The sequence below is a fragment of the Scyliorhinus canicula genome, chromosome 5, assembly GCF_902713615.1.
Source record: "Scyliorhinus canicula chromosome 5, sScyCan1.1, whole genome shotgun sequence".
In the NCBI taxonomy this organism is placed as follows: domain Eukaryota; kingdom Metazoa; phylum Chordata; class Chondrichthyes; order Carcharhiniformes; family Scyliorhinidae; genus Scyliorhinus; species Scyliorhinus canicula.
Window position 1 is genome coordinate 104906894 of NC_052150.1, and position 905262 is coordinate 105812155.

The 905262-nt window shown below is 47.2% G+C and overlaps 2 protein-coding genes and 1 long non-coding RNA gene across 6 annotated transcripts in view; 2 read left to right on the top strand and 1 right to left on the bottom strand.

The window, feature by feature from the left end:
- Positions 1-177444: 177444 nt before the first annotated feature.
- Positions 177445-240860, top strand: meox2a (mesenchyme homeobox 2a). The gene is made up of 3 exons (XM_038797479.1): positions 177445-178124; positions 181397-181569; positions 238251-240860. Exons 1-3 carry the CDS (start codon positions 177617-177619, stop codon positions 238473-238475), a joined length of 906 nt encoding a protein of 301 aa, XP_038653407.1. The 5' UTR covers positions 177445-177616; the 3' UTR covers positions 238476-240860.
- Positions 240861-277514: 36654 nt separating this feature from the next.
- On the top strand, positions 277515-773630 carry agmo (alkylglycerol monooxygenase). 3 transcript variants are annotated; one of them, XM_038797482.1, is made up of 14 exons: positions 277515-277766; positions 301937-302067; positions 364852-365003; positions 512243-512346; positions 526113-526208; positions 542430-542496; positions 561294-561359; positions 575154-575233; positions 591626-591760; positions 597172-597288; positions 600204-600286; positions 601773-601866; positions 695948-696016; positions 718437-721314. In XM_038797482.1, exons 1-13 carry the CDS (start codon positions 277644-277646, stop codon positions 696002-696004), a joined length of 1305 nt encoding a protein of 434 aa, XP_038653410.1. In that variant the 5' UTR covers positions 277515-277643; the 3' UTR covers positions 696005-696016; positions 718437-721314. The 3 variants fall into 3 exon arrangements, with proteins under 3 accessions (XP_038653410.1, XP_038653411.1, XP_038653409.1); XM_038797483.1 differs by lacking the exons at positions 695948-696016; positions 718437-721314 and adding an exon at positions 773314-773630; XM_038797481.1 differs by lacking the exon at positions 695948-696016.
- A 128931-nt stretch (positions 773631-902561) lies between these two features.
- LOC119965628 overlaps positions 902562-905262 on the bottom strand; it is an 8768-nt gene continuing 6067 nt past the window's right edge. For both annotated transcript variants that reach the window (XR_005460575.1, XR_005460574.1), the window contains exon 2: positions 902562-902696. This is a non-coding gene — a long non-coding RNA (uncharacterized LOC119965628). The remainder of the gene's footprint in view (positions 902697-905262) is intronic.

The window sequence follows — 905262 nt, forward strand, 5'->3', positions numbered from 1 at the left end:
GGGCACATTGCCACCCACGTTAGCACAGGCCTCAATCTCGCTGATACCTAAGAAAGACAAAGACCCAACGGAATGTGGGTCATACAGACCCATATCTCTGCTGAATGCAGACGCCAAAATACTGGCCAAAATCCTAGCCAAGAGGCTAGAAGACTGTGTACCTGAGGTGGTCACAGAGGACCAGACGGGCTTTGTCAAAGGTAGACAGCTTACCGCGAACATCAGGCGCCTGCTGAACGTGATAATGACCCCCTCCGGGGAGAGAACACAAGAGGTGATCGTCTCCCTGGACGCAGAAAAGGCCTTCGACAGAGTCGAGTGGAAATACCTCATAGAGGTACTGGAGCGGTTCGGGCTTGGAACAGGGTTCACCGCTTGGGTAAAGCTCCTGTACAACGCACCCATGGCGAGTGTACAGACCAACAATACCAACTCCCAATACTTCCAGCTGCACAGGGGCACCAGACAAGGATGCCCACTGTCCCCGCTGCTGTTCGCACTAGCAATTGAACCGCTAGCAATCGCGCTCAGGGCAGCAAAAAATTGGAGGGGGATCCGAAGGGGAGGTAGAGAGCACAGAGTCTCACTCTATGCGGATGATCTGCTCCTCTATATCTCGGACCCGCAAAGCAGCATGGACGGAATCATCGCGCTCCTGAAAGAGTTTGGAGCCTTCTCGGGCTACAAACTCAACATGAGCAAAAGTGAGATCTTCCCAGTACACCCGCAAGGGGGGGGGGGGGCAGCACTAAAGGGGCTGCCGTTCAATCAAGCCCGACATAAATTCCGCTACCTGGGGATCCAAATAGCCCATGACTGGAAAGGGATCCACAAATGGAACCTCACCAGCCTGACGGAGGAAGTTAAAAAGGACCTGCAAAGATGGAACACACTCCCGCTCTCCCTCGCGGGGAGAGTTCAGACGATCAAAATGAACGTACTGCCCAGGTTCCTCTTCCTGTTTAGATCCATTCCGATCTACATCCCCAAGGCCTTTTTCAAAGCGCTGGACAAACTCATCATGGCGTTCGTATGGGGGGGTAAAAATGCTAGGATCCCAAAGAAGGTCTTACAAAAAACAAAAACCAGGGGAGGGCTAGCCCTCCCGAATCTACAATTCTACCACTGGGCAGCAACAGCCGAGCGAGTAAGGGGATGGATCCAGGAGCCAGAGGCTGAGTGGGTGCGTGCGGAGGAGGCCTCCTGCATGGGAACCTCCCTCCGGGCCCTCGCCACGGCAGCACTCCCATCCCCACCCAAAAAACACTCCAGCAGCCCAGTGGTGACAGCCACCCTCCAATCCTGGAACCAACTGCGGCAGCAACTTGGCCTGACCAAAATGTCGAACAGGGCTCCCATCTGCAACAACCATAGGTTCACACCAGCACTGACTGACGCCACCTTCAAAAGGTGGAGGCAGGACGGGGGGACACTGACAGTCAGGGACCTATACACGGACGACAGGATCGCAACACTGGACGAACTGACAGAGAAGTTTCAGCTAGCTGGGGGGAACGAGCTACGGTACCTGCAGCTCAAAAACTTCCTACGAAAGGAGACAAGGACGTACCCACAACCGCCACGACAGACACTACTGGAAGACCTACTGGACGCAAGTATCCTAGAGAAAGGGAACTGTAGTGACATGTATGACCGACTGGTAGATAGGGACGACACCGTACTGGACGCAACAAGAAGGAAATGGGAGGACGACCTGGGGATGGAGATAGGGTGGGGACTCTGGAGCGAAGCACTGCATAGGGTCAACTCCACCTCCACGTGCGCAAGGCTCAGCCTGACGCAACTAAAAGTGGTACATAGAGCCCACTTAACAAGAACCCGTATGAGTAGGTTCTTCCCGGAGGTGGAAGACAGATGTGAACGGTGCCAAAGAGGCCCGGCCAACCACGCCCACATGTTCTGGTCTTGCCCCAGACTCGTGGAGTACTGGACAGCCTTCTTCGAGGTTATGTCCAAAGTGGTGGGAGTGAGGGTGGAGCCATGCCCGATAGTGGCGGTCTTCGGGGTTTCAGAACAGCCAGATCTATTCCTGGGGAGGAGGGCGGACGCCCTTGCCTTTGCCTCCCTGATCGCCCGCCGTAGAATCCTGTTTGGCTGGCGGTCAGCAGCACCGCCCAGAGCTGCGGACTGGCTGTCCGACCTCTCGGAATCTCTCCAAATGGAGAAAATCAAATTTGCCATCCGAGGGTCGGACGACGGCTTCCACAGAACGTGGGAGCCATTCATGCAACTGTTCCGGGACCTATTTGTGGCCAATGTACAAGAGGAAGAATAGTCGGGGGAAGGTAGCGGGAGGGGCTACAGGTTCGGTACGGGGGTTCGATGGCTAGCTAAGGCCCAAAACCAAACTAAATAAACATGTTGGGGGGGGGGGGGGGGGGGGCGGGCACAGTTACTACTACGAAGATGCTTACCTGTAAATATGTATGTTAATTTTTGCGTGTTTGTTTGTTGTTTTTTTTCTCCTAACAATTTGTAATTTGTTCAATATAAAATATGAAAACTGAATAAAAACATTTATAAAAAAAAAAAAACCTGGTGTTGTAAGACTTCTTACTGTGAAAGTATACCGGCAGTTGAACATAACTTTTGCAGCACCATGGAGCAAGCAATTTGCACCACCCAAAGTGAAGAGCACAATGACAAATCCGAACCAAAGAAGATGATTTGTACATTGAAGAACACTACTCAGACATGGCTGAGTTATTCAGATATGATGATCATAAAAGCATCAGCAACACGGTTGAAAAGCTCAACACGACTCTACTCATGGTAGATGAATCCAATACCATGATGCAATGGCAGATCGTCGATACATTGGATGACAGCTACCTGTCAAATACCCAAGAAGAACACGATGCCACACATCGAGTACTGAACGACTCAGTTGACAGAACACGGATCCACTCCACAGACAGAACACTGCACAACTCCACACAGAGATCGATGAAAGACTCCACAGATAGAGCGTCACAAGCCTCCACAGAGAGCTCGTTGACAGACTACAAAATGGAAGCAACTAAAGACTCCAGAGTGAACTCCATGCATGAACAAGACCATGAAGGTCTATCAACCTTATCTGAGCAACCAGCATAGAATAGAATAGAACAGTACAGCACAGAACAGGCCCTTCGGCCCTCGATGTTGTGCCGAGCAATGATCACCCTACTCAAACCCACGTATCCACCCTATACCCGTAACCCAACAACTCCCCCCTTAACCTTACTATTAGGACACTACGGGCAATTTAACATGGCCAATCCACCTAACCCGCACATCTTTGGACTGTGGGAGGAAACCGGAGCACCCGGAGGAAACCCACGCACACACGGGGAGGACGTGCAGACTCCGCACAGACAGTGACCCAGCCGGGAATTGAACCTGGGACCCTGGAGCTGTGAAGCATTTATGCTAACCACCATGCTACCGTGCTGCCCCTAAGCAGACTATGAAAGTCTACCAAGCTCACGTGAACAACAAAGACTATGAAAGTCTACCCAGATTATTTGAGCCACCAGAAGAAGACTATGAAAGTCTACCCATCTCATTTAACCAATAAGAAGACACTGAATGTCTACCCGCTGTATGTGAGAATAGTGACAATGTGATAGCGATCGACATACAAGATGTCCAAGATCACAGTGAGACTGACAGATCTCAGTTCACATGTACAGAAGCACTCAACAATCAAAGTGGAACTACTCTTGAGTCCAGTGAGACAACGTCAATTAAAACCTCATCAACTCGAAATTACCCACAAGAAAATGAAATCTTGAAGATTTTGACTCCAGAAGAGGAGCACCAAGAAACCAACGATGATTCAAATGAACCTGAAATGACTCCAAAAGAGGAGAACCAAGAAATCAATGAAAGTACAGAACATATGTAAAAAGAAAAAAAGGGGGATGTAGTGATATGCATCACTGTGTATACACACGGGGATTAATGTGAATATACTACAACTTAGTGACCACTAAATGGAGCACCAGAGAGGTATATATACAGAGACAAACAGAAAGTCTGGACTCTTCACAGGAACGGCAGCTGGTGAGCAGGTCACAGACAGGCAGCTCAGATGTAACATAGTATAAATGCTGGAGAGAGAACAAACTCATAGAAGTAAAGCTTCTACTTCAACTGTAAGACTACGAGCTTTATTCAGACACAAGGAATAATACACCCCCCAGCCAATGGTAGCTACGGCAGCCCACAGTTACGCATTTGGGAACATGCCCTACCTCCTCACACTCCCTCAGCAGCCATGGTGCCTGCTTCCCGATTTTATGTACCACAAGTGAATCTCGCCATTGGTAATTCCTCCTGGCAGAGGCGGGTTCCGGAAAGGAGACTATCGGGCAGCCCCATTAGTGAGGCAATGCGTGACCTTGCCAACATGTGGCATAGACCTCATTCACGCTGCTGGTGAGGGCCAGAGCATGGCATTCCATTTGGTTCCTGGCGCCGGCCACGATTTTAGGCTGACGCATGATTCTCCACCCAATCATGTTTCCTGATTCTGGCGTTGGCCAACAGAGAACCCCGTCCACAATGTTTTTGCCTCAAGTTCTTTCTACAGTAGCAAATTCTACAGCTCAACACACTCTGGGTGAAATTTTTTTTCGTCATCTCTGTTTTAAATAGTCTCCCCTGTGTCCTCAGACTGTGACCCCTGGTTCTGGACACCCCACCATTAGGAACATCCTTCTTGCAGTCCAGTCCTGTTAGAATTTTGTAGGTTTCTATGATATTTTCCCTCATTCTTCTGAACTCCAGGGAATAGAATCCTAACCGATTCAATCTCTCCTCATACGTAAGTCCTGCCATCCCAGGAATCAGCCTGGTAAACCTTCTCCGCACTCCCACTTGAGCAAGAATATCGGGCGCGATTCTCCCATTGGGCGGCTACATGGCGGAGGCTGCTCACGGACCCAGCCCGCAAAATAGTGCCCCCCACTTTGGCCAGCTCACACGCCCCCAACCACCCACATACATTGCCTGCAGCCCCTAATAAAGTCCCCCCTGGCCGCGGATTGGTCCTCCCTGTGGCGGCGCTGGACTAAGTCTGCAGCCGCCACGCCATGTTTCCGACGGCTGAGACCACACGCGACCGATGCTGTTGGCAACTTGGCCGGTCAGGGGCGGAGCAATGGGGGGTAGGCCCAGGCAATGTCCTGAGGCCACTGATACATTGCGCACCGTACTCGTCAAGTACGCCGCTTTGTAGGGGGCGGAGCATCACAAATGCAGCGCCACCCCCCCCCCCCCCCCCCCACCCCTCCCCCCCCCCCCCCACCCCCGGATTTGGTCGGGAACTTCGATTCTCCGGCCGATTGCCGAATACAATTTCGGCCTCAGCGACCTGAGAATCCAGCCTCCTGTCTTTTCCCTTTCTAGCTGCTTAGTGAGGAGCTGTGTATTTCTTACATTTCCTGTTTTCATTGTCGTTTTCCAAGAATTACTATTTTTCCTTTCTATTTCCACCCAAAATAGGTAAGTTCTGGCTGTATTACTCGCTGGTTAAATGATAGCAGGAGTTGTTCACAGGCATACTACACAAGTCCTGTCAACGTGTACCATTTTCTCGAGCCATACAAGTGTACCTCAAAATGGGGAAAGTGCAGAGACAGTTTGTGCACTATCTATTGCGTAACCTCCACCTGTGTGATCTTATCAGGTGCTTGGTTTGAAAACACTAAATTTCAGGTTTCCACATGTGTTAGATACTCTGCTGGTCAAATTTTAACAGCACTCTGGGGACAGGAGAGGAGGTGGGAGGGTTGGTAATATGATGGGGGAAGGTGTCGGCAGGGAGTCTTGTGGGGAGACAGTAAGGTAAACTCTGGCACCTCCCTCGAGTAAGCAGCTCCTGGGAGTGGGAGTGGGGCGGGAGAGAGGTTGGAAAATGGTGGAGGGGTGGAAATGGTGTATCCTCTTTAATAGTCACTCCATTATTCACAGAGTGGTCTGCAAATGGGTGCCCCCATAGCTAAAGCCGCACAGCATGAATCCAACTCCCCATCCCAATCGCTAGTACCTGCCCACCTGGCTCAGGCTCACTGAAAGAAACGCACCTGAACTTCAAGGGTGTGGACACAGCCTCTTCATGATCCTGTAGTTTCACCAGCGATCACTGCTGTTTGAACTGGCAGCTCTCGGACATGTGCCACTGTCCTCAATTGGACATCACTGGCAAAGTCCACCCAGAGCCTTGCCACCCGCCAGGGGAGGGCTGCCTCCCATGTTCACTCCCAGTGGCAAGATATTTTCTGAGAAAATTGAGCACTCAGACTCAAAACAATTGGAGCAGGCTCCAATTCCTGGACTGTAGTGCCACCTACTGGATTTAGTTATGTGGCTCAAACACAAGCCGAGGGCCAAAATCAGGCCAATTTCACAAAATTGTAGAGTGGGACGTCTTTGTGACGTGTCCCGTCAATTCCTGACACGGGAGGTTTTCTCTCCTTGATCCCCAAGGGAGAACGTATTCACACACATGTCCTATTAACCAAAGGGCAGCAGGGTAGCATGGTGGTTAGCATAAATGCTTCACAGCTCCAGGGTCCCAGGTTCGATTCCCGGCTGGGTCACTGTCTGTGTGGAGTCTGCACGTCCTCCCCCTGTGTGCGTGGGTTTCCTCTGGGTGCTCCGGTTTCCTCCCACAGTCCAAAGATGTGCAGGTTAGGTGGATTGGCCATGATAAATTGCCCGTAGTGTCCTAATAAAAAAGTAAGGTTAAGGGGGGGGGGGTTGTTGGGTTACGGGTATAGGGTGGGTTTGAGTAGGATGATCATGGCTCGGCACAACATTGAGGGCCGAAGGGCCTGTTCTGTGCTGTACTGTTCTATGTTCTATGTTCTATGTTCTAAAGAGTCAAATAAATGCCTGTTTTGGATTCAAAGGAGATATATACAACTGGGATAACAGCAACTAACTGCGGATACTGGAATTTGAAACAAAACAGAAAATACTGGACAATCTCAACAGGTCTGACAGCATCTGCGGAGAGCAAAGGGAGCTAACGTTTCAAATCTGGATGACACAGTGGTTAGCACTGTTGCTTCACAGTGCCGGGGACACAGGGCCAATTCCCGACTTGGGTCACTGTCTGTATGGAGTCTGCCCATTCTCCCCATGCCTGCGTGCGTTTCCTCCGGGTCCTCCAGTTTCCCCCCACAAGTCCCAAAAGATGTGCTTGTGAGGTTAATTGGACATTCTGAATTCTCCCTCCAGGTCCCTGAACAGGTGCCGGAAAATGGCGACTCGGGGATTTTCACAGTAACTTCATTGCAGTGTTAATGTAAGCCTACTTGTGACAATAATAAAGATAGTCATTATTATTGTCAAAGCTTTTCGCTCCACAGAGGCTGTCAGACCGCCTGAGGTTGTCCAGTGTTCTCTGTTTTTGAATAAAACTTGACTGAGCTATAATTTAGAAAACAAATGCCTGGAATTGACCTTGGCATCAAAGCTGCTCGAATGTGACTTTTCCCAACCCAGGCAATATCTACAATCATTGAACTGAAATTACTGGTTTTCTCAATCAATGAGCTGCAAAGCCTGCGAAAGGGTTTGTTTGATTTAACAGGTCTCTGTTGCATCCCAGTTAACGGTGTGAGGCTGAGCTGTATGGAGCAGGAAAGCTCCAGGTTTGAGAGTCTGTGCTTGAGGTGCTGCTCTCACTGAGGGCAGTGGTGTGACACTACAATTGATCGATTTGTTTAGCTGCCAGTGTCAATCAGACTTCCTGACGGAAGTGATTGCCCATGAATTCTAACCAGGACAAAGGAGCTGTGGATGTTGGGTGAGACCGATATCAGAAGAGGCATTTTCTGGTCAGAGATGTTTGGTGTAATTTCTTCAGGCTCGCATATAATCCCACCGTTTGGGGAATTTCTGTTTGTCTGCCTATGATATCACCCATCTGCTGAAGCTCACATCCCAGATTCACACATCATTTCTTATCGAATCAGCAATTTGTTCCAATCCTCTACCCATAACTTTCTCAGGCAAGTCACTAAAAGGTGTGCAAGAGTCATCAAAAAAGATACCCTTAGTTCTGCCTCCATGCACAAGAAGGTATAAAAATCAAAGCAGGAGTAGGCAATATGGCTGATCCAAACAAGGCCGAGCTTGTACCTCAACTCCACATTCTCACCCTATCCCCATATCCTTTCATTTCCTCAATATCCAAAATTCTATCAATCTCAACTTTGAATATATTAGTCATTCCAGCCCTCTGCAATAGCTAAGTAAAAACATTCACAATTCTCTGAATTAAGGAACTTCTCTTCATTTCCCTTTTCCCTTATCCTGAAGTTCGAGTCAGGGGAAACAGACTCTCAGCATCTACACTGTAAAACCCATTAAGAATTAGGGCTGGAACATCTGAGCTCAAGGGCAGCAAAACTGGGGAATACCACAAAGCTGCATAGGGGAACCCCACCACCACCCCCTCCCACCCCCCCAAAGGTTTACAGTTGAGGTGTGCACAGCAATTTCAAGGGAAGCACAATTGCCCAGCACTCGGAGCCATCTGAAAGTGCATTCGAATTTCAAACTTCAAATGTTCCTGACTGGGATACACCAATCGTTACTCAGAACAGATTGGCAGAATTAAAACTGCTTCTGATTTCTGGGTAACTATTGGACAGAGCCACATCAGCCTCCCTCGGCACAGCCCCACGAAGACTCTCCACCCCACGATGGCACGCCCCACCTGGGATACCTCCCCCCCCCCCATGGGATTACTCACCCTCACGGAACTCCCACCCACCCGTTGAACTCTTCCCCCCCCCCCCACCCCCAACTATGGGATTCCCCCACCCCCCCGGGATTTCCCTTCCCCCTCCCTGCATTGATACTCAAACAATCTCCTCCCTCGGAACTCCCAGCTGACCTGGGAAGAAGTGCAAAGGCAGCCAAGGGCTGCTGGGGGCTGAGGCAGGCTGTTTAGATAACCACATTGGTGCCTGTGGACTTCGTCATAGTGAAAAACATAAGATTCCCTCAGCCCTGACATCTCCTTCACCCTCCAATCATTCCCAATGCCCCATCATTGCCACTAATGGCTGCCACTAACTATGCCCTATCTCTGCTCTGCCCTGCCCCCCACCCACGTGCACTGTCATGCACCCTATGCCAAGCTCTGCCCTTCCACTCTCCCCCAAGCCTAGATTTGGTATTTCCATGATATTTCATTGATCCAGTTTTTATTTTCTAGTCTGAATGAACCCTACAATGTAATGTGTAAAAAAAAAAATCTTTGAAAGAAAAGTAATTAATTGCGAAGTTTCACCATGTTTGAAAAAAATGGCTCAAATAAAGCTAGTAATCTGGATCCCGAGGTAGCGGAATCCACAAGTGGAACTCTGACCACTCTGGCGGAGGAAGTAAAAAAGGTCCTACAGAGATTGGACACACTCCTGCTCTCCCTGGTGGGGAGGGTACAGATAAGAACATAAGAACATAAGAACATAAGAACTAGGAGCAGGAGTAGGCCATCTGGCCCCTCGAGCCTGCTCCGCCATTCAATTAGATCATGGCTGATCTTTTGTGGACTCAGCTCCACCTTCCGGCCCGAACACCATAACCCTTAATCCCTTTATTCTTCAAAAAACTATCTATCTTTACCTTGAAAACATGTAATGAAGGAGCCTCAACTGCTTCACTGGGCAAGGAATTCCATAGATTCACAACCCTTTGGGTGAAGAAGTTCCTCCTAAACTCAGTCCTAAATCTACTTCCCCTTATTTTGAGGCTATGCCCCCTAGTTCTGCTGTTACCCGCCAGTGGAAACAACCTGCCCGCATCTATCCTATCTATTCCCTTCATAATTTTAAATGTTTCTATAAGATCCCCCCTCATCCTTCTAAATTCCAACGAGTACAGTCCCAGTCTACTCAACCTCTCCTCATAATCCAACCCCTTCAGCTCTGGGATTAACCTAGTGAATCTCCTCTGCACACCCTCCAGTGCCAGTATGTCCTTTCTCAAGTAAGGAGACCAAAACTGAACACAATACTCCAGGTGTGGCCTCACTAACAACTTATACAATTGTAACATAACCTCCCTAGTCTTAAACTCCATCCCTCTAGCAATGAAGGACAAAATTCCATTTGCCTTCTTAATCACCTGTTGCACTTGTAAACCAACCATCTGTGACTCATGCACTAGCACACCCAAGTCTCTCTGAACAGCGGCATGCTTTAATATTTTATCGTTTAAATAATAATCCCGTTTGCTGTTATTCCTACCAAAATGGATAACCTCACATTTGTCAACATTGTATTCCATCTGCCAGACCCGAGCCCATTCACTTAACCTATCCAAATCCCTCTGCAGACTTCCAGTATCCTCTGCACTTTTCGCTTTACCACTCATCTTAGTGTCATCTGCAAACTTGGACACATTGCCCTTGGTCCCCAACTCCAAATCATCAATGTAAATTGTGAACAATTGTGGGCCCAACACGGATCCCTGAGGGACACCACTAGCTACTGATTGCCAACCAGAGAAACACCCATTTATCCCAACTCTTTGCTTTCTATTAATTAACCAATCCTCTATCCATGCTACTACTTTACCCTTAATGCCATGCATCTTTATCTTATGCAGCAACCTTTTGTGTGGCACCTTGTCAAAGGCTTTCTGGAAATCCAGATATACCACATCCATCGGCTCCCCGTTATCTACTGCACTGGTAATGTCCTCAAAAAATTCCACTAAATTAGTTAGGCATGACCTGCCTTTAACAAACCCATGCTGCGTCTGCCCAATGGGACAATTTCTATCCAGATGCCTCGCAATTTCTTCCTTGATGATAGATTCCAGCATCTTCCCTATTACCGAAGTTAAACTCACTGGCCTATAATTTCCTGCTTTCTGCCTACCTCCTTTTTTAAACAGTGGCGTCACGTTTGCTAATTTCCAATCCACCGGGACCACCCCAGAGTCTAGTGAATTTCGGTAAATTATCACTAGTGCATCTGCAATTCCCCTAGCCATCTCTTTTAGCACTCTGGGATGCATTCCATCAGGGTCAGGAGACTTGTCTACCTTTAGCCCCATTAGCTTGCCCATCACTCCCTCCTTAGTGATAACAATCCTCTCAAGGTCCTCACCTGTCATAGCCTCATTTCTGTCAGTCGCTGGCATGTTATTTGTGTCTTCCACTGTGAAGACCGACCCAAAAAACCTGTTCAGTTCCTCAGCCATTTCCTCATTTCCCATTATTAAAACTCCCTTCTCATCCTCTAAAGGACCAATATTTACCTTAGCCACTCTTTTTTGTCTTATATATTTGTAAAAACTTTTACTGTCTGTTTTTATATTCTGAGCAAGTTTACTCTCATACTCTATCTTACTCTTCTTTATAGCTTTTTTAGTAGCTTTCTGTTGCCCCCTAAAGATTTCCCAGTCCTCTAATCTCCCAGCAATCTTTGCCACTTTATATGCTTTTTCCTTCAATTTGATACTCTCCCTTATTTCCTTAGATATCCACGGTCGATTTTCCCTCTTTCTTCCGTCCTTCCTTTTTGTTGGTATAAACCTTTGCTGAGCACTGTGAAAAATCGCTTGGAAGGTTCTCCACTGTTCCTCAACTGTTCCACCATAAAGTCTTAGCTCCCAGTCTACCTTAGCTAGTTCTTCTCTCATCCCCTTGTAATCTCCTTTGTTTAAACACAAAACGAACAAGATGAACATATTGCCCAGGTTCATTTTCATTTTCAGGTCCATACCGGTCTACAGCCCCAAGGCCTCTTGCAACTCGATAGATAAGATGATTGTGGCATTTGTGTGTGTGTGTGGTTGGGGGGGGGGGGGCGGGGGGGGGGGGGGGGGGGGGGGGGGGGGGGGGGATCGAATCTAAGGATCCCCCCAAAAAGTCCTACAAAGAAGAAGAAACATGGGTACTGGCCCTCCCAAACCTACAGCACTACCACTGGGCAACCACAGCGGAAAGAGTGAGGGGATGGGTGAAAGAACCAGACACGGGATAGGTGAGGATGGAAGAGACCTTCTGTACAGGAATGACCCTCTGGGCCCTCTCCATGGCAGCACTTCCACCCCGCCAACAAAACCCTATGGGAGTAGCCACCCTCAGAACCTGGATCCAGATGAGGCAGCACTTTGGTTTGACCAAAATGTCCACCATGGTGCCCACCTGCGGTAGCCATAGGTTTACACCAGTCATGCTTGACGCCACTTTTAAGAGGTGGTGAATGGACAGGGGGGGCACTGGCGGTTAGAGTGTTTTACACAGGAGACATACCTGCGACACTTGAGGAACCGACGGAGAGGCTGGAGCTAGCTAACAGAAATTAACTCGACATCTACAGGTTAAGAACGTTTCCGCAAGGAGATGACAGCATACCCACTGACCCCGAGAAATACAGTAGGCTGGACTCTTCCACCCTGCCCGCTGCAAGAATGCCACTGGCGAGCCTCGGAGAATGGAAAAGTTAATTGACCTCGGGCAGGAATCTCCGGTTGATGGGTGGGCGCGGCCAGAGAATCCCGCCCAATTTTAAAGGAGCTACTGGACATGGGCAGTCTGGGGAGGGGAAACTACGGGGACCTGTACGGACGACTTTTAGAATGGTTATGTTCCCCGCTGGACTAAACGCGGGAAAAGTGGGTGGAAGAGCTAGGGCCGGGAATAGGCCAGTAGCACAGTGGTTAGCAGTGTTGCTTCAGTGCCAGAATCCCAGGTGCGGTTTCTGCTTGGATCACTGTCTGTGCGGAGTCTTCACAAACTCCCCATGTCTCCATGGGTTTCCTCCGGGTGCTCCGGTTTCCTCCCACAAGTCCCAAAAGATGTGCTTGTTCGGTGAATTGTACATTCTGAATTCTCCCTCAGTGTACCCAAACAGGCGCCAGAGAGTGGCGACTAGGGGATTTTCTCAGTAACTTCAGTGCAGTGTTAATATAAGCCTATTTGTCACAATAATAAAGATTATGATTATGATTCCAGCCAAATTATCTGGAAATTCCTTCCAAAAGGTTTCAATGTGTTTATACTGCCTTTGTCCAGCAGGGGGAGTAAGAATACCAACCAGAGGAAAAATGGTTCAAATTGCTGCTCATCATCTGGTTTGATTTAATATATGAATACGTATGTGGATAATGCATGACTGAAGGAAAAAGGTATTTTACTGAATTGTTCTATAATGTGGTAGCAAGGGGCGAATTAATGGAAAAATTACCCTGCAATAGAGAAGCATATATCATCAATTTAACATGGCACTTGGTCTTATAAATGTCATTTGTTACCTGGTGAAGAGTGAGGTGAGGAGGGAGGAGGCAATCCCATTGGCCGGCCACTGGAACGGAGAATCCCGCTGCCAGCAACGGCGCGCTGCTGAGAAACCTGTGGCTGGGGGGGGGCAGAGATTTCACCCCAGTATCTACTAGTCATAGGCCAGGATTCTCCCTTTGGAAGACGATGGGAGGGATTCTCCAGTCGGACAGTCACGTGTTTCTCGGCCACGCACCATTCACCAGCGGTGGAATTCTAACTTCCTGCCGAATGTCAACGGGATTTCCCATTGTGCCCACCCCACGCCATCGCAAATCCCGCTGGTGGGGCAGCGCTTTCGGTGGGAAAATTGAATTGCAACAACCGGAGAATGCCTGCCTATGTTTCCCTGCCGGAGGCGGATTGGAACTGCTCCCAAATCAGAAAGCAATTCAGTATCCCTCACTCAGCATGCAAATTTATGTATGTTGAGGAATACCGGGCTGCCTTAGCAAGGTCCTGCAGCTGGCTACGCCACACACAGCACAAAGCAGCCCACATCCCTCCATCACAACGCTGACCCCACCCACCCACATCGCATCGCAAATCAGGCCCCCACCCCACGATTTTATGGGTCCCTTCCCCATTACGGGAGTGACCAGGCAGCCCCTCTCTCCAGAGACCCCCTGAATAAAGGGACCCCCAGATGCCCCCTGAATAGGAATACCTGCCTCTAGATACCCCCTGAATATGGGGAACCCTAGAGACCCCCTGAATAGGGGGACACTTCCCCCAGAGACCCCCGATATATGTGGAAACTCCACAGAGACCCAAAAATAAAGGAATTCCCCCCACAGATCCCTCAGTAAAGAGACTTCTGCTTGGAAGCTATAGAGCAGACAAGACACGGGTAGGTTGTAACACTCACCTGGGCGTACACCTGCTGGATCAGACAGAGAAAGCACCACTTGTCAACTCCCGGAAAGAGTAAACCAGTGAACTGTGTTTAAACCCTTCGCATCCTTAAGCTGAAAGCCATTCATTCATTTCCCTTAGTGAGCTGTGATTAACAACTTCCACAAACCCAGCTGTGAGCCTTGCTTCATTCATATTTTTCATGATTCAGTAACTCTGAAGTGCTGTAACCACAATGTTTATAAACATCAACCACTTCAAGAGAGTTAAGTGCATTCCAAACAACCCCCCCATCGCACTTGAGTGATTTTGAAGTGCTAAGCTGCAAATTGACAGCTCAAACTCTCTTTGAAGTGGTTTTTTTAGGGGGTCTCAGGGTCTCTTTAGTTATGGGGTCTTTGGGGGTCTCCCTAATTAAGGGGTCCCTGTGCTGGGTCCACCTATTTTGCAGGTCTCTGAAGGGAGCCACTTTATTCAGGGGTCTCTGTGGGGATCCCCCTATTTAGGGAGTCTCTGAGGCGGTCTACCTATTGAGGGGGTCTCTGTGGAGGTCTCTTTATTTAGGGGGATCTCTGGAGGACATGGGGGGGTGCCAGGTGGGGATAGGGTGAGCAGGTCTGGCATTGTGGAAGGGATGGGTGACCCTCAGGTGGACCTTGGCAGCAACTCCCTTCAGGGGTTACCTTCTTGGCCCACGACAAGGCCGACCATGTCAGGACCACGCTGGTAAATACCAGTAGTGATCCTCACCCAGAGAACCGGAGACTCACGAGGGTCCGAAGAATCTGATAGCTGGCCCACTAAGTGAGTGCAAATTGGTCATTCGGACCCATTTAGAACTATTTGCATCCTTCCGCTGACGTGTGTGTGGAAACCCCAATCCTGCTGCAAGTGGGGGGCTGGGACATCGCAAATGGGTGCCAATCTGTTTTTACATCAGATATCCGATTCTCCATCGCATCAGGAACTCTGCTACCAGCGGCAGGCAGTGGGGTATCCAGGCCATAATTTAGCATTAGAAGTTACAATTGAATGTGTTGACCTCATAATTCCTTGGATCATGATCCTGACCATTAAACTGAAATTGAACCTGACTGTGCCCTCCAACATCAACCCTGCTAGAGTTTGCAGGTCAGTAGGTGATCATCTCATTAGAATGAGACAAGTAGGTACAAATGTCACTTCAGATCCGAAAACGCTTGCCCACTGAAACTCTGGTATTGTTCTTCTCTTTTGTGGGGCTTCTCCTGCCATCCCACGTCCTGCCACCCAATGTGGGGCTTCCCCTGCCATCCCACGTCCTGCCACCCAATGGTCCAACCGTTCCCTCTTTTATCATTTGAGCAAGAGATTTACTGTCCAAACATTTTGCCAAAACACTCAAGGTGATAAATGGGTTAAGTGGGCATTCCTTTGAGACTAGTACTACTCTACTTCTCCCCACAGTTGGCATACCTGAATAGTATGGTTCTATTTATGGGGGCGATCTACTGGTCACGTCGTGCTCTTCTAAAAGTGTGGCGCAGCCAGTTGATGCAGGGTGAAGCCTCCCACGGGCTTCTGGGAAGCCAGGACACCTCGCGAGATTTTACCAGCTGGGCGTGACCAAGCCGCGCTCGCTGCATGCCAAAGAAAGTAGTACGTACATTCCCCAACCGGAAACCATACCTTAATCGAGAGATTGACTCCCTATTGAAGGCCAGAGCTGAGGCATTAAAGTCAGGCGACCCTGACCTACACAAGAAATCCAGGTATGAATTCCGCAAAGTCATCAGGGATGCCAAGAGACAATATCAGACCAAACCAGAGTCACAGACAAACTTTACAGACTCTCGTCTGTTATGGCAAGACTTAAACTACTTAACAGTCTACAAAGCAAAGCCGAGTAGAATCTCTGGCAGCAACGCACCCTTCCCTGATGAACTCAATGCATTCCATGCTCGGTTCGAGCCGGAAACCATCAAACCACTGTCAACTGCCCCAGCAGCTTCAGACACAGCCATACCCACCATCACAGTTTCATAAGTCAGATCAGCCTTCTTCAAAGTGAACCTTTGGAAAGTGATGGGTCCTGACAGGATCCCTGGCCGTGCACTCATCATGCGCGGACCAGCTGGCAGATGTGATCGCGGACATCTTCAACCTCTCCCTACTCTGTTCTGAAGACCACCAGTGTACCAGTGCCAAAGAAGTACCAGGCAATGTGTCTCAACAACTATCGTCTGGTGGCCTTGATATCGATCACAATGAAGTGCTTCGAGAGGTTGGTCATGAGGCATATCAACTCCATACTTCCAGAATGCCTTGATCCACTGCAATTTTCACACTGCCACAACCGGTCCACAGCAGACACCATCTCCCTGACCCTACACTCATCCCTGGAGCATCTCGACAACTAGGATTCTTACACCAGGCTCCTATTCATTGACTACAGCTCTGCCTTCAACACCATAATCCAGCCAAGCTCATATCAAAGCTCCAAAACCTAGGACTTGGCTAGTCCCTCTGCAACTGGATCCTCGACTTCCTGACCCACAGACCATAATCAGTAAGGATAAACAACAAAACCACCTCCACGATAGTCCTCAATACTCAGGCCCTGCAAGGCTGCATTCTTAGACCTCTACTATACTCCCTAAACACATATGACTGTGTGGCAAAATTTACAAGTGTTCTGATGATAGGACTGTAGTGGTTCAGATCTCGAACAATGATAAGTCAGAGTACAGGAGGGAGATAGGGAACCTAGTGTAGTGGTGTGATGACAACAATCTCTCCCTCAACTTCAGCAAAACTAAAGAGCAGGTCATTGACTTCAAGAAGTAAAGTATCGTACACACCCCTGTCTGCATCAATGGGGCCGAGGTGGAGATAGTTGACAGCTTCAAATTCCTAGGGGTGCACATCTCCAACAATCTGTCCTGGTCCACACACGTCGTCGCTACGACCAAGAAAGCACAACAACGCTTATACTTCCTCAGGAAATTCAGCATGTTCACGGCACCTTGCGGGTCTCCGGGCCATTGAAGGTCCCTTGGTAGTTAGGGACATTGCAGGATGGATCCCTGGCCCTCCCCACCGTGCGTCTGGGTCCTCTCCCATCTTTTTTGGGCCAACTTCTCCTGCGGAAAGAGAGAGAGGGCATTGTCAGCCAGACATTTCATGCATCGTAGATGGAGGTGGGGCATGGTGGTGGCCAGGCTTGGGCACCGACGCTGGACATGGGTGAGTATGCTGGATGTGCTGGGGCACATGGTGGTATTGAGCTGGGGGTGTGGGTGGGGGGTACAGGCGTATGGTCATTGGGGTAGCAGCCGGGACCGGTGCCAAGTGGCCAATACCAACTCACCAGTGTGGCCCGGTGGAGGTCGTTGAGCTTCTTGCAGCACTAATGGAAAGCCCTTACGGGCCCCAACACTACGTCTAGATGGTTCCCCACCTGCTGTGACTCCTGCCCTGCGACAGGGGTCCCCGTGTGACTCCTGGGGCGACCCGACCTAGATGGGCCCGGCCGCTGCTCGGGTATCCTGGATGGCGTGGTGCTGCCCTGTTCTGCCCACTGCCCACCAGATGCACGGGGGGGGGGGGGGGGGGGGGGGGGGGGAGTCCGAGGTGCTGCGCGCTTCTGGTACTTCCCCTGCTGGAGTCACAAGCACAGGCCCCATCACATCCTCCTCCCTCGGGGTGCCAGATGATACCCGGGCTACTCCATGGGACGAGGGTGTGAGCGGAGCCATCCCCTGAGGCCTTCGGCCACCTGGCGGTGCCAGTGCTGGAGGCCCGCTCTGGTCTCAACCAGGGTCTGCACGCTTGCAGCCATGGAGCCCTTTGGGTTTGTGCCACATCAGCCAGTGACTGGGCTACTACCCTCTGGGACTGGGCCACCTTCCTCTGGGACTGGGCCACCTCGCTCTGGGACTGGGCCACCCCGCCCAGTGTCTGCACCAAGCTGGCCAGCGCCTGCCGACATTCCTAGCCATAGGCCTGCTGTGACTGGGCCACGCTGAGGAGCGATGCCCACGTGGCTCTGGCACTTGGCTGCCTGTGAGAGGGCAGCCCTGTCCTGGACCTCGGCCACTGCCTGCACAGAATGGCCCAGGCCTTGTAAACTCTGACCCATAGCCGAAACCGTCGCCCCCAATGCCTCCTCCGTGGACGCCACCCGTGCGGTGTCGGCCGGGGTGGCACACATGACCGGCACCACCCCCTGCTCCTACACGTGGATGGACTCCTCCACCTGCGCCCGCCGGTGCTGGATGCTCCCCTCTTGTTGTCCCTGGGTCTCTGACTGCATCTATACTGTGGCTGGGACTGGATGTTCCAGAAGCCCAGGCCCCATTTGGATGGCAATCGGTTCCTGGGCCGGCCTGCCCACCGACCGTCCGGCCCCTCAGCTGCTCCTATCTCCACCTGCTGTACCGGATGCGATGTGTGGTGCGCACCAGATAGTGTCCTGGGAGCCTCTTCACTAATGTCCCAACCGAGGTGATAGTCTCTGGGATGGTGGAGGGTGTGGGCGACAACTGTGACGGAAAGTCCGTGTCCTCATCCGCCCAGAGTTCCAGGGTGGATTAGGGAAGTGAGGGGTGAGGGGTGAGGGGGGTGCGGTTTGAGGGGGGGGTGTAGTGTAGGGGGTGGGGTGAGGGGGGTTTAGGGGGGCACACATGTGTCATGGGGATTCGCAACTAAACAGGGTCTGACTTGCCCGCCCGCCACCAAACTCCACCTCGGTGACCTCCGTTTCCTCTGGACCGCCAACTACGTTCAGTGCCCTCGGCTCGGGCACGGTGACGGGCTGCAGTTCTGGTGGTCCCCCTCCGGTCTTCTCCCGCTCCCAGCGCATGTGTGCGGACTTCTCCTGGGGGGGGGGGGGGGACGACATAAACAGCACAACCGTTAGACGTTCCGACGCAAGCAGCCCAGGGGTTGGGTAAATGGTGGCCTCAGTGGCCATGGCACCTGGCCATGGCGGTTGGCTTGGGTGCTGGCATGTGGGGTAGGATGGGCATTCAGCCATCTCCGGAGGGGGGGGGGGAGAACCGGGTTGCGGGTGGGGGGGGGGGGACCGGGTTTGCGGGTGTGTGGGGGGTCGGGTTTAGTGCCAGGGGCACGGCACTGCCTAGTCACCCTGGCCGCACTGAGGTGGTCGTGGAGTTTCTTCCTGCACTGCATGCCAGCCCGGGTGACATTGCCCACTGCGCTGACCGCCTTTGCCACCTGCGCCCAGGCACAGTGAATGGTGGCGCCTCCCGGCGTTGCTCCCAGGCCAAGGTACAGGGGCATCCTTCTCTCCTCCACTGCGTCCATGAAGGTCTCTAGCTCAGCGCCCTAGAACCATTGCGCTGCTCTCCTTGCAGCCATCTTGTTGGTTGGGGCAGTGTGCAGAGGGGAGGATCATTTAAGTGCTGCTGTGGCATGTGAGCCCCATGTGCGCCAATCACGGACCCGGCGAATCCGGCACCGTTTTGACATGGAATTGGTTGTGGTTCCAGTTCTAGCCCATTTAAAGTAACTGAATCGGTCCAGCTGTTGCGCTGTTTTTTCTGTCGTAAAACACCACTGTTTCCACTCGGCGTCAGCGCTGAGTCTCAGGAACAGAGAATCCTGCCCTTGGTTGTTGTAACATTTGATTAGATTGTGGCAGCAGCTTCTAGTTAGAAATAGAGCTCGAGTGAAGAGACAATTGTATTAGTGATCCATGAAATAGCTGGCTGCGTGCGAAATCTGGCAGTAAGCCAGATCATAAAATAGATAAAGTTGATGAAAGCCATAAGGCTCCTCTTTGCTGATCTATACAGAAATAACATTCAGTTCCCATCGTAGTTTCCAGATGTGTTGCAAATTATTCCAGGAATGTTACCTCCGCCAAGCCTTCCCAGAGGTACATTCACACACATTGCTCATGTTAGTGTTTTCACACCATTTTTCCCTCTCCTCTCCTGAAGATACAAACTAATCTACGGGGCAGGAATCTCCGATCGCCAACCCCGAAATCGGGTTTGGCGATCAGCTGGTGAATCCACGCTTACGCTGGAATCGGGGCGATGCCGTTTTTCCGATGCTCGGCCCCCCTCAAAAACGGCATCCTCAGGGAATATGCCGCATGCCATATGGACGGCCTCAGGATGTCACCTGAGGCCTTCCCCCAATGCTCCGCCCCCGATGGACCAAACCCCCGACGACATGGGGCGTGTGTGCTCACAGTCTTCGCGGGCCTAGCGTGGCAGCAGCCGACTGTGTCCAGCACCGCTACAGTCGGGGGGGGGGGCATTCCGCTGGCTAGGGGGGCTTTGGCGGGAGCTGGGGGCACTGGTGGGGGGAGGGCAGGGGTGGTGAGGGGGGTTACAGGGGGGCAGCTTTTGGTAGGCCAGGTCGGCACCCAGCCGGCGCCATGTTGCACGGTGCAGCCGCCGCAGGCCGTCACCGTGCGCATGCACAGCCACGGACCCGGCCAACCTGCTGCCGTATTCGCAGGTAAAACCGGGGGCTTTATGGTGTGCGGCTTCTTGCCCTCCGCCAGGCGGAGTATCGGTGCAGAGGCGGCGCTGACTTTCTGGTCGGAAGACCAGATGGATCCTGCGGACAAAGCCGCAGGATGGGAGAATCCAGTCCCTTGGTGTTTGAGTGCACAAGTGCCAGTCAGCTCCAGTGCCTTGAGCATGTAGCTCCCAATTGTGAGTTTTAACAGCAAACATTAGTGGCCTGTTCTACCTGGGTGGGACATTGCAGATGATCATTAATCTGCCCTCTTGTGATGTCTGTCTTTTTGCACCTCCAACGGAGATGACTTGATCTCTGGTTGTTTTTTCTCTCCCTAATCTGGGTTGTCAATGCCAATTGTTTAAATTGTGCCGGCACTATTACATTTGCACATATCAACTCAATCTGCATATGCTAAGGACCAAACCTGGGATTTTTTACTCTGTGTGCCTCAGCAATTCAATGGGCTGAATTATCCGTCCGTGAAGAAGCAAGCATTCGCCAGAAATCGTGGTTTGTGTGTGGTGCCGTAAGCCACGCTCCAGGGCCCTGCTAGTGACGGCAATGCGGTTTGCGCCCTGTGTTGGCAGCAGAATGCAAAACCAGAATTTGCATGTGTTAACATATCATTATCGGATCTGACCCGCGATGTTCCGCCCACTCAGGCAGAAGTCACATGGATGCCATTTACGATGGGAACTTACAAACGGTGACTAGGGCCATTGGCTGCTGAGGGAGAAAGAGTAGGTAATAAAAGTTTATAACAGTGTTAAAAACTGTAGCGCTTGCTGGGGGTGGCTGCCAGGGCCAGGGGGAATAGCAGGGATCGACTAACTGACGAGTCTTGGATTCGGGGTGACCCCCACAGAATCGGGGTGGCCAGGCACTGACCGCCATTGCTGCAGTATTTGTTTTAAACACACCCATTCAATACAAGTTACAGGCCCCTGGCTGCTCTCACTGCTGACTGCTCACTGTGTCCTGTAAATGTTCATAAAGCTTCTGATCATTTGGGAGCCCACCCAGGCCGCCCCCCCGGAAGCCCTCAGACCCCAGCTGACTCATCAATGGGATGGGTGTGGCCAAGCTCAATCAGTGGCACACCAGGTGCTGCCACTCCTCAGTGCGCTCATCAGAAGCGCATTCCCACTGCAGGAGAAGCAGGGGAATAGCAGAGCTCACCCCAAACAAAGGCCACATGCACCATGGCCTTTAGCATCCACCCTGGTGAACAGGGACAGAGATGAGGATAGCGGCTCCCTAGTGACACTCACTGATGGGGACAGGGGTGCAGTATGGAAGCGTAGTGGGGCTTTGTTTGCAGGGTCGATATGACCATCAATTCACTCAGAGACACGAGTTGGAGTAAACTGGCTTTAATAGGCTTACAACTGAGCCTGCCTGCGACTATGCTGAACTGAGGGCGGACTCGCAGGACTGCAGCACTTATACTTCCTGATGGGGGCAGAGCCAAGGGCGGAGCCCTGTACATGGTCCTCATCTCCCCCTATGGGCAGAGCCGTGCAACGGCTCAGAGATGGAGCCCCCAGGGACACAGTAATGTACAGTGTGAATTATAGTGGTTACACATTCACCACACAGGGTGGGGGTGCATGTGGAGAGTGGACCGGAAGTGCAATTTAGTTTTGCCATGTATCTCCCCCCTGCACAGAACAAATTTCAGAGTACAGCCAGGAATGCTTGCTATCTTCCTGGCCGCAGCTGCTTTGCAGATGCATGGAGGCTGAATGCACAGGCGCTGCTCAGGGAGGACCCTGCACAACAGGAGCCTGCCTCATAAGAGCAATGGCCAACCGGTGATGCTGGAGAGCTGGCTGTCCAATGGGCAGCGGGAGAGACACAAAGGAGGCGCCACATCAGGCCACGTTATAGCGTGACCAGACCGCTGAAGAGTTCAGCTAACCAGGGAGACCGTGGCCAGATGATGCCGCACCTGGAACTGTGGGGATATGACGGAGGACACCTGCTCCCGGTGGCCATCAAGGTGACGGTCGCCCTGAACATTTTTGTCTTGTGGTCTTTACTGGCGCCGAGCGGCGACCTTTCTGGGATATCTCAGACATAGGCACGCAGGTGCATCCGTGCCATTACGGATGCTCTATATGCCCAGGCAGTGGACTACACAAACTTCAATCGACAACAAGCCCACCAGGATGCCTGGGCAACGTGTTTCGATGCCATCGCTGGCATGCCGCAGGTCCTGGGGGTGATAGATGGGTCACATATCCCCTTGAGGGCACCACCCATGAAGGGGAGCCCTACATCACCAGGAAGAGCTTCCACTTCCTGAACGTGCAGTTAGTGTGTGACTACGACCTGTACATCATGCACAGCTGAGCTCTATACACGGGCAGTGTGCACAGTACCTACATCCTGATACACTTGACAGTTCCCAGCACCTTCGAGGCACTCCTTCAGGTAAGTGGTTCGCTCTCGGGCAACAAGGACGTCTTTCTTAATGATGCCTGTCAAGAGGACCCAGACTGAACCGGAGAACCTCTATAATGATGCCAATGCAGCAAACAGGAGTGTAACTTAGTGGTGCATCGGGGTCCTCAAGGTGAGGTTCAGTTGCTTGGACCGCTCTGGTAGGGCGCTCCAATGTAGCCCCAGGAGGGTATTGCACATCGTGGTGGCCTGCTGCATCCTACATCGCACAGTGGAGGGGGAGATGCTGGAGGAGGGGGACGAACAATGCCAGGCATCTTCCGGCAAGGAGGAGGGGAGGATGGAGGATAGCTGCTGCCTGACCTGCTGAGTATGTCCCTGGTGCCATAATATACACCAATATATCATGGTGCAGACACACACTGATGGACACACACAGGGACCAATCAACATGTACAAACACCGCAGCCAATCACCAGTTAGAATACACACACTATAAAGGCAGAGGGCACCACGGTTCCCGCTCATTCTGGGTGCTGCCTCTGAGTGTAACAGGAACTATTCAGCACGGACTCACAACACGTGCTGAGAGAATCAACTGGTTCGGACAAGGCTTAGGTCTCTAGTTTAAGTTAGCATCATTGAGACCCACAGTCATCGTGTGTTAGTTAGTCAGAAGTAGTTAATAAAATTCAGTTGAACCTTCATCAGTGTTGGAAGTGTCTGTTCATCTCTCAAGTCTACACTAGCCAACACTTCACCAGGATTTACTGTTTTTGGACCAGATTTTATAGTATAATGATGTTCAAAAAGGAACACAGTGTGAGAGAGTGTTACTTCCCTTTCCCAGCCACTCGATCTGAATTTGATTTGAATCTAAATTTGTGAATGTGAGGCAGTAGAAGAAGATGTAAAGATGGACAACAAACTCACAAACGCTGAGCCAGATGTTCCTGAGTTTCTCAGTCACTGTTCGTGGTATTAGCAAAATTCCTTTATTCCCTTCAGCCACAAACTAACATGATCGTGTCGATCAACCTCTATGTGCTGTTTCATACTTTAATCATAATCAGCTGACCGATTGTAAACCAAATTAAAAGAAAAATAAATGTAATGTGAGAGAACAAGCTTCTCTGGATTTGTGGGTTTCGAGGAAGCATTTGGTTGTTTTAACACTTGACTCGACTATGGAAACACCTTTGTAAGTCGAGTAAAGTGATAATTGTATTAGTGATCCATGAAACAGCTGGCAACATGTGAAATCTGGCAGTAAGCCAGATCATGAAATCGATAAAATTGAGGAAAGCCATAAGGCCCCTCTTTGCTCATCTGTGCAGAAATAATATTCAGTTCCCATCATAGTTTCCAGATGTGTTGCAAATTATTCCAAGAGTTTTACCTCCACCATCCTACTCATTAAGGTACATTTCACATATTGATCATTCTTTTGGATAGATATTGACATTGCGCAATCGTGAAAAATGGGTGATATCAAATTGGTCGCCTTTTACATCTCTTTCGATTTTTTATTTCTATTGAGTTCTAATGATGCATTCTGCCAATCACCTGGCTAAGAATAATAGCTAGAGATTGGGAGAACAATTGGTGGAATTTCAGTGCTAGTGTTTATATCACTTCATTAAAACTGATCTCAATTGGAAACCTTAGGTGGGCTCCACATCTGCTGACATGGTGGATGTGCACCACCACACACCAAGTCCCAGAGAATGAAAGCACAGGGCAGAAGGACTTTAATATTCAATTCCTCAATCCTCAGCCCTACCTCAGTTATATAAATAACAGGTATATGGAGCAATTGCCCTCAAAAAACCAATTCAGGAATTTTGTCGCTACACATGGACCAGACATACCTTTTTAAAATAAAGTTTGCGTATACAATTTTTTTTTTCAATTACGGGGCAGTTTAGAGTGGCCAATTAATCTACCCATGCACAGATTTTTGGGTTGTAGGGTGAGACGCACGCAGACACGGGGAGAATGTGGAAACTCCACACGGACAGTGACCCGGGATCGAACTCGGATCCTCAGCAGCGTGAGGCAGCACTTGCACCACCGTGCCGCCTTAGGACCAGACATATCTGAGTACCAAGTTAATTTCCAATTATTCTGGCAGATTCCCTCTGAAATCCCCTTCAGTATTTACAGACCCTAGGAAAACTTCAGTGAACCAAATTCCAGATTCCACGCCCTGGTTTTCCGAGCCATTAGGGTTGTCACCAGCAACAAACTGGACAGGGCAGGAGCAGCACCAGGCATATTGAAAAATGATGTGTTAACCAGGTGAAGCTACAACACGTGACTATTTGCATGCCGAACACAAAGCAGCAAGTGATAGAGTTAAGCAATTCCGCAACCAGTAGATCAAATCTAACCTTTGCAGTCCTGCGACATCCATTTGTGAATGGTGGTGGACAGTTAAACAACCCGCTGGAGGAGGAAGCTCCACAAATAATAACAATAATAATAATCACTAATTGTCACAGGTAGGCTTCAATGAAGTTACTGTGAAAAGCCCCTAGTCGCCACATTCCGGCGCCTGTTCATTCCATTCTCAATGATGGAGCAGCCCAGCACAGAAGACAAGGCTGAAGCATTCGCAATAATCTTCAGCCAGACGGGCCGAGTGGATGATCCATCTCGGTCTCCTCCAGAGGTCCCCAGCATCACAGATGCCAGCTCTTCAGCCAATTCTTTTTTAAAATTAATTTAGAATACCCAATTATTTTTTCCAATTAAGGGGCAATTTAGCGTGGCCAATCCACCTAACCCGCACATCTTTGTGTTGTGAGGGTGACATGGGCAAAATGTGCAAACTCCACACAGATAGTGACTTGGATCGAAGCCAGGTCCTCAGCGCCGTAGGCAGCAGTGCTAACCACTGTGCCGCCCAGTCTTCAGCCAACTCGATTCATCCCACATGATATCAAGAAATGGCAGAAGGCACTGGATAATAATAATCATTATTAGTGTCACACCTCCCACAGTCCAAAGATGTGCGGGTTAGGTGGATTGGCCATGCTAAATTGCCCGTAGTGTCATAAAAAGTAAGGTTGGGGGGGGGGGGGGGGGGGTTGTTGGGTTACGGGTATAGGGTGGATACATGGGTTTGAGTAGAGTGATCATTGCTCGGCACAACATCGAGGGCCGAAGGGCCTGTTCTGTGCTGTACTGTTCTATGTTCTATGTAGGCTTACATTAACACTGCAATGAAGTTACTGTGAAAATCTCCTAATCTCCACACTCCGGCGCCTGTTCGGGTAGACTGAGGGAGAATTCAGAATGTCCAATTCACCTAACAAGCACTTATTTCGGGATTTGTGGGAGGAAACTGGAGTGCCCGGAGGAAACCTACGCAGACACAGGGAGAACATGCAGACTCCGCACAGACAGTGACACAAGCCGTGAATCAAACCAAGGCCCCTGGTGCTGTGAAGCAACAGTGCTAACCACAGGACAGCACTGTAGTGCAGTGGTTAGCACTGCTGCCTCACGTCGCTAAGGCCCCAGCTTCGATCCTGGCTCTGGGTCACTGCCCGTGTGGAGTTTGCACATTCTTCCCGTGTTTGTGTGGGTTTCGCCCCCACAACCCAAAGATGTGGAGGCTAGGTGGATTGACCATGCTAAAATTGCCCCTTAATTGAAAAAATGAATTGGGTACTCTAAATTTTTTTTTAAAAAACAGTGCTAAGCACTGTGCCACCATGCCACCCATGTGCTACCATGCCACCCATACTGCAAAGGCTATGGGCCCTGACAATATTCCGGTAATAGTACACTAGACTTGTGTTCCAGGACTTGCCGCTCCCCTAGCCAAACTGATCCAGAATAGCTACAAAATTGGCATATACCCGTCAATGTGGAAAATTGCCTAGGTATGTTCTGTACACAAAAAGGACAAGTTCAACCCGGGCAATTGCTACTCTATCAGTCTGCTCTCAATCATAATTAAAGTGATGGAAGGGGTCATTAACAGTGTTATCAAGTGGCACTTACTCAGCAATAACCTGCTCACTGACGCTCAGTTTGGGTTCCGCCAGGGTCACTCTATTCGTGACCTCATTACAGCCTTGGTTCAAACATGGACAAAAGATAACTCCAGAGATCAGGTGAGACAGACTGCCCTTGACATCAAGGCAGCATTTGATTGAGTATGGCAATAAGGAGCCCTAACAAAACTGGAATCAATGGGAATCGGAGGAAAATTCTCTGCTGGTTTGAGTCGTACGTGGCACAAAGGTACAGTGGCACAGTGGTTGGCACTGCTGCTTCACAGTTCCAGGGACCTGAGTTCGAATCCAGTCTTGGGTGACTGTGTGGAGTTTGCACTTTCTCCCCATGTCTGCGTGGGTTTCCTCCGGGTGCTCTGGTTTCCTCCCGCCATCCCAACGATGTGCAGGTTAGGTGGATTGGCCATTTTAAATTGCCCCTCATTGTCCAAAATGTTAGGTGGGGCTACTGGGTTACAGGGATGGGGTGAGGTTGTGGGCCTAGGTAGGGTGCTCTTTCGGAGGGTTGGTGCAGACTTGATGGACCAAATGGCCTCCTTCTCTACTGTAGTGATTCTAAGGAAGATGGTTGTGGTTGTTGGAGGTCAGTCATCTCAGTCCCAGGACATCACTGCAGGAATTCCTCAAGGAAGTGTCGAAGGCCCAACCACCTTCAGCTGCTTTATCGACGACATTCCTTCCAACATAAAGTCAGATTATAGGATGTTCGCTGATGATTGCATAATGTTCAACACCATTGATGACTCCTCAGACACTAAAGCAGTCCACGGCAAATACAGCGACCTGAACAATATCCAGGCTTGGACTGACAAATGGCAAGTAACATTCACAGCATATAAATGCCAGGCAATAACCATGTCTAATAAGAGAGAATCAACTATCACCCCTTGACATTCACTTGCATTTCCATCACTGAATCCCCCACGATCAACATCCTGGGGGTTACCATTGAGCAGTAACTGAACTGGACTAACCATATAAATACTGTGGCTACAAGAGCATGTCAGATGCTAGGAATCTGCAACAAGTAACTCACCTCCTGACTTCCCAAAAGCCTGTCCACCACCTACAAGACACAAGTCAGGAATGTATTGGAATACTCCCCACTTTCCTGGATGAGTGCAGCTCCAAAAACACTCAAGAAGCTCGACTCCATCAAGGACAAAGCAGCCCACTTGATTGGTACCCCATCCACAAACATTCAAACCCTCCATCACCAAGGCACAGGAGCAGCCGTGTGTACCATCTACAAGATGCACTGCAGGATCTCACCAAGGCTCTCTAGGCAGCACCTTCCAAACCCAGGACCACTACCATCTAGAAGGACAAGAGCAGCACATACCTGGGAACACCACCATCTGGAAGTTCCCCTCCAAGTCACTTACCACCCTGATTTGGAAACATATCGCCGTTCCTTCACTGTTGCTTGGTCAGCAACCTGGAACACCCTCTCTAATAGCACACTGGGTGTACCTACACAATATGCACTGCAGAGGTTCAAGAAGGCAGCTCACCACCACCTTCTCAAGGGCAATAAATATTGGCCTGGTCAATGAAGCCCACATTTTGTAAAAATGTATAATTTTTAAAAATCCACAACTAATCTCCCATTGCTGGTAAATAGTGAGGAGGATAGCCGTAGACTGCAGGAGGATATCGATGGATTGGACAGGTAGTAGAGCAGTGGCAAATGGAATTCAATCCAGAAAAGTGTGAGGTAATGCACTTGGGAAGGCAAGCAAGGCAAAGGATTACACTATGAATGGTAGAACCCTGGAAAGTACTGAAGATCAGAGGGAACTTGGAGTGCATATCCACAGACCCCTGAAGGTGGCAGAGCAGGTAAATATGGTAGTTAAGAAGGCATGTCGTATTATTGCAGTTATTAGCCAAGGCATAGAATACAAGAGCAAGGAAGTCATGCTGGAACTGCATAAAATGCTGGTTAGGTCACAACTGGAGTACTGTGCTGTCTTGTTCACCACATTCCCGGAAGGATGTGATTGCACTGGGGTGGGTGCAGAGGAAATGTACCTGGATGCTCCCTGGGCAAGTGAGGAAATATCAAATAGGCTGGGGCTGTTTTGCTTGGAGCAGTGAAGGTTGAGAGGGGAATTGATAGAGGTGTATAAGGTAATGAGTGGCAGAGATAGGATGACTCGGAAGGCACTGTTTCCATTAGTGGAGGGGGTCAGTAACCAGGAGGCATTGACTCCAAGTAATGGTAGAAGGCTAAGAGAGGGGTTGAGGAGAAATGTTTCTCACAGGAGTCTGGAACTCACTCCCTGAAAAGGTGGTTGATCAGAAACTCCCATAACATTTAAGAAGTTTTTAGATAATCACTTGCTCTGCCGTAACTCCAGGGCTATGGGCCAAGTGCTGGAAAGGGGGATTAGTATAGTCAGATCTTTGTAGGCCATTGGGTCATGATGGGCCAAATGGCCTCCTTCTATGCTGTAAACATCTATGAATCTATGTAGCTAAACCCTGTTCCGTTTACAGTATTGCTAAATATCCACCAGCTGCATGCCATTGGTACTCTCAGCTTTCAAATGTCAATGAATAAAAATGAACCACGCAGGTAAAGTATATAATATTGTTTTTTCCCAAAAAAATGTTCATAAATTATGTACATATTACAGACATACACACGCTTGTTTCTGGTTTCAGAGAATAATGGACATAGTCAAAGAATTTGATTCCCAAAGCACCAGTAAAAATTCCAGTACTCTATGTGATAAAAACAGAACTTGGCTTATTCTGTAGCCTTGGTGTTATGCTCAACATGGTATAACAGCTCCATTTGTTATAACACATCCTCAGACTCATGATAAGCAATATTATGGGAGATATGCCAATTCTGTGCAAGTATGTAAATAAATATCCTGGATTAACTAAAGTTAACGTGGGCTACATAGACCCTGTTACCTTAGTGCAAATTTTAAAGACATCAGGCAAATAAACTAATTTGATATCTTATTGGCAAATGCCACTTTCAATTTTTCTAAGGCCATCTGGATGAATAGTGCATTTCCCTTTCCCAGCTCATCATTGTGTTCACCAAACTTGGAATCTAAACCATACCAGGAGAATCTCGATGTCTACTGGGCTCTCCTGGTTTATATCAAGAAACATCTGGTACACATGTTTAAAACATGATATCATTCTGTGCTACTTTTTTCGTCTTCTTGCCCTTTTTAATTGATCACAATCGCATTTTCTTTTTTAATTGAAAGGGGACATATCACCGAGGCTAAGGAGGTTCCCATCTTGTGGCAGTTTAGTCTGAGAATGGCCCAAATTCATTCAACAAAGCTAAAAGATATCAGCCGGGGATTCAGATCCTCATCCTTTTTTTGTAGGCCAGCAGTCTCATCTAATACTGTATCTGACAGTGTTGGACTTAAGTTAAGAGATTTTCCAATCCTTCTGCGGGCAGGACTGGAAATTCCCATCCAAAGGTTTGGCTGGTCTGTCAAATTTTCCATCCCGCCCGCGACAATTCCGGAAGTGTCAATATCAAAACTGGTTGGTTATTTATAAAAAGAGAGTTATTTGAAACTCTTTTGCTCTTTATTCCTATGCAATTAAACGCATCTATCTCCATTGATTATCTGTGGGGTATTTTAGTACAGAATATCGTGTTAATTGGAGAACCACATTAGATTCATTACATTTATTTTGAATAATATAATCCACAGGATCCATTTATCATTTTACCAAAATAATTTTCATGTAAAGTTTCAATTTATTTTTGCTGTTGAAGTTGTATATTTTACTTCCTTCGAGCTTTTCTTTTGTTTTTCACGTCATTTCACCTGATTTCTGCTACTCCTATTTTGCTCCAATTTGTTAATTCTCCCACGGCAATAATTTCACAATAGTAATCAATCCATGAAACAATAGGGGGCCAAGCAGTAAACTCGGTCATTCTCTGGGCAACTATTTCTGCCTTTCTCTGAGCAGCCAGTTTCACCTTTCCCCTCTGCTTTCACTCAATTTCAGAATGAGCAGAAATTGCAGCAGCCACTACCATTTTTAGTCAGTCAGGTGGCTTTGACTTCCTGGCTTGAAGGGAGAATTGATCCTCAGGATACACCAAAGAGAAAGGGCTGGATTCTCTGTTCCTCAGACTAAGTGTTGGCCCCGGGGCAGGATTCGTGGAGTTCAGCAAGAGCAAAACTGGTGGCGCACCTGGACCGATTCTGTTACTGTTAAGGGGCTAGCACCCGGCGCAACGTGGAACACAATTGATTCCAGTAAGAAACAGTGCGGGATTCGTCGGGTACGTGATTGACACTCAGGAGGCTGACAAGCTGCAGCTGCATATACACACTTCACTCCCCACACACACACGCCATCTCTGTTGACAAGATGGCAGGGAGGAGAGCAGCCCCAAGATTCATGGATGCTGAGCTGGAGACCCTCCCGGACGTGGTGGGAGAGAGGCGGTTAACACTGTATCCCGACCCAGGAAGGAGGCTACCTCCCACTGCCATTTGTCGTGTCTGGGTGCAGGTGGCAGAGGCGGTGAGCGCCGTGAGCAATGGACCGGACCAGCCATATAAAACTGCACAACCTCCTCAGGGCGGCAAGGGTGAGTAGGCAGCACTGCACCCCTGGCACCAACCCCTTCCCACACACCACACATCCGTAACACCCCCAACCCGGAGGGTGGCCAAACCCCCACCCTGCATCACATGCCTGCACTCATACCAGCCGCCGTGGCCGGGTGCCTTGGTCACTGAGGCCATCAGCTACCCACCCCCTGGGCTGCATGCGTCGGACTGTGTCACACTGTCATTTTCTATTCTCACCCCCCTCACCCCCCGCCCCGCAAGAAAACTGCATAACTGCCGGAAGCGGGAGAAAACTGGGGGGGGGGGATCTGTCGGATCTACAGCCCCTCACAATAGCAGAGCAGAGGACCCTCGATGTGGTCGACGGCCTTTAGGAAAGACAGGTCACTGCGATGAAGATTGGCCGTGGGCCAGGAAGTAAGACCCCGCTGAGTTGCGGTTCCCCGTGTCACGTGTAACGACCCTCCTCCTCCAACACCACACCGCTCTACTTATGCGTGTTGTCTTTTGTCTTGCAGGGCATGCAGGCGATGGACCGGTCCATCTGGTGTCGCCCACCCCCAGCCAGTGCCACAGCCGGAGCCCCGGGTGCCGAGCAGTGATGAGGAGAGCCGTACGGACGTGAGCCATGGACCTGAGACACAAGACACCCCAGAGCTCGAGTCCGAGGATGACACAGGTTCCCCTGTCTCCAAAACCCTCCACCCTCTCAGAGACACTCACCTCGGTTGGGCACTTTAATGAAGAGGCTCCTGGGGCACTATCTGCTGCGCAACACACAGCTAATTGAGTACAGCAGATGGAGGTAGGAACACCAGAAGATTCAGACGGTCAGAGGGCGTGTCGACACTCCAGAACCAGCTGCCATGCAGACGGGTTTCGGGCTTCTTAAAAACGGACAGTCCCAGCAATTGTGGAGATGCAGTTGCAGAACCAGGGACTACATGAGGGGTTGTCAGCGATCATCCAGTACCTGCAGGTGCAAGTGGAGGAGACCAACCGTGTACAGGAGACGTAGGTGGTGCTGACAGTGCATGCCACCCAGGCCAACACCGCATGGGTGGCATCTTTGGTGGAGGCATTGGGGTCGAGGGTTGCGGCTATGGGTCAGCATGTCCAAGGTCTGGGGCACTCTGTGCAGGTGCTGGCTGAGGGCCCAGAACAGAGTTGTCACCTCCCAGGCAGCCATGTGCCACAGCGGCCTGGAAATTGCAATGACGCTTCTGAGTGTGGCCCCGTCACAGCAGGCCATGGCTGAGAACATCGGCAGCATTGCCAGTCACTGGCCGATGTGGCTCAGACACAGTGTGAAGTGCTATGGTCCCAGAGGAAGTTGGCACAGTCACTGGCTGATGTGTCACAGACTCAGAAGATGGTGGCACAGTCAATGGGTGATGCGATGCAGTCCCAGAAGGAGATGGTCCATGCCCTGTGCTCCATGGCCGCGAGCATGCAGATGCTGGTCAAGACCAGAGCGGGTCTCCAGTACTGGCAGTGGCAGGTGGCGGGGGAGCCTCAGGGGTAGCTCTGCTTGCACCCCTGTCCCATGGAGTAGCCCAGTGGCCAATGGGCACCCCAAGGGAAGAGGAGGTGCCAGTGACTCCCACAGGGGAGGTGCTGGAACACTGGAGCACTTCACCACCCCCCCCCCCCCACCCCCATCCTGGTAAGTCCGTTGGGGAGTGAGCAGAACCGGGGGCCACCATGCCACCTGAGACACCCGGCAGCAGCGCCCGGTCACCCCAGACGATAGCCGTCAATGGGCACACAGGTCACAGGACAGGATTCACAGCAGGCCACCTCCACTCCTGATGTACTATCTGGGGATCCACCTAGACGTAGCATAGGACCCTGTAAGGTCAGGGGGTTGAAACCAGTTAAGTTGGCACAGGTGCAGGTCACAGTTTAATGATAGGAGCCAGGGCTCTTATGTGTAAATATTTGTGCACATTAACACAGTCACAAACTGCCTCAGTGCTTTCAGATGAGTGTGAGTGGTGGGCAGTTCAGGACTGGCCAGAGGGGGGGGGGGGGGGGGGGGGGGTGATGCATGTGGAAATGGGCTGACAATGTGGGTGGCCTGGGCTCCTCATCTTACCTCCCGGCCGTGCTCACCACTCTCACCCCAGAGATCCAATGGGACGGTGTGATGGAATGGCCAGCTCGCATGTAGGGATCACCCAGGTGGACAGTGGAAAGTGCCACCGTGGGCAGGAGTCAGACTTTGTCAAATGATGTGGAGCACCAGAGCTCATTGACAGCGAGTTGTCATCATCCTCCACCCCATGGACCAGACCCGTTGTTGCTGCTGACGCAGGGCCCACACTCCTTAGTGAGGCAGGTATGTGTCCCAGAGGGGGTTGCTGGCAAGGGGGTGGGGAGGTGGCTGGGAGGGGGGATATGGGGGGTGGGATGCGGTTTCCGTGCCCCTGGCCTGTTCTCCCACTTCTTCGGTGAACCTGGAGGTGATCAGAGCCTCTCGTGGGCGTTGCGCCTGGCTCACGTGTCGTACGGCCTCCTGTGTCTGGGTCCCGTGTCCTACCCATCCTCCCCCTCCTCCGCATCCTCCCCGTCGGACGAGGACTGGTGTTTATCCTCCTCCTCCAGCACATCGCCCCTCTGCTGTGCGATATTGTGGAGGACACTGCAGTCTGCCATGATACGGGCATCCGTCTCAGCGTCATACTGGAGGGCCCCTCCAGAGCTGACCAGGTAACTAAACCGCATCTTCAGGAGGCCAAACTACCACTTGATTATGCTGGCATCATGCACACTGCCCATGTATTGTGCGTAGAGATGAATGATGTTCAGCTGATGGTCACATATCAGCTGCGGGTTCATCGAGTGGAACCCCTTTTGGTTAGCGTAGAGTGGCCTGACATCTGCAGGTGCTCGTAGGGCAACATACATTCCGTCGATCACCCCCAGGACCTGGGGCATCCCGTCAATGACAGTGGATCTAGCTGCCCGGGCATCCAGGTGGGCTCATTCCACATAGAAGTGGATGTATTGAGCCACCTGGGTATATAGGCACAGATCCACTTGTGCACCGAGGTCTGTGAGATTCCATACAGCTCCCCTCTCTTCGCCTGATAGGATCTCGTGGCAGAAAGGTTCAGGGCAACCGTCACCTTGACGGCCACCGGGAGCGTGTGCCCTCCCCCATTGCCCCGCGGTGCCAGCTGTGCCATTATCTGGCAGATATGTTGCTCTGTCTCTCTGTTCCACCGGAGTCTTCAATGGCATGCCTGGTCTAGCAGGTCCTCGAATGACGGGTGGTGCCTGGACACACGAGGTGTCATGAGGCACCTCCTTGGCACCTCCACCTCCTTGGCCTGTTGGGCGGCTGGCTCTCCATCCTAGGCAGCTGTCACCTGTCTCTCTGTGGCACGCTCTGCTGCTGTAGCTTCCTCCACCTTCTGCAGCGCCAGCTTGTATAGCTGCCCCAGGCCACCATTACTGGTTGAATTCCAATATGCCTGCAGGGGGTGAAAGGCCGACATGTTTGCATTGTGTGTACCCCCATGGCAAACCGGGTCCAATAGGCTACATGGTGGCTGCGGCTAGCTCAGCGGGCTCTGCCCCCACATGTTCCCCCCCCCCACAACCCTGCTCCCCTGGCCCTGTCGGTCCCCAGAACTATGGAGTCATGTCCCTGATGCCATGGGTACTATTGACTGGCACTGCCCTGCCAGGGGTATGCTCCACATCCCTGCTTTGCGACCCTTAGGGGCTACAGTGGGCGTTGCCCTGGATGGGTCACCAGAGTGTGGTGGCTGGGTACGGGGGGGCACCCAAACGGCCATTGTCACTCTGCCGAACTAGGGGCCAGGGTGGGTGGTCAGTAGGTGCGCAGCAAGATGGCTGCTTGCAGGTAATGGAGGACCGTGCCTGGGCCCCGCCCCAGTCCCGTGCAGGGTCTCCCTGGTCACCCGGCCTGTTCCCTAGGCAGGGCCTTCCCCACCCCGGCTAGCCTGGCCAGTGTCCGGCCCAGCAGCCCATTCACTCCTCTCTGTGTCCTATCTCCTCTCTCTCTCTGATCAGCCACAACACCGGTTTCACGATTTTTAAAAGCACAAGTGAACCGAGTTGTCGGGAACTCGGCCCATCGGAGGAGGAGAATTGTGGAGGCCCTGGAGAATATAGAGCCAGGCTAGCTAATGATATGCAGTGTTTACTGTATGTGCGTTCCAGTACGCATTGACTCCGCTGTTGAGATTACGAAAAATTGCGATTTGGCGTCAAATCAGCCGCGATTTCGGAGTCGGAACCTGTTCTCTGCCCAATCGTGTTTCCGATTTTGGTGTCGGCCATGGAGAATCCCGCCCCTTATATCTCTAAATCCTCCCAAAAACATGTCAAGCCACTATTTAGTACAATTTTCATTCATTTAAGAAGTTTACAATGAAAGTCTTGGAGCCATTTGCAAGTCAAATACAATATTGGAGCCTGTTTCTTTTTTTCTTATCTTTATTGGTTGCTATTTCTTAACTCTGTCTTCTAACCTGACTGGGAACGGGCGCGATTCTCCCAGAGGGGGAGAAATCGTAAGGCTGGCGTCAAATCCGGGCGGGTTTGACGCCAGCCCCCCCCCCTCCCCGACCGGGAACCGATTCTGGTCCCCGGTCGGGGCTAGTATGCCGCCGCCGTAAACTCCGGCATCGCGGGCTTAACGAATTTCGTTAAGCCCGCTTGCCAGAGTTTGCGCCGGCTGACGCGTCATATGACGTCAGCCGCGCATGCGCGGATTGGAAGACTCCAACCCAGGCAAGCGCGGATGACGTCATCGCGCATTTGCGCGAAACCCGCGCATGCGCGGGCCGGGATGCCCCTCAGCCGCCCCGCGAAGTGATACAGCGGGGCGGCGGAGGGACAAAGAGTGCGCGGGCATCGGACCCGCTGCCCGCGATCAGTACCCACCGATCGCGGGCCCATGGCACCCTTGGAACGGCCGTGGTACTGCCATGCCAATCGGTGGCATGGTTTTAAAAATCGGGACTTTACGGCCGTTTTTACGAACGGCCAGACCAGGTGTGTTTGCCGTTCGTAAAAACAGCCGTAAAGGGCTGGGAACTCGGCCCATCGGACAGCTGAGAATCGCTGCTGGCTGTAAAAAAACAGCGGCAGCGATTCGTATCGGGAGTCGGGCGTGGGGGGGGGGGAGAATAGCGGGAGGGCGTCGGACGAGCGTGGCCGTAAAATTTTACGAGCCACGCTATTCTCCGCACCGTCGTGAGTGCGGAGAATTGCGCCCTTATATTTTAACTTCTCCCTGTCGTCTCTCGTGTTTTTTTTCTACCTCTCACTGTCTCCCTCGCTTCTCCCTTCTTTAACCTTCTTTGTGTTGTTGCTTTTTGCGCTGGTGCATGTGGCTTTTGTCTTCATCGTCAATTCCCAAAAAACCTGGCATCTCCTGTGCAGGCGCACGCGCAGTTCGGAATGTTTGATGTTGGTCCTCTGAACTGTGCATGTGCCGGCTGGAAAGGGCCATGCATGCGCAGTTCTGATTTTTCTTTACATCAGTTAGGCTCATGCGCATGAGCCTGACCAATGTTAAAAAATCCAAACCATTCATGTGAGGCCCATTCCCAGCCGGTGCACGCGTGGGAGGCCCAAGGTATATCGGGACTTGGCGATGTCGGCCACGGAACTGAAAACGAAGATTACATTAGTTTATGTATGTTGATGTATCATCATTTTGCACCTTATTTTGCGCACGCTTGTGGAGCTGTCATGGTACGGCACACCAGTTGGGAACCTCTGCATTAGACCATGGAAGATTAAGAAGTTATAGGAGGACTGAGTGGGCACTGGTGAGCTAATAATTGTAGTTAGTGAACGTATAATTGTCACATGAAATGTTCACTATTAAAAATTTCACACCTGCTCCATGTAATTTAAAGCTTTACAATAGGGTAGATCCGTGTTCTTCAAAGTTGGGGGCGCGACCCGCGGGTGGGTTGCGGGCGGGTGTCGGGAGGGTCGCGGAGCCTTTGTCCACGGTGCTCCCAATCGCGCAAATGCCCGCGCAGCAGCCGGCTTTTCATAATGTCGGCTGCAAGCGGCCGCGAATATGTTAAAAAAAAAATTTGGCCACATTGCGCATGCGCGCACGATGATCGGGCTGTATGCGCAGTGCGGCTGCTATTGTTTTAAACGGTTGCAGCTTTTTGTTTTACAAGTTCTGTAGTAGTTTTTATTCATTTATTCATTTATTTTATTCATTTAATTTTTATTTCTTTCATTTATTTTCATTTTTTTTTACAAGTTCGGGGGGGGGGTTTTATTCATTTTTTCATTTATTTTACTCATTTTTTTTTACAAGTTCGGGGGAGGTTTTATTTGATAAAATTTTACAGGAAAAAAGTTCAGAACTTTGGACAGATGGAGACTCCATACATTCCGCCACCGGAAGGCTTCACCTTCATCCAACAGTTTCCATTGAAGGAGCGTGTACGAGGGCCAAAGGGACCCAAAACCATTTCCTCCATTTTTGTAGGCAGCAAACAAGATAAGAGAAAATGGTGGGTCGCGCACGTCGGCCGGCGTGGGCCGCAATGGTCGGCCGGCGTGGGTCGCGAAGGTCGGCCGGGTTTGGTCCCGAAGGTTGACCGGTTGGTAAAAATGGGTCCCCGGAAAAAAAGTTTGAAGAACACTGGGGTAGATCTCTCTTCTCATTTGAACTCGCCTCTTGCTACAGGCCCCACAAGAGATGCCACCAATGAGGGTCCATGAAACCCATAGTGATGACATCCTCGAATGCAATTCCCATCATTCACTGAACACCGTCGTCGTTCCCCTCCCCACTCTTCCAACAGTGATCGAAAATAACGTGCCTCAGACGCACACTCAGGCATGAGGATGGAAGTCAGCGTGCTGTCAGCAGAAAGACAAGAGTCAGATTTAATCAGAACCTAAGGAGCAGCTCAGTTTTCCTCACAGTGAGTGGCCATCACTCTCCTGCCTTGTAGGTGATATTCAGGTATCAATATACATGATCAATGTATGTAAATGTAGTACAGTCATTTTAACACTAGATGGCTCACAGTCAGGTACTATAAGAACTGATTTCCTGCCTTTTCTCAGTCAGATGAGTCAGATGATGATGAGAAGTGATTTAGAACAATGAACAAGCAAGACATAGAATAGCTAGAGTGAGAGAAGTTAGAACTAGTTTATTATAATAGTGTATAGTTTTTTTAAAATAAATTTAGATTACCCAATTATTTTTTCCAATTAAGGGGCAATTTAGCGTGGCCAATCCACCTACTCTGCACATTTTTGGGTTGTGGGGGTGAAACCCACACAGACACGGGGAGAATGTGCAAACTCCACACGGACAGTGACCCAGAGCCGGGATCGAACCTGGGACCTCAGCGCCGTGAAGCGGTTGTGCTAACCACTAGGCCACCGTGCTGCCCATAATAGTGTATAGTTATATAGTTATCTGTATTGTACTTTAATTCTTTATTGTTAGTTTAGTATTGAGCAAAATGACTCAGTTTATTATTTTATTACACATTAAATAGTTTGTCTTTCAAGAAGACTATTGGTAATTTTATCATCCTGGTGGATTCAAGAGTAATATATATATTTTAGATAAGTCATTATTTAAAATATAACATAGGTGGACTGCCTTCAGTACCAATGTAGGCCCATCACCCTGGTGTGATGTCATGTAGACCTTTGGAGGGAAACAGAGTAATTGGGGAAGAAGGGATGTGATGGAGGGGTTATTGAACTGTGTTATGGACCAGGGTTTAAAGAACCCCAAAGTGTATCATGGAGTTCACCTGACCCACAACTTTTAATAGATTGTGGTATGGGAAGCACATGGCCCACTCTACAGGTGTGGTACAGCAGAAATGGAAAGGTATTTTTTAAAGCAAAACAATGTTTATTCTATGAACTCAAGTTAATCTTTTTAAAACATACAGTAAACATCTTAGCAACCATTAATTCAAATACAGCCCCCGTACCAGCCTCCCCGGACAGGCGCCGGAATGTGGCAACTAGGGGCTTTTCACAGTAACTTCATTGAAGCCTACTCGCGACAATAAGCGATTTTCATTTCATTTTTTTTCACTAAGTAATGTAATGCTTTATAACTTCCCAAACAGCATCCAGAAGACAAAAGAAACACCTTTTAACAGAAGCACATTAGGTTTACATTCACTACTGAGAACATTTATAATTCTGAATTCATCAAATAATCGAGAGATAGTCTTTTCATGGCAGAGATCAACAGATGCACCTGCTTTGTCTGGCTTCAGCTCCAGCACTGAAAACAAAACTAAAACACACCCTGCAGCAAACAGCCTAAAACGAAAGTAAAAATCTGACAGACAGCCCAGCTCCACCCACACTCTGACGTTACTGATAAACACCCATTTCTTAAAGGTACTCTCACTACAGATATTTGTATACACACCTATTTATATACACACCCGTTTCTTAAAGGTACTCTCACTACAGATATTTATATACACACCCATTTATAAACACCCATTTCTTAAAGGTACTCTCTCATGACAACTGACGGACACGGAGCTTTCTCTCAGACGAATCTGGAGTCCATGAGGGCCTCCTTGGTCCTCCGGGCATGTCAGACCCTTACCGCTATCTGTCCTCACGATTCCAGGTCCTCTACAGGCTCGTCCTCCGTCCCATCCTGGTCATCCTCAGATGAGGCTGCATGTTCCTCCTCCTCCTCGCATCACTGCTGTGCCAGTCTGTGGAGGGCACAGCAGACCACACGAAAGGAGGAGACCCTTTGGGGGATGTACTGCAATGCACCACCAGAGAGGTCCAGGTAGCAGAACCGCAGTTTTAGCAGTCCAATGCACCGGTCAATAACAGTACAGGTGGCAGCAGGGGCCTTATTGTTACTGGCCTCTGCCTCGGTCTCAGGCCGCTGCACCGGCGTCACCAGCCATGACCTCAGCGGGTAACCCTTGTCCCCCATGAGCCAACCTGGGGTTGTCTTAACAGACACCGGTGATGTCCATGTGTCCCAGGATGTAGCTACCATGTACACTTCCAAGAAGCACACGTGCATGATTCTGAGGCAGTGGTCGCACAGAATTGGACCTGAAGCATCCCACCAAATCCTGCAGCCCTAGCATCTTGGTGGGCCGAGTCCAGGTCAAAGTTGATGTAGTCGATTGCCCGGGCATGCAGAGCATCTATCACCTCCTGGATGCACCTGCGGGCTGATGACTGCGTGATGCCACACAGGTCCCTGCTCAAGCCCTGGAACGGCCCAGTGAAGGCAGCCTTGACTGTCCTAGCCACCATGAGCAGGTGACCTTCTCCTCTTCCACGTGGTGACATGTCCGCTAGAATGTGGCAGAGGTGCTGCATTGCATCCCTGATGAGACACAGTCTATTGCACACATAGGGCACGATTCCCTGGGCTCGTTATGCTCTCGCTCAAGCCTAACAAATCCGATGAATAGCAGGAAAGGCCAAAAACGAGATCCATGCCAGGCGCCAAACAGTTTATGATGCAACCGGCCCGCTCCCCTAGGCAAAATCGGGATCTCGCCATTTAAGCCCAATTTCCATATAATTAACGAGAACGATCCCTTGGCCTCCCGTCATTCAGCGGCCACCCCAGCAAGTGGTGACACTACTGCCGTTTAGTACTCCTTTTGAAAAACGTGAACCTGGTGGAAGAGCTTCTGTGGGGAGCTGAGGAGGTGAGTAGCCATCTTTGCTCACAGGCAAAAAGCCTGGGGACTCTGGGCTTGCCACCCTCGTGCTCGATGTGGGGTGGGGCCCCTCCGCAGTGGTGGGCTGCCATGGGGGTTTGTGCTGGAGAGATTGGACCCGCATTGCAGAAGGAAGTGACAGAGGCATCATAATGGTTTTGCGATAAGGTGTTTAATGTGCCATAATCTGCAGCGCCTGAGCCATGCCCCCCTGCGACTGGGACAAGCTCTGCAGTGCCTCAATCATGGCTGACAAGGTGCTGGCAATCAATGCCATGAAGATCCCAGAGGACAAAAAGGTGGTCCTCCATTTCTTCGGGATGGTGAATTTTCTTGGGAAATTCATTCCCAACAAGGCATCCCAGACCACAGCCCTCCGGCATGTCATAAAAAAGTCGACAGTGTTCCCGTGGCTCCCCGCACATCAAGCGGAGCGGCTTGAACTGAAGGCGAAGCTCACCACAGCCCCAGTACTGGCATTCTTTGACCCAACCAAGGATACCAAGATATCCACAGATGCAAGCCAGGATGGCATTGGGGCGGTGCTCCTCCAGCGAGTCGACTCCTCATCCTGGGCTCCAGTGGCATACGCCTCCAGGGTCATGACTCCGACCGAACAACGGTATGCGCAGATTGAAAAGGAGTGTTTGCGTCTCCTGACAGGAATAGTCAAGTTTCATGACTACGTATAAGGCCTGCCAAAGTTCACGGTGGAAACAGACCACAGGCCTTTAGTCCACATAATCCAAAAGGATTTAAATGACATGACACCTCAGCTGCAGCGAATTCTTCTTCGTCTCCGCCGATATGACTTCAAACTCGTCTACACACCTAGTAAGGAGCTGATCGTCGCGGATGCCCTATCCCGATCCGTCACCATGCTGTGTGAACAGGGTGACTCTATTCGCCACATTGAAGCACAGGTGCAGTTGTGTGCCAGTAACCTCCCAGCCACTGATGAACGAGTTATACAAATACGCAAAGAAACTGCCAAAGATCCCCTACTGCAGCGCGTGATGAAGTACCTCGCCCATGGCTGGCAAAAGGGGCAGTGCCCCAGTTCTTCAACGTTAAGGACGAGCTGACGGTTGTTAAACTAGATAGAATCGTCATTCCCCAAAGCATGCAAAACATGGTGCTCAGACAGATCCATGAGTGTCACCTGGGGGTCGAGAAATGTTGACGCAGAGCTCGGCAGGCAGTTTACTGGCCTGGCATCAGCCAGGACATTGCCAGCACAGTCCTCAACTGCACAACATGCCCGAAGTTTCAACCAGCTCAGCCCAAGGAAACGCTGCAACAGCACGAGACCGTGACCTCTCCGTGGTCCAAGGTGGGGATAGACCTCTTTCGCGCCAATGGGCGTGATTACATGCTCCTGGTCGACTACTTCTCCAGCTACCCGGGAGTGGTGAAACTGTCGGACCTCACGTCCAAGTCCGTCATCAAAGCCTGCAAAGAGACGTTTGCCAGGCATGGGATACCACTCACGGCAATGAGTGACAACGGTCCATGTTTCTTGATGCACAATCAATGGACACGAAACGTAGGTGAAGTCCGAATCGAAAGGCTTTAATCAGCAAGAAGTGAGCCCGGCAGCAGGAGTACAGAAATGGCCTGGCTGCTGGGCACACGGGTTCTTATACCCCGCCTCGTAGGCGGAGCTACCTTCCTCTTGACCAATGAACATACAGAGAACACGATACTTGGGCCAATGGGCAGCAAGCCCTCTGCACCAATGGCAGCTCACACTCCCAGGTACCATAATACCCCTAGTCATACTACCACATTTCTCCAGCCATGAGTGGTACGACTTTGCACAATCGTACCACTTTAGTCACATCACATCCAGTCCCCATTATCTGCAATCAAACGAGAAGGCCGAGAAAGGGGTCCATATTGTCAAGCAGTTGCTGTGCAAGGCTGCAGACTCAGCCTCAGATTTCAACCTGGTGCTATTGGCATACAGGGCAACCCCTCTGTCGGCTGGTTTGTCTCCGGTGCAGTTGCTCATGAACCGCAACCTGAGGATGACTGTTCCAGCCATCCATGTTCCCGACCTTGACCACCTCACGGTGATGCAGAAGGTGCAGCTATCCAGGGACCAGCAAAAGATCACGTATGATGTTCATGCCACGGATCTGCCTGCGCTGGCTCCAGATGATGTTGTTCGCATTCTGCTGCCTGAGGGAGGTTGGTCAGCCCCAGCTGTTGTCGTCAGACAGGCTGCTGCCAGTTCTTTCGTTGTCCAAATGGCTGATGGCTCCATTTTGCGGCGCAACAGGAGGGCGCTGCGTAAAGTTCCCTGCCCGTCACCCAACCGCACTTCTCCACATGTCACCATGCCTCCTCTGGACGTCTTGCACCACGAGGTCACCGATCTGGCAGCAATCCCACCTGTCCACAAGGCCACGAAGGTGGCAGCCATCCCGCCTGTCCAGGTGCCGGCGTTCCCCCCCCTCCACCTCTGCGGTGATCGACGAGAATTCGTTGCCCACCACAAAAACTGAATCTATAGACTTAAATCTTGTAAATTTTGTTCAGTTTGCTCTGTATCTGCACGATAGACACCTTCCCATGTACATATGTTCATTCATTCCCCACTTGTACATAGTTATGCAATTATATACAGCCACATTCAAATATTTTTTTTTAAAGGGGGAGATATCATAATATCCACTCATGTATATCATGAGATGCAGACAGGCAGTGATTGACACACAGGATAACCAATGAAAGCACACGACACAGAACAACCAATCACCAGACAGGACACCATCACTATAAAGCCCACAGGGCATTAAAGCTCTCCCTCTCTCACAGGACACGGCTAGGGAGATAGTCGCAGTGCACAGGCCAATGAACATCATCACTATGTGATAGAGAGCTTGTCTGGTTAAGCCAGTAGGAGGTTATCAGTTACGTTAATAGAGTGTCAACCCACAGCAGATTATGTACAGCAATCAACAGGTTCAAAAAAACAGTGTTGGACCATCTCCTGTGTCGGAAGCCTGTTTCTCGTTTTACTGCATCCAGTTGCAGTCAATGTTAGACCAACACAGATAACACATCAATCACAACCAAATTAACCAGCAAACAACAACAAGGCAACCAAAAGCCCCTACCCTCTTTCATCCCTAACCCCAAACAAATCAAAAACTAAAAGCCAAAATTCATCTTTAAAACTCCTGACAGTATGAGCTGTAGTTACCTCCACCACTCCCCTCCTATTAACTATACAGCTAGCAGGGCGGTCCCCACTCAGAGTAAAAACAAAACAAATAACCATATCACCAACCAGTCAATCAACCAATATCTAACTTTAATAGTTAAGAAAGAGAAAAAAACACAACGGGCAGAATTCTCCGGTTGCCGACGGCGAAATCACGTTCGGCTATCGGCTGGAGAATTCCTGCTACTGACCAAATCTGGGGCGCTGCCACTTTCACGATGCTCTGCCCCCTCCAAAGTGGCGTACATGTGTGTGCCGCATCAACAGCCTCAGGACAGTGCCTGAGTCCCACCCCCCCGATGCTCCGCTCCCGATCGGCCGAGTTCACGACGGTGTGGGTCTCTCATGGTCTCGGGAACTCAGCATGGCAGCTGCGGACTCAGTCCAGCGGTGCCACAGTTGGGGGAGAGCGATCTGCGGGGACTCTCAGGGTTTGCGGGCACTTTTGGGGGGTGGTGCGGGGCTCACCCGCTGGCCAAAGGGGGGGGCACTACGTCGCAGGCTGGGTCCATCCATGCGCGGCCGGCGCCAGGATGCATGGCATGGCCGCTGCAGGCCGTTGCCATGCGCATGTGCAGCCATGGACCCGGGTGCTGTTCGCTGCCTGCTAGCCCCCAGCCAAACGGAGGATCGGTGGCCATTGTCCGTCGAATGTTTGGCCATAAAACACCTCTGTTCCCACGCGGCATGAGGACATAGCCTCAAAGTCAGAGAATCCAGCCCAATGTCCATCTCACAACCAACAGTACAAATACAAGTGCAAACATAAAATGCCCAATAGGCACCCAACAAATCCCAAATACCCCCCAAACAGACAGCTCACAACAGGTACAGTTCACTATTAGCTCGACCCCAATCCATGCTTCTGTACAAATGCCTCTGTATCCTCTGGTGCATCAAAATAGTAATCTTTCGATTCGCAAGTTACTTGGAGGCGCATAGGGTACACCACACCAAATCGAACATTAATCCTGTACAATGCAGCCTTGGCTTTGTTAAATGCTACAAGCCTTTCAGCCAGCTCCGCTCCCACATCTTGGTAAATCCTATTGGCATGGCCCTCCCATTTACAGTCCTAATGGTCCTTCGCCTACCGAAGGACACTTTCCTTTCATTGGTAACTGTGAAATTACACGATGATCGCACAGGGTGGTTCACCAGAATGGGGCTTCTGCCTTAGTGACCTGTGGGCTCGATCCAACTGGGGAGGAGATGCCATCCCCAGTCCACCCCACCACCATCTTTCCAAACAGCTGCAACTCATTTAGTTGTGTTCGATCCTCCATGTCCTCTGGCAGTGCTACAATTCTCAAGATCTGCCTTCTGGAGCGATTTTCTACATTGTCCACCTTGGCCCTTAGCGCCTTGTTATCACCGGCCTCCACTTCCAGGACGTGATTTGGTTACTTTGCCTCGAAAGGGTCCCCTCCACACCCTGTGTCACTGCGCCTTGTGCCTTTACTGCCGGGTCTGTTTTTTCCAAGGCCTCACGAATGGGGACAGGGCCTCTTTGATTGCTCTGTGGAAGTCTTCAGAGATAGCCTGCCGCAATTTCTTAAGTTCCATCACCAAGATGCCTGTGAACACAGACACAGCAAGTGCCTCCGCCGTTTTCTCAGCAAGTGAATCTCTTCAAGCTCCTAAGTCAAACAACAATCCTTTACTGTTCTGCAAACTGGATTTGAACTTTTTGGGCGTTACTTTTATGCAGGACTCTTACCCCATCAAATTATCGAAATTCCTCTCCAAATCACCCCCGGAAACTGGGCGAAAGGGACCAAAATCAAGGTACTCTGGGGGGGGGGGGGGGGGGGGGGGGGGGAGTCACCTCGTATGAGTGCTCTCAACATGTCACTACCAAATGTCCCCAGTGGGATATTTTCATAAGTAATGGAAAATCGCTCTAGATTTTAATTGCAATGTGTTAAATAAAGGCATTGCAACTTGTTTTTGTGAGATGAATTTTAGATCAGCTGCATGAAACCCTCACACCTAGTCTTCTTTATTACAGACGATAGCGACTATACAATATACCTTATGTAATCAGGATCACAGTAACTAGAAAGGTTAACCAATATGCTGTTGGAAAATATACCCCATCAATCTTTCCTATAATCGTTTATTTTTTTGCTCTTTAATTCCATTTAATTTCCAACGTACTGTGTAAATATATATGTGGAAAAGTTTCATAAACTACTTCAGAATGGAAAATTCTTTTGGCTGGATTGCTGCATGCCAACTTCTGCTGTCAGCAGATCCCTTGGTCAGATTGTCATTATCATTCAGGAGTTCATCTTATAAGGCCACTCTACTTGCACAGTGACACCTTTAAAATCACATCTTAATATATATTTTTATTTGGAAATAAATGTTGCTATTATCTGTAATTTTATTCAAAGATAATGTGGGGTTTATCGTGCCGCAAAGAGAAATTGATTTCATTTTGTGCACATAAATTTAGATTACACTCATTTTGTGGTTACCTTTGAAACCTCATCAACAGATGCCTATTCATAGTTATTTATTTCTGGCTAAAGGGACTTGCACTACAGCTGAAATTATTCTTAGATCAATCTATGCTTTACGTGATAGTTGATTGTAACAAATGGATCAAATTGCTATCCAAAAATGCTCTGCATAAACAAACATACAACAAAGGCTTTGTCTAAATCTGTCACTCGTTGGACAAATGACTTCCTTTCAGTGTTTAAACAATCAAATGTCTTTTTTCATATGTATAAAACTATGTGCCAATTAATTTAGAGACTGCCTTTCTTCCTTTCCTGAACAAGAGTAGCAAACTTACCGTTGACATTGCTCCAAGAATTTATCCTCTCCGGAAGCTCACTCCTAGTGGGTAATTTTCGGACTTGTGCTGCCATTCAAGAGGTTTGTTGCCAGTACTGCACTTTGGAAATTTGGTCAAACGCTGTGCAAGGTTTTCCATCCATTATTTTAAATAAATATTAATGACTGATTCTTTCATAGGCATCATTGTTCTTAAACGGTAACACGTTCCATGATTATCCAATGATGGATTTCAATCAATATACACAACGGGGCCAATGTTCCATCATGAGAGCAAAACTGGCTCTGTAACAGAATGGTGAGATTTATGCCCACCTTCAAACAAGCTGCCAGGAATTTCTGAAGATTATAGTGGTGATTTGTGGTGATTGCTCCTTTTTTTTTTTTTAAATAATTTTTATTGAAATTTTTCGATACAAACATTTACCCCTACTACATTTTAAATTATAACACAACAAATCCCCCCTGGAAAATCCTCCCCACGCCCTCCCCCGCGCGCACCCCCCCACCCCTCCCCCCCCCCCCCCCCCGCGCTACCAGTCTAGCAACCAAACCGTTTTTTCCCTTTCTGCCGATGGCCTCGGGCAGTCATTGCCCGCGACCCCCCGCTGACGTGCTCCCTTCGTTGCTATCCCCCCCCCCCTCCCTTTTCCCCCCCCCCCTTTCTCCCCGGGTTGCTGCTGTTTCGGCCTCCAGTTCCTATCTCTGATCCAGAAAGTCAAGGAAGGGCTGCCACCGCCGGAAGAACCCCTGTACCGACCCTCTCAGGGCGAATTTGATTCTTTCCAATTGGATGAAGCTTGCCATGTCGTTTAACCAGGTGTTAACACTTGGTGGCCTTGTGTCCCTCCACTGAATCAAGATCCTTCTCCGAGCTACCAAGGACGCAAAGGCCAATATTCCGGCCTCCCCTGCCTCCTGTACTCCTGGCTCCACCCCAACCCCAAAAATCGCTAGCCCCCACCCTGGTTTGACCCTGGTTCCCACCACTCTCGATACCGTCCCCGCCACCCCCTCCCAGAACTCTTCCAGTGCCGGGCACATCCAGAACATATGTACATGGTTCGCAGGGCTTCCCGAACACCTAACACACCTGTCCTCACCCCCGAAGAACCGACTCATCCTAGTCCCCGTCATATGGGCTCTGTGCAGCACCTTAAATTGGATGAGGCCCAACCTTGCGCACGACGACGACGAATTGACCCTCTCTAAGGCATCCGCCCATGTCCCATCTTCTATCTGCTCTCCCAGCTCCGCTTCCCACTTGTCTTTCAGCTCCTCTATCGATACCTCCTCCACCTCCTGCATTATTTTGTAGATGTCCGAGACCTTCCCTTCTCCGACCCAGACCCCTGACAGCACCCTATCACTCACCCCTCTATCGGGAAGCAAGGGAAATCCTTCCACCTGTCGTCTGGCAAATGCCTTCACCTGCAGGTATCTAAACGTGTTCCCCGGGGGGAGCTCAAATTTCTCCTCCAGCTCTCCCAGGCTCGCAAACCTCCCCTCTATGAACATGTCCCTCAGTTGCCTGATGCCCGCCCTGTGCCAGCTCTGGAATCCCCCGCCAGTGTTCCCCGGGACAAATCTATGGTTCCCTCTCAGTGGCGCCGCCATCAGACCCCCCACTTCCCCCCTGTGTCGCCTCCACTGCCCCCAGATTTTCAGGGTGGCCGCCACTACCGGACTCGTGGTATACCTTGTGGGGGGGAGCGGCCATGGTGCCGTTACTAGCGCCCCCAGGCTTGTATTGCCGCAGGACGCCCTCTCCATACGTTTCCAAGCTGCCCCCTCCCCCTCCATCACCCACTTGCGCACCATCGATGCGTTCGCCGCCCAGTAGTATCCGGAAAGATTGGGTAGCGCTAATCCTCCCCTGTCCCTACTCCGTTCCAAGAAAATCCTTCTCACTCTAGGGGTGCCATGTGCCCACACATAGCCCATAATGCTGCTAGTTACCTTCTTGAAGAAGGCCCTGGGGAGAAAGATGGGCAAGCACTGAAACAGAAACAAGAACCTCGGGAGGACCGTCATTTTGACTGACTGCACCCTCCCTGCTAGCGACAGCGGTACCATGTCCCACCTCTTGAACTCCTCCTCCATCTGCTCCACCAGCCTTGAAAAGTTCAGCTTGTGGAGGGTCCCCCAGTTCCTTGCCACCTGCACCCCCAAGTACCTGAAGCTCTTTACTGCTCTCTTAAAGGGGAGCCGCCCAATTCCCTCCCTCTGATCTCCCGGGTGTATCACAAAGACCTCACTTTTACCCACATTTAATTTATATCCCGAAAAGTCCCCAAACTCCGCTAGTATTTCCATTACCTCCGGTGTGGTGATTGCTCCTTTAAAGCCAACACAGCATCTAGTACATGACTGCTGATGTCACTGATACATCTGGGGCTGGTTTAGCTCACAAGGCTAAATCGCTGGCTTTTAAAGCAGACCAAGCAGGCCAGCACGGTTCGATTCCCGTACCAGCCGTGCCGGAATGTGGCGACTAGGGGCTTTTCACAGTAACTTCATTGAAGCCCACTCGTGACAATAAGCAATTTTCATTTCATTTCACAGCAGAGAAAGGGGGGGGGGGGGGGGTCGTCCCCTCACAGACAAGAGATGGGGTCCCCTCACAGGCAAGAGATGTGTAGGGAGCTATGTCCAGCCATGAGGTTGCTGTTTTCTTACTAATAAATTATTTTTTGTGTACAGAAATGGAGTCTGTGAAAGTGCGTCATTATAGTTATATATGCACATTCATTTTGTAGACAGGAGTTTACTGACAGATAGAGGAAAAACTGTGTGCAGCTGGAACTGGTAAAGGCCGCAGCTGTCATTTGAAAGGGCACATGAATTGCTGCCAGGCTAAGATGGTGAAATGGATGTAGGGAAAATCAGACATCCATTTACAGATGCATTTATGGAGGTGTTGATAGAAGTAGTTGTGAATGTAGCACGGCAACCATACACCACTGTATTGCATTGTACTATGCTGTTGCCCTTGTGGGCTCCACCTATGGACCATTGTATTACATTACACCGTACTGTATCATGTTGGTGCCCTTGTGGGCTCCGCCCCTAGCTCTGCCCCCCGTTGGGGGAGGTATATAGATGTGCTGCCCTGCAGGCGGCTCTCAGTGCAGAGCAGTTGCAGGCAGGCACAGTTCTAGCTGATTAAAACCACTGTTCACTTCAACTCTCCGTCTCGTGTGAATTGATGGTCGCATCAATAATGCAGCAAAGAAAGGTTGATGTCTTTGGCATCCGAAGGCACCTTCCTCTCAGGATGCATGATCGTAGGTGCCTTTTGAGTGCAACTTTGTATCCCATGGAAACATAACCAAGGAGCTGCAGGATGTCAAAATATTCCCACTGCAATAGTTGACCAGACCACTCAATGAGTTTTGGGCTGAAGGGACATGTATATTTGTTTTTTGTGAATGTCGGGCGTTAATTTATTTCTTCTTTTTTGTATACAGGGGGCGGGGGGGGGGGGGGGGGGGGGGGGAGAGGGGGGGTTTGTTATTTCTGTTCTTAGTATTTTCTGTTATTGATATTTTGTGAAAATTTGAATAAAGATTATTTTTAAAAATAAAAAAATAAATACTTACTGTTGATCTGATTAAGACAAACCCTCCTTTGAAATAGCTTTGAGCTGTCAATTTAGAAGCTTCGGAATGGTAATGGTCATGAATGTAAACAATGGAGTTCAAAGCTTTTAGGCTTTTCAGCATGCCCAGAGGCTTGAAAAGGTTAAAGGGTAATGAGGTTGACTGTAGAAAAAGCACTTCAAAGGTTTCCAAAACATCAAAGAGGAGACTTGCATCTTCATCTGACAGATCTTTGAAATTGACATGCTTGGAGAGACATCAAAGGGTTTCAAGGCTACTGAGGGAAGACCTTTTCCTACAGTCATGGTGAAAGACAGTTTAATGATTTTCAAAGCTACAGAGGGAAGACCTATCACACAATCTCCAGCCGGAAACATTCCTGACCTGAGCCCCTCAAACCCAGCGCAAGCACCCCCCTGACTCACACCTCCCCTGAAAGACCCTTCTCAACACTCGAGAGGTAATTGTAGAGAGAGTACCCACCCTGTTTTCCAACTTTGGACTCCACGGTGCCTGAAAGGTGGTCTGGGGGGGGGGGGGGTGCTGAAGCAGGGAGGACTAAGGGGGGGGCCTGAAGGGGTTTATTTGGTGAGACCATAATGAGGTGTTACACACTTGGGGGTCCTTGCCAGCGATTCAGTGGCAAGGGACCCTTGTCTGCAATTGGAGGGTGGTGCTGCAGTGTTATTCTAAGATCATGGCATACTTAAAAAACGGTGCCATGCTCTGATGAGTAGGACCCATCAGAGAGGGTCCTGCTCCTCTCAAGGCCAGCCCAAAACCCGCTCCCTTCCAAAAAACTTTCAAAGTGCCGTTGAATCCCACCTCAGCAGTGCTGTCAGTGCCAGTGGGGATCACATCCATTTTCCTCCTGCCGGTAACACTTTGTTTGAAATCAGTTGAATCACGACCCCAATCTCTCAGGAATGCCTTATTCCAGGGTCAGTAGCTAACTAGCTGCTTTGGAAGCTCCTTTCATAAGAGATAAAAAGTAATTTCCATCATATTCTTAAAACTATCATCATTTCTTCTAACAATCACTGAGTTACAACTTCCTGGGCAAGTGCACGGTCAATTCTAGCCGCACAGATCCTGAGGTCCCAACGTAAGTGAATCGTTTTTTAATTTTATTTCATTTTTTTAAAGTACCCAATTAATTTTTTTCACAATTAAGCAACAATTTAGCATGGCAAATCCACCTACCCTGCACATCTTTCGGTCGTGGGGGTAGGACACACGCAGACACGGGGAGAAGGTGAAAACTCCACACCGAGAGTGATCCGGGGCTGGGGTTGAACCCGGGTCCTTTGCAGCGTGAGCCAGCTGTGCTAACTACTGCCCCACCATGCCGCCCCACCAATATAAGTGAAGTAACCAATAATTTGTATAAAGCTTTTGAGATCTTTGGCCCTTGACTGCTCCAATGGCTTCCAGGCACAAGGTTTGTGAGTAAAACCCCCAAAAACTGTTTATTTGTAACAAGAAAAGAGATAAACATGTAACAGTGATAATAGAAAAATGGTCTGCTAATCTAATTATTCCCCCTTCATTGCCCTACCCTCTACTTGCACGCACCAAAATGGACACACAGTGGGGAAGGGAATGATCAAAATAACGGGATTAAAATGGATATGAGATATGGGTATCTTCATTGCTGAGGTTGTAGTCTCTGTAGTTGGCTATCTCCTCAGGATGGGAGTGTTAAAACCACCAGCTGGTTTGGATCATCTGGCTGTAACCTTCAGGCCATAATATAGCTGAATATCTGTTTGGCTGTGCAAGGTTAAGAGAGGCCATTAGCTGGAATGCTGAGCTTCAAAATAGCAGTGCTGGTGCCATATCATCCTTACACCTTACAATTTGCTTACTCTGATGCTTTAGAGGATATTCCCTTGCACCAAATTGTTGTCTTGTATGGCTGGCACAAGATGTATGTGTGTGCACAAAGGCGCTCACTTAAAATGCAAAATAAAGGATGCTAAGGAGCCATATTTTGCAGCTAAATATCATTACAATAATAATTCTTCACTATATAATATTGAATTTATTAAAAGTTGAATTTTGCCATTGTGGAATACCTACCTAATGAGGTAGGTATTGAACCAGATATATCGATGATATTTTTTTTCCTTGGACCCATGGCGAAGAATCACTGAAATGATTACATGATGACATCAATAAGTTCCATCCCACCATCAGACTCATTATGGCCTACTCTCCAGAATCGATTGCATTCTTGGACACATTCATCTCCATCAAGGACGGTCACCTCAGCACTTTGCTTTACCGCACGCCCACGGATAACCTCACGATTCTCCACTTCTCCAGCTTCCCCCCTAAACACATTAAAGAAGCCCCTATGGACAAGCCCTCCGTATACACAGGATCTGCTCAGACAAAGAGGAACGTAACAGAAATGTACACACGCTGAAAGATACCCTTGTACAAACGGGATATGGCTCTCGACTCATCGATCGACAGTTCAAACGTGCCACAGCAAACAAACGTATCGACCTCCTCAGAAGACAAACACGGGACACAAATGACAGAGTACCCTTCGTCGTCCAGTACGTCCCTAGAACAGAGAAACTACAACATCTTCTTTGCAACCTTCAACACGTCATCGATGATGATGAACATCTTGCCAAGGTCATCCCCACAACCCCACTACTTGCCTTCAAACAATCGTGCAACCTCAAACAGACCAGTGTCTGCAGCAAACTACCCAGCCTTCAGGAGAACAGTGACCACAACACGACACAACCCTGCCATGGCAACCTCTGCAAGACGTGCCATTACACGTGAGAACACCACCCACCAGGAGCGTGGTACATACTCGTGCAACTTGGTCAGCATTGTCTACCTCATATGCTGCTGGAAAGGATGTCCCGAAGTGTGGTACATTGGTGAGACCATGCAGACGCTGTGACAACGGTTGAGGGCATCGCGCGACAATCGCCAGGCAGGAATGTTCACTTCCAGTCGGGAACACTTCAGCAGTCAAGGGCATTCAGCCTCTGATCTTCGGGTAAGCGTTCTCCAAGGCGGCCTTCAGGACGCGTGACAACACAGAATCGCAAAGCAGAAACTGATAGTCAAGTTCCGCCTCAACCGGGACCTTGGATTCATATCTCATTACAGTCATGCCCACAATCTGGCTGGGCTTTCGAAATCATACCAACTGTCCTGGCTTGAGACAATACACACCTCTTTAACTTGTGATTATCCCTCTCTCCAATCGCACCATCTGGACCTGTAACAACTTAATTACTTGCAAAGACTCACATTCAAAGTATCATCTTGCATCTTTGAATTTATCTATATATGTGTTTGTGGACCCCACCTCTTCATTCACCTTATGAAGGAGCAGTGCTCCGAAAGCTAGTGATTCGAAACAAACCTGTTGGACTTTAACCTGGTGCTGTAAGATTTCTTACTGTACCTCATGAGGTGCATTGATTATGCATATATGCTGTGATGATGGATATGAAGTTGATACAGGCACAGTCGAACAAGCATTGCCCATCTACCATCTGTCTAAAGTTTAATAGTTTCTCTTTTCTTCTTCCTGCTCTTGACTTTGCACATGGAAACATGATGGAAAGACAACTGTTTTTGCTGGCCGTTTAGGCTTGCTGCTGTAATGGTTGCTGGCTCTTCAAACAAAACAGCAGCCTTCAATCCTCCAACCAACAATAGTCTGTACTGCAATTGTGTTTTTTTTTAGTTTCGAGACTATTATGGCTCTCCACAATCGATGAGACTGTCTGTTCAGAAGCCCGAAGCCCGTCTGAACGGCAGCTAGTCCCTGGGGTTGGTCTGCCCTCCGACCTTCCGCCCCCTCAGGTGTTCCTGCCTCCACCTGCTGTACCAGAGCAGCTGTGTTGTGTTCCTCAGATAGTGTCCCAGGAGCCTCTTCACTAAAGTGCCCAACTGAGGGGAGTGGCTCTGTGATGGCGGAGGGTGTCAGTGACAGCTATGACGGGAAGTCAGTGTCATCCCCAGACTTGAGCTCAGGGGTGTCTTGTGTCTCTGATGGAGGGCTGGAATCTGAGCTGCTCTAAGCGTCGCTGCTCAGCTCACGGCAGAGAGGGGGGGGGCTCCGACTGTGGCATGGCTGGCGGCGGGAGACACCAGATGCGCCCGCCCCATCTCCGGCAGGTCCTGTAAGACACAAGAGTTCCTTGCCCATGGCCGAACTCCACCCATTAGTGTCGTGGGCTCCACTAATTATGTGCCAGCGTCAACACTTAGGGCGCAATCATCCGGCCTCATTACACTCGCGCTGAAGCGTAACGAGGCCAGTAAATAACAGGGGGAGGCCAAAAACGGGAACTGCGCCAGGCGCCAAACAGTTTGCGATGCAACCGTCCTGCTCCCGTAGGCGAATTCTGAATCCCGCCATAGTCTTGAGAGAAACCAATTATCACCACTTAAGCCCCATTTCAATACAATTAACGAGAGCCACCTGTCATTCATAGGCCTCCTATCATTTACCGGCCTCCCCAGCAAAGGCTCACGCTGGCGCCGATTGGTACTCCTTTTTAAAAATCTGAACCTGACGGAAGGGCTTCTGTGGGGAGCCAAGGAGGGGAGTAGCAATCTTTGCGCACAAGGGGGTAGGCGACCCTCCGCAGGGGTGGGCTGCCATGGCAGGGTGGGGGGGCGAGGCGCTGGGGCAACTGGGGTGCAATTGCTCGCGGAGTCACCGTGCCAACTCTTGGATCCCAACCCCATGTCGGGGGCAACCCCTGTCCCTGCCCATCTGCCCTACCGATCACCCATAACCCACACCGACTGCTGAGGCCTTTGGCTGTGCGGCTGAAGGCTATCACTAATAGGGAATTGGCAACCGTGGTTAAGTGAGCACGTGGCACATGCCAAGTGGGTACCCGTGGGTGGGCGGCCATGTAGCATGTAGGAGTCATTGTCTGGCATTCCAATCAAACCTTGATGCCTGGACACTGTGTGGAAGTCAGCACCACACATGCCGCACCCAACATCCAAACACCCAGGGGATGGGACACAGCACCTGTGTGATGGGACACATTACCATGGCTGGAGGATGGGTGCGTGCCACGGAGAGGGGGTTGTCTGGAGAGATAGGCAAAGGGTCCGGGGGTCAGCCTGCATTGTGGAAGAAAGTGACAGAGGCATCATAATGGTTGTGCAAAAAGTTGTTTGACGTGCTGGACAATACCCCATTTCCGATAGTGCCGCCCCCCCCCCCCCCCACTCCCCGTGAACCCTCCGGCCCTCAACTCCACCCCCTCCTCACTCCCTATCAAAATTCCTCCCCCTACCCCAGTGTTCTCAGTGATCCTCAATGTGCCTGGCCTTCCTATCTCTACCACTAAGTCTTTGTGTTTCCCCAGGATACACATCTGAGGTAGGGGCAGCCAGCTGTTTACCTCGTCGCGTGGCCTGACCCCGAGACGCAGCCTCATCAAAGGGATGGAAGTCGGGGGGAGCTGGTGGCCACCATTGCCACCCCATGGGACGGGTGTGGGTTGGCAGTTAGTGCCCCCTCCTCCTGGTTGGTGCCCATAGAGCCCTGGGGTTCACCTTGGGATGGAGGGGCAGCTGGTTCAAGCTCCAGCTATCCCTGCATCGTCTGGCTCTGCCAGCCCAGGTTGTTCCCCATGGTCTGCACCATCCTGTCAACGCACTCGGCAAAGCTCCTCGGTGACTGGGAAACATCCCCCAGTGACCGGGCCATGCTCTGCAGTGCCTGAGCCATACGCACCTGGACTGGGACTGGCTCCGTAACGCCTCGGCAATTCTTCTCTGAGAGGAGGAAATGTCCCGCAGAACCCCATCAAGGTCGGCCTGGTACTGGGTGACATCCCCCAGTGAGACAGACATACTGTCGGGACCCTCTGCCATGGCCATCATTGACTGCGCGACGCCTTGCACTCCCTCACTAATGGTGCCGACGCCTTGCACCAGTCTGCGCACTGCGGTTGCCACCCTTGCAGTGTTGGCTTCGGTGCCGGCGCCATGTCCTGCATCCACAGCCGCTAGGACTCCTCCAATTGGCAATGGATCTGATGGAGTGACGCTGACATCTCCCTTTGAACGTCCTGGCCGCTCCCCTACCATCTCCATCAGCTCCAGGAAATTCTGTGCCGGGGCGCAGCATCAGGCTGAGACCCAGCTGGATCCAGAAGCCCTCTGACTGCTGTCTTGCCTGGGGGTTCCTGCTTCCACCTGATCTACATCATCAGCAGTGTGGTGCTCACTGACATTTCCCACCAAGGTTTGTGTATCTGCGCTGGTGGAGGGTGGGAATGACAGCTGTGCCGCGACTGTAACAGTTGCATCCTTGGAGCTCTCTTACAAGGTGTTCTCCTTGGAGTCAGGAGAGGGGGCCACCCAGGATGGGCCGGCACCATCGGCTGGAGGACCTGCAGAAGAATGGACATGTGGTCAGTGGGAGGGATGGGTCAGTCAGTAAGACAATCATTGCTCAAATTTGACAGGTCCTCCGGTGAGGCCCGGTGGTTCCTCACCTCTGCGGCGTCTGCCAGCCTCCACGTGGGTGGCCGCCCTGTCCTCAGCCTCACCAGTCACCTCCAGGGCACGCTTCTCGAAGGAGGTGAGGATTCTCAAGTCTGGCACCCCACCACCTGTCTGGGCCCTCTCCCACCGATTTTGGGAGAGCTTTTCCTGAGGGGACACAAAGGGAGCATGGTTCACAATTGTGTGAAGGGAGGGTTGGCGTTAAGGGAGGGTTGAAGGGGTGGGTGGAGGGAGTGCTGAAGGGGAGGGGGTGGAGGGAGAGTTGGGGTCACCTGGGGGGATGCTCCCTTGGAGGTTTGGGGGGTGTGGGACATTGGCGTCTACTCACTCTGGCTACCTGGCGTAGATTGTTGACTTTCTTGTCACACTGGAGGCCAGTCCTCCTGGTCATATTGCACGAGCTGTTGCCCCACCTTGTCCCAGGTACCTCTCGGAAGAACAGAACATACCCCCTGGCCTCCACCATGCCCAGGAGCCTCCCCAGGCCAGCAGCCCCAAATCCTGGGGCCGCTATCCTTGGCACCATTGTTGGGAGTGTGGTGAATGTGATTCACACTATATATAGTTTCCAATATCACTCCATGTATATATGTTTGTTATCTACCCATTGTAAGTGCAGTTGCACTATCCGACCACCAGGGGGAGTCGCTCTGGGAGTACACAAGAGTTTGTACTGGGTTCCTCCCTTGGCTCTGCCCAGGACTCCTCCCCCTGGGACCGATGTATAAAGATCAGTGCCTTAGAGTCAGCCTGCCAGTTCACCTGAAGTTCAACGACGAATAGGCTGGCTCTATTGTAAGTGTATTAAAGCCTCTGCTCAGATCCAAAGACACGTGTTCGCTGAATTGATGGTTCCATCAGTGAGCTGGTTGGGGTTGACTGAGCAAGTGCAGCCTAAGTGCTACTCGACCTTGTCAGCGGGGGGTGGTGAGTGCGGTCCCGGCGAATCAGCTGGAGAGCCGGTATTCGGGGTGGGACGCCCATGAGGCCTCGTTAAGTGGGCCAATTAATGGTGAATAGTGTTGCCGGCCTCGCCCAGTCGAGCACTGGGAAGCTCATGGCAATTCCCGCTCGCTACAGCACTTGGAACTTTTCCCAGAGAATCACGTTCTTTATCTCAGAAATGGACAATCCAGCCCCCGGAAATTTTATTTAAATGTTACAAGAGAGGATTAAAATGTAGGGTACAAATTTTACTTACAGGTTTTGGTGATGTTAGCTGTAGTAGGAATGTCAAACATTAAACATCAGGCAGAAGACCAATCATCAAAACTGAAAAATGAGCATATATTACCCAGATCTCCTTCAACTCCGAAGTAAGGTTTCCCCAAAAGCACTGACATAACATCCTGAGAGCGAATTTCTTTTCCTCATAACTGCTCTGTTGAAAGTCAGTATCAGACAATTCATCTTCCAAAGTCACTGAAAAATTTATTTTACTGCTTTGCTGGAATATCCCTGCAAAGAACGTAATGGCCACATTGAACAAAGAACAAAGGAAAGCACAGCACAGGAACAGGCCCTTCGGCCCTCCAAGCCCATGCCGACCATGCTGCCCGTCTAAACTAAAATCTTCTATACTTCCGCGGTCCGTATCCCTCTATTCCCATCCTATTCATGTATTTGTCAAGATGCCCCTTAAATGTCACTATCGTCCCTGTTTCCACAACCTCCTCCGTCAGCGAGTTCCAGGCACCCACTACCCTCTGTATAAAAAACTTGCCTTGTACATCTCCTCTAAACCTTGCCCCTCGCACCTTAAACCTATGCCCTCTAGTAACTTACCCCTCTACCCTGGGAAAAGTCTCTGACTATCCACCCTGCCTATGCCCCTCATAATTTTGTAGACCTCTATCAGGTTGCCCCTCAACCTCAGTCGTTCCAGTGAGAGCTCATTTATTCCTTTTTTTTTACTTGGTAAGCAAATTTTAAAAAAAACTTGATACCTTCCAACACAATATATTTCACAGCAATCATAAAAAAGCTTGTGACTGATGGCAGGCATGCAATTTCCTTGGCTCAGAAATGAGCTATGCAGCTGTTTTGAAGCCAATCACATTAACTGTTTGGGACCAAAGTATTTTCCTAGCCTTGACTTACTGTACAATGATTAAAGCCAAACTTTGGCCTTGGTTTGTTATTTACACTCAATCATTTCTGCTGCTGCTAATTAAATTCATGCAAAAAGGAAAGGGGCAGCACGGTAGCATTGTGGATAGCGCAATTGCTTCACAGCTCCAGGGTCCCAGGTTCGATTCCGACTTGGGTCACTGTCTGTGCGGAGTCTGCTCATCCTCCCCGTGTGTACGTGGGTTTCCTCCGGGTGCTCCGGTTTACTCCCACAGTCTTAAGATGTGCAGGTTAGGTGGATTGGCCATGATAAATTGCCCTTAGTGTCCAAAATTGCCCTTAGTGTTGGGTGGGGTTACTGGGTTATGGGGATAGGGTGGAGGTGTTGACCTTGGGTAGGGTGCACTTTCCAAGAGCATGTGCAGACTCGATGGGCCGATTGGCCTCCTTCTGCACTGTAAATTCTATGATCTTCCAGGAAAATCTTAACGAACGTGGTGGTGGGCAAATATTCGAATGATGCAGGTGTATTCAGTTGAGGACTGAATTTTATTGATTTGAAACTAAGTCAGCAACCCCAGGCTTTTGAACCCTTTACTAACCGAATTGAGGATAATTGTAACTGGCATGTCCAAGAAGGGCTTAGAATTGACAATTGCTTCGCAATAAATTAATAAATAAGTGCGAGCAAACTGAGGGAGATAATCTGGTATGCAATCTCGTTCTTAAATTCATTTTCTGGCTTTGAGCATGAAATGGTAGCGGGTTCACAGGCCAATTTGTCAAATGCTTTTCCCAACTGCACGTGTGCATGTGTGCGCACACTACAGAAGATAGGCTGAAGGAATTAGTGTAAAAAATGATAAAAATTAGTGAAAATTCATAGCAAAATAAAACCATAATTTAATAACATATGAATGGATGACTTTTTAAATAAATTTGCTACTCTTTCTTTTCTGAGCTGCCAGATACTATTTCCATACAAAGATAACAAAAGTCTTGATTTCAACAAAGCATCGTGGTTAGCACTACTGCCGGTCAGTGCCAGGGACAAGGGTCGGTTCTGGCCTTGAGTCACTGTCTGTGCGGAATTGGTACGTTCTCCCCGAGTCTGCATGGGTTTTCTCCGGGTGCTCCAGTTTCCTTTCACAGTCCAAAAATGTGCAGGTTAGGTAGATTGACCGTGCTAAATTTACCCTGAGTGTCCAAAGATGTTCAGTTTGCGGGAATAGGGCCGAGTAGTGTGCTCTTACGGAGGGTTAGTGCAGACTTTATGGGCCATATGGCCTCCTTCTGCACTGTAGGGATTCTATAATTCTATTTTTTAAAATAAATTTAGAGTACCCAAATGTTTTTTTTACATTTAAGGGGCAATTTAGCATGGCCAATCCACCTAACCTGCATATCTTTGGTTTGTGGGGGTGAGACCCACACAGACACAGGCCTTCATTGCAAGAGGTTTCGAGTATAGAAGCAGGGATGTGTTGCTGCAATTGTACAGGGCCTTGGTGAGGCCATACTTGGAGTATTGTGTGCAGTTTTGGTCTCCTTCCCTGAGGAAGGATGTTCTTGTTCTCGAGGGAGTGCAGAGAAGGTTTACCAGACTGATTCCAGGGATGGCAGTACTGTCATATGAGGAGAGATTGACTAGGTTGGGAGTGTTCTCACTAAAGTTCAGAAGAATGAGGGGGGATCTCAGAGAGACTTATAAAATTCTAACAGGACTAGACAGGGTAGATGTTGGAGGATGTTACCAATGATGGGTGTGTCCAGAACCAGGGGTCACAGCCTGAGGATTCAGGGTAAACCATTTCGGACAGAGATAAGGAGACATTTCTTCACACAAATAGTGGTGAGCCTGCAGAATTCATTACCACAGAAAGTAGTTGAAGCTAAAACTTTGAATATATTCAAGAGGCGGCTTTATATAGCACTTGAAGAGAATGGGATCAAAGGCTATGGGGAGAAAGCAGGATTAGGCTATTGAGTTGGATGATCAGCCATGGTCGTGATAAATGGCAGAGCAGGCTCGAAGGGCCAAAAGACCTCCTCTTGTTCCTATCTTCTATGTATCTATGTAATGTGCAAACTCCACACAGAGAGTGACCTGGGGCCGGGATCGAGCCCAGGTCCTCAGTGCCATGATGCAGCAGTGCTAACCACTAAGCCACCGTGTTGCCCATGTTGGTGCAGACTCGATGGGCACAACAGCCCCCTTCTGCACTGTAGGAATTCTATGATAAGTAATAGGAGGAGTAAGCCAATCAGCTGTTCAAACCTCCTCTGTTATTCAATGAGATCATGGCTGATCTTTAACCTCAACTCTACCTTAATGCGCTATCCTTCGATTCTCTTAGTGCCCAAAAATGTAATGAGCTCTGTCTTGAATGTTCTCTCAGTAATGTTCCAAATTATTTTGTCATTTTCTACCATTTTGCAAGGTGAACACTTCTGCAATTTTCAAAATTGTTTGGTGATACAGGACTTAAGTTTGGTGTCAAAGCTTTTTGACCTTCAGTCATCAGGACAGAACAAGTGTTGACCGGGCCAGGATTCGTGGAATTGTATGACAGCAAAACTGGTGCCCCACCAGACCGAATCAACAACCGTTAAGGGGCTAGCACCGGCGCCACGTGGAACACAATCGATTCCAATGAGAAACGGTGCGGGATTCGCCAGATTCGCGATTGACACTCAGGAAGCTGACAAGCTGCAACTGCATAAACACACTTCACGCCCCACATACACCATCCCAACCAACAAGGTGGCAGCAAAGAGAGCAGCGCCCCGTTTCACGGACGCCAAGCTCAAGACCCTTTTTTTTCATTTGTTCATATGGGCATCATACGCTGTGCAAGCATTTATTGCCCATCCCTAATTGCCCTTGAGGGAGCTGTTAAGAGTCAATCACATTGCTCTGGGTCTGCAGTCACATGCAGGGCACACCAGATAAGGATGGCAACTTCAAGATGGTTTCATTTTTCACCTTTTCACTATCCTTTACGAAATGCACACAGTAAATATACTTTTTCATTTCAAAAAACAACACACGCAAACAGGTATAATAATATAGTCCTTTTTGTTCTTCTTCCTCCAACTGAACCTGCTTCTGTTCATCACATTCATGACAAAGCATCGGCTATCACGTTTTCTCATCCTGCCACATGTATTACATTTAAATGAAATGGCTGTAACAATAAACTCCAGTGAAACAGCCTTGCATTGTTATTCTGGAATCGCGCCAAAAACGTCAACGGATTATGATCAGTATATATAATGGTGTCAGACGGATTGCTGGTCACATAAATGTGAAAATGTTGAAAAGCCAGCACCAAACTCAAAGTCTCTTTCGCAATCGTTGAATACTTTTTCTGGTGAGAATTCAATTTCTTTGAAAAATAACCAATAGGCCGCTCGAGCCTTTCGTTGTCGTCTTGTTGAAGCACCGTACCGGCGCTCACATCACTCGCATCAACAGCCACTTTGAATGGCTTTGTGTAATTTGGGATGGCTAACACAGGAGCAGTGGTTAACACAGCCTTCAGCCCGTCAAATGCCTGTTGACACTCCGCTGTCCACTGGAATTTGTTACGCTTCTTGAGCAAGTCCGTCAGTGGAGCGACCACACTGCTAAAATTGGGTACAAATTTCCGATAAAATCTACTCATACCAAGAAATCGCATCAGTTCCCGCCGTGTCGAGGGTATCGGAAACTCCCCAATAACTTTTGTTTTTGTTTTCACATCCCATGGGACGATAGGACCCTGCCCAATTGTATCGCCAAGGAAAGTGACTTGGGCTTTTCCAAATTCACTTTTGGCTAGGTTTACCACCAAATCTGCCTTCTGAAGTCGATCAAATAACTCCATCAGTTCTTTCCATATCTGCCTGAAAATTACCAGATCGTCGATGTATATCGCACAATTGGGTAATCCTGAAACAACTTTGTTAGTTAACCGTTGAAATGTGGCTGGGGCGTTTTTCATGCCAAATGGCATAACTTTGAATTGGTATATACCATCTGGAGTTACAAAAGCTGAAATCTCCTTCGCCCTTTTGGATAAAGGTACCTGCCAGTAATCTTTAAGTAAATCTAGTTTGGAAATAAAAACTGATTGTCCCACTTTCTCAATGCGATTCTCCAAACGTGGGATAGGATAAAAGTCCGTTCTTGTAACTGCATTTACCTTTCTATAGTCCACACACAACCATTGGGTACCATCTGGTTTAGGTACCATTACTATGGGTGAGTGCCATTGGCTGCAACCCACTTCAATTTTGCCATTTTTAAGCATACTCTCAATCTCTTTGTTAACCTGTGCCAATTTTAAAGGGTTAAGTCTGTATGGATGTTGTTTGATTGGAACAGCATTTCCCACATCTACATCATGTATAGCCATTTTCGTACTTCCCAATTTATCTCCACAAACTTGCCCACGTGATATCCATAACTCTTTCAGGTCAGTCCGTTTTTCCTCTGGAAGGTAACTCAACAATTCATCCCAATTTTTAAGAACATCCTCATTTTCCAATTTATTTTGAGGGATGTCAAATTCACAGTCATCTGGATTTGGTTTGTCACTTTGAGTTAGAATCATTAAAACCTCCTTTTTTTCTCTTTCCCTTTCAAAGTACCTTTTAAGCATATTCACATGAAATGAAATGAAATGAAAATCGCTTATTGTCACGAGTAGGCTTCAAATGAAGTTACTGTGAAAAGCCCCTAGTCGCCACATTCCGGCGCCTGTTCGGGGAGGCTGTTACAGGAATCGAACCGTGCTGCTGGCCTGCTTGGTCTGCTTTCAAAGCCAGCGATTTAGCCCAGTGTGCTAAACAGCCCCACTCAGTGAGTCTTCCATCTATCTGGTGTTTTTACCACATAGTTCACCTCACTTAATTTCCTTTCAATCTGATACGGTTCACAAAACCTAGCTTTTAAAGGTTCACCTACCACTGGTAACAATACTAAAACTTTATCTCCACTGGCAAAACTACGAACTTTGAATTTTTTGTCCGTGACCCGTTTCATCACATTTTGTGCAACTTTCAAAGGTTGCCTAGCCAATTCACCTGCTCTATTTAATCGTTCCCTAAAATTTTACACGTAATCCAATAATGTAATTTCCGATTTTTCACTCACCAATTTGTCCTCAATTAATTTAAGTGGTCCTCTTACCTCATGACCAAAAATTAGTTCAAAAGGACTGAATTTAGTTGACTCATTAGGTGCATCCCTAATTGCAAACAGTACGAATGGAATTCCTTTGTCCCAATCTTCTGGATAATCGTGACAATAAGCCCTCAACATTGTCATCAATGTCTGCTGCCACCTTTCTAACGCTCCCTGCAATTCTGGATGGTACGCAGTTGATTTAAATTGTTTTATTCCGAAGCTATCCATAACTTCTTTGAATAACCTTGAGGTAAAATTTGATCCTTGATCCGATTGTATTTCTGTGGGTAGTCCATATTGAGTAAAGAGTTGAAGTAACTCCTCCACAATCCTTTTAGCTGTAATATTACATACTGGAATGGCCTCTGGAAACCTAGTAGACACATCCATTATCGTCAAAAGATATTGATTCCCACTTTTCATTTTAGGAAGCGGTCCTACGCAATCAATTAGGACCCTTGTAAAAGGTTCCTCAAATGCTGGAATGGGTAATAAGGGTGCTGGTTTTATCACTGCTTGAGGTTTCCCTATCACTTGACATGTGTGAAATGATGACAAAATTTAACTACATCTTTATGTAGTTCAGGCCAATAAAAATGTTTTTGCATTTTAGCTTGAGTTTTCCTTATTCCCAAATGACCTCCCACTGGTACCTTATGTGCAACTCGCAACACCTCCTTTCTATACCCTACTGGCAATACTACTTGATGAAGTTCTGCCCACTTTTCATCCACCTGCATATGTAAAGGTCTGCATTTTCTCATTAAGGCATCACTTTTACGGCAATAACACTCTGGTATACACTCAGATTCCACTTCCGTATATGCTTTCTGATACATCCGTTTTATTTCTATATCTTTCAGTTGTAACTCCGCCAATTTTTCTGAACTAAAAATATCTGCCTCATCCTCCACCTGTTCTTGTACTTTTTCAACCATCTGATCAAAAATCGTTTCTGATAATTGCACTTCAACGTCATCTTCACTCTTTGATTTCTCCTCTTGTCTTAACCTGTGACATTGCAACCGTGTTACTACACAATCCTGAAAAATCCCAGATACTCGTCCTTCAACACTTCAGTTGTCTGATTTTCCACTGGCATATCAATCACAGTAGGCATAACTTCCACCTGTGATCCAGCTATATCATTACCCAAGATAAACTGTATTCCTGGACAAGATAGTTTCTCTATTACTCCTACTACCACTTCACCACTCTTCACTGGACTTTCCGACCTTACCTTATATAATGGAACACTACTCTTCTCACCCTGAATCCCACATATTACCACCTTTTCTTGCAATATTCTTCCCAAACTACATAACTCCTAATCTCTTACCATTAAAGATTGACTAACTCCCGTATCTCTTAAAATTGTGACTTCTTTACCTGCTTCTCCTGATACACATGAGTAAACTTTACCCACACAAGAAAATTCTTTAAAGTCACCTGGCACCTTCTGATCAACCACCTCGTGACCAGGCTGTACAATCTTTTGCAGCTCCTTCGCTTCACTTGGGCTTTCCTTTACCACTTTAACAAACCCCACTGTCTTATCCTGTTTTACCACATTTGCCTTCCCAGTGCTTTTCTTCAACCACCGACACTGTGACTTTACATGGCCTAGTTTATTACAGTGAAAACATTTGAAACTTTTCATGTCTCTTCCAGCCTCCTGGATTTATTTTTTAGTCTGAGGTACACTCCCCTTATTATCTCCCATCAGATCACCTTTACCCCTTGAGTATTTTACATGTCCCCAGTTTCTATGCCTCACAGGCTGAAACTGATGTTGGAAACCAAGTTTTGAGTTATGAACTAATTCATAATCATCTGCCATTTCTGCTGCTAATCACACAGTTTTAACCCTCTGCTCTTCCACATGAGTTCTTACTACATCAGGAATTGAATTTTTAAACTCCTCCAAAAGTATAATTTCTCTGAGAGCTTCATATGTTTAGTATATTTTTAAAGCCCTTATCCACCAATCAAAATTACTCTGTTTGAGCCTTTCAAACTCCATGTATGTTTGACCAAATTCTTTCCTTAAATTTCTAAACCTTTGTCTGTAGGCTTCAGGCACTAGTTCATATGCACCTAAGATGGATTTTTTCACCTCCTCATACGTCCCAGATACCTCGGGCGCGATTCTCCGCTCCCCACGCCGGGTGGGAGAATTGCAGGAGGGCCGCTCTGGCAACCCCCGCGATTTTCCCATCCCCGCTCGGAGAATCGCCGCTCGCCATTTTTCCCAGTGACCGGCGATTCTCCGGCCCGGATGGGTTGAGCGGCCTGACGACCCTGACGGGTTCACACTGGCGGCAACCACACCTGGTCGCTGCCAGCGTGAACAGCGCGCAGCAGGTAAATGTGGGGCCTGTGGGGGGGGCGGAGAGGGGATCGAGCACCACGGGCGTGCTCGGGAGGAGACTGGCCCGCGATTGGTGCCCACCGATCGTTGGGCCAGCGTCTCTAAGAGACGCACTCTTTCCCCTCCGCCGCTCCGCAAGATCAGGCCGCCACGTCTTTCGGGGCAGCGGAGGGGAAGACGACAACCGCGCATGCGTGGTTTGGAGCCGGCCAACCTGAGCATGCGCGGCTGATGTCACTTAGGCGCCGCCGCGGCGTCATTCTCGCAACGCTGCTCCTAGCCCCCCGGGGGGGAGAATAGGGGGCGAGGAGTGGCCTCCGACGCCGCCGTGAAACACTCTGGGTTTCAGTCCGGCGTCGGCCGTTGCGGAGAATCGCGCCCCTCCTCCGGTAGTGATGCAAAAACTTCACTAGCTCTACCTACCAGCTTTGTTTGAATCCCTAATACCCGCATGTCCTGTGGTTATTTCATTTGTTCAGCCACCTTCTCAAATGAAATGAAAAAGGGTTCTACCTACTTCTCATCAAACCTTGGCAATGCTTGGACATATTTAAATAGATCCCCACCAAGCCTTCAACTTTGACTTTCTTTCTCACTATCCTCATCACTGTCATCCAACTGTGCATTTCCCTTTATGTCTGACAATTTTAACCGACTGTCATGTTTCATGTCCATTTTCTGAAGTTTAAACTTTCTCTCTTTATCTTTTTCCCTGATCTGTATCTCCCTTTCTCTTTCTTTTTGTTCTTCTAGGGCTATTCTTTCTTTTCTCCTTTCTTCTCTCTCCTTTTCTTTGTCCTCTCTATCTCCCTCTCTTTCTTTTTCCTCTCTCTTTCTTTTTCCTCTCTCTCTTTTTCGTATTCAAGCTGCTTTAATTCTTTCTCATGTTCCATTTGTTTAATTTGTAACTGAATTTTTGCCATTTCCAATGAGTCAAACTGTGTCTCAGGCAACTTTAAATGCTTAGCCACCGCCATAGTTAACTCATCTTTTCGCATTTTGTCAGGTAATGTTAACTGCAATGTTTTTGCCAAATCTAACAGTCTGCTTTTAGTCTCTGTCTGTAAGGTACTTTGTGTGACCGTCTCCACCCCCCAAAACTTCAGAGCCTCTGAAAGAGCCATTGTCCACAACACACTCCCCACTTAAACTGGAATATCACACCTGAAAAGCAACCACAATATGCTCACCCCTCATTGCCTTTAAGTTCACTAAGCCAATCCAATAGATAGACTTTTATCCTGGACGAGACTGCCTACCACTGTGCATTTTCTGTTCTCCCCCTGCCCAGGAGAAAACCACCCATAACCACTGGGAGTGGGAGAATACTGGAGGGAGACCGGGGAACTGTGGTCCCTCACCGCAGCGGTGCAAAGTGCCCTTGACATTGTCGGCTGGCCCAAGGAAAGGGCAGACACCAGCGTTGAGGTCACCAGAGCCACCTGGAAATCACAGCAATGCTCCAGAGCCAGTCACAGCAGGCGATGGCTGGGAACATCGGTGGAATTGCCCAGGCGCTGGCCGATGTGGTGCAGACACAGAGGGGGGTGCCCAGTCCCAGAGGGAGATGGCGAAGTTACTGGCTGATGTGACAGAATCGCAGAACGTGGTGGCACAGTCACAGGGTGATGTGGCGGAGAGTCCCAGTTAGAGATGGTCCACTCCCTGTGCTCCATGGCTACGAGCATGCAGACCCTGATCGAGATCAAAGTGGGCCTCCAGAACTGGCAGTGGCAGGTAGCGGGGGAGGCTCAAGGGATAGCTCCCCTCACAGCCCCGTCCCATGGAATAGCCCGGGGGCCATCGGCCACCCTGAGGGAGGAGGAGTGATGGGGCCCATGCCGGTGACTTCCGCAGGGGAGGTGACGGTACACCTCGGATTCCTATCCCTGGCGCACCTGGTGGGCAGCAGGCCGAACAGGGTGGCACTGCGCCACCTGGGACACTTGAGCAGCCATGAGGCCCATCTAGGCCCGGTTGACCCAGGAGATGGAAGCCAACGGGGACGCAAGTCGCAGGGCAGGAATCACAACAGGCTGCCTCCACTCCTGATGTCCCGTCTGGGGATCCACTTAGACGTAGCGTTAGGGACCATAAGGCCAGAAAGTTAGACACCAGTTAATTAGGCATGGATGCAGGCACAGTTTAATTATAGGGGCTCGGGCACAAATCTGTATATATTTGTCCACATTGAACACCTGATTCCACTGTTACAATCTGTCAGTTGGTTGTCAGGGGTGGGCAGGTCTGGGCTGGCTAGGGGAGGGGGGGGGGGGCTCGATGGCACTGTGTGATGGAATGGCCAGCTCGCATGCAGGGATCACCCAGGTGGACAGTGGAAAGTGCTACCGTGGGCAGGAGTCAGACGTTGGCACACACAATGCGGAGAACCAGAACTCATCGCAGAGCGGGTTGTCATCATGGAGGTATGTCTCACCGAGGGAGTTGCAGGTTGGGGGCGGGCAGGGGTTGGGGGGGGGGAGGGGGTGCTGTTGTTGGTGGCAATGGGGGGATGAGTGAGAGAATGTGTGGATGGGATGTGGTGACCGTGCCCATGGCCAGTCCACCCGCTCCCCCCATCCCTCCTCCCCAGTTGGTGAACCTGGAGACGATCAGAGCATCCTGAGCATGTTGGTGCTGGCACACATGTCGTGTGGCCTCCTTTGCCTGCCTGGGCCCCATGTCTTGCCCATGTTCACCCTCCCCTGTATCTTCCTCATTGGACGAGGCCTGGTGTTCCTCCTACTCCTCCAGCACATCGTCCCTCAGCTGCATGATGTTGTAGAGGACATAGCAGCCCGTCACGATGCAGGCAACACTCTCAACATCTTACTGGAGGACTTCTTCAGAGTGGTCCAGGCACCTGAACCGCATCTTCAGGAGGCCGAAGCAGCACTCGATCACACTCCTGGTTGCTGCTGTATGGGCATCATTGTAGCAGCTGTCCGCCTCAGTCTGTGGCCTCCAGATAAGTGTCATCAGCAACAACTGCAGTGGATAACCCCTGTCACCAAGACCCAACCCACCACAGAATCATAGAATCATAGAATTTACAGTGCAGAAGGAGGCCCTTTGGCCCATCGAGTCTGCACCGGCTCTTGGACAGAGCACCCTACTTAAGCCCACACCTCGACCTTATCCTGTTACCCAGTAACCCCACGTAATCTCAGGGCAATTTAGCATGACCAATCCACCAAAACTGCACATCTTTGGACTGTAGGGGGATACCAGAGCACCCGGAGGAACCCCACGCAGACAAGGGGACAGCGTTCAGACTCGGGACAGACAGTGACACAAGCTGGGAATCGAACATAGGACCCTGGAGCTGTGAAGCCACAGTGCTAACCACTGTGCTTCCGTAGCCCCAGGTACGGAGAATTCCGCCACTGATCTCCCCTCTACCACAGGCACCGAGCAGGCAGGCGGAGTGGAGGGCATGCGTGGCTGGGGCGTAAGCTGCCAACCAGGGCGCCCACATAGACAATGGCACCTGGTTGTGGAGGGGGTCATGCGCTTGGTTAAGCCTGTTGTCCACCCCTCCACCCCCTGCAGATCATAATGTTTGGCCACCAGCCAGCGATGTTGGCCGCCGTGACGGGGGCCGCTGCCCTGCATGCATCCCTGTGGCAACATCGGCACAGGCGGCTCAGAAAAGCAGTGGTGGCTGCAGCAGGGGGATGGGCTGCAGAAGGCCGGGTGCCACCAGCTCAGGCTGCAGGGCTGCCCGCCCGACAGGCGCAGGAGGAGGAGGAGGACAACGACGAGGGCGAGGCACAAGATGACTATACCGATAAGGAGGAGGAGGGGGGGATGAGGGGGGAGGAGGAGGAGGAGGTAGTGGTGGTGCCACAGCGCCGGAGGCGCCCAATGAGGCCTCGTGTCTACCAGTGCCGCATGTCCTTCCAGGACATCCCGGACAGGGCATGCAGGAAGAGACTCCGGATGAGCCGGGAAACCGTCGCCCATATCTGCCACCTGCTGACACACCTGCACCACGTGGAATAGGGGTAGGACATGCTCTCCTGCTGGCCGTCAAGGTGACGGTGGCCCTGAACCTTTATGCCACATTTACGCCCTCCACCTGGGTGGTACTGTATGCGGCCTGGACACTCCATCACATGGTCCTGTTGAAGCACTGGGGGCGGGGTGGTGTGGACGTCCGGGGGCGGGGCCTATATTATACCCACCGGGGCTCAGCGTTCCATCAACCCCCCCACCACAGTGGCACTCAGTCCCCTACCCGACCCCTCGGGCATCGGACATAGCACAGAGGCAGCTTGCATGGTGTAACAGTGAGTTTAATTAGAAAGGTTAGATACATGTTCCCGAGCCCCTATAACTAAACTGTGCCTGCACCCATGCCAACTTACTAGGTATCTAACTTCCTGACCTTATGTGCCGTACCACTATGTCTCTGTGCCTCCCCAGACGGTACAGCAGGAGTAGAGGCGGACTGCTGAGACTCCTGCCCTGCGACTTGGCTCCCCGTCGGCGCTCGTTTCCTGGGGCGGCCCATCTTGGATGGACCGGGCTGCTCCCTGGGCGTCCTGGATGGCGTGGTGCCACCCTGTTCTGCCCGCTGTGCACCATATGCACCAGGGACGGAATGGGGGGAGTCCAAGGAGGACTCCTGCAGGAGTCATCGGTACGTGCCCTAGCCCCTCCTCCTCCCTCGGGGTGCCCGGTGGCCCCCGGGCGTCTCTACGGGACAGGGGTGCGAGCGGAGACAAGCCCCAAGGCACCACCGATGCCTGGCGCTGCCAGTCCTGGAGGCCCGCTGTGGTATCGACCAGGGACCGTACGGCAGCTGCGATGGAGCACAGGGATTGGGCCAACCCTGTCCGTGACTGCGCCACATCCCTCGAAGCTTGTGCGGAGCCATCCAGCACCCGGCCAATGGTGCCCATGCTCTCAGCAATGGTCTGCCGAGACTGGGCCATCATCTGGGCAATCCCGCCAATGCTCTCAGCAATGGCCTGCTGAGACTCGGCCAGACTGTGGTGAGTGGCTGAATTGTCCAGCTGGCTCTGTGAGAGGGCAGCTCTGTCCAGGGCCACGGATGACGCATGCACATGAAGCCCCACGCCTTGCATGAACAGACCCATGGCCGACACCATTGCCCCCATTGCCTCCACCACGGATGCCACCCGTGTGATGTCGGCCTGGGTGGCAGCCATGACTAGCACCACTCCCTGCTTCTGGACGTGAATGGACTCCTCCACCTGCGTCTGCAGCTCCTGGAAGCCGGCCGTCATCCCATTGTCTAGTCCCTGGGTGTCTAACTACACTGTGTCTAGAGGTGGGTCTGGTAACTCCAGGAACCCGGGATATGTCTGGGCAGCAGCTGGTTGCTGGGGCTGGGCTGCCCTCCGATCGTCCGGCCCCTCGGCTGCTCCTACCTCCACCTGCTGTACTGGTACGGCTGTGTTGTGCGCACCAGTGAGTGTCCCAGAAGCCTCATCACTAAAGTGCCCAACCAAGATGAGAGACTGCGATGGTGGAGGCTGTGGGAGACAGCAGTGACGAGAAGCCAAGGTCGTCGTCGGAGCCAAAGTCCGGGGTCTCCTGTGTCGACCCGTGGCCTGATGGTTCTTGTGTCGCACCTCATCTGTGTGTCACTGTCCAGTCTGTCCGTTCTCTGGGTTGCTGTCCTCTGGGTGCCTGTCCTCTGTGAGTCACTGTCCTGAGTGTTGTGTGCGTCAGTCTCTTGGTTGTCTGTGTCCTGGCTGTCGGTGTCCTGGGTGTGCGTTCTCTGGGTTTCAGTGTCTGGGTGTCCATGCCCTGGGTCTCTGTGTCGGTGGAAAGGCTTCTGTGGCATCTGGCCTCCCCGCTGTGGCCTGCATGCCTGGGGGCCACTGGGCCTGGCACTGGCCGTGGGCGTGCAACGGCAGATGGGCCGGGATGATCGGCGGCTGGTACTGGAAGACACAAGACAACATGTATCATTAGACAGGCGGACACCGGTGAGGGCGTGGAGTGGGGGATGGGGGGGATGGGATGAGGGGGTGCAGTGGGGGGATGGGGTGAGGGGGTGGAGTGGGGGATGGGTGAGGGGGTGGAGTGGGGGATAGGTGAGGGGGTGGAATGAGGAATGGGGGAATGGGGTTTGGGGGTGGAGTGGGGGGATGGGGAAGATGAGGTGAGGGGGTGGAGTGGGGGGATGGGGGAGATGAGGTGAGGGGGTGGAGTGGGGGGATAGGGTGCAGTGGGGGGATGGGGTGAGGGGGTGGAGTGGGGGATGGGGTGAGGAGGTGTAGTGGGGGATGGGGCCTGGGGTGAGGGGATGGAGTGGGGGGCTGGGGTGAGGGGGTGGAATCAGGCAGGGGAGTGTCACTTGCTGGTGTGCCTCCTACCAGGCAACCGGCAACCTTCTGGTCCTCGGCTCCAACTGCGAGGTCCAGTGCCCTCTGCTCATGGACAGTGAGGGGGTGCAGTACAGGTGGACCCCCTCCGATTCTTTCACGCTCGCTGTGGTTGTGGGCGATTTTATCCTGGGAGGCGGGGGGGTGGAAAAAACACCAGTGTTAGGCGATCCGATGCATACAGCGCAGATGTTGGGTATATGATGACATGGCAGCATGGGGCACCAGGCCAAAATGGCTGGCATGGGTGGGTGCAGCCCATGTGGGTCAGGTAGGGGGTTGTGTCGTCCTCCTGGGGGAGGGGGGGTGCCTTTCACATGTGTGGGTGGTATGTGAGGGGGGGGGGGTGGGTTGCCAGGAGAACATCACTGTGTACTCACCCTGACTGCCCTCGTTAGGTTGTGCATCTTTTTGCGGCACTGATTGCCGGTGCGTGCGGTGTGCCCCACAGCAGCGTATGTATATCATGGTCCCTGAACCTGGGGGTGGCACGGCGGGCGGCGGCCATCCTGTGGGTCTTGGGACTGAGCGCCGCTCGCGCACCCGTGCCATTGACGCGTCCTGCGTAGCCGACGCCGGTCTGGGGCCGCTCCCCCTGCGCTTCCCGCGGCGCACGTGCTGGCCCCTTTTGCGGGCTAGAATCGCTTCTCACAGCGGCCCGTTCACGCCGTCATAAAACACGTCGGCGTTTACAACGGCGTCAACACTCTGCCGCTGGATCAGAGAATCCCGTCCAGGACAATTGGGTTAATTAATGACAAATAGCATTCAGTTCACAAAAGTGTCAGGCAGTAACCATCTCCAATAGGAGGGAGTCTAACCATCTAGTCTTGTTATTCAAAGAGATTACTATTGCTGTTGAATCTTCCACCATCAACATCCAGTCATTGCCATTGATCAGTAACTTCAGGTCAGCTATATAAATACTTTTCCTACAAGAGCTTCTCAGAGGCTGGGAATTTGTGGTGTGTAACTGATCTCTTGATTCCCCAAAGCCTGTCCACTATCTGCAGGATAGGATAGGACAGGACTCTTCACTTGCCTGAATAAGTGCAACTACAACAACTCTCTAGAAACTCAACATTATTCCAATTGCTGACTCTCTATCAGTGACTGCCAATCCAGAGACAATCCTTATTCACTTTATTAAAGCCTTTCATGATTTTGAAAACCTTTATTAAATCTTATTTTAGTATTCTCTTTTATGTGGTAAAGAATCCACACATCTCCAGTTTCTGCTCATAATTATACTTTTCCATCCCTGGTGTCATCATGGGGATGGTCTTTGTTTGTAGTTAGTGTGTTGGATGCATTTTTGTGTAGAGGAAGGTTATAAAAGAAATGCAAAAGGTGTAATATATATCTACTACGATTATGTGAAGGATGTGTGATCCCCATTATGAAGAAAAACCTTTTATGACTAGAGCTGAAGAGTAATAAAGGAGTTGATAGATGCGGTCAAGATTATGATAAATATTTATTCTTCTTTCGCATGTATAGCTTGCTTATTTTTAAAAAATTAAGTGACAAACACACTGAGAATGAAAAATGTAAGTGAAAGTTCAGTACAAATGAGGGAGAAACAGAAGGAATTGATATCAGGCCACATACCTTTAGCACGTCTTTAGATTGGGTTTTAGTATGTATATATATATAATTAGCAACAATAACATTTTTTTTTTCTTTAAATTTAGAGTACCCAATTCATTTTTTTCCAATTAAGGGGCAATTTAGCATGGCCAATCCGCCTACCCTGCACATCTTTGGGTTGTGGGGGTGAAATCCACACAAACACGGGTAGAATGTGCAAACTCCACACGGTCAGTGACCCAGAGACGGGATCAAACCTGGGACCCCTATCGTCAACAATTACAATAAAATGACCAATACTGCACATTATAAACAGACAAAGTTCATGAATATTTTACAGTCCAGGCCGTTAATAAGGTGATTCATTCGTTTCAAAAGGTGATAGGTAATTTACATTAATGTTTCCTAATTTGGTGCATTCCAAAACCCAGTTGTGTCAGGTACAGGTAAGCAGAGAAAAAGGGGAAACAAAAATTAACACGTTAGCTAACCTGGACCTCTACAGGAGCAGGTGAGTACACATATCAAATCTCCGCACACTGTGTGTAATATACTCTATTATGGAATTCACCCATTTATTCAATCTCTACTATAATCCATCATTGTTACAAGCCTGAAAGCAGATAACAGGCGACTGTTTGAATGAGCAACTGTGCGGAAGGACCTAACTGTGGAAAAAATATTTCTTTCATTATTGCAGCAAAGGTTAGCAAATGAATTTTAACATGAAATGAAATGAAATGAAATGAACATGCACTTGACAAATAATCGTAGTAACAGGATGTTCAAGCTGAGCACACTGCTAAGCACAATGACTTTTCATAGCTGAAAACCGCAGTCACCAGCAGGAACCATCAATGTTTTAAATGCACACTACTGTTCATTTTGCAAATTTAAAGTTGTGAATTTGAATAGAACTTTGCAGAAGTATTGAATATGAGAATTTGCTACATTTCCTATTTATCACTCTTTATACTGGCCAATCACACTTTGGAGATACATTTTAACTTCCATTGTCTGAGTGATAAGAATGGTGAGTTGTCAAATGGTCTTGATTCACTTCCACCTGTTTTCCACCTGGTTATGCAAAGTTAAAATGTGTTTTCTGCTTTACAAGGGAATAATCAAATCTAACCTTAATCAGGACCTCTGGAAAAGGAAGAGGAAAAAAGTTTAGAGGACTGCTCTCTGATTAAATTAACACACTGCTCAAAATAAACACAAAGAGACTATGCTGCAAGGCAAAAAGAGAAAACCAAAAGAACAGTAACATAAAGTATTTCCTTGCATACCTTAATGGACTGCATCGCACGCTCAAATTCTCCTTTTAAATGGAGCAGTCCAACAAGCTCCCTTTCCTTAATGTGCTAGCTGAAAAACTTGCTCCTGGAGTTTTACTAGTGTCCACTGCAATCTTCACCACCCAGTAAATGTGTTGACATTCCTACAGCTCCACAAACTGGAAGAATAGCCTTATTAAAGATTAGCCTTATTGACAACTTCGTAAATTAGGTACAAGCCACTTGCTCAACATGCAAGCTTGATGCTGAAATGGAGCACATCAAAGCTATCCTGCGGAATAATGGCTACCCTGATCACATCATTGTTTGCTGTATATCATACAAACTCTTGAATGATGGGCCTAAGGCCACATTCGGTCTGGAAAAGTGCCTAGTTTATCTCAGGTTACCCTGGGAGGACAAAATGTCTCAAACATTTGAGCAACAGGTGAAGATAGTCATTTCACATTGATAATATACAACAGCAACACAAGTGCATTCTTCACTAACAAGATTCTGCCGTCAGGCTAAAATCCCATTCTGCCGATCACACAAGGCAACGTGGCCTGTGAATTTCAGTACCAGTGTGATGCTAGGCAGGTAGACCATGGGCAAGATTCTCCGTCCCGCTGCACCAGTTTTCTGCTGCGGCATGCCCCCACCGGCAGTAGGATCCTCAGTCCCAGCAGAAGGCCAGTGGGGTTTATCATTGTGGGCACCCCACGCCGTCGGGAAACCCCTGGGCATGAGTACGCTGCTGGCGAAATGGAGGATCCCGCCAGCGGAGAATCCAGTCCCATATGTTCCAAAGACCTGTGGATGATATCAAACAGCACACCCCTCCAGCTGTTCAGAACAGTGTACTAACTGTATTCAATCAGTCTGTTTTTGCAAAACTCAGTACATAGTGTCCATTGTTAGTTGAGCTCACACTGTGGTTCACTTATGCTTACTAAAAGCTACATTTATTCATACGCAGACCCTGTCCTCTGAAAATAGAAAGAATATTTCCAGACATTGCATCTTTTTTTAACTAACTAGGAGCTTAATTAACCTGGTTCATCTCCCATGGCAATGTCTTGTCCGATCAACATCTATTAGCCATTTTTGAATTTAAACAAAAACTTGGGGGATAACTGTTCCCTTGTGCATTCCCCATGGCAGTACCCTAACCAATCAGACTCCACTTGCTAACCAATCAGCATCCTTTTTCTTGAGCAGCATAAATTGTTGTTCCCTTAGAAATTTGGTATTCTTGCATCTGTCCTGAGGAGTGCTAGATAAATAGCTTCGGCAGCATGTCTCTTCTTTCAGAAACAGTCAGAGATTAGTGTGAAAATTGTCTGGGATATTTGAGGAATGTAGCTGTGAAAAGTGCAGCAGAAATCACGAAGAAGGTTTTTTTAAATCACTCAACTCTGCTTCCTCTGTTGGTCCCAACATTGTTGAGAAGGTTATGCACCCCATTTTCATACATTACTATGTGCAATAACCTGCATGCAAATTGAACAACTGTCCACAGATTGTTGGTATATTTCAGTATTAGCCTCTACTTGGTCCATCACAGTGTGAGACAAGAACTTTAGTCAGTCTGCTAGTTAAGTTCACTACACTTTAATTCATATCATGTATGAGCATTCTGTAATAGTGCAATTCAAAACATATTTTTCATGCTCTGTATTTTTATAATTTAGCTTTGTAAAGGATTGATTAAACTACAATTGGGTCACCTTTGACTTTTGCTAGCAAGAAGCAGAAGCTCATTTGAAGAAAGAACTAGCTTGCATAACATCTGTTCTGACGAGGAGTCTTGAAAGCATTCAGCATTCCCATGGACAATTTCCATTTCCAAACACCCGATGTATTTAAGAATTGGGCAAATGAAACCTTTGTAACAAACCTTAGTTCTTTCACAAAATCCTGTTTGTGTTGTAGCTTAAGCATGTTTAATATTAGCTGTTTTTCTTTCAGTTGATTTCAGGAGTGATTTGTTTTGCATTCCACAATAATCCTTTCCACATTTTCTGGAATCAGACAGTTAGAATTCCACTTGTGAGGCTTTTAAAAAATAAAATAATCTCAGAAGCAAAGCAGCAGCGACGCAGGCTTGACAAGTTCCCCCAAGGCAGCCAGCAGAGTGGGCTATCGTGACAAGTCAAAGCTTTTAAACTCAGTGTTTGTGGCCAATATTCGTGGTGGGCTGGGCCTCACAGCTGGTAGGAGGTCCAATTATCCATTGTAATTTGGTTGCAATTAAGTCATGCAGTGACTTGGTGTTTATAAATACTGAGCAGAACATATTGAAGATCAGGTGCATCCATCTGAGCAATAATATGCTTGCCTAAGTGGAAGATGGACAAAGGCTTTTCTAAAGCCATTTGTATACTTATGGAGGCGTAGAATTAATGGGGAAGTCAAACAACGTTTATGTTTCTGGTTCAGTGCGATGTCAATATGAATACCACACACCTGATGACATCATTACCTTCTGAAGGAAGTTTTTGAAATGATTAATTTGCTTTCAGAACTTTTCATTCCATTATGAGGTAATTTTGCTTCTGTTTGAAAGGGTGGGCAGGTGGGGTGGGGGGGGGGGGGGGCGGGGGGGAGAACATCAGTAACTAAAATAAACTTCTGCTGGATATTTAGCAATAATAAATGCAGCATTTTGGTGAAAAGAAAACTTGACATAAGCAAGTTGCCTGCAGCTTTTTCACATTTGACACTAGGTCCCACTGCCTCTTCGTGTATGTTGTTAAAATGATTAATGGCACTGACTTGCTGCACATATTTTTTGGCTTCCTTACTGGAAGGAGTACAAAGGTAGTTGACCAGATTGCGATGGTGCAGCCAGAGATGCCATTTATGAGAGGGGTGCAGCTCGCCGCCACATGTGTGTGAACCAGTTCATTCAGCATGTCTGGGATTTACCCCTGCACCAACAAACTGCAATTAGAAAGAGAGTGAAAAGAAAAGGAACAAATAAGTCTAAGGAATTACAAAGTGCAGGTGATTTTTATAGACATTCCAACACCTCCGGGAAACTTGAACCCTCACCAATGAGCCTGACATTCATTAGCAAAATCCTTGTACTGGAGAACATATGCACTTGCTCATGCATTCACACATACCCATACATACACCCTCCGCATACACACCCAGATCCACACTGCACCCACTCCACACACATAGCCACATCCACACCGCACCCCCGACACACACATATTCAAACCACCCCGCAAAACACCTCCACACTCAGACACACATACCCACATCCACACCACTCCCCCACGCACATATATCTAAACCACTCCCCACGCACCAACATCCATGCTGCACCCCCGACACACATCCGCACCATCCTCACATACATACATCAACATCTACAATCCCCAAACACATGCATCCAGTCTAGCCCCCCAGACACATCCACTTCCAGACCACCAGACACACATACATTCACACAACCCCCTCCAACACACACTTACTCACACCTACATACACACAGACATCCACACACTCCAACATGCACACACACAGCAACACCCCCAAACGCACCCACATCCACACACAGCCACATCCTCATACCCCCAAACACGCACACACATCTATTCTAGCCCCCCAGACAGACCTCCACACCCCAAGACACACACACACCCACACTAACCCCTCCCACACATCCACATACACACTCTATTCAGAGCTGTTCGCCTTTCCTTGTATTGAAAATAAGTTTTCTACGCTCACATTGTGTTCTAAGGATAAATTTTCATCTGGACCAATTATTTTCCTTTGCTAATTTGGAATGAGGTCTCAAGCTGCATTTTCTGATGAGCCTCGCCCAAACAAACTATCTCTTTCCTGGCATTACATTAAATTTACTCTATTCTATTTCATAAATTAATTGAAAGTCAAGTGTTTCACCAACATGTCCAACTCAATGAATATCATAATAAAAATAAAGTATTAACCAGTTGCCCACATTTATTTTCTTAAGTTAACGAACAATGGAAATGATGGTACTTTAATGCTTCAATGGAAAAGATTTACTTCTGGACCAGCCAAATACAATCTCTTGGGGAACTGTTTTGCTGCACTTCTGAAGTGACTGGGAAAACTTTCTACCTCTCAGCAGTTGGTATATTTGCTGCAGGGCAGGCCTTTTTACAGCACAGTGCTTGTGTTTTTATCTTAGTTATTAAATTTATGAGAAACATAATACATTTGAAGCAGCAGACTCAATGGGAGCATAATTAAATCATTGCGGCCCTAATTGTATAAGTGGAAAATGAGGCTCGTTCTAATTAAAGGGGAAGCACATCCTTCTAGATGCCATAAATACGTATTGCTTTTCAGATTATATCATTATATTCTCTTCTATTTGATAACCTGGTAACTAAACTTCCAACTTAGCTTTAACCTGAAAGAGCATGGGTGCCAGCAAGGGCACAAAACTGAGAAAAATACCAATGCGTTAGGTAGCTGGCTCCAACCTGCCAGTTTCACTATGTAGCTCAAGCCTGTCAGGCTGAATGCCCACAACCCTCTCGGAAAGTCAGGTTGCTAATTAACATATGTTAATTGGTCAATTGGAGTGATCTTATGCACACTTTTCAGTTTTAACTTCAGTTCCACAGATCTCCTAGGCTTCCTGAAACTCGCCCTTGAATACATGTCAGGTACACAGCGGTAATTAAGGGGACTAAGTCAATCTCAGGAATGTATGCCAGTGTGGTGAATGGATTCAACAGATAGGTGATATGCCTTTAAGGTTTGGTGTGATATGCCTTTAATGCTTGGGTTGGAACCCCGGTGGGCTCCGCCTCTGGCTCCGCCTCCCCGGTGCTGTATATAACATTGCGTCCTGTGGGTGGCGTTCAGTTTGTACTGAAGTCTCTGACAAGCTAAGTTCTTTGCGTATTAAAGCCTTCATTCACTTGATCTCACTCTTGTGTCGTAATTGATGGTATATCAGCCAGCAAATGGTCAGTACTGGCAGCTACTTTCTTCAAAATGTTTTCTTCTTCATTCAGGGGAATTTTAGTGTGTCCAGTCCACCTACCCTGCACATCTTAAGGTTGTGGGGTGAGACCCACGCAGACAGGGGGAGATTGTGAAAACCCCACCCAGACAGTGACCTGGGGCCAGGATCGAACCCCGGTCCTCGGCGCCGTGAGGCAGCTGTGCTAACTACTGTGCCACCATGACGCCCGGCAGCTGCTTTCTTACCTGGAAGTGGGAAAGGGTTTGTTCAGAGTACTTATGCTGAAAATTTACTTTCTGCACTTTAGAGGTTTGCCCAGCTATCAATTCAGGACATGTGGTGATATGCCTGTGAATAATATTGCATACACTCAGCAATGCAACCTCCCACCAGCAGGTGGTATCAGACATCAGTCATGTGTCATCCGGTTATTGTCAGTTGGTAGTGAGAACATCGGGTAGGTCTAGAGCAATGTAGTCTGTAGAACATTCTGTATGTTATCATTCCATGTGTTAACTAATAATTCATCATTCTGAGTAAGTCATCAGCAGTTCTGCATGAATCATTGCAAGGATAAGACAACAGAACACAACATGGTACCAGGTGTGTTGAACATTTAAGGAAACATCAGAAGTAACAAAGGAAAACCAGCCAAAGAACAAAACAAAAAAAAGAAGATTCTTCAACCAACCTGGTAAACTACGGTCTGTGATGACTCAACGCAAGAAAAGATGGTGAAGCTCGAGATGAAGAGTTTAAAGACACCCCACCAGCTTCAATGTATCGGGTAACGTAAACGAAAACTGGCGGTTTTCAAACAGCAGTTCAAGCTCTATGTTTCAGCCCTTGGCCTGCAGACACAGCCTGACGAGAGGCGTATTGCGTTGCTGCTCATGGTGGTAGGTCCACAAGCTATTGAAATCTACAACACATTTGCTTTTGATAGCGAAGAGGAAAGCAAGAGTAAAATTGAAGTGACAGAGTACTTTAATTGGCATTGCTCTCCCAAAAAGAATGACAAATTTGAAAGATGTTTTTTGGACATGTAACCAGAAAGCTGGTGAATCTTTTAACAGTTTTGTTAATGACTTGAGGCTGAAGATCCAGTCCTGCAATTTCAGTAATCTGAAATCTTCAATGATCCGTGACCAAATAGTATGTGGCATATCAAATGACAAACTCCATGAAAGATTGCTGCGGGAAGAAGATTTGATATTGGAAAAAGCAATTATAATTTTCCATGCGAGTGAGTTGGCTGCATAGCAAATCAGTACACACAGTTCAAAACATTTTGGCGCCAACATGAAGACACCAGCGCCATCAGCACTATGACGCAGTTCAATAAGAAACCTGGTCCTAGTGTGGGCGGCCATTTTAAGATGTCGACAGGAGCTGCCATCTTGTGCCAGAAATGTGGCAGCCAACATGGCCCACGGCAATGTTCAGCATATGGAAAGGTATGCTCCAGGTGCAGTCGAACGAATCATTTCGCAAAACAATATTTTTTGCGTCCTTCAATGGACCAAATTAGAGCAGTTAATGTAGTGGAGGAGATGCCCCTAGAAGAGCAGTTCTTTTTTGATCAAATTTCAGAAAAGTTCGAGAGCGGTCCAACTGAAACGAGTGAAGAAATCCTTCTGCATAGTCTTGAGTGACTGTATGGTCCAGACACTGAGTCGCCACACGGTTACTGCGATTTACAATGGGATATGCTGGTACACTCACTCGATAGAAGCAAGCGAAGGTCCAGGTGAAAGACAACAAATCCAATGAGACACTGGTAGAGCCAAAGGGAATTCCAGTCTTCTGGTTAACAGTCTTCAAGAAGGCGTACATACCCAGTGGCATGATACAGGAGCATGATGAGCACATATTAAAGAATCTACTAGATTTGAAAGTTAAATGTTCAGAGAGTACACAGCCGAGGAACTTCCCTGGAGTTTACGTTTGAGCCAAATAACTATTTTACAAATGAGGTCATTATGAAAGTGTACCAGCTGGAATCACGGCCTGACGAGTGGGAATTCTCATTCTGTGACAAACCAGAAATCACGGGATGCACCGGGTGCCAGATCAACTGGAAGAAAGGAAAAAATATCACAGTGAAAACCATTGAAATAAAGCCGAAGCATAACGGTCGGAGCACTTGCAAAATGGTTACGAAAACTGTACCGAATGACACATTCTTCAATTTCTTCAGTCCTCCAGAAGCTCCACAGCATGGAATGTGAAATAAAAGTTCTGCAGCAAGACTTGCTGCTGACTTTGAAATTGGTCGAATCCCGTGTGAACACATTAATTCCATGTGCATTGTCGTATTTTACAGAAGTCTTTGCTGATGACACAGGCCCCAAAGATGAGTACACTGATAAATCCTATGAAGACAATGCAAACGATGAAGTAAGCAGAGGTCTGGATGATGAGCCAGAGCTAGACGAATATGAAACGCTAGTGAAGCTGTTTCGTGGGAGAGATGGCACACTCAGTGAGGGAGCCTGTGCAGCGCTATGTCAGTGGTTTTGCAGGAATGACGAGGTTACCACAAGGGACGCCCAGCCTGTGCCGGACCCCGAGCAATGTGAATACTCTGAGATGGCGCACGTAGAAATGGACAGCAAGATTGCAGCAGAAGACACCTCAGACGAAGCTGATGTAGCTCCGAACAAACTGAAATCAGAAAATATTGTTCCAATTCTGAAGAAACTAGCTCCAGAAGCATAAGGGGAACCATCAATGCCCCATAAAGAAGTTCTGGCAGTGGACTCCCTGAGACATAAGGCCATTCCATCATGGGGGAAGTTCGAAGAGCAAATGACGGCATCTGTATGCGATGGGTGATACATACATCATAATCTATGACAGGGATGAACCATGGCCTGCATCGGTATGCAGCGCCATGATGATGTTGATACTGAATCTGGATGCAGTTCCTCAGCGTTGGATGACATGTATGTACTATCACACAATGAGGATGACTGCCCACCTGGGATATCTGAAAAAGATGAGGTGCGCATACTGATATCGAGTGACGAGGAGCCACCACATGGGGCTCAAGCACAAGATGAAGTCACAGTGCCCAGTGCTGATGATACTAATCCTATCCAGATACCAGAATGTGAGGCAATCCTATCCAGATACCAGAATGAGAGGCAATCCAGACACCAGAGGGTAATCCATCTCAAATACCAGAGGATGAGGCTCTGCAGCTGGTTGCTCAAGCTGCTGACTTAACAGTCCCTTGGAAGCGTGCCGACACGAGATGTCTCTGCAGATCACCCACAACACACTGATTCCATGGCGCAGGCCAGCGACAAGATGGGTGCTACCAGAGCCAAACAAAAGACAAAAAGCACTCAAAAGATAGATTGCAATAAAGGTAAAAAGAGCGGTCGTAAATTGACACTAAAAACAAAAAAGTGGGGCATACTGTGAGTCCCACCGAGGACACCAAGAAAGGAGAAATCGGGCAGCACGGTGGCGCAGTGGGTTCGCCCTGCTGCCTCACGGCGCCGAGGTCCCAGGTTCAATCCTGGCTCTGGGTCACTGTCCGTGTGGAGTTTGCACATTCTCCCCGTGTCCACAACCCAAAAGATGTACAGGATAGGTGGATCGGCCACGCTAAATTGCCCCTTAATTGGAAAAAATGAATTGGGTACTCTATATTTATTTTTAAAAAAGGAGAAATCAACAATGTGACTGACAGGCCGGAGATCACACAACAGAGTAGCAGCAGAGAGCATCGCGAGAGCACACAACAACGCAGCAGCCAACAGCATCGAGCAAAGAAACGGAAGAAGCTGAAGACACCAAGATGGTCTACAAGAATACCAGGTGGCAAGGCGCATCACGTAAAATGGCTAAAACATAAAAGACCGGCACAGAAACCAGTCTTCAAAAAAGCTGACAAGAGCCCAGACGACCAGCGGGGTGATCCTGTGAGGGAGGCACAATGAGTTATGCACAAGAGACACACACCTCGCAGGCATATCATGTCTATGGATACATTAGTTAAATCTGTTTATAAATAAACCACACGTAAAGTAAATATATTAATCATGTTTGTATATCAAGATCAATGAGCTGGATTCTCCATTCTGGAGACTAAGTGCCGACGCCAGCGTAGAATGTGTCGACTTTCATGACAGGAAATTCGGCGCCGACCCTTTACCGATTCCAGTACCGGTGAGGTGCTAGCACCGGCGCTGACTGAATCACCTGCCGCCCACGCTGAAAACGGCCTCAGAATGTCCAGGTCCGAGGCCGCGCATGCGCTCGGCTGATGACCTGCACTGGTCATGGCATACAACATGGCGCCGGCCATGCGCTAAATCTAACCCGCCGACCTCGACCCCACAACCCATCCCCTGGCCACCCTCCGGGCCACCCACCGCTAGTCCCCCCCGGCCAGCGACATGAATCCTGGCCAACTGTGGCGGCGCTGGACACAGTCCGCAGCTGGCACGCTGGCTCAGACCACACATGCCCCACGCCATCGGGAACCCGGCCCATTGGGGACGGAGCATCGCGAGTGGGTCATTGTGACTGCATGCGGCGCGTGTCATGATGACGCCAGTTTGGCGGGGGCATGGAATCGAAAGCCGGCGTCAAACCAGCACTGGCATCGATTCTGCCGTCGGAATCAATTCTCCACCCGATCGCCGATTACCATTTCAGGCAAAGGAGAATGCCGCCCAACATCTTCAAAGGAAGGGGGATATGGTGATATGCCTGTGAATAATATTGCATACACTCAGCAATGCGACCTGCCACCAGCAGGTGGTGTCAGGCATCTGTCATGTGAGATCCGGCTATCGTCAGTTGGTAGTAAGGCGTACACAAGGGCAGTGGCACATCGGGTAGTTCCAGAACAACCTAGTTTGTGTAACATTCTGCATGTTATCCTTCCACGTGTTAAGAAATGAATCATTATTTTAAGTAAGTCAGCAGCAGTTCAGTATGAATCATTGCAAGGACAAGACAACAGAACACAACAGGATGGATGCCACATATGATACCTTAGATTGGACCTCACATCAGGATGAAGTGATCAACAACAGCACCAGCAGCAGCACCCTTAGCAAACTGCTGCTCACAGACCTGCGGCTCCACAGCAGAGAGGGAAGCCAAAGGGAGGAAGCCAGCAGAGAGGTACAGCTCGCAGGAGGAAATACCCACAAACAGGGTTGAATCTCCTTTAAATGTCTGAACATCAGTGTCTCTGATGGTTCAGGACATCATGTCAGGTGATGGCAGATATTTGTAGCTTTCTAGAAGAATACCTCTGTGCTGCTGAGCCTGGCAACCATGCGTTACCAATGGTGGTCAAAGTCATCACCATCCTCAATGTTCACCTCAACTGCACCAATGGGCAAGGAAATGCAAATGCCATTCTTCCTGCTCCCCCCCAACACCACCGATGTATTTGTGCAAAACAACCATGTATTCATTCTATCACCTCTTGAGCATTTCTACATCAGTCCCTGTCAATGTGTATCCTCGCATGCATCATCTAAACCTTGGAAGATCACTTAGCACCCAGCACACAAGAACTGGCAATATAGAAAAGTGGTGAAAAAGAATAGTATTTGGGCAAAATGAATAAGGACCACAACCTTATCTAAACAACATTTACTCAGACATCTGTGTCCATACCAGTTCGCAACTCCAAATCTTTATGCTCCCTTTTTCTTCTACTCATGCATGGTGCAACCTGTCCATCTACAGCAGAGGTGAAGATACACTGCTCAGATCACTGCTTTGACAGCTGAGATGCTCTTGGCCGACATCCTCTGGTATTGGAGCCCAGGCACCAGGCTAATCGCGAGTCACCCAACTTGCTCCACTGGTCACAATCTGGATCACACCCTCGCTGGCTGACATCCAGATCTCAATATTTGAATGAGCCCAACAGTTCATTTAAATACCTGGATGCTGGATGCACCCAGCACCCGGAAGTAACCGGCCGCACATGCAAGACCTTGCTAGGGTGCCATTTAGTTCTGCTCCACACAAATGTAAACCAGGAGTAATGGCACCTGGGGGTTTCCCAGGCCATTAGAGATGCCTGGGTGGTCACGGATAGGGCGGGGTGGCACCCTATCATTCCCCCTGACACTCCCCTGGCTTGTGTGCAACCTGGCACTGCCAGAGAGCCAGAGTGCCAGGGGCACTTCCAGAGTGCCAGGCTGGCAGTGCCAGGGCACCCAGGTGACAGGTTGGCACTGTCAAGATGTTAGGCCTGGGAGGGGCCTTGTCAAGTAGATGGGGTGAGGGGAGATTCCTGGGGAGAGGGATGGGTGGTGTCAATAGAGCAGGCGGGGCCTGAATGTGGCGGGGTAAAGATTGGGGCTGCCAGACAAAATGCCACCCCGATCTGCGGGGAGCCATTCCTGCTGGGGAACAGAAGCTCACCAGCAACAAATCCCTCTAAGTGCAGCTTTGGTGGGGAGAAACTCTCCGAGGCCAAGATAAACAGCAAAGCGTCATTGGATAGTGAGATGGTTCTCAGCGCTGCAGCCACCAAGAAACACCCTGCTGAACACGCCCGACAGAGGACTTTAACTTCAGTCCACTGAATCATGCTCGGTCTCAATGTCTGATGCTATTATTCCCCCTCATGTTTGAAGTGGACTCCTTCAGTCTCTGTAAAATATGATCATCTCCACCATGATAATTTCTTGCCGCAACTTGTATCTCCCATAGGGTCATGGTGTGTGCAGCAGGAGTTGGTGAACGTGGCAGGCAGGGAGTCCCCAGAGGATCGGAGTCCTTCTGAAAGATTTATTCAGATCGCAAACAACTTTGATTCTTGCCCTTTGGTGGGATCAGAAAACAGATCATTGGATTTTTCACTTGGTGACTCACACTTCACTTTGAAAGCCTGTCAGCATATTGTCGGATGTTTGTAAGTTCATAAGCCCAGGTGAATTGCTGGAGCATGTCTTGTAGATGGTGCACGGAGAGGATGTTGATAGATGGGGTGTCAAACAAGCGGGCTAGTGTATTCGAGATAATGTCAAGTTTCTTGGGTATTGTTGAAGCTACACTCATCCAGGAAGTATTCTGTCACACTCCCTGGCTTGTGCCTTCTAGATGGTGGACACGCTTTGGGGATTCAGGAGGTGTTTGCAGAAGAATTCATGCCCTCTGATGAATGGTAACCCCCAGAATATTGAAAGTGTGGGATACACTGATGGTAATGCCATTGAATTCCAAGGAGAAATTATTAGATTGTCTCCTGTTGGAGACTCATTGTTTAATATTTGTGTGTTATGAATGTTACTTGCCATTCATCAGCCTAAGAATGAAATATTGTCCAGGTCCTGCTGTATATGGACACAGACTGCTTTGGGATACGAGGAGTAGTGAATGATACTGAACATTGTGCTATCATCAGTGAACACCCCACATCTAACCTACTGAGGGAGGGAAAGTCATTGATAAACCATTTGAAGATGACTGTGACTAGGACACCACCCTAAGGAACTCCTGCAATGTCCTTGGAATTAGATGATTGACCTCCAACAACCACAACCATCTTACTTTGTGGTCGATGCAATAACACAAGAATTTCCTTAAGGTGTTTCCTGTTCTTTGGCAGAGGTTGGAGAGAATCAGGTTTGCTTGTATAAATGATATTTTACATGGCAATTGCAATGGTAATTGAATAGGAGCCCTCATAGAATTGCTCCCTTATAATTTGAAGTTTTGCTTCATTTCCATAAGACATATTGAACATATTTTCCAATTTGCTGCAATTGTGGAGGAACCTTCATTTGGAAAGAATTTCACCCAACCAAATGGCTGCTTCCTGAGTTTGACCAAATTTTCCAGGTCAGAATAATTTGAATTATTGGACTAAATGATGATACTGAAATCCCTATAGTGGGCAGAACTGTAGTTCCAGAAAGATTTTTTTGTTCCTGTACTCTGAATTTGTCACTTTGACAAAATCGGGATTTTGTCATAATGGTGTTGCTCGTTATGCTTTCCCTTAATTTGCTCTGTTTTAATTACCTTTGCTCAAGAGTCGCCAGGTATCTTTCTGATACCATCACAAGGTTCAAAACCGAATACTGATCAATGACTCGATACACCAGTTAGTAAGTTTGAAATCAATGCACATTTATTTACACACACAGTCAATTATTACTCATGCACAAACTCTACTCACTAAACTACAACTACTACTAAAAGCCTATACTTAGCTTTGAGTGGCCCACTCAGTCAGAGGAACAATGGCCGTTGTCCGGTTCTGATACTGCTGGCTTCGAACTGGGATAGGATAGTAGCTAGGAGCGTCTATCTCATAGTGTGCGTTGACCTTAGACTTACTTGGCTGGTGCTTGGCGGGCCTCTCGTCGCTGAGAGCCAAATGCCAAGGTGAAGTTCAAGAGTTCTTAAGAGTTCTTCCGAGAGGCCGTTCTGACCTTGGGGACTCTGTTTATAGCCCCCAGGGTTTCGCGCCCTTTTGGGCGGACCCTGGACTTGGTCCCAATTAATTGGACCATGTCCCAATCGTTTGTATCGATTCTCTCCAATAACAGGGCCGTTCCCCAATCGCTGGGCGGGCTCTAGGTAACCGTTGGCCTGCCTTTGTTTTAGCCTCCACTGGCGCCGGGGAGTCTGTCCTGGTACCGATTGTTTCAATGTTTCTTTTTGTCCCCGGAGATAGCTCAGTACTATGCTAATGCTTGTAGTTTCAGTTTTGTCTGGGTTCTGCAAGTTCCAATCCACAGGAAACCTTGCACCTGCTTGTTTTTCTAGTGCTGCCCATTTTTCCCTGCACACTTTGCGAGTATCCATTTTGGAATCGGGACATGGCCACCCCAGGTGGCTACAATGGTCCTTAACGTCATGGTCCTTTAAAAGTTACATGTCGGAAAGCCTGCCTGTTCCTTATGTCCAGCATTTCTACAGTGAAAATGATGGGGACTCCATCCAATTATTTGTGCCTTAATATAATATTCATATATACATACCACTTCTTTGAGAACTTCAGATAGTTAGTGAGGAGCTGGCTGGATGGCTCTCCAGCCAATTTTTCTGCCTATTCAGATCTTACAGATATAAGAAAGAAGCCATTTTAACCTGAATTTGCTTCCAACAGTGTTCCAAGATGTGCATGATTATTCAATCTTTCCTGAACATTTCCCAACCTTATGAGGTCATTAAACATGTTCCTTTACTATCTGACAGCAACCAGAGTGTTATAGGTGGCACTCAATATCTGTCCATAAAGTCATCCACATTTCTTTAGTGGCTCCCAGTCCATGGCGCAGAGGAGTCAGTTTCTCTTTGTACTTAGCGAGGGACTGTTGCAGCAGCAGACTTCCTGTGCTTTGGATCCTTTAAATGCTGCAGTCTTATATTTGCTGCACCATCCCTTATTTTGTTCCCTTCCTGCAATGGTAAACCTGTCAGGAGTGAAAAGACCACTGAAAACAACCCTGCATGTAAAATGAGGACCAACCCCCAAGGCAAAGGAGACAGTTTCTTGCAGTGCCTGTCATGTGGATGGGTGGAAGTCCAACTTTATCGTGTTTGGAGCGGACAGAGGAAATTCCAGCCCCTACACTTTGAAGGTTGAAGGAGTCGCAATGTGCAAAAGGTCAATCGCTCAACTTGCTTTATGGTACATCACTCACTGAAGTCTAAATAAGAGACCAGTCTTCCTGCAACAATCTATCATTCATGGGCTCTGCTCTAGGTTATTTAATTAATTGATCAAGGAAATCTGCGGAACTGAGATTGGGTATATTTACATTAAATTCTTCAACATCTGGCAGATGAATGATAAAAAAAAACTTCTTAACTTGTCTACTAAAATACGTTTGGCAGTTGTATTTTCCATATTTCTACAAGACACTTTTACAATCTTGGGCAGCAAAGCATTCCTTATTATGAAACACTTCAGAAAAATTGATGCTTACTATGTTACAGGATTAGGAATAAAGAAGTCTGATCTTGTTGCCATGCAGTTATAACATAATTTGGTACAGAATGTGAACACAAATACCCTTTTCACTTTGCAAAATAAGAACCATTTTTAGTTCTATGGAATATTGTAGAAATTATTTTCTATAAAGGTATAAAGACAACTGTACAATTGCACCGTAGAAATGCACAGAAAATATTTTTTGATTTATATAGAGAGAAAGAGGGTGTGAAATTCTAATCAGTTGGAGGTAGCACTCTGCATATAGATATAAATTATCTTATATAGAAGACAATCATCCTCCTGAGGGTCCGGACTGCCCTGACTTCCAGTGTATCCTAGATAGTACATCATCCAGGGCACTTGCATGGGCATCCCCTGTAAATGCCAGAAGCAAGTGAATATATCCAGTCAGGATATCATACAGCTCAGCTGGCTGATGTGACGCTCATTCACAAAATTTGGACCATTTGGAGCCATTCAGTGAATTTGCAAATCACTCACCAAAGATCTACAAGAAGGCCTTCAATAGCATTACTTAAAGGGCTAGGCACCCAATTTATAGGTAAAGCAATTTAGAAGAACCTTTACTCTTGCAAAGTCTCTGAATGTACTGCGGAGGTGTGTGTTTCTGGATTTACAGGGGGCATTGGTGCCTCCTCACAGAGAGGACAAATAAGGAGGTGACACAAAGGCTGGAACAGATATGGGGGCAGTATTTACAGTGCCTCTGTGTGCAGCACGGCAGGGGGCTGGAGCAGAGACTACAGAGAGGGTAAGCTCCATGTGATACCTACTGCCAAGCTGCAGCCAGATTCCTCTGTGCTCCTTGACAATAACAGGAGGCAGTCTAGCAGGCCAGTCAATACACCTGTCACCTTAGTATATGCTCATCAGCTGTCTCCGGTATGCTGCCCCATTGAGTTCTTCATCTGCATCCACTGTGGCTGAAGTCATTTATGACCCTCTGGTGAACTGGCAAATGAATCATCCTCTATCCCTGGATTGGCTGCAACCAGTTTGTGCCCAGAGACTCACCATGTGCTGATCCCAACTCTATACTATTCTTAAAGTTATGCCCAGTACCAGAATTTGAGTTTGTGCTGCGAGTGACAAATCAAATCACAGGGCCCGTCATCAGTGCTATGCTGTTGCTCTGTCCCTTTTCCTCCTTGCGGTGCTGAGGCCAGGAAGGCAGCAATTGTCGGCCACCCATTTGCAGAAAATCAGAACGATAAGGTGAAGGTGAGGGAAGATAATTGGAGAGGAAATCAGGATGTCCATGATCACACCATCTACAGCTTGCCCATTGCACTGGGTAGCAGGATGAATGTGAGCTGGGAGTTGAGAAGGGAAGAAAGATTGCAGGAAGATGCCTGAATGTTCTGAGCAATATGAGATGTCATGGTCTCTGTGACAACTAGCTCACGTTAGGGAGAACAATCTCCTAATGAGCTCAGGAAGTGCAGACATCCTGGTCTCTGCCTGCTGTGCTCTTTATAATACAGTTGTCCCTTGGTTTTGAGAAAAAAAAAACAGACTGGTTGTAGAGTGGGTTTCCAGTTTCCACATTGTTCCTTCACCTCTATTGTGGACCACGTTGTCCTGCAAGAGGAAGTGAAGAATGTCAGTGATTGTGTTGCACTTTACTTGGGTGATATACCTTCCAGAGCTGAATAGCTGGAAGTATGTGCAGGCAGTGCGCGATGGGTGTGTGACTGGTAACATTTGAAAGTGTCAGGCTGAGTTGGAGTATGAGTGTTATTGTGAGTCCTAAGTGCCATGGGCTGCTGCTGGGGGAGTGATGAGATGTGTTGCATTAAACAGCACGAGAGACGAGCTTGTGCTGCAGCACATTCTTAAGTGACAATTTTCTGATTTTGTGACAGTGGTAACCAGCTTTATCCACAGATGCTGCACGCTGCCAAAGTCTCTGGTTGTATTAAAGCCACAAATCTGTTGCTTTTAACTATTGTAAAGGAAATTATTACAATGAGATATTTCTGTTTATTTATTTCCATCTCTAAGTACATTTTACAGAAACACCTTCCACAGCAGAATTGCAAAAACTTTATCAGATAGCGTAATCTTTTTAAATTTGCTGATATTGGGTCAAGTTTTTAGACTGTATTTTTTCTGTATTTAATAAAATCAGAGGGTGCAAGCGCAGACTAATGATAACTTTCCAATTTTTGAACATTGTTGGTGTCAGTTACTGCTATACCAAATACATACAGGTTACATGCATGGAAAGCTCACTGTACTCTTCCACAAACATAGGTTTTCACTTCAATGTCAGTTCAGCATTCCCAAATTGACCTTGCTAGCTTCTGGACCAAATGTTTCGGTTTGTTCTTCTTGACCACATTTACAATGTTATTTATATGCAGTGATCTGGTTAATCCCCCACCTCCCCAAAGATATCTTTTTTAAATTTTTCACACCGCACTGAATTGCACCATTTGAGTGGTGTTCATCTTCCACAAGCGGAATAGAGATTGCCCAATTCTACATTGCATAAATGGAAGAGATTCTCATCCAATCAGTCTGTGCTGGCTTTTAATGAGGGTCCCAGAGTTGAAGGAACAATGTGGAAACTGGAAACCCACGCTACAACCAGTTTTTTCTTCTCAAAACCAAGGGACAACTGTATTATAAAGAGTGGACAAGTGCTGGGTCACTGCCATTAGACTTTACTGCACTCGTTTTGTTTGTGCTGAGCTAAGGAAAGCTATGAGGGAGACTGGAATGTCTCCCTTGGGTATTTGCGAACACAGTAATTACATTTTGATTTCCTCCACCACACACATGTGCCAGAGAAGTTAATGTTGTATCGCATCCTGGATTAAAAAACAACTAAACTGCATTGTCTCAACAGAGGGCGGAGATTGATGTTGTTGTCTTGTTGATCACGCAAGGTTTGTGTATCTCTCGAGCAAAACCTTTTCAAATGCGTTTTGAGTTACCTTTGTAAATTTATTTTATCATCTAACTTCTTAAGGATGACATTAATTATGAGCGCTTTTATCATTTATTGCAAGATGATGTGATGAAGAAAGAACTTGCATTGATATATCACATTTCATGGGCTTAGCACATCTCAAAGCACTGAGAAATGCAAGGTCCTGTAAACAACAATGAGATAAATTACCAGGTTAGTTGTTTCGGTGATATTGTTTGAGGGATAAATATTTGGCATTAAGAACTCCCCTTCTCTTCTGAGCCATGGGATATTTAATGTCGACCCAAGGTAGTTAATGGGACCTTGACTTAACATCTCATCTGACAGACAGTGGTTGGAACTTTCTGTGTGTCCCCATGGCATGCTTTGCAGCAGACTTGGCAGCCTGCCGTTGGCCAGTGGCAGGATCTTCCGATCTCACCGCTGTCAATGGGTTTTCCCGTTTTCCGCATCCTCCACTGCTGGGGAACCCATGGCAGGGGTTGCCAGGACCGGAAGATCCTGCTGGTGGAAACACCTGGAAAATTTTGGCTAGTATCATTGACACTCTTTCAGTACTGCAGTAAAAAATCCCAACCTAGAAGAAATACTAAAGTATTTGTAGTAAGTCTTAATATTATAACATTCTGACTTAGAGGGGTGAGTGTTACCATTCAGTCAAGACTGACACTACTAAATGAGGAAGGAGCAGTGCTCAGAAAGCTCGTGATTTGAAACAAACCTGTTGGACTTTAACCTGGTGTTGTAAGACTTCTTACTGTGTTCACCCCAGTCCAATGCTGGCATCTCCACATCATGACGACTAAGTTGGGCTTCCATTTTTGGTAACTAGCCTTTCACTATAATCATAGCAACTTTGTTTATCCTGAAAACTGTGTTGAAAGATATATATAGAACATTCCCGATCTTTTGAGCTTCACAACACTATTTAAAAAGATCCTTTTTTAAGACTTACCTGTTGGCAACGGCCACGTCTTAGCAGTCTGCAGTCTTTGAATAATCTTGAGCCAAGCAGGCTCAGCTCCTGCTCCACTCATTGGAAATCCAGAAGGATCCATTAACAGGCATTAGGCCCACTATTAACTTGCGCAAGGAGCCTAACACCTATTTTAAGATTGTCACCTGGGATACCTAAAAAATAGACTCAACAAGTTTAGCAGTGGCTCAAATTCACACATTAGTTTTACAGTCCCACTGCTAAATTTTTTACAAGTGCACAATATTACATCCCAAAAATAGCACAATGCATGACAACTTTGAGTTCTAAGCTCCAGAATTATGGAACGCAAATAAATCTGATGGGAAATTCTGTACTTGAGGGAAAGAGTGTTCAATAGATGAGGATTCTGAGTTGAGCAGATTTCCTCCATCCAGCACGGATAAGAAACTATGGGTGGAATTTTTCATTTATGAGTCTAAGTGCAGTGACAGGTAGTATTTGCAGTGCCCACCCCACTAGCCAGAATGGCGGGAACTGGTGTCCGATTCTGCACTTGAAAGCTCATTAATTATGCACAGGTGAGTATCTGGCTGAATCACCTGTCTGGGCAGGAACTGATTCTTTCACCTGCCACCAGTTGGAAGGGTTCGGAAGCCATATTAAAATTCCATCCTTATAATAGCACAGTGGCCGTTGTGTAATTTATTTAATACTCGTTTCATTAATAATGGTAGAATGATGACTCTCATTCCCTAGAGGAGCCAACCTGCTGTATGGATAACTCAAGTCGTCGGATGGAATATGGCTTTAACTCAGACTGAAGTCTTGCCTCGAAGCACCATCGGTGGGATGCTCCGCCCCTCTGCGCCACATTTCTACCTCAACCTGCCGGTGGGATGTTCCATTACACCGGCCGGTCAATGGGGTTTCCCATTTTGGGGCAGCCCCACGCCGTTGCAAAACCCCTGGGCTGCCGGCAAAACAGAGCATCCTGGCGGCATAGATTCCTGCCTCTCGTCTATAACATCCAATAGTACAGGATATCTTATGGTATGCTTCTTCACCTGTCCTGTGTGTTATCTATTTGCTCAAAAAGAAAATTTTTCCACAGGATCTGCTTAGCAATGAACTATCTGGTAAGGGTAGTCAGGAGAGTCCAAGTGCATTCCCATGAAGATTTGATTGACGATACTTAATCGTGCATGTGTGTGCTGATAAGAACAATGCCCATCCCTACACCCTGCTCACTGCGAGTGATGGAATCCCTGCATGAGGCAGATATCATAGTCAGGCAATTGGGCATCACACGGTCTTCACAAAGAATGTGGCAAATTTGATATATCAGACCTCAGGGTAAGTGCAGACATGCCCAGCATTGCCTCTCACTCACTTGTAAATAGAATATTATTCTACGATAAACCGGAGATCTGGTGAGTCACCTCTGTTTCTGGGTCTCTCCTCCTGACCCTCCTGCTCATACTCTAGTTCTCCTTCCCAGGTTCCTCGGGCAGGACCTCCTGCTGGAGCTGCACTCAATGTTGCCTCTTTCTCCAATGCATTAGGACTTATACAAAGGCAGAATTGAGCCTTGAATCCATTTGTCCTTTTGCCTTCTCTTTGAAATGAAACATTGAAGACAAGAATCACTAAAGACTTAAGAAAGTAAAGTTCTGAATATAAAACGGATGGTAGATGTAACGGTCCACTGCTTTTCCTGTTCTACTTGCATGGTAACAGATGCACCTTTGTCCCTGAGATGTGAGCACACACATTGAGGTGACCAAAATGGCATCCCAGAAATGTGACATCTAGAGCTCTGCGTAGGATGATAATGTGTAAATGAGATGAGTGACCCAAAGTAGCACGATGCTCCATTCTCAGGACCTCTCCATCTCTGGACTGTTTCCTATCTCCAACTTCTGACTATAAGGCCCACATTGTCCCTGGACTGTCTCTACTCTGTGATTCCTTTCCACATTGTCAATGGCGTGACTGTACTCTGTGACTCCTGACTACAAGTCCCAGAGCAAGGACTTGGACTTTCACAGAATTTCTCATTTTCATGAAGACTAAGGATGACAGTGTCCCCTCCCAAATCACCCTGCCACCTTCTGAGTCTCTATGAAACCCATCCCTCTTGTGCCACACTAACAAACCTTCCTATTCCAGAGTCGGTGTGCTTCCCCTTCCAATTAAAAATGTGGTAAGCCTTTGACCCCCTTGTTCTTCAGCATGTCATGTACCCTTGTTGGTTTCCAGCTTCCCAACACTCGCTCTACCCTTTGCCTTCCATTGTTCCTTTTGCTCCTCCACCTCCTTTTCCTTCTGCCTTCCATTGTTCCCTTTTCCCTCCTCACAGCCCTTTAAAAGCCTTTCTTCCCCATTTCCCCCCTTGTGTTCCTCTTTCCCCCTTACAGTCATTGCCCCAGCTTCCTTCCTCTTGTGTTCATCGTCTTCCCCCCTCCCCTTACGTCCCACCCCCAGTTCAAATGCTTGTTTATGAAAGTGGAGTTCTGCCTGAGTACCACTGCCCAGTGGTGCCCTTGTGGGCAAAGGTGTGAGCTAGTGGGAGCAGGAGGGCCCTGCATTCGCCAACCTTAGCTGCATTACCGATCAGTGTCTGAATATAGAGGCTTGCACGGTTCTGCATCATGCTGGTGTCCTTCTGGTTGACATAGTCAAGGAGCGGGAGGAGACCACCCCTCCATCTCCAGCAGTTTGGCATCCATCCCAACAATGTGGCGTAGGGCTATCGCAGGTAGGTTATGTATGTTTCACTCACCTCAAAGTCAGGCGCTAACTGAGGCCCAATGAGTGCACATTTGAAATGAGTTTGAGGCTGATGTAATTTCCCATTGGTGTATCACAAGATTGGAAGGCGTGATGAGGTCTGGCAGGCTGCTGCTTAGAAGAGCATTCATGAGATGTTATTGAATGCAAATGGCATTCACACCACTCAGCTGGATTACCAACCCGCCACTAACCCGCCATCAGGAGAAATGCACACTGTTTTAATGCTGGCAAATATCCGGCTTTCAGCCTGCCACGAGATTCTCTGCTCTCACCCGCCATGAATCCCACGATGGGCGGCATGGAAAAATTCCACCCCATAAAAATGAACTGACTTTCACCTTTCTCATATTTGAAAGTAAAGTGGAAGCATAAATATTGGCTCAAGTGAATGAAAATCAAGCTATAGTATTTGAAAATAACTTATGGTCCCAAACTTTATTGCAAAAAAGATCGAGCAGGAGGTTACCGCTCCATTTGACAAGTCAACAAATGAATTGATGTGCTGGTGAAACGTAATTTTCTTTTTTGCGCTACCAAGGTAAGGAACAAGGTCAATATTGTGTGACACAACCGGTTAAAAAGATTGCAAAGCCATAGGGATTGAGTGAGGCTAAGTTTGAGTTTTAAAAGTCTGAACACAGTAGGAGTAATTAAAGATTTGGGAATGTAAGGATTCTTGAGGTATTGGGAATGAATTCCTGTGTAAAGAACCCTCTTCACATTTGAAAGTAATATAACTCTTCAATTAAAATAGAAATAAAAGGAAAATTAAATTGATTTTGATATATTCACAATCAATGTTGCGGTGTAAACTGAATATTAGATTGTAATCCATTCAATATAAAATTTGGTTCACATATGTTCTCAACTGTACACACACAAGAGACTTAAAGAGTTAAGTGATCAATCTCAACTATGAAAAAACTCCAATATCAACCATGAGCATCCTCTATAAATATAAATAGTGTAATCTACAAAATGGTGTCACACATCAACCAATGCTCAGAACTTCTGGTAACAAAATGTTTGTTGAAGGATGGTTATGCTCCTTTGCTAAAGAAAGAAAAATACACACGAGAGAAAGGGCCAGAAGCTGTTTCCTGTGGATTAACTAACCATGAACTATTGCATTGCTTCACTGAGTTTCATTGATCTCCCTAGATTCACTTCTTCAATCGGATGTTACAGATGTGACCTTGTGCAGAAGCGATGTGCTTTTTCTGCTGTCCCGGTGCACCTTTCATTCTATCTTGCTTTTTTGCAGCCCTGTATTATCCTGCAATATGTAATCGGCTGATTCCATCGTTCTTTTCTTTTTTTACTCTGCTTTGGTGACCCCAACATGAATAACGGTATTTCTACAGGCACTGACACGTTTCTTTATTGTGTGATAAAGATTTCTAAGTTGTGAACGCACAGGAAATGGTGAACATACAGAAGATAATAAAGCTTGTATTCAAGTGTTTTAAGTAATCAATGAAACAGTTCTAAACCTAAAGGTAGGTCAGCAACTATTGAATGGTGCATTGTGACTTTCTGAACATCAGTGGAGGAGCTATAGGCCACAACATTCAACGCTATAGCGTTTTATCACCGCATCTGCTATTTTGGTACAAAATTGGCCGATGTGTTGGACATGCTGGACACCACTTTGATGCGGGAGTTAGGAGAATTCAGTTTGATGGATCTTCCAGCCTAATGCTTCTGTTCATCTCTCAACCCACCCTTATCCTTCTATCTAGTGCAATGAGCAAGTTGCAAATGGTGTGACCATGACCTCTTTCTTTATACATCATCCCTTTGACTTCATCCAAACTACCCCTTCAGGTTTTCTGCTTTCAGACAGCCAAAAACTACTGCCAGCACAGCCAATTTGGCCAAAAAGGAGGAGAAAGAGAAAAACAGCTCAACAATGATGAAGAAATCCTGTCACTTGACCTGACACTTACATCCATTGTTAGCAAACACACAGCTTAACAAGTGGCATAGAGTTAGGAGTTAGATAAGTTATTGTGCCATCAGGCATGAATTCAGCTGCAGAGGGACAGGAGTAGGCCATTCAGCCCAATGAGCCTGCTCCACCATTCAATATGACCATGGCTGATAGGACATCAATGCCTTTTACACGCACTATTCCCATAACCCTTTACATTATTGTTAATCAGAAGTCTATCAATCTCTACCTTAAAAATACTCGATGACTGAGCTTCCACAGCACTTTGGGATGGAGAATTTCAACCCTGTGTGTAAAAAAACTTCTCATCTCAGTCCTAAGTTACACCTGAGGGATAGATGGTTCACATGTCAGATCATCGGAGGGCTAGGGCGCATGTGTGTAGGTCTGCTGTAAACTCAGGTAAGGACTTTATGGGGCAACATACAGGAGAAAGCTGATGGACATTCACATTGGGATGCTGGGTGCATTTGACAGCCTCCTGACACTGTCAAGGAACATGGAGGAATCCAACTCCAACTTGGCTGTGGGCATCATGCAGATTCTCCCCTCTCTGCAGCCTCTACTGAAGCTTCCTTGCCAACCCAGGTGCAATGAAATGAAATGAAAATCGCTTATTGTCACAAGTAGCTTCAAATGAAGTTACTGTGAAAAGCCCCTAATCGCCACATTCCGGCGCCTGTTCAGGGAGGCTGGTATGGGAATTGAACCGTGCTGCTGGCCTGCCTTGGTCTGCTTTAAATGCCAGCTCTTTAGCCCTGTGCTAAACCAGCCCAATGAAATGAAAAATGAAAATCGCTTATTGTCACGAGTAGGCTTCAATGAAGTTACTGTGAAAAGCCCCTAGTCGCCACATTCCGGCACCTGTTCAGGGAGGCTGGTATCAGAATACGAACCGTGCTGCTGGCCTGCCTTGGTCTGCTTTCAAAGCCAGTGATTTAGCTCAGTGAGCTAAACCAGCCCCGAAGTCACCAATGCAACTGCAGTCACCATACCCTTGTGAGGACAAGTCACCTAGCCCTCTGCCCTCCCTGTGAGGATGCAGCATCACTCCCTGCCAAAACCAGGAACTCACCACAACACCTCCATTAGCATTCCATAGCACACCCAGACTTTGCAATAGCAAATTTCCTTGGTAATTCTTTTTCAAATCTACTTTTTTTGCACTTCATTACTTTCTGAGCATAATTTAAGCTCTCACGTTTTCTTGCATTTGCGAGAATGCCTTTTATTTTAGCTTGATGTTTCAAGTTGAACAAGTTGAGCTTTTGGTTTTTGTTTGGTGAAATGACTCCACAGGGATTTAAATGTCTCTGTGCTATAGGTTTTTCAATATTCTGCTTTAGTGAAGCACCCTGTTGATCTGCTGCAGCTAGGCCATATTAACAATTCTTTTACATTACTGCAAGAAAGAGATTCAAAGCTAGAAGTTATTGTGTGATGTTATATGAACATGCATGCATCAATATTCTCTCTTTGACTGTTTTAATTAAGTCATTAATACTTTTACTCACAATCATACAAAATATGATAGAGAAATTTATCTTTGGTAAAGAACATCTTCTATTGCTTACTTTTGCTTCATACTTGTTAATATTGTTCCTGTTCCCTCAACATTTGGCCCATAATTTGAAATGTATAACCTCCTTACATCTTGATCCATTAATATTTATTTTTCCAATTAAAACAAGAGTAAACCTTAAGTGGTTTACGAGTCATTAAAACACAGCTGTTGGTTTACAGTTGTAACACTGTGCACTTTGGTAGGAAAAATAGAGGCACAGACTATTTTATAAATTGGAAAAAGCTTCAGAAATCAGAAGCAGTAAGGCAGTTCTAGTTCAAGATTCTCTTAATATTAATGTGCAGACTCAGTTGGCAGTTAGAATCATAGAATTTACAGTCCAGAAGGAGGCCATTCGGCACATCGAGTCTGCACCGGCCCTTGGGAAGAGCACCCTACCCAAGCCTCCACCACCACCCTACCCCCACAACTCCCCCCTATCCCCACAACTCCACCCTATCCCCGTAACTCCACCTGGCCATTTTTAGACACCAAGGGCAATTTAGCATGGCCAATCCACCTAACCTCCACATCTTTGGACTGTGGGAGGAAACCGGAGCACCCGGAGGAAACCCACGCAAGTACGGGAAGAATGTGCAGACTCTGCAGACAGTGACTCAAGCCAGGAATCGAACTTGGGACCCTGGAGCTATGAAGCAACTGCGCTAACCACTGTGCAACTGTGTGCCCTGAGGAAGGCAAATACAATGTTAGCATTCATGTTGAGAGGGCTAGAACACAAGAGCAGGGATATACTTGATATACTTGTGAGACTGTATAAGGCTCTGGTGATTTGGAGTATTGTGAGCAGTTTTGAGCCCTGTATCTAAGGAAGGATATGCTGGCCTTCGAGAGGATCCAGAGGAGGTTCACAAGAATGATTCCCGGAATTAAGGACTTGCCTTAGGAGGAGCAGTTACGAACTCTGGGTCTATATTCAATGGAGTTTAGAAGGATGAGGGGGAGATCTCCTTGAAACTTACAGAATGCTGAGAGGCCTAGATAGAGTGGATATGGAGAGGATGTTTCCACTAATAGGAGAAACTAGAACCCGAGGGCACAGCCTCAAACTGAAGGGATGATCTTTGAAACAGAGATTAGGAGGAATTTTGTCAACCAGAGGGTGGTGAATCTGTGGAACTCTTTGCTGCAGAAGTCTGTGGAGGCCAAATCACTGAGTGTCTTTAAGACAGAGATAGATAGGTACTTGATTAATAAGTGGATCAGGGGTTACGGGGAGAAGGCAGGAGAATGGGGATGAGAAACATATCAGACATGATTGAACAAGAGAGCGACTCAATGCGCCGAATGGCCTAATTCTGCTCTTATGTCTTATGGTAACATGCTCAAATAGCTTTATGAAACCTATTTGCTGTTTCATCTTCCATTTTGCACATATTTCTTTTGCTCGAAATGTGTTTTGTTGTCTGGGCCCATGTCTTTCCCGGCATACAATGAGTTTCATTGTTCATTACTCCTCCTTCTTCAACTACAAATTTGGCATTCAGGTTCACATTCTATTTTCATCACACAGATTTGATGCCAAAGTGCAGGGTGAACTGAGTAAGCAGTGGATATGGGTACATTAACATGAGTTCAAGATTATAATGTAGCTGCATTAGCATCATGAGTGTCAAAAGAGGATTTTTAACTGTATAATTCAATGGATGGGTTAAAATGTTAATCCACAACATAAAAGCACACCTTAATAAATCTGTAAAATTAACTGCAGCTTATCATTATATTACTACCTACACATTTGCTACATGTTCTAGGTTATTGGGTGGCACAGTAGCACAGTGGTTAGCATTGATGCCACAGCTCCAGGGACCCGGGTTCAATTCCAGCCTCGGGTGACTGGAGTTTTTTTTTTAATTTTTAAAAATAAATTTAGAGTACCCAATTTTTTTTTTTTCCAATTAAGGGTCAATTTAGCATGTTCAATCCACCTACCTTGCACACCTTTGGGTTGTGGGGGTGAAACCCACGCAAACACGGGGAGAATGTGCAAACTCCACACGGACAGTGACCCAGAGCCGGGATCGAACCTGGGACCTCGGCGCCGTGAGACTGCTGTGCTTCCACTGCGCCACCGTGCTGCCCCGACTGTGTGGAGTGTGAATGTTCTCCCCGTGTCTGCACGGGTTTCCTCCGGGTGCTCCAGTTTCCTCCCACAGTCCAAAGGTGTGCAGGTTAGGTGGATTGGCCATGATAAATTTCCCCTTAGTGTCAAAAAGGTTAGGTGGGGTTACTGGGATATGGGGATAGGGTGGAGACGTGGGCTTAAGTAGGGTGCTCTTTCCAAGGGCCGGTGCTGAATTGATGGGCTGATTGGCCTCCTTCTGCACTGTAGATTCTATGATTCTACGGTCATCAATATATTTAGTTGGGCCACTTTAATTAATAGAGTACAAACAAAGGTTGTCTGTTCGGTTTACCATCTCAGCTCGAGCCCCAAACTTCTCTCCATTATAACCACTCGATTTTGTTGATATCATTGTTCCTTCTTCAAGCTGCAGATACTTCTTTTTCGACATCCTCAATGTACTTTGTACACAGGCACTTACATTTCCGTGGGGCTACTCCACCATGTTTAATGAAACACCAAGCTAAAATAAAAGGCCGACATACAAATGTACTTTGAAGCAAGTAATTTTCACACCATGTCCAAACTAAATTTTCTTCTGGGACACAAAGCTGTTCCACTTCTATACCTCCTTCAGGCTTTCCTTCTTCATATACTGTCCAACCTCAGAAACTCATCCTTATCATCAGTTAATTTTACTTATTGATTTATTTCACCTCTCCTCTCTGCTCATTCTCAGTGATATTGTGCACTATTTGGGGTTAGGCTTGTTCTGACGTACATCAATAATATATATATATATTTCTTCATTCATGCCAAGTTTGGATGGACAGGCTTTATGAAGATAATAATCATAGAAATACAGAAAAATACTATGTAGAAAAGGCCCTTCAGCCCATTGAGTCTGCACCGTCTGCCAATCCTAATCACATTTGCCAGCACTTGGCCCAAACCCTCGAATGTCAAGATGTGCCAAGTGCACATCCAGGTACTTTTTAAAGAATGTGAGGCAACCTGCCTCTATCACCCTCCCAGGCAATGTGGTCCAGACAGTTACCACCCTCTGGGTCAAAAGGTTTTTCCTCAATCTCCCCTGAATCTCCCACCCATCAACTTGAACTTGTGTCCCCTCGTAACCGATCCTTCAACTAAGGGGAATAGGTGTTCCCTATCCAGTCTGTCATGCCCCTCATAATCTTGTACACCTCGATCAGGTTGTCCCTCAGTCTTCGCTGCTCCACCAAAAACAACCCAAGCCTATCCAATCTCTCTTCATAATTTAAATGTTCCATCCCAAGTAACATCCTGGTGAAATGCCTCTACACCCGCTCCAGTGTAATCACATCCTTCCTCTAATGTGGCGACCAGTACTGCACACAGTACGCCAGCTGTGGCCTCACCAATGTTCTATATATAACTCCAATGTGGAGATGCCGGTGTTGGACTGGGGTGGGCACAGTAAGAAGTCTTACAACACCAGGTTAAAGTCCAACAGGTTTATTTGGAATCACTAGCAATTGGAGCCTGATGAAGGAGCTGCGCTCCAAAAGCTAGTGATTCCAAATAAACCTGTTGGACTTTAACCTGGTGCTGTAAGACTTCTTACTATATAACTTCAACATGACTTCCTTGCTTTTGTAATCCACAATTGATAAAGGCAAGTGTACCATATGCATTTTCCACCACCCTATTAACCTGCCGTTCTGCCTTCAGAGATCTATTTACAAACACACAAAGGTCTATTTGTTCCTCAGGACTTCCCAGTGTGGTGCCATTCATTGAATATTTCCTTGTCAAATTGCTCCTTCCAAAGTGTAACACCTCACAATTTTCAGGATTAAATTCCATCTGCCACTTTTCTGCCCATTTGAACATCCCATCTATATCTTCCTGTAACCCAAGACTCTCAGCCTCACTGTTAACTGTGGTGATATGCCTACAGGCTATCTCACAGTTGGAAGGTGTGCGAATTCCAACCAGCAGGTGGCGGTACAGACACACCATGCATTCTCTAGACTAAGGTCATGTGAGCTGTAACTCCCATTAAAAGGGCGACATATCCGGCCATCTTCAGAAGAAGATTGAAAGGGTACTAAAACATACAAATGAATTGTCGGTGCTAGGTGCAGATTCCAGAGGAGTAATAAGCAGACTCCATGATAATGTGCTCTGTATTGGATTGCTTTCTTACCACATAAGACTTAATAAAATATTCTGGGTTGGACAAGTCGTAGTGTTTGGTGAGTTCCTTCGTCAAGTACAAAGGACCAAACACAACATTAACCGCCCGGCCTATCTTTGTGTCATCCGCAAATTTTCTTATCCTACCCCCCCACATAGTTATCTGAGTCATTTATATAAATGATGAATAATAGGGGACCCAGCACAGATCTCTGAGATATGCCACTGGACACTGGCTTCCAGTCACTAAAGCAGCCGCGTGTCATCACCCTCTGTTTCCTACAGCTCAGCCAGCTTTGGGTCCACCTTATCAAGTTCCCCTGTCTCCCATGTGCCTTCTTTATAAGTCTCCCATGTGGGACTGACGTGAGACTCACTGACCTGTAGTTTCCTGGCTTATCCCTACAGCCTTTCTGAAATAGTGGGACCATATTCATGGTCCTCCAGTCCTCTAGCACCTCTCCCGTAGCCAGACGAGAATTAAAAATTTGGATCAGGGCCCCTTCAAATTACTTCCTCACCTTCCACAGCAACTTGGGACACAATTTGTCCAGACCTGGAGATTTCTCCACTTTTAAGCCTGCCAACACCTCCAATACCTTGTCCCTATGGCAACATGCTCAGTAACCTCACAGTCTCTCTCCCTGAGTTCCATATCTGCCTCCTCTTTCTCTTGGGTGAAGACAGATGTGAAATATTCATTTAGCATCCGACCAATGTCCTCCGGCTCCACCCACAGATCCCCCCTTACTCCCTAATGGGCCCTAATTTTTCCCTAGTTATCCTCTTCCCATTTATATACTTATTGAATATTTTGGAATTTTCCCTACTTTTACCAGTTAGAGATTTCTCATATCCCCTCTTTGCTCTCCTAATTGCTTTCTTAAGCTCCATCCTGCACTTTCTGCACTCCACTAACACCTCTGTTGATTAGCTCCCCTTGAACGTATCATTGTATCCTGAACATCTTTGGTCATCCATAGTTCTCTGATCTTGTTACTCCTTCCTATTACCCTAGAGGGAAAATGTTGAGCCTGTACTGTTCCCCATTTCCTCTGTCTGAGATGACTCACACACCAGTACACATTCGTTAACGAGACAATATCTCCATGCACCGTGCCTCTAACATCACATATCTGCCATGCTTGTCTTTAGTGCAAGTTTCAATCCTAACAGGGACATTCTTATTAATAAAGATTGCCAGCTGCTTGAATACAAGGATGGGACGAAAATCTGCCCCATCCACGCTTGCTTCAATTTTAAATGTTCCTTATGTACCAAATGAGTTTCTTGTAATAAGGCAATGTCAACCTTCTTCCTCTTCTACCCAGATAATCTGGGTAGAAGATCTGTCTGTACCAAAGTGGAATAGAGTCAGCAATGCAGAACCCCTTCCATAATAAACAAAAAGAACAGGAGAATTACGACCACAACAGATATAAAGGGACATTCCTAATTAAGACTGAGGATCCTTAGGATTAATGCATGGCCATACTGATATTACAATCTGGATACCTTCTCCAGAACAAGGAGAAGAAAAGAAAGGCCAACAAGTGAATGGGATATCAGAGGCTCCTCCCACATTTTAGACACACACTGAGACCTGTGTCCACTACTACCCACCCTTCGGTGGCAGTGGCGCCACCCAGTTCTACCATGATTTAGAGCAGCACGGTGGCACAATGGTTAGCACTGCTGCCTCACAGCACCAGGGACCCGGGTTCAATTCCAACCTTGGGTGACTGTCTACATGGAGTTTGCACATTCTCTCCATGTTTGCGTGGGTTTCTTCCGGATGCTCCAGTTTACTCCCACAGTCCAAAGATGTGCAGGTTAGATGGATTGGCCAGCTAAATTGTCCAAATGTTAGGTCGGTTTGCAGGGAAGTGGGTGTAGGTAGGGTGCTCTTTCAGGGGATTGGTGCAGACTCAACAGGCTGAATGGCCTCCTTCTACATTGTAGGGATTCTATGATTCTAACACTTGGCTAACAGACTAAAAACGATGGATAATAAGTATACGGCATATCTACCATGACTAAGGTAACACAATAGTAATAACACAAATAATATGAGTCCCTGAAACAGTCTAGGAGGAGCAAAAGACAATCAATCAATGCACATATAACTCCCTTTAATAGGATAATAAAATCAGACAACAGCAGGGTAGGGAAAGAGTCCAGGTTACAGCTTGAGTTAGTCTGAACAGCAAACCATCACCTCATGTCCTTGACCCTCACGGAATGAATGATGGCCAAGGCAGTAGTCAGATTATCGAATGACAAAGTTGTAACATGCAAATTTCAGGGTCGTAGGATAAAGCATGGCATAATTCAATCCAACAGCATGAGTTGCCTTTGAACTTCATCAAAGTTCCAATGCTTGGCCTGTGTGGCCACTTGAGAAATCCTGGAATATAGAAATCCTCATTGCCTCATGGAGCCAGGTCCGAGCTCGCCGTGCCATCTCCAGGACCTTCTGGCAGTCTTTAAGGTTGTGGAAGTGAATGATTGTGGTGGTATAACAAGGAGGTTTACGGTACCTATCTGCGATTGGCTCAGGTCGGTCATGTGCCTCTCTGCTGATTGGTTGAGGCTAGTCATGTGACTGCTCACCCACTGGCCGAGAGGCAAGTAGTCCCGCCTACGAGGCGGGGTATAAGAACCCGTAGGACCAGGCAGTCGGCCTTTCTCTGTAAGTCGACTGTCGGGCACACAACTAGTTGATTAAAGCCTGATATATGGAACTTCTTCACGACTCGAGTCCAATTGATGGTACATCAATTTAATCAACTAGAATTTTGAAATGGAGCTTCGGATCAAACCAGACTGCCTCTGCATCAGCCCGCATGCTACAAACGCGTCAGCAACTTTTAAACATTGGCTGGCGTGCTTCAACAGCTACCTCTCCATCACAGGCAGCCAACCCACCAAGGAGCAGAAACTCCACATTCTCCATTCGTGCGTGGGCACCGCCGTCTACTCGATGATTGAGGATGAACAAGACTATGACGCGGCCATGGACCTTCTGAAAGGACATTTTCTCAGGCCTATTTACCAAGTCTACGCACGGCATCTCCTGGCTACAAGGCAGCAGTTCCCCGGTGTGTCCCTTGATGAATTTTATTGGGCCCTCGATCTCTTGAGGAGAAACTGCGCCTGCCCGCAAGTTATTGTGGCAGAACATACGGAACTGTTAATTCGGGATTCCTTCATTGCAGGCATGCAACCTTCTGCAATACGCCAGCGACTATTAGAAAAAGACACTTTAAGCCTTGCTGAGGCATGGACCCTCGCATCCTCTTTGGAGGTTGCCGACCAAAACGCCCGCGCATATGCCCCCGGCCGCGCGGCAGCCCCATGGGCAACGTGGCACGCAACCCCCCCCCGTCCTCCGCCGACTCCGACCCCTCCAGGCCTGCGCTGCGGGACACCCCGATAAGCTCACGGGGCCACGCTGTTACTTCTGTGGCCTGGCCAAGCACCCCTGCCCGCACTGTCCGGCCTGCTCCGCAGTCTGTAAGAGCTGCGGTAAGAAAGGTCACTATACAGTGGCCTGTCAATCAAAGTCGGTCGCTGCTGTTCCACGCAGCGACCGCGGATCACCCCCCCCCCGCGCTCCTCCAGGGCCCCGCGCGGCACACAGGCCTCTCTGCCCCGCTCCCGGCCACCACGGGCAACCCACGGACCTCTTTGCCCCTGTCTCTAGCCACCACGAGTGACCCACGGACCTCTTTGCCCCTGTCTCTAGCCACCACGAGTGACCCACGGGTGCCACCATTTTGGTCCCGGACGCCACGTGTGGGTCCCGGGTGCCGCCATATTGGGACCCCAACTCCACGTGCGGCTAACGGGCGCCGCCATTTTGGACCAATACTACAGAGGAATCCACCAGCGACTACTCCACAAGCGAAGACGACCCAGACCTCCTGCCACGACTCGCTGCAGTGACTCTCGACCAGTCGCGACCACGCACGCTCTCCATGGCGACGACACAGATCCTTCTCAATGGACACGAAACGAGCTGCCTTCTAGACTCCGGGAGCACAGAGAGTTTTGACAACCCCGATACGGTAAGACGCTGCGCGCTCCCCGTTCACCCGGTCAAGCATAAGATAGCTCTAGCCTCAGGTTCACACTCCGTCCACATCACCAGCTGCTGCGTAGCGGACCTCACGGTCCAGGGGAGGGTTTTTTAAAATTACAAACTCCTCGATCTCCCCCGCCTCTGCGCACCGGCACTCTGAGGACTGGATTTCCAGTGCAACCTGCAGAGCTTAACCTTTAAATTCGGCGGCCCTATTCCACCCCTTACTGTCTGCAGCCTCGCGTCCCTCAAAGTGGACCCACCTTCCTTGTTTGCGAACCTCACCCCGGATTTCAAACCCGTCGCCACTAGGAGCAGACGATACAGTGCCCTGGACCGGACCTTCATCAGGTCCGAGGTCCAAAGGCTACTAAAGGAAGGAGTCATCGAGGCCAGCAACAGTCCCTGGCGAGCCCAAGTGCTGGTAGTTCGGACTGGGGAGAAATTGACTACATTGACTACAGTCAGACCATCAACAGGTTTACGCAGCTGGACGCGTACCCTCTCCCTCGTATTTCCGACCTGGTTAACAGGATCGCGAAGTACAAAGTCTTCTCCACGGTGGACCTTAAGTACTCCTATCACCAGCTTCCCATCCGTGCGGGTGACCGCAAGTACACCGCGTTCGAGGCAGATGGGTGCCTCTATCACTTTCTAAGGGTTCCATTCGGTGTCACAAATGGGGTCTCGGTCATCCAACGGGAGATGGACCGAATGGTTGACCAATACAGTTTACAGGTGACCGTCCCGTATCTTGATAACGTCACCATCTGCTGCCACGCCCAGCAGGGCCATGACATTGTTGCGACTTCTGTGGGTGAGTGTGCTTAACACTCAATTTGGCTCTGTTTCTTTACTTAGCTCTGGAGTCGCCAGGTATCGTTAAGATACCACCACAAGTTCAAGGTGAAGTTCAAAGCAATAAAACCATACACCAATTAGTAAGTTCAAACAACTGAGTTTATTATAATACAATTATAATAACTACCCATGCACACGCTAAAAGGATTATACTTATTTCTACCGCTAAATAAACTAATACTTATCTCGAAGGAACTGCCGGGTCAGGGAACACGGCCTCTTGCTCTGCTCTGGTCTGCAGACTTCAGGTTGGTATAAGTTAAAAGGGGTCAGGAGTGTCTATCTCTGGTAGCGATCGTTGTGAGACACTTACTTGCTGGCGGCTGCTGTCCGAACCTCTCTCCTCTCTCTCGTTCAAGGTCTTCTTGGCAAAAGCTGGTCGAGGTGCTGGTCCACGGAGGAGTGCTGGTCAAGAGAGAGGAGGGCTGGACGAGAAGACTGAACCATGTGTGGGACCTGTCTTTTATAGGTCCCAGGGATCCGCGCCCCTTTGGGCAGACTCCCTTACCTGCTTGGAATCGATTGGGTCTCTTCCCAATCGATATGTTTGAATCCCGCCAATACTGAGGCTGTTCCTTAGCTACTGGGCGGGCTCTCAGGCTCTTTGTTTTTGAACCCTGTTGGTGCCTGAGTGTCTGGTATCCTTTACAATGTTGCAGTTGCTTCCCCATTTGTGTCCATTGTACCTGGAATTGTTCCATTAATATGCTAATTATCCTGGTGATTGCCTCATTAGTATGCGGAATGTTCGTTTCGGTGCTGTCTGCTTTCTTAGCAGACAGAATCCACACCTGCTAGGTGCAGCCTGCTGGCGCTGCAAACATTGTCCATTTTATCCTACATGCTTTGCGTTCCTCCATTTTGTATTCAGGGAAATGGCTACAACATCAACCTCCAAAAATTGCTCCGCAAAACTTCTTAACCTCACATATAATAAGGATAAGTGCGCGTTTCGCACCGACCGTCTAGCCATCCTCGGCTACGTAGTGCGTAACAGAGTGATAGGCCCCGATCCCGAACGCATGCGCCCCCTGATGGAACACCCTCTCCCCAACTCCCTCAAATCCCTTAAACGCTGTCTGGGCTTCTTCTCTTATTACGCCCAGTGGGTCCCGAACTACGCCGACAAAGCCCGCCCCCTCATCCAATCCAACACTTTTCCACTGTCGATGGAGGCCCGCCAGGCCTTTAGCCGCATCAAAGCGGATATCGCAAAGGCCACGATGCATGCTATCGATGAGTCCCTCCCAATCCAGGTCGAGAGCGATGCGTCTGACATAGCTCTGGCAGCCACCCTCAACCGAGCGGGCAGACCCGTGGCCTTCTTCTCCCGGACCCTCCACACTTCCAAACTCCGCCATTCATCGGTGGAAAAGGAAGCACAGGCCATAGTTGAAGCTGTGCGATACTGGAGGCACTATCTGGCCGGCAGGAGGTTCACCCTCCTCACAGACCAACGGTCAGTGGCCTTCATGTTTGACAATACACAGAGGAGCAAGCTCAAGGACGATAAGATCTTGCGATGGCGGATCGAGTTGTCCACGACAACTACGATATCTTGTATCGTCCTGGGACGCTCAACGAGCCTCCCGATGCCCTGTCCCGCGGTACCTGCGCCAGCGCGCAGATTGACCGCCTCCGCACCCTCCATGCGGACCTTCTATCACTTTATCAAGACCCGCAACCTGCCCTACTCCATTGAGGAGGTCAGGACCGTGACCAGGGATTGCCACATTTGCGCAGAATGCAAACCGCGCTTCTACCGCCCCGAGCAAGCGCATCTGGTAAAGGCGTCCCGTCTTTTGAACGTCTTAGTATGGACTTCAAGCATCCCCTCCCCTCCAACAACCGCAACACCTACTTCTTAAGTGTGATTGACGAGCACTCCCGCTTCCCTTTCGCCATCCCCTGCCCCGACATTACCACAACAACTGTCATCAAGGCCCTCCTCTCCATTTTCTCCCTGTTCGGTTACCCCGCGTACATCCACAGCGACCGGGGGTCCTCCTTTATGAGTGACGAGCTGTGTCAATTCCTGCTCAGCAGGGGCATCGCCTCTAGCAGGACGACCAGTTATAACCCCCGGGGTAACGGTCAGGTCGAGCGGGAGAATGGCACAGTCTGGAAGACCGTCCTACTGGCCCTACGGTCCAGAGATCTCCCTATCTCCCACTGGCAAGAGGTCATCCCCGACGCCCTCCATTCAATTCGGTCTCTCCTCTGCACTGCCACAAACCAAATACCTCATGAACGTCTTCTTGTTTTCCCTAGGAAGTCGTCCTTCAGATCCCCACTCCCGACTTGGCTGGCCACACCCGGGCCCATCTTGCTCCAGAAACACGTGCAGGTGCGTAAGTCCGACCCATTGATGGAATGAGTCCAGTTACTCCACGCTAACCCGTAGTACGCGTACGTGGAGTATCCCGGCGGTCGGCAGGACACGGTCACCCTTCGAGACCTGGCACCCACCGGCGTGCGGCCCCATCCCCCCACATCAACACTCTCCGCCCAGTCCCAACCCCCCCACCGGTGCCCCCGCAACCCAGCGCACAGGAGCCCCCTCCACCGGCCAGAGCTTCGCTAGCACCGACCAGGGGTACAGACACAGGATCACGACCGCCGCTCCCGGAGACAAGGACGGCCACCGGCCCGATGTCACCGGCACTGCTGCGACGGTCCAGCAGAACATCGAGGGCGCCCGACAGACTGATCGCGTCTATCTGATGTTCCACTGGACTTTTATCGGACTCCTTTTGTCATTCAGAGTTCCAATGTACAAGTTGCACTTGTTTTTCCTTTTTTCTTTCTAATTATGTACTATTCATAGTGTGCCTCTCTGCTGATTGGTTGAGGCTAGTCATGTGACTGCTCACCCACTGGCCGAGAGGCAAGTATTCCCGCCTACGAGGCGGGGTATAAGAACCCGTAGGACCCGGCAGTCGGCCTTTCTCTGTAAGTCGACTGTCGGGCACACAACTAGTTGATTAAAGCCTGATATATGGAACTTCTTCACGACTCGAGTCCAATTGATGGTACATCAATGATTAGAGGCCAGGGATGAAAACCACACTTGGCCTCAAACAAAGTATACAGTGCCCCTTTCTAATTTGACATCCAGAAAACATGGCATCCAGTCCTTGAAGAACTTAACAAGGATCTTACCCTCCACACCTTCTGGCAGACTGACCATTCGGATATTCTTTCTCAGACCTCGATTCCTCAGGTTTTCCAGGATCTCCGCCATGCCACTCAAACAGTTTTCCAAGGACTGAATTCTTGCCTCTGCTGGGGAAGCATCTTGTTCTATATGCAGGATTCTCTCCTCTGTATCACCAAAACTTATAATGGTGTTTTGCAACTTGGTCTCATGAACACATTGATTTTGGGTCAACACATTATTGAATAATGTCAGCAGGCATCATTTTCACCACTTCTGAGAGAACCCTGGAGACTGTGGATCGAAAAGCTCCACAGCCATACTGAAAGGGCGGCTCAACCTCTGCTGAATCCGACTGCCCCCTTTTATCAATGGATTTCTTGGCGTTTTTCAGCATATTCCTACCAATACTATTCCCAAAGTCTTCCAGGGACATAACAGCAAATATTAATTTGAGGATTAGGTAGTGTAGGGAGTGTAATGTGTGTGTGCGGCTGCAGCATGGCAGCCTCCGGAGTGTCAATCCCGGACCCGAGGTATCCCGCACCGTTTTTCAGTGGAAGCAAGTGTGTTCCATGCGGTACCTGTGCTAGCCCCTCAACAGTAGCGGAATGGGTCCAGGTGCGGTGCCTGTTTTTCTGTTGTAAAAATCCACGGATCCTCTGTTGGCATCAACACATAGGGCTGGATTCTCCGATTCTGAGGCTATGTCCGCAGGATCCATGTGGTCTTACGACCAAAATTTCGGCGGCGCCCCCGCACCAATCCTCCTAGTGGGGGCTAGCAGCCCCGCAGCGTAAAGTCCCTGGCTTCACCTGTGGATAAGGCCGCAGAATGGCCGGGTCCGTGGCCGTGCATGCTTAAGGCGGCGGCCTATAGCGGCCGCTCCGTACAGCAAGGCGCCGACTGCGCGCGGACCCGGACTGCCAAAAACCGCCCCCCCGTAATAGAGACCATAGAAAGAATAAGGATTGGTTCACATGAGTTCCAGAGTTACAAATCTAAGTCCAATGAGATATTTCTTCACAGAGGTCAGTGGGCTGAAAACCAATATTGTAGAACTCCCACCTCTGGTGGCATTGACTTCCCAAGATGAGATAAACATGTAGAGATGAATCAGTCTTGTACATGATGGCGCAGAACTTCCAACAGAAGGAGGGTGGATGGGGCCAGGTGATCAACTTGAGCAGAGCCCCTTCCATGTGGCCAGCTATCAGATGTTAAAGCAGCAGATTGAGCTATTCCGCTCACCGAGGCAATATTAATTTGTTCAACAAGCCAGAGACCTAGGTCACATGCCCTCTATGTCTCCACCAGATCTTTTGTAAAGGATGTGCATTCTTCACTTGGGTCTCAAAGACTGCTAAGAGTCCCAGCCATTATGAGTTGAAAGCAATGTTTGAGGGGGTTTTATCTTAGCAGATGCCCTATCTCCTGTGCCAAGCCTGGGTTACCAAATAGCAATGACCTTTGTATCGTACTCTTTAAACTGGATTGTGCAGTCCCCAGTAAATAATTTTACGGGGGGGCGGTTTTTGGCAGTCCGGGTCCGCGCGCAGTCGGCGCCTTGCTGTACGGAGCGGCCGCCATAGGCCGCCGCCTTACGCATGCACGGCCACGGACCCGGCCATTCTGCGGCCTTATCCACAGGTGAAGCCAGGGACTTTACGCTGCAGGGCTGCTAGCCCCCACCGGGCGGAGGATCGGTGCGGGGGCGCCGCCGAAATTTTGGTCGTAAGACCACATGGATCCTGCGGACATAGCCTCAGAATCGGAGAATCGGCAGAATTTTAAGATGGATGTGGCCTTTAAAAGAATTATTGGATGAAATAATAAGTAAACCTGACACATGACATTAAAAGTTGTAAACCATCTTGCTAAGTTAATAGCATTTGTTTTGTTAAAGTTATTTATATATAATAAAGCTTGTTTTGTGTAAAAAAGATTAAATCTTGTGGCATTGATATATTGGTTCAAATGGGGTGTTTAGATTTTTCTTTAAATGTTAACAGTTCCGAACCAAATCATAGTTGCATGTGTAAATATATTTATAAACACATTTTAAAAAGTGGTTGCCAAGTTATTTCAAGAAATTATAAAAAAGAGAAAGAAAGCAAAACAAAATTAATTCACCAAAAATGCACCAAGAACATCACAAAAATACCCTTCCAAATACCAGGGGCGGGATTGTCCATTGGCTGATGCTGAAATCGGGAATCCCGATTGAGCGGAGAATAGATTCCAACGCCAAAATCGTGGCAGGCGCCAATTTGATGACAAATCGCAATTCTCCGTCACCTCAACAGTGGCATTATTGCAGCCTGGAACACACGTACAGTAAACGGCGTTTGCTTATCATTGGTGGGCCTGATCTGGTACTCTCCAGGGCCTCTGCGCTTCTCCGCCTCGGATGGGCCGAGTTCCCAACTGCGCGGTTCACTTGTGCTTTTAAAAATCGTGAAACCGCCAACCGCTACTGAGGGAGAGAGAGGGGGTACGGAACGGAACATTGTCATAGTTTGTTGTCAGTTGTGCTGCTGGCCGGGGGGCTTATGTCACGGCTGGGGGGAGTAGTAGAAGGTGGCCAGGAGATGGGCTGTGGGGTCTGGGGTGGATGGACACGGAACACCATTGCCGCAGCCATGCAACTGCGCACGCTGCTGACAGCCCACTGTGAACTTAGGGCCATGGGTTGTATAGATGTTCCACCAAGCCACCCCCCCTATGTGCTCTCTGGCCCCAGCAGTATGGCACACTTCAGCACAACCAGTGCCATCTTGTTGGCTGGGATGAGTGTGTGTAGATTTTAATGTGTATATGCGGCTGCAGCTGGTCAGCCTCCTGAGTGTCAATCACGGACCCGGCGAATCCGGCACTTTTTCTTATTGGGATCGATTGTATTCCAGGGCCGGTGCTAGGAATTGCGGGCCCAATTAGAAAAGTGATGGCGGGGCCCCTACTCTACAAAAGTAAAAATTTATGTATGTTTATATTTCGTGTAGTATGCTCGTCTTTAACCAAAAAAAACATTAAATGCTTGATATACTAAAATTTTGAAACTTACTTACCCGGGCGGAAGGATTTGTCGACGGTAATGCGGTGCGTTCCCCAAAAGTAAAAGCTACCCTATAGTTCCTCTTAGAATACAGAAAAGGCTTCAAACGGTAACTCTGTCGCCGCTGGCGCGGGGCCCCCTTAAGGTGCGGGGCCCAATTTGATGAAATTGGTCAAATAGGCTTAAAACCGGCCCTGGTGGCACCGGTACTAGCCCCTCCAGAGGGGCAGAATTGGTCCAGATGCAGGGCCAGTTTTGCTGTCGTGGAAGTCCGCAAATCCTGCGCCGGTGTCAGCATTTAGTCTCAGAAACGGAGAATCACGCCCCAGGTGTTCTTGTTTCAGTTGACTCACACAGGAAATGAATGCAATCAACTGAGCTTGCTAAACATAGTAGAATGGTGAATTGTAGGTCAGAATGAGATTGATTCAGGGCCAATGCCCTAATTCTGTGCCAACTCATCCACTTGCCAATTATATGTTGTGTCTCCAGATGTGCAGCACCAGGAAATTTGGCATAATTGTTTATCTATGGAACATTTCATCATTATAGTTTTATAATGGCCTGATGTCAAGAAACTATTTCTATCTGTAATATATGGGTATCATTAGCAATGAAGGAGATAATTTAGGAATAAATAAAATCTATAAATGTCACATTGTTTGAATGGTGTTTTTGTGCTGGGACTGGGTACAGTGTTCTGGTAATCAGACTTTTAAACAGTGAAGTCCTGTTTCCTATTAACAGGCTGATGCGGTTTGATACATTCCAATATGAATCTGTGGTCAATGTAAGAAATTGGCGTGTTTTATGTTGTATATTTTTTGCAGTGATGTTTTTAAAACCAGCGTTTAGATGCATGCAAGCAGTATGACTGCTAGAGTTGTGATTGAGGAAGGAGCAGTGCTCCGAAAGCTAGTGATTCAAAACAAACCTGTTGGACTTTAACCTGGTGTTGTAAGACTTCTTACTGTGCTCACCCCAGTCCAACGCCAGCATCTCCACATCATAAAAATGAGGTAATCATTAATTTCCAGGTGAAGTGTTCTGCTAATAGATCTTGAGAACCATTTAGTTGTTTACCGATACATATCTAATGAAACATTGTTTACATTTGAAGGACCCCTGGTGTATAGATAATTTATGAGAGGTATTGTGCCTAGGACACCACACTGAACATCTTCAGCAGTGATTTCCTGATTCTGTGATAATTGACCTGCAAAAACCACAATCATCTCCCTCGATGCTAGGTATAACTCCAACCATTGGAGAGCTGTCTCTGATTTCCCATTGCAGGGGCTTCTTGATGCCACACCTGGCCAATTGTTGGTTCAGTGCCAAGGCAATCAATGGATAATGTACTGGGAAAACCAAAAAGTATGGCAAACATGTATTCTTGCCTGTCTTCAGGCTTTAAATTATATTTTTGTTGAAATGTTACCATTGTTAGAATTTGGATTCTTTAATTGTGTATCAACCTTATTATGGACCAGGGTTTAGAGAATCCCAAAGTATATCATGGAGTTCACCTGACCAACAATTTTTAATAGATTTTGGGTGTGGGGAGCACAAGGGCCCATTTTACAGGTGTGATGCAACAGAGAACTAAAGTATTTTTAAATAAAGACAATGTTTATTCTATGAATCCAGGTAACATTTTATAAACACACAGTAAACATTTTATCAACTACCAACCCTGATAATCCCCACAGATACAGTACTCTATAGATAACTCTAAATAACTTTCCCAACAACATTTATAAGACAAAAACACTGGGTGGGATTCTCTGATCCAGTGGCTAAGTGTTGACGCCGCTGTAAAACGACAGCGTGAACGGGCTGCTGTAGAGATATTGGCCCGCAAAAGGGGCTAGGATAGGCGCCACGAGAAGCAGGAGGGGGAGCGGCCCCAGCGTTAATAGGCGCGATGCGTCGATGATGCTGGCCTGCGTCGTTTAGGGTGCGGGAGCGGTGGGTGCTCAGTCCCGAGACCCTCAAGATGGCTGCTGCCCGCCATGCTGCCCGCCATGCTGCCCTGAGGTTCAGGGACCATGAGCTGGACACGCTGCTGCACGCGGTGGAGGAGAGGAGGGCAGTCCTGTGCCCCAGACGTGGACACCACCACCCGCGCAGCACCGTCCGGCATTTGTGGAGGGAGGTGGGCAATGCCGTCAGTGCCGTGGAGCACACCCCACGTACCGGCAACTAGTGCCGCAAGATGCACGACCTCATGAAGGCAGGCAGAGTGAGTACACAGTGACATGCCCCTGGCACCACCCCCGCATACCACCCACACATGTGAAAGGCGGTCCCACCCCACAGGGGGATGGCGCAACCCCCTAACTGACCCACATGGGCTGCACCCACCCATGCCAGGTGCTTTGGCCGGGTGCCCCGTGCTGCCATGCCATCAAATACCCAACAACTGCGATGCCTGCGTCGGACTGCCTAATACTGATGTTTGTTTCCCCCCCCCCCCGACACCCCCCCCCCCCCCCCCCCCCCCACCCCAGGACAAGACTGCCCACAACCACAGGGAGCGGGAGAGAACCGGAGGGGGGCCAACTATACTGCACCCGCTCACCGCCCATGAGCAGAGGGCATTGGACCTCGCAGGCGGAGCCAAGGACCAGGAGGTTGCCGGCTGTTAGCTCAGAGGCAAACTAGCAAGTGAGAAGCCCCTGCCTGACTCTACCCCCTCACCCCTTCCCCCCATCCCCCACTCCACCTCCTCACCCCATCCCCCCACTGCACCCCATCCCCCCATTCCCCACTGCACCCCCCTCACCCCACTCCCACACCCCATGCCCCACTGCACCCCCTCACACCACTGCAACCCTCCTCACCCCATGCCCCACTGCACCCCCCTCACCCCATGCCTCCATGCCCCACTGCACCCCCTCACCCCACCCCCACACCCCATGCCCCACTGCACCCTCTCACCCCATGCCTCCATGCCCCACTGCACCCCCTCACCCCACCCCCACATCCCATGCCCCACTGCACCCCCTCACCCCACTGCAACCCTCCTCACCCCATGCCGCACTGCGCCCCCTCACCACCGTCCGCCTATTTAATGATACGTGCTGTCTTGTGTCTTACAGGTCCAGCCATGGGTGGTCCCTGCCCGTCTGGCATTGCAGGCCTACGGCCAGTGCCAGGCCCAGTGGCCCCCATGGACGCAGGCCATGGCGGGGAGGCCAGATGCCATGGAAGCGCCCGTCCACTGACATGGAGACCCAGGATACAGAGACACAGAGGACGGACACCCAGGACACCGAAAGCCAGGACACGGCCACCCAGGACCTAGATGCACACGACACCGAGCACACTGACTATCTCAAGGTAGGTCCGTCAAACTCTAACATCACGCACTGGTACCATGATGTGTTGGGTATGCTGGGTCTGCGAGGACTGCGTTTACCATAGCAGTGAGAGAGACAGGCTTCCAACACTTGGAGAAATGCAACTCTATTTTGTTGAACTACCAACTGTTAAATACTGTGGGTTGACTCTATGCTGAGTTGACTGGAGACCTGAGGCTAACCTGACCAGTCTATCTTGCTACCACATGGTGGATGTTCGTCTTGTTGCTACACGTGCTCTGGCTGTCTCAGAGGCTGGATCCCAGGAGAGCGGGAAAACTAGTGCCCTCTGGCTTTATAATGGCCCTGTCCTGTCTGGTGATTGGCTGCTGTGTTCTGTGTGTTAATTGATCATCCTGTGTGTCAATCAATGTCTGTCTGTGCACCATCATATACTTGTGTGTATATTATGACAGTCCCCACTCGGCGACTGGCATAAAGGTTCAGGGCCACTGTCACCTTGACGGCCACCGGGATAGCATGTCCTCCCCCAGTTCCACGGTGCCAGGTGTGCCATCAGGTAGCAGATATGGACGACCGTCTCCCGGCTCATCCGGAGTCTCCTCCTGCATGCCCTGTCCGGCAGGACCTCGAGGAACATGTGGCACCGGTAGACACAAGGCCTCATTGGGCGCCTCCGCGCATGGCACCTCCTCCTCCAACTCCTTCCCCTCCACCTCTTCCTCATCCATATTGGTATCCAGATCCTGTGCCTCGCCCCCGTCGTTATTCTCTTCCTCCTGCGCCTGTCGGGCGGGCGGCCCTGCAGCATGAGTAGATGCCACCCGGCCCTTTGCAGCCCATCCGTCTGCTGCAGCCGCCGCTGCCGACACCTCTCTGAGCCGCCTGCGATGACTCTGCCACACGGCTGCATGCAGGGCAGCGGCCCCCACCACGGTGGTCAATATTGCTGGCTGGTGCCCAAACATTATGATCTACAAGGGTGGGGGAGTAGAGAACAGGTTTAACCACGGCGCCTGCCCCCCCCCCCCCCCCACAACCATATGCCATGGGCTGCATGGCCACCCTGGTTGGTTGGTTGCACCATGCTTGCACCACACACACGCATGCACACCCATCCCTGGCCGCCCCCTCTGTGCCCCGACTCCTGCTACCCGTCTCTCCTGATAGCGCCATCGATGTATGGCAGTGCCCTCACTGCGGGATGCCATGGGTGCGGCCCTGCACCTACCTGATGGTGGGTGCCGCCAGCTGGGTGGCCCGCCCCCGGGGGGGGGTGGGGGATCGGCACCAATCCGCAAGGCTGGGGGCTCACGCTTAGCCAGCGCCCAGGGTTGGTGGTCATCAGCCAGCCCGCCGTAATAGCTGCCGTGGCTTAGGCACCCTGCCATGCTGTCCTCCATGTCCTCCCCATGCACCACTGAACCAGGAGGCCCTCCCCCTGTCACCCCCTCGCCCCTCAGCTATGCCCGTGCCCACCTCGCCACCCGTAGGTCCCCCCCCCGCTGACCCCCTCATCTCCTGCTTCCAGATCGTGAGCCAGCACGACTGGCTCACGATTTTTAAAAGCAGTTTAGAACGGCGCCGGCATGACGCCGGGATATCAGCCCATTCAGGCCGCAGAATCGCCGGGGCCTCAGAGAATCGCTAAACGGACCCCCTCCGGTGATTCTGTGGGCCGCTCGGCGCCAATCCCGACCATGCTGTTTTCACTTGTTGGGAGAATCGCGAAATGGTGTCCGCCCGACGTTGCGTAAAATACCGTCGGGAACGGTGCTTCTCTGAACCGGTGTTGGCTGAGAGAATCCCGCCCCTTTTTACCAAAGACAGTAGGTTTGCATTACTTACAGAAACAGGTATTACTTTGAAATCATCAATTGATCTAGAGACACAGTAGATACAGAGAGAGAGAGAAAACACCTCCTTGGTTTGAATGAAGCTCCCCAACTGAAAACGAAACTAAAGCTCAGCTACAAAACAGCTCCCAGCTCAAAATGAAAGTAAAAAGCAGAGCTAGAGCCAATTCCACCACACACTGACATCACTGCAGCCACTTTAGAAGACAAGCATTTCTTAAAGTGATATTCCCATGCCATCTCCCCCCAAGAAACAAAATTAAACCATCAACTTTAAGGTCACCTTTTCACTTTCTTTTAAACAACATTGAGAGTAAATATACATTTTTGTTTAACAAAACAAAACACGCAAACATTTATAATAACATAGTCCATTTTAGTTCTTCTTCCTCCAACTGCAATCCCTCTTGATTGACAATCTCTTTGGATAAGAAGGTCTCTGCACTATCCAGCCATTTCTTTTCCCTCGGCATTTTTCTTTAAGGTCAGATACTTTAGTTCAATCTGATCACAGAGCCCCTTGTAATTCTCCAACACAGGAGCATTGGTTAGCACAGCCACCTGGCAGTCAAATGCCTGTTGACACTCCACTGTCCACTTAAATTTGCTACGCTTCTTTAGCAAGTCCGTCAGTGGAGCAACCACACTGCTAAAGTTCGGCACAAATTTCTCGTAAAATCCACTCATGCCAACGAATCGCACAATTTTCCTTCATGTCGAGGGTATTGGAAACTCCCCAATAACTTTTGTTTTCACATCCCGTGGAACCATTCGACCCTGTCCGATTGTATGGCCAAGGAAAGTGACTTGGACTTTACCAAATTCACTTTTGGCTAGGTTTACCACCAAACTCGCTTCCAGATAACTCATCAGATGCTTCAAATGTTCTTTCCATGTCGGACTAAAAATTACCAGATCGTCGATGTATACCGCCCAATTGGGTAATCCTGAAATGACTTTGTGAGTTAACTGTTGAAATGTGTCTGGGGCGCCTTTCATGCCAAATGGCATAACTTTGAATTGGTATATACTATCTGGAGTCACAAAAGCTGAAATCTCCTTTGTCCTTTCGGATAAAGGTGCCTGCCAGTAACCTTTAAGTAAATCCAGTTTGGAAATAAATGCTAATTGTTCCACCTTCTCAGTGCAATCCTCCAAACGTGGGATAGGATAAGAGTCCGTTCTTGTAACTACATTAACCTTTCTATAGTCCACATACAACCGTTGGGTACCATCTGGTTTAGGTACCATCACTATGGGTGAGCTCCATTGGCTGCACCCACTTCAATTATGCCATTTGTAAGCATATTTTCAATTTCTTTGTTAACGTGTGCCAATTTTAATGGGGTAAGTCTATATGGATGTTGTTTAATTGGAACAGCATTTCCCACATCTACATCACCTATAGCTATTTTAGTATTTCACAACTTATCTCCACAAACGTGCCCATGTGACATCAATAACTCTTTCAGGTCAGTTTGTTTTTCCTCTGGAAGGTAACTCAACAATTTATCACAATTTTATCACATCCTCGTTTCCAATTTAATTCGAGGAATGTCAAATTCAAAGTCATCTGGATTTGGTTCGTCACTTTGAGTTAGAATCATTAAAACCTCCTCCTTTTGCTCGCCTTCTCTTTCAAAGTACCTTTTAAGCATATTCACATTTTTCTCAACAGTACAGCACAGAACAGGCCCTTCGGCCCTCAATGTTGTGCCGAGCCATGATCACCCTACTCAAACCCACGTATCCACCCTATACCCGTAACCCAACAACCCCCCCCTTAACCTTACTTTTTTAGGACACTACAGGCAATTTAGCATGACCAATCCACCTAACCCGCACATCTTTGGACTGTGGGAGGAAACCGGAGCACCCGGAGGAAACCCACGCACACAAGGGGAGGACGTGCAGACTACACACAGACAGTGACACAGCCGGGAATCGAACCTGGGACCCTGGAGCTGTGAAGCATTTATGCTAACCACCATGCTACCGTGCTGCCCATGACACACTCGGTGAGTTTTCCTTCTATCTGGCGTTCTTACCACATAATTCACCTCATTTAATTTCCTTTTAATCTGATAAGGTCCACAAAACCTTTCTTTTAAAGGTTCACCTACCACTGGTAACAATACTAAAACTTTATCTCCACTGGCAAAACTACAAACTTTTGCTTTCTTGTCCTCTACCCGTTTCATCACATGTTGTGCAACCGTTAAATGTTATCTAGCCAATTCCCGGGCTCTATTTAATCATTCCCTAAAATTTGACACGTAATCCAATAATGTAAGTTCTGACTGCTCACTTACCAATTTTTCCTTAATCAATTTAAGTGGTCCTCTTACCTCATGACCAAAGGTTAATTCAAAAGGACTAAATTTGGTTGACTCATTAGGTGCATCTGGGGAAGGGGATTCCATTTTTAATGGGGGGAAATGAAGAGGTGGGATAGGGTGGCACAGCTGCCGGTCATCAGGCCTCGCAGCTGGCAACTCAGGAGGTGATGAGGTTGTCCCATGTGTGGCAGCCCTGGATGACACTTCAGCGACCTGCCCTGCGTCCAGACTCCCTGGTTTTTCCTGGACACCCTCCTCGTCCTCTATGTCAGATGAGGGCTGACATTCTTCCTCCTCCTCCAGCATGTTGTCTCTCTGCTGCGCAATATTATGAAGGACGCAGCAGGCCAGCACATTGCTTGAGACCCTCCTGGGGCTATATTGGAGAGCCTCACCAGAGCGATCCAGGCATCGCAAATGCATCTTGAGTATGCTGACGCTGCATGAACAAACGAGTCTCTGCATTGGTCTGTCACCTCAACACAGGTACCATTAGCCATGGTCTCAGTGGGTAACCCTTGTCGCCCAAGAGAGAGCCCCTCAGCTGAGGGAGCACCTCAAAGGCGCCAGGGACTATCGAGCGCGCCAGGATGTATACGTCGTGCATGCTGCCTGGGTATCGGGCGCATATGTGAATGATGTGCAGCTGGTGGCCACATTCCAAGTGCACATTCAAGGAGTTGAACCCCTTCCTATTGATGAAGGACACACCCTGATGATCCGGTGCTTGTAGGGGGACATGCATGCCATTGATCACCCCCTGGACCTGGGGCATGCCAGTGCCTCCTTGGTACTTCTTCCTCGGCCTGTTGGATGGTCTGGGAGTCTCACTGGCTGGCCCCAGCTCTTCTGGGGCAGGCTCTTCTTGTGTAGGGTCCTCCCTGAGCTAAAATAAATGGTGACATTGAGCTTAATCCTAATGGGAACTAATTTAAATTTGTCAGGATAGTTCTATTTCAAAGGTCCTGTCAGTTGGAGACCATTCCCCAGGTGCTTAAACCGAAGCAATCACAAGTCAACTTATTTCTGTAAATCTGCAACTCACAGGACCAATCACAGAGGGCAATGTCCCAAATCATAACCGAACACCTGAACAAATGGTGGCAGTTCTTTGATTTGTATTCAGATGGATCTAAAATTCATTTGCATCCACCTCACTTAACTATTTCCTCAAACTAGCATGCCTGGTTGATTCACTGCTGCATATTTGTTCTGGTTATTGAGGGAAGAGAAGGGCGTAAATATTTTAATTTGTAGTGTATCTCTACATATACAATCCCTTCGTCCTAACAGCATGTAACCTGCATATTATCACATTCATGTCCTATTAACACAGCCACATTTCCTAATGTTTGTGTTTGTTTTGGCAGCAATATCATTATTCTGTGACCCATGCAAACAGAGCAACACTTCTTAACTTTAAAAACAAATTGCCTATAAATCTTGCCTACTCATAAATATTCTCTCCCTGTTCCCTGTTTCCATTATTTCTCTGCTTATGACCTTTGCTGCAGCTACATGAAATAAACTTCAATCCTGCATACTAAATCATTAAAATAGTTATGAATTACTTGTTCCTTAGAATTAAATACAGAGGATAGAGACAATAGAATTGAATCTCATCAATAAGTGCCACTTCTATGACTTTTTGGCTTCATGACAGATCTGTTCCTTTGCTACAAATGCCCTGAAGAATATGTTAGGAAGACAAATAAACACCCTTTTAGCTTTGATCACAAAACTATGTTTGTCATCACTACAGATGCAAAGAATCTGTCTTGGACAGATTTTACTGTGTATACAGTATATGCAAGACTTTTGTAATATTTAGGATGCTGCAATGTTGGATAGAAACTGTGGAGTTTTTAGATTACAGATTTAGTATCATTCTGTCAGACAAAACTTACTGCACCCGCAGCCACAAACAAAGGTGCATTGAAATAAATTGTACGTCTGATCAGTATTTGAAAACCAATCATGCCTTTAATTTTGGATCTCCCTTCCCTGCAAGCAAAAGAAGAGATCCCAATGATCTAGCTTTCAAAGGATTGGAAAGGAGGATGCCCACAAATTTCTCTGTTCTCCAGTCCACTGCCTCCCGAAGGTTACCCATTTAAAATAGTCACTCAAGATAAGCATTGGCTTTGTTGTAATGTTTGTTTCTGCCAAGATATGAAGATTGCTTTCAAATGCCCCATTTGATAGGAGAGGGTAAAAAATTAATGCCAGTAAAAACACTTCCATTGGAATAATCATCAAAATTATAACATCTTTCTTCATCTGTATAATGTTAAAATCCACCTGCACCTGTTCGAAGCCTTTCCATTACTTTCAAACTTTTTGTATAGTGTGGCACACATTATTCAACTTTAGTCAAACCTTGTGCAGGTTTAACAGTACCTTCAGGATTTTGTATTCAGTGATGTAGAATTCCTTGGTGCCCAACTCTGGACACAGAGACCATGTAGTGCATCCAGGTAGGATTAGTGAGACCTATCCAGAATTGGAATGTGGGCCTTATCTAAATACTAGACCTGGTCTTCAGCAGTCTACCTGTCAAAAATGCACCTGTCCATGAAGGTGTAGGACCAAGCCACAGTCCCTGTGAAGACAAAGTCCTGACATTGAACATATTCTCGATCGTGTTGTGTGGCCACTTTGCTCAGTGGGAAAGATTCAGATCAGATCTAGCAGATGAAAACAGGAACATTTTGAAGCACTGTGGGCCATCAGCAGCCTGAATCTATAACTACAATCTCTAACCTCATGGCCAGGTATATCTACCACTCTGCAATTAGCATCAAGACAAGAGATCAACACTGGTTCAATGAAGAATGCAGGAGGTCATCAAGAATACCTAAGAATGAGGTATCAACCTGGTGAAGCTATAAACAGGACTACTTGATGCCAAACAGCAGAAGCAGCATGCAATAGACAGAGCTATGCGATTCCACAATCAACAGGTCAGATCAGATTAAGACCCACAATGGCATAGTGGGAATGTAACTGGACTAGTAATCCAGAAACCCAGGGTAATATAGATATAGATATAGAGAAATACAGCACAGAACAGGCCCTTCGGCCCACGATGTTGCGCCGAACTTTTGTCCTAGGTTAATCATAGAATTTTGGACAATTTTTCATGGCCAATCCACCCAACCTGCACATCTTTGGACTGTGGGAGGAAACCGGAGTACCCGGAGGAAACCCACCCAGTCACGGGGAGGATGTGCAGACTCCACACAGAAATCGAACTTGGGACCCTGGAGCTGTGAAGCAATTGTGCTATCCACAATGCTACCGTGCTGCCCTTAAGAAGTTAACCTACACTCCCTTATATATATTCTGGGGACCTCGGCAGATGGTGGAATTTGAATTCAAGAAAAAAATCTGAAATTAAAAGTCTAATGACTATTGTAAAAGAAAAACACATCTGGTTCAATAATGTCCTTTAGGGGCAGCAAGGTGGCACAGTGGTTAGCACTGCTGCCTCACAGCGCCAGTGACCCGGGTTCGATTCCGACCTCGGAGATTGTGTGGAGTTTGCATGCTCTGCATGGGCTTCCTCCGAGTGCTCTTGTTTCCTCCCACAGCCCAAAGGTTAGATGAATTGTCCATGCTAATATGCTCCCTAGTGTCCAGGGATGTGCAGGTTAGATAGGGTTACTGGGATAGGGTGGGGTGTATGGGGGAGTGCATTTGGGTAGAGTGCTTTTCCGGAAGGTCAGTGCAGATTCGATGGGCCAAATGGCCTCCTTCTGCACTGTAGGAATTCTATGACATTTGAATAAAACAAGTGCCAGGCAATGATCATCTCCAACAAGAGAGAATCCAATCATTGCCCCTAGACATTCATAAACTGAACTGAACCAGTCAAAAACATGTGGCTAGAAGGGGTAGTCAGAGATTGGGTGTTCTTCGGCATGTACTTTACCTCCTGGTTTACCAAAACCTGTCACCATCTACAAAGAATAAGTAGGGAGAATAATGGAATATTTTCCACTGGCCTAGATGAGAGTAGCTCCAAGAAGCTTGACACCATCCAGGATAAAGATTGATTGGCACTCCATCCACCACGATGACACTCATTCTCTCCATCACCGTTGCACAATGGCAGTACTATCTATCTACAAGATGCACTAGAATAACTCATAAAGGCTCCTTCGATAGCACCTTCTAAACCCATGATGCCTACCACCTAGAAGGACAATGCCAGCAGATGTTGGGAACACCACCACCTGAAATTTCCCTCCAAACTATTCATCATTCTGACTTGGTGTTGGACCTTCTGCGATTGCATGGGAAGGTGCCGTGGGAAGAGGGTGAAGTGTTGGGGGTCATGGAAGAGTGGACCAGGGTATCCCAGAGGGAACGGTCTGTGCGGAATGCTGACAGCGGGAGTGAAGGGAAGATGTGTTTGGTGGTGGCATTATCTGGAGTTGGCGGAACTGGCGGAGGATGATTCTTTGAATAAAAAGGCTGATGGGTGAAAAGTGAAGACAAGGGGGACCCTATCCTGTTTCTGGGAGACAGGGAATGGGGTAATAGCAGAGGAATGGGAGATGGGTTGGACACGGTTAAGAGCCTTGTCAACCACAGGTTGGTGAGAAACCACAATTAATAAAAAAAGGACGACAAGTCGGCAGCACTATTTTGGAAATGAGCATCATCGGAACATATGTGACAGAGGCGAAGGAACTGGGAGAACGAGATGGAGTCCTTTCAGGATGTGGGGGTGTGAAGAGTTGTAGTTGAGGTAGCTGTGGGAGTCAGTGGGCTTGTAATGGATACACACGGACAGTCTATTCCCTGAAATGAAGATAGAGCGGTTAAAGAAGGCAAGGGAAGTGTTGGAGATAGACCATGTCAAGATGATAGAGGGGTGGAAATTGGAAACAAATTGATAAAGTTTTCCAGGTCCAGATGGGAACATGAAGCGGCACCAAAACAGTTTGTCAATGTCCCAATAAAAGAGATTTGAGAGGGGCTGGAGTAGGACTGGAACTGGGAAAGTTCCAAACACCCCATAAATTGAGACAAAACTGAGACCCATATGTGTACTTGAAATTATCTGTCCTTGGCACTGATTTGAAACGATTTTGCTATTCCTTCACTGTTGATGGGTCAGCCTCCTGAAGCTCCCTTTCTAATAGCACTGTGGGTGCAGCAACACCTTATGGACTGTAGCATTTCAAGAATGGCTCACCAACACCTTCACCTGTTAGGGATGGGCAATAAGTGTTGGCCAAGCCAGCAATACCACATCCTGTGAAAGAATATTTAAAAATGTAATTGAGCTGCCAGTACTTGCTGTGCTCCAGATACAGCATTCCCAAGTGAATTTCACACTGCCTGCTTCATTGACAGACATTCACAAGTAATAGGTTGCAGAAGTAAGATAAGAGGGGGGGAGAGAGGAGGTGGGGTGGGGTTGGGGGGGAGAGATCGGGTGTGGAGGTTGTAGCTGGAGAGTCTGAATCTGAGATGGCATTGTCACTCAAGACTGAACAAGATAACAAGTACAGTTCATTTTAAACAACATTTTTTTTAAAAATTCACCTTTCTGTGACCACTGCTGAAGGAAATAAAAATCAGAAGAAATGTAAGCTGCGATTTAACCGAATGAGAACCAATCCCATAGCGAGTGCATTTAGCCCCGCTATTTAATGCACCCTCAGTTAGACAGGGGGCCTCAGCAGTGAACATGCAGCCAAGGCCGCACATAGCCCCGTTCTCTGCACTGAGGAGCACCAGTGTTGCGAGAGATCAAGACACCATTTTCTCTGGCGTTCCCGACGCGACCCCTGACACCACCACCCCCAAGCCCCAACAGACTATGAGTGGGTCCCCGGACCCTCCGCACCCTCCCAACACCCATGCAAGGGCACCCCTGGCCCAATCACCACCACACAAAAATGCCACCTTAGCAGTGTCAACCTGGAAGCCTGGCAGTGCCTCTGCCAGCTGCCAGTGCCACCTGGGCATTTTGATAGTGCCAGACTGGCACCCAGGTGACACTGTCAGGGTGCCAGACTGGGACTTCCAGGGTGCCAGGCTGGCAGTGGCAGGGTGCCCAGAAGGCATGAGCAGCACTAGGGTGCCACACTGCCCAGAGAGCATGCAGCTGGGGGCCTCTAATTCCCTAGGCAATCCCCACAAGTGCATGTTTGGTCCCCGTTTGTGAATACCAGCACTGAATGGCAATCGCCCAAAGTCTCCTAGGCGAAGAGGATAGATCCCAACGCCTCGGGTGCATTGGAAATCTGCACATTATAGTGAGATTAGTGGTCTCGCTTTAATATGCAGCATTGTCAATGTCTCACAAGATCGCATTATGTCTCTTGAGGCGTTATGAGCCAGATAGATCCAGGGAGCGGGGCCTTCCGGCTTCCATCGGCCAGGGCATGCTGCTTTTCAAATGCAACGTGGCCGTTCGAGTGTAGAATGGCTGCTGCTATCACCCGTTTCACACAAAACCTTCAAGTCAAAACCGACCATTTGTGCTTTTCCACTGAGCAAGATGGGATTCAGGAGTTAATTCTATAGGGATGTGCAAGGGAATTGAAAAGATTAAGCCGAGATTCGCTTTCAATTACATTGCACAATAAATCCAAATGACACAGGTTCAAACTAGTTAAAGATAAATTTAGAAGTGACATCTGGAAGTATTAGTTAGTAAAAAGTCATCGAGAATGGAATGAATTTCTAAGGCAAAATACTGCAGATGCTGCAAATTCAAAATAAAAACAGAAAATGCTGGAAACACTTGCCAGGTCAGGCAGCAGCTGTGGTGAAAACCAGAGTTAACTTTTTAGGTGGTTGACCTGTCACCAGAATTTCACATTCGCACCACTGCGTGTAGATATTTCTTTATTTGCTCTTTGGTGTCTTTTTTATATTTATTCTGCCTTCCTCTGGACTCAACCACAAATGGAAACAATTTCTCTGCATCTAGTCTATCAAACCCCTTTGTAATTTTAAAGACTGCTATCAGATTGCATTCTCTCAACTCTGTTCAACTCTTGTAAATTGTTTCTGAGCCTTCTCCATTCCTTCAATTTCTTTTGAAAACCAGAACTGCTCACAGTTCCAAGTATGCTTTGATGTCCCTGCTTTGCATTCTATCCCTCTAGTTTTGAACCGCAGCACTGTATAATTTCCATGGCCTTAATAACAGACAGTGCTACTTTTAATATTTTTGAATCTGCATTTCAAGGTCACTGTGTTCGGCTATCCCATTTACTTTCTTATATCCAGAGGAATAGTGGTACCCTTATTTCTTTCACCAAAATGTGTCAGTAAAGGTCTTTAATGTCTATTGTATCAGGGAACAAACATCATTCTCTTGGAATTTCCTTTGGGGATGTTTCTCAATCGATCAGTGGAAGACCGAAGGAAACTCTGGTTTTATAATGCCACGAAGGAGTCCACACTGACCAGCTCAAAGAAACGTAGCTTATTTACAATAACATTTGTATATCACACGGTAGATCCCAGCTGGGTCAGCCTTGCTGGTGCCTAACTGGCCGGCTTTATATGCTATACGACAATACATTGTGTAGAGGTCCCCCGACCCCTTAACTGGTGAGCTCAAATTCTGCAAGGTTCATGGAGAAGTTAATTGTCCCCGCTCCGTAAGATACTTGCAGGTTATAACGCCTGGCTACATTGCTTAAACAAGGTGACTGTCCATCTTCCAGCAAAGTTTCAGTGGCAGGGCCAAAGACCGCCTGAGGAAATTTCCAACAAAAATGTTTATATCTAACTCAGGATGCTAATTTGGCCAGCAGCAATCTTCTAATTCACTTACATACTTTTTTCTGAATTCAGAGTACCTGTGTTGTAAAGGGTAAAAATGACAGGAGATCCCAGACCCGTGTTATGCTCCTCGTGCTCAATGTGGGAGTTCAGGGACGCGGCCGATGCCCCTGACTCCTTCATGTGCGGGAAGTGTGTCCAGCTGCAGCTCCAGTTAGACCGCATGACGGCTCTGGAGCTGCGCATGGACTCACTTTGGAGCATCCGCGATGCTGAGGAGGTCGTGGATAGCACGTTCAGTGAGTTGGTCACACCGCAGATTAGGATTGGTGAGGGAGACAGGGAATGGGTGACCAAAAGGCAGAGAAAGAGCAGGAAGGCAGTGCAGGTGTTCCCTGCGGTCATCTCCCTCGAAAACAGGTATACCGTTTTGGATACTGTTGGGGGAGATGACTCACCAGAGGAAGGCAGTAGTAGCCAGGCTCATGGCACCGTGGCTGGCTCTGCTGCACAGAAGGGCGGGAAAAAGACTGGCAGGGCTGTACATAGGGGATTCAATCGTAAGGGGAGTAGACAGGCATTTCTGTGGTTGAAAACGAGACTCCCGAATGGTATGTTGCCTCCCGGGTGCACGGGTCAGGGATGTCTCAGATCGGCTGCAGGACATACTGAAGGGGGAGGGTGAACAGCCAGTTGTCGTGATGCATATAGGCACCAACGATATAGGTAAAAAACGGGATGAGGTCCTACAGTCAGAATTTAGGGAGTTAGAAGATAAGTTAAAAAGTAGGACCTCAAAGGTAGTAATCTCAGGATTGCTACCAGTGCCACAAAACAGTCAGAGTAGAAATTTAAGAATAGTCAGAATGAGTACGTGGCTTCAGAGATGGTGCAGGAGGGAGGGGTTCAGATTTTTGGGACATTGGAACCGGTTCTGGGGGCAGTGGGACCATTACAAATTGGATGGTCTACACCTGGGTAGGACTTGTAGCCACCGAAGTTGGCCATTCCCTAAATACAAAATGGAGGAACGCAAAGCACACAGGATAAAATGGACAATGTTTGCAGCCCCGGCAGGCTGCCCCCAGCAGGTGTGGATTCTGTCTGCAAAGAAAGCAGACAGCACCGCAACGAACATTCCGCATACTAATGAGGCAATCACCGGGATAATTAGCATATTAATGGAACGATTCCAGAGACAATGGACACAATTGGGGAAGCAACTGCAACATTGTAAGGGATACCAGACACTCAGGCACCAGCAAGGTTTGAAAACAAAGAGCCTGAAGGCCCGCCCAGTAGCTAAGGAACAGCCTCAGTATTGGGGGGGTTCAAACATAATCGATTGGGAAGAGACCCAATCGATTCCAAGCAGGTAAGGGAGTCCGCCCAGGGGCGCGGACCCCCTGGGACCTATAAAAGAAAGGTCCCACATATGGTTCAGTCTCCTGTCTCCTGTCTCCTGATCCAGCCTTCGGACAGCAGCCACCAACAAGTAAGTGCCTCCCAACGACCGCTACCAGAGATAGGCACTCCTGACTCCCTTTTTAATTGATACCAACCTGAAGTCTGCAGACCAGAGCAGAGCAAGAGGCCTTGTTCCCTGACCCAGCAGTTCCTTAGAGATAAGTATTAGTTGTTTAGCGGTAGGAGTAAGTTTAATCCTTTTAGCGTGTGCATGGGTAGTTATTATAATTGTATTATAATAAACTCTAGTTGTTTGGACTTACTAATTCGTGTACGGTTTTATTGCTTTGAACTTCACCTTGAAGACTGTGGCGGTGTCTTAACGGCACCTGGCGACTCCAGAGTTTAGAATAAGAAACAGAGCCAAATTGAGTGTTAAGCACACTCACCCAGAACGAGCAACAGACTGGAACCAATGTCCTCGGGGGTGCTTTTGCTAACACTGTTGGGGAGGTTTTAAACTAATGTGGCAGGGGGATGGGAACCAGATTAGGAAGTTAGAGGTCAGTAAAGAAGCAGCAACTAAAGCCAATAAGGTACTGGATAATAAACTCAATGTGACTAAGGGGAAGAGTAGACAGGGAAGAGATGATGATCGCAAAGGGACAGGTGGTCTGAGGTGCATTTGTTTTAATGCGAGACGTGTAGCAGGTAAGGCAGATGAATTTATGGCTTGGATTAGTGCCTGGAAATATGATGTTATTGGTATTACTGAGACTTGGTTGAGGGATGGGAAAGACTGGCAACTAAATATCCCAGGGTATAGATGCTTCAGGAGGGATAGAGAGGGAGGTAAAAGGGGTGGAGTTGCATTACTGCTCAGAGATGATATCACAGCTGCGATTAAGGAGGCCACGATGGAGAATTTGAGCACTGAGGCAATATGGATAGAGCTAAGAAATAGGAAGGGTGCAGTAACATTGTTGGGACTTTACTATAGGCCTCCCAAAAGCGAGCGTGAAGTAGAGGTACAAATATGTAGACAGATTATAGAACAATGTAGGAGCAATAGGGTGGTTGTGATGGGAGATTTTAACTTCCCCAACATTGAATGGGACTCGTGTAGTGTTGGAGGCGTAGATGGAGCAGAATTTGTAAGGAGCATCCAGGAGAGGTTTTTAGAGCAGTATGTAAATAGTCCAACTCGGGAAGGGGCCATACTGGACCTTGTATTGGGGAATGATCCCGTCCAGGTGGTTGACGTTTCAGTCGGCGATTACTTTGCGAATAGCGATCACAATTCCATAAGTTTTAGAATACTCATGGACAAAGACGAGAGTGGTCCTAAAGGAAGAGTGCTAAATTGGGGAAAGGCCAACTATAACAAAATTCGGCAGGAGCTCCGGAATGTGGATTGGGAGCAGCTGTTTAAGGGTAAATCCACATTTGAAATGTGGGAGTCTTTAAAGGAAAGGTTGATTAGAGTGCAGGACAGACATGTGCCTGTGAAAATGAGAGATAGAAATGGCAAGATTAGGGTACCATGGATGACGGGTGGAATTGTGAGACTAGCTAAGATGAAAAAGGAAGCGTACATAAGATCGAGGCGACTCAAAACTGATGAAGCTTTGGAGGAATATCGGGAAAGTAGGACAAATCTCAAATGCGCAATAAAGAGGGCGAAAAGGGGTCATGAAATATCTTTGGCTAACAGGGTTAAGGAAAATCCCAAAGCCTTTTATTCATATATAAGGAGCAAGAGGGTAACTAGAGAAAGGATTGGCCCACTCAAAGACAAAAGAGGGAATTTATGCGTGGAGTCAGAGGAAATGAGTGAGCTTCTTAATGAGTACTTTGCATCGGTATTCACCAAGGAGAGGGACATGATGGATGTTGAGGGTAGGTATGGATGTTTAAATACTCTAGGTCATGTCGGCATAAGGAAGGGGGTTGTTTTGGGTATTCTAAAAGACATTAAGGTGGACAAGTCCCCAGGACCGGATGGGACCTATCCCAGGTTACTGAGGGAAGCGAGGGACGAAATAGATGGGGCCTTAACAGATCTCTTTGCAGAATCCTTGAGCATAGGTGAGGTCCCGGAGGACTGGAGAATTGCTAATGTTGTCCCTTTGTTTAAGAAGGGTAGCAGGGATAATCCAGGGAATTATAGACCTGTGAGCTTGACGTCAGTGGTAGGCAAACTGTTGGAGAAGATACTGAGGGATAGGATCTATTCACATTTGGAAGAAAATAGACTTATCAGTGATAGGCAGCATGGTTTTGTGCAGGGAAGGTTATGTCTTACAAACCTAATAGAATTCTTTGAGGAAGTGACAAAGTTAATTGATGAGGGAAGGACTGTAGATGTCATATACATAGACTTCAGTAAAGCATTTGATAAATTTTCCCATGGCAGGTTGATGGAAAAAGTGAAGTCATATGGGGTTTAGGGTATACTAGCTAGATGGATAAAGAACTGGCTGGACAACAGGAGACAGAGAGTAGTGGTGGAAGGGAGTGTCTCAAAATGGAGAAAGGTGACTGGTGGTGTTCCACAGGGATCCGTACTTGGACCACTGTTGTTTGTGATATACATAAATGATCTGGACGAAGGTATAAGTGGTCTGATGAGCAAGTTTGCAGATGATACTAAGATTGGTGGAGTTGCAGATAGCGAGGTGGACTGTCAGAGAATACAGCAAAATATAGATAGATTGGAGAGTTGGGCAGAGAAATGGCAGATGGAGTTCAATCCAGGCAAATGCGAGGTGATGCATTTTGGAAGATCTAACTCAAGAGCAAACTATATGGTCAATGGAAGAATCCTGGGGAAAATCGATGTACAAAGAGATCTGGGAGTTCAGGTCCATTGTACCCTGAAGGTGGCAATGCAGGTCGATAGAGTGGTCAAGAAGGCATACAGCATGCTTGCTTTCATCGGACGGGGTATTGAGTACAAGAGTAGGCAGGTCATGTTAAAGTTGTATCGGACTTTGGTTAGTCCACATTTGGAATACTGCGTGCAGCTCTGGTCGCCACATTACCAGAAGGATGCGGATGCTTGAGAGAGGGTGCAGAGGAGGTTCACCAGGATGTTGCCTGGTATGGAGGGTGCTAGCTATGAAGAAAGGTTGAGTAGATCAGGATTGTTTTCATTGCTAAGACGGAGGTTGAGTGGAGACCTGATTGAGTTCTACAAAATTATGAGAGGTATGGACAGGGTGGATAGCAACAAGCTTTTTCCAAGAGTGGGGGTGTCAATTACAAGGGGTCAAGATTTCAAGGTGAGAGGAGAAAAGTTTAAGGGAGATGTGCATGGAAAGTTTTTTATGCAGAGGGTGGTGGGTGCCTGGAAAGCTTTGCCAGCGGAGGTGGTAGAGGGGGGTACGATAGCATCATTTAAGATGCATCTGGACAGATATATGAACGGGTGGGGAACAGAGAGAAGTGTACCTTGGAAAATAGGCAACAGGTTTAGATAAAGGATCTGGATCAGCGCAGGCTGGAAGGGCTGAAAGGCCTGTTCCTGTGCTGTAATTTTCTTTGTTCTTTGTATTTGAGACAAATGCATGTTTATAGTTATTTAGATGCTCACCATCATTGATGGACTCGAACAATATTTTGTCGACAAATTGAGAGATAAATTCAGGAGTGTGCATTGTTCTAATGTCATGTGAGAGTGCCTTTAAGAATTGGATGTTTAAGAAATGTACCTTTAAGAATTGAAGCTGATCATATTACTGAAGTGATGTCACGGGGGGAGCTGAGCTCACTTCTGCTTTTTGGGAGTTTTAGTTTCAAGTTGAAGAAAGTTTGCGTGTGGCTGTGAGCTGCATTGGTGGTGATCTCTGCCATGAAGGACTATCTCTTAATCCTTTGGTGAAAGCAGAATTGTAAAAAGGTCTCAGTATTGAATATAAATCTAATGTGCTTCTGTTTGAAAGATTTGTTAAGTCTTTTGGATGTGTAAAGGAACAGTTTGCAGGATTGGGTAGTGTTGTATTACTTTCGGGGTTATCTTTGAAGTAAGGGGTGTTAAGAGATCCAATGTTTATTTAAAAGGTTAATTTGAGTTCATGGAATAAACATTGTTTTGTTTTAAAAACCACGTGTCCATAATTGTAATACTACATCTGAGGAACAAGCCATGAGCTTCAAAAGCAACAATCCATCAAAGGTGGGGGTTGGTTGAACTCCATGATACATTTTGGGGTTCTGAAAACACCTCTCCCATAAGAATTGGGGGCTCGAGGATGATAAAAGTCTATCCATTGGATTGGCTTTTGTGAACTTAAAGACAGTGAAGGATTGGTGATTTTCCGATGTGGTATTTTAGTTTAAGTGTGTTGTGGACAATGGTTCTTTCAGAGGCGCAGACGTTTTTGGGGATGGAGATGGTCACACGCAGTACCTTACGGACAGAGACTAAAAGCAGACTGTTAGATTTGGCAAAAACATTGCAGTTGACATTACCTGACAAAATGCGAAAAGATGAGGTAATTATGACAGTGGCTAAGCATTTAAAGTTGCCTGAGATACAGTTTGACTCATGGGAAATGGCAAAAATTCAGTTGCAGATTAAACAAATGGAACATGAGAAAGAATTAAAGCAGCTTGAATACGAAAGAGAGAGAGTGGGAAAAGAAGGCTAGAGAGGGGAAAAACAAAAGGAGCGAGAAGAAGGGAGAAAAGAAAGAATAGCCCTAGAAGAACAAAAAGAAAGAGAAAGGGAGATACAGATGAGGGAAAAAGATAAAGAGAGAGAGTTTGAACTTCAGAAAATGGCCATGAAACATGACAGTCAGTTAAAATTGGCAGATGTAAAGGGAAACGTACAGTTGGATGATAGTGATGAGGATAGTGAGAAAGAGCGTCCAAGTCGAAGGCATGGCGGGGATCTATTTAAATATGTCCAAGCACTGCCAAGGTTTGACGAGAAGGAAGTGGAAGCCTTTTTCATTTCATTTGAGAAGGTAGCTAAACAAATGAAATGGCCACAGGACATGTTGGTGTTACTGATTCAAACAAAGCTGGTAGGTAGAGCTTGTGAAGTGTTTGCATCACTACCAGAGGAGGTATCTGGAACCTATGATGAGGTGAAGAAATCCATCATAAGTGCATATGAGCTAGTGCCTGAAGCTTACAAAGGTTTAGAAATTTAAGAAAATAATTTGGTCAAACATACATGGCGTTTGAAAGGCTCAAACAGAATAATTTTGATAGGTGGATAAGGGCTTTGAAAATAGACCAAACGTATGAAGCTCTTAGAGAAATTATACTTTTGGAGGAGTTTAAAAATTCAATTCCTGATGTAGTGAGAACTCATGTGGAAGAACAGAGGGTTAAAACTGTGAGATTAGCAGCAGAAATGGCAGATGATTATGAATTAGTTCATAAATCAAGGCGTGGTTTCTGACATCAGTTTCAGCCGGTGAAGGATAGAAACTGGGGACATGAGAAATACTCAAGTGGTAAAGATAAAGGTGATCTGATGGGAGACAATAAAGAGAGTGTACCTCAGATTTAAAAAGAAATCCAGGAGGGTGGAAGAGAAATGAAAAGTTTCAAATGTTTTCACTGTAATAAACTAGGCCATGTAAAGTCACAGTGTTGGTGGTTGAAGAAAAGCACTTGAATGGCTGATGTGGTAAAACAGGATAAGACAGTGGGATTTGTTAGAGTGGTAAAGGAAAGCCCAAGGGAAGCGAAGGAGGTGCAAACGATTGTACAGCCTGTTCAAGAAGTAATTGTTAAGAGATGCCATTGTAAGTCCCACTTCATGGGTCAGGGGGGTCTGTAGCAGGTGGCATGTGTGGGCACCGCACCTGAACATAAAACCATACGACATAGTGGCAGAATTAGGCCATTCAGCCAAATGACGGAATCTGCTCCGTTATTCAATCATGGCTGATATTTTTGTCATCCTCATTTTTCTGCCTTCTCCCCAGAACCTCTGATCCCTTTATGAATCAAGAACCTATCTAACTCTGTCTTAAAGACACTCAATGATATGGCCTCCACAGCCTTCTGCGGCAAAGAGTTCCACAGATACACCAGCCTCTGGCTGAAGAAATTCCTCATCTCAGTTTTAAAGGATCATCCCTTCAGTCTGAGGCCGTGGCCTCGGGTTCTAGTTTTTCCTACGAGTGGAAACATCCTCTCCACGTCCACTCCATCTAGGCTTCTCAGTATTCTGCAAGTTTCAATAAAATCCCCCCTCAACCTTCTGAACTCCAACGAGTACAGACCCAGAGTCCTCAGCTGCCCCTCATGTGACAAGTTCTTCATTCCAGGGATGATTCTTCCAAAACCTCCTCTGGACACTTTTCAGCACATCCTTCCTCGGATACAGGGCCCAAAACTGCTCAAAGTACTCTGAATAGTGTCTGACCAGAACATTATACAGGCGTGAAGGGGTTGCGCTGGTGGGTGCCAGTGGGTTCTGAGGAGCAAGCATGAAGATCAAATGTGGGGAGGGTGCGTGGTGTCAGCCAGTGATTTGTGGGGTAGGGGATGGTGCAGGGAATTTGAGGGGTGGCAGGCGAAGCATTTGCCAGGAGAGAGGTGGTAACGTACCCTTGCAGCTTAGAGGTTGTTGGTCTGCTTCCGACATTGGACGCAGGTCCTCCTAGTCATGCTGCCTGAACTGACAGCCGATGCCACTGCCTCCCAGGTGGTATTGGTGACCCTGCTGCTGTTCCTCTGACCCCCTCGGGGGAACAGGATGTCCTGACTTGCATCAACAGCACTGAGAAGCCTGGCCAGGCCAGCATCACTAAAGCGAGGAGCAGGTCTGCACGCTGCCATGCTTGTGTGTTGACTGGGAGTGAGTGGTGAGGAACTGTTTAAAAACAGCTGCCTCTTGTTAGCAAGGCGATGCTGGGACAAGAGTCAGTGGAATTAGAGGTGAGACAGCCAGCAATGGCAAGAAGCACATGGGGGCTCATTTCGGCACTAAGTGTAGTTAAATATGGGCCACGATCTCGCCAACGCGGCCGTCAAGAAACACCCCACCAATCGCACCCAAAATGACACATAAAAATGTTTCCACTAAATCATCTTTGTTAAGGATTTTGAATTCTATCCAGAGAGAAGCCACCTGGAGGATTTTAAAGTTGATGATTACCACTTATGCTAACATTCAAAAATAAGTTTTCACAATATTTTGGTGAAAGATGGCACTTGGCCTATCTCTCCCCCAACAAAAATCAATTGATAAGAAGAAGTGATTGCAGAGGATTCCGAGCACTACTTATCTTTTACTTACTGTTGGAGATAGAGTCACCACTTCATCTACATTGACAACCTTAATCAGAAGGTTGTTGACAGCTTCACATAACTTGGGTCAACAATTAAAAGCAAACTATCCCTTGATGCTGTAATCAGTACCAGGATCGCCAATGCCGGAGTTGTCATGTCAAAGGTGTGAAGGTAAGTGTGGACCAGTAGAAAACTAACTGAAAATGCAAATGTTCATTTGGATCTAGCTTGTATTCTCAGCAACCTCCTTTACAGCAATGAGGCAAGGACATCTTATGCCAGTCAAGAAAAGGTGCTAGACAGCTTCCACCTCTGCTGCCTCAGAGGAATATTGGGCACTTCCTGCCTGACATAGTGTCAAATATGGAAGTACAGGGATTCCCAAGATGCTTTCCGTCTTGAGTCAGCAGTCATGTGAGCCGAATAAAAGAAGGTTGCATCTCCAAAGTAATGCTTTATGGTGAATTTGCCATTGGCACGAGACCAACAACTGTGAAACAATGATGTCTGCAAACGAGTCTTTACATTGACAGGAATCAGAGTTGATGCATGGGAAAACCTCGCTGTTGAGTGAGTGCCTGGAGGCAAGAAGTCAGGAAGGGTATGGAGTAAGCGGAGGGAAAAAGATATGGCCAGATGTAAGCAAAGTGAGGCCGCTGGAAGGAAAAAAGCATCAGTCAATCTCAGGCCAATGCAATTCATCTATGGCAGCTGCGGAAGGGATTACTGCTCTGGAGTTGGCGGCCACAGATGATATTCGATACAGAAATGACGTACACCCTGGGAGCAGTACATCATCTCCTGAGACAGAAAGATTAGAAGGTTTAAAGAGAACTGTGGAAACACATCAGGAGACTTTCTGAGATATTTTGCCGAAACTTCACCAGTACTTGACCAACATTTAATTCTTGAAATTCTTTGAGGATCTAACCTAAAAATATTATGGGCTGGATTCTTCGCAGCCCAGCAGCAGAATCACGGCCAGCGCGGGGATGGAGAATCCACTTTCACACTGTAATCGGGCCTGGCGCCGACCTGGCGATTCTCCGAGCCTAAAGATTGGCTTGACAGCAGAGTACGACACACGGCCTGGGGCCCATTGCCAGAAGCCTGCCAACAATCCTCCGCTCCTGATCGGCCGAGTGTCTGTGGAACTAACCACCTATTGCCGGTCAGGATGCTGGCGTGGCGGCTGTGGACTCAGTCCGCGGCCATCCTGGTCGGGGGCGGGGGATCGGAGGCCAGTGGGGGCCTTATAGGCAGCCAGGGACTACGTCTGCACGGTTTCCTGCTTGGGCAGGCGGCCGATGGGGGGGTCTCTTTTCTCTGTGTGGCTCTGCGGTCCGGGTCCGCCATGGAGCTCAGGAGGCTGCTGGAGGCCGCCACCGTCCGCATGCGCGGACTCCGAGCCAGAAGTGCGGGGGCCCGTATCCGCAGGTAAAGCTGCAAGATTTACTCCAGGTCCCTGCTAGCCCCCTGCAGGGCATTTAACTAGTTCAACTTTTTTATAAGAATGTCGGGAGTAAAGCCACCATTTTTAAGGCGGTGTGGGGACCTTGGATGGGATTCTCTGATCCCCCGCCGGGTCGGAGAATCGGCAGGGGGCGTCGTGAATCCCGCCCCCGCCCGATTCTCCAGCGCTGGAGAATTGGCGAGGGCGGGAATTGCGCCGCGCTGGTCGGTGGCCGCTCGCAGCGGCCTCCCCAGCGATTCTCCGGCCCGCGATGCACCAAAGTCCCTCTCGTTCCATGCAGGTCCTGCCGGCATAAATTGGACTAGGTCCCTTACGGGCGGGACCAGGCGGCGCGGGTGGGCTCCGGGGTCTTGGGGGGCACGGGGCGATCTGGCCCCGGGGGGTGCCCCATGGTGGCCTGGCCCGCGATCGGGGCCCACCGATCCGCGTGGGGGCCTGTGCCGTGGGGGCACTCTTTTCCTATGCGCCGGCCGTGTAGGCCTCCGCGATGGCCTGCGCGAAGGTGTACCCCCCCTGCGCATGCGCGTCGTTGACGTCAGCAGCCGCTGATGCTCCCGCGCATGCACGGACCCGCGCCGGCCGGCGGAGTCCCTTCGGCCCCGGCTGGCATGGCGCCAAAGGCCTTCCACACCGGCCGGCGAGGCGCAAACCACTCCGGCGCCGGCCTAGCCCCTGAAGGTGCGGAAGATTCCGCATCTTTGGGACGGCCCGACGCCGGAGTGGTTCACGCCACACCATCCCGCCGGGACCCCCCGCCCTGCCGGGTACGGGAGAATCCCGCCCATCGTCTCATATAGGGAGAATCCAGCCGTTAGTGCGGGATTCTTGGGCGGAGAATAGGTTCCAATGCCAAAATTGGTTCCGATTTGACACCAAATCGGAATTCTCCGTCACCTCGACAGCAGCGCTAATGTTTTCCGGAGGTGTGTTTGACAGACATTTAAAAAGCCACATGCTGCATGTACTGGCTTCATTATACATGCCAATTGATGTTAATGAATATAAATTAATACCCCTCTGCATTCTGAATGTTACTTTGCAGCATAGATTTGCTGAGTGCCTGTATGAAACAGGCTGTGGGAGGCCTGCAAATTGCCCATTAACGAACACTACCACTTGAACCGAGGTCACCACTGATGTACCATCAATTGGACTCGAGTCGTGAAGTAGTTCCATATATCAGGCTTTAATCAACTAGTTGTGTGCCCGGCAGTCGACTTACAGACAAAGGCCGACTGCCGGGTCCTACGGGTTCTTATACCCTGCCTCGTAGGCGGGACTACTTGCCTCACGGCCAATGGGTGAGCAGTCATATGACGAGCCTCAACCAATCAGCAGAGAGGCACATGACTGACCTGAGCCAATGGGCAGCGAGTGCTCTGCACCAATGGCAGATAGGTACCGTAAACCTCCTAGTCATACCACCACAACCACACTGTTAAGAATTGCATTCTGATGCTACTTTTAATTTGACAAAACTGAATCTTGTACATTAAAGCAGCTGTATTTTCATTTTGTAGAGCTGGGAGAATCGCACGTCAGCCGAAAATCGAGGCTGGCATCGGGTGCCCAACGGGATGCAATGCTCTGGTGCCTCAACAGTGGTATGATTGCTTTCCACCCCACATGCTAGCATGGGCATGCAAATTGTACAGTAAAGGCCTTTGGCATTAATCAGCCCAACCCAGAATTCTCCAGGCCTCCTGTGATGCTCTGCTTCCTCCATGCGTCCCAGTCAGCCACAGGAGGCCATACAAAGTGTGCGCCAGGGCCGCCGTGCACGGGACAATCTAGGCACCACCAGGTTTGCTAACTATGGGGCCTGGCCGGTGGGAGGTCTAATGTCCCAATCCACCACCCACACCGGCCAGTCAACCCCTCCCCTATCCATCCTCCCTGCGACCGCACCCCTCCCCAACGCACCTGTACCTCCCTCCCTGCTTCCTACCTGCTTTCCTACAGGGTGCTGGCCCTGGGTTGGTAGTATCAGTGGGCCAAGTCCATGGGAGCGAGGATGATGATGACCCGCTCGGTGATGAGTTCTGATGCTGCATATCATTTGACAACGTCTCACTTCTGCCCCCAGTTGCACTTTCCACTGTCTACCCAGGTGATGCCTGCGTGCTTGCTGGCCATTCCATCTCACGGTCCCATCGAACCCCTGGGGTAGCGGGAGCGGGGCTGGAGTCAGAGTGGGGATAGGTCATGCACTGGATAGACTCTATCACGTGGCGCCCCTACATATCTAGCCCCATTCTTTGCTGCCTCCGAGGGCGACACCAGTGGTGGCCTTCAATTGACCCAGCACACCCTCTGCGCCCAGCCCAGCCCATTGCTCACATTCTTCTTAAAGAGCACTGGGACAGGTTGGAACATTGGTGAACAGGTGTTTATTGAGATATATACAAATATTGTGCCCGAGCCCTACTGCTAACCTATGTGCTTCACCCCTACCAACTGGTGTCTAACTTTCTCGCCTTACGTGCCCCAACGCTGTATATAGTTGAGTCCCCAGGCGGAGATCAGAAGTGGATGCTGTTATGGGTCAGGGTTTAGAGAACCCCAAAGTGTATCATGGAGTTCATCTGACCCACAACTTTTAATAAATTGTGGTATGGGGGGCACACGGCCCACTCGACAGGTGTGGTACAGCAGAAATGGACGAGTATTTTTTAAAACAAAACAATGTTTATTCTAGGAACTCAAGAACTTTTTAAAACAAACAGTGAATATCTTAGCAACCATTAATTCAAATACACCCGCCAAAGACTACAACACTGTTCTTTTAACATCCAAAAGCCTTAACAAACCTCTAAACAGAAGCACATCAGAGTTCATATTCAATATTGAAAACATTTATAATTCTGAATTCACCAAATGATTAAGATAGTCTTTGGATGAAGCTCACTGAAAAACATAGACACACCCAAGCTTTTCTCAAACTGAAACTAAAAAGCAGAAGTAGAGCTCAGCTCCACCCACATTCTGACCTCACTCCAGTAACATGAGCAGCTCCATTTCTTAAAGGCACATTTCTTGAACACCCATTTCTGAAAGGTACTCTCACATGACAATGCAGCCTGCTGCAATCCCGGCCTTGTCACCTGGACCCCCTTTGGTGGCCGTCCCCTGGAACGACTGGGCCCGAATGGGCCCTCTAGTCTACCAGGTGACAAAGGTGGCGTGGTGCCACCATGTTCTGCCTGCTGCCCATCGGATGCGCCACAGACAGGTGGAGGGAGATTCAGAGGCGCTAAGGGGTTCATCCTGCAGGGCACCCGGCCATGGCGTGCAGCATGGGTGTTGGCAGGTGGTGCAGGGTGTGGTGTGCACGGACTGCCGGTGGTTGGGATTCGATCGCCCTCTAGGTTGAGAAGGCGGTTCTGCGGGTCTGTGGGATGGGCATTGGTGCCAGGGGCACGGTGGTGGAGGTGCCATACCCTAGTTGGCCTGGGGGGGTTTTCACCCTCTTCCAGCAGTCTACCGGTCCACCTGGTGTGGGGCCAAGTGCAGGGGGGTGGGGGGTTGATGGTTTGGGTTGTGTGGAAGGGGATGGTGCCAGGGGCACGTGTGTGGTGACTCACCCTGGCCTCCCTGAGGAGGTTGAGCAGCTTCTTCCTGCATTGCTGGCTGGTCCTGGCGGAGCGCCCCACGGCACGCCTCTGCCACCTGTGCCCAGGCCCGTCTGACATCCATGGGTGGCAGCCTCTTTCCCACCCCAGGGAACAGGGTACCCGCCTCTCCTCCACGACATCCAACAGGGTCACCAGCTCGACATCAGTGAACCTCAGTGCCGCTCTTTGGGATAGCATCTTCTTGGTTGGAATGAGAGTGTGGGGGGAGCGGAGTGCTTATATACAGCTGCAGCTTGTCAGACTCTCAGTACCAAGCCCGATCCCGGCTAATCACATGCCTTTGGACGTTAGAATTGCACTAGTTCCACATAGTGCCGGTGCTCGCCCGTCAGGATGTCATGAATGACTCCTGGACCGGCGCCGCTTTCAGGGTCGTAGAACACTTGCGATTCAGTCCCAACATCAGCACTTACTCACTGAACTGAGAATCCGATCCCATATGTCTTCACCTGAATTATTGTTCAACAAACCACTCGGATATTGAAGTAACCCTTCTGATGTCTGACCAGGTCGGATGGTGTGGAATCCTGGCGTTGGACTGGGGTGAGCACAGTAAGAAATCTTACAACACCAGGTTAAAGTCCAACAGGTTTGTTTCAAACACTAGCTTTCAGAGCACTGCTCCTTCCTCAGGTGAATCATGGATAGGATTGAGAAAGATCAGTAGGGATTGAGAAAGTTTTGAAAATGATTTAGACCTCTTGAGCTTGGTACCATTTTTTCATTAGAAGAGAGGAATTTTATTTCACCAAGAGGTTTGCAAAGCAAGACTGCATCTTTGCCGACACAGGAGAAAAAGAAATGGGCAGAAGGTGGAAATGGCAAAGGATGAATGAGCATGTGAGGACCAGTGAAAGCTGATTGACTAATCCGTACATTTAGAGGTTGGAATCGTCTTTTCACATCAAGCCACCTTTTCTGTATCCTGTACCCAAGACAGATTTCTATCTATTCCTCACCAGTTGAAGCAGATAATGGTCTGGATTTAATGGAGGTGATGGGGCTTTCACCCACCAGTCGGAGAACCAGTTGAAGCCCCGCATTTCCGCTTGTAAAGAAGGCCCGTTGAATTAAGCACTACCAAGGCATTTGACAGGACAGCTTCAGGACTTCCCTCGGATAAAATCAGCCAAGCGTGGAAATCTCACCTGCCAAGAGTTGATGAGCAGTCAGAGGCCAGCAGCTCAATTGAATGGCCGCATCGCTGGGTGACACTTTGTGACAGCTGCAGGTACAACAACAGCCCGAGGTCGAGTAGCGATGCTGAATCCCAGGCCACAGATGAGTTATGGCATGAGGAGGTGGAGGTTCAGGGCAAAGGGGGGGCTTTCATTGGGCAACTACTTCCTAATGTCACGTCTCTCAATCAGGCACGAAGTGCCATTGAACAAGCCCTTCCACCCCGGGAGCCTGTAAGCAAGCTTGCATCCGTTTGATTGTTGTGCTCCTGATATGGAGACCCATCTTTACCCAAAGCAGGAAGAAGAAACCATTGAGAATCACCTTCCCTGTGGCAGTTTTGATAGTAAGAAGGCATTTAATTGGACATGAGGGCGGCATTTTCCCTTTTCCATCTTGATTAAGTCCATGGTGGAAAGGTCTGTGGATGGCCTTTCCTCTCAATTAAGGCCCTTAAGTGGGCAATACTGCTAAATGTTTCAGCCCATCATTGCTGCTATTAACCCATGGTGGAAAGGCCTATGGATGGCCTTTCTTCCCAATTAAGATCCTTAAATGGGCAATTAATGCCTACTTAAGGGTTTCAGTCCATCATTGCTGCTATTAACCCAATGGTGGGTGGGGGCTCACAAAACAGGAACTGCGCCGAGCCAGCTTTGTATTTTTAATTATTTCAACGGATGTGGGCATAGTTGGCTAGGCCAGTATTTTTTGCCCATCAAAATTCCCTTTCAAAAGGTGGTAAGACCTACCTTCTTGAACTGCTGCAGTCCATGTAGTGAAGGCATGCCTGTTTGGGAGGGAATTCGAGGATTTTAACCCAGCAACAGTGACGAAATGTCGACATATTTCCAAATCCTGATAGTATGCACCTTGGAGGGGAATCTGCAGGTGGTGGTGTTACCATGTATCTCTTACCCTTGTCCTTCTAGATGGTGCTGATCGTGGATTTGGAAGGTGCTGCCTAATGAGCTGTGGTGAGTTACTACAGTGACATTCCTTGTAGATGGTATATACTTCTCCGACTGTATGTTGGTGGTAGTAGAGCAAGTGAATGTTTGTGGATGGGGTAACAATCAAGCGGGCTGCTTTATTCTGGATGGTGTCGAGCTTCTTGAGTGTTGTCGGAGCAGCACTCATTTTTTTTGAAAATCTGTTTATTGGCTTTGCTCATCTTTATAAACAGTTGTTACATTACATTTTTCTTGCCCGTGGTAATTTATTTTACAGAGAGATTTATTTTGTCCTTCATTTCACTAACTCTGTGTACATTTCGTTGCCCTCTGCATCGGTCTACAATTCCCCCCCCCCCCAACCCGGCCTCAGCAGCCTTCCTCTTCTCTTGTGGTTTCCCCACCTCCTTCCGACTCCCTCCCTCCTCCCCCCCTGCCCGTGTTGCACAGTCCTTTGGTTCCTCATCTATCTTTTTTTCATTCTTAGCTTACTCCTCGTTGTTGACTTGGGGCAGGTTTTGGAACAGGCAGACAAACTGCCCCCAAGTATACAGGAAGCCTTCCTCTGACCCGCGGATGGCGTACTTAATCTTCTCCAGGTGGAGAAATTCCGAGAGGTCAGCGAGCCAGTCTGCAGCCGTGGGTGGTGCTGCCGATCGCCAGCTGAGCAGGATTCTCCGGCGTGCAATTAGGGAAGCGAGAGTTCGGGCATTGGCCCCCTTCCCCATGTGTAGCTCTGGCTGCTCCGATACCCCGAAGAGTGCCACTATCGGGCATGGCTTCACCCTCACCCCCACAACCTTAGACATTGCCTCGGAAAAGACTGCCCAGAACCCAACAAGTTTGGGCAAGCGCAAAACATGTGGGTGTGGTTGGCCGGGCCCCTCTGGCACCGCTCATATTTGTCCTCCACCTCCGGGAAGAACCTACTCATTCGGGTTCTGGTCAGGCGCACTCTGTGCACCACTTTCAGCTGCATTAGGCTAAGCCTTGCGCAGGAGAAGGTGGAGTTCATCCTGCTCAGTGCTTCGGTCCAGTGTCCCAACCCTACCTCTGTCCCCAGTGCGTCCTCCTATTTTTTTCTGGTCTGGTCCAGTCGTATTCGAGCTCTGTCCAGTAGTTGTCCACATATTTTCCCACATAGCCCCCCTTCTCGCTGCTTGTGCCTATCAGGTCCTCTAGTAGTGTGTTATGGGGCCCCCGGGTACCCTACTGTCTCTTTGCTGAGGAAGTGTTTTATTTGGAGGTGTCTCAATTCCTGTCCTTTTGCTAGTTTCCATTTCCTCGTCAGTTTGTCCAGTGTCGCCAGTCTGCGCCCTACGTAGAAGTCCCCGACCGTCAGTGTGCTCCCGTCTGAAGGTGGGATCTAGCATGGCTGGAGGGAATCTGTGATTGCCACAGATGGGGGCCATGGGGGACAATTTAGTTATCCCGAAGTGCTGTCTCAACAGGACCCATGTTCTCAGCAAGGCCGTTACCACTGGGCTCGTTGTGTATCTTGTTGAGGAGGATGGGAGCGCTGCTGTAGCCAGGGCCCAGAGAGTCGTTCCTTTACAGGATGCCTCCTCCATTTGTACTCAAACTGTGTCGGGTTCTTGTACCCATCCCCTCACTCTTTATGCCATTGCTGCTCAGTGGTAGTATTGTAGATTTAGTAAGGCCAAGCCCCCTTTGATTTTTCTTCTTTGCAATGTCGGTTTGGGAATTCTCGGGTTCTTATCCCCCCCCTCCCCCACACAAACTCCATGATTAGACTGTTTGGAAAAAGGCCTTGGGGTGAAGATCGGAATGGATCTAGAAAGGAAGAGGAACCTTGGCAGTATGTTCATCTTGATCGTCTGCACTCTCCCCGCCGTTGAAGGTCTTTTCTTACTTCCTCCACCAGGCTGGTCAGGTTCCACTTGTGAATCGGTGTCCAGTCTCTGGCTAGCTAGATCTCCAGGTAATGGAATCTGTTCTGGGTGTTTTGAATGGGAGCCCCTCCAACTCTGTCCCTCCCCCTTTTGGGTTCACTGTGAATGTCTCGCTTTTGCCCAGGTTAAGTTTGTAGCCTGAGAAGGTTCCAAACTCTTTCAGTATTTGCAGTATTTCCTTCAGTCCCTCCTGTGGCTTTGAGACATAGAGGAGCAGGTCATCTGCATAGAGTGAAACTCTGTGCTCTCTGTCTCCTCTCCGGATTTCCTTCTAGCTTTTCGCGTCCTACAGGGCTATCACCAGGGGTTCGATCGCTCGCGCGAAAAAGAGTGGGGACGGGGGCAGCCCTGTCTTGTTCCTCTCTGTAGCTGGAAGTATTCAGAGCTGGTGGTGTTAGTTCGGACACTTGCTTTGGGAGCGTTGTACAGGAGCCTCACCCATGTGGTGAATCCTGCTCCTTGCCCAGTTGGAGCAGCACTCATCCAGGCAAGTGGGGAGTATTCCATCACACTCCTGACTTGAGCCTTGTAGGTGGTGGACAGCTTTGAGGAGTCAGGTTACTCATCATAGGTTTCTCAACCTCTGACCTGCTCTTGTTGCCACAATATTCCCTTCGGAATTGGTGAGTCACATTTGATAACTAAGGACTCTTATCCATTCTTTGTACAAATAATGCAATCTGACGTGATTAACATTATGTACAATGTGAGACCAGCTCTTTGAATGTGACACAAATAAGGTAACATGTATTACAATCATCAATGTAACGAAGAAGCATTGTACAGAACCATATATGGACAAGTATTTTATTATATAGGGAACAATGGGGTTGTTTACACCAAATGCAGCATTTCAAAGTTACTAGACAGTGCAAAATTAATAAGTGAATAATCATCTTGCTCCATCATAATGTGCACAGTTTGGGGAGAGATTTCAGGGATAGCATCTCTTCGAAATCAGAGATTGTTAACATCCAAGCATTGCAGATAGGAGTTGTATGAAGATCCTGTTGCTTACTAAGGGCTGCAGATGTCTGCCTTAGCAGGAAGCCCTTCCCCCTTCCTGAATGGAGCTCTGGGGAATGTAGAGGATCCTGGCATAAAATCCTATCCTTCCCTTCCAACCTCCACCCAAACTCCTGCTGAGAGAGGAAAAGAAACCATCTACACATCTCTAAACGTTTCTGTGGCTCTACTTTTGGAAACAAAGTCACAACATTTTTATTGATTATTAAAGTGTCTTATTCCTTTTCTATGCATTGATTGGGAAAGGTGAGGGAAACCAGTATTGTTAAACTGCATCTTTGCCTCTATTCATTAATTTGCAGAGAGGTTATGAGTACATCTTTGCTCAATATCCTCCAATTGTTAAAAACTTGTATCATTGGAAGATTTCTATAGGATGTAATACTGTAGGTTCCAGTTATCTGAGCATTATTTTCTCAGCACAACAAAATCATTTACTTATAGGTTTGCCAACTGCAGCTAAATGCAAACAAAATTCAATATTTTTATGCTGGAACAAAACAAACTTAAAAACGGAGGAAATTTTATACATTTGTTCCTCTTTTTTAGCTTTATTTATTTTCAATTGATTTTTAAAAATCAAGGTCAAAAGGAGTTCCATATTATGGATTAAAATAAGAACCACAAAAACAGCAGGAGAAAGTTTCCATGCTGCTTCATTGAATAGAGGCTTTTTACTGGTTATGTAATCTTCATTAAAATCTAACTTAACTTTATTTACTTTGTGCATTTTAATATTCTTTCACAGGGCATGAGCATCACTGATACAGCCAGCATTTGTTGCCCATCCTGAATTGCCCTTGAGAAATGGTCATGATCTGTCTTCATGAACCATTCCATCCATGTGGTGTAAGAACATCCACTGGAAGGGAGTGCCAGGGTTTTGACCCAGGGACAGTGAAAGAATAGTGATGTGGTTCCAAGTTAGGATGGTGCGTAGCTTGGAGGAGAATGCGCAGCCGCTGGTGTTCTCATGCATATGCTGCCCTTGTCCTTTAGGGTGGTGGAGGTCACAGGTTTGGTAGTTGCTGTTGAAAGAGCATTGATGCATTGCTTCAATATCCTATGGATGGGGTGCTAATTAAGTGGGCTGCTTTGTCCTGGATCTAACTGATCTTCTTGAGTCTTGCGAGAGCTGTACTTCTTCAGGCAAGAAGCGTATATTCTACCATATGGAATATATATTGTCATTACGTGGTACTTGTGTGGTTGAATGTTACTTGTCACTTATCAACCCAAACCTGAATGTTGCCATTTCAGAAACAGTATTTGATGATCAACTGAAGAGCACTTCTGAGGATTCTTTACGAACCACACCGAATATCATCCCCATGTGTTGTTGAATCATAGTATCCCTACAGTGGCCCATCGAGTCTGCACCGGTCCCTGCTCTGATAGAGCACCCACCTAGGCCCAATCTCCTGCCCCTGGCAATTGTCGCCATGCAGACCTGCGACCACGGATGAACAGATATCGCGCGATAACTGCCAGGCAGGAATGATCCCTTCCAGTCGGGGAACACTTCAGCAGTCAAGGGCATTCAGCCTCTGATCTCCTGTTAAGCGTACTCTAAGGCGACCTTCAGGACACACGACAACGCAAAATCACGAAGCAGAAACTTATAGCCAAGTTCCACTGCCGATGCCAGTGTCAGATGGGCGCCGCAGGTCTGCGCATGCGCAGTGGAACCAGCGCCAATGTGCACATGCGCAGTGGCTCCCTTCTCCGCGCCGGCCCCGACGCAACATGACGTAGGGCTACAGAGGCGGGCGTGGAGCAAAAGTGGCCCAGCTCGAGAGGCTGGCCCGCCGATCGGTTGGCCCCCCCCCCCGGGTTCGACCCCCCCTCCCCCCCCCAAAACCAGGCCGCCCCCAGATGCATGCACGGCGAGGTCCGCCGGTTAAGACCACACGTGTATGGTGCCGGCGGGACTCGGAATTTTTGCGTGGCCACTCAGCCAAGCCCGGGCGGCGAATCGCATGCGTGGCCCCCGACTTGCGCCGCGCCGACCTCACCAGTGACAATGGCGCCGATTCTCCGCTCTCCGGAGAATTGGTGGACCGGCGTAAGGGCGTCGTCGCACAATTCATGCCCGTCCCAGCGATTCTCCGGCCCGGCCTGGGCTGAGAGAATCCCGCCCCATGTGACAGAAAATCACCAACTTTGGGCTGAAAATCAGTGATGATAATTAACAACAATGAAGAAATCAGTGAAAAAGTGTTAATTACTTAAAAGCACCTTAGGCACGGAATCCACCATGAAAGTTTATTGAAGACAGACAAGTAGTGAATGTTGATATAAAACAGAAGGAGTGAATGAGCATCCATTATTTATGGGGTGGCAGAAGACTGTCCAGAAGGATCCAGTCATCTGATCACTAACATTCTCCCCTTGTTTCCCAGTTGGTAAAATAACGGAGAAATATTAAATTAGTTTTCGCTGAACTGTTTCAAAGCAATCTATTCTAATATGTATACATCTGAGGGTTATGCACATCTTTTATATTAAATGAGACACATACCTTTGAGGAATATACTCACAAAAAATTGCTAATGTGAATGAGAAGCTGGCAAAGATACATGTGAGGCTCATTCCAGCTCGGTGTTGCTCCTGATAAATGGACATTCAACAACTTCACATTTTAAAAAACAATATGCAGTGTATTTGACCCTCAAACTGTCACATACACAATATACTCTTTCCAAAACAGAATTCTCTTTCTCCCAGAAGAGTTATGTTAGAATCAGTAGAAGATTAGATTTACTGTCTTTGTAACTGAGATGGTTTCCATATTCTTAACCTTTGAAGGCCGAAGGTGAAATTTTGAGTTCAAAATAAAAATGCATATGTTGGTGATTTTGACTTCATCGACTGCTTACCATGAACACAGGGGGTGGAATTTTCCCAAGCCAGGGAAGATGTCATGTTCTGGGGTTGGGTGGGGTAGGGTGGAGCAGGAGGGTTGGAAAAATTGCAGAAAATGCCATTGGGATCTTGAATTCTTCCCACCTCCTTCTGTTTTTTCAGAGTGCACTGGGAATAAGGTTGGAAACCCCATCGGGTCTGATGCAGGAAGTCAACTGAGGCAATTAAAAGTTGTTTTTTGCTTGCAAAGTCTTTTTCCAAAAAGTGCAGAGGTCACCATAAGACCAAAAGATGTAGCAACAGAAGTAGGTCATTCGGCCCATCAGGTCTCTCCGCTAATCAATGAAATCATGACTGATCTGATATGATAATCCTCAACAGTGGAGGTCTGAAACCTTCATGCCTGCGACATAGCCGGGGCGGCAAGTGGCAGAGTGGTTAGCACTGAGACTACGGCGCTGAGGACCCGGGTTCGAATCATGGCCCTGGGTCACTGTCCGTGTGGAGTTTACACATTCTTCCCCGTGTGCGCGGGTTTCACCCCCACAACCCAAAGATGTGGTGGTTAGGTGGATTGGCCATGCTAAATTACCCCTTAATTGGAAAAAGAAAATAATTGGATATTCAAAATTTTTTTTTAAATGTCTAAGACAGCCCGTGAAACCAGTTGGCTCACAGTGTGACAAATGTCTGGGGGGAGTTGATGAGGAATCTGGGAGAGGCCAAAAACGAGAACCACGGCAGGCGGCAAATAGTTTGCGATGCAACCGGCCCACTCCCATAGGCGAAATTGGGATCTCACCGTAGTGAGGCAAGAAACCAATTATCACCACTTAAGCCCCATTTCCATACAATTAATGAGAGCTACTCCTTATCCAGCGGCCTCCTCAGCGAGTGGTCACACTGGTCCTCTTTAGAAACGTGTACCTGACAGAAGGTCTTCTGTGAGGAGCCGAGGAGGTGAGTAGCAATCTCTTCTCAGAGGCAAGGAGCCCAGGGGCTCTGGGCTTGATGCCCCTGTGTGCTCAGTGGGGGGTGGAAGACCCTCAGCTGCAGATGGTGGGGAGGAGGCATGGGGGGGGGGGCAACCGTACCTGGCACCACCATGCCAATCCCGAGACCATGTGTGTTTGTTCTGGGGGCAAACCTTGTCCCTGCTCAATTGCCCCAACGACCACCCAGAACACCCACCGACTGCCGAGGCCTCTGGCCGTACAGCTGAAGGCTATTGCTAATAGGGTATTGGCAATCGTGGTTAAGTGAGAACTTCACACAACCCTCGTGGATTTCCGTTGGTGGGCGGGCCATGTAGCATGCGGGAGTCATTGCCTTGTGGTCCAATCAAACCGCGATGCCTGGACACTGTGCTTTAACACTGTGGGAGGCAACACCACACACACAACATCCAAACACCCTGGGGATGGGACACAGCTCGGTGGACATGTCCACGGCCGGAGTGTAGGTGGGTGCCATGGGGAGGTGGAGATGCCTGGAGAGATGGGTCAAAGGATCGGCGATCAGCCCGAATTGCAGAAGGAAGTGACAGAGACATCATAATGGTTGTGCACATGGGTGTTTAATGTGTAAAACAATTCTCCACTCTCCCGATGGTGCTGGCCCCACCCCCAACCCCCACACCTCCTCCCCACCTCCAACCTACCCCCTTCCCACTTCCCCGGTGCCCTCAGTGATCCTCGATGTGCTTTGCCCTCCTAGCTCTACCACTATGTCCAGGTGTGTCCTCAGGCTGTACATCTGAGGTGGAGGCTGCCAGCTGCCTACCTTGTCCTGTGGCCTTCGATGCCCCGGCGGGCATCCTCTGGGGGCTCTGGGCCGGAGAGCCCCGGTGCACTTGTCGCCGGCACATAAACACCCGTGCTACCCTGTTCCGTATGTTGATTCGGGGGTGCTGGAGGCCACCGTCGCCACTCTATGGGTCGGTGTTGGTACCCAGTGCCCCCTCCTCCTGGTCGGTGCCCATAGGGCCCTGGGATTCACCTTGGGACGGGACAGAGGGTCAGCTGGTTTGAACCCTGGCTGTCGCTGCATCATCTGGCTCTGTCAGCCCTGGCAGCTCCATAACATCTGCACCACGGTGTCGACGCCCTCGGCAACGCCCCTCAGTGAATGGTCCATGCTCTGCAGTGACTTGGCAATGCCCACCTGCGACTGGGATAAGCTCCACAGCACTTTGGCAAAGTCCATCTGAGAGCAGGACATGCCCCCAAAACATCATCAAGGTCAGCCTGGTACTGGGTCACATCTCCCAGCGAGTCGGACATTCTGCCGAGACCCTCAGCCATGGCCATCACCGGCTGTGTGATGCCTTGGGCACCTTCACTAATGCCGACGTCATGCACCAGGCTTTCTACTGCGATCGCCACCCGAGGAGTTTTGGCCTCAGTGCCATGCATTGCTGGTGACATCTCCTGCACCAGCAGCCTCTGGGACTCCTCCAAGTGCTATGGATCTGCTGGAGTGTCACTGACATCACCTTGTGAATGTCCAGGTTGTTCCCTATCGTCTCCATCAGCTCCGGGTAACTCTGTACCACAGGCTCAGCATCAGACTGGGACCCAGCTGGGCCCTGGGATCCAGCAGACCTCCGACTGCTGTCTTGCCTGGAGGTTCCTGCCACCACCTGATGTACATCAGCAGCAGTGTAGTGCTCACCAGATTTTGCCCCCGAAGTCTGCCCACGAACATGTCCCATCGAGGTGTGTGTATTTGTACTGGTGGAGGGTGGGGATGACAGCTGTGCCGCAACTATAATAGTTGCATCCTCGGAGCTCTCCTCTGAGGTTGTCGCATGGGGGGCAGGAGAGGGGGCCGCCCGGAATGGACCAGTGCCCTCGGCTGGAGGACGTGCAGGAGAACGTACATATTGTCAGTGGGAGGGATAGGCCAGTCAGTCAGTAAGGCAATAACAATACACATTTACGAATGACAGTATCAAAGAATTTACAGTGCAGACCGAGGCCCTTCGGCCCATCGAGTCTGCACCAGCCCTTGGGAAGAGCACCCCCCTTAAGCCCAACACCTCCACCTTATCCTTTTTATTCCCATAACCCAGTAACCCCACCTAGGTGGGTCCCCACCTCTGCAGTGTCTGCCAGCCTCCGCGTGGGTGGTCGCCTTGTCCTCAGCCAACCCGGTCACCTCCTATTAAGGGCCTATTAATCGAAGGAGGTGAGGATTTTCAAGTCTGGCACTACCGGAAGACTGGGCCCTCTCCCGACAATTATGGGAGAGCTTTTCCTGAGGAGACACAGTGAGGGCACCATTTGCTACATGTGTGATTTACAATGGTGGGAGGGGGTGTGAAGGGAGGGTTGAGATGAGGGGTTTGAAGGGGAAGAGGGTGGAGGGAGAATTGGGGGTCAGATGGGGAGTTGGGGGGTGGATGCTCCCTTGAGGTGGTGAATGCTCCTTTGGGGGTGTGAGGGGTGTTGGTGTCTACTCATTTGTGCTGCCAGGTGTAGGCCATTGACCTTCTTTATCGGCACTGGAGGTCAGTCCTGCTGGTCACACTACCCGAGCTCACAGCTGCCGCCACCCCGTCCCAGGCAGCACAGGCTGCCATTTGGCTCACCCTCTGGGACCCTCGGGGGAACAGGACATCCCTTCTGGCCTCCACCGCATCTAGGAGCCTCGCCAGGTCTGCATCACAGAATCTTGGGGTCGATACTCTGGGCGCCATTATTGCGAGCTGGCTGGGGTTGGCTAAACAAGCGCAGCTTAAGTGCTGCTCGACCTTGTTAGCGAGGGGCTGATGAATGCAGTCCCAGCAAATCAGCGGGCGAGCCTTCATTTGCAGTGAAAGCCCTTGAGGCCTCGTTAAGTGGACCAAATTAACGTTAAATTGCGTTGTCGGCCTCGCTGGGCCGAGTGCCAGGATCTCGCGTCAATTCCCGCTCACTACCGCATGTAGAAATTTTTCTGGAGAATCGCATCCTTAGTCACTTTCTTGGGCCCTAGGAAGTTTCTCACTGGTTTGGCTCACACTTATAGGGTGGTATTCTCTGCTTGACGACGCCAAAATCGTATTCGGTGATCAAGCGGAGAATCCCTTTTGACGGCAAAATCAGGTGCCGCACTTGTTTTCGGATGCTTCGCCCCCTCAAAACAGCGTCATCGGTGAGTGTGCTTCACGTCATCGGGACGGTCTCAGGACGTCACCTGAAGGCCCTCCCCTGAAGCTCCGCCCCTGATGGGCCAATTTCCCAACGGTGTGGGACACGTGTGCTCAGCGTTTTCGTCAACCTTGCGTGGCGGCTGCAAACTGTGTCCAGCGCTGCCACAGGCGGAGTAGGGAGCTGTTCTGCTGGCCGGGGGGGGGGCTTTGGCAGTGGCTGGGAGGACTGGTGGGTGTGGTCCAGGGGTGGCGAGGGGGGTTACATGGGGACGCTATTTGGCAAGCAGGTCATCGCCGTGCACATGTGGGGCCATTGACCCCACAATACTCGGCTATTTCTGTCAGGAACGCCGGGGGCTTTACATGGCGTGGCTGCTATCCCCCCACCAGGCGAAGCATCAGTGCAGGGGTAGGGCCGACTTTTTCATTGCAAAACTAGACAGCATGTTAGCACAGTGGTTAGCACAGTTGCTTCACAGCTCCAGGGTCCCAGGTTCGATTCCTGGCTTGGGTCACTGTCTGTGCACGTTCTCCCTGTGTCTGTGTGGGTTTCCTCCAGGTTCTCCGGTTTCCCCCGAGAAGTCCCAAAAGACGAGCTGTTAGGTGAATTGGATATTCTGAATTATCCCTCTGTGTACCCGAACAGGCGCTGGAATGTGGCGACTGGGAGCTTTTTACAGTAACTTCTTTGCAGTGTTATTATAAGCCTACTTGTGACAATATAGATTATTATTCTTATTATTATTACTTCTTCTGGACATAGCCCCAGAATCGGAGAATCCAGCCCATAATTTCTCTTAGCACTGGGGAGCTGAACTCAGAGCTCGGGCCGCCATTTTGAAAGGGTGCCCTGATCTCTCAGTGAGCTTGTGGTTCCACCACAATCCCCACCCATGGGCAATGTCACCCCCCCTACACACACACGGACACTACCCCACACCCCCCAAGTGAGGACACCCCACTATGGGGTCCCTGGGGCCCCCCTCTTCAGGCCCCCAAAACTCCCTTACAGCACCCCCTCCCTTCCAGGACCCCCACCCATCAGCTCCCAACCTCCCGGACATCCCTACTTACCTGCCCTACATATCCCATCCTTCAAACCCACCTCCACTCTCATTTCATCAGCATAGCCACCCTCTGCTCCTGACACTTGGCAGTGCCACCCTTGCACTCAGGCACCCTTGCACTGCCACCCTGGCACTTGGGAAGTACGCCTGCCAGCTTGGCAGTGCCATCTGGGCTCCTTGGCAGTGCCAGGATGGCAGTACCAAGGCGCCCACGTTTCAGCAGGAGGGCCAGGGTACCACCCTGCACTGACACTGACCACCCAGGTTTCTCTGATGGCCTGTGAGACCATCTGGGGTGCTGTTCCACCTGGTCATTTTTCTGTGGATCAGTTTTTAATGGCATCCAGCTGCAGCCTTCCTGGGGAGGCCGGTGGATCCCACGATGCTGGTGGATACCGGGTTAGTTGTTTAAAACCTGCTTCAGTGTGCACCGTTTGGTCCCACCCCTTGTGGGCAGGATTCTGACTTGACACCTCGCTGGACTTGGTGAATTTCGGTAGATGTGAAAATCTCCAGGCATCCCATAAGAGGGCTCTCCTGGCATTCACCGGGCGCACCGTGCTGAAGCAAGAGCACAATGCGACCAGTGGATCGCACCCAATGAGTACAGGCCCAACCTATTCAACCTCTCCTCATAAGAAAATCCCTCCATACCCGGGGCAACCTAGCAAACCTTCTTTGGGCTGCCTTCATTCCAGAATATCTTTCCTCAGATAAGGGGACAAAAACCGCTCAGGCGTGAACTAACTCGTGCCTTGAATAGTTTTAGCAAGACTTCCCTATTTTTATACTCCATTCCATTTGAAATAAAGGCCAACATTTCATGTGCCTTCCCAATTAGCTGCTGAACTTGCATGCTAGCTTTTTGTGATTTATGTACAAAGTCCCCCAAATCCCTCGGTGCTGCAGTTTTCTACAGACTTTCTCCATTTAAATAATATTCAACTCCTGTATTCTTCCTGCATAAATGAATTACTTCACATTTTCCGACATTATATTCCATCTGCCAAGATTTTTCCCCATGCACTTAACCTGTTTATATCTCCCTGTAGACTCTTTGTATCATCCTCATCACTTGGCTTCCCATCCAATAGTTACAAGATGCCATTCTGAACATGTTGTGTCTGCAACTCAGCAGCTTAGGGAAGGGAAGTGCACAGCAAGTGGGCATTGAGATCTGAAATTGATATGATATTAGACGTTTAAAGGTGTCATGTGAGAGTACCTTTAAGAAATGAGTGTTTAAGAAATGTACCGTTAAGAAATGGGTGTTTAGCAGTGATGTCAGAGCGTGGATGGAGCTGGGCTATCTGTCGCCTTTTTATTTTTGTTTTAGGCTGTTTGCTGCAGGGTGTGTTTTAGTTTCGTTGTCAGAGCTGGATAGCTGCAGTCACAGCCAGAAGGTGTATGAGTCTCTCCATCTGTAATCTAAAGACTGTAAATCGACCTTTTGGTCATTTAAAACTAATAACTGCTTTCAGTCGTGACTTTAACCTGATGTGCTTCTGTTTAAAGGCTTTTGTTAAGTCTTATGGATGTTAAAAGGACAGCTTAAGGATTACTTAGTGTTGTATTCTTTGGGGGTTATATTTGAATTGATGGTTGCTAAGATGTTCACTGAATGTTTTAAAAAGGTTAACTTGAGTTCATAGAAGAAAAAAATTGTCTTGATTTAAAAAATACTTTTCCATTTCTGCAGTACCACACCTGTAGAGTGGGCCGTGTGCTCCCCATACCACAATCTATTAAAAGTTGTGGGTCAGGTGAACTCCATGATACACTTTGGGGTTCCCTAAACCCTGGCCCATAACAAATTGGGGGCTCGCGTGGGATAAAACTCTATCTATTGGATTGGCTTAGTGAACTTAAAGACAGTGAGGGGTGAGCATATTGTGGTTGATTTTTATGTGTGGTATTCTAGTTTAAGTGGGGGGGGGGGGAGGGGGTTGTGGACAATGGCTCTTTCAGAGGCTCAGACGTTTTTGGGTTTGGAGATGATCACACGCAGTACCTTACAGACTGAGACTGTGTTAAAATTGGCAGATGCAAAGGGAAACGTACAGTTGGATAATAGTGATGAGGATAGTGAGAAAGAGCATCATAGTCGAAGGCTTGGTGGGCATCTATTTAAATATGTCCAAGCATTGCCAAGGATTGATGAGAAGGCAGTAGAAGCCTTTTTCATTTCATTTGAGAAGATAGCTAAACAAATGAAATGGCCACAGGACATGTGGGTATTACTAATTCAAACAAAACTGATAGATAGGGCTAGTGAAGTGTTTGCATCATTACCGGAGGAGGTATCTGGAACGTATGAGGAGGTGGTAAAACAGGATAAAACAAGATTTCAGATTTCATTGACCAATAAGCCACTTTAGCACAGTGGGCTAGACAGCTTGTTTGTTATACAGAAGAAGGCCAGCAGAGTGGTTTCAATTCCCATACCAATTACCCGAACAGGCGCCGGAATGTGGCGACTAGTGGCTTGTCACAGTAACTTCATACTTGTGACAAAGAAGATTAAGGGGCCGGTTTAGCTCAGTGGGCTAGACAGCTGGTTTGTGGTACAGAACAAGGCCAGCAGCACGGGTTCAATTCGCGTACCAGCTTACCCGAACAGGTGCCTGAATGTGGCCACTAGTGGCTTTTTACAGTAACTACATACTTCTGACAATAAAAGGTTATTATTATTACATCTTACAAGAATCTAGGGCGGGATTCTCCATCCTGCCGAACCAGTTTTCTGGTGCTGCATGCCCTCGCCGGCAGCAGGATTCTCCGTCCCGCCAGCCTGCCAATGGGATTTCAAATTGTGTGCAGCCCCATGCCGTCGGGAAATCCCTGGGCGTGGGTGCACTGCCGGTGTAACGGAGAATCCCAACAGCGAAGAATCCAGCCCAGAAGCTTTGCACATATTAAGTGGAATTTTCCAGGCCTTTCGTGCTAGGTGTGAGAGGCAGGAAGGTTGACAAAGTAACATGAGAAGGCATCCAGCGGCATGATCATTGCTTTCCAACCAGCATGCCATTTGCCAGCAGCAGAAAAGGTGGAAGATCAGCTACCCTCCTGGAGCCCAATTGGGTCACATTAGTTGATAATTAAGGGCTTCTTCCCATCCCTCTGGTCATGTTGCCTCCATCAGGGTAGCCTTCCCCATGTGGGTAGACCACACAGTGAAACGTGGTGGCCTTAGATAAGACTTCAGGAGTGAACCTGATTTTTTTGGACACTCTTTTACCTACAGATGGTCCCACCAACATCAATGGTGCCACCTGTCCTGAGCACTACACATCCCCCTCATCGGACCCTACCTGCTTGGGCCCAGTGATCCCAGACTCTATTTACCTGCCTTTGAGGTTGCGTGGCCATTGATGGACCTTCATTCTACAGCCCAGAAGGAGACATTTCAACCAATGGCACTGTTGAGGCTGCTGAGCAGTTGGCCCTCTGATTAGGCTGACAGCTTTTGAAGGTGGGCACTTTGTCTTTAATAGGGACAGCAGCTCTGCAGGCACCCAATTCATTTCTTGCTGCTGATAAACTGTGGTCCCAGGTTCTGCTGCCATAGCTGGGTAAATCTCCCACCCCGCTTTCATCACAAGTAAGAGGCCTTCTGCCACCTCAACCAAATTCCACCATTTTTCCTCACAGAGATCGAGATCAGAGATTAGTTTCCTGAGCATGTTGGGTGGATAAGACCTGCTGCTGAGAGCCCATCTTTTCTTCTCCTCCTCCCTCCTCCAGACACCTGTCGCGCTCTGCCTGTTCCCTATTCCTTCTGCAAAACATTCTGAACTCCAAGGAGTATTATTACCAATGCACCCATGTCTGGGAGCAATTGATTTACGTAGAACCCTAAAAATAATCAAAATACCCTTTCAGCATCTGCCATACCACTGCCATTTTGGAAAATTTAAACAATTATAGAAAGCGTCAAATATACAGGTGGAAAATGCAACGCTACTTTCAAACGTCCATTTGCTTCAACAAGACTGGACGATTCTGCTGGCGGGAGGGGATATAACATTACACCCTAAATCAAGCAGCAACTAACCTGTCAGGAGTTGATTTTTCCTTTAAAGAAAGAAGGTTCCTTCCCACAGTATATGTTCAATCGTGCCAGGTTAAGAGGGGATGTTAGATGGAGAGCACAGACCTCCAAAATGGCATCACTGACTTCAAAATAGAGTGACACCAAATGGCACCTGTAGCAACAGAAGAACTGGGACCACGAAATGTGTGCTTAATGTTGTTGGAACAGCCAAAGAATTGTTGGAAGCAGAATCCACTATATATTTGTAAAGGGAAGTGAGCGTGAATTGATTGAAAACATTTAAAATTTGAGAGTTGGATATGTTCTGAGTCTGGGCAAGTCAATATCATCAGGAAGATAGATGGATGTTATTTAAGGAGAAATAGAATTGCATTGGTGGCAATTCAGAGAAGGTTCACCAGGTAGATTTCTGGGACAAAGGTTTATAACCTTTATGCTGAAAGGTTGAGCATGTTGGGCCCACACTCGTTGGAGTGCAGAAGAATAAGAGGTGATCTTGTCGAAATATGTAAGATTCGGGTAGAAGCTGTGAGGATGTTTCCCTTCTTGGAAGAATCTGGAACTAAGAGGCACGGTTTTGACCCATTTAAAATTGAGTTGAGAAGGAATTTCTTCTCTCAGAGTTGTTAATCTTTGGAATTATCCTCCAGGGAGCAGTGGCGGATGCATCATTGAAGATATCCAAGGCTGAGTTTGACAGATTTTTGGTCTACAATGGAGTCAAGAGTTATGGGGGACCAGACTGAAAAATTGAGTTAATGTCGCAATCAGATCAGCCATGGTCATATTAAATGGGCATCATGTGACCAGATCTCCAGACTGCCTAGCAGTAAGCCTGGGTGGCTTGCTTGTTTGGGATCAAAGAAAGGTTTAGATTATTTTACTGAGAAGATTTTTTTCATCCATTTATGGGATGTGGGTGTCACTGACTAAGCTGGCATTTACTGCCCAACCCTATGCTCTTGAGAAGGTGGTGGTGAGCTGCTTTCTTGAATCACTGCAGTCCCTGTGATGTAGGTACGTATACAGTGATGTTAGGGGGGGCGTGTTCCCGAATTTTCACCCAGTGACAGAGAAAGAGCGGCAATATATTTCCAAGTCAGGATGTTCAGTGACTTGAAGGGAAAATGCCAGATGATGGTGTCCCATGTGTCGACTGCTCTTGTCCTTCTACAATCTCTAGGTGGTAGCAATTGTGAGTTTGGAAGGTGCTGTCTAAGGAACCTTGGTGAGTTCCTGCAGTGCACCTTGTAGATGATACACAGTACTGCCACTCTCCATTGGTGGTGGAGGCGGTGAATGTTAGTGGAAGGAGAGCCAATCAAGCAGGCTACTTTGACCTGGATGGTGTTCTGCTTCTTGAGTGTTGTTGACGTTGCCCTCACCCAAGTGGAGTGTATTGCATCAACTGCTGCCTTGTGCTTTATAGATGGTGGACAAGCTTTGAAGAGTCAGGAGATGAGTTACTCACCACAGGATTCCTAGCCTCTGACATGCTCTTGCAGCTGCAGTATTAAACCCATCACCACCTACTCAAGAGCAATTGGGGATGGGTAATAAATGCTGATATAGCCTGCAAAGCCACATCCCATAAATTAATATTAAGAACAAGGCTAATCTCATTAGTTTATGGTGAGTAGTAACCCCCAGGATATTGATAGTGGGGGATTCAGCAATGGTAATTCCATTGAATGTCAAAAAGAGATGGTTAGATCCTCTCTTATTTGAGATGGTCATTGTCTGGCCATTGTGTGGTACAAGTGTGACTTTCCACTTGTCAGTCCAAACCTGGATATTGTTCAGATCTTCCTGCATTTCAACATGGACTGCTTCAGCATCTGCGGGGACATGAATGGTGCTAAACATTGTGCAATCCTCAGTGATGTGCAAGGCATATATGCTGGGGGATCTGGCAGCAATCCTGGAGTTTGCAATGAGTAGACCCTGCATTGCCAAAGTCCCAAGTAGGCAATGAAGGTAACATTGAAGCGAGCACTTTCCAGGAGACTCATCCGGAGTGAGACTCATACAGAGTGGAGGATTGAAATTTGGTAATTTGGTGCAGTGAGGTAAATCAGCAAAGGTAAGTGGAAAATCTAATTCTGCTGTTTTTCAGTTAAAAGTGCAGTGTGGAGCTTAGTGTCTGATTGGTTGAAGCTGCCCCCACCCTAATTGCTGAGAGGCAGTTATCTGTCAATCACTTGAGGCCTGTTTAGGGGCACATTGTATTATTCTCTTTGAAGTTAAGTTTTTTTTTGAGTCATCGGTTAGCTGAGGTCTGTATAAAAGATAGACAGAGAGCGCACACAGTAAGCGAGCACTTTTCCAGGAGACACATCCGGAGTGAGACTCATACAGAGTGGGAGATTTAAACTTGGTAATTTGGTGCAGTGAGGTAATTCGGTGCAGAGTGTGAGGAGGTGCTTTTTAACCCTGGTAAGTGACTGGTAAGTAGTCTCTCTTTTTCTTTTCATTGTCTAATTTATTTATTTTTATTTTGAAATTCTAGTTGTTTAAGTTTACCAAGGGTTTAAGACATGGCAGGAGATCCCAGACCCGTGTCATGCTCCTCGTGTGCGATGTGGGAGCTCAGGGACATGTCCACTGTACCTGGCTCCTTCACGTGCAAGAAGTGTGTTCAGTTGCAGCTCTTGTTAGACCGCTTGACGGCTCTGGAGCTGCGGATGGACTCATTTTGGAGCATCCGCGATGCTGAGGAGGTCGTGGATAGCACGTTTAGTGAGTTGGTCACACCGCAGGTGAAGGTTACTGAGGGAGATAGAAAATGGGTGACCAAAAGAAAGAGCAAGAGTAGGAAGGCAGTGCAGGTGTCCCCTGCGGTCATCTCCCTGCAAAACAGATATACCGCTTTGGATACTGTTGAGGGAGATGGCTCACCAGGGGAAGGCAGCAGCAGCCATGTTCATGGCACCGTGGCTGGCTCTGCTGCACAGCAGGGCAGGAAGAAAAATGGCAGGGCTATAGTGATAGGGGACTCGATCGTAAGGGGAATAGACAGGCGGTTCTGTGGACGCAATCGAGACTCCAGGATGGTATGTTGCCTCCCTGGTGCAAGGGTCAAGGATGTCTCGGAGCGGCTGCAGGACATTCTGGGGGGGGGGGGAGGGTGAACAGCCAGCTGTCGTGGTGCACATAGGCACCAAGGATATAGGTAAAAAACGGGATGAGGTCCTACAAGCGGAATTCAGGGAGATAGGAGTTAAACTAAAAAGTAGGACCTCAAAGGTAGTAATCTCAGGATTGCTACCAGTGCCACGAGCTAGTCAGAGTAGGAATGTCAGGATAGATAGGATGAATGCGTGGCTCGAGAGATGGTGCAAGAGGGAGGGATTCAAATTCCTGGGGCATTGGGACCGGTTCTGGGGGAGGTGGGACCAGTACAAACCGGACGGTCTGCACTTGGGCAGGACTGGAACCGATGTCCTAGGGGGGGTGTTTTCTAGAGCTGTTGGGGAGGGTTTAAACTAATGTGGCAGGGGGATGGGAACATATGCTGGAAGTTGGAAGGTAGTAAAACAGGGACAGAAACAAAAGGAAGGGGAAAAGTGCAAGGCAGAGAAGACATAGTCAGAAATCCATAAGGGCGACAGTACAAGGTACAGTGACTGAGGGGAGCACAGTGAATAGGCCCAGTAATAACAAAAGGAATAAAACTGGAGATGTTAAGATTCAAAACAGAGGTAAAAAAACCAACATAAGTGTACTTTACCTCAATGCTCGTAGTATTCGGAATAAAGTAAATGAGTTGATGGCACAAATCATCGTAAATGACTATGATTTAGTGGCCATTACTGAAACATGGTTAAAGGATGGTCACGACTGGGAGTTAAATATCCGAGGGTATCAAACTATTCGGAAGGACAGAGTGGATGGTAAGGGAGGTGGTGTTGCTCTGTTATTTAAGGATGACATCCGGGCAATAGTAAGGGATGACATCGGTGCTATGGAGGATAAGGTTGAATCCATTTGGGTGGAAATCAGGAATAGTAAGGCGAAAAAGTCACTGATAGGAGTAGTCTATCGGCCACCAAATAGTAACGAGATGGTGGGGCAGGCAATAAACAAAGAAATAACTGATGCATGTAGAAATGGTACAGCAGTTATCATGGGGGATTTTAATCTACATGTCGATTGGTTTAACCAGGTCGGTCAAGGCAACCGTGAGGAGGAGTTTATAGAATGTATCCGCGATAGTTTCCTAGAACAGTATGTAATGGAACCTACGAGGGAACAAGCGGTCCTAGATCTTGTCCTGTGTAATGAGACAGGATTGATTCATGATCTCATAGTTAGGGATCCTCTCGGAAGGAGCGATCACAATATGGTGGAATTTAAAATACAGATGGAGGGTGAGAAAGTAAAATCAAATACTAGTGTTTTGTGTTTAAACAAAGGAGATTACAAGGGGATGAGAGAAGAACTAGCTAAGGTAGACTGGGAGCTAAGACTTTATGGTGGAACAGTTGAGGAACAGTGGAGAACCTTCCAAGCGATTTTTCACAGTGCTCAGCAAAGGTTTATACCAACAAAAAGGAAGGACGGAAGAAAGAGGGAAAATCGAACGTGGATATCTAAGGAAATAAGGGAGAGTATCAAATTGAAGGAAAAAGCATATAAAGTGGCAAAGATTGCTGGGAGATTAGAGGACTGGGAAATCTTTAGGGGGCAACAGAAAGCTACTAAAAAAGCTATAAAGAAGAGTAAGATAGAGTATGAGAGTAAACTTGCTCAGAATATAAAAACAGACAGTAAAAGTTTTTACAAATATATAAGACAAAAAAGAGTGGCTAAGGTAAATATTGGTCCTTTAGAGGATGAGAAGGGAGTTTTAATAATGGGAAATGAGGAAATGGCTGAGGAACTGAACAGGTTTTTTGGGTCGGTCTTCACAGTGGAAGACACAAATAACATGCCAGTGACTGATAGAAATGAGGCTATGACAGGTGAGGACCTTGAGAGGATTGTTATCACTAAGGAGGGAGTGATGGGCAAGCTAATGGGGCTAAAGGTAGACAAGTCTCCTGGCCCTGATGGAATGCATCCCAGAGTGCTAAAAGAGATGGCTAGGGAAATTGCAGATGCACTAGTGATAATTTACTGAAATTCACTAGACTCTGGGGTGGTCCCGGTGGATTGGAAATGAGCAAACGTGACGCCACTGTTTAAAAAAGGAGGTAGGCAGAAAGCAGGAAATTATAGGCCAGTGAGTTTAACTTCGGTAATAGGGAAGATGCTGGAATCTATCATCAAGGAAGAAATTGCGAGGCATCTGGATAGAAATTGTCCCATTGGGCAGACGCAGCATGGGTTCGTAAAAGGCAGGTCGTGCCTAACTAATTTAGTGGAATTTTTTGAGGACATTACCAGTGCAGTAGATAACGGGGAGCCGATGGATGTGGTATATCTGGATTTCCAGAAAGCCTTTGACAAGGTGCCACACAAAAGGTTGCTGCATAAGATAAAGATGCATGGCATTAAGGGTAAAGTAGTAGCATGGATAGAAGATTGGTTAATTAATAGAAAGCAAAGAGTTGGGATAAATGGGTGTTTCTCTGGTTGGCAATCAGTAGCTAGTGGTGTCCCTCAGGGATCGGTGTTGGGCCCACAATTGTTCACAATTTACATTGATGATTTGGAGTTGGGGACCAAGGGCAATGTGTCCAAGTTTGCAGATGACACTAAGATGAGTGGTAAAGCGAAAAGTGCAGAGGATACTGGAAGTCTGCAGAGGGATTTGGATAGGTTAAGTGAATGGGCTCGGGTCTGGCAGATGGAATACAATGTTGACAAATGTGAGGTTATCCATTTTGGTAGGAATAACAGCAAACGGGATTATTATTTAAACGATAAAATATTAAAGCATGCCGCTGTTCAGAGAGACTTGGGTGTGCTAGTGCATGAGTCACAGAAGGTTGGTCTACAAGTGCAACAGGTGATTAAGAAGGCAAATGGAATTTTGTCCTTCATTGCTAGAGGGATGGAGTTTAAGACTAGGGAGGTTATGTTGCAATTGTATAAGGTGTTAGTGCGACCACACCTGGAGTATTGTGTTCAGTTTTGGTCTCCTTACTTGAGAAAGGACGTACTGGCGCTGGAGGGTGTGCAGAGGAGATTCACTAGGTTAATCCCAGAGCTGAAGGGGTTGGATTATGAGGAGAGGTTGAGTAGACTGGGACTGTACTCGTTGGAATTTAGAAGGATGAGGGGGGATCTTATAGAAACATTTAAAATTATGAAGGGAATAGATAGGATAGATGCGGGCAGGTTGTTTCCACTGGCAGGTGACAGCAGAACTAGGGGGCATAGCCTCAAAATAAGGGGAAGTAGATTTAGAACTGAGTTTAGGAGGAACTTCTTCACCCAAAGGGTTGTGAATCTATGGAATTCCTTGCCCAGTGAAGCAGTTGAGGCTCCTTCATTACATGTTTTTATGGTAAAGATAGATAGTTTTTTGAAGAATAAAGGGATTAAGGGTTATGGTGTTCGGGCCGGAAAGTGGAGCTGAGTCCACAAAAGATCAGCCATGATCTCATTGAATGGCGGAGCAGGCTCGAGGGGCCAGATGGCCTACTCCTGCTCCTAGTTCTTATGTTCTTATGTTCTTATATTATAAACAGTTGTGCTAAAATCTGTCTATTTATTTCTAAGATGAAAGGAAGTTGAGATCAAGGATGGCTTATTAGCATTTCTGCCAGGATGCAAGTCTGTTGTGTTTCTTGTTTCAATGGAGAAGAGGATAGAGGAAGTTGTTTTTAAGATCAGGTGACAGGCCTCCTTCCAAATCAATAAATATCACAAAGAGAGACAGCAATTCTGTGTTGCTAATAGAGGAAAAAGAATGTTGGACACTGCAAGCTACCACTTCCAGATGTGGCAACGGGATTGTCTCCAATCAAAGAGACACATCCTGATGCCATTTTCAGAGAGACTCATATTGCATGACCAGGGAAACAAAAGATAATCAGAACAGGCTAAACTGCTGATGGTGGATTTAAGGAATTCTTCAAAAACTGAGGAAAACGCCTGGAGATGGTCACTCAATGTTATTACTTGGCAAAACCTGGGTAGGGAGCCCATTGCATGCTGGCAGCAATGCGGACTGTTTGCTGAAAGGACTGTAATTTCGTGAAGAGTGTGATGTGTGATGAACATAAAAGTGGAGTATTTCATTCTATAGTTTAGAATTTAGAACAGTACAGCACAGAATAAGTTAAAGTATAAGTTGCCTGCAAAGAGAAAATTATACTGCACCTGCCACTGGTTAGCCCACTCGCCCAACCTGTCCAGACCTTGCTGTAGGATCCCTGCATCCTCATCACAATTCACCCTCCCACCTAACTTGGTATCATCTGCAAGCTTTGAGATGTTACATTTTGTTCCCTCATCTAAATCATTAATATATATTGTGAATAGCTGAGGTCCCAGCACCAATCCCTGTGGTACCCCACTGGTTACTGCTGCCAATTTGAAAATGACCCATTAATCCCTACTTTTTGTTTCACTCTGCCAACCAGTTTTCTATCCACCTCAATACATTTCCCCCAATCCCATGTGCTTTAATTTTGCACAATCATCTCTAATGCGGGACTTTGTCAAACACCTTCTGAAAGTCCAAATCTACCACATCAACTGGCTCCCCCTTGTCGGCTTTACTGGTTACCTCTTCAAAGAATTCCAACAGATTTGTCAAGCATGATTTTCCCTTCATAAATCCATGCTGACTCTGACTGATCCTGCCACTGCTTTCTAAATGTTCTGCTATAAAGTCCTTGACAATGGATTCAAGCATTTTCCCCACTACCGATGTTAGGCTTAATGGTCTATAATTCCCTGCTTTCTCTCTACCTCCCTTTTGGAATATCGGAGTGATGTGAGCTCCTCTTCAATCTGCAGGGATAGTTCCAGAGTCTATAAAATGCCGGAAGATGGCCTCCCTCTGCACTGTTGTGATTCCATGAATTCTGTGGAACAGAAACTTAATTGAATCAGCCACGTCAATGGCTATAATTGTGTAGTTACTACACTCTAGGATGTGCGAGTCCTTGAGAGGATGTGGAGGTTTATTTGAACGGTTCTAATGAAGAGGGATTTTTGCTCCAAGATCAGGTTGGAGAAGCTTGGATTCTTCTCCCTGGAGCAAAAGAGATTGAAGGGAGAATTCATAGTGTGATACAAAATTACCACCCAGATTTAGATGGAGTAAACAAAAAAAAGCTATCCGCATTAGTTGATGATACAAAGACTAGGGGAGACAGGTTTAAGGTTTTCGGCAATTGATGTTGAAAGCTATGAGGAAAAATGTTTCTGCACAGTGGATGGTGTGGCTGACTTCCATATCTATTAATAATAACCACAATGTGCGACTGTGTTCCTCTGTATTGGACAAATTACCACACAACTAGTATTTAGTACAATTATAGTTTATTATAAAACATAGGGTTGGTTCTATACTTAATAATTTACACGCTACTACACATTAGACTATATCTAGCAGTTTAAATGACCTTTACTTAACTTCCAAGTGACCGGCTCAGTGCAGTTTAGATAAGGCCTTTATCTGGTACACACGTGTGGTGGCTGGAGGTCGTCTGGTACATCTAAGCTGAGTGTCGTCTTTCAGGTGGAGATCACGGGTCCTTGAACTTGGCTGGTCAATGTGCTGCAGTTGGATGACAGAAGCCTGTGTCCCAAAAGAGACAGAATGTTGGTCACACATTTCTTCTTATCCTCTGATCTTTTGGGCAGTCTCAGGTAGGGATCAATAGGATTTCAATCGCCCTAATCGATTCTGGCAAATTAGGGGCGGGTACCTTGATGGCTGGGCGGATCCTAGTTGTTATTGTTCAAGGCACATAAGCACTTCCAAATAAGGTGAATAGGCAGCCCCGAGTCTGTTACTGATGTTAAATTTCAATACGAAGCCCATTGTCCTGGGCGGACCTGTGAGTGGCCTCTAGCAGGTGTGAGTTTCTGTATAGGTCTGGGTTGTTGTTTGCAAATACACACAAGCTGTGTCTTGTCTGTGTCCCAACCTGACCACGACTCCCATCATCCTTTGCAGGTGGCCATTTTAAATGGCCACAATGGTAATGATCCTATGGGAGTGGTGGAAGGAGAGATGATGAGTGATTTGTGAAGAAAATTGGATGGGCACTTGAAGGAAATAAGCTTACAATGTCATGGGGATAGAATGGGGGATTGGAACTGATTGGATTGCTCTGCAGAGAGCTGATATGGACTCAATTGACCAAGTGGTCTCCTGCTGTTGTGTAATAGCTTTTTAACTCCATGACATAAAAGCAAATCAGAGGCTAGGAATTCTGCGGTGTGTACCTCACTTCCTGACTTCTAAAATCATATCCACCACCTACAAGCACAAGTCATGAGTGTGATGGAATGTTCTCCATTTGTCAGCATGTGTACAGCTCCAATGATACTCAAGAAGCTCAACATCATCAAAGACAAAGTAGCCCGCTTGATAAACACCCCAACCAGCACCTAAACATCCACTTCCTCCACCACTGACACACAAAATGTACAGCAGCAACTCACCAAGGCTCCTTCAACAGCACTTGGCAAACCTCTGACCTCTATCACCTGGAAAGATAAACGCAGCAGATATATGGGAACAGTGCCACCCCCAAGTTCCTCTCTAAGTTACTCACCATCCTGACTCGAACATATATTGCCATTCCTTCTCCATCACCGGGTCAATATCCTGGAACTCTCTCCCTAACAGTAATGTGGATGTACCTATACCTCATGGGCTGCGGTGATTCAAGAAGGCAGCTTGCCACCACCTCCTCAAGGGCAACTCTGATGGACAACAAATATTCCATTGCCGGCAACACCCACATGCCAAGAAGATTAAGAGATGAATATAGAACATGTGACATCTTAAGCAATCACAGTTTAACATTATAAGAGGGGACATGAGGAAAACCTTTTTTACCCAGAGGGTGGTGGGAGTCTGGAATGCACTGCCTGAGTTGGCGGTGGAGGCTAAAACGCTCAACTCGTTTGAAAGATAGCTGGATTTTCATCTGAAATACTGTAACCTGCTGGACCAGATGTTGGAAAGCGGGATTAAAATGAGGGGCTCTATTTTTTTGGAGGGGGCAGTGCAGACTCGATGGGCTGAATGGCCTCCTTCTGCACCGTAACCTCTCTGTGGTTCTATCTTCCATAGCAAATGCTGGATACACTCAGCAGGTAGTGTTTTTGAACAGAGCGACCGAGTTAATGTTTCAGTGCACACCCTTCTTGATAACCCCTTACATTAACTCTTTCGTTCCAGCCAGCTCGCTTCAACTAATCTGAGAATTGCCAGTGCACTTTGATTGCCATTGTATGTCTCGTTTCACTAGTCGGTTCTGTTGTGGGAATCTATTGGAAATTGGGAGATATCAAGGTTTAATGTTGTTCTAATGAATCCTCATACTGAAAACATTTCAAGTTCAATAAATCAGAGCTGTGGAAATTCAGTAACTCGGGTGATTGACTATTTGTTTCCCCCGTCAGAAGGCACCTTCAGGCTCCCTTTGAAACCTTCTTGCCGCCTTCAGGCTCCCTTTCGGACTCTATACCCCCGGTTTTCTCAGCCAAACTGGTAGATGAAGACTATGTGAAATCTCCCGGTTGCGAGTGAGGACGTGTTCAGGGTTCTGGTGTCGCCTGGTTCGCGCGCGTTACTTGAACTGCGATCTCTTCTAAAATCGAGATAATCGTGTTTAACAGTCTGTCGTCAGTTGCCCCCTTGTTTAATCCCCGAAGCCGGATGTTAGCGATCAGCCAGCAATCAAACTAAATGCACAAATTGCTTGGCTTTCCTTCTTCTATTGTTATCTAAAGTTAAGATAAATAAGTTTTTTGTTTCAAAATAAAATATAGTTAGATGTTTGCTGTCACGATTTATTTCGTTTTTTAAAAAAATAACCATAATGGCATGAACCTAGATCCTAAAATGGAAATGGAAAAAATAAGTGATCCCACCTTGGAAATTTGGGGGGAATGTTTGCTGGTCGCGTGATCTTCCAAACGTTGAGGTGAAATTCCCAAAATGTACCTGTTCGATCCTTGCCTCCTAAAGGGAGAATGGGGGAAACAATTCCTATCACACAGGTTCATTAAAATAAAACAGGAGAGGCTTACTCAGCAGGGCAGGCAGCACCATAGGTATAGAGCGGGAAACAGAGTTGATGTTTCAGGTCGCTGTCTTTCCATCCGAATTGAAACTGGAGTTCACCCCTCTCTGGATGCTGCCGGACTTGCCGCGCATTTGCAGTATTTTAATAATAATAATCTTTACTATGGTCACAAGTAGGCTGACATTAACATTGCATTGCTGTTTGTAATTCAGATTTTCAGCATCGGCGGTACTTCACTTTTGTATTGGGTTCAATTTCTTTCCCGCGGTCAGCCACTCCACCAGGTTAATCACATTAGACAACATCGGAGGGAAAAGATTGGCAGTTACTGAATGGCAGTTCTTTTTTCACTCGTCACCCTCCCAGTTCCAGGTAACAATGTTTGATTTCGTCTGAACGTTGTGAAATGCTGTCAAAACATTCCTCCCGCGGGCGGAAAGCTTCGCCCCTTGGACAATGAATGACTTCCAAACAAGAGGGAATTTACCTCAGGAAAAATTACTGTGGTAAAAATGTTTTCCATTCAACGTCCAAAACCCACCCTGAAAATGGAGCTCACCCCGTTTGTAGCGCCCGCCGTCAGGACATTATACAGCTGGGAACAACGCCATCTCTCAGCACGCCTGACACCATTTAATAATAATAATCTGACAGAAAAGTGAAAGAGAAACATTTCAGCAGATCGAGGCACCTGAGCTCCGATTGAACAATTTTACAGCAGGGGTAGCGGCATTTCCAACAGCTTAATTTTGTTCAATAAAATCCCCAGAGTAAATGTCGGTGTCATCAAACGGAGATCAGGAAAGCGGCTTGTAAATTGTTTCAATTTCGTTACTTAAAGGATAAATGATTCTGAACACTACCCTGCCACGACATGAAAACTATATTCTGAAATGGTAGGGGGAATAGGAATTCTGTGATGCCGGCTGTATTTAAAATATTCGTGATATAGTTGATTGTAATATATATATATATATCTATGAATGTCATTATTCTATAATCGTCACTGTGAATATTATCTTCAGTAATTCATGATCTACTGTGTATTTGCGCAGCTCTAATTATCAATGGATATCCTTTCATAGGAGATGGACATCTGGAATACGGTCCTTTGGCACTTTCTGTTTTCCATATTAATTGAGCCCCTGAGTCGGAATGATGTGAGTGAAACTTCGGACGAAATTCCTGCAGACATCTGCAGAGCGAATAAATCCTTGAAACTCACCGGAGCAACTCACCACGCATTGAATCAGGCCGGGCGGATGGTCAACTATTCCACTGGCACAATCCATTCCAAATCTCCCCTCCACTTGTACAAATGTATGATTAAGGTGACAATGTAACCGCGACCTGAATGGAGACTGAGGAAGGAGCAGTGCTCCGAAAGCTAGTGTTTGAAAAAAACATGTTGAACTTTAACCTGGTGTTGTAAGACTTCTTACTGTGCTTACCCCAGTCCAACGCCGGCATCCCCACATCATGAATGGAGACTGGACCGACAGCCTGCATCACTATTATACTAATATACACAATGAAATACACAACCTGTACTTACTGTGGATATTATTTTCCGGCATTCATTTCGAATGAGATGCCACTAATCCTTGTTTCAATTGCTGTCTTTTGCATTTGATAAAAGTGCGGTTCAAATCATTTTTACAAATGAGATTCTTTTTAATTTTTCAGATTCACGATAATGCCTATCCTCATTTTTGTCAATGAACGAAAACATTGTTCCACGTTTCAAAAACATGTGGAAACAACTTGGGCAAAGCGATGTGATTCCAAGACAAGATTAAGTGGACAGTTCTGCTCTGAGATGGGAATACAGAAATGCACAGGTAGATTATATTTTTTACGCAGGAAACGGGTAACATTTGAATTTATCCCCGACAGTTATATTTTCCCATCGTGGTTTCAATATTTTAATGGACCAGCAAGCGCCTCTGACAAAGGTTTTTCGCACTAATTCTGACGTTGAATTTTCTAAGTGGTGTTTTGAAACTTGCCTTGGCGGGGTGGTGTTGGGACGGGGCAGTGCACATTGCGTGATTCATTCAGAACTACCAGCTTTCAATGTCATTCTCATATCAGGCTCTGGACAGATCAGTCCCATTGGGTGACACTTTCTTTATTTATTCCCTCTTCAACTACTCCCTCCAAAAGACGTGTTTTCTTCCAGAAAGGGGAATTAATCAGAGATCAACGACAATATAATCAGCGGCAATGAAAAGTGATCATTAAACAGAAACCTTTTCATGATAAGCTCTCTTTTGTTTTACAAATGAAAACACCCGATTGGAAAATAAAAAGCACATCAGTAATGGGGACGGGCCAACCGACTGAGGAAGGCGGGTCGGGGCAGGGAATAAATCTCCCAGTTCTTTTTTTAAGTGCCTAATCCAAAAATTCGAAAAATCAACTGCTTTCCATTCTCGTGATTTCATCAGTTCGGAATTTACTTTGTCATCTGAGATATACTTTTCTGTTTGCTTTAAGGACTCCGATGACAGGGTCAATCTTTGCTTTCGCTCTCTCATTCTTTGCTGCTTTTCTCCAAGACTTCTTGTAGGGAAGTTGCGGACAGACTTTCCCCTGGCTCTCGCGGCCCTGATTGACAGCCACAGGTTCCCCCCTCCCCCACCCTCCCCTCTCCCCTGCCCTCCCCTCTCCCCTGCCCTCCCACCCGCTGAGGTACGTTATGCACAGAAATTTGAAGGGGGAAAGATTACTTCCCCCCCGCCCCCCGCCCTGTCTGCTTCCACACCGCCCGTTAATTACAAACTGGAAGATCGACAGTAGCAAATCGACAATCTGGAGCAATACAATAGAATAAAGCCTCTCCTTAACTTGGAGGAACGCTGTTTCTCTTTCACTATGCCTGCCAATTTCCGGTCATTAATTGCCTTGATTTATAGGGCTGATGTTTTTTTGGAGGTAGCTTCACATGTGGCTGGGACCTTGCCTAAGATCCAGCCCCCCTCTCACATTACAAACTATTTATATATCTTCCACGATTTTCCCCTTAAAGCAGCTCTCCAGCATAACGTGCGATTGGCTTCACTTGTCATTGGAGAATCAGGGTTAGCTGATGTGCGTGTGTGTGTTTATTCAAAGAGCCCCCGGCTGTTTCGGAGCGATTGATCCAGACCGCTTTTAAAGAGCCTTGCTTTTTTGGAAGCTGTTTACTTTGAAATCGAAGGTGCTTTGGATACAATTCCAGCCTCTTGGAATCTGAAACCCCGCTACCATGGATCATACAATATTTAGCTGCCTGCGTAGCTCACATGCCCCAGCCCAGAGCCTGCACCACTTCTCTCAGTCTCCACTAGCTCTTCATGGAAGATCAGACCATGTGGCTTTTCCAGACCTGTCTCCTTCTTGTATCATAACTGGATTTCCTAATGAAGAAAACATGTTCACAGCCCAGCGTCATCATCATCACCTACATCATCACCACCGAGGCCATCCCCAGCAGCAACAACAGCAGCAACAACAGCAAGCGGCTGCCCAGGCTACCTGGCACATCCCCCAGATTTCCTCGCCCCCTCCCCTGGCCAGGCACACACTCTGTATCCAGTCGGAATCAGGACCCCCAGAACTGGGCTCGAACCCCTCAAGCCTGGTGGACAGCAACCCGTCCTTGGCCCCCAACAACCCCAATGTGGCGTCCTGTGTTTCTGGAGATTACGGGAGGTCGGCGGTCACTCCTGTGGAGACAGAGAAAAGACACTCCAAGAGGAAAAGTGACGGCTCAGGTAAGCGGCCAGCAACTGGGGGCGGCTCGGGGGGCACGCATTCAATCAGCCGCTCTGAATGCACAGTGCAGAGACGGCAACTATTTCCGTTTCAAAGCGAACATTGTAATTAAATTGTTTAAAATCAGTAACATAGATCTCATTCATTCTGTTGGTCCCACCAGTTAACACGCGTCTTCAAAAATCAGGCATCTGTATTTTTTTTAACCCAGCTGCTTAGAGCTGATGTGCGCCCCTGAACACTTTTTTTTAAAGAAAGAAATGATTTAATATGATTCATAGCCGGACACCACATTAAATATTGAAACGTCCTCAGGTCACGCATAGAACAGTATGAAGTTAATTTCAGTCAGTGACCAGACGATACCAACTGGGGGTAACAAGTTAAATATAATGCTTAATTTAAAGAATTGGGATCATTGTTTCCATTCATGTGTCGCTTTGTGAATTTCTAGAATATTTGAACAGTTGCTGAACAAGAAAACTAATCATTGGAAATGTATCTGATCATTCCACATATTTCCATTTCAAATCCAGTTCTAATTACACACTGCGTGTGTGTTTCGGCGTGTTAATTCAACGACACAACTTTAAACCTGAAAGAAATCATGGGAAACAGCAAAGATAATTTCTCAAACAACCATGAGTCACATTGAAGATGTCAACATTTTTGTTTATCAATGGCCCGTCCTGATATTGAATTTGATCACCGCAATGTTTGTGCAAAATCTATTTCCAGGAGTCTTAAAATATGTTTTGTGCAGTTTCTGCTGAAGTTAACTTTCCTAAGTAGTGAAAACAATAGATTGTTCAAAATCGTGAATGAATGTAATTGTTTAATTTAATGAACGAAAGCACCGAACAGGCGATCTTGTGTCAATCAAAACAAGCATTCGCTGAAATAATAGTTCGATACAATAACAATTAGATGAAATAACAACGTTGCCATCAAATTTGAAGCAAATCATTTCAAGAATTCTAAAATGGAAAGTCTTTCTATATTCTCGTAGAAACGTCTCGTAGAAACTTCTGTAACTTCAACTGAAAACCCGTTTGTTAAACATGATTTAAAGAGACAGATAAGCGATAAAACAGATACCACATGTGCTGGAAAATAGGATTAGAATCGTTTGGTGCTTCATGGTAGGCGCGGACGTGATGGGCCGAAGGGCCTCTTTCCGTGTTGTGACTCTGATTCAACAGACGTTGCACGATGTTTCAACTTCATGAAAGCAATCATCTTTCTCCCAAGATTTATGCCACAATTTACTTTGTAACAATAAATCCATCGTCGGTTAATGGGCAGCATTTCCTCTGATTCACACATTCATCACCAAACCTTACAAAAATAAAGCATAGGCAGGAAATATAAAAGTCCTTTTCAGCTACACTACAAAGTCTGGGCATTTAAACTGCAAAGGGCCAGACTCCATATTACTGTTTTTACACCTGCTGCCAGCACCATTTCGGTCCTCGGATTATTTGTATTCATTTCGTGATGTAAACAAAGATGCAAGTCTTCAATGAGTCACACAGAATACTCCTTACCCTTGGAAATTGCTTCTAGTCACGGTAGCCGCCTCACACCCTGGAAAACCCGTTCCAGAAAACCACTCAGCGATCGCCATGTACAGTAAATAAAATCACAATCTTAATGAACTCTGAAACGTGCAAATAATAGATTAACGTGGCGTGGAACAGACATAAAATACAAAAGGCAAGTCTGTTTTCAAAAATCCATTTCGAAATGTCTCAGCTAAAATATTTCTTCCTTATCTATATTTTACGTAAATATGTGTTATTTAATAAAATCTATCTGTTAAGTATGGGTAATCCCTTTTATATGATCTATCCCAATAATAACATTTACTTAATATTACTGGAATTAATACAAACCAGATAATAATGAACTTAATATTGTATTAGGCTATCTTCAATATCATTTGTCTTTTTGGCAAGGACTGTTTTCAAAGAGTGTTACAATTCAGCTTCTTAATCCTATATTTTTTCTTAGTTATTTGTACCAATTTAGAAACAGAAATTTAGAGATTTTGGAATCAGTCAATTAATTAACTGTCACGTTGAATGGTGAGCAAAGAATCAAAGATGGATCGTTTTTGGATTCTTTAAAAAAAATATATGGAGAGAGCAATTAACATATTTGAAAACAAAAATAAATTGCTTTAAAGGAGGATAATAAAAATATTCAATCTGCATTTAGAACATAAGGAATGAATTGTGTTTTTAAGGGAATATATTCATTAATCATTAATTAATTTGTATAATGCCGCATTAACTTAAATATTTTGACACTGTTGAGAAAATACCAATTTCAGCTTCACAATTTTATATTTGCATATGGTTAGTTTCCATAATGTAACTTTAATTACCTCATAAGGATTATTTTTAACCATATGTTTGTAAGAATGTTGAAGCTGGTATTGCCAACAAGTCTAAAAACAGCTCAAACAGTGATTTGCAACCTCCTTCGTCCTGCACATATGGTCATTTCCCAAAATAAAAACATTTTGATTATTATTCTTGAAATATTAACAATCCGTGGACGTGTCAACAATTTAATGACAATAATTACAGTGAACTGAAGGGAGTCTCCTGCCATTAGTATTTCAATATCTCCCCCAATAAATCACAATATATGGTTTGGCTGACAAGCTCACTGAAAAAGGGAAATTGTGATAATTCACAATCAGGTATGAACATAATGCGTACATCTTGTGACATTACAAATATAAAGGATTCTTATGACATTTTTCATTAAATGTATACAGGTGAAACACAAGATATGAAATCTTAGTGTTGCCTTACAGGAATATAACTCTCATCAAAATATTATAGTGTTATGTCCAGTGCATATCGTTCAAAAGTATAGCAGAACATATACATTAAATTGAGGCCCTGCTCTCTTCTCACATGAATATAGCAGGTCCTAGGGCACTATTTTGAAGATGAGCACGTGAATTCTCTATGATTTCCTGGGCAATATTTCTGCCTCAAACAACATAATAAAAAAAAAAAACGTAATCTGATCATTAAAGCTTTGCTGGTTGTGGGGACACTGCTGTGTGCAAAGTGGCTGCTGTTTCCCAAGTTGGAACAGTGAATACACTTCAAAATGATTCATTCGTTGTAAAGCACTTACAATGTCCTGAGATTTTGAAAGATACTATATCAATGCAAGTTATGTCTTAAAATTACAAGTACATTTTTTTGGTGATTAATTGAAACTGAAATTATTGTGATCCTGGTTTTAGAGACACAAGAATGCAGCTACAAGGGAGAGATGAACAGCAAACCCAGAAAGGAAAGAACAGCCTTCACCAAAGAACAAATTCGGGAATTGGAAGCTGAGTTTGCTCATCACAACTACCTGACCAGACTGAGAAGATATGAGATAGCAGTAAATCTGGATCTCACTGAGAGACAGGTAGGATACAATGAGATATTGGCACAAAATCTTCAATACACAGTGCCCCTTTTTCGGCACTTTGGTGGTTGTTTATCCTCCAAAATGGCATCCAAGATGCGCACGTTAGATACCATTTTGGTGAGAGTGCTAATGATGTGTCCTGGAAGTATGCAGAGTAAGCAAATAGTGACACCAGTCAGTATGTAACACTAATTTGATGCCAGCACTGCCACTTTGGAACTCAATACTACAGCTAAAGTCCTCTCTTAACCACACACACCTGAACACATGTTCAACGGCTGGAACATACAGACATATGAAAAGGAGGAAATGTAGTCCAGTTAGCCCCTCGGGACAGCTATCCATTCAATAAGATCATGGCTGATCTGTTTGTGTTGAATTCCACATTCCCCATCTACCCCCGATTACCTTTGATTCACTTGTCCAATAAGAATCTAATAATAATAATAATCTTTATTAGTGTCACAGGTAGGCTTATATTAACACTGCAATGAAGTTATTAAGAAAATTCCCTGGTCGCCACAGTACGGCACTTGTTCGGGTACACTGAGGGAGAATTCAGAATGTCCAACTCACCGAACAGCACGCCTTTCGGAATTTGTGGGAGGAAACCAGAGAACCCGGAGGAAACCCACGCAGACGTAGGGGGAATGTGCAGATTCTGCACAGACAGTGACCAAAGCAGGGAATCAAACCTGGGACCCTGGCGCTGTGAAGCAACAGTGCTAACCACTGTGTTGCCTTAAAAATATTCAGTGATCCCATTTCCACTGCCTTTTGAGGCAGAGGGTTCCAGTCGCGCAACCCTCTGTGTTAAAGAATTCTCCTCACCTCTGTCCTATAATGGCAACCCTAATTTTAAAAGAGCACCCCCTATTTTTGGACTCACACAGAAGAGGAAACATCCTTTCAATGTTTACCTTGTTAATACAATTCAGGATCTTGTATACTTCAGTCAAGTTACCCATCACTCTTCTAAACTACGTTGGAAACAATCACAGTCTTTCCAACCTATCCTCATTCCAGGTATCAATCCAGTAAGCCTCCTTTGAATCCCTCCAATGCATTTACATCCTTCCTTAAATAAGGAGACCAAAACTGCACACAGTATTTGAGATATTGTCTCACCAATGTCCTGTGTAAATGAAGCATAACATCCTTACTTTTATGTTCAATACCACTCTTAATAAAGAATAGCATTCCATTAGATAATTTGATTACATGCTGCACCTGCACACTATTGTTCTGTGACTCATTCGCGAGGGCAGCTAAATCCTCCTCCACCTCCACATTCTGCAGTTGTTCTCCATTTAAGTAATACTTCACTTTTCTATTCTTCCTGCCAGAGTAGCCAACTTCACATTGTCCCACATTATATGCCATCTGCCGGATTTTTGCCCAGTCAATCAACCCACCTATATCCATCTGCAAAACGTATGTCTTCTTCACTACATACTTTCCTACCTACCTTTGTGTCTTCTGCAAATTTCGCTCCCCTCACCTAAGTCATTGATGTAAATTGTAAAATGTTGAGGCCCCAGCTTAGACCCGTGCGGGATTCTACTCGTCACATCCTGCCAACCAAACACAGAACCATTTATGCATACTTTCTGTTTCTGCCAGCCAGTCAATCTTAGATCATAGAATTTACAGTGCAGAAGGAGGTAATTTTTCCACCAAGTCTGCACCGGTCCTTGGAAAGAGCACTCTACATAACCCCACACCTCCACCCTATCCCCATAACCCAGTAACCCCACCCAACCTTTTATGGACACTAAGAGCAATTTTAGCATGGCCAATCCACCTCGCCTGCACATCTTTGGACTGTGGGAGGAAACCAGAACACCCAGAGGAAGCCCACACAGACACGGGGAGAATGTACAGACTCCGCACAGACAGTGACCTAAGCCGGGAATTGAACCTGGACCCTGGAGATGTGAAGCAACAGTGCTAAACACTATGCTACCATGCCAGCCAGTCAATCTTAGATCATAGATCATAGAATTTACAGTGCAGAAGGAGGTCATTTTTCCACCAAGTCTGCACCGGTCCTTGGAAAGAGCACTCTACATAATCCCACACCTCCACCCTATCCCCATAACCCAGTAACCCCACCAACCTTTTTTGGACACTAAGAGCAATTTTAGCATGGCCAATCCACCTCGCCTGCACATCTTTGGACTGTGGGAGGAAACCAGAACACCCAGAGGAAACCCACACAGACACGGGGAGAATGTACAGACTCCGCACAGACAGTGACCCAAGCCGGGAATTGAACCTGGACCCTGGAGATGTGAAGCAACAGTGCTAAACACTATGCTACCATGCCACCCTATCCAGGTTAATATATTATCCCCTATATCATGATCTTTTATTTTTGACAATAACCTTTGATGTAGCACCTTATCAAATGCTTTCTGGATATCCAAGTACAGTATGTCAATATACTCCTCTCTATCCACAGCACTTGTTGCTCCTTCAAAGAACTCTAGTAAATTGGTTAAACATGATTTCCCTTCAATAAAACCATGCTGATCCTTCCTAAATACCTTCAGCTTGCCCAGCTATAACCTCTTTAATGAACGATTTTAACAACTTTCCCATGACAGATGTCAAGTTAACTGGCTTATAGTTTCCTGTTTTCTGCATTCTTCCCTCCTTGAATAGAGGGGTTATATTTTTTACTTTACTTTGATGGAACCTTTCTGAAATCTAACAAATTTTGAAGAATTAACACCATGCATCTACCATCTCATTAGCCACCCTTTTAAGATCCTTGGATGAAATCCATAAGGACCCAAAACTTGTCAGCCTGCACCTCCATCAATTTGTTCTGTACTGCTTCCCTAGTGAATGTAATTTCACCAATTTCCTCTCTCTCCTCCACTTCTCGATGTACAGCCATTACTGGAATATTTATTGTATCCTTGCTTGTGAATACGGAAACTAAATATCTGTTAACTTAATCCTCCCTCTCCTTGTATTGACTATTAACCCCCATCCTCGCTGTCCAGAGGACCAACAGTAACTTTACTTACTCAACTCCTGTTTATATATCTGTTGAAACCCTTGCTATCTGTTTTCACATTCCGAGCTAGCTTCCTCTCATACTCTAATTTATTTTGCCTGATCAACCTTTTAATCGTTCTCTGTCATTCTTTATATTCAGAACAATTTTCTGAGCTGCCACTCATCTTTGCGCAGTTGTATGATTTTTCCATAAGATGGAGGCTTTCCTTAAAAGGATCCCCTAACCAGCAATTTTTAAAGGTATCATCAAATACTTTCAGATTAGTTCCTTATTGATTTCTTCTGGGCCTTGCTGAGATTGTAGAAGGGTTTGATGGTTTTCAAAGTTGTTTAAAATTGTTGAAGTTGACAGGGAGCAGTGTGGCCCGTATTGAAAGACTTTGTCCTGATTTTAAAGATTCCACACAGAACACAGATTTTACGGCAGCACGGTAGCATAGTGGTTAGCACAATTGCTTCACAGCTCCGTGATCCCAGGTTCGATTCCGGCTTGGGTCACTGTCTGTGCGGAGTCTGCACATCCTCCCCGTGTGTGCGTGGGTTTCCTCCGGGTGCTCCAGTTTCCTCCCACAGTCCAAAGATGTGCAGGGTAGGTGGATTGGCCATGATAAATTGCCCTTAGTGTCCAAAATTGCCCTTAGTGTTGGGTGGGGTTACTGGGTTATGTGGATAGGGTGGAGGTGTTGATCTTGGGTATGGTGCTCTTTCCCAAAAGCCGGTGCAGACTCGATGAGCCGAATGGCTTCCTTCTGCACTGTAAATTCTATGATAATCTATGGGTACAGTGGGTTGCAACCCTATTATCCTCCAACATAACAGGGAGAATGAACAAAAGCAACACAGAGCAAGACTGCTGGAAGAGGTATGACAGGAGAAAGGGTTTGAGGAAGTGGAGAGTAAAGGGCTCGCAACAGGAGAAGATACCTTCCCATGTTTAGGGAGCAATTTTCCTCCCTGAAAATCAGCAAAGGAGGTTGTCACTGTGATCAGTTACTTACTGCAGCTACAACTAAAACCTCAGGAAAGTGTTGCCAGTAGCTGTGAAGGTGATTGTGGCCATGAGAACCAATATGCATCATCATTTCCAGGCTGGAATAAGGATTATGAGCAACATTTCCCATTTTGTCACCCACTGTTGCCGAAGCGAGGTCACTAAACCGTGTATTCCAAGAGAGTGAATACAATTCATTCTCTCTTTTGGAGAGAAACAGGAGGAGTGGGCACTTGCTTCACTGGAATTGCAGGATTCTCCATGGTACATGGTGCAGCTAAATGCCCGCATTTATATCGCTTTGTCAGCACCCCATGCCAATTTGGAAATGTACTTCAGCCAAAACGGATTCCACTTCCTCAACGTCCAGTTGGTATATGACCATAGGAAGAAAATCCTTCAGGCTTTGCCCGCTATCCTGGCAGCAGTCATGATGGCTTCCTTCTGCGGCAGTCCTCTGTGCCAGCTGCATTTGAGATACCAAGACAAATCAAAAGGTGACTACTAGGTGACAACGGCAATACGGCTCAAGCCTCTGGAATGAAAACTCTGCATACATAAGCAGCATCTAAATAATGAAAATCATGTTGCCACATAAAATGTGATTGAGCTGACCACTGAGGTGTTTAATCAATGTTTTCGCTGCTGAGACTACTCTGCATTACTTGGCAGAGAATTTGTCCTTGCCTGCTCTATGCTGCACAACCTCAACAGTCGAGGACACAGCTCTTTCCATCAGTTGTATGTTGACCAGCTGAGGATGAGGGGCAGAAAAGTAGCAAGAGGAGGTGGAGGAGGTAACCAATATATTCCCTTTCTGACCAGGCTGGCTGAGTGATTGACCCATCTGATTCCAGTTTAAGTGAATAAAAGCCCAAATCACCATCCGCCAATGGTCTTACACCGTATCTTCTCTCTGCTACTGACCAGCTTGGCCATAATCTTCAAATAAAAAGTACTCCAAAACAAACACTCCAAACCATATTTATTGGACAAAATTTCCCATATTCACCCTTGTGCATCAATTTTGTGCCTGTCTTCCATTGTCTTCCTTTTCCAGCCCAAATCTCCTCTGCAAGCATCTAACGTGCATCACAATTTTCCATGCTGTGATCATGTATGCAACTACGCGACATACTACAATCATGAAAATATGCCTACTACCTGTGTTATGAGCCAGGGTTTAGAGAACCCCAAAGTGTATCATGGAGTTCATCTGACCCACAACTTTTAATAGATTGTGGTATGGAGAGCACACGGCCCATTCTACAGGTGTGGTACAGCACAAATCGAAAAGTATTTTTTAAAACAAAACAAAGTTTATTCTATGAACTCAAGTTAACCTTTTTAAAACATACATGAACATCTTAGCAACCATCAGTTCAAATACAACCCCCAAAGAGTACAACACTAAGTAATCCTTAAGCTGCCATTTTAACACCCATAAGACTTAAAAAATAACTTTTACAGAAGCACATCAGGTTAAAGTCACTACTGAGAGCAGTTATTAGTTTTAAATGACCAAAGAATCGATTTACAGTCTTTAGGTTACAGAGAGAGAGAGACTAACACCCCCTCTGGCTGTGACTGCAGCTATCCAGCTCTGAAAACGAAACTAAAACACACCCTGCAGCAAACAGCCTAAAACAAAAGTAAAAAGCTGACAGACAGCCCAGCTCCACCCACGCTCTGACATCACTGATAAACACCCATTTCTTAAAGGTGCATTTCTTAAACACTCATTTCTTAAAGGTACTCTCACAGGATACCTGCAACAGAAACAACAGGCACAGGTTAAGTGTGCATCGTGAGTCTGCCATTTTGGGTCCTATTCAATTTCATGGTTGATGATTTTACATCCTGCATGGTAGCACAGTGGTTAGCAAAGTTGCTTCACAGCTCCAGGGTCCCAGGTTCGATCCCCAGCTTGGACCACTGTCTGTGCAGAGTCTGCACGTTCTCCCATGTCTGTATGGGTTTCCTCCGGGTGCTCCGGTTTCCTCCCACAGTCCAAAGATGTGCAGGTTAGGTGGATTGGCCATGCCAAATTGCCTGTCAGTGTTCAAAAAACGTTATGTGGGGTTATGGGGATAGGGTGAAGGTGTGGGCTTATGTGGGGTGCTCTTTCCAAGGGCCGGTGCAGATTTTCTTTTTAATAAATTTAGAGTAGCCAATTCGTTTTTTCCAATTAAGGGGTATTTTAGCGTGGCCAATTCACCTAGCCTGCACACCTTTGGGTTGTGGGGGCGAAACCCATGCAAACACAGGGAGAATGTGCAAACTCCACATGGACAGTGACCCAGAGCCGGGATTGAACCTGGGACCTCGGCGCCGTGAGGCAGCAAGGCTAATCCACTGCACCACCGTGCTTCCCATGTGACGATGCAGACCTGATGGGCCGAATGGCCTCCTTCTGCACTGTAAATTCTATGATCCTCCTTCTCCTCCTTCAGGTACCAGGCCCTATGTGGGCACTGGTCGTCATGGACTTCTATTAGATTGGCCCATGATTATGCTTGGCGATAATGGTCTGCTAGTACCTTCTGCAGTGTGGTTGACTGCCTACCATAAGGCGTATTGGCAGGATTTACAGGCTGATAACCAACCTGTCTGGCTGCTTTATGAAAGCATCGTGCATGCCCAGCATGTGCTGCAGTGGGACTTGAACCTGGAGCTTCTGGCCCAGAGATGGGGACGCTACCACCGCACACACAACCTCCAATTTTAATCATGTTTGACAATGAGAAAGCTGTCACCTGGGACTTCAACTGAGACAGAGGACAATGCTGCATAGGTATTTGTTTTAAGTAAAGTCGCCGTAGTCCCAGATGACAATAGGTTGCTTTCCCTTTTGAGGGGGAGAGCTGACTGGTGGTGGTTTAACCTGAGGTCACCACACCTCAGGCAAGGGGCAAGGCTGAGAAGGCAGGTCTTCATGAATAACCTCAGCCAGTACACAAACCCACGCTGTTGGCCTCGTTCTGCAACACAAACCATTTGTCCAGCCAACAAATACCAGTGCATTCTAGCAAATATGAGTTCAGCAATCAATCTTTCCTGAAAATTTATGAGCAGAGTTTAAAAGTGTGATACAATTGTTAACCTAGGTCTTGATTATCACTACTCATCCATATAAGATTAGATATTGTATTGAAAATAAATTACATGCACCATCTTAAGATTTATAAGCACTGACTAGTTTCAGATCCATGCATGTGACAGAGAAAAGGGTGACACTAGATTGAATTACATGGGTGCTTTTTTCCATCTGTTGATCCTTTTATTATTGCATTTCTTTTCCCATTTCTCAAATACCTTCATATTATTTCCTCCTTCTAAAACATGTGGCCTTTTTTTCTTACTATTTCTCTTCTTGTTACTTAAAGCTTTTATGTGTTTCATTGATTTGGTTACTATTTTCAATGAAGGTTAATTGATTGCTGCTCCCATCAGCCATTTCTATTTGCCAGTATGCCCAAGTGTCATTGTAATAGGCCTGCGTTAATACACAATATGAAGTCTAATTATCCACTGAGCGTGTGTACAGGGATGAATTGGAAATCTTTAAATGGATATTATATTTCCCATGACATTGTTAGACAACCTTTCTACCCATTCAAAAGTATGCAATTTTATACTTGGGGGGTGTTGGGATAATGCTATTCTTAACATACTAGAAATAGGAGCAGTAACAGGTAATCCAGCTTGTCGAGTCTGCTCTGACATTCATCAAGATCAAGGGTGGGACCCATTGCGGGTGAGAACAGAGAATTTTGTGTTCCAGCCAAAACTCCATTCACTCTCAGCGGCACCATAAAACCCAGCTGCGAATGAGGACAGACAATTTTGGCCCATGACTGAACTTCCACATCAATTCCACTTTTCTACATTATCACAATAACCCATGATTTCCTCAATGCCCCCAAATCCATCTGTTTTAGATTTCAATATACCCCAACCCACTTGCAATAATGGCTAACATACAATTTGCCTACCTAATTGCTTTTATGTTAACTTTTTATGATTCACGCATAAGGACATCTAAATCCCTTTCAATGCCAACATTTGATAACTTCTTACCTTTGTTTTTAATTCTGCTTTTCCATTCTTCCAAACAATTGATAATTTCACACTTCCCTACATTATATTTAATTTGTCACCCTCATGCTCAATCAGTTAACCTGTTTATATTCATTTACAGTCTCTTTGCATCCTCCTCACTTTCCCACCTAGCTGTGTATCATCATCAAATCTGGATTTGTTACTCTGTCTTCTTATCTTAGTCACTTATATGGATTTTAAAGAGTTGATACCCAAACCATGATCATTCTATCACTCCACCTGTCATTGTAAAAGCTACCCATTTATTCCAACTCTAAACCCATGACCCTTAACCTTGGGCAACAAACCTTCGGTGCCACTTTATCAATTGGTTTCTGAAAATCCAAATGCACGACATACACTGGTTCCCTTTTATCTACACTGTTAGTTGCAGCCTTTAAAAACTAATTGATATGTTAAGCACAATTTCCCTTTCATAAATCTGTGCTTAATAATATTTTGATTTTCCAAATGCTCCAATATCACATCCTTCCCAATAGGTTTATTTCTCCCACTGCTGATGCCAGGTCCACAATATCCAACCATAGATCTTTGGTTCCCCACTCTTTCCAATATGTTCTTTGCATCTTCAACTGTGAAAAGTTACAATGGTTGTTGTCAGAACGCAATACTTTAGTGTCACCTAATGTGGTATGTTTATGCTTTGCGACTTTTCCAGCTTTCCTTTGCCAAAATAACAGACACAGCCTTTAAAAATTGAGTCAAATGTTTCTATTTGTTAAGAAGTTCACGATTGAACCAAATGTTGAATTTCAGTTGAAACGCACAGGAGATTTACAACACACTTATACCAACCCGATGTGAATGCTCCTATTTGTAGCTGCGCACAGGGCTTTGAGCAGGAGCCCAACATTATTTGCTATGAAATTTAATATTAGAAATCAACTCCCCACTGTTGAGACCTGTCTTGTTTCTTTGATTGTGCTATAAATCCATAATGAGTGCAGTGCATATGTGGATAGAGCAGACAAATGCAGTGCTGGGAAGCAATAAAAACTGTGAAAAATTGGAGAAGACAGGTTTGGAGTTTTATTTCAATGTGTTATCATTGACCATTAGTAAATAAAGAAGTAAATATAAATGCATGCTGGGAGTTATATGATCTACGAATATGCATCAGAGTGACACAGACAAAACCTTATCGCGTAGATGAACATTGATAAGCGAATAGCTGTGAATCTCCCGCAACAGTCCCTGAAAGACTTTTTAAAATGTAAGATGACTTGACCCTTTAAAAAATTGTTTTAAAAAATAATTTCCACAGATTTTTGGCTATTTTACTGCAGTGAAGGCAGTTCACAAAATTACAAAAAGTTCGAATGAATTTAACTGCCCATTTGCAACCTACTGAAAAATATTGTCAAAGTAGCAAGTGGATTTCCAGATCTTTACTTGGGTAATGGTCAGATACGTTGAAAACAAAAAAAATTAGGAATGGATGACTTAAAAATAATGAGATTGCACCACTGATTTTGTTACAATTTTAGAAAAGTTTGGAGGCAACTCAGGGGAGCTATTAGGCTCCTGCGCATACAGCATCTGTATAAACTAAACATGCTTCACACAAAATAAACACAAAATAACAGCTTCTTACTGCAATCTTGGTTAAAATGATCATGATCAGAAGAATCACACTTCCAAAATATTTTGAGCTAAAGGCACAAATTTAAAAAGTCCATGAACATGCAACTTTATACGAATATACATATTTTACAAAGTCACGTTATAATATTAAATACAACACTGAATACAATTTAATCTATTTTTGTAATTGATCAATAGTTTTAAAATAAATACTGTTATTTATTATTAAATCTTAGTGAATTAAATGTAAGCAATTTCAAGAGGTTATGATTTTTTATGGATTTTATGACCAAGGAACGGCAAACATGGTCGGACTGCTGTTCTGCTCAAAGATTCCCCTGACGTGATGCTTCTGCACATTTCTTCCAAAACCTTCCCTGAACGGTATCGAGCAGTGCAGGGCTATCTGGGGAAGTGTGTGGAAGCGGAGCAAAGCCGGGGGAAATACAGCCCACTCCCCGCTTTTACAGCACGAGCTTCCATATGGCAAGTTTAATTGTCCGCTCTTTAAATAGTGAATGATTGAGTGAAGAGGTCGGTGGGTCGGGTAGTTGGTTCGGGTTGGGAGGGGGAGTCAGGATGGGGGGGGGGGGGGGGGGTACTCGGATCTAGTCGGTGGGGTAGGCGAGTGATGGGGGCCAGTTAGGTCGATAGTGATCTCATCGAGTCAGAGGGTGGTCGGGGCAGTACTTGAAGTGTTGGAGGGTATATTTTTTTGTGTGAGCGGGGGGAGGGTGGTCCATGTAAGTGACGGGGGGGGGGGGGGGGGAGTTACCCAGGAGTTAAACTAGGTTTCAATTTCACATTTCCCCGGATAACTATCCGGGCAACTCAGCGTTTGAGACATTGGCAGAGGGTTCTGCACAGCAGAGGAATTGCCCATCCGAGGTTCAAATCTCCCGAGCAATTCGCACGTCCTGACGATCTGGACGCCGGAAAGATTTGGCCGAATATTTACTTTTGGCTATTATCAAATCTTTGTGAATTGAATTTCGGTAATTTCAAAGAGGTTTGGGTTTCAAAGAATAACACAGTTTACAAAAAATGCTATTTAAAAGTACGCACAATTGTATTCTCTTGTAATCTGATTGTTCTTTAAACAAAGTCCCAACGACATCCTGAATTATAAGATTTATTATAAACTCAGTTTTAACTACTTGCTGTTGAGAATTATCAAAGCATTCTACTCTTCGAAATAGGTTATGGGCAACATCTTATTCATGGTGACTCCTAAAAGCGACAAAACTACACGGTTTATATTAAACCAGCAACTATTTCCCAAATGATGAACATGTTTTACTGCAGCAGCGTAGTTTTAATCAATGTGAACTATTTACTTTGCCAACAGGACCCTGATAAAATATTTTCATTTACATAACAATGCATAGAATGTTATAAAAAGTTCAAATTGAATTACAGAAGACACACACATTAAAAAACAAAAGTGATGGCGATACTGCAAGTTTGTTTGTATTCACTCAAGGAATCTGGTGTCACTTATTGCCCATCCTGTGGACCTTTGAAAGGTGGCAGTGAGTTGCCTGCTTGAACTGCTGGACTGTGTGTTGTGTCAGCTCACTGACTGTTAGGGGTGTGAAGGGTGCGAGGCAGAGGGGTTCCAGGATCTGGGCACAGCAATGATGAAGGAACAATTGTACATTTCTAAATCAAGGTTGTGTGTGGCTTGGAGTGGAACCCATAGGCATTCCCATACACAGGTTGCCTTTTTTTCTCCACGTCGGTAGGCTTGTAAGACGCCACTGAAGAAACCTTGGGGATTTTCTGCAGTGTATTTTATAAATGGTACACAATGCAATCATGGGCACTGGTGGAGGACATAGATCCTTAGGGTGGTCTTTGGAGGGTGTCACCTAGTCTTTATAGCACATGCTCATAATGTGCCAATATCATTCAAATGCTTTCACAACTAATTCTTCAAATCAGTTCTTTCATAAAGTTGCCCAGTTTTCAGCTCTTAAAAGCATGACTACTGTGCTGCACAATAATTCAACTGGCCAACCAAAGGTACTTCTAGATTTTCTTGTGCATGCCCTGATTTTTTGAATACATGGTAGTTTTTTTTAATGCAGTGTAAGCGCAGTATCTTAAAGGGACAGCTTGTGAGCAATTCACGCAGTGTCGTCATAATTGCTGCTTGTGCACCATTTACTGTGCAACCTTTACTTTGTACTGTCCACAACTTTGGATACTCTAAATTATTATTTTTTTAATTATTTTTTTCCAATTAAGGGCCAAATTAGCATGGCCAATCAACCTATCCTGCACATCTTTGGGTTGTGGGCATGAGACCCACACAGACACAGGGAGAATGTGCAAACTCCACACAGACAGTTACCTGGGGCCGGGATCGAACCCGGATCCTCAGCACCATCAATGCTGTGAGACTGTCCACAAATTATTATATACTGATCACAACAAATATGTGATTAAAACAAATCAAATTTACAAAATTTGCAAGAAGAAATGCAAAAATATACTGAATATTTAATGTGTTTGGGGATGAAGGTGCCTTTACTGAATGACTGAGACAGGCCTGCTTAAGTGTGCTGTGTTATTATAATGATATCATGGCACAAATTGGCAAACACATTGTGGGTTCATTTATTTAGGCCAGGCACAAGGGAACATGGGAACATTCATACTTAGACAAAATCAGCAGCGGAGTAGTATGTGTGTGTTCTGCTCAAAAGCAAAAGTTAAACAAAAACTGGATTGCATGACATATTTCCCTCCAGTGATGTCTTGCTGTTCTCCATTAAAAGCATAGTTTAACAAACTCTCATAAACCATGGAATCAATTTCTCTCTTGGTAATAATTTCACCAACTACTGCAAAATACTAGTTGTTCTCTTGGATATGTAGTTACTATGTATGGGTTTCATTTCATTTTTTTTGTTAGTATTTTTCCTTTGGCAACTGGCAATTGCTGCCATCATGACAGAAGAAAACTCATAGAAAATAGCTTCAAATGTTACAGGAAAGCTTCCAACAACATTATCCTCTTTTGTTCAAAAGCGGGTTGGGTCTGATGAAAACAATTTCAATGGAAATTCCATCTGGAATTTTAACTGAGTAGCTATGGGTGGAGTACTTTACGAGGGTTACAAACGTTCAGTAGTATTTTGATTAGTAACAAGACGGTGGTCAAAACAATATTTTGCCAACTCTGTGACTTCACTTTTCTCAGTGCTAAATATTGAACCATTTCACAACTAATTCTACAAAATCTTTGAATGTCAATTGAAGTTATCAAAATATTATTAAAAGTATACAAAATAGTCAGGATAGTCAGATGCTATTTCCCAGGGTGGAAAAGACAATTACTAGGCAACATAGGTTTAAGTGTGAGAGGTAAAGTTTAGAGGTGATGTGCGATGAAGGTGGTGAGTGCTTGGAATGTGCTGCCGGGGGAGGTGGTGGATGCAGATACGATCATGGCATTTGAGAAGCATCTTGTTAAATATATGAATACGGTGGGAATAGAGGGAGACGGATCCCGGATGCGCAGAAGATTTTAGTTTAGACTGACATCATGACGGCCACAGGCTTGGAGGGCTAAAAGACTGTTCCTGTGCTGTACTTTGTTCTTTGTTTTTTACCTTTTCGTCTTTTTTCTGAAGTCTGAATAAAGATACCTTTATCCTCAGATCTTGATGACAAATAAATATAACTAAACCAAACAGAGAAAATAAATCCGTTTTGTAAAGTGTGGAAGCCTGATGAGGACAAAAATGTCACATAAACAGTGCAAACAATAATCTGGATATTTTAAAAATTGTTGTACAATATCTTCTAGTTTTTCAGATGCTGTCGAAAATCAACCTCAGATTCATGCAACATTACAATAAAAATATACTCAATGTACAGCTATAGGAGTGTGAACAAAACAGTAAATTGCATTTTAAATTAAATGTTAAGTGCCCTCTTTTACACTATCAGTGACATTTCCCCAAACTTCCAGCATGACATCCTGCCTTTCTAAGCACTGTAATTAATTGAAATCTCAATGTTGCATATTTTATTTTACAACATTCTTAATTTAAAATCTTAAATATTTCTTTCCAAGTGAGTGTCTCTAAACCACAGACTTTCTCAATATTTCTCCACAGAATCCAAACTATAGGCTAGAACAGAGAGCCTAAACTTTGGCCTGTGTCTCGGGACTGTGAGCTTGAGCAGCGTGTACTGGAAGAGTATCACTGTACTTAAAAAAAAAAAGAATATTTCTTGCCTTTCAAACAGGGAAATTAATTTTGATCAAAGAAGACCAGTATTAACCGAAATAATCTAAACAAGCACTAATACCCCGAAAAAAAGCACACAAGTCTATGAAGGCTTGCTCTGAGTAAATCTATCTTATTTGTTAGAAAAATCCAATTTGCTTTCTTAATAAGAATTATAAATACATACTAAATCCCAGTAAAGTAGCCTGATTAACATTGCATGTGTGGCTGTTATCATTTACCTATATTTGAGTATACTGATTAAATATTGGGACATGCGTTCTGAGAACCTTGCATTCTGTTTGGCTAGATGCTGAGCTCTTTACCTGATTGCTTATACCTTCTCATGTCCTACTTATCCAGTAGAGCCCCATCACAATGCTGGATCGGCAGAACTGAGATGGACAGACAATCTATGTTTATATTTACTCTATATTTATTCTATTTAATTCTTCTACGCCCCTTCAATCCTCCTCCTTCACCCAGCCTTTCCCACACATACACACATACACAATGAAGAAATCCTGTACAGGATCAACAGACACAGAGCACACCATTCCTCATGCCTGATTCCGTGGTTAGACAACGCAGGTGAAAATGTGAATATATTTAAAGAAATGTAAAGGTGTGTTGGACAGCATTCAAAGTTATCCAGGTGATTTTCAATTACTCATTAGAATACATGAGGTCCACAAAAAAAGTATTTAAAATTAAATGAAATAAATTAAATCAAATTAAATAAATACAGAAACATATAACTAATGTATACATGCAGCTGCAACAGAGTGCATCTATGCACATAGTGCATTTTATGGATCATGTAAAAATATACACTAATAACCTCATCTAATAACGTCAATAACCAAGCAATGCCCTAGGGTGGTGTGTTGAATCTAAACCTCACAGCAACTGATGCTAAAATATAGCGTCATGGGTACAGGAATTGTTGCTCCCAGTGAGCGAGAGAATTGGAATGAGCTTAGATGTTTAATTATTCAGTGTTGGAAAATAAAATAAAATTGAGGACTACTTTGAGAATTTTGCTGTTATTCTGTGCCAATGATCCACATGCCTCTTAAAGCAGAATATTTGGAACAGAGTAAGTAAACAGTAGTTTTAAAAATAAAACCACAGGTTTAATGTCAAGCTGTAGCGGTGACTCGAAGATGAAAGCTATGATCACAATTGCACTTAGGTTAGACATTGGGGCACTTTGTTAAAAGTGATTATTTCAGACACACATAACAGGGGATACGGTGACTTCATGGTAATGTCACTAGACAAGTAATCCAGAGGCCCAACTCATGCTCTGGGGACATGGGTTGAAATCCCACTGTAGTAGTCAGTTGAAATTCAGTTCAATTGATACATTTGGAATTGTCAGTCTCAGTTATGGTTACCATGAAATTATCATCAATTATTGTAAAAACCTATCTGGCCTTTCAGTGAAGGAAATCTACCATCCTTACCTGGTCTGGCCTACATGTGCCTTCAGATCATCAGCAACATGGTTGACTCTCAACTGTCCTCTGATCTGGATCAGTACGCCATTCAGTTCAAGGGTAATTAGAAATGGACAACAAATGCTAGACTTGCCAGTGACCCTAGCGTCACGTTAAATAATTTTTTAAAAACGGGATGCCTCAATAACATAGAACATCATTAAGCATTCAGAATATTGATGTTGAACAAAATAAGGCATTTCTACAATCTTGTTAGTTTAATATTGCACCAAATGGAGTTGTAGGACATTGTTAAAGTAACAAAGAAGACTGATTTGATTTTCACATTCTTCCTATACACCTTTGAACAATAGTTGAAATATAAAATTGATTTTGATATTCACTTTTCCTAATTATTAAAATTTGCATTTTGGAATTCAAATACCATAAGCTGCAGTTTCCTAGTTGTTTATCTGGATTCAATAGCCACATTACAGTAACCTGTGTTTTTCTTCATTTGTAAAGTTACTGAGAAATAAATCCTGCTGCTGGAAATATGCAAAGGATAAATATTCCAGTGCTCTTTCAGTTAGAATCCTCAGTGGGATCGCATTTATGGCTGACAGCTCTTTGAATAATTGTAATAGTTTATGCTGTTTATTTTGGAGAGGTAACCATAGATAATGTCCAATACTTACATTTCGATCTGCACCATACATTTCTAATCTAGGTTTTTATATTGATTATCTGATTTTGCATTTTTAAAAAAATGTTTATTAAAGATTTTCCACAATAAACAAAACCATACAATAAACTAAAATTACACAATAGAATAAAGAGACTAACAAGCAAGAGCACATATTATCTTTAACCCCAAAAACTAAACTGAACTCCCTAACAGCTGTCAGTAACTTGCCCATTAAAAAAGGAAATGAATGGCTGCCATCTTAGGTAGAACCCCTTCACTGACACTCGAATGGCATACTTAACCTTCTCCAAATGTAGAAAAGATATGAGGTCACCCAACCAAGCCAAGGCACGAGGCAGAGTAGGAGACCTCCACCCAAGCAAACCTCTTCTCAGGGCTGTTAACAAGGCAAAGGTGAGAACATCCACGTTCACTCCCGACTGGAGCACCGGCGAGTCTGATACCCTAAATATGGCCACCAGCGGACATGGATCCAAATTTAGATGGAATATCTCCGACAAGAAAGAGGCTCAAAAGCTTACCAACTCGGGAAAAGACTAGAACATACCAGTATGGTTAGCTGACCCCCGGGAGCAGCACCCATACTTGTCCTCCACCCCAGAGAAAAATCCACTCATCCTTGCTTTAGTCAGATGTGCTCTATCCACCACCTTGAATTGAACCAAACTCAGGCAAGCACATGAAGACCCTGTGAAGGGCCTCACTCCACACCTCACCATCTAGAATGGGCCCAATTCACCATCCCATTTCATCCTCACCTCACTCAAAGGAGCTGACTTCACTGAGAGGAGATGGCCCTCTGTGCCTGAAATAGTTCCCCCATCCGACCCAGCCAAAACCAGAATCCTCTTCAACAGGAAAGAGGGTGATGCCAATGGAAAGGAGGGGAAAGCCTTGCATGAAAAATCACGGCTGGGATTCTCTGAGCCTCCGCGCCACAATCGCGCTCGGCACGGCGGCGGAGAATGGGCGTCAGACCCACAATCGGGTCTAACGCCGCTCCCCGATCGGGTCTGACACCGTTCCCGCGGTTCTCCAGGGACCGGACTCAGTCCCTGGCCGCCCTGGTGGGGGGGGGGGGTGGATCTGTCACCGTGGGTGGGAGGGAGGGGGGCCTCCAGGACGGCCAGGCTCGTGATCGGGGGCCATCAATCGGTGGGTGCGCACGTTCTCAGGGGGGCCAATATTGTTGGGGCCGGCCCATAGTGCGGGGCCGCCACTAAAGGCAGCCGCCGCACCCATGTGCGGACCCGCAGCCAGAAGTGCAGGACCCCGTATCGGCAACCGGACTTTCTCCAGGAAAGTCCAGAGTGATACGCTCCGGTTTTCACGCAGGCGTGGGGACGTAGCCCCATTAAATATCAGAGAATTCCGCTCCATGAATCTGAAAGTACCTGAAAAAACTGCAACCAGGCAGTTGGAATTTCTCCACCAATTCTTTAAAATTGGCAAATCACCCCTTCACAAACAGATCTTCATACCTCTCCAATACTCTTCCCCTCCCAACACTTAAACATTAAGTCCAAAGCCAATGGCAGTAAAAGATGGTTGTTGCAGATGGGGGCGTGTGATGACAGGTAACAGAGCTTAAAATGCTGACTGAACTTCTTCCAAATACTCAAGGTGGACTCCACCACTGGATTCTATAAAAATCTCGCCAGAGAGAAAGGCAACAATGCAATAACTATTGCACCAAGGCTAGTAACAGTACCCTATATGGAACCAGGATCACTGAACCACAACAATATTTTCCAATATTGGCTGCACAATAGTAAACAACTTCTCAAACAATGACAAATCAGACTACAGGAGGGAGATAAATCACTTGGTTGCATGGGTGCACCGAAAACAACCTCTCTCTAAATGTTGGAAATACCAAGGAACTGATCATCGACTTCAGGAAGCGCAGCACGATACACACTCCCATTTGCATCAATGGCTCCGAAGTGGAGTTGGTCAATAGCTTTAAGTTTCTGGGCGTCACCATCACCAACAGTCTGCCTGGTCCACACACGTTGATGCAACGGTCAAGAAAGCCCAACTACGTCTATACTTCCTGCGGAAGCTAAAGATATTTGGCATGTCTGCAACGACTCTCACAAACTTCTACAGATGTGCGATAGAGAGCATCCTATCCGAATGCATCACAGCCTGGTATGGCAACTGCTCAGTCCAAGATCACAAGAAACTGCAGAACTGTGGTGAACTCAGCCCAATGCATCACACAAACTTGCCACCCCCGCATTGATTCTGTATACACCTCTCGCTGCCTCAGGAAGGCAGACAGCATTATCCGAGACCCCTCCCATCCAGGCATTGCCTTCTTCCAGACCCTTCCATCAGGCAGAAAGTACAGAAATTTGAAGACTCGCACATCCAGACATAGGAACAGCTTCTTTCCCACAGCTACAAGACTCCTCAACGACTCTCCCTCGGACTAATCTGTTCCCTGTAAGAACACCATTCACAATGCCCTATGCTGCTTTTGCTCATGTATTTGCTTTGCTTGGCCCCTTGTTCCACACTGTAGCCAATCACTGTTTTATCGATGTACCTTTGTCAATGTTCCCTGTTGATTATTCTTGTGTCTACTATGTACGTACTGTGTAAGTTCCTCGGCCGCAGAGAAATACTTCTCACTGTACTTCGGTACATGTGACAATAAATCAAATCAAATATAATCAAATAAAACAATAAATTGACTAGAACCAAGCCCCCTTACTGCCTATCTCTTTTGAGCCCCACGGATCCTTGGAATCTTACCCGCCCAAATAAAGGAGAACATTAATTTGTCGACTTTGACCAAATGGACTTGGGGAGAAAAATGGGGAGACAATGAAAAATAAATAAAATTCTCGGAAGTATGTTCATTTTAATAGTCTGAACCCTGCCCGCCAAGGATAGGGGGAGGTTATCCCACCTCTGTAAGTCTGACTTGACACTATCAACCAGATTAGTGTAATTTATTTTCTGAAGAGAGGCCCAATTGTGGCCCCCAGATAACAAAAGCTAATCTTGGCAAGGCAAAAAGCGAGTGTCCCCAGTTGGGCTCTCCTCCCCGAGGAGTTGACCTGGAAGCATTCACTCCTGTCCAAGTTCAACTTGTACCCAGAGAAGGAGCCAGAACCCCTAAGCAGCTTCATTGTCTAGTCTTTAGAGGGTACGGGGTCCGTAATACAGAGAAGTAGGTCACCGCTTAAAGGACACCAGATGATCTCCCCTTCCCCGATTTGTCCCCCTCCATTTAACAAAATGGACCACAGTGAACCACAGTGCTATTGCGAGGAGTTCTATTACCAAAGCAAACAGTAGCATAGACAGTGGATAGACCTGTCTCATGTCCATATTCAATGGAAAGTTACCACAGCTCAGGGCATTCATATGAATAATAGCAGTGGGGGCCCTATTCAGAAGTCGAATACAGGAGGTAAACGTGTGGCCAAATCCGTACTTCCCAAGGAGCTCAAACAGATATTCCCACTCAGCTCTATCAAATGCCTTTTCAGCATCGAGGGAAACAACCACCTTTGGTTTGGGCACCGAGGAGGGGGAAAGGGCAACGTTTAGCAGGTGACGCGTATTCGCCGACAATTGTCGGCCCTTAATGAATCCTGTCTGATCCTCCAAGATAACCTCTGAGAGGCAGGGCCTAGACACATAAAAGGTATGGCAACTAGGTCCACCCAAGATAGCCACCAAGCTAAATCACAAGGCTAAACAAAGAAAAATCTGCATGCACTATCAGAAAACTACCCCTACAATCCCACCCCCTCTTGCCCTTACCCTTGAAAACTACCACATGCAAATATGCATACAAATCGAAGCAAGGCGAACAACTAAAATCTACTTCTAACAAACCTAAACCTAAACAAAATGAGAACTCTGACCTCATTATCTAATAAACTATGAGCTGCAGCCAACACTTCAACACCAGTCCCATTAGGTAACTCTTAGGTTAGCAGGGAGGCTCCCAACTAGTTAAGCAAAATGTTCACAAACAACAAAATACTAAAATCCCATAAATCAATATGCTTCGACAGCGAGCTATTTATTTTCATAACAAACAGAAAAGAACCCCACATGAAACTAAACCCTAAACCTAAGCCCAACTGTAAACATTCAACCCCAACAAGAACAGGAAAATGCAAAAATATACATGGAATCCCAACAATGCAACAATTCAACATGCCCATCCCCAACACCCAAAAACTTAATCACCCCCCCACCCTACCTATGTTTCTGACAAAGGAGTTTGCCTCTCCTGGCCCATCAAATAAACAGTCCTTTCCATTGAAAGTCACTCTGAGCTGCGCCGGGTACACCACACCAAATCGGACACCACTTTTGTCCAGAGTGGCCTTGGCTTGGTTGAACATAACCCTCTTCTTTACCAGCTCCACTTCTGTGTCTTGATAAAACCTGATGGCGTGGTCTTCCCATTTGAAGTCTTGGTGTCCTTTGTCCAACTCAGAACCCACTGTTTCTCTATGAAGCTATGGAACTTCACTATTACTGCACACAGTGGATCCTCAGGACTAGGCCTCTGCCGACGTGTACGGTGGATCGGTCCAGCTCAGGAGTGGACATGAATCCACCCTCCCCCACTATCCTACCGAACATATCTGCAAAGTACTCCATGGGCGTTGGGCCTTCCGTCCCCTCTGGCAGCCCCACAGTTCAAACGCTTGCCTCCTGGACTGATTCTCTAAATAATTTACATTGGCCTTCAACAATTTATTCACTTTGCCACCGTAAGCTTGATTTTCAATTTTTTAACAGTGATTCATATTCTTCCATTTTTTGAGTTGCAACATTTTCTGCATTATTGTATCTCACCTAAGGCTAAACAACAATGGGAAACAATGGGAAATTTTTAACAAAGAACTTTTTAAAAAGTTTAAAATCAAATGTGTCCGACCAGTGAAAGTCCTTCAAATACAACCATATTTAGAGTACAGATGGAGTCTTCAATATTCATACAGAGTGTTTTCCTCTTCCCTTTTTTCTATAAATTTAGAGTACCCAATTATTTTTTTCCAGTTAAGGGACAATTTAATGTGGCCAATCCACCTAACCTGCACATTTTGGGTTGTGGGGGTGAAACCCACGCAGCCATGGGGAGAATGTGCAAACTCTACATGGGCAGTGACCCAAAGCCAGGATTTGAACCCGGGTCCTCAGCGCTGTAGACAACAGTACTAACCACTGCGCCACCATGTCACCTGTTGTCCTCTTCTTTATGTCTGTCCAGTTAGTAATTTTCTGCTCTCAGTTCTCCAAATGCTAGGACCTTCAGTGCGCTCAGGGTTAATTTCAATAAATACAAGTCTCCAATCTCCAACAAATAAATTAGATGAATACTCAGAAAACCACAATCAGGGTAATCTCTGAGGTAATTACTTTGCAGTTGAAGGGCAATCAGCTCTTGGAATAAAGCTTTTGAGAGTTCAACCAATATTCTGCTATTTCAAATTGTACAGAAATAATCAGGTGTAATGCGTCTAGCTTAAAAAAAATCCTACAGACAGGAGGGGGTGGTAATTTAAACAGCACTAATTTGCCCTCTCACCACCAATTCATGAATCGGAAAGTTTTTGTTTTGCTTCCCCCTTTATAAGCAGTGCCATATTTCCCAACCCCACAGTTTTGGTTTGATCCAGTTTTCTATTACCAACCCATAACAAACTCGAGATAGGATGAATTCAAAGGGTTAGTTTATTTGTGCACACTTAAGACATAGGAGGAGGGCCACAATGTTGCCTCCTTTACATTCGTACAGTAAAAGAGAGATAGAGAAAAGAAAGATTTACAGTACAGAGACCACAGGGGAAAGAAATATTGTTTTGTGTGTGCTCCAAAGTCCAATTCAAAGCCCAATGAGATATTCCTCCACAGAGCAGGTGAGCTGAAAACTGATGTTGGATGATTAACTTTTCCTGTGTTGTTAACTTTACATGATGAGATAGGCATGTGGAGATTAATTAGTCTTGTAAGCACTGCTATAGCAGAAGCAGTATAGATGCTTCTATACTGTCCTATTTGGGCCAGAACTCCTTGTCTGTGATGCTGCTAGTCAGATGGTAAAAAGATAGAGACTTTTCAGTACAGCGAGGCAATATTACTACCAAAGGCTCAGGTCACATGACTTGCACCTCTCCACACTATCTTTGACAATGGGCATGTATCCCTTGTCTGCATCCCCAAGATAATTAAATATCTCAACCATCAGGAATTGAAAGGGAATTTGCAGGACCCTTTGTCTTAGCAGATGAGCAGATTCCAGTTGGCCAGTCTTGGTAATGAAATGCAGATGGACTTTGTATGACTCTCTTTAAAGTTGGTCTGTGCAACCCACAGGGGGTTGTTAGTGGCTCTTCAGGGATAACGATGTATGAGCTTCCCCAATATTGCAAGGTAGCTTCTTTTGTTCAAGGTCATAGGTTGAGATTAATTCAGCCATTTTGGATCTTTGTCGAGTTTGACATTTTTAGAACTAGCAATGAGCATATTTCTATATTTATTTGTTAAAAAAAAGGCATAGGGTGAGGTCTTAGCACCTCAGATATGGTATAACTTGTACACATGAGGGCATAGATCAGTGTGCAAGATAAGTTTGGAAAACTTGTCATACAAAGTAAAAATTTGCTAGTGTTTTGTATTTGTAAGCAAGTGTGATTTTTCACAGATTCCATTTTTCTTTTTTGGATGGATAGGCTTTTTAAAAAATCCTTCCTCAATTCTCTTGTTTGTTAATGGAAGAATATATAAAGTTGTATAATAATATCACTACTTCACAAAGTAATCCTAGAGATTTCAAATCACATCTCATTTACACTATACATCTCAAAACAAAATTAATGATCAATGATTTGTGTACAGAATTCCATAAAACTAACTTTATAAGTGAAAGTGGGAGGCAGAAAGCCATGAGCCACAACTCTGGGTAAATATTTGAGAAAATCCCTGTGGTGACTTACTGTTTCACTGTTCAAGTTTTTAATCCATCCTGCTTTAATCAAATTGATTTTGATACTTTATGCAAAAGCATCAGTGTATACATATTTATATATGTAAATATGTATGCTATATGTATGACTTATAAAATAGAATTAGTTTATTTAGTACTTTCTTTCCTTGGGACCTAACTTCAAAAGTAATAGATCAGCATTTGAGCAGTGAGTACTATTCCATATCCACTGGAGAACTTCTTTTGCTACATTCCACAATGGAAATGAGCTTTAAAGCAAAATATTTGCTTACAAGTAAAATAAATAATTTAATTGCCATCCACACTATGGACATGTCTTAAAGCACATCACACTGTGAACTGGTGTTTTTAGAACCCAGTTTTAGACTCTTGCACGGCAGGCAGTGATGGTCCACGAGAAGCAATGGGATAAATAACAAGCTAGCCAGTTTTTTTTAAACCAACACGACTTAAGAGCAGAATACTGCCCATGATATTTGGAGAAGCGTCTTCTTCAAATAGTATCATGAGATCTATAACAATCACTTGAACCACTGGTGCAGGCAGTCGTGATCTTGGTTTAACAATCTCGTTTGAAGGGCAGGCAGCACCTCCAACAGTGTAACAATCCGTCAGTAATTGTGTAATCCATATGTATGCATACTGCTGAGGGTTTTGAACCCATAGACCTCTGCGCAGATGTGAATTCTACCAACTCAGCCACGCTGCATTTATTGAACACCAAAATGACCATAATGACAATCCAATCAAAACAAGTTAAGAAAACCAACTCTTTAGTACTTTCTGCTAGTTTCTTTTAAATTCTTCTCAGTAAATTCATAACTATTTTGGAACTTATTAGAAGAAATGGTCTGAAGCCTGCACCTGAGAGCAGCTACTAACAGAAAGTCAAGCAGGTGAGGAGGAGCGTTCAATTTTCCTGGGGTTGGATACATTTACAGGTATGATCTTTGACCTGCCTAACCTTTTGATGTTCACTAATGTAGCTGGGTGCAGACCTAAAAAGTCTCTCTCTATAACGTTATATAATTCCGTATAAATTTCAAAAAGAATGTCCTTTTTCTGTGGTCCTCAATGATATCATTCTACCTTATGGAAATTCATCTGATTTTCCCATGCTGTTTAAAGGCAAGGTTCGCAGAAACTGCACTAGAACTGGCAGTAAGCTGGGAACCATCAATGAGGACATCAAAAATAATGTTAATGGAGCCAACTTCTGCTAATTAGTCCCAGAGAATTTTAATTTATAATCCAAACATAATAATTTTTGGTGAGCAAAAATCTTGTGGAAAGTTTAGAGTAAAGCTGGAGTAGTTCCCACATGTCCTGCTGGTTCTGGCACTGAGCCGGTGGAAGAATAAAATGGTAGGGGTCTGCTCCCAATCACTTCCAATGTGGCTCATGTGGATTGTTTTGTTATGGAGGGTGACAGTATAGGCATCATGTATATGCGGCAGCAGTAGGCTGAGCGGGCAAATGGTAACATCTGTCAGAGTCTAATGCTGGTTTGGCACCCAACCCGACGTGCCATTTTGGACCTCATAGATTCTGTTAACACCCTCTCCTAAACATGCACAGCTGGGCAAGGCGATCAAAGTAATCATGGCCCTCTATTATTACACCATCAGAACTTTCCAGGCTGGAGCAGGTGACATCAGCAAAGTATCACATTTTGCCATCATTCTCAGCAGCCGGGAGGCTCCAAAACCCCTGTTCACCAGGAGATCTGATTCCATTGTCTTCTCTCTAAGCAGACAAAAGAACAGGAAAGAAATATGGGTTTGCCAGGATTGTGGCCTTCCTTATCATGCAGGAACCTTCAACTGCACACATGTGGCTTTGGCTCAACAGGGAGATATACTGAAACCACAAAGCTGCTTGTTGAATGTGCAGCTGATGCATGACCAAGTCCAGAACATCATGCTGGTGAATGCTGACTATCCTGGCAACAGACAGAGTGCTTTCCCCAGCATGAGTTAAAAGTTCCAGACTACTTTAAGTCTCCGTGTCAGATCAGGGGATGGTTGCTCTATACATAGCTAAAAGCTTTCCTCTGAAATCCAGCCACATGTATCCAGCACTATGCTGGAGGGGAGAGGGATGGGAGGAGGCAGCTGGAACATGCATTCTCTCGGGTTCTGGTGCCACTTTAAAAACTCCTCAGATCCCCGTTGCTGAACTCTTCCTCATCTTATCCTTCTGTTACGGAACATCACAGAACCCCTTTGTGGGATTGTAACCCCCAGACTACAATCCTGAAATGGGATCCTGGCACTGTGAAGCTAACCACTGTGCTACTGTGATGCCTGGGCAGGCGTAGGGTATCTTCCTTTGCGGCTCCCTCTGCCAATCAGAGCCCCCCCACAAGTTGTCTTCCAACCACATTTCCCCTGCCCCTTGCCCAGCCCACCCTAGCTCCCCACCTTGCTGGAGGATGACAGTCTGAATCTAGCGGGTCACCCAGACTATGAAGCCCAGGTCCGGCACAGCTAATTTCCCTCGGAGACCTGCTATAATCCCAACAGCAGCTGCTGCTCCTGATGGCACTGCTTGGAGCAGATAACTGCCCGCCATTTGATTCTGGGGTGGGACTTCTTTCCCGATTGGCGGAGGCAGGGAGAAGTCTCATCTCAAGCTTATTAATAGCCTGATGATTGTTAAATGGCTGTGAGCTGAGCTGACCAAGCAGAAGCAGGATTGCCCCCGACTTTTACATTGGGGGATTGGGAAACTGCCCCCAGCGTAAAATTCAACCGTTGCAATTTAACCTATTAAAGATAGTCAAATGGTTGACTGCCGTTGCGGTAAGCATTTTTATAAAATGTAGAGTACCCAATTATTTTTTTCCAATTAAGGGGCAATTTAGCATGGCCAGTCCACCTGCCCTGCACATCATCTTTGGGTTGTGGGGGTGAGAGCCACACAAACACGGGGAGAATGTGTTAACTCCACATGAACGGTGACCCGGAGCCGGAATTGAACCCGGGTCCTCGGCGCCGTGAGGCAGCAGTGCGAACCACTGCGCCGCCATGTGCAAGCAATTGAAACCTTTCGGAAATGTACATTGATTGAACATTCTGTACTATTTTGTTTATATTTTTATATTAATGATTACATAGGTTTCACTGTAATAACTTGGAACTTGGTCATTTTATCTGCAACTTTCAAAGATCCAGACACCAGCAAAACCTTTTTTTGAAAACTGTTCATAAGGATTGCACTGAATACGATTTAATGGATAATGCTTTGAAAATGCAATCACTGACGTACCAAACTTGGAATGATTCTTTGGCAATATTCTTAGTCAGTTTAAAACTTTAACTTAAATTCTGAAAGTAGTATGCTGTCATCTTGCCATCCTCCAGGACTGCACAGTTCGGTCTTCTTGATGTGGTATGGCAAGAAGGAAGGAACCTTTTTGTTGTCTCGCCATTGTTAAATATATCATTCAGTGAGTTTACTGATTCAGGATTTAAGAATCTATTTAACACAGCCCAAAGTAACCATAACATTAAAGTTTACAATGAGACGTATAAGCAGCATCTCAAACTTTTTTCAGTTCCTTTCTCAGAAATATAACTGGAAAAAATTCCCTTCTGCAATGCACTGCTCTGAAATGATGCAAGATTTCTCTTTAACTGAATTCCAAGGATAAAATGTACAAAAACAGAAAAAGTATTAGCAAAATTGAAACACTTAATTAGTATGGAGAGCTATGCTGTCGCAGCTTTAACAGAACCTTGGCTTCAGCCAGGCAGAACTGGAAACTAAAAATCGTTGGCCGTAAAATATTCCAAAATGATAGAGAAGGCGAAAAGGGAGAAGGGGCAAACTATTATTTGGGGAAGAAAATGTGCATTTATTAGTATTGTCATGTTCTCTTAAAGCATTTCATGTTTTGTTTTGTGGCTGAACATATCAGCTAATTTGTATTTAACAGGCAAGGTCTCACAAATAACAGCCGAATAAATAATCAGTCACTGTTATGACTGCGGCATTAGTAAGAAATGGAAAGATCAAATCTTGTGATGGACTGGATTGAAAAATAATAAGGGCTCTGTGACAATATGGGACATTTATTGGAGACTGATAAAAAGTGAGAAAGCAATGGAGGGAGAGAAAGAAAGTACATCATGGACCTTCAAACATCTATAGAATCCATAGCATCCCTACAGTGCAGAAGGAGGCCATTTGGCCCATCGAGTCTGCACCACATCTCCAAAAGAGTACCCTACCTAGGCCCACTCCCCTGCCCTATCCCCATAACCCTGCCCAATCCACCTAATCGGCACATCTGTGGACTGTAGAGGGAACTGGAGCTCCTTGCGGAAACCCAAGTGTTATGTTTGTGTACTATGATAATAAATGAATCAGTGTAGGACAGAACATCTAGTTCAAGACTAGTTATTTAATGGTGAATAAACTATGGGTAGACTAAACTATTGCTAATTAAATTGTGGAGCTTCTAACCATGCTATTAACAGCTCCTGTAACTCTGACCAAGACTGGTGTTGTCCAGTTTCAGTGTCCTGTTCCTCTTGCATGACACCTAGTGGTCGGAGGCTATATACACTTGTCATATACACTTGTTATCGACACTGTTATTGCATATTACACCAAGCAGACACGGGAAAATGGGCAAACGCCACACAATCACCCAAGGCCGGAATCGAATGCGAGTCCCTGGCGCTGTGAGACAGCAGTGCTAACCTCTGTGCCACCGTGCCACACATCTCCAGCAATTGCAACAAAAACAACTTGCAATTATATAGCACCTTTAATGCAGTTAGTATCCTAAGATACTTCACAGGATTTTTATCAAACAAAGTCGGTTTAAAGGAACATCCTTTGAGAGAGGAGTGGTTTAAAGAGGGAATTCCAGGGTTTGAGGCCTCACCAGTTGAACGATGGCCACTGGTGAAATTCGGGAATGTTTAGGAGGCAAAAATTGGTGGAGTGCACAGAAGACAGATGTTTGTAGCACTTGACAACATTGCAGAGATAGAGAGGTGTGAGGCCTCAGGGGGATTTAAAAAGAAGTTTGAGAACAGAAATCTGCTGGAAGCTGATTTAACATTAACTTTCAAAGGGAATTGGATAAACACTTGCAGAGGGTAAAATCGCAGAATTATGGGTGGGATTCTCTGACCCCTCGCTGGGTCGGAGAATCCCCGAGGGGTGGCGTGAATACCGCCCCGGCGCTGGTTTTTGGGCGGGGCCGGGGTTTACGTCATGCTGGTCGTATGCCATTGGCAGTGGCACACCCCCCCCCCCGGCAATTCTCCGGGGCCTGATGGGCCAAGTGGCCGTCAGTTCCTGGCCAGTCCCGCAGGCGTGAAATGGACATGGTCCCACATGGCGGGTTGTGGCTGGTAGGCCATCTAGTGGAGTCCTCTGGGGGACGCGGGGAGAATTGGCCCCGAGGGGGGCCCCCACGGTGGCTTGGCCCACGATTGGGGCCCACCGATCTGCAGGCACGCCTGTATCAAGGAGGCACTGGTTCCTTCCGCATTGGCCTCTGTAGGGCTCTGACATGGCCGGCGGGGAGAAGAACCCACCTGCGCACGCGCAGGAAAATGCTGGCCGGTCTGTGCATGCGTGGAACCACGCCGGTGGTTCTGCGCATGCGCCAACTCGCGGCGGCCCTTTGGTGCCGGTTGGTGCAGCACCAACCTCTCCGGTGCCAGCCTACCCTCTGGTAGTGTGGACAATTCCGCAACTTCCGGTTGGCCTGACGGCGGAGTGGTTCGCGCCGTCCTTGACGCCAGCGTCGGGCCATCCCGCCAATTGCAGGAGAATCCCGCCCATGGTGAATGGGATTAATTGGACAGGTTACTCATGTGACATTCTGAATTTTCCTCTCCTGAGGCTTTAACATTTGATCATTGCAATCACAAAGCGTCTCAAAGAGAAGATTAAAACTATAATTTTGATGAGCAGTCAGATAAACTGGGCAACATGGTAGCACAGTGGTTAGCACAGTTGTTTCACAGCTACAGGATCCCTGGTTCGATTCCCAGCTGGATCACCGTCTGTGCAGAGTCTGCTTGATCTCCTTGTGTCTGCATGAGTTTCCTCCATGTGCTCCGGTTTCCTCCCCCAGTCCAAAGATGTGCAGGTTAGGTGGATTGGACATGATAAATGGCCCTTAGTGTTAAAAAAGGTTAGGTAGGGTTACTGGGTTACAGGGATAGGGTAGAGGTGTGGGCTTAGGTAGGGTGCTCTTTCCAAGAGCTGGTGCAGATTCAATGGGCCGAATGGCCTTCTTCTGCACTGTAAATTCTATGATTCTATGAACATTACCAGAGCTGGAGCCATTGAAGGTTAGCAAACATGTAACTTGGTGCAAGGTGGGAAATAGTGCATGTGGTGCACTAAGGATATAATGCTTTGGATGAACTGAAGTGGTTCCTGCCAGTGTTGGTGGTTCTGGCATTATGGGAGATAGCTGAGGGAAAACAATGGCAAGGAAGTTGGGAGGCTGACCATGAGGGGATTGGTGTTGTCGAGACTAGAGGTAACAAAAGCTTGGATGAGATTTGTAGCAGCAGGTGAGCCAAGGCAGAGGTGAAATCAGGGAACAATACGAGAAATATGAGCCGCAATTCTCCCATCGGGAGACTTTGGGTGGAAATCTCCGCAACAGCCAACGCCGTCGTGAAACCCGGAGTGTTTCACGACGGCGTCGGAGGCCGCTCCACGCCCCCTATTCTCCCCCCCGGGGGGCTAGTAGTGGCGTTGCGGGGAACTCGGCCGCCGGGAATGACGCAGCCAGCGGCGCCTAATGACGTCAGCCGTGCATGCGCAGGTTGGCCGGCGCCAACCCGCGCATGCGCGGTTGCCATCTTCCCCTCCGCTGCCCCGCAAGACGTGGCGGCTTAATCTTGCGGGGTGGCGGAGGGGAAAGAGTGCGTCTCTTGGAGACGCCGGCCCAATGATCGGTGGGCACGATCACGGGCCAGTCCCCTCCCGAGCATGGCCGTGGTGCTCACTCCACTCCCCGCCCCCCACAGGCCCCAAACTCACCTTTTGCGATATGTTCACGCCGGCAGTGACCAGGTGTGGAGTGAAAACAGGAGTGTTTCACTCCGGCGTCGGAGGCCTCTCCCAGCCCCCTATTCTCCCGCCCCGGGGGGCTAGGAGCGGCGACGCATTATTTGCACGCACCGGGCCTTGGCACCGCATAAAGCGGCGCCGCGTAAATGAATGTCACCCGCTGATGCGCAGGTTGGCCAGCGCCAACCCGCGCATGCGCGGTTGCCTTCCTCCCTGCGGCTGTCCCACAAGAAGATGTCGGATGGATCTTGCAGGACAGCGGGTTCAAGGAGGTCCTTCTTCAGAGAGGCTGGACCGCCGATCGGTGGGCACCGATCGCGGGCCAGGCCCCTTTTGAGGCCACCCCTGGTGCAAGAACACCCCCCCCCCCAACAGGTCGCCCCCCCCCCCCCCCCCCCAGCGTTCCCACACTGTTCCCACCGGCAGAAATCAGGTGTGGACGGTGCCGGCGGGAACCTGTTGTGTTGGGCAGGCCGATCGGCCCATTTGGGCCGGAGAATCGCCGCTCGCCCGTTACAAACGGCGAGCAGTGATTCTCCCAGCGGCCAGCCGTGAATCACGCCACCCCAGTTTAGGGGGGGTGAGAGAATCACGTGCGGGTGCCAGTGCGGCGTGGCGGGACTCGCTCGGTGCCCCGGCGATTCTCCCACCCAGCATGTGGGGGGGAGAATTCCGCCCATGGAGATGGAAGTAAGTAGTCTTCGTGGTAAAGTGAATACAGGGTCATAAACACATCTCAGGACCAAATAGGATGCAAAACTGAGAATGCTCAGATTCAGTCACATAAGTGGACAGGAAGTGGTTTGTAGTTGCATTAGATTTTTTTTATTGTCACATGTTGATGTACCGTCAATTACCATGAGGCTAGAATGGTGAAACATTCGAGGCTTTATTGCACAAGATGTTGTGCCTCCGGCAGGTGGAACCAGAATGGGAGCAGCGCAGGAGAGCATACACTTTTATGCATCGCCTGCTGGGAGGAGCCAGAAGGCTGGGATTTACTGTGGTACCTGTAATACAGTGGCAGTACCGTAATACATGTAATGTGTTACAGTGGTGTTTACCACACATGTACTGAGCTACAGTGAACAGTATTGTTCTGCGTACAGTCCAGACAGATCATTCCATACATGAGACAAAGAAACAAAGGACATACACAAATACACAATGTAAATACATAGATACAGGCATCAGGTGAAGCATACAGAGTGCAGTATTACTCAGTAGAGAAGATGTGTGAAGGAATCAGATCAGTGGTGGCTGGGGCTGAAGACAATGGGTGGAATCTTACCAGAAAACAGCAGTGTCAATTCTGATGAGAAAAACAGCGAAATCCACCAAAGGCATTGATGGGATTTCTTACAGAATTTTGAGACTCTGAAACAGAAGTTTTTTTCTCCCCGTGAATCACGCCACGCTCTTGGCAGCCTCCTGCTGATCCACTCACCCCGGGAAACTTAATCACTGCAATCACTGGGGAGCTCCATATAAACGCTTCACCAGCACTAGTACCAGATCAATTGGAAGTAAGATGGCAGCCAGGAAGCCTGCTCCAAGATATTCCAAGGGAGCCCTGACCAGACTGCTGGATGTTGGTCAGCAGATGTGGGATGTCCTGGAACCGTACTCTAGGAGGCGGCCCAGTAAGGTGACCATCCCTGTCTGGGAGGGTATTGCACCATTAGTAAGTGTCAGCAGTACCATGACAAAAAAATGAAAAACCTTCTTCATGCAGCCAGGGTACGTTTGCCAATTCCAATCTCTCAATGCACTCCCTCACCCACCCACCGTACCCCCAAGGTGATCTATCACCCAGTCACCCTGCGGGTTGCCCACTTGTAATGATGCCCTCTTTGCCCCCCCAACCCAACCATCTAAATGAGTCCCCAGTCTCAACTCTGCTCCTCAGTAGAATCAAGGAAGCAGGAGGTGGGTCTTAGACAGATGAGGCCGGAAAGGGCATGATGGTCCATTGGAGAGAAACCAAATGAGCTTGAAAATTTAGGGCTCGAGCAGATTGCAACTAGAGAAAGTTTGACCCAGTGGGCTGAAGAAAAAGAGGGAAGAAGCAGCTGAATGAATGGTCACAATATTATGCAATTAATTACTTAAGCCGAGTAACTGCTGTTGTGTAAGTAACCATAGCAGCAATTTGCATGGCGCAAGAGCGGACAAACAGATGTTCAATGAATGAGCAGCTAAACTGTTCAGTTTTGATGCCATTTGTTAAGAAATGTGCAGGTCCAAATAGGTCACTTCCTCCAAATGTTTCCCATAATACTTCAGCTGTACAAGAGACAAAAGTAATCGATTTATCAATTTGCGTAGATAACAGAGGCAATTGTGCACCCGTGTTTGCCACGAGTGTAAATGGCGATGCGGGTGCAAAATTTCACAAGATTGAGGATACAAGATTTTTGGCGGTGAGAACTTGTTTTCTGATTTTCTCTGCCTTGCACCAGTAACATAGCTGAAACCTAATTTAAATGCATTTTAATGAGTTTACATAGTATTAAAGGGCCTACACGCCTCATGATTGGATTGGATTTGATTTATTGTCCTGGGTACCGAGGTACGGTGAAAAGTATTGTTCTGCATACAGTCCAGACAGATCGTTCTATACATGATAAAACATAGGACATACGATATATACACAATGCAAGTACATAGACACAGGCATCAGGTTAAGCATACAGAGTGTAGAGCTACTCAGTAGAGAAGATGCGAGGAGAGATCAGCTCAGTCCATAAGAGGGTCATTCAAGAGTCTGGTAATTGTAAAGAAGAAGCTGTTTGAACCTGCTAGTGTGTGTCCTCAGACTTCTGTATCTCCTGCCCAATGGAAGAAGTTGAAAGAGAGAATAACCCATGTGGGAGGGGTCTTTGCTTATGCTGTCCGCTGATCTGCCCATCCTGAGGGGGGGGGGGGGGTGGAGGGCCGAGGCCTTTGAAAAAGGGGCCTGAGGGGGGGACCTGGCACTGAGGGTTGGAGCAGCAGCGATACTGCTGTGGTAGTTGTGTGAAGGGGGTGGAAAGAACCCCCGACAGCTGTGCTGTTGCGTTGGGGGGGGGGGGGGGGGGGGGGGGGGGGGTGGCAACCGCTGCCTTCGTGATGGGAGGGTAGTGGTGCTGGAGAAAAGTTCTTCACCTCAGTTCTGATCAGGGCACCTTTTAAAATTGGTGCCCTGACCTCTGGGCAACCAGCATTGTCCTGTCCTTCCAATCTGACCACGTTAACCTTGCCACCTGATTTCTTTTGTCAGAGTGGCTCAAGATGTGATCTGAAAACTCGGCTGTGCCTCTGGAGACATACACAGCAGTTTTCAATCAAAGCCTGACACTGACAAATTATGGGAAAATTACGCCCAATATCTCAAAAGGCTCCATTGGTAATCAAGCAATTCTTAGATTTCTCGAAAAATAGAAAAAGATTTGCATTTATAGAGCAACTTTCATTACCACCAGAAGTCTCAGCTGCTTTAGGGCCAATGAAGTGCTTTTGAAGAGGAGTCATTGTTGTAATGCAGGAAACATGGCAGCTGATTTGTGTACAACAAGCTCCCACCAACATCAATGTGGTAACTGCCAGATTGCTTTTATGATGTGGATTGAGGGATAAGTGTGGCCAGGATACTCGGGACAACGTCCCTGTTCATCTTCATGCTATTACCATGGGTTCTTTTACATCCTCCCAAGCAGGTGGCTGGGGCCTCAGTTTAATACCTCAACCATAAGACAGCAGTGCAGCACTCCTCAGTTTGGCATGGAAGTACCAGCCTTGAATTCTGTGCTGAAGCCCTGGAGTCACTTGGCTTATGTGGAGAGACTGGAAAAGCTTGGGTTGTCTTCCATGCAGCAGATAAGATGAAGGGGAAATCTGATAGAGGTGTTCAAAATCTTCAAAGGTTTTGTTAGAGAAAATAAAAAGGATCAGTTTCCAGTGGCAGAAAGGTCAATAACCAGAGGACAATGATTTGAGATAACTGGCATAAGAATCAGAGGTGACATGAGGAAACGTTTTTTTACAGAGCGAAATGTTGGGATCTGGAAAGCGCTGTCTGAAAGGGTCTGAAAGTAACTTTTAAACTGGAATTGGATAAATACATGAAGAAAATCTGCACATCTAAGTGGAAAGAACAAGGCAGCGGGGTTAATTGGATAGCTCCATCATAAAGCTGACATGGGCACAATGGGCCAAATGGCCTCCTTCTTTGCTGAATCATTTTCTGAAGCTGTTGCTGTGTAAAATAGAATTGCCCCTTTAATCTTTTTACAGGAAGCAATATTAGTAAATAATTATGGCTTACCCTGTGCCAAGTCTTAATCCTTTGGTGAATTTCTGTCGAATGACTGTATTCATTCTGGAAATTCCCAAGCTCAGTGAAGATATACCAGTAATAGGGTATAAGGAGAGCTGCAGAAAGAATGAATCTTGCATGCCGTGCTCATAAGTAACCAGGCTTGGTCTCTGCTCTTGGTCAGTTTGCTCATCTCGGCTGGACTGGCAGGTACGATTAGCCTCAGTTACTCGTCTAACGATAAACCAGAGTGCTTTTTTGCATATCAATTTTCCACTGATCGCTCTGAGAAATTACATCCAGTGAACACAGGATCAGCTTTGGCTGCGATGCTCCTCATCCATCCCCTCCTTTCCCATTGACCTACATTGTCAATTGTTCTGGCAAAACCTCAATATTAAAATTTGTAACTTTTTTGCAAATTCCAGTTGAGCCTCACCCCTCCATAGCTCTGTAACCTCCCCTATAACCTTGCAACCCTCCAAAGTATCTGTGGTGTTTTAATTCATAGGATCATAGAATTTACAGTGCAGGAGGAGGCCATTCAGCCCATCGAGTCTGTACCGATCCTTGGAAAGAGCACCCTACCCAAGCCCACACCTCCACCCTATCCCCGTAACCCAGTAACCCCACCCAACCTTTTGTGGACACTAAGGGCATTTTGCATGGCCAAGCCACCTAACCTGCACTTCTTTGGGCTGTGGGAGGAAGCCGGAGCACCCGGAGGAAACCCATGCAGACAGGGGAAGAACGTGCAGTCTCCGCACAGACAGTGTCCCAAGCCGGGAATCGAACCTGGGACCCTGGAGCTGTGAAGCAACTGTGCTAACCACTGTACTACCATGCCGCCCATTGCTACCGTGCTGCCCATTGCACATCCTTGATTTTAATTGTACCACCCGTGGCAGCCATGCTTTCCCCTGCCAAGGCCTTAACCTCTCAGCTTCTTTAGATCTCTTTCTTTTTGACATATCTTAAAACCAACTTCTTTGACCAAGTGTTTTTGTCACCATTGCTGCTTACATAAGTCACATTTTGCACGATAAATTGGGAAGTTTTGCTTTCAAAGTGCTACATAAATGCAACATTTCAATGCTAATTGAAGAATTATGTGAAGTAGTGGCCTAATGCACAGACCAATTGGCAGATTAACATTTTTTTCCATGGCACTAAACATATTAGTCTTTGTACAGCAGGGAGGTTTTATGTATTTTCACAACATATACAGTAAGGGGGGGTTGGGATTGCGTGGGTCTCCCATGAAATTTGAGCATCTCAAAGGGTATCGACCCAGTATTTAGATCCAGTCGCCAGCCTCCACTCTCTGGAGTATCTGGAGCAGGTTTCAAACCATGCACCTCCTGAGTCCAAGGGATTGTTACCAGTAATTCAAAAGTTCACTCCAACCACAGCAGGTCAATAATAATGTTGCTGAGATTAAATTCATAATTTTCCAGCAAATGGGTGGACTTAATGGTTCACGAGACAATGGGTGGGATTCTCCGGTACTGCCCATGGCTGTGATTTTTTGGTCGCGCCAGAAGTCAGTGGGCATTCAGTTGCCTGTCAAAAGTTTCTGTTGCCGCCCGCGATGGTTTCTGCTGCAGGCGGGACTGGAAGGTCCAAACCAATATGTGCAATTTTATAGATGTCCTGTCATATTATAGGCCTTTGCCCAACAGGAGTGGATATAAGAAATTTAGGCACTCACTCCCCATAATTTTAGATTGGTAGAACCATAAAAGCATGGTTTGGTCACAGCTCAGAAGGAGGCCTTTCGTCCTGTCGTGTCCATGCTCCTTCTCTGTAAGAGCTACTCAGCTCATTCCTCCCTTCCTTTTCCCCATAGCCCTACATTCTTTCTCTCTTCAGCTAATCATACAAATTCATTTTCAAAGCCATGATTGATTCTGACTCCAGTACATTCTCAGCCAACTAGTGTATTCCAGATCCTCACTATTCACTGCATTGAAAAGTTTGTCTTCATGTTGCTGTTGCTTCTTTTGCCAATCACCATAAATCAGTATCCTTTGGTTTTTGACCCTGCTGCCAATGGGAGCAGTTTCTCTCTTTGTCTAGATCCCTCATGATTTTGAACACCTCTATCAAATTTATTCTCAACATTCTGTTCTCTAAAAGGGAACAAACCCGGCTTCTCCAATCTACCCACCGAACTGAAGTCTCTCATCCCTGTAAAAAAATCTCTTAAGTGTTTTCTGCACCCTCTCTAAAGCCTTCACATCCTTCCCAAAGAATTAGACAGAATATAGCAGTTGTGGATGAACCATACTTTACAACTTCCTTGCTTTTGCACCTTATGCTTCGATGTTGAAAGCCCATAATCATGTAGGACTCATTAACCGCTCCCTCTAAAATTGACTTTTATATTGCTTTTCCTTATTCTTTCCATCAAATGTATCACTTCACAATTAAATTTCACCTGACACAGGTCTGCCCATTCCATGAGCTTGTTCATCTCCTCTTGAAGTCTATCACTAACATCCTCACAGTTCACTATGATTGTAAGTTTGTGCCAAAGCAAGTTTTGAAATTGAGCCCAGCACACTCAATCCTTAGTCATTAATATCACTCAGGAAAAACAATAGTATCAATACTGATCTGTATATACCTTCCACCAGTCTGTGTGATCATAGCTATCATAGAATTTACAGTGCTGAAGGGGGCCATTCGGCCCATCAAGTCTGCACCGGCCTTTAGAAAGAGCACCCGATCCAAACCCACACCTCCACCCTATCTCCACAACCCCACTTAACCTTTTCTGGACACAAAGGGCAATTTAGCATAGCCAATCCACCTAACAGCCCATCTTTCGGTTCTTGTGGGAGGAAACCGAAGCACCCGGAGGAAACCCACGCAGACACGGGGTGAACTTGCAGACTCCGCACAGACAATGACCCAAGCCGGGAATCGAACCTGGGACCCTGGAGCTTGAAGCAACTGTGCTAACCACTATGCTACCGTGCTGCCCTTCCTGTTTATTCACTTATTTCTCCTTTCTTTTATCTTTCTGTTATCAATTTTGACCAATGGGTGATTAATGGACATGTATCTTTAAGTCAAGCAGAAGAAAGAATGAGGAATTTAGGAGTTACAGGAGCAAACACTCTGCTAGTCTCTGCTAGTTTGAACAGGAGCTTCGGACTTTTCAGCACCAGAGAGAGAGATGGGATGGGACTCGATTGGATTGATTGGTTGGGGTCCAATGAATTGGCTCAAAGACTGTGCTCTGTCTGGTATCAGGTGGTGATTGGATCGAGTTCCAGTGGAATGATTTTCTGAGTCCCAAAGAACACAGTTTGACTCCTGAAAAAAAAGGGAGACGGATACTCTCTCTCTCCTCTGGAATTTCTCCAGAAAGGCTGTGAGTGCTGTGTTCTGGAACTGCAGAGAGCGTGGATAAATGTATCTGTAGGAAAACCATTATAGGCTGCAAAGAGAGACCAGGACCCTCTCTCTCTCTCGCTCACTCTTATGAAAGGCTGTGAGTGCTGTATTTCTGAAACTACAGAAACCTGAATGAATCTACAGTAAAGCTTTAGACTGAAAGCAAAGTTTGAAGAGGAAGCAACCATCTGAAACAAATACTCTTTTTTCCTTTCACCTACGTTTTAGTTTATACCATTTTCCCCCTCTGTATTTGTCTGTTGTGTGTGTGTGTGTAGAGGGTGGAGACAAGTTAAAGTGGGGAATTATGAATTAGATAATAGCTAACCAGTTGTATTTTCTGCATTTTCATTATAATTTTTGTCATAAATAAACAGGCATTTTGTGTTTAAACTTACAAACCTGGTGATGTAATTGTCGGGCAGCCAAGGGTCAAATATTTTGGGTATTTTTCCAAGAATCATTGGTTAATTCACTTGTGTTCTGACTTTGGGTCAAATGAACATACAACATACAGTGCAGAAGGAGGCCATTCGGCCCATCAAATCTGCGCAATCCCACTTAAGCCCTAATTTCCACCCTATCCCCGTAACCCAATAACCCCTCCTCACCTTTTTGGTCATTAAGGGAATTTATCATCGCCAATCCACCTAACCTGCACGTCTTTGGACTGTGGGAAGAAACCGGAGCACCCGGAGGAAACCCACGCAGACACAGGGAGAACGTGCCGACTCCGCACAGACAGTGATCCAGCGGGGAATCGAACCTGGGACTCTGGTGCTGTGAAGCCACAGTGCTATCCACTTGTGCTACTGTACAAGTGGGGCTAGGATTGACCGCGCACTAGCCCAGGATTTCTGAAAATCAGCTGTTCAGCACTATTTTCTGTTTCCTGTAATCCGGCCAATTTCCTACCCATGCTGCCATTTTCCTTTTTATTCCATCAACGTTGTTGGCAAACCTGTTATGTAGCACACTATGAAACATGGGGCACAATTACCCCTATAGTACAGAATGTTTTTATTTTTTTATTTGTCTCGAGGGCATTAGCACCCTTACTAAGATAAAGCTCCATGCCTGGCAGGAAATAAGATACCTCAACCAAGTGACCATTATTCATGTGCCAGCCTTGGCAGTGAGCATTGGCAAGCCATCTGACTACAGAATGCCTTTTAGCCAAGTTTTCAAATGGAGTTGGTGCATAGCAGTCAAGAAGTGAGAGCGCTGGCCAACTTTACCGACTCTAACCATGGCACTGTAATGTCCCAAATATTGTACCAGCAGAAATACATTCATTAAACAAAGTCAAAGGGTTAAATCTGGAATTGGTCTTCTTTGTGAGTATGATTTGTAGAAGTGAGAGAATTTTGCATTTGAGTGTAAACATTCATAGAAATATAGAAAATAGGAGCAGGAGAAGGCCATTCTGCCCTCAGTGCCTGCTCCGCCATTCATTATGATCATGGCGAGTCATCCAATTCAGTAACCTTTTCCCGCTTTCTCCCCATACCCTTTCATCCTTTTAGCCCCAAGAGCCACATCCAACTCTTTCTTGAAAACATACTGTTTTGGCCTCAACTGCTTTCTGTGGTAGTGAATTCCACAGGCTCACCACTCTTTGGGTGAAGAAACCTCTCCTTAACTCAGTGCTAAATGGTCTACCCCGTATCTTTCGACTGTGACTCGGTTTTGGATTCCCCTTCTATTGGAAACATCCTTCCTGCTTCGACCCTGTCTAGTTTTGTTAGAATTTTGTAGGTTTGAGATCTCCCCTCATTCTTCTGAACTCCAGCAAAAACAATCCTAAATGACTCAATCTCTCCTCATATGTCAGTTGAGCCATCCCAGGAATAAGTCTGGTAAACCTTTGTTGCACTCCCTCTATAACAAGAACATTCTTCCTCAGATAAGAAGATTAAAACTACACAGTATTCCAGGTGTGGCATCACCAAGGCCCTGTATAATTATATCAAAGCATTCCTGCTCTTGTACTCGAATCCTCTCGTTAAGAAGGCCAATGTACCATTTGCTTTCTTCACCACCTGCATGCTTACCTTCAGTGACAAGTGTATAAGGACACCTAGGTCACGTTGCACATTCACCTCTCTTAGTTTATAGCCATTCAGAAATCAGTCTGCCTTTCTGTATTTTCTGCCAAAGTGGATAACCTCACAGTTATTTATTTAATCCTGCATCTGACATACATTTGCCCACTCCTCCAACTTGTCCAAATCACACTGACCCACCTATGGGACAGAACAGACAGAGAAAAATTGGGCAAGTTGATCACGTGCTTAGACTGGAATTCTCCAGTATTTCCTTCCTGTGTGTTTCCCAGGCACAGCAATCACAACTTTCAGTTATGCCTTATATATTCTATCAGTACTGGCCACTGCCACAAGTGGTCTGAGTGTCTTACTTTCAGGGAATGTGCTGATTCTGTCCAAGATATAATTATATGACAATAATAATTGCTTATTGTCACAAGTAGGCTTCAATTAAGTTACTGTGAAAAGCCCCTAGTCGCCACATGCCGGCGCCTGTTCGGGGAGGCCAGTACGGGAATTGAACCCACGCTGCTGGCCTTGTTCTGCATTACAAGCCAGCTGTTTGACTGAGTAATCCAAAGGTGGTACTGTAAAGTTCCCTTGTTTTTTGAAATGGGTATTATAGTCTAGAAATTAAACATTGCTGCCTTTATTTTGTTGATGCTAACACCTCCACTAATGGTGCGTATAAATTGTGTGTTCATTACAAACCAGGGGTGAAATTCTCCGAACCCCAGCAGGGGCCGCCGAAAATCCCGCCCCCGCCGTGGCAGAGATTCTCCGCCACCCGGGAAGTGGCGGTGGAGGGAATCTCGCCACTCCGATGGAGAGGCCCCTGCGGTAATTCTCCGGCATGGATGGGCCGAAGTCCCGCCGCTGGGAGGCCTCTCCCGCCGCCAAGGTTTGAACCACCTGTGGAACGGCGGGATCAGCGGCGCGAGCGGGCCCCCGGGGTCCTGGGGGGGCGGGGGGCGATCGAAAACCCGGGGGGTGCCCCCACGGTGGCCTGTCCTGCGATCGGGGCCCCCCGCTCAGACTCCGGGCCAGTGCCCTGGCGGCACTCTTTCTCCTTCCGCATCCGCCATAGCGGAAGCGGAAGAGAACCCGACATCGCGCATGTGCCGGCACTGACGTCAGCGGCCAGCTGCCGCTGACGTCACTGCCGGCGCATGCGCCGACCGGCGAAAGCCTTTCGGCCAGCCCCGCTGCCGGGGGCGCCGGTTGTTTGCGCCAGTCTTCTGGTGCAAACCGCTCCGGCGCGGGGCTGGCCCCCAAAGGTGGGGAGAATTCCGCACCTTTGGGGAGGCCCGACCTCTGAGTGGTTGGCGCTACTCCCCTACGCCGGCACCCTCCGTCACGCCGGGTAGGGGAGAAAGCCGCCACAGGAGTGCACTGTCCATCATTTGGATGAAGGCAAAAAAGGCTTCCAGGGCCCGTGAATGAAACTTGCTTTGACCTTTTGTGTATGGAAATGAAGAACCTAGTGCTCATTCAAGCCTCCCTGGACACAACTGAGTTGTCCTCGATGTAGCTATGACTGGGCGGGTTGCATTCAGCAAAACAAGGGACACAATTCTCCGACCCCCACACCGGGTGGGAGAATCGCAGGAGTACAGGGCGATTCCTGCCACGCCGCCCTGGCACCCCACGCGATTCTCCCACACCCCCCAAAACGGCGAGTCGCATTTTACGACAGGCTGCTCCTAGAATTGCCGCTCGCCATTTCTAACGGTCGAGCGGCGATTCTCCGGTCCGGATGGGCCGAGCGGCCTGCCCAATCCGACCGGTTCACGCCGGCGCCAACCACACCTGGTCGCTGCCGGCATGAACAGCACGAGAACGCTGTGTGTGCGGCCTGTAGGGGGGGAGGGAGGATCGAGCATCAGGGGGGTGTTAAGTGGGGGTCTGGCCTGCGATCGGTGCCCACCAATTGGCGGACCGGCATCTCTAAAAGACGCACTTTTTTCCCTCCGCCGCCCCACAAGATCAATGCTCCATTCTTGCGGGGCGCCCGCGGGGAGGACGGCAACCGTGCATGCGCGGGTTGGCGTCGGCCAACCTGCGCATGCGCGGGTGACGCATTTAGGCACCGCCGGCCGCGTTATTCAGGTGCTGCTGCTTTGACGCGGGCGCCAAGGCCCGGCGTGCGGAATTGATGCAGCGCCGCTCCTCGCCCCCTAGGGGTCGGAAAATAGGGGGCGAGGAGCGGCTTCCGACGCCGGAGTGAAACACTCCGGTTTTCACTCCGGGTCGGCACTTAGTCTCCCGTTGGGAGAATCACGCCCAAGGTCTACTCCCTGCCTAACCAACAGTCCTTGAAGGGAACAATGCAGACTGCTAGCAAAAGGAAATCTTTTAAAAATATACCTCACTGAACATGAAACCAAGACATGTGGGAGGATTCCCTCTAATTTCACGTTAAAATTATAGGCCACCGCCAGATATCACTTCCTCCTCTGAGTCACTGCCTGAAAACACCAAAACCGCATTCACCAGGTTACCACCTCAAACCCCCCGCAATGTTCCTATTGTCCCACATCCCAATTTGATCTTTCCTCATGTCCCAAGTAACCAGAACTTTATCACCCCTCTCCCAAATGGCACCCACCCACCTACTCACCATGCCAGCCAATCACTCTTCCTTTTCCGATTTTTAAATCTGTACGAAGTTACTTTCTTTCAAAACTCAAACCAGATGTAATTCATTGTCAAATCTTTTCCTTGAAAATGACTCTCCCAAAATCATGAAACCTACAACATCAAAGAAAAAAAGAGGAAAATCTGCCCCATCGATACATTTTAAATGTGCCATCTTAAGAAGAAAGCTTTTAAATGGGACCATATTCGGGTGAAACACAAAACAATGAGCTTCATAAAATGTAGCTTTGCATCATTCAAGTATTGTCCAATTTATCTTACTTACCAATATTGTCAGCAAATGAGAAAGAGTTGTGAGAAATGAAATAAAAATAGAACAGATAGGCAAGGTTATTGAAACAAAATGTGGTGCAATCGGAACATTTACATTGGAATGGTTGAATGACACAAACAAAACCTGACTGTCGAGCTAATCCTCAACCCATACTCCAAACTTTCAATATGCATTTGAGAATACAAATTAAGTTGTCAAAGTCTGGTCCCACATGGACAGCAGAAGACTCAGCTTGTGGCTATTTATTTGCCGACCTTTTAAAGCAACAGCTTATTCATCATTCTGTATGACATAAATACGAAGAAACTTGTCGACTAAGGAAACAGAAGAAGCTTTTGACATTCGGCAACAGGTGCATTAATACATCAATCTTTCATATTATACTGGTATAGAAATAGTAGCTAATCCAGAACACTCCATTAAATTGCACCATAAGAAAACTGTGCAAAGGTTATATAAGTGTTATCATTGTTTTTATATTTGATTAAATTATGGATGGGGAATTTGTCTGTAAATTGGTTTTACATTTTATTTCAGCAATCAATTCAAAGGATTAAATATTGTAGCTTGAAAATGATGTTGAGTAATTCTGCAAAGACCCAAAAGGTGTATACCAGATTTCTTTCACTGTTACTTTGACTGAGGTGTTAACCCATAAATGCAGTAAATCTCTGTAAAAATAGGATAGGTATTTGGTACAAATAAATTAAGTATAGATACTTAAGCATTGCTCAGATAACTTCCAAGATTACATTTTTCGGTGCTCTTTTATCTTTTTAAAGCATTGTCTCTTTTATTTTTTCCCTTCTTTCCTGAAAGCACTGAATCTTGTTGGAATCTGGTTCCATAGACACGAGCTGGAAGCCAGCCACACCATATCCAATGGCCCTTCCACTTGCATAACCCTGCATAGTGGGTTCTTCCATCATGGTGGGTGACGCAAGTTAGTTTGATCAATTCCTCACCTGGCATTTTTTAAGCACATTTTCCCAAAACTCTTTCCACGGTGTTCATTTTATATAATTTTGTCACAATCAGGAGAGATAACTGTGAGATGATCGTTCCTTTTTACGGCCCAGAGAATATGATGTGAAATATTGCTTCCTTTCCACTGTCCTGGCGAAGATCAGAACTGCCTGGGTATCAAATGGAACCATTTCAGATCTGTGGTGTGAGTTCCACCCGAAGCATTCAGCTACTAAATTCCCATTCGTCAGCTCAACAGCAATGATGGGGCTGAATGAATTCACTCCTCTGTAGTTGGTCCCGAACAAATCAGCGTGGTCTCTTGAGTTAGCTGTAACCTTTTCTATTTTAAGTATTTCATATTGTCTATCCAGTGCTACCTTGGTCTTCCTTGAAGTTTTGTTCCATGCAGCCATGTATTCCAGCTGTTTTGAAACATGTCCAAACTATCACAGATAATCTTTCTTAGAGCTTTTGTTTGAACTCTGTTTATTACCCAAGCAGTGTTCTTACATTATGTTTGGTTTCAGAGGTTTATAATTAAACAAGAGTTTAATCATTACTCATTTACTACTCTCAGTAGGGTTAGCATGCAAATGAGGCAAAGTCCCAGAGTTGAGAGCTGGGTGAGCTGCCAGAACCAACTGTTTGTAAGACCCAACCTTCTGGCTGCGACTGTTCACCAGGCGGTGATGGTGGGGTAGAAGTTTCAGTAATTTGTGATTTTTCTTCCAGTGCAATCCAGTTGAAATTAACTGAACCAACACAAAGAATGGCAAATTGTAAATGTAAGCTACATAAAGCATAAACTGACTTTCTGAAATTGCTGACACTGTTTTAAAGATAATTTTACCAAAAGCAGATCCTTCCCACCAAATGGGCCAGATTGAAATTATGGGGATGGCATGTTTTTGAGAATTGCACTGTTTGCTGTTTTTTGAGCAAAGTTTTCAAATTGCATTGATTTTCTTGGGCACCCATTCACAAACTAGTGACAACTCGACTCCCAAACCTTCTGCATGATAAACAATCGAGTTAGAGGTTGACCTTACTAGCAGTTGACGCTGGCAACTCATCCAGCATTCACCCTCTAAATGACAGACTTTGGATCCTTGCTTCACTTGGCTTGTTCATCCGACTGAGAGTAGTCAATGAGTAGTGGTCAAACTCTGATTGCCATTTACCTTCAGCTATCTTATTCTGCCTGAAGCGGGAACTTATCCCCTCACTGCTGTTAGGGTTTACATCATACATCTCCTTAGGAAGCAGCAATCACCTTATTAGGATTGCATTCAGTTCAGCTAGTTGAAAATCATTTTGTCTGTATATTACATGCAGAGAAATTGTGAACATGTTTGTCTCAAATGCACTTGTAATTTACAATTTAGGAGTGAATCTGCAGCAGGGAAGGTGCTGATAGGAGGTGCATTAAGGGAAATCAGGCATGCACAGTTCATGTTTTTCCATCCAGCAAAAATTGGTGGACAAAAGGATCACAGGCCGTGTAGCTGCAATATCCTGAGATGCACTGACTGCCAGGTTTGCTTTTATTGGGTGTATTGGATTCAGAATAAATTTCACTCAAAAAACATAAAATTATGTTTTTAGCCAAATGCCAGAAGATTCTTAAATAAAAACTGTGTCCACATTGGATGTAATCTCTAACATCTGACACATACCACCACTGGGAACTTCCTTGGGGATTGTCCTGATTAGCTGGCATAACTTTCTAGACGATGGACAGAAATGTTTATGCAATTTCCACCAATCTCCCGCTGAAGATACAATTGTCAATTGGAAGAACAGCCAAGGAACTTCCCAGCATGTGTATTTGGCATTTGGTTCATTTTCTATTTGACATAAGAAGATAAGAAATAGGAACAGAATCAGGCCATTTGGCCCCTCAAGCCTGCTCTATAATTCAAGTGCATCATGGCTGATCTTTGACATTAACTCCACTTTCCTGTCTGATTTCCATACACCTTCATTCTCCTACAGTACAAAAATAAACTTCAATCTTGAATATACTCAATAACTGAATATCCACAACCTCCTAGGGTAGAAAATTCCATAGATTCACAACCTTTTGAGTGAATCATGGTAGCATAGTGGTTAGCACTGTGGTTTCACAGCGCCAGGATCGCAGGTCTGATTCCCGACTTGGGTCACTGTCTGTGCGGAGTTTGCACGTTCTCCCCGTGTCTGTGTGGGTTTCCTCTGGGTGCTCCAGATTCCTCCCACAAGTCCCGAAAGATGTGCCTATTAGGTGAATTGGACATTCAGAATTCTCCTTCAGTTGACCCGAAGGGGCGCCAGAATGTGGCGACTAGGGGCTTTTCACAATAACTTCATTGCAGTGTTACTGTAAGCTTACTTGTGACAATAAAGATCATTTAAAAAAAAAAATTTCTTGTCACCTTGTCCCAAATGGTCAACCTTTTACCTCCTGGATTCTCCAGCCAAGGAGGCAACCTCTGTCCACCCTGCCAAGCCCATTACACATTTAATGGGCGCGATTCTCCGTCCCCCACGCTGGGTGGGAGAATAGCGGGAGGGCCTCCCGACATTTTATCACGCCCTCCCGCTATTCTCCCCCCTCCACACCCGACCCACGCCACGAATCGCCGCTCACCGTTTTTTACGGCGAGCGGCGATTCTCTGAGGCCGCTGGGGCGAGCGGCCGGGCCTTCACGTCTGTTTCAACACGGCAGCAAACACACCTGCTCGCTGCCGTTGTGAAACGGGCGCCAGATGCCCTCTTTTCCCTCCGCCGTCCCGCAAGATCAAGCCGCCACGGCTTGACGTGCGGCTTTGATGACCGTCGTCAAGGCCGCGCCGCCATGACGCGTGGGGCCGCTCTCCAACCCCGCCCGGGGGGGGGGGGGGGGGGGGGGGGAGAAACGGCCCCGGAAGTGGGCGTGAAGGCTGCCGTGGGTCACCTCTTATTCTTCTAAATGTCGGGAACATATTCCACTCAACTCAGCCCTCCCATCCCAGGAATCAATTGAATGAACCTTGGTTGCATTTCCTCTAAGGCAAGCATATCCTTCCTTAAGTATGAAAACCAAAGCAACCCAGTTTAGGACTAGGCAGCTGGTTCATGATGTAAGGCCAGAAGCATGAGTTCAATTCCCATACAGGCTGAGATTATTCATAAAGGCCCTGCTTCTCAACCTTGCCTGCTGCCTCAGGTTAAATCACCACCGTCAGCTCTCCCCTCGAAGGGGAAAATGTCATCTGGGACTATGGTGACTTTACCTTACCATAGACAATACTCCAGATGTGATTTCACCAAAGCCTTATACATTTATAGTAAGACTTCCTAGTTCTAGTTTTGCAAATCTACTGCTATGAACATATAATTTACCTTCTCAATTGCTTTCTGTACTTGCATGCTGACATGCTGTATAAGGGCACCCAAATCCCTATGCACACAGTTTGTCACCATTTAAAAATGTTATTTTCCAATTATTCCTACCAAAGGGAATAACCTCACATTTTCCCATATAACATTTTATCTACGCCCTTCTTGTCCAATCATTTAACCTGTCACTGTTCCTCTTTGTGAGGAATATTAGCTTGCTGGGGGAGGTGGGGATGGGGGGGAGAGGGGGGTGTGCGCATATCAGTGTGTGTGGGAGGTTAAAACATCAAAGAAATTCCAGCATGTTGGGAAACAGCCAGGAATCCATCAACTTCTGCACTTAACTTGGGCACATTCATGGACACAAGTGGGACAGTTGACTCTACACACATGCATCTGTGCAGGGGCAGAGTGACCATCAGGGGGCTGCGACCTGTGGCCAACGGGTGGAGGGAGGAGGAATGGGAGTGGCTTTGAGCAGAGTCCCTGCTTTCTCCAACCTCCCTCTCATGGATCACCTGCATTTCCCTCCTAGTCAAGTGCTGGAGGGTACTTTGCTGCACTTCAGTGATGTGCTACAAAAGGCCAAAGTGAGGTTTTCTCCCATTATCTTTCAAGCGGCAGACAGAATGTGCAAGCCATTGGTCATTATCAACATGCATTCGGTCACCTATCACCTCTGATTCTCCATGCAGGTGAACACTCCTTCTGTGGATCTAATCATCAGCACAAAGATCTGAGAGATCCTGGCTGGGATTCTCCGAGTCCTCGCACCGCAATCGCGTCCAATGCGGGGGTGGAGAATGGGACGTCGGACCTGCGACTCATTCGCGCAATTCTCCGGCAAGCGGAGAATCGCCGGCAGTCATGAGCGCGTGGTCGACGCAGCCCCGATAGGGGGCCGTTCAAAGAGGCCCCCGCGGCGATTCTCCACGGTCGACCGGCCAAGTTCCCGCCGGCGTGGTTCTCGTATGGTTCCGCCCAGCAGGAGCTTGGCGTCGCGGCTGCGGTGGCTGTCCTGGTGGGGGGCAGGGGATCAGTCTCCGTGTGGTGTCTCTACAACGCCCAGGCTCGCAATCGGGGGCCACCGATCGGCGGGTGCGCGTGATCTGGGGGGGGCCTACTTTCTTCCTCGCCGGCCCGCTGTGTGGGTCTGCCATGCCACGCGGATGCATGGACCCGCGGCCGGAAGCGCAGGGCCTCGTATCGGCAGCAGGAGCTGCGTGGCGCTCGCCGGGGCCCAGCTGGCCCCCTTAGACCATAAAACATAAGACATAGGAGCAGAAATAGGCCACTCGGCCCATCGAGTCTGCTCCGCCATTCAATCATGGCTGATATTTTCTCATCCCCATTCTCCTACCTCCTCCCCATAACCCCTGATCCCCTTATTAATCAAGAAACTATCTAACTCAGTCTTAAAGACACTCAATGATTTGGCTTCCACTGCCTTCTGCGGTAAAGAGTTCCACAGATTCACCACCCTCTGGCTGAAGAAATTCCTCCTCATGTCATTTTTAAAGGATTGTCCCTTTAATCTGAGATGGTGTCATCTAGTTCTAGTTTTTCCTACAAGTGGAAACATCCTATCCATGTCCACTCTATCCAGGCCTCGCAGTATCTTGTAAGTTTCAATAAGATCCCCCCTCATCCTTCTAAACTCCAACGAGTACAGACCCAGAGTCCTCAACCGTTCCTCATACGACAAGTTATTAATTCCAGGGCTCATTCTTGTGAATCTCCTCTGGACCCTTTCCAAGGCCAGTGCATCCTTCCTTAGATACGGAGCCCAAAACTGCTCACAATATTCCAAATGGTGTCTGGCCAGAGCCTTATACAGCCTCAGAAGTAGATCCCTGGTCTTGCATTCTAGCCCTCTTGACATTATTGCTAACATTGCATTTGCCTTCTTAACTGCCAACTGAACCTGCACATTAACCTTAAGAGAATCGTGAACAAGGTCTCCCAAGTACCTTTCTATTTCCTAAGCATTTCCCCATTTAGAAAATAGTCTATGCCTAAATTCCTCCTTCCAAAGTCCATAATCTCACACTTTTCCACATTGTATTTCATTTGACACTTCATTGCCCACTCTCCCAGTTTGTCCAAATCCTTCTGCAACCTCCTTGCTTCCTCACTACTACCTGTCCGTCTTCAGATCTTTGTATCATCTGCAAACTTAGCAACAGTGCCTTCAGTTCCTTCTTCCAGATCATTAATGTATATTGTGAAAAGTTGTGGTCCCAGCAGAGACCCCCGAGGTACATCACTAGTCACGGCTGTCATCCTGAAAAAGACCCCTTTATCCCCATTCTCTGCCTTCTGCCAGTCAGCCAATCCTCTATCCATGCCAGGATCTTATCCTTAACACCATGGGCTTTTAACTTATTTAACAGTCTCCTATACGGCACCTTGTCAAAGGCCTTCCGGAAATCTAAATAAATCACGTCCACTGGTTCCCCTTTGTCTAACTTCCTTGTTACCTCCTCAAAGAACTCTAACAGATTTGTCAGACACGACCTCCCTTTGACAAAGCCGTCCTCTAATTTGGAGAATCACGCCCGTGATTCGCGCCCGTGATTCGCGTCTGTTTTCTGGCGGGCGTGGGGGACATAGCCCCATTATTGGAGAATCCTGGCTCATAGCAGTCATGTAGGAGATGGAATCCTCCAGTCTTTCTCAAATTGTGCACTGTGTCAGAAAATGTTGACAAAACTTTAAACATTTTCTGCTGCTTTTTCAGAATAGTTCTCGATCATTGTCGATGATTTCTGAAGCTTAGTATCTGCGTCCAGCTGGTGAGTATGGTGCCTCCTGTGCCACTCACCCCCGATGTCCTGTTTGTTTCTGCTTACTTTTGCTGCGTGTCTCATTATTTGACAACCCAGCTACCTATCTTAGAAGCTCCATCATTGTGTGTGGATCTGAGCTGAAGGAGGGTGTGCATGAGTCATGTGATGTTGCTTCATTAGAGTATGCAACATCCTGTAAGCAGTCTCCTCCAATCCCAGTTCCTGAGGGATGCTTGCAGGATCTCTGGGAGATGAAAGATATGAATTGGACCCAAGTCTTCATTGTGCAGATTATCACTTGACATCGTCAGCTAGCATCGAGTGATGATCTATTGCTGACTGTCTGTGAGATATTTGCCCGATAGCAGCCATGAGCCCTTTATCCTGAAGCAAGTAGGCCATCACAACAAACCAGAGGATGGCTATCTGGACCTTAACATCACATAGTGTCTGCAAGTGTTGCCATGGAGCTGGCCATTATTTCCATGCTGGAAAGGCTGGGCACCAAATTCTGTGCGATGCCCTATGCCATGTTGGAGCTGGACCCCTCTATTTCCCTTGACAGTAATATGCTCTGTCGCAGGCCAGCCAATGCACCAAGCATTTGCTGTGCATCATCGTCTGCATTCTCATATATACTTCCCATTTCCTTTCAGTGAGCTGGGTCATGTGCTGTCTTTTACCCATAGTCTGGCTTCAATCTACTTCTGTCCAGTGTGTTTCACGCTATGCCACCATTACAGGACATGTGAAGGTACACCTACTGTCAGTATCTGAGCTTGTGGCTGTGATTGCCAGATTGAATGACGGTGTTTCTTTCTCAGTAGTCGATATTAGCTCCCACCTTTCTCATGAGACTGCCATGGCTGTTCAGGCAGTTGTTCTTGGGTGTTTGGAAGCATAAATGCGGAACGGGAGGATTGGAGTGAGGGAAGGTGAGAAGGTCGGCAAGCAAGATGGTCATGCCATCATGCCAGACTGCAGGATGGCTGGGTGGTGGGTGGTGAGAAGAGGCATACTGTTCACCGGGATGTTCTTGGCAACACTGGATACAGAATCTTAGCAACTGCTGGTCACATGAGGAACACTGCCTCCTCCAGAGATTGCAGGTAAAGGAGGTAGACCTGTCCTCCTCCTGTTTGCCTCTTCCTGCAAGAGGAAATGAAGGATATCACTGAGCATATTTTGGTGATGTCCCTACCACAGTTGAATAGCTGGAGGTGTGTAGAAGTGCTAAGTGAGGCTGGCAGCATTGGAAAGTGTGTGAGGGTGGAAAAGCTCAATGTTAGTCCTGAGTCTTGACTGCTTGTGATTGCCAATGAGTGAGTGATGGGATTGTAATGCCTTGAGAGCCGTGTGCAGTGTGAGAGGTTGGTGGTGTAATAGGTAAGAGATCTCTTTGAAGAGTTATTCACTGTCCTTGACTATCCATATGAGAGAATGAAACTTCCTGCAGCACTGCAGCCAGGTCCTCAGGGCAAGACTAGGAAATTGGCGTCCCTGGGCACCTGCTCCCACTCACTACTCTGGGTGTGCCTTGGGAGCTTTTGTCCTCCTTTTGACCTCATACAAAATACTTTCAGTGCAGAATGAGTAAACCTGGTAACCCCCTCCCTCTCAGCTGTTACTCAATTTTGGCTGGTTGTTCTCGGGCAGAGTAAACAGCAACTTACTTATGACGAGTGCTGCTTCCCTTTAAGAGAGATAGACTGCCTTTAAGATATGAAGGGTAGCTGAAACAGACACTTTCATGCATGCTGCTGGACTCTCTGCTGATAGTGGGCTGAGGATGGCTGAATGTTACATTTAATGAAGTGAGGAGGCAGCACCATGTTTAAGTGCTGTCCATCTCAATAGAATTGGGTGTGGGCTAATTGCAAATCATGGCCTCAACAACTGAACTTTTCCCCTCATAAAGCTCATTTAATTTAATGCCACCCTTAACCTCTTTCATTTTTATCACTTTTCCCATGCTGTTTTTTATTTCTCAGTATATTCATTATATATTCATTGTTTATTTATTAGAATTATGAAGCACTTCTTCGAATGTTTGTCATTGTTCCTCTGCCATCCTACATCATGAACTGGTTTCCCAATCTACCTCAGCCAACTTGCCTTAAATTACCTATGTAATTCACTTTATTGAAGTTTGATATGCTACTTTTGGACTTAAATATGTCACACTTAAACCCAAAATGCTATCGGGGCTGGTTTAGCACAGTGGGCTAAATAGCTGGCTTGTAATGCAGAACAAGGCAGCAGCATGGGTTCAATTCCCGTACCAGCCTCCCCGAACAGGTGCCAGAATGTGGCAACTCGAGGCTTTTCACAGTAACTTCATTGAAGCCTACTTGTGACAATAAGTGATTATTATTATATTATGAGCGCTCTTTCCCACAGAATCCCTTACTATAAGATTCCTCATTAACTTTTTCTCATTATCCAAGGCAAGATCTAAAATAACCTCTTCCTTGACATATTGTTCTTGGTAAATTTCTCAAATGCAGTCTATGTACTCGTCCTCCGAATCATTTCTGCCACTTTGATTTGTCTGGTCTGTATGAAGATTGAAGAGACCACCACTGCAACACCCCCATCCCATCCCATCACCATAATTACTGCATTACATTTGTTAGAAACTCTTTTCATTTCTAGATTAATATCAAGTCCAAGAGTATAGCTACTGCGAAGGGTCCTGTAATCTAAACTCACCAGTGTTTTCTGTTCCTTTTTATTTCTTATCTCCACTCATGTTTATTGCACTTCCTGTTCTTCTGAGCCAGTATCCATCCTCATTACTGCCTATGCCATCCTTTATCACTCGGGCTACCCTCTCCCCTCTTTTTTGTTTTATCTGTCTTTTCAAAATGTCAAGTACTCTGGAATATTTAGATCACAACCTTGCTCGCGAGGCAAACACATTGCATAATAACTATTAAATTGAGCCCATTTTTCTCTACTTGCACCAAGATAAACTTGTGAAACCCAATCTGTGACAGAAAGATGTTCCATGCCACTCTTTCCCGCTATATGATCATACTCATTCTAACACAAAGGTTTCCCAATCTTAACTATGCAATTTAAGGGTAGTTGCTTTGCAGAAACTCAGCAGTTCCTCATAAGGACAATCATCAAAGAACAAATTAATTGTGGCCATTTTTGAAAATATGCTTAGCTGGTGGGCCAAGAGTGACATTGGAGGAGGTCACAGAGAAGGATTGCTCTGCGAAGGATTGATTGTTAAGGAAGAGCAGCTAAACTAGAAGAGAAAATAAAATAATTGCGTTGAATATGGAGAAAAGCATCCTATTCTTGTGGACATTGTAAACTCTTTGTTGGCTTCCATGTTATTTGGCCCTGTAAATTGTGGCTGAGATGGAGAACTAAGTGAGCAGGTTTGAAACTACAGCCAGCCCGGCTGTGTGGTCATGTGCATGTTAATATGTCAGCACCTTCCCTATAGTGAGTATACTTTGGGGCATTTCTACCCATCCCATCAGGCTGATGAAATAAGCGATTATTTCTACTTGTGAGATTAGTTTAATCGCCCTATCCAGAAAATAATAGGAAAATAAGCAGAACGATCAATGTATTTTTGAAGCGTGATTACAGTATCTTCAGACGAAACCTTCTTCAGAACTAACTGACCTCAGTGATCTGGTAGTTGCGTGAAGACGTATCTCTTTCTCTGCGACAGTAAAAATGTCTGAAACTGATGATCGCAGCAGATGTCTAGCCCGGTGCCATGTTGGATAATGCCTCGCAGGCAGTTTATTTTACATCAGGAATTCCTGGCTTGCAGCCTGGGAATACCCGACAACTACATTTTGTTAGCTCATGTAATCCTTCAGGATTTTCTAACAAAACATTTCTATTAGTATCTGAGTGGATCATATTTATCTAAGAAATAAAGTTCAAGAATAAACAAGAAGGCAATATATTGCAATAAGAAGCAGTTTAATTCATATTCTTCTAACTTCATATTAATGTATTCTTTCATTATAAGGGGCCCTTCCTACTTTTACTTCTGAAGGCAAACACTGCAGACATATTGAAGAGCTGCTTTTTATTTATTACTGTACTTCTCTGTGCAGACACTTGTTAACAGTCACATAATATATTGTTGAAAATGGTATCACTAATGATGGAGAACAGGCATTCAACACGAGTGGAATATTTCTCTGAGAGGGAAAATTAACTGCACGTAGCTACTACATTAAAGCACAGGCAGCACAAGTGGCTAGCACTGTGGCTTCACAGCGCCAGGGTCCAAGGTTCGATTCCCCGCTGGGTCACTGTCTGTGTGGAGTCTGCACATTCTCCCCGTGTCTGCGTGGGTTTCCTCCGGGTGCTCCGGTTTCCTCCCACAGTTCAAAGGCGTGCAGGCTAGGTGGATTGGCCATGATAAATTGCCCTTCGTGGCCAAAACGTTCAAGAGGGGTTATTGGGTTACGGGGTTGGGTGGAAGTGAGGGCTTAAGTGGATCGGTGCAGACTCGATGGGCCGAATGGCCTCCTTCTGCACTGTATGTTCTATTTTCTATGTAATGCAAGTTTACTTACATTGTTCAGTGTTCAAAGAACACTGTTCATGCTGGATCTTCCAGTCCCACCCACGGCACACCCTTGCCACAGGTTTCCCAATGTTATGCGGTGGATTCAATGGGAAATCCTATTGACAGCGGCGGGAACAAAATATCCCGCTGCCGGCCAATGGTGGACCTCCTCCCTCTGCCGAGAACACGCCGGGGGGAGGACAGAGAATCCCGTCCTAAGGAGGCCATTCAGCCCACCATACCGTTCTGGCTCTTTGATAGATTGTGTTCGTTAATAATGCTCTTTCGTTCTTTCGTCCAAAGCCTAAAAATGTTTTATTTTTCAAGTTTACATCCAGTTTCACTTTGAAACTTAGAATTGAACCTTATTTCACCTTCCTTTCAAGCAGTGCATTCGAGTGCGCATGCGCAGTTGGGCCAGCTCAATTCTGCACATGCGCAGTTGGGCTGCGCCACCCTGCACATGCGCGGGGTACTTCTTACACGCGCCTGCCCCAACCCAACATGGGGTCGGTGTTCAGGGGCCGGCCACGCCGGAAAGTAGGCCCGGGGCGGGGGAGAGACCGATCCACCGATTGGTAGGCCTCAATCGCGGGCCAGACCCCATCGGAGCAGCTCCCCCCCCAGCCCGTCCCCTGAGCGTTCCACAGAGTTCCCGCCGGCAACGACCAGGGGTGAATGGTGCCGATGGGACTCTGTCGTATCGGGGCGGCCGCTCGGCCCACCCGGCCTGGAGAATTGGCGGCCCTGCCGATTCCAGCGGCCCGTGGCTGGCACCGCGCCAAACGCGCCAGTTATCTTAGATTTATGCCCTAGAGTTACTAACCTACCAGCCAGTGGAAACAACTTCTCCTTATTTACTCTATCAAATCCTTTTCTCATTATGAACACTCCTGTTAAAACTCCCTTCATCCTTTTCTTCTTGATGAAGAACAATCCTAGCTTCTCCAAAACAAATAAAAATAGCAAGTGCTGGGCATACTAACCCCGTCTGTGGAGAAGGAGACTGAGTGAATGCTTTGAATTCAATATGATATTTCTTCAGTGTGAATTAACTAGTCCTTTTGTAAAGGATTCAAATAGCTTGCCTTCTTTGTTGTAACTTTGTTGCAACTTTCGTAACTTTTTTCAATTATTATGTGTCATTTTTCTAATCAAGTTGATTTAGACTAGTATTGGAACATTTTCCACTTTTGGCACCCAGTATTAAACATTCTCAAATTGGTGTAGTATCATTAAATGCTATGATTCTGCCCTAACAATGTGACTCAGTCCCAACTTCATGAAAATACTGGGCTGAGGCTACACAACCTGGCTTCCTGTGGGTTATTTGCAATGGAGCCTTTCAGTCTATTCAGCCAGGCTTGGTATGAACACAGGTCTAAAAGGTAAAATGACAATTTCTAACCCTGGACACCACACAGTGGGAGCTGATTAGCTCAGTTGCAGGGTAGTTAGTCCATGGGGCTGGTTTAGCACACTGGGCTAAATAGCTGGCTTGTAATGCAGAACAAGGCAGCAGCGTGGGTTCAATTCCCGTACCGGTCGGTCTCCCTGTACAGGCACCGGAATGTGGAGACTAGGGGCTTTTGACAGTAACTTCATTAAAGCCGACTTGTGACAGTAAGCTATTATTACTATGTGGTTCTAAATAATACCAACAGCGTGTGCCCAATTCCCATTGTAGCCACGGTTGTCTTGTAGACTGTTGCTTCACTCTGCCCCTGAAAGTGAAAGGCAAGTCTCCTTGCATAATAAAACTGCCAAGAGAAACAGCTTAGAATGGAGCAGCAGACAAAGAGTGAAGGACTTGCTTACAGAGTGCATGTTAATGAACACAACACCATTTACCGTATTTATTTATGAACAAATAACTTGGACGTGCTCATCTTAAAATGAAAACTATCTTCATGGAAATGCTTGTCAAATTGTGATGCTTTTGTTTGGGGGACAGTCAAAAGCTGGAAGAGCACCAGTTTAAAAAAATCATTTTGATAACTGATAACAAGGAACCTAATGCTATTCATGTCACTGTGTTAATACAAAACTATAAAAAGGTCATCATTAAGATGATGACATGTTTACTTGTGATCATTGTAATATACAGGCAGAATTGATATGATAATCACATGATAATCAGCTCTGAATTGTTTTAGGTCAAGGTCTGGTTCCAGAACCGGAGGATGAAATGGAAACGTGTTAAAGGAGGCCAACAAGGAGCTGTCGCAAGGGAAAAAGAACTGGTCAATGTGAAGAAAGGGACATTACTGCCCTCTGAGCTCTCTGGCATCTCCACGTCAGGAGCTCATCATGCTGGAGACATTCTATCAAATGATGAAAGCCAAGATAGCGATCACAGCACTGAACTCGGCCACTTGTGATGCACAAAGAAAAAGAACGTCTCGACAGATTCTCAGGAAAGAAATGGCATGAGGCGAACACAAACAACATTGTCTTACAGCCTCTGTGTGAATGACTCCTTGTGGACATGGAGTGAACATCAGAGCCTCTGAACATTCCATATTTGCATATGGCAATCGGATAGTTTGCATGTTTATGCCTTGACTTCCACTGTAAATAAGAACAGGAATTAATGCAAAAAAGCAAAAGAAAGTATTAACAGAAATTCAAGAGAGAACAAAAGGGTAGATTTCTTCTGTGTAGTCGGCAAAGCAAAATAATAAACACATTTATAAAGAATAAGTATTCAATCTTACTAGAAGAAATCTTCACCCAATAATAGGAAATGTAGCAATTCAATGTAATTGAAATTTTAAAATAGTGCTCTGAAAGAGACAGCTAGAAATTTCAGTCACCTTCACCAGTATTCTTAAACATCAGTGCAATACCTATTCAAATAGAAAAATAACTTTTTAGGCAGGAGCAACACAAAAGGCATTGCTATTTATAGGGTTGCCATGTCATGTACCGGTACTTTAAAACCTGGTGAAGTTAACAAATATTCAGTCAGATCAACATAAGCTTGAAACCTCTATAGACTGCTACCCAAGTGAATGATACCAAAGTCATGCAGTAATAATATAGGTTCAATTTGCTGCCCATTTGATGCACATCAGAGATATCAATCAACAATCAACTGGAAATATTAATGTTAACTCCAAGGTGAAATATTACCAAATTCTATCAACTAAATGAAAATAATATGTAACTAGTGATTAGCAAAACATTAAGCAAACATTGAAACATTCAGTGCAGCAGGGAGTTGAACTGTTCTTTAAGTTTTCATTTTCTTATTCCAAGTACAAATAGAAATTCCTGTCTCCATTCTGTTTTTGCCAAATTATTTTTACTTCAAGCTTTAATAACAGTCAAACAAATGTAATGAAAAACAAAAGTGTAATCGGAAATTTGACATTGTACAACCAAGATAATTAATTTAACTAATTAGTTCTCAGTCTTAGCCAAGTGACGATAAAACAGTTTCACCCAGTATTATTAAAATAACCTATTGACATTGCCGAACATTTGAGGCGGTTTTTGCGTATTTCTAAAAGGTATACTGTTAATAATGCAATTTTATGCACTCATGTTTAATGCATGTCAGGATTAGGTGACATAAAACATGAATGTCTAGCAGCATCCTAGCATTCGTTTTGGCCCTCTCATGCATAGCATTTCTATTTGAGAAGAACTTTCAATACAAATTATAGATTTATTAAGCAAATCCTACATATTTTATTGAGATGTAATAAACAGTTGAATAATGTGCACATCCAACCCAACCAAATTTTGATCGATATCTTCTCTACGGTATTTAATGTAGAATAATTGGTACTCAGGAGTGAAATACAAGATTATACCTCAAATTGAGGATATAATTCCTGATCTACCAGGAATTAGAGAGATATGAGCTTGGTGCCAGAATAGGGTTGAGTTACAACTAGGCAGTGGGTTTTGTATGTTATGCTTCATGACAGGGTGGACTAGGTGGCTGAATGTTTTCATTCCTATATTATATATAAACAATAAAAGTAACACCAGAAAGGTTTACAAATGCTGTCTGAATCAGAGATTACAGCTCTTACCTCACCCCTGCCGATATGTTTTATTATATTTACTGTATGATTTTTTTTGTTTAAAGTTGTCAAATTGACATTCTAATGTGGTTATGCATTCCTTCACAGGTTTACAGGTGAATAACTTACAATGAATTACAGGAAAATTTCATACACAATATATATTATTATAGTATCCGTAAGTGCCAATGTGCTTCACACATCAATCAAAATATATAAGTAGTTGTAAATAATGTTTTAAACTTAGAATTTCATTAATTACTTGGTAAATATGACTCTTAATGTTCTGAGTAAATGATCATATCTAAACAATGAGAAGGTTTGATTCACAGTGAGTTCAGCATTGTAGTAATGCTACATTTTAGTCATCTAAAATAGAACTTTTGACAGTGAAGGAAATATGCTTTCATAAATCTTGATATGTAATCCTGAGTAACAATTTTACCTCAGCAGCCTGTGGTATTTAAATAACAGATGACCAGAGAAAGAGTGCAAACATCGCTGGTATAAAAAACATATTTTGTTTTATGTTCAAAATTTCTGCGTTAAGAATTGTAGGAATGTAATAAATTGGACTGTCTTCAGAAAATAAAAGGGTTTAACACACTGATATTATATACAAGTGTTATGATCCCAGCTTATGTTACTACTGGGCAGTCAGGTCCCAGAATGGAACCCTGGCTCAATAGACTGTAACTTTTATTTTTTGTTCAGAGATGTTGATGAACAGAGTTATAGGACTGCCAATTCCCTTTAAAAAAAAAGAGTGAAATGTTTATTAGACATGAAAGGATTGACTATAATACAATACTCCTTAACCCCACCTACATCTTCACAGATGTACACAGATTTTGTAAGGATCACACAAGTTACAAAATCTATCCTGTACGCTAATGTTCTTGGTAAATACACAGTCCATGTAAACCAACAGGCCAACTGTGGTCAGACACACCACACCCTGAAACTAAGTGGCAAATGCCACCGAACACAACTGCTGTGGATTTCTCATTAAATCCCCGCCCCCCAGAAGCTTATCATACCATGGGACAACTGGTCTCACTGGAACCTGACTTTCACGAGAGTGTTTCCAAACTCTACTCTTGGAAAAATATGCCTTGGCTATTTCCCCAAACAAAGTTTTCTCTTGGATGCCCTCCCCGAGGATTCACTTCTAGGATTTCAATCTCTCCTTTCAGTATTCCGCTGTCTTGGATTACCACGTACATTCAAGCTTCCACACTATCTCTCAGGTACCCAACCATGTCCACAGAACACTACTGCTTCACAGGATGTATTAAGATGTCACCAAATGTTTGCTTTACCTCAGATGTCCGGCTTCTTACCTTAAATCTGGTTCTTGCAATTGTTTCTTTAACTCAGAGCATTTTCTCTGCTTTTTACTTGAACTTCGCCCAACAGGACCGTGCTCATCTTCTTGTTCTTTGGTCCTTTAACTTAACTGTCTTTGTGAGGCATACTTTTTGTCCCAACTCTTTGGTTTCTGGATTTTGTTTTTTTGGGGAGTCTGCTTTTTGCAGCTTTCTGGTGTTGTCCAGCTCCTCCCGGGCCCAGCTTAACACTAGGCTCAAAAATTCTTTCTAACCTAGAGTTGCCCCTGGTTGATAAGCAACAGCCTAGTCTTTCTTTAAATCCTGTTTATTTTCATGTTGCAAATCCTTTAATTACAATGCAAACACAATTTAAAATGACAAAACCCACAGACATGTAGGTTTGCTTAAAAACCTTTGCTTAAAATGAAGCTACTCTTTTTTGCACAAAAACACAAAATTAAACTTACTTAAAGCTGTACATTATTTCTAATGCCCACAAATGTAAATATAGGTTATTTAAAATCACCTCTATTTCCTGACACAAGTGAGGTGATTACAATTTTTAACACATTGTATATCTGACATAACATGTTTGTGAAGAAATGGAAAAAAGGTTGTCAAAAACCTTTTCATAAAGATGTTGCCCCTTACCGCAAAAATACTCAAACCTTTTGTAGGGTCTCTCAGATAACTCTGCTTGTACTGTTCCTAAATTAAGAGTTAATGGCAGATTTCAAGTTTCTGAAGTAATAGACAACTCCTGATGGCATACAAGTGAATCAGTTCAATTAGTTACCTCCTGGGAACAATAATTATGCAATTTGCTCAATGAACTTCAAGTGGGCTTAAATACAATGTATTCACAGTAACTCTGAGAAACTATGGCTTCTTGATGGTGCAGTAGAACAAGGAAATAGCCAAACCTTTGACAGCATATCGTTTATGATGCTCCACTGCTTTTACCTTTATTCAAAACTCATACACAACATACAAGTATCTTAATGTTTTGTAAAATAAATATTATTTCTTGCATGTGTTTTTATGTTTAATGAAATTATTTTTAAACATCTTTAAAAGTGCTCCTAATCAATTCATATTGAAATCATCATCAGGGAATATATTATTTTAAGAATTCTAACGTGGGTTTTTCTCCCATAAAAGAATCACAGAATAATACAGCACAGAAGAGGCCTTGCGGCCCATCGAGTCTGCACCAACACATTAAAGACACCTGACCTGCCTATCTAATATCACCTGGCCAATAGCCTTGAATGTCATGATGTGCCAAGTGCTCATCCAGGTACTTTTTAAAGGATGTGAGGCAACCTGCCTCTACCACCCTCCCAGGCAGTGCATTCCAGACTGCCGCCAGCCTCTGGGCAAAAAAGATTTTCCACAAATCCCCCTAAACCTCCCGGCCCTGATATTAAACTTGTGTCCCCTCGTAACTGACTCTTCACCTAAGGGGATCAGCTGCTCCCTATTCATCCTGTCCATGCCCCTCATAATCTTGTACATTTCGATCAAGTCGCCCTTCAATCTTCTTTGCTCCAGTGAAAACAACCCAAGCCTATCCAACCTCACTTCATAACTTAAATGCTCCATCCCTTGCAATGTCCTGGTGAATCGCCTCTGCACCCCCTCCAATGCAATCACATCTTTCCTATAATGTGGTGACCAGAATTGCACACAGTACTCCAGCTGTGGCCTCCACAAAATTCTATTCAACCCCAACATGACCTCGCTGCTTTTGTAATCTACGTCTCGATTGATAAAGTCAAGTGTCCCATATGCCTTTTTCACAACTGCTATCAATTTCATTTGGACAAGTTAAGATACAGAACCATATAAATTGCATTTCACTGTCTCAATTTTGTTGTGATGTGGAGATGCCGGCGTTGGACTGGGGTGAGCACAGTAAGAAGTCTTACAACACCAGGTTAAAGTCCAACATGTTTGTTTCAAACACTAGCTTTCGGAGCACTGCTCCTTCACCCGATTCACCTGATGAAGGAGCAGTGCTCCGAAAGCTAGTGTTTGAAACAAACATGTTGGACTTTAACCAGGTGTTGTAAGACTTCTTACTGTTCCCAATTTTGTTGGATTTTGAATAAAGTGTACAAAGAACAGCATAAAAATAAGGCATTATGTTCCATCTGTTTTAAATAATTTAGTACCATTTTTCCAATCACCTTTCAGAAAAGAAAACACATGCACAAATGATCAATGTTTATGCAGTGTCAAAACACCTCTAAGGACTCTCAAGTAGAGACCCTCCATTACAAAAAAAACCTTCATTGTTGTTGTCATGAGTGAAGACATTTCAATCAGCAGCCTGGTTTATGTAAAATATAAGAAGGCATATCAGAGTTCTGAACTTCCAGCTTCTAGGTGTTGACTTGATGCGATAACTGTAACTGAAGAGGGGCCAATTTACTCAGTACCCTGAACACTGTTAAACTGCTGAAATAAACAATCAGTATTGTGATGATCAAATTCTATGACAATAATAATAATAATTGTTATTATTGTCACAAGTAGGCTTATATTAACACTGCAATGAAGTTACTGTGAAAATCAATATTTATCAATTTAAAAACTGGGCACATCTTTCTCAGTGTTTATTATGTGTACTGGAATGTCAACTCCAAAATATTCCATTTAGAGGAAATAGCTTGGTTCAATCTCACTCGCAATTAACCTTCAGTTGTAACGATGCTGCAGTACCTACAGAGTTCATGCTTCTTCAGTAAGACTATTAATCCTAATTATTTGATTGTGTGAAGGTACGCCCACATTTTACGTGCACTCAGAAAGCCATCACTTTAACACACATTTTGAAAGGAGATTGTTTGAAAAAATTATTGTATAGTATAGGTTCTCAGGCAAATGTTTTCCTCAGTGCAAGCTACTCACTGTAATGTTTATGCCTTCTCAAGCCAGCAGGTAAGGTATGGTTGACTTCCACACAGCTCAGATCAGTGCTGCGAATCAAAACACAGGAGATAAAAGTTTGGATTCAAATATGTTTAGTTGGATGTTATAGTTGAATTATAGTTCCAGCCTACAACCAAGATTTGGGCAATTATATAATAATAATAATAATCTTTCTTAATGTCACACAAGTAGGTTTACATTAACACTGCAATTACTGTGAAAATCCCCGAGTCACCACATTTGGGCACCTGTTTGGGTACACTGAGGAAGAATTCAGAATGTCCAAATTACCTCACAGCAGGTCTTTCTGGACTTGTGGGAGGAAACCGGAGCACTCGGAGGAAACCCACGCAGACATGGGAAGAACCTGCAGACTCCGCGCAAACAGTGACCCAAGCTGGGAATCGAACCTGGGACCCTGGCGCTGTGAAGAGACAGTGCTAACCACTGTGCTACTGTGCCATAGGTGATGAAATTCGTTTCTGATAGTAGATCAAAACAGGCGGTAATAAATTGGAAGTCTGTTTTACTCCCTGCCCTACTGAATGTGAAAGAATAAATAGGCATGTGTGAAATGAGCTGGCATTAAGCTAGCAAGTGACCCATTTCACCCCCAGAGCTCAATTTCTGTTCTGCTATATTTAACTATAATGGTGCACCAATCTCAATAAATGAATGAATATTATTCTTCCAAGACCATGTCCCTCTATATCTCTGCAATCTCCTCCAACCCACAATCCTCAAAGAAAACGCTGTTCTTATAATTCTGGTCTCTTGTCTAATCCCAGTCATAATTGCTCCACCACTGATGACTGTTCCTTCAATGGTCCAAGCCGTTTAGCCTCCCCACACTTCTTCACAACCCTACTCCACTTTTCTCTTATAAACCCTACCTAAAACTTAATTGTTTTGGTCACCTGTGCTAACATCTCTTTCGGCTTTGTTTTATAATGCTCCTGTAAAGGCTCGATTCCCGGCTTGGGTCACTGTCTGTGCGGAGTCTGCACGTTCTCCCCATGTCTGCGTGGGTTTCCTCCGGGTGCTCCGGTTTCCTCCAACAAGTCTCGAAAGATGTGCAGGTTAGGTAATTTGGACATTCTGAATTGTCCCTCAGTCTATCCGAACAGGTGCCGGAATGTGGCGACTAGGGGCTTTTCTCAGTAACTTCATTGCAGTGTTACTGTAAGTCTACTTGTGACACTCATAAAGATTATTATTATAAAGTGCTGTGAGATGTTTCATTAGGTTAAAGGCATGTTGCAAATATGAAGTTTTGTTGTTCTTCTTAATTTATGCTACATTGACAGTAATGCCCTATGAAATTAATCAATACAGTCAATGATTAGTGCCATATATATCTATGACTTAGGCTCATGTAGCTCTGCAAAGTGAGAGGATCTTGAGACCTGACTTGAAAATAACAAAGGGAATTGTGATAACATTTTTCATGAATGTGTGGGTCGACAACACAAAAAATGAAATGGAAACAGAAAATGCTGGAAATGCTCAGCAGGTCTGAGGACATTTGTGGTGAGATGGAAACAGGATTAAAGGGCGTGATTTATCAACCTCATTGCGACGAACCCGGTGATGCGACGAGCTGGTAAATCTTGCAAGAGGCCTCTCACAAGATTTGCAATGGTTGAAATGTCTCACGAGATTCCGTTGAATCGCATGAGACATTGCGATCCAGATCGCGCCCTCACTCAGCGTGATCTAGATTAGCACATTTAAATCAACCATTCGGCTCATTTAAGTATGTCTGCACCAGATTCTCCCGGCGCCCGGGAAGTAACGGTGGCACGTGTCAGACCTTTCCAGGGCACTGTTCAGCACTGGTCCGCAAAACAATAGACCAGGTGCAATGGCACCTGCGGGGGTGGGGGGTCCCCAGGCAATTGGAGGCCTGCAGGTGGTCAAGCATTAAGCAGGATGGCATCCCGGCACTCCTGCTGGCACCCAGGTACCTTGGCACTGCCAGAGTACCAGGATGACACTGGCAAGATGCCAGGTTGCCCATGCCAGGGATCGGGCCCCGGAGTGCCTTGCCCATAGGAGGTGGAGTGAAGGGGGGGGGCTCGAGGACCCTGGAAAAGGTAGGTTTGGTGCAGTGGGGGGGGTCCGGAGGCTGCATTGGAATCCCTGAGGTAGGTTGAAAGATCGGGGCTGCCTTTAGAAATAGCGTCGAATCTGCGAGTCATCTTGCGGGACTGGCGAGCTGAGCTCGTCAATGCAGGAGATTATGTAAGCAGGGCCTCGACCGAGCATTCCCCGCCGAGGCCTAAAAAAAGGCAGAGTGCCATTGAAGAACGGGGTGTTTCTCGGCACTGCAGCCGTTGAGAATCACCCCGCTCAGCGTGCCTGAAACAGGACTCTGGGCGTGAGTTTTAGCCCTCACTGTGCTCTCGTTCGAGCGAAACGAGGCGGGTGAATCGTGGGAGAGGCCGAAAACTGGAACCGTGCCAGGCACCAAACAGCTGGTGACGCAACTGGCCTACTCCCCTATCTAAAATCAGGATCTCACCAGAGTGTAGCGAGAAACCAATCATCACCACTTAAGCCCAATTTCCATACAATTAACAGAGCCAATCCCTGATCCAACAGCCTCAGGTCATTTATCAGCCTCTCCAGCAAGTGGTCACACTGGTGCCAATTAGTACTCCCTTTTAAAAACGTGAACCTGTCAGAAGGGCTTCTGTGGGGAGCCGAGGAGGTGAGTAGCCATCTTTGCTCACAGACGAAGCCATCTTTGCTCACAGGCAAAGAGCCCAGAGATGCTGGATTTGCTGCCCCTGTGCTTGGCGGGGAATGGGGGACTCTCCGCAGTCCCCCAATCCCCGTAACCCAGCAACCCCAACTCACCTTTTTGGACAGTAAGGGCAATTTAGCATGGCCAATCCACCTAGCCTGCACATCTTTGGACTGCGGGAGGAAACCAGAGCACCCAGAGGAAACCCATGCAGACACGGGGAAAACGTGCAGCCTCCGCTCAGACATGACCCAAGCCAGGAATTGAACCTGGGTCCCGGAGCTGTGAAACAACAGTGCTAACCACTGTACTACCTTGCTGTGATGGCCCAGGGTGTACAGTCACCGCTGGTCATTTGAACAGATTATAGACAGCGCGTGTCGAAAGAGACTCCGCCTCAACAAGGAGCTGTTGCAGCATCTGTGCCATATCCTCGTAGACTTGGCACCGCATGGAGGAGGAGAAAACCTATTTCCCGTGGCCGTCAAGGTCACTGCAGCCCTGAACGTTTGCGCCTCACGATCCTTCCAGGGCTTGAGCGGGAACCTGTGTGGCATCTCTCAGGCCACAGCCCACAGGTCATCTGGCAGGCCACGAATGCCATGTATCCCCGGGCAGAGGACTACATTGTTTTTGACATTAAGCAGGTTCAGCAAGATACCTGGGTAGCAGGTTCCTCCACAATCTCCAGAATGCCCCAGATCCAGGGGGTAATAGATGTCACGCGTGTTGCCCTGTGCTCACCAGGCCTTCTTGGAGGGCCCAACATTAACTGAAAGGGGTTCCACTCCCTGAACATACAGCTCATGTGTGACCACCAGATGAAGATCATACACGTGTGTGTACACTTCCCGGTGAGTGAGCACGACAGCTACATCCTGGGGCAGTGGGTCATCCCTGACCGCTTCGAGGACCATCCCATGATGGGTAGCTGGCTCTTGGGGATAAGGGATATCCGCTGAGGATCTGGCTAATGACGCCAGTATGGAGGCCGGAGACTGTAGCAGAGACCCGGTACAACGAGGCACATTTGGCCACCCGGGCTGTCATTGAGTGGTGCATCGGACTCATCAAGATGCGATTCCAATGCCTTGACCTCTCTGGTGGTGCACTCCAGTACAGCCCCCGGAGGCTCACCCGCTTTTTAGTGATTTGCTGTGCCCTCCACAACCTCGCACAGCAGCGGGTCAATGAGCTGGAAGTTGGTGATGAGGAACATGTGGCCACCTCTGAGGAGGAGGAGGAGGATGAGGATAAGGATGATGAGGCAGTGCTGCCCAGCAGGGGCTGCAGGGAAAGCCCAGGGAGGAACCAGAGGACCAGCTGGAGGCTGCAGGACAGGCAATAGCAGCTAGAGTCCGACAAGCCCGGAGTGCTAGGGAGGCCCTCATACTCACCCGATTCCCTTAGGATTTGGCCTGGTCTGTCACCACCCACTCCTATTTCCCACCCTCTGAAGGTATGTGTCACATCACTCCAGGGTGCTGGGACTGCGTCGGCACTGTCAGCGGGTCACTGTTGAGGGCAGGGGCATGATTGAAACCCGCAGAGAGCTGAGCGCCAGTGCTCCTCAATCTATGCCATAGTCTGACCCCTGACCAGTGTCCAGCCTGGCACCCCACATTTGTGCCTCTCTGTGTCCTACCTCCTCTCCCTCATTATTCAGGACACCGATTTCACAATTTTAAAAGCACAAGTGAACTATGCCGTTGGGACCTCGGTCCATCGGAGATAGAGAATCGAGGAGGTCTCAGAGAATACCGGGTCGGGGCCACTAATGATATGCAAACAGTGCTTATTGTATGTGCATTCTGGACCACATTGACGCTGGCATCGGAAACGATTCTGCGCCCAATCGCGTTTCTCGATTTTGGCATCAGACAACGGAGAATCCCACCCAAGATCTACACTCTCAGTATGACATATCTAAACCTCATTGATGTGTTAGGCAGGTTGGTTCGACGTTGACTGCAACTGGATGCAGTGAAGCTAGAAACAGACGTCTGACACAGGAGGTGATCTAACACTGATTTATTTAACTATGGACTGCTGTACATGGTCAGCTGTGGGTTGACACTCTACTAATCCAACTGGCTCTTACTGGCTTGACCAGACTTACTAGCTACCACATGGTGATAGTGCTCACTGGCTTGTGCACTCTGACTGTCTCAGTAGCTGGGTCCTGAGAGAGGGAGAGTCTTAATGCCCGGTGGGCTTAATAGTGGTGGTGTCCTGTCTGGTGATTGGTTGTTCTGTGTTGTGTGTTCATTGGCCATCCTGTGTGTCAATCACTGCCTGTCTGCATCTCATTATATACATGAGTGGATATTATGACACTCATAACAATGCCTCTGATCAATATACCCACTACCCAAGACCCCCAAAGAATTTTGCATCAGTGTCTATCGGTTGGAATATTGATATTTTCAGCCATTGTTTCGGTGATAGTGTCAATTCCCTCTGTGGGATTTAGAAGAAGGTTCCATTCACAGTCAAATGATTGCCAGTTTGATAGTGCATCTGTTGCTGACTTCAATTCCAGTTCCCCGTCATCTAATTTTGACTTCATATTTTCTTGGGTGGATCCCAAATTCTTGAGATTTGCGATTTCCCAATGGGCTCAATAGCGTTATAACATATGGCAATTGTTAGCTTCGCAAGACCAATTAATCCAATTATTGGGAAATGGAATCAATTACCTTCAGCCATCGAAGCACTTCTCAGTTGTAACATGGATCATATATTTCTTTTTGCAATGGTGCTACCCTTTGTTCATGTTCTATGTGTGTTCATTCTGTAAGTATGATGTCAGATGCAATGTTAAGTGAGTTCACATCCATTAAATTTGAAATGATCAATTCTCTGTAGTAATGCATGTTTTTATAAAAATAATTGAGAGCGATAAAAGTGTTAGTTTCTAACTTTTTCAAACCTGTGTCTTTTCATCTCCCTAAATCACTTCTATGCTTTCCAATCTTAATTTTACTTTGTGCTTAATTAAAAAAAAAAATCTTTTATTTGCCACATTTTAATCATTTTCATCATACAAACAGAAAAAAAACCCAGGTGCTATTGGGAAGATCGGAAATCCTACCTCACAAATTCTCGGACCTGTAGGTACCTAAACCCTTCCTCCTGCGCCAACTGGTGCTTCTCCACCAACTCCTCAAGCCTCTCAAATCATCCCCCATGAACAGATCTTTCATTACCTTAATCCCCCTCCCCTCCCATCTCCGAACCCTCGCATCCAGCCTCCTCGGCTTGAACCTATGATTCCCCCTAATCGGCAGCCCCCTGACCCACCCCCCAGGTTAAAGTGAGGCCTAAACTGCCTCCAGATCTTCAAAGTTGCCACCACCACCGGGCTCACCGTATACTTTCCTGGGGCTATCGGGAGCTGCGCTGTTGCCCTCAACCCCGACCCCCTAGTAGAGCCCTCCTCTATCTTAATCCAGCGGGACTCCCACCACGCCCCACCCCCCCATCCCCTTGGCCCAGCCCCACACCTCCTCAGTGTTCGACACCCAGTAATAATACAATAGGTTTGGGAGGCCCAGCCCCCCCCCCCCCCCCCCCCCACATGTCGCCCTCTCTGCAAGACGGCCCTCCTAACCCTGGCCACCTTCAGCTCCCCCAAATAAATGAGGTCCATCGCCTTGAAAAAAGATTTGGGTAGAAAGACCAGCAGGCACTGAAATTAGAACAGAAATCGCGGGAACACATTAATTTTAACTGCCTGCACCCGGCCCACCAATTACAGAGGGAGGTTGTCCCACCATGCCAAATCAGCCTTCACCCTTTCCACTAAACTTGCAAAATTATACGTTTGTAGCCCACCCCTGCCACGTGACCTGCACCCCCAAGTACCTAAAGTGGGTTGCCGCCCTATGAAATTGCAGCCCTCCCCTCCCACCCTCTCCCAGTTGGGGCACCATAAAATACTCACTCGTATCTAGGTTCAATTTATACCCAAGGATGACCCGAACCTTTGGTGCAGGCCTATTATATTCCCCACCGATGTGCTACACTCTGAGATGTACAGTACCAAACCGTCAGCATTCAAGGATACCCTATTTTAACACCCCCCCTCACTATCCTCCTCCACAACCCCGAGCTCCTTAGAGCAATGGCCAGCGGCTCTATAGTCAATGCAAACAGCAGGAAGGAAATAGGGCACCCCTGCCTTGTACCCTGGGTCAGTGCAAAATATCCCAAACTCATTCTATTAGTGTCAACGCTCACCATCGGCTCCCTATGCAGCAGCCGTACCCACGCCGTAAACCTCAGCCTGATCCCAAATCCTGCCAAGACTGCCATCAAATAACCCCACTCTACCTAATCAAACACCTTCTCCGCATCCAGTGCCACCACCACCTCCTTCCCATCCGTGGGTGACATGATCACATTTAACAACCATTGAACATTTGAGAACAGCTGCCTGCCCTTCACGGATCCTGGCTGATCCTCTCCTATCAGCTTCGGGAGGCACCCCTCTAACTTGCCTCCAGCACCTTTGCTAGTATCCTGGCATCCACATTTAATAGAGATATGGGTCTGTACGACCAACACTGCAATGGGACTTTTTCCCCGTTTGAATCCTCCCGATTGCCTCTTTTCCCTCCTGTTACCTCACCAGCCCCTCCAGCCTGCCCTACCTTTCTCCCCCAACCTTGGATACTCCAACCCGTCCAGGAACTCCCTCATCTCTCGCTCCTCTTTCAGCAGTTCCACACCGTACAACTTCTCATAAGACTCCTCCAAAACATTATTAATCTGCTGCTAGCTTCCCCTACTTATCCCGTACCTGAACTATCTCCCTTGCCGCTGCCTCCCTCCGAAGCTGGCCAGCCAACATATTTCCCGCCTTTCTCCATGCTTGTAGACTGCCCGCCTCATCTGTTTCAATTGACGTACCGCCTTCCCTGTGGACAACTGATCAAACTTTGCCTGAAGCTCTTTCCTCCTGTCCAAGAGGGCGAGGTTCGGGTCTCCCACGTACCTCCTATCCACTGACAACATCTCCTCTATCAACTTTTGGCGCTCCTCCCTCTCCTCCTTTTCCACCTTAGTCTTAAACGAACTCACCTACCCCTCACTACTACCTTCAGAGCCTCCCAAACCACTGTCTGCGAAACTTCCTCTGTGCAATTCAAATCCACATATTCCTCCATCACCTTCCCAATCTTATCACATAAACTCCGTTCCCCCAACAACCCCATATCCATTCTCCACCTCAGCCTCTGGACCAACCTCTACTCCAAACCACATCCACCCAGTTCAGTGCGTGGTCCGAAATCACTGAATACTGAATACTCCGACCCTTTGACCCCAGCCAATAGCGCCTTCCCCACCACGGCAAAGTCTATTCTCAAATACACTTCATGTACCGGGGAGAAAAACGAGTACTCCCGCTCCCCCGGGTGAAGGAACCTCCATGAATCCACTCCTCCCATCTCTCTCATGAGCCCAGTCAATGCCTTTGTCACCCCCCTCCCCACCCCGCCGCCACCCCACCATCCCGCCCTGACTGGGCCAGCGAGCACGTCTGCGAATTGTCCATCCTCGGCTCTTGCACCATATTCCAGTCCCCCCTACTATTAACTAATGAGTGTCCAAGTCCAGGATGGCGCACAACGTCCTCTTCGCAAACCCTACATCATCCCTGTTGGGACTATATGCACTCGCCAGTGCCACCAACCTCCCCTTTAACGCTCCTGTTACAATCACATACCTGCCCCCCTGGTCCACCTTCTCCATCTGAAACCTCACCCTCTTGCCCAACAACATCGCTACCCTCTGAACCCTGCAATCAAACCCAGAATGGAACACCTGATACACCCAGCCCCTCCCTGAGCCTCAGCTGGCCCTTCACTCTCAGGTGGGTCTCCTGCAGCATCACCACATCGGCCTTTAGGCTCTTTAAATGCACAAACACCCTCGATCTCTTCACCGGTCCCCCCAATCCCCTCACGTTCCATGTTACTATTCTGACCGGGGGTCTCTCACCTCCCCGCCCTTCCTATCCGCCATCTTCATGACCCAACCCTGCCCACTGGGCCTGATCCGGCAACTCCGCCAACATCCTCGCGAAGTACTCAGTCGGCCTCGGGTCCTCTACCCCTTCGGGCAAGCCCACAGTTCTTAAATTCTGCTACCTCGACCTGTTCTCCAGGTCCTCCACCTTGGCTCTCAGTCCTTTGTTGGACTCCGCCACCCTCTGTAGCTCCTCACCCATCGAGGTGAACTGGTCACTGTGTTGTGACAGAGCTTCCTCCGCCCCTCAGCTTCTCTCCCTGCTCCCATGCCTCGGCCGATCTTCAACACCACCGCCTTCACCAGGGGCATCTCTTCCTCCACCAGCTCCGTCATCGCAGCCATCATCTCTTTACACATCACCTCCATCTATTTGGCAAACTGCTTTTCGAACTCTCCAGCCATCACTTTGGTCAAAGTCTCTACTCTGAAGGGCACCGCCCCACCCAGCAACCCAGCCTCCACCGTCTTTCCTGCAGCTGGGCTGACCCGTTTGCTCGACAGCGAACTTCCGCTCATCCCCTTCTTCCCGACAGCTTTTTCCTGGTTCTTTGACATTCCCCTCGTTCCTTATGTCTTCCTGCACCAACTCCTCCAAAACCTGCCCCTGGGACCTGGCATTAAATTTCAAGAAACAGAGCCTCGAGCAGGAGCCACCCACTTCCACCTTCATGCCGTCACCGGAAGTCTTCTGTACATAATTTAAATGTATTTCCTGCCTCATGCTCTCTGGTTTGGGATCTGGATGTCTCAATGAAGATTCTCCCATCTGATTGCTGAAGAACCTCATTGTTTCTTGCCCTGCTTACAAACATACATCAAATATCCTCTGTACATGGTGGCGTACTGGAAAAGAAGCTGGATTAGAGGACATCTACATTGTGAAATCCACAGAAACCATGGGCAGCAGTCAGTGAATTGAAGTAAGTGCCTTTTTCCCCCCACTGCCCACTGCAAACTCTGGGCCATAATGTCTATTCTTAATGTGTAATGTGGAAATTTTCAACTTCACTATCTGGGCAGTAAATCTGCAAAGCCAATTGCCAACCTGTTGTAGAAATTTCCTGACATTCATCCACTTATGTACCGGGGAGAAAAACGAGTACTCCCACTCCCCCGGTGCACATTCCTGGGGTGCGCCAGTCCTTTAATTGTCCACCCCCTCAGGAATTCCTACCTCCACCTAATGTACCGGATCAGCTGTGTGGTGCCCACCAGATAGTGTCGCAGGAGCTTCTTCACCAAGGTGCCCAACTGAGGTGAGTGCTGCAGTTATATAGAGCCTTGGTGAGGCCTCACCCGACATATGGTGCACACCGTTGGTCCCCTTATCTAAGGAAGGATATATTTGCCATCGCGGGAGTGCAACGAAGGTTCACCAGATTAATCCCTGGGATGGTGGGATTGTTTTATGAGGCGAGATTGAGGAGACTAGATCTATATTCTCTAGATTTTTGAAGTGTGAGGGGTGACTTCATAGAAACTTACAAAATTCTCATAGGTCATGACAGGTTGGATGTAAGGCTGGTGAATCTAAAACCAGGGGACATAATCTCAGACTAAGTGGCAGGCCATTTAATACTGAGATGAGGAGGAATTCAATCACTCAAAGGATAGTGAACCTTTGGAATTCTCTACCTTAGAGGTTAGTGAAAGCTCAATTGCTGAATCAAGACAGAAATCGCTAGATTTCTGGAGACGAATGACACCAAGGGATATGGAGAAAATGCAGTAAATTTTCATTGCAGTAGATGGTCAACCATGATACAAATGAATGGTGGAGCAGGCGCATTGGCTGAATGGACAACTCTTGTTCTTATGTTCATATGGGAAGACCCTCAGCAATAGGACAGGGAGCAGTGAATAGGGAGGGAAGGCTGTAGGGGGTTGGGAAGGAGGCCAGATAGGACAGATGAACCTGCCGTTGGTGGGCGAGGTGGGGTGGGGGGGGGGAGGGGTTGGAGGTGTGAAATTAAATTGCTGGGAATTGGTTGGGGGCTGGTGGGCATAAACTGAGATTGAGGCTAAGTCGCCAGTGAGGAGAAATTATTTTGGGGAGGAGTTCCATCATGGGGAGGGAGGGCTCGATTGCAAGTGAAAGGTCCAACTACAGGAAGGAAAGCAAGTTAGCTTGGAGGGGGGGGGGGGGGGGGGGGGGGCTGAGGGGAAACATTCATACTTCTCCTGTCCCACAAGCTTTGCTGGAAGGGCATTTTCCCGACAACCTGTTTCTGTCTCCCCTCAGTTGCTACGTTTCCAGAAAACATGACCCAACCATTAAATTTGAAACTGTGTTAAAACTTTGAAGGGAGTAGCCTCATGAAAATGCTTAATCTGTTTGGCCACCTTTAGGGGTTAGTTGACCCTTCGTCCCACCCCCCCTCAAAACACACACGCGTGGGGTTGCGTTTCCCATTGTTGTAGTTTTAACTTCTCTCCCACTCAACCAGCAGGTGGGTTGCTTAAAGCGCCCCCATACATTACCTAACTTTCCAATTTTAATGGCACCTTGCCTCATGTCCTGCACTCTGCTGTTTGTCCTCAGCCAACTGCAGTACGACTGGCTCATTGAATCGACTGTAACTAAAATGAAGGATCACAGAATTGTAATGGTCCAGAAGGAGGCTACCTGGCTCTCCAAACAAGTAATATGGCTGCCTGCCATCCCCCCCCCCCCGCCTTTTCCCCATACCCGTGCATATTGTTTCTATTCCCGTAAGCATCAAGTGCCCTCTTGAATGCCTCAATTGAATCTATCTCCACCACACTTCCAGGTGGTGCATTCCTCACCCAAACTACTCATTGTGTGAAAAAGTTTCCCCCCCACATCACATTTGCCCAAACATTACCAGCTGTTGTGGTGGAGATTTGAACTCTGGTCCCAGAGCATTAATCCTGGGTCTTCATTAACCCTGGATCTCTGGATTACTATTCCAATGACAATACCACTACACCACCATCTCCTCCTACCTTGCAGCAATGCCACTTTCAGAGCATCTCACACATGCAAAATGAAAACGCCACTGGAAGCCATGTGCCATTTTGAGAACAGGAGCAGTTTCAGGAGCAGATACGTTTCGAATGCGGGATAAAGTGGGCAGTCTATGGCATTCCTAAAAATATTTCCCTTCATGTTAGTATTCAAAAACATCACTCACATTAATTTGTTGGTTTAGATAGTTGTCATGTTAAGTGTCTCACACAACTCATTCTGAACTGTACAGATCATTTTCAGTGATTCATGTAATTCTTCTTGTGCCTCATTCCACAATGCTATCTGACAAAGCATTGTGACATTATCCAACTAAACCTTCTCTTGTACATATTCAGGTTCAATACGGCTATTGTTGCTGCGACTCGGAAATATTCAATAAGAAATGTAATATTTCCAAGGAGCATTGACGAAGGTTAATTTCTTAATTATGATATCGATATTTGCCTCTTTCTCAGCTGCCAGCCTCAAATTTCTGTCAGCTTTTGCAGACAGCCTGGCTTGCTTCCAAAATAAATACTGATGTTGTAAAAACTGGATTTAGTTTTTAGCGTGTGAAATTCTGACAGAGACTGAATTCCCGGAGCACTGATCATAGGGGAAAGACATAAAGAGTATCAGTTAAAAAGCACTGAATAATTATGCAATATTAAAAAATCTGATGATCGCACTGGAATAAACCTGTAAGTTACATTGCCATTCATCTTCCCTTTCTAATTGTAAACAATATGCTCATTAAATCAATTTAATCACACAACTCATTGGCAAAGCCAATAAAACTGATATACATAGATATGTCAAAGACTGATTGTAAAATACTTGTGGTTATGAATTGGTTTGGAACTAATATTCACATGTACAATATGGTGTGGCTCAGAATGTACACAGCAGCCCAGATGGAACAGGGAATCACATACTCCTCAGTAAACATGAATGGTCAAGGATAGATTAATAAGGATTGCGTGTGGCTCCCTGTCTTGTTTGGACCACTATCTATACTTTTAGCATACCATTTTTGTGAATATTGGCTCAACATTAATTTAGAACCATGTGTAATTTTTCAGTAAAACTTTTAATTTTCATTATTCTGTATGTAAACACAAGCCATGTCACAGTCAAAACTGACAAATAATGAAACCCACGTGCAGCATAGTTCTCAGTATAGTCACCGTCACAAAGAAAGAGAGATTTTACAGCTAGCCATGACATTTCTGCTTAAAATGGCATTTACGAGGCAGCACGTTGGCACAGTGGTTAGCACAGCTGCCTCATGGCACCGATGTCCCAGGTTCGATCCTGGCTCTGGGTCACTGTCCTTGTGGAGTTTGCACATTCTCCCTGTGTTTGCGTGGGTTTCGCCCCCACAATACCAAAGATGTGCAGGGTAGGTGGATTGGCCACGCTAAATTGCCCCTTAATTGGAAAAAATGAATTGGGTACTCTAAATTTATTTAAAAAAAATAACATTTACAAGAACAATTATGTTCTCATGACATAGGACATAAAATCACTTGAATATTTTATTTGAGAATGAATCTTCACATTGACAAAATAGCTTATCTGCTGCAATGCCAAGTATTGAACCGTGGTAAAATTCTTTAGCATTATTTATACATTGGGTTTGTTGGATCTTTATCAATAACGTTCAAATGATAAAGGTGAAATTTAAATCTGAAAATGAACCATTTTGGAGCACAATATAAGTTTGACATCTATGTGAATCATTTTCTGAAATCTATCAGGCACTAGTCAATTATACTGCGGATGTTGGGAACCAATAGCGATTGTAGAAATGCTGCTTTATGTAAGATGAACAGTTAACAATAAACAGTGTTGATGATATTTGAAGGCATTTTCCCCAAATCTGTGTGAACAGTTCACTTAGTTAATTCTGGCTGAAGTTGAAGTCTCAAAATAATGCCTCTTTGCACCATTAGTTGGTGACAACTGATGATTAAAGTCAAATTAATTATCTCTGAGTCTTATTTATCCCTATCCTCAATTTTGTCAGTTATTTTATTAATTGCTCCAAGGTTATGGTCCATTAATTGGATATGAGGGGTAGACTAGTGTTCTGGACTGCTCGCCCTGGCTCAATGGTAATCCTCTGTTGAGTCAGACATTTGTGGATTCAAGCTCCATTTGAGTACATAAACTGGGCTGTCACTTCAGTGGAGTGCTGTTCTGTTGGCAGTGTCATCTTTCAGTTGTGGAACATTAAACCAATGCCGTGTCTGCCCTCTTAGGTGGAATGTGAATAATCCCATGGCATGATTTTATGAAGCGCAGGAGAGCTCTCCCTGGTGCTCTTGCCAATATCTATCACTCAAAAGCCATCATTAAATGCAGATAATAATAATAATCGCCTATTGTCACAAGTAGGCTTCAATGAAGTTACTGTGAAAAGCCCCTGGTCGCCACATTCCGTCGCCTGTTCGGGAGTATGAACAGTGGTATGAACGCCTGGTACGGGAATTGAACCCGCTCTGCTGGCCTTGTTCTGCATTACAAGCCAGCTGTTTAGCCCACTGGGCTAAATCAGCCTCAGCTGGTCATTATATTGTTGCTGTTTCTGCTTCCATTCTATATGTAAATTGGATGCCATGCCACATTACCCTACATTACAACAATGGCTATACTTCAATAGTACTTAATTAACTGTAAAACACTTTGAGATGCCATCAGGTTATTATACAAACGGATGGTAATTATTTTCTTACTGTGATTTTGTCAATACCTATGTTACAAGATACATCACAGTAACCTGCAGATTATGTGGTCTCCAGTTTTCTTGCTCACTCCTGTGGAGATGCCGCTGGTCTCCAGTTGGCAACACTCCTTTGAACTGAGAACTCATAGCATGGAATATTGTCACTGCAAATTTATAACCTGCCACTAGGTGGCACAACGCATCAAAGCATTTGTTCTACAGTTCATGACACCATTGCATTTTAAAATGGGCTGGATTTTCCTGCATAAGTCATGATGAGGCTAAGAGAGCTCACTATAATTTTTGTGAAAATTTTACTGCTGACTGCATGAGCAGTTAAACAGGGAAATCTAGACGTTCTATCTGAGGTGTCTTGCTCCTCCAAATGTTTGATGAAAATGGAATCCTGCCAACAGATTTGCCATTCAAATGTATTCAATGTGTTAAATTCCCATGATTACCTCATAGATACAGATTAAACTCTAAACTAACAAGTTACAGATCACCCATTCCAGTATAATTCATCCTTGTAAAGGCATGATCAGTCTTAGTTATTCCCAAACAACTTCTGTGGCAGGGAAAATTAACTTTTACAAGTGTGGAGCCTCATTCTTTCAATTTTGAATGATTTTGCATATTTTAAAATGTTTTTTTTTCTTTATGCCTCTTTTATTCTTTTATTTCTCTTTCACAATTCAACCTTGTCCTCTTCTTGTTTGCTTACTGGATTCAGGATCTGCTCTGTTCAATAATGATTTTCCAATCTGAATGGTTGAGGAAACAAACAACTGTTTTCCCTCTTCATACAGGTAGCAAATGCCTATGAAGGCTGATGCACTCTTTAGGTGGTTGACTGACAGGAGTTTTCAGTACAAAGCCCCATAGAAAAATCATGATTGAGAGCATGAGCCACAGCTGCTTTTGTTATTAAAAAAATAATGAAAATGAAATGAAAATCACTTATTGTCACAAGTAGGCTTCAAATGAAGTTACTGTGAAAAGCCCTTAGTCGCCACATTCCGGCGACTGTTCGGGGAGGCTGGTACGGGAATTGAACCGTGCTGCTGGACTGCCTTGGTCTGCTTTAAAAGCCAGCTATTTAGCCCGGTGTGCTAAACCAGCCCCTAAAATAAATTAGATCCATAGCTTTAGTGAATATGCATGTACTAAGTGTGAAAGGTATTGAAGAGTGCACTGTATTGGTTAATTCAAATTAATTTTGTTCCATGATAAGACTCAATAAAAAGCGAAAAACATATGCATTTATTTAATATCTTTCATAAGCTCAGAAAGTCCGAAAGTGCTTATGAAATACTTTTGAGGTGTAGCCACTGTTGACAGAACGTTCATAGGTTATTTAGAAAACCCCAGTGGTCACTCATTTAGTAAAAGCCTGTGTGAATGAGTTTATGGGAAGGTACATATGTGTACCTTCATGTGACTACAATTTGAAATGTTGCAAAAATAGTGAGAACTGCTGAAATTCCTGTTCCCTTCCCAACCATCCATTAACAATAAGCTTTTAAGAGAAAGATGTAAATGTATCTTAACCCCCTGAGTGTGTGGATGATTTGCTTAACAAGCAGCGGGTTTTTGTGGGTTTAAAATAAAGATGATTTTTTTTTTGGACTCTCACCCCAAAATCTATTACCACAGCTTTCACTTATACAAGCACACGCACAAACACACTCAATGACAGAAGAGAAAAGTGGACTTTAAAACTATATACAAAAAAAAAGTTCACAATTCATATGGTTTTCTTGTTCTGGGAAACATGTGTTGTAGGACTGATGAAGGCGTCTTCACTTCTGAAGTGTAGTTTTGGTGAATTCTACGGCCAAAATTGGTTTCAGGATTCTCTCAAAGCAGTGGACTTCCTGCGGGTCACAAAACTAGTTCCTTGTAGTGTTGCTAATATAAAGTCAGTTTGCTACATTGGTGGACATGAAAAGTGTCAGGCATGAAGACCTTATGATGTTACATGCTCCAGTTCTCAAAGCACAGATGGAATTATTGCTGATGCTGTGTCTAACATTCTGCTGTCAGCATTTAAACATTACAGAGCAACAAACATGGCTGCTTTACCATGTGACTCCTCACCATTGCAGTTTATTTTCCAAATATGGTGATGGCCTAATAGCCACACCATTGTTGAAGACATTCATACTGAGGGAGTTAAGACAATCGTCGACTTTGTTTAAAAAAAAAGCTCATATGAAAATATCTTCAGGATAAGTGCAGCTGACACCCTTTAGTCTGGAATGTATCCTTTTGTCCTTGTTAGACAGCCAGGCAATTTTTTAATACACAAGACAGGTCATCTGACCTTTGGTGGCCATCTTTGCATCAACAACTAAACTTTTAAAACTAAAAGGTTAATTTCAGAGTCCATGTTGAATAAAGTTCATATCTTGAAAATTAAGAAAATGACATGTCTAAACTGGGCATAACATAAAGCATGATACAGAATCCTGAGAATAAACAGTCAAAATGGATGCATGTTATTGTTATTTCAGAACTTTAGCGAAGAGGCATTTTGCCTTCAACTGCTCAAGTTAGAAGAGGCTGAAGACATCTGTTACCAATCAAAGAAATCCACATAACTCATGGATAAAAGTTATTTTCGGGAGTAACTAAACTAAAACTGTAACCGTGTGAACGGAAAACAATAGTGGTTCAAGTAATAAAACTTAGTCTCACATCACTCAAACTTATTTTGTCTTGGTTGAATAAATATTATCAAATATTGAACTGCTTCCAACGTGCAGGAGCAAACTGACAGGGAAGTGTTCCAACTCAAAGGGTAGATTGTTGAAGGAAAATGGGAAAAGATTTCCTCTGTTCAGCATACACTGTGCCTCTTTTGGATAATCACAGCATTGTATTGATTGAGGAAGTGGCCACTCAGACCATGTCAATCTCTCTCATGACAGGCAATGTATAGATGGTCTTGCACCAATTAAGTGAACTACAGAAAAAATTGCAGAAAGACTTGCAATTTCATGCCTTTCATGACCAAAGTGCTCTGCAGTGAAGTCTTTTTTTAAGTGCTGTAATATAGGAAGCACGGCAACCAATTTGCACACAGCCAGGCCCCACAAGCAGCCAATGTTGTAATTACAACATTGTTACTTTCGGGATAAATATTTGTGTAAAATAATATAAGCATTAATGCAATGCCTTATCATGTCAAAACATGTCACAGACCATTTCTCTTCTCTCAATTTCAGTGAATTACAGATGAAGCCGGCAGCTATTAGTCAAAGGGAATAGGAAAATTGTTCAGCATGCTACTGCTAAATGAGATTATAAATTGCACGAGAAGAATCTGAAATAAAAAAAGAATTCCAAGATTTGTACATATTTGTTACTTATCTTATCCAAAGGCAATCATATTGGCAGCATATCGTAAAGAATACTTACAATTATTACATGGCCAATCACAGTACAGGCCAAGAAGCAAATCAGCATGTTCTCGTTGGAGAAACATACATGGGAGTTATTTTAGCTTCAGAAAAAGGCGATGATTCCAAGATCTGATATTGTATTCCTTCCAATCTGTGTGGGAAAATTATTCTCTGCTGCAAAAGTTGTATTTGCTCTGCTGGAGTAATACGATTTGTTAAATTAAGTGATTAAACATGCTAATTATTTGTAAATTGTTTCATAGTCAATAGTGTCCATTGTATCTGTAAATGCTGTCTTTGGTAATCATTCTACAGTAAAGTGTTAACATCTGTTTGTTTTTCCATGTAGAGATAGTGGATGGTGCCAGAAACCAAGTCCATCGTTTATCGTGGAGTACATGTGCTCCTCCAATTGCTAGTTGACATTCTCCTTTACTGAGGAGTCTTCTTTTTGTTCCATTCCTGCCCTTGCATTTATATCTGAAGCTATTAGTTATTAGCTGATTTTCAGATCCTTTTTCTTCAAACCATACAGAATGACATTTTTTAAATTCAGGATTTTAAAGTTGTGATCAGGCATAATAAAGACAGTGTTATGAACCCCACTGACGTTCAATGTGAGGCAGCCAAAATCCCAGAAGGGAAACTTGGAATGCTGGTTCTTTACTATTTATTTTTGCGATTTGGGAAAAAAATGTGAGAAAAGAGATGAAACCCGATGAGGAAAAGGGTCACTCTTGTAAATTATTCAAATAACAAAATATTTCTTAAACTTTAAAACACACGAGAAAGGCAACCGTAAAGATAAACATTTACAATTAACTGCAATAATTGTTATCCAGACAACATACTAATATTACCCTCAATCTAGATCTATGTAGGATCATAGAATCATATCATAGAATCATAGAATTTATAGTGCAGAAGGAGGCCATTCAGCCCACTGAGCCTGCACTGGCCTTTGGAAAGAGTACCTCTACTTAAGTCCCACCTCCACACTATCCCCATAACCCAGTAACCCCACCTTTGTGCTACCATGCCTCCCTTAATAGTCACCACACAGGACCTATACCTTTCTTTTGGGGACCCTTCTTCTGGTCTGGAGTAGAACTTATGGGGGTCTGACACAGACAGACTTCTGCTGCTTACTTTTCTGCTCAACAGCTTAATTCTGTGCAAGAGAGCTCCACTGTGCAACTGGACATGGCTATGATCTAGGTCTCTAGACAGCTAGTCTTCACTTTGCTGAACAATGTATCTGCTTCACCCTGATAATAGGCTAATCTGCATCTCACAAGTCCTCAGCTCAGTCAAATCACTATCCGTTTCTTTTTATCCAATTCTTTACTTTTCGTTTCATTGCAACTTCCTAACAACAGTGATTATCTTTCTTTTTTTTTTAAAATAAATTTAGATTACCCAATTATTTTTCCAATTAAGGGGCAATTTGAAAATGAATGAAAATCGCTTATTGTCACAAGTAGGCTTCAATGAAGTTACTGTGAAAAGCTCCTAGTCGCCACATTCCGGCGCCTGTCCGGGGAGGCTGGTACGGGAATTTAGCGTGGCCAATCCACCTACTCTGCACATTTTTGGGTTGTGGGGCGAAACCCACGCAAACACGGGGAGAATGTGCAAACTGCACACGGACAGTGACCCAGAGCCGGGATCGAACCTGGGACCTCAGCGCCGTGAGGCAGCTGTGCTAACCACTAGGCCACCATGCTGCCCCAACAGTGATAATCTTTTAGGATTATTCCATCAAAGTTTCTTGAGTCCAATACCAAACCTGACAAATGGTAAAAACAGAATAGACATCACATTATTGCAGCATGATGGCCACCTAAAAACATCTTTTGTCACAATGATTACTACAATGAGTTATGCAAATATATAGGTAATTGGTTCCCCATGTTTAAAATTTGGTGGCCACAACCATATTTTTGCTGTTTGGAAATTGTGTGCATTGTAACCCCTTACCTGGAAAGAAAAAAATGCTGCAATTTTTTAAACTCATATCATGTAAACTAAAATGAATTAAAAAGGCTCAATCTCTGGGAGGAAACAACTCAGAAATCGACAAAGTCCGATTCTGGGTGGGGAACATAGCATTTGAACCGCTGCCAGCAATGGAAGATTTCCCCCCGTATTGTGCGGCACTGAGGGAAAACAAAATATCAAGAATTGGCTGTATCACTGGTGGGCAGCCTCTAATTCTCTCGCCCTGCCATCACCTCAGTGCTTCAATGGTCTGGACGCAATTTTTTAATATAAATTTAGAGTACCCAATTCATTTTTCCAATTAAGGGACAATTTAGCGTAGCCAATCCACTTAACCTGCAAATCTTTTTGAATTGTGGGGGCAAAATCCACGCAGACACGGGGAGAATGTGCAAACTCCACATGTACAGTGACACAGAGCTGGGATCGAACTTGGGACCTCGGCGACATGCAGCATCAGGGCTAACCCACTGCGTCACCGTGCTGCCCAGGGGCGGTATTTTTAAAGACCGCCCCTGCACACAGGTAGCATACTTTGGACAATGCTAGACAGTCATGGCTGCCAGACCCAGGAAACATTCTGCACCCAATTTCATTGGTGACTCATTTGAGTACCTGCTGGATGTATTCTATCCATGTTCTGAGTGAAGACCTGCAATGAGGGTCACCAATCCAGCGTGGCAGATGTGGCAGCAGTGGTCAGCCCCAACGCCCTGCAGAAGAGAACCACTATCCAGTGCTGCTAGATATTCTCCGTTCAGCCAGGGTAATTTACTCTTCTCATCATGTACAACTCACCAATTCGCAGGCTCATCACACATCTACAGCAATCTCACTCAATGGTAGTTCAAGGGACACCACTAACTATCTCAGATATATCTCCTCTCCCCTGTGGGTCATACCCTCATCACCTCGTTGGTCCCACTCACCATCCACACATGCCAGGTATCCTTATCCTCTGTCCTGTCACACATCCTGCTTATACTCTCTCTAACTATCTTCATGCAGGACAAGCTGGCTCACAAAAAGAGGGGGAGATCCCAGATGGATTGAGGGATGCCAGAACTCAAGGTCCTCATGGACCTTGGAGTATTTGCGAGGAGAGGGCTACTCAGCTGGCTGGTGAGAAGATGGGCCATTCCTGTGCTGATTGTGAGGCCGTGGCAGTACCAAATAACCATGTTGTGAATGATGTCTCCTGTTCCACATGGAATTATAGACCGGTCAGCATAGGCAGTCTTACACTTTTTGCGCTCTCCCCCTTTGTGGGGACTCTGAGTCCCTTGTCCCTTGGTGATTTGGCTACCCACCCCAATGATGTTGAGCCCTGCCCCCAATCACATTGACCCTGCACCGATGACATCGAGCCCCACCCCAAATGACATCAATGCCCTCCTGATACATTCCACCTGCAGCTCACACAATAATTGCTAAATTGAAATCCAAGCATACCTGTTGTCAGCATGACAGTAGAGGTTGTCAATATTGCGACCTGTGTGGCTTGAGGTGAGAAAGCACGAACTTGCTGATGTGGAACGGGATGGAGAAATCAGCCGACGATATGCCTGTAGCACCACCTCGACCAATGTAGGGCAGAATGAACTAGATAAAGTCTAGTGCAGGAGCAAATACTCCAATAAAGTGAAGTGTCCAGTCCAAGTCTAATATCAGTGGCTTTGCTGGAAACCATCTGGCAGGATTCCATTCTTTAATTGTCCAGAAGAAGAAGACAAAACTTTCCGAAGGCCAGTAAAGAGCGATAGGGGATGACGGTTATTCACATGTCACCACCAGCCATGATATCAGACCAGCATATATTCTCTCTTAAAGGACAGAATTTAGACTGGAGAATATGGTAGAGTGATAGATTTTTAGATTTTCTTGCTTCATCAGTTGTTTGCAATCCATGGCAACACAAAAGGCTTTTTTTCTGCACTTTTTCTTCACAAAATGATCGATCACATCACGTAGGTAAAATCTTGTAAGGATGCATTTTCAATTGTCAGTATTGCTGAACTTGGCAAATGTTCCTATTTCACCGTAATTCGCAGATAGTTTTTCACTCTTTTCAGTACAGAGAAATAATGTTCATCGGAAGCATTTGTAACAGGTATTGTTAAAAAAATCTTGAGACTGGTTTACACACTGGAAAGGTTGCCTGCAAATCATCATGCACAAGTCTGTACAAATTAGCAGATAGCTCATCATTATCAATGGAATTAATGAATTATTTCCCCTCACCTTATAAAAGATTTGTGTCCATGTCCTCCTGGTAAAATTCAACTAATCTCTTGCACAGCGCCTTTTAGCATTCTCATCCAAACTTTTGTTGAAAAGCATACAAAATAATTCATCAGTCTTCTTTAGTGATTCACATCTACTCTGCAATTCCATCATTATTATGTCACAAATAACATGGACGGTCCCAACGATGATCTTCTCATTCCCTTTTAAAGTGATTTAATTGTCTCTAGTTTCATCACAAAATAACTTCCTGTTCTTGTACGCTTCTCAACGTCTGAGCGACCTGTATTCATTGTTAATGCTAGTTCTTCTCCTTCCACTGAGGCATAGTCATTTTGAAATTCCATGACAAAACATCTAACTGATGCTAGCAATTGTGAATCATTCAATAAAAGTGCGCCAATGATTTGCTGACAGCATTAACTCTTTGAAGTAAACAGTTCCACGAAACAGTAAAAACTTCAATTTTGTACTTTAAAAACTTTTTTGCTAAGGATTTTGCTTCAGCTTTCACATGTGGTTTCTCTGATTTTCATTTGTCTATGTCTGATAAGCGTTCCTTTATATTGACAAAGTTCAGTCTCAAAGCCAAAGTGGTATCTGTATGAGCGGACCACCTGGTATCATTTATCCTTTTGACTGTCAAATGATTTCTATGTGCCTGCTCCAAGTGTGATTGCAGCATATTCCACTGATAAGTTGAAACTGAAAAAAAGGCAAACATGTTTTAAACAAAATCAAAAATATGTAGTTATCTCTCACAATTCAGCTGCTACATTTTAGATTAAATTCAAGGACTGACTGGAACATGTAATGAATAATGCACAGGGGCTTGCATTGTTCAGTCTTGCTTGGAGACCTGAGTATATTCCTACCATATTGTTGGCATAATTGAAGCTCTGCCCATAACAATTTTTGGTTTTCCAAACGTATTTCCGAAGTACTTCCAAACTGTTGTCTCCAGTCACACTTAGAAATGTGGGATTGTGGCTGGACATAACAGAGAAAATCACTCTGCAACTTTACCATCGCTGGCCACAAATCTTAAAATTAATGTTAATTGGTCCACATGACTCATGTCTGGTGTTTTTTTAAAAAATGTTTTTATTCTCCATTTTCACATTTTCCTTCAAAATTTACATCCCGCCAACAAGCAGTAAACGGTAACAGATACAAAGTCAATACCCTTAACATCAACAACGATCCCATCCTCCCACCACCCCAACCGACAGCCCACTTGTCAATACATGCATCAAATAAAACAAACCCTCCCACGGTGGAAAAAAAACAAAGGCGAAAAAGAGAAAGGAGTCTGGAATCGCCCATGGTCACCATTACTCTACAGAATCCGCCCCTACCCTCACCCCCCCCCCACCCCCGACAACACTCAATGCCATCCAACCTCCAAGAGTACCGTAAATGACACCCAAGAGTTGTAAACCCCCCCCCCCTTCCTCTTGTAATAATCTTCCCCCCCCGCAACCTCGGTTCCTTCCATCCAAATTTCCACCTCGGCTAGACCCCTCGGACCCTGTTCTGCCAGGCTCCGATGGCCGCAGCCCCTCCCCCCCACCTCACCCCCCATCACTGGCCCCCGCCCGGGTCTCTTTCCTCTTTGCCCGGCCCCAGGAAAAACCTTTAGCACACAAACCTCACATACACACCCATACCCCAAAGAACCCTCATTACGACTGAAATTCCCATTTCTTCCCTTGTCCAAATATATATGTTGGCTTCTATAGCCCATACACCAGCACGCAGTGAAACAAAAAAAAACAAAAAGTACAGTTATGAGGCTACATCAGTACATGACCATTTCTCAATTCTGCCACAGTCCTTCTGCCTTCGCAAATTCCCCCGCTGCTTCCACCGTCCCAGAATAATAGTCTTGAACTTGTAAGTCACCCTCAGCTTCACTGGATATTCAATGGCGCACTGCACCTTGCTAATGTACAGTGCCCTCTTCATCTGGTTGAAGGCAGCCCGCCTTCTTGCCAGCTCCACCATAAAGTCCTGGAACACGCGGATAACAGCTCCAGCCCACTGCACCACCTGCTTTTGCTTAGCCCAGCACAGGACCTTCTCCTTTACACTGTACCTACGGAAGCACAGAGTCACTACTCTTGGCGGCTCACTCGCCTTTGGTACAGGCCTCCACGACCGATGACCCCAATCCAGCTCATATTGGGAGGGATCCTCCCCCACCCCCAATAGTTTCGCCAACACCGTGGCAAAATACTCAGTCGGCTTCGGTCCTCCCACTCCTTCGGGCAGCCCTACAATCCTCACATTCTGTCACCTGGATCTGTTTTCCAGGTCTTCCATTTTGCCCCGCAGATCCTTGTTGATCTCTATCACCTTCCACATCTCCTTCCCCATCAAGGTAAGTTGATCACTGTGCTGCAGTAATGTCTCTTCCACTTCTTCCAGCGCCTCATCTTGCTCCCGCACCTCCGCCACTGCGCTCGCCACCGCCGACCTCACCGGGGTAATCGCCTCCTCCACCAGCATTTTCAAAACTGCCCCCATCTCCTTCCTCATTGCCTCCAAGTGTTTTGTAAACTGCCTTTCGACTTCCACGGCCATCACCTTAGTTATTTCTTCAGCTGTAAGCAATGTGGCCTCCCCTGGTGCTCCAGCCTCCATTTTCTTACTGACCCCGCGGTGACCTTTCTACTCCACGACGGACTTTCAGGCACGTTGTTCACGGCCATTTTTTTGCTGATCTTTGACATTTCCCCTCCCTGTGCTGTCGCCCGACTTTTGCTGCCTCTGCTGCCCTTAGGACCGGTCGTTACCCCCCAACAATACCATTCCCGAATGGGAGCCCTCCAACACATGGCTGCCTCCCGCCTGCCGACACCGGAAGTGACTTATGTCTGGTGTTGAATGACTATTATGGAATGATATTTGCCATCTTTTACTTCATTGGATAATTGGTTTTGAGTTGCTCTGCCATTATAGTGATGGGGTCATCGTAGGTTCTGTGCATTAACATGTTGGTCTTCCCAGAGACGCAATATTGCTAACTTTTCAAATGCTCTTTGAGAAGCTCAGCAAATCCACTGAGATATTCAAGGCAGGATAAAAAATTACATCTTCGACCTGACACTAATGACGCATCGTGTCCTCTTAGAGGTAGTCCCAACGAAGACAGCGGCTGGACTGTGGCAGCAACAAGTCTCAGTACCTTCCTCCAGTAAGAACACTCATTTTCAAACTGAGCCGGTAATTCAGATTATTTCCAGAACATTTACATCTTTGAATAAACGCACACACAGACTTAATATGACTTTTGGAAGTTTCATGATTGGATTGGATTTGTTTATTGTCACGTGTACCAAGGTACAGTGAAAAGTATTTTTCTGCGAGCAGCTCAACAGATCATTAAGTACATGGGAAGAAAAGGGAATAAAAGAAAATACATAATGGGACAACACAAGATATGCAATGTAACTACATAAGGATCACCATCGGATGAAGCATACAGGGGTGTAGTGTGAATGTAGTCAGTCCATAAGAGGGTCATTTAGGAGTCTGATAAAAGCGGGGATGAAGCTATTTTTGAGTCTGTTCGGGCGCATTCTCAGACTTCTGATTCTCCTGCCTGATGGAAGAAGTTGGAAGAGTGAATAAGCCGGGTGGGAGTGGTCTTTGATTATGCTGCCCGCTTTCCCCCGGCAGCGGGAGGTGTAGATGGAGTCAATGGATGGGAGGCAGGTTTGTGTGATGGACTGGGCTGTGTTCACGACTCTCTGAAGTTTCTTGTGGTCCTGGGCCGAGCAGTTGCCATACCTTGCTGTAGGAGTCCTTGTTGTCGAGATGCTCTAGGGATGAACGTAGAGCCAGAGAAATTGCGCCTGCTGTCGACTGGTTGCGACGGTATGCGAATTGCAGTGGATCAAGGTGTTCTAGGAGTATGGAGGTGATGCACTTCATGACCAACCTCCTGAAGCACTTTATTACGACTGAAGTCAGGATCACCGGACGGTAGTCATTGAGGCACGTTGCCTGGTTCTTCTTTGGCACCGGTATGATGGTGGTCTTCTTGACCAGGTGGGGACCTCGGAGTAGAGTAGGGACAGATTAAAGATGGCCACGAACATCACTGCCAGCTGGTCCACGCAGGCTCTGAGTGCACGACCAGGGATCCTGTCCGGGCCCGTTGCCTTCCAAGGGTTCACTTTCAGGAAGGCTGATCTGACTTCGGAAGCTGTGATGGTGGGTATGGGTGAGTTATGGGCTGCTGGGGCACTCGACAGTGGATTGTTGGTTTCCTGCTTGAACCAAGCATAGAATGCATTGAGTTCATTGTGGAGGGGTGTGCTGCTGCCAGAGATACCGCTCGGCTTTGTTTTGTAGCCCATTATGTTGCTTAGTCCTTGCCACAACCACCGAGAGTCTGTCTGTGACTCTAGCTTGGCTTGATAGTCTCTCTTGGCATCTCGGATGGCATTGCGGAGGTCGCACCTGGATTTCTTGTACAGGTCAGGGTCGCCTGGCTTGAACACCTCAGACCTGTCCTTCAGCAGGCAGTCAATCTCGCGATTGAGCGATGGTTTCCGGTTGGGGGACGTCTGTACTGTTTTCTTTAGCACGCAGTCGTCCACACATTTGCTGATGAAGTCTGTGACAGTGGTGGCATACTCATTGTTGGTCGCTGAGTTCTTAAATATGGATCAGTCCACTGTCTCGAAGCAGTCACATAAGAGCTCTTCTGTTTCCTCGGATCAGCACTGCACGTTCTTCCTTGCTGGATTCTCTCGCTTGAGCTTCTGCTTGTAAGCCAGGAGAAGGAGCACAGTCTTGTGGTCTGATTTGCCAAATTGCGGTCGGGGGATGGATCAGTAGGCGCCCTTGATTTTTGAGTAGCAGTGGTCAAGAGTATTGCCGCCCCTGGTGGGACAAGAGATGTGCTGGTGGAATTTTGCCAGTACACTCTTGAGGTTGGCCTTGTTGAAGTCTCCAGCCATGCTGAACAAGGCCTCCACGAGTTTTATAACTGTGTTGTTTATAACTGTGTACAGTTCGTCCAGCGCCTTCCTCACTTCTGCCTGGAGTGGGATGTAGACCGCTGTGATAATGGCTGAAGTGAACTCACGTTGAAGATAGTATGGGCGGCACTTCACGGTCAGGTATTCCAGTAGGTTGCCAGGGTCACCACATCCAAACACCAGGAGGCGTTGATGAGGAGGCAAACCCCTCTAACCTTCGCTTTGCCTGATGACGTGGTGCGGTCCGCCTGGTGAATTGAGAAGCCTTCAGGTTGTATGGCACAGTCCGGTGAGGCAGGGGTGAGCCAAGCCTCTGTGAAACAAAGCACACAGCAGTCTCTTACTTCCCTCTGAGAGGTAAATCTAGCGTTCAGTTCACCCAACTTGCTTTTGATCGCTTGGCTGTTTGCCAGGAGTATGCTGGGAGAGGGGTCTTGAAACCGCGTTGCTTCAGTCTAACCTGCAGACCGCCGCGTTTCCCTCGCTTCCTCACTCGGCGGCTGCAGCTGGTTGGTCCTGGGATTTGATGGGACAAGTCTGACCTTGTGGAAGGTAGGTGGTTGAGTCTGGCGGGGTCCAGGGGGCTGGCAGGGACCAGGGCGCTAGTTACGTTTCCGGGGTTGCATCTGGCAAGGCTCCAGGTGCTGGTTGAGGTAGAGGGGTTGCTGGGGGGGGGCATATTTGCAATCCGGATGGGTCCCGGCGTTCTGTGGGCACGGGAATACCTTGCAGCGCATTCGGGTCCTTACGCAGGGTCGCCACCATTTCGGGGGTCCTGGGCCGTGGGCAGGGGCTTCCTGAGGCAGGATGGGTTGCGTCCCGTGGTCTTGTCCCTCTTTGAGCGCTTCTGGGGTCGGGTCTTGAAGTAGGTCCGGTTGGGCCTCCACGTTGATTTTTCTTTCTTCCATCTTCAGGTAGGTCGGGTCGCTGGGCGGGCCTCTTGGGCTCAAGTTGGGCCTGGTCTCGTTGTCGGGGTCGGGTCGGGACCTCTGGGGACTGGGCCGGGCGATCCGGGGGCTGGCGTCGGTTGTTAGGCTGGTTTGAGAGCTCCGAGGACTGGGTCGGCCAAATCGAGGTCGGGCTTCACTTCTGGTTTGGCCCCGATCCGCTTCCAGGTCGTGGAGGTCAGATCGAGTCAGGTCAAAAGGTCTCCAAGGGCCTTGGAGGATGTTCAAGCCTGCAAGAAAAGATAAAATAGAGAGGGTAGTCATAATGTTAGTCCTAGAATTAAATTTTAAAAGATTAGAAAGATTTTAAGTTAAGTAAAAAGTGGATTTGTTGGGGAGAGCTCGCAGAGAGTCGCCTCGCTCTGGCACCATCTTCTGGATTCAGCAATATCTCCCAACATCTCTCCAGTAAGAAGTCTTACAACACCAGGTTAAAGTCCAACAGGTTTGTTTCGAATCACTAGATTTCCGACCATGGCTCCTTCCTCAGGTGAATGAAGAGGTGGGTTCCAGAACCCTATACATAGACAAAGTCAATGATGCAAGACGATACTTTGAATGCGAATTTGTGCAGGTAATTACATCTTTATAGGTCCAGACGGAGCAACTGGAGAGAGGGATAATCATACGTTAAAGAGTGTAAATTGTTTCAAGCCAGGGCAGTTGGTAGGATTTCACAAGCCCAGTCCAGATGGTGGGGGTGAATGTAATGCGCCATGAATCCAAGGTCCTGGTTGAGGCCGTACTCTTGTGTGCGGAACTTGGTATAATTTTCTGCTCGGCGATTCTGCGTTGTCACGTGTCCTAGAGGTCGTCTTGGGGAACGCTTACCCTAAGATCAGAGGCTGAATGCCCTTGACTGCTGCAGTGTTCCCCGACTGGAAGGGAACATTCCTGCCTGGCGATTGTCGCTCGATGTCTGTTCATCCGTTGTCGCACCGTCTGCATGGTCTCGCCAATGTACCATGCTTTGCCACACATTGGCGAAACCATGCAGATGCTGCGACAATGGATGAACGGACATCATGGAACAGCTGTATCATCTTTACAAATGTTTTTGGGTCACCACCTCGTTCCTCGATTGCCCACAGAGCTTCCCTATTTACTGTGTTATAGGCCTTTGTTAGGTCAATGAAGCTGAAGTAACGGACCATGTTCTGCTCCTTGCATTTTTCTTGGATTTGTCTCACAGTGAACATTATCCACTGTGCTGCGACCTGCTCGAAAGCCACACAGAACCTCAGATATATTTATTTCTGTCACTATGATAAGTCTATTCAGGATGATGCAAGCAAGATTTTTTTGCTGTGATCAGAAACTCATCTCAGGGTCAAGTGTGACACAAAGGTAATGAGCAGATCAGTCTTAGATAGTTGCCAGGGAGCAGTATGGAATCAGTAGCTCAGAAAGAAAATGGAATTCCTGCTTGTAATCTGCTTGTAATCTGGTTTGTGGGGATCAAGGGTTGAGGAACAATTTCTAATTGCACAGTCCTGGGACTGAAGGTAATTCTTCCTGCTATTTAATTCGAGAAAATTATCCGTCTTTCATTCCTTGATATCAGACAAGCAGTTTCAGAATTTAGAGATAATGGAACACTCCCTCAGTACTCCACTGATGAGTCAGTGTAGATTAAGTGCTCAGGTCTCTGGAATAGGATTTCAATTCATAGTCTTCAAACTCAAGAAGTGGACGCGAGGATTCAGAAATCGACATGTTCAAATAGGGTTAGTCACACTGTTATGGGAAATGATCACATGCCCAAAAGAATGATGCATTTGATTTGAAAATGAAACATAATGAGTGTACTGAATTAAACTGAGATAAATATGTTACATAGAATTTACAGCACAGCAAGAGGCCATTCAGCCCAATTGATCCATGTCATAGGAAAAAAGAAAATAGGTGCAGGATGGCGCCATCGGCCGGTCGAGCCTGCTCTGCCATTCATTATGTTCATCCAACTCAGTAACCTGTTCCCGCTTTCCTGCCATATCCTTTGATCCCTGTAGCCCTAGGAGTATATCCAACTCCTTCTTGAAAATATACAATGTATTGGCCTCAAATGCTTGCCTTGGTAGAGAATTCCACAGGCTCTCTGGATGAAGAAATTTCTCCTCAACTAAGCTCTAAATGGTCCACCCGTATCTTCAGACAGTGAATCCTTGTCTTGACTCCAATGCGGGAACATCCTTCCTGCATCTACCGTGTCTCATCTTGTTAGAATTTGATAGGCTTCTATAAGATTCCCCCCTCATTTTTCTGAATTCCAGCAATCCTAATTGACTCAATCTCTCCTCAAACATCAGGCCTGCTATCCTAGGAATAAGTTTGGTAAACCTTCGCTGAATTCTCTCCATAGCAAGAAATTCCTTCCTCACACAAGAAGACCAAAACTGCACACAATATTCCATTTGTGGCCTCACCAAGGCCCTGTATAATTGCAGCAAGGCACCCCTGCTCCTGTACCCAAATCCTCTTGCTGTGAAGGCCAACATACCATAGCAGTTGCCTTCTTCACCACCTGCTTCACCTGCATGCTTACTTTCAACAGGAATACAAGGAAACCTAGATCTCAGTGTCTCTCTCAATCTATAGCCGTTTATATAATAATCTGCCTTCCTGTTTTTGCTACCAAAGTGGATGGATAACCTCACATTTATCCACATTATTCTGCATCCGCCATGCACACGGAATCACCTCTGCATCCTCCTCACAGCTCACCCTCCCGCCCAGCTTTGAGTCATCTGCAAATTTGGAGATATTACATTTAGTTCTCATCTAAATCATTTATATTGTGACTAGTTGGGATCCTAGCACTGATCCCAATGGTTCCGTCCTAGTCACTGCCTGCAACTTGGAAAAAGACCCATTTATTCCTACTCTTTGTTTCCTATCTGCCAACCAGTTTTCTACTCATCTCAATACACTACGCCCAATCCCATCCGCTTTTATTTTACACACTAATCTTTTATGAGAGACCTTGTTGAAAGCCTTCTGAAAGTCCAAATAAACCACATCAACTGGCTCCCCTCATCAACTCTACTAGTTACATCTTTGAAAAATTCCAGTAGATTTGTCAAGCATTATTTCCCTTTCATAAATCCATGCTGACTCTGTGCGATCCTGTCAGCGTTTTCCAAGTGCTCTGCTATTAAATCTTTTATAATGGTCTAGCATTTCCCTCACTACTGGCGTCAGACTGACGGGTGTATAATTCCCCGTTTTCTCTTTACCTCCATTTTTAAATTGTGGGGTTACATTAACTAACCTCCAATCTATAGGAACTGTCCCAGAGTCTATAGGATTTTGGAAGACGAACGCCAATGCATTCACCATTTCTAGAGCCGCCTCCGTCAGTACCCTGGGATATAGATTATCGGGCCCTGAGGATTATCGGTCTTCAACACATCAATTTCCCAAACACCGTTTCCCTAATACTGATTTCTTTCAGTTCCTCCTTCTCACTAATCAGCATTTATGCTCCCCAAAATTCTCCAACCACTCTATTCTCTAACCCCATCAATATATCCTTTTATTCCTTTTTCCCTTAATTACTCCATGTGATGGCAAGTTCCACATTCTAACTGCTCTCTGGGTAAAGAAGTTACTTCTGAATTCCTTATTTGACCATTATAGTCCTTTTGGATTCTTCCGCAAGAGGCCTTCCCCAAGTCATCACTCACACCTTGCCCTTGATAGAAATCATAGAATTTACTGTGCAAAAGGCGGCCATTCAGCCTTTGGAAAGAGCACCGTACTAAATCCCATGCCTGACCCTGAGCGGGATTCTCCCCTACCCGGCGTGACGGAGGGTCCCGGCGTAGGGGAGTGGCGCCAACCACTCAGGGGTCGGGCCTCCCCAAAGGTGAGAAATTCCCCAGCTTTGGGGGCCAGCCCCACGCTGGAGCGGTTGGCACCAGAAGACTGGCGCAAAAAACCAGCGCCCCCGGCAGCGGGGCTGGCCGAAAAGGCTTTCGCCGGTCGGCGCATCCGCCGGCAGTGACGTCAGTGGCAGCTGGCCGCTGACGTCACTGCCGGCGCATGCCCAATGTGGGGTTCTCTTCCGCTTCCGCCATGGCGAAGGCCGTGGTGGCCGCGGAGGAGAAAGAGTGCCGCCAGGGCACTGGCCCGGAGTCTGAGCGGGGGGCCCCGATTGCAGGCCTGGCCACCGTGGGGGCACCCCCCGGGGTTCGATAGCCCCCCGCCCCCCCCAGGACCCCGGGGGCCCGCTCGCGCCGCTGATCCCGCCGTTCCAGAGGTGGTTCAAGCCTCGGCGGCGGGAGAGGCCTCCCAGCGGCGGGACTTTGGCCCATCCGGGCCGGAGAATCACCGCAGGGGCCTCTCCGATCGGAGTGGTGAGATTCCCTCCACCGCCACTTCCCGGGTGGCGGAGAATCTCTGCCACGGCGGGGGCGGGATTTTCGGCGCCCCCAGGCGATTCTCCGACCCTGCTGGGGGTTGGAGAATTTCGCCCCCTATCGCTGTCACCTAACCTTTTGGACACTAAGGGGTAATTTAGCAGGGACAATTGACCTAACCTGTACATCTTTGGACTGTGGGAAGAAACTGAAGCACCTGGAAGAAACCCACGTAGACAGGGGGAGAAAGTGCAAACTCCACACAATCCCTGGAACTGCGAGGCAGCAGTGCTTACCACTGTGCCAACGTGCCACACAGAAATAAATCCCAGTTCTTAACAATATAGTAATAAGCTGTGGGTTCCCCTATCATCCTTGTAAAACTTTCTGCACCTTCTCCATTCGCTCTGGGTTAGGGGGAGGATTGTTAAATATAATATGTAAACAAAATCATGCATGGAGTGAAAAATCCAGGGCAGTCTTTTAAAGGAGTTACGGTCCTTCTTATGCAATTCCTAAATAATCAAGTGCGAAACAAACGTTTATCCTTCTCAATGGTGCAACTAGTGTTTACCGTGTAGTGCAGTGGACGTCATGTTCCTGCGGCCACTCTCCTGTGTAATGATTGGAAATTGCCCAGCTCCGACCCGCCTCCTCCCCTCACATCCCTGCCTCTCCCGGGGACTGTGCAATGAGAAAGTGTTCCTCGCTTCCCGACCCACACAAACCGGATCTATTCTAAACACGAGTGAGCAAGAAGGGTGCAGAGTTTCTCTATCTCTCTCTCTTCTATTCCTCCACCGAACATGGTGCTACATCTGCAATCCAACCTGACTCTTTCGCAGGGGGTCAGGCTGATGTTTTACACCTTGACCCCCAGTGAATCCACATTCAGGGAGATGGGGGAAGTACAGGACTACGTCCAGCAGGTGAGCTGCCCCACTTTGCTCCAAACTGTCAGCAGGTCGGTTTCTGTTTTTTGAGCTGTCAAGTTTCAAGAACTGGAAGTTCCGGGTCAACCAATTGTTACAGATTTCCTTTCGAAATGTAAATAGCTGACCGGGGAATAAAATAAGGAACAGGCCAAATACACTGGACTTGCCACAGGACAAGACATGACACATAGCCTGCGTTACAAGTCAGTAGCAGGCTGAAAGGTGGCTCTGATATTAAACATAAAGTCACAAATGCCATCCTCTGTGACAGAGGTAAACTATCTTCTCTTCTGAGTATGTCTGCAGCCTTTAACACAGTTAATCAGGAAGTTCTGCTCCAACATGTTTCCACCATGGTTTAGCTCGCTCAGACTGCCCTTGCCTGGTTTCATTTTTATCTGCCCAATAAAAGCCAGAAAACCATCTGTAATGGCGACTCTTCGGTGTTACCGCTATATCTTGATCCCCTCCTGTTTTTCACTGAATGGCTTCTCCTCACATCATCCAAAAACAGTGTCGGCTTCCACATGTACATTGGCAACACCCAACTCTACCGCCAGAGATGTTGACCCTGTCTAAATTTACTGTCTGTAAATTATTAACTCTCTTGTCTGACATTCATTACTGGGTGAGCAAAGGTTACCTCTAATCAGGGCCGGCTCAAGGCACCGGCAACTCGGGCAGTCGCCCGGGGCGCCATGTGCTAGGAGGCGCCAGAGACTCAGGTCCCGCGCATGCGCAGTTGGGCCGGTGCCAACCAGCGCATGCGCGGTGGCCGCACTCCCCCAGGGCGGCCCCCCCCCCTCGGTCCGCTCCCCCCCCCCCGCCTCGGGTCCGTCCCCCCCGCCCCCCCTCGGGTCCGCCCCCCCCCCTCGGGTCCGCCCCCCCTCGGGTCCGCCCCCCCTCGGGTCCGCCCCCCGCTCGGTCCGCCCCCCCTTGGCCCCGCCCCCCCCTCGGCCCCCCCCCGCTCGGTCCGTCCCCCCCTCGCCCCCCCCCTCTCGGCCCCCGCCTCCTCTCGGCCCCGCCCCCTCTCGGCCCCCCCCCTCTCGGCCCCCGCCCCCCCTCTCGCCCCCCCCCCCCCCCCCCCCCCCCCCCCAAGGGCGCCGAAGTTCAGCTTGCCCGGGGCGCCAGCAACCCTAGGGCCAGCGCTGCCTCCAATTAAATCTTGGGAAGGCTGCAGCCGTTGCTTTTGGTCTCTGTCACAGACCTTATTCCCTAATTTAAAAAATAAATAAATTTAGAATATCCAATTAATTTTTTCCAATCAAGGGGCAATTTAGTGTGGCCAATCCACCTACCCTGCTCACCTTTGGGTTGTGGGGATGAAACCCACACAAACACGGGGAGAATGTGCAAACTCCACACGGACAGTGACCCAGAGCCGGGATTCGAAACTGGGACCTCGGCGCCGTGAGGCAGCAGTGCTAACCACTGCGCCGCCGTGCGCCCTATAACCAACTCCATCCCCTCCCTGGTAATTGTCTGAGGTTGATCCAGATTGTTTGCAGCCTGGTGTTATATTTGATGCTGAGATAATATAATATAATAATCGCTTATTGTCAGAAGAAGGCTTCAATGAAGTTACCGTGAAAAGCCCCTGGTCGCGACATTCTGGCGCCTGTTTGGGGAGGCCGGTACGGGAATTGAACCTGCGCTGCTGCCATGTTCTGCATTACGAGCCAGCTGTTTAGCCCACTGTGCTAAACCAGCCCCTATGATCTGTCTGCCACCAATATGCATCGTTCCGAAGACCTCTGGTTCTCACCTCCATAACATTGCCCGATTCTGCTCCTTTCAGCTGCTGAAATCCTGAGTTTTTGCTGTCTCTGGACTTGCACCGAGAATTTCCAGCCCCACCTATGGCAGGTTTCCAAGCGGCAGCTGCGGCAATTCATTTATATCCCCATTGACTTTGTTGGGACTGGAAGAACCTGCCTTGGTTATGGTAGTTCACTCCTCACTGGCCCGCGTAATTCTATCCTTCACAAATTTAAGACGATTAAAAACACTGTTGCTTGTGCCCTGCATTGAATAAAGTTCCATCTTATCTTTACTGTGCTCACTTAAACACTTTGGCTCTCGATCAAGTAATATCTAATTTCTAAAATTTCTATTTTAGACAAATCTCTCCATGGCTGCTTTGCCCCTCCCTATCTCTGGAGTCTCCTCCAGCCCTCCAAAACTGTTAGATCTATGTGTTCAGCCAACTCTTCAGCATTGCTGTTTTAATCCTTCCACAGTTGGTGAAAGCGCCTTCAACCAGGCTTTTGCCCTGGTTTTAAACCGCAGAATTCACTTCCTAAATTTGTTGGCTGCTCTACTTCTCTTTCCTCCTTGAAGGTGGTCCTGAAAACTTACTTTCTGATCAAGCTTTTGATAATCTGGCCGAATAGAGAATTCCTACAGTGCAGAAGGAGGTCATTCGGCCCAACAAGTCTGCACCGATCCCCTGAAAGAGCACCTTGCGTAGATCCACTCACCTATCCTATCCCCATAATCCCACCTAAACAGCATGGGAAAAATACTCCCAAAGGGAGACAAAGTGCTGACGCCGGAGTGAAACCCGGAGTGTTTCACTCCGGCGTCGGAGGCCGCTCCTCGCCCCCTATTCTCCCACCCCCAGGGGGCTAGAAGCGGCGGTGCGTCAGTCTCGCGCATCGGGCCTTGGTGCTTGTGTCAAAGCGGCGCCTCCTGAATGATGCGGCCAGCGGCGCCTAAATGACGTCACCCGCGCATGCGAGGTTGCCGTCTACCCCTCCGCTGCCCCGCAAGACATGGAGGATTGATCTTGCGGGGCGGCGGAGGGAAAAGAGTGCGTCTCTCAGAGACGCCGGCCCTACGATCGGTGGGCACCGATCACGGGCCAGATCCCTCCTGATCACACCCCTGGTGCTCGATCCTCCCTCCGCCCACCACAGGCACCAAACGCAGCGGTCACGCGATGTTCACGCCGGCAGCAACCAGGGGCGAAATTCTCCGACCCCCAGCAGGGTCGGAGAATCGCCTGGGTGCGCCTAAAATCCCGCCCCCTTTCGGCCAGCCCCGCTGCCGGGGGCGCCGTTTTTTTGCGCCGGTCTTCTGGTGGCAACCGCTCCGGCGCGGGGCTGGCCCCCAAAGGTGCGGAGAATTCCCCACATTTGGGGAGGTGCGACCCCTGAGTGGTTGGCGCCACTCCCCTACTCCGGGACCCTCTGTCATGCCGGGTAGGGGAGAATGCCGCCCCAGGTGTGGTTGGCGTCGGCGTGAACTGGTCGGATTCGGCAGGCCTCTCGGCCCATCCAGGCGGGAGAATCGCCGCTTGACCGAAGCGGCGATTCTCCGAGTGCCCTGTCGCGAAATGCGAAACGGCGCTTTGGGGGTTGGGGGGGGGGGGGGGTGTGTGTGAATCGCATGCGAGTGCCAGGGCGGCGTGGCGTGAATCGCCCGGCACTCCCGCAATTCTCCCACCCGGCATGGGGGTCGGTGAATCGCGCCCCATATCTTTGGACTGTGGAAGGAAACTGGAGCACCCGGAGGAAACCCACGCAGACACGGGGAGAATGTACAAACTCCACCACGCAGACAGTCAGCCAAGGTTAGAAATGAACCCGAGTCTCGGGCACTGTGAGGCAGATTGCTAACCATTGTGCCACCATGCTGCCCCTAATATATCTCGTGGTTTGGTGTCGCATTTCATGATGCTCCTGTAAAGTGTCATGAGGAATGTTTTATTTAATTCAGGGAGCTCTATAATTGCAAGTTGTTGTTGTTGATACGGTTGCGGGAAGTGTCTGGAAATCTGAAATTAAGTATGCATTGATTTTCCTCAGTGGTGGTTAGCACTGGGAGGTGTATGTTCGAGTAGGGAACATCCTTTTCCTTTAATGAGTAGAAGTACTCACCAGCCATTCAGACTACATTTTTTGGATTTAGTTTTGCACTGTGACCAAGCCAAATTTCAGGTTTAACACAAACTGAAAATGCTCTCCCAACATCTGATAGTTCCTGTAGAGAATCCCAAATGAACCAGTAACAAGAGGGGTGTAAGATTTTATTGCCCTCTTAAGAATTCAATACCGGTGCGTTTTTCTTCACTTTAAAAAAAGATAGAAGTGAGCTCACTTTTACCAAAGATTATAGGAGTTTAATGCATTTAATGCATTATTGTTATTTTATGGCTGAGATTGGATTTTGTTTATTGTCACGTGTACCGAGGTAAAGTGAAAGGTATTTTTCTGCGAGCAGCTCAACAGATCATTAAGTACTATAAAGAAAAGGAAATAAAATAAAATACATAATAGGGCAGTTGTGTGTTATAATATGGCATAATATGTGTATCACAGGTGCATTTCTTAGTAAGATGCGTTCAACAATTAACGACCAATCCAAAATGTGGCAAGATATGATACTGGCTGATGTTTGTGTGCCACTACCAAACAAAGAAATCAATTTCTCGAAATGGAAAATCTAGCCTGGCAGAAGACCGCCAGGTACATTGCAAGGTTTCATGTCACATGGGCAATGAAAGGTTGGAAATCCGGAAGGTGCAGTCAGCATTGTGAAGGACGGGAGCTTGCTGTTCATTTCACTAAGTTGGCCAATGTTTTTCTGGGCTTTTCAGCAGCAACTTACTGTCGTCAGATGTCAGGTACACTGTGGTCCCAGAACCTTTGTCGAAGGCACCAGTGTAAACAGGGCAACAGAACACAAGAAACAGGAGTAGTCCATACAGCTCTGTGTCTGCTCCATCATTCAGCATGATCATTGCAGACCTGTATCAACTCCAATTTATTGCTCTATCCCCACATTCCCTGAGTTCATTTGTACCCAAAATTCTGTCGGCCTTGGTGTTGAAAAAATATAATGACTGAACAGCCATTATCCTCTGGGATAGAGAATTCCAAAGATTCGGAACCTTCTCTCTAAAAAAAATGTCTTCAGCTCAGAGCAACCTCTTAGCCTGGTACAACTATTGCTAGTTCTAGAAGGAATACCTTCTCAGCATCCACGCTGTGAAACTCTCTTCAGAGTTTTATGTTTCATTGACATCCCTGCTTCTTCTTCTAAACCCCAGAGAAACCAGATAATATGGTTGGAGTACAAGAGTAAGTAGGTTTGTTCTAATTGTACAGGCCTTTGGTGAGACTATACCTGGAGCACGGTGCAGTTTTGTCCTTCCCACCTAAGGAAGGATGTTCTAACTTTGGAGAGGTGTAGTAAAGGTTCACTTGGTTGATTCCTGGGATGGGAGGGGTGTCCTATGAGAAGACAATGAATAGAATGGGACTATTGTCTCTGGAGTTTGGGAAAAATAAGATGATCTGATTGAAACCTATAAGATTCTTCGAAGCATGACAGCGTCCTTCAAAAGAAACAGTCTATCAGCATCTACCCTATCAATGGGATATTGTTTCAGGATAAGTGGTTGACCCTTTAGGACTGAGGTCAGAAAACAGTCATTTAGCCAGAGAGTTTTGAATTATTGGAATATTTTAACCCGGAGGTATGAATGCTTAGTCATTGAACATAGAACAGTGCAGAAGGAGGCCATTTGGCCCATCGAGTCTGCACCGACCCACTTAAGCCCTTACTTCCACCCTAAACCCGTAATCCAATAACCCCTCCTAACCTTTTTGGACACTAAGGACAATTTAGCATGGCCAATCCACCTAACTTGCACATCTTTGAACTGTGGGAGGAAACCAGAGCACCCGGATGAAACTCACGCAGACACAGGGAGAATGTGCAGACTCCGCACAGACAGTGACCCAGCAGGGAATCAAACCTGGGAACCTGGTGCTGTGAAGCCACAGTGCTATCCATTTGTGCTACCGTGCTGTCCAAGCATGGTAGCACATTGAGTTCATTCAAAGCTCAGATCAATACATTCCTGAACTCTAAGGGGAATCAAAGGATTTAAAACAAAGAAAGACTCCACCAGATGTCTCAAGCACTTTCCCACTACTGAAGTACTGTTGAAGTGCAGTCACTACAATGTAGGAAACGTATTTGGCAATTAATTTGTGCAAATTCCCACAAACAGCAATGTGATAATGACCAGATAACTTTTGTGTCTGGGTGGCACTGGCAGCCTGGCAGGGGCATTGCCAGGGTGCAAGGCTGGCAGGGGCAGTGTCAGGGTGCTAGGCTGGCCGTGCCCAGGTAGCATTTTGCCCACTCTGGAGATTGGACCGAGGATGCCCTGTCCATGTTTGGTGGGGTTTGGAGGTCTCGATGAGGTGAGTTGGGGCATTGGGAGGATCCGGGGATTGCATTGGGGAAGTCTTGAGCGGAGCTCCTCAGTGCAGGAAATGAGACTAAGTGTGGCCTCAGCGGGGCGTTTCCTGCAGAGGCCCCAAAATAAAAGAGGTCTGTTCGATAGCGGGTTCTTTCTTGGCACTGTGAGCGCTGGGAAACACCCGACTATACATGCTCCACAAGGGAGTCTGTTTCATTCTCATTAAATCGCGTCCAGTGTCTCTGGCAGGGAAGCACTCGCTTAGTACTGCACAGGAGTGTCAGCCTTTTTTTAATGCTTAAACCTTGGTGTGGGGACTTCATTCTGAAACTTTCTGATTCAGAGCTACCAAGTGAGTTACAGTGGTGAAGTAGAGTTTGGTGTCTGGATTAGCTGTGATCTCATGAAATGACAGAGCAGACTCCTGTTCCTTCTCCAGTCTTTATTTCATAAGCATTAATCTTGTGTAATAACCCCTTTGATGGATCTTCTTAAATGTCCAATTGACCTGTTATCGCATCCCTAATAATAGATTTTAACTGTCCTGTATGACTGACGTCAGGCTAACTGTCTGCTTCCTCTCTGCTTTCTTGAACAGCAGATACACTTGTAATCTTCCAATTCTTGGGGACCATTCCAGAATCTAGGGAATTCCAGAAGATCAGAAGCAGTGCATCCACCATCTCTGCAATCATTTCTTTTATATCCAACAATGAAAGCCATGAGATCAAGGGAATTTATTGGCTGTTTGTCCCATTAACCTCGTCAGCACTTTATCTTTACTAATATTAATTACTTTAGGTTCTTCACTCTCAACAGGGGGGCGATTCTCTGAGCCCCACGCCAGGCCGGAGAATCGGCGCAACCGCGCCACGACGCCCCGATGCCGGCGTGGAGAATCGGCGGCATTTGCGCCAGCGCGGTTTGCGCGGCGCCGGCTGTGGGCTGCTGGAATGGGCGGGGCTGCCGATTCTCCGGCCCGGATGGGCCGAGCGGCCGCGCGGATACGACAAAGTCCCGCCGGCGCCGTTCACCCCTGGTCGCTGCCAGCAGGAACTCTGCGTGAAGGGCTGGGCGGCGGCCTGTAGGGCAGGGATAAGCGATTCTTCACTGGGGGCGGCCTCCGATGGGGCCTAGCCCGCGATCGGGGCCCACTGATCGGCGGGCCTGCCTCCCCCCCCCCCCCCCCCCCCCCCCCCCCCCCCCCCCCCCGGCCTACTTTCTAGTGCGGCTGGCCCCTGAACACCGACACCATGTTGAGTCGGGGCCGGTGCGCTGAAAACGACCCCCGTGCATGCGCAGATTGGCGTGGCCCAACTGCACATGTGCGGGTTGGTGTGGCACCCATTCGGCGCCGGGAAGGGAGGCTGGAGCGGCGTGTACCACTCCAGCACCGTGAATTGGTCGTACCCGTGCCTGTTTCATGCCATCGTGAAACGCGATGGCGTTCACGACGGTGCAAACACTTGGGCTCCATTTTGGAGAATCATCCCCCAGATCTTTGGTTCCCTACACTTTCCAATATGTTTGTATTTCCACTGTGAAGAGTTACAATGGTTGTTGTCAGAACGCGATACTTTAGTGTCATCTAACGTGGTATGTTTATAGCTGGTGACTTTTCCAGCTTTCCTGTACCAAAATAAGATACACCCTTTAAAAATCCAGTAAAATGTTTGTACCTGTTAAGATTGTATTCACTTTGGGCTATGGCAAAAGCAGTCTGGGTGAGTTTTCTGCCAGACATTATAATGAAATCACCGGCATCTATTACATTATTTGCATTGATGCATGACAGGACCACTGGTGGAATTCCAGCTTAAACTCACAGGAGATTTACAACACATTTATACCATCCTGATGTGAAAGTCCCAATTTGTAGCTGCGCACAGAACTTTGAGCGGGAGGTAAACATTATCTGCCATGAAATTTGATCTTCGAAATTAACTCCCCACTGTTTATACTTGCCTCATTTCTTTGATCGTACCATGAATCCATAATGAGTGTGGTGCATGTGTAGAGTATAAAAGTACAATGCTGAGAGGAGGGCTCGCAATGCTATTTTTTTAACACTTTTTGAGGGCAAAAACATCTTAGCCTGGTTTCCTCAAGGACTATGTTTTGATTTTCGGGGGCTCCTTTTCCATTTACAACTAACTATTTTATTAGATGATGCAGTCTAAGTAACATTACCTTCTGCATTTATGGTGCATTTTTTCAGTATTTACCCCTTTAGCTACATAAGGCAGCACAAATACCAAATGGATTATCCAATATATTGCAAATCTTGGCTGGGAATCTCCGAAATCCCGGCCAAGTGTTGACGCCAGTGTCAAAACCCGCGCGAGCGACGCCGGCGTCAACGGGCCTCCAGGCCTAGTCATTCTCCCCTTCCTCGGGGACTAGAATGGCGCCAGAGTGCTTGGCGCTGCTCCGGCGCTGAAAGCCGGCCCTACACAGTCGGCGCGGGTTCGCGCATGTGCACCACCTAGGCGCGGGTCTGCGCATGTGCGCAACAGCAGGCGCGGTTCTGCGCATGCTCGCCACGGCCAACTTCGCACTGGCCCCCGGGCAACATGGCAGAGCCCTACAGGGGCACGTCACAGAGGAACATAGGCCCCCCTGGAATTAGCGAGCCCGCCAATCATTGGCCCCCAATCGCGGGCCTGGCCACCATGGAGCTCCTTTGGAGCCTGGAGGGCCACCATGGAGGCCCCCCGGAGTTGGCTCCTCCCGCCCCCACACCAGGATGACCCCCGTAGCTAGAATGCCGAAATCCTGGCGGGTAGGACCATATGCGAACAATACCGACGGGACTCGGAGGGCACTCGGCCCGTCGAGCGCTGAGAATCGCTGCGGGGGCCGCTTTTAACGGCCCCGACAGTCCAAAGATGTGCGGGTTAGGTGGATTGGCCATGCTAAATTGCCCGTAGTGTCCTAAAAGGTAAGGTTAAAGGGGGGGGTTGTTGGGTTACGGGTATAGGGTGGATATTTGGGTTTGAGTAGGGTGATCATTGCTCGGGCCGAGCAATCGAGGGCCGAAGGGCCTGTTCTGTGCTGTACTGTTCTATGTTCTATGACTGGCACTGTGGCGGCCGCATCGGCGCGATTGGTGCGTCGGCGGTCTGGCATTGGATCAGCGTGGTGAGATTTGCGCCCCCCCCCCCCCCGGCGATTCTCTGACCCAGCGCGGGCTGAGAATCCCACCCCTTGTGCGCCTCACAGTAATTGTGCAAACTGTGAATAAGATACTAGACTTATGTGCATTGCTGCAATTGCACACATACAAAAGTTACATGAAAGCACTGTCCTTCCAGATCACTACTGTTACTACTTATGCTGTTTTTGCTAATCTCACATTTGCTGTTCGTCTTACTGTTTCCTGCTCACCGTCCTTCTCACGAGCCCTCATTCTGTTCTAGTCTGTGCGTGCCCGACATCCTGAAGATAAGGAAAGTATCAGGGGGGCAATGACAGTGAACAGCAATTGTGCACTGTGAAATCCCCAATCCCACCCCGCCCACCCGTTCAAATCTATGCCACTCAATATTTCTGTTTTCTTTCCATTTGTTTCCCATAACCCTTTTCATTTTTCTCTTTGCAATGTTACCAAAGATTTCATCTCACAGTAGTATCCTCTGATACAATGCTTAGCAAAGTAAAAAAACATTCAAGACTTGGCTTGTAATCCATAGAACGTGGTGCTAAAAGCAACCTCCTCAACTTAGACTTGCAATCTCGGAGGAGGGTGAGGATGGTGCTGCCACTGGCTGTATACATCGCCATGATCCTCAATTTCTATGCTAGTGGATTCTTCCAGACTGAAGCTGCTGCCGTCATCAACATATCTCATTTTGCTCTCTATCCCTCCATCCGGAAGATAATTGAGACCCAAGAAAAGGTTTATTTTCTCTCCTCTAAGCACAGAGGCAGGAAGAGTGGGCACATGGCTTATGCCACAATAGTGAGCTTCCGCACAGTGTTGGAACCATTGACCATACATACATGACTATGTGAGTGCTGCTTCTCAATGGGCTGATGGACTGCAAAGGATTTCACTCTCTGACTATGCAGTCGATGTGTGATCAGCCCAGCCCATCATGTTGGTGAATTCCCATGAACCTGGCAATCGTCACAATGCTGCCATCCTGCACTGGTCAGTTGTCCCAGCTATCATTGGGCCATCGTGTTCAAGTAGAGGGTAGCTGTATGGTGACATGGGCTACTGGCTGTACACGGGGCTGATCTCCTTTTGTAACTTAGGCAGATATGGACAGCACTCCTACACTGAGAGCTAGGCTGAAGCTAGAGCAACATGGGGCAGAACATTGACAATTGCACTGCATGTGCAGCTCAAGTGGGCAACGTTCTTCAATCTTTGTTGGAGTGGGTTTCCTGATTCATAGTGGGTTGCTGAGTTCTACACCATCTGGCCATCACGAGGGTGCAACCTTTGTCCCTTGGGCTTTGATGAGCAGTTCAGGAGAAAGAGGAAGGGAAGTGCCAGCTGGCACATTGTCATAGAATCATAGAATTTACAGTGCCGAAGGAGGCCATTCGGTCCATCGAGTCTGCACCAGCTCTTGGAAAGAGGACCCTACCAAGCCCAAATCTCCACCCTATCCCCGTAATCCAGTAGCCCCACCCAACATCAAGGACAATTCTGGACACTAAGGGCAAATTTAGCATGGCCAATCCACCTAACCCGCACATCTTTGGACTGTGGGAGGAGACCGGAGCACCCGGAGGAAACCACGCACACAGGGGGAGACGTGCAGACTCCACACAGACAGTGGCGCAAGCCGAGAATCGAACCTGGGACCCTGGAGCTGTGAAGCAGTTGTGCTAACCACTATGTTACCGTGCTGCCCTTGTCGCTTTTGATGGGCTGTTCCTGAGGGTCCCAACAGACTCCAATGCCTGTTAAAAATGTCCCCAGATTAGTTGCTCTGCACTTCCTCAATTTAACATCCCCCAGTACTGCAATGGAAGCTGGAATATTGCCCATAAGACATTGCGTTATGGTTGGGTCCACAAGTGGCCTCATGGATATGGCCAACACTTACTCCTTGGAAAGGATGGGCTTCAAACTCTATGCAAAGCCCGGTGGAAAACTGTCCTCTCTCAGGATCACCATGCTCATGGTCCCACTGCCACTATGCCAGTGCCCCTGCTATTACCTGCTCATCAGCTGTGCTCCTTGACAGTGACAAGATGTACTCTTTCAGGCCTGCCAATGGACCAGGCATTTCTATGCACAACCCTCAGTAATTTCCTTTGTGCCACCCATCAAAGTCCTCATCTACGTCCTCTGCAGAAGAATTCTTTTGCAACATGACTTTCATGGTAGCTGGCACTTGCTCTATCTGTTTGCCATGGGTCTCACTGCAGCCCACTTGTAACTGGAGACTTGCTTTATGCTGATCCCATGCCTATTCTACTCTCTGTGTAATTCCTTTATCTGCGTTGGTGTTTGTGATTGTCACATCAAGTGATGGTGCTTCTTTCTCAGGGATCTCTCGCTTTCGTTGACCAGTCAGTACTAATTCTGCACCTGAAAGCATAAATGCACGAAGATGGGTTTAGGGTGAAGGTTGGGTCGGGGGTGTAAAGAGAGAGTTACTTAATTACAATATCTGCAATCTGTACATCAGATGGAATTGTTGAATGTGAGTGAAATGCACTTTCAAAAGGTGCTGAAGGCGGGAGCACACATAATTCTGTATGACTTCAGTGACACTATTGCCGTGGCCTCTGTGCTGGCTGCACCAATAATGCTGAGCACTGTCTCTTCAAAGGGGCTGAGGAGATGGAGCTGTGCTTGTCCTCGTTAGGTTTTGGTTGCTCCCTCTTGTTCTGCACCAGCTTGTTCCTGAAAGAAAGGGGGATAAGTGTTTGAATGCTGAAATGTGTTTGGGTGATGTACTTGTCATAATTGAATATAATAGTGTACAAAAGCTGTGAAGCTTACAGAAGTGGTTGGTGTGTGAGGGTGAGGTGGAGCATATGGGTGTTAGGATAATTCCATTTGTTAGAGACTGTTTTCCACATTCATAGAATTTACAGTGCAGAAGGAGGCCATTCGGCCCATCGAGTCTGCACGGCTCTTGGAAAGAGCACCCTACTCAAGGTCAACACCCCACACCCTATCCCCATAACCCAGTAACCCCACCCAACTCTAAGGGCAATTTTGGACACCAAGGGCAATTTATCATGGCCAATCCACCTAACCTGCACATCTTTGGACTGTGGGAGGAAACCGGAGCACCCGGAGGAAACCCACGCACACACGGGGAGGATGTGCAGACTCCGCACAGACAGTGACCCAAGCCGGAATCGAACCTGGGACCCTGGAGCTGTGAAGCCATTGTGCTATCCACAATGCGGGTGCGGTACGTTTCAGCGCCGCCGTTTCAGCGCAGCTGTTTCAGCGCTGCCGTTTCAGCGCCGCCGTTTCAGCGGCAGGACTTTTCAGCGCCAGGACATTTCAGCGCCAGAAAAAAAAATTCTCCAATGTTGTCATATAGTTATGACAGAATTTTGTTTTGGCACTAAGCAATTTACAAATCTGTAAGTTCATAAAATGAAATAAAACTCAAGTGTTAACAAAATGTTTTTATTGTAAAAGATCTTCTTATAAAGATCCAAAAACAGTACATTAAAACAATTTACAAATCTGTAAGTTCATAAAATCAATCATTAAAAAGAAAGTTCATTGGACATTCATTGGATATTCATTGGAAAAAACACATTTAGTTTGCTAAATTGTGCCCTATTGAACGAAGGTAGTCAATTTCATTCCTGCTGCCATATTCGGAAACAATTTTCAATATCCTCTCATCAGCTTTTCTATATTTAAGTAATTTTAATTGAGGTTCATTGCCAGCTAAAAGTTTCTCGAAGTGCTCGTCTCTTCCCTTTTGAACATGCTTAAGGACATCAATGAACTTCCAGATAGTTGGGTGTGACATTAACAGTTCACTTTTCAATCTCTGGACGGCCGATATAATTGTCTTCGAAATAGTTTAAAACCGGAATTAACTCCTCCGGTAAATTACCTGCTAAAGAATCCACGTGACTGTCAAGGTCGTCAACTGGCACAAAACATAGGGCAGTTATCATTTTCGAATGTAATGCAAAATCGGGATTGCTCTTATATAAACGCATGAGACCAAAACCACTTATCTGCCTAAGTATATTTTGAGACAGATGAAAAAGGCAGCCTCTTACTTCTATATTGGGGAAGGAGTCTTTCATGGCGGTAAAAGCAGCGCGTTCAAAATCACAATTGATAATGGCAGGTCCTGCGTTTGTAATCATCTCTTTTACCGTCGCAAACAACATCATATAGGTCGCATACTGTTTGTTTTGTAAAAGCGCGTACAATACAGGGTGAACTCCGTTATTTTTCCGAACCATGATGATATAAACGTGATAAAATAGGTGTGGTGCTACCGCAAATGTTCCGTCAGCATACCAAGTCGTGGAAGTTGCCATGTGTTCTAACCAACTCTCTCTCCCAAATATAATAATCCGTTCGTTGTTCGTACCACTATCCTTTAAACAGAAATTTTCCTCGGTTTCTGGGGTGGGTTTATACATCATGTATTCATGATGTAACTGAAGCTCTTGAATCGATCTTGGATTATCGGGGACCTGATTAACTTCGTCTCGTTTTCTACGAATAATTTTTCGCATTGCCTGCCTGTTTGGTAACTGTGCCATACCTGCCACGGACATTTTTTCAATGCACTTGTTGATAATCGTACTTGGAGGCTCACAAGTCTTTTCAGCCCGGTCTCTCGCATCAGTTATGACCTTTTCCACTTCGATAGCAACTGCAGATGGGGGATGAGTATGTTCGTTGATCTTTTCGATCACCTCTCTTTCTAATGTGTGAATGCGGGCCTTGCACCTACCATCCTCATGGCATCGCCAAAATTTAACTTGCTTTTGTTTCTTGCTTTCTTTGTCGAAACGATATATAAGACCTTCATGACAGAACTTCTCTCTGCCTCGCTTGCTTTTCACTGATTCAGCCATGGGTTTAAAGATATGGAACTTACCAAATTTACCAAAAGAAATTTACCAAATAACTAAGTAAGTATAAAAACTTGTTAACAAAACTCTTAACATTATCTAAACAGTAATCATAATAAAACTCCAACAAAATGTAAAGACAGTTAGAACGATGAAACGACCAAATAACTAAGTGTAAAAGCTGGTATACCTGTGTCATACCTGTGACCATACTCAAGAATGATTTCTGAATGAATGAGCGCTGAAACGTCCTGGCGCTGAAATATTTGGCGCTGAAATATTTGGCGCTGAAACGGCGGCGCTGAAACGTCGCCGCTGAAACGTCGGCGCTGAACTGTCCCATTCCCCCACAATGCTACCGTGCTGCCCTGTGTTGACATTCTCCCTGTGTTTGCGTGGGTTTCATCTCCAAAACCTAAAGGTGTGCAGGGTAGGTGGATTAGCCATGCTAAATTGCCCCTTAATTGGAAAAAATAAATTGGGTCCTCTAAATTTATTTTTAAGAAAGAGACTGTTGATCGATCTGTCGAGGGGAGTGTGCGGAAGTAAAAAATGAGTGAGGGTGATGATACTGTTGGCAGGATATGGCATTTGGAGGTTCATTCATTCATTTCCCTTACAAGGATCTGAGTGACAGCTTCCACACACACACAGCTGTCAGCTTTCATTCAGTCATCCTTCTTTACGGTTGAGTAACTCGAAAGTGCTCTAATCACAATGTTTATAAACATCAAACACTTCAAACAGAGTTAAGTGCTGTCAATTTCTGAGGGTCCACCTGTCAGGGGCCTCATTTTTGGGGACTACGGGGGTCTCTTTATTTAGTGGGTCTGGTGGAGGGTGGGTGGGTCCGCTGGGGTCAGTAGGTCTTGCATTGTAGGGGAGGGTGGATCTCAGATGGACATTGGGGGAAACCTCCTTAATGAGTTAACCCCTTGGCCCACCATGAGGTCCACCACATCAGGGCTGCTCTTGTCCATACCTGTAATCACTCTGGCCTCCGTGATTCCCGGTCCAGAGGACTGGAGAATCGCACGGTTCCAGAGAATATGGTGCCCAGCCCGCTAAGTGGATGCAAATAGGCCATTTGGATCCTACCGCTGGCGCAAACCTCGATCCCCATGCCAGTAGGGGTCCGGAGCATCGGAAACAGATCGGCGCCTCTTCCTGACGCTGGATTCTCTGCCTCACCAGGAACTCCGCTACCGGAGGTAAAGAATTTAGCCCAAGATTCCAAAGTTTGATTGGTGAGACTAGAAAATCAGAGTTGATGAAAAGTCTTCATCAGAAATATTAACTTTGTTCATCTCGCTCTATAAATGCTGCCTGATCTACTGAGTATTTCCATCATTTTCTATATTTGACTTTACTTTCCATCATAGTTGCAGAAAGACAAATAATCCATGTTGGTATCTGTTGCTGTAAAGTTTCACAATATCAGTGATATTTCTATAAATTTAATGTTATATATAAATATTTTCATGGACAGAAATTAGTTTTGGTTAACTTCACTTTTGTTCACGTGCAATTTCAGTGTCCCATGTTTAGTTCAAAATATAGTCAAGCTTCAGATTTCATGAAATGTGAGGCTTTTCATCCTTTTTACATCAATGTTTTAGCCAGCACCACATGCTCCACCACTACAGCGCAAAGGCCAGATTTTGGCTACTAAGTTGGGTAGCTTGTCGCTAGGCCCATTTTGATAAAAGGTATCCTGCGACACACGATTTATGCTCTAGTAGGGGGCGGGTAATGCAAGATAGTGTTGGGCCCACAAACCCAAGTAGCAGAGCTTAGACAGCCACGGGTGCATGCAAATGTCAAAGCGGATGGGTTACAAGGCACATCTTTGTTCTCTGAGACGTAGTCCAGTTGTTTTAGGTATTATTAGACCCCATTGCCCTATCCCCGCACACCCCATTGCTTCCTTACAGGTCTGTGGCCCCTCATACCTCTATCTCACTTTAATGGCGGTTCATGCCCCTCACCCACCCCCATGGCTCCTCATACCCTCCGTGTCAACTCCAAAATCATTCATTCAAAAACCACCATGGGAAGAACTCAGGAGCTATGTGAAAATGAAAAAGAAAGCTTCTAACAATCTTATAAGTCTCTCGGGCGTGATTCTCCGCTCCCCACGCCGGGTGGGAGAGTCGCGGGAGGGCCGGGTGAATCACGACACGCTGCCCTGGCACCCACCGCGATTCTCCCACCCCCCCCCAAAATGGCGTGTCGCGTTTTGCGTGTCGCCGCTCGAAGAATCGCCGCTCCCAATCTTTCACGCCGACCGGCGATTGATTCTCCGGCCCAGATGGGCCGAGCGGCCTGACGAACCCGACCAGTTCACGCCGGCACCAATCACACCTGGTTGCTGCCGGCGTGAACAGCACGCGACAGGTAAGTGTGGGGCATGTTGGGGGCGGAGGGAGGATCGAGCACCACGGGCGTGCTCATGAGGTGACTGGCCCGCGATCGGTGCCCACCGATTGTTGGGCCGGCGTCTACGCACTCTTTTCCCTCCGTCGCCCCGCAAGATCAAGCCGCCATGTCTTGCGGGGCAGCGGAGGGGAAGACGGCAACTGCGCATGTGCGGGTTGGAGCCGGCCAACCTGCGCATGCGCGGCTGACGTCACTTAGGCGCCACCGGTGGCGTCATTCTCCGCGCACCGCTTTGACGCAAGCGTCAAGGCCCGGCGCCCGAGATTCGCGCACTGCCGCTCCTAGCCCCCCGGGCGGGGGGGAGAATAGGGGGCGAGGAGCGGCTTCCGACGCTGGAGTGAAACATTCCGGGTTTCACTCCGGCGTCGGCTGTTTCTCTCCGTTTTGGAGAATCGCGCCCCACATCGTACACGCTTGAGAAACAAACACTCACTCACAAAACCCATTCAAGCGCTTTTAAGTATACTCAAGTGCTTAATAGTTTATAAAAACAAATAACTTTTTCTTCAGATCCCATATCAAAGAGAGTTAATTCTTTAATAGGCTCTTTAAACTATCAATCAAACTGTGAACTCAGGATCCTGAGCATATGAAACTAAGCCTAGTATTGATAATGACATAATAGTAACCCTTGGCGAAATATTGACAAAGAGCTCTATTGAAACTGGAGGAACAGTTGCTACTATTTTTTTGAACCAATAGTAGTCCTGTCAATCAAAGCAGTCCAGCAGAGGGGTTTTTTGAGTGACATGTACAGCCTTTTTTAAGTTTAAAGAGTAGGGGATTTTAAAAACTTCATGACAGTTATATAGACCTTATCCACTCTTCAAGACTGCTCTATCAATTTGTGACTCCTGTACTGCAGGTTGAAGGCCTGGCAACAGCCAAAATAGGGTCTGTTTGGACTTAGCACTGAGTTCCAATGGCCCTGCTAAGTGTAGATTTCTCTCGTGTGTGAACAACCTCCCGCTCTGCCCCCTTTCTCTACTGGCAAAAATTGGCGCTGGTGGAAATGGGAGCGGGACTTTCATATCTGGGCCCAGCCCACCATTTTAAAGGTCCATGGAGATTTCCCAATTCTGCAGAAATCCTGCCCAAAATCTCAATTGAGAAGGAGGTAATTTAACAGGGATTGACATTAACATTTTTCATTGCAGAAAGAAGGATTATTACGTGTAACTAAACATTCCTCGTAATGATTATAGATTCTCCTGAGCTTCATTGAAATATCATTAGATTTATAGATTTTGCCCAACACCCTCTTCCGATTTATTTTATCCTTCATCATAATTATTCTACACCCTTACAAACATAGAAGAAACAATGTTTGGTCATGGTTTATGGCTGTCAAATCCACCATCCCATTTGTTTTATTTTATTTCACACAGTGCGCTTTATGATATTTGTTTTTACAGATAAACAATTATCCAATGGTCATCGTGCTTTTGACCTAGTTTACACGCAAATATTTATTGTTACAAATATGGCTTTCTGCAACAATTGAACATGAGATACCTTTAATAATTATTGAGAAACTAAAGTAGGAGACCAGTGCCAATGGAAACAGTAAAAGGGAAGGAGAGGCAAGGTCAGTCGAGAAGTTGTGATTAGGGGATGTGAAGCCAAGAAAAATCATGGAATGATTGATTACAGAAAATGATTCAGAGACACAACCAAAGTACAAAACTGCGCATTGGGTCTTGGTTTTAACAGTTTGTAGGTGGCCGTGTGCAGGAGGCATATTTGAACAGGGGTTTAAAATTAAAGGAGCACCCTGCTAAATATTCACCCAGTTTTGGCCACGCAAGTACATAGTGACACAGTTGATGTCATTGTACTGCTGAGAGAGCTTTTTTGAAATGTTGTAACTGAATACAAACTTAAAATTCATTACCATGTAAAAGTTATGAAGATCTATTTATTTGATAAACATGCAACAAATGGCAGTATTCATGTTCAGTGTCACGTCATAAGATCCTGACAGTGTCATAGATGGGTACATTAGGGTTAGGGTTAAGGTTAGGGTATAAGTCATGCATGTCTTCTAGGCTCTTGGTCTCTGTGAAATGCCAAAGCGTCTGTTATTGAAAAACAGTGCATTGCAAACATTCACACTATGATGTAGTGTGTGTTGGATTATGAATTTGCTTCAACAGCCAAATATACTGAGTTTCAACAACTTTAAAATGGACTATTTCAGAATATTCTGTCATGCCAAATACCTTGACAAGACGATGATGCTCTTTATCTTTCACACACAGAGTTGTTTGTGTTTTTCATGCATATTAATGAGTGATCGAAGGAAAGGGGTGGCTATAGGGAACAGAATGAGACACATGAGATTTTGACTACTGCTTGGCTGGAGCTAAGCGGTAACATGGATTGGGTGGGTAAATGTCTCTATGTTGTAATTTGTATTAACAGGTATGGGCTTGGTGCTGCTGATTAAGGTTATAATTATTTGTTTTCCATGTCTGTCATAAATGTAGCACTCGGAGAATACTGAAATGAGGTGCAGCCAAATTCTAATGAGATTTTGATATATCCGATCAACTTTTTGAGTCCATTATCGTCACTAGGTTTTAGATTTGCATATTTTCATCATAATATTGAGCTAATTATAGTGATGTTTTCCTTATCTCTCCTGAGCTTTAACTTAATCCTGCCTGCAATCAATTTGTATTTTTTTTTTCATTTGTACATTTATTCGTATGATACTGTTTCTAATTTCTCTCTCCCATGAGAAAGAGAGATGAGAGAGATTCAGAAATGAAATCTTGTGCAAGAGCTTGTTTTTGACCTACAGCAGAAAGGTCAAAAAACAGATTTTTCCAAGTGATCTTTGATGCTTCATTACATTATGTAACAGCTTGGCTTATTTCCTGAGACTTGCTTAGCCAATGGGTGTATAATTGGACAATCTATCACGTGTCATGTTTATTTTTTTAAATAAATTGATATTGGCATGTTAAAGAAACCTTATTTTGTAAGGGTACGGCTACTTTGTTTATAACTGGCAGCCTGACTACAGAAAATAACTGACATCTGTCATTGGCGAGCCATTAAAAAATATTTTTGAAAATTAAACTACAAAAGGGTTGTGTATTGATTGAATTCCTGGCACTTTTTGAAAAATAGTGTTTATAGTTGGGAAAAGAAAGTAAAATAGTTTCTTTACTGGTTAATAATCCAGTTGGCACTTGCTTTCCAGTGGGAGGACTGGACCAGGGAGTGATCTTACAACAGCCCTTTGTTTGTTACCAGTAACGGCAGCTCAGTATAATGGTGTTGCGATCAACCCAAATTGTCTTATTACTTTTCTCAGTGAAATTTAGTTATCAAAAGATCAGAGTCAACTCATAAATAAAAGCAAAATACTGGAGTCTCAATAAATAACAGAACATGCTGCAAAATCTCAGCAGGCCACAGTCTGAAATTCAGAGCCTGAATTCCACGTAGGATATTGCCAAACAAGGAATTTGCTTAAATGAAGAGTTTCTAACTTGTTTGAAGGCAGTAGCGCTAAAACCAGCTGTTTTATTGACTGTGTCCTATGTAATCTGATGCCACCTTCTTGAATTTCCTTTGCAGTGAGTTCGCTTTGAAATTGAATTCATAATTGTGAGAGTGTTGAAGGTTCCCTTACTATTGTAATCATACAGAAGCTGTCACAGGTTAGGTTATTTTTCTTTATCGTTGTGGCTGCATGAGGCTTGGAGTTTTGCATCCATATCATTGCTTAATTGTCTCTGCTGAAGAAGAAATGGTGGATCTCCTTGGGACATCTCTAAGTTTTATTCAGAACAATAAATATTTCTTTGACTGCAGTAATTATAGATGCATCAATTTGGCAATTAAATAAAGAAAAGCTACATTGTTTTGTTCCTGCTAATTATTGTCTTTCACATTGTAAATCTTGTAGGAATTGCTTGTTTGCAGTGTAAAGTATGCAGATGAGTAAAGCCCAACATTTGTTAATTATTTGTATTCTATGTCTGTCATAAATGTAGCACTCGGAGAATTTGTTAATTATACCATTAACATTTAAGAGTAATTGTGAAGGATGCTCATAAAATGAACTGAATAAGTAATGAAACCTGACTGTAAATGTGATGATGCGTATTTAAATTTGTAGGCTGTAGCCATGTGTTTATTTCATATTTCCATATAGCTATTAACTCGATGGTAATTTATGTTGACAATTAGGAAAAAACAAATTTAATCTTGTATGATAGGGTTCAAAGGAATAATTGAATTGCTTTTGTTAGTTGAATGCTAGTATTACAAATCTAGTACCAAATCTATTGAATATAACTGTGGCTGTATAGGTAATTGCACCAACCAGTGTGGTACAGATATACCAAGGTTTGTTTTCACACCTGGGCTTTGTTGGCTTCTGTCATCTAGATAGGGAGGAGAGACACTGAAATTGAGTTAGAGAGGGGGAAATTAATTCAGGGTTTCCAGTCCTGTTTGTTGCAAAATGCAAATGTGGACATTGGGAGAGGGTAGGATTGGAACTAATTGTGATTTCCTGCATCATTGAATACAGGAGTATCAATTGTGCAGTTGTGCTTTTCAAATTTCTGCATTGGGTACGCTGCCAGTATTAACACACTTATGGGGATTCTGCAAATAGCTACACTTGTGGTGTCCTAACCTCGAAAGACAGCATGAACAATGGAAAAAAAGTGCTGTAACTGTAAATGATGTGCAGCAACACAAATAACGTATTGATAAAGTCATAAGGTTAATACTTAGGAAATCTGATGCCAGGTGGACAGTAAACTGCTTACTTTAGGGGCAGTTTTAGGTTCTCTTTTTGATCCCGTTGAGTCTGGGGCCCCACCATTTGTAAACACTGTGCCTTAATTGTGCGTGCAAGATCCATAGTCCTGGAGTGCACGTATAACCAATCCTCCTGGGTGTCACAGATGTTCAACATCATGGAAACTAAAGGCCCAGGCATTTGATCTCACACTACTAACAATCCATAGAATCAATCAGATACCACAAGGCAGATGAAACTCAGAAACTACTCTGACCAACCTCAGTTCATGACCTAATATTGAAACATCCAGAATGATTTGACAAAGTTGGCAGTTTCAAGGGAGCTGCAACCTTACGTTTGCAGGAGAATGGACGTCCATCAATTTATCCACGCACAGTGATAAATTGAAGGTTGAACTATACAAAATGGAGCATAATGGAATCATTAGAAAAGTAAAAGAAAGGAGGGATAATTGAGAGGATGTCTTGATTTTTGACGTTTAATCACAGCTTTGAATCGAGATACCCACATTCAAAAAATTAAATCCGAGTTTTGTTGATTCAAAATTTGTCTCAAACTTTGATGCCAAGCATAGTTACTTGTTAGTATATCTTAGGAAAAGTCCCAAGAGCTTACTATATTTCATACCCCATTTGGATAATACAGGTTTCAACCAATTCCTTTTGACTGTTTGTTAGTCACTTAAGCTCACATGGACTGCATAACATGCACTATGCCAGGATGCATTTGTGTTTGTGATAATACTGCTGTTGTGGGACAAACAGAATGAAAACATGACCACAAAATGCGTACATGATGCATGCAACACATGGTGAAGGATTGGTTTTCAATAGTCTGAACAGCAGATCAATTTAATGTGTCAGTGTTGACATACGTCACAACCCAGGTAAAATAGAGGATATTAAAGCCTCCTCGATACAAGGAAGATCTTGATGGTGTTCAGGTTTCATAATTTCTTGTATCCATACATTCCATATTTTACTGAAAAATCTTCCTCGCGTATGGAATTGCTGAGAAAGGATGTGACTTCCTGTGGCTGGTAAACCACTGATGCTTCTTTGAAGCACTGAAACATTTACTTTCAGAAGCATCAACATTGCATTTTTTTAATCTGAGGGAGACAACTACCCTGGAGATAGATGCCTCACAAAATTTTCTGGGAGCATTCATTCTACAAAAAGGCAAATCAATTACACTTGCTTCAAAAGCCCTGTCCATTTCACAATCCAGCTACTCCAACTGCATATTCAAACCTATCTATTTGGCAAAAGATTTGTGGCACAGACCACCACAAGCCACAGGAGATAACTTGGTGAAAGCCATTGACCAGTGTACCACCAAGATTGCAATGGCTCTGATAAAGATTTAAGGTTGTGACTAAGATTAGGTACAGGCCAGGTAACTAAATGATCACGTCAAATACACTAAGCAGATTGACTAACTCAGCAAAAACATCAGGGCCGGGATTCTTCGAGCCCGCGCCAGGTCGGAGAATTGCAAGGGGGTGGGGGTGCGTGAATCCCGCCATGCCCACTCCGACGTCGGACCGCCGATTGCGCCGGTGTGGTTGCTGCGGCGCCGGTGGTGGCCATTGAAAATGGCGACCGGTCATTCTCCGAGCGGCCTGTCGAAAAACGCGACACGCCATTTTTGGGGGGGTGGGAGAATCGCGGGGTTGCCAGGGTGGCGTGGCGTGATTTGCCCGGCCCTCCCGCGATTCTCCCACCCGGCGTGGAAGGCGGACAATCGCGCCCTCTGTCTTTGGTGAGCGCCTCTCCATTTTTGGCTCTCAGTGGAGTGGGTCCCTGGGTAGTCGGACCATAGATGGTTTTAATTGTACTGTAGAGGCCGCGCACATTGTGGTTGTCAGTGACTTGCTGAGTCTCCTGTGCACCTTCCACCCATCATCTGTTCTTTAGATCATGAGTTCTTTGTTGCACCTCAGCCTTCAGTTGCCTATAGGCTTGCTTCTCTCATTCGAGTTTTGGTGGAGCTGCCAGTTCATGAACTCCTTGCGTTTGTGGTCAAAGAGATTCTGGAACTCCTGATCGTTCTTGTTGAACCAGTTTTGGTGTTTCCTCGTTGAGAGCTCGTGCTTTAACTCACAGGTGCTAACTGTGGTAGATTTAATGCGGACCAGGCGCTGCGGGCATTCTGCAACTCTGGCTCATTGGTTGTTGCCAGATTAGCTGTGATGCACCAACTGAGTAGCTCATTCTTTGCAGGGTCTTTGAGTCTGGTGACATTGAATCTCCTGTGGTAGAGGTTTTTCTGCGTCTGGGCCAAGGGTGATGGAGAGCAGATACTCGGTAGTCAGTCCAGCAGCCATCGGCTCTGGTTGTGGCACGGGTGATGGCTGTTTCTTAACTTATTTATCACTTACTCTTAGGAAGCTTATTGGGTCCTGCAGTTTGTACTTGCCTCATCATTGTTATTTCATAATTTTTTAATGAATTCCACAATGACTAATTTATATACATTGTTTTATTATTATCACCATCAAACACTGAAGTATAATTTATACCATGTAATATGTTGTAGCCACTGATCTCATTATTAATGTGCAGGAAATTCTTGAATACCTGACATGTGTTACTGCAAATCATTCATTTGCAGCTCAGTGATGCAGATAAATTGCTGAATGATGGATTAACAAAAATTCTGGCTTATGTTTTGTAGGCTACGCCCTATTTTGTGGGTTTAATGATCATAGAGCTCGTGGTCACCTGGTTTCACAAGAGCCAAACTGTATTTCGAATGAATGATGCACTGACCTCCATCAGTGCCGGCATCTTGTCAAGACTGCCAGAGTAAGTATAGTAAATTGCCACCTTCTTGCCCCCTTGGGAGTATTAATGCTGATACTAATCTTTATTGCCACAAGTAGGCTTACATTAACACTGCAATGGAGTTACTGTGAAAAGCCCATAGTTGCCACATTCTGGCGCCTGCTCGGGTACACAGAAGGAGAATTCAGAATGTCCATATTACGTAACAGCACATTTTTCGGGACTTGTGGGAGGAAACAAATACTGGTCATAGGCAAGTTTTCAAAGCCAAATGTTGTTTATCAGATGAGATTGTTAAAGATCAAGGAACTTAAAATAGAAATGTTGATGAAGTTGGTTGTTTGGGAGAGGAGAAAATACATATTTCAATTAAAAGTTCTGGAATGAAGGTGACGTGTTGACTCGCATGCATTTATTGCTCATCTCTATCCTGAGAACATAAAGGTGAGCCTTCTTCTTGAATCACTGCACCCTTATTGTGACTATGTTCCAACAATGGTATTAGGTAGGGAATGGTAAGATTTTGATCAACTGGCATTGAAGGCTGTGTGATACTTCTAAGCCATGAATCTATGTCACGTGGAGGGAATTTGGGGACATTGATGTTTCTATAATCTTAATTCTATCCTTTTTGGGGCTGGATGATGCCATCAAAGTAAGCTTGATGATTTGCTGCACTGTATCCTATAGATGTTGTACACTGCAGTCACAGTGCACTGTTTATGAAAAGGTGGCTAATCAGGGTGCTTATCAGGCAGACTACTCTTCCTTGAATAATGTTTAACTTCTTGAATGTTGCAGCTGACTTGATCTGATTGACAATGAACAGACTTTGAAGGGTCAGGAGATGAGCCAGTCACTGCAAAGAGCCCTGCAGATCACTGTTCGGATCTTGTAGCAGGGCTGGTTTAGCTCAGTGGGCTAGACAGCTGGTTTGTGGTGCAGAACAAGGCCAGCAGCGCGGGTTCAATTCCCGTACCAGCTTACCCGAACAGGCGCCGGAATGTGACGACTAAGGACTTTTCACAGTAACTTCATACTTGTGACAATAAAAGATTATTATTATTATGATCCAGATCATTACTGGTTCAGTTAGACTTCGGGTCTTTGTGGTTTCCAGGATGCTGGTGGTGAGGAACTTGATGATTGCAGTATTGTTAAAGTTGGGGGAATGATCTGGCTTTATCCTGTGGACACAGTTCATTGCCTGGAATTTATGTGGTGTGATTCCTATACCGCCCAAGAAATTCCGGGATCAAAGAGGTCAGTTAAGTAAGAATAACTTTCATCGGATACTCTAGATCAATGGTTCTCAACCGGGGTCCACGTGGACCCTGGGGGTCCATGTAACATTACTGGGGGTCCACACAAATAAAATACCGAATTGGGGGTCCACGGTGATATTTTAGTGGTCCATAGAGCAATTCTATTTCAGAACAAATTAGACTCTCTCTCTCTCGCACTGACAAAGGTCAAAGATAGATTATAATCTATCTAATTTACCTTGAGGGCTAAAGGAGCTCAGAACCAAAAAGGTGCATTTGCTGTGGCCCTAATTGTCCCACTAATCTCCCTTGGATTAGTTTACCACGCTAATGAAGGAAGGATTAACGGCATTAACTTCTTTAGTAGCAGAAACGATTTTGGTTGAAACTATCAACTCTCAGGAGCTATAAATATTGACATGACCCAAGCAGGTCACTTCAGTTCTGTGCAAAACTCCTTCGCAACAAGATAAGAGATATTAAAAGTATTGGTTCATAAATATATGTTGCATTTGGTGCAAATTTATCTTTTTTTTATTTGTCGCGACGCATTGATGAAATGGCGGAGGATGTAGGAAAACAATTAATAGCTAATTTGCAAGTAAAACAGTTTGTCCTCCAACTTGATGAATCTACCTTAAGAGATAATGAAGTCATTCTATTAGCATATGTGAGATTTATAGATTATCAAGGACCCAGAGAGGAAATGCTCTTTGCCAGAAGTCTTAGGAGAGACACAAAAGGTGAAACAATTTTTAATGAAGTTGTTACTTATTTGAAGGAAAGCAATATTCCACTCAAAAATATAATTGCATGTGCTACTGATGGTGCACCATCCATGACTGGCAAATACAAAGGTTTTATTACACTCTTGAAAAAGGCTGTCCCCGAAGTATTTTGCATACACTGTGATACACCGTCAACACTTAGTTGCAAAGCAATTGGGCGGACGTCTGCATGATGCCCTTAGTGTTGTGATAAAAGTGGTTAACCATATTAAATCAAATTCTCTTCGAGATCACCTCTTTTGTGAATTCTGCAGAGAAAATGGAGACGAGTTTGAACGCCTTGTAATGCATACTGAGGTGAGGTTGTTATCAAAGGGGAATTGTCTTCATCGTTTTACTGAACTTTGGGACTCTATTGTCTTATTTCTGGCTAACACCCAGCTTGGAGAACAACTGCGTGCAGCTAAATGTGATGTATTTTACTTATCTGATATATTTGAAAAAATCAATTTACTTAATAAACAGCTCCAAGGAAAACATTCTGATCTCATATCCAGTAAAGGTGCTATTACTGCTTTTCTGAGAAAACTGCCGCTGTACAAAATTAATATCAGACGTCGTGCATTTGAACAGTTTCCTTGTTGACCTCGATTAGCAGCGATTTGCACGATGATGACCTTGCATTGTATGCTGAATATTTGGAAAATTTGCATGAAAATATGCAAGCTTGGTTTAGTGACCTACTCATGATGGATATACCAACTTGGGTGGCAATTCCTTTTGAAGTTAATGCTGCCGATGTAGACATTTCTTTACAGGAGACCCTCATTGAATTACAAAGTGATGAAATATTGCACGCAAAATTCAAAGATGGGAAGCATAATATATGGAAAACAAATGACACTGCTAAAAAGTACCCATTACTCTGGGATAAAGCACAGCTCTACGTTATAGCTTTTCCATCATCTTACCTTGTTGAATCAGGATTTAGCCGTGTTCTTCACTTATTATCAAAAGCTCGTAATAGACTCGACATTGTGAAAAAGGGTGATCTTCGACTATCATTGACCGCGATGGAGCCGAATATAAAAAAACTCACTGAGCAACATCAACCACAGGGATCTCATTGAATAAATCTGCATTTTTTTCTTAATTACTCACTTAGGCCTATCTTAAAATGGTTTATTATGAATTATTTACTAGTGTACATAATGCTCTATAGAATTTAATTGTTAAATATGTTTATTTGCAATAAATTAGTTTTCCTTCAAAATAAAGCATAATCATTTACTATTTCTTTAATATTTGATACAATTCCTTTACTTTTTTGTTAGTGAAAAATATGAGAAGCTTTTTTTTTCTGTGGAATGGCTATGGGGGTTCACAAAAAAAATTAAGAGGAAAAGGGGTCCATGGGTTAAAAAAGGTTGAGAACCACTGCTCTAGATGAACTGAAAAACTTCAAATATGGCATTTTACCGAGAGCTTGACTCATAAAGAAGTTGAGCAATAGGGAAAAATCTGAGAGCCTGGGCTAAAATTGTAGCCAACCATGGACAAAGCTGAAGATACTCAAGAGCCTGCATAACTATTTGTTTTTGATGCATTCTTCATTGTGTATGAACTAGGTGCGGTGAATTGTAAACCTAGTAATTCACACTGTGTTGTACTATATGTATTGTGTCCTTGTGGGCTCGGTATACGAGCAGTTGCGCGGCTCTGCCCGTAGGGGGAGATGAGGAGTTTGTACTGGGCTTCACCCTTGGCTCCGCCCATGGCTCCGCCCATGGCTCCTCCCACTAACCGGAAGTATAAAGCTTTGCAGTCGTGAGCCTGCCTGCCAGTTCATCTCGTCGTAGGCAGGCTCTGTTGTAGGACTATTAAAACCACTGTTCACTTCCAACCACGTGTCTTGTGAATTGATGGTCACATCAATTTAATAGTCTTAGGAAACTAGAAGAAAACTAGATCAGCCTTCAAACCTGATCGACTAGAACTCGACCCGCAGGCTGCAGAGGCAAGAGAAATCTTTCAACACTGGCTCAGATGTTTCAAGGCCTACCTGGCTGAATCAAGCACATCAGAAACTACAGAGGAGCAGAAACTCAGTCTACTGCACGCAAGGGTGAGCCACCGTAAATCTACTCAACTCAATAGTACCAACCCGTATACGGGGGCCCTAGCCATGCTAGATCGAATGTACGTGAGACCCATCAACGAGGTCTACGCGCGCCATATTTTTACGACCCGCCGCCAGCGCCCCGCGGAGTCGTTGGAAGAATTCCTGCGGGAATTAAAGACATTAGCTTGGGACTGTAATTACCAGGCCGTATCAGCCGAACAGCACATGGAGCTCGCCGTCAGAGATGTGTACGTGGCAGGGCTCAGGTCAAACTATGTGCGCCAGCGGTTGCTCGAAAAAGGGGCCCAGAATCTAGAGGACACGGTAGAATTGGCTACCACCATGGAGGTCTCGTTCCGCAGCCACACCTCATTCCCCACGGACCAAGCGACCCCATCCTGGGCCCCCAACCAGCGACTCCCCCAGGCCTGCGCCGCGCGGCCACCCAGCCATCACGCAGCTCCAGTGTGCCATTTTTGCAGACAGCCCCAGCAACCGCGGCAGTACTGCCCGGCCCGTAACGTGACCTGCAGCAGCTGCGGTCGCAAGGGACACTATGCCCGGGTCTGCCTGGCAAAGCAGGCCCCATCTCCTAACTCTCCCGCAGCCCAGAGCACTCGTTTTTGAACTCCACAGGCCCGCAGGCCCCGAAATGCTGCGGCCTGTACACAGAAAATCGCCTCGAAGACTACGATTTCAGAGGGCAGTCATCAAGGGGCCACTCCAGCACAGCTGATCGAGCAGCCGACTACCCGCAACTCAGCGCGGTGACGTTGGACCAGTCGCATCCGAAACATCTCTGCAACTCTATGGTGACCGTTCAAATCAACGGGTACAGGACACCGTGCTTCTTCGACTCCGGGAGCACCGAGAGCTTCGCACACCCAGATCTGGTAAGACGCTCCCTATTTTCCCTGCACGGCAAACTATCTCCCTCACTTCGGGCTCTCACTCTGTTCACCTCCAAGAGCGCATCGTCGCGACCCTAATGATCCAGGGAAGTAGCTACTCGAACTTCCAGCTGTACGTGCTCCCTGAACTCTGCGCCCCACTCCTACTGGGACTCGATTTCCAGTGCAACCTGAAAAGCCTTACACTCAGCTTTGGCGGGCCCTTGCCCCCGCTCACTATTTGCAGCCTTGCAACACTAAAAATTGACCCCCCTCCACTCTTTGCCAATCTCTCTCCGGGCTGCAAACCCGTAGCCACTCGCAGTAGGCGATACAGCCTGCAGGACAGGATGTTTATCAGAACCGAGGTCCATAGGCTTCTACGTGAGGGGATCATAGAGGCCAGTAACAGCCCCTGGAGAGCTCAGGTGGTGGTCGTCAAGACCGGGGAAAAATACCGAATGGTAGTGGACTATAGTCAAATCATTAATTGGTTCACGCTCCTTGATGCGTACCACCTCCCCAGGATTGCAGACATGGTGAATCAGATCGCCCACTATCGCGTCTTCTCCACGGTGGATCTGAAGTCTGCATACCACCAGCTCCCAATCCGCCCGGAGGACCACCACTTCACGGCGTTTGAGGCCGACGGCCGCCTATTCCACTTCCTCCGGGTTCCCTTTGGCGTCACGAATGGGGTCTCGGTGTTCCAACGAGGAATGGACCGAATGGTGGACCAGTACAGGCTGCGGGCCACGTTTCCGTACTTGGATAACGTCACCATCTGCGGCCATGATCAGCAGGACCACGACGCTAACCTCCATCGATTTCTCCAAACTGCCCAGAAACTTAATCTTACTTATAACACGGAGAATTGCGTTTTCTGCACGACCAGGCTAGCCATCCTCGACTATGTCGTGGAACACAAAGTCCTGGGCCAAGACCCGGACCGTATGCGCCCCCTCTTAGACCTCCCTCTCCCTCATTGTCCCAGGGCCCTCAAAGGTGCTTGGGGTTTTTCTCATATTATGCCCAGTGGGTCCCTCAGTATGCGGACAAAGCCCGCCCACTATTTAAGGCCACACTCTTTCCTCTATCGGATGAGGCTCGTCAGGCCTTCACTCGTATAAAGGAGGACATTGCCAAGGCGGCCATGCGGGAGGTGGATGAATCCATCCCTTTCCAGGTAGAGAGATGCCTCAGAGGTCACTCTCGCAGCCACCCTAAATCAGGCAGGGAGACCAGTCACCTTTTTCTCCCGAACCCTCTCCGCTTTGGAACTTCGACACTCCTCGGTCGAAAAGGAAGCACAAGCCATCGTGGAAGCTATACACCACTGGAGGCACTACCTCGCAGGTAGGAGGTTCACCCTCATCACCAACCAAAGATCGGTTGCCTTTATGTTTGACAACTCACAAAGGGGCAAAATTTAAAACGATAAGATCCTACGGTGGAGGATCGAACTCTCCACCTACAAGTACGATATCATGTACCGACCGGGGAAGCTCAATGGGCCCTGTCCTGCGGCATGTGCGCCAGCGCGCAAGACGACCGCCTGAAAGCTATCCACAATGACCTCTGCCACCTGGGGGTCACCCGGCTCGCCCACTACGTCAAAGCCCGAAATCTGTCTTTCTTCGCCAAGGAGGTAAAAGCCATCACCAGGGATTGCCCGATCTATGCGGAGTGCAAACCGCACTTCTATAGACCAGACAGGGCCCACCTGGTCAAAGCCTCCCGGCTCTTTGAACGCCTAAGTATTGATTTCAAAGGGCCACTCCCCTCGACCAATAGGAATGCGTACTTCCTGAACGTAATAGATGAGTTCTCCCGCTTCCCCATTGCTATCCCGTGCCCCGATATGACCTCCCACACAGTCATTAGGGCCCTGCACAGCATCTTCACCCTGTTTGGTTTCCCCAGCTACGTACACAGCGACAGTGGTTCGTCCTTTATGAGCGACGAGCTGCGTCAGTACCTGCTCGAAAAGGGCATTGCCTCGAGCAGGACTACCAGCTATAACCCCAGGGGGAACGGGCAGGTGGAGAGGGAGAATGCGACAGTATGGAAGACCATCCTACTGACCCTCCGGTCCAGGAAGCTCCCGACCTCCCATTGGCAGGAAGCCCTCCCCGACGCGCTCCATGCTATTAGGTCCCTCCTATGTACTGCCACCAACCAGATCCCTCACGAGCGGCTATTTGTTTTTTCCAGGGGCACTACCACGGGAGTTTCGCTCCCAGCATGGTTCAAGACACCGGGCCCGGTTCTCCTCCGGAAGCATGTCCGGACCCACAAAACTGACCCACTCGTAGAGAGAGTGCTCCTATTCCATTTGAACCCACACTACGCCTTCATTGAGTACCCTGACGGCCGTCAGGACACTGTTTCCCTCCGGAACCTGGCGCCTGCAGGATCCAACTCCGACACTACTTCCGCCGAGGTACCCCTCACACTATACCCCTCCCAACCCCCCGCGCCCGGCGCCCCCACGCCTGCAGGTTCGCTGCCAGTGCTCCGCGCCCGCGCGCCTTTGGGTTTCCGGCGCTCCCCGTCACCAGTCGAACCAGTCGGGTACGAAGCTCTGACCAAATCACCCCCGGAGTCCGCCGTGATTCCCTCGCCGACCGCCACCACCCAGCCCCAGAAGAGGCTGCAACCCCGGTGCTTTGTTGATCTCAGAGGACGACGCAGCCGCCGGATCGACTCAATTTGTAATTTGTAAACACATCACCCCCGCTGGACTTGATTTTTTTACAGGGGGTGAATGGTGAATCACACTCCTCGTAATTCACACTGTTGTTAAATGATGTGTTGTATCTATGTAAGCTCGGTATACGAGCAGTTGCGCGGCTCTGCCGGTTGGGGGAGATGAGGAGTTTGTACTGGGCTCCACCCTTGGCTTCGCCCATGGCTCCGCCCATGGCTCCTTCCACTAACCGGAAGTATAAAGTTTTGCAGTTGTGAGCCTGCCTGCCAGTTCATCTCGTCGCAGGCAGGCTCTGTTGTAAGACTATTAAAACCACTGTTCACTTCCAACCACGTGTCTTGTGAATTGATGGTCACATCAAGAATTCTGCCCATTTTTGCTTCCATGGTATTTGAGTATTGGCCAGGATTCTCCGACCCTGCGCCAGGTCGGGGGGAGGCGGTGGGACTGGGCAAAACATAACATAAGTGTGCAGGGGCCATCCTGGGGGGGGGGGGGGAGAGGCGCGTGGGGATGGGGGGCCTCCACAGCGGCCTGGCCCGCGATCGGGGCCTACCGATCTGCAGGCGGACTGGTTGGTTCTGTGGGGCCCTCCTTTCCTCCGCTCCGGGCCCCTGTAGGGCTCCGCCATATTGAGTGGGGGTCGGAACGGAGAAGGGAACCCCCACGCATGCGTGAAAATACGTTGGTCCTCACATGCACAAGATCACGCCGGCCGCTCCGTGCATGCGCAAACTCGCGCCGGCCCTTTGGTGTCGGCTGGAGCTGCGGGGATGACTCCGGCGGCAACCTAGCCCCCTAGAAAGGTGAGAATTCCTCACTTTTGGGGGCCGTTGACGCTAGAGTCGTTGGTGTCGGTTTTCCCGCCGAAGTAGGGACATAGCCCCATTATTAGAGAATCCCGCCCATTATATTGGAGTTTGAAAAAAATAACCAAAGCATTGCTGGACAAAAGATAAATAATCTAAACAAGAGGCAACATTGAATGTACTTGAAGTACAGATAAAGCAAATTGGGGAAGCCCATATTGAGTTTTGTTCTTGACTTTGAAAATGCATTAGAAGTGGGTTAAGAAGAATGTCTCTGGTTGGACTGGAGATTTCATTTAGTAGATCAGGCACATCAAATGAAAATTCCAAATGTGGATTTGGGGATGCATTTGGCAGATGTTATAGAACTTATTCAGAAATAAGTTCTTTCCAAAGTGTTTATCCTCCTAATTTATTTTAGAAATTAAAAACAGTAACAGCTTGGGGGCATTTTCTCACTGCCTCAGTGAGTGCTGGAGAGTTTAGTTATATTTAACCCATCACACAACATGCAATTAGATTGTCAGTGACCTAACTCCCTCCTGTATTGCTTAATATGATTATTAATTTATTTGCAATTCCATATGAGCTTTACATTTTTGGAGTGATTGGGAACCGGAAATTAGACTTCATTCCAGGGCTCGACCCTGCACAGTGTGCTTCAGACACACCCAATACATTGTTCAATGAAAAGCCAGGGAGCAGCCTTGCCATCTTATCAGGGATAGTGGTGGGCTCCTGACTCTGGAGGATCAATAGGAGGCCCTCCGGTATTCAGAGATGTGTAGCCCCACTAGCCGAGGGGGGACCTGCCGAAGGGAAAAGTGGCAGTAAGTTTTTTTAGTTTAAAAAAGGCTGCAGGTGACTGGTCATGATCCTGGTCCAGGCCAATTGGTGACTGGAAATTCCAGTTGGCACATGAATAGAGGTCTTCGTTGACGCCTTAATTATATTTAATTAATGGCAATTGGCAACTCTCATACTAGTTTGGGGTCAGAACCATGGTCATGAATCAACATGGAGGTCAGTGGCGCCAAATTGCATATTTTCCCGTCTCTGACCTGGACCCTGTCCTTTTTAAAAATCCAGCCACACAAGATTATCAGTGCACAGCCGAAAACATTTCACAGTGACACCTGCTTCTCGTGTTAATTGACACCATGACCAAAATAACTCTGAAGGAATGAACTTATCTCCTCCAGAGATTCGTACTCAACTTGCTTCTGGTGTCATGTAGGGCCTTTACACTATTAGGTACAACATCAAGTGATACCCAAGGAATCAAAACTCAAACTTTGTTTTGAAATACAAAGAGTATTAATTTATGTGTGAGGGAACTTTAAGTTTTTGCATGTGCATGATTAACTTTTTACACATGCATATTAAAGGGGCAACTTAAAGGAGCAATGACGAACACCAGAGCAGTTGTGCAACTGGATAAGCTTCAGAAGCCTGTTCAAAGTTTGGCGCTCGACAGTTCCCAAAGGAGAATGCATACCCCCCTAAATGCAACTTAGAGGGAATATTGCACCAATAAATTGGCATAGAAGTGCCTTCTGAATGACAGATGGGCTGGGATTTTTTGTTCCTGATTGTGGTAGGCATCATGGCAGGTGTGAGCAGAAAATATCGACAGAAGGTCAAAAATTGGTGTTGCATTTTCGTAACGAAAGCCGCAACTGTATGCTCCAGCCTCAATGACAGGTTGTATTTCCCGCCGTGACATGTCGGGGGTGTTGTTTCAATATTGTTGGATCTTAATATAAAGACACCTCAACGGAATCACCCCCCCCCCCCCCCCTCCCCATCACCCGAGATCACTGGGGCATGTCAGCGTGCTTTTAGAATTACATGTTTTACAATGGTACATAAGCAATGTGCACCTGGCAATCTGCACTTTGCTCGTCACTTTGAGGTTAGTTCGCCTACTTTGTATCGCGCAGAGTTCTTGAGAATTAGCACCCCCATTTATATTGCTGAGCTTGCGAAGACTGCCTTTGATCCTCAGTCGTACCCACCAAGTTGTGAGTAGGGTGTGGTCATAACATCAGGCGCCTCTGTTCCTCGAATTTCTGCAGTCATTGTGGCCCTCAGCTGGGGAGGCACCTGAATTCTTCAGATGGGGAAAAGACATTGTGAGGTACTCCAGGATGTGGCTGGGGTATATGTTTAACAGTGGAAGTGGGCTCAAGATAGGGAGAGGTGAGGTCCAAATGGGCGATAGGCACATCCACTTCAAAATGTTCAGGGGCTAACAAATAGATATGCACTACAATGAGATCAAGGAATACAGGGGATGGATGTGAAGGTCTGTGAGGGAGGGAAACCTTAACATTAAACTCCTCCGCGACAAAGCAAGGGGCACCCATACTCACACAGGGAATGTCCAAGCTGGTCTGGCAGTGAGAGATCTGCACCACTATCTTCCAACCTACAGCGATAGTGCAGTACAAAATTAAAATAAGGAGAAGTCTAATGGTGAGGGCAGATTGGAGGGTAGCTGCATGCACTGGGGGTGGGGGAGTGATTAAAAGGGCATCCAATCAAACTCTGCCTTACCAAATCAAGAGGCACAGCTGAGACATGTTAGCAACCTTTCAAAAACAATGCAGGGAATCAGGAAAATGATGCACATTATTGTGAGACTAATCCCGCAGAGTGGCACAAATCGATCTCCTTGTTTCAACCCCTTGTTCGCAAGATAGAAACCCCAGAGTAATAGCGAACTCCAGAGTGGTTAACTGTATAAGCGTCAGAAGCCTGTTTGAAGCTGTCGCTGGACCTTTCACAGAGAAGAAAGCTCAGGCCCTCCTCAGTTGATCTCTGTAAATAACTAAATATTTACCCTCATGTTTATGTTTATATCAAAGAGTGTCAATTTGGAGCACAGATAATGAAGATCCCAGGATCATTGTTCCTGCGGAGAGGAGACTGGAGCCTGGATTTATTGCTGCTTGTATTACTACTTACAGACTAGAGAGAAGAAGGAGGCGATTGTCAGAGAGACTCATGGCTCGCCAAAGGGAGGAGCAAAACCCACATAACCAAGGGCTAGCAAGGCGTCCTCCAGATGGGAGGAGATGACATTCAAAGATGGCTTGCAAGGCCCAGAGTGTACAGAACCATGGTAGTTCTTCCACGTGTCCAGGGATCTGGTGACTTACATTTGTCACATTCTCCAGGAATTTGTACCATGGGTACTGGATGGGTATCCAATGGTTGTAAAAGTATCTGCCAAACTGAACATCTTTGCCATTGGTTCCTTTCAGGGCTCCATTGGGGACCTTCACAGGATCTCTCAAGCATCCATGCACAAATGCATTCATAAGGTCAGCAACGTCCTTTTTGCCAAGGCTCACAATGACGTCAACATTGACAGAGATCAAGCAAGCCAGAATGCCAGAGCACTTTTTTGCTGAGATTGCCAGATTCCGACAGGTGCAGGGTGCCATCAACTGCATCCATGTGGCTATAAAAGCTCCTTGGCAACAGGCCCTGTGATACATAAGCTCCCAAGAAGCATCTTCAAATCGTACATCTTGAGTAGTTTGTAGACCTTAGACATCTTTGAGGAACCACACAGGGTCAAGGGCTGGCCACTTGCCAAGAAAAGACTTCCGCAACGGATGTGGTTGATGATACCCATGTGGCAGCCTCAGACTCCTACAGAGAGAAGGTACAACAAGGCTCATGCTGCTACCTAAGTGTTAGTGGAGCATACCTTAAGAATTCTAAAGATATGATTCTGATGCCTGGACAGATCTGGCGGATCACTCCAATTCCGTCCCCAGAGGGTCTCATGGATCATTGCAGCTTGCTGCGCACAGCACGACCTGGCACTAAAAAAGGGGAAGGACTTGCCAGATGATGAAATGGAGGAGATGCATGTCTCCTCCAGTGAGATGAGGGTGATGAGTTTGAGGTAGCTAAGGATACAGAGAAAGAGGTCACAGCATGGGCCAGACAATGCAAGAATGCATAAGGCCTTCATTGCCACTGGAGTCCTCCAGGAGGATGACGGGTTGCAGTGAGTACCCTTGTGAACAAAGATCCTCCATCATGGGGAAGAAGGACCACCAGCATTGCAATGAAATAGAAGATGCTGGAAAGTCTCAGCAGGTCTGGCAGCATCTGTAGGGAGAGAAAAGAGCTAACGTTTTAAGTACAGTTGACCCTTTGTCAAAGTAATTTGCCTTTAACCAGTATTGCTGTTCGTCTCATGTCACCCATGCACTTCATTATGAGAGTGAATAGCTACACATCAGGCTCACTATGTCCTAAGCCTTTGAGGGGCAAGGAAGCCATGACAGCACATGTTCTTGCTGAGATGAGATGCTAACTAGTGTGGTGAATATAACATGGTAATTCACACTGTATATTTGTAAGCACAGTCGCGTTACCCAACCACTAGGGGGAGTAGCTCTGGGAATGCTCAGGAGCTTGTACAGGGCTCCACCCTTGGCTCCGCCCATGACTCCTCCCCCTTGTGCTGCTGTATAAATACCCTTGTCCAGAGTCAGCCTGCAGTTCACCGAGAGTTCCTCGACGGGTAACAGGCTGGCTCTAAAGTAAGTTGATTAAAGCCTATATTCATATCGGAAAACACGTGTCTGGTGAATTGATGGTTCCATCAATTTAATCAACTTACGAACAGTCAAGATCGATCATGGAATCGGCCCTCAAGCCTGGATGCCTGGAATTCGACCCGCAGGATGCAGAGGCAAAATAAATCTTCTCCCACTGGCTGCGGTGCTTTAAGGCCTACCTGGCAGAAGCGAGCACAGCCGAAACAACAGAGGAACAGAAGCTAAGTCTACTGCACGCGATGGTGAGCCACAGAATCTCTACGCAACTATACTCGGCCGGTTCATATACTGCAGCGCTAGCGATACTCGATAAGATATATGTAAGGCCCATTAACGAAGTTTTCGCACGCCATGTGTTCACGACTCGCCGGCAGCGGCCTACAGAATCACTCGCCGAATTTTTAAGGGAACTCAATAATTTGTCAAATGACTGTAATTATCAAGCGGTTACCGCGGCGGAACACAGAGAACGTGCTGTACGCGATGTTTTTGTAGCGGGCCTCAGGTCTAATTATGTGCGCCAACGGCTGCTGGAAAAGGGGGCCCAAGACTTAGAAACAACTGTGGAAGCTGCGACCACGATGGAGGCCTCCTTCCGCAGCCTTAACTCGTTCCCCGCGGACCCCGCGACCCAATCATGGGCCCCCGACCAGCGACTCCCCCAGGCCTGTGCTACGCGGCTGCCCAGCCACCAAGCTTCCCCAGGCAGCCACTATGCTGCTCCAGCCAGCCACTATGCTGCTCCAGCCTGCCATTTCTGCAGCCAGAACCAGCTCCCGCGGCAGCACTGCCCGGCCCGCAACGCGACCTGTAGCAGCTGCGGGCGGAAAGGCCGCTACGCAAGAGTGTGCCTCGCTAAAAGGGCCCCAGCTTCCAACTCCCCAGCGGCACAAAGTAATCGTTCCCCACACCCGCAGGTCCGCGGGGCCCGAAACACAGCGGCCTATGCCCCGACTCCGCCCCTACCGCCACGTGCGATCCATGGGGGCCGCCATATTGGCAAACCTCCACCACGCGGCCGGCCACGTGCGACTCATGGGGGCTGCCATCTTGGACGCCATCTTCCTCGCCGCCCGCCACATGCGATCCACGGGCCCGACCTGCATCTCCGCGCTCGGACAACTCATCGGAAGAGTACGACTATGAACTCAGAGGGCAGTCATCACGGGGCCACTCCAGCACAGCTGATTGAGCCGCCGACTGCCCGCAGCTCAGCGAAGTCACTCTGGACCAATCACGCCCGAAGCATCTACGAAATTCGATGGCAGAGGTCCAAATCAACGGGTACAAAACGCCATGCCTCTTCAACTCCGGGAGCACTGAGAGCTTCATACATCCAGACCTGGTAAGACGCTGTTTGCTCCCTGTTTTCCCCATGCGGCAAACTATCTCGCTCGCTTCAGGCTCCCATTTGGTCCAGATCCAGGGATGCACCGCCGCAACACTCACAATCCGAGGCACTAGCTACTCAAAATTCAAACTCTACGTTTTGCCCGAACTCTGCGCGCCACTCTTATTAGGCCTAGACTTTCAATGTACCCTTAAGAGTCTCACCCTCAGCTTCGGCGGGCCCCTGCCCCCGCTCACTATCTGCAGCCTCGCTACGCTGCAAATTCCCCCCCTTCTCTCATTGCCAATCTCACTAAGGACTGTAAACCCGTAGCCATTCGTAGCAGGCGGTACAGCCTGCAGGATAGGGTATTTGTCAGAGCAGAGGTCCGAAGGCTACTCAGTGAGGGGGTTACAGAGGCCAGCAATAGTCCCTGGAGAGCTCAGGTGGTGGTCGTTAAGACCGGGAAAAAATTCCGCATGGTTGTCGACTATAGTCAGACCAGAAATACATTTACGCTCATCGACGGATTGCAGACATGGTAAACCAGATCGCCCAGTACCGGCTCATTTCCACGGTGGATCTGAAGTCTGCATACCACCAGCTCACAATCCGCCCGGAGGACCGCCACTACACGGCATTCGAGGCCGATGGCCGCCTCTTCCATTTCCTCTGGGTCCCTTTCGGCATCACTAATGGGGTCTCGGTGTTCCAACGAGCAATGGACCGAATGGTGGACCAGAACAGGCTGCGGGCCACGTTTCCGTACTTGGACAATATCACCATCTGCGGCTATGACCAGCAGGACCACGACGCCAACCTCCACCGTTTTCTCCAGACGGCACAGAAACTGAATCTCACGTATAACAAGGAGAAATGTGTTTTCCGCACAAACAGACTGGCCATCCGCGTGGAAAACGGAGTCCTGGGCCCAGACCCGGACCGTATGCCCGTATGACCGGACCCCTCCCCCATTGCCCCAAGACCCTCAAACGGTGCTTGGGCTTCTTCTCCTACTACGCCCAGTGGGTCCCTCAATATGCGGACAAAGCCCGCCCACTCTTTAGGGCCACACGATTTCCCCTGTCAGCCGAGGCACGCCAGGCCTTCGATGGCATCAAGGAGGACATCGCCAAAGCGGTCATGCGGGCTGTGGATGAATCCACTCCATTCCAGGTTGAGACCGACGCCTCAGAGGTAGCTCTAGCCGCCACACTAAATCAGGCAGGGAGACCAGTCGCATTTTTCTCCCGTACCCTCTCCGCTTCAGAACTCCGACACTCCTCAGTCGAGAAAGAAGCACAAGCCATTGTGGAGGTTATTCGTTACTGGAGGCACTACCTCGCAGGATGGAGGTTGACCCTCATCACCGACCAAAGATCCGTTGCCTTCATGTTTGACAACTCGCAAAGGGGCAAAATTTAAAATGACAAAATTCTGAGGTGGAGGATCGAACTCTCCACCTGCAATTACGATATTAAGTATCGACCCGGGAAGCTCGACGAGCCTCCGGATGCTCTATCCCGCGGGACATGCGCCAGCTCGCAGATTGACCGATTGAAAGTCATCCACGTTGACCTCTGCCATCCAGGGGTCACCCGGCTCGCCCACTACATCAGAGCCCGAAACCTGCCTTTCTCCAACGAGGAGGTAAAAGTGGTCACCAGGGACTGCCCGATCTGTGCGGAGTGCAAACCGCACTTCTATAGACCAGACAGGGCCCACCTAGTCAAGGCTTCTAGGCCCTTTGAACGCCTCGTGATTGATTTCAAAGGGCCACTCCCCTCAACTAACAAGAACGTTTACTTTCTAAACGTCGTAGATGAGTTCTCCCATTTCCCATTTGCTATCCCGTGCCTCGACATGACCTCCCACACAGTCATTAGGGCCCTGCATAGCATCTTCACCCTGTTTGGTTTCCCCAGCTACGTACACAGCGACCGGGGTTCGTCCTTCATGAGCGACGAGCTGCGTCAGTACCTGCCCGACAAGGGCATTGCCTCGAGCAGGACTACCAGCTACAACCCCAGGGGGACGGTCTTGAAGACCGTCCTACTGGCCCACCGGTCTAGAAAGCTCCAAGTCTCCCAGTGGCAGGAAGTCCTCCCAGACGCACTCCACGCTATTAGGTCCCTTTTGTGCACAGCGACCAATCAGACCGCTCACGAGAGGCTCTTCACTTTTTCCAGGGGCACTACCACGGGGGTCTCACCTCCGGCATGGCTGAGGACACCGGGCCCCGTACTTCTGAGGAAACACGTCAGGGCACACAAAACCGAACCCCTTGTTGAAAAGGGTGCGCCTGCTCCACTCCAACCCCCAGTACGCATTCGTCGAGTTCCCTGACGGCCGTCAGAACACTGTATCCCTCCGGGATCAGGCACCCGCCGGCTCCAGCACCTCCTCGACCCCCACATAAGGACCCCTCACCTTACACCCCATGCTGCCGCCCCCTCGCGCTCCCGAGCCCATGAGCTCGCTCCACAAGTTCCGCGCACCCACGCCGGCCAGCCCCCAGCGCCCCCAGTCCCCGGTCGAACCAGGAGAGTATGAAGCTTGGCTACAACCCTCCCTGGAGTCCGCCATCGTACCCCAGCACACAACACCCATCCAGCCACCGCAAGAGGCTGCAACCCCGGTCCTCCGCAGATCATAGCGGACAGTTCGACCACTGGACAGACTGACTTTGTAAACCACCACCCCCGGTGGACTTGATTTTTTTTGCAGGGGGTGAATGTGGTGAATATAACATTGTAATTCACACTGTATATTTGTAAGCACAGTAGCGTTACCCGACCACTAGGGGGAGTAGCTCTGGGAATGCTCAGGAGCTTGTACAGGGCTCCACCCTTGGCTCCGCCCATGAGTCCTCCCCCTTGTGCTGCTGTATAAATACCCTTGTCCAGAGTCAGCCTGCAGTTCACCGAGAGTTCATCGACGGGTAACAGACTGGCTCTGAAGTAAGTTGATTAAAGCCTATATTCATATCGGAAAACACATGTCTGGTGAATTGATGGTTCCATCAACTAGTGGAGGGCATTCTGGCATTAGACATCAGAACGTGCTGCCACTCAAGTCTCACAGTCGCAGTGGAACCCTGCAAGGGCCAGGAGCTGTTGCATCAATCACAGTGGCTTGCCTTAAATCTGACAAGGGCTCCTCAAGGAGATATATCTCAAGCAATGGAACAACGCATTCTGTCTAACATTGATGGTGAATCAGGTAATTCACACCGATGACGTTCCACTGCTCTGAATCCATTGAGGGATGACTCAGCTGTCTGTGGAGCATTCTTCCAAATCACACTGACATCTGGCACTCTCAGTTAGGAATCCCGGGCTGCATTTTCCTCACCTTAAAATGGATGTGGACTACCTGAGCATAACACAATTACAGATGTGAGACGCTAAAGGTTGGATATTTGAGTGCCAGGAAATTAATGGGCAGAGCTTAATCACCTTGAGATGGCAAGGTCACTGTTTGGTGAGCTGAACAGATGAACTCAGAAAGATAAAAATGCAGTAGGCTGAAAGCAGCACACACAAGCTCTGAATGTGAGCTCAGGGGATGAATATTCTGCTGAGGAGCAGAGGGCATATGAACTGCATGATGTGTGAACCTCGTCCATGTGTGAACACATCTCTCCTTGAACACTACACCATCACCTTTCAAGAATACAGATGAGAACAAGGGAGAGGAGAGGAAGGGCCATGCAGGCCCCCTCCCAACAATAAAAACTAAAAGCCCCAGTAGAAAGAAGTGGAACACACTTCGGACGCCCAGGGCAGATGCCAACACTATGAGGCGAACTAACCTACCAATGAGGGAAGGGGAGGGAGGGGGGAACCTCTTGTAAAAAATGTTGTAAATAAGACACAGATACACATGAGTTGTTACTCTGCAAAGACTGGAAAACACCAATAAAAATATTTTAAAAAAAGAATACAGATGAGATAGAAGAACATTTCTGCAGCAAGAATGATCCTGCAAAGCATGTGAATGAGGTTCGTCCCACAAACACACTTAATATTGAAGTGGAGGCATCGGAAATGTGGAGAATAATCTGGAAAAGGGACCACATTGTGGTGATATAGGATCGCTGCACAGGTGAGAGGCCCATAATCGCGACATCCATGGTGAGCGGCAGCAGGGACTAAGATACCACATCTGATTGACAGCAACATGGCTTTTTAAAATGAGGCATACACAAGAGGAGATATGAAATGTGTGTGATTCAATCTACATTTGTTTACATTATATACATGGAGCGAACATCCGTGTCACCTTAAATCTTTGTGACTGTCCTAAACCTACTGTTAAAACTTCTTGTTTCTCTGAAATTCACAGTGGAGGTGGAGTTAGCCTGCTGACTGCTGTGCCCTGTTGTCCGTGATGACCTTGGCGTGCGTCCTCTGGAGCGCTGAGACCTGGAGGCCTTCGGCAGTTGGCTGAGTGCCAGTGCCTTTGAATGTCCCTGCCTCTGTCTGCTGTGGACCAAATTGTGTGCTGTACTCATCAGAAAAAGACACTGAGCCAGCTCTAGAACCAAGCCCCACTGAGGTGTGTGACTCTTTGTTGGTGAATGATGTGGGTGAGCGCTGTGACAGGTCTTCTGCTGTGGTGGCCTCTGGTTCCTCATCAAATGTGTCTTTGGAGCTGGAGATGAAGGCCTGGCTTGTGGATGCCATCGGCAGCTTTCAGGAGGTGCCTCCTGTGAAAGAAAGGAGAGAGAGTTAGTGTATGGCAGGTGACTCTGAAAAGGACAAAGGAGTCACAGAATGGTTGTCTAACTGATGAGCTGGTGCAGAATGTGTGGGTGGTATTGGAGCCATGTGCGGGATGAGGAGCAAGTTCCAGAAGGAGATATGAAGGTTTGTGAGAGAGTAAGTGAAGTGAGATGCCAGTGAATGTCTGATGGTCTTGCGAATGTGTGAGTTGAGAATGATGAGATGATTGACTTACTCTGAAATGTAATGAAATGAAATGAAAATCGCTTATTGTCACAAGTAGTCTTCAAATGAAGTTACTGTGAAAAGCCTCTAGTCGCCACATTCCGGCACTGTTCGGGTACACAGAGGGAGAATTCAGAATGTTCAAATTACCTAACAGCACGTCTTTTGGGACTTGTGGGAGGAAACCGGAGCACCCGGAAGAAACCCACGCAGACACGGGGAAAGCGTGCAGACTCCACACAGACAGTGACCCAAGCCGGAAATCAAACCTGGGACCCTGGAGCTGTGAAGCAACAGTGCGAAGCACTGTGCTACCGTGCTGCCCATTGCAGATGATGTATATGGTGGTCGTGCAAATACTGTTTTGTGTTCTTAATTCATGGGATGTGGATGTTGTTGGTTCGGACAGCATTTATTGCCATCCCTAATTGCCCTTCAGCTGAGTGGCTTGCCAGATAATTTAAAAAGGTATTTAAGAGTCAATCATATTGCTGTGGCCTGGAGTCACGTGTGGGCCAGGCCAGGTAAAAGTTGGCAGATGTCCTTCCCAAAAGGACATCAGTGAACCAGATGGGTTTTTATACAATCACCAATGGATTCATGGTCATCATTAGACTTGTAATTCCAGATTTGTATTGAATTCCGATTTCACCATCTGCTGTGGTGCTCAGAACTTTACCCTGGGTTTCTGAATTACCAGTCCAGTGACAATACCACAGCATCACTGCCTCCCAGTGGACCAGCAGAGGAGCAAGGCATGATATGAATGTAACTACAGGGTGAAGAATAGTCAAGGCCAAGGAGCCAGGAGAGGTTGAAGGAAAAACCATCAAAACTCTGAAAGGAAAAAGCAGGTTTGAGGAGTGGCTGCAGGATGACAAAGAGTGTGCAAATTTGGAAGCAGCAACAGACCATACGTTGATTTAACCCATCCACGTAAAGGAAGATGCAGCAGCTCTGCAGGATGTGGAGCAGCCTGCGTTCTGTGTACACCAGATTCTAGCAGATAGCAGCAGATTAAAGAGAATTCAACAGCATGGAACGAACATCTAGAGCACAGTCAAAACTAAACGTAACAAATCAGAGCGAGCCCAGAATGGAGTGTGAAATCCCATTGGCAGAGCAGAAAGAACCTATGGAAACCAGTAGAAGCAAGTTAATTTCTGTTACACAGGCAGTCGATACATCCTTCGAAGAAAGGTATGGTGAAATATAAATTGAAATAAACTCAGAGGCAGTGGAGATTAGGAGAAAGTGAAATTCTGTCCATTATTCAAAACAAAAGTGAAGTAGGGAGAATCTAGTGGTGTACTGCTGTACAGTCCAGAAATCGAGGGCTTGATTTTTTTGCCCCCATTGGAGCCAGGACCAGAACTGGATGGGAGAGAAAATAGCCCTGCCCGATGGAATGTCAATTCGCTGACTGCTTCCTGCCCCTGGACCATTTTTGCAAGGGCTGGCACTAGCATGTTGTGTCTAGAATCACGAATAGGGCAAGTCTATGTGCAAAGTCCGAATAAGCATTTTAGGCGTGAACCTCTTGTGTGGTAAGTATATTGCTTGGTTGTGTACAATGCAATTTATCTGATATGAGGAACCAATCAGCGTTCCCTGCATGTCAATCAGTGTAATTATTACATGTAAATAACACTTAGATTATTGCTTTGGATTGAAGTACATCTGAGTTGCAAACACAACCTATCGATTGTTAAACTATTCTCCACATTTTCCTGTCTCATTTTCTCATGCTTGTTTGGGCTGTGCTACAGTCTGTCTATTCTTCCATGGTGTTCTTGGTTCTTGATTTTAAATTGATTTTAATTGCTGAATTCTTTATGTCTTGAATCTCTTTAACTTAAGCAGTTTGTCAGTGCATATGTAATCATCATCTTTAACATAGGTTTGCCCTGGACATTGTGAGAAATGGAAACAAAATACGAATTTAAAAAAAATCTTTCCAACAAATTGTCCTTGTTTGATCTTCACATAGCAAATACTGGTCTTTTTGAGCCATACCTTGTAAATAAAGCAACATTTGTATATGTGTCCTTTCACCTTTTTACCTGCTGCATATGATATAACTTTAGCTGGGTTTACATCTGCAAATCCAATGGTGGGTCAATTACAGCACCGGACTGAGAATAATTCCTCAGAAACAACAACCCACTATTCCAGGAAACTAACTTTTTTCTTCCCATTTAATGAATCTGGTTCTGGGCAAGCATTGTCTTTAAATGAAAATCTCAATTTAAGAGGTACTATTATGCACAGCAATGAAGAGTGTAAAGATTGGAAGATGTTAGGAAAATTGGATTATAAATATCATCAGCAATTTAAGAGTTAAAAGCCTGGGATTAGAATGTGTTTGTTGAAAAAGGATTCTATTTTAGAATGTGGGTGGTTTTAGCTGCCAGCAAGTGGAATTGACACAGGTATGTGTTTATCAGTGTGGGTTGATGCATCTGGTTTTCCTGGGGAAGTCCCTGGAGAGTTAATGTGCTGTTGCAGCCTGCAGAGATAAATGTGTTTTCCAGCTCGGGGAGATGAGGTATTTTCTGGGTGGAGCTCAGAAAGGCAAAGAGGCTGTGAGTTTGGAGAATCTTTGAGAGAGAGAGGAGCTGAGCTCTGATCTTTCTGACTCTGAGTCCGCAATTCTTTCCAAGTAGGAGAGTTTAAAAACATGAGTAATAATATATTAAAAGCAGAGCAGTCTCGTCTGAAGACAAGGAAGAGGCTGAAACAACCAGTGCAAGTAGCTATTTGAATATATTCAGCCAGGCTCTGAAGGGGTTCTAACCAGAGCCAGAATCAGTTCTGTACAAAATACTCTGTGCCGACTAACTTTAAGATGGATTAAGAGATTTATGTGTCTTTTCTTGTTCAATGGAAAATTGTACAGTTGTACTAAGGTTACTAATTGTAAGCTGTTCTTTTTTTGGTAAGAAGTCTTACAACACCAGGTTAAAGTCCAACAGGTTTGTTTCAAACATGAGCTTTCGGAGCGCAGCTCCTTCCTCAGGTGAATGGGGAGGTATGATCCAGAAACATTTATATAGACAAAGTCAGAGATGCCGGACAATTCTTGGAATGCGAGCATTTGCAGGTAATCAAATCATTACAGATCCAGAGAGAGGGATAATCACTGGTTCAAGAGGTGTGAATTGTCTCAAGCCAGAACAGTTGGTGGAATTTTGCAAGTCCAGGCCAGATGGTGGGGGGTGGATGTAATGCGACTTGCAAAATTCCACCAACTGTTCTGGCTTGAGACAATTCACACCTCTTTAACCTGTGATTATTCCTCTCTCTGGATCTGTAATGATTTGATTACCTGCAAATGCTCGCATTCCAAGCATTGTCCGGCATCTCTGACTTTGTCTATATAAATGTTTCTGGATCATACCTCTCCATTCACCTGAGGAAGGAGCTGCGCTCCGAAAGCTCGTGTTTGAAACAAGCCTGTTGGACTTTAACCTGGTGTTGTAAGACTTCTTACTGTGCTCACCCCAGTCCAACGCCGGCATCTCCACATCATGGTTCTTTTTTGGGTGTGAAGTTAAAAGTTTATTATTGTATTTATAAAAAAGATTTTGTTTTAGATATACCAAAGCCCTATTTTGTTCACACAATCACTGCTGGAGTGAATCATTCTTTCCGCTTAAAATAAGCTAAAGCATTTGGGTTTCAGTCCAGTATCTCAGCCACTGTTGGGATCTGGTCTGGGATCATAATAAGGAGCAAGATCTAACTGTTTGTCGCTCCCAATTCGGGTGCGAGGTGACTGGTAAATCTTGCAGAGGCATCACATGAGATTTACCTGTCTCGCTACGCATTGTGAGATCTAGCGGGATCCAGATCAGGCACATTTGCACATTAAAGTGTTGTAGTAAGCATCATTTTAATATGCTCCTGAAGTTACCCAAGGCACGAGATCTAACCCCTGCATCTTGGAGACCCCGAATGAGCACCATTTAACACTGGTCTCCACAAATGGGGACCAGTCGTACCGGCACTTGGGGGGATCTCCCTGGTGATCAGAGACCCTTGGGTGCTTGGGCTCTGGGAAGGATGGTACCCTGGAGCCCCTGATGCCACATGGGCATCATGGCACTTCCAGCCTGACATGCTGGCAGTGCCATATGTGCACCATCGTGGTGCCAAGGTACCTAGGTGGTATTCTGCACACATCAGGGATCGGGACTGGGGTGGGGTGGGCACCAGATCCTCTTATATGTGAATTGGGGTGTTGGGGGGTTCGGAGGCTGTGTGTGTGTGGGAGCGGGTCCTAGAGGTCGGGGCGCCATTGTTAGTGCATGAAATGGGACTGAGTGTGGCCTCGGTGGGGCCCAAAATGAAGTAGAGTCCCGTTCGATAGCATGGTCTTTCTCAGTGCTGAGAGAGCTGGGAAACACCCAGCTAAACGCGCTCGACATGGGACTTTGTTACAATTTCATTAAGTTGCGCCCAAGAGTAGCCAAATGTTTTTGGACTTCAGTAAATCAGCTGAGAATACAACTACCTTATTTTGAAAATAACTAGGTTGGATGAATCCGTTCAAAGCACGTGCATTGACTTCATCAATTAATGAAGCCTTAAGGTGATAGGTACATCGGGGTGGAGGGGAAACCCCTCTGTAGGAATAGTGATGGCTGTGGTTAAAGTGTTACATCTCTCCGACTCCATCATTGGGTCTCCAATGGCTACCCAGCCTGCTGCCTCTAAGTAGAGCCTTAATTGCCCTGATCAGCAGACAGCCGACCAAGCTCCTAGTTCCCCCCTATGAAACACTCCAAGAGCCATGAACATGTGGGGGAATTGTCCCAAAATGGCCATCCACAATTTTTCCAATCCCTTGTCTTCACAGGAATGGAAAAATGTACTTTGTAGCTGGAAAATTTACTTTGTATCTGATAGGCAATCAAATAAATTAGGCCAACCGACTGCTAATGATGTTAGATCGATTAGATACATGACCACACGATAAGACACCCTCCAGAAACATTTACTGGGATATAATTGACTATTAGGGACATGGACCTACCAGACAAAAATATTATCAGATCGCATAAAACTCAAAAGTTAAAGGATTATTGCATATTGCATATTGATATTTATCTGCTGCAATTGGGGTGCTCATAGCAAGATCTGGAACCAGTAGCTCTTCAGCTGCCAGTATGCCACAGTACATTGGTATACATCAAAATGATGCAATGCATGCTCCATCAGATATTTTAGTTGGAGGGCAAATGCTCATACTTCTTTGATTATTTTCTTGTCTCCTTCCGGCCATAAAATCCCAATGCAAACAATCCACTTCTGGCCTTCCCTCATGCTGTTCTGTAATTGTTACCCGGAGGTGACTGTGAGCAGCTGGGTTATGACTTCTTCCATCACTTTCTCTGGCCGCACTTGGGCTGACATCTCAAATTTTGAACATGAGTTTGAAGTTGCATCTGTCTACTTAATATTTCACCAGGGCACTATCTGTAGTTGGATGATTTCATTGCTTTAATTTCCTACCCCCTCTCCTTTCCTGAAGGTATTGATTGCTTGTTGAACTACATGTTTACAACATTCAGGAACAAAAGAAACACATTTTCTGATGAGACATTTGCAGAAGTTAGGACAGAGGATGTTAAGAGGCCAATTAGCTTCAACAAGTGCCATTACTCACATGTGAGCCATGCCAGTAAATATCAGCAGGCAGTGGGACAGTGAGGGGCATCACAATTGTGGTTGATCATATTCAAGTAAGAAGTCTTACAACACCAGGTTAAAGTCCAACAGGTTTGTTTCAAACACGAGCTTTCGGAGCACGGCTCCTTCTTCAGGTGAATGGAAAGGCTTGTTCCAGAAATGTTTATATAGACACAGTCAGAGATGCCCCGGAATGCGAGCACCTGCAGGCAATCAAATCATCAAAGATGCAGAGAGAGAGGTAACTCCAGGTTAAAGAGGTGTGAATTGTCCCAAGCCAGTTCAGTCGGTAGGCCTCTGCAAGTCCAGGCTTGTTGGTGGGGGCCGAATGTAATGCGACATGAATCCCAGATCCCGGTTGAGTCCGCATTCATGCGTGCGGAACTTAGCTATAAGTTTTTGCTCAGCAATTTTGCGTTGTCGCGTCTCCTGAAGGCCTCCTTGTAGAATGCTGACCCGGAGATCAGAGGCTGAATGTCCTTGACTGCTGAAGTGTTCCCCAACTGGAAGGGAACAGTCCTGCCTGTTGATAGTCGCACGATGCCCGTTTATTCGTTGTCGCAGTGTCTGCATGGTCTCGCCAATGTACCACGCTTTGGGACATCCTTTCCTGCAGCGTATGAGGTAGACTACATTGGTCGAGTCGCACGAGTATGCGCCGCGTACCTGGTGGGTGGTGTTTCCACGTGTAATGGTGGTGTCCATGTCGATGATCTGGCATGTCTGCATGCCAGATCATCGACATGGACACCACCATTACACGTGGAAACACCACCCACCAGGTACGCGGCGCATACTCGTGCGACTCGACCAATGTAGTCTACCTCATACGCTGCAGGAAAGGATGTCCCAAAGCGTGGTACATTGGCGAGACCATGCAGACACTGCGACAACGAATAAACGGGCATCGTGCGACTATCAACAGGCAGGACTGTTCCCTTCCAGTTGGGGAACACTTCAGCAGTCAAGGACATTCAGCCTCTGATCTCCGGGTCAGCATTCTACAAGGAGGCCTTCAGGAGACGCGACAACGCAAAATTGCTGAGCAAAAACTTATAGCTAAGTTCCGCACGCATGAATGCGGACTCAACCGGGATCTGGGATTCATGTCGCATTACATTCGGCCCCCACCAACAAGCCTGGACTTGCAGAGGCCTACCGACTGAACTGGCTTGGGACAATTCACACCTCTTTAACCTGGAGTTACCTCTCTCTCTGCATCTTTGATGATTTGATTGCCTGCAGGTGCTCGCATTCCGGGGCATCTCTGACTGTGTCTATATAAACATTTCTGGAACAAGCCTTTCCATTCACCTGAAGAAGGAGCCGTGCTCCGAAAGCTCGTGTTTGAAACAAACCTGTTGGACTTTAACCTGGTGTTGTAAGACTTCTTACTGTGCTCACCCCAGTCCAACGCCGGCATCTCCACATCATGATCATATTCAAAGTTAACATCCCACAAATTCCTGGAGCTACTGTTGAGTAGCGATTAGAAATGGAACCTCAGGCCAATTTCCACCTCCCAAGGCCAATCCTAGTGTTCTTTCCCCAGCTACTGATTAGCAAAGATCAGATAATCATGTCAGGGACTGAACTTTAGACCACTGACGCACCAGATTGAGTTATGGAGGGAACCTCTGAAATAGTGTTTAAAGTTAGGAAATATACTCCTCTTAATTCAATATAATTCAAATTTATTTATTCAAAAAAGCTGTGAATTTAAAATTACAATTTGCAGAAAGTGATATGATGCTTTATTAAATTTGCTCAACAAATACTATTGGTTAATTTGAAAATTTTCAGCAAAAATACCCTTCAAATTAGCAGTTAGAGGCTATATCGAAACTTGATCAAAATATCTAATTGGGAAAATGTTACAATTATTACTCTTTGAAGATTTCTCCATTTCAGGTTGATTCAAACATTTTGATTACAGCTGATACTTAGTGTTCTGTTTTAATAAAATGCAGGAGAAACATAATCAGTGTGATATACAGTGTTACAATTTTCACACAAAACGTTTCAACTAGACCTATAGTTTTACCTCCAGTTCGATCAGACCGAATCCATTGCATAACTGAAATCTTCCATAATTTCCCTGCTAATTATGTTTTATTCATTATTTCACTGAACCAAATCTTAGTGAGAAATCAACACTTCCAGTTGTGGAGGGATCAAAGAGAAAAAAAATAGCGTGGTTGTATTTAAATAAATAAAGCATTTTAAAAATCCTAAGAGTTCCTTCAAAATTAATGCCAGGGTTTGGGAGATAATCCTAGAGTGGTTTGATTTCCACGTGTTTTTGAAAGAGAGTGCAGGGATCTAAGGAGGATGGAACAAAGAGGAAATCAACAATTGCTGAAAGCACATATTGACTGAAATTCGCAATGTTGATGGTGAAAATCGCCTTTACTTGCTCTGAACCTTGTTGCCTGATCATCCGCAGAGACCTATCTGATCTTCCACTGCTACTTCAGCAAGGCATCAGCAGAAGCACAGGTGAAATGATGTATATCTCTGGGATTTCTTTTGGTCCCATGCTGAAATAACAATGGGGGATCGCTGGAACATCCATGGAATTTCTGCCTCATCCTTCTAAGAGGAAAGTGTGGTAATTCCATTATAACTGGAGCCTGAGTTATAGTTTGTGGTTCTTTTGCTGATTCAATAATTTTGGTTGTGCATTATTTTGCGCATCACTTTGTTTCATTTTCCATTCTATAGTTCTTTCTACCCCATGCATTATTGCCAACCATAAACACTGACCCACAAGCGGGTATCTGCTAGTGCTGTCCGAGACTATACATGCACCGTTGCTGGAGGAAATGCCTTGGTTCGACTTGCCACTCCATTCTTTTGGATAATGCTTTACTGTGCAGGCTGACTGCTGCAAGTTGCAGAATGATTCTTCAACTCACTTATTCTCCATATTATATTTCCAAATAGTTTCTGCAATCAAAAGATGGTGCCTATGTATCATATTTATTATCAATGGGATGTAACGGAATCACATATTGTGATGTATTAGAATGTTTTTTATTGCCGAAAAGTGAGAATCTTGAAGCACGATTGTCAAATTCTGAACCATCACACCAATTTGTACTTCAGGAGAAAAGGGGTGCTGATTGGTTTGCAAGTCAACTCTGGCTGCGGTATTGCCATGGAGAAAGCAACTACAGGGTTAACTGCAGGCACCCCAAGCTCCTGGGTAATTCAAGAAAGCCACAAGGCTTGAACATATTCCTTTTATTTGCAGAGAATGGATCCCTTTGTATGAATGAATGTTGCTTCCAGCAAGCCTAATTGGCCATATTATGAGTTTGATTAATGAACTTATAATTGGTTCTTGGTGCAGCTATTATGCACTCAGTTTGGAAAACCTGCTTTTGCATCAGTCTTAAAAAGGTCTTGCAAAAAGTCTGCCATCATAGAAACTATTTGTGCCCTTTACCCCAAACCAATTGTATAATCATCACAGAATCCATTATCATAGAATTTACAGTGCAGAAGGACGCCATTCGGCCCATCGAGTCTGCACCAGCCCTTGGAAAGAGCACCCCACTTAAGCCCACAACTCCACCCTATCCTCGTAACCCCACCCAACCTTTTTGGACACTAAGGGCAATTTAGCATGGCCAATCCACCTAACCTGCACATCTTTGGACTGTGGGAGGAAACCAGAGCACCCGGAGGAAACCCATGCAGACACGGGGAGAACGTGCAGACTCCGCACAGACAGTGACCCAAGCCGGGAAACGAACCTGGGATCCTGGAGCTGTGAATCAACCGTGCTAACCTCTGTGCTTCTGTGCTGCTTATATCCATACCCACCTCACAAAAAAAGACTTCACCCCAAAGAAGGTTAACTGCTAATTATTAACTTTCTGCTTTGACATACTGTGGTGTCAAGTTATTCATTGATCCAATTCCCTTTGGATCCTTTTTATGGATATTGTGGCAGCTTGAGTAGATGTGCCATTTCTGAACTGATTTGCCTTGATGCTTTGAGTGAGGAAACTATAACAGCTGATCAGGGTCCCAATCAGCCACCGTAATAGCAAAAATTGTAATTGTGCGGTATTATTATTTCCTCAGGTCTGATTTTTACCAGATGTAGAGACATCTGCAGGACAGATTTACAGCTGTGCGAGAAGCATAGTTAAAATACATGCTCACTGATTACAATCTAAGGCCTAATTCTCTGCTTATTTATTTAGTTTACCTTGCATTTCAGCTATATAATGAATAATTAAGTTTATTTCATTGGGGGGTCTTTAGACACTCCTGGTGCAATTTTGGTCATTAAATATAAGGAAACATTTAAACTCTCATCACTACACAGTCAGTGACATAGAACATAGAACATAGAACACTACAGCGCAGTACGGGCCCTTCGGCCCTCGATGTTGCGCCGACCTGTGAAACCATCTGAAGCCTATCTGCCCTACACTATTCCATTTTCATCCATATGTCTATCCAGTGACCACTTAAATGCCCTTAAAGTTGGCGAGTCTACTACTGTTGCAGGCAGGGCGTTCCACACCCCTACTACTCTCTGAGTAAAGAAACTGCCTCTGACATCTGTCCTATATCTATCACCCCTCAATTTAAAGCTATGTCCCCTCGTGTTGGTCATCACCATCCGAGGAAAAAAGACTCTCACTGTCCACCCTATCTAACCCTCTGACTATCTTATATGTCTCTATTAAGTCACCTCTCAGCCTTCTCCTCTCTAACGAAAACAACCTCAAGTCCCTGAGCCTTTCCTCGTAAGACCTTCCCTCCATACCAGGCAACATCCTAGTAAATCTCCTCTGAACCCTTTCCAAAGCTTCCACATCCTTCCTGTAATGTGGTGACCAGAACTGCACGCAGTACTCCAGGTGCGGCCACACCAGAGTTATGTACAGCTGCAGCATGACCTTGTGGCTCCGAAACTCAATCCCCCTGCTGATAAAGGCTAGCACACCATATGCCTTCTTAACAGCCCTATTTACCTGGGTGGCAACTTTCAGGGATTTATGTACCTGGATGCCGAGATCTTTCTGTTCATCTACACTACCAAGAATCTTGCCATTAGCCCAGTACTCTGCATTCCTGTTACTCCTTCCAAAGTGAACCACCTCACACTTTTCCGCATTGAACTCCATCTGCCACCTCTCAGCCCAGCTTTGCAGCTTATCTATGTCCCTCTGTATCCTATACCATCCTTCAGCACTATCGACAACTCCACCGACCTTCGTGTCATCTGCAAATTTACTAACCCATCCTTCTACACCCTCTTCCAGGTCATTTATAAAAATGACAAACAGCAGTGGCCCCAAAACAGATCCTTGCGGTACACCACTAGTAACTGAACTCCAGGATAAACATTTGCCATCAACCACCACCCTCTGTCTTCTTTCAGCTAGCCAATTACTGATCCAAACCGCTAAATCACCTTCAATCCCATACTTCCTTATTTTCTGCAATAGCCTACCGTGGGGAACCTTATAAAACGCCTTACTGAAATCCATATACACCACATCAACAGCTTTACCCTGATCCACCTGTTTGGTCACCTTCTCAAAAAACTCAATAAGGTTTGTGAGGCATGACCTACCCTTCACAAAACCGTGTTGACTATCGCTAATCAACTTGTTCTTTTCAATATGATTATAAACCCTATCTCTTATAACCTTTTCCAACATTTTACCCACAACCGAAGTAAGGCTCACAGGTCTATAATTACCAGGGTTGTCTCTACTCCCCTTCTTGAACAAGGGGACAACATTTGCTATCCTCCAGTCTTCCGGCACTATTCCTGTCGACAAAGACGACATAAAGATCAAGGACAAAGGCTCTGCAATCTCCTCCCTGGCTTCCCAGAGAATCTTAGGATAAATCCCATCTGGCCCAGGGGACTTATCTATTTTGACAATTTCCAAAATTGCTAACACCTCCTCCTTTTGAACCTCAATTCCATCTAGCCTGGTTGACTGAACCTGAGTATTCTCCTCAACAACATTGTCTTTCTCCAGTGTAAACACTGACGAAAAATATCCATTTCTGATTTCATGGGATGTGTGCACTGCTGGTTAGGCCAGCATTTAATTGCCCTTGAAAAGGTGGTGGTGAGCCGCCTTCTTGAAACGTTACAATCCATGTGGTGTAGGTACACCCACAGTGATGTTAGGAAGGGAGTTCCAGGATTTTGAACAAGCGACAATGAAGGAATGGCGATATATTTACAAGTCAGCATGATGTGTGTGGCTTGGAGGGGAACTTGCAGGTGGTATTGTTCCCATGCATCTGCTGCCCTTGAACGTCTCGGTGCCAGAGATGATGGGCGGATTCTCCGGTCTGCCAGCCGTGTTTTCCGGTGAGGCACTCCTCTGCCGGCAGCGGGATTCTCTGTTCCCACAGCCGGCCAATGAAGTTTCCCATTATGGCCACCCTGCACCGTCGGGAAACCGGCAGGCGCGGGTGTGCTGCTGACGGACCGGAGGACACTGCCGACGGAGAATTCTGTTGCACGGGTTTGAAAGGTGCTGTTGAGGAACCATTGCTGACATTGTTTTCAAAGATGTGGAGATGATGGCGTTGGACTGGGCTGAGCACAGTAAGAAGTCTAACAACACCAGGTTGAAGTCCAAGAGGTTTGTTTCGAATCACTAGCTTTCGGAGCACAGCTCCTTCCTCAGGTGAATGAAGAGGTGGGTTCCAGAAACATATATATTGACAAAGTCAATGATGCAAGACTCACATTCAAAGTATCGTCTTGCATCATTGACTTTGTCTGTGTCTCCGAAAGCTAGTGATTCGAAACAAACCTGTTGGACTTTAACCTGGTGTTGTAAGACTTCTTATTGTTTTCAAATTAATTGTTAGCACTGCTAAACATTCATTTTGATCAGATATACAACACTGAGAATCCACAGCTTCAGAAAAGATTTTGTAGGATATTGTCAGCCCACCCAGCTATTCTAATGAGAAGTAAAAGATTTTTTTAAAAGTTGGGTTTAATTAGGTGGTCATGAATGCGGCATTTTTATAAACAATTTACAGATGCCAGTACTTTGATATGAAATGCAGCCAATATATAAAACAGGCTCACGTATTTTTCAGTTTTTAGTGTTAAGATTAATTTGCTCTTGTGTTAGGTCAGGAATATTAATACTTTAATATTTCATTTTGCCTTAAATGAACAGACAATGGTTTGCATAGTTTTAGGAGGATTTGTTAAGCACAGAAAGAAATTTGAACAATCAGAGCTCTTTGCATATTTAGTGCAGCTACATAGGATTTGAATCCAAATATTCTGAATACTTTATCAGAGGTTTACAAACTTTTAAAATCAGTTACAAACATTTTGTAATTGACATGTTTTACAGATAAATCACATTATCCATCCTAATCTGTTAATCGAAGGAGAGGACATTTTTTTTAAGGTTTGGCTTAAGCTACACCATCATCCCTCAGTAATAATGTTTATATAGAATGTTTAAACTAATAAAACTCCCCAAGGCAATTCATGTGAACATTACAAAACAGATTATGACACCAGGCAACAGAAGGGGAGATCAGGATAGATGACCAAAAGTTTAGTTAAAGAGGGAGATGTTAGAAAGTGTCTGAAAGGAAGAAGGTGAGATGGAAAGGAGAGGTGCAGCGAGGTAATATGAGGTACATGTATCTTTAATAATTATCTTTATTAGTGTCAAAAGTAGGCTTACATTAACACTGAAATGAAGTTACTGTGAAAATCCCCTAGTCGCCACTCTCCTGCGCCTGTTCGGGTACACAGAGGGAGAATTCAGAATGTCCAATTCACCTAACAGCACGTCTTTTGGGACTTGTGGGAAGAAACCGGAGCAACCGGAGGAAACCCACGCAGACACAGGGAGAACGTACAGACTCCGCTCAGACAGTGACCCAAACCGGGAATTGAACCCGGGACCATGGTGCCATGAAGCAACAGTGCTAACCAGTGTGCTACCGTGCTGCCCAGCTTGGTCTCGCTTCAACCAGATCAGAACTGAACTGAAAATACTTTCTTAAAATGCCCAATGCCTTCACTCCACCCAGTAATTACATTATTTCACCAAATTGAAATCTAAGTAACTCCCCAGGGAATCCCCTTAATCAAAACAAAAGTTTCTACCTATCTTCAACTGCTGCGAATTATTACCACTTTGACAGAATGTGATGTGTTAGTCCCATGACTTGTATTTAGTCTACAAGCAGTAGCAGTGGAGATGGAGTCGGTAGTTAGGGAACTGGGTTGGGAGGCCAGGTCTTAAAGCAATGGCTCCATTCTTTCCAGTGCTTAATCTGAGGAAATTTCTGCTCATCTAGTACCAGATGGTGGATAAGGGGCTAGAATTTTGTTTAGGAGATTTTGAAATTGGGTGAATTTCAGGGTCCTGACACCGAGTTACATTGTTGGCTGATGCCCAATGTGATCTCTGATCAGCAGGTCAATTGGTGACGAAGGTAGCTCCTTGCCATCGATTTAAGGAGAGTGGATGGTTCTCCAGCAATAACAGCACCACAGGCCAGAAGGAAGACATCAGAAGAGTCCTCTGAAGAGATGTTTAAAACTTTCACCTTTAAAAATACCAAAGCTGCCAGGCTGCCATTGTGGAGGGTAGTTCCTCCACTCGATAGCCACCTGTGGCCCAATTGCATAGCAGGGGTTGGGGAGGGGTTGTTTGTAGCTCTGCCTCTACAGGGGAACCCCTCGAAGCCAATTGATATAATTAGTTTAATAGACTACCCCCTTGATGTGGGCAGGTGGCCGATACCCACCCTTCTCTGTCCAGATGGGGACAGGACTATACCCAGAGACGGGCAAGCTGTCCAGTGTCATTAAATTGCAGGTCTTCCCCTCCAATCCTACCTCCCAACAAGTCTGAGAAATTAGCATGATACACAAGCCAAGTGAGATGGTAGTGAAGGTCGAGTTGGATGTTGTCAGCGTGAAATCTAAACAGTGTTCTTTCAGATGGTGTCACCAAGGTAAGTATGCAGACGAGAAATAGGAGGGTTTAAGGATCCTCTTGTTTAAATCCTGTTTCTTCCCTTCTTTTTCCTTTTCTTTTATTTTTTGCAATTAGAATTTTGATCCATGGATGATTTAATGGACCTGTGACTCAGTTTGACTGACTTGGCTGGAGGCCAATAGACTGGCTTGAAATGCTGGGCTTTGCCGGTAACCAGTGGTGATTGGTTCTGATTTCTCTGGAATGTTTCTTAATGTTGTGTTCTGGGACCTTGGGCGGGATTCTCCGACCCCCCCCCCACCGGGTCGGAGAATCGCCGGGAGGGGTGGCGTGAATCCCTCCCCGCAGCCAGCTGCCGAATTCTCTGGCGCCTGGTTTTTGGCGGGGGCGGGAATCATGCCGCACCGGTTGGCGGCCGGGCAGACCCCCACCCACGGAGATTCTCCGCCCCGCGATGGGCTGTCGGCCGCCCATTTTTGTCCCACCGGCGTAAATTACGCAAGGTTCTTGCTGGCGGACCTGGCTCTGCAGGCGGCCAACGGAGTCCTCAGGTGTGGGGGGGGGGGGCGTGGGGGATCTGGCCCGGGGGGGGGGGATCTGGCCCGGGGGGGGGGGGCCACGGTAGCCTGGTCCGCGATCGGGGCCCTCCGTTCCACGGGTGGGCCTGTGCCGTGGGGGCACTCTTTCCCTCTGCGCCGGCTGCTGTGAAGCTCCGCAATGGCCGGTGCAGAGACAAAACCCCCTGTGCATGCGCTGGGATCACGCCAGCGGTTCTGCACATGCGCCAGAACACGCTGGCGCTCCCGCGCATGCGCCAACTCGTGCCGGCCTGCGGAGGCCCTTCGGCGCTAGTTGGCGTGTTGCCAAACACTCCGGCGCCGGCCTAGCCCCCGAAGGTGCGGAGGATTCCACACCTTCGGGGCGGCCCGACACTGGTGTGGTTCACGCCACTCCTTCGCGCTGGTATGGGCCGCCCCGCCGGTTAGCGGAGATTCCCGCCCCTTGTTTTTACAATGATTCATCCAGAACTGCTGGTGACTAAACTACATTGATGATTTATTGACTCACACGTGGTAAGGTAACAGTCAGAATGCTATCCAGATTAAGTTACTATTTGAGTTACATGGACTCTTCTGGTACTAACCCTATGTGCAGTTGTCCTGGTGTCTACCATCTACCAAGAGCCGGATGCCACATGACCGATGTCTGACGCCACCCCCGGTTGGAGATCGCACCACCAATAGCACATAATATTATTTACAGGCACATCACCCGACTCAGTGTCATAAGGCTGGGTTGTTTCTAGTTTAATTTTGGTTCTGGATCTGGAAGGAGCAACTCTGATTTTCTCTCTCTGATGTGATGAAATGTCTCTAAAAGTCCAATGCAGGACCTGTTCTCTCTCCCCAATAAGGCTGGATGTCATTTTTTTGAAACTGCAAAGGATTGTAATTAAGTGTTGGGCTGGAAGCTGGGTTTGATGCAAGACAAAGTGTCTTAAGAGAGAAGTAGACTCAAAAGTGGACCTTTAAGTTGGTGACCCAGTTTAATAAAGGCTAAAGTGTCTCTCCAAGAGAAATCCAACTGTCTGTGAGTACTGAATGAATGTTACTGCGAGAAGACCATCATCAACTGTACACCGGTGGCTCTGATCAATCAGCGTGCTGGTAGGAAAGTCTACGGCAAAGAATTCAACAGTGAAAGCAAGGACTCTAATCCTTTTGACCATAATCCTTATTCTTGTACCCCTTTCCACCTCTCTGCATTAGTTTACCTTGTGTGTATGGGGTAGAGGTGTGGGACAGTTAGAGGTGTGTGGGACAGTAGGTTGGCTTGCTATTATTCCATTGTAATTACTGCATATTTCATCTTTATTTCTGTTATAAATAAACAGTAGTTGTGGTTCAACTTGCAAACCTGGTGACTGTAATTATTGGGCAGCCAAGGGCCAAATATTTTGGAAATTTTTATACAAATTAATTGTTAATTCACTTGTGTATTGAGTGGGATAGATAGCCTTCCTCTGTCCTTGGCGGGCTCAATTCAGTTGATGAAAATGAATGACCTGCCAAGTTTTCCATTTTTATTTCAGTGTGTGCCGGTCTTTTTGCCGAAATCCTTTTTTGGAGGGAGTGGAGAGATTGATTTCAATGTTTATTTGGGCGGGATAAATTAGCTAGGATTTGGAAAACGTTGCCAAGTGTGATGTATTATTATTGGGTGGTGAAGGCTGAGAAGGTGCTGGGATGGTGTGGGGATTGGGTAGGCTTTATGGTTGTGGATGGAGTCGGGCTCATGTAGGGGACGGGACTAAGGCCATTGGTGACGGCTTCACTACCCTTTTTCTCCGGGGAATTACTCTGGGAATCCGGTGATGGCCTCCGTATTGAAGATTTGGAGACAATTTCACCAGCTCTGTAAACTGGGGGCGGTATCGAAGTTGGTACTGGTTTGTGCGAACCACATGTACGAAACGGCGAGGCTGGACATTGGGGGATGGGAGGAAAAGGGGATTACTGTGTTAACGGATTCATTTTCGGAGGGCTGATTTACAAACTTTGAGGAGTGATGGAGAAATTTGGACTTTCACGGGTGGATATATTTAGATGTGCGCAACTTTGCGAAGAAGGTCTTTCCAACATTCCCTGTGGTGCCGCCTTCCTTGTTGCTAAATAGGATTTTGTCATTGGCAGGCACAGAGGAGGGGGGCAGCTACCTTGGGGATTTATGGGGGGCGTGTGGTGGAGCAGGCAGTATTCTTGGAGGCGGTTAAGGCCAAGTGGGAGGAGGAGTTTGGGTTCAAGCTGGAGGAGGGGGTGTGGTGAGAGTTTCTGCACATGATGAATGCAACGTCATCATGTGAGAGATTAGGACTAATAGAGATGAAGATAGTGCACAGGGCCCATTTGACCAAATCCAGAATGAATAGGCCATTTGCGAGTGTAGAGGATGAGTGTATTGGTGTGCGAGGGGCCCGGCTAACCATGTACACATGTTCTGGTCATGTCCTTAGCTTGTGGGGTTCTAGTTCTCCTTTTTTGGCACCATGCTGGTGATCCTAGGAATTGACCTGAAGCCTCGTCCCCTCGTTGCCATATTTGGGGTATCGCACCTACCGGAGTGGCCGACTGGGGTGGTCTGGCCTTCGCCTCCCTGATTGCTCGAAAGCAGGCTCTGATGGGTTGGAGGTCCACTTCTCTACCTACCACCTCAGTGTGGCTAGGGTAACTTACGTAATTTCTGTATCTCGAGAAAGTTAGTCCACCATGGGGGAAGCAATTGAAGGGTTCTACCGGAGATGGCAGCCGTTTATTTTGTACTTGAAAGAGCTGGTCACCGTTAGTTGTTTGGGTGCAGGTGAGGGAAGGGAGGGTGGTGGGGGGACGGGGACGGGGGGGGGGGGGGGGGGGGGGGGGGAGGAGGGGGGGGGGGGGGGGAGGGACGATGGTGCGGGGACGCTGGTGATATTTCTGTTGGTTTTCTGGGAGGGGGCGGGATTTGGATTTGGGGAGGAGTTTTTTTTATCACTTGCTAGTGTTTTTGTATTGTAGAAAATTGAAAAAGTTGAATAAAAGTATGTATATTTTTTAATTCCCTTATGTTGGGAGTCTGGGGCCTGTGCGGCTGAAATTGGCTGTGCGCTAGCCCAGGGTGTTGTAACAAGGGTGCCAAAGATAGATCCTGTGGGACACCATTGGGAATGGTGTGGGAGCAGAAAGTGCTACTCTGCCGACAAAAAGTGAGAGCACTTCTACCAGCTGGATGACAACGAAAAGGTGTTAGAGGAAGATGGTGTGGCCAACTGTGCCAAAGCCTGCCAACAAGTCAAGAAGGAGAAGGAAGGATATCATTTATGTCTTTGTAAGTTAATTCAGTTAGTACTGTGCCCAAATTGGCCATGCAAATGCCTTGCCCTTACATCTGAACTTATTCAGAAGCGCATTAGTAGTTCTGTAGTTTCGTGTTGGGTTCTTATACAGAATGTCAGATTTCATTGAACCATTAAATTTACAGTACGGAAGGAGGCCATTCGGCCCATCCAGTCTGCACCAGCCCTTGGAAAGAGAACCCTACTCACACCTTATCCCCGTAACCCAGTAGCCCCGCCAAACGTTTTGGACACGAAGAGGCAATGTAGCAGGGCTAATCCACCTAACCTGTACATCTTTGGACTGTGGGAGGAAAACGGAGCACCCGGAGGAAACCCACACAGACACGGGGAGAAAGTGCAAACTTCGCACAGTCACCTGGAATTGAACACGGGACCCTGGAGCTGTGAGGCAGCAGTGCTAACCACTGTGCCACCATGTCGCCCCCAATTTAAGAATGACTGCCATTTACGTGGCATTTTATCACATTTCTAAAATCTCTCAGGGTGCTTCAAATACAATTAATTATTTTAAAATGTAGGTACTCTTATTGTGTGGACTTAAATGCAGCAACCATTTTTGCACACATCAAAATCCCCAAAACAATAAAGAGATGAATGATCAAGGAACAATGCCCAAGACTCTAGGATAATTTTCTACTCCTTTGCAAATAACCCCATGTGACCTTTTTAAAATTCACCTTAAAGACAGGTTTAATGTTTCGTGCAAAGGACAGCATCTACGATGGTGGTACATTCTCAGGTGCAATGGAGTGTTATTCAGATCATGTCCACAATTCTTGGTGTGGCACTTGAACCCACAACATCTTTATTTTTTATTTTGAACCCACAACATCTGACCTACAGGTTTGTGCTATCAACATGGCCAAGCTCATGCACATAGCAGCATTATAATTTTTTTATGGTATAGAGAAGACCAACAAGTCTTCCCCATTTCTAGCAAATCAAGCACACTATCCACCTTCTCTCTCCATTCTCTAAGCCCTTCTTCTTCCAGAAATGCCCCTGTTGTCTCTTGAATCCATTTAAGTTTTCTTCCACGGATTGCTCGTTTCACAAATTTGTTACCCTTCGTATTGAATGGACTTCCTTTCATTTATCCTCTAACTTCTGTGTTTTGAACCTCTGACCCTTAATATTTATAATTATATTTTCTGAAGTGTGCTGCCAGCCAGAGGTACTCTGTGGATTAATCTATTCTACTCTGGCAATTTTTAATCCGAGTTGAGTGCACATTGTAGACATCTGCTTGATTAAGCATTCTTCTGATTCAGTAATTAATGCCAAATAAAATAAATACTATTTAATTATTTTCCAGACAAAATCCCAGGGAAGGTACCTTTTAAATTTTTAAAACATGTATGCTTGTGATTCCAAGAATCATCAATTATTTGGCAGGCAGAATATGCCTCACCTAATTACTAAATTGGAGTGACATCAAATATATTGGCAGGACTACAGGGGAGTTTGGTAAGGAGTGCAAAAAGTTATTCTGGAGTGGTATAGAAAACATGTTGCTTTCTGTACCACTGAGGAAGGATTTTCCCAGCAGGGTTCCGAACCCTGTCATCGTCCTACAATGTGGATCAGGAACCCTCATTGTGTGGAAACTGTCATCCAACTGTGATTTTCCCCAGGGTGGCCAATTAAAGGTTGGAGGGTGGACGCAGCATCCATTAAAGGGTGGCGGGCCGTTGGCTGAAGCTGGAGGCCCAATCAGAGGCTTTTTTGCTTCAAAGGAACAGGAGATTGATATGGAAACAAAGTAAGGGAGAGGCCCTCTCTTCAAATTTTTTGAAATTTAAATTGAAAATGGGTTTTGCAGCCACATCATCATTATGAAGTGTTGGGTGGGAGGGAGGGGGTGGGTGGGTGGGGAGAGGGTGAAGGGACATTGGTGCTAAGGGGTGAATCCCTCGACAAAGCAGCATGTGGCTGCTGCAACACCTAGGCAGTCAGGGATGGCCTGGCTGGAGTGCTGACTCCTTGACCTGCGACTGGGCAGTTAGACTGGTCCCCGCCATTTGTGGTAATCTGGAGGCCATCTAGAAAGTTCCAGTTGGCTCTCTTTAATTGGCCTTATGTGGCCCTTAGCTACTTCAGTTGGCTAATCACCATGTATGAGCTGGGAGTCCCACCGGCACTGCCACCACAATCCTCTCCGTGAAACCTGCCCAAGGACAGGAAGGAGACAAGAACTGGCACCTAGGTTGGTGGTGCTGTATTTAGTGCCTGCCCACCTCCGATGTTGGCCCCAGAAGGGCCTAAAAAGCAAACCTCATGTTTGTACTTGCTCTTTAGGATGGCAGATCACAGTTTAGATAAAATGCAGAGCTGTTACTTGGCCAAAATTAATAAATCATGTCATCTGAGTTCCTGCGAGAGCATCAATATGACAATATTTTCCCCCACATTGCATATTTGATAGGGTTGCAGAATCTATTCCAATTGTGGCAAATTAGAAGCAGCTTCAGAATGTTGACTTGCGTCCAATGGAAACTGGGTTAAGACTGCCCAGATCAGACAGGATTTGGACCATCTGGCAGCAGCATGAAATCCCATTCAGCTTACTTTTGGTTTGAACCAAATTCCAGAGGTGAAAATACTTTCTTCTAATTCATCTTGACATTCTGTTTTGCCTTCCCTGACATAAATATGGATGTAAATGGTGAGTCTGTACTCGGTATGTAGAAAATGTGAAGTAAAAAGAGGATGCACTGATCTGATTATTATCTGAAGAAACCCTCCGCTGCTGAGAAGGATAATGGCACTCGGCTCATGGGAACACGTCAGCTCCAAGCCACAAACTGTCCTGACTTGAACCAACATTGCCATTCATTCACTGTCGCTGGGGGTGTACCTACACTTCAAGGACTACTGGGCTTCAGGAAGGCAGCTCATAATAAGCTTCGGAAGGGCAATTATGATTAGGCAATAATAATAATCGCTTATTTTCACAAGTAGGCTTCAATGAAGGTACTGTGAAAAGCCCCTCGTCGCCACATTCCGGTGCCTGTTCAGGGAGGCCAGGATGGGAATTGAACCCGCGCTGCTGGCATAGTTCTGCATTACAAGCCAGCTGTTTAGCCCACTGTGCAATAAATGCTGGCCTTGCCAGTGATGGCCAAGTTATTTGTCTGAACAATAAAAAAACTGGACCAAGTTTGGGATTCGCTGTTCCTTAGAACTAACAGTCTGTATGAAGAAATACCTTTAATGTGTTGATCAGCTCAAGGCAGACCATAGATAGAGGCCCATATTTCACATCTGTCCATGTTTTCTAGAAGTATAGGGGCCATTTGGGCTTCTGTGTGAATGTTTCCTCTGGTAGATCATTCTAATCAAGCTACGAGTATGTTGATGGTTTAGTTATGTCTTCTCACGCTTCCATGTAAAGTGTAGGCTCTAATTCTGCAATTTTCTACAATATTCCCCTTGGGAGTGCAGAATGTAGAATGGACGCAAATAGTAACAATTTTCTAGTCTGTTTTTAGATGAATGAGGTCAGCGGGAGGCCCAAAGATTGGTTTTGCATCGGCATACATTTCCCGTGGGATCTTCCACTGGTGCCCGAGATGGCAGATTGGGAAACTGGGGGGTAGCATGAAACTGATTTGCATACCCTAGCAGGAAAACTCGAATAACGTGGCGTGCAGGTGTTGGGACTCACATGTGCCCGAAGTTTGGAATGGAGGCCACAGGCAACCCTGGACTCCGGAAAACCACAGCCGTGGGTGGAGTATGCATCTACAGGTGGATATTCCAGATTTGGTGACCCTCTTTCAGTCCCAGATTGCTCCTGGAGATCAACGTGACCTGTTCCAATGGGAAAAAACAACATTCTGTTTGAATATTCTATTTGAACGGCATGAGCTATGTCCCACTGCAAATATAATACATCCATGTTGCTTGACCATTAGTGACAGCCAATAGAAATGCTTGTTTAACTGCTTTAATTACATAACCAATTTTAAAGTGAACATCTGAGGGAATGGACCAGAGAGTGAAGGATAAGTTCCTGGACAACGTATTTGGGACTTTGGGACCAGCCATAAATTTGCAATGCTGTTTTCCAGTCCTGAACATTGTGATTTTCATTTGGATACCTGCAGACAGGCCACATTTGTGTTCAAATAAAGATATTTGTACTTGTTGCAATAACTCTGTCCTATTAACAAAGCCTCTGGTAAAACTGGTCTTGTTATTGTTATTGAAGCAGATATTGTTGCCCTATTCAAAGAATCCATCCAGCAAAGTCCAAATCCATTTCCCGCAATTCCTTAACCCTACTTTACCCCAACTCCTTCACTTGCAACCTTTTACATACAGAAAGGATTCGCTTCTTATCGTAAACTGTGATTTAAAAAAAAATCACACTTGATATTGGATCAGAACCATTACTTTCAATGTTTCTTCTGTTGTGAGATCAAAGCTATTAGTGACTTGTATTCCTGAACAAAAACAAATCTACTTTGTTGCCTAATTGTAACTGTCAGAGGTGTATTTACTTGTCATGTGCAAATATTATTTTACCAAATGCTTGTGCATTCATGTTGCTTGCTTTAAAGTGGATCTAAAATTGACAAATGGATAATTGTAAATCTAATATTGAAGATTTATGCGGTTTCCCTAAAGCACGGTAGCATTGTGGTTAGCACAATTGCTTCACAGCTCCAGTGTCCCAGGTTTGATTCCCGGTTTGGGTCACTGTCTGTGCGGAGTCTGCACGTTCGCCCCGTGTGTGCGTAGGTTTCCTCCAGGTGCTCCGGTTTCCTCCCATAGTCCAAAGATGTGCAGCTTAGGTGGATTGGCCATGCTAAATTGCCCTTAGTGTCCAAAATTGCCCTTAGTGTTGGGTGGGGTTACTGGGTTATGGGGATAGGGTGGAGGTGTGGACCTTGGGTGGGGTGCTCTTTCCAAGAGCCGGTGCAGACCCGATGGGCCGAATGGCCTCCTTCTGCACTATAAATTCTATGATTCTATGAACATTGATTAATTTGGATTCCGATCAGCAGTATTTTGATGCTGATGTTAACCCATATAAAATATAGTCAAAAGGTTCCTCAAAAAAGCACATTTTAGTTCAAGTTTACTTTCTCGTCATTAATGACCGGGAAAATATGATCAAAAGTGAGTGGTTTCCTTAGTGATGAATGCTCAGCTGTTGTATCTGAAAGACAAGTGGTAACACTGTCAATGAAGCAGATAGAAATAAGACTTAAATATGTGATTGTTTTACCTTGAGTATTGAAGAGAGGAAGTGAGTACTGATTCTGATTTAGAAAATTACTTTGATCTGGGTCAGCAAGGTAGCATAAATGGTTAGCACTGTGGCTTCACAGCGCCAGGGCCCTAGGTTCGATTCCCCAGTGGGTCACTATCTTTGCGGAGTCTGCACGATCTCCCCGTGTCTGCGTGGGTTTCCTCCGGGTGCTCCGGATTCCTCCCACAGTTCAAAGACGTGCAGGTTAGGTGGATTGGCCATGATAAACTGCCCTTAGTGACCAAAAAGGTTAGGAGGGGTTATTGGATTATGGGGATAGGGTGGAAGTGAGATCTTAAATGGGTCGGTGCAGACTCAATGGGCGAATGGCCTCCTTCTGCACTGTATGTTCTATGTTCTATATTTGGTGCCTCTGGCATGATTATCAATTAAGCTAACTTATTAAGCTTTATTAAAGACATGTATATTGCTTATTTATGAGATGCCTAATCTTTGTTTTAAATTGGTTAGGATTTGGCAGTCAGATTGACAGGCAGCTTTCAAAACGGAACTAAATAAATACTTGAAGGATTAAACATTGGGAAAAGAGAAGAGAAATTGGACAAACGGGTTTTATAGTTAGCTGGTGTGGGCTCAGTGGGTCGATTCTGTGCTGCTTTATTCTAGGATTGTATGAAGCTGTAAAATAAACCTAAACATCCTGTAGGTGCACTGATTGGTTTTGTAATGCAGACGAGGAAGATCCCATGTTCAATGTTAAATCTATACTCAATTAACTGATTGAAGCGGGGGTAACTGTGGGATATCACAATCGGATGTTAGGTTCAGTTATCACATTTGATGGCTGTCCATCCAGCACCTATTTTAGAATCATAGAATCAACGAATCTCTACAGTGCAGAAGGAGGCCATTTGGCCCGTTGAGCCTCCGAAAGAGCACCCTACCTAGGCCCAATTCCTCGCCCTATCCCCGTAACCCCACCTAATCTTTGGACAGTGAGGGGCAATTTAGCATAGCCAATCCACCTAACCTGCACATCTTTGGACTTTGAGAGGAAACCGGATTACCCGGAGGAAATCCATGCAGACACGGGCAAACTCAACACAGACAGTCACCCGAGGCTGGAATTGAACCCGGGTACCTACGCTGTGAGACAGCAGTGCTAACTGTGCCGCCAGTGTCTTGACATGCAATGCTCCATGTTTCTCTTGGCTAGGTAAATAGATATCAGATGGATATGTATTTTGGTTTCAGTAGGAAACAATGTTAAATTGATAGTTCCAAGAAGTTTTTGCTTGAAGTGCATATTTGGCACAGCTAATTGCATTCTGGAAAGAATACTGCAAAGTTTGGAGGAAAATGTAGCTGGGCTGAATAGTAAGTTTGCGGGTGACACAAAGATGGGCAGAGTTGCGGATAGTGAAGAGGATTTTCAAAGTATACAGCAGGATATCGATCAGTTGGAGACTTAGGCGGAGAAATGGCAGGTTGAGTATAACCCGGGCAAATGTGAAGTAATTTGGAAGGCCTGATAAAGGGCGGAATTATACAGTAAATGGCAGAACTCTCAGGGGCATTGACAGGCAGAAAAATCAAATCCAGGGCTGGAAAATAGAACATAGAACATAGAACAGTACAGCACAGAACAGGCCCTTCGGCCCTCGATGTTGTGCCGAGCAATGATCACCCTACTTAAACCCACGTAACCCGAATACCCGTAACCCAACAATCCCCCCCATTAACCTTACACTACGGGCAATTTAGCATGGCCAATCCACCTAACCCGCACATCTTTGGACTGTGGGAGGAAACCGGAGCACCCGGAGGAAACCCACGCACACACGGGGAGGACGTGCAGACTCCACACAGACAGTGACCCAGCCGGGAATCGAACCTGGGACCCTGGAGCTGTGAAGCATTGATGCTAACCACCATGCTACCGTGAGGCTTTACAGGCTTTACGTGTTTCTTTACAAACCTGGGGCGAAATTCTCCGACCCCCCGCAGGGTTGGACAATCGCCCGGGGCCGGCGAAAATCCCGCCCCCGCCGTGGCCGGAATTCTCCGCCACCCGGGAATTGGCGGGGGCGGGAATCGCGCGGCCCCAATCGGCGTGCCCTCCGCGGCGATTCTCCGGCCCGCGATGGGCCGAAGTCCCGCCGCTGAGAGGCCAATCCCGCCGCCGTGGTTTCAACGACCTCTGGTGGCAGGATTGGCGGCGCGAGCGGGCCCCCGGGGTCCTGGCGGGTGGCGCGGGCCGATCGGACCCCGGGGGTGCCCCCGTGGTGGCCAGGCCCGCAATCGGGGCCCACCGATCGGCGGGCGGGCCAGTGCCATGGGGCCACTCTTTTTCTTCCGCCGCCGCCACAGCCTCCGTCATGGCGGAGGCGGAAGAGAACCCCCCTACCGCGCATGCACCGGTGAATTCCACACCGGGTAGGGGAGAATCCCGGCCCTGGTCCTCGAACTCATTCCCATGATTTGGCAGCCTATGAATACACCAAATTGAGCAATAGGTCCTTTTATTTTCCCAACTCAAAGCGACTGGTTTCTGCCTTTGTCCCCTCAATGGCATTCTGTCTTTCCAGCACTGTAATGCTCTCTTCATTTAAACTGCTTTAATTCCTAAATGTCTTTCCTCATCTTTGCTGAATATTTTGTATCAAGACTATTAAGCATTTGATAGACTCCCTTTTCTACCAGGTCTCAGTTATTGCGACTATATTGTATTATTTAGTGTCTGCATCTCACCAATTTTATTAACTACACTTTGAATACTTACACATACACTTCAAATCTGTCTGTGATTTGGCCATTAAAGTGATTCCTTCATTAGAGTGAAATATGGGACACAGTGGGCTGGATTCTCCGATCACCGACTCCGAAATCACTTTCAGCGATCCCCACTTATGCCGGAATCGGGGGCGGCGCCATTTTTGTGATGCTCCGCTCCCTCAAAAACGGCATACTCGGGGAGTACAGTGCACGCCATATGGATGGACTGAGGCCCTCCCCTGATGCTTCGGCCCCGATGGGCAGAGTCCCCGACTGCGTCGCTCCCGTGTGCTCACACCGTTCAGGGATATCCCTTGGTGGCTGTGGACTGAGTCCAGCGCCGCCACAGTCCCGGGGGGGGGGGGGGGGGGGGGGGGGCGTTCTGCTGGCGGGGGTGGGGGGCTTCATCGGGGGCTGGGGAACTGGTGGGGGTGGTCCGGGGGTGGCGAGGCTGGTTACAAGGAGGCAGTTGTTGGCGGGCCGGGTCCGCACAAGACCAGCGCCATGGTGCATGGTGTGGCCGCCGCTGTGCGCATGCGCGGCCACGGACCCGGCCATTCTCCGGCTGTGTCTGCAGGTAAAGCCGGGGGCTTTACGCTGCATGGCTGCTAGCCCCCCAGCGGACTGAGGATCGGTGCAGGGGTCATGCCGACCTACTGGTTGGACATAGCCGCAGGATCGGAGAATCCAGCCCCATATTCCTCTTGTTGACTTGCTCAATCAACTTTAACTGCATCTTCTTGGGGATAGCAGAAAACCTCTTGATCCCATGGAAAGATTATATCCTGTCTGCTCGATCTAATACCTCAGGCCTGGCTTTGTTAATAGGACAGATTTTGACCATCAGGAGTTCATTTTGTAATTTGCCATCCCCTAAATCTCCTTCAAATCCCAGTTTTAAATTGCTTCTTAAATTAATCCCAATGAGATTGCATCATGCAGATACTCATCACGTCTGCTGGTGCGTTTTGGAAACACGAGCGCTGGACGTAAAATGATAATTGTGTGCCCATTCGAAATTGGACATTCCGATGTGCTGAAATAGTCTTCAACATTATCACCATTTCCCAATCTCGGAACTCGCGCTGTGCTATTTTCCGACCTGGTGTGTTCTGTCGTGCTTGAGTACATTCATAATACCAGTTACTGAACAATTCAGGTCAAACTGAGTTGTTCCCTGATTTTATTAGGTTTCCCAGATTAAGCAACTAATAACAGCTAATGTGCATATTTTGTAGCCTGGTTCATATTATGAGGGTGAAACTACTCAAGAATTTCCTGGGGAAATCACAAGGTGGGTAAAATTGCTCTTGTTGATAAGTTTGTTCAAAATGTCAGTGGAATTTATTCAAATCTGGAAACACCGTTTTCCACTGGTTGATTTTGTTTTTACTAAAGTGATACACCAGCTAAATTTCAGCTCCAATGAAAATGGCCAAGAGTACTGCAGTGACTTCAAAGTTGCACTGTTTACCTCCTTATTTTTGTAGCTTTATTCCTGCTAACCGACTAGAAATGCTGCAGTTTTCCTTTGATTGTGGATGGTCTGTTGCACTTCCCTTATGAAGCTTCCAATAGCCTTAGAATCTAATATAGATAAACCTTCAGATAGAAGTAATCTTTTGGATTTTACAAGGATCCGGGAGCAATTTCTGCTGAAGATGAAGATAGCGGTTGGACAATAAAATAGCACACAAGGATTTGGGGTGGTGGCAGAGTGGGGTCTGAGGTGGTGTGGGGGTGGTGTTCAGGGGTAACAAACGTGCCATGGAGGACCGTAACTCAGTGGGGTCTCACTTCCTCACCCGATGCTGACTTCTGCCTTCGGGCCCTCTGATCACGCCCAGTGCCCACTGTTCTGCTGTGGTGAGGGTCTGCAGGTCCATTTCCGATCTTCTCCCGTTCTTGGCAATTATGCACAGCCTTCCGCTGTGGGGGTTGCAAAAACAGAAAGCGCAAAGTGTTAGACAGTTCAGCGCATGCAGCCCAGGGGCTGGGTAGCTGGTGGTTTCAGTGGCCAGAGCACTCGGCTTTGGCAGCTAGTAAGGGTATGTGGTGAAGGGTGGGGGTTTTGCTGCCCTCTGTGTGGGCGGGGAGGTAGGGTTGCAGGTGTTTGGGTCAGGGATTGGTGCCCGGGGCACAATGCTGCTTCACCCTGGCTGCCCTGAGGAGGACATGCAGTTTTATATGTCACTGCTGGCTGGTCCTCATGGTGTTGTCTACTGCGCTGACAACCTCTGCCGCCTCCATCCAGGCCGGGTATTGATTAGCGCCCTCTTTCTGCAAGTTCTTGCCAATTTATTCTGTAATACTTAGTAGATTACCAACGACTAATGTAATGTTAACTGATCAATGTGATTCCCTTGACTATTTCTAATTTGAATTGGAGGTTACATTTGCGATCCATCAAGTCCACTTCCCTCTTCCGCGATGTTCGCATTCCTCCTGATGGGTGTCAGTTGATCCAGTGACGAAGATATTGATGTGTTAGGCAGTTTGGTTCGACGTTGACTGCAACTGGATGCAGTGAAGCTAGAAACAGACGTCTGACACAGGAGATGATCCAACACTGTTTTATTTAACTAGTGGACTGCTGTACATGTTCAGCTGTGGGTTGACACTCTACTAATCTAACTGATGACCTCTTACTGGCTCGACCAGACTTACTTGCTACCACATGGCAGTAGGGCCCACTAGCTTGTGCCCTCTGACTGTCTCAGTAGCTGGGTCCTGACAGAGGGTGTCTTAATGCCCTGTGGGCATCTCATTATATACATGAGTGGATATTATGACAGATATTACTTCACCCATCACCCGATTCCCCACAATCCTCTTTCCTCTCCTCCCAGTTTTTTCAGAAAGCAGTGAGTCATGCCCAAATATGTTACTGCAAGCAGTTTCCCAGGACCTTACCCAAATGGCAAACCCTCATGTGTGAGCATAGGTTAACGGGTGGATTCTCTGCTGTTGGGATTCTCCGTTGTGCTGGCATCCTTGGGATTTCCCGACTGCGTTGTGCTGCCCACAGTGGGAAACCCCACTGGCCGGCTGGCGAGACAGAGAATACCGGGGTTGCGCCCAATGGAGCCAACGGCTGGTTTAGCACACTGGGCTAAATCACTGGCTTTTAAAGCAGACCAAGGCAGACCAGCAGCACGGTTCAATTCCCGTACCAGCCTCCCCGAACAGGCGGCGGAATGTGGCAACTAGGGGCTTTTCACAGTAACTTCATTTGAAGCCTACTTGTGACAATAAGCGATTTTCATTTTATTCAGGATGTTTAACTGTGAAAATCATTGCAGCAGAGATTGATCAAATCCTCTTGAGTCATTCATTTGTACGTACTTTGCAACACAATTAGTGGACAGTCAAGAACGGGACTATTTCCTGAATTAATTCCTCTGTTTAACCTGGAGGTTCTGATGTCAATTATATTCCTTCAACCAATGTCCTGGCCAAGACGTCACTCATTCATTGTCATGCCAGAGATTAAATTTGGGAGCTTCCCTGCCTCTATAGAAATGTGGTGTATTGTCCCAACAAAAGAGTGGTCCGATTGAAGTACATGTCTTTCGCAGAATGTATTTTCAGATTCAGGATGATCCACAATGGGGGATGGTGTGGAGTTTGTCCAGTTCTCACTATGTTTTCAGCTCCTTGCTGATCAATATCTACCAAGGTCTGCACAGGCGGCCTGTTTGAACTGGATAGAGTTGCCTTTCAATCTCTGCTCGTGCACAGGCGAGTAGAGGCCATATTTCCTTGTGTTGTAGTGGGCAGGTGAATACGTTGTGGTGCGACATTAGTGCACAAGGTTGTTTTGTCCACCTATTAGAGTTGGCATGTGTCTTTGCGAGCACCCAAGTTTAATTTGCTGTGGTCCTGAAGCCAGAGCGATTGTTCCCTTCAACACAAGTGCAGCCCACGATGTGTACATCTGTATTAAATTAGCAATTAGTAAGAGATCTCACTGAAGGTGAAGTCCATCTGGTCTAATAAACTGTTTGGAGTGGAGATCTTGGAGGCTACTTTGGATTGAAATTGCCCTGTCAATAACTTTAGTGAATAAGCTGGGATTTTTCATCTTGTTTTTGGACTGTTTCATTAAAATTGTCATCACAAGGAATTTGACTCACTTAGTTTAATGCTGTACTTTAAGCAGAACATTTTTTCAGGCAATGCAAAAAACAGTATAACCGTACAGATGTAACCAATATTATGGGCAAGGCGAAGCATACTGCATGGTAGGCAATGACTGCACCAGAAAATGAGGTGTGCACATGTGAGAAGCAGGTTTGTCAGGCTTTTAAAAATTATTATTGCTGTTTGCGAACAGAGTAGGACTATTTGTTTCGTTTAAATTAGGCACAATCATGTTTTATTGCATTACATTATAGTCACCAGTTACCTTGCAGGGTAATTGTTTGAAACATCTGTGCTAATGTTTTGTAGCTGGCCGGCTGGGTAATAAATTGGAAGTCTGTGCTAAATCCTTGCACCTGACAGGATATAAAACTGAAATTAAAACAGCTTCAGGTTAACTCTCCTTTGCAGCTGGGAGATTTGATTTTAAAGATTTTGGCTTCCCTCGTTTTATCGAAACCAGGTTGTCAAAAGGTCCTTGTGTTTGAAATCTGGCTGTCTCAAACAGGAAAATTCAGTTCAGGTAGTCAAGGTAAAGAAACCATGTGAAAACATAATGTAAGAAAGCAAGGCCATAAGACATAGGAGCAGAAGTATGCCACTCAGCCCATCGAGTCTGCTCTGCCATTCATTGAGAGCCACTTTCCTGCCTTATCCCCATAACCCTTGGTTCCCTTACTGATTAAAAATCTGTCTATCCCAGCCTTGAACATACTGAACAAACCAACCTCCACAGCTCTTTGCGATAAAGAATTCCACATATTCACTACCTTCTGAGAGAAGAAATTCCTCTTCATCTCTGTCTTAAATGGATGAACCCTCACTTTGAAATTATGCCCTATGCACCTAAGCATGTGGGTAAATTGTTCACTGGAGGAGGGTCATTCCAGGCAATCAGTGTGTATTTTATTGGGTACATAGAATAAAACATGATCTGTTTGACTTGTTTTTTACTGAATCAGTGAGTGAGGTAAGTGAATGTGGTTTATATAGCTTCGAATGAATGGGAGCAAAACAGTATTTTGTATCCTGTTGCCGGAAGATCGCTATCCCTGTTTTTTCAAATAATGCAAGGCACTTTTACCTTCAAAGAAAAATATTCATTGGAGAGCTACAATTCTTAACATGTTCAAAATAACACTGAGTGACACTCAAATGCTGAACTGGGTGAGTAAATACACAAACCAAAACATTCAAGGGCCCTTTCCTCATTAAAGCTGTATTTTCTTGGGGCTGTGCATTAGAGCAAACCTTGAAATGTTGCCACAAGAGCAATTTAGGGTTTAGTTGAACAGAACTGGATCCAAACCTTTTCATTGTTTAGATCAGTTTTGTTTTTAATTGTCACCAAAGACTGCAGTTTTTTCATCATTTGTACAGGGCCTTTCTTAGGCATAAATCATAAAATGTTACAATATAGAAAGAGGCTTTTTGCCCAAAACTATATATAATTTGTACAAGTACATGACATAACAGTTCAAATTTGCCACCACATACAGTACAGATGAGTTTCCTTCAATACAGTACCTGAGGTGCCTCTTGCCATTACAGCTTATATTTACAATGTTTATTTACATTTCATGTCAAACATTCTCTCTGAAAGGTGAATACAACTTGCTGGAGTTTTACATGGTTTCCAGCCCTAAGTAAACTATGGTTGTCGGGCCTTAGATAGTGACCATTGAGCCTCTGTGACGGTTGCCCCAAGCTTCACTGCGTTCCTTAGCAGGTAGTCCTGGACCTTGAAATGTGATGATCAGTAACATCCTGTTGTCGACAGCTCTTTGCAGTGGATGCCCAGCAGTTTTGGGTAAACCAAATAGCGCCTTTCACAGAGTTCATGCTACTCCAGCAGCAGTTGCTATGCAGCCCTGGGAACAGCTCGTAGGAAAGAGTCCTGCATTACATAGCTACTTGTGATGAACCATGACAAAAATCATTGCATCCCTTTTCACCCAGAAGGAAGTGCGCAATGGTCTCAGTGAGGTCTCAGTAGTCTCAGCTACCACAAGGGTAACGTGCAGAGGTGGCTATAGTAAGACTCCAGGAATGCAGAATGTGACAAGGCAGGCCCTTCTCACCACCAGCCAAACTATTTCTTGGCACTTGTGTGAAAGTTATGGCCATGGGGTGTCTTGTTATGCTCTTGACTTAGCATAAGCTGCTTCCTTGATGTGCACTCTGACAAAGGAAGGTTCAGACGTGGAGATAACTTCAACACGTTTATTAAACTATTTACAATTCTCCTACTCGGATTCACCTCTACTGTCAATCCTTTTATAGCTACTCAGACTGACGAACCAGTCTGCTACAATCCACGTGGTGGGTGTGATGCTGAATCAACCCTGTGTCTGTACACACTGCGTGTCTCCACTGGAAAGAGGAAGATCATGTGTGTTGTGTCCTTTATATATGGGTTGGTGTAATGCCCCCCTGTGGTAGTGTCACGTCTGTGTGTATCGTCAGTGCCCATTGGTCGTGTCCTATCTTACTGACCTATTGGTTGAGTGTCTGTGCGTCATGTCTCTGGTGCTCCCTCTAGTGTCTAGCTAGTCTACATGTATTTACATTAACCCTTGTGTATTTACAGTGATGCATATCACCACATGGGGCATTCTGCCAAATGACCTTGATGGTCTGCTGAGGAAACCATTTGTCACCATCCACCTTTTACCAGCAGTGTTTTGAGGATGTCATCCGCTGCTAAATGGACTTGTGTCAATGGTGTTTTTCTGAACTAATTTTTCCATAAAGACCAGTTGGTACGGAACGCTTCAACTGAATGGTGCGTTGTGCAATAACATAGCCAGACCCATCCATTGTAACACCAGGGTCAGGATTTAGCGACACTTGGGATGAGATTCTCCGATAAACGGCGGGATGGCTGGAACCCGGTGCCAATAATGGAGCGAATCACTCCGGTGTCGGGCCCTCCAAAACGGTGCAAATTCTCTGGCCTGGAATGGGCTAGCAGCGGCGTGACTCCATTCGCAATGGCATCATCCATCACGGACGCATCGCATCATTGACGCCGTGCGACGTTGCAGCACAAAAGACGCCCCCCCCTCCGGAGACTCGTCAAGATGGCCGCGTAGCACCGAGGTTCCAGGAGCGGGACATCGAGGCGCTTCTGGACGCAGTGGAGAAGAGGAGGGAGGCCCTGTACCCCGGACTCGGCCGCAGGGTCACTCCACGCCTCAGCCGGCCGCCCCCAGGATGATCCAGGGCGGCCACGGGACAGGGAGAGACCCGGAGTACCAGGGAGACGACGCCCCCGTCTCATGCGAGTGTGGCGATGCTGACAGGCCACACCGAGCGACGAGGGGGGCAGACAAGCCCATGTCGCAGCCGAGCCAGGACACCCCTACCCAGGACATCCCTACCCAGGACACCACTACCCAGGACACCCCTACCATGGACACTGACACACAGGACATTGACACACAGGGGACGGGTGGACAAGGACCACCACTCCAGGGGACCCTGGACTTCGGGTCGGATGACAAGCATGAAACAATGCCACTGCTATATCCTACACCTTCCACCATCGTAGAGACACTCACCTCAGTTGGGCACTTTAGCGATGAGGCTTCTGGTACACTCACTGGTGCGTACAACACAGCCGTTCCAGTACAGCAAGTGGAGATAGGAGCAGCCGAGGGGTCGGGCGATCGGAGGGCAGGCCAACCCCAGCAACCATCTGCTGCCCAGACGTGTCCCGGGTTCCTGGAGTTACCACACCCACTCATAGACTCGATGCAGTCACGGACCCAGGGACAATTGAAGGGGGTTACGGTCGGCTTGCGGCAGCTGCAGATGCAGGTGGAGGAGTCCACCCGCATCCAGGAGGAGGGAGTGGTGCCTGTCATGCGTGCCACCCAGGCCGAAACCGCAAGGGTAGCGTCCGCGGTGGAGGCAATGGGTGCGACGGTGTCAGACATGGGGAGCAGTATGCAAGCTTTCCGTGCAGGCGGCGTCTGTGGCCCAGGACATGGCTGCCCTTTCACAGGAAGCCATGAGCCAGAGCCAGCAGCAGATCGCAGAGGCGCTCAACGCTGTGGCCCAGTCTCAGCAGGCAATGGCCCAGTCTCTGGAGGCCATGGTTAAGGGCATCGGCACCATTGCCCAGGTGCTGACCAGCGTCGCCCAATCACAGACAGGGATGGCCAACTCCCTGAGCTCCATGGATGCAAACTTGCAGACCCTTGTTGATACCAGGGTGGGCCTCCAGGACTGGCAGGGTCAGGTGTCGGAGGGGCATCGGTCCGTTCGCATTCCCGACCCCTGTAGAGGCCCTGGGGCCATCAGGCACCCCGAGAGAGGAGGAGGTGCTTAGTCCCGTTCCGGATCCCCCTGTAGGGGAGGTCCCGGGGCACCTCGACACCTCGGACTCCCGCTCTTCCGTCCCAGGTGCATCTGGTGGGCAGTGGGCAGGACAGGCTGGCAGCTCGCCATCCCAGTTGCCCGAGCCGCAGCCTGGCCCATCTAGGCCGGGCCGCCCCAGGGAAACGGCCCGCCAAAGGGATCCCGAGTCACAGAGCAGGAATCACAGGAGTCCACCTCCAGTTCTGCTGTACCATCTGGGGAACCACCTAGACATAGTCAAAGGGCCCATAAGGCCAAACAATTAGTCACTGAGTAAGTTGGCACGGGTACAGGGCACAGATTAGTTATAGGGGCTAGGGCACGTGTATGAACTGTTTGTCATTAAAATCACTTTCACACCTACAGAAGCTGCCTTTGCACTCTGTCCAAGCGTGTGGGAGCTGTAGTGTGAGGTGAGCGCCAGTGTGTGTGTGAGGGGTGATAGAATGTCGGCATCAGGTGAGTGTACATCCCCCCTCTACCCGGGTCGCCCTTGCCATCCCACCCGGGCAGACGATTGTACCGTGCGCTGGCAGTGTCACGGCCGCATGCAGGTACGGTCCCGGGTGGAGGGTGGTACATTGGTCAGACATTGTCCAACGATGTAGAGTCCGAAGCTCATCGCAGAGCGGGTTCTCATCATCCTCCAATGGCCTGCAATAGACACGCTTCCACCAGCGACCGTTGTGAGCCCGGACCGTTGTGCCGCAGGTGGAATGTGCAATGGAGGGTGGTGTGCATGCGGGTGGGGTGAGGGTGGTTGGTTGTGGGTGGGTGGGGGGGGGGGGTGAGGGTGGTCAGCTGGTGCCATGGTGTGCAGTCTGGTGCCCACGCTTGGTGATTCCCGCCCCCTAGTTAGTTACCGGGAGGCTATCAGCCTGTCCCGTGCCCGCTGGCCCAGCCGGGAACTGTGGGCAGCCTCCTATCCATGTCCATCCTGCCTGTCCTGACCATTACCCCCATCTCCTCATCTGGGGTGGTCTGCGCCTCGTCTTGCTGCTCCTTCACTTCCCCTCCTCTGCCTGCAGCACATCGCCCCTTTGCTGGGCTATGTTGTGCAGGACGCAGCAGACCACAGCGATGCGGCCGACCCTATCTGACAGGTACTGTATGGCCCCTCCAGAGCCATCCAGGCACCTGAAACGCATCTTTAGCAGCCCAAAGCACCTCTCTATCACACCCCTGGTCGCTGCATGGGCATCGCTGTAGCGGTTCTCCGCGTCACTCTGTGGCCTCCGTATAGGCGTCACCAGCCCCTCAGCTGAGGGGGCGTCCCACGAACATGCCGGTGATGAAAGATTGCGCCAGTACGAATGAGTCATGTACATTGCCTGGGTACCGGGTGCAGACATGCAGGATCATCATGCGATGGTCGCAGACCACCTGAATGTTCATGGAATAGGCCCCCTTCCTATTCGTGAACACGGCCCTGTTATCCGCAGGTGGCCGCACGGCGACGTGCATCCCATCGATCGCGCCCTGGATTATAGGCATCCTGGCCGCCGCAGCGAAGTCCACGGCCCGGGCATCCTGGCTTGCCCGGTCCACAGGGTACTGGATGTAACGGTTCGCAATGGCATATAGGGCATCTGTCACTGCCCGGATGCTCCGGTGCACCGAGGTGTGCTAGATGCCGGACAGGTCCCCACTCGGCGCCTGGAATAACCCCATGGCATAAAAGTTCAGGGCCACCGTAACCTTGACGGCCACGGAGAGAAGGTGTCCACCATCCGTTCCCACGCGGTGCCAGGTGTGCCATCAGGTGGCAGATATGGGCGACTGGATTTCCCGGCTCATCCGGAGTCTCCTCCTGCATGCCCGGTCCATGAGGTCCTGGTACGACGAGCGGGGCCGGTACACACGTGGCCTCATCGGGTGTCTCTGTTGCTGTGGCACCACCTCCTCCTCCTCCACCCCCTCCTTGTGCTCCTCCTCCTCGTCCTATCGTGTGGGCGGCCCTCCAGCCTTGGCGGCTTCCTGCCCCTCTGCGGCACACTCCTCTGCGGCAGCCTCCCCAGCATGCTCCTCCTCCTGCTCCCCCAGGGCAACATGTAGAAGTGCGGCTCCCGCCATAGCAGCCAACATCGCTGGGTGATGACCAAACATAACGGCCTGCAGGGGGTAGGGGTGGGAGGGGGGGTGTATAGACGACATGTCATCATTGCCCGTAATCCCCCCTGCGACCGTTGGAAGCTGGCACCTGGCCAGACTGCCCCCTCCTTCCCGGCATTCACTCTCCCCCACCCCCGGCATTCGGCCTTCCCCCTCCCCGGCACTGGCCCTCTCCTCCCCGGCACTCGTCCCCTCTTCCCCACCACTCCGCGCCCCCCCCAACTCCCCACTCCACACACGCACCCCCCACTCCACACACCCCCCCCTCCACACATCCCCACCCACTCCACATACACACACCCCCCCACTCCACACACACACTGCCCTCCCCACCAACTGTGGCCGCGCCATCACTTCTCCTGAAGCCACCCCACGCCGAGACCTACATCCGCGCTGGCCGGTGTCAACCATCACGACTGATTGACTCCGTCAAATAAGTGGTTTAATTTATGCCAACATGACCCGTGGTCACGTAGGCGGGACTTCGGCTCATCCGGCCTGGAAAATTCCGGCAGCCCCGGGGCCCATAGCGTTGCGCCGGTCCCCGCCATTCTCTGAGGCGGTAGGCGCGATTCACGCCGGGCCAATTTTTGTGGGGGGTCGAAGAATTCGGAGGACGGTGGGGGCGGGATTCACGCCGACCCCCGGCGATTCTCCGACCTGGCTCCATGACTGTGCCCGACCCCGTGCACAGCTTGATGCTGCTGCAAGCAAAAATTACTGAAGCCATGCAGCTTTGTGCCCTTTAAATTTCCTTCAGGGACAGAATTCTACGTTTCTACGGAAAGTGAACTTTCAGGCGACAGCCCGTAAAATTCTGAGTTCTTCCCGCTGCCTACTCGTCCACCCTGACCTGGCAGCGGTTTTATGCAATGGATGAAGCGTGGAGTGACCTTCTCCACCTTGCATCAATTTTGGCTCATATATGGGCAATTAATGGCCACTTAACTGTATCCCACACAGCTGCAATTTTTAGACTGGTGGGAGGAGGTGAGAGATAGAGGGGAGAGCTGGAGTGGGTGGGTAGGGGTGGGTTAGCAGAAATAAAGATTAACCTGCTAGCACCTTTTTGGGAAGGGGGTACCCCCTCAAAAATATCCCCCCCCCCCCCCCCCCCCCCCCCATGGTTGCTGCTCTACCCCTGACCTTTTCAGTCCACCCCTGTTCATTCCACCTACCCCACCCTCTCCCTCCCTCAGGCCAACTCTCCTGGCCCTGCTGAGTAACATTGTTCTGTGGGACTTGGTGTAGTCTCAGATAGCCATTGCTCCTCTCTGAGACAAAACTTCCTCCCCAGATAGGGGTGGAAGGTCCAATTCCTGACAATTAAAGCCCCACAGAGTGATGGCTGTAAGGGGTGGGGATTTATTCTCTGCCAATGTTTTTGCTAGGGGCCGGGTTGGCGGGAAACCTTGCCATTTGAAAGATTCTGCTCCGGGAGAATGGTTGTCGAGTCCAGTTTGCTGTTAGTCCTGCCGGATCATCCAGCCTTAACAATGACACAGTTAAAGTCACCATCTAGAATGACAGAGTGGAGGCTGTCAGCAGCAATGGGATTTGCTGGGTGATGGTCAGTCGCTTGCTGTTTGGACCTCTGGGCGAGGCAAGCTATTGACCTATGAAATCTCTGCCTGTATGTTTACTGCACTTGAGCCCCTTAGTCTACTGGCATTTACGTGTTACCCCCATAAACTGTTAAATACGAATGAAAGAAAGGAGTTGCATTTATTTAGTGTTTTGTTTTATTCTCTGGATATTTCAAAGTGTTTTACACCTGATTCAATTATGAACTTATATAAGCAAGCACAGTAACCAATTTTCAGACAATAAAGTCCTAGAAATGGCAAAGAAAATAATGACTAAGTTAATTGTTTTTTTGTGTTATTGATTGATGGATAAATATTTAGACAACTTCCTTCTCTTTTATAGGATGCCTTCATGTCTATTTTACCCATTGGAGCAGACATATATCATTTAAACATTGACAGGTTCAATGGTGCAGTCCTTAGAATCGTAGGATCATAGAATTTAGAGGACAGAAAGAGACCACCTGGCCCATCGAATCTGCGCCGGCCCTCAGAAAGAGCACCCCACTTAAGCCCCACACCTCCACCCTATCCCCATAACCCAGCAACCCCACCTAAACTTTTGGACACAAGGGGGAAATTTAGCATGGTCAGTCACCTAACCTGCACATCTTTGAACTGTGGGAGGAAACTGGAGAACCCAGAGGAAGCCCATGCGGACACAGGAGAAATGAAAAATGAAATGAAAATCGCTTATTGTCACGAGTAGGCTTCATTGAAGTTACTGTGAAAAGCCCCTAGAAACTGCAAACTGCACACAGAGCATTACACTGTCAGGAATATGTGTGGGTCTTAAATTTGCAGCCTTCTGATGCTGATATTTTTTGATAAATGGGAACAACCCCCCTATTAAACGGGCTACGAATAGGAATGCCTCACTGAGGCTGCACTTAGCCCCATTTCCTGCACTAACGAGCTCCGCTCTTCAGTGGAGGAAGAGATCAAAATGATGCCCCAATTTCTAATCCCCCACCGTGGCCCCCTGACCCCCCCCCCCCCAACGCCTCAACTCACCAATAAGGGGGTCATCGAGCCCCCCGCACCCCACCTCATAAGCGCAGGGCCCCCCCGTTCCCAGTCCCCGCAATGGGCAAGATGCCGCCTGGAAATTTTAACGCTGCCCCTGCCAGTACCACCTAGGCACCCTGGCACTTACAGGGTGCTGCCAGCTGGCACTGCCAGGGTGCCAGGCTGACAGTGCTGAGGTGCGCGGTGGCTTTGAGGGTGCCAGGATGCCATCCTGCCCAGAGCCCAACCACCTAGTGGCCCCCGATCTCCTGGGAGACCTCCCCCCAAATGCCAGTATGCCTGGTCCACATTTGTGGAAACCGGTGCAAACGGCACCCACCTGGGGTCTACGAGGTGAGGCCTTTAGGTCCAGGAAGCTGGTGTAGACATATTCAAGTGAGACTAACTGCACACTTGAGTATGCAAATCTGGGTCCTGACCTCAATGGGTGGGATCCAGATCGCAAAGCCCTGCGAGATCTCGTTCGACCTCTTGCGAGATTTACCAGCCTTGCCGCATCCCGAGTCGGGCGCAGCGAGGCAAACAGATTGCGCCCATAGCATCTGAGACTTTATTAATAGGGGTATTGATTACAAGAGTAAGGAGGTCATGTTGACCTTGTAGAAGACACTAGTTGGGCCTCATCTGGTGTGCTGCACCCAGTTCTGAGCATCATGTTGAGGAAGGGTGGAGAGAGTACAGAGATTTACAATGATTCCAGGGACAAAGAATTGTGGCTATGAGGATAGATTAGACAGGTTGGGGCTGTTTTCCTTGGAGAAAAGAAGGCTGAGAGGAGACTTAATAGAGGTATTAAAGATGGTGAGTGGTCTGGACAGAATAAATAGTGAGAAACTGTTCTCATTCAAGAGAGCATCAAGAACTAGAGGGCACAGGTTCAAAATAATTAGTAAAGGAGTAAAAGAGATGTGAGGAAAAACATTTTTACCCAGAGGATGGTTGGAGTTTGGAGCAAACTACGTGAGGCAGGTTCAGTCAAGTTATTCAAATGGTAATTGGGTCGTTATCTGGGGGCTAGTTTAGCACTGGGCTAAATCGCTGGCTTTTGAAGCAGACCAAGGCAGGCCAGCTGCACGGTTCAATTCCCGTACCAGTCTCCCCGAACAGGTGCCGGAATGTGGCGACTAGGGGCTTTTCACAGTTACTTCATTTGAAGCCTACTTGTGACAATAAGCGATTTTCATTTCATTTCATTTCATGCTCTTTCAGAGAGCCAAGTGCAGACTCGATGGGTCGAATGGCATCCTTCTGCACTGCAAAGATTCTGTGATTCTGGAAATGAATGTGTTACGTCTAGTTGTGATCTTCATATTATAGGAAAGGTGTAAGAGTCTTTAAAAAGGTGCAGAAATACTTCCGGGGATGAGGGATATTAACTACAAGGTTAACTTGCAAAAAGTTTTCTCAGTGGAGCAAAGGAAATTGAGGGGATATTTGATTGAGGCGTACAAGATTATGGCCGGTTAATATAGCATGGACAAAGAATTGTTGTCCCCATTAGCTGTTATAAGGATGAGAAGACACAGTTTTAAGGTTTTGGGCAAGAGTCACAGGGAAGGTATGAGGAAGTACCTTTTTAATGCCGTGAGTGGTCATGACCTGGAACTCGCTAATAATAATAATAACAATAATAATAATCTTTATTAGTGTCACAAGTAGGCTTACATGCATGCTGCAATGAAGTTACTCAGAAAATTCCCTAGTCGCCGCACTCCGGCTCCTGTTCAGGTACAGAGAGGGGGAATTCAGAATGTCCAATTCACCTAACAAACACATCTTTCGGGACTTGTGGGAGGAAACCGGAGCACCCAGAGGAAACCCACTCAGACACGGGGAGAACGTGCAGACTCCACACAGACAGTGACCCGAGCCGGGAATCAAACCCGGCTCCCTGCCGCTGTGAAGCAACAGTGCCAACCACTACGTTACCGTGCCGCCCCATACTATGAGCTATCTATGAGCATGATGGAAGTGGAGACTATGAATGATTTCAAAAGGGGACTTGATGTGCACTTGTGGGAAATAAACCTGCAGGACCACGGGAACAGAACTGGGGAATAGGACTGATTGGATTGCCCCATAGCGAGCCAGCATGAACTCAGTATACAAGGTTTATTTGCGAAGAATTTGTGCTTCAACCAATGTTTGTGGCAAGGCATTTCATAATCTAACCATGCTCTGCAACAAATTGTTTTCCTTTAACCAGCTTCAAAGCTTTTCAATTAGTGTGAGCAGCTACGAATATTTGCCTAAGTCTTCCGCTCCCATCTGCCATGGGAACCTTCGCGGATAGGACGGATAATCTGATGGACAAGCAAAAGGCCCCTTGACCTCAGCTGGGAATTTCTGGTCCCCTTTGGTCAATTGCCTGGGATTCTCCAATTGAAGCCTCCAGTAATTTTGGTGGTGGTGGTTGGGGGGGGGGGGGGGGGGGGGGGGGTGGGGGGGGGGGGGGGGGGTTTGGGCAGGGGGAGGATTAAAAATATTCTAGCCATGAAATTTCCAATGTTATTCCCATGATGTTTAGTATTGGCTGTGATAATTGTACATAATACTTCAGTAGGGTTTCCCATTTCGAGCAAGCAGCCCTTAGTCACATTTTTTTCAGTCCCAAACCAATGAACTTTCAAATTTCCTGTTACAAAATATGAACTGAGTCTTCCTGACGTTCGATGGTCTGACCATTGGTGGCTTTACAATGATTAAATGCTGTTAAAATCCTCTTTCCAATACTCCTTCCCTTTGACAAGAGTGGTAATGGATAAGTTTAGGAACATTGGGAGCAATGGGGAAGACTAGAGTGCATGGGGAATTTTTGCAGATGGGGGGCGATCTACCTGAATGGGGACAGAGTCCCATAGTGCAAGATTAGCTGATTGTTACCCAGTGCTCGAAGCAGCAAGAAACACCCTGCTATCTAACCCCCATCCAGGTAGATCGGGGGCCTCAGCAGTGAACTCCCCGACGAGGCTGCATCTAACCGTGTTTTCTTCACTGAGGAGCTCCGCTGCGAGAGAGCGAGATGCCAGTTTTAAATCTCCAGCAACCTAAGCGACTTTTGAAGCTTGCTGCCTTTTATCCATATTTCTGTTTTATGGAAAGCAAATGCCTTGTGTGTACAGATGATGGCCGAAAATATCTTGAACTTTACCAGCTCTGGCTAGTTTAATGAAGTGCACTTTGTCAAACAGACAGTACTTGGGCTTTGACATGTATAGATCTGTTTTTGGAAAAAAAGTAACCCTGTATTAAACGTTGTGGTGAATGTGATTCACACGGGATTATAACCTGTATATACATGTGTCTACATTGTAAGTGCAGTTGCACTATCTGACCTCCGGGGGAGTAGCTCTGGGAATGCTTGAGAGTTGTACGGGGCTTCTCCCCTGGCTCCGCCCAGGACTCCTCCCCCGGGAGCTGCTGTATAAAGATCAGTGCCACAGGGTCAGCCGGCCAGTTCACCGAAAGTTCAACGGCTAACAGGCTGGCTCTGTTGTAAGTATATTAAAACCGCTATTTTAATCCTACAAGCACGTGTCTGTAGAATTATTGGTTCCAACAAACGTATTGCACATTAAAGGTATTAAATCTATCTTTATTTCTTTTGTATAGACTACTGGGCCGAGGCATTGAGCTGACTGGTTACATATACATCTGGGAGAACTTTAGGCTCTCTGTACTCCCATGGGATTCACCCTGGACATGGTGGTTGGCATTTTTAGGAGTTGACTTTGCCTACTATTGGCTGCATCGAATGTCACATGGTAGGACAATTTTGAAATATTAGTTTGCTGATGGACAATGCTTGTATATCATTAAAGTGTCTGGCTTACTCAGATCTTTACATAGGGTATTTCAACCTTTCAATTGAGATTCTTTCTGTACGATTGCCTGAAAGAATAGTTCTGCTGAATGTACGACAGTAATTTCATGGTGTGATAGAATCAGCTGGCCCATTGTGTCTATTCTGGTATTTTCTTACAAACTCACCCATCCTCTTTTTTGGTAGGAATTGCAAAAGGGTCATTTGTGAAGAGGTACCTTCAAACAAAGCTGAAGCTATTATTTTTCTGGAGAGGTTGCATTGGTATAGTGCCTTTAGCGCAGTAAAACAGCCAACAGTGCTTCACAGGGGTGTTCTCAAACAAATTTTTACTCTGAGTCAGTTAAAATAATGTTGGAGTCGGCAACCAAAAACTGCCCTGAAGAGGTTGATTTTAAGAAGCTTTGTAAAAGAGGAAGAGAACGAGAGGTTTAGGGAGTGAATTTCAGGGTTTGGGCTTCGGTAGTTGAAGGCATAGAGTGATTACATTTATGGATGCGCAAGAGACCAGAAATGCACAAGGGACAGAGATCAGGGAGGGTTTTCGGGCTGCAGAGATATCACCCTGGGTGAGACCATAGTGGGATTTGAAATCGATGATGAGAATTTTAAGATGAAGGTGTTGCTGGATCTGGAGCCAAATAGGTGACGACCATGTTGGACAAAGTAAATAAAGAATCTGCGAATCGTGATGCTGAATTGAATAGTTCAATAATAATATCATTACATTTAAAAAAAAATCTACATGTGCAATTCTGCAGTTTCACAGAGTATTATGTGATACAGAGTGCAAAATAGCCATGCTGCATTTAAAGGGAAACTTTATTCACCATGCAATGTTTGGAAGGTTTTAGCATGTTTATTTACAAGCATATAGCTCAGAGACAATTATAATGCCTTCAAGGATGTATCCTGTTTGAATCCAGAAGAAATTCTGTATTTTACTTGTTGACCTGAATTTGACCTAAACCCTGGGAAGCTTAAAGTGGACGCCATGGATGCTTTGATTGTTCAAAGTTCCAAGCAGCTTTCTGACTGGGTGGAGAGGACCCTTGTGTGGGCTTGGGCAGGGTGCTCTTTCCAAGAGCCGGTGCAGACTCGATGGTCTCCTTCTGCACTGTAAATTCTATGACCCATCTGATCTGCATATATATCTGCATATACATCTGCATAATCTAATGGAGCTCATTCTTAACATTTTTGTCCATTGGTGGATGGGAAATTGCATGTTGCAGCAAGATTTAAAGTAGTGAGGCAGCTGAATGAGGAGAAATGCCAAGTTTGCAGTGCACTACGAACAGACAAACATACAAAATAGGAGCAGATATAGGCCATTCAGCCCCTCTAGCCATTCTCTGCCATTCAGTATGATCATGATGGGTCTGTTTGCGTTGGGTTACAGATTCCCCATTAACCCCCAATAACTTTGCATTTCCAAGCCCTCAAAGAATCTAACTACCTCTGTGTTAAAAATATCCAGTGACTTTTAAATTAGTTCCCCCTAGTTCTGGACTCGCCCACAAAAGGGAACATCATTTCCGATCTTCCTTGTAAATGCCATTCAGGATCTTATGTACTTCAATCAAGTCACCGCTCACTCATCTAAACTCTAGTGGAAACAAATCTAACGTTTCTAATCTTTCCGCATAAGACAATCCATTCATTCCAAGTACCAATCTAGTAGCAGCACGGTAGCACAAGTGATTAGCACTGAGGCCTCACAGAACCAGGGTCCCAGGTTTGATTCCCTGCTGGGTCACTGTCTGTGCGGAGTCTGCACGTTCTCCCTGTGTCTGCGTGGGTTTCCTCCGGGTTCTCCGGTTTCCTCCCACAGTCCAAAGACGTGCAGGTTAGGTGGATTGGCCATGATAAATTGCCCTTTGTGACCAAAAAAGGTTAGGAGGGGTTATTGGGTTACAGGGATAGGATGGAAGTGAGGGCTTAAGTGGGTCGGTGCAGACTCAATGGTCTGAATGGCCTCCTTCTGCACTGTATGTTCTATGTTCGAAACCTCCTCTGAACTGCCTCCAGTGCATTAACATCATTCCTGGAATAAGGAGACCAAAATGGCACACAGTGGTCTCACCAATGCCCAGTATGGCTGAAGCATAACATCCTTACTTTTAAGTTCAATTCCTCTCGTAATAAAATATAGCATTCTTGATTACGTGCTGCATCTGCATGCAAACGTTTTGTGACTCATGCATTCGAACACCTAGATCCTTCTGCACCTTGGCATTCTATTTGAAAACCTGCTTTCAAGTTGTCTGGCAGTACAATTGATTGAGCATTCCAAAACATCCAAGCAAGAATGACAGGGATACCTTGAGCGAAATCTCTCAAACTGAGAGGCAATGATGAAGTTGCTAACTTTACCAGGTCAGCCAAGAAAAGGTCATGTAGAAATACATACCCAAGCTTTCCGCAGTAACTCTGTATGACGGGAAGCATGGGATAAGGTGACAATCATGAAAGGATAAACATGGGGCAGGAGAAGGTTGGGCTCCAGGGACTGTGCTAATTTCTCCTGCCATTTCTTTTTATCTTCAGCTTGTACATTTACAGAGACAGAAAGTTCGTCATCTAAACAAAGCTAGCTTTGGTGGTACAAATCTCCAAGTCCTGGCTCAAATCCTGCCCTTGCCATTTCTGGGATGGGGGGGGGGGGGGGGGGCGGGGGGGGGGGCGGGGGGGGGGGGGGGGGGGGATCCTAAATAGCACGTGTAGTTCACGGAAGCAACTACATACATTAAAGTACAGCTGCCACAGTCAGATCTGAATTTTCCCAATGGGATGTCCAAAACATGGTTTGTGCACTTTAGACCAGGTAGGAGAAGGTCTAAACTTACTGGAATTCTTTGAAGAAGTCATGTACACTTTTGGAGAGGTAGTGTACCCTTTTGGATATTGTCCCAGGACAATTTTGGAAGACGGGAAAGGTGCTTTTGGGAGAGGTCAAGTGTCCTTTAGTTGGTTAAAAATGGACATAACTGTGTGTAAACTAAATGTAGTATTTCCAAATTTGCAGTTGATACAAAGTTGAGTGGGAGGGTGAACTGTGAGGAGGATGCAGAGATTCTTCCAATGGGATTTGGACAGGCTGAGTGAATGAGCATATGCATGGCAGGTGCAGTATAACGTGGATAAATGTTGTCCACTTTGGTCACAAAAATAGGAAATCAGGTTATTATTTGAATGGGTATTAATTGAGAGAGGTGGATACTCAGTGGGCAGCACCGTAGCACAGTGCTTAGCACAGTTGCTTCACAGCTCCAGGTTCCCCGGTTCGATTCCCGGCTTGGGTCACTGTGCGGAGTCTGCACGTTCTCTCCGTGTCTGCGTGGGTTTCCTCTGGGTGCCCTGGTTTCCTCCCACATCCAAAGATGTGCAGGTTAATGGATTGGCTATGATAAATTGCCATTAGTGTCCAAAGAAAAAGGTTAGCTGGGGTTACTGGGTTACGGGGATAGGGTGGAGGTGTGGGCTTGGGTAGGGCGCTCTTTCCAAGAACCAGGGCAAACCTGATGGGCCGAATGACCTCCTTCTGCACTGTAAATTCTTTGATTCTATGAGAGCTTGGTGTCCTCGTGCATCAGTAAGCGTGCAGGAGCAGGCATTAATGAAGGCAAATGGTATGTTGGCCTTCATAGCGCGAGGATTTGAGTTTCGGAACAGAGATGTTTTACTGCAATTGTATAGGGCATTGGTGAGGCTATACCTGGAGTATTGTGTGCAGTTTTGGTGTCCTTATCTGAGGAAGGATGTTCTTTCTATGGAGCGAGTGCAGCAAAGATTTATCAGGCTGATTCCTGGGATGGTGGGACTGTCATATGAGGAGAGACTAGTTGGTTAGGATTATATTCATTGGAATTTAGAAGATTAGACAGGATAGATTCAGAAAGAATGTTCCTAATGGTGGGGGAGTCCATAACTAGGTGTCATAGTTTGAGGATAAGGACTGAAGTGAGGAGAAATTTCATCACCCAGAAAGTGGTGAATCTGTGGAATTTATTACGACAAAAAGTCGTTGAGGCCAAAACATTGCGTAATTTCAAGAAGGAATTATTTATGGCTCTTGGGGTCAAGGGATATGGGAGAAGGCAGGGTCAGGGTATCAAACTTGATGATCAGCCATGGAGCAGGCTCAAAAGGCCTCTTCCTGCTTCTATTTTCTATGTAAACCATTGTACACCATCATATAATGCATGAGATATTGACAGTCAATCCAAAGAGGCAATTTTTTGTTCACACAACAGCCGACCATATCATATTCCTTCCATTCTATTGAAATTGAAAGTTGCCAGAGTCCCTGAGGAGCAAAGGCTGCTCTCCCCTTTTTGAGAAAGAGTTGATTGGTGGTGATTTAATCTGAGGGTCACCACATCTCGGAGTGGGGAGGGGGTGGGGGGGGGGGGGGACTGGGGGGAGCAAAGGCAGGGCCTTCATGAATAACCTCAGCCAGTATGAGAATTGAACCCGTGCTGTTGATGTCGCTCCACGCCACAAATCTGCCATCTACACAACTGAGCTAGCCATCCCCATTCTCTTAGAGCCTTGATTAATCAAGAGACTAGGTTTAAGAATGCATGCTGCACATAACATCACCCAAAAAAACCATAGAATGAAACATCAGTCATTCACAAAGACTTGCAGCATGTTTCATCAAGTAGCAGGATTATGATGTTTGTGAGTTACCCGGAAGATTTAAGGTAAATTGTTGAAAGGCATAAAAGCTGTTGGGATTGTAATACTATAGTCACATTTCAATATTAAAAGAAAGTCTGCAGTTTGGGAGTTTGTCAAATGGCACTGATAGCTAGCATCAAATTCTACTATACAATTTACTTCAGGGAGTCTTCCACCTTTTGGGATCTCTTGAGGCAAAGTTATGTTGCATGCAGCAGAATGCTATGATCTTTGAAGCTTTTCATCTGATTGCATTGCAAGATGTTCCAGGTATACCGTTGTGTATTTATTGCTTTGTAACATATGGTGCCAAGTTAATTAAAGCACTTTACTTTTATTTGATGTGGTGCTGTTTTTTGCTTGTGTACATCTTAATTTACAATAATGAAGAAAGAGAAAAAAATAAACAGGTAGCGAAACCTCAAGATGTTCCAAAATAGTAATTTGAAGTATAATCATTGTTGTAATGTAGAAAATGTGGCAACCAATTTGAACACTGCAAGCTATCATAAATAACAATGTGAGTGTTGTGTTCATTTGTTAACTTCTTCCGTGCTTGGTTATATTAGTCTGGTAACTGAACTCTGATCACTGTGTTTGATTTATTAAATCTGAGTGCTGACTCAGAGCTAAAACAAACAGACATCAGAGAGAGACCAAGAAGCTGAACTGCGATACGTATGGCGCATATAATTTATGATTGCAGAATATTTTAAAGCACTGTAAGTAAAACCATAGAAACCAGCGTCATCTCATTGCCTTGAGATGCACAAAATGTACAACAAAGAGGTGAATACACAACAGTGGGAATGGCTGGATAGCCCTTTTTTGTTTATGACAATTGAGGGATTAATATTGGCCAGGAGAGTAGGGAAAACTAGCCTGCTCGTCTTCAAAATTGTGAAATGGAATCTTTTGTCCCCACCTGAGAAGACAGACGTCTCATCCGAAAGACGGCACCACCAAAATTTCACTTCACTTGAGAGTTCGAGGCTCAATTTTTGTTCTTGAGTTCCTGGAGTATTAATCAAACACAACATCTTCTGATTCAGAAGTGACAGTGTTTTGACGAAGCAGTAGTCGATATGTAAATCAACTTGTGTAGCAGTATTCAGTTTGAGCATCTTTTAGGTTATTATTCTTCACTGCTTTGGAAAAAGGTGGAGGTCACAGATTGATTTGTTTCCAGTGCTCACTCAATGTGGAAAGGCACATGACTTGTCATGAGCTATCTCAGATGATGTAATTATGATGTCAAATTTTAATTCCTGATAAATTAGAGGATATGGGTATGGTAGCATAGTAATGTTTTATGTTAAAGGCACTATTTAAACATTTTGTTTTTGACTTCTGGTGGCGGCCATGGTGTGAGTGGTCGTATACAGGCAGCACTTGCTTGAAGGCACAGAAAAGAGCTCTTTTCCCCCGGAAACGTGAGTAACTTCGACAGAAAAGTGTAGCCGAAGGTCGGAGAAGAAGTTCCCCTCGGGAGTGGTATGTCTGCTGGTTACCAAACCCGGCAGAGGAAGGTGAAAGACATGGACAGGGACTTGGAAGAGATCTGTGGTGCAGCAGACAGTGGAAGGATGGCTGAGGGAGAAGGGCTAGTGCAAGTTGAAAGACCCCAGATGGAACAATTGATGGCCTTCATTACGGAAGAGTTCCCCCAACAGAGGAAGTAGATGCAGGAGGACAGATCAAAGACCATCGGAGGGGCTGTGGCACCCCTGAAGGGCTCAATGGGGAGAGTGGAAAAATGTCCATCTGGAGGCACAGTGGTCGCAGATACAAGAGATGGAGGGGGTGATGTCAGACCGCAGCAATCGGGTGGTGGCATTGGAGGCAGAGGTGGGGCTCTTAGGAGACCTTTCCAAGACACTGAGAGAAAAGGTGGAAGAGCAAGAAAACAGGTCGAGAACGCAGAACCTGCGTTATCATCAGCCTGCCTGAAGGAGTACAAGATACGAGTGCCATGAGGTATGTCTCAAGGATGCTGGCGGGGCTGGTGGCAGAGGAGATGCTGGACAAGGCCCCTGATGAAGATGCTGCAGTGAGCAGGGAGAAGCGGAACTGCGAATGGGAGGGGAATAAGGTCCAAATACACCAGGCCATTGGAGCAGAACTGGCAAAATGGCGTGCAGGGTTCAACAGGGCCATGGCGGTGCTGTGTCACAGGCAGATCAAGTTTGGTGTGCTCTACCCAGCAAACCTATGGGTGACTTATGAGGGCCGGGGAAATTATTTTGAGACTCCAGAAGGGGCCAATGACTTTTTCAAGGAGCACAAACTTGGGGAGAACTGAACATTTTTGGGAGATGGAGGTCCTGGCACTCTGGAGTAATGGAAGATACGGGTAGAGTGGGGGTTGGAGGGAGGCATTTTATTTTATTTTCCTCCCAGGTGAAGGGTATTTCTTTTTTCCATTGGATTAACAATGCGTAGCAGGGGTGAAAGGTTTGTAAAGGGGCGGCCGTACCCCTGTCCCGCAGCCTGTGGCGACGTGGCAGGGTTAGAGAAGAGGCGTGGTCAGGCGCGGAGAAGAGGGCCATCATTGATGGGCCTGGTACAGGGTGAAATCAGAGGGGGGTACAGTCAAAAGGGGAGGATGGTGTACGGGAGAGGGGAATGGAGGCGCAAGTCCCCTGTAAGGCTAATGACATGGAATGTGGGAGGGCTCAATGGACCAGTGAAAAGATCTCAGTTTTTGAGCATATCAGGAGTTCAAAGGCAGAGGTGGTCTTTCTGCAGGAGATGCCCCTCCATGTGAAGGACTAGGTTAGGTTCAGAAAGGGATGGGTGGGTCAGGTATTTCACTCGGGATTTGACTCAAAGTCACGTGGGGTGGCCATCCTGATGAGCAAGAATATGGGTTTTGTAAGTGTGAGGAAAGTGAGGGATCTGGGTGGGAGATATGTAATGGTGAGTGGGCTATTGGAGGGGACGCCGGTGATGTTGGTGAATGGATGTGCACACTCCCGGAACTTACAGCCACTGCAACCTCATCCCGAGCAGCACAGGCTGCCCTGTGGCTGCCCTTCCGGGACCCTCGGGGAACGTGACAGTCTCCTGGCCTCCACTGTGTCCAGCAGCCTCTCCAGGTCAGCATCCCCAAATCTTGGGGCCAGTCTCCTGGGCGCCTTTGTTGCGAGCTAGCTGGGGTTGACGGAGTAAGTGCTGCTTAAGTGCTGCTCTTCCTTGTTAGCGGGGGGTTGGTGAGCACAGTGTCGTCGAATCAGCTGACGAGCCTTCATCTGCAGCGTGGGGCCTCGTTAAGTAGACCAATTAACTTTCAATTGAGTTGCCGGCCTCGTTGGGCCGAGCGCCGGGAAGCTCACGGCAGTTCACAATCGCTACCACACTGAGAAATCTTTCCAGAGAATGGCACCTGTTTCTCCTTCATTTTCTCTGGATCAAACCCCTGGAATCACTTCTCTAACTGCCCATTAGATGTGCCTTCAATACATGGACTGCAACAGTTCAAAAAGGCAGCAAAGTACCACCCCTCAAGGGAAATGAGGACGAAGAATAAATACTGGCCAGCAGTGACTCACTTGTAAGTTAGTTTGTGGAAAATTAATTTTTTTGTCAATTTTTGAGCAAGTTTACTGGTTCTCAAATAAATGAGTGAACACTGTCACTGGATCACGATGATCAGAATTTCTTGACTTTGGAGTTGAGCATGAATAACTGGCTTTGGGTTCAGTAAGAAGTCTTACAACACCAGGTTAAACTCCAGCATGTTTGTTTTGAATCACTAGCTTTCGGAGCACTGCTCCTTCCTCAGGCTTTGAGTTGTAATAGTTTTATCACACTACTTTTCATAGCAAGTTGTGATTAAAAGGATTCCTAACTTCTTTAGCTTTCTTCTTACCCAAACCAAAAGGGTTGTACATTGTATCAGAAAATCGGTGATGATTTAATAGAATAATTTTGGGTTGCATGAGTTCAGCATTAATATTGCCCATACCTCCCCTGTTATACTGAGCAGCATTGCCAGTGGGGTGCACAGTGAAAAAATAAAGACTGATCAGATCAATTTGCCTGTATCCTTACAGAATATTTTATTGTAAAATATTACCCACCATTGTTTTCATTTTTTATGCAATGCACTAAATCATAATTTTGCTTTCATAGATCAAACTTTTACTGCCAAAAAGAAACCTGATATGCAATCATTACATTTGGACAAGGCCGCAGCAAATCTGGGCTCCTGACAAATCTTTAAGTTTGTATTTTCCAATGGAAATCTGAATGATTGGCAAGTAAGCAAAACCTTCTGAGCCAACCTTCAATCAGTGCATCACAAATGCATACAGTACTCTGCAGCATAATCTCTTTTAAACCTATATGCAGGACATGCTGCATAACACCATCAAAAATGACAAACCGGCCATTTATTTGATGCACTGTTTCTGAGAACTCGCTTTGTGAATATTGTCTGATGCATTTGTCTGCATAATATTAGGGATACATGCCTAAATAATTCACTGTTGACAAATTAGTTTGGGACATTGTGAGAGTATGATGACAGGTAATATGTAACAGCAAGTTACTGGACATTTAAAAAAACTATATTGATTTTATTTGGCCACCTAAGCGGAAATCAGACTCAGGTCAAATATATTTTCTTTTGTTTATTCATGAAGGTATTAGACATCAGATTAATGAATGATCAATTTATTTGTTATGGGCCAGGGTTTAGAGAACCCCAAAGTGTATGATGGAGTTCACTTGACCCACAACTTTTAATAGATTGTGGTATGGGGAACACACGGCCCACTCTACAAGTGTGGTACAGCAGAAATGGAAACTTTTTTTTAAAGCAAAACAATGTTTATTCTATTAACTCAAGTTAACCTTTTTAAAACAAACAGTGAACATCTTAGCAACCATTAATTTGTCATGTGAGAGTACCTTTAAGAAATGGTTATTTACAAATGGGTGTGTTTATAAATATCTGTAGTGAGAGTACCTTTAAGAAATGGGCGTTTACTACTGCAGTGATATCAGAGACGGGGTGGAGCTTGGCTGTCTGTCAGCTTTTTACTTTCATTTTAGGCTGTTTGCTGCTGTTTGCTGCAGGGTGTGTTTTAGTTTAGTTTTTGGAGCTGGATAGCTGCAGTCACGGCCAGAAGGTGCATTAGAGTCTCTCTCTGTAACCTAAAGACTGTAAATCGATCCTGGTGATTTAAAACTAATAACAGTAGTGACTTTAATCTGATGTGCTTCTGGTAAAAGGTGTTTTAAGTCTTATGGATGATAAAAGGAAAGCTTAAAGGATGACTCGGTGTTGTATTCTTTGGGGTTGTATTTGAATTAATGGTTGTGTGTGTCATGTGAATATGCTTAAAAGGTATTTTGAAAGGGAAGGAGAGAAAAAGGAGGAGGTTTTAATGCTTCTACCTCAAAGTGACGAACCAAATCCAGATGACTGAATTTGACATGCCTCAAATTAAATTGGAAAATGAGGATGTTCTTAAAAATTGGGATAGATTGTTCAGTTACCTTCCAGAGGAAGACAAACTGACCTGAAAGAGTTATTGATATCACATGGGCATATTTGTGGAGATAAATTGGGAAGTACTAAAATGGCTATACATGATGTAGATGTGGGAAATGCTGTTCCAATCAAACAACATCCAGACAGACTAACCCTTTACAATTGGCATAGATTAACAAAGAGATTGAGAGTATGCTTAAAAATTGCATAATTGAAGTGGGTTGCAGGCAAGGGAGCTCACCCATAGTGATGGTACCTAAACCAGACTGTACCCAATGGTTGTGTGTGGACTATAGAAAGGTTAATTAAGTTAGAAGAATGGACTCTTATCCTATCCCACGTTTGGAGGATTGCATTGAGAAAGTGAGGCAATCAACTTTTATTTCCAAACTGGATTTACTTAAAGGTTACTGGCAGGTACTTTTATCCGAAAGGGTGAAGGAAATTTCATCTTTTGTGACTCCAGATGGTATATACCATTCTAAGTTATGCCATTGGGCATGAAAAACGCCCCAGCCACATTTCAATGGTTAACTAACAAAGTTGTTTCAGGATTACCCAATTGTGCGGTATACATCGACGATCTGGTAATTTTCAGCTAGACATGGAAAGAACATTTAAAACATCTGGTGGAGTTATTTAATTGACTTCAGGAGGCGGGTTTGGTGATAAACCAAGCCAAAAGTGAATTTGGAAAAGCCCCAGTCACTTTCCTTGAGGAGTTTCCGATACTCTTGAGACGAAGGGAAATAATGCGATTTCTTAGCATGAGTGGATTTGATCGAACGTTTGTGAAAACGTTTTGTTGAGTGATTGCTCCACTGATGGACTAGCTGAAGAAGCGTAAAAAATTTCAATGGACAGCAGAGTTTCAACAGGCATTTGACTGCCTGAAAGCTGTGATAATCAATGTTCCTGTGTTGAAGAATTGCAAGGGACTCTGTGATCAGATTGAACTAAAGTATCTGACTTTAAAGAGACATGCCGAGGCGTAGAGAAATGGATGGATCGTGCAGAGATCTTCTTGTTCAAAGAGACTGTCAATCAAGAAGGATTCCAGTTGGAGGAAGAAAAGCGAAACAAAAATGGACGATATTATTACACCTGTTTGCGTGTGTTGTTTTTTGAAATGAAAAAGTATATTTACTGTGTGCATTTCTGAAAGGATAGTGAAAAGGTGAAAAATGAAATCATCTTGAAGTTGATGGGTTTTTTTCTTGGGGGGAGGTGTCATGTGAGAGTACCTTTAAGAAATGGGTGTTTATCAATGGGTGTGTATATAAATATCTGTAGTGAGAGTACCTTTAAGAAATGGGTGTTTATTACTGCAGTGATTTCAGAGAGGGGATGAAGCTGGGCTGTCTGTCAGCTTTTTACTTTCGTTTTAGACTGTTTGCTGAAGGGTGTGTGTTAGTTTCGTTTTCAGAGCTGGAAAGCTGCAGTCACAGCCAGAAGGTGTATTGGAGTCTCTCCCTGTAATCTAAAGACTGTGAATCGATCCTGGTGATTTAAAACTAATAACAGTAGTGACTTTAATCTGATGTGCTTCTGGTAAAAGGTGTTTTAAGTCTTATGATTGTTAAAAGGAAAGCTTAAAGGATTACTTAGTGTTGTATTCTTTGGGGGTTGTATTTGAATTAATGGTTGCTAAGATGTTCACTGTATGTTTTTAAAAGGTTAACTTAAGTTTATAGAATAAACATTGTTTTGCTTTTAAAAATATTTTTCCATTTCTGCTCCTGCTTTTATGTTCCTATGTTCCTTGAAGGTCTTCGGGGGTTAAGTTCATTGGCGGTGAAGGAAGATCAGACTTATAGAACATGACCATCAAACTGTTAACGTTTATTCTTCATAATTAATTGGGATTACATAAAACATCCTGGGCTCTGTGTAGCTGATAGAATTAAAGTAGATACCTTGGACCTCAAAGGCTCACACATTGTGATGAGGGTCCTGAGGAACAGAAGCATGTTGATCAAGATCTGGGTAGTTGGGTACATGAGTGAAAATGACACAAAGGACAAAGCTATCACATCCAAATATCAACTGCCGAGAGTTGGTACTTGGGAGATTATGGGGAGGAGTGACTGGCAAATGGAGGGTTGTAACTATTGTGGGAAGTTCAGGAAAAGCTACTGGCAAATTCAAATATTCGTTGAATATTCAGGTTGATGATGAAGAACTGAGATCAATGGCCTGGTAGAATAGAGTGAAAGAATGGTGTGTTACACTGCACAATGGTCTAGAAGTGACTTTCACATCAAAAAATGATCATATAATGGAGAAAGTCTCCCTGAGACTGCAAACGGAAGATCTAACAGATAGAAAAGTGCAGGTCAAGGCCATAGCTGGAATAGATTAGACAATGAAAGAAAGGCTAAAACAAAATTAAAGCAGGAGTCCTCATGACTGAGAGGTTTTTGTGGCTGCCAATAAACTTGGGAATTAACTGAGAAAAGAGGTAAATCACAAGGATTGAGATGGAGCGATTTGGAGTTTATTCTGAATACCAGAAAAAGGGCAACTAGCTTTGCCGCAGGTGGAGTTCGTCCTGAGAAAATCCTTGCAGATCAATTTATTTATTTATTTATTTTTAAAAAACTTTTTTTAAAATTTAGATTACCCAATTATTTTTTCCAATTAAGGGGCAATTTAGCATGGCCAATCCACCTACTCTGCACATTTTTGGGTTGTGGGGGCGAAACCCATGCAGACACGGGAGAATGTGCAAACTCCACATGGACAGTGACCCAGAGCCGGGATCGAACCTGGGACCTCAGCGCCGTGAGGCTGTTGTGCTAACCACTAGGCCACCGTGCTGCCCTGCAGATCAATTTATAAAGCGAGGCTTGTTCTTGGTGGTTCTGAAGAGTGACTGGGTGATGCAGATGTTAGGGAGGATTCTCCCACAGCTGGAAAAGTAATCTTGAAAATTAGCTCTCTTGTTTTCACATCAATAGTGGGAAACATCAATAAACATAAAAGCTAACAGGGTGATATTTTTCAGAAGGAAGTCTTTCTGCAAATACACACAGACAGCAGAAGCAGAAGCAAGATTATACAACGTACTGTGATGAATGTAGGAACTTTTTACATACGAATTATGTGTCGGCTGCAGTACTGTTATTGGGAGACCTTGGATTAAAGTATCCAGATTATCTGCTAAGGCTGTGATTTAAGCGGTTAACAGCTATGCAAACTGTAATGTCACTCACGGGAGGGTCTGGGTGTGGCTTTGAGTTTTGTTTTCCAGCACTGCCCTGTGTTTTTACTTTCTTTTTAGTTTCATTTTTAGAGTTCTGCCCTGGGATTTGAAGTAAGGAGGTGTGTTTCTCAGGCTATCTCCTGAAAGCTTCACTTTAAGGAATAAATCTGTAAACCAATGAATGTTAACTGTGTTAACTTTGGGCAGCGCATTGTATGGTGGCTAGCACTGTGGCTTCACAGCGCCAGGGTCCCAGGTTCAATTCCCCGCTGGGTCATTGGCTTCACCTCGACCCATTTGTTTTCATCCCATTTCATTTTAACTGTCTTTTACCATTTCTTTCTTTCTTGTCTTTCTTAATATATATTTAATACCCCCATCTTATCCATCTTTCCTTACCCTTTCTCCCCTTTGCTTCCCCCTTCCACTCCCCCCACATCTACAGCTGTCACAATTTACCCTCTGATGTTCGTTTCTCTGCTGTTTGGCCTTTCGCACCTTTTGTTCTCTCTGGGGACTGCCATTAGCACTCTTTTCCCTTTGCTTCTGTGGCTTTAAGTATCCCGTTTCCCCGGATTTCTGTGGTTATGCCTCATCTTTCATTCTCACTCCGCAATATAAATATTTCCCACTTTCTCTGTCTGTTAGCTTTGACAAAGAGTCATCGGACTTGAAACGTTAGCTCTTTTCTCTCGCTAGAGATGCTGCCAGACCTGCTGAGATTTTACAGCATTTTCTCTTTTGGGTCACTGTCTGTGTGGAGTCTGCACGTTCTCCCCATGTCTGCGTGGGCTTCCTCTGGGTGCTCCGGTTTCCTCCCACAGTCCATGCTAAGTGTCCAAAAAGGTGAGGAGGGGTTGTTGGGTTACGGGGATAGGGTGGAAGTGAGGTACAACATTTCTCGTTTGGTGGGGAGAGTGAAAGCTGATCTGGCAATGTGGGATGGTCTCACTCTGTCAGTGATGTGTTGGGTACAGGTGGTTCAAATGAACGTGTTGCCGCGTTTTCTGTTTATTTTCCAATGCCTGCCGATTTTCCTGCCAAGGGCATTTTTCAGAGAGATTGAAGGAATGATTACCTCGTTCATATGAGGAGGGAAGGTGGCCAGAGTTAGAAAGGTGCTGCTACAGAGGGGAAGGCAGGCAGAGGATTTGGGTCTTCCGAACCTGGTGTATTATTACTGGGCGGTGAATGTGGAGAAGGTATGGAGCTGGGTCAGAAGGGTTGATTCCCAGAGGGTCTGAATGGAGGAGCGTTTGTGTAGGGGGTCGGGATAGAAGGCACTAGCAACAGCAACGCTCCCGATGGCCCCGGGAAAATACTCAGGGAGTCCGGTAATAATAGCTTCATTGAGAATTTAGAGACAGTTTCGCCAACACTTCGAGTTGGGCGCAGGGTCAAGGGAAATGCCGATTCGGGGGAACCACGGATTTCAGCCAGGGAAGTGGGATGGAAATTTTCGGAAATGGGAGGAGAGGGGGATTAAGACACTCAAAGATTTGTTTCTTGCGGGTCGGTTTGCAAGATTGAAGGAGCTGGGAGCGAAGTATGGGCTGGAGCAGGGGGAAATGTTCAGATACATGCAGGTTCGAGGTTTTGCCAGAAAGGAGATACAGAGTTTCCCGGTGGAACTGGCCTCCACATTGCTGGAGGAGGTGCTGACGACAGGGGGACTGGAGAAGGGGGTAGTGTCTGCATTTTATGGAGCTATTTTGGAAGAGGAGAAGGCACCACTGGAAGGGATCAAAGCAAAGTGGGAGGAAGATAATGGGGAGCCAATGGATGTGGCATATCTGGATTTCCAGAAAGCCTTTGACAAGGTGCCACACAAAAGGTTGCTGCATAAGATAAAGATGCATGGCATTAAGAGTAAAGTAGTAGCATGGATAGAGGATTGGTTAATTAATAGAAAGCAAAGAGTGGGGATTAATGGGTGTTTCTCTGGTTGGCAATCAGTAGCTAGTGGTGTCCATCAGGGATCAGTGTTGGGCCCACAATTGCTCACAATTTACGTAGATGATTTGGAGTTGGGTACCAAGTGCAATGTGTCCAAGTTTGCAGACGACACTAAGATGAGTGGTAAAGCAAAAAGTGCAGAGGATACCGGAAGTCTGCAGAGGGATTTGGATAGCCTAAGTGAATGGGCTAGGGTCTGGCAGATGGAATACAATGTTGACAAATGTGAGGTTATCCATTTTTGTCGGAATAACAGCAAAAGGGATTATTATTTAAATGATAATATATTAAAACATGCTGCTGTGCAGAGAGACCTGGGTGTGCTAGTGCATGAGTCACAAAAAGTTGGTTTACAGGTGCAACAGGTGATTAAGAAGGCAAATGGAGTTTTGTCCTTCATTGCTAGAGGGATGGTGTTCAAGACTAGGGAGGTTATGCTGCAATTGTATAAGGTGTTAGTGAGGCCACACCTGGTGTATTGTGTTCAGTTTTGGTCTCCTTACCTGAGAAAGGACGTACTGGCGCTGGAGGGTGTGCAGAGGAGATTCACCAGGTTAATCCCAGAGCTGAAGGGGTTGGATTATGTGGAGAGGTTGAGTAGACTGGGACGGTACTCATTGGAATTTAGACGGATGAGGGGGGATCTTATAGAAACATATAAAATTATGAAGGGAATAGATAGAATAGATGCGGGCAGGTTGTTTCCACTGGCGGGTGAAAGCAGAACTAGGGGGCATAGCCTCAAAATAAGGGGAAGTAGATTTAGGACTGAGTTCAGGAGGAACTTCTTCACCCAAAGGATTGTGAATCTATGGAATTCCTTGCCCAGTGAAGCAGTTGAGGCTCCTTCATTAAATGTTTTTAAGATAGAGATAGATTGTTTTTTGAAGAATAAAGGGATTAAGGGTTATGGTGTTCGGGCCGGAAAGTGGAGCTGAGTCCACAAAAGATCAGCTATGATCTCACAGAATGGCGGAGCAGGCTCGAGGGGCCAGATGGCCTACTCCTGCTCCTAGTTCTTATGTTCTTTTGTTAAGAGTTGGGAGAGGATATGGAGGAGGGGATCTGGTGTGAGGTGCTCCGGAGAGTGAACGACTCCACCTCGTGAGCGAGGTTGGGGATGATACAGCTGAAGGTGGTATATAGAGCACACCTCACGAGGCCGAGGATGAGCTGATTCTTTGAAGGGGTAGAAGATGTTTGTGAACGCTGCGGGCGGGGATGCAAATTACGTTCATATGTTTTGGTCCTGTCCAAAGCTGGAGGATTACTGGAAGGAGGTTTTTAGGGTAATCTCTAAAGTAGTGCACGTGGAACTGGAGCCGAGCCATCAGGAGGCCATATTCGGGTTGTCAGACCAGCCGGGGTTGGAAATGGGTGAGGAGGCAGATGTTGTCGCCTTTGCCTCGTTGATCGCCTGAAGGCGGGTCCTTCCTCTTGGAATTCTTGACTCTTGAGAAGTTTAAGTTTGAACTGAGGGGAAGAATGGAGGGGTTCTACAATTCATGAACATTATTCATTATACACTTTCAAGAACTGGATAACATCAAACATTAGTTGGGTGGGGGGCTGGGAGGTTTGGGGGAGGGGGACTGTGTTCATGGTGACTATGGGTGATTCCTTTCTTTTTTGCCATTTGTTTATGTGAACATGCGGGCTAATGTTTGGGGTTTTGGTGGGACGATGGGATCGTTGTTATTGATATGGGGATTGACATATTTGTAACTGATTATTGTTTATTGTTGGCGGGTGTAAATTTGGGAGAAAATGTGAAAAAGGAGAATAAAAATATTAAAAAATATATATATATAAATTGGGATCTGATCTGGGTACTGTAACAGTAACCAAATGGGCAGATGTCATGAGCATAGAAACATGGAAAGTAGGCGAAGGCCATTCGGCCCTTAGCGCCTGCTCCACCATTCATTATGATGATGGCTGATCATCCAACGCAATAGCCTAATCCCGCTTTCCTCACATATCCTTTGACCGCATTCACCCTAAGAGCTATATTTAATGCTTCTTGAAAACATGCAGGGCTGGATTCTCCCTTTCTGAGCCTCAGTGTTGATGCCGACACAGAATTTGTGGACTTTCATGACAGCAAAACTGGCGCTGGACCTCCATTGATTCAGAAACTTTGGAGGGGCTAGCACCAGTGCCATGTGCAACACAATTGATTCCAATGAAGGACGGTGCCGCATTTGCCGGGTCTGTGATTGACATTTGGGAGACTCAGAAGCTGCAGCCGCATACATACAATTCACTCTCCACACACACCGTCCCAGCCAACAAGATGGCACTGGTTAAACTGGAGCATACCCATGCAGCTGATGGGTCGGCTGGGGCCAGAGGGCACCTAGGGGAATGGCCTGGGGGGACACCTATACAACCCATGGCCCTAACCTCACAGACAACCCCCTCCACCCTGTTCCATACTCTCAGGGTCTGCGTAACATCACTCCAGGGCGATGGGACTGTGTCGGCACAATCAGTGCGTCACTGAATACTGGTGCTCCTCAATCTATGCCATAGTCTGACTCCTGCCTGTCCGCTCAGAGCTCGATAACACCCAATGTCTGCCTGGGGGGCGGTTAGGGCATTGGTGCTTACCCTGAATTCTGGAAGCAAGAGCCAGATGTGTCATATTTTTTTGAGTCCTTCTCAAACCCCCCCCCCCCCCCCCCCCCCCCCCCCCCCCCACCGCTTACCTGCATGTCAAAGAAGGCAGTATGTGCATTCCCCAACCGGAAACCATGGTTTAATCAGGAGATCCACTCTCGACTGGAGCCCAGGTCTGAGGAGCTCTTCTGTTCCTTGGACCAGCATTGCACCACCTTCTTAACCGGATCTTCCCGCTTAAGTTTCTGCTTGTATGTCGGGAGAAAGATCTTGTGGTCCAGTTTTCCGAAATGTGGTCGGGATGGAGTGGTAGGTGCCCTCGATGTTTGTGTAGCAGTGGTCAAGGATGTTAGGGCCCCTGGTGGGACAGGAGATGTGGTGGTGGAATTTTGGCAGTACATTCTTGAGGTTGGCCTGATTTAAGTCACTAACCACAATGAACAAGGCTTCCGGGTATTCCATTTCAAGGTTGTTTACAGTGGTGTATAATTCATCATGCGCCTTCTTCACTTCCGCCTGGGGTGGGATGTAGACAACTGTGATGATGACTAAAGTGAATTTCTGTGGAAGGAAGTATGGACGGAACTTCACGTCATGTATTCTAGGTGCTGGGAGCAGTAGTTCGCGAAGGTCGCCACGTCTGAGCACCCATTGCCTTGCCCGAGGATGCCATGCAGTCCATCCTGTGAATTGAGAAGCTTTCAGGTTGAATAACACAGACCGGTGAGGCAGGAGTGAGCCATGTCTCTGTGAAATATGAGCACACAGCAGGTCTCTCACTTCCCTCTGAGAGGTAAGTTTAGTGTTAAGCTTGTCCAGCTTGTTTTCAATTGCTTGGACATTTGCCAGGGGTATCCTGGGGAGAGGGGACTTGAAACCGCCTTGTTTTAGTCTCACCTGCAGACCAACACATTCCACTCATTTCCTAGGTGGGCGGCCGCCTCCTGGTAATTACCTTGTGGAAGGTAAGTGGTTGCGTCTGGAGGGTTCCTGGGCTCTTGTTGCAGCTTCAGGGTCACTGGAGGGGCATGTTCGCGGTCTGTGTTGTGCCTCGGGGTTTTGTGAGGTTGGGTCTTCCTTTCGACATGTCTGGGTCCCCGAGTGGAGTCTTCACTGCTTTGGGGATGGTTAGGTTGTGTTTGGGTCGCTGACAGGATCTTTCTGGGTCGGGTCGGACCCAGGTCACATAGTCGGATCCAGCGCCGGCGGTCGGGTCGGGCACTCCTGAGATCATGCCTCAATCTGGGCCTGGTCGGGCCTCCTCGTCAATCTTCATTTTTCCATTAAGGTGGGTCAGGACGCTGGGTGGACCTCTCCGGGTCGGGTTGGACCAGGTTGCATGGCTGGATGCCGGGTCGAGTGCTTTGGATGCCGGGTCATACTTCAGGCCAGGTCGGGCCTCCTCGACAGGCCTCTGGTTTTCCGGTTGAGGTCAGGTCGTCGGTTGAATCCTAGCGGGTTGGGCCGGGTCATGTGGGTTGGTCGTTGGGAGTCAAAGAATCTCCAGATCTGTAAGTAAATTCAAAAGAACATGCTTAGTGATTTTATTAGTTTTGGGAATTAAGATTTAAAAGATTAGCTCGGTTCTAAAGGATGTAGGAAGAGGATCAGTGGGGGAGAGCGCACAGAGTGCTGCCACATTCCGGTGCCATCTTGTAATAGGATAGCGTTACACTGGATAGTGTTACTCCTACTACAAAGACTTGAAACCTAATAACTTTTAGCGATGCTTCGCATGCTGATCTTCCTGATGGATATTCAGCTTGGTTCCATAACAATCCTGATGAGTGAAAATGGGAGATGTTGTTCCTTAGCTTTGGAAGCTGGGAAATAAAAGAAGAGTTGTTAAAAGTATTCAGCTGCTGAAACAGTGGCTCTTATGGGAGCAGTGGTTATGAGATTCTTTCTCAAAAGTTCTAAGTGAGATTCTGTACAGTAGGTGTACAGAAGATAGTGTACCCATTGATTGTTTATATAGATATTTGCTCCTCCTTATACAACGTAGAGTCAACGAGAAGTGTGAGTTTGAAAATGTGATGGCTTGAAATAAAAGCTGGAGAAAAAAGAAACCTCTAAAATTAAATAGGTGGATGCCTGTCATCAACTCTCCGATTGTTTTATCAGATGATCTGTATGTACAAAGAAATTGTTCGGGCTTCCTGAGAAGTGCTGTCTCACCATGTAATGCTTTGTCTGCAATATAAAGGTCTTTGATTTCATATGTTTTGTAATTTTCAGTGCACAAACAGGGCGGAATCTTGTTGCAGCATTGAGTACCCTGACGGAACTGAAAGTGAACGAGACTTCTGTTCGGAGGCAGTCAGCCAAAATGGTTGAAGGGCCTGGTCAGTTGGTTGATGGGGAAGGTAGGACCCTGCCATTACCTTATGGTGGTACTCAGACGGGCATCCACTCCCAGCAAGCCAACAGCATCATTCTGAGATGAGGATTTTGAACTTGAACTGTTGCTACCCACCCACCTCCTGCAACACTTGGAAACCTGAAGCTTCCAAGGTTCTGCACCCTCCCTCAGTCACTTTTGATCTTCTCTTCATCATCTTTGATTACATTTCATCATCCTTGCCTTTCCTTTTTGACTCTCGAAAATTCACCATTGTTCTGGATCAACTGTCTGTAAACCCTGGGTACCACTGCCTCCTCCTCTCTTCCCCCCCCCCCCCCCCCCCCATCACTTTGAATTGTCAACTATTATCCATGACCCTCCCTCTATCACCCTTGGCCTGCTCTCGGTTGACTCTCCCAGCTTGACTCTCCCAATCTCACCCATTGATGTCTGATATCACCCTTGATTTCATCTCTATCATGTTTGTGCTGCCTTTGGTAGAGGTTGACTTTCTTCCTGTCATTCAGCTCCCACCCTCTGTCCCCAGAATCACCCTTAGGTTGTCACAACCTCCCTCCGATAACCATGCCCCCTGCTCTCCCTGGTCAGTCACAACCTGAGCTCCATACATACAAAAGCTAGATCTCCTCCCCCAGGTCCAACATAGTTCCTACTGCAGGAAAAACAGCTCCTACTCACTCCAAATCCACCAGGAAGACTACCTTGCCTGCTGCACACCACCGTCAACCAGCCATGAATCTGAATGCGCATGCTTCTTGTTTGCTGCTGACTTAATCACAAAGGTACAATTTAATCTGGCAACCATGTATGTTAATTACATGCTAATACATTAACAATAGGTTCCCACCACTTGCCATGGAAACCGCACCTTTTATCCGCTGCAAACATATCGCCCAACTTTTATCTTAGTGTTACACTGACATTTTGCCATCCGCACAATTAAATGCCCCTGCCTGTCTCATTCCCATTTTCAGGAGCTTCACCAGATTCCATCCACAGTGGTTCAAAAGTTATTTTTCCAAAAAGGCCCTGCGCACAAAACTCACCAAGCCTCAGGTCACAATGGCTTGGAGTTCCTGTCAATAGTGCCTGTTTGGGTGTGTTCATCATATTGTGCCCAGCTTCTCAGGTGTATGGGCACCTTTGGCAACATGAACCCAGTGTTAACCAGTGTCCAGCAATCAATTGAAACCAGTGACGCGGGTATGCTGCTACGATTACGTAAAATTACCTCAAATTCAGCAAAAATTAAACATCCCACCATCTTTGAAGCTTCTATGGTCCTGTTCCAGACACTGATCAGTTATGTAGATTATATTGATTGACTGCATTGATTCATGAAAGATTTGCCTTCGATTTAATAGCTTAATTATGGGGAAGGCACCCCAACATGCCGTGCAGCACCCCCTACCTATTTGAAATGAAAAAAATGAAAATCGCTTATTGTCACAAGTAGGCTTCAAATGAAGTTACTGTGAAACGCCCCTAGTCGCCACATTCGGGCGCCTGTTCAGGGAGGCTGGTACGGGAATTGAACCGCGCTGCTGGCCTGCCTTGGTCTTCTTTAAAAGCCAGCTATTTGGACCTGTGCTAAACCAGACCCTATTTATGGCGCGGATTTTCTGGAATGTCACCTCATCCGTGGTGGGGTGGAGGGGCATATCCTAAACAAATAAAATTAACTCCACATCCTGGTTCGGATGGTTTCTTTCTTCCTCTCGCTCCAATGTTGATATATTCCTTGCCTCAAACTGCAATGGTAACCCCTTAATTTTGGGGGAACATTCCCCATTGCTGGGCAGGACGTGATCAAACAGGTTATGGTGTTGTGCCATTAGGTTTGGCAGGACCAAGGTTCTTCAGCTATTTTTTGCCTTGCCAATGCCAGGACTCTTATGTTTGAGTATATGCCTAATTACTTTGCATGAAGACTTCAGCGTGACTTCTGCTCAACAAAACCAGCGCTGCATCAAGATCATTTTGGGCTCATTTCCCCAATTGCTACCCCAGCATAAATTATATGCCAAGGTTTGGTTTCATGAGTTTGCATTGAGCTTTACTGCAGTGGCGTACCTGAGAGAGGATTCACAGTTTAGCAACGCAGGATTGATTTATTACATGTAAAACATATTCCACTGACAGTTATCTGTGATACGGTGAATTTAAGAGAAGAGCAAGTTTCAGCCAATGGAAACTACTTATTTTTAAGAGCAAAAAGCAAATGTCAATTGGGTCAGGCCTCAGCTGAAATAACTGAGGCTTTTGGACCTGGTGAAGGAAATGATGAAAGATGATTAAAATCCAGATGCGCACTTGGCATTCCTTGACAGATATTCTTGGGGGTTTATGCATCATAATTTTGTCCTCTTGAGAGGAAGTATTAGGATTTAGCACATGCATTTTCTTTTGCCAGCACGAAAGTAGAAGATTCTTCTTTCTTATTCTAGGGTACAGAAATCTTCTCATCTGATGTAAGACTTGGCACTTTTCGTGCAATTAGATAGTATTATGGGAAACAGGTTCGCTGACACTTCAAGGAAATATTTTCCAAAGGTCTTACTTTGGCTTGACATTTGCGCCAGCACGCAATTCGTTAGGAACACTCTTCTCTTCCCATCATGTCAAAGCTGAATGAAAGCCATCTATTCATGGCAGTCTCTTTGTGTTTTCATGGAAAACCTAACACGTAATTCCACATGAACACAGGTCCTGAAATCTGAGTCCATCTGGGACTGTTACTTGCTGTCCACCGCATACTTTCACTGTTGGGGGTGCTGGTTGGGGGGGGGGGGGTGGGGGGTGGTGTTACACCCAGGGGTTTGGACTTCTGCCATCGTGAATGATTGAAGGAGTAGAGCTGACTTCTTGAAAGCTGCTATCATGAAAGCTGAACAGTGGACACTCCTAAATCACTCTCCAGCTAACAGCTGCTCGACCCAGTGGCTGTATCAGATGACAGAAGCTGATAAATGCCAAAGATTATAGCTACAGTGCTGAGCAGGGGCTGAAGGCAAATTGGATTAAGTTTGTACATTTGTAGGCTTGGAGAAAGAAAAATCTCTTCTGTAAATGGTGAAAAGGTTGTTTTGTGTGGAAATTAGATGGATGTTATTGCTTTGCAGTAATAAAAAAACAGCCATAACCCAACTGGCAAACACTTAATAACTTCTGTTTTCTTTGTCTGAAATTTTGAAGACAAGCAAATTGGAGCATATACAAAGCAATCAAAAGGTTCAGGAAGTGAAGTCTCTACTGTACATCTGAGAATTACATCTGGGACTCTAAAATAACACAACAATTGCCAAGTTTGTAGCTCGACATTAGAGTTCAACCTGTTTGTCTCCTTGCACTAATATAACAGCTTACGTAATATGTGACCAACCCAATATTACACGCACCCTGTGACTGAAATTCACCATGTTTACTGAAATTTGAAACGGGATGAAAGCAGTAAAAAGCGTGTGTTTATTGCAGGGATTTTCATGATTAAGCATGTGTTAAAAACCCAATATGAATGCACTTTCACGCCTTTTGGTATGAATACTGTCTGCAGATTTTTGAAGTTTAGTGATACTTGATAACTAAGCCAAATTGTAACATAGCTATTGGCCTAACATGAAACGCAAACTCAAATCTTCCTGACAACAAGCTTTCTAAAATATAATGATATATAAAAGTTTTTAAAAATACTTTCCATCCATAAATTATTCATAGAATCCCTACAGTGCAGAAGGAGGGCATTTGGCCTCTCCGGTCAGCACCAGCCCTCCGAAGGAGCACCTACCCAGGCCCACACCCTATCCCCATAACTCCACCTATTCTTTTGGACACTAATGGGCAATTAGTATGCCATGTCACCCTGTTTGGCCTGTTGGCCTCCACCAATCCACCTAACCTGCACATCTTTGAAATGTGGAAGGAAACTGGAGCACCTGGAGGAAACCCACGCAGACACGGGAGAATGTGCAAACTCCACACAGTCACCTGGCTCTCTGGTACTGTGAGATTGCAATGGGAAAAACTGCCACTGGGCCACCTTTGGTGACAAAATATTCCAGTGAGATACCAGTGAGGTTGGCCTGCACAACAGAGGTAAGGATCCACTGCCCCTCCACCCAGACAACTTGTCTCAAGTGAGTTGTGCATGTCAGACAATGCATCACGGATACCAATCCCACCATCCACCAGTGCAGAGACTCACAGCTCGGTGGGCAACACTAGTGGACAGGCCTCTGGGGCATAATCTGTTGAGCATCACTGATGCAGATCAAGTGGAGTTGGGAACATCCAGGGAGGCAGCAGTCAGAGGACTGCTGGATCCCAGGACCCAACTTGATCCCAGTCAGATATCGAGCCTCTGGACATGTTTATGCAAGAGCTGATGCAAATGCTAGGGTGCGGTCATGAGATTAAGGAGGGGACGTCACCAACAAAGAAGATGGCAGCAGACTCCAGTTCTCCTGAGTTCCCCCCCCCCCTCCTTATAACGGCGTATCATGAGGTCAACGGGCAGAACAGGGTGACTTGGCAGCACCAGTGTCACTGGTAAGGTGGCCTCGGCCTTCCGGCCCCAGGGCCCTCAGAGGACACCTGCCAGGGGCATCAAAGGCCACAGGCACGTAAAGCAGCAGGCTGCCAGGTTGTGGAGGGCACAGCAGATCATCACATAGTGGATGACCCTCTGGGTGGTGTACTGCAGTGCACCATTAGAGCGGTCGAAGCATCAGAACCGCATTTTGAGCAATCCGAGCGCCGCTCAATGTTAGACCGGGTGGCAGCTTGGGCCTTGTTATATCAGGTCTCCAAATCGGACACTGGCCTCTGTGTTGGCTTCATTAGTCAGGACCTCAGGGAGTACCCCTTATCCCCCAACAGCCAATCCGTCATCCTGGGCTAGTCCTCGCAGGTGGGGGGATTCCTGAGTGTCTCAGGATGTAGTTGTCATGCACACTCCCTGGGAAGCATGCACACATGTGCATGATTTGGAGGTGGTGGTCGCACATGAGTTGAACATTCAGGGAGTGGAACCCCTTCCTGTTAATGAAGGGCACTCCCTGTTTCCCCAGTATGGGCAAGGCAACATGCATGCCATCTGTTATCCCCTGGACCTGAGGCATCCTGGCGATGGCGGAGAATCCTGCTGCCCAGGCATCTTGATAACCCTGGTCCAACTCGAAGTTCATATAGTCTGATGCCCAGGCACACAGGGCACCTGTGATTCCACGATGCAATTGTGGGCTTTAGGTTGGTTATTGCCACACAGGTCCCCACTCAAGCCCTGGAATGAACCAGTGGCAAAGTACAGGGTTGCAGTGACCATCACGGTCACTGGGAGTGGGTATCCTCCTCCTCTACAAGGCGCCAAGTCCGCAAGGATGTGGCACAGGTGCAGCGCCACCCCCTTGTTGAGGCGGAGCCTCCTGCGGCAGATGCTGTCCGACTGCTCCTTGCACGACCAACAACGCCTGCACACCTTGGCCATCACTAGTCTCTTCATTTGGGTCCCTCCCCGGCATGATGACTGGGTCCTCAGGGTATGAGGCAGGCCCCTGCACTTGGGCTGCCTTCTTGAGCCTGTGTCGACGCTGCTGCCGTCTCCTTCTCCGACGTCTGGCCGCCTGGACTGCCACCAGCAATGTGAAGGCAGCTGCTGAGGGGTCCACAATACCATCCATAATATGATATCTATCAGGAATTCTCAAAGACCTACAATTGTTTATGGCTTCCAACCCAGAATCCCCAAATCCCCCAAGCCTCCCTCACCCTTACATTTTCGCTTTCTCTCAGAGTGCCATCCAACGAGCCGGCTGTGCTGTGGAACCTTGCCCTGCACATGCACACCTGGGCACAGCAAGGACCCTGGAACCCATACCCTGGACCAGCCAGGAACATAACATGGACCGGGCCCAGGCTCAGGTACTCTCCCAAATCCACTAACACTCAACCTCTGGCTGCGTGGATATCCCCAGTGCTGAAGCCCAGCTCTTGGGTGTTTGATTGCTCATTGCTGCCTCTTTGGTGTTGATGCCTCTGCGTTCAGGCAAAGTGTCCAGGACTTATAGCTTGTTTGGAATGCCAGGCAATAACACTCGCCTGTGGCATGGCGCGCGAACCCATGAGATGCCATTCGAGAGCTGTGAAGTGATCAAATACCTAACAATGCCAATTCCCTATTAGCAATAGCCTTCAACTGTGCAGTCAGAGGCTGCTCACAGTCAGAGGGAGCTAAAGTGACCTGCGCCATATTACCATGACAGGGCTCTACCTTGGGGGTGTTCAGTGGGATCGACAGACAGCAACTTTATAAGTTGCCCCAATTATTGATATACACAATCCTGTGGGTGGCCTGGAGGACCACCGGATGCTGAGCCCCTCACCCCCCCCCCCCCCCCAGCCCAGCAGTGACACCCACCAATAGTGCCCAGCCCAGACCATGCCCGTCCCCCCTGATCCCATCGTCCATCCCTCCCATGGCTGGGGCAGCAGCTCCAGTGCCCCTGGGCTGCATGCCCAATTTCGAAGATGGCTACTCACCACCTCTGACCTCCCACATGGGAGCCAGTTAGGTATTGGGAGGCCATTAGTTCGGGGGTCCATCTCGTGAATGAGATGGAGATTGCCTTCAGTTGGTGTTAATTGGAACCTTGCCAAGTCTAGGCAGGATCCGTGACCTGTCAACGGGAGCGGGCCGGTTTGATAGGAAACCGAATGGTACCCGGCGCAGATCCCAATTTCGACTTCTTCTGCGATTTAACCGACTTCCATGGATTCCCATTGGGCACAACTTGGCAGTTAGATTGTGCTCAATATTTCTCTGGTTCAGGGCAGCATGTGGCGCAGTGGTTAGCACTGGGACTGCAGCGCTGAGGACCCGGGTTCGAATCCCAGCCCTGGGTCACTGTCCGTGTGGAGTTTGCACATTCTCCCCATGTCTGCGTGGGTTTCACCCCCACAACCCAAAGATGTGCAGGTTAGGTGGATTGGCCACGCTAAACTGCCACTTAATTGGAAAAAAATAATTGGCTACTCTAAATTTATTTTTTAAAAAAATAAAAAATATTTCTCTGGTTCTAAACATGAGGCACCAATACTGGACACCGTAGTCTAACTGAAACATGAACAATTATAATTGTTATTTGCAGGCATGCTGGGCTGAATGGTTTGTTCCTGTGTTGTACCATGCTCTGATTCTGTGGGGAAATTTTAACTTTTGAAAATGGGTGAGTTTGAGTTGTGTGGGAGGTTTGAATTACATCCACGTGTTTTGGGGATGTCTGAAGGTTGGGGGATTCTGGCAGGGGTTTGCCAACATTATATTGGAGGCCCTGAAGGCGAAGGTGGTCCCGAGTCCAGAAGTCGTGATCTTCGGAGTGTCAGAAGCCCCGGGAGTCCAGGGGGCGCGAGAGGCGGATGTCTTGGCCATTGCCTCCCTGGTAGCCCGTAGACGGATATTGTTGGAATGGAGGGGCTCAGGGCCCCTGGAACCGGTGGTGTGGGTGAGTGACTTGTCAGAGTATCTCAGGTTAGAAAAAATAAAGTTAGTCTTGAGGGGTACTGTGGAGGGGTTTGCCCTGAGGTGGCAGTCGTTTATCAATTCCATTGAGAAAATTTAAGATGTCAGGAGGGGGGGGGGGGGGGGGGGGGGGGGGGGCTGTTAAGATGGGGAGGCAGGGCAGTTGGGAAAGGGGGGTGGGATGGTGGGGTGCTTTTTTAGAGATTGTTATTTGCAGTCCTGTTGGTTTGTTTTGATTTGTGATTATGTTTGTTGTGTGAAAATATAAATGCCTCAATAAAAATATATATTTTTTAAAAATTAAAAACTGAAACGAATCCTCCCCACTTCTCGTTCTTAACGGAGGCAGGATAGGATGTGGATGATCAATCTTCCCTCAGGACACTGATCTCTAATAATATTCTAATAAGGTTGCATGCTGAATATTTTATAATTGTGTAAAATGAGAACAACGGATGAAAAAGTGTGACAGAACGTCGCTACGTATGGCCTGCCAGAAGATTCAGTCTCTGATAATTGCGCTGCCTTTACAAGGGCAGAGTTTCAGCATTTTATGCAAACTAACTTATGCAATAAACATGTGTGCAGTGTCCTATCACCCAGTCTCGAATGGCTTAGCAGAAAGAGCCTTATGAGGGTCTGGTTTAGCTCACTCGGCTAAATCGCTGGCTTTGAAAGCAGACCAAGCAGGCCAGCAGCACGGTTCGATTCCCGTACCAGCCTCCCCGGACAGGCGCCGGAATGTGGCGACTAGGGGCTTTTCACAGTAACTTCATTGAAGCCTACTCGTGACAATAAGCGATTTTCATTTCATTTTTCATTTCATTTCATTTATGATTGAAGGTTGCTAGATTGCTCCTAACTTACTGAATTACACTTCGCATTACTGCAGGAGTATCTCCCGCAGAGCTGCTAATGGAGACGAACCACTGGACCAGACTTGACCTGGTGTTCCGCATTTTAGCAGGGCAGGTGGAGGAAAAACAAGGAACACAAAAGAGATATCACGGGTGGAATTCACGGCTCCTCACGCCGGCTGGGAGAATCACGGGAGGTCCGCTCTCGTACCTCCCCCGATTCTCCCACCCCCCCCAAAATGCGACACGCCGCTTGGAGAAAAACGGCATCCCGCAATTCTCCGACCTGGATGGGCCGAGCGGCCTGCCGCTCGCGACCGTTTCATGCTGGCGGCAACCACACCTGGTCGCTGCCGTCGTGAACACGGCGTGAGATGCCCGTTTGGGGCTTGTGGGGGGCCTAGAGGGGACTGAGCACCACGACCGTGCTCGTGAGGGGACAGGCGCACGATTGGTGCCCACCGATCATCGGGCCGGTGTCTCAATGGGACGCACTCTTTCCACTCCGCCACCCCACAAGATCAAGCCGCCACGTCTTCTGGGGCGGCGGAGGGGAAGACGGCAACCGTGCATGCGTGGGTTGGAGCCGGCCAACCTGCGCATGCGCGGTTGACATCATTAGGCGCGTCGGCCGCGTCATTCTCGCCGCGCCGGGCCTTGACGCCAGCGACAAAGCCTCGCGGCCGAGTCTCCCGGCACGCCCCTCCTAGCCCCCCAGCGGGGAGAGAATAGGGGGCCAGGAGAGGCCTCCGACGCCGTTGTGAACCTCTCCGGGTTTCACGACGGCGTCGGGCCTTTGGGAGAATTCCGCCCCACAATTCTGTTAAAGGTGATAGGTCCTTCAAGGTGAATGACTGTAACTTTAAGGCTGGCCCAGCCTGGGTCCCCAGAAAGATGATAACAAAAACTGGCCCCTTGTCCTATTCGGTTAACCTCCAAGGGAGAAAAATATGGAAACATGCATCGGGCATTTCCGCACGTGCCCGCCTGCCGACTGGAAATTCTCACCTGGGATCAACTGACCTTACATGGTTCCCGTCCCGTCCATGGCGATCTTGCGGCGGGCGGGACCGAAAAGCCCAGCTCATGGAGACCCCATGAGGAAGAGAGAAACTAACACAATACAAAAACACTCGGGAGATCCAGCAGCACCTACCAGCATTCCCCTCATGGTGCCATGTTTAGTGGAAATGGTTACTCCAGAGGAAAGGCCAATAGGTCCAATAGGAACTGAAGGAGCTAGTCTGCACTAAAGCATTTCCTCAAAACAAAAAACCACCTGACTGCTGCTCAAGACACCGCTACCTCAGAGAGGTAAAGTGTACTCAGAGAATTTGCAAGTCTCCTGTTGGACTGAAAGTTCGAGTGACTATATTGTGTTACGCCACCATTTTCTTTATGGACTATTCTTGAAAATAATTGTTCATAAATAGGGTAGTAAAGAAGTTTAAGGGGGACGGAGATGTAGTAGCACGGCAGAACTCGCGAGTTAGCAGTTGACTCGCAGAGCGCCGGAGCGCAAGTCCAAACTCTCAGAGCAGCAGTTGAATGGTTGACTAGGGGAGCGGCGCAGCATGAATCTAAACTCACAAAGCAGCGGTTGAGTGCTGGCCAGTTAATGCCTGGGGAGTCAAGGAGTAGCGAAACATTCTTTGTCCTCATTTGTATTTGTTAAACTTTAATAAACAAATTTGTTAACTTTTACTGACTGAGTAGCTGTTTAGCCTCGTATGTTGCAGCTTTTCGACTGATTTGGGTTTCTCAACAGTTGAAGTGAGGTGAACATTGCCAGATGTGACAGTTAAGTACCTGACCAGTACTGGTTGTGGGCCAGGAGGAACAGGATTGCTCCATTCCAGGCCCACAAAGTTACTGTAATTGTTTTAACCAATTGGAGCACCACTGTGACCCAATGACCTTGGAGGACAATGTGCTGTCCTCCAAGGGATGTGTTCTCCTCCATAAGTCTCCTGCAATATTCTCCCCTGCTCCATTGATCCCTCTTTTTCCCTCCTCCTTCTCCCATGTTGTGATCTTGTTCTGCAGGCCGACCAGGCAAGCCTCTCTCAATCTGACTGGCTGTGGCCAGCTAACAGAGTCCATAAATGATCATCAAGTCCTGCTGTTCAATCCGGCACAACTTAAGGAACCCATTATTTTGGGTCTCCCGCATGCTGAACTGCCTTCCTTCTCAACTTTTCCGAAATATTGGGACTTCAGTCATCTTTTTTACAATAGTAGAATAATTTATTTTGAATGGGAAAAAAGGCAATACTTTGCTTCATTTACCATCCCTAAAATTCAGTTTTCTCCCAGGAAGAATGTCATAACTTGATCAATGAAGGCCGAGAATTCTTGAGGCGAGTCCATACCTTAAGTGAAACTAGTAACAGTATAGATGGGGAATGTAGTCACTAAATAACTAAAAGTCAAAGAAATGAAGTTGTTTTCGCAGAATAGCATTGAAAAGGATTCATAAACAATGAAATGAAAGTAGAATATTTAACTTGCACTATGAGCTGGAGGGCACACATGTAAAATAATAAACTTGATCTACAATTAGACATACTTCATCCCCTGCAAAGGAGTGGATGTCTAGAATAGGCTGCCATCAAAATGCATCAATTCAGTTCATCAATGTCACCTGAGTGAGTAAAGATTTTATTTTAAATAAGACAAGAGCGCCAAATTGAAATAGAAGGCAAAACAGATTAAATCAAACCACCTTGTGATTTGTTTTATTGAGTTCTTGAAACATCCATAAGTAAAATGCTTCCTATTTTTCTTTCACCCATGGTAATTTCTTCCAACAACATTGAGATCTGGGATACATATTGGAAATGACAGTAATGTGACGCTTAATGATTTGGACAATAATTAAATAATAGACTAAACTGTATCGATATATGTGTGTATACCCGGCTGGAGTTCCACTTTGGGTGCTCACAGTGATCTGTTACAATTCAAGCTTCCAATTTGAAATAAGCATAATCACAAATGTAAATGTTCCATGGACCAACAAACTCAGGTGGCCTGATATAAATTGGGATAGTCATAGAGTAAAGGGTTTAGAGGCAGCAAATTTCTTGAAATGTATTCAGGGGAGTTGTTTGTATCAATGTGTGCACAAGAGGTGGAGCAGTGCTGGATCTGGTTCTGGGGAATGAAGCTGTACAAGTGTTCAATGGGGAGCATTTTGGTGAAAGCGACCAAAACACGGTCCGGTTCAAGTTTGTTATGGACAAGGAAATTATGACCATCAAAGATGGTTTTGGACTGGGCAATGCAGATTTTACTAAAATAAGGCAGGATCTGGCCAAAGCTAACTGGGAACTGCTTCTTGCAGAACGCTGGAAGGCATTCACAAAGGAAATGGGGAGAGTACAGGACCAACATGTTCCCTATTGGGGGAAATGTAGGAGCAATAAGTTCAGGGAACCCTGGATGTCTAGGACAGTGCAGGACTGGATTAGGAGGAATAGAAAGGCTTTTAGCAAGTCCAAAGGGGGAAATTCAACTGCGGCCCCAGAGGAATGTAGGAAGCGCAAGAGAGAACTTAAGAAAGCAATTAGAAGAACAAAAAAGGGGCATGAAAAAGGACTTGCGCAGAAGTTTAGGGAGAACCGTAAGATATTCCATAAATATATTAAGGGGAAGAGGTTAACCAGGGAAAGAGTAGGTCCCATTAGAGACCAAGGGAGAAATCTATGTGTGAAGCTGCAAGACATTGCTAGGGTGTTAAATTAATACTTCTCATCGGTCTTCACTCAGGAGGATGTAGGTACAGAGTTCAGGAAGTGGGACTATGAGGACCTGCTCAAGGTTGACATCGGAAGTGAGAAGGTTTTGACAGGTTTAAAAATAAGATAAATCTCTAGGCCTGGATAAATTGCATCGGTGGTTGCTGTGGGAGGCAAGGCAGGAAATTGCAGGGGCTCTAATTTTTAAGACATAAAGTCTTAAGTTTTTAATTCCTCTCTGGCCATGGGAGAAGTGCCAGAGGACTGGAGAACAGATAATGTTGTTCCACTTTTCAAGAAGGATTGTGGAGGTAAACCAGAGAATTACAGAGGAATAAATCTCACCCGAGTGGTAGGGAAACTATTGGAGAAAATTCTGAAAGTCGCGAATTAATTTCCATTTGGAAAAGCATGGCTTGATTAAGGATAGTCAACATGGCTTTGTTAGAGGGAAGTCATGCCTGACAAATTTGATGGAGTTTTTTGATAAAATGACTGAGTATGTGGATGAAGTGCAGTTGATGCAGCTTATATGGATTTTAGCAAAACCATTGACAAAGTTGCACATGGGAGACTGATTAAGAAGGTTGAAACACATGGAATTCAAGGAAACTTGTCGAGATGGATCCAAAACACATGGGCAGCACGGTAGCATGGTGGTTAGCATAAATGCTTCACAGCTCCAGGATCCCAGGTTCAGTTCCCGGCTGGGTCACTGTCTGTGCGGAGTCTGCACGTCCTCCCCGTGTGTGCATGGGTTTCCTCCGGGTGCTCCGGTTTCCTCCCACAGTCCAAAGATGTGCGGGTTAGGTAGATTGGCCATGATAAATTGCCCGTAGTGTCCTAAAAAGTAAGGTTAAGGGGGGTTGGGTTACGGGTATAGGGTGGATACGTGGGTTTGAGTAGGGTGATCATTGCTCGGCACAACATCGAGGGCCGAAGGGCCTGTTCTGTGCTGTACTGTTCTATCTATGAAAACTGGCTGAATAATAGTACACAAAGGGTGGTCGTAGAAGGCTGTTTGAGTAACTGGAGACCGGTATCCAGCTGCATACCACAGGAATCAGTGCTGAGTCCCTGATTGTTTGTTATATATATATTATGAGAACGTGAGAGGAATGACAAGTTTTCAGACAACACCAACATTGGTAGCATGGTTAACAGTGAGGAAGAGGGTTGTAGGTTACAGGAAGATATAGATGGGTTGGTCAGATGGACAGGGCAGTGACAGATGATATTTAACACTGATAAGCACAAGGTTATGCACTTGGAGAAGAAACAGGACAAGGGAGTATGTAATGAATGGGAGGACACGAGGAAGCTCAGAGGAACAGATGGATCTTGGGGTACTTGCTTGTTCACAGATCCCAGAAGGGAGCAGAGCAGGTGAATAAGGAATAAGAAGCCATATGGGACACTTACCTTTAGCAGTCGTGGCATAGAAGAAAAGAGCAAGGTTATGTTGGAGCTGTATAAAACGTTAGGCCACAGCTGGAGTACTGTGTGCAGTTCTGGTCATCTCAGTATAGGAGGGGGGTACAGAGGAGATTCCCCAGATGTTGCCTGGGATGGAGCATATGAACTATAAGGAGAGACTGGATAGGCTTGGAGTGTTTTCTTTAGAGCAGAGAAAGCTAAGGGGGGTGGGATATGATTGAGATTGATAAGATTATGGGGGATTTGGACAAGGTAAATAGGATGCAGTTGTTCCCCATGGTTGAGGGGGTCAATCACAAGGGGGCATAGTTTTAGGGTGAGGGGCATGAGATTCTGAGGGGATTTGAGAAAACGAAAATTCGCTCAGAGGGTGGTGAGAATCTGGAATGCACTGACTGGATAGGTCGTGGAAGCTGGATACCTCATAACCTTTAAAAAGCACTTGGACAAGCACTCAACCACCACCACATTCAAGGATATGGGACAAGTGCTGGTAACTGAGATTAGCCTGAGAGGGGTTTTTATTGTCTGTGCAGACTTGATGGACCAAAGGGCTTTTCCTGCACTATTCGAATCTATGACGAATAGAATATAATCATTTATTCTTGTCCATTCAAAGTGGATTTTGAATGTACCTATGAATGGTAACCTGGTCCACTTCTATTAATATTGAAGAAATGGGTTTATCATAAACAGTAAGCACGTTTAAAACAAGTCTCGTCCTCGACCTGTGAGTAATGTGACTTAAGTCAATGATGATCTTAAATTATCTTAAATGATCTTAAGAGCCTATACTGCACCATTTGAGATTGGTATAACCCAGTACATTCATTTGTTTGTAAATTAAATATATTTTATCTTCTGTGTGGCGAACAAAATTAGTACAATTTGTAGAGACTTCCCTGGCCAACGGATTTGGTGTAAACTTGCAATGTTGATTTAGGAGTGTGCACAGTTTTGTAGATAGGGTCTGATCTGTCAAAATTAACTTTAAACCAGTGCATAAGATCACAGAAAACACATGTGCATATGATTTTGAGTGCAACGTCTATATTTTAAAATTCTATATATTTTGTATTGGTTTGGCCAATTTTGCCTGAATTGTAGTGGAAATGCTGCCTCAAATCTTATTAATTACTCAATAGCAATGGAGCATTGAAGAGAGTTAATTGTTTGTCATGGTTGAATATTTATGTTTTCATTTAGAATATCTGTAAATCTTCAAGCCTAAAACAGTGCCATTCATAATAAGCAGTGCAAGACAGTCACCACAACACATCATTTGCACAACTCACCCTTTTTGAATAGACCCTTATTTTAAATGATTGAAGATGCAAATATGCGTGGATGCTCGCTCCATGCCTTAAGACTGCATTTGTCATTAGCGAGATGACAGAAGGGTTCCTGGAGGGAAAATGATTAATACATTTCCTCTTGTGACTAGTGCACCAATTTTCACAGGAAATAGAAAGCATGCTGGGAGCTGAGAATAAAAAAGAAATGCAGACAAAAGACTTGATTATTTTAAAATGGATGAGCACAAGGGAGTAAATGGAATCACCTGAATCCAGTGCAAGATTATTTGGCAGTATTTTAAAATTACAAAGTTGGGTAGTTGTCCCTTAGAATTTGACATGCCGTTCTGATCCCACTCTTTCAACACATCATGAGTAAAGTAAAAAGGATGGTGAAAAATTTCACTCTTTGCCTTTGCAACCATTCCCTCACTGCATATAGCATTTACGGAAGAAGTTACAAGCTCAGAAGATGGACAATACATAGAATCCCTACAGTGCAGAAGGAGGCCATGTGGCCCATTGAGTCTGCACCAACCCTCTGAAAGAGTACTATACCTAAACACAGTCCCTTATCCTGTTCTAATCTAACCTGCACATCTTTTGGACACTAAGGGGCAACTTTGGCATGGCCAATACACCTAAACTGCAACCAAAGAAGAAATGCTGGAAAATCTCGGCAGATCTGGCAGCATCTGTAGGGAGAGAAAAGAGCTAACGTTTCGGGTCCAGATGACCCTTTGTCAAAGCTAAAAGACAGAGAAAGTGGGAAATATTTATACTGTGGAGTGAGAATGGAAGATGAATCATAGACACAGAAACCCAGGGAAATGGGGTGCTGATAGCCAATGGGAAAGAGTGCTAATGGCAGTCCCCAGAGAGAACAAAAGGTGTGAAAGGCCAAACAGAGAAACTAATGTCAGAGGGTAAACTGTGACAGATATAGATGTGGGGGGAGGGGAAGGGGGAAGCAAAGGGGAGAAAGGGTAAGGAAAGATGGATACGATTTGGGGGGGGGGGTAAATATGTATAAAGAAAGAAAGAAATGGTAAAAGACAGTTAAAATGAAGTGGGATAAAAACAAATGGGTCGAGGTGGGGTAGAGCTAGTCATCTGAAGTTGTTGAATTCAATGTTGAGACCGGAAGGCTGTAGCGTGCCTAACCACAAGATGGGATGTTGTTCCTCCAGTTTGCGTTGAGATTCACTGGAACATTGCAGCAGGCCAAGGACAGATATGTAGGCATGGGAGCAGAGTCTTGTGTTAAAATGGCAAGCAACAGGAAGGTGAGGGTCCTGAATGTGCACAGACCAAAGGTGCTCAGCAAAGCGATCACCCAGTCTGCGTTTGGTCTCTCCGATATAGAGGAGACCACATTGAGAGCAGTGAATGTAATAAACCAGATGAAAAGAGGTGCAAATTATACACGGCTTAACCCGGAATGAGTGTTTTGGGCCTGGAATGTTAAGCATGGAAGAGGTAAAGGGACAGGTGTTATACCTTTTGCGAATGCATGGGAAGGTGCCATGGGTGATGGGAGAGGTGTTGGGTATGGTGGAGGAGTGGACCAGATTATCTCAGAGGGAATGTCGCTGCGGAATGCTGGCAGAGGAAGTGAAGGGAAGATGTGTTTGGTGGTGGCATCACGTTAGAGTTGGCGAAAATGGCAGAGGATTATGCTTTTCATTTGGAGGCTGGTGGGGTGAAATGTGAGAATGAGGGGTACTCTATCCTTGTTCTGGGAGGGAAGGGAGGGGGCAAGGGTAGTGGCGTGCGAGATGGACCGCACACTGTTGAGGGCCCTGTCAACAACTGTAGGTGGGAAATCATGGTTGAGGAAGAAGGAACACATTTTTGAAGCACCATTTTGGAAAGTGGCATCATCGGAACAAATGCCGAAGAAGGCGAAGGAGCTGAGAGAAAAGGATTGGATCCTTACAGGGTGTAGGGTGCGAAGAGCTGTAGTCCAGATAGCTGTGGGAGTCAGTGGGCTTGTATGGATATTACAAGATAGTCTATGGCCAGAAATGGAGACAGAAAGATCAAGGAAGGGAAGGGAAGTGTCTGGGATGGACCAGGTGAAAGTGATGGAGGGGTGGAAACTGGAAGGGAAGTTGATTAATTTTTTCAGGTCCGGTCGAAAGCATGAAGTGGCACCAAAAAAGTAATCAATGTACCGGTAAAGGAATTGTGGGAGGGGACCCGGGTAGGCCTGGAACAAGGAATGGTCCACATACTGCAGAAAAAGGCAAGTGAAGCTAGGACCCATGCGGGTACCCATTGCTACACCTTTGATTTGGAGAAATTGGGATGAGTTAAAGGAGAGGTTGTTGAGAGATAGAACAAGTTCAGCCAGGCGGAGGATAGTGGTGGTGGATGGGAATTGGCCAGGCCTCTTTTCGAGAAAGAAGCAAAGAACTCTCAGGCCATCCTGGTGTGGGATGGAGGTGCAGAGAGATTGCACATCCATGTTGAATAGTATGTGGTTAGGGCTTGCGAACTGGAAGCTGTCAATATAACACAGGGCCTCAGAGGAATCCCGGATGTAGGTGGGGAGGGAATGGGCCAGAAGAGTGAGGGATGGAGTCAAGATAAGAGGAAATAAGTTCGGTGGGGCAGGGACATGCTGACACAAATAGGCCTGCCGGGATAGTCCTTTTTGTGGATTTTGAGAAGTAGGTAAAAGCGGGCTGTCCAGAGATCGGAGACTATAAGGTTGGAAGCCGTAGGGGGAAGGCATCAGGAGCAAATGAGGTTGCATAACTGCACAGCTTTGGGCTGTGGGAGGAAGCCGGAGCACCTGGAGAAAACCCACGCTGAAGTGGGGGGAGGAATGTGTGGACTCCATAAATACAGTCACCCAAGGCCGAATTGAACCTAGGTCCTTAATGCCGTGAAGCAGCAGTGCTCACGTTCTGCTCTCCTTGCCCTGTAACTAACCATTTTAAGGCACAAAATCTAGTGTGCATGAAGAGGTACAATGTTAGATTGATGGAACTAGTGAGGGATTATGACTGTCTGCAATGTGCTATTTTCTATCTATGATGTAGGATACAGACTGGAATTGTGTACATAACTGAAAAAGATGCAGTTCCTATTACTACACTCACTTACTTGTTTACCAGTTTTTTCTCAAATTAATGTTGGTCTGTTTTGTATGTTAAGTGGTTTGGATGCCATATGAGTTGCGGATGTTCAACCATGATCAGTTTCCACTTATTTTATCTGCATTTTATTTTCATTACTGTCTGCATCTTGTAGCCCAGCTGAGTAGAAGTGTATTGAACAGAACAAATCTGCCACTGAAGCGATATTGATATGGTTCAGCCATGTTAAAATGTCTGCTGTCATGGTGGTGGCTGCATGCTAAATGTAAAGAACAAAAATCACAAAATCTCAGCCAAACCAAAAGCAGTTTAATAAATATTGCTGACCTGTTATACTGCCTGCACCGTATTGTCTTCAGCATGCAGAAACTAAAGGTCTGCTAAGCTACCTAGTTGTAAATTTGTGAATACACTTGAAGGGATGTGTATATTTGTGGCATATCTTTTTGGTTGGTGACAGGATAAAATAATAGGCCTCCAAGTTTTCATAAGATAAGGGAACTCTTTGGGGAAGTATAAAGGAGAACTGAGTTTATAGCATAAGTCTTTATAACTTATAGTGTTGTTAATGGTGCTTGTTTTATTTAATTATATTTGAAAACAATAAGTTTAAAAATGCAAATTCTTGTGATGCAGTTCTGTCAGTTAATTCGGATTTCTTTTTAAAATAAAGTCTCTAATTGGATATTGATCACTGCCAATTCAACACAGTATCTACTATTTCTAGCCTTTGATTCCCAGATGCAGGTAACCTAATGAAAATATGTTGTCCACTTTCCTGAGGGGTAATTGGATAACTTTATTGTTCGGGTGATATTAAACAGTAAGTTCCAAATCCTGTTGCGATCTTCTCGGAGACCGATAACTTTTAAGAAGAGACTCAGACTTCCAGTTATGGTATGAAAGAATGACACAGCAAATTTCAAGTTTCAAATTTCCACTGTAACAAATGGCTAAAAACGCTAATAACTAAATACTATTTCCTCTCTATAGTCTGCATATATTTTAAACTACAGAGCGATGCTTCTCTTTTATACTTCGCAGCCATTGCACCCTCCAAGGAATTATAGTCCTTTTAGCAAACAGTCCGCAGTAATAAAAATAATCTTTATTAGTGTCACAACTAGGCTAACATCTGCAATGAAGTTACTGTGCAATTCCTCTAGTCTCCACACTCTGGCTCCTGTTCGGGTACACAGAGGGAGAAGTCAGAAAGTCCAATTCACCTAAAAGCACATCTTTCATGACCTGAGGGAGGAAACCGGAGCATCTGGAGGAAACCCGCACAGACAAGGGGAGAAAGTGCACACTCTGCACTGGCAGTAACCCAAGCCGGGAATCCAACCCGGGTCTCTTACACTTTGAAGCAACAGTTTTAGCTGCCTGGGTTGCTCTCGAGCAAGTAGTGGGGCCTCCTTTAGGGGCCAGCTGGGCCCATCAGAGACACCCTCTCACTAAGGACATCCCATCCCTTTAACCCATGTCCCGGCCTCTTGTTGCGAGACATATCTGGGCCCCTCAACATTGTGGGATTGCCTGCAGTCCCAGAAGTGGCCACTGCTGGTGGCTGGTGCTGCCGGGATTAGAGGTTCCAGCCATCGACTGGCCAGCAGAGATCAGCACGCCCTGTAAATTCCAGCTGTCCTTCGTGTTTATTAAGATGGTTAATGCGTTCATGATGACTGACCAATTTTTTGAGAAATTTGCAAATTAGATTTCACTTGGAAATACTAAAGGAGAGGATATTTGCATTTATGTGACTGCACATAGCAACCAAAGCACAAATCCTCTCCTCCTCTTTTCAACCCTACCCCCAACAAGATGTCATCCTTTCATACATGTAATATAATGAAGAAACATGGGGTTGAAGATGCAGATAGTTTTTTTATTGGCTTAGATTTGGTATTCAATATGTTTTTGTTTGCTTAACCTGCTGAAATAAATCATGCTTTTAACACATGGTTTTGTGGCGTATTCATCTCTCTCCAGACCATATGTTAAAGATTTAACTTGTTTCAACATGCTTGGCCCATATGGAAATCGGGCAGCTCTGGAAAGATTTCAGATTTACAATTACTGCACAGTGAAGCACTTCAGGGATCTGGTCCATTCCAGCACAATGTTATAAGGTCCCCGATTTAATTACAAGCTGGAAGTCAAACAGTTTTGAAGTTGTACTGTGTAGTTATCTCATGTGATAATTTACATTAAATGATAGTTGTCAAATTTCTTGCTTTCACATATCCCTAAAATATATATGAATTTTAATGTATTAAATTGTTGGATTAAATGTACAGCCCCAATATTCTTTTGAGTTCTTTCTTCACTGTCAGAAGTATTTATAGTATTTATCAATGAAACTATTGACTACTAAAATTAACTTTTAAATTAACACATAGTTTTTAGGAAACCCAGTTTTTCTTTAACTATGGCTCAAATATTGAAGAATTCACGCGAAAATATAATTTTGCAAACTGTGCTCCACATTTTATTATCATTTTATACAGTGTAAGGTTTTGATTTAGGAGTCAGAGATTACCCCAAAAGGGGGATTGAGCCTTAAGTGATTTTATATGATACATAAGCTAAAGAGGTAGAAAATACACTTGATCCATAACAGGTGAGAACGATTTACTGGTTCTCAATCAGACGTACGTATGGGGGAAGCAGAGCAATGCTGATCTAGGTGGCTGGTGGCGGCAGTCGCCTCAGGTTGGTTTACTGGTCGTCGATTGGATGAATCGATGGATGAAGCCGGAAGTGGCAGTCTCTTCTGTTCTCGGTCTTGAGCTAGTAAACGTGTTCGGGCAAAGCCAGCTTGAGAAACTCTTTCCTGCCTGAAATCATTTGGAACTAACCGAGATGTTAAGCTGGATCCAACATCGGTCCAAATCGAGAAACTCTTCTCTGTCTGAACTGATTTTACCTCGCAAGAGCTGGTTTATATGCCTTATTTCTGGGTGCCTTGCATCTATCATTTATTCAATAGTCCATCAGCAAGAAACAGATAATCAAAGCAATTGCCCTATTTCTGTCAGAAACCCATGAAGTCAGTTCTAATAGTTTGCCAGGAGATCCTGTTTAACTTTTACTCAAATAATTTGTTTACATATGGTTCATGAGACACCCCTCCGTCACTGATCAGGAAGATCTTGATTCAGAGCCTGTGCTGAAGACATGTCCGTGCAGCAACAATGGCTTACGCTAGCTTGTGTTTGTCAATCCAGGAAGCTCTCTTCACAGAGAGAGAGCTAGTCCCACAACATTCAATACATTTTTAGAAATTTCATTAGGTTATTATTAGGCAGTGATTTCTTACAGCATTGTATTACATCTAAGTTTTAACTTCTTGTTTACCTCTCCATTTCTCTAACTGCAGTATTATTTTATGTGTCACAATAATTCCTGTTATCCCCAACAATGGCCAAACTTTTCCAGCTTTTCATGCCGGCGGGATCTTATGGTCCGTGGATTTCTCGGCGGCGAGGGGTGCATTCAGTGGAATGCACAACGGCCAGACCAGAAAGTCCCACCACCAGCCAATGGCGAGCCACCTCTGCCCCATGATACACACGCTGGTTTGAGTGATAAATCCGACCCAACAAAATACCAGAAATGGTATGAATTATCAATGCTTATTGATGTCTATAAATGCTCAGAATTGTCCCACATGTTTCTTTTCAATAATTGGAACTCTCTAAACCTATTTTGTAATGAATTTTTATGTTATTGTTTTGAATTGTTTCTCTCCCCACTCAGTGCCTCCCTGCACCATTCCACTTTGTCTCAGAAAAGCTGGGCAGCCGTTTTCAGGCCAGCCTCAATGCTACCTTATCACTAGCCTCTTCAATTGCTCGTTGTCCTAACCACCTTGCTTGTTGCTCAATATATTCGCACACTGGCACGCTTCAGTCATCGGGCTTCGAGTAGAGAATCATGGGTGCAGGCCTTCATTCTGCCACTTTGTGGCACTGCTTTCCACTGCTGCCCTGTTCAACATCTTGATGTGTTGTTTTCTTCCTGCTTGGAGAATGAGGGGATTCTGTCATTAGTAGCCCAGTCTGAATCTATGGGCGCGATTCTCCGCACTCTTGCCGGTTCGGAGAATAGCGGGCCGCGCATATTTTCACAGCGACGCCGGTCCGACGCCCTCCCGCTATTCTCCGAACCCCGCACAAACTACACATCGGCATTCCCGGCAAAGGCCTTGAAAGATCCCCGACATGACCAGAAGCCCGACTTATTGGCCCCCCGCTATTCTCCGGCCCGTATGGGCCGAAGTCCCGACGTCCTCACGCCATGTTTTCACGCCGGCCAACACACCTGCTTTTCAAGTTCGTCAACCAGTCGTGCTGGCTGACGAGAGCTTTGAGTAGGTGAGCGCACCGCTCAGTGCACTGCACAGCGCACTGCTGGAGTCTGGCCACAACGGGGAAGGCATCCCCGAGAATGGGAGGGGGTCCAGAGCGGGGGGAGACGGAGGGGGGGAGTGGGAGTGGGGGGTGGGGTAGGGAGAGAGTGAGCGAGTGACTCGTCCAACCCCGTTACAAAATGTCTGCCACCATACCATGGCGTGCCGGTCACGAGGACATGGCCGCTGGTTGCCCTGTGGCTTATGGCCACAGGCCACTGATGCACCGGTGAAGAGGACGTAGTTAACTGCCCGTTGGATGCAGAAAGTGACCAGGGGTTAGGCTGCCCCCGTGTCAGCAGCGCGACCAGGCCACCGGGACACACAGATATCCCGTGGCAGGCGGCTGCCGAGGTGTCGACTGACCTCCGTGTAACATGTCCCGTTTCACTGCCCCCCACCACCCTTCTGTAGGTTAGCACAATGTCTGTGAACAGAACGGCTATGTTCTGCGCAGTGGTTGGCGCCGCTGCACTGCATTTGGATATGGAGCAGCAGCCACACCCACAACCCGCAGTGGATGCAGGGCCAGCTGCAGCAGCAGAGGGAAGGGCCGAGGAGTTGCCAGCGTCGAGCAGCAAGGGGGGGAGGAGGAGGAGGGGGAGGAGGAGAGAGTGAGGGTGCAGCCACGGCACCAGAGGCGACGACCAAGGCCGAGGGTGTACCGTGTCCGGATCTCTTTCCTAACAACGACGGACATCACCTGCAAGAGGAGACTCCGGCTGAGTAGGCGGACAGTGATACATATCTGTCATCTCGTGGTGCACCTCGCTCCACGTGGAACGGGGGGAGGACACGCGATCCCGGTTGCCATCAAGGTGACGGTCGCTCTTAACTTCTATGCGACTGGCTCCTTCCAGTCTCCGAGCGGGGACCTCTCCGGGATCTCCCAGTCATCGGTCCACAGGTGCATCCGGGATGTGACCGACGCCCTCTATACCATCGCGGACCGCTACATCACCTTTCCCGAGGACCGAGCAATTCAAGACTCACGAGCTTGTGGATTTGCCAGCGTGGCCGGGATACCAATGGTGCAGGGGGCAATCGATTGTGTTCACGTCCCCATGCGCCCGCCTGCAGGGGACAGGGAGGTGTTCACAAACAGGAGGGTGACATACTCCATGAATATCCAGGTGGTATGCGACCTCCACATGACGTTCATGAACGTCTGTGCAAGGTTCCCAGGGAGTGTGCATGACTCCTACATACTGGCGCAGTCGTACATCCCTGCGATGTTTGAGGGACGTCCCCCCCGGCTGAGGGGCTGGTTGCTAGGCGACAGGGGTTATCCACTGAGTTCTTGGCTGATGACGCCTATACGGAGGCCTCAGACCAATGCGGAAACACGATACAACGAGGCCCATGCAGCAACCAGGGGTGTGGTGGAGCGCTGCCTTGGCCTCCTGAAGATGAGATTCAGGTGCCTGGACCACCCCGGAGGGGCCCTGCAGTACCAGCCCGACAGGGTCGCTCGCATTGTTGTGGTCTGCTGTGCGCTGCACAACATCGCGATTCAGAGGGGAGATGACCTGCTGCAGGAGGCGGAGGGAGAAGCCAGTGGCAGTGGTGCCAACACAGAGGAGGAGGAGGAGGAGGAGGAGGAGGCTGGCGGAGTGGCGGGCGCAGCACGTAGACATGACCCAGGTGCTGGTGATGTCCAGGAGGCGGCACGACAGACCCGGCGAGGACGGCGGGCACGCGACGCCTTGGTGGCAGCACGGTTCACGCGTCGCATGCGACGTCCCCGCTGAACACCAAACCACCACCTGCATCGCTAGTCGTGCAGAGGGTCAACACACAACTGCCACCACCACAATCCCCCCCACCCCCTCTCAGTGTACACTGCTCCACTTAGACATCACCCTTATCACTGGGTCCAGACGGTATGGCTGTGTCAGCGGGTGTGATCAGTGCCATGTGGAATGATGACAGCACGCTCTCCGATGAGCTGTGAGCTCAGAATCGTTAGAGAGAGTCTGACCCATGGCAATAGCTGAACCATCCACCTTGGTGGTCGCTGAGTTTATCACGGACACTCCATCACGTGCCCGCGTGGGCTAGCTGTGGGAGGGGGTGGGGGAGGGGCAGGGACTGCACACCCGGCACCGAAGTTTCACCGTTCGTCAACCCCAGCGACACTCGGTCACCATCACGATTCCTGTGGCTGTGGAACAATCACACGGTATTACAAGTAAGGTGGAACAGTGCGTTTAATGTTAACAATAATTTACAGGTGCCCTAGCCCCTACAATTAAACTGTGCCCTTCACGCGTGCCAACTTACTCAGTGTCTCTCCTTGTTGCCTTACGGACCCTACCACTACGTTTAAGTGATTCCCCAGATGATACAGCAGGAGTGAAGGAGGACTGCTGCGAATCGCCCCCTTCGACTCGTTTCTCCTTCGGCAAGCGTTTCCTGGGGCGACCCAGCCTTGATGGGCCAGGCTGCTCTGCGGGCGTCTCGGGTGACGTTGTGCCACCCTGCTCTGCCTGCTGCCCACCCGATGCACCAGGGATGGGACTGGGGGAGGCCGAGAATTCCGTGACGTCCCGTGATGGAGTTAATGGGACAGGCCCCAAAATCTCCTCCTCCCTCGGGGAGCCCGGTGGCCCCCGGGCCTCACTTTGGGACAGAGGTGCGAGCGGGGAGGTGCCCCGTCGCGCCACCGACACCTGGTGCTGCCAGTCCTGGAGGCCTGCAACGGTATCCACCAGGATCCGAAAGTTTGCAGAGACGGAGTCCAGGGAGTTAGACATTCCCGCCAGGGACTGTGCGATCTCAACCTGTGAGTGCACGACGCCATCCAGCACATGTGCCAGGCGGTTGATGCTCTCCGCGACTGACTGCTCGGACTGTGCCATCGACTGCTGTGACTGTGCCATGGCGTGCTGCGACTGGGCCATGACCTGCTGAGACTCGGCCAAGGCCCACAGCGCGCCAGCAATGGCGTGTTGGCTCTGGCACATTGCTGCCTGTGAGAGGGCAACCCTGTCCAGGGCCGAGGATGACGCGTGCACATTAAGCCCAACGCCTTGCATAACCTGACCCATTGCCTCCACCGCGGATGCCACCCGTGCGGTGTCGGCCTGGGTTGCTGCCATGAGCGGCACCACTCCCTGCTCGTGGACGCGGTTCGACTCCTCTAACAGCGTCTGCAGAGTCTGGAAGACAGCCCTCATCCCGTCATTGTTTCCCGGGGTTTCTTGATGCATTGGCTGTGCGGGTGGGTTGAGAAAGTCCAGGAACTCGGAAAACGTCTGGGAGCCAGCTGCATGCTGGGTCTGGCCTGGCCTCCGCCAGTCCGGGCCCTCGGCTGCTCCGATCTCCACCTGCTGTACCTGCTCAGCTGTGATGTGCGACCCAGACTGTGACCCAGGAGCCTCATCACTAAATAGGCCAACCGGGGTGAGTATCTCTGGGAGGTGTGGGAGATAGCTCTGCCGCAAGCTCGAGGTCGTCTTGGGTGGATGCCTCCTCTATGTCATCGGCCCGCTGAGAGGCCGCAGGGCGTTCGCGGGCCATTTCTCTCTCTTGCTCTCTCGCCGCCCTCTGGGCGTCCTGCTCCACAGATTCGGGTGGGGAGGATGGGACTCCCCGCTGATTGGGCACCCTCTGTTGTGCGGCCCTGGGTGAGCTGGGGGCAGATGCCCGTGTCCGCCTGGAGGCAGACGGCCCTGGTCGTTTGGCATCACGTCCTAGGGAAGAGAATGAAACGGGTTATTTAGAGACGCTCGGCCGGGCGCTGGACGGTCCCAGTGGGCAGGGTGTGAAGGGACAGAGGATGGGGGAGGTGTTCCAGTGGGCAGAGTGTGAAGGGACAGAGGATGGGGGCGTGGGGGTGTTTGTCATGCAGGGTAGTCTCACTTGTTGCAACTCCGCCAACCTCGCATTGCGCGATCTCCCGGGTGGCAGATCCCCCAACAAGGTCCAGTGCCCTCTGCTCAAACGTGGTGAGGGGGTGCAGGATGGGCGAACCCCATCCAGTCTTGTTCCCCTCACGGGTGTTGTGAGCGGTCTTGTCCTGTTGAGGGAGGGGGCATAGGTAGATCATTACAATACGGCAGGTATCAGCAGTCCGTTCAGATACTGGCACAGTTTGGGGGTCAAGTTGTAATAAAACCATTGCATCTCTCCACGGGGGCCAGAGCGCTGGGTCTGCGACTACTTTGTGAACCACCCTCAACTCACTCTGCCCCAATCCCCCTCCACCCCCCGTGCCGGGGGGTGGGGGGGGGGTGATTAAGTACAGGGGGGAGGGATGGTTGTGACCCGGGGGCACCCTCTTGGCACTTACCCTGGCAGCCCTGGTGAGGTCATGCATCTTTTTCCGGCATTGGTCTGCAGAGCGAGGGGTCTGCCCCACAGCACTGACGGCAGCAGCCACCTCACGCCAGGCCTGGCGCACCGCGCTGGCAGGGTGGCGATACCCTCTACGTGGGCAGATGATGCCCCTCCTCAGCTCGATTGATTCGAGCAGCGCCTCCACGTCAGCTTCCACGAATCGCAGGGCTGCTCTCCTGCGCTCCGACATCCTGGCCTACAGTTTCTGTGCTCACCCACGCCTTTTTACGGTGTCGGGCGGCGTCACGGGGGCGTGTTCATGTCGCCGTCGCGTTCCGGCGTCATCGCGCACGTGATTGACGCGGCCCCGTTCCTAGCCCATTTCCCGGACGTGAATACGACGGGAACTGGGCCATGTCGTGCCGTCGCAAAAGTCGCGATTTGAATCGCGCCCTATATTTTTAAAGTCTTCAATATTATCTGAACAACATTGGTTGGAAATGTCTTTGAAACCTGACCAAGTTTCATATTTAAATTTTTATTTTTCAATTACATTATATTGATCATATATAAATTGTTTAATTTAAAATTTACTTTATGCCATTGAAAATGCTTCTGTGTGATAATGTGTTACCGTATGCAGCATATCGCTGTTGGCTTTTAGATCACATTGAAAATCTAATGTGATCTGATAATTGCTCAAGTTGTATTTAACTGGTTATGTTGCTCAAAGCAGAAACTAATTGGATCAATTTGGAATGTCCAACATGGTCACACAAGGTGATGGATCAGTAGGAATTGAAATAATTAGAGGATGTTGTGCATTAAATCTCAGAAAGAAATCATCAGTTCACAACTGACTTGCATTGTGGGATAATCAACTTAAAGTGAATTGTTTATGTGAATTGAGTTTTGGTTGGATGTACGTCATGAGTGTTGCAGTCTGATGCAGAGTTGTGTGCTGCAGAGACAGGGATGGTTGTCTTTGGTTCACTGAGAAGTGTTTTGTCCAGGGGCTAAGTACTGAGTCAAAACATTTTGCTGCATTAATTTTAAAGGTCCCAAACAAATCAATGAAGCCATCAGTAAATCAATAAATCTGTAACTCATGATTGTTCTAGATCCGACCCACAACGGTCATGTCATCAGCAAACTTGTAGATGGAGTTGGAGCCAAATTGAGCTCCAAAGTCATGTGTGCATAGGGAATATCGTAGGGGGCTACGTATGCAGCCTTGCGGGCTCCCGGAATTGAGGACTATCGCGGAGGAGGTGTTGTTGTTTATCCTTACTGATTATTAGGATAAACATTGGGTTTTAGATCCAGCTACAAAGGACTTCATGCTTTATGCCAACAGTTTTTCCGTCATGAATGAGATTGAAAAGCAAAAGCTGGCCTCGGTGTTTTTCACAGCCATCAGAATGGAAAATCTCACTTTACTGAGGAATCACATTGCCCTGGAGAGGCCAGCAGATTTATACAACTTGTGGACATTTTGGTAAAAGCACTTTGATCCCATTCTCATTCCTATTTTGAAATGTTTTTGTCACTTGTAAACAATAAAGAATACAAACGCAAACTCAAAGCTCTGCTTTCGAACTGAACTGCCCAGCAGAATAGGAATGGCCCTTTTTTCTTGCAACAAACATTGCAGTTAGCAATGGGACCTGCCAGCTCCTACATCATGCAGCGACAGCAGATCGCCTGCCCAGCCATCTCTACTTAGTTAATTCATCAGTTTTCCAGTGTTTTAAAAAAAATTTACTACAGATTCTCTGTAAGCCAATTAGGTCACAGCTTTCCTGCGACGTCAGTTTTTTCAGCTTCAGTGGAATCCCCGATAATCATCGCCCCATGCTCCGTTCTCCTTGAATCTCCTCCTCCTCTCGCTCTCCTTGACTCTCCGGCTCCTCTCGCTCTCCTTGAATCTCCAGCTCCTCTCGCTCTCCTTGACTCTCCGGCTCCTCCTGCCCTTTTGAATCTCTGGCTCCATTGCCCTTTTGAATCTCGAGCTCCTCTCCCGCTCTTTTGAACCTCTGTCTCCTCTCGCCCTTTTGAATCTCTGGCTCCTCTCGCGCCCGGCATGCTTCGTTTCATTGGTCAGAACATTGAATACAGGAGTTGGGATATCTGACTGAAGTTGTACAAGACATTAGTAAGGCCACATATGGAATACTGTGTGCAGTTCTGGTCACCCTATTATAGAAAGGATATTGTTAGACCAGAAAGAATGCAGAAAAGATTTACCAGGATGATACCAGGACGTGATGGTTTGAGTTACAAGGAGAGGCTGGATAGACTGGGGTATTTTTCCCTGGTGCGTAGGAGGCTTAGGGGTGATCTTGTAGAGGTCTATAAAATAATGAGGGGCATCGATAAGGTAGATATTCAACATCTTTCGAAAAAACTAGGGAGGTCTAAAACTAGAGGGCATAGGTTTAAGGTGAGGGGGGAGATAGAAAAGGCAATTCTTTCACACAGAGGATGATAATTATTTGGTACGAACTGCCAGAGGCAGTAGTAGAGGCGGGTACAATTTTGTCTTTTAAAAGCATTTATACAGTTATAGGGAAAGATGGGTAAAGAGGGATATGGGCCAAATGCGGCTAATTGGGGATTAGCTGAGTGGTAAAAACTGTGCGGCATGGACATGTTGGGCTGAAGGGCCTGTTTTCATGCTGTAAACCTCTATGACCATGTCAGAAAAGAGGGACTCTTGTTTTTGGCAGATTCTTATATTACACTTTTTCACTAAAATGTCCTTTTACAAAAACATAAAATTAAAAAAAACAACATTTACACTTTGCATTATTTGTGTGTTCCATGAAACTTGTCATGTGTAATTTTGTTTTTCAATGGTTTCAAGGATTTGTTCTCTCATCTCTTGGATTCTATTAAAAACAAAGTTCTTGTGCAACCATCAGCAAACAAAATGATGAGTGTTATTCAACATATCTCCCTGTTTGCTCCATGATATTTTTGTCTTGCAATCTGACTTATCCAATTTTGCCTGATAACTTAAGGAAGCTTAGAGTGACCCTAAGAAGTTGAAAATGCAGCACTGTGTAAGTTGCAGTTGAACATCAATCATTTGTTTTGTGAGGAACGTAATTTGTGTCGAGGCCAGCAGAGTCCAGCTTTGTTACATACGGCCCCGAATTGAACACACGTCTTAGTCTAAATACACTTTTAGGCTACAAAGGGCACCCATTCTCCAACCAAACATTAATTTCTGACCATGTAGAGTGGATTCCCCTTCTATTAGCTCTCGAGGAACAGAACTTTACAGGGCAAGTGCTCACTTTGGGAATTCAGAGCGAGTGTCCATACATTACTCTGTCATGATCTGTCCTGTGTACAAACCCCCCATAAATTGGTGCAACACTTTCATGTAAAATGGTGGCCCCATAACAATATCAGTTTCTCTGTAGACTATATCCTGTATTTACCAGATAAATATTTTTCCTGTGTGTACAGACAGTAGCAGACATTAACATGCATAGAATATAAACTCTTAAAAGTCTTTAAAATAATTTGGTTTTTTTTACAAATTTTTGGTCTTTTCCCCCTCTCTAAAGGTTCTCAGGAACACTTCCATGTTACTATAGCCCCATGTGACAAAATTTCTTCCACACGCTTCATTTGCTCTCCGAGTGATAGTTCTGCAGTTTTGCCCATATTACTTATTTGCTAAAGATTTGAATATTTCACTATTCACACTGTCAGAAAGTGACAAGAAAAATTGACCGGCTGTGGGGAATGGATGGGACGATTTGGATAGCTCATTCAAAGAGCTGGCAAGGGAATATTGGGCCAAAAAACCCCACACTGCAGGATTCTATGCATCCATTTCATTTCCTCTCCTCACAATTTAACCTTCTCTGATCTGGGCTGAATTGTTTATGTCCCTGGTGGGCGCGATTCCTTCAGTGAAGCGCATAAATTGGCTTGGGTGCCCTCCCCGCCATCTTTCTACCCAACTTATGAGCTCACCCCCAAGACATGTGTGTGTGTGTGTGTGTGTGTGTGTGTGTGTGTTTGGGGGGGGGGGGGGGGGGGGGGGGGGCGGTGGACCAGGTGCATTCAGTTTGCTGTCTACACTGGGAGTGCAGAGGATATGACACTCCCTGTTATATACAGGGGAAGGGGGTTCTCTGATTGGGCCACTAATCAGGGAACTCGTATTCTAATTGGCCAATCTCAAAGGCCTGGCCTTAGTCATTACACCCAGACTTCCTTGCTCTGGATATCTTAAGCCCTTGGCTCCACTTGTCCCTCACCTGCAGCCCCAGCAGCTGCAACTGTTACTGCCTCCTTGATACTGCCGGGACTGACGTAACTGTCAGCCAACTGGATTGGCCAGCAGCTCCACAGGGTGAGACTTCCACCTCGGAAGACCCAGCTGGCCCTTGTTAATTGGTCCTGCAGCACTGTGTTGCTGCGGGGCTGCTCCGTGAGGCATCGGTTGGCTTCATGTCAATGTGATTTTCTTTGGGGGAATGGTGTACTGTCCACTCCCCAATATTATTTAGCCCCATATCTTTTGAACCTTTCTTCAAAATCAAACTATTATCTCTAGTTTCCGATTAAGTGCACATTCTGGCAACATTATTTCCGATAATATATTAACTGTAGTCAAAATCAGCATAGCTTGCTTGTACTTATTATCCATTGTTTTAAACTCAGAATTCTGTTTTTATAGCCCATTTCTAACTGTACACTGAAGTTTGGTGTATAAAGTCAAAGATGTTTACAGCATGGAAACAGGCCCATTGGCCCAGCTGGTCCGTGCCACCCAGTTTCTATCACTAAGCTTGTCCCACTTGCTTGCATTTGGCCCATATCCCTCTATACCCACTCTGCCCATGTAACTGTCTAACTGCTTTTTAAAGGACAACATTGTACCCGCCTCTACCACTGCCTCTGGCAGCTCGTTCCAGATGCTCACCACACTGTGTGTGAAGACATTTCCCCTCTGGTCTCTTTTGTATCTTTCTCCTCTCACCCTAAACCTATGCCCTCTAGTTCTAGACTTCTCTACCTTTGGAAAAAAGATGTTGATTATCTACCTTATCGAAGCTCCTCATTATTTTATAGACCTCTAAGCCTCCAACGCTCTAGGGAAAAAAGGTCCCAGCCTATTCAACCTCTCCTTATAACTCAGACCATCAAGTCCTGGTAGCATCCTCGTAAATCTCATCTGCACTCTTTCTAGTCTAACAATATCCTTCCCATAATAGGGGGACCAGAACTGGACACGGTTTTCCATGTGTGGTCTTACAAATGTCTTGTACAACTTCAACATGACGTTCCAACTCCTGGGTTCAATATTCTGACCAATAAAACCTCGCAGGCTGAATGCCTTCTTCACCACCCTGTCCAACTGCGACTCCACCTTCAAGGACCTATCAACCTGCATTCCTAGATCTCTTTATTCTGTAACCGTCACCAACTCACTACCATTAACTAAATACGTCCTGCCCTGGTTTGATCTATCAAAATGCATCACCTCACATTTATCCAAATTAAACTCCATCTGCCATTCATCAGCCCACTGTCCCAATTGGTCAAGATCCTGTTGCAATCTTATGTAACCTTCTTCACTATCCATTATGCCACCAATCTTGGTGTCATCTGCAAAATTAATAATCATGCCTCCTATGTTTTCATCTAAATCATTTATATATATCATAAATAACAGTGGACGCTGCACCGATTCCTGAGGCACACCGCTGGTCACAGGCCTCCAGTTTGAAAAACAACCCTCCACAACCACCCTTTGGTTGCCAAGCCAATTTTGTATCCAATTGGCTACCTTGCCCTGGATTCCGTGAGATTTAACCTTTTGTAACAACCTACCATGCGGTACCTTGTCAAAGGTCTTGCTAAAGTCCATGTAGACAATGTCGACTGCACAGCCCTCATCTACCTTCTTGGTTACCCCTTCAAAAAACTCAATCAAATTCGTGAGACATGACGTTCCCCTTACAAAGCCATGCTGACTTTCCCTGATTAGCCCTTGTCTGTCTAAATGCCTGAACTCTGGATTCTTTTGTTCCTCTAATCTTCACAGATAAATCTTTAAAGTAATTGTTAGGAGCACCATAAATGAGTAAATCCTGTCTGTATCCGACATGTACACATGAACACTCTTCAACACCAGAGATTAAGCAATGATCAAGAGCTAACATCCCAGCAAATATTTTCTTTTATCAAAGTGCTTTCTGCATCCAACACTTATTAGCTGTCACAATATTGGCTATAGCCAAATAAGACATGTTAAATTATTGTCTTTGGTGGATTGTGACGACACATGACAACATGACTCAGATTTCAGAAATGGAGGGGGTTTAAAGGAAAATGGCACAAAGGAGGTAGAGCCTTTTAGTTAAAATTGCTGTAAGTTTTTGGGGAGAAGAATAGGGGCTGGATTCTCTGCATCCAGACGCCAAAATTGCAGCTGGCGCCAGGGCGGAGAATCCATTTCCCCGCATGGAATTGTGTCCCGAGGGTCTTGGCAGCTCTGAGTCGCCGATCTGTGCCCAACCGGCCGAAGTCCCGGCGGCGTGGATCTAACATGGTCCTGCCGGTCGGGATGCTAACGTGGTCGGGAGCAGACGATCGGAGGGCGGGGGGGGGGGGGGGGGGGGGGACTTATACGCGGCCGGGCAATTATTGGGAGGGCAGTCCGGTTCGGGCATGCAGCCGATCACGGGCACTATGTTCATGGTTTGGCCGCCGCCGTGCACATGCGCGGCCTCTGACCCGGAAGTGCAGGGGCCCGTATCTGCAGCAAAAGCTGCTAGTTTCACGCTGGTTCACTGCTCGCCCCCTGCAGGGCGAGGAATATGTGGCCCTTTCACGCCAGCTTTTCTGGCTTGAAAGTCCATAGTTTTTACGACGACGTGGAGACAAAGTCCCAAAAACAGAGAATCCAGCCCAGGGTTTTAAACAGCCACGATTAATAAAAGTGTGACGAATATCTGGGACTGGCAGAAGGAGAGCTTGCCTCAAAACAGGCTTGATCTGGCTTAAATTTAAAATGGAACTGATGGATTGGATGCTTGCCATTGCAGTAGCTGGCACCGAAATCTGCACTGTCAAAACTTGACTTCAAGCCAACAATGCTTGTCATTGATGTGAACCTTCCAGTGTTTTACTGCCAGCACATCCTTAATGCTGAAACTGATAAAAGGAAAAGTGTGAAGTTTGTATGTATGTGTGTGTATGTGTACAACAGTGATCTGTGCCTTTCCATGTGACCACTAAAAAGGCAACCAGCCTTCAGAGCTTTATGAAAATAAAAATTAAAGCTGTTAGTCTCCAGAACATTGCAGAAATTGGACAAAGTCTAAAGTAACCAATATGTATGTACGTGCGTGTGCATGCACATGCTTGTATGTGCAATGAAGGCAAAAGTGACAGGAAAATTATTCTTTATCATTCCTCTGATGTGCAGCTTGAAATACTGGATAATTGTAGATCCGCAGCAGGCAGTGAAGCAAGAGATCTGGCTGTGGCATAAGGGTGCATATTTATTCCCACCGGTTCTGTTGGAACTGAGCTGAATGCAAGTCAATGAGGAGAACATTGTTAAAGTTGTCCCATTCCCCTGCTTATTCCCCATGACCCAGCAGTTGTTTTTCCTTGCAGTATTTGTCCAATTTCCTTCTGAAAGTTACCAGTGGATCTCTATCCACCATCCTTTCAGCCAATGTACTTTAGATCACAGCAACTCAAAATCTTCTAAAAATCACAGTTTTATCAGAAACCTTAAATCAGCAGTTACAGACCCTCCTGTCACTGGGAACAGTTTCTCCTTACTTATCTTATTAAAACCTTTATTATTTTAAGCTCCTCATCAAATCTTTTAATCTTCTCTGCTGGACGGAAAACAATGCAGCTTCTCCAGAAAGCTAAAGCCCCTCGTCCCTTGTGACATTCGAGGAAATCTCTTCTGCATCCTCCCTAAAACTATGGCATAATTCCTAAATCCTGGTCCATAGGATTCATTGTTATCCATTCATGGGATGAGACCATTGCTGGCAAGGTCAGTATTTGTTGCCCTTCTCTGACTGGCTCTGAGAAGTTGTTGGGAACAGCTTTCCTGAACCCCTGAAGCCCATGTGATGTTGGTCAAGGTGCTGTTTGGAAGGAAGTTCCAGGACTTCGACCCAGTGACAGTGAAGGAATGGTGATACAAAGCTGGACTTTTGTTGAGGCGGGTACTTTGAGTTGGAAAACTGACTGCCATATCCCATAGGAGCTGTTTAGCACAGGGCTAAATCACTGGCTTTGAAAGCAGACCAAGCAGGCCAGCAGCACGGTTCGATTCCTGTAACAGCCTCCCCGAACAGGCGCTGGAATGTGGCGACTAGGGGCTTTTCACAGTAACTTCATTTGAAGCCTACTTGTGACAATAAGCAATTTTCATTTCATTTGGGGCTGGTTTAGCTCACTGGGCTAAATAGCTGGCTTTTAAAGCAGACCAAGGCAGGCCAGCAGCACGGTTCAATTCCCGTACCAGCCTCCCCGAACAGGCGCCGGAATGTGGCGACTAGGGGCTTTTCACAGTAACTTCATTGAAGCCTACTCATGACAATAAGCGATTTTCATTTTTTCATATTTTCGTTCCAGGGAAGCTGGGGGAAATGCAGTCAGGTCATCTTGTTCTTAGGCAGTCCTTTCATCGAGGATGATTTGCTTTCACACTAAAAATGAGTTCTCAGGTGACTGAGGAGTCCAATGCACCACCTACAGTCTCTGTCACAGGTGGGCAGATGATGGTTGGAGAGGCGGGTGGGTGGGGTGCCCGGGTTGCCACACTTAACTTCAGCTTGCTCTTGGCGATGAAACTCAAGGTGTTCAGCTCCTTCCCGAATGCTTTTCCTTCACTTTGACTGGTCTTGGACTAGGGATTCCCAGGTGTTGGGTGGAATATTGCACTTTTTCAAGGAGATTTTGAGAATGTCCTTGAAGTGATTCCTCTTCCCTCCTGGCAGTTGCTTGCCCTATCGAAGCTCCAAGCAGAGTGCTTGTTTCAGGAGTCTCATGTCAGGCATGTGGATGATGTGGTCTGTCAGTGGAGCTAATCAAGCGTGATCAATGCTTCGATGCTGGGAGAGTGTTCCTTGGCGGGTCTGTGCAGACTCAATGGACTGAATGGCCTCCTTCTGCACTGTAGGGATTCTATGGATTCTATGCTGAAGGATTTTTCAATTTAAAAAGCTTTGGAGATTTAAATCAGTTCTGATTACTACACTGGAGACCCCACACAGTATTTTCTTCAGATTTTAAAGCAAGGCAGTACTTTTCCCATGCACCTTAACACTGGCACACTGTTGTTCAACCTGACGGCCAACAGGCTAGAGCCCTATAATTAATCACTGCCATAAAAACCCATTCTAACTTGCAATACAGCATCCTATTATTGAAACTGCATTGCATTTTATTTTATTTCAAAAGCTGTCAATGAAAGAATGGCAGGAATAGGAAACCTGTTTATTTGGTTCCCTACTTGGGAATGCCCTGCTGGCATTTTCCATCGCTTTGCTGATGATGGAGAGTAGACTGATGTGCCAGTAATTCACTGCAATGGATTTATCTTGCCTTTTGTGGTCATACCAGAGGAAATTTCCACATTGTTGGGTCGATGGCAGTGCTGTAACTACACAAGTATAGCCTGGCTAGAGGCATGATACGTTCTGGAGCAGAGGTCCTGATTATTACCGCTGGGATGTAGTCAGGGCCTTTAGTCTTTGTGTATGCAGTGCCATTAGCTGTTTCCTGATATCGCATGGAGGCATTGTGATGGGGAGGACTTGGCAGGGTTGACTGGATAACGTGTGCTTTTGTCATTGCTGGTTGGTCTCTCTTCTTTTATTCTCCACTGACTTTTCTGTAGTTGTTTGCTGGGCTATTTCAGAGGACAGTCAAGAGTTAACCACATTGTTGTGGGTCTGGACTTACATGCAAGCCAGACCAAGTAAGGACAGCCAATTCACTTATGTGAAGGACATTAATCAACCAAATGGGCTTTTCAACATTTACTCATTTACTGAGTTCACTACTGAGACTAGCTTTAAAATAAAATCCAGATTAATTAGTTAGTTTCATTTATATACCCCTAGCTCCTGTGGAGGATTTTAATTCCTTTCTCTAAAGCATTGTGCCTGGGCCTCTGGATTACTAGCCCAGTAACATTATCACTATGCTCCAATTCCTATATTGAACACAGTGCACTAACTGAGCCCCCACCAGTGTTTCAGAAAGGTATAGCACAACTTCCTTGCTTTTGTAATCTATACCTCTATTAATAAAGCCAAAGGTCCCATTTGTTTTTTGTTTAACAGACTTCTCAAATTGTCCTGTCACCTACAAAGATTTATGTACATATTCTCTTGGGGCGTTTACTGCTTCTGGGACGTGATGCTCTGTGCAGCAGACATGCCCCGAGAATACTGATGATGTAGAATGCTTCAGATAACAACGGGCAACATTATATAGGGTAAATCTTCCAAATTCCCACTTCCAGCAAAGTCATGGCACTGGGAACACACATTAGATATTGGACACCGGGGATAATAAAGTATTTTGATACAGAGATCAGCAGGCTCTAAAGGATTTTTTTGTCCGTTCATATCCTGTCGGTGTGCAAATGTATAGGTTTGTCTCTTTTTATCTGAAATAGTCTGAGTCTGATCACTGTTCAATGTTGAATATCTTTTGAAAATTGAATTGACGTCAGTTTTTCTCAGCTGTGAAATGGATGCAGATTCAAAACCAAACGTGGAGCAAGATACATCACTGTGTTTTGAGGTGTACTAGAACAAAGCATTTATTATCAAAACTCCTCAATTTAATTTGGCTTATTACGAATGTCCTATTAACCCAGAAACTCTCAGTGATTTCCTTTTGGGAAAATAAGTGAACTTTGACATGTGAACAGTTTGAACAACTGTTTTATTTTTGCCCTAGTATAAGTGGAAAACATACTGAAACTGATACAAGGTTCAGGAGAGGTGCGCTAAGGCAATGCTTTCAAGTCATTTTAAAGACATGCCCAAGTTGTTATTGACTGAAATAACTTGCTGCTTAATATTCAAAATCTAAATGGTGTTCTCTCAGTCCCAGACCTCTTGATGTTGATTGCAATACTGACGTGGTTGAGATATTACAAATGCTTTGAAATGGCAAATTCCATCAAATCAAAGCTGCAATCAAGAAAATCTTTGCTAAAAAGTTATTCAGCAATACTTATAACCACCAATCCTTTGTCAACCAACCAGGGATTGTGTTTGAGCCACAACAAATACATTTTTTATATGTTCCAGAAGAAACACAGTAGCTGATAACTTCCTGGTTCCCCAGCGCCCCAATTAGGGGTCCCGCTGGAAATGCCTTTATGAAGTTCACATGTAAGGGTGTACCTGGCATTGCCCAGATGTGCTAACTTCCTCCAGACAATTGGAGGTCTGACAGAAGTGATTTAAATCGCTAACTTCAGATGATTCTGCCAGTTTTATCCTGATAGGTACTCTGAAAGAGTTAGAGGAAAAGATTCAGTTCTAGCTCCAGAGTAACTATTTAGAAGACCCAGACACAGCTTTGCACGGCACACCTTGTACAAACACAACCTACTACCCCACCCCACACACGACCCCTCCACCTGGTGAGACCCCCACTCCCCAGACCGACCACTCTCCTTCCCGGACTGAGCACCCCCCGAGGACTGAAGCCCCCCCATTCCCAGACTGACCCTGCCTCCCCCCTCCCAGACTGACCCCCTCTCCCCCCTCCCAGACTGACCCCCCTCCCCCCTCCCAGACTCCCCACCCCTCCCCCTCCCAGACTGACCCCCTGCTCCCAGACTGACTCCCCTCCCAAAAGGTACCTGAACTTGTCCAAAAGGGGATCTGAGCTCTCCAAAGAGTGTTTAGGTCTTTTCATCAAATTTATAAATTCCATGAGTCATGTTTTCAAAACCCCGGTGACAAATATTGCTTCTGAGTGAAGACACCTGCACATTTAAAGATCTGGTTGCCTCTGTGAACCATGCCTTTGTAAAATATGTCTTGCTGCCATTCACCCCACTCTGGTGAAAATTGTGGGTGCTGGATACAGGACATGACTTCCGGTTTTGGAGCTCTGGTGCCATTTTGGCTCAGGTGCGGGGCCCTTCCATCTCCACAATGGTTTGGGCAAGTATCTGGCACCAGTTCTGAAAATAAAATAAAAAATAAAGCCAACAGATGTTTCGTTAAAACATGCACATTGGCAAACGGTGAGATTTACTTCCTTGCAGTCAAACGTCAGGCGAAATTCTCCATTTGAGAGACAAAGGGCGCGATTCTCCGCTCCTACGCCGGGTGGGAGAATCGCGGGAGGGCCGCTCTGGCACCCCCCGCGATTCTCCCTCCCCTCCCAAAATGGTGTGTCGCGTTTTGCGACACGCCGCTCGGAGAATCGCGGGCCACCGTTTTTCACGGCAACCCGCGATTCTCTGACCCGGATGGGCCGAGCGGCCTGCCGTTCCCGACCGGTTCACGCCGGCGGCAACCACACCTGGTAGCTGCCGGCATGAACAACGCGCCAAAGGTGAGTATGGGGCTTGTGGGGGGCGGAGAGGGAAGTGAGCACCACGGCCGTGCTCGGGAGGGGACTGGCCCGCGATCGGTGCCCACCAATCATCGGTCCAGCGTCTCAAAGGGACGCACTCTTTCCCCTCCGCCGCCCCGCAAGATCAAGCCACCACGTCTTGCGGGGCAGCGGAGGGGAAGACGGCAACCGCGCATGCGCGGGTTTGAGCCGTCAGCCTTCGTGACGTCAGCTGTGCATGCGAGGGTTGGAGCCAGCCAACCTGCGCATGCGCGGCTGACGTCATTAGGCGCGCCGGCTGCGTCACTCTCGGCGCGCCGGGCCTTGACGCCAGCGACAAGGCTCCGCGGCCGATATTTACGGCACAGCCCTCCTAGCCCCCTGAGGGGGGGGGAGAATAGGGGGCAAGGAGCGGCCTCCGATGCCGTCGTGAACCTCTCCCGGTTTCACAACGGCGTCGGGCCTTGCGGAGAATTCCGCCCAAAGCGTTGACACCGAAACTGAATTGGGGGTGTTCCATGGTTCCGATGGGGGTGCCAGTGTCGGAGCCATTCAGGACATGCTAATGTGCCAGTGCTTTCCCCATGTGAAAGTAGTGCAATTCCAACGGATGCCTGTGTCAGATTCACTGGGGTTGGGATTGGCACTGGAGAGCCTGACAAGCTGGAGATGCATATAAACACTCCACTCCCCAGACACCCTCATTCCTGCTCAGAAGATGGCACCCCAAAGAGAAGCACCATGTTGCGCGGACGCAGAGCTCAAGATGATGCAGGATGCCATGGATGAGAGGCAGGATACTCTGTTCCCAGGGTGGGAAGGAGGATGCCACCCCTTGATGGCAACCAGGCCTAGGCAGAGGTGGCATGGCTGGTGAGCACCGTTGGCCCCATTGTGAGGATTGTCCAGCAGTATCCAAGAAGCACACCCACACTCCATGCATCCCCCATCAGGCGACGGATAGACAGTGCTGCATGAGGATGGGCAACTCGCCAGACCAGCCAGTGTGAGGCACCACCTCTGTACACCTGGCACACTCCTGTCTCGCCACCACCCCTCCTAAAGTGTCACCAAACCCCAGCCGCCAGCAGCCCCTTCTCACCCCACTCTGCACCCCATGCCAACACCTGTACCACCTGTCATGTCCGGGTGCACTGTATCAACTGCAGACCCCCTGTGCAGCCCACATCCAAGTGTCCCAACTGTGCATTATCTGTCCTCTTGAAGAAGGTGGCCCACAACCACCTGGAGCAGAAAGAGCCCGGTGGGGGCCTGCTGCTCCTGCGGGCCCTGACCATCGTTGAGTTGAGGGCAATGGACTTAGTCGGGGCGGTGGGAGAGCGAGCAGTCACTCAGGTGGAGGTCAGCATTGGACAACCAATGAATTGCAGTGTCCCTCTTGCAAGTGAGTCTTTTCGTCCGTCCCCGCCCTCCCCCGCCACCCACACCTACCTGCAATCTCTCCAGGTGTCTCGTTTTTTCTCTCGCAAGATCAGCATTAGATGAGGCCGCACTGTCCGGTGTCCCTTGCCTCCAGCCGAAACCCCACAACACCCCAAGGCACTAGTGTGGGGATGAGTCTGGGGCAGCACGGCAGCACAGTGGTTAGCACAATGGCTTCACAGCACCAGGGTCCCAGGTTCGATTCCCGGCTTGGATCACTGTCTGTGCAGAGTCTGCACGTTCTCCTCGTGTTTGCGTGGGTTTCCTCCGGGTGCTCCGGTTTCCTCCCACAGTCCAAAGATGTGCAGGGGTAGGTGGATTGGCCATGCTAAATTGCCCTTATGTCCAAAAAAGGTAAGGTGGGGTTGCGGGGATAGGGTGGAAGTGTGGGGATAGGGTGCACTTTCCAAAGGCCGGTGCAGACTTGATGGGCCGAATGGCCTCCTTCTGTGCTGTAAATTCTGTGATTCTCCTCACTGCTGTCAGCCGCACCCTCCACCATCCCAGAGACTCTCACCAGGGTGGGTCATTTTAATGAAGAGGCACCTGGGATTATTATTACTTGAGAGATGTTTCAATGTTACCAATTTGTTTGCTGTTTTGGTGGAAAACAGATTTAGGTCAATTCATAAAGGCCTCAGTTGCCCTTTGTTATGGAGCAGATCATTCTTTTCAACCCCTCTAAATTGCTAGTTCTCCTCCGTCTTTGTAGCCACAAGATCCCAGATCATCCTACTGATTTTAGAGAGTGTAATGCTTTGTGTTTTATCCACACAGGAATTTATTTCAAATATATACTGCTCAACACTGGGGCGACCACAAGGCCCCTCTGAAAATAAAGCATACTTTATCTATGATAAATGCAGAAAATGCTGAAAATACTCAGCAGGTCTGTCAGCATCTCTGGAGGGAGAAACAGAATTAATGGCCAGAATTTTACAGGCCTTCCGGCCAGCGAGTTATTGCATTTCCATCAAACTGAATGAAGATTTAAATGGCTCAGTTGCATCTTCCGGGGGCAAATACACCTTGGCGGAGCTGAGAAATCATGGCCACTGTTTCAGCACCATCAGAACTTTCATCTATGGTTCGGTTATTTCTGGACTGAATTAGAAAGCAGTACAGTAAAAATGAAAGAAGAAAATTACAGCTACTATTGTTCTGGTGCATGTTGCACTTGTTTTTCTAATTATTTATTTTAATTAACCAGAATATCATCTGTAGTCTTAGCTGAATTTTGAATATGATTACTAAAGTTGGAGGGCTGGTGCTTTGGAGGATGACAAAAGGATTAACTTGAGCTCTGCGAAATGTCTGTGAGCATGGAGAATTTGGATCCGGGAAAGTTCTATTATTCTATGACAGGGTTTCAGGACTGAGCAACACACCTTATAGGAAGTAGAAAATTTAAGTCACTTTTGTTCGTACGAGAAGAATGAGATTGTATAACAGCATTGCTGAAGGAAAAATAGAAGAGGTTAAAGACTATTGAGGAAATGGAATACACTCGTCATTAGCCAAAAGGATGTATGCCTATTGATAATAGAATTCCATGCACGGAATCCAGTGTTTAGTGTGGGATGGTGGGCGAGATGGAACAATGGCCTCCAGCTGAAAATACGGCTGTTATTCTACTCATCTCAGCTCAAGCAATGCGGTTGCAGCTAAGATCATCATCCTAGTATGTTGCACTCTCACAAGTATGAGCACCCCAACATAGCAATCTTTCAGAAATATCATTGAAGGTGCTTTGCAGTACTCTCTCAAAAGTGTTTAGAATTAATATTATCAACAATGTCAAAGCCAGGTTAAAGTGAGACTATTTTCAGGGGAGCAAAGAACTTGAGAAAGGCATAAACATTTCTGCCCAAACATCGTCCAACAAGCTTTTCCTTTTTTTGATTGATCATGGCACTATCTTCCCCATCATCTCACCTTATATATCATCTCCTACTTACTTTTGACATCTGAAAATTTAAGCTGTGCCATTTAATCTTGAAATCCTATGTCCATTGGAAGAACTTCCCTGGATCTAAATTCGACACAATCATATACATTTTGGGGAGCTCTATCAAAACCTTCCTTTTCTTGAAACATTTACATTATTCATTTCAGTGGCCTTTCCTGATAACTCACTCTGGAACTCTTTCCTTTTCTGTCAAAACAATTCTGTATAACTTCCTTTTGCACTCCTAACTGACTAATTTGTAACTTTTATTGCTCCTATTTGAACGTTTTGCCATCATGACCAATTTTTATAATTTTGTCAATCTCCTTCATAATCTTCAAATCACCTTCAGTTTGATTACCTCAATCTCTGTTCTAACTTCCACAACCTTTCAGCAATTTCAGAAAATGATAGCTAAATGATGTGCAGTGAATCTGCATTTTAACAATTGGCTGACTTGGCAGCATTATTCCTTCATAATAAGCATTTACAGCTGTGTGAAACTTCTGTCAAAAATGCAGCATAGTGTTAAAACACAAGACCTAAACTTTAACGCAAAGTCTACTATTTTCAGCTCAGCGTTAAGTCCATTTTAAAAATATCTGCCACTTGGCAAAATAGCTCAAGCAATATGCTTGTTATAACAACACATGCAACCGGTGCTGCCCACAATAGAACAACCTGAAGATTGCTTAATCTTGTGACAACTGATACTAAAAATCCAAAGTTTTTTTTATGAGGGTGCATTATAATGTCCTCCCTAAGACCTCTGTTTTTCCAAATACAGGTTTGATACTAATTGGGCAGCATCTGAATGAAAATGTCACTGGTTCTGTAAGGCAGTCAATTTTTGAAACAATCGGATTAGAGGAAGAAGCCCAGTTATGTATCACAAAGCACTGACTGTACATATCTTGGAAGTTTTGATTCAAGTTGGGAATTGAGTCATTTTTCATCATTCTCCTCCCTCATTGAAGAGAACTTTCAGACAAAAAGATCAACAGTTAGTTAATGGAATTGGCGTGTCGCTTTTTTATTTTCGCTTCTTGAAGAATTTGTGTTAACTGTTGCTGTGAAGTGTGAAAACGATAGGGTATAAATGTTACTTTTAATGACTTTACTGCAGATGTTTAAAAATAGAGCTGAGTTTCCTGTTAAGGAAATAACATTGAGATAGTGTAATCATTTTAATGCTTCGCTTAAATTTAGGTTAACCCTTCATGGGCTGAGACAATGGGCTGGATTCTCCGTTGATTCTCCGTTTCAGGGACTATGTCCCCACCCCATTATGAAAACTGTGGTCCATTGCGCCAGTAAAACTGCCGTTAAAAAGCCACCTGGCATCAAAAAGCCATGGATTCACAGCCGTGCCGGGGACTAGCTGGCTGCTGTCGTGGAGCTCGCAGCTCCAGCTGCCGCTAAGTTCCCCCCCCCCGCACTTCTGGGTCAGAGGCCGCGCATGTGCACGGTGATGGCCTCCAGCGGCCACGCGTGCACCATAGTGGACTCAGACCGCGGACATGGACCGTGGAAATAGTGCCCCCGAAGCCGCTTGCCCGACCCAGACCGAAATGAAGCCCCACCTGTCCTCCGATCGGCCTCCCCTGACTGTGGAGGCCCCAAACTGAGTGCGCAGCTACCATGTGGATATCACAGTTGGGAATTTGGCCAGTTGGGGGCAGAGAATAGCGGGTCGGGCCTCAGGTAATGGCCCGATGGAGGCTAATCGGCACGTGAGTACACCGCTTTTCGGGGGGTGGAGAATCGCCGTACCGGCGCCGGTCTCGATTTCATGCTGGAAACTGGATTCTCCGCCCCTCGCCAGACGCGATTGCGGCATCGGGTGCAGAGAATCCAGCCCAATATTTCTTGCAGTAATCTAAACAGAGGCTGCACGTTTATTTGGATAAAACAAATAAAGAAATATGGCCCTTCAGGATTTCTTCACTCTGCCTTTCAAATCCCTTTTTTGATGTTATGCTGGCTTTGATGATTAGTTAGTGCATCAATCCTTTTCCATGCCATCCACTGGCTTGAGGCAATGATTTGTCTACTTTATTTAGCTAAATAAAATCCCATTTTTGTCCCACCAAATAAGTACTCATGGGACTTTGTTCTGTATTTTCACATTGAGGCAAGAGAAATATTTTGGGTTGCTTCTTTGTCAAAAGCTTCACATGACATGTAAAATATAGAGTACACTTCCACACTGTGGCGTGGAACAAGAAGTAACATTTGAAAGTGAGAAAAGTAAAATACTTGTCCATTTATGAATGACTCTTTGCGATGAGAGCAAGTGTGTAGTTTAAAACCAGTTTAACGAAATAAAAGGAATGATACTTATCCACCACATGTACTCCATTCTTCCTCTTTCTAATGTTGTGCTAAAAGCATCACAATAACTGGAATGAATTCCAGACAGCACTCTGAGATTATTCCTTTTCATGCCCTCCAATGCTGCCAATTCAATGCACTATGACAAGTGGGGACTGAGCAGGATTGTGATACCATAGTAGTGTCACAAAATACATTTCTGTTGCAGCATAAAACAGAGTTTAACCCACCCTTCAACAAGATGGACTTGATTACCGGCCGTGTTGCGTCGGGCGCCAAAACGAGTCAGTTGGATAGTGGGAGAGGCTGAAATCAGGAAACACGCCAGGCACTGATCAGTTTCCAACCTACCGGCCCTCTCCTATTGGAGAAACCAGATGCCGTCGCAGTGTGGTAAGAAACCAGTAAACACCAATTAAGCCGAATCTCCATCCCATTGCCAGGAAGGAATCCCTATAGAATGACCTCCCATGATCTAACCGCTCCCCCGGCGAGCGGTCGTGTGGGCCTCCTTTAGGACACCTATGTAAAAACGTGAAGCTAGCGCAATGGCTGCTATGGGGATTCGAGGACATGAGTAGCCATCTTCGATATTGGGCAGTCAGCACAGGGGCAAGGCCTACTGCCCCATTGCTTCGAGGAGTGGGGAAGCCACCAGGGAGTGCTCAGTATCCGTGGGTCCGCCATGGCACCACCTGATCGTGTATACCCAGAATGGGGGCAGCTCCAGCTTCTGTCTGTCTGTCCCACCGAACATCCCTGAGACAGAGCCCCATCCATAGTAATATGGTGAAGGATACTTTAACTCCGCTTACGATGGCAGCCACTTGCCGCACAGCTGAAGGCTATTGCTAATGGGAATTGGCAGTTCTAGTAATGTGAACATTTCACAGCTCCCAAGTGGATCCCGTGGGTACACATGCCATGAAACAGGCGGTTGTTACTACCTAGCATCCCAATCAGGCTGTGAGGCCTGGACACTTGTCCTGAACTCCAGAGGCATCAGTACCACAGAGGCAGCAGCCAATATTCCAATATCCAAAAGCTGGGCCACAGCACTGGGGACATCCGTGCGACCATAGAAAGCAAGAGGGTAGCCAGGGAAAGTGTTGGCCCACTGAAGGATAGGCAAGGGAATCTATGTGTGGAGCCAGAGGAAATGGGCGAGTTACTAAATGAATACTTTGCATCAGTATTCACCAAAGAGAAGGAATTGGTGGATGTTGAGTCTGGAGAAGGGTGTGTAGATAGCCTGGATCACATTGAGATCCAAAAAGACGAGGTGTTGGGCGTCTTGAAAAATATTAAGGTAGATAAGTCCCCAGGGCCTGATGGGATCTACCCCAGAATACTGAAGGAGGCTAGAGAGGAAATTGCTGAGGCCTTGACAAAATACTTTGGATCCTCACTGTCTTCAGGTGATGTCCCGGAGGACTGGAGAATAGCCAATGTTGTTCCTTTGTTTAAGAAGGGTAGCAAGGATAATCCAGGGAACTACAGGCCAGTGAGCCTTAAGTCAGTGGTCGGGAAATTACTGGAGAGAATTCTTCAAGACCATTTGGAAACAAATGGACATATTAGTGAGAGGCAGCACAGTTTTGTGGAGAGGAGATCGTGTCTCACTAACTTGATAGAGTTTTTCGAAGAGGTCCCAAAAATGATTGATGCAGGTAGGGCAGTGGATGCTGTCTATATGGACTACAGTAAGACCTTTGACAAGGTCCCTCATGGCAGACTGGTACAAAAGGTGAAGTCACACGGGATCAGGGGTGAGCTGGCAAGATGGATACAGAACTGGCTAGGTCATAGAAGGCAGAGAGTAGCAATGGAAGGGTGCTTTTCTGATTGGTGGGCTGTGACTAGTGGTGTTCCGCAGGGATCAGTGCTGGGACCTTTGCTGTTTGTAGTATATATAAATGATTTAGAGGAAAATGTAACTGGTCTGATTAGTACGTTTGCAGACAGCACAAAGGTTGATGGAATTGTGGATAGCGATGAGGACTGTCAGAGGATACAGCAGGATTTAGATCGTTTGGAGACTTGGGCAGAGAGATGGCAGATGGAGTTTAATCCAGACAAATGTGAGGTAATGCATTTTGGAAGGTCTAATGCAGGTAGGGAATATACAGTGAATGGAGGAACCCTCAAGAGTATTGAAAGTCAGAGAGATCTAAGTGTACAGGTCCACAGGTCACTGAAAGGGGCAACACAGGTGGAGAAGGTAGTCAAGACGGCATACGGCATGCTTGCCTTCATTGGCCGGGGCACTGAGTATAAGAATTGGCAAGTCATGTTGCAGCTATATAGAACCTTAGTTAGGCCACACTTGGAGTATAGTGTTCAGTTCTGGTCGCCACACTACCGGAAGGATGTGGAGGCTTTAGAGAGGGTGCAGAAGAGATTTACCAGGACGTTGCCTGGTATGGAGGGCATTAGCTATGAGGAGCGCTTGAATAAACTCGGTTTGTTCTGACTGGAACGACGGAGGTTGAGGGGTGACCTGATAGAGGCCTACAAAATTATTAGGGGCATAGACAGAGTGGATAGTGAGAGGCTTTTCCCCAGGGTAGAGGGGTCAATTACTAGTGGGCATAGGTTTAAGGTACGAGGGGCAAGGTTTCGAGTAGATGTACGAGGCAAGTTTTTTTGCACAGAGAGTAGTGGGTGCCGGAGGAGGTGGTGGAAGCAGGGATAATAGTGACATTTAAAGCGCATCTGGACAAATACATGAATAGGATGGGAATAGAGGGATACAGACCCAGGGAGTGTAGAAGATTTTAGTTTAGATGGGCAGCATGGTCGGCGCAGGCTTGGAGGGCTGTAGGGCCAGTTCCTGTGCTCTACTTTTTTTGTTCTTTTCTTTGTCACTGCACTCTGGTCTGATCACGTCTACATTTCAGCTGTTCTCCACACACACTGACTAAAGAAAGAGCGGGAACTCCTTATATAGCTCCTGATAGTGTTGCCATCCAGTGATCATCTGTCTGTATTTACTTTACATTGACTGAGCATATATTAACACATACAGAGATCACTACAGGAACTACTAGCCAGTCCAGGTCTTTTTTCCAGTGGATGTCTGGGGTACAGGGTCAGGGGTTGGGTGCCCAGGGGTCTCTGCTGCAGCCGGGGTGAATATGCAGTGCATGTTGGATAGCACCCTGAGGGGTGGCAGGAGATGTCAGGGTGGAGAACGTTTGTGGGATCCGACAGTAACGGTGTGGATGCCATAGCTGATTGCCAGTCTCACGCCCTCTCTAATTCCTTTCAGATACTACATTATGGATGATATCTTGAACCCAGGGCTTGAATTCCAGGGCTCGAGTGGAGCCTTGTGTGGCATTACACAAGCTACAGCCCACAAATGCTTCATGAGGTCACGTATGCCATACTTGTCCGGGTAGCTGACTACATAAACTTTGACCTGGATTAGGCCCACCAAGATGCCCGGGCAGCAGGATTCTTTGCCATTGCTGGCATGACCAGGTCCAGGGGTAATAGATGGCATGCATGTCACCTTGCATGCACTGGGCAGTCGAGAAGCGACTTCATCAACAGGAAGGGGTCTCACTCCCCGAACGTTAACATGTGTGCGTACCACCATCTCAAGATCATGCACGTGTGTGCACGCTTCCCGGGGAATGTGCATGAATGCTACGTCCTTTGTTATGACACCCTGGGAGGGTGCATGATAAATTCCAGCCCCACAGATCCCGGAATCCCAACATGAATGTATTAACCAATAATTTGTGTTTTCCTGAGAACTTTCCCCTCTGACTGCTCCAATGAGTTACAGACTCCAGATTTATTTTATTTATTTATTTTTTAATTTAGATTACCCAATTATTTTTTCCAATTAAGGGGCAATTCAGTGTGGCCAATCCACCTACTCTGCATATTTTTGGGTTGTGGGGGTGAAACCCACACAGACACAGGGAGAATGTGCAAACTCCACACGGAGAGTGACCCAGAGCCGGGATCGAACCTGGGACCTCAGCGCCGTGAGGCAGCAGCGCTAACTACTCGGCCACCGTGCTGCCCTCAGACTCCAGATTTATAAGTAAAACATTAAAACCTGTTTATTGATAACAAGGGTAAAAGATGAACATATAAAGGAAATAATTGGCACTACGGAATACTAGTCAACCTATTCCCAAAACTGTGTCCCACTCTTCACCCAGACACACACAAATCAGACACATGATGAAGAGATAGGAAAAGGTGCTGTAGGTGTGTCCTCGATAGGCGTCGGTCTTGTCCGAATGTGACCCTCTATGGAATTGGTTCATACAAGAGATTCAGATTGGTGCAATTCGGTCCTCTGACCACCAGATGGAGCACTACACAGGAGACTCAGGTTGATGCGATTCTGACCTCCGATCACCAGATGGAGCCTCCGTCTTCCTGAGATATTGCTGGAACTTTAAACCTGAAAATTTTACCGTCTTTTCCATTTGCATGATCTCAAGAAACACAGAGCAGACAAAGATTTTACAACAGTTTCCTGACACCTGGGGCAGTCGGAGATCCCCGGCATCTTCGAGTAACAACCAGGGTGACCGGTTGGCTCTTGAGGGAATAAGGGGCACCTACTTAGGACCTGGCAGATGCCAGTTTGGAGGCCAGAGCCTGTTGTGGGGACCCGATAGTATGAGGCCCATATGGCTACCCGGGCTGTCATTGAGTGGTAAATGCACATCTTAAAATGCGATTCCGGTAGTTCAACCACGCTGGTGGTGCACTGCACTGCACTGCCCGAAAGGTCGCCCGTTGGAGGAGGAAGAACATGCGGCTTCCTCCGAGGAGCAGGATGATGAGGAGCCAGATTAGAAAAAGCTGGAGGACGAGCCTGGGGAAGACCCATGGGACCAGTCGGAGGTGGAAGACAGACAGCGATGGGGCGGGGAGGGTCCGGCATGCCCGGTGCACCAGGGAGGCCCTCAATCTTCCCCGCTTCTCATAGACATAGAAGCAGGAGTAGGCCATTTGGCCCTTTGAGCCTGCTCCGCCATTCATTATGATCATGGCTGAACATCAAGTTCAATGCCCTGATCCCGCATTCCCCCCTTATCCCTTGATCCCTTTAACCCCGAGAGCTATATCTAATTCCTACTTGAAATGACACAAAGTTTTGGCCTTAACTACTTTCTGTGGTCGTGAATTGCACAGATTCACCACTCTCTGGGTGAAGAAATTTCTCGTCACCTCAGTCCGAAAAGGTTCACCCCTTATTCTCAGACTATGACCTTTAGTTCTGGTCTCTCCCACCATCAGAAACATTCATTCTGAATCTACCCTGTCTTATCCTGTTAGAATTTCTAAGGTTTTATGAGATCCCCTCTCACACTTCTAAACTCCAATGAATATATTCCTAACCGGCTTAGTCGCTCCTCATATGACAGTCCTGCCATCCCAGGAATCAACCTGGTAAACCTTCGCTGCAAGAACATCCTTCCTCAGATAAGGACACCAAAACTGCACACAATACTCCAAGTGTGGCCTCACCAATGCCCTATACAATTGCAGTAAATCATCCCTACTCCTGTATTCAAATCCTCTCACTTAGAAGGTTAACATGCCATTTGCCTTCTTTCCTGCCTGTTATACCTGCACGCTTACTTTCAGCGACTGATGCACGAGGACACCAAGGTCCCTCTGAGTATCCACCTCTCTCAATTTACACCTATTCAAATAATAATCTGCCTTCCTATTTTTGCTACCAAAGCGGATAACCTCACATTTATCCACGTTATACTGCATCTGCCACACATGTGCCCACTCACTCAGCCTGTCCAAATCCCGCTGAAGTATCTCTGCATCCTCCTCACAGCTCACCCTCCCACCCAACTTTGTAGCATCTGAACATTTGGAGACAATAAATTTAGTTCCCTCGTTCAAATCATTAATATATAATGTGAATAGTTGAGGTCCTAGCACAGGTCCCTACAATACCCCAGTAGTCACTGCCAGCCAATCAGAATAAGACCCATTTATTCCAAATTTTTGCTGCCTGTCTGCTAACGAGCTTTCTTTCCATCGCAAGACACTATCTGTAATCTCATGCACTTTAGCTTTACATATGAACCTGACATCTGAGACCTTGTCGAAAGCCTTCTGAAAGCCTAAACAAACCACATCCACTGGTTCTCCTAGTCAACTCTAGCTACATCATCAAAGGATTTTAGTAGATTTGTCAAGCATGAGTTTCCTTTCGTAAATCCATGCTGACATTGTCTGATTCCACCACAAATGCTGTGCTATGAAATCCTTGACAATTGACTCCAGCAGCTTCCCTGCTGCTTACTGAAACCCATGGCCTTTGATGCTCCTGGCGGATGACTTCTGGAGGTCCTGGGAGTGGACAGCCCCATGCAACTTGGCGGTGGCCCATGCTGCAGTGTCACTGACATCCCCCTCTGAATCTCACGGCCACACCATATCAACTGCATCTGCTCCTGGATAGCTTGGTCCACAGGCTCAACATCTGACTGGGACTCAGCTATCTTCTGGAATCCAGCAGATCTCCGACTCTTGTCCCCCTTGGATACTCCTGCCTTCACCTAATGTGCATCTGCAACTATGTGGTGCACACTAGATTGTGCGCCAGAAGCCACTACTTTCGCCACTGAGGTGTATGACTGCGCTGTTGGAGGGTGGGGTGACAGCTGTGGCTCATCGATGGAGCTCTCCTTTGAGATGTTCTGAAGGGCAGCACAAGGAGGAGGCCACCCCGGATGGGCCGGCGCATAGGATGGAGCTCCTGTGGCAGAATGAACATATGGTCAGTTGGAGGGAAGGATCATCATCCTGGAATGAACAACCCACGTTGTGACAGGTCATGTGGGTGGGGGCCGGCGGATACTCTCCTCTGCAGCGCGGGCCAATCTTGGCGTCAGTGACCAATCTGTCCTTGGCCACCTCTGCAGCCTCCTGTGCCCATTCCAGGGGCTGAGAACCCTGAGGTCTGGCACCCCGCCGCCTGTTTGGGCCCTTTCCCATCCGTTGTGGGCAAATGTCTCCTGCGGGGACACATAGGGGGCATTGTGTGACACACACTTCATGGGTGGTGGGGTGGTACATGGCAGTGGACAGGCAGGGCTGCTGGGCATGGATCGGGTGTGATGGTGGATGCCAAGGTGTGCTAGACACATCACCGTATTGTGCTGGGGACGTGGGGTGCCGGTGCTAGGTGCAGGATCATCGGGTGTGGGGGCGTCTCCGGGGGTAGCAGGCAGCACAGGGCTAGGGGGCCAATGCCAACTCACCCTTGCGGCCTGATGGAGGTTGTTGAGCTTCATGTGCCACTGGGTGGTGGTCATCCTGGTGACACTCCCCGAGCTGACAGCCACTGCCACTTCCTCCCAGGTGGCACTGCCTGCCCTGTGGCTGACCCTCAGAGCCCCTTAGTGGAACAGGGTGTTCTGTCTGGACTCAACCACATCCATCAGTCTGGCCAGGTCTGCGTCCCTGAATCGTGGAACAGGTCTGCACGGTGGCATGGCTGCGTGCTGTCTGGGTTTTGCTCTACGGGATCGGTTGAAGTGCTGCTCCCCCTCATCAGCAGGGAGCTGCCGGGCAAGGCCCCAACGAATCAGCCAGTGGGACAGTCATTCTCAGCCTGAAGCCCGTGAGGCATCTTTAAGTGCCCTAATTAATGTTAAATACGGGTGACAGCCCCGCCGGATCAGCTGGCAGGGAACTTAGAAACCTGTCCGTTAGATCGTGCCCAACATGTCAGTACTTTTATGTTCAGTTCTTTTTCTTCACCTTTGCCATGATTGAAGCATTAAAAGTGTTAATTTGATGAATTTCTGTATTTTTACTTCCGGTCCCTGTTTACAGCCATTAATCGTAATCAGCACTTTGCTGCTTGATATGCTTGTGACCTCGTTATGCCCATTAGCTATGACCATCAAGTGTCAGAGACCTGAAATGTAAAGAAGGGCCTTAGGTTTCAGAAATTTAGGGCAGCAAGGTAGCGCAAGTGGATAGCACTGTGGCTTTACAGCGCCAGGATCCCAGGTTCGATTCCCCGCTGGGTCACTGTCTGTGTGGAGTCTGTATATTCTCCCCGTGTCTGCGTGGGTTTCCTCCGGGTGCTCCCGTTTCCTCCCACAGTCCAAAGGTGTGCAGGTTAGGTGGATTGGCCTTGATAAATTGCCCTGAGTGACCAAAACAATGGTTAGGAGGGGTTATAGGGTTACGGGGATAGGGTGGAAGTGTGGGCTGTTGCTCGTTCTGGGTGAGTGTGCTTTACACTCAATTTGGCTCTGTTTTATTCCTTAGCTCTAGAGTCGCCAGGTATCGTTAAGATACCGCCACAAGATTCAAGTTCAAGTTCAGACCAATAACTCAATACACCAGTTAGTAAGTTCAAACAAGACACGTTTATTATAATACAGTTGTCTACTACTTATGCATATAAAACTGCAAGACTAGGCTATTCTTACCACTAACAGGCCAATACTTATCTGGAATAAGGGAACTACCGGATCAGGGAACAATGGCCTCTTGCTTTGTCCTGGATCCGCAGGCTTCCAGTCGGTGTGGACTAAAGGGGTCAGGAGTGTCTACTCTCGTAGCGTGCGTTGTATGACACTTACTTGATGGCGGCTGCTGGCCAGGCCTCTCCTTCTCAAGGTTCTTCGAGAGCTGCTAAGATGTTCTGCTGGGAGGGCCGGCTAAGAGAATGAATCAGTCCTGGGACCTGACTTTTATAGGTCCCAGGGGCTTCGCATCCTTCTGGGCGGACCCTCTATAAACCTGCAATCGATTGGGTCTCTTCCCAATCGATTGATTTGAATTTCCCCAATAACGGGGCTGTTCCTCGATCACCGGGCGGTTCCTTACACCTTATTGGTGCCCTTTGTCTTAGACTCTACTGGCGCCGGAATGTCTGACCTTCCATAGAATGTTTCAATTGCAGTTAACTGTTGTGTCCATTGTGCCTGGGAATCACCGTGAATCGCTTCATTAATATGCGCAGCTCGTTAGTTACAATTCTGTCAGGTTTCTGTGGCAGCTAGAATACAGGGGATTCTGCAGACTGCTTGTTTCTTTGCTAATGTCCATTTTTCTCTGTAATCTTTGCATTCTTCCATTTTGTGTGAGGAAGTGGCCAACCCAGGTGGCTACAGGGCTTAAGTGGGTCGGTGCAGACTCGATGGGCCGAATGGCCTCCTTCTACACTGTATGTTCTAATATGTGATTTTGTTCAAATGCTCAGTCCCTGGTTGCTCTTGTTTAATCTCAGAAGAGAATACTTTCATGCTTTTCCTTCTCTTCATGAGCAAATAGATTGGAAATAAGGTTTATTTGATTACGCCTAATGTGGAGTCTCCATGGCAAAACTGTAATCCATTGCAGTCAGCTTTAGCCACAACTTTGGAAATCAAGGATTAAGTAGGTGATATATATTACAGTGATAAATGACCAGGGAATAAAGAGTTCCTGGGAGATTAAGCATGACTGGAATGATGTGCAGTTTTAAAAGAGCAGTATATCTTGTCTTGCCTGTGTTCTGCACCACTCTATCCAAATTATTTTGGTCCATTGTTTTCTTCTCTTTCCCACATTCTTTGCTAATTGTACAGTTAGGGGCTAGTTTAGCACAGGGCTAAATAGTTGGCTTTTAAAGCAGACTAAGGCAGGCCAGCAGCACGGTTCAATTCCTGTACCAGCCTCCCCGAACAGGTGCCGGAATGTGGCAACTAGGGGCTTTTCACAGTAACTTCATTGAAGCCTACTCGTGACAATAAGCGATTTTCATTTCAATTTCAGTTTCTATACATTTATGTTTAATATATATTTAACGCAGAGGACGAGTTCATGCCTCCACTCGAGGGTCACAATTCCACTGATAAACAGATTCAAAAGAGCTTGACCTGGATGGCCGCTGCTGCATGCACCATCCCAAGTGTGTCTGGTCAGGTTTGAATTTGCAATCCCTATTGAAATGAATTAAAATAAAACGAGGTGCTCCAACCAGAAGGCACAATCCCGAGACGTTGCAAAGCTTTTCACCTCATCTTGCTTTGGAAGAGTTGAAGAGAGATCTGGACACATGGTAGATACGTCTCATTCCGTCAGACACTGAGTTACAGAGCGGAATCCTTTCATAAATTCAATCTTGCCTGATACAATAAAGTTTAATTTTATTGCAAGTATAATCAGCACGTCACGCATTGCATGTAACAATCTGAAGAAAGAGATTGGGCGTTATGTTATTTTCTATATATGAAAAGCACCATGCAGTAAATTGGTGTATTTTTAAATTGAGAAAATCAGGGAAGGGGCCAAGCTGCAAAGTTGTGAGCCACCAAAACTCAACCGATTAAAAGAGGTAAATCAGGAAGTATTGACTTGGTGACACAAAGGGTCAGTGTTAACTTCCTGTGGTTGGGGGTAGTGGAGGCAGTTAAGATGGAGTGAGGACTTGCCAGCTGCTCTTCACTCTTTCAATCTGACCAGGTTTTTATTGCAGGTGGCAATCAACCTCAAACTGATAGTGTGCTTTTTAATTGTGCATATTGACATATATCTGCGCGAGTTGGTGAGTAGTGGTGATCTTAAAAATTTTTGGTGGCCAGAAGAACCAGAAAGTAAAATATTTTTAAAGCAAAATAAATAATATTTTGTATCAGTTTCCTTGGAGGCCAAGGAGAGCAGGAATGCCTCACATGCCCACTTTCCTCTTTCTGCCAGACAGGTATTCTGCTGGAGCACTTACCTTGTGCCGGAGATCATTCCCCAAGCGTCCTGTTAGCCACCTGCTACTTGATTTTAACAACCAGTCTCCTGCTTCCTGCCGACCTGCCAGCCATTTGGCATTTTGGCGATATTGTGGGCAGGATTCTCTATTAGGAAGACTATGTCCTCCCGCAGGAAGTGAAACCTGAGGAGCGGCATCCAGAAAGCAAATTTATGCATGACGGGGAGCTCAAGTGATTCTGTTCCGAATCCTGCCGACGGGCTCCCCTTTTCATTGGGCGGCCTGGTACTGAGATTGGGTGGCTGGTCCCCCTCTTTCCTCCCCCCCCCCCCCCCCCCCCCTCTCCCACCCCCACCCCACCACAAAGCAAAGATTGGGTGGCTGGTCACCCTCTTTCTCCCCCTCCACCAGAAAGCAAATCCTGCCCCCCCCCGCCCCATCCGCTGACAAGTAGAGGCATCTTCCAGCCCACCATGGGAATTGGTGGGTCATGTATGCAGGAGGGTGACCAACATTCATCAGACCCCACCCATCAGAGGATCCCCATAATCAGAGACCCCCATATCAAAAACCCCCCATATCAGAGACCCCCCCATATCAGAGACCACCCATTAGAGACGCACAAATCAAAGATCCTCCCATCAGTACCCCCCTCCCATAAGTGGCTCCTTGTCTGGAAATGAAAGAGCAATCCATCCAGAAACAGTGTCAGATCACTGCCATTTCACATATCTGTCCCTTATACCTGATGCCTCAGGCAAAGGTGCTCAAAGCAGCAGCTGTTACTTCATAGAAAGTCAAAACCTCATCACAATATGTTAAACCCCCTCAGGTCCTATGATCTGCAAGGCTTCTATTCACTTTCAAAGATAAATTGCTTTTAGTAGGCTGTAATTGACAGGGTAATAGCTTCCAGAAAGCCAGGTGTCTGGATTGTTAATTTCGATTTCCCTTAATGCTTGAATGTATCTCAGGTACCCTGCTTTTAACAAAACTACAATGTTTATAGACATCAAGCGCCTAACCATATCAAAAGCAGTGAAGTGCTTGCTGCTAATATAAATAGGAAGTGAAAGCACTAAAGTCATATATTTATAAAGACTGTGGTTAGGTACAAAGCAGAATATTTGATATGCATTCAAGCATGAAGGGAATTTAAGGGTGGGCAGGGCCTGCGTTGTGAAGGGAGGGAGCCATCCTATGGACTTTGCAGGCAACTACCGTAAATGCTCACCCCATTGAGGACAGGTTCAGGGCAATGTTGGCAAATACTGCACCAATTCACACCCGTACGAATCGTGGCCAAGAGGGCTGGAGCATCACAGAGAATCACAGGTGGTGGAGCAGCTTGGCTACATTGGAAGTGACCCTAACAAGCACAGGGTGGGACTTCATCCCTTAGTGGAAGGAAATCCTGCCCTTCAAAGCATAAGCCAATCAGAATGGCCAGTAGCTCTTACAGTCCCAGGAGTGACACAATTCTGTAGTGTGCACTCCAGGGATGGCAAGCAGGCTTCCAAAGAAGTATCATGGATGCTGGACCGAGGTAAATAATGGAATTTTGGGTGAGAAGGGATTAGGTATCTTCAGAAGTGGGGTGCAAGGGGTTTAGGGGGAAAGGGCTTTGGAGGCCAAAGGGGAATGCACAAAGGGGGTGGTACAACCTTAGCAATGGTGCCCCCAATATCCTTAAGGCACCCCTCCCTCCCCACCAAAGGATGTACCCTTCCTTCTTTCCTACCCTTTCACCCAACTTTGGTGATGAAACAGCCTCCCCACGCACGCCTGTCTTCCATTTCCCACCATGTTATGGCAGTGGTGGTGGATTGGGGTCCTTAAGTAGCCTTTGATTCGCCACTTAACAGGTTGAATAGGCTCAATGGTGGGCAGGCTAGTGTGCTGTTTATTCATCCCCTACATAATGGAGACCATAATGGTGTTGGTGGATTTTTTTCTTTCTTTCTCTTTCTCTCTCTCTCTCACTCTCACTCGCTCTCTCTCTCGCTCTCTCTCTCTCTCCATCTCTCTCTCCTCCCCTCTGTGTTTGTCTGTCTTGTGTGCGTGTGTAGAGGATGGGGGGCAAGTTTATGTGAGGTGATTAGGAATTAGATCGTCGAATTTTCTGCATATTTCATTATGGTTGTTGTTATAAGTAAAAAGTAATTGTGTTCACATTTACAAACTTGGGGCCCCGCTGTGGCTGGAATTCTACACCACCCGGGAATCAGCGGGGGCGGGAATCACACCGTGCCGGTCGGTGGGCCCCCAGCGGCGATTCTCCGGCCCGCGATGAGCCGAAGTCCCACCGCTGACAGGCCAATCTCGCCGGCGGGAATCAGAGCACCACTGCTGCCGGCGGGAGCAGGCGGCGCGAGCGGGCCCCGGGGTCCTGGGGGGGGGGGGGGGCGATCTGACCCCAGGGAGTGCCCCCACGGTGGCCTGGCCCGCGATCAGGGCCCACCGATCGGCGGGCGGGCCTGTGCCTTGGGGGCACTCTTTTTCTTCCGCCGCCGCCATGGCCTCCACCATGGCAGAGGCAGAAGAGAGCCCCTCCACCGTGCATGCGCCGGGGTGATGTAAGCGGCCGCTGACGCTCCGGCGCATGCGCGGACTTACGCCGGCCGGCGAAGGCCATTCGACCAGCCTCGCTGCCGGGGGTGCCGGTTTTTTGCGCCGGTCTTCTGGTGGCAACCGCTCCGGCGCGGGGCTGGCCCCCAAAGGTGGGAGAATTCACCACCTTTGGGGAGGCGCGACCCCTGAGTGGTTTGCGCCACTCCACTACTCCGGGACCCTCCGTCACGCCGGGTAGGGGAGAATGCCGCCCCAGGTTTGTAGCAATATAAAGGATGGTGCTGGAAGCTGCAAAGATTTTTCTTCAGGTGGATGACTTGTCTCTAGTTTATTTAAAAGGGCTTTGAAAAGACAAGCAAATCAAATTGGCAGGTGAAATAAAAATTGAGGTGTCAGCTAAAACTAGGAAGGTAAAGAAAACTGAAGTGATTTCTCAAAATGTAAATCTGAAAGAGATGCCAGAAGCACACCCTGGGTTATGGCGACCATCAGTAGAATTAGCAAAAATCCAGTTACAATTGAAACAATTAGCAAATAGAAAAAGAAATGGAGATGGAGCAAAAAGGAAAAGAAATGGAGATGGAAATGAGGAGGTTGGAATTATAGATAGAGGAAAAAGCAAAAGAGAGAGTAAGTTCCATCTTAAGGCACTGAAAATTAGAGGGGAGCTGCCAGGAACTAGAGGAGAGCTTAATCTTAGAAGGGAAAACCATTAGTATTATGTTTACATTTATACAGGCCCTCTCAAAATTCACAGAGAGGAGGCAGAAACCTTTGTTAGGGCTTCTGAGCAAATAGCAACCACAATGGGGTGGCAGAAGAAAAGTAGTCATTTCCTGTGCAAAGCAAATTGATGGGGTAGGCACAGGAAGTTTATGCTCCCCTGCCAGAGGGGGTGTCTAAGAATTATGATGAGGTAAAAATGGCTATTCTGGGTGCATATGAATTTGTTCCTGAAGCACATAGGCAAAATTTTCGGAATCGAATGAGGCAGGTGGGACAGACGTATGTTGAATTTGAAAGGGTTAAACAGAACAATTTTGATGGGTACAAGCATTGGGAGTTGCAACTACCTAGGAGGCTTCGAGAGAGGTCGTTCCCTTAGAGATGTTTAATAATCCCCTGCCTTCTATGATAAATATCCATGTTGAAGACCAAAGGTTGATGCTAGATAAGCAGCAAATATGGCTGATGATTATAAACTAATCCATAAATTGTTATGGGCCAGGATTTAGAGCACCCCAAAGTGTATCATGCAGTTCACCTTATAATCGATTGTGGTATGGGGAGCACATGGCCCACTCTACAGCAGAAATGGAAAAGTATTTTTTTAAGCAAAACAATGTTTATTCTATGAACTCAAGTTAACCTTTTTAAAACATACAGTGAACTTCTGAACAACTATTAATTCAAATTCAACCCCCAAAGAATACAACACTAAGTAATCCTTAAGCTGTCCTTTTAACATCCATAAGATTGAAAAAAACCTTTTAACAGAAGCCCATCAGGTTAAAGTCACTACTGAGAGCAGTTATTATTTTTAAATCACCAAAGGATCGATTTACATTCTTTAGATTACAATGAGAGAGACACCTTTTGGCTGTGGCTGCAGCTATCCAGCTCTGAAAACAAAACTAAAATACACCCTGCAGCAAACGGCATAAAACAAAAGTAAAACATTGACAGACAGGCCAGCTCCACGCACTCTCTGACATCACTGCAGTGGTAAACTCCCAATTCTTCAAGGTACTATCACTACATATATTTATATACAGTAAGAAGTCTTACAACACCAGGTTAAAGTCCAACAGGTTTGTTTCAAACACGAGCTTTCGGAGCACGGCTCCTTCTTCAGGTGAATGGAAAGGCTTGTTCCAGAAATGTTTATATAGACATTTTATATAAACATTTATATAAACATTTATATAACATTTATATAACATTATATAACATTTATATAAACATAAATGTTTATATAAACATTTCTGGAACAAGCCTTTCCATTCACCTGAAGAAGGAGCCGTGCTCCGAAAGCTCGTGTTTGAAACAAACCTGTTGGACTTTAACCTGGTGTTGTAAGACTTCTTACTGTGCTCACCCCAGTCCAACGCCGGCATCTCCACATCATATTTATATACAAACCCATTTATCAACACCCATTTCTTAAAGGTACTCTCACATGACATCTCCCCCCAAGAGAAGAAAAATAAACCATCAACTTCTCGATGGTTTATTTTTCAACTTTTCACTATTCTTTAAGAAATGCACACAGTAAATATACTTTTTGTTTAAAAGAAAACAACACATGCAAACGGGTAGAATAATATAGCCATTTTTTTCTTACTTCTTCCTCCAACTGGAATCCTTCTCGATTGACAGTCTCTTTGAACAAGAAGGTCTCTGCACGATCCATCCATTTCTCTACGCCTTTAAAGTCAGATACTTTAGTTCAATCTGATCACAGAGTCCCTTATTATTCACCAACACAGGAGCATTGGTTATCACAGCTTTCAGGCAGTCAAATGCCTGTTGAAAGTCCGCTGTCCACTGAAATTTTCGACTTTTCTTCAGCAACTCCTTCAGTGGAGCAATCACGCTACAAAACCTTTGCACAAATGTTCGATCAAATCCACTCATGCCAAGAAATCACATTATTTCCCTTTGTCTTGAGGATATTGGAAACTCCTCAATAACTGTTGGTTTCACATCCTGTGAGACCATTCGACCCTGTCCGATTGTATGGCCAAGGAAAGTGACTTGGGCTTTTCCAAATTCACTTCTTGCTAGGTTTACCACCGAACCCGCCTCCTGACGTCGATCGAATAACTCCATGAGATGTTTCAAATGTTCTTTCCGTGTGTAGCTGAAAATTACCAGATCGTCGATGTGGACCGCACAATTGGGTAATCCTGAAACGACTTTGTTAGTTTACCATTGAAATGTGGCTGGGGCGTTTTTCATGCCCAATGGCATAATTTTGAATTGGTATATACCATCTGGAGTCTCAAAAGCTGAAATCTCCTTCGCCCTTTCGGATAAAGGTACCTGCCAGTAACCTTTAAGTAAATCCAGTTTGGAAATAAAAGCTGATTGTCCCACTTTTTCAATGCAATCCTCCAAACGTGGGATAGGATAAGAGTCCATTCTTGTAACTGCATTAACCTTTCTATAGCCCACACACAACCATTGGGTACCATCCGGTTTTGGTACCATCACTATGGGTGAGCTCCATTGGCTGCAACCCACTTCAATTATGCCATTTTTAAGCATACTCTCAATCTCTGTGTTAACCTGTGCCAATTTTAAAGGGTTAAGTCTATATGGATGTTGTTTGATTGGAACAGCATTTCCCACATCTGCATCATGTATAGTCATTTTAGTACTTCCCAATTTATCTCTTCAAACCTGTCCATGTAATATCAATAACTCTTTCAGGTCAGTTTGTTTTCCTCTGGAAGTTAACTCAACAATCTATCCCAATTTGTAAGAACATCCTCATTTTCCAATTTAATTTGAGGTATGTCAAATTCACAGTCATCTGGATTTGGTTTGTCATTTTGAGTTAGAATAATTAAAACCTCCTCTTTCTCTCCTTCCCTTTCAAAGTACCTTTTAAGCATGTACACATGACACACTCTGTGAGTTTTCCCTCTATCTGGTGTTTTTACCACATAATTCACCTCACTGAATTTCCTTTCAATCTGATAAGGTCCACAAAACCTTGCTTTTAAAGGTTCACTTACCACTGGGCACAACACAAAAACTTTATCTCCACTGGCAAAACTACGAACATTGGATTTCTTGTCCGCTACCCGTTTCATCACATTTTGTGCAACTTTTAAATGTTGCCTAGCCAATTCACCTGCTCTATTTAATCATTCCCTAAAATTTGACATGTAATCCAATAATGTAATTTCCGATTTCTCACTCACCAATCTTTCCTTAATCAATTTAAGTGGTCCTCTTACCTCATGACCAAAAATTAGTTCAAAATGACTGAATTTGGTTGACTCGTTAGGTGCATCCCTAATTGCAAACAGTACAAATGGAATTCCTTTGTCCCAATCCTCTGGATAATCTTGACAATAAGCCCTTAACATTATCTTTAATGTCTGATGCCACCTTTCTAACGCTCCCTGCGATTCTGGATGGTACACAGTTGATTTAAATTGTTTTATGCCTAAGGTATCCATAACTTCTTTGACTAACCTTGAGGTAAAATTTGATCCTTGCTCCGATAGTATTTCTGTGGGTAGTCCATATCGAGTAAAGAATTTAAGTAACTCCCCCACAATCATTTTAGCTGTAATATTACGTACTGGAATGGCCTCTGGAAACCTAGTAGACACATCAATTTTCGTGAAAAGATATTGATTTCCACTTTTTGTTTCAGGAAGTGGTCCTGAGCAATCAATTAGGACCCTTGTAAAAGGTTCCTCAAATGCTGGAATGGGTATTAAGGGCGCTGGTTTTATCACTGCTTGAGGTTTCCCTATCACTTGACATGATTTGCAAACTTTAACTACATCTTTATGTAGTCCAGGCCAATAAAAATGTTTTTGGATTTTAGCTTGAGCTTTCCTTATTCCAAAATGACCTCCCACTGGTACCTCATGTGCAATTTTCAACACCTCCTTTCTATATCCGTCCGGCAATACTACTTGATGAACTTCTGCCCACTTTTCATCCGCCTGCATATGTAAAGGTCTCCATTTTCTCATTTAGGCATCACTTTTACGGTAATAACACTCTGGTATACATGCAGATTCCTCTTCCGTGTATGCTTTCTGATACATCCGTTTTATTTCTACATCTTTTTGTTGTAACTCCTCCAATTTTCCTGAACTAAAAATATCCGCCTCATCCTCCACCTGTTCTTGTTCTTTTTCAACCATCTGATCAAAAATTGTTTCTGATAATTGCACTTCAACTTTATCATCACCCTTTGATTTCTCCTCCTGTCTTAACCTGTGACTTTGCGACCTTGTTACTCCACAATCCGGAAACATCCCAGGATATTCGTCCTTCAAGACTTCAGTTGTCTGAATTTCCACTGGCGTATCAACCACAGTAGGCATCACTCCCACCTGCAATCCAGCTATATCATTACCCAAGATAAGCTGTATTCCTGGACAAGATAGTTTCTCTATTACTCCTACTATCACTTCACTACTCTTCACTGGACTTTCCAACTTTACCTTATATAATGGAACACTGCTCCTCTCACCCTGAATTTCACATATTATCACCTTTTCTGGCAACATTCTTCCCAAACTACATAACTCCTCATCTCTTACCATTAAAGATTGACTAGCTCCCATATCTCTTAAAATTGTGATTTCTTTACCTGCTCCTCCTGATATACATGAGTAAACTTTACCCACACAAGTAAATTCTTTAAAGAGGCCTGGCACCTTCGTATCAATCACCTCTTGATCAGGCTGTACAATCTTTTGCACCTCCTTCACTTCACTTGGGCTTTCCTTTACCACTTTAACAAACCCACTGTCTTATCCTGTTTTACCACATCAGCCTTCCCAGTGTTTTTCTTCAACCATCAACACTGTGACTTTACATGGCCGAGTTTATTACAGGGAAAACATTTGAAATGTTTAATTTCCTTTCCACCCTCCTGGATTTCTTTTTTATTCTGAGGTACACCCTCTCCTCTTTATCTCCCATCAGATCACCTTTACCTTTACCACTTGAGTATTTGTCATGTCCCCAGTTTCTATCCCTCACTGGCTGAAACTGATGTTGGAAACCAAGCTTTCATTTATGAAATAATTCATAATCATCTGCCATTTCTGCTGATAATCTCGCAGTTTTAACCCTCTGCTCTTCCACCTGAGTTCTCACTACATCAGGAATTGAATTTTTAAACTGCTCCAAAATTATAATTTATCTGCGAGCTTCATACGTTTGGTCTATTTACAAAACCCTTATACACCTATCAAAATTACTCTGTTTGAGCCTTTCAAACACCATGTATGTTTGACCAAATTCTTTCCTTATATTTCTAAACTTTTGACTGTAAGCTTCAGGCACTAGTTGATACGCATCCAAGATGGATATTTTCACCTCCTTATATGTCCTAGATACCTGCTCCGGTAGTGATGCAAACACTTCACTAGCTTTGTTTGAATCAGTAATACCCATATTTCATTTGTTTAGCTACCTTCTCTAATGAAATGAAAAAGGCCTTCTTCTTGTCAAACCTTGGCAATGCTTGGACATATTGAAATAAATCCCCACCAAGCCTTCGACTTTGACACTCTTTCTCACTATCCTCATCACTATCATCCAACTGTATGTTTCCCCTTACAGCTGCCAATTTTAACTGACTGTCATGTTTCATGGCCATTTTCTGAAGTTCAAACTCTCGCTATCTTTTTCCCTGATCTGTATCTCCTTTTCTCGTTCTTTTTGTTCTGGTAGGGCTATTCTTTCTTTTCTCCTTTCTTCTCTCTCCTTTTCTTTTTCCTCTCTGTCTCTTTCTCTTTCTTTTTCCACTCCCTCTCTATCTTTTTCCTCTATTTTGTATTCAAGCTGCTTTAATTATTTTTCATGTTCCATTTGTTTAATTTGTAACTAAATTTTTGACATTTTCAATGAGTCAAACTGTATCTCAGGCAACTTTAAATGCTTAGCCACCGCCATAATTACCTCATCTTTTAGCATTTTTTCAGGTAAAGTTAACTGCAATGTTTTTGCCAAATCAAACAATCTGTTTTTATTCTCTGTCCGTAAGGTACTGCGTGTGACCGTCTCCACCCCCAAAATCTTTTGAGCCTCTGTAAGAGCCATTGTCCACAACACACTCCCTACTTAAACTGAAATACCACACCTGAAAAGCAACCACAATATGCTCACCCCTCACTGCCTTTACGTTCACTAAGCCAATCCAATAGACAGACTTTAATCCTGGACGAGCCCCCAATTTGTTATGGGCCAGGGTTTAGAGAACCCCAAAGTGTATCATGGAGTTCACCTGACCCACAACTTTTAATATATTGTGGAATGGGGAGCATACGGCCCACTCTACAGGTGTGATACAGCAGAAATGGAAAAGCAAAACAATGTTTATTCTATCAACACAAGTTAACCTTTTTAAAACATACAGTGGACCTCTTCGCAACCATCAATTCAAATAGAACCCCCAATGAATACAACACTAAGTAAGCCTTAAACTGTATTTTTAGCATCCATTAGATTGAAAAAAACCTTTAAACGGAAGCACATCCGGTTAAAGTCACTACTGGGAGCAGTTATTAGTTTTAAATCACCAATGGATTGATTTACATTCTTTAGATTACAGAGAGAGAGACTAGTACCCCTTCTGGCTGTGACTGCAGCTATCCAGCTCTGAAAACAAAACTAAAATATACCCTGCAGCAAACAGCTTAAAACAAAAGTAAAAAGCTGATGGACAGCCCAGCTCCACTCACTCTCTGACATCACTGCAGTAGCAGACACTCATTTCTTATAGGCACTCTCACATGACAAAATTTAAACCTTTGTTCCATCACCCCCATAATTTTGAAAAGATAGGAAGTGGGAGTGCGAAAGGAAGGCAGGTAGCCAAGGTAAAGAATGGATAGCTTAGAATGCTCCGAGTTCTCCTCCGCAGACCAGGAAGGAAGGTACTAAGGTTGAAGGCGAGACTCAAAAGCCTAGGTTTTACAATTGTAATAAGTTGGGACATGTTCGTTCAGCATATTGGAAGCTGCAAGGAAGGCTCATGGAACTTGTTGGAGTCCATAAGCAGGATTCTGAAAAGGGAACTAAAGTGGAGAATACTACAGGGCAGACTGTAGCTCTAACTGGACTTTGGAAATCATCTTAGTTAAGCACTGCTGTGGATGTAGGTGTGATGAATGAAGTGCTTTTGCCTGAGGGGAAGATCACCCCATTTTCCTCAACTGATGTAGCCAAACCCATGACTACCTTAAAGGACGCAGGTGCTACCCAAACTCTCTGACTGGAGAAGGATGTGTTTTTTTCCTCCAGAGAGTTCAATGAAAGCTAAGGTATTAGTGCATGGGATATATGGGAATAATATCCCAGTTCCATTGTATAAAGTACAGTCGGTATCTGATTTAGTGTCAGGTCCAGTTGTTGTTAGGGTGGTTAAGAAATTCCCAGTGGATGTATTAGACTTACTTTTGGGGAATGATTTGGCAGGAGTGAAGATTGTAGCTTCACCCACAATTAGAGAGAGTCTGAGGGAAGTGCTGCGGATAGCACATGAAATGCCAATGGCAGATCATGTAGGAATTGGGGAAACTCATTGGGCATTAAAAGAAAGAAATGTTGAAAGACATTAATCACATATAAAATGACATTGGTAGTGAATCTGATTCCGCTGATGCTGATGAAATTATCCCTACGAGAATGATTCCTCACAAGTTTGTCAAAAATAAAATTGAGTAGAGAACCTGATTCTGAGAACTCATGATCGAAGATGACCTTAAGAAAGAGGAGTACAAATCTCATGGCATTAACAGTGATGAAGATTCAGATGAGAGTTCTGAATCCAATTTTGTTTCTGATCATGAATAAATCATAAATAACTGTTACCGGATAGACCTGTCACTAACTGATCTTGAACAGATAACAAGTCATTCTTCCAAAGCTAGGAAAGAAAACAACAAAGCAGAAACAAAAAGTGAATTGGGCTTTTCTAAAAGTACCTTGTTACTGCCTCTTGCAGTAAACCCATTGCCATTCACTTTACGTCCAAATATTTCCCAGAGCATGCCTGTTTTGAAGGAAAATATACATAATAGCATGGCTCAACTATTCAGGAGGAGGAAGCAATGACTGTAAAATGACACCAAGCAAATGACTGATTAACACACATCCTTTTCAAGGCCTACAGTGTCTCTTGAAGGTAAAGGAAGCAAACAGCAAATTAGATCAAATTATTTGTGACCAATTCTTTTTTAAAATGAAGAAGGTGGATGAAGCACCATCTGGTGATTCTGCAATCATATATGTTAACAAAAAAAAAAGTTAATGGAACTAATGATGTGCCATCCTCTGATTCTGGTAATGATGTGAAAAGTAGTTGTAGGGCACCACCATTTATTTGTTAAAATTTAGAGTACCCAATTTTTTTGTTCCAATTATGGACTATTTAGCGTGGCCAATCCACCTATCCTGCATATCTTTGGGTTGTGGGGGTAAGACCCACGCAGACTTGGGGAGAATGTGCAAACTCCATACAGACAGTGACCCAGGGCAGGCTCGAACCTGGGTCCCCAGCACTGTGAGGCAGTAGTGCTAACCACTGTGCCACCATGCCACCCACCATGGACACGTCTAGCCACAGGATTCACCTTGGTGAATCTGAAAGTAAAAAAGGAGAGTTAAAATCTGGAAAGCACAAATTGTATGTGTCCATATTATCAAGCAGAGATAAAAGCTACGATTACAAAAACTCTGATGAGGAGATATAAAGCCAACCAACTTTGCAATGATTTAACCATCAGATTTACTTGTCACTGTAGGTACCATGTGAAGGAAAAGAGAGAATATAAATCTGGAGGATTGAAGAGTTTATTGATTAAAAATGAACCAAATATTTCCCTCAGTATTGACAATATAGCTGGTAGATTGGCTGTGGAAGTTCCTTGAAATTTGGATCAACATTTATTGGACAATCAGGAAATACTGGCTGCATTACATGAGAGACAGAACTGCAGAAAAAACTCATTCAAGGGTCCTCTCCAATTTGGGCAGTCAGAAACCTGATAAAGAGAAGCATTATGCCTTTGACTATGAAGAAGAGATTGAAAACAAGGCACTGTTTAAAGATATCAGAGGGCCTCCGAAAACCCAAGATGCAAATCTATCAGCAGGTGAAGAACAAAGGAACAACGTAATTATGATACATCTGATGGCGGCCATAAGCTGAACAGTTGCACGAAATGTGACTTTCTCTTGTAAACTTCTTACTAGCCCCTTTTTTACCCATCAAACGGATACAAAAGTGCCACAAAATTGCCCCAGCTTCACATCCAACTAAAAGCCAACCAACTGAAATGCGCCGAACTGGCCACGGAGCCTCAAAATTGCAAGAATCAGGAAAGGAAGGCCTCAACCTCAGCATGAGGGGACACGCGGGCAAAACAGATCGGAGCATGGTGGACCCAGCAGGCTACCAACAGAAGAGCGGGCCTAGTTGTCGATGGAGTAAGTGATGTAGTTTCTCTCGATAGAACTCCAAAAACACAGAGACTCAATAAAAAAGGATCATATAGCCCAGGGGATTGTAACAAACAACAATATGTTTTCCTTGAAGAGCTCAGAGTGACAGTGTGGGACAAGATGATTTACCTCACATATGACATTTACTCCTGATGTCACTTTAAAAGGACTTATGTATAGATTGTAGGGTTTCCTGAGCACCATTGCAAGGTATCCAGCATTAACATCTGGCGCATGGTTCTTCTTGGCTGTATTGCTGCTAATTGCTCAATGACATTTCACCTTCTTAGTTTGCCATGGCCTTTCCCACCTTGTCATCAACCCCCATGCTCAGGACACTTTGTTTAAAGAAAATTACGGAGCAAGCTGAAAAGATAAGTAATCCGGAGACTCTTAGTGGAGAGGAGTGGAGGGCAGGATGGTGGTGTTGTAAGGTTGGCCAATGCACTGCTTCAGCATACACTAGTGCCTTGGATAATGAATGCTAGTTGTGCAGTACCTTGTGTCTGCTTCTGCCCTTGATTGATGTCCTGAACCATAGCTCCGTAACCTTGGCTTTGCAGGAGCCGTCCTTTAACTCTTCATTCCCCTTCAAAGAAAGGTGACACTGATAATTACTTTAAAATCAAGATTCCAGAAAGGCAGATATTAACCTGAATAATTCTGGGGCTGTTGTTATTATCATAGAATCATAGAATAATAGAATTTACAGTGCAGAAGGAGGTCATTTGGCCCATTGAGTCTGCCCTGGCCCTTGGAAAGAGCACCCGACCCAAGCCCACCCTATCCCCATAACTCAGCAAACCCGCCCAACCTTTTTTGGACACTAAGGGCAATTTAGCATGGCCAATCCACCTAACCTGCACATCTTTGCACTGTGGGAGGAAACCGGAGCACCCGGAGGAAACCCATGCAGACATGGGGAGAACATGCAGACTCCACACAGACAGTGACCCAAGCCGGGAATCGAACCTGGGACTCTGGAGCTGTGAAGCAACTGTGCTACCGTGCTGCCCACATTAAGAGCATGGTGAAATATATATTTTTTAAAATTCTCTTTCTGCTCAGCGTTTTGTAGCAGATTTGAATGATGGAAAAATGATGAAATCATTGACCCTGTATGTAAAGAATATTTGATTTTCTTGATATGTATGTCGATAATAAATAGTCTAACACTGCTGATGTCACCAGAAGCAGTGCAAAGCAAAACACAGAAAATGAGGGTGACTTTGACAACTTCTGTAGTGCCATAGGGATGTAACTTGCTGTCTATAGGTCTTTCTGAGGGTGATACCACAGCTCTTTCACTGATCTGTGCTGGGCATCAGAAACGTATTTTAATCGTGATAAATTGCAGCCTTAATATTTGTGTGACAATCACACTAACCTCTGTCAAACGTTTTAGCATGCACAGTTAGCCCTTGTGAGGCTTATATTTCTTGAGACCCTGGTGTGAAGAAATTACGTCTTGGTAATGTACTGTCAGACTTGATATGCAATACACAATTCTTGAATCCTGAAAGAAAGAAAACACAGCACCAGGGACCCGGTTTCAATTCCACCCTTGGGTGACAATCTCTGTGGAGTTTACATATTCTCTCCATGTCTGCGTGGATTTCCTCCAGGTGCCACGGTTTCCTCCCACAGTCCAGTGCAGGTTAGGTGGATTGGCCATTATAAATTGCCCCTTGTCCAAAAGTTAGGTGGGGTTGTGGGGATTGTTTAGCTCTGTTGGCCGGACAGCTGGTTCGTGATGCAGAGAGAGACCGACAACGCAGGTTCAATCCCCCCCACCGGTTGAGGTTATTCATGAAGACCTTCTCAAAACTTGCCTCTTGTCTGAGGGTGTGGTGATCCTCAGGTTAAATCACCACCAGTTAGCTCTCTCGCTCCAAGTGGAAAGCAGCTTATTATCATCTAGGACTATGGCAACATTACTTTCCTTTTTACTTACAATCGTCATAGCATGCAAAGAAAGTATGCAGCAATTCATCTTTAAATAAAAGTTCCAGCCTTGTCACTGGAAGCTCTCCAGCAAGATAAATCCATCAAATAAACATTGCGTTAGCATGGCAATATCGAACACTTCACTCTTACTTAATTTACTGATTTCAACCAGGCTAATTGCCCTATCACACTTTCAGTAGATTAGCACTTGAGCTATATAAAAAGATCCCAAAACAGAAATGTTTTAATCAACAGTGAAAAAGTGGAACACAAGCACTGTCACATTTTTGACAGTAATGATCATTATCACACTGATGATCACATAGCATTGGCATTAAACCTGCTGATTTAGTGAATATGGGAAATGATGCTATTTGTCTTCAGGTCTGTTCTGCAGTTCAACCACTGATTTTCCTCTGTGGGGTTGGAGTGGAAACACTTTCATTATCAAGTGCAATAGAGTGCCAGCTTCCTCCCTGGTCCAAAGGTGAGATATCAATTTGGAGTGATAAAAATGCTTTCACATTTTCTGGGTAGAACGATGCATCCGCTACTAACAGGAATGTTCACACATTTTACCAGTCTATTTCAGTTATTTAATAAGCACATGACTTCCCAATAATTACTCATTTTAATAAAAAAAAGAAATGAATTAAAAAAGTGGTGCATTAATGAGGCAAAGTGTCAAGAAATTACTTGTTCTTGTTTAAGCTGCTGCATAAGGATTCCTACCACTCAAAAATATGTAATAACATTTTATAGAATAGTGGGAGAAAGTTTGATCTTTCCTGATTGAGGCCTTGCTATTGTTGGTGAGCTCCTGTAATATTCTGCAACTGTGGTCAAATGAAATGTGAGTCTTGTTGAGTATTGATGGTTGATATGGAGCTACAGGGACAGTTGGGACGGCCAGCATGCATCATTGCCAGTGTCAGCACTGTCCAGGAAATCTTACGTCACTGTGCAGTCAGTGCTCCATGACGTTACTCATGGACTTGCAATGCCTAGTTAGGCATTGGCCTCCACCATGTGACTGAGACCACTTGCCAATGTAATGTGTGTAGTGGCAAATGATTGTACGCTCACTGCTATATCTGTAATAACCTTCAAAACAGATCCATTAATGTTTCCAACTAAAATAGTGTTACCTGCTGTGTTGAGTATACTTCCCTTGGTATCCATCCACATACCAGAAACCCTATTCCTTAATATTTTTTCAGGCAGCTTGCATGCCAGCTCTTCAGATGGATGCTTTTCGGCTTCATAGAGGGCTTACCTCCTTGTCTGCAACTCCTACAGCATGTTCATCCAAGCATCATTAGTAAATGCACAAGACACAGTTCTGCTGTGATATTTCTAGAGTAGACTTTTGCAAATTCTGGAGACAGCAATTGCTCGTTGCTGCTGCGATGATGAAATAGATTTAGTCCATCAAAGGTGCAACAGCCTTCTAAATACATGGGACCGGATTTTACAGAGAGGGTGTGCATATTGCTCACACTCTCGGTAGATACCTCACAGAGATAAAAAAAAAACTGTGGGTGGCCTTAACAGGGAATGGAAGTCCCACTGTTCAGAGCTGCTGGCCAATCTGATTGGCCATCAGCTGAGCAGCCCAGCAGCTCCATAAACGAGTAGTGGCTACTGCTGGGACGACTAGGGAGTTCCTGGGAAGAAATGTCAGGGATGCAATACTGAGATAAATCGCAGTGGGAAGGGATCAGAAATCCTTGACGGAGCTCAGAATTTGGAAGCCTTGGGGGGAGGCATAAAGGGAGAACAGTATTTTAGGGAGGGCTGTCCCTGTTTCATATAGGGTACCCTTGCATCTTCCTTCATTCTGGCTTTCCCACCAAAGTTGGTGAATAAACAGGCCGCTCTGATTCCTCCACTTTCCATCATCCATTGTATTATGGAACAGGAATTAGGCCTCCGAATGGACCTTATTTGGCCAGTTAAGGACCTCTGTCAGCCTAATGGCAGGTAGTCTGACTGAAGTTGTACCTGCCACCGTTTTGTGACGTGTAGCTCGTGGGTGGATGGAACGGCTGTGGGCTATATATCTGTCCCATTTTATATGCCTGGTGGGGTCTACAAATTTCACTCATGGAGTAACACTCCTAGAGCTGCTGACCCACAGGGATTTCTTCCCTTTCCAATTCAATCACACTGCCTTCTGTTTCACTCGCAGGGAACTGATTCAGTGCCTTTTAAATTCTATTTAAAAGAATAAGTAAGCTCGCTTCTTCATGCAAAACGAATTTCAAAAATTTAATGGAGCCATGCATGTTTCAGGTCACATTCTCCAGTCCGTGGAATGTTTGTTTTAAATTTAATAGCAATGAGGATGAAAGTGCTGATTTTACCTGTGGGAATTCATCACTGCCTGTGATAATGTGTAATTAATTCACACAGTACTCCTATTTTGACTTTTAATACATCGGTTGATGCTTCCCTGTTAGTGCAGCCAGTAAGATTTGCGCATGAACAGTTGGGAGAGAGCACATCCTGAGTGAGACTCAGCCAAAGTGAGTGTTTGGGAATTTGGAGCTCAGTGGGAATTTGGTGCAGATGGTAAAGAGTTGCTCTTTTGTTTTCTAACATTTTAGTCTTCAGAGAGTGGTCTTGCCCTGCTGCAGGAGTAGAGACTATAACGGAGAGAGCTGACTGTTAAGTATTGGGTAAGTTGTTTTTATTTAATTTAAAGCTATGTTAAGGAAAGGTAGGAGTTCCAGCTTTTTAAAAGAATAACTTAAATTTATGCCAATCAGAAAATGATTTAACATGAGGGTCTTTCAGCTAAAAGTGTGACAGGGGACCTCAGTTTCGTGCTTTGCGGCCTGCAGCATGTGGGAATTCCTAGACGCTCCTTTCAGTCTAGTTGACCAGATTGGGCAGCACGGTAGCATAGTGGTTAGCACAGTTGCTACACCGATCTAGGGTCCCAGGTTCGATTCCCGGCTGGGCCACTGTCCGTGTGGAGTCTGCACGTTCTCCCCCTGTCTGCGTGGGTTTCCTCCGGGTGCTTTGGTTTCCTCCCACAGTCCAAAGATGTGCGGGTTAGGTGGGTTGGCCATGATAATTTGCCCTTTGTGTCCAAAACATGTTAAGTGGGGGTTACTGGGTTACGGGGATAGGGTAGATACGTGGGCTTCAGTAGAGTGCTCTTTGTAAGGGCCGGTGCAGACTCGATGGGCCCAATGGCCTCATTCTGCACTGTAAATTCTATGATTCTATGATTCCCAGGGGATGCCACTGGTTTGACCAGCTTGAGGGCCTGGTTTCACAGCTTGAGCATAGGCAGGAGGCACAACACCGCATCTGCGAGGCTTAGAGGTTCGTGGACAGCATGTTTTTAGATGTGGTCATGCTACAGCTCAATGAAGTGCACCCTGGGAAGGAATAAGTGACCAGCAGCCAGAGGAAGAGGGGCAGGCAGGTAGTTAGGAAAACTCCAGAGTGCACCTCGCTCAAGAACCAGTTCTCTGTTTTGGAAAATGGTGAGAGTGATGGTTCCTCTGGAGTGGGATACCAGAACCAAGATCACGTCACTGTGGATGGCTCAGCTGCACGGTGTGGGGTGGGGGGGGGGGGGGGGGCTGCACAGTGAGGGGGGGTAGTAAGAGTGAAAGAGCAATAGAGATAGGAAACTCAATAGTGAGGGGTACAGACCGGTGTTACTGCGGCCGCAGTCAGGACTCCAGGATGGTTAACAGTTAGATGGCGTTTTTCACATTTGTTCCAATGACATAGGTAGAAAGAGGTATGAGGTCCTGCAGCAAGAATATAGGGTGCTAGGTAGCAGATTGAAAAGCAGGGCCTTAAAGCTTAGAATGACTGGATTGTTGCTGGTGCCATGTGCTTGCATTTATAGGAATAGGAGGATAGAGCAGATGAATGCATGCTTTAGTTTCCTGGATCACCGGATCCATTTCTGGGGAAGGTGGGACCTGGACAAATCGGCCAGATTGTATCTAAATCAGAATGGAACCAACATCCTTGAAATGAAATGAAAATCGCTTATTGTCACAAGTAGGCTTCAAATGAAGTTACTGTGAAAAGCCCCTAGTCGCCACATTCCAGCGCCTGTTCGGGGAGGCTGGTATGGGAATTGAACCATGCTGCTGGCCTGCCTTGGTCTGCTTTCAAAGCCAACGATTTAGCCCTGTGCTAAACTAGCTCCCTTGCAGGGAGGTATGCTAGTGCTATTGGGGGTAGGGGTTTAAACTAATTTGGGACGGGGATGGATCGCATGTGGAGATGCAGTGGGGCGGGATGCACAGCCAAATATAGAAGAAAAACCAAGTCAGTCTGTAAGGCAGTGCAACGGAGACTTGTTAAGGCACAAGGGAATAAGGCAAGGCTGGGTGGTATTTATTTTAATGCAAAGGGGTCTTACAGGTAAGGCTGATGAGCCGAATGTGTTGATTAAGACATGGGAGTATGGTATTATTGCTATCACAGAAACATGGTTCAGTGAGGGTCAGGAAGGCAGCTCAATATTCCGGGTATAGAATCTTCAGACTATCGGGAGGGAGGGGGTGGGGGATATAAAAGAGGAGGGGGTGTTGGAATGTTGATCAAGGAGTCAATTACTGCAGTAAGGAGGGATGATATGTTAGTAGGTTCCTCAAGTGAAATCATGTGGGTTGAACTTAACAACAAAAGGGGGCAATCTATTTGTTGGAAGCATACTATAGGCCCCCAAACAGTCAGGGAGAGCTAGAAGGTCAGATATGGCAACACATTTGATTCGATTTATTATTGTCACATATACAGTGAAAAGTATTGTTTCTTGCATTCTATACAGACAACGCATACCATACATCAGGAAGGAAGAAGAGACTGCAGAATGTAATGTTACAGTCATAGCTCGGGTGTAGAGAAAAAATCAACTTAATACGAGGTTCAAAAGTCTGATGGCAAAAGGGAAAAAGCTGTTTTTGAGTCAGTTGGTACGTGAACTCAATCTTTCGTATCTTTTTCCTGATGGAAGAAGGTGGAAGAGAGTATGTCTGGGGTGTGTGGGGTCCTTAATTATGCTGGTTACCTTTCTGAGGCAGCGGGAATTATAGAGTCAATGGATGGGAGGCTGGTTTGTGTGATGAACTGGGCTACATTCACGACCTTTTGTAGTTTCCTGCGGTCTTGGGCAGAGCAGGACCCATACCAAGCTATGATACAACCAGAAAGAATGCTTTCCATGCTGCATCTGTAACAGTTGGTGAAAGTCATAGCTGACATGCCAAATTTCCTTAGTCTTCTGAGAAAGTAGAGTCGTTGGGCTTTCTTAACTATAGTGTCGGCATGGGGGGACCAGGACAGGCTGTTGGTGATCTGTACATCTAAAAACTTGAAGCTCTCGACCCTTTCTACTTCGTTCCCATTGATGTAGACAGCGGCATGTTCTCCACTTCGCTTCCTGAAGTCGATGACAATCTGCTTCATTTTGTTGACATTGAACATAGAACGTTACAGCGCAGTACAGGCCCTTCGGCCCTCGATGTTGCGCCATCCTGTGAAACCCCTCTAAAGTCACTCTACACTATTCCCTTATCGTCCATATGCCTATCCAATGACCATTTGAATGCGTTTAGTGTTGGCGAGTTCACTACTGTTGCAGGCAGGGCATTCCACACCCTTACTACTCTCTGAGTAAAGAACCTACCTCTGACATCTGTCCTATATCTATCTCCTCTCAATTTAAAGCTATGTCCCCTCGTGCTGGACATCACCACCTGAGTAAAAAGGCTCTCAATGTCCACCCTATCTAATCCTCTGATCATCATGTATGCCTCAATTAAGTCACCTCTTAACCTTCTTCTCTCCAACGAAAACAGCCTCAAGTCCTTCAGCCTTTTCTCATAAGATCTCCCCTCCATACCAGGCAACATCCTTGTAAATCTCCTCTGTACCCTTTCCAATGCTTCCACATCCTTCCTATAATGTGGCGACCAGAACTGCACGCAATACTCCAAATGCGGCCGCACCAGAGTTTTGTACAACTGCAACATGACCTTATGGCTCCGAAACTCAATTCCTCTACCAGTAAAAGCTAACACACCTTACGCCTTCTTAACAACCCTCTCAACCTGGGTGGCAACTTTCAGGGATCTATAGACATGGACACCGAGATCTCTCTGCTTGTCAACACTACCAAGAATCTTACCATTAGCCCAGTACTCTGTCTTCCTGTTATTCCTTCCAAAATGAATCACCTCACACTTTTCTGCATTAAACTCCATTTGCCACCTGTCAGCCCAGCTCTGCAGCTTATTTATGTCTCTCTGTAACTTGTAACATCCCTCTGCAGTGTCCACAACTCCACCGACTTTAGTGTCATCTGTAAATTTACTCACCCATCCTTCTACGCCCTCCTCCAGGTCATTTATAAAACTGACAAACAGCAGCGGCCTCAAAACAGATCCTGTGGTACACCACTAGTAACTGGACACCAGTCAGAACATTTCCCATCGACCACCACCCTTTGTCTTCTATCAGCTAGCCAATTTCTGATCCAAACTGCTAAATCACCCTGAATCCCATGCCTCTGGATTTTCTGCAATAGCCTACGGTGGGGAACCTTATCAAACACTTTACTGAAATCCATATACACCACATCAACTGCTTTACCCTCATCCACCTGTTTGGTCACCTTCTCAAAGAACTCAATGAGGTTTGTGAGGCACGACCTACCCTTCACAAAAACATGTTGACTATCTCTAATCAAATTATTCCTTTCCAGATGATTATACATGTATCCTATCTCTTAGAAACCTTTCCAAGACTTTTCCAACAACAGAAGTAAGGCTCACTGGTCTATAGTTACCAGGGTTATCTCTACTCCCCTTCTTGAACAAGGGGACAACAAGAAGTGTAAAAATAATAAGGAATTTCATCTTCCTCAATATTAATTGGCTTAGGCTAAGTGTGAAAGGCTTAGATGGGGCGGAATTCTTAACATGCATCCAGGAGAGCTTTTTGAGCCAGCACATAGAAAGTACTACAAGAGAGGGATGGTACTTGACCTAATTTTTGGGAATTAAGCCTGGCAGGTGCTGGAGGTGTCAGTGGGGAGCATTTTGGTTATGGTGACCATAACTTGGTAAGATTTGAGGTAGATATGTAAAAGAACAAAGATGGACTGGAAAGAAGGTTTCTGAATTGGGGTAAGGCCGATTTTAGACAGGAGCTAATCAAAGTGGACTGGAAGCAGCTACTTGTAGAACAATTCACATCAGGGCAGTGGTAGTTATTCAAAAGATAAATAGAAAGGGTACAATGCCAAAATGTTCCCCTAAAGGTGAAGTGTGGGACCAATAAGTTCAGAGATCCCCGAGTGTCACAGAGCATATTCACCAGGCTGTTGCCTGGGCTGGAGATGTTTTTGTTAAGCGCAGAGAGGCTGAGGGGGGAACCTCATCAAGGTGTACTAAATTTTGTGATAGGGTGGATAGGTAGACCCTTGGTAGAGGGGTCAATAACCCAGGGACATAGTTTTAATGTAAGGAGCAGGAAATTTAGAGGGGATTTGAGGAAAAGCTTTTTCACCCAGAAGGTGGTGAAAATCTGGACCTCACTTCCGGAAAGGGTGGTAGATGCAGGAACCCTCACAACATTTAAGAAGCCTTTAGATGAGCACTTGAAATGCCACAGCATAAAAAGTTATGGACCAATTGATAGGAAATGAGATTAGAATAGGTAGGCGCTTTTTGGACAGCACAGCCATGATTGGCCAAAGGGCCTCTTTCTGTGCTGTAACATTCTATGACTCTATAGCATATTGTATATTTATCTTTCCCAATAATTGCTCTCTTTCCTATACCTGCATACCCTTTGTTCATGCTTCATTTATAGCCATGTCGTACTCTTTGGTCTTTAAGCCTTGTGACTTCATTTGGAGTCCCAACCAGGTCCTCCAAGTACCGAGACAGAGTTCATTCTTCAATTACATAATTACCTTGCTTCATGTGCTTGAATGACGTTTGTATAGACTTGGAAATGACAGGGATGGAGAAGTGAAGAAAAGTAAGAATATGCTATTTATACAGCTGGATGTCATTTGTTGCAAAGTTGTATTACGCGCAATTTATGATGGGAAGGAAATGTTTATAAAGTGGGAGACACGTCTTTAGCCTGTACATCTTTACCTCTTTGGCAAACTTTAAAGGGATTTGATGAGGAAGTTTCATCAGTGCTTGCCTGTTTATATTCTATCTTGGATACTCATGGAAGGGGCTTTGTGGCTTGTGGCCCAGTCACTGCCTTGTGGCAGAACATCCATACTCACAGAACACCACAAAGTGCACTTCCTCCATCCTAACAAAAGACCAAAAATAGTAAGGTTTTCCTCTGGTAGGCAACGTGGTCATTAGAAAGCATTTTAGATCATTCCTCAGTCAGATAAACATAATTTAATGTACTTTCCATGCTAGCTACACTGTGAATCAAGTGGGTGATGAAATCCAAAACTGACTATATTGTGAATTGTGAAATCTATTACATGTGGGGTAAAAGTCTCATACTTATCCAGCTTACAAGGGTTGACTTTGGCATTATTCATTTCGGGAAATAAACCAAGATTTGCTAATTGTGTTTATAAAGGAGTACATTATTCAGGGTTTGTTCTTTAAGGATTCCATTTGGATTTGAATATATCCATAACCTCAAAAAACACTTTATTTGATTTCAAATCTATTTACTGTCCCATTTGATAATCTACAACTTTATGTGACTTCCACCGTTGCTGCAGAGACTAAGGGGAGAATTTTAAACTCTGAGAACAGTTGGGTTAGAAATTGGGAGGGGTGTAAAAATTACTTTCAATTCTACACTGCTGCACAACATACCTTAAGATTACTATCAGGGCTAACACTTAAGGAGATGAATGTCTTATCATTGGAGCTTGTGCATGTGGTATATTCATGTTGGGATAAAAAAAAATTTTTTTTTTTTTTTTAAATTTTTTTTTAATAAATTTAGATTAGCCAATTATTTTTTCTAATTAAGGGGCAATTTATCGTGGCCAATCCACCTACTCTGCACATTTTTGGGTTGTGGGGGCGAAACCCACGCAGACACGGGGAGAATGTGCAAACTCCACACGGACAGTGACCCAGAACCGGGATCGAACCTGGGACCTCAGCGCCGTGAGGCGGTTATGCTAACCACTAGGCCACCGTGCTGGCCATGTTGGGATAAAATAATATATGCAATTGACGTAACTGTAGCTACGAAGCTTTGTCTAAAGTGTTTCTGGCAATGATGTTATCTAATATAAGTTCACATGCGTTATTAGCTTGTTAAATAGAAATTCCATTTGAGGTATGCAAACTTTCTCAAGTTTGCCCGCAAGTAAATTGTGGAGAATGTCCCCCAGGGAGTGTTGAGATGTATGGAATATGCATTTAGTCAGGTGAGAAGGTGCAGTGTGGACAACCCGACAACAACTTGGCCTGCAACGACTCCACCCAGCCCGCCCCCCCCCCCCCCCCCCCCACCTATCTGGGGTACGTGGTGCTGAGGCTACCCTCCCCTAGCCCAATTGAGGGGCTTAAGTGACCAATTAACGGTTTAGGTTCCTCTTCCTGCCACTGCTGGTATAATACCAGTGATGGGGGACCTGCGCTAAGTTAGTCACCCACCCATCTCAACAACATACACCTTTGATCTCTGTGACCTGGAAAGCAACTGCTCCATGGCCTACCTTTTTGTCCTCTCCGTAACCCTTGAATATGTTGTTGTCTCCAAAATCTGTGCCCATCATTCTCATAACCCCATGTCCAATCAGTTTTGTTCTGTCACAAACTGAAAGCAACCCAAATCATAGTCAAAAATGGAATCTTCTGTTATTGTGATCGAGGTAAATTAACCCCTAACAAACCCTCTCTCCCCCCCCTCCGTCTCAGTATCTCTGTAATTTTGAACACAGTTGACCAATTCATTGTCCTCCAACAGCTCTTTTTCATTAACCATCTCAGTGAACCTAGCCTCACTTGATTCTGTTCGTTTCTGGGTTGAGAGGATTATCCTTCATAAATTGGGGCCATATTTTCTGGAGTTTGAAAAATGGGTGGTGATCTTCAAGATTTAAGATAGTGAAAGGACTTGACAGGGTGGATACTGAGCTTGTGTCGCCCAGATGAGGAATCTGGAACAAGGGGCTGAGGTGAGGAAAAATTTGATATTCAAAGTGTTGTGGATGCACCATCATTGAACTCAATTTAGGCTGAAATCGTTTTTTGGTGCTAAATTTTTGTCTGGGTGCAGGGTGTATTTCAGCATGCGAATACCCAAATTTCATCTGTTTGAAGAAGAAATTCCATTTTCCTCCATATTTCCAACCCCAATAAGTTTTCCATTTATGAATCAGGAATGCCTCGAATGCAAAAGGCATACCCATCCCAGGCAAATGCAGGTCCCGTCGTGTGGGACCATGTCCAATCCACGCCGGTGGGACTGGTCAGAAACTGACGGCCGCTCGGCCAATCGGGGCCCGGAGAATTGCGGGGTTAGCCGCTGCCAGCGGCCCCTGACTGATGTGGCGTGATCCCCGCTACAGCCCGAAAACCGGCGCCAGAGAATATGGCAGCAGGCGTCGGAGAATACGGTAGCCGACGTCGGAGTGGTGGGCCAGGATTCACGCCGCCCCCCGAGGATTCTCCGACCCGGCAGGGGTTCAGTAATCCTGCCCTATGTGTTTTGAAGCTAGATGGATCTTAGGAATGGATTTTGAAGGAAGTCAGTTCAGTTGGTTAACTGGCAAGCAGTGGGTTAGCTAGGGATAGTGTTCCGCCTGACAACGGTCAGTGATTGGATCTTGCGAGATGCTTTCTGAGAGAACTTGGCAGAAATGTTTAGATGTTGGAAGTGAAAGGAACGCTCTCTCTCTCTCTCCTGCTTGCTGAAGCAAAATAACTGTTCTATTGTTCTGAAAGCAGTGAGTGCCTGGCCCATCCTTTACTGTGAACCTGAAATGATGCTGAATCTGCAGAGAAAGTAGACAATCTTGCCAGAGAAAATCATCTCAAGACTAGCAGGAAGAAGTACCAAATTGAAAGCCTGAACTTCAGAAAGACATTGACTGAAAGTCATCCCAATGTATCAGAGATCCTTATCCTTGTATTTTTATGAATATTTTCTTTCTCTTTCCACCACCCTTTCCCTTCTGTGTTACGTGTTTGTGCATGAGTGTAGAGAGTTTCTTTTTTTGTCTGTTTTATTATAATACTGCACATAATAAAAGGTTATTTGTGTTGCAAAAATTGCAAAGCTGGTGACTGCAATTTATTAGGCTCAACTAAGGGCCTCGGGTACTTTATGTATATTCATCTGTGTTGTGACTCCGGGTGAAGTGGGACTTGAATTAACCACGCACTAGCTCAGGGTGTTGTGACATAGTTTGGGGCTCGTCCTGGGATCTTTGGAACAATACACAGTGACGATTTGGGGTCCGCATATATTGAAGAGGCACCAGGTTTGTAGTTGCCTAACAGGATGTCTTTGGAGGCTGCCATTGTTCAGATGGAGAACTTGTCATTAGTTTATTTACAAGGGCTTCAAAAAGACAAATTAATTAAATTTGCAAGTGAATTAAAAGTTAAAGCTAAGAACGCAGAGATATATGATGTATCAGTTGAGTGCTTAGGTCTGTTAGAAACACAGGAGAGCCCATGAGCAAGTAGTTTAGGTAGTGTAGCATCAGAAGCACTTTCTGGTGGGGAAACTGACCTGGAGAAAATTCAGTTCCAGTTCGAGCATGGGAGGGAATTAAGAAATGGACATGCTAAAAAGAGAGTTGGAGATGTGGGAAAAAGATGAGAAATTAGCATTTGAAATAAGGAAGTTGAAATTAGACGAAAGACCATTTGAAATAAGGAAGTTGGAATTCGAGAAGAAATCAAAAGAGAGAGAATTCCAGCTTAAAGTGCTGGAAATTAAAGGAGAGCTAACAAGAGCTAGAAGGAAGCCTAACTCCAAAACATAATCCAGTGGGGATCCACCTCGGTTGATACAGGCCCTACCAGAATTTGAGGAAAAACATGTCGAGGCATTCTTCATGACATTTGAGAATTCCCACATATCTGCCATTGGTATCTCATGTGCGACCCACAGAATTTCCCACAATATTTGGGTGGTGGTACTATCTGATGAGCAGCCATATATTCCTTGTCTGCAGTTCTACGAGGATGTTTTCACTTCCTCATGAGAACTCTGCTCTTAATGCAATTTCACTCTGGAACCCCTTCCGTCAACAGGCATTTTCTTCTGGCTAGGAATGCATAAAGACGTAGTACAATTCTGTAGAACCTGTCATTAATAGGTAAATGACAACATGTTTGAAGAACCATTTAGTTCGGTATTGGTAGATTGTGTAGGGCAATTACCTAAAATGTGGGCAGGGTATCAGTACATTCTTATGGTCCTGGATATGACCACCTGATTTTCGGAAGTTAATAATAATAATAATCTTTGTTATTGTCACAAGTAGGCTTACATTAACACTGCATGAAGTTACTATGAAAATCCCCCAGTCGCCACATACTGAGGGAGAATTTAGAATGTCCAAACAACCTGACTGCATGTCTTTCGGGACTTGTGGGAGGAAACCGGAGCACCTGGAGGAAACCCACGCAGACCGTTGCCTCACAGCCCTCAGAACCCAGATTCAATTCCGGCCTCAGGTGACTGTCTGTGCGGAGTTTGCATATTCTCTTCGTGTCTGCATGGGTTTCCTCCAGGTGCTCTGGTTTCCTCCCACAGTCCAAAGATGTGCAGGATAGGTGGATTGGCCATGGCAAATTGCTCTTTATTGTCCAAAAGGTGAGGTGGGCTAACTGGGTTATGGGATAGGGTGGAGCCATGGGTTTAAGTAAATGGCCTCCTCTTGCACTATCGGGATTCTATGATTCTACGATTATAATGGCTTCAATATTTTGAGGTTACATTATCTGAGCAGGGGTGAGCAAGCAACATGCTGTGGATTATCTATTAAAGTTTAACCAAAGGATCTTTCTATATTTGGAATCTCCTTGACGTTTTGCAAAATTTCATTATTATAGAAGCAGGGCAGAAAAGATGAGTCGGAAGGGCAATAAATGTCAAATGGAGAGTGAAAAGAGACCAATCACTTGAAATTTTGATCAGGGGGAATCTCCATAAATCTATTTCCAGTTTTTGTAAACATAAAAACCATTGTAGTTTTTCTCCATTCTGTCCATTTGAATTTTAAGTATAAGTTCTCAATGAACAGGTTCTGAAGAAGTCATAATAGACGTGGAGTATTAACTCTGTTTCTCTCTCCACAGAAGCTGCCAGGCGTGCTGAGTTTTTCCAGCCCTTTCTGTTTCCTTTATTTAAGAGAATGTGCTCCCCCTCTTCAGCTGACTGCATGTTTGGCCTGTGAGAAAGAGCGCAAGGGAATATTGCGACTTTAACAATAAATCAGATCTGAGAATTACTGGATTTGAAATGACATTTTCAAACTGAAAACGGTTATAAAAGCTGCTGGTGAAAATGGTCCCAGTCTCTCTTTAATGATCCTAGCAGCTTAGTTAAACCTTTTAAAGCCTTTGGCAGAATTTAACACACACATGTCCAGCTCTCAATCGCATTAGGTTCTCTTCCTGTGGAGCTCTGATAGTCACATGCCATTAGACGACGAATAAAACAAGCTTTACATCACAGAAGTTATTTCCTGTGATTCAAAGCTATAATGCCCCATAAATCAACCAACACCATTTTAAAGTTTAAAAATGAAAAGGACTGACAAACTGAAAATCCCATTTGGACCTCAATCTACGGCAAAAAGCTCTTTCTCTTTCTCTGAAGGTGAGGTTGAAAACTGCTATAATGCACAATGTTCAACAACTCACATAGTTAAATCAGTTTCTGAGATGTTTGATCCAGACTTTCTGATTGGGTTTGATTAATATTGCAAAAATATGCAGACACAATTTCCGAATGCTGAAAAAAAAATCCGGTCTCCCAGATTCAGAAACTTCCTATGGTTCTCACATTTCTTCTCTTAATTGCTCCGAATTAGACTTGTTTTATTTTCTTTTACTGGGAAAATTGCCTATATTTTCATTTTCTGATGCAATAAATTAGCATTATCTGAGATTTTGGGGCCACGTCATTTGGTTCTAATGAAATAAATATTCTGCTAAAGAGCTTTTATATCTCTCGTAGTCATTCCCAGGGAATTTTCACACTGTGGGTAATGTTCGGTAATTTAAACTTCCTCGAATTACCAAATTTCAGGAAATCAACCTACACAAATTTTAACAGAGCATAAATCTGGAGAGAGAAGAAAAATCTGTTCAAATATTAAAATACGTTCTTCAATATTTTTTACTCATCACTATGAAGGATGTTCGTGCGAGGAAATGAGATGTATTTTCCATTGTTGCACTGAAACATTCCCATGTAAGGTATTGCACAGCATTTTCTTCTTCTTGTTATTCCACCCACCCCCAACCCTCAGGGTTTCCCATGGGACTTGAGCATATACTCTTGGCAAACAGTTCAGAGAGAGAATTTGAATTCGTAAGGCAACTTTCACATCCTCTTGATGTTCAAAATGCTTCAAGGACAACAGATTGCCTTCTGAACTATTGCCGTTGTTCATGTATGGGTAATGTGTAGTATTGGCAGAGTACTGCATTGTTCAAGATGCAGTTCAATATTTCGTTCTTCAATTGAGAATATAGATTCATAGAATTATGAGGCACAGAGGAGACCATTTGGGCTATCATGTCTGTACAGCACCCATGCCATGAATTGGGTTCGAGAACAATCTAATTAATCTCACTCCCCCGCTCTTCCCCATATCCCTGTAAAGGTTTTCACTTCCATTATTTATCCAATTTTGTTTTGAATATTGAATTCATTCGCACCACCCTTTCAGTCTCCGCATTTTAGATCATCATAATTTACCGTGTAATTTAATTTTGTAATGTTGCCTCTGCCGATTTTCTCACTAATCTTAAATATGTTTTCCGGTAGTTTCTAACTCTTTTGCCACCAACATATCTCATTATCTACCCAATCACACTTATTTTCTCTACTTTAAGAAGAACAAGCCCAGCTTTCTGAGTCTCTCCACATAACTGAGATTCCTGGTTCCATGATAGTAAATGTCCTCCAACCATCTCCTTCAACACTGCTCTAACCCCACTCTCCCCCACCCTCCCTGCAAAGACCTCCTTCCACTAATTCTCTGAATTGAACACAATACTCTAACTGAGGCTGAGCCAGTAGTTATGAAGGTTTTGCGTTTTGTACTTTATTTTACTTTTGTATTTTGTATTAAATCGTGTATGGAAATGGAGGTGGGGTAGGGAAAGCCTCAGGGGAACTCGATAGAGTTTCAAAAACAAATAGCAGGACAGCGAAAGGAAATAGTCAGGAACCTAACTTCAGGAACTGCAGATAATGGCAAAACTACAAGACGTTTACTGGTTCAACCAAAAGTGAAAAATAATAAACAAGATAATAAAATATCAGTGTTGAGGGATAGATCAGAGGAAATGGGCCAATTAAGAGTTTTGTATGCTAACGCACTGAGTGTAAGGAATAAACTAGATAAGCTGCAGGCGCAAATGCAAATTGAAGATTATGATGCAGTTGCTATTCGGGACATGGCTGCAGGATGATCAGGACTGGGAACTAAATTATAAAGTTATAAAGTTTACAGGAAGAACAGAGGATATGGCAGACGGGATGGGGTAGCCTTACTGATTAGAATGACTATCACTTCAATGGTGAGGGAGGATATAATGATGGGTCAGCATCCAGTGGAGACCATATGGGTGGAACTGCGGAACAAAAAAGGATCTAAAACTGAAATGGGTATTATGTATTGAACCCCTGGTAGCAGATCTAAGGTTGTATAGAGGCATAAATTAGGCAAGTGTGTAGTAAAGGCAGAGTAGTATTAATGGGGGATTTCAACTTGCACATAGATTGGGAGAGGTAGACAAGCACATGCCAGAAAGGTAGTGAATTTCTGGAATGTGTCCGGGATAGTTTCGTGCAGCAATATGTTCCAGATATAACAAGGGAACAGCCAATATTAGATTTAGTTATGAGTAATGAGCCCAATTTAATTAGTGGCTAAACTGTGCGCAAACATTTGTCAAATACTGATCACAACATGATCACAATGCGGCGTTTGAACGTGTAAAGCACAATTCCGATACTACAATTTTAAACATGGGTAAGGTTGACTTTAACGGGATGAGAGAGACTGTCACCAGTAAACTGGGAAGATGTATTAATGGGTCAAATGACCGAAGATAAGTGGAGAATATTTTTAAAAACATTGAATGAGATACAGAGCGAGTATATACCTCTGAGAGGAAAAGGCCCAACTTCACAAAGATACAGCCACGAACAACTAAAGAGATTAAGGACAGCACAAAACTAAAAGAAAGGGCTTACAAAAATGCAACACACAGCACAGATCTGGACGAATGGGATAAGGACCAGCAAAGGTCACAAAGCAGCTTATAAGAGCTACTCAAAGGGATTATGAAAGGGAGACATCACAATCAATCTGAAGAAATGTTACAGTTGTATAAAAGGAAAGCGAGTGGTCAAGAGCAATGTCGGCCCACTAAAAGCTGAAAATGAAGATGTTGTCAGTGATGAAATGAAATGAAATGAAAATGAAAAAATGAAAATCGCTTATTGTCACGAGTAGGCTTCAATGAAGTTACTGTGAAAAGCCCCTAGTTGCCATATTCCGGCGCCTGTCCAGGGAGGCTGGTACGGGAATCTAACCGTGCTGCTGGCCTGCTTGGTCTGCTTTAATAGCCGAGTGAGCTAAACCAGCCCCTGATAAACCAGATAATGGGGAAATGGCAGACATGTTGAATAATTACTTTGCCTCAGTATTTACAGTAGAAAAGATGGATAATGTGCCGGAAATCCCCAAAAGATTAACAGTTGTTAAGTACAATTAACATAAGTACAGCATCACTAACTAGGACATTAATGGAACTAAAGTATGACAAATCCCCAGTACCTGACGGTTTCCATCCGAGGGTGTTAAAGGAAGTAGGGGAGCACATTGTAACTATAATCTTCCAGAGTTCCATAGATTTAGGTGTACTCCCTCTGAATTCGAAAATTGCATATATGTCACTCCACTTTTTAAGAAGGATGAAAGGGGGAAACCAAGGAATTGCAGACCAGTTAGCCTAACATCTGTGGTGGGGGAAATTGCTGGAGTCTATAATCAGGGATGGGGTAACTGAATACCTTGAAAATCGATCAGCCAGCATGGATTCATGAAGGGAAGGTCATGCATGACTAATCTTAATTAAATTTTTGAAGCGGTGACTAAGATAGTGACAGGGAAATGTCTATGGATGTTATTTGTATTATCTATTATTGTCACAAGTAGCCTTACATTAACACTGCTATGACGTTACTGTGAAAAGCCCCTCGTCGCCACACTCGGTGCCTGTTCGGGTACACGGAGGGAGAATTCAGAATGTCTCATTCACCTAACAAGCATGTGTTTCGGGACTTGTGGGAGGAAACTGGAGCACACAGAGGAAACCCATGCAGACACGGAGAATGTGCCGGGAATCGAACCTGGGACCCTAGAGCTATGAAGCAACAGCGCTAACCACTGTGCTACTGTGTCGCCCTCTGGACTTCTAGAAGGCATTTGCTAAAGAACCACACAAGAGACTGTTAACCAAGGTGGAAACCCACAGAGTCGAGGGCAGATTATTGACATGGTTAGGAAATTGGTTGAATGACAGGCAGCAGAGAGTGGGGATAATGGGTAATTACTCTAATTGTCAGGAGGTGACTAGTTGTGTACCACAGGGATCTGTGTTGGGGCCTCACTTATTCACAATATTCATTAAAGAGTTGGAAGATAGCATAGAAAGTCATATATCCAAATTTGTGGATGATGCAAAGTTGGATGGCATTGCAGACAGCCAAGATGGCATAAAATTACAAGGAGATGTTGATAGACTAAGTTAATGGGCAAAATTGTAGCAGCTAGAATTTAATGTAAGCAAGTGTGAGGTGATCGATTTTGGATCAAAAAAGGATAGAGCAGAGTACTTTTTTAATGAAAAGAGATAAGGTACAGTGAATATACAGAGACTTGGGGATTCAGGTGCATGAGTTCTTAAAATGCCAGGAACAAATGTAGAAAATATCAGAAAGGTTAGTGGAATTCTAGCCTTTATATTTAGAAGATTGGGATATAAAGATACTGGGTTTATGCTGCAGCTGTACAAAACACAGGTTGGACCCCACTTGGAGTACTGTGAGCAGTTCTGGGCACCACACCTTAGGAACAATATTTTGGAGGGATTGCAACGTGGGTTTACAAAAATAATACTGGATTACAGGAGTTGAGGTAAGAGGAGATATTGAATAAATTAGACCTATTTTCGCTAGAATTTTAAAGGTTAAGGGGTGATGTGGTCAAAGTATTCTGGATATTAACAAGGAAAGACAGGGTAGATAAAGATCAACCATTTCCACTGGTTGGTGATTCTAAAATTAGAGGGCATTCTAAACATTAGGGCTAGACTATTCAGGAGAGATGTTGGGAAGTAACTCTTCAGTCAAAGGGTGGTAGAGGTTTGGAACTCTCTCCCACAAGCAGCAGTTGAAGCTGGAACAGCAAAGATATTAAGGGATATGGGCCAAAGGCAGATATATGGAGTCAGCTCACAGATCAGCCATGATCTCATAGAATTTACAGTGCAGAAGGAGGCCATCCGGCCCATCGAGTCTGCACCGGCTCTTGGAAAGAGCACCCTACCCAAGGTCAACACCGCCACCCTATCCCCATAACCCAGTAACCCCACCCAACACTAAGGGCAATTTTGGACACTGAGGGCAATTTATCATAGCCAATCCACCTAACCTGCACATCTTTGGACTGTGGGAGGAAACCGGAGCACCCGGAGGAAACTCACGCACACACGGGGAGGATGTGCAGACTCCGCACGGGCAGTGACCCAAGCCGGAATCGAACCTGGGATCCTGGAGCTGTGAAGCGATTGTGCTATCCACAATGCTACCGTGCTGCCCCATCTCATTGAATGGTGGGACAGGCTTGAGGGGCTGAATGACCTACACCTGTTCTTATATTCCTACGTATTATATTTGTTTTTGTACTCGATTCCTCTTTTAATAGAACCAAAGGTTCCATATGGCTTTTACCAATCAATCTTCTCAACCTGTCCTACCACCTTCAAAGATTTGTGCAAATACACCTGTGTCTTGCTCATGCTGTCGCCCCTTTAAAATTGTACTTTTCAGTTTCTATTGCTTCTCCTAATTCTTCTTACCAAATATCATTTCACAGTTATCTGTGTTAAACTTCACCTGGCATGTGTCTTCCCATTTTATTAATCTGTTTATGCCTTCCTGAAGTCTGTTACTGTCTTCCTTATTGTTAAATACATTTCTAAATTTCATTTGCAGACTTTGAAATTATGCCTCGTACACCCCAGTCTAGTTCCTAAAACTGACCCCTCGGGAACCTCATTGAATTACTTCCCTCCAGTCGGCGAAACAATTCGGAACTGCCACTCTGTCTACTCACCAATTTTGCATCCATGCTGCTCGTGTTCCTATAATCCTGTGGGCTTTACTTCTGCTAGCAAGTCTATTTTATTGATATTTTATCAAACACCTTTTGAATGATACAAAATCAAACCCCAGCCTGAATATTTGAGAGCTGAGCTGTATGTTCTGCCTCTTGGCAAAATTCGATAAAGGCTAGTTCTCCCAGTAACCTCAATCATGATCAGAATGTGATTAATTAGTCTGTTCTCACTTGCTTACTTTTTCTGTGCAAAAAAATAACCGCTATGGTCATCTTTATTACACTATTTTCAGATTTATAAAGAAAATATTTCAAGGGTTATTCTTTCTGTATTAAATGGCACAATAACAGAAAGCAAATTGCACCATTTAGTTCGCCCCGAAGACTTTGATCCTTGTAATTATTATGGACATTAAATAAAATGGAGGCACTACCAAGGTACTCTGTGCCGACCCTCCTCATTTTAATAATTCTCCAGATATGTATACCAGTATGATTCAAAACAGAGTTGAAATATAAACCTTGCTTCCCTTGCAATGATAGCAAATGCAATGCAATAGGATGCAATTACCCTCCAGGAGAGAACAAAACAAAAAATGGTCTCATTATCCATCACCCTGAACGGCTTGAACACTCCATTTCACTGTTGGCTGGCAAAAAGTAACACAGTCGAGGTTTGGGAGCATAGTCTCCAGTCCATTTTTGAAGATAATCAAGGTGTCTCTCTGGGTAAAGGAAGCGGAGCAAAATAAATCACAATGGTAGTGAGGAGGAATTCTGTCTATATGTATTTCTCCCTATTTGCTATCTTTTGTCTCTAATTGTTATCAAATTTCTTCCTCCTTTATTTGCCATCATTCATCTTAATTGTATTTTTCTTCCCTTTTTATATGCTTTCAATTTTTTTCCATACACACACTAGCTGAGCAATGCCATATTGGATAAGGTGTTAAATCGAACCTTGTCTACTGGTCAGGCAAATGGTCAAGATCACATTGTTCTATTCAAAGAACAGGGAGTTCTCCAGGTGTCCTGCACACTATTCCTTACTAAACTAGCGCCACCAAAAGATTTGACTAAATGACTATTTATCTCACGTCCCTGCTTGTGAGCTCCTGCTGTGCCCAACAGTGGCTAAGAAAGTAATAAATTGGTTCATGGTGTTGGATATTTTCAGGAGCATGAGGCACTTTGTGAATGCGGATCCCATTTTTAATACTCATTTGTTTTCTTTCCACTTTTAACCCCCCACCCCCTTCGACATACAACAAGATAATTTTGTTTGTTAGTGTGTTTAAACCCCATAAGAAATTAAGCAGTGTTGGAGGAATAGAGGGAGCAGTGTTGGAGGAATAGAGGGAGCAGTGTTGGAGGAATAGAGTGGGTGGGGAGAGCACTTTGGAGGATAATATCATCAGGTTTAGGATAATTATGGAAAAGGAAAGGGACAATCATGTTTAAAACTACTTAGCGAGTGGCGAGCTCACTTCACTGAGGTGAAAAGGGACCCGGTTGTGATGGATGAGAATCAGAAATTGGTCGCAAAGTAGTCAGTGAGCAATGGGCGGGTTCCAAAGAGGAGAGGCTTCAGCTGCAGAGCTGATGTATTCCTATGAATGGGACAGGAAGAGCATCCAATGCTAAACCTATTTGTATAACTAACGTTATAGGGCTGATCTTTATGTGGATGTGTGGGGAGGGGTATTTTGCTCAAACCCCCCCACATTAGAGAAGCTAGTTGCAGTACAACTATACAACAGGCCATGCCACAGCAATATTACACTGTTGTAGTGCGAGGTACAGTGAGGAGGCAGTGTTAAATCACAATGGTGATTTATTTAACAAAGAACTTTATATACAGGTTTAGTTCCCTTGACTCCCAAACTTACTCTGACGATACCCCAACACCCAGGTCTACATCTAGATTTCCAATAGACTAAGATTTGCATGATCTGTCTCCATAGGTTCCTGGTCACGTGGCCCTCGAAAGATTGCCCCTTGAAGAAGCCATGCTACCACATTCCTCTCCCGCTTAAGATCCCTTACAAATCCCTGCAATACAAAAGCAGAAAAACACTTATTTACAGTTATATACAGTGCAAAGTGGGGAATTCCTGTTGGCTGTGTATTCATATACCTTTCAGTATAGACCAGGTACCCAGATACTAAATGCTGATGCTTTAAGCCGGCGTCCAGTGCCACAAATGATATCGGAGCCTCCCACTCATAGAAGATTGTCCTGGCTCCGAATTTTCTCAATACTCTACCTATTTAGTCCATCCATATTGAAAGAATCTGCAAAAGTCAAAACAGTTTATTTGTTATGCCAGCGGGGAGTGAGTCTGCGGCTAACCGAGAGCTCTCTCCAAAGAACAAAAGAAAGCCTCATCATTTATACACTTCTTCAGATAAGTAACAGCCCAGCATGGCTGATCATGATACAATTATTTGTTAGCAAACAGGGTGGATGATGTTATCTGAAGGTTTATTCATGACTTTCTGATGCTATCAGACCCCATGCCTTCTGTCCTTGTTTCTTTGCATATCCACTTTCCCTTATCATAACCTTGTCAGTGGCTGGTCCCATTGTCTTTAACTTTGCCTCCACCATCCTTAACTTCATCAGTGACTGGTCTCATTGTCTATATTTATCAGTATAGTCTGGGGGCTGCTGATAGTCCTTGTGCTATAGGTACACTCATAATGCTGTTACGAAGGGAGTTCCAAGATTTGACCCAGTGACAGTGAAGGAATAGTGATATAGTTCTGAGTCAAGATAGTGTGGGATTTTGAGGGGAACTTGAAGGTGATGGGGTTCCCTTGCAGCTGCTGCCCTTGTCCTTCTAGGTGGTCAGAGTCCCAAACCTTGCATCCAACCCCATCGGGAAAAACCTGTGGTTCACAAATTGGTGCCCACAGGGACATGCCCTCCATCCTACAGTGCTACCAACATTGATTCAACACCCTCAACGCTGATACCACCACCGGGCTCGAGGTGTACCTGGCTGGTGAGAATGGAAGAGGTGCCAACAATAGCACCCTCAGACTGGTCCCTTTACCCAAAGCCTCCTCCATCTGTCCTCACACCGACCTCTCCTATGTTCGCCACCCAATAATGATAATGCAGATTTGACAGCATCAGCACTCCTCCTCCACACCTATCCTTTTCCAAAAACACCCTCCTGGTCCGGGGAACCTCTCTTGCCCACACAAACTCCAGCATCATCCTATTCACCCTACCAAAAAAAGACTTCAGCAACACACAGTCACCTTTGCTGTCTGGACCCTTCCAGCCAATAACAAAGACAACACATACCACTTCCTAAAGTCCTTCTACATTCCCTCCAGCAGCTTTGATAGATATAACTTGTGCAGCTCTGTGCCACGTGTATGCCAAAAAAAAGAAAGCTCACCCCTACAAACCGACATGGCAATCTTCTTGAACTCCCCTCCCCTTTTCTTATTTCCCTATGCTGAGCTTATACGCCGAAAAGATTCAACTCGCCCATAATCCCGTCAACTTTCAATCGGGTTTGCAACATATAACAAGAGGCCTTCAGCATATAAAGAGACTTGATGAGCCACCTCCACCATGCTCCCCCCCCCCCACCCATTCCCTGCAAACCCCTCAAAGCCCTAAGTGTCATTGCCAAAGGTTCAATTGCTAGGGCAAAGAAGAAAAGGGAGAGTGGGCATTCCTGCATCATCCCCAAGTGCAACCCTAAATACTCTGAATTGACACCAATCGTCCACACACTCGGAGCCATGTACAATAATTTCACCCACTCAACAAACCCCTGCCCGAACCCGAACCTCCTCAGCACCTCAAGTAAGTATGCTCACTTCACACGGTCAAACACCTTCTCCGCATGCATAGACACAACCACATGGCCCATTAAGGGCATCACTATCACATCACTATCACTTTCAATAGCCTCTGAACATTAGTCGATAGCTTCTGCCCTTTACCAACCCTATTTGGTCCTCCGCTATCACCCCCGGCACAGTTTTCTATCCACGCTGCCACTACCTATGCATTGAAATTTAACAACGATAGCGGGCGGTACGGCCCACACTGTTCCGGGTCTTTATCTTTCTTTAAAAGGAGCGAAGCAGATACCTGAGGCAGCATGGGACAAAGCTCGTCTCTCCCCACCGATTCATTGTACATCTCCTCTAATAGCAGCCTCAGCTCTGATCCAAACCTCTTACAAAACTCTGCTAGGAACCTATCTAGGACCCCACACAATCCATCACCTTCCCCAGTCCAATCGGGGCACCCAGGCCTTGTATCCTCGCCTCTTCCACCCTCGCGAACTCATCCCTCACCAGAGGCTCCAAACTGTACAATTGTCTGATCCACCACCTTCAAATGAATCTCTTGCAAAAGCACAACATCCGCCTTCAAACTCCTCAAATGCACGAACACAGGCAACTTCTGACCAGGCCCCTTTAATCCCAGAACATTCCATGAAATCAGTCAGATTGGGGAGACGGTCCCAGCTCCCCCAGGTCCATGCCCCGTGCCTCTCTAGGGCCTCCCTAAGATGTCCGCCACCATCACCCATAAGCAACTGCGCCACATCAACTCCATTCACATCAGCAACCCCGTCCCCACCCTCCCCCCATCATTCCTAAAAAAGAAAAGAAAACCATCCCCCCAATACCATAACCCACAGCAGATATATCCCCCACTTCATTTCCATTAACTAGCCTATGCATGGTGGCCCCCACTCGAGGCAACAGCCTTCCCCCAACCCCCTCAATCCCTTGTACCCGCTCCTCCACATTCCCTCTTAAACCTACAACATCAATAATGCAACATGATACAAAACAAGATACACCATTGAGACCATTTGAAAATTGCCAACACTCCCCCCACTGGTATCTCCCCAGTCCAAAGATCTTACAAGTCCCCAAGCCCAAGGTCTCGAAAATCCTACTCGCCTCCTCCGGTGTGTCCATGTGAAACTCCTGGCTCTGGTTTGTGACCCACAAATGGGCTGGGTACAGCACCCCAAACTTCACTCCTTCCTTCAACAGAATCGCTTTGACCCTGTTGAACCCAGCCCAGTGCTTAGCCAGCTCCGCACCCAGATCCCGGTAGACCCGAATCACATTCCCTTCCCAGGCACACTTCCTCATCTCCTTCACCAGATATGTCCAGATATCTGTGCAATCGTACTACCATCGCCTCCGTCTGCTCCCCCGCCTTCGGCCTACTCTTCAGCGACCTGTGCGCTAGATCCACCTTGGGGGTCGGTCGAAGACCCCATTCCCCAACAGCTTCCAAAGTATGCTTGCTACGTACTTCGTGGCCTGTGTTCCCTTAATGTCTTCGGGCAGCCCCACAATCAGAAGATACTGCCTCCTCAACCGATTCTCCAAATCATTGACTTTCTTCCTCAGCTTCCTTTGGCCCTTCGCCACCTTCGTTATCTCTGCCCCCAATGAGGCCAGTTGGTCCTCACTGTCCGCCATTGACTCTTCCACCTCTTGGAGCGACGTATTATGTGCCTCCAACCTCTGCTCCACTCTCTCAATGGCTGTTCAAATCAGGTCTGCCACCTTAGCCAGGTCCACTGAGGTCCCCTGCCTTTGTTGGCTGAACTTGCCTTCAAATCTCCACCAATTGTTCCGTGGACCACTGAGTAGACAATAACGCCACAAGCTCTCCACCGTATTTCCTTCTGTCGCACTTTGCAAAAGCTCCTGGTCTGACTGTTGCCCCTTTACAGTAGCAATCCTTGTTTGATAGGGCTGAGACATGCCCTCCGAAGGAAAATCCTTCGTTCTGATTGTTCCTGTGCAATGTGCCAGCAAATAACCCCATGAATGGGTCACAAGGACCAAGCAATTCCACCTCAAGCAAGAGCCACCAAATGTTTAACCACTCACTCCATGGCCCCCAGCGGAAATCCAACATCTGTTCCTTCTGATGATGCAGTCTGCAAGTGCAGAGGGAGAATTAATTTTAGTGTTTGTCTTTTTGATCTGCAGACTTTTCTTAACTGCCATTCATTCCTTCCTTCCCTCATTCATTCATTCATTGCTTCCTTCCTTCATTCATTCATTTATTCATTCATTCAATTATTCTTCAATATTTACAGTTAATCTGTAACCTGAATGCATAAACCAGAATGACCTCCCATCCTGCCAAACAGTCATCCTGTGGCATTGTCACTGGATGAGTAATCCAGAGTCCCAGGGTAATCCCACCACAGTTGGTGGATTTGAATTCAATAAGAAGTCTAATGATGACAATGAAACTATAGTCATAAAATCTGGTTCACTAACGTCCTTTAGGGGAGGAAATCTGCCAGCCTTACCTAGTCTGACCTACATGTGACTCCAGATCCAAAGCAATGTGGTTGGCTCTTAAATGCCTTCTGAAATGGAATGGCAAGTCATTTAGTTCAAGGGAAAATAGGAATGGGCAACAGATGATGCGCAGAAAACACATACCATGAATAAAAAAACTTTTTAAAATACGAAAATTATCTTGTGCTCAATTATAAGCATGATAACATACTTTAACAGTTATAAGTATGCAGCAACTTTGCCCTGAATTAACAATACAAAAAATAACTTTTTTTAAAATTGGTCAATGACTAAGCCATACTGGCTCATACAGCATGTCAGATTGCCACGTAAACGCTATCATGGTACGTTTTCAAATCAGTCAACCCATTTGAAAAGTATTATTAAAAACTTCTTTACCTAGTCCTCACAGCAATCCACTTACCTCTTGGTAAGTGGATTGTTTTATATAACATTGTGAAATTTGGCTGTGCAACGGTATCATGAATACAATTTATGTGCATGTAGAAAAAAACCTATTCCGTTCCCACACGTCAGACATTTCTAGATTTTATCATGGGAATTCTCAGTTTATTTTTGTTTATTTTTGTTATGAGATTGCATTTAAGGGGAAGAGGTTAAAATAAGCTTGACACCATCTCTTGATCATTTGAACCCGTTTGGAAAATGCTACACAGTGGGGAATTTTTTTTATAGACTGTGCCTTTGGACAGCTTCTTAATTATTGAGAGGCACCAACTATAGCCTGTGCTAGATGCCTTGAAATATCAAGACTTTGTGTTTTCTTTATTAAAGAGTGGCTTTTGGATTGTAATTGGCTTGGCTTCAAATGGAAAGCAGTTTAAATGAAGCATAGTTCTTTAAAAGCACACTGAAACCCTTGCGTGGAAAGCACAGCCACTTTTCCTCGGTGGGGAGTAACAGACGAGTACGCGCACTTATGTTTAACGGGTTACATCATTCATCCATCCTCAGGTACTACCCTGGACAACTAAGCTTCAATGCACTGCCTGCTGGTAGGGGAATGCATTAGGAAACAGTTGACACGCTATTCTTATATTCTTTGGAGAATTACAACTACAAAAGGAATGCACTGCCATCAATTTTCTCCTTGCATTCAGGCAGATTTTGCTTTGTTTCCTTTGCTACCAAATGTTTGAAGTAAATTGCGAAGACAGAAATTTCTAAACCATATAATGAATAAAATGTGTAACGTGCTCGACTATTAACCATTCAGTCACTGCATTTTCTGCATAGTCAACAAAAGAAATTCTTATCTTAAACACTTTAGAAATTAATTACTGAGGTTCGGGATTAACTGCAACATCTCCTTTCTGTTTTGTTTTTCTGCCTTTTTTTGAAGACTGCATGTTTTCAAAAGTTTTAATCGATCTAATCTATATGATCAAATGCTTTAAATATTTTTTTGTTGACAAAACACTGTGATAATACTCTCCATCACATGAATTAGATGTAAATCCTGTAATTGGAGCTTTAAAAGTTCATGGCGGAGACCAATGGTCAAAAAAATGGGACTGTAGTATTCTGGCCCTATCTTTGACCTGTGTTCATGTCTTAGTAGGGCTCTACATGCAGCCGTTTAGGCCCCTTAGTATGATAATTAAATTGCCACACATCCACTGTGGCCCTTCTCCCCCATGTTCAGCAGAAAACGTTTGCTGGGCAGTTTAATTTAAAGTGACTCTCGATGACTTGGATATTTGGGAAGAGATCATTTTATTTTCAAGTTATGTATTTTTAGTGTTTAAAAGGGCAGTTACAAGCAGAGTAACAACAACATATAATGGCCCAGATTTTGTGATAAAACAAACAGCGAATGTAAATCCAACAGCAGCTTCCAGTGATTTGAAAGACTCAACACTGATGCATGTGGAATGGCGTGAAGTTGTGGTACTTCATGTGATCAATATCCACTAAGTCAACCAGAAAATGTTAGGTCTGTCCATTCCAATGCATGCAATTTTTTAACGGCATGATAGTCTGTGGTGAATGTATTATACCAAAAATCCACCAGTGTATTTGTATCTGTGCTGTTGCCCTTGTATTTGTATCTATACTGTTTGTAGCTATACTGTTGCCCTTGTGGGCTTCTCCTATGGGTCATTGTATGGCATTATTCATAGGGGAACATGTTGGGGCATGTTTTTAATCAACTTAATCAACTTAAACACAACTATGAAATCGGCCCTCAAATCTGACCGACTGGAACTCGATCCGCAGGTTGCGGAGGCGAAAGAAATTTTTTGTGCGCTGGCTCCGCTGCTTCAAGTCCTATCTTGCAGCCTTCTTCACGTCTTCCGTCACTGACGAACAGAAGCTGAGCCTCCTCTATGCACAGGTGAGCCATCGAATCTCTGTTCAACCCGACGGGGCCTCCTCCTATGCGACGCCCTCGCGATGCTCAAACGCCTCTATGTACGGCCCGTGAACGAGGTCTACGCGCGGCACATCCTCACCACTCGATGCCAGCGTCCTGGGGAATCACTAGAAGACTACCTCCGTGCCCTCAAAGTCCTCGAACGCAGCTGCAACTATCAGGCCATTACGGCCGCTCAACATATGGACTTCGCTGTCCGAGACGTCTACGTTGCAGGAGTTCGGTCCAACTATGTGAGACAACGCCTACTCGAAAAGAGGGCCCTGGACCTGGATCAGACGGTAATGTTAGCCTCCTCTCTGGAAGTAGCATTCCAGAGCATTAGCGCATTCCCGGCTGACCACACGACCCCCTCGTGGACCCCCGACCAAAGACTACTGCAGGCCTGTGCCGCATGGCCGCCCGCCCATCATGGGGGGCGCCCCTGCTATTTCTGCGGTCAGTCCCAACACCGCCGGCAGCACTGCCCGGCCCGTAACGCGAACTGCAGCAACTGTGGGAGAAAAGGACATTTCGCCAAAGTTTGCCTGGCCAGGTCCAAGAACTCTAACTCAGAGGCCCGATCCTCAGCTCACAGGCCCGCAGACTCCACAGTGTGGCAGCGTGTCTGCCGGCTCCGCACCCTGCAGACATGTCATCAGCCTCTTGCTATCCATGGGGGGAGCCATCCTCCAGCCCTCACAGTACGTGTGACTCACAGGGACTGCCATCTTGGCCATCCTCCCCCACGCGGCCGGCCACGTGCGATCCATGGGGGCCACTATCTTGGACGCCATCTTCCTCATCGCCCGCCACGCTCGACCAACGGGGGCCATCTTGGCTGCTATCTGCTACGCCACTCGACGCGTACGATCAACAAGGGCAGCCATCATGGAGCCGCCCCAGAACCTCCGACCACGCCAACTACCCGCAACTCAGCGCGGTCACCCTGGACCAGTCGCGACCCAAGCACCTCCGAAGCTCTGTAATGACCGTCCGGGTAAATGGGCACGAGACGCCTTGCCTTTTAGTCTCCGGGAGCACAGAGAGTTTCATTCACCCAGGCATGGTAAGACGCTGCTCGCTCACAATTTTCCCGGAGCACCAAACCATCGCTCTCGCCTCTGGGTCGCACTCGGTGCAAATCCAAGGGTGCACTACCGCAACCCTAGCAATACAGGGCACCGAGTACGCCAATTTTAAATTATATGTGCTCCTAGACCTCTGCGCTCCTCTCCTATTGGGACTGGATTTCCAATGCAACCTCAGGAGCCTAACCCTGAAGTTCGGGGGAGGGGGGGGGGTCCACTCACCATATGCAGCCTCGACCCACCCCCACTCTTCGCAAACCTCACCGCTGACTGCAAACCAGTCGTTACCAGAAGCAGGCGGTATAGCATGCAGGACAGGACTTTTATCAGGTCTGAGGTCCAGCGACTCTAGCGGGAGGGAGTCATCGAGACCAGCATTGGCCCCTGGAGAGCTCAGGTGGGAAAAGAACCGGATGGTTGTACTTTACAGCCAAACCATAAACCGGTATATGCAACTCGATGTGTACCCTCTTCCCCAGATAGCGGACATGGTTAATCAGATCGCACACTACCGGGTGTTCTCCATGGTGGATCTGAAGTCTGCGTACCACCAGCTCCCAATCCGCCCAGACGACCGCCACTACATTGCTTTTGAGACAGACGGCTGCCTTTTCCATTTCCTCCGGGTCCCCTTTGGCGTCACGAACGGGGTTTCGGTCTTCCAAAGAACAATGGACCGAATGGTGGACCAGTACGGGCTGCGAGCCACATTTCCATACTTGGACAATGTCACCATCTGCGGCCATGATCAGCAGGACCACAACGCCAACGTCCACAGATTTCTCCAAACCGTCCAAACCCTAAACCTCACGTACAAAAAGGAGAAATGCGTTTTCCGCACTACCAAACTAGCCATCCATGGAAAACAGGATTCTAGGACCCGACCCTGACCGTATCCATCCCCTCCTGCAACTTCCCCTACCCCACTGCCCCAAGGCCCTGAAGAGGTGCCTCGGATTCTTTTCATATTATGCCCAGTGGGTCCCCAACTATGCGGACAAAGCCCGCCCACTAATCAAGGCCACCATCTTCCCACTGGCAACTGAGGCCTGCCAGGCCTTCAGCTGCATCAAGGCGGACATCGCCAAAGCCGCAAAGTCCGTCCCCTTCCAGGTGAAGAGCGACGCATCAGAGGTCGCTCTTGCCGCTACCCTCAATCAAGCAGGCAGACCGGTAGCGTTTTTTTCGCGCACCCTCAGTCGAGAAGGAGGCCCAAGCCATCGTGGAAGCCGTACGGCACTGGAGGCACTACCTCGCTGGTAGGAGGTTTACCCTTATCACTGACCAACGATCGGTAGCCTTCATGTTCGACAATACGCAGCGGGGCAAAATCAAGAATGATAAGATCTTGAGGTGGAGGATTGAACTCTCCACCTATAATTACGATATAGTGTATTGTCCTTGAAACTCAGCGAGCCCCCAGATGCCCTGTCCCGCAGCACATGCGTCAACGCGCAAGATGACCGACTACGGGCTATCCACGATGACCTCTGCCACCCGGGGGTCACCTGGCTTATCCACAACCGCAATCTGCCCTACTCCATCGAGGAGGTCAGAGCCAAGACCAGGGACTGCCAGATCTGTGTGGCATGTAAACCGCACTTCTATCGACCAGATAAGGCCGACCTGGTAAAGGCATCCCGGCCCTTTGAGCGCCTCAGTATCGATTTCAAAGGGCCCCTCCCCTCCAATAACCGCAATACATATTTCCTCAATATTATTTGATGAGTTCTCCCGCTTCCGCTTTGCAATCCCTTGCCCCCACATGACCACGTCCACCGTCATTAAAGTCCTACATAGTGTCTTCACCCTGTTTGGTTTCCCCAATTATGTCCACAATGACCGGGGCTCGTCGTTCATGAGCGACGAACTGCGTCAGTATCTGCTCAGTAAGGGCATCGCCTCGAGCAGGACTACCAGTTATAACTCCAGGGGAAACGGGCAGGTGGAGAGGGAGAATGCGACGGTCTGGAAGACCTTCCTACAGACCCTGTGGTGCAGGAATCTCCCAGTTCCTCACTGGCAGGAGTTCCTCCCCGATGCGCTCCACTCTATTAGGTCCCTACATTGCATGGCCACAAAGGAGACCCCTCATGACCACCTATTTGTTTCCCCTTGGAGATCCACCTCAGGGTCCCCGCTTTTGTCCTGGCTGAAGACACCGAGAGCCAGTCCTACTCAGAAAGCACGTCAGGAGCCATGTGTCCGATCCTCTGATAGAGAGGGTCCAGCTTCTACACTCCAACCCCCAGTACGCTTATATCGAACACACCGATGGCCGACAGGATACGGTCTCCCTCGGGGACCTGGCACCCGCCGGTTCCACCACCACCACCACCGCCCCTCCACCATATCCCGCCCAACCTACCATGACCAGTGCCCCCGCCCCTATATGGCTCCCGCGCTCCCTCCCGCCCGCCAACCCCCCTTCATCGATCCACAGGAATGAAGCTCCAGAAGAGATGCTCCTGGAGTCCACGTCTGTACCCGCACCGGCGCCCTCACTACCGATGCCAGCACGGATGAATTCGACACCCGGGCCAGCAACAACGCCAGAGCTTCGGTGATCACAGCGCACAATCCGTGCGCCGGACTGGCTGAACTTATGAACCTGTCACCCCCGCCGGACTTCATTTTTTTAACAGGGGGTGAATGTGGTGAATGTATTATACCAATAATCCACCAGTGTATTTGTATCTGTGCTGTTGCCCTTGTATTTGTATCTGTGCTATGCTGTTGCCCTTGTGGGCTTCTCTTGTGGGCCATTGTATGGTATTATCCATAGGGGAACATGTTGGGGCATGTATGGGCTCCACCCATGGCTCCTCCACTTGAAGGAAGGTATAAAGAGCAGTCGACCTGTAGGCAGTTCTCAGTATTGGTTCAGTCGCAGGCAGGCACTGTTCTAAGTTGATTAAAGCCACGGTTTACTTCTACTCATGTCTCGAGTGAATTGATGGTCGCATCAAAGTCTTAATTACTGTCACATACCTCTCTGATACGTGGTTAAAGAGGTATATGGTTATTTGCCCTGTTCACACGTACTCCGGATCTTCTTTAGTGAGTGCTATAGTGAAAGGGATTTCTAATTGCAACAACTCCTGGTGCAAAAGCCCACTGAAGATCTCTGGCAAGTTAAATGTAATAAACGTCCGACATAATTCTTCCTCTGTTGACTGCAAAATCAAGGTCATTATCTTGTAATTATCTTCAGCGCCCTGAACTGTACAGCGAAGATTGTCCTTGTAAAGAGATTATTCCTTCTGTATATTTTGATCAAATAATTGTACTCCACATTGAGAAATAGATTTGTTTAGGGCTACACTGTGCTGTATTGGAAATTCAGTAGGATAATTAGAGCTGAAACTCATGACTGCATCAACAAGGTTTATGCTAATGCTATTGGACAGGTCACAGTTTTTCTGTTTCCAAACACTCCCACACATGCACAGGCATGAATCACACCATCAGACACAGATGGTTCCCTCAATGACTCATTTGCAAATGTACAGCTTAACGTGGAATAGAGACCAAAAGAGTCTGGTCTGTACTGAATTAACTGATCTCATTCAAAACAGCAGTAAGCTCACCTCAACTGGCCTTGGCAATGTCGAGCTCAGAAAAGAAATTCAGCTGTGACTGCAGTCCTCACAAGTAATCCCTGCTAGAAAGTGCTATTGTGTGTGTTGACATTGAATGAGGAGAGAATCAGACTAGGGTGTAATGGTTCCCATGATCAAATACATTCTGACACTCACTATCAAGACATTCAATTCAAGAATGACCATTTGGCCAACATACTTCAGGGTTGGCCAGTGGCCATGAAACTGCACTCTGCTGTAACACAGTATCTTTAGCTGAAGTGAAAGAAAACTGGAATACAATTATGGCAAAAGTCTTCTACCCCAACACACATGCCTGGATATATTCTTACCAAGGAATTAAATCACTCCATATTGAGATTCAAGGTACAAAATTTGATTTCTTTCCGTTTCCTATAAACCTTTTTCATTGCCACATATTTTAACATTTTATCTTGTTACATTAAAATGTAGCTCATAATCTGAAATCTTATGGTAATAACTGACGGCTGTGATACTATTTTCATGAGTATCCAGTGACATATGAATTGCACTTTTGTTGTTCAGTGTTTCCTTGTATAAATTTTGTTTGCAGTATATTTGTTGAAGTTGCTTTTCAATGAGTTCTAGCATTTCCCCCAATATAGGTTGAAAGGAATTCACCATCTCAGACCTACATAATCAGAATTGTTTTCCTGTTCTAATCCATATTGGTGTTAAGCACAGTTCATTGTTAGCACTTTTACCTCAGAGTCAGAAGGTGCAGGCCACAGATTTGGCCACATACCTCTCACTTCGATGCAGTAATGAAGGCATGCTGCATTGTTAGAGGTGCCATCTTTTGGCTAAGACCCTAAACTGAGACTTTCCTTCTAAGTTGGACAAAATAGACCCGAGACATTATTCACAGAAAAACACGAAAATTCTCCTTGTGTCCTGCCTAATATTTCTCCCTCCATTGACATATTTGGGCATTTGTTTAATTGCTGTTTGTGAGGCCTTGTAGTGCGCAAATTCACGACTGCATTTTCCTGCATTAAAACTGTATTCTGGCGGGATTTACCACACCCTCCATGGCATGTTCTGCGATGGCGGAGCCGCTGGTCATTGGCTGGTGGAGGGATCTTCTCGTCCATCTGCTGTCAATGGGGTTTTCCATTTTATGCACCTCCTGCCACCGGGAAACCCGCCACGCCGGGTGTTTGCTGTTGGCTGGACCAGAAGATTCCTCTTCCCCCCACTGCGGTGGGTTTTCCCTCGGCGGAAGTAGTTTCATCCCGTTGAGTGAATTTTAATTTACATGCAACCTTGCAATGAAGGTCGGCTTGAGTGGAACCAAAAGATCCTGCCAGCAGAAATGGGTGGAAAATCATGCCCATAGTTTCTCAAAACCATTACTCTTTATTTACAACATATATTCAGACACTTAGACCTTTACACTTGGTTGGATCTTCTTCTTGTTCACAATCTCTCTTACTTCTCAGAAGAAGTTATTAACTCTGTACTCGATATTTCACCCCACGTCTTTGGGCACGATTCAACGACTGCACTGCACCCAACATGTATCCGGGTGCAATGGGTGAATCGCACAAGAGCCCCCAAATCGAGCTCCACTCCAGGCGCTCCCGATAGCCAGTCACCCGACTCGCACTGCTCAAACCAATCTGGATTTTGCCCTCGCTGGGTGAGATACAAATTTGCATATTTAAATTAGCCATTGGGCTCATTTAAATACCCAGATGCCGTATGCACCCGGTGCCCGGGAGTCTAAGGCCGTGCATGTGAGATCCCACTAGGGTACCTTTTAGTACTGGTTTCCACAAACATGGGCCAGGCATAACAACACTTCAGGGGGTGTCGCAGGCCATTAGAGACCACCTGGGTGGTCGGAGACAGGACAGGGTAGTACCCTGGCACTGCAAGCCTGGAACCCTGGAAGTACCACCTGGGCACCCTGGCAGTGCCATCTGGAAATGCCAGAGTGTGTGGCTGGCAGTGTCAGGGTGTCAGTGTGCCAGGCTGGCACTGCCAGGGTTCAAACCCAGAGGTGCCTTGCCCATCGGAGGGGAGGTTCCCAGGGACCCCGAAAAGTTTGGGAGTGGGATCATTACAGCAGGGAGGGGGTCTGAAAGGGGGGGTGGGGGAAGGTCAGTGCTGCTGTCCAAAATGGTGCCCCGATGTGCAAGGAGCCATTCCTGCTGGCGAGCTGAGAATGACAGCAAGACATCAACTAAAGTTTGGCCTCGGCAGGAAGAAACACCGCGAGGCCAAAAGAAACGGCTCGAGATTGCTCCAATGAGCAACCTAATAATAATCCACAGTTTGCACAGTTGATTAAATAAAGAATACTTAACTCGTTTGGATATGTCCTCATCCACTGAGGCCAGTGGGTGGATCTCATGCTCAAATGATTGGTTAGTTGAGTTGGATTCATGCAGATTCTTATGGAGCCTTTTGGCTTCAGGATGATAACCATTTCTGAGCACCAATAGGTTGGAATGGTGATTGGAGAAATAACTCCTGGCTGCTGCATCTTTTCAAGTTGACTGGTGGACAAATGTGAGATAATGCATTTTGGAAGGTCTAATATAGGTGGGAAATATACAGTAAATGGCAGAACCCTTAAAAGTATTGACAGGCACAGGGATCTGTGTGTACAGGTCTACTGCTCACTGAAAGTGGCAACTCAGGTGGAGAAGGTAGTCAACAAGGCATACGTCATGCTTGCCTTCTTCGGCCGGGGCATTGGGTATAAATATTGGGCAAGTCATGCTGCAGCTGTACAGAACCTTAGTTATGCCATATTTGGAATATAGTGTTCAGTTCTGGTCGCCACACTACGAGAAGGATGTGGAAATGAAATGAAATGAAATTCGCTTATTGTCACAAGTAGGCTCCAAATGAAGTTACTGCGAAAAGCCCCTAGTCGCCACATTCCAGCCTGTTTGGGGAGGCTGGTATGGGAATTGAACCGTGCTGCTGGCCTGCCTTAGGTCTGCTTTAAAAGCCAGCTCTTTAGCCCTGTGCTAAACCAGACCCTGGAGGCTATGGAGAGGGTACAGAAGAGGCTTACCAGGATGCTGCCTGGTATGAAGGGCATTAGCTATGAGGAGAGGTTGGATAAACCCGGTTTGTTCTCACTGGAATGGTGGAGGTTGAGGGGCGATCTGTCAGAAGTTTCCAAAATGATGTGGTGCATGGACAGTGTGCATAGTCAGAAGCTTTTTCCCAGGATGGAAGAGTCAATTACTGGGTTAAGGTTTAAGGTGCAAGGAGCTAAGTTTAGAGGAGGTGTGCAAGGGCACTTTTTTACACAGAGGGTAGTGGGTGCCTGGAACTCGCTGCTGGAGGAGGCGGAGGAAGCAGGTACGATAGTCCCGTTTAATGGGCGTCTTGACAAATCCATGAATAGGCTGGGAATAGAGGGATATGGACCCCAGAAGCGTAGAAGGTTTTAGGTTAGACGGGCAGCATGGTTGGCGGAGGCTTGGAGGGCTGAAGGGCCTGTTCTTGTGCTATACTTTTATTTGTTCTTTGTTGTTCTTGGCTTTGTCCAAGAGTGGGTGAGGGACTTTCCTCGGTGTAAAAAGGCAAATTGGTTTCACATCAGCTCGTAGGTTATTATGGTACTTGGCCTTTAACTTCCCTAGGCCTTCAACAATTTTGTAAATTCATCCTGAAATGTTCTGCTGTTGCTCTCATCAGTAACGTCATCCATTTTATAGATTAAGCCTTTTTGCTTAGCAGAGAGCACTCCTGATTTTGATTTCTCAGTCTTTATATTTCAGCTTTGTCCTTTAAAGTTGTACCCCCAGGACCCTGCAACTTGATAGATGAGGGTTGTAATGCAATCTGTTTGAGCAACTTAACTTCATTTAACTTTGATAAAGCAGAAACACCTGCTCCAGTTAAAACTCTGGGGTGTCATCCACTTCGAGGTTAATACTCCAATATTTTCTTTCAGTAGCATTTACCAACCCAGGAAGGATAATTTCTTAGTTTGTGGTATTTCCTCTTATATATGGTTCTATTTTTAAATTTTCTCCCTCTTTCAAGCAACAAACAGTTTGAAGTGGCTGAATTTTCCACAGTTGTGGTACTCAGTCCTTCCCACTGCTGAACATTTTTCCCACTTATGGAGCTTGCTTCTGAAACGCCAAAGGCATTTCAAAATGGCGGCTGGAGTCTTTTTCCCTGTTTTAGAGGCTTATATGGCATACTTTCTGAATTATGCCCGACAAACTGAATAGTCGTGTCCCAGTGAACAAACACCCGCTTCTGTATCCTGAGTTCTGTTTGCCTCACAATCTGCACTGCTTTTCCGAGTGTTAAATCATCTATTATCTGTGAGAGACCTGATAATGCTTCATCTGGAGCCTGACATTTATTTTGTCATAAATCAGCTCATCCTTAAAGATTCCATTATCACAGTCCCCTGTCAGCCGAGAGGGATCATTGATGAACGAATCAATGCTTTTGCCTGGTCTTTGCTTTCTTTTTATTGAATTTACCCCTCGCTATTATTAAATTCCAATGGACACTGAAATAAGGTTCAAAAACTTGCAGGATTACTTCATAATAAATTGAAGTCTCATCAACCCCTGCCTTGCCATCGCTTGTCAGCGAGGGATCCTACTGCATACTTGACCTGGTCTTTTTGATCTTTTTTGTGTAACCTGGAGCAGTTCTCTACCTTGTGAATCTTTTTTGCCAGTTGTCCCAGTTCTGGGCCTGTTGCGAGCCTTCTGCACAAGAATATGGTTCTGGGAGTGATATTGTGGATCTGATGCTTTTTCTTGTCATTCTTGTTTCATTTCTTTCAGATTCACGGGATCATTTCCTGGCTGTTGCCATGTTCTGTTGTGTGTTTGGGAGATCCATGTGGGTTTTGGGGATTATCTGTTCTTCCACAGTATGTTGTTTGAGTGTGTAGTTTCGCAAAACCATTACTCTTTATTTACAGCCAGTATTTATACCTTTGGACCTCATTGCGAGTTTGAAGCTTCTCCTTCCAGATCTCTCTTACCTATCAGTCAAGTGATCTGGCATCATTATTACATCAGCATCACATGATTTCAATCTTAATCCTTTACTCTTACCCTCTTCCATGTTTTTCTGTTCTTATTCTTTACCTATAGTGCACATGCTCAGAACCATGTTTTAACTGTGTGCATTCTTATAATCGACATATACTTTAATTGTGCTTTGATAGTCAGCCTCTACTTTCCTCACGTTCTGCATTTGTGCAGTTTTCCATGTGAATGATTCCTTTAAGAAAATCCAGAGTGTGTCTGTGAGATAGATACATGAATGTCTAACTCTGTCTGATTGCAGTCACAACAACTGAGATATGTATTTATATAATGCTTGTAATGCAATGGAATCTGTCAAGGCTCTTCACAGGAGTATTGTAAAACAATGTATGATACCAAGCCACGCATGTAGCTGTTCGGTCAGATGACCAAAACCTTGGTCAAAAGGATATGTTTTGAGGAGTGACTTAAGGAGGAAAGTAGGTTGAGAGATGTATGGTGGGAATTCCAGAGCTTGGGGTCTGCAGACCACTGAAGGCATAGCCACCAATGGTAGAGTCAATATAACAAATGCAGAGAAGGCCAGAGTTAGAGGAGTGCAGATATTTCAGAGGGGCTGGAGGAGATTACAGAGATAGCGAGGGGCAAGGCCATGGAGGAAATCATAAGCAAGGATGAAAACTTTAAAATCATGAGAGACTCAGAACAAGGAGCTGATCATATTGGACTGAGATGAAGGGAGCCTACCTTATGTAGACGGTTGTGAATCTTTGGAATTCCCTTTCCAAGATGGCTGTGAATGCTGCATTGTTGAATGGATTTGAAGCTAGGACAGACAGATTTTGGTCTCTGAGAATCAGCGAGTTGGTGGGTGAAAGGATTTGAAGCCCAAGTTTGCATTGAATGGTGGAGCAGGCTTGATGAGCTGTTTGATCTACTCCTGCTTCTAATTTTCCATGAATCTGAGACTGTTGCCGACTGGAGTCGGTAGTTAGGGAATAGAAAGAAGAAGCGGCAGGCCTGAACACAATGTTTCAGTTCTTGCCAATATTTATTTTGAGGAAATTTCCACTCATCTCGTACTGGATGTCAGATGAGCAGTCTGATAATTTAGCAACAGTAGAGGAGTTGAAAAACGTGGTGATGAGGTATAGTTGGGCATGAGCAGCATATATGTGAAAACGAATTCTGTGCCTTTGGATGATGTCACCAAGACGCAGCAGGCACCATTTAACTGGGAGAAAACAGAGTCCCGTTTCGGGCCCCTTTAACGGGGTGCTTCTCGGTGCTTCTTCTTTTGGCCTTGGCGAGGATCGCCCTGTCAAGGCAGCACTTATCTCCATTCCTGCACTGCCCAGCTGAGCTCGTAAGTGCAGGAAGAAATCAGGACACCAGTTTGAAATGCTGCCCCGACCTCTCGATCCCCCTTGGACTCCCCACCGTGGCCTCTGTACCCACCCTCAAGCTCCAACTTACCTGTTAGGGGTACCGGAAGCCCTGATCTTAAGGGCCGGGCACCCCCTGGCCCGATCCCTGGCACAGGCAACCTGGCACCTGGACACTTTGGCACTGCCAGCCTGACACGCTGGAAGTGCCAGAGTCAGCCGAGAAGTGCCAATGTGCCAGGCTGGCAGTACCAACATTCCAGGCTGTAGCAGGAGTCGCAGGGTGCCACCATGCCCAGAGTCTGACCATCTATGGCCTTTAATGGCCGGGAGACACCCCCTCAGACACCGTTACACCTGGTCCACGTTTTTCTGGACCAGTGCTAAATGGCGCCATGGTGAGGTCTCCCAGGCGCGGGCATTTGTTCCTGGGCCGCGGGAGCATCAGGTGCCGATATATTTAAGTAAGCCTAACTGCTCACTTAAATATGTAAATCTGGATCTCTCCTGAGATCTAATGAGATCTCGCGAAGTGTTCCGAGTGTCGCAAATCTTGCATGATTTAATGGTCTCGTCGCATAACTAAATTGGATGCAACGATGCCATTCGATTGCACCCAGCACATAGAGCAGATAAAGGAGAGGACCTAAGATTGATCTTTGAGTGACACCAAGTCACGTTCCCAAAAATGTAGGTTTTAATTACAGTGTGTTTCTTCTCAAGCCCACTTTCAAAATATGTTCATAGTGTCTCGAACACACTGACAAAAATTGGCAATGATACTGCTTAGAGTAATGACATCCAGATTCCTCAACTGTTGAGGATGACAGAATACATTATATTTATCATACTTACAAAATATGCAGTAGTGTGATCCTTGTAATGGCTGCCTTCATAAATATAAGATTCATCGGAAAATATTAGGCACTTTTTTTGTTGTAAATGAGGACACTTAATAGGCACTACCTTTGTGCTCCCCTGAAGGTTAAACTCCACAGTGAGATCTTTCCTCACTTAATCCTGGGAGCTCTGAGCAGCAGGTTAGGGTGAAGTCACTGGAATCAAGGCTAAGTGAAGAAACAGAGGGCAATATTCTCAGCCTCGCAACACCACAAACGCAAACTGAGCTTGGATGGAGAATCGAACGTCCATCCAAAATGGAGGTCTGCTCCCGGCACCAAATCGGGTGCCATGCTCCGATCCCTCACTGGTGGTGATTATAAGGTTTGCGCCCTGCACCAGCGGCGACATGCAAAACTGGCATTTGCATGCATTTAAATGTCATTAGTGGGTTTGACCCAGTATGCTCTGGGTCTCCGTGATGCTCCGTCCCACTCAGCGGATGTCAAGCAAACACGGTTTACTACAGGTGTTGACAAGCGGGGACTAGCAGCCGAGGGAGAGAGAAGGTTAGCAAAGTTTGAAAAATGTTACAAATTGTCATGCTTGTTGGGGGGTGGCTGCCAGAGCCGGGGTAGTAGCGGGGATCGACGTGTTGACAGCTCCATGGATTCGGGGTGTCCCCCACAGGATCTGGGTGACTTGGCTCAGACCGCCATTGCTGCAGTCTTTGTTTTAAACGTAACCCTTTGGTACAAATTACAGGCTCCTGGCTGCTCTCTCTCCTGACTGCCCTCTGTATCCTGTAAATATTCCCAGAGCCTCTGATCATTTGGGAACCCACCCAGTCCGCCCCTCTGGAAACTCTCAGACCCCAGCTGACTCATCAATAGGATGGGTGTGGCCAAGCTCAATCAGTGGCATACCAGGTGCAGCCACTCAGTGCACTCATCAGAAACGCAGCCCCACTGCAGGGGAATAGCAGAACTCAGCCCAAACAAAGGACACATGCACTGTGGCCTTTAGCACCCTCCCTGGCACACTATCTCTCTCAGAGTAGAGTGTGACTAGTGACACTATGAGTTAGAACTCCACAGGGCCACAAGCTGTCTCCAAGCCCTGATTGTCCACTGCGCCTCTGCTCTCATCCATCCTGCCCCCCGAGTCAGGTTGTCACAACCTGTGTGTCAACCCAGGACCCAGATCACACTGCAGTTATTGTTATACCGTCAATTCACTGTGAGACCGTGAGAACGAGTGAACATTAGGCTTTAATATCCATGAACTCGCCTGCCAGAGTCGGCTGTACAAATGAGTGACACCCACAGGTGGCCGAACTATATATGGCCCCGGTGAAGGCGGAGCCAGAGACGGAGCCCACCGGCATTCCAGTACAGTACCTGGAAGTAGTCCATATCATCACTTCCAGGTCATGGGTCACATCATTATACAGACAGTACAGACAGCTCATGCATTAGGTGAAATACACTCACCACAGTTAAGCTCCCAGCAGACGCACACTTCCCTGCCTCACTCCCATCTCTAGGCCATGCCCATACACAAGCTCCTAAGCAAGGAAGCGATTGCTGGCACACCATGACCCTCTTCACCACATAACCATGTGCCACCCTGCTGGTGGGATAACACATGGCCTACTCAATGAGCACACCCACAGTAGACCCCACTGGAGAGACAGGAGAGGGGCCGCAGAGCCTTTCGCTGGCACATTTGCGGAAGCCACCAATACCTCCGTTGACAGGGACACATGGTGAGGTTAGAGGCTCCCCGGTGCCACTCGCTGCTGGGGACAAGGGTGCAGTGTGGGTGGCAAAATATGAAGGGTGGAGGTGAAGTTTAACTCGGGTGCAACATGGGCAAGGGAATAGACGCCTTGCTAACATGTCTTTTCTTTTCCTGCCCCTGCAGAGAATGAATTTCGGAGTACAGCCAAGAATGCTTGCTATCTACCTAGCTGCAGCTGCCATTGCGGATGCACTGAGGTTGGAGGCACTGGGCCTGCTCAGGGAGGACACTGCACATGAGGAGCCTGCAGCAGAAGATCTGGGGCTGAGGCTCCAGTGCCAGCCATCCAACAGGACGAGGAGGAGGTGCAAAGGAGGTGCCGCATCAGGGCACATGTATGCCATCACGCCTGTCTTTCAAGGTGATGCCAGACCACCTGTGCCACCAAAGAGTTTGGCGAACCAAGGAGAATGTGTGCCACCTGAGACATGATGGCGCACCTGACACCACGGGGGTTTGAAGGGGGATACCCACTGCCCATGGCTGTCAAGGTGATAGCGCCTTGGACTTTTATTCTTCTGGGTCTTTTCAGGGGCCGAATCGGGACCTGCCTTTGATCACCCAGACAGATGCACCCAGCCAGAGGTGCATCCACACTGTTATGGATACCAGCTACACATTATGCACGTCTGTGCCTGATACCCAGCAGCGTGCCTTGGCACACTTGTCAGTCCCCAGCACCCTCAAGGCACTCCCTTGGGTGAGGGGTTGGCTCTTGGGCAACAAGAGGTACCTGCTGAGATCTTGGCTAATAACGCCTGAACAGAGGCCCCATACTGATGTGGAGAACCACTATAACAATGCAAATGCAGCAACCAGGAACGTCATCGAGCAATGCATTGGCATCCTCAAGATGCGCATTCCAATGCCTGGACTGCTCTGGTGGGATGTTCCAATATCCTCACAAAGGTCTCTAGCATCGTGCTGGCCTGCTGCATCCAGCACAAATTATGCAGAGGGGCACATGCTGGACGAGAAACAAGAATGCCAGTCCTCATCTGACGTGGAATCTGAGGAGGATGACCAGGAGGAACCGGGCGTGCAGACCGGGCTGGCACAGTAGGCTCCCCAATGTGTGCTCCAGGGCTGCTGCACATGGGACAACTACTGGAAGGCTTGGCCACCGGCAGATCTGTCAACCTGTCCCACCTCTCCATACTCTCCCCCTCCCTCCCCCACAAAATGGTGCGCCCTTCCTTATAAGTGCTCACATCCTCCCCTGTCCCTCCTGCTGTCAGTCTATCCCATACCCTAGCTCCACACACCCCCTCTGAGTGTCCTACCTGCATCACTACAGGGTTTTGGCCCTGGGCAGGCAGTATCAGTGGGTCTTGTCCATGGGACGGAGGATGATGATGACTCGCTGTGAGATGAGCTCTGGTGTTCCTCATCATTTGACAAAGTCCGATTCTTGTCTTCAGGATCACCTTCCATTGTCCGCCCGGGTGATCCCTGCATGTGTGCTGGCCATTCCATCCCATATATTCTTGCAGAGGGTTGGTGTGCTTATGGTGATGGTGAGTGGCGATGTGATACTTACTGGGTATGCTGTCCTACAAGGCACTCTCACACTTCTGGCCCCGTTTCCCTGCCACCTCTGGGGGTAACCTCAGGTGGAACATTCAATTGCTCCGGGGGTCCTTCCCCATGCCACCCTCCAACACCCACACCACCAACCTCCCACAAACCCCTCACATGGCATACCCTCTGCACCCAGCCCATCCCTCACACCCTTCAGACAGGATTGAGGCAAGTATGAATGTTTGTATAAAGGTGTTTAATCATGACTTGATGTGTTGTTGTGCCCTGACCCCCACCTCTAATTTATGTGCTGCACCCATGCCTACTTAACTGGTGTATAACTTCCTTATTTTATGTGACCTACTGTTCCTTCTCAGTGTGACCCCAGACAGAACATCAGACATGGAGACGGCCTGCTGAGCATCTCACCCTCTGACCTGAGATGCCTTTGGTAACCGTCCCACAGAGGGCCTGGACCAGGTTCGGACAGGCTGGCTTTCAGGTGACAAGGTGCCAACCTGTTATGCCCGCTGCCCATCAGATGCTTCAGTGTTAGGTGAGGGGGATGCATAAGCACTGCGGTGCTCCAGCACCTCTCCTGCAAGAGGCACCGTCACGGACCCCATCACTTCTTCCACCCTCCAGGCGCTTGATGACCCCCAGGCTACTCCATGGGATGGAGGTGAGGTCAGACTGAGCTCCGGAGGCTCCATGTCACCTGGTGCAGCCAGTCCTGGAGGCCTGCTCTCGTCTCAACCAGGGTCTTGATGTCCTCAACCGTAGAAAACAGAGACTGGTCCACTTCCCTCAGTGAGTGAATCATATCCCTCTGCGCCTTGGTCATGTCTATCTGTGAGTGGCGCAGGTCGGTCAGCGCCCGGCCAATACACTTGAAACTCTCAGACATGATTTATGACTAGGCCAAGCTCTGGAATGCAGCAGCAATTCCATGTGGGCCTGCCATATGAATACTGTGACTTGGTTCCCCTGTCCTGAGCCTCAGCCATCGACCGGACAGTGTGCCCGAAGCCTTGAATGTCTTGGCCCATGGCTGTGACTTTTCTACCCAAAGCTTCCACCACGGATGCCACCCGTACAGTGTTGGCCTGGGTACCATGCATTGTCGGAACAATCTCCTGCACCTGAAGGTGGTTGGACTCCCTCAACTGCACCTGCGGTGCTGGCACATTCCTGACACCGCCCCCCCCCCCCCCCCCCCCCCCATTCTGTAGATCTGGTTCTGCATCTACATCTCCACCAGTGCTGGGATCATACTTTCCAGAAGCCCTCCGACTGTCCGCTCCCTCAAGGTTCCTTACCTCCACATGATGTGCTGCTGCATGTGTCACGTGTGCACCAGAAGGTGGCCCAGAAGCCTCTTTAATAAAATGCCCCACCGTGTTGATAGTCTCCGCGATGGTGGAGGGCGCAGATGAATGCAGTGCCAGGAAGTTGGTGCCGTCTCTAGACTGGTCCTCCGGGGTGTGCTGGAGGTGTGGCTGGGGACGAGGTACCCCAGACAGGCCGGCCTGGTCAGATGGTGATCCTGCAGGACAAAGCCCAAGGTGCTGCTCACCGTATTTGAGGCTAAGTGCAGAGGATCTGTGGTGTTTTACGTGAAACAATTGGCGGCACCCCCTCACTGATCCTGCGACTGGTGAGTGGCTAGTAGACGTGCGGGTAAAGCCCCTGGCTCCCACCGCTATAAACCGCCAGAGAATGCCCGGGTCCGTGGCCACACATGCGCACGACGAAGCCCTGCAGCGGTCGCGCCGTAAAACATGGCGCGGCCGTGCGGGGACCCGACCTTCCAGATAGTGACCGTCTCGCCACCCCCCACCAGCCCCCCAGCCCTCGCACAAGCCCCCTCGCCAGCAGCACGGTTGCCGTCAAAAAAAAAGTGCGGTGCTGGACACAGTCCACAACCGCTACACCGGGTTCCCGATCGCTGAGACCACACGTCAACCACCAGGAATTCAGCCCAACGGGGGTGGAGCATCGGGGACGGCCTTCAGGTGACGCGCTGAGACTGTCCCAACGGTGTCCGGCACGCGACGTGATGCTGCCGTTTCGGAGGGGACGGAGCATACAAAACCTGTGGAAAACAGGCGCCGCCCCCAATTTCAGCATCAAATGGGATTATCCTCCCGATCAGCGCTTACAAAATCGGCGGCAGGGAACAGTGTATCTCGCCAAAGGCACATGGTGGAATCTTGGGAAGGAGTGGCCTGGGGGAGAGGGTTGACTCACTCTCTATTGAGGTATCATTTTGCTTCAGCGGCTCACTTAGTTTTTGCGTGCCGACCACTGCTTCAGAGATAGCCCTCTCTTGTATATCCCCGGATCGGGAGGGGGGGGGGGGGGTGGGGGGGAGGGGGGGGGGGGGAGGGGTTGGGAGGGTGGGGAGGGGTGGGGGGGAGGCTTGACTAGCCAGCTGGTATGTGATGCAGAGCAAGACCAGCAGCGCGGGTTCACTTCCTATACCATCTGAGGTTATTCATGAAGGCCCTGCCTACTCATCCTCGCCTGAGAAGTGGTGATCCTCAGGTTAAATCACCACCAGTCAGTTTTCCCCCTCAAACGGGACAGCAGCCTATGGTCATCTGGGATTGGGTGACTTTATCTTTTACTTCCCCGGATAATTCCATCATCCTCTGCTCGGTGGGGGTGAAAACCTGGAGGTTTTCTCCCACTCCCTTCTGTTCTAGGCCATCTTTTCCTAGGGAACACATAAAACATGGAGAGACGAATGGAGGCAAGTTACATGGGGGTTTTTGAAACTGTGGCATGTGTGTGCAAGGCACCCGCCCAAAGAGGACAATACAGATGTTGGGGTTTGGTGCACGGTGGATGTGAGGGTGATGCGGGCAGATGGGTTTTGATTGGCCTCGAAGGGAGTGGGGGAGTGATGTTAGGAGTGAAGGACAGGAGTGATGCCAGGGGAACAGATATGGTAACTCACCCGATCGGCCCTAAGGAGGTTGTTTATCTTTTTGCGGCACTGCATGCCAATCCGTCTGGTGAGGCTCACAGCACTGAGTGCCTCGTACTTCCATCCAGGTCCAGTTAACAACCATGGGCAGTCACGCCTTAAAACATGGTGCAATCTAGGGAAGATGGTCTCCCGTTTCTCCTCCACGCATCCAACATTCTCCCCAGCTCCGCATCTACAAAATGTGGTGCTGCTCTTTGTGGAGCCACCTTCTTGACTGGAGTGTAAGTGAGTGGGGAGTGGAGTGCTTTTAAGCAGCTCCAGCTTGTCAAACTCTCCAGTGGCAATTCCAGCCCCAGCAAATCCGACGCTGACAGGAATGAGAATTGCTCTTGGTTCACGTGGGCTGAATGCTGGCCCATTAGCATATCCAGAATTGCTCCAGAAATAGCACCCATAATGGGAACACGAACCGCACATAATTCAGTCCGGCGTCAACAAACGGAGAATGTCGCCCAGTATATTTCAGGGCTTATCCTTTGAAATATTATGAAGATAGTTAATATGAGTTTAAAAAAATTATCTGTCAATAATTTTTAATTATTTATGGGGAAAGGGCCTTTTCAGTTTGATTCTCAAGGTGATGCACATCATAACCCCAAACATCTCTTCAGCTCTTTACGTCTCACCGGTGAGAGCCTTACTTCAAAACTTTTATCTTCAATAGTGTGGTAGAATGGACAATTACTTCTTCACATGTGTTCAATGTAATGCCATCTCCATTATAAGATATTTTGAAGCAATTTCTCAATCGTGTGGGTGAACAGAGATAGGTAGGAAGATGACCCAATAACTGTTGGCACAATAAAGCTATTTCAAAAGCTACCATGAGGTGTGGCAATTAGCATGATTCTGTCATCTGGTATGCCCATCGTGAAGCTGCATATGGAACATAGAACATAGAACAGTACAGCACAGAACAGGCCCTTCGGCCCTCAATGTTGTGCCGAGCCATGATCACCCTACTCAAACCCACGTATCCACCCTATACCCGTAACCCAACAACCCCCCCCTTAACCTTACTTTTATTAGCACACTACGGGCAATTTAGCATGGCCAATCCACCTAACCCGCACATCTTTGGACTGTGGGAGGAAACCGGAGCACCCGGAGGAAACCCACGCACACAGGGTGAGGACGTGCAGACTCCACACAGACAGTGACCCAGCCGGGAATCGAACCTGGGACCCTGGAGCTGTGAAGCATTTATGCTAACCACCATGCTACCCTGCTGCCCTGAAGGGGCACAATTTGACAATATGACTAGAAGACTGTACCTCCATTTTTTGATTTGCCTGGCAGCACCGGCTCAGCCCTTAAATCTGAACAATGATTTAAATTTTGTTTGTTGATCAGCAAGAGAAAATTACTGAGCCGCGTTTAATATACACTAACATTCCAATTTGCAATGACTTGGGGGAAGAATGCCTTTGGGTACCATACGTGGCAAATCACAAAATGTTCTTTGTAAACAGCTTTATGATTCCATTACACATTGCACACGGAGGAAATCTTCCTCCAGTACACTATAATTGATTTGCCAGTTTTAGTTGGGAGTTCAGACTGGCTTCTTTTATTCATCTAAATGTTCACCAGTTATTCCAGCTGTTTAATATTATCAGTATTAAGAATTGCTAAATGTTTGCAGACGGACTTTTTCACATTTATTTTTCTATAAAATTACAGCCTGATATATTACAAATTGCTTTAAATTCACAAGAATTGGCTTTGGCACGCCTCCCCAAATTGTGTCTGTTCTCTGCTCATTTTAAACTTGCTGTAATCTCTTGGTTCTGGTTCAGAGTTCAGAATGGTTTTTATTGAATTTTTCTCATTTTAATGTGAAATGAAAACGAGTCCTGACTTTCTTAGAACTATCAACAAATGCCAAACACTGAACCCAATAGAGAAGGTGTACAGGCCACTCGCTTGTAAACCTTTAAAACAATGAAACATATCACTAGATGGCAGGCAAGAGCAAGCTGGATGTTTCCCAGCTTTATTTTCCAAGAGGTCCTCTCTGCACCCAATTTTGGAAAAGCATCCCATAGTAATGGCGCAGTAGGATTGGAAATTTACCAAGTGAGCATTGTCGGCTACAAACCTGCTGCCATGCTGTGGTAAACCACAGGATTGTATTGTACTGTTGTACTGTTATATGCCTGGGCTTGTCCCTGCTGGGTCCGAACCACTGCAGTATATAATCTGTGTATTGTGGTAAACTGCCACTGTATTATATGTATTGTGGTAAACTACTGCCTGCTGGCTCCGCCTCCCCCTGGGCCGGTATAAAGGTGGCTCATCTCCGCCGCTGCCTCAGTTCGGGATCCGAGACCCGGAGGCTTTCTGTTTAGTTTATTAAAGCCTCAGTTACGTTCACCACTCGTCGTGTGTTCATTGATGGCATATCACATGCTACATGGATTCCCTAGAATCCAGATTGCAAACATAAAGATAAGAAAAATATTCTAACTCTTACTAAGTCACATTCACTGATCTATATTGGCTCCAAGTTCAGCAAAGCCTTGTTTTTAAAACTCACATCCCTCTTTGGAAAACGTCCCCAGGTCTTGTCCCATCCTATCTCTGCGAGTTCCTGCAGCCCGACAACTAGTCAAGATCACTGCATTCCTCCTATCGTGGTCTCCCGCACAAGCCTGATTTCCATTGTTCCATCGATAGTGGCTGTTCTTTCAATTGCTCAGGCCCTCAGTTCTGCAATTCCTTCCCTAAACCTCGCAACCTTCCAACTCTCCCTTTTCCATGAAACCACTCCTTCAAACCAACCTTCAAACCAAACCAACCTAGGGCAGCACGGTAGCATGGTGGTTAGCATAAATGCTTCACAGCTCCAGGGTCCCAGGTTCGATTCCCGGCTGGGTCACTGTCTGTGTGGAGTCTGCACGTCCTCCCCGTGTGTGCGTGGGTTTCCTCCGGGTGCTCCGGTTTCCTCCCACAGTCCAAAGATGTGCGGGTTAGGTGGATTGGCCATGCTAAATTGCCCGTAGTGTCCTAAAATGTAAGGTTAAGGGGGGGGGTTGTTGGGTTATGGGTATAGGGTGGATACGTGGGTTTGAGTAGGGTGATCATGGCTCGGCACAACATTGAGGGCCGAAGGGCCTGTTCTGTGCTGTACTGTTCTATGTTCTATGTTCTAACCTCTTTGTCTAAACCTGCCCTCAAATTTCTCCTAATATCTCCTTACGTGATTCAGTGTCAATTTGTCTTTGACAGTGCTCCTGGAACGCAGCTTGGTATATTTGACTATGTTAATAATAATAATAATCACTTATTGTTACAAGCAGGCTTCAATGAAGTTACTATGAAAAGCCCCTTGTCGCCACAATCCGGCGCTTGTTCGGGGAGGCCGGTACGGGAATGAGCCCGCGCTGCTGCCCTTGTTCTGCATTACAAGCCAGTTGTTTAGCCAACTGTGCTAAACCAGCCCTAGTGAGGGCTGGTTTAAAGGCTCCATAAAAACACAAGTTATTGCTCTGGCTTTGCCTTGATGTGTGTTCTTCCCCTTGCCTTCAGGAGGTTTCCGACATTGAAGGTTGTACATAAGTTATTATTGGATCACTTATAGCTGCAGCCCCATATGAGAAATTTCATCTCCCCTCTCTGTACCAGTTGGTATAAAGCTGGGATTGAGGTTTGGAAAATGGAAAACTGAAATGTTTTAATGTCAGTTTTCATAAATACGATAGTATGAAGATATTTATGTTCAGGATAAAAAAAGGGTTTATATAATTGTATTTTATCATTATAAAATCCATATCAAAATATCATATGCATTTTATTCGGAGCCTTTAGCTCAAAGCAAAGTGAAATATAACTTCTGACAATTTTAAATATAATTACAGTCATAATTCTTGTGAAATCTACTCAGAAGCTTGTAAATAATTTGTGGTTATAAAAAGCTAATATAAATTGATGATGCTTGCTGTTCATTCAAAGTAACATTTGGCAAACAGCTTGACTATATTCAGTTTGTTCAGACAAATAGGAAGAATATGGGAGAATACATATCCTGTGAGATGAGAATCTTTGTTTTTTGCCATCATGTTTAGATTGGCAATAAGTGGAAATTGATTTTTGCTCTCACATTCTACAATTAAATCAGGATTCGGCTCACAGCACCCCAAGTTGACTCAACTATCTTGCAATTAGAACTGGCAAGCAATATTTTGGCAACTATTTGTTTAGATTCAATATAGAATAACAAGTATTTTCTGAGCTGTAAGTGAGGACATATTAGCCTGGATTTTGCAGTGGGTGGGGGTAATCATAGAATCACTACAGTGCAGAAGAAGGCCATTCAACCCATTGAGTTTGCACCACCCCTCCGAAACTGCTCCCTACCTCGGGTCAGGTCTCCACCCTATCCCCACTGAGGGGCAATTGATCATGGCCAATCCAACTATCGGGGCCTCGTACAGCAACCTCACCCATTTAATAAACCCCACCCCAAACCCGAACCTCTCTAACACCTCCCACAAGTACCTATCAACCCTATCAAAGGCCTTCTCCGCATCCAATGCCACCACAATCTCCGCCTCTCCTTCTGCCACCGGCATCATTATCACATTTAGCAGCCTTCGCACGTTAGTGTTAAGCTGCCTCCCCTTCACAAAACCCGTCTGATCTTCATGTATCACCCCCGGCACACAGTCCTCTATTCTAGTGGCCAAGATCTTCCCCAGCAACTTGGCGTCCACATTCAGCAGTGAAATCGGCCTGTATGATCCGCACTGCAAGGGGTCCTTATCACGCTTCAGGATCAGGGAGATTAGCGCCCGAGACATCGTCGGGGGCAGAACACCCCCCTCCCATGCCTCGTTGAAGGTCCTAACCAACAGGGGGCCCAGCAGGTCCACGTATTTCTTATAAAATTCAACTGGGAACCCATTTGGTCCTGGCGCCTTCCCCGACTGCATGTGGCCAATCCCTCTGACCAGCTCCTCCAACTCGATCGGCGCCCCCAGTCCCTCCACCTGCTCCTCCTGAACCCTTGGAAATCGCAGCCTGTCCAAAAAGCTCTCCATCCCCCCCCCCCCCCCCCGCCCCCCCCCCCATCACCGGCGGCTCCGACCGGTACAGTTCCCTGTAGAAGTCCCTAAAGTCCCCATTGACCTCTGCCCCCTGCTGCACCACATTCCCACCCCTATCCGTCACTCCACCAATCTCCCTAGCCGCATCCCGCTTGCGAAGCTGATGCTCCAGCATCCTTCTCTCCATACTTGTAGACCGCTCCCTGCGCCTTCCTCCACTGTGTCTCCGCCTTTCTGGTGGTCAATAAAACAAATTTGGCCTGCAGGCTTCGCCCCTCCCCCAGCAATCCCTCCTCCGGGGCCTCCGCATACCTCCTATCTACACTCAACAGCTCCCCCACCAGTCTCTCCCTTTCCCTCCTCTCCCCCTCTCCCTATGGGCTCGGATGGAGATCAGCTCCCCCCTAATTACTGCCTTCAGAGCCTCCCACACCATTCCCACCCAGACCTCCCCAGTATCATTGACCTCGAGGTACCTCTCGATACATCCCCGGACCCTCCTACACACCTCCTTGTCAGCCAACAACCCCACGTCCAGACGCCAAAGCGGGCGCTGGTCCAGCACCTCCCCCATCTCCAGATCCACCCAATGCGGAGCACGGTCCGAAATCGCTATAGCCGAATATTCGGCCTCCTCCACCCTCGGGACCAGTCCCCTACCCAGGACAAAGAAATTAATACGGGAATAAACCCTGTGCACATGGGATAACAAAGAGTACTCCCGAGCCCTCGGCCTCCCAAACCTCCAGGGATCCACTCCTCCCATCTGGTCCATAAACCCCCTCAACACCTTGGCCGCCGCCGGCCTCCTGCCTGTCCTTGAATTAGAACGATCCAGTAGGGGATCCAGCACCGTGTTGAAGTCCCCCCCATGATCAGGCCCCCCACCTCCAGGTCCGGAATGGGGCCAACATACGCCTCATGAAACCAGCATCATCTCAATTTGGGGCGTACACATTTACCAACACCACCCTCTCCCCATGCAGCTTACCATATCTCACATATCTGCCGCCACTATCAGCCACCACCTCAGACGACTCAAACGCCACCCTCTTCCCCACCAGGATCGCCACCCCCCGGTTCTTTCACACTGCCCCCCCCCCCCCCCCCCCCAACGCAGCTCCCAAATAGCAGCCCCAACCCATCCACAAACCCCGTACAAACAAAAACAGATCAACCACAGACCCCAACACCCCCCTTAAGACACAAAACCAAAACTAACATCATCCGAAAGCGAGAGAGAAAAAAACAAACAGAATAACCAGCAACAGCATACACAGTGATACAAAAAAAAACTCCCACAGTCCCCAATCCCTAGTTCGAATCCATCTTTTCAGCCTGCACAAAGGCCCACGCCTCCTCCGGGGACTCAAAATAATAATGTCGGTCCTTGTAGGTGACCCACAGGCGCGCAGGCGGCAGCATGCCGAATTTCACCTGCTTGCTGTGGAGCACCGCCTTCATCCGGTTGAACCCGGCCCTCCGCTTAGCCACCTCCGCACTTCAGTCCTGGTAGACGCGCACTACCGAATTCTCCCACTTGCTGCTCCTCACCTTCTTGGCCCATCGCAGCACACACTCCCGGTCACTGAACCGATGGAACCGCACCAGCACCGCCCGCGGGGGTTCATTCGCCTTAGGCCGCCTGGCCAGCACTCTGTGGGCTCCCTCAAGCTCCAGGGGCAGATGGAAGGATCCTGCCCCCACCAGCGAGTTCAGCATCACGGCCACATAGGCCGCAGGTCCGACCCCTCCAGCCCATCCGCGCGGCCCAGGATCCGCAAGTTCTTCCTCCTTGATCGAAACTCCATCTCCTCGAAACGATCTTGCCACTTTTTGTGGAGCGCCTCGTGCATCTCCACCTTCCCCATGAGGGCCGAAACCTCATCCTCGCGCTCAGAGGCCTGCTGCTGCAACTCAAGTATCGCTGCACCCTGAGTTGTCTGGGTCTCCAGCAGCTTACTTGTTGTTACCTTCAGGGATTCCAGCAACTCTCCTTTCAGCTCCGTAAAATAGCGCAGAAGGGCTGCCTGCTGCTCCTCCGCCCACTGCCTCCACTCCTCAGGAGCTCCACCGGCCGCCATTTTATCCACCTTCCCCCGCTTTTCCAGGGGAGCGGCTGCCGTTTTTCTCCTCGCCCCACTCCGGGTCCGCACCATTAATCCCGGGGGGTTTTGCTCCAGACCCCTTTATCCACCGGGAATCGTCGAATCAGCGCCGTTTGGGGCCCTTAAAAGAGCCCATAAGTCCTATTAAAGCGGGAGCTGCCGAACGTGCGGCTTAGCTCCGCATAGCCGCAACCGGAAGTCTTTGTCACTCAATGTTATGCAACAGGCTGTGTTGTGAATCCCTCCCAAGCCAACGGGCATTGGAATCAGTGAGAACTTCTCCTTTTCCTCTCTTACCTCTTGCTGTTTGAAACCCCATTAAAAATGTTCCACCTTGTCCATGAATCCATTGTCTCAGTGCAGACAGTGTGACGTGGCAGAGACCAAGCTTGAGCAGGTGCTGCAGATATGGGCTATTTGCAGTGAGGACACTTCCACAAATGGAAATAACTACATCTGCTTGATTGAATCCCTTCAGGATCTTGAAGATCTCTGACAGTTCATTTCTCAGTCTTCCCATTTCCAGAGAAAACGGTCCCAGCCTGTTCAGCCTTTCCTGATCGCTTATGTAATTTTTTTTCACCTCCTCTAGTGTCTCCTATCTCCTTTTTATGCAAAACAGACAAAAACTCAGCAAAGCAATCACAGAAAATACAGTGCAGAAGAGGCCCTTCGGCCCATCGAGTTTGTTCTGACACGTGATCTACCTACTAATCCCATTGGCCAGCACTTGGCCTTGGGTGACCGAACCATGGTTCTGTAGGAGAATAACATAACTGCGGTGGTTTGCCTATGAATAATACTGTATACACTCAACAATGTGACCTCCCACCAGCAGGTGGTGTCAGACATCAGTCATGTGACATCCGGCTCTCGCCAGAAGGTTGTAAGGCGTACACCAAGACAGTCACACACAGGGATAGTTCCAGGAGAGTCTGTGTAACTCTATCAGTAACTTAGTCTTTATAGCAGTCTGGTTAGTACATTTACATGTACCTTACCACATGTACATCAATAAATCATCACTCTAGTTAAGTCACCAACACAAGAATTACTTCTCTGCTTTTGAATTCTATTCACCTGAAGTGAATCCCAGTGCTTTGTGTTTTTATGGCTTTGCTAACCTGTGTCGGCTATATTTCAACCACCAAGACAGATCAGATGGATAGAAATCATGGTCATAGTCACCTTCACAGCCACTGCCAATGATATCTTCACTCCGCTCTCAGTTTACAGTTGAGGCTTCAGCAAGTAGTAAATTTCAGTGAGGATACCTTTAGTGCTTCTTGCTGAGCTTTAGGTATGACATTTTCTTCTTAAACATGTTGGGATCCTGAACACTCCAACTATTTACAATTTCTTCCTCATTCATAGAATTTACAGTGCACAAGGAGGCCATTCGGCCCATCAAGTCTGCACCGGCTCTTGGAAAGAGCACCCTACCCAAGCCCATACCTCCACCCTATCCCCAGAACCCAGTAACTAAGGCCAATTTGGACCCTGAGGGCAATTTAGCCTGGCCAATTCACCTAACCTGCACATCTTTGGACTGTGGGAGGAAACCGGAGCAACCGGAGAAAACCCACGCACACACGGGGAGAACGTGCAGACTCCACACAGACAGTGACCCAAGCCAGGGTTCGAACCTGGGACCCTGGAGCTGTGAAGCATTTGTGCTAACCACTATGCTACCGTGCTGCCCGCATTCAACTTGAATACCTTGCATTCAACTGCAATTTACTGCCAATTCCAAAAGTTTTGTTTTAACCACTGTTTGTAAACCACTGAAGGTTATCTCAACACCCAGGAAACTCTAAGCCACTGTAAGAGCAATTTTACAAGTTACAACTTGTAACTCCTCACACCCACTGTCTTTAAAATAAATTAGCCCAATATAAACAAGGTTTACATTTTGGGAAAGAGCCCCCAATTTTCGGTTGGATCCTCGATTAGTACCCAATTATTTGCAATTTGGAGAATTGTGAGGAAATGTCACTGCACCACAAGGGTGATAACACTGGTCTGTGGGTATCTTTTATGTCAAAACAAACTAATTTAAACACAGAGCAATAGCTTTACAGTTAACAGTTGCAGCAGTTCTCAAGTAAAAGGAGAAACTTTAACCTACTTCTTAAACCTGCCTCCACATTCCAATTAAGCTAACCAATATAGTCCAAATGCCACTCATGAATAAAGGTAACAACCAGGACTTCTGGGAAAACCAGATCCCCGATGCTGCAAGTTTCAGCAGGGCCCAGGATATGACAGCAAATGTCATTGTGTAATTTCAAGAAGGAATTAGATACAGCTCTTGGGGCTAAAGGGATCAAGGAATATGAGGAGAAGGCTAGATCAGGCTATTGAACTTTATGATCAGCCATGATCATAATGAATGGCGGAGCAGGTTCAAAGAGCTGAATGGCCTCCTCCTGCTTCTATTTTCTATGTATGAATGTTTGTGGGGGGTCCTTTCTGCTGCTGAATGTGTAGCAGTACGATGTTAGGAGATGGCATTAGCTGATCTACTGAGCTCTAACAGCTGAGCGCTGGCAACAAATAATGTGCATGATCTGTCTGTTCCGATGATTGCTGGCATCCAGTGCAGTTAGCACAGCACCGCGACACAATTTTGACTGCAAAATAGCACTTATAGCAGCTAAAGCCAGCGTTAAGGAGTTGAATTGCCTGACTTACTCTCTGCATAATACAAATTAGTGAAATGGTATTTATTGCTTTGTGTTGCAGAAGTGAATATCTTGTGGGCAGCACACCAAGTTCATCACAGCTCTGAAGACTACAATCTGTCTACAGCCCTCCGGCAGTCTGTATTACAAAAATACTTTTCCTGGGTAAGTTACTTGTGAAATATCATGCTCGATATAGTTGGAATAAAAGTGCACTGTCACTATAAAATGTGAATTAGGGGCCGAGCCAGTCAATTACTAATTATCAAGAATTTGTTAATAGTACGAATAGTAGAATACTTTGCATCAATATTCACCAAAGAGAAGGAATTGGTGGATGTTAAGTCTGGAGAAGGGTGTGTAGATAGCCTTGGTCACATTGAGATCCAAAAAGACGAGGGTGTTGGGCGTCTTGAAAAATATTAAGGTAGATAAGTCCCCAGGGCTGGATGGGATTGACCCCAGAATACTGAAGGAGGCTAGAGAGGAAATTGCTGAGGCCTTGACAGAAATCGCAATGTGACCAAGGCACGTCTTTCGGGGCTTGTGGGACGAAACCGGATCACCCGGGGGAAACCCACGCAGACACGAGGAGAACGTGCAGACTCCACTCAGACAGGGACCCAAGCCGGGAATCGAACCTGGGAACCTGGAGCTGTAAAGAATCAGTGCTAACCACTATGCTACCGTTACTATTACCAATGGGAGGAGAGATTAAGTGAAACAAGCAATCCCCTTTCCTTCTTGTCCATTATCAGAGTATTTTAGAAAGGGAGATGGGTCTATGTCCCCTATTGTATGTGGTCAATTTGGATAACAGGAGGAAACTTTTGTGAATTTAAATAAAGAGGGTTATTTATTCATATTTTCAATCCAAACATTTGGGCACTATGGTTGGAATCATCTCAGAAATCGGCAAAGTCAAATTTTGGGTGAGGAAAGTCATGTTTAGCCCACCATATAGTGTGGCACTTGGTAAAAGGGTGGCATGGTGGCACAGTGGTTATCACTGCTGCCTCATAGCTCCATGGTCCCAGGTTCGATTCCCGCTTGGGTGACTGTCTGTGTGGAGGTTGCACTTTCATCCCGTGTCTGTGTGCGTTTCCTCCGGGTGCTCTGGTTCCACCCACAGTCCAAATATGTGCAAGTTAGGCGGATTGGCTACGTGAAAATTTCCCCTTAGTTAGGTTGGGTTACTGGGTTACAGGGATAGGGTGGAAGCCTGGGCTTAAGTAGGGTGTTCTTTCCAACTGCCAGTGCAGACTTGATGGGCCAAATGGCCTCCTGTTGCACTGTGAAATTCTATGATTCTGTGAAAAACAATTTGTAGGCACGGTTTCTACACTGAATGGCTGGCATTCCAGTGCATGTGTCGCATCTCTTCCGCTTGACGGCACAAGTTGGTTACACCGATTACTAGTTGAACCCGGTACCTGATTACCAGTCGGGCGGGAAGTCACATAGCCCCGTCAGAAAACGTCAATCGGGGTCACGACGGTACCGGTGAGCATATCGCACTGTCTGACCCACAGCAGATGGATGTTGGGGCATCCATGGATGCTGACACTGAGGATTGCTGGAGGCCAGGAATCTGCTGAGTCCCAGTCAAATGCTGAGCCTCTGGTCTCAGTCATGCCTCAGTTGCTGGAGCTCCAGTGGCCAACTCGGGAAGATCAGGAAGGGTTGTCTGCTGCACTCCTCAGATCACAATGAGAAACCTTCTGCCTTCAGACTGAGATGACAGTGACAACAGGACAATACATGAGTTAAACACTACTGGGGTGGCAGCAGCCATAGAGACCTTCTGTCCTGTGTTGCTGCAGGAGCTTAGCTCCATGACAAAGGCGCTTGCTGGCAATGCCAATGCCAGGGTCGGGCTTCTTTAGCTCACTCCAGCTGCTCCTCCCTCTGAAGGAGGCAGCCAGAGGCACTCAGGCACCCACATGGAGAGGATCAGCTCCTGCGCACTCTGGGGCCATCCACTCAGATGACTCTTGAAGTGTCTCGCCCATTGAATCCCCTCTTTCTGTGACCGCTTCATATCCAGCTCCACAGGCTGAGGAGGGTAACATTGCTACACATCAGCATCCTAAAAGCAGGTCTGGACCCCACAGGTCTCGGCCCTCCAGATGGTACCCGCCAAGGTCATCACAGACAACACAGCTTGGCAGTCAGACAGCCGCCTCCACCTTGGCTGTGGATGTTAAATATGCTGACAATGTAGCCATAGGGTAAGGAAGGTTAAGAAGTTGTCGTTTCACAGTGTGGGTACAGGCTTTACACTTCTGCATGACATTTGCTTCTGTAGCAAGCTGCGACTAATTTCACCCTTTCTCAGGCCTTATGTTATGATGAGCTGTGTTCCTGTCAATCTGAAATGAAAACTTGATCCCTGCACAAGATAAGGGCAGAATTCTCAGTACAGGACTTCCTCACTGTGCTTTGCCTCCCAGCATACTGATGGTGCCTCTTCACAGTGACTAAACACATGAGTCATGCCTGTACCTTGATGGGAATTATAATGTCTGCCTAAATGTACAGGGCTGCTGTCACAAAGTCAGTTATTCTCCCTGTGTGCTGTCTGCACCTTTGCCGCCATCCCATCAGCTTCTGCCTCCAGCGACGCTGTTCTTCAAGGATTCTGCTCAAGACTTCCTCAGCATCATCCCTTTTGACTCCTCTTCGCAGGAGAGATGCCATTCCTCCATCTCCACCTCAGACAGCTCTTCCCCCAATGCAGCAGCAGGTTGTGAAGAGCACAACAAACAATCATGATGGTGACACCCTCTGTGGATCGTATTGCAGGGTTCCATCAGACTGCTCCAGGCACCAGAACCTCATCTTCAGTGCACGTTGCAGCATGAACCTCATTGTGCCTTGTTTCAGCTGCACTCTGTGACTTCCGCACAGGCATCATCAGCCACCTTCTTAGTGGGTAGACTTGGCTCAAGGAACCAAACCTGATGCCTCTGTGGACCCTGATAGAGGGATCTGAGAGACCCTGAGAATGTAGGAATCATGGACACTCCTTGGGAAACAAGCACACTCCTGTCGGATGTGTTTTGTGGTCACAGACCAGCTTGTGGTTTACATAGTTGTTTTTTAGAAATTAAGTGTATCCAATTCAGTTTTTACAATTAAGGGGCAATTTAGCGTGGCCAATCCACCTACCCTGCACATCTTTTGGCTTTGGGGGCGAAACCCACGCAAACACAGGGAGAATGTGCAAACTCCACACGGACAGAGACCCAGAGTCAGGATTGAACCTGGGACCTCAGCGCCGTGAGGCAGCAGGGCTAACCCATTATGCCACCGTGCTGCCCTGTGGTTCACATAGTTGACAGCCTTCATGACACAAGAGTTCTGAGTGCCACATTAGTGCACTCAATGGCACCCTGCACCTGTTGAAAACCAGAGATTTACACAAATCCAATTGCTCTTGCTTCCTGGCTTTATACCAGTTGAAATAGACGTAGTTGTGTGCCATGGCATCCATCACCTCCTTGGATGCACTTGTGTGCGGAGGCTTGTGAAATCCCACAGGGCTCACCTATGTAGCCCTGGAAGGAGCCACTGGCAGATAAAATTGAGCACCGTGGTCACTTTCAATGACACTGGCAATGTATGCCCGCCAAGTCCCCGTTTAGGCAAATCCTGCAGTAGGTGGCAGATGTGACCAACCAGTTCCCTGGGCATGCCTAGTTTTCAATGTAACTGGTTCTCAGTCATCTGCAGATGTGTCAAGCACCATCTGTAGACTGTGGGTCTAGTGATATGCCTACAAGCGATAGCTCTCTTGAGTTTATCCTCTGCGTGTAGAGCAAGACCTGCAATCCCTTCCTCTTGACGGTTCTGCTCCTTCTTCATCTTCTCTCTTGCCCACGAGTGAGAAGTTAGATGGCGTAACCACCAGTCGCTGTGTGCCTGACAGTCTCCACACTACGGTATCAAAGGGAGTGATTTGACAGGTAGCATTTGTCTGCTGAGGACGACTCCTTGTCCATTCAACACCTCCAGCTGCCTCTCAAAGCCTCTCATTGGCCCATGTCCTGGTCATAACATCGATGCCAGTCCTTCATTCGAATACTAGTTGGACAAGACTCCACACCACATCCACCCACACAACATGACTGAGTGGTACGAGCTTTGGTCACTCTGCTGCACCGAGATCTCATCTCGAGCACTGGCATTTTCCTAATTTTCACTCCAAGGCCTTGCACTCAACTTGGCCCATGAAGGGGGCACTTGTCAATAGGCACTTCGGCACAGAGCCAATGATTATCTCTATCCTCAGACAGTGTGCCATGGCCACATTTCTAAGAGGATCTAATAGCTTGCCCAGTTGCCAATGGTACAGGCACATCTTGGCAGTCATTGATTTTGGAAGTCGGTGTGCCATGGGTTAAATGCTGAGCATCAATCATTGGCACTCTCACACAAGTGCTGCTTAAGTAGGCACAATTAAGGACTCCCGGTTGGCGATGTCTAGGAGGTGGTCGCAAGTTTGCCGCTCCCATCAACGTCCTCAATTCTCGCTCTTTCCCCCTTTTTAAAAAACAATTAGCTGGAGATTGGTACCTTTGAAGTCTTTAACTCTCGCTTTTCTCTTTTTAAAAAAAAAGAACTTTGAAGACGTTCTTTAACTCGCTCTTCAAACAAGAAATTCGCCGGAGTTTGGTCCCATCGTCATATTTAATTCTCGATCTTTTTGAAGCGGAAAAAATCACCAGAGTGTTCTCTTTGATTTCTGTATTCTCAATCTTTTTCTTTTGACGGTTTTTTTAAAGGGAGGAGAAAAAAATATGGAAAAAGAAATAAAAATAAACTTTTGAAGAAGAAAAAAGGATTCAAAATACAAATCACATGAGATTGGTCCCGATGATTCTCAAATGTAAAGATGCATCGAGTTCAACAAAAACTATCCAACAAAAGGGCAGAAATAGGTATTTCTTCATAAAGGGTGATGAATGAAGGCCTGACACCGAGGAAGATAGGGTGGAGGTAATAATACTGTCAGAAAGTGTGGTTAAAATGGCAGGAGTAAGTTCATCAGATCCTGCTGTTGATGTGACTCAGATAATTAAAAGGAACCCCTCCCCGCAGTTCACCAAATGCTGCTACTGCATTTACCACACAGTTATAAGTGCTGCTGTTGCGCTTACCACGGTAGTCCAGAATAAAGATAAAAGTCAATCAAAATGGCAAAAATAAAATCGTCGGATGGTCCTGCTACACTTGTCACAGCAGATATCCTCTTTGAAGTTATGGCCGCTGAATTTGAAAAACAATTCACCAAACTCTTTGAAAGACAAAGTAAAGAAATGATGAAAACCCTGAAGCATTTGGTGTAGGATACGATGGCCCCAATAAAGGAGGCTTTGAGCAAGACATCAACAACAGTGCAGGAACATGGGGACGTTTTGAAAGGGATGGAAGAAGCACTATCAATACATAGCGACCACCTAGAATTGCTGAAAATAGAGGTAGCAAGAGGTCATGCCACCAACAACGACATGACGACAAGTTGAGTTATTTGGAGAACCGGTCGAGGCAAAATAGTCTTCAGATTGCTGGACTACCAGAGATGCTAGAAGGCCAGAGACCAACAGAATTCTTCAAGTAGAATGTTTGCGAAGCTGTTAGATGAACAAGAAGAGGTTACCCCTTTCGAGCTAGACTGATCACTTCACCCAAAAGCACAGGCAAACCAACCACCATTTGCTTCAGCAGATATCAATCTCAGGAACAAGTATTGCAATGGGCAAAGCTGAAACGTGATGGGTTAAGGCAACGTTATTCGCATCTATCAAAATTTGACAACTAGGCTAACGAAAAAGCGTATGGCTTTCAACAATGCGAAAGCGACACTTTATAACAAGGGTATATGATTCAGAATGGTTTATCCAGCAAGGTTACGAGTAACGTACAACTCCAAGGACCTTTTTTCTTTTTCTGCAGATATGGCAGAGGTATTCGTAAGGGCAGAAGGCCGAGGTCTGGATTCATTCTTGCATTGAGGCTTTGATATTATTGTTAGGTTGGATTTGTTTGATGTGATGTTCTGTTATAGTTACCTCCATTTTATACAATTTTGATGTTTATTGTTAATATATTTAGCTGTTTATATTATATTAAGATTGTTTCAAAATGTTTAGGAAAAAACTGTAGATGAAGAAGTTCTATTTAAGAGGCGAGAAAAAAAGAAAAAGAAAAACATAGGACTGGATTCTCCGATTTGCAGACTAAGTGCTGACGCCAGCATTGGCACAGTGCCGTTTTGCACCAGAAAAAACGGCGCAAGAACTTCACCGATTCCAGGACTGTTTGAGAGCTTGCAGCCGTGCCGGGCATAGCCTGCCAGAATTGCTGAGATTTTCCAGCATTTTCTCTTTCGTTTCAGATTCCAGCACCTGCAGTAATTTGCTTTTAGCAAGGGGCAATTTAGCGTGGCCAATTCACCTATCCTGCATATCTTTGGGTTGTGGGGGTGAAACCCACGCAGACACGGGGAGAATGTGCAAACTTCATACAGACAGTGGCCCAGGGCTGGGATTCGAACCGAGGTCCTCAGCGCCGTAGACAGCAATGCTAACCACTGTGCCACCGTGCTGCCCCTACTATCCGATTATTAGGGATAGGGATGCTAAAGGTGAGGTTCCGGTACCTGGATTGGTCTGGTGGAGCCTGCAATACAAGACAGAATATGCCACACATCATCGTCACCTGCTGTTCCCTGTACAACTGGTGATTCAATGGGGGAAGGAATTGCCTGAGGAGGAGAGGAAGTAGCAGCATGTCTCCTCTGATGAGCAGGACATCAAAGGAGATGAGGGAGACGATGTCAGCAAGGCGGCAGTGGTGACGTCCAGACAAGGCAGATGAGCTCGGGATGCGCTCATTGCCACTAGATTCTTGGAGGATGATGAGGACATCCTGTGAGGACACCACATTGTCTTTGCATGGCTTCTGTGAGCTTTGCACTTGTGTCTGACTGATGGCAGTGCACATGCCCTCTGTGATAAGGCTGCTGTCATGGAGACATTACAGATTCCCAAAGTTTTTACATTCCAGGAGGATGATAATGAATTACAGTGGCGTCACTCCACAGATCCTCACAGAGCTTTCTGTGAATATCTGAAGAGGAGATTCAGGATGGTGGGACATTCACAGAATCAACTGACTGGATGGTCCCGAGGTGTTCACTAGCTGATACTCTTTGCTGTGGGTGCCTGAGGGTTCCTGCTTCCTTGAGAAGGAAGAGGAGCTGGAGTTAGTTCACTCCTCTCGCATTGATGCTGGTGGATGCCAGTAAGTGCCTCTGCCATGGAGTACAACTCATAGTCCATGCTTCAGTGGGGGCTGTTGAGACTCTGACTCATGGAACCACTCAGCTGCTTTCCAGATTTGCCGAGGAAGGAAAGGAAAGGTCATTAGTGTGTGGCAGGGGCTTATGCTACAATGTGGATGTGTGCATGGTGAGTGGGACCAGGGAGGTGATAAGGTTGCGACCCATGGTGGAGATGATGGTGTGTGTCAGAGAGTTTGTGATGGTGTCCCTTGAGCTACCATTGATTGAGATCCATGTGGACGTGTGATGAGTTTGTGAGTTGTGAGTGATGATAAAAATGACTTATCCTGGCAGAACGGAGAAGATCATTCATTCTCTTTTTTTTAAATAATTTTAATTGAAAAATTTTGAATTTATACAACAACATCAAACCATACTAAAATACCAACAATAACAATAATGACAACAATCATGAACCTTCGCCCCTCCTCAATGAACAACCCAACATATTAACAACAACTTAAATTAACACAATGTTAAGTTACATAACCCCCCCCCCCCCAAACCCGGTTGCTGCTGCTATTGACTAAGATACCTATCTTTGAGCTAGGAAGTCCAGAAAAGGCTGCCACCATTTATAGAACCCTTGTACTGATCTACTGATCCTCTCAGGGCAAATTTGACCCTTTCCAACTTTATAAATCCCGCCATGTCATTGACCCAGGTCTCCACACTTGGGGGCCTCGCATCCTTCCACTGCAGCAAGATCCTCCGCTGGGCTACTAGGGACGCAAAGGCCAGGACACCGGCCTCTTTCGCCTCCTGCACTCCCGGCTCCAACGCAACTCCGAAAATCGCGAATCCCCACCCTGGTTTGACCCTGGATCCAACCACCCTCGACACCATCCTCGCCACCCCCTTCCAGAATTCTTCCAGTGCTGGGCATGCCCAGGGCATATGGGCATGATTCGCTGGACTCCCCGAACATCTGGTGCACCTGTCCTCACCCCCAAAGAACCTACTCATCCTAGTCCCGGACATGTGGGCACGGTGCAGCACCTTAAATTGGATGAGACTAAGCCTCGCACATGAAGAGGAAAAGTTGACTCTCTCCAAGGCATCCGCCCAAGTCCCGTCCTCTATCTGCTCCCCAAGTTCCCCCTCCCATTTAGCCTTCAGCTCCTCCACTGACGACTCCTCCACCTCCTGCATTACCTTATAGATGTCAGACACCTTCCCCTCTCTGACCCACACCCCGAAAGCACTCTGTCTATCGTCCCCCGCAAAGGTAGCAAAGGGAGTCCCTCTACCTGTCGCCTAGCAAACGCCTTTACCTGCAAGTATCTGAACATGTTCCCTTAGGGAAGCCCAAATTTATCTTCCAGTTCTCCCAGGCCCGCAAACCTCCCGCCAATAAACGTCCCTCAATTTACTGATGCCCACCCTTTGCCACCCCCTAAATCCCCCATCCTTGTTCCCCGGGATGAATCAATGATTGCCACCCATTGGAGCCTCCATCGAGCCCCCTGTTTCCCCCCTATGCCGTCTCCACTGTCCCCAGATTCTTAGGGTCGCCACCACCACCGGGCTCGTGGTATACCTCTTAGGGGAGAGCGGCAACGGCGCCATTACCATGGCACCCAGGCTCGTACCTACCTCTTAGGGGAGAGCGGCAACGGCGCCGTTACCATGGCACCTAGGCTCGTAACAGAAGATAATTCATTCTCTTGCAGCACTGGATGGCTGTCCTCTTCTGCAGAGAGTTCACACAATGCTATCACCGCTTCCCATGCTGAATTTGCCACCTTGTTTGCAAGTCTTCACCCAGAGCGTGGGTATAGTACATTGCCCGTTCCTCCACTGCGTCCATCAGGTGCTCGAGTCAGATTTTTGTAAACCTAGATCCAGAATGTTTCCTGCATCTGACAGCCATGACTTCCCAGTGAACTCTAAAATGTGATAGCTGTGTGAAGGGGTGACCTTTAAATATGGCGCCTGGTTTACTTAAGTGCTGAGGTGATGGTGAGGCAGGAAAATCAGACTCCACTTGCCAGCAATACAGCGTGGAACCTGTGCCTGCAAATATTTTTCACCAAGTCCTGCACTATATGGCAGAAAAAGCCGCCAGTGCCTTCGGCAGGCTCAACACCACTTTCCCCGCCCAAGACTTTGCCGATTTCTGTAGGTGATTTCCCCCTTTATACCTACTTACAGTCATCAAGAAAACTGAATGGGCAGCACCCCCCTTCCCGCAATGGTGATAATGATAGGTTGTGTAATCAATCACGTGGCCCCAATCACATAATGACAACCCTTGGACTTATGACAATATTTTTAGGGACATGAGAGGGAGAGACAAACTGAACTTCTTTGAACTTTCACCATCTTCCTGCAAAAAGGAGGTGCTGGTGATTTTAAAACCTAGTCAATTTCACAGTTCCAATAAGTTTATCAATTTTTATGCCCATTCATGTCCACTTTTAACAATTCCAATCCCTGTTTGAACAGTGAACCGTGGATCTGTTTGAACAGTGAACCATGGACCTGTTTGAACAGTGAACCATGGATCTGTTTGAACAGTGAACCATTGACCTGTTTGAACTGAACCGTGGACCTGTTTGAACAGTGAACCACGGATCTGTTTGAACAGTGAACCATTGACCTGTTTGAACAGTGAACCGTGGATCTGTTTGAACAGTGATCCTTTGACCTGTTTGAACAGTGAACCATTGACCTGTTTGAACAGTGAACCATGGATCTGTTTGAACAGTGAACCATTGACCTGTTTGAACAGTGAACCATGGATCTGTTTGAACAGTGAACCATGGATCTGTTTGAACAGTGAACCATGGATCTGTTTGAACAGTGAACCATGGACCTGTTTGAACAGTGAACCATGGATCTGTTTGAACAGTGAACCATGGACCTGTTTGAACAGTGAACCATGGACCTGTTTGAACAGTGAACCATGGATCTGTTTGAACAGTGAACCATTGACCTGTTTGAACTGAACCGTGGATCTGTTTGAACAGTGAACCATGGATCTGTTTGAACAGTGAACCATGGACCTGTTTGAAAAGTGAACCGTGGATCTGTTTGAACAGTGAACCGTGGATCTGTTTGAACAGTGAACCATGGATCTGTTTGAACAGTGAACCATGGGCCTGTTTGAACTGAACCATGGATCTGTTTGAACAGTGAACCGTGGATCTGTTTGAACAGTGAACCATTGACCTGTTTGAACAGTGAACCATGGACCTGTTTGAACAGTGAACCATGGATCTGTTTGAACTGAACCGTGGATCTGTTTGAACAGTGAACCATGGATCTGTTTGAACAGTGAACCATGGACCTGTTTGAACTGAACCGTGGATCTGTTTGAACAGTGAACCATGGATCTATTTGAACAGTGAACCATGGACCTGTTTGAACTGAACCATGGATCTGTTTGAACAGTGAACCGTGGATCTGTTTGAACAGTGAACCATGGACCTGTTTGAACAGTGAACCATGGATCTGTTTGAACAGTGAACCATTGACCTGTTTGAACAGTGAACCGTGGATCTGTTTGAACAGTGAACCGTGGATCTGTTTGAACTGAACCATGGATCTGTTTGAACTGAACCGTGGATCTGTTTGAACAGTGAACCATTGACCTGTTTGAACTGAACCGTGGATCTGTTTGAACAGTGAACCATGGATCTGTTTGAACTGAACCATGGATCTGTTTGAGCTGAACCGTGGATCTGTTTGAACAGTGAACCATGGACCTGTTTGAACAGTGAACCATGGACCTGTTTGAACAGTGAACCATTGACCTGTTTGAACAGTGAACCATTGACCTGTTTGAACAGTGAACCGTGGACCTGTTTGAACAGTGAACCATGGACCTGTTTGAACAGTGAACCATTGACCTGTTTGAACAGTGAACCATTGACCTGTTTGAACAGGGAACCATGGATCTGTTTGAACAGTGAACCATTGACCTGTTTGAACAGTGAACCGTGGATCTGTTTGAACAGTGAACCATGGATCTCTTTGGACAGTGAACCATGGATATATTTGAAGAGTAAACTATGGATGTGCAAAGTAAGATGCATCCCCAACCACCCCTTCACACTCTTCCCCCCCCCCCCCCATCCCCTCTCCTCCCCTCCCCCCTACCCCCACCCCACCACTGGTAATAATGGTGGGTGCCGGATGCTGGAATAGAACTTACAGAATCATAACTTTGGTGCTATTTTGTGCAGGCTGCAGACCTCTCCTTGCGAAAACCTTGGCTGATGTGTCCTTATTCCATTCCAGGTGAGGAGGACTCACCTGTCTCTTCAAACCTCATCCTTCTGAGCTGAAAACAAGGGGAGGTCTAGTGTATACCCATAAAAGTTCCCCCATTACACTCACCCCTAAGCAAAAATTGGATTGTTGGTGAAGGTCAAAAGCAATCCCCCCTTCTCATTCAAGAAGCAGAAACCGGAAAGGGGAGAGAAGATGGCCACCTCATCCTCCTCAATGGAAAAATAATCCAGGTCTCTGTGAGTAAAGGACTCATCCATCCATAGACAATCTCCAAGTGCCAGTTCTCAACTAGCCAACCAAATTTATAAACGTTAAAGAGCCAATTCCTCCTTTATCCCCATAATGCCTATGAACTGGTCTTGTTTACTTATACCACCCCTCCCTCCATCCCATCACTTACCCCATGCTTGCTAATCTCTGACAGCTTTGATCCTGATGCAGCTTGCTTTGTGCCCAACTCTATCTTTACATAAAAGCATCTTTATCCTCCACAGACTTTTTCTCAATCAATGAGTAATGTTGTGGGGGATTTGCCTGTTGCTGTCAAAGAGCGAGCTCAGATGGGAGGCGCAATTCTCCCATTGCGAGACTGTGGGCGGAATTCTCCACTCCCGCAATGAATCGCGAAGGCCGTCATGAACTCGGCCACGTTTCACTTCGGCCTTGGAGGCCGCTCCTCGCACCTTATTCACCCCCACCCGGGGGGCTAGGAACGACGCTCTGTAATTCTCGGCTGCCGGGCCTTGACGTATGCGTCAAGGCAGCGCACCGAGAATGACACGACGGCGGCGCCTAAGTGATGCAACCCGCGCATGCGTGGTTGCCGTCTTCCCCTCCGCTTCCCCGCAAGACGTGGTGGCTTGAACTTATGGGGTGGCAGAGGGGAAAGAGTGCGTCGCTTGGAGACACCGGCCCGACGATCGGTGGGCACCGATCGCGGGCCAGTCCCCTCCCGAGCACGGCCGTGGTGCTCACTCCCCTCTCCACCCCCCACAAGCCACAAATGAGCATTTGACGCCCATGTTCACGACGGCAGCGACCAGGTGTGGTTACTGCCATCGTGAACCGGTCGGGAACGTCAGGCCGCTCGGCCCATCTGGGCCGGAGAATCGCCGGTCGCCGTGAAAAACGCCGATTCTCCCACCCGGCGTGGGGAGTGGAGAATTGCGCCCTAAGTCCCGACGAGTGTTTCACTCTGGTGTCGGAGGCCACTCCCAGCCCCCTATTCTCCCACCCCCAGTGGGCTAGGAGCGGCTCCGCGTCATTTACGCCCGCCGGGCTTTGGCGCCGCGTAAATTACACAGCCAGTGCCATGTAAATTACGTCACTCGCGCATGCGCAGGTTGGCCGCTCCTCACACCTTATTCACCCCCACCCGGGGGGCTAGGAACGGCGCTCTGTAATTCTCGGCCGCCGGGCCTTGACGTGTGCGTCAAGGCGGCGCACCGAGAATGACGCAACGGCTGCGCCGAAGTGATGTGAGCCGCACATGCGCAGGTTGGCCGGCTCCAACCCGTGCATGCGCGGCTGATGTCGCGACGGCTGACGGCTCCAACCCGCGCATGCGTGGTTGCCGTCTTCCCCTCCGCTGCGCTGCAATACGTGGCGGCTTGATCTTCTCCCACCTGGCATGGGGAGTGGAGAATTGCGCCCTAAGTCCCGACGAGTGTTTGACTCTGGTGTCGGAGGCCACTCCCAGCCCCCTACTCTCCCACCCCCGGTGGGCTAGGAGCGGTGCCGCGTCATTTACGCCCGCCGGGCTTTGGCACCACGTAAATTACACAGCCAGTGCCATGTAAATTACGTCACTCGCGCATGCGCAGGTTGGCCGCCGCCAACCTGCGCATGCACGGTTGCCGTCCTCCCCATGGCCGCCCCGCAAGAAGATGTCAGATGGATCTTGCAGGGCGGTGGATCTCTTTTGAGATCACCCCCGGTGCAAGAACACCACTCCCCCTCCCACAGGCCGCCCCCTCCAGCGTTCCCGCGCTGTTCCCGCCGGCACCGACCAGGTGGGGACGGTGCCGGCGGGAACCTTTCGTGTTGGGCAGGCCGCTCGGCCCATCCGGGCCGGAGAATCGCCGCTCGCCCGTTGCAAACGGAGAGCAGCGATTCTCCCAGCGCCAGCCGCGAATCTCGCCACACCGGTTTGGGGCTGTGGGGGAATCGCGTGTGGGTGCTGGGGCGCCGTGGCGGGACTCACTTGGCACCCAGGCGATTCTCCCACCCGGCGTGGGGTGGGAGAATTCCGCCCGGGGTCTTATAATATTCAAGGAGTACCAGTGTATATTATTAACCTTTTAAAACCTTTATTTGACTTGATACATTGTTTCTTTTCTTCCAGGTATTTAACCTTCCAATGGCACTGTTCATTCCTCCCTCAGTTTTTGCAGTGCATCTCCAATTTAACCTGCTGTTTCAGTTCTGGATTCATACTGAGGTAATTCTCTGTTTGCATTAATTACAAAAGTCTTTTAAATATTAATGACTTTTTTTTAAAAACTGGTATCCTTTTGCAATTGTCCTTGTTGTATCACATAGTACAGACCCTTTTAAGATGGACTGCTTAATGGGAATTAGAGTTGTAAGGCTTCCAAAAAACACAATGAATTTGCTTGTTTTTATGTAAAATATGCATAGCTTAATAAACCAAGAAATATTTTTGAAGAGTTGATTTTTTTTTCCACCATTGCTTTGTAAACTAAAGGAAATGCAACTGTGCTTTCTGCTGAGAAAAAGAGGAAGTGAAAACACTTAGTTCCTTTTGATGTGGTGAGGAGGTGTCGTTATGGTTGGCTTCAAAGCAGGGTAAATGGGATGCATTCAAGCATGAAGGGAACGATAAATAAACTCCCTGAGCCTCTGTGTATGCACCAATAAAACTGTCAGTCCCTGGCTAGTGCAACCTATTGCTCTGTGAAATTGAATGGAATATTTTAATTTCAAAGGTTGTCAAGCGATTTGAAGTCGTTTGAAGTGTACCTGGTTTTCAAGGTAGCCACTTGTAACAGCTGCTGTTTTGAACAATCTTTATCTTAGGCAGCCAATGTTAGAGAAGGGTAAGTGAAAATGCAACGATTTTCCATCTACTGTCTGGACTACTCTTCAGCTTTCTTCAGGGTTCGCTGATGGGAGGATCTCTAATGGGGGAAATCTCTGATGGGGTGTCTCTGTGCGGGGTCTCTGATGGGGGTCTCTGATAAAGGTGTCTGTGATGGGGATGTCTCTGATTGGGGGCGCTGATGGAGGGTCGTGGGGGGGGTTGCATCACCCTCATTTGTGCGTGTTGCGGGAGGGGTGACCCGTTATTCCCGTGGTGGAGGAGTGCCCCAACTTGTCAGCTGGGGAGGGGACCGTATTTTCATACTTGGGGGGCGTCCTGATGGATTGTGTGAGGGGGAACCTCATTTATACACTGGCCCCCTTGACCCACCCTGCGATGCACCGTAACAGGGCCACGCTCGGGCAAACTTGAACCAAAGCCCACCTGGAGGACTTCCCGCGTGGAGCTCATGCATCATGGGGGGTGTGGGGCATGGTGGTGAATCGAATTTCCAGCCAGTTACTCAAATGGAAATCATCCTGCGGAGTGGATAGCAGGCTGAGGCTGCCAGAGGGGGATTGGAGCATTGCAAATGTTTTAGTGCCACCAACAAACCCGCTTTTCCCCGCGACGCTCCCCAATTCTGGTGTTGGCCAATGGACAATTCACCCCGAGATTTCTCGTATTTTGTGACCCAGTATGAATTAAATATAGTTTAATGAGAATAGAATTAGAGGAGTACAGATAACTCGGAGATTTATGAAGAACAAAAAGATTACAGTGATAGGGGAGTATGCCACCATGGTGGGATTTGAAAATGATTAGAATTTTAGAATTAAGTTATTGCTTAACTGGGACAAAATGTAGTCAGGGAGCACGGGAGTGATGACTGAAGGGGACTTGGTGTGAGTAAGGACATGGCAGCAGAGGTTTGGACGGATTCAATTTTACCAAGGGCAGAACATAGGGGGTAGACCAGTGCATTGGGATAATCAAGTCTGGAGGTAACAAAGGGTTTCAACAGTAGGTGAGTAGAGATAGGGACAAAGCTAGACGATGTAGAGGTGGAATTTGGCAGGTTTACTGATTGTCCAGGGTCACCAGGCATTCATCTAGCTTTGGTAGCAGAGTAGAAAAGGCGTTACGTGGCAATTTCTCTTCCATTAACATTTTGATGAAGCACAAAATTTAACACAATTCAACTCAGGGAAAAAGTGAATATGTGAATGTTCTACATAAAGAACTGAGAGCTTGCCCAAAACGAGGGAACATTCCTATTTACTGATTGCATCCTGCCCCTAACTTGCTGAGCAACAGCATGTTTACGTAATATAATCAGGCCTTATGCAAGCACAGATCAGAAAATCCTTACAGATCTTACTATTATCTGATCTACAATCATGGTTGAGTAGGTATTTCACCATGCAAAAACTCAAAATCTATGTAATTCAAGAAAACATTTTAAAGATGCCGCTGCTGCTCACTGGTCACAATATATGAAAGTGGTGATAATGAAGAAACCCACAGCAAAATTAAAGTGCAGAAGCAATTTTCATTTGACTTATTTTCCATTTGATACTTTGAAATTCTGGGTTTAATGCTACCTTTTTCTATTGGGGGTAGCAAAGAAAATTCTGCTGTTCGCTTGGAGTCAAGCAATGGTTCATACCTCAGTGAGGCATTTGTAATCTTGGGAGGATAGTACCTTCAGATTGCCTCTGTTTTTGTTGCAGTCCACAAATATTGTTGTTTCTGTCTCTCTTTTTGGGAGATTTGGCTTTTTTGAGATTTATTTTAATATTTAAAAATGCCTCATCAAATAGGAAAATAGCTGGCTTCATATAAGTTGGACCTTGGAACGAATTTCAAAGTTTGAAACTGTGTAGGCTTTCAAATCTCCTATGGATCATTCTTCCCTTACAGCGTCCCCCATAGAGAGCACACAGAACCTGTGGCCACAAAGTCCATCTGTGTAAATACAAAATTCAGTGTGAAACATTGACACTACATCTAGGTTTAATTTAGTGTGCTAATAAAGTTTAATGTCGTATCCACAATGACAGGAGTCTAACAATTAATTTTCTGTTGCTTTCCATGGCATGTATCAAAGAATTTTCTTTAAAATATAGTTTAAACTTTAATAGTTTTCAAGCTACCTTATGTCATGATTCCAGCTGATGTTACCACTGGCCAAGTCAGATCCCAGAGTGCAAGCTGGCTTGATAGATCCAGGGCTGGATCCGAATTTGAGGCGATGTCAGGAGGAAATATCTAGCATTATGATGAAAAACATTGGCGAGGCCCCAGCACCGACCCTCCATCCGGTGAGGAGCCAGCAGCCGTACCACATAAAACACACGGCCTTCCCAAAATAAACAGCCGGAAAATTGCTGGGTCCGTGGCCGCGCATGCACATGCCTATGACCTGCAGCGGAACCGACCTGTCAGATAGTACCCCCGTGGACACCACCCCCCTCCCCCCCCCCACCAGTCCCCCCAACCCTCACTGAAGCCCCGCCAGCCACCAGCACGGCACCCCCACCACTGTGGCCACACCAGGTTCCCGGCCGCTGAGACTATGAGGCACCCGCACGGTCAGGAACACAGCCCATCGGGGGGGGGGGGGGGGCACAGCATTGGGGAGGGCCTTCTGGTAACCTCCTGAGGCTGCACCAACGGCGTGCGGCGTACTCCTCGATGACGCCATTTTGGAAGGGGTGGAGCATCTAAAAACAGGCACCGCCCCCGATTCGGTCATAAAAAGGGATTCTCCGTCTGATCGTTGATTACGAAACCGGCATCGTCAAGCGGAGAATCCCACCCACAAAATTGTATTGTTTTAAGAAACCGTGGAGGTAAGTTACTGGATAAATTCACAGGAATCTGCTGAAGAACTTTTAACAAAAAGATGAAAACATTTATTGAACAAGAAAAATGAAACCTATTATACCAGACAAAAAGGTTGGAAAGATTTCAATACAAACACAAGAAAATGATTCAAATATTCACTATTCCTTCACCCCAGCTATATCTTTACTGCCACAGACAAATTTAGAAATATAAAAAAAGTTACCAGACCCATCTCACACTCTAATATTCAGGGAAAGTGTGCAGTACATGTGAACAAATTGGAAAACTGTGGACAGAAACACCACACTCCGAAGTAAATGGCAGGTGTAACCAAAGCAGATTCAATAGATTTCTCAAGAACATACCCAGGTGTTTGTCACACTGTGAGCCAACTGTCCTTATTGAAACCCGGACTCTCTAGAGGATTTCCATTATCCACCTTTGAAGAACATGTCTTGGAATTCTCTCCAAACTTTACTCCTAATCAGTCCCGTTCAATAAGGATCCACCTCCAGGTTTCTTATCTCAACTTTTGAGATTCTGTTCCATTGGATCTCGAAATAAACTCAAGCTTCACCATCCACGCAGATGTGTAGGTCTTCAGCTATGCCAAGCAGAATATTACTGCTCCAAAAGGGTAATTTCTTTCCTTTACAACCCCAACACAGAGTCACCAACCTTTGGCTGTGTGGTAGTCATCACTGTTGTATATATATCACATATGAGGTATATTACGGTAAGGCTCCTGTACTACAGGTACGGGGGTAGATCCCAGCCTGCTGGCTCTGCCCAGTAGGCGGAGTATAAATGTGTGGGCTCTCCGAGGTGCAGCCTTTTCGGCAGCAGCTGCGGGAGGCTCCACCTCTCTGCTTAATAAAGCCTCGATTACTCTCTACTCTCGTCTCGCCGTAATTGATAGTACATCAATTTATTAAGCAGAGATTTTACAGCGATGGATCTCCGCATCAAGCCAGATTGCCTGCAGCTGCACTCTCAAGCAGACAATGCCAAGTCGGCCTTCGCACATTGGCTAGCTTGCTTTGAAGCCTACATCGGATCTGCGACAGAACCACCTTCAGAGGCGCAGAAGCGCCAGATCCTATACACGCGGCTGAGCTCCAATATCTTTCCCCTCATCCGGGCCGCGCCGACCTATGCTGAGGCTATGGCACTACTGAAGGAGAACTACACTCAGCAGACCAACAAACTCTACGCCAGGCTCCTCCTGTCCACACGGAATCAACTCCCCGGTGAGTCTGTGGAAGATTTCTGGCGTGCCATGCATGCCCTGGCGAGGGACTGCGATTGCCAGGCCATTTCGGCCGTTGAACATTCCGAACTCCTAATTAGGGATGCTTTCGTTACGGGCATAGGGTGGGTGTACATTCGCCAGCGCCTCTTAGAAGGGGCTACCCTCGACCTCGCGGCGACCAAGAAACGTGCGATCTCACTAACGGTGGTCTCCAATAATGTACAAGCGTACGCCCCCGACTGCACCGCACCCCCTCCTGGACATCATGGACCCCGCCAGCGAACACATCATCATGGACCCCACCAGTGACCGCCCACAGCCAACCCCAAGCCTGCGCCACGTGGCAGCCAACCAACCCTGGGGGACCCAAGTGCTACTTCTGCGGACAGACAAAGCACCCCTGGCAGCGCTGCCCGGCGTGGAGCGCGCGCTGCAAGGCCTGGCTGGGAAGAAAGGACATTTTGCTGCTGTGGGCCAGGCCCATTTGATCGCCGCTGTAACCAGGCCCATTGTCCCTGCACCCCCATGTACGACCCGTGGGGGTTGTCATTTTTGCCCCCGCAACCCACGTGTGGCCCGTGGGCGTCGCCACCTTCCCCCCCATCAGGCCTCGTGCGGCCTGTGGGTGCCGCCGTCTTTAACGCCGCCCGCCACGTGCGCCCCGTGGGCGCCGCCATCTTCCCTGCCTCAGGACCCCTGCTCGTCAGGCTCCTCATCGGGCCACTCATCGCCTGCAACCGCCGCTGACCGGCCAGGGGCCTTCCAACACCTGCCACGCCTCGCCTCAATCACGATCGACCAGTCCCGACCGCACAACTTCGCGACCGCGTCGACGTCAGTAAAGGTCGATGGGCACAAGACATCATGCCTTCTTGAATCCGGGAGCACTGAGAGCTTCATCCACCCCGATACGGTGGCGCTGCTCCCTCGCGGTACACCCCATTAACCAGAGAATCTCCCTGGCCTCCGGATCCCACTCCGTGGCTATCCGGGGGTACTGCACAGCCACCCTCACCATCCAGGGCGTAGAGTTCAGCGACTTCCGGCTCTACATCCTCCCCAACCTCTGCGCAGCCTTGCTACTCGGCCTGGACTTCCAGTGCAACCTCCAAAGTCTAACCCTGATATTCGGCGGGACCCTATCACCCCTTACTGTCGGCGGTCTCACGACCCTTAACGTCGACCCGCCTTCTCTGTTTGCAAACCTCACCACGGATTGAAAACCCGTCGCCACCAGGAACAGAGGGTACAGTGCCCAGGACAGGTCTGAGGTCCAGCGGTTGCTACGGGAAGGCATTATCGAGGCCAGCAACAGCCCCTGGAGAGCCCAAGTGGTAGTTGTGAAAACTGGGGAGAAAAACATGATGGTCGTTGACTACAGTCAAACCATCAGTCGGTACACGCAGCTCGCCGCGTACCCCCTCACACGCATATCTGATATGGTCAATCAGATTGCACAGTACCTGGTCTTGTCGACAGTGGACCTGAAATCTGCCTAACACCAGCTCCCCATTCGCAAGACGGACCACCCGTACATCACGTTTGAAGCGGACGGCGACCTTTACCACTTCCTTAATGTTCCCTTTGGCATCACTAACGGGGTCTCGGTCTTCCAACAGGAGATGGACCGAATGGTTGACCGGGACGGACTGCGGGCCACATTCCCGTACCCGATAACGTCACCATCTGCGGCCATGACCAGCAGGACCACGACGCGAACCTTTCCAAGTCCCTCCACACCGCCAAACCCCTCAACCTAACGTACAACAAGGAGAAGTGCGTGTTCAGCACCAACCGCTGAGCAATCCTCAGCTGTGTGGTGCAAAATAGAGTTCTAGGGCCCGACCCTGATTGCATGTGCCCCCTCATGGAACTCCCTCTCCCCCACTGCCCCAAGGCCCTCAAACAATGCCTGGGGTTCTTCTCATACTTCTCCCAGTGGGTCCCTAACTATGCGGACACGGCCCGCCCACTCATTCACTCCACTGTTTTCCCACTGACGGCCAAGGCTCACCAGGCCTTCAACCATATCAAGTCCGACATCGCCAGGCCGCGATGCACGCGGTCGATGAAATGCTCCCCTTCCACGTTATGAGCAATGCATCAGACGTCGCTCTGGCCGCCACCCTCAACAAGGCAGGCAGGCCCGTGGCATTCTTTTCACGCACCCTCCATGCCTCCAAAATTCAGCACTCCTCCGTTGAGAAGGAGGCCCAAGCCATCGTAGAAGCTGTGCGACATTGGAGGCATTACCTGGCCGGCAGGAGATTCACTCCCCTCACTGACCAATGGTTGGTTGTCTTCATGTTTAATAACACACAGCGGGGCAAGATCAAAAATGATAAAATCTTGAGGTGGAGGAATGAGATTTTGTATCGACTACTGTAAGCTCAACGAGCCCCCCAATGCTCTATCCCGAGGTACATGAGCCAGCGCACAAGTGGACCGACTCCGGACCCTACACGACGCTCTCTGTCACCCAGTGGTCACCCGATTCTTTCACTTCTTAAACGCCCGCAATCTGCCCAACTCCATTGAGGAGGTCAGGGCTATCACTAGAGACTGCCAGGTCTGCGCGGAGTCTAAGCCGCACTTCTACCGACCAGACCAAGCGCACCTAGTGAAGGCGTCCACCCCTTTGAACGCCTCAGCATGGATTTCAAAGGGTCCATCCCCTCCACCGACTGAAACACGTATTTCCTTAACGTGGTCGACGAATACTCCAGATTCCCCTTCGTCGTCGTCCCATGCATATGACATCTGCCACCGTCATCAAAGCCCTCAACCCCATCTTCGCCCTGTCGGGTTTCGCCACCTACATCCACAGCGACCGGGGATCCTCATTTATGAGCGATAAGCTGCGCCAGTACCTGCTTAGCAAGGGCATCACCTTGAGCAGAATGACCAGCTACAACCCCCGGGGAAACGGGCAGATGGAGCGGGAGAATGGGACGGTCTGGAAGGCCGTCCATCTGGCCCTGCGGTCCAAAAATCTCCCAGTCTCCCACTGGCAGGAGGTCCTCCCCGACGCCCTTCACTCTATTCGGTCGCTACTTTGCACCACGACTAACGCAACCCCCCATGAACTTCTCCTTGCCTTCCCCAGGACGTCCACCTCCGGGGTTTCGCTCCCAACGTGGCTGGCAGCTCCAGGACCCGTTCTCCTCCGCAAGCACGTGCGGCTCCACAAAGCGGACCCGTTGGTCGAGAGGGTACAGCTACTCCATGCAAGCCCGCAGTACGCCTACGTGGAGTACCCCGACAGCCGCCAAGACACAGTCTCCCTCAGGACCTAGCACCAGCTGGGTCCCCCCCTCCCCCCCCAGCCCTGTCACAGCGCCATCCTTCCTTCCCCCCAGCGCACCCCACCACAGCCCCCACTCCAGGATGATCCGTCCTCCCCTTGGTCCCACCCGGGGATGAAGATGGGGTTGACACGCTCCCGGAGTCACCGGCGACCGAACAGATGCCTGCATCGCCACCGGGACTGTGGCACTCACAACGGAAGATCAAGGCACCTGATCGTCTTAATTTGTGAACTTTCCCTAAAATGTTAACCTATGCGTGTAAATAGTCTTCTGCCAGCCCCGCTGGACTCTTTTTTTAACAGGGGGTGAATGTGGTAGTCACCACTGTTGTATATATATCACATATGAGGTGTAATACGGTAAAGCCCCTGTACTACAGGTTGGGTGTAGATTCCTGCCTGCTAGCTCCGCCCAGTCGGCGGAGTATAAATGTGTGGGCTCACCGAGCTGCAGCCATTTCGGCAGCAGCTGCGGGAGGCTACACATCTATGCTTAACAAAGCCTCGATTACACTCTACTCGTGTCTCGTCATAATTGATAGTGCATCAGGCTGTCCTTACAGATCTCCAGGGCTTCTCTCGAGCCCACTTTGCTTAAGTCAGGACTTTCTTTAACATGGAGCCTTTTTCTGTGTTCCTCAACTTTACTTAACAGGGCCGTTTTCTGAATTTCACTCTTGCCCCTGCTTGGAATTTTCTTCTGGGGCCTCTTTCTGTCCCACCACCTAGCTTGCAACCTTGTTTTTGGTTATGGCACCCTCTTCCTGTCCTGCCCCTTGGGGCACCTTCTCTGCAATGGTGCTCCTGTTCAGATCACCTCACATCCAATTTCACATCTCATCTTTTTCTTCTGTGGATGTGTTTAGAGCCGGTTCCCAGCCTGAAGGTGAGAAAATTAACGGTGCATGTGTGGCCATCTCCTGGCCGGCACATGCGCAGAAGGCCTGAGGTCCATTGGAAACTGTAGTTCCTGGCCTCTAGGTGCCCAATCTCTGACTTTTAGTTAAGATAAGTAATGGAGTTCCTCACTCTTGGTGGGAAAAATAATCAGATTTCTGCAGTCTTACGTGATCAAAAGATGCTTTTTTGGCACTGTAGCAGCATTTCCTTATTCTTAATATTGTTCTATGATAATGGATTTTTTAAAAATTGATTTTGGTTCAGTAGATGTCTGACCAAATGCAAGCCTCTTGAGAATATCAGTTACCCAATTCCCTACTCACACAAGCTGATGTTAAATAAATTTAAATTCTGGAACCATCATGAGAACCTTAAAGATATTTGGGTGAGAATCCTAGTTTATTTGAAGACTTAATTAATTTATTCAGCATTGAATTATAGATAGAGTCAATGGATGAGAGGCTGGTTTGCGTGATGGACTGGGCTACATTCACGACCTTTTGTAGTTTAATGCGGTCTTCGGCCAAGCTGGCTCCATGCCAAGCTGTGACAACCAGAAAGAATGCTTTCTATGGTGCATCTGTAGATGTGAGGGTGGTAGCTGACATGCCAAATTTCCTTAGTCTTCTGAGAAAGTAGAGTCGTTGGTGGGCTTTCTAAACTATAGTGTCGGCATGGGGGGACCAGGACAGGCTGTTGGTGATCTGTACACCTAAAAACTTGAAGCTCGCGACCCTTTCTACTTTGTTCCCATTGATGTAGACAGGGGCATGTTCTCCCCTACGCTTCCTGAAGTCGATGACAATCTGCTTCATTTTGTTAACATTGAGGGAGAGATTATTGTCGTCGCACCAGTTCACCAGATTCTCTATCTCATTCCTGTATTCTGTCTCATCATTGCTGGAAATCCGACCCACTACAGTGGTGTCATCAGCAAATTTGAAAATCGAGTTGGAGGGGAATTTGGCCACACAGTCATAGGTGTACAAGGAGTATAGTAGAGGGCTGCGAACACAGCCTTGTGGGGCACCGGTGTTGATGCTGATCGTGGAGGAGGTGTTGTTGCCTATCCTTACTGATTGTGGTCTGTGGGTTAGAAAGTTCAGGATCCAGTCGCAGATGGAGAAGCCGAGGCCAAGGGCATGGAGTTTGGAGATGAGTTTCGTAGGAATGATGGTATTGAAGGCTGAGCTGTAATCGATAAATTGGAGTCTGACATAGGTGTCTTTGTTATCTAGGTGTTCCAGGGTAGAGTGCAGGGCCATGGAGATGGCAGCTGCTGTGGACCTGTTACAGCGGTAGGCGAATTGTAGTGGATCAAGGCAATCCGGGAGGCTGGAGTTGATTCGTGCCATGACTAACTTTTCGAAGCACTTCTTGATGATGGATCATGAGCCATTGGACGATAGTCATTAAGGCACGCTGCTTGACGTTTTTTTGGTACAGGGATGTTGGCCGTCTTCTTGAAGCAGATAGGGACCTCAGGTTGTTGTAAAGAGAGGTTGAAGATGTCTGCGAATACCCCAGCAAGCTGATCCGCACAAGACCTGAGTGCTCGTCCAGGTACCCCATCCGGGCCATTGGCTTTCCGTGGGTTGACCTTCGAGAAGGCTGCTCTGACGTCTGCAGTGGTGATCTCATACAAGTTTATCCGCGGCTTCTGGAGTGGAGGGCTCACTCTCACTGACATCTTGCTCAAAGCGTGTATAGAATGCGTTGAGCTCATTAGGGAGGGGTGCCTTGGAGCCGACGATTTCACATGCCTTCACCTTGTAGCCCGTTATGTCTTGCAGACCTTGCCATAGACGGTGGGGATCCGTGTGGCTAGCCTGGGACTGAGCTTGGTCCGGTACTGTCTTTTGGCATCTTTGATGGATTTCTTTAGATCATATCTGACTTTCTTGTAGCGGTCAGGCTTGACCTGACTTGAACACCTCAGACCTAGACTTCAGCAAGCAGTGAATATCTTGTTCCGGTTGTGAAACACGCGGATTTGCTTCTTTGTCACACAGTCTTCTACACACTTACTAATGAAGTCAGTTACTGTAGTGGCGTACTCGTTCAGGCTGGTCGCAGAATTTTTATGTACTGACCAGTCCACTGACTCTAAGCAGTCCCGTAGGAGATCATCCGATTCCTCAGACCAACAATGCATGACTTTCTTTGACGGATTCTCTTATAAGCCAGGAGCAGGAGCACAGCTTTGTGTTCAGATTTGCCAAAGTGTGGGTGGGCGATAGAGCGGTAGGCATGTTTGATATTTGTGTAGCAGTGGTCCAGGATGCTTGGGCCTCTGGTGGAACAGGTGACGTGTTGGTGATAACTTGGTCGTACGCTCTTGAGCTTAGCCTGATTGAAGTCTCCAGCTACAATGAACAAGGCCTCGGGATGTTTTGTTTCAAGGCTATTTGTGGTGGTGAATATTTCATCCAGTGCGATTTTCACGTTCGCATGGGGTGGAATGTAAACTGCCGTCAGGATAATGGAGCTGAACTCCTGCGGAATGTAGTTGGGGGCGGCATTTTAGCGTCAAGTATTCTAGGTCCGGGGAGCAGAAACTCGCCAGTGTTGCTACATCTAGGTACCAGGAAGTGTTGATTAGGAGACAGACCCCACCTCACCTTGCCTTGCCTGAGGCCGCCATACGGTCCATTCAGTGGAATGAGAAACCCTCCGGTTGTAGGGCACAGTCTGGTGAAGCAGGAGTGAGCCATGCCTCCGTGAAACAGAGCACACAGCAGTCCCTTAGTTCTCTTTGAAACGTGAGTCTGGCTTTAAGTTTGCCTAGCTTGTTTTCTAGAGATTGGACATGAGCTAGGAGTAAGCTAGGCAGAGGGGCCTTGGGGCCGCGTTGTTTCACTCTCACCTGCAGGCCTGCATGTTTTCCACGCTTCCTGGAGCGACTTCTTCTTTTTGAGCCTGGGAGACGGTGAGAGTATGCAGTGTTAAGGGAATAGTTGTGTCCAGTGAGGTTATTCACTCTGGTTGGTGTGTGGATGGAGGATTTGTTGCCTTGCTTGCGTCGGTAGGTGGGTCAGGTGTGGTGAGAAATCGTGAGGCGATTATCCTTAGATTACAGGAGGATATACATGGGCTGGTCAGATGAGCTGCTCAGTGCAAAATGGAATTCAATCCAGATAAGTGTGAGGTAATGCACTTGGGCAGGACAAACAAGGCGAGTGAATACATGATAAATGGCAGGAACCTGGGAAGCATCAAGGATCAGAGAGATCTTGTTGTGCATGTCCGCCGGCCCCTTACGATAGAAGAGCAGGTGGATATAGTGGTTAAGAAGGCACAGCGTATACTTGCCTTTAGTAGTTGAGGCATAGAGTTTAAGAGCAGGGAGGTTATGCTGAAACAGTAGAAAACGTTGGCTAGACCACATCTAGAGTATTGTGTGCAGTTACAGGGGGATGTGATAGCAGTGGAAAGGGTGCAGAAGAGATTTACCAGGATGTTGCCTGGGCTGGAGAATTTTAGTTATGAAGAAATTGGATAGACTTGAGTTGTTTTCCTTGGAGCAGAGGAGACTGAGGAGGGGACATGATTGAGAATAAAATTATGACGGGCATTGATAGAGTAGACAGGAAGAAACAATTCACCTTGGTGGAAGGATCAATGAGCAGGGGCATAGATTTAAGGTAAGGGACAGGAGGTTGAGAGGGAATGAGAGGAAAAACATTTTTAGAAGGTGGTGGGAGTTTGGAATTTGCTGCCAGAAAGGCTGGTGGAAGCACAGACCCTCATAACATTTAAGAAGTATTTAGATGTGCATTTGTGATCCCAAGGCATATAACTCTATGTGCGAAGTGTTGGAAGATGGGATTTGAATAGTTGGGTGGTTGTTTTTGACCAGCGCAGACCTGATGGGCCAAAGGGCCATTTCTGTGCTGCAGGATTCTATGGACGCGATTGAACGGCCACGTTGCACAGAGGCACGTTGCTTTTTGGGTACTCTCGGAATCCCGCTCTCGGGATTATGCCTCACGAGATTACTTTTTGACAATTGTAGGCTCACTCTAATCTGCAATTTCCTGATGCGCCGGAGATGGTGGGATCTATTCTCTTTGCTTCGGAGACCCCAAGCAAGTGCCGTTCAGCACTGGTCTCCACAAACAGGGACCAGGCAATAAGGCATTCGTGAGGGTCTCCCAGGGTATCGGAGGCCCGGGGTGCATGCCCTTTGGATCGGCGCAGGCTGGGAGGGCCAAAGGGCCTGTTCCTGTGCTGTAATTTTCTTTGTTCTTTGTTTGTTCTTTGTTCTTTGGGCAGGGTAGTCCCTTAGCATTGCTGGTGCTAGCTGGGCATCCTAGCATTGCCAGCCTGGCACCCTTACAGTGCCACCTGAGTGCCAGCCTCGCACTGCCAAGGTGCCTAGGTGGCACTGCCAGGCTACCAGGTTGGCACTGCCCAGCTGGCATTTTTCACGCGGTGGCGATCGGGTCGGAGGTGCCCTGCGTGGGTGTTGTGGGGGAGTCCGAGGGGAGCCTATAGCCCCCCTCATAGTGAGGTGGGGCTTGAGGGGTTGGGGGTTGCGTCTGGGGCTACAAAGATCGGGACGCCATTTAAAAATGCGTCCCAATCCTTCGCTACACAGAGGAAGTCCGGCAAGCAGAGCTCCTCAGCACAGGAAAAGGGGCAAAGTGCAGTCTCAACTGCACATTCCCCACTGAGGCTCTTATCAAACCCAAGTGCCATTCAATAGCATTGTGTTTCTTGGTGTTGAAAACAGCAGGAAGCACGCAGCTAAATGCACTCACTATGGGACTTGGTTCCCATTTAGTTAAATTGTGCCCATTGACTCTACAATAATTGTGAATCTAATTTGGATTCTTCCTTTTACACATACATTCAAAATAATTTGACTGCACCAAAACTGTACTTGTACTTAATGTTGAATTCTCAAGTAAATACCCATTGTACAAAATACTTGATCCAAGTATCACAATAAAGGTAAAATCTAACTCCTGTATTCGATATTCCCTCGGTCGAATTTTCCATCCCCTCATGGTGTGTTTCCCCAATGGCAGAGGTGGCTTGTCATTGGCCACCAGCAGAATCTTCCGGTTGCACCAATGTCTATGCCATTTTGCATGGCTTGCTGATCCTGCTGCCGGGGAACCCACTTCCGGGAGTCACCTTGGGCAGAACTGGAAGATCCCCTGGCGGGAAGAGGCGAAAAATCCTGTCCTTACAGTTTTGTTTAATAATATATGGATAGCAACAAGCTTTCGTGTAGAAACATCACCCAGAAAATTAAACGATAGGGGTCTGGATGGTGATCTGCTGAGTTTTGCCTTTGTCCCTGAACTCCTCCCCTCCCGCCTGGCCTATATTGAGGCCGAGCAGGAAGCAGCCCTTAAATAAGGACCTCAATTGGGGCAAGGGCAGGCCATCCTCAGCCTTTACTGCCCAGCATAAAATTGGTTAGGTCAGGGCATGCAAGAGAGCAGCAGAAGGGTCTTCTGGAGAAATATACAGGCCACCCACCTGCCAGAGGATGATAATATTCTTCCCATGCCGAAATTCAAATAAGGTCCTGCTGTTAAGTTCAGTGGACCTCTGCCTTACCTGTTCCTGGCCAGTTGAACCACTCCCCACGTTTTCTATGCCCTCCCATGAATAGTGAGGCTAAGGTGTGATGTGGAGTATTTGCATGTGGACTTAAAGCCAGCAGTGCACAATTCAGTTTTGATAGGATTCGCCAGACCAGTGGAGAGCGCATCTGAGAACAACATGTAGTGGCATTTACTATTAATTCCCCGGATATGATATACTTTTTAACCCAACAATGGAAATGTATTATTATGGTCCAGAATCCACCGGCCGTTAGGATTCCTTGATCCCACCGACAATGTGTCCCTGCACGAGGGTTTCCTGGCAATATGGGGTGGCTTCAATAATCAATCCCATTGATGAGTGATGGGCGTAGAGAATCCTGCCGCCAGTGAACGGTCACTGTCAAGAAACACGCAGCTCAGGGTCCAGCCAATCCAGCCCATGAACAATTCAGTCAGCTGAATTCTCCGAAAAGATTTCGGGTGGGAAAACTGATGAGAATCCTGCTGGCTGTTCTGGCGCAATTCCCATTGCAATCGAGCCACACGTTGTCATTTGTTTGGAGCGTGGGTAGTTTTCCGCCAGGAAAGAGAAGTGCAGGACCTAAAGATGCCAGCCAGGCCGGCTCCTCGGAGATCAGAAGGCGCCTGATCGCCAAACAACCTGACAGCCCCATTCCCTCCTACTCACTGGCAGGACCTCACTTTCAGGCATCAGCCCCCCTCTCCATCATTGCTGGTACCAGCTCCATCCGCCCCCCCAAGTAACCAATATCCCCACCTTCATGCCCACCCTTAACTCCCCCCTTTCATGGCCATGCTTCCTCTCAGGCCCCACCCCTTGCTACTGCCTCTTACAACCATGCCTCTTGTCACACTGGAAGTGCCAACCTGGCAGTGCCAACCTGCCACTGGTAATCATGTCTGGTTTCCATTTAATGAGACCAGCTGTGTTTCCCGCCGGCCTCCTGCTGCGTCGTCAGGAGGCTGTGCAAAATAAATAAGACCTGTGAAATTAAACACATATGGGCCTTGTTTTATCAAATGCAAGTAGACAAGTACCAAAACAAAATTCATGCCCATTGTCAATCAAAGCAATATTTATCAATATCATTTTTGTTGAGCTGAAAGAAGATGACTTTAACTTGTACCTGATGGAATATTCTTGCTACTTACAGATCTCAAGCTTTCAATGCAGTATTCCGAAACATTTTGGATAGAGCCCGACCAATTCTTAACTGTCATTATATTTGACACTGAAAGTTTAAAAAATACTTTTCTCAGGCAGGTATATGATCAAAATGAATATACATTGCTTTCTAAATAACCTCTTTGTTCTTGTACAGTGTCAAAATATCATTAAGAAAAATGAATAAAATCACACGGTTCCGATTGTTTCAAAGAAATTGGAGCAACCGTCTGAGAAAATGTCAGGGTATTATGGGACTTCCACACGTTGAGAATGTCATCGAAGCCACAGACTAAACTTGCCTTTTATCTTGCTATTTCCTTCAAAATAAAACAATTTTAATTAGCAGGCTGTTCAGGCATATTCAGTTTAAATAAAACTCAAAATAGTCCTTATGGTAGCTATTACAATGTGATGTTATTATTTTAACATCTGCTTTTCTGTCATTTTGAGTTTAAAAATAAAATTGTTTCCTAATCCCTCGAGCTCGCTGTGGGTAGTTATTTTTCGATTTTGGCATTAAAGCCCAGTGTTAAATGGTTTCCTGACTCTGTTGCAGATAATTGGTAACCTTGGGCCTCTGGAACTGATCCTCAACACACCCAGCCACCACAGAGTCCACCATGGTGAGTATGCGCCGATAGAATGAACTTCTGTCTTGTAAAAATGTATCATTTTTCCGGCTGTCTGGAAACCTGTCAGCAAACATCCTCCAGGTTATTTTTTTATTAAACAGTTTGGAAATTAATTCAAAAATGTACCATTTTGAGCGAACTTGATTCCAATCGAATAACAATAATTTTCAGGAATTTCTTGTTTAAAGCCAGGATCATGTTTGGATCAGGATGTTGTAAACGGTGTGCCAAAAGTAGGCCATTTACAAAATTTGGTATCATGAATATTTATCCAGCAACTCGATTTCAACAAAGATCACAGAAAACATAATTGAAAAAACTTGAACTGTTTTTAAAGTCTGAAAGCAACCTGCTGTTGTCCCAATGAGATTTGTCACTATATTGGCAATATTTACTGTGCTGACAATGTGAAGCGATTATTGAGTAATATTTTTTCTTGATTGAGGAATTACACAAAATGATTCAATTTAGTCGACGTTTATTAAACAAATCTTGCATTCAGCAAATCTTAATTCTTTCCGTGTTTCATAGCAGGATTTAGACAACTGATGCTCAAGCCATACAGAGTAACTTTGAACCAAATTTGTAGCAACTTGGAAGATAATTATTTCAATATTACCATTTCCAAAATATCCTTTGCTTATCCTGTTCCTGTATCCAACAGGATCTTTCTTTTACAAGGTACCCTAAGGAGGCCCATTGTCCCATAATAAACCTCATAGCCATGTTACATCTGTGAAAGAATAGAAAATGTGAGAAGAAATCTAGCTGACTTTTATTTTTCAAATAGCAAACTTCCATCTGAATAAATATTGGCTCCTATATATGTGGTGAGCTTTAAGTATTGAAACATAGCTACATGTATAATGTTCCAAATTGGGTTATGGAAAGATGTATTTGTATTTTATTTCTTGATTCAGGAGTGAGGAGGATAATTATCCTCTTTGAAACAATAATTAAACATCAGGCTTCGAGCTTTACATTTTAGAGCATAACAGCATTATGCAACTGAATACTGAGGGCAATGAATTATTGGATTAAGTGGATGCTAGTTTATAAATGTATGCAATCGTGCACTTGCTAACTCAGACACGAGTTAGTAGACATATACATTAATTTACGTGCATACATTTGATTCTTCAGTACATTCACATGCTTATACACCTGCATGCCTATATTACCAGCTGTTATATTTTAGTGGTGCAGCTGAAAATAAACCTGTTGAAATTAAGTCTGCAGACACTTGTAATATCAAATCTCAGCTGTAATTACCTCCAAAAACATGGCCTTGGGATATAATCACTGTGTTCTAAGCACGAGCATCAGTTCAAAAAATGTAATCCCCAAGTAGACCAAATTGCCTTCTTCTGATCAATTTAGGGAGAAAAAATTAATTCTGACTCGGTGGGGATTTAAAGGAACATGTCTTTATAAATAATACTATTCAGTTGGCTGTGCCATTGGACAGCCAAAATCATGTGAGGTCTTCAGGCGAAGGGGGTGAGGTGGTGGAAGGTAATTGGATGAGTTACGACTTTAAAGTCATACAGTTGGTTGGTAATTTAGATAATTCTTTGACATATAGGATTGCAATTTTTCTGGGCTCCTAAGGCTGGACTGGAAGGCGAGCAAGCCTAGAAATTCCCACTGCTGGCCCATGTGCCAGTTGTTGGCATGGTCCTGCCTTTGACCATTTTCCAGGAGCCGAGGTGGGGTGGAATGGCTACCCAGGCCAGCCACATGAACCAATTAAGCCAATTGAGCCTCTTAACAAAGCCAACTGGAATTTTTCAGTTACTAGGCAGATCACTGCAGTGGTCAAAACATGGCCAAAGAAAGTAGGCAGCCTACTGCGGGGGTGGGGTTATTTGTATTTGGGGAGTGCTGCAGTGTTGAGGGGAGGGGGTGGAGTTGTGGGGGGAGATACTCAATTTCATTACTTAAGTATTGTTGCTGCAGTCAACTTACAAATTGGGCGGCACTGTAGCACATTGGTTAACACTGTGACTTCACAGCTTCAGGGTCCCAGGCTCGATTTACGGCTTGGGTTATTGTGCGGAGTCTGCACGTTCTCCCTGTGTCTGCGTGGGTTTCCTTCGGGTGCTCCGGTTTCCTTCCACAGTCCAAAGATGTGCAGGTTAGGTGGATTGGCCATGCTAAATTGCCCTTAGTGTCCTAAACGGTTAGGAGGGGTTACTGGGTTATAGGAGATAGGGTGGAAGTGTGGGCTTGTGGGGTGGTCTTTCCAAGTGTCGGTGCAGACTCGATGGGCCAAATGGCCTCCTTCTTCACTGTAAATTCTATGTTCTATGTTCTAAATGGCTGCCGGTCGTCCTGAGGACGGGGATGGTCTGGAAGCTTTGGCTATTTTTAATTTGCAAGATTTTAAAAATGCTGAGACGCTGCCTCCATCTTGAGGTATCCTCTCTCTCACTTCACTGAATGGCAGACCACAACTCCTTCATTGCTGGAAGGCCTGCTATTGTCCCTCACATTTGCAGAGCCCACCTGTCATCCTGAATGAGATACAGGTAGTCATGGAGTGGCCCATTACTGGTCATTCAATTAAAAATCAGGCAGTGCAGGGGGGGTACTGGGAGGGGGGAGGGGGTTCGATGTTAATAATGGAAAGGGATGGGTCAGGCTCATGGGGCAGGGTCTGGTGGTATGATGATGGTGGATAAGAATGGGGGGGGGTGAGAGACCCCCAGTTAGGATAGTCACGTGGAACGTGAGGGGGTTGGGAAGCTCAGTCTAGAGGTCAAGGGTGCTTGCGCATCTTAAAAGTTTGAAGGCCGATGTATCAATACTGCAGGAGATTTACCTGAGGGTGAAGGACCAAGTGAGACTTAAAAAGGGCGGGGTTAGTCAGGTGTTTCATTCTGGATTTGATGGAAGGGGTCGAGGGGTAGCGATAATGGTCAGCAAAAGGGTACGGTTCCAGATGGAGAAGGTCATTGCAGACCAGCGGGGTAGGTATGTGATTGTGACAGGGGCGCTGGAGGGGAGGCTAGTGGCACTGGTAAGTGAATATGGTCCCAATTGGGACAATCGCGAAGAAGGTGTGTGGGGCAATCCCCAACTAAGACACTCACAAACTGATAGTGGGGGGAGACTGGAACTTGGTGCAGGAGCCAAAATTGGACAGGTCATTGCCGTGCTCGCTGGTCCTATCGGGGGTGGGGGGGTGGGGCGAAGGCGCTGGCTGGGCTAATGGTGGAAATGGGAGGGGTGAACCCTTGGAGGTTTCTGCACCTGAGGAAGCGGGAGTACTCGTTTTTCTCAGCGGTCCATCTGTGTACCCGCGGATTGACTTTTGCATGGTGGGGAAGGCGCTGCTGGCTGGGGTTAAAGGATTGGAGTACTCGGCAATTGCAATATCAGATCATGTTCTGCATTGGGTGGATATGGTACTGGAGAAGGGGGTGGAACAGAGACCAGGGTGGAAGTTAGATGTGGGACTGTTGGGGGACAGTGGGTTCTGTGACAAAATTGAAAAAGTATTCGAGGAATATGTAGGTTTTAACTGCATGGGTGAGGTGTCGAAGGCAGTTGTCGGGGAGGCTTTAAATGTGGTGGTGAGGGGTGAGGTGATCTCGTTCAAGGCTAGGATAGACAAAGAGGAGAGGTTGGAACAACAGAGGGCAATAGATGAGATGCTGGAGGTAGACAGGAGGTATGCAGAAGGTATCCAATGTAGTTGGAAAAGAGGAAGGAACTCCAGGCGAGCTTTGACCGACTATCTACCAGGAAGGCGGTACGCCAATTGAGGCAAGCAAGGGGGGCAGTTTACGAGCATGGAGAGAAGATATGTTGGTGGGTCAGCTCCGTAGGGAGGCTGCAGCAAGGGAAATTGTCCAGGTGCGGGACAGAATAGGGAAGTTGGTGGTACCTTCAGATCAGATTAACAAGGTCTTTAAGGAATTCTATGAGAGGTTGTACAGGTCAGGGCCACCTGGGGAAGGCCGGGAGATACAGGAATTTCTAGCTAGGCTGGAGTACCTGAAGTTAGGGGAGGGGGACAGGGCTACATTAGAGGGGGTGATAGTGGAGCAGGAGACAAAAGATGCGATGGGGAGGATGAATTGGGGAAGGTGTCAGGACCGGATGGGTTTCCGGTGGAATATTATAAAAAATGTAAAAATAAGCTGGTGCCGCTGATGGTGGGGATGTTAGAGGAGGCTACAGTGAAGGGGTGTTATCACAAACTTTGGGGCAAGCATCGATTTCTCTGGTACTTGAGAAAGATAAGGGGCAAAATGCTCCGACCCCCCGCAGGGTTGGAGAATCGCCCGGGGCCGGCGTAAATCCCGCCCCGCCATGGCCGGAATTCTCCGCCACCCGGGAATCGGCGGCGACGGGAAACGCGCCGCGCCGATCGGCGTGCCCCCCACCCCGGCGATTCTCTGGCCCGCGATGGCCCCAAGTCCCGCCGCTGAGGGGCCAATCCCGCTGACGTGGTTTCAACCACCTCTGGTGGCGACGGGATTGGCAGCGCGAGCGGGCCCCCGAGGTCCTGGGGGGGGGGGGGGGCGCGGGGCGATCGGACCCCGGGGGGTGCCCCCGCGGTGGCCTGGCCCACGATCGGGGCCCACCGATCGGCGGGCGGGCCAGTGCCGTGGGGGCACTCTTTTTCTTCTGCCGCCGCCACGTCCTCCACCATGGCGGAGGCTGAAGAGAACCCCCCTGACTCACCGGCGCATGCGCGAACCGGCGTAGGCCTTTCGGCCAGTCCCAACGCCGGGCGGCGAGCCATTGGCGGCGGTTTTGGTGCCAGTCGGCGTGGCGCCAACCACTCCGGCGCGGACCTAGCCCCTAAAGGCGCGGAGAATTCCGCACCTTTGGGGAGGCCCGACGCCAGAGTGGTTCGCTCCACTCCGCTATGCCCCGCCGGGTAGGGGAGAATCCCGGCCAAGGATTTGACGGAGTGTGGATCGCATAGGCCCATATCACTTTTAACGTAGATGCAAAGATATTGGCGAAGGTACTGGCAGGTAGGCCAGAGGATTGCCTCCCAAAGGTGATAGGTGAAGATCAGAGGGATTTCTGAGAGGGAGGCTGCTCTTTTTGAACATTAGGAGGGTATTGAACGTGGTTATGGTACCGGCGGAGGGGAAGGAAACAGAAGTGGTTGTGGCATTGGACGCCGAGAAAGTGTTTGACCGGGTAGAATGGGGGTACTTTATGGCAGTTCTAGAGCGGTTTGGAATTGGACCCAGATTTGTGGACTGGGTAAGGAGTCGATAAGGAGTCGATAAGGAGTCGACGACGACCAGTGTCCGCACAGATAACATCAACGCAGAATACTTTTCTCTTCACCTTGGGTCTAGGCAGGGGTGTCCTATGTCCCCCCTACTGTTTGCACTCGCGATTGAGCCATTGGCCATCGCATTAAGAAGTTCGGGGGTACGGAAAGGGTAGTGCAGGGTGAATAGAGCAAAGGGTATTCTTATATGCCAATGACTTGCTATTATATGCGTCGGAACCGAGCGTGTCAATGGGGGGAATATTGGAGCTGCTTCGGATGTTTGGTTCTTTCTCGGGGTACGAATTAAATCTGGAAAGAGTGAATATTTTATGGTGTTTCGGCCAGGGGTGGGGGCAGGGGTGGGGGGCGGGCTGCCATTTCATGAGGCAGGGACTCACTTTAGATACCTGGGGGTGTAGGTTGCTCGTGATGGTGGGGGGGGAGGGGGGGGGGTGGTGAAAGCTGGTCTAGCAAGGTGGGATCGTTTCCCTCTGGCACTGGTGGGGCCGCAACAAGCGGTTAAAATTAATGTGCTGCCACGATTCCTGTTTATTTGTCAATGCCTGGGATTTTCCTTCCAAAGGCATTTTTTAGAGAGATCGATGGGATGATTACCTCGTTCATAAGGGGAGGGAAGTGGCCAGAATTAAAAAGGAATTACTACAGAGAGGAAGGCAGGCAGGAGGTTTGGGTCTTCCGAAACTTGATATATTTTTACTGGACGGCGAATGTGGATAAAGGTACGGAGATGAGTCAGAGGGGTTGACTCCCAATTGGTCAGAATGGAGGAGAGTTTGGTTAGGGGTCGGGATTGAAGGCGCTAGCGACAGCGTCGCTCCCGACGGCCCCGGGGAGATACTCAGGGAGTCCGGTAATAATAGCTTTGTTGAGAATTTGGAGGCAGTTTCGCCAGCCCTTCGGGTTGGGGGTAGGGTCAAGGGAAATGCCGATTCTGGGGAACCATAGATTTGAGCCAGGGAAGTGGGATGGAAATTTTCGGAGATGGGAGGAGAAAAGAATTAGGACATGAAAAGATTTGTTTCTTGGGGGTCGTTTTGCGGGATTGAAGGAGCTGGAAGCGAAGTATGGGCTGGAGCAGGGGGAAATATTTAGATCCATGCAGGTTCAAGACTTTGCCAGAAAAGAGATACAGAGCTTCCCAGTAGAGCCGGCTTCCACATTGCTGGAGGAGGTACTGACGACAGGGGGACTGGAGAAAGGGGTAGTATCGTCAGTTTATGGGGCTATTTTGGAGGAGAAGAAGGCGCCACTAGAAGGGATCAATGCAAAGTGGGAGGAAGAGTTGCGAGAGGGTTTGGGGGAGGGGTTCTGATGTGAGGTGCTCCAGAGGGTGAACGTCTCCACCTCGTGTGCGAGGTTGGGGCTGGTACAGCTGGTGTATGGAGTGCATCTTACTAGGGCAAGGATGAGCCGGCTCTTTGAGGGGCAGAAGGTGTGTGTGAACATTGCACGGGGGGGGGGGGTTGCGCAAACCACGTTCATATGTTTTGGTCCTGTCCGAAGCTGGAGGATTACTGGAAGGAGGTGTTTAGCGTAATCTCTAAAGTGGCGCACATGAAACTGGACCCAGGCCCTTGGGTGGCCATATTCGGGGTGGCGGACCAGCCGGGGTTGGAAACGGGCACGGAGGCAGATTTTGTAGCCTTCACCTCGTTGATTGCCCAAAGGCAATTGTTGGGATGGAGACCAACCTCTCCACCCTAAACCCTGGTGTGGCGGGGGGACCTGCTGGAATTCTTGACGTTTGAGAAGGTCAAATTTGAACTGAGGGGAAGGATGGAGGGGTTCGACAATTCATGGGCGTTATTCATTTTGTACTTTTGAGAATTGGATCACATCGAACATTGGGGGTGGGTGGGGGGGCTGGGAGGGTTGGGGGGGAGAGGGACTATATGTGTTAATGGTGACTATGGGTGATTCCTTTTTGTCATTTGTTTATGTTAACATGCGGGATAATGTTTGGGGTTTGGTGGGAGGATGGGATTGTTGTTATTGATATGGGGATTGACATTACTTTCGTTACTGATTATTGTTTATTGTTGGGTATAAACTTGGGAGAAAATGTGAAAAAGGAGGAGAATAAAAAATGTATTTTTAAAAACCAAAAATCAGGCATTGAATGTCACTCCCATACTGTGCCTGGTCAGTACAAAAACATCATCCTGACATTGGCAATCCCAGAACAGAAACTCAGCTGAAAAAAATGGAAAAACAGTAGTCAGATTAGATGGGAGAGAGCGGTAATAACTAGAAAATGGGCTGGAGGGGGAGCAGATGTGAGGGTCTGGAGGGAAAGGAAAAGAGAAAGAATGTCGGGGCAGAGGGGCTGGTAGAACACAGTGGGTGGGGTCACCGACATAAAGACAAAACAACTACCTCAGCAGGACAAAGTGTCAAACGTGTATGGGTCATTTATGAAATTATCCTCTACTCCCCTGATCTATATTTCTTCTCAGTGAAAATGGGTGGTTGTGGTGTAACCTCGGCTTTCCCACACTGTGGTTTTGGCAGCATTTGCCACAGGGAGCGAGACTTCCTCCAGTATGTCCGATGTGAATAATAAAATGTTGAGACTTGTTGCTTCTTTCCCACCAGTTTTTGGTGCACATTGGCCAGGAGATGCAACTTGGAAGTAGGTCATGACTGTGTCCCAAAGGGAAAAGGAAGACAAAAATGTTTAAATTTTAGGCATCACCACACATCGTAACGATGTTTTCTACGTTTGTTGCGATTTTAAAAGAAACAAACGATGATACAATTTGCAAAGCCTGCCCAGGAGACAGATAAACCTTGCTTCAATCTCTGCTCCCTTGTGAACTCCTGACAATTTTGTTTTTTTTAGTATTCTTCCTCTTAAACATAACATAATTTGGCACTAGCAAATTACATCAGGCTTGTCTACTGTATGACTCAGGGACTAGATGTCGGCCCGCAAAGCCCCTCCACATGACCCTCCTGAGGCAGTTTTTAAACTTCCTTTCAACCAGTTGAATTCCAATATAAGATTCTGTTTGGAATGGCCGACAAGTGAGCCCATCAGCAGCAAATGTGGGCGAGAAACGGGCTCTGATTGGTGAAACAGTGAACAGTGTGCTGAAGGCTGATGGGTGAGGGAAGCACGGGTAAGTCAGAGCTAGATCCCGCGGAGCCAACAACGGCAGGCCTGAGCTCACAGAGCCAACAATGGCAGGCTAGAGCCCGCAGAGCCAACAATGGCAGGCCAGAGCCCGCAGAGCCAACAATGTCAGGCCAGAGCCCGCAGAGCCAACAATGTCAGGCCAGAGCCCGCAGAGCCAACAATGTCAGGCCAGAGCCTGCAGAGCCAACAATGGAAGGCCTGAGCCCATAGAATCAACAATGGCAGACCTGAGCCTGAGCCTGCGGAGCCAACAATGGCAGGCCTGAGCCCACAAAGCTAACAGTGGTAGGCCTGAGCCCGCGGAGCCAATAGTGGTAGGCCTGAGCCCGCGGAGCCAACAATACCAGGCCAGAGCCCACGGAGCTAACAATGGTAGGCCTGAACCCACGGAGCCAACAATGGCAGTGCTGAGCCTGCAGAGCAAACAATGGTAGAACTGAGCCTGTGGAGCCAACGATGGCAGGCCTGAGCCCACAAAGCCAACAATGGCAGGCCTGAGCCCACAGAGCCAACAATGGCAGGCCTGAGCCCACACAGCCAACCTCACACTTATGTCTTTTCCATTTCTTAATTTGCAAAATAGCTGAGGTATTCATGTTAAGTTAAACTCCATCTGTCAAACTTTGGCCAATCTCCTAGCCTATGTTTGTCTGTCTGTAAAATCTTTATCTCCTCTTCACTGCCTGCTTTCCCACCAATTTTAGTATCATCCATAAATTTTGCTATGTTACACTTTGTCCCTCCTTGCAAATCATTTATATAGATTGTAAACAGTTGAGGTCTGAGGACTGACCCCTGAAGCATCTTGCTGGCTACAATTCGCCAGCCAGAGAAGGACCCATTATCCTGACAGCGACCCATTATCGTCATTCAGCAAATCGGCAACCAATCTAGTACTCTACCCCGAATCCCCTGCAATCTCACCTTCTGGATCAGTCTTTTTTTTAAAATCTAGAGTACCCAATTATTTTTCCAATTAAGGGGCAATTTTGCGTGGCCAATCCACCTACCCTGCACATCTTTGGGTTGTGGGGTGAAACCCACGCAGACACGGGAGAATGTGCAAGCTCCACACGGACAGTGACCCAGAGCCGGGATCGAACCTAGGACCTATGCGCCGTGAGGCAGCTGTGCTAACCACTAGGCCACCGTGCTGCCCCTGGATCAGTCTTTTATGCGGCACCTTATCAAGCGCCTTCTGGGTGTCTAGATATACCACATCCACAGGTTCGCCATTATCCACCTTGCTGGTTACATCCTCAAAGAACTCAAGCAAGCTTGTCAAGCATGACTTACCCTTCATAAAACTATGCTCATACTGGTGGATTGAGCTTTGTCTTTCCAAATGTTCAGTCATCTCCCCTTCATGATTTATTCCAGCAACCTCCCCATCACAGAGATCAAGCTAACTTGTCTATAGTTTCCTACTTTTTGCCCCTCTCCCTTTTTGAATTATGACATCACCTTAGTGTCTTTCCAATCCATGGGACCCTTCCAGGATCCAGGCAATTCTGAAATATCATAACCAATTCATCCACTATCCCCGCTGCCACCTCCCTTAATACCCTAGGTGCAGGCCATTAAGAGACTTTTCTGCCCTTAATCTCATCAGTTTGTTCAGTACCGTCTCCTTAGTGATGGTTATTGCACTAAGTATCTCTGCATCAACTGTAGTTTTTGGAATTTTTAAATTATCTTTTACTGTGAAGACAGAGGCAAAATACTGGTTCAGTGCCTCTGCCATTTCTGTGTTCCCCATTATTACCTCACCACTACCGTCCTCTAAAGGGCCAACACTTAGTTCAGCTCTTCTCTTCCTCTTAATATACTTATGCAAGCTTTTGCTATCATTGTTTATGTTTTCTGCTAGTTTTGTTTTGTAGTTCATTTCAGGACTTTTGATTTTACTTTTAGTATCCTTTTGCTGAACCTTAAAGTTCACCCAATCCTCCAGTTTACCATTAGCTTTTGCAGTATGGTATTCCCTAATTTTTACCATTATGCCTTCCTTGACTTCCTTGTTTAGCCATGGAACATTTTTCTCCCTTTTACAACTCCTCTTCCTCTCAGGAATAATTTAATTGAGTGGTATTTAATGTCTCCCTGAACATCCGCCATTGTTTCTCAACTGTCCTACCCTCAATTATCTGTGCCCAGTCTACTTGGCCCAACACTTTCCTCAGGCCTGTATAATTACCTATGCCCAATGCTAAAACATTAGTATGGCACTCTGTCCTTCCTCGCTCAATCTGAATTTGAAATTCTAGCATGCTGTGATCACTCCTTCCAAGAGGATCCTTAATGAGAAGACTATTTCTCAAACCTTCTTTGTTACATGATACTAAATCTGAAACAGCCTGCTCCTTGGTTTGCTCCATAACATCTTGCTCTAAGAAACAATTCATTGTACACTCTATGAAATCTCCCTCGAGCTACCCTTGTGAATTTGATTAATTCAGTCAATATGCATATTAAAATCCCCATGATTACCATTGTGCCCTCCTCACAAGCCCTCATTATTCCTTGATTTATTCTATGCTACACTTTGGAGATATTGCACAGGGGCTTGTAAATTACTCCGACCAAGGAGTTTTTTCCCTTGTTTTTTATACCCACCCAGATCGATTCAACATTTTGGTCCTTAGTACCAATTTCTTAATACAGCCTTGGTGCCATCTTAAATTAATAAAGCAACTCCACCTCCCATCTTGTCTATCCTTTTGGAATACTCAGTACCCTAGGACATTCAACTCCCTCCCGGTCCTCCGGCAACTATGTTTCAGTATTCCCCACCAAATCATACCCATTTATCTCTACTTGTGCTGTCAGCTCATTGACCTTATTCAGAAATGTGCGTGCATTTAGGTACGAGGTTTTGTAGATAAGTCCTATTAATTTGTCTTTCCCTTGAAGGATTTTCTTGTGCAGTACGCTTTTCAGACATTCTGACCTCCTTTATTAATCTCTGCTAACACTCAGCCTCACCCCCAACCTTCACTCCCACAATCGGTTTACATTTTGATTTTTTAACGTTTCTTTTCCCCTCCAGAGTCATTGGATTGGCCCTGCCTGTTCATCCTGATAACCTCTACCTTCTCCTCACATGCTGACCTGCTGCTTTGGTTCCTATTAATCATTATACTTCTTGAAGCTTCACCCCTTCCTCTCCCCCCCCCCCCCCCCCCCCCCCCCTCCCATTTGCTATTTTAAGGTCCTTATGACCCAGCCATCTCTACTTAGTTAATTAATTAATCCGTTGAGCAATTTTTTGAAATTTAACAGATTCCGTATCGGCCAGTCAGGTCACAACTTTACTGTGACGTCAGTTTTTTGCAGCTTCAGAGGAATCTCCGATACTTATCGCTCCAATGTTCTGCCCTCCTTAAATCTCCTCTCCCGCCCCTTTAGACTCTCAGCTCCTCATGCGCTCTTTTAAACTCTCAACTCCTCTCGTGCACTTTTTAACTCCTGACTTCTCTCGCGCTCTTTTGGACTCCTGGCTCCTCTCACGTTCCCTTAGTACTGTCAGTGCTTTGAGTTCTGTGCATATTTTTGGTCTCCTTATTTAAGAAAGAACATAGTTGCATTCGAAACAGTTCAGACAAGGTTCACTCAACTGATTCCTGGGAAGAGGGGTTTATTCTCTGAGGAAAGGTTGGGCAGGTTGGGCCGATATCAAATGGAGTTTCAAAGAATGAGATGTGATCTTATTGAAATTTAAATGATCCTGAGGGGACTTAATAGGGTGGATGCTGAAAGAGTGTTCCCCTTAAGGGAGAGAATAGAACTAGAGGACACATTTTCAGAATAAGGGGTCTCCCATTTAAGATGCAGATGAGAAGAAATATTTTCTCCCGGACAGCCATGAGTCTGTGGAACTTTCTCCTCTAGAGAATAGTAGAGGAAGGATCATTGAATATTTATAAGGCACAGGTTTATATTCTTTACAAACAGGGGCGTCAAAGGGTACAAGGGATAGGCAGGAAAGTGAAGTTGAAGCTACAGTCAGGTCAGCCGTGGTCTTATTGAATGATGAAGTAGGCTCGAGGGGCTAAATGGCCCACTCATGCTCTTAATTTGTATGTTCGTATGCTAAAGCCTGTGGATAATTAGGGGTTAATGTTCGCTATGTTCAAATCATTTCTGAGCAGCTGGAAACTGGTCGGTTTTATTTTTGTATTTTGATCTTTGATTATTAGGTTTCAACTAGTAATTAAACCAGTGGTGAAGCCATTGTGGCCTTTCCAAAGACAAATCTATTGAGAAAAAATATTGTGGTCAGAAGATACCCAAAAGGCTTGTTTCTATTTTACTGTCTTTGTAAGGCCAGGAGGAACAGAAGTACTCTTCCAGGTCCCAGAAGGCTTGTTTATGCCTCTTCTGCCCTGTAATTCCGAAATCCTTTTCCAGCCACTTGCTGGGGACAATGCGCTTTGGGCTCCATTGCAGATTTTGTCAATTCTGGGAAGTAGGCTATTTATACAGATGCCGGGTCTAATATTGCTGAGGTCAGGGACATTTACCGACTGTGTACAAGACTGCCACCTGAACTTGTACGCAGGGCTTCATTTTCAATTAAAGCACTTGCTTTACCATCAAAAATATGTAATAAGTTGAAAATAGGAATTGTAGATGTGCAGAAATGTGTTACTGTTGTAACCCTCAGGGTGGTCACAAGATAAGAACAATTACTTCCAGGTGAACCCCCGGCCGAGGAGCAGGTCGGGAAGGAGGCCCTTTGGCGAGTGGAGAATGTAATATTGTGAATAAATAGAATCTTTTATTTCTACCTGGCAGATCCATGTGTGTTGCTTTAGCGGATTCTACAGTTATTATCCAGTTAGAGATCAGTAACTTTTTGCTTAAAGTCAACCAAGTTTGAAATTCCAGTCACGCACTGGGAGAATAAAGCCACAAGATTCCATGGTTTTAAACAAACAAAATCAACCTAATTATAGAAAGTCAGAACAATCTACAATAGGCTTGGACTTCCTTTGAAGTGGTAATCAGCTTGGGGTTGTCACTCCAATTCCAGTTACTTGCCTGAAATCCTGTTCTTGCCCAACCTTCTGATTCGGGGGGGGGGGGGGGGGGGTGTGTGATTAGGGTTTGGAGTTTCAGGCTTCAGGATCAGGGATCGGGCCTCGAGGTTGGGGGGAGTCGAGCCTTGTCGGGGTCTGGCCTCAGGTGGTTGGGGAATGAATAATAGTGAAGGAGTAACATTTGACAGTACAAAGGTAAGAAAGGTTGATTTGCAGTGGGCTGTGCTGGATTCGGACCAAGCTGGGTCAGGTGGGGTCAAAGGGCATTCTGAGCACGGAAAATGACCGATGCACGAAGCCAAGAACTTCAACTGCACCACCAAATTGTCCTGATGAATTATTTTACTCATTTAATAACAATTAAAATTGGTTCATGATAGCTTATCGCTAGATTTTCCATTCCTGAGACTAGGTTTTGACGCCGGGGCAGGATTTGTGAGCTTCCACAACAGCAATGCTGGCACTGCACCTGGACCGATTCAGCGACTGTCAAGGGGCTAGCACCGGCACCACGTGGAACACAATTGATCCCATTGATAAATGATACAGGATTTGCCGGATTCGTGATTGATACTCGGGACGCTGACAAGCTGCAGCCACATATACACACTTCACTCCCCACACACACCATCCCAGCCAACAAGATAACTGCGAGGAGAGCAGACTTGAGATTCATGGACGGTAAGCTTGAGACCCTCCTGGACGCTGTGGAGAAGAGGCAGGCCACCCTGTACCCCTGCCTGAGAAGAAGGCTGCCAGCCAGCACCGTTCGCCATGCATGAGCACAGGTGGCAGAGGCCATCAGCGCCAAGAGTAACACCATCCGGACTGACCTGCAGTGCTGTACAAAACTGCCTGACCTCCTCAGGGCGGACAGGATGAGTAGGCAGCACTGTGCCCCTGGCACCAACCCCTGTCCTACAGAACTGTTTTCCCACCCCACCCAAAGGGTGGTCGAACCCTCACCCTGCACCACATGCACCCATACCAGCTGCCATGGCCAGGAGCCATACCACTGTGCCAACAGCTACCCACCCCCTAGGATGCATGCGTCGGACTGTCTAACACTGTACATGTTCTGTTTCTCCTCCTCCCCTCCAGCCCCACCCAGGAGAAGGCTGCACACAACCTCAGGGAGCTGGAGAAAACTGGAGGGGGCTCTGCAGCCCCTCACCATGGCTGAGTGAAAAGCACAAAGCCCGTCTGGATGGCAGCTAGTCCCTGGGGACAGTCCACCCCCTCGGGAGTTCCTACATCCATCTGATGTACCAGAGCATTTGTGTGGTCTAATCATGCATCTTGCAGGACCTGCTGGTGATGGGGCGGGCCCTTCTGGTGTTCCCCTGCTCCCCCCCCCCTCCCAGATACAGCCACAGCTACAGCCAGAACCCCCCATGTGCTGAGCAGCGACAATGACACCGACACAGGGGTGACCCATTTGCTTGAAACCAAGGAAACCCCGGACTTTGAGTCTGATGTTGACATCGATTTCCCATCACAGCTGTCTCCAACATCCAAGAGAAACTCACCTTGACTTGGCACTTTAGTTAAGAGGTTCCTGGGACATCCTCTGGCGCTCACCACACAAATGCTCCGGTACATTCGGTGGAGGTAGGAACTCCCGAGGGGGAGGACTGTCCCCAGGGACTAGCTGCAATCCAGATGGGTTTCATGTTTTTGGAATGGAAAGTCCCATTGATCAGAAGGATGCAGCTGTAGAGCCAGGGAGTACATGCGGGGTTGCCAGCGAGCATCCAGCGTCTGCAGGCACAAGCGGAGTAGTCCAACCGTGTGCAGGAGCAAGAGCTGGTGCCAAACATACGTACCACCGAGGCCAAAATTGCACGGATGGCGTCCACAGTGGAGGCATTGGGGGCAAGGGTTTTGGCGGTGGATCAACATGTCCAAGGTCAGGGCAACTGTGCAGGCAGAGGCCGAGACCCAGGACAGGGCTGCCATCTGCCAGATCCACCTGGGTATTGCACCGGTCATCATGAAAATGACCCAGCGGACCATGGCTGACAGCATTGGCGGCATTGCGTAGGTGCTGGCCGACGTGGAACAGGCGCGGAGGGAGGCGGCTCAGTCCCAGACAAAAGATGGTCCACACCCTGTGCTCCAGCGCAGCTAGCATGCAGACCAGACCGGGCCTCGAGGGCTGGCAGTGCCAGGCAGAGGGGGCGCCTCAGTGGTAAGCTCCACTCGTACTCTCGTCCCATGGAGTAGCCAGGGGACATCGGAAACCCTGAGGAGGAGCAGATGATGGGGTCCAAGCCGGTGACTCCCGCAGGGGAAGTGCCGGAACACCACAGCACCTCAAACTCTGCCCTCCTCCTGTCCCTGGTAGGCAGTGGCCTGAACAGGGTCCACCACGCCACCTGCGACACCCGAGCAGCAGCTGGACCCGTCCAGGCCTGGTTACTCCAGAAGACACCCGTCAACGGGCACCCAAGTCACACGGCGGGAATCACAACAGGCTGCCTCCATCCCAGCTGTACCATCCAGAGATCGACTTTGATATAGCATAGTGTTAGGGCCCGTAAAGCCAGAAAGTTAGACACCAATTCAGTTGGCATGGGTGCAGGGTACAGTTTAGTGATAGGGGTTAGGGCACAAATCTGTATATATTTGTTCACATTAAACACCTGTTCACAATGCTACAACCTGCCTTAGTGCTCTGTTAGAATGGGTGTGAGCGGTGGGCTGGTCTGAGCTGGCTGCAGAGATGGCACGGAGAGTGGGGTTGAATTGACAGAAGTTGGGTGTAGGCTAGGCTCAGGGACCGTAGTTCAACCAGTGTTCACCGCTCCGGTGACCCCCACTGTCCCCACTTCCGCCACCCCAGGGGTTCGATGGGACCATGTGGTGGAATGACCAACCCACATGCAGAGATCACCCAGGTTGTTGGTGGAATGTGCTGCTGTGGGCAGGAGTCAGACATTGGCATACAATGCAGAGCAACAGGACTCATTGCAGAGCAGGTTGTCACCATCCTCCATCCCATGGTCAATACCCGCTGTTACTGCCAACCCAGGCCTTGCACAACCGTAGTGCGGCAGGTATGTATCACGGAAGGGTGTTTGCAAGGGGGGGTGACCGAGTGGGCGGGGACAGGGAGCTGGAGGTGTGGGGTTTGAATGCGGTGTCCATGCCCCCAGCCAGTTCTCCCCCCCCCCCCCCCCCCCCCCCCCCCTCCCCAGTCGGTGTACCTGGAGGCGATCAAAGCGTTTCGTGAGCATTGGCCCTGTCATATGTCGTGCGACCTGTCTGGGCCTCATGTCCTGTCCATCCTTGCCCTCACCCGCATCCTCCTCGTCAGATGAGGACTGACGTTCATCCTCCTCCTCGAGCTCCGTCGCTTTCTTCTGTGCGATGTTGTGGAGGACACAACAGGTCGCCACGATAGAACATAGAACATAGAACAGTACAGCACAGAACAGGCCCTTCGGCCCTCAATGTTGTGCCGAGCCATGATCACCCTACTCAAACCTACATATCCACCCTATACCCGTAACCCAACAAGCCCCCCCTTAACCTTACTCCTATTAGGACACTACGGGCAATTTAGCATGGCCAATCCACCTAACCCGCACATCTTTGGACTGTGGGAGGAAACCGGAGCACCCGGAGGAAACCCACGCACACAGGGGGAGGACGTGCAGACTCCACACAGACAGTGACCCAGGCGGGAATCGAACCTGGGACCCTGGAGCTGTGAAGCATTTATGCTAACCACCATGCTACCCTGCTGCCCCGATGTGGGTGACCCTCCCAGTATCATACTGAAGGGCCCCTCTAGAGTAGACCAGGCACCTGTACTGCATCTTCAGGATGCCAGAACGCCGCTCAATCATGCCCCTGCATGGTCGCTGCATGGACGTCGTTGTAGCGGTTTTCCACTTCGGTCGGTTGCCTCCAGATAAGCGTCATCAACCACGACCGCAGTGGGTAACTCCTGTCGCCCAGGAGCCAACACCCAGCCGGGAGTGTTGCTCAAAGATGCTGGGGATCGTCGAGTGTGCCAGGATGAATGCTTCATACACACAGTTCCCCTCCTCGCCGCATCCTGGGTCCGGTCGGTGGCCAGAACTGTGGGGGCCTCTGGTCCTACCTGCCGCTTGTCCCTGCTGCCAGGGCTACTGTCAGTGCCTGGTCCATGCCAGCAGTACGCTGCACGGCCCCCGCCCGGTGGCCCCCTATGTATGAGTTACTGTGGTTGATGCCCCGGGTGGGCCGCGTGATGCCCTGCTGGTGTACAGCGGCTGGTTGTGGAGGTGGTATGGCGGATCATGGGGTGGTGGCACCCATATGGCCAGTGACACTCTGCAGAACCAAGGGCCAGGACGGGATGGACAGTGGGATGCGCAGCAAGATGGCTGCCTTGTGGGCTGCGGCAATTGTAATCCGAACCTGGGCACTGCGTGTGGGGATCACCCCACCCCGGAGCCAGCGCCCCCCCCCCCCCCCCCCCCCCCATCGTCAGCACCCCCCGCAGCCACAGTGCCAGTTTCAGATTTTTAAAAGCACGAGTGAACCTCGCCAACGGGAATTCACTCCAGTGGAGGCGGAGAATACTGGGTCAGGCCAGCTAATGGTATGCCAGCGGTGTTTACTGCACGTGTATTCTGGAACGCATTGACAAAGCTGTCGAGGCGACAGAGAATTGCGATTTTGCGTGAAACTGGCACCCGCCACAATTTCAGCATTGGAACCTATTCTCCTCCCAATCCGCATCTCGATCCTGACGTCGACCGACAGAGAATCCCTCCCCTGGTTTTTGGCCACTACACCTGTCATTTATAGATACAAATATATGGACGGCTTGCCAAATAGACATTAATTCATACCTGGGGTTCTAGCAAACCGTTCTTCATCTGAACTCGCAGCCTGGATGGATGTGGAATTCTGATCCCAGATCCCAGAGCGTACATTAATTACGAGCATAAATGGAACTATTCTGACTGGTTTTAAAAACGACACAGACTGCAAGGCCAGAAGAAAGTATTTTACCTGTGATTTACGACTCAGGGAAAATGGTGTAATGGCCTTGTCTATTGCATGATGGGGACTACCAGGAATTGTTTACCCGGCTTGAAATCAGGACTGACAGGGGGGGAATCAAAATCTAAATGTAAAACTATTATTTAGACAGCTGCTTATTTGTATTCTATCAGTGTGAATTCCTTTCATTTTAATTGATTGTTGTGAAGAGGGAAAGGCTCCGCAGAGATGGTCAAGGGAGGAACCATCACTATTTGCTTATCTGCTTATTTGTGACAAAGTTCACGAACCCAAATGTTAAAATAATTTGTGTGTTTCTGCTTACCCTTTCCTTCAGGACGGAATAAATATTGCCTCGACAAGAATTATGCTGGAACTCTTATAATTTGGGACAGGATTTTTGGTAAGTAGCTGAGAGTGATCTAGTTTGGTTAAGAAGTCTTACAACACCAGGTTAAAGTCCAACAGGTTTGTTTCGAATCACTAATTTTCAGAGCACAGCTCCTTCCTCAGGTGAATGAGGAAGATATGCTCCAAAAGCTAGTGATTCAAAACTGTTGGACTTTAACCTGGTGTAAGACTTCTTACTGTGCTCACCCCAGTCCAACGCCGGCATCTCCACATCGTAGTTTGGTTAAAAAAATTAGAGTTACTCAAAGGCTATTCAGTGAGAGAGTGTGCAAAGACACTTTTATCTCTAACACGTATTCACGCCACAAACCAACGCTGTATTTGAACATAGTGCAGAGTAAGACAGTTGAAAACAGCTACACGGAAAGATCCCACCTCAGGAAAGCTCAGAAGGACTATAAAAGTTCAATGGATTGTAGCATTCTTGCACTGCAGACTCCCTCTTCCCCCAGCCCACTTCAGCATATTCCATCCTGCGGAGCTGGACAAAGTGTAGAGAGTGGATGTAAAAATGTCAACACACATGGTGAGGAGTATTCTCATGAGGGTGATTTCCATAGACTTTCCAAGGATTTTCACTCGGCACAGTCAATGGTTCCATATCTCGAGTCCCACAGGAACCACACCTGTTGAATTAATATTCTCCTGTCAAAGGTTCCACATTACTCAGCCCCTCAGATGGAACAAGTTGTAGAGAATTAACAGAAGAAGTATAATGAATAAAGTGATGACACGACAAATGTGTCAATGGGCTGGATTCTCCAATTCCCCAACTGTGGGCGAAATTCTCCGCCCCCCACGACGGGTGGGAGAATAGCGGGAGGGCCTTCCCGACATTTTTGCTGCCCTCCCGCTATTCTCCCACCCCCCCGCCGAAGTCCCGACCCGAATCGCTGCCGCCGTTTTTTTACGGCCGGCAGCGATTCTCAGCTGTTAGATGGGCCGAAGTCCCAGCCCTTTCCGCCGTTTTCACGAACGGCAAACACACCTGGTCTTGCCGTTCGTAAAAACAGCGTCACAAACTCGCTTTTTATAACCATGGCACCGATTGGCACGGCAGTACCACGGCCGTGCCAAGGGTGCCATGGGCCCGCGATCGGTGGGCACCGATTGCGGGCAGCGGGCCCAATGCCCGCGCACTACTTGTCCTTCCGCCGCCCCGCAGTATCCATTCGCGGGGCGGCTGAGGGGCAACCCGGCCCGCGCATGCGCGGGTTTCGCGCAAAAACGCGATGATGTCACCCGCGCATGCGCGGGTTGGAGTCTTCCAAACTGCGCATGCGCGGCTGACGTCATATGACGCGTCAGCCGGCGCTAACTCCAGTAAGCGGGCTTAACGATTTTCGTTAAGCCCGTCTTGCCGGAGCCTACGGCGTCGGGCTGCTAGCCCCGACCGGGGACCAGAATCGGTCCCCCGTCGGGAAGGGGCGCGCTGCCGTAAAACCCGCCCGGGTTTTACGGCAGCTTTACGATTTCTCCCGTTTTGGGAGAATCTCGCCCTGTGCGTTTCTCGATGGTGCGCTATTTACTGGTGGCAGGATTCTCTACTCCCATCACTTGTCAATGAAGCCACCCCACACCAGCTGCAAACCTGTGGGAGGGGGTGAGCTGCCGGTGGGAACAGGGTATCCCAACGGCCGGAGAATTCCAGCCTATATTAGTGAAAAAAAGAATGAAGTACTGTGTAAAATTTTCTTCAGCGTGCTTTATTTTTGTATTTTTAAGAACGTTGGTAGCATGCAGTCCCATTACAGGTGAGAAGGTGTAAATAAAGTTAGACAAGTGTACTTGGACAGTTTTCATTAAAAAATTAGGGCGGCACGGTGACACAGTGGTTAGCACTGCAACTTCACAGCGCTTAGGGACCTGGGTTCGACTCCGACCTTGGGTGACTGTCTGTGTGGAGTTTATACTTTCTCCCTGTGTCTGCATGGGTTTCCCCTGGGTGCTCCGGTTTCCTCCAACAGTCCAAAGATATGCAGGTTGGGTGCATTGGCCATCCTAAATTGCCCCTTTGGGTGGGGTTGCAGGAATAGGTTGGGGACTGTTCCTGGGTAAGGTGGTCTTGCGAAGGGCCGGTGCAGACTTGATGGGCCGAATGGCCTCCTTCTACACTGTGGGGATTCTATGATTCTATGTGGATGGTGGTGAGAAGAACTGGAATATTATTATGTCTACCTTTTGGTGTTAAATCACCATTGTAGAGACATGCATAACCTGCTGTGCCCAGTTGCACAAGGAAGTATGCTGGCAAAGTACAGCTGTGTAGGGCGTCTCCTCAAAATGACCAGATTACTTGCAGGATCTCAATCCAAATTGGTCAGACAATATGTGAAGCATAGGCTATACGAGCTCCACCAATTGTTCTAGGTCTTCAGTAACCTAACAAGCAGACCTTAAAGAGGCTTCTAGACTTCAGGGTGCTGCTGGAAAAAAACATCAGGAAAATTATTGATGCTTGGAGGAGCAGGAGTTGTGTTGTCTGACTATTGATTTTGGAATTGCATCATTAATTTCATGCCAAAAAATGGTGCATAGGGACAAAAGTATGCCATTCACCTCCTGGAGTTGGTTTCATCAAGTCATAGCTGATTTGTAAATCTAATTTGTCTACCTGCTGTGATTCCAAATTGTTTAATAACCTGGAGCTAGATTTTAGGCATCTCATCGTGGCAGGAACTATGGCAGCTGGACCCACTTAATCATGGGAGAGGCCCTGTGTCAATCTCAGGATGGCAAGAAAGCTTTCCCCGGGGAACTCAGAGGGTGGAAAGGACTGACACAGGATTCCATGCTGTCAGTGGCAGAATGTCACTTGGGCTCCATTTTAAATGGTGTCCTGGGCGGTATTCTCCCCTACCCGGTGGGGCGGGGCGTACCGGCGTACCGGAGTGGTGCCGGAGGGGGTCTCTTCCACCTCCGCCATGGTGGAGGCCGTGGCGGCGGTGGAAGAAAAAGAATGCCCCCACGGCACAGGCCCACCGGCCGATCGGTGGGCCCCGATCGCGGGCCAGGCCACCGTGGGGGCACCCCCCGGGGTCCGATCGGCCCGCGCCCCCCCCCCCCAGGACACCGGGGCCCACTCCCGCCGCCTGCTCCCGTCGCCACCAGAAGTGATTTAAACCACATCAGCGGGAGAGGCCTGACAGCGGCGGGCCTTCAGCCCATCGCGGGCCTGAGAATCGCCGTGGGGGGCCCGCCGACCGGCACGGGGTCCCGCCGACTGGCGGGGCGTGATTCCTGCCCCCCGCCAATTCCCGGGTGACGGAGAATTCCGGCCACGGCGGGGGCGGGATTTACGAAGGCCCCAGGCGATTCTCCGACCCTGCGAGGGGTTGGAGAATTCCGCCCCTGATCTTTCAACCCTACCTATCATGGGGTCCTCAGTGTGGGGGGGAGGTCACTCCACCTCATGCACAAGACACCCTGGCTCAATCCTTGCTATGGGAAAAATGCCAATCTGGTACCCTGGCAGTGCCACCTGGCAGCCAAGTGGCAATGCCAGGATGCCATGCTGGCACAGCTAAGGTGCCCGGGTGACACCAGCAGTGCCAGGGTGCCACTCTACCCAGAAGGCAAGCACCTGGTGGCCTTTGATCCCCTGGGCGACCCCTCTGGGTGCTTTTCCGTCTGGTCCCCATTTGTGGAGACCAGCACTGAATGGCGTTACCAGGTCTCCGATGCAAAGGGGTTAGATCTCAATGCCTTGGGTAGATCCTGCTCACAATGGGCGGGATTCAGAGCACAACGTGTCACGTGATCGCGTTACTTCTCGTGAGGCGTGGCGAGCTGGGAAGATCCCGGAAGAGGGATCTCCTGCCTATGCGCCTTTCGGGCATAACACATCCAATAGATCGCACCCCTAATCTCACAGCATTCTGGTGATGGAAATCTAGAAATAAGGACCAAATGCATGACTTTGAACTGATGTTTCAATGAGGTCATGCTCCACTTATCTCACAAGCCTGAATCGCACTTCCCCAAAATGTTAAACTTGTCCTAATTCCCTACTTGAAATAACCAGTGCGGTCAATCACTCCCTGAAGACACCTAGTTGCCTGCTTTTTAAAATCATTGATCCACCAATGCGGTACGAAGCAATGAAAGAAACCTTATTGTCATCAATGCTCTTGGTGTTGAGCAGGCACGTTTCATTAATCTCACCAGCGGCTGATTGAGTTAACGTGAGGCAAGGCATTGTTTAATTTGGTGCGCAAATGGCTTTATTCCAAAAAAGACAAAACATGCAAAACACTTGAGTATGATGAATAACACTTAGTATGAGCAGTTAATTTTCTGTTCACGCACTGTTACAAAAATAAAGAATTTGTGTGCACCAGCCCATCGGGTACAAATTTAACTTAATGGAAAAGCTTCAATAGTTTGCTCCCGACAGACCTTTTTGATGTCATGTCCCTGATCCACAGAAATGAAAACAGTTTGTCAACACCACTGTGTTCAACATCTTCCGAATAATCAGGCATTACTCACAAATAGGCCACTGTTGGGATCTGTGCAAACAATTGCCTGTCAAATATTTACTTTTCATCCATATGGATGACCATAATGTGCATAATGCTATCTGGAGAAGCTACTCTCTAAAGCCAGCTTCTATGCGAAACACACATTTAAAACCATTTATATGAAGTCAAATTATTCTGAACCATGAAGTGCTCTTCCTGTCTCAAAAACATAATTTCATCTTGCCATTATTTTTTGATTAATTTAGCTCAACAATTCCTGCAGCATTTATAACAGGATTCAGAAATCTGGGGTAAAACAGAGGGCGGGATGTTCCGGCCACTGCCACTGGCAGGATCTTCTGATCTCGCAGAAGTCCACAGAGATTTGAATGGTTTACTGCAGGGCTGGAAAATCCAGGCCAGTGGGTGAGATTCTACAGTCTCATCTGTGGCGGGACCCATTGCGAGCGACAACAGAATATTTGACATTCCAGCCAAAACTCCATTCTTTCAGCAGCACTGAAAAATCCCAGCCATGATTGAGGACGGAAGATTCTGGCCTCAGTTTCTGTACTTCCAGGGACTTCATTTTGTGTCACTATTTCCATCACATCTGGCTGAAACACAAGAAATTGATCATCTTGATAAGATTATTTAGTGCTCTATAAATATCTAAGTTTTCTCATCTGGGTTTTGGTCCTCCCAGTTCCACAGTTCTCTCTGACTCTCACCGCTTAAACAACTTGAAGCCATGTTATTAGAATCTGTCTACAATTCCTGCTGCCTCGGAAAGGACCCCACACACCCCGGACATACTCTTTTCCACCTTCTTCTGTCAGGAAAAAGATACCAAAGTTTGAGGTCACGTACCAACCGACTCAAGAACAGCTTCTTCCCGACTGCCATCAGACTTTTGAAAGGACCTACCTCGTATTAAGTTGATCTTTTCTCTACACCTTGCTATAACCGTATTATATCTGCAGTCTCTCCTTCCTTCCCAATGTACGATATGCATTGTTTGTACAGCATGCAAGAAACAATACTTTTCACTGTATACTAATACATGTGACAATAATAAATCAAATCAATTAGACAACAGTACTCGCTGCTTCAGTAAAATAACAATAATAACTGGGATACATCTTTAAAGTGGGAAAAGCATCCCAAGGCACTTCACAGGGGTAAAAGGAAAATATGAAGAAGAATGTCCAAAGTCTTATTCAAAGGGATGATTTTTAAAGATGGTTTTAAAAGCGGACAGAAGTGAAGGGGAACCGAGAGCTTCTAAATTTCAGAACATGGGGCCTAGTGGCTGACTGCTGTCAATGGTAGAGTGAAGGAGGGAAATGCAGATGAGAGCGGAGTCATAGGTGAGGAGAGTTTGCGGGGAACTGAGGTTGGAGGGTTGTAAGGCTGGCGGACATTGCAGAGATATGGAGGGACAAGACCATGCAAGGATTTAAACACAAAGATGACAATTTTAAACTTGAGGCATCGAGGAGCAGGAGCAAATTTCAGTAAATGTGGACAAGGGTGATGCACACACGAGACTTGATTCAGGATAAGATATATGCATTAATGATAGTTGACGTTTATGGAGGGTGTAGGATGGTAGGCTAATAAGGAAAATGTGATATTTTTTAAGGATAGGTTTGCAGACCACGAAGGTACAAACGAAAGCATTATTGGAAAGCTGTTTTCTCACAGGCTATTAGGATAGATTGCCTGTTTGCCCGTGCAAATGGCCAATGATGTCATCAATGCATCACATGATCAGCCTCTTAAAGTGGCCTTGTTCTAACTAGGAAGAAACAGGAATACATAATGCTCTCTTCATTGTTTAACCGCTTAACTGTTTAGACAAGGATCCTTGCTCACGAGTTACCATCAATGAATGCTTCATGTTTGAACAATCCTTTCAGCCTGCCCATTTGTGACATGATGATAAGGAGTGGATCAGATGTGTTGGATTCCATTCTTCTGAGATAAATTCTGAATTATTACAAATGCACTATGGCCCATTGTCTCCAACAAGTTGTTTAGGGTAACCAAATCTTGCAAACATCTCACCCAGTCTTTCTTTTGTTCTCTTTGAGAACATACTCTTCATAATGACTTTGGGCCATTTTGAGTGCGCATCCACCACAATGAAAAACATTTGTCCTTCGAATGGTCCAGCATAATCTACATGAACTCTTTGCCATGACCCTTCTGGCCATTCTCGTGAGTGTAATTGTACTAGTGGTGGGAGATTTTAAACCTTTGAACATGCCTGCCTTCTCCTCGATTTTACTATTGAGCCCTGGTCATTGAAAATAGATTCTGGCTATCTCCTTCATCCTCACTATCCTACAATGACCTTCATGAAGTTGGTTTAGGACATGTTTCATTGACAATGGCGGAATGATGACCCTCATTCCCCAGAGGAGACAGTCAGCCTGTACAGATAATTCGAGTCTTTGGATAACATATTGCTTTAACTCTGAGTTTGTTCTTGCGGTCTTGAATCAAAGTACCATGTCGATAGCTTCTGACAGTAGTGGATTATTTCTTAACTTGTCCTGTGTTTACAGGAGTGTTATCGACTTCTTTGTTATAGAAAATATTACCGCTCAAACTCTGCATTGATGATTTGTGAGCTAAAGTTAATCTAGAGAGTCCATTAGCATTGCCATGGTGATTTGAGTGATGATATTTAATCATGTATATATGTGTTGACAACAGCAACACCCATCTCTGCATTGGACTCACTGCACGAGATGAAATATCGGCGGTGGTCTAAATATCATTGTCAGTGGTCAATGATCCATTCGTAAAGTAAATTTCCTTCCACATAGGTATTGGTCAAAACATTTAATTCTGAGTATTTCAGGACTTCTAACTTTAGTGGTGTCTCTTTAGCTTGTTCCAAGGCCTTATTTCACTAGTCTACTCATTTCTATTTCCTGTTTTGACACATGTATTGTGTAAAGGCTTGAGAATAGTTGCTAGATTAGGGACAAACTTTCTACATTAGTTTAATTGGGCCAAAAAAGATCAAAGTTGATTTACGTTATGAGGTGCCGGTGCCTCAGTTATGGCTTTTACTTTTGAAGACGACATGTGCATTAATGTTGTGCCCCAGCTAATCAATAGAAGATTTGAAGAATTCACAGTTAACCTCCCATACTCATAGCCCATAATCTAGTCTCTGGAGTGCAGCATTTAAATTTTTGAATTTCTAGTCCACTTAGAATTTGATCCAGGACACGTTGGAATAATGCAGGTGCGGAAGCGATGCCAAATCAAAGTCTTTTATAGCTGAATATCACTTTGTGTGTCAGGATTGTCCAATATTGTTGTGAATCTGGAGATAAACATGACCAAGATCAATTTTACTGAAATGCTGGCCTCCACCCAACCCAGTAAATAAATCATCAATTAAAGGCAGAGGGTACCATTCTGCACACATTACTGAATTGGTAGTGACTTTAAAATCACCACATATGCATACCAAATCATCTTCTTTTATCATGGGTAATATGGCTGTGGCCCAATCACTTAGAATAACAAGTTTGAAGACCCGAGTCTTGACCATCCTCTCTAATTCTGCCTTGACCTTAGGACTGATGGCACCACTGATCTAGCATTTAAGCACCTTGCTTGACTTCCGTCCTTAATCTTTAGCTTGACTGAGATCTCTTTCATGCTTCCCAGCTCTCCATTAGAGACTATGGCATATTTCTTCAGAATCTTTGGTAGACCTGCTTCGGACTCCGAGGTGAGATTCGCCTCGGCCTAGTTTAGGTTGATTCTCTCCAGCCAGGTTCTTCCTATTAGGGCTGGATAGTTATTTTTAACGATGTGCAGGGACAAGTTTGTAGTCTGTCTGTAGAGCTGCACATTTACATCAATACGACCCCTCAATGGAACCACTTCCCCAGTATAGGTATATGTGACAATATGTATATTGTATGGTAAATGGAGGGTTAACAATTTAATGTGAATGCATCCAACCACTAAATGGTGGATATCGTGATGCCCTTGATTCTGAGAGTAGGTGATTAGGCGGAATCGAGAGTAGCTGTGTTTTCAGAAGCCCTGTGGACAGAATCATAGTTAGTTTATTTATCATCATTTATGTCTTAGTAAGTAATTCTGATCCATTTAGTTGTAGTGTTGATAAATTAGCTTTGTTCAAAACATAACTTGGTGTTCTTTGAGAGACACTACACTTCGAAGCCATCCTCATCCACAAAGCAAAGGAGGTCACAGTATAGGTTTTTAGTATTATCTTTGAGGGGTTTCAAACGATATGTCGTAGTTTCTCTTGGTAAATGCTGCTGCAGTGTCCACAGGAATTCCACTCAGAAATTCCAGCCAGTACGTTCAGTTACAGTTTGTCATCTGACTGTGACTCTGGTCGTTTTTCATGCCTTTTTGTATCACGTGGATCCTTTTCCCTCGATTGAGTTTTCCATTTTGTACACTCGGTTCTTGCTTTTTATAGTTTTTGTTTGGAACTTGTTGTTTCTTTCCCCAACATGCATGTTTGATGAGACCCTGCATTGTGATCTTTGCACTAACAGTCTGCTGCTGCGGGCCCAGTTTTTGCACATCAATGGCAATTTCAAACCTGTGTCTGTGTTCGGGTCTCAGCTGATATTTTATGGATTCTAGTGCTCTAACTTAATTGTTACATTTCCTTAGCTGCTAATTCCATAGAGATCACGACTTCTTTACGTTTAAGTTGCCTCCAGTTAACAGCCTTTCTTGGATAGCTTCGCTTCTGAACCCACACACTAGTCTGTCTCGAATGGTGCCGTTTAAGGCATCTCCAAATTCTCAGTATTAAAATAATTTCTTCAGAGTAGTTACGAACTGTGTGATTGATTAATCTTCTTGTTGATTATGTTTATGGAACCTCTCGGCGATGACCAAAGGTTTCAGTGAGAAATGGAACTACAATATCTCCGCAATCTCATCATAGGTTTTTGAGCCTGGTTTCTCTGGCAGCACCAGACTTCGCAGGAGCTTGAATGTTTTTCTCCCCACAGTACTCGGGAGTTCGGACTGCAATATCTGCCACAAAACTAAGGGCAGCGTGGGAGCATAGGGATTAGTACTACTGCCTCACAGTACCAAGGACTTGGGTTCAATTCTGACCTTAGGTGACTGCCTGTAGAGTTTTCACATTTTCCCATGGGTTTTTTCCATGTGCTCCAGCATCCTCCCACAGTCCAAAAGTATATAGGTTAGGTAGATTTGACATGCTAAATTACCCCTGAGTGTCCAAAGATGTGTAGGGTTAGGTGGGGTAATGAGGATAGGGTGGGAGAGTCCACCTCGGTAGGGTGCTCTTTCGGAGGGTCGGAGCAAACTCGATGAGCCGATTGGCCTCCTTCTGCACTGTATTGTTCCACTTGTCTTGTCCCTAGACTTCTGCTCCCATCATGCCCATCACTCTCTGATCTTCTTTACTGCTATCTCTATTCATTTCTGTCCTCCCCGCTCCCTCCCCTCCTTCCACCTCTCTGATCTAATTCTCTCGCTCCACTTTCTCTCTGTTCCTCCTCTATGCTAAGTCACGCCCCCTTCCACCCATCCCCCATGGTACCTTCGTGCCCCATCCCCTGCCACCTCCTTACCTTCCTCCCTCACACAGCATTCACCATGGGAGATTCTCTGGAGCCATATGGAGATTAAAAAATATAAACTAATGACAATCCAATACAGCTCTCCCTCAAATGCACTTAATAGTGAGTTTTCTGGGGTGGAGGGTGGGGGATGGGGGGGGGGGGGGGGGGGGAAGGTTCAGGGGGGAATTTGTTATTGGCTGTTATTGTTTTTTTCTATATAAAATTGAAAAAGGTGAATAAAAATATTGGACTGGATTCTCCGCTGTCGGGAGGCTTTGTTTTGCCGGCAGCCTGAGAGTTTCCTGACGGCATGGGGCTGCCCCACAATGGGAAACCCCATCGACCACCCGGCGAAACGGAGCATTCCGAAATCTGGTGGGACAGAAAATCGAGCTCATTGTTTTTAAAAAGAATTGGGGGCTTGAGTTCTGCATCCGTGTCCCAACCACCATTTTTAATGGTCTACGTAATTATCCCCTCATCCCTCTCTCCTCCTTGTCTCAGCCTCTTGCCCAGCCCTGCCTACTTAATTTGCTCCCTTCCCCCTAACCTGCAAGGATCCAGTTATCTTCCTTCACTTTGCTTTACCTGAAGGCTGCATTGGCCTTGATGCCCCGAGTCCAGTGTCCCTTGAGACCAATTAAGTAAAAATAAATTTAATAAAGTGTAAAATAGTCTGATTTTTGGTTTCTGAAGAGAAACAAATAAGGCACTGTATTTTGATGCCAATAGAGAATAGGACAGTTGCACATTTTTCCCATGCAATGCAATTTTTCTCCAACACAGCTTCTTGAGCAGTGATGGAAAATTAGAATCAAAATGTAAGCAAATGACTTCATTCATATTTGTGTAATAGGGCTTCATGAAGTTAAACAGAATGATATAAATAACGGGCATGATTCAGCAGACTCAAGTTAAAGTTCGCTGAATGGAGCATTTGCAAGGTGTTTCTCGGCGGCTGCCGGATGTTTAGCCTCAGGGAGTGATGTGACCATCAATTCACTAGAGACACGATTGGAAGTAAACTGTGGTTTTAATAGTCTTACAACTGAGCCAGCCTGCGACCAGAGGAACGGAGAGCAGGGCTTATGGCTGCAGCACTTTATACTTCCGGTAGTGAGAGGAGCCATGGGCGGAGCCATGGGCGGAGCCAAGGGTGGAGCCCTGTACAAGCTCCTCATCTCCCCCTATGGGCAGAGCCGTGCAACGGCTCACATACAGAGCCCACAAGGACATAATACAATGCAATGCAATACAGTGTGAATTACAATGCAGTATAATTCACCACAGGGAGTATCGCCCCGCTGAGGCTGCACTTCAAGGGATTTCCTGCTGGTGAGTTTAAAGACTCTTCACAGATCAGCGTGCCATTTTGGAAGGCTGCCCAATCTTTAACCCCCTTCCCCTTTTCAGACCCCCCACAATCTTGTGATCCACCCTACCTCCCTCAAACTTGGGGAGGCCCCTTGTTCACCTGGCAAGGCTCCACCGAGCTCATCTCTTGGCTCTGCCAACTTGGCATCCTGACACTTCCAGCCTGGCACACTGGCAGTGCCACCTGATGCAGGCTAGCAGTGACAAGGTGCCAGGGGGAGTGCCAGAGTGCCACTCTGTCCTGCCCCCAACTACCGAGGAGTCTCCAATGGCCTGGGAGAAACCTCCAAGGTGCCATTACGACAGATCCACTTTTGTGTACTAATCAGCGTCCCGGCGAAGTCTCTCAGGCGCGGTTGGTGAGTCCCGGGCACTGGGTGATTTGGCATTTGGGTATTTAAATGAGCCGTAAGGCTAATTTCTCATTTAAATATTCAGATGCAGAACACGCAGGCAGACCGAGTCGGGTGACACGCGCGAGGTTTCAAGCCCGATTTGGAGCTCGGATTCAACCATTGTGCACAGATCTGTGCCAGGCGCAACAGGATCTCTGAATTCCGCCCAAAGTATCAATGCTGACATTCACCAAACCTTTCACTATCTCTCTGTTGCTGATGATTTGGGAAACTTGCTGTCTGCAATCCAGCTGAAATATCACAACAGTCATTATACTTAAAAAGCACATTTAACATCTTGGGAATTTTCTGAGAAATGTTGCTAAGGCACCATATAAATGCAAGTTCTTATTTTGCACTGGTAACGTCTTAACTAATAGAATTCGCAATAGAGAGTTGAACTTTGGCTCCCAAATCAGCTATATGGAGAGTTGGATAAATTCCCAGCTCCACAAGCCCAATCCTGGAGCAAACCTGACTTGGGGAAATAGTGCCAGCGATATGGGTGCCAACTAGATTTGGGCCCGTGGTCCCTGGAAAGAGTTTGGACACACCACAGGTGTTTACTGGGTGTCGAGGTGGGCTGTTGTAAAAGGCCTGGATTGGTGCACAACGACGTTTTACCACTTACCAAAATAAAACAATAAAACAAAAAACATCTCTCTAGCGCTCACCCCTCAACCCCCCCCCCCCCCCCCCCCCACCCACTACCCATGCTCCAATCTTGCTACTCATGCTAATTTATGCTCTCCATCACACACCCCCATGGTCTCTCAATTCCAACAAATGGCCCCCTACTGAATACCAAGGCGCTTTATAGCCCCCATGCATAATTAGTTCCAACTCATGTCCCTACCTACCCTCCCTTGCCCTGAGACGCCCTCCATGCTCACTCACGCAGGAGCCATGATGAGATTAAATAAAATAATGTTCTAAATGTCCATTGTGGTCTTCACTATATTAAAATAAACACTCATATTGATGACATGTAAATCCCTTCAAGTATGTCATTTATTACGGAAAAATACATTTGTATACATAGCCTCATATCAAAGACAGTTAATCTCTTTATAACCACTTGGAGCTGTCAATCAAACTGTGAATTAACAGACTCCCAACTGTGATTATGATAGGTTGTGGAAGCAGTTAAACAGCACTAATCCTTATATCAATCAGCAATGAAATAGCAAGTACCCTTTTTCTCCAAATGCAAACATCTTTTTTTTGCCAACATCTCATGTGCTTGAGTTTGACATTTCCACAGTTTATCCACATTTTATACACATTCATGACTACTCTTAACAATTGCAAAGTGGGTACCTGTCCGCTTCTAAAACGCAACTGGCTTCTCTTAAAGTGAACCTTACCACTCCACAAAGCAAACGTGATCTCTACTAACTTCTCCAAAAAAGTGAAAGTACTTCCCTAAAAGGGGTAGTTCATCTCTCTAAGTAACTGTGGCAGCATTAAGCCTTTGTCTTAAATGTCTAAAGGCCACAGGACATGTTTTGTAAACCCCAGTAAAGAAAATTGGATCTGTTTAAAGGCAGCAGCACCCTCTGTGAGCCATGAATGTGCGTACAGTACAACCCCCCCCCCCCCCCCCCCCCCCCCCCCCACCTCCAGTGAAAATGGCGGGTGCCGAGTTCAGGGACAGGACTCCGCAATTGGGGGTCCAGCGCTATTTTGTATAAGGCACAGAAAATTGAGGCCAGAATGTGTTTTGGTGTTTTTCTACATGTTTCTAACTTGTCAAACATCAAAAGCACCATCATTCTCCAGCAGCTTAGAACAAAGAGCAAAAATAAGACAGCAACAATCATTCCTTAATGGAATGAAATTACCTTTCTTTTAATGTGTAGGAAATCAGACAGAATGATGCATCTAACGAGACCACAAAGTCTTCTCTTATCAGTGTTTTTCTCTTATAAAACAGGGACCTTCGAGCCAGAGAATGAGAAAGTGATCTATGGCTTGACTCACCCAATCAATGCATTTGAACCTTTCTGGGTGCAGGTAACTTGAAATAAATATTTACTGTATCTGTAAAGTTTGTTTCGTGGTCATCCTCTGCTGTTATGATTTTGAACCATGAACTGTTTTTTATATTGTGAGGCTCTTGGGGCAACTTGGTTTTAAAAGAATTCATATTTTAATGTACGGTCAGGGTTCAAAAAAGTCAATGCGAACCAGTTTTAACTTCAAAACACCTAATAGGTCCAGCATGTATTAAAAAAAGAAAGTAGTGTCATACATTTCACCCAGTGGGTAATTTTATTAACAATCTGAAAGTTTTCTGAGTTTTCTGATGTTGAATTCTATCGTAATCTTTTTTCATGGCTGCAACTATTAAAAAACATTTCATTACTTGAGATACAAATGGCTGATCGTTATTTTAAACCTTAATATTTTTACTTTTCAATATATTTTCTCTCTGCAATTTATTGTCACATTTGTGTCCTTTAGTTGACCGATATTGGGCAGAGATTTAACTGGCAAGGGGAGGCAGACTCAGTGCCAGCTGGTGGGCGAGGGGGGAAATGCTAAAGCTCCAAACAATAACATCAGGTCAGAAACCCAACGTGACCTCACCCAATTCCAGGCTTCGCCTGTCGTGTTTGCAGGCAATCTCCCGAGAACTGTAGGTTAAGCAACTTAAATATTCAGACAGACATTTAACTGAAGATTTAACCCGGCATTTTGCCTTTTTAGCAACCAGCACATGGGTTTCCTGGGTATCAGCAACTTACCAGAGTCGCCCAGCAATGAGAGCTTGTTCAGTGAAACTGACTGGCCGAGAAGCCTTCAAAGAGTGAAAGCTAATACCTTCCACCCTGCTTCGGTGAGAGGCTGATGCTCACAGCAGTTCATCCAAGAGAGTGTATTCGCTGATTGATTGGTGATGACCAGCTTGGAAGTCAGTTCATTTGTCTGGGGGAGTTTCCACATTGAGCTGCACTTCCCTGCTACCAATCTTCACTGTGGCATGGGAACAGCTTGTGCAGCTATTAAGGAGCAAGAGGAAGTGCAACATCTTCAGCAGCAGGAGCAACAGCAGTTGCCTTCACCTCAGCCATATTCTCCTCCACAAGACAGAGAGATCCAACTTGAAGGAGGCGAGACCCTTCTTAACACTGGGTCAGTAGGCAGGGAATCCATTCTCTTGACATGCTTGAGCACTGGCTCAGGCTTTTCCTAACAGTTGTTGCGGCCTCTTGGAACAAGCCAGTGGGGCCAGGTGAGCATGCATTGCCAGTGGTCATCAGGGAGGCTGTCATTGGAGGCTCCCTTCCTCCCGCCACCATCCAGGTTGTGTACTCTTCTGCAAGGAGAGAAAGTACAGAATTGTGACTCTGAGAAATGGATTATGAGGAGCGAAGGGAAGGACAATATTTGTAGAGAGTGACTATGAGGCATGGATGCAAGAGGGCAGTAGGTTGAAGGTGAGTATTAACTGCTCAGTTAGGGATGTGAGGAGATGCTCAAAGAGCGAAATGAGTGGATATGCAAGGTATTGTTCTGAGGAGTGCTGTGCAGTGGAAATCTGGGAATGTCAATGAGTGAGGCTTGGCACCTGAAAGCATTATGTCACTCAGCTTTCCAGCCCTTCTCTGCTGATCTTGAGAGGCTTGACTCTTTCTCCTGTCCTTGGCAGGCATCACCTCACTTCAATCCCTCAGATCCCACTGCAGGGCCTCCTGAGAAGAGTGAGAGACCTGAAAGCAGGAGGCAGGGGTTCAGGGGAGCAGGCTTCCTGGATGTCCAATTCAATTCTGTGATTGCTATTTTGATCCCTGTTGGGTCCCCCTTAATTTGATTTCCTTCCTTTGACAGAGTGAGCACATCATCTCACTTGCCTCGCTGGGTGAGAATCCTGGAAGCAGAATATTGACACCTTGATTGAGTTAAAGAGCCACAGCAAAGTTTGCATTACTTGCAAATGGGTTTTCAAATGGATTCCTGATCAACTAGCAGCCTTCCCGCTGCATTAGAATTTTTTTGCAATAAAATTCTGCCCACTGTAGCATCATTAAAGGGCCAGTTAACATGTGAGGCTCTTAGTTAGGCCTTTGTGATGGCTTTGCAAAGGTGACTTTCCTCATTATTTTTTTAAAATAAATTTAGAGTATCCAATTCATTTTTTCCAACTAAGGGGCAAATGAGCGTGGCCAATCCACCTGTCCTGCACATCTTTTGGGTTATGGGATGAAATCCACGCAAACGCGAGGAGACTGTGCAAACTCCACACGGACAGTGACCCAGACCTGGAATCGAAACTGGGACCTCGGCACCGTGAGACTTTCCTCATTATTACTGGTGAGGTACACGCGAGAGAAATCACAAAAACTAAACCCAGAACGCTGCGAAGCAGCCTAGCTTCTATGTTCATCAACTGAAAGGAAACCAAAGTGAATTATTTTCAAGAAGTGTAGGGTGGGATTCTCCTTTTTCGCAGCAGATTGTTGACGCCGTCGTAAACGTCGGAGCGTTTTACGACGGCATAATCTGGCCGCTAGGAGGAGTGATCCTCCTACCTACAGGGGGCCAGCACGGCGTTGGAGCACTTCACACAGCTCCAGCTGCCGATACGGGCCCCAGCATTGCCGGCACGGGTCTGCGCATGCGCACCACGGCCAGCATGTGTCCACGCATGCACGTGCATTGCCGTCTCTGCGCCGGCCCCCACGCAAGATGGCGGAGCCTTACAGTGGCCCAGTGCAGAGGAACATAGCCCCCCCCCCCCCCCGGGAATTAGCCCGCTCGCCGATCGGTAGCCCCCCGACCGCAGGCCTGGTCACCGTGGAGGCCCCCTCCCTGAGTCGGATTCCCCCCCCCCCCCCCCCACCCCACCCACCAACCAGGACGCCCCCCCGCAGCCAGAACGGCGAGGTTCCGTCGGGTAGGACCACACGTGAACGACGACGGTGGAACTCGGCAGCCACTCGGCCCGGCAAGCGCGGAGAATCGCCGGGGGGGGGGGGGCGCCTTTAGCGGCCCCCAACTGGCGCCATGCCAGCGCCGTTGGCGCAGATCCACCGGTCGCTGGAGAATCGGCGGCCCGGCATCGGAGCGGCGTGGCGGGTTTCGCCCCTCCCCCGGTGATTCTCCGACCCAGTGCGGGATCAGAGAATCCCGCCCATAATTTTTACATTGCACTAGTTTCTAAATACTTAAATCTCCCATCGGTTCAACAAGCAGAAGAGTCCCAAAAGACATGACTATGATTTTAGATACTTTTCCAAAAGTGAGTGCATCCTTACCGAGATGGTGGCAATACAATTTAAATCAAATGGAAGATCTTTACCATGCATTAGAGAAGGTGGAACAGATTTGTCATCCAGTAGTTAATATCGGCAAATACGCTCAGCTGGATTTTTCAAAGTGGGGTCAGGAACTTGACGCCTGATAAATTCCAGATCCTGACCCCGTGCCTCAACAAGCAACACTATTTTGAAATCTAAGTGCTCCAACTGGTGGCACCAAGTGTGTCGAGGAAGCAAAAGCTGCCTGCAGAGCACAAGCGACCAGGTTAGACAGCAGCACTGATGGAGCCTGTGACTGTATTACTGAAGAGGGCGGGAAGCACCTCAGAGGCAGCAGCATAAAAGCTGAGGAAATTGCCAAATGAGAGTTAATGCTCATGATTCAGCACAAGGTCCCTGTCATTATATACACCAGTATATCATGGTGTAGAAACATACTAATGGACATACACTAGGACCAATCAACATGCACAAACACCACAGCCAATCACCAGTGAGAATACACGCACTATAAAAGCAGAGGGCATCACTTTTCCCGCTCATTCTGGATGCTGCCTCTCAGAAGCATAAGAGCTCATCAAGTTTAGTACAGACTCACATCACGTGCTGAGAGATTCAGCTGGTTCAGACAGGCACAGGTCTCTAGTTAAACTAGCATCATTTAAACCCACAGTTCTCGTATGTCTATTATTTTATAAGTAGTTAATAAAATAGAGTTGAACCTTCATCAGTGTTGGTGGCATTTGTTAGCTTTGCAAGTCTACACTGCCCAACACTTCATGGTACCAGTAGTTGAGGGATGTTAGTACTTCTGAGACCTACCTACCAGTGATCAGCCTTCTGCCAGTCTTACGCCATCCTGCAGTATGGACAGCGTTCGCCTCCCGCCGCCCCTCCGCATTGCCGGGAACCTGGGCTCCAATTGGAAGATTTTTAAACAGCGCTTCCAGCTATACCTCGAGGCCATGGACCTGGAAGCTGCCTCGGACACACGGAAGATTGCTCCCTTCCTCTCCACAGCCGGGGACCATGCCCTCCACATCTTTAACTCGCTCATCTTCGCTGATGGGGAGGATAAATCAAAGTTCAAGACAGTCCTTTTAAAGTTCGACAGCCACTGCAAGGTCGAGGTAAACGAGAGCTTCGAGCGACATGTTTTCAGCGGCGAATACAGGGTTAGGTCAAAACTTTCCAGTCCTTTATCATCCACCTCCGTGTCCTTGCGCAGTCCTGCAACTACGGGTCCACCTCTGACTCCATGATACGTGACCAGATAGTTTTTGGTGTGCAGTCCGAGCCCCTTCGAAGTGAAACAGCTCATCCTGTCCAAGGCCATTGAGACCTGCGTGTTCCCCTGCGTGTTCCATGAACAAGCCTCCACGCGATATTCCCACATCCAGGCCGCTAAAATGGCACGGTAAGCTCTCCACGAGGCAGAACGGGTCCAAATTATAAAGTCTCTCCAGGGCCTGGGTCTGGACGATGGCGGCCATTTTGCGCACTTTTCGCAGGCTCCCGCGCTGACACGCAACGAACGTGGTGACGTCGAGGACCGCTCTGCGCAGGCGCGCACCTCGCTGGATCGTGCCACGCATGTGCGGTGGCACAACAAACGTGCCGACGCAACGGCATGCGGCAACTGTGGCTCCGCCCAGTTAAAGCAGCAAAGTCCCACGAAGACCCGACGCTGTCCGCAGTGTGGCAAACTTGGCCACTATGCTGCTTTTTACAACCTGCTACTTTCAGGAGATCTAGCCAGCCCCGCAGAGATGTCCGGGCCATTCAGCCTACAATCAACGAACCTGTTCCAGACCTGTCCTCCAACTTTGACAGCAAGCCCCGTTCCAAGTTGGCATCATAACCAAGAACAGGATGTCTCCTAAGCGCAGCATCAAACCCATTCCAATACACAGCATCGATACGGATGATGAGTGGTGTGCCACCCTTACGGTCAACCGGTCCCCTGTGAGGCTCCGCCTGGACACTGGCTCCTCCGCCAATCCTATTGCGTCGTCTGACCTTCACAACCTCTGTGTCCAGCCTGTCATCCTACCATCTGCATGTCAACTGTTTGACTACAATGGGAATGCCATCGCTGCCAGTGGATCCTGCCAACTCGAGGTGACACATCGTGCTCACACAGCTGTCCTATCTTTTGAGATCGTTGCCGCCTCAAAAGCCTCCTTGCTTGGTGCGCAGGCATGCAAGCTGCTCAACTTAGTGCAGAGGGTTCACTCCCTCTCTCTCAGCGACGTGTCTGCCTCTTCTGACACCGACTTCAGGGCGCAACTCGACTCCATCATCCAGCACCACTACGACGTCTTTGAGTGCATGGGCATGCTCCCGTATACATACAGGATTCTACTCGAGCGCAACGCCATGCCTGTGGTACACGCACCTCGCAGAGTTCCAGCGCCCCTTAAGGACCACCTCAAGCAACAGCTCCAGGACCAAGGGGTCATATCCAGAGTCACGGAACCGACAGACTGGGTAAGCTCCATGGTCTGCGTGAAGAAACCGTCCGGCGAGCTAAGGGTCTGCATAGTTCGAAAGGACCTTAATCGGAATATCATGCGGGAGCACTGCCCGATTCCAAAACGTGAGGAACTCACGTGTGAAATGGCCCACGCCAAACTCTTCACAAAACCCGATGCCTCAAAAGGCTTCTGGCAAATCCAGCTGGATGAATCGAGCAGAAAGCTGTATACATTCAACACGCCCTTTGGCAGATACAACCGAATGCAATTTGGCATCATCTCAGCGTCCAAAGTATTCCATAGAATAATGGAACAGATGATGGAGGGAATCGATGGCGTCCGGGTATACGTCGATGACATTTATAATCTAGTCCACCACTCCGCAGGAACACATCAGCCGCCTTAAGCACGTCTTCAAGCGCATTCACGAACATGGCCTCCGCCTCAATAGGGCCAAATGAGGCCATTAAGTTCCTGGGTGATCACATCTCCCATTTAGGGGTGCGGCCGGATTAGGACAAGATTGCGGCGATCACGTCCATGAAAACGCCCGAGGACAAGAAAGCGGTCCTCTGATTCCTGGGCATGGTGAATTTTCTCGGGAAGTTTATTCCGAATCATGCCTCACACACCACGGCCCTCAGAAACCTGGTTCGTAAAACAATAGACTTCCAGTGGCTCCCTGCCCACGAGCTCGAGTGGAGGGAACTGAAGGCCAAGCTTTCCACGGCCCCAGTGCTGAACAAAGAGACTAAAATCTCTACGGATGCCAGTCAGTTTGGGATTGGAGCCGTCCTCCTGCAACTTGATGAGGCCTCGTCATGGGCCCCCGTTGCATATGCGTCATGGGCAGTGACCTCCACGGAACAGCGCTATGCGCAAATTGAGAAGGAGTGCCTCGGCCTTCTAACCGGTGTCGTGAAGTTCCACGACTATGTATATGGACTTCCGCAGTTCACTGTTGAAACCGACCATCGTCCGCTCGTCAACATAATACAAAAAGGACTTGAATCATATGACGCCTCGCCTCCAACGCATCCTAGTGAAACTACGGAGCTATGACTTCCAACTTGTTTATACCCCTGGCAAGGACCTTGTCGTTGCGATGCCCTCTCTAGGTCGGTCACCACTCCGTGCGATCACGAAGGGTTCGTTTGCCAAGTCGACGCTCAAGTTCAACTCGCAGCCTCCCACTTGCCATCATCGGATGCACGCCTGGTACAAATTCGCCGCGAGACAGCGGCTGACCCCCTTCTGCAGCGTGTGATGCGTTTAATGACAGACGGGTGGCTCAAGGGCCAATGCCCACAATTTTACAATGTCCGTGACGATCAGGCGGTTGTTGACGGGGAGCTCCTAAAGTTAGATCGCATCATGATCCCGCACAGCATGCGCCAGCTGGTCCTGGAGCAACTGTATGAAGGCCATCTAGGAGTTGAAAAATGTCGCCGCAGGGCCAGTGAAGCTGTCTACTGGCCGGGCATTAACGATGACATCGCCAATGCGGTACTCAACTGCCCCACCTGCCAGCGTTTTCAACCCGCCCAACCACGGGAGACCCTGATTCCCCATGAGTTAGTCACATCGCCCTGGACCAAGGTGGGTATCGACCTGTTCCACGCATTGGGCAGGGACTACGTCCTAATCATTGATTACTTCTCCAACTACCCGGAGGTCATCAGATTGCACAATCTCACATCTTCGGCTATTATTCGGGCGTGCAAGGAGACGTTCGCCCGGCATGGCATTCCGCTCACAGTGATGTCGGTCACTGGCCCCTGTTTCACAAGCCAGGAAAGGTCCAGCTTCGCCCGACACTACAACTTTGCACACATCACGTCCAGTCCCCTATACCCTCAGTCCAACGGCAAGGCGGAAAAGGGGGTTCATACAGTCAAGAGGCTGCTCTGCAAGGCTGCCGATGCCGGATCTGACTTCCATCTTGTTTTGTTAGCCTATCGCTCTGCCCCGCTCTCCACTGGGCTGTCGCCTGCAAAGTTACTGATGAGCCGCACCCTCAGGATGACGGTGCCATCGATTCACACCCCCAATCTTGATCATGTCCCCGTTCTCCACAGGATGCAGATGTCTCAGGCGCAGCAAAAAGTGACACACGACTCACGTGCTGCTGATCTCCCCGACATCCAGCCACACGACACGGTTTGCATCCATCTACCGGATGGTGGCTGGTCTGCGCCTGCTGTTGTTCTCAGGCAGGTGGCCCCCCGCTCCTTCCTGGTCCGGTTACCAGACGGTTCCATTCGGCGCCGCAATCGGCGTGCCCTTCGCCTTGTTCCACAGTCATCACGGGATCCTCCGGGTAACTCCTCTGCTGACCCTGCCATGGACTGTGCAGAGATTCCGGTCACTCTGCCTCCCCCTGATGGTGCTGCAGCCCACCCAGCTCCTGACCTGGTGGCTATTGACCCACCCTTGAGGCGGTCAACCAGAGTTCGTCGCCCACCTCAGAGACTGAATTTATGAACTTTGCAATTATGTGGACTCTCTGAGATGTTTCCGTCCCTGTTAAAATCGTTTTCCAGTGGTTTGTAAACAGCATTGTTCTCGTTCAAGTTGCTGCATATTAATTATCTGCACCAGGCACCTTCCCTTGTATATAGCTTTGTTTCCTGTATATAGATTTGTACATATGTCTTGGCACCTCACACTTAGTTAGGCACATTCTTCACATACCCACACTATTTATTGTCACACATTCACATCAATATTTTTTTAAAAGATGTCATAGTATACACCAGTATATCATGGTGCAGGCACATACAGATGGACATACACTTGGACCAATCAACAGGCACAAAAACCGCAGCCAATCACCAGTTAGGATACACACACTATAAAAGCAGAGGCATCACTTTTCCCACTCATTCTGGATGCTGCCTCTCAGAAGCACAACAGCTCATCAAGTTTAGTACAGACTCACATCACGTGCTGAGAGATTCAACTGGTTTGGACAGGCACAGGTCTCTAGTTAAACTAGCATCATTTAAACCCACAGTTCTCGTATGTCTATTATTTTATAAGTAGTTAATAAAATAGAGTTGAACCTTCATCAGTGTTGATGGCATATGTTAGCTTTGCAAGTCTACACTGCCCAACACTTCAGTCCCCAGGACCCGATAATTTTCAGGTCATTAAAAAAAATCTTTCCTTCTGACCCACTTTCATCCTAACCATCTCAGCTCAAACGTGTACCATATTGCTGAGGTTTGTCAAATGCACTTTTAAAAATTACAGTCCCAACCTCTCCAACATTAGCAAGCTCCTTAAGGCAAATTATTGGAGGTGAACAAATTCTGTTTCCTTCCCTGCTCTCATTTTGAAAAATGGAGTGCATTCCGGAGGTGCAGGATCCACAGTTAGAACATAGAACATAGAACGATACAGCGCAGTACAGGCCCTTCGGCCCTTGATGTTGCACCGACATGGAAAAAAACTAAAGGCCATCTAACCTACACTATGCCCTTATCATCCATATGCTTATCCAATAAACTTTTAAATGCCCTCAATGTTGGCGAGTTCACTACTGTTGCAGGTAGGGCATTCCACGGCCTCACCACTCTTTGCAGAAAAAACCCACCTCTGACCTCTGTCCTATATCTATTACCCCTCAATTTAAGGCTATGTCCCCTCGTGCTAGCCACCTCCATCCGCGGGAGAAGGCTCTTGCTGTCCACCCTATCTAACCCTCTGATCATTTTGTATGCCTCTATTAAGTCACCTCTTAAACTTCTTCTCTCTAACGAAAACAACCTCAAGTCCATCAGCCTTTCCTCATAAGATTTTCCCTCCATACCAGGCAACATCCTGGTAAATCTCCTCTGCACCCGTTCCAAAGCTTCCACGTCCTTCCTATAATGAGGCGACCAGAACTGTACGCAATACTCCAAATGCGGCCGTACTAGAGTTTTGTACAACTGCAACATGACCTCATGGCTCCGGAACTCAATTCCTCTACCAATAAAGGCCAACACACCATAGGCCTTCTTCACAACCCTATCAACCTGGGTGGCAACTTTCAGGGATCTATGTACATGGGCACCGAGATCCCTCTGCTCATCAACACTACCAAGAATTTTACCATTAGCCAAATATTCCGCATTCCTGTTATTCTTTCCAAAGTGAATCACCTCACACTTCTCCACATTAAACTCCATTTGCCACCTCTCAGCCCAGCTCTACAGCTTATCTATGTCCCTCTGTAACCTGCAACATCCTTCCGCACTGTCTACAACTCCACCGACTTTAGTGTCGTCTGCAAATTTACTGACCCATCCTTCTGCGCCCTCCTCTAGGTCATTTATAAAAATGACAAACAGCAACGGCCCCAGAACAGATCCTTGTGGTACGCCACTCGTAACTGAACTCCATTCTGAACATTTCCCATCAACTACCACTCTCTGTCTTCTTTCAACTAGCCAATTTCTGATCCACATCTCTAAATCACCCTCAATCCCCAGCCTCTGTATTTTCTGCAATAGCTGACCGTGGGGAACCTTATCAAACGCTTTACTGAAATCCATATACACCACATCAACTGCTCTACCCTCGTCTACCTGTTCAGTCACCTTCTCAAAGAACTCGATAAGGTTCGTGAGGCATGACCTACCCTTCACAAATCCATGCTGACTATCCCTAATCATATTATTCCTATCTAGATGATTATAAATCGTATCTTTTATAATTCTCTCCAAGACTTTACCCACCACAGACGTTAGGCTCACCGGCCTATAGTTACCGCGGTTATCTCTACTCCCCTTCTTGAACAAAGGGACCACATTTGCTATCCTCCAGTCCTCTGGCACTATTCCTGTAGCCAATGATGACCTAAAAATCAAAGCCAAAGGCTCAGCAATCTCTTCCCTGGCTTCCCAGAGAATCCTAGGATAAATCCCATCAGGCCCCGGGGACTTATCTATTTTCACCTTGTCCAGAATTGCCAACACTTCTTCCCTACGCACCTCAATGCCATCTATTCTAATAGCCTGGGTCTCAGCATTCTCCTCCACGATATTATCTTTTTCCTGAGTGAATACTGATGAAAAGTATTCATTTAGTATCTCGCTTATCTCCTCAGCCTCCACCCACAACTTCCCACCACTGTCCTTGACTGGCCCTACTCTTACCCTAGTCATTCTTTTATTCCTGACATACCTATAGAAAGCTTTTGGGTTTTCCTTGATCCTACCTGCCAAAGACTTCTCATGTCCCCTCCTTGCTCGTCTTAGCTCTCTCTTTAGATCCTTCCTCGCTTCCTTGTAACTATCAAGCGCCCCAACTGAAACTTCATGCCTCATCTTCACATAGGCCTCCTTCTTCCTCTTAACTAGAGATTCCACTTCTTTGGTAAACCACGGTTCCCTCGCTCGACCCCTTCCTCCCTGCCTGACTGGTACGTACTTATCAAGAACATGCAATAGCTGTTCCTTGAACAAGCTCCACATATCCAGTGTGCCCAACCCTTGCAGCCTACTTCTCCAACCTACACATCCTAAGTCATGCCTAATGGCATCATAATTGCCCTTCCCCCAGCTATAACTCTTGCCCTGCGGGGTATACTTATCCCTTTCCATCACTAACGTAAAGGTCACCGAATTGTGGTCACTGTTTCCAAAGTGCTCACCTACCTCTAGATCTAACACCTGGCCTGGTTCATTACCCAAAACCAAATCCAATGTGGTCTCGCCTCTTGTTGGCCTGTCAACATATTGTGTCAGGAAACCCTCCTGCACCCATTGTACAAAGAACGACCGATCTAATGTACTCGAACTATATCTTTTCCAGTCAATATTTGTAAAGTTAAAGTCTCCCATAACAACTACCCTGTTACTTTCGCTCTTTTCCAGAATCATCTTCGCCATCCTTTCCTCTACATCCCTAGAACTATTAGGTGGCCTATAGAAAACTCCCAACAGGGTGACCTCTCCTTTCCTGTTTCTAACCTCAGCCCATACTACCTCGGAAGAAGAGTCCCCATCTAGCATCCTTTCCGTCACCGTAATACTGTCCTTGACTAGCAGCGCCACACCTCCCCCTCTTTTGCCCCCTTTTCTGAGCTTACTAAAACACCTAAACCCCGGAACCTGCAACAACCATTCCTGTCCCTGCTCTATCCATGTCTCTGAAATGGCCACAACATCGAAGTCCCAGGTACCAACCCATGCTGCCAGTTCCCCTACCTTATTTTGTATACTCCTGGCATTGAAGTCGACACACTTCAAACCACCTACCTGAACATTGGCACCCTCCTGCGAAGTCAAATCTGTGCTCCTGACCTCTATACTCTCAATCTCCCGTACCCCAAAACTACAATCCAGGTTCCCATGCCCCTGCTGAATTAGTTTAAACCCCCCCAAAGAGCACTAACAAATCTCCCCCCCCCCAGGATATTGGTGCCCCTCAGGTTCAGATGTAGACCATCCTGTCTATAGAGGTCCCACCTTCCCCAGAAAGAGCCCCAGTTATCCAGAAATCTTAATCCCTCCCGCCTGCACCATCCCTGTAGCCACGTGTTTAATTGCTCTCTCTCCCTATTCCTCATCTCACTATCACGTGGCACGGGCAACAACCCAGAGATAACAACTCTGTTTGTTCTCGCTCTGAGCTTCCATCCTAGCTCCCTAAAGGCCTGCCTGACATCCTTGTCCCTTTTCCTATCTATGTCGTTAGTGCCAATGTGGACTACGACTTGGGGCTGTTCCCCCTCCCCCTTAAGGACCCGGAAAACACGATCCGAGACATCACGTACCCTTGCACCTGGGAGGCAACATACCAAACGTGAGTCTTTCTCGCTCCCACAAAATCTCCTATCTGTGCCCCTGACTATTGAGTCCCCAATTACTAAGTCCCTAAGTCCTCAGTTGCTATCTGGGATCATGATTTTTTTTTCTCTGATATCTTTTGTGCATTATACTTTTGCTATTCAGTATTTGACCCATCAGCCTTCTATGCCCATATTCCAGATCAGGTTCCAACCAAATACATTGTAAGGGGTACATTTTCTTTTGAGTTTAAAGATAAAGGTAGTCAATTTATGATTATTGAATATTTTTGGTTCATTGGTCAAAATTTTACAGCTTCCCACCAGTAGGGGGGGAGGGGGCGGTGGGGGCTGCCTATTAAATTTCCTAGGTAACCTTCCTGCGCTCTCCGTGCCCACGATTGTACAGGGGGTGAGTAGAGTCTAGGACAGCCCACTGATTCTCACCCTAAATGAGACTCTTGAGTGGTCAATTATTGACCTTTTAAGGACCACTTCCTGCCCAGCCTCAATTTTGAGACTACCTTGAGGGGTTCAGGGGCTGTGGGCTAGCCTGACAGGTCACCCTGCTCGAGCCTTGGATAGCAAAGGGGTGAAGAGGGGTGATGTCTCAATCAGAGGCCCCCTTTCCAAGTTAGATGCACTTTCAGACCTGCCTTCCCAGGGATGAACCCTTAACCTCGTCTCTCCATTGAGACCACACTCCATACAGTCAAATCGCTTAAGGACACTAATTCTACTGATGATGGGTGAGAATTGTTTGCCCAGTAATATTCCTTCTATGTTTCAGTGGTCTGTTCACCAATCAACTTGGAGAGGCTGCATCAATCCCACCTTCTTGTATTTTTTATGCTTAAATTCACATTAGTTTCCTTCCAAAGTTTGATCAATTTTCATTGGAATCCATACTTGTCTAAACTCTAACGTATCGACATAGAAGCACATTGGAAAAATATTGACATCTGTTTATACACTCCTGAGTTATTGAGTTGTGCAGCCTTTACCGCTTCATCAACAGATGTAGATGCTGCAGTGAAAGTAGATACTGACAAGCACACATTCCCAGCCAGAATAAAATGAGGAAAACAGATAGAATGGCAACCTATGTCCACCCACGTTTGCAATGCTACAAAGCCAAGTTTCCAGACAACAGAATCTAAAATTCCGACAAGAATTGTCAAGTTTCCATTTCAGTGAATAACTTAAGACAGGGGTGGGCAAACTTTTCCGTGCAAGGGCCACATTCAGAAATTCACAATTTTAAAGGGCCGCATAGTATATTAAGTAAAATAATTACTTCACCCGGTTATGATTCTGGGCGCCTCATATAGAACATAGAACAGTACAGCACAGAACAGGCCCTTCAGCCCTCGATGTTGTGCCGAGCAATGATCACCCTACTCAAGTCAACGTATCCACCCTATACCAGTAAGTAACCCAACAGCTCCCCCCATTAACCTTAAAAAAAATAATTAAAATTTTTTTTAAAAAAATTTAAAAAAAAATTATTATTATTTTTTTTTTAAATGACTTGGTGGGCCACATAAAGACCTTTGGCGGGCCGCATGCGGCCCGCGGGCCGTAGTTTGCCCACCCCTGACTTAAGATTTTCAAATAGTACAGCATATACAGACCTGGCATTCTAAGTAGGTATAACAACACTACCACATTCATGAGGAGCCTAATTTGTGAGAACGTAATGGTACATTCTCCTCTCTCAAAAACATGACTCCAAAGCTATTTGGATTGGACTGGGTTTCTCTGCATTTCTGTTGATAATTTGCACTAATTCGTGACAGTAAGTAAAGGAAAACTATCCTAAATTCCACAGCCAGGGAAGTATGAAGTGAGGCAGAGTATTCACAGAAAAGAGGACAGAGAAAAGGAGAAAGAAAGACAGAAGTAGTTCATGGAAATAAAAAGAATGGCCCAACTGTTCCTGAAATGACAAAATTGATTACACACATGTAAATAACTCATGTGGCAATCTTGCAATTGCTGACTTACTCCAAATGTTGCTTTTTAATTAGAATACGTCATAAGCAATGTGGGAGTGAATCAAAGTGACAGCTCATTCATCACCTCGAACCACAGGCTGTCAGTAAATGGAAGTGCAACTTCACCAATAAACTATAATTAACAATCAAGCTTTGTATTACACACTGATGTACTGCTCAAGTACATCTATACACTCATGAGATCAAGACAAATGATTTGCTCAGCGAAAGAAAGGACCAGATAAATTAGTTACAAACGGTATTTTTCCTTTATGATTTGAGACAGATGAAATGTTCCCAGGCTAGTCATCATCACAAGATTGTAGGAAAACACATATTGCCCATTGAATACAGTTCATGTTTGGCTCTCTATTTTTCTTACCAGTCTCAAAGGCAAAAGTCACACCATTGCCTGACTACCAATGCTTTGCTTTTTCCAAGTGGCAGCAATGTGAAAACCGGCTTAAATACATGAAATTTTGATCACTGTGCAATAGAATGTGGAGGTGGGGCTACGGTAATTACCTTCTAACTGTTTTCAGTGAGGCTAACAATGGAGGGTTGCAATATTCCAGGGAAACATACTATTAATGTAATTAATCACTGACTTCATAATTTCTACTTTATTTTGCATCATTCAAGGGCCGTTGCAATGGTCAAGTCCCCAGGGAAATCTGGGCCAATATACTTGTAACACTTGACATTCCATGAGGGCACCTTGCTGCTTTTCACTATGTTTATGATATTTCCCTCACTTCCTCAAGCATATGGCTTGCAAATGAAACATTCCCATCCAGAATTTAGACTGTATGGATAACCCTGCTTCTAATATAAAAGTACTTTGTAAGCTCTTGTTTTATGGCTATTAAAAAATAAAAAATGACTTGTACAATGCATTAGAGTTTTGTGTATATCAGTGTCATATGTGGAGCAGAGACTCATTCAATGTGCATTGGAGATTTCTTTTTGCCAACATATTCTTTCCAGATTAATGGTGGGATGTTGCATATTCTACTTGTTCGCTGAAAAAAAACAGGCAGGTTATTAAAAAAAAACTCATTGATCATAAACAAGTTGTTCTGAACAATGACTTCAGTATGATTTCTGACATATTAACCAACCTGTGGCTCCGATATTTAATCCAGGCTGAAAATTGAGAAGGCGGGTGGGGGAAGATTTTCAGAAGGGAAACCCGTAAGTATGGGTTTCCACACGTCCTGCCAAATTTAACGGCTGGTTGCCTTTTAAATATTTTCAACAGATTTCCTGCACGCCAGCCAGCCTGATTGATAGGTCCGCTGTCCATTTGGTTGGAAACAGCAAGGGAGCAAATGTTCGGTGTGTGCGACATTGCAAAGGAGGGTTGATAATTTGGACATAGCAAGGCTGGTGGGCGAATCTGATATTGTTGGGAATGAGTGTCAACCACTTTAAGTCCAATATGCATCTGCAGACTTATGTGAGGCTGTTCGCTTGAGGGTGAGCTTGTTAGGCCTGCGTGAAACTTTTTTGCTCCTCATGGCCCACAAACAGTACAATAAATACATTTAGGCTCCTTTTGCTCCTGACTGTGAAAAATAAAATTGAGCCAGAAAGAAGGAACACTGCCTTAAAAGATTTTAGTGATCAACCCACCTGCTGAAAGTTGTTTGGTCACCTGACCCACAACCTGCCTCTGGTAAAATTGGACACAGGTAGAATGGGGTCAGGTTTGTGAATTTAAGTAACATCTCTCCCTTTTCTCCAACACACCCGCTCTTGGGGTTAAGATTTCTTCTCATTCTGACCAATGAGTCTTCTCAAGGCTGGACTGGTATTTTGCATTTTGAATAATGAGGTGAACAGAAGCTAACATTATTGTGTTTCATTTTTGTTTATTTATTTTTCTCCAGTGCCATCACTTGCTTTACATTTGGAAGACATTTTATGCTACCCCTGGCATAAGCAACAAACTTTCTGTCATCTTCAAAGGACCGGGATGGGAACCAGGCAAACCCAGACTTGGTTGTCTTGAAGATATTCCCACAGTATGTAATGAAAAAGTGTATTTACGTAAATAGCAGGATGGAGTGGGGGATGTGGTGGGGGAGCTGGAACTTACATTTAAGACATTTAATTTGAGTAATATGTCACCTTTCTTAGCATAAATCAAATCAAAATATTTCAGGAACAAAAAGTAGTCCAGAATGTAAAAATCTACAGTATTAAAATGTTGAATATGTTGCAACTTGTTCCTGTGCAGGTGGCTGTCGAAGTAGAGGTTTTTGCTTGTGGTTGAACCCACAGTGATTTATATGCAGGTAGAAGCTACAGGAAGCACATCTTTTGGGGAAAGAAATGACACACATAGAGCTGCTTTTATTTTTAATCCGTTTAAGTACACATATTGACAGTACATCTTTGAATTATTTCCAGCATTAATTATTCCCCCTTTTTTTTCGATTCTGCCTTTCTGAGGGAAGAATCACGGAGAGATCTTCAGAAACAGAATAAACCATGTGATGTTGAAGTAAATTTTGGAGATTTATGAGTGGATGATTTGAAATGGATGTTGAAACTATTTGTTATTTTTGTTCAAATTTGGGCTCCATTGATAGTTCATACTTGGGAAAATACATTCAGGGGATAATGGATAATGACATTCAATTTACATCCAGTAATTCCTACCTCTGTTGAAAATGTTTATATTTTAACCTCTCAAAAATATATTATCACCAATGTTATTGCTTAAAAATGTTGCGAGGCTCTGTATATTCACAGCAACAATGGATAATTATATGTAGTTCCTTATGATTTAACTCAAATTTCAGAGCAAACATTTCCCACTAAACGACAAGTGGTAATAATGATAACCAACAGAGTTTATAGAACTACAAAACCTTATCCTTCAAATAATGACGTACTCAAAATAACAATATATGATCCGCAGATACCTTCCTCTCCTAGTCAGTCCCTTGCGATCGGGAATGGCTTACTTCCACTCTGGTTCAATGGGTTCTGAGATGGCTATTAAGTCCAATGTACAGGCTACAAGCTCAGATGAGGCAGGTGGTGCGTAAGGGTTGGTCGATAGGTTGTCAAGAAGTTTGTGAGCTCTCTCCAAGACCTCAACTTCACCTCTGCACGTTCCCGATGAAATCCTTCAATCCATTCTGTGCCTTCCCCAATGAGCCTTCTCCATTTCGGTTGGTCACAGGGCAGGCACTCCCATGAGCCGATGAATATGTTTAACCTGTTCAGGGACCTGTTGAGGACATAGCTAAATAATTTCCACTGTCCTCCTGAGAGTCACCTGCTGCAACGAAGTTCTGAGTAGAGAAGTTGATTTGGGAGTCATCTCTCAGGTGTACGAATGACAGAAATACAGAGCCACACTTACTAATACCACGGCGTACGTGGAGTATCCCGACGGACGACAGGACACGGTCTCCCTTCGGGACCTGGCACCCGCCGGAGTGCGGCCGCAACCCCCAGCACCAGCAACCCCCCTCCAGTCCCAACCGCACCCAGCACCCCCTAGACTCAGCGCACAGGAACCCCCTCCCCTGGCCCGGCCACCACTAGCATCGACCAGAGGTACGGACAAAGGATCACGACCGCCGCTCCCGGAGTCACAGACGACCACCGCTCCAACGTCACCGGCGCCGCTGCACAGGTCCAGCAGGACGTCGAAGGCACCCATCCGGCTGATCGAGTCAATTTGATGTTCTGATGGACTTTATGGACTCTTTGCGTTCATGCACATGTCCCTTGCATGTTTCTTTTTCATTTTTTTAAAATTGTTGTTAACTTGTACACTGTATGCAGTGATATTGCTTTCTTGCACGTTCGTCGTGGGCCAGTGGGCAGCCATAGATACCTGGGCACAGCTCGAATTATCTCTGGTCATACTACCAGTCTTATGGGCTTACGGGGCACACCCCCCCCCTCTCCTCCGCCTCTCCTACCCCCCCCCCTCGCTTCTTTCTCAACAAGGGGTGAATGTGGTAGTATGACTAGGGAGATTATGGTACCTTAGAACCATGCTGCCATTGGTGCAGAAGACTTGCTGCCCATTGGCCCAGGCAAGTCATGTGCCTCTCTGCCAATTGGCTGAGGCTAGTCATGCGACTACCCGCTGATTGGCTGAGAGGTTGGTAGCTCCGCCTACGAGGCGGGGTATAAGAACCCGTACCGGCTGGCAGTCGGCCTTTCTCTGTACGTCTACTGCCGGGCACAAATCTAGTGTATTAAAGCCTGTTGTTTGGAACTACTTCACGACTCGAGTTCAATTGATGGTGCATCAAGTACAATAAAACTAATCCTTCATGTTTAACTCAAGAATACCTGCCTGGCTCACTACGTACAAGACTGCACACAGTCAAATACATATTGCACTGTCAATTCAGCATTCTTTTAAAGTTCATAACCTCTGCGATCACCAAAAATGGGAAAAGAGAAATAAAACTAGTCTATCCCTCCTCACCTGCTCATATGATATATTTTGATGATGGTTAGAAATCTGTTTTTACGCACTCTGCAAAAGTCTGAGGTTATTTTGCAATGGGTGTTTGAAAGTGCTTGTAAAATAATTAATCCCACTATAGTCACGTGCCTGCTCCCACATATTTAATATGGCATGGGTTGAGCATGCTTTAATGAAAACATTCACATCTAACCACAGAGGAACCAATGTAAAAGTACAAAAAGTACAATCAGAGGAAATTGGTATGACATGTTTGATGAAGCCCTACCCTCAATCAGCATTGTTTAGGTGTGCTGAAAACTGCCAAATTTCATAAGACAGGACGTCCATAAGGAAGCGAAGAAAACACTGGAGTGAAAGATTACTGGAAAATACAGCAGACAGTGGTTGTTGGTCTAATATGTTTTTGCAGAAAACCATGCATGAGAAGACCCAGGGCAGAATTGTATGGACAAGGTACAAATATCCTGAGGCTTCGTTTATAAAAAGTTTATTTGTAGGTTTTTTTCTCCCTCACTCCTCCACACTGACAATATACAAAGATGGAAGATAAAAATAAGGGGCGGGATTCTCTCAACGGGAGTCTAAGTGCCGACGCCGGAGTAAAAACCGGAATGTTTTTACGACCAGTGACCAGGCGTGGACGGCGCCGGCGGGACTCGGCCGTTTATGTGCGGCCGCTCAGCCCATCCGGGCTGGAGAATCGCCGCTCGCCATTTGCGACGATTCTCCGAGCGGCCCAACGCGATTTGCGGGGCGCTGGTTTCGGGGGGGTGAGAGAATCACGTGCGGGTGTCAGGACGGAGTGGCATGGTTCGCGCGGCGCCCTGGCGATTCTCCCACCCGGCGGGGGGGAGGGAAGAATACCGCCTGGAGTGCTATTCAAGTAGTCCACAGTGTTTTCATAAGTGTATGTTACTTTATGTATTGTTTAACTAGAAGCATATTGAAACACAGCAGGCATGATTTAATGGGGAAAAAACAGAGTCCCATTTCAGGCGTATTTAACGGGGTGTTTCTCGGTGCCTGCAGCTTCGAGAATGACCCCGTTATCAGAAGGGACTCTATTTTTCTGTCCTCAGTGAAGAACATCCTGCTGAGGCTGCACTTACCCGAGCTGAGCTCATCAGTGCATTTTTAAATGCCGCCCCGATCTCTCCACTCCCATCGAACTTCCCACTCTAGCCTCTAGACCCCCCTCCTATGTCCCAACTTACCTGTTAAGGGGTTCTCAAGCCCTTCTTCACCCCAACTCTTAAGGACAGGGCACGCCCCGGTCCGATCTCTGGCACGGGCAACCTGGCACTTTGGCACTGCCAGCATGGCATCCTGGCAATGGCCCTGCCACCCGGGCACCAAATCTTGTTGGATCAAGCGAGGCATTCCAAGGATTGCAAATCTTGCAAGAGGCCTCTCTTGAGATTTAATGGCCTTGTAGACTCACTGAATTGGGAGTGATGAGGGCGTTGCAGCCAACATCTTTGACTAAAACTCATGTAGTGAAGAAAATGCTTAATTGAAATGAGTGCAAGTGGTGATCGTTGCTGGATTTTTACCTCTGGAAAGAAAAATCTTAAAATGCGGGCAAAGCTGGAAAGGCTGTTTCTATTGTGCACCCTTCATTGTCTTGAGGGAGTGATGGGGCTTTCTAACTACCATGTGGTCCAGATGCTCCAATAATGATGTCTGGCAGTGAAATATCAACAATATTGGTAAAAGTCTAAAGTGTGTGTAAATTGGAGGTGGTGATGGTTATTGTGAAGGGAGGTGCTCTTGAAGCAACTTTGTTCAGATGCTACACATTGAATCCAGTGAGATTAAACAGATTACTCTTCTTGGATATTGATGAGTTTCCTGAATGTTCCTGCAGCTGAACTGGAAGGTGATAAGTATTCCATCGTACTTAAATTTGAGTTTTGTAAATGGTGGAAAAGCTTTGAGGAGCGAAGAGATGAGCTAAATGTCACAGAGCACATATCCTCCCCCCTGATCACGTAGCTATGGTGTGGATATGAGAAGGTCCAAGTAAACCTCTGGTTAGTAGTGACGCCAGGATGTTGATGCTGGAAGACTGAGTGAAGACTAAGTCCATGAGATTGAAGAAAGTGGTTCGACTTTTCGAGTTGGAGATAACTAGGAAATATTCTTTTCTTGCACTTGCTTAATGTATCCTGCCAGCTATCAACCCAACCCTGGCTGTTGTCTATAACTGTGACAGTTTACTTCATTTTTGGAGGAGTTGTAAATGGAACTGAATTTTGGAACCTTCAATGAACAGTATCACTGCTGACATTATGATGGAAAGAATGATGCAGCAGATAGGGTCTGAGAACACTGTCCTGAGGAACTCACGTGAGCGAAAGTGATTTTGGTGAATGGCTGCCCCTTGATGGATCATTTCATCACTGCTAATGATTGGGAAGAGGCTGATGGGACCATATTTGCTTTGGGTCGATTTGGCTTTCTTTTTGTGAATGGAGCCAATTTTGGAAATGTGTTACAACGGGCAGTCCCTATCTGTACTGAAACAGTGGGTTAGTTATGGTACAGAAGCAAAATACTGTGGATGCTGGGAGACTGAAATTTGAAAAAATTGAAATAGTCAGCAGCTCAAACAGCATCTGTGGAGAGAGAAATTTAAACCTTCCATCACTATCCAATCTCAAACTATCCAATTCCGATATCCAGCACCACAGCTGAGATATTGTTGTAATTTAGGTCGGGATTTTCTGTCCCTGTCGTAGTGGGACTCGCTGCAGGGGATGCAGAAAGGCAGCCAAAGTTCCATTGACTTTCGGTGGGACTGGACTATCCTGCTGTCGAATGGAGCCATAAATTCCGCCCTTAGACTTTGCTGTATTTAATGTAAACAATCAATTATGAATGTCACATGAAGTGAAGTGGCGAGGAAGTGACATCTGTAATTACAGTATACATAGAAGTTTATCAATTAAAATTGTTTCTTTTTTTCAGATTAGTGGAAAGGAGATTCCACATAATCCCCAAATCCCTGTTTGGCTTCAATTCTACGTAGTGCTGCATTTTATCTTCATTCTGGGTGTTTACATGCATATATTTGCCCATAAGTCGGTAAGTATTTGTGCTTTAATGTAACACTGTGTTTTCTTCTCTTTAAGGAACGCAAAACTTTGGATAAATTCATGATTAGGGTCAGCTTGAAGCAAAGCAATGGCCGGAATTCTCCATTCCGCAGTTTAAAATGCTTCTGCCAGTGAAGAACTGGTCTCCGCTGGCACTAGCAGCGGTGCTCAATTGTGAGTCACGACCTTTGGCTGTGCAAATCTATGCACGGTGGAGAGCAGGCCGATTTCCATCCAAATGCTGGTATTAAGCTGTCATTTTGAGCAGATGGGCTGATCCCAGCATCCAGCAGCCGACCCCCTCCCCTGCATGATGCAAATCTTGATATCCCCCCCCCCCCTCCATTGATGAGGAGGACATCCCTAACCCCTCATCAAGGAAGGGATTCTCCCCCCCTCCCCCCCACACACACAATCATGGGAATAACAGGTTATCCCCGCCTCCCCACACCAAACCACACATACATGAGGGTGGCAAAACCCCCGTTTGCCCCCTGGCATTGCCAATGGTGCACTTGCCCCTGGCACCATGGCATCTACACGCTGGCAGTGACACCCTAGCCTGGAGTGGTGGACCCGAAGTGGGGATCATTCCATAGCTAATGTGCACCTCTGCCACTGCCAGGCTGCAGAGGAGTTGTCTTCAAAGGATCTTGAGGATTAACTGGGCTTGAACTTTGGGTGGAGGATTTACTCCTGACCCCTCCCCTGGGATGAGGGGCCCATGTCTGAACTGCCCCTTCCTGGCACTGTAGATATTCTATGAGGCCAAGGCAACCTGAAGATCACCCTCAGCTTGGTGATCTCGGGCAACCCTCTGCTCAACAGCCTCCAGGTCTGACTTTTTTAACACTGAAGTGGCCTCCTCACCCTAAACTGCACTGCCTGACAGATGGTGAGCTGACATGCAAGAGACTTTCTTGAAAGCCCACAACACTTGAAAAGGCTTCAAATACATTGAAATACTAAGCATCCATTCAATTTCACAGAGCAATACTTTCCACTCGTCTGTGATTGACAGCTTAATGGTTCAGACTCAGCTGCTAGGTGGTTGTTTATCTATCTTTGCCTTCACAGTTGAATGCATTTCAAATGCCCTGCTTTGATGCTAACCACAAAGTCTATAAGCACTCTTGCTATAACTGAGCTCTCCTGACCACATCAAAGCAGCTAAGTGTTGTCCACAAAAGGTGTTTTTTGGTATGTTGCAGCTCTCAAACCGCAGGGTGGGTCCAGGAAAATTGACACCATCAATTCCTTAAAACCGCCTGGCTGACTAAATTTGTAATGCTGCCTCTCCCCAAAATGCCCTCCTTTTTTCCTTAAACTCATCCTTCATCTAAACTCCACATATTCCTGGGTCTTGACATCTCACGCCGCCTTACTGCCTCCACTGTATCAGTCATAGATACGGTCATTTCTGATAATTTCCCTTTATCACTCTCCACCCAGTTCCCCTTCCCTCCGTACACCCCTGAAAGAAACTCTCCGAATTCAATTGCAACTTCAGATTCAAACTCCCAACCATCTAGTCTTTTTCCCTCTGACATCCACAACGTTTCTGCAGCTGTTCATCTGCTCAACTCTCCCCTCACCTCTCCCTTCAATGATTTAGACCCCATTAAAACCACTACTCTTTCTCAGTCAGGGCCACATTACGAGCTCAGCGGATGATCTTAGATTGATTGTCAGTGTAGCCACTAGCACAAGATTGTTCAGAAATTGATCATTCGTGGAATTACATCCAACAGACATTTTAGGGGGATTTTACAAGTGTTGGGTGTTTGAGTACAGAATGTACTCTACCTATTACAGCCTATTACAACAATTAAAGGATATTTGATTCAATCAACCAAGTGCACCCTATGTAACTGGCGTTGCACCAGCAACAAAATGAACACATTCAAGCTTTGCACCTTTTTTGAATGAGCTGGGAGCTTGGGGAGTCCACAGTTCCCAGTTACTTCCTTCATGCCAATCCTTCAGCCAATCTGTGTCAACTTGCCAACCCATCCTTTTCTCCTGTCATACAAATTGTTGTGATCTTTTGAAATTTGACATTCTTGCATGTGTCTTGATAAGTGCAATATGAAAAGCTTCAGCAACGTAGCTCTCTTTTCAGCAATAATCAGATAATAATCATTCCTCTCATTTGTTTATGTGGGACATTACTCTGCACAATTTAGAGTTGCATTTGTCTCAATGAAATCGGAGTAATTGATTGGTTGCAGATTGTTTTGGAATTTTCTGAGGCTATGAAAACATGCAACATTAAGTAAGTCCTTTAGTTTCCATCCCTTTTGCATGCAGGCTCCTGCTCCTCCTCTGCCACATCAGAATATTCAGCTCAGCTCTTGCTGGCTCGTTATGCAACATTCAGTATCTTGAAGCATAATGAAAATTTTATTTGGATTGAAATAGTTCGCCCTTCCCATCGAAAATAACGGGAAATCAAACTGTTGCATTCTTTTGCATAAAATAGATAGGATTGTCAAATGAAATAATATGTTATAATTTAGCTTAAATGTTCTAAATGGACACCGTGCTTTTGTGGCCTGGAAATGCACCCTACATCATTTTCCTTTCATTCAAACGATGTGGACGTCGCTGGCTAGGCAGGCATTTATTGCCCATCCCTAATTACCCTTGAGAAGATGGTGGCGAGTTGCCTTCTTAAGCTTCTGAAGTCCATGTGGTGTAGGTATATCCTGTTAAGGAGGGAGTTCCAGGATTTTGATTTCGTGACAATGAAGCAACGATATATTTCCAAGTCGGGTGCCAAATTGCCTTTTGGAGCAACCTTGTTTCTAAATGTTTTAATCCCTTGGCCCAATGATCTCACCCTCAGTTGTTCAAAGTAACATTTGCTTTGCAGAATAATCTGTTTTTTGCTTGGTTAAACAGGCTCTATCAGAAACCACAATCCTCGTAGGAATTGGGTATGTCATGCTGACGCTGACTTCTATTGGACTGATGATGGAGAACAGGCAAGAATTATTTTTAATGTTACCAAAATAATTGGTTCTCCTTTTTCCCTCTATTTTCTTATTTCATCACTGTCTTTCTGTTAATCACTTCATTCCTCATTTTCACTACATTGAAATTGAATTTCATCAGGTGCAGAGGGGATGTAGTTTGCATGAAATTTGGTGGAAATCTGTTCTTGTTAATTTCCATCCATTTCAGCCCGACACACATTCTTGATTTGGACCTGGGGTTGAGTTTACAGCCTTTATATAGATGAAAGGTAGATGGGAACTTCATTCAAATATTGCATTGAGGAATCAGCCTATGTTATCTGTTCAAGTCTCTGGAGTGTGCCTGCATCTGACTAAAAGCCGGTAACATTGAGCTGAGGCTAACACCCAAAAAAGAGAGAGAAAAGAGCCAGATGTCCAAAAATTGTTCCTTGCCCTGTAACTAATATATAATCCATCTACAAACAGTTGTGAAAACAGCACACATTTGACATTGCAAGTGAAGGCTCTTCTTCCTAATGGTATACATTAATTCATATTGGCTTCAGAAACACTTAATTTCAGCATGTCATATGTCATGCAACACTGCATGAAAGAAAGCAGCCAGGATGGTCGAGAGCCAGTATTGCCTGATGTTCTCTAGTTGCCAAAATGCCACCAAGCCGTTCCAATGAGATATGGTACATCAACCTGTCTTCTCAGGATCTAGTTCAACAAAAAAAGGTAAATGCTGAACTGGGTCATCTCCTGCAAGGACCATAAGGATGACTGCAGCTAAGATGCAGCCTCTCGGGCTGGCATTTTCAGGGATAGTACTAGTCAGTTGCAATGTGAAACGTAGCTGCAGCTCCTGATGGGAGTGCTGACCCAAGGGGATGACTCCATGCAGTGACATAGGGTGATCTTGCAATCACCTCTTTGATTTCTGCAACCATAAAGTGTGTCATTATACTGTCCTCTCTTTTCTGCAGATTTAACCCTGCACATGCGTTCTCTTTTTCTTTTTATCTGTCAGTTCTCAACTCCCTTCCCATTAAACCTGTTGAAAGGTAGCTAATGGTTTGAGATGCCATTTGAGATGACCCATAAGCTTTCTGAAGCTATAATGTTTTATTGTGATGTGCTTCATTAATTTTCCATCCCTTTCAAATGGACGGACACTGTAACTGAAGTCCTTTGTTGGCTGAGTTTTCTTCTTGCAGTGTGAATAACAAAAATCAGCTCAGATCACTTGACCTTTCAGTTCTGATTTGTATTATTTTTTTTAACCGCTTGGTAATAACTTAGATCTGTCTTTAGAAGTTGCCCCCATTGCATCCATCGACCATTGTTTTCCTCAGTTTCACATGCTTTGCTTCTTATTTTTGATGTTGGATCATTTTTACACATTCATTTTCCTCCAATATGAGTAGAACTGCATTTTTCTGTTTATTTTTAATGTTTAGGTTTGAGGATGTTGACTAATCAACCATTGTATTTACTCCAATGTTAACAGATCAAGCGTAGATGTTTTAGAAACCATCCGATGCTTTGTTTTCCTTTTTCTTGGGCTGAGTTGCTATACTGGCCCTTTCAAACTCGTGACTGAAGTAAGTGATTGTTTTCATATAACTGAGCACAGTATTAGAAAAAAAGTTGGAATGTATTTGTAGCAAAATTTGTAAAATACTTGTAATCGTGTTTTTCATTAAAGTTGCATGACTGTTGATAAATATAAGCTGAATACAGTATTAAAGGTTTTTGATACCTCACTGTGGAAAGAGTATAACAGCAATGGAAAAGGTGCAATGGAATTTCTCCAGGATATTGCATCAGAACTGCAGTTCTGTATGACATTGTAACTCCTCCGGATGTAAGTCCAATTTTCCTCATTGTGACCTCATGTTGGACTCTTGGTACTATTAATAGCATTCATTGGCAGAGTGCCTATGGGAGGAGAAGAAAAATCCAAAATCTAATAGTGCTGCAGCTATAAGGGTCAACGTATGGAGCTAACAGAGTACCCACTGCGGTTCCAGAGGTGAGTGCTTCTTAAGGGCACCGAGCCCTCAAGGGAGGAGAACAACGCGCAATGGAAAAATCACAACAAGACCAACGAGGAGGCAAGATAGTCTTAAACTGTAGAAATGTGATTAGTTTTCTTGTGAATGGCATACTTCCATTTGTAATGAACATAATGGGCTGAATTCTCCTCTTCATGACAGTGGCAGCGAGAATCGCGATTGGGTGGAAAATAGTGCGCAATAGAAAAATCGTGATTTGCGACCGTCGCCGATTCCGTCGCCACTCCTGTCCCTTGCTGGCAAGGTTATTGAGGTTAGCTCGCTGGCAGGTCCATGCAAAACCATCATTTGTAATAATTTAAATATTATTAGTGGGTTGAACACTTCATCCTCCACCCCTCCGCGATGCTCCGCCCCTGTTAGATGGAGGTCTTGTGGGCATGAATTGGTGCAAGTATTTACAAGCGGCGTCTGGGCACCTTGGCTTTGAGGGGGAGCTGGAGGCTAACAAACCTCTCAAAAACATCACTAATTGCCGGGCTTGCTAGAGGTGTCTGCCTGGGCTGGGGGCAGTTGTGGGGAATGACTTGGTGCCAAGTACCTGCACACGGGGTGTCCCCCTCAGAATTGGGGTGGCCTGGCTCAGACTGCCATTGCTGCAGTATGTTATTTAAATGCACCCCTTTGATGCTACTTGCAGGCTCTTGGCTGCTCACACTGCTGACTGCTAACTGTGTCTTGTGAATGGGAGCCCACCTAGGTCACCCCTCTGGAAACATTCATACCCCAGCTGTATCAGCAAAGGGATGGGTGTGACCAACTCAATCTGTAGCCCACCAGTAGTTAGCACTCCTCAGAAGCGCTGCCCCACTACAGAGAAGCAGGGCATTGGCAGAACTCATCCCAAATAAATGACACCTGCAACGTGGCCTTTGGATCCCTCCTTGGTTCTCTGCACCTCTCAGGGCAGAGACCTCGCCAGTGACCGCCACCCCTCAGGATAAAAAAGCTGTCTCCTCCTGGTGAGGTTGGCAGCACTTGAAATGAAAAATGAAATGAAAATCGCTTATTGTCACGAGTAGGCTTCAATGAAGTTACTGTGAAAAGCCCCTAGTCGCCACATTCCGGCGCCTGTCCGGGGAGGCTGGTACTTACTGCCTCTTCCACCTCCTCCCAGGTACTGCTCAGAAGGGTGGGCTTGAGTCTACGGCCCACCCTGGTAGAGGGTGTCCCTGCCCTCCTGAATACCATTGAGCAGTGAGTCCACTACAGACCTCCAAAATTAGGGAGCAAAATTACTCTGAGCCGCCTTCATGGCTGCAATAAGTGTGTGGTAAGTGGAGCGCTTAAAAACAGCTCCAGCTGTCAGGCTCTTTAGCGCTAATTGCGGCCCAGTGGTTACACCGTTCGCTGGGCCAAGAATTGCTTTCAATTCGCGCTGGCAAAGTGCTGGCCCCTTTGCATGTCCTAAATTGTGGAACAAATAGCACCCCAAAGGAAATGCGAATCGCACGCTATTCAGTCCCAACAGGAACACTGGAAGCGTGATTTACTGTCCGCGTCCCGCCAGAATCGGAACTGGTCGTGGCCGATAGATCCCGGGAGAGGCCTCCCCTGAGATTCCTGACAATCGTTGCGCCTCGTGAGATCAAACAAGACCTCGCAAGATGTCACGGTCTGGATCCCGCCCACAATGGACGGGATCCAGTTTCACGCGGTTAACTGAGTTTAAAAACCCACAGCCCTGCTGACGCCAGATCAAGCAACCACCCAGAATCAGTTGGCATTGCCAAGGAGACCCCAACCAAGCGACAATTAGTACTGGTCCCCACAAATGGGGACCGGGCACACTGTCTCTCAGGCGATCGGGTCCCCCGGATGGTGGGCCTCTGGGAAGGGTGGCATCTTGGCATTGCCGGTACCACTTGGATACCCTGGTACTGCCAGTCTGACACCCTGGCAATGCCACCCGGGTGCCATCCTGGCACTGCCAGGATGCCCAGGTGGCACTGCCAGGCTGGAAGTGTCAAAGTGCCAGGCTGGCATTTTGTCCGCTCTGAGGATTGGGCCCGGGGGTTCTCTGCCCATGTGAGGTGCCCATAGGTGAGTTGAGGCATTGGGGGTCGAGAGAGCGTGGCACCATTTTAAAATGGCAACCCAATCTCTTCCTACACCAAGCAGCTCCTCGGTGTAGGATATGCGGCTAAATGCGGCCTCTGGGGGCGTTCCCTGCCAGGTGCCAAAAAAAAAGCTGAGTGCCGTTAGATAGCAGCGTCCAGTATGGCCTCGCTAACCTCCCCAGAACAGACCCTGATTTTATTTTGTTTGATCGCACCCTTTGTGTCCCAAACGGAGAATCCTGGTCAATGACTAGGGCCAAGGTAGGGAAATGTAGAAACATTGACTGGGGGCAGCACGGTAGGATAGTGGTTAGCACAATGGCTTCACAACGCCAGAATACCAGGTTCGATTCCCGGCTTGGGTCACTGTCTATGCAGAGTCTGCACGTTCTCCCCATACCTGTGTGGGGTTCCTCCGGGTGCTCCGGTTTCCTCCCATAGTCCAAAGATGTGCAGGGGTAGGTAGATTGGCTCTGCTAAATTGCCCTTAGTGTCCAAAACAAGGTAAGGTAAGGTGGGGTTATGGGGATAGGGTGGAAGTGTGGGGATAGGGTGGAGGTCCGGGCTTAGGGTGCTCTTTCCAAGGGCCGGTGCAGACTCAGTAGGCCAAATGGCTGCCTTCGGTATTGGAAATTCTGTGATTGTGTGAAATTGAAGCCGTGGTAGCTGAGGGGGGAGCTCAAATCAATTAAACAAATGATCTGACTTTGTTGTCCAAGGGTTCCTAGATGGCTGGAGCCATTGGGAAGCAAGTTCAGGTCTACTATAGTCAGCCTCAAGTTTAAAAGTTTCCTTTGAGTTAGACCAACATCTGTAACAATTGTTTCATGACAATAGCTCAAATACACATGCTGTTTGGGTACAGATTGCCCCGTGCTAAATTTATCAATGTTCGGGACAGCACGGTGGTGCAGTAGTTAACACTGCTGCCTCATGGCACTGAGGGCCCTGGTTCGATCCTGGTCACTGTCTGTGTGGAGTTTGCACATTCTCCCCGTCTCTGCGTGGGTTTCACCCCCATAACCCAAAGATGTGCAGGTTAGGTGGATTGGCCACACTAAACTGTCCCTTAATTGGGAAAAAAAATAACTGGCTACTCTAAATTTAACAGTTAAAGTTATTTGGAAGCAGTGAGAGCTGATATTAGGTTCGTATCAATGGAATGTTTGTGACAGTGAAATGGAGAACCTTGATGACAGGCATGAGTCCTGAATGCTAGGGAACAGCGATGTGTCAGTGATGAGGGTCCGGTGCATTGAGCAGAGTGACAGGTGGGTCATGTGGTGGATATGAGGTCCTTTAAAGATGCATTCACTGACATTGATTGTCTGTATGAGGTAATTAAACTTCTTGTGGCACTGCTGCCCATTAGGCCCAGATGAGAGATGGGGGCATTGTGATCATATCACTGGACTAGTAATCCAGAGGCCCTGTCTAATGTTTTGGGGATATCCCACCACTGCAGCTGGTGAAATTGAATTTCAAGTAATAATCTGGAATTGTAAAGCTAGTCTTATTAATGGGGACCAGGAAACCATTGCCAATTGTCATTAAAAAAAACATCTGGTTCAGTAATGTTCTTTAGGGAAGGAAATCAGCCACCCTTACCTGTTCTGGCCAATATGTGACTCCAGACTTGAAGCAGTGAGGTTGACTCTCTGTTTTTTTTTAAATGCTTTTCTTAAAGTTTTAGCATTTTATACAAAATAATACAAATACTAACCCTTAAACCAGGTGCAAACCCTAAAAACGCCCCAAGATGGCCGTTCAATCCAAGAAACAAGAACCTCCCTACTCACTCCCCCCCACTATTTATATCTCTGCAAACCACCCCCCCCCCCCCCCACTTCCCTCTAAGAGCTAACAGTGACCAATTCTCTGAAATATAACATAAATTGTGCCACTTCTGGTAGAACCATTTAATCGACTCCCTCACGGTATATTTGACCTTCTCGAAGTGCAAAAACTCCATTACATCCCTTAGCCACGCTGAAGCACTCGGCGGTGTTGCTAGCCTCCAGCCCAACAGGATCCGCCTCCGCGCCGCAAGCAAGGCAGCGGCAAGGACATCAGCCCCCACGCCCGTCCGCAGCTCTTGCACATCCAAAACACGAAAGGACAGGGCTCCAACTCAATATTTAGGATCGCCAATATGGTGTTAAAAAGGGACCTGCAAAAACCCACCAGCTCGGAACTGGGCCAGAATATGTGTGTGTGGTGTGCGGGTCCGCTCGAATAGCGTTCGCATCTATCCTCTATACCCTCAAAAAATCGTCTCATCCTAGCCTGATGTGTGCTCGAAACACGACCTTTATCTGGTCAGGTTCAGTCGCGCACATGACGACATGGCGTTCACCCTCTGCAGAGCCTCATTCCATATCTCTTCCTCTAGTAATGGCCCAAATTCCTTCACCCATTCAGCCTTTACCCCTTCCACCGAACTCAGCTCATGCATGCAGGATGTACTGCCCTCCTCTGACCCCGAACAGGAGAGAATCAGCTCCAATAAGGATGATGGCGGCACCACCGTGAAATTCGAGACCAACCTCTTAATAAAGCTCCCTACAAGGTGGTACCTAAACATGTCCAAGCCTGACAGCCCAAATTTCTCCTCCAAATGCTCCAGGCTGGCAAACCGCCCCTCCAGGAATAAATCGCTCACCCTCTCCAACCCTTTCTTTGTCCCAGCACCAAATGTGGCATCTAACCGTGCCGACTCAAACAGGTGGTTCACACAAATGGGAGTCAGCCTTGAGGTTACTCGCAGCTTAAAATGCTGACTGAGTTGTCTCCATATTTTTAACATGGACACTACCACTGGGTTCGACAAGAACATTGCCCCTGGTGCCATTGCCAATTCCCCCAAGCTTGTCCCTCAACCTGACTCAGACTCTATCTGAACCAGAGAACCCCAGACCCTCACATCACCCCAGCACCTTCTCTGCGTTGGCCACCCAGTAATAAAACAGCAAGTTTGGCAGCATTAGACCCCCTGCCTGTCTCTCCCTCCGAAGGAACCCACTCCGAATCCTCAGGGCCTTACCCACCCAAATAAAGTCGGAAATGAGTCACACACTTCATCTGACCCACCTCCATTACTGTCGACACTAGCTCTAATTGAACAGAAAACACATCTCCATATCAAATAAGGGTAAATCTTAATCTTAACTGATTTCACTGAGTAGGTGCGTTTCTAATTCAAAAGTAGACCAGCTCCTGATTCCCACATAGCTGTGGCAAAAATCAGCCCAATGTCGAAGGACTTTCATTATAACCAGTATTCCCAGTGTTTCTGCTTTTACTTTATTTTAATTTTCCAGAATCCACAGTATTTTGCTTTTGAACTTTGACATTGCTTGCATGGTACATGAATAAAGGAATAGCTTTAATGATGCCCTATCACCTAATTGGTTAAAGAAGGAGTACTATGGAACCAACATTACTGCAAATCTTAGCTTCAGAATCATCTCTGTAATTTACATCTTAGAACATAAAAACATAAATGAAAATTAATTTTCTGCAGTGCCATTTACCTTGGGACATTCAGAAGACAGCAGAGCTATGCTGTATCATATAAACATTGAGGAAAAAGCAACGTAAGTGTTCATAGAACCATCAAGTCTGAACCGGCTCTTGGAAACAGCACCCCACTTAAGCCCAAGCCTCCACCCTATCCCCACCTAGCCTTTTTTGGACACTAGCAATTTATGATCGTCAGTTCACCTAACCTGCACATCTTTGGACTGTGGGAAGAAACCAGAGCAGCCGGAGGAAACCCACTCAGACATGGGGAGAACGTGCAGACTCCGCACAGACAGTGACCCAAGCCAGGAATCAAACCTGGGACCTTGGAGATGTGAAGCAACTGTGCTAACCACTATGCTACCGTGCTTTGTTGGCGCAAATTGAACTGTTACTTTTCTAAGTTTAGGAGGAGGTAGCTCAGAGCAGTTGCTAAACTACTAAATCTGAACTGGTGATTGGATTTGATGAATATAAGCCACTTAGTCACAGTTTGAACCAGAAGCCGAATGAGGTTGCAAATTATGCAGTTTAGTGAGTTGCCTGTTCCATCACGTGTTAGATAAGGCCTTGGCCCAACAAACAGCAAAGTTATTTATAGGTGGTATTTTTGTTGTTTTTCATAAACAGTCTTATATAAGCAATAATGACTGACAAAAGTAGGAATTTTTCATGCCAAGAACTGTTTTGGCTTGAGACGAAAGGTATTCGAAGCATGCTTTGATTTTTGCATGCACTGTGCTCACTAAACCAGTGTGCTTCTTCAGTTTTTTTTAATAGAATTAATACGTAAGCCAGATGGAAAACTACAATTACAACAGTGCAGAACAATGAAATTCATGAGCATTGTGAATGGCATTATTACAATAATCTGTCAAATCCTTAAATCTTCCGAATGGTTCAGTAATTTAATATTCACTTCACATTTATACACAATAAATATTTGATTGTAACCTTCTAGGCTGATATTTCATGCATTTTAATCAATGATGATTAATTTATAAATCATCCTCTTCACCGACCATGGAAAATGAGAACTAGGCCTGTACATTAGGGGTGATGAGCTTCATTTTCAATGAATGTACAACACATTCATGACTCATACTTGGGATCCTCAGACAAGGTCATTCCCATTATTTTCAGATCTCATCAAATCTTTTGGTAATTTCATATATTTAGAGATTTTATTCTGTGAAAAAATATTTAACAGGACAGCGCCATTAGTAGACATTGCTTGCACTGCTGCCAGCAAAACGGAAAAGTTTCTCAAAAACTGTTAACAATTTTAAACAATGTCTCTTTTTTAAAAATTCTGGCATATGTTCTTGTGACACTTCCGCCTTCTAGAATTTCCATTTTCTGAGTTTTTGATTTAAGACATGGAATAAGTGAAAGAAAGAGGAATTCCAGCTCCAATAATTGGAGTTCTGACAAGAGATATTTATCTCACCCAGTTTATGCCTTAAAACCCAGCCTCCCTGTCAACTAATTTGGCTGTGGGAATGTCTGATGGCCCTGCTCTCACATAGAGACAGGCAGTGATTCAGAAAGCTGTCAAACCAGTATCTTTCCAACATAGGCAATACTACCAGTGACATGTCACAGTCACTGGAGAGTTTGAGATAGTTTGGCCACTCTGTAACATTCCTGATTCATGGGGGTTAGTTTTAACTGTAAGCAATAGTTTAAAATTGGTGATCGTGAATTCAAAATCCATTTTACATTTGCAAATTACAATTTACAATTGGGAAAGACATACAAGGGGATGTCGATTCAATATCGCCTGTTTTCTACTCTTGTCCAAAGTCAAAATTATTGCCCGATTGTGAAAGTGAAACTCATTGATATGTCCCTGAGATATGAAATAGATCATTAACCTTTAAATCAAATCTTATCTTTTTGCTTCTTTAAAATGTGGACCTTGCTGAACCAAACGATGGCTGTTACAGGTCACATAATTCACACGTTGGCTGCAGTCTATGGAAACTTCCAACAGCAGCTCCAGAACAAAAGCTCAACGCTCATCTGTGGGGAATCTCACACCTCTCATTGTGAGAAAACATTACAAACAGTGAAAACAAGGACCAGCCACCAATCTATCTTCAAAACTAATTGTACCAGGAGAGCTGCTAAAAGTCACCATTTATATCCTAAGGTGAAGAATCCATTTTGACCAGAGACATCGAAGCTGCTTGTCAGCCTGCAACTCATTCATTAATGGGCAACATCACATGACCTAAACTCAATTATCAATTATTATTATCAATCAATAATATCTTTATTATTGTCACAATTAGGCTTACATTAACACTGCAATGAAGTTACTGCGAAAAGCCCCTAGTCGCCCCACTCCGGCCACACTCCGGCGCCTGTTCCGGTACACTGAGGGAGAAGTCAGAATGTCCAGTTCACCTAACAAGCGCGTCTTTCGGGAGTTGTGGGAGGAAACCGGATTGTGGGAGGAAACCGGAGCACCTGTAGGAAACTCACACAGACACGGGGAGAACATGCAGACTCAGCACAGACAGTGACCCAACCTGGGACCCTGGCGCTGTGAAGCAACAGTGCTAACCAATGTGCCTCCCTGGCTTTTTGGAATTTTTGATCTTGTATTTCTACGTTTGTACTTCAGTCTGATGTTTAAAATGCAGTCTGGAAACATCAAAGCAGGACTCCAGGTGAACCAGCAATCTCATCAACTCTACGCCTCCTTGAACCCTGGTTTTCTGGAAGATTACTGGCATTTCCTGCTCAGCAGACCAAATCTCTGGATATCAACGTCATCTTGCTACATCTCCATCAACTTTAAAGGGCTCCTGCAAAATCCTGCTTCAGCTGGCTGAACTATAGCTCCTCTGTGAAGAAATCCTCACTGGACTCTAACTTGCTGGACTCTGGCAATCACATCACCTGATATCCATATCTATGGTGCTTTAAGTTATTCATCATTGTAAAAACTTCTCTTTCCTATCTTCATCTTGTGCGCTTATGGTTATGTATGTAGTTGCAAAAATTCTCCAGGTTTGAATGTGTGAATGAACTATACTTCTGATTCAACCCTAAAGGGAGTTTGCTGCAAGTCATTTTAAAAATTGACTTCAGAAACACAAAATTTGGAAACACACCATAGCCTATTTCAAGAATTAAAACTCCTTTGCTTGTAGAAGGCGGTCCAAAAATGAAGAAGTATAGTTGCGCCTCCCCTGTCCATAAAAATAAGAAACATTGAATTACTTCCACCCCTACTCCCTCCCCCCTGCACCTTTTTGTGATGTTAACAAATTTGTATTTCTGTTGCCCCCTTCGTGGGCCTTCTCTTTGCTGTACAGCAGCCGTTATCATTTGATGGTTCTCTCATAATGGTGTTAGGTAGGGAATGAAGGAACAGCAGGATATATTCAAGTCTGGTGCTGCATGACCTGGAGAATGTGAAGTTGATTGTACTCTTGTTGCTTTTCATTGTGGCATGGGTTACAGATCTCAAAAGGCGCTGTGGAAATTAGTTTTACTGAGCTAGAGAGGGTCTGTAGAGAAGATTGTTAGATGGGAGAGGAAGGTTTTTGAAGCGGCATCTGCCGTTAAAAGTGATGGAATGAGGGAGTGTGTCAAGTGACAAACTAAGACAATAAAGAGGTCCTGCGCCTTTCTATAGTTTGAAAGAGTGAGACTTTAAAGTGAAGAAAACAGTGCTGGAGGCATGAATGATTGAAGAAATTTAGAAGGAATCAGAAGAGAAAGGGAAGAGGAGAAGAAACAAACATATAATGATGCTAAGCGGAGTCAGAAAGTGCAGACATTAAGGAATGAAAGACTGAAAAGAGAGGATAAAGCCCTTTGAAATAAAGTTGAAAAATCGTCCCAAAGTCTCTGGGAGTTCTTAACGTTTGGTTATGAATGTGTGAGGGGAAAACAACTCAACAAATGCAGCGTTTGGTTATGAATGTGTGAGGAGAAAATAACTCAACAAATCCCTTTCTGGATGTCGGCATACTGCACTTACTGCCGCAGAACCAGACAATTCTCAAGCTGCAATGGTTTAAAATTCCAGCTGCACTGTGAACAGTGGTATCATAATACCTGCCAGCTCACTTACCATTTCTATTATTAGACTGCTTTTTGAGGCGAGAGTAAAATATTAATAAAATATCATTAACGTAACACTTTTGGTTTAACTTATGCAAGTTTGAAACTGCTGTATCTTCATTTGGAACTCCTCTGCAAAGGGCATTGTCGGACTTTAGGCAAGCTTCTGGGCAGCTACTTTTGAGCTTTCTCCTGCCATATTATATACTTTGCATATTCATTCTAATGCTGGAACTGATAGGTAGATTTATACATTTTTATATCATTGTACAGCTGATAGAGGGAACAGAATTTTCGGCAATGACTGCATTGTTAAAGTATCTGGGGCGGGATTCTCCGTTAGCTGACGGCAAAATCGGGAAAGGTGATTGGGCAGAGAATCGGTTCTGAAGCCGAAATCACAACAGGCGCCGATTCGACGCCAAATCGCAATGCTCCAGCACCTTGACAGCAGCATCAATGCATTCCGGAACGCATGTACAGAAGACATTGTTTCACATCATTAGCGGGCCTGACCTGGTATCATCCGAGGCTTCCACGATTCTCCACCTCCGACGGGCCGAGTTCCAGATGGCGTGGTTCACTTGTGTATTTAAAAATTGTGAAACTGGCGTGGCGGCTGCTGAGGGAGAGAGAGGCGGCACAGAAAGTGCCTAACATCGCCATAGTTTGCCGACAGTTGTGCTGCTGGCTTCTGCCAGAGCCGGGGCAGGTAGCAGGGGGTGGCCAGGAGGTGAGCTGTGGGGTCTGGGTGGACGGGCATGAAACACCATTGCCACAACTGGCATGGAAGTCATGCAGCTGTGCACACCGCTAACAGCCCACTTTGAAGCTCGTGCCACAGATCGTATAGATGTCCACCCTGGGCACCCCCCCTTGGGTACCCTCTGGTCCCAACCAACCAGTGCCATCTTGTTGGCTGGATAAGTGTGTGTGGGGATTGTAATGTGTATGTGCAGCTTGTCATATGAGAGTGCCCTTTAAGAATTGGATGTTTAAGAAATGTACCTTTAAGAATTGAAACTGATCATATTACTGAAGTGATGTCACGGGGGGGAGCTGTGCTCACTTCTGCTTTTTGGGAGTTTTAGTTTCAGTTTGAAGAAAGCTTGGGTGTGGCTGTGAGCTGCATTGCTGGTGATCTCTGCATGAAGGACTATCTCTTAATCCTTTGGTGAAATTGGAATTGTAAAAAGGTCTCAGTATTGAATATAAATCTAATGTGCTTCTGTTTGAAGGATTTGTTAAGTCTTTTGGATGTGTAAAGGAACAGTTTGCAGGATTGGGTAGTGTTGTATTATTTTCAGGATTATCTTTGAAGTAAGGGGTGTTGAGAGATCCAATTTGTATTTAAAAGGTTAATTTGAGTTCATGGAATAAACATTGTTTTGTTTTAAAAACCACGTGTCCATAATTGTAATACGACACCTGGGGAACAAGCCGTGTGCTTCAAAAGCAACAATCCTTTAAAGGTGGTGGTTGGTTGAACTCCATGATACATTTTGGGGTTCTGAAAACACCTCTCCCATAACAAGCTGCAGCTTGTCAGTTTCCCGAGTGTCGATTACAGACCCAGCGAATCCAGCACCGTTTTGCATTGGAATCGATTGTGTTCCACACAGCACTGGTGCTAGCCCCTCAACGGTAGTGGAATTGGTCCAGGTGCGGCGCTTGTTTTGCTGTCATAAAAACCCACAGAATCTGCGTTGGTGTCAACACTATAGGTGGGATTCTCTGTTGCCCGATGCCGATATTGTAATCGGCGATTGGGTGGAGAATCCCTTTCAGCAACCGAATCGTGGGCGATACCTGTTTTCGGATGCTCCACCCCTCCAAAATGGCACTATCGGGGAGTACGTCGCACACCGTCGGGACGGCCTCAGGACGTCATCTGAAGTTCCCCGATGGACCGAGTTCCCGACAGCGTGGTTTACTTGTGCTCTCAGTTTTCCTGAACCTTGTGTGTCGGGGGTCGGGGAGCCGTGCCGCTGGTCTGGGGGGGGGGGGGGGCAGAGGGGCACTATCTATTAGGTCGGGCCCGAGCGCGGTCGGCGCCATGTTGTACGGCGCGACCCCTGCAGAGCATTGCCATGCACATGCGTGGCCACGGACCCAGCCATTTTTGGCACAAGAGTCAGGAGTTTTACTCGCCGCCGCTGCTAGCCCCTCACCGGTCCTGGAATCGGTGTGGGTTCGGCGTCGATTTTGGCGTCGTAAAACGCCACAGTTTCCACACTGGCACCAGCACTTCGCCGCAAAATTGGAGATTTCAATCCTAAGTCTCTGATGTTACTTCTAAACATGGAGGCCAAGATTTTGTCACTAGCATGTCGTTCCTGATGTCAGTTGCATGCAATGGATAAGAAATGTGATTGAGTGGTGGGGACAGCTTGTCCGTGGTGAAGCCCATCATCAGCTGAAAATGCAGCAGGTATAGAAGGGTAGAAAAGAACTTCCTGGACAAACAGTTTCTGCACTCCGGCCGAGCACACTATCATTAACATAAGACTTGAGAGTGCAATGATGGTATGGGTACTTTTCAAAATTAATTTTCACTTGTAAATATTTCACATTATATTAGTTTCACTTTATGTGTGCACCATTGTTATTTGTTGAGACTAGCCTATATAGAGAGCTCAATATACTGGCATGCCTCATGCTTGGCAAGCATTAATGGTTACAAGGAATATATACTTGATTGTGGAAGAAATAATGTTGGGTGGCATTCTCCGTTAGCCGACGCCAAAATCGGGAAAGGTGATTGGGCGGAGAATTGGTTCCGTTGTATTTCTTTGTTCACTCTTTATTGAAAGTTTTTGTTAGTGTCCAGTGTTGGACTCGTCACTTTGTGGGACATGACTGAACTTTCAAGCTCAGTTGGCCTTCTGTTCTGTGACATTGTAAAGGACATTGCCCAGAATCACTGTCAGAGGGAATAATTGAATGGTGTAAATGAACGGGAAACCTTATAAAATCTCTGTCAGCCAACACCCTGAGATGGACATACATTTGGACAATACAGACACTCCCCTTCAGACACCTCATTTTCTTACCTTGACTGACGGTCCCCACACTCCTCACCAGACCCAGGATGCCAGACACTTCCCACTTCACTCCTCCATGCCCCTGATCCCACTCCACAATCCCCCTCACCACTGACTCACCCTTGCCCCGAACCTTCATCTCCTCTCCCTTGTGCCGTGGAGCTACACAAGGAAAACTGCTGGCCTTCCCCCCCAATTTCCAAAACCAACTGCCGCATGCCAACGTTAAAGAATTGTGAACCAGGTGTCATGGGATTCTCGTGTGCCACTCACTTTATCCTGAAGGTGGGACATTATTGAAAACTGTTTTATGTTAATGAGTATTGTTATGATCGCAGTTTATGTTATAACTGGATAGACAGATTCCGCAATGGAATCCTGGCTCAAAAGACCATGGGCACAATCTGACGGCCACGTTGCACACGGTACGGATCCATACAAGCCAATTGGATCATGGGAGAGGCCAAAATTGGGATGCTATGCAGGCGCTGATTGGTTTCCGATCTAACTGGGTGGCATGGGGCGGCATGGTGTCACAGTAGTTAGCACTGCTGCCTCACAGCGCCCGGGACTCGGGTTCAATTCTGGGTGACTGTCTGTGTGGAGTTTGCACTTTCTTCCATGTCTGCGCGTGTTCCCTCCGGGTGCTGCGTTTTCCTCCCACAGACCAAAGATGTGCAGGTTAGGTGGATTGGCCATGGTAAATTGTTCAAAAGGTTAGGTGGGGTTACTGGCTTGTGGGGATAGGGTGAGGCATGAGCTTAAGTAAGGTTTAAGTAGGGTACTATTTCCAAGGGCCAGTGCAGACTTGATGTGCCGAATGGCCTCCTTCTGCACTGTAGGGATTCTATCGATTCTATAACTGGCCCGCTCCCATTGGGAGGTCCATTTCCCGACTATATGTGGTGAGAAACCAATTGAGGCCAATCTCCATATCGTTAACAGGACGGACCCCCTATCTAACTGCCTCCTGTGATCTAAGCGGCTCCCCAGCCATGGTCACATGGGCACCTTTTAGCCCACTGATTTAAAAATGTGTGGCTAACGCAATGGCTGCTGAGGGGATCATAGGAGGTGAGTAACCATCTTCGAAACCGGCATGCAGCCCAGGGGCACTGGAGCTGCTGCCCCCCCCCCCCCCCCCCCACTCCCCCTTTGCTGCTGATGGTAACCAACTCTTTAAGGTGTAATATAAACAGACCCCATCTCTTGTGAAATCCCTCCCTCGCCCCCCCTTCAAAATGAACTTACCCTTCTCCAAGTACAGGAACTCCATCAGGTCACCCAGCCATACTGAGGCACAGGACAGAGAGGCTGACGTCCACTCTAACAGAACAATCAGCGAGGCGAAGGCTAAAACATCTGCCCTGCTCCCGTCTGCACCTCCGGCAAATCCGCCACCCCAAATAGGGCCCCCAGAAGGAGTAGGCTCAAATCTACATGCAGATCGACAACACATTGCTGAAAAATTACCTCCAAAATTTCTCCAACTTTGGGCAGGATCAGAACATATGTACATGATTGGCCTCCACCTCCCACAAACAACCGACTCATCCTTGACTTTGTCAGGTGCGCTCTGTGTACCACCTTTAGCTGTATCAACCCCAGCCTCGCACACAAGGTTGAGGCATTCATCCTTCGCAACACCTCACACCACAACCCCATCCTCCAGCGCTACTCCCAGCGCTCCAGCGCTATTCCCAGCTCTCCAGCGGTATCCCCAGCAGGCTCCATTAAATACTCACAACCAAAATGTCAATATTCCAGCACTGTTGGCGCAAGCATAGGACAAATGGGGCATAAATCCACTGGCTTCCAGGAATGCTAATGCTGTCCTAAATTGTGGGAATTGATTCATTAAGACTGTTGCACTTACGTGGTTCTGTTGAGCCAGTAAGGTGGCTTCCTGAACAGATTTTTCAATGGAAGCCAGAGAACCCAATCCTCATGCACACTACCTGAGTGAAATGAAAGTAACCACTCTCCCCTCCTCCCCCACTGCTGGGTCACTCACAGGCATTTTATAACCTTCTCACCTCTTAATAAAATCCCGGCAGAACAAAACTTCACTCTATTTTACAGGCCCCATTCAAAGATTACGCCGGTGATGTGCACAGCCAGAGTGGAATTTTGTGCAGAGACTGGACAGAATATTAATTTTGCAGCTGATACAGTACCATGAATCGTCTGTGATGGGAGAGAGGCACAATTCTGCATTTCTGCTGAATACTGTGCTTGAAAATGTATGGGTGTCGGTTTAGCTCCGTTGGCTGAACAGCTGGTTTATGATGCAGAGCAAGGTTAACAATGCAGGTTCAATTCCTGTACCGGCTGAGTTATTCATGAAGGCCCGCCTTCTCAAACTTGCCTCTTGCTCGAGGTGTGGTGAAGTTAGGTTAAATCATCACCACTCAGCTCTGCCTGTGTTCATCTGGGACTATGGCAACTTTTAAAATAATTCTTAGTACTCTCATGAAGTTATAAGACACCTACGCTCTCTCAGGGGTACAATTAATGCAACATACCAAACAATACCACTCAGTAGGAGGGATGCATATCCATAGTCAATTTATATGAATGTGGGAATGTGCTGCAGGGTGTACTACACGTAGAACGGATTTACAACTACTAGATGTTTACATGTACTGAAAATGACTATTAGACCACACAAAATAGTGCTTGCTTTTTTTTAGAATCTCCAAGTTTGCAATAGGTTATGCTAAGATTTGTTAATGCGGAGTGCCTCGCGCTGTGTGGGAGCTCCACTGCCTTCTACTACCTTATGCTGCAATGTACAATTCCAGATGCTCGGACCAATTGACCGTAAAATTGCTTTTTATTTCTACCAATGTAACTAGCTGTTGCTCACAGCCACCTCCTGTAAAAGGTTGCTCATTATCAGCTTCCTCTACTCCTTCTTCGGTGAAAGAAAAACTTCTGGAACCAATTAGGAATGTCTGCTTTCAACTTAATAGACTGATGAGATTTACACGTGAGTGGGTTTCTGGTTGGGAAGGGAAGCTCTTTATATGACATGGTAGGGTTGCAATCATTGTACAATCATTGTCCATTAAAAGGGTAATGCTCATTCTTAAATCTCCGTTCTTTGTTTGAACATAGAACATACAGTGCAGAAGGAGGCCATTCGACCCATCGAGTCTGCACCGACCCACTTAAGCCCTCACTTCCACCCTATCCCCGTAACCCAATAACCCCTCTTAACCTTTGCTTTAGACACTAAGGGCAATTTATCATGACCAATCCACCTAACCTGCACGTCTTTGGACTGTGGGAGGAAACCGGAGCACCCGGAGGAAACCCACGCAGACACGGGGAGAACGTGCAGACTCTGCACAGACAGTGACCCAGCGGGGAATCGAACCTGGAACCCTGGCGCTGTGAAGCCACAGTGCTAACCACTGTGCTACCATGCTGCCCTAAATATAGGCTGTGTAAAGTAACCGTGCTCCAGGCTTGTTTGGTGTTATTTTATCGTACGTTAATACATTGGATGATATTACATTGAATATAACAAACCAATTTTTTATTCACTCTTTTTTAATAATTCCCAGACCAAGCAAATAGTAAAATCAGTTCTCAAACCGTCCTGAAATGACCTGTTTTACAATTTGTTTTCATATTCAGTAAGCCAGTTCTAGATTAGGAGAAGCGAGGATAGCAGTTATGGCAGCTGCTTGGCAATAGGAGTAACAATGTGGTAGCATCTGTCATTTTAAATGGAGTGATCTTCTGAACATTAAGTTCTGGGTTTTTTTTCCTTCCATTGACTATTGTTGGAAAAAGTCAGCACGGGTATAATGTCCATTTTGCAAACATACAGGGCGCGATTCTCCGCTGCCCACGACAGGTCGGACAATAGCGGGAGGGCCTTCCCGACAATTTTCACGCCCTCCCGCTATTCTCCCGCCCCCCCCCCCCCCCCCCACGGCCGCCCCACGACACGAATCGCTGCTCGCCGTTTTTTACGGCGAACAGCGATTCTCCCCAGGCCGATGGGCCGAGTTCCCAGGCCTTTACGGCCGTTTTCACGAACGCGATCACACCTGCTCTCACCGTTCGTGAAAACGGCCGCAAAGTGACGTCCCGGACAACCATGGCACCGATTGGCACGGCCGCACCACGGCTGTGCCAAGGCTGGCATGGGCCTGCGATCGTTGGGCACCGATCGCGGGCAGCGGGTCCGATACCCGCGCACTATTTGTTCTTCCGCCGCCCCGCAGGATCAGTCCGCGGGGCGGCTGAGGGGCATGACGGCCCGCGCATTTGCGGGTTTGACGCATCTGCAAGATGACGTCATCCATGCATGCGCGGCTGACGTCATCGTGCGCGTCAGCCGCCGTGACGCTTGGCGCGCGGACTTAGCGACGGTCGCTATGCCCGCGATGCCGTGCTTCACGGGGCCACGCTGCTAACCCCGCCCGTGGGGGAGAATCGGGTCCTGGGAGGGGGCGCGGAGGCTGCCGTGAAACACGGCCGGTTTCACGGCAGCCTTTACGACTCGCCGCATTTGCGGAGAATCGCGCCCACAAAATTTTTATTTCCAGTGAATGGAAGAAAAGATACCTCGTTTTTAAGGAGTTCGAGCAGTGCACTGTTTGCACCAATGTTTGTGTTTGAAGAATTTTGGGAGATACATTTCTCTCTGGAAAGCTAGCAAGTGTGAAATATTTTTTAATCAGCCCTCAAAAGAGCTGATGAACCTTTTTGTGATATTTTCCAAACATTAATATATAATTTGCCATACTAATGTTACCAATATTGCAATGTTGATTAAAATAAACTGCCCAGGATTCCAGGGCCAGGGAAGATGGATTGCCTGTCAGGATTGGTGGTTGGTGGAGGTCTCAATTTGAGCAGATCCAGCAGCCCAAATTCCAGTTTAGAGAGAAGGAATCAGTCCCTGCCTGAACTGCATGCTACTTAGTGGCTGCCTCAGAGGGGTGCCCAAACTAAATTCGGAATTCCACGAATTAAACCCTCCTGAGATCCAATGAAAATTTTGTCAGTTGAGAGTTGATCTGATTCTACTGAGGACCGAATAGAGGCCACAGGTCGAAGATTGATCTCATCGGTGATTGATTAACTTTAAAATCACCTCAGTGCAGTAGACAAATTTACTAATCTTATTTCCTATTGGTGTTCCGCTGCCAGGTAGCTGGATTCATTACACGTTCTGAGGACACAATGATAGAGAATGTCTAATTTGTCTGTACATCTTGATTGTGAAAGTGATCCTGTCATGTAGGATGGGATCTATGTCAATATAGAACAGAGAACAGTACAGCACAGAACAGGCCCTTCGGCCCTCGATGTTGTGCCGAGCAATGATCACCCTACTCAAACCCACGTATCCACCCTATACCCGTAACCCAACAATCCCCCCATTAACCTTACACTACGGGCAATTTAGCATGGCCAATCCACCTAACCCGCACATCTTTGGACTGTGGGAGGAAACCGGAGCACCCGGAGGAAACCCACGCACACACGGGGAGGACGTGCAGACTCCACACAGACAGTGACCCAGCCGGGAATCGAACCTGGGACCCTGGAGCTGTGAAGCATTTATGCTAACCACCATGCTACCTGATGCACCATCAATTGCACGCGAGGCGAGTGATTTACCAATGTCAGGCTTTAATTAACTAGAACACAGCCTGGCGATCGTCTACAGTGGAAAAGGCCGATCGTCAGGCTTCTGAGCATTTATACCTCGTTGATAGAGGCGTGGTTAACTCAGCCTCTCGGCCAATCGGTCGAGAGGCACATGACCGACCAGGGCCAATGGTAAGCCGACGTTCTGGCCCAATGGCAGACGAGTATGCAGATCATATCATCACACTACCGTGCTGCCCCAGAGGCAAATATGGCCAAGGGTGGCCACGTGTCTCTGCCCTGCACTTCCAGTGGACTCAGGACATTTGGAGCCAACCTACCAAAATAATAAATATGCCGGGCGGGATTCTTCTAGCCCTGGGCCGGGCCGGAGAATCCCCAGGAACGGGCCACGCTGCCCTGACGCCAGCACGCGATTCTCTGCAGAGCCCCGCAGAGCGGAGAATCGGCGCCAATGGCGCAAATGGCGCTGGCATGGTTGGCGCAGCACTCTACGCGGCCGGCCCTCGATTCTGTGGCCCGGATGGGCCGAGCGGCTGTAAGAAAAGAGTCGAGTCCCGCCGGCGCCGTTCTAACCTGCTCTGGGCCGGTGGGACCTTGGCGTGGAAGGGTCGAGTGGCGGCCTGTGGGGGGGAGCGGGGGGGAGAGTGGGGGGGGGGGGGGGGAGAGAGGGGCCTCTGATGTGGCCTGGCCCGCGATCGGGGCCCTCGAATCGGTGGGCTGACCTCTGTGGCTGGGGGCCTCCTTTCCTACGCGTCAGCCCCTGTAGTCCTGCGCCATGTTGCGTCGGGGCCAGCACGTTGTAGGAGGCCACTGCGTATGCGTGCGTTGGTGCTGGCACCACTGCGCATGTCCTCGTTGGTGCCGGTGCAACTGCGCATGCATGGATCCCGCGGCACACAGTTCACGCCGGGATTGGCAGCTGGAACGGCGCGAACCACTCCAGCGCCGTACTGGTCCCCTGTGTGGATCAGAATTAGTCCTGGGAGCGGCCTGGCGTTTACGACGGCGTGGACACTCTGCCGTGGGATGGGAGAATCCCGCCCCCGTGTTCCACTGAGAGACTGACACAGGAAACTACAGGCCAATGAGTTTGATACTCAATGTTTGCATGCCTGAAAGATGAAAAAAGACAACAGAATGGCAAAGAAAATCAAACTGAATATGGCTGAAGTACCAAGTAAGCTTTTTGTCTTGGGTTTTACAAACAGATAACATTTAAACATAAAAGAAGACAAAGGGGTATTTTGGAGTTAAGTTGTGATATTATTCATCTTGCTACCAATATGGCTGCTGTACAGCTGTGCAAACCTGAGGTGAATAAATCTTAGGGCCTGGAAGAAATCATCTGAGAATTCTTAAGGAAATAAAGGAGGAAATTGCAGGAACTCTGAGACAAGTCTTCCAGAAATCCTTAAATACTGGGCAGGTGCCTTGGGACAGAAGAGGCAGATGTTTCTTTTTTTTAAAAATTATAGTGAAGTAATCTAGGGGGTTGGATCTTCCACACCCGACTCAAAAATCGCGGTCGGTGCCAGGGCGAAGAATCCGTTTCCTCGCACGAAATTGGGACCAGCGCAGGTTCCCCGATTCTGTGGGCCCCGAGTATGCAGCGCCACAAATCACCTACCTGCGGCCGCTGCTGGAGGCCCGCTCCGCTATTCTCTGCCCTTGAGCAGCCGAAGTCCAGATGCCGTGGACCACTCATGATCCTGGCGGTCAGGAAACCAGCGTGGTGGCTGCGGACTGAGCCGCGGTCGCCCTGGTCAGGGGCAGGCCAATCGGGAGGGCAGCGGGTCTTTATATACGGCCGGGCAATGTCTGGGTGGGCGGTCAGGGTTCGGCGCGTGGCCAAACAGGGGGGGGGCGGTCTATTTGTAATGTCCAGCTACGGGGTCCGAGTCCGCCATGCAGCATGGCGTGACCGCTGGAGGCTGCCGCCGTGCACACGTGTGGCTCCAACCCGGAAGTGCGGGGACCCGTTTCTGCAGCAAAAGCTGCTAGTTTTATGCCAGGTGCCTGCTAGTCCCTGCAGGGCTAGGAATATATGGCCCTTTCACGCCAGTTTTTCTGGCATGAAAGTCCACAGATTTTACGACGGCGTGGGAACATAGTTTCAAAAACAAAAAATCCAGCTCATGGCCTGTATCTTGTGCTCATCAGGTGCGTGCTATTGGTGGGCCAGAAAGCGAACGCAGAATGTGCTTTCAACCACTATCGGTCCCCTAATGTGATTTCACACTGGCAGGCCAATTAGCAGGCACCAGAGTGAAAATCATGCTGAGATAGGCTCAACGCTGATGGAGTGGGGGCGTAGAGAAGCTTGGCACCGAATAAAGTGAAGGCGCAGAAGGGTGCTTCTAATGAGTTCCCTGAAGGCAGACAGCTGCAGCAGACAATTTAAATAAGATGAAAAAAATTACAGCAAACTGCATATTTTTTTACAATTCATTCTATGCGATGTGTCTGTCACTAGCATGGCCAGTATTTTTCACCTATCCCTAATATCCCTTGAAAGGGTGTGGTGAGCTGCCTTCTTAAACCGCGGCAGTCCCTATGGTATGTGTATGTACACGCACAGTGCTGTTAGGGAAGGACTTCCAGGATTTTGATGCAGTGAAGAAGTGGCAATATATTTCCAAGTCAGGATGGTGAGTGACTTGGAGGGGAACTTCCAGGTGATGGTGTTCCCATGACCTTGTCCTTCTAGATGGTCATGGTCATGGGTTTGGAAGATATCTAGAAGATATTGCCGAAGGAGCCTTGGTGAGTTCTTGCAGTGCGTCGTGTAAGTGGTACACACTGCTGCGACTGTTCATCGCTGGTGGAGAGAGTGAATGTTTGACCTTAGGGTGCAGATCCAATGGGTTGCTTTGTCTTGGCTGGTGTCGAGCTTCTTGGGTGTTCCACGCAGACACAGGGAGAACGTGCAAACTCCATAATTGAACCAAGGTCACTGCACTATGAGGCAGCAGTGCTAACCACTGTGCCACCCCAGAGAAATTGCCAGCGCTCTCTCCTCAAAAGGCATCAGGATCTTCAGCTCTGGCATCACACCACCCGTCTTCACTCGCTCATGGCGAGTGTGAGCAAGCTTAATCTGCAGGAAAACTAATGGAGATAAAACAAAAACAGAAAATTCTGAAAAATCTCAACAGGTCTGACAGCATCTGTGGAGAGAGAACTGAATCTGGATGACTTCTTGACAGAGCAGGGAGGGTGATAGTAGTTGGCCGTCTGGCGGGTCAGATCTCGATGAAACCTGGCATGTGTGGGCATGGCGCATGAGCAGGGAGGGGTTGTGAGGAGAGGGTTCCTGGGGCTGTGAGAAACTTTGCAGGAGGTGGGGTGCTGAGGACCTTCCAGGGGGCAGCTTGTGGGGTCGAGGTTACATTCTGAGGGGTGACGGCAAGGTGGAATGCAGAGAGGATACATGAAGTACTTGCCCTGGTGGAACGGAGTAGAACATTTGTCACCTTGCGGCATGTAAGAGAATTCCCATTACAGTATTCAGAGGAGAATCTCCCGATGTACTGGGATTCCCATATCTTACCTCTCCGCTTCTCCACCAGATGTTGTTCGGTGGCACTCCTGAGAAGTGTCTTGGGTCACTTTAATGTGTTAATTTAATTATACTTCCTCCAATTAAATATTGTGAACACTGAAGCCATTGTTTTCTGTCTCCAATCAAAACTCCTCTCCCTAGCTACTTACTCCCTCCTCCCCCCTGGCAACAGTCTGAGGTCATGCTAGTCTGTTTGCAACGTTGATGTCGCATTTGATTGTGAGATGAGCTTCCGACCTCATTTTTGTGCCACACTATGATCTTTTCTTTCCAGCCCTATCACATCCCCTGACCTAACCCTGATCTTAGCTTATCTGCTGCTGAAACCCTCATTCATGCCTTTGTTACCACCAGATGTGTTGCATTCCTGGCTTGTCTCCTACACTGTACCCTCCAAATCCCATTCCCTTTCACCCCTGTGCTCGCTAACCTTTATTGGCACCAACAACTCCAAACCCAAGCAACAATGTGATTTAAAAATGTTCATCCTTGTTTTCAAGTCTTCCATGGCCTGACCTCTCCCTGTTTTTGTTAACTCCTCCAAGCCCGTGACCTCAAAGATATATACTCATCTCTAATTTGGCCCCTTGTTTATCCCCAATTTTAAATGCTCCACCATTGATGGCTGTACCTTCAGTTGCCGAGACCCTAATCTATGGAATACCTTCCCTACACTTCTCTGCCTCACTACTTTGCGCTCCACCTTTGATATGCTCCTTGAACCCTCTCACTTCAATGAAGCTTTGTTTTACATCTGACCCAACGTCTCCTTATCTGGCTCAAGCATACTTTGTTTTATAATACTGTTGCGAAGCACCTTGGGACATTTGGTCACACTAAAGGCACTCTATAAATATATGTTGGTCTTGTTAAATAAGCGATGTAAGTGCAATTGGGGGCCGGTTAGCTCAATTGGCCGGACGGCTGGTTTGTGAATCAGAGCAATGCCACCAGCATAGGTAAATTCCTGTACTGGCTGAGGTTGTTCATGACCTCACCCCTCGTCTGAGGTGTGCTGACCCTCAGGTTAAATCGTCAGCAGTCAGCTCTCTCTCAAAAGGGGAGAGCAGCCTATTGTCATCGGGGACGATGGTGAGTTTTATTCATTTTTTTTCCAGAAGCGCAGCTCGTTGTTGTTGAAATCCTGGTCAATGTTTATTCCTCAATCAACATTACAAAGCACAGGTTATCTAGTTATTTATTTCATTGTTGTTTTGGAACCTTGCTGCGTGCAACAAATTGCTGCATTTCCCTACATTTCCAAGCTGACTGTACTGTTAAGATACGTAATTGGTTATGATTGCTTTGGGACACCCTGAGGTCGTGAAGTGTGCGATAAAAATATAACTTGTTTTCTTTCTTTCAGTCACATTCACTTAACAACGTGCGTCCACTAACCTTGCTTAGCTGATTACAATTTTCCCAATTTCCTCCATTATACTTTTTTTCAGTCAACAAAGTTTAATCTGCTGCATGGAATCAACTCCATTTCCCTTTTGCACATTCTTAAGAGCCAGCTTCACAAGATTAAAGTTTCAAATTAAATTTATATCTTTAATTAACTTTGATTGGATTTTAAATGGTGAGACAATCTGGTGAGCTCAGTTTGCACATATTGCTTTCCAATTAAATCTTGCATCTTCAATCCCTTATTAATTTTCAAATATTTAGGAGTTTAAGGGCCCAGATTCCAGTGCAACCAATTGTTCCACTTAATCATCCTCTTCCGGAAAACATTTCTTTTTTTTTTCTTTTTTTAAATTTAGAGTACCCAATTCATTTTTTCCAATTAAGGGGCAATTTAGAGTGGCCAATCCTCCCAACCTGTACATCTTTGGGTTGTGGGGGTGAAACTCACGCAAACACGGGAAGAATGTGCAAACTCCACATGGACAGTGACCCAGAGCCGGGATAGAAACTGGGATATGGCGCCATGAGGCAGCAATGCTAACCACTGCACCACCGCGCTGCCCGGTAAAACATTTCTAGGTTGTTATCACAGAACTCTGCACACTGCAACAACCCCTCCACTGCCCCACATGTAAAGCCTTTGAGTATGATTTAAAGGGGAAAAAAAGAGTCCTGATTTGGACGTGTTTAGCAGGGTGTTCCTCAGCGCTTACAGTGCCGAGAACAACCTTGCTATCAAACGGGACTCTTTTACTTTGGTCTCAGTGGGAAACGCCCTGCTAAGGCTGCACTTATCTTAATTTCCTACACTGACAAGCTCAGCTCGTCAGTACATGAAGAGATTGGGGCACCATTTTAAATGCATTTAATGCTGGACCCCCCACTATGGCCTCTGGACCCCCCTTATGCCCCAAATTAGGGGGGTACTCAAGCCCCCATTACTCCCCTCATAAGGGCAGAGCACCCCGGGTCCGACCCCTGGCCAACCTGGCTCCCAGGTACCTTGGCACTGCCAGCTTGGCACCACCCAAGTCAGCCTAGCAGTGCCACCCAGGCACCCTGGAAGTATGCCAGGGTGGCAGTGCCAAGATGCCCTTGTGTCAGCAGGAGTGCCAGGAACCTTACCATCCCAGAGCTCCAATGGCCTGGGAGAGGGAGACCCTCCCCCCCCCCCCCCCCCCCCCTCCCTACGTCCCGTTACTCCTGCTCCACATTTGTGGAGGTCTCCCAGGCACTGTGAGAATCCGGCACAATCATTTTTCAAAGCACCTAACTGCTCACTTAAATATGTAAATCTGGATCCCACGAGATCCCAATCACAACGTCTTATGAGGTCTCATTTGATCTCACGAGGCGTCTCGAGCGCTGTGCACTCGTAAGAGGCCTTTCATGAGATTTAACATCCTCGTCACGTCCTGAGTCGGCTGTGACGAGGCCTATTGATCGGGCAACTTGTTAAAGCCCTTAAGTAAAGGCTGATTTGAGATGCAAAGAAGAAATCTGTTTCTACATTCAAGGTCCCACAAAAAGCCATGAAATAACAGACCACAGTTAATCTCTTCTTGGAAGTAACAAGGAAGTTGGACAAAGGAGAACCAGTGGATGTGATTGATTTAGATTTCCAGAAGGTCTTTGACAAGGTGCCGCATAGGAGACTGTTAAGTAAGTTAAGAGCCCATAGTGTTCACGGTAAGATATTGGCATGGATAGAGGATTGACTGACTGGCAGAAGGCAGACAGTGGGGATAAAGGGGTCTTTTTCAGGATGGCAGCCGGTGACAAATGGTGTACCTCAGAGGTCGGTGCCCACAACATTTCACAATATACATTAATGATCTGGAGAAAGGAACTGAAGGCACTGTCGCATAGTTTGCAGATAATACAAAGATCTGTAGAGGGGCAGGGAGTATTGAGGAAGCAGGTGGGCTTCAGAAGGACTTGGACAGGCTAAAGAGTGGGCAAAGAAGTGGCAGATGGAATACAATGTGGAAAAGTGTGAGGTTATGCACTTTGGAAGGAGAAATAGAGGCATAGACTATTTTCTACATGGGGAAATGATTAAGAAATCAGAAGCACAAAGAGACTTGGGAGTCCTTGTTCACGATTCTCTTAAGGTTAACGTGCAGGTTCAGTCGGCAGTTAGGAAGGCAAATGCAATGTTAGCTTTCATGTCGAGAGGGCTAGAATACAAGACCAGGGATGTACTTCTGAGGCGATATAAGGCTCTGGTCAGACCCCATTTGGAGTATTGTGAGCAGTTTTGGGCCCCATATCTAAGCAAGAATATGCTGACCTTGGAAAGGGTCCAGAGGAGGTTCACAAGAATGATCCCTGGAATGGAGAGCTTGTCGTATGAGGAACGGTTGAGGACTCTGGTTCTGTACTCGTTGGAGTTTAGAAAGATGAAGGGGGATCTTATTGAAACTTACAGAATATTGCATGGCGTGGAGAGAATGTTTCCACTTTTTGGAAAAACTAGACGCAGAGGACACAATCTCTGACAAAGGGACGATCCTTTAAAACAGAGATGATGAGGAATTTCTTCAGCCAGAGGGTGTTGAATCTGTGGAACTCTTTGCCGCAAAAGGCTGTGGAGGCTAAATCACTGAGTGTCTTTAAAACAGAGATATGTAGGTTTTTGATCAATGAGGGATCAGGGGTTATGGGGAGAAGGCAGGAAAATGGGGATGAGAAAAATATCAGCCAAGATTGAATGGCGGAGCAGACTCGATGGGCCGAGTGGCCAAATTCTGCTCCTATGTCTTATGGTCTTATGTTTATGTCTTTATTGGGAAGAGCGATTATAACAAGACTGAGAGAACTGCCTCGTAATTTAAACTATCAGAACAAGCTGACAGCCTCTTTTTAAGTGAAGGAGTAGAGTACAGCTTTGCTATTATAGTCCTTCCTGAATCCGACACTTAAGTAATGTCATAGATTATTTACCCAATTTCAAGTGGGATTTAAAATTACTGAGCCAAAATTGCTAGTCACAGAAAATGCTGTTGATGGTAAACAACAATAATTTTTATTTATATCATAATTGTGATACAATGTAACACTACCTCCTTCAGAGGGGCATTCAGAGTCAGTTAGTTCAGTTGGCTAGATGGCGAGAGTTTGATGCCGAATGGCTCCAACAGCTCAGATTCAATTCCCTTACTGGCTGCAGTAATTCATGGAGGCCCTGCTCCTTGTCTTGCCCTACATTTGTAGAGTGGCACCGCTCAAGCTAAATATTTCTCTGATGGAGAGAGATGCTTACGGTCCTTTGGGCTGTGGCTAGATGCAGAGGGACATTAGAAAACAAAATGTAATACCAAGCACAAAAAGAGATATGAGAACAGAGACTGGATTTAAGGTGGTGCTTGTGAGAGGGAGGGATGTAAACAGAAAACAGGAAGTATCCAGACCTCCGGTCCAAACAGCTGGGGACACAACCACCAATAATGGATTGAGTAAAAACAGGGATGCTGAAGATATCAGTATTTGAGGACCACATATAACCAGTTGAGACTGGAATTCCGCTTGTGACCATGGAGTGATTGGTCACATAAAGAACAGTCCCTGTTCAAAGACACAGAAAAGGGCTCTTTTAAACCAGATCCATGTGGAATTTTGATGAAAAGGCGTAGGTGAATGTTAGAGGAGCAGTTTACCCCTGGAATGGTATGTCTTCTGATCACCGGACCCGGCAGAAAACAGTGAGAGGGTTGGCTGGAAAGTTGAAACAGTCTTCTGCTTCACAGACAGTCCCTTCCAGCATGCAGGTGGGGGAGGGGTCAGCTGTAAGGCCCCAGATACAGGAACTGATGACTTTTATCAAGGAGGAATTCCATAAACAGAGGAAAGAAATGCATGAGGATCATGCAAAGGCCATGGCAGAAGCTGTGGCACCCCTGAAGAGTACTTTGGTGCGGATGGAGAGGTGTTTGGAGGTGCAGTGGGTCACAGATTAAGGAGATTGAAGGAGTGAATCCGGACCACAGCGATCGTGTGATGTCTCTGGAGGCAGAGGTGGGGCTCCGAGGAGACCTTTGTAAAATGCTGAGGGCAAAGGCTGAGGAGCAGGAGAATACCTTGAGAAGACAGAACCTGCGAATAGTCGGCCTGCCTGAAGGAGTGGAAGGTGTGAGTGCCACGAGGTACGTCTCGAGGATGCTGGCGGGACTAGTGGCAGAAGGGGTGCTGAATAAGGCATTTGAAGTGGACCGAGCACATAGGTCTCTTAGGCAAAAGCCTAGAGCTGGGGAGTCGCTGCGGGCGGTAATCGTGAGACTCCATAAATTTGTGGAGAAAGAGAAAATTCTACGGTGAGCCAGGGAGAAGCGTAGCTGCAACTGGGCAGGAAACACGTCCGGATTTATCAGGACATCAGAGTCGAGTTGGCAAAACAGTGGGCAGGTTTCAACAAGGCCAAGGCGGTGCTGTACCGGCGGCAGATCAGGTTTGGGGTGCTCTACCCGACAAAATTATGGGTGACATTCGGAGGCCGGGAGTATTATTTTGAGACCCCAGAAGCGGCCAAAGACTTCCTTAAGGAGCATAAACTGTGGGAGAACTGAGTGGACAATGCTTGGGAACCGGGGTGCTTTGTAATGGTCGGGAGCATGTTTGTAGTGGGTGTTGGGATTGGGGGATTTTCACCTGTTATTGTGGGGGGGGGGTTTCTGTTCAATGTTGAGATTGTAAGGAGTTGTAGGGGTGAAAAGTTTATGTTGGGATGGATGTTCCCATCCCCCTCCTATTTTATGGGACTCTTTGTGTTCAACATGTGTTTGTTTGCTTTTGGAGAAGGCTACCTGGAGTTCAGGAGAAGTCCTTGTTTGGGTGGGGGAGGGTAAGGCCAGCAGGAGGCCTTCTTCTTTCAGCTGAGGAGTCGGGGGGGGGGAGGGGGGGAGAAGGAGGGGGAGGTTATGAGATGTGCCTTTGGGCAGGGGCAGCTGCGCTAGCAGGTTATGCTGGTGAACGGAAGTGAGGTGGTGGGGAGAAGGCCAAGAGGGGTGGCTGGGGGGAGGGGGGAACGTGGAAGTGGGGGGGGGGGGGGGCGAGAAGAAGGGGAAGGGGAAAAGCCGGGGGGGGGGAGGTTTGCGATACGGCAGGGGGTGAGAGATGACATGGTCAAGGGCGGAGAAAGGGACCATCTGGGATGGGCTAGGTACAGAGTGAAATTCAAGGGGCAGGAGTTAAGTGGGGAAGATGATGGACAATAGAGGGGATTGGAGGCGCAAGCCTCCGGTAAGGTTAGTAACGTGGAATGTCCGGGGACTGAATGGGCCAGTTAAAAGGTTGCGGGTGTTCACGCACCTCAGGAGCTTGAAAGCGGGGATTGTCTTTTTGCATGTGACACACCTCCGTGTGAAAGACCATGTTTGGTTAAGGAAGGGGTGGGTCGGGCAAGTTTTTCCCTCGGGGTTTGATTTGAAATTGAAGGGTGTGCCGATTTTAATGAACAAAAAAATGGGATTTGTGAGTGCGAGGGAGGTGAGGGATCCAGGTGGGAGATATGTGATTGTGAGTGGGGTATTGCAAGGGGCACCGGTAGTGTGGTAAATGTGTATGCCCCAAATTGGGATGGTGTGAGTTTTATGAGGGGGTTGCTGGCAGCAATCCCGGATTTGGCCACGTGCCAGTTTATCACAGGAGGAGATTTTAACTGTGTCCTTGAGCCGAGGTGAATAGATCGAGCCCCAGATTGATGAGTAGGGTATGAATGGCAAAGGAGCTGGGGAGGTTTATGCAGAGGATTAGTATGGTGGATCCATGGCGCTTTCAGAACCCAGGGGGAACGGAGTATTCCTTCTTTTCACACGTCTATCTTATCTAATTTACGGTTCATGCGAATAAGGAAAGGAGGGCGGAACATGACCGTCCAGTGAGCGAGATAGTGCAGGTGGACAGGGAATATTCAAGGGTGCCCACCGTGGGGGGATTGGCGAGGAGGAAAAAGTTGCTGGGGCAATTTGACAGGCTGACAACGGGGAGGGCGGTAGGGCATCTGCGTAGGGCAAGAGGGATGCATTATGAGTATGGGGAGAAGGCGAGCCGCATGCTGGCTGCACCAGCTGTAGAGGCAGGTTGCTTCCAGGAAAATATTGAAGATCCGGACTGGGGCTGGGGATGTGGTGTCAGAGCCAGGGAAGATAAATGAGGCATTTAGAGAGTATTAACAGGGACTTTATGAGGCAGACCCAGGATGAGAGGAGAGGGATATGGGGTGGTTTCCAGACGAGCTGGAATTTCCCCAGGTGGAGGAAGTAAAGAGGCAGGTGTTGGAGGAGCCCCTAGGGCTGAGGGAGTTGCTGGATAGTATCAGGGGTATGAAGGCGTGGAAGGCCCCTGGGCCGGATGAATTTTATAAGGAATTTGCAGCGGACCTGGGGGCGTTTAATGAAGCACTGGAGAAGAGGGAGTTGCCGGAGACGATGAAGCAGGCAGCAATCACACTAATCCCAAAAAAGGGAAGGATCCGGTGGAATGTGGATCGTATAGACCCATATCACTATTGAACATGTAGGTGAAAGTATTGACTAAGTTGTTGGCGGGGAGGATGGAGGATTGTGTCCCGGGGGTGGTTGCAGAAGATTAAACAGGCTTCGTGAAGGGCAGGCAGCTCGCGAGTAATATAAGACGGCTGTTGAATGTGGCGATGAATCCGTCGAGAGCTCTGATACCGGAGGTGGTGGTGTCCATGGACGCGGAGAAAGCGTTTGATCGGGTGGAGTGGTACTTATTCGAAGTTTTGGGAAGGTTTGGGTTTGGGCTGCGATTTGTGGCATGGGTGCGGTTGCTGTATGTGGTGCCAAGAGTGAGGGTGAGGACAAATGATATGAGCTCACGAAGCTTTGACTTACAAAGGGGTACGAGGCAGGGGTGCCCGCTGTCGCTGCTCCTGTTTTCGCTGGCCTTAGAGCCATTGGCGATAGCTCTCAGGGGGTCGGCAGAGTAGCAGAGGATAATGAGGGGACAGAGGGAGCATCGGGTGTCGCTCAATGCCGATGACCTCTTGCTGTATGTTTCGGGTCGGTTGGAGAGTATGGGAAGGATTATGGGCCTGTTGGGGAGGTTTGGAGGGTTCTCGGGATACAAGCTGAATGTAGGGAAAAGCGAGGTATTCCCAGTGAATGAGCTGGCACAGCGGGCTAATATAGGGGGGAATGCCATTTATGATAGCGAGGGATAGGTTTAGGTACTTGGAGATTCAGGTAGCGAGGGAATGGACGGGGCTCCATGAGTGGAACTTAACGAAGCTGATGGAGGAAGCCAGGGAGGATCTTAAGAGGTGGGATACACTGCACTTAAAGTCGGCGGGGAGTCCAAGTGGTGAAAATTAATATTCTGCCGAGGTTCTTGTTTATTTTCAGGCTCTCCCGGTCTTTGTACCAAAGGCCTTTTTTTGGAAAGTGGACACAATCATTTCTGACATTGTATGGACGGGGAAGGTGACGAGGGTGGGGAGGACCCTGCTACAGAGGCAGAGGCAGCAGGGGAGTTGGCGTTTCCGAACCTGCTTTATTATTATTGAGTGGCGAATGTGGACAAGGTGCGGTGGTGGTGGGAAGGAGAAGGGGTAGAGTGGGTTAGGATGGAGGAGGAATCTTGTAAGGGGTCTAGTTTGAGGGTATGGTGACGGCAGCATTGCCAATGGCTCCAAGTAGGTATTCAGGGAACCCAGTGATTCAGTCATTGGTGAAGATATGGAATCAGCTGAGGAGGTATTTTAGGGTGGAAGGGATGTCACTACTAACGCCGCTGTACGAGAATCATGGGTTTGAGCCGGGGGGGATGGATAGTGTATACAGGAGGTGGAGGGAAGTGGCGCTGGTCAAGGTGAGGGATTTGTATTTGGAGGAAGGGTTCGCCAATCTGGAGGAGCTAAGGGAGAGGGTAGAGCTGCCGAGGGGTAGTGAGTTCAGGTATCTACAGGTTGGGGACTTTGCACGAAAGGTCTGGAAGGGGTTCCATAGATTGCTAGGATACATCCTGCTGGAGCGACTGCTGCTTCCGGATGTGGAAGGGAGGGAAGAAATGGGGATATATATAAATGGCTGGGGAGCAGGGAGGCGAGCGGGTGGTGAAGATCAAGGAGAAATGGGAAGCGGAGTTGGGAATGGAGATCAATTGGGGAGTATGGAGTGAGACACTGCGAAGGGTAAATGGGACCTCCTCTTGTGCAAGGATGAGCCTGATACAGTTTAAGGTGGTGCACAGGGTGCATATGACTCGGGCGAGAATGAGTGGGTTCTTTCAGGGGGTAGCAGATAAGTGTGAGAGGTGTGGGCGGGGGCCAGCGAATCATGCGCACATGTTTTGGGGTTGTGAAAAATTGGGAAGATTCTGGGCTGGAGTGTTCGGGGTCTTAGCCAGGATAGTGGAGGAGGGAGTGGACCCGGATCCTTTGGTGGCGATATTTCAGCGGGTTTCAGAGAAGCCGGAGCTCATGGAGAGGAGGAAGGCCGGTGTCTTGGCCTTCGCCTCTCTGATTGCACAGAGACGAATTTTGCTGGAGTGGCGGTCGGCATCGCCACCGGGGGTAGCAGCATGGTTGGGTGACCTATATGACTTCCTGTGGTTAGAGAAGATAAAGTATGAGTTAAGGGACTCAGCAGGGGAGTTTGAGAAAAGGTGGGGTATGTTTGTGACCATGTTTGAGGAGCTGTTCATCGCAGGGGGTTGGGGGGTGGTAATGGGGAGGGGGATGAAAAAGGAGAAAAATCTGTACAAACTGGATAGTTGATTGTTGGGAAGAATGTTTCCCGGGGTGTTTATTTGCTGTAATCTACTTTGATACAAGTTTGAATAAAATGCGTTTTTAAAAAAAAATCAGTGAGACTGAAGAAGATTACAGAGATAGGGAAGGATGATACATGGAGGATTTGAAAAAAAAGGATGAAATTTTAATATTGAGGTGATACTTAACTGGGAGCCAATTGTCAGAGAGCACAGGATACTATATGAGCACTGTCATAATATCCACTCATGTATATAATGAGATGCAGGCAGGCGGTGATTGACACATAGGATGGCCAATGAACACACAACACAGAACAACCAATCACCAGACAGGACACCACCACTAGACAGCCCACAGGGCATTAAGACTCCCGCTCTTTTCGGGACCCAGACACTGAGACAGTCAGAGTGCACAAGTCAGTGGACATTATTGCCATGTGGTAGCTAGTAGGTCTGGTCGAGCCAGTAAGAGGTCGTCAGTAGGATTAGTAGAGTGTCAACCCACAGCTGAACATGTACAGCAGTTCATAGTTAAATAAAAGTGTTGGATCATCTCCGGTGTTAGACGTTTGTTTCTAGCTTCCCTGCATCCAGTTGCAGTCAACATCAAACCAACCGCCTAACAGATCAAGCACAACTTGCTGTGAGATCAGGCGGGAGGGGGGGGGGGGGGGGGGGGGGGGGGGGGGGGGGCAGAATTTTCGATGGCATCAGGTTTATGAGGGTAAAATATGGGAGACTGGCTGGGTTTTAGATGTGGTGACGGAGATCCAAAGACAATAGGCAGAATTCTAAACTGATAGTCCCTGACCAAACCACAGAACCATTTGCAGGTTGGGAACTTGTTGACAGCTGGGGTGGGCTTTGCCATGACCCTTTAACTGAACCACAACATTACCATTCCACTCACAGGTTCCTCAACCAATTGGAGTGGGTGGGCATGCTAAGCTGAGGGATCTGTCAGGGGAGGATTCCTAAGTGCCTGGTGTTGTTTATTTACATTAAAGGCTCCAATTAAATACAAGCTGTTGCTGTAGTTGTAATTGAAGAGATCCTAGCATGGATTACAAAGACTGACCTGCACATGGAGACGGCACCAACCACGGAAATGGAAAGGAGATCTCGGAAAGCTTCCAGATGTAGTGTTGGATTGTGGGGTGTTGACAGAGTAAGGTGTTCTGACATATTTTTCTTCTTATAATAATCTTTATTATTGTCACAATTCGGCTTATATTAACACTGCAATGACGTTACTGTGAAAAGGCCCTAGCCACCACATACCGGCGCCTGTTCGGGTACACAGACGGAGAACTCAAAATGTCCAACTTACCTAACAGCACGTCTTTTGGGACTTGTGGGAGGAAACCGGAGCACCCGTAGGAAAACCACGCAGACATGGGGAGAGTGTGTAGACTCTGCACAGACAGTGATCCAGGCCTGGAATCGAACCCGGGACCCTGGTGCTGTGAAGCGACAATGCTAATCACTGTGCTCTGCCTTTACCCCCAGGTTAGGAAAGGAAAGACTGGTGCTCTGTCTCTGAGTTGAGTCTAACTAGTTCTAGTGCTGAAGTGAGCAGGTGGCCAACCAATTCAACAGCTAAATAGAACACAACCCCAACCTATAATTAATTGTACAGTGGAAAGATATTGCTGCAGTCACTACTTTCAGAAAGTGGGGGAAGAATTGAAGGTTAAAATCAGGAGAACGAATATAGCTTTTATCAAATACTTTCTGTTTTGAACTTTTATCCGCTCTGTTTTTGAACACTTTCTGAAAGGACAATGGTACATAGTAAAACATCACATTGGCTCATCCCGGGAATGAATGTCACGAATAAGGAGATAGGGTCGTTGAAGAGGCTGAATAAGGAAAAAATAGTCAGTTTACTGGCCTCATGAGATTAATAAATATATGCATGATCTCTTTGGAATTTCATTGAACTGATTTACAGAAAACCTAAGGAGCCAAAGGTCTGATGGCTTTAACTTTCCCTTTTGCATCATCAAAGTGAAGTTAGTTTGATCTTGTTGATGAGATGTCTGCTTCAGCTGGTTATGCCACATGAAGTGGGCAAGCCTGGCCTCTTGTTTTAAAAGTTTAAAAATACACCATCTATTAGTGATATGTCTATACAAAGACTGGCAGTTTATTCTGTGTTTATTACAAAACAGTTTTATTGCTGCCATATCATTTCATTAGTTGCCTGTAAACATTTTAGCAATGCAATGCTTGTACATTAGTCAGTCAGTCGAGGTCTATCATTTCCTTTCATTTAGCCCTGGATTTTCATATCTCTGGCTGTGTTGGGATAGGAGCTGGGGAGGCTTAAAAGTGGGGGATGGGACCCAATTTCAAGATACCCCTGCACTCCCTTGTCAATCAAAAATCTATCTAAATCTGGCTTGAAAATATTCAATGACGCTGACCCCACCACTTTCTGAGGAAGAGAGTTCCACAGACTCAAATCCCTCTGAGAGAAAAAGAATTCTCCTCATTTTCACTTTAAATGGGAGACCCCTTAATTTTAAACTGTGTTCCCGAGTTCTGGTTTGTCCCACAAGGAGAAACATCCTTTCAGCGTCCAAAGATGTGCAGGTTAGGTGGATTGGCCATGATAAATTGCCCTTAGTGTCCAAAATTGCCCTTAGTGTTGGGTGGGGTTACTGGGTTATGGGGATAGGGTGGAGGTGTTAACCTTGGGTAGGGTGCTCTTTGCAGGAGACGGTGCAGACTCGATGGGCCGAATGGCCTCCTTCTGCACTGTAAATTCTATGTTAAAAAAAAATCATGTCATGTCCCCTCAAAATGGTATATGCTTCAATACGATTGCCTCTCATTCTTCTAAGCTCCAATGAATATAGGCCTAACCTGATGTTGCAAGAAGCTATTTCTACCTGTGAACACCTTTATCAATGCCTCAAAGTTTATTTGTACAAGATGAAGAGGTGGCTTCTGTTATTGATACTTTATAGGTTTGGTTGATCAACACTTTTTTAGGGTTGAGCAACAGTATATTTAAATTATGAATGGGAGTTTTTTAAGCAGTTTCACACAGGCCAATGTTATGATAGAGTTCAGTGGTTCTGTACAGTGTTTACTGGGTCAATGGGAGCAGAAATGCCATGAGTTAGCATGGAAAATACATCCCCTAATATAGGTGTACAATGGTTCACCACATTCACCCCCTGTTAAAAATGAGCCCGGCGGGAGTGGTGTGGAACTATATACAGTGTTGAGAATTATGTACAGTGTTTTAGAAAATAAGTGGGGGAGGACAAAAATGTCCATTTTGACGGTCCGGTGCCTGTTAGAGGTACAGTCGATCCGGTGCTTTGACGATTCGCTGGGAGCGACGTTAACGGTGGCGAGGATGTCGGTGCTGGTGTCACCGACGTCGTGCTGGCGGTGCTGGTGCTGGCCTACTGTCAGATGGCCCCGGGAACGTGCCAAAACCTTCTTCGTCCTCTTGCGTGGGCAGGGAAAGAAGGGATGGACCTGGTGGGATTAATGTTGAGAGCGCCGGGGGAGGGGAGGGTGGCGCATGGGTGGGGAAGTGTGTTTGGTTGGAACCTGACGGTGCCAGGTCCCTGAGGGAGACAGTATCTTGGCAGCCATCGGGGAACTCCACGTAGGCATACTGGGGGTTGGCATGGAGCAAGTGTACCCTGTCCACCAACGGGTCCGCCTTATGGAGTCGGACGTGCCTACAGAGCAGGACTGGTCCTGGAGCTGCAAGCCATGTCGGGAGCGACACCCCAGATGTGGACTTCCTGGGGAAGGTAAAAAGACATTCATGGGGTGTGTTATTTGTAGCGGTGCACAGTAGTGACCAGATGGAGTGTAGTGCAGCAGGGAGGACCTCCTGCCAGCGGGAGGCTGGGAGATTCCTGGACCGTACGGCCAGCTGGACGGCCTTCCAAACCGTCCCGTTTTCCCTCTCTACCTGCCCGTTTCCCCGGGGGTTGTAGCTGGTCGTCCTGCTGGAGGCGATACCCCTGCTGAGCAGGAACTAACGCAGCTCATCACTCATGAATGAGGATCCCTGTCACTGTGGATGGAGGCAGGGAAACTGAACAGAGCGAAGATTGTGTTGAGGGCCTTGATGACGGTGGCAGACGTCATATTGGGGCATGGGATGGCGAAGGGGAATCTGCAGTATTCATCGACCACACTGAGAATATACGTGTTGCGGTCGGTGGAGGGGAGGGGCCCTTTGAAATCCAGGCTGAGGCGTTCAAAGGGGCGGGAGGTCTTCACCAGGCGCGCACGGTCCGGCCGGTAGAAGTGCGGCTTGCACTCCGCACAGACCTGGCAGTCTCTGGTGACTGTCCGTGCTTCCTCGACGGAATAGGGGAGGTTGTGAACCTTGACGAAGTGGTACAATCGTGTGACCCCCGGGTGACAAAGGCTGTCGTGCAGGGCACGGAGTTGGTCTACTTGTGCGCTGGCACATGTACCTCGGGAGAGGGCGTCTGGGGGCTCGTTGAGCTTGCCGGGTCGATACAAAGTCTCGTAATTATAGGTGGAGAGCTCGATTCTCCACCGCAAGATTTTATCGTTTTTGATCATGCCCCGCTGTGTGTTATTGAACATGAAGGCTACCGACCGTTGGTCAGTGAGGAGAGTGAATCTCCTGCCGGCCAGGTAATGCTTCCAATGCCGCACCGCCTCAACGATTGCCTGGGCCCCTTTTTCGACAGATGAGTGCCGAATTTCAGAGGAATGAAGGGTGCGGGAAAAGAATGCCACGGGTCTGTCTGCCTGATTTAGAGTGGCGGCAAGGGCGACATCTGAAGCATCATTTTCTACTTGAAAGGGCAGTGTCTCATCTACTGCATGCATCCCGGCCTTGGCTTTGTCTGCTCTAATACGGGTGAAAGCCTGTTGTGCCTCGGCCGTGAGGGGAAATTGAGTGGACTGTATGAGTAGGCGGGCCTTGTCCGCATAGTTTGGGACCCACTGGGCGTAGTACGAAAAGAACCCCAGGCAGCGTTTGAGGGCCTTGGGGTAGTGGGGGAGGGGAAGCTCCATGAGGGGGCGTATGCGGTCGGGATCGGGCCCTAGAAGTCCGTTCTGGACTACATAGCCGAGGATGGCTAAACGGGTCGTGCTGAAGACACACTTCTCTTTATTATACGTAAGGTTGAGAGTGGCGGTGCAGAGGAATTTAGCGAGGTTGGCATCGTGATCCTGCTGATCATGGCCACAGATGGTGACATTATCTGAGTACGGAAACGTGGCCCGCAAACCGTACCGGTCAACCATTCGGTCTATCTCCCTTTGGAAGACCGAGACCCCGTTAGTGACACCAAAGGGAACCCTAAGAAAGTGATAGAGCCGACCATCTGCCTCGAAGGCAGTGTATGGACGGTCCGATTTACGGATGGGGGGCTGGTGGTAGGCGGATTTCAGGTCAATTGTTGAGAAGACCCGGTACTGCGCAATCTGATTGACCATATCAGATATGCGTGGGAGGGGGTATGCGTCGAGCTGAATGTACCGATTGATGGTCTGGCTGTAGTCCACAACCATTCTGTGTTTCTCCCCAGTTTTAACTACTACAACTTGGGCTCTCCAGGGGCTGTTGCTGGCCTCGATGATACCCTACCGAAGCAGCCGCTGGACCTCGGACCTGATGAAGGCCTTGTGCTGGGCGCTGTAACATCTGCTCCTGGTGGCAACAGGTTTGCAATCCAAAGTTAGATTGGCAAAGAGGGAGGGGGGGGTCAACCTTTAGGGTCGCAAGGCCGCAAATGGTGAGTGGAGGTAGGGGCCCGCCGAATTTGAGGATGAGGCTCTGGAGATTGCACTGAAAATCCAGGCCCAACAATAGTGCAGCGCAGAGATTAGGAAGGACGTAGAGATGGAAACCGCTGGATTCTATGCCCTGGACTCTGAGAGTGACCATGCAGAACCCTCAGATCGGGACAGAGTGGGGTTGGGAGGCCAGGGAGATCCTGAGGTGCTCGGATTGGCGTGCAGCACAGGTGTATTGCCTGGGCAGGGCTCCAGCTGGGGGGATCGTTTGCGGGGTCCAGGAGGGATAGGAGGGGTGGGCCGCACGGCGAGAGGGGTAGGCCTGAACATTACGGGAGGCGACCGTCATGGAGAGCTCATGTTTTTGTCTCCGCTAGGTCAAGCATGGTCCCTTCCAGCAGTCGTTGTCAGATGAGGTGCGACCCAATCCCCGTTACGAACGCATCGCGCATGAGGAGATTAGAATGTTCGGTGGCCGTAACGGCCTGACAGTCACAGTCCCGGACGAGTGGGATTAGGGCCCGCCAGAAGTCTTCGATGGACTCACCAGGGAGTTCAGAGCGTGGCGAGTACGTGCCTGGCGAAGAGCGTGTTCGCTTTCTGCGTGTAGATCTCTTTTAGGAGTGCCATGCTTCCGTGTAATTCGGTGCGTCCTGGATCAACAGGAACACGCTTGAGCTCAACGGACCTGTATCTTCTGAGCCTCCATCGGCGTGGGGGCCGCAGCATTGATGTAAGCCTGGAAACAAGCTAGCCAGTGATTAAAGTCCTTTTTGGCATCGGGCGAGTGCGGATCCAGCTGCAGGCGATCTGGTTTGATTCTGATATCCATCTTGTTGAAAATCTGACTGCAATAAATTGATACACGATCAATTGCACAAAGACTCAGATTGGGTACAACTGTGGCTTTATTGCATTCAGTTGCGTGGCCTCTGACTGCAGCTGGCGAAATGGCTGATCAATGGAGGACACGCATATTTGTACAGCTCCTAGTGGGCGGAGCCAGGCAGCAGGGGCTACCGGCGAACCTGTAATACAGGTCCTACCTTAGATCCCCTAATATAGGTGTACATTGTTCACCACAATGGGTTGGTGTGAAGTGGGCATAGGAGTTGGTGGGGGGGGGGGGGGGGGGGGGGGGACAAGAGGTGAGAGCTAGAGGACATAAGGTATTAGCAAACAACTGGGACCTTTTAAACAGCCTACCTTGACACTTTGCTGCCCTTGTGGCTATCTCCAATTTGCATTTGAGGGGCAGTGGGCTTGACCCTATCCTGCACCTGCCCTCCCGGTGCAAAATGTGGATTTGACTGGGCACTTTTTAAGGAAGCAGGTGTGGTGTTCATCATAGAACTGACAGTGCAGAAGGAGGCCATTTGGTCCATCAGGTCTGCACCGGCCCTTGGAAAGAGCACCCTACCTAAACCCACACCTCCACCCTATCCCAGCAACCCAGTCATCCCACTTAATCTTTTTGTACACTAAGGTCAATTTATCATGGCCAATCCACCTAACCTGCACATCTTTGGACTGTGGGAGGAAACCGGAGCACCCGGAGGAAACCCACGCAGACACGGGGAGGAAGTGCAAACTCCGCACAGACAGTCACCCAAGCTGGGAATCGAACCTGGGTCTCTGGAGGTGTGAGGCAACAGTACTAACCACTGTGCTACCCTAAAATCAAAGTGGAGAATGTGGGCATCGATCCCACTACCTCTTACATGCAAAGCAAGCACTCTACCACTTGAACAAATTCCCCCAGTCAGCCAGTCAGTGTTGGGACATTTCCCAACTCGATCTCCTCGTCTTGAAGATGAAAGGTCCAGCCTTTAGTGTCTGGTTTGTGAAGAAAACTAGATGTTGGAGGAGCATATTGCAGCAATGGTGATATCAGAATCCATGTCAGAGAGAGCAGCTTGCAGCACCACAAACCAACATATTTTGTCCTTGAATCTAGTATATTTACTGTAAGATTTATGGCAGTGTATTTCATATCTCTTTGGACTGTGCTGTGCCTTTAAAAAACAATGTCACTGGTCAGGAAACATTGCAGGTGGCCACTCATCACTAGCCAGGGAGAGGAGTTTAAAATACCATTACAGTAGAGAAAGTAAGCCAGGGGGCTATCTTTGCATTCATGGAATAATGAGTAGCTGTAGCTCATTTTTGTAATGATGTCCAACAAATAAAGCAGTGAATGACTAACCCAGTTACCACCATACCCATTCAAGTCTGTGTCCCTCAGATTTCAGAAGATGGAGATGAGTGAATTGCAGGACGCCATTTTGATTGTTTCTTTTTACTCTGATTTAAACTTTGCACGTTACTAATCCTATAAAGGGTATCATTCCTGCATTGTCATACCTATTTTTTAATCAGCTGCATTTGTCTTTACACCCATGCCAGTTGTTATGGCAGGGCTGATGGTAAATGCCGAGCAAAAGGAAACTTGAAACAGCTATCAAAACAGTTTTTGAAATTTGTATATGATGAGGAGAGATTAGGAAATTATGTCCCTGACTACCTGTGATGATATTATATGAAAGTAAATGTTTGTTAAGAAAAACAAATACACTTCAACACAAGTTTGGCTTCATACAGTACTTTAATATGGTTCCAAAGGATCTTAACTGAAAAAGAACATAGAACATAGAATTTACAGTGCAGAAGGAGGCCATCCGGCCCATCGATTCTGCACTGGCCCTTGGAAAGAGCACCCCATTTAAGCCCCACATCTCCACCCTATCCCTGTAACCCAGTAACCTCACCTAACCTTTTTGGACTCGAAGGGCACTTTACCATGGCCAATCCACCTAACCTGCACATCTTTGGACTGTAGGACGAAACCTGAGCACCTGGAGGAAACCCACGCAGACACGGCGACAACATGCAGACTCCGCACAGACAGTGACCAAGCCGGGAATTGAACCTGGGACCCTGGTGCTGTGAAGCAACCCTGCTAACCACTGTGCTACCATGATGCCTGGCAGTGCCAAGGTCCCCACATTCAAGAAGGAGGGCTGTGGGGGGGGGGGGGGCACCCTGCCCTGTCCCTGACCACCCAGGGGCCTCCAATGGCCTGGCAGAACCCCTGGGTGCCATTCCACCTGGTCCACATTTATGTGGATCAGTACTGAAGTGTGCCAGACTGGGGTCTCCCTAGGAAGGCCGGTAGATTGTGGCAGCAGATAGATCCTGGTTCAAGATGCCTAAGCTAGTTTTAAACCTACTCAGGCATGCGAGACTTGGTTCCGCGTATTACCCAGATCACGAGAGGCACACTGGCTGTCAAGAAGCCCGCGGCAGGCCTCTCCTAGCATCTACAGGCCACGTTGTGTTCCGTTCGGACGCACGGCAGCCGGTAGATCGCGCCTTCTGTTTGAAGTTCTTCTTGGTTCATTAACACATCCAAACACTTCCTACTGTTGGTTTGGATTCTTGTAGTCACGCTATCTCTTACTCCAATTACCATACCAGCCTGTCTTCCACTATTTAACAAAAATAACAGTGATATTACCAAAAGAAAAATATCACATTTTCTTATTTTCTTGACACAATCCCTTGAGGACTCCGACTCTGACCCTTCAATGAAGTCATCCTCTGCAGCCGGTGCCTTGCTTTCCTTAGCCTCCACTGGGTTTCCTCTTGTCAGAGCTACATTTTACAGGGTGAAGCACGTGACAACTATGACGATGACACGCTCTGGAGGGTGCTGCAATGATCCACTGGATTGGTCAAGGCATCTGAAGCGCATCTTCAGCAGCCCGATGGTCCTCTCCCCCACCACGCTTGTGAATGCACGGCTCCTGTTATATCTCTCCTCTGCCCTCGACCTTGGGTGATGGAGTGGAGTCATCAGCCACCTCTTCAAGGGATAACCTTTTCAACCAGGAGCTATCCATCTAATCTTGCAGGAGCCATGAACAGCCTTGGTATCTGAGAGTGCTGCAAGATGTAAGTATTGCGTGAGCTCCCAAGGAAATGGTGAGAAACTCGGAGAATCTGTGTCCTGTGGTCACAGATGATTTAAAAATTCATCGAGTGGCACCCCTTTGTGTTGATGAAAGCTTCCGGCTCACGTGCTGGAACGTTGATGACCAGATGACTGCAATCTATTGCATCCTGGATGCAGGGAACCCAGCCATTGCCACAATGCCTTGTACTCTCTCTGCCTGACTGCTGTCATCTGTCCGGTAGTAGATAACCGTATGGGCATGCTTAAAGATGGCATCAGTCATTCACTTGATACAACGTGTGCAGCTGATTGAGAGATGCCACGCAGATTTCCACTGAGCCCTGAAAAGAATCGGATGAGGGTAACTGTGACATTCAAAGGCACTGACATAAGGGTCGGGATTCTCCAACCCCCCCCCCCCCCCCCCCCCCCCCGCGGGTCGGAGAATCCCCGGGGGGCGCGGCGTGAATCCCGCTCCGATGCCGGCTGCCGTATTCTCCGGCGCCGGTTTTCGGGCGGGGACAGGGATCACGCCACGCTGGTCGGGGGGCATTGTCAGCGGCCCCCCCCCCCCCCCCCGGCAATTCTCCGGGCCCGATGGGCCGAGCAGACCTCGGTTTCTGGCCAGTCCCGCCGGCATAGATTGGACATGGTCCCACACAACAGGACCTGGTTGGTGCGGTCCTTGCGGGGACGCCGGAGGATCCAGCCCAGGGGGGGCCCTCACAGTGGCCTGGCCCACGATCGGGGCCCACCGATCTGCGGGCGAGCCTGTGCCGTGGGGGCACCCCTTCCTTCTGCGACAGCCGCTGCAGGGTCCCGCTGTGGCCGGTGCAGAGAAGACACCCTCCTGCGCATGCACCAGAATACGCCGGCTGGTCTGTGCATGCGCTAAACCACGCTGGCAGTTCTGCGCATGCGCTAAGGCGTGCAGTCCCTTCGGCGCCGATCGCCGCGGGGCCAAACCCACCAGCACCGGCCTAGCCCCCGGAAGTGCAGAGAATTCCGTAACTTCCGGTTGGCCCAACGCTGGAGTGGTTCGCGCCATTCTTGGCGACGGCGTCGGGCCAATTCGCCAATTGCGATGAATCCCGCCCAGGGTGTCTGCCCACACATTTGGAGGTGATTTGCAGACCTGTCATGTGACATTTTGCTATCACTGTGTCTTAGAGAGGGGAGTATGGGACCTGCAGTATTGGACCGTGCACATTCAGAGGTATTTGGAGTGCTGCCTAGTTACTCTGGCTGCTGAGTAATGGTGTCTTCAGTGTCCCCTCCCACCTTGGCATCCCTGCTGGCCCTGCACGAACTAAGATTGTGCCTCTCCTCTTAAAGGTCTCTGCCTGGGACACTGCCCATGTCCACCTGGCCTCTTCTCTCTCCTGCCGCTCCCTTCCTCTTCAGAGGAGGTCCCAACAGAAGTATACACTATCCCCAGTGAATGAGATTCAGAGGACCAGTGCCTTGGAAATGAGGGAACACTGTGCTGCAATTCATAGGGAAACCTTCTCGGGAAGATGAGGTGCTGAAATGTTTAAAGGAAGGCTTGAAATGCGAATGAAATTCAAATAAATTCAGGCACAACTCTGTACTCACACAGCAACAAGCTGGTAATGAAAGAGAAAGTGCTCTGGGGGCTTTTTTCCGGCTCTTGGATGAGCAAATGATAAAAACATAGGCCAGGATTCTCCCATCCCGCGGCAGAGTATCCACGCCGTCGTAAATGCCGTTGTGAACGGGCCGCTGCCAGGAGTAATTCTGGCCCTTACAGGCGGCCGGCACAGCGCCGGAGCGGTTCACGCCGCTCCAGCTGCCGATCCCGGCGCGAACTAGGCGCCGCAGGATCCACGCAGTGGCGCCAGTGCCAAAGCGCACTAGCATGCGCGTTGGTCTCCTTCAACGCGCCGGCCCTGACACAACATCGCACTTGAGTACAGGGGCCAGCGCGTAGGAAAAGAGGCCGGGGGACAGAGATTCTGGCCCGCCGATTGGTGGGCCCCGATCGCTTGCCAGGCCACATCTGGGACTCCCCCCCCCCCCCCCCCCCCCCCCCCGGGTCGGAGGCCCCCTCCCCCCACAGGCAACCATCCGACCCTTGCACGCAGTGTTCCTGCCAGCTGCGAGCTTTGTGGACGGCTGCGAGCTGTGTTCACCATAAGCCTCTGGATGTCTGATGGAAGCAGCCAGTCTGCAGACTGGATCTAACAATACATGGGGTATTTGAGGTTCACTGTGTATTAATCATTCAAAAATTCCATACTGTTCACAAAGGTAGAAGTATCTTCCTGCTTCCTGCCTTGAATCACTGTTGTTTTTGGAACCATGCAATCTTCCTGTATAACACCCTATTTACCAGGGTTGCTATGTGAACGGTCCAGGATTGTGCACATGGGGGAATTCAAACTTACGGAATGTCTTTTTTTTGTCTCCTTCACTTTTTGATTTCCCTTTACTGTTGTTATCAGGGCCCCAGTGACCCACCTTTTACCTCTGGGAACCAAGATACAGAACCATTTCAAGGAGGAACAATGAAGATTTCCTGCCACTGATGATTGTTGCAGACTATGACAGCAGAGTCTCAAATTGAAATGAAAAATTAACCTCTAGAGGTTGCAAATCCTCAACAAAATAACTGCTGTCAAAATGTTTAAAGAGACAGTAATAGCCCTTCTTGCTGCTAATAGTCAGCACAGCATACTGAAATGTATGCTCATTTTTACGGAGGAAAATTGCCTTAAAGGAATACTTGAGGATAAGCACTGTTTTTAATTTCAAAATATTTCATAAAGCCAAGTAGATGATGTTCTTACTGGATCCACCCTGTTTACATATTTTCACGGCAATTGTGTGCAACCTGTTTGTTTCTGTGCAGTGTGCCTTGGAATGATGTGCATCTGCGCATCCACATAATTTGGGGAAACACTACAACTGTACTTTGGAGTATTCCTCTACAATTGGACTGATATTTATTCAGGATTTTCAGCACTAGTAAGATTGAAGATGACACATATAAACTCAAATAGTAAATAAAGTTGCTCAATAACATTGTGTTGATGATTCAGTATCTGATGTACCATCAATTGGACGCGAGGCACGATGAAGGTCCAAACTTAGGCTTTAATCAGCTAGATGTTAGCCCGGTGGTCGACCACAGAGAAAGGCCGACCGCCGGTAACTCTGCGTACTTATACCCCACATCGGAGGCGGGGTCTACGTGCCTCTCGACCAATTGGTGAGCCCAATAGTGCCTGAGCACATAGACGGGGGGAGAATGAGGAGTTTGTAGTTTTTGAAAACCCTCCCCTGGACCGTGAGGTCCGCTATGCAGCACCCGGTGATCTGGACGGAGTGCGAACCCGAGGCTAAATCGATCTTATGCTCCCGGAGTCCAGTAGGCATTTTGTCTCATGCCCGTTGAGCTGGATCGTTGTCGTAGTCTTGGCAAGCGTGCGTGGTCGCGACTGGTCGAGCTTGATGGAATCAAGTCGTGGTGAGAGTTCCAGATCCTCCTCGGTGGCAGAGTAATCGCTGGCACGGCCTTCCGTGTAGACCCAAGATGGCGGCGCTCAGGACCCGCACGTGGAGCCGGGGCCCCAAGATTGCGGCGTCCATGACCCGCACGTAGCGTCCGGGGCCCAAGATGGCGGCGCCCGTGGGAACCTCGTGGCGGCTGGCGGCAATGTCAGCGGCGTCTGCGGGCAGGTCAGGGCAGCCGGGAGCGGGGGTAGGGAGGACCGTGGGCCTGTTGCGGGGGCCAGGAGGCGGGCCGGAGAGATCGATGCGCGGCGCTGGGCCCTGGGAGGGCCCGGGGGGGGGGGCGGGGGCGATCCGCGATCGCTGCGCGGAACAGCAGCGACCGACTTGGTCTGGCAGACCACAGCATAATGGCCCTTCTTCCCGCAGCTCTTACACAGAGCGGAGCGGGCCGGTTAGCGCGGGTGGTGGTGTTTGGAAAGGCCGCAAAAATAGCAGCGTGGCCCCGTTAGCTTGTCGGAGCGTCCCGCAGCGCAGGCCTGGGGGGAGGGTCGGGGCCAGCGGAGGACGGAGGTGGCGCGTGCCATGAAGTCCAAGGGGTTGCCGCACGACCGGGGACGTATGCACGGGCGTTCAGGTCGGCGACCCCCAGTGAGGTTGCGAGGGTCCGTGCCTCAGCTAGGCTGAGGGCGTTCTTCTCCAGTAATCGTCGGCGGATAGAGGAGGATTGCATGCCGGCAACGTAAGCGTCTCTGATTAAAAGTTCAATGTGCTCAGTCGCAGAAACGTCGAGTCAGGCGCAAATTCTCCCTAGAGCCGTGAGGGCCTGGTAAAACTCATCGAGGGACTCACCAGGGAACTGTTGTCTAATAGTCAGGAGATGCCGTGCATATACTTCGTTGACTGGCCGGAGAAAGTGCCCTCTCAGGATATCCATGGCCGCGTCATAATCATTTTCGTGCTCAATCATTGAGTATACCGCCGTGCCCACGGACGAGTGGAGGATGTGGAGTTTCTGCTCCTTGGTGGGCTTGCTGGCCGCAGTCGTCAGGTAACTGTTGAAACACGCCAGCCAATGTTTAAAGATTGCAGGCGCATTTGAAGCTTGCGGGCTGATGCGGAGGCAGTCAGGCTTGATGCGTAGCTCCATTTCAAAATTCCAGCTGATTAAATTGATGTACCATCAATTGGATGCGAGGCACGATGAAGGTCCAAACGTAGGCTTTAATCAGCTAGATGTTAGCCTGGTGGTCGACTACAGAGAAAGGCCGACCGCCGGGAACTCTGGGTACTTATACCCCACCTCGGAGGCGGGGTCTACTTGCCTCTCGACCAATTGGTGAGCAGTCACATGACTAGTCCCAGCCACTCAAACAAGAGGCACATGACCAGCCAGAGCCAATTGGAAACCAGTGTTCTGCACCAATGGCAGTGCTCCCATTCATACCACCACAGTATCTACAGGCTGGACTCTCCAGTCCCCAGACGTTTCTCAGCTGCGCACCGTTCACTGGCGGCGGGATTGTGTCTTCTCGCAGGTTGTCAATTTGATTTCCCGTTGTAACAACCCCACACCATTGAGAAACCCGTGGAACGGGATGCGTTGCCGACGGGGAAAGTGAATTGCAATGACCGGAGAATTCTGGCCAACATATCAGTTCCAATAATATCCAGAGTTATAAACTGTGAATTGACATTTAGAAACAAATCTCTGCTGGTTACCCCTGCGGCATGCCCACTGGTCTGCATAATAGATCTTTAAGCAGCAATGAGATTTTGATACACTGGAGCTGGCAAGTTAGTTGCCTGAAGCATGGGAGCCTGAGGTCTAGAATGGCCAAAGCAGCAGATAGAGGGGAAATAATTGGATAAGAGCTGAAAATAGGTGTGGGAATAACAATCTGTGATTGACCACCTCCATTCATTTTGTTGCAGGCAGCACACAAATGGAATGCTACCTCTTCATTTGCATGATTTCAGCATGCAGCACCATCAAGCAAGCTGTTGTTCTGTGTTGTGCCTCTTCAGTGCTTTATCATTTTAGCTCTTTATTGAACTGATCTCAATATGGTAGCCCCTGAGAGACTGCCTCATGGCATAGTCACATGGCTTTGGCAGGCCTGGTACGACTTGTAGAACTGATTGTATTTGAAACCCAAACATCCCCCTTTCACAACAAGCAAAGACACAAACATCCCCTGTTCCTGGCAAACCAAAGAACAATTTGTATTCACGCTCATGTTTAACTGTTTGTCAAGTTACCCACGAGACACCCACTATTCATCTGTATAAGCTTGTTTTTCTTTTTGCAGTCAAACACTTTTGTGCAAAATGATTCTGCTTTTCGCAGATAAAACACTGCTTTCCCCACGTTGTACAATACTTTTTCTTTGTATGCTATCCTCCGCATTATCTGCATTCTACGCATTGTCTTTGACTGCTCTGCTCTTTCAGCCTGGAATGTCTCTCAGCATAATGTATCTCCTGGCCTGCTCTGCCAGCATGCTCAAGCTGACATTTTACAGCTGTGAGGCCGTGATGTCCTTGTACTTACAGTTTCGAGCAAGTACCCTCAGGTCGCATAGATATTCCTCCAGCGATTCCCTGGGGCGTTGATGACGTGTGGTGAGGAGATGCCATGCGCCGCGCAAACACTTCGTTCACCGGCCTCACGTAATGTCTTTTCAGGATCATTATGCAGGGGATGTACACGTCTGCGTACGTGGTCGCGTCTTCGATTAGTACGGAGATTCTGTAGCTCACCCAGGCGTGAAGGAGACTCAGCTTCTGTGCCTCGGTGATAACGGGCGAGGAGGAAGGCCTCAAAGCAGCAGAGCCAGTGTGAAAAGATTCCTTTGGCTTCAGCTGCCTGTGGGTCGAGTTCCAGTTGATCAGGCTTGGGGGCGGCTTCCATTGCGATATTGTAGCTTATTAAATTGATGCGACCATCAATTCACACGAGACGATTAGTAGAAGTGAACAGTGGTTTTAATAAGCTAAATCTGTGCCTGCCTGCGACTGCTCTGTACTGAGTGCCGCCTACAGGCTGCAGGTTTATAAACCACCCCCGAGGGGGTGGAGCCACAGGCGGAGCCCACAAGGGCATCAACATAATACAATACAATACAGTGGTGAATTGTAGTAGCCATACATTCACCACACACACATCTGACATTTAACCTGAGCATCAATTTCTCATCATCCTGTGGACTTTCTATCACTGAGAGTTTGTGTATGCCCACAGTTAATCTGTCTTTAATCAGATCATCTTTTTAACTGTCAAAATCACAGGATTCTACAAGTTGTTACCGCAGTTACATAGGTGACCTGTGGTTTTTGTTGCACCATGAGCTCTAATGATGAATACATAACCTTCATACGTAACATTCACTTGGGGTTTAAAGCATTCATTCAAATCTTTCATAATCTCTCCCATCTGTTTTCTTTGTCGGTTAGATTTAGGATTTGTAGCAATCCCTACCCAAAAGTGTTATCAGTTCCATCTTATAATTAACCCTGTTCCAACCTCATAGTTCTGCCATTGCAAGTGGAAAAACTAGCAGTTTACCACATAGTCGGCTGAATTCTCCGCCATCGGGAATCTCCATTTTGCCGGCAGCCTGGGGGTTTCCTATTGTGAGAACATGAACTCGCAGAATTTTACTTGCAGCTTTTGGTTTGTTTGCTTTTCCTCCTCCTTATTCAGCAGCTTTTAGAAGATTTTAACATTTCTGTGTACCTGTGTTCTCAGTGTCTTTTCATCATTTACAGGATTTCAAAATATTATTTTAGCTGTACTTTCTGACACCATGAGTGAAATTTTACTGGCCCACCCACTGGTAGGATTTTCTGGTCCCATCAAAGTCAGTGGAATTTTGAATGGCTCATAGCATTTCTGGCCTTCTCCTTGCCATGATTGAGTCTAAAAATTCTATCCCATGTTTTGTGTTTAAGGATAGCTGTGCTTCTTCATGTTTTATCATTGTAGGTCTTTATTGAACTGATTCCAATATGGCAGCCTCCAGAGCGACTGCTTCTTATCATAGTCACATGGCTACGGTAAGCCATGTATGACATGAAGAACTGAATTGAAGGAGGCCAGCATGAATTCAAACTGCCTGCACTACTTAATCTCAACCACTTAAAGGGGAGGTACATATTGGCTAGCGCCAGTTCGAGAATTCAGTCAGCTGGGAAAGTAACAGGAATGGCATAAAATTGCAGAGAGCCGGTTGCAAGATTCTCTGATGCAGCACTGGAGATCTTGTTACAGGATGTGAACAGGAGGAAGCAGGCACTGTAACCACAGTGGACCATGAGGCTTGCCATTTCTAAAATAAATAATTCATGGTTAATTGAGCGTCTTACGAAGATAATTTGGCCAGGATGATACTCTACCCATGGTGTAATACGGATGGTGTCGGAAACCAGGTGGGAGTCAGCAGCTCTTTATTTTAAACAAACTGCTTAAAGATCAGGAAGGAAAATGGGGTATGTCCTTTGGTGGGATGGCTTGTGCACATTGGGATCATCAGCCTGACGATGCCCCCTATTTGGCCGCTGTCCTCCAAAGCTTGCTGTCCCCCCCACACATACACACATCCCTCCTCCCTTGTGCTTCACCCTGGGATTGCTGATTCCTTTCTGACCAATACCCCCTACATGCCTCTCTCCATGATCCATGTCATCTTTATGCCTGGGCCTGCTTGGTGTCCCAGCAGCATGCACTATTGAGTTCTGGTGCTCCAGAACTCAATAGTGTTCTCCAGTGCTCCAGTGGCTGCGAGTGCTGTCTGCCAATCTGATCAACCAGCAACTCTTGGGGGCAGGGTTTCATCCCACTGAGGGGCAGAAGTCCCACTTCCTACTGGTTTTTCCCACCAGCAGCACATTATGTCTGTGGGGCAGACTTCTTTCAGGTGCATCGACTGTCGGCAGACTTTCGGAATGGGGAGTGCAAGGAACACAGCCATCCGACACCCCCCCCCCCCCGACCCAGACCCGCGCACGACACTTGTGAAATCCAGTCCATTGAGTAGTTATAATGGGTGATTTTGATTGTCCTAATATAGACTGGGATGGTAAATGTGCAATAGGTAAAGAGGGGCGAGAGTGTGTGCAGGACAATTTTCTCCATCAGTACGTTTCCGGTCCAACAAGACAGGAGGGTTGCTAGATCTGGTTCTGGGGAATGAAGTGGGTCAATTAAATCAAGTGTCAGGTAGGGGAACATTTAGGGGACACTATTCATAGTATCATAAGATTTAGGCTGGCTTTGGTAATGCACAAGGAGCAATCCAGTGGTCGAAAAATCATTAGTGTGGAAGGGCCAACTTCAGTGGGGGGAAAATGGATCTGGATCAAGTAAATTATAATCAATGCTTGGTGGGCAGAACCGTCATGGAACAATGGACTGTCTCTAATATGCAGATAGTTCAGGTGTAGGCATGATACATTCCAGGGGAAGTGGGGGAAGGTAGAGTGAACAAATCCAGAGTTCCCTCGATGACCAAAGAGATAGAGAGTAAGATGAATCAAAAAAGGGGTGCATATGAAAGGGGCGGCATGGTGACACAGTGATTAGCACTGCTGCTTCACAGCTCAAGGGTCCCAAGTTCTAGGTGACTGCCTGTGTAGCGTTTGCACTTTCTCCCCCTGTCCGCATGGGTTTCCTCCGGGTGCTCAGATTTCCTCCCAAGTCCGATGATGTGCGGGTTTAGGTGGATTGGCCATAATAAATTGCCCCTTAATGTCCAAAAGGTGAGGTGGGGTTACTGGATTGTGGGGATGGGGTGGAGGCGTGGGCTTAGGTAGGGTGCTCTTTCCAATGGTCTGCGCAGACCCGATGGGTCAAATGGCCTCCTTCTGCACTGCAAATACCATGAATTCTATGTCAGGTGGATAATACAATATAGAACGTTCAGTGAAGAATTTGAAAAATAAATAAAAGAAGCAAAGAGAGTATGAAAAAAAATTGGGACCTTTTTAAAAGATTAATTTACAGGATGTGGGCGACGCTGGTTAGGCCAGCATTTATTGCCCATCCCTAATTGCCCTTCAGAAAGTGGTGGTGAGCTGCCTTCTTGAACCGCTGCAGATCCTGAATTGTAGGTACACCCACTGTGCTGTTAGGGAGGGAGGTCCAGGATTTTGCCCCAGGGACAGTGAAGGAACAGCAATATATTTCCAAGTCAGGGTGGTGAGTGACTTGAAGAGGAATCTCCAGGTGGTGGGGTTCCCAGGTATCTGCTGCACTTGTCCTTCTAGATGGTAGTGGTCATAACATAAGAGAGAGTGGCCGTAACATAAGGGGAAGTCAAAAGTCTTCTGTAAGCAAATAAATAGTAAATGGTGGTAAAAGCAGGAGTGGAGCCAATTAGGAACCTTTAGGGAAATAAATGCATGGAGACAAGAGGCAAGACTGAGTTACTAAATGAGTATTTTGGATCTGTCTTTGCCAAGAAAGAAGATGATTTGCAAGAAGTCATAGTGGAAGAAGAGGTAGTTGAGACACCAGATGGGCTAAAAATTGATAAGGAAGAGGCATCAGATATACTGGCTGTACTTAAAATTGATAATTCACCTGGACCAAATCAGCATGCAGGGATAGTTAGGGAATTACGGCTTGAAATTGTGGAGGTTTTGGCCACTTTCAATCCTCCATTTGTGCTAGGAAGGTGTCAGAGCAAACGTTACATCCTTCCTCAAGAATAGGGGTAGGGATGAACCCATGCCAGGCAGTTTAATGTCAGCAGTGGGGAAGTTTTCAAAAATGATAGCTTGGAACAAAATGATTAGTCACTTGGACAAGTGGACAATTTGGTTTAATTATGAAAAGCCAGTATGGATTTGCGAAGGGCAAATTATATTTAACTAATTTATTTTAATGTTTTTGATAGATAACATAAAGGGTTGACGAGGGTAATGTGGTCGATGTTGGGGAAGTCGACTTCCAGAAGGACATTTGATAAAGTACCAAATAACAGGCTTGTCAGCAAATTTAGATCCCATGGAATAGTACAGTCAGGAGCAGCATGGATATGAAATAGGCTGAATGAGAGGAAACAGATTTGTGGTAAATAGCTGTTTTTTGGACTGGAAGAGGGTATTCAGTGGTGTTCTCTTGCGTTAATTGTTAGAACCCCTGTCCTTTCTGGTTTATGTTACTGACCTAGACGTGTGTGTGCAGGACAGGAGTTTCAAATTTTGCAGATGACACGACACTTGGACGTACTGTAAACCATGAGGAGGATAGTGATAGGCAAGCTGGTGAAATGAGCAGACATGTGACAGGTGAAATTTAATGCTGAGAAGTGAGAAGACATTCGTTTTGGTCAGAAGAACAAGAAGCAATACAAAAAAAAAGGATACAATTCTAATGGGGGGTGTCAGAGGGACCTGGAGGTATATGTGTACAAATCAGTAAAACTGGCGGGGCAGTCCTGGCTTTCTAGGTAGGGATGTAGAATAAAAAGCACGGAAGTCATAATAAACCTGTATAAAACCTTGAATCAGCCTCAATTGGAGTATTGTGGTATATTGCCCAGGTCCGGGATCAGACTTTAGGAAACATGTGAAGACATTAGAGATGTGCGGAAAAGTTTCACAAGTTTTGGTTCCAAGAATGAGAGACTTCTGCTGTGTAGATAGAATGGAGAAGCTGGGACTGTTCTTGGTGAGGAGAATATTTGACGGACGTGTTCAAAATCATGAGGAATCTGGGCAGATTGGAAGAAACTGTTCCTGAGGGTTGAGAAACAGTTGGCACCATTTTAAAGTGATTGATAAAAGAAGCAATGGTGACGTGAGGGAAAACTTTTGTTTAAGTGATTAGGATCTGGAATGGACTGCCAGAGAGCCTGGCAGAAGCTGATCAAGCTGGTGGAATGAGCAGACATGTGACAGGTGACATTTAATAGTGAGAAGACATTTGTTTTGGTCGGAAGAACAAGGAGAAGCAAAAGAGAATTAAACAATTGTCTGAAGAGAGAAAATCTGTCAGGCTACAGGGAAAATGTGGGGGAATGCTGGACTAAGTGAGTTGCTCTTTTGGAAAACCAGTGTGGACACAATGAGCCAAATGCCATCATCCTGTGCTGTAACCATTCTATGATTCTACAATTATATAGATATGATTTTAATCCAGTCACAAATTGATGTGATGAAATCTTGTTAAGCCACATACCAAGTGGTGGCTTTTGACTGAAGGAAGTTTAAGAAATTTCAGTCTAATTGTTATTGAAGCCAGAACCTCAACTCAAAAGTTGGCACCAATTTGTTCCTTATTTGAAGAGGCCATCAATATTGCTGGTCTGGGAAATGTAAAGCACGATATTTCAAAAAAGGGTGTTTCTTTTTGGTTGCAAGTTAATGCACATTGTTCAGCCAGAATAGTGGGAGTTATACTGCTCATCTGGCTGGACTATTATTGACCTGGCTATCTGCTTGCACAGGGAAAATATTCTGTCTCTTAACACTGATATTTTTCTACTGATGATCTTACATTAGCAATTTCCTGCAACATCAGCCCTGCCTATGGATGTCAAATGAAGCTTGAGGACCTGTGATCTTCAGGCTAGAAGATTGAACGGGTCTGTGCAACATTTCCCAGAACTTGGAAATAAAGCACGTGATTTACTGGCTGCGTCCCGCCAGAATCGGGACTGGTCATGGCCAGTTTGATCTCAGGAGAGGCCTATCCTGCAATTCCCGATGGTCATTACGCACCACGAGGCCTCACGAGACGCTGTGATCTGGATTCTGCCCATAATTGGGCGGGACCCAGACTCGCATAGTTAAGTGAGCTTAGAAGACACCCTAGCTGGGCACGTGTAGCACTGGTCTCCACAAACGGGGACCAGGCAGAATGCTACTTGGGGGTTCTCCCAGGTGATCTCCCAGATACTCAGTGCCAAGGTGCCAGGCTGGAATTTTGCCCATGCCAGGGATCAGGCTCAGGGGTACCCTTCCCATGTAAGGTGGGGTACAGGGGGCCCGAGGACTCCTTTATAGGTGAGTTTGGGTGTCGGAGGGATTTGGGGATCGTGTCAGGGGGTTAAGAGATTGTGAAATGGCCACCCAATCTTCTCCTGCACTGAGGTACTCCACTTGCCAGAGCTCCTCAGTGCAGGATTTGCCGCTAAGTGCGCCCTGGGGGGGACGTTCTCCGCCGGGGTCTGAAATGGCAACAAAGTGCTGTTCGCTCGCGACATAGCTAATCCCGCACAGAACGGACTCTAATTTTTAAAAATTAAATCATGCCAATCATCATCCTTGGTGATACTTCTAACTATTTAATAATTTTAGTTTTATTCTGATTCGTTAATTAAAAAATTAAATGGCCTATTGACTATCCTGATCCTTCAATTGTTTAAAGGCCTGTATCACTTCCTCTTGCACTTCTCTTTTTGGATTGGATTAGATTGGATTTATTTATTGTCACGTGTACCGAGGTACAGTGAAAAGTATTTTTCTGCGAGCAGCTCAACAGATCATTAAGTACATGGGAAGAAAAAGGAATAAAAGAAAATACATAATAGGGCAACACAAGGAATACAATCTAACTATATAAGCACTGGCATCGGATGAAGCATACAGGGTGTAGTGTCAATGAGGTCAGTCCATAAGAGGGTTATTTAGGAGTCTGGTAACAGCGGGGAAGAAGCTGTTTTTGAGTCTGTTTGTGCGTGTTCTCAGACTTCTGTATCTCCTGCCCGATGGAAGAAGTTGGAAGAGTGAGTAAGCCGGGTGGGAGGGATCCTTGATTATGCTGCCCGCTTTCCCCAGGCAGTGGGAGGTGTAGATGGAATCAATGGATGGGAGGCAGGTTTGTGTGATGGACTGGGCGATGTGGCGATGGACTGGGGTTAATGTGGATATGCCGAATACCAATAGTTTCCTGAGGAAGTATAGGCGCTGTTGTGCTTTTGTGGTGGTATCATCAACGTGGGTGGACCAGGACAGATTTTTGGAGATGTGCACCCCTAGGAATTTGAAACTGCTAACCATCTCCACCTCGGCCCCGTTGATTGCTTCCTGAAGTCAATGACCAGCTCTTTAGTTTTACTGGCATTGAGGGATAGATTGTTGTTGCTGCACCACTCCACTAGGTTCTCTATCTCCCTCCTGTATTCTGACTCATCGTTCATCGAGATCCGTCCCACTGTAGTCGTATCATCAGCAAACTTGTAGATGGAGTTGGAACCAGATTTTGCCACGCCATCGTGTGTGTACAGGGAGTAGAGTAGGGGGCTAAGTACGCAGCCTTGCAGGGCCCCGGTATTGAGGACTATTGTGGAGGAGGTGTTGTTGTTTATTCTTATTGATTGTGGTCTGTTGGTCAGAAAATTAAGGATCCAGTTGCAGAGTGAGGAGCCATGTCCTAGGTTTTGGAGCTATGATATGAGCTTGGGTGGGATTATGATGTTGAAGGCAGAGCTGTAGTCAATAAATAGGAGTCTGATGTAGGAGTCCTTGTTGTCGAGATGCTCTAGGGCTGAGTTAGGGCTAGGGAAATGGCGTCTGCTGTGGACCAGTTGCGACGGTATGCGAATTGCAGTGGATCAATGCGTTCTGGGAGTATGGAGGTGATGCGCTTCATGATCAACCTCTCAAAGCACTTCATTACGACTGAAGTCAGGGCCACTGGACGGTAGTCATTGAGGCACGTTGCCTGGTTCTTCTTTGGCACCGATATGATGGTGGTCTTCTTGAAGCAGGTGAGAACCTCGGAGTGGACTAGGGACAGGTTAAAGATGTCCGCGAACACCTCTGTCAGCTGGTCTGCACAGGCTCTGAGTGCACGATCAGGGATCCCGCCCGGGCCCGCCGCCTTCCGTGGGTTCACTTTCAGGAAGGCCAATCTGATTTCGGAAGCTGTGATGGTGGATATGGGTGAATTATGGGCTGCTGGGGCACTCCACAGCGGATTGTTGGTTACCTGCTCGAACCGAGCATAGAATGCATTGAGTTCATTAGGGAGGGATGCGCTGCTGCCAGAGATACTGCTCAGCTTTGCTTTGTAGCCCGTTATGTTGTTCAGTCCTTTCCACAACCGCCGAGAGTTTGTCAGTGACTCTAGCTTGGTTTGATATTCTTTCTTGGCATCTCGGATGGCTTTGCGGAGGTCGTACCTGGATTTCTTGTATAGGTCAGGGTTGTCTGACTTGAACGCCTCAGATCTGTCCTTCAGTAGGGAGTAAATCTAGCGATTGAGCCATGGTTTCCGGTTGGGGAACGTACGTACTGCTTTCTTTGGCACGCAGTCGTCCACACATTTGCTGAAGAAGTCTGTGACGGTGGTGGCATACCCATTTAAGTTGGTCACTGAGTTCTTAAATATGGACCAGTCCACTGTCTCTAAGCAGTCACATAAGAGCTCTTCTGTTTCCTCGCAGCAGCACTGCACGACCTCCTTAGCTGGATTCTCCCGCTTGAGTTTCTGCTTGTATGCCGGGAGAAGGAGCACAGTCTTATGTCTGATTTCCCATAGTGCGGTCGGGGGATGGAACGGTTGGCGGCCTTGATTTTTGATTAGTAGTGGTCAAAAGTGTTGTTGCCCCTGGTGGGACAAGAGATGTGCTGGTGGAATTTTGGCAGTACATTCTTGAGGTTGGCCTTGTTGAAGTCTCTGGCCACGATGAACAAGGCCTCCGGGTGTTCTGTTTCGTAGTTATTTATAACTGTGTCCAGTTGGTACAGCACCTTCCTCACTTCTGCCTGGGGTGTGGGATGTAGACCGCTGTGATAATGGCTGAAGTGAACTCACGTTGAAGATAGTATGGGTGGCACTTCGCGGTCAGGTATTCCAGGTCCGGGACGAAGTACGTCGCCAGGGTCACCACATCCAAGCACCAGGAGGAGTTGATGAGGAGGCAAACCCCTCCACCCTTCACTTTCCCTGATGATGCCGTGCGGTCCGCCCGGTGAATTGAGAAGTCTTCACGTTCTTTTTGCAAAATAAGGTCTGTTTGCTACAACACTCTTTCTTCCGAATCAGTTTTGCTACTTTTCTCTTAATCCTTGATAATTTACCAGTTGTTTTTCTTTTTTGCCACACGCGCAAAACTTCTGTTATACACTGCAAAATATTAACCGTACAAAGATGGTTAGTTTCCACATTTCTGCTTGATATCAAATCGAATTCATATGTACAAAAAAGTAGCTCTCAAATTTAAAATGAGGCTGTTTACCAATTTAGTAGAAGACAAGCACCTTTAAAAGATTCATTCTTGACATACAAGAAAATCTCTATAGTACTTACAAATAAATAATATGGAAGTTTATTTTTTCACTTTAATTATGTGTAATACTTCCCGAGTGCAGATCAGGAAATTTCACAATCTCTTCCCCGATTGAGGGTAAGGAGTGCCAAATATCCCAAAATGTCTGTCTAGCCATCAGACAGCAGGAACATTAAAGCATAAAAGTTGACGAACATTTAAATTTTATTTAAATCATTATGTAGACACGTTGCCTTCATAACTTGGCTTCCTGTTGGTGTTTCTTTCTCATACATTTTGTCTAATTTTTTTCACATTTTAAATTAATATGACCACATTCAAAATATTGCAGTTATGTAAGTTTGTGATTTCAATTTCTAAATCTGTCCAAAGGATTCTCTCAAATTGCTGAAAATCCCTTTACATTACTTTTCATGTGCTAATTGTTCTCAGCAACTGACATTTCTAACAACTAAAATAAGGCTTTTAGTACAATCAGAAAAACATCTCAACAAACAGATCACATTTTCCCACTGAAATTTGTTTAGTGTCCTTACTTCCTTCATTTAAGGTTTGAGTTGATGTCATTGGTTCCCTGAAAGGTTTAAACTCGGGTCGAAAGGTATGAAGTGACGAGCTGAATTTGGATGCTGCAATCTGAGTTTATGTAGCATACTTACTTTCCCAGAATGTATTAGTGCCATTCAGACTCTGTGCCTCTTCGTCCATTTATCCTGTCACCCTGCTTCATCTCAATATTACACTTGGTCTTGAATCTACATGTGCAGTGCCATGGGAGATTGACCAGCAGAAAATACAGAGAGGAAGATAGGAAATACGCTAAGTGCTAACAATTATTTTAAACTTTTTGTGCTAATGCTAATTGCTTTGTGTGGCAAGATTCAAGGAATACCAGCTTATTTTAACATTAGCAGTTTACAGGGCAGCACGGTGATGCAGTGGTTAGCATTTCTGCCTCACGGTACCGAGGACCCTGGTTCAATCTTTGCTCTGGGTCACTGTCTGTGTGGAGTTTGCACATTCTCCCCCCCGTTTGCGTGGGTTTCACCCCCACAACCCAAAGATGTGCAGGCTAGGTGGATTGGCCACACCTAATTGGGCATCAGGGTAGCATGGTGGTTAGCATAAATGCTTCACAGCTCCAGGGTCCCAGGTTCGATTCCCGGCTGGGTCACTGTCTGTGTGGAGTCTGCACGTCCTCCCCCTGTGTGCGTGGGTTTCCTCCGGGTGCTCCGGTTTCCTCCCACAGTCCAAAGATGTGCGGGTTAGGTGGATTGGCCATGCTAAATTGCCCGTAGTGTCCTAATAAAAGTAAGGTTAAGGGGGGGTTGTTGGGTTACGGGTATAGGGTGGATACGTGGGTTTGAGTAGGGTGATCATGGCTCGGCACAACATTGAGGGCCGAAGGGCCTGTTCTGTGCTGTACTGTTCTATGTTCTATGTTCTAATTGCCCCTTAATTGGAAAAAATGAATTGGGTACTCTAAAAGTATTAAAAAAACATTAGCAGTTCAGGAGTTAAAACATTTTTTAAAAATAGTTACCACGGAAGACTGTATTTTCCGGAATAGTAAAAATATTAATATAACGACGAAAGAGATGATGTTGCCGTAGAAGAGATTTTACAGACAGATGTAGTTACAAGAACACCTTTGCTGGAAAACTTTGCTAAAGCAGCGACATGTTAGGCATTGAAGCGTATTTATACAGCTGTAGACATTAGGGTGCTATGACTAATAATGCACAAAGAATGCATTAAATGATAGTTAATTTTCTTCTCCCTAGTTTAAGGCATTTCCAGGAAATGTGTTTTGTCCAAATTGTCTCAATTGACTCACAGCAAGATTGGATAAATTAACTGAAGTGTCAGTCAGAACTCAATTGCAATAATGGTACCGATTTCTTTCAGAATAAATGGTGCATGTTTCAAGCAGATGACAAATATCACTAAAAGGCTTCACTCTGGTGTATGTGGGGAGCACAAGAGATTTTCAACATTTTAATTTTCCAGAACATCTTTTACAGTAACTTGAAAATTGTGGTTGTAAAACACTTGGATGTTCATGGGCCAAAAGTTTACACTACCCCCGCTAGAGTGAGTGAGGGGCAATACTGTGACATTCAAGAGATGAAATTCCCTCCAGGTTCCCGCCCTCCCCGGGTTCCCACCCTCCCTGACCACACAGTGATTTTACACTGGGCTGAGCAAGGTCTTGGACAGGAAGTCCGTCCATGCCCCAATTGAGGCCCTTAGGTAGTATTGGTCACGCAGGGGCCATTTCCCGCTCAGCCTCAATTTTTAGCCTGGCAACACTTAATTGTGTTGGGGAAGGCCAACGATCAACAGACTTACATCTCAGGCAGGAGGTGGGTGCGGGGTAAATCCATCAGAAGCTCCCTTCTTAAGTTGGGCATCACCCTCTAAGGTCCAGTGGTCTCTGGATGTCCCTCCCCCTACCGGCCTTTCTCCTGGGACACCCATCGCCCCCTTTGCACTTCCCCAGGCTTTCTTTACCCTCCCTGCCCTGTGACCCTTTGGACTTATGTGGGCCTCCGGTGGCTAGACTTCGTCTCAGGCGTCCTCCAGCATTTCTTCTTCTGTCCACTGCAGCACTGTTACTGCAAGTAATGGAGTGTTGCCAGCCAATTAGATTGGGCGACAGCTCTCAAAGGTGGGCTTTCCTCACGGGTAAGGGGCATAAGTACCACCTGCAACTACTCAACACTCCTGCGAGTGTGTGTGGCACTCAGAGTCAGGAGGGATGTGTTCTCCGCCAACTCTTCGGAAGATGGGGAGCAAGACTCCGCAATTCGAAAAATAGGATCCTTTTAGGCTAAGTATCGTGATAATAGACAGGGGCTTGATTATGGAAAGCTTATATTAAAAAATCTGTTTGTCTAGCTGCTGTTACGTCTTAAAGCTGAACGTAACATATTCAAAAGTATATTCGAAAAAGTGCATTTGTGATTTTGTCTTTGCAGTGTGAATCAGAAACTACCAGGTGCTCTCCGTATAATGCGAAAGAATCCAGTGGCACATGATCTGCATGCCACTATCTTACTGGTTGATACAGACTGCAGTGTTGATATTGCTTCTTAGCTGCAGTGTGATTCCGGAAGATGGTATATTTCCTTATGCCATCCCCAACTGTGGCCTTTTCACATTGTACACCTCAGTGAGGTTGAGGTAGTTTTGTGTGTGCAGTATAAAATGTGTTCTGACTCTCTCTGCAGGCATATTTCACCCTGGTGGGAATGCAAAATGGGCAGTAGCAGAAGAACCATCTGTTACAATTCTCAATTTTTCTTCAAAAGAAAATTAAACCAGGTGTTCAAGCAGCCAATACACTTCCAGTCTTTTGCAAGGTTCAACTTTACCCTCCCCTACTGCTATAGCAATGGAGTCTATTGGCCATTTTAGCCTTGCATAGCACTTATGTTCTGCTTCTCCTTCAATGTGTCCAAAGTGCTGAAACTCACCAAACAACCAGGTGTGTTGTGAGGTGAGTATAATCAGCCCAAAATGACCCTGTATCAAAGAAGAAATGATAAAGCAGGCAATTAGAAACTTAGTCAAAGATCTGGGCTCTGGAGACTTCCGGTGGAGGCCATGGAGTGAGTGGTCACACATTTGGTGGCTCCCGCTCAAGGTGGATTTTTTCGGTCCTTCCCACACAAATTGTGTGGTGGGTGTTTGATGTCAAAAGGTGCAGGAGTGCCAAGGGGCTAGCCTGTAGCTCATCGGACAAGAAGTGCAACGAGGAAGAGCCAGCAACTTGAGCAAGAAGTTTTCTGTGGTGCGACACAGGAGAATGTGGTGGAGGGCAGGGAGGCAGCGCTTCCTGTCCAGTGATCTATGGAGCAGCTGGTAGAATTCCTCAATAGCAAGTTCCAGCAGCAGAGGAAGGAGGCCTTGGAGAACTTGGCTAAGGTGGTGGAGCTGCTTCAGGTGACAATCGAGCGGGTGGAGCAGAGGCAGGAGGATCAGAAACTGGCGATCCAGAAGGTGGAGGAATCGGTGGTGGAGCACGAGGATCGGTTGACCTCACTGGAGGCAGAGTTGGGGATGGTGATGAGCAGCCAGAAAAGGCTGAGGGAGAAGCTAGAGGATCTCGAGAACCGCTCCTTGAGGCAAAACCTGCAGACCTTGGGATGCCTGAAGGCATTGATGGCACGGAGGCTGCCAAGTATGTGGCCAGCATGCTGGAGAAGCTGATGGGGAGGGGACCTTTGACCAGCCTCTTAAGGTGGACTGAGTGAACAGGAAGCTGAGGAGGAGGTCAGAGGTGGGGAAGCCACTGGGGTGATGGTGATGAAGCTGCATCAGTTCCTTGATAAGGAGAAGATCCTTAGATGAGAGAGGCAGACCAAGAAGTGCACCTGGGAGGAGAGCAAGCTGCGTATAGTTCAGGACCTGGGAGCGGAGTTGACCAAGTGGAGGGCTGGGTATAACCGGTTCAAGGCCTCCCTCTCCAAGAGTTCTGTACTCCGCCCACTGTGGAGAAGCAAGAGTTTTATTTTGACTCACCGAAGGAAGCAATGGACTTTATGAGAGACCATGGACTGGGAGGAGTGTAAGAAAATTTAACTTTGTGGAGTTTTGGGAAAATGTGGGCACATAGTGTGGGTGGATTGGCATAGGTTACGACAGGGGGAGCAGTGATGGTGAGTGTGCTTTTGTTTTTCCTTGTATGTTTGTTGTTTGGAGACAACAGGGGGAGGACAGATTGTGGGGATGAGGAATTAGTAAAGGCCACGTATGTGGGCCACGATGCTAGCTGGTTGGCCTAGTTAACGGGAGTGACATGGGGATTTGCCAGGAGGTGGGGGGATCGGTTAGTTTTTGGTCTGCTTTTGAGAAGGGGGGTTGGGGGGGTGGGTTGCTGACATGTGTGTGCAGTTGGGTCAGGAGGGATGGCGGTGGATCTAGTGGTGGGCCTGGAAAAGTGAGTGATGTGGGGCGAGGGGCGCTGGCTAAGCAAGGGTTATGGCTGATCAGCAAGGGAGGGGATGCAGGGAGTCCCTCAATCCCCCGGCTGGTTGCATGGAACGTGCGAGGGTTGAATGGGCTGGTTAAACAGCAGTGTGTTTTCATGCACTTGAGGAGTTTGAAGAAAGGAGACGCACCAGACGTTGGGGGAATCAGGCGAAGCTGGGGAAGGCATGTGTTTCACTCAGGGTTGGACATCAAGATGAGGGGGATGGCGATGCTGGTCAATAAGAAAGTATCTTTCGAGGAGGCTAGTACTGTAGCCGAACCAGGGAATAGTTTGTGATGGTCAGTGGGAAGCTGGAGTTGTTGGTAGTTCTGGTGAATAGTTATCCCCAAATTGGGACGACGTGGACTTTGAGGAAGGTGTTGGGGAAGATCCCGGACCTGGACACACAGCAACTTATAATGGGGTGTGATTTCAACATGGTACACGTTTTTGGTTCTGAAGATGGACCTGTCATGTCCCAGATTGTTAAAGGGGTTGGCGGTGGCCCGGGAGTTGATGGGGTTCATGGACCATATGGGCGGGGCGGGGTGCAGACCCATGGAGGTTTGGGAGACCGAGAGTGAAGGAGGTCTCGTACTTCTCACATGTGCACTGGATGTACACTGGGATTAATTTTTTTCGTGATGGACTAGTTGCTGATGGCGGAGTTGGCTGACTCACAGTATTTGCCAATCTGACCACATGCCACACTTGATCAACTTGCGGGTGGCACAGGGGGAGACCCAGCGACCGCAGTGGAGATTGGACATGGAGCTGTTGGTGGATGAGGTGGTGTGAAGAGGGCGAGGGCCGCCATTCGAGGGTATGTGGAGGGAATGACATGAGGGAGGTCTCGGCCTCCACCCTGTGGGAGGCACTTACGCCGATAATCAAGGGAGAATTTATCTCAATCCGGGCATATAGGGAGAGGGTGGAGCAAAAGGAGAGAGCAAGGCCAGTGGATGAGATTTTGAGGGTGGATCGGAAGTATTCAGTTGCGCCAGAGGAGGGGTTGTTAAAGGAATGGCAGAGGCTCCAGATGAAGTTTGGGTTGGTGTCCACGGGAAAGGAATTGCGGAGGGCCAGCGGGGTAGTATGGGGAAAAGGCAAGCAGGATGTTGGCTCACTAATTGAGAAAGCAGGCAGTGACGAGTTGGTGTTCCCTCGGGTGGAGGAGGAGCAGGCGCCGGGATTGGTGGTCCCAATTGGGCTAGGGATGGATTGACAGTGTAGGATCGATGCAGGCACGGAAATCCCCGGGGCCGGACAGGTTCCGGCAGAGTTTTACAAGAAGGTTGGCATGGAGTTGAGGCCTATGCTCGTGAGAATGTACAACAAAGCGAGGGGAAGGTGAGAGCTTCCCCCTACATTGTCGTAGCCATCCATTTTGCTGATTTTGAAGAAATATAAGGACCCAGAGCAGTGTGCATCGTACCGCCCGATATCGCTGCTTAATGTGGATTCAAAGTTGTTAGCGAAGGTGTTAGTGTTGTGGATGGAGGACTGTGTGCCGAGGGTGATGGGGAGGACCAGACAGAGTGTGTGAAGGAGCAGTAGTTGTCGGCGAATGTGTGTAGACTGCTTAAAGTCATTACGATGCCTACGGTTGGGCAGGAGGTAGACGTAATGGTGGCAATGGATGTAGAGAAGGCTTTTGATCGGATGGAGTGGACGTATCTGTTTGAGGTGCTGGGTTGGTTCGGATTTTGCCAGTATTTCGGGGATTTGGTTTGGCTGCTGTAGAGGGCACCGTTGGGTTGTGTCCAGACGAATAAGACAAGCTCAGGGTACTTCAGCTGCATTGGGAATGAGGCAGGGGCGCCTTCTCTCCCCGTTGCTTTTTGCTTTGGCAACAGAGACCCTGGCAATGGCATTTAAGGTGTTGAGGGGTTGGAGAGGGATTGAGCGGGTTGGGCCCAAGCCTCTTTGTGTGCGGAAGATCTTCCGCTATATATTTCGGACCTGGTGGGCAACTTGAAAAAGATCATGGGGATCCTGAGGGAATTTGGCCAGTTCTCGGGTTATAAATTGAATATGGGAAAAGGGGAGGTGTTTTCGATTAATGCTAGGGGCAGGAGAGGAGATTAGGGGAGGTGCCGTTTCGAATGGTGGGAGTCTTTTGATCTAGGAATTCAGGTAGCACGGAGCTAGGTACAGATCATAGATTGAACTTGGCATGACTGGTGGAGGGAATGAAGGCTGATATGTAGAGGTGGGATGTGTTGCCGCTGTCACTGGCTGGGCTCGTGCAGTTAAAATGACGGTGCTGTTGTGTTGTTCACCCTGGGGTAACACGGACTGCACACGATGCAGTTAACTGATCAAGTATACACCAAACGTGGGCGCTGGTTCAATATAGGTTTTATTGAACTTCAATAATGAAACACACAGCTGCCTGTGGGTTGACTCTCTACTACTCTGAGTAAACTAACATTAACTATCTAGACCAGGCTAGCTCTGATCCACATGTAGAAGGTGTTGAATGATTTGTACACCCTGACTGTCACTACAGTTGTCACGAATGGAAAGAGGCAGAGTGCTGATGCCTCGTGTGTTTTATAGTTGGAAGCCCCCCTCTGGTGTCCTGTCTGGTGATTAGTCATGTTCTGTTCTGTAAGTTGATTGGCTCACCTGGGTGTCTGTCACTGCTTGCTTTTACCTCATGATGTGAATGGGTGCATATTATGACAGGTGCTGTCCTGGTTCTCGTTTGTGTTCCAGAATCTCCCCATCTTTGTCCAGGATAATTTCAGCATTTGTGCGGGCTGGGAAGACACCATGGGTGAGGAGGATGTTTTTGGAGACGGGGCAAAGGGCAGGAGGTGGTTAGCATTGCCGAGTTTGATGAACTATTATTGGGCGTCGAATATTGGTGAGGAAATGGGCAGGGATCAGTGCAGGGGCGGATGAAGGCAGCCTCATATAGTGGGATGTGTTTGAGGGCATTGTTATTAGCGCCCCTCTGTTTTCGCCATTCTGGTAGCCCAGTGGCGGTTTTAGCGCTGCGAGTTTGGAATCAGTGCAAGCAATACTTCGGGTTGGGCATGTTGCTGTGGGCGCCGACATATGACAACCATAGGTTTGTGCTGCCGGGGATGGATGCGAAGTTGCGGGGGTGGCAGCAGATGGGGATGGAGTATTTCAGGGATCTGTTTATAGGGGTCAAGTTTGCCCGCCTGAAAGAGTTGGAGGAAATGTATGAGTTGCCTTAGGGGAATTGTTTCAGATACCTGCAGGTGAGGAGAGAGGTGCCGTCCTTCCCGGTGCTGCCACCTCCGGTGCTGCAGGAAAAGCTGTTGTTGGAGGATGAAATTGGGGAGAGGAGAGTGTCGGACATTTATGGGAAGTTGGAGGAGAGGGAGGGTTCTCCGGTGGAGATTAAGTGCAAATGAGAGGAGGAGCTGGGTAGGGAGGTGAGGGCCAGGACGTGGAAGGACGCCCTGCAGAGGCTGAACGTGTCCTCGTCGTGTGCAAAGTTAAGCCTCATCCAGTTTAAGGTGGTGCACAGGGCCCACCATGACTGTTCTTTGCAGGGGTAGATGATAGGGGTGTGCGAGGGTGCCTGCAAATCACGTTCACATGTTCTAGGCATGTCGGCGGTTGAGAGTGTTGTGGCAGAGCTTCTTGGATGTCAAGCCCGAGATTCTGAGGGTAGGGGTGACTCCGAGCCAGGCGGTGGCAATATATTACGTGTCGGAGGATCAAGGAGACCAGGTGATAGAGAGGCTGAAGTGTTGGCCTTTACCTCCCTGATAGTCCAGAGAAAGACATTGTTGTGCTGGTGGAATTCGGAGCCTCCGAAGGCGGGATGTAGGTGAGCGACCTACCAGAATTCCTGCATTTCGAGAAGATCAAGTTCGCCTTTAGGGGGGTTGTGGAGGAGGGGTTCTCCCGGAGGTGGGCACCGTTTAACAATTCTTCAAGGTGAATTGAGGAGTCAGTGGGGGGTTCGGGGTGGGGGGGGGGGGTGATAAGGGGGAAAAAATTAATAAGAGGGGGACGAGTTGGGTGGTTAGTATCGGGGGATGTTGTGGGCCTGTGTTCTTGTCCTTGTTGATGATTGGTCATCTGATATTTTCATGCAAATATGCAAAATGCCTTCAAGAAAAATATTTAAAATAAAAGATCTGGGCTTTAAGGAGAGTCTGATAAAAGTTGAGAGAGGTTCGATGCAGAGCTTTAAGGAGGGAATTCCAGAGCTCAGGGTCCAGATCGCTGAAGGCAAGGTCGCCATTGATGTGTGAAGGGATTTCAGGATGCAGTAGAGGCAATCTTTCGAGGAAAGTAGAGTTTGCACAGGTTTGAGGGATTGGAGTAGATACTTAACTTGAACTGAATTATCGCAGATAAAGGAACATCAATGGATACCCAAATTTGAATAATATGCAAATTGGGAACATACAGGTGATCATTTTCTCATGATTTCACTTCTCTTTTCCTTCTGAGTGCTGGAGTTGGATAGGGAGCTGACAAGGCAGGTTTTCTGAGGTGCTGCAGTGCATCATGTAAGTTGTACATACCACAGTGTGCCAATAGCAAAGCCGGAGCTGAGTATCAATGAATGAATACGCTACTGCCAGTGTCGATGATTCCTTTCATTACTTTTGCTGATAATTAGTAGGATGGCAACTTGGCAATAATTGCTGGGCTATATTTGTCTGGGTTTTTGCCGTTAGGAAACAAACAAACAGCGTCTCTCATTGTTCTCTAGATGCCATTGTGATAGATGCACTGGAATGCCTTGGCAAGAGGCAAGGCTAGAACCAGGTTTTCAGTGCTACATGTGAAATGTTGTTTGGGCCTGCAGCTTTTCTTGTCTACTCCACACTCAGCTGCTTCTTGTTGTGGAATGAAACAAGTTGGCTTCACCTGGCATCTATGTTGGGGAAAACTTGGGAGGAGGCCATGTCTGCTCAGCATATTGGCTGAGACGCTTGTAAATACTTCAGCCTTGTCTCTTACACGGCACTCGTGTTAGGCTCAGTCATGGCTCAGAATGAAGATATTCAAAGAGTTATCTTCTACTATTATTTGCCTGCTTAACCCCTGCTATTTTTGACTGAATATCATTGGGCAACATTTCATCTCGTGGTTATGGGATACCTTATCTCTGTCAATAACATGTTGCTGTTGGTGTGTATTTCTGGAGACCGGCCACAAACCTAACTTGAGACCTTCTGGACCTTTATCCATAAGATCATAAGGGGAGTTCACACAAAAATAACTATCCACCTAAATATTCTGTGTCAAGTTGAGTTCTAAAGTGCCTAGTAAAGCACTAGTTAGGCCCCATTTAGAATACTGTGAGCAATTTTGGGCCCCATACCTCAGGAAGGACATACTGGCACTGGAGCGGGTCCAGCGGAGATTCACATGGATGATCCCAGGAATGGTAGGCCTAACATACGATGAACGTCTGAGGATCGTGGGATTATATTCATTGGAGTTTAGGAGGTTGAGGGGAGATCTAATAGAAACGTACAAGATAATGAATGGCTTGGATAGGATGGACGTAGGGAAGTTGTTTCCATTAGCAGGGGAGACTAAGACGCGGGGGCACAGCCTTAGAATAAAAGGGAGTCACTTTAGAACAGAGATGAGGAGAAATTTCTTCAGCCAGAGAGTGGTAGGTCTGTGGAATTCATTGCCACAGAGGGCGGTGGAGGCCGGGACATTGAGTGTCTTTAAGACAGAAATTGATAAATTCTTGATTTCTCGAGGAATTAAGGGCTATGGGGAGAGAGCGGGTAAATGGAGTTGAAATCAACCATGATTGAATGGTGGAGTGGACTCGATGGGCCGAATGGCCTTACTTCCACTCTATGTCTTATGGTCTTGATCATATATTTTAACAAAATAATTTAAGTAATCAGTTTGGAGTTTGGTATTCATAGGCATCTTTGTGAACCTTTGAAGTTGTACTTAAACAAGCTTCATTAGAATAACAGTGGAATGCTACAGTTTGTACATATTATTCTAATCTCAGTGTAGGACCTCAGCAAACTAAACCACCACCCTGATATTAATGATTGTAATGCCAAAGTGAAACAAGTATTCAAGCATGAGAACCCCAATTGATGCAACCTAAGAGCTTCACACATCAAATACATTCCATCCCAGAGCATTTTACTTGGAGACAGTAGCACTTCTCAGAGACCAAATTATTTTGCACAAATTACCTTCTTATTAAGTCTGATTTCTGTTGTCTTACTTAATGAATCATTGACTGAGCTCAGGGATAAAGAACTGCAAATTTATTATTTGTACCTGCAGCTTAAAGCGATTTTTAGCTTCAATAAGAATAGCATTCTTTGGCAAGCTAGTTATATGTTTATCACAATTTGACTGTAGTGGGTTTGACATCCAACTTGAAGAGATATCTTTCAAATGGATAAAAATAATTCACCATGTTTGCTGGGAAAATACAAGCGCTGCACTCATTCCATTAATCATTTTGACTGTCCTGACCAGTTACAATTTCCGATTGTTGCATGCAGTGACACTTTCGGTGAATCAATCTGTTTTATTTATTAGAGTTTGGGATGTGGCTCTGTGTGATTCTTACTTAATAAGTGGGTGGTTTCTCAATTGTTATCAGAAAAATGAGGCGCAGATGTAGGCTGTGTATGTGCAGCCTAACATAACTGTGAGCAGCCACATGGAAGAAGTGTTGGAAACATCCCATTACAAGTAATATATCATCAGTGTGACATGTCGGATTTAGGGTTGTTTTCATTTGAATCGTCAGTGCAGCTGTTCAACAGGCTATGTGGAAAAAAGATTAACCCCTTTACGTCCAGCTTAAACTCTTCCTGAGTTCTTTCCAAGAGATATTAGGCTTTGGATTTTTAAAGGGGCAGTGTCTTCATCACCAAGTAGAGACAAGAGTCTCTGCCTCTGATCATTTTTATTGTGAATAAAAGCCATGCGATTGAAGTGCCATTAATAATCGAACAAACTTCAAAGCAAACTGTTCCATTGCATTGAATGCTGAGCTGTAGTTTTATGGATGCCAAATATTTTTCAGTGTGTTCATGGTGCCTCTGAATGAGATTGCAAGGCAGGTTTTGTATGGCCACTTGCTGCTGCTGAGCCCTCATGGACTTGAAAACCGCAAGGAGGCAACCAGTGATTTTCCAAATTGCACTGGTTTCATGCCAGGCTTCACTGTGACCGGTGGGTCTCACAAAGTTTACCATTGCTACTCAACAAATAATACCTAAAACTTACTGGAGATGCACAGCAGTCACTGTAAAGAAAAATGAATCGAATCACTGGAAGAGCCACCTTAAAGGGCAGAAGGACCCCAAAGATTGGGATTGCAGTTGCACTGAAGCCTTCATCGGGCAAATGTTTGAGGCTGACTGCCATGACTCATGATGATGGGAAGCAAATCCTTCAGGGTTCCTGGACACTGTGGGGATAATGGAAGGGAAATCCCAATCAGGGCATTAATTCTCCACTTGATTTCAGGTGGATCGAAGAGCTGAATCCCAGCCCAAGAGAATCCCATGTGAAATATTAAGCCTGACAAACTGACGGCAGAATTCTCCGTTCATGAAGCTAAGTGTTGATGGCTGGGCAGGATTCGTGGACTTCTATGACAGCAAAACTGGCGTCGCAGCTGGACCGATTCAGTGGCTGTTGAGAGGGTAGCACCAGCGCCATGTGGAACACAATCAATTCCAATGCGCAAGTGTGCCGGATTCGCCTGGTTTGCAACTGACACTCAGGAGGCTGACAAGCTGCAGCCGCATATACACACTTCACTCCTCACACACACCATCCCAGACAACAAGGTGGCAGCAAGGAGAGCGGCACCAAGGTACACGGACGGTAAGCTTGTGATGCTGCTGAATGCCATGGAGGCGACGCGAACAGCCCTGTACCCTGGCCCCAGAAGGAGGCTGCCAGCCGCCACCGTTTGCCGGGCCGGGGCGCAGGTGGCAGAGGCAGTCAACGCCACAAACAACTCCGTCGAGACCGACCAGTAATGCCGGAAGAAACTGCACAATCTCAGGGCGGCCTGGGTGAGCACTGTGAAACCTTGCACCAACCCCCATCCCACACACCCATAATCCTAACCACCCACCCAGAGGGCGGCTGAACCCCTGCCCTGCACCACTCGCTGGCAACCACACTAGCTGCCATGCCCGGGTGTGCCCTGGCCACTGAAACCACCACCTCAGCTGCAGGCGTCGGACTGTCTAACATGTGCGTTGTCTGTTTCTCTCTCCGACCACCCTCTCTCTCTCTCTCTCTCTCTCTCCCCCCTCCCCCACCCGAGGAGAAGGCCGGCCATAACTGCTGGGAGCAAGCGACCGCCGGACCTGCGGCCCCTCACCATGGCAGAGCAGAGGGCCCTGGATATGGTAGACAGGCCAGAGGAAAGGGCAATCATCAAGGTGGCGGTCGGCCTCGGGCGAGGAAATGAGATGCCACTGAATTGCGGTACACCACTCTGACCCCAACATCAGTGTCACCACCCTCACCCCAACACTACACTCACCCTCACATCACCCTCATCTCTACCCTCACCTCCACAGCACCCACTCCACACACCACCACCATCCTCACTCGCGCCCCCCCTTCAAGCTTCCTGTCTTGTGTCTTGCAGGAGCTGCTGGTGATGGGACGGGTCCATCTGGTGTCCCCTGCCCCCAGCCAGAGCCAGAACCCCAGGTGCTGAGCAGCCACAAGGATGATATCGACAGGGACGGGAGTCATCAACCCGAGACCTAGGCTACCCCAGAGCTCCAGTCTGGGGATGACACAAACTTTCCCATCACAACTGTCTCCAAAACACTCCAATATCCCAGAGATACGCACCTCGATTAGGCACTTCAATGAAGAGGCTGCTGGGACTCTATCTGCTGCCACACAGTTGATCCGGTACAGCAGGTGTAGGTAGGAACTCCCGAGGGGGCAGATGGTCGGTGGGTGGGTCAATCCCAGGGACTTGCTGCTGCCCTGATGGGTTTCGAGTTTCTGGAACGGACAGTCTCATCGATCGTGGAAATGCAGTCGCAGAGCCAGTGACTACAGCAGGGGCTGACAGTGAGCATCCGGGTGCAGGTGGAGGAGTCCAACCACGTGCAGCAGCAGAAGGTGGTGCCTGGGATACATGCCACCCAGGGATTCAATGGTACCATATGATGCACGCATGTAGGAATCACCCAGGTGGACGGTGGAAAGTGCTATCGTTGGCAGGAGTCAGACGTCGTCAAATGATGCAGAGCACCAAACCACATCGCAGAGCGGGTTGTCATCATCCTCCATCCCATGGGCCACACCCACTGTCTTGTCAACCCAGAGCCCGCACCCTGTAGTGCGGCAGGTATGTATCACAGAGGAGTTTGAAGATGGGGTGGGGGTGGGGAGTGTGGAGGTGGGATGCGGTGTCCATGTCTGGCCTGACCCCCTCGCCAATGACTCTCGAGGTGATGAGAGTGTACCATATGCGTTGGCCCTGATGCTCACGCTGTGCTCCCATGCCTGCCAGTCCTCCCCATGCTCGGCCACTTCCAGCGTTATACCGGAGGGCGTCTCTAGAGCGGTCCAGGTACCTGAACCACATCTTCAGGATGCTGAAGCACCGCTCGATCACGCCATAGTTGCTGCTTGGGCGTCATTGTAGTGGGTCTCTGCGTCAGTCTCTGACCTCCTGGTTGGCATCATCAGCCACGGCTGCAGCAGATAACCCCTGTCACCAGGAACCAACCCCCCCAGCTCGGGAGTCGCGAGTGCGCCCGAATCAAGGGATCGTGCACACTACCTGGATATCGAACGCAGACGTGCATGATGCGCATCGGATGGTCACATATCAGCTGCATGTTCATCGAGTGGAACCCCTTTCGGTTTGTGTATAGCAGCCTGTCATCTGCAGGTGCTCGTTGGGCGACATGCATCCTGTCGATCACCCCCTGGATGTCGGCGAAGGCAGCGAAACCCACTGCCCGGGTATCCTGGTGGACTCCTTTCACATTGAAATGGATGTACTGTGGGCAGCACGGTGGCACAGTGGCTAGCACTGCGACCTCACAGCGCCGAGGTCCCAGGTTCGAATCCCGGTCCGTGTGGTGTTTGCATATTCTCCCCGTATTTGCATGGGTTTCAGCCCCACAACCCAAAAGGTGTGCAGGGTAGGTGGATTGGCCCCTTAATTGGAAAAAATGAATTGGACACTCTAAATTTACTTTTAAAAAATGGATGTATTGAGCCGACCGGGGATATAGGGCCTCCGTGATGGCACGGATACACCTGTACTCCAAGCTCTGTGTGGTGAATGAGAGTCACACGGTATTATAATCTGTATAACAATATTGTAAGAGCAGGTGCACTACCTAATCACCAGGGGGAGTAGCTCTGGGAGTACTCAAGAGTTTGTACTGGGCTCCTCCCTTGGCTCCGCCCAGGACTCCACCCCCTGGAGCTGCTGTATAAAGATCCGTGCCACAGGGTCAGCCAGCCAGTTCACCGAAAGTTCAACGGCTAACTGGCTGGCTCTGTTGTAAGTATATTAAAACCGCTATTCTAATCCTACAAGTATGTGTCCGTAGAATTGTCCCTCATTGCCCCAAGGCCCTCAAACGGTGCTTGGGGTTCTTTTCATACTACGCCCAGTGGGTCCCCCAATATGCGGACAAAGCCCGCCCACTCTTTAAGGCCACACGATTTCCCCTGTCTGCTGAGGCACGCCAGGCCTTCAGCTGCATCAAGGAGGACATCGCCAAGGCAGCCATGCGGGCGGTGGATGAATCCACTGCCTTTCAGGTTGAGAGCGACGCCTCAGAGGTAGCTCTAGCAGCCACTTTAAATCAGGCAGGGAGGCCCATTGCATTTTTCTCCCGTACCCTATCCGCTTCAAAACTCCGACACTCCTCTGTCGAGAAGGAAGCGCAAGCCATCGTGGAGGCTGTTCGTCACTGGAGGCACTACCTCGCAGGTAGGAGGTTCACCGTCATCACCGACCAACGATCGGTTGCCTTTATGTTTGACAACTCGCAAAGGGGCAAAATCAAAAATGATAAAATCCTTCGGTGGATGATCGAACTCTCCGCCTATAGTTATGATATTAAATATCGACCGGGGAAGCTCAACGAGCCCTCGGATGCCCTATCCCGCGGGACATGCGCCAGCGCGCAGATCAGCCATCTGAAAGCCATCCACGTGGACCTCTGCCATCCAGGGGTCACCCGGCTCGCCCACTAAATTAGGGCCCGAAACCTGCCTTTCTCCAACGAGGAGGTAAAAGCGGTCACCAGGGACTGCCCGATCTGTGCAGAGTGCAAACCGCACTTCTATAGACCAGACAGGGCCCACCTGGTCAAGGCTTCTAGGCCCTTTGAACGCCTTGCGATCGATTTCAAAGGGCCACTCCCCTCCACTAACAAGAACATTTATTTCCTCAACATCATCAATGAGTTCTCCCGATTTCCTTTTGCCATTCCATGCCCCGATGTGACCTCCCACACAGTCATTAGGTCCCTGCATAGTGTCTTCACCCTGTTCGGTTTCCCCAGCTACGTGCACAGCGACCAGGGTTCGTCCTTTATGAGCGACGAGCTGCATCAGTACCTGCTCGACAAGGGCATCGCCTCGAGCAGGACTACCAGCTACAACCCCAGGGGGAACGGGCAGGTGGCGAGGGAGAACGCGACGGTCTGGAAGACCGTCCTACTGACCCTCCGGTCTAGAAAACTCCAAGTCTCCCAATGGCAAGAAGTCCTCCCAGACGCGCTCCACGCAATCAGATCCCTCCTCTGTACAGCTACAAATCAAACCCCTCAAGAGCGGCTCTTCATTTTTTCTAGGGGCACTACCACGGGGGTCTCACTTCCGGCGTGGCTGAGGACACCAGGCCCGGTCCTCCTGAGGAAGCACGTCAGGGGGCACAAAACTGACCCCCTTGTTGAAAAGGTGCGCCTCCTTCATTCCAACCCCCAGTACGCATTTGTGGAGTTCCCGGACGGTCGCCAGGACACAGTATCCCTTCGGGACCTGGCACCCGCTGAATTCAGTTCCCCCCCCTACCCCCACTGAGGAACCCCTTACCCCGTTCCCTATGCTGCCACCCCCGATTCCACAAGCTCGCCCCACCGGTTCCACGCGCCAGCACCAGCCCGCCCCCAGTCTCCGGTCGAGCGAGAGGTGTATGGAGTTTGGACGAGACCCGTCCAGAGTCTGCCATCATACCCCAGCTCTCAACACCCACCCAGCCACCGCAAGAGGCTGCAACCCCGGTGCTCCGCAGATCGAAACAAACAATTTGTCCACCGGACAGGCTAACTCTGTGAGCCACCACCCCCGACAGACTCGATTTTTTTCACAGGGGGTGAATGTGGTGAATGAGATTCACACGGTATTATAATCTGTATATATATGTATCAATATTGTAAGTGCAGTTGCACTACCTGACCACCAGGGGGAGTAGCTCTGGGAGTACTCGAGAGTTTGTACTGGGCTCCTCCCTTGGCTCCGCCCAGGACTCCTCCCCCTGGAGCTGCTGTATAAAGATCCGTGTCACAGGGTCAGCCAGCCAGTTCACCGAAAGTTCAACGGCTAACTGGCTGGCTCTGTTGTAAGTATATTAAAACCGCTATTCTAATCCTACAAGCACGTGTCCATAGAATTGTTGGTTCCAACACTCTGTGAGATCCTTCACAGGTCACCACTCACACCTGGAAGGAACCCATGGCGTTAAAGTTCAGGGCGCCCGTCACAACAGCCAGTGGGAGCAGGTGTCCTCCATCATTCACCCACAGTGCCAGGTGCGCCGTGCCCTGCTCAGCTGCAGTCTTTGATGGCATGCCCTGTCTGGCAGGTTCTCGAGTGACAGGCGCTGCCGGTGCACATGAGACCTCATGCGGCACCTCCTTTGCAGCTCCTTCTCCTCGGCCTATTGGGCAGCTACCTCTCCAATCTCTGCAGCTGCCTCCTGTTCCTCTGGGGCAGGCTCCATTGCTGCAGCTTCCTCCTCCTCAAGCAGCTCCAGCTCGTACAGCTGCAGCGAATAGGAGGAAAGCCACCATTGCTGGTTGAATTCCAATATCCAGCCTGCAGGGAGTGAATGGCCGACATGTTAGCATGGTGCGTACCCTCGTGCCCAACTAGGTCCCATGGGTTTCATGGTGCTCCCGGTTGACACTGCGAATTCTGCCCCCGTATGTCCAGCACCAGCCCTTCTCTCCACACCACGGGCCCCATCTGGCCATGGTACTCATCCCTGCTGCCAGGGGTCCAGTCGGCTGGCATTGCCCATGCCAGGGGTACACTCAGCGGCTTCTGTCTGACACCCCACTGTAGGGGCCACTGTGGCCGTTGCCCTTGGGTGGGCCGTGTGATGCCCAGTCGGCGGGTGGCGGCCAGTTGGGGGGAGGTATATGGTGGAGGGTGCATTACGGAGGTGGTGGGTACTAGGGTGTGGGGGTTCGTGGGGTGGACGGTGGGGGCTGTGGTGCAGGGGCGGGAGCACCCATATGGCCATTGGCACTCTGCAGAACATGACGCCAGGGTGGGTGGTCAGTGGGGTCAGCCATGGTGCATGTTTCTCGATTTTTAAAACACAAGTGAACCTCACTCGGGAATTCCCACCGACGGAGGCAGAGCATCGCTGAGACCCAGGAGAATAGCGGTTCAGGCCCGCTTACGGTATGCCAGTGGCGCTATGCTGTATGTGCAGAGTGAAATGTATTGATGACACTGTTCAGGCACCGGAGAATTGCGATTCGGCCTGAAACCGTCACCCGCTGTGATTTCAACGTCAAAATTGATTCTCAGTTACCTTCTGACTTTTACCTTCACCTGATAGATCTTGGAACTTGATATGCTGGGAGAGACGTTTAAGGTTTAAAGGCTACAGAGGGACGGCTTTTACCTTCCCCTGACAGATCATTGATATTGTTATGCTGAGAAAGAGTTTAAAGATGTTCAAGGCTACAGAGTGAAGACTTGCCACATAACCCCCACATTTTGGTGTGTCTCCCACCATGATGGTAGAAGAAACTACCCCTGACCAGAACTCCTCGAGCCTACCCCAAGCTTCCCTGACCCCCATCTCCCCTGAAGGATTCCCCCCCCCCCCCCCCCCCCCCCGCCCCGACACCTTGGGGGTAAGTGTAGAGGGAGTACTCACCCCCTTGCCCTCCCTCAGAGTCCATGGTGCCTGGTTCCTGTACCTGAGGACCAGTACTGATTGTAGCCCATGGGACTTCCAGTTGGAGGGACAGGAAGCCACAGAATTCCACTTCAATCTCACTCGCGAGATTGAAATGGATACTAATGAGTTATGATCAGGTTCTCACCGTTTATGGGTGAGAACCTAATCTCGCCGGGGAGACAAGTCAGGAGTCTGACGGTGGGTTAGACTCCCGGCGAAAATACCGTTTTGGGCCTCACGCCCAATTTAACGGGCCAGCAGGAATCCTGGCTGGGGCTAACAGCCCTGTACAATATCCCCCTTGTTTGGGTAAGTTGATCCATATTCAAATGCTCACGGCCACAATTTAGGTGCCGACATCCAAGAGTGGAATTTCACAGCCCCATTGTGTTGGGGGCAAGGCCAGAAATGCAGGGAACCGTTCAAAGGTCCATTGATTTTGGGGGGACTGCAAAATCCCACCGGCGGAAAGGTCCAAAAAAACCGCAACTTGGCACAATCAGTTTGTATACAAGGAAAATGGGTGCCCGCTTACTATTGGGTATGGGGTGCTGCACACTAAATGGTCCAGTTTCACACGTTCTTCTTAAATGCTCCTCTTTCTCTTCCTTCCTTCCTCCCCTTGTACATAACCAAGATCTGGATTGTACCAAGGATACCATCAGGCGACTAAAAACATTAATAATACTGCACTTTTTTGTGTGACTCCCACCGTGATGGTCGAAGAAAATGGGCGCCATTTTCTGGCCCAGGTGCAGGGTGGTGGGTCTGAAAAATGTGGCAAACTCTTCAAACTTCCATTGACTTTGATGGAACCGGAAGAGCCCGTTGGCTGGAAGGGCTGTAAAATTCCGTCCAATGTCTCAGTGTTTTCTCACTTGGACAGAGGAAAACATTTTTGCTGTTTCGTGTGCCACATTTTAAAAGAACAGAACAATCTGATCCTGACATTGTTTAAATCGTCAAGAATCTGAACATTTGGATATGAACTCAAAGTGACTGAACTTACATCCTTATAATTTTGAATTTGTCAGGTTTCAGAAAAAAATAGATACATTGATTTAGAACCTCATCGACATCTTTCAGAAATAGCCAAAGGTAGATCATGGGCGGGATTCTCCGTGAATAGGCGCGACGGCCCGAACCCGGCGCCAAAAACGTTGCTGATTACTCCGGCGTCGGGCCCCCCGAAACGTCGCGTATTCTCCGGCCGGGAATGGGCTTGTATCCCCCTCCCCCCATCCCCTCCCTTCTCCACAGCCCCGCCCCCCCAGCGCGCACACTCCAACAGCTCCTGTGTCCCCCCCCCCCCCCCCCCGCCCCCACCACCTGCGGCCATGCCTTCACTTCTCCGGTGGCTGCCCCACGCCAACCCCTATTTCCGCGCTGGCCGGCGTCAACCAGCACGACTGGTTGACGCCGTTAAATAGATGGTTTGATTTACGCTGGCCATGGTCACGTTGGCAGGACTTCGGCCCATCTGGCCCGGAGAATTGGGGCGGCCCCGGGGCCCATTACGTCATGCCGGTCTTCGACGTTCTCCGAGGCGCATGGCGCGATTCACGTTGATGGGATTTCTGGGGGGGCCGGAGAATATCGCGGGGCGGCCGGGCGGGATTTACGCTGCCCCCCCGGCGATTCACCGACCCGCCGGGGGCTCGGTGAATCCCGCCCCATATATTTTGATGGCCTTGGTATACGGAATGTAATTATCAACTCCGATTGAGTGTATTCCATCACATGACTAACCACCTTCAAACATCCTGCCCGGTCAAAGATCCTATTCTCCTACCCCCAAGTTTTGGATGAGCCAAATGGACTCATTGGGTTGGATTCTCCGATTCTGCGGCTATGTGCACAGGATCTGTCAAGTCTTACAACCAGAAAGTTGGCGCCACCCCGGCACCGATCCTACGCCCGGTGAGGGGCTAGCAGCCGCGCAGCGTAAAGCTCCGGTTTTACCTGCGGTTAAGGCCGCAGAATAGCGGTACAGCACGGGGCTGTCCACGTGCGGACCCGGCCTGCCAAAGATTGCCCCCCTGTAACCCCCCTCGCCACTCCTGGACCACACCTCACCTGTTCCCCAGCCCCCGCCGAAGCCCCTCCCTGCCAGCAGAACGGCTCCTCCCCCAGCTGTGGCGGCGCTGGTCACAGTCCATAGCCGCCGCGCGAAGTCCCGAAAGTTGTGAGGACACCAGCCCCACGCCGTTGAGGACTCGACCCATTGGGGGTGGAGCATCTGGGGAGGGCCTCAGGTGACGTCCTGAGGCCATCCCGATGGTGTGCGGAGTAGGCCGTTTTTGAGGGGGCGGATCATCGCAAATGCATCGCCACCCCGATTCCAATGTAAAAGGGGATTTTCCGGCCGACCGCCGAACTCGATATCGGCGATCAGAGAATCCAGCCCATTCAGTGTCAGGCTGACTTTATAGCCAGATGTTTGCTTCCAATGTGTCGAAGTGCACCAGGCCGGCTTTAAAAATGGCAGATAGGACCTGAATCCGGGATTCCCACCCCCATTCCCGGCACTGGCAATTTTAATTGGCGTGGGATATGGGGGTAGGTCAGCAGCCCAAATGCTGCTCTTCCAATGTTTGCTGGCTTCATGTGGAAGTGGGCATTTCTGAAGATCTTCAATTTGATGGAAAGGGGCAGGTTTTAGTAGGTGACATGAATCACACTAGCAGACAGATGTCATGAGCCATGGTTGAAATATGGTTTAGATGGAAAGAGGCAGGTTTTAGTAGGTGACATGAATCCCACCAGCAGACAGATGTCATGAACCATGGTTGAAATTTAGAGGTGGGAACTAGATGAAAAGAAAATACCAATGGTGTTATGTTATGTCAGTTCTTGCTACAGTGATTGATCATAGTATTTTGTTTTAGAAAGGTAAGTGACGATTCAATAATGTGGTTTCCAGGTTGTTATTTCTGACAACTGGCCAATCGTTCAAGGGAAAGAACAACATTGTGAAAGTGAAAATGTCTTTAGATGCATTGATGTACACTATCCTTTTTTTTAGTAAATGTTTTTTATTGAGTTTTCATATTTCATATCCAACAAATTACAAATTATTAGAGAGAGAAAAAGAAAAAAAAAGAAAAGAAAAAATACGCAAAAATTAACATGTCTATTTACAGGTAAGCATCTTCATAATAACAACTGTGGCCGCCCCCTTTAGCCGGCATACATATTTTACATTCCCCAATATGGCCGAGGCACATGTTTATAGGCATTTATTTGCAGTTCGGGTTTGGGCCTTAGCTAGCCATCAAACCCCCATAACGAACCCGTAGCCCTCCCCACCCCCCCCCCCCCCCCCCCCCCCGGCTACCTTCCCCCGATTCCCGTCCATTTTCTCCTGATTCTTGGCCACCCGACTATTCTTCCTCTTGTTCGTTGGCCACAAACAGGTCCCGGAACAATTGCATGAATGGCTCCCACGTTCTGTGGAAGCCGTCGTCTGACCCTCGGGTGGCGAATTTTATTTTCTCCATTTGGAGAGATTCCGAGAGGTAGGACAGCCAGTCTGCAGCTCTGGGCGGTGCTGCTGACCGCCAACCAAACAGGATTCTACGGCTGGCGATCAGGGAGGCAAAGGCAAGGGCGTCCGCCCTCCTCCCCAGGAATAGATCTGGCTGGTCTGAAACCCCGAAGACCGCCACTATCGGGCATGGCTCCACCCTCACCCCCACCACTTTGGACATAGCCTCGAAGAAGGCTGTCCAGTACTCCACAAGACTGGGGCAAGACCAGAACATGTGGGCGTGGTTGGCCGGGCCTCTTTGGCACCGTTCTGTCCTCCACCTCCAGGAAGAACCTACTCATACGGTTTCTTGTTAAGTGGGCTCTATGTACCACTTTTAGTTGCGTCAGGCTGAGCCTTGCGCACGTGGAGGTGGAGTTGACCCTATGCAGTGCTTCGCTCCAGAGTCCCCCACCCTAGCTCAATCCCCAGGTCGTCCTCCCATTTCCTTCTTGTTGCGTCCAGTACGGTGTCGTCCCTTTCTCCCAGTCGGTCATACATGTCGCTACAGTTCCCCTTCTCTAGGATACTTGCGTCCAGTAGGTCTTCCAGTAGTGTCTGTCGTGGCGGTTGTGGGTACGTCCTTGTCTCCTTTCGTAAGACGTTTTTGAGTTGCAGGTACCGTAGCTCGTTCCCCCCGGCTAGCCAAAATTTCTCTGTCAGTTCGTCCAGTGTTGCGATCCGGCCGTCCGTGTATAGGTCCCTGACTGTCAGTGTCCCCCCGTCCTGCCTCCACCTTTTGAAGGTGGCGTCAGTCAGTGCTGGTGTGAACCTATGGTTGTTGCAGATGGGAGCCTTGTCCGACATTTTGGTCAGGCCAAATTGCTGCCGCAGTTGGTTCCAGGATTGGAGGGTGGCTGTCACCACTGGGCTGCTGGAGTGTTTTTTGGGTGGGGATGGGAGTGCTGCTGTGGCGAGGGCCCGGAGGGAGGTCCCCATGCAGGAGGCCTCCTCCGCACCCACCCACTCGGCTTCTGGCTCCTGGATCCATCCCCTTACTCGCTCGACTGTTGCCGCCCAGTGGTAGAATTGTAGATTCGGGAGGGCTAGCCCCCCCCCCCCCCTGGATTTTGTTTTTTGTAGGACCTTCTTTGGGATCCTAGCATTTTTACCCCCCCCCCCCCCCCCCCCCCCAATACGAACGCCATGATAAGTTTGTCCAGCACTTTGAAAAAGGCCTTGGGGATGTAGATCGGAATGGATCTAAACAGGAAGAGGAACCTGGGCAGTACGTTCATTTTGATCGTCTGGACTCTCCCCGCGAGGGAGAGTGGGAGTGTGTTCCATCTTTGCAGGTCCTTTTTTACTTCCTCCGTCAGGCTGGTGAGGTTCCATTTGTGGATCCCTTTCCAGTCATTGGCTATTTGGATCCCCAGGTAGCGGAATTTGTGTCGGGCTTGTTTGAACGGCAGCCCCTTTCGTGCTGCCCCCCCCCCCCCCCCCCCCCCACCCCCCCTGCGGGTGTACGGGGAAGATCTCGCTTTTGCTCATGTTGAGTTTGTAGCCCGAGAAGGCTCCAAACTCTTTCATGAGCGCGATGATTCCGTCCATGCTGCTTTGAGGGTCCGAGATGTAGAGGAGCAGATCATCTGCATAGAGTGAGACTCTGTGCTCTCTGCCTCCCCTTCGGATCCCCCCCCAATTTTTTGCTGCCCTGAGCGCGATTGCTAGCGGTTCGATTGCTAGTGCGAACAGCAGCGGGGACAGTGGGCATCCTTGTCTGGTGCCCCTGTGCAGCTGGAAGTATTGGGAGTTGGTATTGTTGGTCCGTACACACGCCATGGGGGCTTTGTATAGGAGCTTTACCCAAGCGGTGAATCCTGTTCCAAGCCCGAACCGCTCCAGTACCTCTATGAGGTATTTCCATTCGACTCTGTCGAAGGCCTTTTCTGCTTCCAGTGAGACGATCACCTCTTGTGTTCTCTCCCCGGAGGGGGTCATTATCACGTTCAGCAGGCGCCTGATGTTCGAGGTAAGCTGTCTACCTTTGACGAAGCCCGTCTGGTCCTCTGTGACCACCTCAGGGACACAGTCTTCTAGCCTTTTGGCTAGGATTTTGGCCAGTATTTTGGCGTCTGCGTTCAGCAGAGATATGGGTCTGTATGACCCACATTCCGTTGGGTCTTTGTCTTTCTTAGGTATCAGTGAGATTGAGGCCTGTGCTAACGTGGGTGGCAGTGTGCCCCTAGCTAGCGAGTCTGTAAACATCTCCCGCAGGTGCAGGGCCAGCGCTGTCGCAGATTTTTTGTAGAAGTCCGCCGGGAATCCGTCCGGTCCCGGCGCCTTCCCCGTCTGCATGGAACTAATGCTGTCCATGATCTCTCCCAGTGCTAGTGGTGCTTCCAGGTCCCATTTTCTGCCCTCTCCCACGACTGGTATGTCCAGTCCATCAAGGAACCGGTTCATCCCAGCCTTCCCCTTTGGGGGCTCTGAGGTGTACAGCTCTTGGTAGAAGGCCTTGAAGGTTTTGTTAATCCTCTCTGGTTCTGTTTCCAACGTGCCTCCGGTACCCCTGATTTGCGCAATTTCTCTTGTGGCTGCCTGCTTTCTCAGCTGGTGTGCCAACAGGCGGCTGGCTTTGTCTCCGTGTTCGTACTGGATCCCGCGTGCCTGGCAGAGTTGGTGCACTGCTTTCCTGGTGGAGAGCAGGTCAAAGTTCCTTTGTAGCTCTTTTCTCTCCGCCAGGAGCTCTACGGTCGGGGCCTCAGAGTATTTACGGTCTACCTCCAGTATGGAGTCGACCAGCTTCTGCCTAGCCACCCTTTCCTCCCTATCTCTTTGCGCTTTGAAGGCAATGATTTCCCCTCTTAGTACGGCCTTAAGCGCTTCCCAGAATGTGGAGGATGAGACCTCCCCGTTTTGGTTGTTCTCCGTGTACTCTGCTATGGCCCATGCTATCCTTTCGCTGAAGGCCTTGTCAGCTAGTGAGGCACCGTTCAACCTCCATGTGGGACGCTGGGCCCTTCCCGTCTCCAGCCGCATGTCCATGTAGTGTGGAGCGTGGTCCGATATCACAATTGCGGAGTATTCTACTTTGTCTATCCCTGGAAGCACCGTTTTCCCCACCACAAAGAAGTCAATTCTGGTGTACACGTTGTGTACTAGGGAGAAGAAGGAGAATTCTTTCTCCCCCGGGTGGGCGAATCTCCAGGGGTCCACTGCTCCCATCTGCTCCATAAAGTGACTGAGTTCCCTTGCCATGCTTGTGGTTTTCCCCGTTTTGGGGTTTGATCTATCCGTCTTTGGATCCTGTAATGTACACTATCCTTAGGATAAAGTTTTATTCTGCATTGTACACTATTGAAGCCCAAATCTGAAGATGTCATCATTGCTTTATGTTTTTCCTGAAGTTCAATTCAGCCATATATTTAGCTACATCAAAGATTTGACAGATGGCTGAACTTTCATTAATTATTTGAAGTTCAGTTCTGCCCAAACAATCTGTTTGGCTGTTTCAAACTTTTGAAAATGCCTCACCTTCCGGCTGTGTTCAAAGGCTCTAATGCTCAGCAGGGGTTGTTTATACAATTGTTCAGGGGAATTATGAATATTTGGCTATCTTTTAACCCACTAATGGATTCTACTCAGCAGGGTTTGTTGACAGATCTGTCAAGGGAAATGTAAGCATGTTTATTGTAGTGTTTATTTCGTAGGAAACCAGAAAATACTAGCAAAACCCAGCAGGTCTGACAGCATCTGTGGAGAGAGAAACAGAATTTTCTGTTTTATTTTCAATTTTCAGTATCTGCAATATTTTGCTTTTATTTTGTTATTTTAATTAAGACTGTTCAATTAATTTTGGTTTATTTTGACAGATGTATGGCTAGATAAAGTGAGGTAAGGGTTGTGGGGATCTCACACTCATTTACAAGAACTCAGCGAATGATTCAGTGAATGGAGGTGAGCCTTTTAACCAGGTTGTCCCCACCTCCTGCCAGATGAAAATAGCGTCGGCCAACGCTGAGTAGGAGGTGGGATCCTGGTTTCAGCAAACCTGCCACCTCAAAGATAAAAATCCAGCCCTATGCTCTGTAATTAAGTTTATATAAGGTGGAGACCAACCAGGAGTATGCTGAATAGTCATATCTGGAGGTAACAATGATGTGTATGAGAGCTAAACGGTAGATGAGCTGAGGGAGGGGTATAGTCAGGCGATGTCACAGAAGTTTGACCTCTTGGTTGAAAGAGCGATGATGTTGGAATCTCATCTTTATGTCAGGTTTGACATCAAGGTTGCAAATTACCTGGTTCAGCTTCAGTTACCAGGGGAAGGGTTGTAGTAAGGATCAAAGATAGCGGTTTTGGTCTTCCCAATATTTAGTTGGAGAAATTTCTACTTATCCAGTGCTGGATGTTGGACAAGCAGAGTGACAAATCACAGATAGTGAAGGGATTGAGAGAGGTTGTGGTGATGTAGAACTGGGTTCTCCTCCATCACAGAGCATGTTGCTTTAATTGTCCGCCTTGCTTCAATCAGGTAGGTACTGTTATGTTCTATGTTGTGGCCGTAGTACAGATATACTCAGAAAATCTAGTTCTTTCACTAGTAAGACAGTTCTATCAACAAGATGAACAAATGGAAAGATAACTAACGAACTTTGGTACAAACAGTGACGAAATAAATGAATTCAGTGAATTCTCCTGGAGCTACTTCCAGTGCGACTGTCCTCTAGTATGACTTACTGCCAACTGCCAGATACCTTGAGTCACATGGTCGATCTTTATCATCACCAGCTAGTTGGAGGTCGCATTGATAACTATGTACATTGATAGACAACTAAATACAAAACTGTGCAGAGGCATATCGCCACAGGTAAAATACACCTGCCCTCTGTACGTTACAAACTCCTTCCCTGTTATTTGGGGCACAATGAACTCTGTGTCTCTCCACTCGGACAAACTTGGAATCGTATCCATCATTCCACTGGCAGAGTGCCCCATCAGAATTTCAATGTTTAAATCTTGTTATTTAAAGTAGAGGTTTTCAAATTGATGATGTGAGAAATTAAGGGATCTGTGCAGAAACACTGGCCACCAAAGTAATCAGATTTCTATTGCTGTACAGTAATTTCAAGAATGTTTATTTGCAAAGAAAGCAGATGTGTTTTGGGAAGCGCTGACTGCTTTTCAGAGGCAAGGACAATAGCGTGCTAAAGAATGGGTGGGATTCTCTGTCAGCTGATGCCAGCATCACGAAATGCGATTAGACAGAGGATCTGTTTTCACGGCAAAATCGTGGTGGGTACCGGGTTCATGCCAAATCGCAATTCTCCGGTGTCTCGACATCACTGCGTTCCACTCCACGTGTATATGTACATTGCATATCATTAGCGGACCTGACCCGGTGTTCTCCTGGGCCTCCGCAATTCTCCGCCTCCACTGGGAGGAATTCCCGATGGCGAGGTTCACTTGCGCTTTTAAGAATTGAGAAATCGGCGGCGTGGCTAATGAGGGAGAGAGAGAAGGTAGGACATGCAGAGACGCGACCATAGGCTGTCGGTCCTGACACTGGCCTGGCTGGCTGAGGTGGGGGGAAGCATCTGCCCGTGTCGGGGTGGGGGGTGGGGGAGGGATGATGGGCCGGGGTAACCCCCCCACTGGACTATGGCGTCCAATGGCTGCCTTGCTGCACAATCCTCTGACTGCCCACCTTGGCCCCTGGTTCTGCACAGTGACACCGGCCGTATGGGTGGCCCCACCCCACCACCCCCGCACCCCACCCTCCACCATACCAAACCCCCCTCCCCAACCGGCTGCCACCCGCCTGCGGGGCATCATGTGACCTACCCAAGAGCAATGGCCACAGTAGCCCCTACAGGGGGGGCATCGAATGGGGGCCACGGAGCGTTCCGCTGGCATGGGCAGCACCAGCTGACGGTACCCCTGGCGGCAGGGACAGGTGCCAGGGCCAGAGAGCCCATGGTGCCGGGCACCGACGGGGCCAGCGCTGGCTGGGGTGGTGAGCGCAGGCTGAACAACACTCCCTGAACCAAGCTCACCCCCAATAATAATAATAATAATGTTTATTAGTGTCACAAGTAGGCTTACATTAACACTGCAATGAAGTTACTGTGAAAAGCCCCAGTCTCCACACTACAGCTCGTGTTCGGGTACACTGAGGGAAAATTTAAAATGCCCAAATCACCTAACAAGCGCGTCCTTCAGGACTTGTGGGAGGAAACCGGAATACCAGAGGAAACTCACACAGACACGGGGAGAGAGAACATGCAAACTCCGCACAGACAGTGACCCAAGCCTGGAATCGAATCTGGGTCCCTGGCATTGTGAAGCAACAATCCTAACCACTGTACTACCGTGCTGCCCCAACATCTGCCCATTTACCCGCCTCACCCCCCAAGCCACCTCTGTGGCCAGCCCAGACCAGCCCACCCCTCACACCCTTCATTTTTAAAATAAATTTCGAGTACAAATTATTTTGTTTTCCAATTAAGAGGCAATTTAGCATGGCAGCTTCCTTCCCAGGCCACCCACCTCTCCTCCCCAGCATCTAGCAGCATCTCGAGCTTGGCAAACACAAAATGAGTTGCTGCTCTCCTCGCTGTCAACTTGTTGACTGGGATGGTGTGTGTGGGGAGTGAAGTGTGTATGTGGTGGCTGCAGGTTGTCAGCTTCCTGAGAGTCAATCGCAAACCTGGAGAATCCCGCACCATTTCTTGTTGGAATCGATTGTGTTCCACATGGCATCGGTGCTGGCTCCTTAACGGTCATTGAATCGGTCGAGGTGTGCCGCCAGTCGTAGAAGTCCATGAATCCTGCCCGGCAGGTTGTCATAGGAACAGAGAATTCGACATGTGTCAATATTTGCAGACCGTTGCCCACACCAGAAAGTTTGAAAGCTCTTGGTTTAAATTGTGTCTGGAGAGTTCTGATAGACAAGCTGAATCTGGAATGGGTCACTGAAAACTCCAAGGCAACATCACTTTGTTGTCACTAGGGAGACCCAGCCCAGAATGGATAGAAGAATGTCCGGAGGAGGAGGATGTTAAACTCTTGAAGATGGAACTCCTGACCACAGTCCAGCAGGAACTTCAGATCTAAGGGGTTTTGTTTGGGGTTGGGCAAATAGCTCGCGCAAAGGCAGGACACTAATTACAATATTAAAATGAGGTTGTTCACCTCAAATTTAATCATCAGTTTGGAATTAACAGCTGTCAGCAATTGGTAGATCTCAGGTTAAAAGGCTGACCAGCTTGAGTTAAAGAACTTGAGTTAAAAAATCCTGCCAGTAAATTCAGCGGATCTCCGCCTTCCCAGTATTCAGAATTTCCTGGCCCCTGACAGACAACCCACTCCCCCGCTGTAAATCTCAGACCCAATATTTATTTCTCGTTTCAAAAAACATTTTTCCATTTTAATTTCTGATCCTGACTCTCATTTAAAACAGCAATAACAAATTGTTCATGTAAACCTTTTATGAACGAAAGGAGGAATGGGTTTGCAAAACGCTAAACCGTAGCGAGGACTTCTCTTTCGCCAAATTACATTCAATCTTTACTTTTCTACTGTTCTGATGTATTTATTTTCCCTTGTGTCGCCATTTCAAAATCCCTTCGAAAGAACATTCTATTATTTATTGTTTCCATTACAAGCAGTAATTAGAAGTTGAATGGTTTTGAAGCAGCTGTCTTTTTTAACTAACGTTTATTAATTCAGGTGTTAAGCATTGCTGACGGTTCCCCAGAACCACAGCTCTGTTACCCAGGCACAGATTTTTCAAAATGTGGAACCTGACTGCTTCTAACTATTAACAAATGGAATGCTGCACGAATGTTCCATGTGGTTTCTTTACAAATTAAGTTTACAGGCTACAGTTTAATTTTTATGATCTAGTAAAACAGATGGCTGCAGGTTTCTCCAGTGCTATGATCAACTACTTTGATCTTTATTCCAAGTATCTGGATATTTATGAGATGTCTGGGCCACAGAAACGGAAGAAATTACAGAATGTGACGGAGCCTAAATTTTCCAAAAGGTTGATCAATATTCATTTGAAGAATGCCGTTTTCGCTCCATCTGCAGCATTCTCTTCTTGGCACTGTTAGCACTTACCAGTTTGATATTTTGTGAACGTTAATTAGGCCTCTGAGAAATTTCAATAATTTTCAGACATTTTCCTGGTGTTCTCTCTAAATACTATATCATGGCCGTCTATTGAGGCCAGGATCTGAGCTCTTGATTTTTAAAGAACTCAAATTGAAGACTACAAAGAGGATTTGCTCTGGATTAGTTAACTTTATTCTCTTGTACATTCTTAGTTTCACTTCAGTAGTCAGGTGCATTTATGGCATTGTTGAGTCAAGCCAATTTCTGTCCTAACTTTAGACGGTTGAATTCTCCTAATACTTGTACATCTTTAGAGGAAAAAGGAAATTTGTGGATTCTAGCAATTGTGACTAAATTGTGAAACTGTTACAAATTGATCTGGAACCAAATTTGTCCATAGACATAATACTGGCAACAACTGTATGAAGGACAATTTGTATTGATGTAGCACTTTGCAGGACCTCAGTCCTAAAGTGTTTTACAGTCAATGGAGTACTTGTGAACTGTAGTCACTATTGAAATGTAGCAAACATGGCAGCCAATTTCAGCGCAGCAAAATTCATGAAGGTCCATGCCTCCTGCTGTAAAACAGTGCATAATTCCAAACATGATCCAGTTAATGGGAACAGCAGCTGAGGTGTTTCCTCAGGTTTTTTGTCTCCACAGTATCACTTCCTCAGTGGCCTGAAACAAAGGATAAAGAGTCTCACCTACTATTATGACTGGTACCAGTACCCAAGAGACCTTGGACATCACTAGAATTGAGAGCTGACGCTGCATTCTAGATTGGGGCACGACCAAACCTACTGAATCAGAGGTGGCAAACTTCCACTGAACCGGTGGCCACTCTCGATGTTGGATGCCAACCCATCACGGTGGGACAATCTGGAATGGGGCGTAATCCTTTCATCTTTGGATTCAAAAGTGAAACACTCATATCCCAAAAGTTCACTTCAGTCTAGAATGTCCAGAAGTTATAAGTATTATCCTTACATGCGGCTTTCAACAATGAGACAAGAATCAACAGGGGCATGATTGAAATGCGCAGTCTCTCTAGACTCCAACATGTCCGTTTTCCCTCTTGCCACTTTCCTCCAATGTGAGGTTGTATTTAAAATACATGTGGAACCATCCCTCCCATGCAATGCAAATTACAAAATGTGGAGCTGTTCCATCTCAGGACTCAGCTATAATTGCTTGGACCACCTTAGTGCCGAGTGGTTTGTGTGTGTTTACAGCAACCAGCCACCTGGCATACTCCTGCCTGTCAGGAAGTACAAGATTAAGGTGGAGATTCTGGCGTCTCCTCGTGGCATGTTTCCCGGAAGCAGGAGGCAGCCCTCCATTAGCCGGCAGCATGATCTTCTGGTCCCGCTGCTTTCAAAGGGATTTCCCTTTGACTCCACTCCACAATACCGGGAAATCCATCGCGGGGGGTGCACCATCAGTGGGACCAGAAGGTCCCGCTGGCATGAACAGCCTGAAGATCTTGCCCTAAGTTTCAGGTGGAATCTTCCCAACTTAGACCCTGGCTAAACAGTAGGACAAGTAGCGGATCCCAAATGGTGAATGTGCAAGGCTTTTCCAAGGTTCCTTAACTGAGCAACAGCATTGTGACCCTGCCTCCAGGTTCCTCAACCAATCTGGGAAGATGAGCGGGATTACAAGGATTTCTAATTAAGGCGGCCATGACGTGGATCAGAAAGGCTGAAGTGGACATGTCAATCACAGGAATGGAAAAGCGACTTGGGAAGCTGATTCCCAGGTCTCTCACTCTTACGTGGAAATCTTGCAGTGAATCTGTGAGGCTGCAGTGAGGTGAGGGAAGGAGGATGGGGGTTAATCACTCCAAGGAAGCAGGCATGGATGCAAGTGGCCGAGGAAATCACCAAACAGGAATGTGTGTTTTTTCCAGTCTGGCGTTCCGGAATCTCCTTAGGCTTGATAGATGAATGGTAAAACACTTTCAGATGCCAATCCCCGCACTTCTAATTTCACAGCATTTTCCTGCACAGCCCTTCCGAGAACAACGTACTTTGCAGCTCATTCTTCTCTCTCCAGATACTTAACACCCCTATTTGAACAACTAAATTTCATGCTCACCTTTATCCTGCTGTACTCCTGCACTCATGCCTCACTGTCACCCTCCCCAAACATTGTCCTTCCTTGCTACTTACATCAGCCACTACAGGCTCTCACATCTCTCTTTTTTCTCACCTTTTGGAAGAGAGCACAACTTCAGAGAGAGACAGAGATCGCTTGGAGAAACAGGATGGCCTCCAGTAACAGGCACCTTAGGAGACACAACCATTGCCTGTACAGCTGGTCCACAATGACCTTCTGAAAATGTCTGGGCTTCCTGAGGCACTGGTGCTCACATATGTCAAGAGGGCTGATCATCTGCCCATGTATTTTGTGTTCGGAGATCTTGCCTCCTTTCTGTCCATCCACTCTGTTCTGTGAAGGAGCCATGTGGCTGAGGAGAAGATGTTGCTCTTGTTTCTGAGGCTGTTGTTACTCCTCTTGTCCTTCGTCAGAGGTGCAAATTGGAGCTGCATGGGGGTTTGCCGCTTGCCGAACAAACTCCACACTGTCACCGAAGGCTGGAATCGAACCTGGGTCTCTGACACTGTGAGGCAGCGGTGCTACCCACTATACTGTCGTGCTGAAAGATAAACAGGACCATCACATTTGACATGTGTAGTAATTATAAATAGGTTCATAGAATCCCCCACCTCCACCCCATCCCTGTAGCCCAGCAACCCCACCCAGCCTTTTTTGGACACTAGGCAATTTAGCAAGGTCAATCCACCTACCCTGCACATCTTTGGACTGTGGGAGGAAACTGGAGCACTGAGAAAACCTACGCAAACACAGGGAGAACGTGCAGACTCTGCACAGACAGTGATCCAAGCGTGAATCGAACCTGGGACCCTGGAACTGTGAAGCAACTGTGCTAATTACTGAGCGACCCTGTTGCCCTAGGTTGCGTTGAAGTGTGTAAAGTGTGTGAAGACACTACATCAGTTGGAAAGAATGGGAGATTTGTGAGTTGCCTGGAAGATTAAGTGTAGTGGCCATGCTTCAAAGACGTTTCCTGTGCGAATACAAACAAATGACTTTCACAGTTGCCAAAAAGCATGCATTAACATGCATAATCTGGTACCAATGGTTGCACGTGAAAGGAATATTTAGATTTGATAGAGTTCATGGACTCCTCTGTGTTTTATCCAGTGTACGTTCCTGTGCCCACTATCTAAATCCCTGGATCCTTGTGTCTGGATGTTGTTTGCTTGGGATAGAGTGAGTGTGCTAATGTGTGGTGTAAATTTCTAGTGGGGCCGATGATACTTGCTTGGGGATAGATACCGAGAGAATGTAGCAGGAAAGGCATTATGACATTTCTCCTGTCAAATCTTACAGCATAAAAAATCTTTTCAGCCTATCTTGCCTGTGACAACTCTTTGAAAAAGCTGTCCAAATTAGTCCTGAGACCTAGCTTTGTTCCTCATAACGTTGTCGATCTTATCAACTAAATGTTAAATTTCCTTTTGAAGGTTTTCCCACCACCCTTTCAGATAATACAATCCAGATCATAACAACATTCAGTGTGAAAAGCTTTCTCCGCATCTCACTGCCATTATATTTTTTTCCCAATTATTTGTATTCTGTGGCCTTTTGTTACTTGCGTGAAGAAACCATTTCTCCCTGCTTTCTTTCACCAAACCATTCAGAATTTTAATGCCTCTCGTAGGTCTCCCCTTCACCATCTATTCTGAAAGCTTCTCCAGCCTCTTTACATAACCAAAGTTCATAAAGAGGTTAACTACCCCACCTTCATCAGTTCCCTCGGTTACCGAATCAAATAATTCAATTAAGTTAATTGGACAAATCCACAGTGTCTGTTCTTTATTGGTCTATACTTCTCCTAGAGTGAATTAACTTTATCCTTGACAATGGTCTCTTTAGTTTTCCCAACAGTGACAGTAGACTGGCTGGCCTGTAGTTACCTAGTTCATCCTTTTTTCCTGTTTTGAATTTGAAATCCCCCATGCCTCTGGCAACACACGCACTTTATACACCATTTGTGAGAACCCATGGTGGCACAGTGACGCAGCACTGCTGCCTCACAGCGCTAGGGACCCAGGTTCAATTCTGGCCATGGGTGACTGTGTGAAGTCTGCACATTCTACCCGTGTGTGCGTGGGTTTCCTCCATCAGTCCAAAGATGTACAGGTTTGGTGGATTGGCCATGCGAAAATGCCCATTAGTGTCCAAAGGTTAGGTGGGGTTATGGGGATGAGGTGGGGGGGAGTGGGCCTTGGTGTGGTGCTCTTTCAGAGGATATGTGCAGACTCGGTAGGCCAAATGCCCTCCTTTTGCACTATAGATATTCTATGATTCTAAGCCATCAGTGGAAGCAGCATCACAGGAATTTGTTTCATACATGCTTTGTAAGACTAGAGTAAATAAGAGGAAGATTGAGCAGGGGAAAGTGATTCACATGAATTTGGTGATGGTGCAGGCCTCTTGAATAATGTGAACTTTTAGCTGTGGTCTTCTCATCTGGCTGGAGTACTCTCTATTTCCTCTTTCCACAAGATTGCCAGTACATCCTTCTCGTGTAAATAGATTAGCCTTGGAAGGCCACACGTCGTGATGATGGACATTTGTTTTGATGACAAACATACATCAATCAGCGACATTATTAAAGGGACAATTATTTCAGCCAAGTGTTTGAAAGGTTGTGAATGGAAAAAATACTTCAGGAGAAAGTCAATAGTGCAGAATATACTTCAATAAGCATAGAGTGCAAACATGACAAGTGGTTCAAGTCAGTATGAAGGGTCATGGATATGCTTGATAGACTGAATTAATGGAAGTGTATGGTTTTATTATCTTAACTAAATTGGTAAGATTATCAAATGCGGAGTTTGCCATCTTCTACATTGCTTTTTTAAAATAAATTTAGAATATATAAAATAAAATTATTTTTTTTTAAATTAAGGAGCAATTTAACGTAGCCAGTCCACCTACCTTGCACATCTTTGGGTTGTGGGGGCGAAACACAGGGAGAATGTGCAAACTCCACGCGGACAGTGAACCAGAGCCGGGATTGAACCTGGGACCTCAATGCCGTGAGGCAACAGTGCTAACCACTATGTCATCGTGCTGCCCTTATCTTCTGGCATTTCTGCTGCACAGCTTTCCCGGGTCTTGCAATGCTCCGAGCCAAGAGTACACTTTCTGTTATGCACTTGCTGCATCAACATTTCTATGGCTGCTGTAAAGAAATGGGCCACTCTATGCTCTGCTGGATTGCTCGTGGATATATTTGCATACAGCAGGTTGCTGCCTTGCAAGCCACAATGATTATCCTTTAAATTCTGCAGCATCACAGGAGGTCCATGGCATGTCACTGTGAAGTCCAGTTGATGCCCAAACCATGAACACATTGAACTGTAAGTGTCACAAAGATCTCTTCATATTTTCCTATTAAAGTAGAATAAGTTCAGGATACATTTTTAAACAATAAAAGTGACCCTTCAAATTGTTGATGAGTACAGTGCCCAGGATGGTATTGAGCTATACTGACCAACTAATTTTTCACCACTTCATACTACTTTAGCTGATCTCAGGTGGACTGGCCTTAGCGGGGACAAAATCATCAAACCTGCCATTGTATCTGATGAACTTCCTTGCCTCCTCCCTACATAAGAACATATTGCGTAGTCACTCACATGAACTGAAACCTGCGCCTTGTGTTCTGATGAACACGTCAGTGGAGAATCAGAGGGACATATATTGACAACATCATTTCCATGGTTACGGCAGACACTGCTTTCCTGTTAAAGTGAACAACATTGTTTTTGAATATAAAATCTTTTTCTTTTAAATATCAAATATTAAAATATTCATAAATAAATGTGTATGCACATATATTAAAGTGAAATCATTTTTCAAAACTGAGAGTTAATTTTACATTCCAATATTCTGCTACAAAAGGATTGCATGGGTTGTATGTAATCACAGGTACGTATTTTCCTATTTTAACAGTAGCTGTGGGTTTGGACATGACTTAGTGTCTTCTTACTCTGCTGCTGGAGATTGGTCAATTTTGCGTGAGGATCAGATTGGGTTTAGTTGTGGTCAGCAGCTATAGTTCATAGGTCTCACTATCTGGGTTCCTGTACGAAGAATGACTACTTAGAGGCTGACTAGAGCCAATGGAATTTTACACCAAAAACACAGGAACAGCAATATGATGGAATCACCATTGCCTCCAAATTCCCCTTCAAGTCATGCACTTTAACCTTTGCTGGGTCAATATCCTGGAATGCTTTACCTAATAGCATTATCACCAGGACTACAGTTCAATAAAGGGCCCACCCATCAGCACCTGCTCAGCTCAATGTATGTCAACCTTCTCAGCATCTCCCACATTACAAGAGCAAATTAAAAAACATTTAGTGTCTTTTAAAGAGGAAAGGAGAAAATTTGAGGAAAACAGTTGCTCGCAAAAATACCAAACCTTACTTTTTGCAATGCACATTAATTGAAATGAAAATCGCTTATTGTCACGAGTAGGCTTCAATGAAGTTACTGTGAAAAGCCCCTAGTTGTCACATTCCGGCGCCTGTCCAGGGAGGCTGGTACGGGAATCGAACTGTGCTGCTGGCCTGCTTGGTCTGCTTTAAAAGCCAGTGATTTAGCCCAGTGAGCTAATTGTAGGTCATAATTAAATAATGGCAGTTAGTGTTACAGAATCATGGATTTATGGCTCAGTTCTTCATTACATTTGTCGTATCTGTAGTTTTCTATTTGAACCAGCAGTACAAACAAGAGGCAAAAATAAATGCAATTTCAAATGAAACTTATGGGATGCTGGGCTTGTTCAATAAAAGCAGAAAATAATTAGAGTGCACAGCAGGTTAGTTAACACTCGAAAGAGGAAAAATAGGACAAAGTTTTAATTGAGATCTTTGATCAATGCTGGCATGACAAGGTGGAGAAGCTCTTTTAGGACTAACCAAAACAGCAAGAGGGATGATAAACTGCACAATATTGCCTAGTGATCTGTTACTCAATTCCAGTTTAGCTGTTTTTTTAACCCGTAATGAGACAAAAAGGTTTTCATTACAGCTGACTCTGATTGTTAACCCTTCTGCATTTGTAACTCTGCAGGAGACAGAATTAAGTAGACAATGAAATGTTGAAAGAGTCACCCTGAGACCATCAAGTGCATCATTCTGATTTTTTTTTTTAATTAGGCAAAGCGCATGAAGGGCTAAAGGGCACGGGAACAGCTGAAAATGAAAAATTAAGTCATGATTAGACGATGCCAAGTTTGGGGTTTGAAGAAAGAGAAACACAGGTTGAGGAGTTTGCAACAAGTTATATTGCAAGACGTCCAGGGTTTACATACCCTAAAATAATCAGACACAACATTATGAGTTCCTATAGAGCCAAAGACCCTATTAAAATAAATTCCTGTAACCACGCACAATTCACATAATCTTCTTGCACTATTTGAATGTCAAAATAATTTCCAGTTTTGAAAATACTTTCATTTTGATATATGCAGAGAATCATGTTGGTGACTGATATTGAGGATGGCACGGTAGCACCATGGTTAGCATTGTTGCTTCACAGCGGCAGGGACCCAGGTTCGATTCCCGGCTTGGGTCACTGTCCAAAGTCTGCACATTCTCCCCGTGTCTGCGTAGGTTTCCCCTGGGTGCTCCGGTTTCCTCCCACAAGTCCCAAAAGACTTGCTTGTTAGGTAATTTGGACATTCCGAATTCTCCCCCAGTGTACCCAAACAGGCGCAGGAATGTGGCGACTCGGGGATTTTCACAGTAACTTCATTGCAGTGTTAATGTAAGCCTACTTGTGACACTAATAAAGATATTATTATTAAATACTTTGCATTGATTCCTTGAGAAAAAGGGAAGATTTTAAACTCAAAGATGATATTGTTCACTTTTACAAATTGTGCTTGTGATAACCATAGAAATGGTGTCCATATTTCTTTCCCTTATTCCCGACTACCCCATGCTCATTAGAGCACAATGCGCAGGTAAATCAGGCTATAATTTAACTGAGCTGAATCAGGGCTGGATTTTGTCAGGAAAGTAGTGGTCCCGACAATGACCTGTGATGTCAGGGGCAACCCCCTCGGCTGTTTCAGGGAATCCAGGCTGGATTCAATGGTAATCCATCTGGAGCTGTCATCGGGGCTTCGATTAAGAAATGAAAGCCCTCCTTCCAGAACTGCTAGCTCAGCAGTCACAGCAACACCACCCAAAGTGATGGCTACTGTTGGGGCTGCACCCAACCCAGAGATACAGCAAGGGATGCTGCCGCACCAAGGGAAATATGGTCAGGCAGGACGTGGAAGGTGGGGATTTGGTTGGTGAGGACGGTGAGATAGTAGCACTGGGCGAAGGGGGGTAGGGGACCAAAGATAGAATGCAGCTGTGGCAGGAAGAGACTCTTATGTGGCCACTTAAATGGCACAATTGGCCTCTAAGTAGTAGGTATCTGCCCCACCACTGACAAAATGCCATGGCAACAGGAAGGCAACAGGAATTCCAAGCTCCCCACTGACAACTACCCTCCCTCCTGATTTTTCTGTTCCCACCTCCCTGTCCACCCCCCACCTCCGACCCTCCCCTGTCTCCCAGCCCTCTACTGCAGACCTCTTAAAATTCAGCACCATGTCTCAATTCAACAGTAGAGAGAAGGCAAGTTAATCATATGGATTGGTGAATTTGTAGTTTAGAAGGAACAAGGTAGGAAAATCCAGGAGATTTGATAAACTGGAGAAATGCACTAAAGTTGTAATGGTGAAATTATAGTGGATCTTTCCAGCATAAACTTTACACAAGAAACCTCATAGTGGAGCTTTACACTGGAGCAACATTTTTTAAGGAACCTGTTGAAGTTTAGTTTCAAGTTAATATTTTCCTGAACCAAAGCAATATTGATATATGATGCGATGAAAAGAATAAAAGAGTAAACAAGGTTAAAGTAGATAATGACCGAAAGGAACAATAGGCACACCAATATTCAGATTTCAAGGATAGACTATAGGGGTTTCCTGAGTTAGTGCCCAAGTGGACTACTCAGACACAGCAAATATTGGAATATCAGCCAAATTGAAGTATACACGTGTAAAGGAGCCCACCCAATTGTCCAATAAATCTGGCCATTGCCCTTGTAGTACCTCCCTTAACAATCTGAAATAGAACAATTAACATAAGTATCTGAACTTGCACCATATTCAACATAGAAATCCATGGGGGTTGACTTTCTTCTCCTGCCGTCTGCAGGACAACAAACATATAAGTATACCTGAGGTAAATGCTGTGTGAGGGAAAGAGCGTGGCTTTCCTGGCCAGGGTTTTCGTACTGGGAACAGTGCCCTTCTACTATTGTAACGAAGTTGCAGCCTTCTTGACGTGCTGTAGTCCATGTCCTGTCGGAATACCCACAGTTCTGTTAGAGAGGGAGTTCTTGGTCTTGACTCAGCGTCAGTGAAGCAACGGTGATATAATTCCAAGTCAGGATGATGTGTTACTTGGAGGGGAACTTTCTGGTGGTTGTGTTGCCAAGTGTCGGCAGTCCTTTTTCTTCTAGGTGGTAGAGGCTGAGGGTTTGAAGGTAGTGCTGAAGGAGCCTTGGTGAGTTGCTGCAGTGCATCTTGTAGATGGTTCACACTGCTGCCACTGTGCAGAAGTGGTGGATGAACATTTGAGGTGTTGGATGCGGTGTTGATCAAGTGGGTCACTTTGTCCTGGATGGTGTTTAGCTTTTTGAATGTTTTTGGAGCTGCCTGCAAGCCTGCTTGCCTGTCTGAGAACCTGCTCATTGCTGTTCCAGAACAGCAATCCAATCCTTAGGCCAGAAAATTACTTTGGGCAGGATGGCGGAATCCATTAAAAAAAACATTGTCAGGCTCTCCCCAGTAAACATGCAGGCAGATCACAAAGTCTATGGCAGGATAAGTCTCATTACAAGATAATCATTTGCACCTCTCTATGAAAGGATGTGCTGGACAAAGTGAAACAAAACTCTAGTAATGAGGGCTGAAAGATGATTCTATAAGCTTCATTCCCCCACCATTTTCTTTTCCTTCCACCTGGAACCTGAGCATTCTCCTTTTGAGCTGCTATTAGTAGCCTATTGCCAAATTATGCTGAATGGGTCACAAAATATACTGAAATGTAATAACAAGGCAGAAAATGGTAAGCGATCTCTTATGAAATCTCTGTGGATCAAAGTTTTTACTGTGATCCGCGCAGGATTGCTGCTACCTTATTGAAACAGTTGGGTGCCTGCAGTTCATCTTCCTCCCCACCCCCATTCCCAGGAGGGTCTGCCACCAGAACAGGTATAGTTGAAAGGCAGAATGTACAGAACCGTCGAGGCGTCTGCATTCTCTCAGGAACACAGCTGCTTGTACAGGAAATGCTGTTTTTCCCCATCAGCCCAATAACTTGGAAAGTATTGGGCCTGGCTTGGCACAACTAGCTGCGTAGGATGCAGTTCCTAGCTTCAAACCTTTGAGACAAGAAACATTCAGATGGTCCCGTTCCTGACAAACAGTATGCGGGCTCCCAGAGGACAGAGAGGCCCTTATTGACCTCACAAGGATGCTTTTCAAGAGCGATTTATATTCTATTCTGTGAGTCACATCAAAAAGCTTACTATATGTCAAAATAATTGCCTCTTAAATATTGTAATCAGCATATTTAATTTGTATCATATGACCAAGTTAGTATAGATTTACGTGTATATGAATATTATTCTTATAATTTTCTATACATATGTATATATTTACACCATATATATATTGCTACAGAACAGTAGTTTCAGATCATTTTATCTTCACACCAGTTGCAATATTACTGCCCCTGCATGTCTCACCATACACCCCAGGTTGAATCGAAGCATTGACCAATCAAGGAAGCCACGACTGACTTATTAATATTGAAACGGGCAGCACGGTGGCCTAGTGGTTAGCACAAACGCCTCACGGCGCTGAGGTCCCAGGTTCGATCCCGGCTCTGGGTCACTGTCCGTGTGGAGTTTGCACATTCTCCCCGTGTCTGCGTGGGTTTCGCCCCCACAACCCAAAAATGTGCAGAGTAGGTGGATTGGCCACGCTAAATTGCCCCTTAATTGGAAAAAATAATTGGGCAATCTAAATTTAAAAAAAAAAAAAAAAAAAATTAATATTGAAACCAGCAACTCCCCCTGCTGCATTTTAATTGCCCCTCTCCTGATTTCCCCCAGCCCCATGTCTTTTCCGAACTCTGGGGAATACCTCCTGCATTGAGATTCTACGTTCTCTGGATGTAATAATTAAATGTGTAGCGTTGCTACCTGCACGACACATGCTGAGTTCCCTGAGGATACGGGCGTCCTCTGCATGTTGATTTGGCGCTATCCTGATGTTACATAATCAAACTGACTGATGTGATGGCAGGATCCAAGATTTACACAATGCTGGTTCTGGACATGCCTGCCAGTAGTAGCATTATTTAAAGGGCCAGGTACCCTGATTGCAATAACTTTGTTGAACCTTTTTCCATCGTAAAATGTCTTTAAGCACCCTGGAGGATTTTTGGAAGTGTTGTGGTGAGTTCCTGGATTTGGTATAGAGTGCTGCATCTTCACAGGAATAGCAGTGATGTAGGTAACCTGTGCAGACAAAGGCTGCAACAGGTACAGGGGGAGGCAGTGGCAGCCTCTGTCTGCAGCACGACAGGGAGATGGAACAGAGGCTGTTCTGAGAGAAAGCCCTACACAGTGCCCTTTGGCAAGTTGGACTCCGACTCATCCTTGCTCCTTGACTGACAGGAGGCTGTCAGCAATTTGGTGTGCATGCCCATTAGCACTATATATGCTGCCCATTAAGGACCTCATCTGAGTCTTTTGCAGCAAATGTTCGGGGGTCTAGTCTAGGATCATAACACTCCACGGGACCATGTCATCTCTCCTCATGTCCACGCACCACAAACGTCTCCAGGATCATATCCATGCTATGGATCCCGCTGACTGTCCTGTTGTTTGATTTGCAAGAATTTCCAATGCAGCCATCCTTTGAGCGGTTTCCTTTTAATAGGCAGCAGTACTTTGAGAAGAGCAGGCAGCCTGTATCATCTGATTGACCAATTCTGCTACATTCTGCTATCAACACCTCCTGCTGAACTCACTGACAGCACGAAGAAGCAAAAAACACCACTGAAAGCACAGAAGCCAGTGCCATACTCATTCAGATGAGCTGAGTACATTCATATCACGTTCTAGCCACTTTGATTTGAATGAGCGTGTGCACTTGCGACCCACAACCCGTGCATCCATAAATGAGGGACATAGATTTCTAGACCTCTTTCTGTTGTTCTAACATCTTGGGTTGAATTTCCATCCCAAGGTGGGAGTTGGTTTTGAGGCGAGAATGCTGGGAAAATTTCAGCAATGAGTGGAATGCCAGTTTTCCGACATGATCCCTCCTCCCAATGATTTTGGTGGAGCCATCTTGTCAGGGTCACAACATTCTATCCAAAAGTGGATTATAATTAATTTAGACACGTTAACTGAGCTTGTTGCAGGGTCGTTTGAGATTTTCACGTGATGCATCGAGAACACATTAGTGAGCAGCGAGTCCGAGGAAAAGAGGTGACTGAACAGTGGGGAGTCATTCATGGATCCAGGAACCACTTCCCACACTGTTTTATACTCAGAGAGGAGTCCCTGCTTTGGCACACAGTGGCAATTGCAAAAGCAGAAGGGCACGATTCTCCGCTGCCCACGACGGGTCGGAGAATACCGGGAGGGCGTCCCCGACATTTTTCACGCCCTCCCGCTATTCTCCCCCCCCCCCCCCCATGGCCACCCCACGACACGAATCGCTGTTCGCCATTTTTTACGGCGAACAGCGATTCTCCCCAGGCCGATGGGCAGAGTTTCCAGGCCTTTACGGCCGTTTTTACGGCAGCAAACACACCTGTCATCGTGCGCGTCAGCCGGCGTGACATTTGGCGCGCGGACTTAGCGACGGTCGCTAAGGCCGCGATGCTATGCTTCACGGGGCCCCGCTGCTAGCCCCGCCTGGGGGGGAGAATCGGGTCCCGGGAGGGGGCGCGGAGGCTGCCATGAAACACGGCCAGTTTCACGGCAGCCTTTACGACTCGCCACATTTGCGGAGAATCGCACCCAGAGTGTTTCACTGTTGATAATGATGTAAGTCACCACACTGCAAACTGCGAGGGTCACCATCTGTCATCCCCGACTATGTTGTTCAGACTGAAAAAATATTTAATTTGTTCTATACACTGGGTCTAATTCCCAGTCTCGGCATCAAACGCCTCAAGCTTACCTGATAGCGGCATATCTGCTACCTGTGGGGAGGCACCTGTGGTGAAGTCTAAACGAGGTGGGCCCGGTCCAGAGAAAATGGCACCGCTTACAACTCCACTTGACTCTCGTCGCCAGTGTAAGGTCTCAGGCAAACGACCACTCGGAAGCGATGTCTGTAAGAAACGTTTGGTTTTATTCGGGTTACTACACACTCCTTCTGCTCCCTGAAGGGTCTCCCGCACCCGGCCCTCACCTGGGCCGGGGTATTTAGATCCCAGCAGTGCTTTGAACAGTGGGGGTTAGCACCGCCCCCTCATCTGGGTAGATTGTATTCAGGTGAGGCCGCAGGGACTCTGATGTTGCAGATGTCATGTGAGAGTACCTTTAAGAAATGAGTGTTTTTTAGAGAATAACTGTAGTGGATGTAGCTTTAAGAAATGGGCATTTATTACTGCAGCGTTTCAGTGTTGGAGCTGCAGCCAGCCACAAAAGATGCAATGTTGTTCTCTCTGCCATGTAAAGACTATCTCTAGATCATTTGGTGAATTCAGAGTGATAACTGTTCTCAGGAGTTAATTTAAACCTGATGTGCTTCTGTTAAAAGGTTTTTTTTATGTCTTATGGATGTTAAAAAGAAAGTTTAAGGATGGCTTAGTGTTGTATTCTTTGGGGGTTGTATTTGAATTGGTGGTTGCTAAGATGTTCACTGTATGTTTTTAAAAAGGTTAACTTGTTCATAGAATAAACATTGTTTTGCTTTAAAAAAATACTGTTAGATGTCTGCTGCACCACACCTGTAGAGTGGGCCGTGGGCTCCCTTATGTGTTAGGCAGGTTGGTTCGATGTGGACTGCACTCGATGCAGGGAAGTTAGAAACAGACGTCTAACACTGGACAAGATCCAACACTGTTTTATTCAACTATAGAACTGCTATCCATATTCAGCTGTGGGACGACACTATACTGATCTGACTGGTAACCTTGTAGTAGCCTGACCAGACTTACTAGCTATCGCATGGTGTTTGCACTTGCTAGCTCGTGGACTATGACTGTCTCAGTAGCTGGGTCCCGAGAGAGCGCGAAACCTAGTGCTCTCTGGCTTTATAGTGGTAGTGTCCTGTCTGGTGATTGGCTGTACTGTGTTGTATGCTTACTGGTCATTCTATGTGTCAATCACTGCCTGTCTGCATCTCATTATATACATGAGTGGATATTATGACATCTCCCCCTTTTTTTTTAGTTAAATAAATATTGAGGTATGTATACGTATATGCCTGACTACATACAAACGGTGCTTGAACAAACGTATATACATGGGAAGGTGTTGATAGTGCAGATACATGGCAAACGAAGCAATATTTACAAAGGTTAAATCGATGAATTCAGTCACAAAATTTACAAACGTTCAGTCTACAGATACAGTTTTTGTCGTGGGCGACGAATTCTTGTCGATCGCCGCAGAGGTGGATCAGGAGCCAGCTGCACGTGGATAGGTAGGATCGCTGCCATCACGGTGGTCGCGTGGGCCGGCAGGATCGCTAAAAGATCGCTGGCCTCGTGGCAGGGTACGTCCTGAGAAAGTATGATGACCGGCGGAGCACAGCGGTCAGGTGATGGGCGTGGAACTCTTCGCAATGCCCGTCTGTTGCATTGTAGCGGGGAGCCATCAGCCATGCGGACGAGGAAAGACTTTGGGGCAACTTGTTTGACAACAACAGCTGTGGCTGACCAGCTGCCCTCAGGCAACTGGTGCGAACATGATCGGCTGGAGCCAGCTCGGGTAGATCCGTGGCATGAGCATCATATGTGGCCTTCTGTTGGGCCCGGGACTGCTGCATTTTTTGGAAAACCGTGAGGTGGTCAACGTCTGGACATGGATGGCTGGAACTGTGGTCCTCAGAGTGCGATTCATGAGCATCTGCGCTGGAGACAACCCAGTGGACAGTGGGGTTGCCCTGTATGCCAGCAGCCAGGCTGAAGACGGAGCCTGAGTCTGCAGCTTTGCACAGCAACCGGTTGACAATATGGACCCCTTTCTCGGCCTTCCCATTTGATTGCGGGTAGTGGGGACTGGAGGTAATATGACGGAAGTTGTAGGACTGTGCAAAATCAGACGATTCCTGGCTGTAAAAGCATGGACCGTTGTCGCTCATTACCATGAGCGGTATCCCGTGCCTGGCGATCCCACCTATCCACGTGATTAGTAAGTTTGCAGACGACACAAAGGTTGGTGGAATTGCGGATAGCAATGAGGACTGTCAGAGGATACAGCAGGATTTAGATCGTTTGGAGTTTGGGCAGAGAGATGGCAGATGGAGTTTAATCCGGACAAATGTGAGATAATGCATTTTGGAAGGTCTAATGCAGGTAGGGAATATACAGTGAATGGTAGAACCCTCAAGAGTATTGAAAGTCAGAGAGATCAAGGTGTACAGGTTCACAGGTCACTGAAAGGGGCAACACAGGTGGCGAAGGTAGTCAAGAAGGCATACGGCATGCTTGCCTTCATTGGCCAGGGGCATTGAGTATAAGAGTTGGCAAGTCATGTTGCAGCTGTATAGAACCTTAGTTAGGCCACACTTGAAGTAGAGTGTTCAATTCTGGTCACCACACTACCAGAAGGATGTGGAGGATTTAGAGAGGGTGCAGAAGAGATTTACCAGGATGTTCCCTGCTATGGAGGGCATTAGCTATGAGGAGCGGTTGAATAAACTCGGTTTGTTCTCACTAGAATGATGGAGATTGAGGGGCGACCTGATAGAGGTCTACAAAATTATGAGGGGCAGAGACAGAGTGGATCGTCAGAGGCTTTTCCCCAGGTTAGAGGGGTCAATTACTCGGGGGGGGGGCATAGGTTTAAGGTGCGAGGGGCAATGTTTAGAGGAGATGTACGAGGCAAGTTTTTTTACACGGAGGGTAGTGGGTGCCTGGAACTCGCTGCCGGAGGATGTGGTGGAAGCAGGGACGATAGTGATATTTAAGGGGCATCTTGATAAATACATGAATAGGATGGGAATAGAGGGATACGGACCCAGGAAGTGTAGAAGATTGTAGTTTAGTCGGGCTGCATGGTCGGCACGGGCTTGGAGGGCCGAAGGGCCTGTTCCTGTGCTGTATTTTTCTTTGTTGTTCTTTGTTCTTTGCAGGCTTTGATGACCGCCTTCGACGTGAGGTCGGACAGTTTCACCACTTCTGGGTAACTGGAGAAGTAGTCGACCAGGAGTACATAGTCATGCCCCTTGGCGTGGAAAAGGTCGACACCTACTTTGGACCACAGAGAGGTCACGATCTCGTGCTGTTGAAGGGTTGAGCCGGTTGAAACTTCTGACAGGTGGGGCAGTTGAGGACCGTGTTGGCAATGTCCTGGTAAATGCCCGGCCAATAAACCACCTCCCGAGCTCTGCGTCGGCATTTCTCGACTCCAAGGTGACCCTCATGGAGTTGACCCAGCACCATAGCCTGCATGCTCTGAGGAATAACGATCCTGTCGAGTTTCAGAAGGATTCCCTCCACAACCGTCAGCTCATCTTTTACGTTAAAGAATTGGGGACATTGTCCCTTCTGCCAGCCATGGGTAAGGTGCTGCATCATACGCTGCAGTAGAGGATCCTTGGCCATTTTCTTACGAATTTGGACCACCCATTCGTCAGAGGCTGGGAGGTTGGTGGCACACAATTGCACTCGCGCTTCTATGTGGCAGATGAAGTCACCTTGTTCACACGGTGTGGTGATGGACTGGGATAGGGCATCTGCAATGATCAGCTCTTTGCCTGGCGTGTAGACAAGTTCGAAGTCATAGCAGCGGAGTCAAAGAAGAATTCGCTGTAAACGAGGTGTCATGTCATTTAAATCCTTCTGGATTATGTGGACTAGAGGCCTGTGGCCCGTTTCGACCGTGAATTTCGGTAGGCCGTAAGCGCAGTCATGAAACTTGACTATTCCTGTCAGGAGACCCGGACACTCCTTTTCGATCTGGGCATACTGTTGCTCAGTGGGCGTCATGGCCCTAGAGGCATACGCTACTGGAGCCCAGGACAAGGAGTCATCTCGCTGGAGGAGCATCGCCCCAATGCCGTCCTGGCTTGCATCAGGTGATATCTTGGTTTCCTTGGTTGGGTCGAAGAACGCTAGAACTGGGGCTGTAGTGAGCTTTGCCTTCAGCTCCTGCCATTCCGCTTCATGTGTGGGCAGCCACCGGAATTCCGTTGACTTCTTGATGAGATGGCGGAGGGCCGTGGTGTGGGATGCCATATTGGGAATGAATTTCCCGAGAAAGTTGACCATCCCGAGGAAGCGGAGGACCTCCGTCTTGTCCTCCTGGGTCTTCATGGTGTTGATCGCCAAGACCTTGTCAGCGTCTGGCCGCACACCCTGCAGCGAGATGTGGTCACCTATAAACTTAATATCCGATTGACCAAATGAGCACTTGGCCCTGTTGAGCTGGAGACCATGTTCATGAATTAGCTGGAAGACCTTCTTGAGGTGAGCAATGTGTTCCTGGGGTGCTGTGGACCAGATAATCACGTCGTCCACGTGTACCCGCACCCCCTCGATGCCCTCCATCATCTGCTCCATGATGCGGTGAAACACTTCGGAGGCAGATATGATGCCGAAAGGCATGCGGTTGGAGCAGTAGCGACCGAACGGGGTGTTGAACGTGCACAGCTTGCGACTGGACGTGTCCAGCTGTATTTGCCAAAAGCCCCGGGAGGCGTCCAGCTTAATGAAGAATTTGGCATGAGCCATCTCACTGGTCAACTCTTCACGTTTCGGGATTGGGTAATTCTCCCACATGATGTTGCAGTTTCGATCCTTAGGATCAATGCAAATGCAGAGCTCCCCTGATGGCTTCTTTACGCAGACCATGGAGCTGACCCAGTCTGTTGGCTCTGTGATCTTCGAGATGATGCCCTGGTCTTGGAGATTCTGCAGTTGCTTTTTCAGACGATCCTCGAGGGGCGCCGGCACCCGGCGCGGTGCATGAATTACAGGGGTGGCGTTCGGCTTGAGCAGGATTTTATATCGGTCCGGGAACATGCCCATTCCATCGAATACGCTGTGGTACTGCGTGATTATGTCGGCTTGCAAATTTCCATCGGGCGAGGCCGTCGCCGGTGACGATGACATGGTGTGGACTCGCTGAACCAGGTTCAGGAGCTTGCAGACGCGATCACCGAGCAGGGACACCCTGTCAGGCCGGACAATTTCAAACCATAATGTTGCCTTGATCACCTTGTTGGATACCCCTAGTTGGCACGAGCTACTGGCAGCTATGGCATTGCCATTGTAGTCAAGGAGCTGGCAGGCCGGTGGAAGAATGCTTGGTCGGGCCTGGATGGTGTTGAGGTTGGATTGTGAGATGAGGTTCGCAGACGCGCCGGTGTCCAGTTTAAATCGGATGCGAGCCTTGTTAACTGTGAGGACAGCACACCACTCATCGTCTGGATCCACACTGAGGATCGAGAGGCGTTGGGTAGGTGTGGTAGAGGCCAGCTCATGTTATGATGCCCACCCGATATGGAGACTTGAGGCAGTCAGCATCAGTGTCCGTTTGGCTGTCGGGATCGGAACCTGGTATGCCTTGCTCTATTGAGTGGACACTTCTGCGCCGCAGCTGGGATCGCTGGCTGCTGAGCGGTGGAGCAGATCTGCAAAAGGCTGCGTAGTAGCCACGCTTGCCATGCTGGAGACATCGGCGTCCTTTTGCCGGACATTGCCGCTTTCAGTGGGCGGAGCCACAATTCGGACACGTCATGACGCTGACCGTCAGCGCGTTCTGTGCACCATCGCACATGCGCAGTGCGATCGGTCGATGTATGCACCTGCGCAGCCGGGTTGTCGGTCTCGTCGTCCACTCGGTCGTGGCGCACATGCTCAGGGATCTGGGAAAAGCGCGCAAAACGGCCACTCTCCTCGATGCTCAGGCCCTGCATCTGTGCGATGGCCTGCACCCTTTCCGCCTCATGGGAGGTCAGCTTTGCAGTACAACCATCAGTACAACTGACCAGTCTGTGGTACAGAATATGACAGTGTGCATTCAGTTCATGTCAGCGTGATGTTCTTGCATTCACTCACCATGATGTCACGTATGGCTCTCCAGGTGGCTTGGGTTACTCTTTTAGTGGAGGACCTCATGTGCTCTCATATCCCTGAGACGTTGCAAAATAAAGCTCATTATTGGACTCCTCCTTTCTCTGCGCAAGCTTTTGCATTGCCTCAGACATTTGAGGACATATCTACCATTGCTACTCCAGGAAGACCTGCCTTCTATGTGAATCCTGAGGTCCTGTGACTCCGCCCAGGTTTACACCCATCCTCCAAGGCTGGCTCCCCACAGCGACCTCAACCCCCCTCACCGACCCCCGTTTATGCGTGATGTTGATCCTCTTGTGCCAGCCATTCTAAACTCATGTGAGGCTCCACGAGGTGAGTGTGTCGGCACTGGTGAAGGATTCACTTGGCTGCGATAACAATATTGTCACGGACATATCTTCCTCCATTGGAGTAGCTGCCAATAACACAGTGAGCTGCTGAGACAGCTCCTCCACAACTGGTAAACTTTGGTGAAGATATCTCTTCTCTGTCAGTCGTTGCTTATGCAGAGCTGCTACAGCTTAATATATCACCTTTATGAAAAATAATAAAATAAATAAAATCGCTTATTGTCACAAGTAAGCTTCAAATGAAGTTACTGTGAAAAGCCCCTAGTCGCCACATTCCGGCGCTTGTTCGGTGAGGCTGGTACGGGAATTGAACCGTGCTGCTGGCCTGCCTTGGTCTGCTTTAAAAGCCAGTGATTTAGCCCAGTGTGCTAAACCAGCCCCTTTATTGTCACAAGTAGTCTTACAACACTACAATGAAGTTACTGTGAAAAGCCACATTCCGGCGCTGGTTCGGGGACATAGAGGGAGAATTCAGAATGTCCAATTCACCGAACAAGCACATCTTTCAGGACATGTGGGAGGGAACCGGAGCATCCGGAGGAAACCCAAGCAGACACAGGAAGAACATGACCCAAGCCGGGAATCACAACTGAGACCCTGGCGCTGTGAAGGAACAGTGCTAACCACTGTGCTACCATGCTGCCCATACAGTGGCGTGGACTACACAAATAAGACCGTATCCCATCCCCTTCATTGATAGTAACTTGTTTTCACCCTCTGTCGGCTGGATGTCCATCTCACTTGGATTTCCAAAAGACATTTGGTAAAGTGCCACATCAAAGGTCAGTACACAAGATAAGAACACAGTTCTGACTCCAAAACTGAAGGCCTATCATCTGGCCATTGCATCTCCCTCACCTTGCCAGCCCACATAAAGTTGTTGAAGTGTTCCCTGCACTGCATCCTGCTGACTGCACTGTGGCTGTTCACCTTGTGAAGCACCTCCAACCATGTCTGCTTTTTCTGTCTGGTTGGCCTTCGCCACTCTCTGTAAACAAATGCTCCTTCAGGCTGCCATCAGCTCTAAACGTGCATCCTGGGAGGCATCGGCAAATAATAGGGTTGCTCTGAGACGGGCACATGCCATGTTGCTGCTGCACTGCATTCTGACCTCTACCTTCAGCCAGATGCCGCGGTCCACAGTCATGGCTGCCGGGCTCCCTCAGAGGCCCAGTGCCTCTGCATCCCAATCTTCAACCCGCCAAATATTCCTTGTGGACTGTGAAATTGCCAGAATTGGGCATCTGCTTCAAAATACCAGAAGACCACCAGCGGCGACATTAAATTGGGCCAAGAATTAAATGGACCAGACATCGGGGTCGTGACTCTGCAATCAAAACTCAGGCTTTAGTGTCTGTCATCCTTCTCAGGGGAGGTGTAGGTGATGAAATGGCTCTTGCTGTTGTGATTTTATTTTATTCTTTTCCATCTAGTTTTCCTTGTGGCATCAGCATTCCTATCTTGCCCTTGCACTAATTATTCGTTCAATTGTGGCCATAATCTATTTTCCACCTTTTCGGTTTTTTGTCTCTAACGTTTCACTCTGCTATCCCTGACCTGCTGCATGTTTTTTTTTTCACTTTCTCACTGTTTTCTTTTGGTTCCCTCATCTTTCATCCTTTTACCTTCTCTCAGGAATTACAGTTAGGGACCAGCCAGAGGACACGCTTCAGGAGTTCAGAGCTCCCAATTTATTCCATCAAAGCAGCTCTCTGGGGATGCTTTTCAGCGAGGCTGAAAGCAAGGCCATTATGTGAACAGATTGCAAACAAAGTCCTCTCTGCACTCAACTCGTAGTACAATGTGTATTAGGGTGGTGAAGGTAGAGTGATCCTGTGCTTAAATGGTAGTATATTTAAAACAGATTTTAAATGGAATTGAAAGATCTTTAAAACACTTTATGCTGTTTTCAAGTCTCTTCCACAATTCTGATACTTCTAACAGCTATAAGGTGAATGGAACAGGCAGAGAAAAATGACTGTCATCTGCTTTGTTGGTTGAATCTCACCCTATCCTTTTACCTACTTAATTTTGGGCTTGACAACAATCAGTAACCTGACTTAACCACACTTCAGCTCTGATCTTAACCTTGAGACAGTATCAGGAAGGCAGGACAGAAGCGAGTGACACACCCCCTCGGCATCAGCTGTGAAGCTTGACGATTTTAACTCCCATGGTAGCTCTGCCAGTCCCGGTCCGTTTCTTGCCTCGAATCTAGCAGGAAGTGGCAGGTAACAGCCAGAGGAGAGCAAAATGCTGAGTAGCAGGAAAATCAGGCAATTTGAGGACAGGAGTGGTTTTGATGACTTTAACAAAGTGAAAAGAGAAGCAGCCCAGTGTAAAGGAGGCCTCTGCTTTCCTTCTGGGGCCTTGAGAGTTCTTCTACACCTCCTGGTCCCACAATTTAGGTGGAAAAATGTTTTGAAATGTTTTCCTTCTTTGGCCTCTTGTTGTGCAGAACCACCTTCATTCTATACTTCTCTATATTTTCCCAATCAGGCCACCGGTTTAAATAGCAAGTCCCAGTGACACCATCAGAGCACAAACTGCATATTTAATAAAAGACCATGAGATTTCAGATTGGCATATTCCTAGTCTGCTCAGAAGAGCAGATTACAATTCAAGACAACGGGAAGCAAGTGGGACAACCGTGGGGCCATCCAGCAACTAATTTATAGCTGCAGCACACCCAGTTTCTGCAGAGTTAAAAATCGACTCTTTATAGACTTGAGGGACATAAAAACAATTCTGTGGCATTCTGGTGGGAGAATAAAGCGAGGTTATAACCCAAGCTAGATACATTTGGAGAACATGGGCTGCATTCTCCGCAGCCCTGTGCCAAAATCGTGTTTGGCGTAGGGATGGAGAATCCACTTTTACGCCAGGATGGGGCCCGGCGCCGCTCCCACGGTTCTCCAGTGGAGAATCGTTCACACGCAAATTACGCTGCGTGGCTGGGGGCCATTGCCACAGGCCCTCCCAGCAAAGCTCCGGTCCCGACCGGCCGAATTCCCGACGGTGTGGTTCTGACCATGTCTGGCCAGTCAGGACTCACACGCGCCGGCTGCGGACTCAGTCCGCGGCTGCCCTTGTTGGGGGTGGGGGCAATCAAATACCGGAGGGGGGGGCCTTATGGGCCGCTGGGGCAATGATCGGGTGGGATAGATCGTTGGGACCTTCTTTGTTGGTCCAGGTCCAACGGCTGAGATCGCCATTGCGTTCGGTACGGCCGCTGTAGACAGCCGCCGTGCGCATGCGCAGACTTGGAACCAAAAGTGCGGGTGCCCTTCGCGCAGCTGAAGCTGTGAGAAGCTCTCCGGGGCCCTGCCAGCCCCTTCAACGTAGGTGACTAACTGCATTTTCTAATGGAAATTCTGGCGTGAAACACCAGCGTTTTTACGCCAGGGTGGGGATATAGCCTCATGTTTGGAGACTCTAGTCCCATGGGTCTCATTATTCCACCGCTCCCAATGCCAAAGTGGTTGCACCTGTGACCGGAGTGGAAAATGGCTAATTGTCAGACACAGGAAAATCATCTATTCAAAGCATTTCACATCTTGTAACATTTAAGTCCGGTTCCAGAAAACAACAAAAATGTTGAAACACAACTTTTGTCAATAAACAGCGGAGTTTTGTGGAAACTAATTCACAACACAAAAAACTACAGCATTCTGACCAAATATGGGAGAAAAGAGGTAGCATGGTGGTTAGCATAAATGCTTCACAGCTCCAGGGTCCCAGGTTCGATTCCCGGCTGGGTCACTGTCTGTGTGGAGTCTGCACGTCCTCCCCCTGTGTGCGTGGGTTTCCTCCAGGTGCTCCGGTTTCCTCCCACAGTCCAAAGATGTGCGGGTTAGGTGGATTGGCCATGCTAAATTGCCCGTAGTTGTCCTAATAAAAGTAAGATTAAGGGGGGGGGGGGGTTGTTGGGTTACGGGTATAGGGTGGATACGTGGGTTTGAGTAGGGTGATCATGGCTCGGCACAACATTGAGGGCCGAAGGGCCTGTTCTGTGCTGTACTGTTCTATGTTCTATGTTCTATCGTTTTGCACTGTGCCTGCAGAATCAGCATTCTCATTTAGCCTTCAGTATATCAGCATGTACTCGGACTTATAAGACCTGCCTTCAGTTAACAGAGTTAACTTGACGTTTACCAGTAAAAATGTTATGAATGTAGTACAATGCACAAAACAATTCAATTGACAAATGTAATATTATTGGGAAAAATGTTTATTTTTTAAAAATTTTGCTTAAGAATTTAGTTTGAGCAGTAGAAATTTCAGGCCCTAGATTTTGTTTTGCGTGAAGCTGTTTGAGTAATTTGATTGATTCATCAACAAATCATTAAAATCAATTGTTTGTATTGGAAATTGCATCATAAAATGGCTCTTGTAAAAATAAATGTTAATGGAAACTGGTAACCGAAACTCAAAACAACAGGAAATTAGGTTTGTAAACAGTAAGTGCACCATTTTTTAGGATTTGGAATAATGCCCTGACCAAATGAGCAGCCAGCGAATTGAAAGGCCAGCAGGGCCCATAACTGAGACAGGGTTGAAATGAGGAAGAGAAGCTAAAATAAATCAAGAAGATAAGGGGCTGCCAAGCTTGGCGTGCTGATACCACCTGACAGAAACCAGACGGGTGGGCAGTAAAAATGCCCTGGGTTGGTTACAAGACCAAACACTCCTGGATGCTGTCCATTGAGATTTGTATTTGATCCTCTGGACATGGGACTAAGCTGGTCACACACCTACAAAGCCACCAAGATCCTTCTTTAAATTTGCAGATCACCTTGACTTCTCTTTTATCGTAAGCCTGGGCAGGGAAGCCATAACAGCTTCCCCAAACAGGTGTAGGGCAATCAGGATGTGCCAAGAAGAAGAAGAGGCATTAAAAGTATTACACTTTCCTTTGTGGGGTCATTATGTGCAGCAGTATGTATCCAGGTTCCACAGGGAAAGTTTAGACCTCCATTGCTCTGGACATTTCCCATCCCCTCCTTTCTTCTCACAAAAGCTACGTTAGCTGAATGCTGTTGGGCGGTTAAATGTAACTGAGCTTTTTGTGGGACAGCCCAATCAACTTCCATCCATTCCTGGCAGGACGTGGTACAGCAACACATTAATAATACTAGGAGTTGAAGCACTTTGGGTCCCTTTTCTGCTGCAATGGGCCAAATTCCATCATACACATGCAGAAGACACTCAGAGTTAAAATCAGGGGTTCTGTGGAGAATTTTAACCGCTAAGAATGGTTGCATAGTTAAAATGTAACTTGTAAATCACAGCAGCAATCTGGCTCCAATATGACCAGTTCCAAGTTTAATGAAGTCACATTTGCGCACTCGCCGAAGTAACCATCTGAATTAGTGAAGGTAGATGATTATTCATCAAGCATATCCAGCCCAAGGAATATGTAATGACAGCAGACAAATTCACTTCAGTGTGTTGGCGTCAGCCTCTGCTGAGGCATAAAATGACTCTAACTCCTACCTTCTTGCTCTTTTCAATCCCTTTACAATACTCTGGTGCTAGAGTGTTACTTTGTTACTTTATTTATCAAGCATGCTCCTCACAACCCCCTCAAACAAACCTGCTTTCTTCCCCACAAATGGTCTCCCCATTCTGCAATCCAATCTACCCAACCCCACGATCCAATCCAATACCCACCTCTTGTGATTTCTTCTGAGCTTCAATCTACAATCCCTCCCAAGATTCTCTGCAACTCAACAAGGCTGCTTCGACAGCATCTTCCAAACCCATGACCTCTATCACGTAAAAGGACAAGGGCAGAAAATGCTTGGGAACACCATCACCTGCAATTCCACTCCAAACTACACACTATCCGGACTTGGAACGATATTGGCGTTTCTTCATTATTGCTGGGTCAAAATACTCCCTTCCTAAGTACCGTGGGTGCTACACCAAATGAACTGCGGTAGCTCACCGCGATTTTCTCAAGAACACTCAGAAATGGGCAATGAATGCTGACCTAGCCAGCGACACCCAAATCCCTTGAAAGATTTTTTTTTAAATCTACAGTGCAATACCAAAATATTTCTAATGTAAAACATTTGTGTGTACTTTGAATTTACTGCCCAAACCCAAAAGCAGGTTATAAAAATTCCAGGTTTTAACAGCGTGCTTCAGCAAAAAAAAAAAGAATTTCCGAAAGAGTAATTAAAAATTGAACTTGCCTCAGACCTCATTTCAATCTCATTGCTTTTTGCTTTTGAGTTACATGGAAAAAGCTCTCACCCGTATAAATAGTAAAATTAAATCCAAAAGGTTCTGCAAACATCGCATCCCACAGGTTAAATCTAAATGTTCATTGAGTGATGTAATGTGCTTTGAACTGTCTGTCACTTTGCCATGACTGGATCTCTTCAATTTCACTGATCAAAGCCTTCCCAGCTTATCAGCTAAACTGAAGAAGCTCTCCCCTTATAAGATAAGGTAAAGGTAGAATCACCATAGTCCTAGATGACAATAGGCTGCTTTCCACTTTGAGGGGGTGAGCTGACTGGGGTGAATTAACCTGAGGATCACCAGACCTCAAGCGAGGGGCAAGGTTGAGAAGGTGGGGGCTTCATGAATAATCTCATATTCCCTATTGTACACTCACCCTGATGAGTTCAGGACAGGTAGGAAACAGGTGCGCTATCTTTTAAATCCAAAATTGGGGTTAAAAAGTTCTTAATTTTCTTTTTATATCTCAGTTACTTATCCAACAGATCCTGGGGGTTAGCCACTTGTCTTCAATCCTGCCCCACTGAAACATGGTAAAGAGCAGGACAGTGGTGGGATCCCAACCCCATATTAATACATGTTGATTTAACTCCCTGCCCGTACCAAAACCTGCCCTCCCTAGACCATAAAAATATAGCCTTTTGTTGCTACACTGGGGCTGTACTGAGACAAGTGGCTGGATTCTCCAATTCTGGGGCTATGTCCCCACGGCAGCGTGGGAACGGTGGCGTTTTATGCCAGAAAAACTGGTGCAAAACGGCCACCGATTCCCCGTTTTGCTGGGATCTAGCATGCAGGCAGCGTAGAGCACCCGGCTCTAGCTGCCGATACACGCCGGAGAATTGCTAATTCCGTGTCCAGCCACTCACGGACCCGGCCCGTGAAATAGTCCCCCTCATTAGGCTGGTCTGCGCACCCCGGAACGAACCCCCACAGTTCATGCAGCTCCGAATAATGTCCCAACCTTCCTGGGGATCGGCCCTCCCCTGACTGTGGTGGCGCTGGACTGAGTCTGCAGCCACCATGCCGTGTTCCCGACGAGTGAGATCATGAGAGACCCACGCCACCAGAACTCGGCCAGCCGGGGGGGGGGGGGGTGGAGCATCGGGGGCTGGCCTCAGGCAATGTCCTGAAGCCGTCAACACGTGGCGTGGTGTACTCCATGAGTATACAGCTTTGGAAGGGGCGAAGCATCGCGAAAGCGGTGCCGCCCCCAATTTCATGGTAAACTTGGATTCTTCGGCTCGTCGCCGAATGTCGGCATCGGTGATCGGAGAATCCAGCCCAAGCAATATGTAATGACAGCAGACAAATTCACTTCAGTGTGTTGGCGTCAGCCTCTGTTGAGGCATAAAATGACTAACTCCTACCTTCTTGCTCTTTTCAATCCCTTTACAATACTCTGGTGCTAGAGTGTTACTTTGTTCTGTTTCCAATTCAACTACGGTAGGTATCCAGTCATCTACAACAGACAGGGATGAAAGGAAACAACCAGTAATGGAAAACAATTACAACGTGTCATGTCTCAAATTACCCTTAAACGGTATCTCAGAAATACTTTTCTGAAATAAATCTGTCCAATTTGTATTTAAATTAATCTGTTTCCTGAGAAAAGGGATGGTTATGGGAAGAACAACATTTTTATTTGTTCACTTCCCAGAACAATGCCATAGGAGGTTAGCTTGAAAAATTGTAAATATGCTTTCAATTAGTCAGCGGGTGATGTGAACTATCATTTAAGGAAACTAGTTGACAACTGGATCTTAAATTCCAGGTGCATGAAAATGGGAACAAACCACTAAATTATATATTTTTTCCAGGTTGGATTTTCTCTATGCTTGACATTCTGGGGTTTACGAAGTATTAAAAAAATCTAACATCTGCCAGTGGACAGCAATGAACAGCCTTCCACAGCAACACTGCAACATGGTCAGCGTCAGCATGCTCTTGGACACAGTATTAAACATGATGTGGCTCAACAGTCTATACTAATTATCAAAAAAGAACTAACTTTACAATGTAATATTTTAATGGAAAGCAAGAAATATGTTTTTGACTGAAAATAACTGTAGTAGGAAATAAAATAATTTAACACGTTAGAATCAGAAATTGATAAGAAATTCGAATCCCGGCTCTGGGTCACTGTCCGTGAGGAGTTTGCACATTCTCCCCGTGTCTGCATGGGTTTCACCCCCACAACCCAAAAGATGTGCAGGATAGGTGGATTGGCCACGCTAAATTGCCCCTTAATTGGAAAAAAATAATTGGGTACTCTAAATTTATTTTTAAAAAAGAAAAAGAAATTGATAAGAATCATAAATTGTGGTATTTTGCAGTAGAAGATGGAATGAGTTTATGTTGCAATATATAGAGTATTAATTTTCTTTATACTTAATTTCAACTAAAATTTACCAAATTTGAACACAAGAGTTCATACTAACTAAGATGCTTGTTTTATATCACAAAAGACAATGGCTGGGATTCTCCGGGTTCCAGATTCTAAGTGCACGTGCCAGTGGAGAATCAGGACTGTGTCCCACTGGGGCTATGAGTCATCGTCTGGGTGGGATTCATTTGGCAGAAATAGGTATAGCGCAGAATGCATCAGTTCCCCTACAATTACCGAGGACAGGCCACCATTTTGAATGGGTGCCCCGATTCACCTCCCCTGCTCCACAACGCAAATATTGACTTCCCTGCTGACAAGGGGTGCACTCCCAACCCCTCCTTTCCTGCCACCACCCCCCCCCCCCCCCACCCACCACGGGAATAATGGGTCAGCCCCCCTCACAGCACTCAAGCATAAGAGTGACCCGGCTCAACCAACCCCATCAGTCCCTCCTTCAACCCCCATCCTTCACCTAGCCCCATCTTCAGCCACCCCCTTCCCCCTCCTTCAGTCACCGCCGGCGACATTGCCAATGGTGCACTGCCACCATGGCACTGACACCCAAACAGTGACTCCCTAGCCTGGTTTGATGGACCAATTTTACAATGATTTTTGCAGTTAGAAAAGAAGAAGTGAAACCACTTTGCTATTTTGAAGTGTTCAGCTCTGTCAATCATAACAAGAATGTTTATAAATATTGCAGCTAGGGTCAATGGGGGTACTTCAGATGCATTCAAGCAAGAAGGGAAAGATAAATGAACAAACCTCGTGTCTGCTGTGTTTAAACTATTAAGCTGTCAATCAAAGGCAAATTAAAGGTACCACACTGTGAAATTGAACGAATGCTCAGCATTTCAAAGGATCTCAGGGGATTTCAACTCTTTGCAAATGTTGTCGGCTTTCTCAAAAGATTCTGACACCTCAGGTAGCAGCAATTTCAAAAACATAGGGCTTAGGAAGCATATGTGAGGAAAGGGAAAGTGTTTCTGGCTTAATTCTTCACTGAACTGTCTGATCTGCTCATCAGCTGTCAGGCAGAGCAGTTCAGAGTGAGAAGGTCACTTCAGAGTTTAGACAGGTCAAACCAGGATATAGACCTTGAACAGAGGGTAGCCTGAGATCATCAGTTCAAGAGTGATCTTCAAATTGCCCAGGGCTGACGGATAGTCCAAACGTGAGACCCTATCCGCCCTTCCCGGGGTCAACCCCTTACCCACTGCCCAAGCCCATCCAACCCCATTGGACCTCTGCAGGTTGGCAGCAGAAGAGGGGCACATGAACAATGGGCTGACTACCTTGACATCCCTCCGGGTCCATCGCGCCATGACTGCAGTTGGCAATATTTACACCAATGCCCACCAGGTGGAGTTCCTGCGATGCGGTGGGAACATAACGGGGAGCGGGGGGCGGAAGATTTGGCTTTCAGCCTATTTCTTGCATTCTAATGAATGCAGATCAGCTGTTTGCATGTTTCTGCAGGCGCGGGGCGGTAGGTCCACTATGGCCAGTGGAGTCAGGCCCAAGATTGGGGACAGGTTTGATGCCCACACTGATCCCATCGTTAACCCGATATGGGATTCTCTGCCTGATTGGGTTTCCCAAACTTAGTCGCAGGGAAAGGGGAATCCCAATCAATGACTGAAAACAGCAAGAGAATAAAGTAATTAAAGGCGCCATAGTCCCAAAAGGCCAGAGGCTGCTTTCGCCTTTGAGGGGAGAGCTGACCAGTGGTGATTTAGCCTGAGGATCACCACACCTCAAGTGAGGGACAAGGTAGAGAAAGCGGGGCCTCCATGAATAACCTCAGCTAGTATAGGAATTGAACACGCGCTGTTGGCCTCGCTCTGCATCACAAACCCTGAGCTAAGCCGGATGTATGGTATCATCTATAAGGATTTGCTGCATTTGTTCTCTGCCCTCTGCATAGTGCTTCTTAATAAGGTTGATTTGTATAGTACATATATCATAAAATTATGTTTATAATCTCCATTTTTGTCCAAAACAAATCATATGAAGAGTTTTGTTATGTACACGATGCAATCTTTTCATAAACAATTTGGAGGTTTGCATAAGATTAACGAATGTCGAAGGCAACCTGAAGTTTGATTGGAGTATCACAGCCTTAACAAAAAAATCCTTAACTGTTAAAACTTAATTCATTTCAAACCAACTGTTCATGAATCTCTGCAGCAATATGGTTTAATTTGTACCTCAGTCTTGGAAATCTACTTTGTGTGTCATTTTTGTGTACTGTTTCACAAGATTCTGTGGTCCTTTTCTAGAAATAAATAAATCCGTCAAACTGCTGATGAAATAAGTAATTGGTATATTTCCAGATCAAAGTGGAGATTGAGCATTGGAAGGCAATCATAATTACATATTGAACTCTTGATTTCACCTTCCTCTGTAAAACCTGAGGCAAAATATTTATCAATCATCTCTACACCCTCAAGTAGAAGACGGCCCCTTGCCTCTAAGGGACATTCTGATGATGGTTTTAAAAGATTAGTAAAGATTTAGTTGTTGTTTATGTGATTAGTGAAATAGATGTCTGCTTTTTCAACAAATTGATCACCTCAGGGGGTTTACTTTTTTTGAGGGTTTTGTGAACAAATTTTTTTTCTAATCAAGTGTGTTTGAGTGAGACCTCTATTTGACTGTTAGAAACTTGTTTTCCTTTTCATTTGCTCATGGCTCATGAGGCCTGACATAGAAACATAGAAAAAATAGGAGCATGAGGAGGCCAATCGGCCCTTCAAGCCCACTCCGCCATTCAATATGATCATGACTCAACATCCAACTCAAATAGCCTACCATTGGGAACATCTTTCCTGCATCCACCCTGTCCAGCCCCATTAGAATTTAGTAGGTTTATCTGAGAATCCCCCCTCATTCTTCTGAACTCCAGCGAATACAATCCAAATCAATTCAATCTCTACTCGTACGTAAGTCCTACCATCCCAGGAATCAGTCTGGTAAACCTTTGCTGCACTCCCTCTATAGCTAGAACATCTTCAGATAAGGAGACCAAAACTGCACACAATATTCCAGGTGTGGCCTCACCATGGCCCTGTATAATTGCAGCAAGACATTCCTGCTCCTGTTGTCAAATCCTCTCGCAATGAAGGCTAACATGCCTTTTGCCTTCTTTACCGCCTGCTGTATCTGCATGCTTACCTTCAGTGACTGCTGTACGAGGACACTCAGGTCTCGATGCACATTCCCCTCTCCTAATTTATGGCCATTCAGATAATAGTCTGCCTTTGTATCATTGCTACCTTAGTGGATAACCTTGCATTTATCCAAAATATACTGCATCTGCTATTAATTTGCCCATTCACAAAACCTGTCCAAATCACACTGAAGGATCCCTGCATCCTCCTCACAGCTCAACCTCCCACCCAACTTGGTGTCATCTGCAAATTTGGAGATATGACATTTTGATCCTTCATCTAAATCACATATTCACATATATTGTGAATAGTTGGGGTCCTAGCACAGATCCTTGTGGTACCCCACTAGGCATTACCCACCAATTTGAAAAAGACCTGTTAATTCCTACTCTTTCACAGAATTTACAGTTCAGAAGGAGGCAATTCGTCCCATCGAGTCTGCACTGGCCCTTACAAAGAGCACCCTACTGAAGCCCACATATCTACCCTGTCCCAGTAACCCCCACTTAACATTTTTTGGACACTAAGAGCAATTTAGCATGGCCAATTCAACTAACCCTCACATCTTTGGACTGTGGGAGGAAACCAGAGCACCCGGAGGAAACCCATGCAGACACGGGGAGAATGTGCAGACTCCGCACAGACAGTGACCCAGCAGGGAATCGGACCTGGGACCTTGGCACTGTGAAGCCACAGTGCTAATCACTTGTGCTGCCGTACTGCCTCCATACTGATCCATAGCCAAAATCCCGCCCCCAATGCCTCCACTGTGGACACCACCCGTGTTGTGTTGGCCTGGGTGACATGCATGGCTGATAGCACCTCCTGCTTCTGCACGTGGTTGGACACAGACAGTGGCCCAGCCGGGAATCGAACCTGGGACCCTGGGTCTGTGAAGTAACTGTGCTAACCACTATGCTACCATGCCACCCTAATCCTTGCGGCACAGATCCTTGCGGCTCCCCACTAGTTATTACCCACCAATTTGAAAAACCCATTAATTGCTACTCTCTGTTTCCTGTCTGCCAAACCAGTTTTCTATCCACCTCAATACACTACCCCCAATCTTCAATTGTACTTCAATTTTACATGCTAATCTTTTTTGTGGGACTTTGTCAAAAGCCTTCTGAAAATCCAAATACACCACATCCACTGGCTCCCCTTCATCAATTCTACTGGTTATATTCTCAAAGAATTCCAGTAGATTTGTCAAAAATGATTTCTGCTTCATAAATCCATGCTGACTCTGTCCAATCCTGCCACTGTTTTCTAAATGCTATAAAATCTTTGATAATGGATTCTAGAATTTTCCCCGCTATTGACGTCAGGCTTAGGGCTATAATTTCCTGCTTTCTCTCTACCTCCATTTTTAAATAGTAGAGTTACATTAGCCATCCTACCAATCTGCAGGAACTGTTCCACAGTCTATAGAATCCTGGAAGATTATCGCCAATGCATCCACTATTTCTAGAGCCACTTCCTTCAGTACCCTGGGATGTAGATTATCAGGCCCTGGGAATTTATCAGCCTTCAATGCCATCAATTTCTCCAACACTATTTCTGTACTGATGTTGATCACCTTCAGTTCTCCCTCTCATTAAACCATGCATTCCCCAACATTCCTGGTATCTTATTTGTGTCCTCATTTATGAAGACAGAACCAAAATATGTGTTCAGTTGCTCAGCCATTTTCTTTGTCCCCAATAATACATTCCCCTGTTTCTAACTGCAAAGGACCTGCATTTGTCTTCACCAATCTTTTTCTCTTCACGTACTGTAGCCACCGAAGCTGGCCACTTCCCAACATAAAATGGAGAATTGAAATGCATACAGGGAAAATTGGATAATGTCAGAGAGACAAGCAGGTTGCAGGACCTCTCTGTGTATTCTGTCTGTGAAGAAACCAGACAGCATAGAAACTAGCAAGTTTGCATACTAATTGAGCGATTCCCGGTGATTCCCGGGCACAATGGACACAACAATTAGCCGCAATCAAAACATTCTATGGCAGGTCAGACTTCCCAGCACCAACGGAGTCTGAAACAAAAGGACACAAACAAGTTAGAAAGAACCGCCCCGCGATCGAGGGACAGCCTCAGTATTGGGGGGATTCGTATTAATCGATTGGGATGCAACCCAATCGATTGCCAGTGAGTTAGGGGTCCGCCCAAAAGGGCGCGAAGCCCCTGGGACCTATAAAAATAAGGTCCCAAGACGAATTCGATCTCTTAGCCAGTAATCCCAGCAGAACACCTTTGCAGCAGCTCTCTAAGAAATTGAATGTGAGAAGGAGAGGCCTGGCCAATTGCTAAACCGACATGTAAGTGTCATACAATGCCTGCTATGAGAATAGACACTCCTGACCCCTTAAGTCTACATCAACTGGAAGCCTGCGGATCCAGGACAAAGCAAGAGGCCATTGTTCCCTGATCCGGCAGTTCCCTTTTCCAGATAAGTATTGGCCTAGTAGTGGTAGGAATAGTTTAGTCTTAGTATTATATGCATGAGTAGTAAATAACTGTAATAATAAACGTGTCTTGTTTGAACTTACTAATTGGTGTATTGAGTCATTGATCTGAACTTGAACTTGAACCTCGTGGTGGTATCATAAAGATACCTGGCGACTCTAGAGCTAAGGAATAAAACAAAGCCAATTGAGTGTAAAGCACACTCACCCAGAACGAGCAACAGTACCTATAGAAACTTTTGCTGTCAGTTTTTATGTTCCCTGTAAGCTTTCTGTTGTACTCTATTTTCGCCTTCTTAATCAATCCCTTGGTCCTTCTTTGCTAAATTCTAGCTCACAAACCTCAGAACTGTTGTTTTTCTTGGCCAATTTGTATGCTACTTCCTTTGATCGAATACTATCCCTAATGTCCCTTGTAAGCCATGGATTGGCCACCTTTCTCATTTTATTTTTGTGCCAGACAGGAATAAACAATTGTTGCAGTTCCTCCATGTGCTCTTTGAATGTTTGCTATTGCTTATCCACTGTCACTTCTTTAAGTAATATTCCCCAATCCATCATAGCCAACACACGCCACATTTCATCGTAGTTTCCTTTGTTAATATTCAGGACCCTAGTCTCAGAATCAGCTACTTCACTCTGCATCTGAATGAAAAATTCTATCATCTTATGGTCGCTCATCCCCAAGGGGTCTCGCACAACTAACATGACAATGATTCCATTCTTATTACATAAAACCTAGTCCAAGATGGCCTGTTCTCTAGTTGGCCCCTCAACATATTGATCCAGAAAACCATCCCACATACACTCCAGGAATTCCTTCTCTACGGTATTGTGGCTAATTTTATTTTCCCAATCTATATGCAGATTAAAATCACCTATAATTACAGTCGTTCCTTTATCACTTGCATCTCTAATTTACTGTGTAATGCCATTCCCAACAATATCACTGCAGTTTGGGAGTCTATATAATGATTTTTGCCCCTTGATGTTTCTCAGCTCTATCCATACAGATTCCACATTGTCATAGCTAATATCCTCGCTCACTATTGTGTTAATTTCCTCCTTGACCAGCAATGCAAACCTTTTAATCTGTGTTTCCTAAATACTGAATACCCTTGGACATTCAGTTCCCATCCCTGGCACCCTGCAGCCGTGCCTCTGTACTCCCGACTATATCATACAGTTCACGTCTATTTGCGCAATTAGTTCATTCACTTTATTGTGAATGTGTTAAGGCACAAAGCCTTTAAGCTTATCTTTTTAATATTACTAGGCCTGCTCCCAATATTTTTCACTGTTTGAATCTGGGTCTTGGTTATCCGCCTATCATTTTTCTTATTCCCTTTCCTGTCTTTTGTTTTTGTTCTCATTTCCTCCTCCTCCGACTCCTTGCATAGCTTCCCACCCCCCTGTCATATTAGTTTAAACCCTCCCAGCCACGGCAGCAAATACTCCCCCGAGGACATCAGCCCCGGTCCTGCCCAGGTGTAACCTGTCCAGTTTGTACTGGTCCCACCTCCCCCAGAACCGGTCCCAATACCCCAGGAATCTGTAACCCTTCCCCGCATACCATCTCTTCAGCCACGTATTTATCCGATATATCCTGCTATTTCTACTCTGATTAGCATGTGGCACTGGTAGTGATCCTGAGATCACTACATCAGAGGTCCAACTTCTCAACTTTCTGCCTAACTCCTTATATTCTGCTTTTAGGACCTCATCCCATTTTTACCTATGTCATTGGTACCAATGTTCACCATGACCACTGGCTGTTCACCCATCCCCTCCAGAATGTCTTTTAACCACTCCGAGACACCCTTGACCCTAGCACCAGGTAGGCACCATACCATCCTGGAGTCTCCTTTGCAGTCACAGAAACACCTGCTTATTCCCCTTACAATATTCCCCTATAACTACTACATTCCCACACATTCTATTCCTCCCTCCTGCAGCAGAACCAACCTTGGGGCAATGTGTCCTTGGTGAATACTGGGTTAGTGCTGTGGAAGATACATGAGGGTCATGGAGAGCTTGGGGGCTTTCTGGAATGGCAGTGGCATTGATGCGTTGAGGAGCATGGGGAAATATGAAAGGCATGGAGGAGGCATGGGGGGAATGAGGTAGTGGAATGGGGGATGACTGGGGCATCAAGGGGTGTGAGATCTGAGGGCTGTAGGTCCTAGCAGCCTTTGGTCCAACTGGTTTGAAGTTCTAAAAAAACAGATGCAGATCTTCTAATCTGCATACCCTGGCACTCACCACCTTGAAACTGCCTCTCCAGGCAGCATGCCCAACTCTATAATTGCCCTGTCTCCTTGGAATGAAAATATGGCGAACAGGGACTCATTTAAAGGCAATGGGTCTTCTGGGTTGGGAAGCATCCAGTCAAAACTTTCCCATCTCTTGCATGAAAATTCCACATGAGGTCTCAAAGGAAGCAGATTAAATTGACCAATTCAGGTAATTGGCCATGAACCCACCTGTTTCCATTTTACCCACAAAAGGTTTCAGGCCCTCAATGCAATCTGCTCTAGAGAAACAGGCCCATCATTATAGTATTTAAATGAGCCCCCATCCACATACATTGGTAATTATTTGAATTTGACTCCTCTTGTATTGTTCCTAGGGCTCAGAAAACCAATCAGCTAAGAGGATGTGGGACCAGCTGATACCAGCAGGACTACTGTCCCGTGCCCATCTAACAAATCATTTTCTGTGATTGGTCAACCCCCATCTGTCCTGTGAACTCCCTACCTCACAGTCACCAATTTAACACCTCCTACCAGCTCTGTTAAATATGCTGTTCCCCAGGACACATAACCATCCCAGCCTGTGACCTTCTCCAAATCTGCAGGCTGTAGGCCAGGAAATGCAGTATAAAAAATAAGATTCTGCTATTCTGCTATTCTGCAAATTTGCTCGCCATTTGTTGCCTGCATCATTGTTAATGTGAGGGCCTCCAGATGCTGTTGTTTGAATTAATCCTGTCCTCTTATACATTGTGCCTTAATGTAGACAGTTTTTCTAAATGACAAATAGTCACCGTTGTCCTGGAATTTGCTTTATATTTCACTTCAACTGGTGTAAAATCCTATTTCTATGCAAATTGCACCATTTTATAACATTTAGGGCTGAGCCTTGCTTCAGGTACATTATTTCAAAATAAAACAATAAGACATATTATTACACTACTGGCCATCAATTAGTATGCAAGACAGAGAGGTGATAATTTACAGGGAAATTACTGAGCAGAGCCAGGATAATAAAATGTGCGGGGGGGAAATTTTAATTGTCCTAATACAGACTGAGATAACAATAATGTAAAAGGCAGAGAGGGAGAAGAGCTTCTGAAGTGTGCCCAGAACTTTTTTCACATTTGTGACCAAATGAGGAAGGAGGCATCTCTGGCTTTGGTTCTGGGGGTTGAGTTCAGACAAGTATGGTAAGCAGCAGCGGTGACACAGTGGTAAGCACTGTGGCTTCACAGTGCCAGGGACCCGGGTTTAGTTCCGGCCTTGGGTGACTGTGTGGAGTTTGCATGTTCTTCCTGTGTCTGCATGGGTTTCCGAGTGCTCTGGTTTCTTCCCCCAGTCCAAAGACAGTAGTCTGCAAAGGACAACCATCAATAAAGGAAGTGAGAAGGTAAATAGTTTGAAGTGATAATGGGCAGAGAGCCAGGAGAGCTTGAATAGGAATTTACATAAGGGTCGCCCCGCATTGTGATGGCCTGCTACGTCCTCCACAACATCGCGCAGCAGAGGGGCGATGTGCTGGAGGAGGAGGAACACCAGGCCTCCTCCAACGATAAGGATGCGGAGGAGGTGGTGGTGGGCAGTCCATGGGGCCCAGGCAGGCACGGGAGGCCGCATGATGTTTGCGCCAGGGCCAACATGCTCGGGACGCTTTAGTTGTCTCCAGGTTCACTGACTTGGGGGAGGGGGAACGGGGGAACAGGGTGGGGGGACCAGCCAGGGGCACAGACACCACACAGTATGGCACGGTAGCGCAGTTATTAGCACTGTTGCTTCACAGCACCAGGGTCCCGGGTTTGATTTCTGCTTGGATCACTGTCTGTGCGGAGTCTGCACGTTCCCACGGTGTCTGCGTCGGTTTCCTCCGGGTGCTCCGGGAACGGAGAATAGCGGCCTAAAAGAAGGCCCCGACGCCGGAGTCATCTACACCGATTTTTCTCGCCGGAAATCGGCGTTACGACGGTCTGCAGAGAATTTTGCCCGTCTTTGGACTGTGGGAGGAAACCGGAACAGCCGGAGGAAACGCACGCAGACACGGGGAGAACGTGCAGACTCCGCACAGACAGTGACCCAGCAGGGAATCGAACCTGGGACCCTGGCGCTGTGAAGCCACAGTGCTAATCACTTATGCTACCGTGCTGCCTCCATACCAATCCACAGTCCACTGTGGACGCCACTCGTGTTGTGTTGGCCTGGGTGACATGCATGGCTGATACCACCTCCTGCATCTGCACGTGGTTGAACTCTTCCTACTGTGCCTGCAGGTGCTGGATGAGTGCCGACAACCTCTCATGTAGTCCCTGGCTCTGCAACTGCATCTCCACAATAGATGTGACTGTCTGTTCCAGAAGCCCGAAACTCATCTGGACAGCAGCTAGTTCCTGAGGTAGGCCCGCCCTCTGACTGTCCGCCACCTCGGGAGTTCCTCCCTCCACCTGCTGTACTGGAGCAGCTGTGTGCTGCGCACCAGTTAGTACCCAGGAGCCTCTTCACTAAAGTGCCCAATCAAGGTGAATGTCTCTGGGAGGGTGGAGGGTGTTGGAGACAGCTGTGACAGGAAATCTGTGTCAACATCGGACTCGAGCTCCGGGGTGTCTTGAGTCTCGGTCGGAGGATTGCCTTCCGAGCTGCTCTCCTTGTCCCTGCTCGGCTCACAGAGGGGCTCTGGCTGGGGGCGGGGGAAACCGGATGCACCCGCCTCATCACTAGCAGGTCCTGCAAGACACAAGGCAAAGCGCATCATTAGACGGTGGGTGGGGGCTGGTGGGGGCGAGGATAATGTTGATGGTGAGGGTGGTGTAGGGGTGAGGGTGGGGGTGGTGTTTTGGGGGGGGGGGGGGTTAACACACATGACGTGGCAAACTGCAGCTCACTTCCTTGCACACAGCCGACCTCCGCCCCGGCGGCCTCCAATTTCCTTTTGGCCAGCGACCAGGTCCAAGGCCCTCTGCTCTGCCGCGGTCAGGAGCCGCATGTCCGGCGGTCCCCCTCCAGTTTTCTCCCGCTCATGGCGGTTATGAGTGGCCTTCTCCGGTGGGGGGGGGGAACAGAAAATTACAGTGTTAGACCGTCCAGGGGGTGGGTATCTGGTGGCCTCAGTGGCCAGGCCACCCAGCCATGGCTGCCGGTATGGGTGCTGGCATATGGTGCAGGATGAGGGTCCAGCCGCCTTTCAGGTAGTGGGGGAGGGTCGACTTACCTGTGTGTGGGACGTGGGTTAGTCCCGGGGCACAGTGCTGCCTACTCTGGTTGTGCAGTTTCGCCCGGCACTGCTGGCCGGTCCGGAAGGTGATGATCACCACGCTGACTGCCTCTGCCACCTGCGCCCTGGGACGATGATGGCTGGCCACCTCCTTCCCGGGCCGGGGTACAGGGTCAACCGCCTCGCCTCCAGCGCGTCCAGGAGGGTCTCCAGCTCGGCGTCCATGAATCGGGGTGTCACTCTCCTCACTGCCATACTGTTGTCTGGTATGGTGTGTGTGGGGAGTGAAGTGTGTATATGAGGCTGCAGCTTGTCAGCGTCCTGAGCGTCAATTTCGGACCCTGTGAATCTGGCACCTTTTCTCATTGGAATGGATTGTGTTCCATGTGGCGCCAGTGCGAGCCCTTTAGCAGTAGCTGAATCGGTCCAGATGCGGCACCAGTTTTGCTGTTGTGGAACTCCACAAATCCTGTGCCAGCATCAACAGGAAGGTAGAATCCCGCCAATTGTCTGAGAATGTGGAGGAGGTAGATTCAATTGTGGTTTTGAAAAGGAAATTGGATAATCACCTGAAGAGAAAATAATTGTAGAGCTATGGGGAAAGAGCAGGTGAGTGGGGTTAGCTGAGTGACTCTTGCAGAACTCTGTCACAGTCTCACTGGTTCAAATGGCCTCCTTCTGTGTAAACATTCTATAATTCTATGAAAATAGAATGCGATTGTAATGGGAAATTCCTGTGCAACATTCAAGCTGTTTCAGAAACTTTAATATTTTCATGTGCTAAAGTGTCCACCACTGAAATGGAATGCATTTATATGCTAAGGGAAGGTGGTAGCACAGTGGTAATGTGGACTAGTAATCCAGATGCCCAGGCTAGTGCTCTGGGGAAATGGACTCAAATCCTACCATGGTGGAATTTAAATTCAATCAAAGAATCTTGAATTGGAAGCTAGTTTTAGTCATGACGATCATGAACCTATCATTGATCATCATAAAAACTGGTTTACTAATATCCTTAATCTGCGGTCCTTCACTGGTCTGGCCTACATCTGACTCCAGTAAAGTGATCTGCATATCTGTATATACGCAAGGGGTTAATGTAAAGACACTACAACTAAGTAATCACTAGAGGGCAGCACGAGAGATGTATAAATAGACAGACTGAAGCCAGGATGAGTCTCTTCACAGGGACAGTAGCTAGTGACCACAAGCATACAAAGGCATCTCAGCACAGGTGTAGATAATCATAAGTATTTCTTAATCAATCATGTTCACGTAACATCTAGTTTAAGCATTGGAGAGAGAACAAACTCATAGTTAATTCATCAACATTACACAATAAAGCACTTGCTCTAATTGGAAGACTACGAGTGTTAATCAACATCGAGTTAGGGATCATTCTGGAAGATGCAAGTGAGTAATTTATATTGCACAAAAGGAATACAACATTACTATCAGAAATAGTAACATAATATCCAAATCTACAACAATGTGATTGAACTGCCCTCTGAAATGGCCACTCAGTTCAAAGGCAATTAGGAATACGCACCAAATGCGGCCCTTGCCAGTGATGCTCACATCCTATGAAAGAACAAATAAATAAATTGTTGAAGTAGGAATGTTCTCAATTATGTTTGTCACTGTTTGACATTTGTAATTTGTGTTTGTGCTTTAAATCGTACACACAGTATTGCAAATGTTAATGTTCGCCCAAATGCAGCAGGACTGTGATGCAGAATAACAGCAGCAGGCAACGTTTTCAGTTGAATTCTAAGACCAGGCTGTCCCAGGAAGACGTCTTTAAGACAAGAATCTAATTAACAAATAGATGTATCTGGCCCTAAAGTTTCATTACATCGCTGAAACGTTACAAAAGAAACCAACTTGGACCTAACACAACCTCAGGGTATTCCAAAGCACTTCACAGTCAATTAAGAATTTTTAATTGTAGTCATTTTTGTAATGCAGGAAACAAAGCAACTAATTTTTAAACAAAATCTCACAAACAGCAATGACTTCAACAGCCAGTTGCTTGTTTCAGTAATTTGGCTGAGGGTTCAGTATCGGCGATAATGCCCCTTTTGACCTCCCCAAATAGCGTATGGAATCTTTTACATTCACCCAAAGTCCAGGCAGGATCTCGGCTGAACATCCTGTCTGAGTCACGGCAGCTCTGACAAAGCAGAGCTCCCTTGCTAATACCCTGAAGGAGCGTTGAATCCATTGTCTTCTGACTCAGAGACCAGTGCTGCTACAATTGAGCCAAGGCTGACACCTTAAGGTAACTGGCCCGAATACATTGAACACTCTCAGACCCTTCGGAACTGGAGACAAAGCTCATGAGGGGACTTTAAAATTATGGGAAGTTAGGAATTGCAGTTAAATGCTGATTTTCACCGGATGATACAAATGTGGAACAGTGAAGCATGAGTGGTCCTGTGGAGCTTGAGAGTTTACTCTGGACTCACCTCCCAGTGTGTAGTTCCTGTCTTTGTCCCGTTTCCACTGTTTGGGATTTGGAGCCCTGAAACTTTTCTGTAGCATTTTAACTTTTCGTTGTGTTGACTTAATCACATTAACAAATATCTACCAGGCACACATCCCCGGGGGGAGAGGGGTGATGGGAGGGGTCAGCTCCTCACAGTTTACTAGATCGGAAAGAAAATGTATATAAATCTTTTGCTGGCAGATCATGCTTATTGGAAGTGGGATACCAGATTTTGGAAAATTGACTGCAACATTTTAATCATTTTTTAAAAAATGTTGTTGATGTATCTTTCCATCTCTGCTTTTGTAAAAAATACATAAAACTTCAAAAAGCTTTTATCACAACAGATAAACCTTCTTATCGTACACAAGTTCTCCCCAAGCACAAACAATAGTTCAATTGGACAAAGTTGTTCAAGGAAACAGGGCTTCCCAAAAATACCCTGGCGAGGCTCTATAATCCTCAGAGGAGCTCTTTTGTCACTTCAATATTTTAACCCAATTACTGTGTATGCATGTAAACATCATGGAAATTCAGCATGATTCATATACAGCACATCAGCATTAACCGTGGACTTCTGAAACAAGATACTTTGAACAATAATATATCCATTTATTTGGATATAATTTAAAGGAAGTAGCTTGTTAAAAACAGTCAATGCCAAGTGTGGAAAGATCTGCAGGAATTTGGGCTTCAGATTTTCAGCTGACTCTTGGATGGCTCCTCATGCTATTCCTCTACGACCTCTCAGCTGATCAAATTTATGTGCCGCTTAAGACTGACCCATTGTCTGATCTGGTGCCTGTTTATGTGTGAGTTGATTATCCCCCTCCAGCAGACATGATGAGCTGAGTTATCAGTCCTCTGCCCTGGTGGAAAGGGAGAAGTAGGGCCTTTTGCAAGCACAGGAAAAAACTTTCCACTCCATTTCCATTGATGGTGCAGCTGTCCTATTGTAAGTTGTAGCAAACTCATCAAAGGACCAAAATAAACTGGACATGTTGGAACAGGACATTCCATTTTAAATGAGCAGATCAGGCAGACAACGGAATCAAGACAAACAGGCCATGAGTCATGAAATAGCTCAATCTCATCAAGGGACCAGGGGCAGTTGAAATGCAAATCACATATTGTCCTGGCCAGACGGAAGCACAATACCTTAATGAGATAACCAAGTTGGCTCCAGCGACCATTGTCAAGAGACCAGCAGAAACCAAAGACATTGCAAGCTTTTTGTAAGGGCAGTGACTAAAATCAAATTACATTATGACACCTTGTAATTGGGGAACTTGATCACTTCCATCCTGTCAACAATCAGAAAGGCTTCCTTTGTCCTGGAACTCACCTGTGGGATCAGTATTTGACCCATTAAGGATTTTGCCTTTAAAAAGTCAAGTCTAAGGAACTGTGAAATAAAAAAAGGAACTCTACTGAAAGAAACTCTACTCTCTTGCCTGACACACGCTTCGCCTGGCTGAAAAGAGACCACAAGAACTGAAGGAGCAACAGCCGCAAGGACCAGATAGCTTGGAAGAAGATCTAAAGAAATCTGTGTCAACGATTTTTTCAACTATCCTGTCCCTGGAGCGGTGAGTATATTCCTCCAGCTCACAGAAAACTCCCAATTAGTATAGCTTGTTGAGGTTTGGGGTGGGTGAGTGAATGTATCTGTGTTTGCGTCCCTAAAGTAAATCTGTGTAAACTGTAAGGATTTTCGATGTGCCGTTTAGTCTCTTGTTTTACACATAGTATTTCATAATCTGTGTGTGTGTGTGTGGGTTAATCTGAGTTGCAGAAGACTTAATTTCTTTTGAATAAATCAATTATTTTAAAACTACCAATCTTGTGGTTCTCACCTTCCTTTCACTGTCCACTCTGGTCAAGTCACAATAATTGCCAGGGCATAATTCTGTAGTCAAGGACCGGAAAAGGGAATCTGAGCACTTCGAACACATTCACTCAAGAGAGGCTACTGGTCAGGAATAAACAGTGGTCCCTCTTTCTCTCTCTCTTGTGAAGTTGCACTAGTGGGGTACTTCCGGGTGACATTTCACCATCACAGGAGAGAGACTCACACAGGCGTAGGTGGCAGTCAAGGTAACTGGTGTGGCACAAGGACAACCTCACTGGTTAGGTATAAACAGTGAGACTTGTCCCCTCTCTCTTGCGAAGCTATCCCAGTGCGACACTTCCAGGTTGTGGTTTTAACACCTGCAGGAGAGAGACACCCACAGTTATCTGTGACACCCAATACCAGCCTGTTGTGGAGTAAAGGAAACCCTTTCCGTTACAATGGCGTCCGCGGCGGGTCTACAGTGGACTGGAATTTGTGACTTACCAAATGGAAGAGAGGATTTCCTCCTATTTATTCAAGAAAATTATTCTCACAAAACCATGGGTATTAGCTCTCACAGGAGCAGAGCAGCCAGTACAGGCTGCAAGGGAATGGACAGAGAGTAAGAGCCATCATAAAAACCAGGAAACGGCAGTCTGGCTAGTATGCTTGTCCCAACAGGTAGCAAAAAATGGAAAAGCAAATTATTGAGTTGGAGAGCCAACTTAAGGTAGTACAGGGAAATGCTGAGGAAAGCGCTAGGGCAGAGGAAATGCTCTATGAGGAGTTGTATGAAGCCAAACAGTTCATTCAGCAGGTGAATGAGTCTAACCGGAATACCCAAGGGTATCTCCAATGCCAAGTAACAGAGGCAAAGGAAAGGAAGAGAAATTTCCAAGAACTCAGGCTACCCAAAGGTACAGAGAATTAGAGGGGAAATTCAAAGACACCCAGGCAGCGTACAGGGTGGCCTGTAGTGAGCTGGGTGGGAGTGACCACAGACCTTGTCATCTGAGGATCAAAAGCTGGAAGAGGCTCTGTCCCAGGCAAGGGGACAGATCTGCCTGAGAGGACCGGGAGGGTCCCCAGGAGATAGAGGGCTTCAAGCAGCAGATGATTTCCCAGGGGCAAGGGGGGTTAGACTGCCTCCTGAGGCGCCGGTAATGTGTCCGGATCGGCAGGTGGGGTTCGAGCTGTCCAGGAAGGAACAGGTCCAAGGGGGGTCAGGAGAGCACCCTCGGTTAGCGGCGTCTCCGCCATGTGTAGCATACCAAGGGGTGGGGTTACCGATCATGGGCAGATGTGCCTGATAAGGCAGTGCAAGTATGGTGCCCCAGTGAGACAGGCAGACGGGGGACCGCTAGAAAGTGACATTATCATTCCCCCCAGGACACAGACACTAAGGGGAATGGTGACCCACATCCCAAAATTGACCAGGACTGGGGACCCCTCGTTACACTTTATGGAGGTGCAGCAGGCAGCCGATATAAATGACTGTGATGAGGTGAAAAGGGTGAAGTTGCTGCTGATGATTTTGGACCCCTATCTTTGCAAGGCAGTGACTTCCCGGGAAGGGGGAAGACCTGCAACAGTGGCAGCAGTGCAGACTGCTGTTTTGGAGGCCATGGGATTAAATCAGGGTAGCCCATTTGTGAGGGTGCGGGAGACGAAACAACAGGTAGCAGAGTCCCCAGACATGTTCGCAGACAGGCTGTGGACAGTATTCGAGGGAGCGTGCGGGGCCCCCCTCAATAGGCAGAATTTAGATGGGAGGGCAGCCCACTGGCTTAAAACACTAGTGGCTAACTGTCTCCCCAGGATTAGAGCCAAGGCAGAAAATTGGTTTGACCTGCAAGACCCAAATCTCAGGGAAGATGAGGTGATCCGTAAGCTCACCCTGGCATACCGGAATGGGGAAAGGGATGAGGAAAAGCCCTCCAAGGGAAGGGTGCACGAGGTTGCACCAGCACCCCCAAAGAGAAGAGAGTGGAGACAGGAAGGCAGCAGAATCCCAGACAAAAGGCCGGAGTGCATGGATGTGGGAAGCCCGGACACTTCAAGAGGGATTGTAAGAGTCCAAAGAAGCAAGTTGAGGAGAGGGCTCCTGCAGTGATAACCCCAACGCCAAGGGGAACCGGGATTGGGGATGATAAATCTGAAGGATTTATTATCATTTCTACAATCGAAAGCCGTAGAATCAGGACAGGTAGCCATGGCAACAGGCCAGGGTGAACCAGTATCCATAACTCAGACACCCTTATGACTGCCCTTGAAACAGACCATTTATCTGTGCCCACCAGAATCTGACCCGTGTGGGATCCCCCAGCTGCAGGTGCAGGATATAGTAGGGAGTTACTTGCTGGACACAGGTGCCTCCAGCACCATAGTCCACACGGATAATCCCCAAGCATCCCCTCTCAAGGCATCCCAAGGGTTAAATGAGAATTTTAAAGTGACAGTAGTGCAGGCTGCAAGCCTGAGTGAAGGGTTTAAGGAGACAGTGTTGAGGCCGGTAAGCCTGTGTAAGGACACTGACTCCAGCCTTCCACAGGCAGGTAAAGTAAACTGCCTCAGGGAGACAGAAATGACAGAAGGAGAGGAGATGGAGGTGTCATCTCTGGTGTGGGAACCCCCTGTCAGGCGAAAGAGTAGCAGGGTCTCAAAACCCACAGTAAGGTGGTCTCCATCACTAATGACACCTGGGATCAAGGCCAGAAACAAGAGGGCCAGCAACGAAGGGGGATCAGCTTGGGCAGGGAGCCCAGGAGGACCATGAGATCCAATAGCAGAGGAAGAAAGGGGCAGGCAGACCCCCCAGAGAGAAGAGTTCTGGCTAGCGCAGCCCGGCCAGCCAGATGAGTGGCCTCACCAAAGTGAAGGCAGGTTTTAAGCTGGCCACCCGGAGATGGATGGCATTGTACATAGCGTCTGGTTTTGGGTCCCCCCCAGAGGGAGGTTTTGTTGCGTAAAATGTTTGTAATGTGTGGAAATTAGTTTAAACGGGATTTTATTCTTCAAAGCAGTAGCTGCTGCTGCCGCCTGAATAAAATTCATGCACTTTAAGTCAGGGTGTGTTTTAGGAAGGGTAGGTAGTACTGTAGAGGCATGGATGTGTTTTGTCTGTTTTACAGATGGGGCACCTAACGATGTGGATCTTGATGGCGATGGGCATACAGGTGTGTGCCGGGCGACGAGGGGACACAGAGGAGTCCCTGGTCTACGGGTGCTCTGGGGGCAGGGCACCCCTTGTAACAACCGGACAGGCAAACCTGGTAGCGGATGGCCAGGCCAACTATTCCCATGAGGGAAGATGGCCTGGATGGCTGTGGTCAAACTCAACCAGATTCTCCAGCCACAGGAGCTTTGAATACGGAGAAGTGTCTGTCGTCCCGTGTGCAGAAATTAAAGTGGTGACTGACCAGGTTAGAGTGACTGAGGGCAGGCGGGTGTACTTGACTTGTGTGGGGGACGTTCCTTTTGGGAGATGGTGGTGGCTCAGGAAGCTGGGCTCGGACATGAGGGATCGATCCTCGGACTGGAAAAGACAATGAGACCTACCGGACCATCACGGGGTCACCAGGAGGGGTCACTGTATGTCGGGAGAAATGGTGGGCATATGACCAGGGATTATATTTGTGTTTATGGGGGCCTGCCAAGGCGTGTCCCGAAGGGGCAGCAATTACCTTTGTGAGGTGGTGGCAAGACCCCGGGAACCGGATAAATTGGGACCGCAGTGGGGAAGCATGTGTAGCTCCCAGGGCAGGGATGGCAGTGAAAGCAACTGCTGGTTCAGGTGAAGAAGCCCCTACCCACCGCCCAACCGATCGACCCTCACAACTGTCCAACCACCACCCAAGGGCCCAGGAATGGTTTGTACTCATTCACACAGAAAAGCTGCTGTATCAGGGGGTACATTACTCTGTGGTTTCAGTGGTTTTAAACCTGACAGAGGTACAGTTACCTGTATGGTGCCCTCGGGAAACAGAACTACTGTACCAAGCCCTTCTGAAAGACATGTTTCAAAAGTTTTATCATCTGGATTTCGGGGATGTAAATATCGATCAATTGTATAAACAGGAAAATGTTTTTACTATGGGACCAGGGAGACAATGGCGAGGGCTGGTCAATGATGGTTTCACAGCATTTAATACTGGCACATCAATTGTCAATAGCCTAGACAATGTAGAATTGGCTCTACAAATGAACGATTTAAAGAGCCAGCTCAGGAAGATTTTGGGGGATGAAAATGCTGTGTTCGGGTCGAGGTTACACGAGGAGGTGGTAATGATTCTACATTTAAAAGATATTATAGCACAATTGGAGACACATGCCAAAACTATAAATGCTTTAATTAGAGAGGATCGGAATGCATCCGATCAGGCTGCACAAAATGAGGTGTGTGGGGGCAGCACGATGGCTCAGTGGGTTAGCCCTGTTGCCTCACGGCACTAAGGTCCCAGGTTCGATCCCGGCTCTGGGTCACTGTCCGTGTGGAGTCTGCATGTTCTCCCTGTGTTTGCGTGGGTTTCGCCCCCACAACACAAAGATGTGCAGGCTAAGTGGATTGGCCATGCTAAATTGCCCCTTAATTGGAAAAAATGAATTGGACACTCTAATTTTTTTTTTAAATGAGGTTTGTGGGCTCTATGGGGCTTGGTTGCTGGGAGAGGGGAGGAACAATCTGGGGGATTTGAGACAAGGTCAGGTCCCCTCATGGATAAGCAACCAGCACCTAGCAGCGGTACACCCTCATAACAACACATTGAGTCCCTGCCAACTTCGTGTAGCCTCAGAAGCTTACCCAGTACCTGTGGATTGTGGGAAGTCCAACCACACAATCATGGGGATAGTTGTGAAAATCCCAGTGATGGGAACCTCTGCACAACCAGCCCCTCTGTACCGAGCATAGAATGTGGGAGTCATTCATCGGGGTGTACATGTTCGTTACAAGGAAGTCCCGCCTGATGTGTTGGGTAAGCTGGGTCTGCGAGGACTGCGTTTAACATAGCAGAGAGAGAGACAGGCTTCCAACACTTGGAGGAATGCAACTCGATTTTATTGAACTACCAACTGTTAAACATACTTAAACTGTGGGTTGACACTATGCTGAGTTGACTGGAGACCTGAGGCTAACCTGACCAGACTATCTTACTACCACATGGTGGATGTTCTAGTTGTTGCTCACGGGCTCTGGCTGTCTCAGAGGCTGCATCCCAAGAGAGCGGGAAAACTAGTGCCCTCTGGCTTTATAGTGGCCGTGTCCTGTCTGGTGATTGGCTTCTGTGTTATGTGTGTTCATTGGTCATCCTGTGTGTCAATCAATGTCTGTCTGTGCACCATTATATACTTTTGTGTATATTGTGACACCGCCCTATGTCATTGTGTGGGAGCACACTGTGACAGGCATTGACCTTTCGCGTTGTCGGAGCAGGGGAGCACAAGTGATCTTGTGTCCCTAGCACATGAACACCTATGCTAGACCTCAGTGCGGGTTCAGTACTGCTGGGGCAGAGCCTATAAACTGCACCATGGAAGCAATGGCCAGTTTCAGCTGACTCTTGGATGGCTCCTCATGCTATTCCTCTCCGAACTCTCAGCTGATCAAATTCATGTGTCGCTTAAGCCTGACCCATTGACTGATATGGGCCTTGATTCTCCCAAAGGGAGACAAAGTGCCGACGCCGGAGTGAAAACCGGAGTGTTTCACTCCGGGGTCGGAGGCCGCTCCTCGCCCCCTATTCTCCCACCCCAGGGGGCTAGGAGCGGTGGCGCGTCAATCTCGCACGCCGGGCCTTGACGCTTGCGTCAAAGCGGTGCCGCCTGAATGACGCGGCCAGTGGCGCCTAAATGACGTCACCCATGCATGCGCGGTTGCCGTCTTCCCCTCCGCTGCCCCGCAAGACATGGAGGATTGATCTTGCGGGGTGGCGGAGGGAAAAGAGTGCATCTTTCAGAGATGCCGGCCCGATGATCGGTGGGCACCGATCGTGGGCCGGACTCCTCCTGAGCACTCCCCTGGTGCTCGAATCTCCCTCCGCCCCCCACAGGCCACATGCAGCGGTCGCGCGCTGTTCAAGCCGGCAGCGACCAGGTGTGGTTGGCGCCGGCGTAAACCGGTCGTATTAGGCAGGCCGCTCGGCCCTTCCGGGCCAGAGAATCGCCGCTCGACCGGAACGGCAATTCTCTGAGCGTCCTGTCGCAAAACGCGACACGCCGTTTTGGGGAGGTGGGAGAATCGCGTGCGGGTGCCAGGGTGGCGTGGCTCGAATCGCCCGGCACTCCCACAATTCTCCCACCCGGCGTGGGGGGTCGGAGAATCGCGCCCATGGTGCCTGTTTATGTGTGAGTTGATTATCCCCCTCCAGCAGACATGATGAACTGAGTTATCAGTCCTCTGCCCTGGTGGGAAGGGAGAAGTAGGGCCTTTTGCAAGCACAGGAAAAAACTTTCCACTCCATTTCCATTGATGGTGTAGATGTCCTATTTTCCACGGTTACAATAGTTGACCTGGGCAGCTGCCGAAATGCAATAAGCACCTACAAATCGTACATGAATATGGGTGCCTTGATGCGATTAGGACTCCATTGCAATTTATGGCTGTAAAACCAGAAGTGGCACCATGGAATAGGCCAGACCAGAAAACTTTGGCACATAATTGACATTTACAGTACAGAAAGAGGCAGACACAAGCATAGTGAACTAATGAGTAATGCTAGAATTCTTTTTACACTTGAGAGAGCGTTCAATTGGGAGGGACGAGTCAAAGTTATTTTAGTTACCCAATTGTGTAAGAGGAGAAGTTACAGCAAGTGGCACAGTAGGCACAATAAGCAAGAGCAATAGCAGATGTGTTCTGAGCAACCACACCGAGGAGGGATTTCTGCAGGCATCTTTACAGTCCACATATTGACACAGAATCAGTTACCAGAATTTTGTTGGGGAACAATGTGCAAGGAGGGTCAGGTTCTCTCCACCGACAGGAAGAGACATACAGCCTTCTGCAGGAGACACTTGGGCCTGGCTCCTCCCTCAATAACAGTTAAAGTGGCGATCATACTAAATTATTTTGATTCAAGGAATATTCCCAAGTTGCAGTGGATTATACGGCACATGTTAGAAAGGTGGCTGCACAAGTCTATGGTAAGCTAGCAGCAGATGTTCTGTTCAATAAGGCAAACCAGTACATTCAGATTTAGATTTAGATTTATTGGCACGTGCACTGAGGTACAGTGAAAAGTACTGTTCTGTGCACAGTCCAGGAACATCGTTCCATACATGAAAAACATAGGGGGCTAGATTTTCCACCGTCGGGATGCTCCATTTTACCGGCAGCCCGGGGGTTTCCCGACGGCGTGGGGCTGCCCCACAATGGGAAACCCCATTGACCAGCCGGCGTACCAGAGCATCCTACCGGCAGGGTGCAACAGAAATGTGGGGCGGCGGGACGGATAGTCCAGCCCAGGATATATGATCAATACATAATGTAAATACACAGATATAGACATTGGGGTGAAGCATAACAGAATGTAGTGCTACTCAGTAGAGAAAATGCGTGGAGTGATCAGTTCAGTTCAGAAGAGGTCATTCAGGAGACTGGTAACAACGGGGAAGAAGCTGTTTTTTAATCTCTTAGTGCATATTCTCAGACTTTTGTGTTTCCTGCCCGATGGGAGAGATTTGAAGAGAGAATAACCCATGTGGGAGGGGTCTTTGATTATGCTGCTGGCTTTCCTAAGGCAGCGGGAGGTGTAGACAGAGTCAATGGATGGGAGGCGGTTTTGCCTGATGCACTGGGCTATGTTCATGACTCTGTAGTTTCTTACAGTTTTGGGCCGAGCAGTTGCCAAACCAGGCTGTGATGTAGCCAAACAGGATGCTGTCTATGGTGTATCTGTAAAAAGTGGTAAGAATCCAGATGAAGTACAGGAGCTGTTGTGCTTTCTTGGTTGTATCGTCAACATGGGTGGACCAGGACAGATTTGAAGCTGTCAACAATCTCTATCTCGGCACCATTAATACAGTTAGGGATGGGTATGATACTTGGCTTCCTGAAGTCAATGACCAGCTCCTTAGTTTTGCTGACATTGAGGGAGAGATTGTTGTTGTTACACTATGCTACCAGGTTCTCTATCTCGCTCCTGTACTCTGACTCATCATTGTTTGAAATCCAACCTCCTAAGATTGTATCATCAGCAAACTTGTAGATGGAATTGGAGTAGAATTATATCACACAGGCGTGTGTGTATAGGGAATATAGCAGGGTGCTAAGTATGCAGCCTTGCGGGGCGCCGGTATTGAGGACTATTGTGGAGGAGTTGTTGTTTATCCTTACTGATTGTGGCCTATGGGTCAGGAGATCGAAGATCCAGTTGCAGAGGGAGGAGCCAAGTCCTAGGATTTGGAATTTTGACAAGAGCTTGGCTGGGATTATGGTGTTGAAAGTGGTGCTGTAGTCAATGAATAGGAGCCTGACATAGGAATCTTTGTTGTCGAGATGTTCAAGTGATGAGTGTAGGGCCAGATAGGTTGAACTGGTTGTGGCAGTTTGCAAATTGCAGTGGATCAAGGCATTCTGAAAGCATGGAGTTGATGTATGCTATGACCAACTTCTCAAACCAAGTCATAATGATAGATGTCAAGGCTACCAGATAGTAATTGTTGAGGCATGTTGCCTGGTTCTTCTGTGGCACCAGTATGATGGTGGTCTTCTTGAAGCAGGTGGTTATGTAGGTGGTCAAGTAAGTTATGGATTCTGCAAGTTAATATGACAGATCAGTAGGGTTTGTAGCAATTGGCAGGATCGGCAAATCCAGGTTTCTATTGATTGTGCTAATTTTCCCATTAAGAAACTCAGCAACTTTTATGACTGGGAGGAGATTCCATTCTCTCAATGTGCAGCTGATGTGTGACCATCATGAATGAATTATGCAGATGCCACACACCTCCAGGATAACGAGAGGATAGAGTGATGTACTAACAAACACTATAGGCTTGGCCTGCCTCAAAATCTCCACTCCTTCTGCTTGGCAGCACAGTGGCACATTGGTTAACACTGTTGCCTTACAGGGCCAGGGACATCGGTTCAATTCTGACCTTGGATGACTTCCTGTCTCCTCTCCCCAGCATACTCCTGGCAAACATCCAACCGATTGAAAATGAGCTGGACAAGCTTAACGCTAGACTTAGCTCTTAGAGGGAAGAGAGGCACTGCTAAGTGCTCTATTTCATAGAGACATGGCTCACTCCTGCCTCATCGGACTGTGCCATACAACCTGAGGGCTTCTCAATTTACTGGAGAGACTGAACAGCATCCTCGGGCAAGGCAAAGGGAGGGGAGGGGTTTGCCTCCTCATCAACTCCTCCTGGTGCTCAGATATGGCTGTGATGATATGCATCACTGTAAATACACAAGGGGTTAATGTAAGTACACGGAGACTAGCTAGACACTAGAAGGAGCACCAGAGACATGACACACAGACATTCATCCAATAGGTCAGTAAGATAGAACACAACCAATGGGCATTCACGATACACACAGAGGTGACACTACCACAGGAGGGCATTACACCAACACATATAAAAAGGACACAGCACACATAATCTTCCTCTTTCCAGTGGAGTCACTCAGTAAGTACAGACACAGGGTTGGTTCAACATCACACCCACCACGTGGATTGTAGCAGACTGGTTCATCAGTCTGAGTGGCTATAGAAGGATTAACAGTAGAGTCAAATCCAAGTAGGAAAATTGTTAATAGTTTAATAAATGTGTTGAAGCTACCTTCACGTCTGAACCATCCTTTGTCAGAGTGCACATCAAGGAAGCAGCTTATGCTAAATCAAGAGCATAACAAGACATGGTACCAGTGAGTGACTGTTTCAATCCATATAGTTACAACTCAGCAAACAGTGACAACCAGCAACAACACCCAGGCAAGATGATCGAGATTCCAGTTCCACAGCAGCTCACGTGCCACGGCAATCTCAGTGAAAACTGGCGTGCGTTCAGGCAAAGGTTTGAGATCTTCCTGGTAGCAGCCGACCTACAAGACGTGGCCGATGCTGAAAAGACAGAGCTTCTGCTCACCATCGCCGGTGCCAGAGCAGAAGAAATCTTCAAAACATTCAAGTTCTCCAATGGGCAAAACAGGAGCGACTTCCAGGAAGTCCTGGACAAATTCGAACAATACTGCGAGGAAAACACAAAGAAACCAACAGAAAATGGTAAGAGAGGCGCCAATACTCACCACGAGGCCCCAGAGCAGAGAATGACAATTTTGATCGGCGGCCATCTTGAAAAAGGTACCGCACATGCGCAGTTGAGAGAAATGCGCAAAGCAAAGGAGCAGCGCTCTGCGCATGCACAATCGCTTCCTATGACCTATGTCACGCGCGTCGAGCCATCAGAGGCCTCGGACCATGCCCACTTAAAAGGGAAATGTCCCAAAATAAGAAAAAAACATTTTAAAGCTGTAAAACCTGATTCTTTCACCTGGAACGACAGCACAATGCCTGAAATTCGACCAGTAGCTGAAAGTAACCTCTGCGGAACCCTGCAATAAGCAGTTAGCACCACCCAAAGAGATGATACAGTCCTTGAAGACTATGACTCCGACCTTGATTTCTTCTTTGGACATCTCGAGCCCAATGCCAGCTCCGACACAAAAAGTGACGATATGTTCTGAGAAGACTATGACGCAGCCGGAGGTTTCATCATTGGAGATGGCAACCCCAGTACCAAAACCGAACCGCAACGAGATGTGTTCTACAGTGATGAATCCGACACAGACGTGGATGTGTTCTTCAGATTTGAGGATCTTCAGTCCGGCATATATGACATCCCGACTCGTGAGTGCAGGATTATGCTGCGGCCTGACACCAAGAGACAGAGAGCGGTACAAACCAAAACTGACTCAGGTGAAACAGACCAGACTCCAGATGGGGAGCAACCACAAGCCAAAGATAATTCGAGTTAAGCCAAAGATAATTCGAGTAAGCCGGACATGACTCCAGACAGGGAGCCCCGCAAACTCAGTGTCAGCACGCTCAAGGAAACAGCAGATGTCACAAAGCACGCTGACACGAGTAACTGTGTGAAGGACTTGTATTATCCACAGTGTGGTTCTTGAGCGCAGCAAACATGACAACAAAACCAACCAACACAACAGCAACATCAAAAACAATAACAAGAAGCGTACCAAAGGCAACATCGTCGACAGCAAGCACGACAAAGGCTACACCAATGGAACTACAACTGGTACGACATGGTACAACTCTGCCCGTGAGGGGCACTATTACTGCTCAGCTCAATACAGTGACATCCCGTGGCAGGATAATGCATCTTTCCACTTCACGTTTGCTGCACTACCAACAGGCAACCTGGCTTTCAGGACAGATGTCATCAAACGTCGCTACCACAAGCATCGGAAGAGAACAAAGACTCCAAATCAGACAACAAAGTGATTTGACCACTTTGTGGTTCCTCACGCACAGGGACAAGGATGGCGTTTACAATGCAATGCCACCATCAACATCACCACCTCACCAACCCAACAAGAAATACATTCAACCATAATAATTGATGAATTTTGGACTCATACATCTGATTTGGACTTCTTGTTTAGTGATCACTGTTATCATTTATACATAGCATCACTTATCTACCTGTTTTTGTTCAATTTTCTTTAATACTGTACAGAAAATCTGTAGCATGAAAAAAAGGGGGATGTAGTGATATGCATCACTGTAAATACACAAAGGGTTAATGTAAGTACACGTAGACTAGCTAGACACTAGAGGGAGCACCAGAGACATGACACACAGCCATTCATCCAATAGGTCAGTAAGATAGAACACGACCAATGGGCATTCACGAAATACACACAGAGGTGACACTACCACAGGAGGGCATTATACCAACCCTTATAAAAAGGCCACAGCACACATGATCTTCCTCTTTCCAGTTGAGACACTCAGTGAGTACAGACAGGGTTGATTCAACTTCACACCCATCACATGGATTGTAGCAGATTGGTTCGTCAGTCTGAGTAGCTATAGAAGGATTAACAGAAGAGTCAAATCCAAGTAGGAAAATTGTTAATAGTTTAATAAACGTGTTGAAGCTATCTCCACGTCTGAACCTTCCTTTGTCAGAGTGCACATCAAGGAAGCAGCTTATGCTAAGTCAAGAGCATAACAAGGCAATGGCGACCCAGCCGAACCACTGCTCCCCAGACCTGGAATACCTGACTGTGAAGTGCTGCCCGTACTACCTTCCACAGGAGTTCACATCTGCCATTATCACGGTGATCTACATCCCACCCCAGGTGGAAATGAAGAAGGCACTTGATGAATTATACACCGCTATGAACAATCTTGAAATGGACTACCCAGAGGCCTTATTCATCATGGTCAGGGACTTCAACCAGGCCAAAATTCTACCAATACATCTCCTGTTCCACCAGGAGCTCCAACATCCTTGACCACACTGCACAAACATTAAGGACACCTACTGCCCCATTTACCGACCACATTTAGGAAAATCGAACCACAAGACGGTGTTCCTTCTCCGGGCATACGAGCAGAAACTTAAGCGGGAGAACACAGTTAAGAAGGTCGTGCAGTGCTGGCCCAAGGGCAACAGAGAGGCAGAAGAGCTCCTATGTAGATCCCAATTCCTGCCATGTCCACATAACTTGCTCTCCAGTCCACAAGGGATTGAACTCCAGGTCCCAGAAACAGCTTCTTGCCATGAACACCCGCTCTTGCCTGTTGGACAGTATGTCAAAGAACAAACAACAAAGAAAAGTACAGCACAGGAACAGGCCCTTCGGCCCTCCAAGCCCGTGCTGACCATGCTGCCCGTCCAAACTAAAATCTTCTACACTTCCTGGGTCCGTATCCCTCTATTCCCATCTTATTCATGTATTTGTCAAGATGCCGCTTAAATGTCATTATCATCCCTGCTTCCACCACCTCCCCCTGCAGCGAGTTCCAGGCACCCACTAACCTCTGTGTAAAAAACTTGCCTCGTACATCTCCACTAAACATCGCCCCTCGCACCTTAAACCTATGCCCCCTAGTAATTGACCCCGCTACCCTGGGGAAAAGCCTCTGACTATCCACTCTGTCTATGACCCTCAAAATTTTGTAGACCTCTATCGGGTCACCCCTCAACCTCCGTTGTTCCAGTGAGAACAAACCGAGTTTATTCAACCGCTCCTCACAGCTAATGCCCTCCATACCAAGCAACATCCTGGTAAATCTCTTTGCACCCTCTCTAAAGCCTCCACATCCTTCTGGTAGTGTGGCGACCAGAATTGAACACTATACTCCAAGTGTGGCCTAACTAAGGTTCTATACAGCTGCAACATGACTTGTCAATTCTTATACTCAATGCCCCGGCCAATGAAGGCAAGCATGCCGTATGCCTTCTTGATTACCTTCTCCACCTGTGTTGCCCCTTTCAGTGACCTGTGGACCTGTACACCTAGATCTCTCTGACTTTCAATACTCTTGAGGGTTCTACCATTCACTGTATATTCCCTACCTACATTAGACCTTCCAAAATGCATTACCTCACATTTGTCCAGATTAAACTCTATCTGCCATCTCTCTGCCCAAGTCTCCAAACAATCTAAATCTTGCTGTATCCTCTGACAGTCCTCATCACTGTCTGTAATTCCACCAACCTTTATGTCGTCTGCAAACTTACTAATCAGACCAGTTCCATTTTCCTCCAAATCATTTATATATACTATGAACAGCAAAGTCCCAGCACTGATCCCTGCGGAACACCCCGAGTCACAGCCTTCCAATTAGAAAAGCACCCTTCAATTGCTACTCTCTGCCTTCTATGACCTAGCCAGTTCTATATCCACCTTACAAGCTTACTCCTGATCCCGTGTGAGTTCACCTTTTGTACCAGACTGCCATGAGGAACCTTGTCAAAGGCCTTACTGAAGTCCATATAGACAACATCCACTGCCCTACTTGCATCAATCATCTCTGTGACCTCCTCGAAAAACTCCATCAAGTTAGTGAGACACGACATCCCCTTAGCAAAACCATGTAGATCCTGTCTCGAAGAATTCTCTCCAGTAATTTCCCTACCACTGATGTGAGGCTCACCAGCCTGTAGTTCCCCAGATTTTCCTTGCTACCTTTCTTAAACAAAGGAACAACATTGGCTCCTCCGGGACATCACCTGAAGACAGTGAACATCCAAAGATTTCTGCCAAGACCTCAGCAATTTCCTCTCTAGCCTCCTTCAGTATTCTGGTGTAGATCCCATTTGGTCCTGGGGACTTATCTACCTTAATATTTTTCAGGACGCCCAACACCTCGTCTTTTTGGATCTCAATGTGACCCAAGCCATGTACACATCCTTCTCCAGACTCAACATCCTCCAATACCTTATCTTTGGTGAATACTGATGCAAAATATTCATTTAGTACCTTGCCCATTTCCTCTGGCTCCACACATAGTTTCCCTTGCCTATCCTTCAGTGGGCCAACCCTTTCCCTGGCTACCCTCTTGCTTTTTATGCACGTGTAAAAAGCCTTGGGATTTTCCTTAACCCTATTTGCCAATGACTTTTCGTGACCTCTTCTAGCCCTCCTGACTCCTTGCTTAAGTTCCTTCCTACTTTCCTTATCTTCCACACAGGCTTCGTGTGTTCCCAGCCTTCTAGCCCTGACAAATGCTTCCTTTTTCTTTTTGACGAGGCCTACAATATCTCTCGTAACCCATGGTTCCCGAAATTGGCCATATTTATCCTTCTTCCGCACAGGAACATGCTGGTCCAGAATTCCTTTCAACTGACATTTGAAAGCCTCCCACATGTCAGATGTTGATTTACCCTCAAAAATCCTCCCCCAATTTAAGTTCTTCAGTTCCCGCCTAATATTGTTATATTTAGCCTTAGCCACGTTCACCCTAGGACCACTCTTATCCTTGACCACCAGCACTTTAAAACTTACTGAATTGTGATCACTGTTCCTGAAATGCTCCCCTACTGAAACCTCTACCACCTGGCCGGGCTCATTCCCCAATACCAGGTCCAGTACAGCCCCGTCCATAGTTGGACTGTCCACATATTGTTTTAAGAAACCCTCCTGGATGTTCCTTACAAACTCTCCCCCATCCAGGCCCTTGGCACGAAGTGAGTCCCAGTCAATATTGGGGCAGTTGAAGTCTCCCATCACAACAACCCTGTTGTTTTCACTCGTTTCCAAAATCTGTTTACCTATCTGCTCCTCTATCTCCCGCTGGCTGTTGGGAGGCCTGTAGTAAACCCCCAACATTGTGACTGAACCCTTCTTGTTCCTGATCCCTACCCATATAGCCTCGCTGCCCTGAGGTGTCCTCCCGTAGTACGGCTGTGATATTCTCCCTAACCAGTAGCGCAACTCCGCCACCACTTCTACATCCCCCTCTATCCCGCCTGAGACATCTAAATCCTGGAACATTTAGCTGCCAATCCTGTCCTTCCCTCAACTAGGTCTCTGTAATGGCAACAACATCATAGTTCCAAGTACTAATCCAAGCTCTAATAATACCTGTAATACTTCTTGCATTAAAACATATGCACTTCAGGCTCCAGACCTGCTGTTTTCAGCGACATCTCCCTGTCTGCTCTTCCTCAAGAGCCGTACTAGCCCTATTCCCTAGTTCTCCCTTAATGCTTTCACCTTCTGCCCTATTGCTCCGGTACCCACCCACCCTGCCATACTAGTTTAAACCCTCCCGTGTGACACTAGCAAACCTCGCGGCCAGGATATTTATGCCTCTCTAGTTTAGATGCAACCCGTCCTTCTTATACAGGTCACACCTGCCCCGGAAGAGCTCCCAGTGGTCCAGATAATGGAAACCCTCCCTTCTACACCAGCTGTTTAGCCACGTGTTTAGCTGCTCTATCTTCCTATTTCTAGCCTCACTGGCACGTGGCACAGGGCGTAATCCCGAGATTACAACCCTAGAGGTCCTGTCTTTTAACTTTCTGCCTAGCTCCCTGAACTCCTGCTGCAGGACCTCATCCCCCTTCCTGCCTATATCATTAGTACCAATATGTACAATGACCTATGCCTGTTTGCCCTCCCACTTCAGGATGCCCACTACCCATTCAGAGACATCCTGGACCCTGGCACCAGGGAGGCAACATACCATCCTGGAGTCTCTTTCACATCTACAGAAGCGCCTAGCTGTGCCCCTGACTATCGAGTCCCCTATGACTATTGCTCTTCTGCGCTTTGACCCTTCCTGCTGAAAATCAGAGCCAGCCCTCGTGCCACTGCTCTGGCTGCTGCTGTTTTCCCCTGATAGGCTATCCCCCCCGACAGTATCCAAATGGGTATACCTGTTCGAGAGGGGGACAACCACAGGGGATTCCTGCACTGACTGCCTGCACCTTCGGTATGACCACATTTATACAACTGCTATCTATGATGCATTCCACCACCTGCATGCTCCCAAGTGCATCCACCTGCTCCTCCAACCAAATCATGTGGTCTGTGAGGAGCTCCCCAGACCTGCCACATCTCACAGTCAGAGCACTGCACCCCTCTAATTGACATTGCGTCAATGATGGAACCATCAATTCACCAGACACGTGCTTCCGATATGAATCTAGGCTTTAATCGACTTACTTCAGAGCCAGCCTGTTACCCATTGATGAACTCTTAGTGAACTCAGGCTGAGTCTGGACAAGGGTATTTATACAGCTGCACTAGGGGGAGGAGTCGTGGGTGGAGCCAAAGGTGGAGCCCAGTACAAGTTCCTGAGTACTCCCAGAGCTACTCCCCCTAGTGGTAGGATAGCGCTACTGTGCTTACAAAGACAGTGTGAATTATCATATATACATTTATATATTACATTCACCACAGTCAAAATTAAAGTTACTGTTAACCATATGTTTTCTAGCACTGGATTTCTACTATAAATGTGAAAGCTAGATACAGTACTCTCCAATCTCTGGCTTAGATACTCCTCTAAATTATAATTAAATAATTAAGTAATTATGTTTAATTAGTTTAACAATGCTTAATTTTTAAAATTAGTGTAGATTCCCAACCAGCGAATCAGGTCACAGCTATACTGTGATGTCACTTCTGCCCCCCCTCCGCGCCCCCCCCCCCCGCACCCCCCCTGCCCCCCCCCGCCCCCCCCCCCCCCCCCCCCCCCCGCCCCCCCCCCCCCCCCCCCCCCCCCCGCCACGCACAATTTGAAAAGGTAATAAAAATAAAAATGAATAAAAATCACTTACCATCCCAGGTTCTCAGATGCTCTTTGCTTCTCTCTCTGCAGATTAAAAGTTACTGGCCAGAAGAAAGAGAGAGAACAAAACAGTAGGAAAAAGGCACCTTCTCCCACTCTGCACTGAATTACCTCACTGCACCAAATTACCAATTTCCAAATTCCCACTCTGGATGTGCGTCACTCCGGCTGTGTCTCCTTCACTTGCGCAAAGCTTACTGAGTGCGCTTTCTGTCTGTCTTTCAGACAGACCTCAGCTAACCAGGGTGACTCACACTACTTAAGCTTCAAAGAGAAGCAGACAATGTGCACCTTTGTGCCACTAAAGAGGCCTCAGGTGACTGACAGATAACTGCCTCTCAGCAATTAGGGTGGGGGCAGCTTCAGCCAATCAGACACTAAGCTACACAATGCACTTTTAACTGAAAAACAGCAGAATTAAACTTACCACTTACCTTCCCTGATTACCTCTGCACCAAATTACCAAGTTCCAAATTCCCACTCTGGATGTGTCTCACTCCGGCTGTGTCTCCTTCACTTGCGCAAAGCTGTCAATTTCCTTGGTATTGCTCCAGGACTGTCTTGTGTTTAGTTAAATGGGGATCAGCAGGGCCTCCACAACTCTGACTTTGAGTTTGTTGCTTGCTATTGAGCTTTGCCAAACCCTCCACGTGTCTTTGTTAATGTTGAGACACTGATTTCTTGCCTCTCCAAACAGGTGTAGGGTCAATGAATATTCCAGGTAGTGCTGGCTGAGTGCCTGACTCATTGTTATGAGTTGGCAGCATATGTATTATAGGCTGCCTGAGACATTAATCAGCATGTTCTGTGCCAGCCTTACTTTGTGCACACACATTTTTGGGCAATTTGGAATTGCTAGGGCTTCACGTTGACTCTGTCTTCTCAAGTACCCACATAGCTCACTCAAATCAAAATGCACAACTCCCAGAATCAGTTGAGAAACATTTAGCTGGTTCTGAATGTGCTACTTCAAGTTCAGGAACCCACTGTATTGGTCATCCCTAATTGTGCCTTGGACTTTCAATAGTTTTCTACTCTGAAGACAAATAGCAAACAGCTGCAACTCAGAAATCAGTAGTTGCAGTAAGGTGCTCAATTAGTCATCTCAGAAACTTGTAAACAGGGGTCTGTGGAGTGAAAAATAATCATCATGAAAAATAATATTCTCCTCCCTGCTGTGTTTAGAAAGAATTGTAAAATGCACCTGTCTACTCAGCAATATACCAGAAACGTGCATTCCTCCAGGGATTAATAAACTATTTTATATAAAAGTAGGCAATGTCCCTTTGAAGTTGTGTATACATCTGTGGCTGTGTGTGGTGTGCACGGGCAAAATATTCTTAGCCTCATTGAAGCAGCTGTTGAGGCTGGGCCGGGAGTAAATTCTGAAAGCTGCATATCGGGTCAACACAGACTGGTCTCTGCGAAATATTGCTGGGGGTGGGATCTATGTGGCAGCGGCTGACAGTCAATTTGGGTCAAATATAGACCCCTTTAGGGCCAAGATTCAGATGCTGCTGTCATTCTCTCAATGCCATGCCAGCTGCCCTCTGAGATGGGAAGCCGGCAGCAACTGGGAGGCAGCCTCCACATGACAGGCTGAGGGACCACCAGTGCCTCACCTCAATGGATCCATTACTGAGCCACATGAATCCAAAGGCTGAAACTAAACCATCAGCCTAATAACCTTTCCAGTTCCTTCATCAATGATCATCCCTCCAGCATAAGGTCAGAAGTGAGGATGTCATAGATGATTGCACAATTCAGCACCATTCAGATACTGAAGCGGTCCATTTAATAATAATCTTTATTATTGTCACAAGTAGGCATACATTAACACTGCAATGAAGTTACTGCGAAAAGCCCCTAGTCTCCACATTCTGTTGCATGTTCAGGTACACAGAGGGAGAATTCAGAATGTCCAAATTACCTAACAAGCCCGTCTTTCGGGACTTGTGGGAGGAAATCCACGCATACACGGGGAGAACATGCAGACTCCGCACAGACAGTGACCCAAGCGGGAATCGAACCTGGGATCCTGGTGCTGTGAAGTAACAGTGCTAACCACTGTGCTACCGTACTGCCCATGTTCATGTGCAGCAGGAACTGGACAATATTCAGACATGAGTTAATCAGTGGCAATTAACATTCGCAAAACACAAATGCCGGGCAATAATCATCTTCAACCAGAGAGAATCTAACCATCTCCCCTTGACATTCAATGAGATTACCATCGCTGAATCGTCTGCTCTCAACATCCTAAGGGTTGCTATTGACCAGAAACTGATCTTGACCTGTCGCATAAATATAGTGTCTCAGAATAGGTCAGAGGATGGGAAGTAACTCACCTCCTAATTCTGCAATGCCTGTCCATTATGTATAAGGTACAAGTCAGGAATGTTTCACAAGCATGTGATTATGATATTACATATTTTAAGAACAATTGTTTTAAATAAACATACCTTTTTTTAAACTTCTGCATTGAGTTTAAATGTATTTTTTACAAAGGAGATAGAGACAAAGAACATGAAAACTTCAGGTGTATATTCAAACCTCATCAGACTCATATGCCGAGAGCTGGCTAAGAAGGGCCATTGAAAATGCAAAGACTGTTGAATTTTAAAATGTATCAGGGCAGCATGGTAGCAGAGTGGTTCACATTGTTGCTTCACAGCGCTAGGATCCCAGGTTCAATTCCTGGCTTGGGTCACTGTCCGTGCGGAGTCTAAACATTTTCCTCATGTCTGCGTGGGTTTCCTCCGGGTGCTCCGGTTTCTTCCTATAAGCAGCTTCCTCTGAATAGCTGTGGTAGTCACCACTGTTGTATTGTCTTTACTGCATACGAGGGTATTACAGTAAGGCCCCTGTGCTACAGGTACGGCGGTAGAACCCTGCCTGCTGGCTCCGCCCAGTAGGCGGAGTATAAATGTGTGGGCTCTCCAAGCTGCAGCCATTTCGGCAGCAGCTGTGGGAAGCTCCACATTTCTGCATAATAAAGCCTTGATTACTCTCTACTCTCGTCTCATCGTAATTGATAGTGCATCAATTTATTAAGCAGAGATTTTACAACGATGGATCACCGCATCAAGCCTGATCACCTTCAGCTGCACCCTCAAGCAGACAACGCCAAGTTGGTCTTCGCACATTGGCTAGCTTGCTTTGAAGCATCCATTGGATCTGCGACTGAACCACCCTCAGAGGCACAGAAGCTCCAGAACCTCTACATGCGGCTGAGCTCCAATATTTTTCCCCTCATCTGGGACACACCGACCTACGCGAGGCCATGGCGCTACTGAAGGAAAACTCAGCAGACTAACAAAATCTACTCCAGGCACCTCCTGTCCACACGGCATCAACTCCCCGATGAGTCTGTGGAAGATTTCTGACGTGCCCTGCATGTCCTGGTGAGAGACTGCGATTGCCAGGCCGTTTCGGCCACTGAACATTCTGACCTGCTACTTAGAGATGCGTTCGTTACGGGCATAGGGTCGGCCTACATCCGCCAGCGCCTCTTGAAAGGGGATACCCTCGACCTCGCAGCGACCAAGAAACTAGCGCTCTCGCTCACAATCGACTCACGCAATATACAGGCGTATGCCCCCGACTGCACGGCCCACCCCTCCTGCGCATCATGGACCCCATCAGCAACCTCCCCCAGCCAACCCCAGGCCTGCGCCACGCGGCAGCCAACCAACCCGGGGGACCCAAGTGCTACTTCTGCGGAGAGTCAAAACACCCCTGGCAGTGCTGCCCGGCACGGAGCGCGCTCTGCAAAGTCTGCGGGAAGAAAGGAAATTACGCTGCTGTGTGCCAGGCCCGCTTGATTGCCGCTATTGTCCCTGCACCCCCCATGTGCGACCCGTGGGCGCCGCCATCTTCCTCGCCTCAGACCACGTGCGGCCCGTGGGTGTCACCATCTTGCTCCCCTCACAACACATGCGGCCCGTGGGCGCCGCCATCTTGCCTGCCTCAGGACCCCTGCTTGACGGGCACCTCTTCGGGATGCTCATTGCCTGTAACCGCCGCCGACTAGCCAAGTCTGGCCTCCATCACGGTCGACCAGTCCCGACCGCACAACTTCGCGATCGAGTCGAAAACAGTGAAGGTCGACGGGCACAAGATATCCTGCCTTCTGGACTCCGGGAGCACTGAGAGCTTCATCCACCCCGATATGGTAAGGCGCTGCTCCCTCACGGTACACCCCATCAACCAGAGAATCTCCCTGGCCTCCGGATCCCACTCCATGGTGATCCAGAGGTACTACAACGCCACCCTCACCATCCAGGGTGTAGAGTTCAGCGATATCCGGCTCTACGTTCTCCCCAACCTCTGCGCTGCCTTGCTACTTGGCCTGGATTCCAGTGCAACCTCCAGAGCCTAACCCTGAAATTTGGCGGGCCCCTACCACCCCTCACTGTCTGCGGCTTCGCGTCCCTTAAGGTCAACCCACCTTCCCTGTTTGCAAACCTCACCTCGGATTGCAAAGCCGTCGCCACCAGGAGCAGACGGTACAGCGCCCAGGACAGTACCTTCATCAGGTCGGAGGTCCAGGGCTGCTGCAGGAGGGTATTATCAAGGCCAGCAACAGCCCCTGGAGAGCCCAAGTGGTAGTGCTGAAAACTGGGGAGAAAAACAGGATGGCCGTTGACTACAGTCAGTCCATCAATCGGTATACGCAGCTCGACGCGCACCCCCTCCCACGCATATCTGATATGGTCAATCAGATTGCACAGTATCGGGTCTTCTCGACAGTGGACCTAAAATTTGCCAACTACCAGCTCTTCATTCGCAAGACGGACCGTTAGTACACCGCGTTTGAAGCGGCTGTCGCCTTTACCACTTCCTTAGGGTTCCCTTCGGCGTCACTAACGGGGTCTCGATCTTCCAACGGGAGATGGACTGAATGGTTGACCGGTACGGACCGCGGGCCACTTTTCTGTACCTGGATAACGTCACCATCTGTGGCCACGGCCAGCAGGACCACAACACTAACCTTTCCAAATTCCTCCACACCGCCAAACTCCTCAACCTAACATACAACAAGGAGAAGTGCGTGTTCAGCACGAACCGATTAGCCATCCTCGGCTATGTCGTTCAGAAAGGAGTTCCAGGGCCCAACCCCGATCGCATGTGCCCCCTCATGGAACTCCCCTTTCCCCACTGCCCCAAGACCCTCAAACGATGCCTGGGGTTCTTCTCGTACTTCCACTCCACCGTTTTTCCACTGACGGCCGAGGCTCACCAGGCCTTCAACCGTATCAAGGCTGACATCGCCAAGGCCGCGATGCACGCGGTCGACGAGACACTCTCCTTCCAAGTCGAGTGCGATGTATCAGACGTCGCTCTTACCGCCACCCTCAACCAGGCAGGCAGGCCTGTGGCATTCTTTTCCCGCACCCTCCATGCCTACGAAATTCGGCACTCCTCTGCCAAAAAGGAGGCCCAAGCTATCGTTGAAGCTATGCAGCATTGGAGGCATTACCTGGCCGGCAGGAGATTCACTCTCCTCACTGACCAATGGTTGGTTGCCTTCATGTTTAATAACACACAGCGGGGTAAGATCAAAAATGATAAAATATTGAGGTGGAGGAACGAGATTTTGTGGCCCTACACAATGGTCTCTGTCACACAGGGGTCACCCGGTTCTTTCACTTCATAAAGGCCCGCAACCTACCCTACTCTACTGAGGAAGTCAGGGCAATCATCAAAGACTGCCAGGTCTGCACGGAGTGCAAACTGTACTTCTACCGGCCAGACCGAGCGCACCTGGTGAAGGCCTCCCGTCCCTTTGAATGCCTCAGCATGGATTTCAAAGGGCCCCTCCCCTCCTCCGACCAAAACACATACTTCCTTAACGTGGTCAATGAATACTCCAGATTCCCCTTCGCCATCCCATGCCCCGATATGACGTCTGCCACAGTCATCTAAGCCCTCAATAGCATCTTCATCCTGATCGGTTTCCCCACTTACGTCCACAGTGACCGGGGATCCTCCTTTATGAGTGATGAGCTACGTCAATTCCTGCTCAGCAAGGGCATTGTCTTGAGCAGGACGACTTGCTACAACCCCTGGGGAAACGGGCAGGTGGAGAGGGAGAACGTGACGGTCTGGAAGGCCGTCCTGCTGGCCCTCCGGTCTAAAAATCTCCTGGTCTCCCTCTGGCAGGAGGTCCTCCCCGACGCCCTCCACTCCATTCAATCGCAACTTTGCACTGCGACTAATGCAACCCCCCCATGAACATCTCCTTGCCTTCCCTAGGAAGTCCAGCTCCGGGGTTTCGCTCCCAACTTGGCTGGCAGCTCCAGGACCCATTCTCCTCTGCAAGCACGTGCGGCTCCAAAAGGCGGACCCATTGATCGAGAGGGTACAGCTTCTCCATGGAAACCCGCAGTACGCCTACGTTTCGTACCCCGACGGCCGCCAAGAGACAGTCTCCCTTAGGGACCTGGCACTAGCTGGTTCCCCACGCTCCCCAACTGCTCCGGTGCCACCCATCCTCCCCCCAGCGCACCTCACCACAGCCCCCGCTTCAGGATGATCCGTACTTCCCTTAGTCCCACCCGGGGATGAAAATGAGGACGACACGCTCCCGGAGTCACTGGCGACCAAGCCGGCACCTGCATCACTATCGGGACTAAGGCGCTCACAACGGAGGATCAAGACACCCGACCGGCTAAATTTGTGAAGTTTCCCTAAACTGTACACTTTAAAAATGCTCATATACATGTAAATAGTTTTTCCACCACCCCGCTGGACTCTTTTTTAACAGGGGGTGAATGTGGTAGTCACCATTGTTTGTATATATTACGTATATGAGATGTAATACGGTAAGGCTCCTGTACTACAGGTACGGGGGTAGATCCCTGCCTGCTGGCTCCACCCAGTAGGTGGAGTATAAATGTGTGGGCTCACCTCCTACGGCAGCAGCTGTAGGAGGCAACACATCTCTGCTTAATAAAGCCTCGATTACTCTCTACTCTCGTCTCGACGTAATTGATAATGCACCAACCTGCAAACCAAATTTTTGGGATTGATGCACAAGGACACCCAGGTCCCTCTGCACAGCAGAATGCTGCAATTTTTTACCATCTAAATAATAATGCATTTTGCTGTTATTCCTACCAAAATGGATGACCTCGCATTTACCAACATTGTATTCCTTCTGCCAGATCCTTGACAACTCACTTAAACTACCTATATCCCTCTGCAGACTTTCAGTGTCCTCTGCACATTTTGCTCTACCATTCATTTTAGTGTCATCTGCAAACTTTGACACATTACACTTCATCCCAAACTCCAAATCATTGATGTAAATTGTAAACAATTGCAGTCCCAAAACTGATCTCTGAGGCACACCACTAGCCACAGAAAAACACCCATTTATCCCCACTCTTTGCTTTCTGTTAGTTAACCAATCCTCTATCCATGCTAATACTAAACCTGTAACACCGTGCACCTTTATCTTATGCAGCAGCCTTTTGTGCGGCACCTTGTCAAATGCCTTCTGGAAATCCAGATACACCACATCCACCAGTTCCCCATTGTCCTTCACCCTCGTAATTTCCTGAAAGAATTTCAGTAAAGTAGTTAAACATGACCTGTTTTCATGAACCCAAGCTGTGTCTGCCCAATGGGACAATTTATATTCAGATGTCTCGCTATTTCTTCCTTGATAATAGATTCAAGCATTTTTCCCACGACAGAGATAAAGCTAACTGGCCTATAGTTACCCATATTTTGTCTACCTCTGTTGTTAAACAGTGGTGCCACATTAGCTGTTTTCCAATCTGCCGGGACTCCCCCAGAGTCCAGCGAATTTTGGTAAATTACCATGAGCGCATTTGCTACTTCCCCCACCATCTCATTTAGTACCCTCGGGTGCTTTTCAACAGGGCAGAAAACTTGTCTATCTTTAGCCCCATTAGCTTGCCCTCCTTAGTGATAATGATCGTTTCTAGGTCCTCACCTGCCATAGGGTCTTTACAATTATTGGCATGTTATTTGTATCTTCCACTGTGAAGACCATCACAAAATACCTGTTCAATGCCTTGGCCATTTCCTCATTTCTTATTATTTAATCTCCCTTCATATTCTCTAAAGGACCAATGTTTACCTCAGCTACTCTTTTTCATTTTATATATTTGTAGAAACTTTTGTTATCTGTTTTTATATTCTGAGCTAGTTTACTCTCATAATCTATCTTACTTTTCTTTATAGATTTTCTCATGGCTTTCTGTTGACCTTTAAAGATTTCCCAATCTGCTAGTTTTCCAATTATCTTTGCCACTTTTATTGCATTTCCTTTCAATTTGATACCCTTCTTTATTTCCTGAGCTATCCATGGCTGATTATCCTTTTTCCGACAGTCCTTCCTTTTCACTGGTGTATACCTTTTTCTGAGCACTGTGTCCAATCGCTTTGAAAGTCCTCCACTGTTCCTCAGTTGTCCCACCATAATTTCCTTGTCCCAGTCTACCCTAGCAAACTCCTCCCTCATCCCATTGTAGTCTCCTTTGTTTAGAACATAGAACATAGAACATAGAACACTACAGCGCAGTACGGGCCCTTCGGCCCTCGATGTTGCGCCGACCTGTGAAACCATCTGAAGCCTATCTGACCTACACTATTCCATTTTCATCCATATGTCTATCCAGTGACCACTTAAATGCCCTTAAAGTTGGCGAGTCTACTACTGTTGCAGGCAGGGCGTTCCACACCCCTACTACTTTCTGAGTAAAGAAACTACCTCTGACATCTGTCCTATATCTATCACCCCTCAATTTAAAGCTATGTCCCCTCGTGTTGGTCATCACCATCCGAGGAAAAAGACTCTCACTGTCCACCCTATCTAACCCTCTGACTATCTTATATGTCTCTATTAAGTCACCTCTCAGCCTTCTCCTCTCTAACGAAAACAACCTCAAGTCCCTGAGCCTTTCCTCGTAAGACCTTCCCTCCAAACCAGGCAACATCCTAGTAAATCTCCTCTGAACCCTTTCCAAAGCTTCCACATCCTTCCTATAATGTGGTGACCAGAACTGCACGCAGTACTCCAGGTGCGGCCGCACCAGAGTTATGTACAGCTGCAGCATGACCTTGTGGCTCCGAAACTCAATCCCCCTGCTGATAAAGGCTAGCACACCATATGCCTTCTTAACAGCCCTATTAACCTGGGTGGCAACTTTCAGGGATTTATGTACCTGGATGCCGAGATCTCTCTGTTCATCTACACTACCAAGAATCTTGCCATTAGCCCAGTACTCTGCATTCCTGTTACTCCTTCCAAAGTGAACCACCTCACACTTTTCCGCATTAAACTCCATCTGCCACCTCTCAGCCCAGCTCTGCAGCTTATCTATGTCCCTCTGAATCCTATAACATCCTTCAGCACTATCCACAACTCCATCGACCTTCGTGTCATCTGCAAATTTACTAACCCATCCTTCTACACCCTCTTCCAGGTCATTTATAAAAATGACAAACAGCAGTGGCCCCAAAACAGATCCTTGCGGTACACCACTAGTAACTGAACTCCAGGATGAACATTTGCCATCAACCACCACCCTCTGTCTTCTTTCAGCTAGCCAATTACTGATCCAAACCGCTAAATCACCTTCAATCCCATACTTCCTTATTTTCTGCAATAGCCTACCGTGGGGAACCTTATCAAATGCCTTACTGAAATCCATATACACCACATCAACCGCTTTACCCTGATCCACCTGATTGGTCACCTTCTCAAAAAACTCAATAAGGTTTGTGAGGCATGACCTACACTTCACAAAACCGTGTTGACTATCGCTAATCAACTTGTTCTTTTCAAGATGATTATAAACCCTATCTCTTATAACCTTTTCCAACATTTTACCCACAACCGAAGTAAGGCTCACAGGTCTATAATTACCAGGGTTGTCTCTACTCCCCTTCTTGAACAAGGGGACAACATTTGCTATCCTCCAGTCTTCCGGCACTATTCCTGTCGACAAAGACGACATAAAGATCAAGGACAAAGGCTCTACAATCTCCTCCGTGGCTTCCCAGAGAATCCTAGGATAAATCCCATCTGGCCCAGGGGACTTATCTATTTTGACATTTTCCAAAATTGCTAACACCTCCTCCTTTTGAACCTCAATTCCATCTAGCCTGGTCGACTGAACCTGAGTGTTCTCCTCGACAACATTGTCTTTCTCCAGTGTAAACACTGACAAAAAATATCCATTTAACGCTTCCCCTATCTCCTCTGATTCCACACACAACTTTCCACTACTATCCTTGATTGGCCCTAATCTTACTCTAGTCATTCTTTTGTTCCTGATATACCTATAGAAAGCCTTAGCGTTTTCCTTGATCCTATCCGCCAACAACTTTTCGTGTCCTCTCCTCGCTCTTCTTAACTCTCCCTTTAGGTCCTTCCTGGCTAACTTGTAACTCTCAAGTGCCCTAACTGAGCCTTCATGTCTCATCCTAACATAAGCCTTCTTCTTCCTCTTGACAAGTGCTTCAACTTCCTTAGTAAACCACGGTCCCCTTGCTCGACAACTTCCTCCCTGCCTGACAGGTACATACTTATCAAGGACACGCAGTAGCTGTTCCTTGAAAAAGCTCCACATTTCGATTGTACCCATCCCCTGCAGTTTCCTTCCCCATCCTATACATCTTAAATCTTGCCGAATAGCATCATAATTGCCTTTCCCCCAGCTATAATTCTTGCCTTGCGGTATATACCTATCCCTGCCCATTGCTAAAGTAAACATAACCGAGTTGTGATCACTATCAGCAAAGTGCTCACCTACATCTAAATCTAACACCTGGCCGGGTTCATTACCCAGTACCAAATCCAATGTGGCCTCGCCCCTTGTTGGCCTGTCTACATACTGTGTCAGAAAACCCTCCTGCACACACTGTACAAAAACTGACCCATCTATAGTACTCGAACTATAGTATTTCCAGTCAATATTTGGAAAGTTAAAGTCCCCCATAACAACTACCCTGTTACTCTCGCTCCTGTCGAGAATCATCTTTGCAATCCTTTCCTCTACATCTCTGGAACTATTCGGAGGTCTATAGACAACTCCCAACAGGGTGACCTCTCCTCTCCTGTTCCTAACCTCGGCCCATACTACCTCAGTAGACGAGTCCTCAAACGTCCTTTCTACCGCCGTAATACTTTCCTTGATTAACAATGCCACACCCCCCCTTCTTTTACCATCTTCTCTGTTCTTACAGAAACATCTAAATCCTGGAACCTGCAACAACCATTCCTGTCCCTGCTCTACCCATGTCTCCGAAATCGCCACAACATCGAGATCCCAGGTACCAACCCATGCTGCAAGCTCACCCATCTTATTCCGGATGCTCCTGGCGTTGAAGTAGACACACTTCAAACCAGCGTCTTGCTTGCCGGTGCCCTCTTTCGAACTTTTAACCCTATCCCTGACCTCACTACTCTCAACATCCTGTACACTGGTTTAAGCACAAACCACTGATATTGGATTTTACCTTATCACCCTTCATCTGTATTTTAAATTCAACCATACTGTGATCGCTCCTTTCGAGAGGATCCCCAACGATGAGATCATTATTTATTCCCGTCCCATTACACAGGACCAGATTTGGATAACTTTCTCCCTCGTATGTTCCATTACATGCGGTTTGAGGAGTCTATTGCGGATACATTCTATGATCTCCTCCTCAAGTCTACACTAACCGACCTGGTTTGACCAATCGGCATGTAGATTAAAATCTCCCATGATAATTGCTGTACTATTTTTACATGCACCAGTTATTTCATTGTTTATTGCCCATCCGACCATTATGGTATTATTTGGTGGCCTGTAGACTGCGCCTATCAATTACCTTTTCTCCTTACTATTTTTAATTTACACCCAAATGGATTCAACCCTTTTATCTATAGAACCTATATCCCCTCTCACTACCGCCCTGATGTCATCCTTAAATATCAGAGATACAGCACCACCCTTATCTTCCTGTCTGTTCTTCCAACTAGTCTGATACCCCTGGATATTTAACTCCCAGTCGTGACCACCCTGTAACCAAAGGATAGCTCACACCACATTCTCAAGGGCAATTAGGGATGGGAAATAAGTGCTTACCTCGTCAGTGATGTCCAAATCCTGCCTCAGCGGTGTCCACCTCTCCCACTGGTCCATCCATTACTGTTGACCCTTTGATGGGGCCTCCCACATCAGAAATTCACTGACCATTCTAAATTGACTGGCAATGTGGAAAAGTCAAACTTGGAGGCAGCCTGTTAATTCGCACCCTGTGACCTGTGTGGAGTCGGGCCCTGGAAATGGTCCTGACGTCTGAAAATTTTAAAGAGATTTAGGATTCTGCCCTATGTGTCTGTGCATCACAGTGCATCACTGTCTGTGTAGAGTCTGCACGTCCTCCCCCTGTGTGCGTGGGTTTTCTCTGGGTGCTCCGGTTTCCTCCCACAGTCCAAAGGTGTGCGGGTTAGGTGGATTGGCCATGCTAAATTGCCATGCTAAATTGGGTATAGGGTGGATATGTGGGTTTGAGTAGGGTGATCATGGCTCGGCGCAACATTGAGGGCCGAAGGGCCTGTTCTGTGCTGTACTGTTCTATGTTCTATCTCTCCACTTTGGTCCTCTTTATATTAAAAAAATGTATTTAAAATTTATTTTTAAAAATAGAACAATTTATACTGCTTTGTATCGTGTAAATGTACATTTTGCTCTGCAACTAAACAAATGCGTAGAATAACTGAAGTCAAATTTAAGGGAGGTAGGCTTTGCTTAGCTTTTACAATTGCAGTGCACTGCAGTATTTTTAAGGAGTTCGTGTTCAGTAAGACATGATCAGATAGTTGGCTCTTCTCACACATTTAAAATTATCCTGCAGATGCATTTTGGTAACTAGAGCTCAGTGTATTTATTTACATAGACATGTGTAGTCCCGTGTTTCCCCCTAATTTGATAGTCTTGGTATGGCATTAGTTTATGCTGTTGCCATTATTAAAGCTTTGACTAGTATAAAAGTATTCGGCTTCGAACAAAATTAATAGCATGTGACCTATTGACTCTCACATAATTGAGGGTCTTGCAAAACGAAGAAGCAAATCAAAGTGATATCTGAAGTACAACTGAATTAATATGATGATATGTTGTTATATTGCAAAATATTGTCTAATTGTACATTGCTGCCGATTTGTTTCATGTGCAAAGTATTGTGTTTTATTTTAAAAGTAATGTAGGAGAATAAACTTCTTATTATTAACGATTCAGAGACTGTTGAATGACATATTTTCATTTTACTCAGTTTTTAATAATGAAAATGTTGAGGTGTTTTGCCGTGTACGCAGAAGAACATGAGAGGGGTATATTTTGCAATGTTGCCACACTTACTATATTACATGGATAACAAGTTGTGTATATGTCTAGGCCTTATAGTATTTTCAACAGACAAGGAGCAAAAAAATCAGGAAGTTCCCACTTACATGTTTTTCAGAATTATGAACTACCTAGGATGGCACGCTGCCAGGGCACAGGTTCAATTCCATCCTTGGTTGACTGACTGTTTGAAGTTTGCATGTTCTCCCCATGTCTACGTAGGTTTCCTCCGGGTGCTCAGGTTTCCTCCCATATTCCAAAGAAGTGCACGTTCGGTGGATTGGCCATAAGAAATTGCTCTTTAGTGTCCAAAGGCTAGGTGGGGTTCAGGGATAGGACGGGGGATAGGGCATAGGTGGGGTGTTCTCTCAGAGGGTCAGTGCAGACTCAATGGGCCGAAAGGCCTTCTTCTGCAGGGATTCTATGATTCTACTTTCACCATGCTACTTGAGAAGGACAATCAATCTAAAAAGTTGTTTTAGAATGTTCAATTTTATATGTTTCATTGGACACAAATACTGTTAATAATTAAGTGAGTGTGTAACATTTCTATAGTGTTCATTTTATAGAGAGAAAATGAAAAATGTATTTTAGGGCTATGAATAATGATTGAACATGGAAAGTTTCATAACAGGAAGAAAGGATGGATCAAAAAAGTATGGGGCGGGATTCTCCATGAACCGACGCCGAGGAGTGGCGTGAACCACTCCGGCATCGGCCGCCCCGAAGGTGCGGAATCCTCCGCACCTTCAGGGGCCTGGCCGGCGGCGGAGTGTTTGGCGCCATGCCAGCCGGTGCAGAAGGGCTTGGTGCCATGCCAACTGGCGCGAACTGCCTCCGCCGGCTGGCACGATCTGGCACATGCGCGGGAGCGCCAGAGTGTGCTGGTGCCATCCCAGCGCATGCACAGGGGGCATTCTTCTCCACACCGGACATGGCGGAGGTTGACAGCGGTCGGTGCGGAGGGAAAGAGTGCCCCCACGGCACAGGCCTGCCCACGGATCGGTGGGCCCAGATTGCAGGCCAGGCCACCGTGGGGCACCCCCCGGGGCCAGAGCTTTCCGTGCCCCCGAGGACTCTGCAGGCCGCCCGTGGAGCCAGGTTCCGCCGGTAAGGACCTGTTGTGATTTACGCTGACGGGACCCACCGAAAACGGCCGGCTACTCGGCCCATCGCGGGCAGGAGAATCGCCGGGGGCGGGGGGGGCGCTGCCAGCAGCTGCCAACTGGCGCACCGTGATTCCCGCCCCCCCTAAAACCCCGGCGCTGGAGAAATCGACAGCCGGTGGGGACGGAATTCATGGCCCCCCCGGCGATTCTCCGACCCGGCGAGGGGGTCGGAGAATCCCACCCATGATTAGTGAAGAATTTTGAACATGAAGAGGGGGATGACATATCTGGTTATCACACTGTAGCAAGGAGATCGAGCATGGGCAACCAGATAAAGGAAAGGACACTGATGGTGGAGTACAAGAGATAGATTAGCAAAGGACAACTGGGGTGTGCATCTACAGGAATATAAGGTCAGAGCAGATTGTAGAATGTTAATGTTGACTTGCTGAACGGCTGCTCTCTGCCCAGTAAGATGCTTTGATTCTCTGAGACACAGACAACCAGTGGAGTTTAGAAAGGACTTCGATAAGGGGCTGTATGATTTAGATGGGGTGAGGACACAAGGATAGCATTCTGGAGGACTTGCAGTTATGAATGATAGCTAGATCAGGGTTTTGGGAGGACTTCAGCTGCAAGGTAACAAAAGGGTGAACAGAAGGGTAAGTGCCAAATTGCTAAATGCAGTCAGGAAGGATGCGGGTGAGGAAGCTGAGATTAAGCAACAGGCTAAGATTGAGCAGCACTGGACTAATGCTAGGATATCTGGCGGGGAAAGAGATGCATTCAAGGCCACAGGGGTAACACTTTTAAAAGGAACGTGAAGAGGATAGCTTTAGTTTACCCACATTAAATAAAAGGAAGTTTAGGTCTTTCAAGGGAGAGGTATTTGATATAGTGGTGATAGCCTTGGGGGAATTAATGTTAAACATTAAACCTTTGTTAGGGAAACTGATCTTGGTTAAATGTTTTTCATGCAATTCGTTTAGTCTGCATGGAAAGAAGTAATGCGACTCAGCAGTTCCAGGACCAACACCCCCAGTGTGTGACCTAATTGATTCAACTACAGCACCATCTAGTGGCTGATTACCATATGGACTAAAACAAGAAGACAAATAATTCAACTTGACAACAGGAAGTCATCTCTGCACTCTATATTTTTGCTACTGGTTCCCTTGAAGTGGAATTACCTTTGCATTTTTCCACTTCATCCGCCTTGCTGCCTCTGTATTTATTCTCCAGGTCACAAACACAGTCTTCAAGGAATGACTGCTGGGACAGCACATTGCTAGAGAGATGTGTTGCTGGTTGCTGGTTTCCCCAATCTTCAGGGTTCAATAATTGGTGCTCACCTGCCCTGCAGTGAGTGTTTTTATTAGCAAGCCCACCATCTTTCTGCCCATTCCTGAACACTCCCCCATAAGACAGTAGGTGGGAGGGTGCTGAAGTCAGAAGCCAACCGTCGTATTTCAATAAATAATTAAAGGCCAATTGAGTTTATTCTAAAACTAATTGACCATGATAATACATTGCCCATGCCATAATATGGTCGCAGGAATAGGCAGGCCGTTTTTCAAAAATAATTTGTACATTGGGGGTAGCCCCAAAGATGTTACCATCCTGTTTTGATCCTCACTGTCTGATATCCAAAACAGGCCCTCTCATCCCCATCCCCAATGATGTCAGCATCTCAACTCCAGGACATCACTGCAGGAGTTCCTCAGGATAGTGTCTCTCAGGCATTTTCAGCTGCTTCATGTTCGCAGATGACTGCATAATATTCAGCACTATTCGTGACTCCTCAGATAATGAAGCTGTCCATGTCTACGTGCAGCAAAACCTGGACAATGTACAGGCTTGGGCTGACAAATGGCAAATTACATTTGCACCACACAAATGCACGGCAATGACCATCTCCTACAAGAGGAGATCTAACCATCGCCCCATGACATTCACTGGCATTACCATTGCTGAATCCCCCACAATCAGCATTCTGGGGGTTACCATTCATCAGAAACTGAACTGAACTAGCCCTATTAATACAGTGGCTACCAAGACAGGTCAAAGGCTAGGAATCTTATGGCAAGTAACTCGCCTCCTGACCCCCCAAAGCATGACCATCTACGAAGCACAAGTCAGGAGTGTAATGGAATACTCTCGACTTGTCTGGATGAGTGCAGCTCCAACAACATGCAAGAAGTTCAACACCACCCAAAACAGAGCAGCCCGCTTGATTGTTCCCCCTTCCACAAACATTCTAACCCTCTACCACCAACGAACAGCGGCTGCCACTGATACCATCTACAAGATGCACTGCAGTAACCCACTAAGGTTCCAAACCCACGACCACTACCATCTAGAAGGACAAGAGCAGCAGATGCCTGGGAATCCCACCACCTGGAGGTTTCCCTCCACGTCACTCACCACCCTGACTTGGGACTATATCGCCATTCCTTGCTGGGTTAATCTCCTGGAACCTCCTCCATAACAGCACAGTGGGTGTAGCTACACCTCAAGGACTGCAGCGGTTCAAGAAGGCAGTTCACTGCCACCTTCTGAAGGGTAACTAGAGATGGGCAATAAATGCTGGCCTAACCAGCAACGCCCACATCCCGTTAATGAATTTTTAAAAAAATCCCTGGGCCGGGATTCTCCAAAACCCCGGCTATGTGTTGACGCCAGTGTAAACACCGGAGTGTTTCATGCTGGCGTCAACGGGCCTCTTGGCCCAGCAATTCAGTGGCCCACAGGGGGCCAGCATGGCGCCGGAGTGCTCCACGCAGCTCCAGTGCCAATACACTGCCCTGCACTGCTGGCGCAGGTCTGCACATGCGCGTGGCAGTCGTTTCCGCGCCGGAGCATGCGCGTGGTGGCCGTTTCCGTGCAACATGGCATAGCGACACAGCGGGCCCGCGTGGAAGAAGGTAGGCCCCGATTGTGGGCCTGGCCATCATGGAGGCCCCCTCCCGGAGTCTGATCCCCCCGCCCCCCCGCCCCCCCCCCCCCCCCCCCCCCCCCCCCACCAGGACGGCTACCGCGGGTCTGAGCTCCTGCCAGATGGTACCATGTGTGAACCACGCCGGCGGAACTCAGCGGGAACTCAGCCCCGATTTAGATGATGCAGAACATAACTTAGTACCATGCATTACGATGCCAAAAGAAGTTCAATGACCTCACACAAGTGGTCAAGGTCAGTGATTACATCGTCAAATATTATATCAATGAACTTCATCACAAGCCTCACCCATTGTACAATAGTTCACACTTCCAACACTCACTTACCAACAATATCCATCAATTATGGTTCATATCTCATAATCAAAGCCTCACACCATCCTCACACTTAACAATGCTGCCAGTCTCCCACTCCCACATCTCACACCTTATACACATTGCTAGCTATTCAACCATGACAGCCACACCATCCAAACACATTCCACAGCACATATTCCCACACTGCCCTCTCTCACAGGGCAAAGTGCTGCATCACCACAGGCAGCAACAGCTACCTGTCAGGAGAAAGATAAGGCATCATTTTCTCATCATGACGGAGAGATAGTGTTCACCATCATTGGCGAGGCCATGATTGAGAACTGTACCAATGACAGAGCTGAAAGGATTGAAGATGATGGGAAGCCCCTATCTAATCCTTCTTACATCCCATTATCCCTCATCTCTTCTGATAATGGCACCGCACATACTTTAGAGGGTAGCAAAGAGGTGGAATCTTCACATGGCAAGTCAATGAACATGAATGGCCTTCAAGCAGGGCAGCTGGAGAGAGCAACACTCATGCCAATTCATCAGAAGGTGAGGCCAAACATAAGCTCTACTGTAGAAGAATCAGCTGAGCAATTTGATGTTGCAGTGCAGGATCCTCAATGGTTGAGAACCATCAAACTCACTGTCAGCACATAAATGGTCCACATCCTTGCTAGCCAGCCGAATTGTTCTCCCCCAGGGTCTGTCAGGACCTGAGTTCAGGCATCCCTGCAACAGTCTGGGACCTCTCCCTTTTTTTGTGCGTCAGCTTGTCCTGCATGAAGACAGAATACAGAAGGAGAGTGTCAGCAGCACGCGTGCAAGGCCAGGCGATAAGGATGCCTGGCATGTGTGGATGATGAGTGGAGGCATGAATGGAATGAGGATACGATCCACAGGGGAGATGAAGGTGTGTGTGGGAGAGTGAGTGATAGTGTCGGTAAGTTAGATCCCTGGGAATGTGTAATGTGTCTGTGTCTGTGACTGTGCGAGTTGAGTGTTTTGTTAGAGTGACTTATCCTGGTGGAACTGAAGAGATCCTTCATCCTCTTTCAGGACTGGATGGATACCCTCTCTTGGAAGGCATTGTTGCTGACAACTGAGGGGTGACCTGATTGAGGTGCACAAATTTATGAGGGACATTGACCAGATGGATTGGGAGCAGCTGTTCCCCTTAGTTGAAGGGTCAGTTACGAGGGGACACAAGTTCAAGGAGGTTAAGGGCAGGAGGTTCAAGGGGGATTGGAGGAAAATCATTTGTACCCAGAGAGTGGTGACGGTCTGGAATGCACTGCCTGGGAGCTATTGGTGCACAGCGGCTTCCTATTCCTTGAAGAGTGCTAGCTGTGTGCAGGCATGGCCTTTAAATATGGTGCCTGGTTTTCGGAAGCTCTGAGGTCATGGCCGGGTGGCTGAATTTGAGGCTACCCTCGATAAGATGCGAAACCTGTGTCTGTTCATTTTTGTGCGAAGTGCCACGCAATATGGTGGAAAACACAGCTATTGGCGTCAGCGGGTTCAACATTGCTTTCTCCAACCAACAGCAGACATTGACGGTTTCTGGGATAATTCTGGGAAATGCCTTGCTTTAAACTGTGTCCCTTTTTATAAACAGCCCATTCATCAACCAGAACTGAATAAGTCAGATCAGTTGTTCCTGATACGAGAAACTCTCTTTCCCAAACTCTGTAACGGCATTTGTAATCCTTTCATAGAGGTGTTAATGAAAAAATACAGAAATAAATATTATCTGACTCTTATTTTAATTACATATACTTCAATGACAGAGTAATTGACGTACTGCCTTCGATTACAATCATATGCTGCTGATCAGTGACTGCTTCCCAGTACTATATTAAGTTGGTTTCTATTCGTGTGAAAGGTTAGCAGCATTAACATGGCCTTGTTTTTGTTCTGTTCAAGTTAAACAAGCACATTGGGCAGCACGGTAGCATAGTGGTTAGCACAATTGCTTCACAGCTCCAGGGTCCCAGGTTCAATTCCCAGCTTGGGTCACTGTCTGTGCGGAGTCTGCATGTTCTCCCCGTGTGTGCGTGGGTTTCCTCCAGGTGCTCCGGTTTCCTCCCACAGTTCAAAGATGTGCTGGTTAGGTGGATTGGCCATGCTAAATTGCCCTCAGTATCCAAAATTGCCCTTAGTGTTGGGTGGGGTTACTGGGTTATGCAGATAGGGTGGAGGTGTGGGCTTGGGTAGGATGCTCTTTCCAAGAGCCGGTGCAGACTCGATGGGCCGAATGGCCTCCTTCTGCACTGTAAATTCTATTAATCCTACTAAGATTAAATCTAAAATCTAGGTCAGCTTGCATTAAGAATACGAAAGCCACTGTCTTGGTCACCACCATGAACTATGCTTCCTTGCCATTGATTCCGTCCTCCTCCCCAGGCTTTGGGCACAATTTAATGCAAAAAAAGTGCTGTTTTGGCATGTTTAGCGGGATGTTTCTTGGCACCTGCAGCGCCGAGTACAAGCCTGCTATCTAACGGGACTTTGCTGCTTTTTTGGCCTCGTCGAGGAATGCCCCTTCGAGGCCACACTTAACTCATTTCCTGTACAGGAAGAGTATTTGCAGATCTAGGTTCCATTTTTAAATGTCTTCTCGATCTTTCAACCTCCTTTGATCCCCCACCACAATCTACAGATCCCTCCACGGCCCCAACCTCCCTCTTAGGGGGTCCTCGAGAACCCGCTCACCCTACCTCTTAAAGGCAGGAATCCCGGGTCTGATCCCTGGCACAGGCAACCTAGCACCCAGGCACCTTGGCACTGCCAGCCTGGCACCCTGGCAGTGCCGCTGAAGCACCCTGGCAGTGTCAGGGTGCCAAGGTTGCAGTGCCAGTGTGCCAGGCTGGTAGCGCCAAGATCCTGGGTGCCAGCAGGAGTGCCAGGGTACCACCCTGCCCAGAGACCGACCTCAAGGGGGTCCTCCAATGGCCATGGTGACTCTCCCAGGTGCCATTACGCTTGGTCACATTTGTGTGGATCAGTATTAAACGGCGCCATGGCACTGTCTCCTAGGCGAGGCTGGTAATTCCCACGCATCTGGTGAATACAGAGTACACATAGTTAAATAATAATAATCGCTCATTGTCACAAGTAGGCTTCAATGAAGTTACTGTGAAAAGTCCCTAGTCGCCACATTCTGGCACCTGTTCGGGGAGGCTGGTACGGGAATTGAACCTGCACTGATGGCTTTGTTCTGCATTACAAGCCAACTGTTTAGCCCACTGTGCTAAATCAGCCCAATGAACCTGATGGCTCATTGAAATATGTTAATCCGGATCACACCCAGTCACAGGCCTCTCACGAGATTAAACAGCCTCATTGTGTCACCAAGTCGGGCGAGACAAGGCCATTAAATCGTGCCCTTTGTTTCAGCCTGAAACTAGCAATCCCATTTCATTCTGATTTGCACTTCCAACCCTATATCATATTGTCTTCATTACCACACCTGCCTTAATCCCACATCAACCTATCTTCTTCCACAAAGAAGGTAGCACAGTAGCACAGTGGCTAACACAGTTGTTTCACAGCTCTTGGGTCCCACGTTTGATTCTCGGCTTGGGTCACTGTCTGTGCGGAATCTGTAAATTCTCCCCATGTCTGCGTGGGTTTTCTCCGGGTGCTCTAGTTTCCTCCCAGTGTCCAAAGATGTGCAGGTTAGGTAGACTGGCTATGCGAAATTAATGGGGGGATTGTTGGGTTACGGGTATACAGGTTACGTGGGTTTAAGTAGGGTGATCATTGCTTGGCACAACATCGAGGGCCGAAGGGCCTGTTCTGTGCTGTACTGTTCTATGTTCTATGAATAATTTGCTGCATTACTGAATTTGTTTGTATTATTATTTTTTTCAGTGTTTTTCAGCATAATACTGGAATAGATTTGAAGCAAGAGTGTGGCGACTCTCTGCGAGCTCTCTCCCACAGATCCTCTTCCTACATCTCTTATAACAGTACTCACCCTTTAAAGCTTAATTCTAACATGAATATTATCTCTCACCTTTCTCTTTTATATTCCCTTACATTCCAATGTCTGTGTCTATGTATTTACATTGTGTGTTTATGTATATCTCATGTTTTGTTGTGTACAGATCTGCCTGGACTGTACGCGGAACAATATTTTTCACTCTACCTCGCTACATGTGGCAATAAATCAAGTCAATTCAATGGAAGAGCTACTTTCATTGCTCTTTATTTTCCTCGACCATAAAATCCAAAGAATAAAGTCTGAGTTAAGACTTTAATAAGAAAATTGTGCCAGAGGTTCTGAAATTTGCATGCAAAACATCCAAAGTATTCTCGAACTATTTCAGTTTAATGGTCACATTTAACATCTCAAATGCGCCATTTAATTTCCATATTATATTGAATAATGTATACCTCATGTAGTTGGATTATAGGTGCTTTATCAGGTGCTGATTGTCTCTTATTCATTATGCACTTCTAAACAGCAAGGATTGAAAGGGTAATGAATGATGAGCCTTCGTTAGTTGGTGTTGAATTTATCACGTTTTTATCACCTTGGGGACTCGATTCTTATGAACCCATTAACCCAGTATTTAATGGATTTCAGGATCATTTCCACAGCCTTTGAAAAATTCTTTTGATACATGATAATGTACAATAATAGATGTATTGGAATGTGTTACAAGGATGTAACAAAATAAAAAGAATGTGGATGTCATAAATTGTAAGAACAAAGCTTGCAAAACACATGAACATAATTCAGCCTTTGAGGGTATTTTTGTTTTGAAGTTCTATGACCTTGACATTGCTCTCCCAGCATCTGGGAAGACTAATATCACAGTTGCTACTGAGAGGAATCGGGTAGGAAATAAAATGTGAAATTCATAACCAGGTAATGTCCAGGTCAAGGAAACACGGCTTTAATTTCAAACTGGGGATGCCCAAATAGTGCCAATCTGCCAGTGAAACCAGAAGTGAAGCATGTTAAATTATTTTTTAGATAGATTCTTTAGGGGGGCCTGGTAGATGAGGAGTTCTTCGCCAGGGCGAACATGAAATCTTTCTGACTCTTTTGGCATGAGTGTGACTTTCCTCCTCTGACCAGTGTCAACTGTGCACCATCCACCACCTCTCCTCACCCTCCCCCCCCAACCACCCCAACAAAACCCCAACACCTACATTATGCTGGACATTGATTCCTTGGATCTCAATGGTTACCACTCCTATTCCTGCTCCCATCACAAGTCCTGCTCCCCTCCCAACTCCTGCTCCAACTCAAATTCCCATTCGCAGCTCAATTCCTGCTCACTTCCCAAATCTGACGATTTACTGACTTCCTGCTTCCAACTCAATCCTGATCCCATCACCAGCACTGACATAATTCCTGCTGGGTTAGAGTGGGAGATACATCTCTAATATTAAAATGGGACTCCATCTGGTTGTAATAATTCAGTCCTCATGGGAAAAACGTCTGTGGCTGAGTCCTTCGCGCCCCATCCTACCAAACCTAGCCCAGATAAACACAGGGCTCAAATGTTCTACATAATTTAAAATTAGTGGGTTATAGGATTTCTATGAACAAAGAACAAAGAAAAGTACAGCACAGGAACAGGTCCTTTGGCCCTCCAAGCCTACGCCAACCATGCTGCCGTCTAAACTAAAATCTTCTACACTTCCAGGGTCCGTATCCCTTTATTCCCATCCTATTCATGTATTTGTCAAGATGTTCCTTAAACGTCACTATCGTCCCTACTTCCACCACCTTCTCTGGCAGCGTGTTCCAGGCACCCAGGCACCCACAACCCTCTGTGTAAAAAACCTGCCTCTAAACCTTGCCCCTTGCACCTTATACCTATGCTCCCTAGTAATTTGACCCCTCTACCCTGGGAAAAAGTCTCTGATTACCACTCTGTCTATGCCCCTCATAATTTTGTAGACCTCTATCAGGTCGCCCCTCAACCTCCTTTGTTCCAGTGAGAACAAACCGAGTTTATTCAACCGCTCCTCATAGCAAATGCCCTCCAGACCAGGCAACATCCTCGTAAATCGCTTCTGCACCCTGTCTAAAGCCACCACATCCTTCTGGTAGTGTGATAACCAGAATTGAACAGTATACTCCAAGTGTGGCCTAACTAAGATTCTATACAGCTGCAACATGACTTGCCAATTTGTATACTCAATGCCCCGGCCAATGAAGGCAATATGCTAGACAAGGATCATAACTATTTCAAATGACAAAGTTTAGTTCAAAACTTTGTCCGTATTATATCCGGTCCAAAAGTTCTTCATTGTTCCCAATGGTTGAGCAGCACTGGAGCAGCATTGGAATCATTTCCTGTGAGAAAGACTTTTCTGAATCTTGAACACCATTAAAAGGCTCTCCCTAAGTTTCCTTGCAATCATTAAGATTGGATTTCTCCTGCTGGTTCCCACTTGCCTCAGTCACGGCAGTGCTGTGCGTGACTTTCTTGGACTCACTTGTTATTACGTTCAGTGTGACTTACACTTACTGGAATGATGTGCAGCAGCTGTGAGCATCAGTGGTTACAAAGGAATTGGGGAGTCCCTGAAATAGAACAAGTTGAAGATCTGGAACGAAGATTTCTAACGCAATGAAACATTTTTTAAAGTGTGAAGCCACCTGAGTTCTTTTCTGATGACATCATGGAGAGTCAGAGTACAGGCAGAATTTTGGAACTGCTCCCATCCAACATCATGGATACTCAGGAACAAGGACAGAATACCCTATTGGCACCAGTTCTCATGGCTTATCTAGTGATCACTAGAATCAGGGGATTGTTTAGCTTCTCATGCTGCACAGGAAGATCATGGAACAAAGTTGGCTTTTTCCCATACCAGATTTCTCACAGCATGGTGATACTGCTAGCTCCATCTCCACTGGCTAGTCCTGGGCAACCTGGCCTCACCACTCAGATTCCACTGCCATGATGTTCTGAGGAGGGCGACATGTGCTGTGGTCCAGTAGGAGAGCTTGTTTTTCTTTAATCATAGGATGTAGGTGTCACTGACCCGTCCACAATTGCACGTGAACTGAACAGCTCGCTCGGCCAAGTCAGAGGAAAGTTAAGAGGTCATAACATTGCTTGGATCAAGATTTATAAGCAGTTAAGGGGTGGCAGCAGCTTACCAAAGGGCATTAGTGAACCAAATGTTTTTGTAACATTGATGATAGTTTCATTGTGGAGACTGGTTTTCAATTCCATATTTAATGAACTTAAATTCCACCAGCTGCCTTGGTTGAATTTGAACCCAGGGCCTCAGAGCACACGCCTGGGTTTCTGGATTACTAGTCCCGGTGACTTGACCATTCCGCCACTGCCTGCCCCTGCAGCTGAAATGACTTCCATGTGTCTTTGTCCTTACCATCCTGTTCACCATAATTATCCCCCTGATCAACTGACTCCTGCTGGAATCATAGGATCCATACAGTGCTGAAGGAGGCCCATCAAGTCTGCACTGACCCTCTGAAAGGGTACCCTACCCAGTCCCAATCCCCCAACCTATCCCTGTAACCCCACCCAACCTTTTGGACACATAGGAGCAATTTAGCATGGCCAATCTACCTGGCCTGCACAGATTTCGACTGTGGGAGGAAACTGGAGGCAGGAAACCCACACAGACTCGGGGAGAAAGTGCAAACTCCACACAGAGAGTCACCCGAGTCTGGTTTCGAACCTGGGTCCCTGGGGCTGTGAGGCAGCCGTGCTAACCGCTGTGCCACTGTGCCACCACCATGCTGTGTTAGATTTTCAGGAAGGAAGTGTAGGAGGCAAGAATAGGAGGGCATTATTCCCCAGAATGGATCAGAGAAAGAAGAGCAGGTTTAATGATGAGTGTGTTCTTCATAGGGATGCCCGCATGACAGTGGAGTGAGTCAGCAACCAGATACAGACAAACTGGGGCAGCATGGTAGCATAGTGGTTAGCACAGTTGCTTCAAAGCTCCAGGGCCCCAGGTTCGGTTCCCGGCTTGGGTCACTGTCTGTGCGGAGTCTGCACGTTCTCCCCATGTGTGCGTGGGTTTCCTCCGGGTGCTCCGGTTTCCTCCCACAGTCAAAAGATGTGCAGGTTAGGTGGACTGACCATGCTAAATTTCCCTTAGTGTCCAAAAAGGTTAAGTGGGGGTTACTGGGTTACGAGGATAGGGTAGAGACGTGAGCTTCAGTAGGGTGCTCTTTGTCAGGGCCAGTGCAGACTCGATGGGCTGAATGGCCTCCTTCTGTACTGTAAATTCTATGATTCTATGAAACTGCCGCTGACCTCAACAGCATTCCCCAAGGATCATTGCTGCTCTGGTTTCAAATTAATTCAGCAACATTTGATGAGAATCGTTCTTGTTTGAAATGCCCTGCTCTTTTGATCCTCATACGAGGCAGGCATGGGACTCATTTAAATTCAAAAGGCATAGCTCAGACCCAAACTATATTTTAATGTTCAGTAGCTCGAGTGAATGCTCAGTTCAGACCTTGCCAACAATATCAGGCAAGTTGGCTCAGAGGCTGCTGGAGAGGTTCGTAATTTTCTTTCTAAATGTTGCCTTTGAGGGTCATGGAGAAGAATGAGTGCTGCTGGGGCCCACAGGGAAATTCAATGCCACAGATTCCCCTCTCCCTGACCTCGACCACAATCCACAATCGCTTTGCAGTTAAAATGGCGCAAACCCCATGTCAGATGAGCCTGATGATCAACATAACTGAAACATATATAGAAAATAGAAGCAGGAGTAGGCCATTTGGCCAGACAACAATAGTATCCTCACTGTGCAGAAGGAGGCCATTCAGCCCATCTTGTCTCCCCGACCCTGTGAAAGAGCACTCTTAACTGAATCCGAGTTTTAATGGCCTAACTAGGTCAGGTAAAGTGAGTACAGTCGCAAATTCACCAAGATCCTGTATTGCATCACCACACTCTGCCTTGTTAAGTGAATTCTATGATATCACCATCACACCCAATTTAATTTGATGAATATTCATTGTTCAGTTTCTACACAGTTTATTATCTACATGCATGTCCATCCCCCACCACCAGTCACTCCAATCCTTCTGCATTGTGATGCATTTGCCTTTTGATCACCCTCACCAAATGTATTGCATTCATTGTGTAACAAATATAGACACTCATAGATCTGTAGTTTCCCATTGCAAAAGAAGCAATAGCAGTACGTCAGAGAGAGTAACGATGGCACTATTGGAGCTGAATGCCTTCCCAGCGGGATTCTCTTTTTTAAAAATAAATTTAGAGTAACAAATTATTTTTCTTTTCCAATGAAAGGGCAATTTAGCGTGGCCAATCTACCTAACCTGCACATCTTTGGGTTGTGGGGGTGAAACCCACGCAGACATGGGGCGAATGTGCAAACTCCACACGGACAGTGACACAGAGCCGGAATTCGAACACAGGTCCTCAGTGCCACAGTCCCAGTGCTAAGCACTGCACCACATGCCGCCCTGGGATGCTCTATATTTTTAACTGCCTGCAGCATGGTGGTAAGAACGGAAGTAGAGAGCTGAATTCATGAAGTCCATAAATTTGAATAATTATCATGGGCGAGATTCTTTGACCACCCCGTGTCGTGTTTATCAGTGCCGGGAGACAGCCATCATTGTCTGGCGGCAAGATCTTCTGGTCCCACTGCAGTCAATGAGATTTCCTATTCAATTCACCCCATGCTGTCGGAAAGCCTACGGTGGTGGTGAGCCATCGGCAGGACTGGAAGGTCCCTCCCATTTGTTTTCCTTTTGTTTTCCGCAAGCACAAACAGCACTTTAGCTGTTAGTCGGTGAAGAATAGGAAGAGTTGCTCTTAAAGGATTGTGGCCTTTTGTACACAATAGGCTAATTTTTGGGTACCCCAGGAGATGCACAGCAGGCAAACCATGACCAAAAGATTCGGTGCCATGCAAGCCATGCCATTCCCAGTGTCTACATAAGGCCATTGCATTTTCAGCAACTGGAGAGGCAGTGAGGTACCTGCCTGACAATAGGCCAATTGAGTGAGACTCTTAAGTGGTCAATTACTGTGGCTGCGAAAATGACCTTTTTGTGGTTCCATGCTAATTGAAAGTCCCCCTCAAAAGTATTCACTCCCACTGTGTTTCTCCTTCCCAAGAGCATAAGATATTCGGCCCATCGAGTCTGCTCCACCATTCAATCATGGCTAATATGTTTATCATCCCCATTCTCCTGCCTTCTCCCCATAACCCCTGATCCCCCTATTAATCTGGAACCTATCTATCTCTGTCTTGATGATACTCAGTGATTTGGCCTCCACAGCCTTCTGCAACAAAGAGTTCCACAGATTCACCACCCTCTGGCTGAACAAATTCCTCATCATCTCTTTTTTAAAGGATCGTCTTTTCAGTCTGAGGCTGTGACCTTGGGTTCTAGTTTTTCCTACTAGCGGAAACATCCTCTCAATGTCCACTCTATCTAGACCTCTCGGTATCCTGTAAGTTTCAATAAGATCCTTCTAAACTTCAATGAGTACAGACCCAGAGTCCTTAACTGCTCCTCATATGACAAGCCACTCATTCCAGGGATCATTCTTGTGAACCTCCTCTGGACCCTTTCCAAGACCAATACATCCTTCCTTAGATATGGGCCCAAAAACTGCTCACAATACTCTAAGTGGGGTCTGACTTGGGCCTAATACAGCCTCAGAAGTACATCACTGCTCTTGCATTCTAACCCTCTCGACATGAATGCTAACATTGCATTTGCCTTCTTAACTGCCGACTGAACTTGCACGTTAACTTTAAGAGAATCTTGATCTAGGATCCTAAGTCCCTTTGTACTTCTGATTTCCTTAGCATTTCCCCAGTTAGAAAATAGTCTATGCCTCCATTCTTCCTACAAAGTGCATAACCTCACACTTTTCCACATTGTATTCCATCTGTCACTTCTTTGCCCACTCTCCTGGCTTGCCCAAGTCCTTATGTAGCCCCCTTGCTACCTCAATACTACCTGTCTGATAGATTATTGATTTATTGATTCATTGATGTATTCATGGATTTAGGTGCTAATTGAATGCATAGCTAAAGGGCAAAATTAATTAAAATGTCTTAACTGTGAAAATACAGTCATTGTTTCAGATAATTAATTAACTATTGAACTCTAGTGTCTTGTCTGTGGAAACTTTGACATCATTTCAACAAATGTTTCATATAATTAATAGACTATTGTCTTTCAGTGCATTTAGCAATAAGAATGTATCAAATAATCAGTTACAGCAAGGTCTATGGCCAGCAGTAGTATGAGTAACCAATTCTCATGAGGCTGCGCACAAAGACACTGAATTAACTTGATGGACATCAATCAATCTTAAGTAATGGCCAATGTTTGATTAATAAATCGTCCTCTAAGTAACAGACATCTATTTGAACAAATCAGGAGGACTCAGCTGAGAATTAGAAACCAATGAGAGTAAATGAGGGAATGAACAATTGATAAGGATTCCCTTAAAGTAAGACCTCGTGTCCGAGGTCGCTCCCTGTATTCCCGCCTTCCTGAATTCTTGAATCATCCCATTTGTTTATTTAAAGTGATTTCTTAATTCTTTTACATTTAATGTTTTCCTTTGTCATGTATTTCACCAACTCATGTATTGTTTAATATTTCATTCCTAAGTTTTGATTTAGTTCGAATGCAAGTGTATTAAAGTGAATAATTAGCAATAAAGTTCCAATCTACCAGACAATCAAGTAAAACAAGAGTTCCTGCCTTGTCCCTCTACAGATCTTTGTATCATCTGCAAACTTAGCAACAGTGCCCTCAGTTCATTCTTCCAGATCGTTATGTATATTTTGAAAAGTTGTGGTCCCAACACCAATCCCTGAGGCACACCACTAGTCACCCACTGCCACCCTGAAAAAGACCACTTTATCCCAACTCTCTGCTTTCTGCCAGTCAGCCAACCCTTTATCTATGCCAGCATCTTACACTTAATACCATGGGCTCTTAACGTTTTGAACAGCCTTCACTGTGGCACCTTGTCAAAGCCTTCTGGAAATTTAAATAGATCACGTCCACTGGTTCTCCTTTGTCTAACTTCCTTGTTACCTCCTCAAAGAATTCTAAACGATTCGTCAGACATGACCTCCTTTGACGAAGTTGTGCTGATTCAATCCTATTCTATCATGCACTACCAAGCACTCCACAATCTCATCTTTAATAATGGACTGTCAACCCTAGCTCTTCAATCACCCATGCCCTACTCATTGGGGCCTGCCAGCCTGGCCCTGGACCTACTATTAAGTCTAACCCAACGCAGGGACAGCATGGTAATGCGGTGGTTAGCACTGCGGTCTAATGGCACCAAGGACCAGGTTCAATCCCTGCCCTGGGTCACTGCCCATGCGGAGTTTGCAAATTCCACCCCCCCCGGTGTCTGCATGGGTCTCAACCCCACAACCTAAAGATATGCAATGTAGGTCGATTGGCCACACTAAATTGCCCCTTCATTGGAAAAAAAAAATGAATTGGATACTTGAACTCAAAACAAAAGTCTGACCAATCGCACCTCACTTTCTGTTGGGATTTCCTGTAGTCCTTTTCTTCCCATGTACTTAATGATGTGTTGAGTTGCTCACAGAAAAATACTTTTCACTGTACCTCAGTACAAGTAACAATAAACAAATCTAATCCAATCCCAGCAATAGCAATCATTCCTCATGATCTTAATATGACCGGAGAACGTCTGGACATTTGATTGGCTAGCCACCCTCAGAGGTGTGTCTTCCTCCCCTATGGGGCAGAGGTCCCAACTCAAGCTAATTAACAGCCTGATAGTATTAAAATGCACTGTAGCACAGTGGTTAGCACTGTTGCTTCACAGCTCCAGGGTCCCAGGTTCAATTCCTGGCTTGGGTCACCGTCTGTGTGGAGTCTGCACGTTCTCCCCGTGTTTGTGTGGATTTCCTCCGGGTGCTCCAGTTTCCATCCACAAGTCCTGAAAGACGAGTTAGGTGATTTGGATAACCTGAATTCTCCCTCAGTGTACCCAAATAGGTGCTGGAGTGTGGCGACTAGGGGCTTTTCTCAGTAACTTCATCGCAATTTTAATGTAAGCCTACTTCAAGACAATGGCGGGCTTACCCCAAACTGTACACCTGGGGAAGGGTCCTGCCTCCATCATAAAATTCAGCCCCATGTTGCTTTCTGTGGTTGCCGTTCAACCGGTGTTCTGAGGTGTTCTGTTGGAAGATGGGAATGGTCATAAATAGGAGAGAATGGGCAGAAGCTGTCAGTTTGGCAGAAGCAACCAACTTTTGCAGGGGTCAAAGTGCCTGTGGAAATTCTTTATGCAAAGATATATAAGGTTACAGTCATGTCAAGACATCTCCATTGAGGAGCAGAAGGCTGTGACCACACTTCCTCCTCCCAGTTTATAGAGGCACAGGATTAGGCTGGAGGCACCTCCTACACTCTCATCAAACCATATCATCAAACACCACATCATCAAGTTCTCATCAAATAATATTAAAGCAAATATATGTGTGGTAGCATGACTAGGGGTATTACGGTACCTTACAAGTGAGCTGCTATTGGTGCAGAGGACTCGCTGCCCATTGGCCCGGGTAAGTCATGTGCCTCTCAGCCGATTGGCTGAGAGGTAGGTAGCTCCGCCTACAAGGTGGGATATAAGAACCCGTGCTTCCCGGCAGTCGGCCATTCTTCTGTACGTCTGCTGCCGGGCACACATCTTGTGCATTAAAGCCTATCGTTTGGATCTCATCTTCGTCTTGTGTCCAATTGATGGTGCATCAATTTAATGCACAAGTTTTAAAGGATGGAGCTTCGTATCAAGCCGGAGTGCCTTCAACTCAGCCCTCACGCAGCAAATGCAACAGCAGCATTTAAACACTGGCTGGCGTGTTTCAATAGTTACTTGAGCACAGCCGAAAACCGCCCGACGAGGGAACAAAAACTGCATATCCTCCACTCGTGTGTTGGCACCGCCGTGTACACGCTCATAGAGGACACAACAGACTATGACGCAGCCATGGACATGCTTAAGGGACATTTCATCTGGCCGGTGAACCAGGTCTACGCACGGCACTTGTTGGCCACGAGACAGCAATTCCCTGGTGAGTCTTTAGACAAATTTTATCGGCCCTCCTTGTTCTGGGGAGAAACTGCGCCTGCCCACAGGTTTCTACGGCCGAACACACCGAACCTTTAATCAGAGACGCTTTCGTTGCAGGTATTCAATCTTCCCAGATCCGCCAGAGACTCGTAGAGAAAGAAACTTTAAGCCTCACCGAGGCACGGGCCCTCGCCTCCTCCCTAGATGTCGCCAATCGCAACGCCCACGCATACGCTCCCGAACGCGCGGCGGCACCCTGGGCAGCATGGAACGCGACCCCCCTCACCTCCGCAGACTCGGACCCCCCTCAGGCCTGCGCCGCAGGGCACCCCGATAAACCCACGGGGCTCCGCTGCTACTTCTGTGGCCAGGCCAAGCACCCACGCCAGCGCTGCCCGGCCCGCACCGCAACCTGTAAAAGATGCGGCAAAAAGGGCCATTTTGCGGCCGTTTGCCAATCAAAGGGGGTCGCTGCAGCCCCAAGCAGCGACCGCAGGTCCCCCCCCGCGCTCCTCACGTGGCCTGCGGACCTCACTGCCCGCCACGAGTGATCACCGGGCGCCACCATTTTGGGCCCCCGACGCCATGTGCGATCCCCGGGTGCCGCCATTTTGTTCACCCCCCACCACATGCGGCCGACGGACACCGCCATCTTGGATCGGCACCGAGGACCCCGCAAGTGACCACTCGCTGCTGGATGACGACTCGGAGTTCCTGCCACGACTCGCCTCAGTAACATTGGACCAGTCACGGCCCCGCACGCTGTCCACGGCGACCACGAAGATCCTTCTCAACGGCCATGAGATGAGCTGCCTGTTGGACTCCGAGAGCACGGAAAGTTTCGTCCACCCCGCCACGGTAACATGCTGCGCACTTCCTGTTTACACGGTAAAACAAAGAATCGCTCTGGCCTCTGGTTCGCACTCGGACAAGATCACAGGGTGCTGCATAGCGGACCTCACGGTCCAGGGGGGGAAGTTTAAAAACTATAAGCTCTTCATCCTTCCCCACCTCTGCGCGGCAGGACTCCTGGGGTTAGATTTCCAGTGCAACCTCCAGAGTTTAACGTTCAAATTCGTCGGCCCTATGCCCCCCCTTACTGTCTGCAGCCTCGCGTCCCTCAAGGTCGATCCCCCATCCTTGTTTGCAAACCTCACCCCAGATTGCAAACCCGTCGCCACCAGGAGCAGACGGTACAGTGCCCAGGACTGGACCTTCATCAGGTCCGAAGTCCAAAGGCTTCTGAAGGAAGGGGTTATCGAGGTTGGCAACAGCCTCTGGCGAGCACAAGTGCTGGTGGTAAAGACCGGGGAGAAAAATCGGATGGTCATAGACTATAGTCAGACCATCAACAGGTTTACGCAGCTGGACACGTAGTCAACAGAATCGCGCAGTACAAGGTTTTTCCATGGTGGACCTTAGGTCCGCCTACCATCAGCTCCCCATCCGCGCGAGTGACCGCAAATACACTACGTTCGAAGCGGATGGGCGACTCTACCACTTTTTAAGGGTTCCTTTCGGTGTCACAAATGGGGTCTCGGTCTTCCGAAGGGAGATGGACCGAATGGTCGACCAACACGGTTTACAGGCAACCTTCCAGTATCTCAACAATGTCACCACCTGCGGCGATGACCAGCAGGACCACGACACCAACCTCCGCTAATTCCTCCGTACCGCAAAACTCCTTAACCTGACCTACAATAAGGATAAGTGCGTGTTTAGCACCGACCGTCTAGCCATCCTCGGCCACGTAGTGCGTAACGGAGTGATAGGCTCCGACCCCGAACGCATGCGCCCCCTGATGGAGCTCCCCCTCCCCCACTCCCTCAAAGCCCTCAAGCGCTGTTTGGGCTTCTTTTCATATTACGCCCAGTGGGTCCCCAATTACGGCGACAAAGCCCGCCCACTCATCCAGTCCACCACGTTTCCCCTGTCGATGGAGGCCCGCCAGGCCTTTAGCCGTGTCAAAGCAGACATTGCAAAGGTCAAGGTGCGCGCTATTGACGAGTCCCTCCCCTTTCAAGTCAAGAGCGACGCATCGAATGTTGCTCTGGCGGCCACCCTCAACCAAGCGGGCAGACCCGTAGCCTTCTTCTCCCATACCCTCCACGCTTCCGAACTCCGCCATTCCTCGGTCGAAAAGGAAGCACAGGCCATAGTCGAAGCTGTACGACATTGGAGGCACCATCTGGCCGGCAGGAGGTTCACCCTCCTCACAGACCAACGGTCAGTGGCTTTCATGTTTGATAATGCACAGTGGGGCAAGATAAAGAATGATAAGATCTTGCGATGGAGGATCGAGTTGTCCACGCACAACTACGACATCTTGTATCATCCTGGGAAGCTAAACGAGCCTCCCGATGCCCTGTCCCGCGGCACTTGTGCCAACGCACAAGTGGACCGCCTCCGAACCCTCCACGCGGACCTCTGCCACCCGGGTTCACCCGCTTTTTCCATTTCATAAAGACCCGCGACCTGCCCTACTCCATCGAGGAGGTCAGGACAGTGACCAGGGAATGCCACATCTGCGCGGAGTGCAAGCCGCACTTCTACCACCCTGAACAAGCGTATCTGATAAAGGCCCCTTTGAACGTCTCAGCATGGACTTCAAAGGTCCCCTCCCCTCCAACAACCGCAACACGTACTTCCTCAACGTGATTGACGAGTACTCCCGTTTCCCTTTCGCCATCCCCTGCCCCGACATGACCACGACCACCATTATCAAAGCCCTGCACACCATCTTCTCACTGTTCGGTTACCCCGCATACATTCATAGCGATCGGGGGTCCTCATTTATTAGTGACGAGCTGCGTCAAATCCTGCTCAGCAGGGGCATCGCCTCCAGCAGGACGACCAGTTACAACCCCGGGGTAACGGACAGGTCGAGAGGGAGAACGGTACGGTCTGGAAGACCATCCTGCTGGCCCTGCAGTCCAGAAATCTCCCAGTCTCCCACTGGCAAGAGGTCCTCCCAGACGCCCTCCACTCAATCCGGTCACTTCTGTGTACCGCCACTAACCAAACGCCTCACAAACGTCTTCTTGTTTTTCCCAGGAAGTCTTCCTCAGGGACCCCGCTCCCGACCTGGCTGGCTACCCCCGGACCCATTCTGCTCCGGAAACATGTGCGGGTGCACAAGTCGGACCCGTTGGTCGAAAGAGTCCAGCTACTCCACGCGAATCCGCAATACGCATATGTGGAGTATCCCGACGGCCGACAGGACACAGTCTCCCTCTGGGACCCGCCGGATCTTGGCCACACACCCCCCCCCCCCCCCCCCCCCCGGCCCCCACTGCCCCCAGCACCGACGCACCCACAGCTCAGCGGACAGGAACTCCCTCCCCTGGACTGGCCCCCGCTAGCTCCGACCAGGTGTATGAACACAGGAACAAGACCGTCGCTCCCGGAGTCAAGGACGACCACCGCTCCGACATCGCCGGCACCCGCTGCGCAGGTCAAGCAGGACATCGAAGGCGCCCACTCGACTGATTGAATCGATGTGATCTACTGGTGGACTTCTGCCTGCGGATGGACTCTTGTGATTTTTCTTTGTTCTTTACCTGTTCCCCCATTCCACCCCCCCCCCTCCCCCCCCCAATTGAGCACACTGTACATAGTTGTTGTATTTCCTTTTGCACATAGGTTACGGGTCAGTGGGCAGCCATCGATGCAACGGTACGACCTAGACATCTCTAGTCATACTACCAGTCTCACGTACTCACGGGACCCCAACCCCTTCATGCCCGCGATTCCCCCCCGCTTCTTTTTTAACAAGGGGTGAATGTGGTAGTATGATTAGGGGTATTACGGTACCTTAGAAGTGAGCTGCTATTGGTGCAGAGGACTTGGTGCCCATTGGCCTGGGTAAGTCATGTGTCTGTCAGCCTGAGAGGTAGGTAGCTCCACCTGCAAGGCGGGATATAAGAACCCGTGCTTCCCGGCAGTCGGCCTTTCTTCTATACGTCTGCTGCTGGGCACACATCTTGTACATTAAAGCCTATCGTTTGGATCTCATCTTCGTTTCGTGTCCAATTGATGGTGCATCAATATTCTAAATAGTTGTAATGGCTAGCTCCTTGAAAGAATGTTCTCTGAGGGAGAGGTCATGTGACCCGCTCGACCAATCAGGGACGGTAGCTGGGAATTCACTGGGACATGTTTGGACTTGTCCTGGCCATTGGATCCTGGAGCTGAATATGGAAAGACCTTTAAAAACACTCTGTAAATAGTTGTTTACAGTTGGAATAAAATGTTATTTCTTATAACTGATGGCGAAAATTCTTCATATTATTATAATAGTAGTAAAGAAATAAATTGGATGTGTCTTCATTACAATGTCAGGTGCAACTTTATTCGCAGTTACTGTCAGATGTCATCAGTAATGGCTTCGAAGGATCAAATTGTATTTAAATTAGAAGCTGCAATAACTTTCACTCGAAAGGCCAAGGTTGCCCCTGTGGTAGATCTTATTTGCATATCAGCTGTGAGGAGATGCGATTAATTCCATGATAACCTCCCTCCTGAAGTGTAGATGAGAAAAACAGGTCTCCTCAGCTGTCTCAACCTAGGTGTGTGTTTTGTCATTGCTGGAGCTAAATATTTGCGCGTACAGTTAAGGTACAAGTGTCTGAGTCTTTCTCTAAACGCGCCTTCTGCCCTTCTGCTCACATGCTGAGCACAGTGTTATTACGACGGAAGCAGCTGCTGTGAGAAACAGCTATGACAAAAGGTCACAGCAAAGAGACTTAAAGTGCAAGAATGATGCAGAAAATAGAAAAGAACAACAGAAAATGATGGATATCAAGTTCTGAAGGTCAGAAGCTATGGTTTAAGGTGGACAAGCAGCACGAGAAGAGTGAGGAGAAAGCATATGAGCAATGTAATCTATAGTTAATTACAATTAGTAGCTTTAATGAAGTTCACAAACACTACAGGCACAAACTACAGAATCAACAGAAAAGGTTTATTACCCCAAATTCAACATCCACTTAATTCATGTTACATAAGTGTCAATAAATGATCAATTCCAACTGAAGAAATAGAGCATAGTCAGAATGTAGTTCAATTCAATGAAGGGGATATCATGGTGGAAAAGGCCTTAGGATCATGTGGGAGTGGACAGGGAGGATTCCCAAAGGCGGGAAATGATGGTTGGATAAACGGCCGGCAGGAAGATAGTGCACGGTGCAGAGGGGGAGGGCGTAATGGAACAGCCTGAGGGGCATGGTGCAGAGGGGGAGGGCCTGATGGAACAGCCTGAGGGGCACGGTGCAGAGGGGGAGGGCCTGATGGAACAGCCTGAGGGGCACGGTGCAGACTGGGACAGCCCGATGGGACAGTCTGAGGGGCACGGTGCAGAGGGGGAGAGCCCGATGGAACAGTCTGAGGGGCACAGTGCAGACTGGGACAGCCCGATGGAACAGTCTGAGGGGCACGGTGCAGAGGGGGAGGGCCTGATGGAACAGTCTGAGGGGCACGGTGCAGACAGGGACAGCCCGATGGGACAGTCTGAGGGGCACGGTGCAGAGGGGGAAGGCCTGATGGAACAGCCTGAGGGGGAGAGCCCGATGGAACAGTCTGAGGGGCACGGTGCAGACTGGGACAGCCCGATGGGACAGTCTGAGGGGCACGGTGCAGAGGGGGAGGGCCTGATGGAACAGCCTGAGGGGCATGGTGCAGACAGGGACAGCCTGATGGAACAGTCTGAGGGGCACGGTGCAGAGTGGAAGGCTCTGCTGGAACAGTCTGAGGGGCACGGTGCAGACAGGGACAGCCCGATGGAACAGTCTGAGGGCACGGTGCAGACAGGGACAGCCCGATGGAACAGTCTGAGGGCACGGTGCAGACTGGGACAGCCCGATGGAACAGTCTGAGGGGCACGGTGCAGACTGGGACAGCCCGATGGAACAGTCTGAGGGGCATGGTGCAGAGGGGGAGGGCCTGATGGAACAGTCTGAGGGGCACAGTGCAGACTGGGACAGCCCGATGGAACAGTCTGAGGGGCACGGTGCAGAGGGGGAGGGCCTGATGGAACAGTCTGAGGGGCATGGTGCAGAGGGGGACAGCCCGATGGGACAGTCTGAGGGGCACGGTGCAGACTGGGACAGCCCGATGGAACAGTCTGAGGGGCATGGTGCAGAGGGGGACAGCCCGATGGAACAGTCTGAGGGGCACGGTGCAGACAGGGACAGCCCGATGGGACAGTCTGAGGGGCACGGTGCAGAGGGGGACAGCCCGATGGAACAGTCTGAGGGGCACGGTGCAGACAGGGACAGCCCGATGGAACAGTCTGAGGGGCACGGTGCAGAGGGGGAGGGCCTGATGGAACAGTCTGAGGGGCACGGTGCAGAGAGGGAGGGCCTGATGGAACAGTCTGAGGGGCACGGTGCCGACTGGGACAGCCCGATGGAACAGTCTGAGGGGCACGGTGCAGACAGGGACAGCCCGATGGGACAGTCTGAGGGGCACGGTGCAGACAGGGACAGCCCGATGGAACAGTCTGAGGGGCACGGTGCAGAGGGGGAGGGCCTGATGGAACAGTCTGAGGGGCACGGTGCAGGGGGGGGGGGGGGGGGGGGGGGGGGGGGGGGGGGGGAGACTGATGGGACAGTCTGAGGAGCACGGTGCAGGGGGGGGAGACTGATGGAACAGTCTGAGGGGCACGGTGCAGAGGGGGAGGGCCTGATGGAACAGTCTGAGGGCACGGTGCAGAAGGGGGGAGCCTGATGGAACAGTCTGAGGGGCACGGTGCAGACGGGGAGGGTCTGATGGAACAGTCTGAGGGCACGTGCAGAAGTGGGGAGCCTGATGGAACAGTCTGAGGGGCACGGTGCAGAGGGGGAGGGCCTGATGGAACAGTCTGAGGGGCACGGTGCAGAGGGGGGGGGGGGGGGGGGGGGGGGACTGATGGAACAGTCTGAGGGCACGGAGCAGAAGGGGGGAGCCTGATGGAACAGTCTGAGGGGCACGGTGCAGAGAGGGAGAGCCTGATGGAACAGTCTGAGGGGCACGGTGCAGAAGGGGGGAGCCTGATGGAACAGCCTGAGGGGCACACTTCAGAAGGGGAGGGTCTGATGGAACAATCTGGGAGGATAGTTTATAATGTGGGCCAGCAGCCAGTGACATTTTGGGCAATTTTTATATCCTCAGTACAATGCAACCACTTTTGCATTGGAGTCTGGATTGTATGAAATTTATGACAGCACAAAAATAATCTAGGAGCAGCAGAACTGAAATTAGTGTCATTATTGCCAATTTTACAACCACTAACATTATATGGTTATGATGGACCACAAGCTTTACTTGTTCAGTCATATCAATGGAGCTACAGGGAATGGATAGTGGTTCGGTGGCTGTGGTGTACGATTCAGTTTTTGTCCCTCCATGACTTGCAAAGTTCAAATCAGAAAGATAATGGAATGGCCACCACTTGTCTAGATGGAAGCTCTTTCTTTTTCAGCGATCACTTGCTAACGAGCATGGTTGTTCACCTCCGAAACTCCATGTTACTGGTCATGGATTCAGTCGGTTCTTGCCTGACTAATGAGCCTGATCCGAGAGCGCATCTTTGATCACACGCTTGGCCGGTATTTCCTGGAGGTGGGATCAGCCCTTGGATTCTAGATCACTGCTATTCCTTTCACAGGCTCCCTTTCCAGGCCTCCTCTTGCCACCGGGTATTCTCGAAGAACTGTGTCCCTAGAGTCAAGAGGTTCCTCCAAGTAGATCACTTATGAACAAGGCTCACCCAGGCATTGATGTTGATGTTCTATTTCTTGAGGTAAGCCTTTAGGATGTCTTTGAAACACTTCTTTGTCCTCCTCTCGTTTGGAAGCCTTCCTTAAGCTGGTGAAGAAGATTTGCTTTGGAAGTAGGGACTCTGACATCCTAAGCACATGGCCGTGACCTTGATGTTGATGTTGGTGCTCTTTGTTCCTTCAAGGACACCGATGTTGGTGGACCTGTCCTCCCAGCTGTTGCGGAGAATTTGTCTCAGACAGCATTGACAGTACGTCTCCAGGGTCTTGAGATGGTGCCTGTACGTAAGACAAGTTTCTGAACTGTATGGAAGAGTTGGGAGGAAAACTGCCTTGTACACGAGGATCTTGGTATCAGTACGGATGTCGCGGTTGTCAAAGACTCTCGTCCTTAGGTGTACGAAGGAGGTATCTGTGGATTGGATGCGATGTTGCATCTCCACGTCACTGTCAACCTTAGAGGAGAGGTGGCTCCTGCCTTGGGCAAAGGATTTGAGTCTTCTTGAGGTTGAAGCTGAACCGATTCTTTGGTATGCTTATGTGAAGGTGTCAAGCATGGCTTGACGATTCTCTTTTGAGAGAACAGACGAACACTAGAAATAATAGCAGGAGTAGGCCACCAGGTACTTCAAGTCTGCTCCACCATTCAATACAATCATGGCTGACCTATTGCCGCTCTCAACTCCTTTTCTGTGCCATTTTCCCACATCTCTCTAGTCCTCAATCTTTCAAATAATTATCCACCTTCACTTTAAATACTTCTAATGAGCCAGCCTCCACCAACCTCCAGGCAGAGAATGCTGGAGATTCACCACCATCTGCGCGAAGAAATTTCGAGGCACCTGTTTTAAATGACCGGCACTTTAACTTGTGGCAATATCCCCTTGTTCAAGACTCTACCACTAGTGAAATATCTCACCATCTACCCTGTCAAGCCCCCTCAGGATCTGAATAAGGTCACCCCTCACTCTTCCAAACTCCAAGGAATACAGACCCAGACTATTTAGTCTCTCTTGATAAGACAACTGGGGGCTGGTTTCGCTCACTGGGCTAAATCGCTGGCTTTTCAAGCAGACCAAGCAGGCCAGCAGCACGGTTCGATTCCCGTACCAGCCTCCCCAGACAGGCGCCGGAATGTGGCGACTAGGGGCTTTTCACAGTAACTACATTGAAGCCTACTCGTGACAATAAGTGATTTTCATTTCATTTAATTTCAACCTGCTCATCCCAGGAATTAGCGTGATAAATCACCTTTGTTCTGCGTCCAGTGTTACTATATCCTTTTTTAGATAGGGGGAACAAAACTGTATTCCAGGTGAGGCCTCACCAACACAATGTTGGTGGGAAGCACAGTAGCACAAGTGGCTAGCACTGTGGCTTCACGGCGCCAGGGTCCCAGGTATGATTCCCCTCCGGGTGCTCCGGTTTCTTCCCACAGTCCAAAGACGTGCAGGCTAGGTGGATTGACAATGCTAAATTGCCCTTAGTGTCCAAAAAGATTAGGAGGGGTTATTGGGTTACGGGGATAGGGTGGAAGTGAGGGTTTAAGTGGGTCAGACTCAATGGACAGAATGACCTCCTTCTGCACTGTATGTTCTTGTCCAATTGCACTAAAAGCTCCCTATTTTTAAATTCCAACCACTTTGCAATAAAGGCCAAAATGCCATTTGCCTTCTTAACTATTTCTTGGACCTGCCTGCTAGCTTTTTGTGATTCATGTACTCGAACACCTAGATCCCTCTGTAATTCCCCCTCCACTGACAGAAACCAGGGGCGGGATTCACCCCTACCCGGCGTGACGGGGGATCCCGGTGTAGGGGAGTGGCGCCAACCACTCCGGGGTTGGGCCTCCCCAAAGGTGGGGAATTCTCCGCACCTTTGGGGGCTAGCCCCGCGCCGAAGCAGTTGGCACCAGAAGACTGGTGCAAAAAACCGGCGCCCCCGGCAGCGGGGCTGGCCGAAAGGCTTTAGCCGGTCGGCGCATGCGCCGGCGGTGACGTCAGCGGCCAACTGCCGCTGATGTCACCACCGGCACATGCGTGATGTGGGTTTCTCTTCCGCTTTCGCCATGGCGGAGGCCGTGGCGGCCGTGGAACAGAAAGGGTGCACCCAGGGCACTGGCCCGGAGTCTGAGCGGGGGACCCCGATCACGGGCCAGGCCACCGTGGGGGCACCCCCCGGGGTCCGATCAACCCCCCGCTCCCGCCAGGACCCTGGGGGACCGCTCGCGCCGCCGATCCCGCCGCCACCAGAGGTGGTTCAAACCTCGGAGGCGGGAGAGGCCTCCCAGCGGCGGGACTTTGGCCCATCGCGGGCCGGAGAATCGCCGCAGGGGCCTCGCCGATCGGAGTGGCGTGATTCCCGCCGCCGCCACCTCCCGGGTGGCGGAGAATCTCTGCCACGGCAGGGGCCGGATTTTCGGCGGCCCCAGGCGATTCTCCAACCCTGCTGGGGGTCAGAGAATTTCGCCCCAGGTCTCCAAAATGTAAAACAAACAAAGGGTCTCCTGGACTCGAAACGTTAGCTCTTTTCTCTCCTGACAGATGCTGCCAGACCTGCTGAGATTTTCCAGCATTTTCTCTTTGGTTTCAGATTCCAGCATCCGCTGTAATTTGCTTTTATTCAGTGTAAAACAAATAAGCCCTATCTCTGTTGGAACCCCTCATCCGCCCCTCTCAGGACAAATTTCACCTTCTCCAAATACCGAAACTCCATTAGATCCCCCAGCCACGCTGAGGCACGAGGGGAAAAGCTGACCTCCACCCCAATAGAACCTTCCTGTGAGAAAATGATGTGGTGGCCAAAATGTCTTCCCCCGCTCCAGTCTGCAGCTCCGCAGGTCCGACACCCCGAATATGGCCTCTCAGGGACCCGGCTCCAAATCCACATACACAACCTCAGACATAGTGCTGTAAAATCACCCCAAACATTTCTTCAACTTTGGACAGGACTAGAACATTTGGACATAATTGGCTGGGCCCTTCCTTCACTGCTTGCAACTTATCCTCCATCCCCTCAAACAGCCAGCTCTTCCTTGCCTTTGCTAAGTGCACCTGATACACCACCTTTAACTGAATCAACCTCAGCCTTGCAGACGAGATTGAGGCATTGACCCTTCGTAGCACTTCTCACCATAATCCTTCTTCCAGCCCCATCCCCAAATCTTCCTCCCTACTTGGCCTTAATTCCTTCTATGGACTCCTTATCATCCTCAACAATCCCGCTGTAGATCACTGAAATGACCCCACTTTCCAAACCCCCACCGACAGCTCCTCCTCCAGCAATAAGGAGGAAGGGGCCACTAGGAAGCTCGGGAAAACCTTTCTTGCAAAACTCCACAGCTGCAAATACCTGAAGCCCTCCTAAAGCAGGAGTGCATACTTCACCTCCAGCTCCTCCAAATTTGCAAATCGCCACTCCAGAAACAGATCCGTCATTTCTTTTACCCCTTTCTCCTCTCATCCCTGGAACCTCACATCATTCCTCCCTGGCTCGAACCTGTGATTGTCTCTTATCAGCAACACTCTCGACCTTGCCCTCAAGTTAATGTGCTTCTGAAAATGCCCCCAAATCTTCAGCGTGGCTTCACTACAGGATAATTCGAATACTTCCCTGCAGTGAACCATAGCAACGCCGTTGCCAGCGCCCACAACCCTGCACCTTGACAAGAACCCACCTCCATCCGCATGCACAAAGCCTCTATAGAGCAACAAGTTTGGAAGGGTCAGGCTCTTTTTGGAGCACCGTTTGGAGCACCATCTTCCTTGTGCTCGCTTGTTTCCCGGGCCACACAAACGATGAGACCAGCCTGTCCACCCCTCGAAATAATTACTTTGGCAAAAAGACTAACAGACACTGGAAGGAAAATGGGAACCGGTGGCAAAATATTAATTTTTACTGTCTGCACCCGACCTACCAACGACAAAGGGATCTGTCCCATCTCCCCAAATCCTCCTTCACCCTCCCCACTCGGCTCGTGAAATTTAACTTACAAAGTTGTGCCCAGTCCCGTGCCACCTGCACCCCTAAATACTTGTGTTTCTACCTGAAATGGCAATCCTCCCACTCCTGCCCCTGCACCTGGAGAAGACACCTCAAAATATTCTCTATCCCTCAATTTAATTTAGACCACAAAAGCACCTCAAATTTCCTTAACAACCCCACTATGTCCATCACTGATGAGTCCAGGTCTGAAATGTACAGCAGCAGATCATCCGTGTCCAGAGACACCCCCTGCGTGGATTTCCTCCGGGTGCTCCGGTTTCCTCCCACAGTCTAAAGATGTGCAGGTTAGGTGGATTGGCCATGCTAAAGTTGCCCTTAGTGTTCATAAAGTTTAGGAGGGGTTATTAGGAGGGGTTATTAGGTTACGGGGATAGGGTGGAAGTGAGGGGTTAAGTGGGTCGGTGTAGACTTGGGCGGAATGGCCTCCTTCTGCACTGTTTGTTCTATGCTCCACCTTCCCTCACTAGTAGTAGTTGTAGTTTCCCTCACTATCCTCCATAAATCCAAACCCCTCAGCGCAATAGCCAACGGCTTATTCGCCAATGCTGTTGCTAATTGTGTTCTCTCTTTAATTGGCTCTGTTTATGGCGGTCAATATGGTTGCCTTCCTTAATTCTAATTACGTTTGCTCAAGAGTCACCAGGTATATTTTTGATACCGCCACAAAGTTAAAAACCGAATACTGATCAAAGACTCGATACACCAGTTAGTAAGTTCGAAATCAATACACATTTATTTACACACACAGTCAAATATACTCATGCATGAAACTCTACTCACTAAACTACAACTACTACTAAAGCCTATACTTAACTTCGGGCGCCCACTCAGTCATAGGAACAATGGCCGTTGTCCGGTTCTGAGGCTGCTGGGGTTGAGCTGGTATGGAATAGCAGATAAGAACGTCTATCGCGTAGCGTGCATTGACTTTGGACTTACTTGTTCTGGTGCAGCTGCTAGGCAGGTCTCTCCTCGCTGAGAACCAAGGCCAAGAGCGTGAGTCTCTGTTGGGGGATCCTTCTTATACCCAAAGGGGCTTCGCGTGCTTTTGGGCGGGCCTTGAACTTGGTCCCAATTAATTGGGCCGTTTCTTGATCGTTCCTATCGATTTCCTCCAATAAAGAGGTGGGTGCACTGATTGCTGGGCGTGTCCTCGGTGGCCGTTGGCCTGCTTTGTTCTCGTCTCCTCTGGCGCCGGGGTGTCTGCCTTGGTATTGTTTACTTAAATGTTACCCTTTTTGTCCCTGGAGATGGCTCATTAGTATGTTAATAGCTTTGCAGTATCGGTCTTGTCTGGGAGCTACAGCTCCAATCAACAGACAAAGCTTGCACCTGCTTGCTTTCTCAGTATTGACCATTTCCCCTGCATTCTTTGCAAAGTGTCCATTTTGTAATTTGGGACGTGGCCATCCCAGATGGCTACAATGCTAACAGAGGGGGGAACATGGAGCATCCCTGCCTCTTTCCCCAAAATAGTGAGAAATACACCAAATTCATTTCATTTACCCACACACTTGCTGTCGGATCCCTGTACAACAATTTCATCCATGCCACAAATTTAGGCCCAATCCCAAACCAGCACCGCAAACAAATAAATTCACTCCACTCTATCAAACGCCATCTCTGCCGTCACAAGTTGTAGCTCTCTCCCCTATGCCGGAGAAAGCACCACATTCAGCGGCCGCTGCATGTTCGACGATAACTGCCTGCCCTTGATGAATCCTATCTGATCCACCCCCACCATCTTCGGCAGACACTCCTCCAGCCTCACTGCCTACACCTTCACCAGTACCCTCGCATCCATGCTCAGTAGAGAAATGGGCCGACACGACCACACTCCACCAGATCTTTCTCCTTTTTAAGTAACAATGAAATGGATGCCTGCCTCATTGTCTCTGGCAATCCTCTCTTCACCATCATGCCCTCAAACATTTCCACCATTAGCAGCAACAACATATCCTTGAACTTCTTATAAAACTCCACCGGGAACCCATCCGGCCCCGGTGCCTTGCCCCACTGCACCTTCCCTATCACTTCCTGTACTTCCTTCATCCCTATTGGTTCCTCCAGTCCCGCCCTCTCCTCCTCTCCCATCTCCGGACACTCCAGTCGCTCTAGAAATTCTCTCATCTCCAACGGCTCTGCTTACACAAGCTCCTATAAAAGTCCTCATTCACCTGCTCCAGTGCCACCGCCACCCCACTCATTTCATTCCTGATCCGCACAATCTCCCTCGTCGCTGCCTGCCAATGGAGGTGGCCCGCCAGCAATTGACTAGCCTTCTCACCATTCTCATACACAACCCCCCATGCTCGCCGCAACTGCACAACCACCCTTCCCGTGGACAGGAGATCAAACATCACCTGTAACTCCTTCCTCCTCACCAATAGCCCTGGCTCCTGATCCTTCGCATATCTTCCATCAAGCTCTAAAATCTCCTCTATGGGCCGTTGCCAATCCTCTCGTGTCTCCCTATCCATACTCACCTTAAATGAGATGACCTCACCCCTCACTACCGCCTTCAATGCCTCCCAAACCACTGATGAAGTGTCCTCCCCATTTTGGTTAAGCTCCACTTATTCATCAATCACCTTCCCCATCTTAATGCAAAAATTCGGGTCTGTCAACAAATCCACGTCTAGTCTCCATGCCGGCCTCTGGAATGGACTCTTCTCCAATATAATTTCCACCAGTGCGGAGCATGGTCCAATACCACGATCGGCAAATACTGCCTTCTTCCCCTCAGCTAGCAGCATCTTCCCCACCACAAAAAATATCGATCCTCGAGTACACCTTATGCACCAGTGAAAAGAACAAATATTCCCTACCCTGCGGGTGTAGAAACCTCCACGGATCCACCACTCCCATCTCCTTAATTAACCTGGCCAAAATCTTCGCCCTCCCTGAAGGGACGAACAAGTGCAACCAGGACCTCGCTACCTTCTGGTCTAACACCATATTCCAATTCTCCCCAATATCAACTGGTGAGTATTCAAGTCCAGATCTTCATCATCTTCCTCACAAACCCAGCATCCTCCCAATTTGGGGCATATACGATAACCAAGACTATGAGCCTCCCTTCCAATGCACCCGTCACTATCACGTACCTGCCAACCTGGTCTCCATTTGGAACCTCACCCGTTTACTGACGAATATCGCCATCCCCCAGACCCTACTGTCAAAGTCCGAATGGAACACCTGGCACACCCAGCCATTCTTTTGCCTCATCTGGGCCTTATGCCCTCAGATGTGTCTCCTGCAACAGCACCATGTCCACTCCCCCATGCTCCGCCCTCGACAGTGTCAGTCGTGTGTGTGGTCTCATCCGTCGGGAAATCGGCGTGGTGGCTGCGGACTCAGTCCAGCTCCGCCACAGTCGCGGGAGGGCCGATCCACGGGCAGAGAGGACTTTGCCAGGAGCTGGGGGCACTGTTGGGTGGTGGTCTGGGAGCCTGCAAAAGGGGGGGGGCACTATTTTGCAGGCCGCCGGCGTGCGCATGCGCGGCCACAGACCCAGTAGTTCTCCGGGCCATGTCGGCAGCTGGAGCCAGGTGTTCTACATTGCCTTGATGCTAGCCCCCAGCCAAACAGAGGATCGGTGGCCATTTTATTTTAGTTTTTATAAATTTAGAGTACCCAATTAATTTTTTCTAATTCAGGGCAATTTAGCGTGGTCAATCCACCTACCTTGCACATCTTTGGATTGTGGGGGCGAAACCCATGCAAATATGGGGAGAATGTGCAAACTCAACACAGTGACCCAGAGCTGGGATCGAACCTGGGACCTCAGCGCTGTGAGGCAGAACTGCTAAACACTGCGCCACCGTGTGCCCTAGGTGGCTGTTTTATGCCAATTTTTCTGTCGTAAAACGCCACCGTTCCCACGCCGGCGTTGGGACATAGCCTCAAAATCGGAGAATCCAGCCCCATATATCCCAAACCACCTGGCCCAAACCCCTGTTCCACAAAAAGGTTAACCCTCCGCAACTCCTCACCCATCAAGGTGAACCGGTCGCTGCGCCACAACATTGCCTCCGCCACCCCCTTCATTTTCTACCCCTGCTTCCGCACCACCGTCAAAGTTCTCATCAACAATTCTCTCATCGGGGAAAGGGCCTCATCCACCCACTCCTGAAGCAAGGTCATCATCTCCGTCTGATGCCTTTCAAAATGCTTCAAAAACAACTGCTCAAACTCTCCAGCTATCACTTTAGCCATCTTCTCCACTGTAATGGGCAGAGCCCAACCCGACAGGCTCTCTAGCACCATCTTTCCTCCCACTGCACCCTCACTATGCTCAGCGGCAGATCTTCACTCCCTACCTTTCTCATTGGATTCTTCTTTCCAGTTTTTGACATTCTATGAATGCCCCAAATCTTCCCACAGATCCTCACTAGTTAATTTTCCCCAACAACTGCGTGCGACGGGCGTAAAAAAGACTACTCTGGCAGGAGCCACCAAACATGTGACCTCCACCTACATTACGCAACCGGAAGTCCCATCTCTCTCCATTCAGTTAATAATCTGCCTTTTGATTCCTCCCACTGAAGTGCATCTCCTCATACTACCCCACATTAAACTCCATTTGCCAGGTTTTCAGCCAATCACACAATCTATCTATAGCCTGTCGCAGAATCACAATATCATCATCACAACATACCCTTCCACCTATTTTTGGATCATCTGCAAATTTAGAAACTTTACATTTTTCTCATTCCTACAGGTCATTAATGTAAATAATGAACAATTGTGGGCCAAGAACGGATCCCTGCGGTAATGCACTAGTTACATTTTCCACTCTGAAAAGGACCCATTTATTCCAACTCTCTGTTTTCTATTTTTTTCATAAATTTAGAGTATTCATTTTTCCAATTAAGGGGCAATTTAGCATGGCCGATCCATCTACCCTGTGCTATATTACTCTTTAGTAATATGTCATTACTCTTTGCTTTATATATCCAGAATGGTCTGATGGTGTGATTCTCAAGAAACCATCAATCTTCAACTTGGAGCAAAATAAGTTTAATAGATAACGAATTTATTAATATTCTCGTGGAATCTTTCTTTTTGATTGGGATAAACTCCTACTGAGCATTATGGACCAGCTGTTTGAATATCTGCTACTGCTCATATCTGTACCTTAGCTTGTTTACCCAGGTCACCTTAGACAAAGACAAAGGGTCATCTGGATTCGAAACGTTAGCTCTTTTCTCTCCCTACAGATGCTGCCAGACCTGCTGAGATTTTCCAGCATTTTTTCTTTGGTTTCAGATTCCAGCATCCACAGTAATTTGCTTTTATTCACCTTAGACAACTCCTCCCTCATACCATTAGAATTGCCCTTAAGTTGAAGACACTGGTTCTGGACCTGTGGTGTTCACCTTCAAACTGTGTTTGGAATTCTATCATATCGTGGTCACTATCCCCTAGGGCACCCTTAACCACAAGGTCCCTTATTTATCCTTCATTGCTACCCTTGCCAGTTTGGTTTGTCCAATCAGTATGCAGATTAAAATCTTCCATGATAATTGCAGTTCCCTTCAAACATGCCCTTGATATTTTCCCTTTTAGCACTGATCTCTTAATAGGTCATATTTTGGGGGTCTTTAGACTACTCCCACACTTGTCCTCCTTCCTCCGCTGTTCATGATTTCAACCAAACTGATTCCACATCACTATCTACTGCCTTTATATCATGACTCAGCATTTCTCTAAACCTTCCTTGAATAACAATGCTGTCCCACCTTCTTTTCCCTTTGGCCAGTTCTTTTGGCACATTGCATTCCCTGGAATGTTAAGCTCCCAGTCCTGGTCACCCTGCAACCACATTTCTGTAATAGCTAATACATCACACTCATATGTTGCAATCTGTGCTATTGACCCATCTATCTTGTTGCAAATGCTTTGTGCACTGAGATAAAGAACATTTAGCTTTGATTTTTTGAGAGAGTGGAGATGGCATGTGGTCCGCATACTGAAGCTCCACAAACGATGTCAGTATTGTTTTCTTATTGGATTTCAACCAGTTGAGGTTGAAAGGTTTTCCGTCCATCCTGTAGACAATGCCCACTCCACTGGGAAGCTTGCTCTTGATAAGGTGAAGGATGGTGGTGATGAAGATGGAGAAAGGGATGGGGCAATGACATATCCCTGCTTGACCTCAAAGGTTTGTCTTATTTCCGTCAGTGAGTACTGTCGCCAACATTTTGTCGTGGAGCAGTCGGAAGATGTTGATGAATTTCTCTGGACAGCCAGCCTTTCACAGCACTTAATGATTGACTTGGTCAGATTGATGAAGTACAAGTCGAGTGGGTGATAACATTTCTTTTGAAGTTGTCATGTCCGCTGTTCCACGATTTGTTCAGAAGTCACACTGGCTTTCCGGAAGGATTTCTTCACAGACTGGCAGAAGGCGTCTCGAGAGGATTGGAGCGATGATTGTCCCGGTGATGGAGAGCAGGGAGAATCCTTGGTAATTCCCACAGTTTGCTTTGTCTTCTTTCTTGACGATGGTGTTGATGAATTCATTCCTAAGGTCGGTAGGAATTTCTTCTCTGTCTTAGATTTTCAGCAACAGCTGATGGAGATGAACAGTGATCTCTTCTCCTCCAGTTTTGAATATTTCCATTGGAATCCTGTCCACTCCTGTGGCATTTCCATTCTTCATATGTTTAATGGCAGCTTTGGCTTTGTCCACACTTGGTTGGAGTCTAAGATCCTCTTTGATAGGGAGTTGGGGGTTTTCCTCAAACCTGTCCTCATCTATGGTTGTATCGTGGTTTAGGAGTCCTTTGAAGCATTTTCTCCATCTTTTCTCTGTTTCTCAAGATTGTTCTCTCCTTACTCCGCACCGGTTTGAAGCCCAGGGATTTTACCTCGTGATTGTCAGTGAAAAGTTGCAGCTCCTTATCTTTATAAGTACACCATTGATTCTTGATTTCCCCAGTTCTTCTTTGTACCTCCACCTTGGTAAATTGATGTTTGCCTTGCTTGTTTGCCTTGCTTGTTTTGTCGTTTTGCCAGGCACGGAGAGTTTGACTCTACTTGTCAATGAGATCTTGGACAGTGTGGTCATTCTCGTAGAACCAGTCTTGATGTTTCCTGGTCTTGCAGCCGTTGGTTTCTTCACAGTTTGAGAGGATAGCTGTCTTCAGCTCTTTTGAATCTTCCTCTACTCGATTGGAATGGATCCTTTGGAGATTTTGGAGAAGATATTGTTGGAAGTTCACTCGTATGCTTGGTTCTTGAAGCCACTCAATGTTGGTCTTTTTTCTGAGTTGTTTCTTCATCTTCCACTGCTTTATTTGCAATTTTATGGACATAGAGGAGCGGATGAGCATGTGGTCTGTCCCGCAGTCATCTGCCCTGGCCATCGCTTTTGTGATGAAGTCCTTTTGGTCTCGGGATCGAACAATGACGAAGTCTATCATGTGCCAGTGATTTGATCATGGATGCTTCCAGGAAATCTTGAGCTTGTCTTTTTGGTGGAACAGTGATGACAAGCTGGTGTTCCGAGTATTTGGCGAGCAGGAGAACCCCGTTGGAGTTGCAATTCCCAACTCTTTCTTTTCGTATGGACCTTTCCTGATTTGTGAGTCCTTTCCTCCACTGGCATTGAAGTCCCCAAGGAGGGTGATCTTATCTTCCTCAAGAATGTTGGGGAGTATGGTGTCCAGGGTGGAGTACAAGCTTTCTTTGGACTCATCATTGGCATCAATGGTTGGGGAGGAGGCACTCATGACCGTTGCCTGCTGGTTCTTGGCAAGTTGCAGATGAAGGGTCCAGAGGCCGACATGGAGTTCCAAAAGTCGGTTAATGAGTTTGTTTTTGATGGCGAAACCAATTCCATGCATCCGGGGCTGATCCTTGGGTTTTTCTCTCCAGAGGGGCTTGTGACAAAGTTGGGAGAGCTATCTCACAGACTGGTTAAGCCTGACATAGTCACATTCACAGAATCATACCTGACAGACAATGTCCCAGACACCACTATCACCATTCCTGGGTATGGCCTGTTTCACCGACAGATCCAGTAGAGGAGGTGGCACAGTAGCATACAGTCAAGAGGGAGTTGCCCTGGAAGTCCTCAACATTGACTCTGAAACCCATGAAGTCTCATGGCTTCAGTTTAAACATGGGCACGAAAACCTGCTGATTACCACATACCCGCCACCATCAGCTGATGAATTAGTACTCCTCCATGTTAAGCACCACTTGGAGAAAGAACTGAGGCTGGCAAGAGCGCAGATTATGCTCTGGGTGGGGGACTTCAATGTCCATCATCAAGAGTGGCTCGGTTGTACCACCACAGACCGAGCTGGCCTGGTCCTAAAGGACATAGCTGCTGGACTGGGACTGCAGCAAGTGTGAGGGAACCAACAAGAGGGAAAAACATACTTGAGCTCACCCTCACAAATCTGTATGCTGCAGATGCATCTGTCCATGACAGTATCGATAGAAGTGACCACCGTTGGGAGCACGGTGGCACAGTGGATACCACTGCTGCCTCATGGTGCCGAGGTCCCAGGTTCGATACCGGCTCTGGGTCACTGTCCGTGTAGAGTTTGCACTTTCTCTCTGTGTTTGCATGGGTTTCGCCCCCACAATCCAAAAGATGTGCAGGGTAGGTGGGCTGGCCACACTAAATTGCCGCTTAATTGGAAAAAATGAATTGGGTACTCTAAATTTATATTTAAAAAAAAGAAGTGATGACTGAACAGTCCTTGTGGAGACAAAGTCCCGTCTTCACATTGAGGATATCCTCCATTGTGTTGTGTAGTACTACCACCTTGCTAAATGGGATAGATTTCTCACAGATCTGGCAACTCAATACTGGGCTTCCATGAGGCGATGAGGGCCATCAGCAGCAGCAGAATTATATTCAACCACAACCTCAAGCCCAGCATATCCCCATTCTACCATGACCACCAAGCCGAGGGATTAACCCTGGTTCAACAAAGAGTGCAGGGAGGGCATGCCAGGAGCAACATCAGGCATACATAAAAATGAGGTGTCAACCTGGTGAAGCTACAACACAGGACTACTTGTGCGCCAAACAACATAAGCAGCAAGTGATAGATAGAACTAAGTGATTCCACAATGAACGCATCATCCTAAGCTTTTGCAGTCCCGCCACATCCAACCATGATTGGTGGTGGACAATTAAACAACTCACTGGAGGTGGAGGCTCCACAGATATGCCTATCCTCAATGATGGAGGAGCCCAGTACGTATGTGCAAAATACAAAGCTGAGGCATTCACAACAATCTTCAGCCAGAAGTACAGAATGGATGATCCATCTCGATCTCCTCTGGAGTCCCCAGCATCACAGATGTCAGTCTTCAGCTAATACAATTCATTCCACATTGATATCAAGAAACGGCTGAAGACATTGTATATGGCAAAGGCTATGGGCCCTGCCAATATTCCGGCAATAGTACTAAAGACACAGCGCCGAGGTCCCAGGTTCGATCCTGGCTCTGGGTCACTGACCGTATGGAGTTTGCACATTCTCCCCATGTTTGCGTGGGTTTCGCCCCCACAACCCAAAAGATGTGCAGGCTGGGTGGATTGGCCAGGCTAAATTGCCCCTTAATTGGAAAAAAAGAATTAGGTACTCTAAATTTTAAAAAGAATAGTACTGAAGACGTGTGCTCCAGAATTGCAGCACCCCTAGCTAAGCTGTTCCAGGACATCTACAATACTGCCACCTACCCAGCAATGTGGAAACTTGCTGGGGTGTGTCCTGCACACAAGAAACAGGACAAATCCAATCCAGCCAATTACAACCCTATCAGTCTACTCTCCATCATCAACAAAGTGATGGAAGGAGTCATCAACAGTGCTATCAAGCGGCACTTACTCTGCAATAACCTGCTCATAGAAGCTCCGCCAGGGTCACTCAGCTCCTGACCTCATTACAGCCTTGGTTCAAACATGGACAAAAGAGTTGAATGCCAGAGGTGACGTGAGAGTGACTGCCTTTGACACCAAGGCAGCATTTGACTGAATATGGCACCAAAGAGCCTTAGCTAAACTGGAGACAATGGGAATCAGGGGGAAAGCTCTCCATTGGTTGGAGCCATACCTGGCACAAAGGAAGATGGTTGTGGTGGTTGGAGGTCAATCATCTCAAATCCAGGATATCACTGCAGGAGTTCCTCAGGGTAGTGTCCGAGGCCCAACCATCTACAGCTGCTTCATCAATGACCTCCCTTTCGTTATAAGGTCAGACGTGGGGATATTTTACGGATGACTGCACAATGTTCAGCACCATTCAGGGCTCCTCAGATAATGAAGCAGTCCATGTCCAAATGCAGCAAGACCTGGACAATACCCAGGCTTGGGCTGACAAGTGGCAAGTTACATTTGCGCCACACAAGTGCCAGGCAATGACCTCCTACAAGAGAGGATCTAACCACCACTCCTTGACATTCAATGGCATTACCATCACTGAATTGCCCACAACTTATGGTGGTTACCATTGATCAGAAACTGAACTGGACTAGTCACATTAACACTGTGACTATCAGGACAGGTCAAAGGCTAAGAATCCTACAGCAAGTAACTCACCTCCTGATCCCTCAAAGCCTGTCCACCATCTACAAGGCACAATTCATAAGTGTATTGGAATACTCTCCGCATGCCTGGATGAATGCAGCTCCAATAACACTCAAGAAGCTCAACATAATCCAGGACAAAGCAGTCTGCTTGATTGCTCCACCTTTTACAAGCACCACAAACAGTGACAGCCGTGTGTACTATCTACGAGATGCACTGCAGTAACTCACGACCACTTCCATCTAGAATAACAAGAGCAGCAGATACCTGGGAACCCACCATCTGGAGAATCCCCTCCAGGTCACTGACCACCCTGACTTGGAAATATATAGCCACTCCCTCACTGTCGCTGGGGCAACATCCTGGAACTCCCTCCCTAACAGCACAGTGGAAGTACCTACACCTGAGGGACTGCAAAGGCTCAAAAAGGCAACTCAACACCACCTTCTGAAGGACAACTCGGGATGGATAATAAATGCTGACCTAACCAGAGACGCCAACATCTTGTAAATTAATTTTTTTAAAAGGAGGCGTAACCACTGTCACCTTCTCTCAGCTCTCCTTCGTCTGTTCTTCGGGTCTCTTGCAGGGCTGCAATGTCAATGTTGAAGTGGCTGGGTTCACGGGCAACAAGGGCACCTCTCCATTGCGGTTGCTTGTTTTTCTCATTATCCATGAGGTTTTGCGCATTACAGTTTCCGAAGTTCAGTTTAACTTTGATTTTCTGACTGCAGCCTGCTCGGTGTGCTTTTCTAGCCAGATTAGGGACAGAACAGACTATTTTTTGGGCTTTATTCCCCAGCCTTTTGCCCATGCAGGGTGAGCAGAGTGGACCTGAAACGAGCTACTTAGTCATGAAGAATGCTGCCTAAATGCTGCCCTGTTCGCATTCCAAGACTGAATGGAATCTCTGACTGAATCAAACTCTACTGCGTATATGCTGGTCTGAAGCTAGGAATTTCCAGATCTCACAATCTTGTCCATACCACCTCTTGCCGATTGCTGCAGGGCTTATCTGTGCTAGTTAGACGCCAGGTGAGGGACATCTTTTAACATGCCATTGCACCTCAGCAGACACACTGGTCCTTGACAGAGGATAGGTTCAGTTCCAGTGGGAAGGGAAGCACAACTATTTGGAATCTCCCTACTGCTGTTGCCTTCATCCCGTATCACAGCCATTGATATCATAAGATTATCTTCTGCCTGATCCACTATTGAGGATTTGGTTTGGGGTACACTTTGTCTGATTCCTCCCCTCCCACCTTACCTTCATGGGTGACCCTGCCAGGAGCTTAAGTCTTCTGACAGCATTGTTCTTGGGGTCAACTAAATGTTCAAGCCTCTCCACCACGGCAAGGTGGCAATCCAAGGAAAGGCTAGATGGAAGCATCCCGCAGGTTACTAATGAGAAAGAAAGCTGTAGACTGCAGGAAGATATCAATGAATGGATCATGTGGAAAGAAAAATGCAAAATGGAGAATGAGGAGGACAAACAAGGCAGAGAAATATTCAATTAAGAGTCATATTCTGAAAAAAATTGGAGTGCATGTCCACAAATCCCAGAAGGTAATAGGGTAAGCCTGATTATGCTTTATTGGCTGACAGCCTAAACATTTATTAAAGCTGCCCCCATGGAATAATTATTTAATTGACAGCACTTGCTCTGTAATCTATTCTGTCAATTGCTCAATGCTTATTTATAAAGATAGAGACGTTTTAAGTGCTTGCAGTTTCTGATATTGATACTTTACAGGCTGTGGATTATTGACACTTTTATTGGACTGTAGTAAAAACAGTTCTTTTAAGAAAGTATGAAGCAGGAGGTGGCATGTGGTGCAGTGGTTAGCATGGGGACTGCGGCGCTGAGGACCCAGGTTTGAATCCAGGCCCTGGGTCACTGTCCGTGTGGAGTTTGCACATTCTCCCCATGTCGGCATGTGTTTCACCCCCACAACCCAAAGATATGCAGGCTAGGTGGATTGGCCACGCTAAATTGCCCCTTAATTGGAAAAAACAAATAATTGGGTACTCTAAATTTATTTTTAAAAAAGTAAGTATAAAGTTATGAATGAATTACATTTTAAGGTTTTTCCACACATTATCGGGTTCATTGGCTCTCTACAGAATATAAAGCAGATGAATGGGCATGGAAGCACCATAAGTTGGCATGGAGGGCCAGAGGAGTCATAGGGATTGGAGACATAGCTTGGTATGGAGGCATGAGTGAGATATTTTGAACCTTCCTTTAAAACTTTCCCTCAGCCAGACCATAGTTCTTAACTCTGATGGGCCATTAAAGAGTTCTTTAAAAGTTGATCTAACTTGATGTAAATTGTGGGGGATATGAAGACATACTACTGCCCACTTTGGAGCCTGCGAGGTAACGAGTTCAGGGAGCTGGATTCTGACCCACAGCAACCCACACTCTTAACTCACACTGGTGAAAATTATGACCAGTGAGGGAATGGGGTCAACAATTGGAAATCTGGTCCACCGAATTTCCCCAACTCAATGAACATCTAATGCATCATCTCTACATCCCCAAAATTTCCAGAAAGCACCATAATTTATGAATGGAGGGCAAGAGATGAACAACTGGGAACCCATTTGTTGCACGTTTTACTATGGGCGTAAAACGCGTTTATTGGGGTGTATTAACTTCCAAGTGCTTAACACCACTAGGCTCTGTCTTATGTATTTATTCAGCTTTAGGAGTCGCCAGTTGCCGTATAGACAACGTCACGAGTATTCCAAGGTCAAGTTCAAAGTAATAAAGACGATACACCGATTAGTAAGGTCCAAACGATAATATTTATTATACAGTTATAATAAATATTCATGCACACACTAAGAGACTAAGCTATGACTAAACTAAAGTAATCAGAATACTTATCTAACAGGAACAGGCAAGGTCAGGGAGCGAGGCCTTCGTCCTGGTCTTGGGCTGCAACCTTCAGCAAGCGTTCTGGTCACTGGGGGTTCTAGCGGGCTTAGTTCGCGTAGCGAGCGTCGTACTGGCACTTACGGTTCGGCGGCTGGTGCTCAACGGCTGGAGTCAGTTTGGATCTTCAAGGTCGTGGTCAGAGCCGGAGCACGGAAAAGCAGACCGGACAACACGAGGTCCCTGTCTTTTATAGGGGTTCCATTGTCCTTCCCTCTTCTTGGGCGGGCTCTACCTATTGGGTCAATTCCTCATCGATACTGTTTTAATTCCCCAATGCGAGGGGGTCTCCGTGATGGGGGGGGGCGTTTCTTATGCCCTTTTGTTTGGAGGTTTCTGGTGCCTCGATGTCTGGGCCTTGATTAAAATGTGTCCATTCAGAATCAAATGTATCTATTGTGTGGGTGTTCAGGTCTGATTGCCTCATTAGCATGCAAAGCGTTTTGCCATTTGCACCTAGCTAAGGTCTTCTCACCTGAGCCCAAACTGGTTTCTGCTGCTGCAGAATGCAAAATGCTCTTTGCAGACTGCTGTTCTGGCTAAACTGTCTGTTTCCCAGCAGTCTTAGCGCTTGGCCTATTTTTGTAGCTCAGCATCCATTTTAGGTGGCTACACCATTCACGTCCAATGAACAGTGCATAAGGCTCCCTCCATTAAGTTCCATCTGGAGTGCAGGAGCATTCCCAGAAGAAAGAAGAGATGACCTTCCTGAAGTTCGTGTTAAGCTTCAATGGTATAGAGTGGAAGGTTGAAAATGAAAGATCAAAGTAGAAGGGGGAATTAAAGTGGAGAACCCCATAGCTCAGGGTCACACTTTTGGACAAGTCAAAGATGTTCAGTGGAGCAATCACCAAATATACATTTACCATCCGCAACAAAGAAGATGGGTTTGGTAGTGCGGTATGGTTGATTTGCTTCCTCTTTGGAGAAAGGTGTCAGGTGAAATATTTGTTGAATGTGGGTGGGAGTTGGAGGTGTTGGAGGGGGGGAAGCAGGACGACTGAGTGGTGAGGTGTGGGGTAAGGCTGAGGGAACAGTAGAAGAGATTTGGGGAATGTGAATCTTTCATCCTCATAATTTTTCTACTATATGTTATAGCATGACCATAGAGGAGGTTTGGGCCAGGGAACAGCAGGTACCAAAGGTAGAGTGCAACGTAGATGCTAGATGTAAACAGCTTAATGTTGAACTGTTACCTCTAATTGTACACAGGGCTGTCTGGTAATAGAACTTCAAATCCTTCAAAATATGAACTCAATCTAATGCAAGGCAGGTTGGTTTGCAACAATCTCTTGATTTTTTTCTGATCTCAGCAACATTAGGATGTTGACAAAATATAACTTCATTATTTGGGAATTGAGAAGTCGTGTTAGGCCATCACAAATACTTAACATAGAAGATTTTGCTTCCTGTGGGATAGGCCTTCAACTTCCGCTGATATTAGGTACGAATGTCAATGTATAATTTTTCCGCCTATGAAGACAAAATAAATGATTTTCAGTGAGTTTTGGAATTTTGCTTACATTGTTGTTTATATGAAAACTATTCTCGATTGCAGTACTTGTGCATTACCACCTGTATTGCAAGTTTTCTTTGATAATAATAATCTTTATTATTTTCACAAGTAGGCTTAAATTAACACTGCAATGAAGTTACTGTGAAAATCCCCTAGTCGCAACACTCCAGCGCCTGTTCGGTTACAGTGAGGGAAAATTCAGAATGTCCAATTGACCTAACAAGCACATATTTATGGTCTTGTAGGAGGAAACTGGAGCACCCAGAGGAAACCCAGGCAGACACAGGGAGAACTTGCAGTCTCTGCACTGACAGTGACCCAAGCTGGGAATCGAACCTGGGTTCCTGGTGCTGTGAAGCAACAGTGATAACCACTGTGGTACCATGTTCAAAGCTCCTACGGATGGAAAACTACTTTTTATGTTTGTTATGTTGTTAACATTTTCAAAATCAGAGTTTGTTTGGAGTCACTTATCCTTAGCAACAGAAGATTTATTTATGCAGGGAAGATAAATATAGTGGAGAAATCAGTTGTCGCCTGACCTTAAAGCTGAATACATGAACAGGCAGAAATAACGGTAATTTAGGTTGGAATCATTTCAGAATAATAAAAGCCCAGCAATTGCAGGCATGGCAGTGACTGGATGAATGATTGTTAATCAAAATGAAATGTTTTCCAGAAAGGCATCTCCATTTTTAAGTGCATTTTCTGAAAAATTCCGTTACTTCAGTGATCATATTGAGATGCACAGATGGGATTTGTTAATGTAGAATCGATAATGCAAGACGTGTGATGGTTATTTTTACAAAATACCGTCAAGAATGTTTTATGGAAGATCATCTGATGCAATTTTCATAGAACCACGCAGCACAGAAGGAGGCCATTTGGCCCACTATTATGGGATCGCTGTTTTAAATAACTGCCCAATTAATTCCACTACTCTGCTTTTTCTCCATAACATCCGCACATTTTTTCACACTGAACTAAAATGCAGACTGTCCTTCAGTCATTTTAATGTTTCAACTGATGACTCTTCTAATGTTAGCCCGCCCTACAGATCTCCAAATGCAAGGGAAAGCAACTGCAAATGAGAAATACATATTATCACAGTTCTTCACAGGTTGCAAAATTTTATTTTGAAGGAATACTGGCCCTAGATTGTCTTCTTCAGGCCTGGGCTAGTTAAAGGTCCAAAGGAGGCACCAATTGTGTTACAGTGGTGATGGTGTGAGGTGTTCATGGTCGGAAACAATGGAAGGAGCTTCTGAGTTCACACTGGGCAGGCTCTGAAGCCTGAATTTTCACTCCCAGATTGTCAGCGCAGAGTAGGGACAATTCCTGACTCCACAAACCCGACCTGGATAAAAGTGTCCCAGAAATTCCGATTTCTTTGTCCAGGATGGGGCAGGGGGTTGGGTTGCAGATAAAAATAGGAGTCATGGTGGACAACCGGCTGCTGGGTGAGGAGGTAGGTCTACCTTGGTGCTTCGGAAATTTGCTGAAGATGTTAAAAAATGAGTACAACCAAAAAAGCCCTTCATCCCTCACAACCCCTCACCTCCTCCACACACTCCACATGTCCCATCCATTCCAACCCCAACCTCATGCGCTCCACTCATCCTATTGCTCATCATATCCTCCATATCAGCCTATGCCCCAACCCTCCCCCATGGGTCCTCATAGCTTCCATGCCAGTGTGACCCCATCCACCCACTTCCATGGTCTCTTATATCTTCCATGCCAATGTATGCCTCTCCACAAACACTTTTGGCCCTTTATTTCCCTTTGTCACCTTAGTTCCAACTCATACTATGCAATTACCCCAACCATCACCCTTATATCGAACCATGCCAATTAATCACTTATCCACCATGGAAAGACATCAGGACCCATCCTGAAATTAATAATAATAATAATAGCTTATTGTCACAAGTAGGCTTTAATGACGTTAAAGCCCCTAGACACCACATTCCAGCGCCTGTTCAGGGAGGCCAGTACGGGAATTGATTCCGCGCTGCTGGCCTTGTTCTGCATTACAAGTCAGCTGTTTAGCCCACTGTGCTAAACCAGCCCCTTTAAAATTAAATAAAGTTCTAAAGTGTCTCTTGATGAATTCACCAATTTCAATAAAATACATTCTCATAGAATCATAGAATTTACAGTGCAGAAGGAAGCCATTCAGCCCATCGAGTCTGCACCGGACCCTGGAAAGAGCTCCCTACCAAACCCACACCTCCACCCTATTCCCGTAACTCAGTAACCCCACCCCAGCTTTTTGAACAATCAGGGCAATTTAGCGTGGCCAATCCACCTAACCTGCACATCTTTGGACTGTGGGAGAAAACTGGAGCACCCAGAGGAAACCAACATAGACATGGGGAGAACGTGCTGACTCCGCACAGACAGTGACCCAAGCAGGGAATCGAACCTGGGACCCTGGCGCTGTGAAGCAACTGTGCTAACCACTGTGATCATGTGGTTGATTAAAACTCATTATCTGCATGTAATTACCTTCAATCCCTTATGAAAATAAACATTTGCATTCATAGTCCCACTGCAAAGAGTTTATAACCAGTTGGAGCTGTCAATCAAGCTGAATTGATAGGCAACCTACTGTGAAATCAGTTTTGCAAAACAAATGCTGTAATAACCCTCAAGCTTATATCAACATACAGAGTGAAATAGAAAGCACTGATATTTTTAACTGTCGCCACCTGGGTTGGCCACTTCCCGACTTTAAAATGGAGATTCGCTAAGAACGCAGGGAAAAATGGACAGGTACAGGGAAGCAAGCAGAATGCCAAGCTTCCTGTATATTAGACTCGCAGAAAAGCAGACAGCACTGAAACTGACGACCATCTGCATATTGATGAGCGATCCCCGGGAACAATAGCAACAGTTAAGATAATCGAGGCAAAGCCAGACTCCTCGGCGCCAGCAGGAGCCAATACAAAAGAAGCCAACGGACACTTAGGAACTGCCCAGCGATCAGGGAATAGCCCCAGTATTGGGGAAATCAAACCAATCGATTGTAACATGGTCCAATCAATTGGAACCACGTACAGGGTCCGCCCAAAAGGGCGCAAAGGCCCTGGGGACTATAAATTAGAGTCCCCAAGTTCAATTCGGTCTTCTTGGCAGGGTCTCCCAGCAGCTTGAAACAACCCTTGACAGAAAACTGCCTAGCAGCTGCACCAACAAGTAAATGTCCAGTCACGCACGCTACAAGATAGGCGCTCCTAACCCTTAGTCCATACCAGCTGGAAGCCTGCAGTCTCAGGATCGAACGAGAGGCCATTGTTCCCTGACCCAGTGGGTTCCTTTTCCAAAGCTAAGTATTGGCCTTTAGTGGTAGAAATAATCTAGTTCTGTAGTATTTTATGCATGAGTAGCGATTGACTGTGTATATAATAAATGTGTTTTGATTTGAACCTTACTAACTGAGTATTGAGTTATTGATCAGCATTTGAACTTGAACCTCGTGGTGGTATCATAAAGATACCTGGGGACTCTAGAGCAAGGTGATTAAACAGAGCAATTAAGTGTAAAGCACACTTAGCAAAACGAGCAACATAACACTGCAGTTTCTTATTCAAATATTTCAAGGGCTCAAGTCAGGGATCACAAGGCAGCTCAAATTGGAAGTGTTCATGAGATAAAAAATTGATAGGGGCCCTTGGAGTGGAGAAGAAACATCTCCAGAGGAGCCATGGGTGCAGTTTATTCTGCCTGTGACTGTATCATTGGGGCATGGAGCCTCTGCCTCTGATGCCCCCATGACTGCTGGAGGTAGGCTGCCTCTATGGAGCTCTTGTGGACTGCAAACATGGTGGGAGCATCCCTCCACCACTTGAAAAATGATGGTGAAGCCACACAATTGCCGTAATTGGGGCCTTCATTATCTTAATTGGCTGCCCCTTCGATGGCGAAGGGATCCAATCTGGTTCAAAACCCGCGCCCTAGAAACCTCCCTGGTGATGGGAATGCATCAGGAAGTCATCCCGTTGTCACCTGCAAGTGATTGGGAAACCCAATGGGCAATGAATTGAAGCAGTCCACTCAGTGTGTGTGTGTGCCACCATGAAAGGGTTGGTTTTAGCCTGTTCCTAACAAAACAAAAAAATGCTCATTACAGACAAGATGCAGCAATATAATCATGAGTATGAAATGAGATTGGACATTATACAATTAGTTTGAACAGTCAGAAGAGTGACTGAACAAATCTGCAATAGTTCTGTGAGTGAAACAAAACTTATCCTTTGTCTACCTCCAAACTGTAACTCTTAGGGCTCATGGGTACGATTCAGGGGAGTCAAGTTAAAGTTCGCTGAACAGCACATTTAGAGGGGTTTCATTGGTGCCTGCAGCGATGAGAAAGACCCTGCTGCTCAGGGCACTTTGCCATTTTTTTGGCCTCGGCGAGGAAAACCCCGTCAAGGCCACTCCAGGTTACTTTGGACCAGGGCACCATTTTTAAAGGCTGCCCTGATGTTTCATCCCCACCCTCCCCCAGCGATCTCAACCACCCCCCTACTTCACCCAATGTACCTCTTCTGGGACCCTTGAGTCCTCGCTCAGTCACCCTCTTTTTTTTAAGAAACATTGTATTAGGGTATTTATAGTTTTTATATTAATAACACAAACAACATAAACATAGTTTATAAACCATTTCCATTCTTGACACGTTCCTCACACCCCCAACATACAGAAAAATAGACTAAACCCCCCCCCCCCCCCCCCCCCCCCCGCTTGATTTCTGCCTCTGCTGACATTTAATTTTCCCCGAAAAAGTCGACAAACGGCTGCCACCTCTGGACGAACCCTAACATTGACCCTCTTCGGGCCTCTTATTTTCTCAAGACTGAGAAACCCAGCCATGTCACTAACCCAGGTCTCCAATTTTGGCAGCTTTGAGTCCCTCCACATTAACAGTATCCGTCTCTGGGCTACCAGGGAGGCAAAGGCCAAAATGTCAGCCTCTCTTGCCCCCTGGACACCCGGCTCTTCCGACACTCCAAAGATCACCACCTCTGGACTCGGCAGCACCCTTGTTTTAAGTAACGTGGACATGACATCAGCGAAACCTTGCCAAAATCCTCTAAGCTTCGGGCATGCCCAAAACATGTGGACATGATTTGCTGGCCCTCCCGAGCACCTCACACACTTGTCCTCTATCCCCAAATACTTGCTCATCCGGGCCACCGTCATGTGTGCCCAGTGAACTATCTAAATTGTATCAGACTGAGCCTGGCACATGATAAGGATGTGTTAACTCTGCCGAAGCCATCCGCCCACAAACCCGCTTCTATCTCTCCCCCTAGCTTATCTTCCCACTTGCCCTTTAGCTCCTCTATCTTAGTTTCCTCCAACTCCATAAGCTTTTTGTAGATATCCAATACTTTCCCCTCTCCCACCCCCATTCTGGAAACTACCCTGTCCTGTATCTCCCATGGTGGCAGGAGCTGAAAGGCCGGAACCTGCCTTCACAAAAAACCCTGTACCTGCAGATATCTAAATCCATTTCCTGCTGGCAAATCAAATTTCTCCTCTGAATACCTTCAAACAGGGGAAGTTCCCATCCATAAATAAATCTCCCATCCTTCATAGCGGATGGAGGTGGCTAGCACGAGGGGACATAGCCTTAAATTGAGGGGTAATAGATATAGGACAGATGTCAGAGGTAGGTTTTTTACGCAAAGAGTGGTGAGGCCGTGGAATGCCCTACCTGCAACAGTAGTGAACTCGCCAACATTGAGGGCATTTAAAAGTTTATTGGATAAGCATATGGATGATAATGGCATAGTCTAGGTTAGATGGCCTTTAGTTTTTGGCTTCTCATGTCGGTGCAACATCGTGGGCCGAAGGGCCTGTACTGCGCTGTATCGTTCTATGTTCTATGTTCTATCCTCTTGATTCCTGCTCTCTGCCATCTCCGAAACCCTCCATCCAGCCTTCCCGATACGAACCGATGGTTATTGTATATCGGGGCCCAGACCGATGCTCCCTCCACTCTCCTACATTTTATCCACTGCCCCCAGGCTCTCAGGGCCGCCACCACCAACCAGGCTTGTGGAGTACCGGGCCAGCGGGAACGGCAGAGGTGCCGTTATAAGTGCCCCCAGACTTGTGTCCTTGCACGATGCCGCCTCTACACGATCCCACACCGGCCCCCTCCCCACTACCCACTTCCTAATCATGGCTATATTTGCCACCCAGTAGTAGTTACAACAGTTCGGCAGCGCCAACCCACCATCCCCCCGGCTACGCTCCAGCAACACTTTCTTCACTCGCGAGGTTTTACCCGTCCACACAAAGCCCAAAATCACCCTATTTACTCATTTTAAAAAGACCTGTTTTTGAAAACTCACCATTATTCTTAGAATTCCCGCTATACCAAAAGGGGCCGACATTCTAAATGGGTGAACAGGGATTCTCACTCCCTGACTCCGATGCAGGCTTCGGTGGGTGCCATTCAGGTCAAACTATATTTTCAAGTTATCCCCCGGTATAACCCATACCTTCACCGAAAATTTTATCTACTTACCACTTAGTAGCATCGATGTCCTGGGTCCTGCATTGCTAAGTAAGTAAAGTAGACTTTAGGAATAACCACTGTTTCAGGTTAAATTAAGTTATTTTATTATTACATTTTTTCTTTTAAAAGCTGCAAACACTTTCTTTACAGAAAGGTAAAAAGATCTTGCTTCTGGATCCTGCTGGTTGGTTGAAGGGACCTTCAGGCCCACCTTGACAATCAATCTTCTTTAAAGTCTGGTCTTCTTGAGATGTATTTGCTGGTTAGCTCTGTTGCTGTGTCTTGTCGATCCTATGTACTGAGCTATAAGAGCTGGCTCTGCTAGCTATCTCTCAGCTGACTCTGACTCCTGTTTAAATTCTAGTCTTCCTTAGATGTATAGCTGTTTAAGCTCGGCTGCTTGTCTTGTCTTTCTCATGACCGAGCTGTGAGCTAAATATGCTTCTCTCCTCTCTCCGAGTTCTGGTTCTGCTTCTGCTTCTGGTCTCTGGGTTTATATTCTCTTTCTGGTTGTTGTTCAGTTTTTATGACCTTATTGTAAATTAACTTATTTCACTTTGATTTTAAAAAGTATCTTTGATCTAAACATTCTAATACAACTAAGTATTCATTTTGGATATAACCTCACCTCTCAGATCTGAATACATTGTCCTTTGCGATGTTCAAAGTTCCTTTGTGATATTCAAAATGCTTTGGTTTCAAGAGGTGTTATTTTAATTCCTGTCATTTGTATAGTATTATTTTTCCAATTGTGTCCCAGCTCATAACTTTGCCTTTGATTTTGACTTTAAATTATGTTTCTCGCAGATAGGTTGTCTCCAATTTTCTTTAAGCTACTTGATATTAGCAAAATTTCACACTTAGAATTGACACCAAATTCAACTGAACATCATCCTTTCCTTTCCAGCTGTTTACTAAGAGAGTTAATTTCAATGAAGGTGTGAAACCTTTGCTTTTAGATGTATGCTAAAATTTCACTTGGTTATGACTTGAAAGACCTGCCTGTTTTAAACATCCGTTACTTAATTCAATTGAAACTCTCATCCATGCTTTTCCAGATGCTTCCTAAGATAGTTACTTTCAATGAAGGTGTGAAACATTATTTTTAGCTTAATACAAGAATCCTGTGTGTTTGATAAGCCTGCTTGTGAGAAAGAATCTGCATTTTATAATCCTGCTCTTTGCAGCTGCTATTAACCTTTCATGGGATCTTTCCCTGTATCCTCTCATGTTTCTCTCAGACCAGATATTGCCAGACTTCCATGTTTCAAATGACACATTTTTCTGTATTTTCAACAACAGACCCTCGGGATAAAGATAGGGAGGCACTGAAAAACGACCAGAAATCTGGGGAGGACCGTCATTTTCACGGTCTGTACCCTCCCTGCCAGTGACAGCGGGAGCATGGCCCATCTCCTAAAGTTCTCCTTAATTTTCTCTACAAACCAGGACAAGTTTAACATGTGCAATGTCTCCTTTCCCGTGCCACCTGGATTCCCAGATAGTGAAAGCTCATTCCTACCATTCTAAATGGCAGCTCTCCCGGTCTCCTCACCTGGCCCCTCGACTGGATCGCGAACATCTCGCTTTTCCCCATATTCAATTTATACCCTGAAAACCGACCAAATTCTCCTAAGATCCGCAATATCTCCCCCATCCCCCCTAACCGAGATCTTCTTGTAAAATTCCACTGGGTAGCTGTCCGGTCCCTGGGCCTTACCCAAATGCATGGCCTCCAGCCCTTCGATTATTTCCTCAATTTCAATTGGGGCCCCCAACCCTTCCGCCAGTCCTTCCTCCACCTTCGGGAACTTCAACTGACCTAGGTACTGCCTCATCCCCTCCAACCCAGCCGTGGGTGGCGACTCATATAGCTTACTATAAAGCTCCTTAAACACCTCTTTCACCCCTACTGGGTCCAAGACCGCGTTCCCACTTCTGTCCCTGGCCGCCTCCCTTTTCCTCAGCTGATGTGCTAGCATCCTTCTCCCCATACTCACACACCGCCCATCTCGACTTCCTCAATTGCTCCACCACCCTCCCTGTAGATAACAGCCCAAGTTCCATCTATAGCCTCCGCTTCTCCTTCAGTAAACCCGCCTCAGGGGTCTCCGAATATCTCCTATCCACCTGGGGTATCTCCTCAACCAGCCTATCCATCTCTGCTCGTTCCATCTTTTCTCTATGGGCCCGTATTGAGATTAACTCCCCACCTAACTACTGCCTTCAGAGCTTCCCACACCGTTGCTGCCGAGACTTCCCCTGTGTCATTTATTTCCAACTAGTTCTTGATGGACTTGCTCACCTGCCCGCACACCCCGTCATCTGCTAATAGTCCCACATCCAACCTCCATAGCGGGCCTTGCCCTCTCTCCTTACTCACCCATAAAACAACCCGATCTGGGGCATGGTCCAACACGGTGATCGCCGATTACACGGTATCAATCACCCCCACCAGTACCGCCCTGCTCAGGATAAAAAGTCGATCCGAGCACATGGGAGAAAAAAGAAAATTCCTTCACTCTTGGCCGTCCAAACCTCCATGGATGGCACCCTCCGTGTCCTAGATTTTGACCAGTCCAACCCTGGGTCAATGACCATATTAAAATCTCCCCCCATGACCAGCTGATGTGACTCTAGGTCCGGGATCTTACCTAACACCCCCTTCATAAATTTCACATCGTCCCAATTTGGTGCATATATGTTCACAAGTACCACACGCATCAATTCAAGCTTCCCACTCACCATTGGACAGCACGGTAGCAGAAATGGATAACACTGTGGCTTCACAGCGCCAGGGTCCCAGGTTCGATTCCCTGCTGGGTCACTGTCTGTGCGGAGTCTGCACATTCTCCCCGTGTCTGCATGGGTTTCCTCCGGGTGCTCCGGTTTCCTCCCACAGTCCAAAGACGTGCAGGTTCGGTGGATTGGCCATGATAAATTGCCCTTAGTGACCAAAAACGTTAGGAGAAGTTATTGGGCTACGGGGATACAGTGGAAGTGAGGGCTTAAGTGGGTTGGTGCAGACTCGATGGGCCAAATGGCCTCCTTCTGCATTGTTCTTTGTTCTATGATGTACCTGCCCCCCCCACGTCCGACACAATTCTCCCTGCCACAAATGCCACCAGTTTGTTGATCAGGATCGCGAGGCCCTGGTCTTAGAGTCCAGCCCTGAATGAAATACTTGGCCGACCCACTCCTTCCTTAGTCTGCCTGGTCTATACCCTTCAGGTGTGTCTCTTGTAACATTGCCACACTCGCCTTCAGTCCCCTCAGATGCATGAACCCGCGAGCCCCCTTAACCCTCCCATTTAGCCCTCTGACGTTCCAAGTGATCAACCTAGTCGGGGGGCTTCCTGCCCCCTGCCACCCCCCACCCCCCCCCACCCCACCCCCCCCCCCCCCCCCCCCCCCACCCCACTCCGGGCCCACTGCCGATCAGCCATCACCCTTCTTAGGCCAGCCTCCAGCTCATGTTCCTCATCTCCTCAGTTATCCGCCGTCCTCGACCTCCCTTTTGTCCCCTAGAAAATGTTCCTCCCCTGTCAGCAGAGCAGCTCCCCCCCACCCCTCCCCCCATTAGGAGCATCTCAATCCCAACCCCCCAAGCTTATCACCTGCTCATCCCCCACTGCGTTTCCGTGAACTAGCTCACCTAGTTAGCCTGGTAGCTCACGGCCATGGCGCCAGACATTCTATCTCCCTATTGTTCTCCCTCCTCCCGCCCCCGCTCAGACATACATATTCAGAGCATCACCGTCCCCAGTAAACAAACAATAGAAAAAAATCCCTCCGCCCATCACCCCAGAACAGAGTTAAATTACATTTCTGAGCAACTGCTCAAACAGCTTAACAAAATGAAAACCAAAGGAAAAGGAAGGGGCAAAAAACAAGAATAATCCCCTGTTGTAGAGAGCACTGCATATCCAGAACCTCACACAAATAACTTTAAACCAAATCGACCCTGCAATGCTCTCCCCCAAGTATCCTGAGACACCTGCCAGTCTTTTGTCTTTGATAAAGTTCATTGCTTCGTCCGGTGATTCAAAGTAAAGTTCCTGGCCCTCAAAAATGACCCATAGACGCACTGGCTACAGCATCCTGAACTTCACCCCTTTCTTGAAGAGGGCTGATTTTGCCCTATTCAATCCAGCTCACCTTTTGGCCAGTTCAGAGCCCAGGTCCTGGTACATGTGCAACTCACAGTTCTCCCACTTGCAGCTCCGCATCTGTTTGGCCCACCACAAAATCTATTCCTAGTCCAGGAACCGGTTCATCCGCACCACCATCGCCTTCGGCGGTTCGTTCACTCGCGGCTTCCTTGTAAGTGCTCTATGCGCTCTATCCACCGCCAAGGGTTGAGTAAACGTCCCCTTTCCCATCAACTTTACAAGCATACTTGCCACAAATGTCCTCATGTCCGATCTCTCATTTCCCTCTGGGAGGCCTACGATCCTCAGGTTCTGTCTCCTGGACCTGTTCTCCAAATCCTCCACCTTCGCCCTCAGCCTGGTCTTCATCAGCCCCACCTCGGCCTCCAACGTGGTTAGATTGTCCTTGTGTTTGGACACCTTTTCCTCCACCTTTGATCGTCCATCCATGGGCTTCTAGCTCCTGTTCCACCCGATCAATTGATGCCTCAATCATGTTTAGCATATCTTTCTTTAGCTTGGCGAAGCTCTCCTCAAAGAACTTCACCAGCTGTACCGTCGACCTGCGCCTCCACCATGCTTTCCTGTGCTGCCGGTTCTGCATGCGCCATCTTTGCAAGATTATGTCTCCTTGTAAGGCCACTTCTAGTCCACTGCTCCATATACTGGTGGGGAATTTCTCCCCACTGTCTCACTCTCCACCGATTATTCCAATAAAATACCAAAACAATCGAGAGAAAAGGTCCAAAAGTTCTGTCACAAGTGGGAGCTACGAAATATGTGACCCCCTACTCCATGACTGCCACCGTAAGTCCGCTCACTCCACCTCTAATGGGCAAGGTTACCCTGGCCAAACCCTTGACACAGACAACCTGATACCTGGGAACTTGGCACTGCCAAGGTGCCAGGCTGGCACTGCCACAGTGCCTTGGTGCCAGGGGGAGTGCCAGGGTGCCACCTTGCTCATGCCAAACCACCCAGGGGCCTGAAATCCCCAACGAGACCCCCCCACTCCCCGAGGTGTCAACATGACTGGTTCACAACTTTGTGAACCACTTCCAAATGGTGCCCGGTTGAGGCTTTGCAGGTGAGGCCAGTGAATCCCATGCTCTGGGTGAATTGGGCAAGTACATATTTAAATGAGAAGATGCACGCCTGGATCTCATCTGGCGAATCCGAGGTCCAGATTGTGATGTGCCTCTCGCACAACAATCCAGGCCTCTTGCGAGATTCAACGGCCTTGTCCCCATACCAAGTCGGGCATGACCAGGGCGCTGAATTGCACCCAATATATTATAATGAATTGAGGGTTGGTTAAAGTAAGAGAATAGGATGGTAAATTGTAACTGGTGCAGATTGTAACTAGTGGAGTGCCGCAAGAGTCATTGCTTTGATCTCATCTAGAGTAATACTTGAACTGTTCAAACTTGAATAGAATAAATAATGATGGTGGTAAGGGAGGATTAGAATATTCTTTAACTTAATCTATTGAAGAATGTTTGAAAATGGCAACAATGTGAAAAATATTTTTTTTAATATAAATTTAGAGTACCCAATTATTTTTTCCAATTAAGGGGCAATTTAGCGTAGCCAATCCACCTAGCCCGCACATCTTTGGGTTGTGGGGGGCAGACACGGGGAGAACGTGCAAACTCCACACAGACAGTGACCCAGGACCGGGATTCGAATCAGGGTCCTCAGCGCCGTAGGCAGCAATGCTAACCACTGCGCCACCATGCTGCCCAATGTGAAAAATAATGATTGACGATGCACATGTGAATAACACCATTCAGTATCAATAAATGAAAAAGAAAACTTACAAACTGATTTTCTTCTATTAACTGGTGTTATAATTTAAAAGTACCCAACAGAAACTGAATCCTCCCAATCTAGTTCATGTTTTACCTTTTAAATGATCAGACATTGTTTATTGATCTGGTCATCTGGACGATACCCAGTCTTCAACATTGTCCCTCAATTTCTTTACTTTAACTCACAGAAAGTCTGCTGGTCTCTTTCATCAGGCCTACTACCTTTAACTAAAGAGTTACAGCTTCCTCGAACAATCAATCCCTGTTCACATCTGGAGTGCTGATCAGATGCCCGTGTTGGCATTTTCACAGTAACTTCATTGCGGTGCTAATGTAAGCTTACTTGTGACAATAAAGATTATTATTATATTGATCTACGTGTGGCTGTACTGCGAGGAACAAAGGATAGGTGCACCTTTCTCACACCACTCTGTATATGTGTTCAGAACTTGTGGTGATCAGAAGTTGGTTACTCCCTGCCTGATCATCTCTGTGAGCGGTTAGAGGTAATGTCACCCCATATAAACGGAGTCTCTGTAAATGGTTTCAAAATGCCCTTTTTGAATGTTACAAGCCTCTCAAACATCCCATATAATTGATAAGAATCGCATAGGGCAACTCATATTTTCAAAGCTTCTCACTCCGCTGACCCCAGGTGATAACCCCAGGATATCAGAAAAAAGTTTAAAGGAATTCCTTAATGACATTCTTCCTGTGAGTGTCCTGATAACCAGCGGTTTACGTATCATTGCCATGCTTCCTGATCATTATATCTACAGGCTTCATGGCAATTTTGCTGACTATATCCTGATTTTGGAAATGCATTTCTGTTTAAGTGCTTGGCTGCATAGGTTATTTGATCTTTGCTATTTTCACTCACGCAACATTTATATTCACACAAAGATCAAGGTAACAAATTCAATCATGGCCAATTTGATGTAAGCCCATTGTGTCTTATATACATTCCCATAGCGTAACAGGCATCACCATAATCAAAATATGAAGCTGAAAATTAATCAGTTAAATTGTCAATTCAGCCTTTTCAGTCCATATTACATTATTTACAATATTTACCAATTACTCAGATGAGGGTATCCCAAGTGTAATGTATAAGTTTGTTAATGCAAAGCTAGGTAGAAAAGTAGTTTGATGAGAATGCAAGGAGGGTGGAAAGGATTACTGATTGGTTAATTGAGCAACAAGAAGACGGCAATGATGTGTTAGGCAGGTTGGTTTAATGTGGACTGCACTCGATGCAGGGAAGTTAGAAAGAGACGTCTAACACTGGAGAAGATCCAACACTGTTTTATTCAACTATCGAACTGCTATACATATTCAGCTGTGGGTCGACACTATACTGATCTGACTGGTGACCTTGTAGTAGCCTGATCAGACTTGGTGTTTGCACTTGCTAGCTCGTGGACGCTGACTATCTCAGTAGATGGGTCCCAAGAGAGCGGGAAACCTAGTGCTCTCTGGCTTTATAGTGGTAGTGCCTGTCTGCTGATTGGCTGTACTGTGTTGTCTGCTTACTGGTCATCCTATGTGTCAATTCCTGCCTGTCTGCATCTCATTATACACATGAGTGGATATTATGACAGGCAAATGTTGTGGAAGTTTGAAATTTAGTAGGAAGAATAGAAAAGCAGAATCTTTTGGTGGTATTGAGAAGTATTTGTCTTTCGACACAAATCACAGAAAGCTAACACACAGGTACAGCAAGCAATTGGGAAGGTAGATGTTAGATATATGGGATTGTTAGACGAATGCATATGAAATAACCAGGGCATTATTCACAGGAGAGCAAGGGAGTTTTCGCAGTGACTTGGCTAACTTTTATGTTGCACCAATATCACTACAACAGATTATCAGCTCATTTTCTCATTACTGTTAGTGAGAGCAAGCTCCACTCATCTGTGTGCCAATTGACAGCCACAACAATGAAACTTTTAAAGTACTTAAAGTTCAAAGACACTCTGAAAGAATTACTTGGGTATTTTAATGTAGGCTTCTAATCCTGGCAGAAGCTTGCCCAGAATTGCTGTACCTGGCTCAACCAAATAAAAAACAGTGTGGCCTCCTTTGAAATCAAGCAGATGTCAAAAGCAGAGAGAAAATGCAACAAGAGGAAATCCTGAGCCAGCAACTCGTCCAAAACTCAATCGTCTGTGGTATCCTTTCCTATTTGCAGCGGAGCTTTCCAGATACAGATCTGCCTTGACTTCACCTACATGCCCGGTAGAACCCTGCCAAACATCCCAGAAGATGAACGTTGTCATCATTGCCTCGACGAATGAACAAGTAGAGAATGGGTGAGCTCCACCGGCCGGGTTGCACCCTAACAGCAGTGTAGCGGCTGGTAGATGCCAGCAAGATCATGGGCAAGATCAATTTCTGACAAACCTGCATATTAAAATGAGACAGCTAGTTTCACTCTAATATACATTCCCGAGAACTAACCAAGATGTGGGATCTCAGCTCCATGTCCTGGAGACTTTGGGCAAGCACTGTTCAGTGCTAGTCTCCACAAATGGGGACGAGCCAGAATGGCACTCCCAGGGGATTGGAGACCCCTAGGTGCTGCCAAGGTGCCCAGGTGACACTGCCAACTGGCAAGGTTACTGACAGGGTGCCAGGCTGGCAGTCCCAAGGAGCCAAACTGGCATTTTTCTTGCCACTGGAATTAGGCCTGGAGGGGAGGGGAGAGAGAGTGAGAGCGCAAGGACCCCCTTATAGGTGAGATGGAGTTGGGGGAGTTTGGGGAGACCTAGAGCAGCAAGCGGAGCTCCTCATTGCGATAAACAGGACTAACGTCAGCCTTGGCTATGTGTCCCCCGCTGAGGAACTCGATCTACCAGAATGGCCATTTGAGAGCGTGGTGTTTCTCGCTGCTCCGAGTGCCGGGAAACACCGGGCTAATTGTGCCCGCTGTCGGACTCTGTTCCCATTCGTGTAGATCGTGCCCATAATTTGTGTAAAGTGCTTTGGAACATCCTGAGATCATGAAAGACTATAAAATTGCCAGCCTTTTTTTATTATCCAAAAGAAGGTCATTGATATAGTATAAGGCAAAGCTTGGATTCACAACATTTTGTCTGTCTCTCAGTTGTCAACAATATTTACATTCAATGGTTAACAAAACATAGGTGAGATAGCACAAGCCTTTCTGTTTGCTTCAAAATTCAACTCTTCAGTATTGAAATTAAAATGAAATTAAAATGGGGAAATGTAATGTATTTCTCTCTCTTGGTATAATATGCTTCCTAAAGCTTTTAGAACATGAAACAAAAGGGGAAAAAAGTGTGTAATCAATGCACTATATTATTTTTCCCATTCTTAAGATAAATAGAGAAAAATAATTGGTAAACTGATCAACATTAATGAAGATAAAAACCTCTGAACTTAATGGATTATTTCTGCACAAATTAGAGTAAACATAGTCTATATTACACATAAATAAATAGTGACGGTAAAAATATCAGAAACATTGGAAAGGATTTTCTTACACCTGTGGGGACAAGGTTGGGTATGGGTGTGCTCTGAAAATAGCACACTCAGAGGGCGGGCCAGTTTTCCATAAATAAAAGCGGAAAATGATGGAAAGACTCAGCACGTCTTGCAATATCTGTTGAGAAAGAAATAAAATTAATGTTCTGAGTCTATTATGCCTGTTCTTTTATTTAATAAATGCTTTTGTTGTCTTTTACATTTGTGTACTATATAGATGATTGAAAAGGTTGTGATTTACAATTGAAAGTTTTTCCTTCTTAGCCACTCCTTTTCTCCCCCCCCCCCCCCCCCCAGCTTGCTCCCCACCCCACTCCCCATTCCCCCTTCCTCTTTTCTGTTATTCGGATTCTGTCGCGGACCTACCTCCGTAGATTATATAATCTATCGATCATCTTGTTTTTGTTCCTATGGCTTTGGCGGGGGAGACTTTGGCCCCCTCTTCGATCTTTCTCTGGATACCCTCCTGGTATTTCATTGCGTTCCTCCCTTGCTACCACCCCGATCCTGTTCTTGTCGGCCTTGTGTGGCCCTGTTGGTTCCTATTGGTCCCCGCGCCCCCTCCCTTTCTATCCGTTATAGGTTTCAAACAGGTCTTGAAACAAGCTGATGAATTGCCCCACACATTGCATTAGCCTTTGTCTGACCCTCAGATGGTCTATTTTATCTTCTCCAGATCAAGAAATTCCAGTATGACTATTCTTCTGAACTGAGGAGAGGTAGAACTGAACTCGGTTCCTCACCAATCAGAGCCATTTTCATTGATAGTAATGTCACACGAATGATGCGATGGAGTTAGGACGGGGGAAGGGGCAGCACGGTGGCGCAGTGGGTTAGCCCTGTTGCCTCACGGCGCCGAGGTCCCAGGTTTGATCCCGGCTCTGGGTCACTGTCCGTGTGGAGTTTGCACATTCTCCCCGTGTTTGCGTGGGTTTCGCCCCCACAACCCAAAGATGTGCAGGCTAGGTGGATTGGCCACACTAAATTGTCCCTTAATTGGGAAAAAATGAATTGGGCACGCTAAATTTATATTTAAAAAAATAAAATAAAAAAGTGTTAGGACGGGGGCAAGGTGTGGAGCAGTGTCAGTTTCCCAACCCCAGGCTGTAAGTTCTGGCCCTAATGTGATTCATATATATCAAAAAAATTTAGCATCAATGGCAGAAAAGACAAAATAAACTTTACATAAATTTAAAATCATCTTGAAACTAGAAAGATAAAGAGTGCTCAGAATTGAATTAGGGATGCCAACATATTGCAACGGACCATGTAGTATGACAATAATGGGCCAGATTATTGCACCCGAGTTGAGAAATCGGAGTCTGGAAAGCACCCGACTGTAAACCTGACTGGGGAGAAAGTGCCATGGACCTTTGTTAGCAGGAGTTTGGCTTACCCAGCCCTGTAATTAATACAGAGGCAACAGAGGCTGTCAGGTGCCAAGACAGGCTGTTTAAAAGGCCCACCTGGCATTTCATACAATTTTGCAAAACTGGATAAAATGCGACCAAAGGCCTGAGCTTCACGTACTGTCTCTCATTCTGCTGTGGTGAATTATTTTCACAGTTTAATGAAATATGGTCTGCAAAAGTTAGCTTTCTCTCAGGGTCTTCCTGCATCTACAATAGCCAAACTTTGATTATAACAACAAACAGTAAAACATATCTGTCATAATATACACCAATATATTATGGTGCAGACACACACTGATGGACGCACACAGGGACCAATCAACATGTACAAACACCTCAGCCAATCACCAGTTAGAATACACACACTATAAAGGCAGAGGGCACCACGGTTCCCGTTCATTCTGGGTGCTGCATCTGAGTGTAACAAGAACTCATCCAGCCCAGTACAGACTTACAACACGTGGTGAAAGAATCAATTGGTTCGGACAAGGCTTAGGTCTCTAGTTTAAGTTAGCATCATTTAGACCCACAGTCATCGTGTGTTAGTTAGTTAGAAATAGTTAATAAAATTGAGTTGAACCTTTATCAGTGTTGGAAGTGTCTGTTCATCTCTCAAGTCTACACTAGCCAACACTTCATGGTACCAGAAGTTGAGGGATGCTCGCAATTCTGAGACCTACCTTTCAGTGATCTGCCTTCCACCAGTCTCGCTCCATCCTACAGAATGGACTCTGTTCGTCCGCCGCCGCCTCTCCGCATTGCAGGGAATCTGGGCTCCAACTGGAAACTTTTCAAGCAGCGCTTCCAGCTGTACCTCGAAGCCAGGGACCTGGAAGCTGCCTCGGACGCACGGAAGATTGCTCTCTTCCTCTTCACTGCCGGAGACCACGCTCTGCACATTTACAACTCGCTCACCTTCGATGATGGGGAGGACAAATCGAAGATCAAGACCATAATTCTGATGTTCGACAGCCACTGCGTTGACTCTCGAGGTCAATGAGAGCTTCGAGAGATACATGTTTCAGCAGCGCATTCAGGATAAGGACGAGCCTTTCCAGTCCTTCATTACCCACCTCCGCATCCTTGCGCAGTCCTGCAACTACGGGTCCACCTCTGACTCCATGCTCCGTGACCAGATTGTTTTTGGTGTTCAATCTGAGCCCCTGCGCCAGCAGCTACTAAAAGTAAAGCAGCTCACTGTCTTCTACGGCCATTGAGACCTGTGTACTTCATGAACATTCCTCCACACGCTACTCCTGCATCCAGGCTGCTGAAACGGCGCGGCAAGCCCCTTACGAGGCAGAACATGTCCAAATGATTAAATCTTTTCAGGCTCTGGAACTGAACGATGGCGGCCATTTTGCATGCTTTTCGCGGAGTCTCACACTTACACGCAGCGAGCGTACTGACGTCACGGACCGCTTCGCGCAGGTGCGCGCTACGCTGGATCGCCCCACGCATGCGCGGTGGCACGACGAACGTCCCGACGCTCCGGTGTGCGGCAACTGTGGCTCCGCCCACTTAAAGCGGCATTGTCCCATGAAGTCCCGACGCTGCCTGCAGTGTGGCAAGCGAAGGCCACTACGCTGCAATGTGCAGATCTTTCATGCCTGCTGCTTTTAGGCGGTCCACCCAGCCCCACAGGGACGTCAGGGCTATCCAGCCTACCAGCAATGAACCTACTCTAGACCTTGATTCCGATTGTGCCTGCAATGACCCACAGGTCCCGTTCCAAATTGGCATCGTTACCTACGAACAGGATGTCCCCCAAGAGTGGCACTGAACCTGTCCACGTCCACAGCGTCAGCCAGGGTGATGAGTTGTGTGCCACCCTTACGGTCTACCGGTCCACTGTCAGGTTCCACCTGGACACTGGCGCTTCTGCCAATCTCATCCCATTGTCTGATTTTCACAAGCTCTGTGTACAGCCTGCTGTCCTGCCATCTGCGTGTAAATTGCTGGACTACAATGGCAATGCCATCGCCGCCAGTGGCTCCTGCCGCCTTGAGGTGACACATCGTGCCCACACAGTCATTCTCCCGTTCGAGATTGTTGCTGCCTCAAAAGTCTCCTTGCTTGGTGCCCGGACATGCAAGCTGCTCCACTTAGTGCAGAGAGTACACTCTCTCTCTTCAAGCGATGTGTTTGCATCCTCTTACACAGACTTCAGGGCGCAACTCGACTCCATCATCCAGCAATACCATGATGTCTTCGAAGGCATGGGCACGCTCCCGTACACGGACAAAAGTTTACTCAAGCCCAACACCAGGCCTGTCGTTCACGCACCTCGCAGAGTCCCAGCGTCCCTCAGGGACCGCCTCAAGCAACAGCTCCAGGACTTACAGGACCAAGGAGTCATCTCTAGGGTCACGGAACCCACAGACTGGGTAAGCTCCATGGTCTGCGTCAAGAAGCCCTCTGGTGAGCTGCGGATCTGTATTGATCATAAAGATCTGAATCAGAATATCATGCGGGAGCACTACCCGATTCCGAAACGTGAGGAGCTCACGTCCGAGATGGCCCACGCCAAACGTTTCTCAAAACTGGATGCCTCGAAGGGTTTCTGGCAGATCCAACAAGATGAGTCAAGCAGGAAGCTGTGTACGTTCAACACACCCTTTGGCAGGTTCTGCTACAACCGGATGCCATTCGGCATCATCTCTGCGTGCAAAGTTTTCCACCGGATCATGGAGCAGATGATGGAGGGGATCGACGGCATCCGGGTATATATTGACGACATTATTATCTGGTCAACCACTCCGCAGGAACACATTGCCCGCCTTCAGCGCGTTTTCAGGCTCATCCACGAACACAGCCTCCGCCTCAATAGGGCCAAAACCTCCTTCGGCCAGTCGAGTATCAAGTTTCTGGGGGATCACATCTCCCACCAGGGGGTGCGTCCGGACGAGGACAAGATTGCAGCAATCACGTCCATGAAGACGCCCAAGGACAAGAAAGCGGTCCTCCGGTTCCTGGGAATGGTGAATTTCCTCAGGAAGTTCATCCCGAATCTTGCCTCACACACCACGGCCCTCAGAAACCTGATTCGCAAAACCACAGATTTCCGATGCTGCTCACGAGCGTGAATGGCAGGAGCTGAAGGCCAAGCTTTCCACGGCCCCAGTGTTGGCCTTTTTCGACCCGACCAAAGAGACCAAAATCTCTACTGATGCCAGTCAGTTCGGGATTGGTGCCGTGCTCCTACAACGAGACGAGGCCTCGTCATGGGCCCCCGTTGCGTATGTGTCACGGGCGATGACTCCCACAGAGCAGCACAATGCGCAAATTGAGAAAGAGTGTCTCGGCCTTCTCACTGGAGTCGTGATGTTCCACGACTACGTCTATGGACTTCCGCAGTTCATGGTTGAAACTGACCACTGCCCCCTTGTAAATATTATCAAAAGGACTTGAATGACATGACGCCTCGCCTCCAGCGTACCCTACTCAAGCTGCGCAGGTACGACTTTAAACTGATTTATACCCCTGGCAAGGACCTTGCTGTTGCCGATGCCCTCTCAAGGTCGATCACAACTCCGTGTGATCATGACGGCTTCATTTGCCAAATAGATGCCCATGTTCAGCTTGCAGCCTCCCATTTGCCAGCTACGGATGCACAACTGTTCCTTAATTGTTGCATTCGTTATCCAGTGATTTGTAAATAGATTCGTTGGTTGTTCCAGTTCATGGTAGTCATCTCCACCAGGCACCTTCCTCTGTAAATAGTTTTGTTCCCTGTATACAGCTTTGTACATATATCTTTGCACCTAACACGTAGCTGGGTACATTCACCTCACATCCACACTATTTATTATCACATGCCTATATCAACATTGTTTTATAAAAGGGGGGATATCATAATATACACCAGTATATCATGGTGCAGACACACACTGTTGGACACACACAGGGACCAATCAACAGAGACATTAGGCCTCAGAGATCTTGGGTGAGTGCTGTTCAGTTCTAGTCTCTACAAATAGAGACCAGACACAATGGCACTTATGGGGGTTTCCCAGGGGATTGGAGGACCTGAGCTGCATGCCCTTTGGCCAGGGTGGTGCCCTGGCAGTGCCACATGGGAATGCTGGCTGTGCCAGCCTGGCACCTTGGCAGTTCCACCTGGATGGCAGCCTGACACTGTCCAGGTGGCACTGCCAGCTGGCATGGTTGGTGCCAGGTTGGCACTGCCAAGGGGCCATCTGGAATTTTTTGTGTGTGTGTGATTGGGCTGGGGGTGCCTGTTATGGGTCTTGGGGTGGGTGTATCGGGGGAGGCCATGGATTGTCCCATAGTGCATTTGGGTGGGGGGTGAGGTTGTGGATTGTTTTGGGGGCCTCACCATTCTTAAATGGTGCCCCCATCTAAGGGCAGCACGGTAGCATTGTGGATAGCACAATTGCTTCACAGCTCCAGGGTCCCAGTTTCGATTCCGGCTTGGGTCACTGTCTGTGCGGAGTCTGCACATCCTCCCCGTGTGTGCGTGGGTTTCCTCCGAGTGCTCCGGTTTCCTCCCACAGTCCAAAGATGTGCAGGTTAGGTGGATTGGCCATGATAAATTGCCCGTAGTGTTCAAAATTGCCCTTAGTGTTGGGTGGGGTTACTGGGTTATGGGGATAGGGTGGAGGTGTTGACCTTGGGTGGGGTGCTCTTTCCAAGTGCCGGTGCAGACTTGACGGGCCGAATGGCCTCCTTCTGCACTGTAAATTCTATGTCTAACATAAACACCGCAGCCAATCACCAGTTAGAATACACACACTATAAAGGCAGAGGGCACCACAGTTCCCGCATATTCTGGGTGCTGCCTCTGAGCGTAACAAGAACTCATCCAGCCCAGCACAGACTTACAACACGTGCTGAGAGAATCAACTCGAGACCCCGGACAAGGCTTAGGTCTCTAGTTTAAGTTAGCATCATTGAGACCCACAGTCATCGTGTGTTAGTTAGTTAGAAGTAGTTAATAAAATTGAGTTGAACCTTCATCAGTGTTGGAAGTGTCTGTTCATCTCTCAAGTCTACACTAGCCAACACTTCAATATCTATTGGTTCTGTTCATTTCAAGATAAAATCAGTTGACAAAGGTAAAAGCCAAAAATTGTCTGATGTCATGCCCATTCTGCATGTGAAAAATTGACACCAATGGGTCTAAGTGGGTGGTGCACGTATACACATTCTGCGCCAGAAAAAGAATCACAAGGGCCTTGGTTGGAAAGGCCCTCTGTTTCTGAAAATAGAGCCTTATGTTTTTATGAGTCTCTCTTCCCAAAATTGGATCACTCTTAACCTAACAGGTGTCAAACCAGCTGTATTTAGGAAAATGTGGCCAAATCAGTGGTCTGTCGGCTGCTGGCTGATCTAAATTAAATATTGGGAACACCTAGGGTCTATACATTCAGGCACATGATTTGATCCCAGTGCTTAGCTTGTACAGGCAGACCAGCACAAATTTATTTCCAGGCCAATGTGTTCTTAATTAAACTCAGTGATCAAGTCTATTTACACTGCAGTCAATCAGATGGATTAACCTTGCAGCAAGGCATTTCAGGAAGACATTTCAAAGATGTTGACACGATTTCTACTAGAATTACTCTAGCTAATTAAAATTCTGCAAAACTATGTTTCTATTTTTGTCATGCAAGGATTGATCCCCATTGTCCTTCAATCTTTGGCTATGAATGCAATTTTAATTAGTTCAAATGTGGTTTGTAGGGCAGGATTTAGAAACAAATTCTGTCGTTATATATAAAGTTGATGAAGATTATTCTTAAATCAGAAGCAAATCTGTTCATAAATTTTGTTGAAAGCTTTTTTGAATCAAATAATTCCTAATCCTGACTCTGATGGTGCACACAATATTATCATATTAATATTCATCGAGCACGGTTTAACCATTGCATTGTGCCCAGCACGGATCTGAGCTCGCTAGTTAAATCGCGGGAAAGGCCAAATCGAGATTCTCGCTGGGTGCTATTCAGTTTGCCATCTAATTGGCCTGCTCCTTAATTTAAATCTCATTCGGGAGATTGACATTGAATGTAACGGTCTCTGGGAATTAACCGGTTCCCCAACATGAAATCACGTGGGCACCATTCAATTCTCCATTTTTAAAAATGTGAAGCTGGCACAATAGCTGCTGAGTAAAACTGAGGAGGTGAGTAGCATTTCCATTTTCGAACATGCAGCTCCAGAGCTGCTATCCCAGTGCTCGCGGGGATGCCTCAGGATAGGTTGGGCTTTGTTGTGGAAGCTGTGTTTCATGTCAGGGCTCGCCCCTCGGCTGGGGGGAAGGGGAGGGAAGGGCTTTTCATCCGTGAGGCCTTCAAACAATCTTTAAATATTGTGGAGACCCATAACACGAGCAACTACAGCTGCTGCCTGTCTGTCCTACCAAACACTCCCAGGACAGAGCCCTGTTCTTGGTTATAGGCTGAAGGTCGCTTTAACTCCCTTTGACTGCGAGTAGCCTCGAGCTTCGGAAATGTAGGCTACTGGTAATAAGGAGTGTCCCTCCCACTATCACCCCCCACCCCACTATCCTTTTTCACCCTACCAGAGTCAGTGTAACATCATCCCAGGGTGATAGGCCTGTGTCAGCACTGTTAGTGGGTCAATATACAAGGCAGGAGAGTGATGATCATTCCCTGTGAAGTAAACTCTGGTGCTCCTGTCTTTCCACTGACGCTCACACTCATCCTTTGAATGAATCCCCACAGTGAGTCTTTGATCTTGGACCACTGTGCCTGGGGGGAGGCAGGGCATGGGGGAAGAGGAGGTCAACAAGAGAGTGGGAGTGGAGGCAGGCCTGCTGTGAAGATTAATGTGATACAGGCTTCACATATATGAGGTGTGACATGTTTTAATTGTGAACATTTGATATTTCAATTCCCTTAGCTACAGATAGTATCTCCTCCCCCCCCATCAATTAGTGATGCTCAAATGTCTTGATATTACGTGGTTTGCTATGTCAAGGTGTGTTCCCATGATGCACATCAGAGGTGGAAGCAATCTGCTGCTTTTCCCACCCTTTGGTCTTCAATACCCTTGGCGGACGTCCTTTGGAGGGCTTGGAGCTCGAGAGCCCCGGCTGACTAACCAGTGTTACTGGCTTCGCCGTGCCACCCTGTTCTACCTGCCCATGTCAGAAGGGGGACATTCGAAAGAACTGGAGATCCCAGTCATCTCCATGGTGGCAGGCCCCAGGTTGGCCTCCAGAGCTTCCTCCTTCCTGATGGTGCCCATAGGGGCCTGGGGGATCTCCATAGGATAGAGGGGCAGCTGGAGTGAACTCCACAGGCCTCTGCATCATCTGGCTCTGCCAGTCATGGCGGATCCCCATTGCCTTCTCCATGGTGTCGACACCCTCAGTGATGGTTCTCAGTGACAGAGAAATGCTCTGGGTGCCTCAGCAATGTTCACCTGCGTTTGGGATATGTCCCTCTTTGACTGGGACATAATGTTGATGTCCTCAGTTTGGTCGTCACAGACTGAGCCATGCCTTGGATACCACCACTCAAAGTGCTGACCTAGTGCCCAGGTGCCCCACTACGGTTGCCACTCAAGTGTTGGGCCCGGTGCCACGCATTGTCGGCATAATTTCCTGCACCCGTAGCTTTAGGTTCGCCTTCAATCGGCTACTCGCTGGAATGTCGCTAACTTCTCATCTCAAATCTCATTCTGGCATCCATGCATCCGCATCAGCTCTGGGATAACCTTGTCCAGAGGCTCGGCATCTGACTGGGACTCAGCTAAGTCCTGGGATCCAGCAGATCTCTGACTGCTGATGCCCTTGGATGTTCCTGCCTCCACCTGATGTGCATCAACAAGTGTGTCGTGCCCAACAGATTGTGCCCCGGAAGCCCAACCACTAACATTTCCCACCGAGGTGTGTGTTTCTATGCTGGTGGAAAGTGGGGATAATGCTATGATGCCTCATCGGTGGTCTCCTCTGAGCTCTGCTCCAAGGTGGTTTCTTGGGTGGTTGTGGGGAGGGGTGCGACGACTTGGGGTGGCCCAGCCCCATTGGATGGAGATCCTGCAAGAGGATGGATGTGTGGTCAATGAGGGGGATGGACATTTTGGCTGACATGAACAACTCACTTGAGGCAGCTTATCAGGGTGAAGGGGCAGTGGATCCTCACTTCCACGGCACAGGCTAACCTCGCTGTTGGTGACTGCTTTCTCCTTGGACAACCCCACGATATCCAGGGTCATTCCTCATAAGGAGTGAGGCCTCAGATCTCTGGTACTCCATCCCTCGTCTAGGCCCTTTCCCGCTTATTTTGGACTATTTTCTCCTGCCGGGACAAAGAGAAGGCTTGTGTGTCATGATGGGTCAGAGACTCTATAGCAGGTGGCATGTGTGGGCACTGCAACGTGACATGAAGGGTTGTGCTGGTGGGTGCCAGGGCGTGCTGAGGAACAAGCACAAAAATTGGATGTGGGGAGGGTGCGAGTGTCAGCCAGTGATTTGTGGGGGGCGGGTTGGAATATGAGGGGTGGCAGGCGGAACTGATATCAGCAGTGAAGTGATAACTTACCTTTGCTGGACGCTGGTCCTCCTAGTCATGCTGCCCGCACTGACAGCCAATGCCACTGCCTCCCAGGTGGTATTGGTCCTACAACTGGCCCTCTGATTGCCTCGGGGGAATAGGATGCCCCGCCTCTCATCGATGGCATCAAGAAGACTGACCAGGTCAGCATCGCCAAAGCAAGGAGCAGATCTGCGTGCTGTCATGCTTGTGTGTTGACTGGAGTGAGTGGTGAGGGAGTGCTTAAAAGCAGCAACCCCATGTTAGCGGCGAGAAGCTGAGGTGTGACTGGTGAATCAGACGGCGAGATGGTCAGTAATGGCGAGAAGCTTATGGGGGCTCATTTCTGGTACTAAGTGATGTTAAATACAGGCCGTGCTCTCGCCACCGTAGCCATTAAGAAACTCCTCATCAATCGCGTCCAAAATGACACTTCGAAATTTTTCCATTAAATCATGCCCCATGTAGGAGAATAACAACTTTGTTTTGGTGGAGATAGGAGAGTGAAGATAAAATGGCTGTGTTTATTGCCAGGAAATGGATTATTCAAGGCATTCTTTCCGATAATATGCTTGGAGTGTTCTCATTCAGTACTCTTGTAGCCTTGGTTAGTGGATAAAGTGCATTTTATACTAATGACACTTTGTGGATTTTCACCTTTCAGTTGCCACAAATGATATAGAAATATCAGCGAAGATGACCATTGGGCTTCAATAAAAACAAAAGTTGAGAATTTTGTTCAAAGGAAGCTTTGGATGCAATGTAAATAAAGTATATAAAACTGCTTCACAGCAACATATATAAAAACTGCTTTGCAGTAATTTTATGATCTCTGACTGGAAGCTTTTAACATAATTTATATATATTCAATCTCAACTGCTTCTTGTTTAGGAAATGGTGACTATTTTCTAATAATAGCAAGCATGATTTAATAAAGTTGGTCTCAGTGGAGGGTTGGATATTGCTGATATCAACAGCGGCATCAGCTTGGCTCCATGCTTCATCGATCTCATATAAATGAGGCAGCTCCTTTTATAAAGCTGTGATACAGTGATTGAGAGTGTAGAAGCAAACTACCTTACAATATATTGACTGTTCTTCCATCAGTCATCTGCTATATTTATCCTTCAGAATCTTGCAAATCATTGCAACTTTCAATGCAGTGAAGATTGTAACAGTGAGTAAAGAGTTGCATTATGAACTGAAGATTTAGCTCTTTTAAACACCATTTACATCACATGACTGGTAATTACAAGCATAGGTTAAACAGTTTGCAATAAGCATCAAATTTACATCTGCACATTTGAAGAATGCTTATATGCACTCAACAGCTAAATATTGCAATAAAAGCTGTATTCACCTAATTGCCCCATACAATAAGCATAGTAAATATAATAGTAATCTTTATTGTCACAAGTAGGCTCACAATAACATTGCAATGAAGTTACTGTGAAAAGCCCCTAGTCGCCACATTCGGGCCGGGCCGAGGGGGGGGCGGGGCCGAGGGGGGGGTGAGGGTTAGACTACACTGAGGGAGAATTCGGAATGTCCAATTTACCTAACAGCACGTCTTTTGGGACTACTGGGAGGAAACCGGAACACCCGGAGGAAACCCACAAGATTAATATAGGTATCCAGAGAGCTTCCATGACCCCTTCACCCTTCGGCACTCTAATTTACAGTAGATGACCTCTCCACCAAGCAGCCTTACCAGCTGGCTCTTGGCAGGCAATGGCTACCCACAGAACATCTGACTGCTGACCCCAGTGAGAATCCCCTCTACAGGGGCACAGGAAAGGTGTAACAGGCACCATGTCAGCACTAAGGCCACAATTGTGCAAGTCATTGGCTTGCTCAAGGTGAAATTCCGGTGCTTTGAGAGAGCTACATTTCACTACGATCAGCAAGGGTCTCCAAGATTGTTGTGGCCTGCTCTGTCCTTCACAACCTGGCTTAACAATGTGGAGACCCTGAGAATGACCAGTTCACATCAGCTCATATTTTCATTGAAATTACAAACATTAGTGAACGATTGTTATAAACAACCAGGTGCATCCTCACTTTTTTCATTTATTCATCCATGGGATGTGGGCATCTCTGGCAAAACCAACATTTATTGCCCATTCCTAATTACCCTCGAGAAGGTGGCGGTGAGCCATCTTCTTGCTATGATAGTGTTGCTATGCAAATGCTGCCCTTTTCTGTCTAGGTTGTAGAAGTCATGGGTTTTGAATGTGCTGTAGAAGGAGCCTTGAAGAGTTGCTGCTATGCATCTTGCAGATGGTATGCACTATTTACCATTTTTCATCAGCGTTGGAGTGAGTGAATAGTTATGTTGGTGGTTGAGATGCTAATAAAATGGGCTGCCATGTCTTGGATGATATTGAGCTTCTTGAATGTTGTTGGAACTGCATTCATCCAGGCAAGTGAAGAATATTCCATCTTCCTCTTATACTTTCTATTAATCCTACGTGTTACTATACCTGTAGCTGCCGCACAGATAGCTGCATGTGACTCATTACCCTGGTCTGACAGAGCTGTGGTGGTTGTCCTCTGGATTTTTGATGCTGTTAGGGTACAAAGACTCCTCCACCTGCACTGACAGGAGTCATCAGGACATGAGATGGAATGCGCAGTTCTGGCTGACTAGGGATGGTAAGGCACCAGGCATCAAAATCCTGCTGCTCACTACCTTTGCTACTTCAGTCATGCCTGTTTGGTCAGGCTGGTTAACCTTCTCCTCCTATCCTCATGCAAGGGGACTTCTGTTCGGACAACATCCATCATTGCCTCCAGGGATGAGTTTGAAAACTGGTGCAGGTAGGGTGGTAGGGTGAAGTGGCAGGGTGAAGAATTATGATGCTGTTCCCTTTTTGAGAATATCACAGATCAAGTGTACTCGGCAAATGATCACTCTCACTTAAGGTTGAGAAATATAGGCCTCCGGACACTGAAATGAGTTTTAAGAACTGATTTAACTTTTTCTGAAAATATTACCGTCTACCAGATAGCTTTATTTTTTTGCATTTTTCAGCTAGATTATTACAACCCAGATATTATAAAGGTCTGGGAATCTCATCTCAAAAATGTACCCTTTGTAGTCAAGAGGACAGAGATGGGTTTTGGAGTTTAGATACAGAAGACTGCAAGAGTATGGGGGAAAGGCAGGAGAATGGCATTGAGTAATGACACTCATATGGAGAGCCAGTGCAAACACGATGAGCTAAATGGTCTCCTTCTGCACCACAACAATCTGTGATTCTGTGACTCTGTGAGACAATACACTTTCTAAATTATATAAAAGTTAACGAACAAGCAATTCATTTTTACAGCAAGTGCAAATGTGATAGTTCTAGGAGAGGTAAGTACAATTTTTTTCTATTAGAGAATCTAAGTCTTATTAATGTTACAGAGAGATATTTAAGATATCGATCAATATTTAAAGTAGTGACCTTAAATCCCTGAGTAAAACTACTGAGTCTAGCAAGATACCTCTATCAAAATTAAAGGGATAACTATCATCACGACGGGGCAGAACAAAAAAACAAACTCAATATCACCACAAATGATATTGAGAGGGTAAAACAGCCCAAGGAAGGACAGTGAAGCAAATGGCTTGGAACTTTAATCACATGTTAGAGAACATGAATTATCAGTGCTAAAGACAGGCGAGGTTCAAGGCCAACAGAAGGAAGATGCAGTCATTGAAATAATTCCACAAAGCAAGATTGGACAGGATTGGACAGAAGACAAAAGAAATGTAAATGGTTGTGATTAAGGCTAAGAAGGGTGCTGATAGTGGCACATAAAGAGATTAGAATGTGTGAATGGCAGAACAAAGGTGAGCAGTGTGTTAAATAACAACTAGAAACAGGGAACAGATGGCCCAGGTGGGGTGGTGGATCGGGATGGGGGGAGGGGAACACCGGTGAGGGGAAAAACAGATCAATGGGAGAAATTAAAATAAATTGATAGAAATAAAAATGGGGTGAAGGTGAAGGAGGCGGTTCACACACTAAAGTTGTTGAACTCAATGTTAAGTCCAAAAGGCTGTAATGTGCCTAATCAGAAGATGAGGTGCTGTTCCTCCAGTTTGCGCTGAGTTTCGATCATCTTACAGTTGTACAAATTCAACTCTGCTGTAAGGGATCCAGGTCAGTCCACATACGCCTTTATAGTCAGGCTCCATCAAATGACCGAACATTGTGAGTTCAGTACAGTGCTCAGTGATATGCTGTGCAATGATTTAGTGTGTGGAATAAGCATCCAGCAAAAACTCTTGACTGAAACAAAAATCACATTCGACAATGCGATCAAGAAACCTCAAGTGATTCAGTATGCCAAAAAAGGTGCTTCTGAGTTCTACAGCAAGCCAGGAGGGGAAGTAAACCAGGTGTGGGGCAGTATGACCATGAAGCACAAAGCAAAATTAACAGGCACAGAAGAGAACCAGCCATGGTCCTTGGGGTAGGACGGAAGTCAGAGAACCGGAAATAAAACAGCTCGTCAGCCCAAGACAGAAACGGATTGCTCCCGATGTGAGGGAGACCACCCCCAGGAAGCATGACATTGGTGTGAGTTTGTCTGTTTTCACTGCAATCGAAGAGGCCATATCCAGACATCTTGCCAGGCTAGGCAGATGCGCTGTGATGATATGTGAACTATCACCTGTGTACATAATATACCAACCAAACTGTGTACAAACATTCGTGCCTGTATGTACAGATTCCAATCATAGCATCCGACCACAGGTGGCGTGCGACAGGAGAACGTTACTGAAACTCAGACACATGTCAGGCAGAACGTAGATTGCAGACATAGAGTCCAGTCACATATCATAGAACATAGAACATACAGTGCAGAAGAAGGCCATTCAGCCCATCAAATCCGCACCGACCCACTTAAGCCCTCACTTCCACCCTATCCCCGTAACCTAATAACCCCTCCTAACCTTTTTTGGACACTAAGGACAATTTAGCATGGCCAATCCACCTAACCTGCATGTCTTTGGACTGTGGGAGGAAACCGGAGCACCCGGAGGAAACCCACGCAGACACGGGGAGAACGTGCAGACTCCGCACAGAGAGTGACCCAGCAGTGAATCGAACCTGGGACCCTTGGCCAATAGTAATTAATACTAGTTAATCATAATTATTTGTATTTAGCCATAGTATCCAACTGTAATTATAGTAGACATCATAGAAGCTCTTTAGTATTTTAGTTAGTTAATAAACAGTTTTGTTCAGTTACATCGCCATATGTTCTCTGATCATTTCAACTACAAAGACATCACCATCTGTGCATACAGAGAACGTTACACATGCCATTAAAAAAAACAGTAGTATTCGCAACAAGTTGCAACACCACTGAACCGAGTGGAAAAGAATTCTGATGAGGAACACGATACGTACTGACTAAATGTCGTCAAAGTGAACAAGGCAGCCCCAATCAAGATAATCCTGCAAGTGAATGGAAGACCCTTGAAGATGGAATTCATCACTGGGGTATTCGTCATAGTTGTTGGGGAGCAATCGTTCAACTACATTCGAGAAAGGGCTCAGTCCCTGAATTTGGGCAGTACGACGGCCAAGTTGTACGACCTACACAGGGGAAATCCTGAAAATTCTGGAGACCACCAATATGGCAGCATGTTACAATGAACAAGAGACCCAGCTGCCTTTGATCATTGTAGAGGGGCACAGACCAAGTCTGATGGGACAGGGTTGGCTGCAGCAAATTAAATTAAACTGGCTGGAGATCCTTAAGGTTTTAAGCAGTGTTTTCCGGACGTTCTGTGTAAATATGAGCACATGTTCCACAATGAGTTAGACCCAGATGAAGGGAGAAAAGACTAAACGTTATGTTGATCCAGACTCAACGACAACGTTTTTCAGGGTGAGACCAGTCCCTTATGCCCGACATCAAAAGATAGAAATCAAACTCAAATGGTTGGAGGAACTGGTATTGTTAAATTTGTGCAATTTTCCAAGTGGGCAGCCCCCATCATCCCCCTATTGAAGCCAGACCAATCAGTAAGGAAAAATGGCGACCAAGCAGCCCAGGTGGACAAGTACCCAATTCCCAGAATCGAGGACCTTGATGCGAAACTGGTGTGAGGCTTTCCATACTCCAAACTCAGCCACAAGTAACTGCAGCTGGAATTAGATGAAGAGTGCTAAAAGTTCGCCAAGATCAACACAGAGAAGGACTTCTTTTTAAAAAATAAAGTTAGATTACCCAATTTATTTTTTCCAATTTAGGGGCAATTTAGCGTGGCCAATCCACCTAGCCTGCACATCTTTGGGTTGTGGGGTCGAAACCCACCCAAACACGGGGAGAATGTGCAAACTCCACACGGACAGAGCCAGGATTGAACTTGGGACCTCGGCACCGTGAGGCAGCAGGGCTAAACCACTGCGTCACCAAGCTGACATATAAGGACTTATTCTAATAAATTAGGGTATCTTTTGGGATTGCCTCGACCTGCACTATATTCCAACACACCAGGGAGAATCTACTTCAGGGAATCCGAGAAGTTGTGGTCTACCTGGATGAAGTCTTAGTAACTGGAGCGGCACACGAGGAACACGTCAAGATCGGAACAGATAGTAAAGAGATTCACAGGCGTGGGAGTCCACCTTAAACATAACAAAAGCACCTTTCAGGCTATAGAAGTCACGTACTTGGGAATTTAAAGTAGATGCCACAGGTCTGAACCCACTCAAAGAAAATATTGGAGGAATGCAAGACGTCCTGGCACTCAGGAACGTAGCGGAGTTAACAATTTTCCTGGGGATGGTAAACAGTTATTGTAGGTTTATTCCCAACCTAGCCACAACATTGGTGACACTCTACCTGTTATTGAGAAAGCACAGCATTGGTACTGGATGGAGCAACAAGAACAAACCTCCCACCTGGTAAAGCAACAGTCTTCAAGTCCTTAGGCTGGATTCTCTGACCCCCCACCGGGTTGGAGAATCGTCGGGGGGCGGCGTGAATCCCACCCCCTTCGGCCGCCGAATTCCCCGGCACCGGATATTCGTCGGGGGCGGGAATTGCGCCGCGCCGGTCGGTGGGCCCCCTTCCCCCGGCGATTCTCCGGCCCACAATGGGCGGAAGTCCCGCTGCTGTAATGCCTCTCCCGCCGGTGTGAATGAAACCACCTCCTTTACCAGCGGGACTGGTGGCGTGGCCGGGCTCCGGGATCCTGGGGGAGGGGGGGGAGCGCGGGGCGATCTGGCCCCGGGGGGGGTGCCCCCATGATGGCCTGGCCCGCGATCGGGGCCCTCCGATCCACGGGCGGGCCTGTGCCGTGGGGGCACTCTTTTCCTTCCGCGTTGGCCATAGCCTCTGCGATGGCCGATGCCGATGTGACCCCCTCCCCTGTGCATGCGCGGGGATGACGTCAGCAGCTGCTGACGCTCCGGCGCATGCGCGGACTTCCGCCCGCCGGCGAAGTCCCTTTGGCCCCGGCTGGCGTGGCCCGGGCCTAGCCCCTCTCCGCACTTTTGGGGCGGCCCGACGGCCGGAGTGGTTCACGCCACTCCATCCCGCCGGGACCCCCCCGCCCCGCTGGGTGGGGGAGAATCCAGCCCCTGTAGTCCATTTTGACCCGGGAAAACCAATTGTCCCCACTTGTGATGCATCACCATACGGGATACTAGTGGTTCAATCCCATAAAATGGCAGTTGGAGCAGAGCAGCCAATTGCCTTTGCCTTAAGGTCTGGAGGGTGTTCCCTAGGTTGCCTGGATACACCCTGCTGTTGCGACTGCTGCGTCTGGATATGGCAGGGGAAGGACGAATTGGTGATATATACAAGTGATGGGGGGTCGAGCGGGTGGTGAAGATCAAGGTGAACTTGGAAGCAGAGTTAGGAAGGGAGTTCAATGGAGTGAGGCCCTGCGTAAGGTAAACGGGATCTCCTCTTGTGCAAGGATGAGCCTGATACAGTTTAAGGTGGCTGCGTATTTCTCGGGCGAGAATGAGTGGGTTCTTTCAGGGGATACCAGATGAATGTGAGAGGTGTGGGCGGGGCCAGTGAATCACACGCACATGTTTTCAGGTTGTGAAAAATTGGGAAGATTCTGGGCGGGGGTGCTCGCGGTCTTAGCCAGGAGAGTAGAGGAGGAGGTGGACCCAGACCCTTTGGTGGCGATGTTTGGGATTTCAGAGAAGCCGGAGCTCAAGGAGAGGAGGAAGGCCGATGTCGTGGCCTTCACCTCTGATTGCAGGGCGACAAATTTTACTGGAGTGGCTGTCGGCATCGCCACCCGGGGGTAGCCGTTTGGTTCAGTGACCTTTATGACTTCCTGTGGTTGGAGAAGATAACTTAAGAGTTAAGGGGCTCTGCAGGAGGGTTTGAGAAAAGGTGGGGGATTTTTGTGACCGTGTTTGAGGAGCTGTTCGTCGCAGGGCGGGGAGGGTGAAAAAGGGGGAAAAAATCTGTACAGACTATTACGTTGATTTCTGGGAAGTATGTTTCCCAGGTTATTTGCTGTAACCTGTTTTAATACATGCAATAATAACTGACCACAGTACATTGTTGGGACTCCGAAGAGAAGACAAGCCGATACCCCCAATCACTTCTGCCAGGGTGCAATGATGGGTCTTGCTGCGAGGAGCCTACAATTACACTTTCCAACACAGGCCAGGCACCCAAATCTCCAATTCAAACTTAGTGAATCAACTCCCATTGCCAAAACGCCTGGCGCCACTGCCAGTATCCCAACAAATCATCTTGGCGCAGAACTTCTGTAGCTCCACTACTGACGACCTGGCAAAGTCCGAAAGGTCATAGCTGCTAGACTTGATCTGCAGCAGATGGTAAGGGAACCAACAAGAGGGAAAACCTACTTGACTTTGTCCTTACCAATCTACTTGCCATAGATGCATCTGGCAATCACAGCATTAATAGGAGTGATCACCGCACAATCCTTAAGGAGATGGAGTCCCATCTTCACATTGAGGATATCCTCCATTATGTTGTGCAGCACAATTATCGTGCTAAAGGGAATAGATTTTGAACAGATCCAGAAACTCAAGACTAGATATCCATGACCCACTGTGGGCTATCAGCAGCAGCAGAATTGTATACATCCATAACCTGCAACATCATGACTAGCATATCCCACACTCTATCATTATCTTTAAGCTGGGGGATCCACCCTGGTTCAATGTAGAGTGCAGGAGGGCATGCCAGGAGCAAGACGAGGCATACCTAAAAATGAGGTATCAAACTGGTGAAGCTACAACACAGTATAAGCAACATGTGATAGACAGAGCTAAGCAATCTCACAGCCAACAGATCAGATCTAAGCTTTGCAGTGCTGCCACATCCAGTCGTCAATGATGGTGGACAATTAAGAAACTAAATGGAAGAGGAGGCTCCATAAATAGCCCATCCTCAATGATGGTGGCACCCAGCATGTCAGTGCAAAAGACAAGGCTGAAGCATTAGCAACAATCTTCAGTTTAAAGTGCCAAATGGATGATTCATCTTGGCTTCATCTGCCCCATTATCACAGATACTAGTCTCCAGCCAACTTGATGCATTCCATGTGATATCAAAAAACCCCTGGAAAGCACTGGATATCACAAATGCTTTGGGCCCTGACAATGTTCCAACAATAGTACTGAAGACATGTACTTTAAAAGAGGTGAATCCTTAGCTAAGCTGTTCCAGTCCAGTTACAATGGCATCTACCCAGCAATGTGGAAAACCTCCCATGTGTACCAGAAAAAACCCAACTTGGCAAATTACTCCCCATCAGTCTACTCTCAATCATCAGCAAAGTGATGGTAAGTGTCGTCGACAGCACTATCAAGTGGCATTTACTCAGTAATAAGCTGCTCACTGACACTCAGTTTAGTTTTTCCCAAGGTCACTCAGCTTTTGACCTCATTACAACCATGCACCTAACATGGACGACAGAGCTGAATTCAAGAGGTGAGGTGCGAGTGACTGGCCTTGATATTAAGGCAGCATTTGACCGAACAAAGAATCAAGGAGCCCTTGCAAAACTGGAGTTATACCTCGCACAAAGGAAAATGGTTATGGTCGTTCCAAGTCAAGCATCTAAGTGCCAGGACATCACTGCAGGATACCCTCTGGGTTGTGTCCTAGGCCCAACCATCTTTTTGGTTCATCAATTACCTTCCTTCCATCATAAATTCAGAAATGGAGATATTCATTGATGATTGCACAATGTTTAGCACCATTTGCAGCAGGTCAGATACTGAAGTAGTCCATGTCCAAATACACGAAGACCTGGATAAAATCCAGGCTTAGGCTGTCAAGTGGCAAGTAACATTCATGTCACACAAATGCCAGTCAATGTCCAACTCCAACAAGAGAGTATCTAATCATCTCCTCTTCATATTCAATACCGTTGCCATCGCTGAACTCTGACGCTATTCCGGAGATTACTACTGACTAGAAACTGAACTGGGCCAGCCATATAAATTCTGTGGCTGCAAGAGCAAGTCAGAAGCTGGGAATTCTAAGGAGCATAACTCACCGCCTGACTCTCCAAAACCTGTTCACCATCTTCTTGATTCAAAGATTAAGTCATGCATTCTACACATGATCAGTAGAGTGAATCTGCGAATAGCTCAGTAAATCACTTATGGTTCCTTTTATCACTGCAAACGTTACTTGGAAAGCTGTGGTAATTCCAGAGTTAATACATGCAAATGAGCACTGACCAATGTGGGGATGTGTGCATTTATCTGACCAAAACAGGGGCAGCACAGTGGTTAGAACTGCTGCCTCACAGTGCCAGAGGCCTGGGTTCAATTCTGGCCTTGAGTCACTAGTCTAAGCACCTGATCCCATTGCCTATTTTACCACTCTGCTTACTGCTATTCTTCACTGTGTGCTTGCCCAAATGGACATTTTGTGCTACTCCATTCATTCAAAATTCCAATATTAGACATATATAATAATAATAATAATCTTTATTGTCACAAGTAGGCTCACATTAACACTGCAATGAAATTACTATGAAAAGTCCCTAGTCACCACATTCCGGCACCTGCCTGGGTACACAGAGGGAGAATTCAGAATGTCCAAATTACCTAAATTACCAAACAGCAAGTCTTTCAGGATTTGTGGGAGGAAACCGGAGCACCTGGAGGAAACCCACGCAGACGCAGGGAGAACGTGCAGACTCCGCACAGACAGTGATCAAACTGGGAATCGAACCGGGGATCCTGGCACTGTGAAGCAACAGTGCTAACCACTGTGCTACTGTGCCGCCCAATGAGTTTGGGAAAAGAAATGGAACACCTAACCTTTCTCCAGCCCTCCATCCACCTTGTGGGCCCGACAATTTCAACCTTCGAAGATTAGAAGAAAACCATTTGCAGCATAGATGCATTTGAGACAGTTTGCGACAATATTGTGGAATCAACAGCAGAGGCTATTTCAGATCTTGTTCTAAGATGGGACTAATATGCAACATTAAAGGATCACCTGGGAAAGATTGATGACATGAATTTTACATTTGGTTTGAAAATCAAACTGAATAAAGTCAATTACATGGGTATGAAGGGCAAGTTGGCGAATGTGGATTGGGAAATTAGACTGTAAAAGTATTTTGGGAGATAAGCTGTGGCGAATATTTAGAAAACAACTTGATTCTGAATAAATCAATTTATTTGAGAATGTTTTAAAACCCACAGGTCCAATGGCCAGAGAGGTTAAAAGTAACACTCAATTAAAAAGGTCTGTAATATTACATAAATTAGCAAAGGGAGACCAAGAAAAAAGACATAGGTAATACAAGTGAGAAGAATAAATGATCCATAAACAAAAAGCACTGAAGAGGTTCTTTTTTAAATTTAAAGTATCCAATGTTTTTTCCAATTAAGGGGTAATTTAGCGTGGCCAATTCACCTACCCTGCACATCTTTGGGTTGTGGGGGTGAGACCCACGCAAATACAGGGAGAATGTGAAATACTGAAGAGTTTCTACAAGGCATACAAAATGAGCAGTGAATGTTAAAGTGGATCCAGGCTGCAACAGAGGAGAAATTGAGTCCATCTTCACAGCAGAAGACAATAGAACATAGAACATAGAGCAGTACAGCACAGAACAGGCCCTTCGGCCCTCGATGTTGTGCCGAGCCATGATCACCCTACTCAAACCCACGTATCCACCCTATACCCGTAACCCAACAACCCCCCCCCCACAACCAACCTTACTTTTTAGGACACTACGGGCAATTTAGCATGGCCAATCCACCTAACCCGCACATCTTTGGACTGTGGGAGGAAACCGGAGCACCCGGAGGAAACCCACGCACACACGGGGAGGACGTGCAGACTCCGCACAGACAGTGACCCAGCCGGGAATCGAACCTGGGACCCTGGAGCTGTGAAGCATTTATGCTAACCACCATGCTACCGTGTTGCCCTAGAGAACCAGGGTCTAATAAAAGTCTGGAACATACAGGGTTAACATGGGACTTGGAACAGGAACACAGTGATGCAAGAGAACACACAAGGGCAAGCCCAATGTTTGGACAGTTGTGTGCACAAGGAAGCATGGAGACAGTTAGGTAAAGTCAAATGACCATAGTCCCAGATGACCACAGGTTACTTCCCCCTATGAAGGGAAGAGCTGACTAGTGGTGATTTAACCTGAGGTTCATCACACCTCAGGCAAGGAACAAAGTTGAGAAGGCAGGACCTTGGCAGTACAGTGGGGCAGTGGTTAGCACTGCCACCTCACGGCGCCGAGGTCCCAGGTTCGAACCCGGCTCTGGGTCACTGTCCGTGTGGAGTTTGCACATTCTCCCCGTGTTTGCGTGGGTTTCGCACCCACAACCCAAAAGATGTGCAGGGTAGGAGGATTGACCACACTAAATTGCCCCTTAATTGGAAAGAAATGAATTGGGTACTCTAAATTTTTTTTTTTTAAAAAGAGAAGGCAGGGCCTTCATGAATAACCTCAGCCAGTATAGGAAATGAACCTGCGCTGCTGGCCTTGCTCTACATCATAAACAAGCTGTCAAGCTGAGTGAGCTAAACTGGCCCCCTATATGTCATGACTGGACTGCTGAAACTCACTGAGCTCACTGCGCACACAAATTCTACTCGGTAAGTTTGCTCAGAATCATAATTATCAGACACAGTGTCATAACAAAAAGCCTGTATGACCTCGGCAAAACTGCCCAGAGTAAATATGTCGCACACACAAATAATTGGTCGTGTGTCAAGTCCATCCAGCAATAGAGCAGTGACAATTTTGTTATGGATGACAAAAACACCTGCGAAGGATTGTTGAGATTTTAGTACTGGCTCAAGTTAATACTGGCATTCATTTTCCACACAGGGTTATGCAAATTTGGCAATGAAATCCAGCATTTATCAAGTTGAAGGGAATTCCAGTCTTACCAAAGAATTTGTATTTTTTCATCCTCTCCTGTTTCTGCGCAAAAAGGCTGAAGATATATATATCTTCAGCCTTTTTGCGCAGAAACAGGAGAGGATGAAAAAATACAAATTCTTTGGTAAGACTGGAATTCCCTTCAACTTGATAAATGCTGGATTTCATTGCCAAATTTGCATAACCCTGTGTGGAAAATGAATGTATATCAGAGAGCAATGTAACACTGCTGATGCCCACAAAAATGGGCAAATAGGCCGCGATTCAGTGGACAGAAAACAAATCCGCTTTCGGACGCATTACGCAGGGTGTTTCTCGGCGGCTGCAATGCCAAGATTAACCTCACAATTCACCGGCCCTTTGCCAGTTTTTTGGGTCTCGGAAGTTTCTCCCTGCCGAGGTCACACTTCACTAGATTTCCTGCACGGGCAAGCGCAGGACTGGCCCCTTGCAGATTGGAGCACCATTTTGACCAACTGCCCCAATGTCTCCACCCCCCGCTTTCAGGATCCCCCCCCCCCCACATTCAACCACAACCTTCTTGTGACCTCTGGAACCGACCTCACCGCGAATGGGCAAGGCTTCTCCCCGGACCCGGCTCCAGGCAATGCCAAAGGGCATCATGGCATTGCCAGCCTGGCACCTTGGAATCCTGGCAGTGCAGCCAGGCCCCTCACAGAACATAAAGAACATAAGAACGAGGAGCAGGAGTAGGCCATCTGGCCCCTCGAGCCTGTTCCGCCATTCAATGAGATCATGGCTGATCTTTTGTGGACTCAGCTCCACTTTCTGGCCCGAACACCATAACCCTTAATCCCTTTATTCTTCAAAAAACTATCTATCTTTACCTTAAAAACATTTAATGAAGGAGCCTCAACTGCTTCACTGGGCAAGGAATTCCATAGATTCACAACCCTTTGGGTGAAGACGTTCCTCCTAAACTCAGTCCTAAATCAACTTCCCTTTATTTTGAGGCTATGCCCCCTAGTTCTGCTGTCACCCGCCAGTGGAAACAACCTGCCCGCATCTATCCTATCTATTCCGTTCATAATTTTATATGTTTTTATAAGGTCTCCCCGCATCTTTCCAAATTCCAACGAGTACAGTCCCAGTCTACTCAACCTCTCCTCGTAATCCAACCCCTTCAGCTCTGGGATTAATCTAGTGAATCTCCTCTGCACACCCTCCAGCACTAGTACGTCCTTTCTCAGGTAAGGAGACCAAAGCTGAACACAATACTCCAGGTGTGGCCTCACTGACACCTTATACAATTGCATCATAACTTCGCTCGTCTTAAACTCCACCCCTCTCGCAATAAAGGACAAAATTCCATTTGCCTTCTTAATCACCTGTTGCACCTGTAAATCAACTTTTTGCGACTCATGCACTAGCACACCCAGGTCTCTCTGCACAGCAGCATGTTTTAATATTTTATCTTTTTTTTTAAACTTTAGAGTACCCAATTATTTTTTTCCAATTAAGGGTCAATTTAGTGTGACCAATCCACCTACTCTGCACATTTTTGGGTTGTGGGGGCGAAACCCACGCAGACACGGGGAGAATGTGCAAACTCCACACGGACAGTGACCCAGAGCCGGGATCGAACCTGGGACCTCAGCACCGTGAGGCAGCTGTGCTAACCACTAGGCCACCGTGGTGCCCCTTAATATTTTATCATTTAAATAATAATCCCTTTTGCTGTTATTCCTACCAAAATGGATAACCTCACATTTGCCAACATTGTACTCCATCTGCCAGACCTTAGCCCATTCAGTTAACCTATCCAAATCCCTCTGCAGACTTCCAGTATCCTCTGCACTTTTTGCTTTACCACTCATCTTAGTGTCGTCTGCAAACTTGGACACATTGCACCTGGTCCCCAACTCCAAATCATCTATGTAAATTGTGAACAATTATGGGCCCAACACTGGTCCCTGAGGGACACCACTAGTTAATGATCGCCAACCAGAGAAACACCCATTAATCCCCACTCTTTGCTTTCTATTAAGTAACCAATCCTCTATCCATGCTACTACTACAGTGCCAGGTTGACACTGCCAAGGTGCCCGGCTGCCAGGGGGAGTGCCACAGTACCATCTGCCCTGTTCCTGACAACCCAGGGGCTCTAATGGCCTGTGAGACCCCCCCCCCCAAGGTGGGAACACATTTGTGGAAACCAGTGTGCCCGGTCTAGGTCTTGCAGAATAACCATTGAGTACTGGGTGCATATGGCGTCTGGCTATTTAAACAAGCTTAATGGGAGGCTGAACCACACCCATAGAATATCCACAAGGGATTCCCAATCCCTGCAGGAACTTGGATAGAATGTTGTCAGAAATCGCAGGGAAGATGAAACTCTGGATTTTCCACTGAGATTCTGGTGGGATATTGGAGAAACGTCACAGAAATCACCAGCAACTATGATTAGAATGGAAATACAAATCATTAATAATGTATTTTTCACATTTATTTTACAGTAACAAATCTGGAGACAAGTTTTCATCTCAAGGTGTAAATCAGTTCTAAATTAATTTACAATGCTTTATTAAGACTCAATCGAATATTTACTGCTAATAGTGTTCAATTGTATGGTTTAAGCTTGTTTGACTAATTATTCACGCCGTTCAACATGGCGCAAGCCATGCGTGGACCCAGCCTGCCAGGTAATACCCTCCGTAACTCCCCTTGCCACCCCCGGACCAGCCCCCACCAGTACCCCCAGCCCTCGTGGAACGGTTCCCCTCCCCAACTGTGGCGGCACTGGACACAGTCCTCAGCCGCCATGCAAGGTTGATGAAATCTCTGACCACAAGTGATTGGTGACGTCGAGAACTCAGCCCATCGGGGGCAGAGCATCGGGGAGGGCCTTCAGGTGACGTCAAGAGGCTGTCCTAACGGCGTGCGGTGTGCTCACCGATGATGCCATTTTGGAGGGGGCGGAGCATCCAAAAACAGGTGCCGCCCCCAATTTCGGCGTTTGTATGCAGAAGAGACAGCGGCCGAGGTTCGTGAAGGATGTCACGTTGCTTCTCCAGCGATGCCTTTGACTTTTCTGTTCTGTGAAACTGTGTGGCTGACTTTGAAGAGGAATGAATGTCACTTTTGTAACCAGCTCATTAGATAGAATGATTAATTCATGAATGTGTCAGAGTGATGCAAAGGTATTAACCAAATATTGTACTCTGACACTTGCCATAATGATTGTTTCGGCATGTATTTTAAATCTACATGCCAGCCGATTACCCATGAAATGACTTGACAGCCAGTTTAATACGGCTGGCTTTAAATAGGATTGTAATGTCATAGGTATTGATTTTGTGAGGGTTGCTTGACAGACATTGGAGTACAATCTGATTAATCTCTGAAGATGCAGGGGAGGCAGTGGTGTTGTGACAATGTCATTGGGATTGCAATTCAGAGACGAGGTTGAGGCTATTGCTCAGGGAACATGGGTCATGACAGCTGGTGGAATTTGAATTCAATTAATAAAGCTGGTTAATTGGTGACATCAAAATCATTGCAATTGTCGTTAAAAGCCATCTGGTTTGCTAATGCCCCTTTAGGAAAGAAGATCTGCTGGCCTACATGTGACTCCAGATCCACAGCAATGTGGTTGACTCTTAAATGCCCTCCAAAATTACCTAACATCAAAACAGTATGAAGTCAAAATGAAACAAAACCAACCCAGCATCGACCTAGGCACCGGAAATGGCAACAGCAAACCTAGCCCGGTCGACCCTAAAAAATTCCTCTTACTAATGTCTTAGCTTGTGCCTAAAGTGAGAGAGCTGTCCCACAGATGAGTCTGTGACATCGCTGTGTTCATAGAATCATACAGATAATGTCCCAGACATGATCATGACCATACCTGGGCATGTCCTGCCCAAATGACAGGACTGATACGCCAGAGGTGGTGGCACAGTGGTATACAATTGGGCAGGAGTGTTGGGTAGTCCTCAACATTGACTCTGGACCCAATGTGGTCTCATGGCAATAGGTCAAACATGCGGAAGGAAACCTCCTTGTGCTTACCACATACTGCCCTCATCTCCTTTCAGCTGATGAATCAGTACTCCTCCATAATGAATACAACTTGGAGGAAGCACTAAGGTGGTAAGGGAACAGATTAAACTCTGGGTAGGGAAACTCAATGTCCATCAACAAGGGTGGCTCGGTAGCACCACTACTGACAGTGCTAGCTGTGTACATTAGGGCAATGTTTGATTGGGTCTTGAACAGGTAGTGATGGACCAACAAGAGAAAAAACCTACTTGACTCTGTCCTTACCAATCTACCTTCGCAGGTGCATCTTTCCTGACAGTATTGGTGGAAGTCCTTGTGGAGATAAAATCACATTTTTAAAAAAAATGTTTTTATTCGGGTTTTTCTTTTCATACAAAGCAAAGATAAATGTGAACGTACACAAAAACTATACAATTCACTATATACATCACTTACAATTTATAGTTCTCACCAAGTGCCCAGTTTTGGCTAGGTCCCCTGTTCCCAACTCTCCCCTTCCCTCCCGATCCCCCTCCCCTTCTTGTTATCTGGCGTGGCTTCTTTGTTCGTTGGGTCTTCCAATCTAGACCCGTTGGGGTGGCAACACTGTTTCATGTTAGAGTATGTTGTGTTCCATGCTTCCTTGTTCCCTCCCTCCCTCCTTCCCCCATTCTCCCACTTCCCTCTTTTTTTGTTTGTGCCTGTGATTCTTCTGTGGATCCCCACTCCCTCTTGTTTATTGGCTGCTGGCTACAAACAGGTCGTGGAACAGATTGAATGGCTCCCACATTTGATTTTCTCCATTTGGAGAAATTCCAATCGGTCAGACAGCCAGTCTGCAGCTTTGGCTGGTCCTGCTGACTGCCAGCTGAGCAGGATTCTACGGCAGGTGATCAGGGAGGTAAAGGCAAGGGCATCAGCCCTGCTCCTCATGAAGAGAGCTGGTTGTTCTGATATCCCTAAGACTGCCACTTTCGGGCATGGCTCCACCCTCACAACCTTGGACATTGCCTCGAAGAAGACTGTCCAGAATCCGACAAGTCTGGGGCATGACCAGAACATGTGGGCGTGGTTGGCCGGCCTCCTTGGCACCCTTCAAATTTGTCCTCCACCTCCGGTAAGAACCTACTCTTTCGGATTCTGGTTAAGTGAGCTCTGTGTACCACTTTTAGCTGCATTAGGCTTAGCCTTGTGCAAGTGGAGGTGGAGCTGACCATGTACAGTGCTTCGCTCCAGAGTCCCCACTTTATTTCAAACCCGAAGTTCTCCTTTCATTTTTCCCTCGCCTCATCCAATGGTGACTGGGCCCTTCCCAGTAGTTGCCCATACAGTTTCCCCTCCCTAGAATGTCCGCGACCAGTAGGCCCTCTCATAGCGATTGTTGTGGTGGCCCTGCGTATGTCTTTGTTTCCCTATGTAGGATGTTTTTGACCTGCATATATCTTAGTATGTTTCCCCCGGTCAATTGGAACCTCTGGTTGTCAGTCTATTGCTTGTGCAGAAGTCACAGCTGTCAACGTCAACGTCCCCCCGTCCTGTCTTCGCATTTTGAAGGCGGTATCCATTTTGGCTGGTGTGAACTTGTGGTTGTTGCAGATGGGGGCCTTAATGGACATCTTGGTTGCTATCATGGTTGGCTCCATGACCGATGTTTGGCTATCACCACTGGGCCCGTTGAGTGCCTGGGTCTCTATGCAGGAGCCCTCCTCCATTCTCACTCACGCCGCCTCCGGTTCTTTTATCCATCCCCAGTAGTAATATTGCAGGTTTGGGAGGGTTTGGGAGAACTTAGGGTTTGAAATAATGCTTCTCATTCTTGGCCGGACTTTTTTGGGGCTCCTAGGGTTCTTCTCTTTCACAACCCCCTCCCCCAACTTCACCCCCCACACAAACGCCATGGTCAATATTTCCACTGAGTTGAAAAAACCCTGGGGCTGAAGATCTGTAGGGATCTGAACAGGAAGAGGAACCTGGACAGAACGTTCACCTTGATCATCTGCACTATCCCCGCCAGGGAGAGTGGAAGTATGTCCCACCTCTGCAGGTCCTTTTTAACTTCCTCCACCAGTCAGGTTCATTTGTTGATCCCTGTCCAGTTACGAGCGATTTGCATTCCCAGGTAGCAGAATTTGTAGCAGGGTCTGTTTAAATGGCATTCCCTCCAGCTCTACCCCTCCCCCTTATGGAAGATCTCACTTTTGCTCAGGTTAAGTTTGTAGCCCGAGAAGGCTCCAAACTCCCATCCTTGTGCAGCTGCAAGTAGTTGGAGATGGTGATGTTCGTCCATACGCTCGCCATGGGAGTGCTGCACAGGAGTTTCACCCAGGCAGTGAACCCTGCTCCAAGCCCAAACAGCTCTAGTACCTCGATGAGGTACTTCCATTCAACTCTGTCGAAGGCCTTTTCTGTGTCTGGGGAGATGATCGCCTCAGGTGTTTTCTCCCTGGATGGGATCATTATCACGTTCAGCAGATGCCTGATGTTCGCTGTTAGCTGTCTACCCTTGACAAAATCCGTCTGGTCTTCTGCAACTACCTCTGGTATGCAGTCACTTGTCTAGGAATTTGGCCAGTATTTTTTGTCTTCGTTTAGCAAGGTCTGTAGGACCCACATTCTGTTGGGTCTTTCTCCTTTTTGGGTATCAGCGAGTTTAAGGCTTGTGCTAGCATAGGCTGCAGGGTGCCCCTCACCTGTGAGTCCATGAACATCTCCCACTAGGGACTGAACATGTCCAGTCCATCGAGGAACTGTTTCGACCCCAAGTCCCCTGTGGGGCGCTCGGAAGTGTACAACCCGGCAGAGGGCCTTGTATGCCTTGTGGACCTTTTCCTGCTCTGCTACTAGTTTGTCTCTGCTATCTCTAATGAAATATATAGGATATTTCTTATTCTGCTTTTATGTCCCATTAACCAATTTTGTAAATGGAATGCTGTTTAGTGGTGAGATGATGTCTGTGATCATATTTACTGCTATGAATATTTGTAAACCAGTTTGCACTATATGCTGCATAAGTTGGCAGTTTAACATAGAGCAGCAAAAGTGACCCAGAGTGAGGTGCACCAGCAATATACAGCCTGGTAGGGACCAGATGGATTCCTTGGGCCTTAACTTGGGAACAGAGGATGAGGAAATGACATGTAGAATAAACTCCGGCCAAAGCTCTCCACCAGACATTTTGGCTCCGAGATCTATAGCACAAGTAGACATTAATAATCAATGTGCTATGAAGATGGTGTACACCCAAACATTCTCCAGTACATGGGAGGGACTGTGGTTGACCTATTTAGGCTGTATTTTTACCACCATTTCTCCAACCAGGCAAAGTGGTTTTGAGTGCGTATGAACATAAGAATGGGAAATGTAACTCGGAAGATTGCAGAGTACACTAAAGTGCAAGGCCACCTTCTGAAAGAAGTCATGCATCTTGCATCCCAAAGAGCGCATTACATATCTGTTAAGGATCAGAGTAACACCACTGGCTGGAGTAATGTCACATGTTATGCACTAACATTATCAGAGCGTTTTGTGGGCTTTTGTGGAGTTCGCCATTGTGCTCTGCTAGAGCAGAATCTTGTAAATAAACCCATTTCACTGGGTTATCTGAACTGCACGCGTGCCATCTCTGATTCTTCCTCTTTGCGGCTACAACAAAGAACATAACAAAAGAGTAACTGGTGACGAAATCTGTGGCGTAAAACAAAATGGGAGAAAAACAACTTTCGACAAGGATTTAGTAAGCCCGAAGAAGGTTGGTTGGGGTTACTGGGTTACGTGGTTAGGGCGGAGGTGTGGGCTTGGGTAAGGTGCTCTGTCCAAGGGCTGGTGCAGACTCGATGGGCCGAATGGCCTCCTTCTGCACTGTAAATTCTATGATTCTAACAAATCACATTTTAACATTGAGGTTCTCCTCCATCATGTCTCTTGGCAATACTATTTTGCTAAACTGAATATGTTTTGAACAGATGTAGCAGTTCAAAACTGGGTATCCATGTGATGCTGTGGGCCATCAGCAGCAGAACTGTACTCAATCACAATCTGTTACCTCATGGCCCAGCATATCCCCTACTCTATCATTCCCAGAATGTCAGGGGATCAACCCAAGTTCAATGAAGAATTCAGGAGTGAAAGCCAAGAGCAGCACCAGGCATACCTTAAAATTAAGTGTCAACCAGGTGAAACTTCAACGGGACTACTTATGTGCCAAACAGCATGCAATAGATAGAGTTAAATGATCTCAGAATCAAAGCATCAGATCTAAGATCTACATTCCTGCCACACCCAACCGTGAATGGTGGTGGACAATTAAACAACTCACTGGAGGAGGAGGCTCCAAAAATAACACCATCCTCATCAATGAGGGCGCCCAGCACATCTGTGGAAAAGGCAAAGCTGATGCATTCACAAGAATCTTCAGTCAGAACGATCGAGTGCAGTCTACCTCAACCTCCTCCAGATTTTGGCATAAAAACGGATTCGCCGGCCGATCGTCGAATGCAATTTCAGCGTCAGCAATCGGAGAATCCAGCCCTTAGTCTCAGAAACGGAGAATCTTGCCCATCAGATCCTGTGGTGTCTTGAGAGGCTGGATTAAGACCATTACGAATTCTGCCAAACACACTAACACAACCTTTTGTATCTACTTGAGATTTGTAACTTAAACTTGGGAATTTAAGAAATTTAAACCACAGATGTAAATATTATTAATTAATTGTGCTGCAGGTTAATGAATTTTCTGCAGTGTGCACATTCTTATTGTAATATGTCAGAATTCATTAAATCTTTGCATAAATTATAATTTATGCGGAAATGAACTATTTAAAAATAAAATTAATTGTTCAGATCAAATGTTGCTAGAGATGCTGGTTCCAGGAAGGGCTGCGTTCCAGGATGATTATTAAATAATGCTAGTATGTTGGCAATGTCTCTGAGTCACACATTTCTATTTATTGGGGTTTCTGGGGAGAGGGGAGTGCAGTTTCTGTGCATTTGTGCTGAAACAATATACCTGCCCTTTATAAATGGATTTATGATATTGTTATAAGGAGTACTGAGAGTCTTCCATTGAGATGAACTATTTGAAGAGTGATATCATTTGTACTCAGACTGCACAAAAATGATAGATTGCATTTCATAGAATCATAAAGCCCAGAAGGAGGCCAATTGGCTATTGTGTCTGTGCCAACTTTTGGTTGAACTGTGTAACAGAGTTTTACGTGGAATAAATGATTGTACTGTTTTACAAGGATTGCACAAAAACTTTAAAACATGAGTTGGGTGAGCCTCAGAAGAAAAAAGAAAGAGAACCCTGGTCTTAGCGAATGATGAATACTCACCATACCAAAACAATCTATCACAATACCACCTGCTGCTTTTGACTATGCATTTAAGTGCTAAAAGCTGACTGGAGCATGAATGCAATTTAAGTTAGAGGGCTTGACTTAATTAACCAAGGACTGTTTTTTAACCACTGGTCAAAATTATATATATATATATCATGGTTTGTGTCTAAGTTGGTAAGTGGAACAGTTGGTAAATGACCTTTACATTTTGAGATGTGCATTCGTTCAGAAGATTGCCCATTCATAAAACCAATTTGCAGTGGTTGACCTCAAAATTCAATAACCTCCAAAAGCAGGTGCAATCAATGCACAATCATCTGTGCTCATTGCTTCCAATAAAAGTACAAGCTTCAAGCTGCTAATTTAAATTATTGTGGTGTGCAGCATGCTGTTGCGTGGCTGCATTGATGCAAAACTGTGAGGGGCTCGCAGGAGTTCCAGTGAGCCTGTACAACCTAATAGCAACCTGCATGTCTTAAAAATGGAGCGGATAATGGAGTGATATTGACCTAGATGTAATGCTGAAAGTTTAATAATCTCAGTTGTCAAGGTCAAATGTCATATCCCACCAACTATATAGCTAACCTCACACACAGCTCAAAGTGCTGCACTCCTATAACACACCTACCAACGGTGCCACAGTGGTTAGCGCTGCTACCTCCTGAGACCTGGATTTGATTCTGACCTTGGATGACTGCCAGCATTGATTTCCTCCGAGTGCTCAGATTTCCTCCCACATCCGATGATGTGCAGGTTAGGTCAATTGGCCATGATAAATTGCCCCTTAGGGTGGGTTTTCAGGAATAGAGTGAGGAATTGGGCCTAGGTAGGTGGTCTTTTGGAGGGTCAGTGCAGACTTGATTGGCCAAATGGCCTCCTTCTGCACTGTAAGGATTCTATGATTCTGTGAGTCTCTATCAATTACAGCTCATAAATACAAGCTTCACTTACACAGACTTTGCACTCCTGTGCTTCACCCCAACAGCTCACAGCTTTCACACACTGCCAGCAATTCAATCATGGCAGGCACATCACCCAAACACATTTCATGACACTCGCTGACATACCTCCCTCCCGCCTGTTGCATGGGGGTCACAAACAAAGGCAGCAAGGGACAGGCATGGATGTTTGTCCCCAGCCCAATGGGGGCTGGTTTAGCACACTGGGCTAAATCGCTGTCTTTTAAAGCAGACTAAGGCAGGCCAGCAGCACAGTTCAATTCCCGTACCAGCCTCCCCAAACAGACGCCGGAATGTCGCACCAAATCATGCGCTGCAAGCTTTCACCTTTCAGATACCTAAGAACTGCACCTTAGCCAGGTAATGGTGGAAGAGATGGAAAAGCAGGGAAACTGTGAGGAAGAAGAAACACTCGCAGCTTGCAGCCATCAGCTCAGATATTGACTCTGTCCATAATTTAGACAGTAGTTCTAAAATGGCAGCTGAAATGATGAGACCTTGGGCATGAGCACTCTGTTGCAGCTAGAATAAGGGTAGTGCTTCTGCCAACTTGTTGGAGGACGAGGGCACACCCAAATTCTACTGCAGAAGATTGGATAAAACAGTATAGAAAAAGGTTATATGGGAAGGGATGGTGCCCACAATGAATTGTTGCATTAGTAGGGGCCCATGCTGGTGCCTCCCACATGGGAGGTACTGAAACACCTCAGCGCTTCCGAATCCTCCTCACCTAATATTTGTGCATCTCGTGGGCAGCGGGCAGAACAGTGTGGCACGTCATCACCTGTGACACCTGAAGGTCGGCAGGGCCCATGCAGGCCCAGGCCTACCAGAGGATGATTGCCAAGGGCGTCATAGGGCAGAGGGCAAGACACATAGCAGGCTGCCTCCATGTCTGTTGTGCTGTCCAGGGTAACACCTAGGAGGAGCAGTAGAGCATGAATGATTAGGAAAATAGATGATACTAAAGTAGACATGGGTGTAGTAGATAGAAAATAGTAAGGAGGACGGGCACCTATTGCAAATACACAAAATTAAACACTTATTTGCGCCACAGTATGATCTGCCTCTAACCTCTGGCTCACGGGTGTGTAGGATGAGCTGAGGTCCCGTGTTGTGCGGTGTGCGGGAAGCCTGGGTGGGGTATGTGCATGTGTGTGTGTGGGGGGGGGGGGGGGGGGGAAGCAGCGAGCAGGGTACCCATGACACATAAACGTCCCACATGGTTACAAGAATCAACAGAGCTCATCTCATAACGAGTCATCATAATTCCCGTCCGGTGAACAAGACCCGCTAATGGTGCCAACCCAGGGCCAACACCCTTGGGTGATGCTGGTATGACCCTCAGAGAGCGGAGGGGAGTTATGGTAGTGAGAAGGAATGGAAGGCTATGGGAAAGGTGGAGTGAAGGACTAAGGGAGAGGGAAGGGGCGGAAGGCCTAAGGGGGAGGGAAGGGATGGAAGGCTCAGGGAAAAGTGGATTCTGTGTGGGATGGGGGGGGGGGGGGGTAAGGTTTGAAGTAGAGGGAGGAAGAAAGAGGTGGGACAGGGCAGCAGATCTGCCGGTGGGCAGGCTTCCTGGTTGGTAAATCAGGAGGTGATGAGGTTGTCCCGTGTGCAATAGCCCTGGATCACACTTTGGGCAGCCTGCCATGCCAACACAGGCTCCACACCAGGATCCTCCTGGACACCATCCTTTTCCTCCTCGTCAGATGAGGCCTTTCATTCTTCCTCCTCCTCCAGCATGTTATTCTGCTGCTGCACAATGTTATGAAGAATGCAGCAGGCCAGCACAATGCTCGGGACCGTTTGGGGCTATATTGGAGAGCCCACCAGAGCAGTCCAGGCATTGGAAGCGCATCTTGAGAACACCGATGCACTGCTCGTTGACGCTGCTGGTTGCTGTGTGAACATTGTTATAGTGGTTCTCCGCCTCAGTCCAGGGTTTCCGCACAGGCGTCATTAGTCATGACAAGGGTAAGCCTTGTTGCCCATAGCCAACCCCTCAACCGAGGGAGCGCGTCAAAGGCGCTGGAAACTGACGAGTGCACTGGCATGTATGCGTCATACATGCTGCCTGGATATTGGGTGCAGATGTGCATGATGTCTAGCTGGTGGTCGAACACCAACTACACATTCATGGAGTGGAAGTCCTTACTATTGACGAAGGGCACCTCATGTTGAATCGGTGCTTGGAAGGTGACATGCATGCCTTCAATTACTCCCTGGACCAGGGCATGCTAGTGATGGCAGCAAAACCTGTTGCCCGGGCATCTTGTTGGGCCTGATCCAGGTTGGAAGTGATGTAGTCCAATGCCCAGGCGCATAGGTCAACCGTGACAGCGTGGATGCAGTGTGGACATTTACGAGATCCCACAGGTACCTGTTTGAACCCTGGAATGAGCCACAGGCATAGAAGTTCAGAGCGACCATCACATTGATGGCTACTAGGAATGGGTGTCCTCTTCCATACCCCTGCGGTATCAGATGCACCACTATCTGACACAGATGGCACATGGTCTCCCTGGTGCACCGTTAACGGCAGCGGCACACAAGGTCCAGCAGCTCCTCGAAGGACAAGTGCTGACAGTGTACACGTGGGCTGATGCAGTGCCTCTTTTGCACCTTTTCCTCGACTTGTTGGACACCCTGCTCTTCTGGGGCCGGCTCCTCTTGTGCAGCCCTGGCTTGGCCATCACGCCCATTCCGCCATTTATTCGTGATGGCAGCAGCAGCCAGGTAGATAGCACATTGAGCTGGCTCTGGCCAAAATCCATGGGCTCGATTCTCCGCTGCCCACGACGGGTCGGAGAATAGCGGGAGGGCCTTCCCGACAATTTTCACGGCCTCCCGCTATTCTCCCCCACTTCCGGCCGCCCTCCGACACGAATCGCTGCTCGCCGTTTTTTAGGACGAACAGCGATTCTCCGCAGGCCGATGGGCCGAATACCGCGGAGTTTACGGCCGTTTTCACGGCCTCGATCACACCTGCTTTCAGCATTCGTGAAAACGGCCGCAAAGTGCCCGTCCCGGACAACCATGGCATCGATTGGCACGGCCGCACCACGGCCGTGCCAAGGGTAGCATGGACCTGCGATTGGTGGGCACCGATCGCGGGCAGCGGGTCCGATACCCGCGCACTATTTGTTCTTCCGCCGCCCCGCAGGATCAGTCCGCGGGGCGGCTGAGGGGCATGACGGCCCGCGCATGCGCGGGTTTGACGCGTCTGCGTGATGACGTCATCCGTGCATGCGCAGGTTGGAGCCGTCCAACCCATGCATGCGCGGCTGACGTCATCGTGCGCGTCAGCCGCCATGACTCTTGGCGGGCGGAGTTAGTGACGTTCGCTAACTCCACGTCGCCGTGATTCCCCCAGCCCCAATACTAGCCCCGTCCGGGGGGGAGAATCGGGTCCCGGGATGGAGCTCCGAGGCTGGCGTGAAACACGGCCAGTTTCACGCCAGCCTTCACGGCACGCCGGATTTGCGTTGAATCGCGCCCCATATATCTGAAGGGAGAGGGAGGAGAGACAGAAAAGGTCAGCAAGATGAGGATTCCCCTGACCATTCAATGCCACCAGGTTACATAGTCACCGGGTTGTACTGTTGCACCGTTCAACGTGTCTCCCTCCTCCCCCTTCCCCGGCCCCTTCGAGTTGAGGTTGTCTGCACTGCACCCCTGTCTCCATCAGCTGGCCTGTGATGTGGGGAGCCTCTATCCTCAACACCTGTCCCTGCTGACAGGGATACTGATGGCTGTTGCAACTGGTGTTAGCGATAGGCTCTGTGGGCCCTGTTTCTCCCAGTAGGGTCTGCTTAGGAAGCATCATTATGGTTATAGAATTGGAAGCTAGAATTCAAACTCTTCCAAAACATGTGGAATTTTAGCTCGATGATAAACACAAAAGATGAATTAATTAATTCCTTGTTGTTGTGCCAGCATATGTGGTAACTGGATCAGCACATGCTTCACTGAATATCATTTCCTGCTGATTTTCTCTCACAGTTCATGTTTTAATTATAACTATCGCTCCAGCTATAATCATTACAGATTTCACTGAAGCTGTTGCTTTGAGATCTCATCCATTCCTGTGAAAATCTAAATCTATTCTTAGAACTGTTTTCAAAAGCCATTTTACTTAAAATTATTAATCTTACTGATGGTATACTTCCATAATTAAACTAAATTAATCGCAATTGATTACCTAGATTTAATATATAAGTATGTTGACTAAATAAAATGATATTTTTCTGCCTTTTAATGTCAAAGATATTTCTAACAATGCAACCGAACATGCAGCTCTCTCCAAAGAATTCAAATGGATCTCATTTCATTCGGCATTGTATGTTTTAAAAAATAATTTGCTCATCAATATTCTCTCTTCCACTTTGTTGACTCTATGCTGGAGTATTGATTCACAGCTGCAAGCCATCATCCGGTACTTTGTTCCCATGTGAATCTGGACAGTGAATGTTGGTTGGTCATTTAGACATGGGCGGATCACATTTTAACTTGATCCTGTCTTTGCCCAACATCGACATATGCATACTTCTGGCATTAAATTTCAGCCACTTGAATCTCAGTGGTCACTTTCACATAATAAAACATCCCAAGACAACAAACAGTGGGGAGTGTCAATACCAAGCAGAAATAGAAGAGTTAGGAAAGAAAACCAAACATATGGGCCACACGGTGGCACAGTGGTTAGCACTGCTGCCTCAACGAACCAGGGGCCCAAGTTCAATTCCAATGTTGGGTGACTGTCTATGTGGAGTTTGCACGTTCTCCCTGTGTCTTCATGGGTTTCCTCCGGGTGCTCCAGATTCCTCCCACAATCCAAAGATGTGCAGGTTAGTTGAACTAGACACGCTAATATTGATCAAAGGTTAGGTGGGTTTATGGGGATAGGGGCGGGGATTGGGCCTTGGTAAGGTGCTCTATCGGAGCAAGGGCCGGTGCAGACCCCATGGGTCCAATGGCCTCCATCTGCACTGTAGGGATTCTATGATTCTATGATATGGTTAAACAGAAAAGTCAATGAGGTGTTTAGAAAAGTAGCACATTTTGAGAGGAGTTCCTGAAGGTGCACTTAAAATGAATGAAGCATCTAACACCAGAAATGGAACAGGAAAATAAAGGTAGAGGTGCAGCGGAGACTAGAGTCAGGGGACCATAAGACTGGGAAATAGTACTGAAGAAGGTTGAGGAGTTAAAGAGGGACAAGACTATGAAGGCATTTGCAAAGAAAAACACCACTTTGAATTAAATGGGCTGGGATTGCACGCAGGTAGCCAGAGAAAGAGAGGAGTGACAACATGTTGGCATGAGGCAGAATGAATGTGATAGAGTTGGCGTCTTTGTGCGATAGAGCGGGAGACCAGAAAAGAGGGATCAGAAGTGAGGAAAAAGAAGCATGCAAAGGGCAGTAGCTTGTCCTCTTTTCCCTTTCTTAGTAGAATGACACTGAGGTAAATTGCTCCAGTTATCTCTGCGGCTGACATCTGCTTGTTCTCTGTTTCTAGTTCATTAATTTTGCCAGCAAAGGGTATTCTGTGGACATCAGTTTCCAGATGTTTCATGTGGTAACTCCGACACTGATAAAGATTATGATGTAATCACTGCATGTTTCCTGAGCACTGGTGAACAGTTGATTGCCTGTGAATAGCATCAGCATGTGTTATATATCTTTGGTATGATATGACTGATGAATTCTTTTTTTTATCAGCAAAAGCTGAGCAATGGTGATTGTAAGCCGGCTGAAGAATTAGGTAAGAACCTTTTGCACAGCTACTCGAATACTGAATTAGCAGAACATGCAGATTGACTTGAGACCTTACAGAAACATGAGGAAGGATTAAATAGTGGAATCAGGTTATAAAAATAAGTCAGTAGCAGGAAAGAATTCAAGCCATCTTCCAACCTCCTGTTTGCAGAAGTATCAACAAATGGAGCACACAGCAATGTGAACTGCTCTTAAAGCAGCTCAGATGTGGGGCTGGATTCTCCGTTTTTGGGACTGTGTCCCCAAGCCGCTGTGAAAACTATGCACTTTTACGCCAGGAAAACTGGCTTCAAAAGGCCACAGATTCACAGCCTTGTGGAGGGCTAGCAGGCAGCTGTCGTGGAGCTCGCAGACCCAAAAGCCGATACGGCCCCCCTGCACTTCCGGATCAGAGGCTGCGCATGCGCTCGGCAGTGGCCTTCAGTGGCCATGCATTGCTCCATGGCAAACTCAGACTTGGACCACGGAAATAATCGGAGCGGCGTACTCCCCAAGTATACCGCTTTTCGGTGCGCGGAGAATCGCAGAACCGGCACCGGTCCCGATTTCATGCATGAAACTGGATTCTCCGCCCCTTCGCCGAATGCGATTTCAGCGTCGGGGTGCGGAGAATCCAGCCTGTGAACTCTAAATACAGAACCAGCATGCTGGAACTTCTTCTGATTGGCAGCAACTAGGATTTTCACTGTCCACAGAGTTTAACTACTAATTTGTCAACTTTTCTTTGAGTCCAGGGGGCCCTCTTTACACACGCAGGCTAGGTTTGGAATAGCAATTTCACTTCTTGTTAGTTTATTTCACTAGAAAGTACAAAAACTGCTGGTGCAGCATTAAACACGGTGCTCAATGTCAATTGTGAGAATGGGAGCCACAAGTGGAGGACTGCCGATAGGAATGGCAGCCTTGTTAGGTTAGTGGAGAGTGTTGGGGGGGTGGGGCGCTGTGGACAGCTCAGCAACACTTCTGGACTCTCTAATTGTTGGAGCGATTCTTCAGTTTTTAGCATCAGCTTGGTTCAAATTGATTCAGTGTCTCAAACCTGCCTGCTCAGGAGGATATAAAAGGTCTTACGGTGCTTTATGAAGAACAATGAGTTCCTCTAGAGTCTGAAACAACATTCTTTCTTGAACGACCAGCACCAAGAATAAATCAATTTATTTGTTGTACTTGCTTTGAGAAAAGCGACAGCTATGTTTGCCTAAAGAGCAGTAATTATACTTCAAAGGTAAGCAATTGGAGGCAAGTATTTGGAGGATGTTAAATGTACTATATAAAAACAAATTATTTCCTGATGGTTATTTGAACTTTAACCTTGTTTTTGTTTGCATCCTTCTTGCCACACACTAATCTTTTATTCAGAGGCTGGGAATACGTGGTCTCCGTGTAATTTTCTCCTTTTTCTCTGTATTCCGACCAAGCCTGGGGAATTTTCACATGAAACATCAGCAATATATGCCTGCAACCCACGGTGCATTCCACTTCACCCTTCTGAGTCAATTAAGTGATCTGCAAGAGTGACAATGATATAGTCGGCTCAGCATCAGCGCTAAAATGTTGTATTTAATTCTGTACTATTTGCTGGGATGCTTATTTTATTTTATTGTGTACAATGCACTCATGGCAAAGATAAGGGAGCTTCAGTAACACAGCTGGAGTTACAAATGACGGGCGGGATTCTCTGAGGCCGGAGAATCGGCGCAACGGGCGAGAATCGCGCCACGCCGCCCCAACGCTGGCGAGCAGTGAACCGGCGCCATTGGCTCCGGCACAGCGCTGGTCAGGGGCTGCTCTACGGAGCCCCCCACCCCCAGAGGTTCTCCACCCGGGATGGGCCAGGGGGCCATACCAAAAAACCTGAGTCCGGCTGGCGCCGTTCTAACCTGGTCTTACCCGCGGGACCTCAGCGTGGAAGGATCCGGAGGTGGCCTGTGGGGAGGGAAGGGGAGGTCTGACCCCGGGGGGAGCCTCCGCTGTGGCCTGGCCCGCGATCGGTCCACAGATTGGCCCCTCCTTTGTTCCGTGGCGGCCCCTGTAGCCCTATGCCATGTTGTCGGGGCTGGTGCGGAGAATGGAGGCACAACGCATGCGCAGAAATCGCGCCGGTGCCGCTGCGCATGCGCGGACCCGCGGCGCCCATCTGATGCCGGGATCGGCAGCTGGAGTGGCGTGGGTCGCTCCAGTGCCGGTGTGGTCCCCTATAGGGGCTAGAATTGCTGATCCTGAAGCCATGTTGACGCCATCGGGAAATGCGACGGCGTTTACGACGGCGTCAACACTTATCCTCAGGATCAGGGAATTCCACCCGATACCAATATCGATACCCGATACAAGAAGGAAAAGTGATTTTACTGCGTTTTCCTGAGTAAATGTAAATGATATAAAAAGAACTATTAAGATCAAGGAGTGATCCTGAATTAAACGTTTCATGAAGGAGATGAAATAATAAACCACAAGCATGAAATTCAATTAACATTTTTTATTAACTGAACCCAAGGGTGAAATTATTGCATTGAAATTGTTTCTATAATTTTGATAATGCTAACAGAAAGTATGTTATTCATGCGTTGGAAGTTTGTACATTGTTGTTTACTATTCCAAAGGAACAGTGACCAATATTTGATAATCTGGTGTTAAATTGAAGTGATCACAGCTTGAGCAGGCGAGCTGAGTTGGGAGGATGGGTTCTGGAGGGTGTATTAAATCCCCCCAAAATATTGGCATATTGGAAACCTTACTAAATCCTGGCCACTTCTGGATTTTACTGTGATGCGTTCCAAGGCAAGTGGAATATCCCAACGCTATTCAGTCAATCATCTGAATCGCTGAATATCCAGCAAATCGTGGCCTTCACGGACTCATAGCATTCCACTGGACAGAAGAATTGGCACAGAGTTCCAGCTCAAAGGAGGGAATATCCCCAGCACAGGATATACAAGAAGAGGATGAGCCTCTGCAACATTACAGAGCACCAATGCCTCAGGAAGTACAGGTTTTCCTAGCAGGCCGTTGCTGATGTTTGCATCTTCGGGAACAAGACCTCCTTTCCAGTGGACCAGACGTGCATGCATTGTCAATGGTCATCAAGTTCACTACCATCCTGAATTTATTTTTCTCCAGCTCTTACCAGAAATGTGCTGGTAATATCAGTAGGATTTTACGGTCTGCTGCCCACAAGTGCATCTCACAGTGACTTGCGATGTTTGTCACTAACGTCCATTTTGGTACTGATGAGGCCAGTTCAGAGGGCCCGAGGATTTCCAGCAGGGACTGGATTCCCAAAGTTCCAGTGAGTTATTGACTGAACACATTGTGGAAAGGAAGGGATCCGAAATCAGCCTGGATTATAGATCAATCAGAAGGGATTCCACTCTATTAATGTTCATTTGCATGTATCCAATGGAAGGTTTTCATATACGTGTAGTGCAGGATATCCTAGAAGCTGCCATGATATGTACATTCTATGAGAATCACAACTCCCGCAGGCTTTGGCACCACCAGATATTCCTCCAAGGGCCTGGACCATGATTCCAATGAGGAACTCTTTCACTGTTCCAGAAAAGGACAACAAGAATAACATGACATAAGGGCGATCATTGAACAAGCCAATGGGTTGCTGAAGATGCGCTCCAGGTGCCTGGGCAGATCTATGGGCGGCCTTTCGTTTTCACCAGTCAAGATCTCAAGAATGGTTGTGGTTTGCTCTGCTTTGCACAACACAGCACTGCAGAGATGAATGGAGCTGCAGGAGAAAGAAGTTGCCAGTTGATTAGCATCTACTGAGGCAGAGTATCGAAAGCCAGAAATGGTCTAGGTGCCTTCTCCGGCTCACCTGGCTGACCAAAATGCCTGCAACATTCTTAGATAACCCAAGTGCATGAAGCCAAATGCAACACTTTGATGCTAAATTCACTTCCCCATCCCCTTGCTTCCCCAACAGAAATCATTCCATCACATTCACACAAAGAACAAAGAAAAGTACAGCACAGGAACAGGCCCTTCAGCCATCCAAACCTGCACCGACCATGCTGCCAGTCTAACCTAAAACCTTCTACACATCCAGGGTCTGTCGCCTCTATTCCCATCCTTGTACTTGTCAAGAGGCCCATTAAACATCATTATCGTACCTGTACCACCTCCTCCAGCAGCAAGTTCCAGGCACCCACTATCCTCGTGCAAAATAACTTCCCACGCACATCTCCTCTAAACTTTGCTCCTTGCACCTTAAACCTATGTCCCCCTAGTAATTGGCTCTTCCATCCTGGGAAAAAGCTTCTGACTATGCACTCTGTCCATGCCCCTCATAATTTTGTAGATTTCTATCAGGTCACCCTCAATCTCCGTTATCCCAGTGAGAACAAACCACGTTCATCCAACCTCTCCTCATAAGCTAATGCCCTTCATATCAGGCAACATCCTGATAAATCGTTCCTGTACCCTCTCCAAAGCCTCCACATCCTTCTACATGATTTGCTGCCCCCCCCCCCCCCCCCGGCTGTACACCTTGCACCCCTGTCCTCTACCCCAAAAAACTTGCTCATCCGGGCCACTGTCATGTGTGCCCAGTGAACTATCTTAAATTGTATCAGCCTAAGCCTGGCACATGATGAGGATGTGTTAACTCTGCCGAAGCCATCCGTCCACAAACCCGCTTCTATATCTCCCCCTAGCTTATCTTCCCACTTTCCCTTTAGCTCCTCTATCTGAGTTTCCTCCGACTCCATAAGCTCTTTGTTGATGTTCAATACCTTCCCGTCTCCCACCCCATTCTGGAAACTACTCTGTCTGAGCTGAAAGGCCAGACCCTGCCTTCACAAAAACCCCCGTACCTGTAGATATCTAAACCCATTCCCTGCTGGCAGTTCAAACTTCTCCTCTAAATCCTTCAAATAAGGGAAGCTCCCATCTATGAATAGATCCCCCATCCTCCCAGTCCCTACTCTCTGCCATCTCCAAAACCCCCCATCCAGCCTTTCTGGTACAAACCGGTGGTTATTGCAAACCGGGGCCCAGACTGATGCTCCCTCCACTCTCATGTGCTTCCTCCACTGCCCCCCCCCCCTCCCCCGCAAGACTCTCAGGGCCACCACTACCACCGGGCTTGTGGAGTACTGGGCCGGCGAGAACGACAGAGGTGCCCCCAGACTTGTGTCCTTGCATGATGCCGCCTCCACTTGCTCCCACAACGACGCCCACAACACTACTCACTTCCTAATCATAGCTATATTTGCCGCCCAGTAATAGTTGCTAAAGTTCGGCAGTGCCAACCCACCCTCCCCTTGACTACGCTCCAGCAACACTTTCTTCACTCATGGGGTTTTACCCGCCCACATAAAGCCTGAAATCACGTTGTTCAACCATTGTAAAAAGGCCCTCGGGATAAAGATGGGGAGGCACTGAAGAACAAACAGAAATCTGGGGAGGACATTCATTTTCACGGTCTGTACCCTCCCCGCCAGTGACAGTGGGAGCATGTTCCATCTCCTAAAGTCCTCCTTCGTTTGCTCTACTAGCCGGGTCAGATTTTGCTTATGTAATGTCTCCCATTCCCGTGCCACCTGGATTCCCAGATAGTGGAAGCTCCCTCCCACCACTCTAAACGGCAGCTCTCCCAGTCTCCTCTCCTGCCCCCTCATCTGGATCGCGAGCATTTCACTTTTCCCCATATTCAAGTTATACCCCGAAAACTGTCTAAATTCCCCTCAGATCCTCATAATCTCCCCCATCCTCCCAACATGTCGGAAATATACAGGAGCAGGTCGTTGGCGTAAAGAGAGACCCTGTGTTCCACGCCACAACCCCCCCCCCCCCCCCCCCCATCCCTGGATTAACCCCTTCCAGTCCTTAGATGCTCTTAACGCCATCACCAATGGCTCTATGGCCATAGCAAACAACAGTGGGGAGAGTGGACACCCTTGGTTGTCCCTCGGTGTAGCTTAAAATAGCCCGACATCAGCCGATTCGTTCGTACTCTCGCAACTGATGTCTAGTACAACAATCGAACCCAATCAATGAAGCCCTGCCGAAACCCGAACCTACCCTAACACCCCCCACAAATAATTCCACTCCACCCGGTCAAACGCCTTTTCCGCATCCATTGCAACCACCACCTCCATCTCTGCCCCCCTCCCCCCCTGCCCCTCTGAGGGCATCATGATAACATTTAAGAGCCTTCTAACTTTGGCCGTCAGCTGCCTGTCCTGAACAAACCCCGTCTGGTCTTCCCCTATCACCTAAGGGACACAGTCCTCTATCCTTGAGGCCAGTATTTTAGCCAACAGTTTAGCATCCACATTCAACAGGGAGATTGGCCTATACCGAATCATAGAATTTACAGTGCAGAAGGGGCCCATTCCACTCATCGAGTCTGCAGCGGCCCTTGCAAAGAGCACTGTACTCAAGCCCACAGTACCTACACTATCCCCATAATCCAGTAATCCCACTTAACCTTTTTGGACATTAACGGCAATTTAGCATGGCCAATCCACCTAACCCGCACATCTTTGGACTGTGGGAGGAAACCGGAGCACCCGGAGGAAACCCACGCATACACGGGGAGAACGTGCAGACTCTGCACAGTCAGTGACCCAGCTGGGAATCGAACCTGGGACCCTGAAGCTGTGAAGCAACTGTGCTAACCACTATGCTACCGTGCTGCCCCACATAACTCTGGGTCCTTCTCCCTCTTCAGAATTAGTGAGATCGAGGCCTGTGACATTGTTGGGGGAAGGACACCCCTGCTCCCTTGCCTCATTAAATGATCTCACCAGCAGCGGACGCAGCATCTCCGAGAACTTCTTGTTGAATTCCACTGGATAGCTGTCCGGTGCCGGATCCTTACCCAATTGCATGGCCTCCAGCCCCTCTGCTATTTCTTCAATTCCCGTCAGGGCTCCCAACCTCTCCAACAAATCTTCCTCCACCTTCGGAAACTGAACCTCACCCAGGAACTGCCTCATCCCCTCTACCCCAGCAGGGGGTTCTGACTGATCTGGCCTGCTATAAAACGCCTTAAAAACCCTGTTTACCCCTGCTGGGTGCAAGACCGTATTCCTTCCACTGTCCTTCACTCTTCCTATCTCCCTGGCCGCCTCCCTTTTCCTCATCTGGTGTGCAAGCATCCTGCCGGCCTTCTCCCCATACTCATATATCACCGCCCTCGCCTTCATAGAGTTAACATAAAACATACGGTGCAGAAGGAGAACATTCGGCCCATCGAGTCTGCACCGACCCACTTAAGCCCTCACTTCCATCCTATCCCCGTAACCCTCCTAAACGTTTTGGTCACTAAGGGCAATTTATCATGGCCAATCCACCTAACCTGCACATCTTTGGACTGTGAGAGGAAACCGGAACACCTGGAGGAAACCCACGCAGACACAGGGAGCTCCAGGGTCTCTGGTGGACAACCCATGAAGAATCAGCTGAAAATAGGGACAAAGCAGTATGAAAATGATTTGTTGAGGTATAGATTCATTAATTGTGCCACTGAAAATCAGGATGCAAAGTTCATGTGTGATATATGCAGGGAAGTACTGGCAAATTAAAGATTAAAACCCTAAAAACTTCAAAGGCATTTGAAGACTAAGCATGGCGAGTTCGAGGACAATTTTCATTTTTTTCAACGGATGATCTTAAATCACTAACTCAAGACATGAGCCGAAATGTGACATTGAATAACAAAGCAAATGAGATCATGAGGAACAAGCAGGCTTACCAGTCATATTAAAGGTATGTGACAACAGTAGGTGGTGAAGTTCGGCCGGCGTGGGTCATGAAGGTCTGCCGGCATGAGCCATGAAGGATGGCCAGTTGATAAAAATTTGTCCGGAGCAAAAAAGTTTGAAAAACACTGCTCTGTTCAGCAAATACCTGACACAAATTTTGAACAATTCTGAGGGCGATTCTCCGAGCCCCGCGCCGGGCCAGAGAATCGACATGACCGCGCCACGACGCCCCAACATCGGTGCACGATTCTCCGAGGTGCGGAGAATCGGCGCCATTTGTACCGGCGCGTTTGGCACAGCGCCGGCCCCGGGCTGCTGGAATCGGCGGGGCTGTCAATTCTCGTGGCCTGGATGGGCCGAGCAGCCGCGCCGATACGACAGAATCCCGCCGGCACTGTTCACCCCTGGTCGCTGCCGGCGGGAATTCTGCGGGAACGGTTGGGGGGGTTTAGGGGGGCTCCTTCACCAGGGGGGGGGGCCTCCGATAGGGTCTGGCCCGCGATCGGGGCACACCGATCGGCGGGCCGGCATCTTCCCCCCCCCTGGGCCTACTTCCTGGCGAGGCCGGCCTGAGCACCGACCCCATGTTGGGTCGGGGCCAGCGCGCAGAAGAAGTACCCCGCGCATGCGCAGGATGGAGCTCGCCCAAATGCGCGGGTTGGCGCGGTGCCCATTTGGCGCCGAGAAAGTAGGCTGGACGACATGAACCGCTCCAGCGCCATGTTGGCTCCCTGTGGGGGCCAGAGTCGGACGTAACTGGGCCCGGATCGCGCTATCGTGAAACGCAACAGCGTTCACGAAGGTGCAAACTCTTGAGCCCAATATTGGAGAATCGCCCCTCTAAATTTAATAGTCATGAATTAGATATTAAAATCTCTTATGTTTTCTGAAGTACTGCTGCAAAAGAAATCTATGCTTTTTAAAATGAAATAAACAAATACAAATCTTTTTGCATACTGGATTATTCAATCAAGAAATTATTAAATTAATTAGCAACTTTTTATCATTTGAGAATTTCAAACAGTAGTGAGCTATTGGAGGCCAAGCCATTTTGAACAGCTGAAACTGTAATTTCTGTGGGAATACCGTAGTGATCATGTTCTTTTGAAGTAATAATCTGCTTCATTCTTTTAAATTAAGAATACCTCTAATTTACATTTAATTTATTTTTATTAACAAATATGCAAGTTAATTCATTTCCAATGCACTGGTTTCAGCGGTTTCTGAACTGCGAATCTATGATGTAATTATTCAGTCACTAAATGAATAATTGTACCATCTGCTTGCTTATTGCCAGTGAATCAGTAGATCTCACATGTAAATATAGTTCACTGTGCTGCGCAGTTTGCTTAGCACGTCAGTTTAATAACTCATTTTAATATTTGTCGCTTTCACTGAAATCTGCGAAACTATTTTGCAATGACGCACAGTGGCAGCAATGTGCACCATACACAAGATATAGTGCAGCAATTCACCAAGACTAAATCAACAACACTTTTGAAACCCTCTACAACCTCCTCAACAAGGACATGCATGGAAACACCACCACCTGCAAATTCCCTCCAAGCCACACACCATCCTGACTTGGAACCATATTACCGTTCCATCACTGTGGCTGCATCAAAATCCTGATCCCTTACGGAATGATGGCTGCACCTGCACCAGCACCAGCTGCAGTGATCCAAGAAGGTGGCTCACCACTTCCCCCTGACGGGCAATTAGGAATGGGCAACAAATATTGGCATTTCCAGTGATACTAGAATAAAAAAATAAGATACATTTAAATATGGGGCACAATCTACTGGTCATGCTGTGCCTGAAAAGCAGCATGCAGTGGCACAACGTTGCCGGTAAATGTCAGGAGACATCGCTCCCTGGATCTACCCAGTTCCACCACGCCTCGCGAAATCTAACACGATCTCGCAAGATGCCGCGATGTGAATCCTGCTCATTGTGGGCGGGATAATTTTGTGGCAAATCTACATATTAGAGCGAGACAGCTAGTCTCACACTGAAGTACAATTCCCTGAGGTAACCATGGCATTGGAATCTATCCCCTTCGCCTTGGAGACCTTGGGCGAGTGCCGTTCAGTACTGAGCTCCACAAACAGGGACCAGACAATTGGCACTCGTGGGGGTCTCCCAGAGTATCTAAGGTTCAGGTGCTTGCCTTCAGGGCAGGGTGGCATCCTTGCATTGCTGGTGCCAGCTTGGCATCCTGGCAGTGCCATCTGCGTGCCAACCTGGCACTGCAAAGATGCCCAGGTCGCACTGACAGCTAGCTGTGGCACTGCCAGGCCACACTTGGAATATAGAACATAGAACAGTACAGCACAGAACAGGCCCTTTGGGCCTCGATGTTGCGCGAGCCTTGTTCGAAACCAAGATCAAGCTATCCCACTCCCTGTCATTCTGGTGTGCTCCATGTTCCTATCCAATAACCGCTTGAAAGTCCCTAAAGTGTCCGACTCCATTATCACAGCAGGCAGTCCATTCCACACCCTTTGCACCCTTTCTAATGCTTCCACATCCTTCCTGTAGTGAGGTGACCAGAACTGCACACAATACTCCAAATGTGGTCTCAACAGTGTCATGTGCAGTTGCAGCATAACCCCACGGCTCTTAAACTCAAACCCCCTATTAATAAATGCTGACACACTATAGGCCTTCTTCACGGCCCTGTCCACTTGAGTGGCAACCTTCAGAGATCTATGGACATGAACCCCAAGATCTCTCTGTTCCTCCACGTTCCTCAGACGTTGACCCTGTTAAGCGCATTCAAATTTTTCCTACCAAAATGAAACACCTCGCACTTTTTAGGGTTAAACTCCATCTGCCATTTTTCGGCCTAGCTCTATATCCTATCAATGTCTCTTTGCAGCCTACAACAGCCCTCCACCTCATCCACTACTCCACCAATCTTGGTGTCATCAGCAAATTTCCTGACCCCCCCTTCAGCCCCCTCCTCCAAGTCATTGATAAAAATCACAAATAGCAGAGGAACCAGCACTGATCCCTGTGGTATTCCACTGGTATATGGTCTCCAGTCTGAACATTATCCATTCACCACCACTCTCTATCTTCTATGTGATAGCCAGTTACTTATTCAATTGGCCAAATTTCCCTCTATCCCACACCTCCTTACTTTCTTCATGAGCCGACCATGGGGAACCTTATCAAACGCCTTACTAAAATCCATGTATACGACATCAACTGCTCTACCTTCATCTACACACCTAGTAACCTCCTCAATGAATTCAATCAAATTTGTGAGGCAAGACTTACCCTTCACGAATCCGTGTTGACTACCCCGGATTAAGCTGCATCTTTCCAAATGGTCATAAATCCTATTCTTCAGGAACTTTTCCATTAACTTTGTGATGTTGATTGGGGATAAATGTTGATCAGGCCGCCGAAGATAACTCTCCTGCTTGTCTTTGAAATGGCATTGTGTTCTTTTAAGTTGTTCCAAGTGATGTTCCATAGGGCTTGGTGTTGAGACCCTTATTGTTTGTGTTCTATATTAACGTTTTGGCTGGGTTGGGGGGGGGGGGGGGGGGTGGTAGCACGATTGGAAAATTTGCAGACGACTCAAAGATTGGCCAAGTAGTGGATAGTGTAGAGGATTGCTATGATCTCCAAAATGATATTGATGGTTTGGTGCAGTGGACAGTAAGCACCAGATAGATTTTAACACAGCGACATGTGAGGTCATGCATTAAGGAGGTCAAACAGTTATAGGAACACTGTTGCTTCACAGTGCCAGGTCCTGGGTTTGATTCTTGCTTGGACCACCGTCTGTGCGGAGTCTGCACGTTCTCCCCTGTGTCTGCATGGGTTTCCTCCGGGTACTCCGGTTGCCTCCCACAAGTCCCGAAAGACGTGTTTGTTAGGTGAATTGGACATTCTGAATTCTCCCTCAATGTACCTAAACTGGCGTTGTAGTGTGTCAACGAGGGGATTTTCACAGTAACTTAATTGCATTATTATGTAAGCCTACTTGTGACACTAATAAAGATTAGTACTACAATAAATGGGAATATACTAAGAGGGCAGATGAAGTGAGATCTTGGTGTACAAGTACACAGGCCCCTAAAGGCAGCAGTTCAAGTAGACAAGGTTGTAAAGAAGGCATATGGAGTGCTCTGCTCCATTGCCAGAGGAATAGAAAGTAAAAATAAGGATGTAATGTTGGAATTGTACAACACTGTTGAGGCCACAACTGGAGTATTGCGTGCAGTTCTGGTCAGCACATTACAGGAAGGACATAATTGCTCTGGAGAAAGAGCAGACAAGGTTTACAATAATGTTGCTGGGGCTTCAAAAGTGTAGCTACGAGGAGAGATTGGTTAGGTTGGGGTTATTTTCCTTGGAATAAAGATGGCTGAGGGGTGACTTGATTGAGGTGCACAAAATTATGAGGGGAAGAGACAAAGTGGATAGGATAAAATTGTTTCCCTTAGCAGAGAATTCTAGAACTGGGGACATAGTTTCAAGATAAGTTGCAGAAGGTGTAATGGGATCATGAGGAAGAACGTTTTTTTACACAGAGGGTAGAGGGTGTCTGGAATTCGCTACACGAGGTGGTGGTGGAGGCAGAGACCCTGAACTCTTTTAAATGGTACCTGGATCTGAACCTTAAGTGCTATAAACTCCAGGGCTAAGGGCCGGGTGCAGGAGGGTGGGATTAGAAAGGGCACCTGGGTGTCCTCGAGTTTGCACAAACACGGTGCGTCGAAAAGCCTCCTTCTGTGCTGTAACTTTTCTATGGTTCTAAGTCGACCTGAAAGAGCAGCCATGGCCCTTGACTTGATGCCACATCCAGAAGCCAACATCTACCAAGAGTTGTCACTTGATAGAGCAGTACTGAAAGGCAAGACTCCTGCAATTATTTCAGAGGATCTATTTGGAATTACAATGAGGGACTGTAAAATCCACCTGGATGGAAGAATCACGATGGGCAGAACAGTGTTCCTCTGCTCCCTCCCCCATTTCGATTAATTTATCTCCCTTTGCCTCCGCTTGACCTAAATCTTGTTGTAGCTTTTGAATGCCCTGATCTGACTATTTAACAGCATTCAATTCTGGTCGCCATATACCAGCAGGATGTGAAGGCTTTGGAGAGGACACAGAAGAGGTTTACCAGGATGTTGCCTGGTATGAAGGACATTAGCTATGAGGATAGGATACAGCAGGGTGAAGGTCAGTTGGAGACTTGGAGAGATGGCAGATGGAGTTTAATCTGGACAAATATGAGATATGCATTTGGAAGGTCTAATACAGATGGGAAATAAACAGTGAATGGCAGAACCCTTAAGATCATCAATAGGCACGGAGCTGCAAGTGGGAGAACTGTGAGTTGCGCATCTACCAGGACCTGGGCGTGAAACTGACCAAAACACGAGCCGGATTCAATAGGGTAAAATCAGCCCTCTTCAAGAAGCGGGTGAAGTTTGGGATGTTATACCCAGCGCGTCTATGGGTCACGTATGAGGGCCAGGAACTTTACTTTGAATCGCCGGATGAAACAATGGGCTTTATCAAGGACAAAAGGCTGGCAGGGGTTTGAGGACATTGAACCTTGGGGGAGGCTAGTGTGGTATGGTTTCTGTTAAAGTTATTTTAATTTTGAATTGTCTATGCAATGCCCTTCGTAACAAGTTTTTGGGCCGTTGCTCAGATCTGTAAGTTAACTTTGTTTCAACGGGTGGAGGGATTTATTCTACTGTGTGTTTATTGGGGACTGTGATGTTATGAATATGTATGTTTGAGCGGGGTGGGGGGGGGAGAGGGAGAACAGTAGGGTGATAGGATATCTGGCACCATGGGCGGGTTTACCAGGCTAGGCTGGGTGGGCTAGCTCACGGAAGCGCAGTGGGGAGCGAGCAGGTGGTACGTTTGTTAAGGGGGGGTTGGAATTACAGGCGCCGGAATGTGGAGACTAGGGGCTTTTCACAGTCACTTCATTGAAGCCTACTCGTGACAATAAGCGATTTTCATTTTAATTTCATTTCAATTGTGGTGCTGCTGATAGCGGGGAGGGGTGGGGGGAGCTGCTCTGCTGACAGGCGAGAAACTGTTGGTGGGAGTCAAATGGGAGATCGAGGACGGTGGATGCCCGAGGTCGGGTCCACGGAGGTGAGAGATGCGAGCTGGAGGCTAGCCTAAGAAGGGTGATGGCTGATCGGCAAGTGGGGGGGTGCAGGAAGCCTCCTGATGAGGCTGATCACATGGAAAGTTAGAGGACTGAATGGGCTGGTTAAGAGGGCTCGTGTGTTCACGTATCTGAGGGGATTGAAGGCGGACGTGGCAATACTACAGGAGACACAACTGAGGGTAATAGATCAGACCAGATTGAGGAAGGGGTCGGTCGGTCAAGTATTTCATTCAGGGTTGGATTCTAAGACTAGGGGGTGTCGCGATCCTGATCAACAAACGGGTGGCATTTGAGGCAGGAAGAATAGTGGCGGACGTGGGGGGCAGGTACATCATGGTGAGCGGGAAGCCTGAGGGGATGCTGGTGGTGCTTGTGAATATATATGCACCAAACTGGGACGATGTGGAATTTATGAAGCGGGTGTTAGTGAAGATCCCAGACTTCGATTCCGGCTTGGGTCATTGTCTGTGCGGAGTCTGCACGTTCACCCCGTGTCTGCGTGGGTTTCCTCCGGGTGCTCCGGTTTCCTCCCACAGACCAAAGATGTGCAGGTTAGGTGGATTGGCCATGCTAAAATTGCCCTTAGTGTCCAAAAGATTGGGATAGGTGGGGTTACGGGGATGGGTGGAGGTGTAGGGATAGGGTGGAGGCGTGGGCTTGGGTAGGGTGCTCTTTCCAAGGGCTGGTACAGATTTGATGGGCCGAATGGCCTCCTTCTGCACTGTAAATTGTATGAAATTCTGAAAGTTGGTCACAGCTGGCAATTTCAAAAGCCATTTGTGACCATTGGGCACTTCTTCCCGCAATCGGGAACGGCGTGACCGATGGCCCCGCAATCGTCCCGACACCTGCCTGCGTACCACCCACGGGTTGCGACCCTGAATTTGTAAATGACTGCAATAGAGCATACAATGTGTGAATCTGTTTAATCTGATCAGATACACTGTCCCAAATAATGTTAAACGGCCTATCCACGTTACTATTTTTATAAATTTTGATTTAAAAATGTAATCACTTCACTACCTAATTTGTCTAGCTTTCAGGAAAAATTGTTTTGACATTTCTGAAATATCTTTTGTTTCTTTTGCATTTTTTTTTAGAAAACTGCGATGCAACTTTTGCGAATGACTGTACAGCAAGCTTACACAAAGAGATGTATTTGCACATGATTGATGTGATTGTCACAAGTCAACCACGACAGAGATTAATGGATAGCATAAAATCGAGTAACTTTACAATATTATGATCCCAGCACAGAGCTTCAAACTGGGAATATAGGTTTTAAAAAACACTCTTTGGGAAGGGGAATACATTGAGAAATAGTTCTTTTCTATGCCCGTCTCGGAAATTCATCAAGGCAAAGAATGTACAGAATTCCATAGTGACTTCTCTATGGTATCTCCAAATAAGATTATTAACATTGTAGAAAATGATGGCGGGATTCTCTCTTCCCGTCGCTTGTCAATGAATCCACCCTATGCTGCCTGGAAACCCATGGGCGGGGGTGTACTGCCAGCAGGAAAAGAGAATCCCAATGGCCAGAGAATTCCGGCCCTTGTCTATGTTGAACACAAACCTCAATTCCAGATATTAAATCATAGCACTTTCCACCCAAAAACATCCATTCTCTCTCTGTAATAATTAATGTAACTATGAACATGAAATGTCTTAAGACATTACCGATAGCTAAAAGGATAGAATATATTCTTTAAAAATGATTATTCATGCTGAATTATCTTAAGGACAAAATGTGTACAAATGTATCTCAGTAATCAAAATTATGAAAAACCTATAATATGCACAAACCACATGACATTATTATAGTTCTGGTCTCAGCTCCTTACAAATGAATATCAACATTAATGTCAAGAAATTCCAAACTCTCCTTTTAGTTTTTTTAGGTGTTAATTCTTCCAACTGAATAATGTGCTAATCTTCGACAAATATACAAAAGCAACAAAATCAACGCAAGAGCTTTACACGATCCTTGATTACATCGGGGAAAATATCACTGACACTTCATAGCTTTCCAACATTGTTTCCTTGCAAGTGTTCATTCCTGGCAGCTAACTGTGTAAGGTTGGTCATGAGTCTTGTATCATATTATGTTCACCATTTGTTAAATGTCAGAACTCAATGGGAAAATTCGTGAACGGTTCAATGCATTGTGATATTAAATTTATAAATTGCTGGCAGTATTTCAGTATGTCAAATGCAATATAATTTTGGGATTGTGACGCTGGATTTGTCTCACTGTTTGAATCATTGCGTGTACAGCTCAATTATGTTTTAGTTTGTGTCATGTAACTACTCAGTGCCACAAGTAGCCATGAAAGGAAGATTTCCTTTGGATGCTTCAGGTAAAAATATTAGAAACAGATGTTTATCATCAGCTGCAAAGTAGAATACTGTGGGTGCAGTAAATCTGAAATTAAAAACAAAAGGATTAGAAATACTCAGCAGGTCAAGCAGCAAATTCAGAACAATAAATTTCTGTTTGATATAATTTTGAGAACTCATACAGAAGAGGTTGTTATTGTTGTTATTTACAGCACAGAAAGAGGCCATTTGGCCCATCGAGTCTGCACCGGTGGTTCCAGTATATATATCTTGTTGCAAATTGAAGTGAATTGTCAAGCTGAAAAATTGTCATTACATGTGGTAAAAGAAAATTTTTCTGGATTTTTCGGAAGAGGAAGGGAAAGGAAGGGAACGGAAGGAAGGAAGGATGGATGGATTTTGGGAAAATTAGTATACATCATTGAACGCCATAACCGTTCGGGCCTCACTGAAGTTGAATAATGGAAGTAGGTTCCAGTCGGTGACATTTGAAATGTCTGCTGGAGGGGAATGAGTGTGTGATGTCAGAGTTGTGAGCTGTAGCCATCTGGGACGGCCACTTCCAGAATACAAAATGGACGCTCGCAAAGAATATAGGGAACTGTGGACAATGCTAGAAAACCAGCAGGCACAGTGCCTGAATGTATATTTGGGAAACAGCTCCCAGATGGAATTGAAACTATAGGTCAATTAGTATATTGATGGCACATCTCCGGGAACAAAGAAATGACACTCAAGTAACCGATACTATAGCAGACAGCCTGGCGCCAGAAAGACGCAAACAAAGCAAGGCCAACAGCCACCAAAGATATGCCCAGCCATCAGGGCACCCACCCATTTATTGGTCAAGATTGATAACAGTGATCGAGAAGCGACCCAATTAATTGGGGCCAAGTTTAAGGCCCGCCTAAAAGCGCGCAAAGCCCCTCCAGGTATAAGAAGGAACCCTCACGAGAGAATCGCTCTCTTGGACTTGGCTCTCAAAGCGGAGAGACCCGTCCACCAGCATCACCAGAAGCAAGTAAGTTCAAGGTCAACGCTTGCTACCAAACGGACAACCTTAGCTGTTCTCCTGTACCTCTTCGAACCCAACAACCTCAGAGCCGAACAACGGCCATTGTTCCTCTGACTGAGTGGGCACCCGAAGTTAAGTATAGGCGTTAGCGTTAGAGATAGTTTAGTTTGTAGTACTTTGTGTATGTGTAGATCCGACTGTGTGTGTAAATAAATAGTATTGACTTTGAACTAATTAACTGGTGTATTGGCTGTTTGATCAGTATTCGGGTTTGAACCTGTGGCGGTATCGAGAGATACCTGGCGACTCTAAGTTTAAACATAATTAGGATTAAGGAAGGCGACCATATTGACTGCTATAAATATAGCAAGTAAACAGAGCAACAGAGCTCATCCTGATGAAACCGTCTACTTACCTTTGATCTTCCTGTGCTCCTGAATGACTTCCAGTCAGTGCATAACCGCGCACTCATTGACTTCGGATAGAGAGAGAAAGGACTGGCCTTTGTGAGATGGACAATGTTGAGAATTGCAATGCTTTGGAAGTGATGCTTTGGCACATTTCTGAGTCCTTTTTTAAAATCAATTTGGAATACCCAATTTCTTTTTCCAATTAAGGGCAGTTTAGCGTGGCCAATCCACCTACCCTGCACACATTGTTGGGTTGCGGGGGTGAGACCCATGCAGACACGGGAGAATGTGCAAACTCCACACAGACAGTGACCTGGTGCCAGAATTTAACCCGGGTCCTTGGCGCCATGATGCAGCAGTGCTAACCATTGCACCACCATGCTGCCCAATCATCACCTGAGTCCTGAGTGGAATCTATGAAGGGAAGAAGTTGTCATTGAGGGCTGTGTCAATACTGACTGGGCCAAGTCTCTCTCAAATGCCAAGGTAATGCAGGGGATAGACTTGCATGCTCCTGACGAATGCAGGGTCATGAGTTTTTGTAAATAATCAAACTATGCTCTTGCTGAGCCAATCTCTGTGAGGACAATGTGAACATAACTCACAGCTTTGGGTGCATGCTTAACATCCCAGGCCCAAAACACTCATTCCAGGTTGAGCAGCGTTTCACTTGCACCTTTTCCAATTTGGTCTATTGCATTCGCTGCTCCCAATGTGGTCTCCTCTATATCAGAGAGACAAAACGCAGATGGGGTGATCGCTTTGCTAAGCATCTTCGGTCTGTGCGCATTCAGGACCCTGACCTTCCTGTTGCTTGCCATTTTAACAAAAGACCCTGCTCCCATGCCCCATGTCTGTCCTTGGCCTGGTGCAATGTTCCAGTGAAGCTCAACGCAGCTCATCTTCCGGTTAGGAACACTACAGCCTTCCGGCCTGAACATCGAATTCAACAACTTCAGATGATCAGCTCTACCCTACCTCGACCCATTTGTTTTCATTTCATTTTAACTGTCTTTTACTATTTATTTCTTTCTTAATATACATTTAATTCCCCCCCCCCCCCCAGCAATCTTATCCACCTTTCATTCACCTTTCTCCTCTTTGCTTCCCCCTTCCCTCCCCCCACATCTACAGTTCCTCCTCTGATGTTAGTTTCCCTGCTGTATGACCTTTCACACCTCTTGTCCTCTCTGGGGACTGCCATTAGCACTCGTTCCCCTTGGTTTGTGTGGGTATTAGCACTCGGTTTCCCTGGGTTTCTGTGGCTATGACTCATCTTTCATTCTCACTCCACAGTATAAATATTTCCCACTTTCTCTGTCTGTTAGCTTTGACAAGGAGTCATCGGACTCGATACATTAGCTCCTTTCTCTCCCTGCAGATGCTACCAGACTTGCTGAGATTTTCCAGTATTTTCTCTTTTGTTTCAGATTCCAGCATCTGCAGTAATTTTCTTTTATTTATTGGGTGCATGCTGTATGCTGATGCCTTATTGGGACTCCAGAAACATGAAGCCAGTGCATAATTGACACATGAGAGTCGGTGTTTGGATGGATGGTGCGAACCAGGTGTAGCTCCCTCTTGAGATGGTCAAGCACAAACCATTGACAAATCCTTTTCCTGCTAGTTCTGCCCAACTAAGCTGATCTTAGGCTGGCATGAGTGCATCCATATGTGCAATGGTGTTTAAGGAGCTTGAAGGATGTCATGCCCACTGATGTTTTGATGTCATGGTAAAGGACTGCACAATGTGTACTTACTTCCTTAAAAACAAATTGGAGAACCCAATTATTTTTTTCCAATTAAGGGGCAATTTTCATAGAATTTACAGTGCAGAAGGAGGCCATTCGGCCCATTGAGTCTGCACCATCTCTTTGAAAGAGCACCCTACCCAAGCCCACACCTCCACCCTATCCCCATAACCCAGTAACCCCACCCAACACTAAGGGCAATTTAGCATGGCCAATCCACCTAACCTGCACATCTTTGGACTATGGGAGGAAACCGGAGCACCCAGAGGAAACCCACGCACACACGGGGAGAACGTGCAGACTCCGCACGAACAGTGAGCCAAGCCGGGAATCGAACCTGGGACCTTGGCGCCGTGAAGCCGCAGTGCTAACCCACTGCGCCACCGTGCTGCCCTTACGTGTACTTACTTAAGGAGGAGCTCTACTGGAGTGCTAATCACATTCCATAGGGGCCATGTTTCCCCTCGGCTACTGCACCTTCTAAGGATGAGGTCATTGTTAGGAAGGAAGGTGACTTATGCGGTGCTTTTCAGCGACCTCGTTGCGCCCAGTGCAGATCCGGGTACAACCGGTGAAATACATGAGAGCCCCAAATCGGACTCCACGCTGGGTGGGGTCGATCGCTTGTCACCCAGCAAGATCCATATCTGCATATTTAAATGAGCCATTAGGCATATTAAAATACCCTGACATCAGGCCCTTGCCCTCATCCTAATGTATCAAGAAGAACATGTTGCCTGCAGCCTGCATTCTTCACTCCTTGTATCTGTGAATGGATGAGAAATCAATGGTGTTCTGGTTGAATGGTCTCCCTCCATATGCAAGGTAATTCTGCAGTCATTAGCTCTTCACTTGCTCTCAGTCTGTACATGGTGTACCAAGTACACCGCTTGCAGGATGATATGATCTTGGAGATCAACAGGTGGCTGAGCGTTCCCCTCAGACTTGACTGTGCTTTCACAACGGGAGTCTAAACTCGAGTTAGAAGACCCAAGTCCTATGACCCAGTGTCAGGCTTCTGGTAGATGTCCTCCAGTGGTTATAACAATAACTATTGTCTTGAATACCATGACCAGCACACTGGGAACATGGAGGCTTGTAGGATCTCTGCTTCCTCCGCTCAGCAGCTGTCGCCTTTAATTGCTTGAACATACAACTATTCTGATATGTTTCTGACAGGATCTGATGTCCCTTAAGACCATATACTCCTCTGCATCTAACTTTAATGGATTCTCACCTGAATGTGTAACATTAGTCAAGGAGCCAAGTTCATTCATTGTGTATTAGACCTTCAAGTTCAGCACTCAGCTGAGCCATGGGTCGAGCAAGAAATTTGTACTCTTTTGAATAAAACAAAAAAAAATCAATAAATTAAACAAACAAGACAGGAGATGATAGCTCCTGGTGTCGCACTGTAACTAAAACCAAATGGCAAAAGAAACATAACTAACTAAACCAAAATGTCATCACCAGGCATGATGAAGCACCCCAGTTCCTGCGGTGTCCACTGATCGTGAAAAGCCTGAGGCATGCTGGTGGAAGCAGGAAATTTATAGGGTTCCCTTTCATTCAGTGAATAATTCCTTTGCTGAACGCCTCCCACCCACTCAGAGACCCCCACCCCACTGAATGAGTTTTTTTTCAAGCTTGTTTTTCGAACTGCGCTATTCTGAGGTGAGATTGAAAATAGTCCTGCTGACTTTCATCTGTGAGAGCAGTCTCCAGCCTCCCTTTATCACCCACCTAATTCCTCCCATCCACCTCCATACTCACCACTTCCCAATTCCCCTTCCTCCTGTCACTATTCATCTCCCCGGCTACCCTTGATTCCATCATTTTCCATGTGGATATTCCTGTTCTTCCCCCGAACCTTTTAATATTGATGTCCCCATGCCCTCACATTCTCCATGCCCCATGCATCCTTACTTTTTGGGATTGTTCCCCCTCCCCCATGAGACCATCCAATACCCCCATGACTTCTCAGTTACTGACTTACAGAATGCAGATGCCTCCCCTGAACATTACTGTACCCTCAGCCTCACAATACCATGATTCGAACGTCCAGACCAAATTCCTATCAGGCTACATCAAACTGCTCGGCCCAAGATCGCAAGAAACTGCAGAGTGTGGTGAACTCAGCCCAACGCATCACACAAGCTTGCCACCCGCACATGGATTCTGTCTACACTTCCCGCTGCCTCAGGAAGGCAGACAGCATTGTCAGAGACCCCCTCCCACACAAGCTTCGCCCTCTTCCAGAGCCTTCCATCAGGCAGAAGATGCAGAAGTCTGAATTCCCACACATCCAGACAGAGGAACAGCTTCCTCCCCACAGTTACTAGACTGCTCAACGAATCTCCCTCGGACTGATTTGTTCCCTGTAAGAACAGTATTCACGACATCCTATGCTGCTCTTGCTCATGTATTTGCTTTGTTTTGTTCTTGTTCTGCACTGTTACCAATCACTATTTGTCTGTGTACCATTTGTCAATACACTCTGTTGATTATTCTTTTTGTCTACTATGTACGTTCTGTGTGCATTCCCTTGGCTGCAGAAAAATACTTTTCACTGTATTTGGGTACATGTGACAATAAATCAATCAAAAAAAAATCAAAAATGACTGAAGACCACACGTTGTACATATTATGCATGACTGTCAATGCCCAGAGAGGCCTAGTCCAAAAACGGGACCAAGACATCTATGAAGCAAAGCTTTCTAACATAGCCCATACAGACCCAGGACAGCCTCTTCAATATGACCCTGACATCATGGCCCCAGCCCCAGGATAGCCTCTAACTTTTCCTTGGACAGTCTTATAGCTCTTGTCCCAGGACAGTCTTTAACCACTCCACTTTGTTTCAAGGTCAGCCCTTGTTCTGCCTCTATTTCCATGTAACACGCTTTCCACACCACCTCTCAGTCCCGCCTGTCTCCCCATCTCCTCTCATGTACCAAGAGCCCTCCCTTCTCTGCCTCTATTGTCCCCCTCATGCTCCACACAAACCCTCCCGGTCCTGCTCTTCTCTGTCTGCTCTCAAGTTTCTGCTCCCCTCCCCAACTCAGTCTTCCTCCATCTCCAACGCCCCCTTATGTTCCACACATCTCCCTCTTTGCCTGGTTCTGTCTCCCTACTCCCCTCTTGTATTCCACACCCCTGCTAGACCTGCCTCCATTTCACTCCTTCCCATTGGTCTTGTTTTCCGTGCCCAGCCTTGGCACAGCTTGTGATGCCGGCACTTGATATCTTGCAGCAACTTAAATGTAGACAAAAGCAATATCTGCTGACCTCCAAGTCATGGATGAAGTGGAGCTTGCTGGTACATACCACTTATATACAGTCGAGAAACAGACCATTCTAATTATCCGCTGGTGGGGCACTTAATGTGAAGGGAGAACATAGTCCCGGCCATTTGGCCTTTTAATGAACATTCATGAGACGCAAGTGACTGCAAATATGGTTGTTGACATAGATCAGCAGGAAATTCCTTTAGCCCACCATCAAAGTCGGGAGAACAAAATTCTAAACTAATTTTCGGTTGGCGGTAAACTAACTTTTTCCATCCAACCAAATTTGGTGTCCCCACGCGCCATAATTCCCACTGCTGGAGGGTGCCAAATATTCCGCCCATAGTTTTCCTGTTAAAGGTCCCAAATATGTGCAAGTTTTTGTTGTTGTTTTTCTGACTGGCTCCCAAGTGCAATGTCGGTTGCTCAGCCTAAAGATTGCTTGTCTGCAACTTTTGAAAAATTTACAATAATGCCCAAAAAGTAAAATAAGGCTCTCTTTAAAATTCGTCCATGTGCAGTTCTAGCCAAATGAATTAAAGATTTGTCCAAAATGCACACCTAGAGTACTTCTGACAAATTGCAGCCCTGATGGTTCCAACATCTATTGATGTCACTATCACCATAGCAATACTATGACATGAGGTTACCATCTACAGCTGCCATTGTTTAGGGAACGGTCAAGGTTTTCCAGGGTAGTAAGTGCAGATTTTCATATTTATCTATGCTTTGAGCATACCTGTTTTTGGATGTCGCATGTAAATATGTCACGATAATATGTTAGCTGTTAATGGATATGCCATTAATATGAATATTTGAAGTCTCAGGAGGACATATTTTTCAGGGCAGTGCATGAATTTCCTTAAATTAACGTTTGCATTCCATCCTAAAGATTTAAGGCTCGTTCAAATGTTCCAGTTTGTCAGTTAATAATGATCACCAGCGATTAAAGAATCAAAAGACGTTCCAGTTTTCTGTCTATTTCCGTTGAACTAAGTCAAGCTGAACCAATTTTTTTGCAACTATGGCTTAACATTCTTCCCTATCACCACTCCATTTCCAAACAATCAATCATTTCTGTGTAACTGATATTCTTTTGCGATTATTTGATAAATTACTGGAGTTAAGTCAAATGGTCTTTGAGCAACTTTGTTTTATTTAGTTTAAATATTCATGAATATGCCTCGTTCAGCTGATTTTTTTTTAACACACCAGCTTTGGCAGTAACATAAATGATTGGCAAGGTATAAGTAATGTAAACTTTGGATCAGCAATGTTCTCCTTCCATTCTCAACTCAATTTATAGTTGCCATTTTTGGAGAAAAAAAATCACACCCATATACGAGTTACACTGACAGCCCAAATTGGGCAAAAATGTTTCCATAGCAAGAGTCAACATTTCAGCTGAAAATGTTTCAGCATGTTGGTGGTTCACAAAATAAAAACAGACCCCCGTCCTCCCAGGGTCTTCCTGGGAAGAGGTGTGGGCTGGAGGATGGAAGATGCATATAATCAGTTGATATCTACACTCCAAGGGCGAAATTCTCTGACCCCCAGCAGGGTCGGAGAATTGCCTGGGGGCGCCTAAAATCCCGCCCCCGCCGTGGCAGAGATTCTCCGCCACCCGGGACGTGGCGGGGGCAGGAATCTCGCCACTCCGATCGGCGAGGCTCCTGCGGCGATTCTCCGGCCCGGATGGGCCAAAGTCCCGCCGCTGGGAGGCCTCTCCCGCCGCCAAGGTTTAAACCACCTCTGGAACGGTGGGCTCAGCGGCGCGAGCAGGCCCCCAGGGTCCTGGGGGGGCGGGGGCGATCAAACCCCAGGGGGTGCCCCCACAGTGGCCTGGCCCGCGATCGGGGCCCCCCCCCCCGAGAGTCCGGGCCAGTGCCCTGGCTGCTCTATTTTCTTCCGCGGCCGTCATGGCCTTCGCCATGGCGGAAGCGGAAGAGAACCCCACATCGCGCATGCGCCAGCAGTGACGTCAGCGGCCAGCTGCCGCTCACGTCACTGCCGGCGCATGCGCGGACCGGCAAAAGCCTTTCGGCCAGCCCCGCTTCCGGGGCGCCTGGTTTTTGCGCCGGTCTTCTGGTGGCAACTGCTCCGGCGCGGGGCTGGCCCCCAAAGGTGGGGAGAATTCCCCACCTTTGGGGAGGCGCGACCCCTGAGTTGTTGGCACCACTCCCCTACTCCGGGACCCTCCGTCATGCCGGGTAGGGGAGAATGCCGCCCCAGAGGCCTAGCTAGGAATGAAGTATATTTGTGTGAATGGAGGTCCCTATGATGAATACGTCCAACTGGAAGCTGTTAGAAACAATGAGATCATTTGGAGGGTCTATCAGAATTTTCCCCACTTTTCAATCAACTTGAATCAGAAAAGTCTCAAGATGAATTTAAGAATATGAGACATAGAAGCAGGAGTAAACCAGATGGCCCTTGAGCCTGATTGCTCAATGCAATCCCCCTGTCTGTTCCCCATATTCCTTGATTCCCTGCGAGACCAAAGATCTGTCTATCTCAGCCTTAAATATTCACAATGTTTGAACACCTGCAACACTCTGGAGTAGGGAATTCAAAAGATTCACAACCCTTTGAGTGAACAAACCACAATCCTTCTGAGATTGTGCCCCTGATCTAGATTCTCCAGCTAGAGGAGACATTTCCGTATCTACTCTGCCAAGCAACTTCAGAACCATGTATGTTACGATGAGTTAATTTCTTATCATACAATCCCTGCAGTGCAGAAGGATCCATTCGGCCCACTGACCCTCCAGAAGAGCACTCTACCTAGGCCCACTCCTCAGTCCATCCTGCCTTATTCCCATCCCCTAACCTGCACTTCTTTGGACTGTGGGAGAAATCCGGACCACCCGGAGGAAACCTATGCAGACACGGGTAGAATGTACAAACTATACATAGACAGTTAGCCAAGGTCGGAATTGAATCAGGATCCCTGACGCTGTGAGGCAGCAGTGATAACCATCGTGTCTCCGTGTTGTCCTGATTCTTCCAAACGTCAGAGACTTTCAGCACAATTTACTCAACCTTTCATCATAGGGCAACCCACTCATCCTGGGAATGAATCTGCTAAACATTCATTGTACCGCCTCCAATGTAAGTACAGTATATCCTTCCTGAAATCTGGGGACCAAAACTGCTATAATTTGCCAGGTGTGGGAGTCACTAAAGCTCTGTACAATTGTAGCATAACATAAATAGCCTTGTATTCCAAACCCCTTGCAATGAAGGTAAATATGCCATTGGCGGAGAATTCGGGACGCTGTGTCCCGAATTCCCCGGCCCCCGAGATTCGGCGGGGGCGGGAATCGCGCCACGCCGGTCGGCGGGCCCCCCACGGCGGTTCTCCGGCCCGCGATGGGCCGAAGTCCCGCCGCTGACAGGCCTCTCCCGCAGGTGTGGATTAAACCACCTACCTGACCGGCGGGATTGGCGGCCCGGGCGGGTTCCGGGGTCCTGGGGGGGGGGGGGGGCGATCTGACCCTGGGGGGTGCCCCACGGTGGTCTGGCCCGCGATCGGGGCCCACCGATCAGCGGGCGGGCCTGTACCGTGGGGGCACACCTTTTCTTCCGCCTTCGCCATGGTCTTCACCATGGCGAAGGTGGAAGAGACCCCCTCCCCTGCGCATGCATCGGTATGACGTCAGCAGTCGCTGACGCTCCGGCACATGCGCAGACTTACGCTGGCCGGCGAAGTCCTTTCGGCCCCAGCTGGCGTGGTGCCAAAGTCCGTTCACACGAGCTGGCAGAGTGGGATCCACTCCGGCGCGGGCCTAGCCCCTCAATGTGAGGGCTTGGCCCCTAAATGTGCGGAGAATTCTGCACCTTCGGGGCGACCAGACGCCGGAGTGGTTCACGCCACTCCGACATGCCGGGACCCCCCGTCCCGCCGAGTAGGGGAGAATCCCGGCCCTTTTCTCTGTGTACCCTACCTCCTCTCCCACCAACCCCATTTACGACCCAACCTGTTGATGGGCGGCAAGTCATCAACTAATAAATTATATTGCAATTTCAACATGTGAGCTATGTTTCAGCAGACTTGTCGGGTCCGATTTGGTGTCGAGGCAACGCCATAGAATCTTGTGAGAGGCCTCTCACAAGATTTGCAGCGGTCAAAATGTCTCGCGAGATTTTACTCTTACTGAGCGAGATACAGGCATGCATATTTAAATGAGGCTCATTTAAATATCCGTCGGCCAGATTCACCTGGGGTCCAGGATTCACCAAATGCACCTGAGAGACCTCACCATGGCACAATTTAGCACTGGTGCACACGAACGTAGACCAGGTGTAACAGCACCTGAGGGGTCTTGCAGGCCATTGGAGAGCCCAGGTGGTCATGGATAGGGTAGGATGGCACCCTGGCATTCCCTCTGACACCTGGACACCCAGGTACTGTCATGGTGCTGGGCTGGCTGGGCCAGGGTGCCTGGTTGAAAGTATAGCACTTTCCGGTATTGGACCCAAGCGGACCTGTAGGTAGATGGGAGGTGAAGGGGGAGGGATTTTCCGGGATCCTCCCCAAGCTGAGGTTCAGAGGCTGGAAATCCCTCAAAGTGCAGCCTTGGCAAAGAGAATCTACCCAAGGGCAAAAGAAACAGCAAAATGCCGTTGGATAGCGGGATGCCTCCAGGCACTGCAGCATTGAGAAACACCCCATTAAACACATTGTTCAGATACTTTAACTCATGTCCGCTGAATTTTATTGATGTATTTGTGTTGCACAAATTAATGGTTCGTATATGTGTAAATGCAATAATATTACAATCCCGGACCAGCCCCCAACCTTTGCTCGGATAATGGACAGAAGCCCCAACATTTGTTTTTAATTTGCAAAGCTGTGAAGAAAGGATACTTCACTCCAGGAGTGACTCTGCACACAAAATGGAGATTGACACAAACTTTGTTACTAAGATAGTATTAAACTAATTTTAACAGACTAGAAAATATAGCTTGCAATTACAATTAGGAGTTAATGTGTTTCATTTTATTTTTATGCATTGTTTAATTAAGATGTGACCCCGGGGGGTGCCCCCACGGTGGTCTGGCCCGTGATCGGGGCCCACCGATCAGCGGGCGGGCCTGTACTGTGGGGGCACTCTTTTTCTTCCGCCTTCGCCATGGTCTTCACCATGGCGGAGGCGGAAGAGACCCCCTCCTCTGCGCATGCGCCGGTATGACGTCATGGCACATCTCCGCACATTTAGGGGCCAAGCCATCACGTTGAGGGGCTAGGCCCGCACCGGAGTGGTTCCCACTCCGCCAGCTGGCGTGAACAGCCTTTGGCGCCACGCCAGCCGGGGCCGAAAGGACTTCACCGGCCAGCGTAAGTCTGCGCATGCGCCGGAGCGTCAGCGGCTGCTGACGTCATACCGGCGCATGCGCAGGGGAGGGGGTCTCTCCCGCCTCCGCTACGGTGAAGACCACCGTGGGGGCACCCCCCAGGGTCAGATCGTAATTAAACAATGCATAAAAATAAAATTAAACACATTAACTCCTAACTGCTATCTTCTTTATCTTCAATCAAGCACAACCCATTTCAGTTCAAAACCCCATTTTCACTACAGTTAGCAAACACAGGGTTACCTGCTGAATATAATTCCTTTTAAAAGACTGATTGGAGAGAGAAAGAGATCCTTCTGTCAGGAAACAACCTGCAGATTCTTGTCTGTGTCAGACTACTGCTTAACTTGACATACTTTTTCTGAAGCTGCTGTTCTGTTCACAGACAAATCTACACTAATTAAAAATTTACTGTCGCAAAGCTGACTCCTCCCATTAAGTACATTACCTTCATCCCGCTAACTGGGTTATGGCCATCTTACTAAGGCTAAACTCGATGGGTGCGATCGAACTGCCACTCTGCGCCTGAAAAGCAGCTCACTGTGGTGCAGCATGGCCGATAGAAGCCGGGAGATCCCACTCTATTGGGATCTACCTGGCTCACAACGTCTTGTGAGAGCTAACATGATCTTGCGAGACATTGCGATGTAAATCCCGCCCATTGTGGACGGGATCACTTTATAGAAAATTTCCATATTAAAGAGAGACAGCTAGTCTCACTTTAATGTACGGATTTCCAAGTTACCTGAGGTGTGAGATCTATCTCCTTCATCTTGTAGGCCCCGGGTGAGCGCCGTTCAGTACTGATCTCCAGAAACGGGGACCAGATGGAACGGCAATCGAGGGAGTCTCCCAGGGGATCAGAGGCCCCAAGGTGCATCCCTCATGGCAGGGTGCTACCTGGACATCCTTGCACTGCCATCCTGACACCCTGGCAGTGCCACCATGGTGCCAGCTTGGCACTGCAATGGTGCCCAAGTGGTACTGCCAGCTGGAATGGGCACTTCCAGGATGCCAGGTTGGCACTGCCAATGTGCCAAGCTGACACTTTATGTGCTGGTGATCGGGCCAGGGTGCCCTGTGTGGGTGTTCGGGGCTGTGGGGGGTACCAAGGACCCTCCCTTTGTGCGTTGGGGCTTGGGAGGTCTAGGGTTATATCGGGAGCATCAGAGATCGAGATGCCATTTAGAAATGATGCCCTTATCTCTCGCTGCACTGAGTGGTTCTAGTGAACGGAGCTCCTCAGTGCAGATAACGGGGCTACGTGCCCCCTCCAAAATAAATGAGTAATTTGGGAAGATCGCAATCAGATTTTCATCTAAACAAACAATTCGCACCAATTGTCACGCCTGAAATAACATTTAGGTCAGATTTCTCTGGATGGTGGGATTCTATTTTTCTGTTTGCAGTGCACCCTTGCTCATGGTTTTCCCTGGCGGCTACAATAGTAAATCCCATTGACAATCGGCGGGAAATGGGAATCCCACCACCAATGAGCAGCGCGCCACTGATTAACATGAAACTGGCCGTGTTTCACGGCAGCTTCTGCGCCCCCTCCCGGGACCCGATTCTCCCCCCAGGGCGGGGCTAGCAGCGCAGCCCCGTGAAGCACGGCATCGCGGGCTTAACGACCGTTGCTAAGCCCGCGCGCCAAGCGTCACGGCGGCTGACGCACACGATTGGACGGCGCCAACCCGCGCATGCGCGGATGACGTCATCACGCATATGCGTCAAACCCGCACATGCATGGGCAGTCATGCCCCTCAGCCGCCTCGCGGACTGATCCTGCAGGGCGGCGGAGGAACAAAGAGTGCGCGGGTATCGGACCCGCTGCCCGCGATCGGTGCCCACCGATCGCGGGCCCATGCCACCCTTGGCACGGCCGTGGTGCGGCCGTGCCAATCGGTGCCATGGTTGTCCAGAACGGCACTTTGCGGCCGTTTTCACGAATGGTGAGAGCAGGTGTGATTGCGTTCGTGAAAACGGCCGTAAAGGCCTGGGAACTCGGCCCATCGGCCAGGGGAGAATCGCTGTTCGCCGTAAAAAACGGCGAGCAGCGATTCGTGTCGTGGGGCGGCCGTGGGGGGGGGGGGGGGGGGGGGGGGGGGGGGAGAATAGCGGGAGGTCGGGAAAAATGTCGGGAAGGCCCTCCCGCTATTCTCCGACCCGTCATGGGCAGCGGAGAATCGCGCCCTTGAATTCTTTACTGCAACAAACAAATATAAATAAAATTAAATAAAAATCGACATTGACTAAACATTACTTGGTAAACAACTCATAGACTGAACAACAGGAAAGAATTCCTTTATTAGCATTTAGCAAGCTTGAAAATGCCATGTCAGATTTATTTGTTGCAGCATGCTCTCTGTGGAGTTGTAGGCTGAAATTCTCTGGCCGTTCACTGGTGGCAGGATCCTCTGGTAGCGCACCCCCACCCATGGCTGTGGCTTCAATATGAATTTCCATTGACGGGAACATGGACGGCAACAGAGAATTCCGGCATCAGCAAATAGCGCGCTCCCTCCCACCACCAAGAGATATGCAACTGTGGGACAGGAGGATCCTGCCCATAGTCTTTACTGGAACCAGTCCAACATTAGTCTGAGGTTCCAACGTGCTTGCTTCTTCCCATTTAGCTGAGTCGTAACGTGCATTGATATTTCAAGGTAATTTTCCTCTATTTTCCAAGAAATCCCAAACTAATCTTCAGCAGCAATCCAGTGACTTCTTCCCTTGGCCATTCCAGAATGAATCATCTAGTATCCTGACATTTCAACAGGCTCCATCTCTTTGACCAAAGAATGTAGTATTCCAACACACATTCTCTCTGTAGCAAACAAGGAATAGCCCTCACCACCCAATTTCTAGGAGAAGCCATGACTTCTACGCGCTCCAGCACTCCCATGTGCCACATCTGTTCAGTCATATCTGCAGCTACATGGATAGCTCCTCATCGACAAGAGTCATGCTTCTGGATTGAGTCATGATTCAATTCAGGATTCTTGCAGTGAGGCCGAGGAAGGGTGCAAAGTAAGTCATGATTCTCCAAATGCCATAATGAGCAGAGAATGGGCAAAATACAATTTTGTTAGCTGGCCATTCTGGGGGAGTTCTCCAATATGATACAAGATGCCTATAATCATCATTGTCTGTTGTGCACTGCTAAACCTGGCACAGCACAGGGGTGAGGCCTTGCACCCAGAGGATATGGAGGAGACAACTCCTTAGTGGATGAGGATGAATAAAAAGAGGAGATTGAGCATTTCAAATCAGAGGTCAGAAAGATGGAGATATGTGCTCGGAAGAACTGTCAACACATTATATTCACCCGTTTCCAGCTCCAGCTTTCTTCTGATGGGGAAAGTCATATTTCAATCTGGATTTACTCTCACAAATGTCATATCTCCTGGAATGAGATGATCCTACAGCACAGCTTCTGCTTATGCCATGTTCCATTCCGGAGAGAGCTATTCGCCAGGAGGCACCTTTACCTGCACATGGGCTTCCAAAGGGTTCCATCCGCTGATTAGTAACCAACCAACAATGAATGAATGACACATCAGCAAAAACAAAATCACAGTTCAATACACAAACAACAGTATGTTAACATGTAAGATGTAGACTCATATGCCACTTTGGTGCACCCAGGTGCTCTTTTTAAAGCATTTGCTTTTGCTGTGATGAGGTACATCCTCCACATACTGTTGAGGTGGAGGCAGGCTGCACATCTCATTGGCCTAAGGCCTGTAATGACCAGGATGAGCATTTTCTGGGTCCCTCAGGAATAGAGCCCTGATAAACTGGGGAGGCTCCCAAGTCAGTCATCATTTGCACTGGAGTCACCGAAAGAGGGACGGTGGACCTCCTTTCAACCTATGAACACCCTGAGAGGAGCACCCAGAGGTGTCAGGCCACATGTCCTCTACCTCTTGATGAGAATTGGAATTTCCCTTCTTTCAGTGGGTGGGGGTGTCCAGAGGTACAACTGACCTCTCGTTGGCCCATTGTTGCAATTACCTCATGGCCTCAGAGTTGTTGTGCAGATTAGTGCTTAGTCTGTCAGATTTGCCTCTCCATGGTGGTCAATAACCTTTCTGCAGAAGAAAGTGCTTATATGTTTGAAATTTGGAATAAATGTGTCTTTTTCCGATTGGCAGGCAGTGACTAGTGAGGTACCGCAGGGATCTGAGCTACCTCAACTGTTCACATTATATATTAGTGATTTGGACAAGAGAACTAAATGTATAATCTCCAGATTTGCATATCATACAAAGGTGGTGGGAGGGTGAGCCTGTGAGGAGGGTGCAGAGATGCTTCAGCCTGACTGAGGCTAAGTGAGTGGGCACATGAATGACAGATGTAGTATAATGTGGATAAATGTGAGGTCATTCACTTTGGTAGCAAAAAATAGGAAGGCTGATTATTATTTGAATGGGTTTAAATTGAGGAAGGTGGATACTCAGTGAGACCTTGGTGTCCTTGTGCATCAGTCGCTGAGAGTAAGCGTGCAGGTATAGCAGGCAGTAAAGAAGGCAAATGATATGTTGGCCTTTATAGTAAAAGGATTTAAGTATGGGAATGAGAATATTTTACTGCAATTCTACAGGGCATTGGTGAGACGCCAACTACAGTATTGCGTTCAGTTTTGGTGTCCTTATCTGAAGAAGGATGTTTTGCTATGGAGGGAGTGCAGCGAAGGTTTATCACGCTGATTCTTGAAATGGCAGGATTGGCATATGAAGAGAGACAAAGTCACTTAGGATTATATTCATTCGAGTTTGGAAAAGTGAGACAGGATCTCTTGGAAACTTATAAAATTCCAACAGGATTAGAAAGGGTAGATTCAGAAAGAATGTTGCCGAGAGTCCAGAACCAGGAGTCATAGTTTGAAGATAAGAGGTGTACAACTGAGTTAAGGAGAAATTTCCTGTCCCAGAGAGTTTTGAATCTGTGGATTCACTACAACAGAAAGTAGTTGAGGCCAAATTGTGTGATTTCAAGAAGGAATTACATATAGCTCTTGGGCTAAAAGGATATGGGCAAAGACGGGATCAGCGTATTGAACTTGATGATCAGCCATGATCAGAATGAATGGCGGAGCAGACTCGAAGGGCCAAATGGCCTCCTCCTGCTTCTATGTTCTATATATGAAACATGACAGATGACATCTTCTCGATGGACTCCTCTATTGTAAGTGCATGCCTGTTCAACACCTCCAGCAGATTCTCCCCTGTTTGCTAGTGGAACTCCAAGGGATTACATGAGGCTGACACCAGAGGCCCATCACCAGTCTTGAGCGCAGCATGTACCAACAGACTTCTGCCTGTCGGGCCCTCAGGGTCACAGCCTCTATCAACAGCATCTGCGTTTCAGTAAGTTCCTCCCTCCCCGAGACGAATTGCAAGGTCATTCTCACCAAGGTGATTGTATCTGTGCTGCTAAATGTTGCAGAGAGAAAAATGTGACACCGTGCTTTCTGAGGTGTATTCACTCTTTTCCTCAGAAGAGGTCCAAACAGCTTCTGTGGTGGCCCCTCCTCATCCCTCAGGATTTGGACTTGTTTATTGTCACGTGTACCAAGATACAGTGAAAAGTATTTTTCTACGAGCAGCTCAACAGATCATTAAGTACATGAAAGAAAAGGAAATAAAAGAAAATATATAATAGGGCAACACAAGGTACACAATGTAACTAGATAACACCGGCATCGGGTGAAGCATATAGGGGTATAGTGTTAATGAGGTCAATCCATAAGAGGGTGGTTTCAGAGTCTAGTAACAACGGGGAAGAAGCTGTTTTGAGTCTGTTCATGCGTGAACCTGAAAATTCAAACACAAACAGTTAAGCTCATCTGTCCTTCACTGCCCTACTCCCATCCATGTGTGTAGAATTCTCTTTTTGTGCCCAGAGATAGTGAAAAAGCTAGCTATAGTCCTGCTCATTCTCCATGCCCCTCACTCCATTCTCAGCAGCAGACGTGAAATGGCTGCCCTGCTCTCATGTCAGTGCCTCCCTCTTAGTGAGAGTCAGGACGTGAATGTCTAGTACTCCTCCTCCAGTCTTTGTCCTTTCACAGTTGTTCTGGCCCTTTTCTCCTGCAGGCAGGAATGGAGAGTGGGTGTCCAGAGCTTGACGAGGTGGACCCCTTATCATCGACCCTACTTCAGGATCATGATGGGACCTTGTGTACGTGTCACCCGCATGATCACTGTTGAAAGCCATGAAAAGTACTGGCATTGATAAATAACTTCCAGCCACACCCAGGCAGCTATTGACAGGGTTTACTGGATCCACAGTCGCATGGCAGGTCGGCTCCAAGGCAGTGATCCTTCACTTCCTCCAAACTCTGGAATCCCAATGTACAAGTCATTCACTTAAACTCACCCTTGTGGTATGGAGGTCATTCACTCTCTTTCTACTCTTTTAAAAATGTGTTCTGTCGTAAGATGTAGGTGTTGATGGCAAGGCCAGCATTTGTTGCCCATCTCTAATTTCCCTTGAGTGGCAGGCTCACTGTAAATATTCCATGAACATCATTGGGATTACCTCCCTTCTCTTGTCACACTCTACAATGAACAGCTTCTTGTTCTTAGTTGCTTCAATCTGAAACCAACCATGGATATTCAGCCCTCCTATACTCGAGAAGATTATTTGAGGAGTGGCCTGTCCAAAATCAATCTCTCAACTATCATTATTAAAGAACAGGGAGACACGGTGGCACAGTGATTAGCACTGTTGCCTCACAGTGCCAGGACCCAGGTTCCATTCTGATCTCAGGCGACTTTGTGAAGTGTGTATGTTCTCCCCGTGTCTGCGTGGGTTTCCTCTGGGAGATCCAGTTTCCTCCCACGGTCCAAAGATGTGCAAGTTAGGTAGATTGGCCATGATAAAGTGGCCAATCCAAAGATTAGGTGGGGTTATGGGGACAGGTTGGGGGATTTAACTTAGGTAGGGTGCTCTTTTGCAGGGTCGGGCAGACTCGATGGGCTGAACGGCCTCCATTTGTACTGTAGGATTCCATGAACAAGGGAGATTATCCTGGGAACAATATTGGCTGCGATGTTACACAACCTGCCTCCCCCCTTCCTGGAGCATGTTGAGAGGCAGGGTGTAGAATCCACTAAAGCAGCACGCATTGACCAGGCAGGTAGAAAACCAAGATGAAACTCTCCACTCCCTGAAGGGTCTCCCTCTCCCACTTGCTCCCAGGTCGGGGTTTTTATACGAGAGGTCTAATTCCCACAGGTAAGTGGGAAATCCCGCCCCCTCGTTACCAGGGAGTTCATATTCAGAGGAGGTCATCTGTAATCTAATTGTCCTGATACCGTGACCACCTTGAGGGCTATAACACAGAGGGAACATAAAATTGGGTGGGAAGGTAGGTGGGGCCATGCCCATTGCCTTCTTGCCCCTGCTGAGCTTTTACCAATGACAAAAGGGCTTTAAGTGGATAATTAGTGGCCACTTAACAGTTCTTCCCATTGTCACTCGTATTTTACCATCAGAGAATGGACATCTTGCGTACAGCCTGCTAACTCACTGCAGCCAACGGAAGAGGAGGGGTGGCCCTCCCCACACATCTGAATTATTGACTCTTCCTCGCGTGGAGCTGCTTTATTGGCCCAAGTGAGCCCCATATCTGCACTCTGGGCCTCCTTGATGGTTGCTGCGTCAGGGCTTGCTGTGGCTGCAGCAGTATAACCACCAAACCTAATGAAGCTGCTGGGACTGGGGCTGACAGTTCTTGGAGGTAGGAAATCCTGCCGTAGAAGAGTGGCAACCACAAATGCAAGCAATTAACTCCCTGTCTGATGTTAAATACAGTATGGCTTCCAGGATCAGCAGAGGTGGTCTCCTCCCAACTTTCTGGCTGGTGAGCAGGGTATGAGGCAATGATGTGTGTCAATCACTTTGATTGAAGTGTGTAAGGAGGTACGGGACGAGAGGCTGAAAGGAGGACAAGATACCATAACAGTAGGGGAGGAAGTGTGAAAAACAATGGAGGAAGGCAGAGCTGGTCAGGGAGACTTCAATGACCAAGAAGGAATTGGCAGCTGTGAGCCACATTTCAGTGCTGTTATTTCTGTGCAACACCTGATCATTCTATGTCTGTTATCTGTATAGGCGAATTGGAACAAAGCTAGATGTTCATTTCTATTGTGTACCCTGTAGATGACACAACAAGACCAAGCATTCATACTTTTGTGAGCTTTGTGGTCGATTTGCTGCCAAATGTCCCTCCCCTTTGGAGAATCTGAGAGGAAAGATCCCAAAAAGGTAGGTCTAAAGCAGTTGCCATTGTAGGTGAAAACATTTACGAATAGACCTTTGAGTGAGTAAAGAAGCAATTTATTAATTTTCAGAGCTCTGGGAGAAAAGGCCTTTGATCCCCCCACGGTCTTTGCAGCACCTTTTCTCGCCCGAGCTGAGGTCGCACTGGGTTAATATACAGAAGCGGAATTAGTTTGCATTCGGATTTACATATACCCAATCAATTCTGTTGGCGTCACAATTCATAACATGCATCTTCAATGCCATAAATGGCTACAAGTTAGCTCCTTTAGCCCCTAATTGGCAGTTTGCCTGACCCGAACAATTAATTCCATAGATAACGGTTACATAAAGTCATGGGGTCATTCGTCCAGCCACTTTGAAACATGTCCTTCCTCATTCCTTGCGAGTTCCTTAATTTGGGGCCCCTTTGTCAGTTACAAATAACTAAGAATACAGACATTGGACAACGGTTGCCAACGGCCCATTGTCTCTCCGGATGCATCTGGATGTGGATCACTTGTTTTGCACAAAGCTTTACTACTTCAGCAGAAGACACTGATAATAACATAGGGTCAAGAACATTGACAGAGTCCATTTTATATCAGGCGGCATCCATTTTGTATCTTCTGTAGTCCGTTCAGAATTCTACCTCTTCACCATCTGTAAATAAATGAATCAGCTCCATAATTCTTCACTGGAAACCTTTTGAGTTCTTTTTCATTCATTTAGCGTGGAGACATGACTAAAAAAAAATCACTTTACGACGTGAAATATCTTCCGAATTGCTATGGTCAATGAAGCCACACATGTGTTCAGGAGTTGTTTTGGAAATATTTGGCAGGCCACAGGAATTTTGGAGTCATTGAAGCTAAACCATGCCAAAATGAACTGGTTTGCTGTAAAATCATGCCATGAGTACCACCCTGCTTTTTGTTAACACTTACCGGTTCTGTAAACGCACTGAGATATGAAACTGGAGATTATTGTGTAATTGTACGAATTCTGTATGCCCACATAGCTCACTTAAGTAATTAAGTGTCAGCCTATTTATTTTAAATGCACTGTCACAGACTGAGCAATTTGATTAGGAACACGTTAACTTCACAAATCATTCAGAAGAATTTTGAGGCTGTAATTATAGAAGTGGCTGGCGTTTTCAGCATTAAGTCTGCCTGCTCTAATTGTTCAGGGAACCTGGAAGTCAGAAGCAAATTTAACAGCTGGGTTGAAAAGCCACAAAAAAACACACAGCAGAAACTTTCCAGTTCCCAACATGCTGCACGCTCCCCTGCTGCGAGCAGGTCCAAAACTTAAAATTCATTAACTTTATGCCTTCAAGGATCTGGGGCATCCTTTGATACAACCTATTAAAAGTGTCACAGATCATTGTGATTTGCTATGCTTCCCAATTTTGTTCTGCAATTATAGTGAAAAGAATACCCTCAGCCTCATGAGGGTAAAGACAAACATGGACATTGCAGAAGATGTTGCTGGGGTAAGGACGGTGGAGTGCCGTGGGGGGGTGGAAAACAGAATAATAACAATGCACACATAGAAGACAAATGCCAGGAAAACTGTACAAAAAACGTGAGAAAAAGTAATTTGCAAACATAGAAATAATGATGTGGGACTCAAAGACATGCAGAGAGAGAGGGAGAGTAAAAGATAATTAGAGACATAAAAAATACACACACTGAAATAGAAACATCCCTTCCTTTCTCTTTCTGAGACTTGACTTCTGTTTCCACAATGGTGAAATCATACCAGGAAAAAAGTGTAGTAGCAGAAACATCATTAAAACTATCCCTTCTAGCTAATGTAGAAATTTCCACTCATTAACATTTCAAATATTAAAATTCTTGGATTTCTTTCAAATTCTGCATTTGCTACAGTTTCCTGGATGTACTTGAGTGGGCCTGGAATCTGTTAATCACAATTGTGAAAACTGATGTATTGAAGTCACTTCAACATATTTGCTCGTTCCTCGTGCCTCCTCGCTCATACTAGTTTGTATGTAAATGTAATGTGAGTCGCCATAGTCCCAGATAACCATAGGCTGCTTTCCCCTTTGAGGAGGGGAGCTGACTGGTGGTGATTTAACCTGAGGATCACCACATCTCAGGTGAAGGACAAGGGGCGGAATTCTCCAACCCCCCCCGGGGGGTCGGAGAATCACCCGGGTCGGCGTAAATCCTGCCCCCGCCGTGGCCGGAATTCTCCGCCACCCGGGAATCGGCGGGGGCGGTAATCGGCGGGGCCCCCGCGGCGATTCTCCGGCCCGAAATGGGCCGAAGTCCCGCCGCTCTCAGGCCTCTCCCGCCGATATGGTTCAAACCACCTCTGGTGCCGGCGGGAGCAGGCGGAGTGAGCGGTCCCCGGGGTACTGGGGGAGGCGCGGGGCGATCTGACCCCGGGGGGTGCCCCCACGGTGGCCTGGCCCGTGATCGGGGGGCGGGCCTGTGCCTCGAGGGCACTCTTTTTCTTCCGCTGCCGCCACGGCCTCCACCATGGCGGAGGCGGAAGATAACCTGGAAGATAATTGAGATAACCTGGGCGAAATTCTCCGCGGACCGACGTGACGCCCATTTCCGGCGGGAAAAAGCGGTGTGGATGACTCCGGCATTGGGGTCTTCTTTTAAGCCGTTAATCTCCGTTCCCGAAAGGGCCAGCAGTGGACTGACGCGAAACGCATCAGTTTCACACCCGCTGCGGAAGTGGCGAGTCCCGGCGTTTGTGTGGTGGGGAGAGAGAGACCCGGCGTTGTGGGGGGGGGGGGGAGGAGAGGAGAGTGTCCTGGCGTTTGGGGGTGGGGAGAGAGAAAGTGTCCCGGCGTTCGGGGGGGGGGAGAGAGGAGGTGTCCCGGCGTTTTGGGGGGGGAGAGAGAGAGAGTGTCCCGGCGTTTGGGGGGGGGAGAGAGAGAGTGTCCCGGCGTTTGGGGGGGGAGAGAGAGGAGTGTCCCGGCGTTTGGGGGGGGGGAGAGAGAGAGAGAGAGTGTCCCGGCGTTGGGGGGGGGGAAGAGAGAGTGTCCCTGGCGTTGGGCGGGGGGGAGACGAGAGAGTGTCCCGTCATTGGGGGGGGGGGGAAGAGAGAGAGTGTCCCGACGTTGGGAGGGGGGGGGGGGAAGAGAGAGAGGGAGTGTCCCGCGTTGGGGGGGGGGGGGGGGGAGAGAGAGAGTGTCCCCCGGACATTGGGGGGGTGGAGGGGAGAGAGAGAGTGTCCCGGCGTT

Excerpts from the sequence above, each read along its gene's own strand:
- meox2a (XM_038797479.1), top strand. The coding sequence starts at position 177,617 with ATGGATCATACAATATTTAGCTGCCTGCGTAGCTCACATGCCCCAGCC. Across the intron at positions 178,125-181,396 it reads GAGGAAAAGTGACGGCTCAG|AGACACAAGAATGCAGCTAC; the intron begins GTAAGCGGCCAG and ends TCCTGGTTTTAG. Across the intron at positions 181,570-238,250 it reads TGGATCTCACTGAGAGACAG|GTCAAGGTCTGGTTCCAGAA; the intron begins GTAGGATACAAT and ends GAATTGTTTTAG.
- agmo (XM_038797482.1), top strand. The coding sequence starts at position 277,644 with ATGGTGCTACATCTGCAATCCAACCTGACTCTTTCGCAGGGGGTCAGG. Across the intron at positions 365,004-512,242 it reads GCTGCATCGAATGTCACATG|AAGTGAATATCTTGTGGGCA; the intron begins GTAGGACAATTT and ends TTTGTGTTGCAG. Across the intron at positions 575,234-591,625 it reads TTGAACCTTTCTGGGTGCAG|TGCCATCACTTGCTTTACAT; the intron begins GTAACTTGAAAT and ends ATTTTTCTCCAG.